Source organism: Ornithorhynchus anatinus, chromosome 9, assembly GCF_004115215.2.
Source record: "Ornithorhynchus anatinus isolate Pmale09 chromosome 9, mOrnAna1.pri.v4, whole genome shotgun sequence".
NCBI classification, from domain to species: domain Eukaryota; kingdom Metazoa; phylum Chordata; class Mammalia; order Monotremata; family Ornithorhynchidae; genus Ornithorhynchus; species Ornithorhynchus anatinus.
This window is the reverse complement of record NC_041736.1, coordinates 39,468,302-40,423,583: the sequence shown is the minus strand read 5'-3', so window position 1 is coordinate 40,423,583 and position 955,282 is coordinate 39,468,302. Positions and strand designations below refer to the sequence as shown.

General features: G+C 47.3%; 15 protein-coding genes, 2 long non-coding RNA genes and 2 other non-coding genes across 37 annotated transcripts; 12 read left to right on the top strand and 7 right to left on the bottom strand.

The window, feature by feature from the left end:
- Window positions 1-6,505: 6,505 nt before the first annotated feature.
- On the top strand, window positions 6,506-23,956 carry NRBP1 (nuclear receptor binding protein 1). Of its 4 annotated transcripts, none has more exons than XM_029071486.2 (18): window positions 6,506-6,612; window positions 12,303-12,533; window positions 13,125-13,247; window positions 13,508-13,609; window positions 14,569-14,658; window positions 14,856-14,896; window positions 15,252-15,346; window positions 17,186-17,269; window positions 18,258-18,316; window positions 18,445-18,543; window positions 21,004-21,136; window positions 21,341-21,446; window positions 21,692-21,739; window positions 21,900-22,035; window positions 22,571-22,624; window positions 22,726-22,789; window positions 23,323-23,378; window positions 23,485-23,956. In XM_029071486.2, exons 2-18 carry the CDS (start codon window positions 12,324-12,326, stop codon window positions 23,587-23,589), a joined length of 1,605 nt encoding a protein of 534 aa, XP_028927319.1. In that variant the 5' UTR covers window positions 6,506-6,612; window positions 12,303-12,323; the 3' UTR covers window positions 23,590-23,956. The 4 variants fall into 4 exon arrangements, with proteins under 4 accessions (XP_028927319.1, XP_028927323.1, XP_028927321.1 ...); XM_029071490.2 differs by lacking the exon at window positions 6,506-6,612 and adding an exon at window positions 10,728-10,803; XM_029071488.2 differs by lacking the exon at window positions 6,506-6,612 and adding an exon at window positions 11,602-12,097.
- A 1,104-nt stretch (window positions 23,957-25,060) lies between these two features.
- KRTCAP3 (keratinocyte associated protein 3) lies at window positions 25,061-27,125 on the top strand. 2 transcript variants are annotated; one of them, XM_029071491.2, is made up of 6 exons: window positions 25,062-25,248; window positions 25,351-25,410; window positions 26,017-26,223; window positions 26,359-26,493; window positions 26,698-26,810; window positions 26,983-27,120. In XM_029071491.2, the coding sequence occupies exons 1-5, from the start codon at window positions 25,090-25,092 to the stop codon at window positions 26,803-26,805; spliced, it is 669 nt and encodes a 222-aa protein (XP_028927324.2). In that variant the 5' UTR covers window positions 25,062-25,089; the 3' UTR covers window positions 26,806-26,810; window positions 26,983-27,120. The 2 variants fall into 2 exon arrangements, with proteins under 2 accessions (XP_039768976.1, XP_028927324.2); XM_039913042.1 differs by having other exon boundaries at window positions 25,061-25,248; window positions 26,698-27,125.
- An 87-nt stretch (window positions 27,126-27,212) lies between these two features.
- Window positions 27,213-65,526, bottom strand: IFT172 (intraflagellar transport 172). Its single transcript, XM_029071485.2, has 48 exons — window positions 65,426-65,526; window positions 61,532-61,675; window positions 61,219-61,331; window positions 60,590-60,629; window positions 59,990-60,055; window positions 59,441-59,520; window positions 59,121-59,208; window positions 58,268-58,482; window positions 57,722-57,845; window positions 56,297-56,392; window positions 55,355-55,516; window positions 54,587-54,640; window positions 54,287-54,390; window positions 53,401-53,486; window positions 53,002-53,114; window positions 52,163-52,330; window positions 51,160-51,296; window positions 50,789-50,896; window positions 49,751-49,835; window positions 48,946-49,038; window positions 47,700-47,777; window positions 46,594-46,842; window positions 45,904-45,982; window positions 45,005-45,125; window positions 43,709-43,853; window positions 43,380-43,469; window positions 41,580-41,677; window positions 41,106-41,241; window positions 40,898-41,014; window positions 40,562-40,704; window positions 34,459-34,552; window positions 34,286-34,350; window positions 33,779-33,959; window positions 33,451-33,560; window positions 32,729-32,870; window positions 31,577-31,675; window positions 31,290-31,399; window positions 31,107-31,170; window positions 30,911-30,997; window positions 30,262-30,378; window positions 29,571-29,681; window positions 28,998-29,117; window positions 28,747-28,842; window positions 28,505-28,564; window positions 28,308-28,406; window positions 28,051-28,204; window positions 27,621-27,712; window positions 27,213-27,384 (listed from the first exon to the last, which is right to left on the bottom strand). Exons 1-48 carry the CDS (start codon window positions 65,462-65,464, stop codon window positions 27,295-27,297), a joined length of 5,262 nt encoding a protein of 1,753 aa, XP_028927318.1. The 5' UTR covers window positions 65,465-65,526; the 3' UTR covers window positions 27,213-27,294.
- A 4,266-nt stretch (window positions 65,527-69,792) lies between these two features.
- FNDC4 (fibronectin type III domain containing 4) lies at window positions 69,793-82,490 on the bottom strand. 5 transcript variants are annotated; one of them, XR_003762080.1, is made up of 8 exons: window positions 77,886-77,952; window positions 72,953-73,105; window positions 72,717-72,832; window positions 72,220-72,424; window positions 71,114-71,203; window positions 70,654-70,784; window positions 70,289-70,388; window positions 69,793-70,133 (listed from the first exon to the last, which is right to left on the bottom strand). XR_003762080.1 is itself a non-coding variant. In XM_007667053.3 (8 exons), exons 3-8 carry the CDS (start codon window positions 73,053-73,055, stop codon window positions 70,353-70,355), a joined length of 681 nt encoding a protein of 226 aa, XP_007665243.1. In that variant the 5' UTR covers window positions 73,056-73,105; window positions 77,886-77,926; window positions 82,220-82,490; the 3' UTR covers window positions 69,793-70,352. The 5 variants fall into 5 exon arrangements, 4 of the variants coding, with proteins under 4 accessions (XP_007665243.1, XP_028928209.1, XP_007665241.1 ...); XM_007667053.3 differs by adding an exon at window positions 82,220-82,490 and having other exon boundaries at window positions 69,793-70,388; window positions 77,886-77,926; XM_029072376.1 differs by having other exon boundaries at window positions 69,793-70,388.
- A 4,049-nt stretch (window positions 82,491-86,539) lies between these two features.
- On the top strand, window positions 86,540-101,588 carry ZNF512 (zinc finger protein 512). The gene is made up of 14 exons (XM_029072349.1): window positions 86,540-86,634; window positions 89,103-89,161; window positions 91,867-92,042; window positions 92,804-92,899; window positions 93,180-93,263; window positions 93,556-93,680; window positions 93,944-94,030; window positions 94,724-94,822; window positions 95,332-95,499; window positions 97,110-97,304; window positions 98,443-98,544; window positions 98,961-99,023; window positions 100,350-100,448; window positions 101,147-101,588. Exons 1-14 carry the CDS (start codon window positions 86,575-86,577, stop codon window positions 101,549-101,551), a joined length of 1,818 nt encoding a protein of 605 aa, XP_028928182.1. The 5' UTR covers window positions 86,540-86,574; the 3' UTR covers window positions 101,552-101,588.
- Window positions 101,589-107,119: 5,531 nt separating this feature from the next.
- Window positions 107,120-108,308, bottom strand: CCDC121 (coiled-coil domain containing 121). The gene has a single exon (XM_029071659.2). The coding sequence runs from the start codon at window positions 108,171-108,173 to the stop codon at window positions 107,133-107,135; it is 1,041 nt and encodes a 346-aa protein (XP_028927492.1). The 5' UTR covers window positions 108,174-108,308; the 3' UTR covers window positions 107,120-107,132.
- Window positions 108,309-110,455: 2,147 nt separating this feature from the next.
- Window positions 110,456-121,277, top strand: GPN1 (GPN-loop GTPase 1). The gene is made up of 14 exons (XM_029072172.2): window positions 110,456-110,647; window positions 110,770-110,863; window positions 113,222-113,261; window positions 113,973-114,039; window positions 116,187-116,224; window positions 116,609-116,687; window positions 116,867-116,961; window positions 117,757-117,802; window positions 118,369-118,515; window positions 119,106-119,188; window positions 119,576-119,615; window positions 120,175-120,265; window positions 120,462-120,575; window positions 120,720-121,277. The coding sequence occupies exons 1-14, from the start codon at window positions 110,513-110,515 to the stop codon at window positions 120,803-120,805; spliced, it is 1,155 nt and encodes a 384-aa protein (XP_028928005.1). The 5' UTR covers window positions 110,456-110,512; the 3' UTR covers window positions 120,806-121,277.
- Window positions 121,278-122,241: 964 nt separating this feature from the next.
- SUPT7L (SPT7 like, STAGA complex subunit gamma) lies at window positions 122,242-205,263 on the bottom strand. 3 transcript variants are annotated; one of them, XM_029072169.2, is made up of 10 exons: window positions 205,035-205,263; window positions 204,175-204,411; window positions 146,270-146,322; window positions 137,221-137,346; window positions 134,705-134,879; window positions 134,174-134,302; window positions 129,154-129,803; window positions 125,049-125,373; window positions 123,463-123,682; window positions 122,242-122,736 (listed from the first exon to the last, which is right to left on the bottom strand). In XM_029072169.2, the coding sequence occupies exons 7-10, from the start codon at window positions 129,612-129,614 to the stop codon at window positions 122,474-122,476; spliced, it is 1,269 nt and encodes a 422-aa protein (XP_028928002.1). In that variant the 5' UTR covers window positions 129,615-129,803; window positions 134,174-134,302; window positions 134,705-134,879; window positions 137,221-137,346; window positions 146,270-146,322; window positions 204,175-204,411; window positions 205,035-205,263; the 3' UTR covers window positions 122,242-122,473. The 3 variants fall into 3 exon arrangements, with proteins under 3 accessions (XP_028928002.1, XP_039768984.1, XP_028928003.1); XM_039913050.1 differs by lacking the exon at window positions 205,035-205,263 and having other exon boundaries at window positions 204,175-204,412; XM_029072170.2 differs by lacking the exons at window positions 134,174-134,302; window positions 134,705-134,879; window positions 137,221-137,346; ... (1 more) ...; window positions 204,175-204,411; window positions 205,035-205,263 and adding an exon at window positions 131,144-131,240.
- Window positions 131,348-144,305, top strand: LOC100078004 (solute carrier family 4 member 1 adaptor protein). Of its 4 annotated transcripts, none has more exons than XM_039913049.1 (14): window positions 131,348-131,915; window positions 134,914-135,109; window positions 136,535-136,657; window positions 137,261-137,321; window positions 137,708-137,847; window positions 138,000-138,160; window positions 138,684-138,753; window positions 139,224-139,413; window positions 140,279-140,390; window positions 141,250-141,469; window positions 142,628-142,702; window positions 142,818-142,885; window positions 143,282-143,348; window positions 143,943-144,305. In XM_039913049.1, exons 1-14 carry the CDS (start codon window positions 131,361-131,363, stop codon window positions 143,990-143,992), a joined length of 2,088 nt encoding a protein of 695 aa, XP_039768983.1. In that variant the 5' UTR covers window positions 131,348-131,360; the 3' UTR covers window positions 143,993-144,305. The 4 variants fall into 4 exon arrangements, with proteins under 4 accessions (XP_039768983.1, XP_028927491.1, XP_039768982.1 ...); XM_029071658.2 differs by having other exon boundaries at window positions 143,279-143,348; XM_039913048.1 differs by having other exon boundaries at window positions 141,250-141,474; window positions 142,624-142,702.
- Window positions 205,264-209,960: 4,697 nt separating the features above from the next.
- MRPL33 (mitochondrial ribosomal protein L33) lies at window positions 209,961-215,419 on the top strand. Of its 2 annotated transcripts, XM_039913014.1 has the most exons (5): window positions 211,655-211,705; window positions 212,463-212,481; window positions 212,843-212,927; window positions 213,339-213,445; window positions 215,109-215,419. In XM_039913014.1, exons 1-5 carry the CDS (start codon window positions 211,670-211,672, stop codon window positions 215,162-215,164), a joined length of 303 nt encoding a protein of 100 aa, XP_039768948.1. In that variant the 5' UTR covers window positions 211,655-211,669; the 3' UTR covers window positions 215,165-215,419. The 2 variants fall into 2 exon arrangements, with proteins under 2 accessions (XP_001509270.3, XP_039768948.1); XM_001509220.6 differs by lacking the exons at window positions 211,655-211,705; window positions 212,843-212,927 and adding an exon at window positions 209,961-210,033.
- RBKS (ribokinase) lies at window positions 215,342-296,969 on the bottom strand. Its single transcript, XM_007667057.3, has 8 exons — window positions 296,827-296,969; window positions 275,449-275,581; window positions 265,495-265,558; window positions 263,768-263,830; window positions 258,052-258,216; window positions 251,330-251,421; window positions 242,207-242,398; window positions 215,342-217,374 (listed from the first exon to the last, which is right to left on the bottom strand). Exons 1-8 carry the CDS (start codon window positions 296,886-296,888, stop codon window positions 217,267-217,269), a joined length of 879 nt encoding a protein of 292 aa, XP_007665247.3. The 5' UTR covers window positions 296,889-296,969; the 3' UTR covers window positions 215,342-217,266.
- Window positions 244,632-258,817, top strand: LOC114814295. The gene is made up of 2 exons (XR_003762067.2): window positions 244,632-244,781; window positions 258,623-258,817. It is a non-coding gene; the product is annotated as an uncharacterized LOC114814295 (long non-coding RNA).
- Window positions 296,970-297,632: 663 nt separating the features above from the next.
- On the top strand, window positions 297,633-609,404 carry BABAM2 (BRISC and BRCA1 A complex member 2). 5 transcript variants are annotated; one of them, XR_003762063.2, is made up of 13 exons: window positions 297,637-297,732; window positions 305,091-305,243; window positions 330,626-330,702; window positions 358,168-358,262; window positions 391,242-391,436; window positions 401,395-401,469; window positions 453,503-453,612; window positions 541,722-541,821; window positions 544,279-544,349; window positions 548,698-548,780; window positions 573,503-573,656; window positions 599,659-599,789; window positions 609,074-609,404. XR_003762063.2 is itself a non-coding variant. In XM_007667059.4 (12 exons), exons 2-12 carry the CDS (start codon window positions 305,116-305,118, stop codon window positions 576,168-576,170), a joined length of 1,158 nt encoding a protein of 385 aa, XP_007665249.1. In that variant the 5' UTR covers window positions 297,636-297,732; window positions 305,091-305,115; the 3' UTR covers window positions 576,171-576,189. The 5 variants fall into 5 exon arrangements, 4 of the variants coding, with proteins under 4 accessions (XP_039769010.1, XP_007665249.1, XP_028928166.1 ...); XM_007667059.4 differs by lacking the exons at window positions 599,659-599,789; window positions 609,074-609,404 and adding an exon at window positions 576,101-576,189 and having other exon boundaries at window positions 297,636-297,732; XM_029072333.2 differs by lacking the exon at window positions 599,659-599,789 and having other exon boundaries at window positions 297,639-297,732.
- On the bottom strand, window positions 305,012-307,541 carry LOC103170184. The gene is made up of 3 exons (XR_003762065.2): window positions 307,194-307,541; window positions 306,130-306,248; window positions 305,012-305,327 (listed from the first exon to the last, which is right to left on the bottom strand). It is a non-coding gene; the product is annotated as an uncharacterized LOC103170184 (long non-coding RNA).
- On the bottom strand, window positions 546,951-547,089 carry LOC114814470. The gene has a single exon (XR_003762263.1). It is a non-coding gene; the product is annotated as a small nucleolar RNA SNORA7 (small nucleolar RNA).
- Window positions 609,405-662,218: 52,814 nt separating the features above from the next.
- On the top strand, window positions 662,219-690,496 carry FOSL2 (FOS like 2, AP-1 transcription factor subunit). The gene is made up of 4 exons (XM_029072316.2): window positions 662,219-662,424; window positions 677,792-678,043; window positions 684,446-684,553; window positions 686,602-690,496. Exons 1-4 carry the CDS (start codon window positions 662,326-662,328, stop codon window positions 687,115-687,117), a joined length of 975 nt encoding a protein of 324 aa, XP_028928149.1. The 5' UTR covers window positions 662,219-662,325; the 3' UTR covers window positions 687,118-690,496.
- A 64,241-nt stretch (window positions 690,497-754,737) lies between these two features.
- Window positions 754,738-845,547, top strand: PLB1 (phospholipase B1). The gene is made up of 57 exons (XM_029071636.2): window positions 754,738-754,793; window positions 755,676-755,742; window positions 756,447-756,505; window positions 757,315-757,352; window positions 758,649-758,692; window positions 760,406-760,496; window positions 761,516-761,567; window positions 762,928-763,014; window positions 764,373-764,435; window positions 767,136-767,215; window positions 768,119-768,197; window positions 769,038-769,142; window positions 769,738-769,824; window positions 774,077-774,148; window positions 775,590-775,667; window positions 776,725-776,788; window positions 783,926-783,984; window positions 785,633-785,706; window positions 788,733-788,776; window positions 792,136-792,244; window positions 793,285-793,336; window positions 794,802-794,882; window positions 796,266-796,331; window positions 797,928-798,028; window positions 798,670-798,751; window positions 799,712-799,816; window positions 800,795-800,890; window positions 801,585-801,656; window positions 802,822-802,920; window positions 803,474-803,534; window positions 804,836-804,894; window positions 807,357-807,430; window positions 811,599-811,642; window positions 812,219-812,327; window positions 814,509-814,560; window positions 814,694-814,774; window positions 815,757-815,822; window positions 816,640-816,740; window positions 818,711-818,792; window positions 820,030-820,134; window positions 821,299-821,394; window positions 822,379-822,450; window positions 823,484-823,549; window positions 824,017-824,077; window positions 826,267-826,325; window positions 827,976-828,043; window positions 828,529-828,572; window positions 829,017-829,116; window positions 830,485-830,536; window positions 832,593-832,673; window positions 834,356-834,418; window positions 835,807-835,895; window positions 837,693-837,774; window positions 842,853-842,957; window positions 843,459-843,554; window positions 844,767-844,841; window positions 845,105-845,547. Exons 3-57 carry the CDS (start codon window positions 756,503-756,505, stop codon window positions 845,321-845,323), a joined length of 4,245 nt encoding a protein of 1,414 aa, XP_028927469.2. The 5' UTR covers window positions 754,738-754,793; window positions 755,676-755,742; window positions 756,447-756,502; the 3' UTR covers window positions 845,324-845,547.
- LOC114814477 lies at window positions 782,897-783,034 on the top strand. Its single transcript, XR_003762270.1, has one exon. It is a non-coding gene; the product is annotated as a small nucleolar RNA SNORA7 (small nucleolar RNA).
- A 69,769-nt stretch (window positions 845,548-915,316) lies between the features above and the next one.
- PPP1CB (protein phosphatase 1 catalytic subunit beta) lies at window positions 915,317-953,101 on the top strand. Its single transcript, XM_029072058.1, has 8 exons — window positions 915,317-915,480; window positions 934,477-934,608; window positions 942,627-942,857; window positions 943,057-943,161; window positions 945,326-945,397; window positions 947,989-948,140; window positions 949,230-949,364; window positions 951,273-953,101. Exons 1-8 carry the CDS (start codon window positions 915,429-915,431, stop codon window positions 951,375-951,377), a joined length of 984 nt encoding a protein of 327 aa, XP_028927891.1. The 5' UTR covers window positions 915,317-915,428; the 3' UTR covers window positions 951,378-953,101.
- The last annotated feature ends 2,181 nt before the right edge of the window (window positions 953,102-955,282 follow it).

Below are 955,282 nucleotides of genomic sequence, written 5' to 3'. Positions count from 1 at the left end.
CTTGTCCTCCCCTGAGGGCCTTTTCCACAGCCCTCACGCCCGTCGCCTTCTTTCTTTTCCCCTCATTTAAGGCAAATCCCGTTCTCCCGGGTTTCCTTTCCCTCGCCTCTTTCATCCCCAGATTCCCTCAGGACCTTCCAACAGTCCTTGAAGGGGCCACCACAAGCCAGTCCTCTTCCCTCTCCTCAGAGAAAGGGAAGTGGGAACGAGGCGTGAGGGAGCAGGGAGGTGACAGGTCCCCGCGTCCCTGATTTCAGTTCCTCCATCGCTGCCAGGCTCCTTTGTCTCAATTCCTTCTCCTCCTCTGACGCATTCTGTGGCCATGCCCCCTCTTGCCCGCACACCCCGCCCCGCCTCTCCTTTCCCCCACCAACGTGGGCCTCCATTTTCATTCATTCCCTCAATCGTCCTTCTTGAGCGCCGACTCTGTGCGGAGCACTGGCCTCAGCGCTTGGAATGGACGATTTTGCACATAATGTTGGTACTTAAGCGCTGACTCTGTGCAGAGCACTGTCCTCAGCGCTAGGGTAGATACAGGGTCATCGGGTTGTCCCACGTGGGGCTCACACTTAATCCCCATTTTACAGATGAGGGAACTGAGGCACAGAGAAGTGGCTTGCCACAGTCACACAGCTGACGTGGCCGAGCAGGGATTCGAACCCATGCCCTCTGACTCCCAAGCCTGGGGCTCTTTCCACCGAGCCACGCGGCTTCTCAATGTGCTTCTCACATTCCCACTCGGGGGAAATTGTACATGTCCGAATTGTCCATTCCAAGCGCTTAGGCCAGGACAATTCGGACCTGGATGGTTTCCAACTGTGGAACGTGCAATTGGCCATTCCAAGCGCTTAGTGCAGTGCTCTGCACCTAGTCAGCGCTCAATAAATACTCTTGGATGAATGAACAATTGGGCGACGGATAGAGAGCATCCCTGCCCCATGACGGGCTCATGGGCCAAATGGGGTAGACAGATAGTAAAACAAAAGAGAACTAAACAAAAACAGGGCGACATCATCAAGATAAATAATAATAATGGTATTTGTAAAACGCTTACTATGTGCAGAGCACTGTTCTAAGCGCTGGGGTAGACCCAGGGTCATCAGGTTGTCCCACATGGGGCTCACATTTTTTAATCCCCATTTTTACAGATGGGGGAACTGAGGCACAGAGAAGTGAAGTGACTTGCCCAAGGTCACACAGCAGACAAGTGGCAGAGCCGGGAGTAGAACCCACGACCTCTGACTCCCAAGCCCGGGCTCTTTCCACTAAGCCATGCTGGGCTGTACACCTCATTAACAAAATGAATAGGGTGATTGATAATATATACAAATGAGCACAGTGCTGAGGGGAGGGAAAGGGGTGCCCAATTCCAGGTCTGCAAAATCCTTTGTCCCCACAGGCCGGAGACTCTCCCTCCTCCCCCCCTCCAATCAATCAGTCGTATTTATTGAGCGCCGACTGTGTCCAGAGCACTGTATGACGCGCTTGGGACAGTAGGGCCGAAAGCCCCAAGAAAGCCAAGGTTCGGTTCCTCCCTTATAGATGACTGAGTCCTAATGGACCGCTTTGCCCTGTTGAGAAGAGGGAAGGATGACGGTACTCAATTGCTCCTGAAGATTTTCAAACTCTGAATTTCAAGTACGGCCTGGGTAGGGATTAAATTTAATTTCTGGCCATGTGATGGACAGGCCTGGGTGAATCACCGATGCTGGAACTACAAAGTTTTTAAATAATGCTACGCCGATGCTGAGGAGAGGGAGAGAATGATTCAAAATTCCAAATATAGCGTTGGTGTTTATTTTAGTGCCATCTTGACTTGAATAATCACAACACTACTTTGCTGGCATGTTTAGTTCCTGGTCCAGATCGTGGTTCCGACACCCTTAAGCGAAGCCAGGCATTTCCCATTTGGGGTGTTTTTACCAGTCAAACCCAGAAGGAAATAAAACAGCTGTAACTTCTAAGATACCATTTCCTTTTTGGTTGTTGTTTTAATGTCAGTAATTGAGGGAGAGAGGAGAGAACAATCAATCAGAGGTTCCTATTGAGTCCTTACTGAGTGCCGAGCTCTACTGAGTGTGTGGGAGAGTACAATACAGCATTAGTAGACGTGTTCCCTGCCTACAAAGAGCTTACAGTCTAGAGGGGGAAACAGACATTAAAATAAATTACAGATTTGTACCGAAGTCCAGTGAGGCTGAGGGAGGGGAGAATATCAAGTGCTTAAAGGATAGAGATCCAAATGCACAGAGGACACAGAAGAAAGGAGTAGGGGAAATGAGGGCTTAGTTGGAGAAGGCCTCTTGCAGGAGATGTGAGTTAAATAAGGTGTGGGGAGAAGAGCGGGGAGGGATAGAGTAAAAGGGAAAGGAGAGAGAACGTCACTGCATAGTGGGGAGAGGAGGTGGAGCTCGTTACATCGTTCAGAAAACGTGGAAGAAATGCTCCTAAATGCCATAAAGTCCTTGGAATGAGTCTATCGAATCCCTGTACTCCCTCCCCCTGAGACCGTGGTCTCCGGGTCCCACCTGATTATCTTGCAGTTATTAGTACGGTGCTTGGCACGCAGTAAGCGCTTAAACGCCACCATTATTATTTATTCATTTCTCACCACAATCACTTAATGCTCTCCCAAGCGCTTAGTAGAATGCTCTGCACCCAAACACTCAATACCACTGGTTGATTGACGTTGAGTTGCCTTTTATTAGCGGACAGTGTAGGACAAATGACATCGATGGAAAGAGGGAGATTAAAAGACATTTTGACTGCAACTGGCTGAACGGATGCTCCCTAACTAAAATGAATAGCAGTATCAGGTACAAAAGGAAAAGGAGTATTCAAAGAAGTTGCAGGCATAGGTAAGGGAAAGTTGGCCACGTCTTTATTTTCCTTGATCTATTTTTGTTTCCAGCAAACAATCCATAGAGTTATAACTCAGAATGCCTGTGGCATTTTTATTTGGCACATTGTGTTCTATTGAAATTCCAAGAATAGCCCTAGAGTCCTTGATTCTTTTTCCTCATCCATTTCCCTGGTCTTTGCTTCTGACCCCATAGAATATTGCCCCCATCCTATGGTCTTCTCTCCCCACAGAGTTCAAAATCCTTGGGAAAGTTTCAAAAAGAAAATTTTAAAGCTCTACACCTTAGATTTCAAGGAGCAGCATGGCTTTGTGCATACAGCACTGGCCTGGAAGCCAGCAGGACCTGGGTTCTAAACCCTGGTTCCACCACTTGTCTGCTGTGTGGCCCTGGGCAAGTCACTTAACTTCTCTGGGCCCCCTCCCACCTCATCTGTAAAACGGGGGATGACTCGTGAGCCCCATGTGGGACACGGACCGCATCCAACCTGATTAGCTTCTTCCTAGTAGAGTGCCTGCCACGTTGTAAGTGTTTAACGAATACCCTTAAAAAAAGCATGGAAGAGCATTTAATTTGTCCTGGAAGAAGCAATGGGGATTTAACACCGTGCATCAGAAACTTAGTACGGTGCTCTGCACATAGTAAATGCCCAATAAATACTATCAATGGATTGCAGATACACGATTACTTGATTTTCTTGTAACTTCTATCCCAGGTGCCCCGAAGCTTCAGAGAATTTTTAGGGACTCAGGAGCAACCTCCCTATGATGAAATGAGGGGACGTGTACTACCATCCTCCCTGCTTCCGAAGCCCACGACGCTTGAATTTCTTTTGATCCCTCACTTTCTTTTAACTAAAGTCTTGCATTCACTAAATGCTGCTGGTTTCTCTTCCCCTTCCTCTCCATCCTGGCTTGTCTACCCATCCCCAGCTTCTTCTCCCCTCTGCCTGGATCATTCTCCTGTAGCGTTGTTCTGCGCGCCCTTCTCCATTCCTCAAAATCCCCCATCAGTTCCTCAAAGACCCATTCTTCCCTTCATGAAGCGGGAACTCCTGACTATTGGCTTTGAGGTACTTCTTCAGCTCTCTCTTACCTGTCAACTCTCTCTTTCCCCTTTTTCCTTCCCAAACCGACCTCAGCGTGCTTCATTCTCCACTTCCCCACCTCTGAGCTCTTGTGCATTCTTCCTGCCCCTCACCCTTCTCCACTGACATCAGCCAGACCACCTCTCTTCCCCCATCTTCAAAGTCCTCCCCCAAATCTCACCTTCCCCAGGAAACTTATCCTTATTTTCTTCCCTCCGGTTCCTAACCAGCAACCCGGCTCTTTTGCCCGCGCCATCACCCTTTTGCAGACACGATTTTACATAATCAACTATTTAAACCCGTGGGTGTTTATTCACCCATCTTTTCCATTTCCTTCTATCTGGACTTTAGATTGCAAACTCCTCGACGGCAGGGATGGTGCCCCTTATCTCTACCGTACAGCACCCCGCGCACCGGTAGGCGCCCAAATGGTTGTAAGAAGCAGGAGTGGGGGAGACTCAGCAGAGAGAGGTTAGAGACCCCAGTGGGGTCGGGGGCAAGCGTGGGCCTCGGGAGAAGGCGAGCCTGATAATTCGGTCATGTTGTCCTCTCCCAAGCGCTTAGTAGTTGCTCTGGTGCCTCCAGGAGGCCTTCCCAGACTGAGCCCTCCCTTTCCCTCTGCTCCTCCTCCCCTCCCCCTTCCCCCTTCCCCTCCCCACAGCACTTAATAATAATAATAATAATGTTGGTATTTGTTAAGCGCTTACTATGTGCAGAGCACTGTTCTAAGCGCTGGGGTAGACACAAGGGAATCAGGTTGTTCCACGTGGGGCTCACAGTCTTCATCCCCATTTTACAGATGAGGTCACTGAGGCACAGAGAAGTGAAGTGACTTGCCCACAACCACACAGCTGACAAGTGGTGGAGCCGGAATTCGAACCCATGACCTCTGGCTCCAAAGCCCAGACTCTTTCCACTGAGCCACGCTGCTTCTCTAACTTGTGCCTATTCGTATATATCACCGATTATTTTATTAATGACGTGTGAGCCCGTCATTGGGCAGGGATGATGGTCTCTATCTGTTGCCGACTGTCCATTCCGAGCGCTTAGTACAGTGCTCTGCACATAGTAAGTGCTCAATAAATACTATTGAACAAATATGTATATATCTCTGATTTTATTTACCTTGATGGTACTGATGCCTACTTGTTCTGTTGTCCGTCTCCCCCGTTTAGGCCGTGAACCCACTGTGGGGCAGGGACGGTCTGTATCTGTTGCCCAATGGGCCATTCCAAGCGCTTAGTACAGTGCTCCGCAACCAGTAAGCACCCAGTGAATACCACTGAATGCAATGAATGAAAGTTGGGGAGGGAGGCCAAGTTGGGGTGGGGGGCAGAGGTGGGCCTCTGGAGCAGGCCAGCCTCCTACTTGATTTTCAATAATAATTTTCAAGAGATTAAAAGGTGGCCCCTCGGTCATCTTGCCCTCTCCCCAAGTGCTTACTACAGTGCTTGAACCTAGTAAGCGCCCCATCAGTAGCAGGGATCGACGGAAGCAGGCAAGCTCCTAACTGCTTGATTTTCAGTAGTAATTTTCAATAGATTGAAAGGCGGCCCCTCGGTCGTCTTGCCCTCTCCCCAAGCGCTTAGTACAGTGCTCCGCACCTAGTAAGCGCCCCAGCAGTAGCATTCATTCATTCATTCATTCAATAGTATTTATTGAGCGCTTACTAGGTGCGGAGCACTGTACTAAGCGCTTGGAAAGTAGCACGGACCGACGGAAGCAAGCGAGCTCGTAACTGCTCGATTTTCAGTAATAATTTTCAATAGATTGAAAGGCGGCCCCTGGGTCGTCTTAGTCTCCTCCCCAAGCGCTTAGTACAGTGCTCCGCACCTAGTAAGCGCCCCAGCAGTAGCATTCATTCATTCAATAGTATTTATTGAGCGCTTACTAGGTGCGGAGCACTGCACTAAACGCTTGGAAAGTAGCACGGACCGACGGAGGCAGGCGAGCTCCTAACTGCTCGATTTTCAGTAATAATTTTCAGTAGATTGAAAGGCGGCCCCTGGGTCGTCTTGCCCTCTCCCCGAGCGCTTAGTACAGTGCTCCGCACCTAGTAAGCGCCCCAGCAGTAGCATTAATTAATTAATTAATTAATTCATTCATTCAATAGTATTTATTGAGCGCTTGCTAGGTGCGGAGCACTGTACTAAACGCTTGGAAAGTAGCACGGACCGACGGAGGCAGGCGAGCTCCTAACTGCTCGATTTTCAATAATAATTTTCAATAGATTGAAAGGCGGCCCCTGGGTCGTCTTGCCCTCTCCCCGAGCGCTTAGTACAGTGCTCCGCACCTAGGAGGCGTCCCATCAGGAGCCCAGCGCTCCGCGCAGAGTGAGCGCTCGGGACTGCCCCGAAGGGGGGGGCAGGGACGATGGGTGGGTGTGTGGGGGGCGGGTGTCCGGGAGGGGGCGCTCTCGCGGAGCGCCGGGCCGCGGGCCCCGCCCCCCCGGGCCGCCTCGACCAATGGGAGCGCGGCGCCCGGACCGGAGCGGCCGCTCATTGGCGGAGGCTGGCGGGAGGGGCGGGGCCAGGTAGAGAAGGGGGGCAGGCAGGCGCGCGGTCTGACCGGCGGGCGCCGCACCCATCGCACCGCGCAGCACCGCACCGCCCGCTGCGGCCCAGCCCAGGACCCACCCCCCCACCGGCCGGAGCCGAGGCCCAGGTGTGCGGGGCAGCGCGCGGGGCGGGGGGGGGGGGAGGCGCAGACGCGGAGACGGCCGGAGGCCCGCCCCTCCCCGCCGGGATGGCGGCGGGGCCCCGGGCTTCCGGGCCCGACCTCGGCCCCTTCCAACGCTCCTCCGCCCGTCCCCGGGGCGGGGCCCGCGCGGGCTCTTCTCCCCCGGCCGGGCCGCCCCGGGGCCTCGGACGCTTTGCCGCGGGGCGTCGCCGGGGGCCGCCCACCGACCGGCGCTTAGCGCCCCCTGGTGGCGGCACGCCGCACCGGCACCCCCCCGGCCCGGCACCGGCGCCCCCTCGTGGTGGGTGGTGGTATTTCTCAAGCGCCCAGGAGAGATCCGGGGCCCCCCCCGTCTTCATCCCCATTTGACGGATGAGTTCACCGAGGCCGGGGGCTCAAGTCAGCCGGCCTTATCGCAGAAACGGCGCCGGGCGGGGGGGCGCTGCGTCGGAGTGGACCGGGGTGCGTTGCTCCGCACATAGTGAGCGCTCAATAAATGCTACTGATGGGATGATCTCCTCCAAGAGGCCTTCCCAGACTGAGCTCCCCCCCCCCTTTTCCCTCTGCTCCTTCATTCACTAGTATTTAGTGAGCGCTTACTATGTGCAGGGCACCGGACTAAGCGCTTGGAATGGACAAATCGGTAACAGAGACAGTCCCTGCCCTTTGACGGCCTTACGGTCTAAATCGGGGGAGAGGGACAGACGAGAACAATCCTTTCCCCTCAGCTCATTTGTATTTATTATTTATGACCCCATTTATTTGGTGAATGAGGTGTCCATCCCCTCCATTCTATTTCTCGTGATGATGTTGTCTTGTTTTTGTCCTCCGTCTCCCCCCGTTAGACCGCGAGCCCGTCAAAGGGCAGGGATGGTCTCTCTCTGTGGCCGAATTGTCCATTCCGAGCGCCCAGTCCAGTGCTCTGCCCATAGTAAGCGCTCAGTAAATACTGTTTGGTCAACGAATCTCCCACGACGCCCGTCGGAGTCGGGCCTCCCGGGAGTACGAGTGGCTGCAAGCACAGGTGCGGGTTTTCGGGGCCAGTTTCTTTGGTTTTTTTAAAATCAGTTCAGCCGTGAGGCCCAGCTGGGCTGGTGGTAGCCGCCCCGCCAGCGCAACTAGGTTACGCCGGCTCTCTTGGCATGACACGGTGGGCTGAGTCATCGGGGAGCAGAAAGGACACCTCTGGTCATCCCGGTCCTTTGACAGGCACAGACAGTTAGGCACAAGGCGACGTTAGAGCTCTTCTGCACCGAGCAGGCGGCCGCGGTGAAGGATTTCGGAGGAGCCTTCTGTCGGCAGCCCCGGCGGCCGAGGGGCCTGGTCAGATCCGCGTTGAACTGGATGTGTCAGTGTGGTTCTAAGCCCCTGGACGTCGGTCCCTGCCCCCTTCCTTCCTCTACTCCTTCTGCTGGAATCCGCCTACGGCATTTGACTGTAATAATAATAATAACGCTGGTATTTGTTAAGCGCTTACTATGCGCAGAGCGCCGTTCCAAGCGCTGGGGGAGATACAGGGTCATCAGGTTGTCCCACGCGAGGCTCACAGTCTTCATCTCCGTTTTACAGATGAGGTCACTGAGGCCCATAGAAGTGAAGTGACTCGCCCACAGTCACCCAGCTAAGTGGCAGAGGAGGGATTCGAACCCAGGACCTCTGACTCCCAAGCCCGGGCTCTTTCCACTGAGCCACGCTGCTTCTCCATCTCAGGGTCCCTGCCCGTTCATCCGTCAGTCCCCTTCCTGGGCTTCTTTTCCTCGTTCTTTAATCCCACTCCCTACTGTCCTCAGCTACCCCTAGCCAGAAGGGTCCCGGGGATTCGTAAACCTTCCCCTCAGCGTCGTAAACGGTAGTATTTATTGAGCGTGTACTGTGTGGGCCTAGAGGGAGCGAGCCTACCAACTCTGCTACGTTGTACTCTCCCAAGCATTAGTACAGTCCTCCGCACACAGTAAGTGCTCGATAGCTAAGATTGCCTGATTCGACGTTTCGGGGACCTACGAAAGTATAAGGCGGGATACATGTCTCTGAGGAACATCCAGTTTAATGGGGAAGGAAAGGAGATATAAATTGTCCGACATAGCAGATGTAATAAGCGTAAAATGCAAATCAATCACCGGTAATAATAAAGAATGATTATGGCATTTGTTAAGCGCTTACTACGTGCCAGGCACCGTGCTAAGCACTGGGGTGGATACAAGATGAGCGGGTGGGGCACAGTCCGTGTCCCGCACAGGGGTCGCAGTCTTAATCCCCGTTTCACAGATGAGGTAACTGAGGCACAGAGAAGTGAAGTGACTTGCCCAGGCCACACAGCAGACAAGTGGCAGAGCCGGGATTAGAACCTGTGACCTTCTGACTCCCAGGCCCGTGCTCTATCCAGGAAGCTGTGTCGCTTCCCCAGATATTTTTGTTACTTGACTCTCCCCGAACCCCATATGATCCCCACCTGCCTCTCCCCCCTTCCGTCATTTAAAAAGCCTTAAAATTCATGGGTGGCTTACCGCCCCTCCCAGACTTGCGTCCAACCAAGTGGCCACGGCCTCCTCCGCTTCCTCTGGGGCCTCTTGTCATGAAAATCACCTCTCCCGGACCTTAGTACAGCGCTCTCTGGGTGACCCGGTCAGTGGGTCAGACAGAACTCAGCTGTTGGGTCTCAGGATAGCGTACGCAGGACACGTTCCCACTCTCGGCCAACGTCGCGAACAGCGCGAGCCCGTCTCCGAGAAATTTTCCAAAATCCTGCGGGAGGTGCATGGGGGGAGAACCCAGTTCACAGAGCCTCATTGAGATCCAAGACTTTTTCTCCCCTTAGACCCTTGCCTGGTGAGGGATGGCAGGGGCCTCTGACTGGACACGGGGTGAGTAGTAAGTAACTGGAGGTATCGGCTCACCAGAAGGGGCCAAAAGGTCGCTCCCCTCCTGACGTGGCATCCGAGCCAGGGGACCCAGTAGTAAACCAAACTCGTTGTGGGCAGGGAATACGTCTGTTTATTGTTCTACCACACTCTTCCGAGCGCTCAACACGGTGCTCTGCACACAAGTAAATGCTCAATAAATGCAATCGACTGACTAGTCGTCGTCACGGTGTACGTGTACTGCAAGGTGCTGGGAAAGAGTACGTGGTTGGGAATTAGACCGGGTGGGTCCCTGTCCAGAGGGCTGACAATCTAAGTATAAAAGTGGAAAGCGGGGTTTTGAAGGCATTTGTGGATGACAGGCCCATAGTGGGCTATTAGAGAGGTAGGGGCAGGGAGGGGAAAGTTTCGAGGTGGTCAGGGATACGGCATCAGCGTGGCATCAAAGGGCAGACATCCTACAATTCATCCAAGTGTTCCGTTGCCAGGGACGGAGGCGGCAAACCATTTGCCCGTCCCCGGAGTGGTAGTTTTTATGTTCTTCTTTCTCCCAAGGACTATTCTCTCTCTCTAGAAATGCCAGGGGCCTCTTTGAGCTTCTCCAGTTGGCGGTGTTGAGTCTGGGGCCACTGGGAACCCCTTTCTATCCAGCCACGAATAGACACCTCTCCCCGCCGCCCCGGCCTTCTGACTACGGGCCTCGGGTCCGGCCGTCCATCACGGGACGGAGCAACTGTGAGAAAGGAGGGCAGCGTCTTCCCCCCTGTCCTTCCTGTCCATTTCTGGGGGACAGCTGGAGTGACAGGCTCAGCAGCTGAGAAGCGTCGTCCCCTAGGAAGCCAGGGCCATCCGACCCGACCCTCTCCGGAGCCGTGTGAGGGAGCCGGGCCAGCTGAGCTGGGGAGAGAATCTCCCCGCCTCCTTGCAGCTGACTTAGGCCGACTCCCTGAAACGTGTGGACCATCCCCTCGAATAAAGAACGGGGCCACCCCTTTGGGGCAGAAAATCAGACTGGTGGGAGATTGAGCCAGGGGCAGCTTCGGAGTCATCTGGGACGCCAGAATCCTCTTTCGGGCGCTAGACCCCCGAGAAGAGCCCGGGAAGGTTCGTGCCGGGTAGCCAGCTCTGGGGCTCGAGGCCTGTTTTGATCCCGAGCACCCGATTGCTGTTGCCGGGCGATCTCCCTGCACTGTGCTGACATCACAGGGCGGGGCACGGTCACCAAGGATGAGGTCAGTCGGCCCAACCCGTCTCCCGGCTTCTGGGCAAATTGGTCCGGCCGATCTTGTGAGCCGGAGGAATGGAGCTGGACGCCGAGGTTTGGAGGAGGCTGGGCTGTAGGGGAACCGCCCCATTCATCCCACCCTAACCCGGGCTTTTGGGGTCGCCGGTTTTTTGAATCTTCCTTTCTATGGGAGGGTGGTGGTGGTTTTTGAGTCTTCCTTTCCATGGGAGGATGGTGGTGGTGAAGGGGAACTGGCCATTCCGGCAGATCCGTGAGCCAGGGTCCTGTGGAAGAGGCGTCGGCCTCCGCCCAGACCGGAGCCGCGATGGCTCAGTGGGCAGGTTCATCCAGTGCTGTGTGGCTGAACCAACTACCCTCGGCTGCGGGGAGGGAAGGGGTGGAGATACGGAGGTCTGGGAGGAAAAGGACAGAGTTAACTATCACTCCCGACTCGGGAGGCCGGGCCTGGGAGAGTGAGGGGCACGCACTCTGCTTGTTCCCGGACGGAGAGTCCGTCTCGGCCGCGTGGGAGGAACTGGCCGGAAGGACGATCAGACGGCGGCAGACTCTGCCGACGTTTGAGGATTGACACTGGAGAAATGGACTCTCAAAAATAATCTCTAAAAATATGGTATCGTACTACGGTACCTGTTGGGCATTTATTTTGTGCCAAACACCGTTCTAAGGCTGGGGCAGAACCAAATTAATCAGGTTGGACCTAGTCCCTGTCCCGCATGGGACTTCCAATCCAAGTAGGAGGGAGTATGATTTAATTCTCATTTTACAGATGAGGGAACCGAGGCCCAGATAAGTGCAGTGACTCACCCAAGGTCACATAGGCACGTGGCGGAGCTGGGATTAGAACCCAGGGCCTCTGACTCCCAGGCCTGTGCTCTTTCCACTAGGCCACGTTGCTTTCTTAACTCCAGTGGCTAAATCAGAGGAAGAGTCAGATTAAAATGAGCACGTCTTCTCCCTCCGGTACTGAGGCAACGTGACTCATTCTGAAACAGCTCTCTGTCCCCCGAGGGATCCCTGAGGTCAGATTACTGGCTTTGGAGCCCCCGAAGTGTGGAGAGTAGAGGGAGGGGTAGGGCAGTGCCCAGAGCTTTTCTCTGATCTTTGTCGTGAACCAGAGGCGTATGTTGCTCTTGTCCTTTCAACAACTAACTGGTCTTGCCAGGGTTCTGTGTTCCATTTTTGACCCGACCGGCTTTTGGCCCCATTGACCCGCGATCGGTGTTTGAGTTTGGATCTGTCCGTCTGCACCAAAGTGTCGGAGTGGCACCGAGGACAGGCGCGGTCCCTCCTGTGGGTGCCTGTCTGCTCTGCCCGCCTGCAACCGTCCCCGCTCTCCCGGCCCCATTCGAACTCCGGCACTCCCCAGGTTCCTGCTCCGGGTGGGTGGGTGTGCATTCTTGGGCTCTGGGGAGGATGGTGAGGGAGAGCCCTTAGATTGAGGAATGAGGGAATGGGCCGACCGGGGGGCTCCGGGAGCGACGGCGGGGTCGAGAGGGTAGGCGTCTTGGCGTCGGCCCCTGCCGCGGGGCGAATCGAGCCGAGGGTTGGAATTGACTTCCCAATCGTTTTAGGACTGAGCGTTTTGTTCCGCCATGTCGGAGGGGGAGGCTCAGACGGCACCCAGCAGCGGCTCGGACCCGAAGGCGGAGTCCTCCTCGTCTGCCCCCGGCCTGACTTCGGTGTCGCCCCCGGTGACCTCCACAGCCTCAGCCGCTTCTCCGGAGGAAGAAGAGGAGAGCGAGGATGAATCCGAAATCCTGGAGGAGTCGCCCTGCGGACGCTGGCAAAAAAGGCGAGAAGAGGTGAAGCGAGGGGGATGTGGAGCTGGGTGGATGGTGGTGGGAAGAGGAGGAATGGGGAGGGAGAGAAGGAGGGCTGGGTAAAAGTCTGGTGGCGGGGGAGGGGGATGTGTGGACCAGATCGGGTTGGCCGGCCCTGGTTGTCAGCCCATGGCTTGGGGGCCTTTCCGTCAATCAAAGGTTTTTATTGAGCACTTATTCTGTGCAGAGCACTGTTCTGAGCACTTGGGTGGGTACAGCAGAATTAGCAGACAAGTTCCCTCCCCAAAGTGAGTTTATAATCTAGAGATGGCATCTGTTAAGTGCTCACTCTGTGCCGGTCACACAGCAGACAGGTGGCAGAGCCGGGATTAGAGGCCCAGTCCTCCTAACTCCCAGGCCCATGCTCTAGCCACAAAAGCTCATTTTGGGCAGGGAAAGTGTCTGCCAACTCTGTTGTATTGTACTCACCCAAGTGCTTAGTTCAGTCTTCTGCACACAGCGCTCAGTAAATACCTTTGACGGTCTGTTCGATTGAGGTGTTTGAGAAAGGGCCTCTGTGGGGGCGGCGGGGAATGGCCTCGGTGCCCTCTCATTCTGCCTCCTCCCCATTAGGTGAACCAGCGGAACGTGCCGGGCATCGACAGCGCGTACCTGGCCATGGATACGGAAGAGGGCGTGGAGGTCGTGTGGAACGAGGTGCAGTTTTCTGAGCGCAAGAACTACAAACTCCAGGAGGTGGGTCCCGGCAAGGCTCGGTCGAGGGAGCTGAAGGCAGGGCTTTCTAGTCTGGTACCGAGGTGGCACAGGGAGGGATGGATGGGCGGGAGCGTTGTTAGGGGGCCCGCGGGAGGTTAGAAAGGCCTTCTGGGCGGAAAGGGAGGGTGTGGGGTGCAGACGCTCCGCGGGTGGTGTGGGATTTAGGTAGAAGGTGGGCAGATGGCTGGATCCCGGCCCTCACTCTCCCTCACCTCCCAACCCCCCGCCCTACCCTGCAGGAGAAAGTCCGGGCTGTCTTTGACAATCTCATCCAGTTGGAGCACCTCAATATCGTCAAGTTCCACAAGTACTGGGCCGACGTGAAGGAGAACAAAGCCCGGGTAAGGACCCCTATCTTCTACTGTCGTCACTTGGCCTCGGGGTCCTGGCTGGTAGGGAGGCTTCTTGGAGGAGAGACGAGTCTGCGGGACGGTAGGTTGGGGACGGGGCGGGGGAACAGCCCTGCCTTGGGCCTCTTGGACCATTTGGGCAGCACGAAAAAGGCCGGCTGCAGTAGCAAAGGCAGAGGGTGTGCGGCCCGTTGGCTGGGACGGGAGCCACCCCAACTCCCTCCCTTTGTTCTTCTGCGCCTCCCTAACCTCCCGGACCCTGCGGGCTGGGAGGTAGAAGGCGAGAAGGGAGGTGAGGTAAGAAGGCACAAGGTGATGGGGAGCTTTGAAGCTGACAGTGAGGAGTTTTTCTTCGATACGGAGGTTTCGGAGAGTGGAGATTTTTGAGGAGGGGGTGACGTGCCTCGAACGTTTCCGTAGAAAGGAAATCCGGGCAGCGGAGTGAAGGGTGGACTGAAGTGAGGAGAGGCAGGAGGTTGGGAGGTCAGAAAGGATTCCAGCTGTGGCTCCATCACATGTCTGGTCTCTGACCTTGGGCGAGTCACTTAACCTAACATCTCTGTGCCTCAGTTCCCTAGTCTGTAAAATGGAGATTAAGACTGCGAGCCCCATGTGGGACACGGTCGGCGTCCAATCTGATTTGCTTGTACCCACCCCGGCACTTAGTACGGTGCCTGGCCTAAAGTAAGCACTTACATACCAATAAAAAGAAAAAAAAGAGACTTGGCCATGCATTTACTCTGGCTAATGGCAGAACCGTTTAAGCAAAAAAATCGAAATCAGGGGTTTGCTTACAGACCCTAGGGAGTAGATTACTGGAGCCTTCCGCCGCCCCCTCTTAATCTTAAGAAAGTGAAGCAGAAGAGCAATCAAGAGAGAGCAATTTCTCCTCAAAGCCTGGCTTTGGAGGGTCCACGGAGTGATTAAGCGAGTCTCCCTTCTTCCTCTAGGTGATTTTTATCACCGAGTACATGTCATCTGGAAGCCTCAAGCAATTTCTGAAAAAGACCAAAAAGAACCACAAGACCATGAACGAGAAGGTGAAGGGGCAGGGTGGGGTGGAGGGGGCGGGGCGGGGCGGGGAAGGGACTGAGGCCTACCCCGATCCTTTTGGCCCCTGGATTGGCGAGAGCCCGGGACCCGTTGGAGGAAGAGGTGCCGCCAGCTGGGCCGGGGCGGGTCTAGTGGTGGGCGGGGGACCCGGCCGGGGCTGACCCACGACCGTCTTCCGTTCCAGGCCTGGAAACGCTGGTGCACCCAGATCCTCTCGGCCCTCAGGTAGGTGGCTCCCGCTCGGTTTCTCCCCTTTCTCAGTCTGTCTCGTTGCACCCAGATCAGATCGTGGGGTTTCGTTTCAGCCTCTCGCCCCTCTCTTTCGCTGTCCCCCACCCCCCTCCGGTCCCATAGTGCCACCGCGTGGGCTCCGGCGGGGGCCTCTGCCACGGCCCTCTCGCTGTCTTGGACCTACTGAGCTGGCTCCGGCCTCGTCGCTATCGTAGCGCCCCAGAGAGCGGCGGCTTCTCGCCTGGGGCCTGGGCCCAATCCTCCTTGTCCCCCGGAACCGCCCCCTCCTTCCACCCCTCTCCCCCGTCCCGTGGCGGACCCACCCTCTGACCGCCCAGTGCCCCCGCAGCTACCTGCACTCCTGTGATCCCCCCATCATCCACGGGAACCTGACCTGTGACACCATCTTCATCCAGCACAACGGGCTCATCAAGATCGGCTCTGGTGAGGGGGGTGGGGGCGTAGGGCAGAGGGGTGGGGGACAGCCACGTCCTCAGGGGCACGGGGAGGAAAGGAAGGGGTAGGGCTAGTTAGGGGTAGTCAGGAAGGGGCACGGGACGGGAGGGCACGATGATTCCCCGGGGGGCTAGGCCCTCCCTCGAAGACCTCCGGTCTTTTTGTGAGAGGTACTGGGGCGGGGAGCGCGGGGGGTCGAGGTGAGGCAGCGGAACGCCCGACCGGATCGGTCCTTGGTGAGGCCGGCACCCGACTGGGGGAGCCGAGCCAGGGTGGCGTGCCCAAGCGGAGGGGCCGGGGCCCGCGGAAGGAGAGTCCAGGCTGCGTCTGCCACGGGTGCTGCCCGTCCGCGTGCCTGCGTGCCGTGTGCCGTCCCAGTGCTCAGCGTCCGTGTGCCGTGCATCCGTGTGCCGTCTTGTCTGTGTGCCGTCTCTCAGTGTCGAGGTGCCCGGGGCTTGACCGCTCCACTGCTCACAGACTTCTCTCTGTTTTCCTCCCTCCCGCTTACGGGCTGCTCTGTTCCCAACAGTCTTTCATAGGATTTTTGCTAATGGTGAGCGCTCCCTCCGCCCCTCGCCGGGCTCTGTCTGCGCCCTCTGGCAGCATGCGATCGTTATCCGTACACGGCCAAGCAAGCTCCGCGGGCAGCAGCCTACCTGCTGGTCCCGTCCCCCGCGCCCTGTGTGCCTCGATCCTCGTGTGCTCCATCTCCCTAGCCGCTTCCCCGTCCTCCCCGCCCGTCCCGCCCCCCTCAGACCCTCTCCCCTCTGGCTTCCCCGGCCCTGGTGTGCTCCCAGCTTCTCTGTGATTGTCGCCGTCCTCTCCGGTCCGAACGGCTGTGACGCGGGGCCGGGCCCTGGCGCTCCGCTCAGCCTCGTGGCATGCCGCCGGGGACTTGGGAACGGGAACAGGGCAGAAGATCCTTTGGGGGGAGAAGGTTAAGGGGTGAGAGAAAGGGAAGAAGAGATCAGGACCAGGACTCGAGGTGGCCGGCCCCCACCTCCGGGCCGTACTCGCTCTTGCTTGGGTACCCGTGAGGTGAAGGGGGTAGGAAGGGGAGCGTTGGTCTCCTGCCGCGCATGTCCCTTCCAGTTGAGCTCTCGGCGGCCCCCTCTGTTCCAAGGGGAAAACCTAGTGCTTCCGCTCCTTCTGTGCCTGGGACAAAAATCAGCAATTCCAGGGCGTTCCGACGGAGGAGGAGTCGGGAGAAGGACTTGGCTCTGGACTGCCACGGGTGGAGGGTCTTTTAGAGCCTTGAGGGATTGGTCAGGGGAGGCGGAAGCACCGATTGTGCGGCTTGGGGTTCGGCTCTGGGAGGAAAAGAACAAGGCCAGAACCTCCGTGACTGTGGAGCGCTGGGACTACCTGGGCCTCGCTCTGGTCCCTTGCGTCTCCGACACCCCTCTCGCCCGCTCCAGTTCCACCCCTCGTAAGACGAGGAATGGCTTCTGCCTTGCCATCAGACCTTACTTGCTATTGCCCCCAGCCCTGGAGTCCAGTTTGGGGTGGGAGGGACCCTGGACTTCTCCCCTCGATCACGGATCCTCCTGAAGGGCCCAGGAGCCGGGCCGCCGGGGAGCCGAGCCGCTGGGGGACGGGGGTGTCTCTGTGGTGGTCATCCTGGGCCAAGTTGTGTAGGGCAGAGGGGAGGAACGCCGGAAGGAATGTAGGGAAGGACAGACCCTCGCACCTGGTCCATTCAGAGAAGTTTAAGGGGAGGGGAGGGCGGCGACGGCGGGGAGACGGCCCGCCCGGGGCTGTGTTGTCGGAGTAGGGTCCCGTGCTCGGTTGGGGGTGGCCGGGCTGAGCATGTCTTCCCTCCCCCAGTGGCCCCCGACACCATCAACAATCATGTGAAAACTTGCCGAGAAGAACAGAAGAATCTACATTTTTTCGCCCCAGAGTACGGAGGTAAGGAACCGTAACCTGCCTTTATCCTCTGCTGTGGACCTCTGGCCTCTCCCTCTCCTCCCTGCACTTACAGTCCGTATTTCACTCTGCTGCCCGGATCGTGTTTCTTTAAAAAAAAAACATTCAGTCCGCGTCCCCCCCACTCCTCAAGAACCTCCAGTGGTTGCCCGTCCAACTCAGTATCGAACAGAAACTCCTTACCGTCAGCTTTAAAAACTCATTCAGCTCTCCCTCCTCCTCCTCGCCTCAATAGTTTTCTATCACAACCCAACCCTCACGTTTCTCTCCTCTAATGCCAACTTACGCCCTGTTCCTCAATCTCTTCTATCTCGCTGCTGACCCATTGCCCGCCTCCTCCCTCTGGCCTGGAACTCCCTCCCCTTTCATATTACAACAGTCTACCACCCTCCCCAACTTCAAACCCTTATTAAAATCACGTCTCCTTCAAGAAGCCTGCCCCAGCCAAGCCCTCTTTCGCCCTGTCCCCTCTCCCTTCTGCGACGCCTATGCACTTGGATTTGTTCAGTCAGCCGTATTTATTAAACGCTTACTTTGTGCAGCGTATTGTATTCAGCGCTTGGGAGAGGAGAGTACAGCAATAAACGGGGATATGTATCTTTGAAACACTTGAGAGTCACCGCAGCCTCCGTCTCACGGCAATTAAATACATACCCGTAATTCATTTTAATGTCTCTCTCCCTCTAGATTGTAAGCTCATTGTGAGCAGGGAACATATCTACCACCCCTGTTATATCGCACTCCCCTAAATGGTTAGGACAGTGCTTTGCACACAGTAAGTCCTCAATAAATATGACTGACTAATATTCAGAGTCTATGGGGCCGGGGCTCCTCTTTCCCCACCCTTGTGGATGGAGGGGAAGCTCTGGCCCCTCCAGAGTAAGAACTCAAACTCTGTTCCCCCTCCGACCCCCCGTTCCCTTCACCTGCAACCCTAACCTCTAACCGGTTCCTCATCTGCTTCCACCAGAAGTCACCAATGTGACAACGGCCGTCGACATCTACTCCTTTGGGATGTGTGCCCTGGAGGTGAGAGGGCCGGAAGGGAGGGAAGGGGTTGTGGGGAGCAGACCAGAGGGGGAGCAGGCTGGGGCTTGTCAGGAAGAGTTGCCCAGCCCTGAGATTGCCCCCTCTAATTCTTCTCTTCCCTCCTACAGATGGCGGTGCTGGAGATACAAGGCAACGGGGAGTCCTCCAACGTGCCACAGGAGGCCATCAGCAGTGCCATCCTCTTGCTGGAGGACCCGCTCCAGAGGGTGAGAACTTCTGAGCTTTCTTCACCTCCTTCCCCTCTCCCCCGGCACCCGGCGGTCATTTTCTTCCCGCCAAGATCCCATCCCCTCTCCCTCGTCAGTGAGGAGCCGGGGCAGAGCGTTAGACAGAGGCAGGCTCTTTCCCGCTACCTGGAGAGAGGGCGGGCTTGGCCGTATCCAGTCCCTAGCTGTGTACGGCTAAGCGGGGGAGGTGAGCCGGTTCTGTCACGGTTACGGGGGCGCCTGGATTCTTCCTTCCGAAGGAGGCGGGTTTTGAGCCGAGCCTTAAAGAATGAGAGGGAGGTGATGTGGCAGGCGGGGCATCGGAGTTGCGGAGAAGCCGGAGACGGTCCAGATACGCGCCGGTATTAGCCCACGTGAGACGGTGGGCAGCCTGACAACCAGAGAGCCTGGGTGGGGCACGTTGAAAACCCGCGGGAGACCTGGGCCCCGAGATCAGGAGCCTGGACCCGATGGAGGGTCCGAGGAAGCAGCGTGGCACAGTGGAAAGAGCACGGGCTTGGGAGTCGGAGGTCATGTCAGCCGGGTGACTTTGGGCAAGTCACTTAACTTCTCTGTGCCTCAGGTCCCTACTCAGTAAAATAGGCATTAAGACTATGAGCCCCAAGTGGGTCAACCCGATTTAACTTGTATCTACCCTAGCGCTTAGAAAAGTGCTTGGCACATAGTAAGCACTTAACAGATGCCATCATTATTATTAAGTTCTGAGATGACTTGATGAGATTGGGGGGAATTTCCACAGACTTATCATTATTATTATTATTAGTGCCCCCTGGGTGTCTTCTTGTGCAGAGCTCCATAGGAGACACTTGGGCAACATGCCAAAGAATAAAAGCTGCATCATTCCCTGTCCCTAAGGTGCTTATCTGACAGAGAGATGTTGGAGGGAAATTGATGAGTACACCGTAGTTTAGGGAGAGAAAATAAATGTAAAGAGCTCCCAAGCAGATACACTGACAGTTAAGATAGGTGACTTTTATAGTAATGTCTGTCTCCCCCTCTAGATTGTAAGCTCGTTGTGGGCAGGGACTATGTCTGTTTATTGTTATAGTGTGCTCTCCCTAGCGCTTAGTACGGTGCCCTGCACACAGTGAGCGCTCAGTAAGTACAATTAAATGAACAGGAAGAATAAATGAATAATTTACACCTGTTTATCCTTTCCTGGTACAGTGCAGTGCTCTGCACCCAGGAAAATAAATTTTGTTTCTATTACTACCTAAAAGAAAAATACATGAATGGTAAGGTGGTGGAATGGTCGGGAAGTACCTCCGGGAGGAAGTGACATTCGAAGAGTTAGGGAATGAGAGGAGGAAGAAGAGTCAGCAAATAAGGACGAGGAGTGGGCAGAGTTGAAGGAGAAGCAGGAGAGCATCGTGTCGAAGAATCAGTCAGTGGTTTTTATTGAGCACTTAATAATGTAGGGGACTGTACTAAGCGCTTGGCAAAGTACAATACCACAGAGTCGGGAGACATTCTCCTTGCCCAAAATGGGCTTACAGTCCAGAGAGGGAGACAGGCATTAATATAAATGATGGATATGGACACGAGTGGTGTGGGCTGAATGAGGGCGGGGTGAACGCCTGGTGCCCGAGTGCATAGACGATGCAGAAGGAAGAGGGAGTCGGGGAAAACGAGGGCTTAGTGGGGAAGGCCTCTTGGAGGAGATGTCATACTAACAAGGCTTTGAAGGTGGGGAGAGTGGTGAATTGGGGTCTATGAAAGCGGAGGAAGTCCCGGGTCCGAGAGAGGATGTGGGAGAGGGGTCAGCGGTGGATTAGAATAGATCAAGTCACGGTGGGCAAGCAGTGTTGAAGATGACTGAGAGGTCTGGCAGGGTTAGTCTAGGAGAACCCGCTGGGCTTGGCTACCTAGAGGACATGGGTGACTTTGGGAGGAGGAGGGCGAAAACCTGATGGCCGGGGGGGTCGACAAGAGAGTTGGTTCCGAGGGGAGGGTGGCAGGTGAGAGGAATAAGCCCAGGAGCCCAACTTCATAGAAATGTGTGTCCTCCTCAGCGAGGTGTAGGAAGTGAAGGTTGCAATTGGAGGAGGAGGGAGGGAGCCCCTTATTCATTATTGAGCGCTTACTGTGGGCAGAACACTGTACTGAGCACTTTAGCTTAGTCAAATCCAGCGACGTGAGGCAGAGGGAGGCGTTGAGAGCCGACAACGCAAACCACTAACAGACCCGCGGGACCGCTTGACCGCAGAGAAGGAAAGAGCCACCCGCCCTGTGGTATTTTGTGCTGGAGCGGTCCACTCAAGCCAACATTGGCTGACCCCTGCCGGGGACCAAAAGTGAGGCAGAGGAGGGGGCCGGGGGTTCTCTCTGGATGGTCGGGGTTGGAAAGTAGCAGCAGTGGAGAGCTTGTGTTAGAGACCAGACGCACGAGGGGTGGAGGAGAGCTGGTCAGCCGTCGCTCCCGCCCCTCTTTCTCCATAGGAGTTCATCCAAAAGTGCCTGCAGCCCGAGCCCACTCTCCGCCCCACCGCCCGAGAGCTCTTGTTCCACCCGGCGTTGTTTGAGGTGCCTTCGCTCAAGTTGCTTGCTGCGCATTGCATCGTAGGACACCAGCGTGAGTCACCCTCGCTCGCTGTTAGAGTCCCCCCCCGCTCCGCGACACCCTGGGAGCCGAGTGGATCGGGCTCCCTTCCCCCCCGGCGATTCAACCCCCTCAACCATCTTTGGGACCCCCCTCCCGCCCCCACAGCGCGAGCTTCTCCCTCTCTCACCACCCCCTGCCTGATCCACACCTTCTCTCCCCTCCTCCCCCGCCAAGACCTGATCCCCGAGAACGCCCTGGAGGAGATCACCAAGAACCTGGACACCAATGCCGTACTGGCCGAGATCTTTCCGGGATCAAGCAGGGAGGTCGTCCGGAACCTGTGAGTCAAAGGGCTGGAGACGAAGGGACGAGCACGGGTCTAGGAAGGGGAACGGTCAGAGATGGACTCGGTGCCAGACCCTGGCCAGGGGGACCGGCTGGCGTCTAGATCCGGGGGAGGGTTTGCTCGGGGTCCGGGTCGGCTCCGGGTCCGGCAGTCGGTAGCCCCCGGGGCACGTGGAGCGAGCATCTGCTCTCTAGTGTCGGCTGCTTTTCTGACTTTCCCTCTGGTTTTCTTTCTCCCAGGTCCCAGTCTCCAGCTTTGGAACTGGATAAATTCCTTGAGGATGTGAGGTGAGAGAGGAAGGAAGCAGGGGGGTGGCGGGCCCTGGGGAAAATGTCTGCTAATTCCGTCGCGCCGAACGCTCCCAAGTGCTCGGTACAGTGCTCTGCACGTAGTAAGCGCTCAGTAAACCCCACCGATGGATTCACTGTCCCCCGATCCTCATCCCAGGAATGGGATCTATCCTCTGACGGCCTTTGGGCTGCCTCGGCCCCAGCAGCCCCAGCAAGAAAAGGTGACCTCTCCCGTGGTGCCGCCTTCCGTGAAGACTCCGACACCTGAGCCGGCTGAGGTGGAGACCCGCAAGGTAGGGGCTGGACGGCTCCGGGAGGGGAGGGGAAAATGAGGGGGAAAACGCAGCCTTGGGGAGAGAGGGGATTATTACTATTATTATTATACATTATTACAATCTGTTACGCATTTACCGTGTGCCAGGCACTGTTCTAAGCGCTGGGGTAGATACAAGATAAACATGTTGGACAGAGTGCCTGTCCCACCTAGGGCTCTCACTCTTAATCCCCGTTTTACAGATGAGGGAACTGAGGCACAGAGAAATTAAGTGATTTGCCCAGAGTCACAGAGCAGAGCTGGGATGAGACCCTCCCCCTCCCCCCCCCCCCCGGCCTATGCTGTATCCACTAGGCCACGCTGCTTCCTCCTCTCTCTCCCCAGCCCCCAGGCTCGGGCAGGCTTTTTGTTCTGCCGGGACTGGGGCCGCCCACCCAGCTTGCGTGTGTCTCTGCCACTCCACCTATGCCCCGAGGCTGAGGGAGGATGGCTTTCAAGGCCGGAGGGGCTTTTCCCCAGTTGATGGGGCACACACCCTTCTCCCTTTTCCCTAGGTGGTGCTGATGCAGTGCAACATTGAGTCGGTGGAGGAGGGAGTCAGGCACCACGTAAGTTGACGGAGAGGACCGGGCAGGGGCGGGGGCATGGGAAGCAGGTGGGCTCTTGACTGTCCATCTCTCTCTCTCTCTCTCTCTCTCTCCCATCCCAGCTAACACTGTTACTCAAACTGGAGGACAAACTGAACCGGCATCTGAGCTGCGACCTCCTGCCCAGTGAGTACCTGCCCTCCTCACGTTTCCCCGGCCCTCTGCTTCCAGCTGCCCGAGAGCAGGGAGAAACCGTGATCCTTCTCTCTTTGAGGGACGCAGGTCCTAGGAGAAGACAAGGTGGGCTCTCAGTCCCGGCGTCAGGCTGGATCTCTCCAGCGTTTCCTCACCGGGATAGAACGATAACTCCAAAGCGTGGTTCCAGGCCTCAGGGCCTAAAAGGGGAAGGAGACTCGCACACGTAGAAAAGTCCACCTCTCTAAAAATGATCGAAGAGTTCCCCTATTACTCAGGCCACCGATTCTCCAGCACCCATGATTTGCCCTCCTCCACTCTCTGTCGATGACTCATTGTGCCGAACCTGCGAGGGCCACTTGGAAGTCTGTCTTCTCCTTCCTTAGCAGAGGGCATCGTCCTCTCGCGTGTACTTTGCACGGTGCTCCGCACCCAGTTAGCCCCTGATTAAAACCACGGATGTATCGATTTCCCTCTTCCCCGTCACCCCGCTCTTCACCCCGCCGTCTGTGCTTCTCTCCCAGATGACAACGTGCCAGAGCTGGCTGCGGAGTTAGTGCAGTTGGGCTTCATCAGCGAGGTGAGGTTGGCACCACCCCCCGCCCCCCGTGCCCGACTCCATCGCCCCCGCCCCCCCGAACCTGCTCACCTCCAACCTCCCCGTGATCATCTGTCATTCCCCCCAGGCCGACCAGAGCCGCCTGACTTCTCTGCTGGAGGAGACTCTCAACAAGTTCAACTTTTCCCGGAGCGGTGCCCTCAGCTCAGCTGCCGTCACAGTCTCCTCGTAGCGCTCCTCCTCCCCGGGGTCCCCTCCGCCCGCCCCCCGTCCCGTCTGTGCTGTGGCTCTCCCCAACCGTGCTGCAGTTTCCCCCTCCCTCGGTGGTGGGAGTCAGTATTACCCAGTGCGGCCCCCTCCCCCCTTGGTTATTTAAGAGGGGATGGGGTGGAGGGGTGTTCAGATTCTGAGTCCCACTCCTCCTCTCCCCCCCAACCTCTCCTCTTTACCCCCCCTGCACTTTGTTTACTTGTTTTGCACAGAACCGGGCTGGGGGATAAGGGCACCCACCGCCTGCGCCCTTCGGGGTGGGCGGCGTGGCCGGAGCGATCACTCGGCCTCCCCTAGTCCGGCCGGCTTGTGCTTGAGGGGTCGGGGGGGGCGGGGGGGGGGCCGGGCCGCGGGGCGGGGAGCTCCCCGGAGGGGACGGGACCGGGAGGGATCCGGGGGCGGGGGGGACGGGCACGACTCCAGAAGCGGAAAGGCCGGGAGGAGGGGAAGGGATAGGAGTGGGGTGGGCAAGGCGTGTGTGTGTGGCGGGGGGGAGCGTGTGTGGGAGTGCGTGGGAGAGTGCGTGGGTGCACGCGTGCCGTAGTTCCCCGTGGTCCTGGGGTCTCGTCTCGGTTGCTGCTGTAATAAAGTCTACTTTTTGCTAAAGGCCCGGGGCTGCCGCCTCTTGCTGCGCTCTGCCTTGGGGTCCCAGGGGAGGGCCTGGGAGGTGGGTTTAGGGGTGGGGGTGACGGTGGAGGGGGTGGGCAGGAGAGAGAAGGAGGGGAGGAGGAGAGAGGCAGGAAGGTGAGGGAGGTGGGAAGAGAGAGGAGGAGGAGGCAGGTGGGAAAGGGAAGGAGAGAAGGAGGGAGCCAGGAAGGTGAGGGAAGTGGGAGGAGAGAAGGAGGGAGGGGGGAAGGGGAAGGAGAGAAGGAGGGAGGTGGGAAGAGGAAGGAGAAGGAGGCAGGAAGGTGAGGGAAGTGGGAGGAGAGAAGGAGGGAGGTGGGAAGGGGGAAGGGGAAGGAGGGAGGTGGGAAGAGGAAGGAGAAGGAGGGAGGTGGGAAGAGGAAGGAGAAGGAGGGAGGTGGGAAGAGGAAGGAGGGAGGGAGGGAGAGAGGAGGAAAGAGAAGGGGGGGAGAGGGCAGGCGGGAGGAGGAGGGAGGGAGGGAGGGAGAGTGCAGAGGGCGGGAGTGGGATTCGGGCGCGGGGAGGAGGAGGAGGAGAAGGAAGTTGCGGGTCCGGCGGGCGGGGGCGGGGCCGGAGCTCAGGTAGAGAGGGCGAGGCGGGGTCAGGGTTCACCGGCGGCGGGAGGGAGGGGCCCGCCGAGCCACCCGGCCATCCAGCCGGCCATCCAGCCGGCCTCCCCCGTCCCGAGCGGGGGCCCGGGCGGCGGAGGATGTGCGGCGGCCGCTGCAGATTCGGTAAGTGACTGTCGGGGGGCCGGGGGCGGGGGGCGGGGGGTGTGTCTGCGTACGTATGTGCCGGTGTGCGCGTTTCAGACGGGCGTCGGGGCCCCCGCCGGCTGATGCGCTGGGGGCTGGCGCTGCTCCTGCTGGGCCACGTGAACCTGCTGCTGGGGGCCGTGGTCCACGGCACCGTCCTGCGACACGTGGCCAACCCCGCCGGACGCCTCACCCCCGAGTACACCGTCGCCAACGTCATCTCCGTGGGCTCCGGCCTGCTGGTGAGCCGAGGGGGACGGGGGCGACGCCGGGGAGGGGAGGGGAGGGGAGGGAGGGGGACCCGGCCCCGCACGCCCTCACACCTTCCCCTCGGGCCTCCCCAGACCATCTCCGTGGGAATCGTGGCCATCCTGGCCTCCCGGAACCTGCCGGTCGCCACCCTGGTGAGCCCGCGCCCCTGCCCTCCGCGCCCCCTGACCCGGGAAGGACCGGCGCCCCGGCGCGGGAGCGGAGGGGGAGGCCCCGCTCTTGGGCCCGAAGCCCAACCTTTGCTTCCCTCCTCCCACCGCCCCGCGTGAGGAAGGCGTGCCACGGTGCCCGCTCGAGGAGAGGGGGAGGGGACACCCAGGACGGTGGGAACCCAAAGCCCCCCGCCCCCCCACGCGAGGAAGGGACGTTCGAAAAGGGAACCCAACGCTGACGGTGGTTAAGCCCTCACCGTGTGCCCGGCGCCGTTCCGACCGCCGGGGCGGGTACGAGGTGGTCGGGCCGGACACGGCCCCCGTCCCACGCGGGGCGCGCGGTCTCGACCCGCGTTTGACGGATGAGGCGACCGAGGCACGGGGAATTTAAGCCGTTTGCCCAAGGTCACACGGCAGACAGGTGGCGGAGCTTGGCCTAAAAGGGGAGGGGGGGAGGATGCGCACTTAAGGCCCTTTTCTCCCCGCCCCCCCCCCCCCGTAAGAAAAGGACAGAGGAGGCCGGAGCGGGGGGTGGGGACGGGGGGGGGGGGGGGGGGTACACGTCCATTTGCCACACCGCCCTCCCAGCACTGGGTGCTGCTAGCCGGGTCCCTGCTGAACCTGTTGCTGTCCGCCGCCTGCTCCTTGGGCCTCCTCCTCGCCATCTCGCTGACCGTGGCCAACGGCGGCCGCCGCCTCATCTCCGGCTGCAACCCGACCCCTCTGGGGCACGCTACGCCTTCGGCCCGGGACTTCCTGGACGCGGACTGTCCCTTCGATCCCACCCGCATTTACGTAAGCCTTTCTCTTCCCCCCTCTCGTGCCGACGGGGCGAGCGGGGGCTCGGGCCCCTCGCCCTCCCGCCCCGGGGCCTCGGTGCTCGTTCGTTCTCTCTTCGGCCCTCACCCTCCGCCCCTCTCCTCTGTCCAGGACACGGCCCTGACTCTCTGGCTCCCTTCCATGTTCATGGCCGCGGCTGAGGCCGCTCTCTCCGGCCGCTGCGGCCTAGCCGCCCTGGCCCTGCGTGGGGTCGGACCCTTTGGGGAGGAAGGACTCCTGGAGAAGGTGAGAGGGGAGTGGGCTAGGGAAGGCGCCGGCCAGGGGAGGGGCGAAGGAGGCGGGGTGGGTAGAGGACGAGCGGAGAATTTCCAAGGCCGGAGGGAGGCCGGGGAGGAGAGACAGTGGTGTTTTGGGGGAGAGGGAGGTGGAGTGGGTCTCAGACTCGGGGCCCGAGTCCCTTATCCCTTCCCGACCTGCTCTTCTCTGCAGCTGGCCGAGCTGGGAGACGCTGACTCCTCTGAAGTGAAGAAGAAACAAGGGTGCCAGGAGGAGCGTTCACAGCTTTTAATGCTGGAAATTAGGGAAAGCCGGGCCTAAGTCAGGTGAGGGCAGAGAGGGAGACTGTGTAACTGAATAAGTGATTGAGTGGAGAGGGGGAGAAATCCCAAGTTTTCTTCCACGTCTCTCTCCTCCCCTCCCGTTGTCCTCCTTGTTTGTCTTCTCTGAGAAGGGAAGGAAGGCTCTCTGTTGTATTATTTTCCTCTTGTGCCCCAGGTGCCGCTCCTGGAGTCGTCATACCTGAGGTCCCCTCGCTGGGATGAAAGTGCGCTTTCCCTACCCTCGGGAAGAGTCTGGAGTGCGGGCCACAGCCCTAGTTCATAATGACTGTAATAAAGGGACCGGTCCTCCCCACCCCAGCCCCACTTGGCCGTATCTCCTCCCGGGGGGGAAGAGGGGGACGAGGGTTGGGGCGGCGCCTCGGGTCAGAGACCGCAGCGGTCTGCTCGAGAACTCTACGAAAACAAGTTTAATGGGGAAAGGATGGCCCCGAGCCCGGGATGGCCCACCATCCCGACCGGCGAGCGGTTACTGGAAGGAGAAGCTGGTGCTGGGCAGCCCTCCACACCACTGGCTGATGAACTTGAGGACGTCCTGGCAGGCGGGGCTGTGAGAGGTCTGCGGGGCAGGGCAGGTCGCGGCGGGGAGAGCGGGGAGAGGGGACTTTTAGACTCCCGGAGGGAAGGATTTGCAGGCACAGTCCCAACAGAACAAGTGAAGTAGGCTCTGCCCCACTCCGTTGCCCAGTTTCCCGTGCCCTCCAGCTCCCACTCCTCTCCCTCGGCCTCGTCCTTCCCCTTCCACACTCACACACAAACTCTCTCTCTCTCTCTCTGTCCTATTTCATTCTTTACCTTGATGGCCATGAGGAACTTGTTCCAGTTGTCCTTGTTGGCTGCCTTCCCCGGACGCTTGAATTCAATCTTGTTCCGCAGGATTGGGTAGCCTGCGGGGTGGGGAGGGAGCTAGCGCTTGGGGCACAGTGCGGGGGGGCTTTAGGGTTTCTGTCCTTTCACTTCCCGGCCCCGAAAGCCCTCACTCTAAGACGGAGCAGCTCCCTGCCTAGGCACAGAGGGATTAAAGCCAGTTCTCCCTTCATCCCGGGGTTGCGCTCTTGCCAAAACCCCGCTTCGGCGGACACCGCGCCACCCCGGGGCCGAGCGGGCTCGTGTCGTCTGACCGGCGTTCTCTCTCGGACCACGCTCAGGACACGTATAGCTGACCCCCTCGGCCCACCCCGTGCGTTCTCTCCTTCCCCGCCAACCCCCTGGGTGGGCCCCGCACCTGTAATGAGGCAGGGCAGTGCCCGCACTCCAGTACTTCCTGCCACCAAGGAGGCCTCGTAGGTGCCTCGCTCGTCCCGAGGGAGAACCTGCTCCAGACGTTGGTCCATGGAGACCGTGAGCACCCAGTCCCGGATCTCCTCCCGCTGGGCCTCCTGGAAGAGGGGCGAGAAGGTTGGTGGCGGGGAGGGCGGCCGACACGCCTTCCGCTCCCCAGAGGACGGCGCCCCTATTGCAGACCCCTAGTTCCTCCCTCACCGGCACGTGCTGCTTGGCCGGCAGTGGCACCTCGAAGGGGATGTCCGTGTCTTCGAAGTCGGAGTGGTCGAGGGCATCCAGGGTGCCCTCTTCAATGGCCTGAAGCACAGGGGGCGGAGGGTGAGCGGATGGCCGCGGGCCGGCCCCCCCCTCAGGCCCGCCTACTCCACCCGGGCCCGGCTGCCCTTTCCACTTACGTCTGTCAGGTCCAGGAAGCGGTTCAAGAAGATGAAGGCCATGTTCTCCCAGCCGACGGCCTGGGGTCGAGGGCACGGGAAGTTACGGAGGAAAGATGACGGGAGGCACGTTCTCCCTCTCTCGCACGCAGGCTATTGGAGGTCCCCCCCGTTCCCCTCCTGACCGCCCGGGGACTTCAGGGGTGCCCGCAGATCTCTTCCCAAATCCTTAGGTCCCTCACCCCGTGCTTCTGCCAGCTTACCTTGGCCGCCGTGCCCGCCTCATAGAAGGCCTTGTCCGCAGGCACGAGCTGGGTGTGACGCAGGAGGGACACGGAGAGCCGGGCACCCACCGTCTCCTAAAGGTGAGAGCCCGGGACAGTTGAGACCTGAAGTCCTAGCTCACCTTCGGCTCCTGGCAGCTCAGGCCGTGGCCACAAACTAGCAAGCGCGTGATCGCTCTCGCTTTCTCTGTCCCTGCACCTCCTCCCGCCCCCACATCGTCTCGGCTCACCAGCTGCTTGATGCTTTGGGCTGCCGAGCGGGTCGCGTAGTAATGAGCAATCAGCAGCATTGTCTCAAACTCCTCGTGGGCAGTCGAGTTGGCCTCGCTGGACTTGACCAGGTTCTCACACTGGGGAGAGACGAAGAAGAACAACTGGTATTTTTTAAGTGCTTACTATGTGCCAGGCACCGTACTGAGCGCTGGGGTGGACACAAGCAGATCGAGCTGGACACAGTCCCTGTCCCACATGAGGCACCCAGTCTTAACCACCATTTTACAGATGAGGTAACTGAGGCCCAGAGAAGTGAGCTGACTTGCTCAGGGTCACACGGCGGATGAGGGGTGGATCCGGAATTAGAACCCAGGTCCTTCTGACTCAACAGGATAGTCTTTGTGGTCTATCCACTAGACCACGCTGCTTCTCTCAGAGAAGAGTTCAGCCCAGGACCGGTTCGAGGCAGGCCCTGGGGAGCGGCTCAGAAACCAAGCATGGCCGGGCCGTGGGGGAAAGCCAGGGAGAGAGAGGAACGACCCCCGGGGCGGCCCCTTCCCCGACGATGGAGCGCAGCCCAAGCTCCTCACCAGGTTGAAGAGGACGTCCCGGAGGTCGGCCCAGCTGTGATAGGCCTCCGCGCTGTTCGTGCCGGTGGCGCTCACCATGTCGGTGAAAATCCTTTTGTAGATGTTGAAGTTCTGGTGGGGTGGCAGGAGGAGAGGGGACGGAGGAAAACGGGGTCGGGGAGGGAGACGAGGCAGCTTCCGCTACCCGTGCACTTCCCTGAATTCCTCACGGGGGAAACAAAGGATGATTTCTAAGAAAACCAAGACCGTTGCGGGCAGAGAATGTGTCTGTTTATTGTCCGTTGTACTCTCCCAAGCACTTAGTACAGTGCTCTGCACACAGGAAGCACTCAATAAATACATCTGAATGAATGAAACTAGGATGGGACAAATCTGGACCTAGGATGGAAAAAGAGGGGCTGTTTGCAAAAATTAGCCTTGGGGGTGGTCCCGTACAGACAGCCGGGGTTTCTGGAGGAAAGGAGGCTTACCAGGGAGTAGAGACCTCTCTCTAAGGGCTGTGTTTTCCCTGTGGATGGCATTTCAATTTAGGGCGGGGGAGAGACCAGGGAAGGAAAGCTCTGCAGTGCAAGGAAAGGGTAGAGCTTGTTGAAAGGAGCAGGTCACTGGGATCATCTGTCGCCTAGTGGTTAGCTGCTGGGAAGTCTTCCCCGGGAGGCAGAGGGTGTTTCCTCGGGGAGGCGGGGGGTACCTGGGGGTTGGCGGGGGCTCCGTGCTGCACGTACAAGGCCAGGGCCTGGGCCCAGCCGCCCTCCCGGATCAGGTGAGTCGCGTAGAGAGCCACGTACTTGTGCAGGATCTTATAGTTCTGCCCGGGGAGGGGAGGGGTGGGAAGGGGAGAAAGTGGGAGACGGATCAGGCTGAGGGCCCGAGAGGAGGAGGAGGAGGGATCCAGGCCGAGCCAGCCTGGCCTCCCACCCCAGGACGGACAGAGGGAATCTCCGATCTGAGCCTGGATTGGAGGGGGCCGGCGGGGGAGGAGGCTGGTTAGGAAAGGAACCAGGGATGTGGGAAGGGAAAGTAATTATAATTACAGTGCTTGTTAAATGCTTACTACGTGTCAAGTACTGTTCTAAGCGCTGGGGTAGACAAGTTATTCAGGTTGGACACAGTTCCTGTCCCACGTGGGGCTCTCAGTCTCAATCTCCATTCTACGGATGCGGGAACTGAGACCCAGAGAAGTGAAGCGACTTGCCCAAGGTCACCCAGAAGACAAACTGTGGAGCCGGGATTAGAACCCATGACCTTCTGAGTCCCCAGGCCTGAGCTCTATCCACTACACCTTAATTTGGAGGGGGGGGGGAAGGGAGGTGGAAGGATGGGGTGGGTCGGAGAAGTACCTGCTTGGTGGCCGTCTCAATACACTTCTCCCACTGACCCTGCTCCACGTATAGGTCTAAAGCAGCCACGACGTCTACGCCCACAAGCTGGGAATGGGGAGAAGGGAGGGAGAGAGAGATGATAGGAAGGAGATGGTGTCCCCTTGCCCCGATCCCCCTCACCCCTCCCCGGTTTTCCCACTCCCCAAGGTCTCACTGAGTCGACTTTGCCTTGGTTCTTCAGGAACTCCTTATACTGCTGGTCCACGTAATCTTCGTACCTGAGGAGAGAGGGGGGAACCCCTTCCTTACCTTCCCGCCCCCGGGCTCAGCCCCAAGGAAGGAGAAGAGGGATTCTCCTAGGAGGCCCCTGAATAATAGGGTGGGGGCTCGGAGTTACCGGGGGTCCAGCTCCTTGGCCACACGTTTGGCCTTGTTCCACTCCTCGCCCTCCATGAACGCATCGATTGCCTCCTTGACCAGGTCCAGGTTCAGGTAGAGTTCCGCGGCCTACGGGGTTGAGAGGCAGAGGTTGGAGAGGCTGGGCGGGCCACCTCTGGCTCCCGCTCGCACGCGGTCCTCTGACCGGGCCACCGCCCCGACCCCCGGGCACCTTCCGACCCAGGCCCCCGCCGTCCCCTCCCCGAGCGGCCCACACCCACGTCCGCTCCCCGGCCCCCTTCTTACCGCACTGTGTTTGCCCAACCCAACCAACTGAGGTCCCACCGTCCGAACCACGGCCAGGCTGCGCTTCGGGGGCAGAAACTTGATGGAGAGCTCAGCTGCCTGGGAACAGGAAGGAGGAGGACGATGACGAGGGATCAGCTCGAGGGAGAATTCGGGGTTAAGACCTATAGTCATAATTTATTCCAAAGTGCCACTTAAGCACTCTTAGGGTCCCAGTTTCCTCTTCTCATACACGACTTTTAGCCCTACGTCAACCGCTTAAGCCATGGAGATTTCCTGTTTATTATGACAAAGTTTTAATTTTTTTAAATTTAAGGTATTTCTTAAGTCCTTGCTATGGGCCAGGCACTGTACTAAGCACTGAGGTAGATACAAGCTAATCAAGTTGGACATGGTCCCTGTCCCACATTCATTCATTCATTCAATCATATTTACTGAGCGCTTACTGTGTGCAGAGCACTGTACTAAGTGCTTGAGAGAACACAATATAATAATAAACAGACACATTCCCTGCCCACAACCGAGCTTACAGTCTAAAGGACTGGGGCTCATAGTCTTAACCCCCATTTTACAGATGAGGTAACTGAGGCAGAGAAGTGAAGTGACTCGGGCAAGGTCACACATCAGACAGAGGGGTAGAGCCACGATTAGAACCCAGGTCCTTCCGCTACGACTGTGGAGTCTCTCATCAGGAGCAATGAGATGACTGGGTAAACAGGTAAGCACCCAATAAATACGACTGATTGATGGACTGAATGACTGAGAACCTGCGTGGAGCAGTTAATTCTGGCGCTCTCTCGCCCCTGCCAGTGGTGTTCCCGCTGGGAAGCTGAGTGTAGCGAGCAAACTGGGATCATCATGGTAAATCAGGATGGCTGAACCCCCAGGATCTCTCCCCACATCTGTATCCACTCCATTCCTGACCCGGGAGACACAATCTATAGGTTCTCAGTCAAGATTAGACGAAGCACAGGGAGATGAGTAGAAGAGGAGTAAGAGGACACAGTAAAGCGCTCAATAAATAGGACCGGTTGATGGACTGACGGGGAAAAGGGGGTAAAGAATAGAGAATCAGGAAGAGAGGGCTAGATGCGGGTCGGAGGGGAGCCCAAAAGAGCCAGGGCGGGACCCGCGGGGCCCGTGTTCTCTTACCTTCATCCAGCATTTCTCCAAAAGGCTGCTGGCCCCGCCAACGGCTCCGGGGTCACGCACTTTGAGGTAACAGTCGACGGCCCGATTGTACTCCCCGGCCTGCTCCCACTGCCGGGCCTGCTCCACGAGCCCCTCCAGGCCCCTGGGTGTGGAGACAGTAGGCCGCAGGCTTGGGCCAGGGGACGGGCTAGTGGTGGTCGTGGGCTCGGGGGGAGGGGGGTTCTCCATCCCCGTCCCCAGCCCCCAACGGTCTCCTCCAGGCCCTTGTGTGTTGACAGAAGGCCGCGGTCTTTGGCCAGGAGATGGGCTAGTGGAGGACGGTGGCCCGAGAGCCCAGATGACCCTCCCGACCCTCTCCAACAGGCCGTTTCCTCACGGCCACCTCTGGGTCCCCATCTTCCTCCCCACTCTCATCCAGCTGTTCTCTGGACTCCCTTGCCTAAGAATCTTAATAATTAGGGTATTTGTTAAGCGCTTATTATATGCCACGCACTGTTCTAAGAGCTGGGGTGGACACGAGAAAATCGGGTTGGACACAATCCCCGTCCCACGTGGGGCTCACAATCTTAATCCCCATTTTAAAACGGAGGTAACTGAGGCCCAGAAAAATGAAACTTGCCCAAGGTCACAGAGCAGGCCCGTGGCGGAACGGGAATTAGAACCCATGACCTTCTGACTCCCAGGCCCGTGCTCCATCCACTGGACCACGCCGCCTCGCTTACCGGGCTCCCTTTTTGGTGGTCTCTCGCTCGTACTCCTCCTGTAGGGCTTCCAGCTGGCCTGGGACGTAGTCCTTGCAGATGCGGAGAGCGTCGTTCCAGAGCCCGGCTTCCTGCTCAGGGCGGGCGGGGGTGAAGTCCGAGCCCATTAATCGGGAGGGAGTTAGCCCGCCACCCTCCGGTCCCCTCCCTGCCCACCTGCCCTCCCACACCTCCAAGTCATTCCAGGCCTCCAGACCTTCCGCTTCCCCATGTCCGCGTCCCTCTCCTCTCCCCACCCTGCCCCTTCCGGCCCATCCCACTGACCGCCCCGGCCCCCACGCTCTCCCACCTTGTAGTAGGTGAGTGCCAGGCCAGGCCTCTGGGCCCGCAGGAGCAGCCCCTCAGCTCTCTGATAGTCCTTCTCCGCCAAGGCAGCCTGGGCCTGTTCCACCAACACCTTCGAGATGCTCTCTGGGTCGTGAGCCTCGGCCACCCGCTGCGCCGCCTCCCAATCCTGGTTGTGGATAAACCTGCCCGCCGCCCGTGGGGCCGTGTTGGGAGGGGAAACGAGGCCAACGGCAAGAGAGGGAAGACAGGAGGGCAGGGACGGGAAGGGGAGGAAAGAAAGGAGAAGGAGAGGGGAGGGGAGAAGGGAAGGAAGGGGAAAGGAGAAGGGGGAAGGAAGTGAAGGGGAGGGGAGGAAAAGGAGGCCCCATTTTTGTGAATGGGATAGATGGGCGCCATGTGAGTGAGGGGACTAGCCTGTCCATGTCCGGGCAAAAATGAAGGGAGCAGTTGCCGGGGGCGGGTGTTGGGAAATGGTAGGAAATCTAGGAGATCTAGGGGCGTCACTTACATGAGCACAGCTTCTTTGGGTTTCCCAGCTCGGATGAACTCCGCTTCAGCTTCTTCAAACTTCCCCTGCAGGAGGGGTGGGGGATGGTGGGGAGAAGGCGTTGAGGAGGAGGACTGGCGGGCCCGGGGCAGAGGGAGGACTGGGGCTGGGCGGAGAGGGAACAGGTTCCATACCTCATCCTCTAGGAACATGGCATATTTGAGGTGAATCTCCAGCGTTCTGTGCTTTAGGGCAAGCCGGGTGAGATCAAAAGCAAAATCAAAGGAGCTGGAACAGAGACGGAGCAGGTGAGGGAGATGCATCGCAACTCTTCTTTTTGCAAAGACACGGAGAGGGAGACGGAAGCCAAGAGACAGAGCGAGAGGAGAAAGAGATAGCTAAAAGAAACAGGTGGGAAGAGAAAGATGGAGAGACAAAAAGATACCAAAAGAGAGAATGAAAAAGAATACAGAGAAAAGAACAAGAGCAGAAGGTACTTTTCATGGAGTCCCGGGCTCAACACAACACTGAGACTGATCAGTGTACCCGGGAGGAAGGAAGGACTAAGGTTGGAGAGAACCAGCTGTCTCAATTTCTGCCCCCTTCTTCCCCCTGAGACCACTCTCTCCCTCTCTCTCTCTCCAAGGTGACCTCCCCGCCAAATCCAACGGACTCTACCCTACCCTAATCCTCATCGACCTCTCGAGCTGCCTCGGACGCCATCGATCACTCTCTTCTCCTAGAAACACTTCAAACCTTGGTTCTTCCGAGACCCCGTTCTCCCCTGGTTCTCCTCTTACCTCTCTGGCCGATCCTTCTCAGTCTCTTTCTCCAGCTCTTCGCCTGCCTACCCCGGCCACCCCCAACTACCTGTGGGTGTCCCTCGAGGCTCCGTTCTGGCTCCCATTTTCCTCTCGATTTACACTCGTTCCCTCGGGAGAGCCCATCCGCTCCCACGGTTTCACCTCCCCCCTCTAAGCAGATCATTCCCAAATCTCCCCTTTTTAGCCCTGACTGCTCTTCTATTCTTTCCTCCTGCCTCTAGGACATCTCTACTCGGATGACCGACCGTCACCTCAGGTCCGAGACTGAACTCCTCATCTTCCCTCCGAAATCCTCTCCTCCAATTCACTTTCTCATCACAGTTGACACCATCACCATCCTCCTCGTGTTTCAGGTCTTTGAGTGGATAGACCACGGGCCTGGGAGTCAGAAGCACCAGGGTTCTAATCCCAGGACTGCCAATTGTTTGCCGTGTGACCCTCGGCAAGTCACTTAACTTCTCTGTGCCTCAGTTACCTCATCTGCAAAATGGGGATTAGGACTCTGAGTCCCACGAGGGACATGGGACTGTGTCCAACCTGAACTCAGTACAGTGCCTAGCGCAGAAGTGAGAAGTACTTAACGAATGCCGTTAAAAGAAAGGGACTAACCTTGGCATTATCATTCCTCCCTCTCATCACCACCCACAGTCAGTCCATCACCAAATTCTGGTGGCTCTTCCTCCACAACATTTCCAAGAATCCACCCCTTCCTTCATCCAAGCGTCCACAGTCTCTCCCCTCTCCAGTCCCTACTCCTCTGTCCCACTGGGAATGTTTTTCTTAAACACTGTTCTGTGCACATCTCTCCACTCCTCAACAACCACCAAACAGAAACTTCTGACCACTGGCTTTAAGACACTCAACCAGCTTCTCCCTCCTACTTATACACTCTCTTCTCTCACTACATCCCAGCTCACACTCCCTCAAACTCCCAATCAAGCTAAGCTCTCAAACTCATACTTACTGTGCCTCCTTCTTATGTCTCCCTCTGCCAACTTAATAATAATTATTATTACTGTGGTATTTAAGTGCTTAATTATGTGCCAAGCACTGTTCCAAGTGCTGGAATAGATACAAGGTAATCAGGTTGGACACAGTCCCTGTCCCACTTGAGGTTCACAGTCTTAACTTTTCACTCATACCCTCCCTTCTGCCTGGAACCTCCTCCTGCTTCACATAGGGCAGACTACTGCTTTCTATAACTTCAGAGCTCTTCTGAAATCACATCTCCTCCAGGAGGCCTTCCCTGATTGACTTCTATTCTCCCCAACCGCTGCTCAGCATTTCCATGCCACCAAGGCACATGGACACTTACAACAACCAGTAGGCAGTTAGTGTTTCATTATACTTTATTATTTCCTCCTCTCCGGAACTGATTTTCGTGTCTGCCTCCTCCCCTAGGTTGTAATTTCCTCGGAGTCAGGAATCTCCCAAGTGCTCGGTACAGTGCTCAGCAACAGTGCTCAGCACACAGTAGATGCTCAATAAATACTCTGATGGATTGATTGAAGCTTATCCTGTTGAACTCCACAGGCAGCTCATTTTCCAGGGTTTTCATTGGTAACTCCATAGAGTGCCGTATGGAGTTAAATAAACATTTTAGACTATGGAGTTTAAAGCTAAGGGCACAGACCCACAAGTCAGAGGACCTGGGTTCTATTCTGGCTCTGCCACTTGCCCGCTGTGAGACCTTGGGCAAGTCACTTACCCTCTCTGTGTCTCGGTTTCCTCCTCTGTAAAATATGGGGTCGAATATCTGTTCTGCCTCCTACTTAGATTGGGGCTCCAGGTGGGACAGAGTCCGCATCTGATCTGGTCATCTTCTAACGACCCTAGCGCTTAGTACAGTGCTTCATCAATCAATAAATGGTATTTACTGGGCACCTTCTGTGCACAGAGTACTCTACCAAGCGACTGAGAGACTAGAATACAACAGAGTTGCTAGAGACTTTTCCTGTCCGCTAGGAGCTTACAGTCTAGAGGTGCTTGACACATAGTAAATATTTAACAAATATCCCAATTATTATTATCAAAAGCGCTTAACAAATGCCATTTTTATTATAATTGTTATTATTATTATTACCCCCGCAGCCTCCTGCTAACGGACCAGGGACCCTGCTGACACCTGCAGCTCTTCTGACTCTCCCTCCCCTCTTTCCCATTCCTCCCCCAGATAGCCTTCTGACCCCTGATTTCTTTTAATGGTATTTGTTGGGCGCTTACTAGGTGCCAGGCGCCGTACTGGCCGCAGGCTGATCAGCTCAGATGCGGGCCATGTCCCACATGGGGCCCACGGTCTTGATTCCCACTTTCCAGATGAGGTAACTGAGACAGACACATTCCCTTAATTTCTATTAAGTGGCGGTCCCACAGCAGACAAGTGGCAGAGCCGGGATTGGATTGCAGGTCCTTCTGACTCCCAGGCCCACGATCTACCCATTAAGCCACACTGCTTCTCCACCTAAGGCTGTGGGGCTTGCGTCGCTCCCTCCCTGCCTCCCATCCCAAAAGCCTCCCACTTTTCACCTTTGGCTCCGTGTCCTTTCATTTTTTCCTGATCTCTGTCTGGGGTCTTTTTGACTTCCAGGGGCTCTCCAACCCTATTCAACTCTCTCCTTCTCCGCTCTCCTCCCCACTCCTGGCCCCGCTTTCTGTTTCCTGACCTGTGGATCTTTTTCCCACCATGGTTCTGTAATCCCCTGGGCTAAGAGAGAACCCCAGCGCACTTATGTCCCTATCTGTCATTAATTTATATTAATGTCTGTTTCCCCTCTAGACAGTAAGCTCGTCGTGGGCAGGGAATGCATCTGTTTACTGTTGTACTGTATTCTCCCAAGAGCTTAGTACAGTGTTCTGCACACAGTGACTGCTCAATAAATATGGCGGAATGAATGAATTAGGTAGGGACCTCCATCTCACCGTCCGGATGTCTTACCTATACTATTGAGAAATGCCACCCAGAATGAATCGATCAAACGTGTTTTTTGAGCGCTTGCTGTGTGCTAAGCGCTTGGGAGAGTACAATATAACAGAGTTAAACCTCCCAGCCATCTGGCTGATCGGGTCCTCCTCTGAATAACTCTGCAGACGAAAGCTCCATTTGCCATTAGAGGCAACAGGGTCAAACTCCAGGAATCAAGTTTGAAAGTTATTGGCTTAATGCAGGCCTGGTCTGGCCCCACCCACTTTGCTTTCTCCCTGAGGCTAAGAGCTCTATTCCTCCTTGCCCCAGTTTATCAGCAGCGTCACTGACCCCACCCTCTGTTCCTATCAGATGGGTTGTGAGAAACAGCCAAAGCCAGAAGGCCTGCGCTCACCATCTCTCTCACAAACATATATAAATGCACTTAAAAAACCATGTTCCCATTCCTTCCAGCTACGAGATCAATCTGGAATTTTTTATGACAGGTTTCAAATGAAACTTTTTCTGGTGAAAGGAAGATGGAACTGGCTTTTATTATGAGGTGAGTTGGGACAAAACTCCCGTCCCTTATCGTCTGGGGAGGGATCACCTCCTCATTCAGAATTCATAGATTGAAATAATAATAATAATAATATTGAAACCCACTTGCTTAATCTTTAATACGTTTCCAGGACAGGGTTTTTTCCATAGTACTGTTCTAAGAATTCTTTAGCAAATGCATAGTGACTGCCCGGCTCCAAAAAACCTCTCACCCTTACCCTGTAACCTCTGGCTTCCTTCCTGTCCCAGTTCTCAATTTTTTTTTTTAATATTTGCCAGAGACAAAGATGGACAACATTTTTGTAGTGATGAGACTCTACCCTGTGGAGACGTGTTTGTTTATTTAAACCTATTACTGTCTGGCTTTAATGGGTGCCCTTCGGTGAACAATTACTCTGTGTTTGCCCTGCCTCCTCCGCTACATAATTCTGGAGATTTCAATCATGTCATCTTTCGGCCTTCATCTTTCTGGATTCGGAAGTACTAGTCTTTTCGGTCTCTTTTACAGAGAGCTGTTCCAGCCCTTTGATCATTCAATTAACCTTGGCTGTTCCTTTTCTATCTTCCTTATGACTAATAATAATAAATGATAGTTTTGGGATTTGTTTAGCGCTCACTATTTGCTAAGAGCTGGGGTTGAAATAAGATAATCAGGTCAGGCTCAGTCCCTGTCCCATAGGAGTACTTAATGGAGATGGTGGTTCTTTTTTTTTTTTCTGGGTTTCTTTTAAGGGGGTATTTGTTAAGTGTTTATTCTGTGTCAAGCGCTGGGGTAGATACAAGTTAGTGTGGCCAGATACAACCCCTGTCCCGCATGAGGTTCACAGTCTAAGTAGGAAGAACAAGTGTTAAATCCCCATTTTACAGACGAGAAAACCGAGGCCCAGAGAAGTGAAGCGACTTGCCCCAAGTGACACAGCAGGTTATGTGGTGGAGCTGGAACTAGAACCCAGGTCCTCGGGCTCCCAGGTCCTTGCTCTGCCTACAAGGCCACGCTGCTTCTCTATTTAGATTTAATGATTCAATGATCCTATTGATTCAATGGAGAAATAGCATGGCCTATTGGACGGAGCACAGGCCTGGGAGTCAGAAGGACCTGGGTTCTAATCCCGATTCTGCCACGTGTCTGCTGCGAGACCTTGGAAAAGTAACTTCTCTTTGCCTCAGTTACCTCATCTGTAAAATGGGGAATAAGACTGTGAGCCCCATGTGGGACATTGACTGTGTCCAACCTAATTAGCCTGTATCTACCCTAGGGCTCAATAAAGTGCCTGGCACATAGTAAGCGTTTATGAAATACCATGAAAAAAAGAAATGGATTTCCAAGATGCAGGAGCAACCAGGCCTGCACCTGATTCCGGAAAAGGGATCCTAGAGCACATTCCAAAGGCTGGCCACCGGCCTCCTCCTCCTGCCTTCCTACAAATCTCCTCCCTGAAAGGTTGGCAGAGAAGTCAGCGGGGTCTAGTGGAAAAAGCACAGGCCAGGGAGTCAGAAGGACCCGGATTCTAATCCTGGCCCCGCTGCTCACCTGCTGTGTGACCTCGGGAAAATAACTTTAACTTCTCTGTGGCTCAGTTTCCTCATCTGCAAAATGGTGATTCAATGCCTGTTCTCCCTCCTGCTTAGACTGGGAGCCCCAGATGAGACCTGATTATCTTGAATCTACTCCAGTGTTTAGTACAGTGCTTGTCACATAGTAAGCACTTAATATTATCCATAATAATAATAATAATAATAATGTCGGAGGGATGGAGAGGTGTCTCTGGCTTCTCTAGGCCACTGCGTCCTTCACCCTGTCCTAGCTGCAGCCTGCTATTACTGGTGCGAGGCTCTCTGAAGAGCTCCAGTGGGATCAAAGAGATCTGAGGCAGGAGCCGAAATAGTCCATCCCTTTGCTCTGTTCTCCCGGGGGGCTCTTCCTCGTTGCTGGGGTCTTGGGACAGCTGCTCCAGGGAAGGCCACCCCCACTCCCCCCACCCCAGGCGAGGACCAGGGCTTGGGGCTCACCAGTTCTCAACGGCATGGTCCACCACAGTCTCCAGGAGTCCCAGCTTGTTGAGAAGCCGCACGGCGGCCTCCCCTCCTAGGCTTTTGGCCCACAGAAAGGCCACGTGCTTGTGAGCGACTGCCCCTCCGTAGGTCTTAGCCACCTGAAAGGGCGCAGAGAGGCCCAGTGACTACCAGCCCCAAATCCCCAGGGCCAAGGATCACCTGACTTGTAGCCCCCGACCTGTCACTGCAGGTCACAGAGCCTGCTTCGGGGATCAGAGATGCCCCCCGGATACCTGCTGGGGGCAGGGGGCGGAGGGAAAGGAGTAAAAGGCAGGTGACTGGAATCCTTACCCGGAAGGCTTCTTCCCAAAGTCCATTGGCCCGGTACATATTCACCGTTGCCTTCCACTCCTGAGCCTCCAGGTAGTGATACTCGGCTTCCTGCAGGTGACCCTCGGCCTCCAGCTCCTGGGCGAAGAGGGTCAGGTCAGGGGTAGCCGAAACGGAGGCTACCGACTGGGGGACGGGAACGCGGCAGGAGGTGGTGGGCCCGACTCACCTTGGCCAGGTGCTGGTGGGTGTCGCTCAGCAGGTCCGGGTGGTGCTTCCCCACCAGGCGGATCATGTCGTCGTACAGTCTGTGCTTTTTGAACATGGTGATGGCCAGATCTGGCTCGTCCACCGTCACGTACAGTCTGGCGGCAGGGGCGTGACCTCAGATCCACCTGCCCGGCCAGAAGGTCTGCCTCCTCCAATCTACGGCCTGGAGGGTTGGTCCCATTCTGCCCTCCAGGGCAATGGGTCTGGGGGGGCGGGCGGGGGACCCCCGAGGCACCCTGGGGCTTGGAGCATCTCCACTCCCAACCTGAGCTCTTCCCCGCACTCCCATCACATGGCCCGTCCCTGCCTACTCCATTCGGCGAGAGGAGACAGATGGGTGGGGTGAAGGAGAAGGAATCCTCATCTCCAGACACCACGTGTCTCCTCCTCCTTTAGCACTTTCCCCTTCTCCCTCCCTGCCCCAGGAACTTACCTTTCCGCCTCTCTCAACTTGCCCTGCTTCTCCATCTCCTGGGCCTGGGTGATATACAGCACGGACACATCCTCTGGCCTCATGCACTTGGTCGCCAGCTAACCAGACATACAAGGCCGATTAGAGCCTCGCTGACCCCATTAATGCCACTTAGGGATTGGGGAGTGACATACACAGCAGGAGGTAGGTAGCCCCTTGCACCCTCAATGGGTAAAGCCAGGAGGAGGAGGTAAAGCCTTTGCGGCTACTTTTGCAAAAAAATAATAATTAGGATGGTATTCATTACGTGCTTACTGTGTGCCAAATACTGTTCTAAGCTGGGGTAGATAAAGGTAATCAGGTGGTCCCACGTGGGGCTCACAGTCTTAATCCCCATTTTACAGATGAGGTCACTGAGGCACAGAGGAGTTAAGTGACTTGGCCAATAATATAATAATATAATAACTAATAAAATTAGGGCATTTGTTAAGCACTATGTGTTCAACACTGTTCTAAGCGCTGGGGTAGATATCAGGTGGCACACATTCCCTATCCCACTTGGGGCTCACAATCTAAGTAGGAGGTATTGAATCCCCATTTTTGAGTTGAGGAAATTGAGGTCCGGCAAGCAAGGGGCTGAGCCGGGATTAGCATCCAGGTCCTCTGAATTTCAGTGCCTTCCCCTGACTTTCGCCACGCCGGTCTCCTCAACAACCAAGTCAGACTGGAGAAATCCTGCTGCTGCCTTAAGACTGCAGAGCCCGGCAGACCCCAGAGAAATTGGGTGGGGAGGGCGAGCAGAGCGGGGTCTTCCTGTCGTTCCAGGACCCCACAGGTCAATTCACGACTAAAGAAACTAAGGGCCACAGCAGTGACATGAGGGAGCTCATATCCTCGTACTCTACAACGTTTTCCTCTCTGTAATTTATTTCAATGCATGTCTATCCCTCCAGTTTGTAAACTCTTTGTGGGCCGGGAATAAGTCTACCAACTCTGTTGCTCTGTACTCTCCCAAGTGCTCAGTACAACGCTCTTTAGACGTCAAGGGCACAATAGATACCACTGATAGATTGACTGCAGTCCTTCCTCCCCTGGCAGTCAGGATTAGGAGGCTGCCCCAATCCCAGCCCAGAAGCCTCCCCGGATGCTACCCGATGTCCGGCAACTGCAGTGACCTGGTGACAGTGGCTACGGCATCATCAACACCATCATCAGCAGCGACTGTTTGCTGAGCGGAGTACGCTAGGCGGACGTATAGAAGAACAGGCGTGGTCTACCGTTCTCCAAGCGTTATCCCTGCGTTTACCCTGTTAGAATGGAATGACTCATCTCCAGGGACCCTGGCTGGTGGATACTGTCGGTAGCTGTGGGCCAAGGTGTTCACGGAGTGGGAGGCTCTTCTCCTCACCACGCCCCGCTCTCCCTGCTCCAAGACAAATTCCTACATTTGTACAAAGTTGTACAAATTTGCTCGATTTGTACATTCCAAGTGCTTATTACAGTGCTCTGCACATAGTAAGCGCTCAATAAATACTGTTGAATGAAAGACAAAGAGGTGCCGCTCAAGGGGGCTCAGAGCTAGTCGGCTCAGTGTGGCCTCACCTTGGAGACAGGTAGGAAAGTGGCGGAAGAACTTCCGCTCCCTAAAATCCCCACCCTTGAAAGCTCCCCTACATGGTTCTGCCCCAGCAGCCCTGAATCTGGCCCTTCCCTCAAGGAGTTTACAATCTCATCGAGGAGACAGAACCCAGAACAAGAATCAACAGGCAAACGCAGTCCACGACTACCGGAATACCTCACCGGCTCCCTCCTCGATCCCACCTTATATGCTTGCTCCCAGCGTCCGGCCTGAGTGTACATGTCGATGGCATCCTTTGTTCGGTCTCCCTTGATGAACAGCGCCTCTGCCATCTGAGGGAGGGAGGGAGGGACGGAGGGATGGAGAGGTTGTTAGGCAAGGGGAAGGATTGTACCTCTTCACACTACTGAACGTTCATCTCAGCTTTCATTTGGTTGTAGCTCTTACTGACCACTCCTGGAGGGACAGTCTTCCCATCTGGACTTCCTAGTGGGTTGATGGTTGACAGGCATCATTCTAGCTATTTTTTATGGACTGGAACACTCCTTCCTATGAGGGAATCATTTCTCACCTCAAACTCCTGCAGGGATGCATAGTGCTGGGCTATACGGGGATAGTACTTGGCAGCTGTGCTCTGGTCCTGCAGATCCAGGATATAAACAGCCTTCTTCCACTGTCGGGCACCCAGGGCGGCCTCGATCGCCTTGATGGAGCACCTGGTGCGTGTCGGGGGGCGGGAGGGGGGAAGAGATACCGATATAAGGCCCAGTGGATAAAACGCGGGCCTGGGAGCCAGAGTGGTGTGACCTTGGGCAAGTCACTTCCCTTCTCTGCGCTGCAAGATGGGGATTTGATACCTGTCCTCCCTCCTGCTTAACCTGGGAGTCCCATGTGGGACAGGGACTGCATCCGGCCCGATTAACTCATATGAATCCCAGCACTTAGTAAAGTGCTTGACGTGTAGTAAGTGCTTCACGGACACCATAAAAAAAAAAAGAATTGTGATCACCATTAAGTATTGTGTTAAACACCAGAGGAGATGCACTCCAATCCAGTCAGACCCAGTCCCCGTTCCACATGGGAGAGGAAGAAAAGGTACTTAATCCCCATTTTATGGATGAGGAACCTAAGGCCCAGAGAAATTAATGATTTGTCTGAAGTCACATGGCAGGCCAGTGGCGGAGTTGGGACTAGAACCTGGCTCTCCTGACTCCAAGTATCGGACTGCTTCCGTTAGGCCACCACGCTGCTTCCCTGATGTGGGGAGGGGCTACGGGGGGAGCGACAACATTTCTGAGAGTCCAAGGGCAAGAGTCAAGAGTCATGAGGAAGAGAGGACATGGGGCAAAAAAGAGCCTGACTGGAGAGAGGGAATTCCACCCACACCCACTCACACTCCCTCATTTCCCCTTCTGCTTCCAGGCCCTTATTCCTCTTTCAACTCTTATGCCTCAAAACGACAGTAAGGCATAGGTTTACCGCCGAAGCTGAAAGAGTGTAGGTACAAACAAAAGAAACACATCTTCACACAGAGGGGAGTAAACATTATCCTGGGAAGTTGTTCAGGCCGAAGACATCAGAAGGGTGTGGAGAAATTCATGGACGAGAGGTTCACGATGACTGACTAAAGGGAGAGTTAGGGGTGCAGAGGGAAAACTTGAAGAATTTCAGTAATTCATCCCCAACCAACGGGATGGATATGAGGAGCACGACAAGGACACATTTTCTCCAAGAGTTCCGTTGCCGGTAGTGGAGGTGGAATTTTACCCCGGATGGGCCATGCTGCCACTAGATGCACCCGCTCTTAGGTTCTGGTCCTGGGCTCTGTCCCCGGGTCAGCCCCGCGCAGCGTCAGGACCCTTCGTACCTGGCTTCGATGTAGTGGTTGATGGCGGCGTCGAGTTGCTTCTGCTGCACCAGGTGGTCCCCCCATCCTTCCTCCAACCGCACCACCTCAGCTGGGAACGTCACCCGGGCCAGCTCCACCGCTGTCGGCCACAGAAAAGAACCCAGCTCAGAATTCAGCCTCTGTTCTCGGTCTCAGTCTTCACGGCGTTTTTTGAACACCCGCTGGAGACAGAGCACTCTCCTGGGGGCTTGTGGAAGGAAGGAGGGGGCTTTGTAGGAGGGACCTGGTTTGGTGAAACTGATGGGCAGGGAGGTCCCGGATGGGAGGAAGAGGGGGTGGAGCAGCATGGGGAATGGGGTGGAGTGATGGAAAATGTAGGCAGAAATGGACAGGCAGAAGTGGACAGGCAGGGGAAATCTAACGCCAACCTTCTCACTGTACCTCGATCTCACCTATCTCGCCGCCGACCTCTTGCCCACGTCCTGCCTCTGACCTGGAAAGCTCTTCCTCTTCATATGCGACAATTACTCTCCCAACTAAGCCCTCCTTCCCTCCTTTCCCCCTCCCTTCTGCATCGCCCTGACTTGCTCCCTTTATTCATGCCCCCCTCCCAGCCCCACAGCACTGAGGTACATATTGTCACCTTATTTATCTACAGTAATGTCGGTCTCCCCCTCCAGACCGAAAGCTCACTGTGGCCAGGGAATGTGTCTGTTATGTTGTTAAACTGGTCTCTCTCAAGCTTAGTACAGTGCTCTGCGCACACTAAGCACTCGATAAATAAGACTGACTGACCAAAGAGAGCGAAGAGGAAGTGGAAGAGAGACCAGGCTGGGAGGGAAAGGAAGGAAGGAAGGTTCCACACTGGGGAAAGGGGTCTCCAGGGTGAGGCTGGGGTTGGGAATGACGGCTGGTACCTTTCATGAAAGCGCTGCCCTTACAGTAGCACTCGAGGGCTCTTTGGGGATTCCGGATCTTCTCAAACAGATCTCCTGCCTGTGTGCACATGCAATGTCAGGGCAGGGAGCCCCGCCTAATCAGAAAGTCAAGACTGACCGCCCTGCTAGTATAATCTCTCTCTCCCCTCTGCAACCTTGTCCAGCTCCACACCCCAAATCCATATAGTCTTAGCTGGGCGCCCCGGCTCACACTAATATCAAAAGAGTGATAATAACAGTAATAATAACAATAATCGTGGTACTTGTTAAGCATCTACCGTGTGCCACGCACTGAACTACGCACTAGGGTTGAGATGAGATGATCCAGGAGGACAAAGTCTGTCCTGCTTGAGGGTCACCGTCTGGGGGGACGGAGGACAGATATCAAATCCCCATTTTACAGATGAGGAAGCTGAGGCCCAGGGAAGTTAAGTGACTTAGTTAAGGTCACACAGTAGGCAAGTGGTGAAGCTGGGATTAGGACCTAGGTCCTCTGACTCTCGGGCCCGTGTTCTATCTACTTCTCGGGAAGCAGCGGCTATGGGAGCTGGGGGTCAAACGCGGCTTCCATCATCATGCAACTCCTTCGTGAGGGGAGAAGTCCACTGCCCCATCAGTTTGGTGCGGTGGGGGCTAAGGGGCTGAGGGGAATTACGCAGTTAGGCTCACCCGTTCATACAGCTCCCCCTTGATGAGGGCCGAGGTGATGTGTCCCACCAGCTCGGTATTGGCCAGTAGTTCCTCGTGGGCCAGTGCCAGTCGGGCAGCTTTGGCCGGGAGCCCGGCCTTGAGGTAGAGGCTAACGGCTGCCAGCCCGTCCCCCTGGCTCTCCTGCAGTTCCCCCGCCTGTTCTTCTTGCTGCGTTTCCATCAGCCACTTGTAATAGCCCCGGCGCAACTTCTCCAAGGCAGGGTGGCCCTAGAGATGAAAATAAGGGGGGACTGTAGTAAATGTGGGTGGCACAAGGTAGAAATTCGACCACTGTTGATTCAGGGGGGATTTTTTTTCCCCCTGCCCCTAGTCCCCACCGTGTAACAGCAACTGCACCCTATCACCAGCTCTCTTGATTCTCGCCCTCCCCCACCCCACCAGCTCCCAGTTCTGCCCTCCTGGTCTTCTGTCCCAGAAAGGAAGGAATGTTCTAAAAGGAGGAGGATTCTTATTCTACACTTGTCATTTTTTTATTCGCTTGGTCTCCCTCAATAGATTATAAACAAAAGACTATCTTTTGTAAGCAGGGATTCCCTAAGCATCAAGTATCTGCCTCACTCGATCGATCGATCAAACAGCTGGATTTATTGAGCCCTTACTGCATGCAAAAGCCTTGGGAGAGTATAAACGCAACTGAGTTGGTAGACACATTCCCAGCCCACGATGAGCTTACAGGCTAGAGGGGGAGACAGACGTGAATAAATATAAATAAATAAATTACGGATATGTATGCAGGTGTTTTGGGGCTGAGGGAGGGTATGAATAGAGGGAGCAAATCAGGGCGACATGGAAGGTAGAGGGAGTAGAGAAATTGAGGGTTTAGTCAGGGAAGGCCTCTTGGAGGTGATGGGCCTTCAATACTCAAAATAGGCAACGCTTAAATGCTCCTGTTGAAGATAATAATGAGGGTGGGGTGGTGGTGGAAGGAGTAAAGTAGAAATTGTAGTATTTCTTAAGTGCTTACTGTGCTTAGGTACTCTACTGAGCTCTGGGAGAGACTACATGGGTGGGAAGGAAAGGGGGGAGTTCACTCGGAGGAGTTCTGGGAAGGGTGGAGCCAATACCTTTGCCTCAGCCACAGCAATACAGTCGTCCCAGCGATGCAGTTCCTGATACATGGCCATGGCTTCCTCTACGGCATTCTGGAGGAGAAGGAGGGAGAAGGAGGGTAAGGAACAGACCACGGGGAGAAAGGAGCACCCCCGCTCAGAAATCCATCTCAACAGCGCGTGTATTGAGACTGTAAAACTAGACTGTAGAGCGTCAGCTCCTCCTCTAAACTGTACGCTCATTGTGGACAGGGAACATGTCCATCAAGTCTGTTATACACTACTCTCCCAATCAATCAAAGAATCAATCAATCAGTCATATTTATTGGGCACGTCCTGTGTGCAGAATATGGTACTAAGCACTTGGGAGAATACAATATGACAGAGTCGGTAGACACGCTCCCTGCCCACAACGAGCTTACAGTCTAGAGGGTACTTAATTCAGTGCTCTGCACACAATAAGGGCTCGATAAATATCACACTGACTGACTGACTGGGAAGGAACAGGGGATTGATCCCTGTGACAGCCCCTGCATACATGGTATTAACCACATAACCTTAATCAACAACAAGGCATGATAACACTGGAATTAATTCTATGGCATGAACAGGACCTGGGCCTGGAGGAATAGGTGAGAAAGCCATTCCGCATTAGTGACTACAATCAGAGATATTTATTGAGCGCTTACCGTCTGCACAGCACTGTACTAAGCACTTGGGAGAGTACAATATGACAGAATTGGTGGACACGTTTACCATCCACAAGGAGCTTACAGTCTAGAAGGGGAGGAGACAGAAAACGAACCAAAGGGCAGTTTTGCCCTTAGGAAAAACTTGCAATTCTGGTCACCCCAGAGGAAAATTGGGGATGGTCCATCCTAAACATGGATGGGTGTCAAAGAGAACAACCATTACTAGGAGCCCCATGTGGGACAGGGATGAGGTCCAACCTGATTAACTTGTATCTCTGCCAGTGCTTAGTATCATGCCTGGAACATAGCGTACTTATGCTTAACGGATACCATTAAAAATATATATATTTCTCCAGGCCTGCTGTTGCCACTTCTGGAGACAACACTGGGCTGGATGGGATCACCAAGAAATGGCCATTCCTATACTTTTAATTCCTCCTTCCCAGCCATTCCTTCGTGACCTCAATCTCCCCCATCCATTGCCTTCCCCCTTTTTCTTGTAGTTCATCTCTCCTCTCTTCTGTCACCAGAACTCCTTTCTTCCTCCTCCTTCATTCCACCCCCCCTACCTGTTCGAGGAAGATCATCTCCGCTAGCTTGTAGTTCTTCTCCAGCATTGCCAGACGTGCTCGGACCTGGTAGAAGTCAGTTCCTTCCCCTCCCTGCAGAGAGAGATGTGGGGGGAGGGGCTCGAGCTAAGGATGGGGGTAAGGATCTCTGGAAAAAGCAACGGGTGCTGGGAGGCAGGAAGGGCTGAATGACTATGAGATCGTAAGTCTAGAAGTTAATTTGTTCACTCAGTCATTCACTCGATCGTAATTACTGAGCACTTACTGTGTGCAAAGCACTGTACGATGTGCTTGGGAGAGTACGATATAACAAACGGTCACATTCCCTACCAAACAATAAACTGACACATTCCCTACCAACAGTGAGCGTACAGTCTAGTGGAGTTGAGCTCAGGAGGACTGGGGAAATCTTCTCTTGGTATATCTGGTCTGTTCTCCCTTTTCCCTCTTTAGATCCGAAGTGGCCTTCCGACGGAGAATAAGCATTTAGATTTGCTCCCTCCTTCCTCAGCTTCACAACACTAAGGTACATATCCATAATCTATTTATTCGTATTAACGTCTAGTCTCCCTCTCTAGACTGTAAGCTTGTCGTGGGCAGCGAACATATCTACCAACTCAGTTAAACTGTACTCTCCCAAGCGCTTAGCACAGTACCCAGGAAGCACCAGATAATCCCGTCTGACTGACTGATTCTCAGGGACAAGAATGCTAGGAGGTTGGGGACTAAGGATGGCTGAGAATTTGGGGAAGTTGGGAGAGGCAGGAGGAGTTGGGAGGCGGGGGGGGGACTGTCCCTCACTCACGTATTCCTGGGACACTCGATCCGCGATCTCGTTAGTCTTGCGCAGGAACTGTGCCTTTGCTACGTGGCCCAAGGCAGAGAAGCACCTAGACGGACAGGAGCAACAGGAGTGAGCAGCATTCGCACATGGAACTGGGTCGAGATTAAGAGCATTAGCTACAGCCATTAAGTCCAGCACATAGCACAGTGTCTGGCACAAAGTAAGCCCTTAAAAAAATACCATTAAAAAATAAAGTCACCCATACGTTGAACTTTGCCCAGGCATATCCGTGATCTATCTGGGTATTGTCGATAAGGTCTGCACACTTTCCCACTAATTTTTTTAAATGGTATTTGTTAAGCACTTACTATGTTTCAAACACTGTTCTAAGTGCTGGGGGTAGGTACAATTAATTGGGTCAAACACAGTCCCTGTCCCTCATGGGGCTCATGGTCCAAGTAGGAGGGAGAACAGGTATTTAATCCCCATTTTACAGTTGAGGGAAAAGAGGCACAGAAGATCACACACCAGGCAATCGGTAGAGCCGGGATTAGAACCCAAAGCCTCTGACTCCCAGACCCATGCTCTTTCCACTAGGCCATGCTGCTTCTCCATCTGGGGAGCTTTTTCAATGCTTAAATGAATAGTGCCTTCTACTGCTTCTTTCACGAGGGGATGCCCCACTTGAATGTGTAACCCAATCTTTTGCCATTTAGAGAGTTGCCCAACTAGCTAAGTGGCAGTTGGGAGAGATGTGATGGCGAAGGGCATCTGTAGGCCTCCCTCCCTCATATGCAACCCTGTGCCTACCCCAAGGGCACCCACTCCTTTCCACGAGTAGCGGGGAAGTGATCTTTGCCATATTTTCCATTCAGTGGACGCATCTCTGCCCTCAACGTGCCCGGTGCAAGATCAGGAGCACAGAGTAGACTGAAGAAGAGGAGGCCTCATGGAGGAATAAGGTAGGAAGGGCCTAAAAGGAAACTTTCAAGCACTTCCTCCTCTCTCCCCGCCAGTCCTTACACTCCTCTTCGCTTCTGAGCGGCTTCCCCGCCTCACCTCTCTGCGATGTGGAGCTGCTTGGCCTCCAGAGCCAGCTTGCTCAGGGTTTTCCACATTGCTTCCGTCTCTGAGGACATCTCCAGGGTCTCCAGGAATGCCGCTGCTCTAAGGAAAGAGGACCCCAAGGAAGGTACACGGGGTCAGAGAAAGTGAGGAAGATATAGGGGAATCCGGATCACGAGTGGGGTGGGGTGGGGAAGTGGGGAGAGAAATCTTTCTCCAAACCCCATCTCTTTCTTTCAGTCACTTCTCCCTTCTCTGGGGAATCTAACCACACTCCCCATGCCACCGGCCCTCCCTCCCCCAACCCAAGCCCCCCAGCTCCCCACCCCCCATTTTCCCACTTCCCCACTGCCACTTGTCCTTACCGGGTGTAGTTGCGGTCGTCGATGGCTGTCCCGAATTCGATAAGCCCCTCATCCAGGGTGTAGGACACGGTAGTCACACCTTCGGCCACCAGTACTTCCGTCTTTCCTTCACCCCGCTCCAGAGCCACAATGTCACCCTGTGGACCCCACCCCTTGACAAGGTCAAGTTCAGGGCCCCCCGTGGAGAGCGGGGCAGCACCCCTCTGCTGGAGGTAAGGCCCCACCTCCACAGCCCAGATCTCCACCCCAGTTCTCAACCGTCATGGTGTTGACCAGAATTTCCCGTCCGGCTACAAAATGAAAAATTAGGGATGGAATGACCGAAACATGGATGGATGTCAAATAGAACCACCGTTACCAGGAGCCCCACGTGGTGCAGCCCGTGAGCACGGCCAACCTCCGCCTACGAGCTCCGAGGAAGCTCCGGGCCCCTCCCCAGCTGCTCAGGCAGAGATGGGAGCGGGCCTGGAAGACCAGTTCAGATACGTAGCCACTCCCAGAGATCTGCTCGAGGCCCGGCCCAGCGGACCTGGAGATCTGGAGGTCTCTGGGATGGGCGGGTTTGGTCCTGAGGCCCCAGCTGGGATTTCTATCAGCCTCCCAAGGAGGATCGGAGTGGATAGGCACTGCCAGTGGAGAGGGCCTGGAACTGACTCATTTGCCCACAGGGTTTCTCGTCGGGACCCCATCGGGATCTGTTAGTCTGGACCTGTTTTCTAGAGAGGCCTTGGGGGCCTTCTGTCTACCTGACACAGGTCCCAGGGATCCAGACAGGGGAGCTCTGAAAGACATTCCCCACAGCTCAACACAAATGTCACTCTCCCTCCTTGTTTTAGTGAAAGTTGTAGGGAAACCCACAGTCATACGGCCCCACAGGGGTGCTAAAGTGTGGGATCACTGGGAACCTTCTCGGAGGCAGGGAGGGGGTTCAAACACTGCGCACACACGCACACCACACAAACTGTTCTTCTGCTCCACCCCCGAGATTCCCCAGTTGCCACACCTTAAGGGGAAACATAGTGACCCTCTCCGGTGCCTCGATGTTGTACCACACACACAGACTGTTCCGGTTCTGAGCTACTAGCACGTCGCTCCCTGGGACCCACTGCACGAAGGAGCAGAAATTCAGGATCATTGTCTTGGAGCTGCTCTCGATGTCATACAGGTGCAGCTGAGGTAGGAACAGATGGGGAAGGGGGTGAGTGGAGAGAACAAAGAACATTAAAGCACGGAGAAGCGGCGTAGCCCAAGAGGAAAGAGCACAGGCCTGGGAGTCAGAGACCTGGGTTCTAATCCCAGCTCTGCCACTTGTCCGCTGTATGATCTTGGGCAAGTCACTCGGCTTCTCTGGGCCTCAGTTTCTTCATCTCTAAAATGGGGATTCGATACCTGTTCTCTCTCCTACTTAGTCCGTGAGCCTCCTGTGGGACGGGGACTGCTTCCAACCTGCTTATTTTGTATCTACCCCAGCGCTTATAACACTGCCTGACATTTAGTAAGTGCTTAACAAATACCATAATTACTATGGCTTGCCAAGGGGGGACAAAATCAGCTGAGAGCTGTGTGTCTAGCTCTTGGGGATGCCAATGAGGGATCGGGGTCAGGGGTGTGTGGAGAAGGCACGGAAACAGTGATGGAGCTTGTAAAGGCAGTGAGAAGAAATTGTGCTGGAGGGTCTCTCTAGGTGATACCGATGTGAGGGAGACCCAGGGGGATCGGCAGATAAGAAAGGAGAGCACTGGTTGACTAGGCGTAAGGGCCCAGGGTTCGGGGGGGAAGGGAAGTCCTCGGGGCACAGACTGGAAAGCACAGACACAAGAGAAAAACCAGAGATCCTCTCACTCGCAGTTTCCGGTCTCTGAAGAGCAGCTTGTGTCCAGTTTCGTTGAGCTCCAACCAGTCCACACGGCTGTCGTGGCTGATGGTCCCGATGTTGTAGCCGCCAATCAGATCCACTGTGGAATGGGGATGGGGGAGGGGGCTGGTCAGGGAGGTTTGAGGGCCAGAACGATGCCCGCCTCCAGGAGCTGGGGCATCCCAGCAAACATCCAGCATAAATATGCCGGCCTTCGGAAATGTCACGCCGGCTCACTGAAAGCCGCTGAGAAGAATAAGAGACCGACGTTGACGTCACGTTCGGGGAAGCGCTTGGGAAAGTACAGTGATAACAGGGTACATGATCCCTGCCCACCAGGAGCTTATGGTCAGCGGGGCAATGACTAAGAATGGGAAGGTTCTCACCTGCAGCAATGGTCTTGACGTCAATAAGGTAAGCCAACTTCTTACTTTCTTCCATCCCCCGCTGCCGTCGTTCATTGATACGGACACTGCCGAGTAGAGGGGGTTGGGGCGGGAGATGGGGAGAGATGCGGAGAGAGGAGGAAGAAGGGATAGGAAAATAATTTATTGACCATCTGCTGGGAGGGATGTGCGGTACATAGTACTTGAAAAGTACAAATCAGAGAAGTGATGCATTCCCTACCCTCAAGGAGCTTACGCTACAATAGGGGAGACAGAGATGAAAAAAAATTACAAATAGAACAGGTCAAGAAAGCGACTGCATTTCCGACTGAACAAACGTATACACAGAACTGCTGAGGGTGGGTACAAATAATGCTGGGGATGGTTGGTGGCTTGAGGTGACTTGGGGTGCAAGAACTGATGCCTTTTGACTTGTTTTGATGGCTGTCTCCCCCCTTCTAGACTGTGAGCCCGCTGTGGGCAGGGATTGTCTCTGTTTGTTGCTGAATTGTACTTTCCAAGCGTTTAGTACAGTGATCTGCACAGAGTAAGCACTCAATAAATATGACTGAATGAACTAATTGGGGAACGGACAGGGGCCGAGGGGCAGGAAGAAGCCACAGGGCCCCTGGATGGTGGCCAGTCTCTATTTGGGCCTCAGGAACGGGACAGGTCAGGCTCTCAGTTTCATCTAATAAAATAAGAATGAGAAAAGGGAGTCTCCTCTGATGATGCAGCACTACACCTTTCTGCCGGCGGCTCTGCCAACCGGCACCATGACGATTAAGGCGGAAGAAACTGGCTCTGGGGGTGAGTCGGAAGCTGGGGAGAGGGACTGCCCGGTTTTGAGGGATGTGAGGGCAAGGGTCAGGAGCCGGAGTCTCACCTAATGAGGTGGGGATTCATGAATTCGGTGCGCACGGAGCCCAGGATATCATTGCTCCCGTACTCCACGAGGGTCAACTCTCCTGCATTGAAGATCATGCAGACCTAGGAGAGAGGGGAGAGGCTGGGCCACAGTTTGGCCCAAGGATGAGGGTTTCACACTGTTTCCCCCGCCCCGTGACCTCCTGGCTTGTTTCATCTTGGCTCAGGGGCAGGAGACAGAGGAGCGGTTGGAGCCACCGCGGGAGAGCCAAACCAAGCTGAACCGAGCCAGGCTCTCCGAACGCCCGCCGCTACTCACATTCTCATTTTCAAAGAAATACTTCTCGTTTCCGCCAGAACCCTTCCAGGCCACCTGCAGTGGGTGAGAAAGGAGTAACGAGGAGGTGGGCAGGCGGCCGAGGGCAGCGGGACATGAGGGGAAAGACGGACCAGGGATTTGAGAGGCCAGACACTGAACAGGAGAGGTAAAAACAGTAAATCTATGCCACCGTCTCAAGGCATGAGAACACTCACGCCATAGGGTGTAAACACATACACACACACACACACACAGTTCCCAAGCTGAGAACCTCTTCTTAGCAGCTTGTCCAAGAAGATTTTGAGGCGTACCCTGACTTCCTGGGGCCTCTACCGCTGCCCTGGTTGGAGCCAGGTCTCCTAGAAGCAGAACTGTTTGCCGGCGTTCCCCACGCCTACATCGCCACGGCTCCCCAGTCCCTCAGTTCCCCATAAATTCAGCATTCCAAGGTGCCTGCGGGAAGTTAGAGACGCAGCATGGCCTAGTGGATAGAACACAGGCCTGGGACTCGTAAGGACCTGATCCTGGCTCCTCCACTTGTCTGCTGCGTGACCTTGGGCGAGTCACTTCACTTCTCTGTGCCTCTGTTCCCTCATCAATAAAATGGGAATTATGACTGTGAGCCCCGTGTGGGACATGGACTGGGTCCAATCTGATTACTCTGTATCTACCCCAGCCCTTAGAACAGTGCCTGGCACATAGTAAGCGCTTAACAAATCCCACACACACACACAAAAAAGTTTAAATTGCCTCCGCCGAGGCCCTCACCTCGCTGAGCCGGTTGGAGCTCAGATCTCCCAGCAGCAGTGTGTCCGAGGTATGGGCCACCAAATAACGCTCCTGGCCCAGAATCTTCACCTCTTCCACCTCATAGCCGTAGTGGGACTTGAGCACCACACGAGTGCCTGTTGATAGATTCTTCACAATCACCTGAGCGTGGAGAAAGCAGAGCCCCGTGACTCCCCTTCCCGCTGGGACAGTAGAACTCCCTCAAGGGTCCCTGAATCGCCCACATTACCCGCCGGAGGGAACGGGGGATGGCTTGATGCACTGAAAGCAGAGCGAGGAGACTATAAGCTCATTGTGGGCAGGGAATATGCCTGTTTGTTGTTGTATTGCCCTCTCCCGAGTGCTTAGTACCGTGCTCTGCACACAGTAAGCGCTCAATAAATATGATCGAGTGAATGAATGACTGGGATGGTGAGCAGTCAGCCCGGGGAGGGGTGGGGAGGTGGCTCGAGATGCAATCTTGTCAAAAGGGTCAGGACTTTTCCATCAGAATTCAAGTGCGCGGGCATTTGTGCGTCTATGTGTCTGTGTGCGTTGATGGATACTACAATTTGCCTAAGAAGATCAATAGCACTTTAGCAGACAGGTAAAATCAATTAATTAGTGCAACTAACTGCAATTGTATTGGCTTATCCTTCCGTCCCCTGCCCCGACTAATGGACTTTTAAACCAGGCAGGATTGAGCAGGACTGGGGCAGACCTGCTCACGCCACTTAGGTAGAAATAGCACAGTTAGAAAGTCCCGGCTCTTCTCCCTCCCTCTGTATCTGTCTCTCTCTCTCTCTCACTGCAGTCCTGGCAGGAGGCCCGCGGTGAAGGTCAGCACAAGGACCGGTGAGGGGACGTGGTGCAGGGAGCCGGGGAAGAGTCACAGGGCCGAGCGGCCCGCGGTAAGGGTGGAGCAGGCAGTCTTCCGCTTACCTGACTGGGCCCCACATATGTCATTTCAAATTTGTTCTTGTAAATGCTCCTTCGGAGGCAGCAGTCAAACTGTTCGACCCCTCCGCACAACGTGCCCTGTGGGGAAGAGATGGTAGCGCTGAAGGGGAAGGTGGGATGGAAGCACTAGGGGTAGAGGGAAGAGCAGGGTGGGGATCTGGGGGGGAGAGCTGCTGCTATGGGAAGAGGGAAGGGAGAAGGAGGAGCTTGCGGGAGCACTGAAGGAAAAGGGGCAAACAGAGTTTGAAAAGGTTGGGAGGGTTCCAGGAAGGGCAGGGGAGCACCAGCCCTGCACGAGTCTCCCTGCTTCTATATCAGGCCTCTCCACTTACCCTCCTTGGGGAGTCTCAAATTTTTTTTCCACTTCTGCCCACTTTAGGTAGCCCTCAATAGCCCCCAAAAGGGAAGAGGAAAAGCTGGCGGTAGAGCACGGGCCTGGGAGTCAGGTCATGGGTTCTAATCCCGGCTCCTCCGCTTCTCTGCTGTCTGACCTTGGATAAGTCACTTCGTTTCTCTGTGCCTCAGTTACCTCATCTGTAAAATGGGGATGGAGGCCGTGGGCCCCACATGGGACAGAGACTATGTCCAATCTAATTTGCTGTATCCACCCCAGTGTTTAGTACAGTCCCTGGCACGTAGTTAGTGCTTAATACATACCATGATTATTATTATTTATTGTGCCCTCTGGGACCCATGTGTCCTGAAGGAAGAAGGGGCAATACCCCCACGCCTCTAGTGCAACTGGGGTGTGGAGATGGGGAGCAGAGGAAGTAGGCTGGCAGCACCAGTGACTTACGCCGCCCTCTTCTTGGCTGCCTCAGGCCCCAGGCGGGAATCAGTGATGGGAGGTGAAGGAAATGTCAGTGATGGCTACAGCCTGCACTCCTTGCCCAACTCAAACCATTTCCCTGCCCAACATAACTTTCTCCCAAAGCTGCTGGGTGGCAGGGGTAAGGAGAGAGGCGTGCCATGCCCGACCACAATCTGTGTCCTTCCCACCTCACCCCCAGCCTGCGAATAATAACTGTAGCATTTGTTAAGCGCTTACTACTGAATGAATACTATGCACCAAACACTGTAATAAGAACTGGGGTAGATATGAGAATGATCAGGTCCCACATGGGGCTCACAGTCTAAGTAGGAGAGAGAACAGATACTGAATCCCCATTTGCAGTTGAGGAAATCAGGCACAGGGATGTTAAGTGACTTCCCCCAGGTCACCCAGCAGGAAAGTGGAGGAGCTGGGATTAGAACTCAGGTCCTCTAGCTCCCAGATCTGTTTTATCCACCAGGCCACGCTGCTTCTCAAAATGACTGAACGCCTCTTGGCTCTCCGCCACCAGCCTCGGCACGGTCCCGGGGAGGGAGGGAACGTGTCCCTTTGGGGGAACATCCGCGGAAACGCACCGCGCAGAGCCGAGATCCGTCACGCTTCCAGGCTAGGGCCGTGACCGTGTACAGGTTGGCGATCTCCTTGGGTTTCGCTTCTTCCCAGGCACTGCGGCGAGGGCTCCAGTTCAGGACCCGGAGCCTGGGGGTTGGGAACAGACAGGACGTGGCTGCAAAGCGGGCAGCGGATCGAGTGGAGAGGTGCGGGGAGGGAGGACAAAGGAAAGTGTTGATGGAAAGGTGGGGATGAGGCCAGGGTGAAACTGAGTGCTGAAAGGGAAAGAGAGAGCAGGGTTCAGCGGAGAGACCGGGAGGTGGCGGGGACCGGCACCGGGAGGACATGGAATTGGGGCAGGGGAGAAGCAGAAGATAGTAGAGTGAGGATTAAATAGGCCAGAGAGAACAAGAGAAGGAAAGGAATGGGGCGGGAGAGGTAGAAGACAGGAAGAGGTAAGGAGTGAAACAGTATGAAGATAAGGAGATCAAAGGAGGAGGAGGAGGAGGAGGAAGAGGAGGGAAGGGAGGGAAGTATGGAAGAGGCTCCAAGATTTGGGTCCGTCTCACCTGTCGTAGCTGCCCAGCACCACAGACTGGCCTCCGGGACTGGCCACGGCTGTGGTGAATTCCCGCTCCTGGGGGTCACGACTGTAGTCGAAGGTTTGCAGGACATGACCTTCCTTTCCGTAGGCCACAATTCGTCGATCGCAGCCCGCCGCCACGATGCTGTTGGACGCCCAGGCTAGGGCGTAGGGAGGGCACGGATGGCTGACCAGCTTCCCCTGCAAACAGGGATGGGTGGTTCCGAGGAGCTGTCACGGCGAATCTGCCCTGGCCTGGGCACTTGGCTTGCTGCTCACAATGAGTCTGCCCAACGGCTCCCACACACTTATACTGTCTCACCCCCGAACCGCCCACACATTCATATTGATTAAGACTCCCAGGCAGACCCTACTCATGTAGACTATACTTGTCCTTATACTCACACTCTCTCTCTCTCTCTCTCCTTTCTCTTCCCCTCTCTCCTTTCTCTCCCCCTCACCCGTTATCCACTACGCTCTCTGTAATTTATTTATTCATATTAATGTCTGCTTCCCCTTCTAGTCTGTAAGCTCGTTGCGGGCAGGGACTGTGTCTGTTATACTGTAACCCTCTCAAGCGCTTAGTACAGTGCTCTGCACACAGTATAAACTCAATAAATACGATGGACTGCTTTCACAGAGAGTCCTCACCCCTGATCTCAAATCTTGGGTAACAGAATACATCTGTGAAATCCAAACTTCTGGCTTCCACAATTCCCTTTGCTCCCCCTCCACCATCCAGACTTCCCACTCCAAAAAATCAAAGGTCCAAGCCCTCTGTGCTCCTGGACCTCACAACCCCATCTCGGTCCCACCGACTGAGCTCCCCTCTTCCCCACCTGCGATTCTCCGGAACCTTCGTCATCGAAGAAGTAGCGCACAATGGTGCCGTCGGCATGGCCGGAGAGAATGCCTTTCCCAGAGATGCTAGGGAGTGAGAGGAGGAGAGAGAAAACATGAGGCAGAGTCCAAAATCATTTGAATTCCCCCAAAGAAAAACCCCTTTCTTCCTCCAGACCCACCTTGCTCCCCATTTGTGGCTCCTCCCTGTACTCACCCCTAGGCTCCAGGCTCCTAATGCCCAAATTTTGCCAGAGCTTGTGAGCCCACTTCACTTCAGACCCCCCATGCCCATCGGACCGGACTCTTTCTTACTCACTTTGACGTCAGCGACACTACATATGAATCGGTCCCATAGATGGTGGATGACTTGTTGGTTTTTATATTCGCTAAACGGACCTGAAGGGTGGAATGTAGACAGGTCAGGCTAAGTTGGGTCCCCCACTGCCCATTCCAGCCATGAAATGAGCTAGAGCCAGAAATTAGGTCCTGCATCTTCTCCAGTCCAGAGAAGGGAGGATGCCCACCCTCACCCACCTCCTAATTCTGCTGCCTTCCGGTCCTATAGGACAGGAAGGGCAAAAACCAGCAGCATGGTCTACTGGATAGGGCACAGGCCTGGAAATAATCAGGACCTGTGTTCTACTGCCAGCGTGCTATGTGACCTTGGGAAAGCTACCTCACTTCTCTGTGCCTCAATGTCCTCAAATGTAAAATGGGGATTAAGACTGTGAGCTGGACTGTGTCCAACCTAACTCGTATCTACCCCAGTACAGTGCCTGGCACATAGTAAGCGCTTAACAAATACCATTTAAAAAAAAAACAACAACCCACCAACATCAGCTCCCCTCTGGTTCTCTTTCCCTACCTTCCCCTCAGCCAATCCAAAGACAATGATGTGCTCTGCTGGCCATAGCAAACAAGTGACAGCACTCTGAGGGAGAGAGAAAGGGGAGGGAGGGTGGGGGAAAACCACTCACTACGTTGGTCCATTAGGCAAACACAGGGCATTTTTACATCCTATGGTATAAACCTTACCCTCCCCTGCCCAGCCCTGAATGGTTTTCTATGCCAGCACAGTTGGGCATGCCAATGATGAGGGTGGCATTGGTGGGAGCAGAGAGTCCCACGCTTCCTCCCCCGGCATTTGCCATCTTCCTCCAAGTATACCCTAAAACCATTCCCCACCTCCCAGCTGAGGGATAGTATTGTTGGGGGTGAGGAGCAGGGATGGAAGACTCGAGACACTGGATTCTCTGCCCGACCTGGGGCGGAGGGACTACGGGAATGCCCAGGCATTCGGCAAGGGCCTGGACTCCACTGGCACACGATGGCTGGCACCCAGTCAGGTGGCCGAGGAAGGCGCAACCCCGGGAGCAGGGTGAACAGCAGGTCGGTCGGAGCGATTCTTGGGGTGGTGACTCTTCTGAGCCCCGCCCACCCCTCCCAGAGGAATCCCGAGCTTTACCGTCTGGACGAACTTGTTGCAGATGGCTTTCTTGTCACCCCTGCCGGAAAAGGAGAGGAACCACGTGAGGACCAGTGCCCTGGGCTGAAGTCCCAACACTGTCTGAGGGTCAATGGGGACGGCATCGTCTAACCACCTCCTCGGGCCCACTGGTCTTTCCAGCCATGCAGTCCACGGAGAGGCGCCAAGATGCCCATGTGGGAGTGTCGGTGGAGACCAAGACGAGACCCAAATGAGGTGATAATGCTTGCAATGTGGCACCTATATGGCAACCGTGAGAGGGCAGTGATAGAACGCTTGCTTACTGATGCTCAGTTTCTCCAGAGGCTAAAAAAAATTTCTCCAGGGGAAGACAGGGAGAGCCTGTGCGAAGCATCAGAGTTGACTTGGGCAAACCTTCGCCTCTTAAGCAGTGATGTCTCTATTTACTGCACCCCTCCCTTAAAACAGCCCGATTCTGACCCTGGTGGCATCCTCCCCGCCAAGCTCCTCGGTCCTGCTCCTCTCTGGGTCAGCTGGTTCCCTCCGGTGACAGTCTCCCCCCATCCCACTCTGGTCTGTCCATCCTCCCTTTGTGTCTCTGACCCCACAAAACCTGCCATTGCCCCATTTCACCACCTCAGCCTTACCAATCTTCCCCAATCTTGTACACGTAGATGATGTTGTCAGTCTGTCCAACGGCAATCTTAATGGAATCCGGAGAAAAAGCCATTCCCTTCACCATGTAACTCTTCCTGCCGTACTAAGAGAGGAAGATATTAGAAGGAATTAGCCTGGCTGGGTTTAGGGGAGAAGCGAAGGAAAGAAAAATGTGGCTATACTGGATCAGGGGCATATGATGGGGTAGGAAAGGCATATGGGGGGACAAATCCAACTCTCGTCCCAGGGCTGGGGCAGTCAGTCTCTCGTTGCCTCAGGGGTTAAGACAGGGCTCAGCCTCACCTTCATGTCGGCTGGTTTGGTGGAGAACTTGTCTCTTCTCTCTCCATGTTCATCATACAGAAGGACCACCCGGTCCACTGTGCAAACAGCAAACTTGGCATTGTTCTGGGACCAGGCCATGCACGTCACCTTTGCAGCCCCATCCTGCAGACAAGGGAGGGATAAGCTCACGGCGCTGGCTTTTTTATGGTTTCTGTACTAAGCGCTAAGAGAGTACAAACAACAACAGACATATTCCTTGCTCACAGTGAGTTTACAGTCTAGAGCGGGAGACTGGCATTAATATAAATAAATAAGTTACGGATATGTACCTAAGTGTTGTGGGGCTAGGGGCAGGGTGTTTAATAAAGGGAGCAAATCAGGGCGACTCAAGAGGGAGTAGGAGATGAGGAAAGGAGGGCTTAGTCAGGGAAGGCCTCTAGGAGGAAATATGCCTTCAGTAAGCCTTTGAAGGTGGGAAGGGTGATTGTCTGTCGGATTAGACAAGGGAGGGCGTTCCAGGCCAGAGGCAGGACGTAGGTGAGAGGTCAGGCGAGGTAGATGGGATCGAGGTACTGGTGAGTAGGGTGGCATTAGAGGAGTGAAATGTGCAGGCTGGATTCTAAGTAGGAGAGCAGTGAGGTGAGGTAGGATAGGGCAAGGTGACTGAAAGCTTTAAAGCCACTGGTAAGGAGTTTCTGTGCGATGTGGAGGTGGATGGGCAACCACTGGAGGTTCTTGAGGAGTAGGGAAACATGGATTAAATGATTTTGGAGAAAAATGAACCGGGCAGCAGAGTGAAGTAGGGACTGGAGAGGGGAGACCCAGGAGGCAGGGAGGTCAGCAAGGAGGCTGATACAGTAATCAAAGTGGGTAAATGCTTGGATTAACGTGGTAGCCGTTGGGATGGAGAGGAAAGGATAGATTGTAACGACGTCGTGAAGGTTGAACTGACAGGATTTAGTGATAAATTGAATATGTGGGTTGAATGAGAGAGAGAGGAGTCGAGGATAGCACCAAGCTTACAGGCTTGTGAGACGTGAAAGACGGCGGTGCTGTCTATGTGATTGGAAAGTCAGGGGGAGGACAGGGTTTGGGTGCAAAGTTAAGGAGTTCTGTTTTAAGTTTGAGGTGACGGCGGGACATCCAAGTAGAGAGATATCTTAAAAAGCAGGAGGAAATGTGAGACTGCAGAGAGGGAGAGAGAGCAGGGCAGGAGATGTACATTTGGGAATCATCTGCATAGAGGTGGTAGTTGAAGCCGTGTGAGCGGATGAGTTCTCCAAGGAAGGGGTGTAGATGGAGAAGAGAAGGGAACCAGAACTGAACCACATGTACATATATGTCACGTACAGCTCTTCAAAGTTTCTCACAGGTTCACACATCACTACGCCTCATTTCCAAGCATAGTAATAATCGTTATCACGGCATTTGTTAAGCACTTAGTATGTGTCAGGCACTGTTCTAAGTGCTGGGGAGGATACAAGCTAATCAGATTGGACACAATCCCTATCCTACATGGGGCTCAAAGTCTAAACGGGAGGGAGAAAGGGCACGGATCTTGCCCAGTCCTCTCCCTCACAGGCTACAAGCCATGGGTTTTCCTCAAATTGGCATCAGAATCTTCCGACGGTGCTAACTTCCAGCCTGCTTAGTTTACTAAGGTAAACCATTGCCTCGACTGCATCTGTTCCTTCTTTCCCCTGATTTTTTTTTTCTCCGAGAAGGAAGACCCACAAAAAATCTGGGCATCAGCCCACTACGGCATGTCAGTAATAATAATGTTGGTATTTGTTAAGCGCTTACTATGTGCAGAGCACTGTTCTAAGTCCTAGGTTAGATACAGGGTAATCAGGTTGTCCCACGTGAGGCTCACAGTTAATCCCCATTTTACAGATGAGGTAACTGAGGCACAGAGAAGTGAACTGACTTGCCCACAGTCACACAGCTGACCAGGGGCAGAGCCGGGATTTGAACCCATGTCCTCTGACTCCCAAGCCCAGGCTCTTTCCACTGAGCCACGCCGCTAGGCCGTCACAGCAGCGCCATCAGGGTTAGTGTTGCTGAAAATAGGCTTTACAACCCTTGCGCGGTCCCTTCCTTCCCTGGCACTCAGCCCTTTCCTTCATGACTGCCCCTCGGATGATCTCGACAGGAATCAGGGTTTCCTCTTACCGAGCAATTCAGACCCTGGGGAAAAGACACAATCCCCTGGATTATGACCCTTTTCCCCTAAACTGCGAGCTCGTTCTGAACAGCCGCGTTTTTGTTAGGGAAGCAGCGTGGCTCAGTGGAAAGAGCCCGGGCTAGGGAGTCAGAGGTCATGGGTTCGAATCCAGGCTCTGCCGGTCGTCACTTCATTTCTCTGTGCCTCAGTTACCTCATCTGTAAAATGGGGACTAAGACTGTGAGCCTCACGGGGGACAACCTGATGACCCTGTATCTACCCCAGAGCTTAGAACAGTGCTCTGCACATAGTAAGCGCTTAACGAATACCAACATTATTATTATTACCTGTTGCCCAATTGCCCATTCCAAGCGCTTAGTCCAATGCTCAGCACAGAGTAAGCGCTCAATAAAGACTATTGCGTGAATGAATTAGAGAAGCGGCATGGCTCAGTGGACAGAGCCCAGGCTAGGGAGTCAGAGCTCATGGGTTCGAATCCAGGCTCTGCCACTTGTCAACTGTGTGACTGTGGGCAAGTCACGTCGCTTCTCTGGGCCTCAGTTACCTCACCTGTAAAATGGGGATTAACTGTGAGCCTCACATGGGACAACCTGATTACCCTGGATCTCCCCCAGCGCTTAGAACAGTGCTCTGCACGTAGTAAGTGCTTAACAAATACCAACATTATTATAATTACCCTGTATCTACCCCAGCACTTAGAACAGTGCTCTGCACATAACATAGTAAGTGTTTAACAAATACCAACATTATTATTATGGGGGTGAAGACTGTGAGCCTCACGGGGAACAACCTGATGACCCTGGATCTCCCCCAGCGCTTAGAACAGTGCTCTGCACATAGTAAGCGCTTAACAAAAGCCATCATTATTATTATTATTTGGACCAGTCACTTCACTTCTCTGGGCCTCAGTTCCCTCATCTGTCAAATGGGGATGAATAATGTTGGTATTTGTTAAGCGCTTACTATGTGCCGAGCACTGTTCTAAGCGCTGGGGTAGACACAGGGGAATCAGGTTGTCCCACGTGGGGCTCACAGTCTTCATCCCCATTTTACAGATGAGGTCACTGAGGCACCGAGAAGTTAAGTGACTTGCCCAAAGTCACACAGCCGACAAGTGGCCGAGCTGGGATTCGAACCCATGACCTCTGACTCCAAAGCCCGTGCTCTTTCCACTGAGCCACGCTGATGAAGACTGGGAGCCTCCCGTGGGCCCACCTGATGACCCTGGATCTCCCCCAGCACTTAGAACAGTGCTCTGCACATAATAAGCCCTTAACCAATACCACCATTATTATTCTTAACTGCTCTGTGCCTCAGTGACCTCATCTGTCAAATGGGGATGAAGACTGGGAGCCTCCCGTGGGCCCACCTGATGACCCTGGATCTCCCCCCAGCGCTTAAGAAAAGTGCTCTGCACCTACTAAGCGCTTAACAAAAGCCATCATTATTATTATCATTTGGACCAGTCACTTCACTTCTCTGGGCCTCAGTTCCCTCATCTGTCAAATGGGGATGAAGACTGGGAGCCTCCCGTGGGCCCACCTGATGACCCTGGATCTCCCCCAGCGCTTAGCACAGTGCTCTGCACCTACTAAGCGCTTTTAACAACTACCAACATGATTATTATGAACGACATTAAAATATTATAAATGCCATTAAAAAAAAAAGATAAAATTCGTTCTTTGACGGACCGGTCCTTGTCCTCCCAACCGCCCCCCCCTTCCCACCTGAGGACACAGCAGGGTCTTCAGGTGTTTCAACTGCATGACGACGACAGCAGGCAAGGCCCAGGGCCGTCTAGGCCCGCCGTTACCCGGGCAACGCCGCCGCCGCCGCCGCGAACTGTCGCCCGCTCATGACGTCACCGCGCAGCGCCTCCTAACCGGCGCGCGCCTGCTGACGTCACCTCGGGCCTCAGCCAATCAGCTTCCAGAGTCCCGCCTCTTGGGCCTTCATTCATTCATCGTATTTAGGGAGGTGGAGGGCCTTCATTCATTCATTCAGTCCTGAGGAGGGGGCACTTGCGGGGTGCGGAGCGCTGCGCTAAGCGCTGGGGATGGACCGTTGGGCAGCACCTAGGGGCCGTCCTTGTCCCACAACGGGCTCCCGGTCTAAACGGGGGAGGCAGCGAAGCACAACAAGTAGTCAGGCGTCAATACCATCAAGATTAATAATAATAATGATAATAATAATAATGTTGGTATTTGTTAAGCGCTTAGTAGGTGCAGAGCACTTTTCTAAGCGCTGGGGGAGACACAGGGTCATCAGGTGGTCCCACCTGAGGCTCCCAGTCTCCATCCCCATTTTACAGATGAGGGAACTGAGGCCCAGAGACGCTAATAATAGTAATGTTGGTATTTGTTAAGCGCTTACTAGGTGCAGAGCACTGTTCTAAGCAGTGAGGGAGACACAGGGTCATCAGGTGGTCCTACCTGAGGCTCCCAGTCTCCATCCCCATTTTACAGATGAGGGAACTGAGGCCCAGAGACGCTAATAATAGTAATGTTGGTATTTGTTAAGCACTTACTAGGTGCAGAGCACTGTTCTAAGCGCTGGGGTAGACACAGGGTCATCAGGTTGTCCCACATGAGGCTCCAGTTTCCATCCCCATTTTACAGATGAGGGAACTGAGGCCCAGAGAAGCGAAGTGACTTGCCCACAGTCACACAGCTGACAAGTGGCAGAGTTGGGATTCAAACCCATGACCTCTGACTCCCAAGCTCGGGCGCTTTCCACTGAGCCATGCTGCTTCCCCAAATAGAATAATAATCAATAATCAATAATATATACGAATAGGCACAAGTGCAGCAGGGAGGGGAAGGGGGAGGAGGAGCAGAGGGAAAGGGAGGGCTCAGCCTGGGAAGGCCTCCTGGAGGAGGTGAGCTCTCAGTAGGGTTTTGAAGAGGGGAAGAGAGTTTGGCGGATATTCATTCAATAGTATTTATTGAGCGCTTACTATGTGCAGAGCACTGGACTAAGCGCTTGGAATGGACAACTGGGCAACAGAGACCGTCCCTGCCCCATGATGGGCTCGCAGTCTGAAAGGGGGAGACGGACAGCAGAGCAAAAGAGAACAAAACAAAAACAAGACAATCAAGGGGATGTACACCTCATTAAGAAGGTAAATAGGGTAATGGTATCAAAATACAAAATATAAAAATATGGGACGCTTCACACATTTGGATATGAGGAGGGAGGGCATTCCGGGTTGGTGGCAGGACGTGGACCAGGGGTCGGGACAGGCGTGAACGAGGGACCGTGAGGAAATTAGCGGTAGAGGAGCGGAGTGCCTAGTGTCTCCTTCCCCCGCCCGGCCCCGATCCTGTCAAACCCCATGCTAATCAGAGTAATAATTCTGGTTTCTGTTAAGCGCTTACTGTGTGCCAGGCACTGAACTAAGCACCAGGGCAAGTGCAAGACAGGTCGGACACAGTCCCTGTCCCATCTACGGCTCACAGTCTTAAATCTCTTTTTACAAATGAGGTAACTGAGGCACAGAGAAGTTAAACGATTTGCCCGAGGTCGCACAGCAGAGTGCTGGCAGTGTGGGGATTAGAACTCAGGTCCTCCTGACTCCCAGGCCCGTGCTCTATCCACTAGACCACAGTGCTTCTGCTTGGGAGGGCAGAAGTTTACGTTACCAGGGAGAAAGGCTAACTGGGAGTTATTCCAGGGCTCAAAGATGCTGTTCGGCTTATGGAAACGAGATCTCCATCCACTAGACTGTGTGGGCAGGGAAAGGGTTTACCAACTCTGTTCTGTCGTACCCTCCCGAGCGCTTAGTACAATGCTCTGCACACAGTGAGCACTTAGTAGAGTGCCCTGCACACAGTCAGCACTCAGTAAATACGATTAACTGTTGTACCTTGATTCAGTGAGAGCTTTCCTTACCTGAGTGGGAGCTGACAGAGGTGCTGGGGTTTCGGCAGTCGGAGAATTGCTGGGATCATCCAATCAAGCAATCGTATTTACTGAGCACTGACCATCTGCAGAGCACTGTACTAAGGGCTTGGGAGAGTACAATGGAACACAGTCGGTAATCTGGGAGAGGATCTGGGTTCAGATCTTCAAAACCTGCTCACAAGTAGACGTGTCGAGGTGGTGGTGCTGCGTTGCTATCCGAAATCATCGCTCTTGCCTGCATATGCCTGCTCCATACTGACCTAGAGATTTTCCGTTCTGTGATCCCAGACTGCGTTCATTCTCCCTGCCGACCCTCTCACAGTTCTTGCAGATGGGCACAGGGAAACTAGCGGAGAGAGAGTGTGGATGGATCAGTGCGAACCCTCACCGCTACTGCAAAAACAACTCCAAAACAGATCCTGCTGGTGGTAGGGCATATCCTTCCCCTCTTAACCACTGGTGCCTGGGCAGTGTGCCACCCAAGGAGCCAAGGATGCAAGACAGTCCCTTTGGTAAGGACACTTATGCTCACCCACGCAGTTTCCTCATTAGAAATGTCATCTTTGGACTGAAGGATGACTCTCTTTACTATTATCATCAGTAGGTTGGGGTAGAGAGTGGCCACAGTGGTAAGTATTCACATAAAAGATTTAGGATCTAGAGGGGACTAGGGCTGGTTAGGGAAAATAGCCTCTCGGGACTCTTCTAGTACAATAAGGTAGGCCCCGTATGCTCACATCTGGAGATTTACATTTTACTAAGCATTGACCATACTTCAGGGGCAGGGCTCTATTGGACGGTGTGATGAATAGCTCCAAGTTGGGAAGATCGAATCCTCCAGAATGCTTATTCATATCAAAGATGGCAGTGTCCCAAACTGCAGTTGTAGGTGCTGGACAGAATCAATGCATTGTCTATAATCATCTTCCCTCTCTCACCCATATTTCCATAGGCTTCTAGCAAAAGGCCTAGGAGAGAGCTCCCAGTCCACTGGGCATATCCATGGCCTCCTCGGAGCAGTGGGGCCAATGAAACGCCAGACTCTTGATTGGCTGTACAGTCTGCTCCCCTGTTCAGTCCCCACCCTCGAGGAGGACATTAGAGGTGAAAACATGGACAGGGATGACCTAGGACCCGGGTGACCAACTCCTGTCCACTCACTAGTTCATCTCTGGCTGTGAGTTCTAGGTCTTCCGACTTGCGAAACAGCAGGGGCTATGTCTCTGATCTCCTCCTTCCAACTCCATTAGGATGAGCTAATGGTGTAATCTCCCCTCCTCATGCCCGCCCCCTTCAAAGATGACTAGTGGAGGTGTCGGGAATGAGTACTGATGAGCTACATCGCACCCTACCTCCTACCTCATCCAACTTTATCTTGTTGCTTCCTCCAGCTCACTGCACTCTGCACTCCTCCCCCGTTCTACACTCCCTTTGGGCAATGGTAACTGAAGGTGGGATAATTACTCTCTCCCCCTTCAAAACCTTATCGAAGGCCCATCTCCTCCGAGAGGCCTTCCCTGACTAAGCCCTCCTTTCTTCTCCCCCTCCCTCCCGCGTCGCCCTGACTTGCTCCCTTTATTCATCTTTAGACCATAAGCTCGTCTCTAGATCGTAAGCTCGTCGTGGGCAGGGCATGTGTCTGTTTATTGTTATATTGTGCTCTCCCAAGGGCTTAGTACAATGCTTTGCACACAGGAAGCACTCAATACAATCGAATGAATGAAGAAATGAGTCCCCAGCTCCACTGCACTTACATAGCTGTAATTTATTTACATTAATGTATGTCTCCCCCTCTAGACTGTAAGCTCATTGTGGATAGGGAATGCATCTGCTTCTTGTTATATTGTACTCTCCCAAGGGCTGAGTAAAGTGCTCTACATAAAGTAAGCGCTCACTAAATACAATCGACTGACTGGGAAGGGGAAGGTAAGGTGGTAGAGCATCCAAAAAACAGGTTAGGGCATCATGAACCTCGGTTGATGCCTAGGAAAAATGCCATCCCAACACCTCCTAAGAATGAACGGCCCAATGATAGCAATCATCTATTTTGGGCTGCAACGAAAACTACTCTCATCCTTACAACTCACGCAGGGACCATGTAACCGCCGAGTTGATCACGACTGCTTTGTTCCAGAGGGGAGAATCTCCTCGGTCCCACCTCTCTGCACCTTCAGAATGTCACTCAGTCAACTTCAGATTGCTCCAAGAACCTTTATTGAAAAATGTCCAAGGCGGAGAAACACCTCCACCTTTTATGGGCCGCCTGGTGAGACGGTACAGATCCTCAGACGCCATGGAAGACTTTAGAATAGTGCAGTATGGAATCTGGTCCTTACAGACCCCAACCTGAGCCCTGGGGACAGGTGAAGGGAAAGGGGAGGAAGCATCGAAGGCCCTGTCATTGTAGGCTGTCGTGGTACAGGGACTGTCATCGACCCTTCCACGGTCTTGGAAGCCAGGAGAGGGAGGGCCATCCGTCTACTCAGCCGACTGGTCTGGGGAAGCTGACCCCAACAGACGATTCTCCCGTCCCTGTTCACAGTGAAAATAAGGGGTGAAATCGGGCTTGAGTTCCTGGGAATGAAAGTCATCCTTGCCCCCGCACCCCCCACTTCCCGCCCCTGCAGTTCAAATCTGAGGATGGGGCTCCGATTTGAGGCAGATGATCAGACTAGTTTCTCCTTCACCCTCAAATTCAGGCTCCATTTCTCTGTCTTTTTCTTTTTTCCCGTCTCCATTTCTGTCTCTTCATCAGACCTCAATGGTGTTGATGGATGGTGACTTTTTCTGTAAGAGAAAACTTTGCTTGAGACTGCAATCGGGAATTTTGGAGAGCAAAATCCTTTCATCCCCTTGACAGCCCGTGGAACCACACCGTATCTATACTCCACCCACCCCTCCCACCCACGTACATTCTCCCTCCCTTTCCTCTTTCAACTCCCTACCCTCTCTTCCCCGCAGGTGTCTGAGTCTCCTCAGAGATCCTCCAAGAGAAGACTCCCCCAGCCCCCCGCCAATCCAGCCTTCCCCAAGTCCCGGGCCCCCCAATCACCTGTCTAGTCCCTGACGGCCGCCCCCGGGAGCTCTGCTCTGGCCCCTTCCCCTTCTCCTTCTCTTTGGGGTTGTTGTTGGAATCGTTGTCCTTGATGATGTCGTACTGCCGGCAGAACAGCCCGATCACGGCTGCAAGGAAACCGAGATCCCTCACAGCCTGAGCCCCGACGGAAACCTCTGACCTTGCCTCTCCGCATTTAATCCCAGCCTGACCTCTGACCCCATTTTAGCCTCAGCTCTCCTCACACCTTTCGATTCTTCGCTCCCCAGTCCCTCAGTGACTCCTCTCGGTTCCTTCTGTCATCCCCCTGCTCACCATCCCCCTCGGGCTCTGTGTTCCCAACTCTGGCCTTATCCCTTTGGCTCCTCTCGAACCTGTCCCGACCGCCCTCCCCACAGCTTCACACCTTCGTCTCCCAGTCCGTCCCTATGGCCTTCCTCCTAAATCCCGTACCTACCGGCCCACATGATCAAAACCACCACAATGATGACCACTTCTCCTGTCTGGAGGGGCCGCTCTCCATCCAGACCTTCTACTGTGATGTCCCCTGGGGATGCACACAAGAAGGCAGGGTCATCTGATGGGAAACGACTAGGGACTTGTTGGGGATTGGTTTAAAGGATGACACCAGGGAGGCTGAGGCGGGTCAGAGCTGCAGATGTTGGTAGCTAGAGGACTAAAGGTGGGAGAATCAGGGAGTCGGGAGCTTGTGGGGCGGAAGTTCACGTTTTCCCACGGGGTGAAGCTGCTGGTGAGTTGCAGATAAGTCCACTCTTTTATTAAACCAGCCCATAAACACCACTATTATTATTAGTAGTAGTAATAGCAAGGAGCGGTGTGGTCCAGTGGAAAGAGTAAAGGCCCGGGTTCTAATCCTTGCTCTGTCACTTGCCTGCTTTGTGAGCTTTGCCAAATCACTGAACCTCTCTGCACCTCAGTTTTCTTATCGGTAAAATGGGGATTAAATACTAGTTCTCCCTCTTCCTTAAGAGGGGCAGAGACTGTGTCCGGCCTGATCATCTTTCATGAGAAGGAGTGCGGCTTAGTGGAAAGAGCCCGGCCTTGGGAGTCAGAGATCGTGGGTACTAACCCCGGCTCCTCCATTGTCTGTGTGACCTTGGGTAAGTCATTTAACTTCCAGAGCCTCAGTTACCTCATCTGTAAAATGGGAATTCAGACTGTGAGCCCCTCATGGCACAACCTGATTACCTTGTATCTACCCCAGCACTTAAAACAGTGCTTGGCACAAAGTAAGCACTTAACAAATACCATCTACTCCATTTTTATTATTATTATTATTACCCACTCATTATTATTCTTATCAACCCCAGCACTTAATGCTGTGCTCGGCACAGAGTACGTGCTTAACGAATACCGCTATTATGATTTATTATCAATAGTAGTTGTAAACTCTAGGAAGTGTTTCTCTTCATCTGCCCAGCAAGAATTATTACTTGCTGGGGTTGACAAGAGTAGTAAGCAATACCATCCGAGTCTGCGTAAAAAGGCATTAAGAGGCTCAGAAGAGTAGGGAAGAGGAGGGTTGGAAGGAAAGGCCCTCACCTGGGCTTGAACTGTTCGAAGGCAGACGGTCAGAGCCCTTGAGAGTGCGAAAATGGACCCGGGGCCCCGGGGGGCTCTCTCCCCGCAGACCGATGCTCCGGACCTGCACGGTGTAGTCGCTGTCTTCGGCTAGGCCCCAGAGCGCGCAGGCTCTCGTCGTGGTGTTGACCTCACGGATCACCCTCTGCCCAGGCCCGTCCTGTCGCTGAGGGGAGCGAAGGGAGGGTCACGAAATCCGGTCGCCGTACTTACCTCCCGGATCGCACGCCACCCTGCTCACCCTGCTCCTGGAGAATGCAGGGTAAGTGATAAAGCAGGCTAATGAGAGGGGGACCCAAGGGAGGGAATTTATCATCCTAGTGCTTCCATTACCCCGCCGGGCAGAACCCCGTCATCCCAGCTCCCCGGGCTCAGGAGGAGCCGGAAGGTTTAAGGAGAAGCAGGAGGGTGGGAGGGAGAAGGAGGAGGGCCGACAGATGCAAGGGGCTGATTCCTACTTGCTGGGAGATAGCGTAGCCAATGACGATGTTGCCCTCTGGGACATCCCAGGACACGGTGGCCGAGTTGGCTCTGAGGTGAGTGACCGTCACGTTCACGGGGGACGGAGGCCGGTCTGCGGGTAAGGCGGCGGGATGAGAGGTTAGTTCGATGAGTTCCGTGAAGCCAGGCCCTGGATGACCTCCGCCCCCTTTGCCCCCCAACCCCGGGGCCGGCCCACGCTCTCCCCACTCACCTGCTTGCACGAGGCCCAGGTCACAACTGACCAGCAGCAGGACAGTGGGACTCAGGTATGGGGTCAGCGGAGTCAGGAAGACCATGGTCCCCACGGCATCCATTCTGGGGCGCTGGGTCACCCGCCCGGTCGGCGCAGCCTCTCTGGGAGCTCCTGAAGGGGGAGGCGTGTTCGGTGTCAGGGGCAGCCCAGGACCGAACCCCGAACCCGACCCCGACCGGAGCCTCCGGCCTCCGGGCCCATCCCGCCAGACACAGTCCCACATTTTCCAACTCCCTACCCTAGGGGTTCTTCCCTCCTCGGGGGTCCCAAGTCCCCCCCATCCACCACAGGCCATCTCTCTCTCTTCATCTGACTGTCCCTCTGTGTGTCTGCCTCTCTATCTTCTCTCCGTCCGTTCCTCTGTGTCTGCTTCTCTGGGTGCCTGTTTCTCTGCATCTCTCCTTCTGTTTCTCTGTGTGTCTCATTCTGTTTCTGTCTCTCCGTGTCTCTCTCTGTTTCTCTTTCTGTGTCCCTGTTTCTCTTGTCTCTGTCGCCCTGGACCTCTGTCTCTCTCTCTCCGTGCCTCTCTTTGTCTCTCTCCCCATCTCTGTCTTTCTGTACCTCCCTCTCTCTCTTTGTCTCTCTCTCTCTCTGTCCCTCTGTGTCTCTCTGCCTTTGCCTCGCTCTCTGTCTCTACCACCCCCACACGCAGCCACACGGACAGACACAGACAGATGGCCAGAGACAGACAGACAGACAAACAGACCGACACAGACATAGACAGACCGACCCCCTCCCGCCCCCAATCCCGCCGGTTCCCACCTCCGGGTCCGGTAAGGTGGGTCAGGTGTGTCCGGGCTTTGTGGCGCGGCGGGGCAGGAGGCCCATCTTCTCCCCCTGCCCTTTGCCCCCCGCCCCTTGCCCCCCGCCCTAGCCCTCCCCCATGCCCCTGGAGGTCCCAATGCGGGTCCCCGATTTGGGTCCCCGCTGCGGGCTCCCTTCTCCCGGGCCTGACCCGGGCTTGACCCCGGGCTTTGACCCCGGGCTGCGGGCCCTCTGCGGAGCGGCTGCGGGGCCTCCGCGGGACTGATGCTGGCACCGAGGACGAGGACCGAGGACCGAGGACCCGGACACGGCCCCGCCCCGGGACCGCCCCTTCTTCTCCTCCTCCTCCTCCTCCTTCTTCACCTCCTCCACCCTCCCTCCCTCTGCGCCCCCATCCCCGTCCCCATCCAAACCCCGGCATCCTAGCTGGCGCTTTTCCCGGCCATTCGGTGGTTCCGGGCTCCATCGGGCATCACCCCGTGGGTGGTACTTACTGAGCGCCCAGCGAGGACCTTCGGGAGAGGACCGCCAAGCCCCAGCCACACCTCCACTTCGCCCTCCGGCTGCTCAACTTTGCCCCGGCCTCCTTTTCTTTAATGAATTTCCAACCCGGCCCCTCCCTCTTCCGTTTTCTGACCCAGTTTGGGCCCTTAACCCTCATCCTCCTCCCCTTCTTTCGCCTAGATCCTCCCCCCGCCCACCCTCATTTTCACTACAGTCCCAAGTCAATCCAACGGTGGAATTTCCTGAGCACCGACTGTGTGCAGAGCACTGAACTAAGCACTCCAGAAAGTCCAATGTAATAGAGTCGGGAGCTGGGATCCCTGCCCGCGAGAAATGGCATGGCCTAGTGGAGAGAGCGCCGGCCTGGGAATCGGGGGACCTGGGTGCTGATCCCAGCTCTGCCGTTTGTCTGCTAAGAGACCCCGGGCAGGTCACTTCATTTCTCTGTGCCTCAGTTCCCTCCTCGGCAAAATGGGGTGGCACCCCTCGGGTTGGGCACAGTCCGTGTCCCACGAGGGGCTCTCAGTCTCAGCCGGGGGAGGGTGGATTTAACTGGTTCTTCAGCTGCAGCAGCGAGAGAGCAAATACTAATAATAATTTTGATATTTGTTAAGCGCTTTCTATGTGCCAGGCACCCTACTAAGCGCCGGGGTGGATACAAGCAAATCGGGTTGGACGTAGTCCCTGTCCCACGTGGGGCTCACAGTCTCAACCCACATTTTACAGATGAGGTAACTGAGGCACCGAGAAGTGAAGTGGCTTGCCTCAGGTCACCCAGCAGACATGGGGTGGAGCCGGAATTAGAACCCACGACTGGATGAGAGTCACACAGGGTCTGTTGTCGAGAGGGCTCACTAAACGTGTTTTGTTCCAAGGTCGGAGTTCTTTCTAAATGACTGAGTCTCCTGCAAGAATGATGGAAAAGCCCTGGTCCTGAGTTCTTTCAGGCCCGCCCAGAAGAATTGACAACCGCAGCACAACATCCTGCTCCTTCTCTCGACCTTGCCTGCCAGCTTCTCTCAGGGGCGGGGTATGCAATGGGTAAATAGGTGGAAAGAGGGGCAAGTGAACATGCGGTCTTGCCCAAGTTAGCAGACTCGGAACCGGAACCAGGGTCTCCTGATGTCGAGAGCTGGGCTGGGCCAAACAGCAGGGCTGACCCACACCCTAACCAACCGTCTCTCAGAATGAGCTGTTGTGATAATTGTGGTATTTTGCAGGGGAGGGAACTGAGGCACAGAGAAATTAAGTGACTTACCCAAGATCACACAATAGGCAACTGACATAGTGGGGATTAGAACCCAGGGCCTCTGACTCCCGGGCCCAGGCTCTTTAGGGAATGGACAAAAGAGTGGGGATAGCACAGTGCCAGCCGTCATCACTAATGAAAAATAACTCAAGTGCAAATCTTACTGATGATGAGATGAATTTTTACCTACATTGGTGACTGGAGCCTGGTTTTTCCCTAGAATGATTCTAGGATTCACAGGGAAGAGATATTTCAGAGAAGGCTGTAGTGGCAGGGATTAGTTCTCTGATTAGATGAACAGAAAGCTTCCTGAGAGCAGAGATCGAATGAGTGTGGACTAGTGGAAGGAGCATGGGCCTGGGAGTCAGAGGACCTGGGTTCCAATCCCGGTTTTTGCCACTTGTCCGCTGTGTGACTTGGAAAGTTCAATTAATCTCTCTGGGCTTCAGTTTCCTCATCTGTTTAAGGGGAATTAAATCTCAGCCTCTCGTAGTCAGACTGTGAAGCCCCATGTGGGGCAGAGACTGTGTCCAACCTGACTACCTTGTATCTACCGCAGTGCATAATATAGTGCTTGGCACATAATTAGTATTTAACAAGTACCAATGTGATTATTATTTTTTTATTGTGCTCTCCCAAGTGCTTAATAGGAGCTCAATAATTCCTACTGATTGATAGAAAGAGAGGGCCCAAGTTCATATCACTCTCCAGTAGAGCAGTTTGGAATCCTTACTGTGATGTCATGAAATAAGTCTTCTTAGCCCTGGTTCTTTGGCAGTAGAGGATCATGGAACCAGGCAGTGGAGCAACTCCTGAGCTTTCCCTACTTCCATGTCTCAGTTTTTTTCTAATTCTAGGGCTCTGTGGCCTCTTGGTCCAGAATTTGATTTCTAGGAACTACAGATGGGAGCAGATGGAAACCGGCACCAACTATAAGGTACATGACACACATCCACAAACCTTGCTTCCCAACCCAGGATCCATTAACTATTCCTACATCCCAGGACTGAGATCCTGAGGGGGGGCGGGGGAAGAGAGAGAGAGAGGTCTCTGCCTTTCTGTTTCTCTTTGTCTCTTTCTCTGTGAATCTCTGGGACTTTGAGGTGAGATTGTAAGGTCTAAAGTCTCTCCCACTTTCTCTGGTGCTGCCCTGATGTGATTTTTATCCTTTAGCTCTGCAACAGCACTGCTCTGGGAATCCGGAGATTTAGGGTTCAGTCCTGATTCTGCCAGTTGGGGCTATGCTATTAATTTCTGACTGAAGATCAACGTAAAGGGTTCTACGGGGTAGACGGTAATCCTGAAAAATTGTTGGCTAACGTGAACAGAAAAGACCGCAATGATTACCAAGACAACTTGCCTTCCAAGCGTCGGCACTGTGCTGTGGTCACTTTGGCCATTAATAGGGCCCTCATGTTAAAAAAGCAAACAAAAAAATATTTGTGGGCATTTCCCATTATGCTGCACTCCTGCCTATTTCTTGTTGCACTCTGTGCCCCAGGGGGAACTTGCAGGGAAAAAAGTGTATCCGTGGCCCTGCCCAAATTATCATCACTACAATCCATTCCTTTGCACAGGGGACTTGGTCCTGAAATTTCAGGACGGAGGCTCATCCATCGTTCTCAATGGTAGAACGCCATCATTTTTATCTCTCGTGTATCTCCAGGCTCAGCGGAAGCATAAATCAAGAAGTGCTGAGAAACTGCCAGAAGGTAAAGCAGTTTGGGATCCAGCTCCCAGGAGAAGTACTGTCATCGATTGATGAATATTGTGGTCTTGCTGGGATGGAGGGGCTAGGCTGAAGTGGGGGTGGACTCGGAGAGGGGAGAGGAGGCCATCATTTCAAGCGTAGCATTGTCATGAAGAGGAAGAGCGGATTGTGGGGCCCTTTTGTTTGCCCCTTTCTTGTGCCTTTCCATCTTTGTCATCAGTAAGTGAGTTCCTCACTTTACTAACTAAATTTACCCTCTCTCTCGTCTTTAGTTCCTCTTCCTCTCTGGGAGGACGATCCCCAGTTAGAGTTTGCAAAGGATGACCTGTCCTGGTAAGCAAAAGCCACTTGGCTCCCTCCCCGCTATTTTATCCATCCTCTCCTCACCCAGGGGCTGGGGTGATTCTTTGTCGAGCCCTCTCTGAGGGAGGGGGCTTCACTTACACCCAAGGGAACCCTCCCCGACAACCAGTGCCCAGTGCCTGCTTTCCCTTTTCTAGACTGAGTCTTTGTACTGCCCTTCTCCCACAACTGAGTGTCATTTCTTCCCCCCTCCATCTTTGTCCCTTCCCTCCCTCTCCCCATACCACAGTCCTTATGAACCAACATGTCATGGTCCAGCTTCTCAGGGTCCCCCGAGAACTGGACATGGGATTACTCACTGTGGTCGATTGACAGAAGTTCCGAGAAGATCTTCAAAAACCTGGAATTCATGAGGTCAGGTTTGAAGGCGGAGCTGCCAAAAGGCAGGGCAGGTGGGGGTGGGAGGGCAGCAGTGTGGCTGAGGGGCTGAGAGGGGACTTGGAGGGGTGGGCTGAGAGCCTTAACTGGGCTTCCTAACTTCAGAGGCCCCAGAAAGGAGGCGCGATTCTTAAAGTATGGGCAGGAAAACTGAGGTAAAGCAAAGAGCAGCCTTTTCCTCCTGCTACACCCCATGATGGGGTAAATCCCTCGATTGACCCTAACCTACTCGTTCAATCGTATTTATTGAGCACTTACTGTGTGCAGAGCACTGTGCTAACCTTTTTCCCTTATGCCTTCAGTTGACCACTTCCAATCTCTCTTCGCACCCCCTCAGATCCAGCCTAAACGACCTTCCCTCAGTTCAGGAGGGGAACTCAATTGCCTTGACGCTTTCCAACTTCTCTAACAATGAGTCTCAGACTCCATCTGCCCTGATCCACTGGGAGAGACAAACCCTCAGTCTCTGCGGGACCCACAGCAGCTTCAGATCACCCTCCGCTTCCTCCAGCTGGACCCAGCTCCCTATGCCTGGGCAAATACCAAACTGGATCAATGAGGAACCTCCTCAGGTCACTGAGCCACATGCCTGGGGTGCCTGTCTTCTGCCCCAACAAGCTGGAGGAGCTCCCACACTAAGCCCGGAGGCCCCCCTCCCCATGCCGCCCCAGAAGAAATGGAAGTTTGGAAAAAGAGTGGCAGGAAGGGGCAACCGGATCCTTGTGGAATCCAGGAGCCACCTGGAGCCTCACCTGACGGCTCCACAGTCCCTTGGGGTCTCAAGCCACCCTACCGGGTCTGACCCTATGTCCCAGAGTCCCCTCAGAAAGTATCAAGAAGCCAGCAGGAAGAGAGGGAGTCGACTGGACCTTACTTTTTGGACAAAGGGCCAAAGGGTCCAGCAGGAGAGACCTCGGCTCCCCGGCTGGGCTCCAGTCCGGCTCTCAGCCAGGTCCCGGTGGACGCTGGAGGACCACCTGGACTGGAAGTTTGGTTCAGTGAAGGCCCAGAACCTGCCCTCAGTTGTGAGGGAGTCATGGGTAAAGTGGAATCGTGTCACCCAAGTCCAAGGATGGGCTCCCGAGCCGGCTGGCTCCCGAGTCCAGGGGGCTGGGCCCATCCCCTGGAACGAGGCACCGGACACTGGCACACAGTCCTCAGGACCTCCAGAATCTCCTCTGCTCCTGAACTGGGCGATGAAGAACAGCAGGCTCAATCAGGCAGGAACAGTGAGGCCCGATAGGCCCATCCCAGAAAAGCGACCGCACCCCCAGAGCCCCCACCCTTCACAACCTCAGAGCCCCAGAGGGGTCGTCCTGCCCAGGGACATGAAACGGCAGCAGCCGGAGCACCCTGCTGGGGAGAGAGTCACTACTTTTCCCCCTGAGAAGGAACCCGGATCGCAAGAGGGGAAGGAGACCGAAGGGGTCAGTGTGACGCTGACGTCAGGGCTGGAGGGCTGGCTTCAAACCCTGGACCCCCTCCATCAGCCCTGTCTGAGTCCCCCGCCCTCGTCCACCTCGGGGACCAGCAGGATTGCAGCTGGCGTGGAAGAAGAAGATCTCCTGGGCTCTGGGAGCAAAGCAGTTTCATCTCCAGAGCCCCAGGTAGTGTTGGACCCAGCGACAACAGCCTTGAAAGAGACCATACGAGTGACTGAAGCCTTTCTGCCCAGGGAGCCCAGGGCAGACTCCACGATAGCAGAGCCTCGAACCCTCCCCTTGACCAGAAACTTGCCATCCCCAGGTCCTTCGCCCCAGTGTGATCTGAGCCCTCTAGCCTCCCCGCGCCCTTCGCTGTTCCAATTTTCGGGCTTGGAGGGAAGAGCTAGCCAGGAGGGGCCGGGTGCTCGGAGCGACCCAGATTGGCCCTTACTGAGGAGAGAGCTGAAGCTCTGGGAGAGGGAGGACAGGAAGGGCCAAACAGCAAGGAGGCGGAAGGTGCTGGCTTTGTCCAACTGCTGCAAGCTGAGAAGGAGCCCGGGAACCCCCACCCTGAGCCAACTCTGTTTCCAAAAAATTGGAACCAGGAGAGATGCTCAACCTACCCACCAACGGGCCCCAAATCTGTATCCTGCCCCAGCGGGACAAGCAAAGCGTTCCCAGGGCCGCCGGAAGTCGGTTAGGGCCGTGGCTCCTAGGACTTCACCAGCCATAGTGAAAACGTGGAGACAGAACTTACTCCAAGGGCAGAGGCGGAGAACAGCTTGTGACATGAGGATGGGACCCTCTGGCCCACGGGGAGCCCAGGATTGCCCCATCGGCACCGTGCTGGGTGCCTGGAGTGGCGGAGAGGTGGAAGAGGAGAGCTTGAAGAGGGGGGACCAGGTGCCCTTCGAAGGGGATAGTAGGCCATCCCTGGAGGCCTGTTCACCATCACCTCTTCGGGACACCAGCGACCAGGCTCTTACCTCACCCGGGCCCGCCTGTGCCCCGGTCAACCCCAAGCCCCATGTCCCTAAGGAGAAGGACCCTGCCCCAGAAAGTACCATTGAGGATCCTGCCCCAGGGATGAAGAGGGAGGACCCCGCCTCGGGAGGGGAGAGTAAGAATTGTGACTCAGGAGGGGCCAGTGAAGACCGAACCTCAGGTGGGACCACTGAGGGCCGAGCTTCAGGAGGGGACAGTGAGGACCGTGCCTCGGGTGGGGCCAGTGAGGATCGAGCTTCAGGAGGGGACGCTGAGGATCGAGCCTCAGGAGAGGACAGTGAGGGCTCACGGGCGGCGTTCTCCAAATCCGAGGACTCCCCGAAGCCAGAATCCTGGTCTTCTGCAGAGCAGAGGCAGCTGCTGAACAAGTTACAGCTGAGATTAGCCCAGCAGCTCTTGCAGAGCCAACCGCCTCCCAATCTTTCTCCAGCCCTGGCTGCCGGTCTGGTCTTGGAATACCCAATCTGCCTACAGTGTGGCCGCTGCCAAGGCCCTACCTGCCCCCACAAGCTCCACTCGGCCGCCTTCGGCCCTTGGCTTCTCATCTATCCGCGGCTTCACCTTGTGCACACCTCCGAGGGCCACAGGAAGATTCGGCTCCGCCTTGGCTTCAAGTTGCGGACCCATAGAAGACCCCCAGCCTCAAGGCGGCCGGGACAGCAGAGAGTAGTGCGATGGAAAGGTCTTAGGCCTCAATCTCCCCCGCTGCTCAGGCCGCCCGGAGCCTGGGCCCGCTCTAACCCTAAGGATTGCCCAACTGAGAGACCCTCACCCACTCTCCTCGCCCCTCCAGGGCCCAGGCCCTCTGAGGCCCATTCCCCCATTGGAGTTCATATCAGGCGCAGTCAGTCTGGTGCCTGGGTCCTGGCAAAAGAGCCACGAAAGAGCGGGTTTGGGTGGCCCGGCTTCCCTAAGGACTCTCCTCCACCCAACAAGTGCGCTGAGAAGAACCAGAAAGTAGAATTGGCCAAAGATGAGCCCGAACAGACCCCCGACTCGTCTCATCCACCAGAGAAGGACCTTTCCCCAGAGAGCAGACCTTGGACCCGGTGGCACCTCAAAAGAGTTACTTTGAGGCTCCCCAAGAGAGTCCGTGCTCCAATTCAGAGAGTAACTATTTGGAGGAGACCCATCGAGAAGCCAACCCAAACGCCTCTTCTGCGCCGGCTCCTCCAGGCTTTGAAGAGGGCACTGGCTAGAGTTTTTAAGGCCGGGCCGAAGAAACCCCAGGCTGACGGGCAACCAGGAATGGTTTCCCCAGAGCGCGATAAGGGCAGGAAATTCCTCAAACAAAGCACAGCCAAGCCGGAGATGAGACAGTTAAATGCCCAAAGCTCATCCCGAAGGCAGGCGGAACCCGAGCGCAAGGAGCTGGGGAGGGGCGGGGGGGAGATGGGCCACGTGGGTCCGGCCCCAAAGCCCAGGGAAGGGAATACAGGCAGTGACAGCAGCAGCAGCAGCAGTAATCTGAACATCCCCAGAGCAACGGGCTCAGCCGGGGAACGGGGCGAGTTGAAGAAGGGGCTGGGGAAATGCAGTGGGGGCACTGGACAACTGGAACCGTCCCCATGTCTCCCAAAGCTCAGGCCCAGCCCCGGGCTCATGGTTGAAGACAGGAGCGGTAGCGACAACAGTTTGAACGTCTCCAGAGCAATGGGCTTGGCCACGGAGCAAGAGGGGCCGAAGGGCAAGGGGCAGGAGAGAGGCCGTGGGGAAATGGGCTATTTGGAACCGGCCCCAGAGCCCAAGCCCAGAGTGGATGAGATGAGCAGCAAGGAGACAGCAGTCTGCAGGGGAAAGGGAAAAACTGCGCGCAAGCATATCACCTTCTTGGAATCGGGTCCCAGTCCCAATTCGGAGGAGCGGGAGACTGCTCCTAGCCCCAGCCAGCCTCCACAGGGAGTGTCTCATCAGAATCCTGCCAAGGAAGCCACCAAGACCGTCTCCGGAGCACAGGCGGGTGGGAGCTGCGGCCAGTTGAGTTCTCCAGTGATGCAAGAAGACTCAGCGACGGACTGCCTGGAACCATTCCCAGACTCTGGCACTCAGTGTCCTGCCCTTCCCTAACCTGGTCCAGCTGGCTTCTGGCGTGCTCAAATTCTGAACACCGATTTCTCCCCTGCATTTCTTGGCAGAGAGCAGTCTCTCTGCTGCATCCAGCCAGTACCAGAAATGCTGCCTTTCTCCAAGAAGGAAGAACTATTGTTCCAGAACTTTTCTATGAAAATAAAGCTAGAAACAGCCGCTACCACGTGCAACTGGGCTTCATTACATTGTAGTCAACCTGAAGCACCATGGCAAGCGGTGTTGCCTAGTGGAAAGAGCCCAAGCTCGGGGGGGGGGGGTGTCAGGGGACCTGGGTTCGAGTCCCAGCTCTTCCACTTGACTGCTGCGTGATCTTGGGCAAGCCACTTAACTTCTCTATGCCTCAGTTTCCTCAACTGAAAATGGGGATTCGATACCCATCCTCCCTCCTAGTTTGACTGAGCCCCCCCTGGGACAGTGCTCAACGCATAGCAAGTACTTAACAAACACCATAGTTATTAGTTATTAAGGCGTGAGACCTGAGGAGAAACAGGTGGGGAGGAGGCCAGATGGAGGGAGGAAAAGGGGAAGAGGAGAGAGGGAAAGGGTGAGAAAGGAGAGGGATGAAAAGGGGGAGACAGGGGAGAGGGTGTCCATTCTGCTGATGTTGCTGGCTCCCATCATTTTCTGCTGTTGCCACGACCACCCAGTGGCAGTAACTACGGTCCTTGGGCTAGTCGAACTGGGCTAGTGTCACTGCTGCTTGGGGAGCGGCAGGGAAGAAGAGAGAGACCCTCTCTCTTCTTCCGAGCCACTGCGGGGGCTCCCGATCCCCAAATCCTGTAGAGGCCCAGGTTATAAGGTGCTCTGTGCTTCCCCGATCCTGCAGTTTTCTCACCACCCCCCTGGTTGTTTAAGATACCCACCCCCTCCCATTTCCCTGCAAACTTTTAAGGTTTAGACACAACTGTGGCTTGAAGAGCGTGAAGCAGAAGACTGGAGAAAAACCCTTAATTTTATGACTAGTCAAAAGAAACTGGGACGGCTGGTCATCTTACTCCACTTCCCTGTCAGCACTAGCTACTCCTTTTCGAGGACCTCAGCAAGCTATCTGGGGGTTCTAGCTAGACGGACTCATTAGTTTTTACACCGGGAGGGTATTTAGAATAATCATGCCTATTTTTCAGAAGCAAAAAAAGGAGGATTCAGACAATCAACTCAATCCTCTAAATCCATCGTTTATTGATCAGTAGTATTTGCTGAGCAGTTTCTCTGTGCTGAGCACTGTGTAAGATTTTGGGAGAGTACAACAGAGTAAGCAGACAAGGTTTAGGCCTTCGAGGAGCTTACAGTCTAGCAGGAGAGGCAGAATTACAGGTAGGGGGGAAGCTGTAGAATGTAAAGATATGTACACAGGCACACAGGGGGCTCGAGTGTGTATTTGAGTAATACCAAGGCGATGTGGAAGTGCTGAAATGGGAGTAGGTGTGTGGACTGGGAAAAAGGAGATGCAAAGACCTACTTGAGGTGGAGGATACACACCCACTCCTGGTTGGGGGAGGTAGACATGACACCCATACCCACCCACCCGTGGCTCAGTGGAAAGAGCACGGGCTTTGGAGTCAGAGATCATGAGTTCGAATCCCAGCTCTGCCACTTGTCAGCTGTGTGACTGTGGGCAAGTCACTTAACTTCTCTGTGCCTCAGTTACCTCATCTGTAAAATGGGGATTAAGGCTGTGAGTCCCACGTGGGACGACCTGATTCCCCTGTGTCTACCCCAGTGCTTAGAACAGTGCTCTGCACATAGTAAGTGCTTAACAAATACCAAATACCACCCATCCGCCCCACCCTCCTGCAGATACCCAGTGAGCTCACACAGAAGGCAGTGGGGTTGGCCCATGTCATCGATGGTAGAGGCTGTTTCTTGGAGAGGTCGAGGCCAAGTGGGGTCCGGCACGAAGCTAGTGGGAGACAGTCATGGCTCCAAGCTGCCCCAATTCCTACTTGGAAGAACCAATAATGTTGGTATTTGTTAAGCGCTTACTATGTGCAGAGCACTGTTCTAAGCGCTGGGGTAGATACAAGGTCATCAGATTGCCCCACGTGAGGCTTACAGTCTTCATCCCCGTTTTACAGATGAGGTCACCGAGGCCCAGAGAAGATAAGTGACTTGCCCACAGTCACACAGCTGACAAGTGGCCGAGTCGGAATTCGAACCTGTGACCTCTGACTCCCAAGCCCGGGCTCTTTCCACTGAGCCACGGAACTAGGCAGGATGAGCCCCAAAAGTTGTGGGGATGGACTTAAGTTTCACCTCCACTGTGCAAATTCTGAGGAGACAGTGGCTCCCGCTGCCCTCCCAGAATCGGTGCTTCTGGTTGGAATCTATCTTCCAGAGTATCGTGAGTGTTGGATAGCGTTGATCTTTTACTTAACCTGCTGAACATATGTAGCAGGAAATCTGTAGTAACAGAAAGTAGGCATGGGAGGATGAGGGTGGAGTGGAGCACAAGGAAAGGCTGTTTATTGCTTGCCTCGGCCATGTTCCCAGCTCGTTGTGGGCAGGGAATGTGTCTTTTTATTGCTGCACTGTACTCTCCCAAGCACTTCATTCATTCAGTCATATTTATTGAGCGCTTACTGTGTGCAGAGCACAGTACTAAGCGCTTGGACAGTACGATTCAGCAACAGAGATAATCCCTACCCAACAACAGGCTCACAGTCTAGAAGAGTAGTACAGTGCTCTGCACACAGTAAACGCTCAATAAATCCCGGCTCTGCCACTCATCTGCTGCGTGGCCTTAGGCAAGTCCCTTCACTTCTCTGGGCCTCAGTTCCCTCATCTGTAAAATGGGGATTAAGACTGGGAGCCTCAGGTGGGACAACCTGATGACCCTGTATCTCCCCCAGCGCCTAGAACAGTGCCCCGCACCTAGTAAGCGCTTAACCAATAGCAACATTGTCAGCTGTGTGACTGTGGGCAAGTCACTTCTCTGGGCCTCAGTTCCCTCATCTGTAAAATGGGGATTCACTGTGAGCCTCACGTGGGACAACCTGGATCTCCCCCAGCGCTTAGAACAGTGCTCCGCACCTAGTAAGCGCTTAACCAATACCGACATTATTATTATTATCAATACGGGGGCCGACGGGCGCACTGCGCACGCGCGACGGCTGAGACGGGCCTAGGCTGAGGCGCAGCCTGGCCACCGGAAATGGCTAAGCCGGGATGGCCTGGCCACCGGAAGTGGCTAAGTGGGGGGGGGGGACTGGCCACCGGAAATGGCTAAGTCGGGGGGGTGGCCACCGGAGATGGCTAAGCCGGGGGGGGGCTGGCCACCGGAAATGGCTAAGTGAGAGGGGGCTGGCCACCGGAAATGGCTAAGCCGGGGGGGCTGGCCACCGGAAATGGCTAAGTGAGAGGGGGCTGGCCACCGGAAATGGCTAAGCCGGGATGGCCTGGCCACCGGAAGTGGCTAAGTGGGGGGGGGACTGGCCACCGGAAATGGCTAAGTCGGGGGGGGGGGGTTGGCCACCGGAAATGGCTAAGCCGGAGGGGGGCTGACCACCGGAAATGGATAAGCCGGGGGGGGGGCTGGCCACCGGAAATGGCTAAGTCGGGGGGGCTGGCCACCGGAAATGGCTAAGTGGGAGGGGGCTGGCCACCGGAAATGGCTAAGACGGGGGAGGGCTGGCCACCGGAAATGGCTAAGTCGGGGGGGCCTGGCCACCGGAAATGGCTAAGACGGGGGAGGGCTGACCACCGGAAATGGCTAAGCCGGGGGAGGGCTGGCCACCGGAAATGGCTAAGACGGGGGAGGGCTGGCCACCGGAAATGGCTAAGTCGGGGGGGCCTGGCCACCGGAAATGGCTAAGACGGGGGAGGGCTGACCACCGGAAATGGCTAAGCCGGGAGGGGGCCGGCCACCGGAAATGGCTAAGTCGGGGGAGGGCTGGCCACCGGAAATGGCTAAGTCGGGGGGGCCTGGCCACCGGAAATGGCTAAGACGGGGGAGGGCTGACCACCGGAAATGGCTAAGCCGGGAGGGGGCCGGCCACCGGAAATGGCTAAGTCGGGGGGGCCTGGCCACCGGAAGTGTCTCAGGCGGGGCGGGCCCGAGGCGGGGCGGAGCGGAAGCGGCGGGGGTCGCTGCGGGATGACGTTGGGGAAGGCCAGGGTCGGGGCGATGCCTTCCGGATGCCGTGCGGGCCCCGCGGTGAGTGTGGCCCCCTTTGGACCAACCCCCTCCAGCCCCCTTCGCCTCCCCCCATCCTCCCTCCATCCCCCCCGCCGGACCCCGTCATAATAATAACAACAACGGCCTGGCCTCGGCGCTTACTGTGTGCTGAACACTCTTCCAAGCGCGGGGGGCGATGCAAGGTGGGCCCACTTGGGGCTCACAGTCGTCATCCCCCTTATACAGAAGAGGGAACCGAGGCCCCGAGGAGGCAAGTGGCTTGCCCCAGGTCAGACAGCAGATAGTAGTAATAATGATGATGGTATTTGGCCAGCGCTTACTATGTGCCAAGCACTGTTCTAAATGCTGGGGTGGATACAAAGTGATCAGGTTGTCCCCCGTGGGGCCCACAGTCTTCATCCCCCTTTTCCAGATGAGGGAACTGAGGCCCAGAGAAGTCAAGGGGCTTGCCCCAGGTCAGACGGCGGACAGTAATAATAATGATGGCATTTGTTCAGCGCTTACTATGTGCCAAGCACTGTTCTAAACGCTGGGGTGGATACAGGGTGATCAGGTTGTCCCCCGTGGGGCTCACAGTCTTCATCCCCCTTTTCCAGATGAGGGAACTGAGGCCCAGAGAAGTCAAGGGGCTTGCCCCAGGTCAGGCGGCGGACAGTAATAATAATAATGATGGTATTTGTTCAGCGCTTACTATGTGCCAAGCACTGTTCTAAACGCTGGGTTGGATACAAAGTGATCAGGTTGTCCCCTGTGGGGCCCACAGTCTTCATCCCCCTTTTCCAGATGAGGGAACTGAGGCCCAGAGAAGGGAAGTGACTTGCCCAAAGTCACACAGCTGACAAGTGGCCGAGCCGGGATTAGAACCCACGTCCTCTGACTCCCAAGCCCGGGCTCTTGCCCCTAAGCCACGCTGCTTCCCCTTTCCCAGACTTTAGTACTTTCTTTTCTCCTTGGGGCTCCCTCCTCAGCGTTCCTTCAGTCGTATTTAATTTGTTCATTCAATAGTATTTATTGAGCGCTTACTATGTGCAGAGCACTGGACTAAGCGCTTGGAATGGACAAATCGGTAACAGAGACAGTCCCCTCCCTTTGACGGGCTTACGGTCTAATCGGGGGAGACGGACAGACGAGAACAATAGCAATAAATAGAATGAGCCCTCACTGTGCGCAGAGCACTGTACTAAGCGCTTGGAAAGTACAGTATGGCAGTAGAGACAATCCCTGTCTACAAACAGGCTCACAGTCTGGGGGAGGGCGGGGAAGACAGATATCAAAACAAGTAAGTAGGCATCAATATAAATAAATAGAATTATAGACATATACATGTATACCTAATTGCTATGGGGCTGGAAGGAAGGAAGAGCCAAGGGAGAGAGTCAAAGTGACGCAGAATGGAGGGGGAGCTGAGGAAAATGGGGTTTAGTCTGGGAAGGCCTCTTGGAGGAGGTGAGCCTTCAATAGGGCTTTGGAGGGGGGAAGAGTGATCGCCTGTCGGATTTGAGGAGGGAAGGCGTTCCGGGCCAGAGGTAGGATGTGGGCCCAGGCTTCGGCGGCAGGACAGGGGAAATCGAGGCACAGTGAGAAGACAGGTGGAGTGTGAAACCATCCTCTCCATTTTTTTTTTTGAATGGTATTTATCATTATCATCATCGTCATCATCAGGGGTATTTAGTGAGCGCTTTCTGTGTGCAGGATATTCAGTTGTATTTAGTGAGTGCTTACTGTGTGCACAACACTCTACAAAGATCTTGGGAGAGTACAATAATAATCATGATGATGGCATTTGTTATGCTCTTACTATGTGCCAGGGACTGTACTAAGCGCTGGGGTGGGTAATAAAAGCAAATTGGGTGGGACAGTCCCTGTCCCACATGGGGCTCACAGTCTCAAGCCCGATTTTCAGATGAGGGAACTGAGGCGCAGAAAAGCAAAGTGACGTGTCCAAGGTCACACAGCAGACAGTGGCGGAGCTGGGATTAGAACCCGTGATCTTCTGACTCCCAGGCCCGTGCCCTGCTGTTTCTCAACAATATAACAATAAAAACAGAGACGTTCCATTCCCAAAATGAGTTTATAGGCCAGCAAGTGGGGCCGGGGGGTTCGGGTAGAGGAAGACAGGCATGAATATAGATAAACTACAGGGAACTGTGCTAGACGCTTAGAAAAGTATAATGCAACAGAGTTGGTAGGTGCGTTCCCTGCCCTCAACGAGCATAGTGTCTAGAAATGAGGTTACCCCGATTTCCTTCCTTTTCCGTGGGAGAGAAGACTGAGTCCTTATGTGTCTCAGGGTGGAAGAAGGAGGAGACTGATTTGATTCCGGGCCCTTCCAAGGGGTGGGATGGGTGATTCCAGGCCAGCGTTGAGACCAAAAGTGCCCTAAAAGAGCCCGGCTGGCTTGTGTGTGAGTAGGGAACTGTCCCCCGTCTCCGGTCTGGGGTTGAAACTGATTTCTGGTGCTAATCTGCTTTCTTGTGATTTGCTAGGCCCCTGGACCCACACACTCCAGGCAGCAAAAGAACAAAAGGACAGTGGGGGCCAAAAAGTAAGTAGATTTTGTGGACTTCTGTCACAGCCCATCCAAGGCTACACATGTAGCCTAACTAGCTACTAAACATTGTATCATAAATATTTTGGAAATTAGCCTACCTCCTGTCAAATTTCACTACAAAGATTGTCAATCAGTGGTATTTATTGAGTGTTTGCTGTGTGGAAAGCAGTGTACTAAATGCCTGGGGGAGTTCAATAGAGAGCACCTAGGCATGATCCCTGCCCTTAAGGACCTTCAGACTAGAAGGGGAGACCGACGTTAAAATAAATCATAGATGGATATGCAAGTAGGTGCTGGGGTGGTGGTTGAAAAAGTGCTTAAGGGATATAAAAACATAGGTGATGAAGAAGGAAGGGAAAATAAGGGAAAGTGAGGCCTTAGGGAAGTTCTCTCTCATGCTTTCTCTCTTCCTCTCCCCCTTGTTCTCTATCTCCCTATTTCCCCTTCTCCATCTCTCCTCTCCCCCCTCAAGCAATCAGCGATACTTATTGAGCACTTCCTGTGTGCAGAACAGGGTGCTAAAGCACTATACCTAACATGAAAAAGTAAATGCTCTGTTGCCGTGATTCACTCCACCCTCAATTTCCATTCTTCTAAGTATTTCTCTAGGCTTGAGTGGAGACATTATCTCCCTATTTCCTAAGATCAGTTTCAGGGTTTTAGACACCTTCCCACACCTTGGATCACCCCACTCCATATCTCTGTAGTTTCACTACTACTGACTTTCAGAAGATGTCTTTCTTATCATCCATATCATTAAATCTAAATTTCTTCATTTTCCTATAGCTTTCTTGCCCTCATTGTAAATGATCTCTATGTTAGGGGTGTTCGCCATTATTCTGCTGTGTAATCAACAGGATGGTAGGATCCTCAAGCCCGGAGTCTAAAAGAAATTCCTTTGAACTCTGAAAGCAAGTAAAAATGGAAAATTCAGCCCACCACACTAGTATTATTCTTCTGTTTTTTTGCCACCAATTACATTGTTGGCATGTCACCAGTAAGTGTGAAAAAGGATGTTGAAAATTTTGAAGGTCTGGAGATATCTCCATGGGTGGGGAAGAAAATATCTGCAAGACTGTTTTATTGTGGAGTGAGTGTGCACTCAACGCATTCAATAGGAAGCTAGTTTTAGTTATACAAAAACTGGTTATTTGTATCTGTGTTAATTCAGATTTTTTTAAAAAAAGTTCAGATGCCCGAAACAAAATTTGTCATGAGGGAGCAAAATTTTAAATGCTGAGAAGTAATCTCAACGTTAGGCAACAGGATACCTGTTATAAAGAGATAAAGTGATCAAGGGTATCGGAAGTGAGTTTTGAATTAGGAGAGTGAGTAAGTGGGAGGGAGCTGATTGAGTGTCTTACAGTTAATAAGAGTTTCTGCCTGTTAAGGAGAGGAATGAGCAAACATTGGAGGGTTTCGAGGAGTGGGGAAGATGTGCAGAACAACGAGTTAGGAAGATGTGGAGTAATAGTAGTAAAAGTCGGCCGTGTGCAGCTGGCATGAATCATAAAAATAAAAGCTGAAAAGAGATTAGAAACCTTAAAAAGATGGGACGAGGTGAATGAGCAGAATGAAGAAAGGGCAAATCTCAAGCAAGACAGTAAGCAGCCCTTACTGTCATCCTGATGCCTGGAGAAAAGGATGCTTGCTCAAGTGGAGAACGGCCTTGAGCTGAAGTCCTGGGTGTTTGATTTGGATGCAGGAGGGTGAGAGAATCAGAGGTAGGGGGTCTGAAGGTAAAAAGTTTCTCATCTTGAATTTGGAAAAGCACTTGGGTATTTTGGAGGAGGGAAGCACTAGCAGGGAGGAGAGACCAGAAAGCAGAATGTGGTGCCAACGATAATAATAATAATAAAAAATTAGGGTATTTTTTAGGCAGTTTCTTTGCACGAAGCACCGTACGAAGCGCCTTACAAGATAATCGGGTTGGACACATTCCCTGTCACAAATGGGCCTCCCAGTCTAAGTAGGGCCAAAGTCGAAACCAGACAGGGCGGGAGCGAGACTCCGGCTCGAGCAGCGGGCTGCGGCGAAGGGAGATACGGTGATGGAGAGGAAGAGGAAGGCAGTCCCCACAGAAGAGGGGAGGAATAGAAGAAGGAGTCATCTGGTCTGGGGAGGGTGTCGGCATCAAGAGAGTCTGGGTAGGGGGAGGGGGTCAGGTGAGGTTTTGGTGCATCGTCATCATCATCGATGGTGTTTATTGGAAGCTTACTGTACTGAGTGCTTGGGAGAGTATAATTCAACAGAATCGGTAGACACGATCTCCGCCCACAACAAGAAATGCCCAGCTTACTAGAGATCGTGGGCACCTCTTGGAAGAGCGCGGTGAGGTGTTTTGTATTCTTCCCACTCTTCTCCCCGCAACTTTTACTTCCAGCCTGAAGCTGTTTCGTTGGGAACGTAGTCTGGGGCAGAGCTGCTCTGCTGCTGCCGGGTTGGAGGGACGAGGAGAGGGTGCAGAGAGAGTCTCTCCATTCCCGAGACTATGCAGGCACCTTCCGAAATGAGCAACTAGCTCTTCACCGTCCTTTCAGTCGAGGCACCCGAAGCTCAGATTGGTGAAGCGACTCTCCCGGGGTTCCCCTGGCAGATCAGAGATGGAGCCGGAGGTGGGGCTCCCTGGGCTTTGCCGTCGAGCCCTCCGGATGCTCCTTCGCGTCTAGAGGGCATCTGCCGGGTCGTGTTTTGAGCAGGACATGGGACGGCACCCTCCAGGAGACCAGCCCCGGCGATGACTCGCTCAGTGACTCATCCTCTGCCTCTTCCCGGGAGCCAGTGAGCGGTGGCCGTTCGTCCATCCGCAAGCCCACCTACTGGCTGGAGATGAGAGGGATGAAGGCAGCTGCTCACTCCAGTGCTGAAAAAAAAGGTAGAGAGCCCAAGTCCCTCCCCGCTTTTAAAGGCCCCTGGGAGGGAATTTCTCTAAGCAGTATCTGCATTTCATGTTGTGACGATACCAAATCAGCAGCTAGAACCATACCCTGTCCTAGAGTGCCGTCAAGGCGCTTAATCCTGTAGCTGTGTGCCTTGGAAGCCTATTTGGTAGTCTTCCCGCCACCTCTGCCCGCTTCACATTTGGCTTTTGTGTTTGCCGGATATGTCGGGGCTGGAGAAGAGACCGCTGGGCCGTCGTCGTATCGGGCTGCCCTGGGCGGGCTGCCCCGGGACAGAGAGGTTCTGGCCCTGACCTTAGTGGTCCCAATCCCTGGGACTCTCCGTCCTTGGACCCAGTCTCTATTCCAGGGTTGTGAGTGACCGGTAATTGTTAAGCTCTGGGCCTAGGCCTTCTCTGGGCCTCAGGTTCCTCATCTGGAAAATGAGGATAAAATGCCTGTCTGTCCACCCTCTTAGATTTTGGACCCTCAGGGGGAACAGGGACTGTGTGTCTGATCTGCTTTATTGCATATGCCTCATGGCTTGTCATATAGTGAGTGCCTTTTATTATTATTACTATTAATATTGTTATTATTCCCCAGTAATGCCTACAGGTGCTCTGGGGAGGGTAGCTTATAGCGGGTCACACGACCTGCCTGACGATCGGCCTGCTTAATCCCCAAGATCACGGCGGATAGCGTGTTGGGTCCAAGCTAGAAACCAAGTGGCCGGGGCCTGTTCTGTGTGTCCCCTCAGTCACAGGAGGAGGGCCATCCAAGGGGAGGAAGAAGCCCACCCGGGAAGAGGATGAAGACTATGAAGAGTTCCCCAAGAAGAAGCAGAAAGTTTCTGGTAATGAGGAGGAGTGCCAGGCTCCAAACTGCCTTCCTTTTCTCGATCCTGCCGGATGGGGTGGTCTCTCTGAGAGGGAAGGAGCCGTGGAACTGAGAGTTGGTCCCTAACCAGGCTGTCTGGGGGACTGGGCATAGATGGGAGACCCGCTCCACTCCACCCCACCCCTCAGTTCTGCCTTTTTTCATCTTTGTGGCGAAAGGGATCTGGGGGCTTGTTCTTGGAGTGCCGTGAGTTGAATAATGCAAGGGTCTGGTCTTAACTGTCCCTTCCCCACCAGGGAGGAAGCAACGGGCCGGAGGTCAACACAATCCCAAACCCCCAGGCCGGCACGTGAGGAAGGAGCCGCCCACGTATGCAGCAGGTATCTTGCCTCTTCGGGGGCCCGGGCGGACCACGGGGCTCTTCTGGGTCAAGAGCAGCTGAGGTCGCTGGTGTGGACTGCTCCACCTCAGGAGGACCGATACTGGCTGGAAATGGGACTCCTTGGGGTTCCTCCCCTGAGTGGGGGTTAACTGTCAGGGATAACCTCAGCTACCTGGTGCCAAGGCCCACCTTCCAGATCCTTCGATTTTTCCTTGCCCGGAAGGCTCTGGGTTGGGGGATTAGCTCAGTGGCCTGGGGCCTGGACCGTTCTTTTCCTTCTGCCTCCGCAGGCAGTGTCGAGGAGCAGTGGTATCTGGAAATCCTGGATAAAGGCAGAGTCTCCTGTCCCACCTGCCGGGCAGTCGTGAGGAAGACGGTGGAGGGTCTGAAGAAGCACATGAAAAACTGTAAACAGGTAACGGGATCTTAGAGTGCCTGCTGCAGTTCTCTCCCACACTTGTAGCCCACTCCGCCCGCTCCTCCGCCCGCTCCTCCGCCCCCCCCACCCCCCCAGGGCACCGTTTTCCTTGCCCTGAGCAGAGTGGGCAGGGAGAAGGGAGGCGGGCGAGGTCAGAGCCGAACCTAGGGGCAGGTGAAGGCCGGCAGTTACACGGGCTCTTGTCCCCGGGGTGGCCGGCTCTGGTTCCCAGGGCTCTGAGGGGCTTTTCCCCTTTCCAGGAGATGTTTACCTGCCACCACTGTGGGAAGCAGCTGCGGTCGCTGGCGGGGATGAAGTATCATGTCATGGCAGATCACAATAACTTGGTAAGAAGGAGCCCTGCCTTCAGTGTGGGGGCTAGGGACAGTGTATGCTTCTTGGGTCTATCTCATCTGGGGGGCCAGCAGGACCTCAGGGGAGCCAGCAAGGGATCTGGGAATAATGATAGCAATAACACTAATAATAACAGTGATAATTGCGGTAGTGGTCAAGCATTTACTGCGTGCCAAGCGTTGTACAAGTGTTGGATTAGATAGAGGATAATCAGGTCCCACGTGGGGATCATAACCTAAGTAGAAGGGAGAAGAAGTATTGAATCCCCACTTTGCAGAGGAGGGATCCGAGGCACAAAGAAGTTAGGTGAGGTGACTTGCCCAAGGTCACAAAGCAGACGAGAGGTGGAGGTGGGATTAGAACCCGGGTCTTGTAACTCCAAGGCCCATGCTTGGGACGAATGACAAACATCACGGTTGCGGGGATGGCAAGTGTGTGTGTGCGCGGGTGTGTGTGTGTGCGCGGGTACGTGTGCGTTCTCGCCAAAGAAAGAGGTGAACCCTGAAGTTACATGTACGGAGAGAGAAGGTGCTCAGAACTCAACTCACCACACCAACCGATCCCAGGGAAAGATCCTGGAGAAAAGTAAACCTTCTGTCTTCCCTGTTCTTCTACCTGACTCCTTTCCTTCCCGTATGTTTGTGGTCCCTATGCGTCTCTGCCCGACCGTCTCTTTTTCCGTCCAGCCTATCCTGAAAGCTGGAGGGGAACTGGATGAACCCAGTGAGCGGGAGCGACTCCGGAAGGTCCTGAAGAGAATGGGGAAGCTCAAGTGCACGCGGGAGGTGAGTCGGTCAGTTAGTCGAATTTTTTATCGAGCGCTTGGTGGGCGCTGAGCACTGTACTAAGCGCTTGGGAGAGGGCAGTAATAGACACATTCTCTGCCCTGGGATGGCTTTTCCTCCTCTGACCTCTGGGGACAAGGTCCCACTGTCCTTCCATAGCACCACGCATCAGTCTTCTGTCCCCATTCTGTGCACCCCTTCTGAGGGCTACCTCCCTCCCCGCTCCATCAGTTTTCACTTCAAACCCCTTACTCTCCTTGGGGTGGGGTGTCCTGGCTGCAGACCTAGGGGGGCTTTTGAGCTAGAGAATGGGCTTTGATGTTCAGAGGAGTTTGATGGTTCTTAGTTTTACCTTAGGTGAAAGAATGCCCTTCTGGAAGAAGGCGGGCTCTTGCGGGGAGGCGAGAGAGAAAGAAAGAGAAAGAAAGGCAGGCAGGCAGGCCTGATGCATTTGCCAGGGAGATGTGACAGGGGCAGAATTGAGGGCTGGGCTTCTCTCTGTTTTGCAGAGCTGCTCTGGTAGTTTCACCAGCATCATGGGCTACCTCTACCACGTCAAGAAATGCGGCAAAGGGGCTGCAGAGCTGGAGAAGATGGCATTGAAATGTCATCACTGTGGAAAGGCCTATAGGTCCAAAGCTGGACTCACGTACCACCTGAGGTCAGAGCACGGGCCTGTGAGTACCCACTCCGTCCCGGAGCAGCGAGGGGAGGGGGCCTGTTAGGCGGGTGGGAGAGTGGGCTGGTGGCCTGACAGGCGGGCTGGCGGGCTGCCAACTCTCTCCCTCTCTTCTCATCTCTCCCTCCCTTGTATGTCTGCTGTTGTTTCTGGAGAGGAATAAAACTAGAGAATGTACAAGCTCAAACACCTCAACAGGTGTTCTTTAGGGCAACAAGTTCCTTGCCCCCCGCCCCCTCCCAGAGTCAACAGTCTTGAAGGAGGGGAGAGCTGGGGCTTCCCAGAGGTGGGGTGGTGACCCTCCTGAGCCTCATGTTAAAGACCCTACTCCCCACCCCCTTATCCTCAGGACACCCTAGCTCTCTTGCACTTCCATTAACTGTCTCATCTATCCATATTGCCCTGTGATTTTGCTTGAAATATGGCCAGCGTAGCTGACCCCAGCTGTGAGTTTGGCTAGAATGGGGTCGGCTCCTTTCTGTGCAGAGGAGCCAAACCAAATGCACGCTTTGAGCAGTTGGTGTGCCGTGAGTCAGTCGTTCAATTTCAACACAGTTTAGTGTGGTTGTTAGGAAACGACCAGAATAATTAAAAGGTACCCTTGTCTTTACATTGTTGTCTTCTAAAGGACAGAGAAGGGGGGAGAGGAAAGGGGAGGGGTCGAGGGAAGAAAAAGAAGAAAGAGAAAGGGGAGGGAGAGAAAAAGAGAATGAATTAACTTGTCCCTGGTTGTTTTCATTGGGAGGGAAGGAGAGTGGGAGGGGGGCAGATTTGCAAGGCACTGGAGCTTGCTCTGTTGCTACAGTCTCATTCTCACCCTCCTCCTCTTTCTCCAGTGCGGCAACTGCCGCTTAACTGGTGGTATGTATGTGGAGGTTGCGGGGGTGTGTGAATCTTCCTCACCTCAGGAGCCCCCGGGACTGTGGTCAGCGTACCTGGTGGCTGGCGCAGGGGATGTTCGCCCCTCCTTCCCCGCCTGCATCCCCTGTTCCGACGTTTCCCTGCCCTGCCTGTAGCCCACTTGCTGTCACCGCCACTGGCTGCAGTGTCCGGCGTGGGGGCCGTTCTGGCCCTCTGTCCCGGCCCCAATGGTGGGCCAGCGGTGCCCTTCCCTCCACGGCTTGGCTGGCCTGCCAAGTTGATCCTGGGGGGATAGGGATGGCAAGAAGGCTCCAGCTCACCTTGCCGCCGGTTGAGGGGGGTGGGAAGAACACTAATCGTCCCCAAACCAGGCGGGCTCATACCCTGCCAACAAGGGGCACAGCCTGGAGTCACCATCTTGGCTCCATCACGTCCCTTTTCCACCTCAAAGTCGGAGGGACGGCTTGGAAAACCGTGGGAATGAAGCCTGATGGCATCCCCCTTCCCCATCCCCCCCGACAGTGCCCAGCCCGGGATTGTTCACTTCCCCCACCCAGTGGAAGCCCATGTCCGAGAGCCGTTTTTGTTCCCCAGAGGGCCGGTTATGGCTCGTGAATCAGAGGCTGCTGCAGATCCAGGAGCTAGGACGAGGGGCCGGAGGCGAGACCTGCGCTCGTCGGGCTTTCCGATTCAGCTCGAGGCAGGCTGTTCATGCAGTCGGGTCCCCTCTCTGCTTCCTCCCCGAAGATCTCCTTCTTCCCAGAGCCGGGACGGCCGGAGAGCCTGCGGGAGCTGAGCCTGGAGCCGGACGCTGGGGGCCGCGTGCAGAGACGTTCGGCCAAGGTGGCCGTCTACTACCTGCAGGAGCTGGCCAGTGCCGAGCTCGCCAAAGAGTGGCCCAAGAAGAAGGTGCTTCAGGACCTCGTGCCCGACGACAGGAAGGTGACGGTGATAATTGTGTTGGGCCACCTTGTAATTGCCTGAAATGTTCAGGCCTCAATGATCTTGTTGTGGCCTCCCAACATCCCTGCAAAGGGAGCTAAGGTGGTAGAGAGGGGAGTGTTTCAGTGGGGCAGGTGGCTCCCTCTGGGCTGGACCAGCCGTGGGTCTTCGTAGGGCCAGCTGGGAGTGAAATGAAGTGACTCGTCCCCGGTCACACGGCAGACAAGTGACAGAGCTGGAAGTAGGACCCAGGTTCTCTGACTCCCAGGCGCCTGGTCTTTCCACTAGGCCACAAGGCTCACCGAAACTCAGCCTTCAAACCTAGTCTTCCAGATCCATTCTCTCTTGGAGAGATGGGCTTAAAGGAGGGCGTACTTTTTTGTGAGGTTGTATCTTGTGTTGTGAATATTACAAAATATGAAGATTGGGGGTGGCCACTTAGTAGCATGCGACTCGACCGTGACGCTCCGATCCGACACGGGACTTGTGTGAAAGTACTGCCAGGTCTGTAGTTATTCTTCTGTGGGTCTGAAAGATGGGGTGCATTGGAAGAAGGGGGACATATAGGAACTGCTATAACGTCGTCCCTGCTGATCCGTAGATTCCCATGTCGAGAGCTGTGCCGGATCCACACGTTCCCTCCCTCTTCCTTCCTTCCCTCCCTCAATAGAGAGATCAAGCACTAAAGCCTTGATAGCTCAAACTTCTTAGGCGGCCCTTACTGCCCGGCCATGCAAATGGGCCTTTTCCACTGTTCGGAGGAAGCAGTTTTTCCCCTCTGCATTTTGGATAGAGCGTGTCGGCAGAATTGGGGAGCGTTCTTCCGGTCGAGGTTACGCGCCTGCATGTGATGTCAGACCCGAGATGAGAACCTCAATGTTCTCCGCCTTAATGCGGAGACTGGATGGATTGGTAAACTCTCCCCGTCTCTTAGTGTCAGTCTGAAGCCACACATAGTAGTCATCCATTATATTGATGATTCAGGAGAATTTGGTACCCAAGTTGGTCCTGGTGGGATTTCAGGACTCCCTCCCAGTTAACCTGTGGGGTGGGAGGCGAGGTTTTGGGGGGCGGGGAGGGCACTGATGGCGAACGGCAGGATTGGGGTGCCCTGACCGTCTCTGGTCTCACCCTGCAGTTGAAGTACACGCGGCCCGGGCTGCCCACCTTCAGCCAGGACGTCTTGTGCAAATGGAAGTCTGAGATCAAGATGTATCGGCGTGTCCATTGTCCCAACCAGGTGACTCGGCCCTTTCTTTTGCTTGTTTCCTCATGATGCTTAACGCCCGAGGTCGGCCTGAGGACCGTAGACACTTGCCCTGCCCTCTGTTTCTCTCTATCCTTCTCTCTCCTGCCCTGCTCTGAGACTTGTCTGCCCTCTCCCAAACCGTCTGCTTGTCTGCCCTCTTTTTATCCCTTCTTTGCCCCTCCATCCTTTCTCGTTCAGTGAAACCCTTGAGTTTTCTCTCTTTGAACTTCTCCTGTGCAGACCTCTTTCAGTTCATCTTTACTGTCAGAGAGGTGGGCTGTTTGCTGGCTTTTATCTCATTACTTGGGGGTGGCCACTGGGAGACGGCAAGGCACGTGAGGTTGGCGGGAAGAGTCGGCTGGTGTTCGGCGGGGCGATGACTGTGCCGTGTCCCTCGTCTCTTACAGGGATGCGAATCTGTCTACAGCAGTGTGTCTGGCCTCAAAGCTCACCTGGGCACTTGCACGCTGGTTTGTAACTTCTTGCATTTTCGTCAGTTATCCATCCTAACCGCAGTAAACTCGAGGGTCCAAAGTGTATGGTAGGGTGGCATGGCAGTGGACTCACTGACCCAAATGGCCAGTGACCACTCACTGACCACTCTGTAAGCCCGGTGTGGGCAGGGATTGTCTCTACTTATTGCTGAATTGTACTTTCCAAGCGCTCGGTAGAGTGCTCGGCACACACTAAGCGCTCGATAAATACGACTGATTGAATGAACGCTCCTCTTGTCTCCAGAGGCCGGCTGGATTCTGGTTTTGCCGCCTGGGTCGAGGTTGTCAGGGGCTGTTGGAAGTCCGGTCAGGGGCTGTCGTCTGGGCCTGAAGGACCAGGAGGAGGCAAGGTTGGGGTTAGGGATGCCCCAGGGGTTGGAATCCTCCCCCCCAGCGCTGACCTAGAACCCATCCAACCTGTCTGCGCCTCAGAGTAGGGCTGGCTGGAGTGGCTTAGATGGGCCGGCCTCCTCCCCTTCTGAGCAGCACCTCACACCCCAGCTGGACTGTTCCTGTCCTCCCTCATTGCTTTTCCTTGATGGGCCAAGGCTCCTGGCAGCTGACAGTGGTTGGAGGCCTAGTCCCACAGTGGCCGGGGAGGGGTCTGTATGTGCTTCTGGCTGGCGCGCCGCCCGGTCGGCCTCCGTTTCAGGATTAACCACGTTTATCGAATGGGCTCTGGGTGCAGAGGAAAGCACCAGGTTTCTGGGGAAACGGAGAAGAAGACCACCCCCTTTCCCTGCTCTTTAGGAGCCAGCAATCTAATGGGGTTGAACAGGAGTTATTAACGGGTGAATATTTACTACTTAAAATGGTGAAAATGGATGTAAAAAAATAATACCCAAATGGGTGCGTACGGATAAGGACGCAAGAAGGCTGAGGAGTTGGTCCAAGCTGACAGAAGGGAGGTTGTTTCTTGGTTCTGAGTCCTTTTTCCCGTCTCCCTTCCCCTGCCTCTTTTTTGTTCAAATGACATTTGTTAGGCACTTACTGTGTGCCAGTTACTGTACCAAGCGCTGGGATAGATGCAGCATAAGGCTCCCTGTCATAATCCCCATTTTCCAGTGGAGGTAACTGAAGAAAAGTGACAGGGCTTGCCCAAGATCACCCAGCGGAGAAGTGGCAGAGCTGAGATTAGAACCCAGGTCCTCTGACTCTGACCCGTGCTCTGTCCACCGGGCCACTCTGCTTCTCCCGTACTCCAAGGGAAGCCCACCCCCTCTGCCTACTGCTAGGGAGTCCCCGGCCCACCCCCCCACCCCCCAAATATCAGGAAACCCACGGGCCTCTCTCCCTCCTCAGGGAGACTTTGTGGCCGGAAAGTACAAGTGCCTCCTGTGTGAGAAGGAGTTTGTGTCCGAGAGCGGCGTCAAGTACCACATCAACTCCGTGCACGCTGAGGTGAGGACTGCTGCCGTCGCTGAACCGGCACGCGTGCCCACAGTGCGCGGCGTCTGAGAGAGGAGTCGTCCCTTCCCACCTCTTACCCCCACCCCCACCCTCACCTCCCTGAGACCTGGCAGGGCCTGAATCCATGCTTCTCAGGGCTGGGGTTTCAAGGGACGATGGCCCGCCCACTCCCTGGGATAGAGACTGTTTTTTTTTTTCCCCCACCCGTGGTACCTTAATGAGGTATTAACCGCATCGAACCACTTCCCAACAGGCACTTGACTGACCAGACAGGTAAACCCAAGAGAATCACAGGTGCAGGCGTATCTCTCTGCACTGTCTTGCCTGCCCAACCCCAGCACAAGCCACCACTTCAGGCCGGCCTCTTCCCCCCGCGTTACCCGGCCGAGCCTCCCCTACCCGTCCCCCTCCTCTTCACCCCGACCCAGCCCAAGCTGCGGTCGCTCCGGAGACTGTCCCTGCCCCTACCCCTTCCCATCGCAGCAGAGGACTCTGGATCGGTTTCCTCAGGAACTACGCATGAGGCGGGAGAGGAGTGACCGAGGTTGGGGAGGGGCCGGGAGCGTCCGTTCAGTTACCTGAAGTTTTGGTTATGAAGAGATACGTGGGTTCCAGGCCCGCTAATGAGTGTTCTGTAATTTCTCAGTGGAAGCTTAGGAAACCTCGTTCATTCCACTCTGAATTCCTAGGACTGGTTCATCGTGAACACTACGACAACCAAAAGCTTTGAGAAGCTAATGAAGATGCAGCAGCAGCAGCAGCAGCAGCAGCTGGAGGAGGAGGAAGAGGAGGAAGAGGAAGAGGAGGAGCGGCGATGGCAACAGCAGCGGAAGAGGAAACTGTTGCCCTGGGGCAGTAAGAAACAGCAGCAGCAGCCCGAGGTCGAGCCCATGCAGAAAGAGCCGAGCCCCAAGGGAGGGAAGGGGCGCAGGCGGAGCAAGAGGGGCCTGGGGCCCCCAGCGGTTCCCGCAGCGGCCGGCGAGACCAGCGAGGAGGAGCCGGAGCCCGAGCCCGAGCCGGACCCCGAGCCGGAGCCCGGGGCGGGGCGCAAAGTCCACCTCCCAAAGAACAGTCGTAAACGTGGAAGGAAATAGCCGGGTCCAGAGCCTCTCTCGGCGGGGAGGGGGGCGGGAGGGTGGGAGGGGACTGCTGGCATTGGGATCCCATCACAGGCCTCGTGAGGCGGGTGGTTCGTTGGGGAAGGAAGGGGAAAGCCCTCTCCCTCATTGGCTTTCCTGGGGCTCCCACCTTCCCAGCCTCGGCCTTCTCGGTTAGTTCCTTAGTTTTTCCTCCTCTTTCACTTCTTTATAGGTTTTCCGGCCTCTGCTCAGTGGGGTGGGAGGGAACCCCCATTCTTGGTCTTTGCCAGGTTCTTCCGGTCTCCCTTGCTCTGAGTCTTGCCCATGCCCTTTAGGTCCACGGCCCAGCCTGAAAGGGTCTCCAACTGGTCTCCAACTGGTCTCGAGATGTCTAGCTGGTCAGCTCTCTCTTTAGAGGTAGAAGGGCCTTTAGAAGGGGATTAGCAGCTTTGCTCAGAGGAGGGGAGCAAAGTGGTTTCCTCTCAAGTCTTAGCTGCCGTCCCTAACCTTCCCCATCCACCTCCCCTTTGCCTTCCCTCCTCCTGGCTCAGACTTAGGTCACCGGTGGAACCGGGGTGACCCTATTCTTTGGAAGCTTATTAGTTGGGGGCTTCGGCTCAGGGTGAGAGAATTTGAGTGGAGTCCGTGTTCTGGGAATTCCGGGAGGAGTTGCCTTGTAATGTGTCCCTGAGGCTAATGGGGTCAGACTGGAGAACTAAGCACAGACATCAAGGGATCGTGGGAAGAAGCCAGTGAGAGGAACCAACTGGGAATTGGGCCACGGCTTTCCTAGGCATTCCCCTGACTTTGTCCTGGGCTTCGACGATTCTTGGTGATGGGGGAGGACCCTGCTTAGCCATCCATCCGTCCATCAATCCATCAGTAGTATTTATCGAGCGCTGATGCTGTGCAGAGCACTGTACTAAGCACTTGGGAGACTGTGATGCAGTAGTTGATAGATACTATTCCTATCTACAAGGAGCTAAAGGTCTTCAGATGTTGCAGACAAGGTAAATGGCAGAGTATAAGGAGATGGACAAAGTGGCGTGGGGCTGGGGAAGGGGAGGGTCTGGGGTACACAGCCAAGCACATAGGCGACATGGAGGGGAGGGCGAATAGGATGGGGAGAGCTTAGTCGGGGAAGACCTTTTGAAGGAGCTGTGATTTTAATAAGGTTTTGCTAGTGGGAAGAGCTGTGGTCTGTCAGATGTGGAGGAGGAGGAGGTTCCAGGCCCGAGGGAGAACGTGAGCAAGGGGTCGGGGACCAGAGAGGAGATGGTGGTACAGTGAGTAGGTTGGTGTTTGAGGAGTAAAGGGTGCGGGCTGCTGCAGGCCTTTCATTCGGTGCCTGGTGACCTGGCTTGGGTTAGCAGTCTCACACGCGTTTCCCATCTTTAGGGTTTTACTTTTCCACCCCAAGTTGGGCAACCGGGTGGAGCCCGCCCCCCCCCCCCCCCCCCCCCCCCCCCCCCCCCCCAAGAGACTTGTCTGGTTTTTTGTTTCGTGCTGTTGGAGTAGCGGAAGCTTGTCTTTGGGGTCGAGCAGCGAGGGGCTGCCTCTCCACTCCCCGCTTCGTCCCTAGCTCTGAGGACGATGCGAGTCCGCGTCCGCTCCTTTCCCTCGGTCTTCCCTGTCCGTCGTTCCCTCAGATGTGGACTCTGGAAAGTTGCCAGCCTCCAGGGCCTGTGCCGTTGACTCCCGTGTGTCCCTTGGTAATAATAATTGTGGTATTTGTTAAGCACTTACTCTGTGCCTGGCGCTCTCCTTAGTGCTGTGGTGTATGGGATAGTCCAGTAAGACACAATCCCTGTCCCACTTGGGGTTCACAGTCTTAAGTAGGAGGAAGGACAGGTATTTAATCTCCCATTTTGTTGATGAGGAAACTGGAGCACAGAGAAGTTAAGTGACTTGCCCAAGGTCACACAGAGCAGACTAAAGGAGGAGCCGGGATTAGAACCCAGGTCCTCCAACTGCCAGACCCAAGCTCTTCCCTCTAGACCACGCTGCTTCTCTACGGGACCCGAACGTCATGGGAAGTAGCGCCTATCCTCAAGTAGCCCCCTGCCCTAGATGCTCATCTTTCCTCATCTCTCACTCCCTTTCGGAGCTTCATTTTTAACAGTTCAGACCCTGCCAGGGCATCCCGCCCTCCCTCAGAAGCCGAGACTGGAGAGCTGTGGGCGGAGCCCGCTGGAGCGCTCTGCCCAGCCTGCCTACCCCCGGTCGGTGGCGGCGGCTTGAATTTTTCTGCTGCTCTGTCTAAGCTGCGAACTCCCAGCTCTGGTGAAGACCAAGTTGAGAATAAAACCCTACCTTTCTGGTGACAAGGGCGGTAGGTTTGTCCAAACCTGGCTGGCCCCTGGTGAGGGAGACGGGGGACTCCTGAGCCAGGGTTTGGGAAAATCCTGAGGGCTAGCTTGAAGTAAAGGCCAGAGAGTGTAATGGATTCCTGAAGCCCGGTCTTGCCGTGAGCTTGGTGTCTTACCCGAGAGAAGGGTGGGAGGTGGTCCCTGGTGGAAGTGGGACTTGGAGGTTGGGTGGGGATAGTGTAGAAAGTCAAGGTCCCTGTCCTAGGTTATAACTCTGGTTGCTCTGTGACTCCTGCAACATATCTGACTACTTGTGGATAGAGGGTCGGCGGGGCGGTCGGGGATCAGGCACCGCCGACCCTCAGGAACTGCCTGGGATGATGCCACAGGATCCCCCCGGATTCTCACCTATTTTCTGATCCTTCCCCTTTCCCCGGGGAGCAAATCAGGGTGTAGGGCTCTGGACTCCCCAGGCATAGAGGGCGGTTGGACGAACCGCCGTCTTCCCTAATCCCCCCTGGGTCCTAACAGAGGCAGATATTGATCACTTGATATGCGCCAAGCTCCTGTCCGACCCGCAGTCTAAGAGGAAGTGCCGGGAAGCCCCGAGAGACTAAAGGATTTCCCCAAGGCCAGGCGGCAGGCCGGGACAGACCTGGAACTGGAAGCCAGGTCTCTCACCTCCCTCGGGTCCTTGTTCTTTCAAGTTGGCCACCCCCTGCCCCTGCTGAGAGGAGAAAAGCAGGGTACCTCCTCTGCCCCCCTGAGTGTGAGGTGCTCTGTGGGTGGTACCTTAGTAATAATGATGGCATTTGTTAAGCGCTTGCTATGTGCAAAGCACTGTTCTAAGCGCTGGGGAGGTTACAAGGTGATCAGGTTGTCCCATGTGGGGCTCACGGTCTTAAGGCCCATTTTACAGATGAGGTAGCTGAGGCACAGAGAAGTTAGGTGACCTGCCCAGAGTCACGCAGCTGACAAGTGGCGGAGCCGGGATTAGAACCCATGACCTCTGACTCCCCAGCCCGGGCTCTTTCCACTGAGCCACGCCGCTTCTCTACCTTAACCATCCTGGGTCATTCCACCCTCCTACTCATTCCACTCTTTTATCTCTGTCGGTCTTGGCTTCCCTTTTCTTCCACTCTCTTCCCCCACCTTCCGGCATCGACTTCCTCCGCTCTTCATCTGAGAGAACGGGCTGTGGCTGCAAAGCTCACCCAGAGATAAAGTCAGCCAGCCAGCAATCTAGGTCATCCCAGCGCGAGCCCGCCTCCCGTTTGTTGCCTCTCCTCGTAGATCGGTCGGGAACCCTGGAAGTTGGGGTAGGAAGGGAGATCGAAGACTCCTCCCTTCCCCTCTCACTCATCCCTGAGATTTCCAACTTTTGTCCCCCCACCCCGTTGCTTTTATAAGCGTACGATAGAAAATTTTCAAAAACTAGTTAAACTTCCTTTCCAAAAGTTTTTTGATATTCACCCCGGTGTTGGAGAAACTCCTAAACGTGTGTGCCCCTTAATGCGTGTCTACCTTTTTATCTGTTTTTAAGCGATGTGTCTGTGGTAAAAGCGATCGTCTTAGAATGGCACTTCCTAGAGAGCTGACGCCGACCAGCTCTGAAGTCTTGTACGTCTTTCCTCACGTACCTGGTACAGTGATATGCACCCAGTGGGTGCTCAATAAATGTGGTTTAATGATCCTGGTCCTCCCCTTTTCTTCCCCTTTATCGTCCTTCCCTCCCTCCCGCTCTCCCTCTCCCCAGGTCCCAGTAACGTCCCCCGCGGAGCCGGGATGAGCCTCAGCGTTCACTAGCTGTCTTGCTACGAGCTCAGCCCTTAAGCCACCGCGACGGGGGTGCTCAGTCAGTCGGTGGTATTTATTGAGCGCTTATTATTGTGCAGAGCACTCGGGGCGGTACAAGACAACAGTTGGTCAATCCCTACCCACGAGCAGCTTGCAGTCTACAGAACTCTACCAAGGACCCTCTCTTGCGTTCCCATCGAGTGAGGGTTGTCCTGGACTGACCCCCTGTTTGGACGTCAGGCCCGACTCGGTCGCTGGGGGTGGGGTGGAGGGGGGTCCTATGACTGAAATCAAGAGTGTCCTACCTGAGGCTCCTCCAGGCTCTGGACCCGGGGCCTGTGAATCTCTCGTGAGTGTTTCATCAGAGTATGGGACCGGTTCCTGCTGAGGGCAGATCGGTGACAATTTTTCTCCTCCTGAGAGGCGGGGCTCAGAGCCCAGGAGAGAAATCCCTTCTCTGATGTCAGCTTGGTGCTCGAACGGGCCTGAATGCTAGGAAGAGGGATATTTTGGGGATCTAATCCGGAGTCGTTCCGGAGTTACAGAGGCGTTGAAGCGGAGGGCAAGAATGTTTTGGGTGTGCTAGATTCCTGCCAGCCCTTCAGAAGGATGCATCTAACTCATCCTTCCCTCGTTTCAGCCATTCTGCCTTTCGCGACCTGACCCAGCCTCACACCCTTCGTAAATAGCCTTATTTGCTAAACCCCGAGTGAGTGAGGCATAGGGGATGATGTGACTTCCTCTCGGTGGGAGGAGAGAGTGACGGAGAGTTACATGTGTGTTTTGTAGAGGCACACTAGATTCTTACTGCAAAATGGTCTTAGATAAAGAGTAGAGTCCTTGAGGCAGGACGGGGAAGGCTCTGGGCTCTGCTGACCACAAAAGAGGTCACCGGGCTCGGGATTCTCTTCTCACCTGGTGCTGAGGCCTCATTTTCAACAGCCAGGGATGAACGAGACGATAGAAGCGTTGATTCCATGCCGCCTGGACTAGCCGCCCTCTTATCACTTTGAGCCAAGTCCCAACCCAACCTCCCTCCTCTCGCTACACATCCGGAATCCCAGGCCTCTGACGGTGGGGATGGAAAATCTGTTGAAGATAGGTCTTCCCTGACCCCCAAATCACACTTCTCTATAGTCCTTGGTCAAGTGCGGCTCTGAGCTTTCCCTCTTCTCGGCTAAATCTGCATGGGGTCTGTCCACGTGGGAACGAGTGGTGTGAGGGTGTAGACCTGTGGACGTTTGAGTCGCCGCGAATGCTTTCCTCTTGAGAAGAGCGGGTGGGAAAGAGGGAAGGAAAGAGGTGCGGGTAAACTCAAGTCCCATCGGGTGGAATCGGATCGAGTGCCTCTGTCCCTGCCCCTGGCCCTTTGCCAGTTTTAGGAAGCCTCACTCCACTGCTGTAACAGAAAAAACACTTCTTCCCGCAAAGGTTTCTTATGATATAAGCATTTATTTCTTTCATAGAAACTCTTCAAATAGTGTTTATTGTCAGGATGCGCCGACCGTCGGTCTAGCCTTTGACATATAGGTAGATTGTAAGCTCCCGGGAGGCGGGGTCTCCATCTGTTTATCTTGGTTGGCGAAGCACCCCGGCACGGCACCGTAAGCAGGGAGGCCCGGGGTGACTGTCGGGTCGGTGACAACGCGTCGACCCTTCGGCGGACGGGACGGACAACACGGTCCCTGGGGGTGGCCCTGCCTTCTCGGCTGGAGGCTGGATCTCTCCCGGAGACGCCGTCTCCCTCGGATAGTGGCTTCCAGGCACCAGCGTTCCCGCTGCAGCCACTGCTTTTGTTTCTGCAGCCTTTCCCGCCGGGCCTGCAGCGCCCGTGCCTGCCGCACCAGTTGCAGAAGCTGCTTCCGCAGACGGTGGTTCTCCCCTTGGAGTTGCTGACCGAACTCTCGGGCGCCCTGCTCCGCTTCCAGCTCCAGGGCCCGCTCCCCCTGCCTCGCACTCGCTTCCTCTCCTCCTTGCCCCGGGCCTGCCCTGCTCATCTGCTTCTCCAGGGCCTCCTCCTCCCGCAGGAACCGGCCCCGAGCCTCGAGGAGTCGCGCGGCCGTCTCGGCTCTGACGGCCCGCTCTTCCCCCCGAAGCTCTCGCACCCGCTGCGACTGCGTCTCCTTCAGTGCCCTCACAGGCTCGAGAGCCTGTAGTTCCCGATTTAGGCGGGCCAGGTCCGCCTCCCGTTGCAACAGGTCGGCCCGCAGGGCTGCCCTCTGAGCCTCGTAGTCGTCGAGCAGCTCCCGCCTCTGTCTCCGGATCTCTTCCAGTTGCCGCCGATGCTGGTCCCAGAGACTCAGAGGCTCCTCCGGGTTCCTCCGGGCCCGGCCGGCCAGGTGGCCCAGCAGGGCCCGGCTCTCGGCCTGGAGCCGCCCTGCCTCCGCCTGCAGTCGTGCGTTCTCCTCCCGCAGCTGCCTCCGTTGTTCCTTCGCTCGGCCCAGCTCTCGCTCCAGCTCCTCCAGGAGCCTTACGTTCGCTTGGAATTTCCGCTTCTCCGATTGCAGAGCGGCCTCCGCCCTGCTGTCCATCGGCCCGGTTGGGTTGTGACTTAGATGGGGAGGTGGTATCCTGGGACTTTCAGCCAGCCTGAGGGGCCAGAGGGGGGAGGGAGGAGAAACCTTCCATTTCCTTGTCAAGCAAGCAGTGCTATTTACTAAGCGCTTACCCTGTGCAGACCACTGTATTAAGTGCTTGGGAAAGTACATTAAATCACTGAATTTCTGGGTCACCACTCCCCCACTCCTAGCGTCAACCCCCATTATCTCCAGGCCAACTAGTAGTGTTGCTCATGATTGATCTTGAAGACTCAGGCTATATTTTTAATTAAATTTGCTCTCCATGTATATATATATATATACACATGTATATATGTATCCCACATAGCTGCCTTTCTTCGCTTCCAAGGTGGTCTCTAGACCATCCCTTCCAAAGGAGGGTCCTCCCAACCCGACACTGCAGGGCTCATCGCCACCAGGAATTCAAGCGCCGATCCTGAGAAATGCCGGACACAGGGAGCGTGTAACGACCACGGCGGGTTAGTGACCTCAAGGGAAAATCTCTTTACCTGTCAGAGGGTCTCCGATCTGGCACCTTTGGCGTGGGCTCAACGGGGAATTGGCCAAAAACCCCGGCATTGGCTGGTTATTTATCCCCAGGTCAGCTTGTCCGGACTGGCTCTGTGGCTTTCGGGTGCCCAGCAACTAAAGCCAGGCACACAAACGACTTTGTGTCCTCTGGTTCCCCCCCCCCTCCCCTCCTGCTTTACCTCGATGAATATTCATAAGCAGCTTTAATAATACCATCTCTTGAGGTGGTGCCGTTTAATATCTATTGAGTGCTTTCATTCAGTCGTTCAATCGTATTTATTGAGTGCTGTACTAGGTGCAAAGCACTGTACTAGTGTTTGGGGGAATACAGACACATTCCTGCCCCCAACGAGCTCACAGTCTAGAGGGGGAGGCAGACATTAATATAATAGACAAATTACAGATCTAAACCTATATGCTGTGAGCCCCATGGGGGACAGGGACTGTGTCCAACTTGATTAGAGAAGCAGCGTGGCTCAGTGGAAAGAGCCCGGGCTGGGGAGTCAGAGGTCGTGGGTTCTAATCCGGGATCTGCCACTCGTCAGCTGTGTGACCTTGGGCCAGTCGCTTCACTTCTCTGTGCCTCAGTTATCTCCTCCGTCCAATGGGGATGAAGACTGAGCCCCGCGTTGAACATGTTGACCTTTTATGTCCCCCAGGGCTTAGAACAGTGTTTAGCACATAGTGAGCGCTAAACAAATACCAACATTGTTATTATTGCCTTGTAGTAATAATAATGGCATCTGTTAAGCTCTCACTGTGTGCAAAGCACTGTTCTAAGCGCTGGAGAGGATACAAGGTCATCAGGTTGTCCCACGTGGGGCTCAGTCTAGAGAAACAGCAGGACTCAGTGGAAAGAGCCCGGGCTTGGGAGTCACAGGTCATGGGTTCGAATGCCGGCTCCGCCACTTGTCAGCTGGGTGACTTTGGGCCAGTCCCTTCACTTCTCCGGGCCTCAGTTCCCTCCTCTGTAAAATGGGGATGAAGATCAGGAGCCCCATGAGGGACAACCTGACCTTCTCACCTCCCCAAAAGCTTAGGACGGTGCTCTGCACCTAGTAAGCGCTTAACCAACAGTATTATTAATAGTAGTAATATTCTTGGTATTGGTTAAGCGCTTATTAGGTGCAGAGCACCGTTCTAAGCGCTGGGGTAGATCCAGGGTCATCAGGTTGTCCCAGGTGGGGCTCCCAGTCTTCATCCCCATTTTGCAGATGAGGCCACTGAGGCCCAGAGAAGTGACGTGACTTGGCCACAGACAGCTGACAAGGGATTCGAACCCATGACCTTCTCTAGCGATCAGCCGGGCCCACTTTCCCGATGAGGTCCCCGAGGCCCCCCGCTCCTCACGGGTCCCTGCTCGGCTCTGCGCAGGCGGCGCTGGCCGGCGGACCTCCCCGGGGGCCCCGCCCTTCCGCTCGGCTCTCTCCCGGCTAGAGCGCCGCCCCCGCTGCCTCCCGCTCTAGCCCGGCGTCCTCTCTGTGGTCGGAGAGGCGGGACGTGCGCCTGGAGGTGGCGCGCGCGCGCGTCCTCGTGCCCGACGTCCCCGGGGGGGGGGGGAGGCGCACGCGGGCGTCCTCGTGCCGGGCGTCCTCGGGCCCAACGTCCGCTGGGAGGGGCGGGGGGGTGGCGCACGCGGGCGTCCTCGTGCCCAACGTCCGCTGGGGGGGGGGCGGGGGGGTAGCGCACGCGGGCGTCCTCGCGCCGGGCGTCCTCGCGCCCGACGTCCGCTCGCGCCCGGGGAGGGGAGGCAGGCGCGCGCGTCGTCCCGAGGCGCCAAGATGGCGGCGGCTGAGGCGACCGAGGCGACGGCTGAGGCCACGGCGGGCGGCCGCGGCGGCGGCGGCGGGGGGCGGCCCCCGCTGTGCCTCCTCGTTCTGGGCATGGCCGGCTCCGGGAAGACCACCTTCGTCCAGGTGAGGGGCCGCGGGGGAGCCGCCGGGGGGCGGGCGGAGGGGCGGAGGGGGAGGCCCTCCATCCACTCCTCCGTCCCTCCATGTCCGTCCCTCCCCTGTCCGTCCTCGGGGGTCGCCGGCAGAGAGTCACCGGACACCTGCACGGGCGCGGCTCGCCGCCCTACGTCATCAACCTCGACCCCGCCGTGCACGACGTCCCCTTCCCCGCCAACATCGGTGAGTTGGGCCGACACACAACGGACACACAACACAACACACAACCGGCGTGGGGGAGGCCTCCCCCCGACACGGCCCCCGCCGCCCTTGGGCGCTCACTACGTGCCAAGCGCCCCCCCCGCCAGCTGCTGGGGGGTCGAGGGGGGGGAATGTAGGAGGTCGACAGGTCCCATCCCAGCGTCTAGCACAGTGCTCTGCACCTAGGAAGCGCTGAACAAACTCAGTAGCATTGATTGAGCGCTTACTAGGTGCAGAGCACTGCACTAAGCGCTTGGAAGGGGCGCCTCCGTAACAGATAGAGACCGGCCCTGCCCTTTGACGGATTTACAGTCTAATCGGGGGGAGACGGACAAAAACAATAACCAATTATGATTAGAGAAGCAGCGGGGCTCGGGGGAAAAGAGCCTGGGCTGGGGAGGCAGAGGTCATGGGTTCGAATTCCGGCTCTGCCCCTTGTCAGCTGGGTGACTGTGGGCCGGTCACTTCGCTTCTCAGGGCCTCAGTTCCCTCATCTGTAAAATGGGGGTGAAGACTGTGAGCCTCACGTGGAACCAGCTGATGACCCTGGATCTCCCCCAGCGCTTAGAACAGTGCTCTGCACCTAGTAAGCGCTTAACAAATACCAATATTATCCGGAGGTCGGCAGGTGCCGTCCCAGCGCCTAGAACAGTGCTCTGCACCTAGGAAGCGCTGAACAAATTATGATTAGAGAAGCAGCCGGGCTGGGGAGGCAGAGGTCATGGGTTCGAATCCCGCCTCTGCCCCTTGTCAGCTGGGGGACCGTGGGCAAGTCACTTCTCTGTGCCTCAGTGACCTCATCTGTCAAATGGGGATGAAGACCGGGAGCCCCACGTGGGACCACCTGATTCCCCTGTGTCTCCCCCAGCGCTTAGAACAGTGCTTGGCACATAGTAAGCGCTGAACAAACACCAACATTATTATTCTCTGGGCCTCAGTGACCTCACCTGGAAAATGGGGATGAGCCTCACGTGGGGCAACCCGATGACCTTGTATCCACCCCAGCGTTTAGAACAGTGCTCTGCACAGAGTACGGGCTCAGTAAATACGATGGAATGAATGAAGGCAATGAGTATTTGCCCCCGCCCCCAAACCGTAACCTTGTGGTGAACAGGGAGTTTGTCTGTTTATTTTGTTTAATGAGATGTACATCACCCTGATTCTATTTAGTTGCCATTGTTTTTACGAGATGTTCTTCCCCTCGACTCTATTTATTGCCATCGTTCTCGTCTGTCCGTCTCCCCCGATTAGACCGTAAGCCCGTCACCCGGCAGGGACTGTCTCTATCTGTTGCCGACTTGTCCGTTCCAAGCACTTAGTCCAGTGCTCTGCACATAGTAAGCGCTCAGTAAATACTATTGAATGAGTGAATACTCTCCCAAGCGCTTAGTACGGTGCACAAAGTTCAGTGAATGCAACCGATGGAAGGACCCTCGTGACCGAGGGCGAACGTCCGGCTTCTCCCCCGTGGGACCTGCCTCCATCCACACTCTTGTGCCCCCGGGGGCAAGCGTCGCTAGACGGGCGGGAAGGAGAACGAGTTGAGTCCGTGGGCACCGAGCAGAATATTGCCGTGTCCTCGATGCCAGCCGGTGCCCCTGGCACCCCCGGGTCAAGTCCCTGTTGAACGTAATAGTCCCGAGTGGCTCAGAAAAGGCACGGGAGTCTTTTCCACTTATTCTGAGAGCCAGGGCAAACCCAAATCACAAAACAGGGAATAGAAGGCTGAATAAGGCAAGGGCAGCCTGCAGTGTTTATCTGCTGGTGGGGATGGTGTCATGGAGCATCCTGTTCTTGCTTCTCAATCCCCATAACCCGCCTTGTGATCCCCAAAATGGGTCAGAGCCTTCGGGTCACACTGGCATCTGGAACTCGATCCCCAGGAGAAGCAGAGCACTTCGTACCTGAGACATCCGAGACCTGTGTCCCTCGGGGATTCTTGTATTTCTTGAGGTGATTCATCCCGTGGTATTCACTTACCAGAGGCAGAACAGTGTTAATAATGTTGGTATTTGTTAAGCGCTTACTATGTTCAGAGCACTGTTCTAAGCACTGGGGGAGATCCAGGTCATCAGGTTGTCCCACGTGAGGCTCACGGTTAATCCCCATTTTACAGATGAGGTCACTGAGACACAGAGAAGTGAAGTGACTTGCCCACGGTCACACAGCTGACAAGCGGCAGAGCCGGGAGTCGAACCTATGACCTCTGACTCCCAATCTCGGGCTCTTTCCACTGAGCCACGCGGTTCAGAGTGTTTGGGAGGGAACGGCATTACGAGGTTGGTAGTAAATGATTCCCGTCCTCAGGGAGCTTATTCCTCTCTGTGTCTTATTTCTCAGATATCCGGGACACCGTAAAGTACAAGGAGGTCATGAAGCAGTATCCTTTTCCAGGCTCCCATCTGCCTCGATGTTTCCTACCCCCAGCTTCGTTGACTTCTGGGACTCATCTGAATTTAGAAACCTCTCTGTTCGAGGCTTGAATGTGAGAGGCGTGATCAAAATGGAATCCCACTTATGTGGCAAAATGGCAGTGGTTCTGGGGAAGGCAGTAACGGTCAGGGCTTCCCACGGTGGTGGTCTGAGGACATTTGAAAAGGTAAAAGTAATGACGGGGATTAGTGTGTTTAGGTAGGAGAAAAACGTTGACGGGAAAACGTTGAAGAGAGAGGTCTGTCAGGGGAGTAGATTTTAAGGTGTTACAGTTATTGCTCACCTCTGTTTCGTGATCGCCGCCTGTCAACCCGGGTTGCCTCTTTGGCCAAGACTTTGGAAACCTGGCGGTAAACATTTCCGCTACCTCAAATGAAGCTTAGTTTCAGCCACCTTCCCCAGATGGATCAGAAATAAGTTGTAAAATGGACTGTTTGGTTTGCAGTTTCAGCTCCTTTTATTCCCCCTTGGGCAAGCTAACAAGAAGCAAACACCCCGCCCAGGGGTTAGGAAGTTTGGGATGTGAGGTCTGAGGAGGGTGTTTAGAGACAGAGGTTAGATTGCTAATCCTTGGTTTTGGGCTATGGCCCCGGGGGGGTAGATTTGAGTGTATTAAACTGTCTGCGTCCCCAGCCGAATTCCTGAACTTGGTGGCCAGATATGGACTTGGTCCCAATGGAGGGATAGTCACCTCCCTTAATCTCTTCGCGACGAGGTTCGATCAGGTATGGACACCTTTGCTGGTCAGTGGTGTGGGTTGGGCGAAGCGTCTTGCTTGACTTGTTTCTTGGGTAATATATATGAAAGAGAGGGCCTAGATGGCAAAAACCGTTACTGGGAGAGAGGGAGGGAGGAGGATAGGAGACCTTGAGGTCCAAGAAAATAATAGTACTTGTGGTATATGTTAAGTACTTACTGTGTGCCAAGCACTGTTGTAAGCCCTGGGGTAGATACAGGATAATGGGGTTGGATGCAGTCCCTGTCCCACATGGGGCTCACACTCTTAATCCCCATTTTACAGATGAGGTAACCGAGGCGGAGAGAAGTTAACTGACTTGCCCCAGGTCACACAGCAGGCAGGAGGCGGAGCTGGGATTAGAACCCACATCCTCTGACTCCCAGGCCTGTACTCTTCCCTTTAGGCCCACGCTACCTCCTAAAACTGGGGCCTGGTCTGCCGCTCTGTCTCTAGGCAGACTAAGCTGCCTTAGTTTAAACCCAAAATGCTTAGAGGCTCAGAAAGTCGAGTAAGTCCGGAAGGCTTTATTTCCTGCATTGTAGCTGGGCATTAACAACCAGCTTAGTCTAGCCATTTGCCATTGTGCTAGTTTGTTCTCGCCCTTCTTCATCGTTCCAGTTGTGGGCCAGGCAGTGCACTGGGCTCTGCTGAAAATTCAACAAATACGAGCAGACCTGGACTCTCCTTCAAGGAACATACTCATTAACATGGGAAGGAGAGAAACACAATCTCTGTCTCACACACCGCCGCCCACCCAGTTCTCAAACACTTTCCTAAATAGCCCATACTAATATAGACTGAGCAGTTCATTGAATCTTATTTATTGAGCACGTACTATGTGCAGAGCACTGTACTAAGCGCTTGGAATGTGCAGTACGGCAACAGATAGAGACAAACCCTGCCCAGTGATGGTTCACAGCCTCCTTTTGGTGGCTGATATTTGGTGGCTGTCCAGGCCCCGGCAGGGGGTTCAGGGGAGTCAGGCTCCTGTCCTCCAGCCGGGGGTAGGGAGTTGTGGGGAGGGCGTGCCCAAGGTGTCAGGCTTCACCCTAATGGCCCGGGCGTCCTTTAACCTGCAACCTGCCCACCTGGCCACCAAACTCTTTTCCTTTTCCCCTTCCTCGCCCTGCTCCCCCACCAGAAAAGGACACGGGGGTTCAGTGTCAAGTAGTCAAGAGATTTTACTAAAAACATGACTAAAATAGCCACCTGCAGATGAAATGCAAAGCAGACAGATGTACAAAGGGTGAATTTCCCATCATTGGATAGTAAGAGAAAATAAGCCGTGTAAACTCGCCACCAGCAAATGATAATGAAGAGCTGACATCCAAAAACTCCACTGTGAATTGAGAGCAAAGAGGAGACATAGTCAAATACTCCCCTGTAAATAGTGTAAAAATGCTGTAATTCCTGTAGGCAATCAGTGGTATTTATTGGGCACTTACTGTGTGTAAAGCGCTGTATTAATTGCTTGGGAGAGAATATATAACGTAGCATATAGAAATGTAACAGATGCAGTTAAAGTCGAGTATGCAGAGGACTGAGAAGAAAGTAATTAAAATTAATCTACAAATTAAAAAGATCCAATTCCGTAGGCGCGGTTTATTGACATGATGGGCCGGCCCGAATCCAAACCAAGGTCTAGGCTGGCTGATCTAGCGGATGGCGGTCCGCGGTCTTGCCGGCAAGCAGAGCGGCGGCCCGGGCACGTGTGGGTCCGGGCGCCGCCGGCCTGCCACCCGCCCTCTTGCTCCAGATCAGGGCTTGTGTGATCGGGGCTGCAACCGTGTGCTTCTGGAAAGTAGATGGGGACCGCCATGCCGGCATTGTTGGTGGGGAAATGGAGGTATCGGAGGGGGGACATAACCAAGGCGGCGACGGTCTAGGAATAAGGAGGGCCTCCCCGACTCCCCTAAGCAAGTGCGTAGTTTTCTCTTGGGGCTGGGAGGTGGGGAGGAGGAGGTTTGCGCTCGGTGCAGCCCCAGAAAGGTTGAGAGACGGGCCGACTAGCTCGGGCAGGCCCCGCACCCTGGAATCGAGTTTTCAACTCCACCTTAGCCGGGTGGACTGTGCTGCAGTGGGGAGCTGGGAGCCCCTGAGAGATCTCTCTATTGATTTCTCCCTCCCTGCTAGGTGATGAAGTTTATTGAGAAGTGCCAGAACACAAACCAGTAAGTAAATCTGGGGTTACACTTGCAGCTTCTCCTCTGAAATTCTCCCTGGGCCACCGGAGGGAGGGCCGGGAGGTTGAGCCACCACCCAGACACCATAGTGTGGCTCCCCGTCGTCTCTTCGGAAGCCCCCGCCTCACGGCCGGCAGCCCCCCCGGGTGACGCGTGCTTGTCCTCCGCCCTTCTCGGTGTGTGTTGGCCGCATCAGATGCGCATAGGGCGTCCCGCCTCCGGCGGACAGAGATCGCGGAGGTCACGAGCACCGGAAGAATCTTCTGGTCTTGTGGGAGGAAAGAGGAGGGAAGACGAGTCACCTCGCGGCTCCCACCGGCCGGCTGTTTCTTTGATGTCTTGTGGCTGTGATTGACACTTTGTTTTGTGCAGGTACGTCCTGATCGATACACCTGGCCAGATCGAGGTGTTCACCTGGTCGGCTTCGGGCACGATCATCACCGAGGCCCTGGTGAGTCACCCTGCGGCCCGGGATCTCGGGGGTAGGGCGCCACGGGACGGGCCCCGGGGTGCCGGCGATACGCGTCCCGGGCCTGCCCGGGGCCCGAGCCGGGGAGCCGAGGGGCGGCCGAGCGGGCTCGGCCGGACTCGTCGTGCCTGACCGGAGCCGGGGACTCGCTGCGCTCCCAGGCCTCTTCGTTCCCAACCATCGTCGTGTACGTCATGGACACGTCTCGGAGCACCAACCCCGTGACCTTCATGTCCAACATGCTGTACGCCTGCAGGTAACCCATCTCGGCGGGGGGGGAGGCCCGGCCCGACAAGCCTCAACGACCCCTCGCTCGCCTGCCTGTCTCCCTCTCTTGTTCCGGCCCTCGCGACCCCCTCTCCAGAGCCGCCCCTTGAGCCTCCTTCTCTAGATCCTCCTTGGGGTCTCCTCCCCATTTCGGCCCACCGGCTCAGTCGCCTCAAGGGTCTCTCTTCCCCCTGCCTCAGTCCTCCTTTCCCAACTTTGCCTCCCGGTTTCTCCTCCCCACCCGTCAGCTTCAGATCATTCAGTCAGTGGTGTTTATTTAGGGCCTACCCTATGCAGGCCACTGTACTGAGCGCTTGGGAGGCATGTACCCTACCCACAGTGAGCTTACAGTTTAGAGGGGGAACTGAGCTTGAGTGACTCGAAACCAAATCAGCCCTCAGAGGTGGCGGTCTCCAGCCCAGGACGTCTCCGGCCCGGGGTGTCCGTGACCCGGCTGAGGCTGCCCTCTTACGCCCGTCGAGGATCGGGGCCCGTGGCCAGAGGCTGGGACAGAGGGGCGTCCCCCGCATCCTCAAGAAGGCAGATGAGGACTAGGCGGGGAGGCGCTGCGGGAGCGGTAGGTGGGTACACTCACGCCCGGCCAGATGGGGAATGGAGCAGGGTGTGGCACTCGCGCCTTGGCAGAAATCGGGTACAAAGACCGTAGCAACCCTTCGCTCTCAGGCTGCGCACGTGCACACAGACCATCTTCGGCCCCCGTAGAGGCTCAGGCAGGAGAGTCTGCATCATCTTTTTCCCGGCTTTCCCACTCTTCTCCTTTCAGCATCCTGTACAAAACCAAGTTGCCTTTCATCGTGGTCATGAACAAGGTGAGAGGGGTCGGGGAGCGGGCGAGAGGCGGGCGGGGCGACGTGGGTCTGCTCTGCCGGCAGCAGGGGCCGGCTCCGGGAGGGAGGGAGGGAGGGAGGCAGGTCCCTTGGGGTCGCGTTGTCCGCGAAGAACGACGGGCTACAAGTTTCAACTCGAACAGAGGCGGCCGCTGGCCCCGGGGGGTAGGGGGCAGAGGGTCCATCAGGGAGGAGAGCGAAATGGAGATGGGCGCAGCGGAGAAGGGCCCGGGGCAAGAAATGGAGCTGAAGTGGGCAGGGAGGGGCTGGGGCCAAGCGGGTGTTCGTGCCGGACCGGGTCGTGGACAACAAACCATCTGCCCCGGGCCAGCGGGCAGAGGGGTGCGTCTCTGAGGAACAGGCAGAAGCAGAGGCTGCCGTCCTACGACTCCTCTCCAGCGGAAGATGAGGCAGACATTCCCGTCCAGGCCAGGATGGAACCGGCGCTCCGACGACGGGCACTGACTTGCCCCGTTCCCCTCCTGTCCCGGGGTGACCTCTTGCCTGGGCCTTTCCCTGATGGCGCCTGTCTTACCCCCCCGGCCCAGACGGACATCATCGACCACAGCTTTGCGGTGGAGTGGATGCAGGACTTCGAGACCTTCCAGGACGCCCTGAATCAGGAGACCACGTACGCCAGTAACCTGACGCGGTCCATGAGCCTGGTGCTGGACGAGTTCTACAGCTCACTCAGGGTAAGTGGAGAGGGCCGCCCGCCCCCTGGACCGCGCGGGGGGTTCTCGTCCTCAGCCCAGGGAGGAGGGGATTTCACTTCAGAGCTTTGCCTTCAGGGGATCAGCGGGGCCCGGCCCGGTCCAGCCCGTTCCTGGGGTGGCTGGCAGTTGAAGCGGGGCCTCCGGCGTCCGGCTGGGGGGTGAGCTGGCTCCTCCGAGTGGAGCGGCGGGGGCGGGCGGGTGGCCCGCGGACCATTCGAGGGCGCGGAGGGTTGGTGTTCTGATGGGAGGGGTGCGGGCATGACGGCAGTGAGGACCCAGTGGAGGCTAAGCAAGGGCAGAGGGGGCTCCCGGAGGGGGAAGGAATCAGAAAAGGAGCCCTTGGAAACAAAAGGGAAATGAGAAGAAGAGGAAGAAGAAAGTGGAGAGGGCACAGCGAGGCTGCCGCCTTCGGGCCTTTAGCCGAAGCAGTCTTGCTGCCGTCCGGAGAGAAGTCGGGGCTTAATTGGGATCCAGGCCGGGGGGACTCCCTGGGTCCCTCCTGGCCCGAGCTGGGCCCGTGGGCAGTCGGGCGCCGACCTCTCTTGGTCACCTGGGGTTTTCCCCGGCAGGTGGTGGGCTTCTCAGCTGTCCAGGGCACCGGTCTAGATGAACTGTTCGTGCAAGTCTCCAGTGCCGCGGAGGAATACGAAAGGTAAACGGGTTGAGTGTGGAGAAACGCTATTTATTATTTCTGTCAATCCAGCCCCTTCCCCGGCCCGCCTCTATACCTCCCCTCCACCTGTGTTGATTCGGGCACGGTCCACCGTACAGTGAAATTCATGGAGATGACCCCATTTTCCAATATTCCCCATTGGAGCGGGAGCTCCGTTTGGGTAAGAGATGCGCCTCGGGCTTCTTTTGTGCTTTACGAACGCTGAGTTTACGGTGCCCTGTGGACGCTGTCGGTAGCCACCGTCTCTGGTGGGGCTGTAGCGTCGGGGAGCTCGACGGGCAGTCGTCCCCGGCCCGTCCCGGGGGAGGGGACAGAGAATGGGCCCATTCCTGCGACCGGGCCACCGACCTGTGCTCTGCTTTCCAGGGAATATCGCCCAGAGTATGAACGCCTGAAGAAATCCTTGGTAAGAAAAGGGAGCCCGGGGTTTTGGGCTCTCGGGACTGAGATGGAAAGGGGGGCCGGGTTAGAGCTCCCCCGGCCTCGAGCCGCTCTGACCCCCGACCTTTGCCGAGATCTCTCTGCCGGGGGTTGGTCCCAGTGGTTCCCGGCACCAGAGAGGGAAACGGCATTGGCTTCTTGTTTGACCCTTGAACCTCAGTTGTTCACTCTAAAGGTTACAGGGTTTACCTCTAACCTGCTGCGGAGGCACCCCAGAGCCCCGCAGGAGCGCTCTGGAAAGCAGCGGGGAGCAAACACGGCTCCGGTGCGGCCTTTTCCTCTCGGCTCTGGGAAGGCAAAACAAACCACTTGGAGCTCTTCGGGTTCAATTTCTCGCCGCCGGGGGGCAGGGAACCGGAGGAGGCGGAGCTTTTAGGATGAGCGGGGGGGAAATCCCCCGACGGGCGAGCGGCGGCCTCCCAGATCCCCGCGGGCCTCGCCGGCCTCACCGCCCGTCCTCTGGGTGGGCCGGATCCCACCCGGGCGCCTCGGCTGACGGCCGGGTGGCTTTTCCCTCGGCCCAGGCCAGCGCTCAGAGCGAGCGACGCAGGGAGCAGCTGGAGCGTCTCCGGACGGACGTGGGGTCCGTGGCCTTGGACCCCGGCACGGCCACAGGTGGGCGGCTCCCTGGGCCTGATCCCCGCTGGGAAGTGGGGCCGGGAGGGCACCGGGCCCCCGGTCTCAGGAAGACGGTGGTGGGTGGGAGAGACCGCAGCCTGGCCCTGAAGTTAATGGAGAGAGAAAGGGAGACCCGTCGGGGGAAGGTGGGGCAGGGGGAGGCCACGGAGCCTGGAGTTGCTGTTTCCCGCAGAGGGCTTTGTTTCCGCCCCGGGCCCCTCTGACCTGATCCTGACCCGGGGAGCTTTGGCCGAGGAGGAGGACGACGAAGAGGCGGACAGCGACACCGACGACATTGACCATCAAGGTACGAGGGCCGGGGGGGGGGGGGGGCCCAAGACGGCAACGGGAGGCGGAGCGGAGCCGCTCGGCTGCTCGTCCGGCCGCCGTCCCGCCCCGCTGCCGTAGTTCCACGTGACCTCGGCTCACGCGCTCTCTTTCCTCCCCGCAGCTACGGAGGAAAGCCAGGAGGAGCCGGCCTTCCGGAACTTCATGCGCGAGTTGGGGAGGAGGCGGCAGAGTCGCAGCAGTCAGTGAGGGGAGGACCGGGGCCGGTCCCCGGGCCGGGGCCCTACCTAGGTTCCCGGCCCCGGGGGCAGCGGGAGCCCGTGCTCCCCACCGGTGCCGCCGCTCCGGTCCCCCGCCCTCCTCCGTGCGGCACCCTCCCGCGTGCCGGGACGGAGGGAGCGCGGAGTCCGTCGGTGTCCCGGCACCTGAGCCAGGTACGGGCCCGTCGTTCGTTCGGTCCACCCCTTCCCCGGGAGAGCCGAGGAAGCCGGACTGCCGAGCGAGTGTTGTGGCGAGCCTGGGCTTTGCCTGGTCCTTAATCGCTAAACGATTCTCGCTGCCAGCGGGGAGAGGGGGAGCCCGGTTCCCCCTGCGGCGACCACCTTTCCAGAGCCGTGCGTCCGCGGGTGGGGCGCGTGGGCTGTACGAGGCGTCTCTCCCACCCCGACCCCCGACCTGCTGAGTGTATGACTTTGGATAAAGAGTTGCCCTTGAATTTTGAGCATGACTCGTCCTGAATTTCATCAGCGAGACGCGCGCGCTCTGGGGGAAACGGTTCGTGCAGGTCCCGGGTCCCAAGGGGCATAGGGAGGGCCGCAGACCGGCTCGACCGTCAGCTTTGGCTGGGTAGAGGAGCGGGGACGGGGAAGGCCCGACAGGTCGAGCAAATCATCAGTCTCACTCGGAGGAAAACCGCCAGCGCTCGGGACCTACGGGGTCGTCTCCGAACGAAACGCGGTCCAGGCCAAGTGGGGCGAGGCAGGCTAGCTAGAAAGAAAAACACTTCGCCTCTGCCTCGGAGAGCGCAGCAGACTCACAAGGACGCAGCCGCGGGCAGATCTCGTCGCCGACCTCTGCGCGGAGCGGGCCGCCACCCCAGGGCCTCTCCTAGCTCCTTTGGGCCCGGGGAGGGAAAGGAAGGCCTACCTGCAGGAGCGAGTGCCGCCAACGCCGCCCTCGGAAGCTCGACGTGCACCTCGCAGACGTCGCTGCGCCCCGGGGTCGTCCGTTTGAGCCACACGGCAAGGGCCCGGTTTTCTTCAGGGCTTAGGTGAGAGCCCGGTTTTCACATCTCTTTCCTTCCTAAACAGAATTTCTCCTCCCTGCTTTGAGCGTCCCTTTGCGTTGCTGCCCTGGGTTTCCGGGAGGAGCTGGGACGGTAGGTGAGGAGGGGGCAGCGCCAAGTCTACTCCAGCTGCCACCTTCCCGGCCCCATCCTCACGCCTAGCTTGGGGACAGTAAGGAGAATTCACCCAGTGGCGACGAAGCCTGTGTTGTCTTCCTTTGGGGAAGAGTGCCAAAGCAGCCGCGCTGACCGGACATGAAAGAACCACCCCCTCCCAAACGGACAAGCAAAACGTTACCACTCTCGAGTACTCCGGTTGCTCTTCGGCACCGCCGTCTCCCCACCCGGGGTGAACAAGCAGCGGCCCCCGTTTCTAGAAGAAGGCAAGCGGGCCCAGAAGTGGAAAATGCAACCATCTATTTGAATAGCGTCTCTGTCCGCACAAGTCAGCGGGTCTCCAGCCCCTCTCCTCTGCATCCTCCCAAGTCCCCGGGGGGGGGGGAAGATAGGGCCGAGGGGGGACGCCCTCCGCTCTCCTCTTTGAATTCCGGCACGCCGACGGATCGCTCTGCCCTGGTCCCCGAGGGCGGGGTGGAGCGGGGGGCTTCGTCCTCCGGCCTCCAGCCCGCACCTTACATCTTCTTCATCTTCTTCTTGCAGCGCTGGGTGAAGACGGGCGAGGAGCCCATGAGGCTGTCGGCCGAGTGGGAGCCGTAGCTGCTGTCGGAGGCGTCGGGGCTCTGGGCCATCCCGGCCTCGCTCATGCCCGACATGGGCTCCTCGAAGACGTCGCCGCCCAGGACGCCGTGCCCGGACCCGCTGCCCTCCTCGCTCTCTTGGGGCTCCATCTTCACCTGGGACAGGTTCCAGAGAGGGGAAGCGTTCACCTCGGCACCTGACGACAGACCCCGGCGGAGAAGGCCGTTAGACGGAGGCAGCGGAGAGGCTGCCAACACCGCTCGGCCGCAGCACGTAAACTCAACGCTTCCCACACGCCGCCGCCTCCCCGCCCCCCAACGGACCAGTCCTCCGAAACAACCGCTCGCTGGGCAACCGGTCTCATTCCCCGTCCTCAGACAAAGGGGACCTCCCTATCCCTAGCACGGGTACCCACGAACACGTACACACAGACGCACCCCTTTCAACTAACTTTAGGGCTGACCCGATTTCCCTCTGGCACGGTGCTGACTTGCACGACGATGGTATTGGTTAAGCGCCGACTGTGGGCCTGGCCCCGTTCTAAGCGCTGGGGCAGATACGAGGTGATCGGGTTGTCCCACTTGGGGCTCTCGGTCTCAATCCCCATTTTACAGATGGGGTGATGGAGACAGAGAAGTACCCCGCCTAAGATCTCACAGCTGACAAGTGGCGGAGCCGGGATTGGAACCCACCACCTCTGCCTCCCAGGCCCGAGCTCACTACCCCCGAAAGGACACGGTGGTGTTTCGAGCAATAATCTAGGCTACAAGCAACCAACCCCGGGCTACCTTATGTGGCTGCTCGAGCACCCAGAACTTGCATTTAATTCAGATGCAAGTCACGGGCCCAGCTGGCCAGGGCGAAAGGAGAAGCTGGAGCTTGGGGGGGGGGGGACGGGACCCCCCTCCCCCCCGGGTCCCACCTGAGGTCTGCGGGGAGGCTTCCACCTCCAGGTTCTGCGCTGGCAGCACCCCCCCGGGCAGGGCCTGGTCCCCCGGCGCCAGCTCCCCCTCCAGCTCCTCGCTGATGGGGAAACTGATGTCGTTGACGGGCTCCTCCTTGATCTTCACGGGTTTGGTGTCTTCCGACGCCTTCTCCGGGTTCACTATTTTCTCGTACTCTTCCGAGAGCTGCTTGCTAACCTGTCGGCGAGCGGGGACGGTTGGGGAAGAGAACGGGGAAGGCCCCGAGCAGAGGCGGGGGAGGGACGCAAGTGGCAGGGTGGAGCCTGAAACCCCGGCTGCCGTCGCTGACCTCGAGGTACACAGCGGCAGGGACGGCAAGGGAAGTCCTCCTGGACTCGGGGAGCGCGCGTCACCCGAGTGAAGAGCGGCACGGCCTAACGGAAGGAGCACGGGGCGACCGGGGTCCCGGTCCTGATCCCGGCTCCGCCATCCTCTAGCTGTGTGACCTCGGGAAGGTCACTTCACTTCCTCTGTGCCTCAGTTTCCTCGCCTGTAAAATGGGGATTCCATGCCCGTTCCCCCTCCTACTTAGGGACCGTGTCCACCCTGGTTAACCTGTAACGACCGGTTTAACACATAATAAAAGGCTCCAACCCAATCTACTGTTGACCGAGCGGCAACCCCGTGGACGGGGGAGAGGGAGACGGTCTCATCCTTTCTAAAGAAGGCAGAGGGGATGAGCCGTCCAAGGCCGCGGCCCGTCCGGCAGGAGATCGGAAGCGAGGGGACTCGCTGTTTTCACTCCACCGACGCCCTCGGCGCGGGGTGCAGGTTGACCCGGAGTCTCTGACGGTCGGGAATGGTCCTCAGTCAAGGCCCGCTTAATGGAGGAGCCTCACCGAGCAGAATAGGGAAGGGGCTGCTGCAGGGGGGAAGAGACCCACACAACCACTTCACTGCCGCAAGAACCGGCCCCGTCAGCGGCTTCTAGCCGAGGATGCGGGGGGCGGGTCACAGAAGAAGAGACCCCCTCCCTCCCCTCGCTAGGCTGCCCGGCCTCCGCGGGCGATCGGGTGGACGAGCAGGGCAAGGCCCCCACGCTCTGGGTTAAGCACTTGCTACGTGCCCAGTCGCCGTACTGAGCGCTGGGGTAGACGCAAGGTAACGGGGTTGGACGGGGACCCGCTCCCGCGTGAGGCTCACCGTCTTAATCCCCGTTTTACCGGTGAGGCGACGGAGGCCCGGAGAAGCGGAATGACCTCCCCGAGGTCACACGGCAGACAGGCGGCCGCAGAGCCGGGATCAGAACCCGGGTCTTCCGAGTCCCCGGGCCCGCTGCCTGTCTCGCCCCCACGGCCCTTCCTGCCACGTGCCGCCGGTGGGGGTCCTGGGCCTCCGACGCCAGCTGGGTCGGTGCAGGCACCAGGGGAAATGTCAAACGGGGGTCGAGACCGCGAGCCCCACGCGGGACGGGGACCGGGTCCATCCCGATTTGCTTCCGTTCCCCCCCCCCCACCCCGGCGCTCAGTACGGCGCCTGGCACGCAGTAAGCGCTTAACAGACGCCGTCGTCGACACCCGGCGTCCCGGGGCGGCGCCCTCACCTGCAGCATGTAGCTGTGATAGTCCTTGATGCGGTGCTGCCAGAACTTCTGCAGGGAGAGCACGCTGCCGATGCCCACCTCGTGGAACACCTGCTCCATCACGTCGGGGAAGGGGGTCTGCCCCAGCCGGGCCTCCCGGTCCACGGTGAAGCGCAGCAGCTTGGTGAACTTGAGGCAGTATTCGTGCGCCACGTCCGTCAGGGTCTCCAGGACGCTCTCGTTGGCGAACTCGAAGCCCGCGTGGGCCAGGACGGTGGCCACCGACTGGTAGAGGAGTTGTCGGCACGAGTTCCAGCTCAGCTCCGTCACCGGCTCGCCTTTCCCCCTGAGGACCCGGGCAGGCGGGGCCGTTAAGCGGGGCCATGCGGGCGCCCGGTCCTCCCCGCCCCCCCTTCCCCGTCCAGCCGCCTCTGCCCCGCTAGATGAGCAGAGGGCTCCGCGCGGCGCAAGCGCTGGAGAAACCCTACTCACGGGCCACGTTCTGTGACCTGCTTCCCCGGAGGGAGGGGGGGAGGAAGTAGGAATAGGAGGGGAAGCAATTTGAAACCCCACTAGCATTACTCTGCCCCACCACTTGTCTGCTGGGCGACCATGGGCAAGTCACGTCACTGCTCTGTGCCTCACTTACCTCACCTGGAAAATGGGGATTAAGACCGTGAGCCCCGGCCCCGTCGGACACGGGGGCTGCTAATCCGACCTGATTAGCTTCGATCGACCCCAGCGCTCAGAACCGTGTCTGGCACGCGGTAAGCGCTTAGCAGACACCGTTATCGTCATCGTCGTCGGCGAAACACCGATCGAAAGGAATCATAAAAACCCCCAAATGGCGCCTTGCGGTTCCAGGCGAGTGGTCGGCGTGCCCGTTATCTTTCACGGGGAGGGACCGGTTCGTTTCCGCACCTTCCTTCTGGCCGTCAGCGCTTACGACAAGTTCTACCGCTGGGAGGGACCCGATCTGATTTCAGGACGGACCCGGAAATAATCGTAAAGGATTCAGCGGCAACTGAAAGTTTCCGCCAGCCCACCGAGCCCGTGGCAGTCAGGACGGGTGGTAAAATAACACTCTGTTTCTCCGGCAACACCACTAAGAGGGCGCAAGAAAGAAAATCAATGTGATCTAGTGGGAGGGGCAAGGGCTTGGGAGTTAGAGGACCTGGGTTCTGATCCCGCCTCCCCCGCTTGCCTGCCGTGTGATCTTGGGCTAGTCGTCTCTCCCCGCCTCAATCGACTCATCTGCAAAATGGGGTTCCAAGGCCTCTTCTCCCTCCTCTTTGGACCGTGTCTAATATGGCTGCATGATACCTACCCCAGTGTTCAGTAGAGTGTAAAGAGTAAACGCTTCAGTCGTAGTTATCGAGCGCTGTCGCGAAGCGCCGTGCTCTCGTGAGAGTACAGTCGAACAACAGACACGCTCCCTGCCCACAATGAGATGACTTAATACCGTTAATTATTACTATAAAAACGATCGTCCCGCGGCTAGGCGTCTCTCCTCTCCCTGACTTTCCCATCGCTGTCGACCCCGCTCTCTAGCTCACCCCACGCGTCCAATCCGTCGCCAAACCCCGCCGGGCTCACCCTCACGACGTCGCTAAGATCCGCCTTCTCCATCCAAACTGCTACCACGGGAGTAAGATCACTCACCCCGCCCGGACCGGACGACCGCACCGGCCTCCTTTCTGTCCTCCCCACCTGCCTCTCCCAACTTGTAGTCCGTACTTCATTCCGCTGCCCGGATTATCTTTCTACAGAAACGTTGGGGGCATGTCGCCCCCCCCCCCCCCCATCCCTCCCCCCAAAATCTCCAGCGGTTGCCTGTCGACCTCCTTATCACACAAAAACTCCTCACCGTTGGCTTCAAAGCCGTCCATCCCCTCGCCCCCTCCTACCTCCCCTCCCTTCTGTCCTTCTCCAGGCCAGCCCGCCCACTCCGCTCCTCTGCCGCCGCTCACCTCTTCACGGTGCCTCCTTCTCGCCCGTCCCGCCGCCCTCCCTCCTCACGTGCGCCCAACAGTCACACTTGCCCCCTTCGGAGCCCTCCTGAAGGCTCACCTCCTCCAAGAGGCCTTCCCAGACTAAGCTCCCCTTTCCTCAGCTCCCCCTCCCTTCCCTGTCACTTGGACTCGCTCCCTTTGCTCACCCCCCCCGTCCCGCTTCACTTCCGTACACATATCTATAATTCTATTTATGTATCCCGGCACCCGTTTTCCCGTTTTGCTGTCCCCACCGCTCTAGACCTTGAGCCCGTTGCGGGCGGGGATCGTCTCTCTCTTGCTGCATTGTATTTTCCGAGCACTCAGTCCAGTGCTCCGCACAGAGTAAGCGCTCAGCGAACGCGATCGAAAGGGACCACCCCCCCTCCCCACTCTCAAGCCCGCAGCCTTGGCATTATTTGGGAGTCCTCTCCCTCTCTCAACCTGCATATTCAGTCAGTCACCAAATCACGTCAGTTCTTCCTCCGCCTTTCCAGAATCCATCCCCTTCTCTCCATCCAAACTGAGCCCACAGAGGTCCGGGCGCTTGTCGTGGCCCGGCTCGACCGCCGGACTCGGTCTCCTCGCAGACCTCCCTGCCCCCCGCCAGCCCACGCTTCGCTCTGCTGCCCCGCTCTCCTCGCCGCCGCCCCACTTCTCAAAATCCACCGAGGGTGGCCCATCCCTCCGAGTGCCAAGCGGACACTCGCGCCCCGCCGGCTCCGGGCATCCGATGGGCGATCCCCCGACGGGTTCTCGCCCGCGTTCCGCGGACCACTGCTCTCTCCCCACCTCCCAAGTCCTCCCGAAACCACTTCTCCTCCAGGAGGCCTTCCCCGATCGATCTCATCCCATTTCTCCTTCATCAACCCTTCCGTGTCACCGAGGCGCTGAGGGGACGACAACCTTGAGAGCTTGGATGCTCGCCGTCTCCCCCGCCCAATCACATTTCTGTACAGATCTTCACAGCGCGCTTCCTTGTCTCTGTACTTGATTTTACCGTCTGTTTCCCCTCACCAGACAAACTCCAGACGGGCAGGGATCGTGGGCGCCAGCTCTACCGGACGCTCCCAAGGATTCAGTCCGGTGCTCTCGATAGAGTGAGTGCCCGATGACGCCTAACGACTGCGTTATTATACCATTTCGGCTGCTCGTTAACTTACTCCGTCCAGGATTTCATTCCCCATAGGGCCGGGAAGGCTTCCGGTGTGACCGGGTCCCGGAGACGGGCCAAGTCCACGATAAACGCTTCCGATCGAATGCTCCCTCGGAAAGTTCGTCTCCCCCATCTAGCCTGTAAAGCTTCCTCGAGGCCGGGAACGTATAATAATAACGTCGGTATTTGTTAAGCGCTTACTATGTGCGGAGCACCGTTCTAAGCGCTGGGGGAGATTTACAGGGTCATCGGGTGGTCCCAGGTGAGGCTCACAGTCTTCATCCCCGTTTTACAGATGAGGTAGCCGAGGCACAGAGAAGCGAAGTGACTCGCCCACGGTCACCCAGCTGACGAGCGGCCGAGCCGGCATTCGAACCCATGACCCCCGACTCCCAAGCCCGGGCTCTTTCCACTGAGCCACGCCGCTTTCTACGGCCTCTTCCGCCCGCCCAACTGGGTATGTGTTAAGGGCTTACCACGTGCCAGGCGCCGTTCTAAGCACCGGGGTAGATACAAGGTAATCGGGCCGCACGCTGTCCGTGGCCCACCGGGGGCTCACGGTCGTCACCCCCATTTCGCAGATGAGGAAACTGAGGCACAGCGAAGTGAACTGATCCGCCCGAGGTCACGCGGCAGACGCGTGACGGAGGCGGGACTAGATCCCGGGTCCTTCTGACTGCCGGGCCCGGGCTCGCTCCGCCGGGCCACGCCGCTCCTCCGCACCCCTCTGCCGTACCGCGCTCTCCCAAGCGCTGGCCACGGTAAGCGCTCAACAGCCCCTTGTCGGCCCCCTCGCTTCTCCGGGCCTCAGTTCCCTCATCTGTCAAACGGGGACGCACCGTGAGCCTCCCGTGGGGCGGCCTGATGACCCCGTACCCCCGCCCGGGGCCGAGAACCGCGCTCCGCGCAGAGCGGGCGCTCAACGGATCCCGACGCGATTATGGGTAGATGGGGCCGACGGGTCGCAAGCCCCGCTCACCGGTAAAAGTCGCTCTCGGGGTCGCTGTGGCGGAGCTGGAACGGCAGCCTGGGGGTCTTGCCGTCCGGGGGCAGGAGGTCGTCCGGGAGGGGAGGGGAGCCGGGGCGGGGCGGGAGAGGCTCGCCGTCTTCGGGCCCGTCGCCGTCCGTGGGCGGCTGCTGGCCCTGGGGCTGCTGCTGGGGCTGGGCCTGCTGGGGCTGCTGGGGCTGCTGGGCCTGGGCGGCGGCGATGAGGCCGCGGAGCCGGCGGCTGTGCTGGATGAGCTGGATGGTGTGGATGGTGAGGCTGCACGGCTCCGACGGGACGTCCAGCATGGTGGGCGGCCGCGGCCTGCGGGCCGACGGCTGATGGAGGGGCGGGTCCTGCACCTCCACCGGCCGCAACTCGCGGGGCAGCAGGTCGAAGGAGCCGCGGTTGGCCTGCGTCGACGACCCCGGGATCTCGCCCCAGTACCGCAGCATGGCCCGGCCGGGCGGGAGGGCGAGGGCGGCCGACGCCAACCTCCTGCCGGTCCCGGCGAGGGCGGGCCTCCCTCCTGGGGCCGAGGCCGGGCCGGCTCCTCGCGGGACGCTACCTTTCGGACGGCCCGGGCCTTTGGACGCTCGGGGGGGGGGCGAAGCACGAAGACCGGCTCTTCGACCACTGAACCTCTGTCCCCAGAGAGAGAGGAAAAGCACCGTGAGTTGGTTGGTTGGCTGACTTCCTGAAGATGGGGCGAGCACCCCTGCCGTCACCCTCTGCCGAACGCTACCCCGTGCCGAACGCTACCTGGCCCAACTCTCCGTGAACCCCCGCGCTGATCAGACCGTGAGCCCGTCACGGGGCAGGGACGGTCTCTATCTGTTGCCCAATTGTCCCTTCCAAGCGTTTAGGACAGTGCTCTGCACACAGTCAGCGCTCAATAAAGGCGATTGAATGAATGTCCCTCGGCCCGGCGTGGCTCAATGGAAAGAGCCCGGGCTGGGGGAGTCAGAGGTCGTGGGTTCGAATCCCGGCTCTGCCACTTGTCAGCCGTGTGACCGTGGGCGAGTCACTTCACCTCTCTGGGCCTCAGTTCCCTCATCTGTCAAAGGGGGAATTAACTGTGAGCCCCACGTGGGACCAACCCGACGACCCTGTCTCTCCCCCAGCGCTTAGCACAGTGCTGTGCACCTAGTGAGCGCTTAACAAATACCAACATCATTCTTCTTCTTCTCCGGGCCTCAGTTCCCTCATCTGTCAAATGGGGATGAAGACCGGGAGCCTCCCGTGGGACCACCGGATGACCCCGTGTCTCCCCCAGCGCTTAGAACAGTGTTGTGCACCTACTAAGCGCTTAACAGATACCAACATCATTCTTCTTCTTCTCCGGGTCTCAGTTCCCTCATCTGTCAAATGGGGATGAAGACCGGGAGCCTCCCGTGGGACCACCGGATGACCCCGTGTCTCCCCCAGCGCTTAGAACAGTGTTGTGCACCTACTAAGCGCTTAACAGATACCAACATCATTATTCTTCTCCGGGCCTCAGTTCCCTCATCTGTCAAATGGGGATGAAGAGCGGGAGCCTCCCGTGGGACCACCCGATGACCCCGTGTCTCCCCCAGCGCTTAGAACAGCGCTCTGCACGTAGTAAGCGCTTAACAAAAGCCATCATTATTACTATTATTTGGACCAGTCACTTCACTTCCCTGGGCCTCAGTTCCCTCATCTGTCAAATGGGGATGAAGACCGGGAGCCTCCCGTGGGACCACCCGATGACCCCGTGTCTCCCCCAGCGCTTACAACAGCGCTGCGCACCTAGTAGGCGCTTAGCAAATACCGACATCATTATAATCGTTACTACCCCTACCAGACACGCGGCTCGGGTGGCCGGAGCCCGGGCTGGGGGGGGGGGGGGGGGCCGGAGGTCGTGGGTTCGAATCCCGCCTCCGCCGCTCGTCCGCCCTCGGGCCGGTCACTGCCCTGGAAAACGGAGACGGGGAAGAGACGGGGAAGGAAGGAAGAGACCGACCGACCGTCCGCCGTCCGTCTCCCCCAGCGCTCAGCGCAGCCCCGTGCAGCCCGTGCGCCGCGGGCCCGGGCGCGTTGCCCACTCGGAGTGCGGGCGGAAGTGCGTCACGGAAGGCCGGACCCCGCCCCCCCCGCCGGAAGTGCGCCGGGAAAAGGCGTCCCCCCCCCCCCTCTCCCGCGGGCGCCCCCTGGCGCCGGCAGGCGGAGCGGCGGCCGCGATGGCGGAGGAGCGGCGGGAGGAGGCCCGGCCCGGGGCCTTCAAGCGTCCGGGGGAGCCGCCGGCCGGCGCCGCCCGCGGGAGGCCCCCGGGCCCGCAGGACCAGGAGGAGCAGCAGGGCGGGGGCAACGAGACGGAGGAGGAGGAGGAGGAGGAGGCGGAGGAGGAGGAGGCGTGGTGGTCCGGGCCGGCGAGCGCCCCCTACCGCCTGGAGGCGGTGAAGGGAGGGCGGCTGGTGGGGTGCGTGGGGCTGCAGGGCCGCGCCCGCTGCCTGGTGGGCCGCCTGCCCCGCTGCCACCTCCCGCTGCGCCACCCGTCCGTGTCCCGAAGGCACGCCCTGCTAAGCTACCGGCCGGCCGGGACCCCGCCCGGACCCCGGCCCGGACCCCGGCCCGGCCCGCCGCCGCCCCCCGCCCCCGGCTTCTACCTCTACGACCTGGGCAGCACCCACGGCACCTTCCTCAACAAGACCCGCGTCCCGCCCCGCACCTACTGCCGGGTCCGCGTCGGCCACGTTCTCCGCTTCGGGGGCAGCACCCGACTCTTCGTCCTCCAGGTCGACCCCCGCTCCCCCCGCACGCACACACCCCTTCCCCCCCCCCCCCACGCCCGCGGGATCCGCAATCCCTCCCTCCCTCCCTCTCCCCCTCCTTCCTCCTTTCCTTCTCAGCATCCCTTTCCTTGCCCCTCTCCCTTTCCTTCTCCCCCCTTCTCCTTCCTCCTTTCCTTCTCAGCCTCCCTTTCCTTGTCCCTCTCCCTTTCCTCCTCACTCTTCTTCTCCCTCTCCTCCTCCTTCCCCCTTTGCTTCGCCCTCTCCTTCTCACTGTCCTCCTCCTCCCTTTCCTCCTCCTTCCCCCTTTCCTTCGCCCTCTCCCTGTCCTTCTCCATCTCCCTTCCCTCCTCCTCCTCCTCCTTCCCCCTTTGCTTCTCCACATCCCTTTCCTTGTCCCTCTCAGTGGAAAGAGCCTGGGCTTCAGAGTCAGAGGTCATGGGTTCGACTCCCGGCTCTACCGCTTGGCAGTTGTGTGACTGTGGGCAAGTCACTTCACTTCTCTGGGCCTCAGTTACCTCATCTGGAAAATGGGGATTAACTGAGACAACCTGTGGGACACGTGGGACAACCTGATTACCTTGTATCTACCCCGGCGCTTAGAACAGTGCTCTGCACATAGTGACCGCTAACAAATACCAACATTATTATTATTATTTCCCCCTTCCTTCTCAGCCTCTCTTTCCTTGTCCCTCTTCCTTTCCTTCTCTCTCCTTCTCCCTTTCCCCTTCAGCATCTCTTTCCTTGTCCCTCTCCCTTTCCTCCTCCTTTCCCCTTTCCTTCTCAGCCTCTCTTTCCTTGTCCCTCTTCCTTTCCTTCTCTCTCCTTCTCCCTTTCCCCTTCAGCATCTCTTTCCTTGTCCCTCTCCCTTTCCTCCTCCTTTCCCCTTTCCTCCTCAGCCTCTCTTTCCTTGCCCCTCTTCCTTTCCTTCTCTCTCCTTCTCCCTTTCCTTCACAGTCTCCTTCTCCCTCCCCATTCTCCCTCTCCCTTCTTCCCCCTTTCCTTCTCAGCCTCCCTTTCCTCGTCCCTCTTCCTTTCCTTCTCTCTCCTTCTCCCTTTCCTTCACACTCTCCCTCTCCCTCCCCTTCTCCCTCTCCCTTCTCCTTCCCCCTTTCCTTCTCCCTTCCCCTTTCCTTCTCAGCCTCCCTTTCCTCGTCCCTCTTCCTTTCCTTCTCTCTCCTTCTCCCTTTCCTTCACACTCTCCCTCTCCCCTTCCCGCTCCCATTCCCTCTCCACCGGCCTTGTATTCATTCAGTCATATTTATTGAGCACTTAATAAACGAACCCGGACAGCCCCCCTCGCTTAACCCCCCCCCCCCGAAGAGGCCAGACTTTTGGGAGGCCAGAACCCTGCGCTTGGGCTTGACCCTTGTAGACCGTGAGCCCGCTGTGGGCAGTGATTGTCTCTACCTGTTGCTGAATTGTACTTTCCAAGCTCTTAGTACAGTGAGCGCTCAATAAATCCGGCTGAATGAAACAAAAGTCGAAGCACCCATCTGATGATAACGCCAATGATGGTATTTAGTAAGCGCTTACTCTGTGTCAAGCTCCGTTCTAAGCTCTGGGGTGGATACGAGCCCAGACGTGTCCAACCGGCCCTATCCTGCGTGGGGCTCAGTGTCTTGATCCCCCTTTTGCAGATGAGGTCACTGAGGCAGAGAGAAATGAAGTGACCTGCCCGAGGTCACACAGCGGATGAGTGGCGGAGCCGGGATTAGAACCCAGCTCCTTCTGACTCCCACGTCTAATAATGTTGGTATTGGTTAAGCGCTTACTATGTGCAGAGCACCGTTCTAAGCGCTGGGGTAGATACAAGGTAATCAGGTTGTCCCACCTGAGGCTCACAGTTAATCCCCATTTTACAGATGAGGGAACTGAGGCACAGAGAAGTGAAGTGACTTGCCCACAGTCACACAGCTGACAAGTGGCCGAGCGGGGATTCGAACCCATGACCTCTGACTCCAGAGCCCGTGCTCGTTCCACTGAGCCACGCTGCTTCCACCTGTCATGATGGTGACCAATGGTATCTATTGAGCGCTTCCTCTGTGCGGAGCACTGTACCGAGCGCTCGGGAGAGTACGCTATCACAGAATGAGCAGACCCGTTCCCTGCCCGTGATGAGCTTACTGTCAGATACTCCCCCGGCCGGCCTCCGGACACGACGAGAAGTGGTGGGGCCCGGTGAGAGAAAAGAGCAGATGCCTGGGAGTCAGAGGAGCTGGGTTCTGATCCTGGCTCCGCCCCTTACCTGTGAGGAATCTCACCTGCCCCGTGTGGGGTTGTGTGGGACCGTATTCCTTGGGAGGGCTTCCCGTTGGGTCCCAGCAGGGGCTCAGCTCAGTCCCCAGTCCCGGGTTTCAGTCCACGCAAGGCGCTCCCCACACATCTTCAGTCTAGAGGAGATCGAAAAACCGGGGTCCGTCCTCGAGCCGAGCCCCGGGGAAGAGAAGCCTGGGGACGCACCCGGAAGGGATCGGGCTTGAGGAGGGTCCCCGGACTAGAGCCGGGCTGGGCTTCCCGAGGCCCTTCGGGGAAGAGAAGAAGCCTGGGCCCTGCACACCCTGGCCAGTCGCGGCTGCCGAGGCGAGCAGCGCGGCCCGCGGGAAAGAGCACGGGCCCGGGAGGCGGAGAACCCGGGTCCCCGTCCCGCCTTTGTCGCGTCTGCTGCCTGATCTCGAACAACTCGCTTAATTTCTCTGTGCCTCGATCCCCTCCTCTGCAGAACGGTGATTCGACACCAGTTCCTTCCTACCTAGACCGTGAACCCAGGTGGGATTGGATTATCTCGCACCTACCCCGGGGTGGCACGTAGCGAGCGTGATCACCGCTATCGTCGTCATTTCCTGGTGCCGGAGACCCTCACGGGTTACCTTGAACCGGAATGGGAGACGCGGCTCTCCGTTCCCCGGCGTCTCCGGTCACGAGTTGGCCTGGCCTCCGTCACGAGGACCGGCTCGCCTTGCTCGGCCCCTGAAAATCAACTGGTTTTGGCTCTGCTTCTCAGGGGCCCGAGGATGACAGAGAGGAGGAATCCGAGCTGACGGTTACGGAGATAAAGGCGCTGCGAAAGCAGCGGCAGATGAAGTTAGAGAAGAGGATGTTGGGCGAAGATTCCGACGAGGACGAGGAGAAAGATGGCCCGGAAGAGCGGAGGCCCGGCGGCGCCCAGGATGACGAGACCGGGTGCTCCTGGGGGATGGGTAAGGGGCTGCACCGGGAGACGAAGGGCTCGGAAAGGAAACCGGGAGACCCCCCCCCTACCGTCCCGCTCTCCCCCACCGCCCCCGCGCCGACTTCTGTCGTCCCACTACGCTCTGAGAGGGTCTTCGGTGACCTAAGTTGCAGTCGATTATGCCCCGTCGTGAAAATCATGCGAAGAGTGAGCGGAACCGGAGGACTTCTGTTCCCAGCTCTCCCCCTGACCTCTGTGACCCTGGACGGGCAACCCGTAGCAACCGAGAGGCAGCGTGGCCTAGCGGATAGCGCGTGGGCCTCGGAAGTCAGAAGGACCTGGGTTCCGATCCCCGTTCTGCCACTTGTCTGCAGCGTGACCTCGGGCAAGTCGCTCGACTTCCTCTGGGCCTCAGTTTCCTCACCTGTCCGATGATAATGTTGGCATTTGTTAAGCGCTTACTGTGCGCCAAGCACTCTTCTAAGCGCCGGGGTAGATAGAAGGTGATCAGGTGGTCCCATGTAGGGCTCTCAGTCTTGGTCCCCATTTGACAGACGAGGTCACCGAGGCCCAGAGAAGTGAAGCGACTTGCCCAAGGTCACACAGCTGACAGGCGGCGGGGCCGGGACTAGAACCCACGGTCTCTGACTCCCAAGCCCGGGCTCTCGCCACTGAGCCACGCTGCGGATTGAGGCTGTGAGCCCCACTTGGGGCGGGGACCGTGTCCGCCCCGATTACCTTGTATCTGCTGCAGCGCTTAGTACAACACCTGCCACGTAGTAAGTGCGTAACAAATGCCATAAAAAAAGAAAAAGAGGCCGGGGGGCGGGCGGTTACGGCGGCCCTCGCGGCTGGCACTCCCTGGCGGGGACTGCGGCTCCGAGCGAGGGACGCATGGCGGCGAGGGGCCCTGGGACGGGCCGAGGAGCCGAACCGCCTCCGTGGAGCGAGCGGAGCGACCCCCACGCCCCCAGCCCCGAGTCTTCCGCTTCCCCTCCCATCGGCCAGTTGAGCGGAGGGGCCCTGAAAAACCCACCTTTCTCTTTTCGCTCTCTTCACTCGGAGCCCTCCTTGCGGGCACTGAGAGGAGGACAGTTCGCGCTACTCTAAAGAGGGCAGTTATCGAAATGAGAAGCGGCCCGTAGCCAACCGGTACGTGCACCTCATCGACCCAGCAGCCTCCTCTACCTGCTGGATATTTGGAAATTCCAGAGTTTTCGTTCCATCCGAGCACATGGCTGACCTGTGATTCATTAACACTCAGAAGCTCCTCTCTGTGCCCAACTGGTCTTGGTGTGACAGACCAAGACTAGGAAACAGTAAATGTCCGCATTATTTAGAGGAGCGTTCTGGCTGTCTTTCTTTAAAAAACGGGCGTGTGGTTCCACTCAACTCTTCTAGCCTCTCCGGGCCCTACTTAAATTGTTTACGGTCCTCCGGTCGTCCTCCCCAGGGGAAGATGCCGTCGAAGATGAAGCCGAAGAAAACCCTATTGCCATAGAGTTTCAGGAGGAACGAGAGGCCTTCTACATAAAGGATCCTAAAAAGGCTCTGCAGGGATTTTTCGACAGAGAAGGTACGTGAATAACCCCTCTCCCTTAGCGGCCGAACGGTGACGGGCTTAAACTGAGCTGCGGATTGAACGCCGGACCCGGTGGTGCTGACCGTTTGACCTTGAACCCGCTGTCTGAAGAGCAGAGGTAGTGGGGGCGTTTATTAAGCGTCCACTCACTTAATAAATAAATTAATTATTTTAAAATACAATTATTTAATTAATGAATAGTAGGTAGGAGTGAAGGAAGTACAGAATAAAGGGGTGACACGTACCCTGCCCAAAAAGGCCGGTTACACTCTGATTGGGAAGCGGCGTGGCGTATGGAAAGGACGGAGGACCTGGGTTCCAATGCCGGCTCCGACGCCGGCCGGCTTGGCTTCCTTAGCCCCCACAGCCTCCAGAGGTCACGACCGACCGCCTTCCTTCTCTCCTGGACCCTGTCAGCTGGCGACTCGGAACCCAGGCAGAAAGGATCCTCCAAACCAAAAGCTCTACACCTGTCTGGCCCCAGGGTTGGGATGGGGAGAGGGAGGGAGGGACTCTCTAATCAGGTTTATCAACCCTGGTACAAACGGGTGACTTACCGTTGGCCTTTCAACGGCTTTCGTTGTTTTCCTCCTCCAGGAGAAGAACTGGAATATGAGTACGAAGAGCAGGCTCACAGCACTTGGCTCTGCAGGGTGAGGTACGAGCTCCACCGATTCCTGACCCTGGGAGGGAACAGATTTGGATAGTGCGCACTGATGGAGAATCGTTTGCCTCGTAACACTTGGTTAAACGCTTCGGATTGTCTCTGAATTTCCTAACTCTCTGTCCTCTGCTCACTCTCTCGTTTTCCCTCTCCCCTGGGAAATCTCGTGGGATATTAGTTGATCGGGCGTTTGTGACGTCTGCCTCGGTCTTGGGAGGAAGCGACGGGGCTCTTTATTTGTGTTGGTTTTCGCGTTGGAGCGGTGGGACCGTGAACGGGTCAGGAGCCGTTTCGAAAGCCAGACGTGACGAGGGTGGCGCCACGAAACGGGGCCGCCGGCGGCGGGGATCCGTGCAGCCACCCTCTCGGCTCCGCTGCAGGTTGCCCGTGGACGACGCGGCAGGGAAGCAACTGGTGGTCGAGGCGATCCACTCAGGGAAGAAGAAAGAAGCCATGATCCAGTGTTCCCTGGAAGCCTGCCGGATTCTGGACGCCCAGGGGTTACTGCGTCAGGAGGCAGGTGAGCGGTCTCGGAAGCGGCCCGGCCACCCTGGAAGCGGCTGAGGCCCTCGCCTCCGCCCTGCCGTTTTCCCTCTTCTTTCCGAACGTTGGAGGATCTGGCTTCCTCCCTCCTTCCTTCTGTCCCTCGTCATCCGTCCCCTCCGCCCTTAGTATCCCGGAAAAGGAAAGCCAAGAACTGGGAGGAAGAAGACTACTACGACAGCGATGACGACACGTTCCTCGACCGAACCGGCCTGATTGAGAAGAAGCGTCTCAACAGGATGAAAAAGGCCGGGAAGATCGACGACAAGCCAGAGACCTACGATTCACTGGTGAGTGGGGGGAAGAGCCTTCGAGACGTGAGAGACCAGAGGCGGGTGGCGCTCAGGCCTCGGGCGGGGCCCACTGAGAAGGACGGGGAGGGGGCAAGGGACTTCCAAGGGAGCCCAGGGCTTGAAGACTCAAGCATTTTAACCTGGTTTTAGAAGCAAGGGGGTTTGCAGCCCGCGTGAGAACAGATCATCCCGCGGTCTTGAGCTGCCCGTTTCCCACCCTCCGAAAATTCCCGATCCCTTCTTTTGGCCCGGATGAGATAAGATTGGCAGCCCGCACCGTGCTGCCGCCCCTTTCGATTCTGAATCCGTCTCACCGTCGGCCCGCTCTTACTGCGCTCGAGTTGAACAGATGGTCAGATGGTCGTCGGAGCTAAAGAAGGGACCCCCCCTCCAGCCCCGGAACTTCTGAGCGAGCCCTTTCAGATCCACGAGGAGGAGGGCGGAGCGGGTCGGGAACGAGAGCCAGGGCGGTATCTGAGGACCGGAATATCTGCCGGTGCCGTGTGCTTGGGCTTCGCAGGTTGTGAAGTTGAACCGTGCCGAGCGAGAGCTTTCCGAGATTTCCGAGAAGCTGAAAGCCTCGGGCCAAGGTGAGTCCCGGTTCTCCACTGCTGGGGCTAAGCGGTTCTGGCCGGGATTGGGTTTGCCTGTTATTCACTTCTGAAAGGGGGTGGCGATCCAGGGGAGAGGGGTTGCGTCCTCTCCTGGTGCGGGGACGGGGCCAAGCGATGGTGGGGCATTTTCTGATGCTCGATGAATTATTTTCCTGGTGGGAGGTAGTCTGCTGTTGTTTTCCCTTACGGTGCCACCAGCCCGAGTCTACAGGCGGTCGGTAGGGCCTCGGGCCGTTTCCGTCTCGGCCCGGGTGGGGATTCGGTTTCGCTTTGGCTGCGGGACTCCTCTAGGACGGGAGCGGGGGGTCCGACGCCTCACCGGTCAGCTCAGCTGCGGGGGCGATGGCTCTCACCCCGGGACGGTCTGAGGCACCGACCTCACCGTGACTTGGGTCTGGGTTTTCTAACCTGTTGGGAATCCCCGGCCTCTTCCCCGCCTTGTCCAGCCCGGGCCGAGGCGGCCCCTCCGGATTCCCTGGATGCGTTTATGACCGAAATGAAGTCGGGGACCGCCTTAGACGGGGTGTCCCGGAAGAAACTTCACTTGAGAACCTTTGAGCTGAGAAAAGAAGTGCAGAGGCTCAAAGGGCTGATCAAGATGGTGAAGCCAGCAGCGTTGCCGGAGCTGAAATCCTCGTAAGTCTCACTGTCTCTGCACCCCTGCGTGCAGAAAGTGCTCAATAAATACCACCGATTGATTGCTGCTCTCCAGAGTCATGTCAAGCAAAGGTTGGACGCCAGGGAGACATAGAATTGGACTGTTCCTCCTCCTGAACTAGCTCAGACTGCCATCAGCTAGATGGGCTTTAAAGCCCAGGTGCCCCCCCCCGGCTCTTGGGACTTCTGGGCTCTCCCCACCTCCTCTCCTCACGAGGTCGCTGACCGACCATGCCGGAACCGTGATCGCAAAGCTCTCGGACCGACCCCCCGTCGACCGGGGTGATGAGAAAGCTAACGTCTCCCTGCCACTGGTCCGCTCGGCTGGAATCTGAGTGGCACCCCTGTCTCCCTCACTGCTCATCGGAGGCAGCGAGTGTGTCTGTTCTGTCGTTCTCTCCCGAGTGCTTTAGTACGAGGCTCCGCGCGCAGCGCTCAGTAAATACCACTGATTAGGCTGCTGCCACCCCTCTGGAGCCAGAAGGAGCTCTTGTGGTTTATTGCTGCCGCTCTAGGTTCCGTTCTCAGGTCAGTAGGAGGGGAAATGCCCCTTCACACATTCCCATGGCCAGGCTATCTTCCTGCCTACCCTCTGCCCCTTATCAGTGGGAACCACAGATTTTAGAAACATATGGGGAGGCGGGTCCGACCGTACTGTGGATCAGACGAACGTCGCCTTCCCGATCTTAGTCTTTGAAGACTGGCATTTTGGTTCCCGTCGCTCTGCTCGAATCTCAAGTCCTCTTTGTTCTGTGAAAGTTTGGAGAACGTTAGCAATGTCGTTTTTTCGTTCCAGTGATCCCTGAGTTCCCGTATACCGATTGATCTCTCTCGCTTTGATTAGGACCCAAGGTCAGGCTACGCATTTGGAGAATCCGGCTAAAAAGCTGACATTCCCTTTGTTCGGGGCAATGAAAGGAGGAAGCAAATTCAAATTAAAAACTGGAACAGTTGGGGTAAGCCGTGGGCCGCTCCCCCGCCGTCTTTTCCCCTGCCCACCCCCCATTTGCCGGATCGAATGGAGCACGGTCTTAGTGGAAATTCTTTGCCTCTTCTTCAGGACAGATTTCCTGGAGTTATAGATTTTCTGTCCTGAGACCACCGGAGGCTTACTGCGGAACAAATGGAATTAGGGTGTAAAAAAGCTGCAGTACTCCCCCCGCTCCCCACCCCCACCGCACTTATGTACCTGGCGTTATCTTTGCCTCCCGGACCTGTAATTTATTTTAGTATCTGTCTCCCTGGTTAGATTTTGAGCTTCCCGAGGGCAGGGATGGAGTCTACTGATTCTATAATACTCTCCCCGGCGCTTAGGAAACACAGTGCGTAGTCTGAGGAAAAGAGCCCGGGCCTGGGAGTCAGAGGACCTGACTTCTAATCCCAGTTCTGCCCCTTGCCTGCTGGGTGATCTCGGGCAAGTCACTGAACTTCTCTGTGGAAAATGGGGATCAAACTCCCATTCTCCCACCCGCTCAGAACGTCAGCCCCGGGTGGGACAAGAGACCGTGTCTGACCCGATTGTCCACCCCCAGCGCTCAGTGCGGGGCTTGGCACGTAGTAAGTGCTTAACCAACCGACGCCACCCTCCAAGTGCACAATAAATACCACTGTTAACTGAGCTGCCCCGAAGCTTAAGTGGAGTCAGCGGAAGAGTAGTCAGAGGAGGGTCACTGTGGGTGTTAACCGTCCCTAGGGATTCTCGCTTGCAGGAGCCCTCCCCCTCCGTCCCCCTTCGGCTCAGGTTGGGGGTGTTGTCACTAGGTCCCGGTTGGGTTCCGACAGCCTGCTGGACTCACCCGCTGACTTTTCTTTTAGAAGTTACCTCCCAAGCGTCCAGAACTCCCCCAGAGCTTATTGAGAATGAAGGATGAAGGACCCGAGGAGGAGGAGGAAGAGGAGGAGGAGGAGGAGGAAGAAGAACAAGGGGGACAAGAAGAGGACAAGGAGACGACAAACCATCAGCCACGTACGAAGGAAATGGAGTCCAAAGAAGCAATTCAAGGGACCAGTCGCCAAGCGGAGTCTGGTGGCCAAGGTAGCCTTTCCCCAGCTTCCCTGCTCTGCGGTGGGGTTTACGGCATTGCTAGCCAAAGAAAGGAGATTCACGGGTGGGCGCGTGCTTTGCCTCGGTGCGCGTAAGAGAGCCGTCCCCCGTGTAAGGAAAGGGAAGCCCTGGCTGTGGCTCTCGTCTCCGGCTACGGTTCGTTCCTTACCAGTCGTGCCTATTGGCTCCTGCCTATCCACTTATTCACAGAACCCTTCAAAAACACCAACAGATTCCTGAGTCTTAATTTCCCCTATTAGAAACCCCGTTGTCTTTTACCTTAGTGGATTGTTCGTGTTCTAAGTGCTCCCCGGAGTGAAACTTACTGAGTCTGCCAGTTGGCTTCACGGAAGTGAAACTCATCGGCCCCCAATCCCCAGGGTCACCCGTGGAACCTCTCTCAGAGGCGTTAGGGAGTTAGGGAGCTGGTGAGAGTCACTCCTCCTGCTGAGAGGTGGCCATTTGTAACGAGAAGTCATCCCCTCTGAGCCCCTTCAGAAGCCCCAGGGGAAAGCCAGTCAGACAGTTGTGGGATTTACTAAGCACTTACAATGTGCCAGACTCTGTACCGAGCGCTCGAGTAGATATGCCAGTTAGATCCAGGTTCTCACTATCTGCCAAACACTCTAACTCGGCTGTTTTCTTTTTAGGCTTCCTTTCAGTAGTGAAGGGGGGCATCTGTAAATTCCAGTACCCTCTGTGGGGTGAAGTTGTTTGTCACGGATGCGCTCCTGGAGTCCCTCCAGACCTGCCTTTGGGCTTTCACACTGGGGAGCAGAAAGAGAGCGACCCCTCTTCTTTTCCCCTTGCCTGAGCCTTCCCCTGCTGCAGTAGGAAGAGGGCAGAGGGTCCAGGAACCCTCGAGCCAGCCTTCTCTCCCGCCCTGTTGTTTCCTCCGTAACCTCTCCCCAGACCTGCCTTACGGGACCAAAATAAAGCCCCATTTACAAAAACTCCAGATAAAACCAGCTCCTTCTGAAAGCAACATCCATAGCCCAGTCAGAAGGCACCATGAAATGAATCGATAAGAAACGACCCGAAACAACCGCCGCTCCCAACCCCGGTGTGATTCTGTCGATGATGTCGTTTCCATCTGGCCTTCTCCGACGGCTTGTTCAACTGTACCGTGGGGCTTGTTTTGGTCTCCAGAGGCTGGGGGCCAGGAGGAGCCGGAGAAGCGGAATCAAGCTGGCGAAGTGGCGTCACCACCGGAGGATCCCTCAGGTAGGCAGTGCGGTGCAGCTCGTCCGTCTGCTGTCCCGGGCCGGAAAACAGCGCGGCCTGATGCCGGAGTAGCGATAACTGATGAAAAAATCGACCTCGTTGGCTTCTTCTCCAGAGTCAAAGAGCGAATGCAGGAAAAGTGCAGATACCGCGAAGAAAAAGGCGGCCTGGGGCCCAAGCAAAGTGAGTAATTGTTGCCGCCAGTCAGGGGTCGGCGAAGCCAGGGTGGGAGAATGTGTGGGCTCCCGTTCTCACAGCTCCATACCCCCGGTGTGGAGTCAGAGGGCTGGGGACCTGGTTTCAGTCCATTTGGAAGAACTCTTTGACCGAGAGGGAGGCGAGGACAAGCTAGACCCAAATGCCCGGCGGTGACATTTGGTAATTAGGAGTTTGAGAGCGACAGGAGCATGGGGAGTGAGTTTCTTCTCTCGACTGTCCTCTCTGAGCTCCCAGCCTCGGAACCTCAGGCGGACCTCCCCTTCACCTTTGGGGGGGAGGGTCCGCCCGCTGTGAATGGAGCCGGGAAACGTGGGGATCAAGCCGGAGCAGTGTAAAGGCATCAACTTTTTCTTGCAGCAGCCCCCGGTCCTCTCTTCACAGTACCCAGAGGATGATCCGGACTACTGTGTGTGGATGCCCCCCGCGGGTAGGTGATGCTTGCTGTTGGCCCGATGGAGGAGGGAAACTTGCCCTCCTGGCAGTCTTCCTCCTCCTCCGCCGCCTCTCCCTGCCCCACCCATGCCTGTTAGAGACAGAAGTACCACTGCGGCCTCTGATCCTTTGGGAGCCGAGTTAGTGGGTCAGAGGGCAGAGCTGCCCGGCCACACGTCTAGGGGTGATGCCGGGTTGTCCCTGTGGGTGGCCTGGGCCTTGGGGTGCCAGTGAGTGTAGAACTTCTACATGTAGGTGCTTCTTTCTCACGGGCCCCCTGCCCGCCTCCCTACACGGTTACCACCCAGTCACACTTGGGGGTAGCGCTGCCAGAGAAGACCCCAGATGCCGGAAAGGTACAAAACCGTCCCACTACACCCGTCTGGCCAGAGTCCGACAGCTCTTCCCTGGTCCGGTCCGACCCCGACGGAGAGGGCCGGAAGCTGGCAGGTTGATCTGAGCTCACCTGGGTGTAAGGAAAGGTCGAAAAATGGCGTTGGCAAGGGAAAAGAAAGCACTTTTTGTCCCCCCCCATCTTTCCTCTCCCCTATCTCGCACAGGTGACCATTTTGTTTTCTGTTTAAACCAGGACAGAGCGGCGACGGCAGGACACATCTCAATGACAAATACGGCTATTGAGCCGCCAGGCTTCCGGGCCTCGATGCGGGGATAAACACCATTGCTGTCTTGGACTGCGTGTCAGGATGAGAGGTCAGGTGAAGAGTTCTGTTCATCACCTGGGGAGCTTCGCAAAAACCTCACCCTGCCGAGCTTATTCTTCAACCTTAGCCTTCTCCTTCAAAGATGCTTCTGGGTCCATGAAGAGAAAGGAGAATGTAAGAGCAAAAAGAGAACCGAAAACCTTTGGCCTAGGCGATAGAGGGGTGAGCTCTTGCGGATTGTTTTGGTGGGTTTTTTTTTAATACGATTAAAGCTGAAAGATTATACTTAGTCTTTAGTGCCCAAAGGTACCTCTTTCATCATCCCTCGGCCATTTCTCCTGCCCAAGCTAAGCTTGTCTTTCCTTCAGCCCTGGGTAAGGAGACAAAACCCATGGTCGCCCCCATCAAATGGGCACAGAAAGTTGGAAAAGAGGAAAATAAACTGTGGAAAAGAGGCAAGATGGTCAGGGTCTCCGTAAAGGAGAGAGCCGGCCTGCTACCACACCGGTACAGTCTTGTGGAGATAACTGTATTGTTGTGCAGTTATTTTTCAGTGATAATAATGGTTTGTGAGCACTGGGGTAGATAGAGGGTAGTCACGTGGTACGGAGAGGAGAAAGAAGAGAGAGAGGCCTGACAGTTGGATCCTTTAAAAAAAATTTCCTGCCATAGTTGACATCTTGCTAACCTACCAATTCCATCACCAAAATCATTGTTTCTTTTATCTGCATTTTCCACGGACAGAACTGGCATATTATGATTTTGAATATTTCAAGTGAATCCTCGGGGAAAAGGCACATCATGTCAGCCCAAGATCTCTATGGAAACCGAGTCCTTGGTTTTTGTTTGGGAAAATCATACGTCACCAGCTGAGACCTGGACCTTCTCAAACCCCGCAACCCCGCCCCTTCTGAGCATCTCATTCCCCGTGATCACCTTGTTTCCTTGCTTACACCCACTGCAGGTCAATCTTTTTCTTCCTGGGCAGATACCCAGGGAAAGCGTTATGGCTCTCCCTACTTTCTGGTCAGAGGGAGAGCCTGCTTTACTTTTCATGTCAGAGAAGAACCCAGGACTTGTGGGAGTCCTGCGGGCCTCCATTCCTTCATCAGTATCATTTATCGAGCACCTACTATGCGCACAGCACTGTACCGAGTGCTTGGCAGAGTGCAAATCAGACAAAAATGATCCCTGCTCTCGGGGAGCTTCTGGTTGACACAGTAAGTGCTTAACAAATCCTAGAATTATTATTATGATCCCAGGCCTCTCCCAAAGGTCCCTGCTGGGAAGGGGAGAAGCAGGAGACTTCTCTCCTAGATCCTAAGAGTTGGGGGTAGGAAGGAGTGGAGGAAGTGGCCAGATAATCTTTCACCATCTGAAGTCTTCCCTCTACCCTGCTGCCAGAGGAGGTGAGTGCCATATCAATCAATCATTTATTGAGCGCTTACTGTGGGCTGTAAGTGTACAACAAAGTTGCCCTATGTCCCTGAGCACCTCATACAGTGCTTCACACACAGAAGATGCTCAATAAATGGTGGTGGTGGCGGTGATCACAGGAGCCTCATGAAGGGGACCCGCCTTAGAAGCCACTAGAGAAGCACGGGAGTCCTGCACTGCCGGAAGCCTTCGCTGTCACATCAATCAATCGATAAATCGATAAAATTCCTTGAGCCCCGGGCCAAGCCCCGTACTAGGGAGAGCGCAATGAAGGGAGCAGTCCCCATCGCCGCCATGAGGAGTGTATAATCCTCACCAAGGGTTTGGGGGATGTGGGCAGTGTGAGACTCTGGCCCTCTCGCTGGGTTTCCCAGCGCTCCTACGTAGACCGTGATCCAGAGGTCTCGCTCGGCAGCATGGTGTTGGCGTGGAACGTGGGGATGGGAGGGAGGGGTGTCTTTTGCTCTAAACTGGGCCTCCAGGTTGAAATAAGGGTGGAGGGCGGTAAGACCCATTCCACGACTCAACAGATAACTCATCACAACCAACAGCTCGTAGGCTCAAAGCTGCAAAAGGGCAGTAGAGTTGTTAAATCCAGAGGCGGAACCAGAGGAAGAGAATTCAGGCACTGACCATGCTGTTTCTGACCACATCAAAACAATGCTGACATTTTCCACAAGACTGTCTAAGGTCCCTCTGTTCCTGGCCCCAAAAGAGCCCGCTCTCCAGAACTGGGTCACAAGGGTTTTGGAGGGGCTGCTCCCCACTAAGCAAAAGAAACAACGGGTGAAAGTGGCAGATAAGAGGTCAACTGTACCGCTTCAGGTGGGGCTGGGGCTTGGGACTGGCTCCTCCAGGCCTCATGTCTACCTAAAAGAAAAAGAGATGGTCTAAGGATGATGTCGCCTGGATTTTTGGGTTTGAACTTTGAGTACATACATTGGTTTCACCTGTTGAGAAGCCCAGCTTCTAGATTGAGTATAAATCCCAGCAACACCTGAGGGACCCACTCTCCCTGTCCCTGGCACATATGTCGCTACTCCCAGGGGATGCTAGGGGGGTCTAAGTGAGGGGATTGGGGAGAGGATGGAATGGAGCAGAGTCTGACAATCTCAAAAGGAGGGGAAGAAGGGCAGTTTGGGCTCAGGTCTCCCACTAGCCAGATGGCTGGCTCCGATCTGACATTCGACACTCCTGCCGACTTTCCTTACTGCTGACTGCAGCTCCGGCTTCCAGGGAACTCCCCTCTCGGCCAGCCTAACCGTAACCCAGATATGGCCCCACTTCCATCCCCTCCATTCCCACACTGCCCACCTTGGACATAACTGGCAAGGACGTTGGCCTTCCCCGAGATGGCGGAGGCATCTGAAAAGCCCGGTGATCGGGGTGAGAAAGGTGGGAGTGTGGCAAAATAGACCAACCGCAGTCCTCCGGTTGTGTTGACTGTGTGTCCGTGGTACAGAGAAACTAGCCGGAGCTGTGGGAGGGAGTTAGAGGAAGTGGAAGACGGGGTTCCTCATTTCCTTGGGTCTAATCCAAGAGGAGCCCGAGGAAGACGGGCTTATATCGTCACTGAGACGCAGGGCCTCCTGCACACCAGTCATTCAGTTGTATTTATTGAGTGCTTACTGTGTGCAGAGCACTGCATTAAGCCCTTGGGAGACTACGGTGCAACAACAGACATTCCCTGCTCACAATGAGCTAACGATCTAGAGGGGGAGACAGACATTAATATAAATTACAGATAGATACAGAAGTTTTATGGGGCTGGGAGGGGGGTGAATAAAGGGAGCAAATCAGGGTGATGCAGAAGGGAATGGGAGAAGAGGGAAGGAGGGCTTAGTCAGGGAAGGCCTCTTGGAGGTGGTTTCTTCAAAAAGGCTTTGAAGAGGGGGCTCTTTTGGGGTCGTTGCACACTGAGTCCCCCCATGGGTTCTCCGATGCCCAGAGGCAGAGTTGTGTGGAAGCTCATGCCCCTCTGCTGCCCAGTCCAGGTGTCTCCCAAACCCAGCCACCTTTGCCTTGGGTCCCGGCTGGGCCCAGTTTTGATCCTGTGGTTGCCTGTCTGGGACTGTCATCACTTTTGGAAACTGGACTTAACGGGGGGAGGATTTACTGCCGGGGTTCCAGCACCCGGCCAAAGTTTCTGATGGCCCCGTCCTCCGCCCCTGCCATTCCCCTGTCTCCCCGTCCCGGTCCTATTTGTGATACGGCAGCCCTTCAGTGCAGGGGGGTTCTGGTACAATGATCCAGGGCTGATCCTGGCCTGCTTTATCCGACGGCCAAAGTGGCCATCATCGGCCCCGGGGCCCCACAGCCGCCATTCTCGAGGAAGCCCGTGATCTCAAGGGGCGGCCCCAAAGTCCCACCAAGACCGACTCATCGGTTCCTCTCTCCCTCACGTCCCCCTCTCCACCTTCTTACCCCTCCACTGTGCCGTCTAAGCGCTTAGTACGGTGCTCTGCTTACAGTAAGCGTTCAACAAATACGATCGAATGAATGAATCTGCCCATCTAAAAATACCCTGGGAAGGTTCAATGATGGAAGCCGGAGAAATCTAGCTCTTGGTTTCCACTCTCCCGAGCCCAGCAGGTTGGAAATGGAAAGTGGAAAATCAATTAAAAAAAAAAAGACAATCCCAAGGAAAGCTAAGATATTAACATTTCAAACTTGAACTTTTCCCAAGAACAGACCGTGTGGCACAAACCTGAATAATTTTTATGCACTTAACGTGCAATTAGGAGAAAATGCAAACAATCTGTGGCTCTCCTATTGTATACACCTGCATCCCTCTAGTCTGTAAACTCACTGCGTCTCCTAAATCGGTTGTACTACACTCTTCTGAGCGCTTAGAACAGTGCTCTATAAGCAGCATGGCCTAGCGATAGAGCACGGGCCTGGGAGGCAGAAGGACCCGGATTCTAATCCTGTCTCCGCCAGTTGCCTGCTGGGTGACCTTGGGCAAGTCACTTCACTTCTCTCTGCCTCAGTTCCCTCAGCTGTAAAAGAGGATTAAGACTGTGAGCCCGATGTGGGACGGGGACTGTATCCAACCAGATGATCGCGTCTCGGCCCCGGCGCTTAGAACAGTGCCTGGCACATAGTAAGAGCTTAAAGAAAATACCACAATCATCATCATCATCATCATCACGGTAAGCCCTCAATAAATACCGTGACGGATTGATGTGTCACTTCTGAAGGGATTGCCAGCATTGGACAGTGAGGACCACAAGGGGACAGCAGATGTACAGCAAATGAACATTTAGGGAAGAAGAGTCAAAACCCCCGAAGTCCCTAACAGTTTGTAATAATAATAATAATAACAAAAATGATGTTGGTATTTGTTAATAATAATGTTAATAATGTTGGTATTTGTTAAGCGCTTCCTACGTGCAGAGCACTGTTCTAAGCGCCGGGGGAGATACAGGGTAATCAGGTTGTCCCCCGTGAGGCTCACGGTCTTCATCCCCATTTGACAGATGGGGCAACTGAGGCACCGAGAAGTGAAGCGACTTGCCCACAGTCACCCAGCTGCCAAGTGGCACAGTCGGGATTCGAACCCATGACCTCTGACTCCCAAGCCCGGGCTCTTTCCACCGAGCGACGCTGTTCGTAAGTATGTCAAAGGTATCCCGCCAGCCAACCCCCTCAGCAGCTCCTGGAAAATGTTTAACTCACCTTCCCAGAAGAAAGGGGGTGCACTTTGCCAGGGGAGAGAGAGCCACCGGGCAAGGAGCCCGGGCCTTCTGAAGCAGGGCGGTCCTAGTAGATACAGCACAGGCTTGGGAGTCCGAAGGACCCGGGTTCTAATCCTAACTCCGCCGCTTGTCTGCTGCGTGGCCTTGGGCCAGCCACTTGATTTAATTCTTAAATTAAATCCTCTGCGTCTCAGTCACCTAGTCTATAAAATGGGGATGGAGACTGTGAGTCACATGTGGGGCGACGACTGTGTCCGACCCGATTTGCCTCTATCCACTCCAGTGCCTAGTACAGTGCCCGGCGCAGTGTAAGCGCTTGACAAATACCACAGTTATTATTATTATTATTACAGTGCCCGGCACGTAATAAACGCATAACGAATACCACAATTACGATTATTCTGAATTATCCCCCGAGAGCCAAGGGCCTGCTCTCTGTCTTTTAGTTGCCCGCACCCAAGGTTCCTTGGCGCTGACCAACTTATCAGTTGGCCCTCATACGTAAGCCCCTCCAGATGCGCCTGGAGCCTGGACTTGGGGAGGAGAGAAGAGGCTGGGCTCTTTGGCTGCTCTCCTAATCCTCACACACCGGGAGCCAGACGCAGCAAGCTCCCAGCTGCCCGAAGCCCAGGCGGTTCTGCCTGTGGAGCTTGACCTTGGCCTGGACTTAGAGACGGTCCTCCCGGGGATGGACTTAGAGACGGCCCTCCGGGGGGGGGGGGTTGGCCAGGGCCCCCCACGGCCGTTCTCCCCGGCGCCTCGGGCCTGGGACGGGTGCCGGGGCGCGGAGCTCCCGGGGCAGCCCGAGTCAGGCTAATCTGCTTGACCCCAAGAGATGGGACGGACCGACTTCGGCTTCTCACGGGCTCGCGGGCTGCCTCGGCCCTCGGCTCTGTGGCCAGCTCCCTGCTGGGCGACACCCAGGTCAGCGACACGAGTCGAGGCTGGGAATCTGGTCGGCCCGGGCCGGGCGGCTCCCAGCGAGGGAGAAAATAGGCAGGAATCTGGGGTGTTCTCCAGCTATGGACCCTACTCTCATGGGCACCTTTGGAGGCCTCTGAGTCTAGGGCCCCGTAATTTTAATTCGCAGACTGTTCTTCTGGGCTAGCAAATATTTACTGAGAAACGTCCTTGGCGTTTCACCATCGACACCACTGCCACCACCATCATCATCATGTTTCCCTTCTGCATCGTCCTTACACTTAGATTTGCACCCTTTATTCACACCGTCAACTTCACAGCACTAATGTACACGGCCATAATTTACATTAATGTCCGACTCCACCTTCGAGAAGCAGCGTGGCTCGGTGGAAAGAGCACGGGCTTTGGAGTCGGAGGTCATGGGTTCGAATCCCAGCTCTGCCACTTGTCAGCTGTGTGACTGTGGGCAAGTCACTTCACTTCTCTGCGCCTCAGTTACCTCATCTGTTAAATGGGGATTAAGACTGTGAGCCCCACGTGGGGCAACCTGATTCCCCTGTGTCTACCCCAGCGCTCAGAACAGTGCTCTGCACATAGTAAGCGCTTAACAAATACCAACATTATTATTATTTAGACGGTAAGCTCGCTGTGGGCAGGGTACGGGTCTACCGGCTCCGTTATATTTTACTCGCCAAGCGGTAAATACAGTTGACTGATTGCCTACAGCGCGCAGACACGAGATAGGCTCTCTGGCATATACAACAGAAGACCGTCGTTGACTTCCGTTTTACTTTCCCCAGCATTTAGTTTAGCGCCTTTGCTCTCGGTGCACTCCCATCCTCAGACGCCATCTCTAGCCTCAAGAAGCCTACTTTCGACAAGGTACAGGGGATACATCCGTGCCTTGCATCCACGTTCTCGCTCTTTCGAAAGAACGGTTCCCAGACCAAGTGCTGTTTCTCAGAGAACAACAGGCTCCGTCTCGGCCTCCATCTTCTCCACTGGCCGGGGGCCAGCTCCCGGCTTTGGAAAGGTTTCTGAAAACCCTCCACAGGGAAAGCGCTCCTTCGTTATCACTCAGATAAGCACGCAGCCTGCTCCATGGGCTCCGGTGCTGGACCCATAGCCTGAGGCAACTTACTTAACCTCCGTTTTCTTACTTGCCAAAGGATAAAATGTCTCTGTCACCTGCTTCCCGGGTAGGGGCCACCATTGGGATCAGGAGATTAAAGAGACCGGCTGTCCCCTTTGGGAGGAAGCAGGGAGGTGCCCGTCCTACCCCTGACTGAGAGGGCCCAGAGAGGGGGGTGGTCAGGAAAGAGTGGGACTTGTCGAAGGCCTTCCGGTCTGCGGACTAGCTGGCAACTTCCTTCTCCCTCCTGCCCCGGCCCCTGCCCCACCCAGCGGGAGGCCGCCTCTGTGGGCGGTGGAAGAGGAATGTGCCGACTGATAGAGACAGACGGCCCTTCTTCCCTCCAAGCCCCAAAGGAGGGGCAGCTTCCCCGGGTGGGGAGGGACCTTCATTTGGTTTTTTTTAAAAATGCTTTTTAAGCGCTTACTATTTGCCAAACGCTGCTGTGAGCGCTGGGGTAGATGCAAGGTTATCAGGTCGGACACAGTTCCCGTCCCATGGGGTGTGCACGGTCTAAGTAGGAGGGAGGCGGAGGGCGCTCTCTTTAAACTCACCACTGTTGAGGTCATTGCTCGGCAAGGGGCGGGGGGCAGAATGGAAGTAGCCCAAAGGGCAACCCTCTCTCTCCCAGCGGGGAACGGCTAGCCAACATCACCACTTCCCCCTCAGCCGCCAAGCCAAGCCCCAACTGCTGGCTGGGTTGCAGCCTCGGGCCCTAACCCGGGGTGGGGTAGGGTGGGGGATGGATCGTGAGACGGTGGGACGCGCAGACTGCGGAGTCGGAGTAGGGGCTCCGGGCACGCAGCTGGGGGCCTGGAGCGGACGCCGGGGCCTGTAGCAGACGCCACGGCCCACACCCAGAAGCGTACAGGCCGAGCGATCTATCCACAGCAGACTCAATAAAGACTCGGACGCCGTTGACGCTGATAATGAGGCGGCCGAGCGGAGCCGGCGAGCTGAACTCTCGGGCAGTTTCCCAGGGATGGCTCATTGGCATAGTTTCTGCTGACCTCCCAGACTCTCCCCGAGATTCAACACGCTCACCAACGGCAGTCCTGGACAGGCCCCCTGGGCATCCGTTCAGGAACCAGCTGAGCCTTCGGTCCTGAATCACCCGGCCTTACCTCATCAAATCAGTGGCATTCAGTGTAGCGCTTACTGTGCGCCTGGAACGGTACTGAGCGCAGACTCTAAGCTCCTTGTGGGCGGGGAAGGTGTCTGTTGTAGAGTGGTACTCTCCTGAGCCCTTAGTACAGTGTCCTGCACAGAGTAAGTACTCAATAAATATGATTGATTGATTGCTTGAGAGTACATGGCTTAGTGGACAGAGCACAGGTCTGGGAGTCAGAAGGAACTGGATCCTAATCCTGGCTCCCCCACTTGTCTGCTGTGTGACCTTGGGCAAGTCATTTCACTTCTCTGGGCCTCAGTTACCTCATCTGTAAAGTGGGGATTGAGACTAGGAGCCCCACGTGGGACAGGGACTGTGTTTAACCTGATTAGCTCATATCTACCCCGGTGTGTAGAACAGTGCTTGGCATAGAGTAAGTGCTTAACAAATGCCATAATGATAATAATTATTCTTATTAACCAGAATCCACAGGGAGTAGAGTGGCTAGTGGACACTAGTCATAGGCCACTGCTCTTCCCGCCTCCTGGTGACATCTGGCATCTCGCCCTAGTACCTGTCAGTCAGGCAGGAAAATCGTATTTAGTGAGTGCTTACTGTGAGCAGAGCACTGTATTAGGGGAGACGGGCATTAATATTAATAAATTACAGATATGTACATAAGTGCTGTGGGGATGTCTAATAATAATAATGATGATAATAATGGTATCTGTTAAGTGCTTACTCTGTGTAAGGCACTGTAGTAAGCGCTGGGGCGGACACGGGCAAATCGGGTTGGTCCCACCTGGGGCTCGCCGTCTCAATCCCCATTTTGCAGATGAGGGAAGTGGGGCCCAGAGAAGTGAAGCGACTTGCCCAAGGTCACACAGCAGACAAGTGGCGGAACCAGGATGAGAACCCATGACCTTGTGACTCCCCGGTCCGTGCTCTATCCACTCAGCCTCGCTGTTCCTCAGGATGACACAGAAGAGAGTTGACGAAAAGGGAAAGAGGGCTTAGTCAGGGAAGGCCTCTTGGAGATGCGCTTTCAAGAAGACTTTGAAAAAACATGGAACGCTACCCCAATTTGAGTGTCATCCTTGCCCGGGTTCAGGCCCGGGTTGGGATTACCACCGGGCTCAAGCGGCAGCAGGGGCTCCGGCTGCCCGTCGAACTGAACCATTCTCAGAGAATGGTGAGAAGCAGCGTGGCTCGCTGGAAAGAGCACGGGCTTTGGAGTCAGAGGTCATGGGTTTGAACCCCGGCTCTGCCACTTGCCAGCTGTGTGATTTTGGGCAAGTCACTTAACTTCTCGGTGCCTCAGTTCCCTCATCTGTGAAATGGGGATGAAGACTGTGAGCCCCACGTGGGACAACCTGATTTCCCTGTGCCTACCCCAGCGCTTAGAACAGTGCTCGGCACATAGTAAGCGCTTAACAAATACCAACATTATTATTCTCACTCAGGCCAAGGGAGTCAGTGGCGGGAAGGAAAGACGGTGGCAGTATCGAGGGCCGGGCCGGTGGTGCTTGTGCCCGGGAGATCGCTCTACCGGTCAGGAACGGGGGCGAGGGCTCGGCCCCCGACGCTAGCCAGAGAAGACCAATCGTCTTCTCAGCCTGCTCCCGGCGGGCCCAAGGAAGGGGTCTGAGGAGAATCAGGAGCGGAAGGACTGTGGCGTCCTTTATCCTCCCTGCTTCCTCCGAGGCCCACCTCTCCTCTCAGGCGGGGCCATTCCTTCCCCAGGCCGGCCACCTCGGCCTTCCCTAGCGGCAGCGGGACAGAGAGCCAGAGGGCGGAAGAGGGTGGAGGCGGAGACCCGGGACCCCTTCTCCCGACTCAAACGTTTAATGTCCCGGCCTGGAGTTTCCCCAGGATCTCCACTCTGTGTTCCAGCCAGTCCTGGAGAAACTGGGTCAGGAGGCCCAGGCGTGTCTCCTCCTCCTCCTCCTCCTCCCTACCCTCCGGCTGTCCGCGGGACAGTTCATCAAGGGCAGGAGAGCAGCGAACCACAAACCGTGATTCCGACTCTGGCTCTGATCCCCAACACCCTCTCCCTTCTCCCTCTCATGACTCTCCGGGCCTTCTCCTGCACTCTATTGTCTCGATTGCTCTTCATAAAAATTCCAGGCCGGGAACAGCCTGTGCCCAAGCCCGTCTCAAACCCACAGGACAAATAAATATATCATCCAGAAACTGAAATGCCTGCCTCTCTTTGCCAGCGGAAAGTTCTCCGGGGAATCCTGGTTGCCGGCTCCTGAGGAACCCGACTTTATCCTTAGCCGGTGGCGGTGACTATCGGCGTGGGAAGAAGCTGAAACCCGGGACGGGACGGGATGGGATGGGACGGGACGGGACGGGACGGGACGGGACGGGACGGGAAGGGAAGGGAAGGGAAGGGAAGGGAAGGGAAGGGAAGGGAAGGGAAGGGAAGGGAAGGGAAGGGAAGGGAAGGGAAGGGAAAACCCAGGAGCGAGAGTAGGAAAGGAGGAAGGGTCTTTTGGAGGCCCAGCTGGGTTTTGAGACATGAGGAAATAGACTGTCCTTTAGACTGTAAGCTCCTTGTCGGCAGGGAACGTGCTATCAACTCTATTATATTGTACTCTCCCAAGCGCTTAGCACAGTCCTCTGCATGCGGTAAGCACTCAATAAATACCATTGATGATGCATTGATTGTATTAACGCTCAAACCTTAGGGTCCTTAGCTTTCACTGTCTAGGTGAAGGACAGTTGAGGCCCTTTTAAACACCTGCTAGATTATAAACTCTTGAGGACAGGAATCATGTCCACTAATTCTATTGTTGTTTAGTAGTCATACTATTTATTAGCGCTTATAATGTGCAGACCACTGGAATAAGTGCTTGTACCCTCCCAAGCACGAGAAGCAGTGTTGCCTAGTGGATAGAGCACAGGCCTGGGAATCAGAAGGACCTGGGTTCCGATCCCGGCAGACAGCTGCCACTCGTCTGCTGTGTGACCTTCGGTATGTCACTTCACTTCGCTGGGCCTCAGTTACCTCATCTGTAAAAACTGGGGATTAAGACTGTGAGCCCATGTAGGACGGGGACTGTGTCCAACACAATTTACTTGTTTCCACTTCGGCTATTAGTACAACGCCTGGCACATCGTAAGCATTTAAAAAAGCGCTTTTAGTTATAGTGCTCTGCACACAGCATAAGCATGCCATGAATACCATCTTCTAGACTGTAAGCTTGTTACGGGCAGGGAATGTGTCTGCTAATTCCGTTGCATTGAACTCACCCAAGCACTTAGGACGATGCTCTGCACATAGTAAACGCTCAATAAATACCATCAATTGATTGATGATTACTGGGTAAAGACGACGCCTGGCTTGTAGAAGCCTCTGAAGTTCCTCAGGGGTCAGCAGTCACATCGATGCTTCAGATTTTCCAGATGTGGGAGTTAACTGGGTGTGCTGACGGGGTTGCCATGGCAGCATTAAGACTAGGCATGAGAGAATTAGAAAAGATACCGAGCCCCGATAAGGGAATTTACCACTGATGGGTGATGTTACAAACCGAGTGCCGGTAAATCGGTGCCGTCGTTGTTTCACCCCGGCTGTCGGGTCGCAACGGAGCTGGAGATTGTCCTCTCACGGGGGAAGGATCCCCCTTTCCTCCCAAGGCCAGGGGCCTCGGGGAGAAGCTGGGGAGAAGCCGGGAAGCTTCCGCAGCTGCCTCTGATCAGCAGCTTTCTGGATTGAGCGTGTACAGAGCTCCGTAGTGCAGAGCCCTGTGCTACGTAATGGGTCCCAGAGAAGAAGTAGAAGATGCAATCCCTGCCCTCGAGGAGTCAGGGACCATAACCTGAAGTATAGGCCAAGGCTGAGAGGATGAATGATAGAAACATATAAAGGGATGAGAAGCAGCGTGGCCTAGTGGATAGAGCGCAGACCTAGAAGTCAGAAGGACCTGGGTTCTAATTCCGGCTCCGCCACGGGTCTGTTGTGTGAACTAGGGCAAGTCACTTCACTTCTCTGTGCCTCAGTTATCTCATCTGGAAAATGGGGATTCAAGACCGAGAGCCCTATGGGGACGGACTGTGTCTGACCCGAATAATCTGTATCTACCCCAGAGCTTAGTACAGTGCCTGGAACATAATAAGCACTTAGGAAATACCATTAAAAAAAGGGGAATCAATAAACAGAATGCTGAGGAAGCAGTTGGGATGGCCTGCCTAGGAAGGAGGGGGTATTCCACGAAGGAATGCCTCCTGGAAGAACCAGTCTTTAGGAGGGATTCGAAAGAGGGAGGGATGTGGGTTGGTGAAGCTGGGATCTGGACAAGAGATAAAAGTCCGAGCAATGGGTTAGAGATGGGGGAGTTCAGAAAGCGGGGCAATAAGGGGAAGTGACGAGCGTGCGCTGGGGTGCAGAGGAAGAAGAGAGCATAGGGATCAGAAGAATCCAGGGGATGAAGAGCCGTAGGCTGATGGCCACCGGGCTCTGCTAGACGAGAGAGGCACCGGGGAGCCATTGGAGATTTTTGAGGAAGGAAGCGATGTGTTCCAATCTGGTGTAATAGACATTTCAGTCTCTGGTTTCCTTCGCCCTTAATTAGCGGACTGCTCCTTCCCTTGGTCCTCCTCCTCCTTCTGCTGCTGCATCTGTCAAATGTTTTTTGTCTGGCTCTGGATCTCGCTCCACCTCCCTCCTAGCCAGGAGACTCACACTGGGGCAGCCCTTAGGCCAGGCCCCGGCCCAGATCCGGGCCAAGCTGCTGACCAACCCTGACCAGAGGGAACTCAGGGCCACTGATCAAAAGCTATCTCACAGGTCACGCATGCACGAGTGCACACGTACACGCTACACACACACCCCCTCCTCCGTCCAGGATCCCTGGCCACTTCTTCCTGAGGCGGTCTCCCACTCCGGGAAGCAGCGTGGCTCAGTGGAAAGAGCCTGGGCTTCGGAGTCAGAGGTCATGAGTTCGACTCCCCGGCTCTGCCACTTGTCAGCTGTGTGACTGTGGGCGAGTCACTTCTCTGGGCCTCAGTCACCTCATCTGTAAAATGGGGACTGACTGTGAGCCTCACGTGGGACAACCTGATTACCCTGTATCTACCCCAGTGCTTAGAACAGTGCTCTGCACATAGTAAGCGCTTAACATATACCAACATTATTAACCTAGAAAACTTAGTTGGAGTTGCGGTCCTATTCCTCATCCTCCCTGCCAATCTCCCCCGTGGGGTAAGGGGAAGAATCGCTGAAGATTAAATCCCGGGGCGCCCCTCTCCCTTTCGGCTGGTTGGGCCGTGTGGGAGCTGGCTTGTGGCTGCTCCTAATCTTCCTCCTTCCCTGTTATATTAACAGCCCTAAATAGTGGGCAGAACCCATGTAGGGAGCCCAGAGTTCTGAGTCATGGGCTCTCAACCTCCCTAAGTTTCAGCCCCCCCATTTTGCTTAGGAGCAGGTCCCTCTCTTTCTGTGTGAGGTCCTGCTTCCCCACACTCTGCTCTTCGGCCAGTCAACCAAATAGCGTTTACCAAGTGCTTGCTGTGGGCAGAGTATTGCGTCCAGCCCGATTTGTTTGAATCCCCCCCTGCGCTTAGGACAGCGCCTGGAACATAGTAAGCGCTTAACAAATACCGCAGTTATTATTACCAACCGCTTGGGAGAGAACAATACAGTTGGTAGGCCCAATCCCTGCCCTCAAGGAATTTACAATCTAGAGGGGAAGACAGACATTTATTTTAATTAGCACCGAATGTAAGTTTCTGTACGGAAGTGTCGTCGGGCGGAGGGAGGGTGAGGATCAGAGTGCGAAAGGGATACGATCCCAGGTGGATAGGGGACGTCGAAGGGAGAGAGGATAGGGTGAGGAGATGGGAGGCTAATCTCTCTGGGCTCCGAACTGGGCCCGTTCTTGAGCTCTGTGCCTTCATCTGATCGCTGTGGGAGACAAAACCCGATAAAGTGTCCTCAACTATATGAGGTCATGTCCCGGAGCGACAGGAATGGTCTCCCAGAGGGACCCAGCCAGGGAACTGGCTCGGCCTCTTCCTGCTCTCCAGGCCTTTTTGAGGAGTTTCAAGACTCCTCTGCCGGGACCGGGCAGCCCTGACCCCAGAGACCTCGGCCCCGCTCCCCACACTCACACCCTACTTTTCAGATCGGGAAATGTAGTCACCCGACGGGAGGGTGAAAACCAACCGACGCTTCCGAGAGACCAAGCTGACAATTACAGACTCTGGGAATCCCAGGGCCGAAAGGGACCTCGAGGAGTCACCTGTGCTCCCGGTGGGGATTTTCCCGGGCTTCTGGAATAGCCCAGACAAACCAAAACGTTCTACCAATTCTCCTCCTCCTCCTCTCTTCCGCAAATACCAGTCATTTAAATAGCAGAGATAGTCCCAAATTGTTTATATTTGTACCAAGAAGACCTGGAGAGAGGTCTGCTCTGCATCTGCAGGCAGCTGAATTCAGCAGGAGGTGACTAAAGAATCCCAGTTGAACACGCGTGTACCAACAGCAGCAATTATGAAGCACCTACTCTGTGCGGAGCACGCTACTAGGAACTTGGAAACGAACCACAGACGTTAAAGTCCCAGACAGGTCCACGCCACTCTGAGGGGCCAGCGCCAGTCACGGACTCAGTGGAGCTGCAACTCCAGTCAGTCAATTGTATTTGCTGAGTGCTTACTGGGAGCAGAGCACTGTACTGAACACTTGGGAGAGTACAATATAACAATAAAACAGACACATTCTCCGCCCACAATGAGCTCACGGTCTAGACGGGAGACAGATGATAATACATTTAAATAAAATTACACATATGTACCTAAGTGCCACAGGGCTGGGAAGGGGGATGAGAAAAGGGAGCAAGTCAGGGCGACACAGAAGGGAGTGGGAGAAAAGGAAAAGAGGGCTTAGTCAGGGAAGGCCTCTTGGAAATGTGTCTTTCAATAAGGCTTCGGAGCAGGGGAGAGCACTTGTCTGTCGGCTACACTTCCAGGACGGACGATTAATTTCCCCACTGACGCTGATCGGACCAGGCTCTCACTTTTTAGCAATGCGCGGGGCAGGTCGGGGTGGATGGGGAAGGGGACTAGCCAAGCTCATCTCTTCTGAGGTTAGTGGGCAAGTTCCTTTTGGGCAGGGAATGTGTCATTTGGCTCTTCTTTAGTTCCCAAGCATTCGAGCGGACATACAATAGATGCTACTCGTATGATGACTACCAGGACTGCGGGCCCGTGGCCATTAGCTGTAGCCCGAACCCCCAGAAAATAACAGGGACCCTCTCAGTTGCAGTCCCGCAAAGTGAGCTCATCCAGGGGACCGCACGGGCAAGGCATGACAACAGTACTAAGTTAGTGGTGTGCTGCCGCAGCAGCAATCCAAACCCTAGTGTTTCCATTATATTGTGTGCGTGTGTGTTTGTGGGTGTGTGAGTGGGTTGGGGCGGTGACTAAAATGGGCAGGGACGGGGGAAACGGCGGAGGGAGATGAGAGAAAGATGCGGGAGAAAGAAGAAGGCAAAGGGTTGAGTATGAAGAAGGGGGAGGAGCGGGAGAGGGGAAGAAATAAGACTGGGGGGAAATGGGCAAGAAGGAAGAGGGGAGAAGAGGGAATTTATCAATTAATGGTATTTACCGAGCATCTAACGAGTACTAGGCTGGGCATTGTACTTGCTTGGAAGAGTACAGCAGTAGTAAGATACTTTTCCCGGTCCTCCAGGAGTACACAATTTGATGGGGGAGGGAGACAAAAATGATTTACAGAGAGTGAAAGCTGGAGGAAGAACACGGATAAAGCAGGGAGCAGTACTACAAGATCAGAAAGAAACTGCAGAACAGAGAATTGGATGTTCAGACAAACATATGAATAAAACATGTACATTAAAAAAAATATATATATATATGGATACAAGAGCTGACGGTGGATGCTGGGGTGACACGTCTGGGATACTGTGGCTCGATCGGGGAAGCCTTCCTGGAGGAGGTGGGGATTTAGGAGGGCTTTAACTCCTCCCTGGCAGCGCCATGGTGGGGCCGCTGCCCCATTTGCCGAGTTGTACTTTCCAAGCGCTCAGTACAGTGCTCTGCACACAGTAAGCGCTCAATAAATACTAGTGAATGAACGAATTGAGGGCAGCGGGCCCGGCTTCTCACCTGGACCTGCAGAGCTGGCAGAGCCTCATGCCCAGACCCTGGAGCCCTGGATGCCCGGCTTGTGCATACTGTTCTCCCCCTCGCTCCCGCTCCCCACCCCTCTTCTCCCTTCCCTCCCCTACTACTTAGAAAGGAAGATGAGGTGGATGCATCTCCCTCCCTCTCTCGCCCCTCCTGATGTCTGAGATGTGCACACACATCTCGGCCGGCCACTGACTTTTTCTTTTTAAAGACCAAAGCGGGAGGCAGGACGGACTGTCAAGTTCAGGCACCTCCCTGCCCGAATCCATCAGGATGATCGGGCACCTCAGGTATACGCCCCCTTGGCTCGGCTCTGTGCCCTTTGCTTCCCTGAAAGATGAACTGACGTCAAGGATCGCTCTCTCCAGTTGAAAGGTATGGAAACTAAGGCCCGGAGAAGGAAAGAAAGGAGTTGAAAAGATAAGGCGGAGAGTCGGGAGTAGAATCCAGTCTCCTAACTGTTACCCGGCCCCCTCCCAGAGGCCAAGCCCAATTTCGTCCTCCTCTCCTGGGCGACGGCACCCTCCTTTGAAGGGTGGGCGCAGAGGAGAAGCAGCTTCCCGTGGGCAGGCCGGGGAGGGGATAAGAACGAAACTCCGAAGAGACAAGCTGGCCCCGGGCCAGGATCCCACCCTGGCAACGGGAAGTGAGGGGCGGGAGGCTGTCTAAACACCTCGGGCCTTCTGGGAAGGCCCCCGCTTTCCCCACCGGCCCAGGTGGGGAGAGGCATCGGGGAGGACGATAGGCTAAGGTGACTCATCTGTCAGGTCTGCAGCACTGATTGTCTGCTGGGGGCGATTTCCGCCTGAGTCTGACAGCATAGAATTTACTGTTCCTACTGTTCCCCTCTTCCCACTTGGGGCCACGAGAGTCAGGTTCCTGAAAGGAAAAAAAAACAACAACGCAAGAACCGTGGAAATTTCCCCTATCTGCCTTGCTGCATTTACAGTAAAATAATGAGATTTTTCTCCCTCCATCAATTCATCAACAATCAGTGGTATTTACTGAGCGCTTGCTGCATGCGGAGAACGCTACTAAGGGTTCTACTAAGGGTTCTACTACTAAGGACAGTACGATGGAGAAAGTAGATAGGATCCCCGCCCTCAAGGAGCTTACGATCTACCACTGGGATCCAGGGTCCAGGGCGGACGAGGGGATCCTGGAGACTGGGGAAGAAGCTGGTGCCGGTACACTGGCCTCCGTGAATGGGAGGTACATTTGATAGGCAAGGTGAGGAGGCAAATTCATTTACTCATTCATTCACGCATTCACTCGTATTTATTGAGCGCTTACTGTATTTATTGAGCGCTTGCTGTGTGTAGAGCACTGTATTGAGCACTTGGAAAGTACAATTCAGCAACAAAGACAGACAATCCCTGCCCACAACGGGCTCACGGTCTAGAAGGGGGGAGACAGACATCAAAACAAGTAAACAGGCATCAATAGCATCAATATAAATATATAGATGACCTTGCATCTTGAGGTGTGTCCTCTTCCCCTCCCCCCGCCCCAAAGACCAGAAAGATCTGGGGGCACTGGCCGCCCCCGGGCCCGCCCTAGATCGGACTCGAGCCCTCGGATGATCTCCGGAGCTGCTGCTCCGGTCCTTCTACGGGCCCTGGGGTTGGGCACCATCTGGAGTCGACCCAGATTCCTGGGGCTCAGTGCCAGACCCGGCCCCTGGGCACGCAGAGACTCGTTTTCTCCCTGCTGGCCACCCAATAGGCTGGGATGTGGAGCTCCCGAATGCCTCTCCAGCATGTCAGGGCCCCTAGCTGAGCCTCAGTTTCCCCGACTGGTAAACTGGGAAGATAGGTTGGCTGCCAACCAGCCAAGGACGGGACCGTTCTTTGGGGCCCAGGAATTAAAATCTGACCTGTGGGCAGAGCCCCGGCCCCTGGCAGCCTGCCAATCTCATGGTCTCCAAACTCTCTCATCTTGCCAAATCCTCTTCTAGGGAATTTTGCCGCAGCCCTTGAGTGACGGAGTGGGGGCTCCTGACGCTCCCTACATCCCTCCAACCCCACTGGGCACCGTAGACCACACCACCATCCTCCCTAACTCTCAAACCCATAACCTTGGCATTACCCTCAGCTCGTCTCGCTCATTCAGCCCACATAAGCAATCTGTCACCAAATCCTGTCATTTCTACCTTCACAACATTGCTAAAATCCACCCTCTCCTGTCCATTCAAACTGTTACTTCGCTGACCCAAGCATATCCTATCCTACCTTGGCTACCGCACCAACTTCCTCGTTGACCACCTTGCTTTCTGTCTCTCTCCCTCCAGTCCATACTTTACTCTGCTACCTGTATCATTCTTCTAAAAGAAACGTTCAGTCCATGTCTTCCCACTTCTCAAGAATCTCCAGCGGTTGCCCGTCCACCTCCAAAACAAAGAGAAACTCCTTATCATCAGCTTTAAAGCACTCAATCAGCTCACCCCCTCCTAATCTTACTTTGCTGATTTCCTGCTCCAACCTAGCCCGCTCACTTTGCTCCTCCAGAGCCAACCTATTTACTGTACCTCGACCTCGTCTATCTCACCGCGGACCCCTCGCCCACATTCTCGCTCTGGCCTGGAAGTCTCTCCCCCGTCATAACCGAGTGACCGCCACTCTCCCCACCTTCAAAGCCATATTAAAATCACATCTCCTCCAAGAGGTCTTTCAGGACTAAACCCTCATTTGCTTTATTCCCCCTTTCTTCTGCATCACCTGTGCACTTGGATCTGAACCTTTTAGGCCCTGGCTATTCACTCCACCCTCAGCCCCACAGCACACTTACGGTCATATCCGTAATTATTTATTTTAAGGTCTGTCTCCCCCTCTAGACTGTAAGCTCCCTGTGAGCAGGGAACTCGTCTATTAACTCAGGGTACACGTCTACTAACTCCGTTGTATTGTACTCTCCTAAGCACTTGGTCGAGTGATGACAATTATGGTACTTGTTAAGCGCTTACTATGTGCCAAGCACTCTTCTAAGCACTGGGGTAGATACAAGTTAATCAGGTTGGACACAGTCCCTGTCTCACTTGGGGCTCACAGTCTTCATCCCCATTTTACAGATGAGGTAAATTAAGTGACACGCCCAAGGTCACACATCAGACATGTGGCAGAGGCGGAATTAGAACCCAGGTCCTCCCGACTCCCATGTCGGTGCTGTCTCCACGACGCCATGCTGCTTCTCGCGATCTGTGCACAGACAGCGCTCAATAAATACTATTGTTTGATTGGTTGATTGATTGATTGATCGAGCAGTGTTGCCGGGAGCCCGTCCCCCGGAAGACTATATGCCCGTGTCCCTAGATCTTCTGGAGCGGCCTGCTTCCAGAACACGACCTGCTCTCCTGTCACCCACCAAAGGGCCCCGAAAAATCCCTCCTCCTCCCGAGTTCAGTCAGCGTGACGCGGAGCTGTTTGTTTCCTCGCTGGAGCAAAACAAAACCACAAGAATCAGCAACTTGACAGAAGATGGAGATGAAAGGGAGGTGGGTGGGGAGGAGCAGAGAGGGGAGGGAGAGGAGGGTGTGGGAGCGAGCAACGGATGTCACAGCTTACCTCAGAGCCCAAATTAGAAGCCTGAAAAAAAAATCACGGCAGGAAATAATGCGTTGCCTAAAATAGATGCATCGAATGGGAGAGAGGATGGGGAGTAGGTGGCATTTGAGGTTTGTGCAGAGTTCCTCCTCAGCGGCAGCCCGATTAATACGTCTGCGCTGCTGTGTTTATGTAACAGAGGGCAGAGAAGGCCAGGGCTGGGTTTTGGCCAGCGTGGTAGGATAGGCCGGGAGCTCTGCTCTCTGGAAAGAGCGGAGGGGGAGCGGGAGCTGGGGGGCACTTTCACTTGTGGCCCCCCAAAAGAATCTTGCAGCAAATGCCAAAATCTAGCAGATGGGACCGGGTGGATCTAGTCCGTCGGTCAGTCGGTCGATTAGACTTAAGGAGCAGCGCTCTCTGTTTGGGAGAGTACGATATGACAGTAGAACAGACACATTCTCTGACCTCGGCGAGTTTACAGACATTAATATAAATAAATTACAGATCCGTACATAATGGTTGGGGGGCTGGGAGGGGGATAAATGAAGGGAGCAAGTCAGGATGACACAGAAGCGAGTGGGAGAACAGGAAAAGAGGGCTTCGTCAGGGAAGGCCTCTTGGCGGAGACGTGCCTTCAATAAGGCACCGAAGGGGATCTAAGCAGAAGCCCCCGTTGGTTGAGCTCTTAACCCGGCCCCATCCTCTGGCCCCCTAACCCCTTCCGCGAAGTTGCTCAGCAGGCTACCGCACAGGACAGACTGCCTTGGTTCTCCAGCCTGCTAGCCTAGCTAATCTCCAATAACCCATCATGCGCTTCCCACCCACCAATTTACCTAAGCTTTTCCGGAATCTATTTATAGTTTTGGCCTGAACGACTTCCCGGACAGACCGATTTTCTTTCAAAGGTATCTGTTGAGCGCTTACTGTGGGTCAGGCTCCGTACTGAGCATTGGAGTCGATACGAGACGATCAGGTTGGACCCAGTCCCCGTTCCACGTGGGGCTCCCGGTCTTAATCCCCACTTTACAGATGCGGTAAACTGAGGCACGGAGAGCTTAAGTGATTTTCCCGAAGTCGCACGGCAGTCGGAGCTTATGCCTGCTGTAGGAAGAAGCGTGATCCTTTGTTTTAACCTCGCATCTTCAAGTTCCAATGGGTGCCACTCTCCCAGCCTTGGAGTAGTGAGATTTGGTGACTAACAATCCTGGGTCCGCTCTGTCGCGGGCAGGAGGTGAGGCCGACACGAGAGCCAGGCTTCATGAACATAGATGGACAGCGGTCCTTCCCCATGAAACACATCTAATCCTGGCCGTGGTGGGGGCGGCCACGCGGGTCCCGCTGATACAGCTCCAAGCACTCCGTGGCTCTGGAGCCCAGTCTTCACCCACCTCACTCTCCCCTCCTTTATCAGGCCCCGAGTCCAGGGTAGAGGGTAAAAACATTTCTCTCTAGGCCCCCCGCCACCAGTGAGCAGCTGCTAGGGCGTTGTTGGACAGAGTGGGGGATGAGGCGGGCACGGGATCAGCCCTCTGTCGGGGGAAGGGCCCGGTTCGCCCCGCATGGGGTTCTGGGCCTGGTCGGGGCCCAGGCCTTGCCGGCAGAAGCCAAGGAGCAGAATCGCCACTTCCAACTGTCAACTCACAGTCCAAGTAGGAGGGAGAACAGGTATTCAATCCCCATTTTGCAGATGAGGTAACTGAGTCCCAGAGAAACCAAGTGACTTGCCCAAGGTCAACAGCAAGCAACTGGCAGATCCAGGCTTAGAACCTAGGTCCTTTGGACTCCCAGGCCCAGGCTCTCTCCACCAGGTCATGATCTGGACAACGGGGACACTTAGACCCTTTAGACTGGAAGCTCGTTATGATCGGGGAATGGATCTGTTAATTCTGTTGTACTGCCCTCCCCTAAGTGCTTAGTACAGTACTCTGCACAGAGTAAGCGCTCAATAAATACCATTGATTGTTTTTAGCTCTGCTGGTGATGGAGAGACAGCAGGAGGTGGGGGGAGGGCTGGGCACCGCAGGCCCTCCCTGGCAGAGGCGCGGGAGGGTGGGGACGCTGTCCTCTGTTGGATAAGAGTGCAGAGTACTCACCGTACTAAGCTCTTGGGGGAGGTCGATACATGGTAAACACGTTTCCCGCCCACGAGGAGCTTAGAGACGTTAAAATAAATTATAAATAAAAATATATAAGTGCTGCGGGACAGAAGGTAGGGTGAACACCAGGTGCTTCAAGGCTACAGCTTCAAGTGTACGACGACACAGAAGAGAGAGGAAGTAGGGGAAATGAGGGCTTAGTCGGGGAAGCCCTCTTGGTGGTGCGATTTTAATAAGGCTTTGAAGGTGGGGGAGAGTGATGGCCTGTTAGATATTCATTCGTTCATTCAATCGAAGGGCAGGACGTTCCAGGCCAGAGGGAGGATGTGGGCAAGGGCTCGGCGGCGAGATAGACGAGATCGAGGTACGCTGGGTAGGTTGGCATCTGAGGAGTGATGCGTGCGGGCTGAGTTGTAGTGGGAAATCAGCGAGCTGAGATTAGGAGGGGCCGAGCCCTTCTTCCGGCATTACCCCCGAGTCCCTCTGGTATGATCCTGCCTCCATTTCCTCCCGTCTCCCAGAAATCCAGCGGCTCCACCGCTCCACCCCGTCTCCACACCCCTACCCGACTCAGGAAGCTCCATTCTTCCCAGATGCCCCACACCTTCCCCACAGGCTCCGGTGGCGTCCACACCCCCGGGCTCGTTTCAGGAACTCCCTGCCCTTTCCCGGGGCTCTCAGCCCCCAAATGGGAGGGTGGAGAAGAAAAGGAGTGAGAAGATGGAGGAGAAGGGAGGTGAAATGTGAGGAAGAGCAAAGGGGAGAGGAAGAAAAGGAAAAGGAGAAGTAGGAGGAGAGATGAGGGAGAAAAGGAGGGAGGAAGGAGATAGAGAGGCAGGGGACAGAAACAGAGAGGTGGTGAGCTAGAATGGAAGGCCTTGTTTGGGCCAGAGCTACACACAGATGGGAGGGGTTGCAGGAACAGGAAACAAAGTTGGGCCCAAGGTTGAAAGCAGAGAGATAGGAGAGGAGATAGGGATAAGAAAAATAGGGAGAGAAAACAGTGAGAAAATCAAATATGGTGAAAAGCAGGAAATCTAAGAATTGTCCCCGGATTTCCTCCAGTATGAGCGAAACGAGGAAAACCCCCGTGATTACAGGGAGGCTGCGGGCGTCTCGTTAACTCCAACTGAACCCTCGTCTCATCTCGGGGGCCGGGCCACGAACTCCAGCACCCGCCTCTGCCACTGGTGGGAGCTTGGCCTTGGACACATTGTGACATCTGTTAAGCACTTACTACGTGCCAAGCAATGCACTAAATGCTGGGGAAAATACGATATAATCAGGTCAGACATAGTCCCTGTCCCACAGGGGGGCTCCCAGCCCAAGCAGGACCCCGCCAGGGCTTACGTTTTCTCTTCCGTCACTCCCCCGGGGATCACTGGGACTTGGGATACTTTGAATCAGACTAGGGGGCAAGTGATAATCTTACTGCCCCGAGGGAAACCCAGCAAGCCGGGGGACCACAGTGAGGAGCTATGGCTCACCCCCAAACCTAAACTGGAGGCAAAAACCGGCTTCAAGCCTGTGGGGCCAGGGGAACCGGGTGGTTTGGTGCAAGCTGACTCGGGGTGGTTTCCAGCTGGGAAGGAAGGGGAGGGATGGTTCTCCGAGAACCTCAAATGCCTCACGAGTGGTCCCCAAAGCTGGTGACTCATGGCTTAGACTTAGGCCTGTGACTCACTCGCCATCTTGGTCCGCACGCTGAGACCCCGACCGCCGTCTCCCCTGAGTTTAGGGGGGACACCAGAGAGAGGCCCTGCCCTCCTCTGAGCTTTAAAGCACTCAGTCCCCTTGCCCGCTCCTACCTCACAACTCTCCTACTGCAACCCAGCCGGCACACTTCGTTCCTCTAATGCCTCCCTTCTACCTCACTGTACCTTGATCTCGACTACCTCGCCTCCAACTTTTCGCCCACTTCCTGCCTCTGGCCCGGAATGCCCTCTCTCTTCATATCCAAGAGATGTTTTCTCTCCCCACCTTCGATGCCTTATCGAAGGTACTTCTCCTCCAAGAGGCCTTCCCCGACTAAACCCTCCTTTCCTCTGCTCTCACTCCCTTCCGGGCCTCCTTGACTTGCTCCCTTTATTTATTCCCCCTCCCGGCCCCACAGCACTCATGTATATATCTGTAATTTTATTAATTTATATTAACGTCTGTCTCCCCCTCTGGACCGTAAACTCGTTTTGGGCAGCGAATGTGTCTGTTATATTGTTATATCGTACTCTCCCCCAGAGCTTAGTAGAGGGCTCCGTAGACGTTAAGCGCTCAATAAATACAATTGATCGACTGACTCAGGTGGACCACGGAGCCCAGTGGTACTCTCTCTCTGCTCCCCCCTGAGAAAGAGATGAAATGGGATTCGAGGCTCTTTTCTACGAGGAGGAGGCCTTGGAAATCCCTGAGAGGCACGGGTCTTGAGCCAGAGAGGGCCTCTGGGGTGGGCGAAGGAGCCGGATCCCCCGCCCGAAGCCGACGGCTTCTCGGGCCAATGTGCCGAAGGGCCTCGGAGCAGGTTGGCAGGGTGCCCTCTCCCGCCCGTCAACCCGACGGAGGCAGCCTGGCCCGGTCTGGGGAGGCAGGGCCGCGGGGCGGAAGCCTCTCGCCCTCCAACGACTCTCTGGGGCAGGGCCCTGAAATAGCCTAGCTCCTCCGGCCCCGGCCACACAATGGAGCGGCACGCACAATTGCGAGAACAGCCCCGTGCCCTGTCCAGACCCTGCCATGTCAGGCAGGAAATGAGCTCAGGCAGGCCGGGCTTCTTTTCCCGTAACCCAGGGTGGAGAGTTGACCAGCAGTTCCTGGGAAGGGGACGGTGCTGTCAGTAACCCGTCTCCGTCCCCGGGATCCTTCGGCTTCCTGCTGCCTCGCAGCGTCCCGGCCCTTCGGCGGGGAACGGCAGGGAGCAAGGGGCAGAACCTCACGCCCAAGGTTTACGGAGGCTCCGCTTGCCCTCACGCCTTGGGGAAATCCCTCGGGCTAGGACATCACTCTTCAGGCACCGGCCCCACCTCCTGCCTGGGCTGCTTCTCCCTTCTCCTGACTCGTGCTCTCCCATCCTCTCCATGAGGGCCCACTTCACCTCTCTCTTCAAGTACAGCCTCCCTCTCTCTCTCTGTACGGCCGAGGTCTGTCCTTTCACAGCTAAGTGTCTGGCTCTGAGACCATAATCCGTCTGTGTCACTCTGTCTGAAGGAGTAAGCTTTTCAGTGGCAAAAAATCAGGCCCAACCACCTAAAGTCCCGAGCTTTGGCCATTTTAGAGAGTCCCAAGGCCTGGGCTCTCCCTGCCACCTACCACCCGGAGGTGGCTACTCGCTTCATTTATTTGCTGAAGCGGGCCCCGCAGGAGGGTTAGTCTCAAGCCGGATTGGCTTTGTTCATTTGTTAACTATTGTCTGTTGTGTGTACTCTGTTGTATTCTCCCAAGCACTCAGTACAGTACTTTCAAGCGGTAGGGGCTCAGTAAATACTACTGATTGATTGAGGGAAGGCTAGAGGACATTTTCAAAAAATGGATCTATTTGAAGTGCACTGCAGAACAGATTAGATCCCCGGTAGCGAAGGAAGAATACGGGAGAAAAATATGGATGGGGGGAGGAAGAAAGAAGAGTAGAAGAGAGGAAAGTGAGATGGGGAAACGGTGGAAGAAAAAATACCCAACAAAGCACTCCCCAGGGCTCCCGCCTCCTCCACTTGCCCGCTGTGTGACCTCGGGCAAATCACTTAACTTCTCTGTGCCTCATTTACCTCAGATGTAAAAAGGGGATTAAGACTGTTAGCCCCATGTGGGACAGGGACTGTGTCTGACCTGATAAGCTTGTATTTACCCCAGCTTTTAGAATAGCTCTTGGCACATAGTAAGTGCTTAACAAATACCACAATTATTATTATCCCGGGAAATTCCATACATGGGCCCGTGGACAGTGTTTGTGGCACCCGGCCACAGGCTAACCGCGCACCTGGTACCAGAGCTGCTGTTGTCCCATGCAGTGTCGGGGGTGGCTAATCCCTTCCCCCATCCTTCTTGGCTGGCCTGCCTCAGTGCTCCTTGCTCGTGGGTGGGTGGTCCAGGAGGAGAACATTTTAGGACACCCAGCCTCCCTGCGAGGCACAGAGCTGCCATCTTGGCTCCCCTCGGCCCCTCTGTGGCTCAAGGGGACGTGGCGGCCCGGCCACTTGAGAAGCAGCGTGGCTTAGTGGAAAGAACCCGGGCTTGGGAGTCAGAGGTCATGAGTTTTAATCCCGGCTCCGCCACCTATGAGCTGTGTGACTTTGGGCAAGTCGCTTAACTTCTCTGTGCCTCAGTTCTCTCATCTGTAAAATGGGGACTAAGACTGTGAGCCCCACGTGGGACAACCTGATTTCCCTGTATCTACTCCAGCACTTAGAAAAGTGCTTGGCTCATAATAAGCGCTTAACAAATACCATCATCATTATTTTTATTATTATTACTCCCGACCAGCTTCCTATATAGCTTTTTTTCTGGGGAGGCTGAGTTAATGGGGTCACTCTCATGGTGCTGAGAGTCCACGGGAGGGTATTACACTCAACGGTCACATTTGAGCACAAGAGGAGTCTTTTGTGACTTGTGAGCCATATATTCCAGATCTCGGCCAGATCTCGGGCGTGTCAATAAAATGGCACTGGGAACCTTTTACACCCAACCTAAGGGACCTCCTGGCATTGGGCGTGGGGGGTTGGGGAGTGGGAAGCCGTCTCCTCACTCCCCTACCTCTCTGAGAGATCGCGGGGGTCCCTCTTAGACATATACGGTCCTCTCTCCCAGAGAGTTATGTTCGATAACATTAGCAAAGGCAGATCAGATCACGTGTCGTCCAAGGGAAAATGCTCTAAATACGGTAACCAGAATTAGGATAAGAGCCAGGAGCCTACCGGTTGGCCCCATTTTATTTTGGATGAGTTTCAATCGAACATCTCCTACACATCCTTTACGTTTAAAGAGACTAAAACAAGAAATAACAAGAATAACAATCACAACGTGACACCCTGCAATTACACCCTGTCTCTCTCTGAAGTGCTCTTAAATGCCCTACAGAGTTGTTTTCTTTTCATTATGATGAATTCCTCCCCACCCCACCTCCCACCTCGGAGACCCTCCTTGGGTAAGGAGGATTAGGAATGATCATCCTTAGAGTTAGGGGCAGACCTGGTACTCTAAATCCCATTTGTACTTCAATCTATTCATACTATGTGAGCAGAGAACTCCCACTGTGGGGGTGGGTGTATGTATGTAAGACAGAGAAAATTGGAGATGGCTTTACGGACAAACGCCTACTTTGCATGCTAGGAGATAAGGGGATGCCTATGTGCTGATACGCACACCGTTCTGCGGGCTTGGCTGATCGGGTACCCTCATGCGATGCACACGTAACCCAAGAAGAGCTTCCCATTTGGCCGTGGGCTCTGATTTTCCTCCCTCTGACCAAGATGTCCACATCAGTCCTCTCATGAGCGTTCCTGGCAGGGACCAAGCGGAAGAGCCACAGAAAGAGAAAGCAAAATGAGCCAGTAACCTGACAGCTCAGAATTCCTCTCGGAGTCCTTTGGACCAAGGCCAGTGAGGGCCACGCAGTCTAAAATGCTCACGAAGCAGGGGTTGGCCTGGCACTTGGCTGTGGCCTCCTTGGCTCCTGCTCAGAATTTCACTCCTAAGCACGTTTCCTAGGAAGAATCACCCCCGCCCCCACCCACAGTCACCAGTGCTATCAAGTACAGACATCAAGTATTCGTTTCACTATGAACTATGGAGACCTAGGCTCAATGGGGCAGAAAAATGGCCAAGAGATTCCATATATGGAATGCCTGGCATATAGTACACGCTTAACAAATAGCATAAAAAAAAAACCAAAAAAACCTCACTTCACTCCCGAGACTGCTCTCTTCAAGGTAGCCAACGATCTCCTTCTCACCAAATCTAAGGGTCTCTATTCTGTTCTCATCCTCCCCGACCTCTCGGCTGCTTTTGACACTTGTCACCGGCTCCTGGAAACACTATCTAATCTTGATTTTTCCGACTCAGTTCTCTCCTGGTCCTCCTCCTCCTTTTCTGGCTCATCCGGATCCTTCTCGGTCTCTTTCTCTGGCTTTTTCCTCCGACTCCCTCCCTCACTCTCACTGAAGGAGTGAAGTTAGGGCAGAGCTGGGAGGAAAGGCCGGGGAAGTGGAGTTGCGCTTCTCCAACTGCCCAGTCCCTTTCCCCGTCGGCTGCCAGACGCAGGCCCCGACTCTGACCTCCCAATAATTTGGTTCCCGCGATATCGCCTCTTCGGAGCCTCCCGTCTAGAGGGATTCTGTGAAGGAGGACCCGGACAGTGTTCCCGGGAAATCACTCGTGTTCTGCTAAGAGATCTACATACGACGGATGGAGCTCAGACCGGAACTCGCATCTTCCTCCCTGCCAGACACCCGCCAGAAGGAAGAGGGAGAAGAGAAGGAGAAGGAAGGAGGGGAAGATTGGGGGGGGGGAGAAGAGGAGGAGGAGGAGGAGGAAGAGGAGAGGAGGGGGAGGGGGAGGGGAAAGGGGAAGCAACATTGCCTAGTGGATAGAGCATAGGCCTGGGAGTCAGAGGATCTGGGTTCTCATCCTGGCTCCATCACTTGCCTGTTGGGTGACTTCGGAGCAGACACTTAACATCTCTCCGCTTCAGTTTGCTCTGCAGCGGGGTTTGAGGAGGCCGGGACTGAGAGAGCAGGCTACCTAGCCTGCGGAGGGGTCTGGCCTGGGAGGATTCTGGCTCTGCAGGGAGGTTTTAGGGGGCTGAGGCAGGGAGACTGCGCTACCTAGCCCGCAGAGGATCTGGGCCGGGGGTATCCTCGCTCCGCAGAGGGGGTTTATGGACATCGGGACCTGTCGGGGACGGACACGCGTGCAACCTGGCCCGCAGAGGGGCCTGACCCGGGTGGATTCTCACTCTGCAGGGGGGTTTTCCCAGACTGACGTGGCAAGACGATGACTCACGACTGAGCAGAAATCAGAGCCAGGGCCTGACCCGCCCGACCCCGTGACCCCATGACGCCCCGCGGCGGCTTCGAGTCCCTGGAAAGGAGGATGCCGAGACCCGGAGACAGAGGCGCTGAGCCCTCGGAGGCCTTGTGAGAGACGTTTCTGAGGAAGCGACAGTGGAAGCAGGCTCGCCGGGGGTTAAGGGGAGGAAGCGGGAGACTGAGAGGATTTCTCCCCTGCCATTCCAACCAGACCTAAATGAAAACAATCTTGGCATCTGGGGAGCGCCCGATGTACGCCCGTCACCGTTTTAAGCGCCGGGATCACACGAGACAACCAGGTCGGACAGAGGCCCCCATCCCACGTGGGGCTCGGCAGTCTGACGAGGAGCGTGAACTGGCACTGCATCCCCATTTTACAGACGAGCAAACTGAGGCAGAGAGACGTTACGCGTCTAGTCCGAAGTCGCCCATCGGCCAAGTGGCGGAGCTGGGATCTGACGCCAGGTCTTCTGACTCCTGGTCGGGCCTTTGCCCTTTCCACCGGGACACATGACCGAAACGATTGCTGGGCAGCATCGGCAGAAAGGAGGGCCGAGAGAAGTTTCTCTCCCGGACTGCTTGGATGAAGCGCACTCTCCCAGGAGCTTAGTACAATGCTCTGCCCCCACAGGGCGCTCAATAAATACCACCGATCGACAGATGGAAGTGTTTCCTCTTTCCTTACGTCCTGCGGTTGCCCAGCCCCTCTGGGAATTAGTCCGGCCCAGCAGCAGCAGCAGCAGCCTCCGTCCCAGCCGGTAGCTGGGTGGCTCTGGGAGACCCCGCCGGGAGAGTGCTAGGAAACGGCCGAGGCACTTCTGGGAAAAGGTGGTGACTCACCGGCACCGCCCCCTGCCTCTGCCTCCTTCTCCTCCTCCTCACCTCCCCAGGGCTGGGAATCAACTGGTCCGGGAGGCCCCACCGGAGCCGGCGGTGTGTGTGTGTGTGTGGGGGGGGGGTGTCTGCCCCATCCTTATCGGAATTGGGGATTCAGAGCGGGAGGAGGCATTGCATCACTGGGCCTGGAGCCAGTCCTCCCAGATGGGCCCACGAAGTCAAAAGGCACCATTTCTGTTCTGGGGGCTCCGGGGCTGGCGATGATGATGATTCACGGGAAAACCTTGGAGAGGTGCCGGGGTGGGGACTGCAATTCAGTCCCTTCCTATGCCTGGACGGCTGTAATCCATCAGTCAACGATACTGATTGAGCACTCATGTGCAGAGCACTGTACTAAGCGGTCGGGAGAGTACGACACAGCAAGAGAACAGACACACTCCCTGCCCACAGCGAGCTTACAGTCTACATCCCTCCGAGGGGGCAAGCTTCTCTCCAACTTCCTCTCCCACCCTTTGGAGTCACCGAAACACACCCTGGGCACAAGGCAGTTGTGGTGGAACTTTGCTGACGACTTGCAGATGAAAAGTGGGGCCGGTGCTCGATCGATTATGTGATTGTCCCTGTCCCCGATTATAATAATAATGATAATGATGGTATTTGTTAAGCGTTTACTATGTGCAAAGCACTGTCCTAAGCACTGGAGAGGATACAAGGTGATCAGGTGGTCCCACATGGGACTCACAGTCTTAATCCCCATTTTACAGTTGAGGTAACTGAGGCGCAGAGAAGTTAAGTGACTTGCCCAAAGTCACACAGCTGATAAGCGGCTGAGCTGGGATTTGAACCCACGATCTCTGACTCTCAAGCCCGTGCTCTTTCCACTGAGCCCCGCTGCTTCCAATGAACAAAAGACAGTCACGGCAAGTCTGTGAGAAAGCACAGTCTCCTAGGATAGCACTGGACAGGTGCTAGGTGTCTACATCATCCAAGGTGTTTGAAATTCTCAAAATTTCATTTTATTTCTATTTTCATAATTGACCCGATGAGCCCAGAGGGTGAGCTACCAAGGCCAGAGGTACTAAAGCTCTGAATTAACAATTGCCGAGGATCCGGGGCTGAGCTGCAGAAAAGCCCTGGCCCAAATTAAATCCATAGGAAGGGCTGAAGTCAACTACTCAAGAGAGTTCCTCTTTCCTTCTTTCCCTCATCTCTTCTCCTCCCGGCACTACCTCGGTCTTTCCAGTTTCTATCCTCGTGCCACATTCAGAGTTTGGCTGACATTCCTACCCCTGTAGGCCCAAGGTAGTGATAGACGGGAAACAAACGTGTCCACCGAAATGTCTATCTTTAAACAATAAGCCCGACAGACCATTAGCTGCCCAGACCTCTTCGGACCGCACACCTCGAACTGGCCCTTCCCACTCCTCCACCGTCCCAGGGCAGAGACGCTTTAAAGTTGCTCTTTTCTCCTTTCACGGGCTCTGGCATACCTGGCCCGGAGGGGTAAAGCTTGGCAGATTAGAGGAGGCTGGAGCTGACTCCGATCAATCAATGATATTAATTGAGTGCTTACTCTGTGCGGAGCACTAAACCAAGAGCTTGAGAATATACAATATGTGAGTCCATTCTTGTTCTGACCCTAACCTACGGATTTTGGGCAGAGCCAATCCAGACCTAGAATTCTCAGAGAGGGAAACCAGCAGGCCAACTGTGCTTCGGTTTCCTGTTGTGCCTCAATTTACTTGTTTTGGGGTGTCTCTCTCCCCGACACCCACCCTTCCCTTGGGCTGAATTTCAATGTCTTAGAGCCAGTGCCGAACTCTACCACACGCAAAGCAGCGAAATGGGTCCTTGGAAGAAGGCTCAGTTGAAAACTGAAGGGAGACGAAATGAACTCGGAAACAGATATCTTCTCTGGCTGGGTCTCGGGCATTTTGGGTGGTTAAGTTTCAGCGGTGACATTTAAACCGTATAGGTTTGACAGCCTTGTTCCACTTAGTGAGGGCTTCTTGGAGGGGGTGGGCTTGAGAGGAAGAGAACAAGGCTTACTTAGAAGGAAAGGAACGATGCCACGGAAGATGGTTTGGAGTCTGGGATGGACTAGGCGTACGGAGAACTATCAGAGGCTTACTAGATAGGGCCAAAAGCTCTAAAGAAAGGGATTGTGGAGAGGGGATGAGGGGAAGAGAAGTAAAGGAGAGATGATGGGTAGGGGTACATATATTTGTATGCTCAAGTATAGTCTCCTCTTTGCCTCAAGGAACAATCGAGACAGTGGCGGCCTCACCTCTTGGCTGGTCATTCATTCATTCATTCATTCAATAGTATTTATACTGAGCGCTTACTATGTGCAGAGCACTGGACTAGGCGCTTGGAATGTACAGTTCGGCAACAGATAGACAATCCCTGCCCAATGACGGGCTTACAGTTTAATCGGGGGAATGTCCTAGCCTCCTCACTTGTCCCCCGCAATTCTAGCTTTTGCCCTCTTTAGTCCATCCTACCTACGGCTGCAGATGTCACCTTTCCGAAACGCGGACAGGAGCGCATCCTCCCCAGAAATCTCCAATGGCTGCTCATTTCTTCTCACATAAAATAAAAACTCCTTAGCAGCAGCTGCCTCTCTTAGCTATTCCCACTCTGCTCCCTCTCCACTGCAGCTCACGCTCTTTGCTTCTGCCAAGCCAACCTTCTAACTTCATATCCCTCAGGAGCCTCCCATCCTTGACCCACTGTTCATGTCTTTCCCCCTGCTTGGGACACAGTCATTCAGGGCGGGAGAGTACAACACAACAGAATTGGTAGATGTGTTCCCTGCCTCCCCACTCTGCTCTCTCAATAAATACTATCGAATAAATACTATTGAATGAATCCCCCTCCCCTCCTGAAAACCCTTGTCAATCGTATTTATTGAGCGCTTGCTGTGTGCAGAGCACTGTACTAAGCACTTGGGAGAGTACCATATATCAATAAAACAGATACACTCCCTGCCCAAAATGAGCTTACGGTCTAAAGTCGCTTCCTCTGAGTGGTACTCTCTATCTAATCCTCCACCTTCCAGTTCATGCCGCCTCACCAACTATTTTCTTACTCTTCTACTTGCTCAATGTTTGGCAGCTTGTTTCGCCTTAACTCCTTCATTAGACTGTGTTCTCCAAGCTCCTGGGACCGTGTGTCGCCCACAACAGGCACTCAATCTTCATCATCATCCACGGTATCGACCGAGCATTTACTGTGGCAGAAGCACTGTATTAAAGGCCGGAGAGAGTACGACACAAGAGTCGGTAGGCGCGATCAAAGCCGCTAATGATGATTAATTATCATCATCAGGGCTAATTGGGAAGTTAGGGTGGAGAGGAAGGGAAAGTCTAGAGGACAGAGGTGAAAGTTTTTATTACATCAGGTTTAGCTCGAGGCTTCTGAATAGAGATCTGCTGAAGATAGTGAGGGAGGCGAGATTTGGCTCTGGGGGAGAGATTGGCATAAGGAGGTGGATCTGGAAGTCATGCAGTACTGAATGATGATTAATAATTATAACAATAGTAATAGTGTTTATTAAGGGCTGAGCACCATGCTCAGTACTGGGGTAGATACACAGTAAAGAGATCAGACATCATGCCCGTCCCACATGGGGCTCAGTCTCAAGAGGAAGGAGAACGGGTATTTTATCCCCATTTTATATATGCGGAAACTGAGGCCCAGAGAAGTGAAGTGGCAGCCTAGAGGCAGACCCGAGATTAGACCCTAGGTTTGACTCTCAGTCCCGGACTATTTTCACTAAATGGTGCTGCTTCTCTCACTGAAGTCAAAGGAGCAATGAGATTAGCAAGTGGATACAAAGAGAAACAGAGAGCCAGGAAAGTACCCTGGGAACTATCCGATCCCAGTTTGCGGGAGAGGTGGGGAGAGGGACTCTTTGGGAAATGCAGCAGGAGAAGATAGGAGGAAAGCTAGGAGAGAAGCCTTGCGGTCAGAAACCTCTTGCCCAATTCAGCGTCAGAGTGGCCACCACAGCAGAATCCCTAGGAGTTTAGCCCTAAAGAGGTGGTCCTCAGACGTGGCTGAGAGTTTTAGAGCCAACCCTGTCTCATGAGAGTAGAGTGATGTTCAATAGTGAGAAAATAGTGAGAAGCAGCCTGGCATGGATTGGAACACGGGCCTGGTAGTCAGAAGGTCATGGGTTCTAATCCTGGCTACGCCACTTGTCTGCTGTATGACCTAGGGCAAATCACTTAACTTCTCTGTGCCTCGGTTCCGCTCATCTATAAAACGGGGATCGAGACTGTGCACCCCACTTGGAACAGGGACTGTGGCCAACCCCATTTGCATGTATCCACCCCGGTGCTTACTACAGTGCCTAGGACAAAGTAAGTGCTTAACAAATACCATAATTATTATTATTATGGATTCCTCTAGTACAGATCACCCTCCCTTTCCACAGTCTATTTTGGCACGGATATTGAGTTGCCTGTAGTTTTTAATAGCAAAAATTTGCTGGATTGCAGGATTTAAAGAAACATATTTTGGCCACGGCTTTGCTTGGGGTTGGGATTCTGCTGATTTGACCGAGATAACTACTCATGTGGTCTGCTCCGTGGTGGCTTGGTGGAATTCGTTTGGATGAGGCTCAAGCTTCACGTGGTCCGTTCAGCTACAGCCCTAGAGGCACTCGAATCGGCAGAGACAAATCTCCTCCCTACCGGGACCGAACAGATGGCGTGGCTGATGGCAGAACTCAGCCTTTGAGGCCCGGGGCAGATTCTGGATGGCCTGGGCTTTTTGAGTGCCTCGTATCCATAGCCTACATTCGATTGTGCCACGGGAGGATTATGGTCAGGAGGACAGCTGAAGCACCGTGGCCTAGTGGAAAGAGCACGTGCCTAGGTCTCGGAGCACCTGGGTTCTAATCCCCGCTCTGCCACTTGTCTGCTGTGGGACCTTGGGCAAGTCGCTTAACTTCTTTGTGCTTCAGTTGCCCCCATCTATAAAACGGGGATTAAATCCTATTCCTTCCTTCTTAGACTGTGAGTCCCACGACTGTACCCAACCCGACTGGCTTGTAATTATCCCAGCATTTAGCATAGTGCCTGGAACATAGTAAGTGCTTAACAAATACCGTAAAAAATACTCATTTGGTCTAAAGTGAGTGGTTTGCAATCCATCCTGCTATTCATTCAATCGCATATATTGAGCACTTACTGTGTGCTGAGTACCATACTAAGAGCTTGTCGATTGAAGTCTTAATCCCTCCCGGTTAAGTTATGTTCACAACGATTCTCCCTTTGCTTTGGGCACGCGATCTCCTCGCAGCTGGCTGCGAGTGCAGGGGATTTAAGGAACCTGGAGTTCTGTGGCTGAGTGTCCCTAATGATCAGCTTTTCGCCGGCCTCCAGCTTCCGCTGGGGAACGGAGAGCCTGAAGCCTCCAGATGGCTAATTACTTTACTCCCACTTTGGCAAATCATAGTCATTCGGTGTCCCTGCCTAGAACACACTCTCGCCGCGAGGCTTTAATGGTTTCCAAATCAATTTAGCTTGACCTGTTTCCCACCCTGTCCTCGGGCTCCAGAAGGAGACAGCGGATGGAGAGGTCATTCTGAGTGATCTGAAGCGTGGTGGGCGGTTGGGGGGGTGAGGGAGGGTTGTTAGGAGAGACCGGGGTTGTTTCAAGGGTGACTTGAGGCCGAACTGTCATTGAGGTGGACGTCTTTACGAGGGCGGAGAGACTAGGACAAAAGGATGATAATCACACATTCCTTGCCTTTCCCTCAAGACGCTTTAGCCGGCTAGATGTACCGTAGGCAGTGATTTTGTCCCAGGGCCACTTAAAACATGTGGTAAGCCTAGCCTTCTGCAGGCCGGTAGCCATTCCTGAGCTAGAGTCATCCTCAGCATGAGAGTTTCCTCATTCCCTGCTGACTTAATTCTAAACTGTCCAGAAAGCGACCAGATGCAGCATGGGCTAGTGGGTACAGCACAGGCCTGGGAGTCAGAAGGACCTGGATTCTAATCCCGCCTCCACCCCTTGTCTACTCTGTGACTTTGGACAAGTCACTTAACTTCTCTGCCGCAGTTACCTCCTCTGCAAAAAGGAGTGGATATGAATCGCCAAATATCTAACAGGTGGAAGGGTAAATGCGAAGGTACAACTGATAAGCACGAGAGTAAGCAATTAAATGACAACGAACAGAAATATGCAGGAATGCTACGGAGGATGGAGGGCTGACACGTCTAGAAAGGTGAGGGATGTCAGGAAATGCCTCAAATATGGAACAGGCCCATAGATGATCGATCAATCGTGTTTATTGAGTGCTCTGCCCTAAGTGTTTAGGAATGTATACTATAACAGAGTTGGAAGACACTTTCGGTGCCCACAACAGATTTACAGTTTAGAGATGAGCTTCCAGTATATATCCACAAAGCAATCGGTGGAATTTTTTCTGAGCCGAGCCAGTGCAGAGTGCTATACTAACTGTTTGAGACAGTACAACAGCAGCAAAACAAATGTTTCCCGCCCTCGAGGAGCTTACAATCTAATGGGGGAGACAAACTGGCCAAACCGATTTACAAATACTGCGGTAGAAGCAGGGAGTAAGGACTAGGATAAAACAGGAAGTAGTGTGAATCTCTCAAGATGAAATATCGGGAAGAAGTCATTGAAGATCCACATGTACGTAAGTGGTAGATAAATCTTAAATAGACGAACCACCAGCAACCTAGCGAGTGGGACCGTACCCACAGAGCAGCAGCAACCTAGCGAGTGGGACCGTACCCACAGAGCAGTTGCCTTTCGGACGTACCCCCGGCAGAACAGGCTAAGGCCTGTTAGGATCCCATTTAGTGCCCTGAAGTGTGAATGCGATGCTCAAAAGGGCTTTACCTCCTCTCCAGGAAGTGGCTAGAGTAGTGGCCCCAAATTTCAGAGGGCCGAAGTCACTCCTGGGAGTGAAATAGGGATTCGGGGAGGCACATTAAAGCATCCGCTCCTGGGAGACCCTATAAAGTGGTACTTTGATGATAATATGCTGCTTCTAGTTGGTTCCTGGAGCTTCGCTGCAGCGGGACACTAAACAGTAAGTTAGGCACCCCGTGCTTCAGTAACGGTGTAAATGCTTCCTTAGTGGCCCCGTTAGCAGTCGACGTAATAACCCGAGCTAGAACGATTAACCACCCGTAAATTCAGACGAGTTAACATGTTTCACTTCCTCTATTTCCTTTGGACTCACACTTCTAATCTGAATCTCAAAGCTCGGGTAGGGAACGTGTCCACTGATTCTGTTGTAGTGTACTCTCCCAAGCGCTTAGCACAGTGCTCTGCACATAGTAAGTGCTCAATAAATACCATCGATTGACTGACCGAATTGCTCAAAAAGAGGTTTCGTATCGCAGTAGTTTTCACACAGTTCTACAGCAAGGAATTCCGCTCCTTAAAAGAGCTCACCCTGAGCGCACTGTATCATGAACCTAGAGAGACACGTACACCGGAGCCTTTTCTCTTTCCAGACTACACTTGGAGGGGGTGGACAGTGGGAGAGGTAGGAGGGAGGGGGGACAGGAGATGGGAAAATGAGGGTCCAGGGCAGGTGGAAGAGATTTTCAAAATAGAAAACCAAAGGGGCTTATCGGCACCCAGGAAGGGCTGTGTACGCACGCGATATGCAAAAATGAGTTTCTGAGTTTAGGTGATTCTACCTTTTGATGCACGAGGTGAAACGGGCTGGGGCCGGTGGCTCGAGATTAGGAAGGACAAAAAGGTAGGAAAGGGACGTAGCGGTAGGTAGACAGAGTGAAAGAAGAGAGATGGAGAGACAGATAGAGCCCGTGCCTCACCCTTCACCCCCACCCAGAAATAAAAGAAAAACTCTCAGTTCTCTTCATCCCCACCCAGCAATTAAAAAAAACAAACAAACCACCCCTCAGTTCTCACACAGAGCTTCTTTGCTCAGGACAGCTAGGTGGGGCAGCAGAACGTACCAGGCCCCGGTCCCGGCCCCAAGCCCGGCTCCGGGAGGGGCTGCCGCCGGCACTTGGAGGCACAGGAGAACCTGTGGCTGCACGGCAGTCTTCTCTGCCACTTCTCTTCCAGTGCCGAGTTCCTGATTTGTTAAACGTGTACTACGTGCCAGGCCGTGTACTGAGCTCTACATACAAGCCGATCGGGTCGGACACGGTCCATGTCCCACTGTGGGCTTCCGGTCTTGATCCCATCTTACAGATGAGGAAAGAGGCACCGAGAAATTAGGCGGTCTGTCCAAGGTCACGTAGCGGATGAGGAACGGAGCCGGGATTAGAACCCAGGTCCTTCTGCCTCTCAGGGTTGACCTCAACCTGTTTAAAAGGTCGCAAGGGGGGAAGGCCATTACTCTAGAGAAAAACACGCGGTCAGGGGACGTCCCCCCAAGCGTAGTTCGGCAGATTCTCGTACGGGCCGGGTGACATCATTATGTTTCGCTTAAGGGGGGACTTTACGGCGGCAGACGGGCAGCGGGGAAGACCGCACCCGGACCGTGCCTTCCGCCGCCGCTGCACCACCGCGTGGGCTACTGGCTGCCGAAGGGATGGGGTCCCCGGACACAGCCCCGGTCACAACCACCACCACCCCGCCCCAAGAGGCCTCGACGGGTTCCGCCGACCGGAATGGGCGAGTGGGGCGGCGGTCAGAGTTTGGTGACTGTCCCGCCGAATGCGGGATTTCTGTCACGGGCATCCCGAATACATTCCCGCCTGAAAAAATGAGGTGCAAAACACTTCCGTGCCCCGTAGGTCCTACGAGTGTTGATGTTCGTATAGAACGCGGCTCCGGGAACACCGGGGCGTTTGGCCTGGGTCCTCTTGTTTTTATGAATGGGAATGGTTGCTGCTCTCAGAACTGGACCGGTGCCAGCTATTATTGCCGCCCGTGCTATTTAAAGACGTCATGGAAACACCACCGCGCTGGAACTGGAACAGAATGTACCCACGAGAGCGCCACACTCTCAGAGGAAGCTGCTGAAGCTTGACGGGGGACCCTAGTTCCTGGTTCCGCCCAGGCCAAAGAAGCAGGCCATTCTATGCTCCAAGAGGCCCGGACAGACAACCCTAACCCTAATCTTGCCCTCCTTTTCGGCAACAGGTAGCCTGCTGGACCACCCGGGTGGCCTCTTGGAGCAGGAAGCAGGGAGGGCAGAATTATCCCCATCATCACCCCAGCCGGAGTCACTGAGGGGCAGAGTGACTGGCGGAACCGGGAGTAGAGTCCGGGTTGTGGTCCCCTGTGATCCACAGCTCTTTCATGTTCTCTTACGCTGTCGAGTCGTCTCCGACCCACGGACACATCTCTCCCAGAACGCCCCACCTCCATCCGCAATCGTTCTGGTAGTGCATCCATAGAGTTTTCTTGGTAAAAATCCAGAAGCGGTTTATCGTCGCCTCCTTCCGCGCGGTAAATCTGAGTCTCCGCCCTCGACTCTCTCCCGTGCCGCTGCTGCCCAGCACAGGTGATTTTGACTTGCGGCAGATTGCCTTCTACTCGCTAGCTACTGGCCAAGCTAGGAATGGAACGGGTAGGCCTCTGTTTGACTCTCCCCTGCCGTAGCCGAGACTGGTAGAGCACCGGAAACTCTCCGGGTGTGATCCTGAGAGGGGACAACTCCATTACTGCTGTACGAAAGCCCTTCCATATTATTATGCCCTCCCCATCCTGCTGGCTTTATGCTAACTCATCTAAAAACCACCTGGGTATAAGGCCTCAGCCTATGTTAGGGGGCTCTTGGAGCCCCAGAAATCTCCTCTCAGCTTTTCCTTCCCAAAAGGATGCTTCCTGAAGTGAATTCTGGCCAACGGCTCTTTGCCCTGCAAGCCAAGCCAACTCCACGAATTATGGGTCACACTGCCTACAGAAAAGAACTAGGAGAAACACTTCCCCTTGAAGCTTTGGGGGCAGGGGCTGCTGGTCTTAACTGGGGGAGACCCACCAGGAAGGCCCTGGGTGACCTTGGGTAAGTTACTTAACTTCTCTGTGCCTCAGTCACCTCCTCCATGAAACGGGAATATTAGACTGTGAGCCCCAGTTGGGACGTGGACTTTGTCTAACCTGACTAGCTTGTATCTACCCCAGTGCTTAGTACGGTGTCTGGCACATATTGAGCACTTAACAGATACCATAAAAAAAGGAGCCATATTTCAGTCTCCTTGTCCTGGTCTAGAACTGATCTTCACGGGGTTGGGGGGGAAATCCCGATTCCTGCAGCTGGGGTTCACAGGGACTCAGGACTCAGGTTCGGGGTGATCGTTCCCTCCTGTTGCTGTTGTTTCCTGGGAGAACGTTTCCCGCCCAACCTCCCGGTTGGAATTAAAGAAGCCTCAGAAAGTGATAGACCGAAAGATGGATGAGGTCTACAGACTTCAGAGCAAAGTTCTAACTTATCCTGAGAATCCTCACGTCCTAGAGCCGAAAAGTTACTGCGTGCTTCATCGGCCAGAGTTTCTGGGCTGTCTACTCCCACCAGACAACCAGGGTCACGCACTGCTGCAGTTTCATGTTCCACATCGCTGCCTCCAGAGCACCAGACACTTACTGAAGGCTCTGTCTGAATGAGGGAATTCATAATAATAACAATAATAATAATAAAATGTCTTAAGCACTTACTGTGTTTCAGGCACTGTAGTGGATACAAGTAATCTACGTCCCACAGGGGTCTCACAGTCTTAATCCCCACTTGACAGATGAGGTAAGTGAGGTACAGAGAAGTTGATCGACTTTCCCGGGATCACACAGCAGACAAGTGCTGGGGCTGGAATCGGAACCCAGGTCCTTCTGACTCCCAGGCCCGAGCTCTATCCGCAAGGCCACGCCGCTTACTCATCCGCCCAGGTCAATCCCAACTATTCAGAGCTCACCACCACTGTCACAGAGCTGGGCCTTGGAAAGACATTCTGGGAAACGACATGCAAATGAGGGGCGCCTCTGATGGGAATTTTCGAATTTCCTCTGGAAAAAATCGCTAAAAAAAGCCTCTTTGTGAAAGACCCTGGGAGGTGTGCCTGGAAATACTATTGTGCCCAGGATCTTTCTTAATAAAGGCTGGGGACGTAGCGTATTCCGCGCCGCCTGTCTCACACAGCTCACCCTCAACACTCATTTGTCGGCTGTGTGACTGTGGGCAAGTCACTTAACTTCTCTGTGCCTCAGTTCCCTCATCTGTAAAATAGGGATTAAGACTGTGAGCCCCACCTGGGACAACCTGATTCCCCTATGTCTACCCCAGCGCTTAGAACAGTGCTCGGCACATAGTAAGCGCTTAACAAATACCAACATTATTATTATTATTATTATCTGCTTGGGACCGGGCGGGACGTCGGTCCACGCAAGAAGATGTGTGAGTAGCGGCGGTGAAGTGGAGGTCGAAGTCTGAGTGGAAAGAGCACGGGCTTTGGAGTCAGAGGTCATGGGTTCGGATTCCGGATCGGGCACTTGTCAGCTCTGTGACTTTGGGCAAGTCACTTAACTTCTCAGTGCCTCAGTTACCTCATCTGTAAAATGGGGATTAAGACCGTGAGCCCCATGTGGGACAACCTGATTCCCCTGTCTACCCCAGCGCTTAGAACAGTGCTCGGCACATAGTAAGCAGTTAACGAATGCCAACGTTATTATTATTATTGAGCGCTTAGTATGAGCGGAGCACCTGTGAGGAATACGACGGGATTGACAGACACGTTCCCTGCCCAAAATGAGCTTAACGTCTAGAGGGTGCCTGCGAGCCAAACCACAACTCGCCCATTTCAGACAGATGACTGTCTATCCTGTTGTTAAAGACCTTTCCTCGGTACGGTCAGAAAGTTCCTAGTGACTGAAGCACTGTTTCCCTTCCGGAAAGCAGTTCCTTGAGTCACAAGACACCTTCTAGTAAACCCACATTGGGAGATTAAAGAGAGATACTTTTCACCAGAAAGCCGAACTGAGTCTCGACTGGGAGCAGACACTAGTTCGGACTGATTTTTTTTTTTTCCCCTCAAACCGTAGCTAAACACAAACTGTGTTTAAATGTCTGTTTTCACCCAGAAAATAAGATTCCCGGTGCCATTTTTCCATTTGGACCATGAGGGGGCACTCTTGTAAAACATAGATCTTAGACTGTGAGTCCTATGGGGAACAGGGACTGTGTAATAATAGTAATAATAATAATAATAATCATACCAACAATATTAATTGTGGCATTTGTTAAGCGCTCCCTATGTGCCGGGCACCGTACTAAGTGCTGGGGTGGATACAAGCAGCGTGGCTCAGTGGAAAGAGCCCGGGCTTGGGAGTCAGAGGCCATGGGTTCGAATCCCTGCTCCACCACCTATCAGCTGTGTGACTGTGGGCAAGTGACAACTTCTCTGTGCCTCAGTGACCTCATCTGTAAAATGGGGATGAAGACTGGGAGCCTCACGTGGGACATCCTGATGACCCTGTGTCTACCCCAGCGCTTAGAACAGTGCTCTGCATCTCGTAAGCCCTTAACAAATACCAACATTATTATTATCATTACAAGCAAATTGGGTTAGGCACCGTCTCTGTCCTTCATGGGGCTCACCGTCTTAATCCCCATTTTTTACAGATGAGGCAACTAACTGAAGCACAGAGAAGTGAAGTGACTCTCCCAAGGTCACACAGTAGACAAGAGGTGGAGCCAGATTTAAAACCCAGGCCCTTCTGACTCCCGGGCCCGTGATCTATCCACTAGGCCACACTGTTTCTCTGATTGGTGGGTATCTACTCCAGTGCTCCCTACAGTGCTTGGCACATGATAAGCACTTAATACCATTATTATTATTGCTATTATTATTATTGCTCTAGGAGAATTCACTCCAGAGAGTCTTTTTAGTTTTCAGCGTCAGTTTTCCAGCTCCAGTCCCCTGGCCCCTCCACGCTGAAAACCGGACTGGGTGGAACGGGAAGCAAGGGGTGCAATTACAGCCCTGGTCCCGGCTGCGTACCCAAACCGCCAGGAGATGTGAGACATCATGAGTGAGGGGCCCCAGAATGAGGCAAGGTGCCCGACAATCTTCTACCCTCTACCTGGTCTCTTACCCCATTCCACTTACTCAATCGAAGCCATCTGATTTGCCAGGCATGAGCTCCTCTTGCATCTACCCCCGTGCTCAGTCCGGTGCCTGGCACATAGTAAATGCTTAACAAATACCCTTAAAAAACCCTGGGGACCAAAGAATGGGACGTTAGCTACAGAAAGGGGGTAATTTCTGTGCCAATGAATGTATCGGTTAAAAAAGAAGAATGCTGGAATGGTGCTGCAAGAGTGGAATTAAGCTAATGAGGCCTGAACTTGATTTACTATCTACCTGAAAAGAGAATGAAAGATTAGTGGAAGGCATTTTTACATGGTCCTAGTGATCCTGAGAAAGAAAACTCACCAATTTGAAATATGGGTGGAAGACTATCAAATAGAGATTGACCGGTGAGAAAGTCAAGGCTGTCTTAAGGGTCCCGGCCTCAGCTCCCCAAATACGCTCTAAGCTCCTTAAAGGCAAGGGACGTGTCCGTTTTTCAGCAGGTCCCCGAGCCCCAAATTCTCCCTGTGGAACGAACCTCCTGAAAGAATCGTACGTTTCAAGCGCTTAGTACCGCGCTCTGCACATGGGAAGCGCTCAATAAATACGATCGAATGAATGACTGAAAAGACACCCATCCACTAAGTGTGACACTGGCTGAACATGTTCTCTCATGAGAAGCAGTATGATTTAGTGGACAGAACATGGGCCCAGAGTCAGAATGACCTGGGTTCTACTCTCGCCTTCGCCCCTCATCCGTTGTGTGACCCTGGACAAGTCACTTCACTTCTCTGTGCCTCAGTTCCCTCATCTGTAAAATAGGGATTAAGACTGGGAGCCCCATGTGGGGCAGGGACTCTGTTCAACTGGATTTGCCTCTACCCACCCCAGTGCTCAGTACAGTGCCTGGCACATAGTAAGTGCTTAACAAATACCATAATAATAAAACTAATTATTATTGTTGTTGTTTTGGCTCCCGAAAGACCTCGACTTCTTCAGGGTGAGTGCAGAGGTGTAGGCCGGTTGCAGCGTAGGTCAGGGGATCGTGAAGCCTGCGCTGGGCCGCTCAGATGTGGGAAATCAGGTCACGCAGCACAACCCCAGGGCCCCGCTGTGCACTTCATGCAGGAAGGAAGCGAGGGTGTGGCTGTATCAATTGCCCAAGCCTGGTCATAATAAGAGGTGGGAAAGGAAAGATGAGGTATGTGCCGGGTTTCTTGCTCATGGTCCGGGCGCTTTGTTACCATTTAAGGTTTGCCATCCTACGTCGAGTCCCTTCTCCCGCCGCCCCTGCCTCTGCCCACACCGAGCTGAAGGCCTCCGCCCAGACACACCCAGATTTCCATTCTGGATACCTAAAGCTGAATTTGGATGAGGGCAGGGGCCGTGGAGGGATCCCTCCGGGGGTCTGGTGCCCCCAAATTCCAGTGAGCCCCCCTAGGGGTGGGGACTATGTCTAAATCCCACATGGGCCAACTTTTCCAGCGCAGAGTACAGTGGTAAGCGCTTAATATCAATTAATCAATACTATTACTATCCAAGAAGAGCGATTCGATGAGCCGGGCTAGAGAATTTTTCCCTACTTGAAACTTCCCTCTTGTGGGATTCCCACACCAAAGGCACCACCATCATCAGAGGCAATAATCATTGGAATAACAATAATCTTTCAGCTAAACTGAAAAATCGGACGATCAGCTCTCATTATCATGTATTTTCCTCAGTGCTTTCCATAAAGTGCTTCGTAAATACAGTAGTAACACTGAAAGAAAACTAACCAATAATTTGAAATAAATCGTTTTCAGCAGGGGTCTCCAAGCGGTAAAATGAATGAAATCAGTTGGCTTCTGTATTGGGTGACCTACCCTGATCTTCTCCTTGAGAGAGTTGGTGAGTCAGTGCATAGTAGGGTGGAACTTTGGTAGAAGGAGACCGGAGGCCTCATCTGCTGGGACGGTTCCGTTTTGGGGGGACGTTCGACCGTACACCCGCTCGGGTTTCTTTGGAAGGCGTCAGCGTGGAGAGTAGCAGTGGCTAAGTCAGGGTATCACCCCACCCCATCACTCCACGGTGCTACGTCCCTCAGGGCAAACGGGCTCGGGAGCAGAGGGCACAGACGGAGGGCAGTTCCAGGACCCTCGAGGCCACGGAGCTAAACCAGGGTTTGATGTTCAGCCCCTCTCCTCGGCGTCCCCCTCCAACTCAGGGGCGCTTCCCTCTTAGTTCATTCCCTGGGCCTAATGATGCAACAGAGGTAAGGTGGCCCCTGGAGGGTGACAATCGGTGCTCAGTTCGTGCCAGGGCTTGCCAGGGTGGAACTCTGGCACCCCTGGGCTTGGCAGTTCACAACCCCGGGCAGCACCTGTTTGGCTGACAGCATTAATGAGAACGCTGTCGCACAGTCGTCACGGATTCAAAATGTAAAATCATATAATCGCTCGAGCCCCATCACCCCTTTACTTTCAAATTAGGCCCCGGTGACAGTTGGGTCCTCCCCAGAACAGATGATAACGGCGCCTAGAGTTCCTGTCCTCAGGGAGGGCATTTTAGGACCCCGCCTGCAGCTGGCTCCCCGTCCACATGGTGAAGCGGGATGGCTACGATTCCTTTGATTCCACTTTGGTAGAAGCTCCAGAGATGTTTGGTGAGGACTCACTTTGCCAAACCATTTGGGAAACCATTTGGTTCCACCGGTCCTGGAGACGGACTGACGTATTTCCCGTCGGCCACGGGTTAGCCAGGCTGGGATCGAAGGTGGCCAGAGGACGTACAGAGATGATGCCAGTGAACGTGAGGGCAGAACTGAGGAACCAGGCTCTTGTAGAGAAGGATTGACAGCCCGAACAAGGATATCCTAGCCCACATATTTTCTGTCCCGAAATCAAATCGGGAACAACAGGGTCAGGGTACCACTAGAGCCCTTCCGAAAGAGAATTCAGGGAAGTCAAGTTGAGAAAGGCAGGGGAACTTCCGAGTCTTTCGCCTCAGGCGTAAACCCTCCCGCCACCTCCTCTCAACTACAAAATACAAAATCTCTCTTCCTCCTCATTCGCCCGGTTAGCAGAGGCCAAAGGTTCTTTGTTTTCCAGCTCCCTCAGCCCCTTCCCACCTCGGGAAGAAGGGAAGAAGGAAACCACTGGACAAGTGAGGTTCTGTTTGGGACTGATAAAGATAAAAGATAAGGTGTGTCTGGTCTCCCACCTGGAAGCCACTTCCTGTTAGCAATCGCCCGGGGTTTCCCCACCCCTCAACCTCTGGGACTTCAAGGTGAGTTCCACTCCCAGCTTCCCCTGATGGGGTTGCTGGGGCTTGCTGAAGTGCTCTAGGCCAGAAAATCCTGTTCTCCCTTCAAGCATTAAGGTATTTAAGGATGAGAACGCATGGCAGCGGGGAGGGCTGTTTCGGGGAAGAACGATAACTGTGACCCCTACCTAGTTCCCCTTGCACCAGAGGCAGGTGGGGCTGGGGAGGAGGGGTGGTGGGGAGAGTCAGTCAGTCAGATTTATTGACCCCTTACAGTGTGCAGAGCGCTGTACTAAGACCTTGGGAGAGTACAAAATAGCAGTAGACAGACACATTCTCTGCCCACGATGAGCTTACAGAGAAAGTGCTTAAACACTATCATCATTATTATTATTATTATGAACATTTCTGTGGAGCTGGACCTCGAGACTGACAGATTGGAACGCTTCCCTCTGACTGGGGTCAGCTGGAGTCTCAAATTTGGGACATTCTGCCTACAACCTCAGTCGATCTCTGCCCGGTTGCCTCACAGGTCATTACTTAATCCGCTTTACCACATCCAGGGTGTGGAAGGGAAGGACAGATGGGCAGTGCTGATGCAACAGGGAGAGGAAAGTTGATCTTCTTCTGAAGGGATAATGCAAAGGTCAGAGAGGGCCGGGCCAGGCCCAATTTGTTCCGAGCGAGCCGCCGGGCGGCCGTGAGCCGCTACCGGGCACTTCCCTCCCGAGTCCGGAGGCTTGAGAGCGTGGGTGAGGAGGGGCGGTTTGAAGAACAGAAACTCCTTTGCTTCCACCCGTCGGGGGCCGCGCCTCCCGGTTCTGGTTTCTAACGGCTGCTGGGATCTTGCCGTGTGGTCCCCGTTGCGCGGCTTGTTCGGAAGAGGCAGGAGGGCTCCGGGCTTGATCCCGGGGCTCTTCTCCCAGGTCTGCCAGCAGCCGGGCCACCGTGGCCCCGGTACAGATTAAATCCCGGCGCTGGGCACGGGCCAGGGGGATTGCAGCTGCCTGGATGTCTGTAGGAAGATAAGGGGCTGGGAGAAGGGAGAAGGGAGCGGAGATATGGTCTAGTCTTTTGCAATGTCCTGCTACAGTAAACATTGGGTTTCCTCTAGACCAGAGAGCAGTGTTTCTCAAACAAAGCTGGGGGAGATGGGAGGGTGAGGACTTAAGGACGTTTTGAGTGGGTTGTAGAGACTGGAGCTTGGAGGTGGTGGTGAATGAGGGCTTCATGTGAATGGGATAAACTGGCTTTCTCCAGTTCCCTTGGCCTCCCTCTGCAGTCTTCCTCATTCCCAGTCTTAGAGAACTGCTTCAAGGTTGAGAGGGACCGAGAGGACGGGTTTCCTCGGGTGGAAGAGAGCTGGGCAGTGGAATGGGCAGCGGGGCTCCGTGGGAGGTCTGGGAGGGGGGGGTCGTGGTCACTCTGCCGCTCCACCTCGGGGGGATGACCGTGGGCCTATTTATTTTGCCCTCACAGTTCCCACATTGAGTTCTGCCAACCCGGACTCGCCTTTCCGTCTGTCGGAATGGACAATAACTAGGGGCCTGGAGCCCCTGGAGCCCCCAGGAGTGTTTATGGAGGATGGAGGGATAGAAAGGAAGGACGTTTGGCTGTCATTTGGTCAGGCAGAGAATTATGGTGAAGCACTCCCTATTGACAGAAGCTCTCTCTGGGAGAGGGGCAAAAAGCTGAGGAGTGGGAGTGACGGTCAAGCGCCGATCCCTTGCCCACTTCCTCCTTCTGGCCTGGAACTCTCTCCCTCTTCATATCTGAAAGACCATCACTCTACTCATCTTCAAAGAGCGACTAAAATCGTATCACTTTCAAAAGGCCTTCCCTAACACATTATTTCCCCACCTTATTTTTCCCTCTCCGCTCTGTGTCACCTATGCACCTTGATTCTCGCCGCCCCCCCTCAACTTCCATCCCTATAGCACCTAAATTACATATCCTTATACATTTCCCTTCTCTGTAATTTAGTTTAATGTCTGTCTCTCCCATTAGACTGTAAGATCCTCGTGGGCAGGGATGTCAACTATCAACTCAATTGTATTGTCTTCTCCCAAGGGCTTAATACGAGCTCTCCCAAGGGCTTAAAACAGTGCTGTGCACACAGTGAGCACTCAATAAATACCACTGATTGATTGATTTGTTCTCTTCATCTGTGTCTGGGGCTACTCTCTCTCAACCTCTCAACTATCTATTTCTGACTGGGATTCTTGACTTTTTCCAGTTTTCTTCCTATCCCACATTTCGGAAGCTCCATCTTCCAGAAACTTCACTACCCGTTCACCCCTGCATTCAAAATGAAAAATGGGCACTCAGGGGACTGTGGGATGCCTTAGGGGTGAGGACCACTGCCATGAGTGGCTGGTTGGCTTTCATTTTCCCCACTAGAATATTACAGAGCAGATGTTCACTTGGACCTGGTGCTGTACAGTCCAGGCGTGACTCTAGTTAGCCCCTCACTGTATTCAGGTTCTTTCACCCCCAATTTCCATTTGCACTGGGGTTTGTAGAACACTAGGGAGTTCTGTTGTCAAAGTGGACTATGATCTCCTTTTATTCGAAAAAACCAGGTCCACCTTTCATAGATCAATCCATCAATTGTATCTGTCGAATGCAGAGCACTGTACTAATTAGGAGAGTAAACAGAATTAGCAGATATGTTCCCTGCCCAAAACGAGCTTACGGTCTGGGGAGGGGGGTGGTCAGTTATTAATATGAATAAAGGGGAGACAGATATTACTATGAATGTCTATTCACCTTTTCTCAGAACCTTCCCCTTTGTACAGGACAGAGTCCATTCTTTGCATGGTTCTATCTCCAGGATTTCTAGGCAATCAGTCCCACTCAAGTAACCAAATGCTACCTAGCTGGTGTCCCGAATTAGTATTTTTTTTTTTTTTTAAAACAGACTGGCTTGATTATCTAGGCTGTATTATCTAGACTGTAAGCTCGTTGTGGGCAGCAAACGTATCTACCAGCTCTGTTATATTGAATTCCCAAATGCTTAAGTACAGTGCTCTGCACATATTAAGTGCTCAATAAATGCCAATGGTTGATTATCGGTGAATACACGACGTGGAACCGGGGGTGAAATGAAAATGAAATTCAACAATTTAAAACTGACAGAGAATGCTGCTCATTACTGGACATGACTTATACAAGAATTTGTTTTGTTCCTGAGGACAAGTGGATGAAATCTAAAAATGTTACCAGAGAAGGTTGCGATATTGCTGAATTACAGCCAGGGAAGCTGTCCCATTGTTTAAAATCAGACTCAGAGCACGAAAAGACTAACTCTAACCTGGTAGTCCAGAGGTTCAGCATTATGGCTCATCAGAAGGCAGTGAAACATTGGAAAATCACATTTCAGTGGTGATTAAACTTGGCCAACTCCTCTAACAGTGTTAAGGAATTTAAGTCAGAGCTGCAATTTGGGAACTATTCTGGATTTCTCCATTACAGATCTAATAGTGATTGGTATAAGAACTATGGACAACCCAAAAAAATAAATCCCTGGAAGATGAACTGGATTTAAACAAAATCTCTCAAATAGGTCAAGTGGCTAAAACTTATTTATTATGTGCAACACACTGTAATTCTGGTTAACGAGAGTCTTCATTATCAGTACAGAGCACTTACTTATTGAGCACTTACTGTGTGTAGAGCCCTATACTGGGCACTTGAGGACTGCACAAAAGAGGTTAAAGATGTGGAGCGCTGCCCCTTAAAGGATGTGATCCCTGCCTGCCCTTGAGGCTTTGGCCTAATCCAGCGTGACTGAGAACTTGCCAGAAGTGGAAAGTCTGAACTAGATCTCCAACGCATTTAGAATTGAATCCCTCGCCGGAGAGGTTGTTTGGTAAAGACGGATAAGAATGCAAAAAAAAAAGACTGCGGTATGGCAGGCATTCTCTGAGTTTACTTCAATTAAGGAAGGAGGCCAAAGTTTGGTTGTTCGGTGGAAAATATGAGGGAGAAAGGCATTAGGAAAGCTGGGCAGAGACTGTTTGAGGTTAAGACAGAAAATGCACAAATCTACAGGAGGAATCGGAAACATTTTCAGCCTCTACCAGGTGCGAAGAAAGTAACACCATTCTGAATGAAAATACCCAGTCCTATACTGGAGGATGGGTGAAAGCCTCATGAATAATGACAATATTGATGGAAAAAGGTAAAGAAGGTATTTTATGAAGATTGGAGTTAGGAGCCTGAAATATTAACTGAAGCTATTAACTGCTAGAGTAATAGAGATATCTGTATGTATTATAAAAGGAGATGATGGAACAGTGCGTGGCTTAGTGGATAGAGCACGGGCCTGGGAGTCAGAAGGACCTGGGTTCTAATCCTGGCTCTGCCGCATGCCTGCTGTGTGACCTTGGGAGAAGCAGCGTGGCTCAGTGGAAAGAGCACGGGCTTTGGAGTCAGGGCTCATGAGTTCGAATCCCAGCTCTGCCACTTGTCGGCTGTGTGACTGTGGGCGAGTCACTTAACTTCTCGGTGCCTCAGTTCCCTCATCTGTAAAATGGGGATTAAGACTGTGAGCCCCACGTGGGACAACCTGATTCCCCTGTGTTTACCCCAGCGCTTAGAACAGTGCTCGGCACATAGTAAGCGCTTAACAAATACCAACATTATTATTATTATTATTATTACCTTGGGCGAGTCACTCCACTGGGCCTCGGTTACCTCATCTGTAAATTGGGGATTAATGGGAGCCCTAAGTGGGACAGGGACTGTGTCCAACCCGATTACCTTGTATCAACCCCAGTGTTTAGAATAGTGCTAGGCACATAGTAAGCACTTAACAAATACCATGATAATAATTCTTATTATTATTAGGGAGGAATATCCCAGTGGGAGCCAGGGCATCTGTGAGAGTCAGGACAAGCAAGAGAAGAGAATATGAGACAATTCAGGTGAAAATATTTAAATCATGTTAGTTGCTTCAGATGGCACCCAACAGGCAGGGGACTGTGGGCTTTCCTCTGGCCCTCAGCGGCCGCACACCGCTGTATTCCAACCACCCTCCCAGTGTCTACCAAGATGAGGCAGGAGGTGAGGTACTTTGTTTCTTTATGGTACTTGTGCAGCACTTAGGGTGTTTGTTAGGCACCGTACTAAGCGCTGGGGAATTACAAGATAATCAGGGTGGATACAGTCCAAGTTGGATGATTTAATCCCCTTTTTACAGATGATGAAACTGAGGGAAGTGAAGTGACTTGCCCAAGGTGACATAGACGAGGGGCGGAGCGGGGATTGGATCTCAGGGCCCCTGACCCCCAGATCCGAGCTCTCTCCACTGGGTTACACTGCTTCCCGTACTCGAGGTACATGAGGGCCTCAGATTCTTTCCCATGTCACCTCTCGCAGGTCAGCGTGGCTCAGTGGCAAGAGCACGGGCTTGGGAGTCAGAGGTCATGGGTTCGAATCCCAGCTCTGCCACTTGTCAGCTGGGTGACTGTGGGCAAGTCACTTAACTTCTCTGTTCCCTCACCTGTAAAATGGGGAGACTGTGAGCCTCACATGGGACAACCCGATGACCCTGTATCTCCCCCAGCGCTTAGAACAGTGCTCTGCACGTAGTAAGCACTTAAATACCAACATTATTAATATTAGTAGTAGTAGGATCCCCCTTCGGCAGGATGGTTAAGCTGCTCACTTCGGGTCGGGAACCTAACCCCAAAGCACAGATTCACTTCATCGTCGTCATCGTCGGTATTTTTCTGAGCGCTTACTGTGTGCAGAGCACTGTGCTGAGCGCCTGTACCACAAGGAAGACAGTCCCTGGCCACACCAATCTTACACGGGCTTACAGCATTCACACGGTCTAAGAGGGAGGGAGAACAGATATCGATTGAACCCCCATTTTTCAGATGAAGAAACTGAGATAGAGAAGCTAAATGATCTGCCCAAGGTCACGCCACAGGCAAGTGGCAGAGCCGGAATTAGAACTCAGGTCCTATGACACCCATGCCCGGGCTCTTTCCGCCGGGCTACGCCACTTCCCAAAACGCATCGCTCGGGAAACCTTTTTTATGCTTCTGTCACTTTTCTTTATGACACATTTTTGCATCTGTGCCGTCTCCCCTATCAGGACGTAGGTTCCTTGACAGCGTGGACCACGTCTTGTTTTTCCACTGTAACTTCGGTAGGGCATCGTGCAGTGTTCTGCCCGATAATAATAATATTAATAATGGTATTTGTTAAGCACTTACTACGTGCTAGGCATTGTTCTAAATGCTGGGGTAGATACAAGATGATCAAGTTGGGCACAGTCCCCGACCCACACAGGCCTCAAAGTCTCAATCCTCACTTTACAGATGAGGTAACGGGGGTACGGAGAAGTTGAGCGTTCCAAGGTTCCACAGCAGACAAGTGGCGGAGCCGGGATTAGAACCCAGATCCTTCCGACTCCCAGACCCGTGCTCTATCCGCTAAACCACGCTGCTTCCCCCGAGGCGAGGGAAAGCAAGCCCTTCCTTCAGGCCTGCTCTTTAGAGATTTCGATCACCGAGGACATCAACGATTCCGAGAAGCTTTTCCCCAGGAGCGCCACCTCTGCAGCTCTGCCCACCGGGCCGGCATCGTGGGAATCTGGCTGGCCCCGCTGGACGGGGTTGATCCCGCAGAGGGGACGTCGACGTCATTCGATATTCTCACGAGCTACACGTGAAGCCTTCTTCGTATGTTTACGCGTTCTGCTGAGCGTATAACCTTCCAACCCTCTCCCCGCAAACACATTCACACACACGAACGCAGGCCAACGAACACTTTCTAGGGGCAGCTCTCGGATTTTGGGCTGTCATTTCTTTCCAACCACAGGAAGTCTGTCATCCAGGCTGAGTGTGCTCAGGGGCCAGGAGTCTTAGAAAGCAGCAGTACATAATGTTCTGGCTACCTGCCTCTTGACATTTCTCACCGGGGAAATGCCCCAGACTCTCACCCACCACAATAAGGTACCTGGCTCTGCCAGAAGGAGGATCCCCATCGCAATCTAACAATCTGACAATTTGCCCGACCCCCCGGCCCCAGCGCCTCCCTGGCAGCGCAGCTCCGACCGGGGCCACCTGGGAATCCCAGACCTCCGAGGGTCCTCAGGGAACCGGCCTGGGGACGTAGGCACCCCAAGGAGCGGCCACCGCATGAGGTCAAAATGGCTCACGTTTTGGGGCTTCCCACCAAACCGAGGGATCCCCCTCCCCAGTGGTGGTAGGGCAGGAGGCGGGTGCCTCGGGGCCTCCCCGCTTTCCGGGGGGACTTGCCCTAGCCCCCCGCCACCCTGGACGGAGGGAGCGAGCTTCCCGCGCTGGGAGTCACGCCAGGCTGGGTCTGGCTCTCTCCTGGAAAGGCCGAGCCCAGACGGGGATCGGCGAGGCCAGCAACGGCCCTCGGGGCTATCCCCGGGACACCCAGCTTCGGGCAACGGCGGCGAGGCTGCCCAGTGACTAGCCGAGCCCCGTCCTGGCCGGGACCCCTCCCCAGCAACGGTGCTGCAACTTGACGAGAGGCCTACCTAGTATTTTGTCTGGCTGCTGCCTGACATTCTCTACCTGGCTCCTTTCCCCTCTCAGACAGGAATGAAATGGATCTTGGAGTCAGACCGTAAGTTTCTTCCTGGGATGGCTTTCTGAGATTTCCCGTGCCAAATAAGCAACCACAAACGGGGGGGGGGGGGTTTCGGTGTCTCGGTGACACCAGACTTGCTTTCTCTGATTTATTTCCCCTGACGTTTTAATCGACGGTCTGTCTTCTCTAAAAAGCGCCGAGTTGCTATTCTGCCCTCCCCTGCCATGCAGCTGTGCTGACTCACCCTCTGCCCTCACAGACAGGCCTGCAAGCTTCTTGCCCGCCAGTGTGGGTGGGTTCCCACCTTATTGCCCCATGCCAGGAATCTACCCACCCTCCCTTGGCTGGAGGCTGGTGCCCAGGAGGTGAAACGGGGTGAAAAATCCCCAAACCATAAAAGCTCATGTTGGGACATCATTCTCAGCATGACAGCTTGCTGTCTCTCTAGCTCAGCAGAAAAAAGGCAGACATTTGGCCCGGGGCCCCGGGACGGGGAGTCGCCTGGGTCTCTAGCAAGATCTTTATGGATTATCAGAATGAGTTACTATAGCATTAGTAATTGAAGTTCATTATAATCATTAACATTAATAATTTTCCCTCATCTTTATCCACTAGAATAGAGAGAGGGACTATCACCCCTATTTGGCGATGAGAACTCGAGGTTAAAGGGTCACGGTTTGGGTGGGGGAGAGAGTATGTTTGGAGAAAAAATGGCTAGATTTTCTCCTCTCACTTTCTATCTTCTTTCTTATCTTCTATTTTTCTTCCCCTTGCTTTTCTCCCCGACTCGCATTCCGCCAAAAACCTTTCTTTTCCGAGAAACTTCTCCCCCAGAACCTCAGAAGTTTTAGCTTCCTGAAGGGAAGTCTGGGCACATTCAAACATCTTTATTTCTGTCTTTATCTGCTTCCTGAGGTTTGCCATCAACCTGATTGGTCCTTCCTCACAAATCCCACTCTCTATCGATCGCCTGTGAGGGATGAGAGTCACTCAGTCGTATTTACTGAGCGCTTACTCTGTACAGAGCACTGTACTAAGCGCTTGGGAGAGTACAGTACAACAGACACATTCCCCGCCCACAAAAACCTTGCAGGCTAGAGGGGAAGACAGACACCGGTATAAATAAATAAAATTACAAATATGTACATATGTGCTGTGGGGCTGGAAGGGGGATGAATAAAGGGAGCAAGTCAAGGTGAAGCAGAAGGAAGTGGGAGAAGAGGAAAGGAGGGCTTAGTCAGGGAAGGCCTCTTGGGAGTGAAGGACTTGAGGACCTGGAATCGATAATGAGGGTAGAGTTGAGGGGAGATGGGAGTTGGAGATGGGGACTGGAGAGGGGTGAGAGATGGATGCCTGAGGGATGGAGACAGATATCCGGGGCCAGAAAAAGGCGACCCGATCATCAACAACAGCAACAGTTCCACATCAGAGATGGAAGTACATTGATTGGACGGTCCCTACTCTGAATTTCATTTTGGATTTCAGTCCTCTTGGATTTCCCGAAGCGTGGTAGGTTTGGTTTTGTTCTAGGAGTTCGGCTGGGAGCTGAGGTGAGTACAGCGAAGCAGCGTGGCTTAGTGGCAAGAGCACGGGCGTGGGAGTCAGAGGATGTGGGTTCTAATCCCAGCGCCGCCTCCTTTCTGCTGCGTGACCTTGGGCAAGTCGCTTCACTGGGCCTCATTTACCTCATCTGGAAAATGGGGATTAAGACTGTGAGCCCCACGTGGGACAACTTGATCACCTTGTATCTACCCTAGAGCTTAGAACGGTACTGGTCACATAGTAACAAGAACCGAAATTATTATTACTATTATTACAGCGGGAAGTGACGGTGGCTACTGTTGGTAACCAGGAAAGGTGGGAGATGGGGAGTCGGGAAGACAGGATGGCAATCACTGTGGCGTTCGGAGAGGACGGGTGCCGAGGCAGCGAGGGAATGTCCTGCGCTTTTTGGAGTTCGGGAAGTAATTACGAATGGCACGGTCATTCATTTCTCCATGCCAATCCAAGGCAGAAGCTCTCATCCGTCATACTTAGCTAAGCACTGGGGTCCGAGGAGTAGAGCCTCCTTTCAATTCACCTTTGAAAATCAAATGATCGATAAAACTACTTATTTACACAGCACCTGGCTTGTAGGAGCGAAAGGAAAGAAAACCCGGCAGACCAGCCTTCTCTCCCTATCTCTCTCCACCACTGTCCCAGCCTCCCCGAATCTTTGAAAATGAAATGTTAATAATGTCTTTCTTTTACATAGCACCAGCTAGGTCAACAACAAAACGGAAACATTAAATAGCTGCCTATCCTGGTCATTCTGAGGGAGATGTGGGTGTATACAGACGTACTATGCATGGGGTTTAGGGAAAATAGGGACTACAAGTCCGGTTAATCATATGCTTCCTTAGCACGCAAGAAACTACCGAGTTCATCTTATCTCTGGGGGCCGGTTTAGTTGTCCTCCATCCCTCCATTTTACAGTTGAGCGAACTGAGGCCCAAGGAGAATTTATGATGGTTACACAATAGCGAGTCAAAGGCAGGCAGCAAACAGAATCCAGATTTCTCAATCCTAGCCCATGGCTCGGTTCCCTAGTCGAGAGTTTTGAATCGGTGTGCCACGGCAAGCTCCCGGGGGCACTGGAGATTCATCCTCTCATGCTATCATCTCGGGAGCCCCGGGGGAGTACAGGCCCTGAATCCCCATTTAACAGATGAAGAAACTGAGGCACAGAGAAGCCAGGCGACTTGCCCACGGTCACACAGCAGGAAGCTGGTGGCGCCTCGATTAGGACCCAGGCCCTCTGACTCCTGGGCCAGTGCTCTTTCCACTAGGCCGAGCTGATCCCAGACCACCGACTCTCCCGTTCTTATGCCATCCTCCTGAGCTGGCCCCGCTATGGGTCCAGTGGGAAGAGCACCGTTCTGGGAATCAGGAGACCTGGGATCTAGTCCCGGCTCTACCGGTAGAGAAACGCCTGCAGGAGCCACGCCATCAGCCAGTGGGGAGCGTTTCCGACCGGAGACCCACGAAGCCATTTTGCGAGGGAGGTGGGCCCCGACCGGAAGGAATCTGGAAAGATGACTGGCTCACCTGGACGGCGAAGACTGGGGGCGGCTTCCAAGACAACCTGCTGTGGGACGGTGGCACTCCGGCGTAGCGCCGGCACCTTCCTGAGGTCGCTTCGACCATCGAAAAGTTCCACGTGGAAAACAACCCACCCGCGCTTGCACTTGAACTTAACCTGCTCCAAGGATTTCCACCCCAGAACCAGAGCAGAGTGTTCCGAGTCCCTTCCCAGGTCCCGGCATCTGCCTTAGCAATTTTGCCATTCTGGGCATTGATCATTTTGTGGCGGTCCTAGAATTCCTGGTTCCGGGGCTGACGTCTTACCGATCTGTTATTCGCCGTGTCTTGGCACAAATGTGACTTACAGGCAGAGGTGTTAAGGGTCCTTGACAAACCACCACCGTTATTATTATTATTACGTATTCCTCTGTTCAGGTTTAGGCCTCAGCTCCTCCTTTGTTCTCTAAGGGAGACTTTGTCATCACCCTCATCCTCAGTTGGGATGCCGGGGGCACGGCAGGGGAATTTGCGGGATGGGGGAGCAAAAGAAAGAGCATTTACCTAAGGGTAGGGGCACAGAAGCGTGTGTTCCCTAGATTTCCCGACTTTACAGCTACGGCACCCGTCAACCGGTCAACCCCTGGTACTTCCCGAGTGCCTACTGTGCACGGAGCACTGTACAGAGCGGTCGGGAGGATCCGATAGGGTAGAGTCGGTAGACACGATCCCTGCTCACAAAGAGTTTACAGTCGAGGAGGCAGCTGGAAAAACGGAGGTCTTTGGAGGAGGGTCAGGAAGGGGCATAACCAGGGTCCGAGCCATAAAGGCCTTTGTGCCCTGATGGACACGGGCAACTAGATTACCCGGGGAACCGCCTCCAAGTTTGGAGAAGTCCTGATCTGAATTTTTGGTGCGCTGTGCCAGGGCATTCCCAGATGTACAGTTGGCGTGCTAACTAGGGATTCAGAGAAAAGATCTGAACGGTCACTTAACTTCTCTGTGCCTCAGTTAGTTCCTCTGTAAAATGGAGATTAAGACTGGGAGCCTCATGTGGGACCGGGACCGTGTCCAGTAGTGGATGGAGCCCAGGTATGGGGTCAGAAGGACCTGGGTTCCGATCCCTGCTCCACCTCTTGTCTGCTCTGTGACCTTGGGAAAGTCATTTCCCTTCCTCTTTGCCTCACTTACCTCATCTGAAAAATAAAAAAGGGGATGAAGATTGTGAGCCCCAGGTGGGGCAGGGACCGTGTCCAACCTTATTACCTTGTATCTACCCCAGGGCTTAGAACAGTGTTTGACACACAGTAAGCGCTTAATACATAGTAAGTGTTTAACAAATACCATCACCAGCTTGTATCTACCCCAGTGCTTAGCAAAGGACCTGACACATAGTAAGCGCCCCCCAAAATACAGGTGCACCACAAAAAGTGTGTTTAAACAAGGATTCTGCAGTCTAAATGAAGTCACTTCCGCCGCCCGACACGTTAGCAATAAAAGTTTGGCCCTGCCTCCGGATCGTCAGTCATTTGCCTTCACGCCACAAGATAGCACAGTCCCCGCGTTTTATTACAGTGTTCCTTCTTCGGGTTGTTAACGTGCTTTCGGCAAGTCCAGGTGGTGTATTTTTGCTGCAGAGCTCATTGCCAGGCTTTCGAGAACTTTAGTTTCTACAGTGCCAGTGTACCGGAGAAGGGAGGAAACCTTCTGGAATTTGGTTTGCCAGGGGCTGTCTGTAGGGAGCACTTAACGCACATTTCTGTCATTCACTTATTTTTATTAATATCTGCCACCCCTCTAGACTGTAAGCTCGTTGTGGGCAGGGAATGTGCCTGCTTAATGTCATATTGTACTCTCCCAAGTGTTTAGTACACTGCTTTGCACATAGTAAGCGCTCAATAAATACCATCGAACAAATGAAAGAGCAGCTGCACCCCAAACCAAATAACGTTCCTTAGACAGCTGCAGTGGGGAGGGTTTGGCTGTGCGTCAGTCTTCCCGGACGCAGACCCGCACCCGGACAGGGATCACCAGCGGATCGCCACTTAAAATAATCGATGGCATTTATGGAACACTTACTGTATACAGAGCACTGTACTAAGCGCTTGGGAGAGTACAACGCAGCAGAGTAGACAGACCCATTCCCTACCCACAAGGAGTTTAGAGTCTAGAGAGGGAGACGGACGTTGATATAAATAAATTAGGGATGAGTACATAAGTGCTGTGGGGCTGAGGGTGGGGTGAATATCAAGTGCTTAAAGGGTACTAAGCACACAAGCACCAAATTGGGCCAGGAGTCAGGACTAGGATGTTTAAAACAACATGTTTAATACACGCTGGTTTGATATCCAGCATGGCGTAGTGGATAGAGCACCGGCCTGGGAGTCGGAAGGTGATGGGTTCTAATCCCTGCTCTGCGGCCTTGGGCAAGTCACTTCACTTCTCTGTGCCTCAGTTCCCTCAGCTGTAAAATGGGAATTAAGACTGTGAGCCCCATGCGGGACAGGGACTGTGTCTTACTCGATCTGCCAGTATCCACCCCAGCGCTTAATACAGTGCCTGGCACATAGTAAGCACTTACCGAATACCATAACGATTATCCAGAAGACTCGAAGTCTGTACCTAAGTAACAGAGTCAGAATCCAGTAACTCAGATACTGAGCCTTGAATAGATTTTAATTCAGCCCACTCGTTACCTCACCTCAACCAGACTCCACAGCATTCACCTACCTATCCTACTCCGTTGCTTCCCCGTGCGTAAATGACTTTAATGTCTGTTTCCCCACTAGATCCTAAGCTCCTTGGGGACAAGGATCATATCTACCAACTGCATTGTACTCTCCTGACCACTAAGCGCAGTTCTCCGTACACACTAAGCCCTCGACAAATACCACTCATCCCAGCTAGACCTTCAGGATACAGAGAAGGAACCCCTCAAGTTCATTTTCACTGACACAGATTCAGGCAGCTAACAAAATAAGCCAACCTTTCTTAGATTCAGAACACCAAGGAATACGTTTCTGAAAATCTGACCCGCTTTGACGCCGATTTCAAACTCATCCTCGAACAATGCCTTATGGACACGCACAGTTACCCCAGAAGGGGAGCCCGCTTCGGTAGACGCACAAGAATTTTAGTATTTCCTTCCACTGCTTTCACGTCATTCCTCCCTTCCCCGCAAATGACCTCCCCAACATTAATTACTCACATTTCACAGCATTTGGTATACTTTACTGCGTTCTTTTAGTGATGATAAATCCGAGTAACTCTTATTACCAATTACCAGCAGCCCTAATGATAATGCCTCATCATTTGCCTACTAACCTGTGAACACCGTTAGCTCCTGGGCAGCTTCTCTTTCTTTGAGGAAAGAAACGAGTCATTTGGTGGATGACAGGAGTAATTGTTGAATACAAGTATCAGAGGCCGGGATGGCGTGGCATTGGTGGAGGTCAGAGGCAGAGTGGGCCAGCTCTGAACGGAGACCAGACCGACGTGGGTAGAGGGACAAGCGGGGTCCAGGCAGAACAGGCTGGTCCCAGAGTTGCAAGCTGCAATTGGCTGTGTGAAAAACTGAGAGTCACCAAAGAGAAATCAGGACCGGAACTAGGCAACTGGTATTAATCAAGCACTTGACCTAGTGGAAGACCTCAGCTGCCTCAGAGAGCTTCTTAAAGAGTGCTGATGAAGACTATTTGCAGGTAGGGGCTTGCCAGGTGCGGGATATCAACCCTCCAAGCAGCTACTGCATAAGGCCCCTTGACCGGCAGGCCCCCTGGTTTCCCTCCACCCTGCTTTAACTGACTCCTCCCCAAAACTCCAGCAGATGAGTGAGGCGCGATACCACTTGACTGTTCGTTAGCGGTTACCATGTGGCAGGCCCTGTCCTAAGCACTGGGGTAGATACAAGCTAATCAGATCGGCCCCAATCCACGTTCCACCTGGGGCTCACCATCTTAATCCCCATTTTAAAGATGAGATAACAGAAATACAGTGAAGTTAAAGTGATTTACCCACGATCACACAGCAGACAAGTGGCAGAGCTGGGATTAGAACCCAGATCCTTCTGATTCCCAGGCCTGTGCTCTATCCAAACTCTGCGGCTTCTCTAGATGCTTTTCTCCCGAACGTTCGCTGATCCTAATATTAATTACAGATTTGCAAGGAATAGAGATGAGACTTACCAGTCTGTGCTTCCCAGGATCACTTTGGGAACCTTCTCAGAGATGGGAGCTGCACTGGCCATCTGCCAGTTCTCCATCTGTAACGGCAGGCTCCACGCTCTTGCCAAAAGTCTTGTAACTTCCACGCAGAACTCCTTAAAACTGTCGGAGCTGTTCGTTTTCTTTTGGTGTGGTCTGTCAGCGTGGTCTAAAACGTCCTGTGTGATTGCTGAATTTGGCCCAATTCCTTTGACCTGTCGGATACAAAGAACATTTGGGTGAGGGCAGGGTTAGACCAGGCCTAAGGCGCAGGGGACTCTGGCTCAGAGCGGTACCTGTTTCCCAGAACCCAGAACAAGTGAAGAGCTGCTTTGAGCTGGTTAAGAGACTGGTGGGCCAAAGTACTGTCAGTCTTCAACCACTTTAGGAAAGGCAAGGATGCCAGGGACAAGTTGGGTGGTGGGGTGTCGGGGCCAATTTCCCCATAAGGCAAATTATGCAAATGCTTTAGAGTCCCGTTATACCAAGAAGCCCTGGTGTTATAATAATAACAATCGATTGTATTGACTGCTTTATGTGTACAGAGCACTGTACTAAGTGCCTGGGAGAGTACAATAGAGCAGACACATCTCCTGCCTACAATGAGCCTACAATCTAGAGGGGGACACAGACTTTGAGATAAATAAATTACGGATATATTCATAAGCGCCGAGGAGACGGGAAGGGGGATGGATAAAGGGACCAGATTAAGGTGATGCAGAAGGGAGTGGGAGAAGAGGAAAGGAAGGCTTAGTCGGGGAGGGCCTCTTGGAGGAGATGTGCCTCCGAAAAGGTTTTGAGGTGGGGAGAGTCACTGTTGGTCGGATATGAAGAGGGAGGGCGTTCCAGGCCTGAGGCAGGGCACGGGGGAGAGGTCAGAGGTGAGATAGACGAGATGGAGGTACAGTTAAAAGGTTGGCACGTAGGGGACGGCATAAGCAGTAGTAACAGAAATATCTCACTGGAGAAGAGCAATACGGGACAGAAATTCCAAATGGCCCAAAACACTGTGGAAGGATTGTTCCAAAGATCACCCAAACAGGACATATAAAGTGAGCCCAAAGACTTAACTTTTTAGTCATGGGCAGGACCGGGTGCAAAAAGGGTAGGTTGGAGAGCCACATGGCAATACCGATCATAACTCGATCCAATCCAATTTCCCCCAAGGGCCCCCCTCAAAAAAAAAATCGAAACCAGGGTTATGAAATTATAGAAAAAGAAGCTAAGATAAAATACAGACTTGGAAAGCTAAAATGTAGCTAAAAGCCAGGTAAGATATTAGAAGCTTGAAGGCTATTGAAAGCCACTATATTAAAGGCATAGGTAAAACATCTGCCATAAAAATGGAAGAGGCAACTACACAAAACACTGCCTGGCTACCTGGCAAACTAAAATAGATCACCAGAAAGGGAAATGCAGCCTTAAAAAATTGGAAGGCTCACCCAAGTGAGAATACGAAAGCAGCAACAGATTAGGGAAAAACAAGAAATCAGGCAGGATAAAACAAAATTTGAAGAACACCTTGGAAGGCATAGGAAGGATAGCGATAAAAATGTTCAAATATAGCAAAAGCAGGAAGTCAGTTAGTGAAATCAGAAGGACTACTTGATGATCTTGGCATAAAAGGTGCTCTTGGGAAGAAAAAGGAGACAATCAAGGCTTAAAGAATGATTTAGTTCAGTACCGCTGAGAAAGATGTTCGGGAAAAAAAAGAAGCATGCAAGTGGAAAGAGTACGGGCCTGGGAGTTAGAGGTGCTGGATTCTAATCCCACTTCCGTCACTTCTCTGCTGTGGGATCTGGGGCAAGTCCCTTAACTTCTCTGTGCCTCAGTTACCTTGTCTATAAAATGGGGATTAAGACCATGAGCCCTATCTGGAACAGGGACTGGGTCTAGCCTGATTATCTTGTAATAACCCAGTACTTAGTGCTGTGCCTGGCACAAAATAAGAGTTTTATAAATACCATTTAAAAAAAAAAAAGATTCCCATAACCAGGGCTGACCTACCTATGAAATCAACCCTTAGAAGTCCTGGCGTGAGCATTTAAGAATGGGTGCTTGGGGAGGGAAGGAGGGGAAAGTTTTTCTACTTGTTAGCGCTGCTGCCCCACCGAGGGCAGATTCTAGAATCTGCCTTGCAGACACACAAGGTAGACACTGCCGGGCAAGGAAAATTGAAAGCCCTGTCTGTGCACCAAAAGGCAGGAACAGGGCAGTGGTTGTTTAGGAGCAGAAGTGTCATTCGAAAGGAGGGACACGTTGTCGGGAATGCGGTCTCCCAGCACCGCAGCAAAATGATACCGCGACGGTGCCAAGACGCATTTGGTTCTGCAGCCCCTCGCTACTCGTTTTTAAGCTTCTGAACTTTCATGTAGAAGAACAATCTACATTTTGGCCAGTTCTCCCTCTTTGCCGGGTGGTCTGATTTGCCCCCATCTTTCTTAAATGATTCTCTACCTTCCCGTCAAGCCAGTGCACTTCCACACCTGTGGATCACCTCCTTGCCGCGACTGTCAGCTCAGGTGCTATCGCACTCATCCGTCGACCCCAGCTGGGAGTTCTGAAGCGATAGCGACCTTACGCCGCTTATGCCACTTTAGAGGTTTATCCCTCCGGCCCCAGTCCCACCTGCTCCCGAGAGTTCCCGGAACTTAGCACGGTCTGCCCCGTGGCCTCACCCGTGTACGCGGAGCCCAGATCTCGGGCACGGAATTGGTAGGATTCCGAGAATGCTGACTTGGAAATCCTAGACTTTAGTTCCCGTCTCCCAACCCGAAACTGGGCCCGAAGAGCCGACTGGCAGTGGCCAGCAGCATCCGCACACAACTCCTGCCCTAAAGACCCCGGGCATTCTGAGAACTGTGGGCGCTTTCCTCAGCAGGAAATGCAAAAGGCTCCCTGGGGTGGGTTAAGAAGCGCTTTCCGTGATGGCAGCTTGTGGCTAACCATACTCACCGGGGGCGGAGGCCTCACCCAGACACGGACCTGTGGAAAATCTCACGAGCAGCAGACATGACCCAACTGGAGTTGGAAAAGTCCCAGCAGTCGGCCCGGCCCAGCCCAGCCCAGCCGCCCCCGGGGCCCTGGCATTTGAGCTGGGACGAGGGTGGAGGCCTCGTTCAGGAAAAGCTTTTCGCCCGAGAGCCACCCGCCCCGTTCCCTTAAAGAACAGCACGGAGCCGGGATTCGGAGGGACCTGGGTTCTAAACCCACCTCCGCTGTCTGTCTGCTGCGTGACCTCGGGCAAGTCACTCCACTTCTCCGCGATTCAGCTACCTCTGCTGCAAAATGGGGATTAAGAGTGTGAGCCCCGTACGGAACACGGACCGTACCCAACCTGATTAGGTTGTATCGACCCCCGTGCTTAGTTCAGTCCCTGATGCACAGTAAGCGCTTAACAGTTTACTGGCAAGAGCAAAGGGTTGGGAGTGAGAGGATGTGAGTTCCAATCCCGGCTTTGCCTCTTGTCTGCTGTGTGATCCTGGGCAAGCCACTTCACTTCTCCGGGCCTCCGTGACCTCATCTGTAAAATGGGGATGAAGATTGTGAGTCCCACCTGGGACAACCTTGTATTTACCCCAGCGTTTAGCATGCTCGTCACATAGTAAGCGCTTAACAAATACCAAGTTATTATTATGACTATTATCCAGGGGGTTTAGAACAGTGCTTGGCACAAAGTAAGCGCTTAACAAATACCAAATTATTATTATGATTATCACCTCGGGGCTCAGAACAGTGCTTGGCACATAGTAAGGACTTAACAAATACCATATTATTATTATGATTATTACCAGGGGGCTTAGAACAGTGCTTGGCACAAAGTAAACGATTAACAAATACCAAATTATTATTATGATTATCACCTCGGGGCTTAGAACAGCGCTTGGCACATAGTAAGGACTTAACAAATACCATATTATTATGATTATCACCCGGGGGCTTAGAACAGTGCTTGGCACATAGTAAGCGCTTAACAAATACCAAATTATTATTATGATTATCACCTCGGGGCTTAGAACAGCGCTTGGCACATAGTAAGGACTTAACAAATACCAAATTATTATGATGATTATTACCCGGGGGCTTAGAACAGTGCTTGGCACATTGTAAGCGCTTAACAAATACCAAATGATTATTATGATTACTACCCCGGGGGCTTAGAACAGTGCTTAGCAGAAAGTAAGGACTTAAATACCAAATTATTATTATTATGATTATCACCAGGGGGCTTAGAACAGTGCTTGGCACATAGTAAGGACTTAACAGATACCAAATTATTATGATGATTATTACCCGGGGGCTTAGAACAGTGCTTGGCACATAGTAAGCGCTTAACAAATACCAAATTATTATGATGATTATTACCCGGGGGCTTAGAACAGTGCTTGGCACATAGGAGGCGCTTAACAAATACCAAATTATTATGATGATTATTACCCCGGGGGCTTAGAACAGCGCTTGGCACATAGTAAGGACTTAAATACCAAATTATTATGATGATTATTACCCCGGGGGCTTAGAACAGTGCTTGGCACATAGTAAGGACTTAACAGATCCCAAATTATTATGATGATTATTACCCGGGGGCTTAGAACAGCGCTTGGCACATAGTAAGGACTTAAATACCAAATTATTATGATGATTATTACCCCGGGGGCTCAGAACAGTGCTTGGCACATAGTAAGGACTTAAATACCAAGTTACTATGATGATTATTACCTGGGGGCTCAGACCAGTGCTTGGCACATAGTAAGCGCTTAACAAATACCAACTTATCATGATGATTATCAGCTCGGGGCTGAGCGCAGTGTTTGGCACATACTAAGGACCTAACAGCCCCTTTCCCGCTATTATAATTTAGGAGCAAGGGGCGAGGCCTCCGTGACCCGGAAGTGGTTGCCCAGACGGGCCGATGACCCGGAAGTAGAAGGGCGGGCAAAGCGTCCGGCGCCTGCCGCCATGTTCCTCACCGTGGCGGCCCGTAAGCGGGGTCGGGGGGCGGCGGAAAGGGCGTTGTTGGAGGCCGGCGCCATTGCAGGGGCGGCCGGGATGTGGTCGGCCGACGGCCGACGGGGTCGTTCCCTTCCTCGGGGTCGGCGGGTGGCCGGCGCCCGCCGCGCCGAAAGACTACAACACCCGGCATGCCCCGCGCCCCGCCCAAGTCTCGCCTGGACTTCTCGCGAGCTTTGCCCCTTGGGGGAGGGGCGGGGGGAGGGAGAGGATCCTGAGAGTCTTGTTGGTATTTGCTCAGCGCTTGCTAGGGTAATAAGACTAATAATGATGGTATTTGCTCAGCGCTTGCTAGGTGCACAGCACTGTTCCAAGAGCTGGGGTTATAAGACTAATAATGATGGTATTTGCTCAGCGCTTGCTAGGTGCACAGCACTGTTCTAAGCGCTGGGGTAATAAGACTAATAATGATGGTATTTGCTCAACGCTTGCTAGGTGCACAGCACTGTTCCAAGCGCTGGGGTTATAAGACTAATAATAATGGTATTTGCTCAACGCTTACTAGGTGCACAGCACTGTTCCAAGAGCTGGGGTGATAAGACTAATAATGATGGTATTTGCTCAGCGCTTACTAGGTGCACAGCACTGTTCCAGGCGCTGGGGTGATAAGACTAATAATGATGGTATTTGCTCAACGCTTGCTAGGTGCACAGCACTGTTCCAAGCGCTGGGGTGATAAGACTAATAATGATGGTATTTGCTCAACGCTTACTAGGTGCACAGCACTGTTCCAAGCGCTGGGGTTATAAGACTAATAATGATGGTATTTGCTCAACGCTTGCTAGGTGCACAGCACTGTTCTAAGCGCTGGGGTAATAAGACTAATAATGATGGTATTTGCTCAACGCTTGCTAGGTGCACAGCACTGTTCCAAGCGCTGGGGTGATAAGACTAATAATGATGGTATTTGCTCAGCGCTTGCTAGGTGCACAGCACTGTTCCAGGCGCTGGGGTGATAAGACTAATAATGATGGTATTTGCTCAACGCTTACTAGGTGCACAGCACTGTTCCAAGCGCTGGGGTTATAAGACTAATAATGATGGTATTTGCTCAGCGCTTGCTAGGTGCACAGCACTGTTCTAAGCGCTGGGGTAATAAGAATACGTGGCTCAGTGGAAAGAGCCCGGGCTTGGGAGTCAGAGGTCATGGGTTCGAATGCCGGCTCTGCCACCTATCGGCTGTGTGACTGTGGGCAAGTCACTTCACTTCTCTGTGCCTCAGCCACCTCATCTCTAAAATGGGGTTGAAGACTGTGAGCCCCACGTGGGACAATCTGATGACCCTGTATCTCCCCCAGTGCTTAGAACAGTGCTCTGCACATACTAAGCGCTTAACAAATACCAACATTATTATTATTATACTACAGGTTAATCAGGTTGGACCCGAACCCAGGCCCCCATGGAGCTCACAGTCTTAATCCTCATTTTACAGATGAGGGAACCGAAGCCCAGAGATGTGAAGTTAATCGGCCAAGGTCACGCAGCAGACACGTGGCAGAGGCGGGATTCGAACCCCGGTTCTGAGCCTGACTCCCAGTCCCGTGCTCTGCCCGAAAGCGCTTAGTACAGTGCTCTGCACACAGTGAGCACGCAATAAATACCACTGAATGAATGAAATCCAGTGGAGCCAAATTCTTTGCTCTGTGAGTCATTTAATAATAATTATGGTATTTGCTAAGCGCTTACTATGTGCTCAATATACCAATTCGAAATTCACGTAGGGTGTTCGTGACCGCTTTGGGGAAAGAAAGCCTTCTTTTGACGAATTTCTCTAGGCCTATAACAAGTTATATTACAGCGCAAACAGGCTTTCTGCTTGCTTCAGGTTTTTTTGTGTGTAAATTAACAAGATGACTAAATGGAAAGACTTACCCTCATAATATATTTTCCTGTACCCTTATGATGATAAGGAAAATGTGACAGCCTTTTTGTTGCTTGGTGTTTGGAAAGGCTGGATGTACTAATTAAAGGTAAATTGGCCAAGAATTCCAGCAGGAATATGTTGTTCTAGATTACTTTTTTTACATGTATCCTATGAGATTTTTAAAATTATTATTTACTGTGCGCTTACTCTGTGCAAAGTACTGTACTAAGAGCTTGGGAGAAGACAACATAACATCAGACACATTTCCTGCCCACAATGAGCTTACAGTCCAGAGGGGGAGACAGACATTAATATAAATAAATAACAGATATATACATTGGTGTCGTGGGGACGGTAGGGGTGTGAACTGCAGGTGTACACCAACTTTGTGGGTTATTACAGTTGCCCGCAGTGGATTAATACATCCTTTGATCACTTTGGGGGCAAGACCTAGTAGTTTAAAATTTATGTGACCTAAGATAATCAAGCAATTTTTTTTTTCTCTTTCCCTCAAAACCTTTCTCTGCTGCAAAAAGTTGCCAAGAGCAAATCAAAGTAAGTAATTTTTAAACATTTGCTTCTCGTCTTGCTAGTCAGAATGCTCATCCACAATAGGTGTCTCTTTCATAATAATTATCATTATTATTTATCAGGTACTTACTCTGGGCTAAGTACCGGGGTAGACACAGGGCTGTCAGATTGGACCCAGTGCCAATTTCACATGGAGTTAACAGTCTCTCTTACCCCCATTTATAGATGAAGAAACAAGAGGCCCAGAGAATGAAAGTGTTTTGCCCAGAGCTGGAACTAGAACCCAGAGCTTTTGACTCCTAGTCCCTGTTTTTTCCACTAGGCCTTGCACACCCCTCTCCTCAAAACTGTTGTCCAATGGTTGTCCATCTCCTTTCCCAAAAAGCAAAATCCTTACCATTGGTTTCAAGCTTCTCCATACCTTATCACCCATCATTGAGGAAGAGAACAAACTATGGGAAGAAGAAAAGGTATCTCGGACTATTTGTAATTATGGGAAGATTAAGAATATCCCTGCTCTCTCATTTCCTCATCTTTTGCTTTTTTTCTTGTTTCCTGGGCTTCTCTCCACCCCTTTCCCTCTTTGATGTCTTCTACTTTGCTTGTTTGTGCTTTTTTCTCCCTTCACTCTTTTTTTTCCTCTTCTAGGAAGTTTTTCCTTTCTGCCTTTCTCATACCTGGGACTTTTCCCCTACCTTGCCACAGTGACTAATGAGAGTTACTTTAATGGGCGCCAAACCAGAGTGATGTGCTTTTTATGAAAAAGGAAGGACATTAGGGGAGCTTTTTCAGAAAGGTCTAAACCACGCTCCTAGACCACCTAGTCGGCAGCTTTAGCCTTTTCCTCCAGCGTCTAACGATTTTTTCTTCTGATCTTTAAGGACGCTTCTAGTGAAAATGGTGAGCCAAGCCGGGACGGGTTTCAGCTTCAATACGAAAAGAAGCCGGCTGCAGGAGAAACTGGTCCTATTGCACCATGATCCGATCGGTAAAAACGATAGCATTTGCTCCAGAAGAGTGGCAGACAGTTAAGAGGTTATGGCAGAAAAGGAATCCAGTAGCCTGGGATAAATAAAGATTGTAGGACTTCTGGATCGAATCGAACTAGTGTTTTTTTGAGCTCCTTGGACTGTAAGTTCATGGGCAGGGAATGTGTCTACTAAGCGCATAGTACAGCGTTCTGCACAAAATAGGGGCTCAATAAATACAATTGATACTGGTCACTATGCAAGGAGTGAGAGGGCTTATTAAGATTTGGGCGCCTTGCCCTGGGGAATTTGCAGTAGAGGGTGGAATATAAAAGACTGAAAGAGAGAGAGAGAAAGAAAAGAGAAAGAAAGGGTGTAAAGGAAAAGACTGATGTGAGACATGTAGTGGCCTAGAAGAAAGAGCACAAGCAAGGAAGCCAGAGGGCCTGGACCTGGATTCTAATCCCGGCTCTGCCACTTGTCTGCTGTATGACCTTGGGGAAGTCACTGAACTTCTCTGTGCCTCAGTTTCCTCATCTGTAAAATGGGAATTAAATTTCCACTCTCCCTTCTACTTAGAGCATGTACCCTTTTCGGGACAAACTGTCCGATCTGATTGTTTTATATCTGTCCCGGTGCTTAGTATAGTGTTTGGCACGGATTAAAGCTTAACAGATTCCACTGCGAGTATATTAGAGAGGAGTGGCTGGATTTGACAGTAGAATGAATGTCAGACCAGGAATAAAGAGGGGTTAAAATGTCACACCAGTGTTGTGGGCCTGAAGGACTGGCAAGATGGTGACTTTGCCAGTGTTGCTGGGCAGGACGGGAGGGATTAAATGGAGAGACAAGGAGCTCCATTTTGGTCAAGTTTGATTATAAAGTGATTTTAGGCAAAGTGAGGGATGTAGCCCTTGATGGAGGCGGGGAGGAGGAGGGAAGAAAAGGAGAGAGAAAGACTAACTTGAGTCACCCATGTATTTGGAACTTGAGAATGGATAATCTTTCCATGGGAGCGGGAGGGAATCTGGCAAACGGACCCAGTGAGACAGGGTGGAAGAGGAGGTAAGGGTGGACCCGAAGGGGTGATTTGAGAGGCAGGGGGAGGAGGATAGCCGTGGAGGAGAGTACCCCAGAATCCAAGGCCAGAGAGGGTGTGGAGGAGAAGGGGTAGTCAGTCATATGCGGGTGAGCGTTTGCAGATGAGAACGGTGAAAAGACGTTGAGATTTCTCTTCGAAAGCTTGGCCGTTTCGGAGGAATTATGTTGGAAACCAGATCGAAGTGGATTGGTGGGGAGGAACTGGAAGAAGTGAGAATGAACGGTGAACTCAGAGAGATCAGAAATAAATGGGAGGAGAGAACTCATGAGCAGGGGGCCTTCTAAGTGCTAATTGAAAGCCGTGAGGGAAGAGGGAGAAGTTAGCGATCGGAAACCCGGAGGCAGTGGGTTGGGGGCGAGGGCTGACGGCAGGCCGGAAGGGAAAGCTTAGGATGCGAAGGAGGAGGGAAAGAGGATGATCTGGAAGTGAGGAGGAGAGGGTTGTCATTAGAGCTGGAGGGAGGTGGCCAGGATCACTGGGGAATGGAGCCCTTGTTTGACGAGCTCACGCTTTTGGACGGCAAAGTCGCTAATAACAGCAAGCAGCAGAGTTTACCACTGAAATCTGTTTCTCTTTCTTAGTGAACAAACGTGTCCTCTTTGTGGAGAAGAAAAAATCCGCTCCATCTAAACAATAGCGTGAAAATGGACTGGATTTATAAATGAGGAAGACTCTTGGGGGGAAACACTGATTCAGAAATCCTGCAGTGTGAGCTAAAAGAAGAGGAAATGGCCTGGAATGGCTGCCTCCTGTGATTTGAAGGCCATTGTGAAGGGAAACAATGCAGCGAAAGAAAGTTCTTCACTTCGGGTCATTTATCATTGCATCAAACATTTATTTATCTTTCAGGTTATTTTAATAACCCGCAATAAAAATTTTAAAATAGCCAAGACTATTGTTTCGGTGGTGTTATTTTCCACTTCTTTTTTAAACAACCGTACTGTTCAGAAAAATCTGACCATTGTTTCGTGTTCTAAACAGAGAGGGAAACGTTCCACGTCCAGAGGTTTGGCACGAGGGTTGTCCTCACCCAGGAGGAAGAAGTAACCTTGCAGAGTGGTCCTTTGGATACCGAATGACGACGATACTGCTGATCCTGTGGTTGCTGGCTCCCGGGGCAGGAGCCGGGACTTGGGAGTGGAGTAGAAATTCCCTTTCCTCATTTCCTCTTCTCTCACTCCCTTCTGTGTCACCCTCATGTACATAGCCATTACTTACATTAATGTCTTTCTCCCCCTCTAGACCGTAAGCTCATGACGGGCAGTAATGGGTCTACCGGCTCTCCCAAGTGCTTAGTACAGTGCTCCGCACACGGTAAGTGCTCTGTAGGTACTATTAAGGAGAAACCAGTCCAGTTGGCTTTATTCTGAACCTCGGTCTCATCCTGTCCTCCCAGCTAACTTCGGGAACGTCAGGCTGGGGCAGAAGGGAGCCCTTCAGCCTTCTTTCACCAGCTTTGCCCTCGTCTCTGGAGACGTGTTTGAGAAATCTCACTTGGAAGTCTAGAGAGGCAGACTTTTCCAGCTTCACCACTCCTGCGTTTCACTTTAATCAAACCAGGACTGTGTTAAGCAACTCCGCAGTCCTACAATACTTCACGTCCTGCTGCTTCAACCTTCCCCATTTCGGACTGATTTCGGGATGGCCGAGCGAGAGGGTAGGGTTGAGCTATTTTCCCACTAGAAGATTTGCGTTTTCAAGTGAGTAATAAGGTCTTCCTCAAGAATTTCTTCATTCCTCAAACCAAGGCACTTGATTAGAGAGCTAGGGCTACGAACAGCCGAAAAAGAAATCCGGTCACAGGCGTGAAGTCAGTCGGGCACCGTGGGCCAAGGCAGCCCAGCCTCTGGGATGAAATTCAGAGCTGCTTTTGTGGGTCCAGGGGCTGAACTGTTGGCAATCAGGGCATCTGAGAGGTTTGTGGCACTGCTGCCTCAGCTCTATTTTGGAGCCAGGCCTAAAAATAACCACTCCGTTCTATGGCTGAGGCGTGGTGAGGACCGGAGTGCAATGTGTACGACTTCAGACTGAAGAGGGCCAATGTTTCAGTTTTGGGATCGGTGAAGAGTGTTTCCAGATTTGGCCCACGGGATCCTTTCAGAACTCTTCTACTTTGACACCCCTCTGCAAGAGGCTTCTCCTTCCTCTCTCCCACGGCCTCCTTTCCCAGCTGAGGGGCATTTCGCTCCTGCTGTTTCCCCATTTACCTGGGAGATTTTTTTTTTTTTTTTTTTTTTTTTAACGGTGGAGAGAAGGGCTGTGGAATATATTCTGAAGTGAGGGGAGAGGGTTTAAATACATTTTATCGATTAGTTGAGCTTCCTTTTTGTTGTGACTGTAAGGAATCATTCTGGCCACCGAAAAGACTTACATTTTATAAAAACAAAAATTCCACTTGGGGTTTGGAGCAGTGTGAAACAGGGATAGGACGGAAAAAACCTTACCTAATGTCCTCAGCTGAGCCAACGTAAAAATAAGTGTTGTATGCCCAGGGACCAATCACCCTAAGATAGATTTGAAAGGTCGTCTTATTGCAAAGCATGATTATTGACAAAAATAAAGACCAAGTTTCATAAATCTAAAAAGGCAAATTACAGTGTTTGAGGTACATGAGGCATCTCTTAATTTCCCCATTCGTAATCAAACTGTATACTCATAAACCATTACTGAATTAAAACAGATTATGCGGTAGGTCCTTTTTGAAGGGATAAGAACTCTGAGTTCCCGAAGACTGGACACTCACTGATGCAATAAAATTGGATCTCGCTGAATCATTTCTTCCACGGATAGGTTAGGATGGTATGCCAGGTAGAAAGCCAGAGCGCCCACGAAGCTATCTCCAGCCCCCTGCAAATGAAAGCACAGGAATGTAAATAACGTCGTGGTACCTGAGGTGTGAGCGTCACTCCTTGTTCCGTGTTAAGAAATGGTATTAGTAAATGTCCTTTACTAGTCCACCGTGTGCTCCACTGTCACCTACCATTTGTTAATGGTGTCGTGTCTTTCAGTCTTAAGTAAAATTCGGTTGAGTACCCGTAACGTTGGCAAGAGAACAAATTTCACGTTGCTTTTTCCCTACCCCTTCTCCACTCGCTCTCACGCTGAAGACACTGCAGTTGGGGAGGTGGGGATGTCAGTTCGATAACTTTCCGTGGGGATAAAAATATCTAATTATGTAAGTGATCGGAAGGATTAGGTAATGAAGAAAAAACGTCTGACGCCCGCAACCCATGACGGAAGCGTTGTGTGGTGCGGGCGGTCGGGAAGAAAGGGAGCTACTCGGCCACTTGATACTGGGAGAGTTGCATTGTCTGCAGGACGTCATTCGGGGCAAACGGTGGGGGCGATTAGAAGAAGCGGCGGATGGAACTGAGGAGGCTCGGGAGGAATAGGTTGCGGGACCATCAGGTGAGAACCGAGTCAGGACTAAAGGAACGGCCACGACCTTTGAGAGAAGGGAGGTGGATCTAAAAATGCAGAGGAAGAAAGCACCATTTGGAAACCACTGAATGGGAGGAGGGGAGATAGACAAGATTCCTCCTCTGGGTGACTAGATTAATTGTGATCTGTTCTCGCTCCTACCTCTGCAGTTTAGCCTGCCCCTCTGTTAAAGTGACCTTCCCTTCATCTCTCACCCCACAATTACCACCACAGACATCACCATCTTCCACTCAGGGCAGAAACAGAAGGGCAGAGGAAAACCCTCCTTTCCATTGATACCGTTACTAATTTACGGGGCTAGATTGCCTTTCACATTCATTGAAAACGTTATGATAATCAAGAGACCTAAAATTAATGATGCTAGAGTTGAATGTTGAACAGGATGGAGAAGCCCCATCAATTAAAAGCACTTATAGTGTGCCTATTATAACCAGAGTACTGTACGAGACCCTTGGAACATATAAAAGAAGCCCTCGAGGAGTTTACTAATGAAACGGAGGAACTTTCCAATTTACGCCTCACAATTCCACATGCTGTAGTAATTCTCCGAGACCAGGCCGTGCATGATATAACAGGCTTGATGTTTAAAGGGGGATGCCATAACCAGATTCTGCCTAGTTGGAGACTAGATTTCCTCACTTTTTTTGAGCTGCGATTACACGTAGTAATAATAATAGTGGTATTTGCTAAGCGTTTACTACGTGCCAGGCACTGTATGAAGTGGCGTGGGCGATAAAAGCAAATCACGTTGGATACGGTCCTCTGGCCTGCAATGTCCTGCATGAGTCTTAATCCCTATTTTATACATGAGGTGACTAAAGCACGAGAAGTGAAGTGACTTGTCCAAGGCCACCCAGCAGACGGGCGGTGGAGTCGGAATAAGAACCATGATTTTATGACTCCCAGGCCCATGCTCTATCCCTTACGGCATGAGCTTAACTTTTTCCTTCGTGCCCCAGAAGACACTGAAATGGCCTTCTATTTCAACGGCCTTTCTGTTTCACCACCCCTGCTGGTTTCTGCACTGGAAGTAGGTCTTTCCAGTTGACTTGTGGGCAGGGATCATATCCATCAACTCTACTGTATTGTACCTTTCCAAGCATTTAGTACGCTGCACAATAAGACTGATTGATCGTCCCAAAGAATTTTAAATCTGGCTCCACCACTTGTCTGCTTGCGTGGCCTTGGGCAAGTCACTTAACTTCTCTGTGCCTGTTACCTAGTCCTGTAAATGGATGTTAGGACTACGAGCCTTATGTGGAACATGGACTGTATCCAAACTGATTAGCTTGTGTCTACTCCAGCGTTTAATTCTGTGCCTGGCACATAGTCAGCGCTTGACAATATCATTAAAAAAATAAAAGGTGACAACCACAGCTTATTGCTTTCAGCGGTTCTCCTGACTGCAGCTGTTGGGAAAATGGCCAGTGCCCTGTAGCGTTCAATGCGGGTATGCTCTCCACACTAGCACCCCCTGCCTGAGGTCTCCCTCCAGGGGTTGCACTCCTGTGCTGGTCGGGGGGATTCTCTACTGTGGCCCTGTGATCGGCCAGATCAACCATGGTTAATCAGTGAGCGCTTGTCTGTGCAGAGCACTGTACTAAGTGCTCGGGCGAGAGTACTATACAACAGAAGTAGCAGACACGTTCCCTGCCCACAACGAGCTTACAGTCTCAGAGGGCAGAGCAGTGCGCTTTTTAGCTAGCCTTCTCCATCTCGGAACAATGCGTGTGAGAAGAGAGGGACGGGGGAAGAGAGGGAGCGAGAGAGAGAAAACTCTATCCTTCACATTCAGAATTGGCTCAAGAGGCAGACAGTGAGATTTCATTATGTGTAAGTGATGCTTTACCCACAGTGTTACGTATATATCTGAAATTTATCTTATTTATTTATACCCTCCCTCGACTGTGAGCTCGTCGTGGGCAGGATTGTGTACTCTCCCAAGTGCTTACTACCGGTGGCTTTGCGCACAGTAAGCGCTCAATAAATATTATCGAAGGAAGGACGGTCTCTTCCAGTGAAAGGCCTCTGATTCTAATCTGGTCAGCAGCGCCGTCCTAAGTACGGCTGCTCGGGACCAGGGGAGCTACTAAGAGATGCTGCTGCTTTTTTTGGTTACGTAGAGACTAGAGTGTTTACTTGCCCAGAATCTTAGTTTTAAGCTTGGCGGGGGGAAAGGAAGTGGCAGAAGAAAGTTGCTGGCAGGCTACATACTTGCTTCGTTTTTCCCAAGTCGTGGAGATGGGTTGTGCTGAGCCATCCATACTCCGTTGCTAGGTACAGCGGTGGCCACAGCGAGCTAGTCGGCGGGGGGGTAGCAGGGCTTGCCGAGGAGTGAATAACGTTTCTGAGAAGACAAAACGATCAGCGTGCCTCTTCGCCTATTTCGTTAGCCACTCGAGTGGATCTTCCCCTTCGGCCGTCCTAGGGCTGAGTTTGTGTCTCACCACAACTAATGGAAATGAGCCCTTAAACTAGCAGGTACTGACCCCGTGGGACAAACTTTTAATGTGACTGAATCAACCAAGATCTGAACACCTTGGGGAAAAGATAAAATAAAAAGATGAAAACTTCTCTCAAGTTAAAAAAAACCCCACAAACCACCCTCCCAAAATGGCATTTTGTGCCTGAATATACGTATGTTCGAAAGTACGGCACGTCGCTGACGTCAATCCAATCGTATTGAGTGCTCTGGGACAGCACTGTACTAAGCACTTGGAGAGTACGACATAACAGACGCATTCCCTGCCTACACCAAGCTTTGAGTCAGGGGACGATCTCACAGTCTAGACTTCCTAATATAATCAAGCTTTGGAAAACCATGTGCCCAAAGCCCTGTTGACGTTCAGCCTCCAGTTAACCCTACCTCTTGTTTCACTTTCCTCTGCATATTAATGTTTCACATTACTCGGTGGGAATCGGGACGGTAAGCCCGGGACAGAGACAGTGCTATCGAGTCCAACAAAAATGTTTGCTCTAGAAGAAAGGTCGGCTAAGTGCTTCCTGAATTCCTTGTGCTACAGGGAAAGGGTAAATAATGTTGGTATTTGTTAAGCGCTTACTATGTGCAGAGCACTGTTCTAAGCGCTGGGGTAGATTCAGGGTCATCAGGTTGTCTCACGTGAGGCTCGCAGTTAATCCCCATTTTCCAGATGAGGTAACTGAGGCACAGAGAAGTGAAGTGACTTGCCCACAGTCACACAGCTGACAAGTGGCAGAGCCGGGATTCGAACCCATGACCTCCGACTCCCAAGCCCAGGCTCTCTCCACTGAGCCACGTAAATTCTCTGATGTGTTCTGGGCCCACCTTGCCAGCCTAGCGAGGTACCTGGTAGACCGCTCTCTCCCTTCTGCGGCACAATTCCTTCTTGTTCATGGTCTTCTTTCCTGTGCTCTCAGGGAGGCCCAGGGATCTCCCACCCCAGGGAACATGTCTACCAACTCTGTTCTACACTGTACTCTCCGCACGGTGCTCCGCACCCCGTAAGCACTCAGGAAATACCACCGATTGACTGATCATTGGTGGACCGACCCCGAGCTGGCCAAAATAACTCAGGATTCCCTGCAACTATTATTCGAACCATTAGCCCTTCTTCCCTTCTCGGCTAATGTCACGGGAATAGGCCGTCTACACTTTTATCGCTTCCATTTCAGTCAGGCAGTCAGCAAGCACTGACTGAGGGCGGTCTGGATCAGAGCGGCGTATCAGGTGATTGGGGTTCGTATTCAAGAGCAGACCTCGTCCTCGCCCTCAAGTGCCCTTAGAATCTACTAAAAGAGAGGAGTCAGACAAACGTGTAATCAAGGTGAATATGGCCAGATAAATATAGTCATTAGAAGAGTAAGTAGAGGGGGCGGAGTGGATTGGTTAGGGATTGTACACTTGTACAAGTGTTTGGGAGAACGGATGGGTTATTAGAGAACGCTTTCCCGAAGGAGGTAGATTTTGAGCTGCGATTTAGGAAGAGGGAGGATTTATGCGCCGTTACGTTGCCCTGATCTAGCTGGCGTCTCACCTAGCATCCTGCATCTGCTGCATGTTGCCCTAGCGATCTCCCTGGACGTGGGGCAACTCTCCGGAGCAAATGACACAGTTTCGCCCTTGGTTAAGCCACGTCCAAGGATCGGTGACTTTCTTACCCAGGGGCCCGATAGGAGTTATGGAAAGCAAAACCTTTCTGCAGTTACCTGGTGTTAGTTGTGTATGACAGCAAAGCCCACTTTAGCCAGAGAACCCAGTTCGAATCCCAGCTCTGCACTTGTCAGCTGTGTGACTGTGGGCAAGTCACTTAACTTCTCTGTGCCTCAGTGCCCTCATCTGTAAATGGGGTTTAAGACTGTGAGTCCCCCACGTGGGAACAACCTGAATTCCCCTGTGCTTCCCCAGTGCTTAGAACAGTGCATCTGCACATCAGTAAGTGCTTAACAAATACCACATATATTACTTACCCCCGGATAACAGAGAAACATAAACACAGATGAGGCAGAAATCCAGTGAAATAAGATTCTGGGGTTTTTTTTTGTTTTTTTTAAACATCTCATCTTCCCCTGACCTGCTTGTATCCCCAATTCCAGTTGGGCCAATCCCCACTTTTGTAACCTTCTCTTGAGCTCTCAATATCCCCATTTCTTCCTCTTGTGGCATTCTTCCCCACTCTTCTCTGCTAACTCCCACACCTGGAACTCCCTCCCCTTCCATATTTAGCACACTACCGCTCCCCTTCTAATTATTTTTCTAAGTGGTATTTGTTAAGTGCTTAGTATGTGTCAAACGCTGTCCTAAACACTGGGGTAGGCACATGTTTAATTTGGCTGGACACAGTCCCTGTCCCACGTGGGCTCACAGTTTAGGTGGGAGGGAGAAGAGGGAGAATCCCCATTTTACAGGTGAGGAAACAGAGACACAGTGAGACACGGAGACACAGGGCAAGAGCACCGGCTTGAGAGTCAGAGGACGTGGGTTCTAATCCTGGCTTCCGCCAGTTGTCTGCTGTGTGACTTTGGACAAGCCACTTAACTTCTCTGTGCCTCAGTTACACTTATCTGTAAAATGGTGATTAAGACCGTGAGCCCCATGTGGGACCAGGGACTGGTCCAGCCTGATTACCTTGTGTCTACCCAACGCTGAAAAGGTAAGCGCTTAGTAAGCGCTTAACAAGTACCATAATTAAGATTATTAATTAAGTGACTTGCCCAAGCGATCGCCCAGCAAGCAATTGGCAGAGCTGGGGTAAGAACCCAGATCCTCTGACTCCTAGGCCTGTGCTCTTTCCACTAGCTGAGTGTCCCTTCAATGACACTTTCAATGTCCTTCTGAAATCATATTCCCAGGAGGCCTTCGCCAGCAATGTGGCTTAGTGGCAAGAGCACGTGCTTGGGAGTCAGAGGTTGTGAGTTCGAATCCCAACTCCACTATTCGTCTGCTGTGTGAGTGTGGGCAAGTCACTTCACTTCTCGTGCCTCAGCTACCTCATCTGTAAAATGGGGATTAAGACTGTGAGCCTCACGTGGGACAACCTGATGACCACGTATCTACCCCAGGCTTAGAACAGTGCTCTGCACATAGTAGCACTTAAGAATACCAACATTATTATTATTATTCTCTGTGCCTCAGTTACTTCATCTGGAATATGGGCAGTAAGACTGTGAGCTCCACGTGGGACAACCCGATCACCTTGTATCTAGCCCAGCACTTAGAACAATGCTCGGTACATAGTAAGCGTTTAACAAAAGACATCATTTATTATTTGATTTTGAGTCTCTCCACCTACATTCACCAAGTCCCACTCAGTACCCCTCCACAGCACTTACATATATATTCTTCCTCTTATATTTACTTTACTTCAGTGTTCATCTCCCCCAATGGTGGGAATCATGTCTACTAATTTTATTACATTCTCGCAAGTATTTAAAGGAATGAACAAAGTCGGGGCTCAATGAACACTACTGACTGACTAAAAATTAACTTAAGAAAGATTCATGAGCTAATCCCCTAAAATATGAAATTGTAGGGAAAATTCACTATTACCAAGCTCTGAGATTGTCCCCACTGCTTCATTCATTAGGAATTCATAACCACTTTCTGACCCTGGATGAATCATTATCCAAGGCACCAACTGGTCCTAATGGTAAGCTTCCTACATTCCTAAAAAATGTCTCACAGATTTCACCTATGAGTCTGATCAAAAATCTCAACTGCCCCTGCCCATGCTCACAGCTATCCCAGAGTTGGCATCATAAAGACCACTCAATTCCTTGGTATGGGAAAAGGGAAACAAGTAAAAGCATGACAGTATCCATTCATTCCAAAGTATATTAAAAAATGTCCTAAAATCCAGAAACAACGACTAAAAGGAAGCCTTCCCTGACATTCCCACATCCCCAAGCCTATCCCAAACACTTATTTACAACTGATCTTTGACCCTCTGAAAATATCAATATACTGATTAGTAGCTAGTATCAAACTAAGGAGGCCCACTTATTTAGTCACATATTTATTCATCTATTCCTCTTACCACAACTCTCACTAATACCAGTTGTAGGCTACTTCTTTTTTCTCCCCTGCTAATTTTAAGATAAGCCCGTCTGCCTGCCTCCCCCATTAGACCGCTAGCTTCTTGAGGGACGCCGGCTGTTCTTTTGTTTCTGCAAAGTCTCCCAAGCACCTATTATGGCGCTCTGCCAGAGTAGGTGTTCAATAAGTACTTTTGATTGCTTGAAGTAGATGAAGTTGATGGAGGGAATTGGTTTCGGGGACCTAATCCCATCAAAAGACACTCAAGAGGACGGCTACGTCTCTTCCTTAGTAATAACATGAATAAGGAGCATCATTTTTAAATCTCTAGTAGAAGTACGTTAGAAATATGAATTAGCTAGACCATTACCACCGAAAGTTTTGTTACCGATATCATCTCCAAAGATATCACTCTACCTGTATATTTGCGGCGTAAGAGAATAAAAACCCAACAGATGAACTGGTGAAACTTTTGACAGGTACATTCATACTGTATAGTAGGACAAAAAGGCTACAGGAAGGATGTAGTTTCAACACATCAAAGCATTTTCTAGTGGAAATATCACCTTCAAACCCAAGCAGAACAAGTCAGCTTATTGAGAGGAGATAAATTCCTGCTGAATCAATGGGGTTGGAAAAGTGATTATAGTTGACTTGGTCTCAAACACAGGGTTGGCCTCGGTGTGACTCGGTCCTTCTGTTTTATAGCAACAAATCCAATGACTCAAAAATACTCAAACATAAAATAATTCTTCCTCTGAGAGGAGCAAAATAAACTGCTTCAAAAAGGGAAAGAACTGTGGAGATTCCCACAATCCCTTCAAAGGAGAAGAGTTTGGGAGTGAGATGCAAGCAAAGCAAAATGTGAACAAAGTAATCTGGAATTCCAGGGGGAGTCTGTTCTGTGATAATCATTCTTGGTCAGAGAATATGGAATGCATTCATTTCATTCACTGCCATTTGATTTCAATATCTTCTTCCCATTCTCCTCCTCCTCCCTGTTGTCCCCTTCCCCATTTCCTTTAAATGGAGGCTGCTATTCACCAATAGCTGGATCTCTCTCCCTCTTTCCACTGTACCTCTGGTTTCTTTCATATTTAGTGCTTGGCACATTAATAAGCGCTTAACAAATACCATCCTTCGCCATCCTACTTCCACAGACCTCTACATGACTGGATGAGCTCACTTTTGCACTCCTCTGTATATACTAAATGTACATTTTATGTGTGTGTCTGTATAAGTATACATTGAGACCACTGACTGTATGACGAATGACCCTTTATGACATATAGACAGAGGTCTAAGTTGTCCATGATGATATGGCTGCCTTTACAGAACTGGTGGGACCCCTGGATAATCTTTTCCCTACATCATAGAGTACAGCAGGACAGAATAGTCATAATCGTAAAAGTAGTAGTAATATGGCATTTATTAAGACTTACCCAGGTGCAGGGCACTGTACAAGCTCAGGAGAGAATGTGTGAAATAAGTTAGTCTTCAACCTAGTCTATAATGTCACTCTTAAGACGCAATGGAGGAATACGGAAGGTGATCCGAAATGCTTTCGATTCTCTGAAAAGTTTCTTTCAGGTACGTCACATCGAAAGCCCTTTAATCAGTCACCCAGGAGCTGCCGTACGCCGACTGTGCTCAAAAGCAGACAAGGAAGGAGGAGCCAGAAATTACGAACTGCATCGGAGCCTCTTAAAAGGATGAGATGCATCAGCCCAGATCTGGAAAATCACCGTTACTTAAGGAGCACGCTGCTCCCGATGCGAGGACAGACGGAGAGGGAGGAAACCGAAACAAAATGGCTATTAATTTCTTTGGGAGGCAGATGACTGTGGTGAATGTGATGCCAACCAAGGCCTCGAGATTCAAGGATTAAACTGAAAGATTGACAAAATAAATGACTGAGATTAATAAAGCAATTACAATGTTTTAATGGTATTTGGTAAGTGCTTATTATGTGTCTAGCACTGTTCTAAGCATTGGGGTAGAGACAAGTTCAACAGGTTGGACACGTCCCAATGGGGCTCAGAGTCCAAGTTGGGTGGGAGTCCAACTTTGACCGACAGAGTCTGACCTCCTTTGATGGTTGAGACCTTGACCTCCTTCAGAAGCCACATCTAATTTGTAAGAGCAGCTCTACCAACATCATCCGCCATACGGCACTTAATGTCAAATTCAGGGCATTCCCCATTCCCTCTCACTTTCTAAAAACGCTTTGCTGCCACTCTTTTCCATCCCTAACCACCAGCTGCTCGCTCTCCTTCTGACTTCATTCTACAGTTTAGTTTTTCACTCCCTTCCCTCCACCGAGACTGCACTCTCCGAGGTCACCGATATACCTACCTCACCCAATCTAATGGTCTCTACACCATTCTAAGCCTCTTTGACCTCTTAGCTGCCTTTGATACTAGGACCCACTCCCTCCTCCTGATAACGTTATCTAATCTTGGTTTCACTGACAAAGTTCCCGGTTTTCCTGCTCTCTCTCTGGCTGCTCTTTCAAACCGTGGGCATCCCTCAGAGTCCCCTAGTTCTAGGTCACCTACTCTTTCCACGTTTTTCCCCTTCTCATGACTTCAGCTACCACCTCCATGTGGATGGTTCCCAGATTTATTTTGCTAGGCCCAACCTCTCCTCCCACCTGCCATCTCGCTTTTGCTTTTGCCTGAGAGACAGCTGCATAAAAATGCCCGGTTTGGGAATCCAGCAGAGCTTAGAAGGAGGTGAGGGAAAAGGGGAGTTTACGTTAGAGAGGAGAGGGTTGGAGAAGTGTGACACTACGCGGTGACATCACTGTCAGGCTAGATGTAGCGTCGTTTGCGTCTGGTACCTGGTGTCTGCCGGAACGGAGTGCTCGTAACTCTCTTTGTCTGGCTCCGGGCACCTGCTCAAGGGGATGCCATCAGGAAGCCTGGATTTTACTAACCGTGAGGCTTCTGAGAGGCGGTATATACACTCGAGCAAACCTCATCCCTGCCAAATCCCTGCCGAATCTGAGTGTTTGAGAACATCTTTGACGCCTTCAATCATGCTATCCAAACAGCTACTCTACGGTGAGCCAAAAAAATCTCAATAATATCAGTAATGGGCTCTCTTTCTTCATGAATATTCCTTCATTTTCAATGGGAGAAGGTAAAGTCGGATAAAAGAATGGGATAAGTTCAACCACGTGGTCTATACCTACCCCTCGGATATACATTACTAGTGCCTAACATCTAACTAACCTCAGGAAAATGTGTTAAGTTCTATAAATTTATAAAAAATAAGGCAGGGAGTCCTATGTAGATGGAAAACTGTAAAAAGACGACCTGTAAAAGGAGAGGGAAGGTATTTCACTGTGAGATAGCATCAGTTCCATCCAGTACCCTACCCGATCAATCAATCATTGGTAATTAGCTACCGTTTACTGGGTGCGGAACACTGTACTAAGCGCTTGGGAGAGTATAATACAACAGAATTTATAGACACGTTCCCGTCCCACAAAGCTCAGTCTGAGGGGGGCACGTCTATCAAAGGATAAGGAGTAGATAAAACATGGCGACTCATCATGCTATCATGCCAACTGAGAAAACCACAAGCTTCAACAGCTTAGTGATCTGCACTTTAACTTGTTAGATCTCCTCCTCTTCCCGCAAACTTTTACACCAGAATTGGTTCTCAAAGAAAGAAAAAAAAATCCACTCTACAGCATTTGGGCAGCTGGGGAGCTTCATGATGGGAATTTTCTTTTAAAATCACAGTTGTGCTACAACTGCTGATTTTTGTTCTAAACAAACCCCAAAGGAATGTGGCAAAACTATTTCATTCGCCCACAAAATAGCCCTAAATACGCCTTCCCACAGGTTACTGCCATTAGTCATCTCCATTTGTTTAGGTCTTTAGCTCCTTTCATTCCTCTGTGCCAGATGAACTTTCAAATGCCTTCTGTTCAAAAGGACAGATGGGCAATTAACTCTTTTGGGACTTGACGGGAAACTCCAGCTTATTGCTCGCTATATTTTAATTTAAATTTTGATACTGAATGGAACTCTGTTCCTTTTCTTCCCTCTCTCCCTCCATTTATCTGAAGAGTCTAAATTTATTAACATGCCTTTCTATATAAACAATACTCATTATACTCTTACCTATCAAACGCCCAATGTTGCGTCCAGTGTCTTATGTGAAAGAGTTCTGTGGAAAATAATCTTTCATATTGCTAAAGTTATTAAAATTAACAGCCATGCAGGCTTCTTCTTTTTTCTCTGGGTATCCTCTGCCACCAAGGTCACTCATTGGCTAGGGGCTCTGAACTCCCCATTATTAAAGTAGCCTTGAGAGTCCAAATATGTCTTCACAGGCAAACTGAAAATTAAAAAAAAAAAAAAAAAGCAACTGAGCAAGCCTGCCAGCTATATAATCACTGAAACATCCCCATGTTTTCATTCGCTTTTAATCCACTGAAAGAAGGATTGGTAATTGATGCTTTTGTTTCAACTGAAGCTAGTTTTACTTCAGGACAGCTGGGTCCAGACCTGGGAGACAAGGCCACTGGTAGAGACGAGGCAACTGGTCTCTTGGTTCGTGGAAGCGGCGTGGCCCCAGTGGAAAGAGCACGGCCTGGGAGTCGGAGGACCTGGGTTCTCATTCCGGCTCTGCCCGCTTGCTGCTTTTGTGATCTTGGGCAAGCACACTTTCACTTCTCTGGGCCCTCAGTTATCTCATTTGTAAAAAGGGGGATTTACATCCTCTTCTCTCTGACTTTGACTGTGGGATAGGGAGCTGTGCCCAACCTGATTATCTTCTATCTACCTCAGTGGCCTGGAACCGTGCGTTGATCACAGAATAAGTGCTTAAAACAAGTACCCATCTTAAAAAATAGGCTTCTTGGGTTGGCTTTTTTGAACGGACCAGAATATGGATGATTGACAGCTGTTTGGGGCTGTTGCTCTCCCTTTTTCCCCAGATCCTGCTACTAGTCTTACTTGGACTCTGGAAACTGCCCTGAGGTCATTCAGGATGAGGGAAAGGGATTGCGAAGGGATTCAAAACCTGAAATTTTATCTGGAAATCATGCCACGGGGTGAATGTACAGATCCTGCAACAGCCTTAGAGGTATATGGAGGGGTTTTTTTTGGCTTTCTCTTGGTATTTGTTAAACGCCCTACTATGTTGCCGGGCACTGTACGTGTGCCTTGCGGTAGATACAGGAAAATCAGGTTGGACACAGTCCATGTAGCCACCTGGGGCTCAGAGTATTAATCTCCATTTTACAGATGAGGGAATTGAGGCACAGTGATTTTCCCGAAGTAAACACAGCTGACGAGTGGTGGGCCGGAATTAGAAACCAGGGCCTTCTCGGAGCCCTTTCCTTATGAACTACTGCATCTGCCTGGCTCTGCCAATGGCGAGCTTTTGTTAAGCGCTCAGCATTAGGTTGTCCCACTTAGAACTCTGCCTAAAATTGCCTACTGAATCAGAGAAACAAATCTGCTTGTTGGCAAACCTATGAGGTGGCTGGTAGAATGCAGTTGCCTTGGCCAGACAGTGTGGTATCTGCTCTGGGGTTGAAGGATTTCAGAGTCCCCCACATAGGCTAGATCTGCACGGCACAAAATAAAGTAGAGAGTAGCAATTACACTATTAGATTAATTAGTTCCAAACTGAAAAGGATCAACTGGGCCCTAAAATGGATTATTTTGGTTCTAGATTAAATTAACTGGAAAATTACTACATCTCCACTTCTCTTTTATCTACATTTGGAATTGGTATTTTTTTCCTACCGAAAGTTGGAAAAAACTGGGTAGAAAGTTCCATTTTAGTCACAGTTTCATATGGGGCAGGTCAGACCTGGCGCTACATGGAATTTGGGTCCTGAAGCTGAAACAACCCATTTAGAAAGCTCCAAACCACGAGCTCCTCCTCTAAGCTCCCCTCAGGAACGTTAACGTTATCAAATTGCCTGGAGTGACCGAGATGCTTTGGGCTTTCACTTCCTTTTCTGTTTTCTACCCCTCTGAAGGCCGACTGGCCTTAGTGCAATCAATCGATTCTATTTACTGAGTGCTTACTGTGTGCAGAGCACTGTACTAAGTGCTTGGGAGAGGACAATAACAATATGACAGAGCTGATAGACACATTCCCTGCCCAGACAGGGAAAGAAATCAGGGCCTGGAGATGCAGATTTGGGAATCATCTGTAGAGAATAACCACCAGCCTTCCTGGTCAGGCTCGCTCTCTGCTTCAAACCCCAAATTAGAAAGGGAAAGGGGAAAAGGAATCCAAATCTGAATACAGGAAGAAAATATACAACATTCCATGAAGAAAAATCCTGGTAAAAACAGAACAAGTGATCAAATTAAGTAATTTAGCCAGGGAACCATCAATCTTTAGTGTCACAGACAGAGGGAGGAGAATGAAGCCTAAATAGTGGTCTTGATTTTATTTTCTATTCTCTAGTCTACTAATATTCCTTGTAACTTTGTGGCAAATATTGCTACAATTTAGCAGCCTTCTTTTCCTCTTTGCTGTATTCTTGTTGAATTATGCATTTTCACACATAATGAGACTGTTTAGGGCTATTGGTGTCTCATTTAAAAAAGAAAGGTAGAAAAGGATTTCATTAGATTACTGCACAGTTGAGAGTAAACAGGGGTAATGTCTCAGCCAGGGAAGTAGTATGGCCTAGTGGAAAGGTTCTAATATTTCCCCCCACCCCACATATACCGGGTAGCGTGCTACTGAACATTTGTTAGCCATTTGCTTCACTGCAGAGGCCATATCTTCATATTAACTAAGAAGCACATCCCTCTAGATATGCTGTGCTTCCCCAAGCTCCCCATGGAGATCAAAATCTGTAATTTTGAAATCTAAACCCAAGTTTGACTCGAATAAAAAAAACCCAAACAAACTCTAATTATTTCCCTGAATCAGAGAACTTTTAAACCCGCCAAAATTCAAATCCTAAATCCCACAGCCGTTACTGTCTTTCTAAGTCCATGGAATTCATCTCTTTGGCTCGATCCTGTCGATAGTAACACTGGAATCTGTATGGCCTTACAGAGTGTCTACTGTGTGCAGAGCATTGTAGCAGGCGTTAGGTTCACGGGTCGGGCCAAAGCAAACCCACAGCCCATTTAATGGGATGACCCAGCCCCAGCGAGCCCAGCCCCGGGGCTACATATCCGTGGTCTTCCGGCTCCACGTCGGGGCTTGGCTGAATTCCTGGCTCTGTTCCTGGACTTCTTTTTTTGTGGCCGGGGCCTAAAATAGGCCCGGATTGAGATACGGTCCTCAGTCAACTGACATCACCCCCATCCACTCCCTTCTTCCCAACATATGCAACTAATGGCGTGAGCCAACAAGAGAGGGGCTCTAGTCCAGTGCTGGCTTTTAGCACTGCCAGGGATAAAGCAGCTAGTGAATCACGGGTATTAGGAGCTAGCCTGACCTCCAGATGAACAGGTAGCCGAGATACAGTGACCAACTCTATAACGGTCTTCACGATCGTGCTATTCGTTAAGTGGCTCGCGATGTGCCAGCCACTGTTCATTCAATCGTATTTACTGAGCCCTTACCGTGTGCAAAGTACTGTACTCAGTGCTCAGCACTGCTCTAAGCGCTGGGATGGGTACAAGCAAATCGAGTTGGACACAGTCCCTGTCCCACTGAGGGCTCACAGTCTGAACCTGTCTGGGGCTGCTATCATGACTGTCCGCAGAGAACTGGTTTTTAATAAAGCCTTAATATTTCAGGGAATTATGGTATCTAAGAGTTTGCTCAGGGAGTTATTAAGAGAGTATAAACCTGGAGTTAGCAGAAGATGAGATACATTGGTTTGACTGGCACATCACCTGTCCCTGTCCCACATCGGGCTCACAGTCTTACCCATTCCCCCAAAATGTACAGGAGCTAGAAGTGAAATCCCCAAGATCACAGATGATACTAAGCTGTGCCGCAAGGCTGATGGGAATTGAAAGCAGGACGATCTCATAAAGCTGAGCGAACAGGCTTAAAAATGGAAGAGGAACTTCAATAGGAGCAACGGTAAAGAAATGCGCCTATGGAAAAATAATCCAAACCGCTACTACGTGATGATGGACCCTGAACTAATCCATCAGTCGTACCTCTGCAAACAGACCACGGAGTCATTGCCGACCGCTCTCTCAAATCACTGGAGCAAACCGTGGCAACAGTCAAAAAGGCCAAGAGAATTCTAGGCATGATCCGGAAAGTTATCGAAAATACAGCAATAATAATTGTGCTTTCTGTCAGGCACTTACTCTGTGACTTCCAAGCACTGGGCTGAATGCTGGGATCGATACAAGATAATCAAAGCAGGAGCGGCGTGGCCTAGTGGATAGAGTTCGGGCCTGGGAGGCAGAAGGAACTGGGTTCTAATTTTGGCTCTGCCACACATCTGCTGTGGGACCTTGGGCCAGTCACCTTACTTCTATGTGCCCCAGTTACCGCATCTGTAAAATGGGGATTAAGACTGAGAGCGCTGTGTGGGACAGGCACTGGGTCCAGCTGCTTAACTACCGGCTCTAGTCTAATACTATTATTATTATGGTATCTGTTAAGCGCTTCCTATGTGCCAAGCACTGTTCTAAGCGCTGGGGTAGATACAAGGTAATCAGGTTGCCCCACGTAGGGCTCACAGTCTTCACCCCCATTTTACCGACGAGCTAAGTGAGGCACAGAGAAGTTAAGTGACTTGCCCAAAGTCAAATGCCTAACACATAGTAAGTACTTAAATACCATCAGGAAAACCCTAAAATTTTGTCATTCCACAAAACCGTGGTCCGGCTCTATGTGGAACACTCCCTGAAGTTCTGGTTATTCCATCTTAGGGAGGTTATCACAGAAGGGATAGCATAAGGCAACTGAAGGATCGACTGAAAAGATCAGAACTCTCCACTTGGGAATGATTAAAGTAGAAGGGCGTGAATATGGAATTGTTGTTCGCCAAATCCCACATTAGGATTAGAAGCAATCACTGATGCTTGAAGTTTGCTAGGTTTAAGGCGAACGAAAGGAAATGCTTCTTCGCACAATGGGTGGCAAGCATACAGAATTCATCACCTCAGAAAGTCGTGCAAGCCGAAAAAATCAATAGGTTCAAGGAGGATTTGAACTAATTCATGGATGAGACAGTCTTAATACAGGTTGCTGTAGAGAAAAATCTGGGATTGAGAGAGGGATCATTAAGGATTTAGGGAGGTTCATGGACAAGTGGCCCATAATAGGCCATTAGAGGGAAAAGATACCATTTTAGAAGACACATCCCTAACCATGAGGATGGATGGAAGGAAGGAAGATAACCATCACACGTGCCGCTCTAAGGGCCCTTTGGTCGAAAGCAGAATGTTGGATTTGCTGGACCATTATTTTGGCCTCGCGTGACATTTCTTTTACTCCCGATTTTTCCCTTTCTGTGAAGCCCCAAAAGGCCTGGCCCTTTGTGGCTTAAAAACTGCTGGCCCCTCCTGTAATAAAAAATGCCTGGCACATTAAATTCTCCTAAAATTTAAACACTTCCATATTTGTGAGAGGGAATCACAATGCTCCCTCAGAATGGGAGCTATAAATGCCACAAAAAGTTCCATTTTAAAATCGGTATTAATGGAAGCTCTGTAAAGATTGAAATCCAGACCAGTGAAAGGGACTCTGAACAGATTTTTCGGGGCAGGGGGTTGATGTTCACTGGACCTTTGAATTTTGGTCTTGTTCTTTGTGGTTAACAGTCTTTTCTCCACTTTCTCCACTATCCTGGGTAAGAAACGGTTACTCCAATAAGTCTTTGCAATTTCTAAAAGATTCTGTTCAACCATCTTCTGCCACATGCTTCATTTCTAACAGCTGCTTTCTTATTTCACTGAGAGGTACTTGAAATAAAATCATTGTTCTTTGTGGAAACTGCATGCTAAATGATGTACGGCGACCAGATTATTAAATAGCAAAGGCATCTGATAATATTAGCTTCAACCACAGGTTCCACTTCTGCTGATGCACAGAATTCCGAGTAATTAGTCATTGCGCAGTATTGTATTTATATCCCTTTTGCCAGAACCGTTAGGCCACAAAATCAGCAGGCAGTTGCTGTTATAAAAGGACCTTCTGGAATATTTATACCACTTCAGTTTTATTCCAGTTTCTTCTTCATCCTTCTCTTCTCGGCTAGGTCTATGTTGAAATCCAAGGACAGAGTTGAAAAATTCTCCAGTGAATGGGAACTATTTACAGAGCCTATCTGAAATTACGTCTTCTAATTCTTCTGTACTTTCCCAAGTGCTTAGTACAATGCTAGGCACTCAGGAAGCCCTCAATAGCTACCATCGATTTATTAGCTTTTTTTTTCTCCTAAGGTATTTTGTTCAGCACTTACTATGTTCCAGGGACTGTACTAAGTGCTGGGGTAGACATATACTAATCGGATTGGACCCAGTCCACATCCCACATGGGGCTCACAGTCTGAATCCCCATTTTACAGATGGGGTAACTGTGGCTGAGATGTTCAGAGACTTGCCCAAGATCACACAGCAGACAGGTGGTGTAGCCGGGATCAGAATCCACGTCCTTCTGACTTGCTGCACTTAAATCATTCTTTCCCAGTAACACTTCCCTGGAGGCTTTGGTTTTGGGGGCTGATTTGGACCGGCAGGATCTGACAGAAACCCCTCATCCCAGAAACACCCTTGTGTACTTTTCAACTAGGGCTCCACCTTCACAATGGCAAAACAAAGGATTGTGAATAAATGACGACTGGGATTGAGGTGCTTGGCTCAATCAGTCAGTGGTATTTATTGAGCGCTTACTGTGCAGAGGACACCGTACTAAAGTCCTCGGGCGAGTACGGTACGATAGACCCGGTAGGTACGATCCCTGCCCACAAGAAGCTTACGTTCTACAGGGGGAGATAGACGATAAAATCAATTACAGAGCCAGAGCCAACCCGCGAGGATGCTTGCAAACTCGTTCAGGGAAGCCTCGGAAAGGGCTTTGGCCAAAGTGCAGTCCCAGAATGAATCTGTATTACTTGACCCCAAACTGTAGGCTGGATGGACAAATAGGATTGGTGTGAAAAAAATATTTAGGGCTACATATTATAGCGTAAGAACCTCCCCATCAGATGGGGGCCAGCAATTCCTGCTCAAACCTTATCCGCCCCCCAGAGTGTGCACTGGACAGGAGTACACGAGGGCAGGATGTTTTCAGAGGGGAAGAAAGAATATTGAGGTCTTCCAGGCATTTGGAGGCTCATGCCTACTGCTGTAGCACCCAGGGCCCAGCTCCCCTCTACGGTACACGGTAGGTGGTGAGACGGGGACAGAGCCTTTGCAGAAAATAATAATAATAGTAATAATAATAATAAAGATGGTATTTAAGCACATACTATGTGCCAAGCACTGTTCTAAGCGCTGGGGTAGATACACGGTTATGAGGTTGTCTCATAGTCACAAAGGGGACCAGTAGTGGGGCCGGGATTAGAACCCACCACCTCTGACTCTCAAGCCCGGGCTCTTTCCACTGACCCACACAGCTTCTCTAGCAGAGAGTGAGATTGTTTGGGGCACTGCTGTTTCGAACTGGAGTGGAAGAAGGGAGATTAGGGTTGGTTTCCCAGAGAGGTGAAGTGATTTGCCCAAGGTGACACAGCAGTCAAGTGGAGGAGCTGGGAGGAGAAACCAGGGCCTCTGACTCCCAGGCCTGTGCTCTTTTCACTAGGCCAGGCTGCTTCTTTTTACTGGTTCCTTTGGTATTGGACCACAGTTCACTTATTCGGGCATCTAAAGATAGTTAACGAACTCCACGTGGCTCTGAGGGCTTCCCTTTTCCATATAACATTTTGCCTGTTCTTCCTTTTATTTTTTATTTTTTGGACAATTGCACAATCGATTTTTACACCATCCAATTTAAAAGTAACATCGCTCGCTTTGGAGATTGCAAAGACGAGTGATAATGTTAACCTTTTAACTGCCAACATTCCCAAACAAGTTTCCCAAGGTGTAAACATCTAGCAGAGATCATCTAGAACATCTAGAAAAGAACCTACCGATGCACATATTCTTTCAATCTCTTTTTTATAAGAACTGCACTTTTCAATTTGAAAATAAATATTCTGAAAGTTTCTCCAGATCCAATAAACACTTTTTTGAATCGATAATCAAAGAATAAAGCAGGCCAAAGAATTTAAGTTACAAAAAAAAAAAAAGGAACACATCTTGGTATTCAGGATTAGAGAATAAACTAAAAACAATTGCTTTTCTATGATAACCTACTGGTATTTAAGGATGAGATTAATGCAGTTATCTGGGAGAACCCTCCTGCTTATGTTGGATGCCAGAGGAAGGTTAAGAGGTTGAAAAGAAAATTAGTAAAATCAAAGAAAGCACAGTGGATGGGAGAACTGTTTGAAAGTCCATAAACAGAATCTGGTACTGCTGGATAAAACACAAGCCGCCTATCACCCACAGGGTGAGGTTTCATATTAATGTCATCTCACGTATCAGAAAACTGGGAAAAAACTGCGATTCCATTAAAGAAGGAATTAAAATAAATTGTCGGTGTCTATACTCTGGAATTCTGTTTGCCAGTTGTTGCTTGGGAACAGAAATTTCTTCCTGTTTAGAGAAGCACAATGGCCTTGTGAAAAGAGCACAGGCCTGGAAGGGAGAGGACCTGGGTTCTATTCCCAGACCTGTCACTTGTCCGGTGCGTGACCCTGGACAAGTCACTTAACTTCTCTGTGCCTCAGTTTCCTCTTCTGTAAAATGGGGATTTAATACCTGTACTCTCTTTCCTCAGACTGTGGGCCTCCCATTTGAAAGCTACTGTGTCTGACCTAATTAACTTGCACGTACTCCAGTGCTTGGAACAGTGCTCGACACAGACACATAGTAAGCACTGAAAAGATACCATCATGAGTTTTCAGGGAGATGCAGAGGGAAAAGATACATTTTTATAAGTCTGCTTCCTTGAATTATGACTCTTACACATTCCCACATTTTTCAAATGGGAGTTGACAGTGAACACGGTGCTAGGCCTTCTCCCCTCCCAGATATTTTTTGCCCTCGATCGCTCTCACTTTGCATAGAAATCCCTATAAACGCTGGCCTCCAAGGCTTAAAGAGCCACTCTGGGAGGTAGAGAAGTGAGTGGACCGTAATGAACCTTGGTCACCGCTGGTGACGGCGGTGCAGGGAAGACGCTCTCCCTGCTCGGATTTTCAAAAGAGCATCGCTGCCCTCTCGGTTTGGTGTGCTATGCTTCTAGTCTTCATTAAGGTTAAGGCTTCATGGATGCGCACTGAGCTCAAATCTTCCCTTTGTGGCTAGGCACACTTGCCGTGCGACCTTAGGTAAGTCACTTCACTTCTCTGTGCCTCGGCTACCTCGTCTGTAAAATGGGGATTCAGACTGCGAGCCCCATGTGGGACAAGGACTGTGTCCAACCCAATCAGCTGGTATCTACCCCAGCACTCGGTCCAGGTTTTGCAGTTGAGGAAACTGAGACACAGAGAAGTCACTTGTCCAAGCACGGAGCAAGTGGCGAAGCCAGGTCCCCCGGCTCCCAAGCCTACGCTTTATTCACCAGGCCGAGTTGCTTCCCACACTTCTCCCAACTCTGGTATTTCCCTGAATCAACGCGAATTGACTCTCTCTACACCTCCATTTGTAGGAGAGAAATGTGCTCAGTAAGATGCCAATAAAATATTTCGCTCTTCCTTCTGTCTCCTGTTTAGCATGTGAACCTTAGTTAATCTAGGAGCATTCTCAGTGCTACAGATCTTAGTGAAGTCAAAATCCTGACTTGGAGACTGGTTTAGGGAGTGTGTGTGGACAGGAGCCCTGCCATTTTGAGGCTGAAAGTTAGATGAAAGGAACAGAAAGCAGCCACATCTACACATCTGTCAAGGCTTCCAAACTGAGCTAGGGACATCTGCAGTTATCGCCACCATCTCATTCCAGCGCTACTGGAAAAACTGATGCAAAAATAGAACTGAGATACACAACTATTAACAGGCTTGAGACGAAGCTGAATATAGCAACCTGCGGAACTGCTGACGTAGAAGAGGAAATGAATGCCATAGGGCAGGGGATAATCAAGTCTGCACGAGGCAGACTGAACTCTAGGGATGAAACCCCTTCTCCCCCAAAATGTTGATGATCATAATAATCGTTACATTTGGTAAGAGCTTACTATGTGCCAGGCACTGCACTAAGCACTGGGGTAGATAAAGCTAATCGGGTTGGACACAGTCCCTGATTAAGATTGGGCCCACAGTCTTAATCCCCAATTTACAGATGGGGGAACTGAGGCACAGAAAAATGAAGTGACTTGCCCAAGGTCACACTGCAGACAAGAGGGGGAGCAGGGGTTAGAACAGAGGTCCTTCTGACTCCCAGGCTTTCCACTAGGCCACACTGCTTCCCTCACGCGTCCATACCGGCCACCATTCAGTTTGGACAGAGGGGACAGGCCACCCCGAGGTGACAGTAAAGGCAAGGCCACGGTTGGGGGATAAGGTAGAGGGGGCTCAGTCATCTTGGGTGGTCTCAACTTTCCTTTTCTCATCATTTCTAGAAATTCCTTCCTCCCGTTGGGTTCCCCGGGGTTGGGATCAACTTTTCACTGTGAGATTCTGGTAAAAGCCAGAGCTTCCGGGTGGGCTCAGAGAGGGGCTGATCTGCGAAGGAGTCGAGTAAATCACTGAGGCTGGGAGGCTGACAGGCTACCCACTGGAAGCATGGAATTGCCGGGAGGCTGCCTCGCTGAGCTGTCCCTCCAAAGGAGGGACTAGAGTTCCTGTGAGGGCTCGTTCGCCCGGGCTCCCCCTGCTTCGCCTCTCCCTTCTCTCGTCCAGATCCTGGAAAAAAGTTCTCCTTCCTCTGTTGAAGAGGAACCACTTGGTTCTGCTAAGCTCCCCGCTCCAAAAAATTTCCCTGGACCCGTAAGAGCACTGTTGGATCACGGGACTCGACTCTCCCTCTCTCTTATTAATCACCAGTGGGGAAGGTGTCTCACTCCACAGTGAATCAGGCGTTAGGCAGAAGCCTACCATCACAACACTGAGATCACGGGCCTGGCTCTTCCTCTTTGGAGCAGGGACCCTACTGCCTGACCTTCTTTCATACCACCGCTCTTAAGGCCAAGGAAAAACTGACTGGCGGGGTCTCTCTCCTTCTCACCCACTGCGACGGAAATAAATCCCCTAAACAAGCAGCCCTTGTGTAAACTGTCCAGCTTCCACAGGAGTGGAAATAATAATAATAATAACAACAATAACAATAATAATACATTCTTATCTCAGGTTACAACCACTCCAGAATCAATCAGTTGTATTTACTGAGCTCTCACTTGGGAGAGTACAATATAACAGAGTCAGTAGACACGTTCCCTGCCCGCAAGGAGCTTAAAGCCTAGATAAGACCTCCAAAGGGCTACAATCCTTGGGTGCCTTACCCCACACATGTGCCTGGCCAAACCCATTGCTCCTGCTTAACAGTTCAAGTGAGTAAATCCTTCTCACGCTCCTTCCATCTCTGGGCTGAGATGAAGCAATTCAGCAATGAATGGACGTGTCAAAATTTGTGTCAGAATTTCAAATAGCCAAAAGAGTTGTTGAATTGGTGGAAGAACTTACTGAGAAATGGTTGATATGATGTCAATGAGTTAATTACTTCTCACTCAGAGATCGCACTGTCTAAGGAGGATAGCCCTGAGTTTCAGCAATCCAATGCATCTTGGCTAGATGCTGAAACCGATAAAGAAGCGCCGGCTTCTCTACCGCCAGCTGAAATTTCAGGATTTAAAACCCTGAATCAATTTTTAAGGAAGAAGATAAATTCATAAATATGACTGATGAAGATTCTAATGAAAAAAGGAGTTCAAAGGTACACAGGGGTCTTCAGAAGGCATTAGCCAGTTACAAGGTGCTTCATAAAGAAAATAAGATGCTGGTTAACCTGACTTCGATAATGTCTTCACTAAAGATGAAAAACCATTACCACAATGAACAGAACTTTTACTTTTGCAGCCTCCTGCCGAGACTCATAATCATGGTACAATTCTTCATTTATTTCATGTTGGGATGCTATTCTTTGAATGATCTTAGTAAAGATTAAATGATAAATGAAGTGACATTTATCACTGCTGAATGTAGCACTTGAAAGAATTTCATATCACTTCTCCAGAGTACTGGAATGGATTCTAATGCATAATATGTAAATCTTTGGGAAAATGTACCTCATGATGCAATCATATTTTCAAGGAACAGCACCCAGTTACATCATGAGGCATTCCTGTATCTGGAATTTGCAAGCCTTTTTGTTTAAAATTTCCAAATAGCTTTCACATTAATTATCCCATTAAGTAACTGGAAAATGTTTCACAGGAGATCTAACTAGTCAAGTTAGCCACTACACTACGCTGCAGGTGTAGAAGAGATCGGAAGAATCTAGAGCATTGAGGATAAGAAATTTAATAATTAAGAGTATCTGATATGTGGACAAAGATTGAATAATATTAACTCAAGGGATGAGGGTGAGATTCCATTTAGAGAAAGCAATTTCCCTTATACCTGCTTTTATCCCCTCCCCTAAGAAAGAAGAAAAAAATGGGAGTTCCTCTGTCACAGAGATCCTCTCCAACTAGGGTTTCCATCCAATACAGCATTTGTCAGATTATGCCATTTTTTTAAGTTCAAGTGTTCTGCCAAATCCTATTCAGGCACAATAATCACCTAATTTTTCATGACGTTCTAATTTACAAACATTTTGTGGAGGCCTTTGATTACATCTTCAATGCATTGGATCCCAGGTTGAGAGCCACATAACATTACCAACCGATCCCTTGCAAGCGTCCTCAGGAGCCAAAGCACTTAAGAACGAAACCAATTTGTGGGGTGGAAGAGAGTAATCATTAATTCTACTCAGATAAACACTGTTATTTCCCTACTGTTGATTAAGGTTTAAAGAGCCGATTCCCAGAAGCCAAAGTGTTATTGATGTGCACTGATTAAGTAGACAACACTAAGAGTTGATCCAGGGTCACTATACTGACCAAACTGGGTCAGGCCGGGAAGCCCGGTGCTGGTGACAGTCCAGACTAGCCGAAGTCATCCCCAGTGCAAAATATCTGGGGTGGTGGTGAATTCGAGGAGTGCGAAGAGAGCTGTGGCTTTCTGTGGTGCACATTTAAATTGAAACATAATTTTTGGGGATCCTCCCCACCCCTTCAGAGAACTGGCAAACTATAGGGATAATCCTGGAGAAGGAAGTGACCCCGGGGGGACAGCCCCAAGAATAAAATTAGATTTACATTTAGAAGCAAATGGCAGAAAGCTGTGCTTCCCACCCCCACAGCTGAGCACAGCAGGGTGTCCATCACCGCTCCATCCCAAGGAGCTTGAACATCATCGCTCGTTGAGTGGAATCTTTTCCCCCACCTCTCAGACTTACAAGGCACGTGTAGCTCAGAGCTGCACGTCAAACAGCCCTGACGACAGTAACAGTGACAATAAGACCTTTGTCTTACTGTGTGTAGAGTCAAGGAAACATGAGATTACTAGTAGAGCAAATTCAGCTATAGGAGAATTCAAACTCTTGTGAAATACCTTCTTTTCACATCGTTAAGGCAGCCTAAAAAAGATTAGGATGTTTAGCTTCAGCTGTATCCACTCCAAGGTTTTCTCCCAAGGGGCCAAGGAGGGATATTTCAATTGCAGAAACCTACCGTGGTATCCACAGGCTTGATGACTTTCTCAGTGGGAATATGCTTTGGGACTGGATCTTCCCCAGACACCAACACACACCCTTCAGCTCCCATGGTGATAATGACCACTCTGCAGCCCCTTTCTAAAAGCACGGACCCCGCCTTCCCAGCGTCCGTAGGGCTGCCGACCTGGAGTCCAGTTAAAATCTCCGTCTGGAAGACACAAAGGAAAACAAAGGGCGGCTCTCATTTGGGTGGACTGCATCGACAGAAGATAGCATCATAAGAGAACCGGCTCGGTCTAGTGGTTAGAGCGCTAATAACTGTGGAATTTGTTAAGTGCTTACTGTGTGCCAGATGCTGTTCTGAGCACTGGGGTGGATACAAGTAAATTGGGTTGGACAGAGTCCCTGTCCCACAGGAAGCTCACAATCGTAATCCCCATTAGACAGCTGAGGCAACCGAGGCACAGAGAGGTGAAGTGACTTGACCAAGATCACTTAGCGGGCAAGTGGCGGAACTGGGATCAGAACCCAGGTCCTTCTGACTCCCAAGCCCATGCTGTGCTCGGGTGAGTCACATACATGGCTACCATTAATTACCCTGCAAATCCCAAATCAGTCTGCTTGCTAGGAATTCATGAAATGATGTCATTAAACCCGATTCTTCTCTCTGTTTGGCGGGGGGAAAGCAGGGATGACTCTGAAGACTCAGCCACGGATAGGAGAATGCAAGCTTCCTTTCCATCCCTCACCCAGCGGGAGGGGACATCCTTGCCCTGTCTCAACCCCTGAAGGAGCCAAATATCATTGTAGGGTGGAAGAGGGGGTCATCCCTGCCACCAGGGCAGCCACGGATGTTCAGTGTCCCCAAACAGACCAAAGAACCCCAAGAGAGGGAGAGGAGTAGGAAGGCGGCCCAGAGAGAGAACGAGGGAGGGGGTGAAGAGAACTTGCTCGCCCTTCCATGGTACAATGTGGAGATATCCTGCCGAGCCCAGGGAATCTTGGCTGGGGAGTAGGGCTCTTTACCTTTCAAGTTGTCATCTGTGAGCTGTTTTCTTTATAACGTCTTTATGACGATCTTCCTGCCTCTTATTCCCCAGGATTCTCCTCACTTACGTCTCTCTCCCCCTCTAGACTCTAAACTCATTGTGGGCAGGGAATGTGACTCCCGACCTGGTTGTCGTGTACTCTCTCGAGGGCCTCGTACCGTGTTCTGCACACAGGAAGCGCTCGATAAATACCATCGATTGACTGATTGATTTCACTCCTGCCCCTCTCAAGTGACTTGGCAGGAAGGCCAGAGATTATGCTGCAAAACCTTCAAAACTCATTTTCCCCCTCACACTTCATACTTTAGACATAGCCATCCCCCTCCAGACTCATTTCATGGCTGAAATGAAGACCGATTAGGTAAATGAGGTAAAAAGGGAAAAGCATGCTTACATGAAAATAAATGAAAAAACCTAGATTGTGAATTATTTTTCCTCTTTTTCTGTCATTAGTTCAACCATAATTCATCTTCTGAACGCTCTATATTAATTGTTCACGTAAGGAGCATTGCTTCAGAGTTTTCTAAATAGACAATCTGGTTTCGGCTACGTTTGTACAAATCAGATTTCTAGCTGATTGCTGCAGTTGTGATGCAACCGGGCAAGGGCATTGTGACAACCATGCAAGTCATTGGAGTAAGCAAGGAGAAAGCTATTTTCCACAGAAGCAAGAGACCAGACTGATGTGATGTGCCAATAGTTTGAATTTACAGTAAATGTCAACTGCTGTTAAATATAAATCTGCTGTGTTGGATTAAAAAAAAACCTTGAGCAATATTCTTTTAAAAACTACAGCATTATACAAACCAGAAATTTCTAGCTAAGGGAAGAGATAGAGGCTGTTTGTAATAAAGTGCTAGAGTATCTCAAGAATTCCAGAAGTCCACAATGAACTACCTCCAACTTCCTTGAAATTCAACAGGAAAGCTAAAGATCTAATCTCTTCTTGCTTTGAACTTAGCTCTGTACATTTAGATTGTATTTCCTGAAAGGGTCCTTGTTTGAGCTTGCTTGTCTTTCTCCCTGTGAAGCGCTAAGGTGGGGGGAATTGTCCCTTCTCCAACTCCCTCTCCCATCCTCTTACTTCAGTTCCTGACTCCTCTCCTGCCCTCAACTAATAGTCCAGTTCTGATGTGACCCTTTCCCAGCATTATTAGAGATGAAGCCCCTAGCTTTCCTGCTATGCCTTTACCAATAGCCCTAAAAGCACCTTAACCAACGAGACCGATGGCGATGGAATTGAGTCCAGGCAAGTGGGGGAAGGAAATGAGGAAGGAAGGGCATGAAAGAGAGAAGGAGAAGAAGGGTGAGGACTACAGAGGAAGGGAAGGAGAGGGGAGAAAAGGAGGACAGGAAGATGGAAGAATGGAGAAGGGAAAACTGAGGAGAATGAGGTCTGAAATGACGATGGAGGGAACAGGGAAATGGCGAGGAAGAGAAGGATATATATTTCATTGTTGGTAGTCCATAGAAAAGTAACTTTCTCTTTCTATTGAAGATGACGGCTCCTGTGCCCACTCCCAGAGAACCGGTGGAAAAGAGGTACGTGTGCCAGTCGATCCATTCTACACTGGGTGCTTGCAAAGAATGTCCTTTGCTGGTCTGCTTTGTTTGCCTCTTGCAGTTCCTATCGCTGACTCCAAATCTATCCCTTGCTATCTAATCTTCTGGTGGCCTCTGCTCACGGAGAACGACCCCTCACTGGATTGCCGAAAGCCAGGCAGGGCTACAGTTATCTGTGGACATTCCGCATAGGTGGTATTCATTCAATAGTATTTATTGAGCGCTTACTATGTGCAGAGCACTGTACTAAGCGCTTGGGATGAACAAGTCGGCAACAGATAGAGACAGTCCCTGCCGTTTGACGGGCTTACAGTCTAATGGGGGGAGACGGACAGACGAGAACAATGGCGATAAATAGAGTCAAGGGGAAGAACATCTCGTAAAAACCGATGGCGACTAAATGTACAATTCATTAACAGAATAAATAGGGTAACGAAAATATATACAGTTGAGTGGACGAGTACAGTGCTGTGGGGATGGGAAGGGAGAGGTGGAGGAGCAGAGGGAAAAGGGGAAAAAGAGGGGTAAGCTGCGGAGAGGTAAAGGGGGGATGGCAGAGGGAGTAGAGGGGGAAAAGGAGCTCAGTCTGGGAACGCCTCTTGGAGGAGGTGAGTTTTAAGTAGGGTTTTGAAGAGGGAAAGAGAATCAGTTTGGCGGAGGTGAGGAGGGAGGGCGTTCCAGGACCGCGGGAGGACGTGACCCAGGGGTCGACGGCGGGATAGGCGAGACCGAGGGACGGCGAGGAGGTGGGCGGCAGAGGAGCGGAGCGTGCGGGGTGGGCGGTAGAAAGAGAGAAGGGAGGAGAGGTAGGAAGGGGCAAGGTGATGGAGAGCCTCGAAGCCTAGAGTGAGGAGTTTTTGTTTGGAGCGGAGGTCGATAGGCAACCACTGGAGTTGTTTAAGAAGGGGAGTGACATGCCCAGATCGTTTCTGCAGGAAGATGAGCCGGGCAGCGGAGTGAAGAATAGACTGGAGCGGGGCGAGAGAGGAGGAAGGGAGGTCAGAGAGAAGGCCGACACAGTAGTCTAGCCGGGATATAACGAGAGCCTGTAACAGTAAGGTAGCCGTTTGGGTGGAGAGGAAAGGGCGGATCTTGGCGATATTGTAGAGGTGAAACCGGCAGGTCTCTGTAACGGATAGGATGTGTGGGGTGAACGAGAGAGACGAGTCAAGGATGACACCGAGATTGCGGGCCCGAGAGACGGGAAGGATGGTCGTGCCATCCACGGTGATGGAGAAGTCTGGGAGAGGACCGGGTTTGGGAGGGAAGATGAGGAGCTCAGTCTTGCTCATGTTGAGTTTTAGGTGGCGGGCCGACATCCAGGTGGAGACGTCCTGGAGGCAGGAGGAGATGCGAGCCCGAAGGGAGGGGGAGAGGACAGGGGCGGAGATGTAGATCTGCGTGTCATCTGCGTAGAGATGGTAGTCGAAGCCGTGAGAGCGGATGAGTTCACCGAGGGAGTGAGTGTAAATGGAGAACAGAAGAGGGCCGAGAACTGACCCTTGAGGAACTCCAACAGTTAAAGGATGGGAGGGGGAGGAGGCTCCAGCGAAGGAGACCGAGAATGACCGGCCAGAGAGGTAAAAGGAGAACCAGGAGAGGACAGAGTCCGTGAAGCCAAGGTGAGATAAGGTATGGAGGAGGGGATGGTCGACAGTGTCAAAGGCAGCAGAGAGGTCAAGGAGGATTAGAATGGAGTAGGAGCCATTGGATTTGGCAAGAAGGAGGTCACGGGTGACCTTAGAGAGAGCAGTCTCGGTAGAGTGGAGGGGTCAGAAGCCAGATTGGAGGGGGTCTAGGAGAGAATGGGAGTTAAGGAATTCTAAGCATCGATTGTAGACGACTCGTTCTAGGATTTTGGAAAGGAAGGGTAGTAGGGAGATAGGGCGATAACTGGAGGGGGAAGTGGGGTCAAGAGCGGGTTTTTTTAGGATGGGGGAGACGTGGGCATGTTTGAAGGCAGAGGGGAAGGAGCCCTTGGAGATTGAGTGGTTAAAAATAGAAGTTAAGGAAGGGAGGAGGGCAGGGGTGATGGTTTTAAGAAGGTGAGAGGGAATGGGGTCCGAGGCGCAGGTGGAGGGGGTGGCACTTGCGAGGAGGGAGGAGATCTCCTCTGAGGATACTGCAGGGAAGGATGGGAAAGTAGGGAAGGGGGTTGGTGGGGGGGTGGTATTTTGGTGGTGGTATTTACAAGGTGAGTAGTCAAAGAGCCACCCGATATACTGATTATAGTTCAGCACCACTACTGTGTTTGTTTTAGAGCTCTTTCAATCAATCAATGGTATTTATTGAGCACTTACTGTGTACAGAGCACTTTATTGAGCACTTGGAGAGTACAGTATAAGAGAGTTAGTAAACACATCCCCTGGCCACAGCGAGCTGAAACTCTCCCGATAGTGCTCCGGCGCTTTCCCTAATGCTTAGTACAGTGCTCTGCTCATAAAAGGTGCTCACTTTATATGGTTAGTTATTTGACTGACTGACTTGTACTTAAAGGGGAAAAATCTGGCCTACGGGAGAAGCTAAATCCTGGCTTTAAGATCAACCAATTGTTAAACATACAAAAAAATACCTATTAAGCAAAGTAGGTACAATTTTGCTATTTTTTTCTCATGGAAGCACTAGAATTAACATATTCCTGTACGTACTTCAGGATAAACACTCAATCTGCACACAGTAAGTGCTCAATAAATGTGATTGAATGAATGGATTAAGATACGTTATATTTACTTCATGAATATTATAAACTAGTTTCAACAGGCTTAATGTTTCTGAGAAGCAGAAAAGAAAAACCTGCGAGCTAAGGAATCGAAGAACCGATAACTTTGCATGATGCATTGGAATATCTTGATTTTGAGGTATCAGAAAAGAAAGCAACGCAGAGTTAAAAGTTATTTAAGGAGCCACTAATTAAAATAAGCAAAAGTAAAAGTGCCTTATGAAGGTCCCTGTAGAGCTCAACCAATAAAATAAATGGCAAACAGTCCAAATGGAACGAAAATTGAAGTTTCCAAGGGGATTACCTGTTACAAGGCTGCCTGATTAACTGGGATTTAGAAACTCTGCACTTCAACTCCAGTCATTTCAACTACTTGGGCCTCAGTTTCCAAATCTTCATATCTTCTTGACTAAAAGCTCAGTGTGGGCAGGGAACATATCTCCCAATTCCGTCATAATGTACTCTCCCAAGCACTCAGTATAGTGCTCTGCAATAGTATGTGCTCAATAAATACGACTGATTGATTGCTTTACCTCAAAATGGGGGCCTATATCTACCTAGATCCTTCTAAAAAGCTAAAAAAACAAACCTGTCAGATTAAAATATTTTGATCTCTCTGGGAACAAAAGTAGTGACAGAATGAGGCATTTATTTCCCCATATTCCTGAGAAGGGTTCTCTTCCACAACCTTTCGTCTGTTTTGCAGGTGGTCTATTTCCCATAATATAGGGTTTGCCCTTTTTCCTAGCACAGACTCTGCAGCTCAGAAACGCTTCTCCTGCTCTCTCTCACTCTCCTCTGCATTAATGTTCCATTTGACTCTTTACTCCTGTGTCCAGTACACTAAACTTATCCCCTTAAGGAGAAGTGTTCTCCTTTTCTCTTTCTTTCATCTGGCTATTTTCAGGCCAAAAGCAGTTTCGAGGTGAGGGCTTTGTTTTCGGGCCCCGCCGGGGTGGTTCCATAAAGGAGCTTATATATATACCTACGAGTAACCATCACGATCGTCTATAACTTGGTTGACTGCTGTCACTCTGAGAAAGCGACACATTCAATACACTGTTAAGGCAATTTCAGTTGGTCCAGAATGTGGCAGCAAAACATCAGATCATCTTTCTAGTTTCTGGGCTCCCTTCCCAGAAAATTTCAAAAGGACTTTCAAATGTTTCTTTTAATTTGCAAAATGATTGTGCCCACTGCCCCTGCTTATTCGTCTGAAGTTCTGGCTTCCCATTCTTTACCACACACCTTGTGGTTGTTACCACGCTGGTTTAATCAAAAAGGATGCTGTCGAGCCCAGAGGGCTTATAATGAAGCTCACTTGCTTTGTTTTGTTTCGTGTGGTTTGCCTGCATCTCAGCTCTAACTTCTGACCCTGCTGGAGATCACATCTGGCCAATTTCGGAGCTAAGCCTGCCTTGCAGAAAGTGGCTGCCCATTCTCGGTTCTTGTCCATGTGAGGAAAAAGAAAGATGGACTAAGGGTCTACCATTTTCCAGAGACTGATGATTCCAAGAGCACAGTAAGGCTCCCTTCGAGGACAGCCTGCCTTAATCGTGAGATGGCCTTGTACTTCCCAGCACAGCCTGGGAAATGAATGGGCTGGCTAAAGGGGGATCAATCATTCCATTATATTTATTGAGCACCGACTGTGTGCAGAACACTGGACTGAGCGCTTCGGAGAGTACAACGTAACAGAGTTGGGAGACACGTTTTCTGGACACAACGGCTTACGGTCTAGAGGGGGAAATGGCTGGGGAGGGCTTCTGGGAAGACAGTTTCCTTCTCCTCCTTGAAACTGATTAGCAAGCTACCTAACTGGCTGCACTACTTCTTTCTGATAACCGGGTGCAGTCTTGGCTCCCGGGGACAGTTCTAGGAAGGTGGGTGGAAGGAAGTCCGCTCCTTCCCTGGGGTGGGAATGGGAGAATAGGCCCCAAACTTCCCCACGCTCTCTTGCATATATATTTCTTCTGGGTGTGAATTTCTTTTGTAATTCTTTTGGGTGTGTGTTGCCAGCAACCTGACCATTAGTAGTCCCAACCTACTATTAAAATGTTCTAAGCAGAGGTGATATTTCTGAATGTGTCCTCTTCAACCCTAACGCCTGTTTTCATTGGGCAACAAACAGGTAATGAACCTAGAGACAAGTGTAAGGGCTCCCGACGGGTATTTGTGTGTGAATCTGTTTATCTGTTTTAGTAGTCCTGCCAAATCTTGATGCAAGGTTACTGGGAGATTACTGGCAAAAACTATCCTAAAGCACAGATGAACAGATTCGCAAATCAGGCAACCAAATAATTACATAATTAGGCACCACACTCTGTGGCAAAAGGCAAAAGAGAATGCCATCAACTCTAGTAATTACTTTTAAGACCTCATTGAGGACTGCTGAGGAAGCAAGACTAGAAGGAGGAAATGGAGCGTATTCTTTCAGAAGTCAAATCGCCTATAAGTCTGACAGTCTAATTTCTAAACCAGGAAAAATTCTGAAAAAAAACCCAAAACACTCGTAAAAATTGATTTGAAAGCTCCAAGACCATCATTGGTTCCTGAGTAAAGTCTGTCAGACTAATCAAATGTCCCTAAGTTTTAAGATGGCAAATCTAATGGACCTGGAAAAGGCAGTGGATGTAACTATTACGATATTAGTCAGACTTCTGATGAAATACTGAAGGGCACATGCATAAAGAAACAAATAAAATATTTCTCCCATTTGTAATTGAGATACGAAGCGTGTATTACCGTGGCTAATAAGCTTCTGCCATGAACCTGGAAGTGGCGGTGAGCTGGCCGTGGCTACTTCTGCCTGCCAATTACTGATAAAAAGTAATATTGAGTGGATGGTGGTGAGCAGCTATTTTATATTTCCACCAAGGATGAGGCCAGAGGGAATGGATTTAAAATGCATTAGGGTGGATTTCCCCTCTCAGGATCGCACCCGGAGAGTTTCCAGTACTCTACCAGTCTTGGTTATGGGAGGGAGGGTCGAGCAGAGGCACGCCCATTCCATTCCTAGCTTGGGCAGTGGCTAATGATGAGGGGAAGGCAATCTGCTACAAGTCAAAACTCACCTGTGATGGGTAGCAGCAGCATGGAAAAGAGGCAAGGGTGGTGACAAGTTTACTGCGGGGAAGAAGGTAATGGTAAACCACTTCCGTATTTTTACCAAGAAAACTCTAAGGATACACTACCGGAATACTGCAGATGGGGGCGGGGAATTCTGGGAAAGCTGTGTCCATGGAGTCGCTAAGGGGCGGAGATGACTTGACAAGCATAAGACAAGACAAAACAAGGGTGGATTTATGCTAGAAAGCACTCAGGTTATTTTCTGGGAGAGTTTAAACGCATTCCTGCCTGCAGGAAGGGGAATTCTGCGAGACAAATATATGATATGAAGAAATACTGGATTACATTTTTTTTTTGATGACATAAAATGCTTCCTTACAACATGGGTAGAGCAGTAGAGGATTCCAAAATGAGGCACAGAGTGCACATCTGATCTGTTCTGGGGAGGAACTGGAATTGAGATTTTGGGAGGGACTTAAAAGGCAACCCTTCCTCTTCACTTTAGAAGTTGGCAAACTGTCACCACCACACTCTTAGCCTAATGGAGTCAGTGTTGGGATTAGGAGCCCCCTCTGCACTGTAATTATTTATATACCTGTTCTTTGTTTTCCAAGATGGTGCAACTGACAGTAAGAGCCTACTCGTGTGCATGAGAGTGGCTGAAAAGACCACTGTGTGCAGGTAACCATGGGAGACAGAGTTCCATTGAACTTCACTAAGTAGGATTTCTTGCTGTTACCTCAGTTTCATTGCAACAGAACACATCTGAAAGGGTGTAGAATTGTGGATCGAGGTCGGCAATGGCAGGAGCTGGATTAAATAACGTCTTTACTGCAAGAGAATGGAAAAATTGCCTAAAACTTTGACATTTCCACATGATACGCTTACAGACATGCAGCAGGGGGAATCCCAACAAGGTTCAGTTTTGTTGGTTTCCCACATTTTATCATTTTTTCCATAAGTTTTAAAAAAAACCATTACAGATGCAGAAAAACCAGAGAGCCACCCAGACTCCTCAATAGCTTAACTTCTTAACCTCTTGTTTTCTCCCCTTCCCTTCTCATCCCCAAACAACCAAGTTCATTAGCTATCCCTGTGGTCCCTTTATAAGGTTAACACAATTATGTGTGACATAATCAAGGGAAAAGAGTGAGGGGCAAAAAGTGTGAGCCTCCGGGGCATTAGGATATGCTGGAGAAACTTACTGTGGGTTGGCCACTTAATTTTAAGTAGGGCTGCGAAATACTTTCTTTTTGAGGGGGAGGAGAACTGAAGGAAAACAAGAGTTAGGATTAGGGAGTTCAACAGTCTGTTTATATATGTGTACATGCATTATTTATCTATCCATCAGAATCCATATGTTTGCCAAATGTTTTCAGACTCAGGTTTCATAGAAGCTGTACATCAAAAAGGCCTACTTGCTTTCTGCTACTGGACAGGTTGCCTTGTTCAGGGGAAGAAACTTCACTGGGACAACTGGGAGAGTTTGCAGTGGGTTTTAGGGAGTGGGTTTAAAGCGCTCAGGGAACCCCGGGGACCTGACTGCCAATGGTAGATGAGACCCGGGTCCCCAACTATACACTGACTTCACGCTTCTGTGTTTGGCCTTGGAGCCTCAGGCCCAAGGGAGTGCACACTACCTTAGAGAAGCAGTGTGGCTCTGTGGAAAGAGCGCGGGCTTGGGAGTCAGAGGTCACGGGTTCTAATCCCGGCTCCGCCGCTAGTCTGCTGTGTGACCTTGGGCAAGTCAATTAACTTCTCTGTGCCTCAGTTACCTCAACTGTCAAATGGGGATTAAAAAACTGTGAGCCCCACGTGGGACAACCTGATCACCTTGTATCCCCCAGCGCTTAGAACAGTGCTTTGCACATAGTAAGCGCTTAATAAATACCACAATAAGAAGCTGCCAGTTTTGCCCAGAACTATAGCTGCCAGGAGCACTTGATATTTTTAAGCCGCCGTTCTTTCTCATCTCACCAGCCTTTCTGCCTTCCACTCTGTTTTCACACCTGTGTCATCAGAGAGGAGGGATGGGGAATTAAAAATGACTGGTGAAAGCCCTCCAGATTTCACTTTTGGCCAGCGGGGCAGGTGAAACCATGAAGCTGGAATTAGAACCCAAGTACCTGACTCTCAGTTGCATTCTCTTTCTACTAGGCCATGTTGCTTTCTCTCCTTCTCCTCTCTTAGAGGAGCTTAGAACAGTGCTCTGCATATAGTAAGCGCTCAATGATTGATTGATTAGAGCTAAAAAGGGGAAAATGAATTTGATTTTTGAATTGATTTGATGTATACTGAAAGATGAAAAATGTCCAGTTTCTTTTGACTGCCATTTTAAATGTGGGCTGCAAGCTATGAAAAATTCCTTTTAAATTTTAAAATTCCCTTTGAATTGGGCTGAGATGAAATTTTAGTTATGCTGAGAAGCTTATAGGCTTTTATTTCAGAATCATAATAGATTTGCCATTTTAAATAAAAAAAATTATCTGTAATGCTTCCAATTTCCTACTCATCTGGCACAGCGTCATACACTGCTAGTTCAACATTGACTATGGGATTCTGCCATTGTTTGGTTTGCAAAGAATCAGTTCTTCACTAGAGGGAAGGACTTTTTTTATATAGTGGGCAAATTAATCTTGAAGAGGAAGAAGAAAAAAACAGAGCCAAGTATGTAAGTTCTCAGCATTGTAGGAATTAAACTAACAAATATTTTTAATGGAAGGATTAAATCACAGCGGAATTGTTTGAATCCAGCAGGACATGCAAAGCGAAAAGAATGTTAATGTAGTGTTTGGACTTTAAAAATATGACACTTTTGGACATTTTTTTATGCCTTTTCGATCTGCAGGCCAAACCTGTGATAGCACACTTTATCTGCCAGCCGGACGCAAGACCAACAATCTATCTGTATTCAAGAGTTACTAACGGAGACCCCGATACTTCACGTGAATTGTCCTCCTCTTCTGTCCCTGCCCCCTTTCAGCCCTCTCCCCTATTTTTCTTTTCTGTCCCTTGCCCATCTATTTTTTTTTTCTTTTCACTTTAAGCTGTCTGGTTCTTATTTCTTTCTACGAGTTCTCATTTTTGGTGTGTTTGTCATTTAACTTGCACATTTTTCCTCTGAATTTTGGCTCTGCCCTCGCTCCCTCAACTACCCCATAGCGGCAGGATTTGGCTTCCAATCCGGTAGAAATCTGAGCCCCAACGGGGCTTTGAAACAGAGGCGTCAACGCCGTCTTTCTCCACTCGCCTTTTGTTCAATTTTTCCATATCTTGGCTGCTGCCTATAGTTTTTTTTTTTTATTGATCTCTTTATTTACTCTGCTCCCATTTCCTCTGTTTTTCTCCCCATTTTCCCGATTCTCTTTTCCCAATCTACTGTTCCCTTATCCTTTCCTTTTCCTTTGCTTTTACTGAAAGGAGTGGTAGCTGGCTGGTGCCCAAGCACTGGACCTTGGCGAATGCGTAGTCAAAACTAGCACGATGTGAGAGTCCGAACAGCCTGGGAAACAGAGTGCCGACTGCCTCCCGGCCCCAACCACGCAACTCCCAACGCCCCCCCACCCCCTAACCTGCTCTCAACACACTGCAACTAACGCCTGTCCTCCCCCAACCAAATCACTTGATTCCAACAATCCTACATCACTACCCCTCCAACTTGTCCCGTATACCACACCCCCAAACCATCCCTCACTTCCTCCACCCACTTTGCCTTTCCTCAGCTCCCACACACTCCTGTACTCTTCCATCCCCGCTGAGACTCTGAGCCTATTTTGTGTATTTGGGTTGGTTGTAATGTTTCATCACCCCTGACGTGTCTGTCTCCAATCCCTCCTCCCCGCTTAAAGTCTTAGATTAAGAGCTCCCCCAGGAACAGGAGCCGCGACCTTAGACTGTGAATCCCAGGCGAGACAGGGATTGTGTCCGACTTGATGAACCTGTATCTACCCCAGAGCTCAGAATGGTGCTTGACACGCGGTAAGCGTTTAAGAAATACAATAATGATAGTAATTCCCACCTGTGAATTCTCTCCCAGGACTGAGTACAGTGCTTTGCACATAGTAAGCACTTGATAGATACTCTCTAGCCTCTCAATACTCTTGCCTGACCCCTTTTTAGCCCCAGCAGCATTCTGGAGTGAGAAGAATAGTAGAGTCTGACAACGCTAGCAAACGTGAGGAGGGGATCCTGACCCACAGCCCCGGACTCTACCAGCCTCTCTGACCGTGCCAATACAAGGTCCACCAGTGCTCAGCCGATGGTGTGGGAAACTGGACTCCCTAGTGGAGGAGGACCACTAATAAATAGGAAGTGGTACCATTACAGCAGATGTGGCCTAGTGGATAGACCATGAGCCTGGGAGTCAGAAGGACCTAAATTCTAATCCCTGCTCTGCCACTTGCCTGCTGTGTGGCCTCGGGGAAGTCACTTAAATTCTCTGGGCCTCAGTTATCTCATCTGCAAAATGGGGATTAAGACTGTGAGCCCCATGTGCATCAGCCCCATCCACCCCAGTGCTTAGTACAGTGCCTGGAACATAGTAAAGCACTTAAATACCACAATTATTATTATTATTACTATTAAAGCATCGGGGACTATGCCGAGATCTCAAGGTCCACTGATGAGGAGAATGCTGGAAGGTACCCAGATCACTGGCAAGAATTCCTGGGTCTTCCAAACAGTGTCTTGCACCTGGGCGACACAGAGCCTTCTCTCCAGAGAGGGCTCAGTCAGTCCCAAGCCATATGGAGAACTGAGGACGCACTCTACGTAGAAAAGGATAATCTGTTCCCAGTGTTTGATGATCATGTCTTGAAAATGTTTGCCCTCCTTGACAGTCCATGAATGGATCAGGATAAAAACAAGCCGCGGGGCATGTAGAGAAGGAAAGCAAGAATAATGATAAAAATTACTGCGCTCTGTGTAAAGTATAAAGTTATTTCCTCAAAGAAGTCTTAAACACACGACTGCTGCTGAGTGACCATGGGCAAGTCACGTCATCTCAGCGGCTCAGTTTCCTCATCTGCAAAATGGGGATTCAATACCTGGTTCCCCTCCCTCTTAATGTGTCTCACGTGGAACATGGACTTTTTCGACCAATCAATCAATGGTATTTATAGAGCTCTTACTGTATGTCTACCCTAGTCCTATGGGAGTTTGCCTAACAGCAACAAGCCGGTGGCTGTCTTCATTACAACGTAGAGCTCTAAACCTCTAAGTTCTCTTTCTCTTCCACAAAGTTTATAATTTTATTTCATGGCGAATCCTTCCCCATTTAGAGCTAAAGTTTGAAAAAGAGTTTTCACTAACTCAAATGACCCTGAGATCGAAGGGAGAATTCAGTTTCATTCAGAACTTTTTGGACTTAAAAAAAAATCAAGCAAAGGTGTGCAGTGAATAGATATAAAATCCCATTAGTGAAACTCAAGGAGCCCAACAAGTGTTCAAAGTAAATAAAGTTTCAGACCATTACACATCGAGGAAATGGTTTTGATTTGGGATTTCTGCAAGCTCTGAGTCCATTTAAATTGTGTCATATGTCAGCAGGAATATAGCATTCCATTTCATTTTGGTAAGAGAAAGTTTTGTTCTTTCAGACAATACATTTAAAAATCTCCCACAAAGACATTCTTTTTCATCAAGTGCCATGTCAAAAAAATAAAAAGCACTACAGTGGAAATATTTTTTCAAGGATTCCTACAAAGCTCTATTTTTGATCTGAATTTTTTATCTTTGGGATTGAAGTTCCTGCCTGGATAGTCCATTCTGATTGTTCCCAATGTTTCCTCAGTGATCAATCAATACTACTTATTGACCCTTTACTGTGTGCAGAACACTGTAGTAAGCGCTCGGGAAAGTACAATAAAACACAGTTGGCAAGTACATTCCCTGGCCAAGAAGAGTTCATCGTCTAGAGGGGGAAACAGACATTAATATATATAAATTGTGATGAAATCACAAAATTATGACTGTAACATACGGGAGGAAGTCACTTGCATTAGTATTGCTGCTTTTCATCGTAGCTTTCCAGCTGGGTAGTGAGAAGAGGTTCCCCCCGCTCTAAAAGGGGACTCCTGAGAGACAGTTTGTGACCATCTGGCAAAGTGCTTAGGACAGTGCTCTGCACACGGTAAGCGCTCAATAAATATGATTGAATGAATGAAAGACAAGTGATGCAGAGGTACGCAACACAGCTTGGGAGAATTTTGACCATTTCTGGGATTATACTGAACCTAGTGCAAGATGCTCATTTCAGCAGAGTAAGGGAGACCTTAAGAAACTTATCACCCCCTCATGCTCCACACTGGTAAGGCTACCCACATGTCAACCCGCAATTCAGTAATAAACACAATAAAAACACTGTACTAAGCACTAGGGTAGATACACGATAAATAGGTTGGACATAGTCTCTATGCCTCATTAGACTCCCAGTCCAAGTGAGAGGAAGATCAAGTATTTAATACCCAATTTACAGATGAAAAAATTGAGACACTGAAAAGTAAAGTGACTTGCCCAAAGTCACAAAACGGACAAATTGCAGATCCAGATTAGAACCCAGGTCTTCCGACTCCCAGGACTGTGCTCTTTCCACTAGGCCTCACTGCTCATCCATCTCGCCACCGACCTCTCGCCCACCTCCTGCTCTGACCTGGATGCCCTCTCTCCTCATATGCAAGAGACAATGACTCTCCCCACCTTCAAAATCTTATTAAAGGCCCAACTCCTCCAAGAGGCCTTCCATGACTAAGCCCTCCTTTCCTCTTCTCCCGCTCTCTTCTGCACTTCCCTGACCTGTTCCCTTTATTCATCACCCCCTCCCTGCCCCACAACACTTCTGTACATATCTGTAATTTATTTATTTATATTAATGTTTGATTCCCCCCTAGACTGTAAGCTCATTGTGGACAGGAAATGTGTCTGTTTGTTGTTACATGTTACTCTTTATATTGTACTCTCCCAAGCGCTTAGTACAGTGCTCTGCTCCCTTAAGCACTCAATAAATACGACTGCCTGACTGGAATCAGGGGAGGCTTCACGCCACTGGGGTCAACTTGCCCAGCCTGGAGCCTCACTCAGAGCCATTCTCTCACTTCCTCCCTGTGTCTCTGCCAGTAAAAACAGAACCTAGGGCGAAGAGCAGAGCTCTGGGCACCAGATCTCCTTCAGTCTAGTTCCAGAGCTGCCACTAACTCGTGTGATTCTGGACCAGGTACTGACACTTCAGTTTTTTCATCTGTAAATTAGGGATCATTAATACTGGCCTCTTCCTGAACGATAAGGACACTGGGAGTATAAACTGAGATCATCAGTGGGAAAATCCTTTGGAAAAATGACCCAAAATTGCTATATAAATTCATGAAATTTGTCAAAGAGCCAAAGATTAAAATGTCGTGGCCTTTGGAAAGGCAAATAATACTAATTAGGAAGTCAGAGGGACTTTAATAGAAAATGGAAAGTTACCTCCACTGGCACGGGCCATCTTCAGGGCTTCCAGAGAAGTAGCTGGTGCAATTTCGAGCTGACAGACCATTACTTTGGCTTTGCTAATAACATCAGCTGCCTTCTTCAGGTCTTGGAAATCCAAAAGCAAATTGGCTCCAGCCACTATGACGATAACATTCTGTCCTAGAAAAAAATGTACCGAATAGTTATTTGAACTTGGAAATCAAGTGAAACCCAACAAAAATATCCTGGGATCTTCTGGTCTTGTCTTGCCTTATGCTGTCGAGTCGTTTCCGACCCATAGCGACACCATGGGCGCATCTCTCCCGGAACGCCCCACCTCGGTCTGCAATCGTTATACCTATACCCTTATAGGTAACCGCCACGCATATTACTGAATGAGATTCTAAAATATAAATCTTAGCCTATTATTAGTTTCATAAAAATATATTTTATCAATAGAAACAGGAAGAAACTTGGCAGTGACCTCAAACAATGACCTATTATATGTGCACTTAGGCTTTCAGTACTTGGGCACAGTGTGGCATTCAAGACAAATTAATTCTTTTATCTGAAATTTAATTTTCAGTTGTAAAAAAAACCCTAAGAAATGATGAATTGTATCCAGAATGGAAGAAAGCAGTGATGGTGAAGAGGATTTGGATGGAATAGACAAGGAAATGACGAAACTTCCAAGATGCGTAAGTCCAAGAACAGCATTGGATGAAGTTAAAGGAAGATGAACCTCAAAGTAAAGAACAAAATATTCAGATTTTTCAATCAAGTAAGATGAGAATGGAATAATTTGTACCCTACCTTGACAAAGAACTCATAAGTTTATTTTTGCAATTTCTGCCTTGCAAAATTATCACACTTATTTGAGAATAATTTTTGTACATATAATTCATGAAATGGTAACATAATATCTCTACAAACTACCGTCAGAGTAAAGAAGAATGAAATGTCATTAACTTGACAAGAGAGAAATAGAATGACTACTACTATGGGCTAAACAGCTTGAAAGGGTCCTTGGAGAGTCTAGTAGAATTGTGGGGGAACACTTCAATTCAGGGAAATGTAGGCTGGAGATTCACTTTCAGGCAGTGATTTTATCCCTAAATTATCTGGTGAAGGACAGCAGACTGAATTAAAGCCACCGATGACAAATTACGAACATTTAGGGAACCTTCATGGTGTCTTGGATAGAGCACGGCCCCAGGAGTCAGGAGGTTGTGGGTTCTAATGCTGACTCTGCCACTTGTCTGCTGTGTGACCGTGGGCTAGTCACTTCATTTCTCTGTGCCTCAGTTTCCTCACCTGTAAAAATGGGGATGAAGAAAGTCAGCCCCATGTGGGACGGCGATTGTACCCACCCCGGCGCTTAGTACAGTGCCTGGAACAAACCAAGTGCTTAACAGATACCAGAATTATTATTACGAGAAGCAGCACTGCATAGTGGATAGAGTGCAGACCTGGGAGTCAGAAGGTCATGGGCGCTAATCCCAGCTCCGCCACTCATCTGCTGGGTGACTTTGGGAAAGTCACTATACTTCTTTGGGCCTCAGTTATCTCACTGTCCCATGTGTCTGATTTGGAGAAGAGCTGGAGTCGTAAAGTAAGAAGGGCTCGTTAACGGCCTTGTTTTGGTCTTAGCTTTTTTCATACCCAACTCCTTTGAATTTGATCGTCTCTCTCTTGGATTGGAGGGGCATAAGGGGGTCTTGAATATAGTCTTAATCCGGGTAATGGCAAGGGCTTTGTACAGAGCCCTCCTCCACTCTAGACTCTTGTGGACAAGAAATGTATCTGTTTATTGTTGTATTGTACTCTCCCAAGCGCTTAGTACAGTGCTTTGCACAAAGTATGTGCTCAAAAAATATGATTCAATGAATGATTTGTAAAATGGGGATTAGGATTGTGAGCCCGATGTGGGACAGGGACTGTGTCCAACCTGATTACCTTGTAACTACCACAGCACTTAGTGCTTGACACATAGTAAGCGCTTAACAAATATCATTATTATCTAGAATTACACGGTGCTGTGTAACCTACAGATGTTCAATTCTTATCTCAGAGACAGATTCCAATCACCTCCCATCCTTATTTTTTTCCTCTTCTTGAATGATAAAGAAAGAATGAACATGCCTTTAAATACCTGCAGTTAGCTAGGAATATGCTTTCTTAATTTTTCTATTATATGTGTGTGTGCTTGTCCAAATTTTATCATATCCCTCCATCAGATTTAAGGTCCTTAAGGTCAGGAACTAGGATTTATACTTTGTAACTCCATCAAATACCTAATTTAGTCCTCTGCCCACAGTGGTGCTTAATTAATGTGCTCGTTTGACTCATTACCTTTCCATCACTTGCAATTCCACTAATTCACCTAATGGAGATGAGCATTTTACTACTTTTAGCGGCAGATTTTCGTTTGAGCCTTCAGGAATGATAATGAATAAAAATGTACATGTGGGGTAGCTCTAAAACCACAGACACACTGAACGCTCAAGATAGAACTGGAAGGCCAATTTGAAGAGCGAAAGACAAATCGAAGGAAATGAGGTGTGCTTGATTGAGTTAGATATTTTAGGACTTAGCGTGGAGAAATAATACATATATCCATCATTGTGACCCAGGTATTACTGAAGAATGAACAATTTTAAGAACTCTTGGGTGAAATAAGCAGGAAATTCCAAAAACTTTCTAGTCCCAAAAGGTTCCAGCATCTTTCCTGGAATCACTTTTGTGTCATTAGTTCTCCAAAGGGACAAATCTTCTTGTCAACAAGCTTCAATAGAAATTAAATAATGAAGTGATGAATTTAAAAAATATTACAATAATTTAAAAAAAGGCACGGGGTGGATAGGGAAGAGAAAACAGGACATATTTCTGGGAATGTGTACCAAAATTATAGCTTTGTCATATTTTTATAGCAAAGACAACAGTGTATCCTGCACACAATCATAAAAGATTAATTTATTCAATCGGAAAGAAATGAAATCCTAATCTGTGGGGAGAACTCTTCTCCATCAGTTGGCCTTCCAACTTGTTGGACTGAACTTTTCAGCAAGGGAGCTAAATCTCATAACTCTGTGAAAGGTGGTTTAAATTACGTTTCTAATTAAAATGACCATGAAGATACAACCACAACACTACAAGCATTTGGCAACCACAGAGGTAGCTTTTGTCCCAGAAATCAGGCTAGGGGATGCAAAATTTCAAATGATTGTTGTGGAGAACCTTTTTAAACTATTTCCCAACAATAAATAAAACATTCTCAGACTCTTTCACTGGCTCCTCCTCTGCCTCCACCCTTTAACCGTCGGAGTCCATCAAGGCTCAATTGTGAATCCCCTTCTATTCTCCATCTACACCCAATCCCTTGGAGAACTCTTAAACTTCCACGGCTTCAATTACCATCACTACACAGATGATTCCCAAATCTACCTCTCCAGCCCTGATCTCTCTCTCCTCTGAAGCCTCGCATTTCCTCCCGGCCTTCAGGACACCTCTACTTGGACGTCCCGCTGACGCAAACTTAATAAATCCAAAACAGACCTCTTCATCTTCCCACCCAAACCCTGTTCTCCCTCTAACTTTTCCCTCACTGTAGACACCACCGCCAACCTCGGCATTACCCTCGACATCTCTCTCATTCGACCCCTCAAATTCAATCTGTCAAAATCCTGTCGGATTAACCTTCTTAGGTTAGGCATCGCTAAAATCCGCCCTTTTCTCGCCAAACCGTTACTCTGCCGATCGTATCCCACCTTGATGAGTGCATCAGCCTCCCTGCTGACCTCCCAACCTCCCGTCTCTCCCCTTTCCAATCCTTACTTCATTCTGCTGCCTGGATCATTTTTCTACAAAACCATTCAGTCCACATCTCCTCAAAAATCTCCAACGGCTGCCCTTCCGCCTCTTCATCCATTTGGAAGCACTCAATCAGCTAAGCCTCTCCTACCTCAGCTCCCTGATTTCCTACAAGCCAGCTCGCACATTTCACTCCTCCAAAGGCAACCTACTCACAGTACCTCCATCTCGTCTATCTTGCCCTCGTCCTCCCTCCGGCCCGGAACTCCCTTCCCCTTCATAAATGACACCACCACTTTCCCCACCTTCAAAGCCTTATTAAAACTCAACCTCCTCCGAGAGGCCTTCCCCAACTACTCCCTCTCTGTACCCTTTAAACACAGGATACCTTCAACTCCACAGCACTTATGTACACATCCATAATTTATTCTAATGTCTGTCTCCCGCTCTAGATCGTAAGCTCCGGTGGGCAGGGAACAGGTCTACCAACTCTGTTATATTATACTCTCCCAAAGGCTTAGTACGGTGTTCGGCCCACCCAGTAACCATTCAATAAATACCGCTGATTGATGGATTGAATGATTTTAAATGTCCTGAATTAGAAATGACAAACATTAACAGTTTGGCTAATCCTAGGTCAATACAAGCTACAATATCTCATTTTCCTTTATAACCATCAAATCCAATCCTTTCTTTCCCTCCCTTCCTTTTCTTCATCAACTATGGGCCATTAAATGGGATAAACTCTAAACCCGCTCTTTGTTGCCAATAGCCAGCACTGGGGAGGGGCAGTTCTTTAAGAACAGTTCTGAGACATAAGCAAAGACATTATGTGTGTAAACAAGTCCAGCTGTAAAGGCATGAGTTGGCATCATCTGCCGAGATGCATATAATTACATTTCTGGGTTTGGCGGCTTAGAGATGCTTTCTTTCCTATACTCTTTGTTTTTTCACAGCCAGAATTGGGTTTATTCGGTTCGTTGCGTTAAAAATCAGTTAAATTGTCTTTTGAATTTCTACATCGCCAAACTTTTTGGATTAGTATGCACCACTGGAAAAGGCTTTTTGTGAAAAGCAACTTTTTAATCATTGGCCGTGGAAAAGAAATAGTGACCACTGATACTGAGTTACAAAAAAGAAACTAAAAAACAACAACAACAAACAGAGGTATTTAGGAGGCATGAAAGTGCTGACCAAGGAGGTGGATAAAGTGGGGGAGAACAGAAATTATTATAAATGATAATAAAAGTGTTTGTTAAGTGCTATGTGCCAAACACTATTCTAAGTGCTGGGGTAGATAGAAGCTAATCAGATTGTCCCACGTGGGGCTCAGTCTTAATCCCCATTTCATAGATGAGGTAACTGAGGCACAGAGAAGTTAAGTGATTTGCCTAAAGTCACACAGCTGATAAGTGGCAGAGTCGGGATTAGAACTCACGACCTCTGACTTCCAAGCCCGGGCTCTTTCCACTGAGCCACACTGCCTGGGGAAGCTCTTTGGAATGACTGGGTGAAAAGAGGGGATGAAAAGACACTTGGTAAAATGTGAGCACGCTTGCTACAACTTGACTGAAACATAAAACGAAAGGTTCTAGTAACACTACCCAAGCGTCAGGGCATAACCGGATGACCTACTGACAGCTCCTAGCAGAATATTTTCCTCATTAAAGAAAATTAGATGGCTGAAAAGGTGGCCAGTAGAGGTTTTAGGTCTCCACTGGCATCAGCTACTGGCCCCTTTCATACCAGCGAGAGCAGTGTCTTTGATTTTATGTGCTTAGTAAAGGGGTAGGCTATGAAAATACTGGACGGAAACTAGTGAGCTAATCTAGTATAACAAATTGGACACTAGTGGGTAAAAGCGACATTTCCTTTTAATTTGGTGTTAAAGAAAGGATTTTAATATTGGAGGAACACCTACCTTCATTATTGACAAGTATTGAAGCTGTTCCCGTAGAGGCATCCTTGGTCTGATGTGCAAATTCTAAGAGAGAAAATTTTTAGAATATAAAGTCAACAGTTGGTCTGTCTCTCCTGGAATTGTAGCAGTTGCCCGAAGCCTGATGTATTCTTGACACGGTCGGCGCGAACTCCTATTAATTCCTGTTCTTAACACACCCAATCCCTCAAACTCAGGGGATGATCGGGTTTCCCTCTCTCATCCCTGGGAGAAAAGGTTGGTGCATTTCCTAGCAGCTCCACCTTCAGCCCCAACCTTCCCATTAGAGATTTCCTAGCTCCTCCATCAACTGACATCGAGAAGCTCGAAGCTGGTGTCAGTAGGGGAATCGGATGAGAGGTTGTGAGAACGGAAGGCTGAGAGTACTTGGGAGGGGAGTGGGGGAGAATTAAACCTTGCCCCTCATCGTCTACTGTTACCCTGAGACCTGGTTCTGTGAAAACGTACGGGGCCCGCCTTCAGAGCACAGTCTAACCCTGATAGTCTCTCAGTACTTTTAGCTCAGTACGTAGGAAGCAGTTCAATCAAATTAAGTTGAAAACTTGCTCGTAACTCATGGCATTTAACGAAATGTTAATGGAAACTTCATCTGCAGTGCTAGAGATATAGACAAGTGCTAATTTACAACCATAAAGTAGCATAAGGAGGCATACAAGCCTTAACATTTGGCAGGACTCTCTCTGAAATTACCTGAAACCATATTATTAAGAGACTTCGTACACTGTGATTTTTCTACAGACAGTTATTCAATGGAATAAATGCAATTTCTTTTATTTAATATTTTAGATTGTGAGCCCTTCGTGGTACAGGGTCTGTGCTCCATCTGATTATCTTGAATCCATCCTAGCCCTTAGTTCGGTGCTTAGCACTTAATGAATAATGATGTTCAATTATTCAAGTTGATATTGATGATAGCAGCGTGGCCTATTGGAAAGAGGATGGGCCTGGGAGTCAGGGGACCTGGGTTCTCATCCTCGCTCTGCCACTTGTCTGTTGTGCGACCTTGGGCAAATCTCTTCACTTCTCTGGGCCCCAGCTACCTCATCTGTAAAATGGGGATTAGGACTATAAGCCCCTTGGGGAACAGGGACTGTGTCCAACCTGATTAGCTTGCATCTACCTCAGTGCCTGGCACATAGTAAGTGCTTAACAAATACTATTTAAAAATAAACAAACAAATGAACGAATGATCTGAGTTACAATACCATTAACAGGATACAAAAGCAAAACATATTTGCACCCCTTTTTCTCATTCCCAGGGGCACTGCCTGTTCCCCAAGACTAAAAGCTTATTAAGGGCAGGGCACGTGACTGCTAATTCTGTTGCACTGCACTCTCCCAAATGCTTAGAACAGTGCTCTGCACATAGTAAGCACTCAATAAATACCACTGACTGATTGAATATTTAGATGGAGGCTTTTCTGGCTCCACCTTCCGCCTCTGGGAGTGTAGGACCTGCCTGCTCTTTTGAAATCATTTTGCCATTTGAAGATTTGGAATTCACTATCACTCTTTCATTCCCAGGGTGAGGTATGGAAATAAAATGTCATATGAACTAGACCGAACAAAGTACTCTACAGTTCTAGAGGGAAGATCCTCTCCGACCTTCAGGGGATAATCTGATTTCCATAGCCTTTCTAGGACAGTATCAGACGATTTAAAACGGATTCAAAAGGATAAAATATTACCTGTAGAAATACCATTCTGTTTGAAGTTTTCTAAATAATCATTGCCAAAAGAATCCTTCCCAACCTGTACAAAAGAAAGCATGATCACTAGATCTTTTAAGCTCAGTAAAATACTGTACTGCGGGTTTATTTTAATAAGCAGATGCAAAGTACATGAAATCTTCTCAGAACTTCATAAACTTTAATTAATCCTCTTAATATAAGAAGCCAGACTTGATTTTATAGTACGTTTGGACTAGAGGGTGTTTGAATTAATATACCAGTTACCTCCCACCTCAAATTAAAACTCACTCTGTGACTGTCAGATTTAGGTAACTTTCTGTCTATTATGACCTGTTTACATGGCAGTTTGCACAGACCATTTTGACAGGGGCGGCATTAGCTAGATGTTTCCAATTATTTTGCAAATCTTTTTTCTACGCTCTATGAAAACGGAACCACGGATGGCAAAAGACAAACCAGGCAGCGTCGCAAAGGACACTCTTTGCGACAGCACCAGGCTGTTGGACTTCTGGGTCCCATATTGGCCTTCTCAACCCAACACGTACCCGACATGTACCCTTACGCGTTCCACAGACCCTAGCTGACGAGGTTCATCGTGGGCACCAGTCTAAATCCAATTCATCAGGTGGCCACACCCAGTTCCTCTGACTCCAGCTGGCAGCAAATTCTTCTGAATTTAGTTTTCAAAACGTTTTTGGTTGCTACGTCTTTCCCATTAGAAAAATCAGGTGTTACGAGTCATTAAAACGTGACTCCTAGGGCTTTGTGAAAAATGACTGCAAAATGACATTGTGGGGTTCCAGATTTATTCTCTCAAATGATTTCCAGAGCAAATCTGCTCAGTTAAAAGGCAATTTTCTAATTACTGGCACAGCAAACTCCACTTGGGAGCGGGGGAAGAAAGGCAGTTTGCTTTCAGGTTTCTTCTACTTTCACTTGCAAAAAGGTTTGATGGTTAGAAATGAATGGGATTCACGGGTGGTGGCGGCAGGGTTGAAGCATGGGAGAAGCAGAATCCAGCTGTTGGATTTTTTAAAATTCTAAAGCATGAAGGATGGAAAATCTATTTCAACAAAATGAACAGAGCTGACTGAAAACTAAGAATAAGTAGATTGTTTAGCAGTGGAATTTCTTTGACCGCAAGAAGGTGGGCCAGACAAAAAAGAAAGAGCGTTCTTCGAGGCCCACTTGGAAGCGACCTCCTTTGGATTTTGGCTCTCAGTGGCGAGGTGGGTCTACACCCCACTTTGAAAAGAAACTTAATTTACTCAGCCTCTTGCCTTGTCTATTTTCACTGCGTATGTTCCCTGTGGGTTCTGATTCTCATCTCCCACCGCACAGGATGATTTCAACAAAGGTGACAGGTCTGGGCAAAAGCCCATTTCCCTTCTTCCACGCCTGGGAAGGAACATGGGGCAGGCAACTTCCCATTTCCATTTTTTTTTAATGGTATCTGTTAAACACTTACTACACATCAAACGCTGTTCTAAGCACTGGGGTGGGCGTACGTTCATTAGGTCGGTCATACTCCCTGTCCTACATGGGGCTCACGGTCTAAATAGGAGGTAGAACAGAGGCAGAGAGTGATTAAGTGCTTTGCCCAAGGTCTCACTGCAAGCAAGGCAGAGGCAGGATTAGAACCCAGGCCCTCTGCCACACAGGGCCTTTCCATTAGGGCACGCTGCTTCTCGGTTGGTCTGGGAGCCGGTTAGGGAGCGGAGACTGAAGTCCGCGGATATGAAGAGATGCCAGTTTTTTTCCATTGGCCCTAAACCCGTTCTGACTGGGAGATAAAGGTGCTTAACTGCAAACCTTATTGTAATCGGACCCGTGCTCTTCTTGTCGAAGGTTCTCAGCCCATTTCTTTCCAATATTACTGACAGTGTATGTTTGTTTCCCTTGTTTCCCTTCCCCTTCAAGGCGGGGAGGACATCGTTGCGGACAGGGAATGTGTCTACTAGCTATTAGACTGTACTTTCCCAAGTTCTTAGAATAGTGCTCTGCACACAGTAAATGCTCAATACATTCCAAGAGCTTTGTAGAGTGCTTTGCACATAGTGAGCACTCAAATACTATTGAATGAATACATACCAATGACTGATCGTCGCAACGGCCACCTGCCGGAGAGCAGAGAGGCCTAGGGTCAGTGGGGGGAAGCTGCTGATCTGGAAAAGAGGGCGTGGTCTGGTATGTAGAGCACAGACCTGGGAGTCAGAAGGATCCGGCTTCTAATCCTGGGCTCTGCTACCTGTCTGCTGTGCGATCTTGGGCAAAGCACTTAACTTCCCTGGGTCTCAGTCACCTCATCTGTAAAATAGGGATTAAGACTTTGAGAACCCCATGTGGGACAGGGACTGTGTCCAACCTGCTTTGCTTGAATCCACCCCAGTGCCTGGCACATGATAAGCACTTAATAAATACCATGATTATTATTTTTACCACTGCCCAGCCCAGGGAAAAGAGAGAGAACAAAGATATCCCAGTGGGACAAAGGCCTGCCCAGAGATTCACATCAGCCTGTGATTCCAACGAATCTGCCCTTGGGATTGTTTATTTGGTTAGGCTTGGGGGGGGCCCTCCACAATCCTCTTATTTTGGGTCTCCTCCAGCCTGGGGGAGCTGCAGTTCCTGGCGTTCTCTACGGTCCGCACTGCCACGCACAGACTGAAAAAGTTGATCTGCACCTATATAAACAATGACGCAAATAACGCCGTCCGTTCCCAGCGGAGGACAGGCGGTGCCAAAACCCTAACTTGACCCAGACCGACGTAATTTCACAGGACTCCGGCTGCGGAGTGCCCAATCTGGTTCGATAGCAATGTTGGTATTTGTTAAGCGTTCTAAGCGCTGGGGGGATACAAGGCGATCAGGTTGTCCCTCATGGGGCTCCCAGTCTTCATCTCCATTTTACAGATGAGGTCACTGAGGCCCAGAAAAGTGAAGTGACTTGTCCAAAGTCACACAGCTGGCAGAGCCAGGATTAGACCCCATGACCGGGCTCCTTCCACTGAGCCACGCTGCTTCGATGCCAGCCCAGTCCAAAGAGAGATGGAAGGCAAATCGAGGTTCGACCCATTACGTTTCTGCTGCACCACCTGCAACCCGGGCTGCCTGTGCCCCAGTCCTCTCCCACGCCTAGCTCAGTACCGGCCTTTGGTGAGGAAGTCGAGCCTCCGCCAAAAGAGAAAAGAGCCGACAGAACGAAGTAAAACTCATCCCTGATGATTGCTGCGGTGCAAGGCCCCACCCCATCTCCCCAATACTCACGCGAACCTGCCCGCCTACTCTGGAGGCTCAGTTTCCTAAGTGTCGCTCCCTAGTCCCAGAATGAGCTTGTTAAGCACAAGTCGCTTTGCATTTCAGTGGGGAAAATGGGCCCCCGGTTCACCATCGGTAAGCAGTTCTGGTGGCGATTGGAAAACGACCTGCGGCAAATAAGGAAGGAGGTGATTTCATTTTTGGCAAGGGGTCACTTTGGCGCCAGACATTCCCAGGCGGGTCTCGGTTTAGATGGCAGGTGGGAGGGTCTGCCACAGTGGCCTCTTGTCATCCACTGTGTCAATGCAGGGCTAGGCCGGCCACAGGAGAGGACACCAGGGTAGACGGATCTTGCTGACATCCCTTCCGTTCCCCACGGTCTTTTGGGGCCTTTCCAACAGAAACTCCTCTTCAGGGATTTCACCCACGCCGCAAGTGTACGGCGGCGTCGCCGGTTCAACCCCCGCCTTCGACGTTAGAACAACGGGGTCTCCGGAGAGACCTTTGAAGAGCTAACCCATAAGAACGGGGCTGCAATTCCAATGTTAATCCACTGTCGTATGGTGTCTGCTGCACAGGGGGAATGTCTACAATTCCTTGTTCCGGATCACGGCTTGGGGCACGCTGATGCACGGCGGGAGAAGGGTTGGCCTCATGAAAACAGCACGGGCCTGGGAGTCCGAAGGACCTGGGTTCTAATCCCCGCTCTGCCATTTGTCTGCTGTGTGACCTTGGGCAAGGCACTTCACTTCTCTGTGCCTCAGTTCCCTCACCCGTAAAATACAGGTTAAGACAGTGAGAATTATGTGGGACAGGGACTAGGTCCAACCTGATTATCTACTGCAACGCTTAAAACGGTGCCTGGCAAATAGTAAGCGCTTAAACACCACAGTTACTTTTACTATTATTTTGATTGATGGTACGTGCCACCGAAGCCTCCTGCAGTCATCGCCTGTCTGGTATGGAGCACTGGTGTCTGGGTTCCAGAAATGGTACAGATTTTCCACCTGCTAGGGAATGGCCAAGCCCCATGACCAACAACTCTGTCCTCGGGCAGCTCGAGGCGATGGATTGACAAAAACAGATGGCCGAGGGCGTCCCGTGTGTTAGACGACCCGGTCTCTCTTGTGACTTACTCTTTGCTTCTCAGGAAGCGGGACCTATTTTTGCCCCCTCCGAGTGAACCATCCCTCTTCCAACTGTTCCAGGCCAGCGTGGTCTGGTGTGTCGATGATATTTTCTGGGCACGGATATTGATGTTTCATAGCTTCAAACTGTGTTTCATTGGATTCTGGAATCATTTCTTCTTTCCACCTCCGTGTTCATCCACTAGATTGCTTAAGCGCCAAGTAATTGTGGGAGGGGGGTGAGATACTATGACTAAAGTCGTACGTGAGATGCTCTTATTCACTCTGGAAAGAGTAGTTTCATTTTCTATATTCCTGGGATTCTTATCTTCAAATATGACCTATCTAGAACTCTCACTCTCACCCGGGGCCACGGCAACGGGGAACAAACCACATCATCATTTCTTTACGTGCCTTGGACCAGCACCTATATAAATATTGATGTAATTCACACTCGCTATTCACTATTTCTTGACATACACTTCCCCCCCAGCTCGGCGTCGGAGCTTTTTCCATGTGCCATCAAAGAGAGTTTACATCATCACAGCTGGAATTCGGTCTTGGTACAGAGAAGTTTCATTTGTAAATTAATCGAGTTGGAAAAGAAATCAGAGTAATATATGTTCCGCTCCATCTGTTCTGTATAAAAAAATTCTGCCTCTTTTCCTCCTAGAATTTTAGTGTTTTTTTTTTTTCCCACTGCTGCAAAGCAAGCTCAACAACTTTGGTTATCAAAAATAAATAGCTTTCAAACTGGAGAGAGTACTGGTGTTTAAATAGTAAATAACATCTTGTACTGTCCACATCGCATTATAGTTAGAGTGAAGTTTAATGCAGGTTATAGTCAAGTATTATTGAGTGCTTATTATGTGCAGAACACTATAGTTCCTCAGAAGTACAACCTACAGAATATTTAACACCTATACACTGATAAAAACTTGTAGGAAGGGAACAAAGTAGATTTCAAACTTAATATTTTCTGAAGAAATCCCCAAAGACCTATCATCTACTTCTTTGGGATACATCAGAAAATTAATGCTGAGGATCTGTCTCGGCTGTCTGCCAAGACAAACTGCTTCCTCTTTGACAAAAGTCTAATTCTCCTCTTGACCAAACACCAGGACCAAAGGTTAATCTCCCCTCCTTATAGACAATCTTTAGTATAGAGATATTGCTTCTGAAGTTAATGTTTGACGGGAAAATAAGAATGCAGGGCTCGGGGTTATGAAAAAGGACTGGAGAATGGCCCGAGTACATTGGTTATTAGATAAAACTGTATATTACTACAATTCATTGTAATTTTGTTTAGCTGAACTATTATGATTGCTGTAAAACAAAATAAAGGAAAGCTCCATATACGTAATATTGCTCTGGAGATGAATATTTTACAGGAAAATAGGAATTTAGAACTTTTTAAGGACAGATTTGAGAAAGGGTAGGGAGTAGTAATAAGATATGAAAACAATAAAAGTCATAATAATAACATTTGAAAGAGAACATACAGATATGAGACAGTCTCTGTCCCATATAAAGCACACAGTCTAAGTAGGAGGGAGAACAGACACTGAATCTCCATTTCAGAGATGAGGCAGTAGGAGCACAGAGAAGTCAAGTGATTTGCCCAAGGTCACACAGCAGGCAAATGGCAGAGTCCGAATCAGAACTCAAGGCCTCTGACTTCCAGGCTGGTATTCCGTCCACTAGCCCAACCTGCTACGCTACATTACAATGCGAACAGTACAGGATATTATTTACTATTTAAACTCAGTATCTGCTCCACTCTGAAATACTCAAAAAGGAGGAAAAATCAGTGTTTACATGTAAAGCTATCTTCGCGTAATTTTAGTCTTATGAACTCTTATTTGAATGATTTTTATAAAAAACAAAACAAAGAAAAACATCATTAGGATGTACGAGAAGAAACGTGTCCGATCTGACCGTCTTTATCTCCCCCAATACACAGCACATATTAAGTGCTTAGTAAATACCATAATTATCATAAATTAAGAGTTCTCCGTCTCTGAGCTCACCACTAAGTGACTGACACAGCTAACCTTTTGGCTTGTACCTCTAGACTGTAAGCTGCACGTGGGCAGAGAATATGTCCACCGGCTCTGTTGGATTGTACTCTCCCAACCGCTTAGTACAGTGCTCCGCGCACATTAAGTACTCAATAAATACCACTGATGATGTTGGTACTGCCTGACCTGATGCGTCTGCCTACTGGACCAGCCAGCTTACTTTGCCCGCGGTCAACCAAGACCTCAGCCTGACGCCACACTTTCATAGAGAAGCAGCGTGGCTCAGTGGAAAGAGCCCGGGCTTGGGAGTCAGAGGTCATGGGTTTGAATCCCGGCTCTGCCACTTGTCAGCTGTGTGACTGTGGACAAGTCACTTCACTTTTGTGCCTCAGTTACCTCATCTGTCAAATGGGGATTAAGACTGTGAGCCCCATGTGGGACAAGCTGATGACCCTGTATCTCTCCCAGCGCTTAGAACAGTGCTCTGCACATAGTAAGCGCTTAACAAATACCAACGTTATTATTATTATTAGTGCATTTGAGTTGATATTCTCCCCCACCAGATCGTAAGCTCGTTGTGATCGGGGAATGCGTCTTATGTTTTTGTGTCGTACTCTCCCAAGTGCTTAATTTAAACCTCAATCCACTGTTCAGTGGTGCAGCCAATATTCTGATATCAAAATGACACCAATCAGTTCCTCCTATCTACTTTTTATAGGACACCACTTTCTGTTTAGGGAAGAGGAAGGGTTTCTGCCTTCCCCTTACCTTCTTTCTTTTCTCTTTTGCGGAAGGAAACATTTAAAATCCGCTGGGGGATTTCCTTCTCACAACTGCTCCTCCTTGCCCTAAGCCAAGAGGTTGAAGATTCAACGAGTCACCTGGAACCCGGAGTCAATATAATGCTACTGGTTCTTTGGGAAATTCTTCCAACTCAATAGGTTCTAATACCAGCTTCAGTCCTCGGAACAGTCAGGTAAGAGCCCATACAGGGACAGTCGCGTGCCGGTGACTGGGACGAGGAGACATGAGCACGATTAAGCTAAGGGCACCGTACACAGTAAATGCTCAGTAAACAGCACCGATTGATTGATGATCTGCTACGGTCCTCACAGAAATGCTGAAGTCTAATTAATTAGCTGAAAAAGGGCCAAGATTAAATTTCTTCCGACACCACGTGGCGTCACGTCCAGACACAGGTGCGCTGTTAGAAGGACGTTGCCTGATTCTGCAGTGGAAACAGCGTTACGGCCGGACCGACCCATCACTTTCCCTTGTCAAATGGGGGGGAACCTGCTTAATTTGGGGGCTAGAATACGGGTGACGGTGAGAGTGGGTGGGTATGGTTTGGCCTGTGAACCATAACCTACATCGCCATTCAGGGACTAGAATAAAAGGCTTTCAAAACTAATACAGTCTTTGTATAATTCGGTTAACTCGTTATGGGCAGGGACCGTGTCTAATAATAATAATAATAATAATGTTGGTATTTGTTAAGCGCTTACTATGTGCCGAGCACTGTTCTAAGCGCTGGGGTAGACATAGGGGAATCAGGATGTCCCAAGTGGGGCTCACAGTCTTAATCCCCATTTTACAGATGAGGTAACTGAGGCCCAGAGAAGTTAAGTGACTTGCCCACAGTCACACAGCTGACAAGTGGCCGAGCCGGGATTCGAACTCATGACCTCTGACTCCAAAGCCCGTGCTCTTTCCACTGAGCCACGCTGCTTCTCTGTGTCTGCCGACTCTGTTGCACTGTACTCGCTTAAGTGCTTAGCGCAGTGTTCTGCATGCAGAAGCACTCAGTAAATGCCACTGATTAACACAGTCAACCATAAGACAAAATCCTAGACGATCAGATTAAATTAGTTTGTGCGCCTGCCTCATCCATCATGTTTTTGACCAAATGAACGACTGAGAGTTACGATCAACTGATCATACTACGCGGTCCTAGAGAATGGGCAAATAGATACTTTGACAGAGTGCAGATCAGGTAGGAATTTTGTGGAGGGAAAAGTTAAATATAACAGGAAATGAAAGTGATATTGTGGAGGCGTTTCGGTAAAACTGCACAGCTTACGGGAAAGCCTTTTCTTATTTTGACTTCCCCTATTGCATCACATAAATAATACAATCTTTTATTAAAGAATGTGTAGAAATACTTTTATCATCTCACCAGTCATAACACCAGTTCTTGGAATTTCACTAAGGATACAAAAATTGATACGCTTTCCAGTTAGGGTATCGGGTAGACTCTAGATCATTTTTAAATGAGAGACACAGAGAAATGTCCAAAGTGTGGACATTTTCTTTTCACAAGAATCTGCAGGCTGTACAAAAGCAAAAGATCAAACGCTCAGCTTTAAGATGAGAGAAATAATTAGGGATGACAGAAATTCCAATTAACTTGGCTAAACATACCAAAGCATGTGGCTGCATTGAAATGTATTCCGATGAAATTCGAGCATTTCGTGGGCTAGAAATGCTATTAGGGTGGGCTCTTTCCCAGTTGGGAGAGGAGCCAGGGTGCTGAATACCGTCACCTCTCCCAGCTGGAAGAATCGAACAGAAGGATGGTGGGATTCAGAGGGCCCTCAGCGGGGCTGGGACTAAATCGGAGGGGGCCGGAACTTGGCTCCGGTTTAAGGCAAAGTCCCAGAATCACAGTTCCTGCTCTGAAGATTGTTCAGCAGAGGCCCTTTTGGGGTTGGGGCAACAGTGAGGGGTTGGGGCAACAGGCCTCTCGCCTTCTGTTGGTAGGTGGAGGTGGAAACTGGGTTCCGAGTGGGGGGCTGAGGGCCGGGGGGGGAAGACAGACAGACCCCTTCACCACTTGGAGATTCCCAGGACTCTAAGCTCGTGGTGGACAGGGGATGTGTAACAACTGATAATAACAATAACGATAATACTAATAATGTTATATTGCAACCTCCCAAGCACCTAGTACAGTGCTCTGCACAGAGTAAGTGCTCAATGAATACTATCCATTGATTGAGGGAACACCACCAGGCAAGGTGGCTGAAGGCAACACCTCCAGGAGGCCAGAGCCACGTGTTGTCTCCCCAGCATGGCCCAGTACACTTACTAATAACTGTGGTATTTATATGCCTACTCTGTGCCCGGCACTGTATTGAGCACCGGGGTGGATACAAGCAAATCGGGTTGGACGAAGTCCTTGTCCCCAACGGGGCTCAAAGTCTTAATCCTCACTGTACAGATATGGCAACTGAAGCCCAGCGAAGTGGAGTGACTTGCCCAAGGTCACGCGGTAGCCAAGTGGCGGACCCAGGACTAGAACCCAGGTCCTTCTGACTCCCAGGCCCGTGCTCTACCCGCTAGGCCACGCTGCTTCCCCGTTGCCTCACCCCGAACCCCTGACCCACATCGGGTCTGGATCCTGAGGCAAAAGGGGAGACAGTATCTCCCTCGCTCTCTCTTTTCTCAAACTAGTTTCATCTCTCTCAACGATTTACTCTGCATTTTAGAAGAGCCGGAGCATCTGACCTCCCGAGAGCCGTCCCCCCGCGTGGACCTTCTACACCTACCTTGCAGACCATGGAAGTCTCGGCCCCAAGCCGAGCAGCTTGGACACACTGATTGGCTCCCTTCCCACCAAAGCCAATAAAAAACTTATGTCCGTGGATGGTTTCTCCGGGTTTTGGCAGGCGAGCGGTAAGGCTGTTGCAATATGAAAAGGATAAAAAGAAATAAAAAAGACTTGCACGTTGGTAACTGAAACGGTATTTTGTTCTTTAGAAGAGAATACAAGAGTTAGGTTAATCAGTCAATATTATTTATTGAGTTTGCTGCATGCAGAGCACTTCGCTAAGCAATTGGCAGAGTAAAATAGAATTAGCTGATATGGTCCCTGCCCCAAGGAGCTGAATCCCGGCTCTGCCACTTGTCAGCTGGGTGACCGTGGGCAAGTCACTTCACTTCTCGGTGCCTCAGTGACCTCATCTGTAAAATGGGGATTAAGACTCTGAGCCTCACGTGGGACAACCTCATCACCCTATAACTCCCCCAGTGCTTAGAACAGTGCTCTGCACATAGTAAGCGCTTAACAGATACCACCATTATTATTATGATGTGATCCCCACATAGGGTTGCAAGTGGAAGCAGTGACAATTTGTCCTGTTTTTAATGGTATGTGTTAAGCACTTACTGTGTGCTAGGCACTGTACTAAGCACTGGGGTAGATCCCACAGTCCACGTCCCAGCTGGGGCTCCCAGTCTTAACTCCATTTTACAGATGCGGTAACTGAAGCACAGAGAAATGAAGTGACTTGCCCACGGTCACGCAGCCAACAAGCGGCGGAGCAGGAATTAGAACCCAAGTCCTCGGACTCCCAGATATGTGCTCTTTCCACTAGGCCACGCTGCTTCCCTGTTTCCGTTCAAAATGGTTTTAATGTATTTCCTAAAGAAGGCCATTACTGGGTCAGCTCAATAGCCCATCCAACCCAGTCTACTATCTCTGAAATGGAAAACTAGAATTGAGTGCGATTCTGTTTTTTCTTTTTGACATTCAACCTGATCTTTACAGATGTCTCATCAAAGATCTCTACCTTCCCTCTGACTAATGAATGAATCCCAGCTCCTCCTGAACCTATCGATACTGGCTGTCTACAGAAGTTCCAATGCTAACGAATTTGATATATTAGGTGAAGTGTTTCCTTTCAGCTCATTTTGAACCTTCAGGTTTCAGCGGATGTCCTCTTTTCCCGATGCTATGGGATTTAGTGCATAACAACTCCATGATTCCTTCCACTCCATCATTCTGTACCCTTTAATTTTCTTTCATGAGCCTAGGGCACAGGAAGAGATGGACAACAGTCCTCTTTTCCTGGTGATTTGCTTTACATGGGGCGATTCCCATATGCGACTTGGTGAAATTGCGTGGGAGCTGCATTGCTGGTAGCTGAGGAGGTTGCCTTGCCTAACATTCTCCTAGATCCAAATATGAGAGGGCAGGGAGGTGGAGAGGCGATAAGAGCTGGTGGAGCAACACAGCTGGTAAAGTCACCAGACATTTATCGATCAGAAGAGCTTCTGTGACAGATGTGGGATTTCACGAACCCTCCGAAGGACAGGAAGAAAATATTTGCTGGTCGTAGTCGAGAGGCAGCGTGGCCTGACTGAAAGGGCACAGGCCTGGATGCCATAGGACCTGGGTTCTAATCCTGGCTCCGCCACACGCCTGCTGCGGTGACCTTGCGTCTCTGGGCCGAGATTCCCTCATCTGTAAAATGGGGATTCAGTACCTGTTCTCCTTTCTCCTTAGACTGAGTCCGTCGTGGGACAGGGACTATGTTTAACCAGATGATCTTGTATCTGCCCTAGCGCTTAGAACAATGCTTGTCGCGTAGTATACAGTTACCAGATACCATAATCAACATGAGTTCGGTGCTTGGCACAGAGTAAGTGCTTGATAAACACTCCAATTATTCATTTTAAAGAGACGTTTTCCCAGACAGAATGGACCAGCAGTTCAAGAGTCACAGGAAACCGGAAAGGGTAAATGGACGGGAATGAAGTCGGGGCAGACTAGGAATGAGTAGTTTAGTTTTGTTGTAAGGAGCAATGGGAAGACCCTGGAGGGTTTGCTGTTTGCTGCAGTCCAGCATGCTTTGATTATTACTGTTAATATTATCATTACTTGTTAGGTTCTTACTGTGCATTACTCCGTTCTCACTCGGCGTTCACTAAGTAGGAAGGGAAACAGGCATGGAATCCCCATTTTATAGTTGAGGAAACTGAGGCGTAGGGAAGTTAAGTGACTTGCCCAACGTCACACAGCACGCAACTGGCAGAGCTGAGATTAGAACTCAGGCCCTCTGACTTCTAGGTCTGGGCTCTTTCCACTAGGCCATGCTGCTTTGATGTTTAAAGGATGTCTGTCCTGGGCCAATTATTTGTTTTAAGCCTAAAAAGCAGCACACTTTTACCATATAAAGCACACTGCTGGCAATGGAAAGGCTCATTTCTTCGATGATGACGACAAGCGAGTGGCTGAATAAAGATCAAGCTCAACTTATGAAGGGTGCCTACGTGATGTTAAAAGGTTAAAAAAAAATCTACGCCAAAATGTGTTGCAATTTCAAACTTGGGTCCTATCAAATACTACTGTTTAGTGTGAAAGGAAGAGTACTGATAATTAAGTTTTCTACTCCATTCTTCGATGCTAATTTTACCTTGGGCTCTAAAGGTAGCTGTGCTGATATAAATATACACCCGGAAGGAGTGTTTTTCCAAAACACATCTTCATTCAAAAAAAATCTAGTGTAATGTTATCTTGTCATTTTAGTTAGCAATGCCAAATGATTACGAGATTTTGATCTGCACCTAGCAAATACTTCAGGGCTCTGTTATGAACAGTGAATGAGCAATCTGTATGATTAAAGAACCATATGAATTCTTGGCTTATTGATGGTGCTTTGAACAGCCTTCAAAACCACCTAAAAAAGACAATAACCACCAATGCTGCTAAAACCAGGCTTAAGAATCTTAATTAGTAAGAGTGTGACGCTCATTACAGATTATTTCATATTTCCTTAGTGGTCTAACCATTCGTTCATGTTAAGTGACAGTGACTAGTTTGGAAGGGGAGTGTTTAAAACACTTCTTAGGATTCAAATCAGATGTCACCAGCACTTTTGTACATACCTGTCATTTATTTATATTAATGTCTGTCTCCCCCTCTAGGCTCTAAGTTCACCGTGGGCAGGGAATGTGTCTACTGTTATACTGTACTCTGTCGAGTGCACAGTACAGTGCCCCGCACACAGTAAGCACTCAAATTTGACTGACCTGCTGTTAATCAGAGGCATTTATTGAGCAGAGACTGGCCGTCATCAAGAGGAGCGTCACGGTGTAGCGGATAGAGCACGGTCCTAGGCGTCGGAAGGCTCTAATTCTGGCCCCGCCGCTTGTCTGCCGTTTGACCTTGTCGCTTCACTACTCTGTGGCTCAGTTACCTCATCTGTAAAATGGGGATTGAGTCTGAGCCCCACATGGGACAGGGACTGTGTCCATCCTGATCTGCTTGTATCTGCCCCAACACTTAGTTCAGTGCCTGGCGCAGTGAGTACTTAAACACCATCATTAACGCTTCGCTTTGACTCCTTCTCCAGTTGCAAGTGCCCGCAACCCTTTTACACTCTCTTTGGCTCCAACCTGCCTCTCCTCCGCTTTTTTGATGGCTACCTTCAGAATGACATCTTGTGTCCAGAAAAAGAAGACTTGCAATGCCATTACCAGGTTAGAACAAAGATCTACCTCCAAAGATCCCCTCCTCGAGACTGGAAGCTCGTTATGAGCAAGGAATGTGTCTGTGTACTATATTGTACTCTCCCAAGCGCTTAGCAAGGGGCTCCGTGCACAGTAAGCGCTCAATACGATTGAACGACTGGATCTACCTACTCCAGATCTTTGTCTCTGAAGATAAACACGCTCGGAAGAACAACATGAAAGACACCCTTCTTGACCTCTGTTCTCTGACTTGAGACTGACAGGCGAATTGTTCTGCTCCTGGAAATTTTAAGAATTAGAGCGAGGTTGGGCCAAACGTTCTACCCGGGGCAAGCCTATCCCACCTCCTACCATAAAACACCCAGTCCGCTGAGAATCCCAGCTCCGCCACTGGTTGGCAGAGTGACCTTGGACAAGTCTCTTGACGTCTCTGCGCCTCAGTTACCTCATCTGCAAAATGGGGATTGAGACCGAGAGCCCCATTTGGGACACTCACTGTGTCCAGTCTGATCAGCTTGCATCTCTATCCTAGCGTTTAGTATGCTGCGCCGCTTTGCAAGGAATGGTCTTTGGGGATTGTGTAGTCTTGTACATATTGTTTGAGTTAACATTACCCACTCTATACCTTCTTACTCCTTTTCCCTCTTATTCTTCTACTCCCGCTGTCTCTTCTCTCCTACACCTTCTTACTCCTTTTCCCTCTTATTCTTCTACTCCCGCTGCCTCTTCTCTCCTACCCTCATTTTCCCTCTGCCTGGCCATTTTTTTTTTTATTGGTAACTCCTCCCTGAGACTCTTCTGCCCGATTCTCTTTCCTTCTCTTTCTCCTGTCTCCTCCCATAGCATCGCTTTCTGTTTTCTTATTTATTTTTTAATGCAGACACTGGGTCCCAGAACAAGGGGTGAGCCCACAGCAGGGACTGATGGCCTTGGGCCAAATAACAGACAAGGTGGCCCAGTAAAATAAACAGGAGTTGTAACACCTGTCATCATTATCCTCAGCATTTTAGGAGAGAATAAGTAGAATTAATTTCCTCCCCCCACTGGCCAGCTGGATGTTGGAACCAGCTTAATTTAGTTCCCATGGCAATTCCCACTCACGGACACATTCATCTAGAAGCCCAGCATATGTGCTCTAAGTTCAAAAACATCAAGTGCGTGGGTGCCCGGCTTACAGGGTGCCACGGAAACTCTGTCAGGGCCCCAGCTCGAGAACAATTTTATGCAGCTAAAAATCAATATTCAGTTATTTGAATAATTCAAAGAACGATTAATTAATTTGGAGCTTCCACACCAAAGCGCCTCACTTGAATCCATTTGTTTCCGTAACGGGGAGTGCGCTAGTACTTTCAGATCGGCTCCGGAGGAGACGTGTACGTCTATCGGGCAAAATGACCACAGCTAGAAGATTCAGTTGAGATCATTAGTACACGTAGTTGCTTCGGAATGGGTCACGAAAACGGAGTCCCCACTCCCTGAGATTGGACGCCAGAAGGTGAGAAAGGGAAAGGAGTAGGGAGCGGGGCAGGTAGGGGTGCAAGTTTGTGCTTGCGTGGGAGGTGAGATTGGCGGGAGCCGGGAGGGACTCACAACCCCGGCTGCTGTTCAGTCAAGTCCCCGTCTCCCCCTTCTCAAACTAGAGGTGGCCGCGGCCGGACAGAAGGCCAAGCCCAGGGTCTGGGGGACAGCCCGTCCCCGTCCTTATCTTCCCTGGGCACTGTGGAGTCAGGTCTGAGGGTCCTCACAGTCCTCCCCGGCCCCACTACCGGAAGGAGAGCTGCAGCTGGTCCTTGTGAGGGATGGAGGGGAGAGTTACTGGTGGGCTATCCAGAAAATATTACATGCCTCAGAGCCGTGAGTCCGTGTGCGTGTGTATGTCTGAGTCCAATGCATGAGGCTCCACTGTGCGTACATGTGTAGATATGCACGTGAGGATGTGTGTCTGTGGGTATCTGTTAGGAGACACAGAGAGGCCCAGTGGAAAGAGCACAAGGCTAGGAGCCGGAGGACCTGGGTTCTAATCCCAGCTCTGCCACGTGCTTGCAGGGTGACCGTAAGCAAGTCCCTTAGCTTCTCTGTGCCTCAGTTTCCTCACCTGTATAAATGGGAATTCAATACCCAGACTCCCTCCTCCTTGGACTGTGAGCTCCTTGTGGGACAGGAACCGTGTCCAACCTAACGTTCTTTTATATCTCCCGCGGCACTCAGTTCAGTGCTTGGCACAGAGTAGGCATTTAACAAATACCACAATAAACACTAAGCCTCTCCGGGGGTCAGGGACCATGTCTAATTCCCAACTATGTATTCTCTCCCAGTGCCCGGTACAGTGATCTGCATACAGTAAGCGCTATCGCTACTGACAAGAAGACAATGGGCCCTTGACAGGAATTTGGGTACGTCGATGAATAGATCACGTGAGGCGATAGGAATGCCACACGGCAAAAAACAGTTAGGCTTTGTAAACCCAGAAGATGCCACTCTCGATGATGTTAACTATAGTGCAAATATGGCTTAAAAGGCCATTATGGACCGACAGTTCTGACAGTACACTATTCGCACAAAGGCTATCCCTTGTTGTGTTGATATGTTTGGGGTGGCTTGCTGGGTCTGAGAGCCGTTTTTTGATTTCGCCTCTTAATTTCACGTTCCATTTGAAGGTTCTGCTCCAAAATGCAGCGTCTTTCCCGAGTTCCCATACAGGCCGGTCTGTTGGCTGCAGCTGCCTCCCAAGATAATGATTATAATGATAATTATGGTCCTTGTTAAGTGCTTACTATGTGCCAGGCACTGTTCTAAGCACTGGGATAGATACAAGTTAGTCAGGTTGGAGACAGTCCCGATCCCACACAGGGATCATGCTCTTAATCCTCATTTTTCAGATGAGGTAACTGAAGCCCAGAGAAGAGAAGCAACTTGCCCAAGGTCACACAGCAGACACATGGTAGAGCTGGGATTAGAACACAGATCCTTCTGACTGCCGGGCCCGTGCTTTACCCACTTGGCCATGCTGCTTCTCAGCCACTGTACTTCCTGGGCAAACACTGCACCGCTGGGATTTACAGCATTTTAGGAAGGGATTCAGGTCTGTATTGTCAAGGAATTTCTTTGGGAATTTTGTAGGGTTTCCCTGATGGAAACTGAAACGGTAGCTCATTTTTCTTCAGATCTAGCATCAGTTCGGAGCGCCAAGCTGAAATTGATAAATACCCGCACATTTTCCGCCTCTAAACTTCGCCCGTCCACCTCCGCTTCAAACAGAAACTCTTTACCATTGGCTTTAAAGCAGTCAACCACCTTGCCCCCTCCTACCTTATCTCCCTGACTTCCTACTACAATCCAGCCTGTACAACTTTGCTCCTCTAATGCCAACCTACTCACTGTACCTTGATCTCGTTTATCTCGCTGCCAACCCCTTGCCCTCATCTTGTCTCTGGCCTGGAACTCCCTCCCCATTCATATGCAATAAACCACTCTCCCCACCTTCAAAGACTTATTAAGAGCACATCTCCTCCAAGAGGCCTTCCCCGATTAAGCCCTCATTTCCCCTACTCCCTCTCCCTTCTGCATGCCTGTGCACCTTTCACAAGGACCGAATTAAGCTTTTTTAAAAGGGAATCCGAGTCCAAATTTTAAGCAGATATATCAGAAACCGCCTCAAGTAAAATAACTCTCTTCCACGGTATTTGCAAATCTACGACCCTTTCCGGTCTGCTAGACTCAGACTCCTTATAGGACCAATGTTAAATACGAAAGCAATTTTAAATTCGTCAAAAGAATGGCCTATTGCTCAACTACAGAAGGCATTTATAAAAATGTCTCTCTCACTTATACATTTTTTAAATTCACCAGAATTTGAAGTTATTGACATTACCAACCACAGGCTGCACTAGGCTCTTCAATAAAAGGTATGGCTTGAATTTTGTAAATGGCATTTTTAACTGTAGCTCTTGCGAGACTCCACGAGAATTGGTAGTTGAAGTAATTTTTGACGGCAAAAATAGACGATTTGGCTATGGGGTCTAGTTGTGAACACAGAACAAGCCTTTTGTTTTACTTAGAGGACAAGTCAATCACACACCCTTGAGATGATCTGAAGCTTTCTTCGGTGTGCACCAGTCAGTTTAAGCGTCCAATTTAAAATGTGGGAAGAAATTCAAGGTGCAAAGAATGGTTCTGAAAGTCCCCAAAGAAAACAGATAGTCCACAAAGATAAAAGTCCTGGATTCAATGTGGCCATTTTGGGTAAAATTACGGTAGGTGCTAGTTTGAGACGGTAACTACTAAAAAGTGACTTCAAAACTTCATCCTAAAGGGCAATCCTGACCGAACAAAACACAGAGGCAACCAAGTAAAGCACTCACTGACAAAACCGAGGAAAAACTATGACAGAGGAGACACCTCATGCTGAGTTGCATTTAACTAGACCTCATTCCACTGACTCGATCCTCCAAATTTCTTTTCTGGGGGGAGGGGGGTGGTAACCAATCAATCGTATTTTTTGAGTACTTACTACGGAAGAGCACTGTACTAAGCACTCGGGGGAGTACAATACAATAGAGTTACATTCCCTAACCACAATGAGCTTACAAGTCTTAAGGGAATAACATTAAGTACTACGTAAAGAAGGTATTACTTATTCACTCACTAATTTAATACATTACCCAATTAATCAAAGCCACCTCCTCAAGAGAAAGAATTTTTAGTATCCTATCTGAAAGAATGCATGAATTAAAGAGAAAAACACCTGGAACATATAATGAAAAGCAACATGGCCTAGTGGAGAGAGCACAGGCCTGAAAGTCAGAAGGACCTGGGTTCTAATACAAGCCGCTTGTGCGCTGTGTGACCTTAGGCAAGTCCCTTAATTTCTCTGGGCCTCAGTTACCTCATCTTTAAAATGGGGATTAAGACTTTGAGCCCCATATGGGACACTGGCCTGGAACATAGTAAATGCTTAAATACCATAAAAAAAAGAAATCACAATATAGATGTAAGGAATAGTACTCAATTTAGAATAAATTTCAATTCCCCTTCTGTTTGAATGAGTACCAACTCATTTGAAATTTTACAACTTTTATTAAAAACTGTGAAAGGGAATGTCTTCCAAAGGTAAACTGGTAATCCCATCCATGTGAATATTTCAAAGAAAGAAAACATTCCATCAGTTTTAAACCTTTAAAATGAAAAATTCACATCTGCCCTGTATTGAACAAGACTGTGGAAATTTTCACAATAACCCACTCTCTAACTTTTCTCCTCCCACATAATTCTTCATTTAAATCATCCTCTGGCACTCTCTCTGAGGATTTGGTTTCAACATTAGCACAACGTATGGATTAATCCCACTTTCCTAGTACTCTTGAAGATTTTCAAATGATGAGGCCCTTTTATTAAGAAATGATAACTAAATAGCCATGCAAGAAGAAAATGAAAATGCAGGCCCTCCATTCAGATAGGTTGGTACTTCTCCAGATGATTGGTAAACTGAAATTTTCCAAGAGCCTCCAGTTGAAAGGGATAAATTTGGAGGGATTGGCAATATTTTAGAAAAAAATGTAAAAATCAAAAACAAAGAGATATCTAATACGAGATGCTCGGGTATAATTTTTTGAATTGCAGATTGTGCCCTTTCAACTGCAAATGCACTGTAATCTCGGGATTCCTTGTAGCTCTGAAATTAGTCTGTCCCACAATTGACAAGGTTACAATGCAACATAATTTTTTGTTATAAATTAAGGGGCAGCAATAAGCTAAATCTCTTTGGATGTCACAGTAACAAATTCTCCCCTGCATGTGAGCACGATATGTGACCCCGGGGAAGAAGCATGACCTAATGGAAAGAGCACAGACCTGGGAAGTCAGGGGACCTGGGTTCTAATTCTGACTCCGTCACTTGCCTGCTGTGTAAAATGGGGATTAAATTCTTGTTCTCCCTCCACCTTAGCCTGGGAGCCTTTTGTGGACCAGGGACTACATCGGACCTGATTATTTTGTACCTATGCCAAAACGTGGTGCATAGTAAGTGCATAACAGATATTCCAATCACAATTATTATAACATTATATTATTATATGTTATAATCAATCTACTATTTAAGCATGATGAATTCCTTTTAAAAAAATTCAGTAAAGAAGCAAGGAAGCAGGGACGGGGAGTAAGTGGGTCTGAAAGCAAGCAAAATAATGTGAGAGAATGAGAGGAAGAAGACGACAGAAGCTGGGAAACTTTTTCAGTTTTTTGTTGTTTTTTTTTTAAACTTGCTCCACTCAGTACCCACCCACATATTGACTTACAAGCTCCTGGGACCTGAAGATTGTTTGTTTGTTCCTCCTTTATTTTGCAAGGATCTTTCGAAGGAAGGAATCATTTCTCCATATAGTGTTTTCAAAATGAACAGGGATTGCATTAGTGCTAAGCCCTTCTGCCTTTTCATTCACACATAAATTTCCACTATATCCTAGATTATACACAGAGTGAGAGTTGGGTCTTAGACTGTAAGCTCACTGGGGGCAGGGGAAATGTCTGTTTATTGTTATATTGTACTCTCCCAAGCATCTAGTACAGTACTCTGCACCCAGTAAGCGCTGAGTAAACACAACCAAATGAAATAGTTGTCCTGTGTCCTTGAAGAAGACACTACTAATAATGTTGGTATTTGTTAAGCGCTTACTATGTGCAGAGCACTGTCCTAAGCACTGGGGTAGATACAGGGTAATCAGGTTGTCCCACGTGAGGCTCACAGTCTTAATCCCCATTTTACAGATGAGGTAACTGAGGCACAGAGAAGGTAAGTGACTTGCCCACAGTCATACAGCTGACAAGTGGCAGAGCCGGGAGTCGAACCCATGACCTATGACTCCGAAGCCCAGGCTCTTTCCACTGAGCCACACTAATGATGGTGAAGTTCACCTATAAGTGCATTTACGGTTGAAAACGCCAAAGTGGGATGCTTCTTTCCCTTCCTTTCCTTTCCCCTTCCTCCTGCTGGCATAGTATGACATAATAATAATAATAATGTTGGTATTTGTTAAGCGCTTACTACGTGCAGAGCACTGTTCTAAGTGCTGTGGTAGATACAAGGTAATCAGGTTGTCCCTCGTGAGGCTCACAGTCTTAATCCCTACTTTACAGATGGGGTAACTGAGGCACAGAGAAGTTAAATGACTTGCCCGCAGTCACACAGCTGACAAGTGGCAGAGTCGGGATGAAATCACGCATCACACAGGGGACCGATAAAACTGAGTAGCCCCGGGCTCTCGTGTGTGTAAGTTGAATGCAGCCCAGCCACTGTCCCATATGGGGCTCACGGTCCTAATCCCTATTTTCCAGAGGAGGAAACTGAGTCACAGACAAGTTAAGTGACTTGCCCAAGGTCACACAGTAAACAAGTGGCAGAGCTGGGATGAGAACCTAGGTCCTTCTAACTCCCAGGCCAATGCTCTATCCACTAGGCAATGCTGCTTCATGCTTTCCTTCCTCCCTCTCATGTATAATTTATTTTAGTGTCTGTATCCCCTGCTAGATTGTACATTCTTTAAAGCATTGTCTAAGTCTATTGTACTTTCCCAAGTGCTTAAAACAAATGATGTCCAATAAATATTACTGTCAGAAATAATTAGCTCCAATTTTTTTTTTTTAATTAACAAAAACACTGGGGTTTTTTTTTTGTTGGTTTGGAGCAAATTAAACCAAAGTGGTCTTTGGAAGACCAAAGGACTCTACTTAGATTAGCATATTTTGGATACATAATCAGGAGGGCTAATTCTCTGGAGAACACACTAATGCTACGAAAATTCCAGGGAAAACGTGGAAGAGGCAGACCGGCATCTAGATGGAGAGAGATCTAGCAGAGAAACCATCAGAAAGGTTGTGAATTATGGCAGAAGACAGGACGTTCTGGAGAAAGTACATCCATGGAGTCGCTATGAATCGGAAACGACGGCACTTAATAATAACAAAAACACTAGGACCCAAAAATTGCCTTCTGAATCATAGATTCTTTAAGCCTTAAAAATCCCCATCTTAGTTACACAGAGTCATAAGGTTATTTTAGTCAGGTTTTAAGTCCATCAGTGCCTCTTTCCTGAGGTCATGAATGATTTATGTTTCTCATCTATGTAGAGAGAGCACATGATCTAAGAATAAAATGAAGGTAACTGATAGATGGGAATCTGGATATAATGCAACAGTCAGTCTCATTTGAAGCCTAAATCTGTCGACATTTTTATATTAAGTTAAAATATGAAGTAAATACTATAGGAACAAGGAAGATGCATGCCACATTCCGAAATTTTATACGTATGCAGAAATTACTCCATGTTAACCTTTAAACAACATCAATCTGGCTACCCAGCAAATAGTGAATGGGTCAGTGAAAGCTAATTGGGAGCTTTTATTTCCTCAGGATAAAAGACGCAGGGAGAAATTCCAAGAAATTAAAAGCAACAGAATGCAGAAAAGAAAAAATGAAATCCCTGTTGGGATACGTAGCCTTTGGAACACAGAATTAAAGACAATGAAATCAAATGTCTTAGCGAGACTAAACGGAAGAAGATTAAGATTCTAAATTGAAAAAGAATGCTCAATTATATAAAGCAGTACTGAGGCTATCACACTTCAGGTGCAAGGAACTAAAATCGTTTTTCACACCATCACCCTTCCATGTATTTCATATTTACGAGTATCTTTTTCTGAAGTCAACAGCACAGAGATTATCTAGAAGAAATTCCCACCCGTCACCACAATCCAGAATTAATTTATGGGCCTTTCATCTTCTGCTAAAGTGTTTATTATCGGCCACCGCCAGAGGCGCCGAAGATGACCGATTAGTCTGTTCGGCTACGATGATACTTACGAACACCGTGATCTTGATGGTTTAGATATCAAAACCATATGCCTATGCACTGATTGCCCCAGTCGCTCTTTAAAATGAAATTTTACTCAGACCGCCTCAACCCGAAGGCTTGTTATGCTTAAGATAAACCTCGAAGCACTTCACGAGAAGCGGCGTGGCCTAGTGGATAGAGCACGGGCCTGGGAGTCAGAAGGTCACAGGCGCCAATCCTGACTCTGTCACTTGTCTGCTGTGTGACCTTGGGCAAGTCACTTCGGTACGGCACGGTTACCTCACCTGTAAAATGAGGACTGAGGCTGTGAGCCCCACGTGGGACAGGCACCGTGTCCGACCGGGGTCGCTTGTATCCACCCCAGCCTTTAGTACGGTGCCCGGCACTTAGTAAGTGCTCAACAAATACCACGATCATCATCATTAGTCTCTACTAGGCAATCAGTATAACAGACTACCTGGTCCGTGCATAAATGCTTCTGACTCCATTCTCGCTCCTTCTCCATTCCTCGCCAGTGCTCCTGCTCCCTCACAACAAGGTTTTTCCCTCCACGGCTCTCCCCTCTGATGCTTCCTCACTCCAGCAGCCCAGAAGGCTCCGGCCCCTCCTCCTTTCCCACTTTTACCCACCTGTTCTCTGTTATTTTTGAATCTGCTCTTCCCATCCTTCCTGTGGCCCTGCTCTTCTAGCCAATGACCATTTGGAAGCTGCCTCCAGCCCCTTCAGAGCGGACAGGGGCCATCCAGCTGGAGACCGCTTGCAGTTAGTGTGTGCATGGGCGCTCGCACGTTCGTCTATAGGAAGCATCTTCATCTCCAAGCCTCCGATTGGATTAGAGACAATCAAGGCAACAACTGACCTGGGGGTGGGGGATCGGGATCCTCACACTCTGGGCTCTTGTGGAAGAAGAGTGCCACAGTGGAAAGGGCCTTCTAGAGGGCAGCTCCAACCCTCGTATTGGATATTGGCTCAGAGCAGCGGCGATAGAAGGTAGGCGACACAGCCGAGGCTGTGGATCTCGGCATTCCTACCGCCTGGCCTATATTTCGAACTCTGAGCCCACAGGGGTGCTGAGGAGTTCACCGTAGAGCAGGGCCAGGAAAAGGTAAGAGGAAGGATAGCGGAAGGCAGCTCTAACAAGTCACACCTGTCCCCCAAAGTGGCTGCCTTCATCGGCATCTTCGGCTCTGCCCCAGCCTACCTAGCAGTAATGGATGGAGTGGTGGAGCCAGAGCAAGAAATCCTAACAGGTAAGTGTTGCCCTTCTCCTTCTTAGACAAAAATACTCTCAATTAGTTGAGCCCTCCTTACTGCTTAGATCTCCAGGAAGTGAGTGTGCCTGCACTAATTCTAAGCCCAAATGATTAGGTTTTGGGGGTTTAGGAGAGTGGCCTAGAGGACCTGGGTTCTAATCCCTGCTCTGCTACGTGACTGTGGACAAGTCATTTCTCTTTTCTGAGCCTCATTTTCCTTATCTCTCACTCTGCCCCATGTGGACTTCATTCTTGTACCTATCCCAATGGTGAGTATAGTATTTGACATTGTAAGCATTTAACAAATGTCATTATCATCCTAACCCATGAAGCTTGCAGGATGGGCCAGGCTTGTCCAGGGCTATACTCTGAAACCTCAGGGGCCTAAGGACATGTGGGTCATTTTTGTGACTGGCAGAATTTCTTACACATTGTTCTTTGCAGCGGAAAATACAGAGAGGAGCATACGTTAGTGGAAGAACTGATATTTCTGGTCATTCTAAGGCATTGCCCTATGCAAGAAAGGACTGCACATCTAAGGAAGGCCAACCCCCTAATCCCTTTCTGGCAGGGATCCACTCTTGGAGAGATTGGTTTTATATTTCACACAGATTTGCTAAACTAAATCTATTCTCCCTCCTCCTTCGATCGTCCTGTTTCACTAACTGTAGCAATAAGTGGAAAGGCCTCCAGTCCCTAAGCATGACCAATCTGAATTCCACATTGAATAGTGGCTACAATTATGCCCACTAATGCCTACCACTGAGGAGAACTCCCAGGGGGTATTTTTTAATTCAGGACCACAGACTGCCTCTACTAGCCCTGTCAGCCATTTTGCATTACTTTGTAGACTATCAGGGAACGCAGGTGGGACTTTGTGAGTCACCACCACCCATCATCACTACTATAATAATAATAATTTGGTATTTAAGCGCTTACCATGTGCCAAGCACCGTTCTAAGTGCTGGGTAGATACAAGGTAATCAGGTTGTTTCACGTGGGGCTCACGGTTTTAATTCCCATTTTCTATTGAGGTAACTGAGGCACAGTGAAGTGACTTGCCCAAAGTCACACAGCTGATAAGTGGCGGAGTCAAGATTAGAACCCACGATCTCTGATTCCCAAACCCGGGCTCTCGCCACTGAGCCACGCTGCTGCTTTTAAAATACGAGCCTGTCAAAGGCGTGCCCATCCATCTGGGGGGAACACCTTTCCCTTCCTTCTCTTCCCCCATCCCACCAACCCTAAACTGGACGTTTTGGGTAAGCAATGTTTGTCGCTGTGTCGGCTGAAGGGAGAGGGTATTGTTTAGCAGGCTTACCAAGTGGGACCAGCCCAGCTACAAACAAACCGGCTGATGGCATTTCCTCAGGGGCACTTTGCTTGTCGAAGACAACTCAATAGAGAATCATATTTATGTTTATTTTGAAACCAGATGGGAACTTTTCATGGCACAGTTTCTACTACAGGTACTTTTAAGCTGGGCATGCATTTTTTTTAAATTAACTTTTCCTGTTGACTGAATGGGGGCAGTTAAAAAAAAAAAATTAATCAGGGATGCCAAACATCTCAGGCCAGCTGTGTTTCTAAGGGAGACAGTGCTCTCCCTGATGGACGAATGGGCTTTATTTCTGTGGCTACGCTGCATAAGAGACTGTCTTTTCAACAGCCTTGAGAAGCAGCATGACCTAGTGGATAGAGGGCAGGCGTGGGAGTCGGAAGGACCTACGTCCTACCCCGGCTCTGCCAGTTGCTTGCTGTGTGACCTTGGGCAAGTCACTTAACTTCTCTGTGCCTCAGCGATCTCATATGCAAAATGGGCATTAAAACCAGGAGCCCTACGTGGGGGCAGAAACTGTATCCAACCTGATTAACTTGTGTACTCTAGTCCTTAGTACCGTGCCTAGCACATAAGAGCTTAACCATTGTTTTCACGAGATGTTCTTCCCCTTGACTCTATTTATTGCCATCGTTCTTGTCTGTCCATCTCCCCCGATTAGACTGTAAGCCCGTCAAACGGCAGGGACTGTCTCTATCTGTTGCCGACTTGTTCATCCCAAGCGCTTAGTACAGTGCTCTGCACATAGTAAGTGCTCAATAAATACTATTGAATGAATGAATGAATAACAAATACCATTTTTTTTTTTAAAAAAAAAACCAACCACCCTTTATATATGGATGAAAGCCATGGAGCAGCTATCTCTGAATAGGAAAGACTTCCATCTTTAAAATTGCCACTGAATGAATAGTTGTGGTAAAATAAGACAATATTTACTGCAAATCACAAATAAAATTCTTACTGATCTGTAGCATTATGACTAATATGAGTGGAATGAGTGATGAAGTATAGCCTGTTGCTCTTTCATAGGAAAAGTTTAACAGACTTTTGACCTGTGCTTACTTAGCTCTGACTTTTCTGAAAGGAACATACCAGGACTATTGAAAAATAGTGATTTGTTAGGATGATAGACAACAGGCATGGCTTGGGAACTGCACTGTCAGACACATGTTAGCACTCTTTCCAGGCAGAGAGAAGCTCTTTTTGATTAGTTGATTAACAAAACTGCAATTTATCACCTGCTAGAATCTAAAGGCTTCTAAGTTCATTTATTCCATTACCCCCATTGAAATCTCCTGAGAATTGAGCAATAGTTTCCCAACTTCGTGTGGACTACATTTTAAAAGCTGGGCAAACATGAGCCTTATCTTGCATACTATTTTGAATTAGTAACCTACAGAAGAAGAATGTAATCCTCTGACATCACAGTCTGTGGCTGTGGAAATGGCTAGGGAGAAAGAACTGCATGGTTGATGTGGGAAGGGTCCGTGGAAATTTTTAGCATTAATGAGAAATTGGCAGTGTGGGCCATTCAGAGTTAAGGGATGAGAGGTGGAAGGGGAGGCAGTGATTAAAACGGAAAGGGGTCAGTGAAAGAGGAGAGGCAGGTGGTGAAAATTAAGGTCTGATACCCATTCAAGGAGGGAGGGGTTGACAGTCCTGGAGGCAGCTGAGAGGTTAAGGAAGATTATCAGAGGAATCTACTGGCTTTTGCTATAAAAAGATTATTGGTGACTTTGGAAAGTGTGGTCAGGAGGGTGAAGCAGCCAAAACCTGCTTAAAGAAGATCAATAAGAAAACTGATGCAGAGGAAATGGTGGTAGCGTTACACCATTTAATTTTCTTTTTGATCTATCACGGAAGACTAGAAACGGAATCCAACTGAGCTCTGGTCCTGAAAGACATCCTTCATGGGAGCTTGAGATACTTTCTGTATATACTCCAAGTTGGTCGGCTTGTTTAAACTTCAAATCCATTTAATGAATGCACAGATGAACTTAACAGTGCCACGAAAGAACACTGAAGTCTGATTAGAGCTAGACAGATGACCCGGGTCGTCTCTAGAGACCAAGGATAACGGAGTAAATAATTCACAAGTCATTGCCTTAGCTGAAAAATATCAACGGTTTCAATTTCAGTGTTGGGCTATTTTCAAGAGTTTTACCCAAAAAGTGATTACTGAATCAGGGATTCAAAGGATCACAAGGCACCTATTGCTAGGCAAGACACCTAAGCCCAGGGTCTGAATGAAATTAAGCAGGGTCCAAGAGAAATAAAGACTTGGGCAAGTAAAACGGAAATGAGATTGAGAGCATTGGTGATGATTTTCTTTAAGGGAAGGAGGTGGAAGGAGAGACTAGCTAGGTGCAGTTTCTTTGGAGATGCACCTAGAGGGGCTGGAACAAAAAGAGCCATAAACGAGCACAGGTTTGTTAGGAAAGGTGGGTTCCTCGGGGGAGAGGGGAGGAAGGACCTGGGAGGGTGTCAAGGTGATAAAATGGGGACACCTTGGAACCCATTTTGGGATCAGAACCAGTTTCCCAGCCGGTAACTCTTGATTTTACACATACGGATAGCCGATAGCCAAATATTATCCTGCAGTGTATTTCCTCCCTTGTCTTTCAAGTACCCGTTTGTGTCTCAAGATGAAAACTCTTCATCTTGGGCTTTAATGTGCTCTACCACTTTTCCCCCGTCCTTCCGCAGCACTTGCATATATATCTTTAATTTATTTTAATATCTGCCTCCCCTTCTAGACTGTAAGCTCCCAGTGGGCAGGTAATGTCTTCCAGTTCTATATTGTGCTCTGTATACAATAAGCACTCAAATACCGTGGATTGTTTTTACCTTACCTGGAGCCACTGTATGGTTCAGAGTCTGTGCTCTAGCGAAACAAAACTACTCGCAATTTCCTCTGAAAGCAACTGCATGTGTCCGTAACCTTCTCCCAAATTATGCGCCTCCTAAATCCTCTTCTAGAATTCACTTCTCCAAATCTTCCTAGGCTAAACTCCAACTGGTTGAAATCGTGCCAATTATTTCAATAACCCCATTAGCATCTGTGTGTATCTCTGAACAGTGTAGGTTTGTTTTGTAACTTATGAATCTGTGCTTTGACCTCATCCCCCGGTTATGTTTATAAAATATAACTTAAAGATGTATACGTAATTTTAATCTAAACAAGGAGTTGGGAACGTTCACTGGTGTCACTGAGACAGTGCTACCACTGAATACCAGAAGTTGAGGAAAGATCAATATTGGGATATGAGTGCTTTCTGTGGAATATTCATTCATTCACTAGTATTTGAGAGCTTACTATGTGCAGAGCACTGTACTAAGCGCTTGGAATGGACAAGTCGGTAACAGAGACAGTCCCTGCCCTTTGACGGGCTTACTGTCTAATCGGGGGAGACAGACAGACAAGAACAATGGCAATATATAGAATCAAGGGGAAGAACATCTCATTAAAATAGCAAATAAATAGAATCAGGGTGATGTACATCTAATTAACAAAATAAATAGGGTAACGAATACTGTATTAAGTGTTGGAGAATGCACAATGGTTGGGATAGGTGAGCCCATCCCCCAAGGAGCTTAAAGTTTAGAGGGGGAGATGGACATTAAAACAAATTATTGGTGCCTACTTAAGTGCTCTGCGGCTGAAGGTAGGGGGATTATTCGGTGCTTAAAGGTAGAGACGCAAGGTCGTAGGCCTATGTGAAGAGCGGGGCTGGGAAATAAGGGCTGAGTGGGTAGGTCTTTTGGAATAGACGGGCCTTTTAAGAGGGTTTTGAAGGTGGGGAGAGTGGACTTTTGGATGTGGGCCAGGGATCGGCGGCAGGAAGGACTAGACTGAGGTACAGAAAGTAGGCTGGTGTTGAAGGAGAAGAGGAAGACGAGGAAGGATGGGGCTAAGTGACCGAGTGCTTTAAAGCCAAAGGTAAGGTGTCTGCTTGCAGAGGTAGATAGAAAACACTGGAGGTTCTTGGAGCGGGGGAAGATGGGGACTGAACAGTTTTTCACTCATACAGTAGTATTTACGGAGCGCCTACTACGTGCGGAGCACTGAGAAATGATCTGGGCAGCGGAGAGAAGTGGGGACTGGAGTGGAGAGAGGGCAGGGAGGTGAGCAAGGAGGCTGATCCAGAAGTAAAGGGCAGGGATATAAGTGCTCGGATCAGCAGAGTAGCAGCTTGGTGCAGAAAGGGTGGATTCTGGAGTTGTTGTCTAGGATCAATGGATAGGCTTCGATGACTGATAATAATAATAATGTTGGTATTTAAGCGCTTACTATGTGCAGAGCACTGTTCTAAGCGCTGGGTTTGACACAGGGTAATCAGGTTGTCCCCCGTGAGGCTCCCAGTCTTCATCCCCATTTTAATAATAATAATGTTGGTATTTGTTAAACGCTTACTATGTGCAGAGCACTGTTCTAAGCGCTGGGGTGGGTACGGGGTCATCGGGTTGTCCCACGTGAGGCTCACAGTTAATCTCCATTTGACAGATGAGGTCACTGAGGCCCAGTGAAGTGACTTAATAATAATAATGTTGGTATTTAAGCCCTTACTAGGTGCCGAGCACTGTTCTAAGTGCTGGGGGAGATACAGGGCCATCAGGTTGTCCCACGTGGGGCTCATACACTTTTAATCCCCATTTTACAGACGAGGGAACTGAGGCACAGAGAAGTTAAGTGACTTGCCCACAGTCACACAGCTGACAAGTGGCAGAGCCGGGAGTGGAACTCACGACCTCTGACTCCGAAGCCCAGGCACTTTCCACTGAGCCACGCTGCTTGCCCACAGTCACCCAGCTGACAAGTGGCAGAGCTGGGATTCGAACCCATGATCTCTGACTCCCAAGCCCGGGTTCTTTCCGCTGAGCCGCGGTACTATAGAAATGATCCCTGAAAGTATAGTCTATGTGCAAAGCACTGTTCTGAGCGCTGGGGAGGACAGAAAGTAATCAGCTTGTCCCACGTGGGGCTCAGTCTTAATGCCCATTTTCCAGATGAGGGAACTGAGGCCCAGAAAAGTGAAGGAACCTGCCCCAAGTCACACAGATGACAAGGATTTGAACCCACGATCTCTGACTCCGCAGCCCGGGCTCTTTCCACTGAGCCAGCCGGAATTGTCTCCTTAGCCTCAAACTTTCCTTAAAATGAGCCTGGGCTTCGGAGTCAGAGGTCATGGGTTCGACTCCTGGCTCTGCCACCTGTCAGCTGTGTGACTGTGGGCAAGTCACTCAACTTCTCTGTGCCTCAGTTACCTCATCTGTAAAATAGGGATTAACTGTGAGCCTCACGTAGGACGACCTGATGACCCTGGATCTCCCCCAGCGCTCAGAACAGTGCTTGGCACCAGTAAGCGCTTAACAAATACCAACATTATTATTAAGCCAAACCCAAATTACCAGCTTTATTATTTTAAATCGCCCCGTGTGCTTGATGCAAAAGAAAACGTTTTATTTTGTGAATGAGGTGTCCATCCCCTTGATTCTATTTATTGCCATTAAATCGTCTTTTTTGTCCTCTGTTTCCCCCATTAGACCGTGAGCTCGTCACTGGGCAGGGATTGTCCATTCCATTCATTCAGTCGTACTTATTGAGCGCTTACTAGGTGCAGAGCACTGTACTAAGCGCTTGGAATGGACAAATCGCTCTGCACCTAGTAAGCGCTCAATAAATACGACTGAATGAATGAAAACAGAGTAATAATAAGAATAATGTTGGTATTAAGCGCTTACTAGGTGCGGAGCACTGTTCTAAGCGCTGGGGGAGATCCAGGGTCATGAGGTGGTCCCACGGGAGGCTCACATCTAATCCCCATTTTCCAGATGAGGTCACTGAGGCCCAGGGAAGTGACTGGCCCACAGTCCCCCAGCTGACAAGGGGCCGAGCCGGGATTCGAACCCATGACCTCTGACTCCCAAGGCCGTGCTCTTTCCACGGAGCCCCGCTGCTTCTCTAGGCGCCTACTACGTGCCAAGCCCTGTCCTAAGCGCTGGATGCGTGCAAGGACTGTACTAAGCGCCCCTGGAGGGTGGCCCCTTCTCCAGCCGGGGGCCAAGGGGTGTCTGTCTCTCCCTCCCCAGCACCCCCGCCGTCCAGACCGTGACGTGGGCAGGGTCGGTCGCTGTGCCGTGTAGCTTCCCGAGCGCTCAGTACAGCGCTTCGCACCGGGTGAGCGCTTAATAAGTGAATGCACGGCCCCCGGGGCAGGGTCAGGCCCTACTAACCTGACCAGGTCCGTCATGCAAGACCCCACCACGACCACCGGTGCTGCCGCTGCTCCGGCCATGGTGGGAGAGGCGGAGGACTGTACTGAGCGCCCCTCCGCGCTGCCCTTCGCCCTGCACTGCCCTCGTTGCTAGGGCCGCAGCCCCGCCCCCCCACCCTAGCAACCGGGGCCTTCCGCCCCCCGCTGAAGGCGTCCGTCTCGGTGCCTGACGGAAACTCCTCCTCCGATTCCGGCCGCGTCCTTTTCATTTTCCCCCCACTCAGGCGGCGGGGAGGGTTTCCAGGCGGCGCTTCCCTGGCATTTTTGGGAATAACCGGCCGCTGGGGTGGCGGGGGAAGGAAGCCCTTCAGGCGCCCCACGGGGCAGCTCTTCCGGGCGCATGCGCGAGGAGGCTTTGGTGGGGGGGAGCCGAGAGGCCGAGCGGGTGCGCATGCGCGCGGAGGCTTTGGTGGGGGGGGCCGAGGGTCAGCGCGGGTGCGCATGCGCGTGGAGACTGGTGGGGGGGGTCGCGGGGAGTTAGCGCGATGCGCATGCGTGCGGGATTTTGGTGGGGGAGGGGTCAGCCCGGTGCGCATGCGCGGGGAGGCTTTGGGTTCGCCGGGAGTCCGCGCGCAGACTTTGGGGGAGGAGGGCTAGAAGTGCATGTGCGCGCGCGGAGGCTGTTGGGGGGGGGGGTGCCCTCCCGGGCGCGCATGCGCGCGGAGGCTGTTTGGGGGGGAGCCGCCGACGAGAGGCGGGAGTCCGCGTGGGCGCGCATGCGCGCGGAGTCTGTTGGTGGGGGGCGCCGTGGAGGGGGACGGGAGCGCGCGTGCGCGTGCGCGCGGTGTAGGTGCTGGGGCGTCGGGGGCGCGCCCGGCGTGGTCGGGCCCCGCGCGTCCTGACGGCGTCTGTCGGGCTAGTCCAGGTACTCGCTCCGGGGCGGGCGCGGGGGCAGCGGCGGCGAGGCCGGCGGGAATTAGGATCCAGGGGGAAACAGGGCTGGGCCGGGGGGAGGGGAGGGACCCCCCCCAGCCCCTCCGAGGGGAGGGGGCGCCGCGTTTCCCCCCCCCGCCGCCGGGGCCCGATAGTCCAGCCCAACTTCCGGTGCGGGGGGGGAGGGGCCGAGCCCGCGCTAGGCCTCGGGGCGGGGGGCGGCCCATGGCGGGGGCGGCCGCCGCTTCTGAGGGTCCCTCTGCCTCATCGGACCCCCGCGGGTTGGGCCGGGGGCCGAAACGTCGCCATCGAAGGGGTTCTTGGACCCCGATGGATCCCGATGGCGTCCACCTGGGCCACGGGCCCTCGCGGGGGCCGGGGAGGAGGAGGCCACGCCCCCTCCCGTGACGTCACCGGCGCGTCCGTGACGTAACTCGCCGACCGACCAATTAGCAGCGTTCATCGGAGTTAAGGGGCGCTTACTATGAGCAGCGCACTGGACTCCTCCTCATCCTATTTATTAAGCGCTTCTTATGTTCCAAGCACTGTTCATGCAATCGATAGTACTTAATAATAATAATGTTGGTATTTGTTAAGCGCTTACTAGGTGCAGAGCACTGTTCTAAGCGCTGGGGGAGATCCAGGGTCATCAGGTGGTCCCACGTGGGGCTCCCAGTCTTCATCCCCATTTTCCAGATGAGGTCACTGAGGCCCAGTGAAGTGACCAGCCCAAAGTGCCCCAGCTGACAAGTGGCAGAGCTGGGATTCGAACTCATGACCTCCGACTCCCAAGCCCCGGCTCTTGCCACGGAGCCACGCTGCTTCTCAAAAGTGGTGGTATTTGTTAAGCACTTACTATGTGCCCAGCGCTGTTCTAAGCGCTGGGGGATACAAGGTGATCAGGTTGTCCCACGTGGGGCTCACAGTTTTACTCCCCATTTTACAGATGAGGTAAGTGAGGCACAGAGAAGTGAAGTGACTTGCCCAAAGTCACACAGCTGGCAAGCGGCGGAGCTGGGATTCAAACCTCTGAACTCTGACTCCCAAGCCCGGGCTCTTTCCCCTGAGCCACGAAGAAGTGACATATTTATTAAGCGCTTCTTGTGTCCCAAGCACTGTTCAATCGATAATATTTATTGAGCTCTTACCATGGGCAGAGCACTGGACTACTAATCATTATCATCATATTTATTAAGCGCTTCTTGTGTCCCAAGCACAGTTCATTCAATAGGGTTGAGCGCTTACTATGGGCAGAGCGCTGGACTACTCATCATCATCATCATCATGATATCTATTAAGCGCTTATTATGTCCCCAGCACTGTTCCTTCAACCGATTAGTATTCATTGAGCGCTTACCATGGGCAGAGCACTGGACTACTAGTCATCATCATCATCATGATAGTTATTAAGCGCTTATTACGTCCCAAGCACTGTTCATTCGGTAGTATATATTGAGCGCTTACTATGGGCAGAGCATTGAACTACTCATCATCATCATAATATTTATTAAGCGCTTATGTCCCAAGCACTGCTTATTCAATCGATGGTTTTTATTGAGTGCTTACTATGGGCAGAGCACTGGAATACTGATCATTCAATAGTATTTATTGAGCGCTTACTATGTGCAGAGCACTGTACTAAGTGCTTGGAATGGACAAATCGGTAACAGACAGTCCCTGCCCTTTGACGGGCCCACGGTGTAATCACGGGCTTACGGTCTAATCATCAGCATCATGATAGTTATTAAGCGCTTATGATGTCCCAGGCGCAGTCCATTCCTTCGACAGTGTTGAGCGCTCACTATGTGCAGAGCACTGGACTAATCATCATCATCATGATGATAGTTATTAAATGCTTATGTCCCAAGCACTGTTCATTCGATAGTATTCATTCAATAGTATTTATTGAGTGTTTACTATGTGCAGAGCACTGTACTAAGCGCTTGGAATGAACAAATCGGCAACAGTTATTTAAACGCTTATGTCCCAAGCACTGTTCATTCGATAGCATTCATTCAGTAGTATTCATTGAGCGCTTACTATGTGCAGAACACTGTACTAGGCGCTTGGAATGAACAAGTCGGCAACAGTTATTAAACGCTTATGTCCCAAGCACTGTTCATTCGATAGCATTCATTCAATAGTATTCATTGAGCGCTTACTATGTGCAGAGCACTGGACTACTAATCATCATATTTATTAAGCACTTATTATGTCCCGAGCACTATTCATTCGATAGTATTTATTGAGCGCTTACTATGGGCAGAGCCCTGGACTACTAATCATCATCATGATAGTTATTAAATGCTTATTATGTCCCAAGCACTGTTCATTCGATAGTATTCATTGAACGCTTTCTCTGTGCAGAGCACTGTACTAAACCCTTGGGAAGGTACGATACGATAATATCCACCCCAGCGCTTAACAAATACCATCATTATTCGTAATAAACGGTGACAATCCCTGTTTTCATTGGTAGCTTTTACGGTACGTCGGCCAACTCTGATTTAGTTTCTGGGCTCATCGTAAAACCAGCGTCGTATTGATCCGAAGCATGGTCTTGACCCCTATAGAGTGTCCCCCTCTCTCCCCCCTTCATTCCTATTTATTGAGCACTTACTGTGTGCAAAACACTGTACTAAGCGCTTGGGAGGGTCCGTTATCACGCGCGGGCACAATCCCTGCCCCAGACGAGCTTTCGCTCAAAGTGATTGCTGCAGTTGAGAACTGAGGCCGACGGCGAGAAAATTCAAAAGATCCTTTCAGGACTTGAAGGGGGACAGAGTTTCTGGTTTTGTGGGTAGGGAACCGACTCCCCTGTACTTTACTCTCCCAAGCGATTAGTAATAATAACTGTGGCGTTTAAGCGCTTACTGTGTGCCGGGCACTATACTAAACTCTGGGGTGGATACAAGCAAATCAGGTTGGACACAGTCCCCGTCCCACGTGGAGCTCACAGTCTCGATCCTCGTTTTCTTTTTTTTACAGATGAAGTAACTGAGGCCCAGTGAAGTGACTTGCCCAAGGTCACACAGCAGACGAGCGGCAGAGCCGGGATTAGTACAGTGCTGTGCATACAGTAAGCACACAGTAAATACGATCGATTGACATATTGGGCCGGGACTACTTCGCTCTGTAGCTTGAATTAAGAAAGTAGTCAACTATACTTTTGCTCTGTTTTCTTTTGCATCAAGCACACGGGGCAGTTTAAAGGAATAAAGCCAACAATTTGCGATTGCCTTTAAAAGGCGTTGATAGGATTCTTTTATTTTAATGAAACTTTGAGGCGAAGGAGGCGGTTCCTTCGTCGGTACGCTTAAGATAAGGGATGAAATTATTGTGAGTTTCTTCGATCAGATAAAAAAATAAAATGAATTTATTGATAAGACAAAATCAGGAGAGTGGAGCACTGTGTATAAGGAGCCCTTTGTCTTTTATTTTGACAATGTACACAAAATAAAGAAATCATCTTAAAAGTGTCCAACCTTTTCAAGTCTGCTTTTCTTTGAAATTAGAGGGAAAAGAAGGTGAAGCATGTAGAGCGGAGAGAATTCAGTTCCACGTGAGAAAGCGTGTGTGTGTAATAATACTGGTGGGTGTTAAGCAGCGGAGCCTAGCGGGTAGAACACGGGCCTAGAGAAGAAGGACCTGGGTTTTAATCCTGACTCCGCCACTCGTCTGGTGTGTGTGATCTTGGGCAAGTGACTTAACTTCCGTGTGCCTCAGTTCCCTCATCTGCAGAATGGGCTTTAAGACTGTGAGCCCCGTGTGGGACGTGGACATCCAACCCGATCAGCTTGTCTCAACATCAGAATTTAGTTCAGTGTCTGGCGCATAGAAGGCATTTAATAAATACCATTTAAAAATAAAAAATAAATGGGGAAACCGTATAGAAAGGAGATAACCACATGAGAGAGCGTTTGTGTAATAATAGTATTAATTATGGTAATGATAATAGAATCTGTTAAGCACTCGGAGAAAGATTGTATAAAGAAATAAGTGAAGTTGAAAAATAAATAAATGGTTGACTCTCATACCTGCAGAAGGCCTCAGCATCTCTGCTGTCAAGAGACAAGGGTGGAGAACGTCTCGTTACCAGGGAGGGGACTATCCCGGGGATCCTGCCCTTTCCCGCCCTGAAACTCCTAGGCAGGTATCATAGACCGTGAGCCTGTTGTTGGGTAGGGATTGTCTCTCTCTGTTACTGAATTGTGCTTTCCGATTGCTTAGTACAGTGCTCTGCACGCAGTAAGCGCTCCATAAATACGATTGAATGAGTGAATGAACGATCAATTGTCTTATTCTCTCCCAACCACCTAGTACAGTGCTGTGCACACAGTAGTTGCTCAATAAGTACCCTGAAGTGATTGATTTGGGAATGACAGATTCGCGGTGAGATCTCACCGTCCAGCAGCCCTTCCTTCGGGTGATCCAGTGTGTCCTCTCTCTGGTCATTGTTACAGGAAGAATCTTCTCTTGAAAACTCTCTACGGCCCTTTCCCAGAATAATGGTCGATGAGTGCGGAGGTACTCCTATTTCAACATTTATCGTCGAGGATGCTTAGAGCTTCCCCGTGGAGTAGTATTTTTTTTTTTTTGATAGAATGTATGAAAAACTCCCCTTGTCCGGAGGAGAGCTTCTCCCATGTCAGAATAGGGACATCGCTTGCCTCATTCTCTTTACATCATTTACTAGAAATTATCTGCCTCCGATTTGGGATTATTACTCAGGGAATGGTAAATGGAGATGGGGTACATCATTTAAATTGAGTTCATTCTAAAAGTAGCAACCTTTCTTGTAAAGATTCGTATGTCCTCTTTTTCCCCAAAGCTCTTAAGGATTCATACGTTCTCTTTCTTTTCCCAAGCACTTGATGTATTTTAAGCAGTCATTTTGGAATCGCGAGGATCTAAAAATTAACCATCTAATTTACATTACCCTGGCTAGTGGCAGAGATCAGATGATTATCGGCCGAGGGTGAATTGAATTTTTCCACAGGATTCCGATATATGGACTTATATTTGAAGAGGACACCGCCGACAGTGAAGCTCACTTAGGAGCGCATGAATGGCTGAGAAGGTCAATGCGCAATCCACAGTCCCAGCCACATTGAGCACACGCAAAAGTTGTCCCTCGTACTTGATGTTAGTAGCGCCCGGCACCATGTTCTCTTTTGCCTCCTTATCTCTCCTTCCCCGTCAGTCCCTCGATGGTATTTATCGAGCCATGACTCCATGCAGAGCACCGCACTAAAACATTTCCTCTGCCCAGGCTTTCCAGTTCGGGTTCTCCTTACGGCCCCTTTCTGGATCTCCCGCTGTCGCTTTTTCTCCTCGACCCAACGCAGTCGAGACTGACTACGTTCCCGAACTTCATTGTCCGGGCCTTGCCATTTGATATCGATAATAATGGTGGGATTTGTTAAGCGCTTACTCCGTGCAAAGCACTGTTCTAAGCCCTGGGGGCATGCAAGGTGATCAGGTTGTCCCACGTGGGGCTCAAGTGTGGTCCGTCCAAGAGGGTCCCTGGCGGAACCGTCCACGGAGGTGAACGTGAAACTTTGTGTCGTCCAGGTCTTGCAGGCAAAGAGGAGTCCGTCAACTGTAAGACCCGGGTGACGCGCCAGCTCTGTAGGTATTCGGTTTGGTCTGTATCACCGATCTGCCGCCGCCCTCTGTTTAGCAATCTCCTAAAGGATGCCCTGGCCATCTTATTTCTCATCTCCATTTCCTTGTCTGGCATCGCGTGGGCAGGGAACGTGTCTGCTAACTCTGTGTTGTACTCTCCCGAGTGTTTAGTACGGTGCTCTGCACATAGGAAGCGCTCAGTAAATACCATTGATGGATAGTCAGTGTGTTGCCTAGCGTCCGACTCTGTGTTGCCAATAAAAAAAAATCAGTTAAAGGCATACAGTTATCACAGCTACCTTTCTGGAATGAGCTTTTAAGTTCTCATCTTCCCTTAAGAAGCTCTCTGTCACTCAATATAGCTGTAGTAATAATAATGTTGGTATTTGTTAAGCGCTTACTATGTGCAGAGCACTGTTCTAAGCGCTGGGGGAGATACCAGGGTCATCAGGTTGTCTCACGTGAGGCTCACAGTTAATCCCCATTTTACAGATGACGTCACTGAGGCACAGAGAAGTGAAGTGACTTGCCCACAGTCACACAGCTGACAAGTGGCAGAGCTGAGATTCGAACCCATGACCTCCGACTCCCAAGCCCGGGCTCTTTCCACTGAGCCACGCTGCTTTTACAATTTATCTGTATGCACCTGCGTCTGGTTTTCTGTGGTCCCTGGATGCGAGCTGGGAAAGCTGCAGGTAGTGGGTTGTAATGTGGGCCGCGGATGCGTGAAAGGAAAGAGAAGAGCAGGATCTTTCCAGTCCCGTTTTTGCCTCTGAACAGTGAGAAGCAGCGTGGCCCAGTAGAAAGAGTTTGGGCCTGAGAGTCGGAGGATGTGGGTTCAATTGTATTTATTGAGCGCTTACTGTGTGCAGAGCACTGTACTAAGCTCTAATCCGGGCTCTGCTCCTTGCCTGCTATGAAGTCAGTTAAGTTCATGGACCCTCAGTTTCTTCATCTATAAAACGGGGATTCGGTTTTGCGGTATCCATCTCTAGATCGAGTCTCTTTTGGGGCAGGGACTGCGTCCAACCCGATTAGCCCGTATCTGCCTCAGCGACTAATACAGTACCTGGCACATAGTAAGCACTTAACGGATATTAGTTATTATGGTGTTCTTCAGAACTGGAGGATAGGGAAATGCCCCCTCGGGTGGACGTCAATATGGGGATGATGTTTTCACTCATGAAAGGTAAGCACCTGCCTTCCGCTAGTCGATAAGCTCGATGTGGGCCGGGACCATGTCTACGCACTCTGGTGTACTCTCACAAGTGCTTAGTACAGTGCTCTGCACACGGTAAGCGCTCAGCAAGTACCATCGAAGAGGGTGGAGGCCCATTTTCGTGCCGCCAAAATAGTTTGGGCAAAGTCAGGGTCCCAGAAGTACAGAAATTGCTTAGAACAGTGCCTGGCACATAGTAAGCACTTAGCAAATACCAGTATCATTATTATTATACCATTTCATTAGTCCTTGTCTGATTTTGACGTTCTGAAATGATTAAAGTGTAATAAACAGGTACTCTGAAAAGGCATAGTTATCTGGGTACAAAGTCTTCACTGGAGTAGTTGAACAGGATGTGAATATAAGGTTACAGTAATAACCTTGGTGAAATAATGTGGGATTAACAAATGAACTGATTATATCATGCAGGAATCCAGATACATTTTAATAGAAAACAGAGGGGGTGCCGTGTTTGCTCAAAGTTCCTTTGCTCCCATTTGCAGAGCAGCCCAACACGAGGAAGCCGAAATGTCGCCCGAAGTGGCCTTGAATCGGATTTCTCCAATGCTTTCGCCGTTCATATCCAGCGTGGTCAAGAATGGAAAAGTTGGGTTGGATGCTACAAACTGTTTGAGGATAACAGACCTGAAATCTGGGTATGTATTAGAGCCGATTCCACGTTTTCCCTTTAGGCTATTCCTTTAGAGTATGTACTGCTTTCTCTGTGTATATGTTTCTCTCTGTAAAAAAGAGAGAACCGAAAAACACTAGGCCAGAGATGTTTGTAGATTCGGATCGTTTGATTCTTGAGTTCCCATATTTGAGGTTTTTCCAGAGTGTCTTTTTGTGTGTGTGTGTGTGTGTTCAAGCACTTACTATGTGCTAGGTACTGTATTAGGCACCGGGGTAGATATAAGATAATTATTGGGTTGGACACAGTCTCTGTCTCACCTAGGGTTCATAGTCTGAGACTTAATTTCTGAGCTGCAGTGCTTTCTGAGATAACCCCCCCCCCCCCAGCCACCTCCCCCTCGGCTGTGTCAGATATTCTTGTTCCAGCTTGGCTTTTCTTCCTGTTATTAACCATTTACACTTGAGGACTTGTCCTTTTATTAGTAATGATGATGATTGTGGTATTTGGTAAGGACTGGGGTAGATTCAAGATCATCAGGTCCGATTCAGTCCCTGTCCTGCGTGGGGCTCACAGTTATAAGTAGAAGGGAGAAAAGATATTTCATCCCTATTTACAGATGAGATAATGGAAACGCAGAGAACTGAAGGGACTTAAGTGACTTGCCTAAGGTCACACAACAGGCAAGTAGCAGAGCTGGAATTAGAACCCAGGGCCCCTGGCTCCCAGACCTGTGCTCTTTCCACTGGGCCGAACTGACCTTCCGCCTACCCTGTCCCCGTTTGCTTTTTGTGATACGAAAGCATCTGGGAGTCTGTAGAAAATAGCAGGTTGCATTCCTACTCCCCTTTCTCTCCTTGTAAGAAGGTAATTTTCATCTCCTCTTTCTCTTCTCACACATTCACACTCACTTTGATCAGCAGAACTCTTGGCTGTAGATTAGATTCTCGAATTGAACAGCTGTTAGAGCAATTAGCCACTTCTCTGGAGCAGCGGACTCTCCGTTAAGACCTACGTAGAGCCTGCTTCTCTAGAAGAAAAATCAGGAGAATGAAAAGGTCTGTGGTGGAAGTGATTTTAGAAGTTACTTTCTGCCACTCTTGCACTGGAAAGTGTTTATCAGGTTAGTTCCTGAAAACTGTGATTGCCGTTAATAGCTAAAATAATCTGCAAAAAATTGTAAATTCAGCGTGTAGATGTTTCACATATTGCTGCCTTTGAAGCCAGATGCTTCTAATCTGATTTATATGTGAAGTATTATTGGTAAGAACCTTATGATGTTTTAATTTTTATAAAGCTACCAGCCAACAAAATAAATTAGCTATGCCCAAACCTTTCATCACTTTCCTGCTCTAAAAGAATAATAATCAATCATGGATTTGATAGCAGTCTACACCAGGAGCCTGGGGTGGAGGTTGGGGGAGGAAAAAAGAGGCCTGTGTATTTTCAGCTTTGACTTAAATTAGCTATGCTCATGGCTTGACCGTCCCCCTTCACCTCCCCTCAGCTAAGCTCCCTTTCCACCCTTTCCCTCTGCTCCTCCCCCTCCCCCTTCCCCTCAGCACCTTGCTCATTTGTCTATATTTTTATTACCCTATTTATTTTGTTAATGAGGCGTACCTCCCCTTGATTCTATTTATTGCTATTATGTTGTCTTGTTTTTGCCCGTCTCCCCGATTAGACTGTAAGCCCGTCAATGGGCAGGGATTGTCTCTATCTGTTGCCGAATTGTACATTCCAAGCTCTTAGTCCAGTGCTCTGCCCCTAGTAAGCGCTCAATAAATACTACTGAATGAATGAACTCTTTTTAGTCAGCCAGTGGTATTTATTGAGCGCTTAATGTGTATAGAGTACCTTACTAAGCTCTTGGGAGAGTCCAATACAGCAGAGTTAGTAAGCACGTACCCTGCCTACAGTAAGTTTACAGTCTAGAGGGGGAGACCGGTTTTACTAGAAATCAATAATCCCACTCTACCTTCTAGTCGGTTGTGGCCTTGTGTAAACTCGTCTAGCTAAGCGAGCGGATCAGAAGGACGTGATGCAATGGTCACTGTGGGATGCTGATGGACGGAACGCATTCCAGGACTTCAGTGTTTATGATTCTGTCCTAAACAGTGCTGTTAAAGTATCGTACTTAGGTGGGCACAGCGGGAAATACTTTAGAAGTCAGACGTGCTGTGAGAGGTTCAGGTCTTTGTCGGAAAGAAGGCTGGACACTCCAGCTGCTCCATAGACTGTCTTAGCTCTGTGTTTCGCTGTCATGTCTCCCGAAGAACGTACAAACCTTCTTAATTCAATTTCCTTCCTATTTGCCTAGGCTTCCATTTTTGGTCCTGTTTTGGCCAGGGAACGTGTCACTTAGTTACTCTGTACTTCCTAAGTGCCCGGTACAGTGCGTCGGCCCAAGTGGGCTCTCAAATGCCGCTGCTAACTAACGAGGAAAATTTCGTGATTGAATTCAGCTCTGGATAGCCAGAGGCGACACTTTGTTTTAGGATTTGCCAGGTGAGAGCTGGTTCCTTCTTTGGGTGGTCTTCACGTTTAATTGTCATTCTAGAGCCTTTATAGATTCCAAGAGGCAATTCAGATCCTCTGCGTATGTTCTCGGGTGTGGGCTTCCAGAACACCACCATCCGACCTCATAGAGGAGTTCCTGTATGAATGAGTCAAGGATTTTTAATGGTCTAGTCTCTTAATTCCATTGTACTCTCCCAGATCTTTAGTATGGCGAAGGCTATAAATGTTAAGTGGACTGGAGTGAGGCTGAGAATTGAAAGTATTTCCCCAGAGGATCACAATTTGGTATTAATAGTATTTAAGTGCTTACTCTGTGCCAGGCAATCCACTAAACACTGGGTTAGATACAAGCTAATCAGGTTGGACACAGTCCCGTGTCCCACATGGGGCTCACAGTCTTAATTCCCATTTTATCGATGAGGGAACTGAGACCCAGAGAAGTGAAGTGGCTTGCCCGAGGTCACACAGCAAGCAAGCGAAGGAGCCGGGATTAGAACCCAGGTCCCCGACTCCCAGGCCCCGTCCTTTATCCGTTAGGCCACGCTGCTTCACTGTCAGCAGCTTCCAGAGTCCCCGACAGATCCTTGAGCCTGGAAGCGTAGAACAGGCCGGACAAGATGGGTCCTAAAATCCAGCCCCGCTTCGCTTCCGTATGGAGGAAGGCTCATCCTTATCACCTTGGAGTGATCGGGGTCTAGACAAACTCAGGTAGCCAGACTTTTTTTTTTAGCAGGATGAGCTCTGGGGTCTCTGCAGCCCCTCGAACCCCATCTCGCCTCCTTAAATCCTTGCTAGACCCACGGTGAGACCCAAGTCTCTTTGCCCAGTGGGAGCGGGGGCAGGCACTAGCATAGACCCGTGCAGTACAGCGTGGCTCAGTGGAAAGAGCCCGGGCTTGGGAGTCAGAGGGAATGGGTTCAAATCCCGGCTCAGCCGCTTGTCAGCTGTGTGACTTTGGGTAAGTCACTTCACTTCTCTGTGCCTCTGTTACTAAATCTGTAAATTGGGGATTAACACTGTGAGCCCCATGTGGGACAATCTGAGATCACCTTGTAACCTCTCCAGCGCTTAGAACAGTGCTTTGCACATAGTAAGCGCTTAAGTGCCATCATTATTATTAATCCTGTCTCTGCCACTTGTCAGCTGTGTGACTTTGGGCCAGTCACTTCGCTTCTCTGTGCCTCACTGACCTCATCTGGAAAATGGGGATGAAGACTGTGAGCCCCACGTGGGGCAACCTGGTTGCCTTGTATCCCCCCCAGCGCTTAGAACAGTGCTTGGCACCTTGTAAGCGCTTAACCAATATTCATTCATTCAATTCATTCAATAGTATTTATTGAGCGCTTACTATGTGCAGAGCACTGTACTAAGCGCTTGGGATGAACAAGTCGGCAACAGATAGAGACAGTCCCTGCCGTTTGACGGGCTTACAGTCTAATCGGGGGAGACGGACAGACGAGAACAATGGCGATAAACAGAGTCAAGGGGAAGAACATCTCGTAAAAACCGATGGCAACTAAATAGAATCGAGGCGATGTACAATTCATTAACAAAATAAATAGGGTAACGAAAATATATACAGTTGAGCGGACGAGTACGGTGCTGTGGGGATGGGAAGGGAGAGGTGGAGGAGCAGAGGGAAAAGGGGAAAATGAGGCTTTAGCTGCGGAGAGGTAAAGGGGGGATGGCAGAGGGAGTAGAGGGGGAAGAGGAGCTCAGTCTGGGAACGCCTCTTGGAGGAGGTGATTTTTAAGTAGGGTTTTGAAGAGGGAAAGAGAATCAGTTTGGCGGAGGTGAGGAGGGAGGGCGTTCCGGGACCGCGGGAGGACGTGACCCGGGGGTCGACGGCGGGATAGGCGAGACCGAGGGACGGCGAGGAGGTGGGCGGCGGAGGAGCGGAGCGTGCGGGGTGGGCGGTAGAAAGAGAGAAGGGAGGAGAGGTAGGAAGGGGCAAGGTGACGGAGAGCCTCGAAGCCTAGAGTGAGGAGTTTTTGTTTGGAGCGGAGGTCGATAGGCAACCACTGGAGTTGTTTAAGAAGGGGAGTGACATGCCCAGATCGTTTCTGCGGGAAGATGAGCCGGGCAGCGGAGTGAAGAATAGACCGGAGCGGGGCGAGAGAGGAGGAAGGGAGGTCAGAGAGAAGGCTGACACAGTAGTCTAGCCGGGATATAACGAGAGCCCGTAACAGTAAGGTAGCCGTTTGGGTGGAGAGGAAAGGGCGGATCTTGGCGATATTGTAGAGATATCATCATTATTACCATTAATACCATTAATACCATCATTATTATTATTATTATTATTATTAGCAAAAGCTCCAGAGTCCCCGGAAGCAGCCCCATACAGAGAGAAGCTTGCTGCCATACATGGTTCCTTGGCAGTTTTATCAGAGACTGTGCCCCGAGCAGTAAAGAGTGTAAGGACTCCTCCCTCTAAGAACTGGAGTAGTTTCTGTGGTTCTCTTGGATTGCTGACTTAATCATCTATTGTTGGATATTTAATTATTGTTTGTTTTCCCCCTTTTAAATTTTAATTCATTTACCTTGTAATACCCCAGTTTAGGACACTTTCATTCGGTCATTCAGTCATATTTATTGAGCGCTTACTGTATGCAGAGCACTATACTAAAGCACTAGGGAGAGTACGATATAACAGACGTATTCCCTGCCCACAATGAGCTTACAGTCTAGAGGAGGAGACAGACATTAATAAAGATAAATTACAGCTATGTACATAAGTGCTGTGGGGCTGCGAGGGGGGGGATGAATAAAGGGAGCAAGTCAAGGAGACACAGAAGGGAGTAGGAGAAGAGGAAAGGAAGGCTTAATCGAGGAAGGTCTCTTGGAGGAGATGTGCCTTCAATAAGGCTTTGAAGCAGGGGAGAGTAATTGTCAGATATCAATAGGGAGGGCGTTCCGGGCCAGAGGCGGGATGTGGGCGAGAGGTCGGCGGCCGGATAGATGAGATGGAGGTTCAGTGAGAAAGTTAGCATCGGAGGAGCGAAGTGTTCAGGCTGGGTTGTAGGAGGGTAGTGAGGTGAGGTAGGAGAGGGCAAGGTCATTGAGTGCTTTTAGTGAATGTGAGGGGTTTCCGTTTGATGTGAAAGTGGACGGGCAAACCCGGAGGTTCTTGGGAGTGGGGAAACGTGGCCTGAACGTTTCTGTAGAAAAATGATCCCGGGCAAGTGACGGAGGAGAGCATCCCTCTCCCCTCTTGTAGGTGTTGGCGGGCCCAACGGCCCACCTGGGAGCTTCGCCGTTCTTCGCGGCTGCAGCCGCGGTGGTGACTTCATTGTGTATTGGAGTGAAAGCCACGTCTTCACATGCTGGCAGCCGAACTCGTCTTTGTAGAGCATCGGCAAGTGGCGAAAGAGGCGTTCTGGCGGTTGCCGCCATCCTTCTAATCTTACCTCATCACGGGCAAAGAGGGGATACTAACTGTGGTGCTCATTATGTGCCAAGCACCGTTCTTAATGCTGGGGTAGATGTGAGTTAATCAAGTCGGACACCAGCTCCACTCTGCTCCACTCGGTGTTCCGAGTGGGTCCGTATGCACTTTTCAGGTGTAGTTTCTTTCCAGATCCTTTGACTCCCAAGACTGGGCTTTTGGCATTTCTAACAAAAGAAACCCCTCTCCCCAAAGCATGACTGTTTCAGAAGCAATTCTTGTAATAGTAGTTGTGGTATTTATTAAGCACAAACTAAGGGTTGGGGCAGATATGAGATAATCAGGTTGGACGCAGGCCTTGCAGTCCTTGCTCCTCATCACGCTCACAGTGTCAGCAGGATGGAGAGCAGGTATTGAATTCCCATTGAGGAAACTGAGGCCCCCCGAGTCATTAAGTGTCTTGCCCAAGGTCACACAGCAGTTAAGTGGCATAGCTGGGATTAGAACCCAGGTCCTCTGACTCGCAGGCCCGACCTCTTCCCACTATACCAGCTCTTCTAGAAGGAGTGTATGTTGGGATTTTAATGATTCCTAAATTTCGGGGGACTTTGCTATAAGTCCCCAGAATTTGTAGTTGTATGTTTGCACTGGATTGATCAGGTTACCACTATGGTAGCCTCCTGAAAATACCACGCTCTCCCGTTATTCGTGTTATTTATATTCTGGATGAGATCTCAGGTTTGCCATTCTGGAATCGTGTCTAGAGAGGGCTAACTTTTTCTTTTTTTCCTTAGACGGTGAAGAGCTGAGATTTGTCTGTAGCCTGTGTCAGCTAAACCTCGATATAGCACTTTTCAACATGCCTTTGGTGACTCACCCCTGCTGGCAAACGATAGATTTCTCCGTCTAGGGCATCTGCCGTGGCATCGCGAACCGCCCACCGCTACCCGTCGAATTTGATCCCAAGAGTTGTTTTGCGGTTTTTGTTTTTTTCCTGGCCACGTTTTGCGTTTCATTATTGAGTTAAAATATGTCACGTTAATTTGAAAGATTATTTGTTTCATTGTTCCTCTTGCTTATGAAATAGAGGCAGCAGTTTCAAATGAATAGCATCCATAGATTCTTGGAAGGCTTTCGTGGCTGATGTCATTTGGGCCATACCGGTTTCTTTGCTCGTAGGGCCACGTGGAGTGATTTCATTCTAATCTTTGGGAGGATGCTCCCACCCTAAAAGGAAAGCCCGGGGTTCCTCCCAAACACAAAGATAACCCTTCTTATTAAGGGACTGATTATCCATTTCGTAGATGACCTAAACCTTGCTTTGCTTGCCTGCTTGCCCCTTGGCTATTTCACTGCTCATTTAGCACCTCCACCAGTGGGTGGATCAGATGAGATAAAAGGGGACAAGTAAACCAGCCAGTTTTCCAACCTATTAACAGCTTTGGCGAAATGTTCTGTGGGTATGGAGATATTGGCTCAAAGGGAAGTTTGCCAATGGGGTTCGTGGACACCCCACCATGATACTTCGGATGATGATGATGATGGTATTTGTGTGTTTACTTTTTGTCAAGCACTGTTCTAAGCCCTGGGGTAGTTAGAAGGTAGTCAGGTTGGACACGGAGCACTGTTCTAAGCCCTGGGGTAGAAAGAAGGTACTCAGGTTGGACACGGGGTGCTCAATCTGGAGCACTGTTCTAAGCCCTGGGGTAGATAGAAGGTACTCAGGTTAGACACGGGGTGCTCAATGAGGTAACAGAGGCACAAAAAAGTGAAGCGACTTGCTCCAAGTCACACAGCAGACAAGTGGTGGAGCCAGAATCAGAACCCATCACCTCTGATTCCCAAGCCCGGGCTCTTTCCACTAGGCCGTGGAGCAGTGTGTGAGATGCAGTTATGAGACAGCGGGGTCAGACAATGGAAGCTCCTGCGGGAGGTGGGACACCAAATAGCAGCAGCAGCCAAGAGAAGCTGTGTGGTGCAGTGGATAGAGCACAGGCCTGGGCGTCAGAATCCTGCCTCTGCCATTTGTCTGCTGTGTGACCTTGGATAAGTCACTTAACTTCTCTGGACCTCAGTTACCAAATCTGTAAAATGAAGATTAAAGCCACGAGCCCCAGATGGGGCATGGACTGTGTCCGATCTGATTAGCTTGTATCTGCCCCAGTGCTTAGTACCGGGCCTGGCAACATAATAAGTGCTTAACAAAGACCATTAAAATAATAGGGCTGAGGAGAGTGACCTAAGGTCCACTTGAGCTATTTTTGTTTTGTCCCTTGATGTGGCTGCCCGCTCAAAACCTCAACATTTAAAAAGATTTTTCTCTGAGAGGGACAACTTGTAAAGTCTTGGGGCCAATGACAACACTCGTAAGGATGAAGGGGAGAGGAGACCGAAGAAATCATCTGAGGAAAGAAAATCCGGTTAACTGTGCCCGCTTACGTCGTCGTGCTTGCCTCACTGTAGTTGAGGCTGAAATGACTGGAAACAGTCCGTGTTTGAAACGTACGCCATAGGGGAAATGATAAAATAGAGAGGTTAGAACCATAGATAGAAATCCCTTAGGAGAAAGACACGGATTTCCAGTTGTAAATGAACCGCAGCGTCAGGAGTGACTCAGTGAAAAGTAACGTCTAGTATTTTGTTGTGCGTATTCATCAGCCACAAATGTGTCTGACCCACTGACAGCAAACAGCTTGAGGTCTCCAAGGGCCCCCCTAGGTATCTTCAAGTTTAAAAATATTACGAAGAGAACGAAGATGGGGACATTGGGACTCAGAATTGGGTCCCATTCCCAGTTTTGCCAGTGACTCGCTCTTGGATTGCGAGTGAGTCAGAGGGCTCTGATACTTGTTTTTGATTTTTATTCCTCATTAGTGCCTAAATCACAGAAGTCTCTGTAAGCCTAAGTATTGTTGAGATGCTTGGTTGAAAGGAACTGTTAAACTCCAGAATATGATTTCTGTTGCACCTTGTGAAGTTGTAGTATTACCTAGCACTTTATATATTTTTCTTTTAATGATACTATTTGTCAAGGTATTGTAGATCATTAAACCAGAGCATGGAGTGGGCTTCTCACATTCTGGTTCACTTGCAGAGTGGGTGCAAAGTTGGGGAGATTTCTAGAAAGATGCCTTTTGGATGCAAGGTGCCACTCTTATTTTGCCTTCTTTTTACAATAAAAATAATAATGGTAGTAAAACTTTTAAAAGTGAGTACTGTGTGCCAAACACAGGGGTAGATACAAGATAATCAAGATGGGCACCGTCCTTGTCCCTCATTGTGCTTACGTTCTAAGGAGGGATAACGGGCATTGAATTTTCACATTTTACAGATGAGGAAATTGAGGCTCAGAAGTGAAGTGACTTGTCCAGGGTCACTCAGCAGGTAAATGGCGGAGCCAGGATTAGAACTTAGGTCCTCTGACTCTCTAGCCCATGCTCTTTCCACTAGGCCACGCTGCTGTTTGGCAGTCATCATCCTGCACCCAAATAAAATGTAACAGTGTGTTCCCTTTTGGACTGAACTCTTTGACGTCTTAACTCAATACCTCTCTGCCTCCTGCTACTGTGCTTTCTAATTACTCCAAGGATTTGTTTCCTGTTCTCCTCTTGATTCCTCCCCTTCCCCCCCCCCCCCCCCCCAGCAGTAAGCACATGTGTTGTAAAAAGGTGAGGAGACGGAGGGTAACTAACTCTTCTGCAGCTTCAGTGGTTACAGGAGATCTACACAGTCACACACACACTCGGAGCAAATGTAATATTGTTACTTCTTTCAAAGGCAAATGGATGATCAAACTGAGGACCACATTTATAAAATGAAGTGGTGTATGCCCACATTTGTTAAATATTAAGGAACCAAGGATTAATCATTCTAGGGCCTCAATTCAGAAGGTGTTTGATCTGGGGCACAAACTGGAGGTTATTTCAAAGAGATGAGTATGATGCACTTGGCTGTAAGTTGTCAAAAACCAGAGTGATAAATCTGTAATTAGAAGAAAGAAAGCCATAAAGACTTTTTCTCCCGAAACTGTATGCATTTTGGGTGGTGGAGAGAGAGGTTATCTCTGGGTGTTTTCACATTTAATAATGTTGGTATTTGTTAAGCGCTTACTATGTGCCGAGCACTGTTCTAAGCGCTGGGGTAGACACAGGGGAATCAGGTTGTCCCACGTGGGGCTCACAGTCTTAATCCCCATTTTACAGAGGAGGGAACTGAGGCACAGAGAAGTTAAGTGACTTGCCCACAGTCACACAGCAGACAAGTGGCCGAGCCGGGATTCGAACCCATGAACTCTGACTCCAAAGCCCGTGCTCTTTCCACTGAGCCACGCTGATTTCTAAAGTGTACTTGAGATGAGGGAAAGTTTTTGAGACTGTCTTGTAAATATCCCTTTGTTCCCAGGTATTTCTGAAAACAAATCGTTTCCTCCTTTACACTTATTTTGCTGATGGCACTATATATGGTTTTCATCTTTCCGTGTTGATGAGCATTTTAGCAGTATGTCAGTGATTTGGGTGGCATTTCAGCTTCTCCTGAACTGTAACTGATGCTTTTTCAACTTGTCTCGTGAATGACTGTGCTAGTCATATTAAATCGAGCCTTGTGTAAAATGTTTTTGGCAAATGAAAATATTTACCATTTGCCTTTTCAAGTTTACTCTATTGTGGTTTTTGGTAGAGTTAGAATTTCCTCTGAAGAAATAATGTCCAATCTAGGACTCAGATGGAGATTGTGCCATATCCCAGCAGGAGGGTGGGGTCTGTCTCTTTTACTTTGCTGTGGAAAGGACTGGGGTGAGGGTTTCTTCCAACCCCTCTCCCGTCATTGCCCTTCCATCCTCCACAATTCTCAGGAAACACGATGATGTGGGGGCCTGAGCCTTCCTTCAGCTTTTCCACTACCATCCTGGGAAAGGATGGGAAGCAGCGTGGCCTACTGGAAAAACCATGGGTCTGGGAGTCAGAGGACCTGGGTTCTAATTCTGGCTCTGTAACTTGTCTGCCGTCTGACCTTGGGCAAGTCAGCTGTCTCAGCCTCAGTTACCTCACCTGTAGAATGGGAATTAAGACTGTGAGTCCATGTGAGGCATGGACTATATCCAACCTGAATAGCTTGTGTATATCCCAGTGCTTAGACAGTGCCTGGCACTTAGTAAGTACTTAACAAATACTTTTTAAACAAAAAAGAGAGAGAGGATGCCCCAGATTGGTACAGGGACTGTATCCCATCTGATATCTGTCCCAGTGCCGGCACATAGTAAGCACTTAACAGATATTATTATTATTATTGTTAGACTGTAAGCTTCCTGTGTCTCTCCACTCCAGTCCATACTTCACTCTGCTGCCCAAATCATTTTTCTACAAAAATATTCAGGACATGTCATCCCGCTCCTCAAAAAACTCCAGTGGTTGCCCATCCACCTCCGCGTCAAACAAAAACTCCTTTACCTTTGCCTTTGAAGCACTCCACCTCGTTGCCCCTTCCTACCTTACCTCGCTTCTCTCCTTCTACAACCCAGCCCTCACATTTCGCTCCTCTAGTGCTAACTTTCTCATTGTGACCTGATCTTGCCTATCTTGCCATCGACCCCTACCCCACATCCTGCCTCTGTTCTGGAATGCCTTCCTTCCTCAAATCCAACAAAAAAATTACTCCCCCGACCCCTATCTCCTTCAAAGTCTTATTGAAGGCACATCTCCTCCAAGAAGACTTCCCAGACTAAGTCCCACTCTTCCTCAACTTGCACTCCCTTCTGCATCATCCTGTCTTGTTCCCTTTGCTCTTCCCCCGGCCCCACAGCACTTATATATATGTGTAATTTTATTTGTATTGATGTCTGTCTCCCCCTCTCTAGACTGTAAGCTCGTTATGGACAGGGAATGTCTGTTTATTGCTGTATTGTACTCTTCCAAGCGCTTAGCACAGCGCTCTGCACACAGTAAGTGCTCAATAAATACGATTGAATGAGTGTCTGTTAACTTTGTACTCTCCCAAGAGCTTAGTACAGCTCTCTGCACACAGTAAGTGCTCAATAAATACGATTGAATGAATGTCTGTTAACTTTGTACTCTCCCAAGTGCTTAGTACATTGCTCTGCACAGAGAAAGGGTTCTATAAATACCATTGATTTATTATTATTATTATTATTATTATGATGTCCCAGGCCTGGATATCCTTGTGATACTGTAGAATGGAATCCACTTTAGCCAACCATATTCTATGACAACCCCTTTTTTCCTCATCCCAGCAACAAAAGGTAGAAGGAGAAGCCATTCCTTCTGCTTCTAGATGAGGGCAGGATTGTGTGACTTAAGTAAGTTGAAATAATAAGGAATTTGAATTCCAAACAAAATTTGATGTTGAACTTATTACTTGGAGCAAAAGGCCATTTTTTGGTGCCTCTAGGGTAGAAGGAAGGTTGAAAAAGTTCATACTAGATGATGCGTGTTGCATTTAAATAGCATAAATTTCCAAAATCTGCATCCAAGATTTTATAAAGGAGAATATTTGATTCAGTTTTTACATGCCTTAGTTTTAGAGAACATTAAGTACTTGGAGAACGCCATATGGCACGCTACATCAGGCCTCTCCTCGGGAGCCAGAATTTGGAAAATCAGATCCATGCGACGGGCTCGGTGGGTATGGCGGAGGAAGATGGGTGTTCTGGTGGGCCCTGTGCCTTGGTAGGAGTGGAGGCTTTTCAGACTTGGGGAGGAATCTGAGCGGCAAAGGGATACCACCCAGTCACGGCCCTGAAATGGAGTTGGGAGTATATCTCCCTTTCCCAACCACCTGAATCTAGTTATTGACTGTGATCTCAATTTCCCAACCTATTTGAATAAATAACCCATTTCCCCCCTCCCCTGCTCACTCTGGTAGTTTGTCATATTTCAACCACCCCCTGTGTAAGGAAACTCTCCCTGAACTGTTTATTCTTCTCCAATCCAAGACCTTTTCAATTTGAATAAGTGAGTTATTACTCACGCAGAGTATTGGCATCAATCTCTTCTTTGCTTTTCAAGATTTCATAAGGTCTGTTTTTTATCCACTAATTTAAAATTTACTTATTTGAAAGATGTTACTTATTTAGAGAAGCAGCTTGGCCTAGTGGATAGAGCATGGGCCCGGGAGTCAGAAGGATCTGGGTTCTAATGCCGGCTCTGCCACTTGTCTGCTTTGTGACCTCGAGCAAATCACTGAACTTCCCCCTGCCTGTTTTACCACATCTGTAAAATGGGGATTAAGACCAGGAGTCCCATGTGGGACTGGGACTGTGTCCAACCTGATTAATTTGTGTCTATTCCATTGCTTCGTACGGGGCCTGGCACACAGTAAACACTCCCCTTCTAGACTGTGGGCAGGGATTGTCTCTGTTGCTGAATTGAATTTTCCGAGCATTTAATGCAGTGCTCTGCAAGCAGTAAGCGCTCAGTAAATACGGTTGAATGAATGAACAAATACCATACGACAAAATGTTGCAGTCTTACTGATGGAATGCAATAGGTGATTACCTATTCTTTTTTTATTGTTCTATACACACAGTGTCCTCTACACAGTGAACTCTTTATAAATACCCCTGATTGATTGAAGTCCCTTTTCATCTATTAAACTGCATTTTGGCCTTTGTAATGCTTCAACGTACTGACAGTGGTAAAACATTGAACTCGAAGTAGATAAATGAAACTCCCTGTTGCTTTGAAATGACCGGATTTGACATCCTTCTGAAACTTGGTGGTTCAGATTGAATTCTCTCGCCCATTCACCTTTCTCCTCTTCTTTGTCATTCACCTGTTGTTTACAGCTATCTTTACCTCATGTCCTTTTTCTCCTTTACAACTTCACCCCTTTTTATGGATCCATGATCTTTCTAGTAGTGAAGGCAAGAGGTTGGCCGTGTGTGGAGATAAACCCTGTGGAGACCTAAGAGTCGTGGATTCGGAATCAGTGGCAGAGGGAAGTCTTGGAGCCAGCCCTGTTTTAACTTTTGAATCGTATTTATTGAATGCTTGCTGTGCACAAAGCACTGTACTGAGCGCTTGGGAGAGTACAATTCAGCAACAGAGAGAGACAATCCCACCCACAACAACTTCTGTCAAGCGCTTCCTGCTATGAATGGCGTTCCCTCTCCTCAACTCCAGTGGCTTTCGTGGTAAAGGAGGGAGGAGGAAGGTGCTTCTCCGTCGAGCACCTGAGGCTTTTTGAGTTCTGAGTTCCTTTACTGTGGGGTATAGGTGCCGCGAGGATGGACGGACAGAAGAGGGGAGAACCTGTGGACAATCGTTTATATCGGTTGCGGTTTTGTGTTTGGCTCCTCGACTGTAGGCCCCTTATGGGAAGGGAACGTGTCTACCGACCCTGTTGCGTTGTATTCTCTGGAGCGCTTAGTACAGTGCTCTGCACACAGTAAGCTCTCAATAAAGACCGTTGATTGGTGCTTAAAGAGCCCCCAAATCTTATGAACGAAGCAGAGGCCTTTGGAGGAGTAGGCTTAGTCAGGGCGGGATCTGGTAATTCTTGGCAACCCAGGAGGAAGGCTGAGCCTGAAGCTGAGGTGGAGAGAGACAGAGAGAGAGAGAGTGTGTGTGTGGGGAGGAGGTGGGAGCTGCCTGAAAATTTGACGTGAGCAGTCACCAGGTCTTCACCCTGATCCTTTCCCTTGAGGCAAACTTCTCTGACTGAGCAGTGCTCGGGAGTGCAATTGAGCAAGCCTGTCCTCCTCGGGAGCCCTGCAGTCAGATACTATTTTGGTTACTGTTATGGTTACAGTAATCTTATTGAATCTTGTTACTGGATACGGTAATCTGATTGAATCATTTTTATTTCTCTTCTATTAAGTTCTTTGGCTCCCCAGTTCTCTGTTAGCTGGATTTCACATTTAAATTCAAATTATGGGCCCCCAAAGTTTTTGCGTAATGGTTTCTAATTCAAATGCAGTGGAACTAATCAAAGGAGAATGCCAGAGGTTACCTCCCCCAAACCAAAACACTTTCTTCAGCAATAATGTGTATTTTAATTTTTTTTAAAGTTGGGATTTGGCCATTCTCTGAAGCTTCCTCCAGTTTAGGTCATTCTGGATCTCCCCCTAAATCTAACTGCTCACCCCCTCACCATTGCTCACCTCCTCACCGTCCCCGGTTCACGCCTATCCCGCCGTCGACCTCTGGCCCACGTCCTACCGCAGTCTTGGAATGCCCTCCCTCCTCACCACCACCAGACTAACTCTCTTCCCCACTTCAAAGCCCTACTGTGAGCTCACGTCTCCTCCAAGAGGCCTTCCCAGACTGAGCTTCCCCTTTTCCCTCTGCTCCCTCTTTGCTCCCCCTCCGCCCTCTGCTCCCTCCCTCTTCCCCCCTTCCCCTCCCCTCAGCTAAGCCCCCTACCCTCTGCTCCTCCTCTCCCCTCCCCTCAACACTGTGCTCATTTGTATATATTTTTATTACCCTATTTATTAATGAGGTGTACATCCCCTTGTTTCTATTTCTTGTGATTAAGTTGTCTTGTTTTTGTCCGTCTGTCTCTCCCGATTAGACTGTAAGCCCATCAATGGGCAGGGATTGTCTCTATCTGTTGCCCAATTGTCCATTCCAAGTGCCTAGTACAGTGCTCTGCACATAGTAAGCGCTCAATAAATACTATTGAATGAATGAATGAATAACTAGGGCCCATCCATCTCCCACCCTAGTGTCAGATATCCCTTCCCAAGTCTGCTCAGAATGAGTACTCAAGTGCTTAAGGTGAAGTAAGGAGAACTATAAGTTGGTGAGATGAGAGTTTAATCAGGGAAGGCCTCCTGGAGGAGATGAGCTTTCAAGAAGAGTGACCAGTGGTCTGCCAAATTTGAAGGAGGAAGGAGTTCCAGGCAGGAGGGGAGGAGCATTCAGGAGGTCGGCGGTGGAATAGGAGAATAACGCAGAGCGGGAAGTCTAACAGATGGAGTTAGGTCAGTCAGGTCAGTTAAGCGGAATTTTTGCCTAACTGTCCCCATCGTTCCCTGATCATGGCACAGAAAGGCTTTACTATTTTGGTCTCTGGTAAAGCAGAAAGTGCTGCAGTGAAGTTTGCTACTAACCAGGCGGTGCTGAGCACTAATCTTTCACTAACCTTGGCATCTCCCCATCCTAAAAAAACTGTTCTGTATTCCACCGCACCTTCCGGCTATCGCCCCATCTCCCTCCTCCCTTTCCTGCTCAAACTGCTCAAGCAGGTTGTACACACTCCCTCTCTCCTCTTCCTCTCCTCCTCCTTTTATTCTTTCATTCATTGTCGTACTTTTTGAGAGCCTGCTGTGTGCAGAGCACTGTACTAAGCGCTTGGGAGAGTACAATCCAACAATAAACAGACAAATTCCCTTTTCTTGACCCTCTACAGTAAGTTTTCCGCTCTCAATGCCATTCAAGGTCACTGCTTCCCCCCCGCCCTCTTTACCTAATCAAACAGAAGCTGCTCCATCTTAGTCCTCTTTGACTGGGTGTTTGACACTACAAGGCAACTCCTTTCCCCCAGGAAACACTATCTAAACTTGCTTTATGGACACAATTCTCCCCTGGTTCTCCTCCTGCCTCTCTGGTCATTCCTTCTCAGACTCTTTCCCAAGCATTTTGCCTGCCTCTGTTCTTGGCCCCCTTCTCTTTTCATTTTTACCCTCACTCCCTTGGCAAACTCTTCTGTGTAGTTCAGTAGGGCAGGGAAGGATTGTATTTATTGAGCACTTACTGTGTGCAGAGCACTGTATTAAGCACTGGGGCGAGTACGATACAATAATAAGCAGACACATTCCCTGCCAACAGTGAACTTAGGTGGGGAGACAGACATCAACGCAAATAAATTACCGATATGTAACTAAGTGCTGTGGGGTTGGGAGGGGGGAAGAACAAAGGGGGCAAGCCAGGGAGTGAACAAAGAGGACAGGGGGAGCTTAGTCTGGGAAGACCTTTAGGAGGAGATGCACCCTCAATAAAGCTTGGTTGGGGGAGGAGTCAAAAAATCCCCAAAAGATGGAAAAATCAATCAGTGCTATTTACTAAGCAGTTACTGTGTGCAGAGCACTGTACTAAGCCCTTGGGAGAGTACAATACGAGCTTACGGTCTAGAGGAGGGGAGACAGACATCAATACAAATCAATAAAATGACAGATATATATACATGGGCAGGGAGCAGGGAAGAGCAAAGGGAGTGAGTCAGGGTGATGCAGAAGGGAGTGTGAGATGAGGAAAAGTGGGGCTTAATCAATCAAGCATTGGTCAATCAATGGTATTTATTGAGCGCTTGCTTAGTACAGCGCTTGGGAAAGTACATTAGAGCATATTTCTTACCCAATGGTTTTGAACACTTGAAACATCCCTTTGTATAGGGGCTGTCTAAAGGGCAGGGAATATGTCTATTTTATTGTACTCTTCCAAGCGCTTAGTACAGTGCTCTGCACTCAATGAGTATGATTGACTGGGCTCCCTAGTTGGGAAGGTATCAAATAACAGAGTATTTATTTCTCTTTGGTTAAAGAAGTTTCCTTTTTCAGACACCGCCTTGCTAGAAAACTCAGCCATCCAAACTTCTAGACGTCAAATATCAGGATGATGGTCACATACTCCCTTAATGCATAGCCTATGGAGCCCTTGGATTATTTTGGGATCAGCATTCGCAGACTGATGGGAGTGACTAGAGTGGGTCTCGTGTTCTTCCTTGAAGTTGGGGTGTTGACTGAGGAAGCGGGAGGGGAGTAATTGAAGGAATTTAGCGTGGCTTTGAATCTGTGCACCCTATTTAATTGCGTGGTTTTCTTTTTTAATAGATGGCAGCTAGAGCTTTATTAGTTCTCTGTTCTGGAAACCAGATGAGACTATTTAATAACTGGTGATTGGCATCTGGTTTTTCCAAGGCGTATTTAGAAACTCATGTGAATATGTGAAAATACCCTTTAGCCGTCTAGCCTCCTAAAATGTTAACTGGAGGAAAAAACCCACTTTGATTTAAGAAAATTGAAATCTTCAACTGCAGTGTACCGGACATGGTTCCCCATACTCATCTTCAGGAGGCAAAGCCCTGGACTTTTTAAATAGATTCATTCATTCCGCTTACTATGTGCAGAGCACTGTACTAAGCGCTTGGAGTGGATAATTCGGCAATAGATAGAGACAGTCCCTGCCCAATGACGGGCTTACAGTCTAATCACAATAAAGCCACTCATTCCTGGGTGGGCAAGAACCACCAACCTTTCGGTTAACAGCCGAAATAGACGAATTTAGTTCCGTTCAACAACATCTTAATAGTAGGAAGAGCAGTTTCTTCAAATGTCGTCGGGCCGTTTCCGACTTATACCGATGCCATGGACACACCCTCTTCAAAACGTGCCATTTTCTGTCAGTCGTTCTGGAATGTGAATCCATGGAGTTTTCTTGGTATAAACACTTCTGCGCAGTGTGACAACTCCAGTCTCTGTCGTTGTCTTTGATCGGCATTTCGATCACTTGATCATCCACCTTTTGACTCTTTTCCTTCTGCTGTTGCCCAGCACAGGTGAATCGACTGTGATGCTTGGGCTTAGACCTTTCTGCTATGGGCAACCCTCTATGGCGTATCTCTGAGCTATATCAGTGTACGCAAACTCTCCTATCACGAAAAGGCGTCGATTCATAGGAAGAGCAGTTAGAATATAATTTCCTAATGGGCAGAGAAGTATTGTCTCAATATCAGGTGAAAATAAAAAAGTGGATGCTTGCCTCAGAACTTGAGTTTTTTGTATTTGGGAAGTGGAAACAATTGCGATATCAGTTCATCTCTCTCCATGAATGACTCAAGAATTTGGGATAAGCAGAACCCTACATGTAAATATGAAATCTATTTAGCCTCAAAGTTTCCTCTTGTGCTCATTTTCTGTTGGAATCCTGGTTTTCAAAATCTTTAATACAGCAATCAGTAAGGGCACAGTCTTCAGAAATATGAAATAATAGGAATGATTACCAGAAATTTCGGTTGAAGAAAATAAACAAACGGCTTTAGTAGTTTCTTTACATTTGGATGAGGAGGAAGAGAGCTTTCTACCAATTCTGCTCTCGAATTTCATTAGATTTGGAAATAAACACCACATGGTAAAACACATGGGGTAATTTGTCTAATTAAATTGAAGACTATTCATTTTGTACAGCTGTGCTTAACTAAGCAGACTACACCTTTTGAAAGAGAATCTGTTTTCAAAGTAATAAGTGTGGTCTTCTCTGAAACCTTGGAACCTTCTGTAATCTAGGCACTTGGGGAGTAGTAGAGAGGAATGGTTCTTAGTTATCAAAATGTGTCTAGTTTTTATTTTTTGAAGGGTAAAGTAAAACATCATAAAATTAAAATTGGGACTTTATCTCCAGGTGAAACAAGTTTTAGATAGCACTAGAAATTGTGACATGAGGAAGAGGAGCACACAGTGCCTTTTTCCCTGCCTTCTAGCCCACCATCCCAAGGGAGAAGGCCTGTCCTAATAATAATAATAATGTTGGTATTTGTTAAGCGCTTACTATGTGCAGAGCACTGTTCTAAGCGCTGGGGTAAACACAGGGGAATCAGGTTGTCCCACGTGGGGCTCACAGTCTTAATCCCCATTTTACAGATGAGGGAACTGAGGCACAGAGAAGTTAAGTGACTTGCCCACAGTCACACAGCTGACAAATGGCAGAGCTGGGATTCGAACTCATGAGCCCTGACTCCCAAGCCCGTGCTCTTTCCACTGCGCCACGCTGTCCTGTGGGAATGGAGCAAGCAGAAGCAATTCCTTCTCTACAGCTTCGAACTTTGGGATTGTTTAGACCAAGGATGACCCTGACTGGAGCAGCGAGAAACTCGAGGACTAGTTTCTTGCAGCAGTTATATGTATATACTGCTTTCCCCATCCTGGGATTATTGAGTTGTTTATTGATTTTTTAAAATTTTTATCCCCAATTATTGGTCTCTATATCTGTCCTCCCCATTCTTTTTCAGTTGAGCCCCCTTAGGATCAGAGACCTCATCTGATTCAGTAGTCTTGTGGAAACAATGTGGCCTAGTGGAAAGAACCCAGGCCTGGGAGCCGGAGGACCTGGGTTCTAATCCTCGTTGGGCCACTTGTCTGCAGCGTGACCTTGGGCCAATCGCTTAACTTCTCTGTGCCTCAGTTTCCTCATCTGTAAGGCGGGGATTAAATCCTACTCCCTCCTACTTGGACTGTAAGGCCCATGTGGGACGTGGACCGTGTCCAACCTGATTATCTTGTATCTACCTCAGCGCTTAGTACAGTGGATGGCACATAGTAAAGGCTTAACAACTATAATAATAATAATAATGATGTTGGTATTTGTTAAGCGCTTACTACGTGCAGAGCACTGTTCTAAGCACTGGGGTAGATACAGGGTAATCAGGTTGTCCCACGTGAGGCTCACAGTTAATCCCCATTTAACAGATGAGGTAACTGAGGCACAGAGAAGTAAAGTTACTTTGTTATTCCATCATACCTAAGTACAGTAGTTTTGCTCAAAGTAAGCATTTAACAAATGTCAGAAATAATGTCTTGGGGCTGAGTTACTGAGTTCTTGAGTGTCTGTGGTTTAGGATGGATAATGTACATCCACAAATAATTAAAATCATTTATCAACCTTTAGTTTTAATCTTTTCCACTACCAAACTTTTCATCACTGTTGTGATGAACAAGTAGGAGTAGTAAAGTTGATTTGAGATGAGGGAGAGAAACAAGGCTAGTTAGGTAATAATAATAATAGTAATTATAACTGTGGTATTTTATAAGCGCTTTCTAAGTGCCAGTCGCTGTTCTACAATCCCTCTCTCACATAGAGCTCACAGTCTTAATCCCCATTTTACAGATGAGGGAACTGAGGTCCAGAGAAATTAAGTGGCTTGGCAAGGTCACACAGCAGATACATGACAGAGCTGGTATTCGAACCCAGATCCTTCTGACTCTCAGGCCTGCGCTCTGTCCATTAGGCCATTAGTGAAGGCCATTGATGTTTCAAGTGTTCAAAACCGTTGGGTAATATGCTCTATCCCTGTCAATCCCTCCATAATTGACAGTTGGTTCCAGGTGTTTGCTCAATTAGCAAACCATAAGTGCAAGTGTCTTGGGAATCAGCAGTCATGGGTTCGAATCCTGATCTACCACTTGTCAGCTGTGCGACTGTGGGCAAGTCGCTTCACTTCTCTGTGCCTCAGGGCCCTCATCTGTCAAATGGGGATTAAGACTGTGAGCCTCACGTGGGACAATCTGATTGCCCTGTATCTGCCCCGGCGCTTAGAACAGTGCTGTGCACATAGTAAGCGCTTAACAAATACCAACATTATTATTATTAGTGAAGGCCACTGATAAGAATCAGTCATGCTGATTATTTTCTACAAGGTTTGCCTTCTGGTAGGCCTTGTGTCTTATGTTCCAAGAATCAAGTGTACTTATTATTAATATGTAGAAAAATGTTCTCTATTACTGAAAATACTTTAGAGGAATAAAGAGCAAATCTCGGTCCCCACGTCTTTTTAATCTTCCTTGGTCTGGAGCAAACACCTGTCATTTCTAGAAGTGCCATAGCAAACACCTGTCATTTCTAGAAGTGCCTCCGTAGAAAAGGGATGTATCATTATTTTGAGACTAAGAAGTGTTCTCACTTTGGTTTGCTGGGATCTTTGTTTGTTTGACAATTAGAGGGCCTTGGTGACGGACGTGCTGGTAATTCCCACTGTGGCCTTTTGTCTCCCTTAAGAAACTAGTTGATAAACTAAAACCAAATCCAATGAACCTGCTTGCCACTGAGATTTTATTTTATATTTTGAATAACTAAATCCCAGAATTCAACTTGCCTCTGATGCCTTTTAATTGTGAATATTTTAATCCCGATTTTTATTTATTGGCTTGTCTTAGTTTTTCTTCTGAAGGATCTTTTATTTTTCCAGAGAGACCCAGAATTGAGCCTTGAGGGACTCTTACAGTTAGGGGGTGGGATGCCGAGGAAGTGTCCCCCGAGAGACTCCTCATTCATCTGCTTTCTCTATCTGTAAAGGATTATTTTAACATCTGCCTTCCTCCCCCAAACCCCAAACTGTAAGGGCCTCGAGGGCAGGGATAGTGTCTGCCAACTCCATTATACTCTCCCAAGCATTTAGAAGAACGGGGCTCTGACGGCAGCAAGCACTCAAAGACCATTGATTGTGGAAATTATACCCTTTTTTTAAACCACCCTTACCCAGACGTGCCAATTCGCATTAAAGTGGTTTACAAGGACTCTTTTCCCAAAAGTGGCTATTCACCAGATAAGATCATAGGCTGAGTTCCCGCTCTTCCAAATCTCCAGATTATCTTCATTTCATCCTGGAAATGATTGATTCTCCTTTTTTTATATGAGCTTTTCTAAAGGTTTCAAATTGCTTCCATGATCTTGTGTATTTTACCTTCCCCTTTTTTGTTTTGAATAACTAGGTCACAAGTAGGGCATACTGTAGAACTTTGCGACAAATACACCAATAGGCTTCAGAGTCTCTGGTGTATCCCAATCAGAGTTATTTGACAGAAAAAAAGACTACCAATGCTGTCACTTTCTATCATCTTAGACCGGGAACACTTTAAAATATCCCAAGTGGAATGTAATGGCTGAGGGAAAAATACTTTGGTGTTGCTTTTAGTGTGATTATTATCGTGCGATTTCACTTTTATTTTCATTTTAGGCTTTTCCCTCAGGTATTTTCAAGTAGTTCCACTGCACTTGGGTAAAAACACATTGTATTGACAGAATACAGTATTTCAGTTCCTATCATAAAAATCATTCAAAGGAATTTGGTTTGACTGTGAAATGGAAAGGTGAATGGAACTTGGTGACCTGTGATAATGCAGAATAGGTTAACGTGAAATGTGAACTGCTCCTGCTGATGTGTTATTTGGGGTATTACAAAATAGTGAAAACATTAACTAACTCGGAGACACAGTAGATAAAATCAACCGGATGCTACAGCAGAGCTGAAAATTAGTGTTAAGCATTCATTTTAGTAATTTATGTGGGAAAAAGCCAAATTCAGGCCCACTTTTTGGGGGCATTTGCTCACATTAATAAAAAGCAACTTGCTGGGGCTAAAAAAAAAATAAGTTGAGATATTCGCTTACTATTTTATCCTTTCATTAGATTTGGGTTCCCTCCTTGAAATTGGCCAAGCAGCTTTTCTGCTGCTAGCCAAAAGGGCAGAGTGGTATATTGATGTGTGATGCCAGTCCCCAAAATATTGAATCCACTTTGGGGTATGCTGCTCACCTGAAGATGGTCCAGAGAAGAGGTCCTAAAATTGATGAACCTGAAGTTGAGGGAATGTTGTTAGATTTAAGGAAGAATTTCTTCACACATGATTATTAAACACTGGAAGAGATTATGGGAATTTTTTTTCCCCATTTCCATCTCTGAAAAGAAAAGTACTCTGGGTGGCTTAGGTATTCACCAGACTGGAGGACTGGACTGTGTCAGATTAATCTTTAGAGCTCTGTGCTAGCTCTGTGGTTTTATGAAACTTTTTTTTTATTATGAGAAATATCCACACATGTGTGTACCTTAACTAGTACTGTGGCAAAACAAATGTATGTATCTATAAAGATTATATTCATAGATGTGTATCTCTCTCTCTCTCTCTCTGTATATATATGTTATTTGTGAGGCTAACAATGAGAAGCAGCATGGCTCAGTGGAAGGAGCCCAGGCTTGGGAGTCAGAGGTCATGGGTTCAAACCCTGGCTCTGCCACTTGTCAGCTGTGTGACTGTGGGCAAGTCACTTCACTTCTCTGTGCCTCAGTTAACTCATCTGTAAAATGGGGATTAAGACTGTGAGCCTCACATGGGAAAACCTGATTACCCTGTATCTACCCCAGCGCTTAGAACAGTGCTCTGTACATAGTAAGCACTTAACAAATACCAACATTATTTTCGTTACCCTATTTATTTTGTTAATGAATTGTACATCGCCTTGATTCTATTTAGTTGCCATTGTTTTTACGAGATGTTCTTCCCCTTGACGCTGTTTACTGCCATTGTTCTTGTCTGTCCGTCTCCCCCGATTAGACTGTAAGCCCGTCAAACGACAGGGACTGTCTCTATCTGTTGCCGACTTGTTCATCCCAAGCGCTTAGTACAGTGCTCTGCACATAGTAAGCGCTCAATAAATACTATTGAATGAATGAATTATTATTATTATTTTTATTATTGTTTAGCCACTTGATGTATTTTACCATGATCTACATAGTATGATCTGTTCTTTCTTTAGAAAGTCATAATGCCTTTATAAAAGGCATTGTAAAATCCATGGAAATATTGAATTTTAACTCTCCATGCTGTAATATTTGCACTTTATTTTAATTTTTGACTAAGGAGAGTTATCTCTATTTAGGAAGTCTTAAAGACATGCTGCTCTTTTTGCCGGGGGAATACACCTTTGGATTGGAAAGGATAGAGCTCTGTTTCTGTGGGCAACCTTTGTGATTGAAAGTTGAGGTGCTGCCTTGTGCTAGGGGCCTTAATATCATTTGCCTTAATATCAGTAGTATTTGTTGAGTATCTATTGTGTGCAAAGAACTGTACTAAGCGCTTGGGGGACTGTAGCATTCCATTGTCTGATCCCTACCTTCCAGGAGCTTATATTCTAACAGGGAAGAAAGACATTAAAATAATTTCCAGCTGGGAAGAAGCAGTAGAGTATATAAGTGCATGCATGTTACTCATACAATCATTTATTGAGCGCTTACTTTGTGCAAAGTATTGTGATATGTGCTTAAATAACTAAATATGTTATGGGCTGTTGGAATTGAATGCTCAAGTTGCTCAGAAGTGTCGAAATAGTTGGGGGTTATCAACTGGGAAGACTGGAAGTTAATTAAGGAAGGCCTTCTGTAGTAGATATTTCGGAAGGACTTGAAGGACGGGCCATCTATGATCTTTTGACTGGGCAGCGCGGAGGACATGAGCAAGAGTATCTTCTATGAATGTCTATCTTCCCCTCTAAGCTTGTAAGCTTGTTGTGGGCAGGGAACGTTTCTTCCAACTCTGCTGTATCGTACCCCGAAGCAGTTAGTACAGTGTTCTGAGCATGGTAAGTGCTCAATAAATACCACTCATTGAATGGGAGAGATTAGAACCAGGCACAGTAAGTCGATTAGCTTGATTGTCACCATTTATAATTGTAATTTAATATTTTCCAAGCACCATATCAATAGAATGTTGGACTAATTGATAAAAACTCTGAGGTGGGCTAAGAAATAGGGCCTGCTCTCAGAGAGGGGATTTAAGGGAAACACAAATGAATGCTGTGTATGGCAGTAGATTTATTATTATTATTATTATTTTTGAAGCTACTCTTGTTTGAGATAAAGGAGACCTTAGTTCCTCCAACCTATGTGACCATTCTGTTTTCTAAATTAAAATGCAATTTGCTGAATTTTCCTCCTGTGTAGCACTTACAATGCATGAAATTATCTGTTCTGTTGTTTTAAAAAAATTTCCTTTTTTTCTTAAAGCTGCACATCATTGACTCCTGGGCCCAGCTGTGACCGATTTAAATTACACATTCCATATGCTGGGGAAACACTAAAATGTAAGCAAATGTTGTTTTTTATAAAACGTATCTGTTACAATATCATTTTGTGTGTCCTAAATATGTTGTTTTCCTCCACATTCCAAGATGCTTTTGCTAGTGGCCATGTCTTGAGCCATACTTTCAACCAAGATCAGTATCTGCTGTATTTGTTAAGGGCCTCCTTCGGGCAGAACTTTTACACAGTGTGCGCAGGATCGTACTGAAAAAGTGGGAGACGATCCCTACCCTTGAGAATCAGTCTAAGGGAATCGGCAAGAACTGTGCTTGAGTTGTTGCTAGTGGTGATGTTTGGACACAGAATTTCTCATTTATTTCTCCCAAATCTAACATTGCCAAACGTTAGGATGTAGTCAATAAATATGGAAAAAAAAAAAACATTTGTAGTGACTGCATCGATATAGTGTGATGGAGAAAAGCCAAATGCCCTATTCTGGTAGGTGCTAGGTGAAGCCTAAAGAATAAAGGATGTGTCCAATAAACAAAATCTACTCTTTGGGCACCTGGTGTCATCATTCTCCATCATTAAGTGGATGGCATAATTTCCCAGCGTGGTACTGTTGGTCCTTTTCACCCATCCTGTATGAGCTGCAAGGCAGCATTGATGGTTAATGGGCTATTCCAGGTGGCCTGGCAGACTTCCTTCCCCTTCCATCCCTTCCATCAATTCCAGGCCTCCATCAGTCAATAGAATTTCGAATGTTTATCGTGGGAGGAACCATGCATTAAGTGCTTGGAAAAGTAATAATAATAATGATGGTATTTGTTAAGCGCTTACCATGTGTCCCGTATTGTTCTAAAGGCTGGGTAGAGTCAAGCTAACCAGGTTGGACACAGTCCCTGTCCCAAATGGAGCTCACAGTCTTCATCCCCATTTTGCAGATGAGGTAGCTGAGGCACAGAGAAGTGAAGGGACTTGCCCATGGTCACACAGCAGAGTACACTATGGTTAGAGGTGGAAGACACTATCCCTGCCCTCCAGGAACTTTAAATAAATCAATCAATTTACAGTTTACGAGCACTCACTACAGTGCTTTGCACACAGTAAGCGCTCAATAAATATGATGGAATAAATTTAGTGGGGATCTTGGTTGGCTAGAGACATCTGTTTAGAGACATCTATTTAGATTCCTCTGTACTGGGATCGGTATTGTTCCTTAGAACTCTAGTTTCCGGCATTTTACCTGATGGCGGCTGTAAGTACTCAAGAGCAAAATCTGGTCAGGAAATAGAAACTCAATAGTAACAGCGGTACTAAAGGGAGTTAGTGAGCTCACACCTAGGTCAGTGCACTGTACTAAACACTTTGGGAGGTATACCGGAAGCTTACATTCTTAACAGGAAAGAAATAAAAATACGTAGAGATGGAGTAATCAAAATAGGCTGTACTTATGCGCAGACGTTCTGAGGGAGGTCATGCAAATGTAAGTGCTAGAGGTGGCTAATGGGTTGAACTGATTTGGAACAGTGGTCTGCACATAGTAAGTGCTCAATAAATACTATTGAATGAACGAATGAATTTACTCGAGAGGCATCTTGAAGGAGTGGGAATTTAGGATGTCTTAGCAAGTGAGGTGATCTGTGGTCTGTCAGATAGGGTAGGAGGAGGGAATTCCAGGCTGCTGAATTAGCAGGAGCCATGGGACCAAGGTGGGAGAGTTGGGAGACAGAGATATATAGAAGGTGGGCTCGGGAGAATGGAAGAGAATGACCTGGAAATTAGTGGGTGAACAGGGCTAATACGTGAGATGGGAAAAGTTGGAGGAGATGGTGAGGACTTTTTCGCTTGATGTGGAGGGAAATGGGAAGCCACTGGGGGATTTGAGGAGATGTACATTGAGCGATGCTTCAAGAAATCATCTGTGCAACAGCAGATAGCTCGGAGAAGGGAGAGACCGGAGACGGGGGGATGAGCGACGAGGCTGGTAAAACCGACCATCTGAGATGTGACGAGACCTTGGTTCAGAGTGGTAGCGGTTTTGGAAAAGATGTGGGGGATGTGTAATAAGAACTGGCAGGATTTCGCAGTAACTTGAATGTGAGGCCGGGAGACATTGAGGAAAAAGGATGACACCAAGTTTGTGGAACTGGGAGGATGGGGATGTCATCATCGGCATTTATTGAGCGCTTACTATATCCAGAGCACTGTACCGAGCGCTTGGGAGAGTACATTATGAAAGAATTAGCAGACAAGTTCCCTGCCCATAAGACGCTTATAGCCTAGAGTGTCTTCAACAGAGACAGGAGAATTGGGAGGAGGGGAGGGTTCAGGAAGGAAGATGAATATTCTGGTTTTGGATATATCAAGTTTGGGGTGTTGTTGGGACATCAAAATTGAGATGCCCTGGAGAGAAGAGACAATGCGGGTTTGTAGTTGAGATGAGAGGTCAGGGCTGGAGAGATCGATTTGGGAGTCTTCTGCATAGGGGTGGGAGCTGAAGCCAGGCGAGCAGATGAGTTCCCTGAGAGAATAGTGGGAGAGCAAAAGGAGTAACACTGCCTCGTGGGGCATTTACACTTAGGACCTGTGTGGCAGAGGAGGAATCAGCAAATGAGATTTGCAGTCTAATCCCAGCTCCGTCACTTGTCTGCCGACTGACCTTGGGCAAATTACTTCACTTCTCTGGGCCTGGGTTACCTCGTCTGTAGAAGGGGGATTAAGACTCGCCAGTGCTCCCCAGGCAGCTCTTTCCATTCATTCAGTCATACTTAGTGAGTGCTTATTGTATGCAGAGCACTGTACTTGGGAGAGTACAATATAACAATGAACAGACACATTCCCACAACGAGCTTACAGCCCATCCCGGCTGCCTCTCTTTCTCTATTTTAATGCCATCTCATTCCTGCCAGGATTCCATGACCCACACCACCACAACTACTTTTCTGTCCTCCCCTTCTTCCTCCCACCCGCTGCTGGGCCTCGTGATATCTCCCACTACAACCCGGCCCACATATTTCACCCCTCTGGGGCTTAGTACAGTATCTGGCACGTAGTAAGCGCTCAACAAATACTTCATCATTATTATTCTTAACACCCACCTACTCGCTGTATCTCGATCTCTCCTCTCTCACCTCCGACCCCTTACTCACATCCTCCTTCCGGTTTAAAACTCCTTCCCCCATTATGTCCGACAGACCACTACTCTCCCCATCTTCAGAGCCGTGTTAAAATCACATCTCCTCCAAGAAGCCTTACCTGGTTGATCTCTCAGTCAATCGTATTTGAATGCTTAACACTGAATGCAGAACACTGAACTAAGCACTTGGGAGAGTACAAGCCAACAATAGACACATTGCCTGTCCACAATGAGCTTACAGTCTAGAGGGACCTCTCATTTCCCCACCTTATTCATCCTCTCTTCTGTGTTGTCTGTTCCCCTTAAAAGCACTCTGTTGCTCATCCTCCAGTACTTATGTTCATGGGCCTTACTCTTGCTGTTTCCCCTTCAGTTAATTTATTTTAATTTCTCCTCCTCCCTCCCCCCACCCAGATTTTAAGATCCTGGAATGCAGGGATTGTGTATACCAACTCTGCTGTAGTGTACTCTCCCTAGCACTTAGTAAGCGCTCAATAAGTACCACTGATTAATAACAGGCCTTTTGGTCTAGTCTCTCTGGGAAGCTTTATCGCTCCATTATCTGGAAAATTTTTTCTTTTCTAAATTGGTAAGGAGAATGTCTCATCACATGTTCCACCTATGTAGAAATGTAAGTTTCCTTGGAGCGGGAATAGATTTTTCTCATTCAATTTCGTCAGATTAACTGTCAGATATTCTATCCAGGGGTCTGGTGCTCTGCTTCACACAGAATATCATGCTGGGAGCTATTTTAATTTCTTTTGGATTGCTTGCCCATTTAACTTGTATTTTTATCTTTAAAAGACTCACATGCTTGAAAATCATTATTTTCAAGCATGCAGGGTATTTTTAGATGATAATTGAGGAGGCAGGCCATCTCAAATTTAGCAAATGTGCTAAAAAAGGCTCATTGAAAGGCAGGTAGGAAATGTATGTTTTGTTCATTAGACGTTTTCATTCTCTTTTAATGACATTCCATTTTTTAGATTTCCTGGGCATTTTTTTATGATGTCCATTTTGGGTGAGGGCTCCTTTGTACTGATGTTTCAGGATATTATTACGTTTTCTTGGAATCCACGGTGCATTAGAAATCTCATTTTAAAAAAATCTCAGCCAATATCATTAACCTTTCATGGGAAAATCACCATTTTAATTGTGGTTGGTAATGTGGGCTTATTGTCCACAAATTCTAATGCATTTTACCAGGAATTTACTTCGCCTAGGAATTCACTTTATATTTTGTCTTGTGACTTCCTGCCAGTCCAAGCAGTCTCATTATTCAGAATCACAATGCATCGCCTTAAAACAGAAATTCTCATTTTCATTCCATAACTTCCCTCAGGATTTTTGTTGTTTTCCAGTGCCCCACATGAGACCACTAATCATGCCTCACCCGTAGACCAATAAGTGTAGTGGAATCCCCTGCTTTTGAAAAGGGGAGAATAGTAGTAACATTTTCCTCAGTCTTTTCCACTAAAGAAATTAGTAAGGTGTTTTTTTTTCTTTTTAGCTGGATTCTGTTTTTTTGAGGGTGGGGTTAATAATAATTATAATAATGATGCTATTTGTTAAGCACTATGTTCTATGCACTGGGGTCGATACAAGTTAAGCAGATTAGACACAGTCCCTGCCCCGTATGGGGCTCACGCTTTTATTTCTCATTTTACAGATGAGGTAACTGAGGCCCAGAGAAGTGAACTGTCTTGCCCAAGGTCACCCAGACATGTGGCGGAGCTGGGATTAGAACCCAGGTCCTTCTGACTTCCAGGTCCTTGCATTATCCACTAAGCCCGGCTGCTTCTCTGTCAAGTGAAAGGAGGAGAGACTAATGAAGGGTCTCGTATCGAAGATGCTGCCACTGATGGCAATTCATTATATGTATTTGGCAGAAGAGATTGATTTAGGATTTCTGCATTTTCAATCTGTGTACTGGTGTAGGGTTATAGCCCATATTGGAATTGCCAAGCCCTTTTCTCTTTGCTATAAGTCAGTCACCCACTTCTTGATTACTGCTCTCCTGTTTGGCTGTTGGCCATGGTTGCCTTATTATTCCCCGTTGCCAGTGCTTTACTATAGCTTAAAAAGTTTTTAAATTTTGACCAGTGTGCTCCCTTTAGGGCAGCTATTTGGGTATCTTACCTTCATCCATTCCCATCTGTTTGATAAAATAAGCAGTCCCATAATAATAATAATGGCATTTATCAAGCTCCGTGTCAAGCACTATTTGAAGTTCTGGGGTAAATACAAATTAATCCATTTGGACTAGAGTCCCTGTCCCACGTAGGATTCATAGTCCCAGTTGGAGGGAGAACAGGAATTTCATTTCCATTTTACAGATGACGAACTGAGGAACTGAGAAGTGAAGTGACTTGCCCAAGGTCACATAGCAAGCATTTGGCAGAGCTGGGATTAGAACCCAGGTCCTCTGACTCCCAGGCCCGTGCTCTCTCCATTAGGCCACGCTGCTTCTCCTCAATGTGGATGGAATCGTTACGTTCCAGGACCTCGATAGCGATTCCGTTCTAGTATTTGAGTGAGTATCGCCGACCCTGATGAATACGTTCCAGGACCTCGATAGCGATTCCGTTCTAGAATTTAAGAGTGAGTATCGCCGACCCTGATGAAACTACTGGAGGATCTGGATGAGTGGGCTTGGGACTCTCTGGGAGGACGGGCACTACCACTACTTGCTTGCCTTTCAGTTTGGTCGGGAATGCTGTTTGTGGCACTCGTGCCATATTCTAACCGCACCTCCCAGGAGATACGCTAGCCCTATAAAGAAGGAAAACACTCTCCTTCTGAAGGAGGATCTAACTTTTTTTTGTTTTCTCGAGAGCTTTCCTTCAGTAGGAAATCAGATTTCACTCGACTATATATCTCACCAGTTCAGAACAAAGGGCGGACCATTTAAATATGGTCGCCTCACGTGAGCACCCATCTCTGGCTAATTGAGCCTTACTTAATGCTGTCAGTTATTTGGACAACAGGAGGAGGAACTTGGAGACAGCGGGATGGGGAAAGAATAAGTATTTCCTTTGTCTGCAAAATCCGGCTCAATTTTCAAACAGATTTAAGAGCCGGAGAGAGGGGTGCCAACCAGGAAGGTTCAGCTAAGCTCAACATACCTACACTTAGAGACCACAATAATGTTCAGGGAGATCCACACCCACTGACACACAAGGACTAGCTGGCAGGACAAGGCAAAGACGCGGAGATACAATGGCTGAAAAACGGATTCAGAGCCCACAAAGTTGTAGGTGAATTCAGTTATAAATAATAGTGTCCTGTTTTAATTTAGGTTTTTGTTAGTTCCGGTATTCAGCGTTAATGATTTGTCAAGCATCATGGTAAAAACTGGGTTAGACACAAGGTAAACAGATCGGACCCAGTCCTTGTCCTATATGGGGATCGTGTAATCTTAGGGGTTTAAATATGTTCTCTTGTTAAAGTCTTGCCACAATATTATCTGTCTCTTTTAATTTGGAAACCTCTGACATCCTGTACCTAACCCCTTTAATTTCCACTGAGGTTAGTTCATTTTGCAAGATCTCATCTAGAGTCAGCGTAGGAAGTAGAGACTGGGGGGCTTGAAGAAGGGGAAGCCCCATATGGGATATGTGTCCATTCTAATTATCTTGCATCTACCCCAGGACTTAGCACAGTGTCTGGCACATAAGTGCTTACCAAATACTATTCTTCTTCTTTGACATTGTGAGATTTATTCTGAAATATACAGAGGGAGCAAAAGCTGTGTTCTCCCCCAAAATTAGCACCGTAGACCTGGGTGTAGTTGGGGGCATGTTTCTTTGGTTTACAGGGTAGGGTATCTAGAGTAGCACATGAATGCTTAATAAGAACTGTGTCTTCACAAACAAGTGCAGCAAAACTTTCTTTGTATAAAATTTTTAAATAAGTGTGTATCTGATGTGAACTGTTTTTTGCACCCTATAGAATATAAATCCTTTTCAGATGCCTACATTCTTCCTGCTCTTTAGTTTCTCTCTCACCATTTCAGAGTTCTTTAAGTAGCCCCCTCCATTCTTTAAACTCCATCTTCTGCCCTTTTATACAGAGAAGAGCAAAAGTTCATCTAACAGGGAAGCGGCAATTGACTCCCGTTCCTCCTCTGATGTTCATTGAAAGAGTCTGGCCCTTGCCTGATTTTTTTTTTTTCTGTGGAAGTTGGGAAACTTATTTTATGGTATTAAGCATTTGTTAGAGAAGCAGCATGGCCTAGTGGATAGAGCATGGTTCTAATCCCAGTTCCGCCACTTGTCTGCTTTGTGTCTTTGGGCCGTTCACTTCTCTGTGCCTCAGTTAGCTCATCTATAAAATGGGGATTAGGACTAAGAGCCCTATAAGGGACAGGGATGTAAAATGGGGATTAGGACAGAGAGCCCTATAGGGAACAGGGACTGTGTCCAACCCATTATCTTGTATCTATCCCAGCACTTAGACCAGTGTCTGGCACATAATAAGCACTTAATAGCAATATTAATAATAATAATTAGTATTTGTTAAGCACTTACTAAGTACCAGACACTGTACTAAACATGGAGTAGATTCAAACTAATCAGGTTGGACACAGTCCGTGTCTCAAGTAGGGCTCCCAATCTTAATCCCCATTTTACAGAGGAGGTAACTGAGGCACAGAGAAGTTGTGACTTGCCCAAGGTTCTCAGCAGAGAAATGGTAGAGCAGAATTAGAACTCAGGTCCGTTTAACCCCCAGGCCTGTGCTCTATCCACTAGGCCACACTGCTGAAGGGAAGGGACAAGGAAGTAGTAATGGTTAGGATCTTTATATGTCTTGAGGTGTATTTTTGTGTATGAGAGAGGATTAAAAATAAGTACTAAGTGCTCAGTAGAAACCACTGACTGACTGGGAGTTAGAACGACTGGACTGTTAAGGTGAATTAAGTGGTCAAAAGGAATTTCGTACAGGATAAAATGTGGGGGAAAAGAGAATGAGTTTCCTGTTTTGTGCCCCACGTAAAACATTTCATTTTTCTTTTCTTTCTTTCTTTTCGGGGGTTGGAAGTAGTGTTCATTTCCTGTATAATGTCATTTTGTGTAGCAATCAATTGATCACATTTATTGAGCTATTGTGGTACTATTTGATTTTGGTGCTAGTCCAAGATGATGAAATCGCAAGTGGCTGTTTGAAAAGGTAGAACCCTTCCTGCTCCTCTAGAACGTAAGCTCGTTGTGGGCAGGGAATGTGCTTACCACCTCGTATTGTACCCTTCCAAGTGCTCTGCATACATTTAGGTGCTCAATAAATGCCACTGATGATAACGGTTCCTGTGGCCCAAACCATTCCCCCTGGAGAAATACCAGTATGCTAAATTTACATAAATAACTTTATCATCACAGGGGTGCCAGTGAAATTAGCCTCCTTTTGGAGGATTCGGTACTCTCCGACCGTATGTTAAATACCATAAAACAGCTTTAAAGGTTTGGTCCCGGGCCACTGCCAGATTGCACCGTAGGCTCTTAACAACGTTGCCACAGTGCTGAGAGTGTTTTCATTGGCTTTTGGGGGATGTAACAGCTCTCCGAAGTAACATACAGAGAGCCCTGTTTTCAAACAAACTCGCTGTAGGGAGGTGAGGCACCAAAGAATTTGTTTCTGGTATTTTGAGTGCCGAGAAAGTTAGAATTTCCTTCTGATTCTTAAAGCAAGAACTCAGTGTGGGTAAAAGGTTGTGTGGGAGGAAGCAGATTCATCAGCAGCAGTTAATGGAGGAGGCAAGACTTGATAGAGGTGGGAAATGCCCCGCCTTACTCCTCTTTTTGGATCAGGCACCATATTTTTTTTTATTTTTATTTTTTATTAAGCTTACAGAGGAACACCGATCCCATGGTTCCCATTCACTTTACCTTTCGCCAACTTTTGTGGTGTAAAAAAATGATGTTTTTACCATTAGTGATGATTTCATATCCAAAAGGCTGCCAGTTACACATTCTTTTTCTTCTTCAAGGACTGTGACTAAGTATTGGGTAAGCTCAAATATTAATTTATCTCCTTACTATTAGCTCAGAATGTCTGTGACTCATTTGTGACATTCAGTAGGATTACGCCTGACAGAGTGAAGCCCCTCACTAACAAGCTTAAGATGTCATGGATTGCTCCATATCTTTTCAGTCACACTGTCTTAGAATGGGGGCCACCCCCCTGCCCCCCCCCCCCCAAAAAAACCCCAACCAAACTGGGTGCAATGACATTAAGTCTGCAGCAGTACCAAGAAACTTTTGGAAAGGTTTTTTTGGGCACCTTCTTTGAAAAACAGCTGTTTTGTAATATTTGTTGTCATAATAATAATTATGGTATTTGTTAAGCGCTTATGGTATTTGTTAAGCGCTTACTATGTGACAGGCACTGTACTAAGCGCTGGGGTGGATACAGGCAAATCGTGCTGAACGCGGTCCTCGTCCCACATGAGGTTCACAGTCTCAATTCTCGTTTTCCAGATGAGATAACCGAGGCCCAGTGAAGTGAGTTGCCCTAGGTACAGCAGACAAGTAATAATAATGTTGGTATTTGTTAAGCACTTACTAAGTGCAGAGCACTGTTCTAGACACTGGGTAGATACAGGATAATCAGTTTGTCCCATGTGAGGCTCACAGTTAATCCCCATTTTACAGATGAGGTAACTGAGGCACAGAGAAGTTAAGTGACTTGCCCACAGTCACACAGCTGACAAGTGGCAGAGCTGGGATTCGAACCCATGACCTCTGACTCCGAAGCCCATGCTCTTTCCACTGAGCCATGCTGCTCTGGGATTAGAACCCGGGTTCTTCCGACTCCCAGGCCCGTGCTCTATCCACCAGGCCAGGCTCCCAAGGGCTTAGTACAGTGCTCCGCACGCAGTGAGCGCTCAGTAAATAGGATTGACCGACTAGAGGAAGCTTACGAAATCGGGCAAAGGAAGACATTTGGCTGAAAGGGCCAGGATCCCCTGCCTCCTTGGGTATGTAAGAGCTAGCCACGGGGCCGATGCCATCAGTTTCTCTGTGGTTTGTGCTGCATCCTTTTTGACAAAGATCCGTTTTCAGATCATCAATCATGGCTGATGCCGCCCTGCGACTACTTGATGCGAGAGACAGTTAGTCGGCCGGCTCCTCTGGGAAGTCCAGCCCTTAGAGTCCTGCCTTAACGTTCCGTAATGTCAGGAAGTGCCCCATTGTTGTTGTTGCTGCAGTCTTCCTTTGAAAGAACCCTAAATCCCTGCAAAGGTTGGAGTTGGTGGGCAGCGGCCTCAAACCGCCTTTTCCATTGGCGTTAGTCCAGGGAGATTACAAATGATATTTCCCATGTCTGTGTGATTTTTTTTTTTTCCTGTCCATGTGACTTTTTTTTTTCCTGGAACTCCAAAGCAAGCATGAGCGGAACTCTTCGTGTCATCCTGATGTACGGAACGGAGGTCGCAGAACTTTTAGAGGAGAATTTGTGAAAAGGCTCAGCTGTACTGGGGAACGTCAGAAAATAAATGCCACTTTGAAAAGCGTCGAACCCTAATGATTAACTCATTAGCGGCAAGACCAAGGGATGTGTGGGCAGTTACTGAAATTTGAGGTGTGAAGGACTCTGAAACAGAGTGACCTAGTAGAAGGAGCTCAGGACTGGGAGCCAGAAGATCTGAGTTCTATTCCTGGCTTTGCCGCTTGCCTGCTTTGTCGGCATGTTGTTCCTTTTTGCCTCGGTTTCCCCTGATTGAGTGCCTTATGGGTATGAAACTCCTGTTCTCCCTCCTCCGTGAATAGTTAGCTCAACGTGGGAAAGTACTGTCACAGTGAACAGTGTCAGCAGTGTGATTTTGGGCAAGTCACTTTACTTCTCCGTGCCTCAGTTACCTCATCTGTAAAATGGGGATTAAGACTGTGAGCCCTCAAGGAACAACTGATAACCTTGTATCTATCTCAGTGCTTGACACATAGTAAGTGCTTAACAAATACCATCATTATTATTATTATGAACACTACTATTCTTATTGATTTAAAAATATTTAAATAAGCAATACCTATTCACGTCTCTAGGTCCTCATGCTTTATGTTCTAGGTTACTAAAGGACTGAAGTCAATGCCAGGTCACTAGATATTAAACGTGAGAGCTTGTTATGAACTGAAGAAGTCCTTTTGATTGGAAAAGACCAGCATAGGATTGGAATTAAAGGCAAAAAGGATGCCTTTGAACTTAATTTCTATTAGGCATACCTCTGGTTTCAAATGACCACAACTCCCAAAATGTGGAGAGAAATTATGCACCAATTGCTGAAGTAATTTTAATTTTATTTATATTAATTTCTGCCTCCCCCAGTAGACTGTAAACTCGTGGTAGGCAGGGAATATGTCTGTTACGTTGTTGTACCCTCCCAAGTACTTAGTACAGTGCTCTACACGTAGTAAGCGCTCGATAAATATGATCGACTGATTGCCGTGGTCCAGGATCCACAAGGCCCACCCCAACGTCACACCAGTCATCGCAGGGAAGTCACTTTCCTCCTCTCTCCCTTCCTCCCTTCATCCTGACTCTGTTGGGTCGCTTCGAAATCAGCAACTCTCAGTCTGGCTTCTCTGCTTGAGGCGGGAGAGGTTTCACGGAGGGCGCAGTAGTGGAAGGGATGAATAGCTCTCCCTTCCCAGACTGATTCTATACCGCTTTTGGCTAAAGTGAGAGCGATCCCTTTAACCGCCATTCTGCCGTTCCGCTTCCCATTCATCAAACAGCAGCTTGGGTCGGGGATTGCTGTTTAATCACAGCTGGGAATGCCCTGGGACAAAGTAACTCGACGAAACCTGACTGGCGGCTTGTAGGGAGGGATTTGGAGCCGAATGGCAGAAGGTGACGGGATCGAGCCGAACTGACCCGTCACCATTTGGGACTAGGGAGCGGGGGTCATTACTCGGGCATTTAATCATTGGAGTCTCAATCGATCAGTCAATCACTAGTATTGATTGAGTGCTCACTATAAGCTCCTCCTAGACTGTAAACTCATGTGGGTAGGGAATGTGTCTATTAATTATTTTACCCAAATGCTTAGTACAGTGCTCTGCTCACAATTAGTGCTCAATAAATAATGTTGGTATTTGTTAAGCGCTTACTATGTGCAGAGCACTGTTCTAAGCGCTGGCGTAGATACAGGGTAATCGGGTTGTCCTACGTGAGGCTCACAGTCTTAATCCCCATTTTGCAGATGAGGTAACTGAGACACCGAGAAGTGAAGTGACTTGCCCACAGCCACACAGCTGACAAGTGGCAGAGCCGGGATTTGAACCCATGACCTCTGACTCCCAAGCCTGGGCTCTTTCCAATGAGCCACGCTGATTCAATAAATACGATTGAATGAATGAATGACTAATGTGTACACAGCACTCTGTTCCTCTACCACCCCCCAAATCTTCCTGTCCCTTTCTGCTGGGAATGATGGTGTCAGCGAACAGGAGCTGTATGAAAAAAAAAAAATTAATGGTGGTGTTAGCACTTACTATGTGCAAAGCACTGTTATAAGCGCTGGGGGATACAAGGTGATCAGGTTGTCCCATGTGGGGCTCATAGTTTTAATCCCCATTTTACAGATGAGGTAACTGCGGCACGGAGAAGTGAAGTGACTTGCCCACAGCCACACAGCTGACAAGTGGCAGAGCTGGGATTCGAACCCATGACCTCTGACTCCCAAGCCCGTGCTATTTCCACTGAGCCACACTGCTTCTCTGGGGCCGGGGAGGATAGTGGTAGGTTGACAGAGGCTAAGGTGTCTGGGGGATGGATAGGGTGCCTAGTTTGGGATATGTGGGGAGCAAATCCCTGGAAATAGTGGAGGGGAAGGAGTGAGGAAAGTGAGACAGCGGAGGAAAGATGACAGGGTGTACCTTTTTAAATTCCTAAATCTAGGAATTTAGGGCTTGGTCATTGTGTTGGCATTGTTGCTGGAATGGGAAATTAAACAAATTACGTTGAAGTCTATGGGAAAATGTATCCCACAGTACAGTAGGATACACTCACATTTTGGAGGAGCATATTATGTACTTGGAAAACTGATGAAAAATAAAAGCAAAATCAAAATTTGTAAATATTTGAAAGAGAATGGATAACTAATAATAATCAGTATAATTTTGTGAACATGGATGTCATCCCCAACTGATCTAATATCTATTTTTTTAATCTACGCCTGATAGATTTTTTTTTTAACTTTAGCAAGTATAGGAAGGCTTTTATGCAGAAGGTAATGACAGATGATAGCTCCATCTCTAAAGAAAGCTGATCAAGAGGAAAGTTTTAAATTTTAGCATATGGCATTTAGAATAAATAAGCTAGAATTCTGGAGGAGTGAGAGCACCGAGGGTTGTTCAATATTGAAATTGGAGGCTGTGGAAGATCTTCTCTGGAGGTCTTGGAAAATAGTGAGAGATTTTAACTTGCCTGGGATGTTTTGTGAGGTTCAGCTAGATTTAGGAATAGAAATGACTTCTGTAGACCCTTGAGTCTATGTTTTGATTCATTTTGAAAGTGGAGCCTGATTAGATATGGGGATAAAGGAAAACCTATAGAGTTAGCAGAAGAGATTTCAGGCCATTAGATTGTGAGCTCCTTGAAGTCAGGGGCTATGGTTTTTGCTTCTTTCCAAACACCTGCTCTAGGAAGTGGGAGATAAGTTTGAATTATTCTCCCCTCCATGACTTTCCCATCACTGTTGACAAGACCACCGCCCTCCCTGTCTCCCAAGCTGTGACAACCTTGGCATTGTCCTTGAGTCACCTCTCTCCTGCTAACCTACACATCCAGTCAGTCGCCATATCCTACCAGTTGTATATTCACAACATCCTGCTCCTTCTCTCCTGCACCTCTTTGTAGATTGTGCCTCTGTATCTTTCGTGAAATCACAACTTTTGTGAGGGCAGACAACTGTTTTTTCCCCACCCTAATTATTTGCAGTATTTTCTACTGTCTCAAAAAGGTTTATACTGTGACCTGCCTCACTCATTTAGAGGTAGAGGAAGCAGTTTTATAGTCTTGTAGAAAAAGTGCACTGTACAAAACCTAGGGATAGAAAGCAACCTAAAATATGAAAGGGTTTTTTGGGTTTTTTTTTATCCCCCTGTGGCAAATAGCTGTTTGGCTACCAGACACAACGCAAGTGCGCAAGTATCAGGTACTCTGTGCCTCTGGAATTCTGGAAGTCTCAATGGTCTCACTTTCAGGGGAAATGACAAAATTGTTCTGATGTCAGAAAATCCCGTCAGTGTGTCATGACTGATAAGATTTACATAAATCTTTGAGCTAGTCGCTATGTTGGATTCTGTTTGTACGTTTCAAACTACCCTGTTTAATCCCTAAAGTGATCTTTGCCCATCTACTACAATGATTTCCAAGGGGGTCGAAGTATCTTGCTTTCTTCATTCCTAGAAATTCTAGGCAATGTGGGTATTTTGCTTTCAGAAGGGCTTCACTTGAATAATTTCTTTGCTTTTTACAGAATGTTCTCAGGAGCAATCTCTCTTGTCTTTGAGAGCTGTCAGTTGAATTATAACTGTTGTGAAACAGTATATTGCCCTCATAGTACTACTGATTTCTGTCCTGTTCCACCCCGTGGCTTCCCAGTCTATTTTCATCTGGGGTGACGATATTTTTCATTGTTTTCTCTATGTGCTATAGCACATTGAGTTCTTTCCCAGCTTCATTTTCACCCCCCTTCATCCTATGTTCCCGAAGAGCTTTTCTGTCTCCTTGGAGGATTTTTTTTTTTCCCTCCCTGCCAGTAATTTCTATTTCCTGTTTTCCATTCAATTCTACTGAATTCTTCTCCCAACTTTAATGCCCCTTTTCAAAAAGGGAACCTGTTTTGTTCAGGGTTGGTTTGTAACACTGTCGTAAATGAACTTAATGGATTTTTAAGACTTTTTCTTGAACTAGCTGTTAATAGGATTGGATATTTTAGAACCATGTTGCACTCTAACTCATTGTCTTATGTATTGTTTAATTGTAATGTTAATTCAGACATCGCCTAGCCTTCTCAAAGCTTCTAAAAATGATTTGACTACAGTGTGTATTTCCAGACGGTGCTTTATACAGAAGCCAAGCATATTGCCTGAACTCTGATTGCGATGATATACATGAATTTAGAGAACTCAGTTACTCAGATTTGTTCCTGTGTGTTTGGTCCCATTGGCAATGAAACCCTGTCAAAGCAAAATCGTGGAAAAAAGATATGTTCTCTCTGGTTCACCGTTAAACTATCACAATTTTTTTTTCTTTTTCTGATTTTTTTTTTTTTTCCTGGTAGTTTTGTCGGTTGGGTTCAGAATCCTGGATCTTTTACTATATATTTTATTTTTATGACTAGGAAGCCTCTGGCTGTGCAGTCTGAATTTTTCATGGTTTAATTCATCTTCATATTCCCGATTATAGGTGCCCAGTCTATATTCCCTGAAAGTCTTTATCTCCTTCATAATCAGGGCTTTATTAGTAACCATGCTCTCCAGCTGGGAGCCAAAAGTCACATGTGTCTACCCCTGCGCTTAGACAGTGCTCGGCACATAGTAAGCGCTTAACAAATACCAACATTATTATAAGTGACACCTTTGAATTAGTTTTGCACATACCAAACAGCATTGTGGTTTATTAAGCTCCTTGAAGACAAGGATCGTGTCTGCTCTAACAGTTGAAATTTCCCAGTCATTTAGGACTGGACTCTGCACAGAATAAACTCTCAGTGTATATTATTGATGGGACAATTAAAATGTCCTGCGGATTAAAATCACAAGGCTTCTTGAAATTTTATTGTAACAAGTTAAAAATGTAGTTCCCATTTCCGAAGACCCCAACTTTTCGGGTATTTTCTCTCCAGGTATATAGATGGTACAGTGACATTAATGTGCCATTTCATAGTCGAAGTCATGCCCAAAATAGAATTACCACAGGTGACTAATAATAATAATGATAGTATTTGTTAAGCGCCAACTATGTGCCAGGCACTGTAACTAAGTGCTGGGGTGAGTACAAGCAAATTGGGTTGAATGCAGTCGCTGTCCCTTGTGGGGCTCACAGTCTTGACCTCCATTTTACAGATAAGGTAACTGAGACACAGAGAAGTAGTGACTTGCCCAAGGTCACACAGCAGACAAGTGGCCGAACCAGGAGTAGGACCCCTGATCTTTTGACTCCCAGACCTGTGCTCTATCCATTCATTCATTCATTCAATAGTATTTATTGAGCGCTTACTATGTGCTAAGTACTAAGCACTGTACTAAGCGCTTGGAATGTACAAATCGGTAACAGATAGAAACAGTCCCTGCCCTTTGACGGGCTTACCGTCCAAACGGGGGAGAAATCCACTAAGCCATGCTGCTTCTCTATAAGATATGGAAGTGGGCAGGGGCTAGAGGAGGTAAAAGAAGGTTTTTCTGTTTTTGGGTTTTTGGTTCTTTTTTTTTTTTTTTTGAGTGGACTCCATCCCATTGATTTACTAAGGAATGTAAAGATTCTTGGAGATTTTTCAGAAAAGAAGCAAAAAACAGTTAAGTCTATCGTGGCTGACTTAGTCCTTCCCCTTTCTGGAGATAGAGGGCATGACCAGATAATATGGTTGGGTCACTCCTTGCTCTATGGTTTCATGATTCTCAGAAGACAATTTTAAGGAAAGTAATTGTCAGTCTCCTCGGAAAGAGAACTAGCTTGTTGGCCTTTTCAAAAAAAGAAATATATAAAATCTCAAGTATTCTAGGAAAATTAGTTCTCAATGAAATCATCAATAACGTCCCCCCACAGATGGTATTTGAAAGATATGACCTGTCCTTGATGATGAAGTCTCACGCTTTGCCTCCTTGTACACTCATAAATCAACATGTTTTCACCTGGTCCCTCTCTTGTACTAGCAGATGAAGTTAGAAATAATGAGTTACCTATTAAAATATTTGAATGGAACTAGCTTCTCATATGTTTTTTGAGCCTTAATTACTATATTTTAAGGAAACAGCAAAAATGTATTTTTAAATACGTTTAAGACTCTGAAACATGTTCATAATGTATTCGGTAAGCAGGTACGGGCTACAGTTTGTACTGTATAGCCAGTGATGACAATGGAAAATATTTATTCTGGGGATTTTGACTATTTCTTTGGGATGATTTGCATCCAGTGGCATGCCTCCTCTCTACTGTAAATTCTCTGTGGGGCAGGGAACATGTCTACCAGCTCTTGTATTATCCCACGTGGTTAGTATGGGGTTCTGTGCTCAGTAAGTGCCATTGATTTTTTTTTTAAAGTAACAAGGCTAACAAAAGTATAATGTGATTAATGGTATTAAAATAGACGATCCTTTGAATCTGGATTTATGTTCCCATCTTATTAGGGAGACCCTCGAGGCAGGGTGAATCATTGCAGCAGTTCTCAAGGTGTCAGACAAGTGACCAATGCAGAAGACCAGGCCTCCTTTTCACTCTGTTCCTGGGAAATTTGGAGGGACATCCCATGGGGAAACTTTCAGCTGCTAGAGAGTCCCTTGGCCTTGACACAGTCCTCTCTGTGTAACTTACTGTACACCGTGAGTCACCACAGAGAGTCTATGCAATAGCCAGCCTCTTCGCACTTCAAGAGGAAGCTCACTAATTTTGTCTATATTCAAAAGACCACATGTCCTTTCAGTATGGCTTGTAACACCTCTGCTTTCAACTAAGTAGAGTGGGAGCAAGCTGTAAAGGTGGGCAAATGGATTGAAAATAATTGTCTCGATACCAGCGGGAGTTTTGGTTCTCTCCGTATCCTGGCAAGAATTGTAACGAGAGAAGCATCATGGCCTGGGACTCAGAGGACCTGGGTTCTAATTCCGGCTCCACCATTTGTCTGCCGTGTAGCCTTTGGCAAGTCACTTAACTTCTCTGTGCCTCAGTTGCCTCGTCTGTAAAATGAGGATTAAAGCGGTGTGTCCTATGAGGTACATGGAGTGTGTCCAACCTGATTGAAGTAGAGTGCCTGGCACAGAGTAAGCACTTACGAATACCATAAAATTGTATGCATGCTAAACTTGTTGAAGGGACATAGTTTGAGACCGTGATTTGGTTTGGTTGAAAGTGATCTCCAGAGGCCAGTACTAGGAACTTGGGAAGGATTGAGCATTTTATTCATTCATTCAATGTCATATTTATTGAGCACTTACTGTGTGCTAAGTGCCTAGAAAGTGCAATTCAGCAACAGAGGCAATCCTTGCCCACACCTGGTTTACATTGTAGAAGACTCCAGGCTCCCCTGAGGCTGCAGGATGCTTTAAAGCTGGCTCAGGGTAGTATCGGGGTTCCTAAACTCAATCAACCGCTCAGTCCTAAATAAAGCCATTGGAAACGTGAGGATTTCCCAGAAGTGACTGGATCCCAGAAGTAGGTCTCCCTCCCTCCCCAAACTCGTGGTCATATTTGTTCAGATCTGCATCCGTGTGTTTAGTCCAAATGACATTGGCCTCAGGTATATTGGAAGGGACTCAATCAGTCGATGGTATTTACTGAGCACTTACTGCGTGCGGATCCCTGTACTAAGCACTTGGGAGTACAGTAAGCAGACTGTATCCCTGCCCTCAAGGAGTTTACAATTTAGCCAAAGAGACAGATGTTAAAATTAAATTGCAGGTGGGGGAAGCAACCAAGTATAAAGTTGTTGGGGATAAGGGCTCAAGTGCATGGGTGACAATAAGGAAGGAAATACAGTGGGGAGTTAAGAGATTAGTCGGGGAAGGCTTCTCGGAGGAGAAATGACCATTTTGCTACATTCCACGTGTCTTCCAAAATTATATCCAGTAGTTCACTCAAATGATTGGTCTTTTGTCCATTACTAATGTATGCAGTAGTCCGTGACAAAAAACAGTCTCTTTAACCTAGATTCACCCTGCAGTTCATCCAGTGGTTAGTACAATGCTCTGCACACAGTCAGCACTCAATAAACATGATTGACTGCAGTGGCTCGATTTTTAATATCGAAGTCTTAAATGTGAAGTAGTCATCTGCGAATGGGTTAGGATTCAAAATGTATCTTAAATCCAAACCAATCCTCTGGTTAAGGAATATAACAAGAAATCCTCTTGGGGATCAGGGAGAGGTGGGAGGAGAAGAAAGAAACCACTTGGGTTTCTCTTCCCTTTCCTTTCTCTGAGTTTAATCTCCCCTGAAAGACTTCCAGGTACTCAGAACCACAAAGAGATTATATTGCCACTCCAGAGAAGTGACACTGTATCTCGGCTGGTTAGGCTAAAGGACAAATGTTTTTAAAGTCCTGCTGGAGGGGAAGCCCTTTTTTCTCTCCCATCCTTTTTGTTCTCAGGCAATTTGTTGCCTGAATAAATGTTTACACTCTCTCCTTCTTCCAGATCAAGGCAGGGGAGGAAGAATAGGAGGGAAAAGGAGAGGAGGAAATGGTAGAGAAGCCAGGCAATTGTAACATTTGTTGCTCTGCCTTTGGCTGGCAGTCTTCAGGGTCCTGCAGCTTAACCTTTTTGAAGAAGAAAGGAAAATACCCAGACTGGCAGAGTGGACAGTGGAGGTGGAGGGGAAAGTGGAGGGAGAGTGGCCAGAAGGGAAGGGTGTGAGCAAAGGAGAGACCAAACCAGATCCAGCACGGCGATCCAGCACGGCTCAGTGGAAAAAGCACGGGTTTAGGAGTCAAAGGTCTAATCCCGACTTCGCCACCTGTCAGCTGTGTGACTTTGGACACCTTCTCGGTGCCTCAGTTACCTGATCTGGAAAATGGGGATTAAGACTGTGAGCCTCACGTGGGACAACCTGATTATCCTGTATCTACCCTAGCGCTTAGAACAGTGTTCAGCACGTAGTAAGCGCTTAACAAATATCAACATTATTATCCTCGTAGAACCCTTCCCCCTCAGATCTGAGTTGGGTCTTTGGATAGTTTCCTGCCCACACTGGCTGAACAGACACCTAGAAAACTGGGACTCTGAGAGATGGAAAGGACTAGTGCCTTCATAATCCAGAGAACAATAATTGTGGCATTTGTTAAGCACTTACAATGTGCCAGGCACTGTACTGAGCACCTAGGTGGATACAAGCTAATGGGGTTGGACACAGTCCCTGTTCCGCATGAGGCTCACAATCTTAATCCCCATTATTCATCTGAAGTAACTGAGGCCCAGAAAAGTGAAGTGACTTGTCCAAGGGCACGCAGCAGAAAAGTGGTGGAGCTGTGATTAGAACCCAGGTCCTTCTGATTTCCAGGCCCGTGCTCTTTCCACTACACCATGCTAAGGTTTTCATACTATATAAAGGCTATTAGAATATTTTGGATTTTTTTTTCGTCCTCGCTTTAACGGGGGTTTTCCTATGTGCACAACACTTTCCAGCCACTTTTGTCCCTAGGTCAGTTTTTGGAATAGACTTTCAGGTAAGAGTTACCTATTAACCGCAGGATACTTCAGATCCATCACCCATGGTTCCTCAATATGTTTACTTCAGGACACTGGTCCAAGAACAATACTTTATAATTTTAGGCCCTGTTGCAACCGTAATTAACTTTAATTATATGTTTATTGATTTCTGAATCAAGTGGTAGTTCTGAAATATTTTCTTCGAATCATCTTCAGCACTGGGCTAAATACCTAGGAGCTGTTTTTCTTCTTTTTTTATTAAATTGAGCGCTTGGGTGAGAGAAAATATAGGGTCAGAGAAGAAAAGCCAATAATTCTAAACACCGGCTTTTAAAGGTTCTTTAAAGAATCATTCTCGCTTAATAAATATAATACTACTCCTATTTTTAAACCACTGTCATCCTCATTAGTATTTATTAAGCGCCTGTTGGATATATTACATGCTTGGGTGTATACAGTAAAAGTAGAAGACAACAGTCTGTGTTCTGAGGAACTTTAATGGAGAAGCTTGATTCTAGTTTAGTGTGTGTGTGTGTGTGTGAAAATAGCACAAATTTATCCCCAGTAAAAATCATTCAAAGAAATACTCAGATTTTCAATCAGTTTATGAAACTGGCCCTTAATCTGCATGAAGAAAGGGTTTTGGCAAAATAGGGGACTAGTGCTCTTAAGTCTTTCAGCCCTTGATTTTGTAGCTGTTGGTGATGACAGAGAAGCAGCGTGGCTCAGTGGAAAGAGCATGGGCTTGGGAGTCAGAGGTTGTGGGTTCTAATCCCGGCTCCATCACTTATCAGCTGTGTGACTTTGGACAGGTCACTTAACTTCTCTGTGCCTCAGTTACATCATTTGTAAAAAGGGGATTAAGACTGTAAGCCCCACGTGGGACAAACTGATTACCTTGTATCTACCCCAGCGCTTAGAACAGTGCTTGGCACAAAGTAAGTGCTTAACAAAATACCATTATTATTAGAATGTAAGCCCGTCAAAGGGCAGGGACTGTCTCTATCTGTTACCGATTTGTACATTCCAAGCGCTTAGTACAGTGCTCTGCACATAGTAAGCACTCAATAAATACTATTGAATGAATTATTGTTATGATGAAAATATTAAGGACCGGAAAGAGTCCATAGACACTGATTCAGACAGACTCCCTGTCTTACAAGGGGCTCACAATCAAAAGTGGGTGGGAGAGAAGACACATGGGGAAGGGGAAAAAATGAACCATTAATGTAGTAACATAATTTTGTTATTTCGGGTCTTACTATATGCTAAATTAATCTGATCGGACATAGTGTCTGTCACACGAAAGACTCACGGTCTAAAGACAGAGGAAGGAAAGATTTTTTACTTCCATTTTACAACTGAGGAGACTGAGCCTAGTTAAGAACCATATCTCCTGATTTTCAGGCCCGTGTTCTTGCCGTGGAGCTTCTCTAGCAATAGAAATAGAAGTTCATTATTGACTAGAAGGAAGCAATCTCGGATTCTTTACTTCCTCGGTCCTTGCTCCCCTGATCCTAAAACTGCCCCAACGTTTTTAAGATTTGGAAAGATGGGAAGGTAGGCTTCTCTGGGTCAGGGACTGTGTCTAACTCAATTACCTTTTATCTACCCCAGCGCTTAGTACAGTGGCTGGCACATAGGAAGCACTTAAATACTAGTATTATTATTCTGCCCAGTTCTCCACAGTCTCTCTCCCTCCCCCCAACACCTCATTTTGAGGGGTGGGATTTGACTCCCCGTATTACCTTGGGCAGCCTAACCTCTACTCTACCAGGCGGTGCCTTATGGATTTTGGATCCCCCAGGAAAGGGAGATTTAGGAACACATTAGGTCCTAGATGCATCACTGATAAGTATAAAAGGCACATTTGTGTCTGGACGGGGAAAAAAGGGTTTTAGAGTCTTGCTAACACCAGGTAAAAAATAATGAGGAGAAACAGTGTGGCCTAGTGGAAAGAGCACAGGATTGGAATTCAGAGGATCTGGGTTCTAATTCCAGCTCTGCCACTTGTCTACTGTGTTATCTTGGGCAAGTCACTTCTCTAGGCCTCAAGTTACCTCATTTATAAAATGGGGATTAAGACCGTGAGCCCCAAGCAGGACATGGACTGCGTTGAATCTGATGAGTTTGTATCTGCCCCATCAGTTAATCCAGGACCTGGCACATAGTAAGCACTTAATAAATACCATTCAAATTAAAAAAGGAATAATTGAATTGGTCTCAAATTAGGCACTCCATCCACCACAAGAGCACCTAGATTAGCACTGTGTGATAAGGAGGAGCAATTTATAAACCTCTACCCACGTTGTACTATTTTATATTAAGATGATCCTAGGCTCTTTTCAGAATGTGAATGAGAAAGAGCTAATATTATCATCAAAATGAAGCTGACTCGTGAAACAAAAGGAGGAACAAGGGCGTTTTCAGCATCTGTGGGATAGGGAGTCCTTTTTCAGGGCAGGGAGCTTACTTGAAGAGGCAGCCATCCAGTGTGACATCCAAATTGGCAGTGAGGTTGGCGGTGAGGGTGAAAAGAGAGGCACCAGAAGGTCCAAATTCAAAGTCCGGGACAAGAGTTTTGAAGGCAAATCAGGGAGAAGCTGTCTAGCTGTAGTCAGTTAGCCGTGATTGCTCTTGGGTGTTGGATTCAGACCTTAAAGCTGAACTCTGTGCCTGCTGGGATTGGTAAATTGTTATGAGAGAACAGTGGGATAAGAATTCAAAAGGAAGAGAGAAATACTTATAACTGCAGAAACTCCACAAGTCAGCCTGTACAGTAAGGTCTGGAAACGATGCCATTTTTCTAGGCCGTGTGTGGGGATCACTACACTGCCCTGCATAGAGTGAGGGCTCGATAAATACCATCGACTGATAAGTTGGTAGGAAGAATGGAGTTGCCTCTGAGGAGTTGGGCAAATTTAGAAGATGACAGGTAGAGTGGAGTTTTAGGGAATGGAATTTGGTGAAGGGGCGATTTGAGTGCTTAAATTGACATAATCCACCATAAAATTATAAACCTGCTTTTGAGCAAACTACTCAGGTAAAAAAGTCAGCGAAAGAAAAGGAAGCAGCATGCCCTAGTGGGTAGAGCACGGGGCTGGGAGTCAGACGGACGTTCTAATGCCGGCTGTGCCAATTGTCGGCTGTGTCACCTTGGGGAGGTCACTTCACTTCTCTAAGCCTGTTACCGCATTGGAAAATGAGGATTAATACTGGGAGCTCCATGTGGGACATGGACTGTGTCCAACCTGATTAACTTGTATTTTAGCACATAGTGCTTAGCATGTACTGCTTAACAAATACCATTAAAAAAAAAAAAAGGCAGACACCCTGTACCTTCTTTACTCCTGCCTTTGCTGCAACCCTGCCCTGGTGCATCACAACCCTGCAGGTTGCTCTGTTAAGATTTTTGAATCTGGGAAGCTCCATCCCGCCCCTGGCACACAAACGTGCTGGAAACTTGTGGGGAGAAGCCCCTGGCTGTTGAACAGTGGCAGCCCCCCAGGGCTGATCAGAGAGTATCGGCATCGCTGAGTGGCAGCCGTGGACGGGGGGTCTTCTGCTTGTTCTCTCCCTCTCCTGCTCTCTCTTTTTCTTCCTTCTGCCCCCTCCCTTCCCCTGCCACACACAGAGCCGGGTCTTCTCCGGGAATGTCATTAGAAGGAGAACAGCCGCACTCTGCCTCTTTGTCTCTTTCAGCCTCTTTCTCTGCCTCTCTTTCTCTCGTTTCCTCTTTCTCCGTGACATCGACTTTTTCTCTCTCCCGATCCCCTCCTCTGTTGTTGACTCCTCCATCCCGTTTGCGGGAAGCAGAAGGGACCTCTGCTAGATTGTAAACTGCGGGTAGAGTGTTGTCTTGTAGAGTGCTCACCCAACCACTTAGTATAGCTCTCTGCATGCAGTAAGCACTCAATAAACACCACTGACTGGTGTGGAAAGCACCTGGTTTGGTAAGGAGCAGAGAGATCCAGATGTCACTGCATCAACATTCAATCAGTGGTATTTATTGAGCGCTTACTATGTGCAGAGCACTGTACTAAGCATTCGGGAGAGTACAGTGCACACAGTGGGTCTGCTGCTGAACATCACTGTGCATCTGCGAGGCTAATTCAGCTGACTTTTTTTTTGAATGTTGAAAATCAAAGCAGATTCCATATGCCTACCATACCACAACACTTATTGATGCTGTTTAGATGGTGCATCAATTTCATAACCCCTTTTTAAAAGTCTCAAGCAAAAACATACAAAGGTTGAGAGAGTTCAGTCGCTACTCAGGGTGTCAGATACTTTGCAGACATTAATAAGGAATTTATTATAAATAGTATTCATGAAGCGGTGTGTGAATGTGCAGAGCAGAATTATCAAGATGGGAAATTTCTGCTTCAGAATATTTATTGATCAATAAAATGATGCTAATAATACTCAGCTCAAAAAGTTTGATCAAATTAAACATGCAGATCAATATACAAAAATACATTAAAGATTTTGCTTTAACCCGTTATAATAGTCAGCAGCTCATTACATATGCCTATGTAAACTTACATAAGTACTTTATGGAAATTTAGCCAGAGTTCATGCCTGCTGATAAAAATAAGAATTACTTGGCTTATTTTTCAAATATCCAACATGGTAATCATTCTCTTTCTAGGAAGTGGAAATGTTTATTATCCTATAGGACCAAAAAATGGTTTGCAGGAGGACAAAGCAGAATTCCAGGTGGAAAGAGCATGGGCTTGGGAGTCAGAGGACCTGGATTTTAATCCCAGCCCCACCACTTGACTGCTGGGTGACCTTGGGCAAGTCACTTAATTTATCCGTGCCTCAATTGTGTGTAAAATGGGGGTTAAGTCTGTGAGCCCTATGTGGGATGGAGACTGTGTCCAACAGAATTGTCTGTAACCACGCCAGCACTTAGTATAGTCCCTGGCACACAGAGCTTAACAAATACCATTACAAAAGGGCCTTTTTCTTATCTGTCACACAGTATATGAAACTTTTTGCACAGATGCATATTCATTCAATTGTATTATTAAGCACTTACTATGTGCAGATTACTGTACTAGGCCCTAAGAGCCTATTCTCCTAAGAATAGATTTTGAAAGGAGCTGCACTTTGGGCTCATCACCTTTGTTGTGTCCTGAGAAGTATTTTCTAAAATGAAATTCCAAGGAATAGGCTTTATCCTAAAAAAAAAAAAAAATGAAAATTCTGAAATTCACATCTATTCTCCATATCAGAGTTCTGGATCAAACTTGCACTGTTTACTAGTTCGAAGATATTTTTGACAGTACTCCTTTAGGGATCGGAAAATCCAGCTGTGTTTTCTGCCGCTATGAAGATTCTTTCTTTGGAATTTAGCTGATAGCTTACTTTCTGACACACAAGGAACAATAAATTTGTCCTGACTTTTTCCGAAGTTGTTCCGTGTCTGTTCAAATTTAATTAAAAAAATGAGAGAGAAACCAGGAACAAAGGAAAGATGCCTCTATATCATTTTTAAGACATTTAGACTAAATCTTCCTGGGGCAGGCTGACCCCAGGCTGGAAAAAATGATACAGAATCCATACTGTTATAGTTGCCTTAATGACATTTGACTCAGTCAGCTAGGGGGGATTTTAACTGCAATTTTGTGTGGAAGTTCTGAAAAGTATCAGGTTAAAATAAGGGAAGCAAGTTTGTTCCCCGCAGTAAGATTAGTTCCTCATGAATCAGTGATATTTATTGAGCGCTTTCCGTGTTCAGAGCACTGTACTAAGCATGTGGGAAGGTACGATGCCTTCCAGTTGGCCTTCCAGTGCAGTCCAAGAGAGGGGCTTGGTGCAGTTCTCTTCATCCTAAACCTAGTCTGCCCAGACTCTGGGAACTAACTACCTTGTGGCTTCTCTGACAGACCGGTAGTGGAGGACAGAATTGGGGGTTATGTGAATTAGGAGGGATGGTTTCGTATTATAGGGTTCTTTACGTGGAACATGTATCATTTGGCCCCGAAAACATAAATTTTGTCTGCGTTTGCCAATTTTTGTTAATGATAGACACTAGAAGTTAGAGCCTAAAGGCCTATATGATAAGAAAGCTTCAACTCCTCAAGGGCAGGGATCTCGTCTATTGTATTCTACCTTCCAAGTGCTTACTGGCTCAGTGGAAAGAGCACGGGCTTTGGAGTCAGGGCTCATGAGTTCGAATCCCAGCTCTGCCACTTGTCAGCTGTGTGACTGTGGGCAAGTCACTTCACTTCTCTGTGCCTCAGTTCCCTCATCTGTAAAATGGGGATTAAGACTGTGAGCCCCACGTGGGACAACCTGACTCCCCTGTGTCCACCCCAGCGCTTAGAACAGTGCTCTGCACATAGTAAGCGCTTAACAAATACCAACATTATTACTACAGTGCTCTGCGCTCAGAAAACACTCAATAGAACAGGTAGAATGTGTCTACCAACTCTGTTACATTGTAGTCCCAAGCGGTAAGCGCCCAATACTTACCATTACTAGATACCATTGATCGATTTTTTTTTTGAAGAAACCGATTTCTGTGTCAAGATGGACGGAGTGTAGCGGGCACCATGCTGTTTGCAGAGCGGCTGAGTTCAAGAGAACGAGTGGAGGAAACAGAGTGAGGAAGAAGGTTTACCAACCTCCTTGGTTGAAAATGTGCCACTTCTTCTTCACAGGACAAGAAACTGAATAATCCTGAATGAATGAACGTTTTTAATTTTACCGCTTGGATTTTGCATGTTGATTTAGGGGAGGAAAGGATTAAATTGTAGTTTAAAGCACTAATCATAAAGTGTTTCAGGCGCGTTCTCTTAAATCGCAGTAAATACGGGAAGGTTTGGTAAATTCCTTCTTAGATTGTGATACCCACCTAGGATCAGAGACTGGGGTCTGATCTGGTCATCTTGTCTCTCTCCCCACTGCTAGCATTTGAAAGTGATTAATAGGTGCCGAATTATTCATTTCTGCAGTTATAAGAATCTTGGGAGAGTAGTAAGTGCATTAAGATACATTTCATCTTCTTCTCTTCTTAGGGGATATTATTTTCAATGCTCATTACCCGGAGCTGCCTCCAGATTTTATCTTTGGAGAGGATGCGGAATTTTTGCCAGATCCCTCGGCCTTGCACGTGAGTATAACTGGAATGTGCATGTCATCGTTATTTGGTGGAGAAAGTAAGACTTGGCTTCAGAGAATGGCTTAACTGGAGGAATTTACCAGAAATGTAGTTTTTTCCCCTCCGTCCCTTATATTTCTGTTACGTGAATAACTTCAGTTCTTCTGCTGATTAAAAGTTAAATTCTTTGGTGAAACTGTATTTTCAGAATGTTCTAAATGAGTTCAAGACTCTATGGGTTTAAATGATGTACACCCCAGGGCAAGCCACATTTAAAATATTCCATCTGATGCATGAGGAAGGTTTTCTGAGTTCCAACAAGGATTAAGCAAAGAGCAAAAATGTGTTATTTGGGTGGTAGAAACCTCTCTTTACAGTGGGGAAGAGTATTACCTTATGTTACCAAGAAGGAGAGAAGCAGAGTGAGTGCATAATGAATGCTATTATTTTGGGCAAAAGTCAGAAAACTTGATGATAATGTTAAAGTAACAACGGGAATAAATTTTGGGGATATGGTTTGGCTAATGTGGAACCAAATTGAGCCTTGGTGCAAAAATATTTCTGCACATCATACAAACAGAATTTATCGAATTCCTTTCAATCAATCATTCCAGTGGTATTTATTGAGCACTTAACGTGTGCAGAGCACTCTACTGATAATGATGATATTTGTAAAGCACTTACTATGTATCGAACACGGTTCTAAGCGCTGGGGTCGGTAGAAGCTAATCAGGTTGGACACGGTCCCTGTCTCAAATGGGGCTCCCAGTCTTAACTCCCATTTCCAAGGTGAGGTAACTGAGGCACAGAGATATTAAGTGACTTGCCCGAGGTCATATAGCAGTGGTGGAGCCAAGATTAGAACCCAGGGCCTGTGCTCTATCCACTAGGCCCTACTAGGTGCTTGGGAGAGAACAATATGACAGTTGATATACATGTTCCGTACCCACGGTGAGCTTACAGTCTAGAGGGGGAAACGTTAATTTAAATTAATAAATTACGGATGTGTTCGTAAGCACTGTGGGGCTGAGGGTGACAGGAATTTGTCTTAGGTGGAGCATTATCCTTTCCCACAAATAGCCTCCCTAGAGGCACAAATTGGAGCTCCATGAAATACCTTTGCATTTGAGCACGAGGGGCTTTTAGGGAGGAATGGACTTTTTCCTTGCGAAAATATGTGCGTAGTCTGTGAAGCTGTACTCACTCCATCTGCAAAGTTCTAATTCCCGACCAGTAGCTCCCTTGAAAGCTAGATTTCTTGTCGATGATGATGACGTTATTCATTGTGTTCACCGTGGACTGAGCCCTGAACTCAAGCTCTGGGTTCCATGCAAGAGAGTTAGAATGGACACAGTCTCTGTTTCACACAGGGCTCAAATTCTAAAAGGGAGAGAGAACAGGTCCTGTTTCTCAGTTTATACATGAGGAAGCTGAGACACAGAGAAGTTAAGTGACCGGCCCAAGGTCATGTAGCAAGACAGGTAGCAGAGCCCTCACTCGAACCCAGCTCTCCTGACCCCCAGCATTTTCCACTAGGCAACACTGCCTCCCTGTAGAGGTGACTGTTGCCAACCTGTGGTTCAGGTCAAGGAAGTGAGCTGTTTTTAGGGATCTGCAAATGTCAATTCAGCTCCCTAGTCAGATGCAGTTACTGCTCCTCAAATTCCTCTGCCTCTGTTTACCTGTTTGCTTGTTTCATGTTTTTTGTCTCCTTATTGTGTTTGCTAGTTTAGTTAATACGTAGGATTGCTAGACCGCCAGTGCGCACATCCATCCGGATTTTTTTCACTCAACCAGAAGTGGACAGGTGTATTGTTTGAGTCCTAGCAATTCTGTCCATTATAAAATTGACCATCTTATTCAAATTTCATTTGAGAACATTGACAGAGAAGGGCAAAAAACCCTCTTTTTCCAAATAATCCTGATGTTGCCCTGAAACTCACGTGGCTGGCTCTTCTCCTACCTCACCATCTCTGGTTGGTGATTGGCCTGGAACTCCTGCTGTGTCAACAGTCACTACTTTATCGGTGCCCCTTGTTGCAGTAAGGGTAGGTTCGATTTAAGTATGGTCTCCTTTTCATCAGTCAATCAATTGCATTTATTTATTCATTCATTCAATAGTATTTATTGAGCGCTTACTATGTGCAGAGCACTGGACTAAGCGCTTGGAATGTACAATTCGGCAACAGATGGAGACAAACCCTGCCCATGCGCTTCCTCTGTGCAGAGCACTGTACTAAGTGCTTGGGAGAGTGCAGAATAAAGAAATTGGCAGACACATTTCCTGCACATAATGAGCTTACAGTCTTGAGGGAGAGATAGACCTCAGTGCTCTTTACTGGCTTAGTAGGGGCCAAGTGTTGGGGTAGATAGAAGTTTGGACCCGGTCCCTCTCCCATATGGGACTCACAGTCTAAGGGGAAGGGAGTAGGATTTAACCCCCATTTTACAGATGAGGAAACTGAGGCAAAGAGAAGCTAAATGAGTCGCCGAGGATCCCCCAGGAGGCAAGCGGTGGAGCCGAAATTAGAGCCTCCGGCTTCCAGCCCTGTGCTCTTTCCGTCAGGCCCTGCTGCCTCCCGTTTTAGGCTGCGTGACTGTCCCAGTTTGAAAAAGGGCACAGTGATGTTTTAAAGGGAGCGAATCCATTACGTGCTACTAACGAGTTAACATTGAATGCGGCTTAATAGAATAAATTTCCCCTGTTGTGGTGGGCAGAGCGTAATCTAGGTGGCAGTGACGCCTCTCTGGACTGTGCCCAGAGAACAGATGGCTTTTGGCTCGGAATGGGGGAGGAAAGCCACGTGACGTGATCTCTACCCACACATCCCAGCTCGGCGAGCGAGAGCGGGGTGCGTTATTAGGGCCCAGCTTCCTCCTCTTGGCGGTGCCTCAGTTCCAAGCTCGCCACTCTTCTTGGACCTCGGAAGGTGGAAGAGGCTTTGGCTCGGGGACAGAGGGGCTGTACTAGGTGGGAGTAATTGGGCGGGTCTCCACGTTGAGGGACTGGGGTGAGAAGTGGAGGCTTTGGGCCGAAGCGGCTCTTGCACAGAGAGGGGTGCTGTGTGTAAGGGGAGCAGCCGTGGAAACGAGAGTGAAGATCAAGACTCGGGGCAGGTTGAGATAGTCGGAAGACCTATTTTACAAGAAAATGCAGCAGTGAGGCACAATGGCGTAGGGCCCGGGAGTCAGAAAGTCATGGGTTCTGATCCTGCCTCTGCCCCTTGTCTGCTGTGTGATCTTGAGCAAGTCACTTCACTTCTCTGGGCCTCATCTGTAAAATGGAGAGTGAGACTGTGAGCCCCTTTGGGACAGGGATTGTGTCCAACCCGATTTGCTTGTGTCCACCCCAGTGCTTAGTACGGTGCTTGGCACGTAGTAACTGCTTAACAAATACCACAGATATTATTATTATTGTTATTCTGAATATTATTATTTTAGTTAACTCCTAAACCTTTTCAGCAGAACTGTATTTGTTTTTGTTTCCTGAATGAACTCCTTTCACTCCTGAGAAATTTTCACATTGACAGTAAATCACCTTTGTCAGGTCCTTTTCCTCCAGGTTGACTCTGGGTAAAATTTTTTTTTGTTGTTGGAAAAAATAATATAATTTTGTCTTTTCCAGAGATCATCTTGCATTTCTGAAATACCTCCTTCCTTATGCTTTTGAATCACAAATAGGACATACCACTATTAAAATGACAGATTATTCCTTTTGTTCATTTCACTTTTTTTGTGTTTAATTTCTTTCTGTGATTTATCTTGATGATTAAATATAAACTATCTTGCATCATACCTTCAGGTTTAATGGGCTCATATATTGTAATCAGAAATATATTTAGTACGACTAAAGGAGTGAACTACATTTACCATAAGGATCCAAACTTTCAGGTTTTTTTTAAATTTAAAGGGCATTTAAAATCTTAATCTTTTAGTGTAATTTCTTCAGAGCTTAGCCAACTCCTTATAGCTCCTGCCTAGAAGGTAATATAAGCAACATTTTTTTTTTTTTCTGCTTTTAAAATTACTGCCAGTGAGACTGAAGCAACAAAAGGAGGGAAATTATATTGCGATAGGATTGTAATTTAAAATGTTTGAGCAGACATGGAGGGAGCTCAGGAGGTACCGATTTGGCTGTTTGTTTAGATTTTGTCTTGGCCGTAACTGCATAATTCGCCCATGACCCAAATAGTATGAAAATCATCATTTCAGAATGTTAAACCCTCATTCTAGAGGAATCTTGAAGGGGAGTGAGGCGTACGTAATAGTTCCCGCAGTGAGCGGACAGTAAATACCATCGCCTGATTGATTCCCCAAATTCTCCTCCATGTTTCTCAGCCACACCTCCACCCGTTCTGACTCAGTCTCCGTAAAGTTCCCTCAGACTGTTATTTTCCCAGAAGGTGATCAGCTTAGGCACATACCTTCAGATGACTCGGGTGGTGTAAACAACAATAAGTAAGGCAATAGTCCAACTTTTTGGACAACGGGACAAATGATGACAAAGAATTCACGACAGTCAAAGGCTCATTTCAGGCCAGGGTCATGTAAAATGAAACCCATGTGTTTAGTGAAGTTGGCTTGGGTGGGTTTAAGTGTGAGCGCTTAACAAATACCATCGTTATTACTATTATTTCCCCCGGAGTGTTTTCCCCGAACCACACAAAACTTCTTTTTTAGTGGTATTTAAGTGCTTACTATGTGTCAGACACTATACTAAGTGCTGGGGTTGATGCAAGTTACTCATAGGACTCAGTCCTCAGTCTTAATCCTCATTTTACAGTTGAAGTGATCGAAGCCCAGAGAAGTTGTTACTCCTCCGACGTCTCACAGCAGACAAGCGGCAGAGCCGGGATTAGAACTCAGGTTCTTCTGACTTCCGGTCCGTGCTCTATCCACTAGGCTTCTTTTTCCCGAAGCAGCAGTCCACAGAACCTGCTTCTGCTGTAGGCAGGCCTGGCGCCTTTAGCTTATCTTTAGGCCTACGGGTGTCAGTAGTTGCCAGATTTGGAAGTGAGGCCTGCACTCCCTGCCTTGACCGTTCGAGGTTTTTTTTGAGGGGGCAGAATGCCATGAGATAGATTTAGTGCCCCAGTCTGTGCCTTCTTCCATTACGTTGGCCCTCTCCTGTAATAATAATAGAATTTAAGTTCTTAATATGGGCCAAGCACTCTATTAAGCACTAGGATAGACACAGGTTAATCAATCAGGTCAGATACAGTCCCTGTCCCACATAGAGCTCACAGTCTAATTAAGAGAAAAAACAGGTATTTGATCCCCATTTTAGAGAATCAATCGAGAGTACTAATTGAGTACTCACTGTGTGCTGAGCACTGTACTAAGCACTTGGGAGAGTACAATACAACTGAGTTGGTAGACATGCTGCAACTTGCATCACTACGCAGATGATTCCTAAATCTACCTTTTCAGCCCAGACCTCTCTATGCTTGGCAGTCTTGCATTTCCTCTGGCCTTCAGAACATCTCTCCTTGGATGTTAAACCTCAAATTTAACATTTCAAAAGCAGGACTCCTCATCTTCCCATCCAAATCCCATCTTCCCCCGACTTCACCATCACTGTAGAAAACATCACCATCCTCCCTGACTCACAAGCCCATAACCTTGGCATTATCCTTAACTCATCTCTCTCATTCAACCCATATGCTTAGTCTGTCACCAAATCCGGTCGATTCTACTTTTGCCGCATCTCTAGCATCCAACCTTTCCTCTCCATCCAAGCTGCTGCCACGCTCATCCAAGCACTAATCCTGTCCCGCCGTGACTACTGCATCAGCCTTCTCGCTGACCTCCTTGTCTCTCCTCACAGATCCTCCTACCCAGATTGTTTTCCTGAAAAAAAAAAAAGTTCAGCCCATGTCTTCACACTCCTCAAAAGCCTCTGGTGTTTGTCCATCCACCTTCGCATCAAGAAGAAACTCCTTACCAGTGGCTTTAAGGCATTCAACCAGTCCTCCACTTCCAACCTTATTTCACTGAATTCCTGCTACATACAACCTAGCCCATCCCCTTCTCTCCTCTAATGCCAGCGTACGCACCGTTCCTCAGTCTCGTCTCTCTCGCTGCCAAGGCCGGGCCCACGTCCTTCTTCTGGCCTTGAGCTCTCTCCCCCTTGGTATCCAACAGACCACCATTCTCCCCACCCTCAAAACCTTCCTAAAAATCACATCTCCGAGCAGCTTTCCCTGACTAAGCCCTCATTTCCCCAGCTAGGGCTTTCCTTTGTGTTGCTTATGCATTAGGATCTGTTCCCTTTACATATCCTTACGCTCTTGTCATTTCCTCTACCTGTAATATATTTCAATATCTCTCTCTCCCTCGAGACTGTAAGCTCCTCGCGGGCAGGGATTGCTGTCTGTCTCCCCCGATTAGACTGTGAGCCCGTCGTTGGGCAGGGATGGTCTCTATCTGTTGCCAAATCGTACATTCCAAGCGCTTAGTACAGTGCTCTGCACATAGTAAGTGCTCAATAAATACTATTGAATGAATGAATATCTACCAACTCATATTGTAGTCTCTCAAGTGCTTAGTACAGTGCTTTGCACCCGGGAAATGCTCAGTAAATACCACTGATTGACCAATTGATTGATTTGGAATAGAGAATCAGAGGAGGATCATAGAGGAGAAAGAATGTTGACAGAAAAACAGGGAAAGAAGAAGAGACACCAAAAAGGGACAGCCTTGGAAAACACAACCCTCTGTTTTATTTTTACACATAAATATTCAAGTTCTTGTATTTTTATTTGTGAAAAAAACTGCCGTGTTAGAAACTTGCTAGACGTGCCTATTAGATTGCGGGGAGCAGATTATGATTCCGCAGCGACTTGAAAAGAATGCTCTTTCCTTTTTCAATGTTTATGCATTTTGGACAGCAATTATTAAAAGTGTGAAAAATGTCTATTATTCACTCCATGCCTATAAGGCGTCAGTTGGCATGAATCTATCTTAGCAATTATTGCAGGAAGATGAATTACATTTGGAGCTTGATCTAGTTAAACCAGTTTGAGTAAGACAAATGATTTGAGTATTTTTTTTAACCTGGAACCATTTTAAAAATTAAATTTCATAATTCAGATAGATGGGCCAGTCGATGGCCCAGATTTTCCAAAAATGTACTAATATAGTGAAAACTCAATTACCAGAATGTTAAAACTGGGGCCAGTTTGAACATATAAATAATTTAAATAATTGAGGGTTTTTCCCCCTACTTTCTGGTTAGAATACAATAATTTCATCTGAAACAAAAGTTGCTTACTTATCATTGTGAAGTTTCCTCTTCGTGTGGTGTAAACTGGTGGCCTGTCATAGGTGTTGTGGGTCTTCACTTTTATACCACACTTAACTGTTGATCTTATCCAAGGCTCAGTCTTAGGTTCTTCCTTTTAATTCCCTTTATATCCTTTTGAAGCGCTCGTTTACTTACTTTTCACTTAACACCTGGTAACTAAAAGGAGAAGCAACACGCCCTAGTGGATATACCACGGGCCGGGAATCAGAAGGACGTCAGTTCTAATCAGTTAGAGAAGCAGCGTGGCTCAGTGGAAAGATCCCGGGCTTGGGAGTCAGAAGTCATGGGTTTGAATTCCGGCTCTGCCACTTGTCAGCTGTGTGACTGTGGGCAAGTCACTTCACTTCTGTGCCTCAGTTACCTCATCTGTAAAATGGGGATTAAGACCGTGAGCCTCACGTGGGGCAACCTGATTACCCTGTGTCTACCCCAGCGCATAGAACAGTGCTCTGCACATAGTAAGCACCTAACAAATACCAATATTATTATTATTATTATTAATCCTGGCTCTGCCACATGTCTGCTGTGTGACCTTGGGCAAGTCACTTAACATTTCTGTGCTTCAGTTCTCTACAAAATGGGGATTAAGACTGAGCCCCATATGGGACTGGGACTGTGCCCAACCTAATCAGGGCTTTTATCTACCCCAGCGTTTAGACCAGTGCTTAGCACATAGTAGGTACTTAACAGATATCATAAAAATCACCTCTATTGGGTGATTTTGATCTATGGTCTAAATGGTGCTATAGGTGATTGCTAGTGTGTAAGTGGCGAAGTGGCAGTTGGAATGAAAGGATCTAGACAGGCTTCCTGGAGGGGGTGGAATTTCAGGAGGGCTTCAGAACTAGAGAGAGTTGTGGGGTGGGGAGGAGATAAAAATAATAATTATGGTATCTGTGAAGCACTTACTATGTGCTAAGCACTGGCATAAGAGCTGGGGTAGATACAGGGTCATCAGGTTGTCCCACGTGGGCCTCACACTTTTAATCCCCATTGTACGGATGAGGTAACTGAGGCACAGAGAAGTTAAGTGACTTGCCCAAAGTCACACAGCAGACAAGTGGCAGAGGCGGAGAACCCACGTCCTCTGACTCCCGAGCCCGTGCTCTTTCCACTAAGCCACGCTGCTTCTCTAAGATGCATTTCTCTAGATGCAGTTCCAGGCAGGCGGAAGGACATGAGCCAAGGGTCCGGAGGTGGGAGAGGCGAGAGTGGGGGACAGTGGGAAGGTCTTCTTGGTTAGAGCCCTATGTGGGACAGGGGGAACTGGGGAAAGAGTGATGAGGAAGTTGAATGATGATACTTGGATTCCTCTGGCTTTTTCAAGCCCTTGCCTGGCACTAAGATGCCTCTTCCGGAACCAGAATCAGGACCAGTGATTGACCAAACGATTTGCTTCTACTTAGAAAAGAAAGTAGAGATGAAGAAAAACCTCTAGGTTTTTCATCCAATTTTGGTTCTAGTATTTCCTAGTATGGAAGAAGATGAGGGACTTCTAGGTCAGGACAGGGCGGAGGGACCAGAGTGTCCAAGTGGAAAACACACGGGCTTGAGAGTCAGAGGCCCTGGGTTCTAATCCCGGTTCTGCCACTTGTGTGCTGGATGGCCTTGGTCAAGTCACTGCACCTCTCTGTACTTCTGTATGTCTGAAAAATGGGGATTCAATACCTGTTCTCCCTCCTACTTAAACTGTGAGCCCCTTGTGGGACCTGATCATCTTGTGTCCAGCCTAGTGTTTAGAACAGTACTTGTCACATAGTAAGTAAGGGCTTGACAAATACCATTTAAAGACAAATAAATAAAAAAAAACAGAGCAAGCCTAGGAAGGCCGGTGAGTTCCAGGCCCCAGGTCATAGATTGCTTTCTGCCAGACCCTGGTGCTGCTTGAGTACCTCAGAGCCTGATTGACTTGGCACCTGGCCGAAAAGGCTCTTGGTCAGTTTTGGATCTGGTGCACTTTATGACTGTAAATTGTCACTTTGTGTGCCTCAAGGGAACCTGACTGCTGGGCAGCCTCCTCTGCTTGCTGCACAAACTGACCAGGGAGGCTTTTCTGGGCGTTGTTGGCATCTAGGGAGAGTGCAATTGGAGAGGAAAGGCAGCACCCACCACCCTTCCTGATTTATTTCAGAAGTCCTGCCGAATCAGTCGCTGATATTTATTGAGCACTGATAGTGTACAGACCACTTTAAACACCCGGTACTTAAGTACGGTAGAACAGAGTCGGTAGACACGTTCTCGACCCACAAGGAGCTTACAGTCGAAACGGGGAGACCGTCATTAAAATAAATTTACAGGTATGTTCGAAAGTGCTGTGGGGCTGAGGGTGGGGCGCTTGAAGGGTACAGATCCAAGTGAAGGGTGACGCAGACAGAGGGGGAGTGGGGGAAAGAAGGAGGAAATAATAAAATCGGGGATGTGTTTTGAGTGGCAAAGAACAACCCATAAATAGAAGGACCAGCCTTTATGTAGTTCTTCAGTCAATCAGTGGTATTTACTGAGCACTGTAATAATCGCTTGGGAGAGTACAACAGAATAAGCAAAAATGTCCTTTGCCCGTAATGAAATTACAGTCAGGTTAAGCTCTTCCAAATGTTCCTCTTTTGAAGTTTATTTGGAAGGCTTTTATTAAAAGAGGTAATTGTTGGTTGGTAGGTAGTGTGACTGGGAGATGACTTCTTTTGGGAACTTCTAGTTTGGGCTTATTTTTAGTATTGAATTTAGTTACCTTTAAAGTTTTGAACATTATAAAAGACAAATACCCAGTTTTGAACACTGTAAAAGAAAAATGTCCTTCATATTAGAAAACTGTTTCTGGTCTGTTTTTCCAACGTTTTTTAAGTGGAAAAAAATAAGAACGCAGTTAATGGAGACATTTCTAGGGAAATAATCTGCACCTGGATGAAAATTTTTGCTGAACTGCAGCCCATGGGCATCTTTGAAGAGCCAAGTTATTTCAATCTGCAAATCAGGGTTTAAGGACGTTAACAGCTCAACACTGTGGTGGTTTTATTAAATAATTGGGCCACAGACACGGAGTTTTGAATTGGGAATTGTAGAGCTCACTTCTTAAATTATTTAACTAGTATAGATGGGAGATTATTCAATAGTCACAATTATAAGCCTCTTTAGCCAATTTAATGTATTTCCTGAGCAACTGCAGAAAAGGAATAAATCAGAAACTAGCACTTCAATCGAGTATATATGCGTCAACCAGTTGTTGTTTTTTGTTTAAAGAAAGTCTCATTAATTCAAACAAAAGTTTATTGAAATAAATGGACTTTTAATTAAAACAGATGAACCGTATTTTTAGAAGTTAAAGAACAGTAAAACATCTAGTTGTTTGTGGCCTAGCAGTTGCTTCCAATTGTGAACTATTGTATTGTTTGTAACTGATTTCATTTTAGTCAAAATTTTACTCTCCCTACAAATCACATATAGTAGGGATTTTCAGGCTTTTATGCCTTATTGACAACTATTTCTCCTTCCTGACACGTCACAGGAAGCGATATAGGTGAATAACCTAAATTAATATTTGTGCAGAGACACATGTGCAGAGAGACATTTAACCCTTTTGTTAGTACTTGGTGTCTTTTCTATTGTCAGTGTGAGTGGATTTACACAAACCTGTAGCAGTGTAATAATAATCCACTTCCTTCGCTCATATTCTCAGTTCCAAGACTCATCCATGCTTTTTGATGGAAACCCCAGCAATAGTATCATCATTTCCCTAAAACATCTGGCTAGGCAGTATGGTGCACCAACCTAATTTCTTCCTACCAGACAATTTTGAGGACCATTTTTCTGAGGAAAGAAATGAGCAGCTTTTCACCTACTCATTTTTCAAAAATGGAGGCTTAAGTATTGCGGGGTACTTCTCTTTAGCAATACTTAAAATTTAAGACTATCCAGTGGGGAGTTCTGTGGTAGCCGCTCTGGCGGGGGGAAGCCGGAGATATCCCAGGAGAGGCTCAGAGAGTTTAGGCTTCACCCTTCCTCCTTTCCCAAGGTTCTGGAGGCCAGTTTCCTCCTTGCCTCTTAGGCACAAGGGATGTTGGTTGGGTAGGAAACCCTTCCACATGTGCGGGTCTTCCTGATAATCAACTAACACACAGGCTGGGTAAATAGAGAAAGATTTTCAAAAATTCAGATGAGCATCAGACTGATTTCTTTAAAATCAGTGCTTCTCCACCTACCACTAGCTGGGGTTCGGGGGATTCAGCTGGGGTTGCCCAGATTGCAATATTCATTCATTCAGTCATATTTATTGAGTGCTTACTGTGTGCAGGGCACTGTACTAAGCACTTGGGAGAGTACAGTACAACAATAGAAAACATTCCCTGTCCACAACAAAGTTACAGTTAGTACGGCTGTGGGATTGTTCTCTAAGGTTAAAAGCCTGCAGTCAAAAGTCAAGGCCAGGAAAGCACAAATGTTGCCTTTTGGAGGTGGTGGGGGGTGGGAGAGGGAGCGAGAAGCGGGGAAGAGGATATCAGTCACAAAGAAAAAAAAACCTTATGGGAAGAGGAAATTTTTTTTTTCAAAGTCCAATTTGTGACTAACTCAACTTTATCGTAAAAGCCAATGCTGTGCAAATAGCAATTTGAAAGAATTTGAATAAATTGTACTGAGGAAACTGGCTTCAAACCAGAACGATGCTGGCCTTAAAGAGTAATGATACTGGCACAACACACTCCCCGTTTCCTTGCAAGAACTCCAAGACTGGAAGAAATGGCTGGCTTGAAGGCAGCTGCTTATTAGTTTCTGGAACTTCCTTTACAAGTTTTATGAAAAACAGGAAGGTCTACATCTTGTGCAGATCTTTTGAACTGGGAACTCTTAAATGTGCCATTCTGAACATCTCCAAGAACATTGGTGACACAGAAGGGAAGACAAATAGGGGAGATGAAGGCTTAGTCAGGGAAGTCATCTCTTGGAGGAGATGTGATATTTGGAGGGTTTTGAAGGTGGGGAGGATGGGGAGCTGTCAGATGTGCTCTTCCTGCCTTGCTCTCCTCCTATGTCTCATTGCGGGGTGCTTGATCTTCTCCCAAACCTCAAGAAGGACAGATAGATTAGAAGCTCTCCCTTGGCTCCAAGAAACCTTATGGATTCCTCAGTAGCCCAGCTCTACAGGGCCCTTGGCCATGATGGTTGCCTTTCCGGTCATCGATACCAGGTGCTGGCATCCAGCGCTGGGCTGGCAAAAATAATAATAATAATGATGGCATTTGTTAGGCGCTTACTCTGTGCCAATCCCTGGGTTAAATACAAGGTAATCAGTTTGTCCCACGTGGGATTTACAGCCTTAATCCCCATTTACAGATGAAGTAACTGAGGCCCAGAGAAGTTAAGTGACTTGCCCAAAGTCACACAGCTGACAAGCAGAGGCGGGATTAGAACCCACGATCTCTGATTCCCTAGCCCATGCACTTTCCACTAAAGCAACCCTGCAGGTGAAGTCTTAACTCTGATCCATTGGAAATAGCCAAATGAAGTAGTTGCTGTGTCAGGAATCTCACACAACATCACTTTCCACAAAAACACGAGATGGCAATTGGTGGAGATAATTTAATCCTGAAGAAATAGATTTTTTTGAGCTGGAGTTTGGAGGAGCGGGATTTTGCTTTTTTCACAGGTCTGTGTCTGGCTGATTTCTCTCTTTTATGTCTTCCCCATTCTTTATTGTACTATGTGGATTTTAGGACAATTGGAAACAAAGATGTTTTAAGACCTCTCACGATATTACGGGAAAATTAAGCTAAAGGATGATGTCTCTTTGTGAATTTGACAAGTATAATCCCCATTTTTCACACCGAGAGCCTGGGGTCCCGAGAGATGTTAAGCGACTAGCCCAAGGTTCCATAAGAATTCAGTGGTGATGGTAGCTCCAGGAATAGAATTTAGCTGCTGGGTTTCTGCTGTAACCACAAGACCACATTTGTAGGCTGATCCAGAAAGATGCAGAGTGATGATCTTAACCCTTCAGTACAATTTTGAAGTTGGGAGAATTCTTCATATATTAAAGATCAGCAATTCTAGAATGCTTTGCATTCAGTAGGTGCAGAAAAATCCCTCCAACCCAACACATTAAGATAAAAGAGAAAAAATTGTTTTCAATATGCTCTGATCAATCAGTCGTATTCATTGAGCGCATACTGTGTGCAGAGTACCGTATTAAGTGTTTGGGAGAGTACAATATGGCAATACAACAGGTACATTCTCTGCCCCACAGACATTAATATAAGTAGATAAATTACGGATATATATGTAACTGCTGTGGGGCTGAGAGGGGGTGAATGCAGGGAGCAAATCAGGGTGATGGCAGAAAAAAAATATTGGTATTTGTTAAGCACTTACTACGTGCCAGCACTGTTCTAAGCTCTGGGGTAGATACAGGGTAATCAGGTTGTCCCACTTGAGGCTCGCAGTCATAATCCCCAATTTACAGATGAGGTAACTGAGGCACCGAGAAGCGAAGTGATTTACCCAAAGTCACACAGCTGACAGGTGGCGGAGCTGGGATTAGAACCTGTGACCCCTGAGCCCTAAGCCTGTGTTCTTTCCACTGAGCCATACTGCTTCTCAAGGGAGAATAGAGTGGGAGTGCTTCTCAAGGGGGAGGGAAAAGTGGAAACGAGGGCTTAGTTGACTCCAGGGCTAAGATCATGCACAAAGGCATTGATTAATTGTGTTAATGCTTTTGCTGTGTTAATCGTGTTAATGTTCCCCTTCTAGACCTTAAGCTCATTGTGGGCAGGGAACGGAGTCTGCTCATTCTTTTATATTGGATTTTCCCAAGGGCTTGGTTCGGCGCTCTGCACGTAGTAAAGCGATCAATAAATACGATTAGTTTGGCACCATTTGCCCTCATGTCATGTTCTTCCTGAGAAGGCAGGCTCAGGTGCAACCTATCATAAAGGTCCTGGAAAAAGTTTACATTCCAAACTCAGGTATAGCCCAAGTGACCAGTGCATGGGGGGTAATGCTTTGTCTTAGCTCTGTGGACCAGCAAGCGGTGGCCAAAATACCTGCCTTGGTAATAATAATAATAGTAATAATTATTATTATTTTGGAAAGGGTAAGGGCTTACTATGTGTCAAGCCCTGCTCTAAGCACTGGGGTAGATTCCACTTAATCAGATTGGTCACGGTCCCTGTCTCATAGTCTAAGTAGGAAGGAGAACAGGTATTGAATCCCCATTTTACAGCTGTGGTGACTACAGATGAATACCATATTCAGCTGTAAAATGGGGATTCAGTGCCACAACTAAATTAAATGAACGATCAGTCAATCAGTAATATTGATTTTCTATGTCTTTCTATGTGCAGAGCACTGTACTGAGCCGTAGTAACTGAGGCATAGAGAAGTTAAGCGACTTGCCCAGTCACACAGCAGGCAAGTGGCAGAGCTGGGATTAGAACCCAGGTCCTCTGACTCCCAGGCCCGTGCTCTGTCGGCAAGGCCAGGCAGCTCCTCTCGGTAGCTGCTGTGGTCTTCTATGTCCTCCACGTTAGTTATTTTTCAGGATTCCTGCCGAGCCCGTTCCCCAGGCAAGAGACCCGAGCTAGTTCTTCGACCAGAAACCTTCCCCTGGCCCCGACGAGATGAGACGTGGGTTGGACTTTGGGGAGAGAAGCCTCTGAATATAGCGATGGCAGAGCAAACCAGAATTGCCCGATTTTTAATATATGAAGACTTATCTCACCCTCGGAATTTTGCCGAAGGGTGTTTAGAGGGAAGAGAGCATGTGCGTGTGTCTTCTAGAGCGTAAAAGCGAGTGCGAGCCATGATGGAGATGGCCGATTATGCTGTTGACAGGGAGGTTTTAATCCGTGAACGTGAGTCTGACTGATAAATATGATCTATGACCACAGTCCCTTCTGGATCTTGTGTTGGTAAAGATCGGCCCAGGCTGCACTGTTGCATTTTGTTTGCTACGATATAGGGCTTTGTTCTGTTCATTTCTTTTGTGTTGTGTTCCTCTCTAAACGTCAAAACACCATCACCCTCTCCTTCTAATTCCCGTATCCCCGAACACCTGTTTTCTGTAGCCAAACCCTAACTCTCCGCAGCTCTGCCGCCTGAGCTTTTCGCTTCGTCGTGTGAGTCGGTGGGAAAGACTATTGTTTGTTTTGGAATTTGACATTGGTTTCGGTGTTGATTCAGTCAGACGGCCTTTTCGGATTTTTTTCTTTGAGATACGTTTTTCACATACCCTCTCTAGCTGAGAAGTAGCCAAGAGTGATTGTCTTGGAAGAAGATCCCAGCCAAGTCTTAGCAGGCAGGCGCACGGGAGGCAGGATTTTATGCAAAGCACAAGCAGCTCGACCTTCACCCTAGAAGTTGGGTGGAGCAGAGTGCCCTTCTCTGCTTCCTCCTTTTTATTCAATCAATCGGTGGTATTTATCGAACGCTTACTAAGTGCAGAACACTCTTCTGAGAGCTTGGGAGAGTGCAACAGAATTAGCAGACATGTTCCCTGCCCATAATGAGTTTCTTTTTATATTATCTTTCTCTCTTCTCTCTCTCTCCTGCCACTCATTGCTTCAACTTCCTCAAATCCCCAAACCTTCTGTTCTCATAGGCCTCTGCTTTGGACCCAGTCCCCTTATGCTTTGCTCTATTAGTCAGCCAATGGTATTTATTTCGTACTTGGAGCGCAGTGTGCATGGGAGAGTACAACAATAGTGAGGTACATGTTGGTATGGAGAGCACTCAACTTTCATCTGGGAAGGAGGGAGTTTGAGCAGGGAGGAGATGGGAGAGGTAAGGCTCAGGCTTTCGTCTACTTTCATACTTGTCTCTCCCCACAGCTGGAGTACATTTCTGCTCCAAGTTTCGCTCAACCTATCCTTCAAAGACAGCTAAAATTTCCAGCTCCCTCGCTGAATGGCGGCAAGAAGACAATCTTTCCCAATCCCAAAGACCTACTTTTACACTCTTCAGATCTCTGAACGTAATGTAAAGATTTCTTCACCGTGGTCTCGACCCTGGCTTCTTTTGATTGGCATTGGCTTTTTGATTTGTCTTGTTGTTATTTTTGTCCTCCTATTTATCCATCCAGAAACTCTCAGCGGGCTGGATTTGCCTAGAGTACAGCACAACATCATAAAAATGGGATTGCTTAATTAAACACCACTTAATTGTTTTGTTAGACACAAGAAAGATTTTTAATTCTAAGGATTGTTAGTCCCTGAAACGAGTTACTAACGATGAGTGTAGAATTGTCTGCGGTGTACTTTGGGTGCAGAAAGGCTGGCAGTGTTTTTTTGATTTTTAGGGTTTTTTTAATATGGTTTTTGTTAAGTGCTTTATGCCAGCTACTGTTCTAAGCACTGGGGTAGATACAAGGTAATCAGGTTGGACACAGTCCCTGTCTCATATAGGGTCGACAGCCTTAATCCCCATTTTACAGATAAGGTAACTGAGGTACCGAGAAGTGAAATGACATGCGTCGCGTCACACAGCCAACAAGTGACGGAGCCAGGGCTTGAACTCAGATCCTTCTAACGCCCAGGCCCATGCTCTATCCATTAGGCCAAGCTGCTTCCCAGTGTTCTGTCTGTTTGGGAAATGAAGAAGATGATCTCTCAATCTGTCTTATTTATTGAGCTCTTTGTGTGTGCAGAGCACTGTACGAAGCGCTTGGGAGAGTACGATATAATAATATAACAGACTCTACATCCCCACGATTCTCTGATTGATGTATGATCTCAGATATCCCTTCCCGGTTAGGTGTTGAGTGGGCTGAGATATTTCTAAAGACAGTTTTCCCAGAGTATGGGAACAAGTCAGATAAAAATTTGGTGCAAATCTGACATTAACTTGCAGAGTTTGAAAAGTTCTTGGAGACGACTGGTATTTTCTAATGAAAAATGAAAGCCTAACCCAGTGTTTGCTTTAACTAAATGATTGCAGTTAATTTCTTGTAAAGAAACAGAAGCACACATTAACTTAAAATAAGATCAAACTGTTGTTTCTTGTAGTACAGCCAGGAAAAACAGTAGCAAGCTGTCTTTAAAATCGTATCTCTGGATGATATTCTAGCAACCTGGAAATATCATCCCGAGGAAAAACAAATTGAATTCAATTAGATATCACATGTGCTATTTTCTTTCGGTTATTGCGAGGTTACATTTTACTCTCGGAGTGATTAAAGAGTCCAAAATGGTGGTGTTGGGAATCTGGGAGGCATCGGAGATTTAAGCCGAGATCAGATAACTGCTGGTACGGAGCCAAAACCTTCTCTAGACTATAAAGAAAAGATGACTGAAGGTTGAGTGTGTGTGTGTATAGGGGAGGGGCACGCACGTGTGGGCATAAGTTTAGCGTGGCTTCACCCGTATCTGTATCTTCACCGGCAAATTAGCCAATCAGGATGAAAAGAGATGAATTCAAATCTATCTGAAAGTCAGTGAGTATAGACGAATGAATTTTGATCTGAATCGATCTGGTTGGGTTCAACAGTGGTTTACTTCCAGCTGTGTACCGCATAAGGGAACTGCATCTTCAAGACAACACCTGTAGAGAAATACTCCAGTGGAAACAGATTCGTCGGTCTGTCCGATCTCCGTTAATCCCGTATTTTCCCCTACTCGCTCTCCCTTCCGCCTTGCCTGTTCCTTTTAAGCACTTGTTATTGAATTACGGTATTTGTTAGCACTTAACTATGTGTCAAACCCTGTTCTAAGCGCCGGGGTAGATACAAGTTCAATCAGGTTGGAGGCAGCCTCTGTCCCACATGGGGCTCCCATTCTAAATAGGAGGGAAAACAGGGATTGAAAATCGATGTTTACAGACAAGGAGGAAAGAAACCGAGATGCAGAGAAATGAAGTGACTTGCCAAGGTCACACAGCAGGCAAGTGGCGGAGCAGGAATTAGAACCCAGGTCCCCGACTCCCGAACCCGTGCTCTTTCAACTAAGCCACACTGCTTTTCACAGCTTCTAGCTAAACAATGGGTTTTCTCGCTTGGGAAGAGTCCTGAATCCTTCCCACTGGGCTCACGTCCCCCATCACGTCCAGGGAGAGTGTGTTTTGGGGTCAGCGTGGATAGTGGATAGAGCCCTGGCCTGGGAGTCAGAAGGACCTGGGTTCTAATCCCAACTCTGCACTTGTCTTCCATGAGACCCTGTGTAAATTACTTCACTTCTCTGTACCTCCCCATCTGTTAAATGGGGATTAAGACTGTGAGCCCCACGCGGGACGGGGAACTGTGTCCAACCCGATTTACTTGCATCTACCCCAGCCTTAGTACGGTGCCTGGCACATAATAAGTGCTTAATAAATACCATAAAAAGAAGTACTGTTGCTGGCTCAAGCTAGTCGTCCGTAGGTGTGCAAACACCACCAGAGCAGATTTTGCTAATGACAGTTACCTCTGTGACATCAGCAATCTGCTTCCACTGGTCAGGGGTGGGATCGATGACCATTTGGTTCCGCACGCAGGCATCGAGGATGAATATGGAGAACTCTGTCGCACTCTCCATATCTTGCGTCCCGCCCTTGGCCCCAAAGCATTCATGCGCAGATCTGTAATTTAATGTCTGCCTCCCCCTTTAGACTGGAAATTCCTTCGTGGGCCCAGAACGTGTCGACCAACTCTGTTTTACTCTCTAGAGCACATAGTACAGTGTTCTGCACAGAGTAAGCACTCAGTAAATAGCACTGATTGTTGTTGCCTTGTTGTTAGAACGCTGAGGTCCTCGGCATTTCCCAGGATCTAAAGAGGAAGCTCAGAGCTAGTATTTTATAGGAATAACTAGAAAAAGCAGATTGTTCTGTTTTTGTGGTTGCTTCCTTCACTCCTCCTGGGCAAGTGGGGCCCCACATTCCATTTCTGTTTAGGCATGATTGGCTCTGTCCAGGAAATAGAATTGAGATTTTATTTTGAAGGTAAGAAGTCAGAGGTTGTTCTAAGCGTAGGGGATGATCTCTAGACTGTAAGCTCGTTATAATAATAATAATGATGGTATTTAAGCGCTTACTATGTGCAAAGCACTGTTCTTAACGCTGCGGGGCGGATAGAAGGTGATCAGGTTGTCCCACGTGGGGCTCACAGTCTTAATCCCCATTTTACAGATGAGGTAACAGGCACAGAGAAGTGAAGTGACTTGCCCAAAGTCACACAGCTGACAAGTGGCGGTCATGAACAGAGAACGTTCTACCAGCTCTGTTGTACTCTCTCAAGCGTTCAGTACACTGCTCGGCTTACATTAAGCGCTCAATAAATTCCATTGATTAAGTGAGAGGTGGTACCCGAACTAAATTGGGTACAATGCAGTACAATGTTTTCTTGACTGGACTGGGGGGTAAGGCAATGGATAGAAAAAAGGAGATAATAAAGATGATGAAGTGAGAAGAGAGTTGGGATGCAACACTGCTATGAAGGCAACCCTAATGCCAAAGTAGCCTGCCACTACTGGGATTTTCATATAATAAGGCTGGTATTTGGTATTTGTTAAGCGCTTACTATGTGCCAGGCACTGTTCTAAGCGCTGGGTTAGATACAAGGTAATCAGGTTGTCCCACGTGGGGCTCACAGTTTTAATCCCCATTTTGCAGGTGAGGTAACTGAGGCACAGAGAAGTCAATAGATTTGCCCCAAGTCACCCAGCTGACAAGTAGTGGAGCCGGGATTAGAACCCGCGACCTCTGACTCCCAAACCCATGCTACTTCTCTATCAGTTCGACCTCTTCAGAGGAACTTCAAGCTAAGTCAAATGTATTTAAGACCGTCAGATTAATTTAGATCTCTTCTGAAGTGAAAACATTGGAGTGCTTGGAGATACAGTAAATGTGGACCCTTAAGTGCAAGAGCATCAGAAGTTGTCCAAGAGATCTGAACAGTTTCAGATCTTCGTAAGTCTCATTCCCTTCCTCCTCTCTGTGGCTCGCAGACCACTACACAGAATAGTCAGTGGGAACAGATAATTTTGAGAACCTCTATAGGGTGGAGGAGGTGACTGAAAAATGAACAAGACAGCCAAGTGCCTATATGTTTAAAAGGGAGAAAGGAAAACCTTGGAAATTACTGAAAAAAATCCCGATATAATCAACCGGTGGTATTTGTCGAGCACAGAGCAGGGTTCTGAGCCTTCGGGAGAGTGTGATGCAATGGATTTGATAGACTTGCCCACCAGGAGTTTACAAGTAAATCATCAAAAAGTCCATTTGAAAGCGCCCACCTAGGAGGGATTTCCATATTCCATTCACCGATAGATGGAGAAAATGTAATCTAAAATTTCCAACTATTTTAGCAGGTGCCAAATTGGTTCTAAAGGGTTCATTGTTACCTAGGGGTGACACAGCAAGCAGTGTTCTGCTAGGGCTGGTCCGGAGCCCAGTGTTATTCACGTTCGAATCAATTACCTACCTCATGGAATAGAAAACATGCTCATTAAATTTGCAGCTGACAGCAAGGTGGGAAGGAGGGGGGCGGTATGGGAAGAGCAATAGCCGGCTTCTGGTAGGATTAGAATCGAAAACTGCTTGTACAGTGGAGCCCTCCTCCTTTAAAAAGCCGCCTCTGTTGTCCACTCACCAAGTTTAGGAGATGCTACTTTCCGACCGAGGTCGAATTGACCATTTACTGAATATGTTGTGATTCTGACAAGAATACGTGTATTTGACTGGTGTCTGAGACCAAACTCTCCTTTTTTTTTTCCACTGTGCTTCACCATTACTTAACAGTATTTATTGCACCCCTATATGATAATAGTATTTGTTAAGCGCTTACTATGTGTCAAGCACTGTTCTAAGCACAGGGGTAGATGCCAGGTTGTAAGGTTGGATGCGGTCCCTGTCCCCTGAGGAGATCACAGTCTTAATCCCCATTTTACAGACGAGGTAACTGAAGCACAGAGAAGTGAAGCGACCCCGTCTAGATTGTGAGCTCATTGTGGGCTGGGACTGTGTCTGTTGTGTATTGTTGAGTTGTACTCTCCTAAGTGCTTAGTACAGTACCCTGCACCCAGTAAGCGCTCAGTAAATACGACTGATTGATCGCCCGCGGACACAGACAAGGGTCAAGTGGTGGAGCTGGGATGAGAACCACGGTCTCCAGGCTGCCATTCCTGAGGCGCCTCGACTAGGCCTCGAGAAAAAGTGGTCGCGGGCGTGTGCATGGTGTCACCCAAGGTGTGATGCTATCACGCTTCCCGGATTCACCCTTACTATCCTATGCTGTACAGTACTCTGGGTTTGGGTTTTTGCAATTTTACAGTATTTAGTATATAAAATAAAAACTCCCAAGCCTGTGCTCTTTTCACTAAGCCACGCTGCTTCTCTATCAGTTTGACCTCTCCAGAGGAAAATTTAGCAGATGAAATGAAGAGCGAAAAGAGTTTAAAACATCCTACTGGTGGGAGCCATAATAAAAATGTTGGAATACAGATCGAAAAATATCAGTCGTGGTATCTAGAAATCATCTACCCTCTAACCCGTTAATTTTGATTGAATCGATATTTGGTTGAATTCATTTTAACCCTAACGCAGTGTTCTTCGAGAACACAACCCACGCTTTGGGAGAACTTCCTGTGTAATCAGCCCAGAACTCCAGATGTGATTTTCCTGTCTTCTTGGGTGTGTGGGTCAAGGGCATAGGCATCTGCGTAGAACAGTTTTGGAATCACTCTCTCTAGGGCTTTTGAGGGCTGTTGTGGGGAAAAGAAGAGAGACCAGTCTGTGCCTTGGAGCTACTTAGCGGCCGTAAGAATGGCAACAGTCAAGTGTATTCATTCAGCACTTACTGCATGCAGACATGGTCCCTGTCCCACATGGGCTCTCAGTTTCAACCCCCACTTTGCAGATGAGGTAACTGAGGCACAGAGAAGCGGAGTGACTCGCTCAAGTTTCCACAGCAGACAAGTGATAGAGCTGGGATTAGAACCCATGACCTTCTGACTCCCAGGCCCATGCTCTGTCCGCTAAGCCATGCATGTATATATACGGTTGGTCCAGTGGGCACTTTATATCTCAAGGCCAGAAAGTCCATTGGAACAACTGGGTTTGTGCCGAAAGCCACACGTATACTTTTTGTCTGCCCCCTGCCACAGTAGTCCAGAAGAGGGCAGGGGGAAGACTAGAGCACCCAGGAAGTTGTATGAAGTCAACTTGAACTGCGCTGGCTTTGAAGTCGTGCCAGCATAAACCGGTGTCACCGGATCTGCGGGCTAGGCCTGGCCCAAGCAGGGGTGACCCACACCGGAAATAGGGTTATCAAACCAGTTGGGCCGGTTGGCTTAGTGATATTTAGGTTGGATGGATGTGAGTTCTAGGCAGTGATTTGATCATTTCCCTCCCTCTTCTTTAGGAAGGAAGTTGTTTCCCTCTCCATAGAAATGCACTGCAGGGTGAGGGCGAAGAAGTTACTTCCTCTTTTAGCGGCCTGTGCAATGGTTGTGACTTCCAATTCTCGTTGCCTCATGGCTGTGCTCATAGTGTGCCCAGACCTAAAAAGGAATCCCTGAAAATGCATTTAGCTAATCGATCAATCAGCTAATGTTATGTGAGTGTTTACCGTGTACTAAGTGCTTGGGAGAGTACGGTCCTTGCCCTCAGGGAGTTTTCAATCACCCTTCCAGAATAGGTGCCCTGAACAATTGATGGGGATCTTATGGCATACTCTAAGCTCGTTATGGGCGGGGAGTGCATCTACCAACTCTGTTGACTCGCACTCTAACCAAGGGCTTAGTACAGTGCTCTGTGCGAGGTAAACGCTCGATGATACCATTGATGGGTGATGATGATAGTTGCCTTAAGATTTTTTTGTGGGGGGGAGGACTTTGTGTCTGATTTAGGATGTGAACACCTTAAATGGCTTTAGAATGAAAAATCAGCAAGAATTCCAGGTGAACCCCAAATTCATTGCTAGGAAATCCCAGTGAGCCTGATTTAGAGTAGGGCAGGGTACAAGAAGCACAGACTCTGCTCATTTCCATCTGGCCATCTTGTTTTTGGCTGCGGGCAGCTCTGTGCCGATTCCAGTCCTGAGCCGCTGGGAACCTGTTCTGACCCAGACTGGTCCTTAGAGTACCAACTTACTGGAATTTTTGCAATCGATCAGTTGTAATTATTGAGATCAGTCAACCAGTGATACAGAGCACTAAGCTAAGCACTTGGGAGAGTTCAATACAGCAGAATTAGTGGACACGGTCCTTGCCCACAGTGAGCTTAAAGTCTAGAGAGGAGCTTACGGTTCAGAGATGAAGGAATCTCTCCCTGTCTGGAGTCTGCAGTATCCCGGAGGGTCAGTCTGGCTCTGAATGTCAGCAACGAGAGATTTTGATTTAAGTGGAATTAATATGCTGTGGGTCGAGAGCAATTGTAAAAATCTGTTGTAAGGCAGTATTTCAGAGTTCGTTGATAATAGATCCAGCTCACAATAGTTTCATAAAGAGTAGATGATTCATTTCCTTCCTCTACCTTGTTAAGTGATATTAAAAAATCAAGCCCGTGTAGGAACTATTAGGCTAGGAATGAAGAGTATATTGCTGGTTTCCTAAGACTTCCCATTTGGAGGCTAGAGCACGATTTCGGATGGGAAGACTTATAAACTGTCAGGTCTGGGCTCAGGACATACTGGTTTTTGTTGCTGTAGTTTTCTGGAAAAGATAAGTGAGACCAGGAATTGAAGAAACTGGGTATGACATACAGGATATTTAGAAAGATATGATGCAACATCTGTTCTCTGGAAGACTTAGGGCATCTCGATGAATATTTATGCTTAGGAGGGGTAGTTTGGATTGACGTTAAATGAAGTTAATGTTTAGATTTTTTAAAAAAACTGATAAAAAGCTTAGATAATATTTAAAAGTTAAGGGAAATTTCCAAAAATTGAAAAACCACTGAAAAGAAAAGAATAGACCTTTGTTTTACAGTTAGTGGAAGATCTTCCCCTGAAAGTCTAGGAAATTATGAGCAGCCTCAGAAAGTCTCTCCTATGAATTGGTACTTTTTCCTTATCTTCTCACCAAACGTACGTTTATCTTTCTTTAATCTATTTTTTTCCTGTAGCATTTACTTGTCTGAATTCTTGTTTTACTTAGCTCAGTGGAAAGGGCATGGGCTTGGGAGTCAGAGGTCATGGGTTTGAATCCAGTCTCTGCCACTTGCCAGCTGTGTGACTGTGGGCAAGTCACTTAACTTGTCTGTGCCTCAGTTACCTCATCTGTAAAACGGGGATGAAGACTGTGAGCCTCACGTGGGACAGCCTGATGATCCTGTAGTCTCCCCCAGTGCTTAGACGAGTGCTCTGCACATAGTAAGTGCTTAACAAATACCAACATTATTATTATTATTACTTTCCAGTTGGCTTGTACACCCACAGACAGTGAGGTATGGTAGTCTGATCAGGGACCTGCGTGTTATCAGGGAAGTTATTCTACCTCTGTTTGACTCAATTTACCAATCTGAAAGCTGGGATAATCCCCTCCTCCTGCTCTTCGGGGGTTTATTGTGAATATTAATGAGAGCTTGTCAGTAAGTGACTTGGAGCTCCTCGGAGAAATGCCCTATTTAGCTACTAGGTTTCCCTCTTTCCCATTTCACTCTTAGGTTGAGTGATTTCCATTCACAAATATTTTCCTTCCTTAATCCTTATTTCTTTTTCTTGGGTCCCTCACACTCTCTCCTTCCTGCCCAGCTCCACTTCCATTCTTACTTCATGCTTGAGTAGAAGTCTTAGCAGAATAGGAAATTTGGAGAGGGAGAGAGAACAACTCTCTTCTTCTCAGTGGAAGGAGCAATATCTGTGTTTCTTAAGGAACTTCCTGGCATGTTTTTCTCTTCTGCCTCCACAGGAGGGTGGAAAACACACATATCCCACTTAGCCTCACCTGTTCCTCTACTTTCTGTTCGAAATGGGCCAGCAAGGCCCTGATGTATGTGTACCTGGTTCTGTTCTCCCAACGAGAGGAAGAAAGCACCAAATCAGCCGCTAAGTAGGATAACAGGAGCAAAAATCGAGGCATTGTGGGCGTGCGTGATGAGGTGATCCCTTTGGGGACTGAAGGCCATGCCTTCAAACAGAATTTCTATACCATTGGCTTCCAGTCTCTCCACTAGGTTTCTCCATCTTATCATAATGGCTCACTTCACCCGCCTGTCAGGAGCTCGCACTCTTTGCTTCCCCCAAGATCACTTTCCAACTGTGCCTCCCTCTCCATTCTCCCGCCTCCGATCCCTCACTGTTACCCGGCCTGAATCTCCTCCCCTTCACCCTTGCCGTCCCCCGCCCCCCCACCCCGAATCTTCAAAGCCCTCCTAAAATTTAAGCGTCCCTATTTTTGATTCCCAACACCCCAGAGGTGTCGGCCCAGCACCTAGCCTTAACAATTGTGTATTCTGTTCCTAACTTCAGCACTTACGTACATATGCGTATTTATTTGTGGATGCAATTGTTTGTTCAGCTGTTTCATCCTGCTGTATTTCTGCCGCTTCCTGTTTTGGCCTCGTTCTTTCTCTTCCTCGCACTATTTGTTTAAAAACGAAATGCTTGCCTGTTTCCCCACTAGATCGTAACCTCCTTGAGGGGAGAGATTATGTTTTTGGCTTAAAGTGATTGAGAACACGATGAAATCGTCTGTCATGAATGACAGATGAGACCTGGTCTGGTCGTGAAGATTTGGAACCGAGAACCCGCACAAGAGAATTGATTAGATCAAAACCTTGATCAACCGATGGCATAGCTCTAGCTGGTTCTCCCCTACTTATGGCTCTTTCAAACCCACCTCCATAAAACTCACAAATGCTATCAGGTAAGGGAGTAGAGCTACCTCCAGCTTTTATGCACCTTCTAACATCCCCCCAGTTTTCCTCTGATTGACCGGGTTGTCAGTAGGCGTGGATTCTTTGCTTTCCTTTTCGTGTGACCTCAGACAAGTTACTCCATTGCTCTGGGCTTTGATTTACCAGACTCTGAAAGCAAGTAATCGCAGTTCTGGTCATTTTAGTTCTCTAAACAGTTGTGGTTTCTGCCCAATATTCTTCATCCTCTGGGGATTCACGATGAGTCCAGGTCAGACCCTGTGCAGATCAGTGTGATTTCAGGACTGTGGGAGCAAGGGAAGGGAAGGGCTGCGCTGGGAAGGGAGGAATGCAGGTTTTGTTCTCAACAGCGCATTCTATCAATTAATCAATCAATCTTATTTATTGAGCGCTTACTAAGTGCAGAGCGCCGCATTAAACACTTGGGAGAATACGAGGCAACAGAATTAACAGAAACGTTCCCTGCCCGGAACGAGCTTACAGTCTAGAGCGGGAGACAGACAATAGAGACAGATTCTAGCAGAGAAGGCCTCTCTCATGTCTTATATATAATTAGAATGCTCTTTCTTTCTTCCTCTGAACAAAAACCTCCTGAAATTATTTCAAATCTTTGAAGCCTTCCCTCTATCAGTGGAAATGAGTCATCATCACCCATTCCAGTAGATTGTAAGTCCTTGCCTACCAACTCTATCGTATTGAACTCTTCTAAGCACGTGGTACAGTGCTCTGCACATAGTAAGTGCTCAGTAAGTACCATTGATTGACTGATTTCCAATAGACAACTCATGGCGATCATAAACCCCCACTAACTCTTGGTGAACCAGCAAGTATTTATTTTCCTTTATCTTCTGTTGTCACCATCGGTGTCCCTCTCTCTCTTGTCTCTGTTCAGCGCTTCCCTGACACAGATTCCCAACCCCTCAGAGCCCTCTTCTCGCCCTCCCCCATCACCATTCTTAATTTTCCTGATCATTCTAAGCCTCCTTCTCCCTCTTGGCTTTTTGTGTGATGAAGTTACTAACAGGTAATAGTGGTGACAAGGATCATAAACCAATAGAATTTATGATTCTATTGATTATTCTGTTATTAAATCATTTATACCCCCACCCTCTTTCACCTGTATTTTTTGTTGTTTTCATTGTTGGTTTAGGTCAGCATGTTGTCCCTGTTGTAAGCTTTTCGAGGATAGGTAGCTGGTCTTATAATTTTGGTTTGCCCTTTGAGTACTGAGCCCAACATTTTGCACAGTGTTGACACTCAATAAATGCTACTGATTCTGCTGCTGTGGAAAAGGGAGGAACTGCAACAACAGCAAAAATATTGGTTAAAGTAGATTTTAATCAAGCTTGGCATAAAAGGGGGTCCCGAGAGCTCTCCGTGCCAAGTTTAGAAGAGCGAGGTATTAAAACCCATAAGAGCACCAGTAAACTATCTTGGAGCATGAGGGGAGAGGTAGGAAAAAATAAAGTTGATTGAACAAAGAGCTGACTAAAAGTCAGACATGTAAAATGGGACTATAAAAAGAAAACCAAAAGCAGAAACCTGGCCATGGTAACTGAAGAGAAGGAAGAAAGTGTGTGAATTTGTTTGGTTAAAACCAGGAAACCTTAAGGGAGATTGGAAAGCAACTTCTAAATGACATAATAGTTAAGTGCTTTGACTAAATCCAGGCACAGGGTGCCAGTCTCTTACGTCTCCAGGACCTGCCTGCCGAGCTTAGTACAGTGTTTGGCACATAGTAAGTGCTTAGCAAGTACCATTATTATTATTATTATTACCACCACTCCATCCTTTCCACAGTTATTCATTCAATAGTATTTATTGAGCGCTTACTATGTGCAGAGCACTGTACTAAGCGCTTGGGATGAACAAGTCGGCAACAGATAGAGACAGTCCCTGCCGTTTGACGGGCTTACAGTCTAATCGGGGACTAATCAGTCTAATCAGTTATCGCTGCAGCCCATCTGGGAACTCTTTGAAACACCGTTACTGGCTTCTGCACCTCAGTTACCTCATCTGTAAAATGGGGATTAAGACCGAGCCCTATATGGGACAGGAACTGTGTCCAACCCAATTACCTTGTATCTGCCCCAGTGCTTAGTACAGTTCCTGGCGCATAGTGAGTGTTTAACAAATAACCATAAAAAAAGGAAGCGTGGCACAGTGGAAAGAGCACGGGCTTTGGAGTCAGGGCTCATGAGTTCGAATCCCAGCTCTGCCACTTGTCAGCTGTGTGACTGTGGGCAAGTCACTTAGCTTCTCTGTGCCTCAGTTCCCTCATCTGTAAAATAGGGATTAAGACTGTGAGCCCCACGTGGGACAACCTGATTCCCCTGTGTCTACCCCAGCGCTTAGAACAGTGCTCTGCACATAGCGCTTAACAAATACCAACATTATTAACTGTAATAGAACAGATGAATTAGGTGAGGTCAGTTGGTGGAAAGCCTCGAAGCCAATTCCGAGGAGCCTTTTTTTTTTTTTTAATTGACGGCAAAGGATTGGGAAAGTCAAATGACAGTTTTAAGGAGTGGAGAGCAGGATCTTGTGTGATGCTTCAGAAAATGATTTGTGCAGCAGCATGTAGTAGAAATCAAAGGGAGGAGAGGCTGGAGACAGGGAGACCAGTGTTTTGGGGAAAAGCCATTATTGCCTCATTCTCTCTGACCCAGCAAAATCCTGACTTTGTACGTGGTTTGAGACTGATGTTCTGTGACTCATCAGTACCTGAATTAATATTTGTTTTGGTCAGTAGATATAAAGTGTATGGGAATCAGCAGCGTGGCTAGAGAAGCAGCGTGGCTCAGTGGAAAGAGCCCGGGCTTGGGAGTCAGAGGTTGTGGGTTCTAATCCTGGCTCTGCCCCTTGCCAGCTGTGTGACCTTGGCTAAGTCACTCTACTTCTCTGGGCCTCAGTTACCTCATCTGTAAAATGGGGATTGAGACTATGAGCCCCATGTGGGACAGGGTCTGTGTCCAACACAATTTACTTGTACCCACGCCAGCTCTTAGTAGAGCGCCTGGCACATAGTAAAGGCTTAACAAATGCCGTTAGATAAGTAGCAGATTCTAAGAGAATACCTCTTCCGATTTTGGGGTCCCCAAGTTCAAGAATGTGAGAGCAAATGTGGTTAATAATTTAGGAATGGAAATCTTCAAAAATGACTAAACAGAAGGGAGTCAGCATGGTGTAAGGTGAGGAAGACAGGTTGGAAGTCAAATTTTGGGTTTTATTCCTACCTATGAACTTCAGGTAAACCACTTAACTTCTCTCTGCTTCATTTCTAAAATGGGGATGATAATATATGCCGCGCCTTTCCTCACAGGGATGTCTTGAGAATAATCAAGATAACTGAAGTAAAAGCACTTCAGAAACATTACTATTTCACCTCTCTGCAATCTATTTTAATGTCTCTCTTTCCCTGAAGAGCATAAGCTCCTGGCTGTAGTGTGTAAGCTCCTCCCTGTAAACTGCAGCTCCTCGTGGACAGAAAGCACATCTACCAACTCTGTTGTTCTTCTCCAAGCATTTAGTACAGTGCTCTGCACACAGAAAGTACCATTGATTGATTTGATAAAAGAGCTGTGCAAATCCAGGACGTTATTATTTAGAAAATGCTGTAAATTCTGGCCACAATGTGATTTGGGGAACATGGTTTCCTACCTTTCCACCTTTCCGTTAATGTAACACTCATATCCTAAGCCTGGAATTGGATATTTCTCTGGAGCCCACCCAGGTGTCAGAAATTAGGAAAATGCCTCTGATGCTTAAAGGGTCAAGCTCCTACTTGCAGACTTTCTGAAGGTGGAACAATGGGAGTTTCCTGTAATACCTTCAGTTCTGCCATAATCTCAGTGTCCGACAGTGTGTGTCTGTTTTGATAGTAAGCTGTAGTTTGGAAAAAAAAAATGGCTTGAGTGCATGTGTGAAATGTTGGAATGGGTGAGTACTAATGTGCAAGTTTTCCTTTCCATGGAATTTTGGAAGCATGCGGCCCCCAAAGTTGTAGAACTAGTGCAGCTGTGAGGGAAAAAAAAATAAGAAATTGGGGATTTATTTGTTTTTCCCAATAGAAGACCAAGGAGTGGTTTGAGGATGATCTTCAATCGGTCATGTTTATTGAGCGCTTACTGCTTGCAAAGCGCTCTGCTAAGCACTTGGGAGCCTACAATATGACAGAGTTGGTAGACACATTCCCTGCCCACAAGGTACTTACAGAGAGAAGCAGACATCAATGTAAATAAGGTATGGATATGTATACAAGAACTGTGGGTCTGAGGAATGGGTGAACAAAGTGTTCAGATTCAAGGCAAACAAAGGCAACACAGAAGGGAGTGAAAGAAGAGGAAATGAGGACTTAGTTGAGGGGAGGCCTCTTGGCGGAGTTAATAATAATAATGACAATAATAGTAATGACATTCGTTAAGCACTTACTATGTGCCAACCAGTGTTCTGAGTGCTGGGGTAGATACAAGGTAATCAGGTTGTCCCACATGGGGCTCACAGTCTTAATCCCCATTTTCCAGATGAGATAACTGAGGCACAGAGAAGTTAAGTGGCTTGCCCAAGGTCACACAGCAGACAAATGGTGGAGCCGGGATTAGAAACCACATCCTCTGACTCCCAAACCCATGCTCTTGCCACAAAGCCATTAATAAAGCTATTTATCTTCAAGAAGTACAGCAGGATAAGTGCATGAAGAACGATAGCCAAGGATGAAAATGTCCTGCTGAGATCCACATTACATTTGTTGTGATGAAACACATGCAGCGTGGCTCAGTGGGAAGAGCCCGGGCTTGGGAGTCAGAGGTCGTGGGTTCGAATGCCGCCTCTGCCACTTGTCAGCTGTGTGACTGTGGGCAAGTCACTTCACTTCCTCTGTGCCTCAGTTACCTCATCTGTAAAATGGGGATGAAGACTGTGAGCCTCATGTGGGACAACCTGATGACCCAGTCTCTCCCCCAGCACTTAGAACAGTGCTCTGCACATAGTAAGCACTTAACAAATACCAACATTATTATTATGAAGTGAGTGTCCCCATGTAGGACAGAGAAAACCTCCTGAGGGTGGGGGTGGGGAAGGGTTTGGGGGGGTAGGGTGCATGTGGTACAGTCTCTGGGGAGCTCTTCCAAGTTCTAGTATTTAATGACTATAAAAATACCTTGCAGTTGCATGATGGTTATGAACAAGGGGGTTCTGAAGTAGTTCTTATCTTCCCTAACCCTGGCTCGCCACTTAACTCCCCTCTTCCCTAAGACTTCTCAGAAAGTTCCCCATACCTTTTCCTGGATTCCCCATGTCTGCCAAATCTGTTATAGTGTACTCTCTCACGCATTCAGTTCAGTGCTCTCCACACAGTAAGCACTCAGTATTACCACTGCTTGATCGCTTCCAGTGTGGCCTAGTGGATAGAGCACGGGCTTGGGAGTCAGAAGGACCTGGGTTCCCGGCTCTGGCACTTGCCTGCTGTGTGACCTTGGGCAAGTCACTTGACTTCTCTGGGCCACAGTTACCTCATCTGGAAAATGAGGATGAAGATTGTGAGCCCCATGTGGGACAAGGTCTGTCCAACTGATTAGTCTGTAGAAAATCGGCATGGCCTAGTGACAGGAGCACGGGCTTGGGAGACAGAGGTCGTGGGCTCTAATCCTGGTTCCGTGACTTGTCTGCTGTTTGACCTTGGGCAAATCACTTAACTTCTCTGTGCCTCCGTTACCTCATCTGTAAAATGGGGATTGAGACTATGAGGCTCCCCCCCCCCCCCCCCGACAACCTGATTACCTTGTATCTACCCCAGTGCTTAGAACAGTGCATGGCACATAGCAAGTGCTTAACAAATACCATAATTATTATTATTATTATTATACACTACAGCCCTTAGAACAGTGCGTGGCACATAGTAAGTGCTTAACAAATACCATTATTATTATTCCCAATAGCTTTATACACTTAGCCTTCTTACCTTCTAGACAGATGTCAATATTTGATGGGCCGGGCCCTGGGATTGATTGATAATCTGCTGCTCCCACTGAAAGCCCATGGGGATTAGCAGTAGGAACTTGTGATATGATAACAATAATAATAATTTGCGGTATTTGTTAAGCGCTTATTCTGTTTCAGGCACTGTTCTAAGCGCTGGGGTAGATATTAGATAATCAGGTTGGACACAGTCCCTCACGGGGCTCTCGGTCTTGAACCCCCATTTTACAGATGAGGTAACGGAGGCAGAGAGAGGTGAAGTGACTTGCCCAGGATCACACTGCAGACAAGTGGAGGAGCTGGGACTAGAACCCAGGTCTTTCTGACTCCCGGGTCCGTTCTCCAGCCACTAGGCTATGCCGCTTCTCTTTGTGTGAGAAGTGGAACTGCGGAAAGAACACCTGTGGGTCAGGTGAAAGTAGATCGTTCTAGTCTTGTTTCTCATCCCTAGTCTCCCGCTTCCGTTTGCTGGTGGATCTTCTGGCCTTCTGCTAGGGGTAGTTGTTAGGGAGATGACTGGAGGAAAAACCAGCTACCACCACCAGATGTATATTTGTGGTCTCTTCAGAGTATGGATTTTTAAAAATGGTATTTGTTATGTGCTTACTGTGTGCCAGGCACTGTACTCAGCTCTGGGATAGATACAAGATCATCAGGTTGGTTACAGTCTACGTCCCACATGGGACTCACCGCCATTTTAGAGATGAGGTAACTGAGGCAGAAAGGAGTGAAGTGACCTGTCCAAGGTCACGCAGCGGACAAGGACCCAGATCCTCTGACTTCCAGGCCTGTGCTCTTTCCACTGGGCCACCCTGCCGCTTTAGATCAGATCAGCTTTATCTCTGATGATGAAAGGCCCAGTGAGTTTCTATTTACATGCAATTGGAAACTTGACCTCGTCTGTTTTTTGTTGTTTTGTGTATGTGTGTGTCTCACAGAGTTTAGCCTCCTGGAATCCTTCAAACCCCGAATGCCTTCTAATGGTGGTGAAGGAGCTGGTCCAGCAGTATCACCTGTTTCAGTGCAGCAGGCTCCGAGAGAGCTCTCGACTCATGTTCGAATATCAGACCTTACTTGAAGAACCACAATATGGAGAAAACATGGAAATTTATGCTGGCAAAAAAAACAACTGGGTGAGCTGTTCAGAGAAATCATTTCACTAATAGCAAAAATCAAAGAATGCTGTCAAAAATCCATCCTCAACACTAATTCTAGCCATTTCCTCAGAAAATGTGGAGCTATTTGTACGATTGCTTCGTTTTACAGTATCTCAAAACCTGCAGTTAATTCTAGTTTCTTCCCATCTCTATTCTTGCTCCTACTAGCCCATTGCTTTACTTGGATAGATAAGAAACAAATTGATTTTTTTTTAAGAGAAGTAGGAACTTCCCCTTTTTCCAGAAAAAGACTGTATCACCTAGGGATGAATTCCACGTGCTTGCAGCCTTATGGCTTAAACAGGTGTTCGGTAGCTAGCCGCTGGCCCAAACTACAAGAGGACTTATTGTACTCTCCCAAGTGCTTAGTATGGTGCTTTGCACACAGTAAGTGCTTAATATATGATTGATTGAATGAATAACTTGGAGAGGGTTGGTGTCATTGTTCTTGTCCGTCCGTCTCCCCCGATTAGACTGTAAGCCCGTCAAACGGCAGGGACTGTCTCTATCTGTTGCCGACTTGTTCATCCCAAGCGCTTAGTACAGTGCTCTGCACATAGTAAGCGCTCAATAAATACTATTGAATGAATGAATGAATAGTTTAGCCAGACTTCCAGAGAGAAGTGTGATGACAGTCACTGCGACTTTTTTTTTAATGGTATTAATTGTTCACTAGGTACCGGGCACTTTACTAAGCACTGGGGTAGATACAGAGAAATCAGATTGGACACCGTCCCTGGCCCACATGGGGCTCAGAGCCTTAATCCCTATTTTACAGGGAAGGCACAGAGAAGTTATGTGACTAGCCCAAGGTCCCACAGCAGGCAAGTGGTAGAGTGGGAGTTAGTTAGTGGGACTCCAGGCTCTACCCATTAGACCATGCTGCCTCTTAATTTTTCTCCCAAGGGCTTAGTACAATGCTCTGCACTCAGGTGCTCAACAAATACCATCGATTGACTGATTGAAAGATGACAAACCTTTCGATCTTACTAGAATGTATTAGGATCTTCAGTTATGTATTTGAAATAATGCCAATGCTTGTAGGAAATGCAACGGTTTCCTTCCAGTGGAGTAGGCTGCAGGAACTGTTCAGCCAGGTGGAGAAGGTCTTGTTGGAAGGAAGCATATGAAACACAAAGGAAATCCTTTCTGTTTCCTCTGCGGGCACTTTGTGTGTGAGAAATAGCAGCGTGCGAGGGAACGGTGGCAGGGCTCCAGCCTTCTGCATTTGCAAAGCGGCTTGTTTGTCGTTCAGTATGAAGTCTGTGGCTCGCGTTTATCAGTAGGAAGATTGTGCATTCTATTCCGGCCATTGGTTTTGAGAGTTGGCCCTGGCAGGCGGGAGTATCTGTGGCACAGTGCGCTGGGAATCCTACTGGAGCCAGCCCAGAATTCCCCCGCCTCTGGATGGTGGCGGGGATCCTTGCACACACACACACACACACTGCTGGATTGCGGCCCGAGACCTTGTTATGCAAGGGGAGGAGGAGTGGGAGAGGAGGCTCTGCTTTGTTCCAGCCCTGTCCTCTAAGGGGAGAAGCAGCGTGGCCTGGGAATCAGAAGACCTTAGTTTTAAACCTGCCTCCATTACCTGCCTGCTGTGTGACCTCGGGCTAGTCATTTAACTTCTCTGTGCCTCGCTTACCTCATCTGTAAAGTGAGGATTAAGACTGTGGGACAGGGACTGTGTCAAACCTGATGATCCTGTCGTTTACCCCAGCTCTTAGTACAGTGCCTGGCACGTAGTAAGCACTTAACAAATACCATAAAAAGGGTGGGGAGAGGAGGCTCTCCTTTGTTCCAGTCTTGTCCTGCCATGAATCCTTCCTGCCAGATTTAGGCACGATATATGTATCCCTTATTATGTACCCCAATTCCCAGGTTTTTTGGTTTGTTTTTTGGGTTTGTTTTTTCTTCTCTGTCTTTGGGCATTAGGTCTGACCCAGGCTCACAGATCTATGGAAAATTAGTGTTGTAAAAGAATTCCAGAGGTCACACAGTACATTTCTCTGTCTCTTGGCAGATTAATCTAAACCATTCTAGATGGATGGGAACCTCCTCTGTCCATAAGGATCCCTGGGGAAGGAAACACCACATCCTCTTTAGATATAGCCCATCCTACAATCTAGCCCTTGTTATGGTCAGGAACGTCTTCCATTTCATTTAACTCCTTCTTATTGCAGTTTTTAGCCACCGCCTCTTATTCTATTTTTAGTAGACAAGGAGAAAATTAGGCTCCACCTTCTACGTAAGTGTTCATTTATTTCAAGGCAGTTGTCATTTCATAGCTTTTATTTTTTCTAGCTAAATCTTTAGCCTTTCTTGCCAGATTGTATTGTCTATCCCTTAAAGTCTTTTGGGGGTTTCCTTCAAGGTTCTTTTGAAATTTAAGACCCTTTCAAATTGAGAAGTTTCACGCTGGACACAATTCTCTCGTCTCCCAATTCAACCTAGTGTGTGCTGTTCTCAAGCAAACCTTCACACTGTTTCTCAGTCTTGACTCTTCTGCCTTTGCCAAATCATTGTTCACACTCTCCCCCAGCTTAGAATGCACTCTCTGTTTAGCCTTGCCAAACTGTATCCTTCCCTTCCTTCAAAGCCTCCTCTGCCAAGAGGCATTATCAGATTAATTTTCCCACTTTCCCAGTTATATCTTCCCACCAACCACTTTAATGTATTAATTTGTTACCGATTCTTTTACTTACTTGCATCTATCAGTTGAACCTTGTCTTTCCCGCTTATTCCTGTGGAATCAAGGACGATTCACATCTCTTTTCCCAATTAATGTCCCCCAAAAGCTGTGATCACAAATGGAGTCTAATTTCCCCTTGAGAGTTACAGGCAGACATCGCAGGAAGAATGTCATAATGCAGGTTGATCACCAAGAAAGAACTGTACTTTCCCCACGGTAGCTCAAGTCAGCTCATAAAATCCGATATTCAGTAGGTGTTCAATAAATGCTCTTGACCGTAATCTTACTGTGGGCAGGGAATGTGTCTGCTTTATTTTTATATTGTACTCTCCCAAGTGCTTAGGACAGTGCTCTGCACATAATAAGGACTCAATAAATATGAGTGATTCTGAATAAAAGTAAACGTGAGTTTCATTGCCAAATGATTAGCGGATTTGCCAATGAATAATCCATATAAACTGATCCCCTTTCTGTTTAGAGCTGTTTAGTCTATTCTCCCGTGGTCTGCGATCGTAGCTTGGAAGCTGCAGCGGGCCTATGTTGCAAGGCATAAAGGTTGTTTAGTGGGTCATCTGGAACCGCTGAGCCCCATGACCAACGACCATTGTTCCCAGCATCCACTGCTCTTCAGGGTTGGGCCAGAGCCCGGGGCCACTGGAGTTGGACCCGACCTTATTTCCACCCTGGAAAGAGACCGGTTTGGGTCATTCAGCAGTTTTACTCCATTCACTTTCTTGCTGGGCAGTGGGTTGGCCTTGGCCTTTTGCTTTATGAGATCTCATCCGTCTCATCTCCGATCTCTCGCCCGCCTCCTGTCCCTGGCCTCCCTCTTCATATCTCACAGACCACCACTCTCCCCACCTTCAAAACCTTCTTAAAAGCACACTCCTCCAAGAGGCCTTCCCTTCCCTCATTTCCCCTTCTCCCACTCCCTTCTGCATCACCCTGACTTGGATTTACACCCTTTATTCACCCCTCCCTCACAGCCCCACAGCACTTATGTACTTTATCCATGATTTATTTATGTTAATGTCCGTCTCCCCCTCTAAACCCTAAGCCCTTTGTGGGCAGGGAACGTGTCTACCGACTCTGTTATATTGTACACCCCCAAGCATGTAGTACACACTCTCCACGTAGCGCTCAATAAATACAATTGATTGATTGAATATCTAAGACCAAAGTGCTAGCCTCATCTCCGGGAATCAGGATTTTATGAGCTGACTTGAGCTGCAGTGTGGAAAAGGAAGTACAGTTCTTTCTTAGTGAGCAACCTGCATTATGACATTCTTCCTGTGATGTCTGCCTGTAATTCTCAAGGGGAAATTAGACTCCATTTGTGATCACAGCTGTTTGTAGAAAGTTTGGTCTGGTACCAGAAGAAAAACATACACCTAATAAATCACCAAAAGCCCATACCTTGTTGGTTTAGGTGGTTTGCCAAATTGGGGATAATATGAAAAGCAAAAAGGAAACACGCAATTGAGGGTAGAACTAGGGGAAATTGCTATTAAGGTAGTTGGCGAAAGACCGATATTTTAAGATCAACAAATTAAGTTTCGGCTTTGGTTTAAGAGAATGTTTGTCCAATATCTTAGCAAGTTTTGAATCCTTCATTCAAGTGGGAGCATCCAAATGTCCTATTTTGAGTTTACTGTGCCATTAATATATGGAAGCAATATCTGTTTAATGTCACACCAGAAAATGAGGTAGATGTGCGTTACACCTCAGATCCCAAATACAGAAATTAAGGAAAAATCACTGGGTTATAGATTTTAGGTTTTTACCTGTTTTCTACAGCCACCTCATATTTTTAAAAATTACAGTGAAACCCCCAAAATTCTGAAGAAAGTCTGTTTTTATAAGTCTGAATATTTTCACCACCAAAGTGGACTTGTCTGCTTATGAATCCGACCTGATTCTTTTAAGTTGAATTAGCCGTCAGTAACATCGATGTTTATTGAGAGTCTGTTACGTGAGGATCTTGCAAGGCTATGTGTTTGAAACAGTTTCGGGCCCACCTGGGGCTCACGGACTCATCCCCATTTTATAGGTGGAGAAACTGAGGCCCAGAGAGGTTAACTTGACTTGCTTGAGGTCACTCAATAAAATAGTACAGTAGTGGAGCTGGGGCTCAAATCTAGATCTCCTGACTTCCAGATTCCTGCTCTTTCCACTAGGCCACGTCGCCTCTCCCGACTTGCTCAGATGAGAAGTTGGATGTGATGAGGTAGATTTGGGTGTCATCCAACTAGGGCTAATAGCCTAAGCTCTGTGAGGACATGAACTCACTGAGAGAGTGTGTGTAAAGAGCAAAAAAAGCAAGGGACTCAGAGCAGAGCCTGTGGGACACCCACGGTTAGGGACTTGAAAGGCGAAAGGAGAGCCAGCAAATGAGACTGAGAACCATTTGAGTACTGTGGAGGTGAAACCAAGGTGAGATTGTGTTTCCAAGAAGGAGTTATCAACAAATTGAAGGCAGCCGAGAGGACCTGGAGGAGTAGGACAAAGTAGAGTTGAGCGACATAGTTTGTGCGGGGCACAAGTTGTAGTAACTTAGAATGTTGTGATGATTGAATGTTTACATATTTTTGTGTCTTGAAATCCTGCAAAGCTGAACTTTATAATATGGGATGTTTGAGCTCATTCAGTTTACTCATCCATAAATCTGAAATTCAGAGACGCTTCATTGAGGTTGTGTAACAAATCAGGAGCAGAATTGAGGACAGAATCGAAGATTCTTGACTCTTCTGTCAGAGGCAGATGAGGACCATTTTTTCCTTGTGACTTCTTTTGCCTTCTCAAGTGACACCAAAAGAAAAAAAAAGAGCAGAGAGCACTCTTCATTGTCACTAGCGGCTGTCCAAGTTGTATTTTTTGTCAAACCTCAAGGTTCTTCATTGTGGAATCTATTGCATAAAGTTGCCTCCTGTTGTGGAAAAAAAAATATTTTGATATTGGTTGAGAGTCTTAACAGTTGGAGTCAAGTCTGGGGCAGAGCATGTAAGCAATCTTTTTTTTTTTTTTTCTGGTTGTATTCTTCTCCACCAGATGCTCTTGCCCCTGCTAATTCTTCTCATTCTATATTTCTTTCATTCTTAGTGAGTCCCAGACCCATACTATCGTGTCGTACCCCCACCTCTCATATCCTCCCTCTTTCCAATGATCTCTCATATACATATGCTTCCTTGATGCTATGTTGTAGATAGTGCTTGGCTCAAAATATACAGTGCCACACATGTACGGTCACCAGGTATTACGTATTTGCCCAGGAGTAAACAGATAGCCACATGTTTTCAGGTACATAGGAAACAAACATGGCCCACATGTACTTACACAGATTTTATCGCAAGCAGAATGGCCTAGTGGAAAGAGCAAAGGGTTGATTGGGAGTCAGGAGACTAGGATTCTAATCCTGGTTCTGCCCCTCGCCTGGAGCGTGACCTTGGGCAAGTCACTAAATTTCTCTGTGCCTCGATTTCCTAATCTTTAAAATGGCAATTAGGTGTCTGTTCTCCCTCCCACTTTGACTGTGAGCCCAATGTGGGACAAGGTCAGAGTCTGACCGTGATTGCACTGTATCTACTCGAGTGCTCAGGACAGTGCTTGGCACATAGGAAGCGCTTAACCACCACCGTTTCCTTTCTTATGCGGTTTTGACATCGGAAATGCTCCCAGTGCTGCTGCCGCTGCTTGAAGGTGGTTTTGGAGGGGGAAGGGACGAAGTTAGATCCGGGGTGGGGAAAGGGAAAGGAGTTGTATTACGTTGTCCATTTGCAGCGTCAGGCCCAGTTTGGAGACACGGAAGCGGATGCGTGTATGTGAGAGCAGGATGCGGCCTAAAAAGCAATTGAGATTCTGAGTGAGAGTAAGAGAGTGGATAAGCTGTATCCCTTCTGAGCCCAGCCATATTTCTTCCGCCCTCAGCCAGAGCCTCGTCAATTTTATCTCAGTCTTCTCCACGTCCAGACACCCGCTCTTGGCAGGCCCCTGACATCCCAGCAGGCCCTCTCCTTCTGGGTCTCTTTACCTGATGCATATTACAGCAGGCAGAAGTGGATGTGAGGAAAGGACTCTTTCATCCTGCCCTTGAGAGAGAGATTCTAGTGAGAGCTGAATTTCCTCCTCCCATTCCTTTCCTCCTCCCATTCCTTTCCTCCTCCCATTCCTTTCCTCCTCTCATTCCTTTCCTCCTCCCATTCCTTTCCTCCTCCCATTCCTTTTCTCATTTTCCCACCTCCGCCATCAACCAGGCCCATATATTGCCATCCTGCTCAGCAACCCCCTCACTGGCTGGCAATGCTGCCTGTCACTGGCAGTTGTCCCCAGTAACCCTGGAGAAATATCGTGTAGTGTATTGGCCCGAAATAGCCTGTTAGATAAATATTTGGTATACAAACCAAAATTCAATTCAGGGAGCTGAATGGTAGTTTTTGGACAAATACAACTTCTGATTCACATGAGAGCATGAGCTAAAAATGTAAATAAGTTCATTTTTGCCTTATATGAGCACCACTAGCTTTGATTTTTTTCTTAAATTTCAGGTTTTACTTTTCGTTAGAAAAGTGCATTAGAAGAATGTAATTGTGACCACACCTCCATCCATATTTTGGAAATATGGTAGTCTGGTTCACAGTGAATCAAAAACAAATGAACTTTTGGATTTTTCCCCATCTGGAGCATCAACAACTATTCAAAAAGATTTTCTTTCGGTTTTCAAAGGTGCATGTGTTCTAGGATTTTCAACAACAATGCTGGAAACATGCAGAGAAGGTGCATTTTTTTTAGGGGCTTGCCAAGCGCTTAGTACAGTTCTCTGGACATAATAAGTGCTCGTTAAATACCGCTGTCTGATTTGCCCCCGGTCCCACCTTCTAAAGATTGTGTTTCAGGTGTTCGGACATATTGCTGGTTGTTGCCTCCTACATAAGAATAATAATAACTGTGGTATTCGTTTAGCACTTACCATGTGCCAAACATTGCACTAAGTGCTGGGGTAGATACTAGGTAAGTAGGTTGCACCTGGGGCTCACAGTCTAAGTAGGTGGGAGCACGGGTATCGAATCCCCATTTTGCAGATGAGGGAACTGAGCTGTGGAGAATTTAAGTGACTTGCTCGTCTGCTAACTCTGTTGACTCATACTCTCCAGAGCGTTTTGCACAGGGTGCCGCACATAGTAAGTGCTCATTAAATACAGATGATTAATTGATTGCTCAGGGTCACACAGCAGGTAATTGGCAAGGATGAGAACACAGTTCCTCTAACTCCCAAACCCACGTTCTTTCCAGTAGGCCATTCTGCTTCCTCCATAGTGCATCGCACCCAGTGGGTGCTCTCTAAATGCTATTATCTTCATACCCCCTTCTGGTCCCTTTACTCACCTCACAGGGGCTGGCATTCTTATAGAAGGGAGGACAGGACATCCAAGGCAACTCATGGGATTTGAACTGAAGTTATTCTTGGCTTCTGCTTTCCGTCACGTTTGTCACTCCCTTTTTATTCCGTATTTTCCATCCTTTTAAGCCTTCCTTCTTATCCCAACCAATGCCGTTCCTCTCTCTTCGTTTCCCCAATCATTTTCCACACCCCTTGAGGAGGAGGAGGTTGCAGAGGAAGAAATAGCTGATTAATGGGGGTAGCCTACTGAAAGAGATATCAGCTCATTTGCCTGGTAGCATCTAAATGTCCCTTCCTCCCTCCTACTCAGTGCCATCTTTGCTTAGGCCAACCAGCCACATGGTGGGAGTTTGAAGTCCACCAAGTGGCATCACAGAGAGGCCTTCTGACTTTCTGTGTGTGTTAATCTTTGCTAACCTTTTGCTCAGGGAAAGTAACCCTTCTCCTGGGGTACAGCAGGAGGAAACAACAAGGAAAGACCCAAACAATAACAGTAATAATAATGATAATAAATCGTATTTGTTGAGCACTTACTTTCAATGTGTCAAACACTTATTCTAAGCGCTGAGGTAGATAAAAGGTAATCGGTCAGATGCAGTCCTAATCTCGCAGGAGACTCACAGACTAAGTAGGAGGGAGACTCTATTTTACAGATGAGGAAACTGAGACACAGAGAAGTTAATTGTCTTGCCCATGGTCGTACAGTAGGCAAGGGGCAGAGCCGGGGATTAGAATCCAGGTCCTTTGACTCTCTGGCCAGTGCTCTTTCCATTAGGTCACGCTGCTTCTCAAATTAGTGTTTACCAGTTGAGCTGGGCTCAGCTCCTTTTTGTTTTGTTGCAGTGGAGACTGATAGTGTTTGTATTGTCACATACTGGGTAGGATAATAATAATAATAATTGTGGTATTTGTTAAGCACTTACTACATGCCAACCACTGTTCTAAGTGCCGGGGTAGATACAGGGTAATCAGATTGTCCCAAGTGGGGCTCACATTTTTAATCCCCATTTTACAGATGAGGTAACTGAGGCACAGAGAAGTTAAGTGATTTGCCCAAGGTCACACAGCAGAGCCGGGATTAGAACCCACATCCTCTGACTCCCAAGCCTGTGCTCTTTCCAGTAAGCCATTCTGCTTCCTCATGGATGTGTTTATACTGTGATGCAGTCAGGAAAAAAATGTGTGTGTGTGTGTGAATATTTATGGTGTGTATGAGAGATTTTGTATATATGTCCTAAGGGTCTGTCTTGCGGCTGTTTTAGAAAGGAAGATAAAATGTAGGGAAGAGAAGATCAGTAGGAGAAAGGAGCAACAAGATTCTTTCGGAATGGTGACTATTATGACACTGCCAGTGGGAACTAGTTCTCTCAGCGAATGGATGCACTTCCTGCCCAAGTAAATTTTCTTGATGATGCTAGTGCTGATCACGAGTTGGGAAGCTGAAGAATTCAGTCTTCCACTATTGCTGGGTTATTGCTCAGACATCGATTAATTCTCTTGACTATTCTTTTCCTCAGTATCCTCCTTTCTAATTCACCCAGCCAGCTTTTCCTATAGAAAAGCTTTAGTATTAGGTATTATTTAAAGTAGTTTTAATAAATAAAAGATATGCAGTTTTAACTTTTCAGCAAATGGCTTATTTTGAATATAGTAGAGTGACATGACTGAGTTTTTTGTAAAATTTTTTTAAAGAATCATGTGCCCTGAATCTTTTCTCTGTTGTTGGAAGATCTTACCTAATGAGACTTGGATTATGATCATGATTAGCTTGTGGTTCTACCTGTAATAAGTTTAAAACAATCACTTGTAGGACGAGGATCTCATTCATTACTGTCCTCTTTCCACAGACCGGTGAATTCTCAGCTCGCTTTCTTTTGAAGTTGCCAGTGGATTTCAGCAACATTCCCACATACCTCCTCAAGGTAAAAACAAAGAGTATAAGCCAAACCTCTCCATAGCTATTTTATTTTGAATGTCCCTTATTATGGTCTGCCAAAGTTTTCCCAAAATGACATCTTTTCAAAAACGTCGATTGAACCAAAAGTTACGTGGTAAATCCCAAAGTATGATGGCAGTGTGGAAGTGAAGAAGAAACCAATGCTTCTTCCCTTAGAATTAGATTGTTGACATAGCTTGGGAACCTGGTATACCGCTTAAGTCTTATGACTTCATAGAATCAATCGATTGTATATATTGAGCACTTACTGTGTGCAGAGCACTGTACAGTAGAGTTTGTAGGCATGTTCCCCACCCACGACGAGCTTTGAAAGAGTCCTCTGAGGTCACATACTTTATATTGCTCTTGTCTCCATGATAAAGAGTTTTTAAGACAAATGATTCTATAACCTCTCTTGTTAAATCTATCCCTTGCTCGGAAAGGAGTTGTATCTGACCTAAGTCCTGCTCGCTGCAGTTGAGGTTCATTTGATCTAATCGTGTATCTTTCTCTTATTCAGACTAAACAATCCAGCCATCTTAAATTTTTTCTCATGGCTACTCTTTCTAATCTTTCAGTAGCTTTATAATGTGAAGAGGAGGAGAAGGAATGGGAAAGGGGAAAAGGGGAGGGGAGGAAGAGAGCTGGAAGGGGTGGAAAAAGGGAGGTAGTGCAAGTGAGGTAGAGCATGGGGGAGAGAAGAAGTGAGAAGGAGGAGGGAAGAGGATGAGGCAAAGGAGGAGAAGGAGCCAAGGGGGAAAGCAATGCCATTTCCTAGAGAGAAAGTGTCACTAAGGTTTTTCTCACTGTCATCAAAAATTAAGAAACCACGTCAGATATTCGGAAGGACACTCTGCTGACTTTTGCCCAGGGATTTACCTACACTTGATTGCTTAGTTTTGAGTTTCTTTGATACTATCCTGGTTGTGTGTGTTAGGGGCCAGTGAGGCATGCATTTTTACTGCTTGTTGTACCTGCTGAAGCTAGGTTTTTCTTCATTTGCATCAGGTCGAAAGAGGTTTCCGGGCTTCCAAGGCAATGCTCTTCTTAGTGGTTCCCTTTTTATCTTTTGGACTGTGGTCTCCATAGCTCTTTTTAAGACTCTTCCTCCTGTTCTCTACCACAGGTTGCAGATATCCCTTGGGTCTTTTCTGAGGGCCCCTTTTAGACCACTGAGTGGGCTATCATCTGCTTCCTTGGCTCTTCTTGATAGTTATTCCCAAATGGTACTTCCCCACCCCTTATCTCTTTTTCTCATTTCAAATCTTTTTTCTGTGCTTTAACTCTTCACTTGAAATGCCACATCTTCCACAAAGCTTTCTTTGATTAGTTGGACCTGAGGTAGGATATCCTATCACCCCCTAATACCAACTCTGTGGTGAGGATGGGGTTGGGTAGGGAACAAATACTCTTAAAAGTGGTATGTTCTGTGCCCATTTACAGTGCAAGCTCTTAGAGGGAAGGATCATTATCATTTTCACATTATGTAAAGCACAAAAAGGATGTTCAATAAATATTGAGAAATACGGATTAAAAGCTTGTGCAAGAGAAATGCAATCAATGTCAAGAGAGACTTCACTCAATTTCATGTAATTAACTGTTGGGGGGGACTTGTCCAAATACTATGTGGATTTTATGCCTCATTAAACCTTTATCTTTAATTCCAGTTGATTAATTTTCTATTCTGCACTCAAGGGTTATGAAGTCCAAAATGTGAGCCAAGTCTGGTAGTTTACATCAGTTTCACCTAACATATTGTGGAAAAAAAATATAAATATATATATATATGTATGAGTATATATGTTTGATATGTGGTTTTCAAGCATAATGTGGTTTCAGTAATCAATTTTCTCTTCAAGAGGAGCAAACAGTTCCCTTAGCAACTCCTATGACACAGACACATTAACATGATCCATATGTCTGTTATTTCTCCATGTTGACTCCTTTTAACGAAGGATTTAGCAATATTTAAGAATGCATTCTTTACCATAAACCACCAATTTGTGATTATAATCCGGTTATTCGGAAATTGAATGCTCTGTCCTCAGAAGTTTAGGTGAATCAGTCAAAGAGGGAATACCTAAATTTACCATCTGTTTCAATCTATCGTTGTTGGGTTTTTTTCTCCCAAAGGGTCTAATAGTTCCTATTCGATAACTTCATTTAAAAATAGTGTTGAGCTTCATTCTATCCCCTGCAAAGAAAAAAAGTTGAGTAAAGTCCACCTAGGTGCTCCTTGACCTGAAGGGAGGAGGGATAGTAGGAAGGGCACAAGGGGTTTCTCTCCATCTGTGTGGCCCCCATCGTCTCCCCTGGGCCCAGGGTGAACTTGTTATATCACGTAGCCTCAATTGAGAAGGGGACAGGGGAAGAAGAATGTACACGTCTAGTGATTCTGTGGAGAATTTGGTGCTGTTGGTTTGCTGCCTTGTGACTTCTTAACACGGTTTAGAGCTGGGCTCCGAGGAAACGGAGCAGCTGGTAGGACAGGCTGAGGCTGGGCAGGCCTGGCTGACCCCCACACAACAAGAGGGAGGTTACGTTTCCCTCTGCATCTCCTGGGATTGCTTCTCTGAGCCCACGATGGCTTTGGTTGACAGAACTGAGTTTGCAGATTCATACTCTTTATTACTGTGTGCTTACTGCTTTGGCAATCAAAATGTGGAAACGGGAAGGATAGATTGCACTTTGAGAGAAGATGTACTTTTCATAGTACAACTTGCCCTGAGTAGAGAAAAACCTTACACTTACCAGAAATGAAACGTTTGCAGCGTGGTGTTCAAATTACTAAACTTTGATCTTGTACCCAGTGAAGAGGATTCCTGGTTGGCACAGTCTGGTGTGTCGTCTTGAAACAATCTGGCTCAGAGACGATCCCAGAGAGCAGTTGGTTAGCAGGACTGAGACGAGGGTATAATAATAATGATGGTATTTGTTAAGTGCTAACTATGTGCCAAGCACTATTCTAAGCACTGGGTTAGATACAAGGTTGTTAGATTGTCCCACGTGGGGCTCACAGTCTTAATCCCCATTTTACAGACGAGGTCACTGAGGCCCAGAGAAGTTATGTGACTTGCCCGAGGTCACACAGCAGACAAGTGGTGGAGTCAGGATTAGGACCCATGACCTCTGACGCCCAAGCCCGTGCTCTTTCCACTAAGCCACACATGAGCTTCTCTCCTCCCAATGTTCATATTCAGGTAATTATAATACATTTTCTTCATTAAAATTATTTTTTTCTTCTTTTGGCCATAATTATTTAACAATTAGATTTCTTCACCTCTCTGGTCTATTACACATTCCAAATTTCCTTGCTTTTGTACATGTTCCGACTTTCCTTACTTGTATTCATTCCATTATTCTAGAACACCTCGTCTAGTTAGAGGCCTCAGTTTTAATCAACTACTTTTGGGAATCTCTTTCTTTCTTTTTTTTTAGCTCATTGGGTATATAATTCAATCTTTAATTCAATTTTATTTATTGAGCACTTGCTGTATGCCCAGCACTGTACTAAGCGCTTGGGAGAGTACAATATAATAATGAACAGACACATTCCCTGTCACAATAAGCTTACAGACTAGAAGGGGAGACAGGCAATTAATATAAATAAATGTGTGTGCACTCACCCTCTTTTAGTGCTTAGACTCACCCTTTTTTTATGGTATTCTAGTGCTTACTCTGGGCTTCGGTTACCTCATCTGTAAAGTGGGGATTAAGACTTTGAGTCCCATATGGAACACAGACTGTGTCCACCCTGATTAGCTTTTATCTACCCTAGCCCTTAGTACTGTCCCTGACACGTAGTAAGCACTTAACAAATACCATAAGTCAACAACAAAAAACCCCTCTTTATTGATACACCAAGGAATGGTTTTGTCATTTTTGACCAGGCACAAAAAGGGAGAATCTGATGAGGTAGAGGAAGGCAGAGGAAGACAGCTCCCTTGGTTTTCACTAAAACAACATATAAGGAACCTCTCAATTATTTTGAGAGATTTTAGACATTTTAGAGAAAAAGTAGGGCCCAGATCATTGTTCAGTTCAGGAAGAAAACAGACATGCCGCTTTCCTTTAAGTGCTTTTCAGATAGACTTCAAAAGGAATTATTTGAAAGCATACATAAAGCAATTTACCATGCACTGATATTATGTTAGTTGGACCAAATTCTCAAGCCAGTTGTATAGAGTGATTTACATCAGGTATGTTAAAGACACTGAGATGAAGGAATTTTGGAGGATGATATTTTGCAGTAACAGCATTAGTCTTGAACGAGTGGGGAAAAATGAGAATTTTAGTGGAAAAAGATAAATTAGGCAGTGGCTAAGAGATAGATAATGCAGTAAATACCCTGTAAAGAAGACCTTGCTTACACTACCCGTTACTATTGATCATTATGTTCCGTGGGGAGAATGGAAGCTGTGTGGTGCGGAATGTAGAGGAGAAATTTCTCTAATCAGGTGTTTATGGTCTTTCAAAAAAATTCTGCATGTGGAACCCCTTTTTTGTATTTGGTGGGTTTGATTTCTGTTTTGTGGAGTTTTTTGGTTATATTTTTAAATTGCTAACTTCTACTGAAATTTCATCAACCAGTTAAAAAAAACACCCCAAAACGACTTGCAGGCTTAGTAAAGTCAACACTCAAAAATGGCACTGGAAATGGGAGGACAGCTGCCCATAGAGGTTTCACAGAGATACTTTGTTAAATAAGTACACACTGCACCCATAATATGTCAGCCATCTTCACATGCAAACTTTTCAATATCTGGGTACTGGGGCAAAGAAGAGAGGATTATTTAATGCAGTCCATCTTCATTCTAGGGGAAATCAAGTCAAACTCATCTTGCTGGCTCCTCCTCCTAAACTACTAAAGCTTAACCTAATTTCCTATCTCTGTCTCTCACACACACACACACACACGTCCATCCATACATATGTCCGTCCGTCCGTATGCATATGTAGGTGCCCTGGATTACAGCCAGCCCATGATACATATGTTGTTAGAACTGAGCCAAGGTAGTGAGTGGCAAATAATGTCACACTGAGAGTTCTGACTTGAAATTATTCATTAGCATTTGGATCTATTGCTTTCGTGAGAAAAGTTCTGCTATCACCAATAAAAGGTATTCATTTATCATAGTTATTTGAGCGCCTACCTTCCCAAACCATATCCCTTCCCCCTGCCAGACTGTGAGCTCGTTGTGGCCAGGGATCGTCACTGTCTTTTGTTGTATTTGTCAAGCGGTTAATACAGTACTCTGCACACAGAAAGCGCTTAATAAATAGGATTGAATAAATGAATATCCCTAGGGTATTCAGTCTGGGTGCTTCTGAGAAACAACACGGCATAGTAGAAAGAGCCCGGTCCCGGGAGTCAGAAGACCTGAGGCCTCACAGTTAAAATAGAAAGTTGCCACCTTTGAAAGGGGCTTTGCCCCGATGCCCATTTAAGACCCATTGCCTTTCCCAAACCACAACATGGAGAGGAAAAGGGATCATGCTGGGGGAGATTACTTCTTTTCAGGTGAGTGTGTGTTTGGGCTTCTCTCCAAATTAACCTGATTGTAATCCCCTCTTTTAATAACCGGGAAATCTTTTAGTGATCGTTAGTTCTGCCGGTACTTCTGGTCTAACCCCTTCCTCCTTCCCCCTGTCCCTTCCCGCCGGGCCCTGCCATAGCCATGCCGAGGGTAAACATCTAGCACCTGGTAGGCCCCACCGTCAAGAGAAGCAGCGTGGCTCAGTGGAAAGAGCACGGGCTTGGGAGTTAGAGGTCTTGGGTTCGATTTCCGGCTCTGCCACTTGTCAGCTGTGTGACTGTGGGCAAGTCACTTAACTTCTCTGTGCCTCAGTTACCTCATCTGTAAAATGGGGATTAAGACTGTGAGACTCACGAGGGCCAATCTGATGACCCTGTATCTACCCCAGGGCTTAGAACAGTGCTCTGCACATAGTAAGCGCTTAACAAATACCGACATTATTATTATTATCAGTGTTCTCTGAAGAGCGTTTAGTAGCCGCTGCGATGATTGACGTCGCCAGTCCTGCCTTCTCCTGACTGACTACCCTGTTTTACCTGCCGCCAGCCCCGATATCTGCCGGTGGATGATGCTGTTCGTCTTCTATCTGCCCTCGCCCCTTGCCTGCCGCTAAACAACTCCCGGAGACGCAGGCGAACCTCGTCAACTGAGTGCGTGCCTGCCGGGTGTGACTCATGCTGGCTAGTAATTACTAGCCAATTTGGGCTGTCCAGAAAAATTCACTAGCATTTGAGAGGCAAGTCATAGTAACATCAGTGATGTCTGTTTTCCACCTCAAGTGGAGTTAAGCAAGGTCATATAATGGGCGCTGTATGATTCAACTTTTTCTCCATCTGATGATGCAAACCGAAATTCGGGCTTTGTTGTGTGGATTTACTTTTGATCTTCTGAAAGCTTTTTCATCTGTGTAGACTGAGAGCCTCCAACAAAATCATCGAACAGTTTTCTAATAGCTATTTTAGATCAATGACTGTACTTTGCAGACCTGGAGTTGTATATTGATTGGTTTAACAAAATTGACCCAGCACTGTGGGCTGAGAATTAACCTTAATAATACGCAGGTTAGGTGCCAGCGGTGCCTAAGGCAATTTATACTCGCTGCCAACAATCCTCCTTGATGACACAGAGTGAAAAGCTGAAAGTCAGCTACCTCACATCATCTAAAGAAAAAATAAATTGTACTCTGGAAGCCAGTAAGCATCATAGCTTAAGCTCCAGACAAACATTAAAGTAGATTAAGTAGGTAGTGCTCTACAGAACTCACCATCAACCGCATCTTTTTTTTTCCATGGCATTTGTTAAGCGTTTACTATGTGCCGGGCGCTTACTGAGCGTTGGGGGTAGATGTAAGATAATCAGGTTGGATCCAGATCCTATCCCACACCGGGCTCACAATCTTAATCCCCATTTTACAGCTGAGGTAACTGAGGCACAGAAAAATTAAGTGACTTGCCCAGGGTCACGTAAGCAGACAAGTGGTGGAATCTTTTGAATACAATAGATGGCTTTATAGCTACATTGTGTTCCAATTTGGAGGTGGTCCCAACTTATTATTATTATTTGTTAGATTTAATCCCTTGCTAGGTCGAACACTGTTCTAAGTGCTGAGGTAGATACGAATTAATCAACTTGGACACAGTCCCTATGTCACAGAAGTTAAGTGACTGTCTCCCTCCCTGGAACCCCCTTTCATCCTCCATACCATTGTCTGCCTCCGTGGTCAAAGCCACCTCCTCCAGGCAACTTTTCTTGATTAATGCTCACCTCCCCGGTCATGTCATCAGACATGCTCGGACCTCTTATTTATATCAGTTTATCCCTTCCTGTTCATTATTTCATTTTTCAGTGATCTTCTATGGTACTTGGTATACCTGTATTTTCCCGCTCGTTCTTACTGAATTGTATATAATCCTTGTCTGCCTCCTCCATTCAGTTGTAAACTCCCTCAAGTGCCTAGTACCCCCCCCCCCCCCCCCCCCCCCCCCCCCCCAGTGACTTGAACATTTACGTTGTATCCTTGCAAAACCGCACATTAAGAAAAGCTCATGCTGTAATACTCAAGTGTTCCGATATCCCGAAAGCCATCAAGTTTGCTCTAGCTGACAAATGTTCCTCAATTCCCAAATAGTGTTCTAGCCAAAACATTTGGTGAAAACCCATGTTACAGCAGAACGGAGTGTAGAGTGCTCAGCACACAGTATGAGTTCAGTAAATACTGTTAACGATGATGATGAAACGACACAGTAGGAAGGAAAATATTTTTTTTTTCCCATAACATCGCATTTAACTGGTTGTCTTGTTCATCTGTTTATCAAAGCCCTAGCAATTTCCATTTCATGGCAAGTGAAATGAAAAGATGGGATAAAACCATTTAATCAACATTCAGAGAATTCTCCGAGATGTGTGTTTAAAATATCAAATTCATTGTCTCTTGCCAAATCATATTAGTTTTAACTTTCGGATAGAAACCCAAGTATTTTTGTTTGCCAGTCACTAAGAACACGCCAGATATGTCAGTGTTAGGGCCATATGTTGAAAATCAACGGAATTCTTTTTCTCCCACCATTGCCGATATTCTATTGGCAGCTTTCCTTGTTTGGATCTGTCATCTGGAAGAGCTCATTCTGCCCAGGTGATGATTTTTATAGGCAATGTCTTTGGTCTGAATCATCCTTTGTAGTCCTAATCAGATGAAGTTGAAAAAAAACAATTTATCAACTTCATTAAAATGAAAATCAAAACAGTTATGCAGACCTTCTTTAGGGTGGAGTTTTCCTGAATAATAATGATAATAACAATAATACTATTGAAGCGATTACTACGTGCCAAGCACCGTAGGTCAGACACAAGTGCCTGGTCCGTAAAGCGCTCACAGTCTAAAAGGGAGGGAGAGCAGGTATTTGAACTTAGGCACAGTGAAGTGACTTGCCCAAGGCCACACAGCAGGCAAATAGCAGAGCCGGGATTAGAGAGAATTTAGGTCCCCTGACTCCCAGGCCTGTGTTCCTTTCACTGGATCGTGCTGCAAAGTGAGGTGATTTATTTTATATTTAGTCATTATCCAAATACTTGTACCTGCATATATATACATATAAAAATATATATGGGCATATATGTATGCAGAGTACATCCTATACATGTGTGTTTGTGTGGATGTGTGTATATATATATATACATATATATATATATATTGCAAAGGTAAGTATAAAAAGTTCCCCAAGGCGTTTATGTCTTCTTAGGGAAGTGTGTCCACATCAAGAGTTCACAGGCATGTTGAATTGCGTGACTTGATTCAGGTTTACTGTTAGGAATGTTTGGACTTGTAATTGTGCCACTGCTGTACATTTGCACTGTAAATATTGCATAAGAAGATCGGAATGCGGTGGCCATAAAAATAATTGCAGGTTATTGCATAATCACGTGTCTGTTTTGTTCATTATTAGCCCCTTCTCATTCGTAACAAGCGAAAACTATGTAGGGTGATCTGAAAATAGACTATATCTTGGTATTACATTTCCTTTTATGTTTTCTTATTATTTTAAGTAAAAATATCTCTTAAAAATGAGTACCAAAGTAGAGCCCTGTTTTGTACTTCATGTTCCCAGCCTTGTTATCAGTAATTTACTTCCCATTTAAATGGGTGGGGCAAGGCCTGGGCAAGCCTATGGAAGGAAGGGGAATTATCGGTATGCTGCTGGTAATTAAGTGCTTATTACGTGCCGGACACTGTACTGAGCGCTGGGATGGATACAAGCAAGTCGAGTTTGAGACAGTCCTCGCTCCATGAGGGACGCACGGTCTCAATCCCCATTCGACAGATGAGGTAACCGAGTCATTGAGAAGTGAAGTGATTTGCCCAAGGTCACACGAGTGACGGAGCCGGGAGTAGAACCCATGACGTTCTGATTCCAAAGCCCGGGCTTTATCCACTGGGCCAAGCTGCTTCTCCCCTCCACCCCCTTCAACTTGCCCAAAGGCGTCACTGACCCTCCCCAAGCCACCACAGGCCCCGGGGACTCTCGGCCAGTGCTTGCTGGGCATAACCAGGTGGGCCTCAAAGAGTGCTCTATCATCTTGCGGCGGGGAGGGTGTCAGCAGCTGTTCCTTGGGGTGGGTGGCGATAAAACGGTCTCTAAAGCAGCAGCACTCTGTGTGGGCAGCTGGCCAGGTTGTTTCCCGGCTTTGGGGACCCCAAGGGCTGACTGGACTGGTCAGTGGCATTCTTGTAGTTTCCAGGGTTGGCTCTTGAATGAGACCCTCATTTGCCAAGGAGCTGTACCAGATTTCCTGCACAGAACCCCCACAGTTTGGAATTGAGTCGTGCTTTTTCAGCAGACAGGTGGGGCCGTGTTTTTTTTTTTCCAAAGGTATTTGAAAAGCACTTACGGGCACTGTGCTGAGCACTGGGGTGGGTACAGGCGAATAAAGTTATAGTCCGTGTCCCACCGGGGGCTCTCACCCCACTTTATAGATGAGGTAACTGAGACCTAGAGAATAATAATAATAATAGTGGTATTTGTTAAGCGCTCAGTATGTGCCAAGCACTGTAATAATAATAATAATGTTGGTATTTTTTAAGCGCTTACTATGTGCCGAGCACTGTTCTAAGCGCTGGGGTAGATACAGAGTAATCAGGCTGTCCCACGTGAGGCTCACAGTTAATCCCCAATTTACAGATGAGGTAACTGAGGCACAGAGAAGTTAAGTGACGCGCCCACAGTCACACAGCTGACGAGTGGCAGAGCCGGGAGTCGAACCCACGACCTCTGACTCCAAAGCCCAGGCTCTTTCCACTAAGCCACGCTGCTTCCCAGCTGTACTAAGCGCTGGGGTAGATACAAGCAAATCAGGTCAGATGCAGTCCCTGTCCCACGAGGGCCTCACAGTCTTAATCCCCGTTTTGCAGATGAGTAACTGAGGCCCAGGGAAGTGAAGCGACTTGCCCAAGGTCACACGGGAGGCAAGTGGCGGAGATGGAATTAGAGCCCAGATTCTTCTGACTCTCGGGCCCGTGCTCTATCCATTAGGCAACACTGCTTCTCATGGCTGTTGCTCTGGTGACTTGATGGTGGGAGGAGGAAGGTAGTCAGCTCTACCGGGGCCATTTTCACCAAGGCCTCTTCGCTGTGGAATCGAGGGCTGCCGCATCTTTTCGTTCAGTCGTATTTATTGAGTGCTTACTGGGTGCAAGGTGGCATAGTGGCTAGAGCACAGGCCTGTGAGTTAGAAGGTTTGGGTTCTAATCTTGGCTCTGCCCCTTGTCTGCTGTGTGACCTTGGGCAAGTCACTTTACTTCTCTGGGCCTCAGTACCCTCATCTGTAAAATGGGGATTGAGAGCGTGAGCCCCACATGCGACAGGGACTGTGTCCAACCCGATTTGCTTGTATCTACCCCAGCGCTCAGTACAGTGCCCGACACCTAATAAGCACTTACAAATGCCAAATGCTAAACTCATGCCATAATCCTCCCAGTCCGGCGCTGCCTGGCACCCACCTACCTGTCGATAAGAAGCCTCAAACAGTAAATCGGTGGTATTTGAGTGCTTACCGTGAACAAACCACTGTACTAAACCCTTGGGAAAGTATGACACAAGAGTTGGTAGACATGATTCCTGCCCGCAAGGAGCTTTTAGTCTAGATAGAGGTGGCCCCCCAGTCAGTAAATCCTTTTTTATATATCAGTGAATAGATGAGGCCTTGGATAGATTCAATATAAAGATAATCCAGCAGTATCATTTTAACCAACAGCCTCAACGTCCCGCTCGTGTTTCAATTAGGGCTGCTTAAGTAGTAAAATAGATGGATTTAAATTTCGTATCCAGCCATATCTTGCTCTACTGATGAAGAAAGTGCAGAAGAACAGTTAGATAACTTGAACTAGGTTAATGTGAGGAAGGAGGAGAAGCAGGGGCCTAAATCATTAACACATTGGACTATCCGCTCATGAGTAATCGAGGACAATGTGTGTTAATGTCTTTTATTATAAGGATCCTTAGTCTGTTGTTTTTTTAAAGCCTTCTTGATGCCCTGATTTTGTATCCCTGTCTCTTACATTTAGCCTTGCCTGAAAACGATCTTTTAAAACTCTTTTGTTCATCTTTGCACCTTACGTTGGAGCGGCACCGAGTTAGTCATAACATCTGGTTTAATGTAACTGACCTAAAAACGTGGTGTTCATTACAGCGTATTAGGGAACAAAAACAAAGCCTGTTAAACTGACGTGCCACACCGCTAAGATTTGTGTTTCTGGAAAAACTGCATTGAAGATCTTCAGCGACATTATCTCTTACTTAAAACACATGATACTTGCAAGACTACTCGCTGTCCGTGCTTTCCCCTAGTTTTAAAACAAAAGTGAAGTCCATATAGCTCTCGCAGGTCCCGACAGGCTGAGCCGTCTCCTTGATCACCATGGAAGCGATTTGGATCAAGAGACAGCACTGCATACTGGGACATCAGTCATCTTGGGCCACAGCCCTTTTTTGTTTTTAAAGTTGAGAGTGCTAGAGTCTGCGCTTTTTATGCAAATGAAATTTGGCCTTCAGGCTTTTTATAAATTAGCAGAGGAACTCTGCAAACTTAAGGCCTATTCGTGTAGTAATAAACAACTCCAAGTTTTCTAATGGCATTCTGTTTCTAACATGCAAAGTCTTCTGTCCTCTGGATTAGACTTCTAAACAGTGCATTCTTGGATGTAAAAGAATGACAATCAAGCCAAACTTTTTTTTTTAATGGTATTCAATCGCTTACTGTGTGCCAGGCATTGAACTGTGCTGGGGAAGATACACGCTGATCTGATTCGATACAGTCCCTGTCCCACATGGGGTTCACAAGTCTTATCCCCATTTTAGAGATGAGGTAACCGAGGCCCAGAGAAGTTAGGTAACTTGCCCATGGTCACAACAGACAAGTGGCGAAGTCAGAATTAGAACCCAGGTCCTTTTGACTCCCAGGCCCATGTTCAGACCGCGCTGCATCTCAAACTTTTAAAAGACCATGGTATCAGGCAGTTACAATTTTTAGATATAATTATGAAATTATAATGTGGGTGCATTTATTGGAAGTGTTATGCTTTTTTATTTATGCCAGCAGGTGCCTCTACTTGTCCTGTAAAATGTTTTTTAGAATTAGCAAAGTATTAACTAAATGTGAAGTATCACAATGACCAAAGTCTTTCTGATGCTATGTAAGCCAACAGTTTCATGTTTGAAAGAGCCTCGAGGACGGTAAGTTGTTTTCCGAGGAATCGACGGCTGATCTCCTATCTACAAGTGCAAGCTTTCAGGACTGTAGCATTTACATTGCTTGATTTCTGGATAGAATCCCTTAGTCTACTTCATTTAGAAAAATTAAGGCTGCCTCTTGGAATTAGTAATGTTAAATGATTCTCTTTGGTTTGTTGTGTGACTGGATGACTTGATTGATTTAGTGAGTGTGAGGAAAGAAACCATTTTACCCTTATTTTGAGCAATTGAAAAATTTTCAGATTTGTTATTGAGTTAAGCAATATCAATTACACTTATTGGGCTAGCTCTGGGTTACAACCACTGGGGATGTGACCTGTACGATTTAAAACTTTACCTCAGGTTACAACACCCACCCTACCCATGATACATCCATCCTGGGAATATTCACGCTTGGCCCAGGCTGACTTTTCAGGAGAGTGGTGCACATAGGTGATTCTCTCCCTACGCGTGTCCCCTGGGGCTGTAGTTAAACTGTTGACAGTGAATGAATCTTGGAGGAAACGGCCCACAGATTGCATCAGATTTTCAAGACCCTGAAGAGACCCCTGATCAGATCACCGGAGAAGTTGTCAAAATGGAGAGACCAATGGATTTAGAAATGGATGAACCAGCTATTGATGTGTTTACTGATTTGGGGTCATCGGCCAATGAGGACTTGAAAGTACTTTGACAGTCCATTGCATCCTTGCAAGATGCCAGGACAGCTCATCAACATCAGTGATATTTATTGAGGGCTTATTGTGCCCAGAGCAGCATCTTAAGTGCTTGGGATAGAACAGTACAACAGAATTGGTAGACACAATCCCTGTCCACAGCGAGCTTACAGTCTAGAGATGAAGAAGTAATTAGTTATGACACCACCAGCGAAAATTTGGGTATTAAAATTTGGAGATTTTCAAGGCAGCAGACCAACTTCTAAATATAACTGAAGTTGGGAGAGGAATTTGAAGATGCATAGCAGTTTTCAGGAGTTAGCCTCCTACGAGTTGCTTTAAGAAGACAAGAAGGCCCCCATTCCACCCAAGTTGGACATATTCTTCACTAAGGTTAAAAGCCCCCCAAAACTTCCACAATCAGAACAAATTATACTGCAGCTTCCTGTAAAGATTCATAATCACATTACAGTGCTCCATTTATGCAGTATTTTGATGTAATGCTTACTAGTGCCTTAATAAGGACTGAACAGTGACATGATGATTTTGATCCCTACAGTGTAGAGTGCCTAAAATAATTTCTTTTTACTTTTCTAGAGGTTCTAGAACAGATCTTAACTTATAATACGTAAGTCTGTAGAAAAATGTACCTCATGATACAGTAATTCCTGACGCAATCACATTTTCAATGACAGTAACCTGGTTGCATCATGGGATTCTATGTCGGCTTGGGAAAAAAAGTTCTAATTTCAAAATAGAGCTGACTTTTGATTTAAAAAAAAAAGTGCTCTGCTTGAGGATGTTTTCAGTCCACGTCTACTAATTTGATGTTTATACTGGGATTTAGGAGATCTTTTAAAATATTTTCCTGAATTCTAACATCTTACGTTTCAAGATGTTAAGCTGATCCTTTAGCCTGGAGGTATGAGAGGCAAGCACTAAAATTACTGAGCGCTTGGCCTGCATTAGGATGGTAGAATTATGTATAATTAATGGGGGTGGAGGGGTTAGTTGGTTATGAAAGGTAGGATAAATACTATGTAACACTTAAGAATGTAGGTATAAAATTCTTAGGCATCACTTACCATATTTGAATATCTGCTCTTTCAGCAAAGGCTGAGTTTAGCTTTTCCCCTTAAAACACTGAAGTAAGTGGAGATAGAAAACTGTAACTCTTTGTTCCCCATGTTTTATGAATTCTATATATTCTTATATGTAAGATGCTATTAAAATTGCAGAAGGCTTTGACTTCTGTTCCCTATTGTAATTAACCTTGATTACAGGCTTCCAAAGAAGCAGATTGCAGAAGAATTGTTTATTTTGCATTAAAAAAATTTTTTCAGAAGATAGAACTCCAATCTTGGAGTAGACATTGTACTGTTGATGTGTTTAAAACCTAAATCCATATTGGTTTGTTATTTCAAAATCAGAGGATTAAAGAAGGTACATATCAAACAGCAGTGTAAAGACAATTGGCCCATTCAGAACAGAGTGTTCCATAGCAAAGGGTGGTGTGAACTCCCTAGAATGTCTGGCATTGTAGGAAATTAAAATTGCTTATTTTATCAGGTTTCCTATTGTCCAGAAGAAAAAGATGCAGGAAACGTTCCAAACGCACTCGATCGTGTTATCAGAGAACTTTTCCTGAATAATCTGTGATAGTAAATGTTTCAAGAAGGCTGGGCACTATTCAATTTTTTTCCCCCATAAAACAGATTTACTATTTTATTCCAAGCCACCCCAGCCCTTCAAACATTTGGAATCATGCTTCAGGGCATCAAATAGTATTTATCACTTTTCAATACCTTTTTGATTAACAATATTATAATCTTCCTTGAATCATTTTTTAACTTGAATTACAGGGCCAGTTTTGATGTGAATCCTGCAGGAGACAGAAGGGCTTATTGGAAAGAGCATGAGACTGGAAGTCAGGAGGTCTGGGTTCTAATCCACTGACATGCTGGTGGCCTTGGGCAAATCACTTAACCACTCAGTGCCTCATTTTTCCCATCTATAAATGGGCATAAGATACCTGCTCTGGTTTGTGTCTGATTTGATTGTCTTGTATCTATTCCTATGCTTAGAAGAGTGCTTGACACGTAGTAATCACCTAAATCGCATGCTAAATAATGCCAGTATTGAATAAAATTAGCAGAGTAACCTCTACCACAAACCTGACACAGAAAATGGCCTGTCTGATCTGATTATTTTGCACTTACCTAACAAAAAGCGTATAGCAAGTGCTAAAGCAAATGCAGTTGTTGTTGTTATTTAGTAGTTTTTCCTCTCTATATACATAAATACGTAAAATGACACAGAAAATAAACTCCTTTCCAGATTGTGATGCCGCTACCAGCAGGGGAAAAAAGGGTCTAACTTTACTTTCGTAATATTGTGATTGAAACATGTTGCCGTATTCTGCCACTAAAAATCAAATGTAACTTTTCAGATGATTTGAGCACTTTAGAAAGCAAAATTTAATGGGCTGTTTTATCGGTGAAATAACTCATGTGATTTTTAAAGCATTTTTACAAAAATGGTGAGTTACTCGAATAAACACTATTAATTTTTTCCAAATCGTAGCAGATCTCGTTCAAGATAGAAACCAATTCCATCTGTGTTTCACTTCTTCTGTTTGTTGTAGAGCTTGATTAAATATCATTCAAAGACCCTTCCCCAACCGCTTACCAAAATACTATGTTATTGTTCCAAATGATCAAAGAAGGTTTAATATTCACTTTCTAGAATTTCTCTTTAGATTCCTTGTAGCATCATTTCAAGGATGGGAATGTTCTCCCACTGAGTTTTGTCCAAAGTCATGCAGCAGTGGAAAAGTTGAGCATGGGGCCAAGTCCTCTCATCTTATGGGTGTTATTTAGTGACCTGACTTAATAATGATAATTGTGGTATTTGTTAAGCACCTGCTGTGTGCCAAGCACTGTTCTAAGCTCTGGGGTAGATACAGAGCAATCAGATTGGACATAATCCCTGTCCCACGTGGGGCACACAGTCTTAATCCCCATTGTACAGAGGAGGTAGCTGAGTCGCAGAGAAGTTAAGTGACTTGGCCAAGGTCACACAGCAGTTCCGCATTTTCAACCAGTGGTGTGGAAACCGGGTGGTGGTTCTTTGCAGTGTGTCTGGTGGATACCCGGGCAGAACGTGCCATCGCGGAGCAGAACTCGTTACCTTGGTGGGGCCGAGAAGGCTGCTGCCAAAGACATTTCCACTTTACAGCACCCTCTACTGCAGCCCTAGCATGGCGTAGTGGATAGAGCCCAGACTTGGGAGCCAGAAGGTTATGGGTTCTAATCCTGGCTCCACCACTTGTCTGCGGTGTGACCTTGGCCAAATCACTTCACTTCTCTGGGCCTCAGTTACTTCATCTGTAAAATGGGGATGGAGACTGTGAGCCCCACGTGGGACAGGGGCTATGTCCAACCTGATCTGCTTGTATCCGCCCCAGCGCTTAGTACAGTGCCTGGCACATAGTTAAGTGTTTAACAACTACCATTATTATTATTACTACTACTACTAATAATAATCCAACCCACACCCCCAGGGAGGCCTGGGGATGGAGAGAGGGAACAGGTGATGGGCCCCAGGCGGGACCGTGAAGTCTGCTCCCGTCACAGACGTTCCCACCCTTCTCTGAAAATGATACTCTTCCCCCCCACTGAAAAAAAAATAATTTCTGAAATCAGTACTTTCAAAAGCACTCCTCGAGACAGTGCCTTCAAGGGATGAAAGAGAAGTGAAAATGACTTTTAAATCCATGAAAAAATACCTCAACATTGTCCTTTTAAGTACCCATTTATAAGAACATAAATTTTATAATCTCTGTGATCTCATTGCCCGATTAATCAGTGACCTTATTCTTGTGAACATTTGTCAGAGTACGTCTTCCCAGGAGATCTATTAAGCCAAGAGCATGTTAGCTCCTCTTTGAAACAGTGTTAAGTCCAGAAAGTGTTTTGGTAATAGTATGGGCACAATTGTCTAAGAACATTAAGAACCTTAGTCTGGATCTTTTGTAACCATAAAAGGCAATGTGTTATGCTTTCCTGTTTTCCAGGGACTGGAAGGGAGTAAAAAATACCAAAAGAATTTTTATTGCAAAGAAATATTTCCTTCCTCGCAGCTTGTGAAGCAATAATGGCCCTGAAAAACAACCTTCATTGAAGAGGAGGAGGGGAGGGATATGTTATATCTACTTAAGCTATTCCAATAGTTACTGTTTCAGAAGCAGCTGATGCTTATAACCAGAATGTGAAGAAAATAACCAAAGAGTTCCGTACGGAGTAGAAAGATTGACTTCATAGTGGCATGGAGGAATTCTTAAGAATTGTGCTACAAAATTGGATTAGGGCTTTGTTGCTTTTAATACAGAGCGGTTGATTCTACTTCTAACTGCAACTTGTCAGAACACAGATTTGCTCCACATAATTGTTTAGCCAGGAAAACTAAGAACGGTCTTTAGGGCAACCTAGCAAATAGATTTGAAGCAATTCCTGCCGGAGAAAATTTTCTCTTGCCTTCAGAATTTGCATTGGCCTCATTCCTATTGCTGCCCCTTCCTCAACCACCCCCTTTTACATTGGTTCTGTGATAAATGATTTCCCCTACAGATGCAAAGTGCCACAGAAAACTCAGTGAGGCAGAGGAGTTTTTTTTTTAAAAAACATTGGATAACTGCTAGATTTTCCTTATGTCCTGCCTGATTAATTTTTAGTCTGATTTTGCACAAACGCCCATGTACCCTCCACTCCAGCCCACCCAATGCTCGCACACACACAAAGTGTTTGGGTGGTCCAAAGGAGGGTTAACTAAAAGAGGGTTTGTGAAGTTTTGACACTCTGCTTCTAGGCTTATTAATAATATGAGCATATCCAATGCTACTTTTTGTACCATCACTCTATATCAGTTTTGAGTTAGAAATAAAAAGGGTTTATATTTGCCATAACAATGTTTCTTTTTTTAAGGGGTAAAGAAAATGCAAAGAGACGTGGGGAAAAAAACTGCAGCAGCTTAAGAATGCATGATCTGAGCAGAGCACAGTTGTTGTGGGGAAAAATAGTCATTCATTCTCATAATAGTTGTTTGAAAATAGAATGCAATTGTTACACTACTCAGTAGACTTATTATTTATTCAGTGTAAGACCTATTTTACGATCAGGTTAAAAGCAGCTCAGTAGAAGAAGGAAGCTATTTGGTTTGAAGACATTTCTGACAACAAAACTATCCATAAATGTCTGCTATTGCTATTGAGGGAAAATTTCTTGCACAGTTTTTCCATGAACATGCTTCATTGTAACTTTTATGGCCCCGGCTCATTCAGAGACGAATTGCTCAGACACTAGTGGCTAAGTGGGGAAAGATATCAATCAGTCAATCAATCAATTGATCATATTTACTGAGTATGCACCGTGTGCAGAATACTGTACTAAGGGCTTGGGAGAATACAATATTAACAGAGTTGGTAAACATATTCCCTGCCCACAGAGAGCTTACAGTCTAGAATGCCTTCACTCAATTTGTAAATTATTGCTGAGAAAGATTTTCAGAATGGCTTAATAAGGACTGAGGGGGGGGAGGGTCTTTTTCATATTCTTTTGAAAACCAGATAAATAGAATGTGAAAGACAAAAAATTCACGCTTGAAATCTGTATGCACATTAAATCCAGGAGAAAAGTGAGAGCGTTGTAATTTGCATAATATAAAATTTAAGGTAATTTTCACTAGTATCTTCCATCCAAGATTTTGAAAGCCTTTTTTGAAAATTCAAGTATCGGATCATCCAACAGTACCACAGTGAACTAAACACCATTATCCCTCTTGTTGCTGAAGGAGGAATTGGCAGTATAGGCTGAAGTGACTTTTTTCATAATTGTGCAGGTAGTCGTCGTCATAGCCGAAATAGAATCTCTAATTATGAGTTCACTGTGGCTGTGGCAGAGAGAGCTAGCTAGTAGTTTTCAGGCTGCTCGTTCACTCGTTCAATAGTATTTACTGAGCGCTTACTATGTGCAGAGCACCGTACTAAGCGCTTGGAATGTACAAATCGGCAATAGAGACAGTCCCTGCCCATTGATGGGCTTAGCAAGGTGCTTTTGGTTCATGTGCTCATGGAGGAAACCGTTCTCTGCCAGATTAGTCTTCTATTATAGTTTCTCTGAGGCAGGCCCTTGCCCTAATCGAAGAACATTGTACCCCTTTTCCCCCCAACGAAGTCATTTAACCCCACTGGTGAACCAGAGCCGTCTCTCTGGGCCTTTGTCAGCTCCTTGAGAGCGGGGATCGTGTCTGCCCACTGTACTGAATGGTACTCTGCCAAACACTTAGCATAGTGCTCCGCACCCCGTAAGTGCTCAATAAATACTCCTGGGTGACTGAATGCCACTAACCTCCAAGCAGATAAGTGATAAAGCGATTACCCTTCAACCTTAGAAATTGGTTATCCTTGTTATAATAATAGTTATTATTCTGGTATTTAAACGCTTTCTATGTGTCAAGCACTGTTCTAAGCACATGAGGCTCACAATCATATAGGCTGCTCTTTTGCCTTCTTCTGGGAGTCTACTTGGTCAGTCCATCATGACATGAATTGAGAACCCACTATGGGCAGAACACTACGCCAAGTGTTTAGGTCATTTGTGAGCCTGATTCCCCTGCTATTCGAAAGAGGAAATTTAGGGATGGGAAGGTGTGACAGTATGAATACCGATTTCCATAAAAACAACTCTCCCAAATGCTTAACAGAGTGCTCTGCCCATAGTGCAGATACCATCTATTGATTAATAGAAACTTACACCATATACACAGCAGTAATTCTATTCATAACTGATTTCGGTGGTTCCGAGTAAAAATGCTTAGCTGCTATGTAAGTGAGGAAAGAAAAGCTGAAGGAGAGAGCGGAGGAATGAGTGACTTGAGTGATTTTAATGACTAAAACCAGAGCAGACTAGTCTGGGAAACCATTATGAGGGGCAGTGAGGCTTGAGGTAAGTCTTGGAGGAAGAAGCCAAGGTGAGAGAGAGAAGAGGGGAGAGAATTTTGACTGGGCATGTTGGTTGAAGTATGTATGAGGAGCAGCATGGCCCAGGGGAAAGAGCAGGGGCCGGGGAGTCAGATGATGGGAATGTGTCTGTTATGTTGTACTCTCCCAAGCGCGTAGTACAGTGCTCTGCACACAGTATGGCCTATTGGCAAGAGCATGGGCTTGGGAGTCAGAGGTCGTGGGTTCTAATTCCGGCCCTGTCACTTGTCTGCAGTGTGACCTTGGGCAACTTAACTTCTCTGTGCCTCAGTTCCCTCATCTGTAAAGTGGGGATTGAGACTGGGTTTGAGGCAGAGCTCTGGCAGACATAGTGATTTGGGGCCCTTATGGTATGCGAGAGGGGAAAATGCAGGACAAAGGTGTCGCTTTTCCCTGTAAATACACCATTAATTGATTTGATTTCAGTATGGCCTGCACCAAAATTTTAAGCATTAAATTTCAGCTTTAGTTTTGGGTCGATTAAAAGAGCACAATCATTTGTCTGGGTTAAAAAACATTTGAAGTGGTCAATGGAAGAAGATATCAAAAGTTATTGGCTGACAGGGTAAAAATCCTCATCAATGTTTAACTCAAGGAACGATAAATCTGAAAGACCACTGAAACATGAAGGCAGTATGCAGCTTGCATCTGTGATGCAGTCTCAAACCATTCTTCAAATTAAATGTTTAGAAATCTCATTTTTATGGCAGCAAATTTCAAAGTCTCATTAAACCGTTCAAAGGAAAGTCATGCTGACCTGTGATGAGGAAGCTGCAGTTGGCATGATCAATTTGCTTACCTCCGGTGAGCCATTTATAGTACAAATATTTAATTAACGTTTTCCTTCCTGTCAGAATTTATGGATGCACCAAAGGTGGAGAATAGGAGCTTTTCTCCAAAGTGGGGTACGGGTCTCATCAGCCGCTTCAAGTCCATTCCTTCCAGGAGTCCAGCGGGGTTAGGGAAGGAACCTGGAGCATTTCTTGGGAAGGAGCTTAATTGATGAGCTGACAAGATCACACACCTTTGGAGAACAAAGGTTACAGATAAGTAGGCATTTTTCTTCATTTGTCCTTTCCGTTAGTCATGACTTATAATATCTTTTTTGTTCGTGACATTCTAATTTATCCTAATTTATCCCCTTAAGTCCCCGGGACTGCTTAGAAAAACAGTAAAGGCTGCAGTATCGTAAGCAGAGTTTGTGCTTTGAAAAGACACGAGAAGTACTCTGAAAACCGTTTGTGCTTTTTACAAATCAGTTTTTTGACAACTCTATTGGCCTGAGGCTCTTCCCTCCAAACTAGATTTTCTGGGTCAAGTGCAGGTTGTGCCCTGTTGGATATGACTATTCTGCTGAAAGTTTTTGAATATGAGGTCCTGTGGTTTCAGAACTCCCAGCTAATATTTGTAAAACTTATTATGATCCCGAATTGGGTGGTGTGTCTTACAAGACAAGAATACAGTGCAAAATTACTTTGAAATTGAAAAACGATCCTACGAAAACAGGAAAAAACTTCGTAGGGGCAAGTGCGAGGTAATGCATCTAGGAATAAAAAAATAAATATATTCAGGATGGGAAAAGACTGTCCAGGCATAAGTTAAACAGAACAAGACCAAGGGGTTAGGGGCAACCACAAAGTGAATGAATCAGCAATGTAGTGCTCTTATTTCAAAAGTTAATATGTTACTGGGATGTAATAACGGAAGTATGACATATACAGACCATGAAGCAGTATTTCTGACATCTTCTGCCCGGGTCAGACTTCATTAGAGTTTTTGGACATCACACTTCGTCAAAAGTTGTTGAGAAATCGGAGGGGGGCAAAATGTTTAATTGGAAAATATATCCTAAAATGAAAGGCAGAAGGAATTGAGGTTAGTTTAGAAAAGATGAAGCTAAGGAATAATTTAATGTAATTGTCAAGTAGATGAAGTGTCTTATGGATGCTGTCCAGTTTTTCCTCGTGTCCCCAGAAGACTGACAAAAAGGGGAAGGTCTAAAATTAAAAGAAGAAAACTATGGATTGAAAGTAAGGAGAATCTTCATGGCAGAATGATTGGAGAAAGCTTCCAAAGGATGTTGTGATGTTTCCATTACTGAAGAGCTTTAAGGAAAGGATAAGCTTCTGTTTGGCTTATATGGTTATTCACCAGCCTAATGAGCAGAGTTGGTTATGTATCCACAGAAAGAGATCGGGCCAAAAAGTAGGGGGCAGGCCTATTTCTTCCCAGTGATTTTTCAACCTTCCTTATGCCAAGCATTTGCACTATCTCAGGTGCATTTCCAGAACACATACCAAACAAAGAAACAAATTTTCTTTCTTTCTAGCACGGCTACTAAGATGATCGGTACCTAGCATGATATGCTGTATGTTTGGCTATACGTTTATTATAAAATAATTAGTTCTATACACATGTTATAGAATTATAACTCTATTACACATATAGCCACATAAGTAATCGATTCGGAAGGGACTTCGAGAGCCCAATTTGGTCCTGCTGCTTGTCTGTCTTGGCAGGAGAATGACTAAATCACTCAGGAGATACCTCTATCACCTTGATACGAAGAAGTTTTTCTTTATGTCCAACAAACATTCTTCTGCTGGAATTTAGACCTATTCCTTTTGTTGGTTCCTCAGTGGATTTGGGGAGGAAGTGGTCAGCATCCTCCCCACAAAAATCCCACTCATACTTTCACGGTTATTAACACTCCTTCCCCCTGTTAGTCTTGCTTCTGTATAGACTAAACAATCTCAATGACATTCTTTCTTCTTTAAAAAAAAAAAAATCCTTTTTCCATCCCTTTAACAATTTTGCCTGGCCCTCCAGTTTCTGCCCATCCTTTTAAAGAGCGGGAACCCAAAAAGTAGAACCGCTACTCCTAAAAAGCATCTGATCAATACAGAAAATATGAGGATTAGTTTCTGTCTCTCCAGCGCCATACTTCTGTTAATATATCCATGGTGGCTTTTTAAAATGTCACTTAATTTATGCCAAATTCAATTTGTGGTGGACTGTGTCCCTCAACCTCTTAGATGAGAAAGCAAAAAATGTCAAAGAAAGAAATGATCATGGCTGAATTAATTACAAAGCAGAATTAGTTTGCAGTTAGCCTTCAATTTGTTGTCAATAAAAGAGGAAAGGGGAAAACTTGAGGAGAGTGATTTTAAAAGCTTCTGTGGTTGGATTACTGTAGACTGAAAGCTCCAGAGAATGTGTCTACCAAATCTGTTGGGTTTATTCTCGCAAAGTGCTTAGTGCACTGCTGTGCACATAGTAAGTGTTTAATAAATACCAGTAACTGACTGATGGATTAATGTTTGTTGGATGAGTTCAGAATAATTGACCTAGGAGTGCTAATGGATGACTTAAAAGGGTCCGTGAAGGTAAAGAAGTGGTGAAGCATCATGTCTTGCGACCCAGAAGGAGGCCCTAACAATGCAGTCTGAGTGGAGGGGGCTAGCGGTCCCCTAAAGGATGGGGATCCCTCCTGCTTCTGGGATCGATTCAAGGAACAGCCTCCCAAATAATTAAGGAAAAAAGAGAATGATGCAACTAAGAGAAAAACGGTTCAGGTGACATTGAAGGACCACAGTAGACATCAAACATAAAAAAGAACTTACACTAAAAGTTTCAATAGGAGGAGTTGCTGTGCTTTATAAATATGGGCCTTCAGATGAATACTAGCAAAGAATGAGAGAGAAATAAAAGATTTTAAAAGATCTATTAGGGCAAAAGAAGAATTGGGCCATTTGTAAAGGTAGAAATAAAGTTGGTGATTCTAAAATGGCTCGACATTCAAATTACTCCTTTACCTATCACTTAAAGAAAAAACTTAAGGAAAGGAGAGATGAGTGTTAAGGAGACAATAGAATTAATGGAGGTTTAATTGTTGATAAAGAACAGGGAAGACAATTCTTCGAAAACTTAAATATATACCTGTCAGTGGTCCTTATTACTGATCTTCTCCCTGACACAACCTTGAATTTACCCATTCATTCTCACCTTGGGTGCCCAAGCCTACTTGGCAGGCAGATAAATGTATATCTAGGGGACTGCCTCCTTTGCCTTGCTTTTTTTTATGGTATTTATTTAAACGCTTACGGTGTGCCAGGCACTGTACTGAGCTCTCGGCCAGACACAAGCTAATGAGGTCAGACACAGTCCATGTCCCACAAGGGACTCTCAGTCTTAATTCCCATTTTCCAGATGAGGGAACTGAGACACAGAGAAGTGAAGTGACTTGCCCAAGTTTGCACAGCAGATAAATGGAAGTGTTGGAATTAAAACTCAGGTCTTCTGACTCCACTAAGCCACGCTGCTGCTCTTTGCTCTGAAAGATTGGCAGATTGGTTAATGTTCTCTCTTACTTAACTATATTACCTTATTACCCTGTTACCCTATTTATTTTGTTAATGAGGTGTACAACCCCTTGATTCTATTTATCGTGATTGTGTTGTCCTGTTTTTGTCGGTCTGCCTCCCCCGATTAGACCGTAAGCCCGTCATTGGGTAGGGATCGTCTCTATCTGTTGCCGAATTGTACATTCCAAGTGCTTAGTACAGTGCTCTGCACATAGTAAGCGCTCAGTAAATACTATTGAATAAATGAATATACCCTAGTAGTTCCCCAGGTTAACACTGCAGCTCCCTGGGATTCTGGGGAACGTAACTGACTTGTTTATTAAATTTTCAAAAGTTTGCTCCATCTGCTACTTTACCCCATGTCTCTACAAGAATCGCATAGCGATCAATCAGTCGTATTTATTGAGCACTTACTGTGTGCGGAGCACTATATGAAGCACTTGGGAGAGTACAATATAACGATAAACAGATACATTCCCTGTCTACAGCAACCTTACATCTAGAGGGGGAGACAGACATTAATATGAATAAATTGCAGATATGTACCTAAGTGCTGTGGGGCTGGGGTTGGGGAGAATGAACATTTATTCATTCAGTCGTATTTATTAAGCGCTTACTGTGTGCAAGGCAAGTACAATACAACAATAAACAGTGACCCTCCCTGCCCACAATGAGCTCACAGTCTAGACAGGGGAAGATGTACATCAGTACAAACAAATACAATTACAGATATAAACATAAGTCCTGAAGGTCTGGGGGGCAGGGGAAGAGCAAAGGGAGCAAGTCAGGGCGATGCAGTAGGGAGTGGGAGATGAGGAAAAGTGGAGCTTAGGCTGGGAAGGCCTCTTGGGGGAAATGTGCCTTCCATAAGGCTTTGAAGCAGGAGAGAGTAATTGTCTGCTAGGAGGAGGAAGGATGTTCCAGGCCATGGGGCAGGGGTCGGCGGCGAGACGGGCGAGATGGAGCACGGTGAGAAGGTTAGCATTAGAGGAGCGAAGTGGGCAGGCTGGGTTGTAGAAGGAGAGAAGTGAGGTCAGTTAGGAGGGAGCAAGGTGATGGAGTGCTATAATGCCAATGGCGAAGAGTTTCTGTTGAATTAAAGGAGCAAGTCAAGGCAGTGCAGAAGGGAGTGGAAGAAAAGGAAAAGAGGGCTTAGGGAAGACCTCTTGGAGGAGATATGCCTTCAATAAGGCTTTGAAGGGGGGAGAGTAATTGTCAGATGTGAAGAGGGAGAGCGTTCCGGGCCAGAGGCAGGATGTGGGTGAGAGGTTGGTGGCAAGATAGATGAGATTGAGTTACGGTGAATAGGTTGGCATTGGAGGAGCGGATTGTGTGGGAAATACAGAGTAAGAAGGTGACGTGTTCCCTGGCCACAAGGAGCTTACATTCTGAGTCCCTGGGAGAGTAGACTGGAAGCTAGACACATGTTCCCTGCCTTTTGGGAGTTTGCAATCTAATAGGCCAATTTTTTTCTGTTTTACTGCTTTTCCTTTATAGTTGTGATACTGCACTTATTCCTCTATTATTATTTTGTCACCAGTGAACTTCCAATTCCCACTCTGTTGCCTCTTGTCAGGAACAGTTTATGGCCACGTTTGGGTTTTAACACACTTCTTTAGTTGGTGAAGTTGTGCTTCCGCTTACAGGTTGAATAGAATTTAGAAATTGAAATTTTAGGATCTGTCTTGCAGTATCTCCAATGTGAGATTCTAAGTCTCTTTTTCAATGCAGTGCTCACATCAGGACTGTACTGTGTTTGAAGGATAAAATCCTGAGGACAGTGGACTAATTATATTTTTCCCGGCATTGTAACGCATGCCGTGTCATGCAATAAGTGTGCATACCATGTGGTCTCTCTTGAATGTGATTCTGTAATAAGAATACTGTCAGATCCAGATAAAACGCTTAACCCCAAATCATTAGTTTAATTGCCATTACAGTATTCGTTCCGAGTTGAGCCACTTACCGCTGCTTAATTTGTCATTTAATTTTTTTTGAGTTGGTGATGCCGGCTAATGAAAGTTTAGGGATGTCGTTGTTGGTTTTGGCACATTATTTTATGTTCTTGAATGAGTTCAATATAATGAATTAAACAAGACAGTTCTGCCCCGACGCTGGTTTTATGGATGTTGAGGTTTTTTTTAACCTGCTGGATTTAAAAAAAAATTTTTAAATGCAGAAGTAGCTTCTCAATTCCTTCAGTGATACAAGAGATCAGAGAATAAAAAAGGGGCAGTCAAAATGCCGCCAAGTGATGGAGCATTTACGTGTCGCATAAGGAAGTGTTTAGGTAATTGTGAAAGGAAAATGATCATTTATAGTTGCTCTTCTAGCCTCTAAGTCCTTTTGTTGTTTTCAGCAACTGTCACTCCTCAGCATTTGTAATTGTGGATCGGAAACTGGTAGCTTGGCTTCTGACTTAGGGTAACTACATCGGAGGGGTTACTTCTTAAGACTCCTTTTAATTTCATGAAGAACAGAATAGGTAACACAATAAGCGAGTGATATAGACAGCTAACCAACAGGGACATAAGCTTTGGATTTTTCTCAAATGTTTATATTGTGAGCTCCTTAGGACTGGGATCCTGTCTACCAACTCTGTTGTAACGTACCCTCCTAAGCAGTTAGTACCATGCTCTGCATATAGTAAGCTCTCGATAAAGACCATTGGTTGATTAATGGATTATCATTCTGAAGCAGCATGACATAAGGGATAGAGCACGGGCTTGGGAGTCGGAAGGTTTTGGAGTCAGAGGTCATGAGTTCGAATCCCAGCTCTGCCGCTTGTCAGCTGTGTGACTGTGGGCAAGTCGCTTAACTTCTCTGTGCCTCAGTTCCCTCATCTGTAAAATGGGGATTAAGACTGTGAGCCCCACATGGGACAACCTGATTCCCCTATGTCTACCCCAGTGCTTAGAACAGCGCTCGGCACACAGTAAGCGCTTAACAAATACCAACATTATTAAGGTTGTGGATTCTATTCCCGGCTCCGCCACTTGTCTGCTGTGTGAACTTGGGCATGTCACTTCACTTCTCTGTGCCTCAGTTCCTTCATCTGTTAAATGGGGATTGAGACTGTGAGCCCATGTGGGATAGGGAGTGTGGCTCAGTGGAAAGGGCATGGGCTTTGGAGTCAGGGCTCATGAGTTCGAATCCCAGCTCTGCCACTTGTCGGCTGTGTGACTGTGGGCAAGTCACTTAACTTCTCTGTGCCTCAGTTCCCTCATCTGTAAAATGGGGACTAAGACTGTGAGCCCCACATGGGACAACTTGATTCCCCTATGTCTACCCCAGCGCTTAGAACAGTGCTCGGCACATAGTAAGCGCTTAACAAATACCAACATTATTAAACTGATTTGCTTATATCCACCCCAGCGCTTAGTGCAGTATCCGGCGCACAGTAAACCTTCATTTAATACAATTAAGAATAAGCGCTTAACAAATGCCGCAATTTTGCTATCATGTACAAGTTTCCTTGACTTATAAACGTGGCTTTCAGGCATTGTGATGTACTGAGAGGGATGGATTTGAGAAGGGACAGGAGCCAGAGCAAGGGAAAAGTGAAAGGGCGGCGAAGAAGGGAGCTGGGGTGGCAGGAAAGGGGCCAGAGAGCCTGGTGGTGTCAGGACAGCTAAGGGAGGGAATAATAATGATGGCATTTGTTACCTGCTTCCTATGTGCCAGGCACTGTACTAAGCGCTGAGGTGGATACAAGCAAATCAAGTTGGACCCAGTCCCTGTCCCATGTGGTGCTCACGGTCTCCATCCCCATTTTACAGATGAGGGAATTGAAGCACAGAGAAGTGAAGTGACTTGCCCAGGGTCACACAGCAGAGCCAGGATTAGGACCCATGACCTTCTGACTCCCAAGCCAGTGCTCTATCCACTATCTCTGTAGACCTGGCCCTTGAGGGCTGAGTCCCGCTGCCCTTGGAAAAGTAAGATTCAGACTCGTTCTACCTGCTAGTCAGTTCATGGTTAGGCAGAGTGATTTAGTTGTTAATAGTATTAAATGCTTACTATGAGTCAAGCACTGCTCTAAGTACTGGGGTAGATACAAGCAAATCAAATTGGATACAATCCAGGGCCCACCTGGGGCTCACGGTCTTAATCCTCATTTTACAGATGAGAGAACTGAGGTACAGAGAAGTTAAATGAATTCATTCAGTTGAATTTAGTGAGTGCTTACCCTGTGCGAAGCATCGTACTAAGCGCTTGGGAGAGTACAGTACAACAACAAACAGACACATTCCCTGCCCACAATGAGCTCACAGTCAAGAGGGGAGAAGTGACTTGTCCAAAGACAGATGGGAGGTGGGATTAGACCTCCAGGTCCTTCTGACTCCTAGACCCATGCTCTATCCACTAGGCCATACTACATATCTGTAATTTATTTATGTGAACGTCTGTCTTCCCCTCTAGACTGTAAGCTAGTTGTGAACAGGGACTGGGTCTTGTTTATCGTTGAATTGTACTCTCCCAAGCACTTTTCAAATTTACTTTTCAATTTACTTTTCAAAGCTTTAAGCTCCCACAGGAAGCCTAGGAGTAGTAAGTCCCCAAGCAGAAGCGACGTCGTCTGTGGTCACCTAACCAATTGAAACGGGGAACTGATGCCAAAACTCGGAATTCTGGAGATCAAAAAGGGAAATGATAGGGATTGGGAAGAGACCCGAGGTCAACGTGGTAAATACGTCCGCACTTTCCCCGTGATGACTCTGGTTTTGATGACACTGATTTTGGAGAACTCGGAAAGTAAAGGGTGACGTCCGAGATCCATTATCTGTGACCTCCCACTTCCACCACCTGGAGAGAGAATTGCAGCCTCGGAAAGAGGAGTGAGGAGCCAGCCTTTACGCCTGTTCATAATGTGGATGAACAGTGTTCGTTCATTCAGTACTATTTATTGAGCGCTTACTATGTGCAGAGCACTGTACCAAGCGCTTGGAATATACAATTTGTCAACAGATAGAGACAATCCCTGCCCAGTGACGGGCTCACAGTGATCCCCTTGAGTTGTCAGACTGCCCGTGTAAGGTGGTTAACGGCACAGTATTTGGTGGTTGGTTAGTTCCTAGGTTGTTAGGGTCTTTACTAGTTTTTGAGAGACATTTTCTATTCTGTCTCAATCAGTGGCATTTATTGAACACTTACCGTGGGCAGAGCACCGTACTAAGTGCCTGGGAGAGAGCAACAGAATCGAGTTGGTAGGCATAATCCCTCCCTACAAGATGCTACAGTTGTCCTCCCTTGTAGTCTGTGAGCTTTGTGACAGCATGAGCTATGTCTCCTAATCTTCACTGATTAGCATCAGCACTATTTAGGCACATTGTAATATGCTCGGTAAATAATCTTAATGATGATAGTGAAGCCTAGATAATCACCTTGCTATTGAAGTCAATAATCTATGATCAAAACAATGAATTTCAGCTGCACAGTAAACGTGATTAGAATTCGAAATTCTCACCGTTAATTACAACCCCGAATGGCAAAATTGACCCGTATGCAGATGTGTTCAGGGGTTGAACTTGAAAGGTTCGGAATAAATCTCAGGTGAACTGTGGAGCTGAAGTGGACATGAAGTTAAGCATTGGAGTTAAGCTTTAACTGAGAACTGTTTTTTTATCACCAAGCTGAGATGTATTCCGATATAAGTCCCAGAACTGAACTGAAACCATCTTTCATGTTAACATGCCTATTCTCCTGGATGTTCGATCAAAAAACTGGGATAACGATACGTTGTTAAGCATTTTACATCGAACCGGTGAGCCCAGAGTCATCAAAGACGGAGAGATCAGTTTCTCACTGCTCCTAACTTCTCCAAGGCAGCCACGTTCAACTTTTGTAATACATCTTTCGAAGTAAACTCCTCAGATGATTGGCTTAGCAGAACATACCACTGATTCATTCATTCATTGTCATATTTATTGAGCCCTAACTGTGTGCAGAGCACTGTACTGGGTGCTCAGAAAGTACGATTCGGCAACAGAGACAATCCTTGCCGCAATGGGCTCACGGTCTAAAGTCATATCCCTTATATGCCCCTATAAGGCATATTTTGTTGCCACCTTAAAACAAGATTTGCTTCACATGCTATGGCCATTTGCTGTAAATTTCAGTAGAGCAGTAGCTGTGCTTTTGTATTTTTGTACAGGCTTAAATCTCTCAATGTTTATGTTGAAATGCATTTTTAGTGGTGAAGCTGGAGATAGGGCCATGGACTTGCAATCTTGGGCAAGTAACTGAACCCGCCTAGGCTTCAGTTGCACCCCAAGTGAATTAGGGATCACCCCCTTCTCTCCACCTCCCCCCGCCCCCCCCCAATCCGAAAATGGTGTTGTGGGAGAAAATGAAAATAGCCTGTAAAGAAACTCTGAACTCCCCCAAAGGCAAGAATGATAGACATCCAAGGAATTAGCCAGTCCTGTTCTCCTAAATGAGTCTAGGGAGCAGACTGGACTTGTGAAAATGCATGCTGCTTATGTGGAGGACTCAAAAGAGGCTCCTTTCTTATCAGTCAGTGGGGGAACACTGTTATTCTGCCATTGTCACAGAAATACCAGGTATCATTTACAGGTTCGTTCTCTCTCTCCCTCTCTCTCTAAAGCACAACATCTGGAGAAATCAAATTACATATTTCCATTCACCTTTCATTTCTGTCTGAACGTTTCTAAAGTGCTTATTGGGAATAATGCCAATGTCATCTTGGAATCTGCAACAAAAAATGAACATATACTCCCTGGACAGGTGTATTTGACTATTTTTTCCCCGGGGCAGAACATCTGTTTAACTTTAAATGGATATTCCAACACACACCAACCAGTCTTTATGATATTTATGATATGTCATTAAAATGCCTATCACTTTAAAATATGCCGAAATGGCTTGTTTTTAAAAAGTTCTGATTTTTTTTAAAAAATTGGCTCTGCGTGGTCAATATAACACAGATGAATCATGCGTAATAGTACAGACATGCTTGAATAAGAGCATTTCAAGAAACTATTAAAGCCTAAGAATCTGCAGGCTCCTACTTGAAAATATTATTAGCTAGCAATAGATGGGAGGCTTGGGTTTGTTTTGTTTGAAGTCCTGTGAGAAATGAAATGCTGTTGGCATCTGTTCCACGTCATAGACCCTAATACAACTGGCAAGTAGAGTTTTTCAGTTGAGAAGCAAATTGTCATACTTCCTACAGATGAAGTACATAAGCTCGTCACTAGACTGTAAGCTCATTGAAGGCAGGGAATGCCTGCTAATTCTCTTGTACTCTGTCATGTGCTTAGTACAGTGCTCTGCACATGGAAAGCGCTCAGTAAATACCATTGATGATTATGATTGATGATAATGTAGGATTTGAGTGGACTTTTGTGCCTTGCAGGCTTCCAGGGCGAGTGCTAAGAATATCTTGGGAATGCAGATTTTGAAAAATGTTTGTTTTCAGTGAGCATAGTCTATTCTCTTAAACTATTAAATCTATAAATTATTTGAAATTTTAACTCTGGTTGAATGACCTGTTTCATTTCTTGAAATAATGTTGTATTTTGTGATTAACAGTAGGTTCTAAGATAATAATTTGTAAGATTCCATAACCCCCGAGTTTAAGTAGGACTGCTGCTAGTTTAGGGCTGACAATTAAAAATGGTTTCAAAATATAAAGTAGGAAATGAATCCTTTCTTTTCCTTCCAGGTGCACCTCTAAACATTTCCTATGTCCATTCATTATGAAAGCTTCAGTGAGATTATTTCTTGCACATAACTAAAGTGAACTTTAATTTCTGTAAAATTGTCTGATCTGCTTTGTGACCTTGGGCAAGTCGTTTAACTTCTTGGTACTTTAGTCTCCTCATCTGGAAAATGGGGATTTAGTACCTGTTCTCCCTCCTTCTTAGATTGTGAGCTGCCCCGTGAGAGACAGGGACTGCGACTTCCCTGATTTTCTCGTATTTACCCTAGTACTTAGAACCCACTCCTCTGATTCCGAGGCCTGGGCTCTCTCCACTAGGCCATACTGCTTCTCAGTGGGTAGGCACAGTAAATTCTGTCTGTGACTACAAATAAAGCACCTGGAACTAACTTTAGACAGTCTTTGACTTTTGGTGTTTTATTGCAAGCTGCAATTAGAAAGTTTATAAATTTACCCCCGGTTTTGATTTTTCAGCACTAACCTCCTTTATGACACTAGCTCCAAGGAAATGGGCTTGGAGAGGTGAGGGTCGAGGAGGAATTTGGGGAAAATGGAGAAATTTTAGACATTCTAATGAGGTGGGGGGAATGGAATGAAAATGGAGAGGCCGGGGGTTTGAGGGGCTACTTAATCCTCAGGTTGAGTCACTTTGGGGGGTCGACATGTTTGTCTTTCGATGAAGTACAAGTTGACTACCCTATTGTGGAGCCTCTCTGACTCAATATAAATATATTAATGTAGTTCTATTACTCATCTGCAATTGACCCAGTGAGTACACATTTCTGGGTAATTTGGGTAAAAATAGATATCTGACCGTATTTCAGGAATCCAGTCCCCCAGTCATAGCATTATTCCCATGAAAAGCTAGGTCTCGGGTTGCAGCATTTTGATTTAGGCCAGTGTTTTCAGGAGCCAGTGGTGTCATAGGACTGAGCACAGTTTTGGGGTTGTTTTTTTTAACACTACATCACAGTACAGCAAAGCACAGACATCTGATAGTTATGCTAGTGAAGACACTGCTTTTAGCTTGTGGTTTTTGCTTTTTCTAGACTTGGTCCTACAGTAGACTTTTGATTACCTTTTGGATAGGAGACATGGCCCGCCTAAAGAATTGAAAGCTATCACTCTTCTTTCAAGCATGTGCTGGGGCTTCTGTTAGAGACAGAATACCATCTCCAGTGGACCACTGGTCTAACCCAGGATGGCATTCCTTATTCTCTTAAAGGCACAGAGAATCTAGACGCCTCCCATCGCTATTTGTTTTCACAGTCTCCCCTCATCAAACTTTTGCCTCATGTGCCCAAGTGTAAAACCCATAGGACTTTAATTTCACCTCCTCTGTCTCGTTCTTGCGATTTCTCTAGGCTGTAAGCTCCTTGTGGGGGCAGGGATATCGTGTCTGCCAACTCTGTCATATCGTTCTCTCTCAAGCCCTTAGTATAGTGCTCGACACACAGTAAGCGTTCAGTACTCCCACAAGTGCTTAGTGCAGTGCTTTGCACAGAGTAAACGCTCAATAAATACGATCGAATTGAATAAACTATTTGATTGAAATGGGTCAGCTGTTGCCCGATCCTTCCAGAATAGGCTATGATTAAGGAGGATGAGGTAGGCTGGTTTGGTACTCATTTGGCAGCCCTAACAGACTAGACTCAAAATAGTGATGGCGTAGTGAATCTGGAACAATTCATATATAGCCCGGGGCTATTTTGGGTCTAAGTGACTAATTGTTTAGTTGAAAGATGGTTGGATAACCAGTGCTGTACTTTTTTGGAATCTAATAATTTTGAAATCATTTGGCTCAGCGTGTGTGGGTACAAAATCTCTTTTCTTATAAATAGAATAACATTTGTTTTCTTCTTTAGGTTTTAAAAATAGCCCCAAGGCAAGAATAATAAATAAAAAGATTCAGTGGATTTAAATGGTTTCAAAACTACTTTGAGCAACATTAAGGGAAATATGATGAAAACCACAAAAAACCTCAGTAGATTGCATTTTCACCTTTCCATCATTAAATATGCCAGTTTAAAAAATGCTAAAAGGATATGAAAATATATTTTTTATGTTTGGGTTTATTTCATCTGTGTGTTATTTAGAGTAGGCATTTTGAAACACACTGAGAAAAAATTGGGGAAGATAAATACTTCCCTAATAGTATAATATATATGCATAGTTTAGTAACTATGCATTAAAATGACTATTTTTTTTTTGTTTCTCTGAATTGAAAATATTCCCTCTCTTTCTTCTTCATCTTTCATATCTAATTGCCCTACTCCTGGTTCATTTGATGATGATTCCTCACAGGAGCTTCAGGTTTCCACTGAAGTAATTGCTTCATTTTAGCCCAGGGTTGCTTCTACTTTGTCACTACTGGATGAGGCGAAAACTTAGCACTCAACAGTAAGTGATCAGTAAGTACCATTGATTAATAAATTGTATAATCAGGGGAAATTGTAGAAAGCATTTATAGCTCAGTATATAGTATTTCTGAAAGGTCTTACTGCTTTAAGTCAATCCTTGTAATCCTCTGATGATAGAGGCTCCCATTATCATCATCATCATCATCATAATAATAATAATGATGGTATTTGTTAAGCACTTCCTATGTGCCAAGCACTGTTCCGAGCACTGGGGGAGATAGAAGGTAATCAAGTTGTCCCACTTGGGGCTCACAGTCTTAATCCCCATTTTACAGATGAGGTAATTGAGACAGAGAGAAGTTAAGTGACTTGCCCAAGATCTCACAGCTGACCAGTGACGGAGCCGGGATTAGAATCCATAACCTCTGACTACCAAGCCCGTGCTCTTTCCACTGAGCCACGCTGCTTCTCTTATGGATGAGGCTCGACCCAATTATTATGACTTTGGGACTTAGAACGTGCAGGAAGGAATTGATAATAGTGTCAGTGGTTTCCACATATAAACTTCTGTTTATAAAAATATAAATATTTGTTAAGCGCTTACTATGTGCCAGGCACTATACTGAGCACCGGGTAGATACAAGCTAATCCAGTTGGACACAGTCAGTGTCCCACATGGGGCTCACATTTTAAAGTTGAGGTAACTGAGGCACAGAGCAGTAAAGTGTGACTTACCCAGGGTCATGCAGTAGACAAGTGACAGTCTTGGGATTAGAACCCAGATCCTAATATGCTTTGATTAATTGGTAGTTTTGTATTTCTCTTAATGAAGAAGTCCAAGTAGTCTCTGAATCCCGAGTTGAAATGGTATAGTGAGGTCTCTGACTTCTTAAGAGTAGTGTAAACTGGCCGCGATTGAGGACCACACCGGAAGCTGCTTCTCACATAGCACAGCTTCAAGGACTGCCCCCATGGTCCCTTAGGACAAATTGGCTCTCCGGGCCGGATTTACGGACTCCAAACTGCCTGCTGCACTTTTGTACCTCCCCAGTTGCTTAAGCACTTCCTCCCCTTTCCTCTCGATTTTCCTCCTTCCTGCAATCTAGAAGTGATTTCTGCATCTTTCTCTCCTGTTCTATTATATGGTCCTTGGGGAGAGGATTCATGGCTGCTAATGTACTCTCCCAAGCGCTTGACACAGTGATCTGCACCGAGAAGAGTTCAGTTCATACCGCCGATTGAGTCATTCCTTCACCCTCTCCGTTCCACTGGAGATAGCGTTCCTCCATCCGATCGGATCATCTCCGAGAAGGCGTCTGCCAATTAAAAATGTTTCCATTCCAATAAGGGGCTGCGTCAGAAAATGCCCCGATTAGAGACGTCTGAGCTGGCTGATGCAGCTATTTGTCACAGTGGGGTGCGGTGACGTTTCATCGGTTGACTTGGTCGATAAGGGACTTAGAATGTTTTATATTCTCAGCGATTGTATTTGCCAATCCCTGCTCTGCTTGGAGGCAAGTGGGGGCTGGCCTCGGGGATTCCACCAAGAGAGGTGGCCCCATCCTGGATCCTCTCAACTCTAAAGGACTTCCAAGAAGACAAGCAGTTCTGAGTTCAGCCTGAAGGATTTAGGGGAGCCCAGGAGCTTGGGCCCCTCGTTCTCCCCAAGGCGCACCGTAGGGCAGAGTGTGTTGGGAGAAAAAAAAGGAAAATAGGGATTTCTAATGAAGTCGGAAAATGAGACAGGAAAAAAGACAGATCCAAAATTATGTTGAAGATTTTTTGATGTTCTTATAAAAATCCCTGACCATTTGAGAGAACCAACTTTATGCTAGTTTCCGAAGAGGGACATGGATACGATTAACTCTTTTCCTTTTGTTCTTCAGGTGTTTTCAAGAACAAGCATGTCATTATTCGATCAATATTATTTAATGAGTGCCTATTGTGTGCAGAGTACTGTAAACACTTGGGAGAGTACAATAAAGGTGAAAGAAATCCCTGTCCTCAAAGAATTTACAAGAGAGACGTGCGCCCGGATCATATACAGACAGTACGAGCAAGAGACTAGAAAGATAGTGAAAATACCAGTGGCTGACCAGTATGTAAACCAGTATATACAAAAGTGCAGAGTTCCTGGGGAGAAGAAAACAATTTTTTTTAATACTATATGTTAAGCTCTTCCTATGGGTCAGGCACTGTGCTAGGCACTGGGGTAGTTACAATGTAATCAGGATGGGGAAGACTTCTGGGAGGAGGAAAAGGATTTCAGGAAGGCTTTGGAGAAGTTTTGGATCCCTAGTGGATAGAGCACGAGCCTGGGAGTCAGAAGGACCTGGGTTCTGATTCCGGCTCTGTCAGTTCGCTGTGTGACCGTGGGCGGGTCACTTAATTTCTCTGGTCCTCTGTTACCTCATCAGTAAAATAGAAATTAAGACTGTAAGCCCTGTGTGGAACAGGGACTGTGTCCACTTGATCAGCTTATATCTACTGCAGCTCTTAGTAAAATGCCTGGCACATAGTAACCACTAAACAAATGCCACAGTTATTTTTATCCCTTGGGGCACTCACTTTCAAAGCTGTATTGAAGGCACATCTTTTCCAAGGGGCCTTCCCTGACTAGGTCTTCATTTCCTCTTTCCCCGCCACTCCCTCCTGCGTCGCTCTGATTTGCTCCCTTCATTCACCTCTCCTTCAGCCCCACAGCATTTCCATCCATAATTTATTTATAATAATGTCTGTCTCCTCCTCTTAGACTGTGAGCTTGCTGTGGGCCGGGAATGTGTCGACCATCTCTGTCATATTCTCCCAAGTGCTTAGTATAGTGCTCTGCACACGGCACTCAATAAACCCGATGGATTGATTAAAACCGAGGGACCGCAGAGCCACGATCTGGGACAGGTGGTAGCTCGCTTTGCAGCTGCCGCTAGCTAAATGCAAATGAGAAAATCCCGGGAATGGCCTCTTCCATTTCAAGTTCCGTTTTGAGTTTCTGTATCTTTAAGGAAAACATCCCTAATCTGCAACTTGGTCACTATCCAGATCCCAAAGGAAATGGATTGTAGCAGTTGTGACTGTGAAGAGCAGATGTTTTGTTTGGAAAGGCCATCAACCATCTGACTCATAATAAATCCTCACTTCCAGTAAATTCCCAGTTTTCAGTTACAGTAGGTAGGATGCAGGAAAACACTGTCTTCAACTTTTGGATCTTTGAACTTGTTTCGCGTATTACCGCTATTCAGTATGCATTACCGTTTGTCTAAGGACAGAATGCAGAGGGAGGGTTGTGCTGTTCCAGGAAAATGTCCAGGCACTCTGTGTTTTTCTCGAGGAGGACCATTAGAGGTGAACCGAGTCCACCGCACTCACTCAAACAGTAGTAGTTACAAAGGCCGTGACTGTACTGAGTTTTCCTTTCAGTTTGAAGGTTGTGTGATCATTGTTTTTACATGATCTAACTCGATCCAAGTGTGAAAATCTGGTTTTTCGACGCTGTAGGATTTTCAAAGGAATTTTTGTCACGCTATGAGTGCAGTCTCTCACACGTCATATCGCCCTATCAGAATCGTTCATTAGGATATATGATCCTTCATTAGACGAAAGTTCTTTCCAGGGTAGGGACCGGGTCTTTTACTTCTGTTCAGGACTTTGCTCTTTGAATATGGAAATAAACCGTGGGCAGATCGTAGAGGGATTGAGACAGTCTGGGGTGGGGTGTCAAAGGAGCAGGACATTAGGGAGTTGAGGGGGAGGGGAAGAAATGAAGGAAGGGAGAGGGAGAGAAATGGAGAAACGGGGGGGAAATTCAAAGAGGAGGAGGACGGTAAAAAGAGATTAAGGGAGAAAGGGGAGAGAGGGGAAAAAGGAGTAAGCATTCAAATACCACTGATTGAGAGGAGAGGAAATGGGGTGAAGGCTGGGTGCGTAGAAGTAATGTGCACATCGGTGTTCTTGTGACATGCAGGAGACCCTGCACATGAGTGAAGCAATGACAGCATGACATCGCCTCAGTCACCGTGCTCGTCGGCGTCTGCAATTCTTCCCTGCCTCTCAGCAGTCCGGGGGTTAGACAGCAAAGTCCTAGGCCACCCACAGAGTCATCTGGACTACTTTGAGAGGAGGCTGGCTGCCAATAGGAGGAAAAGCTTTTTGCCCCACCCCCAGGACTAAGCTGAGCTCTCCTGAGGGCAGGGCAAAGGGAAGTTGGAACTTCCTCTTGGCTGTAAGCTATTGTCTGCTGGCTCCTCTGAGATCTCCATAGGAGAAATTTATGCTTCTCTGAAAGACGTGGGGTAGACTCAGTCAATCAGTGGTACTTACTGAGCGCTTACTCTGTGGAGACCACGGCGCAAAGTACACGGGACTGTTCAATACAACAGAGTTGGTAGGCACATTCCACGCCCCCAAGGTTAGATGGGGGACAGGCATTAATATAAATCAATTATGAACATGGATATAAGTGCTGTGGGCCTGAGGGTGGGGTGAATATCAAGTGCTTAAAGGATACAGATCCAATTGCATGGGAGTTGGGGGAAAGAGGGCTTAATCGAGGAAGGCTCTCTGGAGGAGATGTAATTTTAATAAGGCCTTGAAGATGGAAAGGGTGGTGGACTGTTGGCTATGAAAGGGGAGGGAGTTCCAGGCCAGTGAGAGGATGTGGGCCGGAGGTTGGCAGTGAGATAGATGAGGTCGAGGTCCAGTGAGCACGTTGGTGTTAGAGGAGCAGAGTGCGTGGACTAGGTTGCATTAGGAGATCAGCAAGGTAAGGTAGGAGGGAGTCAAGCTGATTGCGTTGTAAAGCCATAGGAAAGGAGTTTCTGTTTGAAGCGGAGGTGGCTGGGCAATCACTAGAGGTTCTTGAGTGGGGAAAAATAGACTGAACTTTTTTTCAGAAAAATGATGCGGGATGGAGTAGAGAAAGACAGGAAGCAGGGAGGTCAACAAGGAGGCTGGTGCAGTAATCGAGGCAGGTTGTTAAGGGTGTTTGAATCAGCTTAGTAACAGTTTGGATGGAGTTAAAAGGGTGGATTTTAGCGATGTCGTGAACAAAGAAACGACAAGATTTGTTGGTAGATTGAATACGTGGGTTAAACGAGAGCGATGAGTTGAGGATAACGCCAAGGTTACGGACTTGGGCGATAGGAAGGATAGTGGTGTTCTCTACAGTCATGGCAAGGACAGAGGGAGGATGGGTTTGGGGTGGAAAGATGAGGAAGAACAGATGAGGTGTTGGTGGAACACCCAAGTGTCCTGAAAGCAGGAGGGAATGCGATACTGCAGAGAAAGAGAGAGAGGTCAAGGCTGGAGAGAGAGATATTGGGAGTTGAAGCTGCCTGAGGGATTCTCCAAGGGATTCTTGAATTCTCCAAGGGATTGGAAGTAGGTGAAGACTAGAAGAGGACCCAGAACTGAGCCTCAAGGAACTCCCACTGTCAGAGGGTGGGAAGCAGAGAAGGAGCCTGTACAAGAGACTGAAGTGCAGTCAGAGCGATAGGAGGGAAACAGGAGAGGACTGTGTCAGTGAAGCCAAGTATGACTATTGTTTTTAGGAGAAGGGGTTAGTCCTCAGTGTCAGAGACAGCCGAGAGGTCGAGGACGACTAGGAAGGAATAGAGATAGTTGGATTTGGCAAGAAGGTGGTCATGGTGACCTTACAGAGGGCAGTTTCAGAGGAGTGAAGAGAGCACAAGCTACATGGGAGGGGGATGAGGAGAGGAAGTGGAGGCGGTGGATGTTTGCTCAGGGTGTTTGGAGAGGAATGATAGGAGGGAGATGGGGCGATAACTGGCAGCAGCTGTGGAGTCAAGGGAGGAGTTTTAGGATAGGGGATACATGAGCATGTTTGAAAGCAGTGGGGAAGGAACACTTGGAAAGTGAGTGGTTGAAGATGGCAGTCAGGGAGGGGACAAGCATTTGGATAAAGTTCCGAGGGATGGGGTCAGAGGTGGAGGGGGCAGATTTTGAGAGGAGATAGGAGATCTCCTCTTGAGTTACTGCTGGGAAAGATAGGAAGGTGGAGAAAAGGGCAGGAGGAGGGAGGGAATGGAAAGGAGCAGGAGAGATTTTAGGGAAAGCATACATTATAGCTTCAATTTTCTCAATAAAGTACATGGCCAGATTATTAGGGAAAAGAGATGGTAGGGGTGCGGGAACAGGGAGGAGGGTTTGAGAAGGGAGTTAAACAACTGAAGAAACTGGAGTGAGCAATGGGTCTGGGTGTCAAAGATGGTGAAGTATTGGTACTGAGCGGAGGAGAGGGCGGAATTAAAGCGGGTGAGGATGATTTTGAGATAGACCAAGACAGCCTGGTGTCTGGATTTCCACCGGCAGCACTCCACAGCTCAAGCTCAGGAGCGGAGGAAGCTGCAGTGGCTTAAGCGGCATATTATCTTAATTTGGGAATTATCTTGAAGCAAACCTTATTTCCCAGCCTTTACCCTACGCCCAGAACGTGACCCAGACAGCGTTCCTTCACAGAACTCTCCGTTGGCTCACCCGACTCTGTTGTACTGTACTTTCCCAAGCACTTAGTACAGCGCTCTGCCCACATTCATTCAATCGTATTTATTGAGCGCTTACTGTGTTCAGAGCACTGTACTAAGTGCTTATTAAGTGTGCAATTTATATGATTGGTTTACTGATTGGTCATGGATGGAGTTCCTAATGCCATTTCTTTCTTTAGTAGTTCTAGCTACAGGATAGCTGCTTTTGATCTTCATGTATGGTTATACAGCAAAGCAGCTCCAATTTCAATTTCCCAAGAGTCAAGCCTCATCAGAGTGGAAAACCAAGGATACTCAAAACAGTTGAGGGGGAGTCTACCCATGACCACTCTATTGATGATGATGATGATGATATTTGTTAAGCACTTACTATGTGCCAAGCACTGTTCTAAGCACTGGGGGAGATACAAGGTAATCAGGTTGTCCCAGGTGGGGCTCAGTCTTAATCCCCATTTTACAGATGAAATAACTGAGGCACAGAGAAATTGAGTGACTTGCCCAAAGTCACACAGCCGATAAGTGGTGGAGCCGGGATTAGAACCCACGACCTCTGAACTCCCAAGCTCGGGCTTTTCCCACTGAGCCACGCTGCTTCTAATTGCTTCTCTATTTGCAGTTCAGGCCATGGACCAGCCCCAAGCTTAGGCAGGACTCGACTGAGGAGGCTCTGATCTCTCCATCACCTTCTGTGGTACATTCTGGGCAGTGCCTCTGGTAATTGTCTCCAAATCCATGCCCTCACCCGGGCTGCCTTGACATAGCCCCGGAGCCTATTTCTCCAATCTCACCCTATTTTTCAAGGTGTGGTTCTTGGAGATACAGCAACTGAAGGGGCCAACATCCGACTGGCCCAGGCAACAGTAAGCGCTCAATAAATACGATTGAATGAGTGAATGGATGATCTTCGTTAATTGAAAAAGGCCAGGACTTTTTCCGTAGTTTATCTGAACAACATATGTTTCGCATTTAGCTTTATAAACAGCAGCAGTAACTGGCATGCTAAGAGTGAGTGCAATTCCACAAAGCAGATTCCTGCATAAATAAGAGTGGCCAAGTGGCCTCCGTGCCTTTAGGAAAGCATTAACGTGGATTTTATCGAATGAAGACCGAGCCTGCGCTGCCATGTCATCTAGTAACAAGATGGCACGTTGAGAAGATTCAGGTAATCGGCGTCAACTCTGACCTAGACTTTGCAACTGGCTATTAGAAGAAGTCCGCGGTCCTCGTCAGCTAACTGGGGACAGCGAAAGCTCTTCTGGTAGGTGGATAATGAGGTTTGCTCTTATAGACGACTTTCAGAAGTATCCAAAACAAGTTCAATTGGGAGGGATGTGGCGTTACCTAGTAATATCATTATTTGTTATTGTTATTTGTAGCTCAGGGATGTGACTAAACTCTGTTCCAATCAGAGTTCCCTAGAGAAACCCCTAGCTTTTATTAGGCCCGGATTCCAATCAGTTACTCAGTGGTATTTACTGAGTGTTTACTACTGTGCAGAGCACTATATTCAGTGCTTGGGAGAGTTCCTACTACAACCCAGCCCACACCCTTCACTCCACCTACTCACCGTACCTCCATCTCATCTATCTCGCCGCCAGCCTTTCGCCCACATCTTGCCTCTGGCCTGGAACGCCCTCCCTTTTTATATCCAATAGGATGATCCTTCTTCCCCCCGCCTTCAAAGCCTTATTAAAGTCACATCTCCTCCAAGAGGCCTTCCCTGACTAAGCCCTCATTTTCCTCTTCTCGCACTCCTTTCTCTGTCACCCTTGCGCTTGGATTTGCGTCCTTACATGCAGGGAATGTGCCTACCAACTCTGTTATGTTGTACTCACCCAAGCGCTTTGTACAGTGCTCTGCACACAGTAAGCACTCGATAAATATGATTGATTACACTGCAACAGAGTTGTTAGATACAACAGAGTTGTCTTGTAAGTATTGACCTGTGGGATCGACTCCCACCCTCTTCTTTTGTTTTACCCTTCTGTGTATCTTTTGCCCAACCCCAGATCTCTCCAACCATTACTCATTGTTCTGATACAGCTTCTCTTAGGGGCTGGAGCTATGTAAAGTTATGATTCACTGGGGGCTCATGATCTTCCTCTCAAAGAACTGCTTTCTATAGCATGATCTTTTTTAAAAAAATATAATTAATCTGCAAGTGCCAGGCAGGACTGTTCTAAAGTAAACTAGAAGATCTGATAGTAAAGAAGTTTCTCTACCTTCTTCTTCCCGCTCCACTCTTGTCCCATCTGAGTCACTCCTCTGGCACAGACGTTTCAGCAGGGGTGGAGTGGGGTGAGATGTGGTAGGGAGAAAGAGAAAATAGAGGGGAGGAGGGAGGATCGAGAAGGTAGAGGGGAGAGTGCCTTCAATAGGTTTAGGACCCACTCAGGATTTTTACCTCTTATTTTTATTTTTTTTATTTTATATTTTATTTTTATTTATTTTTACTACTTATTTTTACTAAATCTCTTGGAACACGTTCAGATTCTAGGACGTTTTTGGGAAGCGGATGGGTTGGCAGTGATGTAGGAATATATATTTTGAGAAGCAGTGCGGTCTAGTGGAAAAAGCACAAGATTGGGAGTCAGAACACCCGGGTTCTAATCCTGCCTTCATCACATGCCTGTTGTGTGACCTTGGGAGAGTCACCTAACTTCTCTGTGCTTCAGGTTTTTCATCTGTAACATGAGGATTTCCCTTTAATCCGTATATTTTTTGTATTCTACCCTGCAACTGAGTTAAAGTTCAGTTCTGATTATCTATATTTCTCCCAGCCCTTAGCATAGTTCTTGGCACATAGTAGGCACTTAATAAATACCACAATCATTGTCATTCTTAATCCTTTTGAGTTCAATCAGTGGCACTTTTTGAGTGCTTACTGTGTGCAGTACCTTCTACTAAGTGCTTAGGGAGAGTACACGTGAGCAGCATGGCCTAGTGGAAAGAGCATGGGCCTGGGAGTCAGAGGACCTGAGTTCTAATTCCAGTTCCACCCCTTGCTTGCTGGGTGACCTTGGACAAGTCATTTAATTTCTCTGTGCCTTAGTTCCCTCATCTGCAAAATGGGGACTCATTGCTTATTCTGCCTTCCTACTTAGCCTGTGAGCCCCGTGTGGGACCTGATTATCTTGTATCTTCCTCAGCACTTAATACAGTTCTTGGCACATAGTAAGTGCTTAACAGAAAGAATCATTCAATATTAAAATAAAAGGGAGTTGGAAGACCTGATCCCCGATCTCAAGGAGATGCAATTCAGTGAAAGGTTTACAGTCCTTTTGGAGAACGATGCACTATGTAATTTGGTTGGGAGGCAGGTCTCTTTTCCCTGTGTGGCATGGACCCATATTTTCTTCGTTTGCCTCAATCAATCACTGGTATTTATTGAGAGCTTTCTGGCTGCAGATCACTGTAACTAAGCACTTGGAAAAATACGGCATAAAAGATTTTGTAGACACCATGCTTGCCTGCAAGGAGTTTACAGTGAGATGGAGAGAAAATATTAAAATAAGTGACAGAAAGAGGAAATGGCAGAGTGAAGAGATATGTACATAAGGGTTGCGGGGTTGATGGTGGGGTGAGTATCCAGTTCTTAAGGGGTACAGATCCAAAGGCACAGGAGACACAGAGAGGAGAGTGGGTAGGAGAAATAAGGGCTTAGGGAAGGCCTCTTGGAGGAGGTGTGATTTTAGTAGGGCTTTGAAGGTGGGGAGAGGGGTGGTCTGTCAGACAAGAAACGGGAGGGAGCTGCAGGCCAGAGGAAAGACATGGGGTAGGCACAGCGGGATGGACGAGATCAAGGTACGGAGAGTAAATTGGCATTAGAGTAGCACAGTTTGTGGGTTGGGTAGTAGCGGGAGATGAGCGAGGTAAGGTAGGAGGGGGCTAGCTGATTTAGTGATGGAATTCAGTTGTACACACCTCTCTCACAGGATCCCAAGAAATTCAGCACTTATTTAAGTAATTTGATTTTGGTAAGGAACTGTGGATGATGCTTCGAATTATCATAGCAATCAGCCATTTCTGTAGTTCATCTGCAGACTTAGAGTTCCCGTGTATTTTGATAACCCATAGCTATTCCATTTGAGGCTGGGTCATTGAGGAATAGAAGATGGCCCATAATCTAGCTCAGGTATGGTGATATCGCCTTGCCAGAGAAATTTGAAAATCAATTGTCCTTTCAGTCAGACCATCAGGAGTATTTATTGAGCAGAGTTTCAACATGGCCTAGTGGAGAGAGCACGAGCCTAGGTCGGAGGACCTGGGTTCTAATTCTGGTTTCACTATTTACATGCTGGGTGACCTGGGGTGAAACACTTTCTCTGTGCCTTAGTTTCTTCACTTGTAAAATAGCGATTAATTACCTTGTTCTCCCTTCCCCTAAGGCTGTGAGCTGCACGTGGGACAGCCCTTCCTGATGTGCTTAGCACAGTGCTTGGTATATAATAAGCCCTTAACAAATGCCACAGTTAGTATTATAATTATTAGCCCCTCCCATGTGCAGAGCACTGTACTAAAATTCTGGGAGATTCCAGTACAGCAAAAGAAATGGTCCCTGTCCTCCAGCTGCGTACAGTCTAATGGGAGAGTCAGGCAGACCTAAATTATTTGCACATAGAGAAAGCAGGAGGAAGAACAAGGTTATAACAAGTAGGAACATGTGTGTATCAGGATTAAATAATTGACTGTGTATCAGGATTAAATAATTGACTGTACATCTATATAAAATACTAAAGGGTCACTAAGTGCTAAGCACCGCTAATTGAGGCCAGTGTTAATTTCTAAACCAAACAGAATTTGACGTGACTACTTTTTTCATTAATTAAACTGGTGTAAATTTGGATAACCGAGTCAATTTGGATACCCAAAAATTTACCTTTCCTTCTTCTGGTATTTGATTTTGATTTTTAGTCAGGCCAAGGTAGAAATAAGAGAACAAATAGAGCTGAATTCTTCACCAGTTTACCTAATCTGTAATTATTTGTGAACTTCACCGGGGTTTGGTTCCCTGAGTCTAAAACGTTTGAAGATTTATTTCTTGGTTTTTAAAACAGTTTCAACGATAGTCACTTCTTAGTGAATTATGTAGTAAGCCAAGACCACTTAAAAATTATAGCACAGTTATGCAGTGATCAATTTTTTATTCATCATAAAAGCCTCCATTACTAGATACTACCATTGGGCCGCCATTTTTGAGAAGGGAAATCCTTTCACAATCAGCAGTTGGCCATTTTCAATGTCCTCAAATATAAGCATCCTCTTTTCAATTGCTGCCATTAGTCGCTCCAATAATCACCTGTAATATTAGCTTCTAAGAACCATGATGCAAGAACTACTTTTATAATTTCCCAGATGCAAAATCCCACTAGAGCCGCAGAGACCAGAAGCAGCCTGGTGTGCATTTGTATTTTGTGACAAAGTTAGAATTCTCTAGACTTACTGGAGTACTAAAAGTTGAAGTTTTGCATCCCTTAAGAGCCAAAATACTATTTTCAATGGAAAGCGCAACAAAATGGAAAAACATGTTGGAATAGTTTGCAAAGTGAGATCCTGGCATTTGATATTTTCAAATTCAGGCTAGCATTCAAAGTTCTCTTAGCAGGGTGCTGTTTGATAAATGCTTATTATATAAAGCCGAATCATTCCAGTTGTTTGGGGATACTGCTTTCCCATTTTCCTGAGTAGTTGGAGAGAGGGAAGTTAAGTGGAGTAAAGAGTAAATAAATGTAGGCTCTCTTCCGGCATCTGGACAAATGTGATCATCGTCAATGGTATTTATTAAGTGCTTCCTCTGTGCAGAGCACTGTACTAAGCGCGTGGGAGAGGACAGTGCAACAGAGTTGGTAGACACGTTCCCTGCCTGGAGAAGCAGCGTTGCTCAGTGGAAGGAGCCTGGGCTTCGGAGTCAGTGGTCATGAGTTCGACTCCCGGCTCTGCCACTTGTCAGCTGTGTGACTGTGGGCAAGTCACTTAACTTCTCTGTGCCTCAGTTCCCTCATCTGAAAATGGGGATTAAAAGTGTGTGAGCCCCACGTGGGACAACCTGATTACCCTGTATCTCCCCCAGCGCTTAGAACAGTGCTCGGCACCTAGTAAGCGCTTAACAAATCCCAAAGTTATTATTATGAGAATGTGTTGTGGATTGTGGTCCTGGCCTGTAGCCTTAACCTCGAAACAGTGTCATGCAACCCATAGGGGCGACTATCAGAAAATCATTTTTAATTCATTTTCATCATCTTATATAAGGCATCCAGCCTAGTGTAAATGAAGGAGGGAATTCTTCCAGTTCTGCTGCAAAGCAGTGCTAATGAATGCTATTTTGAAACCCAAATCCTAATGGAATACTGATTTCTGTGGACGTACCATTTTTCCAAGCTTCAGTCCTGAACCATTTTTAAGTCCAAGAATAAGGCTGGATAGTTGGATATCAGCTCTCACCTGAGACTCAAAGACTATTTTTCAAGAAGATAACTTAATTTTCATTTCAGGCCCCGAGAGATTGGAGTATACCAGAGGCTCAAGGGCTGACTTGCGTTTCTGTACTCTAATCAATAATAATAATGGTAAGCACCTATGTGCCAAGCACTTTTCTAAACGCTGGGGGAGATACAAGGTAATCAGGTTGCCCCACGTGGGGCTCACAGTCTTAATCCCCATTTTACGGATGAAGGAACTGAGGCACAGAGGAAGTGAAGTGACTTGCCTCAGGTCACACAGCAGGCAAGTGGCGGGGCCAGTCAATCAATGGTATTTATTGAGTGCTTTCTGTACGAAGCACTTGGGAGAGTACATTGCAATAGAGTTGGCAGATATGTTCCCTGCCCACAAGGAGTTTACAATCTAGTTCTCCGTCTCTTTCGTGGGCTCCTCTGGAACTTTAAAAAACAACCACCATCGACTTAGATTGTGAGCCCTCTGGGGGAAAGGAATTGTGTCTGATCTAGTTATCCAGTGTTTACCCCAATGCTTAGCATATATAGTAAGCTTGTAGTGGGCAGGGAATGTTTGCTAACTCTGTTGTACTCTCCCAAGCACTCAGTACAGTGCTCTGCACATAGCAAGCGCTCAGTAAATACCATTGATGGATTGACTGATCGAAGGGGGCGGGTGAAGCCCCCGCAACTGAGGGTGATGGAAAGAGAAGTGGGATGGAGGCCATTTGATTCATATAATAAGTTTGAAAAATACCGTTACTACTAAGAAAGAGCAAGGGAGTATTTTTATTAATTCAGCATGGCTCAGTGGGAAGAGCATGGGCTTGGGAGTCAGAGGTCGTGGGTTCTAATCCCAGCTCCACCACGTATCTGCTGTGAGACCTTGGGTAAGTCACTTAACTTCTCTGTGTCTCAGTTACCTCATTTGTAAAATGAGGATTAAAATTATGAACCCCCTATGGGTCAACCTATTTACGGTGTATCTACCCAGTACTTAGAACAATGCTCGGCACATAGTAAGCGCTTAACAAATACCCAAATTATTATTATTATTAATTGGGATGGGAGGTGTTATAGAAATGCAGTAGTATTTTACTCACTCTTCCCTCCCCTCCCCAACCCGAGCACTTCCCTCTTACCCTCAGCATATCTTGGGTGGGCCAGAGATCGTGAACATTGAAAATAATTGTTTGAAATACTGAATATGAAAATAGCAACTCTTTGCCCCAAAATGGATGGAACCTTCTTGCTTTCCATCAGTTTATTCCACTGATGACTAGAAAACTTCTGGTATATAAAGAGTCCTGTTTTGGCCCAAAGTCTCTTCACCATCCAGCTCCTCAAGTAATTCCAACATGGCACTAGCTGCTTTCCTCTGGTTTCTCCTTCCCCTGTTTGTCTCCTCCAGAAAGTAACTGGACCCTTGCAAAAAGTAGCAAGCCCAACTGCAGGAAGATCCATGTTACATTTTGCAAACACCCATTAGCGTTTTGCCTGAGAGGAATAGAAGAAGGGGAAATTTGGTTCCATTTTGGAATTTGTTTGGGTTTTGGTAAACCGGGGAGCTAGAGAAAGTTAGGGGTTGTGACCCATTTGGAACTTGAGACAGTATCATCCTTTTATTTTGAGGTCTTTCGTGCTGAAGGCGAGGCTTAGCTGTTCTCTATCTCTACCGAGGACAGAACAAGAGAAAACAAGTTTAAGCTGCAACGTGAGGGATTTAGGTTTCACATAAAAAATAATTTCCTGATAGTGATACTGGTGAAATGAGTTATGAGAGGAAGATTATAGACTCTCCTCCATTGGAGGTTTTAAAAATCAGAATAGATTCTATCTGTCTGGGATGGTTTAGGTGTGGTCTTAACCTGAAGGCAGAGGACTATAGGACCTTTCAAGGTCTTTTCCAGCCCTATAATTGCATCATTCTGTGATAAAGGCTTTGAAGACACTATCTAAATTAAATTAAATGCATATTATATGTGAATTGAGCCAAAAGTAAATGTGTGATTGCTCCAGGGTGAGATTTGCATGGTAAAATAATTTAGTTGAGTTTTTTTATTGGTTTAGATTTTTGCAGTTTTACTCTTTATTTGCCCTTAAAAGCTGGAAGTGGAAAACCTGACTTATTTTTCATTTACCTTTTGTCATAGTCATTTGCTAGAACAGGCATTCCTGCAAGATTGTGATGGGAAGCAGCGTAGCCTAGTGGATAGAGCACGGGCCTGGAAGTCAGAGGACCTGGGTTCTAATTCGGTCCACCACTTGTCAACTCTGTGACCTTGGGCAAATCACTTAACTTCTCTGTGCCTCAGTTCCCTCATCTTTAAAAGGGGGATTATGATCAGGAGCCCCATGTGGGACAGGGACTATGTCCAACCTGATTAGCTTGTATCTACCCCAGTGCTTAGAAGAGTGCTTCACATGTAGTAAGCGTTTAATAAATGACATCATCACTGTTATCATTATGAAGTTCTAGAGTGTAACTGAGGTAGAACTAGACCACAAGCTCCTTGAGGGCAAGAATTATATCTACCAACTCTGTTGTAGTGTGCTGTATTGTATTGTATTTTACTATCCCAAATGCTTAGCTGAGAAATGCTATTCCAGAGACATAAGCCAGCACTCAACAAAACATAATACCGATTGAGAAGCAGCATTGCTCAGTGGAAAGAGCCCAGGTTTGGGGGTCAGAGGTCATACGTTCTAATCCCAGCTCTGCCGCTTGTCAGCAGTATGACCTTGGACAAGTCACTTAACTTCTCTGTGCCTCAGTTACCTCATCTGTAAAATGGGGATGAAGACTGTGAGTCCTGCGTGGAACAACCTGATTACCTTGTATCTACCCCAGTGCTTAGAACAATGCTTGGCACATAATAAGCACTTAACAAATACCAACATTATTATTATTATAGGAGATGGAAGATAAGGGAGAACAAAATGGCAAAAAGTGGCTGGCAATTGATTTATGATGTAGGAACGCTTCTTGCCAACCATTGTGGGCAGGGATTGTCTCTCTTTATTGCTGTATTGTCCTTTGCAAGCATTTAGTACAGTGCTCTGCTCACAATAAGCCCTCAGTAAATACGATTGAAGGAATGAATGATTGAATGAACCCTGGAGAAACATTCCAGATTCAAGTGGATTTGGATGAATTCCCCCCAAATAATGTGCATTTGTGGCGTTATTTTGTTCCATTTTGCTTTCACTGTGGGCAGGGAATGTCACTGTTTATCATTGTATTGTACTTTTCTAAGCGCTTAGTATAGTGCTCTGCACACAGTAAGCGCTCATTAAATATGATTGAATGAATGAATTAAACTGCTTAGAACAATGCTCTTCACATAGTTAGTTCTCAATAAATTGCCCTGGCTGATTAATTGATTAATTTTCATGGCTTGCCTCAAAAGGGAACTAACTGCAGCACTGTTACCACTGAATAAAGAAAACTAAACTTGAAATTCTTGCTAGATGGTTTCTGAAAAAATGTTAGACATTGCATTCTGCTTGAAACCGTTTTTTCATTTCTTTTTCACAACCTTCTTGTATTTCAGCAGGTTTGACAGACCTAGATATTATTTCAGTTGTTTTAGACTCATTTTCCTCCCTGCCCCTTTAACTACTACTGGGGAGAAAAATGGCTTACAGTACCTGGAATTTTTTTTTTTGGATTAAACCAAGGATTTTAAGGGTGCTACTACTCTGTAGCGGGATACCTGTTATTATATGGCTATAGTACAGTTATTTTTCATGTACTTGGGTTGAAGCCAAACAGTATATTTATGTAACAATAATAATGTCACCTCTCATGACATTTATCACTGAGCAGTTCAAAGAACTTGTAGAGACTACTTAATTAGTTCTCCTTACATCTGCAGGAATAATAGAGGGGACGAAGTTCTCCCTATCCTCTAATTCCAAGGGTGAATATAATGTGGTATATGTTATGCGCTTACTATGTGCCAAGCATTATTATAGCTAGGAGCACTTAGTCCCTGGCAAAGCTGAGAGCTTGAATCCTCCTAATTCCAATCCAGTATTCTATTCTTTAGACATTTCAATAGATCTAAAAACCAAATCCTTGGAGTTTTTTTTTTTTAAATGGCCTTTTGGAAGAAAAGATGACTCTTGTGTCGACTCTGCATGACTTTCCTTTCGGTCACTTGCCCCTACTGAGGATATTTTCTTTTTCTTTGACTTTAAGGATGCAAACGAAGACCCGGGGGAGGACGTGGCCCTCCTTTCGGTGTCCTTTGAGGATGCGGAAGCTACTCAGGTGTTCCCCAAGCTTTACTTGTCTCCCCGTATCGAACAGTAAGTACCAATTTAATCGACAGAGACTATGGTAATCCAGTTCTTCCTCTTCATTTGCATCTGTCCTTCACTCTTTCAGTATTTGGACTGATTGTCTCAAGTAAAAATTAAGTTTCTGCCTCCCTATTTGCTTCTGGTTGAAATGATGTGAATCGGTGAAGTGGTTTAGGGTGGGGAGGATTTTTCATTAAGTGGTTGCACTCACAATTCAGGGAGTCTTTTCACTTGCATTTAGTTAACTGAGGATGGAGATATGTTGTCTCTGAGTTGGAGATAGGATGAGGAAAGCAGAAATGAAGTCATTAGGCTACCTCTTTTCTCATTTCCTAACCTTGCCTCCCAGATGAGGGCCAGACCTCTTCTTGGCTCAGGTGAAGATGGCCTGTTTCAGCTGATTTTGGCAGTCCGAGAAGGGGTCCTGACTCTAACACAGCATGGCCTAGTCGATAGAGCACGGGCCTTAGTATAAAGGACCTGGGTTAGATCTAATCCCAGATCTGCCACTTGTCTGCTGGCTAACCTCAGGCAAGTTACTTCACTTCTCTGTGCTTCAGTTACCTCATCTATAAAATGGGTTGTAAGACGGTGAGCCCCATGTGGGACAGGGACTGTGTCCAACTGATTCTTGTATCTACCCCAAACGCTTAGAATAGTGCCTGGCACATAGTGAGTGCTTAACAAATACCACTATTATGATGATGATGATGATGAGTAGTATTAACACAACCCATTCTTCTAGACTGATGAGTTCGTAGGGTACACTCAGATTGCCTTTGAAATACATTTTCTATAGTTTCTGTTCCAAGAAGGTAGCTCAGAGAAGCAGCATGGTCTAATGGAAAGAGCATAGGCCTGCGAGTCAGAGGACCTGTTTCTAATCCCAGCTATGACACTTGCCTGCTGTGTAACCTTGAACAAGTCACCTAACTTCTCTGTGCCTGAGTTTCCTTATCGTCCTCCTACTGTGTCTCACTCGATTGTCTTATATCTCCCCCAGCATTTAGTACAGTGCTTGGCACATAGTGAATACTTAAATACCAAAATTATTATTATTATAATTATCAGTCTATGTTTACATAAGTATCAGTTATAAATATTCAGTGCTATTTCTGCTCATTTGAAATCATGAGAAAGCAAGATGTCTGTTTCACGTTTCCACTCTGTCTTTAATTAAACAGCTGGAGATATCCCCATTCAGTGTATGAGGCACATGGTGGAATCCATTTGAAATTAGGTTCTGGGAATGATTTACAAGCCTGGCTCCCATAGTTTGGCTCATTTGTTCCCCTTGTTGCTCAGTATGCTTTATTAAAGCCGTTCAGAAATTTATTCGGCTGCAGAAGAAGTTTAGGTGTACTGAGTTGCAAGCAGGTTTGTGAGTCTCTGTCATGACAGATCTTGCATTAGTCTGACTGCATTTGAACTTCACTCTTGAAACAGTTAAAAGATATTAGTTAAACCGAGCTAGGAATTAATCTTAAAAAGATTTTTCTTAGGTGCGTGGGGAGGTATTTTAAGTTGTGAGTTGTTGGATACTGTGGAGTTGGAAAGCAGACTTGCTAATAAAGTAGTTTTTACTCTAGAAATGGAAGGGGTGGTGTGAAAAATCCATCTGCGTGGGCTATATTTCCGTTCTTCCATTTTGGGACTTGGACATGCCACATGCCAATGTTTTGGGTTGGTTTTTTTCCCCTTTAACGCGTTGGGCTTAATTCAAAATAAGTCCCGAAAGTATTCCAAGTTTACCTGGTGGTTTTCACTCAAGGGACGTTTGGATTAATCAGTCAAGTGTATTAACTGAGTGCTTACTGTATGCAGAGCACTGTGGTAAGCACTTGGGAGAATACAATCTAAACAGAGCTGGTAGACATATTTCCTGCCCACACCAAGCTCACATTTTAAAGGGGAAGACAGACATTAACAGAAATAAATTATGGTTATTCATTCAATAGTATTTATTGAGCGCTTACTATGTGTAGAACACTGTACTAAGCACTTGGAATGTACAGTTCGGCCACAGATAAGTCCACAAGTGCAGTGGGGTGGAGGAAGGAGTGAGTAAATGGAGCAAATCTGAGTGCAAGGGTGACGTAGAAGGGAGTGGGAAAAGAGGAATTGAGGGCTTAATCAGGGTTCTGAGTTCTTAACTACTTTGCACTTGGAAATTGTAAGTTTCCTGAAGCTGTAAAGACAATTTATGAGGAAAAAGAAACTACAGAGTTCTGTGGTCCTTATTTAGAAATTTCAGAAAAGAGGCTTACAAGAAAGGTTTCGGTGGGAAGTGGTAGGTGTGGGTTAGGGAGGATATTTGCTGTTTACTGATGTTTTGGTTTCTGAAGTTTTTACACTTCAATAGATCGCTAGAGAACCTCAAATATTGCAATGTTGGAGCTTTGGTTTAATTGCTGTGCCTATTTTTTTTTTTTTACCTGAAAAGAAAGAATTTTTTTTTTCTGTTCCAGAATGCACTTTTAAAAGTTATAAAACAGAATTCAGTTAGTTCATCGGTTGTATTTCTCCCAGGCAGCAATGTCTCTCCCTTCTATTAACTTTCAACCATTTCCAGGAAGGGCAAGGAGCTTGTTTTACTCCTGTTGTATCCCCACCCTGAAACACACAGACAACACTCAGCGTCCTTCTCCTGGGTGATTAGGGCTGGATAAGACATTTTGGGACCTTTGAGCCAAGGAATAATTTGCTTCGTGGAGGTGGTTTTCAGCCTAGAATCTATATGTCTATAGTCTCAGAGTTTCCCTTGAAGTATCCTCCCTAAGGTAGATATTTCTACATCTAGGCCCTTTCCCCATCATCCCCCACACACCTACCTTTCCATCCTTGTGGTGAAGAAGATGGCCTGAGTAGGTGAAAACGGAAAGCTGTTTCAAGACCTCAGTGTACTTAGCAAGACTCTTATCATCCTGTGACCTACTGTTTCTTAACCGGCTCTTCACATTTCCCATTACCTGTCTACCATAACGACTATATTCCCTCCTCCGTTTGGAAAATATACCCAGTAAAATGCACCTCACTTTAAATCTCTGGTATAAAGACTGTGAGCATTATGTGAAAAATCCTCATTTCTGTTTGCTCAAAATGTGCAGTAGTAGTAATTGTAGTAATCGTAGTATTTAGTACTTGTTTACTATGTGCTAAGCACTGGGAGAGAATACGTAGGTGGGAATCAGACGTGGTCCCTGTCTCTCAGGCAGCTCACAATCAAAGAATATAAATGGGAAAAAGGGATTGGAGATTCATCAGGAATGATGAAACATTAAAACACAGCCCTGACAGATGCACAAAATAAAAACAAAATCAGTAAGGCGATGTGGCTAGAGGAGCAGAATTTCAGACTCCTCGGGGGCTCAGAGTTCCGGGCACACCCGCTGCCTCCAACCCTCCCAGGAATTATCGAAGACAATAAGTCGAAAGATCAGTGAATTCGTGTAGCGGCCTGTATTGGGGCAGCTTTAGATTATCATCAGCAATACATAACTAAAGCTGATGCCAAATATGCCTGAGCAATTTATTGTCCAGTGATATGCTAATGAGGAAGAAAAAATGAACCCAGAATGCTATCATGCCTTTTGGGGGGAAAATTTTCAGAAAAAGTAAGTTCCTGGTGAGCAGGGATCTCACATTTACCAACTCTATTATATATTGTTCTTTTCCAAGCGCTCAGTACAGTGCAGTAAGCGCTGAGTATATACCATTGATGGATGTCGTCATGGCATCGAGAGCAAGCGTAGCTCTAAGGACTAGAGATCGGTGGTGATGTCCAACCTTCTTTATCTCTATGGAATTTTTATTTGCCACAGAGATCATAAATGTTTCCTTCATTTTTTTCATCCGTATCATACAAGATCCATAATTAACATTAAATGGGAGTATAAGATCAACAACGAGACCTTAAAATATGGCCGGTTCATCAGAAAGTGACATTTGCTTCCACACAATTTTCTGGGTAGGATGTGCTAAAAAAAAAAAAAATGCATGACAACAGGACATCTCAGCAGTTTTGTGGTTAAGTGAAGTGGGGTGACCACAAGTAAGGTGAAAAGGAATACTACAAAGACCCAGTACGAGCACAATTTCAAGCAGTGTAGCACAACTGAGGAATCCTGTGAAGCCACTGACAGTGCAACTGGGTGAGGAGTAGTTTTACTTGAGCAAAGGCTTCTTGCAGGTTTTTTCACTCATTCAGTTGTATTTATTGAGCGCTTATTCTGTGCAGAGCACTGTACTAAGCGCTTGGAAAGTATAGTTCAGCAGCAAAGAGAGACCATCCCTGCCCACAAAATACTCACGGTCTAGAAGGTAGATGGCCAAGGCTGAATTGCAAATAACAAAAGACTGTAAATAATAATAATAATAATGATAATAATTGTGGTCTTTGTTATGCACTTACTATGTGCCAAGCTCTGTACTAAGAGCTGGAGTGCATACAAACAAATCAGGTTGGACAAAGTCCTTGTCCCACGTGGGGCTCACAGTCTCGATCCCATCCCCATTTTACAGATGAGGTAACTGAGGCATAGAGAAGTGAGATGACTTGCCCAAGGTCACGCAGCCGACAAGCGACAGAGTCGGGATTAGAACCCATGACCTTCTGACTCCCGGGCCCGTGCTCTATCCACCGTGTCATGCTGCTTCTTAAAGCAGTGGCTCTTCTCAAATGCACAGTGGAGAAATGACTGCTGGTTTCTAATCTGTCAGTAACAACCACACACCCCTTAGCACTGTTAGCAATGGCAGCCTCGACAACAAAATAGACAATAGGATAGTGAGGATTGAAAGTATCTCAGTATCTAGAGGTTGCCGGATTATTGTAATCCCTGAGGGTGCAGTGCATTTCCAGTTTGGCACTAACAGAGAGTTGTATTCTCTGTTCTTTTGAAGGCCATATAGGTTTAGGGCTGCTTAACTAGGCACGACAAATTGTCTGAAACACACAGAAATTACCAAGACACTAGTTCACACAATTTCTCACACAAGCCCGTGTTCTTGAATTTACATGCCTTTTAAAATTGGGAGGCTGAGTTCAGGGTTCGCATTTGCATCCTCTGGACTGCAAGATCATTGCAGGCAGGAAATGTATCAGCCAACTCTGTTGTCTTGTACCCTCCCGGGAAGTTCGTACAGTGCTCTGCACACTGTAAGTGCTCAGTAAATACCATTGAGAGATAAAAGAGGCACACACAGTGCAAAGAGTCCAGAGAAAATTGAGGGGAGGAATTCACCAAATTCACTCATTAAGAATTAATATAATTCTTAATTAAGGGGGGAGGGATGGGGAGAAGACATTTAAAAGACTCATTGAGAACAGATAGAGCCAGGCAGTGTCCACCTACAGAGGCCAGGTTTTTGGCTCTAGCCTTCCCTGGCCACGAGCCCTCCAGGAAAAGCAAAATTCAGAGTCCACCCAAATCTTGAATTTTTTGAAGACTAGCTGGTGAGCATATGTTTACCCCCTTAAAATAGACATGGCCCCTTGAAAAAAGCTGATTGAGCTCTAACTGCACACTCAGCACAGTCCCTAATCACAGCATTCAAGGTAAACACTCATTTAAATACTGGTTGGAATTAGATACTGTAATCTTGCTCGTTGAAGTCCAATTGCTGTATTCTGACAGATCCGAGGCCCTGGTCTGTAATCAGTCAATCAGTGGCATGTATTGCTCGCTTAATAGGGACTAGGCACTGTACTAAGGGAATTCTCAAAATTCTCAAATCTTAAATTAGATATTTCTCACTGTGATAGTTTATTCAGAAAAGTGGGATTATCTATTTTATCTATCCGTCTATTTTTACATAAATAGACAGATATCTCTATATACACATACATCTAAGTGAAGGAATTTGGAATACTGAACTGTGTTGCAGTGTCAGTTTTTTTTTCTTTCCTAAACTTTCCACCTTACAAAGAAGCGTGGCGGTGTCCTCAAGTCTTGCTCTGAAACTGCAGTCGTAACATCCCTCGAAATTGCTTATGAGGTTTGGGAACCGGCCCCATGGAAGAAGTCGTGAGGCCAGAAAATGCTTCCCAAAGGTCAGACGAACAAAAGAAAAAGAAGAGGGACAAATTTAGCACTCCATTTGACCGGTTCCATGAAGTCTGATGATCCAGCCTTGGCCCAGCCTCCCCAGTGGGCTTCAGAAGCCCTGGGTAAGGATGAGTTTCCTACCCATTTCATTCCTTCTCCGGCTTCTCATCTGGAGGAGATGATGAAAAAGAAAAGCTATTTGAAACACCCTTAATGTAATTGTGTTTTTTTTCTGCCTTCTATCTAGTCCCCAAGACGTTAGAAGCAACCAATAGGGACAAGGCTTTTCTTGTTCCCTAAGGATTTAAATTGTTGCATTGGAAAGTGAATCATTTGAAATTATCTCCTCTATCGAAGAAGGAGGCTGTGCTCTCTCTGACTACATGCACGTTTGGAACAGGTCCTCCCCAAATCTGACAGAGATGGGTTCTCCTTGGAGTCAAAGCCCACCTGTTCTCCCACCTCCTTAAACTGTGAGTCCCATGTGGGACCCGATTATCTTGTATCTACCCCAGCACTTAGTATAGCGGTTGGCACATAGTAAGCGCTTTACAGATACCACAGTTATTATTGTTACTAGTAACTCTTCCAACTTGCCTTCCCCCTATTTATTCCCAAGATCCTGTCATGTAAGCCCATCATCCATTTCTTGCACATATGTACTTATCCCATCCTCAGCACTTATGTGTATATGTTTATTCAGTTAGGTATTCAATTATTTATTTTGATGACTCTTGTTTGTAAATACGTTGATGCGTGTCTCCCCCGCTGGGGTGTAAGCTCCTTGTGGGCAGAGATTATTTCACTTGTTTGTTTGTCCTTCCCCAAGGTCTGAGTACGGTGCGTTGCACACAGGAAGTGCTCAATAAATGCCATTGATTTCAGGGTGTTGTCGGTACAGGGTGGACACTCAGTATAGACTAGCACTGCTCCACCTACTCCACTGCATCGACACTGGAAAAATCTCAGCTGTGATTTAGAGGAATGCCTCTTCATATTTTGGGCGTTGCCTTTGAGATGGGCTCGGTTGTTTGATAGTCACGTTGGGTGGTCTAAGGAAAGGGGGCCAGACTGTGCTTAGAGTACGGAGAGTCGGAGATAGCTTGTTATCCCGGGCCCTCTGCTTTGTAGGGTGCCATACTTCATTCATTCAGTCGTATTTATTGAGCGCTTACTGTGCAGAGCACTGTACTAAGCACTTGGAAAGTACAATGCAGCAGTAGAGAGAGACAATCCCTGCCCACACCGGGCTTACGGTCTAGAAGGGGGGAGACAGACATCAAAACAAGTAAACCGGCGTCAATATAAATCAATAGAATTATAGATATATACACATCAGAACATTTCTAGTCGCCCATTCTTCCTCTTTCTCTCCCACCACCAGTTACATACATGCCGTTTCCTCAAACTTTGTCATTTAACCTTAGTATCTGCATTCTCCACTAAATGGTAAGCTCCTCGAGGACAGCGATCATGTCTACTAATTCTTTTAAGCTCTCCCAAGTCCTTAAGAGAGTGCTCTGCTCAGTATGTGTTCAATAAATACTTTTGCTCTATTGATCAGTTGATTGGCTCCCTTCTCTCCCTCTTGGATCAACATGGGGGTTCTTCCCTCTGCCACACCTATTTCTGGATCTCCCAGGCCACAGTATTTGCTATATCTGTGCTCTCAGTAATCACTCGAACCTTCACCCTACTCCATTTACCAATCTGATTCTAAAGCGCATCTCTATAAACTCTGGCTCCCAGATAAGGGCCCGTTATCCAAGGTGGTGCGGATGCTCCATCGCGGGTCATAAAATTCCCAAGTAAGGAAAGATGGGCAGGGGCAGAGTCAACTCTTTATCGTTGAGGAGGTTGTTAGATCTTAAATGTGTCTGTTTGAGAATTGGTGGGGGAGGAAGTGTTGTACTATACGATTTTGATGACATTTATTAGGACTGAGAATGCTGCATGACCAATTCCTTCTCCACTCCTCTTATCCTTCAACCTCTCTTTGTCACTAACCACTCCTCTCTCGCTCTGACAGCTGGAGTAGAGACTTTTCAATCAATGGTATTTATTGAGCACTTAACTATGTGCAGAGCACTCTACCAAGTGTTTGGGAAAACACAGCATACTTAGCAGACACTTTCCCTGCCCACAAGGATGACGTCTCTATTCTCTCATTTCCTCTGTTCAACCTCTTGATGCTCCTTCCTGAATCCAGCTCAGAGTTGCATGCCAGTCTCTCCTTTTGCCCTGTGAAGCACTTTTTTTAAATGGTACTTGTTAAGTGCTCACCATGTGCCAAGCACTGTACTAATTCAGTAGAGTTTTATAAAGGCCCTGCTTGCAGAGGTTGGTTTGCTTCATCCTCATGTGCCCCTGGGCATATCTCTGACTAGAATACAGTTCCAGCGGTCCTATACCTAGATGATTACCTGGTTAGCCATTGAACATTAACAGGTCTTCTGATGGACTGAGAAACTGAGTATCAAATGAATATGAACAGTGACATGGTTAGGATGCGATCAGTATTGCTTTGCTTTCTTTTCCACATTTACAAAATGAAAGCCCTCCATGTCTCTATGCAGAGGGGACATTTATGACTTGAGGGGATTTCAGACATATATGTTTGTTTTCCAAGTCGCCGAAAGCAATCAGTCCTATTAGAGAGAAATTGAACGATTTGCCTTTTTGTTTTGGCTTGGAGTCATCGGTGAATTAGCCTGCTTGATTTTCTCTAGAGAAATTCGTCGAACGTTTGGAGAGGGGAAAAACTCATTTTAAAAAAGGGCTGAACCCTCTCCCTGGCAGGAATGCCATGAATTGTAAAATTACATCACCGTAGTTGGCAGCGAGTATGCATTACCCTTCCCCCCCATCCCACATTATCGGCAGTCTCTGCCAGGAATCCAAAGGTTAAATGGGCGCCAGCAACTGAACAGTCCTCTCTCGGTGAAGGTGTGGGCCCTCCAGGTCTGGATTAAGCCATATAGGTAGGGAGTGGCTTGGAGCAAACCCACCCCTGCCACTCCCTGGGCTGTCCCCATTCTGTGGATAAAACAAGGACTTCAGCCCCTAAGGCTAGCCAGGTGGCACCTTTCACCGGGGCAGGATTTGTTGTTAGAACGCTTTGTTGTCAAGTTATAAACCAACCTTGGAGATAAGTACTAAATATTTACCAGCCCACAAAAATGTCCGCCAGCCTACACTTGTTGATGGCGGTGGAACTTAATTTTTGATGGGGTTCCACTTTTCAGGCTGAATGATTCTGCCCCTCCCCATTCCGTCTTTTGCTTAAATATCTCCCAAGTTCAGGGCAGCTAGGACTCTTCCCAAATCCCCTCTTGGGAGAAGAGAGCCTCTCAGAGTTGGAGTCGGAGTTCTGCAGGATAACTCTTGCTCTTCACTGTGCCCCATTGCCGTCGTAGTCATCGCCGCTATGTATTGAGCACCTAATGTGTTCAGAGTAGTGCACTAGCTATGAAAAGCTGTCACCCTGGGAGCCACTGAAGGTTAAAGAGACGTATTCCAGGTGACTGGAAAGAGAAGGGAGAAAAGAAACAGAGGAAAAGGATGGAAAGACAGGAAAAGAGAGAGGGTGAGATGGAAAAGGGGGAGAGTCGTGAAGCAATAGAGAATGGAGGGTTCCGGATGCTACTGGTATAGCAGGGTCCTAGACACTCCGGTTGGGTTTGCCAGCTCTACCAAACGGCAATAAGGATACTAACGATACTTGCTGAGAATTTACTTTGTGCTAAACACGGGAGACGGTACGAGATAATCAAGTGGGACAGTCCCAGTCCCACATGGGTATCACAGCCTAAGTAAAATGAAGGGGAGTAAGTCCCAAGCATTCAGTACAGTGCGTTTCACCCAGAAAATGCTCCTCAGAGTAAGCCCTCAATAAATGTCATTGATGATAACAACTAGCATTATTACTACTTTTACTATTGCTAGTTTGGTGATTTCCTCCATGTGGGCTGTCAAAATAGCTCATTCAGACCTAAAAAATGTCTTCTGGGGGGCCGGAATCATTCATCTGGGCTGCAGATCAACCAGATAATTGCCCGGTGCTGCACGTATGTTATACCCAGCCAATGTGAAGACCCTGCTTCTCTCCGCCCGCCTCTGTTAGTGCCCATGTAAATGAAGTGTAATTCCCCGCTCTCCTCCCTTTTTAACAAAGATCCGTAAAAGTGGTGACCAAAGTCCTGAGGATGTGGTAGGGGGTTTCACTCTAGATGGGGCTGGTCAAAGAAAAGATTTCCCCTACGCACTGTGTCCAAGGCAGGGAGGTTCTAATGTACTTTGTGACTTCATCTGCCGAGACAGTAATGAGCATCAGGTTTATAGGACTTGACTGTTCCCTCCGCTTTTGCCTGAGAGAGGCAGTAGGACTCTTCCCAAATCCCCTCTTGGGAGAAGAGAGCCTCTCAGGGTTGGAGTCCGAGTTCTGCAGGATGACTCTTGCTCTTCACTGTGCCCCATTGTCATCGTAGTCATCGCCGCTATTTATTGAGCACCTAAGGTGTTCAGAGTAGTACACTAGGCATTCGGTAATATACAAAAGGAATGGAAGACCCAGTCTTTGCCCTTGAGAAGCTTATAATCTCAAGGGCAAGACAAGTAGATGCACAGATTGCAGACACATAATAGGTACCAGAATAACAGTTTAGATACACGTGATGAACAAAAATAAGCAAGTAAATGTATAAAGAGAAACAGTATGGCTTAATGAATGAAGCAGAGGCTTAGGAGTCAGAAGGACCTGACTAATCCTGGCTCTGCCACTTGTCTGCTGTGAGACCTTGGGCAAGTCACTTAACTTCTCCGTGCCTCAGTTACTTCATCTGTAAAATGGGGAATTGAGGCTGTGAGCCCCACGAGGGACAACCTGATTACCTTGTATCTATCCCAGCTCTTAGAACAGTGCTCAGGGCATAGTAAGCGCTTAACAAATACCATAATTATTATTATTTAAGTAAGCACTTAACCGAGGCCACAGAAATAAACAAAGTGGGTGGTGGGATGGCCTGACCGGGAAGGTAGGGATCGATCTGGGAATACTTTGGGGAAGAGGTGTCAATTTTTAGAAAGCTTGGAAGGTGAAGGAGGATAGGGTGGGTGGATTTGACGAGAGAAGTAGTTCTATGCTGAAAGGAAAGTGTGACCAGAAGTAGGAATACTGAGAATGAAGTACCCAGCTAGTGGTATCTCATCTCTGTTTCCCTTCCATCATCCTTGTGGACTCCTCTACTACTGTTAGTACCATGCAACCCCTTATCAGCTACGAAGCAGTCTTCTGTGGTAAGATGCACTCTCCAGTCTGCAAGGCTGTGCAAACTGAAACTTTCCTAAAAGTACTGAAATGAGTGAGCTGGAATGGAACCATCACCCTCCTTTCCAGCCCTCAGGAACTTTCAAGTCAGAGAAAGATTTAACAGACCTGAATGTTACCCTTCCTTTTCCTCTCAGCCTCTTTTAGGTCTTCTGACCTTCACTAGGAAATCACAGGTATGTTTGAGACAGAAGATATCCCTCGAGACAGTTATCCAGAAAAAGAAAACCCAAATCTGTTGGGGCTGCTTTGTTTCAGGATTTAAGTAATAGAAGATCATAGTAAACACAGTTTAATTTAGGCTTGCTCGTGTTTACTTGAGTCACCGAGATAATCCTATAATAAATATTGTTCTCCTGGAGGGTTTCTTCTTTGATAAATAGACAGTCTTGAGTATGCTAAGACAACCAGCTGTCAGGAGAAGATGTGTGTTTTGCTTTAGCGGAGCATACTCCGTGTGTTAGCCTTTGGGGACTGAGATGTTCGTTTTACTAGTCTGGGAGCTGGGCCAGCAGGCTTCTTCGTGACTGAGAGTGGAATTCTGAAAAGTGAGTTCAGCAAGTTTTCATTAGCGAGTTTGGCTTTTGGTCTCGCCCTACCCCTCACAAAAGATCAGCAACTCAGACTCCCGCTTCTGACATTATAAAAGCTGTGGGTGGATGGGGAGGACTTTGGAGGAAATGAGATGAATCGATCCCCAAATTAAGCACTGATTAATGGAAATGCTCTGCAAAGTTGGTGATACCTTGGTGTTGCTAGCTCACTTTTCTTTTAGGAAGGAAATCTGCATGTAGAAATGTGAGTTGGGGGAGTACGTGAAAGTGTGATAAGTCAAAGCTAACTGGTTGAAGTCCCTGAAAACTTTTAGGTACCCCACTGGTTCTGCCTGTTGACTTATTGAGTGACCTTGGGCTTGCTTAGCTGAATTCCACGTCCCTCTTTCCTTGGGTTCTAAATGTTTGTCCCCTCTCTATCTTAGAGAGATATCTGGTGAATTCAGGAGTTATGTTTGTTTACTTATTTAGATTTAAGTGGTTTCTTTCCTGTAAAGCCCCGAAAACACTAAGTGTGAGATGTGTGAAGAAAACAATAACCATTTAGCTGACCACTACATTTCACCAGCAGAGCAGTAGGACCAGATCCAGGGGGAGAAATGGGGACAGTTTCCTGGTGGGGGTTTTGAAGGGAAAGGCATGGGCCTGAGACTCACTGGACCTGAGTTCTAATTCCCGCTCCGCCACTTGTCTGCTGCTGACCATAGGCAAATCACTTCATGTCTCTGTGCCTCAGTTACCTCTTCTGTAAAATGGAGATTAAGGCTGCAGCCCCCACAGGAGAGCTGGACTATGTCTAATCTGATTAGCTTGAATCTGTCCCAGTGCTTAGTACAGTGCCTGGCACATAGTAAGCTCTCAACAAATACCATAAAGAACGGTGAGAAGATAGAAGGGTGCACAAAAGGAAAAGTTAGGAGAGACAGAATGGCCAGTTTGAAGAGCAGAGTTCTTCCTCGCCTAAAGCTTTGCTTCCCAAATTAATCATAGAATCACAGAGTCAGAAGAGACCTTGATCCATCAACTTGCTTGGGCTGCCTATGTGACCCTGAAACTTACTGCTGAATGTTCCATTATAAAACTAGTCTAGTAATGAAAAACTAACAGAGAGTCTTGTAACATTCATGGTGTTTTAAGATACAAAGTGAGTCTCAGTTTCCCTCCGTATTTTATGTCTGGCTATCTGTTTCTTTATCTTTATCCAAGTCTTGGGCTTATTGTGCGGTGGCAGCCAAAAAGGCTAATAAAATGTCAGGCACAATCAGGAAAGGAACAGAAAACAAAGAAGGAGGCAATTTTGCCCCGGCATAAGTACCCTGAAACCCACCTCTGCCTTAGCTTCACCAAACCACGTCCTGCTTTTTCTTCAGACCCCTCCTAAAAAGGCACCTCCTTCAAGAAGCATTCCCTAAACAATCCCCCCAACTTGCTTAGACATGCTGTCCACTCAGCTACCTCACCACCATGTATTCACTGGTTTATTTCTTATTCATTCTGTTGGGCCTATTATTTATATCTATTTTCTCCAAACTATATGTTCGTTGATTTCTTTGTACTGTCTACCCCAATTAGATTGTGAACTCGTTGAGGGCAAGGGTTATGTCCTCTATTTCTTTAGTATATTCCCTAAGCATTTACCAGAGTAGATGTTATTCAACCATTCGGTAAACACTGCCCGTTCTCACATAAAGTCACGGTATGGCTGCAGCTGGAATATTGAATGCAGATGGGGGCCCACATCTTAAAAAGGGCAAAGAAGAGCCAGGTAAGGAATAGAGGAAAGCGATCAAATTACAGAGACTGAGAGATGACATAATCGAAAGGATAAAAGCCATTAAGGGCACGGATAAGACAAAAACCAAAATGACTTTCATCGAAACACACATCACCAAGGCAAAGGGACCACACATTGAAGTGCTGGACAAACGAAGGAAGTGCTTTTTCACCCGAGGAGTGGGAAGCACATGGAATTTCCCAATACAGAAAGCTGAGTATTCACTTCAAGAAAGATTTGTATTACGTTCATTAATGAGGGTTAGATTATGGGGTATTTACAGAAAAGTTAGAGTTGCTGGAAGGAAAGGTCAAGGTTGTTAAAAGGCCTGTGAGGGAAAAGTTAGGGATGTCAGAAGATATACCCACTGATCCTCTGAGAGAATACTGAGACCCTGCTCTGACTCAGTGTGGCATTTCTTATGTTCATTTTTTCTATTCCTAGTTTTCTCCTTGTTTTTGCTGCCCATTCGAGAAACACATTGACCTCTTAGCAGGATTGTACGAAAGCCATCCTAGAGAGAGAATTGTCCATCTTTTCCCCAAAATCTCCAGAGAACACTCCACAGTGTTGTTAATCTCTATTAGTGTCTCACAAATGAGACTCATCAGTGTCCCGCTAATTCCGTTCTTAAGTGTGCGGGGGGAAATGCGTTAGCCACTAGCAAGATGATCAATTCTTTCCTGCCAGTTCTTGTTTCAGAAGTCTTAGAACTTAGTTTCATCCATCATTCTTGATGGCAGACTCCATCAACAGTCCCTCAACTATATCCCTCCAGAATCTAGCTTGTCCATCTTCAGAGGAAACAGAGAAATTTTCCTCCCTGTCCCTTCTATATTTCTTTTTGGTGACTTAAATTTCCCACCAGCTTTGTTTTCTTTAGGCTAAATAAAACTCAGTTCCAACAGCTTTTCTTCCTAGGGGTTATTTCTCAAAATGTTAGTTATTTGTTTCTTTCTTTTGAATGTCATTCAAGTTTCCATGCTGTGCCTCAGCCATGTTCCTCCAAACTTAACCAAGCCTGACTACCACGCTGATCCTACGTGCCGTGTGATATTGCTCACTCGAACTTTGTGAGACTCTCATTGATCTCCATGTGGTTTTCTTATTTTATTTGTTTCCTTCGTTAAATTCCCCTGTACATCATATTGAATTTTATCCTGTTGATATTTGCTTGCTTCCCCAATTTGTCATGCCCATTTAGGGTTGTGGGCATTTTATAATGAGTAATGAATGTGGGCTACATGGGTTCTTTTGAAGTAAACTTAACTATAATAATTATAATAATTGTGGCATTTGCTAAGGGCTTACTCTGAACCGAGCACTGTAGTAAGTGCTGGGGTAGATACAAGATAATCAGGCAGGACACAGCCCCTGTCCTTCAGGGGGCTCGCAATCTAAGTAGAAGGCAGACCAGATATTTAATCCCAATTTTACAGATGAGGAAACTGAGGCAAGGAGAAGTCAAGAGATTTGCCTGAGGGCACAAAGCAGACAATTTGTGCCTGAGGGCACAAAGCAGACAAAGCAGATCATTATTTTGGCACTGTAAAATGGTCTGACAGTAGAAATTGTCACCAGGGAGGGAAGATGGGCACAATTGGAAATTCATGGAGAAGAAAGGAAGCCAAAGATAGTACAGGGACCAAAATTGTTACTTATTATTGGACATCTTTCACTATCTCATTCAAGGTACTGGCTAATCCTGTGAATTTTTCCATCATTACGTGTCTCAGATCCACCCCTTCCTCGCCACCCTAACAGCTAACACCCTCGTCCAAGCTCCGATCCTATCATGGCTAGGTTTTTGTAACAGCCCCCTCTCTGGTCTCTTCGCATCCTGCTTCTCCCTGTCTCCGGTCTACACCATACCCTGCAGCATGAATCATCTTCTTGAAGCATCACTAAGTACCCATCTCACCTCTCCTCCAAACCATCCATTGGTTTCCAGTGTTCCTGTGCATCAAATAAAAACTCCACATCATCAGGTTCAAATTTCTCTGCCCACTCACCTTACCTGTCTGTTCTCTTCATCTGCCGTTCCTCAACTTGCTCTCTCCGGTCCAGCCAAACTCTCCTAGTCGTTTCCTCCCTCTCAGTTCTCCTGGTGCCATCCCCTTCTTCACATTGTTCACCTGGCCTGGAATCGTCTCCCTGAATCTGGCAGATCACAATGCTGTCTACACTCTAAACCCTAAAATTCCCATCTCCTCCAACAAGTCTTTCCCAGGTAGCTCCCAACACTCTAAATTGTATAAATCCATCAGCCGTATGTAGCCCACGTGACCTTATTTCTACCCATCCTCAGCACTTTTGTTCAGAATGTTTTCAAGTGTAAATTCAATTATTTATTTTGACTGCTCTGTAAATAATTTGATGTCTCTCTCTCTCTCCTGTTAGGGTATCAGGGGCTTGTGGGCAGGGAATGTGTCACTTCTTTGTTTTGTACTTCCCAAATGCTGGGTACAGTGCACTGGGAAGCAGCATGGCATAGTGGATAGAGCACGGGTCTGAGAGTCGGAAGTCATGGGTTCTAACCCTGGCTCCACCACTTATCTGCTGTGTGGCCTTAGGCAAGTCACTTCACTTTTCTGTGCCTCAGTTATCTGCAAAATGGGGAATAAGACTGTGAGCCCTAAGTGGGACAGGGACTATGTCCAACCTGATTTGCTTCTCTACTGCACTTAGTTCAGTGCCGGGCACACTTACTATGTGCTTAACAAATACCATAATTATTACTACTTATGAGAAGCAGCGTAGCTCAGTGGAAAGAGCGTGGCCTTGGGAGTCAGAGGTCGAGAGTTCTAATCCCGCCTCTGCCACTTGTCAGCTGTGTGATTTAGGTCAAGGCACTGAACTTCTCTGTGCCTCAGTTACCTCATCTGTAAAATGGGGATGAAGACTGTGAGCCCCACATGGGACAACCTGATTATCTTGTATCTACCCCAGCATTTAGAACAGTGCTTTGCACATAGTAAGCACTCAACAAACACCCTCATTGTTATTATTTCACCCAGGTCCACTCCATAAATGTCAGCTGCATGACCTTGGGCAAATCACTTAACTTCTCTGTGCCTCTGTGACATCATCTATAAAATGAGGGTCAAGATTGTGAGCCTCAAATGGGACAGGGACTGTGTCCAACCTGATTACCTTGTATCTACCCCAGCACTTAGAACAGTGCCTGACACATAGTAAGCGTTTAACAAATACCACAATCATTATTATTAGTAGTAATAATAATTATAAATATGTTACTACTGATAAGCATTTGTTCAAAACACTTTCTGTTATCAGTGGATTTTCAAGCTAATCAAAGGGAGCCGTTGCCTGGACGTTGAAAATAGAAGCTAGCATGCGTGGGCACTCCCACTCTTATCACTGAAGAACCTGGCAGCCCTATCCATTTCTGCACTCAGAAGTTACTCACCTGTCTATGCCTGCCATACTTAGCCTGGCCTTCCCCAGCCAGATGAGACAGAGCCATATTGACTACATTTACGCGGGGTGTTTTCCTGAACATTTCCAATTGAAGGATGCCCAATAATGGTTATGAGTCTTTTTTTTTTAAACCCCTTTACTTTCTATGACTCCCATCTTCCTGTCTCTCCCCGCTTCAGTCTATACTTCACTCCGTTGCCTGGATTATCTTTCTACAGAAGCGCTCTGGGCACGTCACTCCCCTCTTCAAAAACCTCCAGTGGTTGCCTGTCAACCTTCGCATGAAGCAAAAAGTCCTCACTCTTGGCTTCAAAGCTGTCCATCACCTTGCCCCCCTCCTACCTCACCTCCCTCCTCTCCTTCTACAGCCCACCCCGGACACTCCGCTCCTCTGCCGCCGCTAACCTCCTCACTGGGCCTCGTTCTCTCCTGTCCCACCGTCGACCCCTGGCCCACGTCCTACCTCTGATCTGGAACGCCCTCCCTCCTCACATCCGCCAAACTAACTCTCTTCCCCTCTTCAAAGCCCTACCGAGAGCTCACCTCCTCCAGGAGGCCTTCCCAGACTGAGCCCTCCCTTTCCCTCTGCCCCTCCTCCCCTCCCCATTCCCCCCCTCCCGCCCTCTGCTCGTCCCCCTTCCCCTCTCCACACCACTTGTGTATATTTGTATAAATTATTTATTACTCTATTAATGATGTGTATATATCTATGATTCTATTTATCTATTTTGTTGGTATTGCTGCCTGACTACTTGTTTTGTTTTGCTGTCTCTCTCCCCCTTTTGGACTGTGAGCCCGTTTTTGGGCAGGGATCGTCTCTGTTGCCGAATTGTACATTCCAAGCGCTTAGTACAGTGCTCTGAACACAGTAAGCGCTCAATAAATATAATTGAATGAATGAATGAATATGACTCAACCAGTTAGCTGGGGTATTCCTGTAAAGAAATTCCGGCCACTTTTTCTAAGTGCCTCGATCAGGCCGTGGGTTCTTAGAGCAGCAGGGATGTTCCAGGGGATTTAAGGACTGCTTATTCCCGGGGCGGGGTTCCGGGGGGTGGGGGAGGATGGTGCGTGCGTGTGTGTGTGCTAGATATTTTGGGTCAAGAAAGCATATCTACCTGAAATGTCCAGTTTATTCAAGTCAAGAGACATTTTGGACGCCTAAATGGTGTGGTCATTTGCGTAAACACTGTTTTGGAGGGATAAATTAAGGAGCTTTAAAAACATCATTATTTAATCATTAAATATTATATACTCATGAATTTAGAAGTGAGGGAGTGTGGTCTAGTGGGAAGTGTCCAAGATCGAGAGTCAGGAGACCTGGGTTCTAATCTAGGCTTCACCACTTGCTTGTCATGTAAAAATGGGCAGATCATTTAACTTCTCTGTTCCTCAATTAATGAGGATTAAAAACCTGGCTTTTTCCACTTCAGATTGTGAGGCCCACGTGAGACAACGACTGGGTCTGATCTCACTGTATTGTTTGGCCTACAGTGAGCGCTTAACAAGTACTGCAATTTTTTTTCTTTTTCCAGAAATAACCTGTTATTAGATAATAGCGTGTAGAGTCAAACGGTGGTGTGGCTATTTGCCTGATGGTCTTGTGACATGTGTACTTCTCTTGTGGTTGGAGAGACTCTTCCCCTTGCTTGTCCAGGCCCCTCCCACTGCCACATCCACTCTCTCATCCTTGGCTGTTTCATAAGAAGAGATAGCCTGTCTGCTTTTCAAAAGCCACCCACTCATCTGCTCTTTTGACCCCATCCCTTCTCATTCTTCCCCTGTCTCTGACAGCCATCTTAAACTGCTCACTTTAGGTTGGCTTCTTCTACTTTGCCTTCTTTCCTAACATTAAAAAAACAACCTTTCTCACTCGATATCCCTCCTTCCGTATCTGTCCAAACTACCTAAATGGGGTTTATACATCCGCTGCCTCCTCCTCTTCTCCTCCAACTCCCTCCGTAACCACTTTCTGCCCCTTCACTCCCCTGAGACCTCTTTCTCCAACATCACCGATGGGTTCTCCACCAAGTCCAATGGACTCTGCTAAATTTTATTCTTTCTCAATCACTCTGCCTCCTTAGACACTCTAAATCACCTCCTTCTCCTGGAAACACTATCTAAACTTGATTTTTCTAACTCATTTCTCTCCTGGTCCCCTTAGCTCTCTGACATCCATTTCAGTCTCTTTCGCTAATTCGTTCACCCTCTCCCTCTCTTCCTCTCTCTCTCTCCCTCTTCGTCCCCTTCCCTTCCATCCCCTAGCTGTAGGTGCTCCTCGAGGTTTTCTTCTGGGTCCCCTTTCTCTTCTCTATTTACCCTCACTCAAATGGAAACGTCATCTACTTCCATGCCTTTACCTCCATATGGATGACTCTGAAATCTTCCTCACTCGCCCTGACCCTCTCCTCTATAATCTCATATGTCCTCTTGAAATCCAGAACACCTCTGTTGGGATATCCCACTGTCGATTCAAACTCAATACATCCGAAACCGAACTCCTCATCTTCCCTCCCAAATCCTCTCCTCCTAGTGACTTTCCCATCTGAGTCATCAACTTCCATGCTTCAGTCCCCTAAACTAACCTACTCATTGTTCCTGGTTCTCATCTCTCCTGCTCTCCGGCTATTGCTCACACCCCAGCCCCTACCTGGACTCCCCCGACCTCCACATCCAGTTGATCACTGCTTTCTCCATCTTCAAAGCTCTTTTAATTATTAATTATTATTATGGTATTTGTTAAGCGCTAACTATGTGCCAAGCACTGTTCTAAGCGCTGGGGTAGTTACAAGGTGATTAGGTTGTCCCACGTGGGGCTCACAGTCTTATTCCCCATTTTACAGATGAGGTGACTGAGGCCCAGAGAAGTGAAGTGACTTGCCCAAGACCACAAAGCAAACACGTGGCCACATCAAACCCGCATCCTTTGAATCCCAAACCCCGGGGAAATCTCATCTCCTCTAGGAGTAAACTCCTCCTCTAGACTGTAAATTCCTTGTAGGCAGGGGATGTGTCTACTAACTCTGTTGCTCCCAAGTGCTTAATACAGTGCTCTGCACCTAATAAACGCTCAGTACGACTGATTGATTCTTTCCCTGAATAATTCGTAATCTCCCAGTTTATATCCCCCAACTCCCATGATACTCCAACTCCCAACATCCCTTTCAAACCACCCAAGCATTTAAATAATCCCAACTCCTTGTAGCATCTTATACACATCTATATTCTCTTTTTCTTCCTCCCTACTGTAATTTGTTTTAGTTTTTAGCTCCTCCATTTGAGTGTAATAAGCTCCTTGAGGATTCTATATTTCTACTGTACTCTCTCAAGCACTTAGTTTACCAATGTGCACCCAATAAGCACTCGAGAATTAATTGATTGAGAAATGAACAATTGCTCGGCAAACCACACCTCTGAGTTTACAGAGCCACTGTTCCAAAGCCTCAACGCCTTCCTACACCCCTTAGAACCCACCAGGCAATTTGGGGTACCAGGGGCAAGGTAGTCTCTTGGCTAGTCTCCACTGGGTTCCAGGACTGAGGTTGCAGGAGACCCTGGAGTCTGACAGGGATGAGAAACCCTCCCAGGTTCCAGGATCGTGTCAGAGAGTTGCAAACTTGCCAGCAAGGAGCAAAAAGTGGAAGAGTGCTGCCACGAATGCTGTAAGGAGCATTTTTCCCCCTGGAGCTGACACCCTTTTTGAGGGGGGCAGTCCACATGACTGGGGATCTGAGGCCCCACGCTGCTCCACTGTTGCCCTCTTTCTTCGTCTTTCCCTCTCCCCACACAAACAGAAACTCTGCCTGGGGGTTCGCATTATGGGAATTTTCCCACCCTACTTGACTAAACAGTCTTTCGGTGCATTTTTTCGGCCGATTGAAACTACGTTAAGGAGTCAAGAAGGGAACAGCATATGGCAACTCATATTGTATTCTCTCAAGCACTTAGTACAGTGCTCTGCACACAGTAGTGCTCAATAAATACGATCGAATGAATGAATGAGTGAGCGGCCCCAGATACTAAAACCACAACCCCAGTATATTCATTTTGATCCTCCCCACTTCCTGAATTCAGCTGCTCGCAATCCTGGAAATGTCCCTAGTTTTGTTTTCAGTGACTTGCTCCTCAGCAGCTTCTGCTTCGTTTCCATTCTTCTCCTTAAGTATTGTCATTATATTTGGAGAGTCTTGAGTGAATTGTTCCATCTCATGGTAGGAAAATGTCACCTTGGTGTGTTTCCTTAAACAGTAAATCGTTGGAAAAATTGAATAGTTGGGGAAACAGATGAGAGAGAATTCCACCCTATTCCATCTTTTGCACATTTAGACATAGTTTCCAGAGAATAGCCTGAACCTGAGGAAGATTGGGACACGTCCTTCGGCACCGTTTCAGTTTAACAAAACAAATTGTCTTTCACAGATCAACCTTTTTCTTCACACTTGTTAAACAGTTATTTTATTCATTCTTGGAAAACTGTGATTCAATCCTGGGACACTTTTCTTGACCAAGTTTTAATTTTGACACCCATATGTCTGACAAAGGAATATGATTTGACCCAATATTACTGGGTTTTCTCCTCAAATTCTTAGGCTGGGTGGTTCTTCCAGGTTTTTGTTTTTTTTCCCCCCATGGGCTGCTTTACCCCAAGCCTTACCCCATCTTCAACTTTATTTAAGCTTATGTTAACTTTATTAAAAGCTATAAAGGGGGCAGATTAGCATATGGTTTTAATGTGGTCTGGCTTTTCTTTCTTTGGAGATTTCCTAGCGATATTTCATTAGTTTTCCTCATTGATTTTTGTGGGAAAATTTCCATTATACTCTTCGAGTGTGATGCTGCTAATACATACTTAAGATGATGCGGTCTGTGATAAGTTTCAGTTTTTTGTTATTGGTGGCAGATCACTTTAGATATTTCTATAAAAAGTGATTTAAAACTTGTTGGTAGCATATTCCCCTTTCAGTTTGAAGAAATGTTGAATTTTTCAGAGCATTTTGTGACATAAAAACTTTCAGATAATCTATTAAGGGAAATCAATCAGGGTTTTTTAGGTAAAGGTCTTTGAAAGGCTGCAAATGGAAAGAAATTTATAGTGTGAATAATTTTTACCAATGCAGGATTACAGTGACTTTTCAGCCCATTGCTTGTATCACACTTTCCTAAAGCTCTTTCCTAATTGGGCTGATAAATCAGTGGTATTTATTGTGTCCAGAGCACTGTACTAAGCACTTGATGACTTTATTCCTGGCTTGTTCTGCTCAGTGGGCAATTTACTAATAAGAATCAAATTGGCCTGGATTTATTGGATGTTTGTAAAGTGAGGCATTCAATGGGTGCTCTTCTGGGAATCTGTGCTTCTTGGGGTCGTATTAATATCCTTCCCGGGTATTGTATATGCTTGGTGTGCGAATGAGCAAAACTTCAGCTTGTGTAAAAGGGAGCAGGAATAATGTTCACAGCTGTGTGGCAGTGCGACCTGGCTTTCTTTGCACAGACATTTGGCTACACTAGACAAAGCCTACCTTTGGGCAGAGGCAGCTGAGGAGCTCAGTCTGGAGATTTAAATTTTTTTATGGTGTTTGTTAAGTGCTTACTATGTGTCAAGCACTGTTCTGAACACAGGGATACATACAAATTAATTGGGTTGGACACAGTTCACAGTCTTAACACCCATTTTACAGATGAGGCAACTTGACTCACAGAGAAGTTAAGTGACGTGCCCAAGGTCATACAGCAGACAATTGGTGGATCTGGGATTAGAGCCCATTTCCTTCTGACTCCCAGGCCTATGCTCTGTCCGTCAAGCGACGCTGCTTCTCAGAAATTTAAGGCAAGTGTGTTGTCCATGGCACCTCTCTCGACACCAGTGTCATTCTGCTCCTTCAAGGAGAAAGGAGAGAGGAAAATAATTCTCCTCTCCCCCTTGTATTGACATGTAAGTCTCCTTGCTCCTTTTCTTCCCAGAGGAGAATCAAGCTCAGCACTTGCCCTCCTGTGTTCATGAACCTGTAAAGAGAAACCACTAAGACTTTTTCAAGTTAGGCCTGTTATGTATAGCAAATGTAAAACCTAACACGATCTCTCAGCTTAGTTTGTAGCAGTCATTCAGTTAGGATGAAACTGATCTTCAGCAAAGTATTCTAGTAATGAATATAGTATTATCACCCTGACTAAAACCCCTGATTTCCCCTGCCTGTTTGGAGCCAGGAAATATAGGGCTAGTATCACATAGCTGCATATATATTTAAGATCTTATAATAATATTGGGCCCTGTTCTACCCTCTGCATGGAGGTAGAGGGGACCACCTACGTCTGTGGAGGCTATTTTCCAAGGACTTCATGAGAATGCAGCTCATTCCTCTTCATGGCGCCAGTTCTGTGTAGTTAGGTCCCCTTGAGCCTTCACCTAGAGAATTAGGCCAAAAAAATTCATCTTATAAATAATTGTTCATTCCTGTAAATATTTTTTTAAAAAATAGAAGCTCAGAGTGCTTCATGGAAAGGCTAAAGGATCTGGGGTGGTTTAATTTGGAGAAGAGACTGCCATGGAACAACTTAATAGCAGAGGTTTTTGTGGGCAAGCGCTAACCTAGTTTTTCCTTACGTCCATAAAGGACCCAACAAAGGGAAAGCAAGGAATGTTTTAGATAGACATCAAGAAGAGCTTCTTGTCGGTCAAGGTGATGAAATACTTGTGATAGACTCCCATTCGGAGAACCCTTTAAGAAAAGGACAGCTCGAGGCAAGAGGCTGGTCCAGGTGATCTCTCAAGATCCTTTTGTTCCTACGATTGAATATATTGCATCTCAAGGTCACCCAAGCTCAGATCTGCATCTTACTGGGGTTTAGGGACTCTATCAAGGCTTTCATCCCATTGGGACGTCAAATGTATCTTAAACAAATTCACGAGAGCGAATTTGGTGTCTGTTACAAGAGTGTTGGGAGAATTAATTGCGCTGGGCAAATCACTTTGTGATCCACAGATGAAAGGAGTTACATTCATGCAAAGTATGCAAGTTATAACAGAGCCTCATTTACAGGCCTTCGCCCCCAGTGTGAAACTGCATGGCGACGGACTGGCAGCTATAAGGCTTATGAACTGGAGGACTGAGCCAGCCCTGTGACCTAACCCAATTTGTTTCTCTCAGTAAAGGAGCACAGACAGATCTCTTCGGGACTCTGCAATTGGTAGAGATTTAAGCCCCTTTCATCTTTCTCATTAACCTATTATTTTGTTTTACTTCACGTTCCTTGATTATATTTGTTCACATTCACATCCTAGGGATAGGGCAATCTTGTGTAACAGTTTAAGAGGAGAGTAGGAAGAATGATTCCTCCGATTTGATCCTCTTTGGAAGAAGGGATAAGACATGAGTCAGGATAGGTGAAACCCACTTATTGTCATCCACTCGATTGTTGTTTTTTTAATTCATTTATTTTCAGTGGTATTTGTTAAGCACGTACTCTGTGCCAGGCACTGTACTAAGTGCTAGGGTAGATACAAGTTAATCAGGTTGGATTAACCTCCCAGGGGGTTCAGAGTCTTACTCCCCATTTTACAGATGAGATAACCTGAGGCACAGAGAAGTTGTGACTTGCCCAAGGTCACACAGCAGACAAGTGGCAGAGCCGGGATTAGAACCCAGGTCCTTCTGATTCCAAGACCTATCCTTTATCCACTAGGCCACACTGCTTCCCTCTGGAAACTCTTTCTCTAAACTTTCATGGGCTGCCTTAAACAGCATTTTCTTCCTTTCAGGTATAAGTTGTTCTTGGGAACTACTTAGACATCCAGTGGGTGATATTGTTTGAAACGGATCTGATTATTCTTTATTCAGTTTCTCGCTCCCTCTCCCGAGTTCTGGAAACCCCAGGAAAACGACACTCATTTCTAAGACTCATTTTAGCTGCTTTCCCTTTGGCGTCGTGATGTGATTGATATATTGCGATGTTCAGGAGGGGCAGTTATATTTGGAGCTATCTAGAGCATCTTGTGTTTGGGCAGAAAAGTTGTTCCGATCTCCTGGAACAATTTCCGATACCTCTGAACATCCTTCCTCCAGTATGGTTCTCTAAATGTGTCACTGAAGACTAAGAGTAACAGCATTTGAAAAGTTTGACACCTGCTTGGGCAGACAACAAGTTCCTCTCACACATTTCTGAAGGTGCCTGCCTTTCCCTGTTCACGGATCCAGGAAACCTGAGTTTTCCCTTTGGCTTTACCTCTAGGGTTTCACTCCACTGGGTCTCTGACCGAACACGTTTTCTTGGGTACACTAGGGGCTTTTCTCTGGTGAATTCCCTCAACACTCTGACTTAATGACATCTCGGACTTGCTTTCCGTCTGTGTACCGAATTTCATGAATGACTCGGAAGGATGGAGTCATAGAGAGAGTTATATAGAGAGTTGGACTGTAGGCTCCCTGATGGCGGGGACCATGTCTATAAACTCTATTGTACTGTCCCAAGCGCTCAGTACAGGGATCTGCACCAAGTGAGAACTCAATAAATGGTATTGCTTCATTGACTGGAGTTCCCTCTTGGTTTCATTCCATTACAGCATCAGACCTGGAGTTTGAACAGTGCTGCCTTCTTCTTCTTGGAACTTCTGGGATTTTCCAGTGTTTTAGCTTCAGTGAACCTGCCTAGGCATTGTTCTCGGTGGTTTAAATAATTACTCTTGAAGTTTCAACCTTTTATTGTGGCCAGTCTCTTGGCATGTTGTCCACTGAATATTTTCCCTGGGTGTCAGCCCCTTTCTATTTTTCCTTCACTGGAGGATAAATTAGTCATTGTGCATCACCACCTGAGAACATTCCCCCCATGCCACATAGCTCCTGCTTCAGTACATTCCTTTGGCAATTTGGCCCCCTGGGACCTCTTACCTCAACAAATTGGCACCTCGGGGCTAGCTCCTACTGTGGCATATTCATTAGGGAATTGGCACCTTTGAAATATTTTCCTGAGTGCCTCAATGCTTTAGGGCATCCATCTTGATGACTAATAGTAATGTTTTGTTTTATATAGTGCCTTTCATCAGGACCAGGTATTATTATATCCATTTTTACAGGTGAGGCATCTGAGGCAGAGAGGTTAAATGGCTTGCCCAAGGTCACACAGCAAGCCATTGACAAAGCAGGGCCAGCTTCAAAGCCCAGAGCAACAGAGAACGGGGACAGGGACAGGCCACCCTGCCCCAAAGCACAAATTGCAGGTACAGAGCTGTGGGGAAGGAGTCATGTAGTTTTGCTGCTCTTCCCCACTGACAGCAAATGGCTACTGTAGAAAACACAAGGCACAGTTCTTCCCCTACTCATCCAAAGACCCACAGTCCAGGAATAAGCCACTGATCACTTCTTCCTATAAGAGGATCTCTCTCTTTCTCACTTTCTCTCTCCCTTCCTTCCATCAAGACCCGGAGTCCAGAAATAAGTCCCTATTATTTCTCCCTACCAGAGGATTTCTCTCTCTCTCTCTCACTCCCCCTCTCGCCCTTCCATCAGTTTTTCTCTAAAATGGAAACTTCCAGGACTTGCCTCACCACTTTGGGACAATATTTCAGCCATAGAAACTACAAAGTCAAAACACAATTAAGAATACAGAGGTTTTACCTCTTATTCCAGATTTTGACTCTTGTTCCTGGGCTCATATTGATCGATATGTGAATGTGTGAATTTCTTTCCCTGCAATTGATTAGATCCTTTATTTGTGAACTTACACAGGGTTTAAAGAGCAAATACGTGCCTGGAGGTGGGTGTAACCTGAAATGTTCCTTCAGTGCAAGGAGGTCCATGAACAAAAGGAGAGCCATACTTGTATTTTGCAGTCTGGCTCCTCTTCTTCCTGGTGCTTTATTTAGAATCCACTGCCCAGATGGAAAAAGTGGCATGCTCCAAGGGTTGGTCCTTCTTGGCAGCAGTGATGTAATTATTATGGATGCAGGCAGCTCAGTTGCACAGGAATCTGTGGCCACTGAAAGATGACCATCGGGAGGCAAGGTCAGCATGTGCCTATTGGAGCTATTTTTTAGGGTGCCAAAAGGTGACCAGGTCAACTGGGCTGTAAAAAATGCTCTAAAAAAAATAAAGTGATGGGAGGACATGTGGTGAAGGGGCTTGAGTTTATCCATCAGCATCTCCTTACCCCACCTGAGGATGTCCTGAGGAGACAAGGGAGATGTGGGAAAGGTAGTCAGAAGTGCTAATATGACTTTCCCAGCACTTCCTTTCCACGGAAAGGGGGGGAAATCTGAGAAGATGGGGAGTTGTGTGTCTCCTGAATGTTGTCTCTCTCTCTCTCTCTCTCCCCTTCCGCTTGCTATAAACATACCAACACATGATTGGTTTTTATTTCTGTTGTAATGAATGTGGTAAGTTGCTGCATGTGGAATAGTTTGGCTAATTAATTTCCCGGGTTCTTGATGGGACTATTACCTATTTGAGGTCATATTTTTGAACCAGTGAATATGTGTCTGATTTTGATGGCTGTTAAGACTTGTTACTTGTAGTCTCTAAGGAACAGATAACTTTCCAGACAGATCAGAAATCAAAGATATGTTTTGCAATATTAGAGTTTGGTGATTCAGGGAAGAACAGATTGCTTGCGTGATGCTGGAAAACTGTGAACTGTCCATTATATTCAGATCCTGAAGGTTATTTTATGTGTTAAACTAATTATTGATTTTCATTTAATTTCCTTTTCGGCTAAATTCAACTTCCCATAAAAACCCTTGGCTTGAGGAAAGGGAATGTGCCATTATTGGTCTGGGTTTCCATTCTGCGATTGATAGATCTTTAATATTGTGGGTTGTCTCATCTGAGGACTCCCAAGATGAACTGTTTAGTTCCTTTCATTACTGGGGGATCCACAGGGATTTCACATGGTGTCCTTATACTGAATCTAGGCTGACTAATGAATGTCCAATTTCACAATAGTTTGTTTATATATGTAAAACATGTTTATTAATATATATTTGCATATATCAATTATGTCTCTCACATAATCCAGCTACATGCTATTTGTTGTAATAGGAAGGCTCACCTTTTTAAATATCTTTTGAAGAATATGGAATACATACTTGCATAATTTACATTTAGGGAAACCCTCTTAATAACCTCCAGATATAGCTAGATAACCCCAGATTCTTGTCAGGCAGATGTTCAGTGACAGTTAACCCATTGAATTCATTAAAAATTATTTTTTAAGTACTTGATCGTGATTAGAAACTGTGGCTTTGTTGAGTGGACTCCACGTCACCAGCATTCGAAACACCTCCGTGAATCAGACGCTTGTATAAATTGAACTCATTTTTCCAAAACCTCCAAAATTTATATGCTTGAGCACGACCTTTATAAAGTGGCTGTCTTTTAGCGGAAGCAGTCAGCAAAGGAAGGTGGCACTGTAGTTTAAATGATGGGGAATTAGTGAGTCAAAGTGCTATTATCATTAGTCCCCCTTCCCTATAATGTTCTCTGATGCTACTTAAGACTCTGTTACTCTGGCCATTAATGGACTTAATTGTTTCCTACGAGTGTCAGGAAAAGTGGTGATGAAATTTAGGATTTAAAAGTTAGGAGACTCATGCATACGTTCACGTTCTTTCTGTTTGAAACCCAGCATCAGATTAAATCTCCATCGTTGTCATCGTTATCGTCAGCCAGTATCGGAGTGCTAACCGAGATTTGTACTCTCCTGGACAGGGATGGTTACTTTTCATTTTGAGCTCAGCGGGGCGGAACCCGAGGCGGAACACTGACGGGCTCTGAAGGGACGGAAGAAATGCAGAGAGAGAAAAACAGGGGTAGAAGAGGGGAAGAAAGAGAGGAGGAGGTGGTTGATGAAAGAGGGGAGAGGCGAGGAAAAAGAAAAAATGGGGAAGAGGAATTGTTTTAAAAATGGTATTTAAGCATTTTTATGTGCCAGGCACTGTACTAAGCACTGGGCTAGATACAAGCTAATCAGGGTGGACAGAATCCATGTCCCACCCGGGGCTCTCAGCCTTAATCCCCATTTTGCAGAGGAGGTAACTGAGGGCCAGAGAAGGGAAGTGACTTGCCCAAGGCCATGCAGCAGACAAGTGGTGAAGTCAAGATTAGAATCCAGGGCTCCTGAGGCCCAGGCCCATGCTCTTTCCAGTAGGCCATGCTTTTTCTTGATGAAATGAAGAGGGTAAAGCCCTTTATATAGTACTATGTAGACGGTAGGGGTTTGGCAAATTAACTTACCCTCCCTGCCACTGTTGCTCCTGCCGCTTAGCTGATTCCCGCCGCGCTGCTGTGTAGATCAGAGACTGCTCCGATCCCGGGCCCTGGCACCTGTAAGGACCTCTGCTCCTTCCCTGGCCTAAACCCATCATCCACTGCCATCTTCGCTTAGCGGCAGCAGCAGCAGCACGGAGCCAGTTGAGTCTGAGTTGATGCAGCTCATGCTCAGGCATTGCCAGCTCCTCCTCAGAGGAGATCTCCCTCTTGCTTTTGAAATCCACCCCTTCCACTTGTGTCTCCAAGGCCCACTCTCTTTCCCTCCGTGACCCCCATCTGCCACATTGTTCTCAGATGGCTCCTTCTCCTCTGCCTTCTAACAGAGGAGAAGGAAGCTCTCCCGAAGAAAAACTTCTCTGGACTCCACTGTACCATCCAGTTGCCTCTTCTTCCTCACCTCCAATTCCCCACCTGGCTCTCTACCGTACAGCTTCTGCCCCCCTTCTGACACTGCTCCCACTCCAAGGTCACCGATGACTTCCTTCTCGCCAAATCCGATTTACCCTAGTCCTCGACCTACAGGGTGAGGGGAATAGGTGAATCTGCCCTCTTGATTCCACCTTTGCCCACCCCCTCTGGCTCCAAGAGGCAGTAGGGGACAGGTTAACTGCCCTATCTAGATGGTAACTTGCTGGTGGGCAGGAATCGTATCTATAAGCTCTATTGTACAGCGTGGCGCCGTGGAAAGAGCACGGGCTTTGGAGTCAGAGGTCATGGATTCGAATCCCGGCTCTGCCACTTGTCAGCTGTGTGACTGTGGGCGAGTTACTTCACTTCTCTGTGCCTCAGTTACCTCATCTGTAAAATGGGGATTAAGACTGTGAGCCCCACGTGGGGCAACCTGATTCCCCTGTGTCTACCCCAGCGCTTAGAACAGTGCTCTGCACATAGTAAGCGCTTACCAAATACCAACATTATTATTATTATTACTCTCCCAAGTGCTTACTTAGTACCATGGTGTGCCCACAGTAAAAGCCCGATAAATACCACCGAATGACTAATTGACTGTAGCCATCCTCCCCTGGAAGCTGTGGGGGCAAAGCTAAAGTCGATCAATCAATCAATTGATGGCATTTATATTAAGCACTTATTGTTTGCAGAGCACTGTACTAGGCGCATGGGAGACCAGCCAAGCCCAAAGTGCGGATGGCTTCCTTCGCCCCCCCAAGACGCTAGATCCTACAAAATGCAAGCTATGAAATTTTTTGTGTTTAAACACTCTGGTGCTTTAGGAAAAAAAATAGGGCCTTTTGCAATCACATTGCCTGAGGGTAGTAGCACAGATTGGAAACATTCCCTAAAATAAAACAGAAGCAGCAATCATAGTAGCTTAAAATGCAGTGGGTACTCTCGACATAATAATAGAAGAGTTAATAATGAATAGTTAACCCCTTTGCCTTCTTACGTTTGCGAGTGAGAGGGTCTGAGTGACCGTGAGGCTGCGGAACTACTGGCAGTTGCCTAGATGATGATGTTGGTGTTCGTTAAGCACTCACTATGTGCCAAGCACTGTTCTAAGCACTGGGGTAGATACAAGGTAATTTCCACTTGGGCCTCATAGTCTTAATCCCCATTTTCCAGATGAGGTAACTGAGGCACAGAGAAGTGAAGTGACTTGCCCAAAGTCACACAGCTGAAAAGCGGCAGAGCCGGGATTAGAACCCACGACCTCTGACTCCCAAGCCCGGGCTCTTTCCGCTAAGCCACGCTGCTTCTGTGAACAAAGATTATGGGGAGCTAATCCTGCTCTTTTGCCCATCCAGGTACTATTTCTATCATAATGTAGTTTTCTCATCAATTGAGGACACCTACTGTTGCACAACTTATTCTCCCAGTGTTTACTCCTTTACTTTTTGGCACGGGGCCCCTGCACATGGCAGTTAACTGTTTAGCCCATTGTTGGCTGAACCGCGGCTAAACGTTTTTTCATCTAAGTGTCCGCTCTGTTCCAAATTCCTGTTCCCATTCTCATGAATAGTACTTGGAAAATCAAATGGAGCTGCCTGGAAAATAAAGTAAATAAGAGATTCCCCCTTCCACCACCCCCTCTCAGGGAAGACCAATGGGCAAAGATGCACCTTTCACTGAGCCACGAGAGACCTCTGATTGGGACTCTATCAAGTTAGGACCAGTCCAACGTTCTGAAGGCAAAGAGAAGGTTTTCCTTCCTATTGCAACTCGAATTCATCGAGTTAGGGGTGCTTCTTCAATTGAGTGCCCCCAGACAGTTTGTGTTGTCCTCTCTGGCTGTCCTTGGCCAAGTCCAAGGGAAGCAGTGTGGTCTAGTGGGTAGAGCCTAGGCCTGGGAGTCTGAAGGACCCGGGTTCGAATTCAGGCTCTGCCACTTGGCTCCAGTGTGACCTTGGGCAAATCAAAACTTCTCTGTGCTTCAGTTACTTCCTCTGTAAAATGGGGATTAAGACTGTGAGCCCCATGTGGGTCATGGACTGTGTCCAACCTGATTAGCTTGCATTTACCCCGGTGGCTGGCCCATAATAAGCGCTTAAAAAACACCATTAAAAATAAACAATTTCAACTTGCAGAAAGCTTCACTCTTACTCTGCCACCTTCTTTCCCCACCCCCTGCCAAAAATCCTCCAAGATTCTTGCTGGTGGTTTCCAACTTCCTGTGGGGAGAAAGCCAGTAAGGCTAGTCAGAAAAGTCAGGACATAGTTGTACATTTTCAAAAATATATCTGTTCAGCTGATTTTAAAGCACACCATTGTGTTGATGCTATCATTTGAACTGATCCATATCCTTGGGTGTAAAGGGCAGTTGAATGAACTGTTTTTGACACGGGGAGAATGTAGGCCTGACCAGGTGGGGTTCTCGGTTCAGGGGGATCCCTGGGGAGCTGGATAGTTCTAGGGACTCGCCTAGTGCAGTCCAGAATCCCACTCCGCATCCCAGATTCCTGCAGCCTGAAGTGGGCCCTGCCCAAACTCCCAGGATTGTTTTTAGACACTTCAGATTGTCAGGGCATTTTGGGGTGCCCTTTTGAAATAGAAAATTGGGGTGCCAACTTAAACTCTCGGGATGGTGCTGAGATACCTGTATGCTGCCACAGGATTCAGAAGGGTGTGGATGGGTGCCACTGGAACACTGTACTAAGTGCTGGAGTAGATACAAGGTAATCAGTCCCACATAGGGCTCAGAGTCTGAATCCCCATTTTACAAGTGAGGTAAAAGACACAGAGAAGTTAAGTGACTTGCCAAAGGTCACACAGCAGACAAGGGTCAGAGTTGGGATTATTGAGCACTGCGTGGCTCAGTGGAAAGAGCCTGGGCTTCGGAGTCAGAGGTCATGGGTTCGACTCCAGGCTCTGCCACTTGTCAGCTGTGTGACTGTGGGCAAGTCACTTCACTTCTCTGTGCCTCAGTTACCTCATCTGTAAAATGAGGATTAACTGTGAGCCTCACGTGGGACAACCTGATTACCCTGTATCTACCTCCGCGCTTAGAACAGTGCTCTGCACATAGTAAGCACTTAACAAATACCAACATTATTATTATTATTATTATTAATGGCTGGGAGATTTTCAGCTCCGTGGCACTCCAGTGCAATGTAGAATGCTGCTGCTGCAGAGGGAGGGATTCAAAGCCAATTTCAGTTGTGGGTCACCCTAACATCTTTACAGAGCGTTGCTTGCAGTTAACCAGCACCCCATTCTTTTTGAGATGATTTTGTGATGATTTCTTTCCCATGGTTTTTTTTAAGATCTAGAAGCTCAGTTGCAGGTCTGTGGTTGGCAAAGTCATCTGAGAATGAAAATGATGAACTGTTTCTACTTTTAGAGCAGTTTAAGACTTTTTCATTCAAAGTGATTCCAAAACGATATGACCTGAAGTGAAACATTTCCATTCCCCTATTCCTTACTAAGGGATAATATCCTGGCTAATTTAGAAAAATCACATTTTTAAAATTTGTAAAAATGTTGAAAATGGCTTATAGTAAAGGACGTATAATATGCCAATGTTACTGTTAGGCCTGCGGAGTGAGGTGAAAGACCGAGGGAACCATCTGGTTAATTCTGATGAAGACATTACCTTGGCTTGAAATCTATTCAAGTCATCCAAATCAACTGTCTCAATTCCCCACTGTAATAATAATAATGGTGGTATTTGTTAAGCTCTTACTACGTGACAGGCACTGTACTAAGCGCCGGGCTGGATACAAACAAATTGGGTTGGACGCAGTCCCTGTACCTCACAGGGCTCACAGTCTTCATCCCTGTTTTACAGATGAGGTAACTGAGGCACAGAGCAGTGAAGTGGCTTGCCCAAGGCCATGCAGCAGACAAGTGGCGGAGCCGGGATTAGAACCCATGACCTTCCGACTCCCAGGCCTGTGCTCTATCCACTACGCCATGCTGCTCCTCTATCTTGGCAGACCGTACCTGGTCTGAGCGTGCCTGTGCTCCTTGTAGGTGCTTAGTAAATATTTATTGATGGACTTCTGTTAAGCTCTGTGAACACACTGTAGAAGTCTTGGTACAACAGAGCAACTAGTCCAGTCCCCACAACTGTAGGGGCCCTAGGGGCAGGAGCTTGTGACCACTTTGTGTGGGTCAGGCCCGCCTCCTGGGACTGAGCTGCTCACGGAAGTTTCTTTCATTCCACCATCTTGCTCTCAACGCTTTGAGCCAAGGAGCCACTCGGAGCCAGGAGGAGAACGGGGCGGCAGAAACGAGGGAAACTCTGCTTCTCGAATCCCTGCAGACTTTCTAGTGCAGCTCAGGCGGTCACCCGGCCTTTCATCTGACCCTACCTGCGGTCATTGTGGTTAGCATTTTCACCCGGAGGAGAGTCCAGGTAGATTCTCCCCTCCCTCAGCTCCACAGCAGTTATGTACATATATACTATTTGTTTATTTCTATTTATGGCTGTCTCCCCCTCTAGACTATAAGCTCTTTGTGGGCAGGGATCGTGTCTACCAACCCTGTAGTAGTTTACTCTCCCAAGCGCTTAGTACCGTGCTCTGCACACAGTAAGGCGCTCAGTAAATTCCACTGATTTACTCCTTGAAAGCTCTCTAAGAGTCATTCACGGACCTCAAGTAACTGAGGTCTGTGAAGAGGAGCATTTTGAGCTAAACTCAATTATAAGAATGTCTAGCTCTGTGCATTCTGATAATTGAGTTTTTATTATAATTGGTAAACACTTAGGGCTGGGAGTATGCCTTGGGGGCCAATAATTACAGGTAAGTAATTTTCTGTTGTCAGCACGAACTAATTAATCATCACATCAGCTCTGTGAGGTGGGTATTATTCCCACTCTACAACTGAGGAAGCGGAGGCAAGAGATTTTAGGTGACTTATCTTAAAACCATGAAAATAATCTGTCTGAACTGAGATTAAAACTCAGGGTGCATCATTGTCAGTTTTCAGATTCTCTTTCTTTATGCTCTTCCCCATTAATATAAATTTAATTTTGTGCACTTACAGTTTTCTCCACAAATTTTGATTTTTTAAAAAATGATATTCAGTACGTGCTTACTCTGTGCCAGTCACTTTACTAAGTGATGCGGTAGGTACGCGATAATCAGGTTGGACACAGTCCCTGTCCCGCAGAGGGCTCACAGTTTTAATCCCCATTTTGCAGTTGAGGCAACTGAGGCCCAGAGCAGTTAAGTGAGTTGCCCACTGTCATACAGCAGGCAAGTGGCGAAGCCAGGAGTAGAACCAAAGTCCTCTGACACCCAAGCCTATGCTCTATCCATTAGGCCAAGCAGCTTCACAATTTACACTTGACCCTTGTCCACGTGCCTCTTTTAAGTTGCAATTATATTTATGAATAATAATGGTAAAAAGTGAAATCATTTGAATTTCTTAGTGGTAACAATAGAGAATACATAAACGGGAATCACATCACAACTACTGAAAAGTGACATGTTTAAAAATTCTCCTTTTGCTGCAGAGGAGGTTCATATTGGGTGTCTTATGGCCTGAATCAATCAATTCTATTTATTGAGCACTTTCTGTTTGCAAAGTACCGTATTAAGTATTTGGGAGAGTTCAGTACATCAGGGTTGGTAGACCTGTTCCCTGCCCGAAAGAAGCTTACTGTCTAGAGAGGGAGATAGACATTAAAATAAATTATGGATATGTACATAAGTGCTGTGGGGCTGAGGGTGGGCTGAATAAAAGGTGCAAATTCAAGTTCAAGGGTGGTGCGGAAGGGAATGGGAGAAGAAGAAATGAGGGCTTAGTTGGGGAAGGCCTCCTGGAGGAGATGTGATTTTAATAAGGCTTTGAAAGTGGGGAGAATGATCATCTGTCAGATATGGAGGAGGAGTTGGGGGGGCGGGGGCGGTTCTAGGCCAGAGGCAGGATGTGGGCGAGGGATTGGAGGTGAGATGGCCAAGATTGAGGTACTGCGAGTAGGTTGCCATTAGAGGAGAGAAGTGTGTGGGCTGGCTGGGTTGTCGTAGGAAATCACACTCAAAATATTGGTCAATTAGAATCTGCTCCATTCTGTGTCAGTGTGTATGTGGTCTTTAGATTTCATTTCCAGTGCAGTCCTTGGTTCACATTTTCAAAGATTTTTTTAAAGCATCCTGACAGGATAGGCACTCCAAGAGTGACATTTTGCTAGTTGTCATTGCATGCATGGTTTGGTTCCAGCAGCTTTCAGCACATTCAGAAGCATCAACCTTTATAAATTGGGACTCCTCCAACAGCATCTCTATCCCTAAATGAAGCAAATCTATACATGTTCACATGAAATATCATCAAGATTCAAAATGCATTTGCCCAGTTTTGGCCTTATGGCACCCGAAAGGTTTATTGCTAGACGTCTGTACTTTTGAAATGGATGAAGCTAAATTGGAGAATGCAATGACTCCAGAAACGAGAAAAGCTTAAGAATTCATTTCTCTCGTAACCGTAGCTTTGGGGAGATTCAGTTGAGAACTAGAATAAGGAACTTAATTTGAGATGTTTTTTCAGTGAGCAAATTTTGTTTTTCACCAGAGTAGGATAACCAGATTTTCAAAATGCCTTGAGACGCTTGGCTGAGAACCTGTGGCAGGAATCTTTATCTTTGTCTTTCCTTGGATTCCCTTCATCCTCCCTCATTCCTTCCCTCCCTCACCTAATCTCCCCTGCATTTTCTTTAAAAGTCTCCGTCCCCGATCTTAGGCCTCCCTGTTCCCTACATCTAGCGTTTGTCAACCAAAAATTCTGCCGCCCACTTGCCCTGACCTGGATCATCATCCTTTTGGTTGACATGAAGCTTTGTACCACTTCTTGTAAAACTAGTGTCGTCTGCCTCCTCTTCCCCAGAGTTCTTCCAACCCTTCCCTTGCTCACTATCAACTTCACCCTTACGTCTAGCTTCTTCCTGTCAGTTCCCATTACACATTGTCTATCTGATGAGGTTGGGCGATAGGTATATAGAGCTGTCCTCTGGGTTCAAAGGTGTCATCGGTAGGTGGTGAGATTTTATCGGCGGGTGTGTGGAATAAAACCAGCGCACGGCAGACAGTGCCTTCCACATCATTTGCACGAAAGGATTGTCCCACACCACAGTATTGCGTATTTGTCCAACAGGGGCTGACACTTTTCTTTCCTTCCTTTCTCTTGGGGTCATGATTTTCCCAAAGCTTCCGCTCTAAGGCAGATACCGGGTTTCAGGCGGTACACACCAGACTGCCCCATTTCCTGCAGCTATCTCCCAGTTGTCCACTGCTGTGCCTTGCCCTTTGAGGTTTTGCTCCATTGTGCCTCCAAAGTGTTTCTTCCGTCCACCGTTTTTAGGATGACCAAAGTTCTGCTTACCATAAAGAAGTTGTTTGGGCATAGACTGTGAGCCCCATGTGGGACAGGGACTGGGACCAGCCGGATTAACTTGTACCTAGCCCAGTGCTTAAAGCTGGGTTTAAAAAATATAATAATTATTATTAATTATACTATTATCCTCCATCCTCCTTACATGTTCTGCTCAGCAAAGGTGAAAGAATTAGCACTTATACAAAAGAATCCCAACTGACTCTTTCTCCCCCTCTCCCTCCCCCACCCCCCCCCAAATAGTGCTTGGACTTAGTTGGTCATTTACCTACCTGGACTGTAAGGCAGTTCAGTGTCTCCCAGTTTTCAAGAGGATTTCTTCTAATGGTGCTGGTGATGGGTTCAGTATTAGGGCAGGGAATGTGTCCACTAATTCTGTTGTACTCTCGCAATGTTCTGCACATAGTAAGCGCTTAATAAATTTCACTGATCGATTGGTGGGGATATGGGATGTGTAGGCACCCTGATCACGAGCCTGAAAGAGAATGCTGTTGTTAAAGAATCAAGCACTCTTCTGAGAGTTGTGTGCTATATATAAAGAATGAAATGTGAGATCGATTATTCTAAAAGAGGTTACAAGGGAGAAAATGTGAAAGAAGATGGAGGGTAAATACGCTGACAAGTAAGCTGGCTTATTACCTCCAATTTGGGGAGCTTAAGGGGAAGTTCTGAGGAGGGGGCCCGAATGTGGTCTTCAGCATTTGGAAATGGAGAGGGTCAAGGAAGATGGAGCAGGAGGCCAAGTCCAGAGGGAAGAGACAAACTATCCAGACCCTGGTGGAGGTGAAATTCCAGGGGTTGACCTCTCCCAGAGATTCAGTCAATCAGTTGTACTCACAGTTTGCAGAGCACTGTAATAAGCTCCTGGGAGAGGACGATAGGGTTGGTAGACACGATTCCTGCCCACACCTGGGAATGAACTGAGAGTTCTGGCACCATTAGGAAAGAGGAAGAGGAGATTCCTCTGGGTTGGACTCACAGGTACCCGTCCTAGAAAAATTGGTGCATATTGTGGCCTACTGGACAGAGCACGGGCCTCAGAGTCAGAGGACCTGGGTTCTAATCTTGGCTCTGCCACGTATACACCTGCTGTGCAATCTTGGGCACCTCACTTTACTTCTCTAGGTCTTAGTTTCCTCAGCTGTAAGTTCCTTTCTAGACTACAAGCTCACTGTGGGCAGGGAACCTGTGTTCCCTCTGTTATATTGTACTCTCCCAAGTTGTAGTATAGCACTCTACACAAATAATAGTAAGCTCTCAATAAATACGATTAATTGATCTGTAAAGTGTGGATTAAATACTTCCTACTTTAGACCATGAACTCTATGTGGGTCAGGGACTGTGTCTGACCTGATTATCCCGTATCCACACCGAGGCTTAGTACACTGCTTGGCGCATAGTGAATGCTTAATAAATGCCCCTATTATTATTGTTGCTATTATTCTCTCTTTTGTCACGAAAAATGCAATCTTTTAACTGTCCCTATGGCCTTCTTTGGAGCCAGAGATCACAGATTTGAAAAATGGGACAGATTCACTAAATACAGGAACAACTGGCCTCTTTCCACCAAATAGCAAATGCACAATAAGTACTGGGGAGAAACCCATACTAATAGAATGGAGCAGATCTGTGGAACGGAGCAGAATATGTGCAGTTTTCGTTGTGGTTTAGAGGACAATCACCATGTAGCTAGAGGCAACCCTGATACTGGCATGCTATTCTGGCCTAAAATGCGTAAATACTGGGTAGTACAAGCAATAGAAATGCAAATATAAGCCGAGAGCATCTAAGGACGCAAGAAGGCCACGTAGCCCATTAAGGTCTCTGCCATTTTCAGGATTAACAGATGTGTATCCCACAATATTTTTCCTTTTTGGTGTTGGTCCAATGCATTTCGAGAACTGTTTATCCTAATTGTTCCCTTTTGCTGGCTTTGCTTGTTTTTTTCTCCCCCATACATTAAAAACTATTTTTGCAAGAAAATTCTGTCCAGCTGGTTTCTGGAATAACCCTTCCATAGTTGAAGTCAGGGCACTGGACCTCTTTGTCCTTGAGTTTGAGAAGAGTTCATGCTGCCCCGTAACAGCGATCCACAGTATTTGTCTGAAGGATCTATTTCCCTCATTGTAGAAGTAATAGGAACAACATTAAACTAAACCCTTGGTAAAATATAACAGGAGCACCAGACACATTCCCTGCGCAGAAGCGGCTTACCCTCCAATGGCGGAAACAGTCTTTAAATTATTTATAAATAGTGGAATCAGATCAGTAATTGAATGTACAATTGAATATACATTTGTAGGCAAGTGGGGTTTTTTTTATTTATGGTTTTTGTTGACCATATAATAGTGCATGGCAGGCACTGTTTTAAACGTTGGGGTATATATAAGAGAGCCCATTGTTGGGCAGGGATTGTCTCTATCTGTTGCCGAATTGTACATTCCAACCACTTAGTACAGTGCTCTGCACGCAGTAAGCGCTCAATAAGCGCGATTGAATGAATATAAGCTAATCAGGTTGGACACAGTCAGTTTACCATGTGGAACTCACAGTCTTAATTCCTATTTACAGATGAGGTCACTGAGGTGAAGAGAAGTTAAGTGACTTGCCCAAAGTCACACAGCCGACAAGTGGCGGAGTTGGGATTAGAACCCAGGTCCTTCTAACTCCCAGGCCTGTGCTCTCTTCACTAGACCCTGCTGCTTCTTCTAATGCAAATTGGGATTTTATCTGAGACCCCTGGAAAAGGACAAATACGAAGAAAGTGTAATTAGCTGCATTCACAGAAGTCATTCCTCCGAATAAAACACCAGGCCTTTGAATATTTTAAAAGACAGTTTTGTATCTGTAATTTAAATATTCAAAACACTAATTAACTATAATAAGTGTATAGAGAAGCAGAGTGACTAAACATATGCTTCTATTGTTGCTACCGTCACCAAAGTAATTGGCCCATTGGTAAATCCTCAAGATCAAAATGAACTGAAATATATGAAATATTCTCCCCAGTTGGGACTCCGTACTTCTGGATTAAAATGATAGCACCAAAGTTCCAGGAAAATGAATTATTTCAAAGTTTAGTTTATGCCTTTGAGGACACAATCTGATTTTTGTTAGTCCTAATATTTCTTTGTGGACAAAGAGATTTTATGATAATTTAGTCCAAATAGTACTTTGTATTCATATCATTGTTTTACCTTTTTTATGGCATTTGTTAAGCACTTACTATGCGTCAAGCACTGTATTGAGCACTTTAGTAATAGTTAACCAAGTTGGCCCCAGTCCCTGACCCACTTGGGGCTCACAGGTTTACTTCCCATTTTACAGATGAGGTAACTGAGGCCCAGAGAAGTTAAGTGACTTGCCCCAGGTCACAAAGCAGGCAGGTGGCAGGGATGGGATTAGAACTGACTCCTATGCCTGGAACTCCTTCCACTACGCCATGCTGCTTCTCTAAGAATTCTACAGATATTTCACCATCCAACTACTTAGTTTATTTGCATAGATGGGAAAAATTGGGATTGGAGACCCCAGTTGAATTTTACACCCCCAAACCTCCTGCACCCTTTACACTCTCCTTCTGGGCCCAGCCTGTAAAGTGCTTTAGAAACACTGAGGATGCGGCCCATTTATTTCCTGCGGGAAATTGGGTCAGAGTGTGGGTTTTCAAGTCTTTACGTGGGGATCCTAAAGAGGATTTGAATCTCACATGGAGAAGAAAGGGGTGGGTCTCCTTGCCTGTATCTGGGCTCCCCTCAGAATGGAGTGAGCTGAAGAGAAGGCAGGAGGAGCTATTGGAGTGGGGTTGAACTGAGCGGGAGTGGAGAGAAGGGGAGGAAGGGGACGAGGAAGAGAGACAGACAGACTGACAGTGTGAAAGTACCCTAGGGCCAGAATAGTAATTATTCATTCAGTAGTATTTATTAAGTTATTCCTGTGTGCTGAGCACTGTACTAAGCACTTGGGAAAGTACTATAAACGGTGACATTCCCCGTCTACAACGAGCTCACAGTCTAGAGAGGGAGACAGTTATGACCAGAGTGACTTAAATGTGGTTCCACAGCAAAGCATCCTCACACTCAACCTGTACCTGCTTAGAAACACTAAACAGCACTAGACTGGAAGCTCTTTGTGGGCAGGGAACGTGTACCAAATCCGTTATATCGTACTCTCCCGAGGGCTTAGTACAGTGTTCCGCACACCATAAAGTGCTCAATTAATATGATTGACTCACTGATTTAATTAATCGTTAAACCCCTGACCTGATCCATAAGTAACTACCTCAAAATTATGGGTCAGAGAGGGTAAACCTCTGGTATGCGTGTCTCTAAAGGGGATTGTTTAAAAGCTAGACTTCCTTAAGTAGGAACAAGATGAACTGTTTCTGTCCCCAAGGAACCCTCCACCTCAATTTGTTCCCAACTATCTCTCTCCTCCTCCTTCCCCTCCCCTCAGCCCCACCCTGACCTTTACATATAGGGTGAGAGGCAGGGCAGAAACAACAGCAATAGTGGGATTAGGAAGGAGGGTAGTGGCCAAGATCATAAAATGAATTGGTGGCCAACGTGAAGTAGAATTTGCCAAGTCTCTTGACTTGCAGTCTAAATCTATTATCTAACTAAGCCTTCCATTGTTTTAGGCAACAAGATTAAATTTGTAAAAAAATTTGCTACTAGGGTTTTCTATCATTGCTGCATCTCAAAGCAGAAAGCTGAGTGTTCAGTTCTTAACCTTAGTTAATCTCTTTTCAAGCCTAATATTCTGTACCTATTCACCTTCTAACCCACTCAAATTATTTGGAATGAAGTTTGGACGTTGTGCCTAAAGGAACCCACCCCGGTTACATCAGGCTATGTGGTTGGAAATTTTGTTTACCTTTCACCCAGGCAACACCCAATTCCAGTCTTAATTAATATCTTCTGGGTTCACTATTGTAGCTGGCTTTCCAGAGAGCAACACCTGGAACATTTGAAAGATTATCCTAGTGACACTTGAAGTATTCAAGTCAATCAGTCATATTCCTTGAGAGCTTACTGTGTGCAGACCACCGTACTAAGCGTTTGGGAGAGTAGTAGACATGTTCCCTGCCCACAAGAATCTTACAATCTAGAGAAGATCATTAGATCTGTTAGATTGTTGAGAGGCAGCATGACCTAGTGTGTAGAGCAAGGGGTTGGGAGACAGGACCTGGGTTTTAATCCAGACTCTGCCACTTGTCTGCAGTGTGACCTAGGGCAAGCCACTTAACTTCTCTGTGCCTCAGTTACTTCATTTGTAAAATGGGGATTAAGACTGTAAGTCCCACGTGGGAGAGGGACTATGTCCAGCCTGATTAATTGGTACCTACTCCAGCACTTAGTACAGTGCCTGGAACACTGTGAGCACTTCAAGACCATTAAAAAAAGATTTTTTTCTTGAAGTTGTTGAATTCATTCATTTGTTTTCTCCTTGAATATTTTCTTTTCCCTTCTTCCTGTTGACCTAGAGACAGTGACTTCTTAATGCTAGTTGCCAATGCATTTATGGTGCAAAGAGCTTGAAGTTGTTATATGCTTCTCTGGGAGGATTTAGTTCGGTAATGTGATTTTAAAAGTTGGAAATTGGGAGGAGTTAACCAACCATATCTCCCCAACGATGACCTATTTCTCCAACTCTTTGTGATTTCGTTATCATTGTCTTTTGGCCTTCATAGAATTGAACATTTCTTGTTTGGGAGTTGATTGCATGGTCAGGTGAGTGTATTTGGATATGATTTTCAAGAATTGTAACTTCAATATCCAAGTTCAGAGAAATAGAAAGTCCTGTCCTTCCCTTCATTGTTTAATTTTCTCAAGTATTCATTTATATTAGAAACATGAAGACACAACCCCATGCTCTTTAGGACTTGCCAATTTAAAGCCAAATTTTCAGTGTAATCCTCTACTCTTACTCGTCCTACCTAGAGTGATCGTCATTGATTGTGCTCACCTCGAACCCAGGTGAATTGGGCCTATTCCTGACACAGGTTGCATAACAGAACCTCATTGTCTGTGATCTTGTTTCACCATCTGAAAATATGTGGTTTGGCCCCGAGTTTGCTGTTACGTTGCTTCTGCTTTCTATCTCTTTCTACCCCAAAGGACAAGCCGCCCTTTTAACTTCCTCGATTCTGAGCACATCTTTTAGCTATGCGCTCTATCAAAATTCCGTGACAGCGTCCAGTTTTGTGTTGCCACTTGGTAAGAAGTAGAATTTTCTGCAGCCGGTAAATTCCTGACCTTTTGATGTTTACGTGCTGGAAGGTGTCCTGAGAACAGTAAAAATGAGGAGAGGGAATTACAGGAAAAGTTAAAAGAAATAGGACCGTGTAGCCTCCCAGAAGACAAGAGAACTTAACACTCTTCTCTAAACACACAACTACTTTATGACTCACTTGATCTGCTCCAAACTCTTGTTAGCTATGCAGGCAGTATATCGTAAAATGACACCCAAATATCTGGATAAGTCAATGATAAACTCACTCTTAGAGTAAATTCTTTGTGGGCAGGACAGGTCTCCTGCTTGTATTGTTCTTTTCCAAGCATTTAATAGAGTGTATTGCACCCTAAAGTCACTCAATAAGTACCTTTACCACTATTTGTATTACAACTTTTAGTAGTAATAGTATTTAAAGTGAAGACACCTTTAAGAACTCTGATATTCTTGATGGCTCTTTGGTGGCTATCAACAGTATGGATATCAATGCCGATGTCATTAAGAGGGATGTTGTGAGAACACCCGCTGCAAATCCCAACACCGGAAAAAAAAAGTCTATTGACTACTTCATCAAGCATGCCCATCGTGTTAGGGATTGCCAGCTAACCAGTAGCAGAGTCTAAGGCGGAAGAGATAAGAGCTGTGCAGATCAACACCAAACTAAAGACATTATTTTAGTTCGAGGGTTTTTACACTCCACTGCACGTTGCAGGTTGCACAGAGTCCTTTCATGAGACATATTTGGCCTATCGGCTGCAATTTGAAAGCCTCCGGTCTGAACAGCAGTAAGAGGCCCTGGGAGTCAGAGGACCTGGGTTCACATCCCGGCTCTGCCCTTGCCGAATTGTACATTCCAAGCGCTTAGTACAGTGCTCCGCACATAGTAAGTGCTCAATAAATACTATTGAGTGAATTTGTCTGCTATGTGACCTCGGGCAAGTCACTTCACTTCTCGGTGCCTCAGTTGCTTCATCTGTCTAATGTCTGACTGTGAGCCGCAAGTGGGACATGGACTTTGTTCGTCTGGCACATACTAAGTGCTTAAGAAATACTGGTACACTGGTTGTTTTTGAAAATAGTAGATTCCAACCTTCGGCTATAAAAGACTGTAAGACCTTGGCCTCTCACAGGCATTATCTTCTGTTTTTTTAAAGTTTCATCAGTATCTCGGGTCAAGTTTAATTTGCATTCATCTGTACCTTCCATCACATTTAATTCACAATTAATCGAGAAGCAGAGTAGCCTGCTGAGTGGAAAGAGCACAGGCCTGGAAGTCAGAGGACCTGAACTCTAATCCCGGCTCTGCAGTGCTTCCTCTGTGACCTTAGGCAAATCCCTTAACTTCTCTGGGTCTTAGTTTTCTCATCTGTAAAATGGAGATGTAATATCTGTTCTCCCTCCAACTTAGACTGTGGGGCCCATGTGGGTGTGGGCAGGGAATGTGTCAGTTTATTGTCGTATTGTACTCTCCCACGCGCTTAGTAGTGCGCTGCACACAGTAAATGCTCAAAAAATACTATTGAAAGAAAGACAAGGACTGTGTCTGTGTTTGACTTGACTGACATGCATCTAACCCAGTGCTTAGTATAGTGCTTGACCCATAGTAAACATTGAACAAATACCAGAGTTTACATTATTATTATTAATGATTCATATTCTAATTCAGGACCACCTATAAGAAGTGTTGGACAACAGATACTCTACAAGAATTGAGTTAATGATGATCGTAGCAACACAGCTTCATCAGGTGGAAAATAAATGACAGAAAAATACCCAACAGGTTCTTTATCTGGAACGGAAACAGAGTGACCACAAGCAGAAAGGGCAAAACGAGCATCTCAGAGATGCATTGAAACATTGCAAAACGTTACTGCTATGGGGAGGCGACAGTAGCAAACAGATGAGGTCAGGCTGCAACAATCAGAAACAGAGTGGCTCATTTCAAGCAGACACTTCAGCAAGCTAGTGAAACTCCAAGACAGAATTCAAAGCAGTGCCAAGCTCTGCAAATAGCAAACGCAACAGCACATCAAAGGGCAAGCTTAATATGTGCACGGTGTGCAAAGAACAGTTAATCATGCTTTGGTCTTTTCAGCTTTATTGACCCATGAATAAAGTTCATCAGCGGTAGTATCTTCTTCAGATTTTCAGAATATTCAGACTCCTCTTTCTTTTTCCTCCTCCTTCTCCTCCTCTCTCCCTCTCCACCCTTGCGCCCCCCCCCCCCCCCATGTTGGCTGTCAGTTCGGCAATTATACGGAATGAAGGCACCAGCCGCTCATTTCCACTGGGGGTAGAGTAGTAGACCAGATTTCAATATCCCCCTCCTTCCCAGATTGAAGAACCCTTAATGCTTTCTACCTTCAAATGAAACTTTTCCATGCCCCACGAACGTCTTGTTTAGGCATCTCTGTGACTTCTCCGGCTCTCAGATGTGATAACCAGAACTGTCCCTAATGCTCCAGGTGTGGTCAACCAGGTTAATGGGGTGGCAAAGCTATACCTTTTGGGTTGTTTGTTGGTTTGTTTTATTTCCTGTACCCCTCCTGATGATGTCCAGCATTCAGTTAGAGAGAATGTATTTAATAATGTATTTAATATAGTACTGTGCGTTTGGTACAGTGCTCTGCACACAGCTAGTGCTCAATAAATTCTGCTAATCGATTGACTTTTTGATCGCTGCTATACATTTAGCCCACTGCTGTCACATAAGTGCCCAGCTTTGAAAGATGGTGGAATTCCCATTTAACCCAAGGCCATCACGTAATATGAGGTAGATACCCAGCTATGAAAGATGGTGGAATTCTTGTTCACGTTCAGTAGATACGAGAGGTTTCTCCTCTTCATTGTCTGCCATTGGCTTCGAATGGGTCTTTTATGTGATTGAGCCAGATACAGACAGACTGCCAGGACCTCATTCCTCTTAAAGTTAGAAAGTTTTAGCATGTTTAGGCTCCAACCAGCTGTGCAGTTTTTCATGTTACTTTTGGATGAAACATGTTGCATTGTCTTATTTGTGAGAATTGAAAACAGACTCCAACATCTGTTAAACAAATGGAGATGATATTCAGAATGTGCCTCTTGTCGGTGCTTGTTTTTCCATGTCCTACATGTTTGTTTGTTTCTTAAACAAACAAACAAACAAAAACCCTGGATGAGATTCTTTCCTTATAGAAAGATCTCTTGGCAGTAAGGAGAAATGCAGCCATTATCGGCCTGCTGATCGCCTTGCGCGATAATGCACCGCATGTACATGTAAGCTTGCCTTTCCTTCTTCCCACATCATCAGTTCCTCATCCATTGGGCAACTGACAATTTAATTCAGGTAAGAGAGATAAGGCTAAGCCTCTCCAATTAGAGTCACCCTATCATTCCTAAAGACTTCCTTTGTAAATGGAATAACCAGGTTATTGAAAAGTTCCTAAATACCTGGTCAGAATTCTTCTTTTCATGTAAATATTCCGAGCAGTAAACCAATCCATCTTGATTATACTGTTTCTCAGAGCATTAAAAATAAATAAATTAAAAACCCAGATGGGTAAAAGATGTCCGGAGAAGTGAGCAGGGACTCCTCTTTCTTGGTATCTAGGATTCATAGCGGCCGGGCAGCATGAGGTAGTGTATTTAAGTTGTGGCTTGTGGGAATACATTTTTATTGAGAAACTGGTCTTTGATGAGGGGGAAAAGAACATAAGCCAAATGTACTAGGTGCTGTCGGCTTGAAAGGAATCCATCTAGTTTAGAGTTCTACTAGTGAATTGAAAACATGTTCCTTATCTATTCAACTTGAGATCAGAACAGAACTCCCCAGAGAAATTCTTCTAATCGTACAGTACACCTGAACTCCAAGTAGATGTTTGTGTTTGAGGCTGTTACTAGGTGGAATGATCTCATACTCCACCTTTACCACAGTATTGTGCAACATTAAGATACACACCTGTGTTTTGATCTATAAAGTGTCTGTCTTGGTTACTTATCAGCACAATTTAAATAGTTGCATTTGTGATCCATAACTCAGAGTTTCCTGGTTTTGCCGTAGACATCTTTGGGGACAGCAATGAAGCAGTGTGGCCGAGTGGATAGAGGAGGGCCTGGAAATCATTAAGGACCTGGGTTCTAATCCGCGTTCTGCCACTTGTCTCTTGTTTACCCTTGGGCAAGTCGCTTCACTTCTCTGAGCCTTAGTTACCCTTATCTGTAAAACGGGGATTAAGACTGTGAGCCCCATGTGGAACAGGGACTACGTCCGACCTGATAAGCTTATATAATATTAATAATTATTATTATGGTATTTGTTAATATGTGCCGAGCACTGTTCTAAGCGCTGGGCTAGATACGAGGTAATCAGATTGTCCCACGTGGGGCTCACAGTCTTCATCCCCATTTTACAGATGAGGAAACTGAGGCATAGAGAAGTTAAATGACTTGCCCAAAGTCACACAGCTGACAGTGGCAGATCCGGGATTAGAACTCACAACATCTGCCTCCCGGGCCCTTGGTCTTTCCACTAAGCCACACTGCTTCTCTTGTATCTACCCCAGCGCTTAGTACAGTGACTGGCATAGAGTAAACACTTACTGAATACCATAGAAAAAGACAATTCCAGGAGCTAAGGTAGAATCCTGGGACGTAAACTTTGTTGGGGACTCTGCTTCTCCAAGGGATTCCAGATATATGCAGTGATGCTAGCAATATCTGAATCTTGAAGGAACTGCAAGTGAATTGAGTGGAGTTAATATAAAGGTCAGCGGAGTCACTCGAAAGAAAGCCAACTACTTAAGAGTATTCCAGCTTTCTTCCCTAGCTCAGGTGTCGGGATCCAAAGGGTTTGCGTGCATTCTGTGAAGGAGCCCCAGGGAAATGGGCGGGGCCCGCACCCGTTCCCAAAAGGATCCGCAACCTCAATCTGCAAGTGGAGGCTGTGGCTCTGGTGAGCCGGGTTGCCGCACCTGCCCCCCCCAACCCACCCGGCCGACGCACTGCCCCCCGAAGGGTGGCAGGAGTGCCCAGCCGAGACTGGCGGAGGAGCCTCCGAGGCCGGGCGCGACCTTTGCGGGGTTGCTCCAAACTGGGAACGGTGGCCTGGACCAGAAGCGGATGTCATCGTCTTCCACAGCAGCTGGAGCGGGGAGGGCCGGTCTTTGGTCCGGAAGGCCTCTGGTGGACTTTCGAGGCATGTGGAGGGCCACATGCAAAGGCCTCCCAGCTGTCTGGAAAGCGGGGAAGATTAGAAACGGCAAAAATACATCTGCTTTCGCTCAGAGCCCCGAGCCAGTGGCCAACACGGTAACTCCCACACGCTGCCGTTCTCAGGATCATGGCGCACCAAGCCAGGTGGTGGACAACCTGGAGGCGGGTAGGATCTGCCACAGAGGGGAGGCATCGCCCCGACCAAATTCAACTGATTGGTAGACTGCACTGCCTAGGATTAGAACCCAGGTCCCTGAGGTATAGGCTGGCGTGCACTTCACTCCGGCAGCCAGGCCGGGGGTTACAGTTCCCTGTTCTCAAACCCGTGTTTTCCAGTAGCACAGCTAGGATGACTAGAAATAATATGTTCTACATATGGAACAAGGCTAATTCACCAGGATCCGGAGCAGGGTCTAGAAGAAAGAGCCCAGGACGCGGTCGGGAAGACCCGTGACCTAATCGTAGCTCCGCCACTAGCCTGCTGTGTGGTCTTGGGTGAGTCAGTTAAGTTCTCTGTGCCTCAGTTTCATCATCAGTAAAATGGGAATCTGTTCTGCCTCCCCATTGGCCTGGGAGTCCCATGTGGGACAGGGACTGTACTTATCCCCAGTAGCATTCACTAGTAAGCCTTCTTTTTTTTAATGGTATTTGTTAAGCACTTACTCTGTGCCTGGCAGCGTATTAAGCACTGGGGTAGATACAAGCTAGTCAGGTTGGGCACAGTCCACGTCCCACATGGGATTCACCTCTTAATCCCCATTTTACAGGTAAAATGACTGAGGTACAAAGAAGTTAACGTGACTTGCCCAAGGTCACACAGTAAACAGGTGTCGGAGTGGGATTTGAACTCAAGTCCTTCCGACTCCCAGGCCCATGGTCTATCTATTGAGAAGCAGCGTGGCTCAGTGGAAAGAGCACGGGCTTTGGAGTCAGGGCTCATGAGTTCGAATCCCAGCTCTGCCACTTGTCGGCTGTGTGACTGTGGGCAAGTCACTTAACTTCTCTGTGCCTCAGTTCCCTCATCTGTAAAATGGGGATTAAGACTGTGAGCCCCACGTGGGACAACCCGATTCCCCTGTGTCTACCCCAGCGCTTAGAACAGTGCTCGGCACATAGTAAGCGCTTAATAAATACCAACATTATTATTATTATCCATTAGGCTCCCTTTGGCCTATTTCTTACTGCTAGAAAATCAACCTAAACCATGAAGGATTTAAGCACCTAGAGAGTCATAGATGAAAACCTATGAAAGGCATGTGAAGGAGCATAAAGGGCCAGATTATTTTTTGACACTATCCTTATTTTGATGCAAAGGGTTTTCACCTGAGGCAAGGGAAAGGAAGGTTCTGCAGCCCATTTTATCACTATTTACAATTCTCTCCTTGGGCTAGAAGTTGTATCCTTTGGTTTCCAATTGTTCTTTGCATAAAGTGCATAGGAAGAACTAAACGTGGACTGTGTCGGTTCAAGTTTTGTTTTAGGTAAATAAGGGAGATTTATTTTTAAAACAAAAATGGTATATTCTAGACTCCTTAACCGATAACTTTTGGAAGACATTTAGCTCTTTAGTACAGTGCTCTGCACATAGTAAGCACCCAATAAATAGGATTGATTGGTTGGTTATTGCCTCCCCGGTGCCTGGATTTTCATATGAATCTCATATCTAGCTTTCAAGTGCCCACTGGCTAGGTTAGGTTTCACAACCTGTGCTGTGTTCCTCATACTGTTTTCTCCTGTTGGGTACTTTGAGTCACTTAGCATTTAATTTTGTCAATTGCAAATCTAAAATACTCTTTATAGAACTGAACAATTGCATACATGTACGTGATTACGGAATCGTATCACAATTAATATTCCCTGTTCTGGTAAGTCTGACTAACCTTGTTTTCTTTATATAACACTTCCCTTCAGCTGTTTGAATATAAAAGAATTAGCCACGTTCATCGTTGCAGGATGTAGACAATTACCTACTCTGAGGGTGCAACATGCTGGCTACTCGGGGCTGATGGAAAATGCAAAATTTCTATTCTCTGCTCCCACTGCAATGACCATCTACTTCGGCAGACTGGAAATTAAGAGGTGTGGCTGATTCCCCGAGTAATGTTCTTTCTTGTAATGTCAAGATGACACTATTTATTTTTCTGGTTTCCACTGACTACCATTTATCTGTTTCCAGTTTTCACATGAAAATTTAATGGAATGTCAACCACTGTTTGTAATGATAATACAGTGAATTTATAGTTCTTTTCTCCAAAGAGCTTATGTCAGCATATTCATCTTCCCATTATTCACAACATGTAAATAGGAATGGGCTGAGACCTAAAGTGGAAAATCACAAAGGGTCACCCAGTCAAAAGCAAAGGCAATACAGGATCACGATCTCCTGACTCCTAGTTCTGATGTAAGTTCTGTATGCCGTTTTCTATCTGGGACTGTGCTGCATCTCTATGGAGCGTCAGAGTTGTCGAGAAGTAAAATATCTCCCCCGGGAAACTCCAAGCCTCGGAAACCAAACCGATGGCGTCTTTAAAAAAAACAGGACAAAAACCCCCCAATATCCTTAGAATTGGAAAGGGCAAAAGCCAAAGTGGGTCAGAGCCTGGGAGTCAGAGAACTTGCTGTGTGACCTTGGACAAGTCACTTAACTTGTTCGCGGCAGCTACCTAATCTGTTAAATGGGGATTAAATCTTCCTTCCTCCAATTTAGACTGTGAACCCCTAGTGGGACAGGGATAAACTTGTACCCACTACAGTGCTTAGATGAGTGCTTGACGCATAGGTAGCGCTTACCAAATACCACTGGGGAAAAAAAATCAAAACCTGAATTTTTCTTATATTACAAAGGGATTTCATACATCATCCATGTCACCCATCCTAGAGGCAAGAATGAGATTCTCTACAAACCAGCATAGACTCGGATCTTAGGTTTCACCGGAAAACCCCAGCTGCCATGCACCCAGCTGCCATGCACTGCGGAACCTAAACCTATGGAATGGAGGGGAAGAGGGGAGAAGAAAGACCTGGGGAAAAACCCCCAGGGCATTATTGTTTTAAGAGGCCCCTGAAGGACTGTTTCTTTGCTCGCTTAGGTCTCCCATCGCATCTGAAATCTTTGAATATGGTTTATTCTTAAGAGCCAATCTCATGTCTGTCTACAACGCCTCTTAGATTTAGAGATATTCTAGGTTCTTTGTAACTCTCCAGGCCCTAGAACAACTTCGTGTGCATGGTGAGATATAATAAGTATTTCTTGCCTGGCTTGACAGGAAGGAGTTTTAGAAAGTATTTAATCATGTAGTCTTCGTTTATGCACCCTTTTTTTCCTAAGGTATTTAGGTCTGATTACAATAGAGATTCACTGGGATCCTTTTAACCTGCTCTTAGCTGTAGCTTTTAGTAAGAATGTGTTTCAAGGCATACGGGGAGACAGTGGGAACTAGTGGAAAGAGAATGGAAGTCAGGAGCCCTGGGTTCTAATCCTAGCTGTTCCACAGCCTCACCGCGGGCAGCTCACTACCTTCTTGGAGCCTGTTTCCTCATCTTTGACATGGGGAGAGCGTATTTACTCTCCCTACCTTTTGTGATTGTGAGTCCTGCGTGGGTCAGAGATTGATTATCTTGCATGAGTGCTTGGCACACGATGAGGGGGTCAACAAATGCTAATTCTAATCTCAGCTCTGCCACAAGCCTGCCATGTGACCTTGGACAAGTCACTTAACTTCTCTGGGCCTCCTTTACCTCACTGGAAAATATGGATCGACTGTGAGCCCCATATGGGACAGGGACTGTGTCCAACCTCATCAACTCATATCTAACTAAGTGCTCTGAACAGTCCTTGACACATATTAAGTGCTTAACAAGTACCGTCGTTATTATTAATTATTAAATTCCATTATAAAAATAAATGAAGGCAGAATATCATTGTGCCAGCATCCTGTTGACATGGCGAGTGGATGAAATCTTGTCCAAAAGCTAAAGCCCATTGTGTTTAGCTCTGTGGAATAACAATGGGGGAAGGCAGTTCTATTTAGTAACTGGGGTTCTACCCTGATACTGGTAATGTCAAGTCCGGGAATCACTGTCTTAGATGAATGGTTTCACTTTGAAATGAATATGAACAAGTGTTGACCGCCTTTTTGTGCAAAATCAATCATATATATTGAGCGCTTACTGCGTGCGGAGCACCGTACTGAACATTTGGCAGAAGGCAAGCCGAACGAAACCGGTGAATAGTTGGTGCACAGAGGGCCATCGGATATATGGCCTGGCGTGTGACAAGTGACATAATGCAGGAAGGAATGCGGTGACATCATTGCCTGCATGGCTGCTTCGGAGTAACGGCCGCCTGTGGGGATGGGAAGGGCCGAGAGGGGAAGACATTGCCAGGGTCCTCAGCTCGCGTCATCCCTTGGGCCGTCGCTGCCTGTTGGTGAGTGCCCAAGGGACTGGTCGCTCCAGATGTGGCTCGTTGACCCCCGCTCCTCCAAACCACAATGACACCATCATTGATTCCCGGCAGTCAACCTGAATGCCCAAGCATTTCTTGGGAACACGGAGGGAAACCCCGGTCCTGGGATAGAAAATACGAAGGGGCTTAGAAACCGCGGGAAGAGCATGACCCGCCTGGGACTTGGGTTCTAATCCAGGTCTGCCGCTTGCCCGATGTGTGACCCTGGGGAAGTCACCTAACTTCTCTGGGTCTCGTTTTCCTTAGCTCTCCCTCCTATCTAGACGGTGAGCCCCATGTGAGGCCGGGCCTGTGTCCGACCTGATTGTCTTGTATGTATCCCAGTGCTTAGGACAGTGCTGGGCACAAAGTAAGTGCGTAATTCATTAAATCATTACCCTTCTCATTAAACCGTTTTCCCTTGTTGGCACACTATAGGAGGAGTAGAGCGGAAAACTCCCGTCTATCGTATTCCAGTCTTCCAGTCTGTGCTGCCTATCCCGTCTCCTACACTGTTGTCCTTCAGTGGATTCTATATGATTTCTATCATGTTGCCCTGCAGCCAAGTCACCTTTGAACTGCGTCCACTCCCTTCTGTCCTCTGAGAATCAATCAGTCAATAACACCAATTAACTGCTAACAATGGGCGAAGCTCTCTACTGAGAGTTGGAAAGAATCCCCAGTCGCTGGCCCCCAGGGCGGCCTCACATCCTTAAGAGCAGAAGGACAGACATACTGGGGAAAATGACTAGGTTAAATTCGACAAATCAGAAAAAGCCACTGAAATAAAAAATAACACTTTGTTCTCAAGTGCTCTCGGACTGTTGGTTACCCTGGCCAGGGCCTTCCTGTCCTAATGGCTATTCTGAATGTTGTGGAAGTGACGCCCCTCTCTCCCAGGGGCCGGTAGGAGGGTGGTGTGGGTCCTAGAGACCCTGAGGTGTTCCTAGTAGTAAGGGGGCTCCAGCCCAGGTGTCCCTTGGGTTTTGCTTGCCCCTTGCTCCCCCCAGGGTAGACCTCCCCTCTCAAGAAAAACAGCCTAACCTAGTGGATAGAGCACGGACGCGTGAGTCAGAAGGACCTGAGTTCTAAACCCAGCTCTGCCGCTTGTCTGTGTGACCTTGGGTAAGTCACTCAACTTCTCTGAGCCTCAGTTACCTCATCTGTAAAAGGGGGATTAAAACCGTGAACGCTACCTGGGACAGGGACTGGGTCCAACTTAAGTCGTCTCTTTCCCAGTGGTTAGTACAATGCCTGGCACATACAATGTCAACGTCCGTCTTCCCCCTCTAGACCGTAAGGTCGTCGAGGGCAGGAGTGTGTCTGTTGTTATAGCGTACTCTCCCAAGCGCTTAGCTTAGCGTTCAATAAATACGATCGAATGAATGAATAAAAAAGGAAGATAGGGACATCTCGCAAGTTGGCCAGTTTCCACTTAACCCGGCCCTCCCTAATTTGTGTTTGATTTCTGGTTTGAACCTTGCAGCCCGGTGTTCCCCTACCTCCGGGGCACATGTGGGCCTGACGTTGTTGGTGGTTCTGTGCACTTTTGCCCTTTTAAAAACATCTTTTGGATTTCTGTGTAGGTGTGGCGTTTGTGTGTTTTTTTTAAAAATTTATCAGGCTTTAGTTTTCAGAAATCCTTAATAGCAAATTACAAATGCAGAAGCTGTTGAGCCTCCCGGGTAACCTCCTTGATTCATACCGAAACAACTGAAATGACATAATTCCCATATTATTTTTAGTTTTAAAAGAATTTGAGGTCTCAACCTGAGAAATGAATCGTCCCTGGATAAAAGAGCTATTTCCTCTCAGTCTGCTTTACTACTAATAATGATTGTGGTATTTGCTAAGCACTTTCTATGTGCCAGGCACTGTACTAAGCGCTGGGGTAGATACAAGCAGAAGCCGCGTGGCTCAGTGGAAAGAGCCCAGGCTTAGGAGTCAGAGGTTGTGGGTTCAAATCCCAGCTCAACCACTTGTCAGCTGTGTGACTTTGGGCAAGTCACTTCACTTCTCTGGGCCTCAGTTGCCCCCATATGTAAAATGGGGATTAAGACTGTGAGCCCCACGTGGGACAACCTGATCACCTTAGCACCTTAGAACAGTGCTTTGCACATAGTAAGCGCTTAACAAATGCCATTATTATTATTATTATTATTATCTGTAAAATGGGGCTGAAGACTGTGAGCCCTATGTGGGACAACCTGATCACCTTGTATCTACCCCAGCGTTTAGAACAGTAAGCACTTAACAAATACCAACATTATTATTATTATTATACAGTCCATGCCCTATGTGGGGCTTACAGTCTCAATCTCCATTTTACAGATAAGGTAACCGAGGCCTAGAAGAGTGAAGTGACTTGGCCAAGGTCACACAGCAGATGAGTGGTGGATCCAGGATTAGAACCCATGACCTTCTGACTCCCAGGCCCACACTCTATCCACTATGCCATGCAGCTTAAAATATTGATCATCTGTCAAAATCTGGCTAGGTAATTGCTTTTGAAATCTATAAGATAGTGTTTGAACCCTATTTTTCAACACCCCCACCCCTGCTTTCTGTTTTCCATAAAATTGTAGACACGATCTTCCAGTGAGGATTTTGAACAATCAAGTAGCTAATAAATGCACGGGCCAACTCACCATTTCACACTTTTCAACACAAAACATTTTGATAATTTATTTTTGTACGTGATGAAAGTTCCAGTTGACAAGCTTGGTGCTCCAAAATCAGCTGAAAGAGAGAAAGTGCCTGGCCACTTTCTACCGTTTAACCTTTCCTACCGAAAAATACCACTTCCTATATAGGAAACCAATATCTAGGTTCAGAAGGAAGCTAGAAATAATTGCACAGAATATTCCCTGTTGAGAAGCAGAATGGTCTAGTGGATAGAGCATGGGCCTAGGAGTCAGAAGGACCTGAGTTCTATTCCTCGTTCCTCCGTGTCTGCTGTGTGACTTTGGATGAGTCACTTAACTTCTCTGTGCTTCAGGTTCCTCATCTTTAAATGGGGGTTACAACTGTGAGCCTTATGTGGAACAAGGGCTGTGTCCCACCTGATTAGCTTGTATCTGCCCCAGTACTCAGTACAGTGCCTGGCACATAATAAGCGCTTAACAAATATCACCAAAAAATTCCTAGGTCCTCCCCTCCCTGTCCCTTTCCTGTCCTTGGACGGGCATTATAGCTGAAGGCAAAGCTGCTCTGGTTCTGAGTTAGGCGACTGCAGTAGTAATAATAATAAGTGCTTAGGGTGTGCAGAGCACTGTACTAAGCACTAGGAAGGAGCATGTTATTGGGAATTAGACATGGACCTGTCCTTCCAGGGGCTTCCAATCTAGAGATAGGAGGAGCGGAGAGGGGAAATGGGGTTGGCCTCACATTCTTACCCTAATCCAAGCAATCGATAGTATTTATCGAGCACATACTGTGGGCAGAGCACAGTACTAAGAGTTAGGGAGAATAAAATATAACAGAGTTTATAGCAATGTTCCCTGCCCACAATCTACAGTCTAATCCTTACCGCAAGCCCTTGGGGAATGTTTTCTGCAATTTTCCAAAAGCCCCTGCTCTTCCCCTATAGGAGGGATTGAATCACTAAATATCAGCAACTGTAACTTTTGGAGAAGTTCCTTTGTGTTGCCCCAAAATGATCTTATTGTCCCTTTTGGTGTGAACATCAGAGAAAATATTGCAGGACCACCTCTCTACCTTCCAATTCACAAAGGGCAGTGTCAAAATTCTGGGAAAGATCGACCCAAATTTGACAAGCCAAATATTCACCGTGCCTTGTGCTCCCCACAACTTGTATCCTGGGAGGGCAACGCACTGAAGATGAGGAATAACACCACAACGCAGGCTTACGGAACTTGATCGCTAACAGATCTCAGTTGGGCAGAATAGGTCAGAGGAGGTCCCTTGGCGTAGAGCCCTATATGGGATGGCTCTGCTGCCTTCCATCTATTGAACAGTACTGGGAAGGGTGAGAAAATGTGCTAATCGCACATTTAGCTGTTCGGTTTTTGAGAGAGAAAGCCAAACTCCAGCACTTGCCGTATCGTAAATGCTTAACTCTTGTAAGTAAAACAAATTAAAGGTGTATCTGCATTTTCTGTGCAGTTATCAACTGAAGAACCTGGTCCACATTTGCTCAAACAGCCAAGGCCCCAAGCAGCCACTTACAGGGGTTGCTATCCCGGCTCTGCCACTTGTCAGCTGTGGGACTGTGGGCAAGTCACTTAACTTCTCTGTGCCTCAGTTACCCCCCCGTAAAATGGGCATTAAGATTGTGAGCCTCATGTGGGACAACCTGATGACCCTGTATCTACACCAGCGCTTAGAACAGTGCTCTGCACATAGTAAGTGCTTAACACACACCGACATTATTATTATCCCTTTAATAAGTTAGTCCCACTTAATGATTTGTTACAGATATGTGGGTGCAGGGCCGGAGGACCCCAAAAGGCAGTAGGAGCTCTATATAGGGCTTGGGGGTAAAGGGATTAGGCTAACCTTCCAGTCATTGTGGGCAGGGAATATGTCTGTTTATTATATTGTCCTCTCCCAAGCGCATAGTACAGTGCTCTGCACGCAGTAAGCACTCAATATGATTGATTCTGAACTGCTACCATGCCCCTTCCTCCCTTCACTGGTGATGTTACCTGCCCTGAGGCGGAAAGGGCCGGGGTCGCTGAGGCGGCTACCGTCTGGTTCATTCAATCGGTCAGTCGTATTTATTGAGTGCCTATTGCGTGCAGAGCACTGTACTAAGTGCATTGGGGAGTACAAGAGAGCAATAAAAAGAGACATTCCCTGCCCGGAATGAGCTTGCAGTCTAGAGGGGGATGCAGACATTATAAATAAATAAATTACAGATTTGGACATAAGTGATGTGGGGCTGGGAGGGGGGATGAATAAAGGGAGCAAGTCAGGGTGATGCAGAAGGGAGTGGGAGAAGAGGGAAGTACGGCTTAGAGACGACTAGATCCCGTGTTAGGGGTTCTGTCTGGGAAGCAGCAGTAATATGGAGGTCTGAGGAAGATCCTGTGCCCCCTCCCGCAGCGGGCTGGGTCTCAGTTTCCATTTTTACTGACGGCTAAGGCTGCTCTAGAGAAGCCCTACCTCCTGGCTGGAATGGCTGGTGAGGAAAGCTCGCAGCAGGGACCCGGGAGTTTCCGGAGCCCAGAAAACTCTCTTGACCCCCGGGATGAGCTGGGGAGGGCAGCTGAGGAAGCAATGAACCCCCAAATCTAGCCTCTGAAGAACTCTACTATGGCTGCTCAAGTGGTGTGCATGGAACAGCAGCAATTAATAATCATGGTATTTGTTAAGCACTTAACTATGTGTAAAACACTGCTCTGAGCCCTGGGGTAGATACAAAATAGTCCAGTTGGATATAGGCCCTGTCCCATCTGGGGCTCCACTGTCTAAATATGAGGGAGAACAGGTATTGAAACCCCATTTTACAGATGAGGAGACGGAGGCCCATAGAAGCTAAGTGACTTGCCCCGGTCACACCGCAGACAAGCGGCAGATCTGGGATTAGAAGCCAACTCTTCTGACTCTCAGACCTGTCTCCACTAGTTTACCACTGCTTCTTTTTGCTTCCTTCTCTTTCTCTTCTCTGCTTCTCTTTTGGCTCCATTTACTGAATCTGTCCCATTTGGCCCCAGGAAGCAAAGAGGATCAGCCTGTGTGGCTCCTTCCAGACCAGGAGATTGCCATGGTATCAGAGGAGAGTTGTTGCGATGTGATTAGTTATCACAGTTATTGTGACTCTGCTTGAAATATATATTTTTTTTACCAGTTTTTTGTAGCAATTTTCCTGTTGCTTGGATGACCCAATCATGTTTTTTTTTCCATAATTGGTAGTCTTACATTTAAAAAGAGGATTAATAATATCCGATATTACTTTATAGATCAGAAACGATTGCAGAGGTAGAAAAGTGTAATTTTTATCTCTGAATTTTTGATATCTCTAGTTTACTATCATTTAACAATGTAATGAATGTTCTCCCTTGTCTTTCAAAGCACCCTTCAGTGACCCCCCTTTGTTCTCTCAAAACTAAAACTCCCTGCCTTGGACTTTAATGCACTCTTCAACTTCCCCTCCCCCCCTTCCCCAATACTTAAGTTTGTATCCATAATTTCTTTTAACATCTATCTTCCCTTCTAGACTGCAAGCTCTCTAGGGGTAGGGAATGAGTCTACCAACTCTGTTTTATTGCTTAGTACAATGCTGTGCAACACAGTAAGGGCTCAATATATGATTGATTGGTTAACAAAATGATCTTCAGGCCTTCTTGAATTGCCCCAGAGTAGGCACAAATTCATCAGTAGAAAAGCATAAGAAGAAGAGCGTCATGCTTGTTAACTCCACTGCCAGTCAGGAGTAATGCGGAAGACTGTAGTCACATGGCCAAAAATCCATGTTTCCCAAGGCCCAAAACAAATGACTTTCTGCTGATCTGGAAAAATTACAATGAAAACTAATTGCAAATTCCCCTTTCTTTGATTTAAAAGCTAGTCTGCTCCTATATGCATCTTAAGAGACCTGTTAGCTTGGTAGTTTTCTCAAACAAACATTAGATTTTGCCCCATGCAGAATTGGCCAGTAAGGGAGAAATTTCAGTACTACCATTCCCTCATTAACCAGTGTTGTTTATTCGATGATCGCTATTCAGTTGTCATTCATCCAGTCAGGTGTCTTTTTCGGGAAATGTTTTCCCTTATTTCTTTGCACTCTCTACTTGGAAGAATTAAAAGGTAATTGCTTTTGGAAATAGTATCTGTAAGATACTATTTAAACCCTAGTTTCCACTCTCCTTGTTCTGTTTTCCGTACAGTTCTAAAAAGGAAAAAAAAATCCAGAAATCAAGACATTTATTAACCATACCTTAGAAGCCCTACACATTCTGCACACACTCAATTAGCCAAAAGGAGTAAAGTACACAGTAAGCAGCACATGAGCTTGCCGAGGCAATTACACAGTTATTCATCTATAAATAATAGTTTTAACTACTTCCTCTTCTTGCTCACATGACTCAAGCAGCCCAAGAAGCACATTAACCCATCTAAATATAGCACAATACTAAAAATATATATCATTTATTATAGAAAATCCATATGCTACGTGAAGGTTCACAAAAATACAAGGAAAATCCATGTGTCTTGAGAAAGGGCCAAATTTATAGTCATCAGAAGCTGTACACATTGGTTCATTTCAATGATCTACGCAGCCCTCAGCCATTCTGAGATTTGAAAATAGCAAGAAACCATACAAAATAAATCCTTGTATATACAGTTTAGGCTATATAAATAAATGAGGTGCCAGATTTGGACCAATTTAAAACTTCTGAGCCCTCTGTTGCTAATATCATACTGGAATTACAAGTTACACAAGGGTCAGTCGGTCAGTTGTCGGTCTCTCATTCAATCGTATTCATTGAGCTCTTACTGTGTGCGGGGCACTGTACTGAGCGCTTGGGAGAGCACAGTAGAACAATATAACAGACGCATTCCCTTCGCACGATAACATGCTAAATGGATACCTAACTCTACCCGGGATTTTTTTTTTCTTTAGTTTCCTGATATGCCGTATTGCATTTCTACTATTTCATTTTCAGTGTAGCACTGAGACTCCCTACAGAGAAAGGCAACAGGGAGGCTAGGCAGCCCCTGGGGACGTTGCGGGGAGCGGGTGTCACCAGCTCACTTCATTGTGTTGAAAAGGGCGTCATTAATTCTGGAGTCTTCATTCAGCTGTTCGATAGAGAATAACAGGAAGGTATGGGGAGACCAGATATGCCCGTTGAAACTCACCCTAAGCAAGACCTGAAGTGGGGTAGGCGTCTTAGCCTTCATTACTAGAATTTCATACGTGCCTAGGGTGCATTAAGATCGGGAAAGGAGTCCTCCTGTTTCTACTGGAGTAGAGCGGGGCAAACTACATGCACCTTAACCTCACCCGTGTCCCTGTACACACCCACGCAAAGCACACATACTTGCCAGTGAGTCACTTTGGGGAGCACATCCGGTCTCGTGCCTGGTGCGGTGATGCTATTAGCATATGCCAAATCAGGAAGCCAAACGAACTGTCAGAATAAGCTATGGTGACTCTGATTCTTAGGGCATTTTATTAAGCACTCACTATTTTCATTCATTCAATCGTATTTACTGGGCGCTTACTGTGTGCAGAGCACCGTCCTAAGTGCTTGGAAAGTATTTTCTGAATACTGGGGTAGTAGATGCGAGTTTACAAATCGGGGTTCACAATCTATCTCATCCCCATTTTGCAGGTGTAGGCACCCGAGGCCCGGAGCGGTTCCGTGACCTTCACGGAGTCCAGTCACTTGGGAGTCCAGTTAGTGGAGAGCTGGGACTAGAGCTTGGCTCTCCTGAGGACAGGAGGTTGGCCTATTTTAGCCAAAGGCCTAAAGAAAGGAGACTGTGTTGCCCAGGTAAGAATCGGGCAGTCTCATATCCATCGGCATGGTGTAGTGGATAGAGCACAGGCCTGGGAGTCAGAAGGTCATGGGTTCTAATCCCGGCTCTGCCATGTGTCTGCTGTGTGACCTTGGGCAAGTCACTTCTCTTCTCTGGACCTCAGTTACCTCATCTGTAAAATAGGGATTGAGACTGTGAGCCCCATGTGGGACATGGACCGTGTCCAACCTAATTAACTTGTATCTACTCCAGCGCTTAGTACAGCACCCGGCACATAGTGGCTGCTTAACAAATACCCCAATTATTATTATTATCATTATCAGAAAAATATGCAAATTCCCACCATCTTCCAAGGTCTCAGGCGTAAGAGCCTCTCAGGAATTAGCACCAGAATCCCAGGGTCCCTTTTTGTATTTTATTCACTCCAGCTTCCTCCTCCTCCCTGTTTCTTTTTTTTTTCCCCTCTTCTTCCCAGCCAAGTTCGCTCCCCAGACATGAAACCATTTGCCAGGGACCCACGGGTCATGCCCGCTAACATTGTAACTGAATGTACCAACCAAATATGTGCACGGGATTGATCCCCTTTCAGGAAAAATAGATTTGGCAGTCAGAGCAAGATGAGAGTAATTTTCAGCCAAGGGGCTAAAGAAATATTCTAGCAAAAGAACAAATATGGTGATGAAATGCCAACTGCTAACAGTTTCCAGTCATATTCATTCATTCATTCAATTGTATTTATTGAGCACTTACTGTGTGCAAAGCACTGTACTAAATGCTTGGAATGTACAATTGGGCAACAGATAGAGACAATCCCTGCCCAACAACAGGCTCACACTTTAAAAGAGGAAGACAGCAAAACAAAACAAGTAGTCAGGCATCAATACCATCAAAATAGATAAATGCAATCATAGATATATGCACATCATTAATAAAATACATAATATTTACAAATATACACAATTGCTCTGGTGAGGGGAAGGGGGTAGAGCAGAGGGAGGGAGTAGGGAATGGGGAGGGAAGGAGGGACAGAGGGAAAGGGAGGGCTTAGCCTAGGAAGGCCTCCTGGAGGAGGTGAGCTCTCAGTAGGGCTTTGAAGAGGGGAAGAGAGTTAGTTTGGTGGATTTGAGGAGGTAGGGTATTCCAGGTCAGTGGTAGGACTTGGGCCAGTCATATGTCAAGGGAGGTTTCAGCTGAACTGTTCTCTGCCCCTGTTCCATTCATCCCATCAGTAGATATGTTGGCATCTTAAGTAAAGTTAAAATAAACTTTTCTCTTTGCCAACACATAGCCTCATGTAAGTTGTTTTTTTTTTCAGGGCAGAATGTGTGTTTTACAAAATTTGAGTTACTTATTGTCAAAAGCAGTTTTGCTAGAAAGATGGGGGAATACTTTTTTCTTTCTTTTTCCATGACTCCTAGAACTAGTATTCTGAATGGACCAGTTTCCTTTCATAAAACAAGCCTTCCTTTGTGAAGAAGAACTAGCATGGTGCATGGGGGTTCATGTGAAATGTTAATTGAGAGTTGTGGCATTATAACTATATCAACCAAAGATAGGATTCTGCACATTAGCATTCGTCCTCCAAAAACTGAACTGGCCTTCGTAGTACAAAATGCTTAAAACACTGTACACTTTAGAGCATAAAACTCGCTGTGGGCAGGAAACGTGTCTTCCAACGCTGATATAATATACTCTGTCAAGCACGTGGTACAGTGCTCTGCGTACAGTAAGCCCTCAATAAATATGATGGGTTGATTAATTGAAAAGAAAAATAATTTTCTTGCTTTACCTGCCTATCTTAAACATCCAAATGCTACTGGTCCAAATGGATTTTTTCCCCCTAATTAACTACCAAAAAGTTGTCAGTGTATCACCAGCTTAGAGAGTAGTAGTAAGAGATAAAATAATGAAAGTTATTAATTTGCAAAACTGAGAACTTTTAGTTCCATTTTGGGGAGTGAATATTTGTTCCATTGTGTAAATGCGCTGGAAATAAACAGATTGTTCATCTTTAAATAGCAATACCAAAAATAGCAAAGTTGGATTTGGAATTTGGGGAATATTGCCTTCTGATGACATGGGATTCTGAGAAGTCAGGACTAGGAACTCAAATGATTGAACTGAAGCAGTTTTTCAGCTCCCCAGCTGTATGTGTGAGACAGCATGAGGATTCTTGGCCTGCAGACTGCTGGTTTGTATTGTATTTATAAAAATTTTCATAATCTGGCAGTTTGGGGACTTCACTTTTCACTACAACGCTTTTCCTGAAAAGACCATTCATTTTAAGAAGCATTCTTCCTCAGATGCCTTTTCATGTGTCAAAAGAAAACTCATTTGACCATTTTGTTATTCCTGCCAATTTTCATCTTTTTACTTCTCCAAGGATTTTCTCTAAAAAAAAAAAATACTTTTTGTCATTTAGTTTTGCATAATCAGAATTGCAATACAATAATAGCAGATTCAGCTGAGGCAAATAATCCTGTTTATATTTTGTAAATTTCTTATTTAGCTCTTCAGTTTTCTTGTCAACAACTGAGTAAAGAAAGGAAAGATTTTTGTTGTGACAACTAAACTCTCATTCCATTGTACAAAATCCAAGTTGGAATTGTGTTTATTCGGTTTAGGCGGCTTTGCATCCGAGACACATGACTCTATCCAAGATTTACCTCAGTCATGACCAATGTCAGTTAGCATTTAACACTCACAGGTGTAGTGGGCCTTTCTAAACACACAGAAAGAACACAGACCCTCCCGTAAATGGACAGAGATAACATTTTTAGACTTTTCATTCTCTCACTCTGAGATGTACAGATGTGACTTTTCAGCTGGGCTGGATAAAAATTTAGCCAATCTCATTTCTGCTTAGTCAGGACAAGCTTCGTGGAAGATGAGGGTTGCAAAGAGAGCTTCAAAGGCAGATTGACAGAAGTTCAGTGAGAGTTCAAATATGAATAAAAGGAACAATTCAGTTTTAGAAGTCGAAGCCGAGAACTGGGAGAAGCACGTGACACTGACTGAGCCTTGCTCACTTGTCTCTGTGACTTGAATGGACCGAGAGGAATCAGAGGAAAGGCAGGAAGGCATAGGGGAGCCAGCACCACCGTGTTTCTAGCTGTAGAATTGGGAAAAGGAAGGTTTATGCCACTGCACCCTTAGTACTCAGTAAATTTTATAAGGTGATTACGTTAGAAACAGTGGTTTTGGACTTGCCCGTCTGGCTGTGGTTCTCAGTCAACCACAGGTAAATGCAATAGTATTTATTTATTTATAGTATTTATTTATTGAGCACTTACTATGTGCAGGGCACTGTACTAAGCGCTTGGAATGGACAATTCGGCAACAGATAGAGATAATCCCTGCCCAGTAAGGGGCTCACAGTCTTCCAGATGAGGACGCCGTGGCCGGAGGAGTGAAGCGACCGGTGCGAGGTCCCCAGGCTCCTCTTGTCGATTAGTCATTATTTAAGTTGCTTTAGCCTAAAAGAAGTTCACAGGTTGTTCCCCTAGAGGATTAGGGTTCTTTTGTTCTTACTCTTCAGTTGACATACTTTCCCTGTGTAGATAAATCCCAAAACATCTACCAACTCACAAAAATGTGAACACATTTAAAGTGGTCTTTTTTCCCTCATCATAATCATAATATTCTGTGGGCCCAAACGGGGGTAGTATGGACCATCTTGATTCCTGTTCATTCGTTTGGTTCGTTTTCCTCCCCCTCTAGACTTTAAGCTTGATATGGGCAGGGAACCTGTCTGCTGTGTCTGTTGTATTGTACTCTCCTAAGTGATTAGTGCAGTGCTCTGCACATAATAAGTGCTCAATAGATAACACTGATTGATTTTCAGAATCACCAATTTCTGCTTTATTTTCATCATTTCCCATAGCTACATCCAAACGATGTGCCTCTACCAGGATAAGGACATTTAAGGGTTTGGGGAAGCCAGTGTTGGGCTCCTCATAAATTCTCCAAGCCGAGTTCCATGCTTCATTTCTTTTGGTCCATTTGCAATGGGGCTTTTGGATTGGAATGGTTTGGGCAAATATGTTCATCAGCTGTCCTGCCTTTCACCTGGAATGCCCTCTCTCCTCCTTTCCAACATTTACTCTCCCCCACTGCAAAGCCTTACTGAAGGAAGATTTCCTCCAAGAGGCCTTCCCTGACTAAGCCCTCATTTCCTCTTCTCCCACTCCCTTCTGTGTCACTCTGCTCCCTTTATTTATCAGCACCCCCCCCCCCCCCGCCTTAGCCCTACCACATTTAAGCACATATCTGTCATTTATCCATTTATATTAATGTGTGTCTCCCCTTCTAGACTGTAAGCTCATTGTGAGCAGGGAATGTGTCTGTTTATTCCAAGTGCTTAGTACAGTGCTCTGCACACAGTAAGCTCTCAATAAATATGACGGACTGACTGACGAGGACCATTTTTAGAACCCACAGGGTTGCACCCAGAGCAGAGTTCCAATGAGGAGGACCCACTCGTCTAGAGCCACTCAGGAGGGCCATAATGCCCATAAAGCTGGCCTCGATGACTAGTAGGGCCCCTGGAGAGCAAGTCGGTTCCTGAGGTTTTTGTCCTCCTCAGGAGATGGGATCTCAAGGGTCCCCGACCGAGCACGAGGGCTCCTAGGAGTCCTTTTCCTTCTTCCTTAGGACCCTATATAAACCCAGGCAGCTCAGAACCCAAAGGGAGCTTCTTGGGGAGGGGAGCTCCTAAAGCTTCTGGAGCCAGGAGATGCCTGGTGCTGGACTGATCCAAGCACTTACCCTATTCCATCTTGATGAGTTCATTTGTTTCCTCACTGACCTCCCTGCCTCTTCTGTCTCCCCACTCCATGCTTCACTTTGTTGCATGGATCATTCTTCTAAAAAAAGTTCAGTCCATGTCTTTCCACTCCTCAAGAACCTCCAGAGGTGTCCCTCCACCTCTGCATCAAAAAGAAACCCCTTACCATTAGCTTTGAAGCCCTCAATCAGATCACTCCCTCCTACTTTAGAGAAGCAGCGTAGCTCAGTGGAAAGAGCACGGGCTTTGGAGTCAGGGCTCATGAGTTCGAATCCCAGCTCTGCCACTTGTCGGCTGTGTGACTGTGGGCGAGTCACTTAACTTCTCTGTGCCTCAGTTCCCTCATCTGTAAAATGGGGATTAAGACTGTGAGCCCCACGTGGGACAACCTGATTCCCCCGTGTCTACCCCAGCGCTTAGAACAGTGCTTGGCACATAGTAAGCGCTTAACAAATACCAACATTATTATTATTATTATTACTTTACCTCACTGATCTCCTGCTCCAGGCAGCCTACACACTTCGCTCCTCTAGCACCAGCTTATTCACTGTGCCCTGATCAATCAATCAGTCATATTTATTGAGTACTTACTATGTGCCAAGCACTGTTCTAAGCATTTGGGAGAGTATAGTATAACAGAATTGGTAGTCACATTTCCGGCCCACAATGAGCAGGGAATACAGTATACAGTCTTTTAAGCATTTTGTACTAAGAAAAACAGCTCAGTTTTTGGAGCACAAGCGCTAATATGGAGAATATTATCCTTGGTTTATGTACTGTCGTAATGTCACAGCTCTGATTTCACCTGTCTCGCCTCTACCCCTTTTCCACTTCCTCCCCCTAGCCTGGAAATCCCCCTCACCTCCCCTAGTATATGCCAGACCACCACTCTCCCCACCTTCAAAGCTTTATTAAGATCATAGCTCCTCCAAGAGGCCTTCCCCGATTAAACCCTCTCTTGAAGCAGCGTGGCTCAGTGGAAAGAGCCCGGGCTTGGGAGTCAGAGGTCGTGGGTTCTAATCCCAGCTCCGCCGCCGATCAGCTGTGTGACTTTGGGCAAGTCACTTGACTTCTCTGTGCCTCAATGACCTCAACTGTAAAATGGGGATAAAGACTGTGAGCCCCAAGTGGGACAACCTGATTACCTTGTGTCTACCCCAGTGCTTAAAACAGTGTTTGGCACATAGTAAGCGCTTAACAAATGTCATCATTATTATTCTCCAACTCCTTCTCCCTTCTGCATCATCTCTTCACTTGGATCTGTGACCTCTGACCATTTGATATCCACGTCACCTTCAACCCCACGGTACTTATGTTCATATCTTTAAATTATTTTATATATTGTAAATTGTACTAGTCTGTCTTCCCCTCTACACTTTAGGCTTATTGTGGTCAGGGAATGTGTCCGTCACCTCTCTTGAACTCTCCCAAGCACTTAGTACAGTGCTCTGCACATAGTAAGTGCTCAATAAATACCATTAATGATGAGTTGTTCAGGTTGGGTGTGTCCTGCATGTGTATGCCAGTTCCCTAGGTAGGTCAAATAGCTGAACACGAGCATGCTGTGTACATGTTCCTTGATTTTACACTTTTGCTGGGATTCGGAATCTTGAGGTCCAGTTAGATCATGAGAGAGTTGACTTGGTTAGGGAAGACAGACCTGTAGAGCTAAGGGGAAGCAACATGGCGTAGTGGATAGAGCACGGGTCTAGCAGTCAGAAGGTCATGGATTCTAACCCCGGCTTCATCACCTGTCTGCTATGTGGCCTTGGGCAGGTCAGTTCACTTCTCTGTGCCTCAGTTAGCTCATCTGTAAAATGGAGATTAAGACTGTGAACGCTATTTGGGACAGAGACTGTGTCCACCCTGATTTGCTTGCATTCACCCTATGTGCCTGGCACATAGTAAGCTCTTAACAAATACCACAATTATTGTAAAATGGATGTTTGATGCCATTAACAAATTGCCACCTAAATAAACAGGAGAGCTAGACTGTGTCACCTTCCAGCTCCTCCTCCATTTGTCCTCCCTCCTGTCAGGTAAGATCTATACTAGTGAGGCAGGGCTACCGTGAGGCACTGCTCCAGCTCTTTCTAGGACAGCAGTGCTTCCCCAACTCCAGCCCTGCTCCAGCCTGTCTCTCACTCACTTTCACCACCCACTCCCATAATGATAATAATAATAATTACGGTATTTGTTAAGGGCTTACTAGATGCCAGGCACTATACTAAATGTTGGGGTGGATACAAGCTCATCGGGCTGGACGCGGTCCCTGCTCCATGTGGGGCTCGCAATCTCAATCCCCATTTTACAGATGAGATAACTGAGGCACAGCGAAGTTAAGTGACTTGCCTACGGTCACACAGCAGTCAAGTGGCAGAGCTGGGATTAGAAACCCTGGCTCACCATTGGAAGTCCGGAGGCCTGGTCCTGGATTTTTTGCTGTGAGTTTCAGAACCCACAATCTCTGTGGGTCTATGACTCTTCTGTCGGTTCTATCATTTTTTAATTGGTCTACAGATTTCCACTCGCCTTTATTTGGAGCGGAGAGGTACATTAAACAGAAGAAAGTCATCCACTTCTGAGCACACGCACAGCCCACGTTTAGCAAGAGAGCAGCTTTGCTTTTTTAAATTTCATTTACTGTTAAGCTCCGGGTTGCTGATTGAAGCAGAATTCCAATGTTTTGACACAACACCACATTGTTAACGTGATAGGGAGGATTTGATTATGGGAGAACAAGTCCGAAAACGGTAAATTGACAAAAAAAATCTGGGATCCTGGTTCCCAAGCAGCTTTTGTGGTTGAATTCTTTTATTTGATGTGGTTCCCTCCTTCTGTGCCAAACGGTGTTATGTGGAAAAGTGATGACGTTGCAACAGAAAGGCGGGGGGGGGGTGGGGGTTGGGTTGGGGGGAGAGAAGGAGAAAAAGGAAAAGTGAACTGTTCAGTAACAAATGAGAGAGAGAGAGGGAAAACAGAGTAGGGGATCAAAGGCAAAAATACCTGTCTGCCCAAGGAGGAAGAAAAAAAGACACTGACCTGCTTTTCCCATGCTCAGACAGCGATTCTTTACAGCCGTTCTGTCTACAGCCAGCTTTCACATCAACCTCGAGCCAAGTTAAATAAGGAGAGAAAGGCCATGGCTTGCCTATGGCGAGAAAGAACTGCAGCATCAAAAACAGGCCAAGCGCAGTGTACTTTCAGCCTGCAAAGCATTAGGGTTAACAAGGGTGTTCCCGGTAAGGAAGGAGCCAGAGAATAAAGCCTGCCTTCCATCATCAGATAAGGGGATTGAACACGTTTTGACATTGGCCAAAGCCGGAGACATGTCCTGAGAATAACTTAAATCCCCCGACCAAATGGGAGAGAGAAAAAAATACCCCCATGGAGAGGCAGGTTTTTATTTATGTCAATTTCGAGGCTGGGCAGATATTTTTTTTCTGGTGATTCATGATGCTCCTAAATGACAATTTCTGGATTTTTAAAATTTCATTTTGGACTATGGAAGGAGCGTTCGGGATTCGACTCACGATGCTCTGAGGATCACTCCACACCATTTAGTATTTTGGGTGGGAGGAAGATTTTTACAGGCAGTATTCACCTAGCACTCAGGTAAAAATGCAATAAGAATTGGGTCAAACCTCGTTCAGAAGGCATATGAGTAGCTCTCACTCCCTTCCCCTTGCAGAGCAAAAACACAGTATAGTGAGGTGCGAGAATTCCCACTCCATAACCTATCAGTTGCTTGAGAAGCAGCGTGGCATAGCAGATAGAGCACGCCACTGGTCGTCAGAAGGTCTTGGGTTCTAATCCAGATTCTGCCACCTGTCTCCTTGGGCAAATCACTTCGCTTCTCTGTGCCTCAGTTACCTCATCTGTAAAATGGGGATTTATACTGTGAGCTCCACCTGGTCAGGGACTGTGACAATCCGATTTGCTTCTATCCACCCCAGTGCTTAGTACAGTACCTAGCACATAGTAAGGGCTTTAACAAATACCATTATTATTATTGGTCTGCGTGTGCTCTTCCTGTACCAAAATGAAGCTTTCCTTGCCGATGAAAGCATAGCTTGAGGTTAACTTGGACCAAAGGTCAGCTGTTCATGCATGCTCTTCAGCTCCTACTGAACCACTTTTTCCTGGATGACCTTTCTTGGTTTCCATGGTGTTGTCACATCTTGGACCTCCTTCAACATTGCCTTAGCAGCATCCCATTTAACCAGATCCTCCCATTTCATATAATAATAATATTAATATTGGTTAAGCGCTTACTGTGTGTCAAGCAAGCACTCTTCTAAGCCCTGGGTTGGATTTATTCATTCAATCATATTTATTGAATGCTTGCTGTGTGCATAGCACTGTACTAAGCACATAGCGCTATACTAAACGCTACAATCTGATCAGGTTGGACACATTCTCCTCCGCCAATTTCATGTAGTATCCAGCTTCCCGGCCACCACTTTCCCACCTTATCCCCCAGTCAGTTCTTGCGTGGACTTCATCGTGTGTTTCATCTTTGCCTAATTCACTTTTTGAACTCTGCCCGGAAGGAACACCACTGTCAGGACAGGAGAGCGCAAGTGTCAAACCGCTGACACTATAATCGATTCCTTCACGTCCATCACCTCTCCCCCAGGCTTGAATCCTTGGGGTGGACTTTTATACTTGTCTTTAACTTCCCACTCTTTATTACAGTCAACTACAGAGTCCTACTGCTTTTTTCACAACATCACTTGCATCTGCTCATTCCTCTGTGCCCCCACTGCCAAATCCCTTATTCAGACCCCAATTACCTCACTCGTGGGCTTGACTGTGCCCTCCTCATTACTGGTCTCCCGATTTTTAGTCTCGCCCTATGCCAAACCATTATGCAAGCTGAAATCATTTTCCATTACTTAACTATGGCTATAAATGTGACCTTTTTCATCTCATTTACAGTTCTGTTCTTCCTACACTGCCTCATGCCTCCTTTCGTTTTTCCACTTTTGCTTCTGTTTCTCCTCTTTCGTGCTTACACTTAGTCATAGACATATACCTTCTTTCACATTTTCACTTCCTCCCCTCTGGCATTCACCTCACCTCCTCCAGCTCTCTGTTTCATGCACTCCCCTGACATCTACATTGCCACTGACAATGTGTCTTGCGCATATAATTTCACTTTTGATTGCTCAGACATACACAAACATACATGCCTGCCAAGACGCATACACCTACCCAAACACTGAGGTATTCTCTTTCTCACATTCTGACACATGTACACTGCTCCCTCACACACCCCACCCCCATTCCTCTCACACACTAATATGTTCATGCCCAGGCTTCTAGAGTATCAGAGTTAGATGGGACACCTTGGGAGATCCATCTCTTTTGGTAGCCTAGTGTAAAATTTTCTCACCCTAATTGTCAAGAAGTCCTTCCTTTCGTGCAGTCTGAATCTCTCTTTTTTGATATTTCTTAAGCGCTTACTATGTGCCAGGCACTATTCTAAGCATTGGGGTGGATGCAAGCTAATCAGGTTGAATATGGTCCCTGACCCACTTGGGGCTCACAGTCTTAATTCCTATTTTACAGATGAGGTAACTGAGGCATGGAGGAGTGAAATGACTTGCTCATGGTCACATAGCAGATAAGTGGAGGAGCTGGGACATCTGACTCCCAGGCCCGTGCTCTATCCGCTAGGCCACAAGTTTTCTCTTCTGCCTTTTTTTAGTCTCATTCTATCTTCAGTGGTCATGAAGAACATCCAGGTAATCGGTATTCTCCCAGAAACACTTGTAGTGTGCCAGAAGTAATTCAGTCATTCATTCATTCATTCAATAGTATTTATTGAGCGTTTACTATGTGCAGAGCACTGTACTAAACTCTTGGAATGTACAAATCGGTAACAGATAGAGACAGTCCCTGCCCTTTGACGGGCTTACAGTCTAATGGGGGGAGACGGACAGACAAGAACAATAGTTCTCTAGGCTAAACAATCCTGGTTTATTCATATTGTCTCCCCTTGACCCATTTCTTATTCCTTTTCATAATACCTGTTACTGTTTAATGTATCATTTGCAGTTTCTCTACCTCCTTTTTCAAAGGGTGATCGAAACTAGACATAATTCTCCAGTAAATGTCTGACCAGTACAGAGTGTAGAGAACGGATTGCTTCCCAACTCTTACATTTCATACCCTTACTAACACATTCCACCACCATGTTGACCTTTTTTCAAGCCAGAGGCAGTACTATCTTCTAATCATTTTGAGGAAGCTTTTTTGATCCAACCTTCCTGGAACAATCTGACCCACTGCACCTGATTCGCTACATTCTTGTGAATTACTGTCAACATATTAGTATCCACGGAATTCAGAAGTATTCATCTCATCTGTATATATTTGCATCGATTTTTATGTGTCTGCTTAGAGTATAAGTAGGAGCAGTGTTTTATCCAACCTGCCTCATTAAGCCCTTTGCACTTCGTGGGGGTTTAATAAATTCTGAGCATTTAATTCACGTGTATTTTCAGGGCATCCAGGAAGTACATTTAGTTGCCTTTAGACTATGATGTTCAAAAGCAACGTGGCCTAATGGAAAGAGTACGCACCTGAGAATCCCCTCTACACTGTAAGCTTGTTTTGGGCAGGGAACCTATCTACCAAGTCTGTTATATTGTTATATTGCTCTCCCAAGCTCTTAGTACAGTGCTCTGCACACAGTTAGCACTCAATAAATACCACTGATTGATTGAATCAGAGGACCTGGGTTCTGATCCCAGCTTCACCAATTGCTTGTTGCGTGACCTTGGGCAAGTCACTTAACTTCTCTTCCCCACAGTTCTCCTGTCCTTCCTTCAACTTAGACTGAGACTGACTGTCTCAATCTTTGCTGCTGTTTAACTTCCAAGACCAACAGACTTATGGTCAGTCAGTCGATCAGTCACATTTATTGAGCACTTACTGTGTGCACAGCACTGTACTAAGCGCTTGGAAGAGTTCAATCCAACAATAACAGACACATTCCCTGCTCACAACGAGCTCACAGTCTACAGAGGGAGACAGGCATTAATATAAATTACAAAAATCACAGATATGGTCATAAGTGCTGTGGGGCTGGGAGCAGGGATGAATAAAGGGAGCAAGTCAAGTTCTTGTTGGCAGTGGCCCACATGGTCCTCTTTTCTGGCTTCCAGGTTTAAAACTCTTTGTTTCTGTTTGGAGGCAGCTGCCAGGTTTTCCAGGGCCCCTGCAAATACCTCTGACAGACAGTTCATTCATACAAACGGTTGTATCTTCCAGTCATCGAATGGAGCTTCTTCATTATTGATTCCTTATTCCTTATTTCTCTTATTAGTTTTTGTGATTTACATATTTATTATTTAATGAGTTCTTCCTCTGGACTGTAAGTGCCTTTGGGCAGGGAACATGTCTACAACTGTTATATTGTAATGATGATAATGGTATTTGTTAAGTTCTTACTGTGTGTCTAAGCGCTGGGGGAGGTACAAGCTAATCAGGCTGGACACAGTCCCTGTCCCACATGGGGCTCACAGTCGCCCAAGGTCAGTCAGTCAATCGTATTTGTTGAGCACTTTCTGTGTGTAGAGCACTGTTCTAAGCACTTGGGAGAAGATAAAAATAAACAGACACATTCCCTTCCCACAGTGAACCACATTTACAGAGCAGACAAGTGTCAGAGCCAGGATTAGAACCCAGGTTCTTTTGACTCCCAGGCCCAGGCTCTATCCACAAGGCCACATATCCTCCCAAGTGCTTAATACAGTGCTCTGCACATAGGAAGTGCTCAATAAATACCATTGATTAATTGATTCAGGCTCTTCCTGCATATTGCAGCGAGCAGATTCTGTACAATGAAGAAAGAGGAGAGGGTTGATCCCTGCCTCAAGACTACCAGGGTGTGAACTAATAGAATTCTGAAAAAAAAAAAATGGGACCAGGCCAGTAATATATGTAGGTGATGGGATTGTGGAAATTAAGCTAATTTTAATTTACCTCCTAATTTACCTCCTCACACTGTGAGGAGAGAGGTTTTTGTTAGCTCTCTAGGGTGCTATTTACTGAAAGTTTTTTAAAAGTGCTATTAAAATTACTCATATCCTCCCTGGGTATATGTGGGACAATGATGCCTAATGTGCTGGATTCTCTTAAAAACTCAGCTCTGCCAGTTGAACGTTTTCATTATGTGTCTTGGCTCGAACGTAATGGCGGAATAGTCTTCCGTGGTGCTATGCGATGTTGGAAGTGACAGTTATGCACCCGTTGGTGTGTGGGGTGTCAGATGTGGTGGGTACCACAGCGTGAGTCTTCGTTAACTCTGGGTTCTGTGCTGATGCAATCCCAGCATTATAGACTGTAAGCTTGTTATGGGCAGGGAACGTGTCTACCACCTCTGTTGCATTATACTCTCCCAAGTGCCCTGCACACAGTAAACATTCAATAAATACCACCGATTGATTGCTTGATTAACTATAGGACAACTATATTATCAGTTAACTTGATTAACTATATTTTGAAGTATGTCAGTTTAGTTCTAGGACATGCATGGTGCTAATGGATTGTCGCATAATGAAATCCCTGCTGTGGCTTTTTTTGACAACATCTTTCCCCTTCACAGTTCCTGGACCTGAATTTTTGCATCTTTTTAAAAGTAGGGTGACCAAAAAGCAATTGGTTCTATTCTATCCCCTGCAGCTACAGAGATGAATTGTTGTCGTCAGATCAGGGAGTCGTCTTCTCTCTGGGAATTCATAAATGTAGGGAAGAATTGTCCTGTCCTGTGTGGTGAGGGCATGTGCCTTTCCCCAGACCTTTGTGCCACTAGGAAAATGGCACATGGTCCCGCTACGGACCATTTAAAAGTACCGTCAGGGGAGGACAGTGGGTGGGGTCAACTTTAGCCCCACAGCCCTTTTTTACATATCTGGAATTTACTTTAATGTCATCTCCCCCTCTAGATTGCAAGCTCTTTGTGATCAGAGAGCGAGTGTCTATCAACTCTGTTGTATTGTATTCTCCCAAGTGCTTAGTATTGTGCTCTTCACACAGCAAACCCTCAATAAATACCATTGACTCGTTAGCTTTTATTGTGGTATTAAGCGCTTACTAAGTGCCAGGACAAGCTAATCAGGTTGGACACAGTCCCTGTCCCACATGGGGCTCGCAATCTTCAATATTTCCTCTGCCTTCTCTTTTCTGTTAACATCAGACAGTTCCCCGGTCGCTCCATAAAAGTTCTCTTTCCCAATATTTTGGTTATTCTCTTGACTTTCTTAAAATCTTCCATATCATCTGTATAGGGATACAAACTGTAATGCTCCACTTGATTGATTGATTGAAAACACTTCCTCAGGAGAGCAAATAGACAAGCAGAAGGGTTTCCTGTTTGGCCATAGGTGAGCACCAGACAAGCTAATGAAAGCTGCAAAATTAAAAAATGTTATAATAATGTTATAATTTGAAAAATAAAAAAAATAAATTAAGGGAGTTCCTTAAGTCTGTCATCTAAGGTAATTTGATATTGATCTCCTTTGGCATCATTATGGTTAATATCCAGTTATCAGTTGCAGTGAGAGAGAATGCCTTTTTTTCCCTTTTCACGGATGGTTGGGCAAGGCATATAAGGTTGTTCATTCGAAATCTTAATGGTACAACATCTGCTAAGACCATTGTTTTTTGAAAATACTTTGCAACATGCTAATAAAATCCTGATGGTGGGACATCTGCTGAGATTACTGCCTTTTTAAAGGCCTCTTTAATATGTTAACAAACCCCTGAAAAACAATTTTGAACAAAAACTTGTGAGTTTTCCTGTAATTAGGCTTATTCCGCGTGCAAATGACAATATTGCCTTTTATCTGCGTTTATACCTGAAACTTCCTTGCTAATATTCCACCTTATCTTCTCGGACCGAGAAATGTCTATCGCATAAATGGTCTTAGAATGTGCGTGGAAAATGTGAGTGGAAACAGATCATTTTGTTATCCTGGTTGGGGGCATTCTTTCTATTTGACCAGAGAGAGAAAAAACACTGATCCCCTGAAGATCCCAGTAAGCTTATGTGTATGGTAATTAAGCTTCTCTGCCATCCCGATATACAGAATTCCCCCCGCACGCCTCCCCCCAGCCCTGCTCCTCCATTTCATTGTTTTATCCCAATTTCCTGGATTGTCTGTCAGAAGAGGAAATAGAATGGGAGGAGAGCGGGAAGGGAATTCTTAAACACATGGCTTCCTCACGTCTCTCCATAGCCAATAGTGGGTTGGTCTTTTATCTCTGGTCTCTACCACTATTGTGGGCGGTTGAACCATCCCTGACTCCTTCGTCCCTTGTCATCAACCTGAGAAATAAAAGTCTATGTCTGAACCAGAACACACATTTCCTTTTGAAGAGATTTCTCTGCTATCTGCTACACTTACCCAGCCTAAAAAGGCTTATGATTCATGAATCTAACAGCTAGAAACCACAGTTTCTGCATGTTCTTTTCCCCTGTTTCACGGCCTTTGAAGCCTCTCGTACTAGTTACTCGGTTTCCTAGAACCGCGTTTCAGATTATTCAGCAAGCCTAGGACACATTCGGTTTGTGCCATAGTAAGTTTGTTAAATATTTATCAGCGAAGCGGATAATTGGGTGAGTCACTAGTCCGTATCTGTGACGCTGTCTATTAGGATCGGTACTATGACAGACTAGGAAGCTACTGAATTAAGAAATACTTCCCCCATTACTTAATTCAGTAAAATAAGCATTCAGTAAAATGACCCGTCATAGTAGCTGCAGTGCTTCAAACACTGAGGCTCACTCAGCTAAATCATTCAAAATTAGAGATGAGAAAACGCTCTGGTGGTTGTGGGCTGGGCATGTTCATTGCGGTCCATGACCTAGAAAAGATGAGCGTTGAGGATGGGTATTTGGGAATTCTTCTTCTATCGCTGGAAGAGTTGCATAAAAATGTAGATAGTTCTGTGTAATTTAAACTGATATTAGCATCATGCTGATGCCAGGTTGAGGAAAGAGAGGTTTTCCAAGAGGATATTTTCAGATGTGTTTGCCTCACCATGTCATTTCTAAGGCACCTGTGCAGGATTGAGGTGGGGTTATTATTCAATCAGTCATAATTATTGAGTGCTTACTGTGTGCAGAGCACTGTACTAAGCACTTGGAAAGTGCAATTCGGCAACAGCTAGAGACAATCCCTACCCAACATGGACTCACAGTCCAGCGTCCCGTATTTTGGTTGTCAATGTTAAGCTCTTACTATGTGCCGGGCACTTAACTAAGCACTGGAGCAGGTATACGATAATCAGGTTGGACACAGTCCCTGTCCCACATGAGGCCTATAGTCTATGTAGGAGGGAGAACAGGCATCGAATCCCCATAGAGAAGCAGCGTGGCTCAGCGGAAAGAGCACGGGCTTGGGAGTCAGAGGTCATAGGTTCGAATCCCATCTCTGCCACTTATCAGCTGTGTGACTGTGGGCAAGTCACTTCACTTCTCGGTGCCTCAGTTCCCTCATCTGTAAAATGGGGATTAAGACTGTGAGCCTACGTGGGACAACCTGATTACCCTGTATCTACCCCAGCGCTTAGAACAGTGCTCTGCACATAGTAAGTGCTTAACATATGCTTAACAAATACCAACATCATCATTTGGCAGATGAGGCGCAGAGAAGTTAAGTCACTTGCCCAAGATCAAACAGCAGACGAGCGGTGGAGCCGGGATAGGAACCCAGGTCTTCCGACTCCAAGGCCTGTGCTCTTTCCGCAAGGCCACGCTGCTTCTTATGTATGCCCCACCCTGCTACTCAGGAGGGGCACCAGCAGGCAGAGCAAAATGCCTGAGATTAGGCGGAGGGGTTGGGGTTGATGACCTTGCATTTGCCAAAAGCTGGTGTGCCAGGTAGAATGGCATACCTTAGCCGAGAACGGCCAGCAGGTTTTTAGTCTATTCAGGCCATAAGTGCTTGTCTGGTCAATTTTTTTTTTTTTCCTGGCATGCAGCCTAAATCATCCCTCTTTACTTCACTCTCTAGGACTTTGACCACATCAGTAGAAATGGGCCCTCTGAATAACTACAAAGATTTGACTGCCAAGAAAACTTTAGCAAGATCTCAAGATTACCCCTTGATCGTGTGTATGTAGAGTCTCACTCTTTTAGCTATAAACTTTTGACTATTAACTTCGGCCATATATATTCACTTACCTCCCACATTTCATTGCGGGCTCCTTGAGTGCAGGAATGGTCTTTTTCATTTTTGGGTATAATAATGTTGGTATTTTTAAGAACTTACTATGTGTCAAGCACTGTTCTAAGCATTGGGATAGATACAAGTTAATCGGGTGGGACACAGTCCTTTTCCCACATGGGCTCAAAGTTTGAAGTAGGAGGGAGAATGGGAATTTTTTCGAGGTATCCGTTAAGTGCTTATTACGTGTCAAGAGCCGTTCTAAGCACTGGGTAGATACAGGTTAATCAGGCCGGATACTGATGGGGCTCACAGCCTAAGTAGGAGGAAGAGCAGGTATTGAATCTCTATTTTGCAGTTGAGAAAACTGAGATACAGAGAAGTTAAAGGACTTGCCCAAGGTCACACACAGCAGGCAAGTGTCAGAGCCAGAATTAGAACCCAAGTCCTCTAACTACTAGTCCCATGTTCTTTCCAGTAGATCATACTGCCTCCCACTATGCCATACTGCATCCCGTTGAGCCCCCATTTTACAGTTGAGGAAACTGAAGCCCAGAATAGTGAAGAGACTTGCCCAGGGTCACGTGGTAGGTGTGTGGCCGAGCCGGAATTCAAACCCAAGTCCTCTGATTCTCAATTCCGTACTCTTTCCACTAGGCCACGCTGCTTCTATATATCAAAATGCCAGGTGGAGTTGGAGTCCAGTGGCCAGGGCAAAGGGTAGATCCAGCCTGGGCGGAGGCCAGTAAGAAGAACAAATTGGAACAGTCAGGCAGTCAGACTGGTCTGCTGGGTGAAGGTCAGGACAGATAGAGGACCAAATGTCTGTCAGTACTGAGAAGCAGCGTAGCCTAGTGGATAGAGCTCAGGCCTGGGAATCAGAAGGACCTGGATTCTAATCCCAGCTCGGCCACTTGTCTGCTCTGTGAGCTTGGGCAAGTCACTTAGCTCTCTGTGCCTCAGTTCCCTTATCTGCAGAATGGGAATTAAGACCGTGAGCCCCACATGGGACAGAGATTATGTCCAACGTGATTTGCTTCTATCCATCCCAGTGCCCAGTATAGTGCGGCACATACTGCTCTGCACACAGTAAGTGCTCAATAAATACGATTGAACGATGCGCTTAACACATACCACGACGACTGGCACCAGGCAAACAGGAATCGACAGAAGTATTGGAAACCACGAAGACCTCAAACACCTAGCCCTGAGAGCAGGGACTGAGGCTTGTTTGTAGCTCTAGTAAAGACTTCCTGAAGGTGAGACCTGCTGAGTGTTAGATGTCGACCCTTGGTGTGGATACTAATTCCAGAACCCTGAAAATTTGTTCCCTTAGGATATAATACTACTCTCTCAGGCTCGCACCCGGGGAGTTTCTGGTATTCTACCGGTCTCGGCTATGGGAGGGAAAGGCAAGCAGGAGCCTACTCATTCCATTGGTGGCTTGGGCAGTGTCTAGCGAGCGGAAGACAATCTGCTACAAGTCAAAACTCACCTGTGCTGGGCAGCAGCAGCGTGGGAGAGAGTCGAGGGCGGAGGCTCGAGTTTACTGCGTGGAAGGAGGCAGTGGTAAACCACTTCTGTATTCTGACCAAGAAAACTCCACGGATGCACTACCAGAACGATTGCAGGCGGAGGTGGGACATACTGGGAGAGAGGTGTCCGTGGCATCGCTCCGAGTCGGACACGACTCGACGGCAAAAGACAACAACAAGCATCTAGTGCTGTGCTTAGTTCAGTGCCTGGTACATAGCACTTACGAGGTACCATTTTTTTTAAAAAAAACCAAATCCAGATTAGAACCCATATCCTTTGACTCCCAGGTCCACGGAATTTCCACTAGGCCACGCTGTCCTTGTACTTGTAGTAAGTGCTTAACATATTCCTCAACTATTATTATTGGAGAGCGCTTGTTTTTTCCTTTACCCCATCGGTGACAATAAAATAGTAATTATGGTATTTGTTAAGTGCTTATTTTGTGCCAAAGCACTGGGATACAAGCAAGATAATCAGGTTCTACACAGTCCCTGAACCACATGGGGGTTCCCAGTCCAAGTAGGAAGGAGAACTATTACATCCTACCATTACATCCTTATCACCATTTTACAGATGAGGAAACTGAACCACAGAGTTCAGTGACTTGCCCAAGGTCAAACACCGGGCGGTTGCAAAGTAGGGATTAGAACCCAGGTCCTCTGACTCCCAGGCTCGTACTCTTGTCATTATTCATTCAATAGTATTTATTGAGCGCTTACTATGTGCAGAGCACTATACTAATTGCTTAGAATGTACAAGGGAATGTACTTTAGGCCATGCTGAGTCTCTGGAGCCAAAGGAAAGTCAGTATGGCACAGTACACAGTTGTCTGACAAGGAATGAAATGTCCTTAATGGCAGAGTGTGACCTGCCTAAGATTTCTAGCAAAAATGATTCATTCAATCGTATTTATTGAGCACTTACTGTCTGCAGAGCACTGTATTAAGTGCTTGGAAAGTACAATTCAATTTTACCTCATTAGCTAGTACACATGACCAGAAGGGCCTAACCTGCTCCCAGTGCTACCTTTCGGGAACTGACAGTTGCCAATTAGCAGTTTTAATATTTATTAAATGCTTAGTGTGTGCAGGAGCACTGTCCCAAATACTTGGAGTGAATTCGCATACTACCGTGTAGGTGTCATGCTACCAGACTGAAATCAATTTGTAATTCATATAGGAGATGTGAACAAGATTGTAAATTTTCTTGGTAGCTCGTGCCCTTAAGCGTTGCCAGTTTATGGAATGTTTAGAAGAAGTTGAAGCAGCGTATGGAGATTTAGTTTATTTTTAATGCCGTCAGATGTCCAAGCTGTGGAAACTTGTTGAAGAGACTTACAGAGCCGCTCCCTCAAATGCGCCCTAACTGAATATACCGCACAGTTCTGGGAACCCATTCAGTCAGTTAAATACCGCTATTCTCAGTGACTTGATCCAAACTGATCCTCGGCTAGCACTAGACTCGTAGTTGTCCACTTCTATAGGAACCAAGTTGATTAAACTGTTTGGTAAACTTTTTTATTACTGCTGATAAAACGATGTTTTTGAATAGGAAACAGGCTGCCCTTCCCCATTTTCAGCAATAAAATATCCCTGTGGCCGCCGGATGCAGATGGAATTCTGGTCTTGTGGCCCACTGCTCGGAACACGTGGACACCCCCGATCTAGTGGAAAGGGCATGGACCAGAAAGCAGAGGACCGTAGCCACATCTGCTACTGATCTGCCGAGTTGGGCAAATCACTTAACCACTAAGGGTCTGTTTCCTCATCTGTAAAATTGAGATTAATAACAGCTACCTCCCCCTCCTTCTCAGGTCTGTAGTAGATCTCCCAGGATAGTGTTTGTTCCATCACGGAATACCAAGTAAGCAATTAAAATGAATAAATATATGCATGCATATTACTACAGCTACTAATAATAACTGTGGTATTTTTTAAGCACTTACCGTGTGACAAGAAGTGTACGGAGTGCTGGAGTAGATGTGAGATAATCAGGTCAGGCAGAGTTCCTGTCCCACATGGGACTTGCAGTCTAAATAGAAGGGAGAACAGGTATGGGATCCCCAACATACAGATGAAGGAAGTGAGGCACAGAGAGATTAAGTGACAGGCAAGTGGCAGAGCCTGAAGTAGAACCCAGATCCTTTGGCCCCCAAGCCACTCCGTTTTCTACTAGGCCACGCTGCTTCTCCTTTGCATACACAGATAAATTGATAGTTTCATGAGTGTTGAGGTGGCTGAGGTTGTTGGTGTGGGTGCTTATCAGTTACTGTTCTGAATTTCCCATGTAGGGTATTCAGAGAAGTTTGTGACCATTTTCAAAATGTCAAAGGATAGATTAGTTAATCTGTATAAAGAAGTGGAAGTATCTGAATTTTTATCTCCTCCTAAATCATTTGGGACTTTACCCTAATGGCATTAAAAACCAAACAGAACTTATATTTAACTGTCCTTTGGGTGTGTGGGATGACATTTCTATTTGTGTGTGTGAGTGTGGCTGATAAGCCTGATATGTGACTGGCAATCTTTCCTCATCGGTCGCAAGTAAAGATGTCCCTTGTCGTACCATCATTTTTGCTCTATGAGGTCCTGGTGCTGTTTTCATGCCTTCCTCTTGGCGAAGGAATTGTCTCAAGGCCTCTCGTCAAAGACCGGCTCCATTTCTAATTGCTCCGCATCAGGCCTACCTCACAGCTAGTTCTTAGCAAGCATTACCTGAGGTTTACTTCACTGTATCTTTGAAAATTTCTTTCTTCTCTGCTTATGACTTCCCACTTCAGCTGCCAATACAGCATGAGAAGCAGCATGGCTCAGTAGAAAGAGCACGGGTTTAGGAGTCAGAGGTCATGGGTTCTAATGCCGGCTTTACCACCTGTCAGCTGTGTGACTTTGGGCAAGTCACTTAACTTCTCGGTGCCTCAGTTACCTTATCTGTAAAATGGGGATGAAGACTGTGAGCCTCACGTGGGACAACCTGATTGCCCTGTATCTACCCAGTGCTTAGAACGGTGCTCGGCACATAGTAAGCGCTTAACAAATATCAACGTTATTATTATTATCTCTCGGGGTCTATCTATTCTCTTCACATTCGTGCCAAGACAAAGTGCAACGCAGCGAGCCCCGCTTCAGGAGTGAGTGATGGAACTTTAATTCTTCCGGAGCCTCGTTATTTGTGATTCTGGATTATTATTTGTTGTTACATTTGGCACCAGGGTGTTGGGGTTGATGGAACAGACTAGAAGTCCGTACTGATGTCTTTGTATCCCCCGGTCTTTATGGCATTAGAGAAGACTGAAAATTAAAATGGCTATACTAACCATCAGTTTAGCCTGCATCTTGATATCCTTTTGGGGCCAAACTGTCAGACACCCAAAGGAAACAATAGCCTTCTTGCTTCCATTTTCAAAGTCCTTGTTTATTCTTACACCATGGGCGTTATTCTACTTACCCAGCAAGATTCATTAACAGCATTCCAATCTGAGATACCAATGGATATTTTTGGCACACCATGGTATTTATTGCACGCTTATTATATGCAGAAGACCACTGTACTAAACACTTGGGAGAGTACAATATAGCAGAATTGGTAGACGTGTTCCTGACCCACAGTGAGCTTACAGTCTAGAGAATCTGCCTGGTCAAAAAACTAATCAATAAAATTTAATGAGTGTGTAGTTTGTGCAGAGCACCATACTAAGGGCTTGGGAGAATATAATTAGTAGACTTGATACCTGACCTCAAGAAGCTTACCATCTAGGTAGGAAGACAGGCTCTAAAATTAATTACTGGTAGGAGGAAGGAGGACAAGGGGTTTTGTCAGGTTTGGACAGATACATAATCAGGGTTTTCCTCACGTTTGTCTTCATTTGATTAGTGCAAGGTCAGCAGTCCCCTCCCCCGCCCCGAAAAGAACCAAACAGAATGAAACCGTGATGTGGCATATAGTTTATGGCCCCTCACGAGACACTTGACATCATTTTATCACACCGCACAAGGTACAATGTGATGACATCTTTCCACAGTGTCAAAGGCCACTGAGTGCATCAAGGAGGATTAGGATGGAGTGGAGTCTGCTAGATTTGTAGGAGAAGGTTATCGGTGACGTTGTAGAGAGCAGGTTCAGTGGAAGAGGCTGAACCTGGATTGTGGGTGCCAGGGAGGGGCACGAGGAGAAGTTGAGACTATGGGGGAAAGCAACTCATTCAGGGAGTTTGGACAGGAATGGTGGGCGGGAGATGGGACCATAACTGGAGGATGCTGCAGGATCGAGGGACTCCTTTTCCTTACTGAGTCTTGAAAGGGATATTCGTTCCCAATCATAAGTTACAGTCTTTTTCCTGTCAACACTTAAGGACCTTAGTGTCCGTGATTCCATCTCCTTTTGTTATTAGGCAAGATTCCTTTGCCCTACAACCCATATTTCACCCAAGGGCCAAAAGTTTAATATTTAAATAAGTTGGGTATGTTTTTAAAAAACAATTTTTCCAAAGAAAGTTTTGAGTTTTGTTCAAGTCTGCATGTGGAATAACCTAGTAGGTATTGAAGAGCAGCGTGGCTCAGTGAAAAGAGCACAGGCTTGAGAGTCAGAGATTTGGGTTCTAATCCCAGCTCCGCCACTTGTCAGCTTTGTAACTTTGGGCAAGTCACGTAACTTCTCTGTGCCTCGGTTACCTCATCTGTAAAATGGGGATTAAGACTTTGAGCACCACATTGGACAACCTGATTACTTTGTATCGCCACCAATGCTTAGAACAGTGCTTGGCACATAGTAAGCACTTAACAAATACCATTATTATTTTCTTGGAGCCACACACCATTAAGACCACCTCCTATTCCCACTCTTAGAACTCTGATGCCAGCACATAGACCTGATTAACGTACAAATAATAATAATGGTAATTCATAAAGTGCTTACTATGTGTCAAGCACTGTTCTGAGCTCTGGGATAGATACAAGTTAATCGGGTGGGACACAGTCCTTTTCCCACAGGGGCTCAAAGTTTTAAGTAGAAGGGAGAATGGGAATTTTTTTTGAGGTATTCGTAAAGCGCTTACTATGTGTCAAGCACTGTTCTGAGCTCTGGGATAGATACAAGCTAATCAGGTTAGACGCAGTCCATGTCTCACTTGGGACTCACGGTCTTAATCCCCATTTTACAGATGAAGGAACAGAGGCACAGAGAAGTGAAGTGACTTGCCCAAAATCACACAGCAGACAAGTTGCAGAGTCGGGGCTGAAACCCATGTCCTTCTTACCCCCAGGACATGCTGCTTCCCCACAGAACATTTAAGGGCTTCTTAAGCCTCCAGATTTAGAGGGAACTTGGTCATTCCTCAGAGGATGAGAAGTAGTGTGGTCTACTGGTTAGAGCACCAGCCTGGGAAGCCACCCTGCAGAGGTGGAAAAAGGAGAGGAAAGAGGGAAGGGAACTGTCTTCCCTGAAGTGATTCCCGTGACGGTGGACAAGATTTACGGATCTGGATGATGACAGCGATTAGTACATGACGTAGATCCAGGTTTTATATATTGTGGTCATTCAGAAGTGGGGTTTCTCTCTGTACTAATGAATGTATGTGTGCTTAGTTTCCGTATTCTTCCTTGCATCTCTGGTTTATTAAATTCATATTTTTTCTCTTTAGATGAGTAATACATTTCTTTTTCAGGAATGTACTGTGAGATTACAGTATTAAACTCAATTTTCTACCTGGTGTGTAATTTTCCTCTGCCCTCTACTACCTCTAGCTATGTATCTTTAATATTTTTAGTACCTATATGTGGTGAATTACATCTTTGTAATTAAGCCGGTATATTTGTTATCACAGAATTGCCCCTAACAGTAAATTGCTCAATTGTCTTATTTTTAAAGTGCATTGTTATTCTAATCCATGGCTGGAATATTATTTCCATTGCATAATCTGAACTTTACTTCTGAGCATCCCTAGATAGTTTCCATTTTACATTTAACCTATTATAAATCAATTGCAGAATATTTACTTGCTTAGCAAATCTACTTCAGCTCGTTTTAGCTTTAACTTTATACTCTAGTCTGAATTATTTCTATTCATTTTTTAGATTCCTTGTCATGTCTGTCTTTATAATTCTTTGTTGACTTCTTTTTTTGTCCACTGCCATATGTTATCAGTTGAACATGCTACTTCTTTTTAGTTCCTGACTTCCTATTGTTTTTACTGCTGCAAAGGACACAGTCATTTGACATAAGTTTGTAGCAGATTTTTCCAAATGCAGGACACATCTTTGTGGTTGAAGACTCCTACCACAGTTTTAATGTCATTTCCAGTTTCACTAGATTGTCATAGTTTCTCATTTGATCTTCCCCAACCAAATTCTGGTTATTCTGGACCAAATATCCTCGGCTATTACTGTTTCCCATCAATTGAATACTTAATAAATTAGCTTCAGCTGTTTAACATATTTTTATAGATTTGTTTAAAGCCGATTTATCCATTTCCAGTAGTTTTTTCCATATGTCCACACATTATTTAATAAGTGCATCTTCTAGAGTTCTGAAATTGCATCTTTGATTCAAGTTCTTTAGTTACTTTAGGTTGCAAAAGTTTTCCTCTACCCATACTCTTATGAAATTTGAATCTTATATATAACAAGGAACATTTCCTCAGAAGAACGTTTTCAGTTTTATAAAAAAAATATAAAAAAGTACATATAGGTACATGTGTATTTATATATATATAATATATATATATATTTATATATACTCTCTTAGAAGTGAGTATCTCTCCTGCTCTGTTCTTCTGCTTCATTGCTAATTCTTAACAGTCCTTCATATCTGTGGAACATTTCCTAAATAGAAGATTAGCAAGGCCAAAGCAGAGCGGGAAGTGGTTCTAGGCCTTGTTTTAGGATAATGGTTCTGTTTATTCTTTTTCTTTTTGTTCACTGCAGCCCCGCAGCTCTTATGTACATATCCTTGCATTCTGCCATTTCCTGTAGCTGTAATTTATTTTAATGTCTATGTCCCCCTCCAGACTGTAAGCTCTCTGTGGGCAGGGATTGGGTGCACCAAATGTATTCTATTGTACTCTTTGAGGTACTTAATGCAGTGCTCTGTACACAATACCTGCTCATTTAATACCATTGATTGCCTTGAGAACAAGTGAATGTGTGTGTGTGAGAGAGAGAACTACCATGCCAATGCTCTGCCTCCAATCTGAAATGGTCTCAAAATGGAAGCCTGCAGATGTATTTAAACCTGGCCCAAGCCCATACAACTGATCAAGAGTGGGGCTGTAATCAAGAGAGCTTGTTTTCCCCCTCCATCACAAATGCCATCATCATAATACTAATAATTATTGCACCCTGAGTAGCAACAGACGGGAAATTGGGGTTATTAATTTCGGTCATCTTCATTTTCTCTCGATCATTGAGGGAGAGATCAGAACATCTGCCTCTCACTGGTAGAAGCTACTGGTTCTGCTAGGCCACATCGGCATGGTCTAGTGTAAGGACGATGAGACTGGACTCTCAGCTCTGCTATTAATCACGTAACTTCTCGCCACCTCAGTTTCCTCATCCACAAAATGGAAATAGTAAATCTTGGCTCTTTCTTGACCTCACAGAAGTACTGGAAAAAAAAATTACTACATGAATTTAAGTTGTTATTAGTAGTCATAATTCAATTGGATTGAAATATTTCTCTAGGTTATATGTGAAAGTAAATTCTTCAGGGTCTTGTACTGGTTAATTTTAAAGTGGAAGGAGGGTACATCATAAACGAATCATCAAAGCTCATCCACTAGGACTGTAAGCTTGTTGTGGTCAGGGAACATGTCTACCAACTCTGTCATATTGTCCTGTCTCCAATATTTAGTACAGTACTCTGTGCAGAGTCAGTGCTCAGTAAATACCATTGATTGATGCGTATTATAAAATAATCGATAAATGTTCAGAAAGTTTCTTAATACACATTGTGACGTGGCGTTCCTTCTTATAGAGTGGAGGTTCTCCTCACCATTTCTGTCAATTGATCCTAAGTCTTTTGGACTGAATTAGGTTGATTTCTTCTTAAATCACGTGAATCTTAGTGACGTGTTAATCATGTGGCTTATGTTTTTTACTTTTTAGTGCTCTTGGAGGCTCCTCTGCTCTTCACATCCCAGCCTTTCCAGGAGGAGGATGTCTAATTGATTATGTCCCACAAGTGTGCCAGCTACTAACCAACAAGGTGAGGACAGTCACCTTCATTTCCAATGTACCTTCTCTTTTAGTCTTTGGGGAGCCTTTCACCCCTCTACTGCATTCTGGAAAACATGGCAGTGATAATAGCTCCTTTTGATACCATTGCCAATTCAGAGTCTAAATCATCTCCTCGAAGTTTCACCCAAATAACATCTATCCCTTCTTCTCCTGAACAATATAATTTTATTCATATTAATGGCTGTCTTCCCCCTCTAGACTGTATAAGCTTGTTAGGGGCAGGGAATGGGTCTGCAAATTCTGTTGTATTGTACTCTCCCAAATGCTTAGTACAGTGCTCTATACATAGTAAGCACTCAAACCATTGATTGATTGGTGTACTTTCTGACGCTAATTCCTTCTTCGTTGACTGTGATGTTACGTTTTGCTTTTTATTCTCTTTGCTGTCCCCATCCTCCTTCCTCAGCTCCACCAAAACTCATCCCTCCCCTCCTTCAAAACCCTTCTAATATATCACCTGTCTTAGAAGGCATTCCCTCCACTGTTAATCCTCTCCACTGTTCCAGTCAGACCTTACCCCGGGCACCTCTGCTCTCTTATGCACTCATCTGTTCATTTGTTATTCATTGATTTTTTTTTTTAATGGTATTTGTTAAGTGCTTGCTATGCGTCGGGCACTGTATACTAAGTGCTGGGGTAGATACAACCTAATCAGGTTAGACATAGTCCTTGTCCCATCTGGGGCCTCACAGTCTTAATACCCATTTTACAGATGAGGGAACCGAAGTTCCCTTGCCCAAGGTTACACAGCTGACAAGTGGGGGAGCCGGGATTAGAACCCAGGTGCTTCTGACTCCCAGGCCCGGTCTTTTTCCACTAGGCTTCTCTGCTTCCCACATTTGCCCACTAATGTCTCAGTACATCTACTGACCAACCCTTTTAAGTCAGGGATCATCTGGAGGACCCTCAAAGCTGTGGAACAGTGGTTTGTACAAAATCTGCCTTCACACCATGGTGTTGATATTATGGATATCGGTGCTGATTTCTATCTATATCGAGGTTGCTGACCATTAGATTGCTTTGCTTACGTGGCCATGCTAGAGGCCTCATTCTTACCCAAAACTCTTCTTTCTCATTCTCCTCAGTTCTGAGTCCCTCTCGCCCCCTCCCCGACTCTGGCTCTTCTCATCTTTCACGCCACCTTTTCACTTTCTTCTGTGTTTACTGTTATATTGTATTCTCCTAAGCACTTAGTACAGTGCTCTGAACAAAGTAGGCACTCAACACATATGAATGAATTCTTTGCTTCTTTCATCAACCTAGGTTTATCCTCCAACTCTCCCCCTTACCGATATCCTTTCGATAATGTCAAAAGCCTGGGGTTATTGTTTTGATGACTGCAGACAAGAATATATCATACTTATCTCAAATATAGGCACATGGAGAGAAATTGATCCCACTGATCACCTTTTCCTTATTATTGAACCACCCAAATGATCGGGGATGGAGCAGTTTCCATTTGAAAATGGAATTTCAATATTAGAACTCTTCAGTCAGAACCATTGAAAACTGAGAGGGGGAAAAATGATTTGATTGCAGAATTCCTGTTTTGATTCTGGTATTTAGCCCTGTCCTCAAATTTTTGTCATGAAACTTGGAAAAATGATGCAAATTTAGTACCGGAATACTGAGAATAGAAGTCTTTTTAAACTTTCCAACTGAGACTAATTTCTAGTCAGATTTTTCTTGTAAAAATATAGGACAAGTTTTTTCCAGAAACACAAGAATCACCCTGTTTTCCTTATCTAGTTCCCTTTCATTAATTTTGCTTGTCTTTTTTAATTAGATTTTTTTTTTTGCCTTTTCACAAATGAGGTTAATGCATGGTGGTTTTCAGAAACAATCTTTTGAAATGAATTTCCATAATTAAACTGCAGTCTATCTGTATCCAGTTTTGTTGTGGGTTTCCGTTAAAATGATTTTCTGTTTTAAAATCTTAAAGCACACACAACTCTTTTCATCCCCTTTAAAACAAAATGACTTGAGCAGATTTATCATCTGTTTTCCTTTTCCCAAAATAACATTTCTGATCCCACACAAAGCCTGCAAAGTAAGCACTATTTTTATAAATTGTCATAAACCCTATTTTATAAATAGAATTGTTTTACTCTGAGAGAGTACGTCGCTCTCAGCACTGATTGTATCAAGGTTATTTCAAATAATTTAGCACACGGATTTGTCAGCTGCAGAAATTCACCGTTGCTTTAGCCAATACAAACAAGTTGCTTTTAAAAAAAAAATTCCTCTTCCACCTAGAATGAAGCCGTGATATAAAAATGTGTTTTTAGTCTTAAAAGTTGACCTGACTGAAGATGCACAGCTTAGCAGTGTTCACTAGAACAAATGCTCGGTGACTAAAGGAGTTTTAAAATGTCGGTATTATCCCTTAGGCATCTTAGAGCTTTGGGTCTTTTATCTTTTTCAGGTGCAGTATGTAATTCAGGGCTATCATAAAAGAAGAGAGTACATTGCAGCTTTCCTAAGTCACTTTGGAACGTAAGTTCACTGGCAAAGCCTTCTTTCCTTTCTTTTCCCGGCAGCTCGGACCTTGCTTATGCCTTTGAGAAGAGTCACTCCACTTTGACTCCAAGAAACTTTTGAAAGCTCATGTCTGAAACCTGTGGTACATTGAAGCTTACAGGAAACTCAATTTCTAGCGTCACCTGAAGTGACTCTCCTTGGCATCCTCACCCTTTAAGTTCCCCCACTTCAGGAGACTGGTATGTCTCTTCAGAGAATTGGGACCAGAGAATTGAGCTCTAGCCCCTCGTCGGGTTTCCTGCATAAGGACTAAGCTGGCATAAGCTCTGTCGATGGTTGGTCTGCAGCCAGGATCAGTCTCTCCAAGGCTACCCAGTACCTGCTACGTCCACATTCTCTCCCTCCCACCCAGAGGACTCCACCTCCAGTCTGCTTCTAGCAACCTGCCTGTCTCAGCTGTGCTAGAACGTGCTCAAGTGCTCATCGGGGGCTGTGAAGCTGGCATGAGAATAAAAACCAACCCTTTTTTTCTTTAAGATATTTGTTAAGCAGTTACTATGTGCCAGGCACTGTTCCGAGAGCTGGGGTAGATGCAAGGAAGTCAGGTTGGACGAAGTTCCTGTCCCACATGGGACTCACAGTATTAATCCCCATTTTACACGTGTGGTAACTGAGGCACAGAGAAGTGAAGTGATTTGCCCAAGGTCACACAGCAGACAAATGGCAGAGCTGAGACTTGAGCTCAGGTCCTTCTAACTCCCAGGCCCGTGCTCTATCTAGTAAAAGCCTGTGCCATCCTGAAAGGAAAGAGTCCCCTTGGAGTTATATGACCGCCAGGGTTGGCTTTAGAGGTGGATGATTTGGCTCCTGTCATAGGAGCTTGGAAAGCTCACTGTGGACAGGGAACGTATCTACCAATTCTGTTATATTGTACTTCCCCAAGTGCTTACTCTTACGGTGCTCTGCACACAGTAAGCACTCAGTAAATAGGATTGATTGATACTCAGAGGTGTCAAGATTGAAATTTCAGTTAAACATCTATGAATTGGAGGCCGCATCTGAAGAAATTCCAAGCAAACCAGGCCCTTTCGAAGAGCCCGGACCCAGGAGTCAGAGGACCTGGATTCTAATCTTGGCTCCACCACTTACATACTTTGTGTCCTTCGGCAAGACACTTAGTCTCTCTGTACCTCAGAGATGTTCATCTGTATACTGGGGTTACAATACCCGTTCTCTAGCGTGGCTTAGTGGAAAGAGCACGGGTTTGGGAGTCGGAGGTTGTGGGTTCTAATTCTGGCCCCGCCACTTGTCAGCTGTTTGACTTTGGGTAAGTCACTTAAGTTCCCTGTGCTTCAGTTACCTCATCTGTAAAATGGGGATTAAGATTGTGAGCCCCAGGTGGGACAACCTCATTACCTTGTTTCTACCCCACTGCTTAGAACAGTCCTTGGCACATAGTAAGCACTTAATAAATGCCATTATTATTATTATTATTATTACTTAGACAGCAAGCTCCATGTGGGACCTGATTATCTTGTGTCTACCCCAATGTTTAGGGCAGTGCTTGGCACATAGTAAGTGCTGAACAAATACCACTAGTATTATTATTATCATTTTTATTATATCTTGGTAAGCAAAGAACTCCACTGTTAGCCCACCAATTGGAGCTTATTTGCCACACAGAATATATGCAGGAACTACTAACTGGTGACAAAATAACTATGCATCAAGGTTAAGTAAAGCAAGAAATTGCCTCAATGGTTTGTGATTGGAAGATTTTTTTTCTCTAGGAGTCTATTATGCAATGAAAGAGCCCACATGTTCTAAATATAGAATTAGACACATTTTCATCTGAACTGAAATTATAATGAAAATCCGAGTTGTTCCATTATCCCGAAATTTTGAATTTTGTTTGCATTTGCTAAAAGGAAGTCTCGAATACAGCTTTTAGCTCTCTCATTTCTTTGAGAAAGTATGGCACTACAAAAAACCCCACTGGGGAGCGTTCAAGAAAAATACAGGTTTCATATAATCTTTCAGACCAGAAGATGAGAAAGTCTGTATTGCGCCCAGATTGCCAGTTTCACTGGGAAGCAGAGTTTTCTAAGTTGAAACTGATAAAGTCATAATTATGAACATCAGTGGAACATCGAAGTTGTTCTTTATTAGCCATGGTATCTATCGAAAAGAATAACATTCGTGGGATACATTTTACTTACTAGCAAGTTAGTACTTACTAGTCTTACTAGTCCTTACTAGTAAGTACTTAAATGTCTACTAGTCTGCAACAGAGTCTTTTTAAAAATACTTTTTTGCCAGTAAATATTTATAAAATTATTTTCTCTGTTTTATTAAAGTGATCATTAAGATAACAGTGCTCTGCACATTATAAGCGCTTAACAAATACCAACATTATTATTATTATTATCGACGCCACGGACACATCTTTCTTGGAACACCTCACCTCCATCTGCAGTTGTTTTGGCTGGTAGTGTATCCATAGAGTTTTCTTGGTAAAAATATGGAATTGTTTTTCCATCGCCTCCTGCGCAGTAAACTTGAATCTCCACCTAGCCTCTCTCCTGAGCTGCTGCTGCCCAGCACAGGAGAGTTTTAACTTGTTGCAGATTGTCTTCCACTCGCTAGCCAATGCCCCGAGCTAGGAATGGAATGGATATGCCTCTGCTTGACTCTCCCTCCTGTAGTCGAGACTAGTAGAGTACTGGAAACTCTCCAGGTGTGATTCTGAGAGGGGAACTAGATGCTAGATACAAGATAATCCTGTTGGACACAACGCATGACCTGCTTTGGGCTCACAGTCTTAATCCCCATTTTACTGATGAGGTAATTCAGGCACAGAGAAGTTGAGTGGCTTTCCCAAGGTCATGCAGCAAGCAAGGGTCTTGTGTTCTGACGGTAGACCCCGGGTGTCATCCGGTGATACCTCAGCAACTTGGTGACAATATGGGGAGGACAGGTTGAGGTGTTTCCCACAAGCATTGGACCCAGGACCAGAATTATCCAACATCTTTATTAACGATCGGGACAAAGGAATCAGTAACGTAGTGGATTTGACGACAGATGATTTCAAATTGGGTGAGGTTGCTGACACTTGGTAAACAGGCATAACATTCAGAGTGACCTAAGCCAGTTTGAAAAACGGTCCTGCCAAAACAGGCTGAAAGTCAAGAGATAGGTACAAGGAAGTCCACTGAGAGCCAAAAGGCAAACAACCCAAATGGAGACTGGGGAAAAACTGACTTGGCACAAATACAGCTGAAAAAGACCTGAAGGTCTGAGTTGACGAGAAGCTGAAAATGATATAAAAATATAATGTTGTTAGTTTTCTTTAAAGGCCCAACCCAATCTGGGGATACATCGATAAGAGTATGACATGCAAGTGTCATGAATTCATCCTGTGACTTATCAACCCCTTATCAAGTACCGTTTCCAGTTTGAAAGACGTATTTCAAGGATCTACTGAAAGTCATCAAAAATGGTTAAAGGGTTGGAAAATAAGATTATGTGAAGAAAGAGTATAGGACCTGGGTTTGTGTAGCCTAGAGAAGAGCAATTAATAATAATAATGATAACTGTGGTATTTGTTAAGCTGTACATGCCAAGCATTGTACTAAGGACCGGGGTAGAAACAAGATCATCAGGTCCCACAAGGGGCTCACAGTCTAAGTAGGAGGGAGAACAGGTATTGAACCCCCATTTGGCAGGTGAGGGAACTGAGGCCCAGAGAAGGCAAGTGACTTGCCCAAGGTCGCACAGCAAAGTAGAACTCAGATCCTCTGACTCCCAGGTCCAAGCTCTTTCCACTAGGCCACACTGCTTCTCAGGGAAGAGGGTCACAGTTATTTTTTTCAAGAGAGAAGAAGGGCTTCGTAGGAGAATGCTGGCTAACTCTTCTCCAGGTCAACCAGCCAAGAGAGAGATTTGGGATGCACATAATAAGAGCTTCCCGATAACCACAGGGTGATAAAAAATTGAAATGAATTACTTAGCCAAGTTGTGAAGTCTCTCCCACTGCAAGTTTTAAAGAAAAGAACAGACAACCATAGTTCTTGGGTAATTCAGCCATCCACTGACCTGGAGTCTGGGGGCTGCAAAACCCCCCTTTCAGTTTTAATTAAGATTGCAAAAGCAATAAAACTCTCCAGATTGCCTAGCATATGCAAAGAGAACTTGGGAAATAATGCCAGGCCACCCAACATTTAGCAACCTAACAACATTCAGATATCCTCTTCATCTTGTTACGGGTCTCATAGATTTAGTTCTTTCACTGTTAAGCTATTACCGAGGGTTGCTTGATTGAAGTTATCAACGGTGTGTCTGTTGTCTCGTTTGTGTTCTTCAGAGGTGTCGTGGAATACGATGCAGAAGGCTTCACAAAACTCACCCTACTGCTAATGTGGAAAGATTTTTGTTTTCTCGTTCACAGTGAGTAACCTTTTGCCCTCAGCACAAAATGATCTAAAGCAAATCTATGTACTTAGACTTATATAGTGAACCATTTAGTACTAGCATGTTTCTGCTTACTTCAGTATTTGCATAATTCAGGTGTAGCTATAGAGAAGATGAGGAGATACTTGCAGAAAGGTGTTTACAAGGTTATGTCTGCAGAGTTCTTTCCAGTGTTCGGCTTCAAAACATCTTGTTGCCTCTAAGGGTCATGTTCAAATTCCAGCGTGTGACTCTGGCCCCAGTCCCGGGATAGGAGTGTTGCACCTCCTCTGCTTGATCATTTGCATCTCTTTCCTCATCAGAGATAAATGCAAATGACCTCAACTGATGCTACGATGCAAATTTCTCTTGGTAGATGAATCACAATCTCTCCCTTGCTCAGTTCCCTGATGCTTAAAAGCCCCTAATGATCAATTGAGTCATCCCTAACGTATGATTTCAGGGCAAGGGTTTGAATCCAGGAACTTTTTAATATGATTCACTGAGAGAGAATCAGCCATCAAGTTGTGGCCAAGATCCTCCAAACCCCAACCCAGACAGCTACTGTGAAAGCTTATTATGCTCCGGATCTGGGGTGATACTAGCTTTCTGTATCCAATTTCCCTAGAAAAGAAAAGTTCCCAAGGCAGCTCAAAAAGAACTGTCCATCAGAAAGACAACAAGATGTTAAGCCTCCTAAAGAGAGAAATCAGGGCACTTGACCTCCTTTACCCTCAGAGGATCACTGACTTCTCAGCTTCTAATCATGGTCAATCTAAGGTTCAATTTCAGAAATTCCTCTCTTTCTCTACTCCTTTCCAGTACTTTTTTGATTTTCCCCTTCTTCCTTCTCCTATCTATGACTTGAACAGGACACAGCACCTGCAGTAGCCGGACCACGTGAGGGCCAGGTGGACGCTTTCATGGCACACTTGTAAAAAGAAGCTGTCCTGCTCTGGAAACCCTACATTCTCCTCTCCCTATCACCACCACCCACCCCTTGCCTATCTGCTCCCCAGGAGATGCAACATGGGCCTCTCCAAGAAAGGACCCTGGGAGAGCCCAATGTGTGAAGGGGAAAGCCCTGGGTATTGGGGCTGCCCTTCTTCAGCTCCTCAGCAGGGCAAGAAATAAGTCATCTGTCCTTCCACAGTGGCTGGCTGGTTGACTCAGGGAAGGAAAGAGAAGGTTGATCAAAGTTTTCTTGTTCCATTTCTGAAAGGGGCTGAGTTCTAAAAGGAACCAGCAGAACGGCATCTTGAATTCTGTTAGTTGGACCACTCTTTCTATCAGGTCCTTTGTCTTATTCTGGGGGAGAAATGGCTTTCTTAAAAAAGGTTCCCACCAAATCTCCAACACACTGGCTCAGCTGACTCAGGGAGCCACACTGGGTAGATCACTCATCTTAACCTCGTTGGACTTCGGTTACGACATATGTAAAAAGGTGCTAAACTAAAAGTGAATACCTGCCTTGTGTGATTGTGGTAATCAATAGCAACCAAAAGCGAAATCCCTTGCAGAAACGAAATTCTATATAAACAACTAATAAGTACTGCTATGTTAGCTGCACTCTTCCTTTTTGACCCCATCTATGGAGGAATCTAATCTCTTTTCATCCAGAATCACTTTGGGTTTTCTAGTTCACTTACTGCTTGTACTTTCACTTGAGGTAAGATCACATCAACTAAAAAACCTTGGGTTGAGGCATGCCCTTCCATGTAGGTCCAGTGGGGTTTTCCCCTAGCTAGCCAATGGTGAGGTTTCTGGGGGTAGCTGAGTAAATTCTCATTCCCGGTGATGTTTAGCAATGAAGAAACCCCGCGAAGTGTAATTCGCTAATTTGACAGCTCCTGCCAAACCACTCACTGTAGAATGCTGGTACCTCTTCTTGTTGCTTTGAAAGTCTCCTCTGCTCAGAATTGTATCTATCACGATACCTTGCGCCCTTCTCAGGAACTGTCAAACACTTGAATCGATCAATCATTTTTTTGTGCAGAGAGCACTGTATTACGTGCTTAGGAGAGTACAATACAACAGAATTAGCAGACACAGCCGCTACCCATAACGAGCTCAGAGTGGGAAACAGACATTAATATAAATGAATAAGTAATTTACAATATATACTTTATGTGAGCATATGTATGTGGGGTTGGGGGTGGGGGTGAGTATCAAATGTCCAGAGGTCACAGATCCAAGTGCATTCAAGCTACTGCTAAATCCTCCCGGTTCTTACGACACAACATTTTTTGCATCTGCTCATTTCTGCTCACCCAGACTGTTACCACTGTGGTCCAGGGTCTCCCCACATTGCCACTGGATTAATCATGGCCTCCCTCCAGTCTCTCCCCCACTTCCAATGTATGCTGTACCCTGCTGTAAGGATCATCATCCTGAGGTATTGCACATCTCACATCTCCTTGCTCTCCAAATCCCTTTTACAACTTCCCATTTTCATTTGCCACGAGCATAAACTCCTCACAATTGGCTTCAAGGTGCTCCACCATTTTACGCATTACTCCACTTCACCCACTACTCTCCAGCTTGCCCTCTTTGTTCCTGTCAAGCCAACCTTCTAGCCGTAGCTCACTCTCATTCTCCTTTGTCCCCTCAGTGACAGTCCTGGCTCTGCCACTTTGCTGTGTGACCTTGGGCAAGTCACTTAACTTCTCTTTGCCTCGGTTAGCTCATCTGTAAAATGAGAATTAAGATTATGAGCCCCATGTGGGACAACCTGATTACCTTGTATCTACCCCAATGCTTAGAACAGTGCTTGATACATAGTAAGCACTTAACAAATACTGTCATTATGATCATTATTAGTATTATTATTATTACCATCACGTTCACAATCACTCCACCAGACTAGAACTCCCTCCCCGCCAAAATCCGACAGACCATAGCTCTCCCTTCCATGAAAGTTCTCCCAAAACCCCACCTGCTCCCACAGACTTTTCCCTATTAACTCTCCAAACCCAACTCACGTCCAGAATCAACCACCTGTAACATTTACATATTTATTTATACAGAGGCCCAGCACTTAGGTACATAAGTATGATCGATTGTACAGTTATTCTATTTATTCTGTTTGCTGTGTTGGTAAATATTTTTATGTTGGTCTCCGGTTCCTGCTGGAAATGATTTTCCCTTAATATGAAGCACCTGACGTTTGTGTTCCAACTTTGAAACTCATTTACATAATGAGGTCCACAAAAGCTAAAATTCAAGGCTGGCAAGCCAAAGAATGGTTTGTAGAATGACAAAAAAAAAAATCAGCATTCAATATCATTAATTATCTTGATTATGAGAAATGGCTTAATCTGTGCGAACTATCCCCAAAGGCTTACAGTTCAGAGTTTGCGGATTTACTGTTGCCTCACTGAATATTCAGTCTGCCACAGGGTGAAATTTGCTGCTCGCTGAAGATGTTGCGGAAGCCATCCTCGGAAAATTCACTTCCTGAGTAAAGCAATGTGGTCTTTCATCTGTTGGCCATAGAAAAGACATGTGTTTTATTGTAGAATCCTCAGTGGGTTGCTAATGAAATGCCAACCTGAAAATCATGCCAGTCAAAGCTTGCCAATTTCTTGGTATTTGAAAAATGTTTCCCTCGCATTGAGATAGGGACTAATCACTGCCCTCTGAGGCACCGAAACAATAAGACTCTCTCTCCATCTTCTCATGGCCCCTACCTGCAAAATGATCTTGTCTGCGTATCTTCAAGAGCCAGCAAAAACGTCTTCCACCTTAAACATGTACAATAGCTTGATCTACAACCCAGAAATTATCTGGTTGATTTGCTCCTTATTAGTTTAGTTAAGACTGTGAGCCCGTGGTTGGGCAGGGATTGTCTCTATCTGTTGCCGAATTGTACATTCCAAGCACTTAGTAATAATAATAATAATGTTGGTATTTGTTAAGCGCTTACTATGTGCAGAGCACTGTTCTAAGCGCTGGGGTAGATACAGGGTAATCGGGTTGTCCCATGTGAGGCTCACAGTCTTAATCCCCATTTTACAGATGAGGTAACTGAGGCACAGAGAAGTGAAGTGACTTGCCCACAGTCACACAGCTGATAGTGGCTGAGTCGGGATTTGAACCCATGACCTCTGACTCCCAAGCCCTTGCTCTTTCCACTGAGCCACGCTGCTCTACACACAGTAAGCACTCAATAAATACGATTGAATGAAAGAATGAAGTTAACCCCTCAGCCGGTTAATTCTATTCAAAATATCCACTTGAGAACTTGAAATTTTTCGTTTTGGTTGATAGTGTACCAATTGCTAAGGCCTCCCACTTCACATACAGACTGGGCCCCTGTGGATGCTTGGGGACAATCTTTCCCAGACACCTGGGGAGAAGAGTCGGCACTGCCCAAAGAATTTGGACTCTGTAGCCAGGATTGTACAGAGCAGAAGAGCAGAGCACAGGTGGTGGAAGATGGAATCTCCCTTCAGAATTTTCCTATTCCACTCTCCCTCTCACTCCCATGGAGGTGGATGGAACCAGAGCTGAGATGAATATGGATGATTACTCGTGACAACATGTAATGCTAATGATATCAAAATGGCTTTTTAGAAATAATCAGAATTTCATAGCAGGATTCAATTGAAGGAACAGTTGAGGGAGGCATAGGCATTCATTCCAAACCTAATAATTGAAAACAGATACTTTTGTCTTAGAATAAATATCAAATTCACTCTGCACTAGCAGAATTACTGTTTCTTCTCCCTGATAATATAGATGATCCATTTTCTGCAGCCCCAATTTCTTGGTGGAAGAAGGGCTAAAATAGTTCCCCTTCCACGTGGAGATCAGCATAGAAGGGACCCTTGGTGGGGGGGTCCTTGTTAATTTACATTCAGATTGGAAACGAGACCCAGGCAAGCATCTCTCCTCCCCGCTCCCCCCACCCCCACCTTGCACCCCCACCCAAGTGTATCAGGGTCTGAGCATAAGGAAAACTAAAAATAGGTACCTGCCCCTCTTCCCATACCAAGACTAGGACTTCAGGGAAGGAAAGGGACAACTGAATCCTTTTCCTTGGCAAGAAGCCAGTCATTCCCAAACAGAAATGCACATTTTTGTTTCTGTCCAGTACATGTGCCGTGTAATCTGGGTATGCAGAGTAATTCAGGTATGCTGAATTACACTATATGACATCTTATATATCTATATGACATATGTATGATGCCACTTCAGCTCTTTCATCTGTGTTCCTGAAGAGTTGAGGCTTTTAGGACAAGGGGGATGTAGTATTATCAACAGAGATGTGAAAATTAGGAGGAGGCTTGAGGTGGGAAGGTGAAAAGTTCAGTTTTAGGCAGGATATCCAGGTGGAGAAGTCCTTGAAACAAAAAGAATGCAGTGTTGTAGAATAGTTAGGGGATCGGAGCTGGAAAAGGGGATTTGGGAAACACCCATCAATCACCTTTGAAAGTGAAAGATTGCATATATGTGTGTGTCTTTCTATATGCGTAGTTATGAAACTCCTTTTTTCTTAAACCAAATTCCTTAAAGTCATTTTGATTCTCAACCTCTTAAATCAAATGTTCAATCCTCAAGTTATTAACATGTGGCCCCTTAGCATGTTAGTGGTCTCTATTGAATAGTGCAGCTTGGGAACTCAATCATAGTATGCCAGTGATGCCGTTTCTCCAAAGAGCTTAAATGCTGCAAGGGAAGTAACGCCACATCAGGTGAACAGGTAGTGGGAGGCGAGGTATGCTTTTGAGCCCTGCCTTAAAATACAGTATGGCTTTTTTTTAGACTTAATTATTGGATTAAAATAGTCACTAAACTGAGTTTATCAGATCAATGAAAGGTCATGGGAACTATTATTTTAGTGGTTTGGGCTCTAAGACTTAATCATGTGTTTTCACATATAAATCCTAAGGAGAGAAATTAGCATTCAGTGAAGCCTTTCTGCATTCACTGAGAGGAAGTCATTAACCAGGCTTGACTTTTGTGGTACTGATATAGTTCATGAGTAACTTTACCTGAGTTTTTGATGCTAATTTATTCTTTGTGTTGGGGTCATTACAGTCTCCCAATGGCCTCTTGCTCCTGGTGCGGATCACAGGGTTTCACCCGCAAAGTTCGGGCCGCAATGGCCCAGAACTGCTGGGAAAGATCTCTGCTTCAATCCACCAGGGGTTGGTCCCAACTCAGCCTTTTTTAATGTCTTTGTGACAGTCATCCAGGAACTGTTGTGTGCTGATGACTCTACTCCCATGAGGCACACACACTTAGGAGGAGATGAGGTTGATCAAGAAGCAGTTGCAGAATCATGAATTGTAAATCAGTTTGCAGAAACCGCACAGTTCTATGAACTAAATCCAAATCCAAATTCTGTACCAGCCTTACCCCCAACAAATGAGGAGTTTTTTTTAACGACTTAGATTTTGATGCTCTCCACAAATTCTGCTACCTAGGCAAGGTACTTTCCAGTAATGAACCTGTAGACAGAGGAGGAAAAAAAATTAAGATGACCAGTTTGACTCTGGAGAGATTAGCAGAAAATTGTTGATATTTGTTAAGTGTAGAGCACTGTTCTAAGCGCTGGGGGAGATACAGGATCATCAGGTTGTCCCACGTGAGGCTCACAGTTAATCCCCATTTTACAGATGAGGTAACTGAGGCCCAGAGAAGTTAAGTGACTTGCCCACAGTCACACAGCTGACAAGTGGCAGAGCCGGGAGTCGAACCCATGACCTCTGACTCCGAAGCCCAAGCTCTTTCCACTGAGCTACGCTGCTTCCCAATTGGACAATTGGACAATACTGAATTAAACTTATTACCAAATTGCAGACCCAGGAAACTATGGTGACGTTAAACCATCTATATATTTGTATTTATATCTCTGAGATTGGAACTTCTCGCAGATGGCAATTATGCTTGGTTTCTCTAGCAGTTTTATCAGTAGCATCTGTGAGGCATTCTTAACAAATATCAGGTATGTAAATCAGTGGTATTTATTGAGTGTTTACTGTGTGCAGATCATAATACTAAGTGCTTGAGAGAATACAACAGAATTAGATCCATTCCCTGCCCTTAATGAGCTTACAGTCTAGAGGGGGAGACAGACATTAATATGAATACATAACTAACATATAATTTAAATATATGTAAATAAGTGCTGTGGGGTTGGCGGTGAGATGAATATCAGATGCCCAAAAGTCAAGGATTCAAGTGCATAGATGACACAGAGGCGAGAGTCGGGAAAATGAGAACTTAATTGGGGGAGGCCTCTTGAAGGAGATGCGACCTTAATAATGCTTTGAAGGTGGAGAGAGTAGTGGTTTGGCACATATGGTGGGCCAGGGAGTTCTAGGTTGGGGGTGGAGGTGGAAAAGAGGTCGCTAGCAAGATAGACAAGATTGGGAGTGGAGTGGGTGGGCTGGATTGTAGTAGAAGTTCAGTGAGGTGAGGTAGGATGAGGTGAGTTGATTGAGTGCTTTATCAACAAAGAGGTCAGTCAGCTCACTGAAAACAAAAGTTCATCATAAAACAACTTTTTAGCTGAATATGTGTCCAACATAGGTTGGTAGAAGGGTGCTCAAGTAAGAAAGGTGGGCAGGGAACATATCTATGAACATATATCTAACATATGAAACAATGGTATTTATTGAGCACTTTCTATGGGCAGAACACTAAACTAAGTGCTTGGGTAAGTACAGTACAACAGAGTAGCAGATAGATCTCTGCCCACAATAAGCTTACGGCCTAGAATGGAAGAAGATAGACATGAATATAAAAATGTAATTTATGATGTATAAAGATATGGACATAAGTGCTCTGGGGTTGAAGGAGGGGCAAATATAAAATGCCCAAAAGGCCCAGTGCTTAGTACAGTCCTCTGCACAAAGTAGGTGCTCAATAAATACCATCTATTGATTAATTGAAAGGCAGAGAACACGTTAAGGGCAGAGTGAAGCACAGTCTCAAGCAGTATGACATTACAGTGGTCTGATAGGAGATGACAGCTACAGAGAGAGCAGCCTGGCATACAGCAGTCAGAAGAAGGAATCCTCTCCTTGAACAGAGGCTTCAAGAAGACTGGGATACCAGGGGCCAGACTTAAGACTTGCAAGACATCCTGCAGTTGGTCCCCTCATTTCTAGGGGTTCTGGGCTCTGGGCAGTCGCTCGTGGTGCTCCACTTTTAATATTTTGGGCTGAGCAATTCACAGCTCTTTTATTGTCATTTCACTGCTCTACTGGATACTGAACTAAATTACTCTTCAAAGCCAGGTAAGAGAGCAGCTCTTTGGCTTGCAGCCAACTTGAGAGGCAGAGCAGGAGAGGAATTCCTCAAGCTTTCTTCCCTAACCCATCCCCAACACTTGGTTTGGCCCTCCATCACTCTTAACACGGCCCTGCAAGCGGAAGCGGGAAATGCAGACCCGCAGCAAAGAAGCAGAGAAGCAGCATGGCTCACTGGAAAGAGCACGGGCTTTGGAGTCAGAGGTCATGGGTTCGAACCCTGGCTCTGCCACTTGCCAGCTGTGTGACTTTGGGCAAGTCACTTAACTTCTCGGTGCCTCAGTTCCCTCATCTGTAAAATGGGGATTAAGACTGTGAGCCCCACGTGGGACAACCTGATTCCCCTGTGTCTACCCCAGCGCTCAGAACAGTGCTCAGCACATAGTAAGCGCTTAACAAATACCAACATTATTATTATTATTATTATTAAGCAAAGCACCCATGAATGTGAATGGATTGTCGGTCACAGATAAGTCATTTCATCCACCTCTGGTTTAATACCATGTTTGAAAACTAAGTACAGACAAATGCGTATACGTCTTATATTCATCTAAAAGCTTGTCAACCTTATTGCCCCTTTCGCAGGAAGAACACTACCGGGTAATGAAGCGCCCCCACCCTCCCACCCCAACCTTGAGCACCCCACAGCCTAACAGGGAGGAAAGGGAGCCTCAAAGCATTACCTCCTGCTTCTCCCTACGAAGTTCTTTTGATTGTATTCAGTTTAGGATCTCCCATCAGCCCCAGTCCCAAAAGCCCTCTCTATCTTCTAGCTGAGGTGTGAGCCTGCCAAAATAAGGATTGAGTATTTATTTTAGTTGGCCTCATGTTTATTATACCCATTTATCCCCTGTGTCAGAATCTTATGGCTAATTCTTTTCATCTGAAAAATGCCACTGAATAATAGGCAGTCTTACTGAGTTTATGTGTAATGCTGCATCCCATCAGCCTGAACGTCATGATCTAGATCAATCAATCAATCATATTTATTGAGCCCTTAATGTGTGTAGAACACTGTAGCAAGAACTTGGGAGGTCTAATTTCAGATAGAGATGTTGAGCTCTAGGATCCCAAGAAACTGGAGGATTTCTCCATTCATCCTTGTAGGTGTGACATGATAAAATATACATCTTTATATCTTAAAGGTCATATGGTGTTGGTGACTGCCTTTGGTTTGTAAGCCCCTTCTGAATGTTTTGTAAGCCCTCAAACCCTTCCCAGAGGAAATCAAAATATTTTTAACTTCTCTGGCAAAGCCTAGGCTTTCTCGTGTCCCATTTGGCCAAACTATTGGAAATCTCATTTGTGCTATGAACCATCTCTTACGGGAGACGAATTAGAAGAATTTACAAAATGTTTGCCTAAATCCCTGATTTTTGACTGAGACCTCGGAAATGAAATGTGGTCTCACCAAAGTCACACAGAATGGCTTTGCAACTGTATTATGTTGCAAGAATAGGGTAATGAAATCCTTCAGTTCAAACTGTTCTACCGCAACTTGTGAATGATAAGGTAAAAACATATTCAGTGGGAAAGAGATGGAGCACTGTATTTACAAGATGAAATAATGAACAGTTTTTCTCTCGCCAAAGGGAACTGGAAACTTCAAAAAGTTCTTCTGGGAGGTGAATAGTCTTAGACTGCAGGCTCAGTGGAATCGACACAAAGTAAACAAATGAGTCTACACACTCTGTAATGTTCAAAGACAGTTTACTTCAACATCAGTCATTGTTTCCATTATTCCAGAGAGCACGGGGACGTCAGAAAACCACCACAAAAGGATCATTTCTGTTTTTCAGCTTTTCAAGTGGGATTCTTCCAAACAATATGCCTACAACTGGTAACTCCTGAACTGATCCAGATTAACCTCGTCACCCTACATGAAATCGCTTCATGCCTGGAGGAGGAGTGACTATCAAAATGCTTAAGGGGCACAGACTCAACTGCAGAAGCAATGGGTTTAGATGGAGAAGTCAGGGAAGGCCTCTTGGAGGAGTTATGATTTTAGAGGATTTTGAAGGTGGGGAGAGTGGATATGATATATGATATGATGTGATATGATATAATATGATATGATATGATATGATATGATATGGGGATTCTGTCAGATATGAAAAGGGAGGGTGTTCCAGACTGGAGGAAGGATGTAGGCAAGGGGTCGATGGTGAGAAAGACTAGATTGAGGTTCAGTGAGGAGTCTGAGTCACTATCTGTGTACCTTTCTCCAGTGCTTAACACAGTATTAGTCATAAAGTAAGCACTTAACAAATGCAATGAATAATGATCATTGCATTTCATGAGTTTGTTAGGTTTATTTACAAACTTCATATAATGGGAGAAAAAAGTGGAAATGTCAAATCCATTTTCATCATTTAGTGGTATCTGAGTACCTACTGTATGCAGAACATTGCGTTAACTGCTTGAGAGAGTACAATAAAAGTAGAAAAGAGTCCCTGGCTTCCAGATGCTGGCAATATAATAGAGGAAGCAGAAAGATACACATTATTGACAAATATTGGAGATAGGACAAACAACAATGCCACACCTGCTGGTAGTAGAAATATGGTACACTACCTTTTTGAATAAAACATGTAAATTCATTTGAATTCAGTTCCACATCAGTGCTAAAATTGTTTTTTTGGCTAGTAATGCCCTAGGTTTAATTGTTGGGGCATGGTGCCTGGAGAAGGTAGGTTTTTAAGAGGATTAGGAAAACGACTGTAGTTTGGTGTGAATGGAGAATTGATAGGCAAGTGAGGGAAAGCTGATTTGAGTCCCTTGAAGCCACTGATCAGGAATTTCTGCTTGAGGCAGAGAGAGATAAATTTGGGCGGGTTCTGAAGAGTGGTGAGAGACGTGCACTGAATTGCATTTTAGAAAGATGATCTGGGTCACTGAGCGTAGTTTGGACTGGCAAGGGAAGAGGCTCAAGAGACCAGCGAGAAGGCTAATATGTAATCTAGTTGGAAAAGGATAAGAAACTGCCCCAGGGTGAGAGCTGATGTGCAGAGAGGAAGAGGAAGCTCCTCATGTTGGCTGACCAATACAGGGATGGAGTGAGGTGAAGAATTGGCCTCAGTATTTTTGAAAATAACCATATGTACTTGAATTTCAAGTTGACCAAATTATAGAAGAGAGCAGCATGGCCTAGTGGATAGAGCATGGGCCTGGGAGTCAGAAGGACTTGGGTTCTCATCCTGGCTCTGCCACTTGTCTGCTCTGAGACCTTGGGCATGTCACTTCACTTCTCTGGGCCTCAGTTACCTTATCTGTAGAATGGGGATTAAGAATGTGAGCCCCATTTGGGACAGGGACTGTGTTCAACCTGATTATCTTGTGTCTACCCTAGCACTTAGAACAGTGCTTGACTTAGTAAGTGCTTAACAAATGCTATTATATGAAATGATAGAGGCACAGGGCTGGCTAGAAGGAGCCCTCTTGAAGTCATACAGCCCCATCCACCAACCCTAGGTAAACCTTATCTCACCCATGCCTAGCCAAAAAATTTCAGAAAAACATAAGAAATACTGTCCTGGGTCAGCCAGACCAATAATCATTTAGTCAATCAGTGGTATTTATTGGGCCCTTACTGTGTGCAGAGCACTGTGTTGAGCGCTTGGCGAAATACAATCCAACGGAGTTGGTAGACACAATCCCCATCTACAAGGAGCCTGGATGAAGGAGCAGGAATCCAATCACCTGTCTTGGTAGGCAGCCTAATATTTGGAATATATTATCTAACATCATCATCAATCCTGCTTATTGAGCGCTTACTGTGTGCAGAGCACTGTACACAAATGTACCCTTGGGAGAGTACAGTACAACAGAGTTGGTAGACACATTCCCTGCCCACAGTGAGCTAACATCCCTAACTTTTCCTTTTACAAATGCTTCATGGGCTTATCATCCCTGAATCCAAGCCCTTATCGAGTCTTTTAACATCCTTAACTGTTGTCGGTAATATTTCTTACTTTCCCTTCTGATATGCTAATGAGGGCATCATAAAGATTTCCAACGAAGGAGATACCAGTCTCCCTTAGCTACTTGTCCTAGAGTCTGGTAACCATTATTATCAGGAAATTCTTCCTTATACCTCATGACTAGTTTTAAGTCTATTTTGTTAAAAACACCTTGGCATAGCCATCTAATTATAAACATATGCTAAGTAACTCTTTAGCTGTGGCCCCTTTTTCTTGTGCATCAATAATAGTGGCTATGACGATGATGATATCAGTATTTGTTGAGTTATGTGGTAGATACAAGTTGATCATGTCAAATGCAGCCTCTGTCCCGCATAGGCTCGCAGTTTAAGTAGGAGAGGCAACAGGTATTGAATCCTCATTTTACAGATGGGGAAACTGAGGCACAGAGAAGTTTGAGTGACTTAACCAAGGTCAGTTCTGAATCTATTTCCTAGAATGTAGGAGGAGGTATTGCTTGGCAGATGCCAATGAACCACTTCAGTTTGGGCAATTTAAACAATGTGCAATGCTGGGTTCCTTTCTGAGGGTGCCAAACTGGAATCATATCATCTCTCCCTAAGACAACTGTACACGGTCTCCTTAAACTCCCTCTGAAGTTTCAACTGATCAATTTACCTAGAAATTCTTCAACTGCGGCTTCAGAATGATTAGATGTAGTTGTTTTTTTTTTTCCTCCCTCTAGTCTCCAACCCCCATTTCCACACCAGACTTGATTGTATTTCAGCAGATCTGGATAGGGCCTATCATGAATTTGGGGTCCTTCAAGATAAAAACCACTTCATACACTTCTGATTTATTAAGCCCTCTGTCACTTTAAAAGTATCTTGTGCCTACAGAGACATGACCAAATGTAACATTTCAAAGAACAAAAGCAGAGACTTGTAAAAAGACATAATTGCTATGTAGTTATCTCCACAGGTGCATGCAACCAACATCCAGGGCAACCAACATACCTATTAAACACTTCACATCGGTTTAGACTGAGTCAAAAACAAAACAAAACCTCAGAAAAACCCATCGTGATCCCACAGTTACAACCTTTTCAGTACATCACTTATCTCCTGTGGGTGGACCGTCTGGAAGTAATCAAGAATGCTCTTTTGTTGCTGTTCTTTCTTCGAAAACAGAAGTAGTCTGTATTTCTAATCCCCACCCACTGCAGGAGATTTTGTGTGCTCAATACATACCGAGTGAGTCAGGCCACCTTTCCAACCAAACGGACCGCTGTTAACGAAAAATACGATCGGTCAAGCCATAGATAAATATCAAGGCATGTTAGAGTAACAGGGAGAATTTAGGTCTGGGGCCACCCAGGAACATTCAGTACTACTCGTGCAGAATCATTCATTTCAGAGAAACGTCTAATCCGGAATTGATCTTTTATTTTTTTTTCCTTCCAGTCTTCTGCACTCCAGCCGTTCTTGAAATATTAGAGTCACCTGCTAGACAGCAGGCAAATCCTTTGTGAATGGGAAATGCAGCTTCTGTCCAAAAGTTGGGTGGAGACGAGGTGAAATGGGACCACTCCTAGTTCTTTATTTGTCATCTTGGTGGAGTTTTTGTTTAATAAGCTTTCTACCTTATCTGCCATCTTATAAAGTTAGAGGCTTAAAGCTCATAAAAGACACACTTATGGATATAAACAATGACTTAGAAGCAGTAAAAAAGAAATCCAAGCTGTTTACCAATATAAATAATTACCTAAAATACTATCCCTCTAGATTGTAAACTCGTTGTGGGCAGGGAACGTGTCTGTTCACTCTGTTGTATTGTACTCTTCCAAGTGCTTAGTACAGTGCTCTGCTCATAGTGCTCAATAAATCCCATTGATGATCCCAGCCCTAATCGGATTAACTGTACTGGATAAGAAGTGATGAAAATGCTTGAAAAGAAAACGCTTCAACCTGCTGTATTCCTCCTTCCAGTTCTGTCTTTGGGGCTTAAATTTATAAATTGCCTCAAGAGAACCATTTCTGGAAAGGCGGACTTTCACAGTTATTAGAGTTATCTTTTGATGATTTTTTTTTTTGGTTTTGTGGAGGGTGGTGGTTTTTGGTTTTTGGGTTTTTTTGGTAAAAAAGACACTGGTTCAAATGTTATTACCTAACTAAATTCAACTTCCTTTTCTACTCTTCTGAGCTAAAGCAATCAATCCACCCAAGGGACTCAGTGATTCTTTTAATGTCATCTTACATGTTTGGCTGTTGCTGTATTTGCTTAATTAAGCACAATCACCAGACTAATTATTACCAAGTAAAGCATCATAAATCACATTAGTTCCAAAGGAGTAAATGAGTCCACCCTGATAGGAATTATAAGATGTAATAGCAGAGTATTGTCTTAAAGTGCTACAACTGTGTAAAATCATTGTAGAATCCCACTCATCATTTGTATTTTCCAAGGCCGATGAATTTGCACAAAGTGTTGGAATGTAAATCATATCCAAATCAGCAGATGTGTAAAAAGAATATTTGGGCGATGTTTGTATCCTGTTATGAATCTGGTGGTCATTTCTTATGAACTGCTCTGGGCCTCTGAAGTTGGGGGCTAGAAGGGAAAAATGATTTACCCACATGAAATCCTGGAGGATTTTCAAAACTCTCTGACTTCGACTCCCTCCTCTCCTTCACCTTGAACAGAGGTTAAGGTCAGTACCAAAGTGTGCTGGAGATATCCGCTGAATCACCAGCACCACTTCCTGCCGCATCAAATAATTCCAAACAATGGACTTCCACACTAAAAAACATGGCCTAGTGGACAGAGCAGGGCTCAATGTACCCAGGAGGCAGAGACTTCCTGTCTCCCGCTCAACTCTCATTGGAGAGGATTAACAGCAGAGAAGTGAGCAGCCAGACTTTATAACAAACTTTCAGGGCTTTTACTTGGGCAAATTATGCCTTCAGTGACTCTTAAAATGTCACTGGAAACTAGAAAATGTTTGCCACACATTTTCATCTGCCCAAGGGAGACTCCCAAACAGCACTGGCAAATTATTTTTACGAATGAATTTGAATAGAAATGTCCACTCTAAGAGCATCATGGATCAGAGCCTCTTCACCCCATTCAGAGGGCTAGGTGTATTGCAGTCTGTTTTGTAAGTTTCCTTTTCATATTTCATTACAGTAATTCACCTCTCCTATTATGAAACTGTGATCTCCATGAGGACATAGCCTTTTTCTATCCCAAGAACAGCGTAGAGTACATTCTGCCCACAACAGATGAAAAATAATAATGTGCTTTCATTTAATGATTAAGTATTTGCCTATGGGGATGGATTTCTAGGTCTTCCTTAACCAAAAATAGTACAATAACCCACATATATTGACTGATTATTTTCAACAGCAATAATTTCTCAGGAAAAAAGATTGTTGTTGGTTTTTTTCCATGCAGCTTTGTCATGTGCCCAGTAAGGTTGATCTGAGACAAACAAGATTAGTTACAACTTGGACAGCCATTTCCACAGAGAGAAGTTGGTTTGGGATTATCAGTTCATTACTTCTCCTCCAACTGCTTCTCTCCATTTACCCTTAATAATAATGATAATTGTGGTGTCTGTTAAGTGCTTACTATGTTCCAAACACTGCACTAAGCACTGGGGTAGAAACAGGATAAGCAGGTCCCACAAGGGGCTTACAGTCTAAGTAGAAGGGAGAATAAGTATTGAATCCCCATTTTGCAGATGAGAGAACTGAGGCCCAGAGAAATTAAAAGTGACTTGCCCAAGGTCTCAAAGCAGACAAGTGGCAGAGCTGGGATTAGAACCCAGATCCTCTGACTCCCAGGCCCATGCTCTTTCCACTAGGCCACACCACTCAATGTAGCAGTATATAGCTTTGAGAAATCTGTATTATTTAAAGTGATCCTTGGCTAAGGTGTGCCAAGACTCTATTATTTTTATTTATTTTAAAAAATGAGAGTAGGATCTTAAGTATATATTTGTCCTCTTGGGTATCTCCACCAGCTTATTTGGGAGCCCGGAGTCAGGTGGTCTGCACCCGTGCCCAAGGAAGCAGATGCCTGCTGTTCATCGAAATGCCCTTAAGTGCTGCCAAATCGTGTCGGGTAGAGCACAACAGCCGAATTAAGCAATGTTCTTCCCACAATGCCTGACTGCTGGATACAGCGGGATGCGGTGTTGGAAGGAAATGTATGCACACAGGGCATTAGACATTATTATTTTTATTTTGATTATTAGTGTTATTATTGTTGTATTTGTTAGGCTTACTATGTGTCAAGCCCCTGCCCCAGATGGAGCTCACAGTCTAGCTAGGAGGGAGTAGAATTTAATTCCCATTGTGCAGTTGGAGAAACTGAGGCATAGAGAAGTTAAGTGACTTGCCCAAGGTCATACAGCTAGCAATTGGCAGAGCCAAGACTAGAACTCAGCTCCTCTGACTCCCAACCCCGTGCTCTGTCAAGTAGGTCATGCTGGGAGGAGAACTAGAATATGAGTTTTCCATAATGTGAGGTTCTGTGGGAGTCCCAACTTTCACTTTCCAGGAAAGTGGGGCATAAATCATTGGAGAAATGGCAAAATGTTTGAATTTACTGAAGCCTAGATTTTAATATTTTACTGTTCTCAGTTGATGAAAAACTGTCCTAGGGAACTTTTGTCTTTTGAAGAGAGAAGGGTAAAACCACATTTCCTTTGGAATATCTAACAGAATCCTCCTCCTCTCCACCCTCACTCCATCCACACCAAATTCTGGTTTCAAAAGTTGAGATTAATGACAGCAGGACTTGTACCGTCACAAGTAAATATTCAGATTTAGCCGGATGACTTGTGGGAGCTTGTTAGGTGAAGTGACTCATTTACGTAGATGAAGTTATTTTTAGAGCTGTAATTTGTACTGTTTAGAAAGGAATAAAGGGATGGTAAAAAGCTAGATCCCTTATTATAGTTTACAGAGCTCATGAACCCAGCTTCCAAACAAAGGATGACTAAGCAAGGGGTCTGTTGGTACTTTCGCTTGGGATTTTACAGATGTGAATCACCCACTTTTGTCTGCAGTCCCAGCATCAAGGTACCTGTGACTCAGCTCTTATTTGGAAATGGCAATAGCAGTCCATTTGAATTTACTTTTGCCGTTCTGAAGTAGCAAGGAAATTACATTCCAAAGGAAAATATGCCCTAGTGATGTTCACCGATCGACTGTTCCCTTAGGAAGGAGCAAATCCTTGAGAAGCAGTGTGGCCTAGTAGATAGAGCACGGGCCTGGGAATCTGAAGCACCTGGGTTCTAATCCCGGCTCTGCCGGTTGCCGGCTGTGTGACCTTGAGCAAATCACTTCGCTTCTCTGTGCCTCGGCTACTTCATCTGTAAAATGGGAATTCAGACCGAGAGCCCCCATGTGGGACAAGGGCCGTGTCCAACATGATTAGCTTCTATCCACCCCGTGTTTGTTACATTGCCTGGCCCAGAGTAAGCACTTGACAAATACCATGAAAAATTACCTCTATCAGTGGATGCTGAAGGAATGCATGTAACTGGAAATCGTACTGCGTAATAGCCAACCTTTTCATTAGATTGCTGCAAGTTACAGTGACACCTACCTCAGATTTGCTTCACGCTCTACGAACTAGCACATCCTTAGCCAAACTCAAAAGACCTCACCTCACTTCTCAGCAAAAATAATGTTGTCATGACCTCTCATGAGCAAAGACAAAATTCCCTCTACTAAATATAGTCCATCATTTATTTGAAAAGGGCAGGAAGTGCTCTCTTCCAAAGCCAATTGATGCTTTTCAGAATTAATGAAGAACAGTAATTCAGTAATCCAGTGTGGCTCTCTCACCATTGGAATGGGTCAGGATGCAGATATAGAACTGTTTTTCTAGAACTGAAGCGTTTATGATATGAAATTGTGAACCAGTACGTGCTAGTGTTGGTTTGCAGAGATGGGGTTTGCTGTGAGAAGAGACTGAGCTATTGAATTTTAAGCCAGATGTGGGTTCATTGGAACTTTAGAGTTACTTATATAGCCACTGTTCTCTTAGTGTCTCACAAAGCTTCCGGAGTTAGTGAATCAATCAATCAGTCAATGTTTTTATTGAACACTTAGTGAATGCAGAGCACTATACTTGGGAGAATACACTATAACAGAGATAGTAGACGTGGTCCCTGCCCACAAGGAGACTAGTTTCCAGTCTAGCGGGGGAGGCAGACATTAAAATAAAAGTATTTTATTTAGTGAACAACAGAGTGTACTAGCATAGCAAGATGCAAAAAGATCTCTACGTTCCAAGATGAGGAACTGGTTAGCAAAGGGTAGTAGAGACATTTGACACAGAGCCCTACACACATAATCATGGTAGAGTATTGTCCTACAAAGTAAAAAGAATGAAGAAACCAAGGGAAATGAAAAACTCTCTGCACTTAGTATGCGCTTAATAAATACCATAGATTGATTTTAGTTCAAAAGTGAGTTTTTTCCTCTGAAGAGATGAATAAATCCCACTCTTTGTCCCCCTGATGTTGAACACCTACAGCTTTGGGTTTCCCTTGGGTCCTGAAGTGATGGGATGACCTGGACAGAGCCATGTGCTGACAGCTGCCTCTGGTCTGGGTGGCATCAAACAGCCCAGCCTGGTGGAAAGAGCACAGTCCTGGGAGCAGAAAGACCTGAGTTCTAATTCCAGTTCTACCACTTGTCTGTTGTGTGACCTTTGGCAAGTCACTTCACTTCTCTGGGCCTCAATTCCCTTATCTGTACAGTGTGGGTAAAGACAATGAACCTCATGTGGAACAGGGACTGTGTCCAACCTGATTTGCTTGTATCTGCCCCAATGCTTAGAACAGTGCCTAACAAATACCAATTTTAAAAAGCCATGTGGTTTCAGCACACTGCAAAATGCTGTGCTGATTTTGCTTACTTTTGTCAGCTTTATTCAGAACAGACCTTGAACCCACGTCTCTTGGGTCCTAGAGCAGTACTCTTTCCTCTGGACCATCCCTCAGCAGGGAAAACCGAGAAAGGTATTGGTATTTTGGTATTTGTTAAGCGCTTACTGTGTGCAGAGCACTGTTCTAAGCGCTGGGGTAGATACAGGGTAATCAGGTTGTCCCACGAGAGGCTCACAGTCTTAATCCCCATTTTACAGATGAGGTAACTGAGGCACAGAGAAGTTAAGTGACTTGCCCACAGTCACCCAGCTGACAAGTGGCAGAGCCGGGATTCGAACCCACGACCTCTGACTTCCAAGCCCGTGCTTTTTCCACTGAGCCACGCTGCTTCTCAAAGGGACACTGTGAATGTCAAGAAGGGTGGCCATCACACTGTTTCTCTAAGGATCCTAAAAGTACTGGTCAACGGTGCTTATTACAGTGCTTTGCACAAAGTAAGTGCCAATAAATATGATTAATAATAATATTAGCACCTGGCACATAGCGCTAAACAAATACCATTAAAAAAGACACTGAATTTTGGCCTTGGATGAACCACCAGTCTGAACCAGTAATGGCGTTTCTTACATTCTTATGTCATATATATATATATATATATATATGCTGATAAAGATTGAATTCATTGGAAGCCCTGTCATATATATATATGTATATATATATATCTGTAATAATTGTATCATGAAACCCTGACCGGTCAGGTATGATCACCAGAAGTGAAAAACTCTGGTGGCAAGAGGCACTGTTTTAATACACAGTTGTATGTGAGGATCAATGGATATGGTAAACTTTCGTTCCAGTGAATATTGGACAGAGGGTGGCGAGGTTATGACTGCTTGGTATCACAACAGTTCACCTCGATGTAAGCTTGGGACAAAGTAAAGCATCAGTACAACTTTGGGAAGTGGCGTAACACATACACAACTAGCTAGCAATAGTTCAATGTCAAGTGGAAGGAAGTTGGCTGGAAAGTGAGATTACTTTCCTTGTCCTACTACTAGGACTATGGGTTTGGAAGCATGGTAACAATGCAGTTCTCTCAAAAATGATTTCGATACTCCTTTCTCAGAGGAAGCAAGGTAGACAGGCTCATCTCTTGAGGCTCAGACTATGTCTCAAAGAAGCAGTGAAGTATTCTCAAGCTTACCTGTCATTCACCCTGCTCATCCTGCACCCCCCCACACACACACATTAAACTTCATATCTTTCCCAGTTCCTCTGCCATCTTGGTTTTGCAAGCTTTCTGTTGATACAACTGTGTTCTCACAGCACATACGACTGCCCGATCCCCCTCGGCATGACAACAAGAAGCCACACACTCAAGACTGTGTGTTCAAACAAGGTTCCGAAGCTTGAAGCTCACCCCAGGCTAGAGAAACGCTGATAAAGATTGAATTCATTGGAAGCCCTGGCTACCCTCCAGGCTTGTCCCCATTTTCAGCTGTGCTTCCACGGAGCAGGATTTTGAGACTTTCTCCTACCCTTACAAGAATGTGCTTTCAGTGGCTGCACTTTAGAGACAACTGAGAAATAATGAAGTGGGTCGGTCTGAGTTTGGTGATAGAATATACTGTACGTATACTAAATAAAACATGTTAACTGCAGAAGTAAATATTTAGGTTCAAGGCTACTTGGTGGAACCAGATAATGATAAACCTGCAAAGAGCTTGCAGTTGAGTATAGCTACTCAGTTTGTAAGCAAGCTGCTTTCACCCTCCTTTAAAGCATTGTCCTTTTGCCAGAGCTTGAATCTGTGCTTTACGAAGCAGGAACTGAACAATTAGTAGTGCTCTTACCACTCTTTGGGGAGGCCAATTCATACAGTTCTCTTTGATTTTTCTTCCTCTTGCTGCTTATGTTTTGGGCATTCCACTATTCATTCATATTCCCACCAGTCAGGGGAAATTCAAGAAATAAGCACTCAGTACAGTGTTCTGCGAACCCGAAGCGCTCAATAGATACCATTGATGGAATGAGTAAATTTTGTGGCTTGTTTGCAACTTAGGTTAAAGGTTTAGTGTCAGAGAGGAAGTTTAAACTATTGACCACAAGATTTGGCAACCGGTGCACACTTTCCAGGGAATGACACTTAAGGTCTTCCTCCCTGGGGTGAACTGGGACAGAACGATACGATTATTTACTCTTTTTATGATTGTGATTACTAACAATTATCAAGTGCTTACTTTGTGCAAAGCACTGGGGTAAATGCAAGGCGGCCAATTAACATATGGTCCCTGTGTCACTACACTTGGCTTAAATTATACTTTGGGGATGATTTAGCACAAGCCATCCCGACTACTGCCAAAAGAACTCTTGATCCTTTTCCGCTGTATCGGAACAATGCTCCCCGAGTGTCAGAGAGGCCAGAAAGAGTGCGGGACTTCATTTTTATGGACACAGAGTGCAAGAGATTCTCACCACAACACTCACTTCCACTATCCACAACACAACACAAACCTCAGCAGCATTGTTTTCCAATGGAAGAATAACCCTACACTTTAATATTTCTCCTAGAAGGCAGTTCTTCATCAACTCAACTCTGCAACATCTCATTGGCGGTCAATAGGCAGCGGTGACTTTTCCCCTCTTTTTAGCACAATCAAAAGTTCTAACATTACGCTTTCTATTTGGAGCTCTCATTTTTGTCAATCTACATTTCAGCATTTGCAGTGTTTCATCCAGTGTTGGTGATGAATGGGGAGAACGCCCCCTCCCCCGCCGGGCCAAACAGTGTCTCTTACTGTGCAAGTGACTGCCAGGTTCAGTTGCAGTGTGAAACATGAATGAGATCCTTCGGACCAGAGCTCGACACGTGCTTCATAATAATAATAATAATAATGATAACAGTAATGATGGTATTTGTTAAGTGCTTACTATTGTGCCAAGCACTGTTTTAAACACTGAGGCAGATAAAGGTAATCAGGTTGTCCCACGTGGGGCTCACAGTCTCAATCCCCATTTTACAGATGAGGTAACTGAGGCACAGAGAAGTTAAGTGGCTGCCCAAAGTCACACAGCTGGCAAGTGATGGAGCCGGATTTAGAACCCATGACCAACGTGTGTTGGCCCGGCCCGGGTTGACTGACGCTAGCTTCAGTCTCATTTGGTTAAGAAGGGACTCCAGGTCTCACTTCAGGGGGGATTGGGGTGGGGAGAGGAGGAGAGGTGTGAAGGAGTTGCTGGGTGCGTGCAGCTCTCCCTCTGGCATGTTGGTAGTCACATCTGCAAAAATAGTAATTGTGGTATTTGTTAAGTGCTAACTATGTGCCAGATACTGTATTAAGTGCTGGGGTAGATACAAGCTAATCTGGTTGGACGCAGTCATGATGCACGTGGGGCTCACAGTCTCAGACTCCATTTTACAGGTGAGGTAACTGAGGCACAGAGAAGTTAAGTGACTTGGCCAGGGTCACACAGGAAACAAGTGGTGGAACCGGGATTAGAGCACTATGCTAAGCACTTGGAAGAGTACAGTAAACAGAATTAACAGGCACATTCCCTGCCCATAAAGTGCTTCTCTTCTCACTGTCTTTCACCCTGCATATTCAGTCTGTGACTAAAAATCTCTTCTGTTTTTCCTCCATAACATTTCCCAGATTTGCCCCTTCTTCCCCATCAAAATGTCCAACCACTGTCTATTTTGGTCGAGGCGCTTGCCATTGCCTGACTAGGCTATTGGGTCAGTCTCCTTATTAGTCTCCCTTTTCCGGTCCATACTTAACTCTGTGGCCGAGATCATTTTTCTAAAATGTCATTCTACCTACATCTCCCCACTCGTCAAAAACCTCCAAAGGTTAGCCATTTCTCTCTGCTATAAGAAGAAAGAAACCATCGAGGAATGGTTTTAAGGCATACCATCAGCTTTCTCCCACTTACTTATCTGCTCTCCTTCCCTGCTCCACTCCAGCTTGCCTTCTTCATTCCTCTCAAACTCACTTTCTCTCTTTGTCTCATTCTTTAATCTCCCATCTTTAACCCCATGTTCATATCCTTTCTCCTGCCTGAAGCTTATTTCCTCTTAAAATCTTCCCTACCACAACTCTCACCATTTTCCAAGCATTTCTGAAATCCCACTTCGTCCAGGAGGCTTTCTTCTTAAATCCAGGAACTGTGTCTTTTACTTGTATGGTACCCTCCCAAGTGCTTAGCACCATGATCTGGGCCATTGATAGGTAGAGACCTAAGCAAAGAAATACATGTTCTAAAGAGCGAAAGGGCTAAAGTGCCTCAGTACATTCAGTTTATTTTAAATGATCTTTAGCATAAATTTTCCATGTTTGATTTTCTATTTTTCCAGCCAAGTGTGTCCTGATCCACTTATTTGATCACAGCTAATGCATTTTTTACAGATTGAGACTAAAAACCATTGCAGTTTTCTGTGTTTCTATTGTCATTGGTTGTTTGATTTCCTTTAACATTTTTCTTTTAATGCCCACTTTCCAGGTTCCCTTTTTAGGATTTTGCAAGTTGTACCTCATTTTGGCTTTTCTGTGTTGGCTATTTAGTAAATGTCCATAAAACACTTTGAAAATAAATATTGCCGAATAATTGTAATATAGTATCAGAATTTTTTCCCCATTGAGCTAACTAAGGAAGGGCCAAGGATCTATTCGGCATAATTAGACCCTAAAAAAATCTGTACTAAAGCCAATTTCAGTGAATGGAGGGTTCGTTGGAAGGAGATGGGTAGTGTCTGAAAGTTGAATTCTGACTTCTGGGTTGTTGGTCTGAGATAAGTGCTACCCAAACACTGTATAGAAGGGGATCATACAAATTGTAGGGGCTGTCATTGAGTTCCAACCCCCAGGACAGCCTCACCATTCAAGATGCTCTTATTTTCCACAACCTACCTGGAAGATTCCCAGGGCTCAGTAGTGAAGGGCTTGATACACCATTTGGAAAGCACTGGCCAACAAATCTGAGTAATTTTCATTGAATCTCCTTTAGACTTGCAAGGTGGATGTAATCACTTTTTAGATATCTATGCATTTGTCATGACTCATAAGAGTAAAATGTTTGATAATAATAATAATGATTGTGGTATTTAAGTGCTCTCTATGTGCAAGGCACTGTACTAAGCACTGGGGTGGATACAAGCAAATTGGGTTGGTCACAGTCCCTATCTCAAATGGGACTTTCAGTCTTAATCCCCATTTTACAGAAGAGGTAACTGAGGACCAGAGAAGTTAAGTGACTTGTCCAAGGTCACACAGCCAACACATGATGGAGCCAGAATTAAAACCCAGGGGCTTCTGACTCCCAGGCCCGTGCTCTATCTCCTAGGCCACACTGTTAAAATATGTTTTTATTAATCACGCCAACACACAAAGCATATGAAAGTTTGCTCTAACTTTTTCCTGTTTCCTTTAAACCAGAACTGCACCATGATGATATCTAGAGAACACTTCTCCTCCAAATTTGGCTTGACTTCTTTTACCCTTTCAGTGACATCAGTGCTCTACTTATTCAGGTTATTTCTGCTGTTATGAGCTTTGCATGGTAGTCTATTATAAGCAGAAAAATTGCTTACAAAAGATGAATGAAATTTCTCTTGTTCTTTTACTCTCTTTGCAGTTGACCTGCCCCTGTATTTTCCTCGAGATCAGCCCACTCTGACATTTCAGTCGGTCTATCACTTTACCAACAGTGGTCAGCTCTACTCCCAGGCCCAGAAAAACTATCCCTACAGCCCACGTTGGGATGGTAATGAGATGGCGAAGCGAGCAAAGTAAGTGAACCGGTTATGTCTGGTTTCTTATGAAGGGGTTCCCTTTTATTGGCAGCCAGGTCAGTTGGAACCTAGTGTCTACAAGAACGTGAGGATCGCTGGACACGCAGAGGTAGACGGCTGTCCAACTCTATCGCGTGTCCCAAATTGCAGCGGGCCGTTGGGTACGAGGTGACGGTTGCTCTCTTCGGTAGCTCTCACAACAGTGAGGAATGTAGTAATGGGTTGTCTTGGAACCAGCCAACTCTACATTCACAAGACGCTCATCTGGCACTTTTCAGCCTCCTCGGGTAGCTCGACGAGGTCTTGCTACAGGTTCTCCCCATCTGCATGGCATTTCACCACCCGTAAGAGCTTGAATGTCATCTGCTAACTTGGAGATTGCACTTCACACTCCCTCTTTCAGATCGTTTATCAAGATGTGAAATAGAGCTGGCTCTGACATCAGTCCCTGGGGGACCCTGCTATTTATACATCTCCATTCCCAAATGTAGCTGTTCATTCCTACCCTTTGTTTCCTCTCTTTCAACTCGTTTTCTACCCACGATGGAACGTGCAGTCCAAAACCATGACTGCTCAGGTTCAAACAGTGGCAGTGGGGCCTGGAGCGAACACGCCAGATTACATAACTGTACCTGTGGAGAGGCAGTCACACGTCGTCAAAGAGAAGAAAGTCTAAAGATTTCCCTAACCGGAATGCAGACCAGAGTCTGAGACTTTGCTTGAGTTCCAGAGACTCCAGCCAAAACTCTGGAGATGTGGCAACTCTGTTTTTTGAAGAGGCTCTTTGAGTTAGGCAATTATGTGGCCTATCTCAGGAGTGCTTCCGGGCATGAAAAGTACCAATGTGAAATCTAGCAAAATATAATAGAGATAATAGAAATATAGAAACAGAAATTATAGGTGTGGGAGCGTAGCCATCGTAGATTGAAGCCCTGGCAGCTTTTATGATATTGTATTAAGTTTCAGTAATAGTCAACAGCCTTTATTAACTGCTTGTTGAACAAATCAGTGTCTTAGTTGCTGAGGGAGTTACACAACAAGTTGCTGAGGAAGTTAAACGCCGTCTCTGCCCTCGAGGTGATGGCAATATAATGGGAGAAGACATGTCAGACAGAGACAGTAGTGTAAGAGGTTTGTACTGTAGCATTCAACTCTAAACAGGTAATTTCAAAAATAAAACAGGTATACTTGACAAAAACATGTACACAAACAACACATACGAACGTAAAGGGCAGAGCCCTATAATTTTGTGTGCATATGGATATATATATATATATATGTGTATATATAGTATTATGAAGTTTACTGGAATGACTGGAGAAGCCAGATTCAAGAGGGACTTAATTTTAAAAGAGTTGGGAAGTTTGCTTTTTTTTTTTTGTTAAGCGCTTTGCTATTTGTCAAACACTGTTTTAAGCACTGTGTAGATACAAGTTAATCAGATCAACACACCACCTGTCCTATATGGGACTCACAGTCTAGTTATGAGCCTTACTGTCTATGTAAGAGGCTCAGAAGCTCAGCAGGAAGTGTTAGTAGAAATTTGAAATAGGTAAGGTACACAGTTTGACATAGAGGAAGAGGCCGGCCATTTGGTCAGTGAACAAAGACACATAAGTAGAGTATGGAAGAGAGTGTATTGTGAGCTATTGAAAATTTCAGGTGATGAGAAAGTCACTACTTGGGGAGGCTGGGCTTTTGGATTAGGGATAATGGGTGAACAAAGACACGTAAGTAGAGTATGGAAGATAGTTTATTGTGAGTTATTGAAAATTTCAGGTGATGAGAAAGTCGCTACTTGGGGAGGCTGAAGGTGGGGTGGGGGGGCGGTATTCAGTGAGTTGGGGAGAGAGAGAGGGAAGATGGAGGAAGAGAGAGAGGAAAGAGAGAGGAAAGAGAGAGAGAGAGAAAGAGGGAATTGCGGGGGAAAGGAATTGCTGGGGAGAAAGGTACAGACTTTATCTAGCTATCAACACCACTCATTCCACCCTCCATTGCCACCTCCACTGCTGGTACGAGGGCCTCAGCAGTATATACCAACTGGGCTTTGTCAGAGGCTTTTTAGATGACAGTTTTGAACTTCCAAAATTGAGAACACTCAGCCCAATGTGGAGTGTCTGATCCCATCAGGGGATGCTATAGAAGTTCCTACAATGACAAGCTAGGAGTTAATGCCTGGAGCAGCTGCAAGGCTGCTTAGTGACTACGAGAGTACCGCTGGAATGTGGAGGGTCTCGGAACCTGCCCCCGGTGATTGGATTTTGGTGGCTCACCTCAGTGATTCCTTGAACACACTGTTGTCTTCTAGTTGAGAGGGCAGCAGTGTAAATTCTAGGAGAAAGAGTTGCATTAGGTATGTGTAGATAGAGCATGAGTGTTGATTTGCAAGTTAGGGATGTTGTCTTTATCTGAAGCACACCTTCTTTCATTTCTTCCTATAGAATGCCCAAGTCTGACATGTGTATCTCTATTTCCAATGAAGCATCACCCCCGCCCCGCCAAAAAAAATGAACTTATGGAATCAACTTGATATTCACATTGTTTCTTGCATCCTAGTGATTTGATTATGATTTTCTGGTTTTCCCAAGAATCCAAATTATGGTAAGATAGCAGCATTTTTTTTTGTCATATTTGCACTGTGGATTGAATCCGATCTCTCAGTGTGGTTTCCATGGCAAAACTGTCTCATTTTGTTCCCTTAAGTAGACATTTAAGCATGTATAAATTGAGTCAAGAAGTTGCAGGCCGTAAGCCTGTGATTTCAGCAGTGGAATATTGTAAATGAAGCTTGTTTATCTTAACAGATTAATTCTGAGTTGCCGGAGACATTTGCTTTATGTTAACACCAGTCTAAAGAAAACATCTGAAGTGACCTTAAAAAATAGCAGCTCTCTAGTGTAGTGAAGACGAATCCATTTAAAAGTGATAAAAGAGTAAGGCAAATCACATTCTGGCAAGTGGAAAAAGTAAAAGTCATTTTAAACTAAACTGACTATATTTTCTGGAGCTCAAAGTGAGACAGGTGGCAAGTTTCTAAGGGTGGGCTTCTAGGGAGGCAAAGCCTTTAAGCACAGAAGAAAAAGGCAGAAAAAGAGAGACATGGACAAGTGGAAAGAGAGGTGAATGATCAAACAGAAGGATAGACGGACAGGGAGATCAGACAGAGGGGGAATTGGAAAGATTGGAAAGAGCGGAAGAGGAAACAGAGATGTACACATAGTCTCAACAGCAGGACCAGGTCAGAGAAAAGACAGCTGCCAATGAAGCCATCACTGTCACTTTGGCCAGCTGCTCAATCCGTGGCCTCTATCGAGTGCTAGGTGCTGAATTTAGTGCTTGGGAGAGTACTGCAGAAGCAAAACTCTTGTTTCCTGGCTTCAAAGTGCTTACAGTCTACCTCTTACGATGGAAGGAAAGAGACTCCAATGATTTACAATAGAGAGATCAGGAGAAAGAAAGAAGGCTATAAAAGGAAATAGTGCAACTATGTCGGGGGAAATCTCTGATTCAGTAATTAAATATGCAAATAAAAATGTTCATATGCTGTACTTAAGTGCTAAAGATAGGAATAAAATGCATCAACGCTAAGTATGGCTGTTAAGTTGACGAGCTAGGGTGTTGTGGATTAATCAGGGAAAGCTTCCTGAAGGAGGGAGGAGGGCTTTGAAGATGAAAGTCATCAGGAGGACTTGGTAGGACTGTAAGGTTGTTGTGGGATGAGACGTGTCTACCAATTCTGTTGTATTGTACATTCCCAAGCGCTTAATTGAGTGCACTGCGTAACGTACACACTCAAATACCATTGTACCATTGTGAGTGATTGATTGATAGGAAGTTCCAGGCTAGAGGGACAGCAAAAGCGAGGGATCAGAGGAGCGAGAATCAAGCGCGATGTACAGTTGGAAGGTGAGCAGGGAAAGAGTAGATAAAGAGTGGTGAGCCTCTGAGCCAATTGTCATCAGTTTGTCGTTGACGTGAAGGGAGATGAGGAGACTTCTGAGTAGACTTTTGTGGACCGTAGAGATGTTTGCCAAGCTATGCTTCGAGAAGATGATTTGGGCAGCAGGGGGTAATAAAGACTGAAGTAGAAAGAGACTGGAGGCAGGGAGACCAGAGGGGAGGCTAATGGAGGCTGCTGCTAGTCTCTCCTGTAGCATTAAGCTTCCCATGTCCACCACTATACTCGCTACAGGGAAAGTAGGCCTTTTATGAGTTCCACCAGCTGTCTTTCAGCGACAGGACAGGACAAATTTTGTGCTAGTCCTCCCTAATGCAGGACATCTGCTCAAGTTATTTTCAGGTCAGATGTTCTGGAACAATAACTACACTGTTGTTTTCCAGGAGGGCCAGATAAAGGGTTGAGAGGGGAAGCTTCCCCTCCTTAGGAATATTTGGGGGGAGGGGAGCTGGGACAGGACAGCCGCAGTGTTCCTAAACAGCTCTTGTTTCTCTGCCTTGTGAAAATAGTTGTATACATAGAGTGAATAAAAAACTGTAATTCAGTTGAGAAGATCTGCAGATGACATAAACACTCTCACGGTTTATGAGCAACAGCAAAACCCTAAGAGTAAGGCAGTCGTTTATTCTCTTTTTAGAGACACATTTTGAGTCTATAAACTTGGGGAGGTACTCCTTAGATTTTACTGTGACTTTCCCTTATAGTTTCCAATGGAGGTCAAGAAAATTTAGCTCTCTGTGCGAGAAGCACACTCCCCGGACTGTAAACAAAATTTATCTCCTGCATTATTCTCTATATACAGTGGTGTGGTGAAATTCTTTTGTTTACATGTTGTGGGCACCACCCATTAGCAAGAATCAAGTGAGGTAGAAGCAGGACTTACTCTGCACTCAGAATTTACTCCTCTGATTCCAAGGTGGCCAAAGTACAGGCCATAAAATATCACCCAGTTATCACCCTAAATCATTCTTTTTGCCGTTCTCCATTCTGACCCTGCTAAACTAGCGAGGCAAGGAAGCACGGTCAGTGGATTGGTTAATACCTTTCAAGACTTGTCATGAAAACAGAGCTCAAAGAATAAGTAATTGTCCAAAGGTGAAACAGTAACACGATACAAAAAAAACTTGATGCTACCTTCTTACATTGGATCTAGTAACAGAAGTTGGAAGCAAATGGGTAAGGCTATAAGGCAGTGCCCTGGGTCCCTTCCCACCTGCATGCCCAACCGTGCCCCCTCAGCCAGCCCCTCCCCCTGTGTGTACCCTCCCTTCCTTCCAGAGTTTATTTCTGTGCCTGTTGGGGCAGGGAGTTGCCAAGGGTGGGACACCAGACATTCTAAAGTAAGGTCAGGACACCATCATAGCCAAACAAAGGGCATGAAGGACATCACTTGGGGGTCAAAATGGTGCCCTCATCCCCCCACCATCTGTGAGTTCTACCGCCTCTGCCCTCTCTTTGAAGTTGTCCCTCCAGGCCCACCTCCATCTGGAAGCTTTCCACCAAATGACCCTACACACTCTCTAATCTGCCTGCATAATTCATGACCCACTCTTCCTCCTTAACTCATTCTTCTCATTATCATAACTGCTTGTACCTTTTGATATCAATTGCATATGGTCTGTCTTCTCTTCCCCATTAGATTGTAAGCTATTCAGGGGTAGGGACTGAGTGTATTCTTAACACAGACCCCAAGTACCCAAGCTGGATATTTCAGTTCTCTGGTCAGGCAATGAATATTTTTGGGCTGATTGAATCTGAGGCTTGGAAAGGCGACTCGGTGAGTGAGAGACCAGGGTATCACAAAAATTCCCGGCTGAGCCAGGAGTAGAATTTCTAAATTTACATTTCATTTCTTAATTGTGCCGTAAACAATTATCTTTCTCTTGGGCTCTGTCTGGGTGGCTTTCAATCGGTCTAGCAGATACCGAGGTCCTGGGGAGTGAGGAAAATGCATTTCCACAGACAATGTGCTCTATTAAAAAAATCCACTGGGGCAGTGGAAAGATTATGACCCTCTCCTGGATCCTAATGGAAATGAGAAGTGGCAGTTCAGGACCATTCATTTTTTCTTAGTACAGGGGAATTCCTCAACCACATTTCCTTGCTAGAACCATAAAGCAAAGAAAAGCCCTCTCTCCCATTTTTCTTTCCTACCCCACGCTTTTTTTCCTTTGTCTATTTTGGGGTTTTCCTTTTGAGAGCTGCAGACTAAAGAGGAGTATTTTGGGGAAAAGGAAGCATCACATATACCTCAGAAATGTGGGGGGGACCTGTAAAATGTGATGTGGGGGAGGGAAAGAGCTTGAAATCCAAAGATCAGAAGTCTACCTTTGACTCTCCGGCCATTCGTGGGTCAATCAATCAATTTTATTTATTGAGTGCTTACTGTGTGCAGAGCACCGGTACTGAATTCCTGGGAGAGTGCAGCACAACCATAAAACAGACACATTCCCTGCCCACAACAGCCTTACAGTCTAGAGTCTAGTCTGCAGTCTACCAATGCCCTCCCCTTCCCACTCTCCCCCGGCTTCCTCCCCTCACCGCTCTCATCCCCCCACCCTACTCACATACCTGTCACGTTCACTAGGGAATCCATAAAGCAGAGGCAGAGTTGGATTGTAAGCTCGCTGTGGGCAGGGTACGTGTCTGTTTAGTGTTATATTGTACTCTCCCAAGCGCTTAGTAAAGTGCTCTGCACACAGTAAACACTCAATAAATATGATCAAATGATTGAATGAATGAGAGAATGTGAAGCCAAGTTGTCCACCCTGATGGCTGAATGCTCCTGTGAGGCTTGATTTCATAGGGTCTACACTTTTTCCCAGTACAAAAATCTGGGAAAGCAAAAGAACGAAAGAAAAAATTAGTCCCTTTGAAAATGTCTCTGTATTTTCTGTCTCACTTGCAGATTCAAATGATTTGAACCCAGTTCTCTCCATGCCTAGTCTTAATACATTAAGCCCTTGGGGAAGAGGACTAACTCAGTGTGGCCTAGTAGAAAGACTCCAGGCCAGGGAGTCAGAGGACCTGGGTATTAATCCCGACTCTGCCACTTGTCTGCCGTGTCTCCTTGAGGAAGTCCCTTAGCTTCTCTGGGCCTCAGTTTCCTCATCTGTAGAATGGGGATTCAATACCTGTTCTCCCTCCTACTTAGAATGAGAGCCCCCTGTGGGATCTGATTATCTCATATCTACCCCAGTGCTTAGAACTGTGGTTGGCACCTAGTAAGCGCTTAAAAATACCACAAATAAGAAAAGTAGCACAATTACGTTGCTGCATACATTGTGCATACACCATAGCTGTGGAGGCTGAAATAGTTAATGCTCTCCTCCCGGTAGCAGGCTTCAAAAATACTTCATATACATGGAAGTGTTCTGGTATTCTGTTACCCCAGCCCCACCCTCCCCACCCCCAGCCCTAAAGAGAGTTCAGCCAGGGGACTTGGCCTAATGTGAGCCACGGGCAAGTTGGACTTCAAGGGGAGAGCTTCATAAATGGCCCAGAGCATCCAGTGGTCCAGAGCATCACTCTCCTCAGCCCTTTTACATCCACTGAAACGTTTCATGAAGACACTGATAGCCACTATCGTGTGTGCTGGTTAAGTTCCTGCCAAAGTGTTTGTTTGCCAGGGGTGTAAATACAGCCAGGTGTCTTCAAGATGGGGAAGGAGAATGGATTTTAATTGCAGCAGAAAGGATTTAGGTTATACTGACATTTCTGATTCCGAAAGTTGTGAGTCACCGGAGTTAGAAAAAGAGGTTGTGGAGACTTGGCTGGGGTTTTTTTTTTTAAGAGTAGGCATCTATTTGGGGGGTTTTTGGTGGGTTTTTTCCCCCCTGGAATGGTTTGAAAACCTTGATGATGGGTTGCCATATTTTATGCCTTACAACCCAATATACTCATGCTGGAGACTTGGAAGAGAGGATTGGGGAAGATCAGGAGGAAGGAACTGGGAGCCTGCAATCCAGTCCAAACCCAAATTAAGAAAAAAAATCTGGAGTGGATGACCTCTTGATTCCTGTTCCAAGCCCACTATCCTTTTTGAGTTAGACTTCACTACATATAGCTTCACTCCTATTCTACAAAGATTTTTGCGAGTCCTCATGGTGGACTATATCTCAGAATATTGCCAGTTCTAATGTCTTGTGCATTCAGTTCATTGAATTAAAGGAAATTACTGAATCACATCTCTCAAACCACAGCACAGAAATCAGAGAATTGGCATGTGTCCTAGCAGCCCTGGTGATATGTCACATGCTAGAATATTTGATGCAATTCTGTATTCAAAGCTGTCAGGTTGAGCTGGGCCCAAAAGAATTGTTTTCCATGAGATTGCAACCTCATACATGTTTCCGGTGATAACTCCTGTCCAAAGATGCTAGTTGCTCTACAAGCATTCTTTCCCTATTCCCGTGGTCTGTACCAGTCCTGCTTGGACACTGAGGGCCACCCTCAGGCTACTGGAACAGCAAAAGAATGAGAGGACAAACTGTGGGATGGACAAACTGTGGGATGGAAAAGCCCCAAATGCTCTCGGTCATTCAAGTGAATGTGCTGATGTCAGAGTACTTGGGGTGGGCTAGAACACAGACCTACTGGTACATCACTCCAAATATGCTGATCCTTTCTGCACAAAACAGTCCCCACCGCCAGTGGATTGGCAACTAGTGTCAGGTTTGGCCTGGGTAGCTTTGGGCAGATGGAATTTTGTACTAGAAAATTCCTTTCAAAAATACACCAGGCTCCTGCAGTTTTGGCCCTTGAGTTAGGGTACTGCGGTTCATGTACTGCGATTCATGTCACCCTGCCCGAGAGGCAGAGGAAACAATTGTACAGCAGCAGTGAAGAAGCTGGGAAAAGGTAAAAACAAGGATCGGGAACAGAACTCCTTATCTTCCCACTCAAACCCCGTCCTTCCCCGACTTTCCCGTCACTATAGATGGCACCACCATCCTTCCCGTCTTACCAGCCTATAACCTTGGTGTTATCTTTGACTCCTCTCTCTCATTCAATCCACGTATTCAATCCTGTCGGTTGGGCCTTCACAACATCGCTAAAATCCTCCATTTCCTTTCCATCTAAACTGCTACCTCATTAATCCAAGCACTTATTCTATCCTTCCTTGATTATTGTATCAGCCTCCTTGTTGACCTCCCTGCCACTTGTCTCTCCCCACTCCAGTCTATATATTCTTCACTCCCTGCCCAGATCACTTTCCTACAAAAATCTGCAGTCCATGTTTCCCCAATCCTCAAGAACCTCCAGTGATTGTCCATCCACCTCCACATCAAAGAGGAACTCCTTGCCATTGGCTTTAAAGCAGTCAATCACCTTGCCCCCTCCTTCCTCACCTCGCTACTCTCCTACTGCAACCCAGCCAGCACACTTCCCTCCTCAAATGCTAACCTTCTCCCTGTACCTTCATCTCATCTATCTCGCCACTCACCCACATCCTCACCCACATCCTGCCTCTGGCCTAGGGTGCCCTCCCTCTTCACATGCAGTAATTACTCTCCCCACCTTCAGAGCCTTATTGAAGGCACACCTCTTCAAAGAGGCCTTCCCCGACTGCGCCCTGATTTCCTTTTCTTCCACTCACAGCTGCATCGCCTGACTTGCTTTCTTTATTCATGCCCCCTCCCAGCCCCACAGCACTTATGTACATCTCTGTAATTCTATTTATTTGTATTAATGTCTGTCTCCCCTTTTAGACTTTACTGTACTAAGTGCTTGGGAGAATACAATATAACAAACACATTGCTGCCTGCAACCTTTAGCCTTTAAACTTGTTGCGGGCAGGAATGTGTTTGTTATATTGTATTCTCCCAAGCACTTAGTACAGTACTCCGCATACAGTAAGCGCTCAATAAATACGATTGCCTGACTGACTGTGGAATAGTAATAATAATAATAATGTTGGTATTTGTTAAGCGCCTACTATGTGCAGAGCACTTCTAAGCGCTGGGGTAGACACGGGGTAATCAGGTTGTCCCACGTGAGGCTCACAGTCTTCATCCCCATTTTACAGATGAGGTAACTGAGGCACAGAGAAGTGAAGTGACTTGCCCACAGTCACACAGTTGATGAGTGGCAGAGGTGGGATTTGAACCCATGACCTCTGACTCCTAGGTCTGTGCTCTTTCCACTGAGCCACTGAGTCACGCTGCTTCTAATAGTGATACCCTTAGGCTTTAAAGGAGAAAGATCTTTTGCAAGATTTAGAAAAGTGTTTTTTCTTTCAGTAGAGAAGAGCAACAAGAGCTGAAAAAATCCAAAAATGCCTGACATGCAGGCATCCTCTCCAAAATGCGTAGGTCAGAGAGAACATTTTATTTATTAGAACTTGACATCTGTTACTGTGAAACGATAAGCTACACTGCTAAAACCAGCCATCAGTTATTCTTAATGCATCCTTCATCTTCCAATATACTCGTTTGTCTTCTCTCCCTTCTAGAGACCATGTTGTACCAGGCGCGGGAAGTATGTGCAACTTTCCTTACTTCTAAACTGAAAATGTAGCCCGGTTTACCGTAACTCCTTCTCCAACACCCCCTGCTTCCATTCTGCAGTGCCGATTCCCTGCCAGAGTACTGCTGCTCTCTTCTCGGTAGTCCCAGTTTTATTTGATTGTATTCTTCTGTCCTATATCCTAAATAATAATAATAATAATAGTAGTAGTAGTAATAATAATAATAATAGTACTTGTTAAGCATTTTTTGCATGCCAAGCACTGCTTTAACTGCTGGGATGGATAGAAGATAATCATTTTGGACACAGTCCCTGTCCCACATAGAGCTCACAGTCCAGGTTGAGGGGAGTAGGATTTAATCCCCATTTTACAGAGGAGGAAACTGAGGCACAGGAAGTTGTGACTTGCCCAAGATCACACAGCAGATGAATACCAGAACAAAGATTAGAACCCAGGTCCTCTGACTCCCAGGTCCATGCTCTTTGCACTAGGCCACACTGCTTCCCAATTTGGATAACCATCAGGATATCCAGTTTCTCTATGGCAAAGTACCTTCCTTAGCGTGTATTGTCCGTAAATGAAGTATTTAGGACAAGAGTGGCTTTGGCTAAATATGGTATGGAAAAGGCAAATTTGTGAAGCAAGTAGAGGGTCGAACCAGGGACCTTTTGTTGGGATATCTTACCTGCCTCATTTCCCATTGTCAATGCAGCATGACTCCACAGGACAGCCTTTACCTGGGCACCGTGTGGAAGTGACTTGGAGGTGGGATGAGGTGGGGGAAGTATCTGTCTCCTCAGCTTCACTTATATGCTTGGATAAGATTTTCGGTCATCTTTGAACACGAAGAGCTGGTATTTGTGTATGTGGAGGCAGACACAGACATACTCATACACACACACTCATACACACACACACACATATCTAGCTTCAGGATTATTCATGCCTTCAGAGCATGCCATTCCCCATTTACAGATGACCATTCTCATGACCATTAGGGAGATGTTTGTGATCCCCAGGAGTAGATATTTCCTTGCTTTTAAAGTTATTCTCAAACATTTTTCCTTGGGAAAAAAATACCTAATAGAGTCAAACACAATGGATTGCGCCATCTGTTTGCACAAGACTGGAGGGGTTGTTTGGGATTTTATAGTGCACTAGAGTAAAGATATGTTTGCTAATGGAGGCATTGTAGGTTTCAGGGATTTATGAGGCAGAATTCTACTTGTTGAAATATGAGTGGAAAGCATAGAAATTATACTAAAATGATAAAAGTACTTTTGCATTTGATAATGTTGCCTTTTCCAGGAAAAAGGTTTTTCCTGGTGTTAAAAATAGGTTGAAAACAGAAAATTTGAATATTAATAGGAACATATTGCGTGAAAATATTCTATACATAAAGCCCCGTATTTATGCACCCACATATACATTGTGGGTTTCTCTACTACTTAGATATTGTAAGCACACAGCATTATCTTGCTAGGTACAGGCCATTTATCCTGCTCTTGGTAAAAAGTGCCTTCTTGCTTAATTATGTTCAGCTCATAAGATTTAGTGAATTGGCTTTTGACAGGTGCCTGCCAGGGGGTTTCATTGCCATCAAGTGTAATGTGGATTTCAGCCAAATCAGAAGGGCTGGGATCATTGTTTCTGGTCACTTCAAATTAAGTCTTTGAATCTAGGAACAGAGAAACAACTAATAAACCATCAAGAATTCATCCACCACTTGAAACGAGGGCCTCTCAGCCAAGCATTTTATTAATAATAAATAGAAAACTTTCTTCTTCAGGAATTAAAATAGCTACTTTACCTGTGTGTTGTATCAACACAAGCGACTGGTATCGCACAAGGGCCATTTGTTTAAGCCTGCTATAAAATGAGAATTCACAAGAAGATAAGCCAGAGCAGTAATAAAAAAAAAGAGCTCAAATTACAGTCCTTTACTAGATCCCTGGCAGGAATTAATTTAGACTTGTCAGCTTTCTTGTGTTTTGGGGGTAAACCTCTAGTTATCAGTCACTTCTTCCAGAATCTCATTCACATACACATAAATGCGCACGCACACACACACATGCAACTACATATACGCTGACCACAAGCCTCCGGGAAAGGACATTCCTTGGAGAGTAGCCATCTTGGGCCCAGGGCTGGATCGACAGGGTGATATCACCTTCCGGATCCAGTTTTCCCAGGCCTGCGGTTGTACCAAGGCCCCCAGGGGAGAAGCAACGTGGTTAAGTAGTGTAGTAGTTATCTCATTCACCCAATTTGCAAAAGGTCCCCAATTCGGGACTGAGGAAAAACACGTTCTCTTCCCCTTTAGAATGGAAGTTGTTGTAGGAAGGGATTATGTCCCTTATATTGTTATATCGTACTCTTCCAAGCACTTAGCTAGCTCCGCACACAGTAAGTATTCAGTAAATGCGATCGACTGATTGACTAACATGAAGCCCCCGTTCTAATCGTTCCCACCCAGTCAGCCCCCACCAGAAAGGCCGCCAGGGTATAGGGCTGCTGAACCCGAAATCCAAGCCAGGAAAAGATGGTGGGGGCCTGTTGGTAAGGGGATAGCAGAAAGCCTTCGGCAGCCCTGACCATGACCCTCTACACTGCCTACTTCAGGACTTGGACCCAGTTCTCAAGTTTTGCTAAATGGACTTGTTCACTGAGCAGAGGAGACCAGCATGGGTGAGAGATGCTGTGCCAGCCTACTTGCTTGCCTCCAGGACCCCGCCAACAAGTCTCTCCAAGTGGTTTCCCAGTGATGGGGTAACCAGAGTACCCAGGAAAGACCCTAATTTCCATGGGGTGCTAGATTTTGGGGTAGAAAAAAGGATATTAGTGATACTGAACAACATCTCTTTAAGGAGGGTTTTTGTTTGTTTTTATGGAGCTCGAGCATCAGTACTTTCGGGCAAATGGAGTAGGGGGGATGGGAGTAGGGAGGGGAAATAAAAATTTTTCCTCATTTAGCACCGTGTTTTTGATTGCCGGAAAATTGGAAAACTTCCCTGTTGGCCTCAAAATGTCTCTTGCACATGCTCCACTGGTAACAGGGAAGTTATACAGCACAACAGGGACACAAAGATTCCAATGACTCCCATCTCCCTAAACCAATGGGGCTGCCAACCCTGAGTCATCCCCTGGAGAAGATGGGAACTCAGAAAGCAGAAGTCTCAGATCGTTCGGGTCAATGGGTCTTCATCCCAAGAAGTGGTCCCTATTTATATCAGAGCAGAGCTAAAAGAAAGAAATGAATGCCACTTCATTCTAAAGTGTTAAGAAAAAGAATTGATAAAGCTTTCAAGTCAGTCGGTTAGTCGTATTTATTGAGTGCTTACTGTGTGTGGAGCACTGTGCTAAATGCTTGGGAAAGTACAATATAATAACAGACATTCCCTGCCCACTTTGAGCTCACAGTCTAGAGGGGGAGACAGACATAGATATAAATAAATAAAATTACAGATATGTTCATAAGTGCTGTGGGGCTGACAGGGGAGATGAATAAAGATAAAATATCAAGGTGACGTAGAAGAGAATGGGAGAAGAGAAAAAGAGATCTCTTGGAAGAGATGTGTCTTCAATAAGGCTTTGAAGGTGGGGAGAGTAATTTTCTGTCATATAGGAAGAGGGAAGGCTTTCAGATAAGCAGAGGTTTGGTTATAGAGTTAATTGTGCTCATGGACGAGACTATAATCTCTTATCCTTGATTTTTCAATTTCAGGATAATTCTCAGAAGTTTGTCTTTAACTTTTTGTTCATTTTGTAACAGCTATCTAAAAGGCACCTTGTTAACCCACCTTAATTGCATTCATATGTTCAGCTGCAATTAGGTTATTGCATCAATACAACAATTGATCAATGCATTATATATTAAAAGAAGTCCCCAGATACCATGGTAGATTGACTCGTTAATTGAATAATGGTTGAAGTTAAGAATTCATTCACACACATCAAGGCCATCTGTGGCAACATTTACTACACACACTGCTGCGTGACAAAGAGCAAGTGCGTGCAACCACCAGTCAGAATTCTTAAGAGGGGTGGATTAATCTAGACATTTTATCATATATGCCCCTTGATGAAACCAAGAGAAAATCAGAATCATCCATTATCGAATCTTCTTCTTCATCATTAGGATGAGCGTGGCCTTCTATGTCGAGGCAAAAGTAGATCGCCTCAGCCTAAATTATCTGGATCAAGTACCTATAATATCTCAATTTTTCTAGCCCTTTGATTTGGCTGAAAAGCCGTGACCTTACTCTTCAGGTCTGCGCACAGATTTGTGCGGGTGGTCAGAAACCAAGCTGAAAAAACCTAGGCTCTCACTTTATAACCACAACCCCTGTAGGCTAAATGCCTTAAAAGTCTGAGTTCATGTAATCCACAGTTGATTTTGGTCTTTGAAAGCTCTGTTGGCCAGTCGCCTTCCCTTACCTGGCATTTTTCATGCCAAGTGAATAAAAGTCAATTTGCAGATTCCCTCCCCATTGCACCCATTGTCATGCCCATCTGCAGTGGCAGTGTATAAGTTCTGCACAGTCTCCTGCAGCCCTGGACTATTTAGACAAGGTATTTAGGAAAGCCATAGGCTCTGTACTCATCTACTCTGCACTCGTCCAGGTGGCATTCAGGACCCATGGAAAAAGTTGCACATAGATGAGAAGAGTTTCTTTCATTTCCTTTGGAAGTTTATTCAGGTAGACAGTGGGTAAAGTGCTTCATATTATCTTCATTCTGGAAAGGAGAACTCTGGTCACTACCCAAACTTGAATTTATACCACTTCCTTCTTCATACCCACTGGAATTGGAAGAAAGGAAAGAGGGAAATCTCACAGGATGGTGGGATTTCTATATTATAGGTCCCAGAATAATGAAGGCCCTAAACTGAGTATTTTGCAGCCCGGACCCTGCTCCTTAAGCATTTCTAGTGAACAAGAGGAGCTGGAGCAGCCTGGCCTCGTGGAAAGAACACAGGACGGGAAGGCAGGAGACCTGGGTTAATGTTGGTTGGTTGGTTGGTTGATATTTGTTAAGCGCTTACTATGTGCAGAGCACTGTTCTAAGCGCTGGGGTAGACACAGGGGAATCAGGTTGTCCCACGTGGGGCTCACAGTCTTCATCCTCATTTTACAGATGAGGTAACTGAGGCACAGAGAAGTTAAGTGACTTGCCCACAGTCACACAGCTGACAAGTGACAGAGCCGGGATTCGAACCCATGACCTCTGACTCCCAAGCCCGGGCTCTTTTCACTGAGCCACGCTGCTTCTCCTGGGTTCTTCTGGGTTCTAATTCCGGCTCTGCCACTTATCCACTGTGTGACCTTGGGCAATTCTCTTAACTTCTTTGGACATCAGTTTCCTCATCTGTAAAATGGGGATTAAACACCTGTTCTCCATCCTCCTTAGACTGTGAGCCCTATGTGGAACAGGGTCTGATATGATTGCATTGCTTGGCACATAGTAAGCATTTAACAAACATGTGATTATCGATGTTAGTAGTAGTAGTAGTAGTAGTAATAGAGGTTGGGGCAGGTTTGTGAGGAAAGTCTAAATTCTGGCGCAATAGTATTTTTTTTTAATTTCTCAGAGTTATAAAATCCAGGCCTAGCCCTACTAAAAAAGGAAATATGGTGACCTAACTGATGCATCAAAACTAAAACAAAGGTGGTCTGCTCTCTGAAACATTGTGTTCCTCATCCTCATCAACAGTGGTATCTAAGAACTGGGAGATATTGGTTGTCTTAGGTGGAGAAGGTTTAAGCTGCCCTGAAGCAAGTTTGACATTAATAGAGTTGCCCTTCAGTGTGAGGAAGACGCTGCCAATGGTGAGATTTTATCCGTGAACATGATGAATATTGTGAGAAAATCTCTTGTGCACTCTGCCCATGAAAATGCATTAATATGCCTTTGTTGACCCCTTGCCATTTTGGTGAGCACTGCTCAGACACCAGTGGTTAAGAGGAAAAAGGTAGGTCTTACATCCAGCAGAACCTGTGCGTGAGGTGTTTTTGTAATAGTGGTGAAGATGTGCACTGAGCCATCCACACTCCCTCACCCAATTTCCCTTTGCCCAGAGACAAGAAATGTGAAGCAGTTGGTTGGGAGAATGGGTACAGTCTGTGGCCACAGGACAGCATATCCCTGAGACCTCCACGGTAGCAGACATACTGGTGCCTCACCCGTTTGGAAAGTCATTGTGAAGTCTGATACTCAGATTCGTTTAGTAAGCGTTCATGGGGAGAGGAGATCTTTTCCACTTTCAATCCAAGAAAAATCAAAAAGCAAAGAAACAAATAGCAATCAAAAAACAATAAAAAGCAACAGCGGTTTGACAGTAACAGGTAGGGAGTCCATATCTGAGGTAAAGTGGAGTGGGGAGAAATTATCCAGTGAATTTGAAATCATGGTTATTATAGGCAGAAGGAGCATGGCTCAGTGGAAAGAGCCTGGGCTTCGGAGTCAGAGGTCATGGGTTCGACTCCCGGCTCTGCCACTTGTCAGCTGTGTGACTGTGGGCAAGTCACTTAACTTCTCTGTGCCTCAGTTACCTCATCTGTAAAATGGGGATTAACTGTAAGCCTTACTTGGGATGACCTGATTACCCTGTATCTCCCCCAGCACTTAGAACAGTGCTCTGCACATAGTAAGCGCTTAACAAATACCAACATTATTATTTTATCCCTCCACAACTGAATTTGCTTCGGTGCCTGGGCCTACATTCGTAGGGTTACTAAGATCATTTTGTTCTGGGTATGTCGAAACGTCTACCCTCCATTTTGGAGGTGTCCAATTTTGACAGCTTAATGTCACTCTCACCAGTAAGTGAACTATTATCCCCCACCATTTTTTCTGATGTTTATGTCTCTCCCTCACCAACTATTCCAAAACCTAAATGAAGAATGCACCTCACAGATAAATTTTACCTAGGTTCCATGGGAATAATATGTTCTGCCATCTCTCCACATACCGTGAGGTGAAAATTAAAGCTGAGCAGGGCGTAGGTCTGAATAGAATAGAGCCCTTAGGCTTAAGAGTGACTTTGACCTATTCCTCCCAGACTGGAATTATTATCCTGCTGTCAGATACTTCTTAGTGAAATCATTTTATTTAAATGATGTCAATAGCAAGGTAGTATTAGCACTAAGACTGGGTTTATCAATGTTCTATTAAAGTAAACCTGACTGTGCAGGCAGGGCGCACACATTTTGAAGTGAAGAGCGGTGATGTCGGGCTCTTCCAAAGTTTTTATTTTTGGTTCTTGCCGCAACTTGTCCTGAGACAAAGAAAAACTTGTTTTTAAAAAGCTTGACACCCAAAACAACCTGTTCTTGGACCCTTGACAAGGAGGCTTATCCACTGCAGATCTATGTGCGCTATTAGACATGTTTGCCTCAGTTTAGGTGTGTAATTTCTGGGAAGGAGGTCCCTGATGTGTGGTTCTGCCATTTTCACGTTAAATATATCAAAAAGCAAATCCTGCTGATGATTTTCAGGTGTCTGGAGGTCTCTCTGTTGCATCTCTTCTCTCAGGAAAACTTTCAGGCAGGACCTAATCCTTGCTAATGAAAGAAAATTGACAAGTACTTATGAGTAGACAGCTTTTAGTTACACTTCTTATTGTGACTTGGGCTTTGTATTTAGGTCATATTTCATAACCTCATTTAATAGACCTCTAACCTGTGATTATGCTTATGCTGTTCTTGCCACTCTAAGCGTGTTTCTGTATGGGTGAAGTGAAGCTCTATTCATAAAGACAAGCTGCTTTAAGCTGCCATTTTGGCTTTTTCAACTGCAGCAGCAGCAGCAAGAATTTCAGTAAAAATTTCTCCAATTTGCAGTTGGTATTTTTACATCGTCAAACTCTATTATTCAGACTGAAGCAGCTAATCAGTCACTTTTCACCCTTAACAGTTTTTTAAGGGCTTTGTTAGCCGAAGAAAATATGATTTTGACTTTTGCCACATTATTGAAATCGAGACAGCTTTATGGCCCCCACTGCCCAATGCATCGGCCATCAAATTTGCAACGAAAAATATGCCCCCAGCAAGGTGTGCCGCTTGGTAAACAAACTGAACCCAGCATTCAGTGGTATTTTCCAAAATGCAGCACTTCTTTGCTCCCATGGGTTCCCGCTGTGTACAGAGCACTGTACTAGAAACTCCGGAGATAATGGTAGAATGAAAAAACACAATCCCTGCCTCCAAAGACCTTGCAATCTTACCGGGAAGGCCTGCAAAATAATTTACAGAAAGGGGCCAGAGGGGAATGGAAAGATGGATAGGGGAATAAATAAGTAGTACATAAATCTATGTATAAAGATTTGCTGTGAGGGCTGGGAGTGTAAAAGCACCGTTAGGGGTTGTTTTCAAAGAAAAAGGTAAAAGAGCAGTGGAAGAAAGGAGGGAAAAGATAGGGGTTAGAACCTGTATATAATCACTACCTAAAAGGGAATAAGAAAAGTTTGACTACAAAATATCCAGCCAATCAATCAATGGTATTCACTGAGGGCTTACTCTTTGCAGACTCTATGGTGTGCACTTGGGAGAATGCAGTACAGTAGAGTTGGTAGACCTGGCTCCTGTCCTCAGGGAATTTATAATCTAGTGTTTGAGCTTCCTGTGTTCTGGGACCCCTGGTCTGACAGAACTCTAGAACCCAGGGAAAATCAGATTAGTTTTATCTTCCCCCATCTGTGCCCCCATCCCAGGAGACTGCGATTATGGCTCTCCGATCCCACAGAACCTGGTCTCTCTGAGAAGTTCCATACATCTGAACGACCTGGAGCTGGTGATCTGCCCAGGAGACCAGAATAGCCAAGAGAGCCTTGGGCTGACTTAGCTCCAGTTATATCCAAAGGATTCAGAAGAAACCTAACTATCCCCAGAAGCAGGAGAGGGAAATGACCAGCTGAAGACTCAGCTCACCGTTTCCATCTCCTGTCACTTAACCTATCTTTATCATGTGTTCTTATCTGGGCGGATTACCCTTGGGTCAAAGAAAACATTAAAAAATCAAAATGGTTTGGAATAGCATTAGCTATGTGATGCTTAGTGAGGATGGGGAGTTTGGGCAGACAGGGTTATTGGGGGAACATACAGGCAAGAGGGAGGAGACAAAAAAAGAAAAGAAAAAGGGTTGGATTTTTGGTGGTCTCATTTATCCCTCTAAACTTTTAAGCTCATTGTGGGCAAGGGAACGTATCCATCAACTCTGTAATATTTTACTCCCCCAAGCACTTAGTACAGTGCTCTGCACACAGTAAGCACTCAATAAATATGATTGGCTGATTTAGATCTCCCTACTACCCCCACCATACTTAGGATATGGAAAACGGGTTGTACTTCACATGTGCATAAATACCAGCATTCGCCACCTATTAGACCGTTAAAACTGGGAACTTATACAAGAACACCCAGTTCCACAAAAACCCGTGTTCTCATTACACAATTTAGGTGAAACACCCTGGAGGAATTCAGGAACGAGTCTTTTCTGGTGAAACATGATTGATAAGGTAGCACATGTAAATTCACTATAGGGAAAAAGTGGTTGTGCGTATCCACTGGCCGTCAGTCAAGGCGTAATGCTGCCTCTGCCTAAGGCTCGCTGCACTGTGCCATAGAGTGTCCTGGGTTTCTTTGTGTTTGTGCAACGTTACAGTATGTAATGAAGTAAAATAACAATGAGTGGCAAGAATGTAAAGCATTCCACTGAGGTAGATAGAACAATAATATAAGAATTTATATCCAAAATGTCACTCCTGGTGTTATCTTCAAACCATCTATCCGCTAACCCATTAATTTCCATTGAAACGAGGGTTATTTACCATAAGGCGATTTTCCCACCACATGAGATTCCTCAAGAGCACAACCTCCACATTAAAGGAGAACACCCTGTAATTATTTTGGTGTGTTCAATCATTATTTCTTTTACCAATCCCTGAGCTCAAAACTGCCTGATTTTAGTGAACCCACAGGATTTTCTGAGAAGATAAACTCAAAGGTAGACAAGTGCCAACGGTTTCTCTCTAGGAGGAGAACTGAGTTAATAGGACCAACTTAACTGAAACGAGGAATTTCCTGAGGAAGCTCATGGTGTCTATGGTTCAGAGCCAGGGCAGGGTTCTGACAGATGGCTTGACAATATGGGAGTAACGTGTAATGTGAGAAGCAGCATGTCTCAGTGGAAAGAGCCCGGGCTTTGGATTCAGAGGTCATGGGTTTGAATCCCGGCTCTGCCACTTATCAGCTGTGTGACTGTGGGCAAGTCACTTCACTTCTCTGTGCCTCAGTTACCTCATCTGTAAAATGGAGATTAACCGTGAGCGCCTCCTGTGGGACAACCTGATGACCCGGTATCTCCCCCAGCGCTTAGAAGGGTGCTCGGCACATAGTAAGCGCTTAACAAATACCAACATTATTATTATTAATTGGGAGAAGTGGCAGTCTAGCCTCCACGGACAACCCTCCGCCCCGTTCTTGAGGGGTAAGGAGGCGGGACAAGCAGGTATTGTTGAGGTCAGCACCTCTGCCCCCCCTCACCAGATATCAATTATCATTAAATGAGCACGAGACCGGGAGTCAGAAGACCTGGGTTTTAGTCTCGGCTCTGCCCGTGGCCAGTTGTTAGGTAACCTGGGGCAAGACACTTAACCTCTCTGTGCCCCTGTTTCCTCATTCGTAAAATGGTGCTGATATATCTGGTTTCCCTACCTCTTAGCTGTGAGCCTTGTGTAGGACAGGGACTAGGTTTGATGTGATTATCCTTTACCTATCCTAGAGGCTTAGCTCAGCGTTTGCCTCGTAGTAGGGGCTTAACAAGTACTGTACTTTTACCTAACCTCCCCCATCAAATAGAGTGGTCCTTCAAAAAGGCGCTTTTGGTGGTGAGATCTTATCCATTCGTGCAAATGTGGCTGAAAAGACTGATATGAGACTAACACAGCATAGTGTTTACATTGTTTGCAGGTAAGGAAGTAATGTTGCCTAGAGGAAAGAACCCAGGCTGGGGAGTCAGAAGATCTGGGTTCTAATTCCAGGTCTCCCACTTATCTGCTGGAGATATTGGGCAAGCCATTTAAAAACATTGCCTCAATTTCCTCATCTGTAAAATGAGGATTAAATCCTTCTCCCTCCTCTTTAGACTGTGAATCCCATGTGGGACGGAGACTGGGTCCAACCTGATCATCCTGTATCTATTCCAGCATTTAGTAAAGTGCTGAGCACACAGTATGGGCTTGGAAGCTCATCCTCTAGACTGTAAGCTTGTTGTGGGCAGGAAATGTGTCTGTATAGTGTTATATTGTACTCTCCCAAGCACTTAGTACAGTGCTCTGCACACAGTAAGTGCTCCATAAATATGAAAGAATATTATTATCATTACTGTGATCAATGTTGTTACTCAGGGGACATCCTCGCTGTGTTAGAGTCACTGGTGCATGTCGAGCTGGTCCCTGTTTTCAGCTCTGCCTCCTTACGTCCCAATCTTCACAAAGCTTGTGATCTAAGAGAGCAGTACCTCTCCCCGTTTCCACCTGCAGCTCCATTGCTGGGTCACTTTGTTGGAGATGGTAACTCACCATGTCCTTCAATTCATTCATTCAGTCTTATTTATTGAGCGCTTACTGTGTGCAGAACACTGTATGCTTAAGTCATTATTATATGGTCAAAGAAGCAGAACTGAGTGACTGCTTTGAGTTCTGTGTTGCCGGTGGAAACCTTTGCTTGTGCATAGGTTTCCTCGGGCATGGGCTGGTGTACGACTTCCATTTTCCTTAGGCTTAGTGTCAGACTATAAGCACTGCTCTTCATCTGCAAAGTGATTCATATCCATTTGCATGTCTTCTTGTCTCCGTGCTTAAAGAGCCTGATCCCCTGCCCGTGGCAGTTCCTGGACCACTATCGCAAAGACTTTCGACGATGCTCTTAAACTTGTTGAGCTGGCAGAGTTTCCCTGTGAATTGGAAGCATGTTTGACTCTCGCTTGTTGATCTCTTGTTGCATTCTCGGGCCAGGCAGCAGAGAATCCCCTGAACAGGACCAGTAAAACCTCACAGCCCTGCTTCACTCAGACAGTGATGGGGAAAGGGTTAGACGGGGGCTCGTTCCACCTTAACTTGACCAACCATCCTGACAGGAATTTGCTTAAGAAACTGGGGGAATTTCTAAGGATAGTTGAATCTGCTTAGCAGTTTCTAGAGCCCTGGTTTGCTCATGGTGTCGGTAGTCACAGCATGAAGGTTTTGGTGTTGCTCTCTGCATTTTTCCCGTATCTGTCACCCTGCAAAAATCATATCTGCTGGGCTTAAGTCATACTGTGATTCAGTTAAGGCCCATGCTTTTCATGACTGCGTTCTTGAGTAGTCTGTTTTGTGTTGTTGTTGGGGTTTTTTTTTTTGGTTTTTTTAATGGTAAGTGCTTAGTCTGTGTCAGGCACAGTCTTAAGCGCTGACATAGATAAAGCTTATCAGGTTGGACACAGTCCCTGTCCTACATAAGGCTCACAATCTTAATCCCCATTTTACAGATGAGATAACTGAGGCACAGAGAAGTTAGGTGACTTGCCCGTGGTCACACAGCAGACAAATGGCAGAGCTGGGGTTAGAGCCCAGGACCTTCTGCCTCCCAGGCCCGTGCTCTATCTACTAGACCAGACTCAGAAGGACATGGGCTAGACTCTTGACAGAAATGGAAAGCAGGGGGATTTCACTGTCACTTCCAGAGTCAGCTCTTTCCTTTCTTCTTAAAGTTGTTGATTAGCCTGAAGTCTTTTAGTAGTAGTAATAATAATAGTATTTATTAAGCGCTTACCTCATGCAGAGTGTTGACATTTCCTCAGTGATCCACATGTTGAGGAATGAGGGGCCATGGGCCTGAGAGGAATAGTAGTAAGAGTATTCATCAAGCACTTACTGTGTACAGACCACTGTACTAAGTGCTGGGAGAGAATATGCAGGTGAGAATTAGACATCAGTCAATCGTATTTATTGAGTGCTTACTGCTTGTGGAGCACTTGGGAGACTACAATATAACCATAAAGAGACACATTCCCTGCCCACAATGAGCTTACTTTCTAGACGTGGTCCCTCACCCTCAGGGGGGTCTCACAATCTAAGGGTAGGCACAAGATCTTCATTTTCCTGAGCAATCCCTCCTCTCAAGCTGGGTGGCAAAGGAGAGAAGATCAGGATGTGGCAGCAGGGGCAGAGGGAAGGGCATCGGCCACCCTTGAGGCCCAGATCTGATTACGCTACCTGCTTATTAGTGTCATTACTTTATTAGGCCACCTCGGGACTAGATTGCGGCATCCGAGCTGTTTTGCAAAGGCTTGTTGTGATGCCTGATTTCAGAGTGTCGTTTATTTTAGGGATTGTACTTCCTTCGGGCTTGGAGGAGGGTTATGATAACTGGTTATATCTTCATGAATTCACCAGATTCACCCACAGACCCCAGGGCTCCAGGGTGGAGTGGTTCAGAAACATGAAAACGGCAAATGAAAAGTCACAGGGACATAAGGATAGGGTTTTGCATGAGCCAAGATTATGGGACTGGGTTGGGCTAGACTCAGATATCCTTCCCCCTTTGCCTGCAGCCCGTGCCCCGGTCTAGACATCGAGGAGGAGAAGAAGGAAGGAGGCTAAATGCACATTTAAATGTTCTCCTTTGCTCTAGCTTCATCTTCCATTCAGTAGAAGTTAAAGTGTATAGACTGAGAGCACAGGTAAATGCTTACCCTTCCAAATTCTCCAGCTGTGTAAACAGGGCTCCCTTTAAATATTGGCCTATTTCTATAGACAGAGATTTTTTAAGGTGGATTTTAGAGGGGCCAGACCCCCAATTCAGGCCGTCTCCCCAGTGTCCGACCCACACCTCATCCCAGTGGAGGCCGTAGAACAGTCAGAAAGCTGCCGACGCTATCCGGCTGTGGGGTAAGGTTTCTAACTAAAGAGCCACCTAGCACATTTCGCTTGATGGACAGACTCGACAGGAATCCTAAGGATGGTTGGCTAACTTACGTGGTGTGGATCAAGATGGCCACCAAGGAGGCTGCCTTGGTAAGCACCTCCTAGTTTTGCCACCGTGACCCAGCATCAATCCTCAGTAGGTTTTGAGTGCAAAATTATTGCCTTGTCATCCCAATGGGCTGTGCCCCACCCACCTAGCTACTTGGCATCATCAATTTCCCGCCAGGAACCCGACTGGCAGAGATGAGAGGGTGCAGGTGGCATTGCATAAACCTCCAACAGTAGAACCAATTTCTTCCCTCAGGGCCTCGGTCCCAAAGTCCTCTTGATTGGATCGATGTTTGCCCATCATCTGGGACAGGAAGGTCTTCCGTCTCTGTCACCATCGTCAAATTCCGGCCAAGGAAGCCCCTGGCCAGTTTAGATCCCCAAATCTGGACCATATGGAACTGTCAGCAGGCCATTCTCAGGACAATTTGGGGTTTGTTTTTTTTGCTGTTGTCATTGTTTTTTATGGTATTTGGTAAGTGTCTTCTATATACCAAGCACTGAATTGTACTTTCCAAACGCTTAGTACAGTACTCTGCACACCGTAAACGCTCAATAAATATGATTGAATGAGTGAATGAATGATTATTCTAAGCACTGGGGTAGATACCAGTAAATCAAGCTAGATACAGTCCCTGTCCCACGTGGGGCTCACAGTCTAAGTAGGAGGAAGAACATGTATCGAATCCCCATTTTTCTGCGGCTGAGGGAACTGAGGCCCAGAGAAGTTAAGTGGTTTGCCCAAAGTCACACAACAGGCAAGTGGCCAAGCCGGGATTAGGATCCAAGTCCTCTGGCTCTAAAGCCCGTGCCCTTTCCACTGGGCCACTCTGCTTCCCGTGGTTGATTGCTGGGACCAAATTGAAGCCATGCATGAGTGAAAGGTGGCTCCCCTCTGGGCCCCGCTACATACTTTTGTGAATCTCCAATAGGCCGATGACTTACTGTATGTCAATGTATTTCACTGCTGTTGCTCTTATACCATTTTGATGCAAGTGGAGTAGCCAAAGGTCGACAGTGTAGAAATGACTGTGAAGCCAAAAAATAGTTTTAATGAAACATCCATAGAAAGTAGCTGGGGACCACAGGTCCAGAGCCTAAAGGACACTAGGTTAAGCTTAAAAGAATTGTCAGTTGGAGGACAAATAAGAACTTCCTGAACATTTACAAATAGAACCCATAGCACTGGGACTGAACTCCCCCAGGTCCTGAGGCTCAGCGCCCTGAGTTGCTCGATTGGATTACCATGGAGATGAGGTCAGGGCTGGTGGACATTTTTGCAGGCGATTTTTGGAGCACTCAACAAGACTGTGTTAAAAAGAAAAATAGCAATTACTAGCTCTTAGGGAGCCCCGATTTTTTGAAGATAACAGAATGCCAAAGGTAAATCTCCCCTTTTGACTATCTGCATACAGGATAACTTTAGTGTCAGTCAGTGGAAACAAAATGGAAACAAAACCAGGACAAGGGGACTTGGAAGAGATAAACACAGTACCCCCAAAATAAAGAAAAATCACACCCTTTAATAAACACATGGAATTTCTTCTTTGGTAAACCACAGTGTGAAAAATACTACCTGAGAGTCAGCTGCTCAACTATGGAGGCTGCCAGGGCACCAGGCTATTTAACATCTATTCTCCTGGAAGCGGTAATTTGCCAGAGAGTACCCTGATGCCCTGGAAGATTTCATGGGTGAGTAATCAACTCCTGGGGAGCACTTGGCTCACCTACGATCGACTTATTTAAAAATAAACTTACCAACTTATTCAATTAACACAAGGAACAAAACCATCCTGGGTGCAAGAACGTTCCGAATCAAGCATGCTACTTCGCTTATTTAACCCCGGCTCCTCAGCTGTAGACATTGTGATCCGGCCGTCTCTTGTACGTGGCCCGCAGTCTGACTAGTCTTTCATAGGAGCGTAAAAAGAAAACATCCACAAATGCTTAGCTGTCTGTTTTCCTTTTTCAAGTTCTTCCAGTTTGCGATACCAAGAATTTCTTCTCATCAGATAAAGTGAAAGGGAGACGCATACCTTCTTCTGGCAGGGACGTGGAGTACAGGACCTGCAATTCAATGTGCTTTTGCAGTCCTTTAAACAGGTAGAGGTGGGGGAACGTGTTTGATCTCGGGAGTGCTGCCAAAAGTTTACTCTAGAAGCACGGAGATTGATATCCTCAGTTTTAAACATGATTGCTTAAAGAAACAGAACTTAAAAATCAGGAGCAGTAATCACAAAGTCCTGGTTGAATAAGATCAAGGTTCTGTGCTGTGAGCCCCACACTCCAAGATCAGTCCTCCCCACTCAACCACTGACCCTTCCCCATGGCCTTGGGGCAGATCCACCGCACCTATCTATCTGGGTTTCTTTGTCTCATCTGAAAATTAGAGGTCCATATGTAGCTGCCCCTTGCGGGTGCTAGGTGAATTAATTACTATTTGTGAAGCACTTTGAGATTCATGGATGAAAGGCCTCATATAAATGTAAATTATTATTATTATTGTCATTATTAAAGAGCTAGACGTCTGCCCATGCATGACACCACACACATTGAGCAGGAGCAGAAGCAAACAGAAGACACACACCCTCGTTCCCAAACTGAAGAAGTGTTGCCAGGGGAAGGAGAACTCAGTATCCAGCTGTGGAGATGAAGGGGGGCTCTTCAGCTCTGGGGGACTGACGAGTGCTAAATGGGTTGGCCTCCGGCCTGTTCAACAGAAAACAAGGGTTCCCCAGAGCCCAGAGTGTTGGGCATGGGTGGAAAAGATGAAGTCATTTCACACAGCTAAGAAGAGTACAATTTCTGGGGACAGTGGACTTAAAAATACCATGAGCCTAACAAGGGGAGAAGATAGTTACCGCATTACTGTCTCTAGTCGGTTAACTTTAGTTCTGGTGGAAGGGGCTGACATGATTGCCAAGAAGGTGAAAGTAATCAGATTCTCTATAGAGCAAAGAACATAACTGTCCTTTCACCTCGGACGGGGAAAATTTCAACCTACCAGCTCGATCTGTACCGTTTTGGAGTACTTGGGAGTTGATTAACCAGTTTGGGGATTATCCGGGGCCTTTCTCCCTCTCCCTTCTCCTCTCCTCTCCTCAGCTACTAACATTTTGGTCCATTTTACTACTTTTTAATCTGATGGACTCTCCCATAGAGAAGAGCAGCCGATTCTCGTTCCTGAAGTCTAATAGCGATCCAGAGACTTCAGGAAGGAGAACCCTGTACAGCACTTTGCCAAGGGCACGGGAAGGAAAACCGGACCCATTTACTACTTCAGTGGCCGCAGCAAAGAACTGGCGATGTGCTGGGGCACCAAGACCCAGAAGGGGGATTATCAGGTTAGCTGCCCATATTAACCAGCTGTTTTTCAGGATTCCTGCTGGGTCTGTCCACCTCCCAGAATGCCCTATTTGGTTCTTTGATGAGAAAACTGCACCTTTGCTGGCAGAGTCCCAACAGGTAGAACCAGATTATCTGATTCCCAGAACTGTGCTCTCTCTACTGGACCAAAAGCACTGATTTGATTGAGCTTTATTAACACCTTCACTAGAAGGAAGGCAGGAGAAAGATCTTCAGTTGATACATTTTGCTTCTTACTTGTGAAACTTTGGGAATAGAAACTTGCCTGCTCAACATGAGTGCCATAAAGGGGGACAGCATTGGTAGCGGTTGGCTATAACCCCGGCTCTGCCACTTGTCTGCTGTGTGACCTTGGGCAAGTCACTTCACTTTTCTGTGCCTCGGTTACCTCGTCTGTAAAACGGGGGGTGAGACTTAGCCCCATCTGCGACAGGGTCTGTGTCCAACAAAATTTGCTTGTATTCACCCCAGAGCTTAGTACAGTGCCTGGCAAACAGTAAGCACTTAACAAATGCCACAATTATTATTGTTGTTATTATTATCATAACCTTTCTTGGGGATTTTTTATACATAGAAATGGAGTTTGGGTTCTTCTGTTAAGAGGATTGAGAAAATCACCTAACAGGTGCTCAGTAAGTGGGAACGATTAACAAGACAGTGGAAGCGAACAAGCATTTTAGCTGTGTGCACTGAACTACTACACAAAATAAGACAGCATTGCAAATCTGGAATTGTCCCGGGAGAGGAAGAAGTTAGGAAAAGGGGAGAAGGTAGGCTGCATCCGAGTCCCTCCCCCGGGAAGTCTGTGGACCTGGGAGCTGCCTCAAGGCGGAACCATGCCGCGTGGTTGCGGGGGGCACACCTCCAACTAGCCTGGTGTCCCTCATTGACTGCCTCTCGGGAGCAGAATCAGACTCATCATCTCTTAATGTTGCTTTGTCCAACCTGACTAACTTGATTCTACCCCAAAGCTTAGAACAGTGCTTGCCACATAGTAAACCCTTAACAGATAAGACGTGTGGCCTAGTAGCTAGAGCAGGGACCTGGAAGTCAGAAGGACCTGGGTCCTTATCCCAGCTCTGCCATTTGTCTGCTGTGTGACCATGGGCAAGTCACTTCACTTCTCCGGGCTTCAAGTTCCTCATCTGTAAAATGGGGATTGAAACTGTGAGCGCCTTGTGGGATGTGAACTGTATCCAGCCTGGTTAGCTTGTATCTACCCCAGCACTCAGTACAATGCCTGGTATTTAGTAAGTACTTAACAGATACCATAAAAACAAAACAAAAATGCCAAATACCCTTATAAGTATGAGTCTGTGGTCTCAGAATGCTATAGCATCAGGCCTAATATGAAGGATTGTGAAGCCCTCATTCCTGTGGAAAAACTCAAATTCATTCCAAATGAGGGGGAGAAATGAATTGCTGGCCATTAATGAAGCTCATTCCATCCTAGTCACAAGGTGTCCCACACAGACCCGGAAATACCCTCCTCAGACGGAGCAAAACACGCTTTCGTTTTTTCCTCTGATGACCTCAAAAGTGGTGACTAATTCATAACGTCAGGTCCGACTCATCATTTCTTGGAGCTGGATAGATCCGTTTTCACTGAGCTAGGCCACTGAGCAGAACTACTAGTTGGTATTTTCAAGACAGGGCCTTCATAGTCAGGGCAAAATAGAGAAGCACAATGAGGGTTTTTTTGTTTTGTTTTTTTTTTCTTTGAATAGAGAAAAGCAAATAATAGGTGTTTGGAAGACAGGCCTGAAGTCACAAATATTGTTGTGGTAGTCACCAAATTAAAATGTGCATCTTTTTGACATTCAAAAAAGAATCCACTGTGAGTCAGTGTTTATGGAGGTGCTACAGGGCCCTGAGGAGGAGACTAGACCGTGAGTCCAGGAAATGATTAGAAAGACATGTGTTTCACTCTTTACAAGTTTGCTTTGATTTTCAAACCACAGTCAGTTTTCATAAAGTGCCATTTGAAGCCGGAGCTGCAAACAAAGGAGACCCCCAAAAAAGAGAACATTTGCTGTCTTTAATTTCACATGCAGACACCCTCCACCTGCAGTGTGTTGCAGTGTGGTCTAGTGGCTAGAGCACGGGCCTGGGAGTCAAAAGGACCCAAGTTCCAATTCTGGCTCTGCCACTTCTCTGCTGTGTGATTTTGGGCAAGGCACTCTGTGCGCTTCAGTTCCTTCATCTGTAAAATGGGGATTAAGACTGTGAGTGCCATGTGGGACAAGGACTGTGTCCAACCTGATTAACTTGTATTTAACCCAGCGCTTAGTACAGTGCCTCCACATATTAAGGTCTTAACAAATATCATAAAAAAAAGGTCGCTTGGATTGTTGATCCTGTGCTCAGTAGAAGTCATCCCTCCTGGGAACACTTTTTCCCTCAGTGTCAGCTTCGTGCAAGTCCCCTGAGAGTAAGAGATACTCTGACCTGCCCCCTGAATCAAAAAAAGAAACCCACAGACACGCGTCTCTCAGATTCAGGAGAAGATCAAGTCCAATCCGGCCAGGCCAGGAGGCCTTGTGTGTGCGCCTTCCTCGGGCACAGTTCATCCTATTGAGCAATGTCTCGTGTCATGTGCCGGAGAGGAAAAAGCCAAGAGGACACGTCAGAGAAGAGGCAGCTGAGGGGCAAAACCTTTCAGGTTATGTTCGCTTTACTTTCCAAGGGTTCTGATTCCCGTTGGCCTGGACGACACGACCATTCCGCTTTAAAATTGCCCAGGCCCATGGCACCTGGTCAGATTGTTCCAGGATTCGATCAAGGCCCAAGGTAGTTGGGTGGAGTGTTATTTTCTACTCATTTTGGGCAGGGGGCAACAGTCTAGAGAAGAAAGTAGAAATGGAACTAAGAACCCCCCAGCACTGAGATCTCATTGACAGAGCTTGAAATTCCTGAAGAGAGAGGCATAGATTGATGTCATTGTCAGAACTGTGCTTGATCATCTGGAACCGGGTAGCTGCCGTGAGGCAACTCACTGCCCTAATGCCGAAGACAAGGATGCCATCTTTGGGCCTCGGGGAGGATGAGAGCTGATGCCGACAGCTCCATGCGCCATTCCTCTTGCTCGCCTCCTTGCCACCCAGGTTAGCCGAGGGCCTGAACCTGGGGCAGTGGGAACTGGGTTGATTCTCAGGCCTTCTGATTGGCCTCATGAGTAATGGTGTAGCTGGCTGAGAAGCGAGTAGCAGTGGGGAGGAGAAAGGAAGCAAAGGGCTTGGATAATGCCTCCAATGGATATGAGAAGCAGCATGGCGTAGTGGATAGAGCTCGGGGCTGGGAGTCAGAAGGTCATAGGTTCTAATCCTGGCTCCACCACTTGCCTGCTGTGTGACCTTGGGCGAGTGACTTCATTTCTTTGTGCCACAGTTCCCTCATCTGTAAAATAGGGATTGAGACTATGAATCCCACATGGGACAGGGACTGTGTTCCACTTGATTTGCTTGTATTCACCCCAGCGCTTAGTAGAGTGCCTGGCACATAGTAAACACTTAACGAACACCATCGTTATTATTATTATTAGTCTCCTGGAAAACAGAGAGATGGCTGAATAATTCAGCTAGCACGTTTGGGCCGAATCTGAGAAGAAGATGACATCTGAAATAATTCCAGTGGAGTTTCTGTACACAAGGGTGTCTGGAAAATGACACGCACAAACTGCCAAGCTCAGCAAGAGAAGTGAGAGGTGCAAATTATTTCAAGAAGGGGGAAGGATACATATAAGGAATAGGAATGAACGGAGAGGGGTGGGAGGGAGCGTGCAACTGTGGAATGGGGAGAGTGGGTGGAGATTTCTATGCCCTGAGTTTTTCTGGGTTCCAGAAACCTTGAGGGAAGTAACAGCAATGATGGCAAGAGAGTGTCCGGGAGCTGCAGCAAGGAAGCTGGTGGCAGTGGACAGCTGATCAGTCACTCCACAGATTCGCTCATTTGTTCAATAGTATTTACTTGGCACCTCCTGGGTGCAGAGCACAGTGCTAAGCATTGAGGAAAGGTGCAAGGAGGATCATTCAGGCAGGGTCCCTAGCACACAGGCTGCTCACAGTCCAAGCATAAGGTGATGGGGTGGTGGGGGAGGGATTGTGGGCCAGGAATGTGTCTGTTTATTGTTTTATTGGACTCTCCCAAGTGCTTGGTACAGTGCTCTGCACACCGTTAAACCCTCAGTAAATACCACTGACTGACTGACCGACTAGACCCACAGACGCAGTTTGAAATGATAGTGGATAAAGCAAGGGCCGGGGAGTCAGAAGGACCTGGGTGACCTTGGGTAAGTCATTTCACTTTTCTGTGTGCTCCAGTTCCTTCATCTGTAAAATGGGGATTCAGTAAATACCACTGACTGACTGACCGACTAGACCCACAGACGCAGTTTGAAATGATAGTGGATAAAGCAAGGGCCAGGGAGTCAGAAGGACCTGGGTGACCTTGGGTAAGTCATTTCACTTTTCTGTGTGCTCCAGTTCCTTCATCTGTAAAATGGGGATTAAGAATGTGAGCCCTATGTGGGACAAGGACTGTGTCCCACCTGATTAACTTGTATCTACTCCGGCATTTAGTGCAGTGTCTGGAACATAGTAAGCACTTAACAAATGCCATAAAAAATTCAATCAATGGTTTTTATTGAGCACTTACTGTATGCCGAGAGCACTACTAAATACTTTGTACTAAGCGTTTGGGGGAGTTCAGTACAACAGAATGGGTAGACATACTACCTGCCCACAATGAACTGACAGTCTAGAGGGGGAGACAGACATTAATAAAATAAATAAATTGCAGCTATGGACATAGGTCCTGCAAAATCAGGGTGACCGTAAATGCCGGCTAAGCAGCGTGGCCTAGTTGGTGGAGCACGGGCCTAGGAGTCAGAAGGACCTGGGTTCTGATTCCGGCTCTGCCACTCGTCTGCTGTGTGACCTTGGCAAGTCACTTCATTTCTCTGGGCCTCAGTTACCTCGTCTGTAAAATGGGGATTAAGATGATTTACAGAACACAAGATGTTTTATCAGAGCCACGAAGAGAGCTCATTATTTCTGTCTTCCCTTCCTGACCATCTCCGTCCTCCTGATGTACCGTCGGTTTTCATCACCATCATCAGCAACAGCCGCAGCAGCACGATCAAATCAATCACTCTGTCAATCAATGGTATTTACTGAGCGCTTACTGTGTGCAGAGAACTATATTAAGTACTTGGTGATCAATAGGATTTATTAAGCATGCTTGTGCCCCTCCTGGTATAGTGGCACTATATATAAAGGCAAATTTAAAAGGTGCGATTAAGGGCCTCTAGAAATTTACATGCTAAAATGGGCAGAGTTGGAATTTTTATGTTCCAAGGCAGGATTTAGGAACTGGGGTCTTCCTTTGGTGACCCTTTTCCTTTAACTCCCCCATCCCAACCCTCCTGCATTACATCTAACCAGGGATTAAAAAAGAGAGAGAGAAAGAAAAAGAACCCTGAAAAGTTGCTCCATTGGTCAATTTTTCATCCTCCTTAGATGGTAAGTTTCCCAGGGGCTAGCATCACATCTTCTATTTCTTTTATATCTCTTCCTTGGGTGCGCAGTACGGGGCTTGACATATAGGAGCTGGGTTTTTTTCTTATGGTATTTGTTAAGCACTTACTATGTGCCAGGCACTGTATTAAGCACTGGGGTAGATGAAAGCTACTCAGGTTGGATACAGTACCTGTCCCACATAGAGCTCTCAATCTTAATCCCTATTGTACAGATGAAGTAATTGAGGCACAGAGAAGTGGAGTGATTGGCCCAAGGTCACACAGCAGACGAGTAGCGGAGCTGGGATTAGAACCCATGTCCTTCTGACTCCCAGGCCTGTGCTCTATCCACTAGGCCATGCTGCTTCTCAAGCTGTCCAAGAATAACTGTTGATGAAGACTGTAAGCTCCTTTGTGAGCAGGGAAAGCAGCTACCGACTCTTATATCGTACTTGCTCAAGTGTTTAGGACAGTGCTCTGAGCACAGTAAGTGCTCGGAACATACAATTGATCGATGAAGGTAACGGTGATGGGGAATGGTTAGGTGGGTGTCCTAGTGCTCTGGGCCCTGGAGTTTGCCTGACGCTTGAGCTCATGCATTCCCCAGAATGCTCTCCTAGAGACCAAAAAGTGACTATTTGATATTGACCCTGCTGTTGAGGAGCTCAGTCCTCAGGACTAGATTGGCAATTGTAGAAACAATTAACTGCTCAACATTATAAACTCCAGTTTCAACCACAGAACAGACAAAAGCACGGCAACTGCTGGCGAGATCCATGAGAGCGGCCCAGTGAGCCCCCACTTCCTGCTCGCCTTGCCAGGGTCCAAGGATACACATCTGCGTCGATACTCTAAAGCATAGAGAGGCTCACTCCTGCATCACCCATCCTCCCTGCCTTATTGGGAGAAGCAGGGCCTCGCCTCCATGATGGCAGAAGTGCTTGGGGGTAGGCTGAGGAGCCCAGGCGTAGACTGAGAGGGGTTTGGGGAACCAAATTGCTGAAGCCGATACCAGCACTCCCTCCTTCCTGCCTCTGTCCCCTTTGTGGGAGGCAGAAGTCTCGTGACTTTGTTCCTAGCAAAGTCACAGGACCTAGAGTAGGTGGTGGGAATTAGAACTGGGGAAATTTCAGATTGCCTAACCTGGTGATGTAGTTGACACTTTGAATCTATCATTCAAGCTGCTTAAATTGTTCAACATTAAAACTCCGGTAAAATGGACAGATTGTAATGACGATCTCTCCGTTCTGTCGAGAAGGAAACGGAGGCCCGGAAAAATTCACTGAAGCGGCCCAAATGGAGCCACCAATCTTCAGCAGAATTAGGCCTGATTCCCAGTCCAGTACTGGGGTCTCATATCCCAGGGAGATCACCCTACCAAGAACTGTGGGAGGGACTGTGTTTACTTACTTTAATGTAATTTTTTATGATATTAATAAGCACTTCCTATTTGCCAGAACATTCTATTGAGCTCTGGGGTAAATACAAGCTAATCGAATTGGACACTGTCCAGTTCTACCTGGGGCTCACAGTCTTAATCCCCACTTTACAGCTGAGGTAACTGAGGCAACCGAGAAGTGAGTGACTTGCCCAAGGTCACACAGCTGGGATTAGAACCCAGGTCCTTCTGACTCCCAGGCCTGTGCTTTATCCACCAGGCCGTGCTACGTCTCTTAGTACAGTGCTGTGCTCACAGTAAGTGCACAGTAAAGGCCATTGATTGACTGATCTAGCAGCAATTAAGAGTCTCTTCTCAAATTCTCATGCCGTTCTTCGCTAAAGGAAAGGGATGGTGGGCACGCAGCCAGGGAAGTCTCTTAAGATACCATTTGAAGATCTCTGTGTTCCAAACATCTGCAGCCAGCACATGCAGGGAGTGCAGTTGAAGTGTTCCACAGAGTCATCCGGATAGCGAACTGTGCCTCGGCTGAATAAATCAAAGAGAGTTTGCACCAGCAGGGAATGAAAACGGCCTAGAAATGCATGCACGACAAATGACAACTGTTCTGAGTTAGGTCTGAAAGCTCAAAATCGCTGCTTTTTCATGCTGGTTTGTGCTAACCACAACCTTTTTTTCTCCTCTCCTTCCCACCAGGGCTTATTTCAAAACCTTTGTCCCCCAGTTCCAGGAGGCAGCCTTTGCCAATGGAAAGCTCTAGGAAACACCGGGTCCGGAGAGGATGCCAGCCAGACTTCTCCGTCCACATGCGTGTCAGCACACAAGACGATTTCCTGGAAGCTGCTTGGAAGGTCTTCATGGGAGCTTTTTGCCTCTGCAGCAGCTTTGATCACCACAGACATTAACTCTTGTCTAGAACAAAACTCATCCTGATTAATGTAACCTGAATATTTTCATCCTCTGCTGTTTGCTTCTCCATTTCTATTTTCTTTTTTTGGTCAGAGGAAATTAAAAATCACAACATTAAGTTGCAGTGGGTTTTTCCTGGGTAAATTAGGGCTCCAGCTCAAGTACCCTCCTTTGAAAGCATTTAGTGTCACAGACCTGGTAAGGGAATGAGTTTTCTCCCTCTCATCAGGGTTTCCTCTGTGGGCTCTGATTTGGGGGATTTGGTTATTGGTTGTAAGTTTTTGTTTAGGGGTTTGTTTGTTTTTAAACCCACCCCAAATCCCTTCCATTTGAAGTTATTTCTCCTCGAAAAGCCGCCCATCCTAAACCCACCCGACGTCTGTCAGACTTGCCCAGGAGGAAGAGTCACTGGACTCCCCTTCCCCCTCCTCCCCTCGTGACTCAGAGCATCACCCGGGGCGAGCCTCGTCCCCTCTCTGGGCCTGAACTCTGCAGCTGTAAAGCCAAGGTAATAACACAGGTCCCGCCCTCCTGGAGCTGAGGTGAGGATTAATTATTGTTTGAGAGGTGCTTTGAGATCCACGGATGAAAGACAAAGGGGAAGTGCCAAGTATTGGTAAATTCTGCCTGACGGCTTCACGCCTACCTAGAGGTGGGAGCCAGGGGGTACGGTTCAGGCTGGATTTCGTGCTTGCTTCTTTTATGGCTGTCTTTGGAGAAGTTCAGTCATTCAATCATATTGACTGAGCGCTTAAGGTGTGCAGAGCACTGTATTAAGCACTTGGGAGAGTACAATAGAACAATAAACAGATATTCCCTGCCCACATTGAGTTTATAATCTAGAAGAGAAGTCTCTTCGTCCACTGGACTGAAATGCTTCAGGATCTATTTGTTGCACATCTCCTGTGATGGAGGGTTGTGATGAGTTTTGTTAAAGTAATAATAGCAGTAATAAGAATGGTATTTGTTAAATGCTTTCTATATGTCAAATACTGTACTTACCACTGATAATTAGGTCCCATGTGGGGCTCATATTCTAAAGAGGAGAGAACACAGGTTTTGAATCCCCATTTTGCAGATGAGGGAACTGAGGCACAGAGAAGTGAAGTGACTGGCCCAAGGTCACACCACAGATGAGTGACGGATCCAGGATTAGAATCCAGGTCCTCTGACTCCCAGACCCGTGCTCTTTCCACTAGGCCATGCAGCTTCTCACTAGGCCACCCTGCTTCTTTGGACAAGGATGTCTTATTTGACCGTTCCTCCCCCCTCCAGAATCTTCCAGCTCCCTGCACCGCGCCGCCGATCGTGAGCACCAGAGCCGCTCTGGTTAGGCTGCAGGCCTCCGGTGGGCTCAAACCCTTAGTTTCTGGCTGGACTTGAGGGGTCCTGGGATTCTGCCCTGGGGGGTTCAGGTTGGGCCTGAGGTGACCTTGGAAGAACTCTGCCAACCCACAGCCACCATGGGGCTGGAGCTGGGAGGGGAATTTGCTCTCCATCAAAACAGAAAAGCCCAATGATGTAAATAAATTCTGAGATTACAAAGAGCACATGAGAATCGCTCTGTTTTAGTTCAGTGCTGCCTTTCCAGTGCCGCCTTTAAACTAGTATTCTAAACCCTCCCGAGTACAGAGGAAAGAGCCTCCCTCCTCTCCCCTACCTCTGTGTCTGATCCAGCTGGGTTCATGCCCACTTCATCGGAGAATGTCCCGGCCTTCGCCTGCAGTTGCTCCGTTAAATGGGGTGGGAGAGAGGGACTGAACTGTACAACCGGCAGGATTTCCAAGCCTTGTCACTCCCGAGCTCCACCCTACTGCTCCTTCCGTGCCCCTGCTCGGGGACCAAGTCGCCTACCTAGTGCAAGCCTTAGTGGCAAGAGCATGGGCTTGGGAGTCAGAAGACGTGGATTCTAATCCTGCCTCCACCACTTGTCTGCTATGTGATCTTGGGTAAGTCATTTCACTTTGCTATGCCCATCATTTCACTTCGCTGTGCCCAAGCTCCCTCATCCACAAAATGGGGATTGAGACTGTGAGCCCCCATGGGACAGGGATTTGATTTGCTTGTGTCCACCTCAGCACTTAGTACAGTGCCTGGCACATAGAAAGCGCTTAACAAATACCATCATTATTATTATTATTATTGTTTTTGTGGGCCCATTCAGAGGCATGGCCTCCGGGCATTCTGTTGGACAATAATAATAAAAGTGGTAGGTATTAAGGGCTTACTATGTGCTTGGCACTGTACTACACTCTGGGGTAGATGCAAGATAATCATTGTGGTTGTTGTCTTCTTTGAGTAAGAAGGACAGTTCCTATTCAAGAACAGAAGCAGTGTGGCTCAGTGGGTAGAGCGTGCGCCTAGGAGTCAGAAGGACCTGACTTCTAATTCTGGCTCTGACTCTGGCTCATACAAGTCTGCTGTGTGACCTTGAGCAAGTCACTTAACTTTTCCGGGCCTCAGTTACCTCATCTGTAAAAATGGGGATTAAGACCTTGAGACCCATGTGGGACACAGACTGTGTCCATTATAATTGACTTGTATCTACCCCAGTGCTTAGAACAGTGCTTGGCACATAATAAGTGCTTAGCAAGTACCATTACTATTATTATTTTGATTGTTATTATAATCAAGCTGGATACAGTCCCTGTCCTATATGGGGCTCACAGACTTAATCCCCATTTTACAGATGAGGAAAGTGAGACATGGAGAAATGAATAATAATAATTGTGGTATTTATTAAGTACTTACCATTTGCCAGGCACTGTACTAAGCACTGGGGTGAATACATGCAAATTGGGTTAGACAAAGCCTGTGCCCCGCGTGGGGCTCACAGTCTTAATCTGAGGCTCAGGGAAGTTAAGCGACTTTCCCAAGGCCCCACAGCAGACAAGTGGCAGGCCTGGGACGAGAACCCATGATCTTCTGGTGCCCGGGCCCGTGCTCTATCCACTAGGCCATGCTGCGTCTCTGCTACTAAGCACCCCTACTCCAACAATACATTTATTGTGCACCTACTGTGTGCCGGGATTAGAACCCAGGTCCTCTGATTCCCAGGCCTGTTTTCTTTCCACTAGGCCTCACTGTTTCTTAGGATGAGCCTAAGAAGGCATTAAATCTCACTCCAAGATTGTAGACCTTGAGGGCAAGCCGGGCAGTGGCTGCCTAAGGGGATGAGGAAGTCGGGTTGAGGAACGTTGAAGGAGAAAGTGTGGGAATTCTGCCTTTGCCAGGTTGTGTTTCGGATGACTGCAGGGAAGCCAGTGGAAGATCTGCCACAGGGAAAAGACGTGGCCAGAGCGACTCCTATCCATGTGCTAAATGAAACCTCGAGAGGCAGTAATCTTTTTAAAGGAAGAAAGGAAAAGGTAAACTGGTGAACAAAGAGGTTTGGCGACTGCATTAATATTCTTGACTTCTCAGGGCACTCATATTCAACATGCGCACCAATAAAACAGATCCAATCTACAAGAAGCTATTTCTTCACCTCAGCTATGGCCTAGGAGTCAGAGAACCTGGGTTCTAATCCCGGCTCTGCCATTTCTCTGCTGTGTGACTTTGGACAAGGCACTTCACTTCTCTGTGCCTCAGTTCACTCATCTGTAAAATGGAGATTAACACTGTAAGCCCCATGTGGACAGGGACTATCTATCTATCCCATCACTTAGTACAATGCCTGACACAGTGATGACTTTGTGTCAAGCACTGTTCTACGTGCTGAGGTAGTTATAGGTTAATCAGATGAGACACAGTCCCTGTCCCACATGGGGCTCGCAATCTAAGCAGAGGGGAGAACAGGTAATGAATCCCCATTTTACATTTGAGTAATTTGAGGCACAAAGAAGTTAAGTTGCTCAAGGTTACAGAGCAGGCAAGTGGCAGAGCCGGAATCTGAACCCAGGTCCTCTGCCTCCCAGGCCCTGGCTCTAACCGGCATCAAATGTAAGGGAAAATGACATTTGCCATGACAAAGAGGGCAGCTGGTAACAAAGAACTCAAGCCTTCCATAGCTCAGGAGGGATTTCTGAGGCTCTGATGAGAATCTGAACAAAAGCAGAAGGCTGATGTTTTTCCTATGCAGGACTATCATAATGAAGCAGAATTGCAGGATATTTCATTAACTCATTTTTCCCCTCAAGCTTGTTTTGTGATTTGTCCTATTGCAATTCTCCACCTTCCAGAGCGGTGCTGTACAGAAGTAAGTGCTTTATATATACTTGTTGACTGGCTGGTTCCAAAAAGAAACCTCTTCTTAAAATCTTCTCTCCAGCCTCGTACAAATCATTGCCGTTTCTCCATTCTGGAACCTCTTCAAGGCTGTGATCTGATGTGATGCTGGGAATGGTTTTCTCCCAGTAGTGGATCATCGATCAATCAATCTAGGGTATTTTTTGAGCATTCATTGTGCTCTGCACTGAACACTTGGGAAAGTACAGTACCACCGAATTGGTAGACACGATTGCTGCCCAAAACGAGTTAAGTTCTCTAACGTTTGGAAATCCAATTGCTCAGCACCACTATTTTCCCTATTCACCAGCTTCTCTGACAGCGACGAGAAGCCGTCACTGAACTATTTCATAGTTTCTCAGTAGGAAAGCCCATTCACTTTATGTGTATGTGGTTTGCATCTCAGAATTAATTGGTTCATGTTTATAAAATCCTTTGAAGATGAAAGGTGCTATATATAAATTCACATTATTCTCAACTTGTAAATTCTGTCTGCATCTCACTCACCTTTTGTATTTTAAAGTCTATCTCAAGCATCTCACAGAGAGCAGAAGGTTCAGCTGTGTTTGTTCATCTATGTGATTTAATCAGGAAGTCCCTCACAAGGAAGCCACGGCTCCCAGAAATTCTGGTCACTCGAGCCATTCACGCAACTCGTCTCCATGCTCAGCATTCTTACCCTGACGTTACTGGGACTCAGCTAACCATTTAAACATGTTATCTAGCTCCAGATGGTGTGAACATTGCCGTATTAATGTGAGAGCTAGAGAGAGAGAGTGTGAGTTTATGTCTTATCTTCAACACTGGTCATTAGTTAATTATGGCATTTGTTAAGCGCTTACTGTGTCAGTCTTTTGTATTTACTGAGCATTGTACTGAGCATTTGGGAGAATACAATGTAACATTATAACAGTAATATTATAACAGTCAGATGCCCTGCCCACAACAAGCTTTCAGTCTAGAATCTACTAGATTCAATCTAGAGTCTACAGTCTACTATGTGTCAAGCGCTGTTCTAAGCAGTGGGGTAAATACAAGTTTATCAAGTTGAACTCAGTCCCAGTCCCTTATGGGGTTCACAGTCTAAGTAGGAGGGAGAACAGATATAAATCCCCATTTAACAGATGAGGAAACTGAGGCACAAAGAATTTAATTGACTTGCCCAAGGTCACACTGCAAGCAGTTGGCGGAACTGGGATTAGGACCCAGGTCCTCTGACTTCCAAGCCTGTGTTCTTTCCACTAGGTTGGCTGCTTCTCACTAGGCCAAGCTACTTCTCATTTGGTCAAGCTGCCTATAGAAGGGAATGCTTTTGCTTCTCCTCATGTAGAAGCCTTGTGCCTGTGTTCGAATGTGGACACGATGCTTGGACGTCTGGGAACAATATAGTGTGCTTTTCCAACCCAAACACACCCCACAATGCACTGGACTGTGTTCGCCCATTGATTTACATTTCCCATTTCCACTCTAGACTGCAAGGTCTTTGTAGTCAGGGAACATGTCTACCAATTCTGTTCCATTGTACTCTCCCAAACACTTAATACAGTGCTCTGCACGAAGTAAGCGCTCAATAAATATGATTGATTACCCGGTGTCAATTATAATCTCCTTTGGGACCACTGGAGAAGTGATTTGAAATTCCTCTAGGTGCCCAAATGACAATGGGCACCAAATTATTTTTTAATCTTTATTAAATTAATCCAAAGAATGACATCACGATGTTAAATAAATGAAGAGTGTAATATGATTTTTGAGTCTTTGCAGGAAGGAGCAGAAATCTTGCATTCCCCTCCATACTCTAAGCTCGCTGGGGGCAGGTAACGTGTCTACCAACTCCCAAAGAGGGTTGGATTTTGCTATTTTGATTTTTTTTAAATCCAAGCAGTAATGGTATTAGTGAAAATAATCCTTAATCCTGATCCATTCATTGTTTAATTCTAGTTGATAGACTTTGAAATCAATCAATCAATGTCATATTTATTGAGTGCTTACTGTGTGCAGACCACTGTACTGAACGTTTGGTCTTGGTCCTGGTACTGAGCCTCCACTTGAAAGGCTTGCTGCCACTTAAAATTAATTAAATATGTCAGCACTCTTTCTCTTCCCCACAGATGCTCACCGATACCCGCTTTCCCATTTCTGTCAGCTCTGTCACCATATCACCTGTCCCTCAAGCTCCTTTAAAATATTTTGACTCTGTACTTGTCTCCAACTCCCAAGCCTACACTGTGATTTTGCTTAGATTCACCCCTATCAAAAAATCAATGGTACTGAGAGCTTGGGAGAACACAATAGAAAAGGAAGACCCAATTCCTGCTCTCAAAGAGCTTACAATCTAGCCTCGTCCAGATATCAGTCAAGTCTTTTCTAGGTTACTTGGCAAACTCCATGTCGCCAGCCTTTCCCAGGTCCAACTTTCCATTCATTCAGTCAGTCAGATTTATTGAGTGCTTACTGTGTGCTGAGCTTTGTATTAAGCACTTGGGGGAGTACGAAATAACAATAAACAGATACAGTCCCTGCCCACAATGAGGTAGCAAGAATCATAATAATGTTGGGATTTGTTAAGTGCTTACTATGTTCCGAGCACTGTTCTAAGCGCTGGGGTAGACACAGGGGAATCAGGTTGTCCCACGTGGGGCTCACGGTCTTAATCCCCATTTTACAGATGAGGTAACTGAGGCACAGAGAAGTTAAGTGACTTGCCCAAAGTCACACAGCTGACAAGTGGCCGAGCCGGGATTCGAACCCATGAACTCTGACTCCAAAGCCCCTGCTCTTTCCACTGAGCCACGCTGCTTCTCCAGCAATATTCCCCCTGGGTAGCTCCCCCTTTCATTGTTTTGTGGAAACTTCTAATTGCCTCCCATATCAAATTTCCATTTTTCATCATTACTTCCAGATTCTACCCCTATTGCTCTTTTTCACCTTCTCCTCCTGCCTTCAGACTCCCATGCCTCCACTCCACCCGTAACCTCAATCCCAGTAAGATTCTCTTCCTTGCCATCTCCCATTGTCTCACCCCAGAGTATTTATGCATCCTTCTTTTCTACCGTTGAGATAAGAGCTCCCTCAAAGCAGGACTCCAGCCCTTTCTTCCTCTGTTCCTCCGTTCAGGACTTTGTACAACATCGATGCTTGTAAAGATCTTAAGGTGACTTACCAAATTCACACTGATTGGCTGAGAAGGTAAAGAAAAAAAGAATCCCTTTTTTCATAAAGTGCTGCCAAGATCACTACTGTTTTTGAAGAGCACCTCTTTCCTGCCTAGCAAATTAAATCCAGGACTAACTTGGACCACAGTGCCCAAACACACTCACATATAATAATAATGATGGTATTTGTTAAGTGCTTACTTTGTGCAGAACACTGTTCTAAGCGCTGGGGTGGATACAGGGTAATGAGGTTGTCCCATGTGAAGCTCACAGTCTTAATCCCCATTTTACAGATGAGGTAACTGAACTTATATTTTCCTGTCCAATTCGACTGAGCCTTTGATTCTTGGGATTTCAAGAGTTCCCGCAGCAACAAGACCTAGTGGGTAAAACACAGGCCCGGGAGGCAGGGGTCCTGGGTTCTAATCCCAGCTCTGTCACTTGCCTGCTGGTTGATCTTGGGTAAGTAACAACTCTCTGTGCCTTGATTTCCTCATCTGCAAAATGGGGATTTAATAACTGTTCTCTCTCCTACTTGACTGTGAGCCCCAAGTGGGACAGGGACTGTATCTGGCCTGATTAACTTGTATGTACCTCAGTGCTTAGAACACAGCGGACCATTAGTAAGCGCTTAACAAATACCATAAAAAAGTGTAGGCTAGAGGCACAGAGAAGTTGTGACTTGCCCGAGGTCACACAGCAGTCAAGTGGCAGAGCCGGGATTAGAACCCACGTCCTCTGACTCCCAAGCTCATGATCTTGCCACTAGGCCATGCTGCTTCTAATAGAATCAGAATTCCCAGGGTAACCTTTCTATTCCTGATAGCAGTGAGTGAGTGAAAAAGGGCAAATGCAGCTCTCTTCTGCCCCAAAGATTTGCTCAGTGTCCGCTCAGATGGCGACACGTAGTGGGACCAAGAATTCCTATATTATTCAAGGATAGAGGGTGGGGAGGAGAAGGCATTCTTGTGACTAATGAAGTTGACTGAATCCACCCCAGAATCTGTGGGATTCAGCCACGCTGAACTTGCCTCCAGCCTATCAAGGAATGAAGAGGAGCTGAGCGGGTAGAGCAAGTCTGGGATTGGGCAGCAAGGTTGGAGAGCTCCTGGGTGGATCGGGAGCTGCAATCTACGGGAGTGGAGAGGATGGGGAGCGGAGGGCAGGCTCCTCTCCACACCCACAAAAAGAATTCCTTCTTCCAAGGGGCTGAGCCCGGCCAGCCGGGAGAAGAGGAACCAGAAAATGAGTGTTGAAAAATAAATATTACAATACCCAGAGTTACAGAAAGTCGGATTTAACATCCATCCCGCCTGTCGATCGGTCAGTCAATTAATGATAGCTCTTGAGGACCTACTGTGTGTAGAACACTGTACTAAGTGCTGGAGAGAGTACAACAGAGTTGGTAGACACGTTCCCTGCCCACAAGGAGTTTGCAGTCTAGACGGGAGACAGACATTAAAATTGATTTCAGGTATGTATGTATGCAGCGCAGGAACCACAAAACATTCCCAGTGCCATAGCGTCGGCTTTTTGAGAACAAATTACCATAAACGTAAGAGATTTTTCTTGCTGAGGGAAAGATTTAATACAATTAGTGCAGTATTAAATGAGACACAAAGCGAGTGTTTAATTGCAACCATGATCACACGCACGCACACACGCACCCTAATATATTCATGCCCACAGCTCTCCAGAAGTCTTGGCTCCAGAAACAGTTGAAATGTTAATGGCCAGTATAAAATGGTTATTGTCATTTAACATTCATCATGAGCCCACAGACTGCTGGGTCCCCGAATTGGAAGGTTTAAAAGGCTTGAGCACTGTTGTCTCAAACAGCTTCTTTTCCTGCTTTATCATCCGTAACCTTCCCAAAATAAAAATAGCAGTAGTGGTATTTGTTCTTGTCTGTCCGTCTCCCCCGATTAGACTGTAAGCCCGTCAAACGGCAGGGACTGTCTCTATCTGTTGCCGACTTGTTCATCCCAAGCGCTTAGTACAGTGCTCTGCACATAGTAAGCGCTCAATAAATACTATTGAATGAATGAATGAAAGTGAGGTGACCATCGTTCTGCGTGTTGGAGGAGATACGAGGCCACCAGAACAGATCCAGCCCCTGTCACAACCCAAAAGGAGGGAAAGCAGGTATTTTGTCCCTATTTTACAGATGAGGATATCGAGGCACAAAGAAGTTAAATGACTTATTCAAAGGCACACAACAGGCATGCGGAGAGATCAGAATTAGAACCCAAGTCTTCTGACTCCCAGGCCTGTTCTCTCTCCACTACCCTCAAGGGAAGAACATTTGCCTGTTTGGAGGGAACAGGTTTAGGGTCTTGATGATCGAATTAGGATGTTGGATTTTTCCCCAAAAAGGTGTTTGTCTCCCCCCCATGCCCCACTCCCATCCTCTTCACCCCCGCACCCCATTCCCATCCCTTGCTAAAAGAGTATGGGCTCTTTGCTATGCTATTTAATGTGGTTGAAACTCCGAAAGGCTGCCTACTTCCGTCTCTCCCCTTGTGTTGCCTTGCCCTTATTTAGGGTACGCTTCCCCGAAGAGTCAGGCTTGTCGATGGGGAAAATGTGGGGCTTTGAGAGTGGTGCAGCCTGATTCCTGAGCCCAAATGTCAGCGTGCAAGTCACTGGAATGCTGGGGTCCCAGCAGGTCCGCAGCCTTCGGCTCTAAGTGCCTGCTTGCCAAGGTCTCAGCCGCGGCTGCAGAAACTTCTAGGTTCTTTGCTGACGAGTTACGCGCCCCCTCTCTCCCTCCGAGCTTTTCTACAAAAACGTTCAGCCCACATCTCTCCACTTCTCAAGAACCTCCCGTGGTTGCCCATCCACCTCCGCATCAAACAGAAACTCCTTACCGTCGGCTTTAAAGCACTCAATCCCCTTGCCCCCTCCTGCCTCACCTCCCTACTCTCCTACAACAGCCCGACGCTCCCACTTCAGTCCTCTAATGCCAACTCACTGTACCTCAGTCCCATCTATCTTGCCACTGACCCCTTGCCCATGTCCTGCCTTTGGCCTGGAATGCCATCCCTCTTCATATCTGACCGACAGTGACTCTTCCTCCATTTAAAGACTTACTGAAAACAGATCTCCTCCAAAAGGCCTTCCCCGACTAAACCCTCATTTCCTCTTCTCCCACTCCCTTCTGCATCACCCTGACTTGCTCCCTTTATTCACCACCACCCCCCATGCCAACCCAGCGGTACTTATGTACCTGTCCGAAATATATTTATTTATTTTAATGTCAGTATCCCCCTCTAGACTGTAAGCTCATTGTGGGCAGAGACTGTGTCAGTTATATTGTTGTGTCGCACTCTCCCAAGAGCTTACTTTCTCCTAGGGAAGGCGGATGTGAGGGAAACCTATCAGTGATGGGGGCGCCCATTTCACCTGGGATGTTTTTATCTCATTCATTCTTTCAATTGTACTTATCGAACACTTACTGTGTGCAGAACACTGTACTAAGTGCTTAGAAAGTACAATTCAGCAACAGATAGAGAAAATCCCTGCCCACAGTGGGCTATCGGATGATACCGACTCTAAGCTGACATTGGAATTCCTCTTTCCCACAGAATCCACCCCCACCCCTTTTTCTGGTATTTGTTAAGTGCTTATTATATGCCAGGCACTGTACTAAGTGCTGGGTAGATGCAAGCTAATCAGGTTGGACACAACCCACATCCCACATGGGAGTCACAGTATGAATCCCCATTTTAGAGATAAAGTAACTAAGGCACAGAGAAATTAAGTGACTTACCCAAGGTCACACAGCCGATAAGTAGCAAAGTTGGGATTAGAACCCAGGTTCTTCTGACTCCTAGACCCTTGCCCTAGCCACTAAACCAAGATGCTTCTCACAATTCCCTGTAGCCGGAGCACCTCTTTCATTCCTCCAAAGATTTGACCTTCAAGATAAACCAAGTAAAGTTCTGTTAGGAAGGCTGGCCAGCAGACTGTGGGGGGACGATTTCTGACCTTTGAAAATGGGATCAATCAGTCAATAGTATCGAACATTTACTCTGTGAAGAGTCTTTTAGTGACCATCTAGGGGAATACAATAAGAGTTAGTAGACATGATCCCTGCCCTCAAGGACCTGACAGTCTGAGGATGACACTCTGAAGAGTCAGAGGGGAAAGAGTAAAATGACTTTTGAGGTGTCTTAAAGTGATCATTTAAGTGATGTTTGCCAAGCACTTTATGATGGTTTTTATTAGCCCTGCCTTACACCGGGCCTATGAGGTCAACAAAGATGGCAACCTCAAGGGCTGGGAACGACAAGTGGCTAGCCGGGAATCTGAAGGAAAATCAAGCCCAGTAACAGGAAGAGAACCAGGGTCTCCTTCCCTCCAGAGCAGCTCCTGAGACTCATTTTTTAAGGATTAGTTAATCCTCGTCCTCTGAGTAATGGCTCTGAGCCTCAGTGGCCCCTCTTGGTGCCGCAAAGTGAATTCTAAGGAAGAAGAGCTGATCAGTGTGTGGATGCCCTGATTTTTTTTATGGTATTTGTTACGTGCTTACTACGTGACAGGCTCTGTAATAAGAGCTGGGGAAGATACAAGGTTGGGCACAGTACGTGCCCCACACTGGGCTCACAGTCTTAATCCCCATTTTACAGATGAGGTAACTGAGGCACAGAGAAGTGAAGTAATAATAACTGTGGTATTGTTAAGCGCTTACTACTTGCCAGTCACTGTACTGAGGGCTGGGTAGATACAAGATAATCGGGTTGGACACAGTCCCTATCCCACATAGAGCTCCAAGTCTCAGTCTCTATTTTATAGGTGAGGCACAGAGAAGTGAAGTGACTTGCCCAAGGTCACACAACAGACAAGAGGAGGAGCCGGGATTAAAAGCCAGATCCTTCCGACTTCCAGGCCCTTGCTCCATCCTCTAGGCCATGCTGCTTAAGTTCAACCAATCATTGGTATTTACTGAGTGCTTACCATAGAGCACTGCACTAACCATTTGGGAGAGTGCAGTAAAACAGAGCTCAGGCTGGGGAGAGCGGGGAAGAACAAGCTGGAGTTGTCAGAGTTGTTCTGGGCTCAAACCCGTGAAAGGCCACGATGCCAGTCTTGTACTGATGGAGTCATCCGGGCTTCGCGCAGCAATTTCTGCACAGTAGGGGCCCCTGTCATTATCCCCTGGGCAGTAGCGTGTCTGGCTGTAATGGCTCGTCGGACTCTATTTATGAATGACTCACCCCGCTCGCAAGCCCGATGGTGGGCGAGTCGCATAGAAGAGCCGGGCAGCCTGACCCTCCTGCTCCGTTCCTAGGGGGCCACCAGCCCAGAGTGCCCATGGCGGCCCAACCCGCTGAGCTCGGGCCATCGGGGCCCTGCCAGTTAGTGGAGAGGAGCTTGGCGTTCGCAGAGAGTGCTTGAAGTGGAGAAAGCCAATTCTCCTTGCCAGGCCCGACTTCCAGAGCCTGGCACTGAAAGGAATGCCAATGCGAGCCTGGGGGGCAGGGGGTGGGGAGGGCGGAGGAGGGCTCTGCTAGCTCCCCTTCTGACACCCAGAATCAATGCTCAACCCTCATTTCCGGACAAGGCTGCAGCCAACCCAGCTCAGGGGATTGTGAACTACTAAGCATTTTACAACCTCTTGTACTCTCCCAAGGGCTTAGTACAGTGCTCTGCACATAGTAAGTGCTCAACAAATACCATCGATTGATTGATTTGGCCCTGCCTGAAAACTCCCACAGCAAGCTGGCCTCTGTGGCCATTCAACATGGTACTCTTGCTGAACTTGGGAGAAACAGCGGGGCTTAATGGATAGAGCCTGGACCTGGGAGTCAGGAGGACCTGGGTTCTAATGCTGGCTCTGTCACTTCTCTCCTGTGTGACTTTGGGCTTCACTTCTCTGTGCCTCAGTCACCTCATTTGTAAAATGGGGATTAGGACGGTGAGCCCCATGTGAGACATGGACTGTGTCCAACCTGATTAACTTATATCTACCCCAGCACTTAGTACAGTGTCAGGCAGACAGTAAGCACTTAACAAATATAATAAACCAAAATCCATACTTCTCCCCCTTTAGACTGTAAGGGTGTTGTGGGAAGGGGGTGTGTCTACCAGCTCTGTTCTATTATACTCTCCCAAGTGCTCTGCACACAGTAAATACCATTGATTGAGAGACTGATTTCTACAGGATCTGGGCAACCAAGGGTGCAGTCGCTTTAGCCTGAGGGCACCTGAGGGGTTAAGTGTGATGGCACCTGTATCTATTCCAAGCCCAAGCCCAGGAAATGACGTGTTGCTGGGAAGGCAAAGGGGCTTGAGGCTGATTTGGTCTTCCCAATTCCTCAGCTTCATAAATTGATCTTGTTTCTGGGCCCGGGGAGTTGCTATGGCGGAAGACTGTGCAGACTTAGGTTCTGAGACCGGGGAAAAGTCGTGCCCTGCCCTTAGCCTGCTTGACTTTCAGCCACGTAATGAAGTCAGCTACATGACTTCAGGTTCTCTCCATTCTTTACCCAACTTCCACCCCCTCCTCACCTCATCCACTTCTGGCCTTTTGGTTCCTCTCTCGTGACCCCTTTGCCCTTTTGCTCCTCTACAGAGTGGCCCACTGTGGGGAAAAAAAGACTCTTACAGGCTCACAACTCTCCAGGTGGGTCACTCCCCCGACTCCCAGCCCTTCTGAGGACATCTTCAAAAGCCATTCATTCATTCAGTCATATTTATTAAGACCTTACTGTGTGCAGAGCACTGTACTAAGCGCCGAACTTTTCTCGCCACTGGGGCTCAGCTGCTTCTACGGTTCCTCCCCCATGCAGAGTGTGGCCCCTCGGACTCTGCCCTAACTAAAGGAGTCAGCTGGCTCGCTGACAGGAAGCGAAAGCCAGGAAGAACGTGTGGGAAAAGAGGGAGCGGGGGGAGGTGCGCCCAAGGGACACAAGGGGGGCCGGTGAAATGCCAGCCTCCGGTGGTGCCCTGGACATAGTGGGTATCCCACCTGCTGAGTAGCCCCAAGATGCTTCCCCTACCCAATTCCCCACAAAAGTTACTGGAGCAGGCTGGGCTCCACCACCTCCCCCTCTCCCTCCCTGGGTAGTATCCACAGGTAACTGTTAGCACAGGTAGGCGGAGGGTAGACGCGGCTCAGCTCGGTACCGTGGCCGGCTCTGTGTGTGCCGCAGTTCAGGCTGGGACTGCCCTGTGAGGCCCTAAGTTTCCCCTTTCTTCCAACCAGCTCAAAGTGCTTTTACGAGCATGAACTCGTCCATCCGCCCAGGTGGCTCTTAAGTCCACTTCATTACTGACTGCTGCATCGTCACTGATCCCCCGCATCTCCAGGAGGGGAGTCCCCACTAACCAGAAGGCCCTGAGGGTATGACTGGCCCACCCCCTCCTGCGGGGGCTGGAGGGAGAAGGGGGACAAGGTGGGGTACCTGGGCCGGGTCTGGTCCCCAGCCTAAGCCCTTCTCGGCCTCGGCCACAGCGCCATTTGACCTTGAGTGTGGGTTCTGCGGTCGGGCGCCCAACATGACCCCCTGAGGTGGCCTACCCTAGTGGCATCTTCCGGCTTAAATCCCTTCCTCCTTCCCCCTGGAGATGCCCTCCTCTTCCTCCCTTCTGGCTGAGGAGCTGGATGCCAACAGGTGGGCCGCTTGACCTGAGGGAAACCTGTAGTCCCCCAACACTCCCTGCCCCCTATCTGACCCCCACCCCCACCACCATCCCCCCTGCAGCTTGCCTGGCTTCTGCCACCACCATCGGCTACCACTGGCCCCTGCCATCACCAATCGATCAGTGGTATTTATTGAACACTTACTGTGAGCAGAGCACTGTACTAAGTGCTTGGGAGAGTACAATATAACAGACTTATATAACAGAATGTAACAGGGGCCTGGGCTGTGGCAGTGAGGGGTTTCTCTCTCTGCTCAGGTGGAAGCCAGTCCAAACCAGTCCGGGCTCGGCCAGTGTTTCAGAGAAGGGCTGGTGTCTCTCACTCGCCCCACCCCGGCCCTTTCGGGACCCCAGAGGGAAGGAGGAGGCTTGTGGGTGGTGTGGTAGAGGGTTGAGCTGAGGGAAGCCATGGCCCTTCCCCGCCAGGATTCAGCTGTGGGTACAGGGCTTCTACCTTTGCCTCCATAGCTTTAGGGCAGGTGACTTGCCATAGTAGCCAATCTCCCTCTCCCTGGGCACTTTCGGCCCCTGGGCTCACACCCTTCTCCCAGTCCCATCAAACCAGGGGTCCCCATCCACAATCTTCTTGCCCAGCGAGGCTGTGGGAAAAACTGAGGCTTCTGCTCCCACCAACAGGCTCCAGGCTTGGTGAGAACTATCTCTGCCTTCCCACACAACTCGGCGGCAAGTCCCAGGGTTTTGGGGGCCTCCTGGAGGTCCTGCGCCCCTCTGTGCCCTGGCCCCACTTGAACACCTGACCTAGGGGTGGACGCCTGTGTGAACCAACCCCAAGGTCTGTGAATGAGAGGAGCAGAGACTGGTGGATTGTTCAGGGGCCAATGTCACCTTGTAATAATCAGAACTATAGTACTTGCTAATCACTTATTCTGCGCCAAGCACTGGGCTAAGCGCTGGGGTAGATACAAGATAACCAAACTGGACATAGTCCCTGTTCCACAGAGGACTCACAGTCTAAGAGGGAGGGAGAACAGAATTTTACAGATGAGGAAACGGGTCCAGAGAATTCAGTGACTTGCAGGTAAGTGGTAGAGCCGTGATTGGAACCCAGGTCTCCTGATTTCAAGTCTTATGCTGTTCCCCCCAGACCACGCTGCTCGGTGAGGGCTTGGGCTCGGGTCTTCACCCACCCCGGCCCTCAAGCCTCGGGCTGAGGCCCCACTACCTCCTGCTCACTCCTCCGGGACCATCTGTGCTACAGCCAAGGCCGAGGATCTGCTCGAAGGCCTGGGTTGCGTGGGAGGAGCTCTAGAATCCCGCAGGCTCGGGCCCCGGCAGCCTCAGCCAGTGAACGCTGGCTCCGTCCGCCGGCCCACGAGGAGCTTAAAATAGGAGATGTTCCCGTGGAAATTTCAGAAATTCCACTGGATTGAAACCAGATGATCCCCGTTCAAATAGAAAACATCAAATGGCCTGCCTCCCTAGCAAGGCCGGGGCCTCTTGGCATGACCTCCGTGTACACGCCTGCCCCCTGTGTGCTGCCCGGAGGGGTTTTGGGGCGAGATGGCTTCCTCAGAGGGCTCCGGGGCCCCACCGAGCCATAAGAGAGGGGAGAGGATTGGCCGGTGGTGTCCGGAAGCGCAGGACAGTGGCTGACGCTGGCGAGAGCAAATGGAAGTTCCCCGAGGCTTTTGTGCCTGCTCTTTGGGAGGGAGGTTTTGGGTTATTTCTCTGGTGTCGACACTGGCCATCTGATGACTTCCGCCTCCTCACCTAATAATAATAACTGTGGTATTTGTTAAGCACTTACTATGTGCCAGACTCTGCCTTAAGCGCTGAGGAAGATACAAGATAATCAGGTTGGACACAGTCCCTTTCCCACATAAGGCTCACAGTCTTAACCCCATTTTACAGATGAGGGACCTGAGGCCTCAGTTCCCAGAAAAGTTACGTTACTCGCCCAAGGTCACACAGCAGACGAGTGGCGGAGCCGGGATTAGAAACCGTGTCCTTCTGAATCCCAGGGCTGTGTTCTTTCCACTAGGCCAAGCTGCTTTACGCCTGGAGGATGAGCTGAGGTCTCCTCTGCACTCCCCATGGCTTGGCTTCCAACTACTCTGAAATCCTCCAGTGAAACCAAAATCCAGTTGGTTCTTATTGCGGTAAAGTTCCTGGAGTTTTATAGAGCCCTTTTTCCTGGGGAGTTCAAAGCTCCTCACTTGGTTCAGTCCTGAGCCTTAGGAAGTGGGAAGTGGGATAGGAAAGAGGGAAAAGGCCCCCAGACACTCCCCACCTGGGGAAACAGGTGTGGAAGGCAAGGAGTCTGCCTCGGGGGGCATTTGTTAAGTGCTCTGTACGTGCCCAGCACTGTGCTAAACACAGGGATTAATACAATACAGTCAGATCAGACACAGTCCCTGTTCCACTTTGGGGCTCAAGGTCTAAGGGGGAAAAAGAACAGATATCAAATCCCCATTTCACAGAGAAGCACCCAGAAGGTAAGTGACTTACCCAAGGTCAAACAGCAGGCACATGGCAGAGCTGGGATTAGAACCTGGTTCCCCTGATGCCCAAAGCGTGTGCTCTTGCTTCTAGGCCACACTGCTTCTCAAGTCCATTCAACAAGTCAGTGAACCTGGGAATGGTTGGTGCTGATTTAGTGTGGTTAGGAACCGAGCGCCTGGTTCCTGAGACCTTCAGGGAGCTCCCGGGCACAGGCCCTCTCTCACCACCATCCTCTGGCTTAGTTAGCGCCATCTTCGCCCGATCGGCCTGGGCCAGAGATCTTGGAGCTCCCGGACTCCTGGGTTGCCTGGGACCTGGCCCTCCCAAACCAGTGGTTGTCCTGACAGAACTCCTTAGAGTCGTGTCACCAGGCCTGCTGGACTTGGGGCCATAGCTGCCTGCAAGGATCCTGGCCAAGCTGTGGAACCAGGATGTGCTGGGCCCAGAGTGGACCGGGGCCACCCTGTAACCCAGCGCTTAGTACAGTGCCTGGCACATAAAAAGTGCTTAACAAATACCATAATTATTATTATTATCTCTTTATATTAATTGTCTGTCTCCCCTTCTAGACTGTAAGCTCACTGTGGGCTGGGAATGTGTCTGTTATATTGTTATATTGTACTCTCCCAAGCGCTTAGCACGGTGCTGTGCGTGCAGTAAACTCTCATGGCCTAGAAGAGCATGGGCCTGGGAGTCAGAGGGTCATGGGTTCTAATCCCAGCTCTGCCACTTGTCTGCTGTGTGAACTTGGGCAAGTCGCTTAACTTCCCTGTGCCTCAGTCCCCTCATCTGTAAAATGGAGATTAAGACCATGAGCCCTGTATGGGACGGGGGCTGTTTCCAACCCGATTATCTTGTATCTTCAACCCAGTGCTTAGAACGGTGCCTGGAACATAGTAATTGTCTAACAAATTTTTATTATAAATATAATTGCCTGACTGACTGACTGACTAGATTTGGCCCTTAGAATAGCATCGCCCCCTGCCCCCCCCAAAAAACTGCCTCCAGCCATCGCTGGAGAGTTGGGGTGCACGGCAGTCACTGGAGAGAAGTCTAGTGTAGCTCTGACAGAAGCAGAAGCACAAATCTATAGCCTCGTTCCAACGGGCGGGAAGCAAGCGTTGCCAACCACAGGTAAATTCCGAAAGTGATGTGCTCAGTGTTTGCCTCTGTAATGAGCCAAAGTCGGTCATGATCATGAAATCCTTAGGAATAGATTTTCTGTCCGATCACAGTGGGGCGGTGGTTAGCTTTGGGGGGGGTCACTGCTACTGGTCTTTGGGCACCAGCTATGAGGGTCACAGCAGTGTAAGTTTATGAACAAACTGGACACTTTGTTGGGAAGGCCATTGCAGCCTGGACCATGGTAAGGGGCCGCGGACTCCCCTCCCAGCAGTGATGTCCGGCTCATACTGTCTCGTGTTCCATCTTGCCCCTTCCTGCCTGCCCTTTCTCCATCCTCCCCAGCCCCTCCCTGCCTGGCCTTACCCCACACCTCCTGACCCAACCCGGCCCAGCCTGTTTTCTGAACCACGGAGGCAGTTCCGGGCAGTGGCTTAGCCAAGCCTGGTGCAGACGTCAAGGGCAGAAAAGCAAGGGCAGCTCCTGCTGGGGGCGGGGGGCGGGGGAGGGCAGCAGCCAGTGCTGGCACGCACAACTGGCTGAGACTCGGCCGGCACATCTGGCTAGTTGGCACCACAAACCCTGCAGAACACTTGGGCCGCGTCGATGACTCAGGGTTGGAGACTAAAGTTCAGGTCTGGAAACTTGGAGTTCGCTTGGTTTGGCTCAGGGTTTCCTGCCGGTCCAGAGGCATCTCCCCTGCCCTGTATCAGTGCCCACCTCCTCTTCGGTGACCAGCCCACCCAAGCACTCCTGGATCCCCAGACACAGCAGTCCTGGCTTTGTCTCCTGGAGCCATGCCCAGCCCACAGGGCCCTGCCGGGACCCCACGAGAAACTCGATTTAGGGTATAAAAACTACAAAAAAGCGCCTTGATTTTTCATCCTTCCTTTTGCGGGAGTTTCTTCCCGGGGCTTGGCTCCTCGAGGCTCCCTGGGTCAAACCTGGCATCTGGACCTGGGCGGGGCAGACGAGACGGTGTTCCGACCCGGCCCGAAGCCCGAATGCACCCGGAGCACTGGCTGAGTGTTCAAACGAGTAGTGAAAGCCGGAGACCATTTTTCCCCTGTACAACCGAAAACAGCTCTGACAGCGGTACTTCTGATTTATCTGGAGGAAGGAAAATGACGTCTTGAGGTAAACCGCATGCCCTAAAATCGCCACGCGCGTTGGTGAGAGCTTCTTCTCGAAAGAAGCGGCTGTGTTCGCTTTTCAGCAAAACTCATTCACGTGTAAGGGGAGCAGGGAGAGGGGACGAGTCAGCGGGCCACTGGGAGCCGAGGGAGACCGTCCGGCCGTGGAGGGCCGTCCCAGGGCCGGCGGTGGAGGAAGGGCAGGGGCAGTCTGGGGCCATTTCAGGGTCGGCCGGGCCAGGGTTGGTGAAAAATGGGGCAGATGGAACTGTGGGGAAGGAAGCCGCTTCCCAGCCTGGGTCGGGCTCCCCTTTGGCGGTCGGGTCGGCATTTGGAGGGAAGCTGCTCTCAGAGGCTTGGGCTGCACTGGATCGATTGGACCCCCGGTTTGGCCGGGTCCTGACTGGGAGGAGCGGTGGGGACAGAAGATGGTGACGGTGATGATGACAACGGTGACGATGACAAAGATGGCTTTCCTCTTGAAACCGGCGTTGTCGATTTAACCGAGGCGCTGTGGGGTAGCCAGGATCTGGGGGGAATCAGCATATTGGGAACCTGTTTTACAGTGAGACACAATAGATGGGGACTGTTTTAAGTGGGACGCCCATCCCTTGCTCATGCCCCTGACTAATGCCTTCCTCGGAGGAGCTTTACAAACACGACTCTGGGCCTGCCCTCCTCTCCCCCGGGGCAAAGCAGCCCTGGGGGCTTCTTCCAGAGAGGCGGTTGATCCTAAAGAGGAGAGAATCAAGTGGCGAGATCAGGGTGAGAACCAATCTCCATTCACACCAACCCAAGCTGGGGCTCTCAATCAATCAGTGGTATTTACTGAGTGTTTACTGTGTGCTGAACACTGTACTAAGTACTTGGGAGAGCCCAACATAACAAGAGCTGAGTTCCCTGACCACATTGAGCTTCTAGAATGTAAGCCGATGGTCTAGACTCAACTCGTTTTGGGCAGGGAATGTGTCTGTTTTATTGTTACATTGTACTCTCCCAAACGCTTAGTACAGTGTTCAGTGCACAGTAAGCTCCCAATAAATACGATCGACTGATTGATCGATTGATTAATTGCAGTCGGGGCCCCTGTAATGTCTTCTCTTGCTCTGGCTTTGCCACAGTCCAGGTGACAGATGAAGCAACGTGTGAGCAGGCAGGGCTCCCTCTCCAGGGTTCGAACAGAGTCCCAGGATCTTGAGGCCCGAATCCAGTCGGCCCATTCCCTCCAGCGGGGTGGGACCAGGCCCCTGACAGTTAACACATGTGCACAATTTTCTGTAGACTACTGGTGTTGGAATCTGGGACACTCTGGGCTATAATAATCATGGTGTTTGCTATGCGCTTACTGTGTGCCAAACACTGTACTAATCACCGGAGTAGGTGCAAGAATATGTGGGAAGTGCCAAGAAAGGCCCAGGTCTCTCCAGACCCAAGAAGTCCCCAAATGGAAGAGATCCTAAGTCATGACTCTCTGCCTACCTTTCCAGAGTGGACTGGACTGAAGCTTTCAGGGTTCTAATGTGGTCCTCCAAGGCTCCCTCATGCCTGAGTCACGGCACGCTGGGAAAATCCCCATCACATAAACCAAGATGCGAGCTTTCTTCGACTCCTACCTCCCCATTCTTTATCTCCTTGGCTCCAGACAGCAGCAGGTCTTGCCAATTCCTGAAGGTGGAATTGGCCCATGGAACAAGGTGTTATTTTCTGAGTTGGATCCTCTTGGGATGGGAGAAGGGAGGAACTGAAGTGAGAGATGGGTTGCGGGGGGGAGGAGTAAGGGAGGTCTTTCTCTGGGGATCTGGGAACTGCAGGCTGGTACCCAGGGACCCTCTCCTATGCTGAGAAGTAGCATGGCCTAATGGATAGAAATGGGTCTGGGAGACAGAAGGAACTGGGTTCTAATTTCGGCTCTTCCACTTGTCTGTTGTGTGACCTCGGGGACGTCACTTTACTTCTCTGTGCCTCAGTTCCCTCATCTGTTAAAGGGGGATTAAGACTGAGCCCCTGTGGGATAGGGACTGTGTCCAATCCAATTTGCTTGTATGCGCCCCTCCCCTCCCCGCCAGCTTAGTACAGTGCCTGGCACATAGTAAGCACTTAACAAAATACCATAACAATAATAATAATAATAATCATAATTATTTCAATCCAGTCCTGCCTGAATCCAGCACTCGATTCAGGAAGGGACCTGGAGGGGAATTCCATTAAGAGCTGGGTAAATTTCCCCAGCGGCCCAAAGGCCCGAACCAGGCCCGGCCTTGGGCCTCTCCGACAGCTCACAAACAGGGCCGCTGGTCCGAGCTGCAGGTCTGGTGCCGGGCCACCCATTCATTCATTCAATAGTATTTATTGAGCGCTTACTATGTGCAGAGCACTGTACTAAGCAATTGGAATGTACAAATCGGTAACAGATAGAGACAGTCCCTGCCCTTTGACGGTCTTACAGTCTAATCGACCGCGCCTTCCCACAAAAGGGGCGCCTGGTAGGGCTTCTCTGAGTGTCTTCCCTGGTCTTAACCTTAACCTTAAGCACAAAGACCACCTTAGGGAGAGGCTTTGAGACGGGGGAGGGGGCTAGGGATCCGGAGGTACAGACAAGGCGATCGGACTTCAGGCTCCAGGCCCTGAGCTTCCCGGTCTAAAGCCGGCTTAAATACTCCGGGCTCTAGGGGTGTGGGAGATGGGCAGGGGGGGCCTGGCAGAGCGGGGACACTTCAGCTGGACCAACAGAGTGGCGGGGGTCGGGGGGTCACTGCACATTCTGAAAGGGGTTTGAGGGGCTCCAGGCCCAGCGGGGAGGCCAAGGGGAGCTCAGGGGAGGGAAGCCATGGAGGAGGCGGACACCACTAGAGGCCAATGTGGAGCTGTTACCCTGCACGTGTTTCCCATGGCTTTGGGCTTCACCGCAGTCCCAGAACTGAACATTACAACACGAGATTACTCATCCTCCACTACGTGACCCCAGAACTCAGAGGCCACAGACTCGGGGCCCGAACCGTGGCTTCTGACTCACAGTCCGGGACGAGAAATGCTGCCGAGGTGATTTCTCCTTCTCTTATGAAGCTGGTAGAAGACCGGGGCAGAAGACAGGGCGTTCTGGAGGAAATATTTCCGTAGTCGCTACGAATCGGAGACGACTCGAAGGCAGTTAATAATCGTATGAAGCTTGGTGACCTGAGATTTCTCTTACCTATCACTGGAAACTGGAGCCAAAGTTAGAAGCGGTCTAACCCCCGCATTCTCCAAAGACAGCTTTTGGAGACGGGGCTGGACTCTACTATCTCCCTTATCTCTGATCTATTTTAGTGTCTATCTTCCTTTGAAGAGTATAAATTTCTCGTGGGCAGGGATCGCATCTACCAACTCTATTGCAGTGAATAGTGTCCTTAGTGAACCAAATCCTTAGTACATTCGTTCATTCATTCATTCGATTGTATTTATTGAGTGCTTACTGTGTGCAGAGCCCTGTACTAAGTGCTTGGAAATTTCAATTCAGCAACAAATAGAGACAATCCCTGTCCACAACGGGCTCACGGTCTAGATGGGGGTAGATGGGCATCAGAACAAGTAAACAGGCATCGATAGCATAATATCAATAAATTACAGTGCTCTGAGCACAGTAAGCACTCAATAAATACCACTGATTGATTGATGACCTCTTGAGGTTCTTTCCAGCCTTAAGATTCTGAGTGTCTCAACATTCCTTGGCAGAGGAGCTGCCTTTTCCTTAAGGGGCCTGTGAGGAAGACTAATTTACCTTGTCGACCCATTTCCAGCAGTGTGGTCTAGTGGAAAGAGCACGGGCTTGGGAATCAGAGGTCGTGTGTCTACTCCCCTCTCTGCCACTTGTCAGCTGTGTAACTTTGGGCAAGTCACTTAACTTCTCTGGACCTCATTGACCTCATCTGTAAAATGGGGATTAAGACCGTGAGCCTCAAGTGGGACAACCTGATAACCTTGTATCTACCCCAGCGCTTAGAACAGTGCCTGGCACATAGTAAGCACTTAACAAATACCATTATTATTATTATTTCTTCAACTGTAAAACAGAGGGTTCGTGATTATTCTCCTTCTTACTGAGACAATGAGCCCCTGTGGTAATAATAATGTTGGTATTTGTTAAGCGCTTACTATGTGCAGAGCACTGTTCTCGTCCCATGTGAGGCTCACAGTTAATCCCCATTTTTACAGATGAGGTAACTGAGGCACAGAAAAGTTAAGTGACTTGCCCACCGTCACACAGCTGACAAGTGGCAGAGCCGCGATTCGAACCCACGACCTCTGACTCCCAAGTCCGGGTTCTTTCCTCTGATCCATGTGGTACCAGGGACTGTGTCTGACCTGATTATCTTATATCTACCCCAGTGCTTGAAATTGGGTAAGTGCTTAACAAAAACCACCATTATTGTTATTATTCAAAGCAATTATCACCTTAAGAAGGGATTGCAGGTAGCCTTAGGGTAGCTGGTGTCAGCAATAATAAAAATTGCTGCATTTATTAAACACTTATTATGTGTCAAGCACTGTTATAAGCCCTGAGATAGATACAAGATAATCAGGTCCCGAAGATCCTGGGTTCACAGAACTTTAGTGCTCCATCCCCAAACTGAGACTAGCAGTGATTCTGGTCCAGCTTCACCTTTGCCCTTTGTCTCTACTAATAATAATTATAGTCTTTGTTAAGAACTTACTCTGTGACAGGCACTGTACTAAGCGCTGGGATGGATGAGCCAATCAGGTTGGATCCAGTCCCTGTCCCACGTGGGGCTCACAGTCTAAATCCCCATTTTACAGATGAGGTCAATGAGGCCCATAGAAATGAAGTGACTTGACCAAGGTCACACAGAAGACAAGTGGCAGAGCAGGGATTAGAACCCAGGTCCTTTTGAGTCCCAGGCCCGTGATCTTTCCTGGCTCCGCCACTTGTCTTCTGTGTGAACTTGGGCAAGTCACTTCACATCTCAGTGCCTCCTTTGCCTCATCTGTAAAATGGGGATTGAGACCGTGAACACCACATGGGACGGGGACTGCGTCCGACTTGATTTGCTTGTATTCACCCCAGTACTTAGTACAGCGCCTGGCACATAGCGTTTAACAAATACCATCATTATTATCATTATCTTTTATTATTATCTACTAGGCCATGCTGCTTCTAATCTCATCTCTGCCCATTTCCCTCTCCTGTCACAGGCCAGCTGGATCATTCTGACCTCTCCCCGCCCAGAGCACACCCACAATTGCTCATTTCTTTTCCTCTCTCTGCCTCCAGCCCCTTCTTCTCCTGGCCAAACTGGTCTGTAGCCCATCTGTGGGATTCCTTGACCAGAAGAGCCTTCTTGGAAGGAGTCAGGGCAGGAGAGGTGACGGAGAGGGGCCAGATCCCATTACAACAGCCCTTGTCCCCAGTCTTCCCTGTCTTCCTCCTTATCACCCCGCAACAGGTCAACACCGGGGAAAGTGTGGCCAAAGGGAAGTTAGAAATAATAATGACTGTGGCATTCGCTAAGCACTGGGGTAGATGCAATGCAATCAGGTGGGGTACAGACCCTGTCCCTCGTGGGGCACACAGTCTAAGGGAGAGAAAGAGCAGGAATTTTTTCCCCATTTTACAGATGAGGAAACAGAGAAGTTGAGTGACTTGCCCAAGGTCACACAGCAGGCCCCTGACAGAGTCCCAGGCTCCTGACTCCCAGCACTGACTCTGCTCTCTCCATCAGGGCAAGCTACTTCTTTAAATTGGAACTGGGAAAAGGAGGAGCAAAGTGGTCCCTCTCCAGGTATTTTCCCTGATATGCCCTGACCATCCTAGATGATTTTCAGCACACCTACAAGGGTGGGCTATCTGGTCTGGACAAGGAACAGGAGTTTCCATCCACCTCTCCCCCAATCACTCTTCCAGCTGTCTCCTCCCTCCTCCAACCTACACACACCACACACACATGGCAAAAAGTAAATTCAAGGCCACAGAGCAGTCATAGAGGAAAGCAGGGCACCCACCCCAGTGAATTGGGGAAAGCCCCTGGATTGCAGGCCATTTCCCCTTGCCTTGCAGTGAAGAGTCTGAGAAGAGTTTTTCAGCTCCCCCCACCCCCCAACTCTTCCCACCACCTGTAGACCCCACCTGAGAGGCCTCAGATAGGAAGTGAAGGGGTTCCAGGGCCACCAGAGTTGTTGAGGACATCGTTGGCACTGATGAGAGAAGAGGAGGAGGAGGAGGAAGAGGAGGTTCTGGCCTGTCCCTTCAGCACTCAGGCTTGCAGTCATCCCAGAAAAGGGGCTTGCCGAGCTCCATGGAGATGGGGGACAGTGGAAACTGACAGACAAACACACAAGGGGACTGAGCCCTGAAGGGGGGTGAAGGCAGCTAAGAAACCGAAGCTTTGACTTGGTTTATGCAGAGAGCAGGAAAGGCCCAGGGGGATTTTGTGATGTGCTTCTCCTGGTACAGCTAAGTCTCCTGGAGTAGAGCCCCCTCCCTCCCACCCCCCGCCCCTGTCCACTCCTCAATGTGGCCCCCTCCTGCCCACCTCTCTTAGATGAAGGGGAGAGGAGAGAGGGACGGAAGCAAAATGGGTTGTGGGGGAAGGTAGTGGAATTTGTAGGATCTTTCACCAAACAGTCCACTATTCATCTGGTCTGTCCCAGATCTGGTCTAGCTTTGGTACCTGGTGACTTTATGGCTTGTAATTTTGTTTCAAGAGCCCAATCTCAGGCCCCTCTAGACTGTAATCTTGTGGTGATCAGAGAATGTGTCTGCTTATTCTAAAATTGTACCCTCCCAAACATTTAGTACAGTACTCTGCATACAGTAAGTGCTTAGTAAATACGACTGAATGAGCAAATGTTATGGATGTGAATGGATGTGATGACTCTGGAGAGAAAAAGGGAGGGAGAGGGGTCAGGAGTTCCCCCAGGAGCATGTTCTAGAAAGAGCAGCCACCACAAGAAGGTCCCGAATGATGTAATTATATCACAACGTACAGCCAGCATGATGCACCTAATGTAACTTGGGTCTGCTACTTCTGGGGTTGCCCATGAAGCTTGTGGAGAAGTTCCAAGCTAGGGAAGGCCTTGAGAGTTGCCAGAAGAGGCCAGGAAGGGCCTCATGCCCCTGCAGAGCGACCCTGCAGCCATTTTGGCCTCTAGCCTGCTCTGATGTGACCTTGCTGGCCCAGACCAGAGAATGACCAGGATGGGGGAACACTGGGACTAGTCTCAGCTTCTTCTAACATTCTCTTCCCTCTCTTACTCCACCACTGCTGCTGGGTTGCCCTTAGAGCGAGATGCTAAGGACCCTAGTGCAAATGGACAAGCAGCGTGGCCTAGTGGAGAGAGCACAGACCTGGGAGTCAGGAGAACCTGGGTTCTAATCCTGCCAATTGTCTGCTGTGGGACCTTGGGCAAGTCACTTCACTTCTCTGGGCCTCAGTTCTCACATCTGTAAAGTGGAGATTAAGTCTATGAGCCCCATATAGGATATGGACTGTGACCAACCTTATGTCTACCTCCGCTCTTAGTACAGTGCCTGGCATATAGTAAGCACTTATCAAATACTGTAAAAAAAAACTCACTCCAAGATCAAAGGGGGCAGCTCAGGTGACTCCCTTACATTGAGCAAGAAGGCTGGATATCCCCCTCCCACCTGCCTCTTATCTCCCAGTATCTTGGTCACAGCTTTGATGGTGCATCCCCTGGGGAAACTCTTCCAGTTCCCACTATCAATGGATCTGGCTGCTAAGAGGATGTTTTCCTAACTTCCTTAGCTTCAGGCCACTGGTCTTTGCCTTGCTGTTGCTGCTGCTCCACTGAATGGTGGGTAATGCCCCTTGCTGCCTGCATCCTCCTGCCAAGGAGGTCATGTGGCCCATTAAAGCGTTCACCTGCCTTAGAGCCTGGGAATTACTGAAAGTAAAGCTCGATGGGCAGGCCAGTGGACCGGCTTCCAGGGTACCACCGGGCTACCCTCAGCCCAGTGCGGTCACCGACTCTTGGGCGAGGGCCTGGTAACTCATTCCACGCCCAGTTGGAACTAGCTAGCCCTCTTCCAGCAGCAGGAAAGCTTTTTAGTCATGGAAAGTGAAACTCATGGGGGAGCAGACAATAGTCTGCCTCACACTTCTCCAGGGGCGTTTGTGAGAAAGATCTTGTGGGTAAGGTCTTGGGGACAGGAACTTGAAATTGGCTTGGGGAAAGACCCAATCTTCTGGGACAATTCCAATCAATCGGTCAGTGGTATTTACTGAGTGCTTATTCTGTGTAGAGCACTGTACTAAGTGCTTGGGAGAGTAAAGTATGACAGAGTTGGTAGTCATGATCCCTGCCCATAGAAGCCTTCACTCTAGAGGGGAAGACGAACATTAAACTAAATTATGGACAGGAGGACAAGAGGTGGATTGGGTTGGTTGAGGTCAACCTGATTTTAGGTGCTCTGAGGACTGAGAGTACAATTTCTACTCTCTCTCTGTCTCTCTCTGTCTCTCTGTCTCTCTGTCTGTCTCAGAAAGCATTTTGGGAAGGAGACCTGTCACTGTTCCTTAATAGTTCTTCTTGGTAGTTGTTCCCATCACCCATTTCCCTGCCATCCCCTGCATGATATGATCCTTCTTTCTTTTTACTAGACCCTGTGGAGTTAGCATCATCATTATAAGAATAAGAATGATAATAATAATACTTAAGTGCTTACTATGTGCCCAGCACTGTACTAAGTCCTGGGGTAGATACAAGATAATCAGGCTGGACATATTCTCTGTCCACATAAGACTCCCAGTCTAAGTAGGAGTAGGAATTAATCCCTATTTTACAGATGAGGAAACTGAGGCATGGAGAAATAAAGTACCATGCCCCAGGTCACACAGCAGACAAATGGCAGAGCCAAGATTAGAACCCAGCTCCTCTGACTCCCAGACCTGTGCTCTTTCCACTAGGCCTTGATGCTTTCTAAGGACAATAATTGTGGCATTTGTTAAGCGCTGGGATAGATACAGGATAATCAAGTCAGGCACGGTTCCTGCCCCACATAGAGTTCACATTATTCTAAGGAAGAGGGAGAACTGATTAGAAAACTGAGGCACAGAGAGCTTTAAGTGACTTACCCAAGGTCACACAGCAGACAAGTGGAAGACCTAGGATTAGAACCCAGATCCTCTGACTCCCAGGCTTCTACCCTTTCTGCTAGGCCACACTGCTTCTCTTAGCTTGGCTTCTTGCATTGGCACCCAACCCCCTACAGTGATTTCAGCAAAGAAATCAGATGTTTTTCCAGTGGTTCTTACTTCCCCAGGAATCTTTCTGCTCATCTTCGATTCAGATGTTCCTTCTGACTGAATTGATCATTCTTTCCATGGTCCCCATGGGCGGGCTTGGTCTTACTGGAAGGCATGGCCCTGAGTCCTTGTACAAATGTTCCCTGGGCCATCTGAACATTACCCGTCCCAAATGCTGCTCACGCTACAATTTTGGCTGACCGGCATGGACCTCTTCCAGAGGGACCCCAGGTGGGACTGGGGGACAGAGACCCTCGTGGGAGGCTCACTTTTGAAGGCTTTAGGCTGGACCATAATAAGAATAAGCACTTGTTAAGTGCTTACTGTGTGCCAAGCACTGTTGTAAGCACTAGAGTAGATACAAGTTAATCAGATTGGACACAGCCTCCCCTGTCCCCCATGGGGCTCACAGTCTTAATCCCTATTTTACAGATGAGGCAACTGACACACAGAGAAGTGAAGCTACTTGCCCAAGGTCTCACAGCAGACAAGTGGCAGAGCTGGGATTAGAACCCAGGTTCTTCTGACTCCCAGGTCTGTACTCTACCCGCTAGGCCACTGGTACCAGAGAGGCAGAGGGAGATCAATGCATCAGGCCCATGTGCTGGACAAACCCAGGTAGGTGCCTCCATGGTACTTTACAGTGGAAAGTCAAGCCATTAGCCCAAATGTGTCTTTGTCCAGGCCCCTCTTCTCTCTTGGACTTTGAATTTCCCTTTACAAAGGTCAACTTTAGTTCTGAGGCATCAAAACATCAGAAGCATCATATTGAGTCACACCAATGATTTACCCAGTCCAGTATCAGTTTGACAAACTTTAAGCTCCTCAAGGGAAGGTACCAGGTCTTCTACTTTCATTGTATGCTCCCAAACACTTAATACAGTCCTCTGCATATGCAGGAGCCCCTCAAAAAACTCCACTGATGATGATGCAGACGATTAAAGGATACTTGAAGGAGCAGTGAACAGGTATCTCCTCTGGACCACTTGGCATCTTGTCTGTCAACCTCCCCGGACATCAAGCCTTCAATGAGTACCTTCCTTCCTTCAGTTGTATTTATGAAGTGCTTACTGTCCAGCTTAGTCTTGGACACAAGATGTCCCAAATTCAGCACAGACTTCAGGCACAATATCAGTGGAAAGAGCAGGAACATCCATGGTGCCTTGTGTTTTGGTCTTCAACCCCAAAGTCAGTCCTGGCCCTTCCTACTACCTCATCTCACTACTAACCCAGAGACTGAGGCTGCAGGAGCCTGGGTAGGAAGGACAAACAAAGAATGAGAGAAAGGAAGGGGGAGAGAGAGAGAAAGAAATGAGGAAAGAGGGAGAGAGAGAGATGGGAGAGAAAAAAGGGAGAGGGAGAGAGAAAGCAGGAGATAGAGAAAGCAGGAGATGGAGAGAGAAAGTGGGAGATGGAGAGAGAAAGAGAAGAAGGGGAGAGAGAGAGAAAGAAATGAGGAAAGAGGGAGAGAGATGGGAGAGAGAAAGAGGGAGAGGGAGAGACAAAGCGGGAGATAGAGAAAGCAGGAAATGGAGAGAGAAAATGGGAGATGGAGAGAGAAAGAGAGGAAGGGGAGAGAGAGAGAAAGAAATGAGGGAGAGAGGAGGAGGGAGAGAGAGAAAAAAAGGAGGGGGAGAGAGAGAGAGAGAGAGGAGAAACTAAATCTCAAGAATCCACAGATGAAAGAAGATTGTCTCTCCTGGGACTGAGGTCCTGCCACATGCACAGAAATACCCTGCTTGGGTCTGCCAGGCTGCGCCCTTCCTGAGCAGTACTGACCACAGAAGAACCTTGAGAATTTTCCCTGGGAAAAGAAAAGGAGACAGAAACTGACCACAGGAAACAGGCTTGTGGGGAGGAAGGCTGGCAAAGCCCGGGGCGGAGGAGTGTTGGGGGTGGGGGTGAGGGAACACAGCCCTTGGTTCTCAGTTCCCAGGGTGAGGAGGGAAATGGTAGTGGAGGAATCCTCAGAGCCACCTCTGAGAGCCAGGGCTGGCCAGGGGGAGGCAGGGGGAATCAGAGAGAGGCAGCGGGAGCAGATCCTTTTCCCAACTTTTCATCCGCTCTCCAGTTCCCTTCCGCTCTGCTGCCCCGGGAGAGGGATAGAAGCAGGCCGTTGTCATGGGTCTCCTCACCCCTACTCCCTGCTCGCTTCTCACTTGTGAGCCAGACCGAAGTTCTGGGGAAACCGGGTGGGCGGTAGGGGAGTCTGAAGGTCAACCTCCTCTCCTGGAGCCCCACAGCCCAATGGGGCCTAGTTAAAGCTGGCCAAAGCCATGTGAGCCAAGGGCCACCGCCCGGCAACTGCCCCCAGCAGGGGCTTGTGGTCAAGGCAACCGTCCTCCCAGGGCCTGTTGGGCCTCCAGCAGCCAAGGCCTGCTTGGTCTTGGGCAGGAGAGGGAGGGGAGGGAAGAGGCAGGCCTTTTCAGCTTGGACCCTTAGCGGTCAGTCCTCAATGCACCCAAACCCAGCCTTCTAATAGCCCTCACGATGTTGAATTACCAGAAAGGTAATCAGCCCCAGACAAGGATTAGAAAACAGCTTCACTTCAATGGATCTGGGCAGAGCTGCTAGTTCCTTCTCCCATCACTCCCCCTCCCCAAACACACGTGCTCTGGCAAACCCTTCCACCAGATGACTGTCCCTATATATTTGGCCAACAGCTGAATTTAGAAAAGCCAAAGGGGCAGCTCTCACTCAGCAACTCCAATTGACTGACCACAACAATCAGAAATGGTTTTCTTCATCTTCTTGTGCTCAGTGTGGCTTTGTACTACCAGGCATTTTCTCTCTTTCTCCCTCTACCGCCATTCTCTCACTACTTTTTCTCTAATGGCCAGTTTTTCCTTAACTGTAAAATGGGAAGAATATTTGCCACTCCCTGACCTGTCCCTGCCAAATACAGGGTGGAAAAATCACACTTCTGGCCATACCCCATCTAGAGAATAGGAAACCCACGCAGAACTCAGTATTGACTTTCTACATGTAGGCTGCAGTGTGAGCCCAAGACAAGCTAGAATGAGACAGGAGGAAGCAGGATAGAGTCAGAATGGAGGCAGGATGGAGAAAGGATGGAGGCAAGATGGAGACAGGATAGAGACAGGATGGATCAAGATGGAGGCTGGATAAGGCAGGATGGAGATAGAATGGAGGTAGGAGGGAGCAGAATGGAGGTAGAATGAGGCAGAATGGAGACAGGATGGAGGCAAGATGGAGCAGGATGAAGCAGGATGGAGAAGAACAGAGCAAGATGGAGGCAGAATGATGCAGGATGGAGCAGGGTGGAAGCAGGAAGGGGCAGGATGAAGTGGAGTAGAGGCAGACTGGTGGCAGAATGGAGGCAGGATGGAAGCAGAGCAGAGACCTGTCGAGTGTTCTTCCAGCCAGGGCAGGTCAGAGTGGTCCATGCCCCCCAGCAGCCAAACCCAAGCTCCAAGTTTGTTGCCCAGCCCTGCCCATCAGCTGGCCTCCCTCTCCTGGAAGGTGACTTCACCCATATGCCATGAATCGCGTCTCTTCCTCAGAAAGCTGCTGCCACTCCCAGCCCCAAAGGTAATTTCACTGAAATGACTTACTGTATTTCATGAGTGGCGGACCCTGGGCCTGGCATTTGGATACAATCGTGGAGATTGCAGGTATTCCTTGATTTTATTACACATTTGGATCAGGGCCTTCTAGACTCGAGGGATGCTGAATAATCCATGTGCAACTGAGCAGGATCAGGCCTGGTCACCTAAACAGAATGGTCCAGGAGGCCATGTCCATCTTGCTCGGGTCTCTTGGGCTCTCGGCAGGACCTAAACTCTCCAACCAGAGAAACCAGAGAACTCTCCAAGAAAATCTGGTGCCCACCCAGCCTTGGCCACCCAGAGGGGACATATTTGGGTCCCACCGGCCTCAATCAATCAATCAATCAATCATATTTACTGAATGCTTACTCTGTGCAGCTCTTGGGAGAGTGGTATATATCTGTAATTTATTTCTTCATCTATTTATTTATTTATATTAATGTCTGTCTCTCCCCCTAGACTGCGAGCTTGTCGTGGGCAGGACTGTGTCTGTTTGTTGTTATATTGTACTCTCCCAAGTGCTTAGTGCAGTGCTTTCCACACAGTAAGTGCTCAATAAATATGATTTAATGAATGAATTATAGATAATGATAATAATAGTGATGGTATTTGTTAAGCATTTATTATGTGTCAAGCACTGTTCTAAGCGCTGGGGTAGATATAAGCTAATCAGTTTGGACCCAGTTCCTGGTGCTGGGATAGATATAAGCTAATCAGTTTGACCCAGTCCCTGTCCCACCTGGGGCTCACAGTCTTAATCCTCATTTCACAGATGAGGTAGCTGAGGCACAGAGAAATTAAGTGACTTGCCCAAGGTCACACAGCAGGCAAGTGGCGAAGCCAGGATTAGAACCCAGGTCCTTCCGACTCCCAGGTCTATGCTCTATCCACTAGGCCACAGATGACCAAACTCCGAATGCTTGAGTGAACACCTTGGGTCTGGTTGGTGCCAGGAGTAGCCTGGAGGATTATTATCCCACTGGGCTCTGTTCCTCTTTGCTCTTCCAATCCCACCCCATTGGGATCCACCCCCCTACCCCAGCTCTGGATCTGGGCAGGAAGTCAGAGGGGGCTACATTTCCCCTCCCTACCCAACACCACTCACCCTCCTTTGCCCAATCCTAATAATAATCATTGTAGTATATGTTAAGTGCTTACTATGAGCCAAGCACTGTACTAAGCGCTGGGGTAGATACAAAATAATCAGCTCCCACACAGGGCTAACAGGAGGGAGAATAGGTATTGAATCACCATTTTGCAGATAAGGTAACTGAAGCATAAAGAATCAATCGTATTCATTGAGCACTTACTGTGTGTGGAGCACTTGGGAGAGTGTAATATAACTGAGTTGGTATGTTAAGTGACTTGCCCAACAGCAGGTACACAGCAGGTATGCAGCAGAGCCGAGATTAGAACCCAGGTCCTCTGACTCTCAGGCCTGTGCTCCTTCCATTGGGCCAAGATGCTTCCCTAACCATCATTTTGGACCCACCCAGGAGGGGCCAAAGTTGGCCAGATTCTGGCAAATCTTTCTGTTGCTTGCTCCTTCAGTCAGCACCTTGTTGAGCCAGGCCCTCCTGGGTCCAAAGAACGTGTCTGAGGCCCTGTGCCTGCTAGCCGCGCTGCCACTCGTGCACTGTGACCTGGGCTGACTTAACCTCGCTCTGTGCCTCAGTTTTCCCATATGTGAAATGGGGATAATCATCCTCAAAACACCCCTGCAAGGTGCTAATTAATGTCTGCAAAGTGCTTTGAGATCCTTGGATGGAATAATAACAATAATAATAATGGATAATAATACTTTGCCCTTCTCTGGGGCCTTTCATCCCCAGATCTCAAAGTGCCTTGCAGACCTTAATTAATTCTCGCAACACCCCAGTGAGGGAGGTTGCGTATTATTAGCCCCATTTTACTGGTGGGGAAACTGAGACACAGAGGCTAAGAGACTGGCCTGAGGCCACACAACCTGTAGTGGTGGCGTGAGGCACGGAGCTCAGAGGTCTGGGTTTCTGGACCAGCGCTCGGACCACCGGGCTTCTCATCATCATCGTCGTCATCAGTGGGATTTATTGAGCTCTTCTTGTATAGCACCTTGTTATGTTCCCTGCCCACAGTGAGCTTACAGTTCGGGGGGAGACAGGCGTTAATATAAATCGCCTGGAGTAGGGGATAGACCTCCCTCGGGGAGACAGAGGAGCCAATACTTGCCGACTCCCAGGCTTCATAATAATAATAATAATAGTAATAATACTAATAATAGTATTTGTTAAGTGCTTACTTTGTACCGGGCACTGTACTAGACCCTGGGATGGATACACGCTAATTGAGTTGGACACAATCCCTGTCCCACATGAAGCTCACGGTCTCAATCCTCATTTTACAGATGAGGTCACTGAAGCTCAGAGAAGGGAAGTGATTTGCCCAGCGTCTCACAGCAGACAATTGGCCAAGCCAGGATTAGAATCCATGACCTTGTGACTCCCAGGCCTGTGCTTTCTCTACTATGCCATGGGTCAGGGAATGTACCCGCTAATTTTGTCCTACTGTACTCTCCCAAGTGCTTAGTACAGTGGCCTGTACATAATAAGTGCTCAGTAAATACTAATGATTGATTGATTTATCCGCCGTTGCTTTATGAGGGAAAAGGGGAGGTGGGGAACCCAGGGGACAGAGGCCCGGCCTGGGAATTGAAGGAACCAGCTCCAGCCACACTGACTGGCTCTGTGGCCTTGGGCAGGCTGCTTTCCTCTCCTGGACCACAATTTCCACCTAATCCCAGCCCCCTGGCTATCTCACAAGGGCAGAGTGAGGAAGCATGAGATCATGTCTGGAAGAGCTTTGAACTTAGAAGATGGCAGCCCGTGCTCCGCCCAGGAAAAGCTGGGAAGAGCTCTTGACAGGGGCTGCCTTGGGATTCCCTAAGGAAATTCATGTGGGGAAGATAGCCCAGGAGGAAGAGTCCCTGCCAATCACCCCGTCCAGCAGGGATTTCCCAGGGACCCATTCACCCTCGGGGGGCTCCCAGGCCTCTGGGCTCTGGAACCGAAAGGGGCCCTTTTTGGCTCTCTCAGCTGAGGAGAGTAAATCCCCGCGGTGGGATGGTGGGGGGAGAGTGAGCGATGTGAGAAGCAGTGAGGCCTAGGGGAAAGAGCACAGGCCTGGAGTCAGAGGACCTGGGTTCTAATCCAGGATCTGCCCATTGCTTACTCTGTGACCGTGGGCAAATCGTGTAACTTCCCCATGCCTCAGTTTTCCTGAGCTCCTCTAGACTGTAAGCTGGCTGTGGGAAGGGAGTAATGTGTCTGTTACATTGCTATATTGAACTCTCCTTACTCTCTGAGTCTGGGTAAGAAGTCAAAGGGGGCTCAGCACACAGTAAGCGCTCCATAAATATGACTGACTCACTGACTGACCGTTCTCCCTCCTACTGAGACTGATGTGGAACAGGGACTGTATCCAACCCAATTAACTTGAATCTGCCCCAGCGATTAGACCAGAGTTTGACACACAGTAATCGCAGAACAGAAGACCTGGGTTCTAATCTTGGCTCTGTCACTTGTCTGCTGTGTGACCTTGGGACCTTAACTTCTCTGTGCCTCAGTTCCCTCATCTGTAAAATGGAGATTAAGACTGTGAGCCTCATGTGGGACAACCTGATTACCCTGTATCTACCCCAGCACTTAGAACAGTGCTCTGCACATAGTAAGCGCTTAACAAATATGAACATTATTATTATTACAGTGCCTGGCACGTAGTAAGTGCTTAACAAATACCATTAAAAAAAACCCCAAACAAGCAAGAGATCTGAGGCCCAAAGTGGGTGACGAGCAGCCCACGCCACCCAGGGGTGTCACTAGGAGGAAGTGGAGCACAAGGCAGGGCCATGTAGAATCTAACCCCGTCGGCCTGGGAGGGAGAGGATGGTGGGTTTAGGATGGAAGTTCCACTCTTCTCTCTTTCCCGCACCCCAATCCTCATTACCCCCGAATGTACCCCCTAAGAGCTGCCACTGGTTCTTCCCTTATCCCTCCTCCAGCCCTCATTCACTTTGGCTCACCCTGACCCGCGCCTTCAGCTCCCCGTTTCTGCCCAGCGGAAGCTCCCTGGAAGATCCGGTGAGCCCACAACCAGTCTCCCAAATCCTGGACCCTTGGGGCCTGCTGAAAGGAAGGGAAGCTGCCCGCACCCCATTGCCATCCTCCATCCGCCCCGCTCCAGACGAGAAGGAACTTAAACACTGGCAGCAGCCTGAGGCCTCCTCAACCTGCAGAATGTGGGGAAGACGGTAGTCGGGGCTGCTGCTGTGTGACATCCGTGACTGTTGGGCAGAACTGCGAACAGTCTCCTCTTCTAACCACAGTGCCCGACTCCCTTGTCAAATTTATCATCCTTCTTATCTCCTCTACTCTTTGCTCTCATCTTTTCTTAGGAGTCTGTGGCCAGCCCCTGCCTTTGCCCTCATTTAGATTGGGTGCCCCTCGAGGGTCAGGAACTGTGTCTGTATATCATCCGGCTGCGATGGTTACTGCGTAGAGGTCTCCTTATGTGGAAGGCACATGCAACTGGCCCATTTAAAAGTGACTCTCTTTTAAAGCAAGATGTCCTGAGTGGCGCCTGACTTAAATGAGACTCTGGAATAGTAGTGGGGGCTCTGAGGAATGGAACACGCAGCTGGAAGATGAGAGGCCCAGGTTTCTGTGCCTATATTCTGATGCCTCCCATTTTTTTTATATTTGTTACGCACGTACTATGTGCCAGGCACTGTACTAAACACGGGGGAAAGATACAAGTTAATCAGATGGACGCGGTTCTTATCTCACAGAGGGCTCAAAGTCTTAAACCCCATTTTACAGACGAGGTAACTGAGGCACAGAGTTAAGGGACTTGCCCAAGGCCACAGTGCATACAAGTGACAGAGCTGGGATTAGAACCAGGTCCTCTGATTCCCAGGCTTGTCCTCTTATCTTCTCCTTTATCTGTAACTTATTTTATGTGTCTCTCCCACACTAAGTTCCTTGATGGCAGGGACTGTATTTACCGACTCTGTTGTACTGTGCTCACCCAAGTGCCTAGCACACAGTAAGCACTCAATAACTACCCTTGATTGATTGATTTTGGCACAGCTCTGCCTTCTGCTTCCTCCTGGGCCTTAGTTTCCCTGGAAGTGAAAGAAGCCCGGATCACAGGATCCAGGGCTGTTATGAGGATAGCTCAACCTTAAGACTCTTTGAGCTTGCTGGGAGCGAGAAAGAGGGAGGGAGAGGGGTGTGGCTCCAATGAGAGGTTATTTCTGCACGTACAATACAGCGGAGGAGAAGGTGTGCTGAACCCTGGAGAGTTGGGGGCTTTCTAACTAGGGAGCAGAAGCCCCCCAGATTCTTTTGGAATTCCATTAGTGTCACCCCTACTTTTGTTTGGCATTTGGACAAGTAGAACAACAGCCTGAATGATTGGTCTGAAATTCAGAGGCCATAAGGGCCACCTCCAGCAGGTCACTTTCTCCCCTGGTCCCCCTTCCCGGTTCCTCTCCGTCAAAAGTCCTCCGATTCCCTGCCTGTTAAAGGGGAGAACCCAGGGTGGCCAAGAGCCACCCCCCCGCGGCTTCCTCCGCCTTCCTCCACCCCTTCCCAGGTGCCAGGTGCCGACTCCAGCCTCTGCCCGAGGGCAGGACTATCTTCCAGGTGCCCTTTGGACAGAGCTGGTGTGGCCTGCTGAGGACCTGGGTGCAGGAGAAGTTTGGGGCGGGGATGCATAAGGTTCAGTTCCCAAGGTCTGGGTGAGGCTGAAAGAACAGAATGACCTGAACAGGGTGACCTGAGAGATAGGTAAATGAGGCAACAATCCTTTGGGGGGAAGTGGGGGTGCGTGTGTGTCTGTGTGTATGTATGTGTGTATTTGCTGGAGAGGGGGTGGTGAATATGGGTGTGCGTGTGTGAATGTGCAGATGTGTGGGCATAAGTGCACGCCTCTATGTGTGTGTGTGTGAAAGGGTGTAAGTGTAGGGGGGGAGGTGAATGTGTGTGCATGGGTGTGTTTGTTTGTGGGTGCCTGTGCATATGTGTGTGAATGTGCAGATGTGAGTGCATATGTGTGCGTGTCTGTGTGAATTGGTGTATGTGTGTTTGGGGAGTGAATGTGTATGCATGAGTGTGTTTGTGTGCGAGTGTGCGTATGTGTGTGGGTGCGGTGGGGGTGAGGGGGTTTGTGCCTGGGGGAGCCCAGATGCTGCAGCTCTCCCCAGTAGCCAGACAGGAAAGAGCAGCTGCTCCTGGGCCCAGAGAGGAGAGACTGCTTCTGTCCTTTCATCATCCAAAAGGAAAATCTCTAGCTTTCTGAGGGGATTTTTCCTATCTCTTCCTCTTTGGGAATTTTCCTCCAGTCTCCAGGAGGTCCTGGAAATATTCCTTTTTTCCCATCAGATGTTCGCCACCCCAGAACCTGCTGGGACCTGCCCACCTCACAATGCACCGAGGCTTCTCCCTGGGGCACAAAACGTCTCTTCTTGAAACAAGACAAGAGTCTAATTAAGCCCTAAATGCACACAGTAGTCTGAAATTAAGAGGGAACTGACAGGACCTAAAGTTAGAGGAGTCTTCCCCCAAATCCAGGCAGAAAAGCTCAGACTGAGGAGTGGGGCTAGGGGGAGCTGGGGAAGAGGAGTTACCAGCACAATGCCCAGACTTGGGAAAACTGCTCTGAAACAAGAGCACATTTACCGAGAGTAGAAAGAATCCTTGCATAAGTATTTCAGAACCTAGACACAAGTTCCTTTTCATTTCTCCCCACACTGAGCCCGACCCCTCCCTCCCATATCAAGGCATTTTCAGGGTATTTTCCCCTGAAAGTTGGCCTAGGCTTGTGGGTGGGTGAGGGTGGCGGGGGGGCTGCTTTTTGCTTCTCCATACATTGAAATAGCAGGGAATAGAACCACTTTTCTTTTTTATGGTATTTGTTCAGCGCTTACTTACTTACCAGTTGCTGTACTAAGCGCTGGGGTAGATGCAAATAAATCAGGTTGGACACAGTCCATGGCCCGCTTGGGGCTCACAGTCTTAATCTGCATTTTACAGATGAGGGAACTGCGGCCCAGGGAAGTGAAGTGACTTGCCCAAGGTCACACAACAGACAAGTGGTGGAACTAAGATTAGAACCCAGGTCCTTCTGACTCCCAGGCCTATCCAGTAGGCCATGCCGCTTCTCTAATTTTGCCACCTTCGTGGCAAAATTCCTCTCCATGGACCTGGAAGGTCCTAGAGTGGCAGCTCTGGATCAAACATTGGGCCCCTGCTCAATTTCCCCGTGGCAGCTCTGGATCAAACATTGGGCCCCTGCTCAATTTCCCCACGGCGGTTCTGAGGGACTGTTCTTGCTCCTGGGCCACGAGGGGTCAGCCACTGAGATCTTGAACTCAGCTAGCCCAAAGTGGTGCGTTTATCTGGGTGGAGGATTGGAGAGGGGCAAAGAGGGAAGCAGAGGGGATGATCAGCCCAGAGCCCAGAGGCTTGGCTTGGGGTGTGGGGAGAGGATCCGCCCGACCACTGATTGGCCGTGTTGAAGGGGAGACCGGCAGAAAACGTGCAAAGACACAGCCCCCTATGCAGGACCAGGACCGCTTTCATTAACTAGTGCTGCAGGGTTCACATCTGGGGAGTCACGTTAAGGGGAGCAGACTTCAGATCTTCCCCTGCTTCTCCAAACTGCCGCCGAGACTCCCAAACCACAGCCTCATTTTACCTCGTAATTGATCCTCTTTTGCCCTGCAACTTGGGCTGGTCTTAATTCTCCCGGGACTAAGGCAAGAAAGGACGGGACGGCAGGCATGTTATCTCTTGTCTTCTCAGCAGATAGTTGGTTGCACAACGCAGCCTTCTGTGGGTGTGTGTAGTGTGAGTGTGTGTGTGCGTGTGTGTAAGACAGAATGCATGTATGTGAAAGTGTATGGGCAATGATCCGTGCACATGTATAAACAAGAATGTTTGTCCGAGAATGTCCCCGAGGATGGTGGGGTTGGGTGGGAGGTGGGGGAGCGTTCCCTGATTGACCCTTGAAAAAATGAACCTGTTCCAGAAGACCACAAAGATCGCCTGATGAACTTAACAAATGTCGTCTGCTCTGCCAGCCCTCCTCTCAAGCCACATTGTGTGGCAGATTAATCTCCTTTCTGGGGATTAATTCGTTCAGAAGCCAAAATGTTGTTCACAGCAGCTCTTTAGATAGCCTGGCCCGTAGCCACACAATCCGATTCCTTCGCTGCCCTGCCCAGGGTAGAGTGCAGGGGCAGCGGGGCTTTAAGGTTTGCAGCCATCAGCCAAAGGGTCCAGAAAACCATTTTTAGGAATTTCCCAAGTCCTTGAATTTGCCCTTTTTCCAGAGGGAGCTGTTCTGGGAACCTTTGTAAGCAGGATGTCTGGTATCTGGAGTCCAAACCAGAGCTAAGTGGAAGGAGAGACTGTGACCAAAAAAGAGCCTAGAGTTAGAGGGCTTGGGGGAAACAACGGTGTTTTCTTTCCATTGTGCTGCCTCCCCCTGTCTTTCATAACCACTGCAGCCTAGGCCCTTCTCTTCTCTTTCCACTACAGGAGAGGGGAGACCGACACAGTCAAAAGGCAAAAAGTCATCACATCTCTGAGGGGTGATTTCAATTTGAATAATTTCTCCCATCATGAAGCTTCCCTGACATGATGCAAATTGGATGTTCGACCCAGGCCTCCTGACTAAGACCTTGGCTTTGGAAAAGGGAGTAGCTCAGTTGGACGGACACTCCGATAGCCTGGAAAACCCAAGAGCCACAGATCAGTTACACCAACTGGTTCTTTACTACTCTCTGGTATTCTGTACCGGCTTGTAACACCATGGGAGAGATGGGGTTTCAGTCATGCCTCTCATGGAGAATGCACAGGGGGACCTCGTTCTCTGGACTCGGGCTGTGTTATCTAGAGGGCTAGAGACAGTGCTTGAGAGACGATGATAAACTCTTGTTTGGTCTGCCTTGTTACTTCAGGGATCCTCGACCCCTGAAGATGCAAGTGGAGCAGAGGGTTTAGCAGAGGAGGGGCAGAGTGGCTAGTAGTTATTCTTGGGAGAGATGGAGAAAGACCAGGAGTTGATACTGTGTGAGGCATGAAGGGAGAGGGAACTGATTTTAATTTTGGAAAGAGCCCTGCTGGATCTGGTCAGAACTATAGAATCCAAGGGCTAGATAGGACTTTAGGAGTCATCCAGTGAGGTCTCCTGAGAGCTATTCCAAAGAGGGATCTACCCATTTTTTTAAAAAAGTCCCTGGTGGTATCTCTCTAAACTCCCAGGACCTCACTGCCTCCTTCATAAGTAAGTTCTCTCCTAAGTCCAACCTCTGACCCCACCAGATGGAAGAAGCCCAAGATAGAAACCTATAGGGTTCAATCGACCGAGTTCAGTCCCCTCCAGCTGTGAACAGTGAAGTTGCTAGACCACAGTGACAGAGGCAATTTCCAAATGGGAGGTGTGGAGGTGTGGGGGAGGATCCTTGCCTCCCCGGAATTGAGAATGGATGGAATACTCAATAAATATCTCACCCAACAATTATAGTTCTTAATGAAAAATCTTGGTGTTTGCCTTGACTTCAGTTTATGCTTTTTTCAGAAGTCCCTGAATGTACTGACAAGGGTACCAGTCCCTGGCAATCCAATTTAGAATCCGGTGGGCCCCAGAAAACAGTTTGGAACATGCTGCTCCCAGGAACCCCCTGGGAGAGAAGCCCACCATCCACTTCTGCTCAATTAGGGACTGAACCCTTTCCTTTCTTAGACTGTAAGCTCCCAGAGGGCAGGAATTCTGCCTCTGGGGTATTCTCACAAGTGCTTAGTACAATGCTCTGCACAGGTGCTCAATAGATTAATGGATGGATGGATGGATGGATGGATTGAAAGCCTTTAGTTTCCTCATCTGTAAAATGGGGGTTTCAAAAGCTCTTCTCCCTCCCACTTAGACTGTGAGCCCTACGTAGGGATTGGGACTGTGTCTGACATGATCGTTTTGTATCTAGCTACCACAGTAGTTAGTACAGTGCTTGGCACATAGTAAGCTCTTAATTATTATTATGATTATGATGATGATGATGATTATCACCATTAACATCCTCACCCCTTGATTCCCTACATTAGTCCAGGAAAGTCCTGTCCAGGGAAATGGCTTTCAGAGTGATTTTTGTCAAACTACAGTTGCATTGCAGGATCCCTGCACTTGGGAAGATCCCAGAGAAGGAATTTTAAACTGACCATTAAAATAGGAGAGGAAAGACTCCCTTAGCCCCACTCAGCTTGCCACCACCCGTTCACCAGAGGTGGAGAACAGATTGTCCCCTGCCAAGAATCCTGGGGAGGGTAAATGGGCCCCTGATAGCCCCCACCCCCCTGCTCCCTGGGTGGGGTAGATGGAGCTAAGAACCCGGTTTTGCCCCATTCTGGGGTTGAAGACCCCGGTATCAGGCTCAGAACAATGAGCATCACATCCCGAGCCCAGCCCCATCACTCCCCGCCTCCTTATTTCCTAAGACTCCACTTACTCAAGGAGCAGAGCCTTCCAGCACTCACATGTCACTGGCAGGAAACGGGGAGACTTAGTCATTTCTGAAGATAATAGGGTCACAAGTGTTTCTATATTTACTTTCAAAGGTGTGGAGAGTGGGGGCGAGGAGGAAATGCTGATTCGCCAGTTCCAATTTGAGCAGCCAATACGACCCAGTGACCCACAACTGCAAATTCACGACCTGTAAATGGCAATGAGCTCATATGCTAAGTCTATGGGAAGCCTGATGTCACTGGAGCTCAGGGAAATGGGTTCTTGGGCTGAACACGGAAAAGTGGGTGTTTATTCGCCGGTTGCCTTTGTCCTACTCTTTTGGGGTTTGTATGGCCGATCGGGTTGTCCTTCTACCCGGGTCCATGTTCCTCTTATCAAATTTAGAGGGTACGCAACCGGAAGGCCGGGACCACACCTATTTAACCAACTTTGTAAAGCCATTAGCCTGGCACCTGGCCCACGGGGCCCTTGAATATTATTTGATGGCAGTGGCAGGATTATAGAGGAGAAGACCGAGGAGCAGAAGCAAAGGGCGGCGACTGACCACCTATTGTTCTCACTGCCGCCCCCGCAGCAGCCCAGCCGGGCACTGCCCACCCGGTTGTGGTTCGGAGCTGGGCATTGGACAAAGCAAGTGAAGCAGACATGATCCCTCTCCTCTAAGAACTTAAAATCATAGTGGAACAGGTACTGTCTCTGCACTGATTATCGTGTATTTACCCCAGTGCTTAGTACAGTGCTTGGCATACTGTGAGTACTTGACAAATACCACAATTTTTTATTATTATTCAAAATAATAATAGTAATAATAATGAGAAGAATGGAAGCAACTTGACCTAGTGGATAGAGTATGTGCCTGGGAGTCGGAAAGATCTGGGTTCTAATCCCAGCTCCGCCACTTGCATGTTATGTGACGTTGGGCACATCGCTTAACTTCTCTGTGGCTCAGTTTCCGCAACTGTAAAATGGGGATTAAGACTGAGCCCTCTGTGGGACAGGGACTGTGTCCAAATGATTACCTTGTATCTACCCCAGGGCTTGACACAGTGCTTGGCATTCCGTGAGCACTTGACAAATACCACAATTCTTAAAAAAATTATTATTGTTATTAATAATAATTGTTCTTCAGACCCAGGGTGGATTTCTCAGTCTGACACAGATCCACCCTGCTCCTACCTCCTGTCTAGAGTGGTTTAAGGACTAAGTCCTTTCTTCACCAGGGAAGGGCTGCCTGGTGGTTTGAGCCCCAGGCTGGGAGCTCCAGTCCCTCTGATCCCGATGTACAGCGTGACCTTGGGAGATGGGCTTGTCCCTTTTGGAGCCTCCGCTTTGGGAGAGTAATGGACTAGGGAAGTGATGAACAAAGGCTCAAACAGATCAGAAGAGCCAATGATCCCTTTCAAATGAACCAGTCAGAAGCCCTGAAGTGTCCAGCCTGGTTTGGCCAGCGGTGGAGGTGGGAAGGTTCAGGCTAGGTAAAAAGTCTCCATTTCTTCCTCTGATTCACTGCCTCCTCGGTTATGACACTTGGTCAGTAAGTCAGTCAGTCAATCGTATTTATTGTGTGCCGAGCACTGTACCAAGCGCTTGGGGGAGTGCAATACAAAAATATAAGTACTTAGAACAGTGCCTGGCACATAGTAAGTGCTTAACAAATACCATACAGAAATCCCCCCCCCCCCAAAAAGCACATTCCCTGCCCACAACGAGCTTGTAGTCTGGAGGGCCCTCTCCCTTCCTCTGGTTCCTGGCTCTGATGCCCCAGTCTTCCAATCCCTCAGTCCAGGACAACAGAATTCCAGAGTTGGGATCGTCAACTGCAGGCTACAGGGCGAATCAGGGTGATCGGGAGAATCCTGGCACTTTCTGGGGAGGGGTGGGGGATAGAGGAACACCACCACGGCCACCTTGTTCTTCATTAGGGTCTCCGTTATTATTGCTGATGCTATTTGAGATTTCCTGAATTCATGGGTAATGATAATGGTGTTGGTTAAGCGCCTATTATGTGGCAAACACTGTACTAGCTGCTGGGGATAGATGCAAGATCTTCAAGTTGAACGGAGTACCTACCCACCATGGAACTCAGAGTGTAAGGGGCTGAGCAGAATAAGCAATGTGTTCCCTAAATAGGCAGGACTGGCTTAAAAGGCAGGATAGGAATGGCCTTGAGATCCAGAGGGCTGGAAGGACCACTCCAGGTTGGCCTGAGGAGAGGGGTCTGTCAGAATTAATCAATCCATCATTGATATTTATTGATGAGCCGGCAGAACACTGTACTAGGTGCTTGGGAGACTATAATAAAGTTGGGAGGCATGATCCCTTCCCATAAGGAGCTTACAACATAGTGCGGGGAGACAAGAATAAAGGGAATGACAGGAGAAGCAACAGAGTATGAGGATATGTATGTACCTAAGTGCTCTGGGGATGAGGGTGGGGTGAGCATCAATGTATATCAAAGACATCAGAGAACAAGTCACCTTCATCTCTGGTGTTTTCTGGGGGCCCTAGGGGGACTTTCTGGGAGAACTCAAGGTGGGGAGTTGCAGGAGGTAGGCTGAGTGTTAGCTTGGTAGACATTAGAGAAAAGTTGCTCCAAGTATTTGAAGGAAAAGGAAACCAAACTTTTAACAGGACTCCTGGCCTCTTGTCCTTCAAAGGATCACAGGGCATCCTCCCAACCCACTCCCCACAAAGAGGAGCTCGCCCACCATCGTGACAGCAGCATTTATTGAGCGGCTACTGTGGACAGCGCTTGGGAACATGCCATAGAAATAGAATATAAGACACAGCCCCGCCTTTAGGGGCTTCTAATCCAGTGGGGGAGACAAGTGGACTCAAAAGGCCTTGCAAAAGGAGACAAATGAGAAAAGACAAAAGTAAGGAATAAAAAACACAGATATGCAGATGAATAAAGCAGATGGGATGGTGCTTTGGAGAAGATGATTAGTCAGAGGGGGCTTCAGGGAAGAGGATGGCTTTGAAGGTCAGAGATGAGCCATTTGGTGGATTGAGCGAGGTGGCACATCCATTCAGGGGGCAAACCGAGAGCCCTGGAGTCAGACATGGGAGAGTCGAGAGTGAGGTAGATAATGAAGTGTTGGTTTGGGAGAGGCAGAGAGGGACAGCTGGAGTGAGGTGGGAGAAGAGAGCAGCTAGGTAAGAGGAAAACAGAGAGCACAGACACCAATGACTGTGAGCACTGGTTTTATGTCAGGAGATGAGGGGCAGACATCATGGGATCCGAGAGGAAGATGAGAGTATTGGTTGGCAGATGTATTCTGAAATGTACTTTAGAAGGACCATATACATGTGCCTGTAGGTAGGTTGGGCAGAAGAAGGGAGAGGCTTGAAACTGGGAGATCAGCAAAGAGGATGTTCACAGTAAATCAGTGGGAAAGATGCCCCGTCACCCTCAAGAGCCAAGGGCCCCACCTGGGCACATTTAACCATTGCCCCAAGCACACTTCATTTAGATATAGCGGGTATATAATTTGCATGCCTCCCCGTGAATTGCACAATTGCTAAATAAAATAACCCACAAGATTTTTGTCTTCTTTCTCACTTTGCAACCGTCAGTGACCCTGTCTGCCCCTGGATCTCTGGACATACGTGGAGCCACGGGAACGGTCCTTGCCAAGGCAGGGAGATGAGGGTGGGCAGAGGTGAGAGAGAGGGAGAGGGTTCCTTCTGCAGGTGGGCACATGGCTTGGCTGGTCTCTGGGAGGAACACGGATCTTAGTTTGGGGAGAAACTGGGTCTCCTTTCTTATTACCCCTCATATCCACTCCTTCCTTTAAAACTCTAGGCCACTATCGCTACTAGCAGGAGCGACGCTGGGGACGTCTCCTCCAAGAGGTCTTCCCTGACTAAGCCCTCTTTTACTTTTCCTTCTGCATCGCTCTGACTTGCTCCCTTCATTCATTCCTCCTCTCACCCCACAGGAGTTATGTACATGTCTGTAATTTATTTATTTATATTAATCTGTCTCCTCATCAAGAGCTTAAGTTCGTTGTGGGCAGGGAATGTGTCCGTTATAGTGCTATATTGCGCTTTCTCAGGTGCTCAGTGAATTCGATAGACCGACTGACTGATTGACTAAGGAATCAGAGTGGGGCTTGCGCCAGGCACGGAGTGCACAGAAGTGGGGACACAAATTCCGTGATGCTCTTCAGATGACTTCGGGGTGATTGTCTGCTGGAAAGAAAAGAAAGGTTAAATAGGGGGTCGGGGGCGAGGCGCGTGTGGGTGGGGGGCCACTCTCGGAGCTCCTGGGGCAGGAAGCCGCCCAGGGGGTCCCGGCCAACCGTCAGAGGCTGCAGGTGCAGGCGCCGCTGCCGCTCTCGAAAACTTCCTCAGCTCGCTACCCTCCTTCTACACCCAGCCCGCACACTTCGCTCCTCTATTGCCAACCTTCTCACTGTACCTCCATGTCGTCTATCTTGCCCACGTCCTGTCTCTGGCCTGGAGTGCCCTCCCTCTGACAGGCACTGACTCTCCCCCTCTTCAAAGGCCACGTCTCCTCCAAGAGGCCTTCCCTGACTAAGCCCTCCTTTTCTCCCATTCCTTGATGGCTCCTTGACTTGCTCTCTTTATTCATCCCCCCTTCCAGCCCCACAGCCCTTATGTACACAGCTGTCATTTATTTATTTCGATTAATGTCTGTCTCCCCCTGTAGACTGTAGTCTCATCATGGGCAGAGAATGCATCTGTTATATTATATACTATATTATATATTATAATTTATACAATATTATATATAATATAATATTATATATTATATACTGTTATATAGCATATATATATTGTACTCTCCCAAGCGGTCAGTAGAGAGGCAGGGTGGCTTAGTGGAAAGAGCACGGGCTTGGGAGTCAGAGGATGCGGGTTCTAATCCCAGTTCCGCCACTACTCTGCTGTGTGATCTTGGGCAAGCCGCTTAACTTCTCTGTGCCTCAGTTAGCTCATCTGTAAAATGGGGATTAAGACCGGGAGCCCCAAGTGGGACAACCCGATTACAGAAGCAGCACGGCTTAGTGGAAAACGCCCGGGTTTGGGAGTCAGAGGGTGCGGGTTCTAATCCCAGCTCCGTCACTTGTCTGCTGTGTGTACTTGGGCAAGCCGCTTAACTTCTCCGGGCCTCAGTTAGCTCATCTGTAAATTGGGGATGAAGACTGTGAGCACCACGTGGGACAACCTGATTACCTGGTATCTCCCCCAGTGCTTAGAACAGTGCTTGACACATAGTAAGCACTTAACAAATACCATTATTATTATCATTGTTATTATTAAAGTGCTCTCCCCACAATAAGAGCTCAAAAAAGACGTTTGACTGACTGACTCCCCGCCCCCCCCGCCCCCACCCCAGGTCCTGATAGAAGGTGGCACACCGGTGCCAGGCTTTTTTGAGCGAGGCGGGCGTCGAGGCAGGTCGTAGTAGCTGCTCACAAGCAAAACGAAAAGTGACAGTGTCCCCTGCTTCCAGGCGAGGCTGGAGACTTCGGCCCCCACGTCCCCCCTTCCTGGGACCCCCCGTCCCCCGTCCCTCGGGGATGGGCTCTGCGTGAGACGGGGACCCCTCTGCCCTTGCGACCTTGGGCAAGTCACTTCACTTCTCTGGGTCTCAGTTCCCTCAACTCTAAAATGGGGATTGAGACTGTGGACCCCCCCGCCCCCCCATGGGACAAGGGCCTGTGTCCCACCCCCCTGTATCCACCCCAGCGCTCAGTACAGTGCCTGGCACCTAGTAAGCGCTTGACAGATATCTTTATTGTTATTATGATTAGGGGGCAGGGTGAGGGGGCAGGGGGGCAGTGGGGCAAGGGAGCCAAATAGCTGGTTACGATCTTCCTCTCTGCAGCCCCCTCCCCCTCCGCCCCTTCCCACCTGAATTTTGCCGCCGGTGGAGAATCTGCTGTGCGTCAGAGATCTGCGTTTTGCTCATCTTGCTGGGAAAGCAACCGAGGCCAAAAGAATCAAGGAAAACGAGAACCAGAAAACTCCAACCCCCTCCCCACCCCTGTTTCCATTCCACTGACATCCCCGCCGCCTCCTCCGAGCCTGGAAAGTGCGTTCTGGCCAGCCGGTCCTGCGAGGCGGTGGAGGGGCGGGGAGTCGAAGGCTTCCGCATCTGTCGACGCTTCGACCGGTGGCGTTCGACCACGTCATTTGGTAGAGGGATCGGGGACGGGATGGGTCTTTCTGAAAGCAAACACTTCCCTCCTGTTGCCTCTTATCGTCCCAGGGCCGCGGCCCCGTCCCCTGCGCTCAGTCGCCTTGCTTCGGCGCTTCCTAGGTGCGGGACCCTGGACTGAGCGCTAAGGACCTAAGGAGGCCAAAGGCCCGTCATTTCTGTCGGATCTCCTGCTCTGGACTGTTAAAATCGTTGTGGTCAGGGAACTCCCACCTCTGTCGAGCGCTTAGGAGCGCTGGGTCAGACACGACATCAATAATAACGATGACGTTGGTATTTATTAAGCGCTTCCTATGTGCCAAGCACTGTTCTAAGCGCTGGAGGTGATCACGTCGTCCCACGTGGGGCTCACAGTCTTCGTCCCCATTTTACAGATGAGGGAACTGAAGCACAGAGAATAATAATAATGTTAATGATGTTGGTATTTGTTAGGCGCTTACTTTGTGCCAAGCGCTGTTCTAAGCGCTGGGGGAGACACAAGGGTTGTACCACGTGGGGCTCACAGTTTTAGCCCCCCGTTTTACAGATGAGGGAACTGAGCTACAGACGTTAGTAATGTCGGTTATCTGTTAAGCACTTACTATGTGCCAAGCACTGTTGTAAGCCCTGGGGGAGATACAAGGTCATCAGGTTGTCCCACGTAGGGCTCAGTCTTCATCCCCATTTTACAGATGAGGTAACTGAGGCACAGAGCAGTAGATGAGGGTACTGAGGCACAGAGAATAATAATGATAATGTTGGTATTTATCAAGGGCTTACTATGTGCCAAACACTATACTAAGCGCTGCGGGAGATACAAGGTTATCAGGTTGTCTCCCTTGGGGCTCGCAGTCTTCATCCCCTTTTTACAGATGAGCTAACTGAGGCACAGAGAATAATAATAATGTTGGTATCTGTTAAGCGCTTTCTATGTGCCAAGCACACTGTTCTAAGTGCTGGGGAGAGAGAACGTTATCAGGTTGTCCGATGTAGGGCTCACAGTCTTAGTCCCCATCTTACAGATGAGGGAACTGAGGTCATTCGATCGTATTTTTTGAGCGCTTACCGTGTGCAGAGCACTGTACTAAACGCTTGGGAAAGTACAACATAGCGATAAAGAGAGAGGCAGTCCCTGCCCACAACGAGCTCACAGTCGGGGAGGGGAGAGGGGATTTGGGGGGGCTGGGAGGCAGACATCAATACAAGTAAACAGATATCAATATAAATAAATAAAATGTCAGAAAGATATATAAGTGCTGGGGGAGGAAGAGCAAAGAGTCGGGATGACGCGGAAAGGCGTGGGAGAGGAGGGAAAAAAAAATCAATAGCACTGATGGATCGATTGCTTCCAAGGGGCGCTCGCCCCATTTCACAGAGAGGAGCACTGAGGCTGGGAGGGTTTAGTGAGCCGGCTGGTCCGGGCGGGGCTCCTTTCCAGAAGCCGGGTTCCTCCGACAGATGAAAACACCCTCTCTTTCCCCTCCCTCCTCTCCACACCGAATCAATTATAGTTTGGGGTTTGTTTATTGTGTATTATTAAACTATATGAGATGCGTTCTAATTGCATCGCAATGAAAGCAACAGGAATATCATTAGCAGCACTAATTCCAGTTCCAAGGTCACTTCTACCAAAGTAATAACAGGGAGGTGGCGGGGGTGGGGGGGATAATAATAATGATGACGTTATTTGTTGAGCGCTTACTATGTGCCAAACACTGTTCTAAGCGCTGGGGGAGGGGGGATACGAGGTAATCAGGTTGTCCAACGTGGGGCTCACAGTCTTAGTCCCCATTCTACAGATGAGGGAACTGAGGCACAGAGAATAATAATTATAATGATGTTGGTATTTATTAAGGGCTTACTATGTGCCAAGCACTGTTCTAAGCGCTGGGGGAGATACAAGGTTATCAGGCTGTCTCACGTGGGGCTCACAGTCTTCATCCCCATTTTACAGATGAGCTAACTGAGGCACAGAGAATAATAACAATAATGTTGGTATCTGTTAAGCGCTTTCTATGTGCCAGGCACTGTTCTAAGTGCTGGGGAGAGAGAAGGTTTTCAGGTTGTCCGATGTAGGGCTCACAGTCTTAGTCCCCATTTTACAGATGAGGGAACTGAGGCCCAGAGAAGCGAAGTGACTTGGCCAAAGTCCCAAAGCTGACAAGCGGCGGGGACCGGGATTGGAACCCAAGACCTTCTGACACGCAAGCCCGGGCTCTTGCCACTGAACCACGCTGTCCAAAGGGACCTAAAAGGCGAGTTGGGGACCGATCCTGGAGACCCCTCCGGCCGTACGAGGTGCCCTGAGCCCCGCCCTCCATCCTCTCCCTCGCCGGCTTGTGAGTCAGAGGTCGTGGGTTCTAATCCCGACCCCCGCCGCTTGCCAGCTGGGGGGCTTCGAGCCAGCCACATCACTTCTCTGGGCCTCAGTCCCCTCATCTGTCAAATGGGGATGAAGACCGCGAGCCCCAGGTGGGACAACCTGCTCACCTCGTACCTCCCCCCAGCGCTTAGAACAGTGCTTGGCCCATAGTCAGGGCTTTAGAAATACCATCATCATCATCTTTTTTTGCCCGGGCCTCGGGCTCAGGGCATCCCTCCCTCCTGCAGCGCTTCACCCGCGCAAACCCGCGCAGACCCGCGCGGCGCGGATGATCCGCAGATGACCATCTTAGGCGAGGGGCTCCGGGGGAAGGGAGCCAACGGGGGGGAAGGGGTCCAGGGGGTGGGGATGGGGTGAAGGGTCAGAGGGCGAGGGGTCAGGGGGCGAGGGCTGCCCCCAGGCGTCCCCTAAACCAGGCCTCCCCTTTTGGGGAGACGCGTTTCGGCTGTGCGCTCCTTCCACCTTCGCCCCCGGGGTCCCGTTGGTGCAACGCGCCCTTGAGCGGGGAGGAGGAGGAGGAGGAGGAGGAGAAGGAGGAGGAAGGAGGAAGGAGGAGGAGGAAGGAGGAGGAGGAAGGAGGAGGAGGAAGGACCCTCCCTCTCCCTCCCCCCTCCCTTTTCCCCTCCCCTTTCCCCCCATCCCGCCCCTCCCAGCAAGGTGGGGCCTAAGAATTGACGTGAGAGAATCCACATGGTCCAGTGGCCGGATAATACGGAGTGTTGGGAGTTGAACTAATGCCACTGCCCTGACTCATCCCGGAGAGGGAGAGAGGGAGAGAGAGCAGGGCCCGGGAGACAGACAGACCGACAGATCGGCTCCAGAGACAGGGCTGGCCAAGGGGAGAGGGAGAGGAGGCCAGCGGTCACTTTAGAGAGACTGTGGAGGGGGAGGGAGAGGTCACCAGCAGGACCCAGGAGTCCGGGGCAGCCCCTCCCGGGGTCCAATCTCGCCCCCCGGACCCCGGGGTCCGAGCAACCCGAGGGAGGGGAAGGGTCCGAGGCCCCAAGAGGCCACTGGGGTCGAGAAGTTTGGCCCCCGGCCTCTTCTTCGAGGAGGAAGGAGAAGTTTGAGGCCTCTGGGCTTCTGATGTCCGGGGCTCGCTAGGGCAGGACCGGTCCTTCCCCGGGGCCAACAACTCTCCGCGGACGCTGGTCCTTCGGACAGCCCGTGGGGCGGGGGGGACGGGAGGGGGCTCGCCGGGCGGTCCGGTGGCCACTGGTCCTGCCCGCCGTCCACCCCCAGGGGCCGGAGGAGGAGGCGGAGGAGGAGGAGGAGGAGGAGGAGGAGGAGGAGCGGACAAGGAGGGCGGGGAGGACAAGCCCTGCTTCCTCCCGGGCTCCCACCTCGGATCATGTACCAGGACTATCCCGGGAATTTCGACACCTCTTCCCGAGGCAGCAGCGGCTCTCCAGCGCACGCAGAGCCTTACTCCGGAGGCGGCGGACAGCAGGTAAATCGAGGCCCGCCTGGAGACACCTGGCGGCGGCCAGTCCTCGACGCCCGCTTTCGTTTTTGCTTCTCCTCGGCTTTCCTTTGGGGCTGGGCTGCGGTGGGGAGCGGGGGATTGGGAGCGGGGAGGCTCCAGGATGGTTTCATTCAATCGTATTTGAGCCCTTACTCTGTGCAGAACACTGTGCTAAGCGCTTGGAGTGTACGATTCGGTTCGTCCCTCGGACCGGCCCCTCTCCCCGCCGACCCCTGAGAGGGGCCGTCCGGCTCGCCTTCCCTTGGCAAAGGGGATCCCCTAGGAGGATGGACTCCCCTCGCCCTGTCCGAGGGAACCGCTTCCCTTGGAGAGGTAGTCCCCTCCCAGACCCCTGTCCCAATCCGACTAGCCCCGCCGCTCTCTGGCTCGCCCCCTCCCAGGGCCGAGGATGGGGGTCCAGTGCCGGGAGAGGGTCTCTCGGGCCCGGCCTTAGGCTCCGAGAGAGATGTGGGAATAATAATAATGATAATAGTACTTGTTAAGCGCTATGTGCCATACACTGTTCTGAACGCTGGTTGTGACTGTGTGTCAGTATATGTGGTGTTCTGGGGTTGACAGCTTCTCTGGTCAGACCAGGGGCGCAGGAAGGGGACACATCCATCATCCATCCCCATCTCCCACCCTGGGGAAGGTCCCGGGGCTCGTCCCGCCCCTACCTCAACCCAACCTCCACCAGGCCCTGGGCTCAACGCCCCTGCGGGACTTCTTTCACTCCCCCAGGTGTCGGCGGGGGCCACCCGGGAAAGGGGGTGGGGGTGGTAAACCTGCCCTGTTTACAATGACTCTAGGTGGACTCGAGGGCCGTGGGGGAGAATTGGGGGGATCAGGAGCTGGAACTGCTGTCCCGTCCTAGCCATTACCGAGAGGTACCAGGGAACTTAAAAAGTATCTTCGGTGTGCATCTAAAGTAGCCCGACTGGTTTAGGGTCGGGGGATGGTGTACGTGCTGCTGTGTGTGTGCCTATAAATACCAGCGTGAGGGTGGGGGTGATGTGTACACCCAGAAAGTGCTACCCTGAGTGTCCCTCACACACACAAGCTCGTAGGGCGCTCCCAAGGTCAAATAGCCCCTCGCCCCAGATCAGAGGTGATCTCCGGCTTCTTCCACTGGCTGCATTATTCTTTCACAGAAGCTCCATGTAACAAGGGCCCGGGGCAGGGGGTTGGGGATTGTCCCCGACCAAGGTGGCCCCCCTGGAGAGGAAAAAGCCCCAGGGGCAGGAAAGAGGAACTCAGTCCCGGAGCTCTGGGAGAATAGGGTCAATCTGATCTCCTCTTGGATTAGAAAAGGATGTTGGTTCCTTCCTAACCACTGGAAGCCACATCCCGAAACGAAGGCTTAGTCTCAGTGGCATTTTGACCCAAGAAAACTAACTTGAAATTTCATCTAAGATTGGCCCGCTTAAGGATTGCTCTGCAACCAAGTGCTTAGTACGGTGCTCTGCACACGGTAAACGCTCAGTAAATACGATTGAGTGAATCAATGAACTAAGGTGACTTCAATCTGACAGAGGAGGGAGTTGAATTCAGACAATTGGAGTGGAATCATTTGCATCCCCAACTGTCTCCTGCGGCTGAGATTTCCACTGGCCTAATCATTAAATACATTGATTGCCGTCACTCAACATCTCTTAAGTCGCCTTTTTTTTTTGTTTGATTACTGTTGTTCTTATTGGTTTTTTTTTTAGATGGAAAGTTATAGTGGAAGTAGAATTGCCCCGACCGAATAGTCCGTGTGTGTCCCTGGGCCCTTTGAGCTCATGACGTGAGCTGAAGCAATTCCCTGAGTTGGGTGGAAATCAGACAGGAAAACCGTGCTAGGAAGAAGGAAGAGAACTGAATCTAGCATAGGCTAATGGAGGCTCATTAGCTAAGCAGAGAGCAAGTGTTGGCTAATTCCTAGCATGCTGTAACACATGAAGATTTTGCAATTAATAATAGCTTGGTGCAGTGTGATTCTCTCATATGGGGTGCCAGTTCTGCTCAGCAATACGAAGTCTGAAGCTCCCCTCAATCCAGAGGGATTTTCAAGGTAACTCCATTAACTTTTCGGAGCTGCCCTCCTCTTCTATAGCTTTGGGAGGATTTTTTTGCTAGGGAGGGGCCTTTTTATTCCCCCATCTTCTCTCCGCCTTCTGAGCAAAGCTGTTTTGTGGTAGCTTGGGCTGACCCTGGCGCCATTAGTTACTACACAACTATGTGCCATGGCCTTATGAGGCACGCAGGGAGACCGAGGCTCAAGGTAACTTTACTGCCCGCCTGATAAAACCTGTAATCGCTTTATTTCCCTCAGCTGCCTTTGCTCTTGGACTTTAATGGCGGCTGGAAGATCAGGGAAGACTCCCTCCCTTTATGGCGTCTTGATGGGTGGGTACGAGAGCGTTTAAACTTTCCTCTACAGCCAAGAGAGCAGGCACGGCTCTCTCCTCCTCGCCGTCTCCTCGGCACTCAGACGTCCTTGGTGAGGCCGCTCGGTGGAATTTATTTTTGCAATTTTCCCCGGTCTCTGAATCCGGGCCCTGTGGTAGGGTGGCATTTGGCGGGGATAACTTTTTTTTTTTTAGCTTCTGGTCTTGAACGTGGCTGGAACTTGAAGCATGGTAACGATTTCCTGTACTGCTGCGCTCTCCTCCTTCCATAGATTCCTTGTTAGTGATTCTTTTCAATAATTGTTCGAGGGGGCTTTTTTTTCTTCCTCCTTCTAACTTTCCTAGGAAAACACCACCCAGGCGTATGTGCCTGCTTTGCCTGGCTGCTTGACACTTACGGTTTCTGGGAGGGAGCATTACGCAATCCAACCAGTTACACAAACATAGGTTATTTCATAACTTGTTTTCATCAGCTGGGTCCCCTCTTCGTAAAAAAAAAACAAAAACAAAAAGCCCAAAACTTTTCCAAGGCTAGTGGCTGTCTTGTTTCGCAGATCATTTTGAAAACAAATCAAGGGAGACGTTCTTCTTTTTTTTGCATCGAGGAGTGAACTAGTCCCACCCGCCCTGAAAAAAAAAATAAAATAAAATTCCCCGAAGTGAACTTTTGCCAACAGTACCAGGCTGGGACATTCCTCACATCAAAGAACTTTACCAGAAATGACTGTGATATTCCCAGCCAGCCCCAATCACACCCCTCGAGTGCCCCCTACGGGAACTCCTAGGAAGGACATTTCCTGGGATTGTATTCGGCGGAGTCAGGAGTGTTTTTAGTCGGTGACCTCTGGGGTCTTTTAAATCGAGGGGAAAAAACCAAAACACTAACATCTTAAGGCTGTAGTTAGGACTATTGTCCTGTTTGCAAAGCATCTCCTAGTTTTTTTGAAAAAAAAACCAGCCTGCTAGAAGTAGATGGGTTGTGATGTGTGGGTATCTCTGTGTGTGTATACGAGTACATGTGAATCCATGAACCACCTTTTTGAAGATTACCCTTGGTAGTATTCGAAAGGCTACGCTGGCCAAACAGACGCGGTATTGTTTTCTTTTAGAACTGGTAGGGAGGGGTTGGGGAGTGTATCTCGAGACTTCTGTGCATCATTTTTGCCTTGGTCCTGCAGATGTTGTAGATTAGGTTCAAACGATATGCCGCCCCAGGAATTTGGCCTGTTCCGTTGAGTCTCCACCATGGAAGGGAGCGCTCCTTTCGGATCAAACTAGACAGAAATTTTCCCTCGTTTCCTCTTAGAGAATCAATCACCTCCGATGGGGACAGGGGCAGGGAGTGGCGGGCGTCTAGAACCCAAGACTTTGGTATGAATCCATTGCTCGGATCTGAATCTCTCCTGCTGGTGCCATCTAATTATGTTACGTGCAGCATTAATTGGTGGTCACAGCTTTGGAGAATGATGGTCGCAGCCTCGATGGGGATAACGTGTCTTTTACTGTTCCAAACCTCTTGTCTTCTGTTCTGTAATACTATCCTGCTCCGGCTTGTTGGCAGCAATCGTCTGTTGGGCCTGGAGAGGGAAAATGTAAATTTTCCTCAGCCTCCCTGCTTTCTCCCAGTCCTGCGACGTGGCACCATTTCCCCCCCTTGCCTTTGCACTGCCTCTGAGAGAGAAGCTAGATAGAGATAGAGAGAGCGTCCTTCTCCATGGAAAACTTAATAGCTTAGGAGTCTGTGGCCTCAGCTTTGAGCAATTGCAAGGTGATAGGTGGAGTCAATGACCTCCGTGGAAACGGAGTCGTGAAAATTCACCACCGACGTAGGCTCTTGCTCTAGAAGGGCCCTTTGGACATTTGATATTCGCCCCACGCCCAACCCCATGGCTCTTATGTACGTATCTTTAAATTATGTAGTATGAATTATTTATTCATATTAATGTCTGTCTCCTCCTCTACACTGTAAGCTCATTATGGGGCAGGGAACCTGCCTGCTAATTTTGTTGGATTTTACCCTCCCAAGCGCTTAATACAGTGCTCTTGCACATAGTCAACTCTCAGTGAATGCTATTGATCGATTGACTGAGTGGGTGGTTCCCTTCCTGCATTAAGGGGAGAGATGGAGCTGGGGGAGGGAACCCATTTCAAACCCATTTTTTCTCTCCACCCGCCTTAACCAGAAATACTAGGCCCTACCTGGAGAAGAGGGGCACAATGCAAAAATCCTCCCAGAGCAACCATGTTAGGGAACAACTCAATTTCTGCAATTCCCTCTAGTACTGGGAGAGCTGGGTGAGGGGGAAGGCATACATATGCCTTGATTTCCTTTTTAGTTATGACATTTATTAAGCACTTACTTTGTACCAGAATTGTGCAAAGTGCCAGGACAAATGTAAGAAAATCAGATCAAACACAGTCCCTGACCCCCATGGGGCTCACGGTGTAAGAGGCAGGGAGAGCAGGTGGCTCACCCCCATTTTAGAGATAAGGAAAAAGACACAGAGAAGTTAAGTGACTTGCTCAAGATTGCCCTCCAGGCTAATGGCAGAGCTGGCACTAGGAACCCATGTCTCCTGACTCCTGGTCCCTTGCTCTTTTCACTAGGTGAGGCTAAAGTGGGGCAGAAGGTTGAGTTTTATTCCTTTTTTTGGATGCTGGATTTTCCAGGAATGTTTGGAAGGAGATACAGGGTGAATTCAGGATGTTGAATAACAGAGTCCAAAGCTATGGGGAGCAGAGGACCAACAGAGAGGAGATGGGGATGGTATATCTGGCATTCCACCGAGAAGGCTTCAGGGAAATCCATAAAGGCGCTGGCCAGGAAAGCACCAAGTGCTGAAATTGTCATGGGGCCTAGAAGAGTGTGTCTGAGGAATTTGTCCTCTCCTGGAGTAGCCCTCATCTCCTGAGATGCAAGACTTTCTTCTGGCCTTCTTAAGAGATTAGAAAACGTGTTGATGTGAGAGGAGATCCAATTCCACCCCATGAGTGTGAGGCTCTGTGACTTCAAGAAGAGAAAGTCCAGATCAGGTTGTCCTGGAGCAGTTACTCTCCAGAGCCCCATGGACAGGTATCAACTAGTGAGAAGAACAGCCAGGATTCCCTCTGGGCCTGTTTCTGACCTGCCCAGAGACTCCGATTTCCAGCTTGGGAAATCCTGGTTTGGAATTGAAGGCAGAAACAAGGATCATTGCGCTTTATAGACTTCTTGTCCGTTGGCCCTCCTGCTGCCAACTCTTCCCTGTCCCGGCTGTTGTAAGCTTGTTAGGGGCAGGGAACATGTCTGCTAATTCTGTTGTATTGTACTCTCCCAAGTGCTTTGTACAGAGCTCTGCAAGTAGTGAGTGCTCAATAAATACCATTGACTGATTGATTGATGTTGACCACCAGATCATGCCACATAGCCCCCTTAGCATGCCACTAAGTCTCAGCCCGGCTCTCCATCACCTGCTCGTGGGTTTTCAGACACCGGCTCTTGAGCTGGTTACATCCTCAGGGGCTGGTGAGGCTCCTGGGCTGCCCCTGGCCCTGGAAACATCAGTGAGGGGAGGTAGAGGGAACCCGGGAAGTTCTGTGGAAGGCTTTAGGAGAAGGGTTTAAGCACCAGATGCCATAGCAAGTGTCCTGAGAACAGGCTTGGTGTACACACACTCCTCGGATTCCACGCCCAAGCCCCAGGGGCACGTGCAGACTCGTTGGCTGGCCTGACTGCAGAATCTTCATTTTCTGGGGATGGCTGAGGTGCATTCCTATTTCCGTGTTCCCGTCCTGTTCAATTGTGCCGGCGCCATCCCTCCACCACCTCAGGCAATGGAGGTTAGACACCCCCCTCTCCTGAGGCCCTCAAAACCGGCCCCGCCTGCCGACGCCTCTCAGGTTGCTGCCCGTCTGGATCGTGGAAATGGTGGGTGCGCTGAGCAGCTGAGGTTTGGGTGTCGCTCCGGGCCTTCGTGCCCTTCTGGCTTGTCCCCAGGTCTAGACCCAGGAGGGTCATCGGCTGGAGGGGCCCATGGCAGGCTCAATGTCCTTGGCTCTGGTTGTTGCTCCGGGGCCTCCTATATCCCTGGCGGGGAAGGGGACAATCAAACTTGGCTCGGCCTCCCTGTGCTATCTACCTCAGCTAGGATCAGCCCTGTCAGGTCCTTTCAGAATCTGCTCCCAGGTTATAGTGATGATTTTTTTCAGTTATGTTTTGATTATGCACTTCATTTTTCTTTTTTTTTTTGGAAGGTATTTGTTAAGCGCTTACTATGTGCCAGGCACTATACTTAGCTCTGAGGTAGATACAAGATCACCAGGAATCAGGTTGGACCCAATCCATATGACACTTGGGGCTCACAGTCTTAATCCCCTTTTAACAGATGAGGTAACTGAGGCACAGAAAATTTAAATGATTCACCCGAGGTCACACAACAGACAAGTGGAAGAGCCGGGATTAGAACCCAGATCCTTCTGACATCCAGGTCTGTCCTCTATCCACTGGACTATGTTGCTTTCTCTGGACATAACCTTGTGCTAAGCGCTGGGGTAGATACAAGAAAATCAGTTCAAACCCAGGTCGGTGGGACAGTTACTTCCCCACCAATCTCAGGGGCAGGGAGAAGCAGGCATCTTCCCTCCCATTTTACAGAGGGGGAAACCAAGGCACAGAAAAGTGAAGTGACTTGCCCAAGGTCACACAACAGGCTTGTGGCAGAGCTGGGATTAGACCCCAGATCTCCTGACACCCTGGTCTGTGCCCTGTCCACTAGGCCATGCTTCTCAAGAAGGCCCCAAAGGTCCTGAAGTCCTGGGAGTGGAGGCCTGAGGTGCCCAGAAGCTCAGTGAGTGCTGGAGCAGCTAGAGGGCAGAGGGTGCAAGTCACAGGTCAAGCCTGGCACTGCCAGGATGACACCCAGTCATCCCCTGTAAGATTTGGGGGGGCGGGGGGTATCACCTTACCCTCTTGTCTGCCGTTCTAGTGCCACCAAGTACAGAGATGCAGACCTTCCGTGAGGCTTCTGCTGATGCCAAGGCCTAAGCAGAGACACATGTATTTTCTCATTGTGGCACCATTTGGGGTCATGTTTGAACAAAGGAATGCCAGGCCACAAGTAGCTAACATAACCACTTTTCTCATGCCCCACTGTCACTCCTTGAATAACACATTCAGAGCCCGGACAAGATACATCTGCCAGATCTAATTTAAACTTTTGTGTCTCCCAGAAAGGCTCCTGCCCTAGACAAAAGCATTCTTTTATCAGAGCCCCAGTCCCCTCCGGGGTTGGGACATTGTTTCTCTTGCAGTTTAGTGCCAGTTTGTTATCCGCGTGGATTTACCTCCTGTCTGAAACAAGGTGTACATGCATTTCAGAGACAGTCATTACCTACTGCCTTGTTTTTACTGCCGCCTTGTTTTGTCTAGACGGAGCCCAGAGCTGCAGGGAATCAGGCTGATCTGAGCCCTGAAACACATTCTCTCTATCTGCCGTCCAAAATAGGAAGCAAAATGCCACAGGCAACCATCGGAGAGCTTGGTCTTCTGGTTTTTGACTTTTGGTCACACTAGGCCTCCCGGTCTTCTTCCGGGGAGAGGGATTGTGTTATTGGAAAGTAGAATCAATCGATGGTATTCACTGAGCGCTTACTATGTGCAGAGCACATACTAAGAGCTTGGGAGAGCACAATACAACAGAATTAACAGATACGCTCCTTGCCCATCTCGAGCTTATAGTATAAAGGGGGAGACAGGCATTAATATGAATGAATAAGTAATTCATAATATATAATTGAAAGATATGTACGTAAGTGCTGTGCGGTTGAGGTTGGGGCGAATATCAAATGTCCAGAGGTCACAGATTCAAGTGCATAGCCAACACAGAAGGCAGAGCAAGCCGGGGAAAAGAGGGCTTAATCGGGGAAGGCCTCTTGGAGGAGATGTGACCTTAAATAAGGCTTTGAAGGTGGGGAGAGTGGTGGTGTGGCATATAGGGAGGGAGAGGATGTGGGAAAGCGTCAGCGATGAAGTAGACGAGATTGGCACACAGTGAATAAGCTGGCACTAGAGGAGCCAGTCTTAGTTTCTTCCCCCAAGTTCTCTCAAAATTCATCCTGCTTAGAGTGGGGCCACTTTCGCCAGAGTTCTGCAGGTTCCAGGAGCAGCCTTGAAAGGGGGCTGGGCCAGATGGGTTGGTCAAGAGAGGACTGACATAGAGAAACAAAGAAAGAGGGTAGGGAATGATGGACCACTTCCCTTTCGCAGCAGCCACCCACCAATTTCACCCCCTCAGCCAGCAATGGCAGTCTTGGTGGCCCAAATTGCCATATGCCCATAGAGTCAGGGTGGCTCTCGGGGTAGAATGTATGACACTGGGAGGGAACGGCAGTGACAGGAGTCTCAGCTCAACTGGCCCATCGTGAGTCAGGCTGCCATCGGGTAAAAGCAGTGTCAGAAATGGCAGAAACAGCCCCAGGATGGGCCGGATGCAGGTCCAGGACTTCTGTCCTCCTCCACCACGGCCCAGATGGAAAGCAGGATGATTCCCAGTGACCAACCACCCACAATTGTTCCCCTGCTGGCCGCCACCTCGGCTCCCTTTGGCGCCATTCTGCCCCGCTGTAGGACACGTGGGAAGAGGAATTTTTGGCACTACTTAAAACACACAGTTCTAGATCTGCTAGAAATTTCCATCATGCATGGTTGCTGGAAGGGCTGGAAACGCCATGATGGTTGTAATGGCGGAGGCCAGAGGGGCGGCTGTTTTACTGCCAAAGAGGCAGAGGAAGATGACACACCGGGCAGCGTCCCCTTCCTCTCTCCACCTTCAAAGTATTACTAAGTCAGTCAGTCAGTCGTATTTGTTGAGCGCTTACTGTGTACAGAGCACTGTACTAAACGCTTGGGAAAGTACAATATAACAATATAACAGTCACGTTCCCTTCCCACAATGATAAGGTCCTATCTCCTCCAAGGGGCCTTCCCTGATTAAGCCCTCTTTTCCTCTCTCTCTTCTGGCTCATCAATACACTTGGATCTGTGACCTTTGGACGCTTGATATTCACCCCACCCCAAACTGCACAGTCTTTGTGTACCTATATATACATTATATATTATATATTATTTATTCATATCAATGCCTGTCTCCCCCTCTAAGCTGTAAGCTCGTTAATGGGCAGGGAATGTGTCTTCTGATTCTTTTGTATTATACTCTCCCAAGCCTTTCGTACAGTGCTCTGCACATAGTAAGTGCTCAATAAATACGACTGATTGATTCCTCTCTGCTGCTGTGGGAGCTATCTATCAGTCGCATTTATTGGGCATCTACTGGGTGCAGGGCTCTGTACGAAGCATCCGGAAGGATACAACAGAATAGTAGACGTGGTCCTTGCACTTAGGGAGCTTACAGTGTAGCAGAGGGAGGAAGGCATGAAAAGAAATTACAGAGATGAGGAAGTAATGGAACATGAATATTTGTATACATGGCTACAGAAGTGTGAGTATCCAAATGCTCAGATGGGGGGAATTGTTGAAGTGGCAGTTGGAAGGATGAAGGTGGTGAGATTCAAAGTTAATCGGGGCAGGTCTCCTGGAAGAAACCTCTGAAGTGGTCTTCTGGGTGAGAAGGGGGAGTTCTGGGCAGAAGAGAGGCTGTGAAACAGAGGTTGGCAGTGGGAGAGATGACAACGGGGCCAGTAAGCTTGAGAAGAATGAAAGCATGTGGCCTGGGGATTTGTGGTAGAAAAGAACTGTTAAGTAGGAGGGAGAGACTGTAGACTCTAAGCTTCTTGTGGGAAGGAAACACGTTCACAAACTCTGCTATTATTATACTCTCTCAAGTGCTTAGTAGAGTGCTCTGCACACAGTAAGAACTCAGTAAATACCACCGAGAGAGCTGATGGCATGTTTGAAAGCCGATGGAGAGGAGTTTCTGCTTGTTGTGGCAAGGATTAGGCAACCATTGACGGATTTTGAGGAGTGAGGATACGTTGTGTTGTCACTCTGAGACGGTCACATCCTTTCTCACCATCCTTTCTCATCATTCTGGAGAAGTGGCATGGCATAGTGTAAAGAGTACGGGTTTAGGAGTCAGAAGATGTGGGTTCAAATTCTGGCTCCGCCACTCGTCTGCTGTGTGGCCTTGGGCAAGTCAATTCACTTCTCTGGGCTTCAGTTCCCTCATCTGTAAAATGGGGATTAAAATTGTGAACCCCAAGTGGGACAACCTGATTGCCCTCTATCTACCCCAGCACTTAGAACAGTGCTTGGCACATACTAAGCACTTAACAAATACCATCATTATCATCGTCACAGGCCTGGGAGTCAGAGGACCTCGATTCTATCTCAGTTCCTCCACTTGTCTGCTGTGTGACCTTGGACAAGTCACTTCAATTCTGTGTGCCTCATTTACCTCTTCTATAAAGAGGGGATTAAGACTGTGAGTCCCAAGTGGGACAGGGACTGTGTCCAACCTGACTAGCTAGTATCTACCCCAGTGCATAATACTATTCCTTCCACATTGTGCTTAACAAATATCATTAAAAAACAAAAATCCTTGCTCAAATTGTCATGGCTCATGACATTCATGGCAATATAGGGCCAAATGCTGGAGTGTCTGATGTATGTATATTTATGCACACATTCCTTCCTAAACATATGGATCCACTGTTTCCCCGCAGCCAGCCCCAAACTGTTTTCCTACTAGTTCAGAGCCCTGGTCTCCACCCTTCCCCAGTGGTATCCCTAGTGCAGCTGAGCCACCTTTTTGACTGTAGGTGCAGTGGGGGCTGCTTCTCCCATGAATCACAGCTGCTCTCCTTGCAAAAGATCCTGGGACTCCTGAGGGATGTAAATTTGAGGGCTTAGCCAATATATAAAAAGCCCCATTGGTGACCCTGGGGCCTCTCTACCCCTGGTTTCCCTAGAGGAGTCAGGTAGAGTAGAATAGGCATGTGGTAAAGTCTGCTGTGAGGGTGTCAGGAACCTCTGAAAGGCAGCTGGGAATCAGAAGACAGATGAGACTGGTGGTCCAGCTCCTCGGTCCAGGCTGCAGGGGTCCCTGCTCTCCAGGATTTAGTAAGTTCTCTTTGGATAGCAAACACGTCTACCAACTCTGTTATACTGTACTTTCCCAAATGCCGAGTACAGTGCTCTGTACACAGTAGGTGCTCAATAAATGCATGTGATCGTTTTATGAGGATTCTGAGGGAGGCAGTCTGGTCTCTCATTGTCAGAAGCTCTGGAAAGCAGCTTCTAGTAGGGCAGCATCAATAGTAGTGGGTCCTTTCAGCTTAGAGCCAGGAGCTGGGTCCTCCCCCACCCCCGCCACTGCTTTGCCTTTCTCCTGCTTCCTTGCTGTTGCTTGGTGTCTTAAGAAGGGAAGACCACTTGAGGCCTTTGGATGTGCAAGGAGGGGTCTTCAGTGGGTGCCTTGGTCTCTCTGTCTCTGCCGCTCTCTGGGTCTATTTTGTCCCTTCCCCACACACGGCCTCTTTCCCTTGCCTCTTCTCTGCCTGCCTCTGTTGCTCTTTCACTGTGCTTCAGTCTCCCTTTCCTGCTTTTTTCCCCCCATCCTTACCAATCAATCAGTGATATTTATTGAGTGCTTACTGTGTGCACGGTACTATGAAAAGCACTTTGGAGAATATCAATCATATTTACTGAGTGCTTACTGTGTGCAGAGCACTGTGCTGAGCGTTTGGGAGAATACAATATAGCAGAGTTGGTAGAAATGTTCCCTGCCCACAATGAGCTTACAGTCTAGAGGGGGAGACAGACATTAATATAAATAAGAAAATTGTAAGTACGTACATAAGTGCTGTGGGACAGAGGGAGGGGTGAGTAAAGGAAAGAAGCAGGATGTTCTAGTGGTTCGAGTCCATGCCTGGGAGTCAGAAGGACCTGGGTTCAATTTCCGGCTCCTCCACTGATCTATGTGACCTTGGGCAAGTCACTTCACTTCCCGGTGCCTCAGTTAGCTCATCTGTAAATTGGGGATTAAGACTGTGAGCCCCATGTGGGACAGGGGCTATGTCCAACCCAATTTGCATGTATCCGCCCAGTGCTTAGTACAGCGTTCGGCACATAATGAGTGCTTAATAAATGCCACTGTTATTATTATTGTTGTTACTAACAAAAATAACAACAATAATAATAGTAAAATAGGTGCAAATCCAAGAGTGAGGGTGACGCAGATGGGAGTGGATAGTCCAGTGGAGTTGGTTGGCATGATCCCTGCCATCGAGGAACTCTTGTACCCCTGTCTCTGCCCCAGGGGAAACCCTGGACACTAGCAGTGTGACTGCAAGAAATTAATAGGGATCATTGTAGTAACAGCTTCATTTCCTTTCGTTCAATTAAAGAAGAATGCACTAGGCTGCAGACAATTTTACAATGAATTTATTAGCACAAACATGTCACCCTAGAAGCCGCACACCCATAGGAATGAACTAGCTGCACCTGCCCTAGGGAGACCTGGGAAAGCCAGAGAGTCAGGCAGTCAGTTGTATTTATTATCGAGCGCTTACTGTGTGCAGAGCACTAATCTAAGCGCTTGGGAGAGTACAGGATAACAGACATGTTCCCTGCCCACAAGGAGCTTACAGTCTAGAGGGAGAGGGCAGGGGCAGGAGACTGGCCAGGCAGAAACCGTCCCCAAACCGTCTGCCGTCCCTAAATCTTGGGCACCGGGTAGGGCGGGGCCCGCCCGGGCAGTAAGACAGATGCTTCAAATACCAGCCTGTCTGGGTCAAAAGCGGGCAGGTGTGACCTTGATGGGGCGGCTCTGCAGAGAGCCGCTGGACTTCTCTTTGCCAGGGCAGCGGCCGGACTATGGTCAGGCTGTCGGGCCACGAGCCTGGAGTGGGAGGAGGCAGGAGGCAGGGTTTTAAAGTCAGTCATCTGTTTTCCAATCCCAGGGTTCTTCGAGACGAGGGCCTGACATCTTGCCCCGTGGCAGGCGCTCTCTCTCTGGCAAGGGCCTCCCTTCATCCCATGGAGTGGCGGTAGTCTGGCGTTGGGGGGCCGGAGTGTTGGGGGAAGAGGAAGCCTGAGATAAACGAGAGGACTTTGCTGTACTTAGAGATGGCAGTGTGAGGCTGAAGTCCCCTTTCCTCTTCTCTGACCAAGAAGGGATTTTCCCCTGGAGACTGAAATCCAACTGACATTCCTCCATGCCCTGGGGCTGCCAAGGAATTCTGGGTGGTTTGCTGATGGGGGCGGGACCAGGGCTGGGGGCAGGAGGGAGATGGAAGAATCTTCTCTAATCGCTCCAGAAAACCACCCAGAATTCCTTGGCAGCCTCCAGGGCATGGCGGAATGTCCGTTGGATTCCAGTCTTCAGGGGACTTAGCAGGGAAAGGACTGGCGTTTCCCCTGCCAACCCTGGAGTGGATTTTCTCAACCCTGACAAACTTCACATGGATTTTTTTCACCTCTCTCTGTCCCAGCATCATTTTATTTTTAAATAGACTTCATTGTGCAATGTTTTCTGGTGCCAGATGGAGGGAGAAGAAAAGAGGAAGGAAGAAACAGAGAGAGGACCTTGATAGAAAGGCAAACGTATCTAGCATATGTAACGATTGGTCTAGATTGGAATAGGAATTCAAACTGTGTTTTCTGAGAGACGCAGAGAAGAAAAGGGAGGCAAATGGACGTAAAAGTCAGTACTGCCACTATGTTTATTATGGTATTTGTAAAGCGCTTATTATGTACCAGGCACTGTACTAAGTGTAGAAGTAGAGATGGGCTAATCAGGTTGGAGACAGTCCATGTCCCATATGGAACTCACAGTCTTAATCCCCATTTTCCAGATGAGGTAACTGAGGCATGGAGAAATTAAGTGACTTGCCCAAGGTCACATAGCAGACAAGAGGCAGAGCCAGGATTAGAACCCCAATGTCCACTGAGTCCCACGTTCTATCCACTAGGCCATGCTGTTTCTAGTGGTGTCTGGATAGCCGGTTGACTTCTCCAAGTCCATGATTTGGAGCCTGCCCTTCAAGAGACTGATTGGCAGGTGTGGTCCCCCTCAGGAGACAGATTGGCAGGTGTGCCCCCCCCAACAGGAAACTGATTGGCAGGTGTGGGCCCCTCAGGAGACAGATTGGTAGGTGTGGCCCCTCCAGGAGACTGATTAGCAGGTGTGGCCCCTGCAGGAGACTGATTGGTGGGTGTGGCCCTCAGGAGACTGATTGGCTGGTGTGATAATAATAGTAATGATAATAATAATAATGACAATAATAGTTGTTGAAGGCTTACTTTGTGCCAGGCACCATACTAAACACTGGGGTAGATACAAAATATTCAGGTTGGACACAGTCTCTGTCCCACACGGGACTCGCAGTCTAAGTAGGAATATTGAATATTCATTTTACGGTTGAGGAAACTGAGGCCCTAAGATGCGAAGAGACTTTTCCCTGGTCACACAGCAGACAAGTGGCAGGGTCACGGTCAGGACCCAGGTTCTCTGACTCACAAGCCTGTGCTCCATCTAAGCTAGTCAAGAGAAGGCAGGAAGCCTGAAGGTGAACCCAGAGCCCTTCCAGAAACTCAGGCAAAAGGCTCTCCAGGTGGCCATTGCCATGAGGGAACACTTGGCTAAGGTGTAGAAAGTCATCCCCGCCATCCCCTGCTGGATCACTGGATCATCTTTTTAATGTAGCCTCTGATACGTCGCCATCCTCATTTCACTGAGTTTGAGATGGAGGCCCATTCAGAGTTCATGTTCCCCCTGCGAGGTAAAAGACTCTTCCATGGGGATCCAACCCCGTGTGGCCCGGGCTGACAAAAAGCTCCAGCCCGGAGAGCTTGTAGGTCTCCTGGGTCCTTGAACTCTGGCTCTTTGGTCCAGTCCTCTCTGGGCCATCTTCCCGCCTCTGGCCCCTCTCCCTCTTCATCTGGTTTCCACCCCTTACAAACAAGTATGTCTTTTCTCTTTGGATTCACTTGTCAGCTCACTCTCTTCTTTTTTTTTTCCCTTCAGAAATTTCGAATAGATATGCCAGGGTCCGGTAGCGCCTTCATCCCTACCATCAACGCCATCACCACAAGCCAGGATCTGCAGTGGATGGTGCAGCCCACGGTCATCACCTCCATGTCAAACCCTTACACCCGCTCCCACCCGTACAGCCCGCTGCCTGGCCTCGCCTCGCTTCCGGGACACATGGCCCTTCCGAGACCCGGGGTGATCAAGACCATCGGCACCACCGTGGGAAGGAGGAGGAGAGATGAGCAGGTAAATCTTAGGCTGATGCAAGGGGGACGGGTGCCGAGACGCAATTATCACAATAATGACTGCATCTGACTATGTCACAAGCACTAGGGCAGATTAAAGTCGCTCGGGTCAGACTCCGTCTCTGTTCCGCATGGGGCTCGCAATCTAAGAGGGAGAGGGAAGAGGTATTTTATGCCCGTTTTACAGACGAGGAAAACTGAGGGACAGAGAAATGAAGTGACAGGTCACACAGCAGGTGAGTGGCGAAGCTGGGACTAGGACCCTGGTCTCCTGACACCCAGCCCCATGCCCTTTCCACTAGGCTGCACTGCCTCTGGATTTACAAACAGTCGGGGCTCTGGGATCTGTCGATCTGGCATTGAGAGAGGTCAGGGGCCAGAGGCGTGTCTCATTTACCGGTTGCTGCTGCTGGCCCCGCTCTCCCTCTCAGGAAGCAGGTGAGCCGATGGCCGTGAAACTGCAGGTCACCCAGGCCCTCGGCCTGATTGCGGCACCGATTTGACAGGTAAACTAGGCCGTCGGCTTCTGGGATGAGACAGGGACCACGTCTTATCCTCTCCCCCCCGACCTCCAGGGTGCCTAGTGCAGACCACAGGTCCACTGGGTTTAAGGTCTGACCCACCACACCCTCTGTTAGCAGGTTTAAGTTTTGTGGTTTGTCCGTGGCATCCAAGAAGGGTTGGGCATGGTCGCTGTGAAGAGGGAAGAGAGCCCTTCCCTACTCCACCCCTGAGTGTGAATTCAGGAAGTTGTGGTTGTTTAGGCAGCCCTTCCAGAGCAAGTCGGCCATCTCTGTTGGCCGTTTCTCCCAGCACCCCAGTGAGGAGGGCTAGCATCAGGAGCTCTGCTTTAGAGAGAGGGACCCAGAAAGGGGAAGGAACTAACTTCTAGTTCCCCAGAGACCGACTGGTGTTGACCACAGGACCACAGTAATGACAGCACTGGGGCCCAGGATTCCTCAAGCTCTGCTCCTCCCGAGGGTCAGAGCTTCTCCGGGAGTCAGTCAGATCCCAGCCGGGCCCTGGAATTCTGTACTCTGGGGAGGCGGTCATCCCCTGAGGCCTGGCCATGGCTATGTGACGTGCCCTGGCAGGATCAGGTCTATGTCCCTGCCGTGATAATAGGGGGCACAGTGTCCCTAGGAGAATGAAAGGGGAAGGAGCAGGACTCTGAACTAGCACAGATCGTGTATGTTTCCCCACCCCCGCCTTCTCTGACACAATCTTAGAGGAGAGAACCTGTCATCCTCTCTTACGCTGAAGAAGTAGAGACTTTGCCCATCAGTGTCTCAGGACTAGAAACTGGGCCTTGGGGCATTCTGACCACTTTGGCCTATTTCACCACCAAGTTGGTGAATGCTGGTTTTATCCTGGCTCCAGCAAGGGCATGCTGGGCCTGGGCTTCAGGCCTTTACCCAAAGTGGAGATCGTGCCTACCAACTCTCCAACTCTTTTATATTGTACTGTACCTCACACTTAAGGTTTGCACACATTGAGCACTCAGTAAATAGATTGATTGATTAATTGATCGAAGGGGATTGGTGAAGCTCCCCGCAGCTGAAGGTGAGGGGAAGAGAAGTGGGGTGGAGGCCACCGCTGAGAGCTCTGGAAGGGGAGAAAATTTCCATTTCATAGCATGGTGTATTTGACTGATAAGTTATGCATAAATTATACAGGGAGGCTGGTTTTAAACAGGAATCCAATGAGCCACGCTGAAGCAGGAGCTCCAAAAACAGCATTTTGAAACTTGAGATGCTTAATATGTTGTACACATTCCTCCAGGGTGGAGTTACTCCCTAAGTGATAGCGGGGTCTCGGGTTACCAGGGACTCCTTTTGGAGCACCTTAGCAGAACTTCGACAGATGGTCGCCTTGTAACTTGAGAGAATTAATATGTCTCCCCCTGCAACTAACTCACACTTAAGAAGGAGAATCTGGCTGAAGAGCTCATCTGGAGATTGTAAACTCCTTGAGGGCAGGGTTTGTGTCTACATACTCTATCATATTCACCCAAGTACTGAATACAGTGCTCTGCACACAGTAAGCATTCAATTAATACTATTGTTTGATTGACTGATCTGGAGTAAGGTGACAGGCAATTCTCTTTCCCTATCTAGTGTTGTTACTATCTAGACACTCAGACCAAAATCTTCCAGCTAGCCAATTGTGGAGAGAGGGTTGGGAGCAAGTCACGCTGATGCCTTCTAACAATTATTATTATTATAGTAATAGTAATAATAACTGTGGCATTTGTTAAGCACTTATTCCATGCCAAGCACTGTACTAAGCATTGGGGTAAATAAAAGATAATCAGGTCAGAGTCACAGCCCAACATAGGGCTTACAGCCTAAGTAGGAAGAAGATCAAGATTAACTTGTATCTACTCCAGGGCCTAGAACAGTGCTTGACATATAGAAAGAGCTTAACAAATACCATAAACCCCTCTGCCCCCAAACCCAAGTATTTAATCCCCATTTTATAGATAGAGACACAGAAAGTTAAGTGATTTTCCCCAGATCCTACAGCAGAGCTAGAATTAGAACCCAAGTCCTCTGACTCCCAGGCCAGCGTCTTTTCCTCTAGGCCATGCTGCTTCTCTAATGATCTCTTCTCTTCAAAGATTGATCCCCAAACCCTTTTCCTTTCCTACAAATGGGCTAGAAGGGTCAGGTCAGTCAAACACCCTCTCCCGACCTATTTCTACTCCAGAGGTGAAGACTTGAAAGCCTGCGGCATTAAGACTAAGGTGTAAAGATTGAGAGAGAGAGAGTTTGTGTGTGTCTCTACCCCAAGTCTGGGCTGGGCCCCAGAGCTAACGTACAGAGGTGGTAACAATCTGCTCCCACCATCCCCATGCAGATCCTACACTGACGGCTCCTGCGGTCAAGGCAGGCAGGTGGGTGGAAAAGCCCCCACCTGAACCTCCACGGGCAGGACGGGAAAGCGCTTCTTACAGGTCTCCTCTGTTTGAGTTAGAAACCTGCACCAGCCAACCGGGAACACCTCAGCAAGACTCCAGCTGGGGCATTTTAGGTGGCATTGTGTTGGTAACTTTTTGAGATCAGGCTGAGACAGGTTTAGCCTCAGCGAGATAATTATTATTATTATTATTATTATTTTCCCTTTAAAGCATGCCAGCACTGTGCTAGGGGCTCTTCAGAATGTAGAATTAGATAGAGAGGTTGCCCAGTGCCCTCCCCAACCACCTTAGACAGGCAGGCAGTTAACATAGACCCAAAGGAAGGAAGAATCTGGAGTGTGTTCCTGAAAATGATGGATGGTAACGTGTCATTGTCAGGCCTGCCTGAGGTTGCCTCCGGGATTGACATAGAAGGATTCTCCAGGGGCCTTAGGTAAAGAGACCTGGAGGTGACTTTCCAAAGAAGTAGAGGGAATCAGGGATCCCCTCTAGACTGTAAGCTCACTGTAGGCAGGGAACTTATCTACCAGCTCTGTTGTACTGTACTCTCCCAAGCGCTTAGCACAATGCTCTGCAAACTGTAAGTGCTCGATAAATACCACTGATGAAGTAGAATCCTTTCCCGGCCAGCTCTGTTGGACTGTATTCCAGGATCCGGGAAGATTTCCCCAAGGGGGAAGTGAGAGAGCCTGGGAGCTAAGTTTGAAAGGAGGGATGGGAAGTGGGTGTAGCAACTGGAGGAGAATGTGGGAGAGAAGAAGTGTAGGCAGGGGTGAAATGGAGGGCCAAGTCTTCCAGGCATAGGTATAGGGAGTAAATGGAAGAATGAAGCCAAGTGGGGAAAAAGCTAACGTCCACCCAGTCCTGCTGCTCAGTTTAAAGCGGGAAGAGTTTTTGGAATGGATGAGGTGCTGGACTCAGGTGCTGACCCTGGAGGACATGAAGCCTCCCTAGCCCCAGATAGTCTATTGCCAGGGAGGGATCTGGAACTTTTGTTATGCTTAGGGCTAGTTGGGGTCAGGCATGGGCATCTGGGACCCTTGGTGTCAGTGTCCACAAGGGGCTGGTTTGGCTGCAACTGCCAGCTTGGTGAGGAAGCATGGATCATGTCCTCTGACTTTCTTATGATATTTGTTAAGTCCTAACAATGTGCCAGGCACTGTATTAAGCAATGGGGTAGATATAAGGGACGCAGGTTGGATACAGTCCGTGTCCTACATGGGACTCACAGTCTTAACCCTCATTTTTCAGCTGAGGTAACTGAGGCACAGAGAAATAAAGTGATCTGCCCAAGGTCACGGAGCAGACGAGTGACAGAGCCAGGTTTAGAACCCAGATCTTTCCGACTTCCAGGTCTACGCTCCGTCCCGCAGGCCACACTGCTTCTCAGGCCTCGTTGCCCAAGTGGAAGGGAGATCCTGGGTGCCCAGGGCCCGGGCCTGGGAGAGGTTCAGATAGGTGCCATTCAGGATTCCCTTTCATCCGCCTGTCTCTGGCACCACCTGTCTCTGCTGCACACTGTTTATAGCACCAGTGGGTAGTGGTTATGGAAGCAGCAGTGCTGAGTTCCAAAGCCCCACCAGACTAGAAAGAGCTCACGGTTGTTGCACCCAGCACTGCCAAGATGAGTATGGTAAACACACAGAGACTGGCAGTCTCCTGAGGGCAGATTCAGGTTTACTCTGGAGCTGCCAGTAGGGAAACCTCATTGGTTTCTGGAAACTGCTGATTGGAGCTTCACTGACAGACCATCTATTTTGATCTATAGCAAACCACCTGCTCTCTCCCAAGCCAAGCCTGGGGATGAAGCCAAATTCTGTGAGTCCCCTAAAAACCCCTTTATTTCTGCATAAAAGCCTTGACCAGTTAGGCTTCCTGCTACCCCGCCGTATTTGCTTGGAGCCTGGCCTTTACCCTAGCCCTTGGAATGTACCAGCTAGTGTGGAAAGAAGCAGCGTAACCTAGTGGATAGAACGTTGTCCTGGGAACCAGAAGGACCTGGGTTCCAGTCCAGGCTCCGCCGCTTGTCTGCTGTTTGTGACCGTGGGCAAGTCACTTCACTTCTCCGTGCCTCAGTTATGTCATCTGGAAAACGGGGATTAAGGCTGTAAGACCCATGAGGGACAGAGACTATGTCTAACTTGATTATCTTGTATCTACCCTAGCGCTTAGAACAGTGCTTTACGCATAGTAAGCACTTAACAAATACCATGATTATTATTGCCTTGTGGGAGCCCAGATGGTGGCCAGGACAGAAAATGTCATCGCATACAATCCTAGCATCTCCATCTCGTGGGATGGATTCCCATGGGTGGATCCCAAAGGGCTAAGACCCAAAGTATCCCAGATGCCACTGTTACTGTTCTGGGCTGAAGAGTCATGTTCTCCCCAAGCATGCAGGCATCCCATTAGAGCTGGGAAGAGCTTTTCCCTGCTTAGGTCTCCTCCCTCAGTTGCCCCGGGCCATCTGCGTTCCCTCCTTGTGCCTTAGTTTCCTCCTCTGCAAACAGGGATAATGATGCTTGCCCAGCTGGCAGGCTGTTAGGAGGGGTAATTAGCCTGCGTTTGGAAGAAGCTGCTTATGGGGGTGGGGTTGGGTCTGCCTCTCCTGGGATGGGTGCATTTCCAGCTATTCCCTCGGCAAAGCCTCGGGGTTGACCTGGAATGATCGCTTCCCTCCTGGGAAGGCCAGACCCGGGGTCTGCATCTTCTGGCTTGCCGGCTGACCTTGGACCTCGCTCTCTTCCAGGCTTTCAACATCTCCTGCCCAGGTTTGCCTGGTTTAGACCTCAGGCCACAGTTGAAAACCTGCCTTAAGTCTTAAGCACCTGCTTGATGGCCAGCCCCACAGCCTCCTCCCCTTCCCCATGTGGCTCCGTGGAAAGAGCACGGGCCTGGAAGTCAGAAGACCGGGATTCTCATCCCGGCTCCACAACTTGCCTGCTGTGTGACCTTGGGCAAGTCACTTCACTTCTTTGTGCCCTAGTTTCTTCATCCTTAAAATGGGGATTCAACACCAGGCCTCCCTCCTACTCAGCCTGGGAGCCCCATGTAGGAGGGAACTGTGTCTGACTTGATTATCTTGTATCTACCCCAGTGCTGGGCACGTAGTCTTAACAAATACCGCAGGTATTGTTATTATTATTATTCCTCCTGATAAACCCCATGTCTCTTCCTCCCCTCATTGCCCTCACCCCTCTACCCCACAACGAGACTCTCTAGACGGTAAGCTCATTGTGGGCAGGGAATGTGTCTGTTTATTGTTGTGTGGTACTCTCCCAAGCACTTACCATCGTGCTCTGCACACAGTGAGCGCTCACTAAATACAATTGACTGACTGACTCTGCATCTCTTTTCCCTCGGTGATTTAAATTCCATTTAAAAGCAAACTCGGGGAGCTATTCCATCGGTTCTTAATGTCTGCTTCTCTCTCTTCCCTCCAACCCTCGCCTGGTCCTGCCTCCACCTCCGAACCCGATCCAGCTGTCCCCCGAGGAGGAAGAGAAGCGAAGGATCCGGAGGGAGCGGAACAAACTTGCTGCGGCCAAGTGCCGGAACCGGCGCCGGGAGCTGACGGAGAAGCTGCAGGCGGTAAGTCCCTCGGTTGGTGGCATTCCTCTGTCTCTCCCAGCCCCTCCACTGCATTCTCTCCTCGACGGCGCTTGCCCGGATGCCGGTCCTCTGTGCCACGCCGGGCCAAGAGAGGCCAGGCGGGTCAGGGCGGGTCCCGTTCCATGACCCGAGGGCCAGCTCAGGCCTGCCTCTCCAGACGCTTGATCCTCCCCTTCCCCCCACCCCCAGCCCCGGGGAGGAAGCAGGCTTCTGGGAGGTTGGGCTCTGGGGCTGTGCTTCTCGTTACTAATAGGGACAACTTTTCCCCACTCTGCCCTTTTGCCTCACCTCCCTGCCCCGACTCTGTCTGCTGTAAGCCTCCTCAGGTGGGCTTCAGTGTTGGGGGAAATCTCTCCTGCGATGGATGTTTTTTCCAGCGGTTCCCTCAGCAAGACATCTGGAGGTTTTGTGGCCAAATTGTCGGCTTCCTCCAAAAGGCCGGGCCCAGGGCCTGCATCTCTTTGCCTTCTCTCTTCTTGAAGGCTCTTGTTTCCTCCATCCGCAGGGACCATCAGCCCCCACCCGCTGCAGCCCTGATGAACCAAACTCTGTGGGCTTAGAGAGTCATGCTCTCTGGTCCTTGGGAGTCAATAATAATAGAAATACTGGCATTTGTTAAGTGCTTACTGTGTGCCAAGCACTGTTCTAATTACTGGGGTAGATACCAATCAGGTTAGACACAGAGCTCACACTTTTAATCCCCATTTTACAGATGAGGTAACTGAAGCCCAGAGAAGTTAAGCGACTTGCCTAAGGTCACCCAGAAGATGTGTGGCAGAGCTGGGATTAGTCTATGACTCCTCTCTCCATGCTCCCCTCCTCCCCGTCCCCTTAATAATAATAATAATAATAATGGTATTTGTGAAGCACTATGTGCCAAGCACTGTTCTAAGCACTGGGGTAGATACAAGGTATTCAGGTTGTCCTTTGTGGGGCTCACAGTCTTAATCCCCGTTTTACAGATGAGGTAATTGAGGCTCAGAGAAGTTAAGTGACTTGCCCAGTCACACAGCTGACAAATGGTGGAGCCTGGATTAGACCCATGACCTCTGACTCCTAAGCCTTTGCTCTTTCCTCTAAGCCACGCTGCTTCTCATTAACCATCCGGGATCATGGCAGTGGGCTTCCCGTCCCTCGAGGTGGGTAGGAATAGGGGGTTGTTCATTGTAGAGTCACCTCAGGAGTGGACTCTACAGACAACAAACAGACAAAGCAGGGAGAAAGGCAGGTCCCATCTCCTGCCTCATCCAGCCCAGAGAAAAAGATTTTGGCCCTCCCTGACATAGAGGAAGCCGGCCCCCCTCCCTCGTGGCGGCTCCCCCCGCCCGCTGCTTTCTTCGCACCTGACAGGCAGTGTTCCTATGTTCCTCTTTGAGCTGTGCACCTTGCTTCTCCGCACAAGGGCTCCTCAGCCACATCCTCCACAGGAAATCTCTGCAGCCGGAGTCCGTGACGCTCACCAGGCCCTCGAAAACAACGGAAACCATTTGTTTCCCCTGAGCGTTTGACATTCTAGTAGGTGCGACTCTAACCTTCCGCTGCTGTTGTCCCATCCTGGTCCCTGACCTGTAGCCCGTGGGCCAGAACCAGAAACTCCCATGCTTAACCCTTCGAAGAGCCACTTGAAATGGCTCTAATGGGACTCAGCTCTTTCTAGCTCGGAAGCAGGGAGCCTCTGGGGAGACTAGAGAGTGAGGGGGAGGAAAAAAGATGAAAGGGGCTTCAAAAAGATGAAAGGGAGAGGAGAAGCCCCGACGCTTTTCTTTTCGCTCACTTCCCATTACAAAACCTTGCTCGATAAGCCTATTTATGTGGTAGCATTGGGCAGTATGGGAGGGCTGTTTTTCTGGACCCCGACTTCCTGTCCCAGACACTTAGGCTGGGACCCACGTAACTCGTCACTTCCCCCGAGACCAGGAAGAGGCTGGGGGCGGCCCCCGGCCGGGGTCTGACCCATTCACCCAGAGCAGGGGGCGGGGGCTCTCGTTGCCGATAGGCCCTGACTCATTCCTCCTTCCCCACCCCAGGAGACCGAGGAGCTGGAGGAGGAGAAATCGGGCCTGCAGAAGGAGATCGCGGAGCTGCAGAAGGAGAAGGAGAAGCTGGAGTTCATGCTGGTGGCCCACGGGCCTGTGTGCAAGATCAGCCCGGAGGAACGTCGCACCCCACCCTCGCACGGCCTCCAGCCCATGAGAACCGGGGGCGGGGCGGCTACTGTGGTGGTCAAGCAGGAGCCCCTGGAGGAGGAGAGCCCCTCGTCGTCCTCTTTGGCCCTGGACAAGGCCCAGCGGTCGGTCATCAAGCCCATCAACATCGCGGGGGCCTTCTATGGAGAGGAGCCCTTAAACACACCCATCGTGGTGACCTCAACTCCTGCCATCACCCCGGGCACCTCCAATCTGGTCTTCACTTACCCCAACGTGTTGGAGCAGGAGTCGCCCGTGTCCCCATCGGAATCGTGCTCCAAGGCTCACCGCAGAAGCAGCAGCAGCGGAGACCAGTCCTCAGACTCCTTGAACTCTCCCACTCTCCTGGCCTTGTAACCCAGCGGGCCTTCTGTCCTTGCCAGCACTAGAGGGGGTGGGCCCTCTGGAAGCCACCTTCTCCCTTCTCTCCTGCCGTCTTCTCGGGGAGCAAGACCGTCAAGCACATTGGGGTGGCGGGAGCGGGGAGCCCAAGAGGGCCCTTCCCGACACCGGGGAGGAAGCCTTGGGACTCGGTTCCAGAGAGTAAGAGGACGCAAGGGCACGTTCAGCTGGGAGAAACGGGAAGTGTCTGCGTTTGAGAGGCGCTGCCAGTGCCCCTCAGAGGCAACTCTGTTCGTCTTTGGCGGACTCCGGCACCCCGTCGACCACCGCCCCCCTCCTGCCCACCCACCTCACCCTCCTCGGAGGGGGTGGATAGGTGGTCCAGTAGCTGGAAGTTGGCCTGGATGGTTCCCTTCCCTTTGTTACAATAATGAATCTGGAGCGATGGTTCCTTCCCCTTTTTCCTCCCCGGCAATCCCCAGCATGCTCAGTGCCTTCTGTTAGCTATTCGTACTCCACTCCTCCTCCTTTCCTGCCCCATCCCTCTCCCGCTCTTTGGGTTTCAAACTTGCCATGACATTTCATCCAGAGGGGTCCGAACTCTATAAAGATTCTGTTAATGCTTGCCAATCGATGCTGGTGGAGGCTCCGGTTAAGTGCTTCGCCTGGAGCCCCCTGCCCCGGGGGAGTTGTCTGTGGAGTCCAAGTTTCGGGGCGCCTGGCCTTTACGAAACTAACAGATAGCACACCGAAGCCCGCTCAGAATCGCTGAGGAAAGTCTACTGCCTGGAGGCTGAGTCCTCGCTTTTCACCCATCCTCACCCCCTGACCCTTCCCTAACACCACTTCGCCCTTCCAGTGTGGATCTAGGGGGAGATGGCGTGAGCGAGAAGGCAGGGGCCGCCTTCCACATGCGCAGCAAAGATCGGCTTTGCTAAACGCCCCATTACTGGGCCAGGAAGGGTGCCAACGAAGCCGCGTGGGTGCCAGAGCCGGCTTCTGGCTCACCCTCTGGAGCAGGGCGTCTCCTATAATTACTGCCTCTTCTCTCCTGCCCGTAGAGGCTTCCCACCCCGGGAATAATGCATTACTTCCCGCCCATCCCCCAGGCTCCTCCTCCTCCTCCTCCCCTCCTCCATCCGCTCGCCCCGGCTCGGGTGACGCCACACATGGAGCTTTAACGAGCGTGGGCCCCAGACCCTCTCCGGGTGCGCATGGAGGCGGAGGCCCCTCCCCAGCTCGGATGAGGCCATGAAAGAACGTTTGCTGAGGATGAAACGGGAGGGGGTGGGCCGAGGGGGCGGAGGTGCCGCTTGGAGGCAGAAATCTGGCTCCCAGGGCCAAACGCAGCTCACAGTCCTTCTCCCTTTACTTGTCTCGGTCGTTCCGTGGCGTGGACTTGCTACCCTTGGTGGTGATTTGCTTCGTAATGGATCGAGAGCTTCTTCGTCTTTTCTTTTTGGTGTTCTCCCTTTCTCTTCTGGTCCCCTGACCAGTCCTGAGCACCAGTCCGGCTGAGTTCCCTTAGCCCGTTCCCTGCTCCCCGGCCAAAATCTGATTCCCTCGATCACGCCAAACTGAGATAGGCTTCAACACCTCCCCCTCTTTTTCAGAGCAGAGAGCCCTGCTTCATGACTCGAGGGAAACTCTCCTGGGCCTCCGGCAAGGACACGACGGCTGCTACCGCAGCACGGTTGTAGCTTTGGGAAGCTGGGAAGACGATGATCCTGCAGGAGTAAAATGATCTTTTTTTAATCCTTTTCCCAATTCAGTGCAGAACAATCCATTTTTAACATTCCTCGGCTCTACCGGAGCACCAGACCCTCATGTCCTGGGACCACCCCCGCCCCCCAGAGTCAAACCTCAAATGGCCCCTGGTCTATGACTAAGCATAGGACCAAAAGCAATAGTGCCCAGTGGTGTGATTTTCTTGTATCTACCCCAGCGCTTAGTACAGTGCTTGCTGCCATCGTTATGATTATGATTAATGACCCGATCTTCTCAGGCTCAATCATCTCAGCTGGTGTCTTGACTCAGGCTAGTGTTGATCACCCGTGTGTGTGTGCTTGCGCGCGTGCCTGGCCACTTGAAAATATTTCACTGGGGTCTTCCCATCCCAGATTGCAGTGTATTAACCTAAGCTGTGGCATTTAGTCACCCGGGTTTGGGACCAACAGTGGGCAAGAGCAGACTTGCAGAGGGACCCGTCGTGGAATCTTGGCGATCCTTTCCTGTTCTAGAATCTCTTCCATCACTCTGGGGGAGATGTTCCTCAGTGCTTAAAACTATGTTTAGAGAAGGCAAGTTGTATACTTCAGTGACGACACCTCATTTTCATCAGAAGTGCTTTGCTTGTGTATTTTTTTCCGTGGAGATGAATTTTTCTTCCGAAGCCCCTTTGAGCTGGAAAGGAGTGGCTATTATGATTATCGTTTCTGAGGAGTCATTGAGGAAATGGGGGCAGTAGAGGGAGGGATCAGGGGCTGGGCCCAAGCTGGGATAAGAGGGACAACCCCCATTTGTCCAGCTCCAGCCCCTGTCTTGAAGCCCTGATGCGGGGATACAGCCGGGATCAGAGAGGCAGGGCATCAGATGGCTTGGTCCAAACTCTGGGATTGACCTGTCAGGAAATGGCTCCTGGGAAAGCTCAGTCTTTGCCTTCCTCGTCCCGCTTTGGAAGGGAGTTGTCACTGCTGGCTCTGGGGCGTTCCCAGTGGGCATTCCTCAGCTAGGGGTGGTGGGGATGGGGAGAACTGGCAACAGAAAGGATCTAAGGGCCACTAAGGAAATCACCAACAGGATCAAGGAGGAGAATTGATTGTTTAGCTGAAAGGACTCTCCTCAGCTCTGTCCTCTCCCTGGGTTAAGCGAATCACCAAAGTGAGAAAGATAGCTGCAGGGGTCCTCCTCCTTGGGTAGCCTTTCCCTGTTTGTTGCGTCTGTTATATTGTACTCTCCCAAGCGCTTAGTACAGGCTATGCACAGAGTAAGTGCTCAATAAGTACGATTGATTGATTGATTGATTGCTGTTTCTGGGGTGTCTGCAGCCTGAGTTTAAATTTTTCAAGAGGTGAGCCCTTTACCTCCTTCCCATGGTGGCAGTCTCAGTGATTTTACCCTAAGAAAGCCACCTCTTGGTGCCAGCAGCCAGATATTACCCCTTCCTCATTCTGACTCCCATTTCAGGGGAACCTCAGACTCGGGAGGCAGAGACACACCTTTGGGTAGATTGCAGCCCCCAGGGCTGACTGAGAAAATGCTGGAGAGACCCCAAGTTTCTCCAAGGGTGAGTGGCCCCTCATTACTACTGTACCTTATTAAATCTTTTTTTTTTGATAGTATTTGTTAAGCACTTACTATGTGCCTGGCACTGTATTAAGTGCTGGAGTAGACACAAGCGAATCAGGTCGGATACAATCCCTGTCCTACATGGGGCTCGCAGTCTTAATCCCCATTTTACAGGTGAGGTAACTGAGGCACAGAAAAGTGAAATGGCTTTTCCAAGGTCACACGGCAGTGGAACCGAGCTTAGAACCCAGGTCTTTCTGATTCCCAGACCCATGCCCTATCCACTACGCCACGCTGCTTCTCTTTCACTTGTTCATGGGGCGAAGAGGAAGCCTGACTGAAGGCTGCGGTCAGTCAGATCTCTAAACTAGCTCCCCCCCGGCCCCCGCCAATTTCCAAACTCCTTCATCTTTCCCACCGTGCAGACCCTTGTTCCTTAATCCCAACTGGACAACATGCCGGTTGCTTGAGGTGTTGTGGAGCCCAGGGAACCAGTATGCTGGGGCCAATAAGGTGTATGGTTTGTCATTTTATTTTAAAGACTTAACTAAACTTGTCTGAAACTTTATTTTTGCTGCTTTCTGCTTATTTAATCCTCCTGGCGCTCATCTTAAAAGCCAACATCTCATTATTTATTGGCAGGCAAACGTGTGTGTGTATGTCTGCTATTAAGAATTGAAAAGAAAACCCAGTCAGCCCACTACTCATTTAGCATCCTCCCATGCTCCTATTTTTTCTAGCGTGCAAATGAAAAAAAGTTTGCTTTTTAAAATCCACCATTTAAATCCATTCCGAAAGCAACGTGATCACAAAGGGCCGGTTCAAACATTTAGGGGGGAAAAACAATCTACATTTGTTTCGTTATTTATTTATAATGTTTACATCTTCTTTGTGTTGTTCCAAACCTGAATACAAAATGAAAGCATTAAATTACTCAATTCTGTGTTTTTGTAAGTTTTTTTTTAGGTTTAATGACGTGTTTTCTTTTCAAAAACGGTTTGTGACTTTTACCTGTATAAACTGTATAAAAAGGTGTTCTGTACTAAAGATGCATCGTCAGTCCTCTTGGAACAGCAGCCAGAAAGAAGTCCAGCATTATAAGAAAACACAATGAAAGATTCTGCTCTGTTCCTCCAAAAATTGTTTTCTCCCTGTATGATTAAAAGTTTATTCCATTTATTCTAGTTTGTGATTAATTGATATCAAAGAAGGAAATCCTCGACTGTGTATAGACAATGGGATCAGGGTTGTCACAGAGGGAGGCAAAGAAAGCGTTGTATATATTTTGGTGAATACACAGAATCATAGAGAATCTTGCATCTGTATTAGGGATGTGTCAATGACGTTAAAAAAGAGTTTACTTTCAGCCCCTGGAGGTGAAACAAGTCTTAACAGATTCTTGGAGATCTATGGGGATTTTTAATTAATTTTTTTGGAGCACCATTCTGTTTCTGTTTTGGGTTATTTTTATTTGGCATGTTATGTCTGCATGGGATGGAACTATGTCGCCATCACAGGCTGTAATTGAGGGGCAGGAGTTCAGTCAAGTGCCCATGTGGTTCAGTTACATAAAAGACCATTCCGGGCAATGCCCCTAACTGGAAATTTCCATTCTGACCCCTAATTGTGGCCCCCACATAGTGACACAGTTCGTGATTTTCTCTCTTGCAGACAGAAAGAGTGAATTTTTGCCCCGAGGAAGAAATATTCCCAAAGAGAAGGCTCATAAAAGGTAACTGCTAAAGCAGGAACCTGAGTTCATGGTGTTTGAATCATTTGCAAATCCAAGACTATCTCAGTTATGAGACATCTCTGGTGTTTGTTTTTCATTTTGTTATTTTACTGTAATACAGGCCTACAGTATTTGCACTAAAAAGGAAAGCTTGTTAGAAAAAGCTTGCTGCTATGAAAGAAAGGACATATTAATTTTTGGGGGGTTTTTTTTAGGGTTTTTTTTTTTTGCTTTTTCAATTAAAAACCAGTAGCATTTTGTAGAATAAAATTAAGATTGAAAAAAGATTGATGTTTCATTTTTCCCATCCCAACCTCCATCCTCTCCTCTCCTGCCCACTTTCCTCCTCTCATTCTAGTGCTCTCTGATTCCTGATTTGATAATTTGTGGTGGAGCTGTCTCCTTTATTTAGCTGGCTGCTGAATGGGCAGGAGGCTAGGGGTGGAGGAGGTGAGCTTTCTAGCCCAGTTTCTGAAGAAGGATCAGTCAGTCAATCGTCTTTATTGAGCGCTTACTATGTGCAGAACACGGTACTAAGTGCTTGGGCAAGTACAATATAACAATAAACAGACACATTCCCTGCCCACAGTGAGCTTACAGTCCAGAGGGGGAGACAGACATTAATATAAATAAATAAATTATAGCTGTGTATGTTAAGTGCTGTGGGGCTGGGAGTGGAGATGAATAAAGGGAGCAAATCTGTGCAGATCGGGAGAAGAGGAAAGGAGGGCTCTTGGAGGAGATGTGTCTTCAAAGAGGCTTTGAGGTTGGGGGTAGTAACTATCTAGGGAGGGTTTTCCAGGCCAGAGGCAGGACTTGGGCCTCATCTAAAAGGGGCAGAGGCAACACTTACCTATGATTCCTGGAAAAAGCAGCATGGCCTAGTGGATAGAGCATGGGCCTGGTAGTCAGAAAGTCATGGGTTCTAGTACTTGCTCCTCCACTTTTATCTGCTGTGTGACCTTAAGCAAGTCACTCATTTCTCCTTGCCTCAGGTACCTCATCTGTAAAGTGGGAATTGAGACTGTGAGCCCCACATGGGATAGGGACCATGTCCAACCCTATTCGCTTTAGTACAGTTCCTGGCAGATAGTAAGCCCTTAACAAATACCACAGTTATCATTATTATTACTTAACTTCTCTGGACCTCAGTTCCCTCATCTGTAAAATGGAGATTAAGACTGTGAACTCTATGTAGGACAGGGACTGTGTCCAACCTGATTATCTTGTATCTATGCCAGTGCTTAGAACAGTGCCTGGCACATAGTAAATGTTTAACAAATATAATTAATAATAATAATTTTAAAAAAAGAAAGGGCAACACCAAAGACTGCCATCCAGAGGAAGTCTCTCTGGAAACCAGCCGGAAGCCTCCATTCTGATGATATTTCCTGGACAGAGTTGGGCTTCTGGTGATGGTGCTTTTCAACCTCATTTGAACAGGGCAGTGAAATGAGGGTGTCTTGAGGGTTAACAGGCGTTCCCCCTTTCCTTCTGTAATTCAACCATTAACCAGCTCTTTTGTGACACAGCAGGAAATGCCTGCAGGAAATGCCTTCCTAGAGTCAAACAAGTGGACTTCAATTGTAGATATTTTGGTATTGAATTATGCTCTCCTACTTCACTTCTTGTAGTGCCTTTCATCTGAAATTATGTGAAAGAGTCATCTTGCCTGTGACTGGAGACAGTGCCTTTCCTTTAGATTTCAGCCATTGAAAAGTAATAGTAGTCACAGTATTGTGACAACTGAATACAGTGTACTGTACTAAACATTTGGGAGGGTTTGAACAGAAGGATGAGATGTGTTCTCTGCCCAAATGAGATGCCTACATTTTATACACTCTCTAGTAGAAGGCTTTCAAGTACACTGACAACATGGTAAAGTACACTGACAACAGGGTAACATTCGTCCAGGCTTTTGGTCTACCATTAGTCCGGAAGAAATCTCCTCTTCTACAAGGTGGTTGGGAGATTATGCATTGAAAATTCAGGCAAATTCATACTGTACTTTCAGTCTTTGGAAGACCAAGCCCTTGTTTCTCCAAACTCAAAATGGAAAAAAAGAGTCAGAGAGAGGGGAGGTGAAGAAAGAGATTGACAGCCTGGGGAGCCTTTTAGTTCTGCATTTATTTTACCTACAAGTATCTGTGCATGTAGAACAGATGGTGGTTACTCACCACATAATATGGTACTATGACCCTTCCTTGGTCTGAAAGTGGAGATCTTGAGGATTAGCAAGAAGAGATAAGGCACTGCTAGTTGCAGGGGTGGGAAGAAACTTAGGAGCTCCTTTAGGGAAAGAGGAAGGGCCTGGGGGTCAGAGAACCTGGGTTCTAATCCCACTTGCTCCCCATACTTGCTGTGTGACTTTGCGCAAGACATTTAACTTCTCTGTGCCTTAGTCCCCTCATCTGCAAAATGGGGATTCAAGACCTGTTCTCCCTCTACTTAAACTATAAGCCCCACGTGATACTTGATTATCTTGTATCTACCCCTGTGCTTAGTTACGTGCTTGACACATAGTTAACAATGCCACAATTATTACTGTTTTTATTATTATTATTATCATCATATTAGGATCTCTCTAACCCAGCCCTGGTCTAGCTGAGTGTCCCTCCTGCTTTCTCTGGACATCTCACGGATTACCATTCAGTGGTTGTGTGCTACCAGAATTAATGGATTAAAAGGGGCAATCCATTTTAATTTTCTTTTTGTAAGAGCGAGGCTGAAAAATATACAAATGGAGAATGAATTTTGTCTGGGTTTCAGCTCTCTGGAAATTTGCACGGATACTTAGCACTGTGTCAACCCTGGAGTCAAGGCTTCAAGTCCAGCAGGCCTTGCAAGCAATAATTTCCAATCACTCAATCAATCAGTGGTATTTATTGAGAGCTCACTGTGTGCAGAGTACTGTAAATTCTCTTTCTGACTCTTTCTTTCTGGATCTGTCTCATTTCTAGACTTGCTGTGGTTTAACATTCAGGTATCGTTAGCCTTTGAGCTAATTCTCTCTGATTCTCAACAGGGACAGACACTCACAAGATGTGCTTGGGTTTCTTCTGCTGTCAATCAATCACTGGCATTTCCTGAGCATTTACTCTTTTCAGAGCACTGTAATAAGAGCTTAGAAGAGTACAATACAACGGAGTTGGTAGATGGGTTCCCTGCCCGCAACGAGTTCATTGTGAAGCATATTTGAACCTCTTCACTTTCTTAACTTCAAGGTCCTTCTCAAGAGCATTTTCTCAAGGTCAGAGGTAGGGATGAAGCCACACTATTATTCCTGTTACATAAGGTGACACTGGTGAAGTGTGAAGTCTCAGCTCTGTGTCCACCTGGGATTTTTGCCACCCTTCAATGGCCACCTAAAGTCCAGCCAACTCTTTATTATCCAGGGACTGACTGGCAGGTGAGATGGAGACCCTGCCTCCCCCTTCCCCCACCCCCAACCCACACACGAGATCCCTCTAGACTGTAAGCTCACTGTGGACAGGGACCGTATCTACCAACTCCACTTATATTGTACTCTCCCAAGCACTTTCTACAGTTTTCTGCACACAGAAAGCACTCAATAGAGAACATTGATTGATTGGCTGATGATCCAAGACTTTTACTCCTCCTCCTTCAGCCCCTTGCTGCCTCCTGTCTTGCTTCAACATCAGTCTTCATAGCTCCTTCCACAGAACCTAGGCAAAAAAAAGGCGAGGAGTAAATTCAGACGAATCAGTCTTCCTCATTCTTCAGGGTAGTTAGAAGCACTTAGGAGGTTGAAGATCCAGTGAAAGAGGAAGTTGACATTGTTGGTTAAAATAAGGTTTGTGGATTTCATTTATCCGTGCTATTCCTAACCCTGATTAACACAGATAATCAGGAATGGTTTATTTAGCTTTTCATTTCTCATGCTCAGTTTTTTTTTAAGTCTTGATTAAGGACTCACTATGTGTCAAGCACTGTGCCAAGCTGGAGTAAATACAAGTTAATCAGGTCGATATATTCCCAGTCCCACATGAGACTCACAGTCTGAGTAGAATAATAATTAATAATAATGATTATGGTGTTTGTTAAGTGCTTACTATGTGCCAGGCACTGTACTAAGCACTGGGGTGGATACAAGCAAATCGGTTGGACATAGTCCCTGTCCCATGTGGGGCTCACAGGCTCAATCCCCATTTTACATATGAGATCACTGAGGCCCAGAGAAGTCAAGTGACCTGCCTGAGGTCACGCAGCAGACAAGTGGTAGAGCCGGGATTAGAACCCATGACCTTCTGACTCCCAGACCTGTGCTCTATCCACCATGCCATGCTCCTTCTCTAGAAGGGAGTATAGGCTTTGAATCCCCATTTTACACTTGAGGAAACTGTGGCACAGAGAAGTTAAGTGACTTGCCCAAGGTCACACAGCAGCAAGTGGTGGATCTGGATTAGAACTCAGGTTCTTTGATTCTCAGGCCCATGCTTTTTCTACTAGGCTATGTTGCTTCAATTCCTTTCAACGTACTCTTCCTTGTAATGTGACAAATGTTACCTACTCCCGAGTCTGCTATAACACATGTTTTCATTTCGTGATTCAGGTGTAACTCAATGGAAGAATCAAGGAATGTTCTTCCCACAACACAAGTCTGTTTTGGTATAACACTACCCACAAATTCATATGTGTGACACAATACACAGATTTAGTGTAGGAAGAAATGGGATGCACATGAGCAATAATAATAATTGTGGTATTTTAAAAGTGCTTATTATGTGCCAAGTACTTAGGTAGATAGAAGATGTTCAGAATGGGTACTGACCCTGTCCCCAGTTTAAGGAGGAGGGAGACCAAGTATTGTATCCCCACTTTACAGATGAGGCAATAGAGACCCTGAGAAGTTAAATGACTTGCCCAAGGATACACAGCAGACAAGCAGCAGAGCGAGAATCAGAACCCAAGTGTCATTACTACCAATCTTGTGTTCTTTCCACTAGGTCATGCTGTTTCTCAAGGTGACGGTCAAAGCAGGAAGCTGCTGGATTTCCCAGCCTCTGTCTCAGCCTCACTGTACTGTACTGTGATGTTCTTTGGGTTTCTTTGAACTTTTGCAACCCTGATGTATTTAAAATCATAAAATCACGTGACAAGGATGTAAAGTCTTTTGCTAGTGGGGGACATATCAACCATGTAGGAATTTGTAACAAAAATGATTGGTCACGGCCAAAATCTTGAAACCATCATTTCCTAAACCAATTACTTTCTGACGACTTCCCGGTTTCTATATTGCAATTTTTTTCCTGTAAAACTGGGCACTTGAAGAACACAACTCCATTTTGAAGGAGAACTCCCTGTATTGTTAGACTCAGCCCTCAAACGATTACATCATTTTGGATTTACAACGCACCTCTCTTTTAAGAGTCCTAAGAGGTTGGATAGATTGGATTGGATTGGATTGGATTGGATTGGATTGGATTGGATTGGATTGGAGAGAAATGGGAGGAGGATTAGAGGGAAAAGTTAAGCAGGTTAAATGGTACATCCATCACCTTATGATTGGATGTCATATAGGGATCCCATCACTACTTTGCTCCTTCCTCTTTGGGGTCCACTCTAAAAGCACCCTGGGTTAGATAGGTAGGAATTTCGTGGGTTTTATGCTCTTTTCCATTAAAATCATCTCTCTTCCCATGCACATAACTTTCTTTTTAACCAACACAATGTCATAGCTTACCCAGTTAGCTCTTTAACCCCAGGTGTCTTTTCTGGTGATTTGATTCCAGTGGAGGAACAAAGAGAAACCTGAATTCTGTTCTTCCTTCTCTAATTCACAATTTTTTTTAAATGGTACTGGTTAAGCACTTATTATGTGTCAAACACTGTTCTAAGCACTAGCATAGATCCAAGTTAATTAAGTTGGATATAGTCCCTGTCCCACATGGGCCATGCTGGACTGAGTAGGAGGGAATACAGGCATCGAATCCCCATTTTGTAGATGAGGAGGTCGAGTCACAGAGAAATGACTTGTCCAAGTTCAAACAGCTGGCAAGTGGTGGAGCTGCGATTAAGAACCTAGACCTTCTGACTCTCAGGCCTGTGCTTTATCCACTGGGCCATACTGCTTTCACATTCCCACCATGGCCTGGTTTTTCCCACTTTTGCTTTCCCCTGAGCTTTCCTTGGGAAGAGAAGCAGGGGAACGTGTCGATAGGGAGTGGAGGTGGCTGCTTCTTCTGGTTTTCACTTCCTCTTCTATGGAAAGACAAGTCCTCGGGGCTGGAAGGTGGGGGGTGCTGACTGTGCACATGGCAGGGAGGCAAGGTAGGAGGGAGATGGCAGGTGTGACCGGCTTGTACCAGTTCGGCAGAGGAGATAGTTGTCCCTGCCTCAGCAAGAACAGAGTGTGAAGATGGGGCCAGTCCAGGAAATGTCGACTGAATTTCAGTTTCAAGTAAGGGTGGGGGCTGCCCCTAGTTTTGAACAAGAGAGTCAGTGTTTCACGGAGAAAGATGAGAAGACCCAGTGTATCACACCCTGATCCAGGGGGTGGTCGGTGCCTGCAGATTGGCTAACACCCACAGAGGTGTTTTGGGCTAACAGCCACCACGGCTTTATTCAGCAGGGTGTTGGGGCTGCCGTTTCTGTCAGGATGTCTTCTAGAAAGACAGTTCATGGTGACAACTGTCTGAGTAAGACCGCGTTCTCCCTACCTGGGTTCTGAGTGGGTTAATGATGGTGGTGTCATGCTCGGAGTGATGTGAAAGTGTTTCATTGTACCTTCCCAAGTATTTATACAGTGTGCTGCACAGCAGTGTGGCCTAGTGGTAAGAGCACAAACCTGGGAGTCAGAGGATCTGGGTTCTAATCCCAGCCCTGCCAATTGCCTGCTGTGTGATCTGGCACAACTCACTTAAATTCTCTGGACCTCAGTTTCCTCATCTGAAAAATGGGGATTAAATACCTGTTCTCCCACTTAATTAGACGTTGAGCCCCATGTGAGTCAGGGATTGTGTCTGGCTTGATTATCTAGTATCTACTACGGTGCTTCGCACTTAACAAGTGCTTAATAGATACCACAATTATTACAATTGAATCTGTCAATCAGTATTATTTACTGAGGGACTTCTGTGTGCAGTGCACTTGTACTAACTGCCTGAGAGAGAAGAACAGAAACAGAAGACATCTGATCTCTGGCCCCAAAGAGCTTTCGATCTAATGGGGGTGAAGGCAAAAATCTATTTACAGGCACTAAAAAGTATCCCAAGAGTCTCTTGCCTCCAGCGCTGGCTAGAAAAGGTGACCTGGGATTCTTCAGCAGTCAGGAAGATGGTGCTGTTTAAACTGTAAATAACTTTTTGGGTAGAATCTGCTCACTTTAGTAGGGCTCCGCTTTGCCTGCATCAGCACTGGAGATAAGCCCAGGCAGGGATCATTGCTGAGGAGGATGCCTGTCTCGACTGGCCAAGCCGGGCTAAATTCTTCCCAGGGAGAATGTGCATTCATCCTCCCCCCACCTCCACCCCGCCCACCTGCCCCACCTCTGAGCGTTGGAAGCCAGCTGGGAAGAGACTTTCTTGTCACCCAGAGTGGCCACTACTAGAGGGTCTTAGCATGGCTTCAGCCTCCACGTCCTTTGTCCCTCCTCCCCGCACTGATGGTAACACCGCATCCACCCTTCAATGCTTTCAGCATCCTGCCCGGGTCAGGATGTGCATACTTCCTTCAAGGACAGGGGATTCCCCAGGGACTCCAGTGTTGCCCCCAAGAATTCTGGAGAACACCCATAGCTCCAACCTCTTTGTGTGGTCTTGAGTGTCCAGCACGGCCCAGTGGATAGAGACCATGTGCCTGGGAGTCAGAAGGACCTAGGCTCTTATCCTGGCTCTGCCACTAGTCTGCTGGGTGACCTTCACTTCACTTCTTTGTGCCTCAGTTACCTCATATGTAAAATGGGGATTGAGACTGTGAGCACCATGTGGGATATGGACTGCCTCCAACCTGATAAGCTTGTATCTTCCCCTATGTTTAGAACAGTGCTCGACACATAGTAAGTGCTTAAATACTTTCATTATCATCATCTTCCCCCTGCCCGAGTTCCTCCGTTTCTGCATTTGTTGTAGCAGATCAGTCAATCAATCTGTGGTATTTCCTGAGCGCTTGCTGTGGGCAGAGCACTGTACTAAGTTCTTGGGTAAAGTAATTGGATTATGATTAGACATGTTCTTGAGGACAAGGAGCTTACAGTCTATAGTCTAGCAGATGGAGAGCCTTGCCCAGAATCGATGACTGGGACTGGTGGTGGGAGTGGGAACGAGATCACTTTGAAGAGCTCTCTGGGTGGAGGTTTCACCACCAGAGTCCCGAGGATCTCCAGGTCCTCTTTTTGGACCTCTGGCCAGCCCCAGAGACCAATCCATCAATCTAACAATTAATAGCGCTTTGTGCCAGAGTCTTCTGTCAGCTCAGCCAGTGATTTCTCACTGCCTCACTTCTGTTCTGGGGAGGTGATTGTTAATTTCCCCCTTTAGGCTGCAATTTGTGAGGGGGGAGGGGTCCAGCTGCATCCCGCTATCCCTGCTTTCCTTTCTCTGGGCACGCAGAACCACTGCGATACAAATCTCCATTCTGTGGGCAAGCAGGTGTCCCGTGACTAGAGGGGGAAACACCCCACCTCTTGGGCCTGATGGTCACGGGGCCCGGGGATCCAGGAGTGGCTGTCAATAGGCATGCGTTTATCCCCACCCACTCAGCCACCCCCTTGCCCCGAACCAGGTAATCCCGAGTTAACAAAAAAAACAAAAAAAAACAACGCAGGAGCCCTCTGGGTTGGGTAGTGCAGGCCTCTTCCTCATGCCATGCAGTGCCACGGAGTCTGGGCCATTTTTATATTAGTGTCTCAATCCTCCCATTGTCTCCCTCCCACCCGCCTCCCAGGGAACAAGCTGAGGGCAACGCTCCTGGGAGGCTCAGCAAACAGAGAGGAGGTGGCCTTTGGAAATGGGCTTCTGTGGTTTGGTGGGTGGCGCCCTTGGCTTCTGTGCCCTGCTAAGCCTGGGTTCAGAGCCTGGCTTTAGGAGGACACGAAAGGAGTGAAGGGAAGAGCAGTCCTGGGAGTTCTGCGTAAGCAAAGTGCGTGGGCAAGTTGGCATCTTCCAGCCCGGGCATGTCCTCAATAAGGCCCGGGGGAGGCAGGGCTCCAGTGGGGCAGCGGACAGGCACGTCTACATTCGAAGGCTGAGGCGGCAGCGGGTTTGGAGAGGTCCGCCCGGGCTACTGAATAACAAGGTCATAGCTGGGACTGCAGGCCTAGAATGTGCAGAAAGTGGTGACCGGCTGCTTTCCTCCAATAGAAAGGAGACGTGTAGATCTTAGAGTCGGGCCAAACGTGCTCCACATTCTGTGACTCAGTTTCCCCACTTAGAAAATAAGACCAACTATTCCTGCCCTTCACTTGCCTGGGCAGTCAGTGGGGGAATAATTGAGATGCTGAACTGAATTCTCCCCAGGGACCAAGGCCTTTCTGAGTGGTAACTGAAGATGGCCAGGGGTGTGGGTGGTCCCAAGGGGAAAACAGAGTGCATCATTGTGGCAATCCTGGCCAGGCCGGCCCTCCTCTCACCTGAAGGAGAGAATGAGCCACTCCAGTACCCAGCTGACTCCAAGTACCCAGGATCCGACTCCAGTACCCAGCAGGTTCTGGGCCTGGGCAGGAGAGAGGCCAGGATTGGTGAAGGACTCAAAAAGCTCTTGTGGAGCTGGGATGGGGCACAGAGTAGGACTAGAGTCAACCTTGCTGCTGGATTCTCCCTGGAGAGTCTCTCGGCTGCAAGGAAACAGAAATCCAGTCCCTTATGCAGATGGTCAAGGGTGGCAGTGGGGTTCCCACAGGAATGGTGCCCGTGTCAGGGACTCCAGGATGTAGCTGCAGGGTTCCCAACGGCATGGCCATCGTCTCTGGGGCAGGACCCTGGGGCTTCTGGCATGGCCCGACTTTGTCACGGTGTCCTCACCTGAAACCTCTGGGAAACAGCCATTCCAGCCTCCGAGGAAGTGGAGGAGGGGAATATGACTCTTTTTCTCCTTCTGTGCTCCTGCTTCTGGCCCCCTCTCTACTCCTGCTTCTGTCCTTCCAGCTACCTGTCAGGCCCCCATTTACCAGCCGTCCCCAAACTGGACCCTAATGAATCCTTTGCAGGCCTTTCAGACGGTAGTCAGAGTGTCCAAATTTGTGACTGTCCGGTGTCTGGTCGCATTACTCAGCCGGCTCCTGAACTCATGCAAGGAAAGAGATGAGTTACACCACTCTGTATGGGCCAAAACCATCCCATTCCAGTCCTACGCTCCAATGGGATGATGTAACCAGGCTTGAGCTGAGGTCCATAGCCGGTATGGAGTCAGAATGATCTGAGTTCTAATCCCAGCTCTGCCACTTGTCTGCTGTGTGACATTGGGCAAGTCACTTAACTTCTCTCTGGGCCTCATTTACCTCATCTGTAAAATGGGGATTAAGAATGTGAGACTGTCTAACCTGATTTACTTGTATCTACTCCAGTGCTTAGAACAGTGCTTGGCACATAATAAGCATGAAACAAGTACCATAATAATAATTATTAGTATTATGCTCATATGGGGAAGTCAGAAAACTGAGAAGAGACACCACCCCCATCCACTTCTCCACCTCTCCCACCCCACCAAGGCCTCCCTCTAGGCCTTGAAGAGGGTGGAGGTGAGGACCAACCTTAGAAGTCTTTTTATTGCCTAAAATCCTGTTGAATTTTTACTGAGGTCGGCCCCTGGCTCCAAAGGCTCTGGGGGGACGTCAGACCCCTTCTGCAGGACCCACTGGTCACTCGGTTTCCTTGGCCTGGGCCCTTTCGGACGCAGGGCGGGAACTCAACTGGACTATCTAGAGGACTGAGTGGTTGAGCTCACTGGAGCCAAAGGGCCTGGACCCAGATTAATCCTTTCAGGGTCCATTGTTCAGAGTTCAAGAAAACAGCCTCAGCTCCCGCGCATTCTGGTTCGGCAAGGAGCCCTGCAAGGGCGTGTGCTGGATCTTAATGAGAAGGGCGCGACCAGAGGCGTTTCTAGAAACGGGTCGCTGGCTGGGGGCAGATCACCTCCTACGGCGGGTGGGGCATTATTGCCCAACAGCAACCTCGGCACCAGAAAGCCTCGCTGCATTTCTTGATTGAGAATTCATCTTGCCAATACAAACATGGAGCTTTTGGGGGGAACTGCTTAAAAAAATCCCGTTCTAGCACCCACACTTCATTCCCCAGCGAGAGGCGATGAGCAAGCCAACTACTGATGCGAAGGAAAAGGGGAAAAAAAGGATGATCTGCTTCTTGTTTTTTGGCTTTTTTTAAAAAAGTCAGGTTTCTAAAGGGAAGAGAGTTACCAAAGTTCTCCTGGAGTCTCTCATTCACCATGATGTCATTGACCATTGTCTTGGCTCCTTTACAGGGTAAACTTGCTGCTTTCTGGCTCTCTCAATGCAATGTTGACTGCCTTTGAGCTGTTAATTTCCCTTTCCTGGGTGTAGACATAGGAAAGCAGGGGTCATTAGCAGAAATGTTTGCCTTATTGAAGGCAGACTTTCTGGCCACTCAAGAAACTTTTCGCTGAAACAGCTCTCAAAATGCCAATTATATAAACTCAAACCAATCCGCTGTCTGCCTCCAACTTGCTGGGTTTGAGACAAGCCTTTTTTCCCCTTCTCCCCAGGAAAGTCCAGTTGAGTTTGCACTCAGGTAGATGTGAGTTTGTTTCTGCCTGTCACTAAAAATAGCGAGATGAATGGGTATTATCTGATGTTTATATTCCAATGCCCTATTATTATTTGGGAACATTTTGTCATTTGAGTCAGAAGGACAAAATGTGAATTCTTCAGTAAGAACAAGAGCAGAGGGACAAGAGAAAACAACAGAGACCTTGAACATTTTTCTCTGACTTTGCCCCTTTGCAGGAAGTCACTGAGGTCTGGCCAGAAGAAGGGTCAAAGTTCACAACTATCCCTGGGAGGGATGGTTTTTTTCTGGGCTATGGGTTTTTAAATGGGCTTGAAGCAGTGTGGCCTAGTGGAAAGAGTATAGACCTGGGAGTTTGAGGACCTTCGTTCTTATGCCGGCTCCACCACTGTCTACTGTGTGACTTTGGGCAAGTCACTTAATTTCTCTGTGCCTCAGTTACCTCATCTGTAAAATCTGTGAGGCCTATTTGGAACATGGATTGTGTCCAACCTGATTAGCTTAGCAGAGTGCCTGTCACCTAGTAAGCCCTTAACAAATATGACTTAAAAAATGACTTCCCACTCATTTCAAACTGCACTTCAATCTGTGACCTTTGGACATTAGATATCTGCCCCACCCCCAACCCCATTGCACTTATGTACATATCTTTATATATTACAAATTATTTATTCATATTAATGTCTGTCTCCCACTTTAGACTTTGAGCTCGTTATGGGCAGGGAACGTGTCTGCTAATTCTGTTGTATTGTACTTTCCCAAGTGCTTAGTACAGTGCTCTGCACATAGTAAGTGCTTAATAAATACGATTGATTGATTGATCGATTCAAACCCCACTGACCTAGGTTTCTAGTCCATATAAGGCATCTCAGGCCAGAGGAGAAACTCTCTCAGTCTCCAAGAGCTGTCTGACCCGGGTGTGAGATTCAAGAGGAAGGATGTGGTATGGTGGACGATAGCCTTCAACTATCTCTAACCAGAAGTGAATTCCATGTCCTGAGCTCGCCATGAAAGCTGGGCTGGGGCTGAGCCGGCATCCCAGCTCTCTGTTTCAGCTTGGTTGGTCCTGTTGTATTCAGCACCAGAAGGAACTGGTCACTCACACTAGCCAGAACTGGCTGGGCGATTCCAACACTAGCTACCCTCCACCTCCAGGGAGACCTGAAAATAGCACCCAGGTAGGCGGAGGAGGATGGAGTGGGGGTGGCTGTGCTGACCACTCCCAATTCCTCAGGGATGGGCTAAGGCTGGCTCAATGAGAGCAGAAAGATTAGGCCTCCCTCATGTTCCCAGGATCAGTCAATCAGTGGTATCAAGTACTGTATTAAGTGCTTTGGAGAGTAAGAACAAAAGCAAGATACACATTCCCTGCCCTTGAGGGGCTTATAACCTAGTGGGGGAGACAGATCAAAGATATTTGTAAATAGAAGAAGCAGGAGGAAGAACAAGGATTAAACAGCAAGTAGTATTTTCAACCTAGTGCTCAGCTCACCCTGAATTGCTTCCTTTATTCATCCCCTCTCCCAACCCCACAGCACGTATATGTTGTCTGATGCTGTCGAGTCTGCCCAACCCATAGCAACACCATCGATCATAGCTATAATTTACTTATTTATATTAATGTCTGTCTCCCTCTCTAAACTGGAAGCTCATTCTGGGCAAAGAATGTTTCTGCTATATTGCTATGTAGTACTCTCTCAAGTGCTTGTAGTGCTCTGCACGCAGTATGCACTCAATTAATAAGATTGACTGATTGACTGGCTCTCCAGTTGGACCAGGTGGCTTTAATTTAACATCATCTTCCTTCCCCAATCCTACCACTGGGGAGGGTCTAGAAAGGGCCAATTCCCTTCCATCTATCTCCTGCAGGAGGAACCTAGAGGGTCTGTTTTCTCAAGAAAGCAGCTAGGGCCTGACCCTCGACCAGGAGACATGGGCCTTAGATTCCTGGAGACACTGGATCTTGCAGTGAAACCTGGCTTGGTGAGAATCACAGAATGGGGTGCCTGGATTTAGTGCCCAGGTGGTTCATCCCAGGATGAACGAGCTCTGGGTCTTTTCAGGGGGCAGGAGTGGGAGAGAAGGGGATGGATGACCACCGGTCTCTAGAGCATAATAACTGGGTTCAGAAAGCTGGTGGGCAGGTAGCCTGGAACCAAATCTGTGGGGAGGAAATCCAACTCAGGAGCTTCCTGCTACTTCTCAGGGTAGCAGCAGCCTCTGCAAGGAGGTGGGAGAGCCCTGCTTTCTTAGATGTCTGTGACTCTGAAGGTCTTACCCCCTTCTAGGACTGATTCTGAGGTGGCCTCCTTTCAAAAGGGCCGTGAGGTGCCCTATGCACTACTATCTGCCTCCAGTGCTGAGTGTGAAAACAGACATCTGTTGACAGTGATGTTATTAACCTAAATTAATCAATAGAATAATATGCTTCCTGAGGATAGCACTTCTATTTGTTGACCAAGGCCATTCCAGTGTTATCTGTGGGTCATAGCTCAGCAATGTAGCAGGTGAGGTTGATCAAGCTGCTGGTAATACAACCCCAACGCTTTCCTCCCAGATCCGTCCAAGGCCTTCACACAATGAGCTCTGCACGAGAGAACAATACCAGTAGTGCTTCCGGCCCCTGTGGAAGTTCCAAGACTGAGGCTTTCTTGCTCTTCTCTACAGTAGATTCCATCAGAGAAGCAGCATGGCCCTAGTGGAAAGAGCACGGGCTTGGGAGTCAGAGGTGTCTGCTGTGTGACCTTGGGCAAGTCCCTTAACTTCTCTGAGCCTCAATTACCTCACCTGTAAAATGGGGATTGAGACTGTGAGCCCCATATGGGGCAGGGACTGTGTCCAACCTGATTACCTTGTATCTACCCCAGCACTTAATACAGTGCCTGGTACATAGTAAGCGCTTAACAAATGCCACTATTATTATTATTATCCTCAACCTTGACACCATCTCCAGCGAGGTTTATTAGGGGATGGGATTGGGTACCGGACAGAGGGAAGACATAGCTGGAAAATTCAGGACACAACTCCCTTTTTGCTTGGATTATTTGGCTACTTGGGATAAAAGCAGGGGTTTTTGAGTCTGAAATGTTTGGGTTATCACCTTAATGTTTCCCTTTCCTGTGGAGACTTGAACAGGGTTTGCAGTACTCTTAGTAGCAAAATGTTTTTTAGTACACTTTCAAACCACGTGTTAAGCCCAAGTAAAATTCTAAGTGGGATAGAAGAAATAACATTAGTGCCTGTCACCAGCATTCACTATCATTATGTAATTTTCTCTCTGTAAATCTGGGAGCACCCTGTGGGACAGAGACTGGGATTGGGTCTGATCTGCATTTATTGGGTCTACCCCAGTGTTTATACAGTGTTTGTTCCATAGTAAACACCTTAAATACTTGACAAATAGCACAGTTATTATTGTTATTATTACTATTGAGTAGGTACAAACACTAAGAAAGGCTGTAAAGACATCTAGTGGGATAGTGGGGCACAAGACCTAGTGGAAAACCACAGTCTTGGGAGTCAGAGGACCTGGGTTCTAATCCTGACTCTGCCATTTGCTCTGAGGATCTTAAGCAAGTCATTTAACTTCTTTGAACCTCTTCCTCTTTTATAAAATGGGAGTTCAATATCCACTATCTCTTCTAGAGTGTGAGTCCCATATGGGTCAGGGACTATCCCAGGGCTTAGTACAGTGCTTGACACATAGTTAGCACCTAACAAATTCTATGGGTATTATTATTATTAGGTGATGTAGAGACCAGAAAATACAGCCATCCGCATGACAGGGTATTGGAGAGTGTGATAAAATAAATTCTCAGACTAAGTCCTGAGGAGAATCTTGAGGGAGGGAGGTAGGTAGAGCGTGACTGAGGGCTACCACCCGACCCCTGCTCAGGTAACCCCAATCCCAGTTACTGGCTGGTCAGCCCGTCTGGGTGCAGCTGGAAATGGGCGCGAGCAGGAAGTGGTCCCCAACGAAGGGAAGTGGTCCAGAGGCCTGCCCTTGCCACTTGACATTTTACAAGCTGGGCACCTGGTGCTTGTTGTGGGCAGGGAATGTGTCTGTTATATTGTTGTATTGTACTCTCGGAAGTGGTTAGTACAGTGTTCTGCACTCACTAAGTGCTCAATAAATAAGATTGACTAATGGTATCGTTCTAAAGGGGGTCTGGGTAGTCACTGTGGCCTGAGGGCCACTTACCACATTTGGTGAGCCTTCAGTGGGCCAACAGGGAAGAGCAGGGAGCAGGAGAAGGACTCAAACTGTGGAAGTCTGGCTACTTCTGCCCACGGTGGCTCCTAACTGGCACAAACCAGCCACAGGCACACTTGGCATCATTCAACAGTGGCAGATAGACCTGCCTGGCAGAAAGCAATTAGAGATGGGGTGATGCTCACAGAACAGCAGCTCTGAGAAGATCAAGGACCAAAGGAGGAAGAAGGGGAGGAGGAAGAGGAGGAGCCTGATCAGGGTTAGGCTCAGGGGATAGCAAGTGTGACAGTACACCAAAGGATCACTAGCAGAAAGCTGCAAGGCCTAGGGGAAAGAACAGAGGCCTGGGAGCCAGAGAACCTGGGTTCTAATCCTGGCTCTGCCATTTGCCTGCTATATGAACTTGGGCAAGTTACTTAATTTCTCTGGGCCTCTGTTTCCTCATCTATAAAATGGGGATCAAATACCTTTTCCTCTTCCTCTTCAAACTATGAATCTTCTGAGGGATAGCAACTGTGTCTGACTTGATAATCTTGTCACCCAGCAGGCAAGTGGAAGAGCCGGTATTAAAACCCAGCTTCTCCGACTCCTAGCCCTTTGCTCTTTCCAGTAGGCCATGCTGCTTTCCTCAACTCTGTTGTACTCTCCCCAGTGCTTAATACAGTGCTTAGCACATGGTAAGAGCTTAAATAATACCACTATTTACTGGGAGAAGCAGCATGACCTAAAGAAAAGTGCATGGGCCTTTTTCCCCACTTTTTTCCTACTTAGACCGTGAGCCCCATGTGGGACCTGATTATCTTGTATCTACCCCAGCATTTAGTACAGTGCTTGGTACCTAGTAAAAGCTTAACAAATACCACAGTTATTATTATCATTACTATTATTATTTTGATTGCCACACCTTTACCTGGATCCCAACTGTTTCTCCTGACTCCATCCACATTTCAACTCTCCCACTCCCTGCCAATGCGTAATCCACCTGTTTCTCAGAAGTCCATATGTCATGGAATTCAAAATGTTTTACAGCAATTTAGAGTGAAAGTTCCTTATGGGATCATGTCTGAGGCTTCTGTTGTACTTACCCAAGCGTTTAGTACAGTGCTTTTCATTCAATAGGTGCTCAAAAAAAAAAGCCATTACTACTACCTTAAGCTCTCTCCACAATATTCTCCCAGGTAAGCATATATTTTGCATTGTTGATTAGCCCAATATCCTCAACTGGGGAATGGGCACAGAGGTGGAGAATGTGGGGAACTGAGGCTCAGAAGAGCCATACAGGGATAGAGACAGACTGAGGGGCAGAGTCACTTCAAGGGTAGAACAACTCAGGGGCAGAGACATTTCAGGGGCAGAACCACACAGAACCAGAGTCACTGAGGGGAAGAGTCAAACAGGGCCAGAGTCACACACAGGAAGAGCCACACAGAGGAAGAGTCAAACAGGGGCAGAGCCACACAGAGTCAATCATTCAAGGGCTGAGCCACTCAGGGGCAGAGCCACACAGAGACAGTCACTCAGCGGCAGAGCTACAGAGTGGCAGAGCCACACGGGGGTAGAGCCACTCAGGGGCAGAGCCGCACAGAGGCCGAGTCACTTAGGGACAGTGCCATAAAGAAGCAGTCACTCTGAGGAGCAGAGTCACACAGGGGCACACAAGCCACAGAGTGGGTAGAACCACACAGAGGCAGAGCTACACAAAGGCAGAGTCACCCTGAGGAGCAGAGCCACACAAAGGCAGAGGGGTAATTAGCTGTTCTATTGACATACTTAGCAATCACTTTGCTATTCTTTGTGTTCACGTCCACACTACTCCCATTTTAGGTATGGGGAAAATTACATTCCTGGGTGTTTTTTTTTAATGGCAGGGCTTTCCCAATTTGCATATTGTTTTGATTAAATTTGAATGCCAAGGTCAAGAGGAGCTCACTCCAAGCATGGAAAATAAAACAGAAGTAATTAGCACAGCCTCCTGAGATCTCAATCAAACTCAATATTCAGGACATGTCACATAAGAAATACACAGCTGATCTGCAAGCAATTAATTTAGCCACATTCATCGCTAGAAGAGACAGTTAGAGGAAAGGAGAGAGAGAAGCGGGCTTTCAACTGCACACACGCACAGACATGAAGGCAGCTCTGCTTCCCAGCTCATCCTCCAACCATCCTGGCAAGGAACCGGAGCCCACGGGGTAGACCAGCTAACCAACATCCAAAGACGTGGTTGGTCCTCAGTCAGATACACTAGCTGGCGTGAGGCAAAATGAGTCCCTGGTCTACCGGCTGGCCTGGAGGGCTACAGTGGGGGTATGGTCACCTCCTCCCATTGCCACTGAGTGGAAATGGAGTCTAGAAGGTTAAGAACCTTCCCCAGGGTTAAGCAGTGGAAAAGACAGGCCCAGGCTGCAGAGAGAAGGGGTGGTGAAGCCCTTGGGAATCTCCCTTGAGCAGTTCAAGGGGAGGGATCTGCACAGACTAAGCCCGCAATAAATACCACTGATTGACTGACAGGGATCTGGGTCTGGGCATTCTTACAGTAAAGGCAGCCATACCTTAGCGAATTTGGAGGTTTCTAATCCCAGCTCTGCCACTTGCCTGTTGTGGCACCTGGGGCAAGTCGCCTAACTTCCCCAAGCCCCGATTTCCTTATCTGTAAAATGGGGATTCAATATCTGTTTTCCCTCCCCCTTATATTGGGAGTCTCATGAGGAACAGGGATTGTGCTGATCTGATTATATTGTATCTACTCCAGCACTTATTATCATCATCATCATCATCATCATCATCATCATCCTTTAATGGGGCAGGAAGATGGCCCAAGAGTCCAGAGCCTGCCATTGGGCCCAGGGAGGAAGTAAGGCAGTTTCTCTTTCAAATCTCCCGGCTTTTGGAAAGACGGATGCTGGATGCATCAGTCATGGCTAAATAAAGCCCTAAAACTTCTCTGGGGACCTGGCCCTGGCCCCAGACCACCTCTCTTTCCTGCCTCCCCTCCCCAGCTCTTGCACTGTGCGTATTCCTAGGGCTTAGGCAGACCTGCCAGTTTGGTGTAGAGTGGAAAAGTTGAACCCGCTCACCCCGTTGGCAACAGCAGTCTGACTGTGACCTGCTCAGGGCTCTTACTCATCCAGAAGTGATCAGTCATGTTTCCAGGAGGATGAGTAACCCAGGGAGGGGGCAGAGGGCAGAGGAGGGGCCCCGGGGATGTGGGGGTGGGGGTGAAGACGGAGCTGGTGGCCATGTGGTGGAATATGCTGGGGCTAGGCAGTGTTCTTATCTTTTTTTTTATGGTATTTGTTAAGCGCTACTATGTGCCAGGCACTGTTCTAAGTGCTAGGGTAGATGTAAGCTAATTGGGTTGGACACAGTCCTCATCCCACATGGAACTCAAAGTCTTAATCCCCATTTTACAGGTGAGATAATTGAGACACAGAGAAGTGAAGTGACTTGCCCAAGGTCACACAGCAGATAGGTGGCAGAGCCAGGTCTTTCTGACTCCCAGTCCCAGGCTCTATCCTCTAGACCCTGCAAACTAAAAGTCAGCTTGACCAATGGAGGGGGAGCCCCAAGCTACTCTGGAGGTGGATCACACTGGAGCTCAGAAGGCAAGCAGCTAAAGGAATCTGGAAATGGGAACCCTGAAATGCCATTTCCGGGGTCACCAAGGGTGGCTGGTTCTGTTTAGCTTGCCATAAAGGAATCTGGGAAAGGAAAGATGGAGGGAAGACCCTTCACACTTGAGAAAGTTGACCGGGAATGTTTGGATCTGATTCACACCCCGGACTGGAGCAGCCCAGGAACTGGCAACCCAGAACCCCCTCTCCCCACCCCTGCTCCCTCTTTTCACCGAGGCTCAACCTGGACTCAGGTGATGGAAAGTTTAGCCTCTCTGACCGTCTAAAGGCTTGGCCTTTTTCAAAGAGGGCCCAAAAGCTAGCAGAGCCTGGTTTGACTGGCAGACAGCTTTGTCCACTCCAGGCTGTAGCTAGCCCATGAACAGCTCAGTCCAGTTTCATTCCTCTCCCTCTCTGGTTGCTGCCCCCATCCTGCCTGCCCCCGGCTGCCAGAAAATGGTGGGCCTAGATGACCCAGCATCAGCAAACCTGGATTTTACTGTACGGTCTGCCACTGGCTTGAGGCAAATTGACCTCCCTGCCTCAGTTTCCCTGAATGGGAATAACCAATTTAAGCACACCATGCTCCCAACCCCTTCCCTCTTTGCTCCCTCCTAGATCTTGAATCTTCAACTCCTAGGTTGAGTGCTGTTAATTACTTCTCCATGAACAACCCCAACCTCGCTTATGAACCAACCACTGTGGGGGAGATGGATTTGAACCCAGTTTTCAGAATGGCCCCCAGCAGTGCCTGAAAAACAGGGCTCAATTTCAGTTGTAATCTGTTCGATTTCCCTTGGGAAATGCAACTTCCTGTTTATTAGGAAGAAGATTTCTCTGGAGTCAAAAGACATTCAGGAAACCCAACAGCCCTTTCCAAATCACTCCCTTTTGGGTGACCTCAAGCAGATAATAATAATAGTAACTGTGGTATCTGTTAAACACTTACTATGTGCCACGCATTGTACTAAGCACTGGGGTAGATTCAAGATAATCAGGTCCCTCAAGGGGCTCACAGTCTAAGTAGGAGGAAGAACAGGTATTGGATCCCCATTTTGCAGATAAGGGAACTGAGGCATAGAGAAGTTAAGTGATTCGCCCAAGGTCACACAGCAGGTAAATGGCAGAGCTGGAATTAGAAGCCAGGTTCTCTGGTTTCCAGGCCTGTGCTCTTTCCATTAGGGCATACTGCATCTCAGCATTGAAATCAGTCATGGAGAGGGGACAGGTTTTTCCGTTTTCCTGGTCAAATTATTCAAAGGAGCATACCCAAAATGGGGCTCCCTTGACCCCTAACGGTCTCATTTAGGCCCCATTTAGGCAGGAGGTGATTTGAGAATGGGCCACGGAACAGGTCACTAAGACTCAACCCTACCCTTCCTATCCAGAGTGGATTTACTCCACTGCTGCCCCTAATCCTGTGGCACCTGTGGCTTTGAACCCTCAGTTTTAGAAAGTTTTTCCTCCTCCTCCTCCTCCTCTCCTTCCTTCTCCTCTTCCTTCTCCTTGAGACTGTATAACCTAGAGTTGAATACACTGCCTTTGCCTGTGAAGCTTCCAATCTAAATAAGACGAAGCCAGCCAGATAGTAAGTCTCAAATTATTATTATGATCATTTTATAGAGTGCTTTATAATACAGAGTTTAGCAATACCCTGTTAGGTAATTCTGAGGCATAGTCATGAGACCCTGCTTTCCCCAGGTGAGAAGGTGGAACAGATTCCAGGTGAGACCGAGGGCTATATGCCAGGGTGGGCCACAGGCCCATGGCACCAGAACCCTGGAGGGACCCTCCCCCATGTTCTGTGTCACCTGGATTTTGTAGTAGGAGGGCAGATTTTAAAAGGGTCTGTCTGTTTTCCAACCTGATTATCTTGTATCTAGTCCAGTGTAAGTACAGTGTTTGGCTCAAAGAAAGCACTTAGCGGTTACCACCGTCAATTTAAAGAATCTGAGGGGTCATGGGGACTAGTCCAGGTGGAGGAGAAAGTGGAAGAATGTTTCTAAAGTCCTTACTTGGCTGGTTCTCAAAAACTTCTGGGCCAATTTGGGGGTGCAGAATGGCCTGTTTGCCTGCTGATGGCTTGTGGAGGTGAAGGGAGCCCTTTGTAACATGGGGTGCCTTTCACCCAGCCCCGGGATCCCTGAATGGCCTTTTCAGGCTCACTTAGTCTCTTTATGTTTCCCTCTTATTGCTGTGAAAAGACTTTATGAAATAAGTAATACTAATAACAATAACTAAGTGCAAGCTATGTGCCCAATGCTGACTATCTTGTATCTACCCCAGCGCTTAATACAATGTTTGACACAGAGTTAAGTGCTAAATGCATATCACAGTTATCATTATTATTAGCTAGCACCAACCACTTGGCTTCTGCAATCAAGGAGTGGCTCTTTTTTAGCAGAGGCTTCATAAGGATCAAGAGACAAAGAAACAAGAACGAAAAGAGTGTTGGTCCCCAGAAGCATAAAACATCACAATCCACCAAAGGCCAGCCTTTGGGTGTGCTCAATGGGGCTGGGACTGGGGATTCTGCATTGACCTTTTCAGTCACATAGGCAACTTGTAGTTCAATTTTCACGACCATTGCTGATGATCATCCTCTAGACCATCCTCTAGACTGTAAACTCACTGTGGGGAGAGGATGTGCCTGTTAGGGTGGTATATTGTGCTCTCCCGAGCGCTTAGCACACTTATCTGTACGCAGTAAGTGTTCAGTAAAGAAGATTGACTCACTGACTGATGCCTTCTTCAAGTATGAAGGTCAATTAAATACACATATACAGATACTTATAAATGCTGGGGATTGGTCTAAAATCAAATACATAAACGCTAATCGGTGGGAGTAGAGTTGACATGGTTAGGGGTGTTATGAATGATTTGAGGAGCTTTTGAAGACGTGGAGGATTGTGGGTGTGGCAGATTTGAGGGGGGCAAGGAGCTCTACATTAGGGGAATGGCACTGTTCTTTCCAAACGCTTAGTACAGTGCTCTGCACACAGAAAGCGCTCATAAATACCACTGAATTAGTTAGCAAGGGGATGGAGGCTAGGGAGTAGAGAGCTAGAGTAGGGAGTTAGGGGAAACAGTGTGGTCTTGTGGATAGAGCACGGGCCTGGAAGTCAGAAGAACCTGGGTTCTAATCCCAGCTCCGCCACTCGTCTGCTTTGTGACCTTGGGCAAGTCACTTAACTTTTCTTTGCCTCAGTTACCTCATCTGGAAAATGGGGATTAAGACTCTGCGCCCCATGTGGGACGGGAACTGTGTCCAACCCAATTACCTTGTATCTACCCCAGTGCTTAGAACAGTGCCTGGCCCATAGTAAGCACTTAACAAATACTATAACAAAAAACAAAAAAAACCCTAGAGACTTCAGAAAGTTTGAACCAGTAGCAATAGTCTGTCTCCCTCTAGTGTTTCTTGCAAACTGCTGAGTTGTCTTGGAGAAGATGGCCAGAGTGTCGTGAGACAGTGGTGGATGGATCAGGTCCAGAACTGAGTGGTGTTTTCAATCCTGTCCAAGCCCACCCAGTCACCCGCCCCAGGGAACTTTGACCCAGGATAGAAGCTTCTTCTTCCAACCTTCATCAATAATCACTCAGAAGGAGAAGCAACGTGGTCTAATGGGTAGAGCAAGGGTCTGGGAGTAGGAGGACCTGGGTTCTAATCCTAGTTCTGCCAAAATGCCTGCTGGTTGACCTTGGGCAAATCACTTAACTTCTTTGTGCCTCAGTTATCTCATCTGTAAAAAGAGGATTAAGACTGTGAGTCCCATGTGAGACAGAGACTGTGTCCAACCTGATTAGCTTGCATTTACCCTAGCATTTAGTACAGTGCCTGGCACATAGTAAGTGCTTAACTAACACTATTTAAAAAAATAATAAAATTGGAGTCTCCTTCTTCCCCCGCCACCTCTCCTGCCTCCCACTTCTTTCTGGAAAGGTTGAGCTACTGGAAAGAGTAGAGGCCTGGGAGTTAGAGGACTTAGATTCTAATCCCAGCTCTACCGCATACCCTGCAGTGAGACCTCGGACAAGCCACTTCACTTCTCTGTGCCTCAGTTCCCTCATCTGTAATACCTGTTCTCCCTCCTACTTAAACTGTGAGCCCCATGTGGGTCTTGATTATCTTGTATGTACCCAGTGCTTAGTATAGTGTTTGGCATATAGTTAATTGCGGAACAAATACCACAGTTAATTATTCCCCACCTTCTGCATTGGAACTCCTCCCTCTCTCCCTCTTTCTTTCTCTCTCTCTCTCTCCCATCCTACCCATTTCCTGCTCCAGAAAAATGTATCGAGTCTGATTTGAGAACAAGGAAGAGGCCTTCTCCAGAGCCTGGGAAACCCGAGTTCTCCACCCTTCAGTGATTCCATAATCCAGGAGTGATCCCAGCCATGGTAGCCCAGCTGCAAAGATCCCAGCTGCCAACCTCATAGAGAGAGCCCCCAAACCTTGTATTGTGCAGGAGCCTAGATGCATTCTCCCATCATCTGCTCATTATATCTGTCATACATTTTCAACCTCCTTACCCCAAAAACTTTCCCAAAGCAGATAGACTGATGAGAGTTTCATCTCCTCTTCTTGCTAAGTGAGAGACTAAATGGCTGATACAAAGGCTATTTATTGGGTGGTCAGTCTATAAACTATATTAGTAGCTCTCAAATAATAAATAAGCCCTCAAATAATAATAATATTCCTGCTAATCTAGGGCTCCAGAGGAGACTGAAGGGAAACCTGCCCACTGAAGAGAAGAGGAGAGCTAGTCTAAAGCTTAGTTTCTATCAGTTGTGCAAGTCCATAGTTCATTTCAGAGTTCAGTGTGAAGCAAGGTAGTAATATTGGATCTCTACTGTTTAGAGGCCTACTCGAATGGAGATGGCGATTAGGGTGATAGTAAAATGGGCTTGGGCCAGAAGGAGGTTTAAAGAACCTGCCACGTTGTCCTCTCATCCAATGTCTGGCTGTTCTGGTGAGGTATGTCCTTGTCAGGGAGTGTGTTGTAGTCAGGGAAGGGTATTTGAAGCTGAGTTGAAGAGAGCTGCTTCAGCTAGCTCCACAGCCCAGGGAGGGTGATGGGAATTCCCTCAGGCCCAGCCTGAGGCCACATCTTGCCAGACCAGAGACTTAGAGCTTAGGTTGCCATAAAATCCCCCATCCAAGAGGCTCAGCTTAGTGCTCAACAGAAGGGGCATCTGCTTTGAGATCCTTCAAATAGGAATGAGTGTCACTATTCATTGTTTTCCCAGTACAGCTTTCCCAACTGTTTCCATTAGCTTCCCCCACCGCCCCCCAACAGTGACCCTTATTTGATTACCTCCTATTATTCTCCGGGCTGAATCCTGCTGTGCCAGCATCTTCTGGGGGATGGAGGGGTACCTGGAGGCCTTGAGAGCCGGGGGAGGAAGTGGGACAAGGTATTCCGGAGCTCTTTGAGATGACTGGACACATCCGTTCCCCTCACCACCCCCATTCCACCCCAGTCTCCTCCCGCCTTTTCTCTGGGTTCGAATACCACTGGAGAACCCAGAAGAAGCCGGAGAAAATCAGTGTGGATTTGAGGTTGTAGGGTTATCCGCTGGGCTTGGTTTTTTGTGCTCTGTCCAGAACAGGGGAGAAAGGTTTGAAGTCAGCTTTTATCATCTCCAAACCAGTTTGCCCACATCCCTTACAGCTCCCACCAGCTAGCAAAGTATCACTGCACAGCTTGGGCATGCCTGGGCCTGAGAGCCGACAGCCTCATCTCCATGAAGCAGACCGTCCTGCCTGCACGTGCTCAGATGGGGCCACCAGGCAGATGTTTAGGAAAACACTCAGGGCCCGCGGCTCTTTACACCCCTGCCCCAGATGATCTCGAGTTCTGAAGAGAACATCTACAAGGGGTTGACAGCTCCCATTGTGATAACCCAGGGGCCACTCTGACAATTGATTGAGCAGTCAGTCGGTCATTCGTATTTATTGAGTGCTTACTGTGTGCAGAGCACTGTACTAAGTTCTGGGAGAGTACAATATAACAATAAACAGACCCCTGCCCACAACGAGCTTACAGTCTAGAGCAGCAGTTCAGTGTCTAAGGCGGGGATGCTGGAATCTGGGATGTGGGTAGCAGACAAACCCAGTGATGTCACAGCCTGATCCTTGAACTGGGAGTTCTGTCCAGTAGGTCCTTGGAATGAGTCAGATTTTCAGGGTCCAAAACTTGACCTGTTCAGGAACTCCCCGGCCCAAGCACGTCTGGCTGTGCAAAATGTGTCGGTCAATCAGTCAATCGTTATCTATTGAGTGCTTACTGTGTGCAGAGCACAGTACTTAACTCTTGGGACAGTATACAATAACAATATAAGAGACACAGTCCCATATCTCTGCACTCTATAAAACTTTGCCTTTCAAATGGTCCCTGAGTGATTCTGGTTGCTTGCACAGGGCAGCTGGCAAATTCTGGACCTGGCCGGTACCAATTCCAGCCTGTCCTGGGGACAACTCCGGGTTCCGGCATCCAGTGCCACATGGACATGAGTCACCAGGCCCAATCCAGGGCAGGATCCAGGCTTGCTGCTGGGGGGCCGGCAATCTTGCACCCATGGCTGATCCAAGGAGATGACCTCAACGTCTCAGTAGAGCTGCAGTAGTCTTGTCACAGACTCCCCAGCCATAACATCTGAAACAGGGTGATTTTAGGGGCCAGGAGCCTCTCCAAGACCAGCTGTCCATGACTGGACCCTATCCAGGACAAAGTCTAAGAAGAGGCAAAATATACACATCTTCCGTGTTTTGGTTCTGTCTTCCACTGAACTATAGAGTCAGAGCCTCAGTGCTTAGTTTGCCAGTGGGTAGTCCAATCCAATCTGAATGGGTTTGGCTTTGGGTCATCCCTAACTGATCACCCAAAGGCCAGGGGCCCACGAGCTGGATGGGTTGGCCCTGGCTAGGGTGGTCACCCTGACTCTCTTGTTCCTCCTTTTCTGGCAGCCCAGGGTGTCTGGGATCTTGTCCCCCCACCCCTGCCTCCGCCCCAACCTGAGCCTCTGGTTACCTCACTGCTACTCGCCCACCATGCACCCACTCACTTCTAGAGCATATTTCTGTTTGCGATCACATGTCACTCGCCCACAGCTAGAGCGCCTCTGGGCACCGTCAGCCTGCCCCCAAAGAGCACATTCACACATTCCCTCTCCAAACAAACCCACTCACACTCTCCCCGGCCAGTTCACCGAGCCTACAAGTGGCGTTTTGGACCCTTTTCATCTCTCCTGCGTGCACAAGCCCCATATGGGATAATGAAGGTCTTGTCTTTGGGTCCCCGGGGCTGAAACCCCAGTTTAGGAAAGAGATGCCCTTCTCAGATGCCTTTCCTCTGTGAAAAACCCTGCACTTCTTTCCGAAGTTCCTTCCTCCCTTCTGCACTTCCTTCAGAAGAGGAAGAAAACAGCCACCAGCTCTCACCAAGAAGAGGGGAGTTGCTTTGAGGCTGAGAAGAGGAGTTCTGGGGGAGAAACCTTCCCTTACCCCAACACCCAGGTATCGAAGGAATCCATTCTCGTCGGGAAGTTGTTGCCAGGTGTTTCTACCGCTACTTCAGCGGGTGACAGCAGCCCCCTCATGCTTTCTCAAGCGCTTAGTACAGTGCTCTGCACATAGTAAGCGCTCAATAAATACTACTGAATGAATGCTTCGTACACTGTTGTTCAAACCACGTAAAATGATAGTTTGTTAGCTCTTTCTAGTTCTCCAATTTTCAAGTCCCTGGGCCTTCAGTTGCAATCACCCTAATGCCCAGCAGGTGGCCACACTTCCTTGTCCTTCATCATATTGGGCAGTTGTCGCCTTCCCTGGCTCTGCACCTCTAGAAATAATCAATCAACTAATCAATCAGTAGTATTGATTAAGTATTTATTGTATGCAGGCCACTATACTAAGCCCTTGGGAGAGTACAGTCAAGGGCCAAGACTTGGGGTCCTTGTGAGGGAGGAGGCAGCTGTAAGAATAATAATGATGGCATTTGTTAAGCGCTTACTATGTGCCCAGCACTGTTCTAAGCGCTGGGAGGGAGATTCAAGGTGATCAGATGGTCCCACGTGGGGCTTACAGTCTTAATCCCCATTTGACAGATGAGGTAACTGAGGCACAGAGAAGTCTGTAAGCCCGTCAAAGGGCGAGGACTGTCTCTGTCTGTCCCTGATTTGTACATTCCAAGCGCTTAGTACAGTGCTCTGCACATAGTAAGTGCTCAATAAATACTATTGAATGAGTGAATGAATGAATAAAGTGACTTGCTCAAAGTCACACAGCTGACAAGTGGCAGAGCCCATGACCTCTGACTCCCAAGCTCGGGCTCTTTCAACTGAGCGACGTTGCTTCTCATTAACACCCAGGGGCCTTCACCCTGCATCACAGAGAAGTCTGTCCGATCCTCACCACCTCTTCCCCTTTTTTCTGTTAAATGCTTACTATGTGCTGGCACTGTACTAAGTGCTGGGGTAGATATAAGCTAATCAGGTTGGACATAGTCCCTGTTCCACATGGAGCTCACAGTCTTAATGCCCATTTTACAGATAAGATAACTGAAGCTCAGAAAAGTTAAATCCTCCCTCTCAGGTCACATGGTATCTTCCTCTAGCCTTGGGAGGCTCTTTGCCTCCCTGACACCTTGGAATTCCCGCCCAGCAAGGGAAGGGAGATGTAGCAAGTGTCCTGGATTCTATGCACAATCTCCTGGAATGTTCTGCCTTTCTCTGACTCTGAAGCCCTCTGGATCTCAGAAAGGATCCTCCCATTGATTGGGCCAATTTGAACAAAAAGGCAATGGGGTCCAGATTGTATAAAAGTTTCGAAGGGTCTCTTAGTGAAGACTGGAGGGAAGAGACAGAGGGAGGAAGAGGAAGAAGAAGAGAGAGGAGGGGATTGCAGAAACATCGTGGCCTAGTGGATAGAGCACTGGCCTGGAAGTCCGAAGGATCTGGGTTCCAATCCCAGCTCCAACAGTTGTCTGCTGTTTGTGACTGTGGGCAAGTCACTTCACTTCTCTGTGCCTCCTTTACCTCATCTGTAAAATGTAGAGTAAGACTGTGAGCTCCATGTGGAATATGGGCTGTGTCCAACCTGATCAGCTTGTATCTACCCCAGCGCTTAGAACAGTGCCTGGCACACAGTAAGCTCTTAACAACTACAATAAAAAAGAAGGCTAGGTAGATCCCTGCCCACATGGAGCTTCCAACTGAACGATTGTAAAGGAGAACTGAGAATTACAAAATGAAGGAGAACTGAATTTCCACTTCAAATCCAGACATTTTGCCTGGGCACTTCTACACTGCCCCAAAACTCTCTAATGGTATTTATGTGGATTTGTTAGTAGATATTGAGCAGAAGCTACTGCCTCCAGGACAGCAACTCTGGACTCACACCAAGAATAAATCTCTACGACACCTCTGTCAGAGTGAGCGTTGAATCTGCATGGTGATGGGGTGCGATTATTGAAGTGACATAATACATGGACATTTTTCATTCAGTGAGGTTTAACCTGAATGTTACTTGTTTTTCGGGTCAGAGGCCCAAGTTTCATCTGTGACGCTGTGTTTGACTGAGAATAGTAATAATAATAGTCGTATCTGTTAAGCACTTACCTTGGACCAACCACCCTACTAAATGCTAAGGTAGATACAAGATAATCAGGTTCCAAATGGGGGTCACAGTCTAAATAAGAAAGAGAACAGGTATTGAATCCCCATTTTGCAGATGAGGTAACTGAGGCATAGAAAAGTTAAATGACTTGCCCAAGGTCACACAGCAGACAAGTCACGGAGACGGGATTAGAATCCAGGTCCTCTGACTCCCAGGTCCAGGCTCTTTTCACTAGGCCACTCTGCTCTTGACTGCTTTCCTCCTAAAAAGACTCACCTCTCACTCTCCCCTGACTCCTGACTGGACTTTGGGAGATTTTGGAGTGAGAACTTCAGTTTATGTCTTCAACTTTGTGAAACTTCCAGACGCTTATGATCAGAGAGCAAAGTTGGAGTTTTGGTTGACGTAATAGAAAAGAAAATGAATGCAAGAATCAAGTGCAACAACCATTTCCTCTTACAAGTTTTTGCAAGTCTCGAGGTGAGGCGGGGTGGTTTTTCTCATGGTGATGGTGAATTCAGAACCTGAGTTTCTAAAACTACGGAGTTGTTCTGAAGAATGTGAGAAATTGCCCAACTGTGTTTCACATATTCAGGTGATTCGTTAGTACGCGTTGGTGCCATTCAATCTGGGAATAATGTTGCAATAAAGGCTTTGTCTGAGATTTCTCTGAAATCTCTGAAGAGGAATTTACAGCTCAAAATCATTGAACCACAATGGACTAAAATGTTGTGGCTCCTGGTTGGAGCACAGGAAGGGGAGTCAGAAAATATCTGTTTCACTCTTGCCCATGCTCCTGATTTTCTGTATGACATCAGTTCAGTCTCAAATCCTCTCTGACTCAGTTTCTTTTCTGCATAGTGATGAATGATAACATTCCCACAGGCTTGCATTTTCAGATGAAATATGTCATGTCAAGGCAAAGCTGGTAATCTATTTGCATATTTGTCACTTCACAACATCTTCTAATCATTAAATGGGCAATCATTTAAACAGTGATATTCATCGAGCACTTACTGTGTGCAGAGTACTGTATTGAGAAGCAGCGTGGTGTAGTGGATAGAGCACCGACCTGAGAATCAGAAGGTCATGGGTTCTAATCCTGACTCCACCACTTGTCTGCTGTGTGTCTTTGGGCAAGTCATTTCATTTCTCTGTGCTACCTCATCTGTAAAATGGGGATTAAGACTGTGAGCCTGATGTGGACTGTGTTCAATCTGATTTGCTTGTATTCCCCCCAGAGATTAGTACAGTGCTTGGCAAATAGAAAATGCTTAACAAATGCCACAATTACTATTATAATTACTCAGCACTTGGGAGAGTACAGTGCAACAGAGTTGGTAGATGAGTTCCTTGCCCACAGTGAGCTTACAGTCTAAAAAGAGTTTACAGTCTTACAAGTATATAGTCTTTTTGACACCCAAGAAAATGTCTCTCCTGCACCAATGAGTTTATTTGCTTTGTCCTGGGTCTCTCTGGGCTGTAAGGATGGCGTTGGCACGGATGGTGTCTAGCACAGACACCTGGTAAGGGATCCTGAAGTCTTCCCTTACCCTGAATGGCACATAGGTCAGTACCTACCCACTCGTGGGAGTTGTGTTTTTGATAATTATCCACCTTAGCAAAGTGACAGGCCCAGCTTGACCCCATTTAGTGCCAGACTCCAGTTGGGGACAGGTGGGTAATGGCAGGATGAGAAATCACAGTTTTCCACAGTTCTGTTCGTTAGTGATGACATCTATTAAGTGCTTTCTATCCATCAATGGTATTTATTGAGTGCTTAAAAACAGTGAATAATTATGGAACTTGTCAAGCGCTTACTGTGTGCCAAACACTCTTCTAAGCGCTGGGGTAGATACAAGGTAATCAGATTGGACACTGTCTGGTCCCATAAGAGGCTCACTCTCTTAATCTCCCTTTTAGGTGGGGTAAATGAGGCCCCGAGAAGTGATGCAACTTGACCAAGGTCACACAGCAGACATGTGGCGGAGCTGGGATTAGAACCCAGGTCCTTCCGAATCCCCGGCCCGTGTTCTATCCACTAAGCCGCTCTGCTTACTGTGTGCACGGCACTGTCCTAAGCGCTTGGGAAAATACAGTACAATAGAGTGGGTAGGCAAGATTGCTATCCACAAGGAGCTTACAGTCTACAGGGTAGCCTGCACTGTCCTAAATGCTGGAGTAGATATGAACAGAGCAGATCAGACATGGTCCTTATCCCACATGGGGCTCACAATATAAGTGGGAATAGAAAAATAAGGACAATGGAAACCATGTGAGCCTTCAGTAGCTCAGTTGGTAGAGTAGAGGATAGTAGAGGAGCTTCCTTTAGTCAGCCTTAAGGCGCTGGTTCAATTCTGGCTTGAGGGCTTCCTCAATTTGAGAAGCACCTGGTCTAATGGTTAGATCCCGGGACTGGGACTCAGAAAGACCTGAGTTCTAGTCTTGGTTCTGCCACTTGTCTGTTGTGGGACTTTGGACAAGTCACTTCACTTCTCTGTGCTTCAGTTACCTCATCTGTAAAGTGGGGATTAAGACTCTGAGCCCCCTGTGGGCCATGGACTGTGTCCAACCTCATTACCTTGTATCTACTCCAGCGTTTAGACAGTTCCTGGCACATAGTAAGTGCTTAGCAAATAACATTAAAAAAAACGCCCCCAAATACGGATTGCAACAGCACCACAACCAAGTCAGCGTACCAAGACGACACTGTCAAGGCAAGTCAAAGACTGAATCCTGATTGGGAGAGTTCTCAGACCCCATACTGCTTTTGGCATAGGAACCCTGCTTTTGGGGAAAATCCCTGAGAACTGTCTGGCTTCAATGGGGGCAATGGGAGATTTATTTTAAATTTAGAAAAAGACCCAAGGAAACCTCAATCTAACCCATTCTGTGCTCGCCACTTCCTCAACCGGCAGGGCTAAAGGACAAGACAGGAGACAATCAATCAATCAATCCATAAATGGTATATATTGAGCACTTACTGTGAGCAGAGGCACTTACTGTGTACAGAGTACTGTACTTAGCATTTGGGAGAATATAATACAACAGAGTTGGAAAACATGTTCCCTGTCCACATTGAGTTTATGATCTAGAGGGGGAGAAAGACATTGATATAAAGAAATAATTTACAGATATGTACATAAGTGTTTTGGGGCTGTGGGTGAGGTGAATAACAAATGCTTCATGGGTATAGATCTAAGTGCCTAGTCGACGCAGGACGGAGAGGGAGTTGGGACAAGAGGGGAAGGCCCCCTGGAGGAGATGAAACCTTAATAAGGCTTTGAAGTTGGGGAGAGTGGTGGTCTGGTGTATATGGAGAGACAGCGAAAGAGCCAGAAGAGGCTAAGCCAGGGAGATCGGAGATGTCAAGAGCGTGTTCCATCTCTCCACAGTTTCCCCGGCCCAGCCCTCACCCTTGCTTCCCGCACGGATCTTCCAGCCTGTTGAAAGGCCTTTCCTTGACTGCCCCATTCACGACCTCAATCCGGGCCAGGCTGGTTCCTTCTCAAAACTCATTCGTGAGGAGGAAAGGAAGGTTTGCTCTTTCAACGTGATCAGGAGGAGGAGGAAAATGAAGGAAGAAGGAAGGAACGGAGGCCCAGAAGGATAAAGCATCCATCCAAGACCTGTCAGTGGCGGAGCAGGAACATAAGCTGGGATCTTTATTCCAGATGCAAAGCTCTGTATAACAAGCAATGGCGTGGTGGGCAGAAGGGGCGAGGGAGTCCACAGTGTGTATACAATGTGTAGCACAAATAGAGAACGACATAACACCTGAGAATGTGTCAAGTGGTAATTAGTGCAGTCTATGGACATTTATTGGGAGTGTTCAATAGCACCTGTACAATATATTTATGTTTGTGTGTGTTTGTGTGTGTGTGTGTGTGCAGATAGAGCAGCTGTGTATTCTCAATCAAGCAATCACTCAAAGGTATTTATTTAATTTTCCTGGAAGTAGAACAGTGGGGCAGGGAATGGGTCTATAATAATAATGATGGTATTGTTAAACTTTTACTATGTGCCAAACACTGTTCTAAGCACTGGGGTAGATACAAGGTCATCAGCCTGTCCCACGTGGGGTTCACAATCTTAATCCCCATTTTACAGATGAGGTAACTGAGGCACAGAGAAGTTAAGTGACTTGCCCAAAGTCACATCGCTGACAAGTGATGGAACCGGGATTAGAACCCATAACCTCTGACTCCCAAGCCCGCGCTCTTTCCACTAAGCCACGCTGCTTCTAATCTCTCAAGCACTTAGTACAGTGCTCTGCACACTATAAATGCTCAGTAAATACAATTGAATGAATGAATGAATGACTGTACCAAGAGCTAGGGAAAGTACAATAGAATGGAGTTAGTAGACTCGATCCCTTCCCACAAGTAGCTTACCGGGTAAATCCCTTATGTGGGGTTCCTTTCTTTGAGGTAAGCCATCCCACTTTGCACACTGAACCCTGAACGATAGTTTAATTTCTCTGATCTGGAGCTGAAAAGAGGAAGATTGGAAAGAAGCCAGTCAGTCAGTCAGTCAGTCAATCACCAGATCCTGTCAATTCTTTCTTCATCACATTTCCAGACGCCTCCCCTTCCGCTGCATTCATCCTCTCCAAGTGCTAGCCCAAGAACTTGTCATATCTCATCTTGACTCTCCTCTCATCAGCTTCTCCTGTCCAAACTTCACTCAGCTGCTCAGATCATTTTTCTAAAAAATCATTTTGGGCACATCTCCCCACACCTAAAAAAACTCCAGTGGTCGGCCATCCATCTTCAAATAAGTAGAAACGCCTCACCATCAACTCTGGGGCACTCAACCAGCGCTCTCCCCACTACTTATCCTCACTCTTCTCCCGATACTATCCGGCCTGTATACTTCATTCCTTAAAGCCAACCTACTTACTGTTCCTCGTTTTCAATTCTCTCACCTCTGACCTCTCCCTCATGCACTCCTTTCTGCTTAGAACTCTCACTCCTGTCACATCTGACAGACCCCAACCCTCTCCATCTTCAAACCCTTCTAAAATCACATCTCTTCCAGCTACGGCCACTTCCACACTCAACCGTGCTAAGCATTAGTGTTCTCGTCCCATCCCTCCTGCCAGTGGCACTAACGTAGGTATCTTTAAAACTCCACTACTTTTCCCCTTCTTGGAATTGATTTTAGTGTGTCTTCCCAGGCAGATGGTAAGCTCCTTGAGGAGCTACCAACTCTCCCAAGTGCTAAGTACAGTGCTCTGCACAGATTAAGTTCTCAAAAAATACTACTGGTTGCTAATTCAGGGCAAAATGTCATAAAGTGGGAAAAATGGGCTTCCATTTTTCCATTTCCATATCAGTCACAAAAGCCAGCTCCTCCCTCAAATGACTTGGCAGCCAGGCAGTTGGGGAAACTACCTTCCCACTAATCATCGTTTGTTTACAGAGGCCGGTAGGGTGGAAGTTGCTGCAGCTCACCAGGGGGTGTACAGATGTTCCTGGAAAAGTCACCTGTCTAGAATGGTTTAGGTGCAGCCTTGCCTGGAGGCAGGGGGATGGACTATATGATCTCTGGAAGTCCTCTGCGGCCCCACCTGGGATTCTGAGATTCGGTAGTCAGACTCATAACCTACCTGATGGGACAAATGTTAATGCCTCGGAGGTGAAGTGCTTTTGAACATTTTAAAATTCCTCTCAGTTGGCTGATTATTTGGGAAAAGGCCTTGAGGTCCGAAGGAGAAAGGCCACCCCAGGCCCCGCTTGGCAGAAGGTAAGCCACTGTAAGCAGCCCAGGTAAGCGGCCCAGGAGATGTATTGAAAATGAGGTTAGTTTTGAGTAAGAGATTGAGACCGGATGGAAACAGGTTCAGTTTAAGGTACTGAGAAGTCTGGAGCAACAGAAATGAGGTGGGGGTGAGGGGTGAGGGTCCTGGCCAGAGTACATCCCCTTCCAAGAGTACATGCTGGAGGAGTGGGGGACTGACTGGTAAGACCCGGGGGGACAGGCTGACAAGCCAGTCCTAAGGGAGCCTATGGCGGGTCTCTGGTGGTGGAATAGCTTGGGACATTTTACTCGGCCCTGGGTCGGTGAGAAGGTAGAAGGAAAGAAGGGCAGGAGGAATTCTACTTCTTGCCCAGCTGAACAGCCAACCTGGAATGGTGTGTCCTGGATTCAAATGACAGTAGGAGGCATCCAAGGAGATGGGCTGGGTAGTAAACATTCTTCAAATGACAGTGACATACCTCCTAGCTGGAGACCGGAGAGGGAAGATCTGCTTGGGTGGAGAAGAAGTGTGGTCTAGAGGAAAGAGCTAGGAAATGGGAGTTAGGAAATCTGGACTCTAATCCTGGCACCACTACTTACCTGCTGCTTGACCTTGGACAATTCACTTTAATTAACTGGGCCTCAGTTTCCTCATATGTAAAATGGAAATTCAATACCTTTGTTCTCCCTCCCCCTCGGGCAGTTGGGACAGTGGCAATATCCCAACTGATTACCCTATATCCTCCAAGGCTTCCTCCAAGAGGCCTTCCCTGACTAAGCCCCCATTTCCTCTTCTTCCACTCCCTTCTGCATCACCCTGACTTGCTCCCTTTATTCACCCCCCACCCCCCACTCTCACAGCACTTATATACAGATCTGTGATTTATATTAATGTCTGTCTCCCCCTCTAGACTTTAGGCTCGTTGTGGACAGGAAACCTCTCTGTTATATTGTTATATTGTGCTCTCCCAAGCGCTTAGTACAGTGCTCTGCTAACAGGAAGCGCTCAATAAATATGATTGACTGACTGTATCTCCTCCAGTGCTTGGCACATAGTAAGTACTTTACAAATGCCACAATTATTGGAGAGAAGAGGGTGTTTCCAGGGTTTAGATGAGAGATAACCAATGATTGGATGTGGAGGACTGTGCCTGAGGGAGAATTTGGAGGAGGTAGAAATAATGGGGTGTAGTGGGAACCTGTAGATTGTTAAATATTTATTCACGCTCCTGGATTTTACTGTTGCTTCTTTTCTCTGTTTGCAGAACTGTGAGTTGTTTACCCATGTCTAGATGCAGGTTTTCCTGCACTGGGGTTGTCTGTGTTAGATGGTGAACTCTGAGAGGCCCAAGCTCTGTTTTCCCTGCACGGACAGCATCTAGTACAGTGCCAGGTGGATTTGGGAGCCTACAACAGATGTTGCCTGGTTCTCTTCCCCAACATAGTGGAGAGAAGGTTTGGTGTTTTTTTTAGGATATTTGTTAAGTGCTTACCATATGCCAGGCACTTTACTAAGCGCTGGGATAAATTCAAGCTAATCAGGCTGGACACAGCCCATGGCCCACATGGGGCTCACAGTCTTAATCCCCATTTTACAAATGAAGTAACTGAGGTGAGGTTACACACTGTGGGGAGAAGGCTCACCTTTACATTTGCTGGGCTTTATTGCACACATTTAGGCAGGGGAAGGCAACAGACCCTGACTTCTATCTAAGAACAGTGGCTCTGTGCCTGGATCAAGTGCCAGTCTGAGCCCTGCTGTCCAATGCCCGGAAAAGTTGGGGCTTTAGGCAGGCAAGGCACCAGAGCTGGGGCACACGCTAGCTCCGTGGCACTCCCCAGTGGGTACTGACCTTACCAATGAAAGGTTAGATGGATGGTTGGGTTCCTCTCCCTAGGGTCCTCTGCCATGATGGGTTGGGGTTGTTGCTATAGAGGACTGAGGAAGGTACTGCAATGATAGTAATAATGATATTTGCCAAAAAATCTGCATGGCCTAGTGGAAAGAGTATGGGCCTGGGAGTCAGAGGACCTGGGTACCTGCTCTGTGACCTTGGGCATTCTATGCCTCAGTTCCCTCATCTGAAAAATGGGGATTCAATACCTGTTCTCCCTCCTACTTAGACTGTGAGCCCCTTGTGAGACTTAATTATCTAACCCAGCACTTAGTACAGTGCTTGACACATAGTAAGAGCTTAACATATTATGATTATTATTTTTAAAGTTCGTGCTATATGCCAAGCACTGAACGAAGCACTTACAAGATAATCAGGTAGCATGCACAGCCCCTGTTCCCACACAGGGGTTCATAGTCTAAGGGGAATGGAGAACAAGGAGCTAATCCCCATTTTACAGACGAGGAAATTGAGGAACAGAGAAGATATGTGACTTATCCAAGAGCACCCGTCAGGCAAGTGCAATAGCCAGAATTAGAACCCAGATCCTCTGACTCCTAGGCCTGAGCTTTTTCCATTAGGTAACACTGCTCCTCTATTGTCTCTTGGCTTCACTGCTTGGGACTACTTGTTCTTTAATTTGAGAAGGAAAGAGAAGAGGGGACCGGGCTGGAGAACAGCAGTCAGAGGAGGAGGAGAAAGACGATGAGGTAGGACATGGAGCGTGGCATGGACAAGAGCATGGACCTGGCAGTCAGTAGGACTTGGTTTCTAGACCCCAGCTCTGCCACTTGTCTGCTGGGTTACCTTGAGCAAGTGGCTTCACTTCTCTGTGCCTCAGTTACCTCATTTGTAAAATGGGAATTAAGAGTGTGAGCCCCATGTGGGACCGGGACCATATCCAACCTATCTTGTATCAACCCCAGCGCTTAGTACAGTGTCTGAAACATAGTGAGTGCTTAACAAATACCATAAAAAAAGAGGAAGGAGGCAGCCTCTCATCCACTGTCCTCCCTCCCCACTGCTGTGCAACTGTGACTGCATGATCGATCCCCTTGCAAAGGCTAAGCCCTGAGTAGGTTTCTGTGGGGCAGGGCAGGAGTATGACATGGGTGATAACCCCGCCTAAGGATGCAGGGTGTTTGGTCGCATTACAGAGGTGGAGGCTCGAGGAAACCAGCGGTGGGGGTTGTGTGTTCACCTGCCTCAGTTGTTTCCTGCTCCTCCTACCATGTGTGCGTGTGGGTGTGGGGACCATCCTCATCTCTGTGTGTCATTCTTCCCTCCCACTGTTTCTCCCCCACCACCCCCATCCTGCTCTGTACAGATTTGGATCATTGACGCTATTACCATCCAACTGTCCTTGGACTCAAGGATCTAGTGACTTTTGCCAGGGGCTTAGCCGACTTAGATGTAATCAGCCACCAGGCCGCGGCATCCACCAGATTGCTCTCTAGGATGACCCCACTGCCCTGGAGAATCGGTTGAGGGTTAGCACACCTAATAATAACTGCAATATCTGTCAAGCGCTTACCATGTGCCAAACACTGTATTAAGTCCTGGGGCAGGTACAAGATCATCAGTTGCATGCAATCCCTCTCCCACATGGGGCTCACAGCCCAAGTAGGATGGAGAATGGGGATTGAATTTTGCAGATGAGGAAACTGAGGCACAGAACAGTGAAGTGACTTGCCCTGAGTCACATGGAAGGATGGTGGCAAGCCGGGATTAGAGACCAGGGCTCCTGATTTCCAGGTCCGGGTTCTAGGCCACACTGCTTTTCACCTGGGAGGAATCGGTGCTTGAAGGTGGAAATCAAACTGTTTTGCTTGATGATGATGATGATGGTGATGGTGATGATGGATGGATGTAGAGCATAAGAGTAATAATAATAACAATAATGGTGGCATTTGTTAAGCGCTTACTATGTGCCAGCCACTCTACTAAGCACTGGAGTAGATACAAGGTAATTAGGATGGACAAAGTCCCTGTCCCATTAAGAGCTCACAGTCTTAATCCCCATTTTACAGATGAGATCACTGAGGCACAGAGAAGTTAAGTGACTTCCTCAGAGTCACATAGAGGACAAGTAGCAGAGTCGAGATTAAAACCAGGTCCTTCTGACTCCCAGGCCCATGGTCTATCCACTAGGCCATGCTGCTTTTGTTCCCAAGCCTGTAGAGGGGAATTAATCAATCTGATAATGGTAGCACTTAGTACAGTGCCTGGCACATAGTAAGTGCTTAACAAACACCTTAATAATAATAATTATAATTATTTATTGAGCCCTGACTGTGCTCAGAGCACTGTACTAAGCGTTTGGAAGATTCAATACAATGGAGTTGGTAGATAGAATAATGATGGTATTTGTTAAGCACTTACTGGGTGCCACAAGCACTGTTCCAAGCGCTGATATGAACCCTGCCCACACGAAGCCTACAGTCTTGATGTTGCAGCCTTGGGAAGCGAGTGCTAGGAGTTCCCCTGGAGCCAGGATGAGGAGAAACTAGTCATTGGAGGAGGGATGTGAAGCGGGGGCACAGCTGAGATGGGCAGCTGCTGGGGAATTTTCCTCGTGAACAGTACAGTGCAGTTTGGGATTGCTGCACTTCCTCTGATCATTTAAAGTGAGCTCTCTCTAGGGATTCATGCTCAGCCCTCACTTCTCATTCTTCCCCCGGGGCCTGATCCCTGGACTCATCCCAAAACAAAGGGGCAAATGGGAACAAGCAGTCGGGCCGGGGATACCCAGCATGGACCTGTACCCCCTTTGGACATCATTTCCCCAAGCTGTGAAAATAGGGCAAATGGGTAATAATAATGGCATTTGCCAAGGGTTTACTCTATACCAAATGTGGAGGTAGATATGAGTTAATCAGGTCAGACACAGTCTCCATCCCACGTGGGGTTCACAGGCTAAAGGGGACAGAAAGTGGGTATTTAATTTCCATTTTACAGATGTGGAAGTTGAGACATAGAGAAGGTAAGTGACTTGTTCAAAATCATAAAGCAGCCAAGTGGCAGAGCCAGGATTTAAAAGCGGGTCCTCTGACTTCTAGGCTTGTATTCTTTCCACTAGGCTTTGTGTAGCTGTGTGATCTTGGGCAAGTCACTTAATTTCTCTGTGCCTCATTTTCCTCATCTGTAAAATGAGTTTTCAATATCTGTTCTCTCCTACTTGGGCTGTGAGCCCAGTGAGGGACAGGGTTACATCCAACCTCATTTTATCTGCTCCCAAGCTTAGTTCAATGCTTGGCAGTAAGTGCTTAACAAATAGTGTTATTAGCATCATCATCGTCATTATTATTATTAGCCCCCAGGAGGACTTCACAGAGCAACCAGGGCAGCTTTCTTGAGGTCTTTCAAAAAAAAACAACACCCTGTGTCAATCAATCTATCATATTTATTGAGGGCTTACTATGTGCAGAGCACTGCACTAAATGCTTAGGAGAGTACAATGCAACAGAATTAGCAGACACGTTCCCTGCTCATAATGAATTTAGGAGGAGACAGATGTTAAGATGAATGAATTAGCAATTTATAATATATAATTTAAAGCTATGTACATAAGTGCTGTGAGGTTGTTGGGGGGGGTTAATATTAAGTGTCCAAAGGTCACAGATTAAAGCACATAGGTGATGCAGAAGGGAGAGCGAGTGGGGAAAAAAGGGCTTAATCGGGGAAAGCTTCTTGAAGGCGATGTGACCTTAGTAATACTTTGAAAGGGGATGCCTCATCCTACTATTCAGTTCCACATTCTTGGAACATAAACAAATTGCAAGACTACTCCCATGATCCGACCATCCCCCCACCCCCCGGGACAAACCATCCTCGTACTCCATGTATTTACGAATTCATTTTCCACATTCCTGCTGTTACCAATCATAGCTATGTTTTCCCTTCTACTTCCAGTACTTGACTAGAATTCACATCTCCTGGTTTCCCCCATTAGATTGTCAGGCTCTTGGCATAGATCATGTCTTTTATTTTTATTGCACTCTGTAGTGCTTAGTACAGTGGTCTTCACACAGTAGGTGCTCAGTAAGTACATCTTTTATGGTCTTGGAATTTTTGATGAGGCAAATAGAGGGGTTTTGAAAGGCTGCTAGAACATAGGAACCCTGAGGGGCAGGCTATCAGATCTCTTATTCTTTTACCTCTCTCTCGGGCTGCTGAGAGAGAAGAGAAGGGGTAAGGAAGAGAAAATGGAAGGATTCTCCTTGAATAACTCAGATCCACCTACTCTATCCTCATCATCAACCTCATCTTCATCACCATTTTTTTAATGATATTGGTTAAGCACTTACTATGTGCCAGGCACTGTACAGGGGTAGATACAAGCCAATCAGGTTGGACACAGTCCTTCTCCCATGTGGGGCTCACAGTCTTAATTCCCATTTCCCAGATGAGGGAACTGAGGCTTAGAGAAGTGACCTTGTTGCCCAAGGTCACACAGCAGACAAGTGGCGGAGCTGGGATTAGAACCCAGATCGTTCTAACTCCTAGGCCCATGCTCTACCTACTAAGCCATGTTTCACAGCAGTATTTATTGAGCACATATCTGTGGAACATTAAATAGGCTCATCAAATAAATGATACAGTCTTATCCTCAAAAAGCTTAAAGCCTAAAGGGGAAACATCAGGGGGCATAACACATTTAAGAGGATGTTGTGGGCAAAGAATGTATCTGTTACAGAGTAGTCTCCCAAGCACTTAGTACAGTGCTCTGCACACAGTAAGTGCCCAATAAATATGATTGATTGATTGATTGACCTTATTGGGAGTTGAAAGGGCTGCCTCACAACAGAAACTCTTTAGTGTCATGGTTGTACCTCCTAGGCCTGGGAGCCCCATGTGGGACAGAGGCTGTATCCAATCCACTTATGTGGTATTGACTTCAAATGTTGAGTACAGTGTTTGGCTCGTAGTAAGTGCTTACCAAACACCACAATTATTATTAATTATTATTCTCCATTCTGGGTACCTGGAACCAGGCCAGCGCTCCCACAGTTCCTCATGCCATTCCGGGAGCACCCTCAGAACTAAATGTCATTTACTGATGTGGATGGGAAGCAAGGGCTAGGGAAGGGTGGTCAGGGGAGTGAGTTGGCCTTCTGAAGTGGCATCACCAAGGAAACCTCAGAATAATCTTGGAAAGCAGCATGGCCCAGTGGAAAGATTCAGAGGACTCGGGTTCTAATCCCAGCTCCACCACTTGTCTGCTCTGTGACATGGAGCAAGTCACTTAACTTTTCTGTGCCTCAGTTACAGTGTCTGTAAAATGGGGATTAAGATTGTGAGCCCTATGTGGGACATGAACTGTACCGAATTTGATTCGCTTTTATCTAACCCAGCAATTAGTACAGTGCCTGTCACCTAGATAGCACTTAACAAATGCCTTAATACACATGATATATATATATATATATATATATTTATATATCTCTTCTGCAACACCCTGACTTGCTCCCTTTGCTCTTTCCCCCCGCCCCCCAAGTCCCACAGCACTTATGTATATATCTTATATCTGTAATTTTATTTATTTGTATTGATGTCTGCCTCCGCTCCCCCAGCCCACCAGACTGTAAACTCATTGTGGGATGGGAATGTCACTGTTTATTGTTGTATTGTAATAATAATAATAATAATGTTGATATTTGTTAAGCATTTACTCTGTGCCAAACACTGTTATAAGCGCTGGGGTAGATACAAGGTAATCAGGTTATCCCAAGTAGAGCTCACAGTCTTCATTCCCATTTTACTGCTGAGGTAACTGAGGCACAGAGAAGTTAAGTGACTTGCTCATGATCACACAGCTGACAAGCGGCAGAACCGGGATTAGAACCCATGACCTCTGACTCCCAAGCCTGGGCTCTTTCCACTAAGCCAAGCTGCTTCTCTACTTTCCTAAGCTGTTAGTACAGTGCTCTGCACACAGTAAGCGCTTAATAAATAGGACTGAATGATTGAAAAAACGAATATATTCCCTGCTTCCCCCTTTTCTCCACCACCACACAAGCCAACACCCCTCCCCTGCAGCTAGAGGGGACTGGTGACTCCTGAAGTTGTTGAGAACAATCTGAACAAGCTGAGAGGAGCTCCTGTTTGTAGCCTCCAAGGCTTCCCCTACTCCTTTGATCTGCTCAAAGAGTTGATCTTCATGTTCAGCAGCAAAGCTTTTGGGAATTGAATTTTGCTTTTGCGTGTGGTGTCTCTTCCTCTCCCCTCACACCCTGCCTTACAGGCAAAGCCTACTATTATGACCTTGGCCGAAACTACTGCAGCCCCTAGCATAGAGCAGAGAAGCAGCAGAGAAGAAACAGAGAAGGCCTGGGAGTCAGAAGGACCTGGGTTCTAATCCCATCTGGGCCACGTGTCTGTTGTATGACCTGGGACAAATCACTTCACTTTTCTGGGTCTCAGTTACTTCAACTGGAAAATGGGGATTAAGAATGTGAGCCCCCATGTGGGACAGGGACTATGTCCAACCTGATGAACTTGTATCTACCCCAGTGTTACATAGTAAGTGCTTAACAAGGACCGTAATTATTATTATTATTATTAGGGCAGGGCCCAAAATGGCCTTCATGACTACCGAACCAGTCACAATCTGTTCTCCAGGCATGGATTTGGCCAGGCCCTGGGTTGGTGTATCTGCCCCCTGGCTCAGGACTCTGCCCTGGCTTCTAGTTTGCTCTGGGCTATGCCCTGCCTCACTGAGGTTCTTCTAGGGAACAACAAAGCTACACTTGGCCTGAGTCGACCCACCCCTCTAAGAAGCCATGACCGGTCCCGAGAGGGAGGAGAACAGGACCTGCAAGACCAGAAACATCTGAAGGTCTAAAAGTCTAAACGTGTTATTTAAATGATGGGGAATTCCCCCGCCCGCCCCGGAACCTGTGGGAGACAGCTCTCTGACCCCACCAAGATCCCAGACCTGCTACCCTCTGCTTCTGTGGTTCTTCCCTGGAGGTCCTGGCCCGAATCAAAGCCCCAGGGACAGTTCCATTGACAGAATGTGCCCCCTGGCCATCTGCTCACCTCTCTCCACACTTCTATCCTCTCTGTTCCCCATGCAAAGGTAAACAGCGCTCTGAGGGAGCTTACTAAAGCAAACACCAACAAAGCATCATTGCTGGGCTATAAATGCCTGCGTGCCCCAGTTGGAGGTTTACTGCAGAGGCTGGGGGCAAGAGGTGACACTGACGCAGCAAGAATCCCTTGCCCCACAGCCAGGGAGAGAGCCTGCTTCCTGTCTGTCCAGGAGCAGAGGCGGAGGTGAGCTGGCAGCAGACTGCAGACTCGGGTGGTGCCCTCGCCTGGTAAACAATCCCTCCCATTTGGGCAGGGCTGCTTTCCCAGGCTGGAAACTGGAGTGTGCCGGGGGGTTCTGGGAAAGTCCTGGGATGGGATCAGCTTTGTTCTCTTATCTGGGACATGGATCTGCTTCACTGGGTCTGGAGCATGGATCTCCCCAGTTGGGTCTGGAGCTTGGATCTCCCCACACTGGGTCTGGAGCCCAGATCTTCCCCAGCTGGGTCTAGAACAAGAATCTCCCTCACTGGGTCTGGAGCATGGGTCTCCCCCCACTGGGTCTGGAGCATGGATCTGCCCCCACTGGACCTGGCGCATGGGAGCCATTTGTGGTTCCAGGCTGTGGAACCCAAGGACGGGTGCTGGGGTAAACTGGAGCTGTGATTTATACTGAAGGGCAGGAGTCAGGCTGAGGAAGGAGTGTTGAGAAAAGGAAGGAGTTTTAGCAGTGCTCTTTCTCCAGATTGGTGGATCCAAGGCCCAGGGTGAGTGACCATTCTAATAAATAAAGGAATTAAGGGTAAGGCTTTAACTGCTCTGACATCTGATCTGGCTTCCCTGAGCTGAACTAAATCCGGTGGTCCAGTGCCTTTCTTACTGTGGACACTCAAGGATGCTGCTCGATTTTTCACTTCATTCATGGGAGAAGAGGGTCTCTCTCTGCAAGTCCCATGTTCTCCCATGCAGCAGGCAAAATCAACAGTTTGGCCCCTGAAACGGAGCTGCCATTGGAAGGCTTCAGTTGGCTAACCCTGCCCCTTTCCCCACCCTTCAGCTGGGACACGCCAAGGGGATGGATGGGTAAGGGGTAAAATCTGGAGCCTGGCACTGGGGAAGCTGGTCAAGGTGCCCCAGGAAAACAGCACACTGCTGTTTTGAAGGAAAGTAGGTAGGAAAGCCCAAGAGAGAAAGGAATCCAAGAAGTCAGTTTTACCTGCTAAAAGAAAAAAAAAAAACCCAAAATCTACACATGAAGAGGAAGGTTAAGATAGATTACAAAGATGCCTGGATAGCCCAATCTGGTACCCTGAAGGCCAAAAGGGAAGAAGCATAAAGAGATGTTGGGACAGGTAAACTAGAGAACAGCATAAATGATAGTGTGGCTGATAGCATAGAAACAAAATTAGAAAAGCAAAATTAGAAAGGAGGCGCAATAGGCGTGAGACCCAAAGAAAAACAAAAAGTGTTTCAATTTCATCTGGCGACAGATGAGAGCTGACAAGGGATGGGATTTAATATTCCTTTTCTACTTGGGTCTTTACCAAAAAAGATCAAAAGTGGCAGGACAGGTTCTACATGTCAAGTCCAGAAAGTCAAATGAGATAAGGGAATAAATAAAGGAGTGGGTTTAAAAAAAACGGGGCCTTATTAGTGGGAGTTCCTCCTGGGCTTGTTAGTGTACAAATTTATGTTTGCATGCATCTCCTCCCGGCATGAAGATGACAGTTCTGACAACGAGGGTTTGATCCAGGTTTCCCAGTGGGACTGATCTGACCAATGTATGACTGATTGAAAATCCTTTCTGCATCCTGTGCAAATAGAGATTGCCCTAAGGTGCACTCTGCCTTTTTTACCTACCCCGGCTGAGGTTGCTTTAGATTCTTCCTCTTATTGTCACTATCTTCCTGAGGCTTTGTTCAATAAGTTCACTTTGTTTATTGTTACTTTTCTTCAGAGAAGCAACATGGCCTAGTGAAAAGAGCCTAGGCTTGGGAGTCAGAAGACCTGGGTTCTAATCCTGGCTCTGCCACTTGCCTACTATTTGCTCTTAGGCAAGTCACTTCATTTCTCTGTGCTTCAGGTACCTCATCTGTAACATGAGGATTAAGCATGAGTCCCATGCGGGACAGGGACTGTGTCCAAACCAATTTGCTTGTAACCACCCCAGTGCTTAGTAGAGTGGCTGGTACATAGTAAGTGCTTAGCAAATACCACAATTATTAATATTAAGTCATTTAACGTCTCTGTGCCTCAGTTTCCTCATCTGTAAAATGGGGATAAGATGCCTTTTTCTCTTCCCACTTAACTGTGTGCATTGTTTTGCATCTGCCTTAGTGCTTGATGCATAGTAAGTGCTAAACAAATACCACAGTTATTATTAATCAGAGTCATGGGTCTTGGGGATTATGACTGTGAGCCCTATTGCGGGACAGGGACTGTGTCCAGCCCGATTATCTTGTATCCACCCCAGTGCTTAGTACAGTGCCTGGCACATAGCTCTTAACAAATACCATAATTATTATTATTATTATTATTGTTATTATTTATCTGCTGCTTCCTCGATGACCATCTAAGATTTCCTTCTTTGTCTTGAAATTTTACCCCATTTCGACACAGCTAACAGCACAGCTGTTTGGGTTTATACCCTTACCCATTCTGCTAACATACCTACCCAATGAAGGGGGATGTGCTGAACCTCTCCATCAATGGTATTTGCTGAACACTTATTGGATGCAGAGCACCGTGCTAAGTTGGGTGGGGGAGTTCAATAGCAGTCTGTCAGGATTTCATCACTTGTGATAGTAATAATAATAATAATGAGAATAATCATATTTGTTAAGCAGTTATTATGTGCCAACGACTGTTCTAAGCGCTAGGGTAGTACAAGACAATCAAGTCAGACACAGTTCTGGCCCTCAGCATACTCACAGTCTAAGTAGGATGGAAACAAGTATTGAATCTCTATTTTACAGGTGAGGAAACTGCAAATTAGGGAAGCTAAATGACTTGTTCAAGGTCACACAGCAGGCAAGTGGCAGACCCAGGATTAGAATCCAAGTCCTCTGACTCCCAGGTCCACGCAGTTGCCACTAGGCCCCGCTGCTGTTTCTGCCTAGATACTGGATGTCGGTGTTGGAGTGTGGCTAGCATGGTCATTTGTCAGGGTTAGCTCCCCTCTAGGCTGTCAAGCTCATTTTGGGCAGGGAACGGGTCTGCCAACTCTGTTGTATTGAACTCTCCCTAGTGCTTAGTACAGTGCTCTGCACATAGTGAGTGCTCAGTAAATACTACTGATTGATTGATTGACTGGTCTGTCCCTATTCCAGTACTGATAGAGCACGGGACACTTTTATGTTTATTTTTAAAACCCAGGCTCCCTTTACTTTCCATCCTGTTGCTCAGAGTCCTGACTCAAAGCCCCCCACATTCCTTGGGACCTGCAGGGGACTCTAATGGCCCTGGTGTGAGAGCAGGGTCAGGATCCTGTTGAGGGCACACTGTAGGTTTGGCAGAAATCTGCCCTCGGTCCCGTCGGGCAACATTATATTACGTTACTTAACCTGCATAATTCATGTACTGTCACGTACTGTTGTCACCTCCATAGATCAATGGTATTTATTGGGCACTTACTGTGTGCAGAGCACTGCACTAAATGCTTGAGAGAGTACAGTAGAACAGAGTTGGGGGGACATGACCCCTACCCACAAGGAGCTTAATAATAACAATATTAATAATAATGATAATCTGTTAAGTGCTTATTATGTGCCAAGCACTATTTTAAGCGCTGGGGTGGATACAAGCAAATCAGATTGGACACAGTCGCTGTCCCTTGTGAGGCTCACAATCTTAATCCCTATTTTACAGTTGAGGTAACTGAGGTTCAGAGAAATAAAGTGACTGAGCCAAGGTTACACAGCAGACATGTGGTGGAGCCGGGATTAAAACCCAGATCATTCTGACTCCCAGACCCATCTCTATCCACTAGGCAACACTTATGGTCTAGAATCACAAATGTCCTCACTGATCACCCTAAGTGGGGCATATTTTTCGCAGTTACAAAGGAGGTCTGGCTTTTAACTTAAACTGTAACTTTTATGGCGTTTATTTTTGTCTCTGTCTTTTTAGGTTGCACTTTGTTTCTCTTTTTCACCTCCCTTGTGTATCTGTCATCAACCCCTCCTTCCCAGACTTCCAGAGCCCCTTAGGGATCAAAATCTTGTCTACTTTTAATCCACGTAGTTTTTCCCAGCACTTAGTATGGTGATCTGCACCCAGTAAGGGCTCAATAAATACCACTGGTTTTTAATGGTATTTAATAATTATGGTATTTGTTAAGCGCTTCTATGCTCCAAGCACTGTTCAGATATCTGTCAAGCGCTTATTGTGTGCCAGGCACTGAACTAAGCACTGAGGTAGATACAAACTAATCAGGTTGGACACAGTCCAGAGCCCACTGGGGCTCACAGTTGTAATCCCCATTTTACAGATGGGGTAACTGAGTTATAGAGAAGTTGTTATTTGCCCAAGGTCATATAGCAGACAAGGGGTGGAGCCGGGATTAGAACCCAGTTGATTGATTGATTTAGGGTTGTGGGCAAGCTGTACGTGAGCAGGCTGAGACATCCCTTGGTCTTCTTCAGGACACAGTCAACAGAACCTAACTCAAGGACTCACAATGTTGTTCTCAGCCCTTTTAGTTGACTTTCTAGGAAAATCAGTATGCTATTCCAATACCATCTTCCAGATTATTTTGGTGTGTCCTCAAGCACGAGTAATACCTAGCCCTGCTTTGCTCTGTAGATGATTGGGAAAAAGATCAGATAAGGACATGATGATGATAATGATAATGGTATTAATGAACTATTTACTGTGTGCCAAGCACTGGGGTAGAAACAAGATAATCAAATCAAACACAGTCCTTGTCCCACAAAGGATTTACAAAGTACTAGGGAAAGCAAGTATCTTATTTCCATTTTATAGATAAGGAAATTGAAGCATAGGGAGGTTAGGTGATTTGGCCAAGATGATTCAGCAGAACTAGGACTAGAAGCCAGTAATCTTTACTCCCAGTCCCCATGCTTTTTCTTCCAGCTCACACTTCCTTCTCTGAGAAGATACAGAAAAGAGCAGCTAACGTGACCAAAGAGGAGAGAAGCTGCCTCATAAGAAAACACTTTTAGATTTGGGACTCTTCAGCCTGAAAAATAAAAGGCTGAGGAAGGACATGACTGAAGTCCAAGAAATCATGAAGGGTACAAACAACACATAACATAGAATTTGGGGATTTGGTAAACAACAATTTCAGAATGAGGTGGTAAATTTTAAACGGACAAAATGAAACAATTTTAAAATGATGATTAACTTGTAAACATATGAAATTTGTTACTCCTGGAAGTTGTAAAGTCAGAAATCAGTTTTGAAAAGTGTTTGGATATATTCATGAAGAAGAAATAGCCACAAAAATATTTATTTTATTGTTTTTTTAATGACATTTGTTAAGTGCTTACTATGTGCCAGCAAACCACTAAGGAAGGTACAAGACAATCAGGTTGGACACAGTCCACGTCCCACATTGGGTTCACAGTTTTAATCCCCATTTTACAGATGAGGTAACTGAGGCACAGAGAAGTTAAGGCACTTGCCCAAGGTCACACAGAAGACAAGTAGTGGATCCAGGATTAAAATCCAGGTCTTCAACTCCCAGGCCTGTGCTCTTTCCACTAGGCTGTGTCGCTTCTCAAGAGAAGGATGTAGAGGAGAAAAGTTAAGGTGTTAGAGGCACCATCCCGACCATTAAGATGGATGTTGAGAGCAACCTTTACTATTTTTCTAAGCATTCTGTTATCACCAGCAGAGTACCATGGGGCTTTAGTATCTGCTCGTCACCTGCAGCGCAGCTGGCAGATGGCAGCTGAATCACTGCCTGGCTGTAGCTTGTGGACAAATTTTGGGGAAGAAGCATGGTCTAGTCCGTCTGTCTCCCCCGATTAGACTGTAAGCCCGTCAATGGGCAGGGATTGTCTCTGTCTGTGGCCGAATTGTACATTCCAAGGGCTTAGTACAGTGCTCTGCACATAGTAAGCACTCAATAAATATTATTGAATGAATGAATGGAAAGAGCACTGTGGACATCTTTTTCACTTCAAAGGCTAACAAAAATTAGAGCAGAAATTCTCCTCGGAGACAATCCAAACCTTTCTCAACCTTGAACTTTCTTCAGGTGAACAGCCTCACCCCCTCCCAGAGTTCACAGACCAGCCGTCCTTCTGACTGCCTCCGGGACCCACTCTTCTCCTCCCAGAGTTCCCAATAAAAGGTGCATATTTTCCATTGCGGTAAGACAAATCTGTTTTTCCGCCCATTAAACTCTGGGTGCATATTATATTTGAGTGTGCGTTTTATTTGGAAAAATGTAATTACTGTTTTGGGTTTTGGTGTGGTCTGGGACTTGGGCTTTTGGGTATGGTCTGGCACCACCTTGTGGATTGTGTGTAACAGCCAGAGCGAACACCCCAGATGATGCCACTTCTAGGAGATATTATTTATGTGTTTTGTGATTTTATTTATAATATTCATCAGGAGCGCTAGGACAACTACAAATTTCATCCGCTAACCCTTGAAACGAGTTTTCTTGTCTCTGCAGGAGAGTGACTTCATAGAGAAAGAGAATGAGATAGCTAGCTTCTTCAACTGGAGACCATCTGTCAGAGCTGGAAAACCACGAATACACCCCTCTCCGAAAAGATCAGTTTTCCTAGAGGACTGTGAGATCCGATTAGAAATCCAGGATTTAGTTTCTAGTCTCACTTGGGGCAAAACTTGGAAGCTTAGATGAGGAGTTAAGGGCAACTAGAAGTCTCTGATTTATCTTTTCTCTGGAATCGTATTTTTAGCCATTTCCCAGAGACCGATAAATAAGTCTTGTTTGGGAGGGTGGGGGAATGGTGATGTGAGAGCTGGTGGGGAGGGGGAATTTTAAGATATAAGTTATAAGAGGTTATTAATTTTGCTTATTGCCCAGATCTATCTCAGGCCTCTAGCAAAGTGATCGTGGTGGTCCAGTAGGAAGAAAAGACTGTTTAAATAGGGGATGGGGCCCCCTCCCCAAATCTGATGACCTGTACCAAGATGCTGAGTAGGTGAGTTACTGCTCATTGAAATGTTCACCTCACATTGTTAACTTGAAGAAGACGGCAGCCAACCAAACCATGGCTCCTCTTCCCTGTTGACACACACCTAGGCCATTTGTTTTCATTCCCCTGTTTATGTTGGGTCTATTTGCAGTCCAAGCCCACTGAGCAAGTCCTAAGCTTAATTCCATGTTTTGTAGAGTGCCTAACCTGATGTTGCTTCTTAGAGAAGCAAACTGGCCGAACGGAAGGAGCACCGGCCTGAGAGTCAGAAGACCTGAGGTCTAATCCCAGTACTGCCACTTGCCTGCTGGTTGAATTCTCTGTCCCTTAGTTTCATCTTGTAAAATGGGCATTAAATACTTGTTCTTCCTCTCTTTTAGTCTGTGATCCCCATGATGGACAGGGACTTTGTCTAATCTGCTTATAGTGTATCTGTATCTATGTGCTTAACAAATATAACAATTATTATCATAAATAGAAACTAAGCGCAACAGTTACAGTAAGCCCACTGGGGAGGCTGCAGAAGAGGTTCACCCTCATAAAGAGAACACTTCTGCATCTTTTCTTCTTTTCTGTTACTTTTTCTTTATGGTATTTGTTAAGTGCTTATTATGTGTCAAACATTGTTCTAAGTGCTGGAGTAGGGACAAGGAGAGAAAGAAGAAGGAAGGGCATGAAAAATCAACCAATTGACGGCCTTTATTAAGCTCTTATTCTAAGACAGCAAAAGCTCTCACTGTTGTCAATCCCAACTTCTGGTTCTTTTCTATTTCCATCGAGTTCACCATTCTTCCTTGATAGAAAATTCATATTAAAAAATACTTGATTTTCATTTGGCTGAAGGACAGAGGTGTAATAGAGACCTGAAAGGAGTAACAGAAGCCAGGATTACACTATACAGCCCTTGAGTTCACTTGTTAAATCCTATTAAGTATACAGCTCCTGCATCCACTTGTTAAAACCCTACTGTCTGTACAGCCAGAGGCACTTATTCATCAGCCAGGGTGTTTAGATGTGTGTTTAACATCTTTATTAACGTGTGTGAGAAACTCTTGAAAAAGACAAAGGTGCTCAGCTGATGCACATTGTTTAAAGCCACTTTGGTAGGTACGAGACAGTATGTCTCTAGCACCAAAGTCCAAGCTATTAGAAGCTATGGAGACTAGAGTCCCACTAGTGGATATGATTGAATCTCAAAAATTCAATTCCAAGTCACATCCTTCCCTACAATGCCTCATCAAACAATGGCATTTTTATGGTATTTGTTGTGTACTCCAGGCGCTGTACTCTTTCCTCTTCTCCCACTTCCTTCTGCTTAGTCCTGGCTTGCTCCTTTTGTTCATCCCCCCTCCCAGCACCATAGCACTTATGTATATATCTGTCATTTATTTATATTAATGTCTGTCTCCCCCACTCTAGACTGAAAGCGCACTGTGGGCAGGAAATGTGTCTGTTTATTGTTGTATTGCACTCTCCCAAGCACTTAGTACAGTGCTCTACACATAGTAAGTGCTCAATAAATATGATAGAGCTTAACAAATACCATAATTTGTTATTATTATTATTATTTTTAACCGAATGAATGAATGAAGGACTAAGCACTGGGGTAGATACAAGCTAATCAGCTTAGACGTACTCCATGTCTCACACGGGGCTCACAGTTTTAATCCCCATTTTACAGTTGAGGAAACTGAGGAACGGAGATTGAGCACTTACTTTGGGCGGAGCACTGTAACTAAGCCCTTGGGGGAGTATGATGAAGCAGAGAAGGTAGTCATATTTCCTGCCCACAAGAAGCTCACAGTCTAGAGGGGGAGACAGATATTTATATAAATAGATAATTTATAGATATGTATTTAAGTGATGTGAAGTTGAGCATGGAGTGGATTCTCAGTATGCAAAGGGTACAGATCCAAATGCATAAGCCTTATTTATTATCACCTCAGAGAGTGAACCCTCAAAGCCCACAGTTTGAATTTCAGTACTCTACATCCAAGGCCCCATCTAGGCTGACACGAGCAAATCTTTCTGCAAAGTCAACAGATGTACTCCAAAAGCAATATCTCCTTACAGGTTATTGACTTTCTGTTCTTGTTTTCCAGGCTTATGTTGAGGGTGGATCTGTGTGTGCTCTGATTCCACACTATGAAAGCAAACTTGTTCTCTACCTAGTTGCCTTTAAGGAGGAAAGCTTAAATGATAATATTTGTCACTTCATAGTGGACAACTGCTGCCTCTCAAAGGTGAAAGCCATAAAATTTATGGCTGTTTCATTATCAGCCTTCTGAGATATAAAAGCTGGAAGAAGAGTGGCACTGTAGCATCTGCAAAAGGAGAAAGAAGAGTAAAATCTCATCCTGTCTCCCAAATCACCCAAACAAGAAGTGCGAGATCCTTCCGGGAGCTCATAAAGGAACCTAACATGAAGTTCCGACTGAGTGAACTCCTCTTGGCGTTACTGTTGCTGCTGAAAGGTAAGGCTACTGCTTTTCTATGGCCTGTGCATTTTGGATAAGGCTTCAGAAGGAAACCTACTTTGTTGATTTGTTTACCTTTCCTGGTTACCTCCTAGTGGATAGGCTTGGATCTTGCTGTCCCTGAAATTTCTTTTCTGAAGTAAAAGGTGTGAAGAGAAATAGGCAGATTCATAAGCAAGTAGTTAAGCATAGATTCCAAGCATAGCTATGTGGGGTGACCAAGGCCGATGACCCATGAGCCCTTTGGGAATCTCTCAGAAGCCCAAGGGGAAGAGAACGGGATGATATGCTATGCGGAAAGTTGAAGAGTGAGTGTACTGTCCCTAGAGTATTTCAGCCCTGTTGTCCCATTGTCTTTGTCCTTTGTCCCAGCCTTGCCTGGTGGCCCAGGAAAGGAAACCAAGACCCAGGGAATGTTTAGCCTGCAAAGAGACTGAGGGAAAGGCTGCTTCTTGGGGTCAGAGGGACCAGAATGAGGGCAGAGTCTCCAGAGGAGTACAGGGATGACCTTCACTGGGGAGCAAATGTGCAAGGAAAGGTCAAGGGTCCCCTATGCCTGTCACCCCCACATTCCTCTGAGGGCTCTCTCCCCTCAACCAGGGAGTGGTATCCACAGGTCCCTGTAGAGCCTCCTGCCTTCTAACGTCTGAAATTAGTAACTTTTTTATGGTATTTGTTTAGTGCTTACTATGTGTCAAACACAGTTCTAATCGCTGGGGCAGGTACAAATTAATTAGGTCAGACACAGTCCCTGTCCCACATGGGTCTCACAGCATGAGTAGGAGGGAGAACGGGTGTTTAATCCCCATTTTACTGTTGGAGCCAGGCTAGACAGAAGCTCAACATATTCATACTGGGTGCAAAATGTCCTCCTCTTCAGGAGAAGGTAAAACATCTAGAACCTTGGGGGTAGGGAGCCCCAGGCCCTGTTCGACTACCTTTGCGGAATAGCCCCTCCCTTACCAGCCCACCCTCTCTGAAATTTGAGGTGGGTTTGAGGATGGAAGAGATTAGCTTCAGGCCAGTGATATTCCTGGAAACAAGAAATCCTTAAGTTAAAAGTGGGCACTTTTCTTACTCATTCAACTCCTCAGCGTTTGCCTTTATTTGCTCAATCCTGGCTTTTTTGGTTTTTTTTTTGTATTTGTTAAGCACTTACTTTTACCAGGCACTCTTCTAGGTGCTGGAGTAAACACAAGCTAATCTGTCCTTGTCCCACATAGTCTTAATCCCCGTTTTACACATGAGGTAACTGAGGCACAGGAAAATTAGGTGATTTGCCCAAGATCACAGAACAGACAAGTGGCAGAGCTGGGATTAGAACCCAGATCCTTCTGACTCCCAGGCCCGTGTGCAATCCACTAGCCCATGCTTGAATTGGTATTTCTAAAATCTGTCCTTAGTGTTGTCTTGGAAAGTGATTACCTCAGTGGTAGCTGAAAACACCAGCAAAAAGTTTGTATTAAATAAATGAAGATTTAAGCATGCCATTGCAGGGGCTGCACTAAGGGTTAATTTAATTGATATGATCCCTGCCTGACTAGAATTGAAGATCTAGAACAGACAACAACAAAGTGGATCTCCATAGAGGAACATTTAGATACCATTACCCACATCAAATGCAGTCTTTATGTCTGTAAGTAATAGATTTACTTCATGTTTATAAAATTCACTTTGCTTACATCTTGTGTGGTACGATAAATATTCTCAAAGTGAGGCTGGCTCTGGGTCCCCGAAAAATATTAGTATCAAACCAATTTAGACTGTTGAAGGGGAATAGAATTCAAGTACAAACTACTTGGCTAACACCTATTTGGCAGTGCTAATTAGATATAGACTGATAAAGTTCTTGGTTTCCAAGAACCACATACTGGGTTATGGGGCTATCACACAGTTCTAGCACTGATCCTTTTGGCTGTAAATGGGCCCTCAAGAAGACAACAGCATAGTGTTGGAGAGGATTGTAATGCTCTTTGTAAACTCCCCCAGACTAACTCCCTGAGGAGTGACACATCATCTCCTCCCCATTCAAATAATAATAGTAATAATTGTGGTGTTTGTTAAACCCTTACTCTATGCAAACACTGTACTAAGCACTGGGATAAATACAAGATAATCAGGACCTGAATTCTCCTGAGGGAATTCAGGAGATGCAGTGAGGAGATTATATTAAAGTACTGACCTTCTTTCTTACTGAGGAAATGTTTCTCATGCTGGTGCTTCTGGACCAAGAAAATATACAGCTAGTAAAAGGCCAAAGCAGGAGTAAATAATCCCCCCCCCCCCCCCCCCCCCCCCCCGTTTTCAAGAGAAGGCTTTATTGACCTACTGATAAAATGTTCTTGCTTTTTACTGCATTCATTCATTCAGTAGTAATTACTGAACTCTCCTGTTAGTCAAGTGAAGTGATCACTGCTCTGGAAATCAGGATAAATAAATCAACCCATTAATTGTACTTATTCAGCACCTTTAGTGCCCAATGTCGCTGCCCAGCCTGCGGCCATTAGGTAGATCATCTCTGGATCTGTTGAGATTATGGTGGGAATTTCAAGCAACTTGTAGGCATGTTTTCCTGCTTGCCTGTGGTGGATGTTTTTGTTTGTTTTTCAGTGGTATTTGTTAAGGGCTTATTATGTGCCAGGCAGTGTACTACTACTGAGAATAACTGTGGTATTTGATAATCATTTACTATATGTCAAGCATTGTTCTAAGCATGGTAGATACAAGTAAATCAGGTTGGACATAGTCCCTGTCCCACCTTGGGCTCACAGTCTTAATCCCCATTTTACACATTAAGTAGCTGAGGCACAGAGAAGGAAAGTGACTTGCACAAGGTCACAGAACAGACATGCGGCAGAGCCGGGATTGGAACCCCAGTCCCTTGACTCCCAGGCCCGTGCTCTCTCCACTAACCATGGAGGCCCTAGGTCGCACAGAAGAAAAGTGGCAGAGCTGGAATTAGAACCAAGGTTCTTCTGACCCCCAAGCCTGTGCTTTATTCACTTTTGACTATACTTCTCCCTGCAGGATGGAAGAGGTAAACTGTTCATTTTTGTAACACTGTGATTTTTTTTATATAGTTTGTTTCACAGCGACATTTTACTTCTCGTCTTTCCCAAGCAACCTTGACATTCGCTGTGGATAGAAACAAGGAGATGCAGTCACTGTGCCCATACTTAATCAACAATAGTTACTGAGTGCTTAGACTGCACAGAGTAGTGTACTAAGCACTTGGGAGAGAACATTAGAACTAATAAGCAAAATCTAGCAGGTGAGGTAGACACTGTAGTGAAATACAGTTAGGGGGAATTATATGGATAGAGGTGTTAGGGTTGGGTGAGTACTTATGTGCTTAGAAAGCAGAGTAGAAAGAGCCCGGTCCAGGGAGTCAGAGACCTAAGTTTCTAACCTGGCTCTGCCACTTATTTGCTGTGTGCCTTTGAGAAAGTCACTTAACTTTTCTATGCCTCAGTTTCCTCAACGATAAAATGAAGATTCAATACCGGTTCTCCCTCCTGCTTAGATAGTGTGCTCCATGTGGGACAGGGACTGTGTCTAACTTGATTAACTTGATTTACTCTGTATAGACCCCAGAGCTCAGAGAGTGCTTGACGCATAGTAAGTACTTAACAAACACAATACTAACACTCCAGACTGAGCCCCCCCTCTCCCTCTGCTCCCCCTTCCCGTCTGCTCCCCCTTCCCTCCCCTCCCCCCCACCCTCTGCTCTTCCCCCTTCCCCTCTCCTCAGCACTGTGCTCATTTGTATATATTATTATCCTAGTTATTTTGTTAATAAGGTGTATATCTCCTTGATTCTATTTATCTTGATGATTTTGTTTTTGTTTTGTTCTGTTTTGCTTTGCTGTCTGTCTCCCCCATTTAGACTGTGAGCCCATCATTGGGCAGGGATTGTCTCTATTTGTTGCCAAATTATACATTCCAAGCGCTCAGTACAGTGCTCTGAACATAGTAAGCACTCAATAAATACTACTGAATGAATGAATAAACTATTACTACTACTAATAATAATATGGTAAGGAAAGGTGAGAGATTAATTGGGGAAGGCTTCCTGGGTGAGATGGGATGTTAATAGGCCTTTAAAGGTGGAGAGAGTGGTGGTCTGCTGGATGTGAAAAGGGAGGGAGTTATAGGCAGGAGGGAGGGTGAAAGAGGTTACGGTTGTGAAGGATGAGAGCAAGGCATAGTGAGCATGTTGGTATTAGAGGAGGGAAGTGAATCCGAAATTCCTGGAACCTGGGGAGACTAATCAATTGATCGTATATATTGAGTGCTTACTGTGTGCAGGGCACTCTAGGGAGTCCAATAGAACAGAATTGGTAGACCTATGCCCTGCCCATAAGGATCTTACAGTCTAGAGGGCCAGGAACATTCAATTAGGAAAATGCCTGATTCTGTGAGCTAGGAGGGAGAACCATGCAGTAAAAGGAAAGATCTGGAACCTAGAGTTGGGGTTCTGTTGCCTGGAACACAGGTCCAATGGCAGAGAACATGGAGTGGGGAAGCCCCAGGAAGTGATGAAGTCCTTGACTCTCTCCTTCATTGACATTAACAGGTAATAGGGCTCTAGCCTGTGGAGAGCAAGAAATAGGGTGACCCAGTGAAAAGAGCACGGTTCTGGGAGTCAGGAGATCTGGATCCTGCTTTTTATACTTAATAATAATAATAATAATAATGTTGGTATTTGTTAAGTGCTTACTATGTGCAGAGCACTGTTCTAAGTGCTGGGGTAGACACAGGGGAATCAGGTTGTCCCATGTGGGGCTCACAGTCTTAATCCCCATTTTACAGATGAGGTAACTGAGGCACAGAGAAGTTAAGTGACTTGCCCACAGTCACACAGCTGATGAGTGGCAGTGTCGGTATTCGAACCCATGACCTCTGACTCTTTCCACTGAGCCACGCTGCTTCTTGCTACTTGCCCGGTGCATGACCTTGGACAAGTCACTTAACTCCTCTGTGCCTGTTACCTCATCTGTAGAATGGGGATTCAATACCTGTTGTCACTCTTGATTCTAACCCAGTTCTTAGTAGAGTGATTGGCATAGTGTAGGTGCTTAATGAATACCACTACCATTATCATTGGTTTCTGCAGTTTCCACAACCGGTTCATTCATTCATTCATTCAATAGTATTTATTGAGCGCCTACTATGTGCAGAGCACTGTACTAAGCGCTTGGGATGAACAAGTCGGCAACAGATAGAGACAGTCCCTGCCGTTTGACGGGCTTACAGTCTAATCGGGGGAGACGGACAGACGAGAACAATGGCACTAAACAGCGTCAAGGGGAAGAACATCTCGTAAAAACAATGGCAACTAAATAGAATCAAGGCGATGTACAATTCATTAACAAAATAAATAGGGTAACGAAAATATATACAGTTGAGCGGACGAGTACAGTGCTGTGGGGATGGGAAGGGAGAGGTGGAGGAGCAGAGGGAAAAGGGGAAAATGAGGCTTTAGCTGCGGAGAGGTAAAGGGGGGATGGCAGAGGGAGTAGAGGGGGAAGAGGAGCTCAGTCTGGGAACGCCTCTTGGAGGAGGTGATTTTTAAGTAAGGTTTTGAAGAGGGAAAGAGAATCAGTTTGGCGGAGGTGAGGAGGGAGGGCGTTCCGGGACTGCGGGAGGACGTGACCCGGGGGTCGACGGCGGGATAGGCGAGACCGAGGGACGGCGAGGAGGTGGGCGGCAGAGGAGCGGAGGGTGCGGGGTGGGCGGTAGAAAGAGAGAAGGGAGGAGAGGTAGGAAGGGGCAAGGTGATGGAGAGCCTCGAAGCCTAGAGTGAGGAGTTTTTGTTTGGAGCGGAGGTCGATAGGCAACCACTGGAGTTGTTTAAGAAGGGGAGTGATATGCCCAGATCGTTTCTGCGGGAAGATGAGCCGGGCAGCGGAGTGAAGAATAGACCGGAGCGGGGCGAGAGAGGAGGAAGGGAGGTCAGAGAGAAGGCTGACACAGTAGTCTAGCCGGGATATAACGAGAGCCCGTAATAGTAAGGTAGCCGTTTGGGTGGAGAGGAAAGGGCGGATCTTGGCGATATTGTAGAGGTGAAACCGGCAGGTCTTGGTAACGGATAGGATGTGTGGGGTGAACGAGAGGGACGAGTCAAGGATGACACCGAGATTGCGGGCCTGCGGGACGGGAAGGATGGTCGTGCCATCCACGGTGATGGAGAAGTCTGGGAGCGGACCGGGCTTGGGAGCGAAGATGAGGAGCTCAGTCTTGCTCATGTTGAGTTTTAGGTGGCGGGCCGACATCCAGGTGGAGACGTCCCGGAGGCGGGAGGAGATGCGAGCCTGAAGGGAGGGGGAGAGGACAGGGGCGGAGATGTAGATCTGCGTGTCATCTGCGTAGAGATGGTAGTCAAAGCCGTGAGAGCGGATGAGTTCACCGAGGGAGTGAGTGTAAAGTCGGAGCGGTTGAGTCGGTTGAGTCGGAGCGCTCCTCAGGATGGGCCAGAGGGCTTCAGTTGCTCTGGCACCTCCCCTCCCTCTCAGACAGTTGACAGCTAAAGCTCTGGCTGGCAGTAACCTGAGCACATTTTGTTTGCTTTCATGCTTGCTGGAATTATTCTTAACTGGCAGGGAGAGTTTCTTCCCAGAGGCAAAGCAGCAATGGCTTTGTGTTCTCAGTGCTCTGGGTATTCTAAAGAAATCCTCAGCAGAGCCCTGGGTCAGGTCCTCGAGTGTGCTGGAGTGAAGGGAAAGGCAGCTATTCATTCTTACTTCCGCCCAGAGAATGATTTTTCACTCACTTGACCAGATGGAGAAAGCAACTTAGGCACTTAATTGAACAGAGAGGCAGGGCCTGCTTTATAAACTGGAAGGTTCCCCCCGAAAGGCCCAGGTCTGTGGAGGAGATATTTCAAGAAAAAACTAAAAATACTATCAACAATACCAAGTACCCAGACATATTGTTTCGTTTGCAAGTTAGATGCTACAAATGTAATGAGCTCATTGCCACCCAGTAATGGTGCCTGGCACATAGGAAGCACTTAACAAATATCATTAAAAAACAAAACAAAACAAAAAAACAGCGTGGGTGGAGGGGCTCTTGGTGAGATTGCAGCAATCCAGAAAGGAGCTCTCTCTGGAAGCAGTGGGACTGAATGAGTGAGCAAAACACTTTATTTGATATATTTGTTTTTGTCCTTGTCCCTTATGCTGTTTTAATTTTTAATTGTGTCGTTGCTCCCAATATGTCTGTCTCCAGTCTTCTCCCCAACCTATATCCACAGATTTGTGAGCCCCTTGAGGACAGGGTCTCTGTCTAATTCCCACCAGTCTATTCTTTCTTATAGTGCTCTGCAAACAGTAATTGCTTAATAAATACAATTACCACTACTACTTTGGTCACAATGATGGAAGAAAAAAGTTTGGGCAGTGCTCAGTGTTAAAAATGAGCTAAGGAAAATAGAAAAAGATCTTTGCTGTCAGGAATTGCTCAAACCTATCAATTTCTTTGCAGAAAGGTGCTGGATAAATTTTCCAAGTTAATAAGTAACAATTTTTATTCCTATAATTTTTGCAAATATTTGGTGTAATCATTATCGTGATTAATTAAAAAACTCATTTTAAAGTTCTTAAAGTGCTTACTGTGTGCTAAGCACTGGAGTAGGAACAAAATCCGGGCCTATAGGGCACTCAGAGTCCAAGGAGGGAGAACACCACCTATTTAAATCACCATTTTACAGATCAGGAAAGTGAGCCAAAGAGAAATTAATTGACTTGTTCGAAGTCCCACAATAGGCAAGTAATGGAGTTGGGATTAGAACCCAGGTCTCCTGATGCCCCCACCTTGCTCTTTCCACTAGGCCATTCTGCCCAGAAATCAACTGAGGGTCGACAATAAGTTTAGAGCTCCTAAGTCCACCCCTGCTCATAAGCGACACAAAGAGGGTATAGTTTGCACTTCTTCTCTATGTTCATACTCTGACTAGGCTGTGTGAGCTCCAGTAAAGAGGCAACCTTCTTTCAAATGGTCACCATGAAGGATTGGTCCCTGTCCAATTCCAGGGACCTCTTGTCTGTCTGTCTCCAGGTTACATGGGTTTGTGTGTTTGAAACACCTTGAAATGGTTTCTGCCAATCGGGCATATAAGCCAACATCATTGCTGCCGGATTGAGCTCGGAGGGAGGACTGACACTAGGCAACGCTAAACACACAAGTCTTGTCTGGACAGTATTGGGCTGGAACTTAATATTATGTTGTCCCCATGCAGAAGTGGTTTCTTTAAAAATTGTTCTTGTCCTTTGAAACACGGCCAGAGTCCTGCTTCCCAATCACCCTTTTGGGTGTGGATTCCCATGGGACACTCCTGATTTATAGACTTGTGAATCATGAGAATCGTCTCCCAAGAGCTCTCAGTTGTGCCATTCCCTTCCCCATGAAATCCTCCAAGGCTAAAGCCTGTAGGCCTGCTATCCTGAAGGTGGGCTAAAAACAACTGCTTCTGTTTTATCCTTAGAATGAATTCTGAGCACTACCTCCCCCCAGCCCTCCCACCCCTCCAGAGATGGGGTGGAAACCCGGGTAACGCAGGCCAGGGTAGATGTGAGGAGAAAGAGAAGGTGGCAAGGAGATTAAGTATCTTGAGTGGGACCAGCCTCTAAAATACCCCTAGCTCCTTTACACTCCTTCCAGATATTGTGATGTTAGATCAGGGAGGCCATCAGTTAATAAAGAGAATTTGCAATTTATCCCTGAAGAACTTGCAAAAGGACCAAGAGAAACCTGCAAGTTTGCTAAACCTGCTGTATTGAAATCAATCATCAATCAGTGATATTTACTGAATGTTTACTGTGTACATAGCACTGAACTAAAGCACTTAGGAGAGTACAATACAATAGAGAGGAGACAGACATTAATATGTTACAGATATGTACATAAGTGCTGTGGGTCTGCAGGTGGGATGAACACCAAGTGCCCAAGGCAAGGCAAATGAAAGTGCCTTGAGTGCTTTCAGATGCCTTCATGGTTCCCACATTCACTTGGATGCTCCTTTCTGAATCGAAACCCTCGCTCTTGGGAACAGCGTTGTTTGGGGCATAATATTTCTTAGGAATGGGAGACTGATTCCTAAGCTCAAAGCAGAATGATTGATACCACTGTTTTCAATCTTGCTGTGGTTTGTTCTTTTCTCCCAGGAAATGCAGGCCAGATTTCACCAGGAAACAACTCTCTAAAGGAGCAGGAGTGGCTGGAGGTAAGACCCATGTAGAGCATGGAGCAAGTGTCTTCCCAAGAGGGTAGTGTCCAGTCTTTTTCAAGTTGGTCTTCCCCATCTTAGAGGGTTGGAGAAGGATTGGACAGAGATGGACAGACAGGGACATTCCAGCCTCACTCTGTCCCATAGGGCCTAGGTGTCCAGTGCTTCCTTAGTGTGATTGGGTCCTTCCAAGGACATCCAGGAAGGGCTCCACATTCACCCTGTTCTATCTTTAAGTCTTGACAAGTCACACATCAGGTAAGTGGTGGAGTTGGGATTAGAATGCAGGTCCTCTGACTCCCAGGCCAGTGCAGTACTCTTTCCACTAGTTTATGCTGCTTCCCATTTCTACTGAATGGAAATTTGGGGGGGTAAGTTCCTTCTCTTGCCTAAAAGGAATATGTCTGCTCTTCAGTGGGCGAATCCTGGCAGATTTTTTGAAATCTCTCTATTTATGTGCATAGATCTGATGTGCCCAATATATTTTCATGTAGTATCTATTACATAGATTTAACCCTCCAAGACCATAAGGAACTAGCATTGCTGTGACAGCTTCATAAAGTTTCCAAACTTTGAGCTTGGAGGGGAGAACGTAGTCAAAACAAAATCTGTCAGGATCTGGCATCTAGATTTCCGTTTTGATGTTATGCCCTGAGCATTTTTTAATAGTTATTTTTTAAGGGCTTACCATGTATCAGGCACTAAATTAAGCACTGGGGTAGATACAAGACATCAGGTTGGACATGGTCCCTGTCCCACATGGGACTAACAGTCTTAATCCTCATTTTATGGGTGAGGTGACTGAGGCACAGTTAAAAAGTTAAGTGATTTGCCCAAGGTCCCACTGCAGACAAGTTCTGACATATGTTTCTTTTACAGTCCCTGAGGAATTTCCCATTTCCATGCAGGCTGGAGAAGTGGTCATTAGATTCTCCCTCGGAGTCAGGTCTGTGTTTGAAGGTTGACACCGGGGTGGGGAAAGTGGTAAAGGGGGAGTGGGGCAGTCACATCACTATCACAGCCAAGAAGGGAAGGATTGAGGGCAGTTTTTTGATAATGAGGGAAGAGCCAGGTATCTGAAATCCTACTTTCAGCTGTCACTACTTAAGTATTCTCCCATCCATCCCCATATTACACTTAACCAGGTTCCTATTTCAAAAGTGCCTCCAAAGCAGGGGAGGTGCAGCTAGGTTAAGGCAAGGATAAGATGGATGTTGAAGGCTGGGGGTAATCTTTAATATGACAGTAGTGGATGTCTAATCCACAGCAGTTTGGCAGATTCCTTTCCTTGGTCCTTTTGTACTGGACCACTCCTGCTGTAATAATTGTGATAATCAAGTGCTTACTATGTCAAGCACTGTGCTAAGTTGTTGGATAGATATAAGATAATTAGGTCAGATGCAGTCCCTGTCCTACATGGGGCTCACAATCTAAGCCCATTTCACAAATGATAAAACTTGAGTCAAAGAGAAGTTAAATGATTTGTCCAAGGTCACACAGCAGGGACTGATTCCCAGGCTGGTGTTCTTTTCCCTGATCCAACAACTTCCAAAATCCCTCCCTACGCTCTTGGTTTGGATTGTGGAGGAGTAGGGTATAAATGTAAGCCTTAGCTCTGATCTTTCTAATTGGTACTTCTTGCCTTTGCAGCCCACACCCTGAGGCCTTCTGATATCAAAGTCGTTGCAGCTATTGGAAGTTTGGAAATGGTGAGTCCATAAGCCAGCTTGGGATGTAGAACTTCCTGGTGACTGTTTCTAAAACTTTGGTTTCTAGAAATATGTTGTGTCCAGTGGAAAACTTCTAGAAGATTTTAGGTTCCTGGCCCTTTTGATTGACTCCAGAGAATACCCAGTCTTTAACTTAATTTATTCAGGGGTCAGTAAGGAAGATGAATACTGAGTTGGAAAGAGTTCTGAAAAAATTTGTGGCAAGTATAACCTGGTTTCCCTAAATTAGTGTATGTGCATGTGTGGTATATGAGCGTTTACGAAGTGGTATTGATAATTAAATTTCAGCACCCAGGAAGTTGAAAAAGTTCTAGACTTCTAAAACCAGTTTTTAACTTCCTTCTTCACCTTACATTTCCAAGAGGAAAAAAAGTGTTCTGGGTGGTGCTGAGCTGACAGCTTTTGTTGAGCCAGCTCTTACCTTCTGTTAGAGGCTTAAGTCTTTGAAAGCATTCCAGAATGCTCAGTCATTTTTGTCTTCCTAAAACTGCCCAAAATGCTTCAAGAAACAGTGATTTAATTGATCTCTCATCTTATTTCAGATTGTTTCCTCCTTTAGTTTTCTTCATCTGTTAGTTTCTAAGTGGACTGTAGACTCCTAAGGCCCCATCCACATCAGTGACTTCTACTGCATGCCTCCCAAGCATTCAGAACAGTGCTCTGTGTACAGCCAGGGCTTGGCCCACAGATGGCAAACTAATAACTCAAAGATGGGTTAAAATTAATGTTATAGTCTTTTTTTAAATGAGGTTACTAACACCTGGTTGGTTTTTTTAAATTTTTTTAAGTCCACAGACTCAGGGATGGACTTGGAGAATCTGCAAAGGTAAAAGTGACTGGCTACTTTGTAGCTGATGGCGCAGCCCAGAATGCTACTTTGAGAACCAACTCAACACTGCAGAATGGGAGACCAAACAGACATTATGTTGAGGGAGGGGGCAGGAAGAGGTGTTGTTCAAAACCTTTTAGCATGACCTAGTGGAGAAGAGTACGGACTTGAGATTCCGCAAGAATGGAGTTCTAATCCTGGCTCTGCCATTTGTCTGCTGTGTGACCTTTGACTAGTCATTAATTTCTCTGTTCCTCATTTACCTCATCTGTAAAATGTGGGATAAAGACTGTGAGCTCCATGTGGAACATGGACTGTATCCAACCAGATTAACTGGTATCTACCCCAGAGCTTAGAACAATACGTGGCATATAGTAAGCACTTAACAAAAGAAAATATATGAAGTACTCCTTAATTTAACTTAATCCCATTTTATGGATGAGGAATTGAGGCACAAAGAAGTGATTTGCCGAAGGTCACACAGTAGACAAGTGGCAAATCCAAATTTAGAACCCAGGTCCTCTGACTCACAGGCCCATGCTCTTTCCCCCTAAGCCACACCATTCTTCCTTGTGGGCAGGGCATGTGTCTACCAAATCTGTTGAACTCTCCCAAATGCTTAATATAGTGCTCTACAGATAGTCAGCATTCAATAAATATCATAGATAGTTAACTCAGCCCATCCAAGCTCTGAATAGGCTCTCCTTTCAGACACCATGGGCTTCTGGCTCTGGATTCTCCACTCTTTCCATGCTTGGGACAGTACAACAGAAAGAGGAGAGAAAAAAACTGGGACTTGTGGTTGGCTAGCATGTGAGCCCTATCTCTACTTCCAGACCTAGCCCAAACTCTGGATGTGGTCTTGATCCCAAATCCTGCAGGACTGGCCTCCTGGAGGTGACTATTGCTGCAGGATCTTTGGTGAAAACTGAGAGGAGTTTGCACCTTGGACATTTTCAATTCCTTCCCCTGCAGGGGCCTGAACTTAGTCCAATTCCAGGGAAACATTTTTCAGATCATTTGAGAAATAAAAACCCTTAGCACTAATCTAGAGAAGGCATTCATCCCATTTGTTCATTCTTGACAAAACATTTCCATAACAACTTTCAAATATGGCTTTAGCTCAACCATCACACCCTTGATTCTAATCTTACATGGTCCTCAGAATAAACAGAGAACCTGGAACTTGGACTTAGGGTTGGCTCAAAGAAAATTCTTAAAAAAATTTTAAAAGCAATCGGCTTGTGTCCATTGGCTGATGGGAAATATAGGAAGGTATTTTTGTCTTTACAGTGTGGAGGGAAGGCTGACTCAGACATGCGTTGGAGTGATGTCAGGTAGGTTTATCCAACTATAGGAAGCCTCTCCAAGCACCTTCAATCCAGAGTGCCTGAGAGTGGGCCCTGGGCAGAATTGCCGACTGTCTATAAATTCACGGATAGTCCATAACAAGTTAGATTTGGATGAACTTGTAAATGTTCTAACATATTTCAATATCCATGAATGTTGGTGGTCCCCACACTAGAGTAGCAGCAGGAGGAATGTCGGGGGCGTCCTCACCAAAGCCACTGCCTCCTCACCACTCCTTTCTCTTTGAAAATGACCGGTTCCTGGGGACCAGGCTGGACCAAGACTCTGTAACCTCATCCTGGTTCTGAGTAGGCTGTAGGGATCCAGGTCACTCAGCCCCTTTCCCAATCCCAGATCCAGGTCCAAAATACAGGGTGATCAAAGCCTAGACCCTGTTTCCGAGTCAAAGTAGGTGGTTTGTTTCTGTGGTTTTCTCCAGCTCATTTCCTAGCAGCCACAGTGGGACTGGCCCGGCTTTAATTATTTCCAGTTTCCTTTCCTCTTTGAGGAAGGCAGAACAGGATAGGAAGGAGCCTCCCAACTGGGACCTTGGGACAGAATGACAGTTTTATTGGGAAAAAAAAATCTATCACAAGCATGTTTGTTCCATTAAAACAGCTCTTAAAATAGCAATGCTACCTCATGTTCTATGCAATATTGTTTCTAAAGGGCTCATATTTTCTCATTTACTTGGATACCTCCTCTCTAGATGGGAAGGTGTTGCTTCAGTTAGGGAACCAAGACAGAGAGGGCTGTCACCTCAGGTTCCACATTTAGAGGTGGACCAGGGTCCAGAGCCCAAATCCTACCTAACCCAGGTCAAAAAAAATGACACCTGACATTAAGTTTAAACTGCCTCTAACCTCTCATTGGGTCAAGATGACTAAAGGCAAATCTGCCGGAGAGCAGAGGGATGGACTAAATGACCTTTTTGATTCATTGATCAAGAGAAGCAGCATGGCTCCGTGGAAAGAGCATGGGCTTTGGAGTCGGAGTTCATGGGTTCGAATCCCGGCTCGGCCACTTGTCAGCTGTGTGACTTTGGGCAAGTCACTTAACTTCTCGGTGCCTCAGTTACCTCATCTGTAAAATGGGGAGTAAGACTGTGAGCCCACATGGGACAAGCTGATTCCCCTGTGTCTACCCCAGCGCTTAGAACAGTGCTTGGCACATAGTAAGCGCTTAACAAATACCAACATTATTATTATTATTATTCATTTGATTCTCCAGAGACCTGGGGTACTGCTCAGTGGAGAAAGGGAAAGAAGCATGACAGGAGGCGAGGAGCACTCAATCCCCTGTAGGCAGCTTGCTATCTTTCCCTTCATTGCCCAGGAGAGCAAGATGGAACTAATGGTTCCTGGCAGGGCTATTTTTAGCTCTCCTCTAGCCCCCTGCAGCACCAAGGCGTGCTCTCTTGCTACTCTCTCCTCTGCCACTCTGGCTGTGAAAAGTGAAGGTGGGCTAGATGCCTTCTCCCAGTGGCCAGGGTGGCTGCACTACCACATGGAAGCCCATCTAAGGGCCAGGGCCAAGGCATGAAGGATGGAACCCCAGGACTCAGCATTGGTGACGGACCACCTAGTAAATCAACCAGAAGAGAATAGGGGTGGTGCAGAGTGGACTTCCCTGTCATCAGGGCAGGATTGTCCTCTCTCTACCAGCAATTTGTCGAGGTCTTAACCCTGGACTGTATTCAGTTCTTTCAGATTTCATTAGAAGGTTCAATCCCTTTGTCCTGCCACCGATGTGCCCTCTCAGCCAGAGTATGGTTCCAAGACCCAAGCCTGAGTAAGTGTCATTTACATTTCCTTCAGCAATTTCTTGTGTCCTACTCCTCAGATCCAAGAGTCGCGAGCACTGAGTGCTGGGCACCAGGCTGCGGGGCTAAATAGCATGGCATAATGGATAGAGTACCGATCTGGGAGTCAGAAAGTCAGGAGTTCTAATCCTGACTCTGCCACTTGTCTGCTGGGTGACCTTGGGCAAGTCACTTCACTTCTCTGCACCTCATTTACCTCATTGTGAAATGGGGATTGATAGTGTGAGCCCCACATGGGACAGGGACTGTGTCCAACCCAATTTGCTTATATACACCTCAGTGCTTAATACAGTACTTGGCACAGAGTAAGTGCTTTATAAATATCACAATTATTACTACTACTAGTAGTAGTAGCATTAATAAACAGGAAACAGAGAGGTGCTAAGGACCCTAGGCCTTTTCATATTGATTTCCTCTGGACGCTTTCATATTTAAAACCCGAGTGAAGCCCAAGGGTTACTCTTCAGAAATGGGGAGGTCAAGCAGCAAAGAGACATTGGTGAAGATTCCAGTATGAGCAACAGCATGGCCTAGTAAAGAGAGCATGGGCCTGGGAGTCAGAGGACTTGGGCTCTAAGAAATGTTTGGAAAGATTCCTCTCCTTGGTCCTTTTGCACTGGAGTTTCCATTCCTGCTGCAATAACCGTGATAATCAAGTACTACGATCAGTGTACTAAGTGGTTGGGTAATGCAATGCAATGCCACCTCAAATATCCTCAACTTAAGCCCAGAGGCCATCATCTCTTTGGGCTGCTGAAAATATGTTGTTTCAATTTCCTAAGTCTTTTGAGCTTTAATCCCGATGCAGCAACCCAGTCAGTACTAACGTGTCCAACCCAATTTACTTGTCTCCACCTCAGTGCTTAGTATAGTGCCTGGCACAAAGTAAGCACTAAACAAATACCATAATTATTATATTATTAATGGGGATGTTCTCTCTGTACCTGTCTCACTCTCCACCCTTCCCTCCTGTCCCACCTTGCTTTAGAGACCTGTGGCTCCAGGTGAAGGAACTGGTGGGAAGCATGAAAACAAATCTGGTAAGAACTTGTCAAACCCCACATTCTCACAAAGCCCCTCATTGACAAGACTCAGACCACACCAAGCCAAAATGCTACTGCTTCTACGCAGTTTACCCCAGGCCCCATCCTTGCCCTTAGCACTTGACTTTGCTCTGGGAGTTGCTCAGTTTCCTGAGCTGGATCTACAGAAAATTCTTCTTCATTCTATGGGGTCTCACAAAGCAGCCTTGACCCTCGTTGGCATCACTGCTTGTTTGCTCTAGATGACCTCTCTGATCCCTTCCAACACTAGGGTTCATTTATCCTCGAGGCTCTGGTCAGTCCCTTCTTAACAGCCTTCCTATTGTCCTCTATCCCCAGTAATCATATCTCTTAGGCATCTTATTTATTTATTTATTAGATCTTATTTATTTATTTATTTAAGCAGGTGCTGAACTTTAGAATTTGAGGTGAACTTGCAGCTCCCCACCAGTCTCCTTGTCCTCAACCTGGGGGCTAGGCTGCAGTGAGGGTCATTATCTGATCAGGGACCATTGCAACTCTTTGAATGCTCATTCATTCATTCAATAGTATTCACCTCTTACTATGTGCAGAGCACTGTACTAAGCATTTGGAATGTACAATTCGGCAACAGAGAGAGACAATCCCTGCCCAGTGACGGGCTCACAGTCTAAGCAGGGGAGACAGACAGCAAAGCAAAACAGAAGGAAACAAAAACAAGACAACATCATCAAGATAAATAGAATCAAGGAGATGTTCAACTCATTGACAAAATAAATAGGGTAATAAATAATATATACAAATGAGCACAGTGCTGAGGAGAGGGGAAGGGGGAAGAGCAGAGGGTGGGGGGGAGGGAAGGGGGAGCAGAAGGAAAGGGGGGGCTCAGTCTGGAAATGTTCACCCTGGGGTTAAGGCTATAGGCTAGGAGACCCCAAAAGAACCATTTCACTGTCCTCTTTCTTTTCACCCCCTGCCCCCTTCTGCAACCCACACGACACATGCACTAACCAAATGACAGGAGAGCTTTCAGGACTATGAAAATCCCCAGAACAACACCTGCCACCTTTATTGCTAGTCATGTAGCCAACACCTTCTGTCTTTCATGCTACTGTCACTAAAGAGCTTGGATATTCTCACCTGCTCCAAAGTTCCTATAGCACATATGCTCCTTACCTTAACTTTTCTCATGTCTTTTTCCCCCATTAGATAGCCAGCTCCATGAGGCAGGGATCACATTCGTTCATTTGTATTTATTGAGCCCTTATTGTGTGCAAAGCACTGTTCTAAGCTCTTGATCATATCGGTTAATTCTATTGTACTCGCCCAAGTGCCTAATATAGTAAGGCCTCAATAAATGCCTTTGGTTTTCTTCTAGCAACTGGACTTTGAAAATGACTGGAAACTTATCACAGTGTTCCTGAGTCCACAGGACGCGTGTCTTCCTTGTTCTTCAAACCAACAGGTAAAGAGCAGCCTGGTGAGTCCCATGGAGAAAGACCTGAGAGGGAGTTTGGATTCCGTTCCTTCTCTGTCTTTGCTCTAGTCTTGGCATCTGTAAATTGCACATCCATGCCACCTGGAACGATGGGTGAGTCTGAGGTCCAGGGGTGGATTGACAGGGCTCTTTCCCTTTGAAAGAGAGATCCACAGGGGAGGGAGTACTCCTTTTGCTGGAGATCTGGCTCTTAGCCTGTCTTCCAGGTGAATCACAACTTGCAGAGTGCTCACAGCTTCACTGGCTATGTCTCTGAAGGAAACAGAACAGCACTGTCAGCTCTTTATCCCCTTATCACCTGGCTGCCTGCCTGGGACTCTCTGCCTCAGGAGACAGCCAGTTTGCATGCAATGTTGGGAGTTTCAAAATTAATTAAATAAATCCACCTCTCAATCAGTCATTATTCTCCAGATTCTTACTCCTGACCTCATTCTGAGCAGCATTTGTATCTCCAAATGCAGAGAGGGGAGATGTGTTCTTCTGGGGGGAAGTAATCTTTTAAAATATGTACCTCACCCATGTGGATTGCAGGGAAGAGCTCAGGCAGGCTTGTTAGCAGTGCTCCAAATGGGGAGTGGAGGACCCCAGAGGATTATAGACCCTAGGCGGGTGGTCTCTCCTCCCTTCTTTCCTCCTGGTCTCCCATTCCTCTGACAGAAGCCGTCTCATCTGCCATCATCTCTGGGTAAACACTGAATCATCCAATCCTGCTGCTGCTGCAGGACTTAGAACCCTGTCTGGTCCTAGTCTTCCCTGCCCAGGCCACTTGGCCCAAGTCATGCTCTGGATCTAGGCCTCGCTCCTTTCAGGGGGAAGGCGATGACAGGAAGGGAAGCAAGGGATGAAGGGAAAATTGCTGCCAGGAACACAAGGTTCATGCATGTATGTCCTGTGGTGTCCAGCCTCTGTACTGGGTCCCCTAGAACCAAGCATGACCTGCACACGCCTAGGCCTTTGGAGGGCCCATCCCATAGACTGATCAGACTTGGGACTTGTCTGCTGAATCAAGCCAACATAGGGCCCCAGTGGGGCTGGCTTAGCAGCGGCTAATTACATGTGTAACTTTTCCTCTTCAGGGACATAGAGGGTTAAAAACCACATAGTGTCTGGAAAGTGGAAAGACATTAGCCCACGGATGCCAGACCAGACCCATGAAATCATTCTGTGAGGTTATGAGCTGGTAGACGAATTGGGCTTTTCTCCCAACAGTTGAATCAACGAAGGGAAATTGGTCACCAGGAAGCCAGAAATATTGAGTAAATATGGAATGAACTGTCTGTCAGCACATTCCAAATCTATGCTGTAATGCACATCTCCTCTGGCAGGTGGATCCCCATGCCAGAAACGTGGAAGAAATTCAAAAGGTCCTGGACTTTTTGCATAAAGAGGTAAGTCTACTGACTCTAGTAGTACCCAGACATAGCGTGGGCTGATGTCTCACCACTGGGATTCCTTGCCAAACTAAGACAACCAGCCACACCCAGATAGAGCACTTTTCCTACAATCAAAACTCACTCACTCTTTAAGGTTGAGCCAAAGAGAAGTTGATTCCCAAGGGATCCACAGTAACTGATTTCATACCCAAATCCTTATCTCCATTTAGGCTCGCAGTGGCAGCAGAGGCCCTGCATTCTGCTGGGAAGAGATTGCCATTTAGGGAAGGCAAGCCCTTATTTTTAAACACGAAAATGCAGAGCACAAATGTTAGTTTATGGTCCTCAGGCAGGTCTCTTCTTAATGAAGTTTTGTGCAGAGATATTTGAAGTGGTAAACGTAAAATGAGAATTTCCCTCAGTGGCGGCTTGAAGCACCCTTCCAAACACCTGATCCTCTCCAAAGGCAACCTGGGAACAAGACTCTCCTGATTCCGCCACATGCCTTCTATGTGATCTGGGTGGGTCACTTAACTTGCCTCTGCCTCAGTTTCCTCATCTGTAAAATGGGGATAAAATACCAGTTCTCCCCTCTCCTTAGTCCCTGTCCCATATGGGGCTCACGGTTTTTGTCTGACCATCATATGTCCACCCCAGCACTTAGTATAAGGCTTGGTACATAATAAGCACTTAACAAATATCAATCATCTCTCCAGGACAGTAGAAACTTACTGCCTGGAATGGGACACCTACAAGCACCTGCGTTTTGGCCCAGACCAGGGTCTCCAAGGGTCTTCTGGTCACCCTAGTTTCTGTCTTTCTTTTTTATGGTATTTAAATTCTTGCTATGTGCCAGGCACTGTAATAAGCACCAGGATAGATAGAAGCTAACCAGGTTGGGCACAGTCCATGTCCCACATGGGGCTCACAATCTTAATCCCTATTTTACAGATGAGAGAACTGAGGCAGAGAGAAGTTAAGTAACTTGCCCAAGGTCACAGAACAGACAAGTGACAGAGCCAGAATTAGAACCCAGGTCCTCTTGGCTTTCAGGCCTGTGCTCTATCCACTAGGCCAAGCTGCTTTCTGTGCTGGGATGAAGTCATTGCCCACTGGGGAAGACTTCACCTTGGGCCAATTTCCCTGCCTGTCCCAGAGCTCCCAGCCTCAGTTTTTGCGGCTTCCCTGACTCTTTCCTGGCAGTAAGCAGTAGCTGCTCCTCATGCAGACTTTCTCCATTCAGAATGATTTCTTGAAGGAATAAATAGCACAACCTTTCCCAGAAAAAGATGCCAAATCTAGCCATTCAAGTGTATTTATTGGCCTCAGATTAAAGAAACACTCTGTTCTCCCAAGATTGTTGTGTGGCCTTGGACAAGCTAATTCACTGCCATAGGCCTCAGTTTCTTTAACCACAAACTTGTGGACCTGCTTCCCAAGGTTAAACACAATTACGCTTATGGTCTTTGAGCATCTTAGAACAAAGGATCTGGCTAGACGCAGTCAGCATTTGTGGTGCTGTTGCCTTAGCTTCCAGGTACTGCCTGTGATTTCTTCTTTGAAAAGAGCACCTAGAATATCAAAATGTATTGCAAAATATATTTTTAATCAATTGATAACATTCCCTAAGCCCTTGTGTGACAGAGCACTTGTTCTAAGAGCTCACGAGAGTATGATAACACAGGAGCCCCCGTCCCTGCCTGCAAAGAGCTTACAGTCTAATGGAGGAAACGCACAATAAATTTATAGCTAAAAGGAAGATTCCAGTGGGGGCTCACTGTGCACTGGTCTGCACTGGTCCTTTCACAAGGATAAATCCATTTTCAACAGCATATGTAGAATATGTAGAGTGGGAGTTATTCGCTCAGCAGCCTGATCTAGTGGAAAGAGCACAGAAATGGTAGTCTGGAGAACAGGATTCTAATCTTGGATGGGTCACTGCCTGCTGTGTGACCTTGGGAGGGTCACTTAACTCCTCTGTGCCTTGGTTTCCTCATCTGCAAAGCAGGCATGAAATGCCAGTTCTCTCACCTCCGAAGCCTATGATCCCCTTGGGGGACAGGGACTGAGTCTGATCTGATTTTATTTACCCCAGCACTTATTATAGTGCTTGGTACAGAGTAAGCTCTTGGAAAATATCACGATGATGATGATGATGATGATTATTAGTAGTAATAATAATAATTGTTGTATAGAGCACTTACTATGTGCCAAGCACTGTTCTAAGTGCCGGGGTAGATACAAGGTTATCAGTTTTGGACACAGTCCCTGTCCCACATGGGGCTCACAGTCTAGATAGGAAGGGGTAGGATTTAATCCCCATTTTTACAGAGGAGGAAACTGAGACATCGAGAAGTTTAGTGACTTGCTCAAGTGCAAGAGCAAACAAGTGGCAGAGTCAGGATTAGAACCCAGGACTTCCGAATCCCAGATCTGTGCTGTCTCCACTAGTCCACACGTCTTCTCTTACTATAATTCTAATTACTATATTATCACCATATCCCTTTGAACCAATTTCCTCATTTGATGGATGAGAAGAAAATGAAGTAAAAAGTCCTTCAAGCAAAGGAACAATGTCAGATCCATTGCTCCAATCAGTACTTGGTTCCCAAGGGGCCAGAGGAGAATTTGCCAACTTTCCCCAGGGGGCTAGAGGAGAATCTGCCACCTTTAAAGATTCATAGTCAGCACACCTTTTTGCCTATGCCCTGCTAGGTCCCCAAAGCCTTTGTGAACCTTGTGGCCAACCCAGAGTTTGGGGGCTTGTCCCTCCCTCATCGGGAAACTGAAGTCAGGTAAGAGATGTCATTTTGCTGTCCAAGCCAGGAACTGCTCTAGTCTTCCCCCATTTTGTCTACCCCTGGCTGGGGTGTGGTGTGGGAGGGGAGAATCAGGGGCCTTGCATTTGGAGACAAGGTGGAACTTCAGAAGTGGTCTGGATCGCAGACTTGAACCTGCAAGGCTTGGAACCCGAGGTTGGAAGGAGGAGGAGGAAGTGGTGGTAAGTGAGTTCTCCATACTCAAAAGGGTTTGGTAAAAATCACCTATAAGCTGAAAGCTTTTGCTGCCAGGATTTAGGAAGATGTGCCAGTTTCCTCTTGAATTCAGTTAATGTTGCTAACATTTGTTAAACACAAAGATTTTTGGGAAGGTTTGCCCAAGCCCAAACTCTCTGGACTCAAATCCTGGCTCGCCCTCCCCAAACCTCCTCCCCCTCACCATGACACCCTGGCCCAGAAATAGGGCCATGAGGGAGGGAAGACTGTGGGAAGAGGATGCTGCAGCTGCCACTAATGGGTGAGGAAGCCAGGGGATGAAGAGATCCAGTAGATGGGATGCAGGCCCCAGAGTAGGGAATAAACAAAGCAGAGCACCAAGGTTGTGAAAGGGAAAAGAAAGCTCTACTGCCTTCGATTTCCATGGTCATGCCTTGTTATATTGTGGGACTACCTTACTCCAGTTCTGACCCTGCCAGCCCAGGATTAGAACCCAGGTCCCCCTGACTCCTAGGCCCAGGTTCTATCCACTAGGCAACACTGCTTCTCAGTTCTGCCTCGCCCACAAGACTGTTCTGTCTAGAGACAATGGGTTCCTGGTTGCCCTCTCCTTATTAGGGGCCCAGGGGAGGACTCCCTACCCCCTTTCAAATATCACCCTAGGGTTGACTGCAAGGCTTTCACACCACTATCTTCCCACAGCACTCCACCAAGGGAGCCGTGCGCCTGCTCAAAGAAGCCCTCCAGACTGGAAAGAGCTGTGATGAGATGGTCCCACCAGGTGACTCTGCTTTCAGAGCCAAGGCCAGCAATTGGCTCCACAGCAGTTATTGGAATCAGACCTTCCCCCTGGCTGGTCTAGATCCTGGGCCCGGGTCCCAGAAGCTTATTTTGCCCTGCTTGGCAGCTTGAAAGTCGACTAGACTCTGCTGTAGCCTGGGGTCAGAGCTAATGAGTTCTAGATCCAACTTGGCCTATGGCTCAAAGGGCAGCTTTGGGAGAGCCACCTCAACTTCTCTGTGCTTAATTTTTCCCTCCTGTAAAATGGACTGATAGTGCTATCTGCCTCTCAGGTACATTGAAGAGTAAGCTCTGAATGAGCCATTTTCTATCATTTATCAGAGCCCGTAAATGATGATAAATTGCTCTGCAGATGTAACGCTGTCCAACTATAGAAACATCACATAATAATCAGAATAACGATACTCTGGCACGAGAGCAGTGATGCTAACTCACCTAGATAATGTAATATTCTCCACCAATGGAAATCACGTGGCTAATCATAGGAAAATTTCCTGTCACAAAGATGCGGTATTTTGCAGGGGTGATATTCTCTGTGGGGGGAAGGAGCACACTCCTTGTAGGTGTTGAAAACTGAGAAGTGCAAGGGTAAGGCTGTGCTGCCATCTTGTTTTCTATTCTGGTTGTCTTCTGGCTAGAGCCAGGAGCTGACGCTAAGCCAAAAGTTCTGCCACTTCAGTGCCAGGTCCCCTGGAGTGTGAGATGAGAGGCTAATCTTGGCCCAGGTGACTATCCAATTGGGTACCCAACTTCCCTTATCTAAAGGACAAGAGTAAATACGGGATCCTGCCTGACATGTTTGTTCTTACTTTTTTCTCAGAACTATTGGGAAAAACTACTGGCCTCAGGCAGGTACGACACAGAAGATTCCTTCACAGTGGTTCTCCAGCCTATCTTTCATGACAAAGACTCGTCTTTGTTCCCGGTGAGTGAAGGGAAGGAGGGAAGAGAGAGAAAGTGGGAATAACACTTATTATTATTATTATTAGGACTTATGAGGACTTATTATTAACTTATGTCTTTCCCAGTGCTGAGAACAGTGTTTGACACATAATAAGCCCTTAACAAATTCCATATTGCAACTAACAATAATTAACAGGTACGCACTCTCTTTTTTATGGTATTTAAGAGCTCACTGTGTGCCAGACACCATACTAAGTGCTAGGTAGATACAAGCTAATCAGACTGGTTACAACCCATCCCTATTTTACCGATAGAGTAACTAAGCCACAGAGATGTTAAGTGACTTGCCCAAGATCACACAGCAGACAAGTGGCGGAGCCGGGATTAGATCTCAGGTCCTCTGTAGTCTTTTCAAAAGGCCAGGCGGCTTTTCAGGCCTTGAGAACAGGGATCGTCTCTACTAAACTCTTGTATACTCTCAAGTACTTAATACAGTGCTCCTCAGAATCAGTGCTCAGTAAATACCAGTGGTTGATTTGATTGATCTGAGACCATGAGGCCCTGCTCAGAGTGTACCTCATTGATTCTTCACTACAGTAGCCTACAATGTCTTTCAGGGGAAGCAGGTTCACGAAGACTCAACGCTCAACTGGAATGACAACTCAGAGTTTGCGGCTCTTGCTTTGGATCTCTGGAACGTCATGGTGAGTCGATGGAGCACAATTGGTGAAGAGGGGACTTGGGCCTCAGCACCCCTGATTTAAAAGGCAGGGGGCTTTTCCTTGTCAGGCCTGAGGAGCCGGTACCTGTTCTCAAAGTTTGGCTGTAAGGTAAGTCCAGTTTCCCCAGGTCTAAGGTTTGAACTTTCAGCTCCTGAAGGACCATGCCATTTAGCGCCCATCCAGGCTGATCTATTTGAAACAGGCTCTGTTTTAACTGGGACACAACTGCAGAAAACTACCCAAAATGGAGCACTGCGGTCCAGAATGGAGTAGCTCTTTTCTGAGCAGAAGCTTCAAGGGGGTTGTGCTACAAAGAGTCCCAAGTGCCACACACGTCGATCATGACAGGACCACAAAGGACTATCCTTGAGTGTGCATGGAACAGTGATAACTGTGGTCCACACTGGCCTTTTCAGCCACACATTCATGGGCAAACTTCACCATTAGAGGCATCTTCCATAAGTACTAGGGGCAACTGAATATGCGTATATGCAGTTTAATGCCATGCAGTTTTCATGCACTTTCACTATTCTGTTACTGCAATTCTTAGCTCCTATGTTTTCACAGCACACCACTTTCATAATCTCATTTGTCCACATAACCTTCCTTGAACACAGATAGCTGGAAGGTTTCTTTTGGGGGAAGCTGTGTTTTAAAGGAGAGAGACTTGCTCAAGGTCACAGCGAAGCTAATGCAGGATTAGATTCTGGTTTTCCTGGGCTGGACATCAGTGGTTAGCCTACAGAGCAACTATTAGAGAAGTAGCATGGCCTAATGGAAAGAGTACAGGCCTGAGAGTTAGAGGACCTGGATTCTAATCCTGTCTCCATCACTTGCCTGCAGTGTGACCTTGGGCAAGTCACTTAGCTTCTCGATGCCTCAGTTTATGGGTGAGGAAATTGGGGATTCAATACCCGTTCTCCCTGCTACTTAAACTGGAAGCCCCATGTGGGACAGGGACTTTTTATGACCTTTTTATCTTTACCCCAACATTCAGTACAGTGCTTGGCACATAGTAAGCACTTAAGAAATACTATTATTGTTGTTGTTGTTTCCAGCTGCCTTTGTGTCTAGGGGTGTTCAGCCCCTAGCCCCCACCACAGCTCTGCCTTTTGATGGCAGTGAGCTATCCACCCATTCCCTGCCCCTTCTCCCACATTTTTCCAAATTCTGGGTTGAGAGTTTGTTTTTCTGTTTTTTTCCTATTTTTAGAATTTTGTTGGCAGAACATATTTCTGTCAACTGCCCCTTCATCTCCTTAGGAGATGTGCTCTGCCAAGTGACTTGAGCAGCTGCATTTCAGTATGTCAGCCCAGGGCCAAATCTCAGCCAATGCTAGCTCCAGAGAAGCAGCATGGCAAAGTAGATGGAGCATGGGCCTGGGAGTCAGGAGGACATGGGTTCTCATCCCAGCTCTGCCACTTGTCTGGTGTATGACCTTGGGCAAGTCACTTGACTTCTCTGTGCCTCAGTTACCTTATCTGTAAATTGGAGGCTGAGACTATGAGCTCTACTGAGACAGGGATTGTGTCCAACCTGATTTACTTGTTTTCTCCCCACTGCTTGCACATTGCCTGGCACATAGTACATGCGTAACAAATACCACAGTTATTAATAATTATTATAGTTAGCCAGGCCAAGCAAATGGTAGTCAAGTTGACAGGCACCGTCCTTTCTGGGGAAATAGATACTCACCTCCTGCTGGGACTAGGGCAGGTCCTTGCACCCAGCACCTTAGCGCCTGACCCAAGTACTGCTATCATCCTCCTCTGCACCCTTCCCTTCCACAGTATCTTTCCTCATTTCCATCTTTCCTTCCCTCTCTCCATTGCCTTTTTATGACATTCACACCCACCCAAGCCTTTCCCACCAGCATCGGCATCCCAGATCCTTCATTTCCTGTGGACCATTCATTCATTTATTCACTCACATTTATTGAGCACTTACCGTGTGCAGAGCCCTGTACTAAGTGGTTGAGAGAGTACAATATAACAATAAGCAGACATAAAATGAGCTTACAGTCTAAGGGGTTTTATCACAGAGGATCTTGACAAGCTTTTCTCCATACCTTCTGCATAAAGAAAAAAGAAGCAAGCTTACATGTGAAGGATTTGGGGTAGATATAAGGAAGAACTTTCTGACATTGAGGCTTATCAAAAAAATAGGCTGAGCGACCCAGGGCAAATGTGATCCTGCCTGGAGATTAGAAATCTCCTCAAACCCCTTTCCTTTCTTTGAACTCCATTCAAAATAGGTCAGAGAGCTCACCCTCCCCAACCACAGCAAAAGCACTCCCCTCTTACTCTCCTCTCTCCTCCTCCCCACCCCCTGCCAACCTGCTGCAGTTCTTAGAAGGCCCACATTCTACAACCTACCTTGGGTCTGGTCTCATCTGGAACCGGGAGACCAGAGCTATAAAAATGGGCCAAAAGCCTCTTCCTTCCAACACCCGTGGAGTTGCCCAGGGACCACAAGCAAAGGACAAGAGTCAAGGTTCCCAGATGAATGAGTTCCAGCCACTTATCAGAGTCTTCTTCCATTTTTGTCATTCACTGCTAATCTGCTGAAGGGTAAAGTTCCTCCCATGGGCCCTTTTTACTGAGAGGCAGATGCTAAGATAAGATACTGATGGAAAACACACATTGCAGCTCTGGCTTGGTTTCCCTCAGCAGGATAGCAGTAGCACGCTCAACCACGTTTAATGAAGGCTGGAGAGAGTCCAGGAGGATAAAGGTGCCCTGTCTTCCCCTGCTTTGTAGTGGAAAAAGCACCCCCAGCTGGAGCCACACTCCTTTTGTATCTGAGTTCCCCTACTGAGAGATGGCCTGGGATCTAGCCCTCTCCTCTTCTGTACCCAAGGCTTCCAGTTTATCTGTGGAACAAGAGCTCTTTGAAGCCAGGTTCCCAAAAGCAAGATGAGGTATTTTTCAAAACAGTTGATACATTCCCAAGCCCGTGTCACATATTTCCCCTGGGAAAGTGTCAAATGATGGAGAGGGGTGTGGGGGGATAATGGGGAGAGGGATGGAAGATCAGAAATCCACTTCTTTATGATTGAAGAAAACAAAAGGGAGGTACTTTGAGTCATTTAAACCCCTGACTCTCCCACCTGTCATCTGTAACAGGCCTCAGTTTCCTCATTTGTTAAAGGGGGATGACTCACCTCATGGTTCTCAAGAGTAGGAGAAGAATATAAGGAAATGCCTAAATAGCTTTTGGAGGTAATCACGTGGCACCAATTCACCTCTTTTAAAGTCCATAGAGAGGAGACAGATTTTCACCCCACGCAGGGGCTAAAGGAAAGATAAAAAACTCAGGGGCTGGGGGCTCTCAGCGTGGCCCTGCCCCATCATGAATTGAGGTGAGCTCCCTGCTCCTCACTCCCCTCCGCGGCACCATGTGGGGCAGTGATACCGAGCTATCTGCACGTGTTCACAGTAACACAAATCACGACAATCAACACTTTGTCAACATAGCCTGCTCCAAATTACTGTTCAGTGTCTACTGAGTCTTCCTCCTTGTTTTTAATGGAGTTGGTTAAGTGTTGACTATTAATCAACTGATCCTATTTATTGAGTGCTTACTTTGGGCAGAGTGCTGTATTAAGTGCTTGGGAGAGTACAGTATTAAAGATTTGGTAGCCACGTCCCCAGCCCACAATGAGTTTAACTATGTGCCAGTCACTATACTAAGCGCTGGGGTAGATGCAAGATAATCAAGTTGAACACAGTCCCTGTCCTGCATAGAGCTCACAGTCTTAATCCCCATTTTACAGATGAGGTAACTGAAGCATAGAAAAGTTGTGACTTGCCCAAAGTCACAATACAGACAAGTGGCAAAGCCAGGATTAGAACCCTTTGACTCCCAGGCCTGTGTTCTTTCCACCAGGTCATGTTGCTTCTCCTCCTGCACCAGGGTTTACATGCTCCACTCTCACTTCTCAAACGATTAGACTGTAAGCCCGTCAATTAGACTGTAAGCCCGTCAAACGGCAGGGACTGTCTCTATCTGTTGCCGACTTGTTCATCCCAAGCGCTTAGTACAGTGCTCTGCACATAGTAAGCGCTCAATAAATACTATTGAATGAATGAATGAAAGGTGTCCCTGACCCATCGGAAAATTACAACTGCCGTGTAGTATGCACCTCAAGATGCTCCTGCTCTCTCCCCACAAAAAAGCAAAACCCAAAATGGTTTCCTGGAGTGTGAAGTCCTGATGTTGTTTTCCTTTCTAGATGGAAGAAGTAGGACAGAAGGAGGAGCCAAATCATGGCCAAGGAGGTCACTCAGCCAAATGTCCCACCGAGGTAAGCAACAATCAATCAATGGTATTTATTGAGTGCTTACTATGTGCAGAGCACTGTACTAAGCACTCTGGAGAGAACAATATAATATAGTTAGCGGGCACATTTCTTGCACAACAGGATTGAGGTTTGTTCAGGATGATTCTTTCAGAGGCAGAGACCCTGGGCCTTGGATCCACCTCCCAGAATTCCCTGGGGTAATCTACTTCTCAAAAGACATGGATAACTGTTGGGTTTTCATTCATTCAATAGTATTTATTGAGCGTTTACTATGTGCAGAGCACTGTACTTAGCGCTTGGAATGTACAAATCGGTAACAGATAGAGACAGTCCCTGCCCTTTGACGGGCTTACAGTCTAATCGGGGGAGACAGACAGACAAAAACAACAGCAATAAATAGAATCAAGGGGATGAACATCTCATTAAATTAATAGCAATAAATAGAATCAAGGGGATGAACATCTCATTAAAACAATAGCAATAAATAGAATCAAGGGGATGAACATCTCATTAAAACAATAGCAAATAAATAGAATCAAGGTGATGTACATCTCATTAGCAAAATAAATAGGGTAATGAATGAAGATCATTGCTCTCATCATGTCAACTACTGACCCCTGGGTCACGTCCTCCCGCGGTCCCGGAACGCCCTCCCTCCTCACCTCCGCCAAACTGATTCTCTTTCCCTCTTCAAAACCTTACTTAAAAATCACCTCCTCCAAGAGGCGTTCCCAGACTGAGCTCCTCTTCCCCCTCTACTCCCTCTGCCATCCCCCCTTTACCTCTCCGCAGCTAAAGCCTCATTTTCCCCTTTTCCCTCTGCTCCTCCACCTCTCCCTTCCCATCCCCACAGCACTGTACTCGTCCGCTCAACTGTATATATTTTCGTTACCCTATTTATTTTGTTAATGAATTGTACATCGCCTTGATTCTATTTAGTTGCCATTGTTTTTACGAGATGTTCTTCCCCTTGACGCTGTTTAGTGCCATTGTTCTCGTCTGTCCGTCTCCCCCGATTAGACTGTAAGCCCATCAAACGGCAGGGACTGTCTCTATCTGTTGCCGACTTGTTCATCCCAAGCGCTTAGTACAGTGCTCTGCACATAGTAAGCGCTCAATAAATACTATTGAATGAATGAATGAATGAATGACATTTGGCACTATAGTGATGTCTTCTTGTGCTGCACTGAATTTCAGGCAGAAGCAGAGGGCTGGATTATCTACTGACAAGTAGTCGATGAATGAGGGCCTAGGTTCTCCCAAGCTAAAATTGGAGTTCTTTGAACCCAGCCCAGCCCACCAAAATGTGAAAACCAATGACTAGGCACCAGATGTCCCCTGAATTTCCAAAAGCAGCTAGATCAATCTCCATAAGAATAAGGTTGACGACCAATGGCTGTTGGTCTGCATTTGTCATAAAATGTCTTTCCTCCCACCTCTGCAGGATCACCCTTATTTCTTCACCTACAGAAATACGAACTACTCGCCTGTAATCAAGCTGCAAAGTAGGAAGAAGGCAGAGGTATTTCAGACATACATTTATGCATTTAGAGGTGGTGGGGCATGGAGAAACTACGTAAGCCTTGCAGATAGGTTCAAAATAACTTTCGGCCTGAGAACATTTCCTCTGGCCTTTCCACCCTTAATGCCAGGGACCTGTGGGAGCCTCAGAGCCCGCAAGAAGTAATGGGAGGAGCGATTTGAAGAAGAAATTTGAGGCTCAGAGTCAGGAGACCTGGGAGTCCTAGGCCAATCTCTCCCCCAGGCTAAGTCACGTAACTTCTCTTGGCCTCAGTTTCCCCACCTGTAAAATGGAAGTATTGCGCCTCCCCACCTCCAAGGGATATTCTGAGGATAAAGTATAATAATATATGAGAAAGCACCTAAAGATCTTAGGAAGGGAAGAACTCTATAAATTCAATGTAAGCATTGTTAATACATTTTTATTGCAATTCTTGTACCAGAGCCTAATTTCTCTTTCATCTAGCCTAATTTCTCCCAGACCGAGGGCCTAAAGGGGTTTGTAAAGTTGATTGAAATGGTGACTCCTAAGGCAGGAGTTCTCCTGAGATGTGCTAGCCTCCTTTTCATGCTCCAGGTAACTAAGGCTACCTCTGCCCTCGGCCTCTTCTGGTGGGAAATAGCTATTAGACTTGAGACATGCTGGGAAAGACTTACTTTGAGACCGGTCCTAGTCTTTGCAGGGATGGTCCCAAAGCACATCCTACCTGTGGTCCCTCCTCAGGTCAATATGTCTGCGTTGAGTGGCAGGGTGTATGGCAAGCTCTTGAGAAGCAGTGTGGCCAAATGGAAAGAACACAATCCTGGGAGTCAGAGGACCTGGGTTGTAATCCCAGCACTGCTCCTTGCCTGTTGTATGATCTTGAGCAGATCACATAGCTCCTCTGTACCTCGGTTTCCTCGTTTGTAAAATAGGGATGGACTGCTAGCTCCATGTGGGAGAGGGACTGTGTCAAATCTGATTATCTTGTATCTACCCCATTGCTTAGTGCTGAGTCTGGCACTTAGTAAGTGCTTAACACATACCGTTAAAACAAATCGTATTTGTTCCATTTCAGGAGAGAGAAGGAGCAGAAGTCCTATGTCCAGACAAGACTCCCTCGGCCACTGTGCCCACCTCAGGTACATAGTTTCGGCAATTGGTTTGTAAATTCTTTGGCTTCCTAAAATTTGCACGCTGGGCAACTTGGGCTTTCAACTTAACCTGAAGTAATGCCCTCAAGATTTTTTGTAAGAGCAATGAAAACTGCATGTGAGAGCTGGAGATTGGGGGAGGGGAGGGGAGGGATGAGGGCCGTGGGGTGGGGGGGAAGAGGGGGAGCAAGAGAGAGAGTGTGTGTGTGTATATATGTGTGTGTGTGTCTGTGTATTTGGGAAATTCTATTACTGATGTAAGGTATCCAAGCCTTGCAGTCTTGGGGTAGCTAGAAAGCTAACTGACTTCAAAGACAAAGCAAAAATGAATAGCTCACCAATCTCTTCAGGGTAAAGTCAGGATGTCAACAAACAAACATTTGGCGGAAAGCAGACATTTTAACAGTCTTTCATTTCCATTTACCCTGATGACTAACATTGCCCTTTACTTGTCATTGATAACTATTAAGTGCTCATCCTGGATGCTTGCAGGTTGCCAAGAAGATTAAAAAGGAGTACAGAGTTGTCCCAAGGCAGGTTCTGCCTCCGTGTGTATGTGTGTGTGTGTGTGTGTGTGTGTGTGTGTGTGTTTCTCTGAGAATGGCAGGGTCACTGCTTGTGACAGTTTCCCCAATGGCTTGGGGCAAAATGTCCAAGTTTGAACCCTGCCATGGCCTGCAGCTTATATACACTGTGCATATAAATCTTTACACGAGGCTGCCTCTGTACACCACATACACCTTGTTGTGGAACCAGTCTGGATTTTGGAGAGGGAGATTGAATAAATTTCCATTTGGTGCTAGTAATTATAGACCAAAGGAAGTCAAATCTCAAGAACCATAGAGCTTTGCACCAAACACAATGTAGCTGAGAGCTGCAGATCAAAAAAATCCCTTTATCTGGCATGGTGAGCAAGTATTCTGGAGGATGAGCAGAAAGTGGTAAGCAACAAACAGCCGGGAGTGAGGCTGGGTACCATCCCCCTCGCTGGACTGACTCATCAGTCATTGGTATCTATTGAGTGCTTACTTAAAGTGCTTAGTAGAGTGCTTTGCACACAGTAAGCTCAATAAATATGATTGAATGTATGTAGAGCACTATCCTAAGCACTTGGGATAGTACAATGCACTAGAGTTGGAAAACACGATCCCTGCCCACAAGGAGGTTACAATCTAGAAGCTCGTGTTGACTAAGGTGCGCAGAACACGGTGGCTGCAAAACAGTAATAAAGCACTGTACACGAGCCACCCACCATGTGGAGAGAGCATGGATCTGGGAGTCAGAGGACCTGGGTTCTAATCCTGGTTCCACCATGTACCTTCTATGTGACCTTGGGCAAGTCGCTCAACTTCTCTGTACCTTGTTTCCCTCATCTGCAAAATGAGCTCCATGTGGGAACCTGATTACCCCAATGCTTGGTACAGTGCTTGTCACATGATAAAGACCTCTTTTCCTTTTTTCCACTCCCTTCTCCATCGCCTTGACTTGCTCCCTTTATTCAATTCCCTTCCGCCTTCCCCACAGCATTTATGTACGTATCTGTAATTTATTTATTTATATTAACGTCTGTTTTCCCTCTAAACTGTAAGCTCCTTGTGGGCAGGGAAGGTGTCTGTTATATTGTTATATTGTATTCTCCCAAGTGCCTAGTATGGTGCTGTGCACAAAGTAAATGCTCAATAAATATGATTGACTGATTGAAATGTGGCTTGTGGGCAAACTACTTAACTTCTCTGTGCCTCAGATTCCTCATCTGTAAAATGGGGATTCAATGTCTGTTCTCCTACCTACTAAACTGTGAGCCCTGTGTAGAATAGGGACTGTGTTTTACCTGATAATTTTGTATATATGTGCTTGGCACAGAATAAGCACTTAACAATTACCACTATTGTTACTTAATGATAAAAAGATTCATTTTTAGAGCTGCCTCCAAAACTTGGTCCATGGTTAATAGTGTTCCTGTTGCCATACTATTTACATTAGTAACTATGGTTGGCTAATTACCCTCTGATTTTAATCTTACTGAGTCCTTTCTCAAGAATTTAACAGAACATCTGGATTGTGCCTCTGTCACATAATGCAATGAATTCCAAGGCACAGGCTCTAATATACGTCATCAGTTATCAGCCGTAAAACCCAAGATAAAATGTGGAATTATCTCTTCACTCTACTCTGCAGATCTTCTGATGTGCGAGCATTTGAAGTGAAGAAATGAGAGTGGGGGCAGGGGGTGGGAAACCTAGCGATTTTTGAATGTGAGGCTTGGGTGTAAGTGGTTGTGCGTGCAAAGCAGATTCAAAAATTGCAACAGAGCTAGCAAGTGGCTAGTGCATGGTCTTTATGGCTACGCAGGGTAGAATGGAGTGTTTTCTGGTCATCTGTCTTCTCAGTCACTCCTATCCTCAAGGACAGGTGTGTGTATGTGTTACCAGATTACACATGGGGACTAAAGTGCAAACAGGGATTCATACAAAGATTAACTTTAGAAGAGGGTTGCTCTCCCCAGCAAGCAGAAGTATGGTGGTATTATGGTGTGGTGCTACAGTGCTAGGTACAATGCTCTGCACAGAGTGAGCCCTTAATAAATACTACTACTAATAATAATAAGTGTGGTATTTGTTAAGTGCTTACTATGTGCCAAGCACTCTTCTAAGCGCTGGGATAGATACAAGCAAATCGGGTTGGACACAATCCCTGTCCCATGTGGGGCTCACAGTCTCAATCCCCATTTTACAGATGAGATAACTGAGGCCCAGAGATATGAAGTGACTCGTCCAAAGTCACAAAGCAGATATGTGGTGGAGCCGGGATTAGAACCTTGACCTTCTGACTCCAAGGCCCCTGCCTTATTCACTAAGCCATGTTGCTTCTCTTATTCTACCACCCTTACTGCCTCAACTCCTGGACTCAGGGAGCACTGCAGCTCCCTTTTTGGTATTTGTTTAGTGCCTACTATGTGCCAGAAACTGTACTAAGCACTGGAGTTAGATACGAGCTAATCAAGTTGGACATAGTCCATGTCCCACATGGGACTCCCAGTCCATAATCCATGTCCCACATTTTACAGATGAGGTAAGTGAGGCACCGAGAAGTTGAGTGACTTGCTCCAGATTACACAGGATTAGAACACAGGTCCTTCTGACTCCCAGACCCATGGCTCTGACTTGCTTTTCACTGGTCTCTCTTCTTTTCCCCTGATAGTAACTGTACAGTCAAGAAAATCCTCAATTTCAAATCACCCTGGAGCATTCTCACACTAAGAATCAGCCTCAGGTTGGGACCCAGGAGGCAAATTGAATCTCGTTCTTTGTAGTGTCAGCTTACAATTCTTGTTGCTTTTTCATGACTTCTAAATGGTCTTGAAAGCAGACTGTTGAGTAGTAGAACTTTTCGCTCTCTTCTTGCACTCAGTATGATTCTACCACTTGTCTACTGGGTGACTTTGGGCAAGTCACTTAACTTCTCTGTGCCTCAGTTTTCTCATCTTCCAGATGGGATTTAAATTCTAATACCTCCTACCAAGACTGTGAGCCCCATGTTGGAAGGGACTGTGTCCGACTTTATTATTCCGTATTTCCCCCAGTGCTTAGAGTGCTTGGCATATAGTTCGTGCTTAACAATTGCTCTTATTATTATTGTTGTTGTGGTAGCGGTTGTTGTAATCATGGTTATTATTTTTCTGGAAGAAACAGCAGAGGATTTCCCAGTCCATCAAGGAAAATTCCCCCAAATCTTGACAGCTGTTCTCAGGATACCGCTGATCTTGTGTGGGCAATTTCTCAAATGCACATTCAAAAGACTCCGGATTTCTTACTGTCCACAATATTCTGCTCAGGAAATGTCTCTAATCTCTTGTGTAGAGTCCAAGCCCCCTGCTGTTGTAAATAGCTGAGCTTCCTGAATGACTTAACCATATAGTCTATCAGCCTCTCTTCAGTGTGAACGTACAGTTTGTTCTCTAACACATATAATCAGCCCACAGATTTAATCTTATCATTCAATAGTTCTTTCTCCAATGGTACATTCTATGAGGCCTTGGCAATACATTTTGGCTGTTCTATCACACATGACAACAATAATAGCGTAGCTGACTTATTGTCAATACAACCCCAGAAGAAGTAGGACCCTCCCCCATCTTCCTGTTACTTAGCAGCTCTCTCTCTTGTCAAATGCTAATTGTGGGGTGAAGGTGAAGGAGTCTGCCAGGGGGGTTTCGGAACCATTGAGAAACATTGTGATCTAGAGGATAGAGCATGGGCCTGGGAGGCAGGAGGACCTGAGTTCTAATCTCAGCTCTTGCACTCATCTGCTGTGTGTACTTTGGGCAACTCACTTCACTTCTCTGGGCCTCAGCTACCTCATCAGTAAAATGGGGATTACAACTGTGAGCCCTATGTGGGACGTGGACTTTGTCTAACCTGATTGGCTTGTAACTACCCCAGCACTTAGTATAGTGCCTGGCACAAAGTAATCACTTAAGATTTTGATTTATTCAAAATTGTATTTTGAATTATTTTTGGCTCTTTTTTTGGTAGCCATGCCAACAGTTTGTCTGGTTTCATTCCTCATCCATCTTCGTCCTCAACAGCATTTATTAAAGGTTATTAGTGCATCTTAAGAAAACATAATTTTACAGCTGTGATTTTGACTTTACAGGTCTCATGAGTTGTATTTCAATTGTGTTGAAAGCTGCCTGAAGTCTTTATTTTACTATATTTTATAGCAAACAGATTTTTTTTTTTTTGGCCAAGAGAAGTCCTCTTTGAAGATAAACTTTAATATACTCAAAGAGTTTATGCCTCTACCCTTATGCAGTGACTAATAGAAAGAGCATAATTCTCCCAGGGCCTAAGATGCTCCCTGGTATAACATTAGACACCATGGAACATGCTTTGATTCCTTCAGGTCTTTGCAGCAGGTCTGTGGAAGGCTAGTGCAATGAGAAAGCAGTGTGGCTTAATGGAAAGCACCCGGGACTGGGAGTCAGAGGATCTGGGTTCTAATACCAGCTCTGCCAACTGCTTGGTATGTGACCTTGGACAAGTCACTTAACTTCTCTATGCCTCCACTTTAAAATGGGGATTCAATACTGTTCTCCCTCTTAGACTGAGCACCCCACGTAGGACAGGGAATGTATCTGACCTAATTAACTTATACCTTCCCCAGCGCTTAGAACAGTGTTTGACATATAGTAAGCACTTAAGAAAAAAAATTATGCCATAAAAAATAATGAATAGCGGAGTCCAAGATGGAGAAGGCGGCTGTGATGGGATAAATATTTCAGAGCCTGGAAGAGGGTGAGAGCAAGGTAGTTGGGAGATAGTGCTGGTGTTGGAGAGGGGAAGTAGCTTGGCTTAATGGATAGAGTACAGGCCTGGGAGTCAGAAGGAGCTGGGTTCTAATCCCTGCTCTGCCACTTGTCTGCTGGGTGACCTTGGGCAAGTCACTCCACTTCTCTGTGCCTCATTACTTCATCTCTAAAATGGGGATGAGTGTGAGTGGGACAGGGACTGTGTCCAACCTTCATACCTTGTGTCTACCCCAGTTTTTAGAACAGTGCCTGGCACATAGTAAGCACTTAATAAGTGCCATAATTATTAGTATTATTATTCTTAGAGGAATCAGGGAGTCAGGGGTGTGGTCAGGAAATGCTTTTGTGTGAGTAAACATGCTTAGATTCACTTTAACGTAAGGGGATCAAGGTGAGACAGATAGATAAATGCTTCGCTTTTCATTATAATTCAGTCATTTTTTTTCTACTGTTACAAAGCTTCCAAAGACCAGTAGTGACTCATTCCTCAAGATTGTGAGCCCTCTAGACTGTAAGCTTGTTATGAGCAGAGAATGTGCCTGCTAAATCTGTTGTACTGTACACTCCCAGGCATTTAGTATAGTGTTCTGCACACCGTAAGCATTCAGTAAATGTCATTGATCATTCAAATATCATTGGGCCTGAGTTGATATTCATATGTCACTGTGGGTCCCACCTTTGTTTTTCAGCCATAAACCATCCCAGAGGTTAACTTCACCAACAATGACATCTTTGAATGCAAAGGTGACACCAGAAGAAAATATGTGTACCTAGTGTCGTTTCCTCCCCTCTCAGAGTTGCACCTGGAGAGTTTCCAGTACTCTACCAGTTTCAACTAGGGGAGGGAGAGTCCAGCAGAGTCATACCCATTCCGTTCCTAGCCTGGTCCGTGGCTAGCGAGTAGAAGGCCATCTGCTACAAGTCAAAACTCACCTGTGCTGGGCAGCAGTAGTAGTGGGGAGAGAGTCAAGGGCAGAGACTCAAGTTTACTGCATAGGAGGTGACAGTGGTAAACCACGTCCGTATTTTTACCAAGAAAGCTCTAAGGATAAACTATCAGAATGATTGCAGATGGAGTGGGGTGTTCTGGGAAAAGTTTCCTTGGAGTCACTACAGGGCAGAGATAACTCTACGGCATAAGGCAAGTGATTTTCCAACCCATCCTCATGGTAAGCTTCTTGTGGGCAGGGAACATATCCAACACATCCGTTGTGATAGTAATAATAGTAATAATGGTACTTTTTAAGCACTTACTATGTCCCAAACACTGTTCTAAGCACTGGAGTAGATACAAGGTAATCAGGTTGTCCCACATGGGGCTCTGAGTCTTAATCCCCATTTTACAGATGAGGTAACTGAAGCACAGGTAAGTTAAGTGAATTGCCCAAAGTCACACAACTGACAAGTGGTGGAGTCGGAATTAGGACCCAAGACCTCTGACTCCCAAGCCCGGGCTCTTTCCACTAAGCCAGGCTGCTTCTCACTTGTACTCTCCCAAATGTTTAGTACATCACTCTGCACATAGTAAGCCCTTAATCAATGCTACTGTTTGATTTGTCCTTATCCCCAAAGCTTATGCAGTACCCGAGACTATGAAAGAAAACATTTTGACTAGAGTTCTGTTGGTTCCTGAACCAAAGTTGGAGTTTCTGTTCTGGTTAAATGTTCCTCTCAAAGAGATAAGAACCCTAAAGTTTTCTGTGAGTGCTTAATTTTAGTGGGGGAGAAGAGTCTTTTGTGGGGGAGAGTCCGGCTCCCACGGTCCCCATGGAAGGTGATCCCCACTCCCTCCCATTTTACTTTTTATTTCCCAGTTCATAGGCTGAAGCCTGCTGACATTAAAGTTATTGCAGCTCTGGGTGACTCACTCACGGTAAGTCATATTGCTGAGGCAATGGGCCATAGGGGAAAGGAAGAGAAGAGAGGGAGGGGGATCCATCTTTAAAATGGAAAGAAGCTAGAGATAATAAATGTGGCATTTGTTAAGCACTTACTATTTTGCCAAGCACTGCATTGAGCACTGGGGTTGATACAAGATAATTAGGTCCAACACAGTCCCTGTCCCGCATGGAGCTTTCAGTCAATGGGGGAGGGAGAAGAGGAGCTTAATCCCTATTTTACTGATGAGGAAACTGAGGCACAGAGATGTTAAGTGACTTGTTCAAGGTCCCATAGCAGACAAGTGGCAGAACCAGGAAAGGAACTTGGAACGTTTGTGTACAGAGCAAATCTCTTTGTTTCCTTGGACTACCATGGAGGAGCATTGCATCGGCAAGAATTCTGGGATCTGGCCCAGGATTGCCCTCTCTCCACTGCCCTCTGGTCCAGCCTGACCCAGGACCAGTTGCAATACAGCCCTGACAAACCAGAGGTGTTGGGTGGTTGGCTGGAAGTGACTGGACGCTCACTGCTGGGTCACTTGTAGGGCGATCCCACTGGTTGCTGTCTGAGTCTGAGGTGACAGTATCAAGGGTTGACCAGTCATTAGGAAACGATCTAGAATTGAATTTAGGGTACAGATCTGGGAGTCAGAGGACCTGAGTTCTAATCCCCCTCAGTTTCCTCATTTGTAAAATAGGGATTCAATACCTGTTCTCTCCCTTAGACTCTGAGATCCACTATTATTATCCCTATATGCAGAGAGATTAAGGGGAAGGCGATTATCCATGACATCTCGGACCTAGTTCCATTTGATTTAGCGGTGATTCATTCAATCATATTTATTGAGTGCTTACTATGTGCAAAGCACTGTTCTAAGCACTTGGGAAAGTGCAATATAGCAATAAACATACATTTTCCCTTCCACAATGAGCTCACAGTCTCGAGACAATGCCTTCCTGCTGCTAAAAGAAGCATACCTGAGCTGGTCTGGAACGAAAGGGCCTGGCCCCTTGACCTGCTCTTAAAGTGCTGTCCAAACACAAGGCTGGTCACAGGTACTCGGTATGACATCAGTGTAACTGAGCGGGAAGGACCAAGCCCTTGGCATTAGTTTGCTGGCCACACCGCTGTCTGCTTTTGTGACCCAGCAGCCTCTGCTTAATATGAAGTAAGGAGCGGAACAGCTTCGGCCACAGCCTTCCCAGTTCTGTCCCTCTCCCCCCTCCGCCCCACTTTGCCCAAAGCCTATGAGTCACCACCTGGAAGCCCAGCCACCCAAGACCTTTTTAATGGTCTCCAAGGCACTGCCCCAGTGAGACATCTATTTCTCATGTGGTCTGCTTGCCAGGGGCCTGAACAAGTGAAAACAGGTATTGGCCGTCAAACTCCTCAGGGAAGCCAGGAGTTCTCAGCCCTATGCATATCTGAGGTCACCACCTTCTCCCCCTGGCTTGCTCACACTACGCTCTGCCACACAGGGATTTAGACCCTAGGGTCTGCGGCTGCCTGGGGGTCTCCGCCAGTGAGCCCAGACATTTGTGGAGAGGAGAGTGCATGGGACAACTAGAGACAGAAGCTTGGGCAGACTGGGACCAGGTGGGGTTACCTGGGAAAGTCATCCTTTCTCTTTTGGATACCAGGCCGCAAACGGGGCAGGATCCAGAGCCAGTGATATCCTGGATGTCTTGACCCAGTACCGAGGCCTATCTTGGAGGTGAGTGCACCGACGGCTGTGAAGGCCCTGGGTTTGGAGGCTGGGGGAGCCGAGCTCTGAAAGTATCTGAAAGTATCGCTGAGGTAACTGAGAGCATACACACTTCCTAAGGAATCTCTTCAAAAGCCTAAAGCTGATGCACGCCCCGTGAAGAATGCCCAGATCCAAGTCCTCCTTTCAGTAGGGACCAGAGAACCTAATGGGGCTCTTGGGAGAAAGACCCCATATTTATTCTCCAGTTTCCTCTAAACACAGTCACTTTTCCTCTGATGGTGAATGAAGCCAGCTCTGCAAGGTGCCAGATAAAACACAGGGAGTTTGGCTTGGGGTAGGTTAACTTGGACCTGACATTTTCCCCGTTACTTCCCACTCAATTTGACATGGAAACATAAACCTAAGGGGACCGGATGAGCTGATACAGGGACAGAAAGAGAGATGGGAAAAAGAGAGAGGGAGAAAAATCAGAGAGAGAAAAGAAAGAGGATGGAGGGGAAGAGAAGAGGGTAGGAGAGGAAAGAGAGATGGGAGAGAGGAAGAAAAATAAAGAGAGGGAAAGGAAGAGGATGGGGGGAGAGTAGTAGGTAGTTGGGGAAAGAGAGATGGAAGAGAGGAAGAAAAATAAAGAAGGGACCTTGGGCAAGTCACTTCATTTTTCTGTGCTTCAGTTACCTCATCTGTAAAATGGGATTGAGATTGGGAACCCCACATAAAACAGGAACTGAATCCAACTAGACTAGATTTGCTTGTATCCACCGCAGCGCTTAGTGCAGTACTGGAACATAGTAAACAATTAACAAATGTCATCATCATCAAAGAGGGGGAAAGGAAGAAGATGGAGGGAGAGAGGAGTGGATAGAAGGGGAAAGGAAGAGGGGAGAGGAAAGTTACCTCCCCTGCTGCCCCCAGCAGCTGGGAGGTAGTGGTGTTTGGTCTAGTGGCCTGAGCCAGGATTGGTTAGTTCAGCTGGCTCAGTGGAAAGAGCACAGGCTTTGGAGTCAGAGGTCATGGGTTCGAATCCCGGCTCGGCCACTTGTCAGCTGTGTGACTTTGGGCAAGGCACTTCACTTCTCAGTGCCTCAGTTATCTCATCTGTAAAATGGGGATTAAGACTGTGAGCCCCACGTGGGACAACCTGATTCCCCTTTGTCTACCTGAGCGCTTAGAACAGTGCTCTGCACATAGTAAGCGCTTAACAAATACCAACATTATTATTATTATTCCTCTAAGGTAACAGTGGTGGTGAACGGTAGCATGGCCAGAACCAGTCTGCCCCTGTGACCACTAATAATTGTAGTATTCTTTAAATGCTTATTATGTTCCAGGCACTGTATTAAATGTTGGGGTGGATACAAACAAATTGGGTTGGACAAAGTCCCGGTCCCACATGGGACTCACTATCATAATCCCCATTTTACAGATGAGGTAACTGAGGCACAGAGAAGTGACTGGCCCAAGGTCACCCAGCAGACAAGAGGCAGAACCAGAATTAAAACCGAAGTTCTTTCGACTCCCAGGCCCGTGCTGTATCCTCTAGGCCATGCTGCTTCCCACTAGGGTGAAAGCTGCGGTGGCCCCAAGAGTTGTCCTTGCCCAAGTGGCTTGTCTTAGGGCCAAGCAAGAGAGCTCTCAGCCCAACAGAAAACAGACATTACCACTGGTCTGGAAGCTCCCAAGCCCAGCCCCTGGTTGAGCAGGTCAGTTGCCATGGCAGAGCTGGTGGGCCTGAAGAGGAAGAAGATGGACAGTCTCCTATTCCTTTCTTTTTTTCCTACTACTCCCACATCCTCACTCTGGGGTTCGCCCCTCCCACCCTGGTCAAAAACAAGACTGTAATGGATTCCACCTTAAGCCTTACAGGCAGAACTTTCAAAACCGTGACGTTGATGTTACACGGCATCTGGTCTCATTACACAGACTTCGTCTTCCCGAACAATGTTGAGACGTTTCAATGTTCCCAAACATTTCCTCCACAGAATCAAATAATACGGTGAAACAGAATAGGACCAAAGGATGTTTTCTTATCTAGTTCAGCTTGAATTGAAGGCTTAAAGGAAGCAGTTTGACTTCTCCTTATTCCATGAAATAATGCTATTATGCTGGTGACCCCTGGCCTTAACCACTGGAAATGCAAAGTAAAACTGTCTTGAAACTCAAAGTGAAATTGGAATAGTTTCACTGTCCCCAGGTGAACTGAATCGGGCACCAGATAGATCTTGGTTTGGTTTGCCATAATAATAATAGTATTTGTTAAACTTAGAATGTGGGACAGGGACTGTGTCTGAGCTGCATACACTGTAACCCAGAGCTTAATACAGTGCTTGGCACATAGCAAGTGCTTAACAAGTACCACAATTACTATGTGTCTGAGCAGATCAGACAGTGCCAACAGAAAAGACTTACAGTCTAGATGGGAGGGAGACTAAGCAACTTGTGCCCATTTATACAGATGAGAAAATTAAGGCAGAAAAATTAAATGACTTGCCCCAGGTACATAGTAGAGAGATGGCAGAGCAGGATTAAAACCCAGGTCTCCTTGACTTCTAGGCCGGTGTTCATGACACTAGACCATGCCACTTTTTTTTTTAAGGTATTTAAGTGCTTACTATGTGTCAGCCTCTGTACTAAGCGTTGTGGTAGATACAAGCTAAGCAGGTTGGACACAGTCCTTGTCCCATGTGGGGCTCACAATCTTAGTCCCCATTTTATAGATGTGGTAACTGAGGCACAGAGAAAGTAAGTGACTTGCCCAAGGTCACACAGCAGACAAGTGGCAGAGTCAGAATTAGAACCCTTGTCCTTCTGACTCCTAGGCCCGTACTCAATCCACCAGGCCAGGCTGCTTCTTTTGAAAGGATTTTTTTTTCCCTCCAGGGTGGGATAACTGGGCCAGTTCAAGACTCACGCAGGTCTGGATAGGAAAAATGAACTTCTCTCCTGCCCGTTTGACAGGGGCTCTTCAAAGTATTTCTCTTTCTCTGTATCTGACACGTTAAACAGCATTCTCTTTTTTGTTCCCATTGTAATAGTGTCGGAGGAAACGAGAACATAAGCACAGTCACCACATTAGCAAGTAAGTACCTGCTTTCCAACAGCCTGGGAAAACTCTTTAATGATTTATAGGACAGGCCTGGAGGGCGGCATCTGCAGTGCAGCATCACCCACAGACCGACTGAGTGGGAACCCACCACCACATTTCATCATTAAATCTTCCTGGCAATGCCACTCTCCAGCCTGTGGTAACCAGTGGTAACCCAGTAGGGGACGCCGTTCTCCAGGTCACTAGGGAGCCCAGAGGCCAGGGCACTTGGAGGCTGACCCACAGCGCTGAGGTGTGAGCGGACTGGAATATTTTCGGAAAGAGAAATTGCGTTTGTCCGATTTTGATTCCGAGTTTCTCTAAACCCTCTCCAGTTCCAGAAAAATTCCCCAGGACTTTGAACTGGACAAAATGTCATTTTATTTGATATTAGGGAACGGCGCTTTATTCCAGAGGTGACTACTTAAGAGAGAGGGGTGGGAGATATGACTCCCAGGCCCATGCTCTGTTTCCACTAGACCCGCTTTTTCTCAGTGGAAGGTCAGTGGGGTAGTGCTGTAAGCAGATATGGCTGCCTCTTTGTCCACCTGGAAATCTGACTACCCGTCCAAACTGCTGGCACTTCTGGGTCCAAAACTGCGGTGGTCATGGGGCACCCGGTTATGAGGTGTTGCCATGTTGCTCCGCCCTTCAGATCTGGAGATTGTGATTGAAATGTGATTGAAGTGAAATGTGCATCTCTGCCTTCCCTACTCACTGAACTGTAATTTACTCTTAGGCCATAACCATTTTTAAATTTCCAGTAAGCCATCCGTTCTGGGGAGCTAGAAATAATGTTTTACCAAGAGCCACTAGAGCTGAACGCAATATATTTTGAGTTTGTTCCCTGACTCTGATCCGCAGAGTTTTGAAGGGGCTGAATTGTTGGCCAAGCATGGCCTCCAGTCTTCAGTGTGGCCTAATGGAACATGGGCCTGGGAGTCAGGGGACTTGAGTTCTAATCCCTACTCTGCCACTTATTTGCTGTGTGATCTTGGACAAGTCATAACCCCAGTGGGCCTCCATTTCCTCATCTATAAAATGGGGGTGAAATACCTGTTTCTTCTTCCCCCTAGACTGTGAGCCCCAGGTGAGACAGGGACTGGGACCTGATTGTCTTGTATCTATCCCTGTGCTTAGTACAGTGCTTGGCACAGAGTAAAAATTTAACAAATGCTATTATTATTGTTACTATTATTATTATTCATTTCTAGATTTAGTTAAGCTGTTAATCAATTTTTACATCCCGTGGGTAATATGTGGGCAGCTTGGCGTGTGTGATTTATGTTCAGAATCAATTTGCAAGCAGTAGCCTGTAGGGGCCCGATACTTTAAAACAGCTCATAGTGCATGACAGCTTGCTGGGCTCTGGATTCCCAGGATATCCTGATGATCTCCCGGAGGGGAAGTTGATTAGAGAGCATCTGAGCTAGTCTTAAACCAAAGAGAGCACGATGAGCATAAAGAAGGGACATCATTAACATGGGGAGTGGTCTAGTCAGACCAGGTTGGCTTTGTGTGGGCTCAGACAAGCCTTGCCAATGCCAAGCTACATCCAAGAATGGGTGTGTATTGTGTTGATACCTAAGTTGTGTGAGTGGGTGGTTCAGAGGTGAGACTGAAGGGAACGAGCCCCCCATTAAAAAGCTTGAGGAGGTTGTTCCAGTCTCTCCTTCTCTGTGGACCATTAGTAGACTACACTATAGATTGTAAACTCCTTGTGGGCAGGGATCATATCTACCAATTCTGTTGTATTGTCCTCTTCCAAGCGCTTAGTACAGTGCTCTGCACACAATAAGCATTCAATAAATACGTTGATTGATTGACAACCAAGGCGCACCCAGCAGCTCTTACCCAGCCTTAGCTCCTTCTTCCTACCCAGCTGGGCTTACTTCCTGGCACAGCTCTTCCTTTCTGGTATCCACTGGTAGTTACTCTCAAGGGGAGGCCTCCCCAAGAAGCAGCGCAGCCTAGTAGATAGAGCTCGGATCTGGGAGTCAGAAGGACCAGAGTTCTAATCCCGGATATGCCACTCGTCTGCTGTGTGACCTCGGGTAAGTCACTTCACTTCTCTGCCTCAGTTACCTCCCCTGTAAAATGGGGATTAATGTGAGTCCCGTGTGGGACATGGACTGTGACCAACCTGATGAGCTTGCTTTTACTCTGGTGCTTAGTACTGTACAGTGGTGCTTAGTATAGTGCCTGGCACATAGTAAGTGCTAACAATTACCATAAAGCAAACATACTGTGCACACACACATGTACAAATATACATCCCCAGGTCCAGGCCAGGAGTGGTAGGGAAGTCTAGAAAGTGGTCCTGAAATATTGCTCCAGCAACAACAGCATCACCTGCCGGCAGCCCGAAATCATGTAGTTTATCACCCTCTTGTTGACTCACACCACCTCCCTGACAGTTTAAGGAGAGGTGAAACCAAGCAACAGTATTTATTTTTGGATTACCCGCTTGGTACAAAGCACTGTACTATGTGCTTGGGAAAGTAGAGTAGAGTTAAGGTATGATCTCTGCCCTCAGGGATCTTACAATATAAGCAGCCAGATTTTTTTATGGTATTTATTAAGCCCTTATTATGGGTCAAGCATTGTTCTAAGCACTAGGGTGGATTCAGTGACACAGGTCCGTCACAGTCCCTGTGCCACATGGGGTTTGCAGTGTAAGTAGGAGGGACGAAAGGTATCGAATCCCCATTTTACAGTTGAGAAAACAGGTGCAGAGAAGTTAAGTGAACTTATTCAAGGTCAAACAACAGGCAAGTGGTGGGGCTGGGATTAGAACCTAAGACTTCTGACTCCCAGGCCTGTTCCCTTTCCACTAGGTCATAATGCTTCTCATGGTGTGCCTAGATTTCTCTAAGCCCTTTGATACGCTTCTCATGGTGTGCCTAGATTTCCCTAAGCCCTCTGATACCCAGTCCCCAACTCCACAGCAGAGACCTTATACTTTGCTGGGAATCAAAGGACTTGTGTTCTAATTCTGACTATGCCACTCACCTGCTGTGTGACCTTGGGCCAGTCACTTAGCTTCTCTTGGACTCAGTTTCTTAAACTGAAAAATGGGGGTTCAGTACCTGTTCTTCCTCCTACTTAAACTGTGAGCCCCATGTGGGACAGGACTGTGTCCAACCTAATTAATTTATATCTACCTCAGTGCTTAGTACATTGCTTGATACATAATAAGCACTTAACAAATATCACAATCATCATCATCGTCGTTTCCATCCTAGCCACACTCCTTTTCTCCTCAAAGCTGTGCCCTTACTTTGGAAAGTTGTTTCATTGAACTTGATCAATGTTGGAATAGGTTTGAGCTTGTTCCTCTCTTGTGTTTTTAGACATTCTCAGGGAATTCAACCCTTCCCTGCAGGGCTTCTCCATTGGGACCGGAAAGCAAACGAGCCCTGGCGCCTTCCTGAACCAGGCAGTGGCCGGAGACCTTGCCGAGTAAGCATGGGGAGTTTCTGGCATTAATTAATGAATAGTCCTCCCCAGGGGAGGACTAGAGGTTTCTCTGTCTGTCTGATGTCCCTCTGCAGGCCTGTGGATGTCTGGGTTGCCTAATCAATCTGTAAATTGGTGTCTTCTGAGCAGGAAGGTGTTCTAAGCTTTGCCCCAGATGGAATTTTCCATGTGGTTCAGTAGAAATCTGGCCAGTGAAAAAGCTGTTGTAAACCTCCCTGGGCTGAGAATCAGTCAGTTGTATTTGTTGAGTGCTTACTGTGTGCAGAGTACTGCACTAAGCGCTTGGGAGAGTACGATGTGATAATATAACTGAGTTGGTAGGCACATTCCCTGGACACAAGAGCTTACAGTCTAGAGGGGGAGACACATTAATATAGATAAATGTGTTTCCCAAACGAATGAGCAATCCCCAAAGTCCTGGTATTTGACTAAATCTTATTGTAAGTGATTTTCCCTGCCTGAGGGATACCCACTCCTCATCCAGTAATTATTTTTCCCTCATTATAGTCCATATCTTTGCTCTTTTCCCACCTCGACTCCCCTACTCCTTACTCCCTCACCCTAACTCCCAAGGCACTCCCCAAAAGAGCCTTCTAGTCCTGAGGCCCCCTTTCTGGGATGTGACAGACTCTTGGGGTCCCTCATATCTACAGTGACTATCTTAGAGTTTGGATTCTTCCTTCCCCCCACCAAGCGCTGCTGCCTTCAAAGAAGAGTGACATGGGCCAGGAGGCCTGATTCAATTGTAATTTGAAATCTCAACTCCTGGGTGGTTTGGGCCAGACAAATCAAAAACAAAGTCCATGGAGATTGAAGAGGTTACTCGGGATCTGGAGAAGTTGGTTAGTTCTATTTATGCACATACTTTGTTTCACGCTTGCATGCTGGTTGCGGTAAGCGTCCCCAGCACTACCCTTCTCCTGCCTGCAAAATGCAGTTATCTCCTCTTTCCCTTCTCCTGCCTTTGACCTCAGCCTCATTGTACCTATTTTCACATTTTTCCTTCTCCTGTGCCACTGCAGAGACCTGCCCGCTCAAGCTCGGAGATTGGTGGACCTAATGAAGAATTCTTTTGTGAGTCTGGGGGCAATGAATGGTTTTAGTGGGAGGGGGCTGCCTGGGATATCAATCCTGATAATGGTGGCACAGGAAAAAACAGATATTTAGGGAAGGATGTGTTGACATGTAGAAACCATCCCCAAATACAGGAAGCCTAAGTCTCTGCTCCCCTGCATGCAAGCCTCATGTCACACAATAGATTATCTGTCTTCCCCAACATTTCCCTAAGGGACATTCAGTTGTATGAAATTGTGATATTTTCTGTGCATTCCTCTATGATTCACCATGTGTTCCCTGGTTATTCCCAAGATCAAATGTTATTGTTGCTGCCCCCCTCATCGTTTTTCTTCATTGTTCCTATCTCCTTACCTTCTCCTCAACTCCCACTGTGATTGGATTGTCCCACCAAAGAAGTATCCAGAAGGGAGGGGATACCCATAAAAATGGGGACCATGAAAGAGACAGCTGAAATCCTTACCAGGTCACTGCTTGTAGGACCTGGGAGGTACAGTGGAAGCAATTGGGAATAAACTATTTGATCAGTTGGAGTGAGGGTCAGGTGACTCTCTAAGAAAGTTGAGTCATGGTTCCCCCATCCCATCTCTTCTCCATCCTCCAAGACTAGGAGGGCAGGGCCCTGAGTGGGCAATGCAAATGCTTTTTTTGATTAAAAAGAAACCTGAAGGCAGACTTCCTAGTGGAAGTCAAAGCCCCCTAGGGCTTGAGTAGCTCGTTGTTGAGCTTGTGGAATTTCTTGTGCCTTCCTCAATTTAAAGCAGGAGCTCAGTGGATAGGGGCTCACCCCCTCCACATTCCCACCTCTGCCTCCTGCACGGCCCCCATCACACTGTTAGTGCTCGGTAAGTTTTTGGCTGTGAGAAGAAGCAATGTTCCAAGAGCCTCCTCTTTTGGTCTCTCTCAGAAAGAACCCTAGATTGGATATTTACCCAAAGCCAGCAAGACAGTCTTGAAACTAAAGGAATTTGGGGACAGCTTCTCTTTAAGATCAATGTTCTTTTCTCCACCCTTTCATTTTAGCAGCCACTCTTATGGGATAGCCTGGTTGGGAGTCCCCAGACTCCTTGGCCAGTTTTCCCTACAGTCTCTGACCTCACTATGCCCCAGGAATGCTAGTGCTGAATGGAAATCAGTTGAGCTTGTTACAGCATGGCTGAGGGTACGTGGGAAATTCACCAGAACTCCGCAGCGGACATGTCTGAGGCATGGCAGGCCCTTCTCCTGGACTTATGCGAAACCTCTGGGCCCAAAGCAATGGCCAGGCCTTGGGGCCTAAGGATGGGGAGGCGGCAGGAAAGCAGAAGGTTGGTGTTTGTCCTGACCTTCGTCATTTTTGGAAATCCTCACAATGAGCACTATCCCATCACTTCTCGAGCCAGTCCGCGGCTGATTTTCTTTCCCTCTAAGGATTGGAACGTGAGCAATGGGTTTTCTTTACTATGATGGTGTTATGTCATTTCAGAAATTCAATTTCCAAGAAGATTGGAAGATAATAACCATTTTTATAGGAGGGAATGATCTCTGTGATTTCTGCAGTGACCCAGTAAGTACTCAACCTCCAGGGCACATCCCCAGGTCAAACTCCATCCTTAGGGAAACAAATTCCAGCTCTAAGCACATGAGCTGGAAGAATTGAGTGTTCTTAGGGCAAACCTACAGAGCTCAACCTACGTCACCTCTGGGAAGAGATAAAAATAAGACCATCATAATAGCTCTCAAGATTGATCTGATTTGTCTTTATCACAACTCCTTGAGTTATACTTTAGAGAATCAGCATGGCCTCATGTAAAGGGCACAGGATGGAGAGTTAAGAGACCTGGGTTCTAGTCCCAGCTCTGCCACTTGGCTGCTGTGCAACCTTGGGCAAGTCACTTAACCTCTCTGTGCTTCAGTTACCTCATCTGTAAAGTGGGGGTGAAGTACCTCTTATCTCATCCCCTTTATCCTGGGACTATGTCTGACTATGTGGTGTTGTATCTGCCACAGAGCTTAGTAGTGCTTGACACCTTGGGCGTAACAAATACCACAGTTACTATAATTATTTTAAAAAACGGCTAGTGTTTTACTGACTTGAGAAAAGTACATTTCTTGGTAAACAGCAGGCAATTCCTCTCCCTTCAAATGCTCCTGTATCCCACGTTTTCATCCCTTTGTCCTTAATGCTGCCCCTTTCTAGGATGAGATCTTCATTTCCTCCCCAAGGGCTCAGAAACACTAAAGTCACAAATGGTTTCAGGGCCAACCAGTTGGTTCTCCTTCCAACGCTGAGAGCCAGGGCCCTTTCCATGGCCCCAGCCCCAGTTCCCATCCAGATCCCTAAATTATCAGCCCCAGGAGGCTCGCCAGAGATGCAATCCCTCCTGTAGACTGTAAGCTCATTGTGGGCAGGGAATGTGTCTGTTTATTGCTATATTTTACATTCCCAAGCACTTAGTACAGTGCTCTGCATACAGTAGGTGGTCAATAAATACGACTGAATAAATGAATGAAAGGTGATACCCTCTTCTCTCCTCAGACCATTTAGGATGACCAAGATGTATGGTTAATAAAGCCTTGCAAATAGGTTTAAGAAATCTTTCAGTCCATAGACATTTTCAGCAGGCTTTCCTCTCAGTGACGAATATTGCTGTCAGCAGGGAATGATGACATTTTGAAGGAATATCATGTTCAGGCTGGAGCTCATAATTTCAATTTTTATTAAAATTCCTACTTCCCAAAGCAGCATTTATTTTGGGTCTGATAGAGTGTCTTTCAGACTCCGGACCCATGGCCCTGTTCGGGTTGCATGACTTAGTTAATGGAAAATAGAGGAACCAAGGAAAATCTCCTTCCTCTTCATTCCCCCATATAACCTGGTCCCGTGTCCTGTACACACTGGAGTTCACTAAATATCACAGAGCTAAAAGAGAAATTTCTTTCTCAACAGGTCCACTATTCTCCTGGTAACTTTACAAGAAACATAGAGAAGGCATTGGACATTCTTCACGCAGAGGTAAAGGCCTCCCTCCATCCCCCATAATCAATGGCTTAGGAGGGGTGGGAAAGCTTGGCTTTAGCTCATTGGTGGTCACTGGTCTCCCCTAATTATCCCTCCACTAGAGCCCAGCACAGACAGGCCGCAGCATGTGGAAGGCTGTCTAAGAAGTCAAAACCAGGCGTGTTTGAGCCAGGCTGTGAGAGAGTCGTCCTCCCCAAACTCAGAGGGGCAGAGACACCCTGAGGGTATAGCTACTGCCCCACCCCAAAGGAACCCGGTGAACTCTGTTGTGGGGGAATGCCCACTCCTCACTGCATTTGGATTTACACCCTTTTATTCTCTCTTCCCACAGCTCTTAAGTACATATCCCTAATTTATCTACATTAATATCTATCTTCCCCTCTAGACTGTAAGTTTTTTGTGGGCAGGGAGCATGTCCACAAACTTTGTTATACTGTTTTATTGTACAGTACTCTGCACACAATAAGCACTCAATAAATGCCATTGATTGATTAGTATAGAGCAAGGAGGTAGGACAAGCCCATGAGTCACCTTTGACAGGAACCCAGCATTGCCCCTTCCCCTGAGTCTTAATTGACTGATTGATTAGTAGGTTGAATGGGAGCTCCCACTGGAGGCTGGTTGGGAAAGAAGGGGTTTTCACTCTTCAAAGTCTTGAAATTCCACTCCCACAAAGACTCCATGGTCAAAATGGAAAGCTGGTATTCTTGCCTAGCAACAAGTTCAGCCAGGGCCTGGGTTACAAAAGGTCATCAATGTAATAGACATGAGATCAATCAGTCATATTTATTGAATGTTTACTGTGAGCAGAGCACTGTACTAAGCACATGAGAGAGTATAATGCAGTAGAGTTGGTGGACATGTTCCCTGCCCACAAGTAATTTACAGTCTAGAAGGAAAAACTCCTAAACCCTCCCTGGAAGAGTGATATTTTGAGGCCCTGCAGGGGGTACCAAATTCCAATTGATGGCCACCCTCTGGGCTACTTGCCATCATGGACCCAAATAGACACAGAGCCATTTAAGAACCTCAGTCATTGGTATTTATTGAGCATTCCCTGTGAACAGAGAGTGTACTAAATGCATGGGAAAATACAATAGACACAAGATTGCTGCTCTCAATGTAAGCTTGTTGTGGGCAGGAAATGTGACTGTTTGTTGTTGAATTGTACTCTCCCCAACACAGAATACAGTGCTCTGCACACAGTAAGTGCTCAATAAATACGAATGAATGAATGAATGAGATTAGAGTCTCATGCCTCAACACTAAAACTGTGGTTTTTCTAATGAGCCTGAAGCAACATGGCCTAGTGGATAGAGAATGGGCCTGGGAGTCAGAAGGACCTGGGTTCTAATCCCAGCTCTGCCACTTGTCTGCTGTGTGACCTTGGGCAAGATAGTTAACTTCTCTGTGCCTCAGTTCCCTCATCTGTAAAATGGGGATTAAGACTTTGAGCCCCCTGTGGGGCAGGGACCGTGTCCAACCTGATTAGCTTGTATCTACCCCAGCACTTAGAACAATGTTTGACAAATAGTACGCGTTTAACAAATACTATTATTGATATTATGCTCTCATTTTTCCTCTGAGCAGGTTCCTCGGGCCTTTGTGAATCTAGTCCCAGTGCTTGAGATTGTTTCCCTGAGGAAACTGTATCAGGAAAAGAAGGTCTTCTGTCCACGGCTGCTGCTCAGGTATGGTTTCTCTGTCTCGGTGGGGCTGCAGCTAAATCCAGAAAGAAGATCTGCTCTGGTTGGTTAGAAACCACAGTGATTGCCTCAGTTACATTTCTAGTTCCTTGCCCAGAGGAGCCCTGAAAGATCCAGACTGGAATGTTTTTCATCCTCGGGTGCTGAGGAGACTGGACTGGGGAAGCTTGGGTATAAATGGAAAAGAAAATTTGAGGCTTATTAAAAGGAGAACTGGACAGCTCTGCTGGTCAACAAAGGAGAAACCAAGCAGACGAGTGCCAGTCTCATTTCCAGATCATATTAAGTCAATGTCCACTGGGTGCCTGTCACTTTGTTAGTCATTCTCAAGCTTGGCAAAAATGACAGCCTGTCAGGTGGAATAAATTCCCTCAATTTCCATGAGCAATCTTGGGCCCGATGATTGTTTTCCCTCCTCACCCTCTATCTAGGCATTGCAGCTATGGGCCGGCTAATTAGGGTCAGAGGTACTACAGCTTTCTAAATAATCTCCAATAGGAAGGAAATTCACCTCAGGGAAGAAAATTCTCCTTAGGAAGTTGCTTGGGCCTGAAACCCAACCTCTGGCTCAGCGCCTAAATGCACAGTGATGGTTTTGACTGGCAGGGTTTGCTCTTTGAATGCAGGAGTCTGTGCCCTTGTGTGGTGAAGTTTGCTGACAATTCCACAGAAATTGCCTCCCTCATCCTATTAAATAAACGTTATCAGGTAAGGTGGGAATGCAGGAAAAGATTGAGATTTAACAATCACTCCTTGGGAATTCTGCTGCTCTTTTCAGGGACTCATATAAAACACAGGAGGAAGTTTGTCCTGGGCTCCCAGCGGGGTGGCGGAGGGAACTGGCAGCCAAATATCCTGACTGGTTAGCTGGTTTTACTAAGCGCGGGAGTAGATATAAGATAATCAGGTTAGACACAGTCCCTGTCCCACATGGGGCTCAAAGTCTTAGTAGGAGGAGAACAGGCATTGAATCCCCATTTTACAGATGAGGAAACTGAAGCACTGAGAAGTTCAGTGACTTGTACAAGGTCACATAGCAGGCAAGTGGTAGAGTGGGGATTAGAAACCCAGATCCTCTGACTCCCATGCCCAGGGTCTTTCCACTAGGCCATTCAGCTCTGAGTGTCTTAGGAGGGTACATAGGTTAAGAATTCTGATCCTGGCCATTGTACTGAATCATGGCTTGGCCTCTCTGAGGGTCCATTTCCTCTTCTTCACCTGGGAATAAGAAATGCCAACTCTGTTATCCAGGGCAGTGGAGGTACAGATAATGGGAATCCAGAGATTGTTCAAAAAACTAGATTTCACCATTACCAGAGCTGTTGACAAGAAGGACTCTAGACTGATTGGAATTTCACATCTTCAATCTGCAGTGGAGTCAAACAGGGAATTGACTGGGGTAAAGGCCCCTAACAAAGACAACTGGGTTGAGGGTTAAGGAGAGAGCAGCAAGGTGTGCAGATAATCCATTAGCTATTTAGTCACCTCTGAATATCAGACCATGGACTTTTCTCTGATGTAAGTTATTAGGTTCCATCGGTTACAGGCTGTGGCGAGTATACCTGCGGGTTCCTTTTCCTAAAATTCATCAGGAAACATAGACCAAACTGAGGGTTAAGTGCAAGGAAGCAAGGCAAAACAGGCTGACACAGGCTCTTTCCCCCGTAGGAGGGAACACACCAACTTATTGACAGCGGAAAGTACGACACGAGGGAAGACTTCACGGTGGTCATCCAACCATTTCTGGAGAAAGTTTCTATGCCCATGACACCGGTAAATAAAGACACCACAGGATTTTCACATATGTCCTCCTTGGAGTTAGACCATTGTTCAGCAGTCAAATGGGGGTTCCCACTCCTGGGTAGTACAGGAGGCCAGGCTGGAGCAGAACCCTAAAATCTTCAGAATAATGGGGTCATTAGTCGATCAGTGGTATTTATTGAGCGTGTACTGTATTAAGAGCACTGTACTAAGCACTTGGGAGAGTACAGTACCAACAGAGTTGCTAGATACATTCCCTGCCCACAGTGAGTTTTCAGTCTAGTTTTTTAGCAAAGGATCTGTCACTCAGTTCCTTTTTACCTTCATCTTTTCCACAATGGCGACTATGGAGGGTGTCAGGTCTTTGCCAATGTAATAATAGTAGTAATAATAATAACTGTGGTAGCTGTTAAGTGTTTACTCTGTACCATGCACTGTAGAAGGCACTCGGTGTAGGTACAAGATAATCAGGTCGACACAGTCCCTGTCTCACAGGGTCTCACTGTCTATGGGGAAAGTATAACAGATCTTTAACCCCCATTTTACATATGAGGAAACTGAAGCATGGGGAAGTTAAGTGACTTGTCCAAGGTCACAGGGTAGGCAAGCGGCAGACCTTAGATTAAAGTCATGATCCTGTCAGTCCCAGGCTGACTCTTTCCAATGGACCATGATGCTTCTCTAAACCCATCTGCCCCACACCTTCTTCTGTGTCCCTTCAGATGGTCATTCAGTCAGTCAATCATATTTACTGAGCACTTACTTTATGCAGAGCACTGTATTAAATGCTTGGGAGAGTACAGTATAACAATATACAGACACATTCCCTGACCCTGACTTCCCTTCATAGTCCCCAGTCTCTCCATTGCCCAGCAAGAAGATTCCTGATGCAGTCAGGTCACTGTGAAAGTGAGAGGCTAGTTTTGTATTTTCACTCTTTAAACAGTCTTAGGATTCTAAAACTCAGCCTTCATTTCTCCCTGTGTCCAGGAGGGCTTGCCCGACAGCTCTTTCTTCGCTCCTGACTGTTTTCACTTCCACAAGAAGGCTCATGGTCGGGCAGCCAGTGGTCTCTGGAACAACATGGTAAGATGATAGTGCACACGATAGTAATAATCACATTTAACCACCTGTTGTCTGCAAAGCACTGTTCTAAGTGCTGGGAAAGAATACACAGGAAAATTAGACCCAGTTTCTGGCCTTCGCGGGGCTCACAATCTTAGTATAGAAGCGGGGAGAGGGGACTGGTATCAGACATGTAAGGAGAGATGAAACGGTAAGAATGCTGAAATAATATCAAAGGCAAAATAAAAACATCAAAATGGTAGTAGGCTAGAGGAGCAGAGTTTCAGAGTCCAACAGTCCCAGCTGCAGTGACTGCCTCAGCTACAGCTGACATTCTTTATTTTGCGGAGCCCTCATGCTACCCCTGCTTGTGTCCTTCTAAACCCCATGGTGCAAGGCAGGATGGGTAAAAGGCCCCAGGAAAAAGCCTGACTCAGTGTATTGGCAAGACAGCATGGCCATCTGGTGGGTGAGTTGTTTTTCCCGATATTTGGGAAAGCCTTTGAGGATCCGTGGGTCTATACCTCACAATTAAGGGACTTTACCTGCAGCCCCAGCAGAAGAAGAAAATACAAACCCCTAGTAACAAATAAAACAATTTTCTTTACGTCTCCTGTTCCACCTTTCTCTCTGTCTTTCCTCTCTCTTTTTGTCCCTTTCTCTCTTTGACCATTCCTCCTTTCTCTCCTTTCCTCTCTCCCTCTCCCTCATTTAGCTGGAACCTCTTGGCAAGAAGAAGACTGAACAGAATTTTGAAAAGCTAATCAATATCACATGCCCGACTCAGGTACAGAATGAAAAGGTTTTCTCCAAGAGATCTGCTTCTCTACACGGTGTCTTTGGTGGAGTTTCTAGATGTGGGATTCAGCACAAAGATTCAGGCAGGCTCTCTGGGGGTTTCAGATCACACACCCTCTTGAGGGTTGTTGTTAGGAGAAGAGTGGAAAGCTGCAAAGAAGCTGAGGCATCAATTATGAGACTGCTATGTTACCAGAAGCATCCTTCAATGAGTTGGTGGAGAAGCCAGCAGCTAAGGGAGAATGCAGGAGGGAGAATTGGGGACCTGAAACCCTTCAGCTCCTGAGGCTGTTTGGGTGATGTGTACAAGGTTGCCTCTGATTTCCTCTGAAAAAAACTTGAAAAATGTTTGTCCCTGATGGACAGAACTGTTGCAGATAACCAATTACACCTGGTGGACGTGAGTCGGTCCGAGAGTGACAGCAGGGCTAACCTCACATTCCACAGTCATTCTACTGATAAGAAGGCACCTCTGGGGTTCATATCTCTTCCCTCCCATCTCCCTCCCCTCCCCAGGTGTTTGCTTCCGAAGACCTAATTTTTATAAATGACAAAATGAGCTGTGTGGTGTGTGAGTTTGAATCATCTGAAGCTCTCATTAAGTTCTATTATTTTTGTGACATTGATGATAAACTCCGTCATTCACATGCCCGTCGTTGGTTGCCTTGGTGCTGAATGATGTGAAATTTCCTGAGAATAATAGTTTTACAAGAGGAACATTCACATAATGCTGGTCAATTCAGTGTTGCCAGTTTACAAGTAAAGAGGAGTTGTCTGTACTCTGTGTTTCAGTTCAGTGGATGAGTCAATCAATCTAGTATTATTGAGTCCTTATTTTGTGGAGAGCACTGTACTAAGAGCTTGGGAAAGTCCAATATGACAGAGTTGGTAGGCACGTTCCTTGCCCACAAGCTGCTTACAGTTTAGAGGGCTGGTTAAGTAGGTAGCACTAAGCATCCACTGCAGTCTCTAGATGGTCTGGGTGAGGGATGGATTATCGCTACTGGGTTATATTGTACTTAGTCTGGTGTCTGGCACCCAGAAAGTGCTCAATAAATACTACTGATTGTTGATTGTTTGATCAATCTGACCCTGAAGGGAGACCCCTCTCTTAAGCCTTCTATAAACTTTCGCTAACCTTGCTCCTCTTCTAGGCTCGGCCCTTCCTGAGCACCTACCGTAATAGCAATTACACATACCCAAACCACTTCAGTTCAACGCCTCCCCCTCCCACCAGCACACCAGCAGACCAGGTACTGTTTTGACTTTGAGAGCTGATATAGCAGCTCATAGATACCAGGAACTGTACTGTAGAGATGTGAAGGGGTTGGGGAAAAGAGAACAATTTGTGCAGGGGAAGATAGAAAGTGGATTATCCCTCCCATCCTCCTTGAAAAGCCAGCAGGTTTTCACTGGTTGGCAAACTTGGGGAATGGTGGGGTGGAGATAATAACAACAACAATAATAATAATAATAATAAATTATTTTGGGATCTGTTAAATGCTTATTGTGTCCCAAGCACTGTACTAAGTGCTGGGGAACATACAAGCAAATCAGGTTGGACACAGTCTCTGTCCCATTTGGTGCTCACAATCTCAATCCCCATTTTACAGATGAGGAAACTGAGGCACAGAGAAGTGAAGTGACTTGCCCCAGGTCACAGAGTAGACAAGTGGTGGAGTTGGGATTAGAACCCAGATCCTTCTGACTCCCAGGCCCATGGTCTACCCATTAGGCCACGCTGCTTCTCGTGATTCCAGCCTGTTTCTTGCCACTTCATTGATTGCAACTTCTCTTGCCTTTAAGGGTCATGGGAGCCAATTGCAGTGTGAGGACAAAGCCCCATCTGCCTCTCTTCCCAAATCAGGTAATTTAACCTTCGACAAACAGGCCTAAATTTTTCTTAAGTATATCCTAAGGAATTACAAACCAGTTATTGTTGTAACTGTGCCCTACAAATGATGAGTAGGCTATACCCCATTTTAAATCACAACATGCTTTATATTGCTAACCAGATTCTTCTACTCTGCACAAATAAGCCAGAGTCAGGTGGCTCTGTTCATTTTCATTCTTAAACTGAGGAAGTTCAACCGTTCAGGGATCTCTAAGGCCAAGGGCAATTTGGCCCCATTATTTTTAATCTCAGTCCACTGAGTGTCAACCTTAACAGACTCAGAGAAACAGTGGCCCCAAGGCACTCTATGTCCACCCCTGTTGATGCACAATATGCTGGGAGATAAGAAAGGAAGAGTTTGAAAAATTTTCCCTTTTTGGCCTCAGTCTCCCTCTATTTAGTGCAGCAGCCATTCGGGCGATAAGATTGGGTAAGGAAGACAGGTCCTAATACCCCATGCTATCTCCTAGAGGGGTCCTGAACCATCCTATTATTGGTGCAGGGACATTTTCTGCAAAGAAAAGCACAGGGCCATTTTGTAACTTCACTGAGCAACACAAGTAGCCATCAGTGCTACCAGACTGTGTTCTCCTCCCTCCACCCTGCCCTTGTTCTCCCAGCTCATAACCCCGGAAACTGGGGCAATTCCAGAGCCTACAAGAAGCAACCCGGCCAGGTGGGCCCGAATAACCACTTGGGCTGACCATCCCAAGAGGTCCTGCCCAAGCCTGGCCAGGCTCCTGTTTGTGAGGCTTCTCCATGGCTTAGTTTCAGGATATGCAGGAATTCTGGACTCCTCTGAGGTGGAGACGTTCGATTCTTCCTGAATCCAGAACACCCTGGCTGCTTTCTAAGATGATTTGGGAGTACCCAGGATCTTCTAGATTGCAACAGGATTCAGTAAGATATCCTGAATCCTCAGGGAAATCTGGAACTAGGTAGGACCAACCCAACCAGTCTTCAAGTCAAACTGGGATCTCTATTCCCTGGTGAGAAGAAAGGTGAACAAACAGGCCGACACTCAAGGGTATCATGGGGAAAGTTTGGTGTATTGTCAATGAATTTGAAACAAGAACGCAAACCAGCTTTCCTGCAAATCAACTTGTCCTTTCTTTAGAGGAATTGTAAGAATTATTATTCCAAGGGTTAAAGTAGCAACAGAACAATTCAACCACAATAACAGCATCAAAGCCAGTGGTCCAGAACGGCTCTGAGGGGGAGGGAGCTGTGCTCTGAGTTCAGCAGGTTTACCTGCAATCCGTTTGCCTTCACAGTCCATACCCTGAAACCAGCAGACGTGAAAGTCGTTGCGGCCATCGGAGACTCTCTGACTGTAAGGCTCACTCATGGGTAACTGGCTGATGGTCAGATGCCCGAAGAGGAAAATATGGGGAGGGGGCTGGTTTAGCAGTACTGATGCCAGGTAGAGAGAACTTCATCGACATCCTGATATAAAGTCAAAACAGCCTGGGAGAAGGAGGATGTAGTTGGACTAGAATTCAACTTTGTGATTGAAGTAGTTGATGTACTGGAACTTTTTCCGGTTATCCAGCTAGCCTTAAACCAGTTTCCTCCCAGAGAACTTGGGCCTTCATGTTATTTATAGCAGAGAAACAAAATCTGAGGTACTGACTGACTTCCACCAGGCTTAAACACTAGTGAAAATAAAGAACCTCAGACTTAGCGGCTCCCCCGTTTCCGCTATACACCTTCTAGGGCAATATTCATTCATTCATTCAGTTGTATTTATTTAGCACTTAGGAGTATGCAGAGCATTGTACTAAGTCCTTGGGAGAGTACAACATAACAACAGACACATTCCCTGCTCACAATGAGCTTACATTCTAGAGATGAGCTTACAGGTTTACGCAGTAGATTTTGGATTCTGCCTCTCCAGAACTGACTGAAGCAGATCGGAAACTGGGGTTACAGGCTGGAGCCCAGACAGACCTCTGTCTAGTTTGTGATGTGGTGGTGATGATCACTTGTCTTATTCCTGCCCCGTCACCACATCTTTGTATGGCTTCTCGGACTGTCCTGAACTAGTACTGAACGGGAGTGGTGACAGCTGCTGGGTGTCAGTGCTGCCCATTGACCAGTCTTGGGGAGATGTTAGTTAATTATGTGGTGTTTATTAAGCATTTACTACTCTGCTGGGGTAGGTATGAGAAAGTCTAATCAGACACAGTGCCTGCCCCACCCAGGGCTCGCAATCTAAGGGAGAGAACATGTCATCTCCATTTTACAGATGAGGAAACTGAGGCACAGAGAGGTTAATTTATTTGCCCAAGATCTCACAGTAAGTCAAGGCAGAGCTGGAATTAGAATCTAAATCTCCTGACTCCCAGCCTCATGAGGCCACGAGAGGCTATCACAGTGTCGGGGACAGAGATGCTGGGCTACTGAGACTTCCTGTCCCCCATTTTTGGTCCTGTATCCTTTTAAGCACCTATTGTATGCAAAACACTACACTAAACTTTGGGGAAAAAATACTTAGGGCTTCTGGAAAGAGCATAGCCTGGGAGTCAGAGGACCTGGATTCTAATGCTGGCTCTGCTACTTGCCTGCTGTGTGACCTTAGGCATGACACTTAACTTCTCTGTGCATCAGATTCCTCATGTGTAAAGGGAAGATTCAATTTGCGTTTTCCCTCCTACTCAGACTTATCTGAGTAATGTGAGCCCCATGTGGGATAAAGACTGTGTCCAACTTGATTATCACGTACCTATCCCAGGGCTTAGAATAGTACTTGACAGGTAATAAACACTTAAAAATACCACTATCATTATTATTATTAACAATAATAGTAATTAATTAGTCCTTTGCCCTCATGTGGCTCACAATCAAAGAATAAGGCAAGAAGGTGAGTTAGCAATGACACCTAAGGAAAGATAAAACAATAAAAGAACACAAACAAGGAAGGGACAGAGTTGCCGGTGAATTCAACAAGACAGATCAGGCTCCCGGGGGCTCAGTCTGACCACTCCAATCAACCCAGCTACTGCCACAACATTCCCAACTTTCTAAAAGTTGAGATTCTTTTCCTTCCTAACTCTCCTGCTCACTGGGTGGGCAGTCCCTCGGGGACAACAGACAACAACCAAAAGTCCCTCCCACGATGTGGCTCTCCCTGTTTTCATTTTTACACTCATAGGGCTGGGCTCAAGCTTTCTTTGCTTTGGAAAGGGGAACGTCTAGGTGATGCTTCAGTGCTTCAACTTCACAGTGGGACTAGAGCTGATCTCCCTGGGCTGGCAGTCCATTTCCGAGGTGGACAGGGTCCTCATATGTAAGCAAAACTCGTGGGTTCTCTCACCAGCTCTGCCACTGACTTGTCTCATTACCTTAAGTTAAACCACTATCCTCTCTGGGTCACCTTTCCAACAAGACAGAGAGCATTGATTCCCTACTTCTTGGGTGTGGTTGAGGTGAGTGAGGGAATGCATAGTAAATCCCCTGGAGAAGAGGAATTGCGGTAATCCAAAGCGTGAGAAGTGATACTCATCTGGTAGGAGAAAGTCCCATAGGAAGCACTGGGTAGGTTTCATTCCCCAGGGATTTCTCCTAAGAGTTTTTTTAAGCGCTTTAGTTAAAGTTAAAAAAAAATCGACCAAGGGGCTGGAAGCTCAGGTATGAGGCCTTAGAAATCATATCTGGGATTGGCCAAGGGCTGGGAGGAAAGGAGGGAGAAATCTAAATCCACTATAGGGATGGTCAGTCCATTGAAAAATGCCCCACCTTGCCCTAGACCAACTGGTACACTGGTTATCTTTCTGGGTTTTGCTTCTCTTTAAGGCTGGCACCGGAATTTGCTCCAAAGCAGGCGACCTTGAGAATATAACTACCCAGTACAGAGGCCTATCATACAGGTAATATGACCCTCTGCCCTCACCTCCTGGAGTTGGGAAGGTGGAGGCGCCGGGGAGAGATTATTAAGCGCACATGAGGATAGGTAGTTCTGAAAATGTCCCAGTTGCCTGGAGAGTGAGAAAATTTTTGGTTTTTGTTTTATTTTTGATAATCATATCTCTTTTCTTCTGTTGTGCAGAGACACACAACCAGGGTTCTGTCCTGCCTCCTGGGTTAGCAGATCCAACAAGAAACTCCTCAGACAAGGAACAAATCCCTGAACTCTTTTCTGCACCCTTCCCTGTCCAAAAATACATATCAGGATGTCTCTGTTTTTTCATGGATCCATAAATGTTCATACATTAATGTGTGAATGCATACTTTCACACACACACACACACACACACACACACACTGCTAAAATATAGATAGATATTACCCATAGGGAGAAATATTTGTTCTTGGGTTTCTCCCTGGCCTCCCCCAAAAAATCCTTATTTCCCCAGAAAAGCAATTCAGGGATAAATTAAAATTCTCTCCAACTAACCGAACCCTGATATGGATCATAGCAAACCACTAAGTCGTGAAGGGCCGATGAAAGACTTTGTGAAATATAGATGTTCCTACCTTGCTTCTCTTTTCTTTCCCCCATCTGTGGAAAGTGAATGAAAAATAATATTTTATTCAAAGAGAAGTGGAAACATTTACTCTTAGTGTGACCATGACAGGTGATGGAAGCCAGGAGAAGTTACAGAGGTGTCATCATGAGCCATCTCAGTGCTATTGTGACCGTGCCAGGATGACCATTGCCTCAAAGCCACGCTTATGAGAAAGGAATTCTGAACTTTCTCGGGGTCAATCAGAAGCCCCTTAATATCAGCCAAGACTACACATGCCAGTTTCGTGGGTTTAATCAAAGTTGCTTCACCTCAGCCACATCCAGGAAGGTGTAGTTTGGGCATCTTGTAGCTGACTAATTTCAGGCAAGTCAGCCACAGTCTATGTCATTCGAAAATTCCACTGAAACACTAACACACCTGCAAGAAACACTGAAGGAAGCAAGACAGAATGAAGGGAGAAGAGGAACTGAAGGGGGAAAAACCTGAAAGAAAAAGCATGTCCACACTGGCAAAGATGTGCTCATTCACAGGTAGAGAGAGGGTAATGGAATGAAGTCACTGTGTGGGAAAGAAGCAAAGAAAGCTGAATCAGTGGATTCGCACAGAAGATTAGAGAGCAATCGTTGGAGTACCAGGCTGATGAAATAGTAGCTGGCCCAATCAAACATCTACAAGAGCCTGCCTTAACATGACAGCTATTCTGGATTTAGACCTAGGAGAGTGAACAGCAGCGACTTCTCTCCAAACAAATCTTCTCCGATGAGATCGCCCCACTCGGTCTTCCCTTTAGCCAACTGCTAGACACTGTCGACGTAATTGTTCTGGAATGCGGAATGATGCATGCAATGCTTGTGCTGCCCAGAAAGACTTTGGAAATGAGATTGATCTATAGATAATTTGCCCTAGTGGTTACAGGGACCAAATGGTGAGATGTTCACATCTGGGGGACAGCAGTGCTGGGCAGATTTGGACCCTTAGCAGAATGACAAAATTAGAAGGAAGAGAACTGTATTGAAGACACCACCCTGAAGTCCAAGATCAAGAAGTGGCAGGGAAAGTGTGATGACGGTGCCTGATGTTTCAAGAGGGAGTAGGCAGAGAGCCTGGAATGAAAGTCATTCTCTCACACAGAGACAGAACTTAATGGCAGCAGAGCTCTGCTGGGCAGCGTGTGTGGAGAAGGAAAAATAGCAGATTCCCAAACAACTGTAAAGTGAACTTTGAGGGAGCATTAACAAGCAGGGAGGGCTCTGTTAAGGACAATCATCAATCAGTCATTTACTGAGTGCCTACTTGTTCAGAGCATTGTACTAAGTGCTTGGGAGAATAAAAATGGGAGATAGGAAACATGATCCCTGCCCACAAGGGACTTGCAATCAAATGGGAAGACAGTGAAGCAGACCCTCAAATGTTGCAGACAAGCTACATCGTGGCAAACAGGACTGGAATTTCCCTTCTGAAGCAAAAACTGGAAACAGGTGGCCAAGAAGCAATTTAGGAAGCAACAACAACCCTGCAAGTGACATGCATCAGATATAGCACATCAGAATAACAAGAGCAATCTGCCTGTTGCATATGTCTTTTCTGCCACACCAACTTTGTTGTATTTTATTTCCCCAAGTGCTTAGCACAGTGCTCTGCATATAATAAGTGCTCAGTAAATACAGTTGATCGATTCAATCAAAACATTTATTGAATTTCTGTCATGCAGAGAGCATTGTACTAAGTACTTGAGAGAGGACAACAGAATCAGTAGGTAAGATCCTTAACTCTCAAGGAGATTAAAGTCTGGCAGAGGAGACAGTTGCTAAAATAAATTACAGGTAGAAGCAAGAAGGAAAATTTGGATAGGTACTGTATAAGCATAACAAGAGAGAAGCAGCATGGCTTAGTGGAAAGAGCCCGGGCTTGGGAGTCAGAGGTCATGGGTTCTAATCCCAGCTCCAGCACTTGTCAGCTGTGGGACTTTGGGCAAGTCACTTCTCTATGCCTCAGTTACCTCATCTGTAAAATGGGGATTAAGAATGTGAGTCCCACATGGGACAACCTGATTACCTTGTATCTCCCCCAGTGCTTAAAACAGTGCTTAGCACATAGTAAACACTTAACAGATGCCATTATAATTATTATTATTATTATTATTATTACATAGGCTCAGTGCCTGTTTCAATCAACCAGTGGAATTTATTGAGCACTTAGCGAGTGCAGAGCATTGTCCTATGCTCTTGGGAGAATACTATAGGGTTAGTAGACATGATCCCTGCTCACCAGGAGCTTACAATCAGGTGGAAGAGCTTCCTTTTTTTTTCTGGGTAGACAAATGGAACCAAGATTCTTTTTAAGTTGGCTATTTTGGGCCTGTATCTGAGGTTGGCTTGAAGAACAGTCACCAGCCAGTTTGGTATGAGGGAGAGCCATGAGTTTGTACCTGGTTCAGTTTCCTAATAGTTGGCATGATTAGAAGAGATTGGAAGTCTTAAAGCTATTGCCTTTCCTTTCCTGGTTTGAGACCATTTGAAGAATCAAAATAAAAACTATCTTTTTTGAAATGCCTTCTCTGCCTTATTATTCAGGAATCTGGCTAGAATTGAAATTATTTTTATTAAAGTGTTTGTTAAACACTTACTGTGTGCCAAGCTCTTGTACTAATTCCTGAAGTAAATACAAGTTACTCAGGTCGGTCCCAGTACCTTTCCCTGTCCCACATGGGACTTACAGTCTAGAGGCTACAGATGAGAAAACTGAGGCACAGAGCAGGTAAGTGACTTTCATGAGGTCACACAGCAGGTAAGTGGCAGAGCTGGAATTAGAACATGGTCCTCTGACTCCCAAGCCCAAGCTCTTTCCACTGGACCACACTGTATCAGTCAGTGGTATTTATCAAGCATTTGCTATGTACAGATACTGTACTAAGCGCTTGGAAAAGTACAATACAGTAGAATTGGTAGACACAATCCCTATATCTCGAATGTCTGTCATACCTTTAGCTGTTGGATATACTGTATCTGTTTTCTTATGTTTCATTTGGTGCAAGCCCACATAAAGCCAAGTTTTTCCTTTGTGATTTGTGGCTTTTATAGCACCCAACTGTCTGCTCCTTCTTTCCTACTCTATTCAGTCTTTAAATGCATAAAAGGAAACATAATCCTTAAACTCTGGATTCACAGGAAGAAAGCCATTTGAGGGAATCTTTATAAATCACTAATCCAGTCCCCTGCCTTGGGGCAGAACTGCCCCTGGACCCCTAACTATTAATAATCTATCTTATTTATCTGGGCCTCTGGACTTATCCCTGTATTCACAAGGCACTTAGGTAAGCAGCAATACATACCTGAAAGAAGGGTCTCTTCCTTTGCCTTCAAGCCCAAGTTACTTCACTGCAAAGGAACCTGTGTTTTCTCCTGGCATCTCATCTTAAGTGCTGAATAGCATTTGTCCATCAGTCTTTTAATGCTGAGTTTTAAGAGCTATTTTGGTGTCTCAGAAGAGCCTCCTGACATTTGACCGGCCCTGTTTCTCTGGGGATTGAATCTATCAGTCCTGACTGTTTGTCTTTCTCTGGTTGCAGTGCTGGAGGAGATGCCACACTAGGGAGTGTGACCACGTTACCTAGTAAGTAACAACCGTGCCCTCAAGTTCAACCTGAGGTCCACTCTCGCCTCAGATGCCTTGGGCATTGGGAGAGCGAAACTTGTGACTGACAAAGATTGAAATGCAGCTCCTGTTCCAAAGAAGCTCGTGTCCCTAAACGTCTGCTTGTGCAAACTACCACTGTCAATCAATCAACAAATCATGGTACTTATTAAGCACTTAATTTTTGTTGAGCACTGTGCTAGGCATTCAGGAGAGAACAATGCAGTTGGTAGACATGATCTCTGCCCTCAAGGAGCTTAGAATCGCACAGAGGAGACAGATTATAAATGAATTAATAAATTACAGGTAAGGGAAACAACTGACTATAAGGATATGGGGGGGTAGGGCGGGTGTCATCTAGCATTCTTGGATGGTTTCTAACCCATGGCTAACAGACTCTGCTAACCCCTTGGGCATTACCTCACCCCCTCTGAAATGCTGCGATAGAAATTCAACCTGATCTACTGCAGCCTAGGTTTTATGGATTGGAGTTTGACCTTTTCTACTGAAGAGAGTTGCCTCCACATCTTTTCTGCTTCACTTCACCCCTTCCAGATATCCTACGGGAGTTTAACGGGGATCTCACAGGCTACGCCATCGGTGTCGGGGAGGCCAGTGATCACAACGCTTTCCTCAACCAGGCTGTTCCGGGTGCAAAAGCAGAGTACGTTGAGCTGGGGAGGGGGAAGGGAATTATGGTGGAAGAAGGGGAAGGGAGAGGATCAAATCTCATTTACCCAGAGTGGAACTGAGGCACCAAGAAGTGTCATGACAGTGTTATCAGAAAGGTTCCTTACTTAGCCAAAATCAATCCATCAATCAATTGTACTTTTTTATGGTGTGTGTTAAGCCCTTACTATGTGCCAGGCACTGTATTAAGCACTAGGGTAGATATAAGCTAATCAAGTTGGACACAGTCCCTGCCCTACATGGGACTCACAGTCCTAATCCCCATTTTACAGATGAGGAAACTGAGGCAGAGAGAAGTGAAATGATTTGCCCAAGTTCATACAGAAAAGTGGCAGAGCATGCTTAGTGTGGTCCTCAAATGATTTTCTGTTACACCTATACTGCATTGGCCTTATCCTTTTCTGTATTTGGAATGTTTTTTTTTCCAAGGAAGTGCACCCTACTACCATGCCCAGAGCTACATTTCATCCTGTTTCTGTGGAACTCATTTTGTAATTGTCTTAGGGCACTTTGTGAATGGTATCCCTGGCTCCAGAATATTAGCAGCCTCCCAACCCCCATCAGCATTCTCTGCCACTCTGATAAGCAGGCTTTCCTTTCCTTCCTTTGGGTCCTTAATAAAGATATTAGTTCTGGAATTTATTATGTGTTTACTCTGTGCCAAACACACTGTGAAGCATTGGAGTAGACACAAGATCATCAGATCAGTCCCAGCCCCTGACTCCCAAGGGGCTCACAGTCTAACTAGTGAATAGAAATGGTCCCCACACCAGTTCAAGTGGGACCCACCTGCTTTCTCCAGAGGTGAGTACCATGGCATTGATGTCTACCTTTGGGAGGTCCCTTGAGCCAGCTCTGTAACCCTCTTTTGGGTGACTCCGGGCAATATTTTCATGGGTGGCATCTCAGCCCCCTCTACCATGCGACAAGCTAAAAAGACTTCCTTCTGTAGGGAGGAGGGATCAAGTAGGAAGCAAAGGAGAGCAGTAATAACTGTCATATTTGTTAAGAGCTTACTAAGTGCTGGAGCAAATACAGCATAATTACAGTCTAAATAGGAGGGAAGACAGAGAATCCCCATTTTAGAGATGAGGAAACTGAGACACAGAGAAGTTAAGTGACTGCTCAAGGTCACACAGCAGGGCAAGTGTCAGAACTGGGATTAGAACCCAGATCCTCTGATTCCCAGGCCTCTGCTCTAGGCTCTGGGGTTCTCTTTGCTGTGCTAAAGCAAAGTTTTGAGAGAAACAAAGCTGGCTAAGAAGAGTCTACCAGTTTGGCAGGAATAGTAACATCTATAATAATAATAATTTTGGTATTTGGTAAGCACTTACTATGTGCTGAGCACTGTTCTAAGCACTGGGGTAGATATACTGTAATCAGGTTGTCCCTCTTGGGGTTCACAGTCTTCATCCCCATTTTACAGATGAGGTAACTGAGGTACCGAGAAGTCAAGTGACTTGCCCAAAGTCACACAGCTGACAGGTGGCGGAGCCGGGATTAGAACCCATGACCTCTGACTCCTAGGCCTGTGCTCTTTCCACTGAGCATAATCCCTCTGTGCCATATCAAAGTTATTTTTCCAGCAGAGAGAAAATGGAAGCCATGAGGGAACCTCAAGGCTGGGGAACTTAGAATAAGCCACTTGACTTGTCCATGTAATGTATTTCTGGCCAGTGGGCTGAGGTTCTGGTCCCTTGTCCTGCTTGCTAATAGCATCTACTGATGTGCCACGAAAAGCAGAATGATCTAGTGGAAAGAGCAGGGGCCTGGGAGTCAGAGGACCTGAGTTCTAATCCTGGCTCTGCAACGAAACTTTGGGCAAGTCACTTTACTTCTCTGGGCCTCAGTTAACCCACCTGTAAAATGGGGATTAAATTCTACTCTATCCTATTTAGACTGTAAGTCCTTTGTGGGACAGGGACTGTCTCCAACCTGATTAACAGAGCTTGGCACACTTAACAAGTATCATAATTATTATTATTTCTGCCGCCTCTGAGAGGAGCTGTTCCAGCCTCCTGCTGCAGACAGACCCTCGCTCTTCGTAAAGGAGTGCGAGGGCTGCCATTGCTGGGCGTTGGACGGAGGGCGGTGGGGAGAGGGAAACTGGGTGGTGGTCCCCGCCAAGATGGAGCTGCTTTTCTCTGCTCTGCAGGGGGCTGCTGAGCCAGGTCCAGGCCTTGGTGCAGAGAATGAAAGACGACCCCGTAAGTAACCGTCGGGGGGACGTCCCGGGGTGGCAGAGCGAAGTCTCTGTGTGGCTGCAGCCGATCAGAGAGCAGGTCCTGGAGTGGATGAAGCATTTGATCATCTGCATCACATTTGCCTCCTTCTGCGTAGAGAGTAAGTTTCCAGAGAGACTGGAAAATCATCACCGTGCTCATCGGCATCCATGACTTGTGTGACTACTGCACTGACTCGGTAAGTGGAGGGATCTCGGTCCTTTCTCCTGACACCAGGACTTTGTCTCAGGTCAGAAGAACCTACATGGTCCATCAGAACTGCCCAGCCACCCACACTCTCCTTTGCACCCTCTTACACTGTCACATACAATAATAATCATAATCATAATGATTGTATTTGTTAAGCACTCACTTTGTGCCAGACACTGTACTAAGCGCAGTAGATGCAAGGTAATTGAGTTGGACACAGTCTCTGTCCCACATAGGGCTCACGGTCTTAATCCCCATTTTATAGATGAGGTAACTAAGGCTCAGAGAATTTAAATGACTTGCCCATGGTCACACAGCAGACAAGTGGCAGAGCCTGGATTAGAACCCAGGTACCTGTGCACGTGCAGGTTCACTAATAAGCACTACATAAAGACCTCCACAAATACACAGTCACACACATATACTCACATGCGCACACACCCATGTATATGTGTGTGTTTGCATGGATGTGCATAAATAAACACATACATTTACACACATCCATGTAAACACACACATATGCTCCCTCACCTCCAGGCTTACGTGATCACCTAGATTTGACTCCTATAGCCCAGGAGTCACTCTTTTCTTCTCAGTGAATGCTTTCAAGGCCGTAACTAAAAGCCAGGTGCCTGGAATGGGTGCTTAACTTCCAAACCCGAAGCCTCTGTCCAGCATCTTTTCAACTACTGGATCTCCAGTAGAGAGGAGGAGCCCCAGGGCCATAGAAGGATGAAGGAGGAACTCTCACCTCTTCCTTTAGTTCATCAGCTGGCCCTCCAAACAATTCGACTGAGCAGCCCACCTTAATTACTGATTTGCACCTTTTATCCCAGAAGAGGCACTACCGGCAGCCGTAGCTGGCGATGGGAGTGGGGATCAAAGATTTGGTCCCTGAACAGAGAGACCCACTTCAGTCCTTGTGCTTCTTACGGCCTCCTCCTCCTCTTCCCTTTTTTATCTCTTGCCAGAATTTGTATTCCGCCACCAATTTTGTTGGACATCTCCAAGCTGCCCTGGACATGCTGCACAGAGAGGTGGGTAAAGGAAACCGATGGGTTGCGTTGAGTTAAGACACCCTAGGAGGAATTCATCGCTCCTCCAAGTTGGGGAGGCCCAGGGCCCTTTCTGTGGGACATCGCTTTCTTTCCAAGTTATGCTACTCTAGGCTGCAGACCTCAATAGGGAGGTTACTGTGCATGCTAAGTGTCTCACTGTGATACACCAGCCTAGAAAAAAGGGTGGAGGGCAACTGGTCTCCTGAGAGGCAGTTTGGCTTTTTTTCTGAAGTAGGTAGGAGCAGCATGTCAGTTCTCAGGATGAGGGTACACAGAGTTGAGCATGACCTTGCATTTGTTTTTTAATAGTATTTGTTATACACTTACTACATGCCCAGGCACTGGGGTAGATACAAGCTAATCAGGTTGGACACAGTCCATGTCCCACATAGAGCTCACAGTCTCAATCCGTGTTTTACAGATGAAGGAACTGAGGCATAGAGAAGTGAAATAACTCACACAAGGTCACACAGCAGACAAGTGGCAGAATTGGGATTAGAGCCCAGGTCCTTCTGATTCCCAGGTCTGTGCTCTATCCATAAGGCCATGCCGCTTCTCAAATGTGCAGTACATGTGTACTGCAGCATTTGAGCTAAGTGGCTTGAGAATTTGACATTTGAGAATTGGTCAATTTGAGAATTTGAATATAGCTAAGCAGACCTGCTGCTCCCTTTGAGGGATCTGGGCTGTGAATCTGTGCTGGCGATGTCTCCTTGGTGGATCTGTGTAGTCTTAGGCAACGGGAAGATAAACAAACAGTCACAATCTAACTCTGAACTCCTACCTGGTCCTTTAGGTTCCTCGAGCCCTGGTCAACCTGGTGGAGGTCAGGAACCTCACCCTTCTGAGACGTGTGTTCCTAGATGACCGAGTTAATTGTCCAATACAGCTGGCAAGGTAGGTTTTGGGGACTGGCCTCAGTGCTAGTGGAAGGGAACAGTCGATCACTAATTGGGTCATGGTGAGACCTGGGACTCAGTTGATGCCGCTTCTTATGGCTGGGCTTCCAACTCCAACCGTGGTTTGTGCTCTGACCAGGGACCTTTTGATAATGTGATCGAATGAACTTTTCATATCCCAGAATGTCCTGGTGGGAGCCATTGACCCTGGGGAAACCAAAGTCAACTGAAGGAAGGGGGACTCCCCAAACCTATGGCATTACTTGGGTAAGGTAAACGGCAACACCCTAGAAGGAGGAACAGAGATCTGGGCATCCAACTCTTTGTCTTGGTACTTCTTTAACATAATAATAACAAAAATAACAATGGTATTTGTTAAGTGGTTACTATGTGCCAAGCACTGTTCTAAGCACTGGGTAGATACAATGTTATCAGTTTGTCCTATGTGGCGCTTACTGTCTTAATTCCCATTTTACAGATGAGGTAACTGAGGGCACAGAGAAGTGAAGTGACTTGCCCAAAGTCGCACAGCTGACAAGTGGTGGAGCCAGGATTAGAATCCATGACCTTTGACTGCCAAGCCCGTGGTCTTTCCACTAGGCCAAGCTGCTTCTCATGCCCAGAAGAGCCTGCTCCAGGCTTCATATGTGCCCTTCTGGAATTTATTTTGAACCTGCATCATAGCTCTTCTGGTGAAGGGATACACAAAAAAAAAGCTAACTTGGGATGCTAAGTGAAGTATAGGGGCAAACAATGGGAAGGAGAGAAGTGTGGATCTCTACTTACACTTGCATGCACTCCCCACAGTCACTTTCCAGGCTGAAGTTAATAATTTTGGTATTTGTTAAATGCTTACTTTGTGCCATGTACTGTATACTAAATGCTAAGATAATCAAGTCAGACACAGGCTCATATGGGGTTCACAGTCTCAAAGGGAGAATAGCTATTTCACCCTCATTACAGATGAGGAAACTGAAGTCCAGATAAATTAAGTGACCTGCGCAAAGTCACAAAGCAGGCAAAGTGACAGAGCTGGGCTTAAAACCCAGGTCACTGATTCCCAGTCTCATGCTCTTTCCACTAGGCCATTCTTCATGTCAAGTACTCTTTGCAAAATTTTCCCCAGGGGAAAAGATGTCTCACTGCTCCACAGTATGCCTAGAAAAATAAAGGCCAACTGAGGTGTATACTCAAGGCTAAAGATAAGAAATACACATCTCCTTCAATAATTTCATTTGTCCACAACATTTTCCTTCCTGATAAGGCATCTGAGAGCAGGGGATTGAAAAGGGCCCAGAGAAATAGACTGTAGACTCTAGACTGTAAACTCTTTGTGGGCAGGGAACTTGTCTACCAATTCTGTTGTACTGTACTCTTCCAAGTGCTTACAGTGCTCTGCATATAGTAAGTGGTCAATAAATAAAATTGATGATGATGATGATGATGATGCGAGCAGAATGGGTTTGGGTGAGGATTTTTGCCAAAGGCTTAAATTCCTTTAGCTCAGCTTTATTTTATTTAAACCCAAGGCCTGTGGCTCTGTTCTGATTAGAAAGAATAGTCCATTCATATGGTTTCTTTGTTTTCAGCCACCCACTCACCCATTCCTAACGGATCGCCTCTGTTTCAGGGGGAGATGTTTCAAGGTTGTGGGCCCAGACCAGAGCCATGCCCCACCACACAGCCCAGAAAGTTTTTCCAAGGAGTATGGAATGGCCTTTTCTGTAGATCTTGAAGAATTAGGTGGCCTGAGTCAGTCAGGTGCTTCAGTAAGCAGGGCAGCAGCAGCGGGTAAAAAGACCTCCATTCTCACTGCCATTACCATCATTGTGGACATCGTGCCCTTGAGCCTCTTTTCAGGACTATGTTTGCTTCCGTTCATGTCCCAACCTCCTTATGCAAGCAGAGAAGTGCCCCAGTTGACTCTGGAATTCTTCAACTCTGATTTCTCTTGCTTCCTCTATGCAGCTATCTCTGTAACTGTGTCCTGACTGTCAGAGAAGGCTCTCCAGAACTGGCCAGGATAGAAGAAGTCACAAGGGCCTACCAGGTACGAACAGCGGACCTTTTCCCTTGAGGCAGAGAACCAACCTGGATTCCTCAACCTTTCCCTCTATCTTCCCTCCTCCCGGCTGCCAGATCCACCATGAAACACCAAAGAAACTGAGAGAGACTGTTAGCAAAGCTGAAGGGCCTTCCATTGAAAGGGGTTCCTTTCGCTTTGTCTGCCTTACTTAGCCAAGGCTTCTTTAAATTCAGAGCAGATGACTTGCCCAGATGGCCAGAGGTAAGAGTCTGGGTGACCTCCCCCTCCCGCCCACATTGCCACCTATCCTTCTTGGTGTTGATTGTTGGAGGGCAGTAGAGACAGCCTTTGTTTACACCCAGTGCTTGTTAGGTGTCTGAGCCCGCAGGTGCCAGACCTGGGTTGGCTCTGGCACCCTGTCACCCCGGCACCTTGGGGAGAGCTATGGTACCTCTGTAACCTTGGGAGAGGTCCTGCCTGCATCGACAGTGAGTTGGGACTGTCTTAAGAAGGATCCCCAGAGTCAGTGAGAAACTCTAAGATTGACTGAAAATATCACAACTGCTTCACCTCTAACCCTTGCCGGCCCCTAGGTCCTTCTCCCCACCTGATTTGGGGGAGACATTACAATCTCTATAAGAGGTGCTGGTCTTAAAGCTCAAGCCCCTCCCAAGCTGCTCATTCCTTCCCCTCCTTTATCTCCACTCATAGAGCATTGTTCTAAGCGCTGGGGTAGATACAGGGTAATCAGGTTGTCCCACATGAGGTTCACAGTCTTAATCCCTGTTTTACAGATGAAGTAACTGAGGCACAGAGAAGTTAAGTGACTTGCCCAAGATCACACAGCTGACAAGTGGCAGAGCCAGGATTTGAACCCATGACCTCAGACTTCCAAGCCCGTGCTCTTTCCACTGAGCTACGCTGATGATGGGCCACTCTCTTTCTAGCTAGCTGTCCAAACATTCCTCCCTGAAGGGTGTACCCAGGTGGTTGGGGAGAGGTAGATTCACTCAATTGTATTTATTGAGTATTCATTATATGCAAAGTACCATACTAAGCGCATACTAATATAGCAGACACATTCCCTGGCCACAACAAGCTTACAGTCTAGATGGGGAGACAGACATTAATAAGAACAAATAAATAAATTACACATATGTACATAAAGCAACCATATTTCCAGGATGCCCCTGCCAACAGGGTGAGGCTCCCAGGAACTGAAACTCCCAGGGCCACCACCCTCACTCTCTCCTTCTTGCAGAGTGGCACCCGCCGGTTGGTGGAGTCGGGCCGATATGACACCCGGGAGGATTTCACGGTGGTGCTGCAGCCTTTCTTCCAGGACATCAAGCTTGCCTTTCTTCCGGTAGGGCCCAGCCCCCATTGGTCACGGTGGAGATCTGTGTGTGGATCTGATCCAGCCCAGGCTCACGAGCTAGATGGGGTGTGAAGCCGAGTCCTTCCAACCATCCCCGGGGATGGCCAAGTGAATTACGAGGGTGGATTTCCTGGAGAACTCATAGTGGCCTGGCAGGCTCCAAAAGCCCTCTTGACCCCTAGGACCTCCACTTTCCTCCTGGGCCCCCAACTTTTCTGCTTTTCCCAGAAATGCAGCAAGCCAAGTTGAGGATTCAGAACCTTTGAGTTCACAGCCCTGCCTCCAAATTCCATGAACATTTGGGGTAACATTTGGAAGCCTGGGGGGGCACTTGGGGATGACCATTACAGGGGAAACCTCACATTAATCTCATTCCTTTTCTTAGTTATAGTAATAGTAATAGTGATAATAAAGGCGGTGATGGTAATACTTAAGTGCTTAATATTTTTTAAGCACAGTACTAAGCACTGGGGAAGATACAGGATAATTAAATTGGGTCCCTGTCCTCCATGGGGCTCACAGTCTAAGTAGGAGGTACAAGGGACTGTCTGCTCTCTTCTCCCACTAGTGAAAATCGGCAGGATTCACTCAGCATTTCTGAGCTTAAAAAGACAGTGTTGTTGCACTTGAGCCTCAGGGTCCCGTGAAACCCTAAACAGTTTTGCCTTTTGTCTGACCGAGAGCTCGGCTGTCAAAGGCTATGAGGCTGACCCATGCAGCACTACTTTCTCAAAGAGGACTGGGAAATCCCTTTATCAGCCAGGTCAGTGGGAGGGACCTGTCTTACTGTAAAGGAACTCAGGCGAAATGCTGCCTTTCTGGGGAAGGCAGAAAAATTGTGGCCAGCAAAAGGCAGGAAAGTGGAGATCCTGGAGGCTCAAGAAGGACTTTGGAGCCTGCCAGGCCACTGGGAGTTCTCTCCCAAGCACTTGGTACAATGATCTGCATGCAATAAGTGTTCAATAAATATGATTAATTGATTGACTGATGGGGTAATTCATTCTTGTGGTTCACTAGGCTGCCCCAGGGCTGGTAGGAAGGCCTCAACTATATGTCCTTGCTCATCTCAGGAGCCCAAGATGGCAAGGAGGCCCTGTAGTCTCTTTCAGACCAGCAAGAGATCCAGAAAAAGCTTGTGTTTTCCTTCACCAGGATGGTCGCCCAGATATTTCCTTCTTCGCACCCAATTGCTTCCACCCAAGCCAGAAATTCCACTCCCAACTCTCCCGAGCCCTCTGGAACAACATGGTAAGTAATCGCAGGGCTTGAGCCTTAACCATGAGAAGCAGCATGACCTAGTGGAAAAAACACGGGCCTGGGAGTCAGAGGATCTGGGTTCTAATCCCAGCTCAGCCATGTGTCTGCTGTGTGACCTTGGGCAAGTCATTTATCTTCTCAGTTCCTCAGCTTCCTCCTATGTAAAATGGGGATTAAGAGTATGAGCCCCATGTGGGACAGAGATTGTGTCTAACCTGATTACCTTGTATCTGCCCCAGAGTTTAGAAAAGTGCCTGGCACCTAGAAAGTGCTTAAAAAGTACCATTAAAAAAAAATCTGAGAAGGTGCCATTCCAGGGTTGTGTTCTCACGATGAGACAAGAAGCAGAGGAATTGCCCCTAAGTTTCAGTCAGGGAGTGAGCCAAGTTGAATCAGTCAGTCAGTCAATTGTATTAACTGAGCACTTATTGTGTGCAGAGCACTGTACTAAGCGCTTGGGAGAATACATTACAACAATGTAACAGCCATATGCCCCGCCCACAATTATTTTACAGTCAAGAGGGGGAGACAGGCATTAGTATAAATAAATAAAATTACAGATATGTACATAAGTGCTGTGGGCCTTGGAGATGGGACAAATAAAGGGAACAAGTCAAGGTGGTGAAGAAGGGAGTGGGAGAAGAGGAAAGGAGGGCTTAGTCAGGGAAGGCCTTTTGGAGGATATATGCCTTCAATAAGGCTTGGAAGGTGGGGAGAGTCATTGTCTGTTGGATATGAAGAGGGAGGGTGTTAAGTCAGAAGCAGGACATGGGCAAGAGGTCAGCAGCGAGATTGAGGATTCAGAGCCCTTGAGGCTGCTGCCCTGCCCCTGAATTCCACTGTTTCAGCACACATTTGGCATCACATTAGAAGCCCTTCCCACATTGGTGGCGGGGAGGGGTACTTGGGGATGGCCAGTGCAGTGTAAGCCACTCATTAGTCCCATTTCTTTACTTCTTTCAATTTCTTCTCCAGCTTCAGCCATTAGGAAGGAAGACAGATTCCCTGGATTTGGCAGCTGATGTTCCCCTGTCCTGCCCAACTGTGGTAATAATAATAATAATAATTGTGGTATTTGTTAAGCGCTTACTCTGCGCAAGGCTTTATACTGAGCACTGGGATAGATTCAAGATAATTGGGTTGGACACAGCCCCTGTCCCATATACAGTTCACAGTCTTAATTCCAATTTTGTAAATGAGATAACAGGCACAGAGAAGTTAAGTGACTAGCCCAAGGTCACACAGCAGACAAATGGTGGAAGTGGGATTAGAACCCTAGTTCTTCTGACTCCCAGGACTATGTTCTTCCCAATGGCCACACTTCTTGGAAATGACTGCTTCCTCTCCTTTCCTGGGGTCTCATTCACTTCCATCTATTAGAGAGAGGTATCCTCTTTCCCTTGTTCTTAAAACCTCATTTCTGCCTTCAGCCTCTGCCACAGATCACTCCTTTGGAGCTGGCTTTGAGGTTTGGCACATTTCTCCCTGTTTCCAGAAGCCTGTTAACACATTTGCCAAACCAGAAATTCCTTTCCACCCTCTTCCCAGTCTGAGCCACATGGATAATAATAATAGTGGTATTTCTTAAATGCTTACTTGTCCAGAACTGTACTAAGTGTTGGGATTAGTACAAACAAGCAGATGGGAGAGAGTCCATATCCCACACGGGGTTCACAATCTGAGGTGAGAGGCTTTCATTATCCTTTATTTTCTAATGACATTTATTAAGAATTCTATAGGCACAGTCTGAGCCTTTTTAAAAAATGATATTAAGCACTTACTATGTAGTATTTTTGAAGCACAGGCCTGGGAATCAGAAGAACCTGATTTCTACTCCTGACTCCACCTCTTGTCAGATGTGTGACCCTGGGCACATCACTTAACTTCTCTGTACCTCAGTTACCTCATCTACAAAATGGGGATTAAGAGTATGAGCTCCACGTGGGACAGGGTCTGTGTCCAACCTGATTACCTTGTATCTACCCCAGTGCTTAGAACAATGCTTGGCACATAGTAAGCGTTTAAACAAATACCATAATTATTATTATTGTGTTGATGGGGTTGTTTGTCTTCTAAACAGTCAGAACCCTTCCTGGCAACATACAAGAACAGTAACTACACATATCCGCCTGGCCCACCCATTCAGGTAAACACTGCTAAATGTTCATGGGTCATGTGGGACAGGTCCAGATAAAGACTGCAGGGAAACCAGATATTGGGGCTGGATATGGGGGGGTCCCCCTCAGGGCCAAGTTACAGGTGGTGGGGAGAGGGTTTGGGGAACAGAATTTCCTTTATTTCCACCAGGCCACCATTCTCCTATCTGACTCCAAGGCAAAACCACAGTCCAAGCCAATTGTCCATATTTACTGCTTGGTGCACTTCCTCCTTGACTCTGGATTAGCCCCTGAAACCCCTACATTAATCAGGCCCTGGGTCCTGGATTGGTGTTGCTGAGGTTTCAATAAAGGAAGGGAAAATTATTTTTCAATACTATCATGCTCTCCCAGACATTTAGAATCATGCTCTGGATACAGGGAGGTGCTCAATAAACAGTATTGATTCCTCATGATGAGCTTTCACGGGATGTGGATGTCTCCTCTCTCTTGATAGAACTGGGGGAGTGATTTGCTGTGTCCTGAGAGGAGTCCATCATCCCAGATCCCCACATCAGGTAGGTGAGAAAGCCCTTTCCTTCAGAAATGACTGAGAGTCTTCAAGAACATAGTGAGGACTCTGAACTACCCGTGCACCAGAACCCTTGGCCTTGAGCAGCCATGCTAGAGATTACCTTGATGCCCTACCTGAACCATGAAGGCAAGGCTCGACCCCCTACTGGCATACATCCAGATGCCAGTTCCATCCATTCTGCCCCTCTCAATTCACTGCTCCAACTGGAGAAGGTTGGCAAGAAGGGGTTGGAAGGGATTTTGATCATGCCTACTGCTTATTGCCATTTCCCTGGTGGTTTCATTGAAGCTCACTCAGTTGTTTTTCTGTAATAGAAGATGAATGTTGCCTGCTTCATTGGTTAGAAGATTAGGTAAAAGTCGCCACTTTTACTGGTACAGAAGTATCAGTAGTGAGGTCCTAAAGATGGTTTTGCTTAGCATCTTCAAAAAACATCTGAAAGGGGAAATCCCCAAGTTTGGAGTCATCACTAAACCCTGCAGGATGGTGAAATGACAGGCAGATGGGGATAAACTGCAGGCTGATCTCAATAAAGCTGAATGAGAGGCATGGAAAGTAACAGATGAGCTTCACTGGAAGCTAGGTAATGTTCCTGGGGAAAAATACATCCAAGCAACTCTGTGATGGCAGAAAAATCCTGGAATCATTGTGATCACACATCAGGGGTTTAATGTGCCATGGCAGTAGCCAAAAAGCCCAAGCAAACATAGACCATCACTAGGAAAGGAAAGGAAAGGAAAGGAAAGGAAAGGAAAGGAAAGGAAAGGAAAGGAAAGGAAAGGAAAGGAAAGGAAAGGAAAGGAAAGGAAAGGAAAGGAAAGGAAAGGAAAGGAAAGGAAAAGAAAAGAAAAGACCTGGTTTTGCTACTTGATAGAACCATGGCCCATTTGCACATTGATACTGTGTGCTACTCTGAGTATCTCCTGGGAGGAAGTTCATATAGAGCATGGCCACAAGGACCAGAGGTTGAGGAATTTCCAAAAGAGGCTAGACTGAAGAGGTTGGAATCCCTCAATCTGAAGTTCAGAGGCTATGAGAGGCTAGGATTGAAATCTATAGAATTATTAAGGGGAAAAACATGCTGCAATTTTTTGTTTTGTTTTCTAAAATGCTGTTTAAGTCCTTGCTATATGCCAAACATTGTGGTAAACGCTGGAGTAGATGCAAGCTAATCATGTTGGACACACTCCATATTCCACATAAGACTCACAGTCTTACTTGGACTCAGCACATCCACTTAGCAGAAGTATTTCAGGGCTTGCACCTCTGTTATTAGCAGGCTCAGGACAGACCCAAGGCAGGGGGTCCTCCAGTCACTGCCCAGTGTCCACAGATGGGGTAGCATAGAGCCACCAGCTCTCTGAATCAGGAGCTATTAATCAGAAGGACTCTTTGGCCATAATAGCAAGGATATAATATCATAACAAAACTACCCTATCTGCACCAGTGCTGCAAGTAAACTTGGACTGGCCAGAACTCAACTCCAGTATAAGGCAAAGTCCCATAGTGGGCATTGTATACTGGTGGGATGTGGGCAAGGGGAGCAGGGTCACTGCCCATGATGGGCTGGGACAGGGAAGGGCTGCACTGCCTAGTCCCAGCCCCAGCCCCTGCTGGATGCTATCTCTTTGGTCATCAGATGCCACAGCTCTGCAGCTCCCCGAGGGCTTGAGGGTGGCTGGCCAAACTCCCCTTCTTACTCCTCCTCAAAATTCTGCCACCCCAACATAAGGAAGGCCACCACCAGGGCAGTGGGAGCCATTGACATTCCTGTTAGAAGTTTCTTTTACTTTCAGAATTGATCTGCCCTGACTCAATCCAACACTTTTCAAGTCTTACCCTATTGAACTGTAATTTAAAGAACTAGAAACAGATCTTAACAAGATCATTAAATGTGGATTTTGTAAAAGTTGTTCTACCTGCCATTAGGAGGGAGGAAGCAGAAAAATAATTATATCACCTTTAACTCCTTGGATGAGTTTGCTATGAATCAATAGAAAACCCCCGGTGCCCCAGAGAACACAGAAGTGACAAGTTAGACGCTCAGCAAAATAGAGAAATGATGAGATTCTGGGCAGCAGCAGCTGGCGGAGCAGGGGGACGGGGAGAGAAAGCAAGGGTAAATGACCAACCTTCAACTCTGTCAAACATTCACTTTCCTGTCCTCTTCAGTCCACAAGCTCCGGCCAGCAGACATCAAGGTGGTGGCAGCTCTTGGAGATTCTCTGACTGTGAGTCTGGAGCCTGGAAAAACTGTCCTCCCCCTCTCTCACACATTTTGAGCCTGAGGTGGGACTTCAGCATGAGGGTTGTGGTGGGGGAGATAAACCAGAGCCCTCCAAGTCTTATCCAAGAACTCTCAACAGAAGAGAGGAACAGAAGGAAGAAAGAAAACTGCAAGGCAGAGAGAAATCTGGGGAGAGAGGATGATGATGGCAGTGAAGACGATAGTGATGGAGGCGGTGAATAATGATAATGTTGTCATCATCACCCACCAGGAATAACCACTGAGCCTCTATCCTGAAACTTCATGACCTAGAGGCTGTGCAGAAGAGTTGATTTAGCTGGTTTGGTGCCTTCTTACTTTCTCGGTCCCGCCAATCGTATTCCCACTGGAAAACAGCTGAGGGAGAGAGGAGTCAGGTGGGGTTATAGCCTCTATGCCATCTTCACCCAGGTTAACCAGGTTCAAGGCAGAACTTAGAATAGAACCCAGGTCTCCTGATTCCCAGAGCACTACTCTTTCCACCTGACCAAGAGCAGGGGTTAAGAAACCCAGAAGGAGGAGAGAGAAGGGAGAGGCAAAGACATAGAGAGAAGGGAGAAAACAGATAGAGACCCAGAGAGAAGGGAACAGAGGCAGAGCCTGCACAACTAAAGTGGTGAAATCTGGCTCACCCTGCTGGAGGTGGAACCAGCCTGAAGCCGAGCCGTACTCAGCCGGTTCCCCCTTTCCCCTCAGGAATTATGGTTTGTTTTATGGTATTCAGTAAGTGCTTACTATGGACCAGGGGCTACAGTTCTAAGCAATGGGGTAAATGGGTACAGCACACCGGTTAGGTTGGAGCTACACCTCTTCTCTCCTGCTCTAAAAGCCCGAGTCTCCAAAATTTGCAATTAATTCTGGGGGGAGGGAGGCAGTCATCAGGGAGGCAGACTGCCTTAGGACTGGCTAATTTTCCTGACCCAGGGAGAGCTGAACTCAGTCATTTGACTGGCTGCATCCCGGGAGTTCTGTACCAGTAGCAGCAGCTGGAGCAACAGCCACTGCCTCCATTTAGGCCTGATTCCGAGGACCCCCGGAAAGATCAGATGGGTTCTGGGGCACTCCTTCCTGGGCATTTCAGATCACTGTTCGGGGTAGACCCCGGGGGCCCTACTCTCCCCACTGAAGCCCAACAGCACCCTTCTCTCAGGTTGGCTGGGGACGAGCCCCAGACTGCAAAGGAGGGGGAGATCAATTGTGCTAGTTTCATACATGCCCCCTGAACAGCTTGACCTTGACATCTAGGCATCACACACTCACCAAGAAAGCTCTCCCCTGGCATGGTCCTGACATTTGAAGGAGTGAGCGAATTCAGGTTAGCATGACCTGTGCTGCTGAAAATTCATGGATCCATCCCCACAGCTGAGCAGCGTGAGGATTGTCAGTTAGTTCCTAATTGGGGCACCCTCTGTGGTCAGCATCTCTCTATCTCCATCTCCTAGTTTCCATGGTTACTCCTGCCACCTCTCTCCCACAGCAGTAAGGTGGGTCGTTCTCATCCATTTCTCTCCTGCGGGTCCTTGTTATCCTGGACATCTCTGGGTCCCTCATGAAACTTCTCTTCCTTCACCCCCTCAATTTCCTAGTTTTAAATATGTCTCCTCCCTGCTCCCAGACAGCTGTAGGAGCTTGTGCCAGCAACTTCAGTGACCTAACCACAGCATGGAGAGGACTCTCATGGAGGTAAAGCTTTGGTATCACTTCTATTGATGAATTGTTTGCCCCTAATCCAGAGTTTTTTCATTAGCTCCCCAGGTAGGGGGGTGGGGCAGAAATCAGGTTCAGCCATTAAGGTAGTCAGCCGGAATCCATCTTGGGATCTCTGAGGAGCGCAGCAAGAAACATCAGCAGTACCAGGAGATTTACCGACCTCTCCTGACAGGAGAGACTTTAGACTGTAAGCTCATTGTGGGCAGGGAAAGTGTCTTCCAACTCTGTTATATTGTACTCTCCTGAGGACTTAGTACAGTGCTCTGCACACAGCAAGCACTCAATAAATACCATTTATTGACTGGTTGATAGAGGAACATTTCAAGAGTGCTAGGGACTTCTGTCTAAAGCATGATCCTAGTATTTCGTGACTCTGAGTCAGGTGTGCTAGCAAGTGGAGAAAACAGGGTCAGTGATCCATCCACTGAAGGAATACTACTACTTTCTTTTCTCCTAAGTATCGGAGGAGACGGAACCCTGGAGACTCATACCACATTGCCCAGTAAGTTGATCATCAGTCAGAATCTTCTACCCTGAGGGGGAACTGAGGACTACGATAAAGTCATCATAGAAGGGTGCAATGTCAAATCAAGTCAACTGTGACAGAATTTGGTTGAATTTGTAAATCGACCTTAGCCCACTTGGGCAGTGGAAATTTGAAATAGTTTTAAATTTTAAATAATTTTAAATTTTCTTAAATAGTTGACATTTTAGTGAATTTTAAAAAAACAACATTTTTTATGGGGGATTTAGGGAGATTTGGGACCCTCACCCTAATTTTTAAAAATAATCCATGAGGGTTAAAATCAGGCAAAATCCACAAAATCCATCACCTGTTCATTAGGGAGGAGGTGACTAGGTTTATATTCTCTGTGTAGATTTTCTTCTCTCTTGCACTACTTATTTTTCAGTCTTTTATACTATCTGTCTCTCCCTCTTTCTCAAGATATTTTAAAGAAATTTAATCCTCAAATCTATGGATATTCCATTGGAACGGAGGAGGGAACAGCTGGATTTAATGTAGCAGTTGGAGGGGCCAAGGCACAGTAAGTAAAACTGATGTGTCTGTGTTGGTGTGGTGGGTGGGGGAGGGAGAATGAATGAATTCAAACTACATACAAGCAATGATATCATTGCTGAAATAGGGATGATACCACAGTGAATTCAACTTGGAAGGCAATGTTGTCTACTGGAAGGAGCAATGACCTGAAAGTCAGAAGACCTGGGTTCTAATCCCAGATTTGTCTCTGGCCAACCTTGGGACTTGAGATATCACTTAATCCCCCCGGGCTTCATTTTCCTCTTCTGTAAAATGGAGATAATGCTCGCCTCTGCATATCTCATAGGGATAAATGAGAAATTTGGTGTGAGAGCACTTTGGAAAAATAAAAAAGCAGGTATTAGTATCTTGACTCAGTTGCATAATGGAAGCTGAAGACACAGGGAAACCTTCGAAGGTATTACTAAATACAAAAGTAGTTGGCATAACAGGAAAAAATGAATCACTACTTTCCTTTTATCTGGTCTAAGCTTATATACCTCAGAGCTATCAATTTTCTGGGTGTAAGAGCTCCAAAGTAAGTCCCCAATTTTGGGTTTGGGGGGTGCATGAACTGGGGCCCGGCCTCCAGGGGTGACACTAGAGAGGTCATTTGCCTGTTTAAATACTAGACAATCTAGCTTTCTGCTATTCTGTCTCCTGCACATGACTGATAAAGCCCCGGGTTCTTGTCTCAATCAACTATTAGTATTTATCAATAATACTATCCTGTGCAAAGGTATTCAGTGCTTGGTAGAATACAATACTTTATGTCCAGTATTTTTCATTTCAGCATTGAGCCTCCATCTTTGCTTCTGCTTCTGAGTTCTGTGGCTCAGAAGTAGTGGCCCTGTCCATGGGGACCTAGGAAGGGAACGCAATGACTACAGAGTGAGTTGGAGAATCACTTCACTTCTCTAGGCCTCAGTTTCCTCAACTGTAAAATAGGAAAAATAAGATCTGACTCTCCCTACCTTGGGAATTTTGTGAGGACGAAACGGAGGCCCAGGGAGGTTAAGTGATTTTTCTGAGGTTAAACAGCAGACCAGTGGCAGAACCAAGATAAATTGATTGTGGTATTACTTAAACGCTTGCTACATGCCAGACAAATGGGGTTGGGCACAGTCCCTGTCCCACATAGGGCTCACAGTCTTAATCCCCATTTTACAGATGAGGTAATTGAGGCTCAGAGAAGTGAAGTGATGTGCCTAAGACCACACAGCAGACAAATGGTGGAGCCGGGATAGGAACCCAGGTCTTTCTGACTCCCGTGCTCTTTCCACTAAGCCACGCTACTTCCGGACATGCCCAGTCAATACCTTTGTCTCGCCCCATCAACCCGAGGTCTGACTGTCTCCTTTCTTCCCCAACACAGGGATATGCCAGTGCAGGCCCGAGCCCTGGTGGAACGAATGAAGCACAGCCTGGTAAGTTCCAGGTGAGGTTAGCCTGCTGGAGGTCCTAGTGGAAAGAGCAAAGGACTGGGGTCCGAAGACCTAGGTTCTAGTCCTGGCTTTCCCACTGGCCTGCTTTGTAACTTTGGGGAAGTCACCTAACCTCTTGGAGCCTCGGTCTCCTCAACTGGAAAATGGGGGTCAAATATACTGTAAAGTCTAAGTACAGCATGGACAGTGTCCAATCTCATCTCCTATCTACCCCAGAACTCAGCATATTGAAAATGCTTAACAAATACCAAATGCAATGGGGCTCTGATGGATCATGGAGGGAGATTAAACATTCCAAAGGAGTCCACCAGCACTCCACTTCTCCTCCCTGCTCTATTCCCCACTCCAGCTCCCCGCTGCAGGCTGCTTCTGGGGGAAACGGAAGCCAGGTGGGTGGGAGGGTTGTCATGGAAGGGTTTTTGGCCTCTGGCAGTTCCCACCTCATCCAAGAGCTGACTTCCCAGAGATGCATTATGTAAGCTTGTTTTCTAAAAATAGCTGACTCCCTTTACACTCCCCCTTCTTTCCCCTCCACCCTTCCTTCCCACCCTCACCTCCCTACTTCCCAGAAACTTCTTGTGGACACATTTTTTTTTTCTCAGCTGCTTGTTCTTTGGAAGGCAGCATCCTCCTGGCTGTGACTGAAAGCAAGCAGGCAGCTCAACAACCCTGATAAATGTCCCACTTCTCCCCTCTTCTTTTGCTCTAATCTTAATAATAGTAATAAATAACAATAATGATAATAACTGGGGCATTTATTAAGTGTTTCTATGCGCTAAGCACTGGAGTAGATCCAGATTCATCAGATCAGACACAACACCTGCTCTTCTCCCAGACTCCTCCTTCTTCCCACTCCTCAGAACTTGGGTCTCCAGAGGGATGCTTCTGGGTGCTATCCAGAGAGGACGTTTACCTGGCTTTATACCAAGTGACCAAACTTTAGCCAGTCTAACCCCTGTTGGGATTGGATATGGCACCGGATACCTTCAGGTCCAGTAGCATGGCTCCTGCCCCTGAGGTCGACAGCTCAGAGTCAGTGCCTGTGTTAAGTGGAATCCTAAAGAGGAACATGATGACTCTGGAGCAAATAGGGGGTAAGGGGTTCAGTCCGACTGTCAATCGTATTTATTGAACACTTACAGGGTACAGAGCACTGTACTGAGTGCTTGGGAGAGTACAATGTAATACTGTAACAGACATTTTCCCTGTGCACAGCAAGCTGACAGTCTAGAGGACTTACAGTCTTTTGAATGCTTACAGTGTACAGAACAAGTACTAAGCACATGGGAGAGTACAGTGTAACATTATATAACATTATAACAGACACATTCCCTGCCCATGACAGGCTTACAGTCTAGAGGACTTATAGTCCTCTATTGGGCGCTTACTGTGTGTAGAGCTACTAAGTGCTTGGAAGAGTACCATATAACAGAAATAGTCCCTTCCCACAGTGAACTCAGTCTAGTGGATTTAGTGGATTTATAGCCTGTAGGGGTCCCCCTGGGGGGCTTCAGAGAGACCAGGGTGTATGACAACATTAAGTTTTACTCTGGCCTGGTCTGGCATATGACAACATGTGCATCTGTCCAGTGTCTGTGACCGCCATCAACGGCCAGCACTCTTCCAGTCCTCTTCCCTCCACAGCACATCCCCAGTAGCATGCCAGCGCTGAGCCCTCAAAGCTTCTGGAAACCTTTGGCTCTTGTGTCTCCAAAGAAATTGATGGCCCAAGGTGTCCCTGCCTGCTGACCAAGTGCTGGCTTCCAGAAGGGAAATTCTAACTCCCACACAGACCCCTACACCCACCATCCTACTCCTTCTCTGCTTGTGGCTGGGAAACTCTAGCGAGGCTCAGAGCAACCCCTCCCTGGCTCATAGCCCTGACACAATAAGCAAGAAAGGAAGATGGCCATCTTACTTTGGGGGGATATTTTGGGGGGCTCTTGGGCTCTTGTACTACACACTACATATGTAGTATGTGTGATATTTCTGTGTGCTCCCCAAACTCTGAACTGGATTCTCCCATCCATTCCTTCAGGAAGTCAACCTGGAACAAGACTGGAAGCTGATCACGTTGTTTGTCGGTGGCAATGACCTGTGTGTGTACTGCAAGGACGAGGTAGGGACACGAGCAGTACAAGTCTGAACTCAGAGAGGCCAAGCTGCCTCTCCCCTTCCCTCCCTTTCAAGATGAGAAATTCTACCCAGAAATAGGCCCCTTAGTCATCTGAGCAGAATTCTATAGCCCCATCGAAGAAGGAAGTGCAGGTGAGAACTGCCTTTTTTAAGGAATATCCCTCTTGAGAGAGGCTTGTTACAAGGAACTTCTGGTCACTGTTCAGCGATGTCTGAGTCAGCAGGGAGGGCAGGCCCTGTAGAGCAGGGGTGGGCAAGCCATTTTGCCCATTCACCACCAACTCCCTTCTGTAAATGTCTCCAAGTTGAGGGAGCAGAGGAGTATTTAGAAGAATTGTACTTATTGAGCACTTAGTATGTGCCGAGCACTGTACTAAGTGCTCGGGAGAGTACAATACAACAATAGACACATTCCCTGCCCAAAACAAGTTTACAGTCTCGATGGGGAAACAGACACTACTTTAGGTAGCTTGAGACATCTATTAGGAGCAGCTGTCCTGCAGACTGCATTGTGACACGGGTGACACCCCAAGAACCAGTTTGCACCACCTGAAAGCAGCCCGAAAAGAAGGAGATTGGACATTCTGGTACAGTCCTTCTTGGAAAAGGAAAAACCCATACCAATGCAGTCCGCCCCATGTCAGAGCAAAGGTCACTTGATGGGTATCATCAGACCCACTCAGCCCACTCCAGGGTGGGATAATCAAGGCCTGAAAGGGAAAGAGTGGATGGGATGGGAATCCATATTCTTGATGGAGCCACTGTTCTCTCTGTTCTCTGATGGTTCCTCCCATCCAAAATCACTACTTCCCCAACCAATGCCAGAAGTTGAATCTCCTATCAATCCTAGGCTTCTAAAATCTTCAGATACAGAGAGGAAGATAGCTTTTCTCCTCACTGCTAAGTTGCTCTGAGCAAGAAGAAATTGAGACTTTTACTCTTCCCTCCAGACCCTAATTGTCTAAACTGCTACGTATCCATGCCTCCTTCCCACCTTCATTCTCCTCCCTCCTCTGTTTCATTCTATTTCTCTCTGACTCCCCCTCTTTTTCTCATGGAAACTCATATTTCCTTCACAAATATGCTATTATCTTCCCCATTCTGTAAAACTTAACAGAAATCATTCCTCCAACCCCCAGATTTTTTCATTCATATCAGGGAAGACTTTCAATTCCATTTGGGAGTATGGGAAGAAATAATATTGCATGCACTGAAGATTTTACTTCTCATTTTCAAAGACCACCTAAAATTCCCACATCCTCCAAGAAGGCTTCCTTGATTGATTTCAAACACCCCAATTTTTTTCAACTGAACAACCACAATTAACACTTCTGTTTTTATACCCATCGTCAGCACCACTGGATATTTGATTGGACATTTAATTACCTATTCCAGTATTTCTTTATGGAATATTCTCCCTACTACCTACTTGATCCTTGCTCCTTCTCCTGCTTCCACGATTTGGAGATAATTTTATATATTTGTCTCCCTAATTAGATTCTGAGCTCCTTGAAGGAAGCAAACATGAGTTTTCCTTCTGTAGTATGTTCCCAAGTGCTTAACACAGCGCATCGCATCCAAAATGCACTTGATAACTTAACTAACACACTCTCTCCCTTCCTATTTCCCTCTCCTCTCCCCTTTTACCCCTTTATCTTTCTCCAGGATACTCACTCAGTGGAAAAATATGTGCAGCACCTCGAACAAGCTCTGGATATTCTCTCTGAGGTAAAAGCTAGGTTACCTTTCACCCCCTTCCTCCTTCCCCAACCCTCTGCAGGCAAGCTCCGTGATAGCCCCAGCCAAGAATTTCCCATCCATGACAGAGTCTTGGCATCATGTTTCACTTGGAGACCAAAGTAGTGGGTTGTCTCCACTGACCTTGAAGATGGGAGGAGAGTGCTGCCTCTGAGGAAAGCCGACCCCTGCACCAGGATGGTCTGTGGTCAGTCCCAGACCTGCCCCTTAGTAATCATAGTATTCATTAAATACTAACATGTGCAGGGCATTGTGCTAAGCATCCCCTAGAGTGAGCAGAGAAAGCTGGAGACTGATTGTGGGGACCCTCATCCTCTAGGCTAAGCTGGGTTCAGTGGGATGTTCTCTTAAATATAGGTAAACTAAGGCCAATAGAGCATCAGCTGTTCATAGCTGATTCGTAGTGGTTCATAGAAACCACTTTATTTAAGAAATTCAGGGACACAGGCATACCTCAACCACTCTACAGACACCCCACCCCCCTCACATCCATACACATGAGTTGTGAAGGTCTGCCTATGCCACAAATAACACACATTAAGAGTCATGTTCCTGAAATCATATACCCCCAATCTCTTCTGGGCATCTCTAGCAAGTAGATCTTTAGTCCCAGTAACTAAATTTCCTGGATTTTAAAAAACTGTAATGGTATTTGTTAAGCACTTACTAAGTATCAAGCACTGTTCTGGGGTAGATACAAGCTAATCAGGTTGGACACAGTCCCTATCCCTGTGGAAGCTCAGAGTCTTTATCCCCATTTACAGATGAGGTAACGAGATACAGAGAAGTTAAGTGACTTGTCCAAATTCACCCAGCAGACAAGTGACAGAGCTGGGATTAGAGCTGACTCCCAGGCCCAACGCTCTTTCCACTAGGTCATGCTTCTTCTCAGCTTCACCTGAAACTAAGGGCCCAAGGACAGAGTTAGACAGAGAGGAGTGGGAGTGGGTGATGTCTGCACATGGAGAGAAGCAGGAGTTTCTAAGAATAAAAACTGTGATTGCTAATATCTCTACCTCCCCTACCCCCACCAGAAGCCAAAGAAGCCATGAAATGGTGGTAGCTTAGCAGAGAATTTCAAATTTTACCCATACTGAACAAACCCATATATGTCATCATTTTGCCCCCTTTCCTCCATCTTGTCCATCACACTGGCAATCTAGCCCGCTCCACACAAGGCCTACGGTTCCCCTCTCTGCCTCCTGAGGGTCTTCCTTTCCCCCCCCTTCCATAGCTGCTCACTGATTGTTGCCGACTTGTTCATTCCAAGCGCTTAGTACAGTGCTCTGCACATAGTAAGCACTCAATAAATACTATTGAATGAATGAATGAATGAATGATTCTTGTGCTCCCTACAGCTCCCTCGAGTCTTCGTCAGTGTTGTGGAGATTATGGAGATGGTTGGTCTTCGACAAATACACGGGGAAAAATGCCTGGTGCCGGTTCAGTAAGTGACCAGTTCAAGGGGCTGGGCACCTCTCAAGAGATAGCACTCAGGAAGGGGGTGGTGTTAGTGGGGCGTGGGACTGAAGAGTGCAGGGGCAGGTACTTTAGGAAGAGAGCTAGAGGTCCCTAGCTTGAGATATTGATGGGGTTTGGTCCCAGTGAATGAATTTTTCTCACTGTGTCATTTTCAGTTTCTCAGGACCTTGGAAATTGGAGTGGAGGTGTGTGGGGGTAAATGGTGCTTAAGAACTTAGCTCTGTTGAGATAGAATTGAGCAAGAACTGTAGTAGGTTGAGGATCCATTATCTGGAGCTTGCTCCTGGGACCATTTTACCTACATCCCCTAGAGCTGTTTCTGTGGCAACCACGGCAAGAAGCTGAGTGTTTTTTTTCCTCTAGACTTCTTGTGCTTGAGTCAGAGCTTGACTGACAGTAGTAGGTGAAGAGCCTTTTATCAAGGCTGAGGGGTTCATACAGCTGTCGCCATGTATACCTGTTGATATTTTATCCTTTTAAGTTGTGTTTTGGGGGACAGTCTGTCTTTAAGATAGAAAATTATAATGTTCCATTTTATAGTGTGCCTCCTGCTTAGGAGAATAAGGCATCCACCCCTCCCATCTCCTTAGGGATCTTCCTAAGTACCTGCTTCCAGGTATCCCAAAGAGATCACTTAACTTCTCTGTGCCTCAGTTGGCTCATCTGTAAAATGGGGATTAAGACTGTGAGCCCCATGTGGGACATGGACTGTGTCCAACCTGATTAGCTTGTGTATCTACCCCAACACCTAGTATAGTGCCTGAGATATAGTAACTGCTAACAAACACAGTTATTAAAAAAAGAAAAAGAAAAAAAAGAGTCCCAGGAGAGAACAGCAGCTGTCGATGGTCACGTAGACCCATTTCCCATCAGCAAAGCCCCTGGGGCAGGTAATTGTGAAGATTAGAGATGTAGGATAACCAGTAGCAGAGACTTCACTCATTTGTTCATTCACTCAGTCGATTGTATTTATTTACTGTGTGCAGAGCACTGTTCTAAGCACTTGGAAGAGTACAATACAACAGTAAACCCACACATTCCCTGTCCACATTTTGTAGCCACTTTGTTTCCTGGGACTCTGTTTGGGATCCCTGGGGTCAGGGAGCTCACTGCTGGGCACATCCAATTCCCCATGGTAATAATAAAATAATTGTGGTATTTGTGAAGCACTTAGTGGCAAGCACTGTGCTCAGCCCCTGTCCCAAACAGAGATCACAGTCCAGTGAGTGGGAGACCAGGTATTTAATCCCCATTTTACAGATGAGGAAACTGAGGCACAGAGAAGTTAGAAAAGGCTTGGACAGTCAGGAAAATGGTTTGGCCCTTTTGGAAATTGCAACCTACTTTCTGAGGAACTTCCATAATGCCCACACAAGTACCAGGAGGGTCCTAGATCCTCCAGTGCCATTTATCTAGTCTCACATCAGGGCAGACCCCTACTCAGGGGAAGTCCCTGGAAACCCCCAAATCAGGCAAGGTCCAGAATATCAGGGCAGGGGGAAGGACTCCAGCCAGCTGATATCTCAAATATGCCTTTTAACTGTGACCTTTCCTTCTGCTGAGTTCTCAAGCAGCTAGTCCAGTCTGCCTGCACACAGAAGGTGCTTAGGTTGTTGACCCTAATGGTGGCAGGATGGGGGAAGGGAGATGCGGGGGCACTGGGGGAATTGAGCTGCTGCAGTCAGACCAGAACCAGGCTGGGAAGCATCTGGCAAGAGACCTGCGGAACAGCTGTCTCCCAGGGGTTCTTTATCCTCCACAGGAACTTTTGCCCTTGCTTTCTACTGCCCCAGGAGAATTCCCCGGAGTTACAAGAAATGAAGAATGTAAACAGAGCTTTCCAGGTGAGCGACTCCATTTATCTTTTCTGTCTTTCTGCGCTCTTGTCCTTAACTAACTTCCCACATAAGGCCAGCAGAGTCCTTATACCCCAAAATGTGCTCAGCATGAGCTAACAGAGGGGCAGTTTTCTCCCCCACCAGCCCATCATCTGTGATTCGGGGCACCCAGTCCTCCTTGACCTAAGCGGCTACCCACAAGGGGGCGCATTCTTGCTTCCCAAAGGCGACATCGGTTGATTCATTCATTCAATAGTATTTATTGAGCGCTTACTTTGTGCAGAGCACTGTACTAAGCGCTTGGAATGTACAAATCGGTAACAGATAGAGACGGTCCCTGCCCTTTGACGGTCTAATCAGGGGAGACGGACAGACAAGAACAATAGCAATAAATAGAATCAAGGTTAACTGAGAGTTGGCCTGAGCAAGTCAAGGAAAAAAACTACCGGCCACAACCGGGTTGCACTTCTATTTGCACTGGTGTCCTTGTTTCGAAAGGCTGTCTATAGCTGGAATTCACTTTGAGGGGCGATGGGGGCCAGGGTCGTACTCGAGGTAAGCAACTGATTAAGGGTGTGTGGCTGCGGCCTTGGGTAGCCACAGTGGCTTAGCCTAGTGGCAAGAGCACAGGCCTGGAGTCAGAGAAGGTGGGTTCTAATGCCGACTCTGCCACTTTTCTGTTGAGTGACCTTGGGCAAGTCACTTAACTTGAGTCCCAGTCCTCTTGTCCCACCGCCACCCCTCATCCCCCTCTCCTCGTCCAGGGCCCCGCCACCTCCTTCCCATCCAAACCCTCCCCTCCCCCCGCCCTTCCCCCCCTCCTCCCCTTGCACCCACAGCTACTTTCAAGTGTGGCCTCTGGAACCCCCGCTCTATTACAGGCAAGCTACCTTTCATCCATGACCTTTTACTCTCCCGCTCTCTCCTCCTCCTCGCCCTTTCGGAAACGTGGCTCTCTCCCGAAGACACGGTCTCCGCCGCCGCTCTCTCCGGCGGAGGCCTCTCCTTCTCCCACTCCCCCAGACTCACCGGTAAGGGAGGAGGCGTCGGCTTCCTCCTCTCGCCCCGATGCCGCTTCCGCACTATCCCTCCTCCCCCCCTCCCTCTCCTTCCCCTCCTTCGAAGCCCATATCATTCGCCTCTACCACCCACTCCACTTACTTGTCGCCGTCATCTACCGCCCTCCCGGTCCCACCTCCGACTTCTTCAACCACCTTGACCCCTTTCTCACCTTCCTTCTCTCCTTCTCTCTGCCCACTCTGATCCTTGGAGACTTCAACATCCATACGGATGTACCCGACGACTCCTCTGCCGCCCGCCTGCTATCCCTCCTCGACTCTGCCGACCTCCTCCTCCACCATACCGCGCCCCACTCACCGACTCGGTCACACCCTCGATCTCGTTCATCTCCTACCGCTGCACTATCTCCTCACTCACCGACTCTGAAATCCCTCTCTCTGACCATAACCTTCTCACCTGCCTCATCTCTCACACTCCCTCCCCCTGCAAATCTTCGCTACTGCCCCACAGAGACCTCCGCTCTCTCGATCCCATCCGTCTTTCCAATAGCATCTCGCCTCACCTTGCCGCCCTGTCCTCTCTTCCCACTCTCGACGAGCGGGTCTCCGCTCTCAACTCCACCCTCTCTACTCATCTCGACTCTCTCGCCCCCCTTTCCCTCCGCCGCTCTCGCTCCACTAACCCACAGCCCTGGATCACCTCCTCCGTCCGCCTCCTACGCTCCTATGCTCGAGCTGCTGAGCGCTGCTGGCGAAAGTCCAAGCACCGAGCCGACCTCACACACTTCAAATTTATCCTTTCCTGCCTTAACTCTGCCCTCTCCTCCGCCAGGCAAAGCTTCTTCTCCTCCCTCATCGACACCCATGCCCGTCACCCCCGCCGATTGTTCCGGACCTTTAACTCTCTCCTTAGGCCCCCTGTTCCTCCCCCTCCCCCATCTCTCACCCCTAATGATCTGGCCACCTATTTCCTCTCGAAAATCAACACGATCAGGTCTGAGCTCCCCAAAGTCACCCCTCCGCCTCTCCTCTCCCCCCCAACAACCCTCTCCTCTACTTTCCCATCCTTCCCTGCAGTATCCTCAGAGGAGATCTCCTCCCTCCTCGCAAGTGCCACCCCCTCCACCTGCGCCTCGGACCCCATTCCCTCTCACCTTCTTAAAACCATCGCCCCTGCCCTCCTCCCTTCCTTAACTTCTATTTTTAACCACTCAATCTCCGAGGGCTCCTTCCCCTCTGCCTTCAAACATGCCCACGTCTCCCCCATCCTAAAAAAACCCGCTCTTGACCCCACTTCCCCCTCCAGTTATCGTCCTATCTCCCTACTACCCTTCCTTTCCAAAATCTTAGAACGAGTCGTCTACAATCGATGCCTAGAATTCCTTAACTCCCATTCTCTCCTAGACCCCCTCCAATCTGGCTTCCGTCCCCTCCACTCTACCGAGACTGCTCTCTCTAAGGTCACCCGTGACCTCCTTCTTGCCAAATCCAATGGCTCCTACTCCATTCTGATCCTCCTTGACCTCTCTGCTGCCTTTGACACTGTCGACCATCCCCTCCTCCTCCATACCTTATCTCACCTTGGCTTCACGGACTCTGTCCTTCCTGGTTCTCCTCTTACCTCTCTGGCCGATCATTCTCAGTCTCCTACGCTGGTGCCTCCTCCCCCTCCAATCCTTTAACTGTTGGAGTTCCTCAAGGGTCAGTTCTTGGCCCTCTTCTGTTCTCCATTTACACTCACTCCCTCGGTGAACTCATCCGCTCTCACGGCTTTGACTACCATCTCTACGCAGATGACACGCAGATCTACATCTCCGCCCCTGTCCTCTCCCCCTCCCTTCGGGCTCGCATCTCCTCCTGCCTCCAGGACGTCTCCACCTGGATGTCGGCCCGCCACCTAAAACTCAACATGAGCAAGACTGAGCTCCTCATCTTCCCTCCCAAACCCGGTCCGCTCCCAGACTTCTCTATCACCGTGGATGGCACGACCATCTTTCCCGTCCCGCAGGCCCGCAATCTCGGTGTCATCCTTGACTCGTCCCTCTCGTTCACCCCACACATCCTATCCGTTACCGAGACCTGCCGGTTTCACCTCTACAATATCGCCAAGATCTGCCCTTTCCTCTCCACCCAAACGGCTACCTTACTATTACGGGCTCTCGTTATATCCCGGCTAGACTACTGTGTCAGCCTTCTCTCTGACCTCCCTTCCTCCTCTCTCGCCCCGCTCCGGTCTATTCTTCACTCCGCTGCCCGGCTCATCTTCCTGCAGAAACGATCTGGGCATGTCACTCCCCTTCTTAAACAACTCCAGTGGTTGCCTATCGACCTCCGCTCCAAACAAAAACTCCTCACTCTAGGCTTCAAGGCTCTCCATCACCTTGCCCCTTCCTACCTCTCCTCCCTTCTCTCTTTCTACCGCCCACCCCGCACGCTCCGCTCCTCTGCCGCCCACCTCCTCGCCGTCCCTCGGTCTCGCCTATCCCGCCGTCGACCCCCGGGTCACGTCCTCCCGCGGTCCTGGAACGCCCTCCCTCCTCACCTCCGCCAAACTGATTCTCTTTCCCTCTTCAAAACCTTACTTAAAAATCACCTCCTCCAAGAGGCGTTCCCAGACTGAGCTCCTCTTCCCCCTCTACTCCCTCTGCCATCCCCCCTTTACCTCTCCGCAGCTAAAGCCTCATTTTCCCCTTTTCCCTCTGCTCCTCCACCTCTCCCTTCCCATCCCCACAGCACTGTACTCGTCCGCTCAACTGTATATATTTTCGTTACCCTATTTATTTTGTTAATGAATTGTACATCGCCTTGATTCTATTTAGTTGCCATTGTTTTTACGAGATGTTCTTCCCCTTGACGCTGTTTAGTGCCATTGTTCTCGTCTGTCTGTCTCCCCCGATTAGACTGTAAGCCCGTCAAACGGCAGGGACCGTCTCTATCTGTTGCCGACTTGTTCATCCCAAGCGCTTAGTACAGTGCTCTGCACATAGTAAGCACTCAATAAATACTATTGAATGAATGAATGAATAACTTCTCTGTGCCTCAGTTATTTCCTCAGTAAAATGGGGATTAGTGAGCCCCATGTAGAACAGGGACGTTGTTCAACCTGATTACTTTGTACCTACCCCCGAGCTTAGAGCAGTGCTTGGCACGTAGTAAGTGCTTGACAAATACCATTATGATTATTATTAATAATAATAATAAAGATTGAGGAGCAGTCACCAAGAATCAGAAACGGCTCAGGAGCAAGGTGGGCAGTTCAGGGGTGGCCCGGGATACTCTAGGCCCCAGGATGCCAATGTGCACAAAGCAGAACATCGTGGTATCATATAAAATTGTGAGACCACACAGCATAATATAATTATAATAATAATGTTGGTATTTGTTAAGCGCTTACTATGTGCCAGAGCACTGTTCTAAGCGCTGGGGTAGATACAGGGTAATCAGGTTGTCCCATGTGAGGCTCACAGTCTTAATCCCCATTTTACAGATGAGGTACCTGAAGCCCAGAGAAGTGAAGTGACTCGCCCACAGTCACACAGCTGCCAAGTGGCAGAGCTGGGATTCGAACCCATGACCTCTGACTCCCAAGCCCGGGCTCTTTCCAAGTATGGTGATGTCACACAGAATGTTGCATATACAAAAGGAGGGGAGACCAAATTTTTGCCTGCCTGGGGCCAGCCCTATTGGTATGGCCCAGTGAATCAATTAATCAATAGTATTTATTAAGTGCTTACTGTGTGCAGAGCACTGTAAGTCCTAAGTCCTTGGGAGAGCACAACCCAACAGAGTTGGTAGATGCCTTCACTGCCCGCAACGAGATTACAATCTAGAGGATGGCAGAGTGACGACCTTCCTTTCTGGAGGATTTATGGGATTCAAATCCCCTTATTCCCTGCTCCTGCTGAGGCCTAGGGAGATCCAACTCCAGTCCAAAACCAGCAGTCAACAAACCCCCACCTAACTGGGCAAAAAGGAGGGGATGGAACCCCCAACTGAATGCTCACTGCTCTCATGAAAAGTCAGGATGATGAGCAGGGCCAAATACGCTCTTCCATCCATCCACAGAGCAGCAGCATACTGATGGCCTTCAGCCAGAAGTATATGCAGCGGGAAGATTTTGCTGTGGTGCTGCAACCATTCTTCCAAAGCACTCATATCCCACTGGATAATGTAAGTCATCGATCTTCTGAGGTGCATCACGGGTGATTCGTCTCAGGCTGCCCTCTTCTGAATGGTCAGCTCTTGCTTTGGGGGAGCCATGGCCCTCCAGAGGTATGGCATTTTCTGCCTATGCTCTCCTGGGGTGGCTCTCTGGATGAGGGGATGGGATGTGCTTTCACGAGAAGGGCAGGGAGACCTTGGAGAGATTCATCCGGCAGGACATCCAGCGGCCATCGATGCTGGCAAACTTCATGATGGCTCTTCCCCTTTTTGGTGGGAGTTTGAAAGTACTTGAAGGGAACACAAATGTTTATGATCAAAAGTCATATATAAAACCAGGAAAGTTTAGGGATTCAAGTTTTCCCAAGCCCCAGTTTGGTTCTTCATGGGAGCTACTTTTGTGGGCAGACACCCATAGAGGAGCAAAGACTTCATGCGGTAGGCTTGAGCTGAAAAGAAGTCGAATGGAGAAATACCCATGTGACACAACTCCTTTTGTTTTTCTGCCAGAAAGGAGATGCTGACCTGAGCTTCTTTTCTGTGGATTGTTTCCATTTCTCTGAGAGGGGCTACTCTGAGATGGCCATTGCCCTCTGGAATAACATGGTACAGTATCAATCAATCATTTGTATTTAATGAGCACTTATTCTATGCAGAGCATTGTACTAGGCACTTGGAAAAGTACAAAATAACATAATTTGAATGAAGGGTCAGAGCTCTATTCCGGGACAATCGATCAGTCGATGGTATTTGAATGTTTACTGTGCCTGGCACCATACTAAGCATTTGGGAAAGTATAATATAACAGAGTTGGTAGACACGTTTCCTCCCATAGGGAGCTTACAGTTTAGAGGGGCAATGCCTTAGTGTTGCTCCGTCCAGTAATAGTAGCCAGGAAATGCAGCTCTCTGGGTAAAGTTTCAGATCCAGAGATTTCCCTGTTAACTGTGGTACTTGTTAAGCACTTATTATGTGGCAGGCACTATACTAAGCTCTAGGGTAGATAACAAGATGATTGGGTTGAACACAGCCCCTGTCCCACATGGGGCTCATAGTCTTAATCCCCATTTTACAGATAAGGTAACTGAAGCACAGAAAAGTGAAGTGATTTGCTTAAAGTCACACTGAAGACAAGTGGTGGAGTTAAGATTAGAACCCAGGTCCTTCTGACTCCAAGCTCTTGCTCTATTCACTAGGCAATGCTCTTGCTAAAGGGCTACAAGGAGAGCATGGGATCAGGACTTATGTGTGGCCTTGGGCAAGTCACTAAACTTCTCCGCACCTCAGTTCCCTCATCGGCAAAATGGAGATTCAAAATTGGTTCTCCCTCCTATGTAGACTGTGAGCCCCAGGTGGGACCTGATTTATCTTGTATCTACCCCAGCACTTAGTACTTTACAAATATCACTATTATTCTGGTTTTGGTTATAGTGGTAGTGGAAGCATATATTAAGCACCCTCTTGATCAAGGAACTTACACTTTAACAGAGGAGATGAACAGAAAAATATTTACAACTAGTAAATATTTTAAAGTAATTACATTTGTTACATACTGATACATATTGTTATAAGTCCATAAGTGCTAGAATTGGCTGGGGAGATGATATGGACCAGGGAGCTTGGAAATCAATGTGGGAAATTTTGTTGGAAGAAGTGGGATTTTAGGAGTAATTTGAGTGTAGGGAGAGAGGGAGTTCCAAGCCAGAGCAGAGCAGCAGCATGAGCAAGGGGACAGAGACGGAAAAGTCGAGATGAGGTATTGCTGTTTCTGAAAATTTGTTGGGAACCTAGCCTGAAGTCCTCTTGTCTCTGCTTCAGCTGGAACCTGTGGGTCAGAAGCAGATATATAACAACTTCACATACAGCCGAACCAAGCTCAAGTGTCCTTCTGAGGTAAGTCGAAGCGCTTTGTTCCCTTCTCTTTATGGAGTCAGTTACTTGCTCCATTCAAGTATGGAATGGTGTAGTAGGCTGCTGCTAAGGAGTTGATATCAAGTGGCACGATCAATCGTGGAGCACGAGAAGTTCTGGAATGCTGTGGGGACTAGAAGTGCCCAGCTCTGGCTACTAGATGGCCCCCTGCCCAGCCTTGATGGGAGGTGGGGCTGGGAGGGGGTGATCAGTACCAATTGAACACTGCCATATTCCTTTCACAGGACCACCCCTACCTTTTCACACTGCGGAACAGCGGGCTGCCAGGAATCCATTTCAAAGGGCAACAGAACAGCCCATGGGAGGTGCCGTTCTGGACTGTGCTGGTGGCTGCAGTGGGCAGCCTGACAGTGGGTGCTGGCATAGCCGTGCTGTGGAAAAGCAGGAAACTACCCTCCAGAGGATCAGATACTCCAGCAGGAGCAATGGTCACGGCTTTCTAAACTATAGCTTCCTGCTGGGTCTCCAACCAGTAGAACTCCTCCCGGGTTTTTTTCTACCTCAGACTTCCTTCAGAGCCAAGATCACAAACTAATACGCAATCTGGTGACCACAGAAGCCCACGGAGAATAGCACTGATTTTCTGGGGGCAAGTGTCCTTTAAATTGCTGTCGCTCCTACAAAAATTGATTTTTTTCCTTTTAAATAAAGGCTTTTATTCTTCAGAGATTGGTTTGGGGCAAACTGTGTATCTTTCCAACTAGGAGGGGGCAATACCCGTAGCTGTGTTTCCTTCATTCCCAGTCATATCGGCTGTGTGTCTACCCTGTTGGAATTAAAACAAATGTAGACCTCCTCCATCAATATCCATTTTTAGCTTCGTAATATTCTTATCCTGGGACATACAACTGTCTGAGGAAGAGCAAATGTTTCAGTCAACTGGTGAGCTAGTGGTCAGTTGAAGTGGTTAGTTACTGTCAACTGAAGACAGGACAGGCCCTTTTTCATGGCTTTTGGATTCCAGTTTACTGCACCATCTCAGTCAGCGGAGAATCTGGTAAAAGTGGAGCAAAGCGGTAGCAAAGGTAATAACAAGGGAAAGGGCTGGGAAGCAGGGATAGAGTTGTCCAAACTAAAGGGAGATGGTTGCTAGTCACTTCCTTTTCAGCCCAAATTTCAAACTCAATTGAGAGGTATACCAAAAAGCTTTATTAGAGAAGCAGCGTGGCTCAATGGAAAGAGCACGGGCTTGGGAGTCGCAGGTCATGGGTTCGAATTCCGGCTCTGCCACTTGGCAGCTGTGTGACTGTGGGTGAGTCACTTAACTTCTCTGTGCCTCAGTTACCTCATCTGTAAAATGGGGGTTAAGACTGTGAGCCTCACATGGGACATCCTGATTACCCTGTATCTACACCAGCGCTTAGAACAGTGCTCTGCACATAGTAAGCGCTTAACAAATACCAACATTATTATTATAGTTTTCAGAGCACAGGTATAGACTGGGAAGAGTTAGTCCATAGATCAGTGGTTATCTATTAAGCACTTACTATGTGCAGAGCACTGCATTAAGAGCTTGGGAGAATACAGAACAATAAAGTTGGTAGACTTGATCCATGCCCACAGGAAGCTTATAGAGAGATGGTAAAGTTGGATGCCTATGGCTTAATTTTCATATACGAAGTTACAGCCTGCAAATCCCATTTTCACATACAGTAAATGAGCTACCAAAATTTTTTCCATAGCAAGAACCATTAGGAACCTTGGGTTTCTGAACTCTTAGTGGAAAGAGCTCAGGAGTGGGAGTCCTAACTGTGTTCTAACCCCAGCTCTGCCCCTTGCCTTGCCTTCTCTGTGGGCTTCTGTGGTCACCGGATTGTGTATTAGTTTGTGATCTTGGCTCTGAAGGAAGCCTGAGGTAGATAGAAACCCGGGAGCAAGTCACTTAACTTCTCTGTGCCTCATTTTCCTCATCTGGAAAATGGGGATTCATTAGCTATTCTCCCTTCCCCTCATTGTCAGCCCTATGTGGGACAGGGACTGCCTAACCTGATTGTCTTGAACTTACCCTAGGGCTTAGTGCAGTGCTTGGAACATAATAAGCACTTAATAAGAAGCAGTAGGAAAGCTTAGTGGAAAGAGCATGGACCTGGGAGACAGAGGAGGTGGGTTCTAATCCTGGGTCCGCCGCATGTCTGTTGTGTGACCTTGGACAAATCACTTTACTTCTCTGGTCCTCAGTTACCTCCTGTAAAATGGGGATCAAAACTGTAAGCCCCATGTGGAACAGGGACTGTGTCTAACCTGATTATCTTGTATCTACCCCAGGGCTTAGAATAGTCTTTGGCACATAGTAAGCATTACCAATTGCCACAATTATTATTGTTAAAAATAATAATAATAATGAATACCACCAACACCCCCACACTTGCTTCAGAGTCTTTGTACTCACCCTCCAGACTCATTTGGACTCAGCTGCTGTGTCTGAACCTTGGACCTCAGTGGTAGGACTTGCAGTGCCGAAAAATATAAAGCAGAAAAACACCTGGAACCATTTCAGAAGCAGATGGGAGGCAGGCAAGCTGGAGAACAGACTGTGAAGTATAAAACCAGATGTATGGCCACCTTACTTCCTCTCCTCAGTCAACTCCTAATCATCCTTTAAATGTTTTAGTGACTCCATGTCCTAGGGGGTGGAGGAAGGGGAATGAGTACATTTATACAGAGCCCAGTGACTGCTGTCTGGTGGAGTGGCAAGGGAGACGGAAGAGCTTCTGATAACTGTGACCGTCTTATGTGGGATCTAGGTCAGGTATGAAGTGCCCTGAATGGGGCTGGATTTTTGTAGGGAATAGGAGCTATTCTCCTGAACTTCCGTTTAAGATATGGAGAGGGAAGGGTTTCTGGTCAGAGACAGGAGCCAGGGTGAGACGGGAAGCTTTCATCTTCCATTAGTCAGCGAGGCCTCCTACAGGTCCTCTTCTCGGTAAACAAAACGAGGGAAGAGCGTCCTGCCTGCTGGCCCTGAGCCTGGCCATCCGGCAGCCTCTGGGGAGAAATCCGAGCTGTCTTTCACAGACTCCCTTGTGCAGCATGGAGCACTAAACAGCCCAGGCTTGGCTGAAGTTTGAGGGGGGACAGGGGGCTGGAGAGTCAGTGGGGAGCCACAGACACAGAGTCCCGGCATCCCAGCCACCAGGCCTAGGACTTAGGCCAAGAATCAATCGATCATATTTACTGAGCACTTACTCTGTGCAGAGCACCCTATTAAGTGCTTGGGAGAGTACAATACAGATTTTCTGCCCACAGTGAGTTTACCACCTAGAGGATGAGCTTAGGATCAAAGAGGAAAGCCCACTGAGGTCAGACCTGGTGGAGGAATAGGGAAAGGAGAAGGGGGGTTCAGGGAGGAAACTGGAATCCTGCTGCACAGCAGGTAGAATGCTGCACAGTGGCAGTCAAAGAAGCCCCACTCCTTCAGTTGGCAACTTTCAATAATAACATCTTAGCATTTGAATTTTCAATGCCTTTCTGTGACTCTCAATCAGTGGGTAAATCCTATGGACTGGGAACTCGACCTCTAGACTGTAAGCTCTATGTAGGCAGGGAGTGTGTCTGTTTGTTGTTATATTGTACTCTCCTAAGTGCTTAATCCAGTGCTCTGCACACAGTAAGTGTTTAATATATACGATCGACTGGCTGACTGGGTGTAAATGAGGATAAAGAGGCTGGAATTTGTAACCAATGAAGTGATCCTTCAGTTTGAAAATGATGGTGTCAATGGCTGAGATTGTTTCTGGGAGTATGAGTGTCACTGAATGACCAGCTCTTCTACACTTACCCACTTCCCAGAAAATGACCCCTTACCTCTCAGACGCAGCACTGCTCAGACACCAATACTTAAAAGGATGAAGTTATGTCTTACCACCACCAAGACATGCCCTCTGACTTGTTCTTGCAATAATGGTGGTGGTTGCACAGAACCATTTTCTTCTCTCACCCAGTCACCCTGTGCTCAGTGGCATGCCTTTAAGACAGATGGTAGGGAGAGCAAGTATGGTTAGTGATTGTAAGACAGAATATCTCTGTCCTCCACTCTGAGACACCACTCTGTCCTTACCTGGTTTTTAAGCCACCTTTGAGTATGGTGCACAGACTGGCTTAGTAAGGGTTGAGGGGCAGGGGTGGTTCTTGCAAAAATCAGGGGAAAGGCAAAGATCAGAAATAAAACAACAAAATAATAATAATGATGAAAGTATTTATTAAGCACTTACTATGTGCCAAGCACTGTTCATCCATTCATTCATTCAATAGTATTTATTAAGCGCTTACTATGTGCAGAGCACTGTACTAAGCGCTTGGAATGTACAATTCGGCAACAGATAGAGACAATCCCTGCCCAGTGACGGGTTTACAGTCTAATTGGGGGAATGGGGGAATTAGCACATACTGTGCTAAGTGATGGGGTAGACATCAGATCAGACACAGGTCAGGGAGCTCACAATCTAACAGAGATGGGGAAGCAGATATATGAATGTTCCCTGCTTTACAGATAGGGAAACTGAGACATAGAGCAGTTAAGTGAATTACCCAAGGACACACAGCAGACAAGTGGCATATCTGGGATTAGAACCCAAGTCTCCTGGCTTCCAATCCCACCTGCTTTGCAACTAACGAAATGCAGTTTTTCTTCACATAGCTAGGCGGACTGGATCTGGAAAATGGCAGGAACATGGAGTCAGAGTATAGGGAGGCGAGTGTGGATGTTCCAAGGCAGCGGGGCATCAACAGAAGTTTACATCTCCTGGGCTGTTGTCGGTTTGCAAAGCCCCCTCCCAACCCCCACCACCCCAGTGAGGTAAAGCAAAGGACCTCCCTGAACCGCCTTCATCTAGAAGTCCTGCCTCTATCACGGCTGTGCCATGGACTCCACATCTGACCAGCCCATGTGCTACAAGGACTGTGCTCAATTAAATGCCTAGTAATTATTCATATTAATGTCTGTCTCCCCCTCTAGATTGTAAACTTGCTATGGGCAGGAACTGTGTCTGCTAATTCTGTGGCATTGTTCTTTTCCAAGCCCATAGTGCAGTACTTTGCATAAGATAAATATGATTAGTTGATTGATTGAGGCTTTAGAATGAGTGTGAGAGGGCGCTTGGGTGTGAAAGCGGGTGTGTGAGCGTCCAAATGTGTGATGTGTCTTGTTGGTGGACGCTTGATTATGTGTGAGTGTGTGTTTGACCTTTACTTATTAGTCACAAACATCTAATCACCTCAGGGCGGGGTTTGGTGAGGGTAGGCGGTGGGGGGAGAGAAGTGTAGCCTATTCAGCGGGTTTATTTTCTTATTTTCTAATGCTATTGTTCTCTCCCAAGTGCTTAGTACAGTGTTTAACACAGAGTAGGGGCTCATAAATCCTATTGACTGACAGGCGTAGTGTTTCATATAATTGCCCTTTTTTATATGTCATCATCCCTTGTGTAGGTTAGACTAAAAATGGGTGGGCGATAAGGGGCTAGAAATTAGCTCTGGGCCCACAGGAGAAAGGAAGGCAAAAAGCCACTAGGAAGCTACCATCCTATTGCTGGGAAATGGGGAAATGAGGATATTTAACGCCCAGCTAGGCAGATGTGAACAGTAATAATATAAACTTATTTGGATAGGCCAACTTTCTGTCCCATCTGCCTTCTGAAAGGACTCAAACAGGAGGCCGAGAAGGCATGAGATAAATGATTTCGAGATTCTGGTTCTTTTTAAAATTCACTCAATCAAGAATATTTATTGAGTGCTCACTGTGTGCAGAGCACTATACTAAGTGCTTGGGAAAGTACAATACAGTTGAGTTGGTAGATAGGGGTCATGGCCACCACAGGAAGCTTACGGTCTAGAGAGGGAGATGAACATTGAAATAAATACAGATTATACAGATTTATTTCAATCTGTACACTACAGATTTATTCACTACTGGTTATAAGGATATGTATATAAATGTTGTAGGCTGAAGGTGGAATGAATATCGGTAAGGTATATATCAGGCCACCACTTGTCACCACCTATTGTTTTTTTCATGCCTTTCTTCCTGCCCTAGACTCTAAACCCTTTTGAACTCCACAGGAAAATATATGGATTGAGACCATTCTGCTGCAGTTTAGTTAACATAAGCTTCTTGAGGGCAAGAATAGTGGTCTTTCAGCTGTGTTGTGCTATCCCAAGTGTTGAGTACAGTGCTTTACATAAAGAACTCAATCAGTCAATCAGTGGTATTTACTGAGTACTTATTATGTGCAGAGCACCGTACTCAGCAATTGGGAGAGTACAATACAATTGACTGATTGATAATGGACATGATGATTTGCAGAACTATAGGGGGACTACTGCAGCTCAAATAGAAGCCTATTTAGCTCTCCGTTGATGTATTTTAAAATTTACGATCGGCCAGCTGGGTGTTAAGCTAAGAATAGCCCTGGGAGGAGGTGCATGGAAAGCAATTCGGGATATGACAACAAAGGAAGGGGAGTTTATGTCATTAAAGCTTGTCATGGACAGGGAATGTGTCTACCAACCCTATTGTACTGTATTCTCCCAAGTAATTAGTACAGTGCTCTGCCTACAGTAAGCACTTGACAAATATGATTATGAACCCCCAACTCACAGACTTGCACATCTCCACATTGAGGATACTAGAGAAGGAAGAAGGATGATGATGATGATGACGTTGGTATTTGCTAAGCCCTTACTATGTGCCAAGCACTGTTCTAAGCACTGGAAGAGATATAGGCTCATCTGGTTGTCCCTCGTGGGGCTCATAATCTTAATCCCCATTTTACAGATGAGGGAACTGAGGCCCCGAGAAGTTAAGCGACTTGCCCAAAGTCACACAGCTGACAGGTGGTGGAGCCGGGATTAGAACTCATGACCTTTGATTCCTAAGCTGTGGTCTTTCCAATGAGCGACGCTGCTTCTCAGCAGAAGGTCCAAGAGCCCATTATTATATTTAATGATGCCCTTTGGGAGCAAAAGTAAATGAAGGGACCATCCACCCTTATCAATAAACTATTTGAATTTCTAAGCTGCAGAGCTAGGTTACCCCATAGAGCAACTAGGCAAGTCACTTAACTTCTCTGCACCTCAGTTACCCCATCTGTAAAATGGGGATTAATACTGTGAGCCTCACGTGGGACAACCTGATTACCCTGTATCTACCCCAGAGCTTAGAACAGTGCTCTGCACATAGTAAGTGCTTAACAAATACCAACATTATTATTATTATTATTAGACTTATGCCTGGTGTCAGAGGGTTAGGCCACAACTTATCAGAGGAGTAGAAGAGTGAGCTGTCGTGGTCAGCCTCTGAATTCTGCCTCTGTCTTAACTTCTTATAAAAAAAAAAATGGTATCTCTTGAGAGCTAATTATGTGTCAGGAACTGTACTAAGCTCTGGGGCAGATACAAGCTAATCAGGTTGGACACAGTCCATGTCCTATATGGGGCTCACAAATCTTATCTCCATTTTACAGATGAGGTAACTGAGGCACAAAGAACTTAAATGACTTGCCCAAGGTACATAGTAGACAAGTGGTGAAGCTGGGGTCAGAAGCCAGGTCCTTCTGACTCCCAGGCCCCATGCTCTTTCCACTAGGCCATGCTGCTTCTCATCTCTATCCTTTACCCACAAGTGTGATGATAAAAAAAGAGTCGGTCAGAAAATCATATTTTTGAGTGCTTGCTGTGTGCAGAACACTGTACTAAGCATTTGGGAGAATTAAATATGACAACATAATAGACTCATTCCCTGCGCACAACGAGTTTACAGCCTAAAGTCTTGTGCATGTTTGCTCTACACACTGCTTGACATCTCTGGCCTGTGTTCAGAGATTGTCTAAAAAGAGATGTAAGAAGCAGCATGGACTAGTACATAGAGCATGGGCCCCCAAGTCAGAAGACGTGGGTTTCAATTCCACCTGTCTGCTTTGTGACCTTAGGCAAGTCCCTTAATTTTTCTATGCCTCAGTTTCCTCATCTGTAAAGTGGGGATTAAGACTGTGAGCCCCACATGGGACAAGGCCTGTATCCCACCTGACTGTCTTGTATCTACCACTGCACTTGTACAGTGCAGGGTACAGTGCCTGGCACATAGCACTTAACCATTACCACTATTATTATTATTAGATGGAAATGGGTGCAGCTCATGAGAGAAGAGCTGAGGACTCAGTGTTTCCACTCTGACCCCCCTGGTCACCTGCTGCAAGGGAGCCTGAACTATACTGGGGAGGACATGCTGCTTCTAAGAGCACGGGCTTGGAAGTCAGAGGTCGTGGATGCGAAACCTGACTCCGCCACTTACTGGCTATGTGACTTTGGGCAAGTCATTTAGCTTCTCTATACCTCAGTTACCTTATCTGTAAAATGGGGATTAAGACTGTGAGCCCCATGAGGGACAATCTGATTACCTTGTATGTACCCCAGCGCTTAGAACAATGCTTGGCACATAATAAGCGTATAACAAATACCATCATTATTACAGTACTTAGAACAGTGCTTTGCACATAGTAAGCCCTTAACAAGTACCATAATAATAATAATAATAATGATGGTTTGAATTCCACTTGACGGCTGCTCCTGGTTTTGCAAGCTTCCCTGGTGTCATTCTCCAGAGGAGAGGTGTCAGCCACAGGGTCCTGGACTAACTCCCAGCAGGGAATTACATTCCCTCAGCTTGTGTTTCCCCCCCAGGTTCAAATGGACACGGTGTCCTTCATCATTCTCCATTCTTGCTGCTGCCCAAGGGAGCCTACGAATGCCTTAGTTCCAATTTCCTCTTCCTTTTCCTCCTCGGGGGTTCCGTTCAAAAGGTCAGGGTAGACACACCAGGGGAGCAGGGGAATTAGTGGGTGTTTCCCTTCCCAGGGAACCCCACTTGCTAATAATAATTAATATTATTCTCATGGTACTCATTAAGCCTTTACTATGTGTCAAGCACTAATCTAAGCACTGGGGAAGATACAAGTTAATCAGATTGGACACCGTCCCTAGCCCACAAGGGGCACATCTCCATTTTACAGATGAAGTAACTGAGGCCCAGAGCAGTGAAGTGATTTGCCCAAGGTCACCCAGCAGACTTGTGGCAGAGTCAGGATTAGAATCCAGGTCCTTCTGATTCCCAGGCCCATGCTCTATCCACTAAGCCAAGCTGCTTTTATTTGTATATAGAAATAATTCATTCTCAACATAGTCCATCCTCTATTTCACTGCCTTCTAGCTTAGCTTTCTTCTTCAGCTTAATTCTGGCAGCATCAAGTCTCAGTTAACTCTCATGTGAATCCCAGGGGAATTTTGGCATTGGCTGTTCTAGTGTACTCTTCCAAGTGCTTAGTACAGTGTTCTGTGCACAGTAAGTGCTCAGTAAATACTATTGATTGATTGATTGGCATAGGTGCTGCTGCCTACCTGTTTCTTAAAAATTTCCACTAAACTCCATTACTTTCACTGATAACATGTTCCTGGATCTCTCAATGCTTAGTCAAGAAGCTCTTTCTGATGTCTAATCTAAACAGGTCCTAGCATGACCCATTCCCTGGCCTAGTGGATAGATCACGGGCTTGAGAGTCAGAAAAACTAGGTTCTAAACCTTGCTCTGCCACTTGCCTGTTCCAAGTGCTGGGGTAGACACAGGGGAATCAGGTTGTCCCACGCGGGGCTCACAGTCTTAATCCCCATTTTACAGATGAGGTCACTGAGGCACAGAGAAGTTAAGTGACTTCCCCACAGTCATACAGCTGACAAGTGGCAGAGCCGGGATTCTAACTCATGACCTCTGACTCCCAAGCCCGGGCTCTTTCCACTCAGCCACGCTGCTTGCCTCAATTTTCCCATCTGTAAAATGGAGATCCAATATACATTCACTCTCTACTTAGACTGTGAGCCCCGTGAGAGACAGGGATTTTGTCTGACCTGATTATCTTAATTATGGTATTTGTTAGGTGCTTTGTATGTGCCAAGCACTGTTCCGAGCTCTGAGGGAGATACAAGTTAATCAAGTTAGACTCAGTCCCTGTTCCACATGGGGTTCATAGACTAAATAGGAGGGAGAACAAGTATTGAATTCCCATTTTACAACTGTGGAAATTGAGGCACAGAAAAGTTAAGTGACTTGCCCAAGGTCACCCAGCTGGCAGGTGGAAAGATCCTGGGCTTTGGAGTCAGCGGTCATGGGTTCAAATCCAGGCTCTGCCACTTGTCAGCTGGGTGACTGTGGGCAAGTCACTTAACTTCTCTGTGCCTCAGTTACCTCATATGTAAAATGGGGATTAAATGTGAGCCTCACGCGGGACAACCTGATTACCCTGTATCTACCCCAGCTCTTAGAACAGTGCTCTGCAGACAGTAAGCGCTTAACAAATACCAACATTATTATTATTATTATTATTATTATTATTATTAAGTGACAGAGCTGGGATTAGAAGCTAGATCCTCTCACCCCCAGGACCGTGCTCTTTTCACTAAGCCACTCTGCTTCTCAGCATTTAGTATCTTGCATCTACTCCAGCACTTAGTACAGTGCTTGGTACATAGTAAGCTCTTGACAAATAACATGGTTTCAGATACAACAGAGACCAATGTTGGCTCATTGTCTCATGCTGTTTCCCTTCAAATGCTTGGAACCGTCTCTCCCCCAGTCTGAAGTCTTCTCTTCTTTAGAGAGAATAAATTAAGTTCCTTTAGTCTTTCCTCAGCACCAGCTTTGGCATTTTGGAACTTTCCCCTCCAGCTTCTTCATCTCCCCTTCCAAATGTGGAGCCCCAAACACACGAAGACCTGACCAGTCCTGAAACTAGAGTGAGGCTTTGCATTTTCATGCCAGGTAGATTCCTGTGGATTGACTCACCCATTGGCATGGTTCCTTTTGCAATATGGATTCGGCTCATGCATGATATTACTCAGAAGACTCAGTCAGTCATTTGTTCTGATTATCATTATGACAGCTAAACTTATTAATGGCTATTATTTCACACTTCCTGAATGTCTACAGATTGCCCTGGCTTCAGCAAAATCTGTGTAGTTTCCTCCTCTTCTCCTCTCTGATCATACTTCACTCCCCTTGCCACCGAAACAAACCAATTCAGAAAAAAATTTGACCCAAAGCTGCTAATTCCATCATTAAAACTTGTTCTTCTTCAGTAGAAAATATTAAACTACTAGGAAAAAGGCTCCAATACAATATTATTGGAGAGTAGACTCTTGATCTGGGTGACTGCATGTCATCCTAAATTAAACACTTTTCCAGATAGCAAATGCAAATCTGAAGCCCCTGAGGTTTGTTAAAATTAGTTTAAGCAATTGAGCTCCTCAAAGAAACAAGTCTCCAGGGATAACATGGCCTCAGGCCTGTTGGGTGTGAGAAAGTACAAAGGGATGTGAACGAAGTTAGCACAGGCTTGCAGAATACCAGGAAAATGGACTCCCTGAACATATCCTCTGCTGTTTCCCCTATTTGTTTTTTCTTTTAATGTTGTCTCCCCCAACTAGACTGTAATCTCCTTAAGAGCAGGAATCATGTCTACTAATTCTATTGTACTCTCCGAAGCACTTAGTACTCCACACCCAGCAACACTCGATAAATATCACTGATTAATTTTTTTCTTTTGGCATTTGTTAAGCACTTACTCTGTGCCAAGCACTGTCATAAGCACTGGGGTCAGGTTGGACACAGTCCATGTTCGCATGGGGCTCACAATCTTAATTCCCATTTTGCAGATGAGATAACTGAGGCACAGAGAAGTTAAGTGCCTTGCCCAAGATCACAGCTGACAAGTGAGAGAGCTGGGATTAGAATCCAGGTCCTTCTGACTCCCAGGGTTGTGCTCTATCCATGAGGCCATGCTGCTTCTCTATTATTTGACTGATTGATTGATTGATTATCCTTCTAGTCTGATCTCCCACTGCCTCTTCTTATGAAACTTCTTTTCATTCCTCCCCTCTAGAAAGGGAAGGTTGAATCCACTGCAGAAGTGGAAAGGAGAGCTGTCTTTATTAGAGATATATTGACAACTGCATGACAAAGAATAAATCCATCATGCCCAGAGGCAGATATCAATATTTATAAATCTATAATAAGTAGTAAATCCATCATGCTCTGAGGCACAGACGTTAATACTAAATATTGATCTTGCTTCTGTAGGTCTCCCCACCTGCAGCCCGATTCTCATCATTTCCCTGCCTAAGAAGGGAAGAGAATTAATCACCACATACGTCTTCAAGCCTTTCATTATATCACAGTTCTTACTGTTTTTCACCCTCCTCACTGAGTGGTGCTTCTATCTATTTTATCTCCAAGGGGTTCAGGATTTCTGCTGCCCTATAGAAGTTGAATGCCCACAGCATCCATTATTTGAATTTCCAATTTCTTCCCTTATGCCCAACATGAGGTCTGGCTGTGTGTCATATTTCCATCTCTGACTTACCTAGAATTTGTGGGAGTGACCAAAATAACGTTGCCAGAAGGCAGCCAGATATGAAACCATGCTGAAGTGGCAGGGGCAGGATGAAGAAATGCTTCTCTTAACATCATCTCTCTGTAACAGGCTGGAACTCAGTCAGCTGCTGGGTTACATTACTGGCCCTCAGACTGAAAATGGCTCCCAGTTTGAGAGGCCCCTGTGGAGGGCTAGAGAGGTTCTTCTAGGCTTGGGGGCTTTTGGGGGTAGGAGGGGGTATGGCCCTAATCGGATCCCTAGACTTCTCCCCTCCCCAGAATGCCTGGGAACCCTGAAGGGGAAGAGGGAGGAAGAGAGACTGGGGGCACGGAGGTGAGGGGAGAGGAGCTGAAAGGACTTGGATCTGCCCTAGTCCAGATGGATCCCCAAATCAGGCAGCGAGCATAGCCCCGACAGACTCATCTGTTTTGGGAATGTTCCTGCACTTCCCCTCATGACTGGCTCCACTCCAGTGCTGATTAGAGGTGAACTTCTCAGAGATGGAGCAGACATGCTTGTAGATTCTATATAAGGAAAGCACAGGACGTCCCGGCCTAAAGCATTTCTGAACTAGCTTACATGAATGAGGATGACACCACGTTGCTGCTTCTCGTTCATGGAGGCCAGGGGACTCTCTTAAATGAGAAAATCTTAATTACAAATAATGTTTTTTAAAACGTTTTCTAAAATCGACAGAAGGGTTTTCTGGTTCTCTCCCTTGGGGGACCAGGTTCAACTCCCTGGAGACTTAAGCCTCTGGGGCAACACCACAAAGATATAAAGCAAAGGACACTGGCCACCCTGCAGGGTCAAGTTCAGCAGCAGCCCTGCTCCCCCAAGAGACCAGGGATAGGACAGGAGGGAGAAGAGTCCTCACGCATTTCTTGACCCAGGAAGCTCCTGAGTAATTTCCCACTGAGAGGTCAGTGAGTCACTCATATCGCTTGCCGGCAACACTTCTGTCATATAGAAAGAAGATGGTGATATGCACATACACACATACACACACACACAAATATAATGCCACTCAATAGGAGGGCAACTTTTTGGAACCAGAAATTGTTTCAGTAAATCAGTCAATCAACAGTATTTATTGTCTGCAGAGTGTGTACAAAATGCTGTAACAATTATTCAGTCGGTATTCATTGAGAACTGACTGTGTACAGAGTACTGCGCTAAGTTCCTGGAAGAGTACAATATAATAGAGTTGGTAAACACATTCCCTAGAGGGGCCCCAGGAGAGTACCTAGAGGAGAACACCTTGAGGCGAGCAACCTGGAGAGAGAATTAGTACTTTCCCAACAAACAACAAACTCTCAGCTCAGCTGATTCTTGACAAAGTTATCCCCACAGAGTCCCACTCAGGCTGGGGAAAGGACACAAAAGGCTAGGTGTAGTAGCTGGGGATTACAAAAAGAAAAGGATATGAAGACCAGCAATGAAGCAGGAGTTCTGGGAGGTGGAGCCTCTGCAGTTACATATCCTGCTACCTCCCAGGCTGCCTAGCAACGGCATTGGGAGTAACAGCAACAAACAGAAGGAACCCTGTGTTGTTCTCTAGGGACCAGATCTCAGAGGCCACTGCAATAACAGGAACGAGTACCCTCTGCTTTCCCTGCTCCACCTTCAGCCAATCTTCATGTCACTGCTGCTTTCTCACTGGATTCTCTTTCCGGTGGCCTCAGGACCCTCAGCATCAAATCCCTCCTAAACTGCAACTTCCCCTGTTGCACAGGAGTTTGTTTGCTCTTTTTCCCAGTGGCAGGGAGGAGGGTCGGGTCTCCTTCAAGATCTCCCCAGGGTCTCTACAATTCCTCTGCAGCTCCTCAGCAACCCTTGTGGAGGGCCTGCTGCTCTCTATCACCCCTACAGTGAGCTCCTCTAGCAAACCCTTTAGCTTCTCCTTCCCTTCCCAAAACGGGAGAAGGGGCTCTTGAAGAGCTCTTGAAGAGCTCTGCTCTTGGCTGCATCTATAAATATTTAGAGAAGCAGCATGGCTTGTCGGAAAGAGCACAGGTCTGGGAGTCAGACATCCTGAGTTCTAATGCTGGCTCTGCCCCTTGCCTGCTGAGTGATCTTGGGCAGGTCCTTAACTTCTCTGTCCTTCAGTTTCCTCATCTGTAAATGGAGTTTAAATAACCATTCTGCCTCCTCCTTGGGCTGAGAGCCTCCATGTGGGATAGGGACTGTGTCCAATCTAATTATCCTGTATTTACTCAAGGGTTTGGCACTTAGAATGTGCATAACAAATATTATTATTATTATTATCGTTATCATCCATACTTTGAAGTTGGTCAGCTGCATTCTCCCTGTCAAACAGAAGAGGTTTGTGAGAGAGTGTAGGGGGGTGGGGGGAGGAGAAACAGAGGGGAAGCACACTTCTTTCATGAGCCAGTAATAAATAACAGGAGAGTTACAGAGTGATTCCCCAAGCCCCATTCCTCTTGCTAGAACTAAGGGGCTTCTGGACTACTGGAGAAGGTTGGGGGCGGGGAATGGTCAGCTTTGTTATGGGATCTTGACTGCCCTTTAACCTGTCTGTGCCCTACCCAGGAGAAACCCGGTCCTCCCTACCTCCTTCCGAGCATTTCTCCCTCCTTCCCATCTTCCCCTCATCCTCCCTCCCTCCCTCCCTCCCATCCTCTGCTGTCCTCCCTCCCTCCCATCTTCCTTCCTGCCCTCCCTCTCTTCCTCCCTCCCACTTTCCCTCCCTTCCATCCTCCTTCTCTTCTTGCTATCCTTCCTCCCATCCTCCTTCCCTCCTATCATCACTCCTTCCCTCCTGTGGTGACTCCTCCCTCCGTTTTACCCTCCCTCCAATCCCCTCTCTCTTCATCCCATCCTCCCTCCTATCCTCTCTCCCTCCCTCCTATCATCAGTCCTTCCTTCCTTCCCTCTCTCCCTCTGTTCCTCCATCTCTCCTTCTCCCCCTCCCATCCTCCCTCCTTTGGCCCTCCCTCTCTCCCTTTCTTCCTGCTGTAAAGGATCTCCCCCTCTTCCCAACACATACAATCCACTACTCTCCCCCAAAGTGTTGAGGGAACAGAAGGGGCTGGAGTGTGAATGGCATAATTGTGCCCTGTGCCATCAGTAATTGAGTCACAGCCGGGCCGGGCCATGGCTCCCAATGTCCTTTCATTCAGTCATCTTTGGCCTGGGCCCCAAATCCCCTTCGTTATTGCATTCTAATTATAACTGGTTTGGGCAGCTGCCAAGGAGCTGCCTCTGGTTCAATATGGAATTGAGACGGGAAGGGTACCTACATTTAGGTCAGTACTCTGTACTCCCTCCATCAAAGAGCCATCTCCTCCTCTGCCTCCTCCCCTTTCCCCCCTACTTACCGAGGGGGCACAGATGCAGCAGAGACAACATGGTGCCCTCGACCGGCACCCCCACCACTCCCCAAAATCAGTGACTACCTCTGTGGCTCCTGCTGAACTGGGGGATCGTGGGGGCGGGGGAGGGGGGGAAGGGGAGAGAAGCCCATGTTGAGTGGGCACTGCCCTCATGAGACTTGGCAAGCTTATTTGATAAAGGAGGGGAACATTTACTTTTAGGTAGGGGTTCTGAAGTTCGACCCCCTGCTTTCTGGGAGAGGCCTGAGAGTGGGAGAGGCCTGAGGGGTGTCAGCTGGTGACACTTGCATTTTAACTTGCAAAGAGACAGCTGTGTTTGGAGAAGGTCAGCACAATAGCATATCCAACTGTCAGTTCCTGCTTTATTTCATTCTCACTTGCTCAATTCCAGGCTCTCTCTTCTGTCACCTCCCCCACTCCATCGCCTGCTTTTCTTCCCTCTTCTTTCCCTTCTTCACTTCTCCCTCCCTCTCCCCTGTCTGGATCTTTCCTCCTTTTGGCTGAGAGGCAAGGAATAGATTAAAGGGACTGTTTTAGGTATTTACACAAGAACAATACAGTTCTCACCAAACATAATGATAATTGTGGTATTTGTCAAGTGCTTACTAGCACCAAGCACTGGGATAGATGCAAGATAATCAGATTGGTCTCATTCCCCATCCCACATGGCGCTCACATGGAGAACAGGTGTTGAATTCCCATTCTACAGTTGAGGAAACCAAAGCACAGAGAAGTTAAGTGATTTAACTTAATCACACAGCAGGCAAGGGTGGACCTGGGTTTAGAACCCAGGCCCCTTGACTCCCAGATCCATGCTCTTTCCTCTATGCTACACTGCTTGCCAAACTCTTCCATTCCATGCTATTTCAGGTGGAAAGCTCACTCAACCCCTGTGGAGTTTGCTGAAGTCACTCCTGACAGTTTGCTGTCTCTGGGGTCTTAGACCAAATGCCCCTGGGCGGGCGCAGCTGCTTAGCAAGCACAAGACCAGTAGCAGAAAGGTTCCCTGAGTTCCTAGGAACTGGGGGTGACCTTCCGCAAGTAGAATCCCTGAACTTCTAGGGGCCAGGGCCCACCAGCTGACCTCCTGCAGTAAGGAACCCTGACCTCCTAGGGGCCGTGGCCGACCTCCTGCAGGAAAGATCCCTGACCTCCTAGAGGCCAGGCTGACCTTCTGCAGAGAAGATCCCGGATCTCCTAGGGGCCTGGGCTAACCTTCCACAAGGAAGGTTCCTGATCTAAGGACCGGGGCTGACCAGCCAACCTCCTACAGGGAGGAACCCTAACCTCCTAGGGTCTGGGCTGATCTTCTGCAGGGAAAACCTCTGATCTTCTAGAGTCCTGGGCCAAGACCGCTGATCTTCTAAAGTCCTGGGCCAACCTTATCCAGGGAGGATTCCTCATCTTCTAGGGGCAGGGGCCCACTTCCTGCAGGGAGGACCTCTGATCTCCTAGGGGTCAGAGACAGCCTCCATCTCCTAGTTGCCCTGCATTCTCCCTCCTGCATTCCTTTCGGTAAAATGGGATGATCGCCTAGAAGAAATGTCACCCTCAAGGAAGCTTGCTGAGAGCTGCCCAAATGACAGGACCCAAAAGCAAAGCTTGCCCCGGCCTTCTGCTTCTTCCCCAAACACTAGATCTAGGGCTTGTTTTTCCATGTCTTCCTGTTGCAGTGAGCCAGGAGTCACCTAGCCTGACTCCTGACCCCTCAGGGGCTTCCTCTGTGGGTCCCTCTCCTGAGGGTGGGCTACTATTGGACCTCCAGGATATCAGCCAAGCAGTGGTATTTACTGAACACTTACTATGTACAGAGCACTGAACCAAGCACTTGGGAGAATACAATTCAGTAGAATTATAAGACATTATCCCTTATTACTAGGAGAGAGTGACAGCAACATAAATTACAGATAGGGGAGCAGATGAGCAGAAACTTGTGAACGATCTGACAGGGAGGCTTCTGAAATCCCTTCCCCCAAACCCCAGTCCTCAGCAGCTCCTCAGAAAGAATGTGAAAAATGCTGACAGGCTGCTGTCTCCTCCAGTACAAGCAGCCAAGTTGGCCAGACTCTGTCAGCTTGAATCACACCCGACTCTGCTCAGAAAGGGTGAGCTCCCTGTTGACAAGCCAGACTGGATCCTACATGCTTTCTAGCCTCTGGCAACCCACAACCCCCCAAGAAAGCTACCTGTCTGTTGAGCTGCAACACCTAGCTGTATGATGCAACGAGAGGAAGTTTGGAGGAAAGGCAGAAGATGAATTTCCCACCTTGCACTCCTCTCCTCTGCCACTTCTCCTAGCCTCTCTTGGAGGCTTATAGGCTTGAGGGGAAGCTTGTTGTGGGCAGGGAACGTGTCTACCAGCTCTGTTATATTGTACTCTCCCAAACCCTTAGTAGAGCGCTCTGCTCACAGTAGAGAAGCAGCAGGGCCAGGCAGATAGAACACGGGTCTGTAAGACAGAAAGACCTGGGTTCTAATACTGGCTCTGCCACTTGTCTGCTGTGACCTTGGGTAAGTCACTTTACTTCTCTGTGCCTCAGTTACCTCATCTGTAAAATAGGGATTAAGACTGTGAGCCCTAAGTGGGAAAGAGACTGTGTCCAACCTGATTAACCTGTAACTACCCCAGTGTTTAGTACAGTGCCTGGCATGTAGCAAGCACATAACAAATACCATAAAAAAACAGTAAGTGCTCAATAAATACCACTGACGGTGACGAGGAGCTTTGTAAAAATAGCCGAGCTGAAGGCACTCTTTGTCCATGAACATCTGCCCATTTCAGGAGAGGTGAGGGTACGCAGAGTAAAGCAAGTTGGCTTCCTTCTCTAGTTCCCTACCCAACCCTGCTCTCTGCTGTGAAAACTGAGGGCAGCTTTCCCAATAGAGGGAGGCAGTTTCATGCAGGAATTCTTCCCAGGAACCTTGGGTTCACTAGACCTGCTTGAAAGGCAGAGTCTCCAGTGGGCCCTTCCCATTGCTTTCCTTAATAAAACCATCTGTGCCTGCTTTCCCCTATGGAGCAAGAGCTGGGAGGACTCCCTCCCATAGAGGTTTCTGGAAGCAGGGTTTGTGCCTCCCAGGGTAATAATAATAATACTGATAATTATGGTAATTGTATATTGCTTATTATGTGTCAAACACTGTTCTGTGCACCGGGGTAGATACAAGTAAATCAGATTGGACACAGTCCTTGGCCCACATGGGCTTCCCAGTCTAGGAAGTAGGGAATAAAATTTAATCGTCATTTTACAGATGAGGTAACAGACACAGAGTGACTTGCCTACAGTCACACAGCAGGCAAGTGGCAGAGCCAAGATGAGAACCCAAGTCCTCTAATTCCCAGGCCTGTGTTCTAGCCACTAAGTCATGCTGCTTCTCCCTTCCCTCTAGATTGTAAGCTTGTTGTGGGCAGGGAATGTGTCTATTTATCGTTATATTGTACTCACCTAAGACCTTAGTACTTTGCTCTGCACTCACTCAGCGCTCAATAAATATGGTTTAGGGAGCCCCTGGGCAGCCTGCTGCACCAGCAGGTTGGACATTAAGCAAATGTCAACTGCTTGAGACTAGCTTGTGTGAGTGCAAACTACCCTCTTCTCCAGGACCTGTGGAATCTGCAATTGGTACAGGTAGGTGCTTGGTTGGGGGACTGCCCTTCTCCCCGACCCAAGTCGTGATCAGGGGTGAAGAGGCCCCTTCCCTGCCCGGTTTGGCCAGCCCCGCTTCACACCACTGCTGTTTGCCGATGGTGGCACCGGGCAAGAGGTAAACGGTAAGAGGCAAGAGGGCACAGGGGGCAGGAAGAGGTGGGGAGGAGCGAGGCCTAGTGGAAAGAGCACAGGCTTGGGAGTCAGGGGACCTGGGTTCTAATTCTGGCTCTGCCACTTCTCAGCTGTGTGACCTTGGGCAAGCCACTTAACTTCTCTGGGCCTCAGTTACTTTATCTATAAAAGAGGGATGAAGACTGTGAGGCCCCTGTGGGACATGGACTGTGTCCTACCTGACTGGCTTGTATCTACCTCAGCACTTAACGCAATGACTGGCACATAGTAAGTACTTACATACCATTGAAAAAAAATATCCAGGAATAGAACTCAGATCTTCTAGCTCTCAGGACCATGCTCTTTCCATTCAGAACTCAAATCTGGTCTTCCCAAACATGTGTGTAATGACTACTTTCCCTTTTGGGATACTGTCTGGAAATTTTGGGCAGCTCTGCTCATTGTGCTGAATCCAAAACTGGGATCTAGAATGGCTGAGGCCTAAACCAAGCACATCTTCTCAGTGGCCTCTGGATTTCCTGTTTCACCATCTGGAACAGGAGATGGAGTAATGCATCACTGTCTCCCGGAGGCAGGGTCACGATTAAGGGGCTGAGGATAGGGCAGCATTTACACAGAGCTGTGAAGCACCACATCTGTGTGTTCATCATTCATAATTCAATCTCCAGGGTTATCATCTCAGCCCCTTTCACCAGCATTAAATTCATTGAAACTTATCAGAAGGAATGAAAATCAAATCTCCAGTCCTAAACAGTATTCTCCCATGAATCCCCGCATGAGCTCTCCTAATTGGATTGGTGTGGAAAAAGCAACTGAAAGGAACTTGACATACTGTGGCTGATGCTAATGGAGACTAGGGGAAATGTTAATTTAATTTCCCCAAGAACTGGCCAGGGGTTCAACTCTTCATTCCTTCTGCTGGAATAATGAATCAGACTTTCATCTGGGAGCCCTATGTAGGACAGGGAATGTGTCTGATCTGATTGTATTGTCTCTACCCAATGCTTAGCACAGTCTTTAGTAAGCACTTAACAAATACCACAGTGATCATTATCATCTGTCATTGGAAATCACCAAATAGCATAGTACTACTGCCCTTATGTGACTTCTTTTGACTTAGACATTGTCAAAGTTATTTAGTTGTAATATGCAGGGCTGGGAGCCAGATCAAATATGGAAACATCGAGGCCTAGTGGATAGAACATGAGTCTGGTAGTCAGAAGGACCTGAGTTCTAATCCTGGCACTTGTCTGCTTTGTCTGACCTTGGGCAAATCACTTCACTTCTCTGTCACTTCACTTCTCTGTGCCTCAGTTACCTCATGCATAAAATGGGGGTTAAGACTGCGAGTCCCATGTGGGACCTGAACTATGCCCAACCGGATTAGACTGTATCTACCCCAGCATTTAGTTCAGTTCCTGGCACATAGTAAGTGCTTAACAGATATCATTTAAAAAGACAACAAGTACCTCCCCCTGTAGTACAGTAACAGAACTAGTGGCTCCTTCTTTCTGGGCCAAAAGCCACAACTTAGTTCTAACTCTGGGCCCTAATCCCTGTTTCTGGTTTTGTGGTATGATTTCTGACTCCTGGTGAGATTTCCAGAATGCCAGAATGTCGTTAGGTGAAGTGAAGATGTCTCTGAACTCATCAGGATATCCTTAGCACTTGGATTTGCAGCTTTTCTCCACCCCTCTCTCAGCCCCACAGTAACTTATGTACATATTCCAAATTCATTTGTTTATATTAATGTGCATCTCCCCCCGCTCTAGACTGTAAGCTTGTTGTGGTCAGGGAATGTGTCTATCAACTCTCTTATATTATATTCTCTCAAGCACTTAGTACAGCTCTCTGTATGCAGTCAGCACTTAATAAATACATTTGACTGACTGAAGAAAAGCTGGAAGTAGCCAGGGTAGAGTCCTCTGTCCTGTGATCTGCTGATTCTCAGATTTGATATGAGTAAGTAAATAAATGGGAAGCATTTTACCAGTGTGTTCAGAGTGGGGGACAGGTAAAGAAGAGAAGCAGCGTGGCTCAGTGGAAAGAGCACGGGCTTTGGAGTCAGAGTTCATGGGTTCGAATCCCGCCTCGGCCACTTGTCAGCTGTGTGACTTTGGGCAAGTCACTTAACTTCTCTGTGCCTCAGTTACCTCATCTGTAAAATGGGGATTAAGACTGTGAGCCCCACGTGGGACAACCTGATTCCCCTGTGTCTACCCCAGCGCTTAGAACAGTGCTCGGCACATAGTAAGCGCTTAACAAATACCAACATTATTATTATTATTATTATTAAGAGAAGTATGGGCATTAATAATAATAATAATAATAATAATAACAGTGCACTAAGCATGGGGGTAGATACAAAATCATTAGAATGGACACAGTCCCTACCCCTCATGGGGCTTATAGTCTAAATAGGAGGAAGAAGAAATGTTTAATCTCCAGTTGACAGTTGTGGAAAATGATGCGCAGAGAAGTTTAGTGACTTGGTCAAGTTTATGCACCAGGTAAGTGGCAGAGCCAGGATTAGAACTCAGGTCCTCTGATACCCAGGCCTATGCTCTTTCCACCAAGCTACACTGCTTCTCATGGCCTTAGCCAAGAGGGGCCCCATCCGGCTGGGTGATGTCCTTACTTGGCCTCTCTTCAGGCCCTCTCTGATATTTGTTGATTTGTTTTTCTGATCTTTGGGGTTAAACCACCAGTGGGGTGGTCTCCAGAGGATAAGGTTGAAATGGCAAGGAAAGAAGCAAGGAAAAGGGGAGAAGGGGGAGGGCAAGTGGAGAAACTGAAAGGAGTCGGAGGTGAGAAAAGGGGGATAGAGGAAAAAGAGAGATGAAAGAAGGGAGGAAAACTGTATGATCTTGAGCAAGTCACTTCTCGGTGCTTCATTTTCCTCATCTGAAAAATGGGGATACAATACCTGTTCCACCTGTTCTCCCTCCTACTTACACTGTGAGCCCCGTGTGTGACAGGAATTGTGCCCAACCTGATTATCATGTATCTATCCCAGCTCTTAGGACAGTGCCTGACACACAGTAAACACTTAATAAATACCATAAAAAAGAGGCACCATCAACTCACCAAACTGTAAATCTTTCATAAGTTTGCTTTTACTCCAATTTATGAATCATTGAGCTTCTGAAAGTGTCGGTGTGTGTCAGCAGGCATACCTGAGAGTGTGAGAGGAAAGGGCTGGTCTTTGGCTAGCTCTATGACTGAACCAGACACATGACATGATGATCCCGCCAGTGGCTGGCCCTTGACTTGTCTCCGGAAATACTCCCAGCATAAGGGGCTGTGGTTCCCACAAGTCCGATGATAGAAACGTGCATTCTCGGCTACTCTGTCTTAATTAAATGAATGATATTTACTGAGTGCTTTCTGCAGGCGGAGCCCTATACTAAGGGCTAGGGAGAGTACAGTGCAATAGGGAAGAGAATCAATATGGTCTAGTGGATAGAGCACAGGACTGGAAGTCAGCAGAACCTAGTTCTAATCCCAATCTCCATCACTTGTCTGCATTGTGACCTTGGGCAAATCACTTCACTTCTCTGTGCCTCAGTTCCTTCATCTGTAAAATGGGGGTTAAGACTAGTGAGTCTTCTGTGGGACCTGGACTATGTCCCATCTATTAAGCTTGTATCTACCTAGTGCTTAGTACAGTGCCCGGCACACAGTAACAAAGGCCATCAAAAAAGAGAGTTGGGAGACAAAATCCCTGCCCTCCAAGAGCTCACAGGCCCCACCTCCCCCTGTATTACTAGGAAAAAAATAAAACACAAGCTGCTCTTGATTATATAAATTAATTCAGTAGTATTTATTGAGCGCTTGCTATATGCAGAGCACTGTACTAAGCGCTTGGAATGAACAATTCGGCAACCCATAGAGACAATCCCTGCCCAATAACAGGCTTATAGTCTAATCAGACAAAAGGAGGCACTTCTTCTCCCCAGACCTCTTTTTCACAGCACTACTGGGCCAAAACTGCTCCACCCGAGAGGCAACTACATTTCCACGGAGTGGAAATTGATGGTGGATACAGAAGGGAGACAGTGATTAACACTCTCTGCCCTGACCAAAGCAGAGAAAACACAGGGCCTCCGAGGAAATGCCGGCTGCTTCTAATTCCCCACAGATGGGGTTCTGTCGGCAGGAGGTGTTTGTAGAATGCCAACTGTATCATGTTTCATACCTTGTAGTCATTCTTCTCTTGATGTTTTTCTTGTTCATGTATTGTAGGTTTGCAAAAAGAGATTTAAAACCTACTTCGCATAGTATGATTGAAAGGATGGCTACATATTTAACCAGAAGGCTAAAGCAATTAACCTTTTTATAGTGCATTATCTCCCTGAAGACTCTATAGACTGCATTTAGAGGAGAGAAAAAAAGATGAAGGGCTTGCTCTGTCTAATCCAGCCACTCCTGTCTTTGGGTACAAAGAATATAGTTGGCCTATTTATCTCCTCTTCCCCGGAAAGACTCTGCACTGAGGAGGAGGAAGGGATAATAAAAGGAAATTTAACCGCCAGCCTAATTCACACTTTCTAAAGTCAGGTACTCAGTGCCTGTCTTTGAATGTCACTCCCATCTTTAGAGAATTGGTATGTAGATGTAGTAAGAACCTGCTAAATGAAGGGCCATCAGTATTTTAAGGCAAACATAATTAATGCCTGGCAGGCTGGTTAACAGAGAAGTAAAGGAATTGGGATTACCATGGTTTCACACTTGCAGAAGTGATGTGGCCAGGTGGGTGCCACTAGTTCCCTGGAGGGAAGGCAAGTAAACCGTGGAGATTGTGGTAATAATTATGGTATTTGTTAAGATCTTTTTCGTTCAAAGCACTAAATTAATCAGGTCAGACGCTGTCCCTGTCCCACATGGGGCTTACGGTGGAAGTGGAAGGGAGACCAGGTATTAAATCCCCATTTTACAGATGAGGAAATGAGGCAAAGAGAAATGAAGTGTTACCGTGAGACTGTGTCAGATCTCATTAACTTGTATCTATCCCAAGGCTTAGAAAAGTTCTTGACACATAGTAAGCATTTAACAAATACCTTTAAAGGGGGGGGTGGGGGGAGGAAAGGATCCCAGAAGCCATTCTCGCTCTCTTGTATCCACAAACCCTCAAAGTCCCACCCCAAGGTCTGGTCTGCCTCGCAGGGACTGCATGGCCTAAGAGAAGCATCATGGCCTAATGGATAGAGCGTGAGCCTGGAAGTCAGAAGGCCCTGGATCCTAATCCTGGCCCCGTTACCTGTCTGCTTTGAGATTTAGGTAAGTCTCTTCACTGGGTCTTGTGGATAGAACAGGGACCCGGGAGACAGAAGGATGTGGGTTCTAATTCTGGCTCTGCCACTTGCCTGCTTTGTGGCCTTGGGCAAGTAACTTCATTGCTCTGTGCCTCAGCTGTAAAATGAGGATCTAGACTGTGAGCCTCATGTGGGATAGGGACTCTGTCCAACCCGATTAATTTGTAACCACTCCAGTGCTTAGAGTAAGAGCTTAACAAATGCCACTATTATCATTATTAGCTCTAGACCACTGGGAAACTGGCCCTGGGACCAAGGACTGGGACCTATAATAATGTTGGTATTTGTTAAGCGCTTACTATGTGCAGAGCACTGTTCTAAGCGCTGGGGTAAATACACGGTAATCAGGTTGTCCCACGTGAGACTCACAGTTAATCCCCATTTTACAGATGAGGGAACTGAGGCACAGAGAAGTGAAGTGACTTGCCCACAGTCACACAGCTGACAAGTGGCAGGGTTGGGATTCGCACCCATGAACTCTGACTCCCAAGCCCAGACTCTTTCCATTGAGCCACGCTGCTTCTCTATAGTCCCTTGAGGCTCAGGACTTCACCATGTCCTCCTCCAGCCCACCCCACGCACTGCTGTGTCTGCTGTAGCTGAGACTGTGACTTTTGTGACTGCTGAACTATGAACCTCGAAACTCAGCATTGCTCTCAAGGGAGATATCGATGTCTTTGTCTTTTATGTTGCTTTGGTGTTTCTAGTGTTTCATCTTCCCTTATGGGTATGTCACCAATCCCCTCCCTGCTACCTTATTCTGAGACTGTGAGCCTCTTGGGGGCTTACATGTCTAATTTTCACCAATATGGTTTTTGAGGGGTTTTTTCTCCCAGGGTTTAGTACAGTGCTTTGTGCGTAGTAAATGCAGCAGATGCAGAGAAGCATCCTGGCTTAGTGGAAAGAGCACGAGGTTGGGAATCAAAGGTCCTGGGTTATAATCCCGGCTGTGTCACTTGTCAGCTATGTGACTCTGGGCAAGTCACTTCTCTGTGCCTCACTTACCTCATCTGTAAACTGGAGATTAAGACTGTGAGCCCCACGTGGGACAATCTGATGACCTTGTATCTATCCCAGCGCTTAGAACAGTTCTCGGCACATAGTAAGCGCTTAACAAATACCATCATTAGATGTTTCATTGAGACCTGCCCCAAGGAGGTCATTCAACCCTAGGACTGCTACTATAAAAGAGTTGCTTAGAGATGATGCTTAGAGGGTCAGGTCCGTGAAAAAGAACCTAATAAAACTGAGAAAACTCTGCTACACCTTTACTACCTTTCCTGCATCTGAACTTTAGTGAGCAGAGTCTAGGTGCAGTGAGTGATTTTGTATCTCAGTCAATCAATTAATCAGTCAATCGTATTTATTAAGCATTTACTTTGTGCAGAGCACCATACTAAGCGCCTTGGTAAGGACAATATAACAGAGTTGGTAAACATCATTCCCTACCCTCAGCAAGCTTACAGTCTAGAGGGGCAGTCAGTAGTACTGGGAGAAGCAGTGTGGCTCAGTGGAAAGACCACGGCCTTGGGAGTCAGAGGTAATGGGTTCGAATCCCGGCTCTGTCACTTGGCAGCTGTGTGACTGTGGGCAAGTCACTTTACTTCTCTGTGCCTCAGTTCCCTCATTTGTAAAATGGGGATTAAGACTGTGAACCTCATGTGGGACAACCTGATTGCCCTGTATCCAGCCCAGTGCTTAGAACAGTGCTCGACACATAGTAAGTGCTTAACAAATACCAACATTATTATTATTATTATAAATAAATTTCGGATATGTGCATAAGTGCTTTGGGGCTGAGTTCAAGTGCAAGCGTGATACAGAAGGGAGTGGGAGAAGAGGAAATGAGGGCTTCGGTAGGGAAGGTCTCTAAGGGCCTCTTCTAGGTGATGGCCCCTTTAAACAACTGGACTTTAGCTGTAAGGAATTAGAGAATTCCTGATCAGATCCAAAAGTCCCCACCATGCATTGATATTTTGGAAACTCCTATCTTAACCAGAAGAACTATACCTGGATTCTGGGCTGAACTCAGCTAATATGAGGCTGTGAAGATGAATGTTTTAGGTTCCCTTGTGAATGCTAGGTTTTGCAGCTGAGGTTTTTTCAGACTCCTCATTATGTAACTGGGTGATGATGACAGGACTGTCTCCTATGTCACAATCTCTCCCCCCCAGGGGACAAGCAGCTTCATATCTGTCTTAAAATCAAACTGTGCCCAGTCCGCATCAAAACTGATTACCTCAACAGCATTCATCTCAATTTCTGATGGGCAGTATCGTTAAGAATGAGGCTGGAGGACCTGAAGTGCTTAGGTGGTGCCTAAGTGTTGAAATGGCAGCTGAGGATGTAAAGTGCAGAGATTAGAGATTAATCAGGGAAGCTCTCTTGGAAGAGATGTGATTTTTAGGAGGGATTTAAAAATGGGGAGACCAGTAATCTGCTGGATGTAAAGGGGGAGTGAGCTCCCAGCAAAGGGGAGGGTACAAAGGAGTGATCGGCATCTGGAGAGATGGAAACGAGGCACAGTGAATGGGTTAACTTGAGAGGAACAAAAAGTGTGAGCAGGAGTGTAGTGGGAGAAGAGGGTGAAGAAGTAGGAGGGAGAGAGCTGATTGAGAGCCTTAAAGTTGTTATTCAGGAGTTTCCGCTCGATGCAAAGAGGGATAGACAATGAGTCGAGGTTTTCGAGGAGTGAGGAGATATGCACAGAACAATGTTTTAGAAAAATTTTCTGGGCAGTGGAATGAAGTGTGTCCTGGAGAGGGGAGAAATTGGAGACAGGTTAGTGAGGAAAATGCTGTGGCAGTCAAGCCAAGATATGACCAGTGCCTGGACCAGTGTGATGGAGAGGAAGGGTAGAATACAGGAAATGTTGTGAAGGAAAAACTGATAAGATGTGGTGAGAAATTGAATATTGGGCTTGAAAAGGAGGGAGCAATCAAGAATAATGTTCAGGTTGTCAAGATGGGGAAGTGTTATCAACTGTGATGGTAAAGTTAGGAGGAGGAGAGGATGTGAGAGGGATGCTGGAGAATTCAGTTTCGGACATGTTGAGCTGGAGGCAGGAAGAATTGTGAGATTGCAGGGAAGTTGAGAGATCAGGGCTAGAGATGGAAATTTGGGAGTCATCTGTGTAGAGGTGGTAGCTGAAGCCATGGGAGAAGGAGGGCTAACTCCCCAAGAAAATGAGTAGAAGTGAGATGAGGAGGGGACTCAGAACTGAGGCTTGAGGGAAACCCTCATTTATTCATTCATTCAATCGTATTTATAGAATGCTTACTGTGTGCAAAGCACTCTACTAAACACTTGGGAGAGTACAATATAACAATAACGGACACATTCCCTGCCCACAGCAAGCTTACAGTCTAGAGGGGGAGACAGGCATTAAGATAAATAAATTACAGATCCATATCTGTAACTGCTGTGAGGCTGGGAGCAGGGATGAATATAGGGCGATGCAGAAGGGAGTGGAAGAAGAGGAAATGAGGGGTTAGTCAGGGAAAGCCTCTTGAAGGAGATGTGCCCTCAATAAAGCTTTGAAGTGGGGGAGAGTAATCGTTGGATATGAGGAAGGAAGGCGTTCCAGTCCAGAGGTAGGTCATGGGTGAGAGGTCGGTGGTGAGATAGATGAGATCGAGGTACAGTGAGAAGGTTGACATTAGAGAAGCTAAGTGTGTGGACTGGGTTGTAGTAGGAGAGTAGCAAGGTGAGGTTAGAAGGGGCAAGGTGGCTGAGTGCTTTAAAGTTAATGGTGAGGAATTTTTAGAGGGTTGGAGGCAGAGAAAGAGGGGGTGAGAGACTGAGATGGATTTACCAAAAGAGGTAAGAGAACCAGAAGAGGACTGTGTCAGAAAAAGCAAGGTTTCTGTTTCAAGGAGTGAGTCCACAGTGTTGAAGGCAGCTGGGAGGTAAAGAAGGATTAGGATTAGGCTGTGCACATGCAAACCCGTCCTTTCCATTGGGGATGGCTGGTCACTCTAGCGATCGTCCACCTTCCTTAGCTTTGAAAAGGTTAATTAATGTCCACCAAAAAAGACTTACCCATAAGATGGCAAGGCCTTGTATAAATGCAGAAAAATTTAAATTAATATAAATGCAGAAAATGCAGAAAAATAAATGCATTAAAAAGTAAAGACTGATTTAAACAATCTTGTACTGTGCCTTCCTTTCAGCTGGTCAGATCCTAGTTATGCAAACGATTTTGCAGAGGTAGGAAAATACTTGCTTAAATGGTAGGTTCATGTGGGTAGAAACCAATGTAAATTTTGCCAGTCACATAGAATTCTTTTGGCCAATTTTTTTATTTTTTTTCCCAAGCTGGATATATTCCATCTTGAGACTGTGAGATTTAAATGCAGCTCTCCCTGGAGACTGGGGCTGAGAAGCTTTTTATAGTCCTATAATTTGGTGATTTATGTAGCAGAAGAAGGGAAGAAAGAGAGGAATCATCCCTTGAACTCTAACTTCAGCTTAAGCTTTGGGTTCAGAATGCCTGGGCATCTGAGACAAAAACCCACCCTCCTCTGAATCTCCCTCTCAAGGTCTATGACCCATTTAGAACTCCTGGTATATCGAGACAGCCAAGCAAGCAAGTCTGATTTTAATGTTTTGAGTGAGACACAAGCCTTGCAAAGTTTACAGCCATTTCAAGGTCACTGGATTTTGTCTCCACGTGCAGTCTGATGACTCACTTTCTACTCCATTTACCGTGGACAAGAACGAATCATTGCTTGGGATCATCTTGTCATTCCAGAATATTCTGGGAACTGGATGCTGGATAATTGATTTCTCTTGGACCAAAACACTGGTCAGAGAAGTGTATTTTTTTAATCCAGGGAGGGCAGAACAAGAACTCACGGAGATAAATTAATAAAGCATGTCATCAGCAGCCTCCTAGAACCAGGAGGGATGTCACCGAAATAGCAGTATTAATGGCTCCGTTAACAAAACTGGATGACCAATTTTAGTTCCTCCAATCAGCATTAGGGAACCCAGTCTGGCCGGGCTGTTGGCATAGCGTGTTCCTCTCAAAACAACAAAAGCCTATGGGAAAGAATCAGCGCCTCTAATTTAAACCATATCCCGTGGAATCCAGCATTCCTGTCTCTGGTGTCTGGGAAACATCATGTTCTGGGAAATGGGGAGGGAAGAGGAAACACCTGAAGCAAATCCATATTCCATATTTTTTAAAGTTCCAGAACTTTTAACTTCCAGATCCAGGTCGGGTTGGGAGGTGAGAATGGAGGAGCAAAATTCCTCCTTAAATCTGCCACAGAATGTGTCCCAGACTTAGAGACTTTTGAGTTTCTGTTTGACATCGGGCAGGGGCGGGGAGGCTCTGAAAAACCTCCCCTCTCCACTTACTTTTCCCCAGCTTTGTGTGTGATCTCCTATTGCAACTGTTGATGTTTCACGGCTTCTTAGAAAAAGAGCGGGACTGGGAGTCAGAATATCTGGGTTCTAATCACAGTTTAGAAGCAGCGTGACCTAGTAGAAAGAGGATAGGCCGGGGAGTCAGAAGAACCTGGGTTCTAGTCGCGGCTCTGCCACTTGACTGCTGTGTGACCTTAGGCAAGTCGCTTCACTTCTCGGTGCCTCAGTTACTTCATCTGTAAATTGGAGGTGAAGACTGTGAGCCCCATGTGGGACACAGACTGTTGGACTGTGCCCAACTTGATTAATTTGTAACAACCCCAGCACTTAGTACAGTGTCTGGTACGTGGTAATCACTTAACAAATCCCATAAAAAAAAGCTTAGCCACTAGCCTGCATTGTGACTGTAAGGGAGCTACTTAATCTTTCTGTGCCTCAATTTCCTCATCTATGTCTGATCTGAATGATTATAGTTATTTTTATAGTATTTGTTAAGTGCTTATTATGTGTCAAGAGTTGTTAAAAATGCTGGGAGAGATACAAGTTAATCAGGCTGGACACAGTCCCTGTCCCACAGTCTAAGAAGGAAGGAATCAATAGATTCACCGTACTGGATTTAAATCCAGCACTTAGCATAGTTCTTTTTCACATGGTAAATGTTTTTAATATTTTGTTATTACTATCATTACTATTACTACTAATAAAAACAAGCACCTCCTGGTTGGTCTGCATGGGCAAGGTACATTTTTTGAGAGATTTGCAATTTTCTAGTGGAAAATTCCTTTAGTGATCATCGGCCCAAAGCAAATCCCTTCCTTGATGTCAAATGGGCAATTAGGGGGAAAAGGCATGCAGGCAGTGGGAAAAGTTTCTAAAAACACATACCACTTTATCGCACCCTCAGAGCCCACCCTTGGTACCCAGACCTAAGCATAGCCACCTGCATTTCTGAATTTTCTGTCCCTGACCCCACTACTGCCCTGTGCAGTTCATGGAAGCTCCCAAAGTTTAAGCAAGCTGACATTTGGCGGGGGTGAGGAGCAGCAAAAAGAGTTTCAGCACGTCCATGCACCAGCTGTCAATCACGCTGACTTCTAGGCCGATCAGGGGCCAAGAGGCTTGAGCTGTTCAGGAAATGACAACGTTTAGCCGCTCTCATGGTTATAGGTTAGAATTTTGCTGTAAGGAAACATGGAGGATCAGAACTATTTTTTACATGAGTTTAGGTTTTGTCTTCTGCTGACTTGGCCACCAAATATTTTTATAAGAGGTGAGGGAGCTCTATCTCATTGGGCCCCTTCAGGAAAAAACCCTGCAAACTCACACTTCCAATGTTTAATGTCTTTACCGCAGTGCCAAAAATATCAAAATGCTAGACTGCATTCTGCACTGTGGTTGACCTGACTATAAACTAGGATTTTCTATCAAAAAGTATTTTCAAACCACCCTTTCAGTGTCTAAGCAGAATTCCTTTAAAATCCTTTTCCCAAAAATGAGGTCCAAGACTTGGGGTTGGTTTACATTTGAAACAATAGAGACTAGTATTGCTTCAAAATATTACTGTGGCTTATTTGATCCAGGTTTTAAATCTTAGCCAAAACTCTCATCATGAGTAACTCTTATCCAACCAACCTGATCTGGCATTTTAAATTGAACTTTACTTTCATTTATTCTGGCTTTACCAGTTAACCAGTCCTCCATTTTAGTCTCATTCAGTCATTTTCTCAAGACTTCCCCAAGATGTGGAAGGAAAAAAAAGACCTGAGTCAGTCTGGGTTAGATCAAGGGAACGATATCCCCCCTAATTTATTTTAAGACAAAACTGCCACCCTTTTTCCTCAAGAAAGAACCTAGGACTTTTTTCATTTCTGTAAAATGGATTGCAATCAATCCCTGGTATTTAGTCAGTGCTTACTATGTACAGAGCACTGTACTAAGCACTTGGGAAAGTATAATTCAATAGAGCTAGCAGACACCTTCCCTGCCCACACTGAGTTTTCAGTCTAAAGGAGGCACCCAACCACTGATTAATTCTCCTCCCCAATTATGAACTTGCCACCTTCCAAACTGATGGGTGTGTACAGTGATATTATACTGGAGTTTGGGTCACTTTTCAAACATCATTCATTCATTCATTCATTCAATAGTATTTATTGAGCGCTTACTATGTGCAGAGCACTGTACTAAGCGCTTGGGATGAACAAGTCGGCAACAGATAGAGACAGTCCCTGCCGTTTGACAGGCTTGCAGTCTAATCGGGGGAGACGGACAGACAAGAACAATGGCAATAAACAGCGTCAAGGGGAAGAACATCATTACATTACCTGCTGGCTTGAAGGAATTCTGCTACTTCGATCCCTGGAACTTTTGTGAGTATTAATAATTATAATAATACTAATAATAATAATAACGGTATTTGTTAGGTGCTTACTATGTGTCAAGCACTGTTCTAAGCTCTGGAATATTAAATGGCCTGGTTTAGCCCCTAACTCTAAGAGACTCACTCACTGTAGAGTCGTGGATAGGAGGCAGAGAGGCAACCTAGATTTGGCCTAGGCTTGGGCCAAGACCCGGAATTTCATGCACTTATTCAACCGTATTTATTGAGCCCTTACTGTGTTTCAGCTCACTAATGTCTCTAACTTTGTCTCCACTCTAAGGGAGTAAGTTACATTATTGTCATTTATATTTCCTTTCAAGTCCATATTCTCTGGAGAGTCCTAATTCCAAGGAGACTCATTCCCCTAGGCCTTCGCTCCTCAGTATCAGAGGTGATCTGACACTGGGTGAATCTGGCAAGGGAACAGGCGGCCCTCAACTCCTTAAAGTAGATAGAGTAGTTTTCATCCATTTATATCTAAATATAGCTGTACTTCATACAAAGATGACGGCACTATGAGCATTAGTTGTTGCCCTGCCAGCCTATTAGCTGCTTTCTCTTTACCTCAGCCAATACAGGTTGCCTCAAAGGCAGGAGTGTCTTTTTCTGTCTGCCTGCCTTCCACTCAGCCATTTCCAGGCCTGTCGGCTGCAGCTCTAACTGGAGCACAGCTCATAGGATCCCTGCATTCCTCCCTGGTGGAATTTCCTTATAAGGAAATGTCCCTTGACTGGGATTTAACCTTTTCTGGACCAGTTTACTACACGCTAGAATGATATTTCTCTAAAAGGGTGGCCCACCCCAACCCTGGCCTGACAGCCAATGGGTTTAGTTAGCAAGGGGGAGGTGGTCTCATCTGCCCCTCCTTCATTCTCCCCAACTCCTCCTCAACACACACTGCTTTTATATTGCTTCATCACTCCTCCCAACCATAGCGGGAGTTTCCTCTTCATACTCCCCACCCAGCCCGGGCTGTCTGGTCTCCGGAGTCGATGGGAGGGGGCCAAGTGAACCTGAAGCAGCCTCCTGGAGGGGATTTCACTGGCTGTTGGGGGTTCAAGTTTTGCAGGTTTACAGTGTTAGGTTAGGCCCTGGCTCTGAGCCTTTCAGGAACTCAAGGGGAATTGCCTCACTTCCCCTGCTACTTTTTCATGTTGTGACGGTAGGTAAAAAAGGGGCGGGGGGAGTCCCGGAAGTGCATGAGAGCAGCAGCTTGCACCCAACCTACCCCCATCATGTGAAGAATCCTCCTGCTACTCTTGCCATCTCAGACCCCCAGTTCTTAGCAACAGCAAGGAGCAGAAGGGAGTGATGACCACCACACCACTTACCGCACTCTCTCTCTTTCTCTCTCTCTCATGGCTTTATATCCGACATCAGCCTGGCTCCTACTCATATTTCCAGGACTAGAGGGGTCATACCAAGTGTCCTTGCAGGGATCGCTGGTGGAAGTTGTCTCACGGCCCCAAAATCTTCCGGGTGAATGGGCCTACTGGTCCTGAAACTGGGTAGGCTGAGAGAATGGATCTCCTTGCCTGTCTTGAAAATACTTTGATATCGGCCAGCACTTCCTTATCACCAGAAGGGTCAGACTCCATTGAATAAAGTCATCAAATGCCATGGAGGGCTGAGCACATCCTCCCTTCCAGTTACTTGTAAGTGCAACAAATTTAACAGCTTTGGAACCTACCAACCTACTTCTCGCTCCCTCCCCACTTCCAGCATCTTTTCTGTCCCACTCCTCCCTGCATCCCAAATCCACCTCTCTCACTGCTCTTTGAACTAGCTAATTTTTTTACAAGCTCCACTCCCACTGCCTGCATGCTGCTGGCTTCCTTGAGGGACCTTGTGGATCCTGCCACCACTGCTCCACTTTGGTTGTCAGTCTCCACTTTGTGGCGCAGCAAAGCCAGGGGCTGGGAGCTGAATCCAGATGAGTTGGAGGTAGAGAAGGTGGGTGTGGTGGTGAAAGCAGCAGCAGAGAAGTCTCCGCTGGGACCCAGCAGCACTGGGACCATTAAACCAGTGAAATGAATAGAAATGGGGGAAGGGATGGGGAAGAAGGGGAGAATGAGGACATTAGAAGGGGAACCAGTATGGCCCAGTGGAAGAAGCACAGATCTGAGATCTAATTCTAGCTCCACCATTTGCCTGCTGTGTGACTTTGGGCAAGTCACTTCACTTCTGGGTGCCTCAGTTTCCTCTTTTGCAAAATGGGGATTAAATACCTGTTCTCCCTCCCCGTTGGTCCAGGGACAGTGTCTGAATTGATTATCTTGTATTTACTTGAGCAAATAGTACGGTGCTTCGCACATAGTAAGCACTTAAATGCCATAGTTATTATTATTATTACTATTATAGTCAGGGAAAGAGATGCCAAAAGACCAAGGGCAGGGTAGGAGTAGGAAAGGGACAAGGTTGCTTCCCTGGGAAATTTGCAAAATCAACCCCAAATGGCAACCACATAGAGACAATGTGGCACCCGCATATGCCCAAACAGTGTAGGGCCCCAACAAGTAAATAATTGGCTTTAGTACCCCACCCTTATCTCGCTCTGCCCTTGATTTATACACTTGATGGTCAGGAGAGTGATGGAGGAAGGGACTTAGAGGAAAACACTTTGTAAAGTTCATTTATCCTTTGTTTCCTTCCAATTTTTCTATATAATACTGGCTTCTCATTTGAACAGGGAGGAAATATTCCACAGTCTCCAGTTGCCCTTAGTGAGGAGAGGGTGGGGAGTAGGGAGGAGGCTAACTTTTTCATCATCCCCTTGGAGGGAAAATGTTGGAGTCTGTAAGCTCCCTGTGGGCTGGGAACCTGATTTTCTTGTATCCACCTCAGTGCTTAGTACAGTACCTGGCATATATTAAGCACTTAACAAATAGCACGTTTATTATTAACGACTTTGCTGTATTGTCATCAATCAATGAGTTGTATTTATTTGTTGTACTCTCTCAAACACTTAGTACAGTGTGCAGAGCACACAGTAAGCACTCAATAAATATGATTGATTGATTGACAGCTTGAGATGCTTTTCAGGGGTAGTTATGGATCGCCTCTGATAATGCCTTGACCAAGTCCAGCATTCAAAATGGAGAATTTTCTTCTTGGCAGTGAGCAGAAATAACTGGAAAGATGACAAAAGATGAGCCACCCAGGACTTTTTAGGGATGTCAAAATATAATAAGGAGTGTTGGTTGAAAGCAGGCTTATAACGGTCAGTAAAAAGCTGCAGAAAAATTGTGGAATTAGTATCCTTTCTCAGCCTAAAATTCATGTCCCTGCTGTGAATTGATTTCAGACTATGACCAGAGATGCTCAAGATTGGAGTGCTGGAATCAATGCAATGAGGTAAGTGACAATTACACAGTCAGAGCTTCATAAACAGTCAATAGTCAACAGCAGGAGAACAAAAGTATACATATCCATCTTATCTCTGCCACCGTGACACAACTCTTTAGAACTCCCTATTTTGGTCTGCAGGGCCAACATTTTTGAGGATTCTTACCCACTCCCTCTCTCTCTCTCTCTTCCTTTCCCCTTTTATCCTCTACCAGAATCACAACGAGATTCAGACATTACCAGTCCTGATCCCCATTAAAGAGGAAAAAATTCAGGCAGCAAAAATTTGTTACCCTTTGTTTCAGACATGGCTCTGGTCTCTGGCCTCATTTGGTGGCTCAGCGAAACTCTTGGAGGTCAGAGGGAAACTTGACAATGGAGACGTGTTCAGCATTCCTGAAGAAAGACAATAATAATCTTAATTATATAGACCTAACTTTTTTCCACCCTTCAGTGTGATGTGGCAACAAAAAAAAAATGTTGCTGGCTATCAAATCAGATGGTGTGGCACCACTTAGACACCCACAGATTCCAGGAAAGTTTTGCCACGACGTTGGATTGCCTTGTGCAGAACCGACCCTAGTCAGCTTGATTCTTTTTTGGGCTAAGAAGCAATTATCCTCGAGGTAAGGAGGGAATCGTCATTTTGGTTTAGCAGAAAATGAATCAGCCACTCCTGGGACAGTGCCCATGGCTACATGCAATGACTGGCAAGTGTGTATTCTGTATGCGTAAAGGCAGTTCTCCTCCTGGTGCAGAATATAGGACTTTTGTTCTCTCTGGCCCATGTTCTCCCGAAACAAGTGGAAGGGTGCCTGAGCCCTCGTAGAGGTTCTGGGTTAGAGATGAAGGGGTGAATTCTGCAAATGATATGGAGACAGAACGGACAGAATTTGATGACAGATTGAATATGGAGATGGAAAAAGAGAAAGGGGGTAAAGGTTAGGGGCATGAGAGATGGGGACATTAGTGTAGTTGTCAACTGTGGAAGGAAGGTCAGGAGGAGGAGAGGCTACAGGAGAAGAGGTGAAGGTGGCCAGTTTTGGACATGTCCAATTTGAGATGCTGGTGGACCACCATGCAGAGATATGCTGAAGGCAAGAGGAGATGCAAGGATGCAGGGGGTAGAGAGGAGGCTAATGTGGAAGATTTGGCACTCATTGGCAGAGAGGTGGTAGTGGAAGCCATGGGTGGGGATGAACTCCCCAAGAAAGAAGCATAGAACTGAAAAGAGAAGAGGACCCTGAACTGAGCTTTGAGGTCACACCCTGTTAGGGAGCAGATCTGGTGTAAGAAACTGAGAAGGATCAGCCAGAGAGATAGCAGGAAAATCAGGAGAGGAACATGTCAGAAAAACCATGGAAGAGTAAGATGAGGGAAACAAAGAAGAAAAGAGAGAAAGAAACAAATGGGAAAATATGAATAAAGAAGAAGTTCAAATCAATCGATCAATGGTACTGACTGAGTGCTTCCTGTGTATGGGAAGCCCTTGGGAGAGTGCAGTACGATAAAGTCAGTAGACCTGATGCCTGCCCACAAGGAACAGTGACTAAACTTTCTAAGCAATCCCATCACCGCTGCTGGGTGAAGCCTTGGTGAAACCACTGACCCTGCCACGGGGCTGGTTGGAACCCAGAACCAGGGAGGAAGAGGCTGGTTTGAATCCCGCCACTGCACTCTACCTGATGGACAGTGGTAAGATGAATCACGATCCTTCACATGTTTCTCGGTGGGCAGGGAATGTGTCTGTTATAATGTCCTCTCCCAAGCACTTAGTTCAGTGCTCTGCACACAGGAAGTACTCAATAAATATGATTAACTGATTGACTGAATAGGGTATCCACTCGTCCCTGACCTCCTGTCCCCCTGGATGTTGGGAGTTTGGGTGAGCTGATCATAGCAACTGTTCTGAATCTCTTGGAGGAAAGAGTTGAGCAGTGCAAAGCACTATATAAACTGGAGTAGGAGAAAATGGTAGGCGTAAACCCTAAAAACCCCTCACAGAATGTTTGACCTCCTACCCCGCTATCTTGACGGAGATGAACCATCTGCCCTCTTCTGGCATTGAACTCAGATTTTCCACTGTTTCAGCTGAGCAGGAGAAAATAAGCTGCAAAGAACAGAGTGGGGAGTGGAGATAGGTACATGGTCCAAAAAGGCAGTGAAGTTGGGCCTAGGAGTCAGAAGGACCTGGGTTCTAATCCCACCTCCACATCTTATCAGCAAAGAAGAGAAATAACTTGCCCAGCTGATAAGATGTATGACCTTGGGCAAGTCATTTCACTTCCTCTGTGCCTCAGTTACCTCATCTGAAAATTGGGGATTAAGACTGTGGGCCCCATGTGGGACAGAGACTGGGTCCAACCTGATAACTTGTATCTATCCCAGAGTTTAGAACAGTGCCTGGTACCTAGTAAGTGCTTAACAAATACAATAAAAATATAATATACAACAGAATCGGCTCAGTTCACAGGAAGCACTTAAAAATATCATAAAAAATTAGGAGTTGAAAGTCCACATTTCCCAGAATGAGGTCGGACAAGTATCACAGTTTTAAAAATGTCTCCTGCATTCCCCTCGTTGGCTTTGCCAGGGCTTGGAGAATGCCAGGAGTTTCCTGGCTTTTTCAGCTGGCCCTACTCCATTGCAGTTCTGTTCTTCTTTGACCTTGGAGGATGACATGTGCTTCCTTCAGGTTCTGGAGGAAAGTTCCTATCCCTAAAGATCCAGGGGCAAGCTGGTGATACCAATTTTGGTATTTGCTGGGTGCTTACGAAGTGCCAAGCCCTGGAGTGGATACAAGATGATCAAGATAATCAGGGTGGATAGAGTCCCTGTCCACATGGAGCTCAAAGTCTATGCGGAAGGAGGAATAGGTATTTAATCCCCATTTTACAGATGAGGTAACTGAGGTAAAGGGTGACCTGCACAAGGTCACACAGCAGACAAATGGCAGAGCTGGGATTAGAACCCAGGTCCTTCTGACTCCCGGGACCATATTCTATCCACTAGACCACGCTGCTTCTATTATATTGTGATATTGTACTCTCTCAAGTGCTAAGTTCAGTGCTCTGCACACAGTAAGTGCTCAATAAATATGATTGATTGATTGATTGATTATTTGGCTATTCTTGGTAACACTAATCAGACCCAGTAGGTCCTTCCAATCTGAGGACTCTGCACAGGACTTGGAAATGTCCTCTGGTCCATCTCCCTCACTATAAGCGCTTAGTACAGTATGTGACTGTGGGCAAGTCACTTCACTTCTCTGTGCCTCAGTTACCTCATATGTAAAATGGGGATTAACTGTGAGCCTCACGTGGGACAACCTGATCACCCTGTATCTACCCCAGCGTTTAGAACAGTGCTCTGCACATAGTAAGCGCTTAACAAATACCAACATTATTATTATTACAGTGCTTGGCACAGTAAGTGCTCAATAAATACGACTGAATGAACGAATGAACTATAGGCTGGGCCACCCTTCAATCATCACTGTCAGATGAGAATTTTTCCTCCACCTATATGACATTTATGCCTCTGTCTTTTTACTCAGTTGTTTTCGTTACCTGTAATGTATATATATCTATAATTCTATATATTTATATTGATGCTATTGATGCCTGTCTATTTGTTTCGTTATCTGTCTCCCCCCTTCTAGGCTGTGAGCCTGTTGTTGACTTGGGATTGTCTCTATTTGTTGCTGAATTGTACTTTCCAAGTGCTTAGTACTGTGCTCTGCACACAGTAAGCACTCAATATATATAATTGAATGAATGAATGCATGCATGAATGAATGAATAATTCACTTTAGTATAAACTCCTTGAGGGCAGGGATCTAGACTGTAAACTTGTCTCTAGTCTATAAGCTCATTGTGGACAGGAAATATGCCTACCAAATCTGTTTTATTGTACTCTTCCGTGTGCTTAGTACAGTGCTCTGCACACAGAAAGCCCTCAATAAATATCATCTATTGATTGATTGACCACATCTACTTCCTTTAATATACCAAATGCTCCCAAATGCTTAGGACAGTACTCAACACACAGTAAGTGTTCAATAAACATCATTGACTGACTGACTGATCACTTTTACTTCCTTTACGAGTGCTTAGGAGAGTGCTCAGCACACAGTAAGCACTCAATAAATGGCACTGATTGATCGAGCCAGGCCTCTCTTGGAAACCCCAGTGCACTTTGTACTTTGGGAGCTAATGAAGAGAAGCCACTCTCTTTCTGGTGGACTAGGAGCATTCTGGATTAGATTTCTCTTTCTCTGGGCTCTTTGGCTCCCAGGTGATTGGCTGAGTCTTCACTTCACATCAGCTACTATGATTATTGCTATTCCCACAGTCTGACCTCAGCCCTCCTCTTGTGTCCGGGTCAGTGGATTCCGTTGTCGGGAAGCTCGTGTTGTTTGCCCAGAGAAAATCCTGATTGGAAAAAGTTGAACGTTTCTCCAGTAAATCAGTCGTCAGAAGCTCAGGTTGCTAAGATACGGCGAAAGTAGAACAGTCAGCGCTAAAAGGAGCTTTGTGGAGTTGAGGGAGACGAGTCAGATGACTAGATACTCCAGTCACTGGAATCCTGGCCTCCGTTCCTTGGGGAAGGGAATTTCTGAAGTGGAAAGATAGCGATGGCATCGAACCAGAACCCAAGGAAACCCAAAGGAGAGTCCTTTGGTGGGAGGGTGGGGAAGGGAGTGGAAGGAGAAGCTGACAACTGCATTAGCAATCCCACCTCCTCTTCTATGGTCCAGCCAGCCAGTGACAACATGGCTTAGTGGAAGATCATAGGACTGGGATTCAGGAGGATTTGGGTTCTAATCCTGCCTTAGATTGCCATACTTCCTTTCTTCCATCCTTTACCCCAGCACATGGCATAGCAGTAAATCAATACCACTAGTCTTATTATTGTCATGTATTTTTTAAGGTCAAGGGTAGAATAGTAGTAATATTGAGAAGAAGTGTAGTCCAGTGAAAATAGCATGGCTCTGGGAGTCAGAGGACCTGGGTTCTAATCCCCCCAGTCTCCAAAATGGAGGTTCAATTCCTGTTCTCCCTCCTACTTTAGACTTTGAGCCCTTTGTGGGACCTGATTATCTTGTACCTACTCCAGCCCTTAGAACAGTCCTTGGCACAGAGTAAGCACTTAACAAATACCACAACACAAACAATTACTATTATTATAATTATTTATTGAACTGCTACATGGTGCCATTCACTGTATAAGGTCAATACAAGGAAGAGGTATGTTCCCTGCCCACGAGGTGTTAAATTGGGAAGACATACACAGAAATATTACCAAGAGGGTAATCAGAATGATGAATTAGAATTAGAATAAGCATAATATTCACAAGTGCTGAGGATGGGAATAACTAAAATTATATATACACTGATGTCATCCCTGTTAATGTACTTTATCTTATCCTCGAAATCTTCCTTAGAGAGAGGGGACAGTTTTTTACTGCTGAGGGAAACTGATGGTCAGAAAGTTGAAGCAGATTGTTTAAGATCATTCAGTAAACAGAGCAGAACGTAGCATTTGTACCCTTTATTCACCCCACCCTCAGCCCCACAGGACTTATGCCCATATGTGTAATTTATTTATTTACATTAGTGACTGTCTCTCCTTCTATACTGTAAGCTCATTTTTTTAATGGTATTTGTTAAGAGCTCTCTGTGTGCCGGGTACTGTCCTAAGCACTGGGGTAGTTACAAGCAAATCAGGATGCTCACAATCCATGTCCCACGTGGGACTCACAGTCTTAATCCCCATTTTACAGATGAGGTAACTGAAGCACAAAGAAGTAAAGTGACTTGCCCAAGGTGACCCAGCAGATAAATTGCAGAGCAGGGATTAGCACCCAGGTCCTCTGACTCTCAGGCCCTTGCTTTATCCACTAGGTCATGATGCTCCTTGTGGGCAGGGAATATTTCTACTAATCTGTTATATTGTATTTTCCCAAGCACTTAATAAAGTGCTCTGCACATAATAAACCCTCAATAAATGTGACTGATTGATTGAGGCAAGAGTCCCAGCTTTGACTGTAGTTCAGCTCTCCAACCCTTAACCAAAGAAGGTGGGGCAGTGATATTCTCCTGCTGGAATCCAAACAGCTAAAAAGTTATTGGAATGACCACAGAGTATTTTAACGCAATACAGGCAATCTAATATCTCAACTCCTCACTCCTCTGACATCTCTTATTTTAAGATCTTAAAGAGCTTGGTCAAGGTTAATTAACACAGGACATTTGTCTAAAATAGCAGACTCACAGGCAACAAAACTCAGTCACAAGTGAGGTGTGCTTGGTACTAATAAACTTTCATAAGGGAAAGGATTAAAAAAGTTTCTTAAACCCAACTTCAGGGCCTGTTTTATTGCTGTGGGCAACTCACTTCAGCTGTTTAGGACTGATTTTTAAAATGGTTATCATTGTCATTATCCTTTAACATTTCCTGAGCATCTACAAAGGACATGGTACTGTCTGAAGAGAAGGTACTCATACTTTAAAACAGGATCAGGGTTTGCCATTGTTTTCATGAGATGTTCTTCCCCTTGACTCTATTTATTGCCATTGTTCTTGTCTGCCGGTCTCCCCCGATTAGACTGTAAGCCCGTCAAAGGGCAGGGACTGTCTCTATCTCTTGCCGATTTGTGCATTCCAAGCACTTAGTACAGTGCTCTGCACATAGTAAGCGCTCAATAAATACTATTGAATGAATGAATGAATGAATGAATGAATGAATGGACTACCCTTATCTTTGCAGAGGTTCCCCTTAGAGCAGAAGGAGAAGAGGATCTCTTCTGGTTGACCTCTGCTCAGAATTTGGAACTGCAGGGGGAGGACTTCTAAGATCCATGTCTGACCCTGAGGTAGGAGAATGCAGGGTGAAATTCTCAGGTGAAAATGAGACCCCTCCCTTTCAGATAACTGAGATAGTTTTGGTCTGGACCATTTCAGCTAATTTTTTTAATGGTATTGTTAAGCACTTACTATGTACCAGGCACTGTACTAAGTGCTGGGGTAAATACAAGATATATAGGTAGGACACAGTCCAGGTTTCATATGGACATCCCAGTCTTAATCCCCATTTTACAGATGAGGGAACTGAGGCACAGTGACTTGCTCAAGGTCACACAGCAGACATTTGGTGCTAACCTAATTAACTTGTACCTACCGCAGCTCTTAGAACAATGTTTGACAGAAAGTAAGCTTTTAATAAATACCATAAAGCAAACAACAACAACAAAAATATGGTGGAGCTGGGATTAGAACCAGGTCTTCTGACTCCCAGACCAGCACTCTTCCCCATTTTCAGTGTGGGCTCTGTGATTTCTAGTACCTGTAAGAAAAGATGGTGCTTTCATTTATAAAAAGGTGCATTTGCTCCACAAACCATATTTCTGCTCTCACATTCTCAAATGAATATGATATTGTGAGTTGAGTTACATCAGAGCAGGGGGACTCAGTCTCCAGAGATGGGGTCACCACCAACTCTTTCCCCTGCCATTCCCGGGACTGAGAGATCATATAGGGTGTGCACGGCAAAGAGTATTTCCCAGGTCTCACCATCTTGCTCAACTAAAATAAATAGAAAATACAGCTACTTCCCTGAAGAAAAAGAAAGTGCAGTGGACTAATCCAACCCTGGAAAGATGGTGGCAGAGGAGAGAAGCCAGTGTGAGGTGGTCAGTCTTCCCCCACGATATAGCATTTCCTCCGAGGTCAATGTTTATTTCTGCTAGTATATTGACTCAATCAGTGATATTTATTAAGGGCTTACTGTATGCAGAGCACTGCAAAAAGTGATGGGAGCGTATGGTACAACAGAATTAGTAGATACGTTCCCTGCCCATAATGATGACCTAACAGTATTGATGCATTATTCTGTTCAGAGTCAAATATATTTCTGTCATTTAAGCTTTATTCTCCAAATCTGAATTTTAAGTTGAGGGAGTTTTTTTAACCTTTCCTGCTACATTTTTCTTCTAAATATACCCAAGACCCTCCTGGCTATGAGTTGAGGACTGCTACTGGAACAGCCTGGTCTGCAAAGGATAAAGGAAACAAGATGCTAAAGCACTGACATAATACAATAAACACGGTTAGTGACCTTTCCTTGGTGCCTGAGAAATTAAGTGATTGTTTAGATTGCCCGGGCTGCTATTAGATCACAATAATAAAACCTTGTGTGGGTTCATTACATATTCCCAGTCTCTGCAAAACCCTTTTGAATGCCTGGAAATTCAGACTAAGCCTGGAGTCCATGTTGGGAAATATTCGTAAATTCATTTCCCAGCTCTCTTTCAAATTCTATGACCCTTTCATGCTCACACCAGCATAGAACTGTAGCTTGCTGGGAGAGGCGAAGTAAGCACGGAACAGGGACCATGTCCAACTCAATTTGCTTGTATCCATCCCAGGACTTACTACAGTGCTTGACACATAGTAAGCACTTAACAAATACAATTATTATTAGTAATAGTACATAGTATGCCGTAAATGCTAAATAAATACTAATGATTGATTGATTGATGTCCAGTTCTGAGACGTGGACCCAAATGCCTGGCTGGGACCTCCTCCAAACTGTAAGCTTATTATGGGCAGGGAATGTGTCTGCTAATTCTGTTGTATTGTACTCTCCCAAGCGCTTAGTATTTGCTCTGCACATAGTGCTCAATAAATACATTTGACTGATTTAATATGGAAAATGAAAAATCATCTAATTCTATTGGATAGGCTACTTAGATGTAAAATATTACAGGATACCCGAGGTACTTATCACCAAGGTTTTTACAGTTCTGATGAAATCAATTTGTTCCAGAAAAAAATCATGGATTGGTGATAATGTCATTTTCCTTCGACCTCTCACCACTCTGGCTTCTTCTTATTCCCTTTCTCCCTGATCTCTACCCTATCTGACCTTACTCAGTGTTGAAACGATCTAAGCTACTTATCCTGGGACATTGAGAGCGAGATGGAGAGGAAAAAGACTGGAGAAAATGGGTAATAATAATAATAGTGGTGGTATTTGTTATGCATTTATTTTGTGCCAAGCTCTTTGCTAAGCATTGGGGTAAATACAAGATAATCAGGTTGGACACAGTCCCTCCCTCACATGAGGTTCATAATTTATTAATGGAGTCAGGCAAAGGTTGCATCAGGAGCTTGCTTGGATTTTTGTGGTGAGAATTGTTGAGGGTTGGCTCTGTTAACTCTGTAATGTCATACTCTCCCAAGTACTTAATACAGTGCATTTCACACAGTAAGTGCTCAATAAATATGATTGAATGATTAATTTGACATCATCCTATGTCTGCATTTCTATGTATATACAAAAATACACATTTCTGCCAAAACACATGTTCTCACTCCATGTTTTGGTAGGTAGGTCTATTAAGGAATTAGGAAGTGTTTGTCCAAAACTTATACCTGTTTGGATTCGGTGGTCTGTGACAGCAGAAATGCTGCAGGCACCTGTGACGTGAGTTTCAGTGAACAGAATGCAAGATTGCCTTAAAGTGGGGTTTTGTGAGACAGTAAACTCTGCATTGTACTAATAGTGTATAAATAATAATAATAATAATGTCGGTATTTGTTAAGTGCTTACTATGTGCAGAGCACTGTTCTAAGCGCTAGGGTAGATACAGGGTCATCAGGTTGTCCCACGTGAGGCTCACAGTTAATCCCCATTTTACAGATGAGATAACTGAGGCACGGAGAAGTGAAGTGACTTGCCCACAGTCACACAGCTAAGTGGCAGAGTTGGATTCGAACCCATGACCTCTGACTCCCAAGCCCGGGCTCTTTCCACTGTGCCACGCTGCTTCTCTAAAAAGCAAAAATAAATATAATTTGTAAATATATGTATTCATAAACATAAATATATAAATGTAAATATATAAATATAAATAAAAATAAATAAGAAGGATTGGGAGGAAGAAGAGAAAAAAGAGGTAATAACAAGGTATATCTCAATATGGTGCTTTTCTCTGTGGGGTGAAAAGGGAAAGAGAAGACAGGGAGAAGCAGAATGTCCAAGTGGACAGAGCATTGACCTGAGAGTTAAAAGGAGCTGGGTTCTAATACCAGCTCTGCCAACTTGTCTGCTGTGTGATCTTGGGCAAGTCACTGGGCCTCAGTTACCTCATCTGTAAAATGGGGATTCAGACTGTGGCCCCATGTGGGACATGGACTGTTAAGCTTTCCCAGACTGAGCTCCCCCTTTCCCTCTGCTCCCCCTGGCCCCCTCATCCCCCACCCACTACTCTTCCTCCTTCTCCTCCCCTCAGCACTGTGCTCATTTGTATATATTATTTATTACTCTATTTATTTTGTTGATGAGGTGTATAGCTCCTTGATTCTATTTATCTTGATGATGTTGTCTTGTTTTTGTTTTGTTCTGTTTTGTTTTGCTCTGTCTCCCCCGTTTAAACTGTGAGCCCGTCATTGGCCAGAGATTGTCTCTATCTGTTGCCAAATTGTACATTCCAAGTATTTAGTACAGTGCTTTGCACATAGTAAGCGCTCAATAAATACTATTGAATGAATCCAACCTAATTAGCTAGTAACTGCCTCAGTGCTTAGGACAGTGCCTGGCATGTAATAAATGCTTAACAAATACCATTCCAAAAAAAGGAAGAGAGAGACTGTCAGAGAGAGAGAGAAACATTGGGTAAGGAAAGGTCGAAGAGAGAGAGAGAAATAAAGAGAAGCAGAGAGGAGGGAAAGAGTCCTCTTTGAAACACTCTTAATCAATTCACCTGATTGATTTTTTTCATGTCTGTGCCACTTTGCATGATTGTGTTTCTCCATAACTTCAATAAAGTACATTGAGAAGTTAAATAAAATGGCATTAAAGAGGACAAATCATTCTTGCTGAGTTGAATTTTAATTTATTTTTTGTTTCTCGATTCCTTTCATCTTTATACAGATGCTATTGCAGAACTATTTTAATTATTTTGTCTCACCTTTATAAATTAAGAGTAACAACTGATTATAACAGAGCTTCATGCTAAATTTATGCATTAGCCAGAGGAACGCATTTTCATTTTAGTTGAAGGTCTTCTGTCCAGAGTTGTTTCTATCACCAAAATAACAAAATACTATATTTGAGCGCAATAAAATTGCCTGCGGCAAGCTGAACTCATGTCTGAATTGGAGAAACTGCTTTTGTGGCTTGTGTATCTCTTTTATGGTGCCATCTACACAAGTCAACATTTCCATTAAGCCCGTAACATAAACAGATCTCTTACCAAAAGCTCTAAACTAGCATTTGGCTAGAGTAAATGTTATTCTATTAAAGACTAGCACTTGGCCTCTTCTCTCACTTGTTCTTTAGCTCTCCCTCCACAACCCTCCATTTTAAAAGATGAAAGCAGATGATTTCAATTCCCTGGGAACTTGGCCTGAAGTCACGGAAACATCTGAAAACAACAGCACGACAACAGACCTAAACTATCCTACCCAGAAAGGCCCTAGACTCTACTAACCCCGATCAGTGCGTGTTTCCTACTTGTGTCCTTAAAATGAATAATTATTTCGTTTAGGAAACATAGCCCCAGAGATATAAGACCAAAGGAGGTTTTAATCCTTCTAATCCCGAAAACTATAGGAGCTGAATTATTCACTGGTTATAAAATGTGTGGTGAGTATCTTCCAGAGTTGCTTTTACTTTGTGTTCAGATTAACATCTCCAGTGTTTTCCCAATTGAATTGATTTTTCTAAAATGTTTAGCTTCAAGTTTTTACCCATGGAACCTTGGTGTCTGGGTAGTTTTTGATCCCACAGTGGGTAAGGATTTGATCTCCATTCTTGTGTGTCCTTTAATCAAACAATGAGTGGTATTTATTGTCTCTTACTGGTGTGCCAAGCACTTGGAAAAGTAAAATACAGTAAAGTAGAAATAATCTTGATCCTCATGGAACTTAACACTCTACAGTCCTTGTCCAGCAGTGGTAGCAGGAAATCATCCAATCATCACCACAGTTTGAGGTTTGAGGCATCAACAATACTGAGAAGTGACAGCCTGAACATGTTGGCAAAAGGAAGTTAGAGGGGCAATACTTCAGTTGAACCAAAGCCAAGTGATGATCTTGGTTTGTTTCTGTTTTTGTTTGTTTTACTATGTGTCAAACTCTCTTCTAAGCTCTGGGGTAGACACAAATTAATTAGGTTGGACACAGTCCCTGTCCGACACAGTCCCTGTCCTACATGGGGCTCACAATCTAAGTAAGATAGAGATCGGTATTTAATCCCCATTTTGTATTTAATCCCCATTTTACAGCTGAAGACACTGAGGCAGACAGAAGTGAAGTGACTTGCTCAAGGTCACATAGCAAGCAGTTGTCACAGCTGGGATTAGAATCCAGGTCCTCTGACTCCCACCCAGGCCCATGGTCTTTCCACTTAGCCACACTGTTTCTCTTGGGACAAAAGAGGCAGACCTAATCAGCTGCTACACTCCCAACACACCATAGCTTCAGTAATGATCCCAAAGTGTAGTCTGTAGTTAGCATGGGAGTAACCTTCGACCACACATTTTGGAAAATGATACTCTGCAGCATCTTCAAGTGCAATTGGCCTCAGCAGGCATATAAATATGAAGTTTCTCTCTTCCTTTCAGTTAACTTTTCACCCAATTGCCCATGGTAAGTAACAATTTATTCCAGGAGTATCAACAAGTTGAAGGGGGAGCTGGATAAATCAGTGGACAAGCAGTCTATGATAGGTTGTGGAACCAAAAGGTAGATATGTAAAACGGGTGGAAAAGTTAGAGATGTTAGATGGTACATCCATAAACATTAGGATGTATATCAAGAAGAGCAACCCTCATATATTTCCTCCATGCAAATTATTGAAACAGGATATAGACTGCATAGACCCAATAATGACATTCCACAGTACTTACGTACCTATCTTTAGATTATATGTTATGAATTATTTATATTAGCATCTGTCTCCCCCTCTAAAACTGTAAACTCCTTATAGGTAGGGAACATCTCTGCTAATTCTGTTGTGCTGTTCTCTTCCAAGAACTTGGTTCTGTGCTCTGCACATAGTAAGCACTCAATTAATACCACTGATTGATTGATATCCACAGGGTAAGTAGGCAGCTGAAATCTTCACACCCCTTAAATCCCTAAGAAGGTGTCAATCACTTGAGCTTTCAATTATGGGAAGGACCCCTGGGCTCAGTTGGTTTAGTTAATTGACAGTGATTGCAGATAAAAGCAAGCAATAAAGTCACCGCATTTGTAAGGGAGAATTGCCTCTGATCTCAGATATGATATACTAAGGAATTGACAGACTTTTACTGGGGATTGAGACAGGCACACACATACACACACATTCACAGAGAAATACTCACTGAGATGAGCTGAATCAGTGTCCTTAGGGAAAAGGAACAACAGCAGCAAGAGCAAGAAGGAATAAAAAGAATGAGAATTAAATCAAAAGTGCCATGGTTGAAAGCTGGATGTGTCAGTCGCAGTGTCAAAAGCTAGTTTGTTCTCTCTCTCTTTTTTTATGATATTTGTTATGCAAGTACTATGTGCCAGGCACTATACTAAGCAGTGGGGTAGATACAGGTTTGTCAGGTTGGACACAGTCCATTCAGCTTTTCCCTCTCCCTTCTATGTTGCCCTGACTTGCTCCCTTCATTCATCCCCCCTCCTGGCCACACAGCACTTACATACATATCTATATTTTATTTATTTATTTATATTAATGTCTGTCTCCACCTCTAGACTGCAAACTCATTGTGGGCAGGGAGTGTGTCTGTATATTGTTATATACACTCTCCTGAGAGTTTAGTATAGTGTTCTGCACACGGTAAGCACTCAATAAATGTGATGGAATTAATGAATGAATGACAGTCCCTGTCTGCAAATGGCTCATAGTCTTAATCCCCATTTTACAGATGAGATAACTGAGGCACAGGAAAGTTAAGTAGCTTGCCCCGGTTAACACAGAAGACAAGTGGTGGAGCTGGGGTTAGAACCAGCCTGTGCTCTCTAGCCACTAGACCATGATACTTCTCCCCTCCATTTCTGCCACTGTTGGTTTACATCTCCCTTGGTAGAGGTCAGAGGTCATGTCTCTTGCATCTATTATACTTTCCCAGACCCTTAGAACAGAGCCCTGCACATGTTAGGTTCTCAATAAATACTCCGGATTGACTGAAGGGAGCACATTGCTTTGTGGAAGAGCACAGGATAATAGCCATCCCATTGCCCTTTTCTTTAAATAGCCATAATCCCACCATTAGGCTGATGGACATTTCCAGTCTTCCTCTTCTTTCCTTTCCTTCCAATGATGCAGTCATTTACTTAAGCTTTTGCAGTAACATTCATAGCTGAAACCTCAGATTACAAAGTCATCCAGGGTAAAGAAGAAAATTAGGAAGACAAGATCGAGACATGCTGCAGTTCTTCAAAAGTGGTGTTTCAGATTTGTTTCTTTAAGAGATAAGTTCTGGAAAGTTTAAACTTTATTCAGGATTAAAAACAGAAGAATAAAATAAATACTCTGGAATACATAAACCTAGGCTATTTACCTTGGGAACTTTAATAGTTCAAAGACTTTATCAAGACTTTTTTTCTCTTGAAAATGGAACAGAAAATAGGCTTATCCTGAACCGAATAAGAGCATATAGAAATAATAACTTTGTTGAGGAGGAGGATTCTGAAAACATTTACAAGAGCTGATATTGTAAAACCACTAATCCCGCCTCTGCCCCTTTTCTGCTGTGTAACGTTGGGCAAATCACTTAACTTCACAGTGCCTCAGTTACCTCATCTGTAAAATGGTGATTAAATCCTACTCCCTCCTTCTTAGACTGTGAGCCCTATGTGGGACAGGGATTATCCAACAGAATTATCTTGTATCTACCCCAACACTTAGCACAGTGTAGGGTACAAAGTAAGCACTTAACAAGTGCCATAAGAAAAAAGGACTCTTGCTTAGATGTACACAATCCCAAGTGACTTTTGTCACAGTTTCACCATTTCTTTGGTAGTTTCATGCACCAGGGATTTAGTATTGGGCCAATATTTCCTTCAGTGTTGAATGCCTTCAATATTAAGAAAAAGATTAAGTACCTGGTTTGCAAAGTAAAACTGGTCACTTTGGCCTACATGGGGCTCACATTTTTAAATCCTCATTTTGCAGATGAGGTAACTGAGGCACAGAGAAGTCAAGTGACTTTCCCAAGATCACACAACAGACAACTGGTGGAGTTCGGATTAGAACCCAGGTCCTTCTGATTCCCAGGCCCATGCTCTTTGCCAACAGGCCATGTTGTTTGCAGTGCTGCTGCCTTTACCTGTAACATTGATGTTTAGAACAGCAGTTGTATACCAGCATCCTGGACCAAGTTGGTGTAATGTAGATAGCGTCACGCTTGCCTTGCTTACTTGCTGGCTAGCCATCTTTGTTTATCTTGTACTTTTGCTATTACAATCTGGCTTCTGAACTTTAGTCAAAGAGAAAGAGCAGACAAAGAGAATGAAAAACAAACACTGAAATGTTTATTTCATATTTGTTCCATGATCCACCCTAACCATCTGATTACAGCTGGCAGGGAAAGGAGAAGAGCCAGTTCGGCCAAGGAAGCCACGAATCACATTGCATGGCGGAAGGGTTGAATAAGGGAAAGTCCCGAACAAGCAGTCAGGTTCCGTAATTTGGTAATTCGGTCCCATCGTGGGGCAGACTTTGAAGAAGATTAAAAAGGGCTGAGAGAAAGCAAAGGTGACCCTTAGAGTGAATTTTTTAGACAAATTCAAGGTTTTTATTTTGGGCAGGGAATGTTTCTGCTAATTATATCCTATGGTAATCTCCCCAATCCTTAGTGCAATGGTCTACACATAGAAAGTGCTCAATGCATACCACTGATTGTTTGAGGGTGCAAAGCAGGCATGGCCTAGAGGAAAGAGCACAGGCCTGAGAGTCAGATAACCTGGGTTCTAATCCCAGTTCCACCACAGGTCTGTTGTGTGCCAAGTCACTTCACTTCTCTATGCCTCAGGTATCTCATCTGTAAAATGGGGATTAAGACAGTGAGCCCTCTGTGGGACAGGGACTGTGTCCAACCCAATTATCTTGTACTTACCCCAGGATTTAGTATAGTGCCTGGCACAAATTAAGTGCCTAATAAATACCATAAAAATGTCCTCTTGTCTTAATAAAGCAATAGTCAGGGAATAAAAGGAGAAAAGGTAGGAATCTATTTAATTGTTTGTTCTGGTGAAAACTTGAAAAGAGAGCACGGAGGAATTCTACCCAGAACAAACACTGGATGGAAGGATTCAAGAGATAGAAGATCCAATCCTTTTTCAAACATGTCTTGTTGGCATCAGTTGAGCTTGGCTTTGCTGTCTTACACCCACAGGTTTACAGTTGGAACATCAGTTCTGACCAGTCCCGCCCCGGTAGTCACCCCACCTCTCTTCTCTTTCTTGTTCTCAACTCTTCCCATGGTCAGGGTGGAAGTCTTGAAAAAAAATCCTAAAATTACAATAGATTCCAGGATAGTTAATGATGGCAGAAACTTTCCAGATCTTGGTAATAACTGTGGTTTTCGTTAAGTGCTTATTATGTGCCAAGCACTGTTCTGAACACTGGAGAAGATACAAGGTAATCAGGTCAGACACAATCCCTCTCTCACATGGGGCTCCCAGTCTTAATCCTCATTTTACAGATGAAGTAACTGAGACACAGAGAAGTTAAGTGACTTGCCCAAGGTCACACAGCAAACATGCAGCAGAGACAGGATTAGAATCCACATCCTCTGACTTCCAAGCCCGTGCTTTTTCCACAAGGCCACAGTTCTTCTCTTGGCTTTTACAAATGAAAATTTGCCATACAATGATAATTTTGGTTATATTTAAAGCACTCTCTAAGTGCCAAACACTGCTAAGCATTGGAATAGAAATAAAATAATGAGCTGGTATGGAGTCCTTGTTCCACCATGAACTCACTGTATAAAAAGATCATTTTTGCTCTTTTTTATGATGTTTGTCATGTTTTTACTACGTACCAGGCATTGAACTAAGTGCTGGGGTAGATATAAGCTAATCAGGATGTTCACAGTCCATGTCCCACATGCAGCTCACAGTCTTAATCCCCTATTTACAGATAAGGTAAGCAAGGAACAGAGATGTTAAGTGACTTGCCCATGGTTACACAGCCAAGTGGCAGAGTGGGGATTAGAACCCAAATCCTTCTGACTCCCAGACCCGTGCTCTATGTAATAGACAATGCCGCTTTTCTTGCTTACTGTCTGAAGTCAGCCACAGTAACCACCCCTGGGGTAAAAAACAGGTTAAATGAACAAAAAACACTTCCTTGTGCCTTTCAGAAGTACTAATTAATTGATTAATTATTTGTCAAGTGCTTACAATATACCAAGCACCATATTAACCTTAGGGATAGATGCAAGATAATCAGGTCTGCCCAACATGGAGTTTGCAGTCTAACGCGAGAGAGAATGGGTAGTTAATGCCCATTTTACACATGAGGAAACTGAGGCACAGAAAAGTTCAGTGACTTGTCCAAGGTCAAACAGGAGGGAAGTGGCAGAACTGGGATTAGAACCTAGGTCTTCTGACTCCCAGGCCAGTGCTCTTTCCGCTAGGCCACACCTGCTTCTCTAAGAGTCCCTGGTTGATGGCAGCAAAAAAACAGGGCAGTTTCAGTGATTAAAGTCCTTAACAGCTGAAAATTCTCAAGAGCAATAGGACCTTGGGTTTAAAAACTAGGCATCCAACCTCCAAAAGTGACTGAAACATGATGAGCCTAAAATGCTGACTACAAATCAGATGGACAAACTGAAGTTAAGGAGAAGCAGCGTGACCTAGCAGAAAGAACCACGGGCCTGGGAGTCAGAGGACCTGGGTTCTAATCCCAGCTCCACCATTTGTCTGCCGTGTGATCTTGGGCAAGTTACTTAACTTCTATGTGCCTCAGTTACCTCACCTGTAAAATGGGGATTAAGACGGTGAACCCTCTGCGGAACACGGACTGTGTCCCACCCTGTTATCTTGCATCTTCTCTAGTTCTATTCCCAACTCCACCATGTACCTCTTATGTGATTTTGAGCAAATTGCTTAACTTGCCTCAATTCCCTCATCTGTAAAATGGGGATTCAATACCTCTTCTCCCTCCTACTTGGAATGTGAGCCCCATGTGAGATCTGATTATCTTGTATCTACCCCAGCACTTAGTTCAATGCTCAGCACGTAGTAAGTGCTTAACGAAGACCACAATTTTTAATAGACACCACTGATCGTCTTACTAATAGGACTCTGTGAATTCTGTTTAGTGTTAAATATGTGTAAGGGCTTATAAACATGAATTGATACTACTGCTAGGAAGTATAGCCCACAGGTTAGATTTAGTAATCACTGGTTTCCAATAACTGAAGGGGTTTGTATTTGCAAACCTACTGAAAGACAACATGGTAGTAAGAGATGCTTGTCATTAGGAAAAAAAGGTGGTGAAGGAGGGTGACCATGTCATTATTCCTGGGTGGAGATAAATTGCGGAAGTAGTTCCCTTCCAAGGATAGAGCTCTCAGGGATTTCACACAAGGGGATGTTTGATGGTGGATTCCTGGAAGAAAGATATTCTCCCATGTAACAGCGCCTTTGTACTGTGAATTGTTAAAGGTTCTCTAGACTGTAAGTGAGCTCATTGTGGACAGGGAACGTGTCTACCAACTCTGTTATGTTGTACTTTTCCAAGTGCCTAGTACAGTGCTCTGCACCCAGTAAACATTCAATAAATATCACTGATTGACTGATAAGACAGAGAAGCAGCATGGCCTAGTAGAAAAGCAGCCTGGCCTAATGGCTAGAACCTGGGCCTGGGAATCAGAAGGGCCTGGCTTCTAATCCCAGCTCTGCCATTTGTCTGAAGTGTGGCCATGGGTAAGTCACTTCACTTCTCTGTGCCTCAGTTTCCTCATCTGTAAAATGGGGATTAAAACTGTGAGTCCCATGTGGGACATGGACTGTAACCAAGCCGATTTGTTTGTATCCACCCCAGCGCTCAGGACATTGCCTGGCACATGGTAAACGCTTAACAAATACCACAGTTATTATTATTGACTGAGTGTAGACTGCAGGGACCTCACCAGTCAGCCCTTTGGCCAGGCATCAATCAGCTCCTCAGCCCACTCCCCTTCTCCTCCCTGTTGGGTTTCCGCCCGAAGTCTGCTCATGTCCCGCCCATGGCGTGGGTTTGACATTCTACTACGCCCAAATCAAACTGAATTATAGAGTGAGACTGCAGCTCTTACTTTTGTTGTTGTTGTCGGAGTTTTCTAGTTACTGGCTTGGTTTTCTTTGTGCAATTTTTTTTCCACTTGTGTGCACCTGTCCCTCCGCTGCCTTTTAGATTTTCAGCCCAGTGAGGGACAGGAATTGTACATGGCATAGTGGATAGAACAGGGGGCTGGGAGACAGAAGGTCACCGGTTCTACTCCTGGTTCCACCACTTGTCTGCTGTGTACCTTGGGCAAATCACTTCTCTGGGCCTCAGTTACCTCATCTGTAAAATGGGGATTAAGACTATGAGTCCCGTATAGGACAGGGACTATATCCAACCTGATTACCTCGTATCTGCCCTGGCACTTAGAACAATGCTTGGCACATAGTAAGCATTTAACAAATACAATTATTATTATTACTATTACTGTTATTATTATCGTGTCTGATTTACTATCCTTATACCTTTCCATGGGGTCGATTTCAGGGCTTGGAGCAAAGTACAGACCAATAATAAATGTGATCCATAATAATAATGATTATTCCAGATCTCTTGATGTCAATCTGCAAACGGAACCCAGGAGGAGTTGATTTGGAAGAGAGCTTCATGAGAAATGTGGAAATTTCCTAACCTGGCAGATAGTTTCCAGTCCTCCTTAGCCCTGAAGGCGCTCTGTTGGAAGAGTTATTACAGATATTTCCTTTGCCAGAAAGCCAAAGGCAAACAAACACTGACTAATGCTTCCACTATTTTTATTCTGTCCTTGAATTTTGTTGTTTTTGTTATTTCTTCACAATTTGGGGGTTATTTATACAGTAATCCCTTGTTCGCCTTAAAAAAAATTCAAGGATGCAAAGAAAGCATTGGGGGATTATTTGCCTGCTTTTTATCTTTATATAACCCATTCTGTTTCAATATCTAATTCCTTCCAAACATGTATATGTTAGCACACAACAAAGTACACCAAAGCATTCCATGGCAAAGAGACTTAACTGTTTTATTATTACAGGCTTTCTGTTAGAGGAAAGAGCAATAGGGCAAAATTAATTTTTGATAAGATATTGCACAAAAAGCCTCAAAATGTGTTTTTCACAAGCTCAGTAGCATTTTCACATTTTAACTTAATTTATATAGCATTTTAGGAGTGATGCAACTGTGGGGCTGATTTCAAAATTGTTATCCTCCTCTCCCCAAGGCCCCCCATACTCCACACCTCTGTGCCCTCCACAGTCCATTCTCCTTTCTCCACCCCAGCCTGAAACCACATAAAACTAAACATAATGTTTAACATGTTAACTGGCAGCAGTCACCTCTTTCTCCGACTGCAAGCTTTGAAACCATCACAGGGGACCATCACTCCCAGTAGACTGGGAGTGGGGGCAATGGGGGGATTTCCCCCCCCCACAGTCCACACCCAGTCCCGTCTTTGCTGCCATGCCAGAACTGGGGCTGCAGCCAAGGAGATCAGCCTGGCACATAGTAAGCACTTAATAAATACCATTTTAAAAAAAGCAGGGGCTGTATTTTTTACTAATAATAATGGTATTTGTTAAGTGCTTACTATGTGCCAGGCACTGTTGTAAGTGCTGGGGTAGCTGCAAGATAATCAGGTTGTACAGGGTTCCTGTCCCACATAGGGCTCACAATCTTAATCCCCATTTTACAGATGAGGGAACTGAGCCACTGAGAAGTTAAGTAACTTGCCCAAAGTCACACAGCAGACAAGTGGTGGAGCCGGGATCAGAATCCAGGACTTTTTGACTCCCAGGCTGGTGCTCTAGCCACTAGGCTGATTTTCCCAAGCTTCTATTACAGTATTGCTGATCATGGTCAAGTGCTTAGTGCAGTGTTCTGCACATGGTTAGTGCTCCATAAATGCCACTGATGATGATGATGGCTCAGTTAGAGCCTTGATGAACATTAAAACTCCTGGAAGAGCTGGCTGAGAACTATGAATAGATCATCTTCAACATACATAACACTAAAGAAGCATCCCTAAATGGCATCCTAGTCATCACACAAGAAAAAGGGTGAGAAAACTGACTGGAAACTATCATGATCTGTACCAATAGCAACAAAATCTGGGTCAAAATCCTTTTGAACTAGCTTCTGAACAATATTGTTAAAAAAAAAACACTCCCCAAATAGCTGTGTGGTTTGAGATCATCACCTGGCACAGAAAACATGATCTTCATTCCACACAGAAACAACAGAGTGCAGAGAAAACATCAAGATCTGCATGTGAAATCTGAAGATCTTCTAAGGTATGTGATGTCATCAGTGGTTGTGGAATCAGACACATGTGAAATGAAAGGCCACATGGCTTAGTGGGTAGAGCATGGGCCTGGGAGTTAGAAGGATCTGGGTTCTAATCCTGGCTCAGCCATTTGTCTGCTGTGTGACCTTGGGAAAGTCACTTCACTTCTCTGTGCCTCAGTTACCTCAGCTGTAAAATGGAACTGTGAGCCTCACATGGGACAGGGATTGCTTCCAACCTGATTACCTTATATCTACCTCAGAGCTTAGAACGGTGCTTGGCTCCTAGTAAGCACTTAACAAAAATCATCATTATTAATTGGATTTGGAAATGGATTTGAAAGAGCTGGAGGAAGATTCAGGCAAGTGCTTAGAACAGTACTCTGTACACAGAAAGCAGTAAGTGCTCAATAATTGTCTGTCTCGCTCTAGACTGTAAACTCATTGTGGGCAGGGAACGTCTGCCACCTCCGCTGTGTTGAACTCTCCAAATCATGCAATAAATACCAATGATTGATTGATTGGCTGATTGATTAATAAATGCCATTAATTGACTGGAGCACAAATTCTGGATTTTGGTCCAGGTGAAATCTCTGGCGTAGGTATGATAGAGAGCTAATATTCATGCCTTGCATTCTGGTAAAATCTCAAACACATTCACAGAGGGCTTGAAGCTCAACCACAGTGCTGGGCTTGAACCTTAAGAGAGAAGGCAGCCTAGCAGATAATTTGTCCAAGGTGAATAACAATTTATGCTATGTTTACTTACTGCATTAAGCGCACAAAAAAAGTACAATACAACAGAGTTGATAGACATGATACTGGCCCACAAGGAACTTACAGTTTACAGGGGAAGAAAGACATTAAAATAAATTACCGATATAGGAAATACTAGAGAGTAAGGATACTATATGCAAGTGCTGTGTGGCTGGGGTGAGTACAAAGTGCTTCAGGAGGACACAGTCAAATGCATAGTTGACACATAGGAGAGGGAAAATAGGAGAAATGAGAGCTGAGAAAGGGAACAGCCCTTGCAAGAGATTTTAGGAGAGTTTTGAAGGGGAGAAGAGTGGTGAATTGTCAGATATGAAGGAGAAGGGAGCTCGAGGCTCAAGGGAGGATGTGGGTAAGAGCTCAGCGGTGAGATAGACTAGATAGAGATATAGAGAAGAGGTTGGCTTTAGAAAAAAAGGTAAACCTCACTTACTTACTGTCTCACTATCTACCCTTTAGTCTGGGGGAAGGGAGTAAGAGACAAAATGGCAGTGGGGGTGTGTGGAATAAAGTTTGCATAATGTATTTTTAAGGTTGCTTATGACTCTCTTTTTAATTTTTATTGTCAGAAGTAACACGGCCCAACTTCTTTCTTTTTGTGCTTCACAGATGAAATCTGATAAAATGATAAATACAAATATCCTGCTTTAAAAATAGCTAAGAAAATGTCATCTTAGAGTAGATATTGGGAAGCAGTTAAAAAGTCAAGCAAAGCAATCAGCAGGTAGCTCGTATTCAAGTATTAATTCAATAGGATACTCTTTTTGAAAAATGTGTTCCTTCTGAGTATCCCTAATGTCCCTCGGTGCAAATGCAAACCTATTGCTTAAATAGAGGTTAAATATTCAATTGCTGATAATACATCGTGCAAAAGATTGATATGATGCCTCCTACCTCAGCTTATCAGACTTTGGAGACCTTTAAACCAAAACTCTGTGTGGAAATAATCTTATCTCTTGTGAATTTAAAATTACTCAGGTTTTGTCTAAAGACTAAAGATATCATGAACTCTTAATTTCAATAGCTCAAAGTACTGTGGGTTGCATATTAATAAAACAGCTGCAGAACTAAGGGGAGAGATAAAGAGCTAAACGTTATATTCGCCTGAGAAGTATTTTCTCTCAATATTATATAAATGTCTCTGGGCTTTTCCCATTTCTTATTGAAATCGAGTAACCCTATGACATTTGAAAGTGAACTAGCTGCTTACATAATTTTTATGCAAAGCTAAGAACAAGGACAATAATCATCACACATCACACATTATTCATTGTCCTGTGAACTTTATAGTTTAATTTTGTATTCAAAAAATGCTTCCAAATTCAGACATGAAAATGATGTCATGTCCTGGTTCTTTTACTAGAAACATTTTAAAGCTATGCATGTCTGGCGTAGCATCCAAATGCAAACATGGTTTACCCACAAAATAATATACTTGAAGCCCATTGTCTAATTACGGTTAAGTGAAATCATCCTAAGAAAGTCAAAGGAATACCTGTCTCAGTTATTGGGAAGAGTATTTTTTTGCCTGAATTACCCCGAGACCTGTGGTGAGTTGGCTCGTTTGCTTCCATAATCATCTGTATTTTTGAGTATCTACTATGTGCAGAACATCATATTGGCTTCTGGGAACATACAGTAACCACAATCCCTTCCCCAGAGTCCCCAGATATACTTTAAACAAATTTATAGTATACCCCTCCTTGCCAGATTACCTGACCAAAAAAAGCAATTTATTGATTTTTAACCAGAGTCTTTCCGTGAACTATTTTTCTCTGGATAATTAGTGACTCCCTAGGGAGTTGTAACTCGAGTTCATCTGAAGCAAAACTGAAACTGTGGCTTTTTTGCATGTTTTGCAGCAGGCCTGAATTGAAGGAGGTGCCCTTGGTGAAGACATGCAGGATGCCAATTTTTGGCAGCCCAAAATTTTGGTTCTCATTTATAATTTTTATCATCAAATTAACTTTGATAGCAAGTTTTTTCTCAAATCTTTCATTGTTTTGAAACTTAGAAGTAAACCCTGCCTTGATACCCCTTAAAATATAAATTTACATAAATATTGTCATTGTTTTCATTTCAGGAGACTACAAGACCAGAAATGAGAATGCAATGGGACCTTAACTAATCCAATTCTGAGTATGCATTAGCTTTCTGGGCTTGGAAACCCAACCATTTAAAGTGAACAAGAAGGACTGGCAAAATAAGTGTGGACAGTTTAGCTAAGGCAGTCCCATTTCTGGGAGCATTTTGGTATATTTTTCTAAAATTACCTTGGATAGCCCTGTTACTTCTGGTCTGCTCTGCTTTTTTCTGATCTGCTTATGTTGGATCTATTCTAGTACTTAGTGTAGACTACACTACACTTAGTGTTGACTAGACTGTAAGCTTCTTGTGGGCAAGGAATGTGTCTACCAACTGTTATGTTGTGCTCTCCAAGCGCCTAGTACAGTGTTCTGCACACAGTAAGCGCTCAATAAATATGATTGATTGATTGACAAAGAGTGAGACCTGAGCCTCAAATGGAACAGCTACTGTGTCCTACCTGAATCTTGCACCTATCCCAGTGCCTAGTACAGTGTGTGGCACATACCAAACACTAAATGAAAATCACTATTATTGTTAAGAATAATAAAACTAATAAACCAATATTATTATCACCATTATTATTACACTAATAATATTAATAGTAGTACACTCCTCCTTGCTAAATTACCTGACCAAAAAATGGCAATGTATTGATTTTTATCCTGAAGGCTAAACCAGTCTTTCAGTGAACTATTTTTCTCTGGTAGTTAGTGACTCCCTCAAGCAGTTGTAACTTGAGTTCCTACTAATGCCAGGGTTTCGAGGCAACCCTTACGCCTTCCTCACAGATGCAGTATCACTTTAGACAAGTTATTTGAAGTCTAACACATGTACCCACAGAACAATAGTGATATATTGTCAAAGAATTTGGAGGACTTGGAATGAAAGTTGTTAAATACACTTACTTTTGTAATTATTCTTTGGAATACTAAAGCATTTCTCCTTGAATTGCAAGCAGTTTCTCCTGATTGCTCATTGCAATTCTGGGGGAAAGTTGACAAATCCTCTAAGGATAATGTCTGGTTTTGCATGTCAATTGAAGTGTCTTGTGCTTGCGTGAGGCCTAAAAGAAGTGGCATAAGGGAAAAAGCATGGGGGGAGGGAGCAGAAGACCGAGGTAGTAGTCTCAACTCTGCCCCTGGCCTGCTGTATGACCTTGACCAAGTCATTTAACCACTCTATGCTTCAGTTTCCAAGCCTGCCTCCCCTTACCTCCCAGGGAATCATTTAGGTTACAATAAGAAATTTAATGTGAAAACACTTTAGAAAAATTAAAATGCTATTCAACCACAAGGGATGATAACAGGCACTTTCAAATTTCAGATTTGTTCCTAGCAGAAAGGAGGACAAGGATATTTTCCTGGGGAGCAAAAAAGTACCCGGTTTGCCTCACGTACCACAAAGCTGGTGAGGCTTTAGGGTTTCTTTGAAAGTCCTTTTTCCCTTTCTTCCCCTTCCAAGACCCTAATACATCATTGACTAGCTCAGCAGCAGGTGTTTCTATTTCATTTGCAGGCTGCTAGGACAAGCTGGCAGAAAGGAGCTAATAAAAGCACATATTCAACTTGGAAAGAGTCCTGACATTGATGGGATGGGCTAGTTGAATATTTATAATTGCAGTCCCTTGAGCGTAGTTTATGTTGAGAGGGGCCCGGAAAAGAAAACTACCTTATCCTGTCTCCACCTGTTCCCATCTTTAGAAATACCATCTTCAGAAGGATAATGGGTTCATTTCGCTTTTAAAAGTCACCTCTACAAGAACAACTGCATACCTTTGTCTTGGACATTTTTCAAAGCGAAGTTAACAGCATAACTCCTTTTCTTTGCTAAACCATACAGGAATCAACTGGGCTTCAGAAATATCAGTTAAATCTTCTTAGGGGTCTGACTAGTGACATCTGGTAAATCTTTGTGACCAGGTCTCAGGTTCATGCCACATATTGTCAACTATCCTACCTTGAGGATAATAAAAAAAACAATTTTACACGCCCATCCTTTCTTCTGAGGACTTCAAAGCACTATATATAAACATCAATTGAACCTCACAACATCCCTGTAAGATAGGTAATTATTAAGTATCATTTATTATGTCCACTTCATAAACAGTGAACTTGAAAGAGGGAGAGGAGTTCAGTGAAATGAACTCCTCATGTAAATCTTACTCAGTGATCAAACTCTTTAGGGAACCTTTTATCTCCAGGTTCGAAATAAGCTACTTTCTGTGGTTTCACACAATGTAGGCAAAATTTCTGAGATTGAGTCATTTTTTGGGGGTGGGGGGGGTGGCAGGTTGGGGTGAGCAGCATGGTCTAGTAGTTAGAGCAGAAGCCTGGGAGTAAGAAGGACCTGGGTTCTAATCTTAGTTCGGCCACTTGTCTGCTGCTTGACCTTGGACAAGTCACTTCACTTTTCTGTGCCTTAGTTACCTCATCTGTAAAATGGGGATTAAGACTTGAGCCCCAGGTGGGACATGGACTGTGTCCAATCTGATTATCTTGTATTTATCCCAGTGCTTAGTAGAGTGACTGGTACATAAGAAGCGCTTAACAAATACCATAAAAAAGAGTAATTGAAAGGAAAATTTAATTTTTAAAAAAAAATCTCTAATCTGGATAGAATTGCTAAATGAATATGCTGGATAACCAGCAATTACGGCATTAAGACTGTAAGTTTGTTGTGCGCAGAGAATGTGCCTGTTATATTGTTACATTGTACTCTCCCAAATACTTTGTCAGTGCTCTGCACACAGTAAGCACTCAATTCATATGATGATTAAGGAATAGAAAAATGACAGTATTTCAGCAAAGATTCAGCTCACACCTCTCATCTTCTCTATGAGACCTTATCCCTCCTCCTTCTAATAGATATAAGGGCCCACTCTCCCAAATAATAATAATTGTGGTATTTGATAAGCACTTATTTTGGCCAGGCACTGAACTAAGCTCTGGGGTGGATACAGGCAAATTGGGTTGGACATAGTCCCTGTCCCATATGGAGTTCACAGTCTTAATCCCCACTTTACAGATGAGGGAATTGAGGCACAGAGAAGTGAAGCAAAGGTCACACAGCACACACGTGGCAGAGCCAGAGCTAGAACCCTGGTCCTTCTGACTCCCAGGTCGGTCCTCTATCTCACTCAGCCATGCCGCTTCCCATTTCTTCTTCCTAGTGACTTTTGCCCTCTCCATGCCTCCCCTGTGATGTTGGACAACCCCTTCTATGACAGCTGTGACAGCAGCCAAGCCCAACGATTCCAAGGGACTTGGAGACCTGACAGAGGAGCCCTGGCCACTGGGCTTTACTCTGCTGTCTCCAGGCATGGGCCAACTCCTGTTCTGAGCATCTCAGGGATAAAAATAGCCTTGGTCTGCTCCTCCCAGCTGGCAGGGGGCTGGAACATTTTTAGCCTCAAGGGGTTGGTTAAAGGCCCAGAAGGTGACAGAGCAGACTAGATAGCAGAGGCTAATTGCTAGCTTTTGTTGTAAGGTTTAATGCAGAAGATGAGGAGCAAAAGTACACTAGGGCTTGTAGTATTTTTTAAGTGCTTATTATGTGACAAACCACATTCTAAGCATATTAAGCGCTGGGGGAGATGGAAGTTAGACCCAGTCCTGTTTCTCTGAATGCTGCTCAGTCAGTCGGTCAAACTTATGTACTGAGTGCTGACTGTGTGCAGAGAACTGTACTAAGCACTTGGGAGAGTATACTACAGCAGTAACAGACACATTCCCTGGCCACAATGTGGTTACAGCCTAGAGGGGGAGTCAGACATTAATGTAAATAAATAAATTACAGATATGTAATTTACCATATCTTCACCACAACTTGAGGATAGAATGTTAAGATTTGAAAACTCACTGCCTGTGGACATAAATACCACCTAATCCCACATACAGGCAGCCCGGGGTTGCAGACATTTCAGGCTATCATCAACCCGTAGATTCAGCCAGTATGGTTTTTGATACTTTACTTCTGGTTTCGGCAGTGCTCTGATACATACAACCTGGGGACACAGCAGCTATTGTTTGACACATCAGCAATCCAGTGTGTCAATACAAGATGTCAAAACAGATGAAGAAGTTGCAATTTTTCTATTGCCAATCAGGGTGTGAAGAGGTGTTCAGAAGGAATAGGGCTGCTCTGAGGTATTTTACGAAGACAAAAGAAGGTGAATACTTCACTAAAGTTGAAAAGAACACAACCACAGTCAACAAGATCTTCTACCTTTGCAGTAGCCTGCAAAGGTTCATAATCATACTACAACTCCTCTTTTAATGTTGTGATGTGATGCTTGGAATTACTTTAACAAAGATTAAACAATAGTTTGACAAAGCTTAATGTAACCGTACATAGAAAAAATAATTTCATGTTATTTTTTCCAGAGGTTTTGGAAAAGAGGAAGACAATGGGAAAATAACCCACAAGGCTGCTCTGTTTTTGAGGTGCCCATTATGGCCATGTCATTGACGGTTTTCCCGAATACCAGACAACGAGATGTCCCTTGTGTCACGTGTACTATGTCAGGCAAGCAGCGTAACTTGACGGTCACAGGTACCATTTTGGGGAAGTATGCCAAATTTGCATGATCCTAAAGCATTTCTTCCAGGGAACTTCGGCCCCTCCTCTTGCTCCTGGACCTTTGTGTTTCCCTCCCAAGTCCCTGCAAATCTGGACACCCGTCCTGAACCATGGAAGTCGACAGCAGGAGATGAGGCAGAGGGATGCTTAGTACTGAAAATAAAATATCTATTCATAAAGGCATCCAGTTACACATTGGTCTGGTACAGATATGTAACTGGATGCCTTTATGAGCAGACAGGGGACAGACCAGCTGAAACCTGAACTGTCCAGTGTAAAACCAGAAGAAAGATCACTCCACCCATTCTATGACTGGTTTGTGTTCTTTGAACGTATGATTGTACTGTGAATGGCTGTGTCATGGGATCTATTTGTCCAAAGTCTTCATGCAACTAGTTATATTCCACTCTTGAATCAGCCCCAACATGATAGCCAGACACTATAAGCGAGGAAATATACGCTTTAAATTCCTCCCCGCCCCTTCTGTCCCTTCTTTTCCCTCTACCCCTGGTTCCTAGTATCTTTTTCGTCACCCTGTTTCTTTACTCTCAACTTGGCCCCTTCCTCCTCTGCCTCCTGATCCCTCCTCAACAAACCCTGGTACTGCTGTACAGCAGTAGCCACCAACCCCTTCTGCTTCTGGCTTGTAGCCTCATCCTTCCCTAGCCAAAACCATGGGAATGGGGATGGGGACAGAGAGATGGCACTGGTAGCGCTAGCAATCTCCCCTGTTCCCCATGGCTTTGTCCTGGGCAGGTAGAGATGCATGGCATAGAGGATAGAGCAGGGGCCTGGAAGTCAGAAGTCATGGGTTCTAATCCCCGCTAAGCCACTTGTCTGTTCTGTGATCTTGGCTAGGTCACTTCATTTCTTTGTGCCTCAGTTCCCTCCTCTGTAAAATGGAGGTTGAGACTGTTAGCCTCACATGGGACAGGGACTGTATCCAACCTGATTTGCTTATATCCAGCCCGGTGCTTAGTACGGTGCCTGGCATATAGTGAGTGCTTATCTAGTACCACAATTATTAAATAAATAATAATAATAATGTTGGTATTTGTTAAGCGCTTACTATGTGCCAAACACTGTTCTAAGTGCTGGGATAGATACAGGGTAATCAGATTGTCCCACATGAGGCTTACAGTCTTAATTCTCATTTTACAGATGAGGTAACTGAGACACCAAGAAGTTAAGTGACTTGCCCAAAGTCACACAGCTGACAGATGGCAAAGCTGGCATTAAAACCCATGACCTCTGACTCCTAAGCCCATGCTCTTTCCACTGAGCCATGCTGCTTCTCTATTATTATTACTATTATTATGGGATTACAAGTGGAATGGGAAGAGGGGGTTATGCTTAATAACCTTATTATTATTAGTAAAATAATAAGAATAGTAATGGTATTTATTAAGCACTTATTATGTACCAGGCAGTGTACTATGCTTATTCATGATAATAATAATAAAAATATTTATTAAGCTCTTACTATGTGCCAGGCACTGTACTAAGCACTGAGGTAGATACAAGTTAATCAGGATGGACACAGATCCACATGGGGATCACAGTCTTTATCCTCATTTTATAGTTGAGGTAATGAGGCACAGAGAAGCTGAGTGACTTGCCCAAGGTCACCCAGCAAACAACTAGCTGAGCAGGGATTAGAATCCATATACTTGACTCCCAGGCCTGGGATCTTTCCACTTGGCCATAGTGCTTGGCTTACAAGATTAGACTGTAAGCCCGTCAAACGGCAGGGACCGTCTCTATCTGTTGCCGACTTGTTCATCCCAAGCGCTTAGTACAGTGCTCTGCACATAGTAAGCGCTCAATAAATACTATTGAATGAATGAACAAGAGCTGGCACTGGTATCACTATGGTTAGTTTAAAAAAAGAAAAGAAAATTCTGGGAAGGAAAGGGATCCAAGTTCAGGCTGTTCTTGGGAATAAGGAAAATTGCTGGGTCAAGAGAGGGGAGGGAGGCAGCAGGTTGAGGGGAAAGGGGAGCCAGATGAGGGGTAGGGGAGGAATTGACTTCCTTGCAGAGATTGGGTTTAACATCAGGGTTTATGTATATTAGAGTAAGGCAATAAATAGTTCAGGACATATACCAACTTTGCATGTTTTAAAGCGTAGTTGTGTCTGAGGTATGGCTGAATACCTAAAATCCTGAACATTACAATAGAGGAAGGATAGCATTGCCTAGTGGAAAGAGCATAGGACTGAATGGCAGGAAACTCCTGGATTCCAGTCCTAGCTCTTGCTATGTGATCTTGTGCAAGTCACCTAACTTCTTTGTACCTCAGTTTCCTCTTCTGTAAAATGGGGTTAAAATGCCTGTTCTCCCTCCCTCAGACTGAGAGGGAGAGGGATTGTGTTCAACCTGATTATCTTATATCTTCCTCAGTGCTTGGCGTATAGGAGGGGCTTAATAAATACTATCATTATTGTTCTAGAAATACTTAAAAGGTATTCTACTTAACTCAAAATTATATAAATTGGCATTTCTGGATCTGTATTTTAGTAACGAAAATTTTGGGAGGCTTATTCTGAGTGTTCCATTACAAGCCAGGGACCATATTTATTGATTATTGATTCTATTTATTGCTATTGTTCTTGTTTGTCTCTCTCCCCCGATTAGACTGTAAGCCCATCAATGGGTAGGGACTGTCTCTATCTGTTACCGATTTGTACATTCCAAGTGCTTAGTACAGTGCTCTTCACATAGTAAGCGCTCAATAAATACTATTGAATGAATGAATATTATTCTATGGTCATGTTGGCACAAAAGGAACTGAAAGTTGGAAGAAGGGAAAAAAAAACCCTGCTAGAACTGTATCATAATGGCTATAATCTTTTCCAGTGAATTTAAAATTCTCGAACTTGTGTACTCAATAGCTACAGTATTCTTTCTGGTTGGACTGAAGCTTACTCCTTTTTCTTCCCATTATTTGCTTGTAAATGTACCAGCTTGGCCTAGTGGAAAGAGCACAGGCCTGGGAATCAGGACATCTGGGTTCTGATTCTGACTTGCTTCGTGACCTTGGGCAAGTCACTTCATTTTTCCGTGCCTCACTTTCCTCATCTATAAAATGGGGATAAAACTCCTGTTCTCCCTCCCCCTTAGACAATGAGTTCCAAGTGGACAAGGACTGTGTTTGACCTGGTTATTTTGTACCCACCTCGGGGCTTAGTACAGCATTTGGCATATGTTATTAGCTAGGAAATATGCTGAGTACCTCCTTGCTACTTCGGTAAGCCTATTAATTAAGTCACTTGTAACTTGTATCATTGATCACTGACTTCCCTTCTTCAAAGCCCTACTGGGAGCTCACCTCCTCCAGGTCTTACCAGACTGAGCCCCCCTTTCCCTCTGCTCCTCCTCCCCTCCCCATTCCCCCTTCTCCAACCCTCTGCTCTTTCCCCTTCCCCTCCCCACAGCACTGTGCATATTTATATATATTATTTATTACTCTATTTGTTAATGATGTGTATATATCTATGATTCTATTTATCCTAATGATATCTACGCCAAACTATTTGTTTTGTTTTGTTTTGCTGTCTCCCCTGTTTAGACTGTGAGCCCGTTATTGGGCAGGGTTGGTCTCTATCTGTGGCCAAATTGTCCATTCCAAGCGCTTAGTACAGTGCTCTGCACATAGTAAGCACTCAATAAATATGATTGAATGAATGACTTGATTGCTGTCGATCAAATGACAGCTGACATCACCAGGCAGTGATAGAGTGTCAGAAAAACTTCACCGTAATGGTAAAACTGAAAGGCACTGACTCAAACAGTCCCTTGACCCCCATGCTGGGTGGGAGTAGACTGAACCTGATTGCAAGGAATCCTATAAGTGGTAGGATCCCATGATAAGAGATGGAAAGTGTGTTGATTTCAGGTACTTAAAACCTGTTGATAATAATGGTTTCTAGGAAGGCATAGACAGTTAACATTCATCATTCACCGCCTAAATTGTTATTGTGCTTTATATGATTTCAAATTTAGGTTCAAACCCAAAATCCCCAAATCCCCAGAAAAATGTCCAGGACTGCGATTTGCTATTTGGAGTAACTCTTAATCAGCCGGTAGTATTTATTGCACATCTATTATGGGCCGAGCATTGTACTGGTTTGGGGGAATACAATGTAAGACACCCTCTCTGTCCATAAGTAGCTACAATCTTGCTGTAGCCGGTGACAGCAGTTACAAAAATAAAGACATAAAGGAGTTTCTCCGATGGACACACAGAGATATTTTTAAACTGTGATATGATGAATTTCTTGAATCCTAAATAGGACAGCCTCATCCTTCGGAAACCCTTATTCAGTTCCAGCAGGGCCTAAATTGTGCCCTATGGATGGGACTGACATCAAATTGGCCCTGATGGTTGCTAGGAAACCAGGGAACGGGGCCAAGAAAGGGCGGCGAGGAAACAGCCAATCAAATGCGCCTGTGCAATGGGGCGGCTCATCAGTGACGCCTCGTTGTGCGCCTGCGTGGTAAAAGCTCCTGCTCCAGTAACTTCTGGTGCGCCTGCGCTCCCGAACTAGGGCGGAGGGACAGAGCGAGGCGCAGTGCGCCTGCGCTCCCGAATGAGGAGATGAGCGTGATGCACTGCGCCTGCGCCCCCGAATGAGGAGGGAGAGGAAGAGTGTGCAGCACTGCGCCTGCGCCCCCGAATGAGGGAGGAGGGAAAGAGCGAGGCGCACTGCGCCTGCGCACCCTCATTAGGGCGGAGGGGAAGAGTGGAGGACTGCGCCTGCGTCCGAATGAGGGCGGAGGGGAAGAGTGTGGCGAACTGCGCCTGCGCACCCGCATTGGGGCGGAGGGGAAGAGTGTGGAGCACTGCGCCTGCGCCCGAATGAGGGCGGAGGGGAAGAGTGTGGGACACTGCGCCTGCGCACCCGCATGAGGGCGGAGGGGAAGAGTGTGGAGCATTGCGCCTGCGCCCCCGAATGAGGGCGGAGGGAAAGAGCGAGGCGCACTGCGCCTGCGCACCGGGAGGAGGGAAAGAGCGAGGCGTATTGCGCCTGCGCTCTCGAATTGAGGTGGAGGGAGAGTGTGGAGCACTGCGCTTGCGCCCCCGAATGAGGGAGGAGGGAGAGAGCGAGGCCCACTGCGCCTGCGCACCTGACTTAGGGCGGAGGGGACGAGTGGGGTGCACTGCGCCTGCGCACCCGAATTAGGGTGGGAGGGAAGAGTGTGGCTCCCCGCGCCTGCGCGATGGCGAGGCTCGGAGGCGGGAGAGTCAGGGGCTGGTGCGGCTGCGCGTTGGGAAGGTGAAGGGGGGGGGGGCCCCGAGGTCGCGTCTGCGCCTGCGCCGTAGGGAGCGCTGCTGAGCTTTCCAGCGCTGGGCGGTGCCGAGGCGGGCGTCGTCTTCGTCGGGCGCTTTCTACCTTATTTATTAATTGATCGATTCGGGGGGCGCCGCCGGAGGGACGGGGAGGGCTGAGGGGCGGGGAGCCGCCAGGTGAAGGGCTGGGCGGCGGTGGGGGGGGGGGGAGGGAGGGCGTCGAGCCGCCCCTGGGCCTCGCAGGTGAGGGCGAGGAGCCGCGGCCGACGAGAAACGCTGCGTCCCCGCTGAGGGAGGGAGACGACTGGTCGCCACAAAATGGCCGACGGGGAGCTCAACGTCGATAGTCTCATCACCCGCCTGCTGGAGGGTGAGTGCCGCCGTCCTCCCCCTGCGGGGGTGTCCTAACAGTAGCTGTGGCGTTCGTTAAGGGCGCCCTGTGTGCCAGGCACGGGGCCGAGGGGGAAGGGGTCACCTCTCTGTCCTCCTCCCCTCAGCTCCCTTCCAAGCCTCTGCCCCTCTCCAACACTATCCTCGTTTGCACGTATTATTTACGACCCTATTTATTTTGCTAATGAGGCCTCCATCCCCTTGATTCCATTTATCGTGATGAGGTGGTTGGTGGCCGTCCGTCTCCCCCCATTAGACTGCGAGCCCGTCATGGGGCAGGGATGGTCTCTGAGGCCGAATTGTCCTTCCCGAGCGCTTAGTAGAGTGCTCTGCACCGAGTAAGCGCTCAGTAAATACGATTGAATGAATTGAGTGGGTATTTAGCGTGATAGTGTGTGGTTTTTGTTTGGTTTTCTTGTGCTCAGCCGTCTGTGTCCCCCCATTAGACTGCGAGCCCGTCCTCGGGCAGGGATGGTCTCTGAGGCCGAATTGTCCATTCCGAGCGCTTAGTCTAGTGCTCTGCACAGAGCAAGCGCTCAATAAATACGATTGAATGAATGAGTGAATATTTATCGTAATAAAGTGTGGTTTTTGTTTGGTTTTTTTTTACTCAGCCGTCTGTCTCCCCCCATTAGACTGAGAGCCCTTCACTGGGCAGGCATGGTCTCTCTCTGTGGCCGAATTGTCCATTCCGAGCGCTTAGTCCAGTGCTCTGCACAGAGGAAGCGCTCAATAAATACGATTGAACGAATGAGTGAATATTTATCGTGATAATGTGTGGTTTTTGTTTGGTTTTCTTGTGCTCAGCCGTCTGTCTCCCCCCATTAGACTGCGAGCCCGTCCTGGGGCAGGGATGGTCTCTCTCTGTAGCCCGAATTGTCCATTCCGAGCGCTTAGTCCAGTGCTCTGCACAGAGGAAGCGCTCAATAAATACGATCGAATGAATGAATGAATATTTATCGTGGTAATGTTGTCTTGTTTCTGTTTGATTCTCTTTTGCTAAGCCGTCTGTCTCCTCCCATTAGACTGCGAGCCCGTCACTGGGCAGGGATGGTTTCGATCTGTGGCCGAATTGTCCATTCCGAGCGCTTAGTATAGTGCTCTGCACAGAGGAAGCGCTCAATAAATGCGATCGAATGAATGAGTGAATATTTATCGTGGTAATGTTGTCTTGTTTCATTTTGATTCTCTTTTGCTAAGCCGTCTGTCTCCTCCCATTAGACTGCGAGCCCGTCACTGGGCAGGGATGGGTTCGATCTGTGGCCGAATTATCCATTCCGAGCGCTTAGTATAGTGCTCTGCACAGAGGAAGCGCTCAATAAATACGATCGAATGAATGAGTGAATATTTACCGTGATAATGTCTGGTTTTTCTTTGGTTTTCTTTTGCTCAGCCGTCTGTCTCCCCCCCCATTAGACTGCGAGCCCGTCCTGGGGCAGGGATGGTCTCTCTCTGTGGCCCGAATTGTCCATTCCGAGCGCTTAGTCCAGTGCTCTGCACAGAGGAAGCGCTCAATAAATACGATTGAATGAATGAGTGAATATTTATTGTGATAATGTGTGGTTTTTGTTTGGTTTTCTTGTGCTCAGCCGTCTGTCTCCCCCCCCATTAGACTGCGAGCCCGTCCTGGGGCAGGGATGGTCTCTCTCTGTAGCCCGAATTGTCCATTCCGAGCGCTTAGTCCAGTGCTCTGCACAGAGGAAGCACTCAATAAATACGATTGAATGAATGAGTGAATATTTATCGTGATAATGTGTGGTTTTTGTTTGGTTTTCTTGTGCTCAGCCATCTGTCTCCCCCCCATTAGACTGCGAGCCCGACTTGGGGCAGGGATGGTCTCTGTGGCCCGAATTGTCCATTCCCAGCGCTTAGTATAGTGCTCTGCACCTAGTAAGCGCTCAGTAAATACTAGTGAATAAATGAGTGAATATTTATCGTGATAATGTTGTCTTGTTTTTGTTTGGTTCTGTTTTGCGCTCCATCTGTCTCCCCCCATTAGACAGTGAACCCGTCATGGGGCAGGGACGGTCGCTATCTGTTGCCGAATTGTCCATTCCAAGCGCTTAGTACAGTGTTGGGCACATAGTAAGCGCTCAATAAATACTATTGAATTAATGAATCTGTGGCCGAATTGTCCATTCCAAGCGCTTAGTACAGTGTTGGGCACATAATAAGCGCTCAATAAATACTATTGAATGAATGAGATGAGGGGGCACAAACGGGTGACTACTTGTAGTCAGCAGAGCGAGGCTTTGCACATAGTGAGTGCTTAGCAGATACCAGTATTATTTTTGCTTGTCCTTTTAGGCTTTGAGCCCATTGTTGGGCAGGGATGGTCTCTATCTGTGCCTGAATTGTCCATTCCAGGTACTTATTCCAGTGCTCTGCACATAGTAAGCGCTCAATAAATACTGTCGAATGAGATGAGGGGGCACAAACGGGTGACTACCTGTTTTGCAATCAGCAGAGCAAGGCTTTGCACATAGTGAGCGCTCAACAGATGCCATTGTTATTATTATTTTGCTTGTCCTTTTAGGCTGTGAGCCCGTTGTTGGGCAGGGATTGTGTGTCTGTTGCTGAATGGTGCGTCCCAAACGCTTAGAACAGTGCTCTGCACACAGTAAGCACTCAGTAAATGCGAATGAATGAAATGGGGGGGCGGCGATGGACTAACACCCTTCCCCCCACCCAGGCGGGGAGGCCGAGGGTCGTGGGGTTAAAGGCCCTGGTGAGGGGTGGACCATGCATCTTGGAGAAAGAATAATAATGAGGGTATTTGTTAAGCTCTTCCTATTCATTAAGTAGTATTTATTGAGCACTTACTATGTGAAGAGCACTGTACTAAGCGCTTGGAATGGACAATTCGGCCACAGATAGAGACCATCCCTGCCCAGTGACGGACTCGCAATCTAATCGGGGGAGACAGATGGCAGAGCCAAACAGAACGAAACAAAAGCAAGACAACTATGTGCCAAGCGCTGCTCTAAGCCACGGGGGTAGGGACAAGGTAATCAGGTTGTGCCCCATGGGGCGCTCAGCCTCCATCCCCATTTGACAGAGGAGGGAACTGAGGCCCAGAGGAGTGAAGTGACTTGCCCGGGGTCACGTAGCAGACAAGTGGAGGAGCTGGGATTAGAACCCACGTCCTCTGACTTCCAAGCCCAGGCTGTTGCCTCTAAGCCGTGCTGCTTCTGTAGAAGGATGTCTGTCTTCCCCCCACCTTCCATCTGTAAGCTCGTTGTGGGCAGGGAATGTGTTTATTGATGCATCGTACTCGTCCCCCCCCCAAGTGCTTAGTACAGTGCTGCACACACAGCAAGGGCTCAATAAATAGGGTTGAATAATACTAATAAAAATGTTGGTATTTGTTAGCGCTTACTATGTGCAGAGCTCTGTTCTAAGCGCTGGGGTAGATACAAGGTAATCAGGTTGACCCACATGAGGCTCACAGTCTTAATTCCCATATTACAGATGAGGAAACTGAGGCACAGAGAAGTTAAGTGACTTGCCCACAGTCACATAGCTGACAAATGGCAGAGCTGGGATTCGAACCTATGACCTCTGACTCCCAAGCCCGGGCTCTTTCCACTGAGCCACACTGGAAAGAGTTGGGGGGACACCCTGGTATTCTTGGAGGTGACCCTAAAGAGGGAGGGGTGCGGGACGTAGGGTGGAGGAAATGAGGCCGGCTGGGGTGTGTACATGGACACACATACTGTTTATATTCCAGTTGGCCTTGGCTGCCAAACTCATTAATTGGGGCTGGGCTAAACCCTGCCAACCAAGTATTGCACCGCGGTTTGTTTTTAATACAGTACTTTGGGACTGAGGGCTCCAACAGACCGTAAGATCCGAGACTGGTGACTCTTGTTGACTCTGGAAAATTGCTGGCAACAGAGGAGGCCTAAGAAAGACCCTTCCCCAAATAGGGGAAGTTTAGCTGTCAATATAATGGGTACAGTACTCTGCACATAGTAAGTGCTCAATAAATACTATTGAATGAATGGATGAGAAGCTCATCGTTTTTTTTTTTTTCCTTCCCTGAATGGGGATAACATTTTGGGTGTAAAGGGAGACCTTTGAAGTAGGGGTTTCTCATTTCAAACACTTATCAAGTCTGGGTCATTTGTAGCTCTTTCTGCAAAATCTGCAGGGAGGATCTTAAGAATTAGGATCCCCTCTGACCCGTTTTTAGCCAGAGAAATAGAAGATTGGGACAAAATGGAATCTGAAATTCATAGCACAGGGGAGAATCTTACAAATTAGGATCCCCTCTGACCCGTTTTTAGCCAGAGAAATAGAAGACTGGAACAAAATGGAATCTAAAATCCGTAGCACAGCTAACTGACTTTTTCCTGTGAGTCGGTTAAAGAGCAAAATATTTTCTCTGCAAAAACTTCTTTGAAGTGAATTATCTCAAATATTATTTAGCACAAGGATTTGCAAGGTGCTCGGCCCTTTGTCAGGTTGCCCTCTGATTAGAACATGGGAAACGGGCAGCTGGCTTGTATCGTAAGCAGTCACTTTCACCGTCAAATTCAGAAAGTAGAAAAAATGCATTAAATCTTTGTAATCGTTATCTTCAGATTCGTCATCAGAAAGTTGAAAGTTTTACCAGTGAATATAAGCTGACTCGTCTCCTTAACCATCAGTAAGGGGAGGCCCCATGGTACCTGATATTTTCTCTTTTTTTGGTGTGCTTATCTCTGACTTCCCTGAAAATTTTAGTCTAATGAAATGACCACCACTTAGTTTCTTAATTTTTTTTGAGAACTTGGGGTTATTCAAGCTATGAAAGAGTGTATTGCTAATTTTTTGGAACGTGAAAGTTGGTTCTCCTTTTAAGAAGACCTTTTTGTTAACATTGGTGTATTGTAAATGATTTGGCCTCATTTTCGTTATTGCACATAAAGTTCATAAAATAAAATGGATGTACAGCTGATAAATTACAGTCTGATGTGTGTCATATTTAACACTTAATGCGACTTGGCAACCTATGACCAAAGTTTTCTGAAAATAGTACCCCTAAATGTGAGAACATGTCTATAAGAGCAGAATATTTTTAGATTACTTTGGAAAAAAGATGGTGCCTTTGAATTCCATTGTAGTTTTGCTTATGTTAGTGTGAGCAAAATTAATAAACTGGTATTGCTTAAAATCTAAACTCATTTGGATTTGATCCAGTAGCAAAATATATTTTATTTTATAAAATAAAGCGGTATAAATCACTTTGCCCACCAGGAGCTTCTGCTCTTAACATGGAATTACATGGAAAAAATGTACAAATAGAAAAGTAAGAGTAAGCTGACTGTACAATCGAGTCTACATAAATTCATAAGTATAAATAGCATATACATGCTAGAGGGGATCACTCCTGGTTTTGGAAGGTAATCAGGGAAGGCTGAATGGAAGAGGTGGGATTTTTACCAGGACTTTGAATGGCAGTGGACTGTGATTTGGTGGAAGGAAACTGTGAAGCGACTTTCCCAGGACAGATTAGTGTGGAGTAGTGGTAGTTATTAAAATACTTAGTGTTATACAGCGCACTGTACTAAACGCTGGGAAAGAGTTCACAGAATATTGGAATTTGCAGGTAACTTCTAGAGACAAATCCTATCTTTCTCAATCTAAGTATGGAAGTCCAAAAAACTGCATTCGTCTACATCTTAAAATTTGCAAGAATATTGGCATAAGTCATTCAAAAAAAGGTGTTGACAATCTTTTTAAAACTGCTTACTGATACATTATGACTTTTAGCTGCATAAAGTGAGCCAAAGGGTACAGTTTGGCCTATAACTTATTTCCCCCACAAAAAAAACAAAACCAGTATACACTATCATCTGATTTGGTTTTGTAGGTTATAATGCCACTCTAGCTTTCAGGTTTTTCCCCTTTTGTATGGTGAATTAAATGTAAAAAATCAATGGGCACCCTTACGTTGCATTTCAAGACCCTAGTTGTGTACTCTTCTATCTTGGAGATTCTTGGCACCTAATATCTTTTATGGAGTTTTTTCTTGTTCTTTTTGAAGTGCTTTTAGATCATTAAGATGGTGTTGGGTGCAGTGTGTCAAAATCAGTTTATTCATTATCAATACCCTATTGAGTTTTAAGTGTACATTCTCCCTAGACAATATGTCTCACTAGGATTATAAATTTAATGCCTTTAAAAATTTTAGTTCTCCACTTTCCAAAGCTCATCTCTACTGTAAATCTTGTTTTCTAATCACCTGACTACTTAGCCTGCGGTCATCTGATTTTTGTTTAACTTGGGAGGGACTTCCTAATAGAACTTTCCTACCTCAAATCCCCATGGTTTTAAAATGATCCTGTACTCTTCAGTTAGTGTACTGGCCAGGCAGATTTTAGCTCAAAGAGGGAATTTTTGAGAGGAGGATTAACCCAGATTTGAGAAGGAGGGAAAGGATAGGATCCTTTTGTTTTCCTTGAGTTATGAAGGCCGGACAAGTTATGAATAATCTTTAATTTCACTACAAATCTAAGCTTAAACATCGTAATATAAAAATGTAGCACAAATGGGTACTTTATAGAACTCAGTTTGAATGTGGGAACCAAGCTACATTCATGTTGCCCATCTGAGCCAACGTTTGTCTTTAAAAATTAATTCTTAAGACTTAAGGAGAAAGTAGGAAAATGTGGGGTGAAATTAACTGTAGGCCCTGGTCAGCTGTAGGTCCTTTTAGTGGGCGGTGAGTACCAGCCCCTATCAGAAAATTCTCTCTCAATCACTGGTTTTCAACTAGTGTGTAACAGCGTGCTTCCAGATGGCTCTGATTTTACTGCATCACTAGCTCGAATGTCATCAAAGGGTGAGCTAGTTATTAACCTCAGGCATTTACCTGAAACCTACACGGTAAAATCAAAGATGGGCTTGTCCTGAATGGCAGTAAATGGGGAAAGTGTTGCCCTAGAAGAAATGGAACCTGCTTTTGGGAGACAGCACCTTTGAGGAGGGGAGGGTCTTAGGCAAGCACACTCAGTTTGGGCTCGAATGTTGTAGGCAGTTGGGGAGTGTTAAATAATGCAAGCTTGTTTGGATTCAGTGCACCGAGTCGTTGGAAGAAACGTTTTGTACACACGCACAAAGTGTTTGGACAGGTGAGTACCGCACATTTTCTTTACTGCAGGGTTTTGCAAGAACGTACTCTCGGTGATATAGAACTGGGTGTATGCTTTAATGATGTTGGTGGAATGTAGAATATTAACAGATGGGTTAATGTCACCTTTCTGGCTAGTGTCTGTCCCTTATTACTCTGTTCCTAGGACTCCCCTTCTTCGATGTCCCCCTCCTAAAATTTTGCTTGAACATTTTTTATGTGTGCATTTTGCTGAAGCTTGTTTTCTGAATGGATGCACCAAGGATTGTAAATATGTGATATGTTGGTGGCTCCACTTCCGTCAGGTCAAATTCAACCAGGTATAAGAGCTGTATTCCTGAGTCTTAAGTAGGGCTGGGTCCCAAATTTTAACAAGGCATGTATCCACTTCCTGCTGTTCCCTAATGGTCCTATTCACTCCCATGTATGAGTTGAGATGCTTGTTGTTACAAAAGAATGCAAGAAATTACACAGTAAAATTCCAGAGTGGTTGAAATAGAATCATCTTAAAGAATGATTTTCCCATTTAAGCAACAATCTTCTTGATTATTAGTCTGTTATCATTCTTTTTCCATTAGAAACTCTAACTTCTTTTTGATTTAACTTTTTAAAATAGTATTTGAGACTGCATTATGTCAGTTTACAACAGTATTTGAGTGCTCATATGTAGGGTACCACTTTTAGTGCTCTGGGGAGTTCAAGGTCACCTGGTCACTACCCTTGGCCTTAGAATCTAATAATTACACTATTTACACGTGGGCACTTAGTGTTCATAATCCAGAAGTTAAGAAACAAACAGCATTTGAAGGAAATTGAGTTAAAAACAAAGCCCAGCCCCAACTTGGACCTAAGCTGTATAAGAACTCATTCCAAGTCATTTGTACTTTCCTAGGAAGATTTAATGGCTTCCCTACTCCTTCCTAGCTCCCCTCTGCTTATTGAGGAAGGAACCTGTGCGTTATTCTGCCCCTGCGTATCTCTTCTTTGGGGTTGGGAGGAGATGAGAGTTCAACAAAGCCCTTGGGAATAGATTCACTGTTCTCAAGCTTTTCCACTGCAGAGTTTCCATTCTGTGGAGGGCACTTAATAAAAAGTACTCAGAGGGCTATGGAATCAGAAGGTAATGCAGTTTCTGCCTTTACATGACTTGGCATATTTTATAAAGGGGAGAGTAACAGAACTACAAAATAAAGAAAATAAGCTTTTAAACTTTGAAATGTTTCATGGTTGTATTTTAGATTTTTGGCTTCGCAGCATTTTAAACAAAGATTTCCAATTTTTCCAAATTAGTTTTGGCATTTCAGATAACCACTTTCTAACCTTTATATGTCTATTGGTGTAATGTGTATGGATTTCCCGCATAATGATTCATTTAGGGGAAGCAGGGAATTTGAGTAAAGCTATTAAATCCTTAATAGTACCAGGTCCATTCAATTCAAAGAAGCATTTTTGCCAGATTGAGTGTCTGGTTGTCTTCTGGCACAGCCTACACTTGATTAATGAAGGATTGGCCAACTGCGGTGAGCATTTAGCTCTTCTTAATGGGGATAGCAGTCCTGAAACTATTTTGATTAAACTCATCCTGTGTGTGGGGTACAACAGTAGCATAGTTCGGTACATCGATTCCCGTTGAGTCACTTCTGATGGCAAGGCTTCTCATCTGCAGCCCCACTAGGCGTAACACCTCCCCCAAAGAAAAAGGTCACATGAGTAGAATTTAAGATGAAAAGATTTAGCCCCTGAGCGTCCCTTCTTCCCTTGGCTTTTGGGGTACAATTTTTTTGGTTTTCCAACCCTGTTGCTTATAGGATACTTATGCCCCCTGCTGGATGCCTCGTGAAGTATTGCTGGCTTGCCTCCCTTAAGGTTTGGACCACTGGAGGGGTCGAAACTGATTTCAAGACAAAGGGAATTGGGGAGAAAAGAGAGTGGGGCGGAGGGGCGGTCAGCCAAGCCAAGACCTAAAAGCCTGGACCGATTAGCTCGGAGAGAGGCCGACTTCTGAGGAGAGCAGCGCATCTGGCGATGAAGGTTGTGAGATTATAACACCATAACTATAACACTATAACACCACTGAGCCGAACGAAGGACATGCTAGTAAGGAGTATTGGGGTGTTGAGTATAAATTTCATAAACTGAGCAGTGGGGAAGAAAAGGAACACGCTAAAGGGACCTACTGCTCTAGTAAGTAGCATTGGCCTATTGGTTAAAACATTTTAGAATTTAAGGTTGGGTATATTTGACTTAAACTGCTTGTGGACCTTGCCGAATATTTTGCTGTGCACTCTAAAGAGAGCAATTTGTTCTTCAGGAATGAATTGTATCGAAAATTTAGTCTGGCTGTCTTCAAAGTTCTTGTTTTATCCATCTACTTTTTGTTAACCAGACTAATTTTGGCAGTCGTTGGAAATTGCTTTTCTGTGTTTGAGTGATACGGAGTTTTGGGAGATGTTCTAAAATTCAGATTGTATTGGTTAATCTATATAGCACTGGAAGTTGGGACTGGATATGAAGAATCATGCTTTCAGTTTTTGTGCTTTTGATTCACACTGACTTCTATCATTTCTCTGTTGCTTTTGAGCTGTGGGTAAAGTTCCTTTTTGGTCAGACGCCAGTGTAGAAGTGCAAAGTATTCTGTTTTGCCTTTAATAGTGGTACACAGGCATGCTCGTTACTTGGAAGAAAATTATTTCTGTAAGCAACCGAAAGCCCTCCTGCTCTTCACAATAATTTGCTCGCGTTAGGTGGAGCAGAAATTTGCTAGGATCTAGATAGATTCGTCCAGGTGTAACATTTGTATTCTTTAAAACATTGATTAGCACCCTGAAGCCAAGATAATAAACATTTTTGTGTTCTGGGAGGAAAAAAACCAATTTCTAATTAACCAAACCAAGTTCATAGATTTGTTCATAGTCTCTCCCTTGCAATTACCATTGTTTTTTCACCCTCGCTGTAACTTCCTGGAACTATTTCCTTAAGTGCTTACTGTGTGTGAAACTGGGACAGATACAAGATAATCTGGTAAAATATAGCCATTGCCCTACATGTAGTTTACAATCTGTGGTACATTTTACAGATAAGGAAACCAAGGCACAGAGATTAAGTGATTTGAGGAACCTGGGCAAAGCGCTTAGGTCAGTGTTCTGAGCACAGTAAGTGCTCAGTAGATACGGTTGAATGAATGACTGGAACCCAGATCCCTCCCATCCTCTTAAAGTGTCTGTCATCACCCTCTTTTTCCCCCTTTTTATCCTTAGTCATTTACGGCCTAGGGACTTTGTGTAATTCTCACCCATTGTGTTTTTCCCTGACAGTGCTTTACACACAGGTGCTTAACACTCATTACTACTGTTATTAGGCCATGCTGACATTTTTTTCTTGAGTCGTTAGTCCTGAATTTTGAAGCTCTTCTGGAAGATAATTTTCATAAACACATTTACACAACTAGAAGAGATAGAAAACTACATAATAAAATCAAATATGCCTAGTTTTCTAAAGTGTGGGTGTTCTGTTCTTGCAAAACTCCACACTAAGGCAAATTTGCATTTGAGAACTCACTGTGTCCAACACTGTGCATACACACAGTGTGCACAAGCATTTTTTTCTGATACTGTGGCAACTGCATTCAAACAGGCTTAAGTTGTTGAACATTCCCTAATTCCCTAGCAATGCTCTACCCCAAAGGTTTAGTGAAAACATTGATTCTGACAGAATAAAATGTACTTGCTAAGAGTATCTCTTCCCTTTTTTTAATATTACAGCATCACCGTCATTTGGGCTAGAAAATCTACTTCTAATTTCTATTTTCATAATTAACTGTTACTCACTGGTATCATAGAACTGGCCAGCTTGTTCTAATACAACAGCGATCACTTTGAAGAAACATTCTGAAAGCAAACATTGACTAACAGAATTCCTAATCTCGAATATCAAACCGCAAGATCTAGACAATACACTTAGCTATAAATGAACAGTTGCAGAAAGTCTAAATATGGGGTATCTTGGACTAAGCACATAGCTGACATTCTTTTGGAGTGAAACTAAAGCAGGACACTGGCGAAAAGTTTTGACCCTCACGAAGAACCTAAGCTATGAATCTGAGGTCTTCTAGCCCATTCTTCTATCTGTGAATACTACAGGAGCCTTGGAAGCAGTGTGGCCTAATGGAAAAAGCTTGGGCCTGTGAGTCAGAGGACCTGTGTTTTAATTCCTGTTCTGCCAAATGGTTGTTGTGTGACCTTGGGCAAGTCACTGAAGTTCATCGTGCCTCACTTCTCCTGTTCTCCCTCCTGCTTAGGCCATGAGCCTTATGTGGAACAGGAACTGTGTCCAAACTAATTCACTTGTGTCTACCCCAGCCCTTAGAACAGTGTTTGACAGAGTAAGCACTAACAAATACCATTTTAAAAGAATGATTAGCAACCAGGGTAAAATCCTTTCTATTTCCTTTAGTCAACTGTGAGTAGCACTGTCTTCATAAATAGAGGACCACTGGGAGAGGAGATTCCACAACCTACCATGGTAACCAGCAAATGCCATATTTTGAAAATACTTTGGAACATAAAGATGTTTAGTGGTTTTCAGTAGTCACCTCTTTGTCCCATATGTACTATCACCTAGCTTGTCACTACCTTCACAACAGTGTTCTCCTTTCCTTGTTGTCATTATATATCATTCTCATCCCTCCTCCAAGCCCTTTGCTCAGACTGCCCTGCAATCACGAGCCTCCCTCCGTCAAATCACATCTGCCTCGTATTTTAAATCATTGCTTAAAGACCTCTTCCAGGAATCTTTCCCAGGTTAATAGAGGTGAATCATAGAATCACAAGCTCAGTTTCCAGCTGATATCTGTCTATCTGGAACCCAAGAAGCTATATCTATATAGCGTCTCTAAAGACTTCTGAGTCAAGAAGGTGGGGTTCAACAAATGGTGCTCCAACCACTCTATAATGAGTCACTCCTGGAGAATAATTTAATCCAGAAGGACTCTGGTCCTGTTTGTTTTGAATTAATGGGATCTGTATCCCATTATATTTGGAACTCTCTGGGGTTTTGGTTTGAAATTCTTTATATTTGTTACGTTATGTCTCCTTGTTGTTGCTGTGATTTTTTTTTTTAAGTGCAATTTCTTCTTGCTTATCACTTGTGATATGGTGAATTTCAGAAGGTATGGGAAGGCTCCCATCAAGTATCAGGGAATGTCCAGGGCTGCAATACTGTACATAACTCAGAAGAAACAATATTTTATTGGCTGCTTCCTGCTGGTCTGGTTTCTTCCAGTCTCACTGTGATGAATCACATTGGTCTGCCTTTGGCGACTGGGATCAGACTCAGATCTTTACCCTTCAGAACTTTAGTAACTCTAGATTACCGGGGGTAATTGCAGAACAGGGTGGGAAGTCTGAGGAAATACTTCTCTTTTCTACCTATCTCAATACGTGACCTCCTTAAATCCCTGGTGGGGGAGGAGGAAGGGGGAAATGGATGTCAAGTGTGTGCTTCCTTCTGAAACATGCCATAGTTGTGAAGCCAATAGGGATCACTACCCAAAAGATTCATTTCATATCCATTTAAGATGTCTGATGAAAAGTCCTTCGTGTTATTTGAGGTCTGTTAGGAATGAGGCTGTCAAGTGCAGCGTGATATTTCAAGGAAATAAATTAATTTATCCTAGAATGATGGATTTGCATGCTTGACGAGCACTATATTAAGGAAAACCATCAGCCCACATAAAGCTTGCTTCTGTCATTTTTATCTTCACAGATGCATATTGTCAGAATGATCCATAATTCTGCCATGCAGTTCTATCTAAAATGGTGTAGTGAAAACATGCATTTAAGAAAAACTGCCTATATTTCTCTATATAGTGGAAGTTTTCTTTGGGTAACAGTTCTATCTAAAATGGTGTAGTGAAAACATGCATTTAAGAAAAACTGCTTATTTCTCTATATAGTAGAAGTTTTCTTTGGGTAACTGCCTCTGGATAGAAGGCGACTCCCAGGAACAATTGTCTTGGAGAAGTAGGTCGTGAAAGGAGATGTAGCAAGAACAAGAGCAAAGGGAAAGAAGTAGTGGGGAACAGGAGGAGGTTTCTGGGGAAGCAAGAGGACTTTGTGGGATAGATGGGGGAAGCCAGCCCCCGCAGAGGATGCTAAACTGTGGGAGAAGCAGTGACGGGGGATGAGATCTCACCCAAGGCACAGACAAAATACTGCAGCTGATTTTTAAATAAAACAATTTAGAATGACTTAATTTTGGGTTCCTGAGACAAAATGACACTTTCACAATCTGTTTTTTCATTAACAAATTTTAAAAATTCTGGATTATTGGGGTTTTGGCATTATCATTTGGATGAATATGGCAGTGATTTTTATATAACCATGATATAAGGTAGAGATCATAATTAGAACAAGTCACCATTTTAACCTGTCTATATATAGCCTAATGTACCATCCCATCCATAGTACAGTGCTTCGCACATAGTAAACGCTTAACAAATACCATTATTATTTCTATTCCTTACATTCCCTCTGTTTCTTGAGGACTATGTCCTTTGGGCTCTGGCATGATTCCGCAGAGTAGCTCCATCCCCAAATCTACAGTGCCTTAAAGCCCCTCCGTGTCCTTCCTTTTCCAGCTCTCCTCTGCCAGGTAGTATTGAGTAGCAAAAGAACAAAGTGATACTGGTATTGCTGCCAAGATGGAACCTACTTAAGGTTGTAGGTTTGTGAAATTTTGCTAGGTATCTAAGGCAGTCTAGGTTTGGATGCCTTTTTTTAGAAGGCCATCTCCACATGCAGCAGCTCCAAACTAAAAACATTTACCAGACTTTGAGACCTGGAGGAAAAGCCTGTTGTCGAATATTGTACAAGCAGGTAAAGTGGAATCAGAGTTGGCATCCTTTCAGGAAACCCATCATAGGAGGTATCAGTCTTGCTACAAATTCCTAACCAAGCTGACGATATTGTTAAACTGGGCCTTGCCATAAATACCATCTGCAGCTGCTTGAACTATTTCACCTACATCAACCATGAGCTATTCTTAACATCATGTGAAACGACGACAGTAATTCTAGAATATAGTCCATCAACATCGAGGATTGGTCTAACTACTACTGAAAAGGACTTGTTCACCTGAAAAGGTGGAAGTTAATAGGGTACTTGCTGAAGTGGGGGAAGTGCAAGCAGGGTGAATTAAGAAAATTCTGTAAAAACCAGCTGTGACACAACCTTAAGCAATGCAACATAACTGGAAAGCTGGAAAACAATAGCAGATTTGGAATATAGTAATGACAGCAATTCTAGCAAAGCTGTTTGGCTAGTGACAAATCTGCAAACGATCAAGCAGTGGTATTTGAGTGCTTACTGCATGCCGGGCACTGTTCTAAACACAGCAGAGTTGGTAGAAACAATCCCAGCCCACATGGAACTTATACTCTGTAGGGGCAGACAGACATTAAAATATTTGAGAGATAAATTGTGCATTCATGGTAGTTATGATCCACCAAAGCAACATAAGAGTAAGAGTTATGACAAGTAAGATCTTATCGTACATGAAAGAGTTGGATTTCTTCACCAGCAGTATGAAACTGTCCAATAACATGTGAAAGGAGTACATGCTGACATGCTCAGGAAATGGGAGGTGCCAGTTAGTCGTCTTTCTAATCGTAAGAATCAGGGCTGAACAGGAAGGGATTTTTCATAATTACTTAAGAAGCTCAGGTAAAGTTCCTCTGAAGTACACAGGAAGGCTGCCCAAGCACTTATTACAGTGCATCGCACCCAGTGAGTGCTCATTAAATAACACTACTCTTGTGACCTCAGCACAGGGAAAGTTTATAATGGTTGCAGGCAAAGGACTGATAAGTATAGACAGTAACCTTGTGCTAAAACTTAATAGTTTCTCTTAACAGTAGTGCACTTGGTAGGAAAGGCAAATCATTCTGTGTCCCAGAGATGTATTCTTGACAAGGACTCGTGAATGAATCGATTGAGATTGCCCTTGTATGTAAAGAGGATAAGATGACCCGGCTATTTGTAATTTGACTTAATGATACATGAGTAGCATATATTGGCACACTTTTTAAAAAAATTATTATTATTTTGAACAATGAGTGGGAGTAGGATATATTTTTGCCTTTGCATAAAACCATGCTGGAAGGTTGTGAAAAGTTAGTAAGAAACTTATGCTCTGCCATGGGAAATTGTAAAAATGATACTGTGAGTTGGGACACACAGAACAGTGTAGCCTAATGGGAAGAGCATGGGTCTAGTAGTCGGAGGACCTGGGTTCTAATGCCCACTCCACCACGTAGCTTCTCGAGACCTTTGACAAGTCACTTAACTTCTGTACTTCATGTGCAAAATGATATTCACTACCTGTTCTTCCTCCTACTTAAACTGTGAGCCCCATGTGGAACTTGATTATCTTCTGTCGTACTACATTGCTTGGCACATAGTAAGCACCTAATAATAATGTTGGTATTTGTTAAGTGCTTACTATGTGCCGAGCACTGTTCTAAGCGCTGGGGGAGACACAGGGGAATCAGGTTGTCCCATGTGGGGCTCACAGTCTTAATCCCCATTTTACAGATGAGGTAACTGAGGCACCGAGAAGTGAAGTGACTTGCCCAAATGAATATCAGTTATTCTGGAAGGTGCGCTTGAGACAGCAAAACCATTTTTGAGAAGCCCATAGTTCATATGAGCTGGAAATAAACAGGAATTCCACTTTTATAACAGTTTTCTTGAAATTTGCTCATTTTGAGGTAATGCTCTGGTTTGAGAGCAGTGCAAAGCTTAGTTCAGCTCACTCAGCCCCTTTATCCTCCCATCAATCTTTGAAATATTTTGACTGACTTGACTGGAAAGATTAAAGCTTATTTCATTGTAGCATCAGATATGACAGATCTCTTATGCAGTAGCATAAGGTGCCTTTGTCTCTTGGATGCGAAAGATAACACTTAAAAAATTAGGCATTTTCCATTCACATAAAATCTAGTGAAAAAAACCCTAATCACTGCTATATACTTTGCTGTTCGTGAGATATTGTTAATTTATATTTTGCTTAATTTTGGGGGCCTTGAACTCAGTGCATTTTATTTTTCATTTTTATTTAGTGCACTTTTAATGCTGTTTTCATGGAACTAATTTAAAGTGCTGACAGATATAGTACTAGTCCTCTAGTTGCAATTTTAGGGACTCTGTGAAACTGACACATTTAATTAATGGGCAATAGGGGGTTGGGTTTTTGAGATTTCAGGGTTCGTGACTCATTTCGGAAATGGCAGTACAAGTGTAGCACATATTTAAAACGGGTAATCTTATGTATTATCTGTCACTAAGTTGTGGGCCTCCAAGTCAATTTCTGCCTTTATAGCTATTGTTTCAATATGTAAGCCAAGCTTGGTCTTTCCTGGTGTCTGTTCTTATTTCTTTTTCTGACCATCTTTTTAAATCTCTCTCAAACTTGAATTGTACTTCATGGAAATGGAACAGTACACAGTGTGAATATTTACTAAGTGCCTAGAGTCTAAAGGAAATGAGATCTGTGTCAATAAAACCACTACTCTCTCTCTCCCAGAACCCCTGGTGTTATCCTCAATTTCCCATTGACTTTTAGCTCTCACATTGTCTCTTGCAAACTCCTGTTGATTCTTTACCTGCTGATTCTTTATTACTTTTATTTCCTTTCTGTTACCATCCTGGGTATTACTTTTATTTCCTTTCTGTTACCATCCTGGGGGAAGCTGAAGTCATAGGGCTAGCTGATGGCCTTCATACCATGTCTTCTATTCTCTTGCTCTCCAGCTCACATTTGGCTCCTCCCAAGCAAATGGTACCTTGCTATCACCTCTCCTTTCTCCATCCCCTTGCTCCTGACTTGGAACTCCCTCCTTCCCCCTGTTCAAACCCCTCCTAAAATCCCACTTCCTCTAACAAGCCTTCCCCACTTAATTCCCAGCACCCAAATCATATCATCTCACGTTCTATCTGTAGTACTTTTGTACTTCCCATCCTCAGCGTGCGTGCATATGTGTGTGCGTGTGTATGTGTGTACACACAATTATTTGGTCAGTAATTTTGGTTACTCTATTTGTAAAGGTTTTATGCATCTCCCTCCTGTTAGGGTAAAAATCCTTGTGGAAAAGTAACATGACTCTTCATTCCTTTGAACCTTCCCAAGCGCAGAATATAGTGCACTGCACTCAGTGAATGCTCAAATAAAATTAAGACTTGTGTTTGAGTCACTCCTGATTGTATTTGCTGTGATGTTTGCCTCAAGTGGAGTAGCTCAGTGGATTATAGATTATGGCAGGGTCTCTAACCCTTTGCTGGACTTTTTCTGTCTTGTGAGTTGAGCAGGAACCAGAGAAGTGGAAGCCTTCCTATAATGGAGGGAACTCTACTTCAGATCAAAGTTCCTCCCTGAGCCTGTTTATCTCAGTTTTCTCCAGGAATAAGAGGAATTGGAGGATGGCTGTAGATTGGACAGCTGTAGCATTGGCCTCTCTGCTGGGTCTTTTTTTAGTCTCTAAGTTGACTAGTGGACCAAGAAGGTGGAAAATTTCCCATGCCCTTAGCCAGCTTACCTCAGTTCAAGTTTTTCCACTTACGAAGTAGGTTTGTATCTGCCTCCATCTCCTAGATCTACCATCCCCCACTTCCTTTGGCATGACCATTTCTCTATATACTCCTCTGAGAAGGAATGCCAGGCAAGATGTCCTATGCTACTATTTCTGTCCTGAAAGTATTTACCAGAAAAGGGGTTGGAGTCTCAGGCCCTTGAGGCCTGCCTGGAGTACTTACTCAAAGGCTCTTCCCTGGTTTAGGCACACCACAGTTGGAAACAGAAGTGCTTAACCCTTTTCTTAATTCTGCATTCTCCACTGGGACAACTGGAGCTGGAAGATAGTTTACCATTATTAATTTTGGCAGAATAGGAAGAAGGTAGAGGCCTTTTGGGTCCTCCATCAGCAACAGAAGAAAATGAACTAACATAAGAGTCTCCTGCCTGCACAGGATTTTATCTTCCTTTCCTACTCCTACCAATGATTAAGATGGCAATTTGTTCAAGGCTAAGACCTAGCTGGTGAGAAATTTTGTGAGTCTAAATATTATTTGGGGTGGGTTTTTTTTTTAAAAAAAAACTCAGTCTGCAAAACCTGCATTATATCCAAAACTTTTTTTTGTGGTATTTAAGCTCTTACTGTGTTTCAATCACTTTTCTAAGCACCGAGGTAGATACAAGTTAATGAGGTCAGACAGAAGTCCCTTTCCTGCATGGGGCTCACAGTCTAATTAGGAGGGAGAACAGGTATCCCCATTTTACAGTTGAGGAAACTGAAGCCAAGAGAAGTTAAGTGATTTGGCCAAAGTCACACAGCAAGCAGTGGAAGAGCTGGGGTTAGAACCCAGGTCCTTCTGACTCCCAGGCCCGTGCTCTCTCCACTAGGCCACGCTGCTTCTTGGAAGAGCTAGAAATTAGAGCTAGAATTTGAAAACTTAAGGGCTGAGAAGTGTAAATACTGTATTATGCTAAAAAATGGATCCTGTTTTTTGGGGAAATTTTCTAATGAATACTTTATGGTTATATGAATAACAAGATAAGTGAAAATTACATGTTTTATTTACAAAATGTACAAGTTTTCAATAACTTAAGTCTTATATTGAGGCTATCATTTAAAGAAAATGTAGCATCTGAATCATTTCATGTCTGTCCCCTTATTTTTAAAGATGTCTGATTTAATGAGAAAAGGCACTGAAATATGAAATATTACTAAAATGTTCTTTTCCTTATTTTGCAGTAAGAGGATGTCCTGGGAAATATTACTAAAGTGTTCTTTTCCTTATTTTGCAGTAAGAGGATGTCGTCCCGGGAAGATCGTGCAGATGACTGAAGCAGAAGTCCGGGGCTTATGCATAAAATCTCGAGAGATCTTTCTCAGCCAGCCTATTCTCTTAGAATTGGAGGCACCCCTGAAAATTTGTGGTAGGTAAAATGTTTTGATAAACTTTTGGTCTCTGAGTGTGACCCACACCTCATTACTGTGGGTGGGGAGAGAGCCAGAGGTAGGGGAACATCTGCTGGGGTTAGGCCAGCAGTGGTGAAGGTTTCTGACCGAAGAGCCACCACTGGCGTGGAATCCTGAAAATAGCTGCCTGTCACGAGTGAAGATCGCAGCAACTACCCTGGCAATCACCGGCTGGCTTAACAATCAGTGGTATTTATTGAGCGCTTACTGTGTGCAGAGCACTGTTCTGAGTGCTTAGGGGAAGTTTGTAATGTGCTATCCTTCTGCCCATTGCATTCGGTCTCTCAGCAGGCCCACAACTGTGCACTGTACAGACCATTGGTAATATAATCAGTTATTGCAGGTTTTGGGTTCTGCAGTCTTTGTATCTGCCCTGGAACTCATCCCCTGTTACCGTGGGAATCTTCAGCAACATCATTGTTGAATTTTTCTAAGCAAGTACATTAATTTGCAAGAAACCTAGACTTATGTGAGCTTCGACAGTTCTTGAGTCAGTTTTCTTACTAATTTAAAAGAGCCCCATATTCATCAAATTTCAGATGCTTTAATTGCTATATTATGAAATTCTGGGATTATTATACGTACTTTTATAAGCAAAGCATTAGAACAGCCAGTGTTTAGGTGGAATGTGACCGGCACCACCTATTTTTTTTTTTTTGGGGTATTGTTTACGTGCCCTGGATCAGGTAAGATTTTTAACTGGGTGTAAAGAGCCAATTTCATAGCCTGTGCTGTGGTGGCAAGTAGTAATGTTTCTTTAATTCTGGAACTCATGTTTGCACTTATTTTTAGACATTGTCACGTTTTGACTGCTGCAAAAACAATGCCTTCAACACCGAGATCCCATTTAGAAATTACAATTTAAGCTAGGTAATTTTTTTGCAATTTAATTGCAGCATAAAAGCCTGGCCTATTATTTTGAACTTTACTACCAGACTTTAAGCCTCTGACAGTATCTACGTAGCCATTAAAGATATTTTACATAAAATTCGAATGTATACCCTTCTTCCTGATATGTGGGCCTGGAAGACACCCTGAAGTGGTGCCCAGAATGATTGCCTTTTCTCATTCTGGTTCAGAAGAGAAGGGTGGTGTGTCCCCCAATCCCAACAAGAGTGGGTAATCTGCTTTTTCAGCCCAGCCTTCTACCCTCTCCCTCTCTTCTCCCCTCTTCCCCTCCAAAAAACCTATACCCTACTTAATGCAGTTCCTTTCTTTCCATTCCTTTCAAAGAATGTACACTCACATCCCACTTTTCATTTCAGAGTCATGTTGTGTGGAGAGCATGAACCAAGTTGCCATGCCATAGAGCTCAGGTTAGATTTTCAGGGCCTAACCTAGTCAGACCTCATAGGAACTGAAAAATTTAAGGTTCCTCCTGTCTGGTTTTTATATTTCCTTTGACATTTACCTGAGACAGCACTGACATTTGAAAGAAGCATGACTCCTTTACCTTTGCTGTGTTTACACACTAGCATTCCTGCTAGTCAGTGGTTGCACCCGGTAGATCTATACATTCCTTTTGTTTTGGTTTCATCTTTCCGTGGGAAATGAATCCAAATCAAAGATCATGGAAATGACATCCACCAATCCCCTCTGCTCAATTGGACAGCGAGCAGGCAGAGGAATACAAAGCCCGGAAGACGTTTGTCTAAGCCCAACTTGGACTTTTTGACCCTGCTGTGTGGTCCAAGTCCACAGGTTTGGGTCTCCTGGGATTCCTGGACCCAGCCTTTAAAAGTTCTTCTATAGTCCTTGAGTGTGCTAATATGTAAGCATATGGACTAGTTGAACTCTGTAAAGTTTTATTATAGATTATAAATATTTACAAGCACTTAAATTTTAAATCCCTTTTGGTATATAAGCACATTTGATTGGATTGTGGGAGGAAGTGAGTAAGCCCTCATTTTCACTCTGCCCTCCCCCACTCCTATATCAACTGTGCTCAGTATGGGCAGAAATCACATCTACCAACTCTATTGGATTGTACTTTCACGAGCATTAAATAAATGGCATTGATTGCAAGTGGCGGGTGCTGAGTATCTATTGCAGATTCTGGTATACAAAACAGTAGGGATTCGCTCCATTTTATATATCTGATTTGGAGTCCAGCTTTGTCACCTGCCATTTGACCTTGGGCAGGTTGCTTAATTTCTCTGGCCCTCAGTTTTCTCACCTGGAAAACGGGGATTAAATACCTGCTTCTCCTCCTGTGAGCCCTGTGTGGAACTAGGGACTGTGTTCAATCTGCATATACTGTAATCAGTCAATCTCATTTATTGAGCACTTGCTTTGTGCAGAGCATTGTATTAAGCGCTTGGGAGAGTACAGTACAACAGAGTTGGTAAACACATTCCCTGTCCATAATGAGCTGCTGACAGTCTGGAGGGAGCAATACAGTCTACTCCAATGCTTAACGTAGTAGTTGGTACACAGAAGCGCTTAACAAATACCACTATTAGAATAACAGCAGGGGATGCAGAAGGCATCAACACTCAGATGTAAGGTGTAAGTTATTTTTAGCTTGCTGTCTCCATCCCCAGTTCCAAAACGAGCTGCTGATGAAAGTGCAGGGTTCCCCTGATGCACTTTTCACCCAAGTTTAACTCCAAGCAGCGTTGAGCAGCAGTAACTCGGGAAGCAGCGTGGCTCAGTGGAAAGAGCCTGGGCTTCGGAGTCAGAGGTCATGGGTTCGACTCCCGGCTCTGCCACGTGTCAGCTGTGTGTGGGCAAGTCACTTCACTTCTCTGTGCCTCAGTTACCTCATCTGTAAAATGGGGATTAACTGTGAGCCTCACGTGGGACAATCTGATTACCCTGTACCTCCCCCAGTGCTTAGAACAGTGCTCAGCACATAGTAAGCGCTTAACAAATACCAACATTATTAACATTATTATCCAAAGGGTGTCCGCTGGCTTCCCCACCCCAGTGTCAGAAATACTTAGAAACAGTTTACAAAATTTTGAGTTGTCAGAAAATTCCGGCTAACTGAAAATTTACCTAATTTGTTATTTGCACCTTGATTGTCAGTGCTTTGATGAAAACTGTTCTCTCTGATAATTTCAAAAAATTGAGGTGGTTGGTTTTAATTGAACTTTTCTTCCATATAAATCTATTTAGAAAGATTTGTGAATGTAAGTGGTTGTGGATCAAAAAAGAAATATATTTTGATCTGTGGATGAAAAAGGAGTTTATAGGTTTTCTGATTCCTACTATCTAAAAATAAGAAAACTAGGGGGAGATACCAAATTGAATTAAAAAAAAAAGTTCCGAAGATGTGAATTCTCCAAGATAGAGTGTTTTGACCTGCATAGACTATAAATGTAGTCAGCAGGCTTAAAATCAATCAGTAGTATTTATTGAGCATTTTATTAAGTGCTAAGCACTGTACTAAGCACTTGGGAGAGTACAATTAGAATTAGCAACACGTTTCCCACCCATTCAGGCTAGAGGCTGTTAGCAGGTGAACCAACTCCTTGGGCTCACCAAACTGAGTCTCCTGTCAGCCCTCAGGCTAGGGGCAGTCCCTTAAGAAGTAGATTTATACCCTTTTTTAGAAATCTCTGTAGTTTACTCTTGAGACTTGTTTTTGAAACCTATTAAATAAGACAAGTATAAAATTACAAATCAGAAGGAAAAAAATTGTGTGGTTAAATTTCCCTGATCTGTAAAACTTAAATTCAGTCCATTGGTCAAGTATATTGAGCACCTACTGAGTGCAGAACACTACACCAGCCACTGTGGGGAGAACAGAGACAAAACAAATTCCCTGTCCTGAAGGAGTTTGTTTTAATTGACTTTTGATTATTATTTGGTACAAATGCAAGGTGCTTAGGCACTTAGTGATGTCATCCATTCCTTCTTCATGGAAAAAAGTGAAATTGAGGCAATCTAAGAGCTTCAACTTCTCTCTGAAGTTGATTTTACAGGGCAGGTTGCCCCAGACCAATTTTGGAGGACTGCAGATCTGGGGTGAAATCCAGTGCATGACTCCAGGGAGTAAATTTTCGTCCGGGGTGGCGTAAGGAGTGGAATTCCTGGCCTCCTGGCCCTTCTTCCCACTCTCTCCTTTTGTTTTCCCTTCCTCTCTCCTTCCTTCCTTTCCTTGTCAGAGTGGCCCCTGCTTAAATCTGGAAATGGAGATACCAAGCCTATAGCACCAACCCTATTTCTACAGGTAAGATAAAAAGATTGACTTAAATATGGGCTGAGTGCAAAATATTTTCAATTAGTTTTTTTTAAGTTATTGTTTTCTGAGTTAATAGTTCAGATGACATGGTTTCATAAGGTAGCATTTTACAAGAATGCAGCAAAGAGCTATGTGAAGCATTACCTTATTTTTATGAGCTCTGTTTCAAAGAGCACAAACAGAATTCTTACCTTGTGAAGCATCAAGGACTGCATTAGCAATTTTCTTAAGAGTTCCAGAGTCAACTATAATTTAAGTAGATAAGTCTTGTTAAATGTGCATTAATCAGAACTCCTCATTTTTATACCATACATTGACAACTTTGAGTAAATATTTCCTGTCAGTGATTATCTGTTTTCCAGTTGATACATGATGGTCATATCTCTAGACTGAAAATAGTGTCTACCCAAATATTCCTTTCCCCACCCCCACATTTCCCAAAATCTACTTTTTGGTGTTCCCCAGCTCCCTAATACTGCTATGCTATGTTATTGTGCTACAACCTGGGCTTTTCATGTCTCCTCAGTTAATTCTCTTCTGCATCAGTGCCATCACAATAGCAGTTCTTTATATGTGGAATAGTCCCCTTGCTTCTGTCCACTATATCAGCTCCGTCCCTTATTTTAAATTGCAGCTCATTCGGACACTTTACAGAATCAGGTTGGTCTGCAAGTCCTGAACTCACTCAGAAATCTGGCTTTCTTCCTTATTGGCTTGGGAAGCCCCTCCAAATATCCCCAAGTTAAAAATTCAGGCACACCACAGAGTCAAGATGGAAATCCAGCCATGCTTGCTGGCAGTAAAAGCTAAGTAGTGTCTACCACTAGAGAGGAAATGGAGGTGATTGGCAGGGAAAGTTTTACATATCCCTAAGGTAACTACATTTATTGTTGTCAGGAAGAACCTCATGTCGCAAAATACACTGGTATTCAGCCACCTTGAAGCCTGCAAAATTCTGTTTAGGAACGGAGCAATTAAAGGGGCCAGACCCACTTAGATTGACCTCAAAATAGATCGACCTCAAAGAAAAGTTCAAAATTTTGAAGGTTGTTCATCCATGTTTACCAGGCATATGCTGTCTGGATATGGGCCGCATTGTAGGTTTTTAGCTCTGCCCTACCCGCTCTCTAACTTGCTAGCCAAACTTTAATCCACTTCCCCCCCGACACCCAACTTAGTCTTGTAATTCTTCTACCTGTGGGTTGATTTTTAGACTGCATATCTGTCATCTCTTCACTACTAAATTGTAAATTTTAAAGGATATGGATTCAGTTGAGAGTAAATTTTCCTGCCAGGTTCCAGAGTTAGATGTTTCTTGAATTCAAAAATTGACTGCTTTTGGAGCACCACCTGCTGGCTCTCCTAGTTGCTTCTCTGTATAGCAGGTTTTTATCTGACCAGTTTTTGGTTCATGAAGTTGGCAATTTTCTTTTTCCTTGCCTTCAGCACCGTGCTTGCAACAAGCTCCATTTGGAACTCCAGGACATCTGGAAGTTTGCCCTTACTTAAATCACGGAAGTGGGCCCAAGTAGGAGTGGAAGTGTGCCCAGAGAAGCTGCTTGGCCTATTGGAAAGAGCTCAGGTCTGGGAATCGGGAGAACTGGGTTCTTTTCCCATCTCCACAACTTGCCTGCTTTATGACCTTGGGCCCTCAAAGTACTTAAGTGCCTATTTAATAGATTTGAAGATAAAACTTATGCTGTTTCTCTGGGTTTACTCTCAAAGCTTATGATAAGTCTGGCCCAAGCCAGCCTTCACGACTTTAAGATTAGGGGCAAATACTAAAAGGTAGAACCTTCTGCTTTAATCCATGCCCTTCATTATAAATTTGGTTGATCATCTATGCTGGGCTTTCCTTCCCCCCCCCCCCCACTTTGATGCAGGTTAGATGGCTGATAGAAGTGTTTCTGCTTTTGCGAACAAGTAACATGATGATTTTTGTCCTCTAGACAAGAACAACTTAAGAGAACCTTATCTGCTATTTTTTTAGAACATCTTTACAATATTTGAGGAGTTATATGTCCATTCTGAAAAAGCCTTGCTACTTTTAAAACAGTATGAATGCTGTAGGAATTTTCTAATTGCTTGGAATTTTAGGTGTCCTTTTATTTCCATGATTTGCTGTAGAATATGAGAACATTTATTTAGGCCAAGTCACATTGTTGAAGTCCCAGTTAAAGCCCCTGCTATTCTATTAAAGACACAGCCTTGACATTGCCGTTGAGTAAGAGACGTCTGTATCACATCAGGGGAATTGGACCTAAAAAGGACTAATTGGTGGCTAAATATTTTCATCCTGGAAATTACCTCAAGGCAAATTGAAGTTCTGTTTAAGTAGCTAATGAATCCTTACATTATGCCAAAACCTTCTCCCCTCTACCTCACAGGGAATGAAAAAACTTATTTTATGAACTGTTCATGTATGTTTCATGTATGTGCCTGCTGTATCTTTTCTCCCTCTGCCCTCTTGTCTTTTGTTCTGACACTGTTTTTGTCATCTTGGTCTTTACATATTTCTATTTTTCACATGTCTGTCTCTGCACCTACATCTGTCTCTCTGTGCGTATTGACTGAAGTCTCTTTTTTGGTGTGTATCTGGAGGTAGTTCACAGTTTGGAGGGTTAAAACCGTGTGCAGGAATAATTGTCTTTCATATTGTAATCCTCGTGCAGGGTTCTGCTATCTTGGTGGTAGTAGGCTCTTGCTTAGTGAAGCTTGTGGGGAGAAGGGTTGATTAGGTTTGAGGAGGGGCCAGTGGGCTGTGGAGTGAAATGCAGGCAAATAGAAGTGATAGGTCCCAGTTCAGCCTCCCCTCTCCCTCTTGCTTGTTCACACGCCGCACATCCATAAAGTTGATGGCTTGTCAGGTGCGTATAGGTTGAAATCAGCCTTCTTTTCTACTTGCCCAGGATAAATTGCTATCCTGGATATTTGGAAAACTACTTTTTGGAAATCAGAACTCATTAACAGAGTAAGTTCAGCTAAGTTGAACTTCATATGGATATTTTATTTTCAAGAAAGCACGTGTTCCCTAGACTTCCTATAAATTATTGTAGTGGGGTTACAGCCATTGCGATTGTCAACTGATTCTAAAAATGGGGATTCCAAGGCATCCGATAAGAAATAACAGCAAGGAGCAGCAAGTGAGAAGAGTACCCTGCTCAAAGCCTACAGCTAAAGAGACCCAGCAGAAGCAGTTTCTCCAGTCCCCGCTGCTGCTTTCCTCTTTTTCCTTCTCCTGCTTTTCCATTACACTTCTGTGAATATGTATCCCCCTACCCCAGAAGATGGAAATTCCTGTTCTAGTTCATTCATACAAAGGAATACCCTGAATGAAGTTCTAGAATACTCCTTGGTTTAGAAAAGTTAGTTCTCCTGTATTAAGTGTTTTCATTACACCATATGGATAGAATGCTATTGAAGAATTAAGGAAAGTATCTTCAACATGGGTGTCAGGATAGAATGTGATCTACAACTCGGCTCAGATAAGTGCATGATGAATAAGTGTAAGAAAACATGGTTGCATAGGTGTGCATGGCTTTGGTCAAGGTATGAATACTATACTGTGAAATTCTCCGGTGATATGACTACTGCGTTAGGAGAATTGGGTGTGTAATTGTAACTGGCACATGACCTAAAATAATAGCCTTAGGGATAATACTGAATAAACATTTTTATTTGCTTTTTCTGCTGTTCAACAATGTAGCGGTTAGAAGATTCAGAGCATCAATTTTTTAAATTTACTCTAGCTTGCAGTTGAAATGAATATTTTTTTTTCATTCCCAGGTGACATTCATGGCCAATATACGGATTTACTTCGACTATTTGAATATGGAGGTTTCCCACCCGAAGCCAATTATCTCTTCCTGGGAGATTATGTGGACAGAGGAAAGCAGTCCCTGGAAACCATTTGCTTGCTATTGGCTTATAAAATCAAATACCCAGAGAATTTCTTTCTCTTACGAGGAAACCATGAATGTGCTAGCATCAATCGTATTTATGGTTTCTATGATGAATGTAAGTAGAAGCAAACTTTCTGAAAAACTAAGTGAAACTTTTCAATACCTATTCTCGTCTTTTTATCCCCTATTAGTGGTGGGACTTCCTAATTAAGTTGTTACTCATGTTAATAGTTTTAGGTGTAACCGATCTTTTTGCCCAGTCATGCTAGATTGCTTGTCGTTTCTTATATTCAGTATATTTTTATGTATTACAGGCAAAAGAAGGTTTAATATTAAACTTTGGAAGACTTTTACGGATTGCTTTAACTGTCTGCCTATTGCTGCCATTGTGGATGAGAAGATCTTCTGTTGTCATGGAGGTAAACTAGTCACTCAGTTTAAAGTTTAAAGGAGAAGTCTAGTGCCATATTTTTTTTTTGAGGGGGGAAGACAAAAGTGCCCTGTAATAAAATGTAAAGGATTTCTTCAAACTTTCTGGAAGATAGGTTTAAAAACACTGAGAAGGGCATTTTCTAAGACTACATCAACAACAAAATTTGGAAGCAAAACTCTAGAAGGGGAGGCAGATTGAGATGGTTCCTAGATTTTTAGTTATTTCAGTTTGAAGTAGGGGTGGAATAGCAATGTGTAAATCACTTTTCTAAGCCCTGGGTTAAATACAGGTTTATTGGGTTGGGACTTACAATCTAAGTAAAATGGAAGAAAGCTTCCTCTACAGTTAGATTCAATTGTGAAGGTCAGACCAGCCCTCCTATGTAAAATATTCAAGATATCTCTAATTCAGGCTAAAATAATTTGTTTGGCCGAAGTATTATTTAAAATGCTGTTGTACCATAGCATTTTGAGAATGTGCCTCCAGAATGTGTTTTAACTTTATGATATCTGGCTGTTGCTGTTTCTCTTTTGTCTGCTGGTGGAGGAGGTGCTCAAAATTCAGAAAGTGGTATGTCTGCTTTCATTCTCCTGAACCCACCTCTCGATGGAACCTCACTAAAGGCTCCTTTAATCACAATCACTTTTTAGGTGTTGGTAATTGTAGGGCAAAAGGAGTATTCCTCCCATTAGAAGGTTGAATTAAGGAGGATTTACTATGTAACTTTTTTTTTGCTAAGACTGTAACTAAATCAGTATGAAAAATGTAACAGTGATGAATGGAATTCCCTTATGTCCATAAAGCTAATGGAGCTGCTGAAACCATGAAGTGATATTCATACAGGTTTGAACTATTTCTTAGAAACTAGAAATCCCAAAGGCCTGAATTAGCCTGCTCTGGTTGACCTCGATTTTCTTGCTTTATCCCAGAGTTTTCTTTTTTTCTAATTAAGTGCAAAAAATCACTTTCCCAGCAGTGCTCCATTTTATGTCCTTGTTGGGAGGACAATTCACAGCCCCTTTTTCTTAATATTGCCCAAACTTGTGTGTGTCAGTGTGTTTGTCATCCTAAATTTTAGCCTGAACTTCACCTTTGACTAAAACAATTCCTTGAGCAGGTCTCTTACTCCATTTCTAATGGAAATATCTTCCTTTGAAAATTTTAGGCCCAAGATAGTAAGTACATTTCATGGTATTTTAGGTTAGTTCAGAAAATATGGGTTCACAAATTTACTTCCCTATTTAATTTTTGGAAACTCCCTCAACTCTTAAGCCACGTTTGTCCAGGTGTACTGGCTGTTTTCCATTGCTACCCATTAAGCTAAGAGAATTTACAAGCCAAGTTCACACACATGCATTCCTTTGTCTTGCCTATTGCCTTTTGGTTAGGTTTTGAGACAGAACCTATTCAATTGTAGGCTCATCACCTGAATTATTTTACATCCATTGGCCTGATCAATCGGTGATATAGAGTCTTTACTGTGTGGAAAGCGCTATGCTAAGTGCTTGGTAAATTACAATAAACCCAAGTTGGTAGGTACAATTTGTCCACAAGGAGCTCACAAGGGAAGACTGACGTTAAAATAGGTAATGTTTAGGGTCGAGAGTAGAGTGTGCACGAAGGATGAGAAGCAGTGTGGTATAATGGATAGAGCGTGGGCTTGGGAGTCAGACCTGAGTACTAATCCCATCTGGGAGAGTATAGTATAACAGAGTTGGTAGACATACGTCCAGCCGGATTAGCGTGCATCTACCCCAGTGCTTAATACTATGCCTGCACATAAGTGGATATAAACTTTAAAAAAAAAAATTAAGAATATTTTCATAAACACTGTGGGGTTGGGCTGACCCTATATTTGCAGTTATTAATTGGCAAAGTTAAATTATTTTGCTTTGGTGGTACCAGATAACTGCCAATAGGAAGCTTAGCAGTTTGTAACTTTTCATTTTATAAGTGATCAGTAGCATCAGGATATTTTAGGTTTGAAGTGGGGAGGCGGGAGGGGGGAATATGGCTGTAGTGATTGTGGTTTCAGACTGAAACAGCACCATCCATAAAGTCTAGAGGGTCAGCCTTAAAACCATTTCAGTATAATTGATATATAATGTTCAGATTTCCTTAATATAATTAACGTGTCATTTGTGTTGAAGGACTTTCACCAGACCTGCAGTCAATGGAGCAGATCCGGAGAATTATGAGACCTACAGATGTTCCTGATACAGGTGAGTGAAATAGAAAAGCAATAGCACATCTCTGACAAAACGGTGACAAAATGAGAATATAACACTTAGAACCCAATTTCATTGGGTTCAGAATTTAGTCTTGGGTATGACTTAACTGGTAAATGAGGGCAATTCATTTTATGAGGTAAAGCATGCTATTTTATAGTACCCTCCCTCTGAAATGAACAGTTTCAGACTTGATATTGAGGACCACAATACTGTGTCCTTGCGTCACAACTTGCTGCCTCTCTCTTTCATCTCCTTAATAACTTTCACTTTGGGCCATCACTCTTTATCACTGTCCAAGTAATGGCCATTTCTTGAGTAATTCATTACTTTCCCCTGTGGTCTCTTCTTTTAAGGAAAGCAAGATAATATAGTTCTCACTCTAACCCATCATTTCTGTAAAATCTTCCATTTGTGGGACTATGTGAGAGTTAGTCTTGTATAGCATTAACAGGAAGGGGAACAGCTTTTCAACAGAACTAATGCTTTGAATGCTCCATGAGGGAAACAAGTTTTGTGATGTACTGAAGCTTTGCAGGGAAGGCGGATGCTACAAAAAACTGAGAAATTTGTGTTGATGCAGTGGAAAATAAATGAAAGGTAAGGCTCTGAGCTGTGAAATATTGTTACATCTTGCAAAATGACCAAGTTAAAGCAAAACCTGATAGAAAAACCTAAAATAAATGGGTCAGTTGTATTGTGTAATTGTGTAACCTCTCATACTCCATTCAAAGCTAGAGAGAATTAAGTCCAAGGAGCCAGTGACAGCAGAAGTGGCTAAGATTGGGGCTGGCAAGTGCTCACTCACTAAGACATCTCTCCCAGTCCTGCAGAGAAGGAACAGGAGACGAACCTGAACAGGAAGGGCCTGTCTTAATTTTGATTGAAGTCAATCTAGAAGCCTAACACTAGCCTCTGCCTCTTCTGTGTTGCCTTTTCCCAACATTGCTCCTCACCCCATACTACTCATTTCTACTGGATTTGCTCTTCATAGACTACTTGTCAGTAGACAGTCCAGCCCTCTGCTTCTGTCTGAAGTTCAGTGCAGCACAAGAAGATATCACTTTAGTGCCAAATATCAGTAGTTGACATGATGAGAGCAGTGATCCTAGGTTTTTACTCCTGATTGAAAGTAACATTCCTTAGCACCAATTTCACTCTAAGGCCACAATCGGATTTTTTTCTTTATTTGTGTTGCTTATATCTTACTGAACTACTGAGATGCTTTTTTTATATATGCTTGCTGTTATAAATTAGTCGAGTGTGATATAGTGGAACCCCCTGTAAGAAATGATGGACTAACTTATTCCCTGTCACAAAGACCTTGGGACCTAGAGCTTGTTAACGGTCTGCTCGGGGCCATTTGTACTGTCTCATCATTTTTCCAGTATTGGTTCTCCAAAAGTAGGTAAGAACATTGATTTTAATAGTCACTAACTTTAAAGGGTTCCCATCCTGGAGAGAAGACAGCCTGATCAAAAAGTGGCTGTCATCTTTACCCAGTAATAATAATTGTGGTATTTGTTATAGAGGTTATTATGTACCAAGCAATGGGATACTTAAGAGTACCATCAAGTCAGACACATTCCCTATCCCACGTAGAGCTCCCTGGCTAAACGGGAGGGAGAATAGGTATTGAATCCCCATTTTATAGATGAGGAAGCTGAGGCACAGCAGTTAATTGACTTGCCCAGTGTCACAGAGCAGGTAAGTAGCAGAGCTGGAATTAGAACCCAGATCACTCTCCTCACAGACCCATATTCTTTCCCCTAGACCACGCTGCTTTTCAACCAACCTAGTGTGTTAGTGAATTCAGTGCCCCTCACTCCTCCCCCACACCCCCGCATCTGCTTTCTTGGCTCCTCAGACAAAATCATGCTCAAAACTCAGCCAGCTTTCAAAGAGGCTGAGTGATCTCTGATTTCCATTCTCTCAAGAAATCATTCTTTCTGCACTTTTCTTTTAATCCAAAACCTCAATAAGCAGCTGATCTGAATTCCCTGAACATAGATGAATCCAGATTATCAACTTCAACAGCCTCTTTGCTTTTGTTTGCTCTCAGTCAATCAGGCAATGGTATTTGAGTGTTTACTGGGTACAGGGCAATATACTAAGCATTTGGAAGAGGGCAAGACAACAGAGTTGATTCGTTCAGTTGCATTTATTGAGAGCTTCCTGTGTGCAGAGTTGGTAAACAAGTTCCCTGTCCACCACAGGCCTACAGAGCGGGATGTAGACATTAATATAAATAAGTAAATTATGAATAATCTTTGGCAGAGCAGTAAACCTTTTGGGAAATTAGAGGGAAAAGGAACCAGTATCCCTAAGACAATGGGAAGGGTGAAGCCTGATGGTCCATCAGACTATCCCTTTTGAGTTTTTTCAGAGATGGGGCCCTAAGGGTCTCTGAAAATAGCTATCAAAATTTAGCAATGGTTATATACCTGCTACTGGAGCATTCAGATTAGGGTCATTTTAGGCCTTGTTTATGGTCACAGATCGGGTAAGAAGGAGAAATTGTACTGCTGTTCCTATGTAATCATATTTTTTTTCATTGCTGACTCTAATTTTTAAAACTTTTGAAGGTTTGCTTTGTGATTTGCTGTGGTCTGACCCAGATAAAGATGTACAAGGTTGGGGAGAAAATGATCGTGGAGTCTCTTTCACGTTTGGAGCTGATGTGGTCAGTAAATTTCTGAATCGTCATGACCTGGATTTAATTTGCCGAGCCCACCAGGTATATGATATGAAGTTGCCTGTTGTTCATTCAGTGTCTGTTAGCTTTTATCCTCTGTCTGGTACTTAAATATATGTAGTCTTCTTTCTTCACCTTTTACAACTATCCAAAGGGATTATTTGGGTGATCATAAGGTTTACCTGAAATAGAGTGAATATACTCAATTCAGTCATTCATTCAGTTGTACTTATTCAGTGCTTACTGTGTGTAGAGCACTGTACTAAGTGCTTGGGAGAGTACAACAGAAAAAACAGAAACATTCCCTGCCCACAACAAGCAGTCCAGAGCTGGAGTGTTTCCTTGGGTTTGGCTTCTTTGTGAATTTTTAATGAATTTTGAATTAGTGAAGAACTACTACAGAGTGATAAAAGAGAAAGAGTACCGAGCAACCAGAATACCAGGATGGGACAAAACTGTTGTGGGTCAAGAAGCAGAGCACCTGGGTTCTAATCCTGGCTCAGTCATTTGTCTGTTGTGGGACCTTGGGCAAGTCACTTCACTTCCCTGTGCCTACCAGCTCATCTGTTAAAATGGGGATTAAGACAGTGAACCCCATGTGTGACATGGACTGTGTCCAATGTGATTAGCCTATTCTGTGTGGCACATTGTAAGCCCTTAACAGATACCATAATAAAAAAAATTTCAAATGGGATTGCTTTTAGAGAACAGAGAATATTTTCACCCAGACAGAGAAATAAAAATGGTGCCAGGCATTGAGCAGCAAATGTAAGGGACATTTTAAAAATGCAGACAGACAGTTTAGAAGAAAATATCATTTGTTGGTGTACCCACTGGGGGAAAAAAAGACCAGTCTTGGGAATCCTCTTCAAGGCTGAACAACAGATATACACTGAATGTACATTTATATATTAGATCTAAAGCGTCCACCAGATGTATGGAGAACAGTAGTAGGACAACCTCTTTTTTAAGAACTGAATTTGAATTCGAATGAAGGGCGTTTGAATGTTGGGTTTTTTTAAGTAATTAAACATCTGTTGCCAGAAATGATGGAAACCTCATTTGGAGGTTTTGGTAGTTTTTATTTTCCTTGCATTGTCAAACAAATTTCCCTGTCTGTACTTCTCCCAGGTGGTTGAAGATGGATATGAATTCTTTGCTAAACGGCAGCTGGTAACCCTATTCTCAGCCCCAAATTACTGTGGTGAATTTGATAATGCTGGTGGAATGATGAGTGTGGACGAAACTTTGATGTGTTCATTTCAGGTATGTTATCTTTCAGATTGTTACCTAGTTTCCAAAGTGCTTTTAGTTTGAGTTCAGTTTGCTGTAAGCATGCAAGAGCTATTTTGGAAAAAAAAATTTCTTGAGGAGCATCATGATGACTGCTCTGCAACCCAAGATGTTTCATAAGCATTTTGCTTTTTTGTAGTTGACTTCTATAGTAAATCAAACCTAGAAAATATAATAAGGTATAAACACATGCTATAAACACATGCTCTATAAGTAAACATTCAAAGATGATTAAAGTTCAGAAATGCCACCATTTTTAGGAATAGAATGGCTGTAATATTGAAGCAGCAGGATGACCTAGTGGAAAGAGCATGGTTCTGGGAGTCAGAGGGATCTAATCCCGGCTCTGCCACTTGTCTGCTGAGTAACCTTGGGCAGGTCTCTTAATTCCCCTCTGCCTTAGTTTACTTATCTGGAGAGTCAATATTTGTTCTCCCTCCTACTTAGACTGTGAGGCCCATATTGGACAGGGACTGTGTCCAACTCGAATGCTTTATATCTTCCCCAACAATTAGTACAGTGCTTGGAACTTGGTGCTTAGGTTATTATCATTATTATTATTTCTGCTGGGGCTGTGCCATCAGTGAACGTTTGACTAAAGAACCACCAAAGTGGACATGCCCAGCAAGAATCTTGAATTATAGGGGCTTAAGACCACCCCAGCTACCAAGGCAACCATCTGGTTGGCATAAGTTAGAACTGTTATTTTCACAGTGGCTGTAAATAGGTGCTAACCATAAAAAAGAAATTGCAGGGAATTAAATATACCATAACCCTGCCTTTCTACTTCTGTACTCCTGGCCCCAGCAGGAACAAGACTAGCAAAATGAGGGAGTGTGAGCAGCACTATGCCAATTTCTGTCACTATAATTAAGTTCTTGGGCAGGTCCTTGGTGAAACCCATACTAGGGAATTCGGGCTCTTAGATTAATTTGGGAGAACTCGGGAAGGGTGAGAATCAAGATTTCCTTGTGCCTTGGGACTTCAGAGCAGTAGGGATTGTCTTCTCTGCTTCCCCTCCCCACTTCCAGGGTGGCCAGTGGGAGTGCCCAAGTAGGGTTGGGAGTGAATTTGGGTCCCCTTCAGACTTCCTAGATGGCCTCAGGTGTGAACATGGTGATTTGATGCTGAGGCCAGAATAATCGGGTAAGAAAAAGGCAACTGCTTGAATGAATTTTCGATTTGAAAGTTTCCATAAAATATCCATAGAAGTCGATAATTCTCCTGTGCACTCTGTTCAGATTTGCTTGCTAGTGGCAGTGGGCTACATTCATCTGCCTTAGAACAGTGATTGAAAATAAAACTTAAACATTAAGATACCTAATTTTCATCTCTTAATCAGTCGTATTTGAATACTTAGTATGTGTAGATCACTGTACAAAATGCTTGAGAGTGTACAGTACAACAGAGCTAGCAGACATTCCCTGCCCACAATGAGTTTACAGTCTAAAGGGGGACACAGACATTAATATAAATAATTTATTATATGTATTTTAAAGATATGTACATAAGTGCTGTGGGGTTGAGGATGGGGCAAATATCAAATGCCCAGAGGTCACAGAGCCACGTTGCATAGGTGATGCAGAAGGAAGAGGGATGTAGGGAAAAAAGGTTCATTCATATAAATGACAGAGGACTATGTTAGGAACTATGCTTAATATTATTTATCCCTACCTTCAAAATAATTTAAATGTCTAGATTAAACCCATTCATTTAAAGTTGCCTTGCTTCTGAAGGTGTTTATTTAGGATCCAGAGGTCAAAATTATTAGGTTAACATTCTGCCATCAGAATGTATCCTGTGGGTTTCTTATTGATGGAAACTGCCATTTAGTTCATTTCACTCAAGTATAACATTGCATCGTGATACATTTGTTTAAAGATATTGAAACCATCTGAAAAGAAAGCCAAGTATCAGTATGGTGGACTGAATTCTGGACGTCCAGTTACTCCGCCTCGCACAGCTAATCCACCGAAAAAAAGGTGAAGAAAGGAGCAAGGCAGAGAAATCGTCGGATTCGTCAAGGATAAAACTCCATATTATATAAGTGTGCACTGTAAAACCATCCAGCCATTTGACACCCTTTATGATGTCACACACATTTAACCTAAAGAGACGGGTAAAGGATCTTAATTTTTTTTTTCTAGTAGAAAGATGTGCAACACTGTATTGTTACAAGTATACTCTGTTCTAATATCCAACAAAATACAATCCAGATTCAAAGATATCTATTAAGGTTACGTAGTCACTTATCTCGGTTTTTAAAGTTGAACATCCCAGTTCAAACTAGATGTAGTAACTAAACCAGATGAAAGCATGACGATCCACTTGTGTAACATGGTCTTAGTGTTGCTTGATTGTTATTACTTTAGGCTTGTTTGATTTTTTTTTTTTTAAGGTAGATCAAAGGCAAATATTCATTCCCTCTCTCCCCCATCCCCCATATATTTTTGAAAACAAAATAATTGGGGGAACTTTTTAAGGCAGCCATTGACCTTCCTCTTTTACCCCCAATCTTAAAATATCAGCCTGTTTAATCTTTCTAATGAAAGTGAGTCCCCATTACAGTAATAAAGGATTAAATAGGAAAGGAGTGAATCAATATGTAGAACCCCAAACACTGATTTAATCAGGCCACTTGTGATTGGTCAGTCAGGCCAACTGACAGAACATTTTGCTTTTTACTTAAATTGCCACCGATTTGGATTTGCACACTACACTATTTTAACTTATTGATGCTGTATTGTGCAGGAGCACTTCATTTAACTTTAAGGTAAGACACAACTAGTATTATCCCAGTTAGTTGGTAATGTGATTATGTGGTACCTTGGCTTTAGGTTTTGATTAGCACGAAATATTTTTTGGCATGCTTAGCTTCCGGGTAACACCCCCTTCCCCCGCCCCCGCCCCCCACCAGCATCAGAGCATCATCTTTAGATTCACAGAACACGAGGATCTGTTTTGGATAAGCCCTGGAAAGCTGATAATGTCTTTTTTTCATAAGAGGGATGTATTAAATGGATGCTGATCAGTGGGACACTACTTTAACTATGGATATTGGGTGCTTAACTGTCTAATATTGCCATGTGAATGTTGTACACGATCGTAAGGCTTATGTCACTAAAGATTATATCCTGGATTTTCATGGTCAAAGTTCATACGATATTATTGTATAGACTTCTGCTTTGTAGTGTTCTATAGTAGCAATAATTTCTGTACATGATCAAGAGTTTATTGCAGTATTTCTTTTCCTGTTCTTTTTTAAGGGGTTAATATTAGCAAATGGCACGGTGTAGGAAAGTCACACAGTTTGTAGGAAGGGGAAAACTGCAAGGCCCAGAATTGTGATCCTTTATTAGATGTTACACTATTGGATGTGATTAATAACAGTTTTTATTGAGCATTGTCAAATGACAGAATCTAGAGAAAGATTTCTGATTTATAATACCATTCTAAATGTGCTGAAATAGATGTAAAACTCTTGACTTTAATATCGTCTTTGAAAATGTTAAATTGAGGATTCTGATAATTTACATTTTATGAATTGGCACGTTGTATAATGCAAGAAATATATTTGATTTTGACACAGTGAAAAGTTCTTTTCTTTAAAATGGCTAAGTCTCTTTTCTAATTCCATTTTGTTTTAAAGGCATATTTTAAATGTAGTTTTGTTTTTTTCATTTAGTAAAAGTTGTCTTATTTGATTTGAAGTCTGACTGGTTATTCTGCTAGTTAAATCTCTTTCCACTAACACAGGGGCTTAAAACAATTTTGTCTGAGTCATTTAAAGCCTTAGAGCCAATACGTGATTTGCAAAACCCCACCACCATCGCGCCACTTTAGGAATATTCGCGTTTGACCACATTAGCTTGTTTAGTAAAAGCATCCTTCTTTTGGAAGTATAGCTGGACCACTCTGTTAAAATAAAAAAACCAAACTGTCAATTATGGTTATACCAATTGTAGAGCATTATTAATGATGGACCTCAAGGTATTGACTTCAATTGAAATTTAATTCTACGGATATTTGTGTAGGAGGAGAAAGGTATTTCATGGTATTCACGTATGTTGCGTATATTAAGGCAGCAGTAACATTAATTGATTAACAGGTATTTATTCCTTATGCAGAAGTTTCTTATCTATCTGCTGCTTCTCTACATTCATGACAAGAGGGTGGGGAAGAAAACAGGCCCAGGGAATCTCCTGATGAAGGGGTAGGGGAGGGAGATCATAGAAAAGCACTTGACCAGGATTGGCAGGCAAAATGGAGCTCTCTTTATTCTCCTTTATGTCTTCTAACCCTACCTAAATCTCTGTCCTGCTCCCTCCTGGCATGACCTCTAGGGCCTTTCTGGTAATTCACGCTGCCACTCCTGTCATTCTTGTGTTCAGTTTAATTCCAAACGGGGATGTAAATTGTCCATTTCCACTATGTTACATCCGGCACTGAGATTTGTAAATGTTTCAGCCACGGATCAATACGTCAACTCTTCTGTTTTAAAAAGGAATGGGAGACTGCCTCAATTTTAAAAGAAAAAAACCCCACTCATCTAATTCCTGGCTCCAGTTTGAAACAGAAGGGGATTCCTGTGATTACTGATATTTTAATAAGGTAATGAAACAGAAATTGGCTCACATGACCCATCTTTGTCAAAAAGAAGAGTGGTCTGTGCTTCTATTTTTCATGCCATTTGGAGAAAAATCCATCTGGCCTATTTAAGTTGTGAACATTTAATGACTTCCTCTAGCATTCTTAGAATTCTTTTATAAGGGTGTCCTCTGAGGCATTTGTTTTGGATAACTAGTCACTGTATCCATTAGATACCTAAAACAGTGTTGTACAGCAGTGTTCAATAAGTGCGGAGCACTTTTGGTGAGGGGAGGTTTGACTTCCCATTCAACCCCCAACCCTGAAATCAGTGATGATGATGGTGGCATTTAAGCGCTTACGATGTGCTGAGCACTGTTCTAAGTGCTGGGATAGATACAGGGTGATCAGGTGGTCCCACTTGGGGCTCCCAGTCTTCATCCCCATTTTACAGATGAGGTCACTGAGGCACAGAGAAGTGAAGTGACTGGCCTGAAGCGACAGAAGCTGACAAGTGGTGTGGAGGGGTTAGAACCCATGACCTTGGGCTCCCAAGCCCAGGCTTTTGCCATTCATGTGTTCATTCAGTAGTATTTATTGAGCATTTACTATGTGCAGAGCACTGTACTAAGCACTTGGAATGGACAATTTGGCCACAGATACAGTCCCTGCCCAATGGCAGGCTCACAGTCTAAATGTCCTCAGTGAGTGAACAAAAGGCATAAATGGAAAGAAGGATAGCCAGCTTGGCTCAGTGGAAAGAGCCCGGGCTTGGGAGTCAGAGGTCATGGGTTCTAATCCCTGTTCCGCCATTTGTCAGCTGTGTGACTTTGGGCAAGCCACTTCACTTCCCTGAGCCTCAGTTCCCTCATCTGTAAAATGGGGATGAAGACGGTGAGCCCCATGTGGGACAACCTGATCACTTTGTATCCCCCCACCTCCGCCAGCACTTAGAACAGTGCTTTGCACATAGAGAAGCAGCATGGCTCAGTGGAAAGAGCCTGGGCTTGGGAGTCAGAGCTCATGGGTTCTAATCCCCGCTCTGCCGTTGGCCAGCTGTGTGACCTTGGGCAAGTCACTTCACTTCTCTGGGCCTCAGTTACCTCATCTGTAAAATGGGGATGAAGACTGTGAGCCCTATATGGGCCAACCTGATCACCTTGTATCCCTCCCAGCACTTAGAACAGTGCTTGGCACAGAGTAAGCGCTTAAACACCAACATTATTATTAGAACAGTGCTGGGCACATAGGAAGCACTTAACAAGTGCCATAATTATTATTAAGCGCTTAACAAACACCAACAT

Coding starts and splice junctions, on each gene's coding strand:
- MRPL33 (XM_039913014.1), top strand. CDS start 211,670: ATGAATGAAATCCAGTGGAGCCAAATTCTTTGCTCT. Junction 212,928..213,338: donor AACTATGGGAAGAAGAAAAG/GTATCTCGGACT, acceptor CTGATCTTTAAG/GACGCTTCTAGTGAAAATGG. Junction 213,446..215,108: donor ATTGCACCATGATCCGATCG/GTAAAAACGATA, acceptor TCTCTTTCTTAG/TGAACAAACGTGTCCTCTTT.
- BABAM2 (XM_007667059.4), top strand. CDS start 305,116: ATGTCGCCCGAAGTGGCCTTGAATCGGATTTCTCCAATGCTTTCGCCG. Junction 391,437..401,394: donor CTGGCAAAAAAAACAACTGG/GTGAGCTGTTCA, acceptor CTCTTTCCACAG/ACCGGTGAATTCTCAGCTCG. Junction 401,470..453,502: donor TTCCCACATACCTCCTCAAG/GTAAAAACAAAG, acceptor TTTGACTTTAAG/GATGCAAACGAAGACCCGGG.
- SUPT7L (XM_029072169.2), bottom strand. CDS start 129,614: ATGCTGCGGTACTGGGGCGAGATCCCGGGGTCGTCGACGCAGGCCAAC. Junction 125,374..129,153: donor CCCGAGAGCGACTTTTACCG/GTGAGCGGGGCT, acceptor CCGGGTCCTCAG/GGGGAAAGGCGAGCCGGTGA. Junction 123,683..125,048: donor ATCACAGCTACATGCTGCAG/GTGAGGGCGCCG, acceptor GCTCGCCGACAG/GTTAGCAAGCAGCTCTCGGA.
- CCDC121 (XM_029071659.2), bottom strand. CDS start 108,173: ATGGACAGCAGGGCGGAGGCCGCTCTGCAATCGGAGAAGCGGAAATTC.
- PPP1CB (XM_029072058.1), top strand. CDS start 915,429: ATGGCCGACGGGGAGCTCAACGTCGATAGTCTCATCACCCGCCTGCTG. Junction 943,162..945,325: donor GATCTTCTGTTGTCATGGAG/GTAAACTAGTCA, acceptor TTTGTGTTGAAG/GACTTTCACCAGACCTGCAG. Junction 949,365..951,272: donor CTTTGATGTGTTCATTTCAG/GTATGTTATCTT, acceptor ATTTGTTTAAAG/ATATTGAAACCATCTGAAAA.
- RBKS (XM_007667057.3), bottom strand. CDS start 296,888: ATGGCCGGAGCAGCGGCAGCACCGGTGGTCGTGGTGGGGTCTTGCATG. Junction 275,582..296,826: donor TGCATGACGGACCTGGTCAG/GTTAGTAGGGCC, acceptor ATATTGCAACAG/CCTTACCGCTCGCCTGCCAA. Junction 217,375..242,206: donor TCAAGCCTGTGGATACCACG/GTAGGTTTCTGC, acceptor TTTCATTTGCAG/GGGGCTGGAGATAGCTTCGT.
- ZNF512 (XM_029072349.1), top strand. CDS start 86,575: ATGACGTTGGGGAAGGCCAGGGTCGGGGCGATGCCTTCCGGATGCCGT. Junction 86,635..89,102: donor GATGCCGTGCGGGCCCCGCG/GTGAGTGTGGCC, acceptor GTGATTTGCTAG/GCCCCTGGACCCACACACTC. Junction 93,264..93,555: donor GCCGCCCACGTATGCAGCAG/GTATCTTGCCTC, acceptor CTGCCTCCGCAG/GCAGTGTCGAGGAGCAGTGG.
- GPN1 (XM_029072172.2), top strand. CDS start 110,513: ATGGCGGCGGCTGAGGCGACCGAGGCGACGGCTGAGGCCACGGCGGGC. Junction 119,189..119,575: donor GCCGCGGAGGAATACGAAAG/GTAAACGGGTTG, acceptor TCTGCTTTCCAG/GGAATATCGCCCAGAGTATG. Junction 119,616..120,174: donor AACGCCTGAAGAAATCCTTG/GTAAGAAAAGGG, acceptor CCCTCGGCCCAG/GCCAGCGCTCAGAGCGAGCG.
- KRTCAP3 (XM_039913042.1), top strand. CDS start 25,090: ATGCGCTGGGGGCTGGCGCTGCTCCTGCTGGGCCACGTGAACCTGCTG. Junction 25,249..25,350: donor CCGTGGGCTCCGGCCTGCTG/GTGAGCCGAGGG, acceptor GGGCCTCCCCAG/ACCATCTCCGTGGGAATCGT. Junction 26,224..26,358: donor TCGATCCCACCCGCATTTAC/GTAAGCCTTTCT, acceptor TCCTCTGTCCAG/GACACGGCCCTGACTCTCTG.
- IFT172 (XM_029071485.2), bottom strand. CDS start 65,464: ATGCAGTTGAAACACCTGAAGACCCTGCTGTGTCCTCAG. Junction 46,843..47,699: donor TTGCTGTGGCTGAGGCAAAG/GTATTGGCTCCA, acceptor TTTCATCTCTAG/GGCCACCCTGCCTTGGAGAA. Junction 28,407..28,504: donor GCTTCCTGGACCTGACAGAC/GTAAGTGGAAAG, acceptor CCTGTGCTTCAG/GCCATTGAAGAGGGCACCCT.
- LOC100078004 (XM_039913047.1), top strand. CDS start 131,361: ATGGCGGAGGAGCGGCGGGAGGAGGCCCGGCCCGGGGCCTTCAAGCGT. Junction 136,658..137,260: donor GGGATTTTTCGACAGAGAAG/GTACGTGAATAA, acceptor TTCCTCCTCCAG/GAGAAGAACTGGAATATGAG. Junction 137,322..137,707: donor ACTTGGCTCTGCAGGGTGAG/GTACGAGCTCCA, acceptor GCTCCGCTGCAG/GTTGCCCGTGGACGACGCGG.
- FOSL2 (XM_029072316.2), top strand. CDS start 662,326: ATGTACCAGGACTATCCCGGGAATTTCGACACCTCTTCCCGAGGCAGC. Junction 678,044..684,445: donor GGAGGAGGAGAGATGAGCAG/GTAAATCTTAGG, acceptor AACCCGATCCAG/CTGTCCCCCGAGGAGGAAGA. Junction 684,554..686,601: donor TGACGGAGAAGCTGCAGGCG/GTAAGTCCCTCG, acceptor TCCCCACCCCAG/GAGACCGAGGAGCTGGAGGA.
- FNDC4 (XM_029072376.1), bottom strand. CDS start 77,937: ATGAATTCCAGGTTTTTGAAGATCTTCTCGGAACTTCTGTCAATCGAC. Junction 72,425..72,716: donor GCTACGCTATCTCCCAGCAA/GTAGGAATCAGC, acceptor CGCTCCCCTCAG/CGACAGGACGGGCCTGGGCA. Junction 71,204..72,219: donor TTCGAACAGTTCAAGCCCAG/GTGAGGGCCTTT, acceptor GTGCATCCCCAG/GGGACATCACAGTAGAAGGT.
- NRBP1 (XM_029071486.2), top strand. CDS start 12,324: ATGTCGGAGGGGGAGGCTCAGACGGCACCCAGCAGCGGCTCGGACCCG. Junction 18,317..18,444: donor TTGGGATGTGTGCCCTGGAG/GTGAGAGGGCCG, acceptor TCCCTCCTACAG/ATGGCGGTGCTGGAGATACA. Junction 18,544..21,003: donor TGGAGGACCCGCTCCAGAGG/GTGAGAACTTCT, acceptor CTTTCTCCATAG/GAGTTCATCCAAAAGTGCCT.
- PLB1 (XM_029071636.2), top strand. Junction 804,895..807,356: donor CCATCGGAGACTCTCTGACT/GTAAGGCTCACT, acceptor CTTCTCTTTAAG/GCTGGCACCGGAATTTGCTC. Junction 811,643..812,218: donor GAGTGTGACCACGTTACCTA/GTAAGTAACAAC, acceptor CACCCCTTCCAG/ATATCCTACGGGAGTTTAAC.